This window comes from Erithacus rubecula, assembly GCF_903797595.1.
Source record: "Erithacus rubecula genome assembly, chromosome: 21".
Classification (NCBI taxonomy): Eukaryota; Metazoa; Chordata; class Aves; order Passeriformes; family Muscicapidae; genus Erithacus; species Erithacus rubecula.
In genome coordinates, this window is record NC_136673.1 from 8,211,679 (window position 1) to 9,346,489 (window position 1,134,811).

The window sequence follows — 1,134,811 nt, forward strand, 5'->3', positions numbered from 1 at the left end:
TTCAGAACAGGAGGGCAAAAGGATGCAAAAGAGATCACAGGCTTGAAAAGATGGGAATGTGCCAGATCCTCTGCTTGTGTAAATCTGAATTTTGCAGTTGATTCCAGTGGAGTTGGATCTATTCACACCGGCGTTAAACCCATTAATTTCTGTAGGAGTCCCTGGAATTTAAACCCTGCTTGTGATTCCCCTGATTTCACGTAAGCTCGCTACTATTTCACAACGCTAAAATAATGGGGGTGAGGGGATTAAAACTCCCGATAATGCACTCCGCTGATGCTGTAGGGAAAATATTCTGCTTTCTGAGTCATTTGCCCAGAGCTGACTTTCTTTTTGAATGGTTCGGGGGGTTTCCTTCTTTAGCCATAAATCCCATGCAAATTCTTTGTGTGTGTGTGTGTGTGTGTGTGTGTGCCTGTGGATGACAGCGTGAGTGTGTGTGCGCCTTTCAAAAGCCACGCCAGAGAGAGAGAGAGAGGCTGTTCCTTTAAAGCAAAACTGAAAAAAAAAAAATGCCTTCAGGCGTCCTATTACAGTGGAACGAGCCAAGGATCAGGATTTGCAGCTCAGCTATATAAACCCAGCAGAATCTGGCTGCTCCGGCCAGTTCGCCTTGCTGTCAAAGCTCGCAGCCCTGCGCCCGCAGCCGGCACAGACCCCGCAACTCCGCCGAGTTTTGACAGGACGGCAGCAAGGGGGGAGCGCCGAGCTGGCTTCCAGCACCCTATTTATTTCATGGAGGCTGCTCACAGCGGGATCTAAGCTCTGTCAGAGTCTCTAAGGTAAGTCTGCTCCCTCCCTGAGTGCAGAAGTGGGGAGCTGCTCTCGCACACAAGTTGGCATCGCCCCGGGGCTGTGAGCGGGCAGGGATGTGGTAGGGAATAATTCGGGATTGGAGCACGCCTGTCTCCGATCTGCCTGCACTGCCCGGTGTGAGAATGTCACCAGTGTCCCGGTGACATCCATCCGGGCCGATGAATGAATGGAGCAGCAGCTGCCTGAGTGCTGGGCATCCTCACAATTCAGACAGGATGGACAGGCAGGGTGGGAAAGCAGGTCTGGGATTTCCTCTTGGCTTCTGGAGTCAATAAATGTTTCCCCCATCCTCACCTCACGAACCAGACTAAATCCACTGGCAGGTTTTAACTCTCCCAAGCAACTCTTGTGCTCCTGTCTGTGAGAGCTGGGCCCTTCCTGCTGGTCATTTGCTGTCCCCACAATTTATTCTTTTCTAAATTTTATTTGTCACCTTCCTCCCTGCCCCCACTGGGCTCCAGTTTCTTTTAAAAGCCCAGTAATATTAGCCTGCAGTGGGGAGCAAAGCACAAAGGAAGACTCAACTAGTATTTTATTACCAGTGCTTTGCTGGGTGGGTTCTGGGAGCAGGAGGGTGAAATTCTTCATCCTCATGGAAAAACAGAGGCACTTGCTCCATGCCTCAGCTCCTTGCTCCCTGGTGCACTGAGATTTTCTGCATGACTGTGTCTGCACTTACCAGCGAGGCTCGAATTGGCTTAAAAAGGAGAATCTGGCTGGGAGAAGGTGAACACACTTAGATTCATTTAGGAGCTAAACCCACTCACTCAAGATTTTGTGTTACATCACCTTTGCAGAGTTTTCCCTGCCTGATTTTCTGTCTGGCTACCAGCACAGGGAGTTTTTGGCAGTTAATCTAAACTTCTGAAAAGTCTGTCTCATACTATGGGAAGGAATGTTCAGACTGAAATGATGGTGATGTGCTGTGTAGCACAGTGGAGATATAAAATTAAAAACCACAATAAAAACATTTATTAAAGTTTTTCTTCATGAAGAAACAGAAAACAATGAGGTGGATGTGATTCTATGGTCTGGGTAAAAGCCTTGCTGTCCAGCTGTTGGGTTTGGTTTGCTCTCCTGGTTTAATCTTTTAAGACTGTATTAAATATTGGAAATTCACTTTACACATTTCCTGATTAATGTTGCATGTGGGGGTTGTTTTATTGTGCTGGGTTTGTACATTTGCCTTTTAAAGCTGTGAAATCATGGAATGGTTTGGGTTGGACAGGACCTTGGAGATCATCCAGCTCCAACCATGGGACACCTTCCACTAGACCAGGTTGCACAGTTTAGGGGTGCTGGAGTCCAAAAATGAGGTGGACAATGGGGATTAGGGAGCATCCTTTGAATCCTAGGGAAGCTTGCAGAAATGTGATGTCTTTTGGGCTGTTCCTTACTGATACAGGGGGTGCAGGGGCAAACTGAATCTGAAGAAGTTTGACCAGATAAAGTGTTTAGCCAAGAGAAGACAACTGGTCTGTCTGCAGCTCAGCTTGCCTGGCAGGGAATTTGGGAAGCAGTGGAAGAGCTGTGGTGCTCCCACACAGGTGCAGGGAGGGGCAGGCACCTGAGCTGAGCAGAGTGATGGGGCAGGAGTGACAAGGGCTGTGCCTCCCATCACCGACCCAGTCACACCCAAGTACCAAATTGGCACTCACTTCCCCTATTTTTTGCTCATTAATTTTATCCTCTGGCTCCTTTCAGCCCAGAAAAATTTCTTTGCAAGTCCCAGCTCTTAATCCTCTCCCTACAGTTACTTCATCAGTGTTTCCAGAGCTGTGGAACAGCCCCCAGCCTGCAGATGAGAATGTCAGGTCTCACCTGGGGAAAAGCAGAAATTCTGCTGAAGAAATTCCTTCCAGGTACACAGTAGTCATGGGCACATGGAAAACCAGACCCAAATCTCCTGTTGAAATAGTGATGCTTAATGATGTTAGAATTCGAGGAGCACATTTTAGCCTGTGTTTAGGGATTTTCCCAATAAGTTCTGAGTAACTGTTAGCTGGAGACTTTTTGAAAGCCATCCTCTTTAATTATCCCAGCTCTTTAAAACTGGATCATTTCTCCTCAGCATTCACTCAAACTTAACTATCATATTGCTAAAAAAGGTGTTTGACATTCAGCTTATTTTTTTTCATATTAGTGCTTTTTATAAAATATCTAAAAAAAGTCAAAGACTATTCATGACTGAAGATGTTCTGACTTGCTATAAAGAGACTGTCAAAGTTTATTCCTGAGCATTGTCTCACTTTTTGATAAGAAAATGAGATTAAATGGCTGGGTGTATGCTTTTTGGGACTTTCTCATCCTTTTCAAAAGTCAGGCAGAACTAAAAAGCAGAAGTGTCTGTGAAACAGTGATGCTGCTTTGGAGCCAGAGCTTTAACCTTTTCATCACTCCTGGATAAACCAGCTGGAAAATCAGCCTGGCCAGTTCTGTGCCATTTTCCTGGTACAACACCACAATGCCTCTGTCCACCCAGCCTTGTAGGATGTGTCCAGAGGTTTGAGTGGTGCTGATGGCATTTAATTGCCCTGGGTTGGACAAGGGGTGTCTGGTGGAAATGGATGTGAGGGAGAAACAGTTTCCATCCAGTCCTGCATCCCTTAGAGAGCCCTGGGATCTCTGGAGGAATATGGAAGTAAAATTAATGCAGAAAGTGGTATCTGCTCTGTTATCAGCTCCACAATTACCTGTCCTACCTCTGTGCCATGGGAAATCCAGAGTGGCCAAATAATTACACTCATTTGAAGCCTGCAACTTGATGAATTCCTCCTTGGCCTCATGCCATCACAGCCTGCTAAGCTGAAGGACCACTGACAGTTTTAAGGTCTAGTGACTCATAAAACTCCAGGCTTAGGAGTGGATGATTTACATCCCTGGAAAGTTCAAAATCTCAGCTTTCCAATAATAAAAATAATTTGGTTTGAACTGTGTCAGTTTGAGATACAGGGCTTGGAAACTGGGCTCTGATTTACCCATGTGCACTTTCTCAGACTTAATTATTGGTGTGAATTTAGCAGAACCTGCTCAAAGCCTGAGGTGATCTAACCCTGTGGTTATAAACTGAAGTCTAAAACCACTGTAAAATGTAATAGCTGCTCTTAGTGGTTTTAAGGAAGCTGCTGATGTCATATTGCAGAAAAAATCATTGTTGCTGAAGTGGGAAACTAAGGCAGACAGCAATCTAAGTGAAAGAAGTTAATATTTTGTCATCTACCAGGTTCATAAATCTTCAAAACTGCAAGCAATTATAGGATTAGTAACTAATGAGTTCTGGACAGGAAACACCATAACCTGAGGTCAAGAGCTCGAAATAAGGGATGTGTACAGATTGCTTATGGGTTCTTAAGATGCAATTTAGTTCATTCAACTGATTGATGAAGAGGACTTGTTGTCCATGGCTTTGGTTGGTTGATGTTGTAATTGTTGCACCAGCATTTTAGGGTCTCACTGTATTAGGAGTGAAAAGATTTAATAAATAATGTTCTCTGCCACAAAGAACCTGCAAATCCTATTATTAACTATTCCCAAGAAGTTCTTTGTACAGTGAAGAGAAAAAAGAAATAAGGCAGTTCTTTGAGGAAGGGGACTGCTGGAAAGCAGAGAAAAGAACAAGCCTGAGGTTCAATCTTGATCTGTGCAGTTTCCATCGAGCTCAGGGTTTCCACGAGTGTGAAACCTCCTTTCCCTCAGTGCTCGCTGGCCACTCGTGTGTCTGACCCTCTGGCCACTCAGAGCTGGAGTTAAAATCCTTCCACATGTGGGAAAAGTTAGAGACTGGGCATTGTTCCAGCTACTGAAATCCCTCGGTGCATGATGTAACCCCATGTTGGGGAGTGGGCAGACTGGAGGAGGAGTCAGTGGGATCCTGCCTGACTCTGGAGCCTGCAGGAGCTGTCTGGGCATTGAAACAAGGAATAGATGGGGATCCTTCTGCTAAAAGGGCAAAGTTTGAATAGTTTAGTGTCACTTTTTAGCACTGGATGAATGATAGTGTGCCCTTATAACTAGGATTGTCCTTAATGTAAGATTTTCCTGGATTTCCAAATACATCATTTCTCTCCCCTCTATGGTGCCTATCCTGTTGCTGACCAAACAACATCAAAAACCCTCCAACTATAGCTTCAAAGTGTATATCCAGAAGTCAAATTTCAGTAATAGTTATTAACATAAATTATACCTCCCAACACACCCCAAACCCCCCAACCAATGTGAGATTTTGCTGCTCGGGCTGTGGAGTCAATGGGAAATAACTCCCCATTTATGTTCCTGTTTGGCTTATGCATGAGCCAATCACCCAAGACAAATCCACCCTGAGCTGATCTCGTCACAAGAAATTTCTCCAAGCTCCCATCCTTAATTGTCTGCAGTTTCAATTAAACTAAGGTGGGATGGTGCCAAGTTTTCAGCTCTTCCAAGGGGGCAGCCCTGGTGCCCGAATAGGCAGTGGCATTTTGTATTCTTTGGGAGAGGAGGGCAGCGTTGCCAAGTTTGCATTCAGTCATCCATCACATATTAGCCCACTGGAGGTCCATTCTTCCCAAGCAATGGGGGAGCTCTGCTTCCTACTCTGATTACTCACACAGAAAGCCCTTTCCCCAAACCCAGCCCAGGCCAGAGAAAGGAAGCTTTTCTTCGATTCATGCAGGCACTTTCCAACCTCCCCACAAAAATGATATTGTTTCATGCTCAGGAAACATATTCCCTTCAGCAGCTGAGGAGAAAGTGCAGGGTGGTAGGACAGAAACCTTAAATACAGATTTTTCCAAAAGTGCTTGCTTGACCCCTGGGCTCAACAAAGGTCTATTGTAGTGGCTGCCTCTTCCCATGGCAGGCTGGAGCACTGGCTGTGTGTGGATAGATATTGGCCAGGAGCCTCCCAGGAGGCTGAAACTGAGAGCCTGGGGAAATTCCATTATAATGATTTTGGCTTTAGCTGTGCCCAACATGCACCAGGACGTGCTAAGCTCATAAGCCTAAAATTGCAAATGCTAATTTTGTTATGGAATTAGGATATTTACCAGAATATTAATCGGAGCAGTCTTGATCCTTCTTTAAATTTATCTTCTTTTCAACCAGTCTGGCAGCACAAAGCTAAAAGGGAACATAAATTTCTTCTGCTGCTTGTACATTAAAATTAAACTGTGAGATCCTTTCCCTGTGTGCCCACTAGAACTGGCTAAAGAATTATTTCCACCATTAAGGCAAGGCTGGAAAAGGGCTAAAAAAAGCTTTATTTCCAAGACATAAGTTCACTTTCCCTTGCCAAGAAACCAAAAGTCCTGGAAAGAGGCAGATTTTGTTGGTCAGTTTGGGGTTTATCTCAGGCACAGGCCAGCAGGGCAGAGAGGCTGTGGGCTGAGAACTCTGGGGACTGTGGTTTTGTGCCTCTTTGCTGAGATGAAAAGCCTTTATTTGGACAGGAAAGGGTCACTCTCAGAGTGTGCTGAGCACTTCAGCACCAGCCCTTGGTGGTTATCTCCCTCCTCAGGATTTCATCTTGTCAGGAGCTGTTTGCTGGCCTCTCAAAAGGAGCTCAGTGGCCACTTTGCACTGGCTCTTTGTCTCTCCCAGTTCCTTTGGAAGACCAGACTCTTTTGGATGTTCTGAATCCTCCTAAATGGCTTCTCTGTGCTGTGGGACAAAGGTCTATGCCAAGAAAGATATAAAGGTAGCTTGTGATCTGCAGGCAGCCCATTCCTCTTGGCCAGAGGCAGTGTAATGCATATTTTCCCTTTGCTTGTGGCTTGTACTTCCCTCCTGCGTTGCTTGTACCACAGTAATTCAGGGCTGACTCCCAGTGAATGCTGCACACTGTGGGCCACAAGGCAGAGGAGAACAGGATACATGTGAAGGGAAAGTTCTCAGATCATTTTTCTTATTGAAGGATTTTGGCCATGTAAACAGTTTCCAGGAAAAAAAAAAAAAAACAAACCCCAAACCTGCTGGCATTTCCCATGGTGAGTGCTCCTTATGAATGTCCTATCTATTTTTGCAGTTTGGTGGCCAAGTGGAGTGTTTAGAGGAGGATATACCACCTACAAGCCAGGGAATTTATATTTCCACTGCCAAGTGTTAATTACGATGTCGACTTAGCCACTTTACAGGTTAGCAAGTCAATCACAGGGAGCCAACACTCCAAGTGCTGCAGCTCCAGGCTTGATGGAAAGCCTGCTGCACCCAGAGTGCCATTCTCAAACACACCAGCATTATTTGTTGCTTTATTTGTCATTCTCTGGCTGTTACTTCATATATCATTTATTTGTCTTAGCAAGAGCACATTGGGATTTGCCAGGGTTGCTGTCAGAAATAAGGAAATTCAGTTTATTACCACCAGCCATGTGTCAGGGATGCCTTTTTGGTTATTCTGATCCCTGACTTTGAACAATTCCAGGGATGGGGAGTCCACAACCTCTCTGTGCTATATATGCTCTGTAATCCTGTATACTAAAATCTTAGTAATAGAAAAAAGGGATCCTCAATTCAACTAAAATTTGAATTAATTAATTTAACTAAAATTGCGTTTGTGGTGTCTAGTTCCACCTGGGAGAGAGCTTTTCCTGCTGACAGGAGCAATATGAGTTCCCTTTGGTACAGGGTGTTGGATGTCTATATAACACATCCCCTTAATGATATCTTTTTGCAGAGGATGCCTTGGGCTGCTCCAGTTTGGTCTGTGCTCATATAGGTCAGGAGAGCTGCTCATGGAGCAGCACAGGGACAAACCCAGGCTGCCAGAGGGGAAAATAGAACCCACAGAGCATTTTCCATGCCCAGAGTGACCCTTCATTGTCCCCTGCAGCCTGCCCTGCTGAGGGGATGGGTTTCTCCTGGGCAGACTTCAGAGGCTGCCAGCCAAATTCTCATGTGACACAATGGCATTGATTTCACTGGGATCTGGTGCTGGATAATTGAGCTCCACGTCCCTCCTTTCACCATCCCATGGCTCAAATTGCTGCCAGGCAAGGCCTCAGCAGAGGCAGGGCTCAAGTGGCTGTGGGTTAGGGGAAGGAGGTCAGGGTGGTGCTGGTGGAGGTCTCTCAAGCCTCCCATTAATGTGGCAGTGCCCAGTTTGCTGACATGTGAGGCAGCAGGGCAGATTTTTGTCTGAGTTCAGTCACTAATCACTGCTCAGGGCTGTGTTTATGGCTGCAATTTCCATTACATTACATAAGTGTCTCTGTTTTACATCAGAGCACTGCAAAGCATCCCCAGTCTGGACTTTTCAGAAGCAGCTCCTCTCTTTTTCCAAATGCCTTGCACTCAATTTGTTTCATATCTTGTGCCTCTCTTTTATATTTCATTTTGCCTTGCCAAGCCATGGCTGATTTCATTCCATCTTCTCTTCAGGGTGTGTTTTGCTCTACTCTGAGTTTGCTACCCTTCCCTGGGTTGCCAAAGATGCAAATTCTTGATGCTACCACATGTGACAGAACTAGGCCAGGCAGATCTGCAGCCCGGGGGCGATTACTGGAAGTCAGATTTCAAGGAACTCCTTCTGTGGTCTTGTGAGTTAGAAAAATGTGCACATTCCTGTGTGTTTGAGGTGCTAGTACCAAGGACAGAGGAGCTCCAGCAGCGAGGAAAAGCCCAGGGAAACTCAGAATTGCTTTAAAAGCAGGAACTGCCTGGGAAGGGTTACCCATCTGTTTCCTCAGCTTCTTTTAAAACCATGCCCAAAGTCTGCTAATGACAGGAGGCAAGGAGTGATAATTCTGATCCCCAGGAATAGTGCAGGCTTCTATGGCTGAGTCCTGAGTCATTTTTGTGCTTGAATAAGTGGTTAAATAAAAGTCAAATTGTAAAGCACATGCAAATATTCATAATGAATTCTGGAAGTATCCTGCTGCCTGCTGACCACTATCATCTACAGCAATCCATACAATTAAATACTTTCTGTTATTCCAGACCAATATAAATGTAAATTGTTCGTGCTCTTAGTTACAGTAAAGCCATTAAAAGAGAAGAATTCCACCTCTCTTGCCTCTGTACGTGACATTCCTTCAGCTAAAATTATTTTAAATATGGAAAAGTGTGGGGTTGGGTGTGTGGAGCAGAATTTTGGCTCATCTCTTTCTCCTGACCTCCAGGAGAAATTTGAAAACCAGCTTCCTCAGAGGTGCTGTACAAAGCAGTGCTGTCTCAGTGCCTATTCACCGTGGGTTTGTTTAATATGTCAGTAGTTTATGGTTCTTATAAATGATCCTTATTTCTATTGCACACATTTCAGCAATATTTTTGGTAAATGTATTAATTTGGCAGCTGTTTTTTTATAGCAGATCAGCTGTTCCTTCACCTATTGTTATTATATTTATCAAGAGTATTGATGGCTTATTTCCTACCTGTCATTAGCAGTAAAAAAGGTGTTGTTTGATACCTAAATCATTAATTTTTGAGACAAATTACACTGGCCAAGTTCCCATCTCCAGGACTGGCTGCTGCTTTGTTCTCAGCAGCTCCTGCTTGGCATGAAAGGAGTGGGAAAAAAATTCAGAAGTCTTGAATTTCTGCTCTTCCCATCTCATCCCAAAACCACCTAGAACTTAGTGAAATGGACTCTGGAAAATTTATAGGTGGTTTTGGAAGCAAGAGTGTGGAGAAGGGCCTGGAAATGAAGCAGAGCTTTGTGTGTGGAAGGAACACGAGTTGCCGTGATTCATGCGAGCGAGCACACGAACCTCATGGTCTGAAACTGCATCAGCAAAGCCCTCAAAGCATTTCAAAGCAAAGCCTCCAGCCTCTACCCAGAAAATAATGAGCTCCTGACAAAGTGTAACTTGGCAGAGAAACTTTCCAAAGACAAGTTTGGAAAGCCGTCGATCTTTTCCAGCTCCGCGTCTTTGCTGCGGGCAGGGAGAAGCCAAGAGCCCGGCGAATGCTTTTGCTATTAGCAAAGGCTTTATTAAAAGGTACAGGACGTTCTGGAGAGGCAGGGGTGGTTTCTGCTGGGAGATTATGCACAGGAGCTGCTTTTGCTGTGAAAGGGATTTTTTGACGTTGGAAAAGGCACTAATTGAGGCTTCTGTGTCTGTGGCAGCTCTGCCGTGGCCCGTGTTCAATTCCCTGCTCTGCAGCCCCGAGTGCTGCTCGTGCTGTCAGAGGGTGATGGGTGAGAGTCACTCCTGAAATGCAAACAGGGGGCTCAGGCAGAAACAGGCAACAGGAAGGTGTGACCCACCCACTCTGCTTTCCACAAGTGCCTGGAATGTGACCCATTCCTACAGCTCTGCTTCTGTTTCTAGAGCAGTGCCAGTTTCTCTGAATCCATTGTTGTCTTTGCTGTTCCCATCTCTGGTGTGCCCTGCTGTTTCTAATCCACAGTTTGTGTCTAGGCTGTATCTGCCATGGGCTGGTTCTTCCTCCTCTGACAGCTACAGCAAAAACAGAGGTTGCTTTGCAGATGTGAGAAAAAAGCATTTAGCAGATGGAGTTTTTCCCCTCCGTTCTGAGTTTATAGCAAATCGTTGCACTTGGCTGATTGCTGTGCCCCCTGCCAGGAGTCTGAATGCAGCTCCAGAGCACCCCACTGACCTGCTGGTTTTGTTCCTCTTTTCTCAGCTCCCATTTCCAGAAATTGATGCTCAAGTGTCTGAGCCCTTCACAACAAACCAAGTTCTAAGGGCAGACTGAATTCCCTGTTAACTTGGTCCCTGTGAGTTAGACCAGCTGGGCTTACTGTGAGCTCTCCCATAGTTACCTCTTGTAATGCTGTTTCTCTTTTTGTTTTAGTTTATATGCAACACATTTGAATGATCTGCTCTATAAAATAACCAGGCTGTTTCTTGTGGCTGGTGTAAAATTCCTTCTGTGGTCAGAGCTGGATTCTCCTGCACTCCCCATCCACAGGGGTGAATCACTTGGGTTGTGTAACAGCAGCAAACATTGGCACACCAAGGTGCAGGAGGATCAGGGACATGTGTGGGAATGATCCCTCTGATCCCAGAAAATGTCTACACATGAAAGGACCTTCACTGATGTAAGAGAATGAGCTGGACCCGTGCATTTTGGGTCAGTTGCAGATTTTTCTCAAATTCTCTGGTGTCTTTCTCTGTGGGTTTTGGTAACCTTGTAATTTATTTCCATGGATTCATCTCCTTATTTTGGTAATTGGCCTGGCACATCCTCTTGGCTTCAGAGTGAGGATGAAGTTTTCTATTGTTACCCCAGAGTTTCAGGCAGCTCTGTAGCTCTGTGCATTTGTGCTGCACATCTGGTCAGACTTTCTTCAGAGAATCAAAGAATGAAAGAATGGCTTGGTTTGAAAGGGACCTTAAAACTCATCCCATTCTACCACCCCTGCCATGGCAGGGACCCCTCCCACTGTCCCAGGTGCTCCAGCCCCAGTGTCCAGCCTGGCCTTGGGCACTGCCAGGGATCCAGGGGCAGCCACAGCTGCTCTGGGCACCCTGTGCCAGCCCTGCCCACCCTGCCAGGGAACAATTCCTGCCCAATATCCCATCTAATTCTGCCCTCTGGTAGACTAAACTCATTCCCCCTTGTCCTAGCACTCCAGGCCCCTGTAAAAAGTTTCTCTCCATCTTTCTTGTTGGCTCCTTCAGGTCCTGGAAAGCTGCAATTACCCAAAGCTTCTCCTCTCCAGTGAACAATCCCAGCTGTCCCAGCCTTTCCTCCAGCAGAGCTGCTCCATCCTCTGATCCCCTGGTGCCTCCTCTGGACTCTGCAGCAGCTCCAGCCCCTCCTTGTGCTTGTTCGAGGGCTGGGGCAGCTCTGCATGTTTCCCTTTCTCCTACACTCCAGCTCTTTGCTTTTTAATGATTTATTTTATGACAGTTCTACAGCAGCCCTCAGAAAGATGTTTAATTATGCAAGTGAGGATTTGACAGCACTTTTCCTGTGAAGTCCTTGGAATACTGAATTCCCAGGGATGCACATTGCCCCTGTGAGGTTTTACCACATGTTAGCAGAGGCACAGCAGATGATTTATGAAATCATTTCAGAGCAGGATGCCTGAGTTTCAGTCTTCAGGGACTAAACTAACCATGGGACCAAACCATTAACCCCAAGGCTGTGGCACTTTCTGGAATCTCTGCACAAGGTTTTGTGGCAATTCCATGGGCCCAGCTCCATTTAGCTCCATTTCTCTTGTTATGGGGAGTAAGACTTGGGGATAGCAGCCCCCCAGTCAGGGAGGTTTTATCTCAACCTTTATTGTTGAGATGCAGCTTTTCCAAGCCTGGAGAATCTATCCATTGGGAGATCTCCTCATTCCCACTTTGCAAAGACACCTTAATTCTCCCCATTCCTCTGATTCCAAGGTGAGCACATTCTTTGGCTGCCCTATTGGTTCCCCTCAAACTTTATTCCAGTTCAGATTTCCCCATCATTCAGCAGATTCCCTGGTAAGCCAATCTGGCAATTTGTATTCCCAGATTCCATAAAGGAGAATTTTCTCTCTCCAGAAAGGTCAGCACCACAAACCAAGGCTCAGTGGTAAAGCACAGGTGAGTTCTGTGCCTCCTTTCCTGTCCATCACCTTCCACAGGTCCCTGCAGGACAATTCCAGAAGGAATTTGCTCCTTTCCTTGTGCTACAAGAGAACCAGCATCAAAATCACACTCTGTCACTGTTGGAAATGTTAGCCGAAATATATTCTAACAAATAAGATAACTCCAAATGAGCATTTGTTTGGCTTTTCCAACTCAGCATTCAGACTTTCACCTCCTCATATCCTGAAGGGAATAAACCTAATTTGTAAGAAAAACCCTTTGCTTTTTATAGATGCAGCTTTTTCATTTCCTGGGCTTTGCACCTCTAAGAAAGAGCAACATAAACCATGAGTGAGACATTACTTCAGCCAACCTACTCCAGGCTGCTGAACTCATTCAGCAGCATCCTTTTTGCATGGTCTTATCCTTTTTTTGCCTCCAACAAAAACAGGATTTTAAAAAACATAAGACACAGACATATTTTTAGCTGCTGTGAATCCCTGCAGTGCCACAGGTCAAATCCACCAGCTGGTCTAACACATTTTGGAGGCAGAGGGGGAGTGGAGTTGTCTAAGACACCAGAGCAGCACCATCAAATCCCAACCCTGAGAAATCTCAGTGTCTGTCTCCTCTGCTGCCCCTCCCCAGCTCTGCTCTCTTCTCTTCCCTTTTCCAAGCTGTTTGTTTTACATCTTGAGCCAAGCTGACTCCCAGCCAAATATCCTGGGGGGGCAGGGGAGTGTTATTTATCCATAGTCACAGTCCTTTGGGGGATAACAAGCAGAGCTGGTCTTGGGAAAAGGAGAATTCCTGTCCTTGGAGATAACAAGCTGAAGGTAATTGGGCAGAGCAGCAGTTAAGGAGCCTCTGGGTCCTGGATCAGTATTTTTTAAGTATTTTGCTGCCTGAAAATTCAGTTTGGTGTTTGAAAATGCTGATATGTTTTACTCCCTAGTGGGCACAACTCTGAGCTGTTAGAGGTGGGAGTGAACATGAGATTAATTCTCTTTTTTACTGTCCTGGGGTGCAGAAGAGCATGAGCATTGTGGGTTCAGTTCCATAAATTTTCACTTAGTAATTGAAGGCCAGGCTGCTCTGGCTTTTATTAGAAAAAAGAGCAGGAATCCTTTGAAGAAATGATTGAGGTGGTTATTCTTCCAAACAGGCCATTTGGTTCAAAGCAAGCCATTACTGGTTTCATAATTTACAAAAAAGATTTGTCAGGGAAATTTTTCTCAAGAATAGGAACTCCTGAAATGTTGCTGACTCCCTCTTAGGTTCCTTCTTGCTGAGTCTTCAGAATCAAATGAAACATTGCACCTTTCAGTGACCAAATATGTGTTGTGAAAAACTTTCTAGAAGTTGTACCTGTTACTTTATCATCACTTGGCTCCAGTTTTCTTATAAGGACAACTTTTACATTGGTTTGTTGTTTTGGGGTGGGTTTTTTTGTTTGTTTTTGGTTTTTTGTTGTTTTATTGGTTGGTTTTGTTTTTTTTTCATCCAATGGAGAGGACAATGGAGAGAAATACTGAATGAATTATTCAAAATGAGAAGAACAAAAAGAAATATTTTCTTCTAGTATAGAACACTGATGCCACCAAATAACTGATATGAAATACTGTAATTCTAAGAAGTACAGTAGATATAATTTATAAATATCCCTGAGTTACAGAGAGATCACTGCAAACCAGCCAAGTCTTTGTAAAAGGCAAATAAAAATTTGAGTCCAATTCCAGTTTTCCTCCTCCACAATGGAACAGAAGCCCTGTTCTGGGGGAGTTTCACTGCTGCAGAGGTGGGTGCTGGTCACTCTGGCAGGGAGAGGTGTGGGATGGTTTGTGCTGGCTGGATGTGGCATTGTGACCCTCCCAGGTGACATCTGCCACATGGGTGGGTGTAACTGGTGTCTGGACAGGGCTGCCTCTGTAGAAATCTTGAAAACAGATGAAGGTCTTTGTCCTGTCATCTCAGAACAAGGAATCCACTTCTTGTTCCCCTTTCCCATCTTATTCTTCTCCCCTTTTCCTGTTGAGCAAAATGAAAAAAAAATAAAAAAAAACAACCCACTAAAAACCCAAACTCAATTTATTTGTTCACTTCTCAATTCTGCCTGAGCCTGTTTTTTTAAAGACCCTTCTTTTGTGAGTTTAATCAGATGCTTGATAAGACAAAAGCGTTGCTAACTAACAGGGGCTACAAAGCAGCCCCTTCAGGGAACCCATGACCTCATCCCCAGGATTACTCCAGCACAGGAATTCAGCCTCCAGCACACCCAAAATAAACCTCTGCAGGGAAGTGCTTTATCCTTAGGCTGGGCATTCTCTTTGCCAATGTCCTCCTCAGTGGCTGGGACGAATCCCGTATGGAAATTCAGATTTTCCTGCTCCCAAGCAGTCTGCCCTGCTGGCTGGAGCTGCCTTTGGGCTGCTGCCCTGCTGGAGCAGCCAGCCCTGGCACAGGGATGCAGCCACAGAGCAGGGCTGGTTCTCACTCCCAGCTCCCTTTGTGTGCTGGGTTTTGTTGGGTTTTGTTGGGTTTTGTTGGGTTTTGTTGGGTTTTGTTGGATGCTCAGAGCCTTGGCAGCCCTGGGAACTCTGTGGGGTCACACACAGCATTCCCCAAGCTCACCCTCTGCCAAGAGGTGCCACAAATCCCTCCCTGATGGATAGGAAGTGACACCATTGTGTTTTCTTGGAGCTCTCAAGGCCTTTAGCACCTAACAGTGGACAGCACCAATATCCCAAGGATATCCCTGCTTGGGAAGATTCCAGCATTTGGGATCTCAGTCTGGGTGTCAAGAATTAGCTCCTGTTGCTCCTGTGATGAAGAGGAGGATGTGGTGAGCAGCTGCCCACCCTGGCACACTTTTGCTGGACAAAGTCTCCAAGGGAATGCAGGAAGGATTCCTGAAGTTTTGAAGTAAAATGAACTAAAGGCAAGTCCCAAGCTGGAGACAAGGTTTTAGCCCCATTATCCCCAGTCAGGAGCTTGTAGCCCTGCTGGAAGGCAGCACATCTGTGGCTCACACTGAGATGTATCATTGATTTGTTTCTAATTATGCACATTTAGCAGCAATTTACATGAGAGATTAAACACCACATTATGAGTGTAGTCTGATTAATTCTGCACCACGCTTCTAAGTCACTCAGCAATTACCTTCCCTCATTTTTAACACAGATCATTTTATTAAATCTGGTGACACCAAAAATGAGCTAAGAGCTTTGGATTCCTGCTTTTAGTGTGGTCTGTTCCTGAGGCTGGCAGTTAATATATAATTACTACATAATGCCACATTGGATGCTTCTCATTTAAACAGCAGCTTAATTTGCTGCAAGGTTCTGACACGAGCCAAGGCAAGCTGGGATAGCACAGGGTTCAGCAGATGCCCCTTCCCTGGGCTCTGCCCCTGGAAATGTGAATTCTTCATCATGCTTGGGATTCCTGTTGGAGAGAGATGCTGCAAAGCCTCGAGGTCTGAGTTTATTCTACAGAGAATTGGCCTGAAAAGCAAGTTCTGCCCTAACCAGCTCAGGCTGTACCGTTTCCAAGGCTCTGCTTTGCCTTTTCCACCATCAGTCCTGTCCCCACCTGTGACCTGTTTAGGGTGTGACTCTGATTAAACCTCATGAAGAGCTGTAGCCACTTGGCTTCTCTTACTTAGCACTTGGGGCTTCCTCTAATGCAGGTGATATATTAAAAGAATTAAGACTTTCAAGCATGAGGAGTGTTTAGTTTATGCAGAAAATTTCAGCCTTTTCTTGGGACTAAACTGAAGAATCTTTCTAGAGCAGCTGGAAAGAGAATTAGGAAGTTTAGTTATTTGTACTTTGTTTAGATTTAATAGAAATCAGGGTGAGAAGTGACTGGGCAGAAATGGCAGAAGTAAGGGATGATCTCAGTTCTGCCAGTCCCAGCTTGGTGCCATTCCCACATTCCTGGCAGGATTCCTTTGCTTTTCTCATCTTCAGCCAGGTAATTCCTAAGAAACATAAATCAGCAGAGTCTCTAGGACCCAGAAACTGGAAGGCACCTCTTGGTTGCTGAGTTCCATATCCTATTAGTGCAGGCACCTCGTCACATAATCTGCTTTTCACCTCTGTTTAATTATTGCATGTTTTCAGCAGTCAGTTTCTCCCAGCTGATTAAATTTTTCCTTTAATTCATGAGATTTGCTCATTATATTCAATATTTCATTGATCAAAGGTGTCACTGGTACTGGAACAAGATCACCTCCAATCCCTGAATTTTCACTCTGCTTTGAAAAAGAGCCAAACTCATTGTTTAGTTTGGAAAATTCTCTTCTCTCTCTGAGATCCTGAACAAGGATAGACCTGGAGAGATTTTCCATGGATAAGAGGACAAAACTTCTGAAACAAAAGTAGTTTAGAATGGAATAATCATGCTAATTTACCTCAAAATAGTCACTGTACAACAGAAGATTTAGTCTCTCATGGGTCTCCTTTTATGCTTATCATTCAGAATTTACCAGAGCTCTTTCACATTTTTATGGATGTTGGCTTCAGTGGATTATTTCTCCTTCCCCTTTGTGGCACTGTCATGCTGATGGCTTTGAAATATGAGCCTTTGCTAAATTCTAAAGTGTACACAAAGCAATTAATTAAAATTCCTTCCAAAACAGCCCTGGCAAAGCCCTGGCAGTGCTGCTTTCCAGCCAAGGTAGAATGGGTGGAGGCTAAAACACATCCAAGTTTTATTTCAGGATGGTGTAGAGCAGGATCTGTGAACCAGAGACCCTACAGCTTCCCCAAAACAGGAGCATCACCTGGGAGCCCTGGCCAAAGGTGAAAACTGAACTGAAGTTCTGGTTTTTGCAGGATCCCAGGGGCTGCACAGGGCAAAAATTGCCCATGAATTGTTTTAATTGCATTTCTTTGGAAGAGTCTGAGGTACAAATGTATAAACAGGACCTCTCAGAGGATTTAAGATAATAGAATTCCTCTTGTTTTCACAACTAATTCCAGTGGCATGGGCAATCCCCTTGGAATGGATGATGGATGCATTCTGCAAACTCTAATGTGTGACAGCTGAGGAATCAATCCTGAATGAGGTGCAGAGCAGTTCCCATCTCTGCACTCAGAGTGCTCCTGGTTGTGCCTGCCCTCAGCCCCACAGAGTTCCCTGCTCTGAAATGAGCAGTGCCAGCACCAGATGGGACACAGGTGGCTCCAGGGGCATCCAGAGCCCTGAGCTGTGGCTGCTCACCCACATCAAACACAAGCTGCTGGTTTGCCCTGAAAGGAGAAGGATTTCAGTCACAAAGGCAGGCACATCCAGAGGAAAATGTGCTTTTATGTGCTTCAAGAGCTATAAATGCCTTCTGGGAGGTGTTTGAACCACCGTGGTGGGATTCAGCAGAGCTGGGTCAGCTTCCTCTGGCTTGCAGTGGGTGAAATTCCTCAGCAAAAAGGCAGAGGCTCCCAGGGAGCTTGGGAGTCTCAGTGTCAGCCTCTCCATGCCCCAGTTTTCCATATTTAAAGTGGAGGAGTGTGCTTTGTTTATCCAGTATAATTACAAAAGCTTTCAGAGAAGAGGCTCTGCCTTCCTCCAGCACATGTGGATGCCATGAGGCTCCTCTTGTGGGGCTGTGGACATCACTGAATCCCTTCTGTGACAGAAAACCTGGATTTGTGTCACTCATATCCCTTCTCTTCAACTCCTCTAGTTGTTTAAATCTCCCTTCCCAGTTGTTTCCTCTCTGCCCCTTTCTCCATGGAGTTTTTCCAGAGGATGCTTTCTTGTTTTTCCCCTCCCTTTCACCCTCATTGCACTCCCACAGCCAGATCATGAATGTTTATCTCCCTCTGTCATTTCCAGGAAGAGCTTCACTCTGAAAATCTGGCATAGGTGGGGTGGCAAAGGCTTTTATTCAGTGCTTTCACATTTTGCTGTTTATTAAAGGGAGGTCACTGAGCCCAGATCCACAGTTTTATGGGGGCTTTCCAGATGTGGGATTTCTTATCTTGAAAACTGTAGAGCATTTGCAGGATGTTTATTCTGTATGACCTGGCCATGGATGTAGAAATGAAGCTGTTTGACTATAAATTAAAGGTAAGACCTCAGCCTGGAACCTGGATGGATTCCTGCTTATCACTCTGCACTTTATCTGTTAAAACCATTGAGAAAAAGGCAATCAGTTTCCTTCTGTCCCCTTGGAAAGTTATGACCCTCTTGTCACCTCTTCATGCAGCCAATTTAAGACTTTGAAGAAAATTTCTGAATTATACAAATTTTCCTTTGGAGTTTCACACCCTCAGGGCCCAAGTGGGGTTGAAACAATTGCCACATTTCTTTGCACACAAGTGCTCTGGGAGCCTTGGGGAGCACAGTGGATTTTCTGAATTACTTTAAATTTGGCTGCCTTAAAATTCCTCTCCTTAGAAGTGATGCAATGTAAATAAAGGAGAAGAAAAAAAAAAAAGAGAAAAAAGAGGTGACAATTTGGCTTTGATCATTTCTGCTGAAAAGATTCAGGGCTGATGGCTTAGGACTGCTATGAATTTCTGCTCTCCACTGTGATTTAATGTAGTTTGACCTACACTAAGTGTCCCTGCTGATTCCTTCACCCTGTTGGAATTTGGAATAGAAAGAAAATAATTTTCTGCAGTTATGAAGGTGTGGAAGCAGCAGTGAAAGATGATGAAGTCAGAGTGTTTTGTGTTTTGGCCTGACATGTCAAAACTCCCAGGGCCCCCCGGCCTTTGCTTTGAGAACATTTCAGAGTTAATGCACTTCTGCAGAAGATCCCTGCAGCCCCGGGAGACAAATGCCCTTGGCAAACCCAGCCCTTGGAGAGGCTGCACCTTCTGAGGCTTTGCCCTGTGAAAATGCCCTCTGGCAGATGGTCCCAATTTCTGAGTCCTGTGGAACAGCTCTTGTATTCCCTGCAGGAAATGCCCCAGTTCCCCCAGTCTGCAGAGAGGGAATGGTGCAGGTCAGATCAAACCCTGCAGTGGCAGTGGGTAAGGACAGTGATAATGCTGCCAGTGCTGGGCACTCCAGGCTGTATCCCTGGCATATCCTGTGTGTGCCTGATCAGGGAACACACGGATCACACCTTGATGGAAACCCTGCAAACATGAAGTTCCTGCAGCTAACAGATCACAGAAAACTCTTTTGGGCAATTTACAAACCTCAAAATGCTCCTTGTTGTGTTCCCTGGAATGGGCTCTGGCTCTTCTCCAGCTGGGTCTTCCTCCCTGTCAGAATCCAGCCTGCTGTTATTTTACCCAGATTTTTACAAGATGTGCTTGTTTCCAATATGGTGCTGACAATATTTGATCCCCTCCTGCTGTAATGTTGGAAATATCCGCTCTGACAGGAATCCCATTTTTTCCCTTCTCTTTTTTCCCTGCCATTTTTATGTCTAATTTCCAAGTCATGACATGTAGAGGATGTCTGAGCAAATCTAATCAGCCTTCTGCCTTCGTTAGGAAGGACAGCTGAGATAGTTTTTAACACCTCCATTCCTTCTTTGCTGCAATCTGTTTTGATTAAAATTGCACAGGGCTCTCATCTGCATATTTATCATTCCACATACCCACAAATCACCCCACAACTCTGCCACTCCTGAATGTTCAGGAGAGACTGGAGTGCTGCACCAGGACTTTAAAGTATGCAGACATTAATTTAGTTTCTCACACCTGCTGCTTTCCAGCAAATATGGCTTTGGGGAAGGGAAATATTCATGCATTACCTTTGCTTAGTATTCCCCATGAGTCAGGATTCCTGGGGTTTTTTTTCAAGATTGATTTAAAATTTCCTATTAAAAAACAAATTTCTAATTAAATGAAAAGGTCCTGAAAAAGTTCTGATGCCAGGAGGGAGGTGAGAGGAAGGGGGGATGTCTAAACAAAGAAATAACCCTTTTTAATAACATTTGTTCAGCTTTTGACAGCCAGACTGTGACGTGCTTTCAGATATTCAAATGAAAGGGCTGCAGCAGAAATGAAAATTATTCCTTCCCTTTGTGCTATTGACAGTCCATCCTCCACCACATATTATTAAGTGTATCATCAGGCAGTGATCAGGTTTTTAAGGAGTGTTTTCTAGAAATAGCCCTTTTTCTGCTCTTCGGTTAAAATCTAACTTCTAAAGTTAATGTTCATATAAGAAAATTCTTTTCTTATCTGAATCTCCTTTTGCCCCAGCTGGTACTACAGAGATGCTATTATTTTCTTCTCAATTCATAATCTCTATTTTTTAATTTTTAATTTTTTAAGGTTGTATGAGAGACCATGCCACCTTTTTTTATCATTTAAATCGAGGTTGTGCCTTGGGGAGCAGGGGAACAGGAGATAACTCTTGCCCAATGTGGGTGGGAAAGTGCCAGTGACCAGATGGGGAGAACACAAGCTCTAGATTTATTGTCCTGCAGAACATTGTGCAGATCATCCACATCATCATGTCCAGGATTTTTGCAGTAAGGGTGGCAGGATGACCTGAGGGCACCGCTCATTAGGATGAGAGGTGTTCCCTATTAGACAAAATATTTTTAAAAATAGACACACACTGGGTCATACAAACCCCTCAAAGAACCTGAGAGATGTCAGGCATCACCCAGCTCCTCATACAGACCAAACTCATGCTGGGAAGAGTCATTTTTTGCCAACCTTTGCTGCAAGATTTCTAGGTTCCCCTAAATAACCCAGCAGCTGATGTCTGCAAAGAGGATTTCTCCAAGAGGCAGGTTTAAAATACAATCTACACGAGCTGTTCTGAAGGGTGGATGAGGGAAAATGAAGGGACAGCAGAGCCTGGCAGTGACTGTGGCTTCATTTCCCTCCTGCTCCCTGGTGGTTGCTCATGGCCAGAGCTGTTGTTTGGCTGTGTGTGAGGAACTGGGGCTGGAGAGAAGGATGTCCTCTTTGTTCTCCCAGCCAAGAGCATGGCTAATGTATAAAGAACTGGAGGAAGGTGTCTTGTTTTGTAGATGTCAGATGCAGGAGTGGAGCTCAGCTGGCCCTTGGCAGCTGGGATGGGGAGCACCTGATGGGGATGAATTAGCTCAGACATCACAGGAGGTGTCAGAGCACTGGGCTGACACAGCAGGCATGGAATGCTGCTCTGAGACCACCACGATGCTTCTCCAGAAACTTCAAAAGGATGTCAGCCAAGACACATTGATTCTTCAGTATCATCTGTGCTGAGAGGTTTGGCTGCCTCTAATGCAGCAAGTGTCCTGGTGTTCATTTGGCTTTCATCAGCAGTGAAGGTGACAGTGACAGCAGCTCTTGCCAGAGCAGGTTTTTCATTTTCCAGGATATTAAAGAAATCACAGTTTGTAGCATGATTAAATGATTTGTCAGCTCACACTGGTCAGCAGAAAAAGCACGATTTCCTTGGTTTGGGCAAGGCCTGTATTCCTGTAGGTTGGGATTTACAGAAGCCATAAGGAAATGGATGCTCAACTTTCACTAAAATTCAGTGAGAATGAGATGCAGAGCTGCCTCCAGTTTGTTCCAGTTTTCCATTGGTGATCCATCTGTCAAGCAGCCTGTCCCTTTACTTGAGGGTTAGGTACCAGTTTTAGCTCTATGACCTTGTCCTGAGGCAAAAAGTGCATAGCAGCACATGGAATTGCATGGGGAGCACTTTGCAAAGTCATCGTGGGAGTGCTCCAGACTAAAATCCCAATTCAAATACAGTCCTGAACACGTTTCACGAACTGGCAACTCAGTTTAGGGATTGAGTCAGAAATGAGACCTGGACCACGTCTGTCTGTTATTCTTTATTAACAGCCTTGTGATCTCTTCTGGTGCAGGACTTGCAGAAATATTTGAACAAAAGGGGTAAGTGTTAGAAATGCCTTAAAGCTGAATGGTTTTCCGTAACAAGGAAAAAGCCTTCCCTGCTGCTTGCTCACTTCTGATTTATTCTCCAGTAAAAAGGGGTGATGTTTGCCCTTTGTGAGCTCAACGCTCCCTACAAAACCCATGAAACTTCAGTGAAGTGTCTGATGTGTTATTGTCATTCCCTCACAAAGCAGCTGGGATAGCATGGGAAAAACAAACCCTCCACTTTGGGGGAATCAGAAGGGTGATCTCTCATCTGACAAATAAATTAGCATCAAAACTATGATGTTTAGAGAATAGATTGCTGTTTCCTCCATTACTGGCATTTCATAGCTTGCAACCACTGAAAGCACAGTCACTGATCTATCCATTAAACTGAGTTCTTCTGGGAGTGGGAAGGAAAACAAATGTTGAGATGACATTTATTAGGTGTGCTTGTTCAGGCAGTCCATTACTGCTTTGGCTTCTCATTCTACGTGCTGAGGGGCTGGTCCTGCATGGAAGTCAGTGGATGTCTTTCCACTCCCCTGGCTCACTCCATTGAAAAGGAACATGCACAGACTGGGAGGAAGAGGAAATATTGGGGCTAATTGAAAATAATGAGTTTCAGGAGGAGCTGTAAAGCCCAGCCAGGTGCTTGTAACTGTAAATGAGTTATTGTGTTATAGCTGAGGAAAGATCAGGCAGTGGGAAATGCTGCCTGGTGCAAAGGGATACTGGCTGCTAAAATGGCATTTTTACACATGTAAAAATTGCTGTCTCTTTTGTTGGAATCTCTACTTCTCTGGTGTCTCACTACTTTGATGCTAAAATATTTTTTTGATACAAGCAGGACCTTCCACCTGCAGGGAGCTCCATTTATCTTCGTGCTCTTGATAAATCATCATATAGTGGAACTTACTATGGAGCAACAATCTGGAGTTCAGATTCCACAGCAATCCTGGAGTAATTTAAAACATAAAGGAAAGGGATGGAATGAGCTTGGTGGCGTTGATGCACCTTTGACAATGTCTCAAGTTTCTTACATAGTCCAACTTCAGCAGCCTTCAAGCAGTGAAGGGGTGAAGGAAATGCAGAATTTAACATGGGTTAGATCCTAAAAGAACACGTATTTATTTTATAAATTGTTTATAAATGTTTTCAGTTGAGCTGAGACTCAGCAGGCATCTTTGTCCCAATATTCTGCTTGAGGGAGTTAAACTTTCTACAGCCCACTGTATTTGCCCTAACCTGGAAATAACAGCAGCTTTCTTCATGTCTGGTGACATTTCCTTCAGAATCACACTGGGATCCTGGAAAATTACTGTTATTTTACATCAGAGCAAGCTCAGCAGTTTGGGTGAAGTGTGATGGTCTGTTCTCTGAGGATGCAGCACATGAGCACAGTCACACCTTTGCTGGGTGGTGCAGCTGCTGTTAATCCCTTACACTGTTCCTTTTTCTTTTAGGGAACAAACACACCAGGAAAGAAAAGGATCTCCAGCTTGCTTTGGCCTGGCTCTCCAATTTCTGCTGCAGATTACAAAGGCCAAGCAGACCTAAGACTCTCTCAGCCTCAAAAGGGAACCGGGCACCACAATGGGACTCCCCAGCCGGGTCTTGGCCTGTGCCGTCCTCGCTTTGCTGTCCCAGCACGTCACTGGGGGACTCATCAAGAGAATGATCCGGCAGAAGAGGGAGACAGGGCTGAACGTGACCTTGCCAGAGGATAACCAGCCCGTGGTTTTCAACCACGTCTACAACATCAAGCTGCCCGTTGGCTCCCTCTGCTCCGTGGACCTGGACACGGCCAGCGGCGACGCCGACCTGAAGGCGGAGATTGAGCCCGTCAAGAACTACGAGGAGCACACGGTGAATGAGGGGAACCAGATTGTCTTCACTCACAGGATTAACATTCCCCGCCGGGCTTGTGGCTGTGCAGCTGCCCCAGACATTAAGGATCTGCTGAGCAGACTAGAGGAGCTGGAGGGGCTGGTCTCCTCCCTGCGGGAGCAGTGTGCCAGCGGGGCTGGATGCTGTCCTAATTCCCAGGCAGCAGAAGGTAAGGCAGGCTGGGGAGCTGCTCTTAGGGGAAATTCTTGTGCTGGCTGTAGATGTTGTTTAGAGTGATACTTCAATCTCTTTCAAGAAAGAACACAAGTCGACCTGTTAAATTTGAAACATAATCAAAACTGGGAATGTGTTTGGCCAGTGTGCAAAGTACATTCATTCACAGTTCCACGGCTTTATGGATCTTTGAGTCAGGAGTCAGCCTGGGACCCTTTGTAGCTGTGGAGCCATTGAGAATGGACAGCACTTGGGCATGGTGATAATCTGTGTCAGAGTTAAGATTAAAACTCACACAGTCCAAGCTCTTGGCTCCACTTTTTGTCCCATTGAGGAAGCTGCCAATGTAACCATTTTCGCTTCCAAGTTTTCTTTAGTAGAGACCAATAAAAATACAGCAGGACATAAGGCAACTGACAAGCACAAATAGTTATAGAAGAGGGGAAAATATCTCTGTCTGGTTGATTGTTAAATTGAGGGAAGGGGTTGATCATACAAAAAAAGAAACACAAGTCTTGTTGGGAGCGATGTGTCCGTCTGAGCTCAGAGCAGCCTCGCAGTTGCTGATGCAGCTGATGGCACAATGTGCTGCCTGACTTCGTGTTCTGGGTCAGTGGGTGAATGATGTCCCATGGTGCGTGCCATAACAAAGCAGTCTAAGAAAGCTGCTCAGTCAGTAGGTGAGGATTTTGAGACGGGAGGAGGAATCCAGCATACTCAATTACCAAGTCATTGGCAGGGGCTCTTCCCTGGCATTAGAGTGAATTAAAGCTTTCCTGGTAAAATTAGCTGGAGAAACAGAGATCGTAATTTAAAAACTTTCCAAACTGATGTCCTGTAGGGAACAAGGAGAATCAGAGCCCTTTTGGGTTATATGTGCCATGCTGACCTAAGGCATCCTAGTGCCACAGGAGTAATGAGTTTTGGGATCGTTGGTACAGGGCGCCTGGACACCACACCCTACTGCAGCGGGCACGGCAACTACAGCATCGAGATCTGCGGCTGCGTCTGCGAGCCCGGCTGGAAGGGCCCCAACTGCAGCCAGGCCTCGTGTCCCTCCGACTGCAACGACCAGGGCAAGTGCGTGGACGGGCAGTGCGTGTGCTTCGAGGGCTACACGGGCCCGGACTGCGGCCAGGAGCTCTGCGGCCAGGGCTGCGGCGCCCACGGGCGCTGCGTGGGCGGGCGGTGCCTGTGCCACGAGGGCTTTGTGGGCGACGACTGCAGCGTGCCCCTGTGCCCCCACAACTGCCACGGCCGCGGGCGCTGCGTGGACAGCGAGTGCGTGTGCGACGAGGGCTACACCGGCGAGGACTGCAGCGAGCTCATCTGCCCCAACGACTGCTTCGACCGCGGGCGCTGCGTGAACGGCACGTGCTTCTGCGAGGAGGGCTTCACCGGCGAGGACTGCGGGGAGCCCACCTGCCCCAACGACTGCCACGGCAACGGGCGCTGCGAGAACGGGCTGTGCGTGTGCCACGAGGGCTTTGTGGGCGACGACTGCGGCGACAGGAGGTGCCCCAACGACTGCCACCACCGCGGGCGCTGCGTGGGCGGGCGCTGCGTGTGCCACGAGGGCTACCTGGGCGAGGACTGCGCGGAGCTGCGGTGCCCCAACGACTGCCACGATCGCGGGCGCTGCGAGAACGGGCAGTGCGTGTGCCACGAGGGGTTCATCGGCGAGGACTGCGGGGAGCTGCGGTGCCCCAACGACTGCCACAGCCACGGGCTGTGCGTCAACGGGCAGTGCGTGTGCCACGAGGGCTTCACCGGGGACGACTGCGGCCAGCTGCGGTGTCCCAACGACTGCCACCACCGCGGGCTGTGCGTCAACGGGCAGTGCGTGTGCCACGAGGGGTACACGGGCGAGGACTGCGGGGAGCTGCGGTGCCCCAACGACTGCCACAGCCGCGGGCGCTGCGTGGAAGGGCGCTGCCAGTGTGACAACGGCTTCACTGGGGACGACTGCGGCGAGCTGGCCTGTCCCAACGACTGCCACGGGCGCGGGCGCTGCGAGAACGGGCGCTGCGTGTGCCAGGAGGGCTTCGTGGGTGAGGACTGCCGGGAACGCTCCTGCCCCAACGACTGCAACAACGCGGGGCGCTGCGTGGACGGGCGCTGCGTCTGCGAGGATGGCTACATCGGGGACGACTGCTCCGATGGTAGGTGCAGGGTCCCTCTGAGCTGGGGCCATCCAGCAGCCAGGGACACCCATGAAGCTTTTCCATAGAGCTGCTGCTTTTCCAACATAGTCCAAGCAGGGATCAGAGGTGCGACAACACCAGTGGCTCTTGGCATCCTCAAATAGTGGTGACTTTCGGTGGTCACCAAGACAACAGGCTGCTGATGGTGTTGCAGTGCCTTTGTCACCTCCATTTCTGCTCCCACCACAATGTCACTGGTGCTGTAGCCAGCACTAGCTGGGAATTGTCACCGTGACCCTTCAGCTTCTCTTGATGCTAGAAAAAAAAAGCTGAAAGAAGCTGTTCTAGCTAAGGAGAAAATGGAAATGTTCCAGAGTCTTCTTACTACACATGTGAGTGTATGTATTTATATATATATATAAATATATATATATATATATGGATGTGTGTATATTAGATCTCACAGAAGCTTAGAGGAAAATCGTGGGATCAGCTGGAGTGGAAACTCCAGTATATAAATTCCAGCTATAAAGTCACATGCTTGGTTTCCCAGGACCACTGACTCTATGGAAATTGATAGAAAATTTTGGCAGCCTGATAATGACAGGCAATACACCATAAATGAGGTAGTTTCCTTTAGTAGATCCCAGGGGAGAAATTGTGAAACTAAATTTTGGTAATCAAAGAGTACTTTGGAGTTGGGAACACTATAAAAGACAATGAATATCCTTTAAAAGAGAATCTCATCTTTCATCTCATCCTTCTGGAAGGTGCCTAAGCCCCACTTTGTGATCTCGCACAGGCAGATCTATTGCAAGTATTTACTTAAATAATAATGTTTTATTTTACTTTGGAAAATCTGTGCAAATCCCAGCACTTCTAGCTATACAATCACGTGCTGCTGGCAATTGAATTAAACATCTGAATCCCTTGGGACCCAGCTATAGCAGTCTTGTGCTGCAGCCATGAGAAGAGCAGCTGAAACACAGTCAGCCAGAGGTTGTGTGCAAGTGTGAGAGCAGAAATTGGCCCATGGCTTCTGGAAATGTCTGTAGTCTCCATCAGCTGAGCATTCCTTTCCTCAGCAGCTAATTTGTGGGACATGCCTTCCCCATTCCCTAAGATGAGCCTTACGAACCGCTCCTGGGAAAATGTGAAACTGGGCAAGTCATTATTTCCTGAGCCTTGAGAACTCCTTATAACTTTGGTTTGGCTTTTTTTTCCCTCCCCCATTCCCAGTGTCTCCTCCAACTGAGCTGACCGTGACCAACGTGACGGACAAAACTGTCAATCTGGAGTGGAAGCACGAGAACCTGGTCAACGAGTACCTCATCACCTACGTCCCCACCAGCAGTGGGGGCTTGGACATGCAGTTCACTGTGCCAGGAAACCACACAGCTGCCACCATCCACGAGCTGGAGCCGGGTGTGGAGTACTTCATCCGTGTCTTTGCCATCCTCAGAAACAAGAATAGTGTTCCAGTCAGCGCCAGGGTAGCCACATGTGAGTTTAATATTCCCTGTATTCATCCTTTTGTCTTCTCCTTTTGCATCCCTTTTTCGGGGTGTTGCTTATTTTGTGTTTTCTATTTTCACTTGGTATGTGTTGACTTGCATCCCTATTTTGGGAGTATTTATTCTGCATTTTCTATTTTCAGTTCAGACGTATTGATTGACATTCTGTTTTTTGGATATTATTTCTTTTGTATTTTCTATTTTCAATTCAAATGTTGGCCCAGATAAAACAGCCTTCTGCACTTCCATTTTCCACTTTTTTTTGCAATACTAGGGACTGTGCTAGAAACACAGTTCAGAAACTCTTCTGTTCTCAGTGTCTCCCAATATGGGGTCTTTGTGAATTAAGACCTTGGCATCTTTATTAAAATGCGCATTTCTTTATTACAATGTACATTTCTCTATTATAATGTTAATTTTAAAAATTCTGGTAATTCTTTCTGAGAAAAAAGTAAAAATGTAGCAGGACATAAAAGAGCAACTTGAATTCAAACCATTTTGGCTAAAATGGAGGTTATATATGTTTTGCATCTTTGCTACATCTTGCTTTTTATCTGCCTGTCTGTGTTTCCGTTGTTCATCTTCCTTTTTGTTTTGTGCACATCACTTTCATATCTAAACATCCCAATATCAAAAGATGCTGTTTGACTTCTGCCACTGAGCTCATTTCTGGAGATCTGGGTCAGGATTCATCTCTCCTGAATTACAAAGTCAACACCAGGTTTTCTTCAAGGGGGCACAAAAAAGAGATATCAATGATTAAATTATTTTTATTCTAATGTGACATACAAACCAGCCCAGGAAAGTCTCTCCAAAGCACAATAACTGGATGTGAGGAGAGTTAACCATGAGGGTTTAACCACTTCAGCTGCAGATCCCCACCTGGCAGATATTTCTAGAGGTGGAAAGATGTCCCATCCCAATGCCCTATTTATGGGAATTTGCTGCTCATGTGAGAATATCCTTTTCTTCTGCCACAGATCTGCCTGCTCCTGAAGGTCTGAGATTCAAATCTGTTCGGGAAACATCTGTGCAGGTGGAGTGGGACCCTCTGAACTTTTCTTTTGATGGCTGGGAGCTGGTCTTCCGTAATATGGTGAGGAAGCAGTTTCATGTAGAGTGAAAAATCCTGGAATTTTATGTTTGTACTCACTGATTGTCCCATGTGTTCCAGAAAAAGGATGATAATGGTGACATAACCAGCAGCTTGAAAAGGCCAGAGACATCCTACACACAGCCAGGTTTGGCCCCTGGGCAACAGTACAATGTGTCCATCCATATAGTGAAGAACAACACCAGAGGACCAGGACTGTCCAAACTCATCACCACAAGTAAGAATGATCTGTATTTGGTCTGGTTTTAGTTGGCCACCATCAGAACATCTCATGTTTGGGGGTTTTAAACAGGAGAAGTCAAGTTCTACATTGTGAGTTAATGGGGAGGGGGAAGGAAATAGTGGAGTTGTTAATGAATACATGAGGAAAAAATAATTCCTCTTCACATTACCTGTTTGGAGCAGAAAGAAAATTTATGTGCAGTAGGTAGCAGGCAGTATGCACTTTTATTCCTTTTTCAAGATGTACTTTAGCAGGAACTGAAATTTGTTACTAGAATTTGTTTCATCTTGGTGATATTTGCACAAAGAGTGTGTTGAGTTGGGGAAACTCTTAGGGTTCCTCCTTGTCTTTCTTTTGGCAGCTTCTGGTTTGAAGGCGTTTTGATGGATTTGCTTTGATGGATTGATTCCATTTGGAGTCTAAAACTATAGGAAGCAAAGGAGGAGCATAAACAAGAATACCAATTTTAACTTGGTTCTGAATCACCAATTAAAGGCATAAGAATATGGGTGTTTTTCATGGCAGTATTTCTTTTAAAAACCCCTTTTCCCCTCTCTTTTGCTTGGTAACAGAGCTTGATGCCCCCAGCCAGGTGGAGGCCAAAGATGTCACTGACACCACAGCTCTCATCACCTGGTCCAAGCCCTTGGCTGAAGTTGAGGGCGTGGAGCTCACATATGGCCCCAAGGACATTCCAGGGGACAGGACAACCATTGACCTGTCTGAAGATGAGAACCAATACTCCATTGGCAACCTGAGGCCACACACAGAGTACGAGGTGACGCTGGTCTCTCGTCGAGGGGACATGGAGAGTGACCCTGTGAGGGAAGTCTTTGTCACAGGTGAGGGGCTGGGAAGGTGCCACCCATCCTCCTGTGCTGTTTGTGTCTTGTGTCTACTGATCAACACAAAATCTGCCCACTTTCAGAGGTACATGAAAGCACAGAGTAATTTCCTGTGCCTTTTATGCCTTTTTGGCTCACCAAAAATATTTAGACCCGCCCCCCCCCCCCCCCCCCCCCCCCCCCCCCCCATCACCACAAGAATCTAAATGGGAATTAGGTTATTGTGTCTCTTACCTTAAACACTTACTTCAAAAAGCAAATTCCTCTGGATCATTTGTCTGTCTGATGAGCTAAATATCTTCCACAGTTCCTATCCCTTCTTATTTCTTTTTGCCTAATTAGTTTAGAAGGAGAGAACTGGGTTTTTTTCTTATTCAGTCCGGCAGATATTTCCTGCCACTCTTTTATAATTTTACTGTGCTCCTCGGTGATTTTGGGAATGTTTTTGGAAAGTGTGGGTCCTTTAGCAGGTTATCAAGGCTTGGTGTATTAAGAGAGCTGCAAATTACATCCCTTTTCATCCTAAAATACAGTTGTTATTTTGGAGCAGGATTTGAGGTTACTGTAGGCGTGAAAAATGAAAGCTCATTGAATTTCTCTATAATATTCCCCTTTTTTTGAGACTTAGAGTTCCCTCCAGCCATGAATGCAAGATGTTACTGAACAGAAATTCTAGAGATTACCAGTACTTTGTTCTTTTTTCCTTTTGAAAGCTGGCATATTTCTAAAGGAAAACAGTATTTTCATCCAAATATGTTTTTCCACAAACCTGTTTTGTAATAAAAACTAATTATTACAAGTGAAAAAAATGTTATTTTTGCCTCAGGAGATAGAAGTTAAATTTCTTGAACTGAAGCTGGTGAACTCTGCTTTTCATGCTAGAAGAACTCTGGTTTTTGTAGTTAAGACATAACAGGATCATGTGAGAGGAAACTTTAAGGGTCATTTCACCTCCTAAAAAGCACTGTCACAAGAGACTGCTGTCAGAAGAGAAATATTCCTAATTATTTATTTATTGCTCGGCTGGTTCCAGACCTGGATGCTCCAAGGAACCTGAAGAGGGTGTCCCAGACTGACAACAGCATCACCCTGGAGTGGAAGAACAGCCACGCCAACATCGATAATTACCGAATTAAGTTTGCCCCCATCTCTGGTGGGGACCACGTGGAGATCACGGTGCCCAAGGGCAGCCAGGACACAACCAGAGCTACACTCACAGGTGGGGGAATGAGGGATTGTCACTAATGTCTCATTGGTTTTGTTTCACCCCAGGGCACAGGACATGGAGAAAAAATGTCCTTGGGGTCACTATACATTAGAGGGATAAACAGATTTTGAGTGATCTCAGACACGATTTTTTTTTGGACAAGAGGTTGCAAATTTGAAATTAGATGTTAGGAAGGAATCCTTCCCTTTGAGGGTGGGCAGGGCTGGCACAGGGTGCCCAGAGCAGCTGTGGCTGCCCCTGGATCCCTGGCAGTGTCCAAGGCCAGGCTGGACACTGGGGCTGGAGCACCTGGGACAGTGGGAGGGGTCCCTGCCATGGCAGAGGATGGAACAAAATGATCATTAATGGCTCTTCCAACTCAAACTATTCCATGATTCTATGGTTTTGAGTAGACCAAATTGAATTAAAAGCCATGTGAAATGGATTTACACACCAGCAGAAGGTGTGTAACCATTTCACTTTCACGTGCATCCCTGAATCCAATGAGTCAGTTCCTCTAATTCTAAGCAACTTTGTGTAAGTGGCTTCACACCCCGAGCTCAAAAGGCATTTTCATGTGCTAGGGGTGGGATTCACTGGTGCAGTCTGCAGCTTGAATTGAAACCTCAATTCTCTGCAGAGAGGAAAGCAGATTTCTTACTTTGAATCCATTCAGCTTTCCTTATTCCAACAAATGCCTGCAGGCATATTCCAATGACAGGAACTCATATTTCTTTTCCTCATCTCATAGGTTTGAGGCCTGGAACTGAATATGGCATTGGAGTGACAGCAGTGAGGAATGACAGGGAAAGTGCTCCTGCTACCATCAATGCTGGCACTGGTGAGTGTCCTGATCCCATCTGAGCTCTGGACAAGGCAACAGCTCAGGTGGAGCCACTCTTTAATTTCTAAGAAATGCTGGAAGATATATTAGAAATTTCTTGAATTTCATTTTGCTACATTTCCCCTGAAAAGAAAGACATTCCCACAAAGGTCATGACGTCTGAATCTGACTTCTTTTTCCTGTTCCTCTTAATATTCTGGGAGTTTCATCTCCAGGTGACCTCCTTAATGATAATTATACTTACACTGATCCCTCTGGCCATCCTCTGTCTGTGAGGGTTTCTGGCAGGAATGCAAAATGTGACAAAGAGCAGTTGCAGTACACCTGACTGGCCTTCCAGAATTTTTCACACAATACCCCCTTTTCCCAGGTGAATTATCTGAAGGCTTTATTTCTGTTTCTGGAGTCTAAGTGGGGGAAATTTGTCCTGGTTTTGTCTGTAAAGGAGAACATCAGCATCCTCCAAAGGTCCCAAAGCTGGGCAGACCTGAGCTGCTGCCAGACCAACAGTGAAGTTCCTCTACAGACACCTGAAAAACCATCTCAGGGCAGTTCAGAGACTTCAACTCTGGGGTTTTTTTTTTCCACCTTTTAGATCTTGATAACCCCAAGGACTTGGAAGTGAGCGAGCCCACTGAGACCACCCTGTCCCTTCGCTGGAGAAGGCCAGTGGCCAAGTTTGACCGCTACCGGCTGGCGTTCACTGCTCCTGGGGGCAGGAGGAGCGAGGTGGAGATCCCTGTGGACAGCACCTCCTTCCTGCTGCGGGGGCTGGAGCCAGGCACCGAGTACAGCATCAGCCTGCAGGCAGAGAAGGGACGGCACAAAAGCAAACCCACCACTGTCAAGGGTTCCACGGGTGAGTAACAGCTCTGATGGTGGCTGGGCAAGGACTAGCCCAGGGATGACTTCACCTGATTTTCTGATCCGTGTCTGGGGAACCTCCTGCAGAGCAGGCAGCTCTGGCAGCATGAGAGAGTGAAGGACAGCTCTGTATTTCCCTCCCTGCTGTGTTCATCTCCATGTCCCCAATGATTTCTTGCTCATCTTTTGAGAGGTCTTACAAAGAACTCATCCACTGGACCTGCATGGATGTAGAATTCATCCTTTGTTTCAGGAGAGGCTGGGTATTTTTGTACATCATGTCTTCTAACATGTTTTGCTTTCTACAGCCAAAAAACTAAGAGGAAGAGCAACCAGAATGTGTTTAACATTGTTTGTTCCTGCCTAATTGGTTCTCTTCACAGCAGGCCATCATCCCTCAGCAGGGCCAGTGGGGCTCTGGTGTTTCTCTATTTCAGTTTTCTCATCCAAAAGTGGGAAAGGCTCCTGCCCCAATCTGGTTCCAGCCACCATTTCCTCTGGGTACTGTGACTTATATTTGTCTGTTTCTGCCATCTCCATTTGTGCAAACCACTCTTACTGACCAGTATCAGATGACTGACTGAACAAGGTTTTATCCTTTGTGAAACATTGTGAGCCAAAGTTTGCTGCATAGAGAATTATATCTCAGTATAGAGCACAAAAAGTCCTGAATGTTTAGGTTTCTCAGCATAAATCCTGTGAGGAAAAGCCTGAACTGCTCTAAGCAAGCAGGGATGATGAAATCACAATCAGCTGGGCTAGTTACTGTCCTTAGTAGATACCAAGGTGTTTATCCCTTTCTTCCCAAGGACCATCTGTGAGGGGAGCACCTGCCAGGCATTGTGGATTTTACAAATTAATAAGTACACAGCTGAAATGATTGAAGATGGGTTTATATTCTCTGGCAGTATTCATGCCAGCACAACCTCTGAATGTTTTACAGAGACAGCAATCCCTCAGAGAGCTACATGGTCTGGAGACCATCAGTCCTGAAGGAGTTGTTGGATGCCTAAGCCAGGCCAGTGCCCAGTGCAGGGAAAAACTGGGAAGCCTTGAGGCACACAGGAACAAAAGCTGTAGGTTTGTGTGGCAGGAATGAGCAGATTTCAATTTTCCAATGTTCTCTGTTGGAAGACTGAGAAGTTTCAAGGAAGTCAGCAGAGCTGGTGAAGAGACAGAAACAATGTGCTGTGGAATCTCACAGCCTGCTCTGTCCAGCTTCCAAAGCTTCACAAGGTGACTTCTTTTTCCTAGTTTGTCTTTTATTTTATTTTATTTTTCTTTAGAAATACCTTCCTCTGGCCGCTGTATTTGTTTTTTGTCTTTACTCAGAGCACCAGTAAATAGAGGGCTCTGCAGTGGCTCCTGAGAGCTGCAGTTGACATAACCTGGCTCTGTGACCTTTCTCCTGCATAGGAATGGACAAATCCAAACACAGAGCACAGGGAGCAGAAATTCTCTGGAAGCCTGGGGCGGTACGAGACAAGTGGTCTCTTCAGTTTGCTTTTCCATCTCCCCTCAAGACACGCCTCTTTATCCATGTTCCAGCTCTTGGGAGGTCCCAAGTCCTCAGGCTGAGGCCAAACAATCTTGTTTTGCCCTCTCTTGCAGAGGCAAGCTGAAACATCCAGAGCTCCTGAAGCTCTAGCATGAGCCTCTAGCACAAAATCTCCCACAGTACAGGATGGAAGCCTCTGCTGCTTCTGTCTCTTCACAGGGATGAAGCTCAAGTGACAAAGTCTTTTTTAACTGATATCCCTGATCCTGCACTCAAGGGATGGCAAAGATTACAGAGTGAAGTTTGCTAAATTTTGCTGGAAAGGAAAGACTGAATATTTCACATTTCCATTTGCTTGTTTGTCTCTTCTAGCTCCGTGTAGTGTAACCTTAACTCAAGTATTGAGTCCTGACCCAGATGAGCTCCCTGAAATGAGGTTTTTTTACTCCAGAGGCTCCAGGAATGCAGGAGAATTCTGTGAGGGACCTTATGGTGCTGAGGGGAGCAGATCACACAGCTTTAGTGTCTTGGGGTGTGTGAATGCAGGAGCAGTTTTGTGCTGGTGCACATGGAAGTGTCACAGCAGAGCCATTCCTGTCCAGAGAGCCCCTGGAGCTGGCACTGACAGCCTCCAAAACAACACTTCCTATAAAATCAAGGTGTGTGGATTGGCTGGACAGCAGCACTCTGCTCCTCTGGAATCTGTAGCTATAACAGGAAACTCCCTCCTGTTATTAGTGAAGGTGTCAGGGGCTCCCTCCCAGCATTGCACGAAGATTTGACTCAGAAATTAAAGAAAATTAAAGAAAATTAAAGAAAATTAAAGAAAATTAAAGAAAATTAAAGAAAATGAGCCATTTTTCTCCTTGGAGGGCCCTTGCCTTGAGCAGCTCATCGGCAGGGTGAGCACGTAGCTCAGCTCTGGGCAGCTCAGCACTCAGACTGCAGCTTTGTTCTCCTGCTCTGCTCCTGGAGCCCTGCCTGCAGAGCACAATGTGGGGCCTGGAGCAGCAGGGATGGCAATACATCAGGCATGAGAGGCCTGGGGAGATAAATGAGTGAGCAGTAGAGGAACCAAGAGCCAAGCTCAAATTCCTCTGCTGAAGGACCCAGATTGTGCAGCAACTGTTGATGGATCGTGGATGTGATACTGTCCTGCCTCCGAAACTGAGTTTGTACAGCAGAGCATGGCTTGGAGAAGTGACTTTTCCATCCTGCTGAATGTTTTTCAGAAGATTTATGCTGTTTACCAAAGGCCCTTGTCCGTGTTGTGCGTCAGTCCCTCTTCCTCTCCTGGCTTCTCCCAGGCTCAGATTGCGCCACCCTTTTTTATACAAACTCAAAGAAACATCAGCAAGAGTGATTAGGTGAGCCAGTTCCATGGGAAAGTGCAGTGCTGACCACTGGGAAACTGAATTTGCCAGGGAAGATTGTCCATTTGCTCAGCTGATTCCTCCTCTGAGAGCACCTGGAGCCTGAGTTCAGGATGAAGGTATTTTGGGGTAGCTGCTCCAGCATTTCTGGCTTGTCATGTGCTGCAGTGGTTTCTTCACAAAATTCAGAGGTGCACAAGCACTGCAAGCCCAGTTTAACCAACTGATTAAGAAGAGAGGGGAAAGTGGTTTCACCAAAGGGGACTAAAAAGAAAACTTTGATGGTCATCATGAAAGATTGGGAAAGGGGCTGAGAGCCCCTCTGGGGGAATTATATAAAATTCCAGATTTAGAGTGAGAAGTAATACAGAATACTGAAGATGGGGAGATGTCCTGGCAGCACACGAGCATCCTTTTTAGTCATGTTTTAAAATCACCAGAGAAACATTCCAGTGGAATTCCTCAAAAGGCCAACATCACAGCACAGACACATTCAGGCCAGGCTCAGCCTGGAGATTTTACCAAGAGATATTGAGCTGTTTCCTAAGCTGACAGTAAGAAGTGTTCCAGCCTGGGAAGGAGGGCATGTTTGTTATCCATCCAGTTTCCCTTTTACACAACTTTAATCTCTGTTCATTCATCTCACCACTGTGAATCATTCTCTGGCTGTCACCCACCCACCTAAAGCTCCCAGAGCTCTTTTTTTTCCTGCCCATCTATTCCCTTCATTGTTAAATCAACTCCTTGAGCTCCCCTGCTCTTGTTATTTCAGTTTGATTAATCAGTTTGATTGTTTTCCAAATTTTCCATTATCTGTTACAGCATTCTGCCTGCTACACAAAGAACACTGTCGTATCAGAGTATTTTCCATGTATTCATATAATTTTCATTTTTCTACCTCCTGTTTGCTTGTTTGTACACAAAGCCACATATTCCCCTGATACACATTAATTTGATATGGGATATATGTGTGTTAATATCTGTGGTAGAAGGAAACCACTCTTTCTCACCCACAAATTCATTTGTGGAGTCATTAAGTCCAAGCTAATATTCAGAATGACATTCCCTGTGTTCCATGGGATAACTTGTACATGGCAACCTCCATGTAGCTGCCAAAGCTGGCACAATAAAATAAATCCACTTGTGAATCCAGCAAATTTCTGGATTCAAATCTCACACAGGTGGTTGGTCCCTCAGGTTTTTATCATATTCTTGAACTGCTGCTGCACTTTCCATCCAGATTGGAGTAACCAAATCCTTGTGTGGCTGTGATAGAACTGCAGGGATCAGGGAGGAATGTGGGGTGGTCAGGGAAAATGAGAGGCCAGTTGTGACTGATCTTACACAGGGTCCACTCACACACCCTCAGTCCATCAGGAGTGTAATGCCACCCTAATTTTATGTTGCCTCTTCTATTTTTGGACATTTTATCTTCAGTTTCCAGTTCAGGGTTCAAGGCAGGGTTTTGTTCTCAGTTTCCAGGCCAGGTTGAGTTTCCCAGGCATGGAGTGGGATGCACTGCTGCCCTCTCCTCCCACTGCTGCCCACTCTGTCTTCAGCAGAAACCCTCCCAGTACAGCCCAGCCACCTCTGTGCCTGTCAACTGGACAACTTCTAGACTAAAGAAGTGCCAGTGCTCTTGATGCTGTAATTTTTTGCCTGTTCCCAAATAGGAAAGAGCTGCTTGGCACCTGCTGATGCAGCTGGGAGGTGCAGAATGGTTCCAAACCTTCCTGCTTTGTTCCAGGAGCTCAGCAGCCCTGGAGCAGTCAGATATCAGTTCTGACAGTTCTTTACTGGGAAAGAGGGGATGATTGCAGTGGTGAGCATTGTGGCTGTGCTGGTGTGATGGAAATCTGGGTATCTCCAGGTTGCAGCATAGGTAGAGCCTGTTCAGGTCATGGCTGGGCTGATTTGAGGGCATTTATCAGATATGTAAATACAAATACTTGTATTATATATAAACCTAAATCTTTGCCATACGGGTTTCTCTCCTTCCTGGAGGTGAGCAGAAATGTTTTGACACCTGTAGTTGACCTGAAAGCATTTACAAAATAACATTTCTGCATCTCTTTGAAAACATTTTCTAATTGATTTTGCTCCCCTGAAAATGTATTTCTTTGTGATGTAAGTGTGAATTTGGAGACATGTAATGAATCCTGAGTACATATTTGTGCTGAGCTGATGGTGCTCGATGACTTGCTCTCTCTTATTGAATGCAAGTGGAGCATGAAAGCAAGGAAGTCACCGAGGTGTGAAATTATGTGGGTTCCCACTAATGAGGAGATAATTCTGCATGTCAGAGAAATCCTCTGCCCGGGGCCTTGTGGCTGGGATCAGAAACATGTTCCCTGTGATCTCCACAGCTCTCAGATTTACAGAATCTGACTGTTGCACAGAACATATCCATAGATCACTGAGCATGTTGAAAGCCAGGGCTTTCCCCTTTCCATTCCTTGGATTCTCCCATAAAAAATATTTTTTAAGTTCTTTCTATCCTCGTTTTTAGGCAAGAATGTGTGTGTCTCCACTTTTTTCTGCATGTATCACAATGGATAACTCCCCCAAGCCTGTTTTTGGGAGGATGAGGAGCCTTAGCATGCTTCTGCAGTGATTCCTCAGCCTGGCTTTGGATGTGTTTGTGATTTTTGGCATGAATTCCCCTCGTGGTTTGTATCAGGAGCATTCACTGATAGCTGCAGGAAAGACAAAGGGCATGTTTGGATACTTAGGGCTCCAATGTGATGCAAATGAGCAAAGTTCTTTGGAGGTAATCAAAGAGAAGCGATTTCCATCAGCTGAGGCTGTGCCAGCTCCCTGCGGGAAGCATTCCAGCTCATCCCTGTTTGCTGGTTGCTGCTCTGGATCTGCTCGGGGTGGCTCTGTGAGAACCAGGGGCTTTGTGCTGATGCTCTCTTTGCTGGAGACCTGGATTTAGTCTCCAAAACCAGAACTCCTGTGTTTGCTTTGTTTTCAGAGCTGTTGTTGGAGCAGGTGTTCAGCTGTTGTTTGGGGGGTTATTATCAGGAAATTTTAACTTGCAATTGACCTCTGTTTAGCACTTCTGGCCAGCACACCTGGAGAATCAATCAGTGAAGCACCACTTGATCCTCCCCAGCTCAGTTATTTAAAATCCCCCAGCCCTGAGCCTCTTGCTCAGCTTTTAGTGCCCCCTCACCTGCCCAGCTCAGAGCCATGATCTTAACACAACCCCCAGGACTTCCAGCAGCTTCACCCTGTCCTGGGCAGCACAGGATGAGGTATTTGATTCCTCATCACTCTAAAAGGCCTGTTCGTTTTAAACAGAACACAGTAAATAGTTTTGCTGGGAAATCTTTGAGAAACAGAAATCCCAATGTCCCAGCTGGCAGACAATTCCAGATTAACCCCTGTGGAAATACTCAAAGCCAGCTCTCTTGGTCCCTGGCAGCTCTGGCTGCTACAGGTACTTCCCATGGATATGCTCCTTTTCTGCTTCAAAATACACAACTTAATTTCCACAAGGCTTCGGTGTGGATTTTAGGCTTTGGGAGTGATGCTTTCCCTCTTGGCTGGTTTATTCTTCCTTTTGCATGAGATAAAACCCCTTCAGCTCTGGAATGAGAGCCTTGGGTGCTGCAGCATGGGCAGTGCCCTGTGCAGTTTTGAAGGTGATGCAGCATCAAATCTCTTTTCAAACTGCATGCAAAGGAGGCATGGATGCATCTGCTGCTGCTAAGGGATATGGGAACAGAGGGATGCTGCACGAGCTTGTCTGGATTGTGCATGAGCACAGGAGGAGTTTGCAGCATTGGCATGGAAGTGGTGATGTCAGAGAAAAAAAATAAATTGTGATACACTGAGAGTTCACCTGTCCAAAAACTCCCACCTCTTACCCCTCTTCCATGAATTTCATGAGGTGGCAGGGCTGAGCTCAATAATGACCAAAAGTCCAAAAGTGCCAGGGTGGGTGTGAGCTCAGATCTAAGGATGTACTTGTCCATCCCTCAAAAGCTAATTCCCAACACAAGGTAAACTATTTATATAGTGACACAGAAATTATTTCACAGAGCCAGAACAGTCTCACCTCTCCATCCCTTGTTCTCTCTGTTTCTTCTTTTTACTTTTTTAATAAGAAGCATCATCTCTTGATCTTTACCATGACACTGTGAGTGCTTTGTCATCTGTGTGGGATGCTGGATGGCTGAGGATTTTGGAGGTCCCAACAATCCACAGGACAATCCTTCAGTCCCTGGAGAGGATCCATGGGGAGGTTGTTTGCTTTTCTGTCTCAGACATGCACGAGAAACAAATGGCAGGAAAAGGGGCTCTGCATCTTGGGGGAGAATGAACTGAGCATTTTCAGAGAGATCAGGATTGCTTCTAATCTGTGATGGTTCCTGCATAACTTATTATAACCAAGTTTCTATTTAAAAGATTTAACCTTAGTGTAACTTTAGTTTCACTTTCATTTTAAAAAAATGCATTTGTTTAGTTTCTATTTCCACCAACAGATTGTGATCTCTGATGCAACCAGTTTCCTTTCTGTCCTTTCTCTTTTTCAGATAACAGTCTTGTTTTGACAGAATTTGTATTTTACCTCAATGAATCTCCTTTCTGTTCCTGATAAGGGATGACAGCTCTGGATTAATGAATTTCTTTTACTTTTTTATCATGTCATAAACAATCTTTTTCCTACTAACAGGATGGGAAAAGCTCAACAGAACTCGTGTTCCTGAATAGTAGTAATTTACTGATTTGTTAATGAATTTTACTGAAGATTTTTATGATTTATGAGTGTTCAACCCCTGGAAATCCAGCCCCAACTGCCTGCCTAAGGCTTTGAGCAGTCATGCAATAATCACTCTGGTTTTACAGGGAGAAACTTTATATGAGTCGTGCTGCAGAGCCTAAATTTCATTTATTCCAGGACCCCCTTAACTTCTGTATTACAATATGCATAAATTTGAACTTTACAATTGACAAATCAGATCCATTTGCCTCCATGCAGCATCTCTTATGAATTCTCAGTCATGCAGAATGGGATTATTCAGAGACACTCTGTTCTTACTGTAACACTTATGTGTCAGCAATTCAAATAAATCAGAAGGGTGCTACAAAATCCTCAGAGGCCACGGGTCAGTGATAGAACACACAGGAGTTTCCAGGTAGAAAAATCTCTCATTTTCCCATCTGACTGTTAATGTGAAGGAATCAGTTATATCTCCTTTGTAACAAAGAAGTTTCCATTCTTGCTGAGCAAATGGCCTCAACTTTCTGATTTCACAGCATCAGAGTTGCCTCTCATGGCTCCCTACTTCCTTGGCCCCTGTGGGGGTTTGGAAGAATGTTAATTTCTGTGAATTAATGTTTTGATTTTAAATTAATATCAAAGTCAATATAAAAGTCTTGTCTCCACCCACAGGAAGGTTGTGTGTGTAGAATCATGTGCTAAAAGAGGATTAATTCCTTAAAGACATGCAGGCATGGAGGCATTTTCCTCTTCTTTATTGTTTTGCATTAGAAATAGTTTGGAAGCATATGCAGCATCCTTCAAGTGGATGCAATTAAAAGTATAAATATCTGAATCTCAAAATACTCTAAAGCATGGCCTTCCCTACCCTTACAACACGGTAACTTCAGAATGGCAAACACTGAGTAAAGTTGTTATAGTAATACCTGTTTATCTCACAGGGAGTTGTAATTAATGTTGAGAAAACACAGCTGTAAGATCCTCTGAGCTCCTTTCTGTGAGCAGCCACCAAATATTTATTAATTATTACAACCCTTCTCTCACTGCTCTGTTTTGCCATGTCTCCAAAGAGACTTTATTGAAGATATCTCAGGCAGCTGATAATGTCAATGTGTGTGTAGGGGCATCTCTGTGGCCCTGATGAGATGTGAAACTCATTAACACAGAACCTCATTAAATAATCCAACATCAGCACCGCCCTGCAACCCAAGTAACAGACTGACTCTCTGTCCTTATGCAGAGGAGGAACCTGAGCTGGGGCAGCTCTCAGTCTCAAAGCCTGGCTGGGATGGTTTCCAGCTCACCTGGACAGCAGCTGATGGGGCCTATGAGAGCTTTGTCATTCAGGTGCAGGAGGCTGGCAGCCCTGAAGAGCCCTGGAATGTCACAGTGCCGGGGACCCTGAGCTCTGTGAATGTCACCGGCCTCAAGGCCAGCACTCCTTACACCATCACCCTGCAGGGGCTCGCTCGGGGCTACAGGACCAAGCCCCTTTCTATTGAGACCACCACAGGTACCTTTCTTCCAGCCCCACCTTCTGTCTGACAGAGATGTGAGCTGGAGCTCTTGTAGTCCTGCTCATCTGGCATGGGGTGCCCTGAGCTCCCCAAAGCTTGGCTGAGCATCTCTGGGCAGCCTTTTCAGTGCCCTGGTGCAGCCCTTCCCTCCCTGCTTTCCCCCCCTGCCTCAGAACAGCTTTTTTTGTTCCCTTTCCCCATAACCTGGCTGACACTAACAGCAAAACCCAGCTGGATGTTGTACCTGCTTGGTAAAATTATAAAAAATTTCCTCTATTGGCCCAGATAATCAAAGCCTGAGAGTGTGTTCATTTCTTACCCTTCAGAAGCTGCCTCTGAAATTCTGCACTAGTTTCTGTGTGAATTCAGACCCAGCGTGGTAAAGTTGTGTGTACCTGACCCAGAGCAAGGACAAACTCCTTCTATATGTTCTCATATAAGAATGGACATAAATTAATTCCTATTAAGACTAATAAAATACATTAAGCCATCTAAGATCATGAAACAGATTGATTGGTCTGAAAAAGATACAATACAAAGATCAAATTCAGCAGAACTACCCCAGCATGACACTGGCCTGAAAGGAGGCAGGTGAGCTCTGTGCTATCAGGAACTTGCATGAAACTCATCAAGGGCCCCAAAATCATTTTCTGGCTTATCATGTGAAAGGCAACAGTTTGAAATAAGAGCTTATCACAGGCTTTGACCATGAGAGATAAATGTGTATTTACATCTCTGCTGTGTGGCTCTCTGATCCTCCCAGGTGCTGTGATAACTGTTAATGAGCAGTGTGGGTTAATTGGCACTAAAGGGGCACCAGTGGCCTTTCCTTCAGATAATTCCTTGCAGATAATTTCTGCTGCCTCTGGGCTCCCCTCCAGCCCTTTGCATCCTCCTGTGTCTGTGAGATAGCCAGAGCTGGCTCATGCCAGGCTCCCCCAAGCACAGAGAGGGTGAAGAACTGTGAGAACTAATCACAATTAAAGCATGACATGCAGCAGAGCTTGCTTGTTCCTGTAGTGCTTTGAGCAGCCTGGCTTGGGCAGGGATGTGTCTGTGCTGTGTCCCAGTGGAAGTGCTGAGCTTTGAGAGTCCTCACCAGGAGCTGGGAGCAGATGCCCATAGAGAGCAGAGCAATGTGCTGGACAAAGAGACAAGGCAGGAAACACATCATGGGTGTCCTGCCTAAATATGCAATGTGCTCCCTTCCTTACCCTCATGAAAACAGAAAATGCCCTGCTGAGGTTTTCCCTTCCCTTTCTGGGTCAAGCTCAGCACCAGGCTTTTCAAAATCTTTCCTTCTGGGGACTTCCAATTGTTAGAAATATCTGAGCCTTCCTGTAACGCTACGGGGATGTCTGCAGAGAGGAAGAAACCCCAAGGCATCTCTCTGTGTTTTGCATTTTGGCTCCAGCTCCAAAATTGCAAGCCAGCTTTCATAGATTTTAGCTGAAAGGGAAAGTAGAAGGGTAAACAAAACACGAGATTTTCCTTTGGATAAAGCAACAGCTTTGGTTTTAGCTTCTCCTAAAACTGGAAGCCGTCTTTTCCAAATGCCCCAGGGGCATTCCAGAAAGTCCTTTTGCATCTGCTTTCATGCTCAGACCTCAAAGACATGGCTGCTCCTGCAGGGAAAGGGAAGTAGCCATAGTTTTAAATGTTATTTTATTTTTTTTTTTCCTTATCTAACATTTTGCGACGCTTTCATTTGATTTCCTCCCATTAATACCTGCGTGTAACAAGCTCTTACTCACACCCTCTTCCCCAGCTGGGAGTGCTGCCAGCATGGCAGAGAGGAGCCTTGGGGAGCAGGAGGAGCTCAGGGGCCCCTCTGACCCGTGTGTTTCCCTCCCCAGGAGAGCAGCCCGGCGTTGCTGAGCTGACGGTTTCCGACATTACCCCCGAAAGCTTCAACCTGTCCTGGACAGCCTCCAACGGGGACTTCGACGTCTTTACCATTGAAATTATTGATTCTAACAGGTTGCTGGAGCCCATGGAGTTCAACTTCTCAGGCAACTCAAGGACTGCTCATATCTCAGGGCTTTCTCCCAGCACTGATTTCATTGTCTACCTCTCCGGGATCTCTCGCGGGTTCCGCACACAGGCAATCAGTGCTGCAGCCACCACAGGTACACAAACCTACCTCAGTGCTAACTCTGCTCTTTTGAACTCTTTCTTGCAGGTTGTGCCCCCTTCCCTGCCCTCAGCCACCCCAGCAGCCCACCCATTTCCCAGTCCTCTGCTCCAGGCCGTCCAAGGAGGATCAGCTGGATTGTGAGCTGGGAATGCTGAGCCACCGCCCCATCCAGCAAAGCCAGGCAATCACATCCTGCTGGGATCTCATACCCACAATGAGTTCACACATTAATGTTGGGGCTGGGATCTCCTTTACACAATGAGTTCAGACATTAATGTTGGGGCTGGCATCTCATTCACACAATAAGTTCACACATTGAGGTTGGGGCAGCTTCTGAGGGAGATGAGAAGCAAAGCAGATATCCCAAGAACTAAGCAGGAGAGGATTCCTCACCTTCACCTTTCAACCTGTGTGTATCTGGCCCACAGCACAGGGCAGACACAGCTTCTCTCAGATAAACTGATATCTAGGCACAGATTTATCCTGATTCTCCCAAAAGTTGTCAGACACGTTTCAGTCTGTGCCAGCACAATCCTGCAAGGCACATTCACTGCTTGAATTCAGCTTCAATTATTCAGGTTATGTTGGGTGAGAGATTGAAAAGTCCATTTGAGTTGATGTCAGAGGATGAAATAGGCAGGCACTGAGCTGTTGGCACGTTGTACATTTCAATGTTTTACAGCTGACAGTTTTTCCAGAAAAGACAGGGAAGTCAAATGCTCAGGATGAGAATGGGAAGTGAGGACTGGACTACAGAAACAGAACATTGTTATTGGAGGCAGATATTGGCTCATGTTGTGATTGTTTAACAAATTTTGCCCCTCTAGGAAAAGTTGCCATAGTGATTGTCATAGGAATGGAGTAATGTGGTCAGTGAAAGCAAAGTATCAAATCTCAGCTATCAGAATATAATATCACTTTCCAGCAGCAGCAGACTGTGAATATCCTCATTTGATGATGGGTGGCAGGGTCAGGGTATGGGAAACATGAGGAAACACAAGGCTGGGTGACCCTTGTGACCTGTGGTTGTGCAAATTCAAAGTTCTCAATTAATTTGTTTTGTTGCTTTGGCTTTTAATAACCGTGATACATTTCCATTTGTTTTTCTTCCCGTAGTAGAGGAACTTCTCCTTAGCAAACTCAGTGTATCAAACGCTACCTCAGACAGCCTGTCACTCTCCTGGGAGGCACAGGACAAGGCCTTTGACCATTTTATTCTGGAAGTCAGGAACTCTGATTTCCCCTTGGATTCCCTGGTGCTCACAGTGCCGGGGGACTCCCGGCACTCTGTAGTGACCAACCTCAAAGCTGCCACTAATTACACAGTCCAGCTCCATGGGGTAATTGATGGGCAAGGTGGGCAGACCTTGACAGCCATGGCAACCACAGGTATTTCACTGTTTCACCTTCCAGGTTTGCTTTTTATTCTCCTTTCTCTTGCTGTCCACCGAACTGCTCTAAAATGTGACTCCAACTCATCGTCGTCCCCTTGGGGAATTATAGGGAGATCATCATGAGGGGAGGCTGAAGTGCACTGAGTGGGCTTGGAAAAAGATCTGAGGCAATGGAAAAGGCTGAAAAAGTGCCCCCAGCATTAAGAGAGGCAGTAGTAAACCGTGATGGTTTCCTTATATATACACACACCTGTCTGCACGTTCAGTGTATATATAATTGCCTTGCTCCAGATGGTTGATGTGCTACACTCAGCATCTTTGCACTTGATCTTGAATGAAGTTGTTCATCCCACCCTCCCTTGCTTTGCTGGGGGTGGGAGAGAGGCCTTTGTGTCATTCTCAGCCTGGAGAGGCACCTGCATGTCAGTCTTGTCCTCCTTAAACCCAAATGTCTCCCTAGGCATTTGCATCTCTGGCGGGCGTTTCGTGCCGCATGCGAAGTGACCAACCCCAACTGCATGGAGTGGTCTGGCCACCTTCTGCTGGTTCTGAGAGATTCCCTGCCTGGAGTTTTTTTGTTCTCAGCACAAAGCAGGGCTCAAAAAGCAGATTCCCCTTTTCTTGGTGGTCAGCCCACCACTGTGTCCCTTGCATTGCTCCCTTTGAGTCTCCATGGCCTGCCTTGTTTCTATGGGTGGCAGAGCTGTTCCCATGGTGGTGATGGTGATTCCAGGATGGCAGGAGATCACTAAGACTTGCCTGAGGATGTGATTCCAGCTCATTGTGCATGTAGCATTCCTGGGAGTCAGGCTGTCATGCTGGGAATGTGCCTGCCCATGGATGCAGGTGGCATGTGAAGGAATGTGGCCATGCCAGGTTGGAAAGGCTCCATTTGCCCTCTCGGGGCTGCATGTGGGGCTGAGGCTCCATTTTCCTGGGTTTTCCACCCAAGCCTGTTTGCTTTGTGGATGTTTTCTCATCTCCTTGCCTATCTTCAAGAGCACCATGGTGGCACCTTCCCTGCTGGCCATGAAGGCATCTATGGTCACTGGTTGATAGCATGACATCTGTGACATCTGTGTCCTTAATCGGGGCCACTTCATTCACCTCTTCCCAGACAATTCCAGAGAAGGAGGTGGATTATTATTTAAAAGTCTTACAATGAGGGACAAGACTAAAAGTTGGAGCATCTTGCAGCAGTTCTTGTTTCAGAAAGAAAAATATTTCACTCTCTCACCACTCTCTGTTGGTGGGATGCCTCTCTCTGACTTTTCTTCCAGCATGGATCACTTTTCCATCATTATTTTTCTGTGTCTCACTGGCTGGATTTCCCAAGGTGTTTTTGGTTCCTTCTCAATTGGCAACATACAAAAGTAGAAAATCAGCCCAGGGAGCAAACACAGGATACTTTGACTGTTGGATCATGTTTGTTCTCTCTTTGGGCTTTAATGAAACTTTAATGATTTTTGTGCTAAGTGTAAGAGGTTTAAAAGAGAATGGGTAAGGAGCTCTCCCTCTCCTGAAGGACAAGTTTCTCTCCTGGCAGGGCAGAGATGTGAATTTGAATTTCCTCCAGCAGAAAAGGAGTCTTTGGTTCTTAAGGAGGTGCCCTGACCACTGAGCAGCCAGGAAAGAGAGCAAGAGCAGAGTTGTAGGGTTATTGTTTATTAGACAATCTCTGATTCTGCCTAATCAGAGGATGAGGAACACCTTATCTGTGCACTCCAGGGAGGTTTTGGTCTGAGATTAGTGCTGAGATAATCCCTGTTAGGCCTGAAATCCCTCATAAACCTCAGGGTTCAAAAATAGGAGTATCTACAACTCCAGGCAACAGAAACACCAAACCAAACAGAAGCTGGACTGTGATTTCAGGGATTCCTGCCTGAATCATGCTTTCTCTATTTTGGAATTGCTGTAGGTCTGTATTCCCATCAGATTCCCAGTGTGGAATTCCTGCAGTTTGTATGTGTATGTTGTTGGTGCTTCTGTAAACCGGGCCCACATTTCATTAGGCAAGTTGAGTTTGTTTAAGAAAATTTAATGAAAAAATATAAAAATCAGCACTAATTTCAGTGGCTTCTTTCCAAAACCTGAGAAAATAGCTCATGCAACACTGCTTTTTAATTTTTTTTTTTTTTAATTCAACCACAGCAAAACAAGGTTAAAGCATTTTTTTTGAGCACCTACAACCCCTCTCTGCTGATTCCCCCCCACCCTGCAGTAATGCTGCCTGCTCACCTGTGGACACTTCTGAAGGCCCGTAGAAAAACCCAATCTGGATTTTTCCCAGTTTGTTGACTTTTCTCAACTTCAGCTTGGATCTTTCCCAGGCTGGGGCTCTTCCTCAGAGACAAAACAAGGGAAGGAGAAAAGAACAACACAGATAAACACCTGGTGCTGACCACTGAGCCGTGTGAGTGTCTTGTGATGTTTTGCACAAAGCATGTTTTCAAAGAGGTGTTGCTTTCTCGGACCAACGAGTCTTTTATACTTTGTTTTTCCCAATCTATCCTATATAAATGCCATGGCTTTTCAATACATCATTCCTTCTTGCTGCTTGGAAGGAGACACGTTGCTGTGTTCTTCCACCACTTCCCAGCCCCACAGCGACATTCACCCGTGTTCCTTTCTCCCCCCAGAGGCTGAGCCACAGCTGGGCACGCTCACCCTCACAAACGTTACCCCTGACAGCTTCAACCTGTCCTGGAGCACGCGAGCCGGGCCCTTTGCCGCGTTCCTTATCAAAATCCGCGACGCGCTGGCGGCGCAGGAGCCCCGGGAGCTGACAGTGCCGGGGGGCGCCCGCAGTGCCCGCATCTCAGGCCTCACAGACCACACTGCCTATGACATTCACCTGCAGGGCACCACCAGGGCAGGTGTCCCCACAGAGCCCCTCACTGCTTTGGTCACCACAGGTACCCGCTCCAAGCTCTTGGAGTCCCGTGCTTGGCTCAGGGTGATGCGTATCCCAAAAAGGCGCTCGCCGGCAGTTGGGTTGGTTTGAAAATCTGGTGCAAGGAGGGGTCAGAACAGGAATGTTGGCCTTTAAAAAAGCCCTGGGAGCAGGATTGGTTTAAAGGGAGTTAAAAGGTCAGGTTGGATGGTGTAATGGAAGGTTCCAACCCTGCCATGGATGAATTTAAGGTCCCTTCCAACCCAAATTATTCTGTCATTCCATGATTCTGTCATTAAGACCCCTCTGGAGCCTTTCTCCCATGTCTAATAATCTTTTATAACTCCTGAAGTCTGAGGGAGAAATTGATCTTATGCTCAGTAGTTCCTCAGACAGGACTGGCTGGTGGAACACCTCCTGTCCCAGGATGTTCCCTTCCAGAGACCTATCCAAAACATGAATCTTGGAGATTGCTTGATTAAAAGTAAATAAGATGCAAAAAGATCTTTCAAATGTGTACTCAGATGTGTAAATAATAATACATAAGAATTTCCAAATTATAACTCTTCAGGGGGGAATTTTTATTCCAACTTCTAACAAAATCCATTTTCAACATTCATGAAATGTCAAAAGCCAACCCAAAACTTTTTTCAGGAGGAGGTTCAGCCTTTAACTAACTGGTGCTTTCTGAAGTGAGTGGAATTTTGAGTGGCTGGAAGATTGGCTGAATCAGCTTCTGAGCCAACAGAGCAAGGCTGGACAAATACTGTGGAGAAATACGAGCAATGCCTGGGATCCAGGATCAAGGCCAGGGCTTAGCAGAGCCACCTGGTCTTCCCATTTGACTTGTCAGATTTTGAGTGAGAAAAATACACTGAGAAGCTTGTGAAACTTGGGCCTTTTTTTTTTTTTTTCTTTTTTCCTGAGACTTAGTGGATACATTTTGATGCATTTTCCACATCTTTTCACTTTGACGAATGTCACACTGATGTGAGAAAGGACCTCTCAGTGGAATTTCTTTAAGTTGTCAACAGAGCACAGCAGCAGCTGATTTGCACTGGCTGTGACCCTGAGTGATTGATGTTCCTGTTCTGGCACCTCTGACCCCTCCAGCACTGAAAACTAAAGCTGGAGATACTCATGTGAAATAGGCAAAGAAGAAAAATCCAGGAGTTGGGAATGACCAAACTGAGGCTTGTCCCTAAAGCACTGATGGTGGAGAGAAGTACAGATAATTGAAAGCTTTATGTGCAGCATTTCTAAAGCCATTTTGGTCTTAACTTTCTTACAATGTGAGGGTAGCAACAGCAGTGTGCTTTCACAGGGAGCTTGGGAGGGGTTTCAGTGGAGCTTGTGAGAGGAGGCGCTGAGACATCCTTGAGGAAAGCTCAAAATTGAGCTCCACTGAAAATCATCATCTTGTGGTCCTGGCTGTTAAATCCACTCTAGGGGGAAAAAATGTGATTTTTATTTGGTGGAATCTGTGACACTTTCTAATGTGCAATGTTTTTCACTTTTTTTTTTTTTTTTTTTTTTTGTGTATGTGTGTGTGTGTTTTTGCACCTTCCCTTCTTTTAGAGGCCATGCCCCCACTGGAAAACCTAACAGTGTCTGATATGAACCCCTATGGGTTCACAGTGTCCTGGATGGCATCGGAGAATGCCTTTGACAACTTTCTAGTAGTCGTGGTGGATTCTGGCAAGCTGCTGGACCCACAGGAGTTCCTCCTTTCGGGAGCCCAGAGAGAACTGAAGCTTAAAGGCCTAATTACTGGCATTGGCTATGAGGTTTTGCTTTATGGGTTGGCCAAGGGGCACCAAACAAAGCCCCTGAGCGCTCTGGCTGTTACAGGTATTTCAATGTGAGCAAATTGTTCCCTTCCACTCTCTTCTCTCTTGCTTTCCTTTCCACATGGAAGACATTTCATGCAAACTTTGGCTTTTGCATCCTCCTCTGCATCGTGGCTCCACATAACTCCTTGTGACTGATGGGTTCACCAGTGGAATTCTGTTCCCTTTGACTTGATATTTCCCTCTGAGGGACCCTGTGGAGCAGCATGTGGGGGGCTGAGGGGTGGAAGTTCCTTATGGTCTTGCAGGTACCTCTAACAGAATCTTGAAAGAAGAATGTCTGCATGCAGAGCTCGTCTTGTTAACAGCTGGGCACATCAGCATTCTCCAACAGCATCATTCTCCCATGTCCCAGCCATCAGGAGCTTCAGGAAGAGCCATGCACTTCTTCCCATGGCCTCCTCTCTTTCCCTCTCATGTGGGTTCCACCCACAGTGGGATCATTGCCACCCCAAAGCTGGCACCTCTCTCCTCAAAGCAGCTCATGCTTCCAACTCATCAGAGCTGCTGTTTTCCAGCAGCACTTGAACTTTCTTGGGAAATCATTGCAGGCTGATTGTCCAGCCCCAGAACTATCAGTTCTCATCTGCACATTCCTGTCTGGGCAGCAGTGAAGCTGGGAGGGGTTTCTGGTGGAAGATTTGAGAGGAAATAATAGGAAAGGCTGTGTGTGGAAGGAAAAATTGCATTTGGTGGGAGGTTTGAGAGGAAATAAGTAGGAATGGCTGTGTATGGAAAAAGGGATTGCACTGGAGGTGGTGTAGGACATAACCACTCCAGCAGCATTTCTCTAGGTAATGGTGCCTGACCATACTGACTTAGAGGTGTTATGCAGGTAATTAGTAACTTAGAGCCCCTGGGATCATTTTGAATGGGTTCATTAACCAAAGGTAGCAGCTCTTGCATTTAGATTGAAGGAGGAATTTTCATGATTCTCCTTTCCCCTTTTCCCTTGAAGAGCACAGTAAAGGATTCATGGGATCAGAAACATCACAGACGTCAGAAGTGCATGAAATAAGGCGTTTGCATGGAGAAAAAGAATTTTCAGTGGCTTCTGTGTTGTCCTCTTAGCAGGGAGATGTCTGACAATGTTCCAGACATGCAGTTCTGCAACAAGAGCTTGCTTTTATTGGCCATAAAGGTGTCACACAGGTAGGGAGGGAGAAATGCCCAGGAAACTCACCTTTAGCATGTGTAACTCTGCATGTGGGAGACAAACCTGTGTGTCCATGCAGTGGTTTGCTGTTTAAGAGTGAAAGTTGGAATGGGCCTGCACACACTCTTATTTATCCTGTTCTGTATAACACTAATATTTTTATTTAATTTTTTTTTAATAGCTGGCAGATTGTTCCCCTTGCTTTGAACTGGGGTCGGATTCTTGCAGTGTGCTATAGCCAGACCTCAAGCAGGTCTGTGATCAACTGATTAAACAATCATTTCTTTTCCCCACTGCTGTCTTCTCCTTTTTTAGAAGCAGAACCCGAGGTCGACAACCTTCTGGTTTCAGACGCAACTCCAGATGGATTCCGTCTCTCCTGGACTGCAGACGAGGGGGTTTTCAACAGTTTTGTTCTAAAAATCAGGGACACCAGAAGGAAATCTGACCCCCTGGAGCTGATAGTGCCAGGCCACGAGCGCACCCAGGATATAACAGGGCTGAAAGAGGGCACTGAATATGAGATTGAGCTCTATGGAGTTGGCAGTGGACAACGTTCCCAGCCTGTAAACACAGTAGCATCCACAGGTATTGTCTTTGCAGAGGGACAAGTGTGACATTCACTCCCTGTTCCTTTCAGCACCTCCTTTTCACAGCCAGCTCGTGCTGTGCCAGAGGTGCCCTGAGCTGTCTCCTGCATGTCCCCTGTCCAAGTCACTGGTTCAGTGTGCTGTGGTTATTTGTAATCAGTCTCAGCTTCCCAAGCTTCGTCACTGTCTATTTAATATGGTTTAATTGAATTACTTTAATGATCAGGAATTAGGCAGCAGAGTGTGGCAATTAAAACACTGTCTTTGAGGGCCAAGAAATATTGTCTGTGCATCAGCCTTTTTCAGTGATTTTCTGTGACTAATTACATCTCAGCTCTGCACAACAATTTACTTCCCTAGGAAAGAGTTATGACAGAATTAATTTACCAGGGCCATTGAGAAGTTTATTTATGGCTTGACCAGCAAAGGCCTAAGCACCATTAACTTAGACTGATCTTACCAAGAGCAACATGTGCTCATTAATTCAAATTGACTTGAGTTTCTTTGCAAAATCAAAGCTTTGATTCAGGTTCATAATGGAAGCTTTTCATTTTGGCACTTTGGAATGAAGTATTTCAATCTTTTTTACCACACCAAAATTGTGGTTTCATTCTGAAACATATTCAAGCCTGAAGTACATGATGCAATGTCTCGTGGGCCAAATTTGGTCTTTAAAAAATGTTGAGTGTGCTGAAGTTAAAATGTGGTAACTTGAAATCAAATTAATTATGGGAGGAAAGGAAAAAGATGGGTAGAAAAAAGGAAAGGGAGATCTCAGCAGCTCCTCCCTCTGGGCTCTGCTCTGGGACAGGAACAGGAGACAGTGAATGGCTGGGCTGATTTCAGGATATTTATAAGAGTTATAAGAGTTACCAGAGTTGACCCTGTGCAGCCCTTGCAGGGAGATTTAGCACATGTCACCTCCTGGAGCCAATAGCCCAGGAGATGTTTGTCAGCTGTAAACAGCCCATGAATAATGGGCAATAGAGCCACAAAAACCCAGCTGAATAATTTAGGCTGCAGGTTACACCACATTGGGTGGGTGGCTTCCAAGGCAGCCAACTAATTTCTTTTTTAGGAGTGGATTATTGCACAAACATATGGATATTTATAGCATTTCCAGTGTAGTTGCAGAGAAATATTTCTGTCCCTGAAGAGGGAATTTATCCACTGCTGCTCTCAGAGTTGGTGTCTTTAAGAAATTTATCTGTAAAATCTCAGTTAAGATGCAATTTAACCCTCACTGGGGGACCACAACACACCTATGGTCCAATTAATCTCCTTGTGGGAAGCATGAGTCTCACACTGCTCCTTTCCTCTTACTCCAGTGCTGTTTTGCCACACTGTGACAGCATTTTTTTTAATTCCTGAGATGATTGCAAAACACTTCACATGCTCTTGATATGTGATAAATGCAACCTGCTGCTTCCTGTTGATTGGGAGAGGGAAGCCAGGGAACATCCTCCTCTAGTGTAGGAATGAAAGAACAATTACCTAAAAAACATTCCTGAGAGAATCACTGCTCTCAGGTACCATGGGTGTTTTAGCAGCCTCTCTTGCACCTCTGTGGGGATGATGCTGCAGGATAAAGATCATTTCCCTGTGCCTGCCCAGCAGATGACCTGAGGCTCTCTGTGAGTGCCAGGCCAGGAGCACTCTGCTGCTTTCCATGCCTGCTGAATTCTGGCTTTCAGGTAGAAAGAAGATGATTTCATTCACTTCTTTTTCATTTCCCTGTGCTCAAAGGTGCAGATCTCTCCCATCCCCAGGACTCATTCCAGGACAGAGGCTCTGATGGTCCATTGTATTTCTTGCCAGGTTCTCTCCCAGGAAAGCTGCAGCTGGGGGACTTGGGGATGTGGAAAACTCACATCAAAGCTCTTCTTACTGCTCTTTGTCATGCAGCTCACCTGGTGCAGAAAACAAGCCTGAGGCCCGTGGAAATGTGCACAGCAGGGTCCCAGTGGGATGGACTGGGGATTTATTTTCTGGGAAAGGCTGAAATTTTCCATGTGTATGAAAACCAAGGGCTGGTCAATCTCTCTGGTCTCCAGCATCACCACTGGCCTTTTTTCTTTAGCCATTCAGGCCACCTATAATCTAAAGAAAAAACAAAGTGATTTTTATTTCTCTCTCTTTCCCACATTTTTTTTATTTTCTGTGATTCCCTTCAGCCTGTACTCAAATCAGCAGCACTTTTTTGTGCCACATAGCTTTTCCAACCCCACCTTGCTTCCTTTCTTATATAAAATTATTTTCTTCCCTTGGCTTGTCCACGTGAGCAAACCCCACCAACACAACCCTTCTAGTGAGCCCCAGAGACATAATTTACATTTCTCTTGAGAGCTCAGTTGTTTTTCTTTCCTTGCCTTTCAGTTGATTTAGTGCCCTGCTGCTTTGGGGACACATGGAACAAACATCCTCTGACTCCTTTCCTGCAGGCACGTTCTTTCCAAGCTATTTCAAGCCCAGTCTCTATTTTTTTTCCCCCTCCTCTTACCCCCCTTCCCCTGCCCTCAGCCTGTCTCCACTCCTCTTCATGTGCCTGATGTTTGGATCTCTCCTCTTTGTTCTAATGGCCTGCTCTGTGTGTGCTGTTTATTTTTTAATACCTCAGGGTTGTTTTGGTTACAGCCAAAAAAGCTGGAAAGTTTGGAAGTGGGATGCTCAATGTAAACCTGGAAGTGGCAGCTCTCTTCACCAAAGCCCTTTCCATGTTTGTTCTGCAGGATCTTAATTAAGCCTCCAACTGCAATGTTTCAGACACATGTTGGGTTTAAGTCTGGGTTATTTTTGGTAAAATTTGGGCTTTGTTTGCCCAGTTTACTGATTTAACTTACATGGGCAAGTGCAGTGCTCAGCTTTTGACAGGGAAAGGCTGAGTTTTATGACAAAGAGCTGCAGTGGAGGCACAGGTGCCTTCCTCATGATGGCTGCACTTGGATCTTCTCTGGATGGATGTGCTTTAAAAAAAAATCATGGGCCCAGAGAGAGATTCCAGGAGAAAAATCTTGTTGCTTCTGGTTTATAGCCAATAAAAGTTCCAGGAGTGAGTCCTTGAGAGGAGCCTTGATGGACTCCCACACCTGAGTCCAGGTCTCCTTGGAGCACCCTGAAATTTGGGAAATTTGTGCTCAGGAAGAGAGGTCTGTCCATGGCTGTCAGTGCTGTGTGTCACAGAGGGCTCTGGCACTCAGTGGAAAGTTTCAAAATTCCTCCAAGTGAAACTGGGATAGGAAAAAATCTGAAATATAGCATTCCATGGGTAGCAGAATGAAAACTCTGTGCATGTTCCTCCTTGATTGTCTCTAGCACTGAAATCTCTGTTATTTCTATATGTGGATACACAGTGGGTACTTTAACCTATGCAATACTAGAATGGTCCTGAAAAAAAGGAAAATTTGGACCAAATATGTCGTTGCTGTAATAAAACCCTTCAGTTTTGTACCCCCTGCATTAATGTTGCTCAGAGCACTGACATTGTCATTGACAGCACCACTCATGGTTTAGGGTGATAAATCACTTTTCCAGCACTAAGGACTGATAAACAAATTATTTACCTTTTCCTCCCATGTGGTGTGTCCTCTGCTCTCCCCTGACAGTGGTTGGCTCTCCCAAGGGAATTTCATTCTCTGACATCACAGAAAATTCTGCCACAGTCAGCTGGACCCCCCCCCAGTCCCGCGTGGAAACCTTCCGGATCTCCTACGTCCCCACCACGGGAGGTGAGCAGGGACAGGGGGCAGGGACAGCAGGGGGGTTTGCTGGGCTGCCACCCCTCCTTCAGTGCCTCATCTTGCACAGGTCAGCTCTTATTTCTCCAGGGTGAGGGTGTGTGACCAGCCTGGACACCATGTCCACATCCCATGGGCAGGGCTTGTAAGGAAACCCAAATTTGGATGCTGGAGTGCTTGCACTCCTAACAAATCTCTGCCTGAAGCTCCTCAGCAAGGATTTGTTTCCAAACTGTCATGATTTTGTAGGCACTTCATGAGCTGAGCACACTGGAAAAGATGGCCCTTGGAAATAATAATCCTAATTCATGGTTATAACAATTTTTCAAGGCAGTGATTTATTTAGTGCTCCCCAACTTGTCTCATTCTGGTTTAGTGTTCAACTTCAGAAACTTCCTCTGCTTCAACAGATTTTTTAACCTAAATTAGGTTAAATTGTCCCTAATTCAGGGAAATCTCTGAAGGGAAGCAGCTAAAAAGCAAACTAAAGACATCAGCACCAAAAAAAAATCCTGCTGTTGACTGAGACAAGGGAAGATTTAGATCTTTGGACAATATAGGCAGAAGCACACATGCAGCTTTAAATGTAGTGGTCCCACAGAAGAAAAGGAATCCAGTCATAAAGTTAGGCACTTGCCTAAGTGCATTGCTGGAATAAACCCAGAATTTGGAGTAAATATGGGTGCTAAGTGCTCAGCCACACACAGAGCACCTTCTAAAAGAACATCTACTGTATCTTTATTCTAAATGAGGGGGCTAAAGGAGAATGTTCCAGCCCTCACCACAAACAAGGCAGATCTAAACTGCAAGTGCTGTCCTCAAGGTGTTTGAACTCCCATGTAGAGACTGTGGAGGTTTCTGTTTACACCTTCTCTGGGAAATTGCATTTTTCTGAACAGAAATCACTGAATGGTTTGCATAGGAAGGCACCTTACAGCTGATTTCATTCCAACTCTGTCCCAGACAGGCACATTTTCCTCTAAAAATGTTAATTTTTCTAACTGACTAAAAACCAATTATTTAGATTTAGCAGCAAGATTTGACACCAGTGGTTGTAACTAACTGGGGAAAACTCATCTCCTGCTGTAGAAGCACATCCATGGTGGCCAAAACATCTTTAACTTGAAAAACACCCTTCAAGCATTTTCTGGAGCATTGTGTCACTCATCCCCTGGCATTTGGCCTCATCCTAGGTACTCCAAATGTTGTCACAGTGGAGGGGACCAAGACAAGGACCAAGCTGGTGAAGTTGGTGCCAGGTGTGGATTACAATGTCAGCATCATCTCTGTGAAAGGCTTTGAAGAAAGCGATCCCATCTCTGGCATCCTGAAAACAGGTAATAACATAAAACCAGGGAAGAGCAGCTTTTTCAATGGATCATCTGGGCTGCAAGACAGACTCAGGGACTGGAGCTGCAGACACACCAAGATCCAATTTTTGCTGCCCACAGAAATTGTAGGAAGCTTTTTCCCCCACTCCTTTTCTATCTTTGCATTTTACACGAGGATGGAACTTTTGTTCCCATTTTGCTCCCATTTGCTAAATGCTAAATAAACCTGTGAGACAGATACAATTCATGTATTTACAGTTCTAATTCATCAGAAAAAAAACCCCAGGGTTTGTTTGGTTCTTTTTATAATTAATGCTGGTTTTGAGATGAGGGAGCAAAGGCCCAGCTCAGCTGAGCACTTCAGACCAGTTTGTGTTATGGATTTCACATGTCCCAGGTTCCAGACTGTTCTAAGCATACAAACATTCTCTCTCCTGATTTTTTCCTCATTATTCTCTCAATATTTTTCTCAGTATTCTGTCTCCTGATTTTTTCTTTAAATATCCCTGCAGGAAACTAGGCTCCCCTCCCTGTATTCTTTTTGGGGGCTAACAAACATTCAGAGAGCTGAGCAGAGAACAAGATGAGTATTGGATAATGACAGGAGATTTATAACCCTTTCTAGCTGGGGAATTTGCCAGTTCTGGAGGCAAAGATCCATCTTAATTCAGGGAGAGCATAAACCTATGTGAAAAATAGAGCTGGGTGAGGAGGCAAGGTGGGATGTGTGGGGATTTTGGATGCCTGGCTGGCTGTGGGATTGGTTTGCTCCAAACAAGCTGCTGGAAGGACACAGTGACCATCAGCTGCCATCACTTTGGTTATTCTTCCCAGTTCTGTCTCCTGAATTTGCTCTAAAAAACAACCCAGATTTGAGGGTGTTAGGAGAAATGTGTCAGCTTTGACAGAGCTGTTGAGATTGATGGTATCGAGAGTGATCTGAGAACATGGGTAGCTCTGTTCCCAGACTCATTTCCTCCAGCACTGACCTCCCTTTCCAGAGGAGGTTTTTGGTGTCTCTTCATAGGCACTGACGTCTTTGCTGCAGAACTCCACTATTCCAAGGGGAGTCATAAAAGCTGCACTGAGTTTTGGGCATTGCACAGAGCTGAGAGTGTTTATCAAATTCCTTCAATCTGTTTTTGTCCCAGCTCTGGACAGCCCATCAGGCCTGGTGGTGGTGAACATCACAGACTCTGAGGCTCTGGCAATCTGGCAGCCAGCAATTGCTGCTGTGGATAACTACGTGGTGTCCTACTCCTCTGAGGAAGGTGAGAGGAGAGGGAATGGGTTGGGGAGCTGAAGGGTTAAAGCTCTCAAGGGATGCTGGTTGTAACTCCAGGAAAATCACAGAATATCCAGAGTTGGAGGGACCCACAGGATTATCAATCCAGCCCCTGTTCCTGCCCAGACACCCCAACAACCCCACCCTGGGTACCCCTGGCAGCGCTGTCCCAATGCTCCTGGAGCTCTGGCAGCCTCGGGGCTGCTCTTTGGAGAAGGAGCTTTGCTGGAAGCGTTGAAAAATCGATCGTTTTAATTCAGCATTCTTGACTGAGCTGCGAACAGTGATAAGGGAGATCCCCGGGAAGCAGAGGCAGTGCTATAATTCCTGTGAACACTAGAGAGAGCTCACACTTTTGGAGAGAGGCTCTGGTGTGAGCCAGACCCAGCAGAGGTGTCAGCACAGATGTGCGCTCCGGGCTTTTATCACTTTACACTAAAATAACCCGACGAGTGGGGCACGGAGTTGAGCACATCATGATGTGTCCTAATGCCACCAACACCTCTTTGCTGCTGGGCTGTTCTCAGAGGCAGAGGTGACCCAGCTGGTGTCGGGGAACACGGTGGAGTACGATCTGAAGGGGCTGCAGCCCGCCACGGAGTACACGCTGCGCATCCACGCGCAGAAGGACGCGCAGAGGAGCGACAGCCTCTCCACTCACTTCACCACAGGTGAGCCACCCGCTGCTGCCCTCCCTTCCTGCGTTTCCACAGCCCTGCCATCAACCTCGAACGCTCCTCTTTGAAAGTTAGGATCTTAGTCACCTCGCTGAAAATAATTAGGAGTTAGAAGGGAGTAGTTATCTTAAAGTTAAATAATTGATTGTCTGTCATTTGATGTTTGCTCAGCTGTGCTTACAATGGGAAAATACAAAACTAGTGAGCAGACCCAAAGGAACATGGACAATGCAATCAGAACCCATTCTTTGGAAAACTGGACTATCCCCAGAAATCATTTGTATTGTCAGTGATAGAGAAGGTCAAGAGTTTAGGATGAGGAAGACTCACCTTACTCCCTCCTTTTAAGACCCCTCTCCACGAAAACGACCCCAGACTTAATTTAAGAATTCAATCAATGCTTAATAGCTATTTAAGCTAATTACCATAGAAGGCAGGGGATGGGAGGGACACTGCTGCCCAGCACTGAATAAACAGACACTTTCTAACTTTAAATTGTTAGAGAGTCTTTTGTCCCTCACAGTTGAGCATCAGTATTAGACCAATACTCTTATTTTGGTAAATCAAACCTTTGTCAGGTGGGAGCCCAGTAAGGGTGATCAGGGGTGGTTCTGTCACCAGTTCTGTCCATTCTCAGAGCTGGAGCAGGAGCTCTTTTTTGGGGCTGGTGTTGGCTGCTGAAGGTGCTCAGCTGGTTTCATACTCGTGGCTTTCCATGGGCATCAATGAAATGGGGGAAGTTTCTCAATTTCCTGGCTTGGCTTGTCCCAGGGTGTTAATTAGGGAGCCAGGGGCTAAGCCACACCAATCCAGTCCTGTAATCACAGAGGGGAAGGGAAGCTGGAGCTTGGAGCCAGACCCAGCAGGAAAAGTTTTCCTATTCTAAGAAGTTTTCCTACTCTAAAAAGTGTCCCTGTTCTAAAAAACATCACCGGAACAAACTTTTATTTCCTGGGAATATGTAAATAACAATCTGTCTTCTTGTGAGAAATAATCAAATGCACAATTTTGTCTCAAAAGACATTTCAGTGCAACTGCTCATGAAATAAAGTGCCTGGAACAAGCCAATATTTTAACTTAGATAGAGTTAGAACCTTTATTTTAAACTACCAATGGAAAAATTAATTCTTAACCACAAAATTTAGGTTGAAGTGCTTTTTCATTTCAAATTTCTCTGGAGAGAAGATTTGTTTTCCTGGCTTGTGTTTATATATGGCCCATAGGACAACCTGTGGAATTAACTTTGCATGGATGTGACTGCAATTGCTGTAATTGTGACTGTAATTGTGGTGTGTCCTGCAGGGCTGGATGCTCCAAGGGATTTGAGTGCCACAGAGGTGCAGTCAGAAGCTGCTGTGATAAGCTGGAGGCCTCCCCGTGCTCCAGTCACTGAATATCTCCTGATCTATGAATCCATTGATGGCACAGTCAAGGTAAATAAACCTGGGGGGCTGCGCCTCAAATCTGGGCAGTGGAGATGCTCTGAAATGTCCAGCAATGCAACATCATCATGTGCCTTAATTTGAACAGCTAATTTAAAAATACTACCTGCCTCTTTCAGTACTAGACTGAACATAAATGTATTTAAAACTATTAAAGATTTTCTTACATTATACCCTGAAACTGAAGCTCCATTGCAGCCTGGATTTTGCCTTTCATCCCTCCACAATCCAGATAAAAGCACAAACATTTTCCTTCATTCCATGTATGGAATGAACTCACACCCCCAAAGGATGTGATTCACTCCTCTAAACTCAGGGGAATCTCTGTGCAAAGGGGTGTCTAAGGAAGGATGAACTGCCTGTGGAAGTGCCTCTTATTCCCCTGTCATTTTATTTTGTTCCTACATAATTGTATTACACTAAATGCTTAAATATGAATCAGAATCCCAGATAATCCCTGAATCCCAGAAAAAAGAAAATTTTGGATGCCCAGCCTGGATCACTGGAGAGGATTCTGATTTTCAGGAAGGCAAATACCCCAAGCACAGTGAAAATCAGCCTTTTAATGTCACAGCAAAACAGCCTTTTAAAGCCTGGAGTGCAACATTTCCTTGTCCTAAAGGATGAGTTTCTCAGATTTTTATGAATTTCACAATCTGTACATTCAGGGCATGTAAACATTTTTTCTGCCTTGCTTTTAAACCTCCCAGCTTGTACATTATGATGGAAAACACTCATTTCCAGGCAGGCTTTATTGAACTTTGAAAGATTAGTTTGGTAAAAATCTTAGAGGAGTAGTTTTATATTAATTAATCTAGATGGTTAAAGATACCACCAATAATTATGACAAAAAATAATGTGGCAGAGTAAAACATGTAACCTTTCTGGTCATTATTCTTTATTTCTCTGAGATTTCCCTGTATTATTTCTTTTCTCCACAGGAAGTCGTCCTAAAACCTGAGACAACTTCCTACAACCTGGCAGACCTGAGCCCCTCCACACAGTACACAGTGAAACTGCAGGCCCTGAGTGGGGCCCTGAGGAGCAAAACCATCCAGACCATTTTCACCACCAGTAAGGACATTAGAACAGCTAAAATAATCCAAATTACTGTTCTCAGGACAAAGCTGTGAGGACACACAGACCCCACACAAGATCTAATCTGTTTGTAGGTGCAAAGTCCCCATTCTCCCAGATCTGTTCTCCCTTGGCAGGATGAAATTCCAAAATCCATCCACATCACCCTCACAGTCCTTTCTCTGGTGAAACATCCTCCCTTCCCATGTGAAGTATCAGGAATTCTTTAAAATCCAGCTGACACCTTGATTTCCCCCTGTATCGATCCCAGGGAGGGAAAACAAATGAGAGTTTGGAGCTGAAATGAAGCAAAGCACAAAGGCACCCACAGATCAGTGCCAGGGCTAAGGAGATGCATTTCTGGGCAGGTTTTTCTCCTCTCTCTGAGATGGGCTGTCCCAAAGCCCCTCTGCACATCAGCTCCAGCCCAACAGGACAGCTCTGCCAGGATAAATTGGCTTCTCTGAAGGTCACTTCACAGCTGGCATTAAAAAAAGAAGTTGTTCAGTATTAGCTGTGACACTTTGCCTGTCATTTATCTCACTTTTCCCACTTTTCAGCCTTTCAGGCCCAGCAGGACCTTCAGTCATTCCCACTCCCCCTCCTGCTGCTGGCACCAGCTCCAGCCCAAGGACTGCCAGAGGTCACCCAGCCCCAAATCTGCCCTGTGCAGAGCAGGATGGGCTCCACAGCACATCCAGAAACAGGAGAGGATTGAAATCTGGGTGTATTTAGGTGATGTTTGGCAAATTGACCAGGACCAGGTGCCTTCAGCCATGTGAACAGTGTCAGACTCATTCAGACAGGGGCTTAACTCTAAAAACACCTTTGTGCTTATTGAGTGACAGGGAAACACTGAATTATCCCCCTGTAGAGTAATTTTTCTCCAAATCCCAAAGCTGCTGGAAACTTGCATGGCCTTAAGTCACACCAAGGGAGGTTTAGATTCCATATCAGGAAAAAATTATTCACGGAAAAAGTTGTAAAGAATTGGAATAGGCAGTGTTGGAGCCACCATCCCTGGAAGCATTGAAAAAAACCTGTGGAGGTGGCACCTGGGGACATGGATGAGTGGTGAACATGATGGGGAACTGTGTTTATGGTTGGACTGGATGATCTTAAAGGTCTTTTCCAACCTTAACAATGCCATGATTCTGTGAAATTCTCTGGAGCTGAAGCTCTGTGTAACACTGGCAAGGACCAGCAGTCACTCCAAGAAGCTACAAAAACTACCTGGAACAGCATTTAATTGGCTGGAAAAGCTAATGACCTGAGTGAATAAAAAGAAAAAAAGAAAAGCTTTTTTGGGAGGGTTAGAAATTGTTCAGACTGCAATGATTTTACTGGCTTTTGTCAGAAAGAAAAGCTTAAAAACATTTTCCTGTAGTTTCAATTGTGGCTGTTTGCTTTGTTGTTTTAGAAGTGTAGCTTTATAACACATTTAATCTTGTCCTTGCTAGAAAAACACAATTAATTTATTTTTGATTGAAGTCCTGTCTTTGTATCCCCTCTCCCTCTTCTGTCATACGATCAGAGATTGGTAGATTTGTTTTCCCCCAAAAGTTGCTGTAACACAGCTCCTGAATTTGTCTTTAGCTGGAGGATGCACTCTCATCCTAGCAGGGAGTAGTTATCTCACATTCCCAGCACTCCCAGAAGCATAGACAGATGTGAAAAAACCCATTCAAAAGAAGAATTCACCTCATCAGCTGTATCCTGTGGATGTTCTGCATGCAGGGTGGAATTACAAACCTGTTCCTGGGCTCTGTAGCTGACCCACAGGGGATTTTCCTGAGTCATCTGCATTCAGCACATTCCTTGTAACTGATTTCCTAAGGCAAGCTTTCTCTTCCCTGTGTGTGCAGCTGGGCTCCTCTATCCCTACCCCAAGGACTGCTCCCAGGCCCTGCTGAATGGAGAAGCCACCTCTGGGCTGTACACAATTTACCTGAACGGGGACAGGGCTCAGCCCCTGCAGGTGTTCTGCGACATGGGCGAGGACGGGGGCGGCTGGATCGTGAGTATGGGGCAGGGGCAGCTCCTCCCATCCCTGCCCATCCCAGCACCAGGCTGCTGCCAGCACTGCAGGGCTGTCTTGGCTATGAATCTGGGCACTTTTATCCTGGCTAGCCCACTCCAGTGCCCAGAGCAGGGTTTGAAGCTCTCTCTGTAGCTGGAGGAGAGAGGTGTCTCCAAAGGATGGGACAGCCCTGATCCTTCCCTGCTGGTGAATGTTAAATGAATGTTAATTGGGTAACACATTTTCTAAATAATCAGCAAGGAGAGGGGAGGGTGAACTGGCTCTGAATGAGAGGGAGTGAGGGGGGTCAAAGCACAGCCCAGGGGTGCAGTGGCTTCCCAGGCTACTGTGCAAGGGACACATCCCACCCAGACAGCAAGGGAATGTCACTTTTCCACAATCACACCCCCAAATTTGAACAAGGGACCCAGGGCACAGAAGGGCGGGAGGAGCTGGAATGGAATTCCAAGGTGGAATGCTTGGCTGGGAATGGAGAGGATGGGGAAACCCTTGGCTGAGAAATCCAGAGCTGCAGGATGGGTTTAAAAAGGTAGAGAGCAGGAACTGAAAAGGCAGAGGAACCTGGGAACCCAACAGAGAAATTGGAGACTTTAAAAATACATGGAGCATCCCACAGGCTGTGTGCAGCTCAGTCCTTGCAGTGAGACTCTGCTGGCAGGGGTAAAGGCAGGGCAGCAGCAGCACTGAGCTCTGTGGCTGTAAAAGCTCTTTCCCTCTGGCCAGAGCAGCCTGCCCATAACATTTCCTGCTTTTAGGTGTTCCTGAGGCGTCAGAATGGAAAGCAAGATTTCTACAAGAACTGGAATACTTATGTGACAGGGTTTGGAGATCCTAAGAATGAATTCTGGATAGGTAAGTGCTAAGAATTTGTATTTTTGAAAAAAAAAAAAATACAAAATACAAAACAGCCCAAAAGTTCAGGAGCCTTTTAGAGACTGACAGGAGTATTTGTAAAGGGGGACAGGAGCAAAGGAGCCAGGAACACTCTCAGAGGGAGGCTGAAAGGGCCAGTGCCTCCAGCTGCAGTCAAAGGATGAACCCACCCAATGCTCACTGGGGCTCTGGGACAAATCAGAGGTGACATGAGAAGCAGCTTCTGCTTCCTGTCCTCTGGGACACCCCCAGGGAGGAAAAGCAGGACAAATAGAACTCATAAACTCACCTTTTGGTAAAATAGAAGTAAAACCTCCACATTTTCAAAGTCGTGGTTGTAAATGAAAGATGATGATGATCACACATCACAGCTTTGGTTGTTTTGCCCAACCTTTTCTATGATTTGAAGGGAAGATCTGTCCCAGTCAGCCTGGGATTATTTATTTGCTTTTGTGCTGACATCACCCTAGAGCTGATCCAGCTCAGTGTCCTCACCAGTGCTGGTGTCCTGCTCTATTTGTACAGCCCAGTATGGCCCCATTTATGGAATAATGGCATGGTAGAAAAAACCATGGAGAGACTGATGACTTAAGGAACCTGAAATAAACACACTTTGAGAGAATGTTAGTGTAGGAGGTAATGTTAAATTTGGACTTTATTGGAGGTCTCTAGGGGGCAAATATGGAAAATATCCACAAAACCCCCCATGGGGTGAACACAGTTTTATAAGTTTAGCAAATTAGCATAATTGACAGCAATCACCAATCAGGAGCACAAGTGGTGATGCAATTCCCCCTGTTCCCTTCTAAATCCTCCCCCCTCAGGTGGAACTGAACTTTGTTGATGAAAATGTGTCTCAAAGAGCTTGATTTTGGCCTTGGTTCCCAGGGAGAACCAAGATGGAAGAGGGGCTTTGGAATGTGTTTTGTTTTTTTGCCTCTCAGGGCAGGGAAGAGCAGTGGGAAAATGAAGTAGGGATGCAGCAGTAGGATACAGAGCTCCAAATGTATGTGTAAAGAATACAGAGAATATAGAAAAGAAAAAAGACAAAAATCATTTGGCATCAAGACAAACATTCCTTCCTGCCCACAGGTCTGGAGAACCTGCACAAAATCACATCTCAGGGCCCGTACGAGCTGCGGGTGGACCTGAGGGACAAGGGGGACACGGCCTACGCTGTGTACGAGCGCTTCAGCGTGGGCGACGCCAAGAGCCGCTACCGCCTGCGCGTGGATGGATACAGCGGCAATGCAGGTGGGACAGCGGGGACAGGGACACAGGGGCATGGGGACATGGGAGGGACAGGGACAGAGACACAGCGACATGGGGACATGGGAGTCTCAGGGACAGAGGCACAGGGTCATGGGGACATGGGAGGGACAGGGACAGAGACACAGGGACATGGGGACATGGGAGACGCAGGGACAGAGGCACAGGGTCATGGGGACATGGGAGACACAGGGACAGAGACACAGGGACATGGGGACATGGGAGTCTCAGGGACAGAGGCACAGGGTCATGGGGACATGGGAGGGACAGGGACAGAGACACAGGGACATGGGGACATGGGAGACGCAGGGACAGAGGCACAGGGTCATGGGGACATGGGAGACACAGGGACAGAGACACAGGGTCACAGGGACATGGGAGGGACAGGGACACAGGCACAGGGTCATGGGGACATGGGAGACGCAGGGATAGAGACAGGGTCACAGGGACATGGGAGGGACAGGGACACAGGCACAGGGTCACGGGGACATGGGAGGGACAGGGACAGAGACACAGGGTCATGGGGACATGGGAGACGCAGGGACAGAGGCACAGGGTCACAGGGACATGGGAGGGACAGGGACAGAGACACAGGGTCACAGGGACATGGGAGCCTCAGGGATAGAGACACAGGGTCATGGGGACATGGGAGGGACAGGGACAGAGACACAGGATCACAGGGACATGGGAGGGACAGGGACACAGGCACAGGGTCACGGGGACATGGGAGGGACAGGGACAGAGACACAGGGTCATGGGGACATGGGAGTCTCAGGGACAAAGGCACAGGGTCATGGGGACATGGGAGACACAGGGACAGAGACACAGGGGCACAGGGACATGGGAGGGACAGGGACACAGGCACAGGGTCACAGGGACATGGGAGCCTCAGGGATAGAGACACAGGGTCATGGGGACATGGGAGACACAGGGACAGAGACACAGGGTCATGGGGACATGGGAGACACAGGGACAGAGACACAGGGTCACGGGGACATGGGAGGGACAGGGACACAGGCACAGGGTCATGGGGACATGGGAGCCACAGGGACACAGGCACAGGGTCACAGGGACACAGGAAACACAGGGACACAGGCACAGGGTCACAGGGACATGGGAGCCTCAGGAACACAGGCACAGGGTCACAGGGACATGGGAGCCTCAGGAACACAGGCACAGAGCCACAGGGACATGGGAGACACAGGGACACAGGCACAGAGCCACAGGGACATGGGAGACACAGGGACACAGGCACAGGGTCACAGGGACATGGGAGACACAGGTACACAGGCACAGAGTCACGGGGACATGGGAGCCACAGGGTTCATGAGACCCACAGTCACAGAGTCACAGAATTCACAGGATTAATGGAATCCACAGGGTTCATGGAATTCACAGAGTCATGGGATCCACAGGGCCATGGGAGCCACGGGGCCATGGGATCCACAGGGTCATGGGATTCACAGGGACAGAGTCACAGAATTCACAGAATTCATGGAATTCACTGGGTTCATGGAATTCACAAGGTCATGGAATTCAGTCACAGAATCACAGAATTCACAGGGTTATGAAATTCACAGGGTCGTGGAATTCAGAGTCACAGTGTCACAGAGTCACAGAATCACACAATCACTGGGTTCATGGAATTGACAGGGTTCATGGAATCCACAGGGTTCATGGAATTCACAGTCACAGAATCACTGGGTTCATGGAATTCACAGGGTTCATGGAATTCACAGTCACAGAATTCAAAGAATTCACAGGATTCACAGAATTCACAGAATCACAGAATTCACAGAATTCACAGAATTCACAAAATCATAGAATCACTGGGTTGGAAAAGACCTTCAAGATCATCACCAACCCATGCCCTAACACCTCAACTAACCCATGGCACCCAGTGCCACATCCAGTCTTTTTTAAACACATCCAGGGATGGTGACTCCACCACCTCCCCGGGCAGACCATTCCAGTACTTGATCACTCTTCCCATGAAAAACTTTTTCCTAATATCCAACCTAATTTTCCCTTGGTGCAGCCTGAGACTGTCCTCTGGTTCAGTCAGTGCTGCCTGGAGAAAGAGAGCAACCCCACCTGAGCACAGGCACCTTTCAGGGAGCTGCAGAGAGTGATCAGGTCACCCCTGAGTCTCCTTTTCTCCAGGCTGAACAGCCCCAGCTCCCTCAGCTGTTCCTCACAGGGTTTGTGTTCCAGCCCCTCACCAGCCTTGTTCCCTCCTCTGGACGTGCTCAAGCTCTCACTGTCATTCCCAAACTGAGGGGACAGAACTGGACACAGCACTCGAGGTGTGGCCTCACCAGTGCTGAGTAGAGGGAAAGAATGAGCTCCCTGCTCCTGCTGGCCACACCATTACTGATCCAGGCCAGGAGCCATTGGCTTTGGCCACCAGGACACACTGCTGGCCCATGTCCAGCTGCTGTCCATCACTGCCCCCAGGTCCTTTCCTGCCTGGGCACTGTCCAGCCACACCATCCCCAGCCTGAAACACTGCAGGGAGTTATTGTGGCCAAAATGCAGGACTCGACTCTTGGACTTGTTAAATTTCATCTTACTGGACTCTGCCCATCCATCCAGCCATTCCAGGTCTCTCTGCAGAGCCCTCCTACCTTCCAACAGATGGACACACACTCCCAACTTAGTGTTGCCTGCAAATTTACTAATGAAAGGCTCAATGCCCTCATCCATGTCAGCAATAAAAATATTGAACAGGACTGGCCCTAGCACAGAACCCTGGGGACACCACTGTGACTGTCCCCAGCTGGATGAAGCACCATCCCCACCAGTCTCTGCCACTTCTTAACCCAGCCCAGAGTGCTCCTGTCCATGCTATGGGCTGCAGCTTTTCCAGGGAATGTTGTGGCAGACAGTGTCAAAGGCCTTACTGAAGTCCAGGTACACAACACCCACAGCCTTTCCTGCATCCACCAAAAATTGATTTCTCCTCCTCCTAATCACTGATTTCCTCCCTGCTGACTCAAGGTAACTGTGTGGCTGTTGCAGAGCAGCAGGTGCCTCTCCTGTGTGAGGTGTTTGAAAATCAAACATATTGATATATTTTATGGTTCTGTTTTATATCCTCCAGGCATTTTGGTGCCATATTTTATGGCCTGCTTATGGTAGGATTGAAACAAGTGTATTAAAGCACAATATATCTCATTTGGCCAATCTTGGTTGTCATTTATACAACCAGTAATACAGCTGGCACAGTTTTTTTTCTTGTCAGTAGAATTTGCAGCAAAGCCCTGCTGTAATGTGATTTATAATTTTGCTGAACAAATCATCTGCCTTCTGTAATCATACTGGGGCAAACCCTGCAGCCCTTGGTGAGTCCTCTTCAGGGCCTCAAAGGATTAAGAGATAAATCCAGTTTAACAACATGTCTTAAAAGGAGATAATTCCACACTGCTGGGTGAATACACCAGAGCAGAGTGAGGTGTGAGCTCTGCCCTGTGACCAGCACAGGAGCTTTTACCCAGACTGTAGAGATACAGAGGAAATGCAGCAGCAGAATTAATCTCTGTTTAATTTAAATGGGATATTGGGAATAAATCCTTCCCTGTGAGGGAAGCTGTGGCTGCCCCTGGATCCCTGGCAGTGCCCAAGGCCAGGCTGGACACTGGGGCTGGAGCAGCCTGGGACAGTGGGAGGGGTCCCTGCCATGGCAGGGGTTGGATGAGATGAGTTTTAAGGTCCCTGCCAGCCCCAACCATTCCATGATTCTGTGATTTAAGATAATTTCTCTGGTGCAGTGTAGTAGATGCTACCATGAGTAGGATTCAATGTGGAAATTCCTTCCTTGTGAACACCTCTTAGGTCTTGGCTTGTCCACACTGTAAATCCAGCTTTTAGCAAGAAGTGCAGAAATTGAACTGCGTTAAAAAAAACCACCAAAACTACTTCATATATTGGGGATTAGAGACAACCTGAAAAAAATAAAAATTGTGTATTGAAACAAGTAAATTTTTAAAAATACAGATGCAGAGGGCATGGCACAGTATAAATGTTTTCTGCAGAACAGGCATACCCATGGAATCTAAACCAGGAAAATCAGGAAAACCCCTGACCTTGCTGTTTCTTTGTCCCCCCTCCAGGTGACTCCATGACCTACCACAATGGCAGGTCCTTCTCCACCTTTGACAAGGACCACGACTCTGCCATCACCAACTGTGCTCTGTCATACAAAGGAGCTTTCTGGTACAAGAACTGCCACCGAGTCAACCTGATGGGCAGATATGGAGACAACAGCCACAGTCAGGTCAGTCTGGGGCTGAAGGCTCCTCCAATGCATCAGAGGAAGGGGAATTGCAATTATGGGATTTTCTGATGGTTCAGCCAGCCAAAAATCACCTCCTCCCACTCTCCAGGAACACAGGGAAATGTATGGGCAGCTGCTCACAAAACAAGAATTTAACATCAGCTAGTGAACTCTTGTTGGCTTTGTCTGATTTTCCAAGGGGATATCCAGAGTGTGCAGGGAAAAATTGTAGTTTTCAACATGAGAATGAAAATGTTCTCCCTGCCATGAGAGCCAGGCAAGCAGGGACAGCTCTGAGGGACAAAGGTTTAACAAAACCAAACTCAAGGTGCTGCCCCTGGGTCAGGACAGGCTGGGCTGAGCAGAGGGAGCAGCCCTGGGACAGGGAACTGGGGGGGGCTGTGGGGGAGAGCTGGAGCTGCCCCAGCCCTGAACCCCCTGCCCTGGGCTGAGCCCAGCCTGGGCAGCAGGGCAGGGGGATTCTGCCCCTGTGCCCTGGGCTCAGGTGAGACCCTGAGCACCTGCAGAGCTGCCCCAGCCCTGGAACCAGCACAGGGAGGGGCTGGAGCTGCTGCAGAGTCCAGAGGAGGCACCAGAGGATCAGAGGATGGAGCAGCTCTGCTGGAGGAAAGGCTGGGACAGCTGGGATTGTTCACTGGAGAGGAGAAGCTTTGGGGTGAGCTCAGTGTGGCCCTGCAGGGCCTGAGGGGCTGCAGGAAACATGGAGAGAGACAATTTACAGGGGGCTGGAGAGCCAGGACACAGGGAATGGCCTCAAACAGAGAATATGTTTAGATGAGATACTGGGAGGAATTCTTCTCTGGCAGGGTGAGCAGGTCCTGGCACAGGGTGCCCAGAGCAGCTGTGGCTGCCCCCTGGATCCCTGGCAGTGCCCAAGGCCAAGCTGGACATTGGGGACATTGGGGACAGTGGGGAGTGTCCCTGCTCATGGCAGGGGTGGAAAAAACGATCTTTAAAGTCTCTTCCAGCCCAGTCCATTGTGTGTTTCCATGAGTCTGTGACCTCATGTGGGTGGGGTTGTACAATTTGGACATTCCACAGCCCCAAAGCTCCTCGGCTTTGTGGTGCCTCTGTGCCCAAACCAGAAACATCCTCAGGGTGACCCAGGGTCAGCAAACAAAAGCGTGACCTCCCATTTGTCACTCTCCCCTCGCCAGGGCGTCAACTGGTTCCACTGGAAGGGCCACGAGTACTCCATCGAGTTTGCCGAGATGAAGCTGAGACCCTCCAGCTTCCGGAACCTGGAGGGGCGGCGGAAGCGAGCGTAGGGCAGGGTGGGCAGGCTGGGGAGGGCACGGGGTGGGCACAGAGACCTCGGGGCACCGGGCAGGGGCTGCCGGCGCCCGCTGAGCCGCGGCATTCCCAACACAACCGCCTTAAACATCCCAGAGCTTCCAGCAGGGCAGCTCCAGCTGCCCACCAGCGACGTCCTCCACACCAAAGACAACGATCTCAAGGGTTCTGTGTTGTTTTATTCTTTTTTTTAATTTTAAATTTTTGCCAGAAAGCGTCTGGGATAAAGTTCTTCTTCTTGGGTGGCCCAGGGGAGGGGAGGGAGAACAGCTTTGTACATTGGTAGTTTGTTTTAGAACCAGCCATATTTTACACAGAGAAATGTGTAAGATTAATTATCATCATTATTATTATTATTATTTTTAGTTGTAAGTGAAAATAATTGGTGGTTTCAATGCCTTTTTTTTATATATATCAAGTTCCACATGAGAAGGGAAAACGGTATGTTTTTAAACTTAAGCATAAGATTAATATTATTAATATAAAGACAAAGTAATAATAATAATAATGATAATAATAATAAGCTACATGTTGTCATTTTTAAGAGAACCATGCTTTTGGAAACACAGCAGGACAGTGTCTGATTGTAAATTTTTTTTTTATAAATAAAAGCACAATTACTTTTAAATAAATTTCTACCTTTTTTTTTTCTTTTTTTTCATCCATGTGGAGTTTGTGCATGTCCAGGATATATTTACTTAGATGGGGAAATAAAGACAGACTGAGAATTATTAGGCTGCTGAGCTCCTACTGAAAACTGTTCCTTTTGTCAGTGACTGGTTGTAATTATTCTGGTGGGTTTGGTACAGTGAAATGCCCGTGAGGATTTGGGTTCTTTTAGAACAGAATTTTTATTTTTTTCCTGCCCAAAAGCTACTACCATGTTTTTCTAAGTATTACTGACCAATGCTTGCTCCATCTAGGTGGGAATAACTAACAAAGCAAAACAAAGAGAACCCAGAGTTGTCGTTAGGTACCATGGGCAGCTTTGAACACTTGTGTAAATAAAGGGCTCTCTCTTTTTCTTTTTTTTTTTTTTTTAATATGAATGAAATCCTGTAGTTCCTCTGTATCACAGTCTGCAGTTCAAGACAATAAAAGATCTCTTGTTTTAATCCAGTCTCTCTACCCTACTTCAAGGTTGCATTTTGCAAATATTTTGTAAATGTTTCTTGCCTCTCTCCTGGCTGAAGTTGCACTCTGAATATTGTTTGCGTTGCACGGGGAACATAAATCCCCTTTGACCCTCCAGAGCACTGGCAGCACCATATTAAATTAATTTTCTGTAGTTAATCACCCTTCCTTGGTGCTTATCACAGTAAATGATAGGGAGAACAAATGTAGTAATGAAGAAATACACTCTGCTCTCCAGATGCTTTCCAAGCTATTAGGAAATGGCACTGGCTCCGTGTTTCTGGGTGCTGGAAAGCTCTTGCAGTCTGTTTGCAGACACTCAGGGCAAGAAGTGACATTTCTGGAATGATTTCCTCATTTCTAGTAACATCCCAGCTCTGGCTCTGCCTCTGGTGTCTTTTACCTTGGCAGCTCCAAAGAGCTGCTGGAGACAGGCTCAAGTTTGTGCCTCAGACAAGGCTCAAACCCCCTGCACAAAAGGAAGATGATATTTCCTGTAATTATTCACTGACAGATGCCCTGCTTGGTATTCTCTGTGATCCCCACTGAGAGAGGGAAGCTGGCAAATCCTGGACTCAGACCTGCCAAAACACCCTTCAGAGCTGACACAAGCTGGATTTGGGAGCAGCAGCTCCACCACGGGCTCCTGGAAGGGAAACTCACTGGCTTTCCTGTTTGTGACTCGTGAGAGGAGTTTAAAAACATGCTCAGAACTGAAATCTGTTCATGAACCTGCCAAGCCTCAGTGCTGGTGTTCATCCTTAACTGATGAAGCAGTTTGGGAGCCTCAAGGGGGCAGGAGAGGAAGGGCTTAAAAAATATTTCCCCAGCCAGATTTAAGGTTCTAAAGGCACTGAAGGGGATACCTGGGGGCATGAGAGGGGTTTGGACTGTACACATGAGGTATTTTTGAGACAAGTGGATGGAAAACTCCTTTTCCAGTGCCACTGTCCTGACCTTAACTGCAGTCTGAGTAAGACTTCAGCCTTGGATTTATTATTTAAGTTTGGGTGAGGCAAAAACTTCAAGCCAGGAGGGCAGAAGTCATCTGGATGCATAATCTGGGGGAGGGAGGCTGAAACTGATGTAAGCTTTCAAGTTAAGTTCCCTTAATTTTTTTTTTTTTTTTTTTTTTTTTTTTTTTTTTTTCCGTGAGGCTTGTACTGCTAAGTGATGTGGCTGTTTCTGACTCCAGGCATGAGTGTACAGTGATTAGAGCACTCCAGGGTGATGTGGGAGATGACAGATACCTTAAATTCTTCCCTCTGCCACAGCAATACCTCAGTGTCAGCTCAGCTGGAGCACCCACATCTGCTGCACCACCTCTGGGTGCAGCTCCCTCCCTCCTCCTGATGCAATTCCAGCCAAGGGAACTGATCTCACCCAGTGCTGGGCTAAAGGTCACAGACAGCCAGGGAGTCTCACCTGAGCCTGCAGAAGTCAATGAATAGCCCAGTGATTTGTGACAGAAAACATAAATTTCCCATCTTTCCTGCCCAAGGTTGTCTCTTCAATCAAATTACAAGTTTGGCTTGGTTTGCTTTAAGAGCAGTGGAGTGTAACTGAGGGTCAAAGAGCATGAAAAACAAGAAATTGAGTCCACAGTGATCCAGTGGCTGCCTCTGCTACTCATTTGTGTCAGTCTTCACTACCTGAATCCCAAACTGCAGCCTTGAAAAACCTTCTTGCAGTGCCATGTTAATCCTGAGGGCTGTTAAACTCTGAAGGAGCAGGTCCTTTTTTTCTGTTTTTTTTCTCCTTTCTCTCCTTCTCAGCACTCTTTGTGCTTGACCCACTGAACATCCTCTACCAGAACTTGATTAGAAAGGAAAGCAGAATAGAAATGTTTAGGTGCCATCAACAAGCAGCAGCTTGATCCCAGAAAATGGCAAGGAGGTGGCATCAGTCTCACAGGGACTTTGCCACTTCTTATTTCTGGCTTGCAGAGGTGAGGACAAGAGGACCCAGGGCCCTGGAACAGCTGCTGAGATGGTGCTTGGCTGGTTCTGTGCACTCCATCAGGAGAGGGCAGAGTGGAATTCCTCACAGAGTGTTACAAACACGGGGAATTGACAAAATGATAACATTTATTTCATGGGAAGTGGGAAAAAATAATGTAAAATTGAAATAAAAAAGGAGATATGAGCCCCCCAGCAGCTTTGGAGCCCCTGCTCAGCACTGCCTGAGCATTTTCTTTGAAAACATCTGCTCCAGCCTTTGTTGCTCCACCTTTCCCTGGGTGATTTCCCCAGCAGGTACAGAAATCTCAGCCTGCAGAGCTGCAGCAGCTCTGTGTGTGTACAACATATGTTGGTCCTGATAAACCAGGTGTGGTTTGTCAGCAGGAGATCCAGAGCAAAGCTCAGCCAGAGCTGCATGGATGATCTTTATTCTTGGAGGGCCCTGGAAAAAAAAAAAAAAAGCACACATCTTAATCAGCCCTTCCATCTAGAGGTGAAGGAGTTGGTGGAGGTGAGAGGGAAAGACAATTCTCAGAAAAAAAAGAAAAAAACAAAAAGAAAAAAACAAAAGAGAAAAAAAAAAACCAGAATAAAAGATGATGTAAGAACCACTCTGGCTTTCTGGGTCACCCTCGCCTGCTCACAAGCTGTTCCTGGCTCCATCCCAAAAGCTTGAGGAGTAGAAATACAACCTGATGATTGTACAGTGAGGTTTTCACTTGACTTGCAGCCTTGGTGAGGAATTTCCACAGGGCTGAGAATGAGTCTCCATCCGGGCTTGCATCAATCATGTTCCTGCTGCAAAATGAATCAGGCCTGTTGCATTTTGCAGTGGAAATGAGATCCTGAGTGGAGGCTGGAGCAGGAAAATGTAACCACACACATGCATTTCAACAGCCCTGTGAGCTAAAGGAAGGTTTCCTGGAGGGGGTAGGAGTTGTTGGACAGGGGAAGTTATTGCAAAATAAAGAGGCTGGTGCTGTACCCAGCTAGACCATCTCTGTATCCCTTCCACTCCTACATTTAGGCCCACTCAGCTGAAAATTGCTCCTCAGCTTTAGTCACTGCTGAAGTGTGGGGAGCTCATGGTCTCTCTGAGATGGTATCTGCAGGGTTACTCACTTGTGCCCTTTCAGCTGACACTGAGGATAAGGGGTTGGGGTTTTTTTTTAGGGCAAAAGTTCCCTTTCAAGACCTCTGAAATTTCAAAAGTCTGGGCTGAGCTTTTCCAAGGGGTCTTGCAATGGAGGGGCCCCAGCTCTCATTCCTTAGTGCTGCTGTTTGCTTTTCCCAGCTCGCATTCTTGGCAGCCTGTGGGGAAGGGACAGGTTTGGAATGCCAGCTAAAAATGTGCCTGTCCCTCCCTAAAAGTCCTCTTTGTCCCTCCCCAGGGCCATCCTCACCTTCCCTGGAGCCACAGAGGGGCTAAGAGGATTTTGGTGTACAGGATGCAGCATCACTAATAAATAAATAAATACCTGCTGTTATTCACAAATCACCAGCTGCTGCTGTTACTCCCAAATTCAGGACTTCCCACAGGAAATAAAAAGCCAATCCTCAGCCTGCCTGACCTGGCAAAAACCTGCTGAAGGTTCCAAGGCAGCAGCAGCCTGCAACCATCACTGGGATGGCTGCTGATGACTCTGCTCCTTCACCTCTCCAGCAGGTACTTTCCTCAGAGGAAATCATTCAGCTTCCTGTGTTTTTACTGTAAATTCTGTGCTGCAAAGAGGAAAGAGAGAAAGAGACCAACACAGTTAGAGAGGTTGGGGTGGGGGGGAAAACCACCACCCAGTGGTTTCAGTGCAGATAATCCCTTCAGCTCCCACTTCCGTGGCTCCCTATGCCAGAGGCATCCCCTGCTTTGGAGCAGCAGAGAGGGTTAAAAGCAACATCTAACCTGAGAACTGGTCCCTGCTTAAACTGAAACCACTTTCAGGACTCAAAGTGCTCATTTCCTCCCCGCCCTTCCTCTGCCTCTTTACTTTTACTTTACTTCGTGCCTTGTCCTTCTATTTCTGTGATTCTGTGAAAGTGAGAGGAGAAATAATGTGCAAAAGGCTGGGTTTTGTCCAAGTGAAAGAAAAAATGCCTGGCTGTGTCACTAGAGAGCACAAGCATTCAGATGTAGTCTGAGAGATAATTTCCACTTTGTCATCACACCAATTGCAAAAGTCACAGCTTTAGGAAGAGCTGGGACTTTTTTTATTAACAGAATATTCTAGGCTTTCATGTAAATAGAATGCAGCTTGCAAAGAAGGTACTCTGCCAAAAATAAAAAAAACTACCAGGTTTTCCTTAGAAAAAGGTTTTAAAGAACAATTTGGTGTGTTTCAACTCTGTTATGACCAAAAGAAGTGTAAATGATAGAGACAAATTGGAAACAAAAGAAAAAAAAAACATATTCTGCGTTGCTTTATATCCTGAACCTTTTGACTTTTCCCTAGAAAATAATAAGTAAAAATTAGATTGGACCCTTGAGATTATAATTTATACTTTTCAGTGTAATCTATGTACATCCTCTGCTTTATGGTAACCAGACTCCCTGAAAATTACCTGGAAATTACCTGGAAATTACACACTGCAGCACTGGCACAGCAGACAAATTAATTGCAATGTTTTCATGATTAGAAGCACATTCAAGTGGCAGCTCTGTGTTTTGGCAGTCTCACACCAGCCCTGAGGAGTCTCCTCTGAAGCCCTTTGTGTGAATATATCCCAACCCTGGCCATACCTGCATTTGTGGGTTCTGCTCTTGGCTTTCCACAAGGTTTTCCAAGCACTCACAGCTCCAGCCACTGTCAACTCTTCCCACTGAATTGGGAAAAGCCTCTTAACCATCAAAATTTCCCTCAGCAATTCTGAGCCCAAACCTTGCTCCTCCAAACCCCTCACTTTGCCTTGGAGGGAAAAGCAGCTCTTGGATGTAATGATGCCTTTTTGGGCTCAACTAAAAACAGAGGCCAGACAAAATTAAGGAAATAAAAACACTTCTATTTATTGAGGGCCTTCAGGTACATTTAGGGCAGAGGAATCCTCCCAGGAGCTGCACCAAAATGGACAATGGGTCATGTGTTTTCACTCTTTTATGTTTGGTCCATTTGCATATTGGGGGTTAATCTTGCCCTAAAACCCTAAGCTTTTATATCTTTTATATATTTGTAATCTTGCAATTCTTTAGTGTATAACTCTAAAAGATGGTGAGGTGTATATAGACACATAAAGCTATCAGTGTCTGTGTTTGCCCACGAACATCCACATGTCAATATAAAACTAAACATGAATATACACAAGAATTATAAAAATATAGTGATTTCCAGGCTGGGACTCAGGCCCCACAGCACTGCCAGCTCAGCAGAAATGTCAGTGCTTCCTGCAGCTTAGAAAGCAAGAGGAAACCACCAAGGTTTCAGGTGGCAGCAGGTGCTGATCTCAGAGCTGACAGCACTGCCTGGGGCTGCTGAGGCACTCAGGGAGCACCAGCACTCCCAAATATTGGGATGGATCCCCCCTCCCACTCTGTTCCAGGGAGTGAATAAAGCACAGTGTTGTCTTGTTAAGGTGTGATTATGAGTAGGAGTCCTCTGATTCCAGTAGAGTCACCGATGTCTGTGCTTCAAAGGATGTGAGAGGAAAAGAAAGGGAGAGCCAAGAGTGTCTCAGTGTCCTGGGAGGGACCAGCCCAGATCAGAGCCTGTGTCTGTGCCTCAGGCTCCAGCAGGTGCTGAAAATTAAAATAAAGGAACAGTAATTGTGTTTAGTGCTCCTATCTGGGGAGTTCTGCATCTCCCACAGAAAATTCTCATCAATCTGTGCTCTCAGAGCTTCTTTCCTTGCTACAGTTTGGCACTTCTCAAACAAATTTCCCACCTCAACAGAGCGTTGATTTGGGAGGTTTAGTGACACCCAGGCTGCTGGAGAAATCTATTTTCTTCCTCTGAGCTGAACACTGAATAACCAGCACCTGATCAGGTACCTCTGTGGGTACCCAGGGAATGCTGCAGTGCACCAAACTGGGGACACACAGCACCCCTGGGACAGGAACAGAGCAATTTTCATCTGCAGTAAAAATGAGGATTTTCCCTCAGCTCCATCCCAAAGGCACCAAAAGCAAAGGCAGCTGCCAGGGCTGGGCTGTCTGGAGCTGGAACAGAGCAGAAAGCAGGGGGCTCACATCAGGGGGTACACCTTGGATCTGGGCAGGAAACTGCAGCAGGGATGCAGGGGCTGGCAAAGGGCTTTTATTCCAACTGCAAAGGGACAACACCCAGAGACTTCAATGTTTCTGTAGCAGAAATATCTCTGAGCTTTGCATCTGTCACAGCCAAAGAAACATGAGCTGCTTTGTTTTTCATTTCAAGGCTGCATGAGCAGCTCAAGGCCAGGAGCTCTGCCAGGGCTCTGCTCCCTGCCAGGAGCTCAGACTGCCCAGGGGCTGCAGGCACTGCACACTGCTGGGGGCTGCTCTGCACCCAGCACTTCTGCACAGAGACATCCTTTAGGAGATTGAAAACCCTCCCTGAGAACCTTGATGCGCGTCAGTTCATAGAATCCCAGCACCCACAGGGTGGGTCAGGTTGGAAGGGACCACAGAGGGTCACCTGGTGCCACCCCCTGCTCCAGCAGGGCCATCACAGGGCACAGGGCACAGCACTGTGGCTCTGGAATATCCCCAGGAGGAGACCCCACAGCCCCTCTGGGCACTGCCCAGGGCACAAGCTGTGCCTCCTGTGCTGGGGCAGTTCCTGGGCTCAGCCCTGCCCCTGGCTCTGGGGCCATTGCTGGGCCTGGGGCAGAGCCTGGGACTGCTCTGAGCCCCCTGCACATGGGGACAGACAGACAGACAGGGACAGACACACAGGGACAGACAGACAGGGACACAGGGACAGACAGAGAGACAGGGACAGACAGGGACAGACTGACAGGGACAGACACACAGGGACGGACAGGAAAACTTAGGACAGACAAGGACAGACAGACAGGGGAAAGACGACAGACAGAGACAGACAGAGCACAGGGACAGACAGACACACAGGGACAGACAGAGGGACAGACAGACACAGATAAACAGGGACAGACAGGGACAGACAGGAACACCCAGGGACACCCAGGGACAGATAGACAGACACAGGGATAGACAGACAGACAGACAGGGGCAGACAGGGCTGAGAGCCCCTCAGACATCTCCTGAGACAGTTGTGGATGTGCACACAGACACAGATTGAGGTTAAGAGTGTATATGAAGTGAGTACATGACAATAATGTTTTGTTTCATCTCATGAATCATTTCTACTTCAAACAAATGAGCTCCTAAAGATGCCAGTTAGATCCTCACTAATGGAAATTCCTTAGATCATTTATTGGTGACATGACTAGGTGGATATGTGGGTCTATATTTTTGTGATAGTATATACATGTGTGAGAGGCTACAAAAGCAGAAGTGTCAGACAAAGGGGATGGCTTTAATCTGGCAGAGGGGAAATTTCAGTCAGATATCAGGAAGAATCCTTCCTGGGAGGGTGGGCAGGGCTGGCACAGGGTGCCCAGAGCAGCTGTGGTGCCCCTGGATCCCTGGAGCAGCCTGGGATGGTGGGAGGTGTCCCTGCCATGGCAGGGGTGGGATGCAGTGACCCTCAGTGTCCTGCTCCCCTGGCCATGTGTGTGGCTGTGAGGGTGTCACAGAGAGCTGTTCTGTATCTCCTGTAAAACAGCCCAAGAAATGTCCTGTCAGCACAAACCTGAGCACCAACAGCAAACATTTCACAGAAGGCTTTGCTGAGGATTGTTGTTATTTCCCTGCAGAACTTCATAGAAGCACTTGCCATGAGAAGGTGAAGCTGCTCAGCAGTGAGCTCCTCACTGCCTGCCTGGCACTGGGCTCAGCTCCCCTTTTCTCAGAACAGCAGCCCCAAAAAGGAGCTGAGTGCTCCATCCTTCAGTGGCCAAATTCATCTCTGCCCAGGTGTTTTCCACTGATAATCACCCCAAGAGGGCTGGTGTGGCACTGCCATGTTTCTTTGAAAAACACCCCTCCATCTTCAAACGCCCAGTGATGTCAGGGTCAAACACACCAGAAAAAACCAACAGGCCAGGCTTGTCTGTGGGATCTGAGTGGAGAAACATTTTGTGGCCATCCCTGCCGACCCCAGGAGAAAGCAGCAGAGGGCTGCAGGTGTTGGCATCTGCAGAGGGCAGTGAGAAAATAATAAGGAAGGCAGGCTGTCAAAGAGGATTTTTAGCAGCCAGTACTCACGTTAATCCCCTGACCTACTTTCTGAAAGACCTATATAAGGAAGAATATTCTCCACTGAGCAAGCAGCTAATAAGCAGTGCCAGCATTTAAGAGTTGGGAGTGCATCAGTTCTGAGATTCGTTATCTCTTCCTGGAAAAAATTAAGCACAGCAAACAAACACTCTTAGAGTAGAAAAACATCCACTGGCCCATTTATTGCTAACTAAAGCTTTGCAGCTCAGCAGGGCTGTGAGCTGGCACCATGGTCCCAAAGGCTGTGTTTGTGGTGAGCTGCCCAATGGGCCTCACCAGAAAGAAAATTCCTGCCCTCAAATTGCCACAGCTTGTTTTATGGACTGCTGCAAACATCCTTTGAGCCACAGGTGCAGTGTTGGCACCAAACTCTTTGAGTTCCTGGGCTTGGAGCAGAGGAGGGCTCAGGTGAGGGGACTGTGGGGACAGGTGGAGAGCGGGAATGCTCATCCTAGAGGAGAAGATGGGTGTGGACACCTCAGAGCACCTGGAAACCAAGAGACCCTGCATCAGTGCCTGCAGGAGGATGGGACAAGGGAAAATGGCTAACACTGAAAACGTGGAAATATAAGTTAGATATTGGAAGGAATTCCTCACTGGGAGGTGTGGGCAGGGCTGGCACAGGGTGCCCAGAGCAGCTGTGGCTGCCCCTGGATCCCTGGCAGTGCCCAAGGCCAGGCTGGACACTGGGGCTGGAGCACCGACAGTGGAGGGGTCCCTGCCATGGTGGTGGATGGTCTTAATGTCCTTCCAACCCAAACCATTCTGGGATTTATGATTCTATTATTCTACTATTCTATAACTCTTTCCTTGCAAGAGTCACAAGATTATTTTTCACATCCTCATCCTTTCAAGAGTTGTTTCACAAGAGACACTGAAGTGTCTCAAAGCTGCTTAGCATCAGTCAGGACAGAGAAACACCAGAAATTCTCCAGCAGTGCCTTCCCTGGTGAGAGCCCAGTGCCCTTGTGGGTGCAGAACACCAGCTCAAGCAGCCTGGCCTCAGGATGAGGATGTTTGGGACCCCCTGGGAGAAAGTGAAATTCCATTGTGTGCTGCTGTGGTTGGGGGCAAGACAGAAGAGTTGGTTCATTAATCAGTTCGTTAATCACTCAGTGTTGTTGGCTCTGCACCTTTACAGCATTTTGCATTCTCCTTGCTCTCCTCCACCTAGGAAAGAGGTTTTTTTATGGAAATATCTTTCCTTACAGCTTTGCTTGTATTGCCACAAAAACAGCACAGCACAGATAGAGGTGTCCATGTGAGCATGGTGAGGAAGGTAAATAAATCTTTCTAATCTTTACTCTTCTTCCATTAAATTTTTCTTCTCATAGAGAAATCTGCTATCGAACCCCTCAAACACACCAAATCCTGGTGTTTACTTGTTAAACCAGAGATACAAACCAGTTCAATAGACAGAAAATCAGTCCGGAGCCCAAAGCATCATCCCCTCCCTCCCTGCAGTGCCATCCCCACTCCTTCCCACCCTCACTCCTCGAAGCAAAGGGCTGAACAGAGCCCAGCACACTGAGCCTGCCTGGCTCCTCCTGTAAGAATTTCCACCCATTGTCCTCAGTGAAAGGGAAAATAATAAATTAAAAACAACAGAAAGTACCTTAAAGCTTTTTTTTTTTTTTTTCTTTTCTTTCAAAACTAAACTCACCAGCCCCAGGGGAACATCTGACACAACCAGCTCCCTCCTCCTGTTCTTTCTGCATCATTGTGTGCACACAGGGTGCCCTGTGGGAGGCTCTGAGATTAATTTGCCACAGGTGCTGGTAAAGACAAACCACATTGTCCTTGCAGCTCCAGAACCTCGCTGGAACATCCCAGAGGCTGAGTGGCCAGCAGGAAGCTCAGGGTTTGTGGCAGGGGCCAGCAGCTGTGCCCCTGGGTAATCTCCCTGCACTGCCCTGTTTTTAGAGCACCAAGCACTCAGGCACTTGTGGCTTTTTTGTAAAGCTGCAAAACAAGAAATGTCCCCTGATTCTCAGGAAACCTTACAAAACCACACCAGAAATCTGTCAGGCAGCCTGAGGTGTGTTCTCACTGTGCCTGCATCTGTAGGGATGGGAGAGAAACACACATCAAAATTAAAAATGACCTGGCATCCGCTGAAAAAAACAAACATGAAAAGCTGCCTCAGCTCTTTTAACGAGCAAATACTGTTCATTTTGGTTTTTCTTCATGATTTCAGAGTTTTCTGCTCTCAGACAAGCCTCTCCAGGCCGAGCAGAGCTGCTCAGTGCCCCCCAGGTGGGCTGGCCTGGGGGACTGCATCCCTGCTGGCTCTGCATGAGGGATGCAGCAGCTCTGGCTCCCATGGAGCAGGGTCCTGCAGCTGCTTATCCCAGACACCAGCAGAGCACCTTCCCCTTCCCCTGCTCACTTTTAGTGGCTTTGTTCCCAGGTGAAACTGTCTGTCCTTGTCCTATAGGGTCACGCCCTCTGGGTGGCTGCCCTGCAGGGTTCGTATCAAGACCACACCTTGCTTTTGATTTTCCTCCTTTTTGCCATTGTCTGAGAGTTCAGGCAGTGCTGCCCTGTGCCCAAGCACTGGGATGGACTCTCTCAGCTAAAGCTGATGGCAGCAGAGTCTCTGGAGAGGGGCAGGACATGAGCCATGCCCTCCTGAACCAGATTCATACAATAAACAGCATGAACCAAATGCATTAACCAAAATCCCCTTTGGGAAAGTTCCATTTCTCTCTCTTGATTTCAAAATAAAGAGGTTTCAAAGATCCCTATTAAATCTTGCCTGAGTGGAGGCAGTGAGCCAGAGATGAACCCAGGCCATAACCCAAGGAACCTAAGGAGCATGCCAGGAAAACAAACCCTTCAGGATTTAAAAGAAATTAAAAGACTGTTTGTTTTCTACATTGCACAATTTAATCCCTGTCACAGGGTGTGAGTGGGCTCAAACAGGAATTCACTCAGGTGAATGCCTGCTGTATTTTAGCTGTTGTTTTCCTCTCTCCCAAAGCATCTTGCACTCAGGTACTGCTGGTGGTGCACTGGACAGCTCTGGCTCACTGCAGGACCAAAGAAGAAAGTGCTGACCCTGCAAGTGTCCAGGGCCAGGCTGGAGGGAGCTCTGAGCACCCTGCTCCAGTGGGAGGTGTGGGGATGGAATCAGATGATCCTTTAAGGTCCTTTCCAAACCATTCTGTGATTCCATTGATTAGGTGCCTCTGGACAATCTCCCCTGCTGGCTCCAGAATGGGTCTATTTATTAATAAATGTAATTATGTATGTATTTATGTACTTATTATTACTTTAAGTATGTATGGAACACACCTTTCTGTGTCTACTGCTGCTCCTGGCATAAAAATAAAAGTAGAACTTTAAGCCAGGACAGAGTTTCATCTTTACTCAGCCAATACTGATCAAATACTGTTGATCTCTGTTCAGTCCAGGTCATCAGTGGCTGAATTCACAGACTCCTCTAACAAATACTCATTCTGGGAGTCCCAGGGAGGGAATTTTAGCTTGCAGTTTTCATGGAATTATTATCAGGTATTTTCCTGTGATTTCATTCAGATTATGGTATTCTAATTTGTGCATGCTTGTCACAGTCATGATTTCTTGAAGATGGGGGAAGATTGCTCAAATCTGTGCTTTGAATTACTCAGAGAGGAGATTACATCTGTTATTATGGCATCCATTGGTAAATTAATCACCCTGCTAATGGATGAGAAAAAATAACTCCATCATCTCTCTCAAGTTTTGGCAAGAGCCAAACCAAGCAAGCAATCCTGGATCTAAACCACTGCTTTATCTTGTCTCATTCTGATGTTTCAGCACTTCCAAAACTTGTGGTTTCACCCCAATCATTCAACAAACCCCAACTCAAATTCATGAACAGGCTTGGTCAACCTGAAAGTTCCTTTTCTAATGAACTGATGAGTCACTGGACGCTTTTCTCCCAGTTTTAGAGCCCCAGCAGCTCATGGCAGGCAGCTCTTTGCTCACAGAGATGCCTATCACAGCCCATTCCACCGTAGGAGTGTTGAAAGCTGGGGCTGTGGGCTGTGCAGCCGTCTAGGACTGATCCTGTGCTAACCTGAGCTCCTCCTCTGCCTCTCCATCCATCCAGCACTCAGTGCCATGCAGGGCTGCACCCAGTGAACTGCTCACCAGCCCCTGCTCTGGCTGGGATTTGCTCTGACTCACAGTCCTCAATGAGCTTTTGGTTCCCACTGGCTGCTTTCCTTCCCTCTGTGCTGAACACTCAGCTAAATATTTAGGGTTTGGCATTATAAGAACAAAGATATAGAAGCCTCAAAGGCTGCCACCAAAATTCCTCTTTGTGTGAGATCCAGATACAGATCTAGATCCAGCTGCTGGCTTTAATCAGAAAAATGTTAGCCAAAAGAATTTCCTGAAGAAATTCAGTGTAGCCTCCAGTGTTGGCTGCTCTGCTGGAGCTGCTGATCTCTGCCTGGCTCCATCCCCTGTGACATCCCCTGCAAGGGTGGGCACCTTTTCCCATCCCCAGGTCCCATGAAACCTTCATGACAACATCCTTGCCATTCCCTTGGACTCACAAATTCAACCTTTAAGCCACCTAATCCTCACTTATCCCTTCAGCTCCTTCCTTCTCCACCTTTCTATAATCACCTATTTTTCCTGCCTGCAAGTCCTTTTCCACTCTTCTGCATCATCATCCAGTCCTTGCTGCACTGAGGAATTCTTTGTTTCTTCAGGAAATGAAAAAAATGATCCTTTTCCAAAATGTTACAAAATCCATTAGATTGGCAGTTAGGGAAGGCTGCCTGAATTGCTGAATAGAAGTGCTGACAGAGTTTGCTATCACTGAAAAACCACCAGTGATGAAAATATTTCATCAGGAATTAATTAGCTGTTGTGTTTGGTTTGTAATGAGACAGCTTAAGAATAAATTCTATTTACAAAAAAAAAAAAATCCTAGAAATGTATCACAAAGAAAAAGTCCCTTTCTCCACCACTAAAATGTAGCAAGCATAGATCAAAAGGCTTAATTTTCCCCATAGTTTCAAGCTGAATAAATACACTGAATAAATAAATTAATAACAAGTGGAGAGTTCCAAAACAAAATGTCATTTTTATAGAGAAATGAGATCATTCTATTCCCAAACCCTGAACTTGTGTCTTTCAAGCTTATTAAAATAAAAGGTTTTGTTTTCTTATAATTTGTGAATAGTTTTATCACAATTATCATCTTTCCAAAATCCGGTTTTGTTTTTAGTGAAATGGTATTTCTGAGAGGAGGGGAATCTACTGCAGTATTTCATGGAATCCCAGCCTGGTTTGGGTTGGAAGGACCTCACAGCCCATCCTGCCCCACCTTGCCATGGCAGGGACCCCTCCCACTGTCCCCAGTGTCCAGCCTGGCCTTGGGGAGGGATCCAGGGATCCAGGGGCAGCCACAGCCAATCTGACAGCACCCAAAGGTTCATCTTGGCTTTGCTGATGCACAGATTTACAGCTGGTGCTGGCTGGGACTGTCCCCCATGGCCACAGCTCCCCTTGGGTGCCTCAGAGCCCCAGCTCCAAAGGTTTCTCTTTCCCTCTCCCCAGGGGCAAATCCATCCCCTGCAGCATGAAGGCTCTGCTCCCACCCCATGGACGCTCCAGGAGAACAAGGGCAGTCCCTGCCTGCAGAGTGGGACCAGATCCTCCAAACCCTGAGCAAAGTGCTCTGCCCTTCCCAGCTATTCCCTGACCAGGCTGCACATCCAGACTGGGACACAGATCCTCCAAACCCTGAGCAAAGGTGCTCTGCTCCTCCCCAGCTATTCCCCTGACCAGGCTGCACTCCAGACTGGGACACAGATCCTCCAAACCCTGAGCAAAGTGCTCTGCCCCTCCCCAGCTATTCCCCTGACCAGGCTGCACTCCAGACTGGGACACAGATCCTCCAAACCCTGAGCAAAGTGCTCTGCCCTTCCCAGCTATTCCCCTACCAGGCTGCACTCCAGACTGGGACACAGATCCTCCAAACCCTGAGCAAAGTGCTCTGCTCTTCCCAGCTATTCCCCTGACCAGCTCAGGGTGTGTTTGTGCACACCCCACACCTCAGCTTTCCATTGCTGGCCAGCAAGGCTCTGCCAAGGCTAAAACACTTCCTCAGGTGCTCTGCTCACCCTGTCCAGCTGCTTGCCAATGCCTTTATGTCTCATTTCTAGTTTTTAGGCTTCCAGGTCGCCGTGTGCCTGCCTAAGGTGTCTTTAGGCAAGTAAAGTGCTGGTAGGGAGATAAATAACATCACAAAGCAGCAATAATCACAGCCCAGAGCAGCACTGTGGTTTTGCTGTCCTTCTCTCACCTATATTTGGTTTGTGGTGAGCCCAAACCTGGCTCATCTCAGCCTCAGCCCCTGCCCTCCCCTGTTTCATATTGATTATTAACAACAACAACTTCTCTGTGGGCTGTTTACCACCCACAGATCTCCACCCCCAAAAAGCCCCAGAGGAAATAACACAGGTTAACATGTTGTGTTTTTTTTTTTTTTTCTATTTATAAACAGAAAAAGCCAATTCCCAGCCATCAAAGAGACTGAGATGTTTATCTGCTACGGCAGAAATGTCGAGTCAACTTTGAAATTCCAAATGAGAAGTTTCCTCTGCTCGTGTCAAAGCTGCTTCATGTTCTCTCACAACCTACACCACCACCTCCTCACCACCTTCACCACATCCCCCCCTCATTCCTTGCCTTGCCCAGCTCAGGCTCAGCTGGGACATCAGGGACAAGCCCCTGCCATACCAGTGGAGCTTTTCTCTGGCCACTGATCCTGTTGGAATTCAGGGAAGAGCCCCATTGCAGCTCCAAGGACCCCACTTGCCAAATTCACCCAGCAAAGCTTTTGGGGAGTCTCTGCTCCCATTTTCACTTCTCCACCCCCTACCTGATATTTTCTGTCTGTAAAATGGTAAAAATCAAGAAGATTTTTCTTAAAGCAGTATTTGAGCTGTGGAGTAAAACTAGCTGGATTTTGGCACGGAGATTTATCATTATCAAGTGCTTTTGCTCTGAGCTCAAACATCTCCCTTCCCAAGGTGTTCATGGAGCAGCAGAAATGTGCAGAGCACACCTTGGTGCCTTTCCTTGCACTGCTCCTCTCCCACTCTTCTCCCTTGGGCTCCTGGCCTAAGAAACTCAAGGCAAAGCCCTGAATATCTCCTCTAAAATGATGCTCCACTTCCAAGGGATGCTGACACCCTCCCAGGTCATGCCATGCTCTTTTGTCAGGGTGGGACATGGCAGTGACACAGCCCTGGGCAGGCACCAGATGTGAAAGCAGATTTCCTCCCAGTCTGGTTTTATCCTCTAGCAATCAGCTCAGAGCCAAGCAAACCAGCCAAAAGCAGCTACCAAGACACATCCTGAAACTGCCTCATTATATTTAGCAGTGGCCATGGAGAAAGGGGGTATTTTCTGCATTTGAGTGGGTGCTACAAACTTTCATTTGTTTGCTGTGTTTTTATTTCGTTCATTCAAAACACTGTTTGAAGCTGCATTTTCCCATCCTGCATGTTTTGAGAAGTCACTCTCTCTGTTGAGCAGGGGAAATTTGGTACAGATTTTCCCTGCTCAAACAGAGCAGGAGTGAACAAATGGTTTTGGGGGGTCCAGAAAATACCTTTACTGAGAGAAATCTGAGCAATTTTGTTTATTTATTTATTTATTTATTCAAACTGGGGAAAGAAGGAAATGTGAACCTGGGTTTGTGTGAATTTAGCAAATAAAAAAAATTGAAGTTTTGACCGGTGGAAATAAGACTTGAGGGAAAATAATCCACAAGGTTTTCCTCTTTTCTCTCTGACTCTGTCAATCCAACAGAAAAGAGAAGCAAATCCATCAGACTGGAGTTAAACATTGCTGTGACTCCTTGGAAGAATGGCAAGTCCATCCTGACTGCAAGTCTTTGAGCTGAATCCTGGCTGTCTTCTAAAATAAAATCTTCCAGTCTAGTTGAGTTTCCTGGTTCAGTTGTGCTCAGCAAGGTCATTTCTAAGGAATATAGCAAAATGGATTAGTACTGATGGATGACAGAATTGGCTCAGTAGGTGAGACACAGGAAAAATACACACATTTGCTTGTGTATCACTAAAAACGAAATATATTTCAAGACAAATTTTCTACAAATTTTCTCCAGTATTACCCACCCTCCATCTCACTTGTGTTATCATTTCTCCGCTATTTGATTGTCACAAATTCAAGGATGAAGTTGTTTTTCATGTGCACCACATTCATAAGTGTGGAACCCTGAGTTACCAAGTGCTTGATCATTTCCCTGACTTAGAAATGATCCAAGTTTTAATCTCCCCTGAGAAACCCCTGTTAATCAGTAAGAGAACAACACCAGAGTCTCAGCAGCTTCTAAATCTCTTTAAACCCTGAGATATAGAAGATGTAGGCTTGGCTATGCCATGCCTGCATTGATTTCCCACCTTGAGGAGGAATCCATGATTTTTTGTCTTCCAGACATGGACTGCAACCATTGTTAGAAAACCAAAGCAAGGGCCTAAACCAAGCTCAAAGCTCAGGACCCAAGGAGGGCAAATAAATCAATCAATTTTCACTGAAAATCAACTAGGGAGCACTTTGCTGCTCTTGGCAGCAAAGATTTCCATTGCCAGCCATTATATTCCCAGTAGGGAGAAATGGACAGGTCACAACCCAAAGCTTTGTGTCTATTCTACCTCAGACTCCATGAAATTTTCATAATGAAACCCCCAAAAACAAGGTAAACTGCATGGTTTGGTCTGGAAACCATGAGCAATTCTGTGGTTTTGCTTAGGTTTGTACTGAAACCAGACCGAACTGGGGAGTTTCTCTGAGCTGAATGCAACCTGAAGATATTGAATTAATTCACACCTGAAACTGAGAGCGAAATTTGGGGGGCACGAACCCACGCAGACTAAAAGAAGGAAAAAGGCTTTGCATGAAACCACAGGCCAGGTTTGCTCACTGAGTTCAGCATCACCTTGAGCTGCCCTGGGAGGTGTTTGCTGCTGACTCACCAAACCACAGCTCCTGGATCCCACAGGGCTCCAGCTCCTTGGGAATTGCTCTGGGAACACGCAGGTTCCCCAGGTGCTGCCTAGTGGCACCTCTGCAGGTGTGGCTGAGCTTCCCTTGTGGAATTCCTTCCTTTTGGGAAAAAGAGAAGGCTCTGGGGAGATCTTAAGGCACCTTCCAGTGACTCAGGGGACTTATGAGAAGGTTGGGAAGAAACTTTCATGAGGACAAGTTGTGACAAAACAAGGGGGAATGGTTTGAAGCTAAAGGAGGGCAGGGCTGGATGGGATATTGGGCAGGAATTGTTCCCTGGCAGGGTGGGCAGGGCTGGCACAGGGTGCCCAGAGCAGCTGTGGCTGCCCCTGGATCCCTGGCAGTGCCCAAGGCCAGGCTGGACACTGGGGGACAGTGGGAGGGGTTCCCTGCCCTTGAGATGGGATTTAAGGTCCATCCAATCCAAACCAGGCTGGGATCTCTGTAGGCTGGCAGAATGAAAAACCTAAGGGAAAAGTTTGGAACAGTAGAATTGCCAGAAAAACACTTTTTGTTACAGAGGCTCATGTTGATGGGTTCTCTGGAGTCCTTCAGGCATCTCAGTGCTCAGCTCTTCTGGACAGGGGAAAATTCTTCTTTTCCACCAGCACAACCTGCTGTGTGGTGTGCCCAAGAAGCCCTAAGACATTTGTACAAAGGCATCAAAGAAAGGACTAAGAGGAGTGCAGAATTCAAGAATGGGAAAGATTAAATTGTTCAGCCTGCATAAACTGAAAGTGACACTGCAGAAGGTCTGGGGTTTCATTAATTCAAGAGAAGCTGGAGTACAAATGATGTGAATATCAATGGGAATGCACTGAGCTTTTGTATGTCCTGACTGAAGTCCAAGAAAAATGCCAAACTTAATTCCACAGGAGCAAAACAAACAGGATCCAGAGTGGATGTGTCCTTCTTGTGGCTCAGAAAAACAACTCTGAAAAGGCTTTGGATAATTTCAGAGTAACAGCTCCAGAGAGAATGTTGGCAGATGCAGGATTTTACCTGCAGGATTTTACCTGGCAGTTACCTCTGTAGGGACAAACAAAGGCTGTCACTCAAGGCTGAATATTTTGATTTTTTTTTTTCCATTCTGCTGTGATTGATACATTTTGTGGCTTGTGGAAATGAGCAGGCACGTGTGACACAGGGATGTTCCAGTTCCCTTATCCCATGCCACTGCTCCTCCCTACATGTACCCCACTGTGATGGCCCCAGTATAACCATGATAATCTCTCAATTTCACTCTTAGGCAGGGTGCATTATGCTTATTTGAGGACTGCCACCCTCAGAAAGGTGATGGCAAAAGTTGGGGGTGATTTTTCACAAGAACCATAATAATCAACCTCCCACCCTCCTCCTGTTAATGAGTCTCCTGCTCCCAAGTGAGCTCCTTCTCCCAAATGCTCTCAGTAATCTTCCCTGCCTTTAGCTATCTCAGACATATCTAGACCAAAGAACTTGCCTGGGCTGGTTCTGTAATCTGGTGTCAGTAATTGCAAACATTACCAAACTGATCTGCCAGATAAGCCAGGATGAACCACTTACCAAGAAAGCACTGGATGTGCACAGATGCCACCCTCAGAACTGGCCTGGGGAGCCCAGAATAATTTAATCCTACATGGTTTTGAGAATCTTGCCCCTTGTGAATGAGCAGAGCCCAGCAAGTGTGAAAAAGCCCTGCAGAGCAGTGCTGACCCAGAGCTGTGCACCGGCACACCCCAATTAGCAGGATCATTAATTGGTGAGGGCTGGGGTCTCCACAGCTCTGTTTGGAGATGTTGGTCCCAGGAGGGAGCTTCCAGCTTTTCTTTTGCCTTTTCTGGTGATTTCTTTCTTTACCTGTGCTGATGGGAGACCAAGAGAGCAGCTACAGCCTGAAGCTCATAACCTAAAGCTCCCAGCAGCTTAGAGCTGAACCTGTTCCAGTCACCATGAATAAAAAGCTCCAGGTGACTTCCATCCCTTAAGGCATTTTAGAACATCATTCTTAAGACTTTTAGCAGTTTCACATCTGGAGAGAAAGCTCCTGTCCCCCTGAGCAGACAGGTTACATTGCCTTCCTTTAACATTGATTTTTGAGGAGGATTTTGACAGCATTTCATCCTTTTGCTGTGTGTGCTCATGCTCCTGAGTCATTTCCATCAACTTTGCAGAGTCTTAGGGCTGCTTCAGGGAGCCTTTAGGGGCACAAACACCTACAGAGGGTCCTCAGGCTGGAGGGCACAGCTGTGCTTAGCCACTTTCACCTTCTGATGCTTCATTTCTGTCTTTTAACAGGGAGGTAGAGGAGGAGCACCAACACTGACCCACCTCAGCAGCTGCTGTGGGGGTAAATCCATCCCACACTGAGTAACAGAAGGTGACCCTGGCACCTAAAGCACTCTACAGTGGGAATTTTGCAAGATCTTTCCTTATTTGCCCCATAGGGATGGAAAAAATAAACAACTTCACAGTTTCTTGCCTGAGCAGAAGAGTGATGGAGCGTTCTTATTTTGAGAAAGGTGAACTAACAAAGCCTTTCAACCTGCCAGAATTATAAATAGACTTTCACCCCACATTCCTGCACTTCCCTGGATGTACAGACTGTATCTCAAGCTAGTGAAATGTTGATTTTTCTCATATTATTGCCCAGTAGGGTTCAGTGAATGAATGCCATGCTGAGCAGATCCTGTTTGTAGGACACAGGGAGAAATGATGAATGCCAGCTCTTGAGGGGGGTTTATTTCTAACCTGGGTACCTTATGCTGCCAGGTGAACTCAGCTGTGAGGTCTGACCAGAGATGATGTGGTCCCTGGAAAGGTTTTGTTGTTTTCACCCTGACCTCAGATCTCTCATCTCTCTTTTATCAAAAGCTTTCAACACTTATGCACAGGGAATACAAATAACAGCTTCTTCCCTAAATCAGACTGACCAATCTTTAGTTCATAGTTCCACTTCTTTCCATGGCCAATTATCAATATTTCATACTCACATACATTTCATACAGGAGAAAATTCTGATTATTTCAGCTGGACCACTCCAGAGCCCTGCCTGTCCTGACCCAGACCCTCAGATCTGTGTCTCAAAGACCCCCAGGCTGCCTGTCAGGAAAATTAGCCCACAAACACCAGAGGTTTATGTCCAAAAGGAGGCAGAGGACTCCTTTTTGCTTTATTCCAATAAAGGGAGAGACCGTGGGACATTGCCCTGGGATCTCTCAGATTTTTGGAGGATGCAGCCTCCTTTTATCCCAATTTCCCTCTCTCTTTGCCCATGGGCTGAGGTATTTGAGAGGCACAGACTGCCCAAACACCTGATACCTGAGATTCCCCTCTAATGTACAACCCTCCCTTTTTGTTTTTAATTCTTATACAATTCAAAGTTTTCCCCATTGCTTTTTCATCTTCCAATATCCAGTTTCATTTCTCAGCAAACCTACAGTTTGTTTGTAAAGGCAAATCTCTTTTCCCATTCATCAATCAGTGGACTCCATCCCATTGTTTCTTTTATCTCTCAGTTCTGGTTTTATCTACCACATCTACAACTTGTTTGTAAAGACAAATCCGACATTCCTCTCATGCCCTTCCCAGAGGGAAAAACCTCCAAAACCACTGTTCATCCCCACCCTGGGTGCACCAGCCTCTCACTGTCCCTTGGATCTGCTCCAGCCTGATCCTACCCCCCAGCTCAGCCCCCACTGGTGCTTCCTAGCCTGGCTCAGCAGCACTCTCATCTTCCAGACTTTGGGAAAAACTCTGAACAGTGTGTGAAATCATATTACCTAAAAGGCCCTTTCTGGTTTGAATTTTGTAATTCTCCTTCAGTTTTGTGGGTAAATCCTTGGCAGTGATGCTTTTGTGGTGGTGCTGCCTCTCTGTGTCACTTTTGGGTGTGTGTGACACTGAGGTCTCTGCAGATCTCACCCAGTGTCCAGCACAATGAACCTTTCCCTTCACATCCCTGAACTCCTGTTTCCTCCTGCCACCCAAATCCACACCTTGGCACTCCCTCCTCCTCCTCCTGACCCAAATCCACCCCATGGATTTTCTCAGGCCAAGATTTTCAGGTGTACCCAGAGATTTTAAGAGCCACACTCACACCAGCAAGTGTAAATGTCCTTTCTGTCCCTCTTAATGAACTTGAAATTGATACAATCCTCTTCTATTCTTTTATTAATTAGATCCCAGAGTAAGCACAAGAGTCTGAATAGACTTCTGCATGGCTCAATTTTTTTATTATGCTGCTGAAATCACACAGAAATAGCCTGGTTTTCAAGGAATTATTAAATCCTTGTGGGAAATTAATGTTCTTCTAGTGTTCCAGAACAGAATAACTGGAATTTCAGTGATTTGGTATCTCTAGATGTGCCTGAAAATCTCATTCTGAATAACTCTGCATACTTTTTTGTTTTTAAATTTAAACTATATTAATTATTCCATTTCTTCCAGCTTTGCAATTCATGCATTATTTTCTGCTGGTCATTAAGCAGGACACAGGGGGGTTTAATACCCAGAAATGAGTTTTCCACTTGGATTGACTCTCTCAAGTGCTGCTGAAAGGCACCACAAACTTTCCAGCCCCTCAGTTTGGGGGATGCCACACGGGAAGGACTCTTGAGTGTTTGGGCAGACAATAATTCCCACTGAGCAAACTCTGTCTCTGACAAATTGGTGGGAGTTATTGCACTTTTATAACTGTTCCTTTTGTATTGTTTTATTGCTGCATTTTATTATCTCTTCTAAAACCTCTGCTTTCTGCCAGTGCTCCAAAGGAGATGGATGATGCACATCCACTGCAGCATCAAGAGGTGTTTTTTTTCCCTCATAACCAATTTTCAGCTAATTTAATACACCTGATTTTCCATATTCTTACAAGACTGACTGATATAATTCTTTTGAGCAAGGGAGGCAGCAGCACAGCGTGAATAAACCCTCTGCAGCTTCCCAAGGAGATAATACTGCTCAGCATCAGCTTTAACCTTTTCTTTTCCCCTCTTTTCCTCCTGTCTGATGTTTATTTTTATCCAGTGATCTTATTTGAGAAGCAAAATGAGTAAAGAACGTTGTTATTCTTGGAAACCCTCCAAGAGGCTGGGGTGAGAGATGGGAGGCAGGCAACATCTCCCTCAAAAGAGAGTTTTGTGCTGACAGCCAAAGGATCCTGCTGGGAATGAGAAATTGGAGTGTCCTTTCCTTCAGTCGGAGATCAGCTTTGCTCAGGACCACATGAATGGACAGAGATTCTAATCAAGGCCGTTCAAAATAAACCCAAACAACGTTTCCAGCCTTGGCCCGGGGCTGAGATGTGGAGCTGGAACAGGAGCCCGCAGTGATTCATCGGAGGAAACAAAGCCTCCGACGGTGATTCATCCTCTCAGGGTGTTTTGCAGCCACCTCAATTTACTGATTTTGCATTTCCATATCAAATGCTCTCCACAAGTGCTCACATGTTCGTGTGTGCAGGCTGGATGGGATGCAGCAGCCTGGGATAGTGGCAGGGGGGAGATGGGATCATCTCTAGGGTCCATTCCACCCCAAAGCTCTCTGTGGTTCCCTGATTCCATAAGAAGCCCCACAGCATCCCTGCTACCAGTGACCCCCAATGAGGATGGTGGCAGGGCAGTAAAAACAGACATTTATGTTCATTTTGTCTCCTAGATCATGGGTGAGGATCTGGAGTCAGCTGCACAGATGTAAACACAGCTGGTGGCTTTGATAAGAAATGGACACAGCTCATATAAACCCAGGAACCTGTAAAGGCACCCACACTCTTCACCCCCCTGGATTTCAGAGGCAGCTGGGTGCTCACACATTTCTCAAAAATTGGGCATTATTGTCTTTGATAAAAGTTTCAGTTATCACAGCTTCACTCGGGGTGAATTTCCAGCGACCCCATGGATGGGTTCTCAGCTCTCAGCAAGTTCATTTCCTCTAGCTGAGGAGCAGAACAATAAGTACTAACAGTGGGCTGGGGTATTTTGTATTTCTCCTGACAAAGGCAATCACTTGCAACACCTACCAAGAAATAATTAGAGCTGCTGGTTTTGTGGTTCTCTTGTTTTCTGCCTCCCTGCCCTTTTATGCAAAGCTCTTTGCTGCAGAGGACACAGCTCGTGCTGATGCAAATTCGGGGCAAGCACCGATTTTAACCTCTTGAACCAGAGCTGGGGAGAATTGATACAACACTGGCCAGTAAACATGAAACAGTGAACTGTGCTCTGGGAACCAGCAGCATCAGCAGGTGAGAGTGTGAGTGAAAGCACATCACCTCCTCTAACAGGACACAGACCAGAGCACCCCAAACACCCATTTAATGGGGGTGCCCCATCCCTGGAGGTGTCCAAGGCCAGGCTGGATGGGGCTTGGAGCAGCCTGGGATAACTGGAGGTGCCTCTGCCCAGGACAGGATGAGCTTTAAGGTCCCTTCCCACCCAAACCACTCTGGGATTCTGTGATTATGGGACCTTCCCAGCAGGTTCCAGCCTTTCCAGTTCACCCTGTGTCTTTTCAGCTCATGGGCTGATCAGATTTATCTCAGAAAGCACCACGTCTGGATTGCACTTGTTTGCACAAATTTATTCCATTTTCTCTCACTGACTTTCACTGATCTCTTTCCCTTTTGCAGCCACCACCTGGTTGTTCTTACAGGAGTTTTGCAGAGGTTTTTCTGTTTGAAGAGCTGACCTGCAATCCAGGTGTGAGTGTAAAAGCCTAAGAGCTCCCTGAGAGCTGGGCCTTCCTCATGACACCACACGAGGTGACATCCTACAAACTACACCACCCTATCCTCTGCAATACCATCTGCCCCAGTGAGGATGTCTCTGCTCAGTCATGAGCAGGAGTTGATGGATTGTCTGCTCTAGGGTCACTGAAAGACCTTGGAAATTCGGATTTTCCTGCATTTCAGTGCTGTCACATTGCTGAGGAGGGCTGGGGAGATTACTTTGGTAGTGAATTTCCATGTGCTGCTTCCCATAGAGTGGATTTGCTGCTCTGCGCTTGCTGCCTTAAGGAGTCAAATGAACTTTTACAGGCAAGAATTTGTCAATATTTCTTTTATAATAAAGATAGATTTCCAGAACCTCTGCTGCTTGTGGCTCTCCAGAAGTTTTGCATCCACCAACAAGGACCCACCAAGTGAGGATCCACCTCACCCAACCTGCCAGGTCTGACCAAGTGGGAACATTTCCTCATCCCTTTGGTTCAAGCAGGTTGTGCCTGTTCCCATGGTGATATGGAATACTCTGAAATACATTGCTTTTCAAATCTGTAAAGCCTCTGTAGTGCTGTACCCCAGTGATTTTATTAAAGACAGTGGTAGTGACAGGAAAATGTCACAACTCTGCAATGTCAGGGGTGTAAAGAACAATTGGATTAAAATTGAAAAGTTCTACCTTTTATATGGGAGGCTACAAGCCCAAATCAGAGGAAACTGGAGAACTGCACTCAATAAATGTCTGGTTTTTCTGTTCTGACACTCTTCCCAAGGAATTTCTTATTGCTCTCTACTGAAGGCAAGGTGCTGACCTGAATGGATCTTTGCCCTCTCTGATGTCCTTGTAATATCAAATTGGGATTAGTTGAGACAAATAACCCAGTTTTTTTTTTTTTCATGTTAAATAAATTAATTGGCTTGAATGGAAGTGATTCAAAAGGGGACACACACCCAGCTGGGAATAGAAAAACTCAGGTGTGTTTTGACTTGGACTGGTCAGACAGAAAACATGTAGGGATGTTAACACTGGAATAGAGTGAGAATGTTACCAGATAATCTCACAGGAGTTCTGTGCAAAGCCAGGGTGATGGTCCCAGGCCAGAACAGGATAGAAGTGAGCAGAAATTCCCTGACTGCAGATAAACCTGGGATTACAGACACCCTCTGTGGGCACATCCCAGCCTCTGCATCCAGCTGCTTCTGTGTCACTGCTTCCTCTCTGCCCACAGCTTGCACCCCGCAGCAGAAATGTATTTCTGACACATTTCTGTGAAACTCTGCAATGAAAATCTCACCCAAATATCTCCAGTCCTCCACAGGCAAGGGTTGTCATAGAATGATAGAATACCTTGAGCTGGAAGGGATCCATAAGGATTGAGCCCAGGAGTGCCCAGCACAGCTCCTGTGACCCAGAGGATCATCCCGAAGTTCCTGTGTCCTTGGGCAGGGTTAATGCTGTGGGGAGCCCATTCCAGGGATCTCCTATTCCACCCTCTCAGGAAGAGCCTTCCCATAATGTCCACTCTGACCTTGCCCTGGTGCAGTTCCCTTCCTTTTTTGTCTGTCCTGGTCACCTGCAGGGACCAGAAGCTCCTGCCCTGCTTCTGCTCCTGCTGTGAGGATCTGTGGATTCTCCTCCTCAACCATCTCTTCTCCAGCCTGAACAAACCCAGGTGTTCCTCAGAATCCTGCCCTTGGTGCCTTTTTCACCACCCTGGTTGCCCTCCCCTGGCCACACCCTGATGTCCTTTTGCTGCTGAGGTGCCCAAAACTGCTCACAGCAGCTCATGGCAGAGCAGATCCACCCCTCCATCCCTTCCTCCATCCCTCACTCCCTGAGTGCTTTTTCCTTCCCTGAATCATCTTCTCCAGGATAGAACATCACTAAACACATATAAAGGTATCATATATTGTTTTGTTAATAGTCATTGTGTGACTGATCTGCATTTTTGTTGATTTATACTTCATAGGATATAGCTGTAATCAGAATTATTATGAAGAGTAGCACTATTATTTGTTGCCCTCTAGCACTTGTCAGATGACTGGAGGAAAATTTTTCTGAATTATCCTATTTCAATGTCTGAAGCCAGACATATTTTTAAGACAGGAAACTCAGGCTATGTTTAGAAAGGGAGCACAGTATACAGAGGAGTTAAAATATTTTGTTGAAATCAGAAATTACAGCACTTAAAATCTTGTGTGGTTAAAAATTCCTGGGTGATATGTCTGTGGCTGGAGGTGATGTGCTTGGGGGCACCCAGGGCAGAGCAGATCCATCCCTGCATCCCTGGCAGTGATGCTGAGCTTGGGCACCCCAGGGCAGAGCAGAGCAGATCCATCCTTCCATCCCTCCATCCCTCCATCCCTCCATCCCTGGCAGTAATGCTGTGCTTGGAGCACTTAGGGCAGAGCAGATCCATCTCTCCATCCCTCCATCCCTCCATCCCTCCATCCCTCCATCCCTCCATTCCTCCATCTCTCCATCCCTGGCAGTAATGCTGAGCTTGGGGCACCCCAGGGCAGAGCAAGTCCATCTCTCCATCCCTCCATCCCTCTATCCCTCCATCTCTCCGTCCCTCCATCCCTCCATCCCTGGTGGTGGTGCTGAGCTCGGGCACCCCAGGGCAGAGCAGATCCATCTCTCCATCCCTCTATCCCTCCATCCCTCCATCCCTCCATCCCTGGCGGTGGTGCTGAGCTCGGGCACCCCAGGGCAGAGCAGATCCATCTCTCCATCCCTCTATCCCTCCATGCCTCCATGCCTCCATCCCTCCATCCCTGGCGGTGGTGCTGAGCTCGGGCACCCCAGGGCAGAGCAGATCCATCTCTCCATCCCTCTATCCCTCCATCCCTCCATCCCTGGCGGTGTGCTGAGCTCGGGCACCCCAGGGCAGAGCAGATCCATCTCTCCATGCCTCCATGCCTCCATCCCTCCATCCCTGGCGGTGTGCTGAGCTCGGGCACCCCAGGGCAGAGCAGATCCATCTCTCCATGCCTCCATGCCTCCATCCCTCCATCCCTGGCGGTGTGCTGAGCTCGGGCACCCCAGGGCAGAGCAGATCCATCTCTCCATGCCTCCATGCCTCCATCCCTCCATCCCTGGCGGTGTGCTGAGCTCGGGCACCCCAGGCTGCCCATCCACTGCGGCTGCCGGCCCGGGTGTCGCTCCCCGCAGGGAGCAGCGCCGCTCCCAGCGCACGGCAGGAAGGCAGAGCTGGGGCGCAGCCCTGACCCGGCTGCAGGCGCAGCGGGTATAAAATGAAAGAGAATTTGCGTATCTGCCCATTTCACAGAGCCCGGCGGGGATGGTGGTGTCTGTTCCCCGTGTGACATCAGAGGGCTCGGCTGCCGGAGCTCGGCGGAGAAATCCCTGGGTGACAACATGAATGCAGCGTCTTCCTCTGGTCGCTTCGTCCTGCCTCACGCCCCCGGCGCCCTCTCGCTGTGCACAGCGAGTGATGAAGATTTTTTTCCAGATCACATGAGCCAGGATGAAGGGGGAAAATCCTGCCAGGAGCAGACATGGGCTGCAACTTGAACCCGAGCGAGGGGACACACAGAGCAGTGCCTGGAGAGCTATATAAGAATGTGCCAGGCACAAGAGCAAACACTTTCTCAGGTGAAGGACTCGCATGAATCAGCCATGAATGTGAATGAAGACACTGTTTCCACCAGGCTTGGAGCCTCTAACAAAGTCTGTTTGTATTTCATCATCGCCACCCTGGGTGCATTGCTGGTCTTTGCCTTGGCCACCATCATGGTCCTGGTCGTCCAGAAGACGGTAAGAGATGGATTCTCCTCTTCTCTCTTCTCTTCTCTTCTCTTCTCTTCTCTTCTCTTCTCTTCTCTTCTCTTCTCTTCTCTCTCTCTCTTCTCTTCTCTCTCTCTTCTCTCTCTTCGCTTCTCTCTTCTCTCTCTCTCTTCGCTTCTCTCTCTCTCTTCTCTCTTCTCTCTTCTCTCTTCTCTCTTCTCCTTCTCTCTTCTCTCTTCTCGCTTCTCTCTTCTCTCTTCTCTCTTCTCTCTTCTCTCTTCTCTCTTCTCTCTTCTCTCTTCTCCTTCTCTCTCTCTCTTTCCTCTTCTCTCCTTCTCTCCTCTCCTCTCCTCCTCTCCTCCCTCTCCTCTCCTCTCCTCTCCTCTCCTACTCCTCTCCTCTCCTCTCCTCTCCTCTCCTCTCCTCTCCTCTTTTTTCATTCTGTGGCCAGAAGAACAGGTCCTACCTCTGTTATAAATGCACACACACATGGATTAGGGGAAAGATGAAACACAGATAAAAGACCTTCAGATAAAGAGAACCTTTCTCCATAGACAACATTTATTCTTGGCACACAATTCCTACTCTGTAAATGGAAAGAGAAAGCTCCTGATCCAAGGTTCCCAGCAGCCTCTGTCCCACCTGGTTTGGTGTGTGTGTCCTGATGGTTCTTTGGAGAGCAGGCAGTGTTTGAGAGGGTTGGGTCTGCTCTGCTCTCTGCAATGGGTTCAGCAGGGGACATGCCAGCTGTGTGTGACACCCTGTGGTGCTGCTGCTGCTGTGCTGAGGCTGAGCTCTCCTGAAGCACCCACAGCACTGGTGGGGCCCAAGGAGCTCCCTCGTGCCCCCTGTCCCCTCAGTCCTGCCCTGGGTGGGATTTTTAATGCACTACCAGAGTTGTAGAAAGGCTATCAGGGACACAAGGTGACACACAAACAACTTTTCCTTCCACCAACAGTCACTTTAACTTCTTAAAATAAAAGATTGCTCTCGAATGGATCTGGAGTTGATGGGGTACCTGTGACAGCCAGAGCAGAGATGGATGGTTGTGAGGATAAAAAGTGAATTTCTGACCTTGTAGGGGCATTGCCATCAACTTTACCAAGGTAAAATGCCAGTTTAGAAGTTTTATAGGCTCTGAAATCTTACTGCAAAAATCAAAGTGCTGAGGTACCCCCACTACTGTTCATAGAAGGAAAGCTCCAGTGCAGGACTGCTGGAGGAACTGGCCATGGAAAACAAAATATGATCCTTTGGCTCAATATTTTCTCTTGCTAAATTTACCCTGTGCAATTTGTGTGCCCATTTATGCACATTACCCAGAAATTAAACCAGGAAGGCTTGACTGATACTTCTTCAGGAGAGGAATCATTTACCTGTAATCAGTGTTCTCCCAAAAGAGAAGCACTTTGAGGACAGTTAACATGAGACATGGGGCTTTTTAAGTGAGAAATAGAGTGGGATATCAGGGGAGATCTTTAAAATAACAATCTAGGTAATTACAGACTTGCCACAGCTTTGGTGTATAATGAGGCTTTCATTTGTACTGATTATGGAAGCAAGCATTAAATCACCTCTCCATCAGGATAAAGCAGTTCCAGGAGTTGCCAGAGGAACAAGATTGCTGAAAGAGCCAAGGTTTTGGCTTCAAAGAGTAATGACACCATTGCAGCTGCTTTGAAAACGAGCCTGGCTGAAGGAGGAAATACAAAGCTGAGGGGCGTGAGGAACAAATAAAATCAAACAGCAATTTAACGCTCTGAGGAGAGTTTGGCAGTAAAACACAGACTGTGTTCTGCTCTCAGGGAGTCCAGAAGCAGAACAGTCATTCCCATCTGTGGCTGCTCCTGAAGTCCCAGAGCAGAGAACCAGTGCTGGTTCTGTGGTTCCATAGGGAGCTCCAGGCTGGCTCCAAAACCTGCTCAGCTCTTGGCTGTGCTGTCAGTGAGGCTGTGTCACTGTGGCCCCACTCAGGGAGATTGGGACACTCTTCTTCATGCAGAGAGAAAAGGTACTCCTTGTGTTTCCACAGCCCAGAGTTTTACAAACACACTGTGGCTGTTTCTGATCAGTGAGTAGCTGTCACCCTGTTGGACTGGTCAGGTCACCAGAGGTGTCCATGTGTGAAGCTTTACAGGTCCAGAATCTTTTGGGAATCAGCTGAGCATCTCCAGCACTGGTGGGAAATCCTTGCAGCCCTGTGGAAGCTGTCTTGCTGCAGGGATCACCAGCTGACTTCATCATTTTCTTTATAGCTGTGGCAAAAGGACCAACATTTTGTGTGGTCATTTGGGACGATCAGGGCTTCCCTCCAGATGTTTTCAGCTGGATTGTGTGAGTGGTGAGTGAATTCAGGGGCAGCTTCACACCCTCCTTATGCTGAGCTGAGACAGAACCTTTATTTCCCTCTGTTCCAAGGGTGTTTGAGGGTCACAGGGACATTGCAGGGGTCAGGGTGTCACAGCATTAAGAGGCTTGTGGTGACAAGATCCCACTGTCTCTGCCCCCATGACAGGCTGTCTTTTGATGAATTTGTAATTTGCTTATTTAAGATGAAGGAAAATAGACTGGAAAAGGAAAATCAAACTCTGCAGAAAGCAGGCACTTGCAACCCCCACAATCTGGGTGCTCCAAAGAAGGGAAACACAACATGAAAGGCCAAATGAAAAAGGCAACTATGATTCAAAGCTGCTTCTCTGAATCCTTCAGCACCTCGAACATTGTCACACCTCCCCACTTTCCAGCACCCCAAGAAATTTCCTTTACAACTTGTTTTTAACAAGGGTAGCACAGCACATTAGACCCACATCTGGGAAGGGTCAATTTTAGAGCTAAACTCTGGTTTTTTGGAACGATTTGCAGTGCTGAAGTCAGTTCATTTCTTCAGCTCTCATCTGCAGAACCACTTGGCTTCAGGCCATTGTCTATCTTCCCCAGGTGACTCAATTTTCCTCTGGAATGAGAATAGTCTTGAGCCATCATTTTTCTTCTTAACCCTATTTATAAGTGTGTTAAACCCTCCACCCTTCTGCCTGCTGTGTTCACTGCTGGGTGGATGTGTAAATACACACCTCAGAGATATTGGTGTGTACAGAGAGAGAAGTGAAACCAGTGGCACAGAATGGGACAGGAAGGGCTGGGAAATGTCATTTTAAGGTCCACAGACCCTCACAAGTCTGGTGCTGCACAGGAAGGTTCATCAGATACCTGGGCCTCCCATTTACAAATCCTGTGTGAATGCCCAGAGTCCATGATCTGGGTTAGTCCATCATTGCTCTGGATTTTGTACACTTCACATATTAAACCTCTAAATTGTGTGGGAAATACTACCAGTGTGGTAAATACTAAAGGTCAGAGCAGATTTTTTCTATTTGCTGATCTGCTGTTCAAGGCTGTTAAGAACCTTTAGCAGTAGATTTGGGAATGACTCATACAGCACCCAGCACAACCCTGCACTATTTATTGGGGTTTTATGTCTCCTTAAAACTCATTTAAAAACAGGCCCCAAGTGCCCCACTCGGGGCCTCTTGGCCCCCTCTTGTGGCAACCCCGACAGGAAAATCAAATAAATATTTTAAAATAAAACTGAAATACTGAAAATTCCCCTAAAAGCAGATTTCCCACACGTAGAGCACCACAGGAAATCCACTGAGGCATTTTAGGAGAAAACTGCCCCAGCCCTGCTCTTGCTGTGGGTTTCTGTGCAGTGACAGTCACCAGCTGTCTGCAAGTGACACTTGAACAGTTTGGTCAGCACAGGAAAACCTGATTTTCACCCAGGGCTCTGTTTCCTGTGAGGCTCATTATCAGGTGAGCTGTGGGGACAGTGTTCTGCTTTCTGGACTTTTCATGTCCTGCTTCAGCCTTTGCCTCCTGGCCCCTCAGGAGGAAGTGTCCCCAGCCAGAGCTGGAATAAATCCCAGAATCACTGAGGCTGGAAAAGCCCTCCCAGCCCATTGAGTCCAGCTTCTGTCTGATCCTCACCTTGTCCCCAGCCCAGAGCTCTCAGTGCCACCTTGGGCACCTCCAGGGATGGGCACTGCAAACCTCCCTGGGCACCTTTCCTGAGCACCCTTTCCATGGGGAAATTCCTCCTGAAATCATGGTGGTTTGAGGCTGAGCAGAAGCATGGCAGAGCCTTGGGGCTTCTTTTTTAAATGAAGAATTTCCTTTGAGGGCAGAGGACCAAAGATCTCCCCACAGAGCTGCACTGAGGAGATGCTCTTGGAGAGCCCAGACCCATGATGGGGTTTGGAGGAATTTCTTTGGATTTTCTAGAGGTAGATAAAGACTTCAGAGAATCCCAGACTGATTTGGGTTGGAAGGGACCTTAAATCTCATCCAGTGCCATGGCAGGGACCCCTCCCACTGTCCCAGTGTCCAGCCTGGCCTTGGGCACTGCCAGGGATCTAGGGGCAGCCACAGCTGCTCTGGGCACCCTGTGCCAGCCCTGCCCACCCTGCCAGTGATCAGAAGCGTCTGATTCAATGAATATTCACTGCTGTTACCCAGGAATTTAGAGTGACCCTTTATTCTGCTTCATCTTGAGAAAATTTCTTGTAAAATGATTAAGGGAAAGAAGAAATAAATCACTTTCCCTGGCACCCGATTATCATTTTCTCTAATAAAGCAAACTCAAATTATTCTGCTTGCTGAGTAAAGACTGAGCTACTTCATCTCCAGCCCTCAGATCACTCCAGACAGGGTGAAATTTGTTGTCTTGAATTTTTTCTGAGCTGGCACTGTAAAATTTAATCTGTTTGGGCTCCTCCTGTGTGCCTCTTTGCATTCCAAATGACAGCATTACATGTGATATTCTTGCTGCTGGGAAAGAAAGGAAGAGTACCAGTAATATTTCAAAGGAAGTCCTAAAGGTTTATTTCAGCATCTACTCAATTGTCACTGAAATAAATTGCTTTGGTGTGTGCTGGTTTTACTTTCCAGGTGACAACACAATGCCTTCAATCCATTTTAATTTTCTTTTTATGCCTTGAGCGCAGAGCAGGCTCTGATCCACCAGCAAGGCAAACACCTCCCTGGCTGCCTGATTTCAAGGGGCAGAGCATCCTTTTTCTGACACCTCAAATATCCTGAATTCCCCACAGAGAGCAGGAATGTTCAGATATTGCATTGAACAGCAACATTTTCCTGTGCCCTGAGTGTGTGTGTGACAACAGCCCAGGGCAGGGATGAAGGAAGGGGCTGAGAGGTCCTGGCAGATTCCTGGGAGTGTTTTCAGCCCAAACCCTGCTCAGTTTAACATTTGGTGATATGGGATGAGATCCATGGGAGCTCCCAAGGGAGGATGTTGTGTCAGGGACAAAAAGCTTAGGAAATTTTTTTTTTTTTTTTTTTCCAAATTACAAGTCTGGGTTGCTGTTCTGCTGCCCAGCACCTTCCTGCACAGCTCAGGAAGGGCACATGGAGGAGCATTGGCTCAACAGGTGACTCTGCTGTGCCTTACACAGCTGTGGGGAGAGGAAATGAGCAAATCACAGATCTCCAAATGCCTGGAGAATCACAGAATCATTTCAGCTGGGAAAGAGCCCAAAGATGAGTGAGTCCAGCCATGAACTGTCACTGCCCTGTCCCCTGGGAGCAGCTCTGCCACCTCTGCAGGACACAGCACTGGGCATCAGGACAAGGACAGCAGCTCTTGGCTGGGAGCAGGTGCAGCTCCACACTTCAGTTGTTCAAAGCACGGCCTCATGAGGCCAAAAGCTAATTAAAAACCTCCTTAAACATTTAATATAAGAACATTAAGCACCACAAACAGACCCAGCACAGCTTCTCTCCCTGCCCAACCACTTTCCTCCTCCCCACACCACCTGTTTATCCACTTCACTCACAGAAATGAGGATTTTATCCTCTAACACCATTATGGATGAAGTTGTTACCACCACAGGAGTGCTTAATTTCTCCCAGGAGATATCAGATGTTCTCTTAAAGCTGGTAGAGCTTCCCAAATTTCTCCTTCCTGGGCATCCTGAACAGGCTCCCCAGGGAAGTGCTCAGGGCACTGAGTCTGACAGGGCTCAAGGAGCAGCTGGGAAAGGTTTTTAGCCCTATAATTTAATTTTAGGTAAGTGAGGAGCAGGGAGAAGGATTTAATGATCCTAATTAAGGTCTCTCCCAACTCCAGACCTGGCCTAATTAACCCAGGTAATTTTCAGCCAGGTAAGAGGAGCTGGTTGAGCCCAGCCTGAGCAAAACTCACTCATGAAATCTCTGTGGGATCACCCAGAGTGAAGGGAGGTGACAGTGAGGGGCTCTGGGTCCCTCACCCTCTGGGTGTGTGTTTGGGTGACAGCAGAGCAATCCTGCTTCATGGCACTCCTGGAGCTGGTGTTCTGGGAATTTCTCATGTCATGCTGATCAAAGACACTTTCCTGTGCCATTTTCACCCTTGGTTTTCCTACTGCCTCCAAACCTTGCAAGACACAGAGAGGGATTTTTAGGACTTGAGCTTCTAGAACAGCCCAACATGATTTTCTTACTGCACTGTGACAGAAATATTGATTTTCTATGTTAGAAAAAAAAAAAAAAACCAGAAACATTTCAGATCCACAGTTGCACATGAAATTTCCTATTCCCAGAATAATCCATCTCTTCTCTTTCTTCTCTTTCAGGTAGCTTGTCCTGCCATGGAGGGCATCAAAAAACCCATCAGGACAGGTAAGACCCCTAAATAATACAGGCAATTTGTCATATCTGTAATGCAAATATTGCCCAGGGTCACAAATAAGCCAACTGTGCGCATCTTAACATTTCCAATAAAGGCTCATCTTAGTCAAGAGCCAAAGTAGTGAGAAAAAAAATGAAAACAAGAAAAAAACTTTCAAATTACTCCAGGAACAAGTGCATGGCTGAGGAAATAATAATTGTTACTGAATGTGCCCTGGGGTGTCTGCTCAAAAGAGCTTTTTGCCAGGAGATGTGAACATCACTGTGATTTAAGGTCTTATTTTAAATGCTGGCTCTTGTAAATGTGTGTAAAGTCCTCATCTTCATGAGGGAGGGGTGAAATGTGTTCCACATATTCCAAAACAATTCCTAGTGAGGAGAAAAGGGAGAAGGGAATGGATGGGTCAAGAAGGGACAAGGGGAGACCAGCAGCAAAAGGCACAGAACAAGGAACTGAAAAAAGAGTGTGAGCACAGGGAGTCTGAAACAAGAAAATCTAACAGAGACAATTAACCAAGACTCTGCCTGGCCTTAACACAAATCAGGAGCACTGCTCATGTCACTGGCACTGCCTCACATGGATCTCAGCGCCCATGTCTGACTCCTTGCAGCTGCAAGTTCATGCTCAGTGCCAGAGGGCAGGAGATGCCATTGCCTCCCACCACAGTGGGGAAATGAAACCCTGTGTTCATCTGGGGGTGGAGCAGAATGGGAGCCTGGAGGAAACTGGGATGGCTCAGCTGGGGCAGACTGGGGGCACTGGGATGGCTCAGCTGGAGCAGACTGGGGGCACTGGGATGGCTCGGATGGAGCAGACTGGGGGCACTGGGATAGCTCAGCTGGAGCAGACTGGGGGCACAGGGATGGCTCAGCTGGGGCAGACTGGGGGCAGAGCTCCCCGGGGCTGCAGCTCCTCCCCAGGGGCAGCTCTGGGCTCTGCTCTGGGACAGGGACAGGAGCCAGGGAATGGCTGGGGCTGTGTCAGGCTCAGGCTGGAGCTCAGAGCAAGGCTCTTCCCTCCCCCAGAGGTGCTGGCACTGCCCAGGCTCCCCAGGGAATGGGCACGGCCCCGAGGCTGCCAGAGCTCCAGGAGCGTTTGGACACCAGGGATGGACAGGCTGGGATTGTTGGGGGGGCTGGGCAGGGACAGGGGCTGCACTGGCTGATCCTGGGGGGTCCCTCCAGCTCAGGGGATTCTGTGATTCCAAGATTCTAAGATGAGCCCAAGTTCTGGAGAGTCACAATCCCACAATCACCTTTTCTGCAGATGCATTTCTGCAGCATTTGGGCACCACTTACTCCATTTTGGGTAACTTTGGGATCCACGACTCTCCCATACTGGGCTTGTTTGGGAGCCCACAGCTCCCAAAGCAGTCCCTGAGTGTCACCATGTCCTTTCTGAGAGCTTCATGTCTTGCCTGACCATCACTTTTTTTTTTTTTTAAGTTTTAAAATTCTTGTAACCTGGAGGAATTTTCTCCTTAGGCTCTCCCTAAAGCGCCCTAAACACACACACTGCTTTCTCTCTAGCAACCTAAGAACCCCCTTAAATCTTCTTAAATCTTTCTCAAGTCTTTTTGTGCTTTATTTTCTATCTGAAGAGGCTCAGAAATAGAGCAGGATCTGAAGATATGGAGCCTTGTGATCCACAGAAGAGGAGCCACAGAGCTTGTACCTGTGTTACTATATACAGTAACCATATATAAACCACACACACACACACACACACACATATATATATATATATATATATATATATAATTTTATTTCCGCTAAAGCAACTTGTGCAGTTGTTTTTTCTCCTCCCCAGCAGCTGCAGGTTCCAGGTAGGAGCCGTGTGCTCTCTCCAGGAATGGCCAGGATGCTGTTCCATCAACTGGAACGTTTCTGTCTTTAGGTCCATATCAACCCCAGGCATCCTCTTGCTCAGAATTTCCAAATTCTGCTGCTCAACCTGAGTTAGTGAAGGATAAAAGGGGGGCTGGTGGTGAGAGTTCACATCAGGAAGAGCTGCTGAAAGCTGGTTTGAGGGGATTTAAATGCTCCCTCCTCAGTACCCACAGTCCCTATTGGAGAGTAACAAAGCATTCAAGTGTAAGCAAATTGTCAGGGCCTTTATTTTCCTCTTAAAATGCATAAAGCAGAGTTTATTAATTAATATAGCCAGTGGGTAATTTATTGAGGGCCCCTCACAAGGAGCACTGTCAGCTGCTGCCTGCTGACAACCAAGCAGGGACTTGTGGCAACTGCTGGAGACAGGAGCAGGAGAAACCTTGAGGAAGGGAACTGTGCTGAGGCTGGAGCTGCTGTGGGTTTGGATTTGGATCCATTCTGCCTCCCAGGCAGCCCAGATGGCAACTGGTGTGGTTTGTACCCCTGAACCAGGGCTCCTGCATTGTTAAAACAGGCAAGGAGAGAAAAACCAGCACAGCCCAGCTGGCAGTGGGTGCTCAGGCTGACCCCAGCCCTGGGCCAGTGCCAGCAGCTCAGGGATGCTCTGGGGAACACAGCCCCATCCCTGAGTGTCCCAGGCCAGGCTGGAGCACCCTGGCATAGGGGAAGGTGTCCCTGCCCATGGATGAGCCTCAGTGTCCCTCCCAGTTCAAACCAGTCCATGATCCTGTGACAACAATTCTGTGCTGGGTCCAGCTGAGGTCACTCAGGCAGAGACTTCACAACAGGCAGCAGCCCAGACCCAGCCACAGCACAAATTAATTGTGTCTTATTAAGGCAGGAAAATGCAATGATTCAATTCAAATCTCCAATGAGATTATGTTCTATTGTTAGCTAAACAGCAGTGGGCACTAAAGCAGATTGATGGGAGTTTTCCAGCCCTGACTCAGCTGTCAGGCCCCAATGGATGGGCTGCAGGGATCCACAGGAACAGGCTGACAGCAGTGCAATGTCAGCTCATTAAATGTTTGTGTGAAAAATGGGATCAGCCTCCTCAAACCCTCTGTTGGTGCAGTACCTGAGCAACAGGGGGAAGGAATTAAATCCATCACAAACTAAGTGTTTGGGAAATGTTCTTTCTGTGGAAGCATTTCTTTGCAGAAACTCATCCTCATGTCACAAATAACAAATCATATATTAGTGTGGATCTGAGGGGCATTGTTATGTTCATTTTTTAGAAGGAAAATGAGCTCACAGACAAATTGATGACCTGGAAAGGTGCAGCCCTCATCATCTCCTTGCTGGCCTCTCCAAGCCTCATTTCCCTGGGAATTGTGTAATCCAGGGCTGATGGCCTTTCTTGGTATTTGAGCTGCAAAGATTTGGTATCAAAATCTCATTTACAAAAGGGAAAATACACCTGCAGGTACAAGTGAACACACACACATACACACACACACACACACACACACACACTATTTATAGGTATTTTTCTCTGGCACTGGACAGACCAGGAAAAGAAATCCAGCACTCCACTCTCAGTTTCAATGGGAAATAAGTTCCCAGATAAAAACCTGGCTCTGAGAAATTAATATTATACAGGTGACAATCACAAACCTGCTAATGTAGAGAAAATCAGGCTGCAGCCAATGAGCCAAGGAACTTTTCAGAGTGGCAGCAATGCCCCAGAGGAGCAACTAAATCTGATCCCAATACCCAGGGCAGAGGAAATGGAGTTTGTGAGCTTGAAAACTGAGAAAACTGAGAGGAGTTTCTCAGCTTGAAAAATCTGGGCAAGCCTGGGCTTGCAAATGCTAGAAAGAGAGCAGAGACTTCCTCCAGGCCAGCAGCTGAGAAATGCACCACACACATCCAGTGTGGGCTGGAGGCTGAGTTCATCTCTCATGGGGTGATTGGTGCTGCTCAGAGTGCTCAGTGTTGGGTCTTCCCTTCTCCAGTGCCTAAAACACAAGCTGTATGTGAATATTTATAAATATATATGTAATATATAGAAATATATATGTATACACACACACACATATATATATATATGTGTGAATAGTTCATGTCATTATGTGACCTTTGCTACACTGACAAGCAGGCAGAGAGATTTGAAGAGTTTTGACCTAAAATTCCACAGGTTTGGCAGTACTCAGGTGTGCAGTCAGGAATTCATAAGAGGTTCTTCCTAAATTTGGCATTTCTTTAATTTCTGGTTTTGGAAGGAAATTTGGCATCTGAGTTCAGTTCCCTTCAGACCAGACTAGAAGTCCTGGCGTTCTCAAGGACCAAAGGCTCTCAGAGTGTGTGTGACAGGAGGGGATGTCACCCAGCTTGTCACAGCATCACAGGCTGGGCCAGCCCCTGCTGTTTGCAGGGCACTCACCTGGCAGGAGAGAGTTAAAATTAGCTACAGGGACTTCAGGCAGTGGATGCTGAGAGTCAAAATGAGGCAAATTCTGGTAACTCTGGCTTGCAGATAGAGGTGTGTGACATCACCTTGCCTAATTCCACCAGCACTTAAATCCATGGGGGTTACAGAGGAATCAAAAGCTGTTTGTTGCCTGCTTTTACTTCTTTATGTCATCAAATAACTCAGAATTTTGCCCTGCTCCTGTGCCTGCCCACACTCAGCCCCCAGCCAGAGGGGAATGTCCCCATGGCAGTGGAATGTCACCAAGGGGTGGCTGGGACAGGGACAAGCCTCAGGAGCCCCACTGGAGGGGCTTTCCATGTCTGGGGAGCAGCACCTTCCCTGCTGACAGAGCCGCTTTCAGCTCGTGGTTTCAGTGCCCTTTGCTGGTGCTCCTGTCAGACCCACCTCAGAGGTGGGGAAACTGAGGCAGCCACAGGTAGCAGAGAGAACTTTCCCCAGCACTGTCACATCCTCTTGGACCTGTCTGCAGCCCAGGTGTCCTCATGCCCCTGAGCTCTGGGCTTCATCCTGGCTGGACAAGGTGCTGCTGTGTCTCTGAGAGAACCTCAGGGGGAAATCCTGGGGTTCAGTGAAATTGTAGATTCTCTGAGATCCATTTCCCAGTCCTATTTCCCACTCCTATTTTCCAGTCTCATTTCCCACTCCCATTGCCCACTCCTATTTCCCAGTCCCTTTCCCAGCCCCTCTGGCTCAGTGGTAAAAAGATGCATAAACCTCCTGGAAACAGCCAGACTCTTTTCCTCGGGCCTGCACCCTCTGGGTGCCCATCCTATTGTAAAAGGGGTCAAAATGCAAAAATAAGTGATCTCCTGATATCTTCTTTATGGTTCCCCCTGAGACATCTCCCCTCCCTTCCCTTGAAGCAGATCTGCAGTGCCTGTGCCTCCCAGCACACAGTGAAACCAGTGGGCTCTCCTTGGTCCTCAGACCCAAATGTAACTTTGTCTTTCCTCCTCCTTGCAGTATTTTTAAGCTCATCTAATCCCATTGCTGGCAGAGGGATTACCTCTGATTTACACCATGACTCGTGCAAAGCCAATTAGGCACTGTGAGCACATCCATCCATCAGTCCTGCAGCTCTGCTAATTTCAGCCTCTCTTGGCTGGAGATGAAATGTTTCAGATAAAAGAATTAACTTGAGAAATAAAAGTAGAAAACAGTTATAAGCTACCTCAGCAGAGTGAGGACCAGACCTGTCTCTCTAAAACAATTTTTTTCCCCATAATTTCCTTTCTGACTAATGCAGTTGATGTCACTGAATTTAAACAATGACACACCAAACTTGCTGACACCAATAAATGCTAAATACAGCTCTGGAAATGCAAAGTGCAGCCAGGTCAGTGAGGGGAGATTTTTGGAGATGCCATGGACATCCTGAGCAGCTCAGGCCTGGCCAGAGGGGTAGCTCTGGGCAGTTTTTGGGCAGTTTCTGGGCAGGCTCCCCTGGCTTGGCAGAGCTTGCAGGTCTGCAGCCTCCAAAGGCTGCTTGTACAGCAGGGGATTTTCAGCCTTTGGAGGGTAAACCCCCTAAATGCCACTGAATTTCTAGAAATAATCTCCCCCTTCTGCAGGACACACAAAATGTGAGCAGGCTCAGGGTGCTGATTGTGTTACCAGACATTTGTTGTTATCACAACAGCTTCAGCTGAAAGAAGGGCCAGAAGGGTTTTCACCCATCCTGTGCCACATCTCCACATCTCTGCAGTGCCTGTGCCCTCACTAAAACACTAGACTGACATGACTAAAACCAGGAAAGCAAGCTTTGGTTTTTCTTTGGGGATTTCCAGAATGGTAAAGGGACTTTGGTACATGGCTTACTCATTCTTGGAGAGCAGTGAGCTCCTGCTCACCACAAAAGTCTTTAAACTGCTGAAATCAGAGAAACATTGCAATTTTTTCAAAATATCCACAGCCTGTTTCCAACAGAGAATGCAAACAGTGCAACACACACCTCACCAAGCCCTTCCAGCCAGGGGAATCTGGGGGTGGGACCAGCTTCTCCCTGATTTGTCCATCCTCATTATCAAGACCCCCTTAGAAATCAGGTCATGTAGATACAGCAAGGGTCTGGAGATTTGAATCTCTTATCATTAACCCAGTTTCAGGAATCCTATGAAACTTAAGATCTTTATCCCACTCTGCATATAAATACAGCTCTTGGTAGAATCTGGAATCACAGAATATCCTGAGCTGGAGGGACCCCCAGGATCAGCCAGTGCAGCCCCTGTCCCTGGCCAGACCCCCCAACAATCCCAGCCTGTCCATCCCTGGTGTCCAAACGCTCCTGGAGCTCTGGCAGCCTCGGGGCCGTGCCCATTCCCTGGGGAGCCTGGGCAGTGTCAGCACCTCTGGGGGAGGGAAGAGCCTTGCCCTGAGCTCCAGCCTGAGCCTGCCCTGGCCCAGCTCCAGCCATTCCCTGGCTCCTGTCCCTGTCCCAGAGCAGAGCCCAGAGCTGCCCCTGGGGAGGAGCTGCAGCCCCGAGGAGCTCTGCCCCCAGTCTGCTCCAGCTGAGCCATCCCAGTGCCCCCAGTCTGCCCCAGCTGAGCCATCCCAGTGCCCCCAGTCTGCTCCAGCTGAGCTATCCCAGTGCCCCCAGTCTGCCCCAGCTGAACCATCCCAGTGCCCTCAGCTGCTCCTCAGGGGCCCCTCCAGACCCTTCCCCATCCCTGTGCTCCTCCTTTGGACACTCACACCTTTAGTTCTTTCTCCTATTGTGACTCCCAAAACTCCCCAGGACTGGAGGCAGCACAGAGCAGAGCTGGACATGTAAGGATCATGACATACAACATCTGATGTTGGGTTTTAGTAGGACTTAATTTTGTGCATTAACTGGTCCTTCATAGACCCTTGTAGAGTTGGGTATTGTGATATCAGTTTTATAAACTGAGTCTCAGGAAATCTTTGGAGTTTTGTGTACCTGGGAGAAGGAGTATCATTTGTTAAGGCTTTACTGAAACTTCTTCCTGTTTTATTCTTGGGGTTCAGCAGTGGAATTGAAACACAGAAAATTCCCAATTTGCCATCTGAGCTCCTGTGTACTTTTACAGCCAGAGCAGGGCCAGGAGATGTATAGGAGAGCACAGGCAAGGAGAAATAACCATTCACCTGTTAGGCTGCAGCACTGGGATATGCACTGTGTTCCTGAATCCAGACCTTGTCTGTGTGTCCATCCACCTACAGACCTAGGGGACAATTCTGTGTCGTACAGAATAAAGACAGAATAATCACAGAATTATTGACTGGATCCTAGAATGGTTTGGGTTCAAAAGGACCTTAAATGTCACCTTATTCCAACCCCCTGCCATGAGCAGGGACACCTTCCACTATCCCAGGCTGCTCCAAGCTTCATCCAGCCTGGCCTTGGACACTGCCAGGGATGGATAATCAGTGCCATTAACAGAACACCCAGTATGGGGAGAGGAGGAAAAACTTACAGAGAGGTGATGGAAGGTGGGAATGTGGATGGAAAGGAGGTGAAGTGCAAGGAGGAGAAGCAGGGTCTGGGATGCAGGAACTGGATCACAGAGATGTGGTGCTGGGTTGAGGGGGATGGGACACGGGATGCAGTGTGGGATGGAGGGATAGGACACTGGGATGGAGGGATAGGACACGGGGATGGAGGGATAGAAGACTGGGATGGAGGGAGAGGACACAGGGATGGAGGGATAGGAGACTGGGATGGAGGGATAGGGCACGGGGATGGAGGGACAGGACACAGGGATGCAGGGATAGGACACAGGGATATGGTGCGGGATGCAGGGATAGGACACAGGGATGCAGGGATAGGACACCGGGATGCGGTGCGGGATGCAGGGACAGGACACCGGGATGCGGTGCGGGATGCAGCACGGGACTCGGCTCCCGGTGCGCCGCCTGCAGTGCCGGGCACGGCCGTGCGATGGAGCCGTCCCCGCGGCCGTGGATGGAGCCATTCCTGTGGCCGCGGATGGAGACGTCCCCGAGGCAGCGGGAGGGAACAATCCCCGCATCCCGTGGGATGGAACTGTCCCAGCGCCGCGTGGGATAGAGCAGTTCCCGAGTCCCGTGGGATGGAGCAATTATCGTGGGATGCAGCTGTTCCATTCCCGTGGGATGGAGCAGTTCCCTGTCCCGTGGGATGCAGCAGTTCCCTGTCCCGTGGGATGCAGCAGTTCCATTCCCGAGGGATGGAGCAGTTCCAGAGGGATGGAGCAGTTCCCTGTCCCGTGGGATGGAGCAATTATCCCGGGATGCAGCAGTTCCCTGTCCCGTGGGATGCAGCAGTTCCACTCCCGAGGGATGGAGCAGTTCCAGAGGGATGGAGCAGTTCCATTCCCATGGGATGCAGCAGTTCCATTCCCGTGGGATGGAGCAGTTCCATTCCCGAGGGATGGAGCAGTTCCAGAGGGATGGAGCAGTTCCATTCCCGTGTGATGCAGCAGTTCCATTCCCGTGGGATGGAGTCCCCGGCTGTGGCGGGGCAGCCCCGGCTCCTCCCCGTCCTGCCGCTTTGGATTTGTGGATTCCCGAGACTCGGGAGCTGCTGTCCTGGGCTCGGAGCCGCGGGGCCGGGCCGGGGCCGGCTCAGCCCCTCCAGCAGCAGCTTTCGGGTTCCTGGTGCCCAGAGCAGCTGTGGCTGCCCCTGGATCCCTGGCAGTGTCCCAGGCCAGGCTGGACACTGGGGCTGGAGCACCTGGGACAGTGGGAGGGGTCCTTGCCCAAAGTCCCCTCCAACCCAAATCATTCTAGGACTATATGAACAACCTAAAGTCCTGGTGAAATCCACATCTTAACCGTGAGGGAACAGAGCAACATTCCAAAAGCACCCAAAGAGGCATTTTCAGAACTATGTCTCACTTAAATGTTGAAAACGTTTTTGTAATTGTACCAGCAAAATAACTTGGTTAAATAAATCTTACCTACACATAATTTCTGTTTCACAGAATCAGAAAATCCCAGACTGGTTTGGGTTGGAAGGGACCTTAAAGCCCATCCAGTGCCACCCCTGCCATGGCAGGGACCCCTCCCACTGTCCCAGGTGCTCCAGCCCCAGTGTCCAGCCTGGCCTTGGGCACTGCCAGGGATCCAGGGGCAGCCACAGCTGCTCTGGGCACCCTGTGCCAGCCCTGCCCACCCTCTCTGTAATTCCTCCTTGTATCTATTCCAAATACACCCTCTTTTAATTTAAAACCATCACTCCTATTTTTAAGAAGCAGGGCAAGGAATTTAATTTTTCACGGCTGAGGGCTGCAATCTGCCAGAGCTTTAGGTTGTTATAGATTTACCAGTTGAGTGACACTGCTCTGAATTCCCTGGGCAGATCAGTTATTCTCAGCCAAGGAGTCAGAACCATGCTGGAAGTGGGGTACCAAGTGCTGGCTGCATTTCAGAGTACCAAAAAACCCAAAATGCTCAGAAGCAATGAGTTAATCTGTTGTTTTCTCCAGGGAACACCCTTGATGACTATTCAAAGATCCTACAGAGTGTCCCACCCAAGGGAGCTGTTGCCTACATGAGAGGTCAGTGGGGAATCCAGGGTGGGGGGAAAGGGTTGAGAAAAGGAAATTTCAGAGCTGTCTGAAAAGCTGCTCATGTCATTCACACTGGGTTTACTGGAAAATACCTTTCTCGTCCAAATGGGAATTTTATCGGAAAAAACATCTTTAATTCTCCTGGAATGTGGCTGGCAAACCCCTATTTGATCCTAGAACTTTTTTTTTTTTTTTACTTGATAGAAATAAAAGGAAATAAAGATTTACCTTCTGCACATGCACAGAGGAATGTACATCTCCATGAACTGTACAATCTCCATGAATATGGAAACTACATCTTTATGAATTCCCTCCAAATGCCAACTGGGGAAATAATGGAGATGAACATTCATGTGTTTCTCTGTCCTGGATTTCCTGAGGGCTGAGTAATCCTTGGAATTTTTAATGCCCCCCCCCTCCATATATGAGCTCCCAGCTGTCTTTCCAGGAATTTTCCTGGCAGGAAACCTCTGAGCCAGTGTCTCCTTTTAGCAGTTCACAGTGCTGGGGTGTGCTAGGGCTGGAGGGAGCTCAGGCAGCCCAGAGCTAACAGCCCTTTGCTTTGCTCCCAGTGTCCAGAGCAGGGAACAGCTCCAAGCTGAGCCTGGTGGAGAAGGGGGTCTGTGAGAACATGCACTGCAAGAGCCAGGAGCTGGTGATCAAGGAACAAGGCACCTACTTGATCTTCTGCCACTTGAACTTTCACTTTCCCAACTGCTCCAAGAGCCCCATCGACCTCAAGACTGAGCTCCTGGTGAACGACAGGGTGCACAAGCAATCGCTGTCCACGTTTTGTGCACCTGAAACCTGCCAGAACAAGGCTTTTAAAAACTCATTCCAGGTCCACTTGACAGAGCTGGACGTGCAGGACAGGATATCAGTGACACTGAACCACCCCCAGTTCCTGAACGACGTTTCCCTTCCCAATGAAAACGTTCTGGGGGTCTGGAGGTACAACGATGGGATGTGAGCAGCTCCCCCAGCCCCCAGTGCTGCCCAGACCCTTCCTCTGAGCACCAGCAGCCTCCTTTCACTGGGCACCAGCTTGGTTCCATCTCCCACCTCACCTCACCCCCAGGGTGAAGGGGGAACTTTGTGAGTGTCCCAGAAAAACACACTGCAAGAGCCACACCTGCCAGGTCCCCTGGCTTGGCTCCAGGTGGGATTGCTGACTCTGCAGCACAGACCCACCAAGGGCTCCTCAAAACAATCTGTGCAAACACAGATTAAAAGCTAGGCACATCATGGGAAGAATCCACAGTATGGAGATTTTTTGGGGTCATAAACTGCTGGCACAGTGCCTGTGCTCAGGACATGGGGAAATCTGTTTAACTCTATTTCATGGAGAAGTGTTTTAACCCAGTCTTTCCAAAAACCCAACAGTCAAAGCTGGTACTCAAGGCTTTTCTTTACCATGGGCACATGATGACAACTCTGGAACAGATTAATGGCACAACAGCAAAAATGATGAAACTATTGACTCAGGCTGGTAGCTGAAAATCTGGGGCAGGACATAGGAGATATGGGATTTACAGGATATTTCTGTGCTACATTCTGCTATGGACTTTATGCCATTTCCTTCAAGTGTCTTCCTTGTCACTATTTATCCATCTTTTCTATTTAAATATAAAGCTCTTTTGGACAGAGGCTTTGTCTATGCAGAGTGCTCAGCCCCTGAAGACCTTTTCACATTAAACATTAAAACAGCAATGGAGTTGCCAATCTGGCAAATAGCAAAGTTCTTTAGGGTGCATTTTCCTCGAGTGCTGCCCTGCCAGTTTGGCAGTCCCTGTGTGCCACAGACCACACTGGGAATCCTCCTCCAACAGCAGCACTTCCTGGAAAGCCAGGACTCCTGACTTCCCCAAAGTCCACACTTTGGTCCAGACTTTCCCACAGAGTTCCAGACTGGGCCTCAGTTGAGGTGTTTGAGCAGCCCAGAGGATGGAGGGCACAATAAAAGAAGAATCTCAGGCCCTCTTATTCCACGAACTGCAATAACCAGACATTTCTTTATATTTCATTCTGACAGTGTGGGGAGGGAAGGGACCAAGATGTTGCCAAAGCTGGGGTCAGTTCATTCCTTCCCCTTTTCCCTGCATTTCTGGGATCCCAGGAAAGCTTGTCCTCACCATTACTGGCATTTTTCCCCTTGCACAACTGACATTTTTCTGTGACTCGAGCTTGGCAAACTCTCCACAGCAAACATTTAGTCATAGATTGAGTTTCTGGCTCCAGAAACCTGGTGCTTTATCATCCAAGCTCAGTGGAAGTTGGTGACTGATGGAGCTCAGTTTGTGTGAGCACACTCCAAATATTCCTCAGCAGTAATTTGTTTCTTGGTTTACATCACCAGAAACTGATGGTGCATGTCAGTGAGGTTTTGTCTGGTCCACCAGGTGGCTTTAAATTACACCAGACATTTTCCAAAGGTCAGGAACAACTGATATGATTCACTGCTACAGATACCCTTTTTCTGTTTTGATGAACAAAAATTCCTCTTGCTGTTAATGACTCAGGGAAAAAAAAGAAAAGAAAACTAAATCAAAAAGAAAAAAAACCAAAAATGGATTTGATTTTCTTTCTTTTTCCCTTAGCAAAGATAAATTTATTTTTATAAGTCAGCTGACCCTGTCTATGACTTTGGAATCTCCTCTGGGATATCCTCACCCCTCTGGGCCCTATAAATCTCTCATGTCCCTGAATGGGGTTTTTAACTTGTGATTTCCTCCACTTTGATACACACAGCCAGTTTCCAGAGAAGTTAAAACCTGGCAGTGAGGGATCATAGCTCCTGAATACAGAAGCTGTCAGGGAATGAAAATATGCATCTCCTCACACATCCCACCACTCCTCCTCTCCCTCGAGGCTTTGAAGTGAAACAGAAAGGGCATTCTTTTAAAAATAAAGCAGCTCTCCCTGCACAGGGTGATTTTATTCTCTTATTTTGCCAGATGGAGAAAATCCTGACAAAGCAGTGCTAAACTGCTCAGCCCCAGGCATTTTAATACCTCTGGATAAAGAAACCTGGCCTCTACCACACTGCCTCTGAGAAATAAGAATAAATTATAGCCAGAAAGAAAGCCCATTAGAAGTGGACAATTTTCACCTCAGTTACAAAAATGGTAAATAGCTTTCACTGAAGCAAGGCCCTGAGTCAGGCGGACCCCAAGTCACTTTATTCTTTCATCCTTTTTCCTTCCTTTTTTTTTTTTTTTTTTTTTTCCCCTTAGGGTTTTTGAAGCAGGTCATTTTGACAACAATCATGTACTAAAAAGCTGGTCCTTGCCACAAGGATCTGTCTTCCAATTACAGCTTCAGGGAATGAAGTCATTTATCCCAAGTTTGCTCCCCCAAAACTCACTTTTGTTTCCATCTCTGGGGCCCTGAGGTGTCCTTTGATTCCCAGCCTGGAGAGGAATTGTGTCTGCCCAAACTGGGAGAGCAGCAGCTCACACTGTGTGTGGAGTTTAGTTACACACTAAAGAACTGCAGGGTTACAAACACATGGAAAAAAGCTAAAATCCTGAGGCATCCAAGTCATGGAGAAACTGTGCAAATTCCTCCCCTGGTCCTCAGATGGGGCAAATGTGGGTTTTTCTGTGCCTGGGTGTGATTGCCAGCTCCACCAGACACAGGGAGCAGCAACAAGGCCACAGCTCTGCTCTCTCAATCACTGATAAAACTGCACTCTTCATCTGATATCTGCTTGGCCATGGGGCATCTGCAGGATTTATCCATAATCTTGGTTGATAGGGGGGAAAAAAGCCCTATTATTTGCTTGATTCTGTGTGTTGTTAATTGCTGTAGAAACTTTTAACAGGGACTTCAATAGCAGTCAAGCTGATGTAACACATTTCCATCCCAGCTCACCCGGGGGCAGCATCCCAAAATCTGATCAGGTTTAATATCAGAGATCACAGAGCTGGATCTGAGCTCTGCTGGAGCTGTGAAGACTTTGAAACCACGAGTGCAATCAGATTTCACAAGGCTTGATGACACCTCCCATGAAATTGGCCCTAACCCAAACTCCTCAAAGCTCAGCTCTGGAAATTAGGCCATGGCTTATCTGACACAGATTCATCATTCACAGAGGGACTTTCACATTCACTTCTGGCTTTGTTTCATTTTTTGTTCAGCACCAGGAGAAAACATCTCATTCACTTAGAGAGAAATCCCTTCCTGTGCCAAGGGTCAACCAGGGGTTGTGAGGAACCTAAAAATGCACAGCAGTCCCTATTTAAATATCCCACCTGGATCAACAGGGCCCTGACCTGCCTGGCTCTGCACTGCCCTGAGCCACACAGATCCCTTGGGAGAACAAGCAGCACTCTGCAAAATCCTTGCCTAACTGCTCATACTCTTAAATTATTATTATTGTTATTATTATCATCATCATTGTCATAATCATCATCATTATTACTATTATTATTATTATTCATAATGTTACTAGATCGAAAAATTCAAAGCAGCTCCACTGTTTTCAAGCACCCTATTCTGAAGATAATATAAGAAAGGGAATACTCCACACAAATAATCTGAAAAGCAAAATAAATATGAAACTTTTATATCTGGGACCTTACAATGGGTCTTTAAAAAGTGGAAGAGATATAACTTGTGTTTAGAGTGAACAGCAAGAGAAAACCTCAGAGCAAAGGCAGCTTCTGGAGGGAGAATGACTGGAAGAAATGCAAATTCTGGTGAGCAGCACTTGAGGCAGCAGGAGCTGCACACAGTGACCTCAAAATCCCCTCCAGCCTCAGTTTTCAGTGGTTTAAATTGGCTCAGTTTCAAGGAATATGAGGATACAGAGTCTTGAAAAATGTTTTGGAAGAGCACATTCTGCAATAAGACTTGGAACCCCTCCACCCCCATGGTTTAAATTCCCAGTTTTTCTTTCCACTGCTGATCCCAGGAGCTTGAGGGTTTGGGGTGGAGAGGGATGGAGCCCCAAGGACAGCATGGCAGTGTCTGAAATTCAGGCTCAAGGAGCAATTGCAAGGAGAGGGAAGGCTGTGAGACCCCAGGGCTGGACATTTCCATGGGGCAGAGCCTTCTCCACTCTCAGCATTCCTGGGGCTGCAGCACCTCCCTCCCTGTGCAAGCCAGGGCTGCTGCACACCAGCACTGAGGCCATCAGTTTTTCCTGAGCTGCCATATCCTGCAGTCCTTGCATTCCATTTCCCTTGATGTCAACAGCTTCTAAATTTAGGCTCCCAAATTCCTTCTTAGAGCCAATGTGAAACAGGAAGCTCCAGGTGAGTCAGAGCACCCAAAATAGCTGCTTAGAAAAGCCAGGCTCAGCTGCTGAGTGAGTCTTTACTCTGTCCAGCCACCTCACAACCAACAGCCCATTCAGCTCCAGATAAGGAAAAGATTATTTAATGTGTGAATTGATAATTTATGGCCACTTCCCAGGGGTAATTTATGGTCTGAGGCCTCCAAGCAGGACACATTTGGGAGGTAAAACAATGACACTGAGCAAGTTGGTAGATTTATGGCCACACAAGAATAAGATTTGCCAGTTTAAGTAATTTTTATTCCACTTATTCCTTGGGCTTATCCAGACCTGACAGAGGGAGAGCCACATTTTGATATTAAGCACCAATTCAGAACTGGAAGTCACTTTTGAAGCTGCTTTCTTATATAAAACTGCGTAGCAAATATTTGACATTTTTTTCTTTCCTTCAGATTGCATCATTTTAATTTCCTTGGGTTTTGTCATTCTTCTTCTTTCTCTCTTTGCTTCTATTTTTGTGTCTCTGTTTTTGTATGAAAGTGTATGGAAAAATGAAATCAAACATAAGGTAAAGGGGAAAAGGAAGAAAAGGTGAAGAATTGAGGAAAAAATAGCCCAGCTGTTTGAACAGTGAAATGAGCTGTAAGAATCTCTGGCTGGGATGGGAGGGAATGTGGCTCCAAGGCCAGGTTGGACAGGTGTCCCTGCCCATGGAATGGGGGGAATGAGATGAGCTCTAAGGTCCCTTCCAACCCAAACCACTCTGGGATCCACTGATTCCAATTTTCACATCAATCACAATTTGAAACTGGCAATTTCTACGTCTTGTCTTGTAGAGGAAAAATAAGTTTTATGGTGAAAAATGTTAATTTTATGTAATTTTGAAACATTTTATATGAATGTAACTCCATGGGCTTCAACCAAGTTCCTCAACCTCAACAGTGGTAGGAGTGCAGGAATTTTGCCTCTGGCAGGCAGAATTATGAGCAGGATTGCAGAGCCTTTAGATTGAAAGGGGTTTTTTAATAAATAAACCTGACTGAGTTGTGAGTGTTCACTGGAGGCTTTAGCAATGACACCTATGAAATGGCAAAACACTGAGAAAATGAAATTGTGTTGTGCTAATTATTGCAGCTTAAATATTAGGGGCACAGGTGTTTTCCTGAATAATCACACCTGGTTCAGAGCATGGTGGTGAGAGTGCCTTTAACTATCTTCAGACAAATCACAGGGCAGCTTTTAGGGCAGAGATGGGCACAGGCTGGTCCTGCAGGCCAGAATCACAAATATTCCTCATGGGAAAGGAATTGCTGGTGCTGGACCACAGAGCTGCTTGGGCTGAGGGCTGCAGGGGGATCTGCCCTTCTCCCAAAAAGCTGTGAGAGAATCCCAGAATCCCAGAATGGTTTGAGTTGGAAGGGACCCTAAAGCTCATCTCATTCCACGGGCAGGGAGACATTTCACTAGCCCAGATGGCTCCAAGCCCTGTCCAACTTGGCCCTGGAGCCACATTCCCTCCCATCCTTGGAGCCAGAACTTCTTAGACCTCATTTCACTGTTCACACATCTGGGATATTTTTCCCAATTCTCCACACTTTGTTCTCTTTTGTTTTTCTGCCTTTACCTTATGTTTGATTTCATTTTCCATCCACTTCTATGCACAAATAAAGACAGAAAAATAGGAGCACCTTCCACTATCCCAGGCTTCTCCAAGCCCTGTCCAACCTGGCCTTGAGAATTCCAGGGATGGGGCAGGTACAGCTTCTCTGGGCACCCTGTGCCAGGCCCTCAGCACCCTTCCAAGGAAGGATTTCTTCTGAATATCCAAGCTAAATTTCCCCTCTTCCAGCTGAAAGCCATCCCCCTGTCCTGCCACCACACACTCAGGCTGGACTCGGTGACCTCAGAGGTCTTTTCCAACCTAATTGATTCTGTCATTCCCTGGGCTTCTCTGTTTCATTTCAGAGCTGCAGAGAGGTTTGAAGGATCTCCCAGTGCTTGGCAGGCTTTTGCTTTTCTCCCACGAGGGTAGAATGTCTGTGTGAAGACTGAATGATTTAAAGAGCTCAGCTGAGTGCTAGCCCAGGTTTGGGAATCCAGGGCTCGTACTTGTGCTGTGATGCAGAGGAACACTTCAGTGCAAACCTGGCTCCCTGCAGGTTTTTAATAGCAACAAGAGGCTCTGAAAATACACAGCCACTTAAATTCTGGAGTGCCTTAAGCAGGAACTGTCACAGAGCAGGAGTTCAGGTGCTGGAGCAACTCAGGGTCACGGTGTTGTATCAACAATTGAGTAAGAGACCTTTGTTTAGTGCCAGTGCTTTTAATGAGTCACTTGGTCTTTCCCTCCAGCTTTGATCATGGAGTCACTGAAGGGTTTGGGTCGGAAAAGACCTTCAAGGTCATTTAATTCCCCTGCATTCCATGCACAGGGACACCTTCCTCTATCCCAGGTGGCTCCAACCTGGCCTGGGACACTTCCAGGCATGGGGCAGCCACAGCTTCTCTAGGCACCCTGTGCTGCTCTTTCACCACAAAACACATTAGGGGTGTTTTAAGGTCCAAATATCTTTAATTTAAAGGGTGTAACACTCACTAAGTTCAATTTAAAGAGTGTAAAGCTCACTGAGCAAGAAGGACCTCAGCAGCATTTTATTTAGCTTTTGCATAAATTCACTCAAAGGATAAAAGGGCAAGGGTAAAAAAAAAAATTTAAGTTGATTTTTGTTGAAAAAAATAATAAAACTGAAAAGAAAACTACAGTAACTATGCAGAAGAAAGCACAACAGAACTGACTCATCCTACAAGTCCTCTTATGTTAAATTCCATGAAAATTAAACAAAGTAACTTCCTTCTTGTAAAAGATACAGACATTAGAAAATAATTTTACTAATTATCTGTCCCCATGAGGTACACACCATGTACAATTACAATCATCTTTTTTTAAATTTCCAGTCAGAGGTTTGTTTCCATGAAGGAAGGATGTGATTTATGGAAGCAGATTCATTAGGATGTTATTGTCAAGGGTGCACTTCAGCAGCAGCACTTCCAGCTGAAGGCTGAGCCTTTTGAAAGTGAAATAAAGCTGGTTTAAGCACTGCAGGGGAAAGCAAAACCTGCTGGTGTTGAGTCAAAACCAGGAGTACTCAGCAGGTAAAAAGGCAAAGCCTGTCCCATGCCCCATCCCATCCCATCCCTGATCTGGCACGAGATGTCTCAGCTCTTCTGGATGTGCTGTATCACAAGAGATCACATTAAAACCTCCCCACTCCAACCTCCTGAGGTGCAATAAGCACAGACTAATTAATCATTCAGCAGTGTGAAGGGGGCAGTGACTCCTCTGGGTTGTTTTGAGCTCATCACCTCTCAGGCCTGGTTTTCCTCACCGTGTCCCCCAAACAGAAATGACTCAGGGCTCTCACTCCAGGTGACATCGCTGATTTTGTTCCATTCTGAAAGTTTTCCTTCCTGCTGCTCCCTGAGCCATCCACAAAAACAAGGGAAAACATATAAATCCAGGGATCTGTCACCAAAGCAGCCAAAAAGGAAGCCCAAGGGTGAGAGAGGAAATGACAAAACCCTGAGAGAGCAGCAGCCAAGTGCCAGAGTCCCCTGGGGAAGCAGGAGATAGCTCAGCTAATCTGCTTTCACACATCTCAAAGGGTTCCTAGAAGCTGGCTATTTTTACCATTCTTCCCAAATCCTATCAAACAGAGAAAACACAGCCCAAGACGTAATTCAGGAAAGGAAAATCCACTCCCATCCATGAGCAGGAATCCCAGCTTTGAACTTGGAAGGAAGTTGTTTTTTTTTTTTTTCCCTGATGATTTTTACAAGTGTATAAGGCTGCAGCTTGTTTACATCCCAGGATTCTAAAATAGTCTGAGCCTACTCAGGCCAAATAATTTGATGTATCCCATTTAATGAGAGCTTGTATTACTGAATATGTAAACTCTTATCATTCCTGTTTTAGTTTTATTTTTTTCCCCAGAAAGATCAGGGGATCTATTTCCAAAGGAAAGAAAGCAATTTGTTTCTCCACTCTTCACTAGAAATTGCCCACTAGAGAATGAAAATGAACAGTTTATGTTGAAAACAAAAGGGAGTATCAAAGAAAAGAAACTGAACCCAACATTTTGTTTGCTTTTCCCAAAGCTCACAGGGCTCAGCCCACGAGGAAAACCAATGTCCAAGAAAGTGCAATTCACAAATTTTTCTACAAAGACGTGATTTTTTTCAGTTTTTCTGGAAAGTACCAGTTTCACTGGAGCTTGTATCAACAGGGGCTGCTAAGAGCATGGCTGGAATTTCTGATCAAAACCACAGAAAGACCAAAGCATTAACATAAAATATCCAGGGGATCTGGCTCTTCCAGAGCCAGGAGGGGCTGCAAAGCTTTTCATCAGGCCCAGCCCTGCTCAGATCTCTGATAATTAACACAGGGATGTGACTGGGGTTAAGAACATCCTGGTGGGGTGTCCCTCTCCTTGACTGCAGCGTTGGTGCTTCCTTGTTAATAACAGATTTTTAGAAGTCCCAAAAATGCTAAGGAAGAACTCAGTGAAAACTGAATATGGGAGCTGCTGCTGGAGATGGTCCAGTAAAATTCCTTTGCTGGAAGAGTTGGTTGTCCAAAAATCCCTGAATTACCCAAAAGAACCAGAATGTCTCATTTCTGTCTTAGAAGTCTAATAAATTAATGTCAGTTATTTGCTGTGGAGGTTCAAGAGAAAAGCTCTGGAGAGAGTCCCTGAAGAGCTATAAATATTTTCCACAAACAGGAGGAATTTACATAGAATCATAAAATATCTTGGGCCACCAGGATCAGCCAGAGCAGCCCCTGTCCCTGCCCAGACCCCCAACAATCCCAGCCTGTCCATCCCTGGTGTCCAAACGCTCCTGGAGCTCTGGCAGCCTCGGGGCCGTGCCCATTCCCTGGGGAGCCTGGGCAGTGCCAGCACCTCTGGGGGAGGGAAGAGCCTTGCCCTGAGCTCCAGCCTGAGCCTGGGCAGTGCCAGCACCTCTGGGGGAGGGAAGAGCCTTGCCCTGAGCTCCAGCCTGAGCCTGGGCAGTGCCAGCACCTCTGGGGGAGGGAAGAGCCTTGCCCTGAGCTCCAGCCTGAGCCTGGGCAGTGCCAGCACCTCTGGGGGAGGGAAGAGCCTTGCCCTGAGCTCCACCTAAACCTCCCCAAATTCAGGATTTACAGTCCATAGTTGTTAGAGTCTTCTGGAAATGCCCCACACCCCCCAGAGGAGGCTGTGCCATCATTCCATGTTGCTCCAGTCACACCCTTGGAGCAGCACTGGGCAGCCAAGAGTGCTCACCCTCCCTCACACACAGATTTTCCAGCTCTGCCTCATTGTCTTGTTGCCATCAGGCTCTTACTCCTCCCTTAAAACCAAAGGAATCCCTGGAAAACATGTGCCAGGCCTTCTCTTTGCTGTTTCCTGTCATCACAGAAAAAAGCAGGAAGCACAAGGTGTTGGCCAGCCCTTCCTCTTTCCATTTCCTCCAGTCCTTTTCTCTCCTACATTGATTTTCTGTGTTCCAGCTGCACTCTGTGACCTTCCCTCCGGCACCTTGGGCAGGGTCACAGCACTGGGAGGTGTCCTGAAAGCACAGCCAGACACAAACTCGGAAGTGGAAGGGCACTGGGACACCACTGCCCGCTTCCTCTTCTCACAAGAAACTCTTGTGGGTGTTGGAGAAAGAAGAAAACTGTTTTGCAAGTTGAGGAGAATGATCTGTCATCTTGCCAGAGCTCAGAGTGGATTTTGCCTGGGGTTTTCCAAGGAGTCTGAAATAGTGAATGTACATTCTGAGATTTGGACAGCAGATACTTGAAATGACAGAGTTCCTGATCATTCCCAGCCATGCCATTCTTGACAATTCCCATCTCTGCCATTCCTGACCATTCCCAGCTCTTCCATTCCAAATCATTCCCAGCTCTGCCACTCCTGACTATTCCCAGTTCTGCCATTCCTGACCATTCCCAGCTCTGCCATTCCAAATCATTCCCAGCCCTGCCATTCCTGACCATTCCCACCTCTGTCATTCCTTACCATTCCCAGCTCTGCCACTCCTGACCATTCTCAGCTCTGCCATTCCAAATCATTCCCAGCTCTGCCATTCCAAATCATTCCCAGGTCTGCCACTCCTGACCATTCCCATCTCAGGCATTCCTGACCATTCCCAGTTCTGCCATTCCTGACAATTCCCAGTTCTACCATTCCCAGTCATTCCCAGCTCTGCCAGGGGCTCAGGATGGCTGTGCCCACACCAGCCTGAGGCAGAGCTTGTCTCTGTGCTGCTGCCATGGGGCAGTCACAGTGAGGGTGTGACAAATCCCACAGCAGCACGAGGCTGGGACCATGCAGGAATGATGCTGGGGGCAGAGGTGCTGCTCCAGGGCAGACAGACCTCAGCTCACCTGCAGGCAGGTGTTCTCCTGGCCCATGCTCAGGGTCACTTTTCCTACAGCTCTTTCCAACCTCACAGCCTGTTCCTGGCTGTCCCAGTCCCTGCACTGAGCTGGCCTCAGGATCCTTTGTAAGCTCTGGCAGGTCAAGGACAATGAGATGTCTCCATTTCAAGCCCTGCTGGATGTGTGTCCCCGCTCTCAGCACCCTCCAAAAGCACTTGCACAAAAACAGCTGTGATCCAAGAAAATATCTGCCCATATCCCATCTGAGGTTTGCTTCCTGGTGCACAGTGAAACACACCTGAACCACACAGAACACTACTCCAACTCCCCTTACAAGTGGATGCTCAAAAGTATGATTAACGTTATCAGAGAAACTGCAAACAATGGCAGGTGCATTTGTGGAAAGTACAGAAGGCTTTGACAGATGAATTTTCACTACTGCATGTGGATGAACCCCTATGGGATACAGGACTGGCACAAAGGGATCCAAAGCAGCTCCCCCAGTGCTCCTGATCAGCATCCAAATGCCATGGAAGCACAATTAATTCAGCATAGAAACTCGGACTCAAAATAGTTTGGAGCTGTTTCAACTGTACATCACATATTGTATTATATCCTTCAATCACAGAGATGTCTTCTAAAGAAGATTAATTCTTCTTCTCTGAAAGTGAAATTTCAGTGCATTCCTCTGTTCAAAATCTTGCTGTTTAATGATTTCTAATTTTCAGAATATTTCATTTTATTTGAAATATTTTGATCTTAACATGTGGAGTTTAAGAGTTTAGGGCTCATTATACTGAGATAGATGGAATGGTCAGAAATAATGTAAGCTTATGGTGGAAAATAATTGTCTATCTCATATAATGGAAAGTCAAATTCTTTTCCAATTATTTTCTAGAAAATATTAAGAAAAATTAATCACAGGTCATAAGTAATCACACTCTCCTCAACTTCCCTTGAAAGTGCTGCATGCTGGATTTCACCTTGGAAATTATATTCAGACATTTACTCATATGCACTGCTCTCATTACTTTCATTTTTTGAGATGAAAATAGACAAGTTCCCCTCCTTTCACTGCTCCCAGATACCAAGCAGAGTTGCCCAGAAGAGCCATTCTGAGCTCCCCATCCCTCAGCCTCCCTGAGCTGTGCCCTGGGCTGGAGCTGCCACCTTCCCTGTGCCCGTGCAGCTGGGAGAGAGCATTCCCTGCCACTGCCAGCTCAGGCACAAACCCAGCACAGTTGGTTTTTAGGAAGGCATTCCTGAAGTCATGCACTCTGATTTTCAACACTGCCACGCCTGAGCAGCCCATGGCCATGGGGAGTTGGGGATATCCCTGGAATTCTGCTTTTCCCTTCCTTCTTTCCATGGGAATTCACCTCCCCAGAGCATTTCTTTGGGACCTCTGGCACTTCTCCTGCTGTTGTGGTTCAAGGAAAGAGCTTTTAGCACTCTGCCCCTTTCCCAGCCAGCAAGAGCAGTGACAAATAGAGGTGCAAGGTTAAGAGGCAAATCTTTAAGCAAAGAGATCCTGCAAGTTTCCAAATAAATCAACAAAAACCCCAGGCTCTGATCCATCCAGCAGCTCATTTTGGTGGAGAATGGGAGGAAATCACTCAAGGCAGAGCAAAGAGCAGCGATTTCATAGATATTTTGTCAAGCATTGATGCAGTCAGCACCCATCACAGCTCAACAGAGAGGCTTTGGTGGCAGCTGTGAATCTGCCCAGAATCTTGGATCATCTCAGTGGTGAAAAGAGGCCCGTGCACAAGTCTTGTGCAAGTGAAGATGTGCTAGATCAAAACCAAAGCAATGCAAAACCCTGTGGGAACATTTGATGCTACCAGGTACTCTCCTGCTAAAAGCGAAAGAATGAGTCCTGCAGACAGGAGCCAGCAAGTGCTGCTGAGTCTGATAACTGGGACAGCACAGGCAGCAATCCCATCTTGGCCACCATCTCCTGAAACTGCACAAGGAGCTCAATTAACGAGGGGGACGAGAGTGAGAAGCACCAGGGTGAAAACCACAAGCCCAGGAGCTAAACCAATTTGCCTCCTGTTTTCCATGCTCCCCTTTCGTGCCTGGGCTCTCCTGGATCAAACAAAACAAGTTACATAAGGTGCTGAGGGCTGGGTGACGTCGTGGCGGGGCCGGTCCCGCTCGTCCCTGTGTTCAGACATGCCCGTGAGGTACAGCATCCAACTCCTGCCACACAGAGCCTCAGACAGCCTCTCCCCTACTTAAACAGCCTCCAAGATTAAATGGACATGAATTTCACCTTGATCAAAGGCACAATAACCAGCAGCCCATCAGCGTTTCACGTTGTTGTTTTCATTAACGTCACTGCAAGACCTCAAGGCCCTATTACATTTCCCATCCTAATTTCTTTTCTTCGTGTCTAACTCTGCTCTGTGCACGTTAAGGAGCCTTGCACATGTTTTCTGCTGCTCTTGGTCTTCTTCTGAAGCACACAGATGTGGGGTTCTTTAATTAGGAAGATGACATGTGAGCAGGCCCTAGCAGACCTTGCAAAATCAGATCTTGCTAGGGAGCTGCATGGCTCCAGGACTTGGGCCAATCCCGTAAACAATTAACCTGCTCTTGGCAGGACTGGTTTTTGGGAGAGAGACTTTTAGAAAAGCTGAACAGAGTTAGATAAATTACTCCTCGCAGGCCTTGGCTGCAGATTCATCTCAAGCAGGGCTTGGGATGTTCTCCCACTGCAGACACAGAAAAAGGAGAAGGGGGAAAACAAAAGGATATTTCAGCTCTGCAGACTTGTTTTTTTTTTCTTTGTCTGAACCCAGTGGCCTTGCTGAGCTTCCAAAAACTGGTCATCCTTCTCCACACTTCCTTTGCTGTTGGCTTGTGGGCAACCACAGACCCGGAAGGGAAGGACTGGGCTTCCCCTGCCCCACAAACATCCTCTCCTGCAGCTGCTCCGTGCTCCCGGTGACAGCCCACTCCCACACACTTCCTGGGACTCCTCTGCTCCTCCGTGTCCTTCCTGGGCTGCACCAGCACGTGGGCTCCCATGGCAGGAAGCCCAGTGGCCATCACAGGGCCAGGCAAAGCCTGCTGGCCCTGCACATCCCCAGGGAAGGCTGAGTGTGCCCCACGTCTGCTCAGGACCCACGAGGTGAACCTGAGCCAGAAGGAGGGCGAGGTGCCCCTGCCTGCTCTGCCCCACACACACCCCAAATGCAGAGACACCTCAGCTGTGTGCTGGCCATGTCCCCTGCCAGGGAAGCTCTGCAGGCAGGGCTCCACAAACCTCTGGCCCTGCTGACTCACTGCAGTGGCTTTAATCTCCCTTCTGCTTTTTCCACCTCTGGTCATCATCTCACAATTAGGAAAATAAAACAGTGACGTACATAGAAATCCAGAGTGCTGCATACTCTGCTGGCCAGTGCTACCTCATCCTAATCCCTGTCTCCTCCCAGGGGCACATGGCCATCTCTCCCCTTGCAGGGAGCAGTTGGTGTCTCCAAAGGCATCCAAACATTTCCCCAGAAAAATCCCAGAAAAAGCGACTTCTCTCTCATGTAAACTTTTATGCAGCGATAACTGGACCCATCCCAAACCAGAGTTATGTCTTGCCAGTCATTCTCCCAATTAAGCAAAGCTGGAAGAAGTTAGCTCAGGAAATAGCACAAATTTGGCTGCATAATGAAAGATTGTTTCACTTTGCACAATATCTGAAACATGAGAAACTCTACACTACAAGGGTGCTACTTAAATTATTATTAATAACATTATCAGCTTTGTTTAATCAGAGCCGTTGGCTGAAAGAGTTACATGTGGATATAAATATGCATTTTGGCTGGACTAGATTTTGGGGATCTGTAGCCCACCCTCCTGCTCAAAACAAGACTGGCACTGGCACTAGATCAGTTTGGTGATGACTTTCTCTGGCCAAGTCTTGACATCTGCCCAGGGAAGGGTTTCAGACACTTCTCTGAGGGCCTGTTCCTGAGCTCTGTCACCCTCTGAGTGAAAAAGGTTATCCCAGCTCCCACCATCCAATCCTAAAAAGCACTGGTGGCACCCTGGGTGCGTTATCTGGCACTGCCAGCACTTTTTGTCCTTTTGAAAAAAAAAAAAAAAAAAAAAAAAAAAAAAAAAAAAAAAAGAAAAAACAGCCCATCTTCCTGAACACCTCCCAGGTTGTGCTGGGCAGGACCCTGAGCACCTCTGTAGGAAGTGGAGAAGCACTGATGTCTGCTGATCTCTGCTCATCTCTGCTCATCTCTTCTCATCTCTGCTCATCTCTGCTCCCTGCAATAGGACATGTGGGAATGGTTCAAAGCTGCACCAGGGCAGGTTTAGACTCCACACTGGGAATTGTCTCTTTACAGAGAGTGTGGTAAAGGCTGGACCAGAATTCCTGGAGAGGAATGACCTGGTCATTTTAAGAGGCTTTGGGACAATGCCCTTCAGAATTTCCTTTAACATTTGGTCAGCCCTGCAGGGGTCTGGCAGTTGGACAAGATGATCCTTGTAGGTCTTTTCCTACTGAGATTATTCTATTCTATTCTATTCTATTCTATTCTATTCTATTCTATTCTATTCTATTCTATTCTATTCTATTCTATTCTATTCTATTCTATTCTACTCTATTCTACTCTATTCTATTCTACTCTATTCTATTCTATTCTATTCTATTCTATTCTATTCTATTCTATTCTATTCTATTCTATTCTATTCTATTCTATTTCGTTCCATTCCAGTCTCCTGATCCAGAAATGAACATTGCATTCCCAACACAGTCTCAGTCTCACTCTAACTTTGCCCCCTTGGTTTTCTGGCCTCTCTTCTCCTGATTTTTAACAGCATAAAAAGAAAACACCTGGTTTTGTCAACTAGGTGCAATGAGGCCTGACCCAAATCTTTGCCAAAAGCTGGAGAACTCCTTCCACTGATTTCACTGGGTTGGGAACAAGCAATCCCAATTTTACGAGCACTGCCACAAACCCAACAGCACTGCCAGCTGCACACAGAGAATGAGTTGGAATTCCTCTTCCCTGGATTTTGGTGTTTTCCCCTCCCTGAGGCAAATGAACAGTATCTCCCCACCACAGTTCTGGTTTCTCTCACAGCATTCCTTTCGAGCACAAGTATTAGAGGGGAAAAAAAAATTATTTTCAATGCCTCTTTTGCTCTGTCAGCTCCAGGTTTCCCTGGATCTGTCCGCCCACGTCATTCCTCCTGCCTCCCTCTCAAGGAGCTGCAGAGCAGTTTCTCTGCGTGGGAGTGGCCTTCCCATGCACCCCCAGATGCAGTGCAGGAGAGAAAACACTTTGCAGAAGGTGTGTTGAGGCAAGCAGTGGGATTTTCAGCACATGTGGTCACATGCGTGGGATTCCAGGATTTTACTTCTTTTTTTTTTTTTTTTTTTCCATCTGCATCTTCATGTAAATCACATCCAGCGATGGAAACAGGTATTTTTCACTGGAAATGTGAATAGTAGTGCAAGAATATCAAGCTTTGCCATAATTCTGGAACTTTCCTCTCATCCATCATGGCTGAAGAGCTTTCTGAATTAAACAGGGGCTGCTCTGCTCGACCAGCAAAGTGAGAAAAGTGAATCTTGTCTTTTAACCAAAACAAAAATTAAAAATTGAAATTTCTCTTAAATATTTTCCAACTTAATCAATCCTCTGGTCTGTGTTAATCATGGACCACACTCTCACATGGAGCCCTTGCATGTTGTGCTCATTAGTCCCCAGAACCAGTTCCCCTCAGGAAATGTGCAATGGGAGGATTCTCACTAAGTGCCCTTCCTGTAAAGTGTTCCAAGTGACCACAGGAACGTTTGTGATGCATGAAATGATCTGATTCACCTCACACAGTGCAGGATGGTAGGAACTCGTGGAGGAGATGTGATGCTGCCATGAAGCAGCACAGCAAAGCCTCAGATGCTCTCCAAGCTCAGTGACCATATGGGATTTGTTGTAAGATAAGACTGTGACCAAGGAATCTTGAAAATCCTGGGTTTCCTTAGGAGCTGGGAAAGAAGGGAGAGAATGCCCACAGGAGCAGAAAGTGACAGTCACAGAGCCATGGAATGGTTTGGGATGGAAAGGACCTTAAAGATCATTGAGTTCCATTCCCAGGCTGCTCCAAACCCCAGTGTCCAGCCTGGCCTTGGGCACTGCCAGGGATTCAGGGGCAGCTCTGGCCACCCTGTGCCAGGGCCTTGCTACACTCACAGGGGAGAATTTTTCCTAATTTCCAATCTAAACCCACTCTCTTTCAGTTTGCAGCCATTCCCTGTGTCCTGGCTCTCCAGCCCTGTGTAAATTGTCTCTCTACATGTTTCCTGCAGCCCCTCAGGCCCTGCAGGGCCACACTGAGCTCACCCCAAAGCTTCTCCTCTCCAGTGAACAATCCCAGCTGTCCCAGCCTTTCCTCCAGCAGAGCTGCTCCATCCTCTGATCCCCTGGTGCCTCCTCTGGACTCTGCAGCAGCTCCAGCCCCTCCCTGTGCTGGTTCCAGCTCTGCAGGTGCTCAGGGTCTCACCTGGTGGGGCACTGACCAACACCTGCAGCCCCAGGGACAGCTCTGTGTGGCTCTGGGGACAGAGCTGGGCTCTGGGCTTGTCTCCAGCTCCTCTGGAGGAGCCTTTTTGCTCTGTGGCTTCTCAAGATCTCCACATGGTACAGGAAAAGTGCCAAAGGTAAAACAACCCATCAACCCAGCTGGGTGAAATATAACGTGTCTCAAGCCTAAGCCTGACCTCTGACTCAAATTTCTGCATTTAGCCACTCCCAGGATCTTCCAAAAAAAGTGAGGAAGACCAGCTGAGAAGTGATAAAGATCAGAGGTTCAGCTGTTCAATTCCAGTCCAGCTCCTTCTGGTAACGTCAGATGATATTTGGAATATGAGTTAACAGCAGAACTCTGACAAATACAGACTGAGATCCTTGGAGTAACATCCCAGCAATGTAAACATGTCTGTGCCATTTGGTTCATTTCACAAACACTCTGCTGCTTGCACCATTTCATGGTGAAACAGCTCAAAATTGTTTCTATTTTTTAGCACATCCTATTTCTAAATTAACAAATAAATAAATAAGCAGGCTGCAGAGGGAAATATTGCAACAATAGTTTCTGACCAGTGAAATCAGGACATAACAGCTCTGGACATGTGCTTGTCCCTATTCTGTACAAACACTCTTTGTATTACTAAAAAATTGCTCTTTTCTCACTGAAACTGTCTCATGGTGTGACAGCCAAAGGTTTGATCACTGCTAAACAGAGATGATACTTGAAATTTCCTTTCTGTGGGCCATGTTCAGATGTTTCACTCTGTTTTCTTTCAGTACAGAGTGAAAAGTTGAAAATTATTCCCTGAATATAATTCCTTGATTTGTCTAATATTTAAATTCAGTAGAGTAATGATGGAGGTTTTTTTTCAATTTTATCAAAACAGAGAAAAGAGGGATTATTTTGAAATTAAGTCAAACTAAGTCGAAACAGGACAATCAAATATAATTGAAATGAAAACTATTGATGTTTCCTCTGGACATCATCATTCTTCCAAGTTTTCACTTGATTCAAGATAATTTTCTTTCCAGATAATTTTTTTTTTTTTTTTTTTTTTTAACAGAAAGATTCTGTTTAGCTCTGACATGGCTCAGTGTGAGGTGCCAAGGAGTGGATGCACCTTGGGATTCAGGTTTTGCATCTCACCCTATTTGCATATTTAGTTCTGCTGGTTCTCTTCTTCCCAGCCATCATTTTAAACAGCAGAACTTTCTTGTTGTGCAATCTGGGAAGATTTTAAAAGTATTTTCGTACTACATCTGCAATCCTAAAGAGCAGAGACTGATCTTAACAACACTGATATCACAGCTGAGAATAGTATTAGCATTTAAGAAATCTCTGCCAGTGAAGAAATACTTAATAACAATAACAACAATAACAATACCAGTAGTAATATTATGAGTAGCAATATAGTAATAACAATTTCTGGTTAAATCATCAAGTGCTTCACAAAGGTTGGGTTCAATGACCTTGGAAGTCTATTCCAACCTTAATGATTAAGTGAAATAAAAAGCCCAGAATCTCAGCCTGTATTTCCTATTGTAAATTCAAAACTCAGAGAAGAAGAGCAAGTAGCCAGTGCAGATTTAAAGCCTTTTTACAGGCACATTTTAAAGATGTTGATCAGTTCTTTGTTCTTTTATGTCACAAATCTCAGAGAAGCCCTGTAATCATCTTTTTAGCCACACACTTCATGTGTTTGTGCCTTCTGCTGCCTGCATTCTCCACACACTGAGTAATCAATCCTCACTGGATTTTTTTTTGGAATTCCTTCAAATGGACATGCTGCTACAGAGTTACCAGAGACAAACATACTTCCAAACTGAAAGAGGGGAATTTAGGTTCAGTATGAAAAATGAATTGTTCCCTGGCAGGGTGGGCAGGGCTGGCACAGGGTGCCCAGAGCAGCTGTGGCTGCCCCTGGATCCCTGGCAGTGCCCAAGGCCAGGCTGGACACTGGGGCTGGAGCACCTGGGACAGTGGGAGGGGTCCCTGCCATGGCAGGGGATAGGATGAGATTTAATAGGATGACATGAGTTCCTTACAACCCATTTTGGGACTCTGTGACAGCTCTTTATGTTGTTCACTGCTGTCTCTTCCACTGAATGTCAATAAAAATCCCTTTTCAGACAGCACTGCACAGCCCTGACACACACAGAGCTCTGCAGCCACGTGTGACAATGATCCCCTAAATGACCAGAGCCCAGCACAGAGGGGGGCTGGACCCCTGAGAGGACAAACCAGCATTGGTCTGGCTGGGGTCACCCCAGGGAGCTGTGCTGGGCTCTGGCTCTGGGATCATCCAGGGAGCTGTGCTGGGCTCTGGGATCATCCAGGGAGCTGTGCTGCTCTCCCAGCCTGGCTGCAGGGCTGTCCCCTGACTCTGAGCCAGAGCAGGCTCCCAGCACATCACCGTGGGCTGTGTGTGCCAGGGGTTGTGCAAGGGGTGCTGGTGATTTCCAGGAGCTGGGTGACTTCCCTGCCAGGACAGCAGCCCCACAATGAGAGCTGTTCACCCTGCTGGTGTTTGCTGCCTGCTGCCAGCAGCCAGGCACAGCTGGAGCTGTGACAGAGGGGTGACATGGGTGGCTTGGCTCCCACAGGAAGGGGTCTGCAGGGGGGATGTGCAGGGACTGGAGGCAGAGCAGAGGTGCTGCAGCCTCCTGGATCATGCCCAGTTTGAGAAAAGAAAATAAAAAATGAATCCACATGTAGATGAAAGAGAAGCCTTCCTCTGTGTCTAAGTTTAGGACAAATTTGGGGAAAAATAAAACAGTTCAAAAAAAAACCCCAGCAACTGCACAAAAAAAGCAAAAAAAAAACCAGTTCAAACATCAGCCCATAACACTCTGTGATTCCCTAGTTTTTCTCTTCCAAGGTCCATAATTTCCATAATTTCCACTAAACACAACATTACTCTGCTTGCACTGATACCACATGACCCCAAATGCCCTTTCATTGCTCATCCCAAACACCAGTCCTAGATTCAGTGAGGAAGATTTTTTCCATGAATGCCCAGGACTAGGGGTAGCACACTCAAAATCCAGAGGGCTCAGTGGTGAAACATCCCACTGGGAATTTGGAAGAACATTCATTATCGTAAAAATATGTTATTGGAGTGACCCAGAGAGCAAGAGGGGAGAGGAACTTGAGAAGATGAAGGAAATTGTCTCTAAATTAGGTAGGGAGGCAGGAACAGCTTTTGATTTGAGCTCCTTCTTTTGCACTCATCACGTGGGGAAGGCTGCTCTGCTGAGGGCTCAGTGGAACAAGAGAAAGGAAGTACAGGGGCATCTTTCATCCTGCTCTAAATGAACATACACAGATGATTCATTTGTCTTTATTTATCAAAACTGTTTTGCTGAAAGCTGTAGAAGTCACTGTGATGACCCTCCTGTGGTTTTTCTGCACTTCAGCTTCATTTTCTCAAGACTGTTGCTTATTCAAGGAAATGAGATTATTTAGGATGTTTTCCCCTCTTGCTGTTCTTCACAATTTCAGATAATAGGTGAAATGTCTGGGAATGGCATGGCAAGCCTGCATGGCATTTCTGCAAATGGAGGAGTTTTATTACACAGCACAGACAGATGTTAAAGCTTTCCACAATAACTCATCTTCCAGCAACAGGAGAGGAGAGTTTAATCAATATTAATTACAAGGAAACAGGCCTTAGTCCTTCAGCTTCAGCTGATACCATCTTGTACTTGACAAAGAGATGAGAACACAGGGCAGAATTATCCCGCAGATTTAGAAATCATGTTACACTTGCTTGATCCACCTATGACAGCAGAAGGGAGGGAGACAGGGTGTGATTTGTGTCCCTTCTCCCCTTGTTGAGTGAGTCTTTCACCACAGAGCCTTTCCCAGTCCTCCAAATTGATCCCCTAATCTGTGCTGCTGATTCCCCAGGTGATTCTGAATGTCCTGTCCTCATTCTTCACCTTGGTAGTAATGAGACTTAAAGATAGAAAATAATTGGATGAGGAAATGAGAATAAAACCCTTCTGCATTGTTTCATTTCCATGGCAGCATTCCAGCCCTTCCCTCCAACCTTCCCTGTCCCTCCCCACACGTGGAGCTGGGTCTAACAAGGAATTGTCTTTGGGAAGTCACTGTGTGCCTGGAGGAGCAGGGCAGCAGTGGGGCTGGAGGGTTCTGTAGGGCCACATCACTGCCATGGTATGGCCAGAACTGGAGGTGCTGGTGTGTGAGCTACAGGACACTTGTGTATGGCAAGAGGAAATTACATGAGGAACATCAAGTACTTCTGTCGTGTTATTTCGCAGGATATCCCCAGGATATTTAGTCTAATTATTATCTCCCCCAGCCTACATTCTCAACTTCCTTCTGTTTTTAGATTACCAAGACCAGATTTTTAACAATTAGTGTAAAACCAGAAGTTATTTGCCTTAAAAAAACTGAATGGGAGAAAGCTTGTTGCTTTGTACTTTCTCCACAAGAGACTTCCAGTTTTCCATGACTTCCTGCATTCTTTGCTCTGAAAGATTCAAAAACATGAAAATTCTTCCCATTGTCACTGGCAGTGTGTTAATTTGTAGGGTTCAAATCCCACCAAATCAGCTGATAGAACATTCTGGAGGCAGAACATTTTGCCAAGCATTATGTCCTGACAGCTGTGTGTAAGTAACAATTAGTTTAGATGACAGTACAAAAACAAGCTGATGTTTAACCTGGGAAATGACAAGTACTAGCAGATAAAACCTGCAGGTATAATTAGGTATAGGATTAGGTATAATTTTGTGATAAAGCACAGACTGTACCATTAAGCTGAGCATCTGTTTTTCAGCATTTTTCTCCAGGTAACACCTTTCACATCAACCACTGTTCTTTTATTGCACCATACCGGAGAGGCTGCAAGTGGGGAAAAAATATGAAGCTTTTAGTGAATTTTGCTCCTCAATTAATTCTTTGGTCCCAGTAAAAAAAAAAAAAAAAAAAAAAAAGTTTTACTGCCTGATTTCATTATAGGTTAACCTGTAACCTCTCCTACCTACTATAGCTCAGAGTTCAGCTCCACAAAAGTCATGATCTTTAATTAGCAGCTATTAGCCTTATCAAGTAGTCAAAACTCCTTTGAATGGAGAGTCACATCCTGTGTCAAGAGATCCTTCCACGAGCCACTGCTGTACTCTAGCAATACTCCAGTGTTTCACCCACCGGAAATCTCAGCTTTGGTGCCCAGTGCAAAACATTTCTGCTCTTCCCCAGAGGCCCCTGACTCACTGGCTGTGCCCAAACAGCAGGGCTGGGAGGTGAGGGCTGTTACATCACTTTTCCAGGCTGGTGGACACGCTGGAGAAGATGATGTCTGTGCTTGCTCATTTGCATGTGCACACTGGCACACCCAGCAGCAGGATGCAGCAGGGGATGGATGCTCCTGCTCCTGTCGTGTCCTGCAGCCTGGCCATGGGCTGGGTGAGGGCTCACCCACAGAGGCACTGCGTAATGCACAGGGCTGCCTCCTCACCCCACAGCTGGGACTGCGCCAGACATCCCACAGGAAGGGATGAGGGGGCACAGCCCTGTTGGAAAGTTTCAGGAATTGACTAATTAACTTCCTCAGAGTGTGAGAAAGGCCCAATTAAGAAGCAGCTAACTCCTGACCTCAGAAGGCAGCCAGGAAGAGCCTGCACAGACTCCTACCCAGATCCTGCACCCCAGGCTGGGCTGTCCCAACAAGTCTCCTTCCTCCCCCACTGAGGATGTCAGTGCCCCTATGGAGCTGACAGAGCAATAATGCCTGGCAGGATTGCCTCACAGCCACACCTGCCAGCTCCTCTCACACCATCCCCACGAGGCTTCAAAGCTGCAGCTCCATCCCAGTTCCACTAGGACTTTTACCCAAGCACGCTGGTATCAGGGCAGGTTTCATCCAGGTGCTTTCTGCTGGATCCCAGAACCCTGGGAGCTTTGAGCTGTCTGTGCTTTCTGGCACTGACCCCCTGGGGAACACTGCTTTAGCCTGAGGCCTTGGAGAAATCTTCCAAATTTGAGTGATGGAGTTAAGTCATGTGTGTGTAGTTAAAATAGAAGTGTGTGATTTCACATGGTGAAGGGTTTGGAATTTGAGGGTTTTATAATGTAGTAATAGGTATGGGACAAAATTGAAGATTTTGGGTGTTGTTTCTCTGTCTTCTTCCTTCTCCATGGTTTCAGGCAGTAGTTTCTGGTTGAACAGTTAGTGTTGCACTGAGGGTCACAGGAATTTGGTTACTGGGTCAGAAGTACAAATAATATAGGTGTTAATTATCTATTGCACTGTTTAGCCATAAAAGACCTTGTAACTAGCTAGGTTCACCTCCTTTTTGCTCACTTTTAGCTGGCAGCTAGAAGTGTTACAGAACTCTCTGTACTTTAGAGAAGATTTAATAAACAACCAAGCCTGAACACAAGAAAATTCGTCTCCTTCATATTTTCAATCCTGACTCTGAGTGAAGACAGAAGAAACTTCAGATAAGCCATGAACTGAGTGGTGCAAATACCACCCCTTACACATTCAAACTGCTGCAGCACCTTCCTTGGATTGACATTTCCCCACCTCAGCCCCTCTGAGTAAAACCAGCTACAAACCTCCAGCAGATCCCTCTGACCATGACATCTGGCCATTATTTCTTCCCCAGATCTGCTTTTCCCATGCTGCTCTCCTATCCTGCTGCCACACCTGCCCACAAAGCCAAGTTCAAGCCTGTCTCCTGCCCACCTCAACCACATCCCTCCAGGGATGGGGGCATCTCTGAGCAGCTCATGGCAGCAGCTGGGTCATGCAGCCCCTCTACACAACAACTTGGGGGTCAGGCACTTCTCTGGAGAGCTCCCATCTCACTGCTACTCATTTTTGTGCTTTGCACTGATGCTTGGTGCAGTTATTTTCTCCCTGGTCAGTATTTGGGAGGTGAACCCTCTGCAAGTGCAGCTCTCTGCTGTCCCAGGTCAGTAGTTAGGCAGTGTAAGATGAAGGCACATTCTTATTTATTCATTTGATTAACTCTTCAAACCAATCTCTGTTCTTCAAACAGTTCCAATTTTGAGCCCCAACTCAAAATCAAAATCAGATTATGAATTCCAAAGCAATTCCTTTGGAAGACATGAAATCAAATACATTTTGTCCTGGTAGGAGACAAAATTGTCCTGGTAGGAGCCTTTCTGCCCCTCAAATGCCATCTCAAATTACCAGGAGGAGCTTCCCAGCTTTCCTCCTGTCCAAATGCTGCACCTCAGGAATGCACTGATTTTTCCTTTGGGGAAGCTAGAGTTTTCTTCAACTTCTTTTGGGCATCAGGTCAAGAAAAGCAAGCCTGATCTGCCCAAGAAAAGCAGATGTCAGGAATTGTTCCAACAACAGCTGCATTTCATAAAATCATAGACTTCTCTGGGTTGGAAGGAACCTTAAAAATAATCCAGTTCCATTCTATTGGCATGGGCAGGGACACCTTCCTCTGTCCCAGGCTGCTCCAAGCCCCATCCAGCCTGGCCTTGGGCACTGCCAGGGATCCAGGGGCAGCTGCAGCTGCTCTGGACAATAATTTCCCAGGTGTTGAGATAATTTGGATATTTTTGTCACTTAAAATCCTGATCAAGAGGGCAGCAGGCTGAGCATGGCCATCCCATCCTCTGCTGGGCACAGAGAGGTCACACAGACACGGTGAATGCTGCCAAGAGCTAATGAGCTTCTTCTGTACTTCTGTAAAACTGCGAGGGTTCTGCACTTCTGTCCAGCTTCCACAGATGTTTTAATCATCCCTCAATCTGTTTAGGGATTATTAAAGTATTAAAACCCACAAAGCTTGAGGGAACTAAAGGCTGGAGCCTGTCCCTCTTCTCACACTTGCGTCACTTCTGCAAGCAAAGCCACGACAACACATTCTGTGCAAGATAACAATGATTTCCTCAGGCCCTTTGTAATTTCTGTGCCCTCACCTCTGATCACAGCAGGCTGTGGTTTTCATAACCCTGGAGGTTGTGGTTTTACATGCTCACCATGAGTAGAATTTGCCCACTTACCACAGAGACTCATGAGACCTCAAAGAATCTCAGCAGCATTTCATTTATTTGTGTTCTGGGCTGAACCACCCTCCCAAATCCCAATGAACGTAATCACACATTAGCTGACACACACACTGCAACTTCCAGGGGCCAGAGTCAAGGTCAGCACTTTGGGGATGGATGGATGGATGGATGGATGGATGGATGATGATGGATGGATGGATGGATGGATGGATGGATGGATGGATGGATGGATGGATGGATGATGATGGATGGATGGATGATGGATGGATGGGATGATGGATGGATGATGGATGGATGGATGGATGATGGATGGATGGATGGATGATGGATGGATGGATGGATGGATGGATGGATGGATGGATGGATGGATGGATGGATGGATGATGGATGGATGATGGGATGGATGGATGATGGATGGATGATGGATGATGGATGGATGGATGGATGGATGATGGATGGTGGATGGATGGATGATGGATGGTGGATGGATGGATGGATGGATGGATGGATGGATGGATGGATGGATGGATTGATGATGGATGGATGGATGGATGGATGGATGGATGGATGGATGGATGGATGATGGATGGGATGGATGATGGATGATGGATGGTGGATGGATGGATGGATGGATGGATGGATGGATGGATGGATGATGGATGGATGGATGGATGGATGGATGGATGGATGGATGGATGGATGGATTGATGATGGATGGATGGATGGAAGGATGATGGATGGATGGATGGATGGATGGATGGATGGATGGATGGATGGATTGATGATGGATGGATGGATGATGGATGGATGGATTGATGATGGATGGATGGATGGATGGAAGGATGATGGATGGAAGGAAAGAGCCTTAATGCTGCCTGACAAGTGCTCTAAGTCACACACCAGGTCATAGTGGCTCAATTTAAAGTTGGTTTGGCTCAAGAGAATCATCATCCTTTATAATCTAAATTTATATTGACCACCCTGCAAAGGCATATGGACATACCTGGCAAAAGGCTGGCCCTGAGAGGCCTCTGTCCCCTGAGCATCTCCTGCAAGCCTGGCAGCCCTCCCAGTCATTGTCCACCACTCTCTAGGAAAAAGAGGGAGAGACAAAATGTCTTGAAGCACAAAGCAATTTATTGTGCTTTGTTGTCCACCCAGCAATCTGGTGTTTCCCATCTCTGCAAAGCAATATTTGGGCTCCACTTCCATGAAAGATTTGTTTTCATTAACGAATTGGATTGTTTTTTTAGAGGAGGAGGATCAATTAACAATAAGCCATTATTCTACTGCAAGGTGAACTGTAGGAGCTCTACTCTGGCTGGGATTAGTGTCTGCTTCTTTTAGGGTCAAAATAACAAACTGTAGTTGTTTATCTGTACTTCACATTCCATGAAAAAGTCCCTGTGATGGGTTTGTAATCTCAGTGTCAACAGAAGTAAAATCCCCCTGAAATAATAAAAATACTCAAAATGACACAGTTTCATCCAGACCCTCTGAGAGAGAGGCTGAAACAATAAGATCATCCTGAAAAAAAATTTCATGGACAAATCATATGCCTTTCCCATCCTGCTTTGTTCCTGATCTGATTCAGAGATTTAGAAATTCCAGACTAGTCTTGGAGTACTTTCTGTTGCATTTCCACCTGGACACTGAAATTCTCGTGATACATTTCTGAGAACACCGGTTTGAGGCTCATCTCCTGAAGAAGTGAACATTCAGCACACTGACTCTCTGGCCTCTGCTAGCACATTTATTTCTTAATCCCTCATTTCAGTAAGAGTTTTGTGTGGGCAAGCAGCTTCTTCAGAACTGCAGCCAACAGAAAGGGTGTGTTGGAGGGAGGGGAAGGGCGATACAAGCGAGGAGTCTCCCACGCCGGGCGCACGGGACAGAGCGGCGGCGGCACCCCAGCGGGGACACCCCGTCCCATCCCACCTGGAAAAACCTAAGCATTGGGTTTCTGCAAAGGACATGAAAGGCTGCAAGCAGGAAATGTGTAATTATTACACGGAAAAGGACCTGGAGGAAAAGCTTGTTCATCTGGAGCAGCTGGGGGCACTGGGATGGCTCAGCTGGAGCAGACTGGGGGCACTGGGATGGCTCAGCTGGGGCAGACTGGGGGCACTGGGAGCTCCCCGGGGCTGCAGCTCCTCCCCAGGGGCAGCTCTGGGCTCTGCTCTGGGACAGGGACAGGAGCCAGGGAATGGCTGGGGCTGGGCCAGGGCAGGCTCAGGCTGGAGCTCAGGGCAAGGCTCTTCCCTCCCCCAGAGGTGCTGGCACTGCCCAGGCTCCCCAGGGAATGGGCACGGCCCCGAGGCTGCCAGAGCTCAGGAGCGTTTGGACACCAGGGATGGACAGGCTGGGATTGTTGGGGGGTCTGGGCAGGGACAGGAGCTGCACTGGCTGATCCCCTCAGTCCCTTGCAGCTCAGGAAATTTCATGATTGTCATTTAAAACCCTGATCAAGAGGGTAGCAGCTGAGTGTGGCCATCCCATCCTCCACTGGGCACAGGCTGCCCTTATATCACTCTGCAGCTCCAGCCTCCAGACCTGGCAGAGATTCCATCCATTTCCTCCCACTGGAGCCATGACTGTTTGCCAAGATCAGGGAGTCACGGTGGAGTAATTTCCAGATATATCCCAGCACTGCCTGTTGGCTGCTACCTGCAGCTGGACATGTTCAACAGGGGCTTTTCCACAGGTTCCAAATCTTCCCAGCCCCAGTGCAGGTGTGGATACACTGGGAAAACCTACAAAAGTCTTTCTCAAAACATTCCCTCAGCTTCCAGGTATTCCACACTCACAAACTTTCCTGAGACACACAAATCCTGAGTATTTTGTCCCCACAAAGAACTCGTCTTCTATAAACATATCCAGTATGTGCTTGAAGCTGTGAAAATGTGCAGCATCCACAAAATACTACAGGAAGGAATTCTACAGCTTTAGTGGGGAGGGGGAATACTGGGGGGTTGTTAACAATAGATGAGGCCTTATAAAGCCTCACCTATCAGTAGCAGGGGGGGTTTATCCTCTCTCTTGCTCGTTTAAATTTTTACTAAGTGCAAGAACCCATCCTAGCATTAATCCAATCAATCCTGGTAATAATTCCATGTATTTAATGCAGTATTTTTAGGAAAAAATTCTTAACTGTGAGGGTGCTGAAGCTCTGGCAGGTGTTGCCCTGAGAAGTTGGGAATGTCCCTTCTCAGGAAGTGTTGGATGGGGCTTGGAGCAATCTGAGATTGTAGGTGTCCCTTCCTGATGGGAAGAGATTGAAAAGATGCAACTGATGAGTAGCTGAAAACCATATTTTGTGGGCTATGAGGGAATTGTGACTACACTAAAGTTCCTTTAAACTGTGAAATATACTTGGGGAGGTTAATTGCTTGAAAAGAAGAGCTTTTTGCTTTGAGGAAATGGGGCTCTGTGTTTTGGGACTGGAAATATGGACAGAGACATTTAATAGAAAAAGAGATGAAGAGAATTTTGTCTTTCAGCAGCCTGCCTTTAAAAGTGGTACCCCAAGTGTGTAACATAACCCACAGCACAGCTCTGGAAGGACTGTGGAGATGAGAGGAGAGTCATAATCTGCAATATTTTCCCGGGTGGATACAGACTGTGAAGGTGAAGACGCCCCCTAAGCCTAAATCAAAAAAGGGACTTTTCTCTCTAGAGTGAACTGAAATGATTATTTAAGTAGATAACTGACTGAAGTGTTTTCTGTATGTTGTTGTTAAGAGATGTGGAATGAAGGAAGGGGGAGGAGGGAATAATCTAGAAACTTTATTCTGAATTCTTTTTTGTGTTATTAATAAATTTCTTCTTATACCCTTTTAAGTTTTAAGCCTGCCTTGCCTCTGCTCCTGAATCCTGTCTCTAAAGGAAACTAAATATATGAAAATTGGCAAACCCAAGTCACACCATGACAGAATCCTGCCCTCAACCAGAGAGAGCAGGAAGGCATTGGGTTTCTTCCTCTACAGTTATTAATTACATTCAATTAATTACAATTAACTGAATTATTAATTGCATTCTCCCCACTTAAACAAGAGCATTCTCATGAAAAACTTTTATAGATAGATCAGCACATCACAGGACTCACAAGAGGTCAGGTGCTGCTCCTGGGTGAGCTGTTGGGAAGAAGAGCTCTGAAATTAATCCCAGTGGAGGTCACTGGCCCTGTCTTTGTTTATTTACCTGATGGGAAATGATCCATAAAGCCTCTGCCAAAGCAAGCCATAAAGCTATTAGAGAATGGCACAAAAGGACAAATGATGTGATAGCAGAAGTGTGGCAGGGCATGGCTGAATGGGGAACAAATCCACACCATTGCTCATTTCAAGGGAAAATCAAGGTCAGATCAGTGCCAGGAAATCAATGTCATATGGGAAGTCATTGATTACTCCCAGATGTGAAAATTAAAGTTTACTGTCTTTTCACAAGCACAGAATGACTGCGAGGTCCTGAGGAAAATTTGTGCTGATTTGTGCTGATTTCTCTTTCCCAACTCTGCCCCTGGCCAAGGCCTGGGGCCTTGTGATGAAGTGTGTGATGAGTGACTGATGCATTTTCACCTCCTTTTCACCACATGTGTTTTCCAGAGCCCAAGGACAAAGAGCTTGGATTTCACAGTCCATGCACTTCCTCAGAGGGCTCTGCTCTAGCAGAGTCATTCCCTCTGTGCCTCCAGAGCCACCTCTCTGCTTCCCGTGCCACTGAGCCAAGCCTGACGTGTGAACCTTGCCCCTTGTGAGTGAGTTCTCAACACACTGGACAAAGGCTGCAGCTAAATCAGAAACACAGTGGAAAAGGTTTGGATCTGACACAAACCTTCCACTTTAGGAAATCCATAAATCCTCATCTGATCACATGAACAATCCTTTCTCTTTTAGGAACCATCTGGGGTTTGCTTCTGAATTTTAGTCTCCTGTGAAAGGGTTCCTGCAGGATTTGGTGAGGCCCTGTGGTTTGGGGAGCAGGAACATGGGGATGGCACCCTGGATAGATACCCTGTGGTTTGGGGAGCAGGAACATGGGGATGGCACCCTGGATAGATACCCTGTGGTTTGGGGAGCAGGAACATGGGGATGGCACCCTGGATAGATACCCTGTGGTTTGGGAGAGCAGGAGCACAAGAATGGCACCCTGGATAGATGTCCTGTGGGTTTTGGGAGCAGGAACATGGGGATGGCACCCTGGATAGATACCCTGTGGTTTGGGGAGCAGAAACATAAGGATGGCACCCTGGATAGATACTCTGTGGGTTTTGGGAGCAGGAACATGGGGATGGCACCCTGGATAGATACCCTGTGGTTTGGGGAGCAGAAACATAAGGATGGCACCCTGGATAGATACCCTGTGGTTTGGGGAGCAGGAACATGGGGATGGCACCCTGGATAGATACCCTGTGGTTTGGGGAGCAGGAACATGGGGATGGCACCCTGGATAGATACCCTGTGGTTTGGGGGAATGGGAACAGAAGAATGGCAACCTGGCTGAGCTCAGCTCTGGCTCCTTTGCCCAGCTGGCACACAGCTGTGCCACTTGGCACTCCAGCCATTCCTGAGAGTGTTTTGGTGCCTATGGGAGCAGCAGGCTTTGTCTAGGGGAACATGGGACATGCCTTTGGGGAAAGAACACAATTCCCAACCCCTGGGTTTTTACAGCATTCACTTCACATAGCACCCTAAATCTTCAAGGCCTGTATTAAAAGGGAAACAAGGCTTTGGCAGGCTGAGCTCAAGAGCTGAAGTGTTTTAGAGTGCTGCAGGCTGTGATCGTGACCTCAGGCTACGTCACCACTGCTCTGCTCGGGAAATTCAGAGTCTGGAGCCAGGGAGCTGCAAGATCCTGTGATCCCATTGCTCACTCAGGACAGCTCTGGGTAGCACCACTCCCAAAGAAGGCAAAGGCAAAGGGAAAGGGAAAGTCCAGCTGTGTCCAGCTGTGATATGTTAAAGGAAGGCAGTGACCAAGCCATTCTTCCACACCATAAAATCCTTTCTAGGGAATCACCAGTCAATGCACTGTACAACCAGATTTTCTGCCTCTCTTTGCATTCGTCACGTAGAACCACGTCTCCCTGATCTGTATCTGCTCTCTGTATCCTCAGCAGCCTTTCAACCTCCCTGGAGCAGCAGCCAGCTGTGGTTTGCTGCTGATGGACACCCAGGCACGTAGAGCAGGGAGCCTGGGGCAGAGTCAAGGCTCTGCCTGCAGCAGGGAGGGGAACAGAGCCTGGCCCATGGAGGGAGCACTTTACAGAGCAGCTCCTGCTGGGAGCTGGAATGATGGGGAAATGTCCAGCCAAGCTGTGATAGTACCGAACATCCTTGGACAGCACCTTCCTTCCTTGCCTGACAGTACCAAGCCTAAGTGGTGTCCTGTGCAGCCACTAGACACGGGAATTCCAGGCTGTGCTTGTCATCCTCTGTTCCCGCAGCACAGCGTGGGGGCAGGCGGGGATTCAACCCGCACGGAGCCCCGGGAACGGCTGCATAGCCCCCGCCTGCCCCGAGCCAGCGCACGGAGCAGCATCCCCCTGGGCAAGGGCATTCCTGCCGAGTGTGCCATCCCTGCCATCCCTGCCATCCCTGCCATCCCTGCCAGCCCTGCCAGCCCTGCCAGCCCTGCCAACCCTGCCATCCCTGCCATCCCTGCCAACTCTGCCAGCCCTGCCAGCCCTGCCAGCCCTGCCAACCCTGCCATCCCTGCCATCCCTGCCATCCCTGCCAACTCTGCCAGCCCTGCCAGCCCTGCCAGCTCTGCCAGCCCTGCCAACCCTGCCATCTCCTGCTATCCCTGCCATCCCTCCCAGCCCTGCCAGCTCTGCCAGCTCTGCCAGCTCTACCATCCCTGCCATCCCTGCCATCCCTGTCAGCCCTGCCAACCCTGCCAACCCTCCCAGCCCTGCCAGCCCTGCCAGCTCTGCCATCCCTGCCATCCCTGCCATCCCTGTCAGCCCTGCCAACCCTGCCAACCCTCCCAGCCCTGCCAGCCCTGTCAGACCTCCCAGCCCTGCCAGCTCTGCCATCCCTGCCATCCCTGTCAGCCCTGACAGCCCTCCCAGCTCTGCCAACCCTGCCAGCTCTGCCATCCCTGCCATCCCTGTCAGCCCTGCCAGCCCTCCCAGCTCTGCCAACCCTGCCAGCTCTGCCAGCCCTGCCAACTCTGCCAGCCCTGCCATCCCTGCCATCCCTGCCGTCCCCGCTATCCCTGCCAGCCCCGCCCAGCCCAGCCCAGCCCAGCTCCGTGCGTGAGTGGCAGGAGCAGTGCAGGAGGAGGCTGCACAGCTCGGGGGTGGCAGGTCACAGCAGGGACACGGCGGCTCAGGTGGGACCATCCCGCAGCCTCCCACTGCTCCCCGCTGTGTCACCCCATGGGCACTGTTGGAGGAGCTGCTCCCCATCCCTGGCAAAGCTGGGTTTGCCCTGCTCTGCTCACTGCGGGTCCAGAGCTGTGCAAGGAGTGACCTGGACACCCCTCAGCTGGCCATGGCCACCAGAAAACCCTTCCACAGCACGGGTGACATCCCAAGAGCTGCCAAGGGGAGCCCTCCCATTCCTCTGCCTTCCCTCCAGTCCTGTTGCACCTGAGAGGAATGACAGATTTGTCTTTACAAACAAACTGTAGATCTGCTGGGAGATAAAACCAGCACTGAGAGATAAAAGAAACAATGGGATGGAGTCCACTGATTGATGAATGGGAAAAGAGATTTGCCTTTACAAACGAACTGTAGGTTTGCTGGTAAATGAAAATGGATATTGGAAGATGGAAGAAGCAATGGGGAAAAACTATGAATTGTATAAGAATTAAAAATAAAAAGGGAGGGTTGTACATCAGAGGGGAATCTCAGGTATCAGGTGTTTGGACAGTCTGTGCCTCTCAAGTGCCTCAGCCCATGGGCAAAGAGAGAGGGAAATTGGGATAAAAGGAGGCTGCATCCTCCAAAAATTTGAGAGATCCCAGGGGAATCACCTATGGTCTCTCCCTTTATTGGAATAAAGCAAAAAGGACTCCTCTGTCTCTTTTTGGACACAAACCTCTGGTGTCTGTGGATTAATTTTCCTGACACACCCCTTAAGCCTCTGGGAGGCTCCAGATGATCGAAGCAGAAAGGAAATTATGAGATCAAGGGGAGCAAACTCACACCCCGATTTCCCCTCTCCTCCCAGCTGAAGGATGCTCTGTGCTTTCTGTGGGCAGTCTCTCAGGATTCAGCAGAAAGGGCGGTGCAAATAAAATATCAAGCATTCCCCACACAGTGAACAAAAATCACCTTGAAAACCCTTAGAAATTCTCTGAAATGGCTTTAAATGCTCGAGTACTTTTTCTCCATCTAGTGCAAGCTTCAAACCTTAAAACACAGACATGGAATCATCCAACTATAAAACTGTTTAGCTTGGAGAAGACCTCCAAGGCCATTAAGTCCCACCATTCCCCCAGCACTGCCAAGGCCACCACTGCCCATGTCCCCAGGTGCCACATCCACATGGCTTTTAAATCCCTGCAGGGATGGTGACACCACCACAGCCCTGGGAAGTCTGTGCCAGGTCTGGATAATCTTTTCAGTGAAGAAATTCTCCTTATATCCAACCTGAGCCTCCCCTGGCACAACTTAGGGCTGTTTCCTCTTCTTCTGTCATTTATTACCAAGGGACTGGAGCATGATCCCCCTGGCTGTCCCCTCCTGTCAGGGAGGACAAGGTCCCCCCTGAACCTCCTTTTCTCCAGGCTGAGCCACTTCCCAGCTCTCTCAGCCTCTCCTGGGGCTCCAGCCCCTTCCCTGGACATGCTCCAGTGTCATTCCTGCCATGATGAGACTAAAAACGGAGCACAGCCAGTGATGTACACAAGGAATAAATCAAGATTCAATATAATGAGCATTTTCCATGCTAAAGACAGGAAGAGCTGTCAGACCATCCCTGTGCACTTCTCTCTCCTCTCTCTAGATGTGATCCAGCTTGTCCTCAGATGAAGTCTCAGAAACATCAGGCACAAACATGCAGGGAGAACAGAAAGCACTTCAGGCAGCAGACAAAACTCAGCAGTACAGCAGTGACATGCCCCAGTGCCAAGCTGCTTTCTTTGGATCCCTAATTCCTTTCATACTTTCTCAGCTCTTCAAAAACATCTCTGAGTCCCACAGTGACTCCCCAGCAGAAATCTGCCCACTCCAAAGCTCCCTGAGCTGCTGCAGGGGCTGGGAACCTCTGCAGATTCCTCTGATCAGTAGAAACTGCTCAAGGATCACAGGCTGGGACATGTCTGACAAGAGCAGGAGGATTTGCACAACAGGCTGGGCTGAGAGAGGAGCTGGGGACAAATGGGGAGCAGCGGGAGACATGAAGGGTGGCATGATGTGACATGATGTGACAGGACTGGCAGAGAGGGGACATCCCTGCCTGTGCCCTGTGCCTGATCCCCTCATGGGGAAGGTGACACCATGGAGGTTCCCCAAGGTCCCCATTGCCTGCCTGTTGCAATTGAGCTGGGATGAGGCAGAAAAATCCAGCACCATGGCTTTCTTCATCAGGCAGAGAGGAAGCAAAAGCAAAAGCCTTTGTTAAAGAATCAAGTGCACCTTTATAGATCAGATCACAAAACTGAGGATAGACCTGACTTCATTGGGGCAGGGAAGGTAATGTTTACCCCTGGTAAACATGATTTTACCAAAACATCACGTCTCTCACACATCCAGCAGGAGTTTAACCATTGTTACAGTTCTTCCTCTCATGTTCTCCCTTGAGCAGCCTGAGAAAACCCAGGCCTGCTTTTTGCCTGGAGTTCACCAGAATCCCACACCTGTCCTGCAGCCAGGGATGGCTGGGGAACAACCCAGTGCATCCCAGTCCATCCCAGTGTGTCCCAGTGTATTCCAGTCCATCCCAGTGTGTTCCAGTCCATCCCAGTGCTTCCCAGTGCTTCCCAGTGCATCCCAGTGCTACCCAGTGCATCCCAGTACAACTGAGTCCATCCCTGTCCATCCCAGTGCATCCCAGTCCATCCCAGTCCGTCCTAATGCATCCCAGTCCATCTCAGTGCATCCCAGTGCATCCCAGTCCATCCTAATGCATCCAAGTCCATCCCAGTGCATCCCAGTGCATCCCAGTCCATCCTAATGCATCCCAGTGCATCCCAGTCCGTCCTAATGCATCCCAGTCCATCTCAGTGCATCCCAGTGCATCCCAGTCCATCCTAATGCATCCAAGTCCATCCCAGTGCATCCCAGTGCATCCCCGTCCATCCTAATGCATCCAAGTCCATCCCAGTCCATCCCAGTCCATCCCAGTCCATCCTAATGCATCCCAGTGCATCCCAGTGCATCCCAGTCCATCCCAGTGAATCCCAGTGCTTCCCAGTCCATCCCAGTACAACCCAGTCCATCCCAGTGTGTCCCAGTGCATCCCAGTGCATCCCAGTGAATTCCAGTGTGTTCCAGTGCATCCCAGTCCATCCCAGTGCCTCCCAGTCCATCCCAGTCCATCCCAGTTCCTCACAGTTCCTCCCAGTTCCTCCCAGTCCATCCCAGTGCCTCCCAGTGCAGCTCCTGAGCTGCTGACAGAGTCCTGGCCCATCCCAGGCTCCTCTCTGCTGGAACACTTCTCTGCACAGGAAAATACAAATTTCTCCTGCCTCTCTCAGACCCTTAAGAGGAAACTCTCAGCTCATAGTGCAGGCCTGGGGCAGAGCAGGAGCCAAAGGCTTGAAGGGCACACTGCAGGAAAGCTGAGGCAAATAAAAGCTCTTACAAGCTGCTGTAACCCAGAGCTGGCTTCCCTGGAAATCCTTGGCAAATAAAATCAAAATAAACTCCTGGGTGTTCCCTGGAGGGATCTGTGTCTGTCTGCTGGCAAGGTCCATGCCTTCAATATACTTTAAGCTTTTTGTAGCACTCACAGTGAAGAGAAAATTAATTTTGACACTTGTGGTCAAAATATTTAGTGTCTTTTTTTAGCACTTTGCTCTAGAATATGCAATTGGGATCCCATGAAAATTAAAATTAAAAAAAAATAAAAAGGCAAAAAATCACTTGTCTACCCAGAACTTCACAGAAATATGAGCTTTTATTTGAAGACAAAAGGAGCCACACCTACCCTGAAATGAGATCTTGGCCCTGTAAAAGCAGACAGCAGTCCTTGTCCCCAAGGTTTTAGAGTCTAAATGAAAACAAACAGCGAGTTAAGGAAGGAAACAATCAGTCACTTGTCTGAGGTCTGACAGGAGTGATGTGGCTTGGCTGGGGCTGGAGCACACAGCCCTTGGTGCTTTCCAAAGCTGTGCTGGGTGAGGGGCTGGGGAGGAGCCAGCCCAGAAACCCCCTGAGCCCTGGGCTGAGCCCAGCCTGGGCAGCAGGGCAGGGGGATTCTGCCCCTGTGCCCTGGGCTCAGGTGAGACCCTGAGCACCTGCAGAGCTGGAACCAGCACAGGGAGGGGCTGGAGCTGCTGCAGAGTCCAGAGGAGGCACCAGGGGATCAGAGGATGGAGCAGCTCTGCTGGAGGAAAGGCTGGCACAGCTGGGATTGTTCACTGGAGAGGAGAAGCTTTGGGGTGAGCTCAGTGTGGCCCTGCAGGGCCTGAGGGGCTGCAGGAAACATGGAGAGAGACAATTTACAGGGGGCTGGAGAGCCAGGACACAGGGAATGGCTTTTCCAGGATTAGATGGGATATTGGGCAGGAATTGTTCCCTGGCAGGGTGGGCAGGGCTGGCACAGGGTGCCCAGAGCAGCTGTGGCTGCCCCTGGATCCCTGGCAGTGCCCAAGGCCAGGCTGGACACTTGGAGCAGCCTGGGACAGTGGGAGGGGTCCCTGCCATGGGATGGGACTAGGGCACCTTTAACATCCCTCCCAACCCAAACCATTCTAGGATTCTCTCTTATCTTTCTAAACCACCATGCTTTTCACTATTTCTTGCTTACTCTTTAATACTTTCTCTTTCCCTGGTCTCTTCCCTCTCTGCTCTGCTGGCAAGGATCCCTCCCTTGCTGCTGGCAGCCTGAATCAGCCTCACTGACCAAACCACATGTTCTGCTCAGAGCATGACTCCAGTGTATCAAGAGCTGCACCCAACTATTGCAATAGGAAGATTTTTTTTGCAGTGTCATTGAAGTCAGAAGAGCTGGCTGAATTTTTGTGAAGGAAAGGAATGTTATAGACAGCTTGGGACATGAGAAAATAATTTTCTTTCTTTGATCTTGTTTTTTATAAACCCAAATCTGAAAAGCTTTTCAAGAGGAGGTGGGGGGAAGCAAATCCCTCTTACTAAAAAAAAGTGTTGAAGTTTCCAGCCTGTTTCTCCATCCAGGGAAAAAGGAGAAGTTCCTGCACATCACTGTGTGCACACATACAAATCAAAGAAAGTTTCTGTTTCAATGAGAACTTTCCTGGGGACTGAAAAAATCCAATTTCATCAGTTTGGGCAGGTCTAAATGGCACCATCTCCATGCCAAGCACTTCCTAAAGGAGTGGATCTCCTTGGGGAGGGTGGGCTGCTGCAGAGTGGCAGGGAGCAAGGGAGAAACTTTCCTGGGATGCAGGAACCCCTTCCAGCTGCCAGCAGAGCGTGTTCTTCCCGGTGTGCTGCTGATCAGCTCCAGAGGATCTGCACAGGCTGCAGCACCTCTCTGCCAGGGACAGCAGCTGTCAGTCGAGTAAGACTGACATAATTTTCCCCCCAATGACAGTAAAATCACAATTTTCAAGTAGCAATAACACAATTTTTTTTTTGTTAGGATTTTTAATTAAGACTATTTGGGAGAAGATGAGCTGCAGAGCAGACGAAAATCTGATTTTTGGACGGTGCACATTGCACGGTGCAGAGGGTGCACACTGAGCAAAGGGCAGCCGCGTGTGAATTCTGCTAAAAAAGGGGGGTGAAGCAACACTTCGGAGAAGCAGACTCCTTGTTCGGGGTCACTCGCTTCCCGTCGCCACACCTTCCCCAAAAAAGCCTCTTCCCCTTTCTGTGGGAAAGAAGAACCTGCCGGGCTCCGCTCTCGCTCTGCCCTGCTTCTCACTTTCACTCCCATGGTTTCACCTTCCCTGCGCCGGGCGGAAAAGCCTGCGGAGCTGCCGCAGCACAGAGCAGGGCCGCTCCTGGTTCCACCCCCGGGACTTTCCTGGTTCCTGCAGCAGGAGGGGGCTGGCAGGAGCGGCAGGAGCGGCCGGGCAGCGCGGGCAGCGAGCGCTCCGGGTTTCTGCTGTAGGCGGTGCATTCCTCGGGAGGGAGGGAGGCTCTGCGTGCGCGCCGGTGCCTTCCCACACTCGGCCCGGCTCTTATTTAACGGGGGTCTCCATGCACGGCAGGCGCCACAGGAGGTGCGGCGGTGCCCGGCTCCCTGGAGGACGAGCCCGGCGCTGCTGCCATGGAGAGCGCGGTGGAGATGGAGACGGAGACGGTGGAGATGGGCGAGGAGGCTCCGGCAGCCGGGCTGCAGCTCCGCAGGGACCTGCGCAGGATCCGCTGCGCCCTGCTGCTGTGCCTGCTGGCCGTGCTGCTGCTCATGCTGCCCACCGCCTACCTGCTGCTCGGCCACCTGCCCCGCTCCTGCGGCACACAGGTAAGGCGGGCGCACCTGGCTCCGGCCGCTCCCGAGTTCTTTCAATGCGCTTTGTGAGTTTCTCCTGTTCAGAGGCGCGTGTGAGACTCGCCGGTGCGTTTCTTCTTCTTTATCCCGAGGATAAATGTGGTTATTGCTCGTTCTTTTTAACTAACTCCGTCCCGCGCCTCCGGACGGAGTCTTTGTGTTATTTTAATGCTCTTTATGTAGATTTCTTTTAATTTCTTTACAGATTGTTCAGGGCCACGTGTGAGACTCGCTGTTGCATTCCTCCTTCTTTATCCCGAGGATAAATCTGATTACTGCTCGTTTGTTTTTTTTTTCACTAACTCCATCCCGCGCCTCTGGATGGAGCCTCTGTGGAGTTCTTTTAATGCTCTTTATGAATTTCTTTATGAGTTGTTCAGGGGTACGTGTGAGACTCGCTGTTGCATTCCTTCTTCCTTACCCTGAGGATAGATCTGGTTATTGCTCGTTCTTTTTAACTCCGTCCCACTTCTCTGGACGGAGCCTTTGTGGAGTTCTTTTAATGGTCTTTATGAATTTCTCGTGTTCTTTTAATGGTCTTTATGAATTTCTTTATGTATTGTTGGAGGGCACGTGTGAGACTCGCTGTTGCATTCCTTCTTCCTTACCCCGAGGATAAATCTGATTGTTGCTCTTTCTTTTTTAACTAACGGTTCCTTATTTTCACTGAGGTCACAAGCAGAGAGCGCAGCTTTAAAACTTTTATTGCTGCGCTGCAGAGAATGCTTTAAAAAAAGACCAAAAACCACTGATTGGTGGGAATGAGTGTCTGCAGTGATTTCTGCCAGACTTTTGACGCTATGCTCGTTTTCCTCCCTCCTTTTGGATTCAATCTGCGGTTTCCCCTCGCAGTGTCTGATTTCAGGAAGATCTGCTGATGTCAGTGGGTCAGTCACCCGTCACTGGGCTGACAGCTACAGCCCTGGTGGATTATTAATTACTATTAATGCCAACTTCTGCAGAGATCTGAAGCCATTAAAGGAGTCTGACCCAAAACTTTGCATCCTGTTTTTACCTCCCCGTTGTAACTTTCTCTCAACCCAGGGCTCTCCTCGGCTCTCCTTTGCCAGACAGCTACACTCACTTTGCTCCCAGCCGTACAAACTTGTGCTGTGCTGCTTCCAGCCCTGTTCCACACTGCTCCATTCCCTCTGCAAGTGCCCATTCCCACGGGAGGCTGCGAGTTCAGCAGAGTGCCCCATGCTGTAGGTCTGGTGAATTAAGCTTTGGATTTTAGCTTCAGGTCTGAAATTCCCCTGTTAATCAGGGGAATTAGGAGGAAGGGCCCGAGGAAAGGTTTTGGTGGCCCGGAGGGCAGGTTTGGCACCTGGCTGACGTTTAGCCCGAGGGTGTTTAGGGAGGGTGAGAGCCGCGCCTGTGCCGGTGGCTCCCGGGGCTGTGCCGCAGTGATGCTCAGGATGCAGCAGCCTCTCTTATCTGGCTCTAACAGCCCCTCGGGCTCTTAAATCTGGCAATTACTTGAACATGTGAGCTGCGATTTTGCCCTGCCCCTGTAGAAACCCAGGCTGCCCTACCTGCAGGTGCCAGAGCACAGCTTTCTTCAGGGGCACCTCCTGAGAGGATCTGGGGGCCTTCAGTTCCAGAAGAGTGGAATTACAGCAGGGCAGAGCGTGGAGGAGTTGAAAAGCTGGGTGCTGTTCGAGGCTGGGGGTAAAAGACTCGGGATGCTTTGGGCAGTGTCTGCTGCTGCTGCTCTGGGTTTGTCCGTGTCCCACGAGAGCAGAACAGCTCAGGCTCGGAACAATCTTGGAGCGGAAGAATAATAAAATGTTAACTTGTTTAATCAACCCAATGCATTCCTGGGTCGTGATCCTATAGTCGGGGTTAGCAGATAAAAAGTGTTTTTCTGGGTGGGTTTGGTTTCTTAAGCGGAAGAGCGCAATGCAAAGCGTCGGGATTGCAACGCTGGTGCGCGTTCCCCTGCACCTGCTCCCAATTAGAAACACGTAATGTTTCCACAGTGATGTAACGAGGTGATCAGAGCAGTTACAACCTCTGTGAGTCCCAGGAGGAAGGGGAAAGTCATCGGGGCTGGCCGGGTGCCCGGGGTGCCGTGGGAGGAGCTGCCCTCAGCCTGTTCCCGATGTTTCATTCACTCTTCTGCTCTCTGTGCTCAGCAGGCAGCAGGACAGACGGCAGGACAGACAGCACACAGGGGTGGATGTGTCTGCTTGTGCCTGGCTGTGAATTCCCCAAGGAGCCTGCAGGTTCAGGGTGGTTCAGTCCCTGGGAATATTTCTGGGCATAAAAGCTCTCAGAAAAACATCTTTTTGCATTTCCTTCTGCATTCAAAGTTTGATGAATGACTCCATGCTCGTGTGCCCCATTGACAGCTTGGATCAGGAGTTTTGGGACCTGCCATGTGTGGCAGAGCTCTCTGGGGCACTGCTTTTGGGGTATGAGTGCCCTGGGTCGAGTGGCAGATGAGTGTTGGCCTCCTGACCTTGCAGCCCACGGGAGGAATCCCCTGGCTGCCCCACAGAGCTCTGCCCACACAATATTGTCACCTCCCAGTGCTCTGGGGACTGTCCTGGGAGCAGGGAGGGACTCAGCAGGTGAGGAGCAGATGGAGTAGATTCCTGAGTCCTTCCTGGAGCAAAGGGGAGCAGGGAAGCCTGGCAAGGTTTGTGCAACAGGGGTGTGTCCCTGGGCAGGCTGCTGCAGGGTGAGGCACCTTGGCCATCCCTGCCCTGCCCTGGGTGCACGTGGTGGCACCTGGTGCCTCTGAAGGGAGGCAAAATCAGGAGACTCAGAGTGACCTCATCACTCTACAGCTCCCTCAAGGTGGCTGTGCTCAGGTGGAATTGGCCTCTTTTCACCAGGCAGCACTGCAGAACCAGAGGACACAGTTTAAAGCTGTGCCAGGGGAGGTACAGGTTATTAGGAAGAAGCTTTTTACAGAAAAAATAATGGAGTGTTTGAATGCTTTGCCTAGGGAGTGGTGGAGTTACCATCCCTGGATGTGTTTTAAAAAGCCTGGATGTGGCACTGGGTTAGTTGAGGTGTTAGGGCATGGGTTGGACTCGATGATCTTGGAGGTCTCTTCCAACTTAGTTCTGCTGTGACTCTGTGAAGTCACCTCTTTCAGGAAAAGGCAGAGTGAGTTATGTCATTGCAGCAACATGTGTGGGCCACCAGTGTTCTCTCTGTGCCATGGTACAATGCATCTTCAATGAATAATTCCAGTCTGGTGAGGATTTTCCCTAGACACCTTCCAGGCCCCTTCCACTCCTCCTTTGGGAAAGAGGAATCACTTTCTTTTGCTTCATTCCAGAGGGAGGAGAGGGAAAAGGGTTTTTCAAACCAGAACAGGTGGCTTGTGTTACTAGCAAGGAATTGATATAGAGGCCATAGTGGTGCCCTGCTGGAGGAAGGGCCATCCTTCCTCAAAGGAAAGCCAAGTTTCAGTCTGAGCTCCCAAAACCATCAATGGGATGGCACAGGAGAGCAGCTCTGGCTGCCTCAGCATCCCACTCAGCACAGCATCAAGTCCTGTGGCCTGGAGAAGGTGGTGTTTGAGTTTGTTTATCACAGCATCCTTGGCATGTCAGGGCCACAGGCAGCATAAAGAGGATTCCAAAGCCTGTCCCAAGGGCTGGACACACACTTGTGTGCCAAATCTGTACCATGCCAGCTGGCACTGGAGAAGGGACCTGCTGCAGAGCAGGAGGAAATAGGGAATCCCAGAGGCTCCACCTGGATCCTAGCAGAAAGCTGGCAACAAATCCCAGGAAAGATCTGCCCCCAAGGCCTGCTGGTAAAGGAAGGAGAACCTCAAAAGGCTCCCTGATCTTTGGGGAAGGAGAAATGCCTGGGGAGGAGCAGCAAGCACTCCTGGATGGACCCAGGTGTTGGGATTCCTAAGCCAGCAGCAGTTAAATCCCTGCCTGGCCACTGCTGCTGGATGCAAATGTTCCTTGTGGGCACAGGCTTCCACTGGCAGCAAAATATTCTGACTGAAGCCAGTTTTTACTGCCACAGACCAATTTCTACCAAAAATTCCTGGCCCAGGCTAGGCAGCATCTCTGGGGGTGGAAAAAGTTGGGTTTATGTAGTGCACATGACCTGCAGAGCTCCTCCCTGTGAAGCAGTGCTGGAAATGGAGTGGATGGAGGAGCTGGGGGTGCTTTGCTCATCAGTGCCTCTACCTGCAGAGCCAGCTGCTCTTGCATTGCACTGGGTATCAGCCCTTCTTTTGGGGTTTAGCAATATCTGGGTATAAATGCACTGAGGCTTTTGGGCATTTGTGGTAGCAGGAGAACCCAGAGGTGTTCTGCACACAGCAATCCCAGGTTTAGAGCTTAGAGCTGCCTGTAAAACGTCTGTGAGTCAGCTCAAGGTGGGATTTTCATCACTCAGTGGTTGGGCTCTCCACAGTAACCAAGGGGAAAATTGAGGCTGTGAACTTTTCAGAATCACAGCTGAGCAAAAAAGGGAAAAGAGAGAAAAGCAGTGATTGTGTGGATGTTCTCTCTGTTGTCTTGTGCTGCTCAGTTCTCCCTCCCCATCAATGCACAACATCTGTGCCTGTTAAGCACAAGTATTACTGACACCTGGTCATTATGCAGCACTGTCTACTGCTAAAACATCTTCTGCAGGAGATTTCTGTTTCTATTTACATTTATATCCTTATTTATATCCTTATGAAATAGCACAATGAGGGAAATAAAGAGGAAAATTTCACACCTTGCTCTATCCCCCTACTCTGTCCTTCAGCATCTCTGAATGCAGCTCCTGCACCTGGAGTTTCCAGCTGGATTTCTTGGGAAACAAGTAAATTTAGGTTTAAACAAAACCTTTTTGTCGTGTTTTGTAAAGAAGCAGAATTCTTCTTGCTCTTCTTCCCATTTTCCTTCCACCTCTGTTTGGATTGCAACATCCAAGTTTATACAAGGAACTTCAGCAGAAGTTAGGCTTCAAGTATGTAAACAGTTCCACAGAAGTTACATCCTTAAATGTAGGTTTGGGATTGGCTTTTTCACTGGCTGCAGAATCCTTAGAGATGGGAATCACTAAGGAGAGTTAGTCACTTGGGAAATATGTAGGAAATGTCACACATGGAATGTGTAAATATACTCCTAGGTGAATACACCTGGCTAAATGCAAGGGGAGAATGAAGGAAATCTTTAATTCTGTCCTTGTGCTTCCCACCAGGGCAGGGACAAGGTCAGCTGGCTGTGACTGAGTCACACCAGCAGGGCACTCATGGTTAGTCACCACAGAAAGCAGGGCTTGGAAAGTCCTCACACATAATTAAAGGCTCAGAAACCTCCTGGACAGCACAGCACCAATTTCCCCTCAGCCCCACGCTGGAATTTCACACCACTCTCTGCCAGGAGGCTGCTGGGACTGGGCCACACATTTGTGTACAGGTGGATAAGGAAATATAAACTAAAAAAAAAGAGCATTTTCCCTGCTGTTTTCATTCTCCATTTGTTTCCCAACACATTGAAGTGACTATTTTAGAAATGACTGTTTTCTGCAGGAGCATACGGATGTTTACTTCCAGTAAAACATTAAACTGTCTTTGGGTTTACTGGAGCAGCCAGCAGTCCCCAGCCCCAGGCAGGCTGACTCTCCTTCCACAAACATTCCCCTACTCCAGCCAATATAAATTATCTATTTTCTCCTGCAGTGATCTAAACTGTGTGAGACACAGCCAGCAGGAGCCAACTTCAGCACCTACATACTAATATTGTTTCACCCTTTTATTGGGCAAAATCCTTTGCTAAGAGCTGACCAGGGGGGGTTTATTGAGTTTATTCAGTGTGGGCTTGGTGGCTGCCCATAAAACACACTGTGCCAGTCCTGTGGCCTGGCACGTTCTGGGATGGGGTTTCTGACAGCTCTGAGTCAGTCCCGAGGGTCAGCACAACCCAGGCTGCTCCAAGGGCTGCTGCTCCCAGCCCCATAAAGATGGATGCAGAGAAGCAGCACCCCACAGCACCCTGCAGCTCCCTGCAGCATCCCATGGCATCCCGCAGCACCCCACAGCCCCGTGCAGCACCCCACAGCCCCCTGCAGCATCCCACAGCATCCCACAGCCCCCTGCAGCATCCCACAGCATCCCATACCACCCTGCAGCATCCCACAGCACCCTGCAGCATCACACAGCACCCTGCAGCATCCTACAACATCCCACAGCATCCCACAGCACCCTGCAGCATCCCACAGCACCCTGCAGCATCCTACAACATCCCACAGCATCCCACAGCACCCTACAGCATCCCACAGCACCCGGGAGCTCCCTCTGGAGCTGCCCGGGTGACTCAGGGTGCAGCAGGTGGCACAGGGCAGGAGGGGACAGGCACTGTCCTGTCCCTCTGAACTGCTCAGCAGCAGCAGGGCAGCACCCAGGGCCGTGTCCTGCCTGAGGAGAATGGGAATGTTCAGCTCCAGGAGGGAATTACAGAGGAGAGGAAGGATGAGCCTTCCCCAGAGCACCTGCTCAGCTCCTGTCTCCTCAGGAAGTCACCCAAAATTCCAAACAGAACTAAGCAATTAGTCTGGAGTAAGGTGCGGGACAAAAGGCAGGTGGAGCTGATCCTCCTCAGTCTCTTTGTTGGTGTTGTGGGGGACCCTTTGCTCCTGTAAACCTGCTCCTCAGCCCTGCCCTGCCTTGAGGAGAATCTCTCACTTGCTCTGCCTGCTGTGCATGGATTGAGGGGCAGGGGAGGCTGCAAGCAGCAGAGGGGCTGGGATGGCTGATTCACACTGGCCACTCTGCTGCTCTCCCAGGTGTGCCAAGGGCTTGTCCAGCCTCGGACTTGACCAAACCTCCCCCAGAGTCCTGGAACCCTTTCAGAGACTAAGGCAGCTCCAAACCAGCAGCAGAAATGTCTTGCAGTGAAGCAAAATCTTGTTTTTGTCTCAAAAACCTTTTTGACAAGAAGCTGCAGCTGAACTCACTGATATTACTGCAGCTATTGCACGTTCTGGGATAATTCTTACACCACCTGTGATCTGACTGGCTGTAATTCTCCCCTGCAGGTCACAGAGGAGAGGGGCTCTCGCTTTATGAAGCAACGAGCAGTGGCTGCTGGTGAGTGTGCCACCCCTTCCCCTCTGGATGCTGCAATTCCACACTCACCCCCTGCTCTGCCCAGCACCCCACCCCCTGCTCAGACACAGCTGGGTGGGAAGATGCAGGGGAAAGCTGGGGGCAGAGTGAAATGGGAGCATTTCTAACCCTGGGCTGTGAAATCTGTGCAGGAACAGGCATCCCCCAGCTCTGCAGGGTCAGTGGGGCTCCCTGAACAGCACAAGCAGGGATTTGGGAGCTCCCCACACTTCCCCTCTTCACCTCCAGCAGTTTAGGACACAGGTGTGCCCTGTCATTTCATTACCTTGGAGGTGTCAATAAGAAATCACAGCAAATAATTCCTGACTCAGACCCCTGCAGAGAGGGAGAGGGCCTGCACACATTTCCTCCATCACCACTCACGTGTTTTTGACTTAGGAAAGGCTCTTTCCCAGAGATGCTGGCACTGCCAGGGCTCCCCAGGGAATGGGCACAGCCCTGAGGCTGCCAGAGATGCCCAGGGTGGGATTGTTGGGGGATCTGGGCAGGGTTAGGGCTGGATGATCCCTGTGGGTCCCTTCAGCTCAGGATATTCTGTGATTTTAATATTGAACAGCAGCAAAAGCCCTCACACCATTTTTTCCCTCTTCCCTCAGTTACAGACACCCTTTCCAGTGCAGAGAAGCCACGAGCTCACCTGACAGGTAATTCTTGTTCAAAACTAAAGCCTTTTTACAGCAGATGTTGTGCTTCAGCAACTTTGGTCCATGTGGATCTGATGGGAGCAGATGTTGCAGGAAACATGAGGAGCTTAATAATCAGCTTTGCCTTGTTGACCATGCCAGATTGAGTGCAGAGCCCAGAAGGAGCCAGCTGACAGAAATGTCACCACTTTTCCAAGCTGTTTCTTTCATTGAGTGACCAGCTTTTGTAACTGAACTGAAATAGGTGCCTGATGTCTCAGTGATCTGCTGAATCCTCCAGAAAAGGCAGGGAAGGAGCTCAAGTGAGCCCTTTTGGAGCAGTGGATTGGCAAGAATTACAAGTTTTGCATCAAAATCAGGTCAAATCTGGCCAGTTTTATTTTATTTTTCTGCAAGGCCTAACTCAGACCACACACACACACCATATTCCCATAAATCTTGCCCCCTGTTTTCAGTGGGATAATCAGAGCAAGCAGGGAAAGGGTGGCACCAAGCTGAGCCCTGCAAGGCTTTATGCTGTGCTAGGAAGGTGCCACCACAAAGTGCTATCACAGGGTGGGCTGGCAGACCTTTCCAAAGAGTTATCATGCTTTTCCAAAGAATTATCATGCCTTTCCAAAGAGTTGTTATGCTTTTCCAAAGAGTTATCATGCCTTTCCAAGAGGTTCCCATGCCTTTTCCAGGGGCTGCCAGCATCTCCAAGGTCCCCATCTCACCACCTCAGCCTTGAAGCTGTCTCCACACTGAGGACATTGCCCTGAGACATCCCCCATCCCCACCAGCTCCACCCACGTGGAAAATTTAGGTATTCCCAGAGAAAAGTTCTGTCTGGTTCCAGTGTGCGTGGAGTGAGTGCCAGAGGGTTTTCCAGCTGGCCTGAGGCCATTTATCCTCTCCAAATTATAGCTCACTGCAGAGGCTTCCCCAACACCCTGAGTATTGCCCCAGGGTGCACTTTGGAATTTAAAAATTGCAGGAAGTGCTGGGATGCTTCTCTCAAAGCCTCGTGCAGAGTTCAGCCCAAATCCACCTGGCAGGGTTCAATCAATCCTCAGCTCAGGGCTGATGTATTTCCCAGCAGTTTTTTTTCCCTTAAGCCCCAGGCTCCTTCCTGTGAACATCCTCTGTGCCTTTCCCTTTGGCACAGGGTTTCTGGAGCTGCAAACCTGACCTGTCCCTGTCCACAATCACATCTTTGCTTAAGTGCAAGTTTTAAAGAGCAAGAGGACTAAGTGTGCTACTGTAAAATTTGGGGTTTTTTTAGTCCCCCACGGCAGAGAAATCCAGAGGCTGCAGTGACTCAGAGGAGCACCCAAAACTCTGTTTTGCTGCTGGGAACTTCCCTGGGTTGCTCAAAAGCCCAGCTGCCACAGGGAAACACCCAGCAGTTTTCTCCAAATTTCCTCAGCCCCCATATTTACAAAGATTCCTTTGCCATCATCCCCAGGCAGCTTCCCTGGGACTGTGCCCATCCTCTGGCATTCCACCCAGGGCCAGTCACTGCTGGCCACAGAAAGGAGCAAGAAAAGGGGAAACTTAAGGGAATTTTCTCTCTGCTTTCTGTGCTGTGTAGTCATCAAGGAACCAAATATCTGTGGATTATCTTTGACCGTGTTTTAACCTGAACATATTCCTGGTGCTTCTCCCTGTGGCAATGAGTTTCCCAGCTTAACAGATTTTTTCAGGCACAAAATATTTCCTGTTGTTTTCAGCTCTGTGCATAATGATTTCTTGGGTTCCACCCTGGTTTTCTCTTCTCAGAAACCACGACTTTTGCATGGAAAGTGTAGAAGGAATAATTATTCTCCTGATCTTTGTTACATTTCCCCACCTCAGGTGCCTTTTTCAACATGAAGGTGACAGAGTACAAATCCTAAATTGTAGGAAATCTCTTCCACACCTTCATTCTGTCTTTTTCTAGTTTTAGGCACATCTATTGTGAAGGTGAGAGCAGAGGAGTGAGAAGAATGAGAATTAGACAGAGTTCTTTGGGATTGCACTGATTAATTGGCAGTAGTAGAATAGCTCTATGTTTGGTTGTCTGTTCCTTTATGATCCTTTATAAATCTTCCAGCTGCTCTTGGCTTTTTTAACTCACACTGAGAATTTTTATTCAGCCAAACTGGAATCAAGGTCTCCCCTCCCTGATGACTTTACTGACTGAGATGTGCTCAGGCTTCCCTGCAACCCCATTTTCTCCTGTGCATTAATGTTTATTTGGGGCTTCTTGCCTTTTCACCATGCCCTCCCCATCATTTGGTTGGATTTGGGGCCAGGATTCAGGGCAGGGCCTGTTCCTTTTTGTCACCAGCCTGTGGCACAGTGAGTGACCAATGCTGCAGGACCTGCCTCATGCTCCTCGTGCTGCAGTGGTCACAAAACCACCTCTAAATCTGGGCAGAGCATCATTTCTGCTCCCAAAATTATCTTTATTAAATCCTCCTTTATTAAATCCTTTATTAAATTCCAAATTACCTTTATTAAATCCATGAACTTGAGCAGCAGAGTCCCTGCAGACACAGGACTTTGCACCACAAGGGCTCCACCACAGACTCCAATCTCCTGCTGAGACTCAGAGTTCAGGATTAGGCTCTCCTGTTGGTGCTAAGAACTGCAGAAAACCCACAAATTCAGCAGAAAATATATCCCAAATCTGACAGGCAACAGGGATTCTCCAGCAAGGCATTGAACCAAAAGAGATTTGGGGACAGGAGAATTAAGGGATGCCAGGAATTTATAGTGTGTGAGAAAATAGGAGGAATTGTGGCAATGAATCTCTTATTAAAAAGCAGATTTTAATTCCTTCAAGAATTAGCATCATATGTATATTTGCAGGAAGCAGAGTTCCAGAATTTAGGAAATAAATAAATAAATAAATAAATAAAAGTACAGCTGCTGCTAGAAAAGTAGCTGTGTTGTATTAAAATGCACTTGAATGTTCATTTTATTCTCCTTGGTGTTACTGAAAGCATGGGGAAAAGTAATTAACTTGAAAATAGAGAGCATCTATAGAGGGAGGTTCATCCTAAGAGGGAGGTTAAGCTGTGAAACCTGACTAATCCTAGAAGTTAGGAAATCATGTAGTTCATTTGAGATCTTATCATATTCCATAACTAATAAAATCTATTTTATAACTAATATAAAAATTCATTGTGGAACTGAGTATCATTGACATTTTAAATGTGTCATTCTACCAGGAAAGAATATTTCACAGGCAGCTTCTCTTCAAGTTTCCCCCAAAATTCCAGAGATGGGGTAGAGCCCAGGACATTTTATCTTTCCTCATCCCTCCCACCTCAAACACGATTTCCTCTCCCTGAGATGTGTTGCTCCAAGCTCTTGCAAACCTTAGAGTGATCCAAAGCTTTTCCCAGGATTCAGACCAGTCCCTAAACCCAGGGGGATGTGGATGAGGGCAGAGCAGGGACACTTGTACTTTCTTTTACTCCCCTCTGTGTTAAAGCTCCATTGTCTCTATAACACTTCTGTGTCCCTGTAGAGGTGGGTGTGACATCCAAACAGACACGTGACATTTCACAAGGATAATATTCCATTTATTACCACAGCATGCTGTCTTTTATACCCTCTACAAAGTTTACACTTTGTTCATTGCTTACAGTAAATCAGCATAATTTCATTGGTGTAAAACCCATCTGTGCCTCTGTTTTTTCCCAAGACTTTTCTAATTTTTTTTTCCATTGTTTTAAAACCCATCTATGCCTCTGTTTTCCCCGAGACTTTTCTACAAATACTTTTCCCAGCTGCAAGTTTTCTTCTGCTTATCTCCTTCTCCTCCTCTCCTCTCCTCTCCTCTCCTCTCCTCTCCTCTCTTCTCTTCTCTTCTCTTCTCTTCTCTTCTCTTCTCTTCTCTTCTCTTCTCTTCTCTTCTCTTCTCTTCTCTTCTCTTCTCTTCTCTTCTCTTCTCTTCTCTTTCTCTTCTCTTTCTCTTCTCTTCTCTTCTCTTCTCTTCTCTTCTCTTCTCTTCTCTTCTCTTCTCTTCTCTTCTCTTCTCTTCTCTTCTCTTCTCTTCTCTTCTCTTCTCTTCTCTTCTCTTCTCTTCTCTTCTCTTCTCTTCTCTTCTCTTCTCTTCTCTTTTTTCTCTTCTCTTCTCTTTTCTCTTCTCTCCAGGCCAACAGCCTTGATAAAATACCTTTCAGAAATAACCCTTATTCATTAACCCTCTCTGGCCCACAGACCAGCTCTGAGTCTCTCCATATTTCTGTAATTTAGCTTTCCTTGCTGCCACAATCCCTGTCTTTCTTCTCCTTCCTAGAAATACTTTCTTTATCCACTTTGCCTCCTGGGAAAAGATCAGAAGGATTTATACTTCAGCAAGCAATTATTTTGTTGTGCTACTCAGAGAATATAAAAGGAATTGCACTCCTAACACCTTCCTGTCTCCTCATGGATTATTTGTTGTTGGAAAAGAGGGAAACAGATGCCATTGGGACATGAGCACATTCCTTTTCCTGAGTCTCATTTCACCCAGGCTAGACCTAATGATTATTGCCAAGAGAATTCCAAAGCCTTCCCTCCCCTTCATTCCATTTGCCATCCTTCCCATGCACACACCCCCCTTCCCCAAATACTGAATAAAAATCAACTTTGAACATTAACACAAGGTCACTAAAAATGTCTTTGTTCCTGGAACTGTTCCCTCAATCTTTTCTAAGCATGCATCATTCATTTTCTGGGTTCATTTTAATACCGAGATAATCTTCATGGTTTTTATCCTCTTCTTCCCACTGCTGATGTTTCATGTGGCAGTCAGTGAAGAGTGGAGACAACTCTTGCTTCCCTACAGAAAAGCATGAAAGGGCTGGGGTTTGTTTTTTTGTCTATAGTGTGTGAAAAATCAAAGTGAGTGAGGGAGAGGTGAAGGCAATAGGGCAGCAGTTCCCTAATTTTTCCCCTGCAGCCTGGGAAAACATCCTCAGCTTGGATCAGACTGATGCTGGGGTCAGGACTGGAGCTCTGCTTTTAATCAGCTCACCACAAGATTGGGAAGAAAATGTCTGGAGGAATGTTGAGGCTGACTCCACACGTAGTATTTTGTTCCAGAAAAGCATTAAAGAAAGAAAAAGGGAAAAGAGAGAGATAAAAAAGGGTTTAAAATATAAAGTGTGGCTTTGGAATTGGGCCTCTTGAAGCACAGTGGGGTCTTTGGGGTTTTTGCTAAAATCCAGTGACCCTGGGAAACCAAAAGCAATTCTGCAAAAGAAATTGAGAAAATTCTCAACTGAGAATTGAGTAAAAGAGTTCTACAAAAGTCCTTGAGAGCAATCAGGAGGAGAAGCTCGAGACAAGGGCTGAGAAACCCCAACCCCCTTAAGAAGAAGCTTGGCAGGAAAAGTCCAAGTGTCTCAGTGTCACATCGTGGTGACCAGTGTGGACACTGCAAGCTCAGCAGTGTCTCTCTAAGAAACAGAATTCCCTACTGAAGGAAAAGATGGTTTAGAGTTTCCTCTTCCTGTCCCCATCCCTCGGGTACAAGGTGCAGCTGTCCCAGTGCTGGTGGCACTCAGGGCCAAGGTCTGGCTCTGGGAATGGGTGAGATGGGAAGGTAAAGCCACCCCCATTGTTTCCCAGGGCCAGGAGACTGAGCCTTGAGGAAGGACAGCTCATCCTTTGGGTCTGACCCAGACACAGTTTGCACTGTCGAGATCTTCCTAAAGCACCCTTGGCTCCTGACAGCTCACACCTGGACACCCTGTGGGCACCCTGGAAAATACCACTGGACACTTGTCCTGCACCCTATTCTGCTTTGAAGCTGAGAAATAAGAACATTTCTGCTCCAGCATTTTAAATCCTTCCCTTTTGGAGCAGAGATTCCATGTTACACCCACACCCCTGGCTGTGGCAAACTCACCCACGCTCCTGTCCTGTCTCTCCCTCCTGCAGTGAAGAAGCAGGACCTGGCCAGCACCGTGGGGAGCCACCTGCCCATCCTGCAGTGGGAAGACAAGAGGGGCCTGGCCTTCACCAAGAACAACCTGAGCTACTCCAGCAGCGCTCTGGTGATTCCTGTCTCTGGGGACTACTACGTGTACGCCCAGGTCACCTTCCGTGGGCCCGTGGAGAGCAGCCACAAGCCCAGCTCTGTCACTGAGATCATCACCAAGGTCACTGACAGCTACCCCGAGCCCACCCAGCTGCTGACAGGCACCAAGACCCTCAGTGAGAACGGCAATGGTTGGTTCCAGCCCATCTACCTGGGCGCTGTCGTCTCCTTGGAGGTGGGAGACAAGCTGATGGTCAACGTGAGTGACATCAAGCTGGTGGATTACACCAAGGAGCACAAAACTTTCTTTGGGGCCTTTCTGCTGTAGGGCTCTGGCAGCAGCTGAGGGGGATCCCTCCAGGGCATCGGGGGGACCTCGTTGGACTTTGGCTCTGTGGGCGCATGTTGGGGGGAGATTTCTGCTGGTTTCCTTCTTCTCCTCCTTCTTCATCTTTGTCTCCTTCATCCTCTTCTTCTCCTTCTTCTCCTCCTTCCTCTCCTCCTCCTTCTCCTTCTTCTTCATCTTCTTCTTCGTGTTCTTCATCTTCTTCATCTTCTCCCCTGCAGCTCACTAGAGCCTTAGTGTAATGGGTAGGGAAAGGTGAAGCTGCAGGTTGAAGTGAAATAACCCTCCCCAAAAAAAGCCAACAAAAACCAACCAGAAACTAATTAATTATGAAAAAAAAAAAAAAAGAAAAAAGAAAAAATAAACAACAACAACAAAAAAAAACAAACCTAAACAAACCAAAACAACAACAAAACTAACATAAAGAACCCCGAAACAAACAAGGAAACAAAAGCCAAAACAGAAAGATGAAGGTCATATATGAGGGAAAACAAAATGCATTTTTGAAAGCAAAAGTTGAAAGTTCTTCAAAACTTTGTGAGCTAAGGAGGAAGGGTTGATACCTGTGGGTAGGAGTTTTCATCTTGAGTTTTGAGCTAGGCTATGTCACTAATTCCACCTTCAATGTATAATTTCCTCAAGTCTAAGAAAAAAAAAAAAGGGGTTTTGAGCTTTCTCCAGCACTTCCACTATAGTTTTGCATGACCCTTCTTCAGATTCTCATTTCTAAAAGATAATTACTTCTCATAATTTCCTTATGAATCGATTTACTCAGTACTTTCCACTAACATAAAGCTCAGGTTAATTATTAACTGCTTAATTAATCCCGTCCAACTTTCCTGTAAAGTAGATTAAAATTATATCTTGTGCTTTGCAGAAGCTACTTGAGATTTTTGGTTTTTCCAAAAAATTCTTTACAGTTCTCTAAGTCCATATACAGCCTCAGAGTGTTCTGGAAAAGGTCTAGGGAACACACAAAACACTTTCAGCATGAACAGGGAATATCCCCTCCAGGTCCTTATTTTAGGATAACAGAAAAAAAAACAAAACAAGGTAGAGAGAGACACAGAGCAAAAATTTGCACACTTTTAAATCAGCCACCAAAATTTTGGGAGAAAACCTCTGCAATATTTTGCTTTTCATTGTATTTAATGCAAAGCAAATGCAAACTACAGAAATCACTGGTTGGGCTCCAACCACTGCTGATGGTGGCCCTGACCCCAGGGGACTCCCCAGCTGGCCCTGGGGGAAGGTTGGTCACCAGCTGTCCCCACACCAGGTGAAAAACCCCAAGACATGACCCTGGTGGAGCTCAGGGATGTTTAACTCCCCACCTTGCACTTGATCATTTCCACAGACCTTTCTGCCTCTCAGGGAGATTCCCATTTTTCCCTCCCCTCCTGCAGCAAACACATCTCAGGATCCTGCTGGGTTTGGGCTTTACACCCTGAACATTCCCAAAATCACAGCCCCAACCACCAGGCTCCCCTCTCTGCAGCTCTTCCCCCTTGGATTTCCTCCATTTTGCCACTTCTTGCCCAAAAATCACAGCAAGGCTTTGCTGCCTGAGCTGCTGTTTCCACTCAAAGCCGTGGTGGAGCCCAAAGTGCCCCATCAGTGCTGGGGAGATGCTGAGGTGGGCAGGGGGTTTGCAGTGGGGGCAGCCCCCTGTGTGATCCTGCAGCTTTCCCACCAAGAAAGGAGATGTGCACTGCTCTGGGCAGAGCTGGCAGGGATCAGGGAGAGAGGCCAGGGAGGTGGGGAAGGGAGCAGAGCAGGAGGAGGGAAGGTCCAGGCAGCACCAGGATCTCTGTCTCTTCATGCCTTGCTATAAGGACCTTCCTGCTGCCATGAAAACTGGCAGGTTTTTTGTGCTAAATCATCTCAGAACATCAGCTTTTTGCCCATTCTTCCCTCTCTGCAATTCCTGGATCCCATCACAACAGCCAGGAATTTGCCAGCCTGCCCTGCTCTCTTTTCCTCTGGGGGTGTCTTCTTGCTTCCAGATTTTCCTTGAGTTTCATCACTGAGTTTTGGGCCATTTGGGGACCTTGACAAATTCTCTGCATCAAAACTTCATCCCAGGTTGGCTTCCTATCCTTTCTTTGACTCTTCCTTCCCCACATCTCAGCTGTCCTCTTGATCCCTTGCTCCCTCCTGCCTTCCTGGCCCCATCCAGTAGTGCCAGGACACTTCTTTATCCAAATGTCTTTTTTCACACTCAATTTCTCTAGTGCACAAAGAAAACTGACATCTCAGAATGGGAGTTGGAGAAAGTAAATTTAATTATCCTGCAGGCAGGTGGAATCACTCTGAGTCAAGGGATCCTCTTATGTTTATGATCCAGATCACTTCCATCCTTGAGCCCTTATTCCTATTTTATCTCCACCTGCTCAACTTGTTTTTTTAAGCTGGATCTGGAGCAGTTATTCCCCAATTATCCATTCAGTGCTTAGCACACACAACCTCAGCCTTGTTCTGGTGATCCAGCTCCTTTCCAGGGTTCTTCTTCCTGCTCCTCCACCAGGGTAAAATCTGGTGAAATCCCCCACTCTTGGCACTTCTAGGCAAAATTATTCCCTGTGAAACCCTGAGACTTTCCACATCTCAGATTTTGTGGAGTGTTCCCTCAACACCTCACACTGAGTCTTTGATCACTTGGCTGTGTGCCCAAAACAGGGTCTGAACTCACAAAAACAGAAAATCTGCAGCTTTTGGAACATGTAGAGCACTTCAGGTGACCAGCAGATGAAACAACGTGGCCATTCTCATCAAGGAAGATTTGGAATTATCTTTCCAAGACAGGTGGTTCCCAGCAATTGGGCAGAAAAGCTTCTGTGAAGGGCAAGATAGGGTGAATTTGGTTTATCCTTGGAGGAAATTGGATGGGAAATTCTCTCTGTTCTGGGATAATGGCAGTTTTTCAGAAAGCATCTCTTTCTACAAACGAACTGATCATTCTGAAGGCACAAGGCAATAGGCTGGGACAGCAGATTTCCAGGGAAACACCATCCCAAGGCATCATCACTCAATCCTGGTGTGCTGAACGATGGGAACTGTGAGGGCTGGGGGAGAGGAGTGGGGGATGCAACATCTGCCATCCAAAGAGCCTTCTGTGGGATACACACACATATATTTTATATTTTTTTGGATATTCCATAGAAGTTCCAGGAAGCCCATTGGAATAATGAGCCTTTTCTAGCACTGCACACTAAAGATGAATTTCACCAGCAAAACCTTGCCTGTTGCAGCTTCATTCCAGGTGTGATTCTCCTGATCCATAATCCATAGAAATATTTATTTTAGTCCAGTTAGAGCTTTTGCACCTCATTACCCACATGAGCTTCGAGCACATTTAGCACACATTTTATAGTACATAAAACAATATATGTGGCATTGCTTGTTTTAAAGTGGTGCAGGCATATTGATCCCCAAGTGTATCCTTATGGAAATTCTCTTTATTCCATTTTTTCCCCCTTTTCAATGCTAATAATGTTACTGTAACAGTGACCAGCACATAAAATAAGTGTTCAGGGACTGATTCTGGCCCTGTTTTATGTTAGATATTCCTCCACAGAAGCCAAAGGCATAAAGTCACTTTAGTGAGACAAAAATCAAGCTTAAAGAGAAATATCTCCAACAGACTGAACCTAAACTGTGGATTCTCAGGTTTTTTGTTTTCCAGAAATGTTAAGTAAGGACACGAGCGTTCTCAGAAATTTGTGTTTGTTGAGTTAGAAAATGTAAAGCATTTCTGGAGATGTGAAAATGCCCAGGCATCAGCATTTTCAATTAAATGAGAAGCTGATGAGATGGTCACGAGAAGCAGTGACCTTAAGGTCTGTGGTCAAGCTGAACATGTGTTTTGTTTTGGGGAGCTGTGAAACTAAAACCATTATCAGGAAAAAAAAAAAAAAAATTAGAATCTGGAGAAAAAAGGGTGAAATAGGCAGCTTGGGCTAAATAAGGTAAACCATATGATTTCAGGTTCTGAGCCTTTCATTTCTTAGGAAAAAAGAACCCGAAAGCATTTTCAGAACAAAACCACTGAAAGAAGAAGTATCAAATTATTATTGTTTTTTAACAACTCTTCAAAATACTCTAGATCTTAGGAATTGTCTTCTTCCCTAATCTCTTTCATCCCCCCCAAAAAACTTAACACTAAGCACAACCCAAATTCATCAGAGTTCATTACCTACCACTTCCTTTCCCTTAAAAGCTGAATGTTGATAAACAAGCATTAACTTTCTCTCCATGTACATGCAGAAGTAAATTTAGCATAATTTAATCCAGGTATAAAGAAAACAGCTCCAATCCTACCAACATTTCTTTGTGCTGAGCATGTGGCTGAAGGGGATCATGATAAAAACCAGCTCCTGGGTGAGAGGAGTAAAATCTGCATGCCTCAAATGAAAAGGGAATAGAAAGTTTTAATTGTGTTTATCCTCGGCTCCACCATGGTTTGGAGCAACCTTCCCAATCAAGGAGTGACTGCAGGGACAGCACAGCACAGGGGTGTTGGCAGGATCAGTGTCCAAGGGTGTCAAACATCACCCAAAAGATGCTGCTGAGATGATTTTGGATGTGACAGGGCAGGGGGTGTGATGAGCAAACCTCTCTACAAAGGGGGTCCCCAACCAAGTCCAACAGATGGTGGAATTCACTTGAAAATTTCAACACAATATTGCAGAATTTTGAAGGAATCTTGTTTTTCCAGCCCTCTCTGGCACCACTGACCACCCTGTCCTTTGTTGTATTTATCTTGTGAGTGGCCCATCATTTCAGATGAGAAATGAGGAGAGAATTCGTTCTTTAGAAGAATCAGAAAATGTCAAAGATCTTTGCCCCAATGTGGGTGTTACACACCAGTAATAGCATGTTGCTATTGTAAGGGATTTTCTACAAGGGATTGTCTTTTGTCTTGTGCCTGAGCACTGAGATGTATCTTTACCATAAGAACTGACTTAGCTTCTTTTATGACAATAAAAATGCAAGTTAACGAATGTGACCACTTTTGATCCCAGCCCCCTTCCCAAAACACAAATCACAATTAAGAGGGACCAGTCAATGCAGCCAGACAGTGCTGATGTACAAGAAACCAGTTTGATTGTGTGCAAATGTGGGAATAATCAATAATTGATACAGTTAGAGGTCCCTCAGCAGAGTGGAGTCGGGTCCAGACTTTCCCCTGGGAATTTAGAGACACTTGCACTTCAGAAGGCAAAAACCATCCACAGAAACACCTCAGCATTTTGGGAATTCGGTGTTCCCAATTGCTCAGCTCCTGGCTGACAGGCACAGCCCAGCCAGGGCATTTGGGCCAAATGAGAATCCAAGTGAAGGCAGCAGAGCCCTGGGCACCCCAACCCTGTTCAGCTCCAGCTTTGCTGTCCTTACCCTCCCAGCAGAACAGCAGCATCCCCTGGATATTTATTCCTCATCCTGGCTGCTGTTATCTTCAATTCCTCTGCTGCAAAGAACGCAAATTCCTTTCTTTCCACCAACAGAACTGAGAGAAATTCTCCCATTTGCCATATTTTTTCTTATTCTCAAAATTTGTTTTGTTTTCCTGGCTTGAACTCAGAGTATCACATCTAAATTGCTTCAGGAGAGGTTTCTGGGGAAGGGCTCTGTGCTCTGGCTCCAGGAAGGTTTGCACTGGAATACTCTGATGGAGGATGTTCATTTCCCCTTCTTTCCACCCACTTGCAAATCCCTGAGAGGTTTTGTTAGCAGGAGTTGATTAGACAGTGGGAATCAGGCTGCTTTCCCCTGGGACACCAAAAAGATGTAATTTGCTGTTATGTTGTTTTTTGTGGTTTTTTTGAATCCAGTATCTACCTCACATTTAGCAAAAGCAAAACAGAATTTTATTATTTTCTATTTTGACTTGAGCAGAGCAGAATTGAATCTCACTGCCACTTTACTCTGTGCTTTGCACATTTAGGGTAATAACTTGAGACTCTTTGTGGTGTAAACACAGTGTGAGCATCGTGCTGCATTTTGGCTTCCTTTAATCACACAAAAGGTGTCTGCTCTCAATAAACCCAGGCTCCCTCTCGAGAGTGGAGGGGGAGAGAGGCACATCCCTGGAAGGCTGCACATCCTGGGGAAGGTGGGGATAACAGAGGTGCTTCTCTCCCAGGCTGGAGAAGGATTTTTGTGGTGTTTTTCTGGGTCAGGATGACCTGCTCTCACTCTGGGGTGGGTGGATAAACCCTTGGGGGAGGATTGTTAAATACACACATGGACACCAGTCCTGAGGGGAGGGTGAGCTCACTCTCATCCTGGAAGGTTCCTCAGGAAATCCATCCTGGGCACTGCCAGCTGTGCCCTGTGACACCCAGCACAGCTGGATTGATCCTCCCAGCTTTGTCCCTGTTCCCACCATCCCCATCCAGCTTTGGGGTTTTCTCTGGCTTTTGTCCCCGTGGAGGATGAACCATGAGCTGAGATAAACTGGAAGGGATTTTCCCTCCCAGGAAGGTCCAATATAAACACCCAGCTGATGGACAGGGATGTGTTTCCCACCCCCCTCAGCACCCAGACACATTCCCAAAGGAAATGAGAGCTCCACTTCCATTCATTTGTGGGTCCAATTCCCTCCCAGAATGTGAACTTTGCAGTGACACTTCCAAATTCCTGTTTCCTGGTTGCTAAATCCCTTGGAACAACATAAAAAGCATTGCCTGGGAGATCATAACCCAGCTTATTAAGCAACATAAGTCAGCAGTGTTAGGGTTTTTTTTGCTGAATTATGAACTAAAAGAGCTTTCCAGCTGCTCTCATTCTTGCACAAATCTCTTTGTGTTCTGCCATTGATTGTAGAGTTTTATATTAAAACGTCAAAAAAAGGCACTGAGAATGTTTGCTGCATATTTATTGGTACTGTACATAGAGATGTCTTAATTTTATGGAAGAGGAATTGTAATATTCATGGTATAAAGTTCAGATCTATTATACTTGATGCTATTTCTTTGGGAAATTAAGTTTATAGATAGTTCTTTAAAATGTTCTTTATGTCTTAAAGCGAAAAAAAAAATAAAATTAATTGGATTCATATTTATTCCTGAGTGGTTTTTTATTCTAATAAGCACCCACCAAGTGCTCTATTCACAGCTGGGAAGGGCAGACATTTCCCCATGTCAAAGTTTATCCTGTGTTATAAATGTGTGGGGTTGGGGGTTTTTATATAAACTATTAATTCCATTCAGAATACACCCAGAAAATTGTTAATCCTGCCATTTCCAGAGCAGTGAAATTAAACCCTATTCATGCAAGGACAAGGTTCAGACATTTCCAGGAGCCTTTAAGAGCTTTAGAGAATTTTCTTCCAGTCTCATCTGATTGAGTCGTTTTCAATTCCACTGGTTCCTTTTTTTAGTCTCTAGACACAACTGAATCTCACCTGCATTTCTAAAGGTGCCCAAGTCTCATTTCTAAGAGTACCCCCTCAAAAAACCCCAAAAAACCCAAAGATAAGTATCCTGCTTTTGAATGAAAAACTCCCATTTAACTGCTTTTCACTCAACAATAAAGAGATTATTCAGTAAAACCTTGCTGTGTTTGGGGATTTCTTTAGAATTTCAGAACACTGGAACAGAACAGGATTTATGATTCAGAAAATCAGGGCCTTTATGGGGATTAACCAAATTGCTAATTCTCACAATAGGCTCCATTGGACCATAAATTGCTATTTCTGTAAACAGAAACAAAAGAAATACGAAAGGGAGAAATTAATTCTGTTTTCTGCAGTAACAGATTTGGCTGATGGGTGTCAGCTAAGGGAACAGGGCTGGCTCCAGGCTGGGATTTGGTGTGAGCACAGCTCTAACAGTGATGGGCTGACTCTGTCAGGGACCTTCTCCCTTCCTCAGCTGAGGACTCAGAATTAGGATTCACTGACCTCATTCCTGAGCTGGAGCAGACCCTGCTGGGCTGGGAAGGTGTTTGGTGCATTTCTCAAAAGCAGAGCCTGAGGTTGGCCCCTGGCACTGTCCCCTTTCAACAACCAGCACAGAACTCCCCCCCTCCTGCCTCAGTTAATGAGAATAAACTCATTAATGTGTGTTGCTGCCAGGAACAGGGCTTGTTGGGGAGGATAAGGAGTTGACAGGAAGGTCTCACAGATATGTGTATATACCAGAAAGATCTTGGAATGTAGAATCTGAAGAAGGAATAGAAAGGAAAGCAAGTTTTGATGTAAAATAAAATAATTACTGAGCCAGTTTTACTGGATAACTAAGAAGGCAAAGAGCAAGTGAGTTGGAAGGGGCTTTTATGACTCTGAGCAAAGGATAAATCCACCTCAAACAAAAGATGTTTTTAACAAGCAAAAAGATTCTCACAGACAAACAAAAATGTCATGTTGCAAGTAAAGAAAAGATCTCAGAATTTTCCACTGCAAGAAAACTTCTAGCTTAAACTGTAACATACCAACCTTTGGTGATTGGAAAATAGTGACATGAATATGGTAATGTCAGTAGTTAGGATAGGCTATAGGTAATAGTAAAAGTATTGATTGGTTGTTACCTAAGATGCAGGTAAAAGTGACCAGTTACCTAAAGGATTGAGAAAGGACCAATTAAAGCACTAAGATAAGGTGGGGTCTGCAGATATTTCTAGCATGAATCATTCCAAGGAAGCAATTTCTTACCTAAGGGATGATTTTCCAGGGAGGCCCTGGAAGGGATTCAGCTTCTTCCACAGGTGGGGTGTGAGAGCAGGGCCAGGAGGGGAAGGGGCTCAGCATCCCCTGCTGGCTCCACAGCCCACCAGCAGCAGGGGAGGGATCCAGCACCAGCCAAAATCCACCTGCCAGGGCAGGGCCAGCTGGGAAATCACAACCCAGAGCTCCTTCCCCTGTCCCAGCAGTGAAACCTCCCAAAAGGACACTGCTCATGGCCCAGCCCTTCAGCAAGATGACTTCACTGGGTGAGGAAAAGGAAGTGGGGCACCTGTATGGAAATCAGGGGAATCTCTAGAGCAAAAACAAGGAGATGTGAAACAGCTTTTTGGTCTAGAAGTGGGGCTGTTCCTGTCTGCTGTCAGATTAGCTGGTGAGAAAGTAGGAAAGGTGTTACAGCATAGGCAAAATTCCAGTATCTGTGTGAAACCTGGAGCCACACAGGCCCTGGAGCTCTCACTGCTTCACACATGGTGGCATCACATTGGTTTCCCTTCAGAGTTTTTCCCTTTTTAACTCTTTAACAGAAGAGATGGGCTAAAGAGGATGGAGAAGGATCTTTTCTTCACCCATTGGCTGCAGCTAATTCTCACACAAGTCAAAAGCTTTGGAGCCATCAGTGTCACACTTGGTCAATCCTGTCCTGGCATCAAGAGTGGAGTGGCCAGCAGGACCAGGAGAGTCACTGTCCCCTCCTGGGCTCTGCTGGGGATCCTGGGGTGCTCTGGCCAGTCCTGGACCCTCATGGCAAGGGGGACACTGAGGGGCTGGAATGTGTCCAGGGCAGGGAACAAAGTTGGGGAAGGGGCTGGAGCCCCAGGAGAGGCTGAGGGAGCTGGGAAGGGGCTCAGCTGGAGAAAAGGAGGCTCAGAGGGAATTTCTGGCTCTGCACAACTCCCTGACAGGAGGGGACACTGGGGGGAGTTTGGGATCTGCTCCAGGGAACAGGGACAGGAGGAGAGGGAATGACCTCAGGCTGGGCCTGGGGAGATCAGGGTGGACCAGCAGGAATTTCTGCATGGAAAGGGTGTTCAGGGCTTGGAACTGCCCAGGGAGGTTTGCAGTGCCCATCCCTGGAGGTGTCACTGAGTGCTCTGGGCTGGGGACAAGGTGGGCACCAGGCACAGCTTGGACTCGAAGCTCTGGGAGTTCTTTTCCCCCATGAACAATTCTGTGATTACTGTTCCTCCATGGTCCCAAAGCACAGTGCAGTGTTTATTCCTCAGGCAGGTTCTGATGAGCAGATCTTTAGTCCTTACCCCAGCCCCAGTTTCCAGATCACATCTACACACCCATGCAAAGCCACAAACCATTTGTTCAGCAAGCCCAGCTTATTCTGGGATGATTCTCCTGCCTCAGTGGAGTTCCACAAGGTCAAGCTTTTGGGCTGGAATTGTAGCAATGACACCACAGTTTTCTCAAAGAAATCTGACTTTATTTATGCCTCTGGCAGGTTCCCAAGATGTAGTTGAGCAAAGCCTCGCTATTTTTAGGAAAATTGTTGGGTAAAGAAGAGTTGCTGTCTCTCTTGCATTAGGGAATTTCCACATCCCTCCTTGCCAGAGAGGTCTGACAGCATCACTGGGTGGATCTCCCAAGGCATGAGGCAAAGTGTCCTGCCAGACCAGCTCCTGCCCTGCTCATCCTGGAAAATCCCAGCAGAGGACAGCCTGGCCATGGCAGCAGGGACTGCTCCCAGCTGCATCCCTCACCCATCCCATAACCCATCCCATAACCCAGGGCAGAGCTCTGCTCACACAGCCAGAGGAAGGAGACACCAGGAAGGCTCCTGGGCCACCCCAGGCTGTTCTGAGCTGTGCCACTTCTTTCCCTTGAAACAGGTACAAGCTGATGCTTTAAGATTTTAGCTTTCATAATTTTTTTTTTTTATTTTTCAGGTCCTGCACTGCATTAGTGCATAACTCTGAACTCCATATAGAGTGTCAGTGAGCTCCCTTCATGTTTTGGTCAGACAATCCTTCTAAGCCTGAGAACCAAGGACACTCTCTGCCTCAGACCCCAAAAAGTGCAAACAGAAATGAACTGGGGGGAAGCAAACTGGAAGAATGTGACTTCATTACCTGAAGCTGTAATTGGAGTAGTAGCACCTGATCTGCAAATAGACCAAATTCATAATTGTCTGAAAAACTCATGGCCATGGTCCATCTTGGGTGTAACCCCTTGGGAGGCTCCATCTGCCCTTAATGCACCTGAAGCTCCTTCATTAAATATATCCACTTTTAACTTTTTCTGGCCTCTGTTTCTGCCCACCCCAGGCAGCAAAGCAAAGCCCCAAATGCTAAAGCTCAGTGTCTTGATTTCATAATTAATGGGTTTATGCCCATCCTCTGTTGGATAAGGACATTAATTCCTGTGTTGGAACTGTGGCTCCTCAAGAGAATCTCTGCTCAGTTCTCCCTGCAGAAGGAGCTGCATCCCCAGGTGCCCAAGGTCCCTCTGCTCACACAAAGAACACCTTTCCTTTGCAGTAGATGTAAAATGAAGGTAAAATAATCTAATTTGTATCATTAGGGCCTGTCTGATATCAGAGTTGGTGGAAACTAATCAAGGTTCACTCAAGTTAATTTTTACACAATTTGGAAATCAGCAGAAGATTAACAGCTTGAGCTCAAGCTTCTCTAAACACACCCAGTCCTCTCTGAGAGCCTTTACCAGCCTCAGGAATCACTGCCCAGAACCTGGGAATATTCCACCTCCAGTGGCTTCTCCCAGTTTGGGACCAAGCAACTTTCTGCCACTCAGAGCCAAAACACCTCCAAGAATATTTTGATTTACTACAAGTGCAGTCCTGGCAGTGGGAGCACACTCAGGATTCACCTCCAAAGACAGCACCTGGGCAAAAGCACAGGTTGGTGTGAGGAGAGAGCAGATTTAATGGGACAATCTTTCCTGGGACAGGTTTTTCTGCTCAAAAACAAGGTTTGTTTCCACCATCCCTGTGCGAAGGGTGTCCAGAGCTGTTGCTGTGGCCCCAGGGCCCCTGGGTGCCCTTTGCCAGGCAGTCCTGACCCATCTGTGCTTCCCCTGCCTGCAGGGTCTGGCACAGGCCATGCTGCCAGCCTGAGCATTGCCCAGGAAATCACAGCCTGGAGACCCTTCAAGACATAGGGAACATCCTCAAACATCCTAATATTGAGGCCAGCAGTGGCAGGAGATGCTGTTGAAGGAGAGCAGGAGGGTCTGAGGACAGTTTGCTTCATTTCCCTCCTCTCCTTTTGCCTCACCCATCTGCCACAGCAATGATCCCAGAGGGTTCATCCATCCATCCCTGCTATTAAACTCACAATTAACAGCCTCAGCACTCCCTAACCAAGCTGGCATTATTTGTTCCTCCAGCTTCCTATGACAGATGCCTTCAATTCTTTGCCCAGTGCGTGAGGACGCTCTCACCTGTTCCAGCCTGAAGCTGGGAAGAGCCCTGGGGGCTGCAGCCCTCACCTGGAGCCCAGGAGCTTTGGGACCAGGCTGGGACAGGCTGTCCCTGCTGGCTGGAGCTCTGGAACACCTCAGCTGTGTGCCAGCACCGTGCTGCCACTCTCCATCACACAGCAGCCTGTGCCACATGAAAGAAACCTCAGCCCAGCCACAAGGAGCTCCTGCCCCTCCATGCACACCCAGTTTGTGCTCTTGGCTGCCACGGGGATCTGCAGGGTCCCAGTGACCCCAGGCTTGGCTGCCTGCACTGCCTGAGCCATCCCCAGAGAGCAGCCCTGGGTCAAGGGGGACACTGGGACACCCTTAAGGGACGGCATCAGCCAGTTCCAGACTGATCAGCAGCACTGAACGAGACATTTCCTCTTACCCTGCCATGCCCACATGGTTGTGTCATAAATCTCTGCTCTGAGGCAGACAGAAGAGAGAGATCTGCCAGGACATTGCTACCCTGTCATTCATTTCCCCTTCGGTGGCTTTCCCAGCTGGCTCTGCAGCAAAAAATAAATATTCCTTACTTGCTTTCCCTGTTCACAAAGTCAGGGAGAGCCAGGATCCCACCAGTTCTTGGAGAGGCAGCTGCAAGGATTAGGGAGGAGCGTGGCAGGAGCTGCTCCCAGCCCCAGCACAGCCTCCCACAGCAGGGACTGACAGGGAACTCCAGAAATGCCAGCGGCTGGCTGGAAGAACAGAGCCACAGCTCCTCACCCCAGTGACACTGAGCTGGAAATGGGCCAGGGAAAGTCTTTGGCTGCAGCAGCAAAGCCCTCAGTCCATTCAGAGGCTCAGGAGACAGGAAACATCAGTCATGAGCCTGAACTGCTGCGTGGCTTGAATGGGTTTTATCTGGGTACTTGGGGGAGCCAGAATTGGCTGAGCAGTTAAAACAATTACAAATAGATGAGCTGAGTCATGACACTCAGTCAGAGTCCCTCGGCTTCCCTCACAACCACCCCAAACAGGACATTAACACACATTGGTTTGGGTTGGATGGGATCTTAAATCCATCCCAAGGGCAGGGACCCCTCCCACTGTCCCAGGTGCTCCAGCCCCAGTGTCCAGCCTGGCCTTGGGCACTGCCAGGGATCCAGGGGCAGCCACAGCTGCTCTGGGCACCCTGTGCCAGCCCTGCCCACCCTGCCAGGGAACAATTCCTGCCCAATATCCCATCTAATTCTGGAAAAGCCATTCCCTGTGTCCTGTGCCTCCATCCCTTGTCCCCAGTCCCTCTCCAGCTCTCCTGGAGCCCCTTCAGGCCCTGCCAGGGGCTCTGAGCTCTCCCTGGATCCTTCACCTCTCCAGGTGAGCACCCCCAGCTCTCCCAGCCTAGCTCAGAGCAGAGGGGCTCTACCTCAGTTTCCCTCTGTACCTTCAGGGATCAGCACACCCAGAGCTGCCCTCCACCCCAAAACACCTCCTGGGCTGCCACTTCCCACCCCAACACACTCTCCCCTTCTTATTCCTCTCCATTGCACCTGCAGGAGCAGAGCAAGGCCAATGGCATCAATTAGCCCTCATTAACAGAGTCAATTAGCTGTCATTAACACCTTCTTGACCAGAGCGGGTGTCACTCCTGCCTGGGGTGTGTCCCCGCCCTGGAGGATTTCCCCAGCTCAGCAAATCCCTGCTCTGCCCCCTCCTCTTCGGGAGAATACAGCAATGACAAAACCCCACAAAAATGCTCAGACCCAGCCTTGCCCTTTCCGTGTTCCCCGAGGACCCAGGGTTGCTGTCTCCCACTCCATGAGCTCATTCTGAGCCACATCAGACACCTTCCCTTCCCTTCCCTTCCCTTCCCTTCCCTTCCCTTCCCTTCCCTTCCCTTCCCTTCCCTTCCCTTCCCTTCCCTTCCCTTCCCTTCCCTTCCCTTCCCTTCCCTTCCCTTCCCTTCCCTTCCCTTCCCTCTTTTCTGCCTCTGCTTTGGAGCAGGTGAAGAAGAAGCTGTCAGGAGAGCTCTGCACCCTCCTTGGGTGATCCCATCCATGGATGCCAAAGGCTCTCCCTGCACAAGTGACCTTCCCATGAATATTTACTGCTTACACTGAGAACATGTTGGAATTTACTCCTCATTTTCTCTGCCTTTGCAACCTTCCCTTCAGCTATTCAAGGACCTAAAGCAGCAGCCTCTGATATGGCCAAATTCCAGTGTCTTGTCCATGGTAAATTGAATTAGTTATCAAGGACAACTTCCAAACATCCCTGTGTGCTTTGATGCAGCCACACAAAATACTCCTGGTTTACTTAGAAATAACTGATGTGTTCCCAGAAAATCAAGACCTTTCTTGTTTGTTTGCTCCTGAGGGAGGTCCTGATTGAACCAGGCTCAGCCAGGCTGCACCAAAGGAGTGTTCAAGGCTCGTTGGTGCATTTATCCCTGTAACATTCCTGGGAGATTGGGAAAGTCCGTGCTTGCAAATGGGGAACCCTGGAGACATTAAATGACTTGCTGGAGTCACACAGGAAACTTGTGGTGGGGAAGGAAAAGGGAACCAGAGAGGTCCTCCAAGGTCTCCCCACTCGTCCCCTGACCTGGCGCCCATCCCCTGCCGTGGGCTGCTGGTCAGGGCACAGTGGGAGCCCCTGGGTTCCCAGAGCTCTGTGGAATTCCCCCTCCTCCAGAGCCTGAGTCAGGTGGACACTGTTGTCACCCTGCCCCGGCTGCCATCCACCTCCTCTGGCCACCAACAGCATCCCTGGAGCAGCAGGAGGGGAAGGAGCCCCTGGGGTCAGCACAGAGCCTGGGCTGTCCCTGGCTCCCTCACAGCCAGCCAGCAGCGTGGGGCTCTGACCCCCTGAGCTCTACAGGCTCCTATTCATTGGGTAATCTGAAATAAGCACAGCAGCTAATAGCTAAAAAGGTCATTTATTACAAAGCACATCAGTCTCAAAAGGCAATAGCAAAAGCAATGGCAAATGCAGTGGCAATAAGCCAGTGGCTAGAAGCCAGAATGGCTAAAAGCCTCAATGGCTAAAAGCAACAACTCTCCCCATACATACTGTTATATAGCATTTTTCCAACAAGCTAAGCTGCAAACTCAGACCACCACTCCTTAACCTATTAGAATTCCAGTTTCTTAGCACACCAGGTTACCTATAACACCACACATACACTCTGTCTTGTTCTATCTAAGAAATGTCAGCAATATTCCTACTATAGCTCTATTAGTGTGTAAGCACTGTGGGTCTGGAGCCTCTTGCTGAAGATATCAGGATGTTTGCACCCTTCACTAGAACACTCACTGCTACTGTGGCATTTGAGACCTTTTACTCACTAAAAGCAATTAGAACTCACCCTAAAACTTATCCAATCCCTGCAGTCTGATTTCTCTCTGAAGAATTCAGACAGACCCTGACTCACTGACTCCAACACAGCAGGATATGGAATATCTCCCTGCCACAGGGACACCTCCAGCCCAGCTCCCAGGCACTGGGATGGGGCTGGCACCAGCTGGCTCTGCAGCATCCACAGCCCCTCAGCCAAAATTCCTGGAACTGCCTGCTGTCCTGAAAAGGCTCTGCTGCTCAGGGAGAAGGCTCTGTGCTCAGGAAACACTCCTGCCTCTCCCCATACCCCAGAGGGAAACTGGACACGAGGTTAGCAATGTTCCTCCTTGGAAGAAGAAATCACCCCCTGCTGCATCTCCTGAATTAGAGAAGGGATGAGGGGAAAGGAAAACAAAAGAGTTTTCAAAACCAATTTGTTCCTAACCACTAAATTCTCAGTCTGGAGGGTTTTACTTTGAATTAATAGGGGCTGTCTGTGCTCTAGGATTAAAGTTATTGATCCAGCCCTTGATTACTTTTATCTGTCTTTGTTCTTGGTCTTATTATCATCCATGCAGGGTGCAAGTCTCTAATTTATGGCCTAACTGCAGAGAGCCATCAGGAAGATGCCATCAGGTGCCAGCTGGCACTGCCCAGGAGCAGCAGCACTGGGGAGGGACCTGTGGGGCCAGGCAGCTCCCAGAACCTTCCCTGCCCAGGCCTTCCCCTGCATTTCCCCACAGGCTCCTGCAAATCCACTGGAGCCAGTGGTTAGTGCTTATCCAGTCCATAAATCCCACCTGCAGGTTCTTAGTCATAAATATCTATCCCAGGGGTGATGGGAGGGAATATTAGGAAGTGTTTATTGTCCAGCAAAGTGGCTTGGATTTGTTTTTGGGATTCCACGCCCTTTCCTGGTCACCCAGGGCTGGCCATGGGGGTGACTGGGATCAGCACAGAGCCAGGAGACACCAGGGCTGAGCCAAGGCAGGGTCTGCAAGGAGAAAGTCAGGGGTGGGAATCACCTCCAACCTGCTGGAACAAGTAGGAGACATGGGTGCCAGTGCATGAGCACCAGGGGCTGTTCAAGAAAGCCCAGTGAAATCCCCTAAATGTCATTCCTATGAATATTCTGAGCTCCTGCAGTGCTGGAGTCTGAAAAACAGAGGCCTCTCTGAGTCCCTCAGAGACATCAAAATGAGTTTGAACTAAAATCTTTGGATGGATTAAAGTATATTAAGCCAGTCATACATTAAATAGAGGTGTAAGCTTTAGTTTCAAGTAAGTAAGTAAGAATATGTTTAAAGTGCCATAAGAAGTAAAAGCCTTAGAATTTAGTGTGAAAAACAAGTTTTAGTGAGAGCTCAAAAACAAGTCTCAGTGAGAACTCAAAACCATAGTTGTAGGCATAATAAAAATACAGTAAGAATGTTGTTTACATTCTTCACATAGAACAGATAAGCTATATGCACAAGTTATACATAAACTTTCATATTATACAACCAGAATTCTGATAGGTTCAGAAGAAATGCTTCAGATTCGTGTTTTTGGCTCATTGGGTAATTTGTAAATAAAAATCTGTGTATTTGAGTAAGAGCTGTCTCATTCCCTCTTCCTCCACTGCATCATTATCACTACCACCATGTGAAAGATGAGGAAGATGAACAGAAAAAAAATAAACAGGGAGCTTCTGTCTCTGAGACTCTGAACAGCTCACAGACTCTGCCTCTGCCCAGGATCCTGTACCTGAGAGCTACTTCTGCCTTAATCAGTGCCCTACACCAGTTCCTACATGGACTTTAGAGCCCTGGATTCTTGTATTTGAGACTGATGTGCCTTTACAATAAACAACTTTACAGCAACCAACAACTGCTGTGCTCCTTAAAGGTACAAACCCAAAACAACCCTGACACTGCAGGTCACCCACCCTCACCCAGGGGGCTGCCAGAGCCCACAAATGGAGCAGAGGAACCCAAATCCCCTCCCAGACCCCAGTGGTGTCCCTGTAGGTTTAGTGGGACACTTCAGGACACCCCCCTTTTCCCTCACCTGGGCAATACCAGCCCCAGGTGTTGCTGTTTGTCCACCCAGGGAAGCAGGGTGGTTTTGATGAGACACCAGGAGTGTTTATTCCTGGCTGGACTCAACTGGGGGTGATCTCCAGGCATGACTGGGTTACACCCTTGGACCCACTCATTACATGAAGCTGAGGGGAGAGAAGTGCTGTCATGTGGCAGGAGGTCAGTTCCTGTGAGCTCGGGAAGGTTTGTAATGTCTGCACTCAGGAGAGGAGCTGCTTTAGCACCCCAGGTCCTACAGCCTGCCAAACCCAGCAGGAAAATCCAAGTTTGGCTGGCTCTGCTCACAAAGAAGGGTTGGAAGGAGGTCATTTCAAGGTCCAACCCAAAGCTTTCCATGATTGTGTGATAAGCTCTCCCAGGAGAGCAGCCCCTGCAGCCTGTCTGTGCTGATTCACCATGGCCACGAGGAGAATTTGCCTTCTCCAAGCAGCAGCAGGAGCAGGAGAGGGAAAATCACTGCACAGAGCCTGACTTCAGGGCTGAGTTTATGGACAGACTCATCTCCTGCCTCCTGGGAGTTTTATACAGACTGTGCTCTGAATTTTCCAAGTGATTTATTTTTTTATAGGAAACTTCAGGATTAAGTGTCCCAATATTTTTTTTTGTTGATCTTTTATTTGCCCAACCTCCCTTAAAACAGAAACTACCTGAATACGACCTGGCAAAGCCATAAATCCTGCAGGTATTCAGCACAGTGGTAAGGTTGTTGTGCTTTTGGGAGTTTGGGATGTTGTGCTGATGTTGAGCTCTATTTTGGGCAAGGCTTGCATCAGGCCAGACTGTGGTGTGCAGGGAGTAAAGCCTGGATGACTGCAGAGGTGTGACAGCACAGCTGGTGTTCCTGGGCCACCCAAAAAATCCCCTGCACACCAGAATCTGATGCTGAGGGAGATGAAAAAGGATAGGAGGGATCTTTTAAGTCATCCTCACCCCACCCTGCCATGGCAGGGACCCCTCCCACTGTCCCAGGTGCTCCAGCCCCAGTGTCCAGCCTGGCCTTGGGCACTGCCAGGGATCCAGGGGCAGCCACAGCTGCTCTGGGCACCCTGTGCCAGCCCTGCCCACCCACATTGTTAAAAACTCCTTATATCTAATCTAAATTGTTCATATTTTAGTTTAAAGGCTAAAACCCCCACCCCCTGTCCTCTCACAGCTGGTCCTGTTCAAAAGTCTGCCCCCCTCATTTTTTTTACAAATTCCCTTTAAAGCCACAAAAATATCTCCTTGAAGTCCTCTCCTGTTATATAAGAACTCTTCCTGAGCAGATCCTCCCTCTCAGCTTTGTCCTCAAATGTGGTTTTTTTAAAGGATAAAACATCTCCAGGCATTCATCCCTAGCATATCAGAGTTTTAACTCAGACACTGAATAAACAAATTGTGTTGGGGACACTCCAAAAACTGAAGGGCATGAAAACTCTGGGGCTGTGTCTGTCCAGACAGACAGACAGACAGACAGATTCCCTGCAGTAATTCCAAGGATTGAACACTCCAGATGTCACCACAATGTCCTTTTGAACACTGCCCCTAAAGCAAAATCAAGGTGAAATTTGGGGTCAAGACAAGCAAAGGAGGAGAGAGAGGTTGAGCAGAATTAGCATCACTGGTGTGTGGTTTGAATAGAGGTGTGTAATATCACAGGGTGAAAAATTTAGAATTCAAGGTTCTGGAATACAGCAATATATGGAAAGCAAGATAGAGGTTTTAGGGTGGAGGTTTTGTTTTCCTTCTTCAACTTCTTCATGGGTCTGGGTGATCCTCTGTAATTGGACAGAAAATTCCACATGAAGAGTCACAGGTGGTTGGTTATTGGGTTAAAAATAAAAATAATTTAGGTACTAGTTCTTAATTGGTCAAACTGGCCCTTAAAAGGCCTAGAAGGAAAGATACATCTCCATTTTTAGCTTGTTAGCTAGCAGTGCTGTGCAACTCCCTGTAACATAAATAAGAATTAATAAACATCTAAGTCCAAACAAGAAATATCATCTCTTGTGTATTCAATCCTGACCTTAGCAAAGAAACTAAAGATTAAAATCCCAGTAGGTGGGGAAAGAAAGACTGGGTCAGGACCTGGGAGCTGGAGACTGAAGCTGCTTTTGCTCCACAAGATGAACACAAAGCAAAACCAAAAGTTGAATCTGAGTTCAGGCTTCTCCTTCCAGACCAGTGTACACGAGCAAACTGATTTTCATGCTTGTTTTGGGGCTTGATGGGGATTTTCTTCTGCTTCTTTGAGATGGGCAATCCAATCTTTGATACTGGATGCTGAAAGATTGCATCAGACTTTCCAAAGTCAGCAGCCACCTGTGGCCCTGCCAGGTCACTGAGCTGGGGAAAAGCCCAAATCCTGGGTTTCCTATCAGCTAAACCTCTGGAAAGCTGTGTGGGAGCAGATTTTGGGGTCCCTTTGTGGCTGAGCAGGGCAGGGGCCAGGCAGATGTGCTGGATGCTGGATTCCCCATCCCTGGAGGCACAAACAGCTGGATGCTGGTGGATTCTGTGGCCAGAGCTCCAGAACAGCTTTGGCTCTCAGAAGTCGCCTCTGAAAATCCCTGCTGTGCCCAGAGCTGCTTCTGGGGTGGTTTGAGCCCAAACCTGACATCTCAGATGTTGAGGGTGGGGAAAATGTGATGTTCATGAGGAGAGTGAAAATCTCACTGTGCTGAGTTCAGGAATCCACATCCTTCCCCACCTCTAAAATCCTGGGCAATCTCCACCTGGAGCTCCCACAGTTCACTGGTCCTCATCTAAACCCAGCTCTGAAAAATACAAGTGAAAAAAAAAAAATCAAATTAACCCAATTTTTCTGTATTTACTCCTCAGGTATAAGTCTTTGGAGCCTTCAACCTTTGAACAAACAAAGCTCTTTAAGGGAGGCAATGAAAAGTTGATTTCTGGTGAAGTTTAAGGTTTTTCCCTAAGCATTTTTGATGATGGGAACACGGAGAGATTTGTGGCTTTAAAGTCCTGGTCTACCACAGCTGAAAACAGAACTTGCACCCCAGGGCAATTTCTGACATTTGGGTTGGGTTTTCTTTACTTTAAAGTGAGATGAAAACCAGAAATACAGAAATTTGATGAATAAAGACACTCAAGATGTTGGTTTTTTTCTGGGGAAAAAGGCGAAACAAAAACTTTTGTAATTTCTAATGAAATATATTTCCTCTCCAATGCCTGAAAATGCCTCCCTTGCTAATATTTCCCTGTCTCTAAGTGAGGTTTTCCTCTGTAAACTAAAGCACCCATTAAAAAATACACAATTCCCAGTAAAAAAACCCAATTCAGTCTATCATTCATGGAATTCTTGTTTTAAATGAAAAGGTTTTATCCAACCTCCAGTTGAATAGCAGATTCTGAACCCTAATTAATGGTTTTCTTTTAATAAACATTTTTGAAACCACTGCCCAGAAGTACTTTACACGTCACAGAGGAATAAAATCTAGAATTATAATTATTTTGATCCCTTCAAAATGTGTTTTTATTTTGGTCCCACAGTGAAAGGACAAGGAATGAGCAGTACAACCCTCGAAGGCAAAGGCATTGCATCGTGCAGGAAATATTTGTGAGCTTTGCACATACTTTTGCCACTGAAAAGAAGCCAAAAAAATGACTCAGACAATTTGTCAGAGGAGAAAACTCGCAGCTGAGAGCCTTGAACAAGTGAAATATGAAATGAGAGAACGAGAGGGAATTGGGAAATGTAGCAGCAAGCAAAGAAATCAATTAAAAACTCAGAAAACTCTCTAAATTTTACAAGGTGGTTTCCCCCAGAATGTATTTTAGATCATCAAAAAGGCCAAAAAAAGGTAGAAAAAAAACTTTGGAAAGGTGATGGGTAGAAGGGAAAATCACCCACAAAATTCCTTGTTTTGTCTTGCTGCTTGATTTGCATAAAGCAACATCACCACTCACAGCTGTAAATGGACCACAGGGTGAAATTTGGGTTTTAAAGAATGAGCCAAGCCAAGCCAAGACTTGCAAATAGCAACAACTGGATTGATTCCAAACACAGCAAATTATTGACACTGGCTGTAAACTCAGGAGCTTTTCCTCCCACTTTTTGAACAGCAAAACAGCAAAATTAATGTTTACTTTGACCTTTACCAGAAAACATCTCCAGCAGCCTCCCAACATACAGGGACCACCCAGTGTCACCAGTAAATTTATTTTCTTCATTTTTTGGGGTTTTTTTTTTTCAAGCTTGTAAGCCAGAGCTGCTCCCTGGAATGAAGCCTCGACAGGACCATAAATAACTCCCTCATCTCATGTTGCATTTTTCCAACCCTAATTGCCTTTGGCTTGCAAATGACACGATGCTCATTCCATCACTCCTGGCTGAGGGTGGTTTTTTTTTTTTTTTTTTGGTTCAGTGAGATGTTTCTGTGGAAAGATGGCTGGAGATAACGGGACCTTAGGGAAAAGCTGGGAAACTTGGGGGTTTTCTGCTACTTACTCTTCTCCTCCTCTTACCTCATCGATGAGGTGGAGCAGGGGGTGCATTTTTGGTGCCTGCAGATAAGAGCACATCCCTCAGATGGTTTCCATCAGGGGAACACAGGATTCTGGCAGAGCCCTGGTGTCACACCCTGCCAGAGCACAGCAGGGCCCAAATTTGGCTGAAATGCAGAAGTGGGGTGAGAAAAGAAAATAAAGTGAGGTGTTTAAGAAAATAAACACCCAATCCTTGCTCACCCTCAGTCACATTTTCAGGGCCTGCTGAGTTCCCTCCCTAATTGCCAGTGACTTGCTCACAGCCTGAAAAGTCAAAAGAGGTGGGAAACAACCAATTCATGGAACTCATCCATGCCAAAGCTGGGCTGGCAGTGGGAGCTCGTGATTTGCAGATTCAATTTCCAGCACCACCTTCCAGTTCTTCATTTTTAAAATATTCCCTTTTTTCTGCCTTTCTGCAGATGGTCCTAAATCCCCATCCCTAGCAGTGAGGATGAACTTCCTGAAGCTGGTGCCATGAAGAAACAGCAAAAAGCAACCAAAAAGACTTGATAGAGACAAAGGAGGATGAGAAGTTTTGAGCAGCTTCAGGAATGTAGCAAAATGTGAATAACTTTGGCCTAGAGCGTGGAATTAGGGAATCAGGAAACCACACATGGAAACATGAGGACACAGAAAAGCACTGGCTCTCCCTCGGGAGGGTAGGAAACAAACATTTAATTTGCTGGGAGAGGCCACAGGAGCTCTCCAACAGCCCTTCCAGAAGTCTGTAACTCTGATAAATGAGTGATGCAAAGCTGCCTGGCAATTGATAGTGCAGAAGGAAGGCAGGAGGATGCTGAGCTGTGGTTTAAAGGGAACAAAGAGAGGGTTCCCTCCCTGCTGCCTCTTTTGGGTGCTAAAATTCTTGCCAGAACAAAGCTGAGTCATGAAATGGCATCACTGTGCCTTTGAGCAGGGCTGCTGCAGGACACCAGAAGCTCCCTCTGTGCTGCCCAGTGTCACTCCATGGCTGCTGAGAGCAAAAAGGCTCAGAACAAGGTTCCCAAAGAACTCAACACCTGCTCAGTGCCATCTGACTCAAGGACTGAGTTGAATCTTCAGCCTGTGAGAAAACAGCCCCAAAGAGCTGTGACTGCCTGTGGCACAAGGAGAAAACCCTTTCTGGACAGCAGATGTGCTTTCATGGCTCACAGGTGTTACCAGGGGATCAGCAGAGGTTGTTCTTCTCTCAGGTGGGTGATGCCCAGTGTTCCTCCACCAGCTCCAGGAACAGACTGGGTTTCCCTCAGGTGCTTCTGTTAGAGCTGGGTGGGAGAAGGTGACCCAATGTTGTAATAATTAAAAAATCTAGTTCCATTTCTATTTTAAACACCAGGAAAATCAATGGATTTTCATTTTGATTCAAAGGTCTCACCCTACTCCAAAATGCTCAGCTTGCTCTGCCAGGTGCTGAGTTCACAGGATGAGAAGAAACAGCCTGAAGCTGTGCCAGGGGAGGCTCAGGGTGGACATCAGCAGGAATTTCCCCATGGAAAGGGTGTTGAAAAGAGCTGCCCAGGGAGGTGTGGAGTGCCCATCCCTGGAGGTGTCCCAGGAAGGGCTGGATGTGGCACTGAGTGCTGTGGGACAAGGTGGGACTGGGCACAGCTTGGACTCCATGACCTTGGAGTCTTTTCCAGCCTCAGTGGTTCCATGACTCCAAGCTCCTTGACTTCACAGGCAGGGATTTCATCATCCCTTAGGAATTATTTCCACGGCCCCTCTCTCAATCCTGGGGTGTGGGGAGCCCTAAGCACACCTTGCCCTGGGGCTCTCCTGTTTCCTCAACAGAACAAACCATTCCAGGACAATCACACACAGAAACCTTGAAATGAAACCTCCCCCCATCCAAGGGCACAACATCTCCAGTCAAAGGCTCCACAGCCTCTCCCTTCCTGTGCAAACAGGATCCCACATATGGATTAATCATCCCTCAGGAATAGCAGCACTGATTTTAGAGCTGCTGGCACCTCTCCCATCCCCTCCAGAGCAGGGAACTTGACATTGCTTGAGTCATCTTCCCAGGAGCTCCCTTCAAGCCTGTGCCCATCACCTCCCAGGTGAGCAGACTCTTCCCAGCACTTTCACTTTTCCAGTCTGGGCCAAACCAAATCTCCAGAAGAGCAGAAAAATAGTTGAGTGCAAACCTCACCCCAGCCCAGGCAGGACAGCTGATCAGGGCTCAGCTGAACAAATTGATTTGTTCCCTTTTGCTGGAATAGCAAACTTGATTTGTTCCCCCATTCTCTGGAGTTTAGCATTATTCTTCAGCATTTAAGAGTAAGAATATCAGAAATGAAACCAGAAAAAAACAAAAAACAAAACCAAACACAATAAAATCATATCACTGTCTAAACTCGCATTCCTTTTTTAGCACAATTTCTTTCTGAGAATCCCCTATTAAATAAAACAATTTTCTGACCTCTCTGTTCATTTTGGATATGAACTTGCAAGGAGGGAAGTTCAAAACCCCCCTGGAGCAGCAGCACTGCCCTGGTGCTTGCCCAGGAGCTGCTCTCAGAGCTTCTCAGCTGCAGAGGAGGTCAGGCCAAAATTGTTTCCAAAATGCCACATTTACAACAAAAAGAGCATAAATTTACCACCTATTTTCTTTTCTTCTGATGCAAAGCTGGGGGTTTATTTGCATCCTAGCAAGGTGCAGAAAAAGAGGGAAACACAATCCAGCAAAAGGGAGGATTAAATAAATAGAGTTTCAGCATCTCATGGAGCCACCTGATGTTAAACACAATATTAACAGAAAAACCCCACTTTTCTGTGCAGAATCAAACCAGGAACTGAGATCTAGACCAAGTCTGGACCCAAAAATGTTCTATTGATCAAGATGGTTGGGCAGGTGAACATTTCTTTGCTCTCTGGTTTGTCCCTCAGCCTTACATGAGCTGGATGTTCCCAACATTGGGGAGCCAGGTGAATTCCCATACAAGTCTCCAATTGATGGCACTGGAACAAAACACGTGGGGCTTTTCCTTCAGGGTCAGGTGACAACAGCTGCACAGCTGGAATCAGATCCAGAGCAGCTGTGAACAATAATTGAAGGTGAGAAGTAAATCTGAGTGCTGTTCTCAGTGAAACTCCACCAATGATTCACCCATGAGAAGGAATCAAAGGCTCCAAGACAGAAACAGGGACTCAGCTCAGGGACCCAAAGCTCTGCTCACATCCATAACCTAAATCAGGATCTACCAAAAATTCATTCTAGTAGCACTTTGAATTTCCAGGAGTGGTGGGAAATTTTAAATCTGCCTTGTACAAGCAAGGATTTCTCAAAGTGAGTTTGGGTCTGTTCACCCCCAGCAGTGACTGAATGAAATGAGCATTTTCCCTTGGCTTGGGCTGGCTCTGGCATTGCTGCAATTGTTCATGAGGCAGCAACTTGAATCACTTCCAGCTGAAATTATATAAAGCTGTGGATAATGAAACTTCTATCAGCTCTGAAGCAAAGGATTTAGACTTTATTATACCTGCAGGGACTTGAAGTTCTGTACTGAAACTTAGAGAGGGAGATGAGCTAAAGAAACTCTTGATGAACTTGAATACGTTTCCAAGGAGTGTGGAAAATTCCTTGTGTCCTTCTCTAGAACATCCCAAATAAAGCTCATTTGGAAGTGATAAAGACTTCTCTTTAAGAGTATCAGGCTCTGAAAGAAATTTCAGCAGCACTGATGGTGCCTTCAGGATTTCCATCCATTCCTGACTGCACCAGCTCCTGCCCAGTGCTCAGCTTAGGGGTCCAGCACAGCCCTGCAGCACTGCCCAGTCAGTCCCAGTTTGGGGTAACATCACCAAATGCAGCTTTCCAATCCCAAACTGAGAGGTTTTGTGGTTTCTTTAACTACATCACCAAAAACAAGGTTTTTGTCACACATATAATAACCAAAACACGATGTCAGTTGTGGGAGAAGAGCATTTCTACCTGTGATCTCCCATCTGATACTCTGTGGGGCACATTTCACTTTAAATTCAGTGCCAAAGGCACATTTAATTTTCATAAAGCTGTTCAGCTCAATTGCAAAGATTTAAAATATCCTGCAGTGATGATGGACATCAACAAATGAGCAACTAAAATGTACATCCTTAATTTTCCCAAATCACTATAGACTGCACCAGGCTTTTAAAGTGGGAAAGATTTCCAATGGCAGGTGCAAGAACTGAAATAATTCTATCCTCTCATAAATATGATTCAGCTTTGAAAATCCCATGTTGATTTAATGTTTTCTTTGTTCAATGTTTGCTACTCATCAGGAACTGCAGTGATAAGACAAGGGGGAATGGGTTCAAACTGCCAGAGGGCAGGGCTGGATGGGATTTGGGGCAGGAATTGTTCCCTGGCACGGTGGGCAGGGCTGGCACAGGGTGCCCAGAGCAGCTGTGGCTGCCCCTGGATCCCTGGCAGTGCCCAAGGCCAGGCTGGAGTATCCTGGGTCACTGGGAGGTGAGGATGGGATGAGTTTTAAGGTCCTTTCCAAACCAAACCCCTGCAAGATTCTGTGATTCCATAAATTCTGCAGCTATTGACTCCATCCTGCTGGAGAATCTCAAATAGATTTGCTTTTCCTGTTCATATCTGTAACAAGTGAGTTTTCTCTACCAAGGAAAATTCTGTTTGCAGTAAATGAAATTCAATCCAGAGGGGCCCCAGACCCACCCAGGATGGAGCAGGCACAGAACCCCAGGCTCATGGACTCCACTCCCTGTGGATGGTCCCCCCTGTGCTGGATTCAGTTCTGCTTTAGCAGCAGTGAAAAATCACATTTCTCACTCTCCTCAGGGGACTTTTCCATAATTAAATGAAAAGCAGCACTAAATAACCAAACATGTGTCTCGTATCTGTTCCTTTGGCATTGACAGATGTTCCTGTTTCAGTGCTGGAGTGGAAAAAGAAGCCAAGCTCTGCTCAGATTTGTTCTCTAAATGCCTCACAAGTGCCAACAGATGCCAATGCAAACCTTCCCAGATCCTTCCTGCAGGTCCCTTTGTAAACAGCTCCTTCTGGGAGCAATCTGGGCATGAGACCAGCAGTGCTGGGAATCCCCAGAGGGAGCTCATGGCTCTTCCCCAGCAGAGAAATGGAGGAAGGGAGGAGGAATATTTAACTTTGGGCTGAGAGGAATCAGATCCCCCTTCCCAGAACCCACAGAGTGAAGGGTCCAGGGAGGAGGGAGAGACTCAGGGGGTGCCCAGAGAAGCTGCATCAGCACCAGAGCTGCCAGTGTTGTAATCCAAAAGTGCCTTGCCCTGTACCTTGCCCCAGGGACATCCACATCCCCTGGAGAAATTTCCATGTTCCTCACAGTCCAAGCTGGAATTTACATGCCCAGAGTTGAGTCTGCAGGAGAAAGCTCATGGAAAATCTGAGTTGTTTGCCCATAAGGAGGAAAATAAACTTGTTTAGGGAAGCAGGGTGGGAAGCAGATAATCACTGAGTGATAAGGAACATACTCAGAGACAAGTATTTGGAGCTTCTCAGACAGGAAAAGCAGGGGAAGACTGGAAGGAAAATGATACATTTGAAATGAGGTGGCTTTCTAGTGTGCTATTTGAATTATTTTCACATGATGTAAGGCAGAAATGACGTGGTTTGTTCCTTCTGTGATGAGGAAATTTTGCTTTTTAGGGTGACACCCTCTGTTGCCATGTGGAGTCAGGGCCTGTTTTTGAAGGTGATGCAGAGATGAGAAGGCACTGAGAGGATGCAAAATTGGTGTGTTCCAAAGCACAGTGATCCCTGCCAGGGTGCTGCTGGGCCAGAGCCACAGCCCCTCTCTCTGCAATAACCCTTTATATCCCTTTCCACCCAGATTTCTGTGTGGGTGGGAAGAGTTGGCTGGGTGTGACCCCCTTGTCAGGAAAATTAATCCACCAACACCAGGGGTTTATGTCCATAAAGGAGACAGAGGAGTCCTTTTTGCTTTATTGTAATAAAGGGAGAGGCCATGGGGCATTGCCCTGGGATCTCTCAGATTTTTATCCCAATTTCCCTCTCTCTTTGCCAATGGGCTGAGGTACTTGAGAGGCACAGACTGCCCAAACACCTGATACCTGAGATTCCCTTCTAATGTACAACCCCACTTTTAATTTTTAATTCTTATACAATTCATGTTTTTTTCCCCATTGCTTCTTTCATCTTCCAATATCCAATTTCATTTATCAGTGAACCTACAGTTTGTTTGTAAAGGCAAATCTCTTTGTCTATTCATCAATCAGTGGAATCCATCCCATTGTTTCTTTTGTCTCTCAGTGCTGGTTTTATCTCCCAGCAGATCCACAGCTCATTTGTAAAGACAAATCCAACATTCCTCTCACCCTCAGCCACAGCCAGCCCCTCCTGCCCTGAGCTGCCCACTATGAACTAACAGGTCAAGCTGGAAGGAAATACCATCAGGGAGCTTCTAGGAAATTTAAGGAATCAGCACTCCCCAGAAAAAGTCACATTTTCCTTCCCTTTCACGTCAAATAACTGTGTGGTCCCTGGCCTTTTGAGTTAGCAATTGGTGGCAGAAGAACACAGGGGTGAGCCATTGATCAGAGTTCTCAGATATCCCAGGAAAAGCAGTCCTGGGAAACACAGCTGTGCTCTTGGCACGGGGAATTTGGACAGCTGGGATCTCTGATGTAGATCCAGCCCATGGCCTGTTCTCATCTGCTCTCCCATTAATCCTTCCAGGCTTTGGAGCTGAGGTGGGAAGGCTTTAATGGGGATCCAGCTGCTGCAATGGCTCTGAGTAATAAAGGTCTAATTTTGTGTGTTCCAGACAGAGCATCCAGACACAACAGGGCTGTTCCTGCAGGACCTCAGGACAGGAGGAAGCACAGCAGGGCAGGAGTGATAAATGCTGTGAAGGGGTCATTACTGTAATGAGGTTACAAAACAGCCCAGCTGGTCCTTAACCTTTAGTCCAGGCTGAAGGAGGAAGGCAGCCCATGGGCTTTGCAGGAGCTGTGCACGCTCTGGGCTGGTGCCCTGACATCTGGGAAGAGCACTGGCCACAGAACCAGGGATCCCAGCCTGGAATGCCCCTCTCAGCACACCCTGGAGTAAAAGATGAGTTGCTCCTGCCTGACACAGCTGCCAGTGGCAGGTGGTTCTTACTTTCCTCCTGATGGGGATGGAAGGAGGAGACTGGACAGGTCCCCAGCCTTTGGTGGGATTCATTCCCAGCGTGGTGACATTGCCTGGCCTTGGAAGTGCCAGATCAAGTGATTCAGGAGCATCCTGAAGTTGGGATGTGTGGCAAATCCAGGCAGCCACAGCCTCAGCAGGAAATCATCTCTGACTGGGGAACTGGTGTGTGTAACAGTCAGCAGGTCTGTTATTGTACAGGGTGTTGGACCCTGCTGTGGGCAGGAATTGCACAGACTGCTCAGGCAGCACACAGGTGAGGAGGTGACAGTGGCACTGCCTTGTCACAGGCATCAGCAGGACACGGCAGGGATGCTTTGTTCCTTGTTCTCCATCTCAATCCCTTCTCTTTGGGCTGTCCCCACAGACCCTGCTCAGCCCTGGCTCCCCTGACAGGCCACAATCATCCCGGGGAGTTCCACTGTGTTTAACCCTTTCCCACCACTTGTACATCCTGCTCAGAAGCTCCCTGCAGCCCAGGGCCAGGGAGGGGCTGCAGTGTGAGCAGAGGCTCCCAGACAGGGGTCACAGCAGCTGCACCTTGTCCCTGCCTGCAGGAAGGAGCAGCCATAGGGAGCAGGGTTGCAAAACCCCTGAAGGGGAACTGCTCTTTTCCTGAATGCATCCCCCAGGCAGCTGGCACAGAAAGGGGAACCTGGGCAGAGCAGGAACCTGGCAAGCACAGAGAGGCCCCAGAGAGGGGGAGGAGGTGAAGCTGGGCCACAGCCACCCTTACTGTAAGTGCCCTGCTCCTGGGGAAGAAGGGCAGCACAGCTGGAAGGGTTAGTCCAGGAGGGGGTCAGTCCAGACTGAGCTGAGTTTAGCTGGGCTGGTCCAACCCGTGATGGAAATGTGGGAAATGTGGTGCCCACACAGTCACCCTCAGCAAAGCAGTCAGTGCAGAGGGAGAGCTCCAGCAGGAGATGCAATCAGCCACCCAGCAGCCCCAGGGCTCAGGAAGCTGATGGAGCTGGATGTTCTGCAGACTAAGGAAGGTTAAATTAAGTCATCTTTTCACATGTGGAACGACTTCCTGAGTTAGTAGGATAGGCTGGAGGTTGCAGCAGTGTTGCTCTGACCCAGCAGCAGCTGCTAGGAAGAGGAATCTGCCAGAACAAGGTTGAGTAAAACCATCCCCGGGTCAGGCATTTTCAGGCTGTGCTTTCCAGCTGGGCTATGGAATGTTGGGAACGTTCCTGGCAGGGCTGTTCTCAGTGCTCTCTCTGTAAGTCACCTCCTGCAGGTGACAGAGCACAGGGACCCTCTAGGAGGGACCTCCAGGATTTCCAGGCAAAAACTTCAGGGAGAGCCACAGTGAAGGACTCTGGACCTTGTACATCCTGAAGCCCTCTATCTATCCCTCCTCTCTGGACCATGTAAATTCTGGAATCTTTTATATCCCTCCCTCTCTTAACTGTGTAATCCTGGAACCTTTTCTATCCCTCCCTCTCTAGATCATATAAATCCTGAAGACTTTCATTTACTCCTTATCTGGATCATATAAATCCTGTAGCCTTTTATATCCCTCCCTCTCTGGATCCTATAAATCCTGGAGTCTTTTATATCTCTCTTTTCCTCTGGAGCCTTTTATTTACTCCCTCTCTGGATCATATAAATCTGGGAGGCCTTTACCTATCCTTCTCTGGATCCTATAAATCCTGGAACCTTTTATATCCTTCCCTCTCTGGATCCTATAAATCCTGGAACCTTTCATATCCTTCCCTTTCTGGATCCTATAAATCCTGGCATCCTTTATCTATCCCTCTCTCTATCCTATAAATCCTGGAGCCCTTTATCCCTCCCTCCCTATTCCCAGACATGTGTGATGCTCCAGCCAATCTCCCAGCTCACTTCTCTAAGCAGTGAACTGAGTTTTGTTTAAGTCTGTCACTGGGAAAAACAGAAAATCACAAGAGATGCCTGGATGAAGCTCCTGATGTCAATATTTCTGACTAAGATAAATTTTGTTGGTAAAAACAAAGTTCCAGGCCTAAGAAAAAGGAGCCCCAAGCCATCAATATTGATAGAAATTGGGCCAGCAGACTCCTGTCAGGGAAGATGGATTCAGGAATGGGAGGTGGAGAGGCTGGAAATGAAGCTCCATGGGTCTGTGGGAGAAATGAAGAGAAAGGAGAGGAAGGGAGGGGGATATTATATTCAAATGAAGAATTTTGGGGGGGTTCTGGAGAATTTGGGGGAATCTAGGGGATTTTGGGGATTCTTCTCTCCAAACCAACTTATAATCAATTTCTAGTTTACATTTCTCAAATTATCAATGAAATGCTTCATGAAAACAAATCAAAATCTCTTCTGCAACCATCATTTAAACTGTAAAATTTAATTCATGGCAAAATGTCCTTTATGTATGTTAAAAAGAGCTCTTCCTCAAGCACCTGAAAAGGGACTGAGAGAATAAAGAGAATAAAGCAGCTGCCAAGGAGAATCAGCCCCTCTTTGTGTCAGCAGAGTGCAGGGACTGGGCCAGGGTCACCTCCTTTCCCTGCCTCTCTGGTTTAGCCAGAATTATAAAAATCCACAAGAAACCTCTGGATTGGCACCTTTATTTTGCAGCCTTAGATGCTGGCACCAAGAAACAACTGCATTTGTCACTCACTGAATAAATTACTATTTCCCATCCATTGTAAAATTAAGGTCAAACCCATTAAAAACATCTTTTCTTCCTGAACACTGAGTAAAAAATTGGCAGGGGAAGGTCATGGTGTCAAATTAAATCTTCTCGTGGAGATTAAGCATTTTTTTTCTTTCTTTTTAATCAAAAGGTATCTAAATTTAACACTCTAGCCTCATTTTGAAATGTAACATTGAAACATTCCATACTGAAAAATGCTGAAATGCAGCAGTCCTGGCTAAAAAAAAAAAAAAAAAAAAAAAAAAAGGAAATCAATGCAGAATTTGACAGATTGTTTTGGTTGTCCTCTATTTGAAATTTCAGTAGAAAAGCTGTTGATAAAAATATCTTGTCCAGTTCTAATTAGCATCATCAACCAGGGCCATCACTATGGTCTTGGGCTCTGAATAAAATGTAAGAGTGAAATAACCTCTAATGCAAAAAACTTTCCAGTCTCCTTGGCAGGATGTCACAGTTTCCATAATTCTCCATCATTTTTTTGTGTTCCCAGAGTCAGAGAAAAGGCTGCAGCAGTAAAGAACAACACAATTCTCCAGACTTGATGAAGACACAAGGAAGGACACAGATCCTGAGGCTTTTCCCATTTTACCCACAGAGGGAGGGAGCAGGGAGAGAGCAGAGCCCCTGGGCAGTTACCAGTTATCTCACAACACTCAGTGTGATGCTCACTCTCTGGATATAATCAGTTTTATGTCACTTAATTTAGGTAAATTTAGTTAAACCTCAACTAAATGAGTGAAAGACAAGCAAGCCATAGGAACAGAGGGTGGGGAGCTGACTGCTGAAAAATTGCAGCTGCCTGAAGCACTCAGAGTTCATACACTCATATATTTACACCTGTAAGGGTGGCTGTGGGGGCTGCTTAATGAGCTTGACTAATTAAAACAAGTTCATGTTCAGAGGGATGTACCAAAGGGGGATTGTGAGAAGGCAGCACCAACTCCTAAAAAAACCCCTCTGGATGGGCAGGACAACCTTGGGGTCATCCCCAGGGACAAGGAGATTTTCCTTGCCAAAGCAAAGCTCTCCATTTCCATCCCCTCTCCAAACTAATTAACCTGGACACAAATTAACTCGTGGGGCTCTTGTTCCCTGCAGTGCTTTGTGGTGCTGCTTGCTCAGGGCTCTGGGGAGATGAAAGGATCCAGCTCAGCCACCCAAAAATCCCTCCATGGCTCCTGCAGGCTCCAAGCTCTGCATCCTCTCAGCCTCCTGAGAGAGGGGATCTCAGATCAGAGGCTGAACCTTATCCCCAGCACATCTGGGAACAGATGGGCCAGCAGCCAGAATGGATTTCTGCCAGGAAAAAAATGTGCTGAGGATGCCTGGGAATGAAAGAGGAGAATCACAGGCAGTGCTGGAGATATTTCCTTTCATTCCTCAAATGCCAGGAAATGCAGGGACCCATCCCATGCACACTGCAGGCTGCTGAGGAGATGTGTGCAGACATGAGGGAGATGTTCAGGTGAAAATATTCCTGAATTTTCACTCTGCAAACACGCCAGGCATGTTCCTGTGCGGGGATGTGCCACAGGAAGGAAACCCCCAGAGCTCCTTGCCAACAATTCATGGCAAAGTGTTTCCCTGAATGACCTTTGGGCAATTTAGCTTTTGATGTCTTATTTATTTTTAATGGAAATGAAATAGGTAATGTCATAAAGGAGAATGACCTCAGCTAATTGGCATGTAATGCCAGGGGAATAAATCCTTGTTCTTGATGACAAAAACTTCCTCTTCTGATAGAAATGGAGTCTCTTTAGTCTTGCCAATTCTAACAATATCTTCCCAGAGAGGTGAGCACACACACACCAAAAATCATTTTGTTAAAAAGAAAAAAATCCAGCTCATCTGTCCCATTCCCTGGTGGGAAAAAAAAACCTTTTCTGCTTAAACAATCAAAGTCCAAAGTCCAGCCTGTGGACACAGAACACCTGAAATGCTGATTCAAGTGAGTCTCACCCTGGGAAAATCTGCTTCACACCTGGGTTTTGTTCAAGCTGACAAAGCCAGACACGTAAAAGTGAAAGAATTGGCTCTCACACTCGTTTGTGTGGGTGAGAAGGGAAAGCAGAGCTGCTGCCTGCTCCCTGCAGTGCTCTGGGGGCTGGTGCTCCCACAGCTCAGCACAGAGCAAAATCCTCAGCACAGAGCCCTGACCCACCTGAGCCCTGCTGGATTTCCTGGGAAATTCCCCTGGGACACCCCGGGGAAAACAGCTCTGCCTGGAGGGAGAAGTGGAGACAGCTCTGGGCAAACTGCTCCAAAAAGGAGGTGAGATGCCAGAGGGGGGATTGCAGAACAGAGACCCAGCACAGCACAGGGGACACAGGAGGACACTGCAGTGACATCCCTGTCCCCATGTCACAGGCGGGTTTGTAGAAGTTAAACTTCTCTTTGAGGCTGAAAACACCTTTGAAAGAAATACACCTGTGCAAAACCAGTGTGAGACACAAGCACTGGAGCCCTTCCACTGGTGAGTTCTGCACTCACTGCCTGCCAGAACCAGCCAGGGCAGATGGGCAAAGGGCTGGAATCAGGTTTAATTGTCCCTGTGGGGTTAATAACTCACTGCAAACCTGTCTGGAGTTTGTGCTTTGTGTGGTGTGGATGGCTGGGTGAGCAAGAGCTTTTTCTCCCTGAAGAAATGCCTGAAGCAGATAAGAAAGCTGCTCTGAAACAGTCCCTTGTGCTAATGTTTGTAAAGCACTTTCAACCCCCAGGAGCTTCCAAGATCCACAGATTCCACCACAGGAAATGGGTGGGACAGGGCAGGTAGAGTTCAGGATTATTCCATGGAGGGGAGACTGGTGTGCCTCCACCAAAAATTCACTTTCTGCTATTCTCTGTGGAAAAGTGCATTTTAAACAAATTTCCCTCCACCCTCCTGTTCTGCAGCTTGGGCATAGCCAGGTGGGAACTATCCCGTGCTGCTTGAGGGATTCTCTTTCCTTCAGAATAAAGATGAGGATGTATTTCCTCATATTCCAGAGAGACTGAGTACCCAGCAAGCTGAAACAGAGAGAAGAACTTACTAAGTTTTGAGATTTATTAGGATGGGCTTTTTTCCTTACGTCCTGCTCCATAGTGATGCCTTTTTGGGACTACGTAAAAGCAGATGCCAGAAAAAATAAGATAATAAAAAGCAGTTCTATTTGAGGGCCTTCAGGTACATTTTGAGCAGATGAAGCCCCCCAGGCGTTACACCCAAAATGGACAATGGATCACAGGTTTTCACACTTTTATAAGTTTAGTCCATTTGCACATTGGGGGTGAATCTTCCAATTACAGCTTCAGGTAATGAAGTCATTTACCCCACGTTTGCTCCCCAAAACTCACTTTTGTTTCCATCTCTGGGGCAGTGAGATATCCTTGATTCCCAGCCTGGAGAGGAATTGTTGTGTCTGCCCAAACTGGGAGAGCAGCAGCTCACACTGTGTGTGGAGTTTAGAGTTACACACTAAAGAACTGCAGGGTTACAAACACATGGATAATATAAAAGCTAAAATCCTGAGGCATCAGTGGTGCCTGGGCCATGGCAGCAGCAGCAGCCAAGGATGTTCCTTAAGGCAGCAAACACAACTCTAGATGACACAGCCCCACAGCAGCCTCACTGCTGTCCCCAAACAACCTCCCAGGGATATTTCACCACCCACAGCAGAGCCAGCACAGCTCTGCTCCCAAAGCAAACCTTCCCTCGGGGAGATTTGCACAGCCCCTTGCATGAGCAGAGCTCTGAGTCAAGTGAACAGTGGGTGCATCTTGTCATGGAAAGGACATTTCTCTCTGAGTTTCCTGGCTCTGACGTAACTGGGAAGATGATTTCTCGGTGTGTCAGCTTTACTGTCAAGCCACAGCCTCGTGCTGGCTTTGCTGTGCCCCCACCAGGTTTTTACAGCTGTCATTTCACACCTGCCACTCCTTGAGTGCCAACACCCTCCCTGCCCTGATCTCCACCAGGGATGGAGGCACTGCAGAAAATTGCTTCTTTTCACTCCAGCCACCTCCATCCCAAACCATCCCAAAGAGGGGATGAGGAGTGATGAGAGGTGCAAAGCTCTGAGCCCTTTGTGCTTACCTGAGCACCAGAATCTTCTGAAGTTTGCAAAACCAGGCCGGAAATTGCTCAATGACAAAATTTCTATTCTTTCTCCTTCCAGTCAGGCTAAAAATAAAATAAAACCCTTGTGCCAGGCCCATTTCTGCTGCAACCACACTGGTCTCAGCACAGTCAATGGGGTGAGGATTGGTCTTTACCATGCTGTTTTTCAGCAGTGCAACTTCCAGTCACAGCCAGAGCAGGGAAACGGGAACCAGTGGTGAGTGAGGCAGCCCAGCCCTGCTCCCCTGGGCTCCTCACCACCAGCAGCTCCCCAAAATCCACCTCACCTTCCTCTGCTCAGCACCAACAAGGTGTCTGCAAGGCAGATTTTAGCTGGAGGGAAGTGGGGCAAGGCTCAGCTCAATCCCACTCCTGCAAGATGCAGGAGTTTAGGCAGGTGCAGCTTAAGGAGGTTCAAAGCTCCTATAGCCTTGCTCTTCCCCATCTTTTACAAAATTGGTATCTAATGTTGGGGATTTTTTTTTTTTTTTTTTTTTTTTTTTTGCTTGGAGATGATGTATTTCTCCTGGAAGTCCTGTGAAGAGTCGGGAAGGAACTTTGTTATTTCACTGAGGGTGAGAAGGAGCATTGATCAGCCTAATGGACAAATGGGCTGTGCTTCAGCCCAGCAGCTGCAGCTGTGACAGACAGAGAATGCTCAGGGAATTCCTGACCACCTCTGCTAGGAAACAGGAATATGGGATACAGCCAAGACACCAGACTCCTGGCTGGGCACTCTTTGCCAGTTATTACCCCATTCCAGTGCAGTGAGCTCCCACACAGAGGGATTTTTGCACCTCAGTGCCCATCCCAGCATCACCAGCTGAGCCCAGGGGAGGGGCAAAACCCAGAGCATGGGGACATTTTGCTGCAGCATTCACAGAATTACTAAATATCCCGAGCTGGAGGGTCCCACCAGGATCACCCAGAGCAGCCCCTGTCCCTGGCCAGACCCCCCAACAATCCCAGCCTGTCCATCCCTGGTGTCCAAACGCTCCTGGAGCTCTGGCAGCCTCGGGGCCGTGCCCATTCCCTGGGGAGCCTGGGCAGTGCCAGCACCTCTGGGGGAGGGAAGAGCCTTGCCCTGAGCTCCAACGTGAGCCTAAAACAGCCCCAGCCATTCCCTGGCTCCTGTCTCTTGTCAGAGTCACAGACCCGTGTCTGCCCCTCCTGTTCCCCTCACAAGAGGCTGCAGGTCCACAGACAGAAATAGGAAGGGGACATCACCCCTGGCCATGCTGAGCTCCACTGGGAACAGCAGCTGAGCAGCACAGGGCAGGGCTGGCTGTCCCACACAGCAGCTGAGGACAGTGCAGAAGCCACAGGATGACCAGAGGTGACTCCTTAGAGTCTGTGCTGAGCTGAGAGTGGCTGCGTCACTGCTGGAGGGGAGAAGGGAACAGGGCCCAGGTCAGGCTTTAGAAACCAGCGAGTCCCAAGTGCCTGTGAGGAACTGTTTGTGCAGGGCCCTGAGCCAGGACGTGGCTGTTCCTTTGGAGCACCCTGAGAACCTCCCACCTCCCTCCACACAGTTCCCACTCTTCAAGGATGGGTTTGTACATATAAGGGATGCCAGAGATACACTCAAACACAAATCTGGCAGTCACTTCAAAATAGACCATTTGGAGCCCTGCATGCAGGATAAGCTGCTCCCATGGAAAAGTCACAGTCCAGCACCTTCCTCCACAGCCACTGCCACACTCACAGAGACATCTCTGAGCACTGCAAAACACAAACCTGTCCCTGCACAGTACCACTCCAGCCTGCTTTGAACATAAACCTCTCCACCTCCTGCCAAGGGAGGGATGGGTTCAGGTCTCCCTTTTCCACCTGATCAGCCTTGGTCTGCCCAGAGTCAGCTGAGGGGGTGGCTCAGGCAATCACCCATGGATCTGGCTGCATTCCTGGAGGTTCCATCCCGAGCCATTCCCATGGCCACAGAAATGTGTGGTTTGAGCCAAAGGAATCAGCTGTGGACAGTTCTAACACAGCAGAACCTGTCGCTGTTAATAACTGCAGGCTAAATCTTATGTGGCTTGGAGCAGGCACCTGCCTTCCTTCTGCTTTTAAAGTAAGGTGAAGCCACCAGAATTCTGTCATTGGAGCCCAGAGGTTCAGCCAGGAGGTTTCATGGTTATTCTGGTCCCACAGCCAAGCTCAGAATGCAGAGCAGCACCAGAAGCCTGAGCTCACCCCAGTGTCTGCTCTGGGTGTGGACTTGCTGCTGTAAGTTCAGATCAAACAGGAGGGATGTGCCTGAACAGGATGGGATCTTCACTCTTTAATGAGCATTTCAGTGAGAGGTTATTGCTCTGCACTCTGTGACAGGAGGGTGACAACTGAGGCAATGAGGTGACAGGTGAAATCTTTCCGCTAAATGGGAACAAGGCTCCGTGGGCTGTGCTGTCACAGGCTGGGAGAGATAAGGCTCAGCTCCCACTGCAGATTTTGTGAGAACTGATAATTTAAAACCCTTGCAATGTCTAGCAACAGTGATCATGTTTCATACCTTGCATGACTAAAATGATTCTCCCATATTTTATGGTATCTGTGACGGGGCGAACGTGGAGCTGAGCATTCCCTTGGGACAGGATGTGCAGATCATTGGGAAAGAAAAGAGTGGATAAGGTTAGATTGACACGCAGATCCTAAAGTTTCTCCAACCTTTGCCCATTTTTCTAAACAGTTCTGAGCTGGGGAGGAAAAAAAACCTCAAGGACACTTCATTTATGCATCTGAAACAACAGAGTTGGGACCTTGAGTTTCTGACCCTGACTCCTCTTACTCATTACCGCAAATGACTTCAGCAGCCAGCTCTTAAATCACCTCAGAAAATGCATGGAAATATTAAGCAACAGCAACAAAAAAAAAAATCCACCCCATCTTTCCATTCAGTCACACATTTACAAGCCTCTTTGTGCTGGAACAAAAGCAAACGACAGTGGCTTCAAGCGTCACCGGCAGTTCTGCCGGTAAAAGTCCCCCGGCTCCTGCTGGCCCCTCTCGGTTCACAGAGAACAGGTACAGGGGGCAGAGCTCCACCAGGAAACAAAATACTGGCTGCAAGGGAAATTCAACAGACCGGGCTCGATGGCTGCGCTGAGGTCGGGGCGCTCCCAGCACCCGGGGCTAAGCGCATGAGAGAGGCTCAGCCCAAGGACTGGCTGCTGCCTTGGGCTGGCACAGCGCTCACTTTGTCCCTCCTGCTGCTTCCCTGCTCTCCTTCCCTCTGCCAGGCACCGGGAGGCACCTCTGGCTCTGTGCCTGCATCACCAGTGACAGCTCCTGCCAAAGGGACAGCAGTCAGAGGGGACACAGGACTGAGCCCAAAGCTCTGCAGGACAATCAAACTGCTCTGTGCTGGCTCACAGAGGGGATTTTGTAAAGATGTTTTGTTTTCCTGGATGTCCTTAACAACTCAGCATTTATCCTTTCCCCAAAAAATCCACCTGGTCAGAGAGATCCCACAGACCCTGCAATAACTGCCAGTAAATTTGTCTCTTCTGCACCTCTGTGACATGTGAGTCCCTCTGGCATGGAGAAGGAAGGCCAGGGCTTAGGGGAATGGGGTGGAGGAGCAGAAATGAGCCTTTTGGCAGCTATCCCAGCCTGTCTTTGCACTGACCCCAAACCACCTCACAGACCAGGACACAATGGGAACATTCCTCTCCCACAGTCTGAGCTGCCAGCTGTCAGCACATCTGGGCTTTGATGGACATTCCTCTCACATCACTGTGAGCTCCCAGGCTTCTGCTGCTGGACAGGGACAAAGGAGCCTCCTGTCACCAAGGTCCCTGTCCTTGGGAGCCCCAGTGCTGTCCTTTCTCTGGGACACTCTGCTGGCCCTGACACCTCCCTTCCCCTCCCCACTGTTTCATTTCTAGCAGGCTCCTTTTCTCCAGGAAGGTGGGCAGTGGTTTCCAACCCACCAGCCACCATGGCTTCATTAAATTAATTTGCCCTTCCAAACCTGCTCTTTGGGTTCTTGTTCTCCCTCCTGTTACTGCTGTGCCTCCTGCTGGAAGGGTTTCAAAGAGGCTGAAAAGGGTTTTTGAAGATGCAAACTTTGGTTGTGCTCCCACAGGTGCCCCATGGTAACCTCTTGGCAAGATTGTGCACATAATTAATTCATGCTGCCCCTCAGCCAGCTCTGCAGTCCTGCAGCCCAGAATTTCCCTCTTACTCAACTTTTAAACTATTAAAGGAATTGTCTGAATTGGGTGTTGAGCCCAGCAGACATCCTGTCTCCCAAAGCAGCATCTGTGGAGGATCACATCCCCTGAGGAGCTCTGCAGACCCCTCCCCACCCTCCCCTGATCTGCACAGGGATATCTGGAGGAGGTTCCTGTCCCACCCCTGGGGGCAAATTCCAATTTCCCTGTGCATATTTCAGTTCCATCCCTGGGCCCTGTCACCCCCTCTGGCACCAGCACCCATCACATCCCCCCAGCCTGCACCAGGCAGATCAAACCTGCCTTGCACCTTGATTTCCTCCAAGCATTTCCCATAGCCCAGGGAGGGACCTGCACCCAATCTGTCCCTTCAAACCCCACAGCAGCCACAGAAACCTCGTGTCTCTTCCTTCTTTTGCACACAGCCAGGCAGTTTTGCAAGCAGAAGGGCTGATCAGGATGATCCTGCCAGTTTGCCTCATCACCCACAAGATTTTCCTAATTTTGCTGAGATTTGGAACCACCCCAAGAGACTTGAAAGACTTTTTTATTTGGCTGTGAGTGCTGGCTCAGACTCTCTGTTCCCCTAGCTGCTGTGACAGGAGCCAGAGGATGTTTGCACAGGAGATACCTGAAAGGTGGATCACCACCAACTTGTGATCTCAGATATAAATCACACCTGTGTGCTCTGGTACCTGACAGTGGCAGCTCTATCCATCAGCAGATCAATTATGCTAATCCCATTCATAAATAACTTTCCTGTTGGTATAATCAGGTCTAGGTGTGAATGAGATTTGTCTAACATGCTGAGGGGCAGGATCATTCATCCATCATGAACTCGAGTAGAGCTCTTAATCCTGATTTTTAACCTGATACTTCCACCAAGAAAACACCCATTCACCTTTATTGTAAAGTTTTGGAAAACGTCATGTCTTCCTATTTTGGGCTTTTCCCCATCCCCAAGTGCTGCCATATATAGCAGAACCCACTCAAACACAGAAATGACTGGAAAGCTGCTGTTGAAAAGCAGAGATGCTCAAAAATCCTGTAGCTACTGTGGGCCAGCTCCAAGCTCCTGCTTTCATCACCAACTTCCTCTGTGAGCACAGACCATGTCTGGCACCCTGTGCCCTGGCTTTGCCACAGCTGGGAGAAGGAGGTGACGTGGTTTTGTCACTTGGGTGATTCACGTGTGGTGAGTCCTCTCAGGGCAGGGACCTCTGCTTGCTGACAGGGCACAGGGACCCATCCCAGCCTGCCTGGGGTGGGAGCAGGGCTCCCTGGGGCTGTCAGCAGCACTGGGGGAGCCAGGCTGCTGCCCTGTCTCCTGTTAGGACACTGGAAATGGGAATATGATCAGCCCAAGCAGAACCAGGGTCAAGGTCATCTCCTGAAGGCCTGGAGATGTGGCAGACCCTCCAGGCAAAAAGTTTTTCCATGCTTGGAGTCCATCCCAGCAGTTGTACCTAACAAAAAGACATCCTCCTTTTGTCTTATGCATTTTTGGGAGGCTGGAAACGACCTTATAAACCATCTCATCCCATGGGCAGGGACACATTCCACTACACCAGGTTGCTCACACTGGCCTTGGGCACTTCCAGGGATGGGGCACTCTATGATTTCAAGCTGATTTTCTGCAACCCCAGCTCCTGCAGACAAGCCCTGGGGCTGAGTGCAGGGAAGGGTTTTTCCCTCGGCAGCCGGGGATGGAGCAGCACATGCAGATCCCTGTGACACCGCAGGGCACAGCCCTTTCTGCTGCTCCCTAATAAGGGATCCCTCCCGGGCTGCACACACCCACGGCCCCTTTATCACCGTTTCCTACTGATAAGGAGCTGTAACACAGATAAAGCCAGCCTGTTCTGAAGGCCCAGGTGCGTCACCATCAGTGAGTTCATGCCTGCTCTGTTTGAGGAGTGACTGCACAGCAGCTTTTACAGCACGTGCATGAGTCACAGGGCACCAAGTGTCACCAATCCCAGGGGACACACATTTTTCCAGTCATCCACCCCTCAGAGCCAAGGCCCGAGGGGAAAAAAAAAACGTTCCAAGGGATGGCTTTGCCCTTGATGTGTGGAAAAACCAGTGCCTGGTTTGTGATGCAAGGCAGGCAGGTATAGAGCTGAGAATGGGAAATCCTGAGCTGGGGGGACCCCCAGGATCATCAGGATCATCATCATCATCAGCCCCTGTCCCTGCCCAGCCCCCCCAACAATCCCAGCCTGTCCATCCCTGGTGTCCAAACGCTCCTGGAGCTCTGGCAGCCTCGGGGCCGTGCCCATTCCCTGGGGAGCCTGGGCAGTGCCAGCACCTCTGGGGGAGGGAAGAGCCTTGCCCTGAGCTCCAGCCTGAGCCTGTCCTGGCCCAGCCCCAGCCATTCCCTGGCTCCTGTCCCTGTCCCAGAGCAGAGCCCAGAGCTGCCCCTGGGGAGGAGCTGCAGCCCCGGGAAGCTCTGCCCCCAGTCTGCCCCAGCTGAGCCATCCCAGTGCCCCCAGTCTGCCCCAGCTGAGCCATCCCAGTGCCCCCAGTCTGAACCAGCTGAGCCATCCCTGTGCCCCCAGTCTGCCCCAGCTGAACCATCCCAGTGCCTCCCAGTCTGCCCCAGCTGAACCATCCCAGTGCCCCCAGTCTGCCCCAGCTGAGCCATCCCAGTGCCCCCAGTCTGATCCAGCTGAGCCATCCCAGTGCCCTCAGCTGCTTCTCACAGCCCCTCCAGACCCTTCCCCATCCCTGTTCCCCTCCTTTGGACACTCTCTCATACCTTTAGATCTTTTTGGTTTTGAGGTGCCCAGAACTCCCCCAGCACCTGAGGCTGTCCCAGCCCAGAGCAGAGATGGACAATCCCTCCCTGGCCTGACCAGGTATGCTGTCCCTGATGCCCCAGTACAGAGATGTGTCCCTGATGTCCCTCCTGGCTCCAGAACACAGCTGACTCAGCTCCAGCTGGACAATCACCAGAACCCCCAGATCCCTTTCCAAGCTGCTGCTCCATGTTTTCCTTTCAGGCCTTTCCCCTGGCTCCTTTAAATAAAATTAAACTGGGAATTCCCACTATAGTTCAAGAGCAAACCTGGCTTGCTTTCCCAGCCTGTAAATAGCCCTCATTTCCCAGACTGCCAAGTGGAAGCAGCTGTTTGAGCACTAAGGTGCTTATCTGGAAATGTAAAGCTCTTGGAGGAGCTGTTCCAGAGGGGGAGTTCAGATCCGGTAACCCGGGCTATTTTTAAGTCTCTTGTTTTATTCAACGTGGCTGAATTTCCTCACTAGCCCAGTGCTGGATGTGGGATATAAATAGAAATTAATCCAGGCCTGGTCAGAGTTATCTGCCTGCAGCCCTTGCTCCTGGCAGCTGGGCAAGGGAGGAAGGACCTGGACGTCACTAGAATGTGACCTGCCTTGGCCCTGCTCATAAAACAACTGAGATGAGGTCAGCTCTTTGGAAGGAAAAAATGTCTTACCCAGGACAAAAAGAGGCCTGGAAACCCATCCCACTCACAGCTTGGCCCCAACCATGGGAACAGAAGGATGGTGCTTGCAGCAAAGGCTGCTCTGCTGCTGCTCCAAGATTCTTTGGTTCCCAGTATCCCACTGAGAGGGAACGGGCACCTCTGGGTACTAAACTGGGGTGACTTCCCTGGCCAGGGATACACAGGGAAAAGGATGGTTGGAGGAAATAAAATCCAAAAGCTAGTGCCAAGCATTGGGAAGAAAATATGTAATATTTTATATATTACATTAAAAATATAATATGTAATTCTATACAGATATAATCCTAGAATCCTGTTCCAATGAGTGTTGGGGAGCTAAATCATTGACTCACAGATTTAGGCAGGAAGGGACCTTAAATCTCCTCCTTTCACCCCTGCCATGGCAGGGACCCCTCCCACTGTCCCAGCTGCTCCAGCCCCAGTGTCCAGCCTGGCCTTGGGCACTGCCAGGGATCCAGGGGCAGCCACAGCTGCTCTGGGCACCCTGTGCCAGCCCTGCCCACCCTGACAGGGAACAATTCCTGCCCAATATCCCATTTAATCCTGGAAAAGCCATTCCCTGTGTCCTGTCCCTCCATCCCTTGTCCCCAGCCCCTCTCCAGCTCTCCTGGAGCCCCTTTAGGCTCTGGCAGGGGCTCTGAGCTCTGCCTGGATCCTCCTTTTCCCCAGGTGAGCACCCCCAGCTCTCCCAGCCTTTCCTCATAATATATTTTATATAATACATGTATAAATATCAGGCCAATGGCTACAAGAGAATCACCAAATCCCAGCTTTTTCCCAGAGACCTGGTAATTCTCACAGCAGGGGCTGCTCAGAGGATGTTTCCCTTTTCCCAACCAGAGCAAACAAAGGTGCTGCCAGCTGGCAATGCAGGAAAAATCTCCACAGGGATCCAGCCAGCAGCATCCTCCAATCCAGCTGCACATCTGGGAAACCTCCACACCCCTCCCTGCCAGCTGCCAGAACATCTGGGAAAATTCCACACCTCACACCCCTCCCTGCCAGCTGCCAGCACATCTGCACCAAGCCTCCACAGCACCAGACCTTCCTGCCCCAAGAAGGGGCTTTGGGGTGGGTTTGTATCAGCAGCAGCTCCTGGCTCAGCCCCTCTTGCTCTGCCAGAGGTCTGGGCCATGGGAGTGGCTCTGATCCCTGCAGGAGCCATGGATTGTCCAGAGCTGGATTGGTTTTACCCCTTCTGGACAAATTATTTGAGCTTCCCAAGGAGCAGCTTCTCCCTGATCCTTCTTTGAACTGGGATCTCCCAGCCCAGCACAATCAGCTTTAGAGAAGGGGCTGCACAGAGAATTCTTTAATAATCAATTATAATAATGCTAATAGTTGAAATAGTTTAAAAGGGGGATCTTTGCCTTAGATGCTTTGTGGGGGGACACAGAGCCCTAAAACACAGGAATGGCTTTGAGAAGGGCAGGCCTGGGATAAAGCCCAGCTCATCCCAACCTCTGGAGCCACAGAACTCTGGAATTTCTAATTTTTAACATGGATTTTCCATGTTCTCCAGGAGCTACTGCTGCAGTGCCAGTGGATGTGGCACTGCAGAGCTGCTGGAGTGGATCAGGGACAGAGCTTTGCCAACAGAAATATGGATGAATGCTGATTTATAAACCCCCCTTTATCTCACAGCCTATCACAGGAAATTAATTCCAAACCATTCTCCAGGAAAATAACATCTCTGGCAAAATTCATCAGGACAACATTTAATCTCCCTGGTACTTTGTCATGTTTTTTTAGTCCATTTCCCAATTTTGATTTTTTTTTTTTTGTAGGGTTTTTACAAAAGAAGAATAAGAACAACAGTGTACAGTGGCAAAGGGGAAATAGGAGCTGGCTGGGGTTGTTTCTAAGAGGCACTTATATTAATGGGTTTGAACATCCAGACTGGTCAGAGGAGACTGTAATTCTTAACAGGTGAATCTTCAATAAGCCAGAGTCAGGAAGGAGATGATTAATTTTCTTTTTAGGGGATTTTTTTATTTAGATTTATACTGAGGAGGAAATAACATTTTCCTGGAATCAACACATCTTTGTTTCTGAGTTAGAAAACTAAAATCAACAATTTTTGAGATCTCTCTTTACTAAAAAAAAAAATCAAAACAGCCCAAGCCTCTGAGCAATTTAACTCCCATCTGAGTCCCTTTGCTGTCTCCCACCCAAATCCTGCCCAAACCATAATTCCTGCCAATATCCAGGGCACAGGGAGGGTGGCAGGGATGCACAGGGAGCAGCAGCAGCACCCCAGAACCCCAAAATCCTGGTGCTGTGCCACTGCAGGCTCAGTGTCACAGGGCAGTGCCACATGGCCTGGAGTGAGCTGGGAGAGCTGGGGTGTGCTGTGGGGTTCATCTCAATTCATCCATTATTCATCCCATATTCATCCCAATTAATCTCATATTTATCTCAATTTGTCTCATATCCATCCCAATTCATCCCATATTCATCCCAATTCATCCCAATTCATCCCAATTCATCCTATATTCATCCCATATTCATCCCAATTCAACCCAATTCATCCCATATTCATCCAAATTCATCCCAAATCATCCCATTTCATCCCATATTCATCCAAATTCATCCCAATTCTTCCCATATTCATCCCAATTCATCCATTTTCATCCCAATTCATCCCAGTTAATCCCATATTCATCCCAGCCTCTCTCCCAGGGCTGCTTTAATAGAAATATCAGGCCAATGGCTATAAGAGAATCACCAAATCCCAGCTTTTTCCCAAAGGTCTGGCAATTCCCACAACAGGGGCTGCTCAGAGGATTAGTTTCCCTTTTCCCAACCAGAATTAACAAAGGTAATGCCCAGGAAAAATCTGCTCAGGGATCCAACCAGCAGCATCCTCCAAACCAGCTGCTCTGTGGGGCCCAAACAGCACAAAGGGCAATCCCTGAAATGGGGGAAAGTGCATGGATGATGGATGGATGATGGATGGATGGATGATGGATGGATGGATGATGGATGATGGATGGATGGATGGATGATGGATGGATGGATGGATGGATGATGAATGGATGGATGATGGATGATGGATGGATGGATGGATGGATGGATGATGGATGGATGATGGATGGATGGATGGATGGATGGATGGATGGATGGATGGATGGATGGATGGATGGATGGATGGATGGATGATGGATGGATGGATGGATGGATGGATGCTCAGGAGGTTCCCTGGCCCCAGGGCACTGCCCTGACCTTGCAGCACCAGGGCACAGGAGGGGACATCACCTGTCCCTTCCCTGCTCCTGGAGACCCCTTCCCCCCAGACTGGGATTGTCACCTTCCCCTGCCTCTGCTAAAGCTGATGAAATCAGTTTGCCTTGGAGGGGTGGCTCAGGCCTTTTTTGGGGAGTTTTCCAAGCTTCACAACCCACAGCAGAGTCCCACTGCACATCTGTCAGGTGCTTCTCAAACCCCTTGCTGAGATTTCAGCCTTGCAGAAGTTTTGGCTGGCTGGGCTCTTTGCAAAGACATCAATTTCACCCTCTAATAGGCACAGCAAACTTGATTTCAGGCCCATTTAGAATGCTGTAAATCCAGGCTAACCATATTAAACTCAGGGCAGCTGATGCCAGAAACTGAAAACCAGCCCAAGTAAAAGTCACCTCAGGTGTGTGCAGCCAACAGCCTGGCCTGAGGCCACCCTGCTTTGTAAAGCAGCCCAGAGAAATTTCTCTATAAATGTTCCATTAATATTAACAGCTAAATCCCTGGCTTGCCTTAAAACCCCCAGCCCCACCTAAGTTAGCAGCAAGAGTTCTGATTTCATTTGCTCCCCAGGCTGACAGCCCACAGCAGCAGTGGCTGCACGCTGATGTAGTTCCCCTGGAGTTAAATCACATTTATTCTGTCTCTAACAGGGGTATAAACACTGCCCTGGCTGAGGAACAACCTTTTGCTCCATCCTTTTTCAAGGCATAGGAGAAAATCTGAATGGAAACTACCAAGTCCTACAACTTCTCCTTCAATTTGTCACCTAAATTTCACCCAGTGAAAAATTCCCCAGGAGTATGAAATCTAGTGGGTTATTTTCTCTTGCAGTAAATTATTTTTGAGGCTTTCTAGAAATCTCTCACCACGAGGAAGAGCTTTAAGTAAAACACAACCTGGAGCTGATGCATCAATCCTTGATTGATGGGGGACACCAGGCAATATTCACTTTTTAGTAGTAAGGAGAAGCCTTTTTTTCCTGAATTAAAGGTAGCAGCAGCCAAGCACAGCGTGGCCCATCCTGCCCCTAATAAATCCTTCAGCACAGATTTCCCTGTGGCTCCAGACAAGCTGGGCTCAGCAAGGTGCAGCTTAAAGCTTAAAATTTCCCTGATTAACCACATCCCAAACTAATCCTAAAGCAATGGTTTCACTGGGGTGAGGAGGAAGAATCAAACATCATTTCATGAAATTATTTTATATCTATATCTTTATCTATATTTACATCTATATCTATATCTATATTTATATCTATATCTATAAATATATTTATACTTATATTTACATCTATATCTATATCTATAACTATATATTTATATTTACATTTACATTTACATTTATATTTATACAGAACAGCCTGAACCAAAGGGAATTCCTTGCCAGCTGCCTCACTGTCCCATGTCCCCCCAAACCCAGCCTGGCCACTGGTTTGTACTGGTGTGGTTGCACTGGTGCCCACGCTGAGTGAAAAACCCAACCACAGCTTTTAGAGACAAGACAAATTTGGGCTTTCTAATTGTTTCAGATCATGTGAACAGTCAGTTTTAGTTTCTGTTCGTAGCATGAACAGACTGAAACCTGAAACCAGAAAGAAATCAGAGAGAAGTAGAAGAGTGGGCAGCCTGCAAGAGAAAAGAAAGGCTCAGTAGCAAAACCTCCCCATTGAGAAAAATAGAAAGTGTTAGGGAGAAACAGCAGAGTGGCAGAAGAAAACTTGCAGAAAATCAGAATAAGAAATGCAACACCTAGAAATGAGAATTTCAGGGAAAATGCCATCTGAGAGTGGCACGAGGATTTTGTGATAAATGTTAAGATGTAACCTGAGATGTAGATAAAAGGGTTGAGAGATGCCAAAAAAACAAAAAAAAAAAAAAAAACAAAAAAAGGATTCTGCATTCATCTGAGCTAAGAGAAGAAAATGAAACACAGAAAAAGCTAGTGTTAAACACGCTTTTTGTTTCAGTTTTGGGAGGAAAAAAAAAAACCCCATGTTTCATTCTCCCCATGTGCCCAACAACCAGAAATAAACTAAAAATTAAGGCTGGCTGTCATTTATTTATTTATTTATTTATTCTAAAAAGCATCAAACACTCTGGTATTGAATCCTCTGGTATTTAAAAGGGGAAAAGGCTCCAAGGGTTGCCAAAACCTCCTTGCAGAGAGTGGGAGGGGGGCCAGGGGAAGGGCAGTGATGTCACCCAGAGGGAAGTGGAACATCCAAAGAACACTCTGTGCATGAGCCCTTGGGTGATGCAATGGCAAAGGGACACCCAAGTGGCTCTAAAGACTAAAATTGTGCCACATCAAATCCTTTCTGACACCCCTCTGGCTGTGGGGGTAAGTAGGAAGGTGAAATATCCCAATTTATCAGGGATTTGGGCACTGTTTTCCATGTAGGCCTGGGGTTTGGGGTTTTCCATGTGTTTGCCTGTTGGATCCCACAAACCTGGGGATTTTGAGCTTTTTGTGGTTTCAGGCAGTGACCCCCTGGAGAACACTGCTTTTGGCCTGAGGCCTTGGAGAAGGGTTCCAAATTTGAGTGATGGAGTTAAAATCAGGAGTGTGTTGTGAAACAGAAGTGTGTGATTTCACATGGTGAAGGGTTTTAAATTTGAGGGTTTTTCAGTATAGTAATGAGTATGGGACAAAATGGAGAATTTTGGGTGGTATCTCTTTCTTTGTTCATCTTTCTTCTCCATGGTTTCAGGCAGCAGTTTCTGGTTGAACAGTTAATGCTGCACTGTGGGTCACAGGAGTTTGGTTATTGGATCAAAAGTATAAATAATACAGGTGTTAATTCTCTGTAGGACTGTTTAGCTTTAAAAGACCTTGTAGCATCTGCATCTCAGGCCAATTTCCCTCACTTCCATCAGGCAGCTGAAGTGCTGTTGGATGTTCTGTACTTTCTGATATAATAAACATCCAAGCCCAAACACAAGAAAAACTGTTTCAATCGTGTTCTTGTTAATCCTGGCTCTGAGTGAAAACAGACAGGACTGAGATAAACCATTAATGAGGTGGTGCAAAGCCCCTGCCCTTCACACCACCCCACATGGCACAGGCTGCTGAAGAGCACACACACACACACACACAGAGCAGTCCTTAAAGCTCTGAGCTGTTTGTTCTCTCATTTCTGTCCCTCCAGAGGAGCTCCAGGGCACTGGAATATTTATTCAGTGTTCTGCAGGCAAATCATCCCAAAATCCTCACCCTTCCAGAGGTGCCAGTGATTGCTGGAGGTGCCCTGGGCTCTGCCACATCCCCCTGCTCCTGAAACCTCCCTGGGCTGGGTGTTTTCCATGTCTGAGCTGAGGTGGAGGCTCTCTTCCCTCTGAGCCAGGAGATCAAAGGGAAAGGGAGGCACAGGGAAAGGATTTGGGGGATTTTGCCATAAAAAGCTTGGAGTCATCATCTCCCCTTGGATTTGTGAATGTTGGGATGGATTATTCAGGAATATCCTGCTTCCAGTGACTGGAGAGGAACAGACAGGTTGGTGGCACAGAGGCCACCAAGGTGACAAGAGCCACGAGCAGCTGAGGGACATTTGATTCAACAGAACTTCCCCATCATCCATGCCAAGAACAAAGAAAAGCACAGTGCCATCTTTGACTCCCAAAAAAAATCCCTTTCCTGCGGATGTCTGGTCACCCACAGCCATGGATGGTCCTCACAAGGGTGTCCTGGGCATTGAGACCCCTCTGCCCCTCGTGCCAGCCCTGTGGGGACACTGAGTTTATCCTGAGCTGGACCTGATCCCTAAATGCACTCCCCTGGTTTGCTCTTCCTCAGCAAGCTGGTGTTCCATGAAAGGAGACACCACAGAGCTAAGCTGGAGCTCTGGGGGAAGGGTTGTGTGGCAGTGCTGAGGGTGAAATTCACCAACAAACTGGGAAAATTTGGGGTATTTCTCTAAAAGGGCTCTGAGGGAGCTAGAGAGGGGTTTTGGACAGGGGTCTGGAGTGATGGCTCAAAGGAAAATGGTTTCAAAATGACAGAGAGCAGGGCTAGATTGGATTTTAGGAAGAAATTCTTCCCTGTGAGGGTGGTGAGGCCCTGACACAAGTTATCAGAGGGGCTGTGGCTGCCCCTGGATCCCTGGCAGTGCCCAAAGCTGGACACTGGGGCTGGAGCAGCTGGGACAGTGGGAGATGTCCCTGCCCTTGGCAGGGGTGGCACTGGATGGGCTTTAAGATTCCTTCCAAGCCAAAACTGTACATCTATGATTTATCTCCACAACACTCTCTGGAACAGCTCTGGATTAATTCAGAGCCCACAGGTGATGGAGAGGGTCTGAATGGCACCAGGCTGGTTGGTGGCTGGTCCCTCAGGAGCTCCAGGTGACATTCTGTGCTCCTGGGCAGGAGGAATTGGGATGGATAATAGGTTGTATGCATGGATTAATGGGATAACTCATTTTGTAGAGATTTTTGCACATCTGGAGTAGAATCAAGAGGCTGGGGAGTCCCTATCAGTAAAACTGTGGTTGCACATTAGCACTGGGGGAACTAATCTGCTTTTTCCAAAATCCTGGAGCTCTGGGTGCTGCTCCACAGAAACCCTGGCCTTGAGCAGCTCAACACAAACCACAAAGTGCTGAGCTCTTCTGGCTGTAATTTACTGCTTACAGTGGGACTGAACTCTGCTGAAAACCCAGCCCAGATTATGGGTTTCAAATGCTAGAAAATCTGTCCCTGAGCCCTTAATCCAGTTTATGGGTTCATCACAAATGGAGCTGAGTCATTCTTGGAAAGAAAACTTGGCAAAAGGAATATTTCTCCACGTACAAAGCTCAGGCCAAACAATCTAGATGGGGAGGAATGAAAATGTGTCCCAGGCTCTGTGTGTGAGTGAGGGGATGGGGACAGCAGGGCAGCTGCCAGGGCTAAGTGCACCAAAACCCACCTGGAGGCTGGGCTGTGCTCACACACCTGGAGGGCAGCTGGACACTCCTCAGCTCCAGTCCTGCTGGTGCCAAGAATTCCTGCCACAGGGAATCATCTCCCTCTGCAGAGGCTTCAGAGCTTCACAGAGTCTTCTCTCCCTTTTTAAATTTACTGGGGAAAAAAACAAAAAAAAAACCAAACCAAAAAAACCAACCAGACCTGAATGAGGCTATTTCTTTTTAAAGTCTCTTCTAACAGCAGTTCTCTTTCAACAGCTCATTTACTGCCCGTGTGGGACTCCAAAGTGAAATCTGCTCAGCCGTGGATCTAAAAGACTTCCCTTCACACTACCCCTCAATGATCCTTGCTGCTCTCCAGCAGCCAGGCTGCACTCTCTCCTGACTACCCACATCAATAAATCATACATTATCTATGCTTGAATTTGGTTAAGATTCTGCTAAATGATGCATGAGATAGAAGAGAGCTCGGCTGAGTTGTGCTGCTCAGTAAAAACTGGTTGAAGTGGGAAAAACAGCCAAGATGGATTTTTGCCATTAAAAACCCACTTGTCTGGTCTTGTGCATGGATAGGAGCAGATGCAATGATCAAAGTCACGATGGATTCGTGGAGTCTCACACACCAGCAAGGGAAATTGGAAGTGGTGGAAGGATCTGGGATGTGTTTGCTGCCAATAGACACAGGAGCACCTCAGGAGTGAGAGGTGGAAAATGGAGAGAGAGGTGATGTGCAAGCCCAGGAGACCCTGGGCAGTGTCCAGCAGGGCAGCCTCTCCTGCAGCCTCTCAGCACCCAGCTTTTCTCTTTATCTTAGCACCATCTAGAGGGATGTGCCTGCACACCCAGAGGACACACCAGAGGACAGCACCCACACACGGGGTGTGGATCTGGGGAGGCCAAACCTCAGAGAGCACTGCACTCCCCCAGAGGCACCCTCACTGTTTGCAATCATCCCCTGGACCTCTGGAACTGGAATGAAGGCTCCTCCAGGGGGCTGGAGGCTGGGAGGTCTGGAGACTCTTGCTCAGGATTTGGGGGGTTTTTTTATTTTTTTTTTTAACACCTACAGATCTTGCAGGTTTCAACAGTTGAAACCTGGAGTGCCATGTCCACTTGGGCTCTTCAGCACAGCAGGGAGAGGAGCTCCTACAGCTGAGGAAGAGCCTGGAGCATCTCTGGGCCCAGGAAAGGCTGAGGGAGCTGGGGGGGGCTCAGCCTGGAGAGGAGCCCCAGCGAGAGGGACCTCAGACCTGTGTGCCCCAGTTTGCCCCTCTCTGTCCCTGTCTGCCCCTGTCTGCCCCTGTCTGTCCCTGTGTGTGTCTGGGTGTCGCTGTTTGTCCCTGTTTACCCCTGTTTGTCCCTGTTTGTCCCTGTGTTTGCCTGGGTGTCCCTGGTTGTCCCTTTTTGTCCCTGTCTGTCCCCGTGTGTGTCTGGGTGTCCCTGTTTGTCCCTTTTTAACCCTGTTTGTCCCTGTTTGTCCCTCTCTGTCCCTGTGTGTGCCTGGGTGTCCCTGGTTGTCCCTGTTTACCCCTGTTTGTCCCTGTTTGTCCCTGTGTTTGCCTGGGTGTCCCTGGTTGTCCCTTTTTGTCCCTGTCTGTCCCTGGGTGTCCCTGTTTACCCCTCTTTGTCCCTGTCTGTCCCTGGGTGTCCCTGGGTGTCCCTGTCTGTCCCTGGGTGTCCCTGGTTGCCTCTGTCTGTCCCTGTTTGCCCCTGTCTGCCCCTGGTTGTCCTTGTTTGCCCCTGTCTCTGGGTGTCCATGTGTGTGTCTGTCTGTCCCTGGGGCCCAGCAATGGCACCAGAGCCATGGTCAGGGACTGATCCCAGGAGTTTCCCCTGCACAGGAGGCAGAACTTTCAGTGTGCAGTGAACAGGGATCAGAGAGGGTGTGGGGTGTCCCTGACTGGAGATATTCCAGTGTCAGAGGCCCTTCCTGCACTCCAGCAGCCCCATCCCCACCAGCCTCCCACAGTCCCAAAGCAGGGCCATGGAAACCAAAGTCCATGCCTGGATCAGAGATAAGGGAAGCACCTTGCTCTGGGCAGAGGCCAAGCTGGAGCTTTCAGCATTCTCCTGGTGGGATCAAGGAGCACAGAGAAGCACAAACAGCAGCAAAGGATGCACAAAAGCTGCATTTTTTCAGTGACTGGCTTTAGTCAGGACTAAATCAGTGCTCTGGAGGTGGAATGGGATAAAGACTCTGGAAGAACCAAGGACAATGCTCTGCCTACATTTTATCTGTCTAGGCTGTCACCCCTACTTCTCCCCCAAAATAAGAGTACTGGTCTAATACTGATACTCAACTGTGATGGACAAAAGACTCTCTAACAATTTAAAGTTAGAAAGTGTCTGTTTATTCAGCACTGGGCAGCAGCGTGAGATAATCTTCTAATAAACACTGTCAAATCACAGGTGATCACAAAATCTATTTATTGACAAAGGATTCAAACAAATACATATTCATAATAACAGCCCCTCCCATCCCTCGCTTCCTGCAGTAATTAGTTTGAATAGCTATTAAGCATTGATTGACTTCCTAAATTAAGTGAGGGGTCTTAAAAGAAGGGAGTAAGGTGAGTCTTCCTCCCCCTAAACTCTTGACCTTTTCTATCACTGACAATACAAATCATTTCTGGGAATAGTCCAATTTTCAAAGAATGGGTTCTGGTTGCATTGTCCATGTTCCTTTGGGTCTGCTCACTAGTTTTGTATTTTCCCATTGTAAGCACAGCTGAGCAAACATCAAATGACAAACAATCAATTATTTAACTTTCAGATAACTACTCCTTTCTAACTTTTAATTATTTTCAGCACGGTAACTAAAAGCCTGGTTTCCTAATGAGTGTTTCAGCGGGAAGGAAGGAGCAGCAGGGAGGGAAGGAGGCAGCCGGGCTGTTGAGTCAGAGCAGCAGAGGCGGGGAGAGCCGGGCTGGCTGCGAGGACAGATCGAGGCACGGGAAAATGGTGTGAGTGATAATCCACGGTAAGGAAAGCTCTGCCGTGAGGAGAGAGGGAAACGCGCTGCCCTGGCGGAGGGGGGAGGCAGGCAGGTGCTGGAGGGAGCCCAGCCAGGACAGCAGGCACGGGAGCAATCCCGTTTATCCCGGGAATTCCCTCCCCAGCCCTCCCTCTGGCGGGTCCCGCTCGGGCCGGCTGGGGAAGGGCTTTGGGGTCGCTGCTGTTCCCCAGTGCCGCAAAGGTCCCCTGTCCCCTCAGCCTGCCGCTATGTGGCCAGGAAGATGCGGAACCTGTGCGGCCGGGAGCCCCGGGAGCCACCGGAGACACCGCCCTGCCCGGCACAGGCAGCGCCCCAAAACCACCCCCGGGGTAAGTGAGGGGTCACGGGGACAGGGACATGTCCCACAGCCACCCCTGGGGTCACTAGGGACAGGGACATATCCCAAAGCCACCCTCGGGGTAAGTGCGGGCTCATGGGGACAGGGACACGTCCCAAAGCCACCCTCGGGGTAAGTGCGGGCTCATGGGGACAGAGACACGTCCCAAAGCCACCCAAGGGGTAAGTGAGGAGTCACGGGGACAGGAACATCCGCACACCCCATCCCAAAGCTGCTGGGACAGGGGATTTTCCATGCCTTGGCTGGGACAGGGGAGGCAGAGCTCACCCGGGCTCAGCCAGGGCTGGGGGCACCTCCCACTCCCCGTCTGTGCTCCCAGCACCAAGCTGAAAGAGTTTCTGCTCTCCCCTGCTTTGTTTTCCTCGCTGGGTTTTGTTATTTAATGGCATTCCACCCCTGGCAGACGGGAGGAGCAAATAGCAGCCTTTGGAATAGGGGACAGCCGTGCTTTGGGGTGGCATCGGGGGACAATAGGATGTCACTGCTCCCCCAGAGCTATAAGACACTGTTCAGAACCCTGCCAAACACCAAAATACAGCACCATGCACGGAGCTGGCATGGAGACATTCTTGATTTTGCCTCCCAGTCTTCCCTCCCCAGCCCGTTTAAAACACACATTTGAGCCACGGTGACTTTGCAGATAGAGCAGAGCCCCAGTTTGGCACGGTGGGGACAGCAAGGACCATCCTGGCCCCTCTCCCTGCCCCAGCCAAGGCATGGAAAATTCTCCAGCATCACCCGAGTGGGCTGCTCAGGTGGCACAGCTGAGTCCAAGTGGAATCAGCGTTGAGCTGAGCACTCAGCACGCAGGGATCTGCCCCACCCCTGCTGGTTGCGCTGGTTTGGCTGAGTCACTCTGAGCAAACATTGCCAGGAGGCTGGAACTGGCCCTGGAGACTCCAGGGAAGGTGAGGGGCTGAGCCATTCCCTCCCCCTGCCCCCATCAGCTGTGTGGGAGGGGAGGAAGGGGAAATGTGTGCACAGGGGGTCCTAAAAAATGTCCAGAATTTCACCTGTGCCCTAAAGTAATGCTGGATCCTGAGCAGGGAGGGGAAAGGGGATGCCTCCCTCTGCTCATGTGTGTATTTATGTGTGTAAGAAGGAGGAAGGAGCAGCCCCCATCCTGCAATGGGAGCCAGGAGTTTGCAGAGGCTCCAGGCAGACCAGGGCAAGCACTTGGATGTATCAGGGAGAGGAATCAAACTCATCTGAGCAAAGCTGTTCAGCTCCTTTCTGCTTTTAATTGCTGGGTGTTTAATTACAATCAGGAGAGCTGGGGTTTTCAGACCTTACTGTCCCTTCCAGAACCTTTTGCCTTGGCTAATCCTGAATCCCTCTCCCATCTTTGTCATTTGCAGGTGTAAAACCAGAGTTACCAGCACCCTCTGAAGCAGCAGCCTCACTGCCCAACATCAAACCCCTCCAGTGCAGGTCCTGACAATAACAGCCCTCGTGGGCCTTCCATGCAGGCCATGAGATTTCTTCCCACTGATTTTAGCTGGAAATCCTGTATCCCAGAGATTGGGAAATATCAGCAAATCCCTGCTGTATCTGCTCTTGGCACAGAAGCACATTAATAGAAAATGTCCTGATCAGTGTCTCATGACCAGAATGTTCTAATTGGCAGGGAAAAAACAGAAGATTCCCAATGAGTATCAGATGCTCCTGGCACCTGTGGGCCATGGAACACCAGGGGAAGAGCAGGAGCCATTCCATCCTAGCAGGGAATTAGATGTTTATACTGTGAAACCAAATCATGCTCCCAGTGATATTGATAAAAATTCAGACAACTTCCATGAAGACAAAATCAGTTCCTGAGCTGGAATTAGGAGTTTTGGAGCTCAGGTGTGTGGGAATCCCTTTCCCCATGCCCAGTGTGCACCCAGGTGATGCACAGCACCCCCAGAGCAGAGGCTGCAGGGAGCACAGCAGGATGTGCTCCCAACCCTGCCCTGTCACAGAGCAATGACAGCAGAACCCCAAACCCCACAAGTGTAGGGGAGGATCTGCCTGACCCCTCCTGTGACAGCTCAACCTGAATAAAGGTGAAAAAAATCAGCTGGTTGGGAGTGTGGTGGTTTTTCTCCTGGAATGAGTTTGGTGTCACTGCAGTGCTCGGGATCGTGCATTGGCAGCATGGGGGGACCTGGGTCACTGATAAGGGGATTTGAGTTGGGGGTCACTGCTGGAGGGGCCAATGATAAGGAGATAATGTGTTGGGTGAGTCACTGATAAAGGGATCATTTGTTGAGGGTTGCTGATAAAGGGATCCTTTGTTGGGGGGTCACTGATGAGGGGATCCCTTGTTGGGGTCACTGATTAGGGGATTCCTTGTTGGGGTCACTGATTAGGGGATCCCTTGTTGGGGTCACTGATCAGGGGATCATGTGTTAGGGGCTCACTGCTGAGGGGAGGTGCTGGGGCCCCAGGCAGGAGCAGATGGATCCCATCTCAGCATCCCTGCTGCCAGAAGCTGTGGGACAAGGAGCAGAGCTGTCCTGCACCCTGGGAAGAGCCAAGTGCTAGTGGCTGGTGCTGCAGGGCTCAGGCTCCTGCTGCCACCTCAAGTGATGGCGTGGCCTTTGCTGTGGTTGTGTGAGGATGGTCGGTGACAGAGTTTGGACACAAAGAAGCCCCAGGCTGTCCCTGGGCTGGTTCTGACCCTGGGGCTCACCAAGGTGAGCAGCTTTATTAGAGTCCTATTTCCACTCACTCAGCCAGGACAGGAGCTACATCCTCTCCCCCCTGGTGTGTGGGGCCAGCTCTGTTGTGTGTTTTCCAGCCGCCCGGTGGCTGCCCTGCCCCGGGGGAGCAGCAGGGAGCTGCGGATGAGCTGGCAGGGGCAGGGGACGCGGCGGTGCCCCAGGTGCGAGCCCGGCCCCGCCCCGGGGAGCCGCCCCGACACCAGCAGCCGCACGTAGCAGCCGCTGAAGATCACCAGCAGCTGCTGGGCCATGGCCTGGGGGGACAAGAGAGGTGTCAGAGCAGGGATCCCTGTGGGATCATACACCCAACACCCTTTTCTCCCTGATTCAAGGATGTGCCACTCTGGCAGCAGCCAGTGGCACAGGTAACTGGCCCAGATCCTCTTGTGGCCACACTGTCCCCACAGGGGGTGACACCAAGGGACCACCTGGGCACACCTGGGGACCTGCCCGCTCTGTCCCTGCCTCCTCGGGCTGGTTTGTGCCTGTAGACAGCCAGAGAGCCTCAGAGGGATGGCACCTGCACTGAATCCACTTAGCCACAGAGACAGGAAAACTGCCCAATAAACCCAGACCGTGCCTGTGGAGCCCCGTGCTGAGCAGGAATCAGGACACATTTGTTGCTCAGCGTGGCACAAGTATTTCACTTTCCATGGAGGAGACAAAGGCTGAGCTCATCCATGGCTCAGCCCAGCCTGGGCAGGGGCACCAGCTCCCTGGTGAGAGGTTTTCTTCCAAACAGGACCCTTGGGACAGCAAGGAAAAGCCCAGTCCATGAATTCCCCAAGGATTATCATCCCCAGCTGCTCTGACAGCTCGGCAGCACCAGGGCTGGAGAAGGTGTGAGGGGATTCCAGGTGCTTCTACTGGAGGAAAAGGTGGTGTCCCCATGGCAGGGATGGGATTTGGAGCTGAGATGCCTCGGGGGTACCTCTGTCAGGGGGATATTTCTGCTCACCTCGGGTGGGCCCTCGGGGATGAGGGGCAGGAGCTCATTGCAGGTCACAGGATCTTTATTCAAGGTCACCCTGCTGGATAAAAGAGGGGATTCTTCACATGGAGCCTCCTCCTCCATCCCCAGCTCGGGCTGAACTGCCACATCCATGACCACACAGAGCTTGTTCAGCCTCTGCCTCAAGCCTGTCTGCAAGAGAAGGAGATTTTGGGGCTCTCCAAGGGCAGGCAGCAGTGGTGTCCTGAGCACAGCCTTTGCAGGGCACCATTTCCTCCTGCATGGTTTTTATTCCTGGGATTTCCCACCCCAGGCAGCAGTGGTGCACTGAGCACAGAGTTTAAAAGGCACAATTTCCCCCTGCACATTTTATCTTCTGCCCTGTGTGAATTGGGCAATTGCTGTCCATCCCTGAGCTGCAGCTTTCAGGGAGATGAGCAGCCTGGAGATTTCAGAGGGATCTCACCTCTCATCCCACAAGGGCAGCTCAGAGGATATTTATACACCCACAGAGTGCAAAACATTTTCTGAAGGCCAAGAGGACAAAATTTTTATATAATTATCTCAAATCCAGCAATTCTGCTCCTCCAGGCTATCCCACTTATTCCAGGAGGACAGCTCAAGGTGGCAGCTGTTCCAAGGTGTGCTTCCAAAATTTGCCTTTCATTCCTGATGATTTTCCATCATTAAAGCTGTACAGTTAATTATCTAGACACACACTTTCCATGGGGTCTGGACAAATTCCTGCTGAACTGGGCAGGGACAGGTGCACTTTGGTCCCTGTGCACAGCAGGGAACTCAAACTCTCATTTGTCCTTGCCCACCTCCATCCCAGCAAATCCAGGCTGTCCCCAGTGTCCCTTACCTGTGTCCCCTGCAGGTGAGTGATGTGGGCTGACAGGGCCTGCAGGCACTGCTCAGGGCTGAAGTGCACAAACCACAGCTGGAAGGGGCAGGTGAAGGAAGGAATCTGTCCATGGCTCCCTCCCCATCCATGGGGATGAAGGAAGGGAAGGGAAGGGAAGGGAAGGGAAGGGAAGGGAAGGGAAGGGAAGGGAAGGGAAGGGAAGGGAAGGGAAGGGAAGGGAAGGGAAGGGAAGGGAAGGGAAGGGAAGGGAAGGGAAGGGAAGGGAAGGGAAGGGAAGGGAAGGGAAGGGAAGGGAAGGGAAGGGAAGGGAAGGGAAGGGAAGGGAAGGGAAGGGAAGGGAAGGGAAGGGAAGGGAAGGGAAGGGAAGGGAAGGGAAGGGAAGGGAAGGGAAGGGAAGGGAAGGGAAGGGATCTCTCCATGCCTCCCTCTCCATCCATGGGGATGCTGGGATGGGCTCTCAGGGAGCAGAGCTGAGGCAGGTGGTGCCCCCAGGGACCCAAATAACACAGCCAGGGCTGGGTTTAAACCAGGAGGGTCTGGGCTAAGAGAAAACTCCAAGGCTGGGGAAGCAGAGAGCAGGCAGTCCTTCTCCCTCAGCTCCTGCAGCCTGGCATGACCCAGGGCCATTGCCCATCACTCATCTCAGTGACCCTACACCAAATAAACCATGGGGCACAGGGACTCAGCTGCCCTACACCCCTTCCTGCTTTCTTGCCTGTGTTTCTAGGGATCCAATCCATTTATTTTTTACAAAACTGGCCATACTCAGTGCTGCTCTGAGTTTTCCAAGAGCAGCCTGCTGGGGATGTGAGTCCTGCCAGAGCTGTGTCCTTGTGCATCTGCAGCACCTGCCAGCAGCACAGGGACCCAGGAAAAGGTAAAATCCAGAGGGCTGAAATGGATCTGACCCTGGAGCAGAGAGACATTGTAAATCCCTGGGTTATGTGCTGCTCTCAGGCAGTTTTGGGACAGGTAGGTCAAGGTGAAGGCTCCCTGGATTAGTCCTCTAATGGACTTTGCTTGCTGAATAAAGGTGGAATTCATATTTACAAACATGGAATTCAGGTTTACAAATGTGGAATTCAGGTTTTCAAGGGTTTCCTCCTCCTCCTGAATGAATTTGCCCTCCTGCAGTGCTCCCTGTCCCCTGCCCTGCTTCACCCCAGCTTCCCTCTCCATTTGTATTTCCAGCCTCTTTCTGTGTCTCTCTCACCTTCCTTTAACACCTTCATGGAGCCTTAAAACTCTCTCCATTCCCCTAAATCCCTGTCTAGTCAAGAAAAATCATCTCTGAAAAGCAGTAAATGAGCCCAAGGATGGGGATTTTGTTTTTCTCCTTGTTAGAGTTTTTGGGGTCTGTTTGGTTTTCTCCTTGTTGTTTTTAAAAGTTTTTGTTTTACAAGTTTTTTTTTGTTTGTTTTGTTTTGCCATAGGAACTTTCTATCACTCTACCTATAGGCAGAATCATCAGTGTCACATAAGAACAACACAATTTTAGGAATAATTGCCTGCCCTAAGGAATCCCACTTCAATCATTTAGACTCATTATTTCCAATCACCTTTGGGCATATCTCAAGTCAATTTCTCATTTACAGGAGAAATAAAAATTTCCCAATTCCTCATACCATCCCATAGGAGACAAACCAGATCCTAGGAGCCCTGTGGATCACAGCACCAATAAATATCTCCCTGCATGGATCCAGGAGGGATCTGAGCAATTCCCAGAGAAAGGATACTTGCAGGATGTTGTGTGGCCCATCCAGGACATCTGTAATCCCCAAGATTATGCTGTGCTTGATAAAGATTTCATTGACAGCTGCCAGCCTCACATCTGTGTTCACATTCAGCTGTTAAAGAATGCAAGGGAAAAATAACACAATCCACAGCAAAAATCTACAAACTGCAGCTGGATAATCCCAAATGCTGCAGCTCTGAAAGGAAAACAGTGGAATTGATTCCCAGTGTCATGTTCTCCCTTCCTCCCCCAGCAATCTCTCTTCCTGAACCCCCACATTTGCCTGGTTTCCTCTTGGAAGAATCATTTGCTCCAAATCCCATTCTGGATTTTGAGTCAAGACTTCCCAATATTATTGTTCAGCCAAATAAATGGTGCCAGTAATAGCACAGAATGCAAGGAGGGATCATCAGGAGCAGGGCAGGAGCCCAAGCACAACCCAACTCTGCAAGGGTTGGTCTGCAGGGGCACCTTGTTGTGGCCTCTCAGTGCTCAGAGAAGCTTCAAGAGAGCTGGAGAGGGAGAGTGGACAAGGGACAGCACGCAGGGAATGGCTTTTCCAAGACTGGATGGGATATTGGGCAGGAATTGTTCCCTGGCAGGGTGGGCAGAGCTGGCACAGGGTGCCCAGAGCAGCTGTGGCTGCCCCTGGATCCCTGGCAGTGCCCAAGACCAGGCTGGACACTGGGGCTGGAGCACCTGGGACAGTGGGAGGGGTCCCTGCCATGGCAGGGGTGGGATGGGATAATGGGATGGGATGGGCTTTAAGGTCCCTTTTAACCCAAACCAGTCTGGGATTCTCTGTTTCTCTGCTCTCCAGCAGCAGGAGGTCTGAGCCAGCCTGAGCAGCTCCAACACTTCCCTTTCAAGCATCCCATCCCCTCCCTTGGCTGCAGAACATCCCCTGCCCTCCCTGAGTGCTGTAAAATATTCCCTCCTCCCTGGATCATTGCATTCTTTGCCTGCAGCTGGGAAATGAGGAACCCTGCTGCCCTCCCCACATTCCCACAGCTGGAGCCTCCTCTCACCTTTCTCTGGTGCTGATCAAGGACCAGGATCACCAGGACAGTGAGAGCCAGGGCCACCAGGGTCACCAGCACAGCAGCCCCCCAGGAGTGTCCCAGGGAGCACAGCTGCAGTGTGGAGTAAAGGTTTGTCCAGAGAGAGATGTAGAAAACCTGGGCAAAAATAGAGAGGCTGGTGAGAGTCACAAACCCATGGAAGTGAGAAAAGTGACAGGAAGAAGAAAATAACCATCCTTGCTCCCTTATAAATTAAGTCCCATGAGATTTTTCAAAGGGTGAGAAAGGACAAAAGTTGTTTCAAATAACAAAGAGAGGAAAGAAAGGACTGGAAGGACTAAGTGAGCCCTAGTTTATTTTAAAAAATCACCACTCACCAAAGACAAAGAGTGAATTATTAATGATGATTCATCCCTAGGAAGGATTTCAGTAGAGTCCTTCCATTTAGATAAAGAATGCACTCACTGAGGCATATTGATAATAATTCTCAGAGTCCCTGGATTTAGAAAGTTCCCATTTCAAGGTGGTGCAGAGACCACTCCATTACAGCAATGCTCAAGCAATGGGCTCAAGGGCTGGGTTAAAATCAGGGAAAACTGGATTCCTTCAGCTCACAGAGCATGGATTTGGGCAGGAGAGTGCCTTGGAGCAGGTGAGACATGTCACAATGACAAAACTCAAAGGCACTGAACAGGCACAAAACCTCTCAAAACAATGAGCACCAATTCCTACAGTATCAGTGAAAGGAGAAGATTTGTATAATGGCTATCCAAAAAAAAATTTTTAAAGGAATTAAAACAAGTATTTGGGTTTGATCACACCCTCATCTCACTGCAAAGCACCAGCCTCACAGCAGATGCTCATGGTTGAGTCTCTGGAGGAGTTTCTTTTACCAGAAGAAAACAAAAATTTGACTGGTTTGCTGGTCTAAATTATCATCAGGACCAGAACACCTTCAGATCTTTAGAATCAAGTTGTAAACTTGTTGTAAGTCTGTTGCAGGTAGTGTCACCTCAGCAGGTGCTGCTCCCCCAGCAAGGCCAGGCTGCTGTGGTGGGACTGCCAGTAAGGGTGGGGAGAGCACCTTGCCCTCCAGCTGCAGGGATTCTGAGAGCTGGAATTGCCAGGGGAGCCATCAGGAGTGTGCCAGAACCAGGATTGCTGCCCAGCCAAAGCCTGGGCACCAGAGCAGGTGCCAGGCTGGCAGTGCCCTCACCACAGCCATGGCAATCTGGAACCCCCTGGAGCTGTAGAACAGGAACCTCCTCACTTGGGGGCTCAGCAGCCCCTCCTGGATCAGCCTCCTCCACGGAGCCACTGGCACCTGCAGGGACAAACAGAGCCTGAGCCACCTCCAGCCTGGGCAAACCAGCACTGCAACCCAAAGCTGAGCCCCAGAGCTGCCTCCCACAGGGAGCATCTCCAGCACCATCCATGGGGAACATCTGCCATCCCACACACAGGGAACAACTGCCATCCCAAACACAGGGAGCATCTCCAGCACCATCCATGGGGAGCATCTCCAGCACCATCACAGGGAACATCTCCAATCCCATCCATGGGGAACATCTCCCATCTCATCCATAAGGGAACATCTCCAGTCCCATCCACAGAGCTGCCCCAGACCCCAAACTTGTGTTTGCAGTGAGTAAAACCTGCCTGGGAAGGGCAGGCAGAGTCCCAAGGGGAAGAAAGTGCCTTTTTGTCATGAAGGACAAGGCAAGGCAGATGTCCCAGGGATGCTCTGCTCTATCAGAGTGAATTTTAAGCAAAATTCACTCCAAACTATCTTCAAAGTGTTTCTTCACAGAGCTGTAAGCCAAGTTCATCCCAGTTGACTGCCAGCCCACGGGGAATAGACTGAAGTTGGACTGGAACAAGCGACTCTCAAACCAAAAAAACCCCAAAGCCATGTGGGACGTGGGTGTAAATGCAGATCATGCAGCTCCAGCTGGAATTAGCTCCCAGGGCACTCACCTGGAGCCCGAGGGCCTGCAGCTTCTGGGCACCAAGCTCCATGTCAAAGGAGGAGCTGGGGCAGGTGTTGTCCATGCTGAGCACCAGCAGCACCTGGCCTTGGGAGGGGTCTGCAAGAGCCCAAAGAACCATGAGCACAGCACTGGGGGGGTCACCCCACTGCCAACAGCACCTGGCAAAGGGGGGCTGAGAACACAAACCCCCCTGGTGTGTTTGAAATTGATCCAGAACCATCCTCAGCCACTGCTAAGGTGCTCTGGAAGCAGCCTGAAATCCCCTGGAAGGAAACAAACTGCAGAGAGGGAGGAAACCCCAAAAACATCCCAGGATGAGCAGCCAGAGATAACAGGAGATAACAGGAGACAACAGGAGTCTGATCTGCAGCACAGCCATGGAAGGACAATGTGCTCAGGCTGCTCTGTGGTGCTGAGGCTCATTTCCCTCTTGGAGACCCCTCATTGCCCACCCACCACAAGAAACAACTTGAGCCATGAATAAAGTGCTTTCCAGTAACCCCAGTGCCTGGGAATGGTGCTCCCCAGGTGCTCCAGCAGCCAGGTCTCCTCTCCAGCAGCATCCCTAAAGCCTGGCTCTGCTCAGGGCTCCTCAGTGTCAGCCAGGGGCAGGATCAGAGATGCATCCTAGACACAAGTCAGGAGCCTAAAAAGTGTGAGGACAGCATGTCCTAGATTTGAGGAGCAGCAGGGGAGAGCTGTGATCTCCAGGCAGCCCATCTGGCACCCACCTAGAGCTTACACAAGCTGTGCCACAGCCAGAGGAACAGTGTGGACCTGAGGAAGTAGCTGGTTCAGCTGAGAACCTGCTTCACTGAAAGGTTTCACCCAAATTTCCTTCCCCTTTGTAGCTCCAGGGTCACCCTGGCTGCTCCTGGGGACACTTTGAGCAAAAAGGGGCCCTACTGGGAAGTGTGGGGAGCTCAAAATTCCATGGCTCTGTCTGCTGCCAGGCTGCTCCAGCCCCAGTGTCCAGCCTGGCCTTGGGCACTGCCAGGGATCCAGGGGCAGCCACAGCTGCTCTGGGCACCCTGTGCCAGCCCTGCCCACCCTGCCAGGGAACAATTCCTGCCCAATATCCCATCCAGCCCTGCCCTCTGGCAGTGGGAGCCATTCCCTGTGTCCTGTAAATTGTCCCTCTCCATCTCCTTTCCTGCAGCCCCTTCAGGCACTGGAAGGTCACAATGAGATCAAACCAAATCTTTTCTCCAGTGAACAACCCCAGAGCTGCTCCATCCTCTGATCCCCTGGTGCCTCCTCTGGACTCTGCAGCAGCTCCAGCCCCTCCCTGTGCTGGTTCCAGGGCTGGGGCAGCTCTGCAGGTGGGGTCTCACCTGAGCCCAGGGGCAGAATCCCCCTGCCCTGCTGCCCCCAGCACAGGAAAAGTTTCCCAAAGATTTTTCAACTTCAGATGCCAAAAGGAAAGGACTTGCAGGGGCTGCTTTTCAATAGGTTGGTTCATTCATTTCTGCCTATCAGGCATTCCAAAAAAAAACCCCCAAAGCATCTCCATCCCCTTCCCAAAATGCTGAAACATCCACAATGGTTTGTTTTTTTCACAAGTGAGATGCCGTTAAAGAGCATCTTTGATAAAATCTGTCAGTGGTTATTTTAAGGACACTGAGCTCAGATCTGCCTCTGCTGTTAGCAATGAGCTGCTCCCTTACCTGTCACCCACTGCACAGCTCCTTCCTTGGAATCACCCTTGCTGTACAGGAGGGACGACTCATTTTCCTCAGTTCCACCAGTTTGGCTTTTCTGGGCCATGCTGAAGGTTCTTCTCCTTGAAGGGTTCTGTGTTTTCTGGTCAGAAATTCAGCATTCCTCTCTCTAATTCAGCATTTCCTTACAGGGAAGCACCAACCCCCAGCAGCAGAGTGGGGAGCAGATTGTGAAACCCTCACTCACTCCCACTGCTGCCTTCCTGGGGACCCTGCTTCCCATGAGCCACCAGGCATTTCTTAGCCCTGAAAAGAAAAAAAGAACATCCCAAATCCTGCAGAGACAGCAAATAAAGACTAACAGCAGTGACTGTGCTCCTGGGACATGTCAGCACCTGGTGCTGGCCAGTGAGAGCTCAGTACACACAGACTCACTTTTTATGTTTGCCTTTTGTTGAAAGCTGGAAAAGTTATCCTTAAATATCCCTTAAATGATCCTGACTCCCTTCAGCATTCACATTTTGCAAGCAATTAGCAAGGAACAGGCAGGATTTGTCCTTGCCAAGCCTCTTTGCCATCACCTCCAGAAGAACCTGGAGCTGGAAATGCTCAGTGGCACAGGGACAGATCCTCAGCACAGGAGAGGAGTGCAGGTAAGGCAGGAAAATGCATCTGCTGAAGGCAGGGACAAGCAGGAGCTCCCACCCAGCAGCAGTGAAGCCTTTGAAGTCTCTGCTTTCCTCTGTTTTCTCTTCCCCTCTCTCTTTTCCTTTTCTTTCTCCTGTTTTCCTTTCCCCTCTCCTCTGTTCTCCTCTCCCCTCTCCTCTTCTCTTTTCCCCTCTCTTTTCCTTTCTCCTCTCCCCTGTTCTGCTCTCCTCAGGGAAGTTCTCACAGCAGGCATTGTGCCCCAGGTTTCCAGGTGTTTTTTTCCCTGCTGACACAGCTCTCTGACCTCCTGCCAGCACCTGTGGGTGGTTGTTAAATGCTTGGAAGACTCTGGAGTTTACTTTTTCAATTACCTTCCACTCCAGCTCTCCAAAACCACCCCTTACTTATTAACCTCTGCTCAGACCAAGAGCCTCTTGCTATCTCCTGGTCGAGGATCCCTCACAGATTTCACCCACTCTCCTTCTAAAGGGGATTGCTTTGTTTCTGACTTTTTTCTGGTTTTTTTTCCTGATGATTGTGGCTGTGTTTACCCTCTTGTACAAAGCCAGGACAGTCCCTATTTGAAGAATGCCAGAAAGGAAATGGAGGCAAGAGGAACAACACGAGAAATTTTTCTAATAACATGGAAAAAAAAAAAACCAAACCCAAACAGGCTGAAAACTGATATTTAAAGGATCAAAGCAGTGAGTGTGTGCACACAGAATGGGCACAGCACCTGCACAGGTGAGGTGAGGCTCCCCTGGGCACAGCTCTACCATGAGGATCATGGGCACCACGTGTCACTGGGCACATCCCAGCACCCAAAGGTGCATTCAGGCTGTATTTTCTCACTCCTTTCCCTCTTTCGCCATCCAACAGAAGGGAGTATAAAATCAAGACAGAAAAGCCCATGGAAGACAGAAGAAAAGAGTGAAAAAGAGAAAACTAAAGAAAAAACTGATTAGAAACTGAAGGAAAACCTGATTAAAAACAACCACTCTGTTGCTGCTGCTGGAACAACCATTTGGAGACAAATCAAATCTCTCTGGCTCAGATTAAGAATTTGGGGCCTCTGGAGGAGGCCAGGGAAGGTGCAGCAGTTCAGCCATCCCCAGGAGGGAAACTTTCCCCAAACACTGGCAGCTCCTCAGCCAAAGCAGCTTTGCTTTCACCCCTCAGTGCAGCACAGTTTGGCTGTGTTGTCCTGTCCAGCAGAACTGCCCATCAGGGATTTGGGTTCCCCAAACCTCCCTCTGATCCTCCTGAGCCAGCTGGAGGAGCAGCCTCTCCTCTCCAGCACTGTGCTCTCTGGATTTCTTCTCATTCTTTATGCAGTGCCAACATCCCTCTGATGAACTGACTTCCTTCTTTTCTCCAAGCCCTCACTAAACAGCAGAGAAACACCCAGCAGGTGCTTCTGCCTCACTCCCAGAGCAGCCAGCACAGCCTTACCTGCTGCAGTCACTCCTGGTGCTGGCAATGCAGCTCAGCCGCCTGCTGCTGCCTGTCCTTGCTGTGTCCCTGTCCCACTCTGCAGTGCACAGGTGCCACACTGTGCCAGCCCAGAGCAGGAAGGTCCCAGCTGTGCTGGATGGGTCCCTCTGTCCCCAGGCTGTGCCTCTGCTCCCTCTCCTCACCCTGAGCTGCAAGCACCGACTTGCAAAATCTCCCTGGTGCATGTGACTCCTGCTGGGCTGTGCTCAGAAATGTGGGTTTAACCCTCTGCAGCTCCTCAAAAGTGTCCCAGGGCCACAGGGGCAGGTTCTCTGCTCACCTCGGGCAGGGTGGGATCCAGAGGTGCAGCTGGAGCCTGAGGAATGTGCAGAGCTGGAGAGGGGCACAGGCAGCAGGCTCTCCCCCTCCTCCTCTGGGATCAGCACTCAGGAACCACAAACCCCACTGGGCAGCACGTCAGTTCCTGAGAGTGCTCCAGTCCAACACCCCAGGCAGGGCTGGAGACAGCAGAACATGCAGACAGAGGTCTCAAGGCTGTGACAGGAGGTCGCAATTTATCCAAGGTCATGGAAAGCACACAGAGCACGGCAGGAGCTGTAGCCCTCTCCAAAGCAGGCTGTGCTGATGTGCAGCAAGTTTCCCCTCCAGCAGCTCCAGGAGAAAGGCAGGAGGCTCAGGCACAGTCAGATGGATCCTCCAGAGCAGCTGCACATGCTGGAGCTGTTTGCCTGGCAATGCTGAGACACCATGAAAACAAAACTCCTCAGCCTGGGAATGGTGGTGTCAGAGCTCCCCAAAAGCTGCAGGATCCACGGAGGGTTGGAGCAAAGCAAATCCAGTGGTGAATGGTGGAAGGAAAAGGAAAAATCAGCTCTTGCAGTGTCTGTGTGCACTTCCTGGAGCAAAGGCTGCTCTTCTGGAGGGATGGGCTCTGCAGCCTGCCTGCCCCAGAGCTGGGAGTTATCCCATCACGTCAACAGAGCAGCTCAAAGCCTCTCACCCCCATGGGATCTTGTAACGCTGGAAACTGGCACACCCTCCAGGTACTGGGAAAAATCCCATAAATCTGTCACCAGCTGGAGGCCCAGCTCCAATCCCCACCCAAGACAGGCCCATGGGAAGCTTTGGGTTCTTTTGCAAACGCTCCTCATCAAAAGTTTTGGCTCTGTTTGCTGCTCACCCACACAGCGGTGCTGACAGGGAACACGAGCACTGCCAGCTCTGCCCAGAACCACCCCAGGCAAACCCCTGTGGGACAATAAAGCAGGAAGCAGCTGGATAATGAGCTGCAGCACAGCCCCTGAGCCCCTCTGCTTCAGCAGGACACACAGGGTCTCACATCCAGCAGAAAACTGCTCACTGGAGAGTGTTGGGATCAGCAGAGGCTGCAATCCCTGCATGGTTTGGGGTGGAAGCCTGTCAGATTCCACCCTTCCAGCAGCCAGCCTGGCCTCACCCTCCCCTCCCCACAATGGGGGTCCCCCCACCCCATTCCCCAAATCCCTGCAGTGTTGTGCAGCTGGATAGGGATTGCTCAGAGTTGATATATTTGATTTCACCTTTCTCAGCCACTCTTCCCTGGAGGGAGGCTCAGGCTATTGGTTTCAGATCATTTCTCCCACTTATCAAGATCATTTGGAATTGTGATTCAGTGCTCTGTACTGTTTGTATCTCTTCCCAGCTTGGTGCTCTGGACTTACATTGTACTCCCTGTTCCACCTGCTGCATTAATGAATATATTACAGGGAAGCTGATTCCAGGAAAATGAAAAAATCTGCTTTTTCAAGACAGAAGTTTGAGGCCTGTCCCAGGCTGACAGTGCCCACCCACCCCTCCCAGCCTCAGGAATGACCTCACCATCATCACATCCTCAATGTCATTTCTGAGGTCACTCCAGCACCCATTTGAAATGCTTTAAATAATCAGACACACACATTTAGTCTGGCTTTGCTTATTCTGACCATGTTCTCTCAGTATTTACTCCATGCTTTGATAAACTGAGCTCCTTTGCAGTATTTGGAATCCACACCCCTGTAATTCCAGCTTTTTTGGCCACAGTCTGCATGTGGTTGCAGCTTCTCCCCACGTCAGCCTTGTTTGGACTGTGCAGACTACAGCCAGCACTGGCACATCTCATTTTCTTTTGATGAAATTGCATTTTCAGGGGAGAACTGTGCCATTTTTTTTCCTGTTTTTTTCCCTAGTGAGTCTTAATTAGGAGAACAAAATTGTTGAAAGCCTTGTCTTGCCCTTCTCCCTTCCTGCACACAAAGTCCTTCCACTCTGCGTTGCTGGATTTTTTTGTCAGCAAAGCTGACAGATTGACAGTCATTAAATATAAAAATTTATTTCACACTACCCATAAATTACAAGTTTTAAATGAAGAATGACACTTGCTTAAGGCACGAAGTGTGGTTCTTATCTTTTTTTCCTACTTCTGCCTTTTTCCTATGAAGACTTAAAGTATTATTCTTTTTACTATGGTAATGCAAAAACCTATTTTCTTGAATCTCAAATTAAAAGAAGGAAAGCTTGCTATGTGCCTGGGATAATGATTCAGCTATTGATCCAGAAGATGCTTTATTAGATTATTTTGAGGCAGACGAATGTAATTTAATACCAATTTATTTTCTATTCCTATGCCAGTCCAAGATCCAAGCTTTTCTGCATAAAATTAGCACTTTCTCCTTTCAACCTCAAAGAAACATTACACTGTGCTCCTTCCTTGGATTAGTTTGAGAAAACTTTTTTTCAACATTGACCTAGAGGATTCTTGATAGTGTTTTCTTTTCTGTTAAGACTTTAAAGCCAAGACCTCAGCTGGGAACAGCAGGTTCTTGCCTTGTCTATCCCATTATGCATTAATGCCAGAACTAGTGAAGAGGAAGGAGATTCCAGATGAGGAAAAGAGAAGCAAAGAGGGGAAACAGAGAAGTTTTAATGTGGGCAGAGAGAAGGGACAGGAGCTGCATTATTTTACAGTTATCTGTCACCTCCAGGGGTGCTGCCCTGCAGGGTGGTCTTGAACAGGACAGCACATGGGATATCCCATCCTGCTGCTCACACCTCCCACAAGCTGCCCCACAGGTCAGGAACTGCTGCATTTTCTGTAGGTTACCAATCTCTGCCTGCTCCAGGGTCAGCTGGGCTCCAGGGTGGGAGAAAAGAACAGGAGCCCAAAGCTAGGGGTGGCAGGAAAGGGATAGAGGGACTGCCAGCAGCTCACTGGGCTGTGTCTGGCATTAAAACAGCCCAGATTTAATAAAGATCATCAGGAACTGTGCAGTGACCTCACAAAACCAGAAAAATGAGGAATTTAAAGTTGAACCATCCATCCCAGTGCCCTCAGCTGCTCCTCAGGGGCCCCTCCAGACCCTTCCCCATCACTGTGCCCCTCCTTTGGACACTCTCACACTGGAGTGCCCAAAGTGCCCCCAGGAGCAGGAGCCAGGTGGCATTTCCAGGGATGGGAGCCCAAATCAAGGCAACCTCACAGCAGCTTCTGCTCTTTCTGTGGCACATGAGCAGGCTGTGCCTCTGAGGGATTGCCACAGACTGGTTTGGATTGGAAGGAAACTCTGAAGATCACCCATGACACCTCCCACTGCCCCAGGTGACCCCAAGCCCCAGTGTCCAGCCTGGCCTTGGGCACTGCCAGGGATCCAGGGGCAGCCACAGCTGCTCTGGGTAAAGGAGCAGCAGGAAAAATTCAGATACAGATTTGTTCTAACAGCTGGTGTGGGTTTTACTCCTACTCCTCAAACTTGCTGCAAAATGCCCCAAAATCAGATTTCAGGGACAAGAAGCAGCGTGTCCCTCTCCATACCTGTGTTAGGACTGTTCCCTGCAGAGCATTTCCCTGGCACAGCCTGGCTTAGGCACACAGGGCTCCCTTTCCCAGAGCATCACAGGGCAAGATGAAAGAATCTCAATTGGAAATAAAATCTCTGCACTGCACAAACAATGACAGCCTTCCTGGAGAGCAGTAATTGGAAATGCTTCCTTCAGTGCAAAGCTGGAGCAATTTTCCAGTTAAGTTTCAGGGAAGTATTACAGAAAATTATTATTCTTGCAAGACATTAACACTTTTGCATGTTCTAAAGGGAGCTTCTTCACTGCACATTTGCCAAGGAGAAATAATCATGGAGGACTTTTTTCCCCTTTTTCTGCTGCCTCTGCTCTAAAGAAGAATAAAAGTCCTCATTAACCAAGGGAAACTTATGAACCAATATGAGAAAGTGGAGCACACACTTCATTTTTTCTGGACAGAGTCTCAGTCTGTTACTGATAAGAAAAGGAATGAAATTGCTAATTACAGCCTGGAGCAAGGAGGGCTGTCAGGAACGTCCTGCTGAAGCCTGAGCACCTGCTCTCAACAGGGAGAAATGTCTCATCTCCAAAGGACAGAGTGGAATTAGCATGGCTGCAACTTTTTATGAGGCCATAACACCTCTCCACATTCCAGCACATGGATTAGAACTGCTCTGATCCTGTTCTGCTTGTACCCACCTGGCTTCTCCCCCAGCCTGGCACGTCTGACTTTGCAAGAAGCTTTTGTTGCAAGTTTACAACCCGTTTAATAGCCTGAATTCCTGAAGAGAACTTTCCAGGAGTACAGTGCACTACCATAAAAAGTGACATGAGGAGACTCTGCAGCTGTCTGCTCCTGCCTGCAGGATTCACATCTACACCCATCCTGCTTTTATCCCTCCCTATCACAATTCCAGAGGTCCAAAAGCTTTGCAATGTCTCACTGAGGAGCTGTGGAAATGGAGATGTTCTGTCTGAGGAACAGAACAGCATCAATGAGGCTCCTTGCAAAGACCCCAAAGTGCACAAATGCAGGGACATGCTGAAATCCCTTGTCCACACAAAGCCTGGAATTTGAACTCAACAAAAAAGCAAAGCTGCATTTCATATTCTGCTGGTAAGAGGAGGAAACCACTGAAACATGAAGCCCCCTGATGTACTTGTGTGTATCTTTGATTAAAGAGTAGCAAGTGATGCAGACAAGCCCAGAACTCTTCTTTCCCACTGCTCCCAGGCACAGGATGCTGCAGGATTCAGGATGACCTTGGTATAAACATGCAGTGACCAGCACTGGACCCAAGGAAGGGTAATTACTGTGCAGCACCTGGCTATCAAACTATTCCAATGAACTGGCACCATTTTATTTCCCCTAATGGTCACAAGAACATTTGTTCCTGAAGGTTTTCAGAATGATCTGGCAGGTAAAGCATCAGACTGGAGCCAAGAGGAGGAGCTCTGTAATGGGTTTTAACTTACCTGCTGTGACCTTCAGATATTGTCTGTCTCTCTTAAACTTTCTTTTATCAATACTTGATGGTCACTCTGCAGAGTCCAGACTCTCAAGGTGCCCTGTGAGACCTGACAACATTCCCAGAGCAAGTCAGCAGGAAGAACCAGACTGAGCAGAGGCTTTGGAGTGAAGTGTTTTTACTTTCAGGTGTCACGGTGCCAGACTTGTACCTCAAGCAAACAGCAGAATATACAGAGGATTTGATACAGAGAAACTCAAGCACCTGAAAATGATCAGCCAGGACTTGCACAGCCAGAGAATTCTTCTTACAGGGTTTAAACCCTGTGCAGAGGTTTAACAACACACTGAGAAATGCAGCTTGGTCAACAAGAATACAGGTACACAGGTTTAACAATTACTGACACAGGCCAGCACTCTCTCCCTTTTCTATTTCACAGAGGAAAGCCTCTCACTGAATACTATCACCATGGAAAGGGAGCATTCCTGGGCCAGCTGGAATATCTATTGAATAACTTAGCACAGATCTGAGACATGGCCACTTCATGTTTGAATAAGCTCTGAATCCGTGTCAAAAGAGAAACTAAGAGAACTCCAAGAGCTCACTGAAATAATTTAACACATGTACAAGGAGGACAGGTAAGGTATGGCTAAGAGCTGTACATTCCACCTGAAGCTCAGACTTGACTCCCAGCAGTGTCAGACACTGCTCCCTCCTGCCAGCACTAGCCATTGATGCGGTAATTCACATGGATCTCGGGTTTGATGTCACACACCAGTGACAGCAGCTGGGACATCACCACCTCCCTGTTCTTCTGGAAGTTCTGCTGGATTACACTCATCTTTTCCTGAGTCTCCTTCTCAACTTCAGTGGTGCAGCTGCCATGGGAGCCAAGGGCCTGTAAACAGCAAAGGAAAGAGGAATCAGCATGGTAAACTCTGTATTTTGTTATTCTGGACCATCTCAGACATTATCTTTGAGGGAAAATTAATGTTGATGTTCATAATAAAAAAAATACTGCTGCATTTTTAGCTCAGATTTCACCTTAAATTTGTCCGTGCATTTCATCCTCAGCCCCTGCCTTTTACCCTCTTTTACAGAATCATCAAATGGTTTGGATTGGAAGGGACCTTAAAGATCATTTTGTTTCAACTTCCTGTCATTTATTCATTATCCACCAGTTTAGAGCATGAATTTCTGAGGAGTGCCCAAAACAAAGGTCTGGAACCCCTGGGCACAACTGTACTACAGAGTGCTAGAAAAGTAACACCCAGGAGTTACTTTAAGCACAATTCCCATCTTCCCACTCCCTTGGAGAATCTTTATAAAAATCTCAGCCTTCCCTTCAGGTGACCAGGGACATGGCAAGTGGGCTCTGCTACGTCAGCACCACAGAAACAAGCCTGTGACAGGAGCAGTGAGCTCAGTCTCTTTTGGACACAGCAGCTTTTGGGAGGCTGTGACTCCTCAGAGCACCCAGGAGCTCATTAAGCTCTGTCCCTGCCAGCTGAGATGTAACACAGCACATCCTGAACCACTTCCACGGGTTTTCTGGGACACGTGGCTGTGCCTCACAGGAAGGCATTTGGGGAAGTGCTCCTGCTGCACCCTGAGGGTGTTGCCAGAGCAAGGAAGCCCCAGCACGAGGCAAAGGGTGGAAAGAAGTGAGTGATGGAGAAAACCAACCGCTGCCTCCTTGGCCTTGAACTCCTTCTCCCGCTGCAGGCGGTACTGCTCGATCTCTGCCTGCGCCTCCTCCTTGGCCTGCTTCAGCCTCCGGTTCTTCCCTGCTCCAAAGGCACAGAAAGCACAGAAAGCACTCACAGCTGCTCTTCCTAAGGCACAGCCTCAGCACAGGGATTGCTGTCCCACAGGATCAGCCCCTCCCTGAGTTTGCTGATCTCAGGTGCTCAGCAAGCCATGGTCAAGGTGACCAAGCCATGAGCAGTGGAGAGCATCTCACAGCATGTGCATGCAACATCCAGGCCTGGCCTTATTCACAGAGTGAGTCCAGACTGGATTGGCTGGAAGGGACCTTAAAGCCCATCCCATCCCACCCCTGCCATGGCAGGGACCCCTCCCACTGTCCCAGGTGCTCCAGCCCCAGTGTCCAGCCTGGCCTTGGGCACTGCCAGGGATCCAGGGGCAGCCACAGCTGCTCTGGGCACCCTGTGCCAGCCCTGCCCACCCTGCCAGGGAACAATTCCTGCCCAATATCCCATCCAGTCCTCCCTCTGGCACTTTCCATATAGAAATTCCATCTCCCTCCTTTTCAAAAGCCTCTTTAAGGCTCTGGAAGGGGCTCTGAAGTCTTCCTGGAGCCTTCTCCTCTCCAGGTGAGCACCCCCAGCAGTCCCAGCCTTTCCTCCAGCAGAGCTGCTCCATCCTCTGGACTCTGCAGCAGCTCCAGCCCCTCCCTGTGCTGGTTCCAGGGCTGGGGCAGCTCTGCAGGTGGGGTCTCACCTGAGCACAGGGGCAGAATCCCCCTCCCCTGCTGCCCATGCTGGGCTTAGCCCAGGATGTGTTTGGCCCTGAGGGCTGTGAATGCACTGCAGGCTCATGTCCAGCCCCTCGTGCACCAGAATCCCCAAGTTCCTCTCTGGAAACCTTCTCCCAATAAATTCTCCAAGTCTGTATCCATGCTCAGGATCACCCCAACCCACGTGAGTGTGCAGATTCTGTGAGAACCCAAAAAAAAAAGCCCAGTGGAAAGAGCATTAAACCTTAGCCAGACCAGCTGGGAAACCAAGAGCAGACCTGACCAATGCCCCAACTTTCCCTACTGGCCTAGTGAGCTACAAAAATCTGCCTCTTGCAACATTGTCAGGGGTTGAACTGCAAACCAGGGCAGGTATAGAAACACAAATACACACAGGTATGTGTTTGAAGCAGAAAGTTAACCCGAGTCCATTAGGCATAGCACTATAATTATCGATATGGAAACACTCTGTTTCCACCAGGAAAAAAGGAACTGAAGGCAGGAAGGCCAGAGAGAAGCACAGCCGTGCCCCAAGCCAAGGCCAGGTTATGGTGGCCGCGTTCTGCGGAGAGCCAGGAGCTCCTGAGCCCCGCGCTCCCAGGCAGGAGGGTCCCGGTGCGGCTCCGACCCCTCGCACCGCGCGGAGCCTTCGTGAGGAACCGGGGCAGGGCTGGGGCTGCCCGCTGCCGCACCGCCCTCAGCGCCGGGCCGCAGGGCCTGAGGCGGCCGGGCCGGGCCGGGCCGGACCGCGCTCCTCCGCCACCACACGCCCCGCAGCCGGGCCGTGCCGTACTCACTCTTGCGGGCCTCGGCCACCTTCTCCGCGGCGCGCTTCTCGGCCTGCAGCAGCTGCTGGATGCCCTGCGACTGGCTCGCCATGGCGGCCGCTGCGTCCGGCCGGGCCGCGGCAGCGTCACTGCGTCACGGGGCCACGCCCACACCGCCCGGCCACGCCCACAGCCACACCCCTCATAGTGCTAACATCGTGTGCGGGGTGAGCCCCGCCCATAGCCCCGCCTATAGCTCCGCCCCTCATAGTGATAGAGCATAGAGCGCGAGGTGAGCCCCGCCCACAGCCCCGCCCACTGTCACTCATTTACCGTATTAGCCCCGCCCCTTGATCGCTTGGCCACGCCCCATAGTGTCAGGCCCCGCCCCTCGGTTCGTGAGGGGAGCCCCCGCCAAGGCCAGCTCGGATCTCCCTCATTTCCAGAGCCCTTTGGTTGCCCCCCCAAAAAACCCTTTTGCCGCCTCAAAACCCACTTAAGCGTCTGCAGGAAGGCGCTGGTGGGGTTTGGTTTTGTTTCTTCCGTGGTTTCTAACCGCTGGAAGTGCGGCCGCCCCCGCTGATCAGTGACAAGGGCGCCAGGGATGCTTTGGTCCCTCCTGGGCTGTAAGGCATGGGGATGCTGGCATGGGGGCCGTCACCCCCAGCACAGAGCCACAGCTGCTCAAAGGGCTTTACAACCATCCTGGACCTCCTTTTGCAGGAGCTCCCAGGGGAGCCAAGTGTCCCCGAACACCCCACACTTCACCCCATGCCACCCAACCCTCGCCCATCACATCCCAGGGGCCATTGAAAGCCCTGAACGCAGCTCCCCAGCACTTTCAGAGCATAAATTACAATTATTGTCGAATAATATCGCTCTGATGAAGCCTCAGAGCCAGGACAGTGACTCATCGCTGCCGGGAGAGGCGGGGGGGGGCTGCCGGTCCGCCTCCTCCATCCCCCGTGATGGAAGGGACAGGAGACAATGAATCAAATGCATATTTATAGTGCTGAATAGGAATTATGAGTGTTTTCAGGGTGACCTTCAGCTGGGCCCAGCGGTTAAGTGAATGGGCTTAGCGTGCCCATCCATTCAGGAGGATATTTGCCACAGTGAAAGATAACAGCAGAGATGGGGAGAAGTGCTTGGACCATAAGCTGGGGTTTGGAGGATGGCTCGGGTGCTGGGATGGGGCAGCGGGAGCCAAGGGATGAGCTGTGGCATCACTCCGGGCTGTGCTGGCAGGGGGAAAACCCAGGAAATCGGGTCCTGCATCGTGTGTCAGAGCTGGGGCAGCTCCAGCCGAGGGGACACGCTCAGGTGTGTGTCAGGGAGCACAGGAAATCAGGGATGGTTTGGGCTGGAAGGGGCCTCACTCCCTCCCAGCCCACCCTGACATGCTGTCTGCATCCCAACACGGTCACAGCCAGAACTGGCGGGGTCAGCTGGGGCAGATCTGCCTCAGAAATGAGGTTCTTTCATCTGACCCCGAGCCCCAGGAGCCCCTGCCCTCCTCTCACCTCACCAAAATCGTGAAACTCTCCCTCTGACCCCCACACCCTCAGCCCATGCCCCTCAGCCCCGTTCCCATCTAGAAACCCACCATGCTCATTAGCTGTTCCCGTGTTCTCAGGAATGTTCCCTGTTAATTAAACCACTTGAGCTGAACCCAGAGGTGACCCCAGAGCAGGATGCTCTGAAGGGGACACCAGGGACCAAACAGGGTTTGGATCAAAGGGGTCTGGCTGAGCCCTGAAGTCACAGGCAGCACTGGGGTGTTGTTTTTCTCTTGGGTGATGGTGATTCTCAGACTCACAGCTTCTGTCTGTAAGGTGATAATGAGAACACTGCCCTTTGCTGCTCCCTGAAATACTTTGGCACTCATCACATTTTGTTTTCAGACAAAAATCCCTCTGAATTTCAGTTCTAGATTGCTTAAAAAAACACGTGATGATTTCTTAGCAATGTAATTTTGACAGTTAACAAATGAGACAATAACAGTTCATATTTTAAAATTATCTTTTGCTTGGTTGTGTTGCTTTCTAGTTTACAATTGCCCGAAAGCTAATTGAAACCTCATGGTGTGTGTCACATGAAACACATGTGAATCCAAAAGCTGTTGGAATAACTTCCCCATTCACTCAATGTTTGAAAAAATTGCTTCTTGCTGCTTGCAAAAAACAAAAACAAAACAAACCCTATCATTTCCAATCCTTACACAGGTATAAATAAAAGCTGCTGGAAGTACTTGCATTTTACCAGAAATGGGTTGATAATTAATTAGCATCAGGAGTACTTCTGAGCTTGGCTTTTATTCCCTCAGATTCAGGGGATAGCTTGTCACTTGCCATTAGAGGAGGCAGCTCTTGCTGACACTGACATTGGCATCCCTTTATTTGTCCAGCACTGGGTAAAGACATCTGAGGATGATAAACTCCACCAATCCTAAATTTCATGCATCTCACATTCAACAGAGACTGAAGCAAGGATATTTATAGAAGGCTGAGGCTGGGGCTGCTCTCTAGGATGGAAAAACAAATTATTAAAATAAACAAATGAAAGGTTTTTCTATTTATTTTAGTTGTTTCCACAGATCTCAATAATGGAAAAGAAATTAAACACATCTCTTAATTAATATTCATTCTTTTACCAAAAGCTTTTTAATTTGATTTTCCTGCAAGCATTAAATACTTGTTTTCATTTTGGAGCTGCATCTCTCCTCGCTCTGCTTTAATTCTACCCTGGGTCACAAATCCAAGCATGTGGCACACAGGCTCCTGAAATACCAGCAGATATTTCTGGAACAAAAGGGAAAAAATATAGCTTGTTTTTGCTTTACTTTTAAGTTCCCAAGCCCAGTCAACTCGTGCTGTGTCTCATGATCCTGCTGTCATTAAGGATTCCCAGACATATTTGGGAAGAAGGAGATTTTAAACAGTGTCTGGCCCCTTTCCAGAGCAGGTAATTACATTTTTCCTCTCTAAATTCCCTTGCACTTTCAATTGGATCTGTTATTATTCTCCATTCCCCAAGTTCAACTGTTATGCTGTGCAATTGTCTGTTCTTTCAGAGAGGTTTTGTGCTCACCCCTGGGAACTGAGCTGATCTCTCTCTTCTGAGGTTTCATTCATTCATTCATTCACAGAAATGCACTGAGGTGATGCAGCTGTTGGATGTTGATAAAAGATCATTGGTTGATTATTAAAAGATGGTCAATGAATAATTATTAACTAGCATTCATATTCTGGATGGAGTTTTCAATGTATAAACCGAGTGTTAAAAATCAAAGTACAGCATAGCAGTAGAATTTACATGGAAAAATCAATTAAACCCTGAAATGTGCAATTTGGTGCCACTTTTGTGTACCTGACCCGTGCCAAGAATTTGGCCCAAATATCCCAAAATGAGAAAGAAAACTCCATTTATCATCTGGAGTTTCTCTGTGATCAAGGATGATTTAAAGCCTGGAGTAACCCGATTGCAGTGATGGAATTAAACCAGAATGGACTTACATTGATATTGTAAGAATTGATTTTTTTAAAAGCAGTTTAAGAAGCCATATTTCTGTGTCAGCCCCTGTTATCCTCCTTTGGGATAAGAGAGCTGCTTTGGGGTGAGGCTTGGCTGTGCCAGTGGCATCCATCACCCACAGGCTCAGTTTCATATAAATCAGGATCTTTCATAAGAGCCAGCATCAAAGCTCTGTTTATATATTTATATATTTTTTATTTATATATTCTTCTGTTGAGATGAAGTGTCAGCAGACCTTATTCATTCCTTGTCCACTAAAGGAAATCTCCATTCCTGTTTCCTTGACATCTCCTGGCATCCATCCTTAATCAGAGGTCAGGTGTCCTTTGCAAAGGAAGTGGCTGGGAAGAGAAATGGACACAAGGCTGAATGTTCCCATTGTCTGTGTGTCCCATCCACCAGGGAACATCCTGGGAGGGCCCTCATGGACTCACCACAGACCTTTTGGACCAAGATTTTTGGATGTGACAGCAAAGCAAAGCAGCTCTGGAGTAAATACAGTAATAAATAGCATCTCCTATAATGGGCAGCCCCAAATTTTTGGCTGCTGAAGGCAACTTCCAGTTCTTCACAAGTTCTTCCCTGTTCCATGGGGAAGAAACACACAGAAAATCTTGGTTTTTCCCCACCATAAAAGACCTTTTGGCTTCTCAGTTCTGCTTTCTCTGCCCCAGACCACTGAGTAATGTCACTGTGCATCGTGGTAGAGGCACACTGACTTCCAGTGATGGATGAGACAATCCCTGTGTACAGAGATTGTTTGGTGCTCAGAGCTCTTGGAGTAAATGACACAGCACAGCACCAGCTTCATTATCAAAATTGCCTGGAAATATCAAAAACCTCGGAGGCCGCAGTTTAATTTGGATGCTTATGATAAGCCTGGGAGAAATGGAAATGTGTGACAATAACAAAACACTGCAGCAGTGATGCCAAGCAACCTCGAGCAGCTGATGAATTTCTAGGCCACCAGGGATGGAGCTGCAGGTGCTGAGGGATCCTTCTCCAACACTTGTTCAAACAAAAGTGATGCTGGGAGTGACAATGTCTGGAGCTCCAGCAATTATCCCCGTGGCCTCTGGGACCTGAGGAGATGTAGAACAAGAGCTGCTGGTGTGCAGCTTCCCCGTGGGGCTGCTCACATCACTCAGCTGCAGGGCTCCTGCCTGCTAAATGAAGCAGGTTTTTCTCATTGAAGGCAGTGGAGCAATAGACTCTGCACTGCACAAGTTCAACCAAACTCTCAGAACTATCCCAGGAAGGTGAACTTCCCTCTCTCCCAGCTCAGAAAGTTTGGAGCCTGAAGCCAGGCAACAAACTGCTCCTCCAGGAAGGCTTCTCAGAGGTACATAAGCACCTAGGCATGCAGATAGCTGCCTAGTGGAACTAATTTGTTTACAACATTCACGGAAAAATCTTAATAACCAATTTCTATATTTAGCCAAAATGCCTTTGAAAATCTAAGCTGTACATCCCTGTGCTCACTGTCCCCATCCACTACTGTGGGACTATGGGAAAAACCCAAAAATAATCCCACAGCCAGCACGACCCTCCTGTGGCCTTGATTTTGTCAAAAGCAACCCAAAGGCTGCTGCCCTGCTTTGGCCACACTCCACCTCCAGTTTGGACTGTTAATTACCCAGCTCATTGCAAAATCGAGTCCACCCAGTTCACCTGAATTACCCCCTGGTTCTCTCACTGCTGTCTCCTGCCCAGATCAAACCCCTGCTCCATCCTGCTTGATTTCCATTGTGATTTGGCAGACAGCTCTCAGCTGCAGGGAAAAATAAAATCAATCTCTTTTTCCACTCCCTCACCCAGCAGCTTCATCGAGCCTCGTGCTGGCAGGATGAGCTCCCCAGCAATTGGCCTCCACCAAAGCAGCCCAGGGCCATTTGGTCACTGAGTTTCAGAGGCTGCAATGATCTGCCTGACTGTGCCATGGGCTCAGGAGCAGAGTTTGGGCTCTGTGTAATGGGATTGCACTTCAGTGGTTTTGGGATATTAATAGTGGGATTAACCTGAAACAGCTGCAGTAAAAAATTGATTATCAAGAACAATAAATCATCTCACACATGAAGGCAGCCTGGGGGTTTTTTGCCTTGCAAAGCCATGAGTTTCTCTACAGGACTGTAACAACCCCCAGCACAGAGCAATACCGAGGAAAAAGCCAACCAAAATATCATTAAACTATTTTGGGAATGCAGAAGGCAAAGGGGGAGAAGGCTGCTGGATTTTACAACTCAAAGATATAGACTCAAGTAATGTGACTTTTTTTCTGCCTATCCCCACCTCTACCTGCTGACCAGTTCTTTCCAGAAGAGTTTGGGAATGATTTTACAGGGCTTAGAGCCAGGACAAGTTGTGGCTGCTCTGGTATGAAGGACGTGGGAAGGAGTGCAGCTACTTCAGCTTCCAGCAGTTGAGTGAATCTGCTCTGCTCTGCATCCCAGAGCCCTGAGCTCCCTGGATTTTGCTCCTGCAGTTTTCCATACACAACCCTTGGAATGCAGAAGGGCTGTGCTAAAGGCTCACCCTGCTAGGTCCGGCTGCCCTCCAAAAGAGCTGCAATATTTGAAGGACACTGAAGCTCCAGATACCCAAATCCACACCACAAAATCCATAGCTGGAATGTGAACTGTCATTTCCTTGGAGGCACAATTAATAACTCCTGCATGTGGGCTGTATCATCTGCTCCCAACTCCTGATCCAGACAGGAAATATTGAGTGAGCCCCAGGAAGGGCCCTGCTCACACCCAGAGAGGTGAATTATTCCTGACACTGGGGCAGATTCCTTGACCATCAGCTTTTGTGGCATTTGTTGCATACACATAGAGATATTATAAAAGAAAGGCCTTATAAAATTATGTGATTCTGTAAAATATGGTTTAGGCCCTGCTACTCTAGCTAAGCTAACAACTAACTTGTAAGTTCCCACGTGAAAGAATCATAAGGATGAAAGTCATCACAATAATCTATTCTGGTAACAGAGCCATTCACACCTGCAAAAACAAGAAATCTGTCCCATGAGAAGCAGTGAAGAAAATATGTAAACATATCTGCAGAGAGAAAATTTGACAGACAATACCCTTACCAACCAATGAACTGAGTTTCACTGTATTGCTGACCAATTAGGTTTAACACAATGCCTTCTAAAATTCCCTATAAATATGAGCTATGTGAAGAAAGAATTGGCTTTTCCTGCACGAAGAAACTGAGTCCTGTCTGAGGCATTGCCATACCAAATGCACATGCACAGAGCTGGAGAGGAGTGTGGCTAGGAGGGAAAAAGAATGTGCCTCAGCCTCTGAAGCAGGCTATTTATAACATCAAGGAACATTTCAGGAGATAATTTTTATATATTCCACAGGCACAGAAGTGGAAAAAGAGACATTTGGTTTGGGATTGGAGTCCTCTGCTACACCCAGTCCCACCCACACCAACAGGATTTGGAGCACAGCAGTGCCAGGGCTCTTTTCACTTCCAGGTACCCCTGGGTACTCTCAAGTGCAGTTCAGCTGTAGGAAGGTGCTCAGGTATTTCCAGAGCTCAGAAGGTCCCTGTCCCTTCCATCAACTCTGCACTGGGAATCTGCAGATCACAGACCCTTCCCAGCCCTCTGGCTCCCCAGTGCTTGAGGAATTCCATCCCAGCTGCTCCGTGCTCCTTGTACAGAGGCTGAGAGTGGAGCAGGAGATTAACAGGGACAGTGAATACTTCACAGGGACAGATGGGACAAGAAGTGCCAACAGTTGCCACTAAGTCAAAGCAAGTCCATCCATCCAATTCAAATCACTAGGCCACAGCTCACTGCTTTAGTTTGAGAATTATTTACAGCTAGTGACACAAAACTAGATCCAAGTCAAGGAGATCTCTGAGACACCCAGGGATTGGCCAGTTGGAGCCATGGAGTCTGCTGACCTGGGTTAGTATTGGCATCAGAAACAAAACAGCCTTGGAGATTTACTGGGAACTGCAGCAAGGCTCCCTTGAACCCCCAGAAGGAGCCTTTTCTAGAGCCATGGCTGGGCCAGGAGGAGGCCAGAGAGGGATCAGCAGATTGGTGTCTCAAAGACTGGCACATATTGCAGTGCTGGTGGAGTCAGGGCTTGCAAATTCTGGGATGCAGGTGGGAGAACTGGCAGCTCTTCCAGCAGTGCTCCCAGAGGGGTGAGACTCCCCTGCTGCTCCCATTGCTGCAGCACAGGGAGCACAGAGCTGATCCACACATCCCCCAGCCCTGGGGAGCAGCAGCCTTTGGGTAACAGGGGACAAGCTGCTGCTCTCCCAGGTAACTCAGCCTGGGCTGTAAATCAGCTCCACACTGCCAGTGCTTCCCTGCAGAGCCCCAGGCAAGGTCAAAGTGAGCCCTGAGTGCTGCAGGAGCCTTCAATTCCCTCCCACAGAAGAGCCCTTCAATATCCCATCCTGTCTCCCTCTATCCAGCTCACTCTGATCCCATGTCCCTTTGGAACATGCTCAAGCCCACCTGGGACAAGCAGCACAGCTCCTGCCTCACTGCTTTGGTTGTTCTGCCCACTACAAAATAAAATACAGTGAATTTGCAATAAAGAAGGAAAAAAAAACAAAATGTGGTGTTGGTCTTTTCATTCTCATTCTGCTCCTTTGTAGGACTCTGGCAGTGTCCAAATTCCAGCTCCATTCCAGCCAGCCTGGCAATGGAATGGGACTGGTTTTGCTTGTTCCTACCACAGACACTTCAGGAAAGCTGGTTTTACTGTTATCATACAAAAAATCACCACATTTATGATGGGTAAAATCCTCTCTCCAATTCTGATCCTGGTTTATTGGTACAGGAGTCCTAAACTCTGGGCTTTTGCTCAAGAGGAATTCAGCTTGTCTATCCCCAGTGCTCCAGCAGATAAGATCCAAAGCAGCAAATCTGCACTTACCTGCCACATCCACACCTGGAATTTTCTTCCCCAGTGGCCAGCTCCAGGTTCCTGCTGAGGTTAGCCCCCAGTTTTGTCTGTTTTCTGTGTGATTTCCACCATTTCAATAAGGATGTTTGTCACCAAACCCAAACATTTCATATCTACAGACTGTATACACACAGAGCATCTTTTTCCTCCTCTCCCTCTCATTTAGAGAGCACGTGGAATTCAGGGCTGACACTCAGGATGAATTGCACTGAGCTGAGAGAGACACCAGATACACATTTCTTTGCAAAAAGCCCAGACTTCCCTGTTTAAATCCCTTTGCCATGACTGATGGTTGGTATTTAAACAAGCACATTGCGTTTTCTGAAGCAGTGTATCCACTTTTTAATTAAAATCTTATATTTATAGAGCAGGGCAGGTGCTCTGTTCCACAGTCACAGTCCTCACTTTGGGTTGCAGGTGGCTTTTTGCAGTAACCAGCACATAATCACTGCTAAACTGGAATAAGCACCATCGATTGCTGTCTCTAATAGAGGATATGATTTTAAAGAGCTCACAACACCAAGCTGTTCAAGCTTATTGTATTTATTGATCCAGACTGTGAGGACTATAATCACGTGTGAAACACCAGAATATTCATCAGGCTATTCAAAAGGAGCACACAAAACTGCCCAAATGGCATCAAACAAGAGCAAACACTGCTGGGGGAGGGTTTTGTCACCATCCCATGACCACAGAGGGCAGTGGTGGGGATGCTCCAGGCAGCAGCCAGCAGGCAGGGCTGGCTCCTGACCTCTCCTGGATAACAGAGCAGGAAAAGCCAAGCCCCACACCTCCCACAAAAGATCTCACCACCAAAAACAACAGGGGAGGCAGCCCCTGGCTTCAGGTGCTTGCACAGCAAAGGAAAAATAGCAGCCAATAAGAGGAAAAATAGCAGCAGGTTGGGCAGCACCTCATCTGAATCAGAGGCCAGGAGTTTCCTTTTGGAAGCTGGACCTGGCTGCTGGCAAACACCTCATTTTCCTGCCCTTTTGAACTTGCCTCTTCTCATCCAGTGACTGCTGCTGCCCAGGCTCTGGAACTGGAATGTGACAACACAGCTTATCAATGATCACTCCTCACCCTTTTCTTGCCATATCACACTGCACACACAGCCTGGGCACAGCATCACAGCTCCTCAGGGCATGAGATCCCTGCTGCAGCTCTGTTGGGAACAGAAAACAGGAGCTGTTGTTCCAGGGAGGGTGAACAGGAGCAAAGGGCAGCACCCTCACCAAGGAGAGGCAGGACAGCACCTGAGTGACAAAGAGAGGAGCTCTGGGTTGATCAGGAATCATTTCCACACATCCAGAAATCTCATTTCCAGGTAGGTCCCCAGGAAACCAGTCAGGAGCTCAAGGCACAAACCCACACATGACACAGCACAGGGCTGAGCTGAAATTCATCACCTGAGCCCTCCAGTGAGAGCCAGGGGTGACACCCCAGGTGGGGCTGCCCAGGGACTCCAGAGCCAGGTGGAACACAGGGATGGAGTTCCTTTAAGGACTGATTGTGCTTAAGAACTCCTAAATCACCCTGGCAAAAGGACGGGATGTGCAGATGATGTCTTCCCTGGCTTTGGTGCTGTCCTCCCTGTGTTCCTTGCAATCTGCAGTGTCAGTGGCTGCTGCCATCTCTTCCCTCACCAGATCATCTCTCTGTTCTCTCCATCTCTGTTTTCCTCAACTTCACTCAAACTTTCCCACCACAGCCTCATTACAGATGCTTTTCCCAAGGAACACCTACATGATTTAATGCCTTTCTGGTGCCTAATCAAGCATTCTACTTAAAGAAGTCCTAATTTAGCCTTGCATGTTCCTTGTCAGATCATTATCCATGTTGGCTTTCATGCTATTTTCCACTTAAATCTGAGCTTTAAGTGTTTTGTCTCTCCAAGTTTTTCTAAAGCATCATGTGCTATTTATCAAATAAAAGGTCTCAGTTGCTGTTCTGGTGCCACAACCTCCCAGTCCTGGGGATTTTTGCAGTGTCCTGATGTGACATTTAGACTTGAGCTCCTGTCTGCTCTGTGTTGCTGTTTATAGCAATAGCAAGAACTCAATCTATTAAAATTTGGGTTTTTCTGTCTGTGCCTTCAGGAGAAAGAGGTGACCAGAGTCTGGTGCTTGGGGAAAGTGGATCTCTGGTGTGACAGGTTGATAGTTAAATGTGTAACACTACAGACAGTCCTTGTTTTGGAGGATGTGTCCCTATGCCCCAAGTCAGGGAAATTATTTGGTTCTTAGAAAGCCAAAGGAAGTTCAGTGGTGTCTGCAAAAAAAGAAAAAAGTCCTTTGCAATTTGCTGCAGGCTACATAGTCACCCATGTGAGAACAAGCCTTGTTTTTTCCAGCATTTCTTGTTAAAATCCCTGCCAAGTCCCCTGCCTAAAGGGTAATTCAGAATGTACAAGGTTAACAATGCTAGCAGCCTCCTGGCCTATGGGTCTGCATTTTTATACATATCCCAAATGCATCTAATTTACCACTTAAATGCTTTGGTTTATACCAGGGGCAGAAAAGCTTCCAAGATCAAACACTAGGCAGTGTCTCCTAATAAACTCTGCTCAAATGCTGTGGAACAGGATCATCCTGCAGGGAGAGCAGCTCAGGAGCTGCAGGAACAGCCTGTGTGGGGCAAACAAAGCTGCAGCCCCAGCCACAGCACTGACCACTCACATGGACAAATAATTTAAACAGTAATTACTTGTGCCAAAACTCAGCAAATGTCCTGTCACCAAAAATTAGTTTGAAACTAAAAATCTCCCTTTTCTTGGGAAGGAAAGGATGTCCTGGGGCAGTGAGGTTGTGGGCAGTGCAAGGAGACAGCAGGAGGGGTGGGGAGCTGAGGTGGCATTGGGGACTCCATCCTTTGGTGTCCCCAATAGCCCAGAAGGAGCTGCAGATGGGGCCCAGCCAGCCTGAGAGTCTCTCTGCACTAAGGAAGCATAAGGAAAAAGGGAAAAATACAATTTCCATCAAGCAATGGAACAGGGGCCACACAGCTGCATCTTCCCCTGTAGAAATCCTGCAAGGGAATACAAGAAGGAGCTTGGGTGAGGAAAACTTGAAATCCTGGGAGGGTTTACTGGTGGCAGGAGAAAGGGGGCAGGAGGATGTGAAAGGGGAAAATGTGGCACAGCTCAGGGAAGAGAATTTGGCTGCACCAGCCTTGGGTTGAGTGGATTGGAAGAGCTGGAGGTTTGTTGGGAGCAATAATAGAGATCAATAACCTTACAGGGCAGTGGGGGAACGCTGGGATGTGGGACAGGCACACTGCTGGGAGAGCAGGAATGAGAGGTCAGCACAGCCCCTGTGGGCTGGGATGTGAGCACAGAGCCCCAGGAGCCCCAGAACAGCAGCCTGGTTGCCTTCCCAGCCTGTCCTGCTGGTGCCCAAGGAGAAGGGGGGCGACAGGATCTGTCTGTCTCTCCTGCCTGGCAGCTGGCAGATCTCCTCCTCCTTTATCATCCTGCCCAGCTCATTGCCAAGCTTTTATGCAAAGCAGAAAAGCCTCATTAAGTGATGCTGAAAGCACTCCCCTCTTGGTGTTAGATGTGACACCCATCTAAGTGAGCAAAATGTTCTGGCTGGGCTAGTGTTTTGTGCAGGTACAAAATGACTGGGAAGGTGCAGAGTGGGAAGGAATCTGGCCTGGGGAGGCAGGAGAGCTGACTGAGCTTGCAAAGTGTGTCAGTCTCAGAGTTGGGAAACAAGCCCAGACATCCTCATTGTAAGTCTGATATTCAGCTGTACATGCCAAATGCCTTCTGACTTTCCTGACAGAGCTCCAGGGAGCAAATCCAGAAGGACAGTGACATCTCCTCCAGTTTATCAGCGTTTCCTGCAGTCCATGGACAGGCAGAGCTCAGTTTCATTCCCCAAGCCCCATCCATCCAGCCTTTGGAGCTGCCCTGTGGGATTCCTTGGGGTCTGGTCCTCAGGGGTTCAAGAAGGGTTTGGACAATGCCCTGAGGCACAGGATGGGATTATTGGGGTTGTGCTGTGCAGGGCCAGCAGTTGGACTGTGATGATCTTTGTGGGTCCCTTCCAGCTCAGGATATCCTAAGATTCTAAATCAGGCAGCTCTGCTGCAGCCAAAGGTGCTGCTGCAATTTATACTGGGTGAGTTTGTCCTGCAATTTCTCATGGCTGGAACTCCCTCTGTCCATCACTTTCAGGAGCATCTGAACCAAAAAGTGTCAGCCCAGACCAAATCCCTGTGGAAGATTAGCCCATATTGTGTTCAGAGATAGGATGGGAGCTGGGTACCCAGAGAGCCCAAAGAGACTGGGGTACCTCTGCAAGGGATCCAAAGCACCAGGGTGCCACAGGCTTTGATTGTTGCTCTCTAAATAGTGCTGTGCTGGGAGCAGAGACCTCTGTGCACCTGCAGGGAATCCTCCCTACCTGGGCAGTGGAGGGAGCATCAGCACCTGGAACTGCTGGCCACCTCCATGGCAGGGCAATTTGTGACTCTGCTGGATAATAGCAAAAGACGTAGTGAGATGGAGAATCCCAAATTAAAGCACTCTGGGCATTGCCAGTGGTGCTTTTTTGGGGCTGCTGGGAGAACAGGGGTGGTAACAGCACTGAGCACAAAGAACTCTGGGTTCTGCTGCTGAAAGCCAGAAACTTGGAGCTACTGGGGGAGGATTTCCCTGAAATGGTGCCTGAGTGAATCCCAAACCCCTCAGACCACCTGCTGCCCCAAAAAGGGATCAGACAAAGATTATATCTTCCCCTTTTTTGGTAATTCCTAACTCATGGAGGTCTCCAAATCTACAGAGGTGGCACCTGTGCAGCTGAGTCTTGCACTGGGAGGAAGGACAATTGCTTCTCCTCTGCTTATATCATGTAAAATCGTTTCCATCTGTCTGCTGGAAAGCTGAGTAGAGGATGTATAACTGCAGAATTTGTCAGATAAACCAGTGTTGAAAGTATCTCTCCTCCCTGCATCCCATCCCATCTCCTCTCCCTGTTGCTTGTCTCATTCAGATATTATTAACTTGCTCTCTGTAGCTGTGGCTCTGCTCACAACACAGCATTAAACCAAATAGAGCAACAGCTGCTTGAGATGCAGCAAAATTCATCTCTCTGCTGTCCTAGCTGAAGGCCTTGGCCAACACCAGGGAGAAGGTAAAAAGCAATTCATCCAGGAAAGCTGGAGAATTCAATCTGTTGTACCAGAGAGGGAGGTTCAGGCCACATGGAAACCCTTCTGCTCCAGTCATCCCTGCTGGCATTCCTGCTTTCCAGCAAGGACACAGTGACAGGCAGATGTTAACTTGGAGCCTTCTTCAGCTTCCCAGGTGAGCAGCTATTCAAAACCTACTATGAATGCAGTTATCTTAATATAGTTTAGGCTGAATGAAGGTATTTTTATTCCAGGCTAAATGAGGTGTTTTTAATGTCAGCTACTAAATTATCTCATATAATGTGCTCACTGCCTCCTGCTGAAGCAATGAGTGTCTGTGCTTGGGAGAGGCAGAGTAATTTGCCTGCAAATGTCTTCAGAGCAGCACGACTGTGACCTTACACTCTGAGACTTGTGACAGAGGTGCTGTGGAGCTGCCAGGAGCAGAAATCTGTCCCAGGCCCATCAAGGATCCAAGAGGAGGCAAAATAATTCAGAAGAGGGCTGAGACTTGTTGCTGGCTCCACCTCTATAGAGAAATCATTTCCTCACTCACCATTTAGCTTTTATTTATTTACCAGCTTTTCTATAATGGGAACCTCATTGATGGTGTTTAGGGGCAGAAAGTGGATGATGGGGTGGGCAGCTCTAGCTCAGGTTGTACAATCACAGACTGCTTTGGGTTGGAAGTGACCTTAAAAACCATCTTGTTCCACCTCCTAGGGACACCTTCCCCTAGACCAGCTTGCTGCAAGCCCCATCCATCCAGCCTAGATCCAGGTTCAGGCTGGTGGTTCAGGAATGGCCACTGTGCCCACAGCCAGCTTTCTGCCCTGGTGTTTGGCTCCTGCTGCACTGAGCAAGCCTCAGCCCCTCTGCTCCTCTTCCCAGCTGGCAGCACCTCCCTCTTCTCCCAAATTCCCTGACTCATTCCCTGTGTGTTGGATGTGTGGGGAGCAATGGTTCCTGCAAACCCCTCCTCCTCTGTGGGCTGCCAAAACTGTGGCCACTTATTTTGTGTCTTCAGCACCTTCCATGTGCTCTCAGGGAGCGTGTGGGACCAGGGCCTGATCCTGGTGTGTGTGTGCCACAGCTGTGGCACAGCTGGAGTGTCCCAGTGCCCTGCAGTGCCATGCTGTGCTCAGGGTGCATCTGCTGGATTATCCATGGCAGGGCCCTGCAGCAGCTTTGCTGCCTCTCAGCATGAGTTAAGTCCCTGAGGGACAGAGCTCTTCTATCTCCCTGTGCCTCCACAGAAGGAGTTTGTCCTTCCAGTGACAGAAACCTGCCTGGGAACAGGCTGGGCACGTTCAGCCTCTGGAAGTGCCTCTGGAGCTGAGCAAAGCAGGGAACTCCAGCACCTGGAAAGAGATTCTGGGTTATGCAGAGGGTGTTTAACATTCTCAGCAGTGCTGGCTGCAGGGTGAGCTGCTCCCCCTGCACGGCTGGGAGCTCAGGGAGGGCCACAGAGCAGCTCCTGGGGAAGGAGGATCATCATTCCCTACTCTCATCCTGCTGGCTTTACCTCCTGCATCTGAAGTGATGAGATCAGGTGCCATCTAGTGTAAACCCTTCCTCTTAATGCACATCTGACTCCATCCAGTTATTTCTGTTATTTCTTCCTTTCCCTGCTTTGATAAGCAAGCTCTGAAATCCTCAGCAGCTGGAACAAAAGCAAGTCAGGAGATTTCCCAGGAGATTGTGCAGCAAAAACCTCACCAAGTCCTCCTGGTGCTGTGGGCAGTGCCAAAGGGAGGGTAGGAGAAAGATCCTACAGGAATACTTATTCCACAACCCTGGGATGGGATGGGATGGGATGGGATGGGATGGGATGGGATGGGATGGGATGGGATGGGATGGGATGGGATGGGATGGGATGGGATGGGATGGGATGGGATGGGATGGGATGTTCATTTTGTGGCTGGGGGATGGCACAGTTGCTCTGGGTGCTCCTGGATTGGTCTCCTCCCTCTGTGGCATCTGTAAAATGGTTGTGGAAATAGTTTGTTGCAGGGAAGAGTGAATGGGCCTGATGCAGCCTGTGCTGAACTCAGGAGATGTTGCCCCCATTGGACAGGGTGTGTTTGTGACCATTTCCATGAGCCCTGCCCTGGGTTTCAAGGCATGAAAGTGGATTTCACAGCCCTCCCACCCCTGCTGCTCTCTCTGCTGAGCGTTCCTGGGTATTCCCTGGTCAGGGCCCCTGTGGAAGGAGTTCCATCCCCAGCAGCAGGTCACTGGGCAGTGAGGGCAGAAGGCTGAAACCCCCCTTTGAGAGCTGATACAAACCCAGCTGGCACAGATCAGGGCAGGACGTGTCTGTAAATATTTCTTCTTTTCACTGCAGCCAGTTGACTTAAGAACCACTGACTCCTCATGCTGCAAGGGTGTTTTGTGCTTATTGAGCTGCTCATCCAGAAATGCAAAGGTGACTGGAAAATACTCAGTTAAACTCCAGTCTGAGGTGTAAAGGAGCACGAGCTGATGCCTTGAATTGTTGCCACCGGGGGATTCCTGTTTGCTGGGCTCAGGGAAGGGCTGAGAGCTTTGCTCAGAGTCAATCTCCGCATCGGGAGCTCCCGGGGCAAGGCAATCCTGCCTCGGGGGAGGAGAATGAATATTTAAAAACGTAATCAGAGTCATTGGGGAAATGTGACAGGATTTAAACGATGACATAACACGCTTGTCTTGTCTTTGCTGCCGGTGCTAATGAGCATGAATTGAGAGCATTAGCGATCTATCCACGGGCATTAGTGCGTGTGAGGCAGGGATCGCAGCCCTAATTAGTCTCATCCTCGCTGCCAGCGCAGCCACTTTGCCTGCCCGCCGCTCTGCACTTACTCAGCCTTTACCCCAGCACTGCCCATCACCTACACCTGCTTGTAGCTGGGTTTTATCACCTTTGTCTCCCTAAGAGAAGTCTGAGCGCTTTTTCCTGTCTTCTGACAAGTTTCAGAGTTGTGATGGCATCTCTGAGAGGGTTTTTTGATCTATTTTCTCTCGGCAATTTGTGACTTTGAGCATTCAGAACAGATTGTGTGTGTATGTGTGTATGTGTGTGTGTGTGTGTTTATTTATTTGTTTATTAAAACTAATATTTGTTCTCACAAAAGCCTCATCTCTGCAAGAAAACCAGAGGGGTTGAGCTGGAAACAAGCAAATAAAAACTTCAGAGAAAGGATTCAAGCTTGAGCTGCAGTTTTTCCTATCTCTCCAAATTCAGCTCCCAGTTCCTCACTGTGGGATTTTCAGTGGAACCTCACAGAGCCCCACCAGAAGGTCTGGGCTGGCTGCAGGGTGATATCAGGGTGATGAGTGCTGGGAGGGAATGGAGCCAGCCGAGTTTCTTGGGCAGGAGATTGGGCCTCTGGCATGTCCCAGCCTCTCCCTGATGGCAGGAAATGAATTTTGGAAAATCAAATGGCCGATATGATGGATTAGATGTCTTTGCCCCACTACATTTAATCGATGGCAGTGGGTATTTATTGCATTATATACTACAAATCTATAATGATTAGTACCTCATTAACCTTTTCTTGTCTTTTGATTGTCTTCCTGCAGTGATGCAATAAGGGAGCTCTGCATGCCTCTCCAGCCTGGCAGGGATGGGTTTGCAGGCTGGAGGAGATGAGAGTGATGCTTTGGATGAAGAGTGTGACCCTGCAGCCCCATTATCCTCCAAATGAGTGCAGGAATCTCGCTGTAAATCACCCCCACCAGCAGAGATGCTCATGGGGAGGTTCCAGGCTCACAAAGATCTGAGTCCTGTATTCCTGCGGCAGTGGTTGAACAGGGAGCAGAACTGCCAGCAGTGTAAAGCTGGGGTGGGGAATCGAGGATGAATTTCCCAGTGCTCTGGCAGCATTCCAGGGCTGTCACTGCAGCAGTGAGCTCCTCCCAGGGGAATTTTTGGTGTTGCACTTCCCCCTGGGACACAGAGAGTCTCTAAAGAGATGCCCAGGGAAAGGAAGAGTCTCAGTGAGGAGCTGTGAGGAGCACCCCCTTCCTGCCCTGTGGTTTGTGCAATCAGACCTTGCAGCTGAGCTTTGCTGGCAGGGCTGAGTTGTGCTCCTGATCCAAACTTGCAGGGATGGTTTGTACCACTGCAGTCACTTCCACCACTGCAGAAATGCTTGGGAAGCTGGCCCATAAATCCTGCCAGACTGACAGGCTTTCACAACCTGCAGACTGATAAATATGTTTGAATTAGATAAATGTTTTCAAATGAGATAAATACCTTCCAATTAGATTAGCTCTGTGTGAGTTTGTCAATTCCCAGTGTGAGTGAAACCCCTGATTTTCCCACCTGCTGGGAGGCTGAACTTGTGCAAATAATGAGCTCTGCAGTGCTCAGGTCTGATGTGAAATTGTTGGATATATTAACAGAGCTCTTCAGAAAGGGACTGTACTTCTCCCAAATTCATTTGGTGCTCCCCAGCCAGCCCCTGACACAAGAAGGGTGTGGAGCTGCTGAAGTGAGCCCAGAGGGTGTGAAGGTGCTCTGAGGGCTGGAGCCCCTCTGCTCTGGAGATGGAGAGAGCTGGAGTGGCTCCAGCAACTCTCTGGAAAAGAGAAGGATCCAGGCAGAGCTCAGAGCCCCTGCCAGGGCCTAAAGGGGCTCCAGGAGAGCTGGAGACAGACTGGGGACAAGGGATGGAGGGACAGAACACAGGGAATGGCTTTTCCAGGATTAGATAGGATATTGGGCAGGAATTGTTGCCTGGCAGGGTGGGCAGGGCTGGCACAGGGTGCCCAGAGCAGCTGTGGCTGCCCCTGGATCTCTGGCAGTGCCCAAGGCCAGGCTGAACACTGGGGCTGGAGCAGCTGGGACAGTGGGAGGGGTCCCTGCCATGGCAGGGGGTTGAACCAAGGTGATCTTTAACCCAAACCATTCCATGGCTCTCTCAGTAAAGCATGCCAGCCTGTGTGAGGTGCTGCACTCCAAGAGTAGCTGAGACCTCCAGCAGGGTGAAGTCCCTGCCTGAAGGGTGGAGACTCACTGGGGCAGTGATGAATCCAGCAGGAGGAGAATTCAGGGTTGGAGGCATCAATTTGCACAAGATCAACCCCAAATCATGCAGAAAGGCACCACTGAGGACAAAGAGTTTGTGTTCCCCCTCCATCCTACAACTCCCAGCCAGTTCTCTGCCATCCAGCTCATCTGGTGGGAATTTTGGACTTGCTTGACCATTTCTACAGTCCTGTGCAGTAAGTTATTCACAGCCCCAAGGCTGCCTCCTTCAGTAGGTGCTCCTTATGGCACAGCTCCACAATCATAAAACAGCCTTAGAATTGAAGAATCACAGAATGGTTTGGCTTGGAAGGGAGCTTAAAGCTCTTCCAGCTCCAACCCCCTGCCACAGGCAGGAACACCTCCCACTAACCAGGGTCAGTAAACTCACCTGCCCCATCCAGGACAGGCAGCCCTCAGGAACAGGCTCTGTGTGCTCCAACACCAAAGTGAGCAGAGAGCAGGCACGGACCTGATCTGTGCCAGGGCAGCTCTGCCTGCCCGTGACACCCAGCCCCACGCTGTGACTTAGCCATGATTTGTGCTGGGCATTAAAGGCAGAAAAAAAAACCTGATGACGCAAGTGGCTCTTTCTTTCAGGCATTTCAAGCAGGACTGGAGAGTGCATAAGTGCAAGAAATTGCCAGAGAGGGGAGGAGGATTGCAGCTCTTAAATCATCTGGCTCTGCCATGCAGGGTTGCACTCAGTGCTGTTGGCACCGTGGAGAGATCACTGCAGGCAAATCAGGGAGGAACTTGTGCTCCTTGGAAAGGCTCTTTCATCAGAAAATGTAGCAAATGTAGGTTTGTTTGAATGTGAATTGCTTTGATTTAGGGTTTTAGTAAGTGTCACAGCGTTCCAGTGGCTTGAAATCAAAATATAGCTGGGAATACAGGTGAAACTATTGCTGTCTGTTTGATTTGATTAAGTTTTAATCCACTCTAAATGGGTGATAAACTCTAAGCCTGTGGTGTCCACCCCATAGAAACATTAGGGTTTGGTGCTAAAATTCTCATCTTTGATGTTCTCTTGCACAACAGAAACCACCAAATTTCCACTCCAATTAAACTGTTTCAGGCTGGTTCTGCTTAGGTACAGTCTGAGTGTGGCATTGAGCTACAGGAGATTTGTAGATATGCAGGTATAAAAGGGTTTAAGGCATGTCAGAGTTTCCTATCCCCTCTGCCTGCTTGGACCCTGCTCTTCAGGATCTGCCCCAGCTGGGATGTGTCAAACTGAACTTGGTCTAATGAAGCACAGCAACCTCCATTCATTGGAAACATTCCTGTTGCGAGTTATTTATGCTCATAATGCAGAGCCTAAAAAATCTCCCTTGAAATGATGATTTCTCACTGCTCCTACAGCTTTCCTTCAAATGCAACTTCTGCCTGTTATATCTGGAGCTGAAGAGATGGAGCATGAGCCTGCTCCCTGCACCGTGGGGAAGTTGAACTGTGCTGGATTCAGCTTTGCTGCAGGAGGAATGGTGCTGGAAGCCAAGGCACCCAGGAATTCTGCTGGAAAATCCTCTGGATGCTTCTCCCACTGCACTGGCTCCTTCTGTGAGCACTCAGCTGCAGCACTCAGCTGATTCCTGCACATGTCCAAGCTGTGCAAACCAGCCTGGCCAGGGACAGAGGATTGGGAGCCAATCTGCTAAACAGGGATTTAGCCAAGAGGCAGCCCCGAGTGCCAGCCCTCTCCTAATACTCTCTTAAGCAGCACAGGCAGCTGCTGCTTCCTCCCTGGCCCTCCTCACAGTTCACCTCAGTCCTCCAACTGCAGCAAGGCATTTCCAACCAGAATTAGGTTTTCTTGGCTTCTTGCTACAGTGCCTTTTAATTAGGAGCACAGCTGCTCTGGAAACACGGAGCTCACTTTTCAAAGAGTGCCTCTGGAAAGTGATTACAGCGGATTAAAGTGGAAAGGTTAGGCAATTTATTCAGGTGGCACTTAGCAAACGCATTGGATTATTTTGTGCTGCAAGGATGATTTAAAAACCCACAAGAATAACACCTTTTGGGCTCCTGCTGGCCTTGAGGGACTCTGCTGGGCAAGGCAGGTGGTGGAGCTGAAAGCTGTTTGGGAATGAGCAGTGCCCAGCTGCTCTGGAGCTCCCCACTGTGAGGGGGTGCTGAGGTCCCATTGCCAGGGTCTGTCAGGTCCCCACAGTTAACAAGGGTTCAGTTCACCCAGGAGCTGTCACAGGAATTATTGTGGAGTCTCTTGTCTCCAGAGGATGTTTGTACCTGGCATTGATCCTCTGCCCTGAGCACTTGCTGCCAACCCCCCCCCGGCAGAGCTCCTTTTCCAAATCATCACAGAATCACTCCAAGATCATCAAGTCCAACCTTTGACTGACCTCACCACCTTCCAATTTCTTCCCAAGAAATCCTGGAGGACTTGTTGATGTGTGAGTCTGGCCCTTGGAGCTCTGCAGCCCATTGCACACTGATGGGGGGGGGGCATTTATTCAGCAGCATTACCTGGGCTGAGGAAGTTTGGAGAGGTTTTACTCAGGTGTGGGACACTCCTGAGCCCAGGAGCTGCATGAACCCCCTCTTTCTCCTCGGACCCAGGGCCATGTGCTGCTCCCTCTGAACTGTCTGGTTTAGTGTTCACAGCAGTGGAAAGGATAAAGTCTCCAGAAATCCATCAGATTCACTTCAAAGCTGAGGCTCCATGAGAAGACCTCAATCCTTTTCTTCTCCAAAGGAAAAGCAGTGGGAACCCCTGCCTGAAGTGTATGGTAAAGATCTAACTTGCCAGTGTGTGAACAATCTAAATGTGAAACTTCTCTGAGGAGAAACTAAAACAGAGATCACATCCAAAGGGAAGGCTCAGAGCTGTCCTATGGCAGCAGTGAGTGGATGGGACATCCCAAGTGTTAGCAGTGTCTGCTGGTAGGGCTGTAGAGACAGCAAGAAAACAGAATTATTCCCAAATGCAGCTACTGTGTGTGTTTCTGCTGGGTAGCACTGGATTGGAGTTGTTCTGGGACTGGGACATTCTGTGATACTCTGGAGTAGTGGTCAGAAGATGAGGGACCAAGTGGCAGCACGGGGCAGCTCTAGCTGTGGAGCAGCCCTGGTGGCTCTGCTGGGGAGGGGACATGTGTGTGCTGGGGAGGGGACATGGGTGTGCTGGGGAGGGGACATGGGTGTGCTGGGGAGGGGACATGGGTCCGCTGCTCCAGGCTGGAGCTGGTGCAGAGCAGGGGCAGCTCTCACTGCAGCTGCTCATCTTCACACATTCAGAGCCTTGGTGTAGGATTCCAAAAGGCTGGAGGAGCTCAGACACCACACTGGTGGGAAGAGCAGAGCTTTAAATAGAGGAGTCTGAGCAGGACTGAGCACTAGCATCGTGCCTGAGTGCAATTCAGAGACTTGCAGTACCTTGTTTGCCCTTCTCTCACTTTGTTTGGCTGATGTAGGCGTATTTTTGTTTTTACTCCCTTCCCTGTCCTATATTGTCCCTTTTCTTTCCAGCAATGTTGACTGTTCCATCTGCTTATTTATCAGCCGCAGTTTGAACGCGAATTTCAATTAGCAATCTGCTTTGTTTAGTTTTGTTTTAAACAAGGCATTGAGAGCTCCAACAAAGCTTTAATACATAAAGCTACTTGTAATGCAGCTGTTTAAGCTCTTCCATCATATCCATGAACAAAATGAATTCTACTGCTATCAAGATGCATCTGATGAATTAGGTTTAATCCTCCTCTACTGTAGCAGATGGAAGGCACTCCAACAAAGACAGAAAGATTTCAAATGACTGAGATGGAAAATGGTCTTTGCTCAGCGCTCCAGAGACATAAAAGAAACTCAAACCTCACGTAGTAAGAAATAATTCATCCAGCAACCAGAAAAGCAGTCCCTGGATTTCTGCACCGATTCCTGATCCCGATGCTTCTCTTTTGGGTCTGAGGTCACAGGTTGTGGATGTGGAGGCAGAGAGGAGGGTGGCTATCTCTGCATGAGCATCCCAGGTGGGAATGTGCTTTCCTGAATCCCACCTGTCCAGGTTTGCAGTACCGTGTGCCTGAGGCCCTGCCAGCTTCTTTATCACCGGATCTGGACCAGCAGGATCCCTCATGGGAAAGGCTTATCTGTGGTGGCTGTGTTTGCTGAACGAGGAGGGGTTAATTGCTGTGAGTTTGGGGTGGACTCCAAACCCGACATCACTGAATGGTTTGGGTTGGAAGGACCTTACAGATCATCCAATAACACTCCTGCCATGGCAGGGACACCTTCCACTGGCCCAGGCTGCTCCAAACCCCATTCAGCCTGGCCTTGGGCATTGCCAGGGATCCAGGGGCAGTCACAGCTATGCCAGGGCCTTACCACCCTCACTCAATTCTTAATAACAATTTCTTTCTAAGGTCTAATCGACATTTCTCCTTCCAAAAATCTGCTCCCACAATAACTATTCCTACAACACCCCGTCAGTAGCAAACGTGTCTGAATTTTGTTTAGGTGTGATTAAAACAAAGCCTGTGCTGAGCCGAACGGGTGCATCCCCAGCACCATAATTCCGCAGCACTGAGAGGTAACAACAATCCCACACCTGGAACGCCGGGCAATGGAAAAACAGCCCCGCGGCTCAGGTAACAGCTCCGTGTGCCGGGGCAGCCTGTTCCCAGTGAAAACCGATCCCAGCGAGCGTCCTCTGCCGTGTGCCCTCCATCCCGCGTGTGCCCGCCGTGCTGGGATGGAGGGGAGCCGAGGAAGCTCGGGGGTGGGTGCGATCCATGCCGGGAGGGCTGAGGAGGGTACCGGCACTCCGCATGCCGCGCGGAGCCGCGGGCAGGGCAGTGCGCGCCGCCGAGCGCTGACGGGCGGGCGCTAATTGCGGGTCCCGCGGGGGCGGGCGCTGGGGCGGGGCGGGGGGGTCCGGTCCCGCCGCCGGGGCCGCTCTGTATAACCGGTCTCCCGGCAACAGCGGCCGCGTCACTTCCTGGGGAGCCGCGGGCGAGCGCGCGGACAGGTGGAGCGGCGGGGCGGCCGGCGCCGGTGCTGCCCGGGGGCTCCGCTGCGGCCCCGCTCCTGCCCCGCCGGGCTCCGCTGCTGCCCGGCTCCGGCCGCTCCGTCCCCCGGTGCGCTGGTGCAGCCGCGGCGATGAGCGCGGAGCTGGACGGCGTGTCCGTGCACTCCTCCTCCTCCTCGTCGGGCTCGCTGGGTTCGGCGGCGGGCCCGGCTCCGCGGCCGCTCTCGGCGAACGTGCGGCGGCTGCACCAGGCGCTCACGGCGCTGCTGAGCGAGGCGGAGCGGGAGCGCTTCATCCTCTGCCTCAACGCCTACCACGGCCGCCGCAACGTCTGCGACCTGGTGCGCTCCCTGCGCGCCCTCCTCGACGGGCCCCGCCGCCGGCAGCTGCTGCCGCTGCTGCGCCTGGTCCTGCCGCGCTCCGACCAGCTCCTCTTCGACCAGTACACGGCCGAGGGGCCCTACCTGCCGCCGCCCGGCCGCCCCCCGCCGCCCCCCGCCCCGCCGCCGGTGCTCCCGGGCGAGCTGCGCCAGGTGACGCTGCGCCGGAGCAAAGCCCACGAGGGTCTGGGCTTCAGCATCCGCGGCGGTGCCGAGCACGGCGTGGGCATCTACGTGTCGCTGGTGGAGCCGGGCTCCCTGGCCGAGCGGGAGGGGCTGCGCGTCGGCGATCAGATCCTGGGGGTCAACGGCAAGTCCCTGGACAGGGTGACCCACGCCGAGGCGGTCAAGGTAAGGCTGCTCCGCACCGGGATCCGCTGGGTGTTTCCTCCATCCCGCCCCGTCCCGCTCTGCCTGTCCGCTGTCTGTCCGTGTGTCCCCGCTCCTCGCTGGGTCTTGTCCCCGCTCCTCGCTGTGTCTTGTCCCCGTGCGCCCCGTCCAGCAGCATCCCTCCCCGGCTCCATCCCCGCCAGCGGTGGGACCGGAGCCCCCGGTGCCGCTCTCCGGGACGCGGCGCTGGGATCGCGCATCCCTCAAGGAGCGCAGCGGAGCCGCTCCGGACTCGCAGCCGCCGCTCCGGGCTCGCATCGCGCCGGCGACATCGTGCGGGGCCATCCGTGCGCGGAGCCGGCTGAAAGTTTGCGGAGGCAATAGCGGTGCCACGCACGGCAGGGACCGAGTGCCGGGCTGGCTGCGGGCGCGGCGGGCTCGCCCTGCGCTTCTGTCGCGCCTCTGAACCGCAGCGGTGCTGCTCGCGGCTCGCCTGCAGCCTGGCGAGCTCGGGGAAGCTGGAAATCTGCCTGAGCCGGGTGTTTCTTCGAGCCGCTTTAGTGGGTTTCTCCTCGCAAAGATGGGGAAACTGAGGCACGGAGAAGCAGAATAGACCCCCCCACCAGCACCTCCCCGGGGCTGCATCGTGCCCGAGGCAGGAGCAGGTCCCCGATTCCTTTGAATGTTCCAGCGGGAGAAGGAGAATAGTTACACAACGGGAGAGCTCCCGCTCTCCCAGCACGGCTCCACATGCCCCGGAGACCTGTTGTAGCCATAACAGCTTGGGGGCTATCGATAAAAGCTTTAATGTGGGGGGAGAACTCCATGGACTGTGGGATTTTCATCTGAAATGCGGGGTTCTGAGGCGAATCCAGGTCTGAATGTCCCAACCCGTTCCCAGAGCTGATCCTGTGGCTGGTGGGCTCCGCTCGGAGCGTTCCCGAGGCACGAACCTATCGAGCTGGAGAATCGACTTTTAGAGCAGCAATTTGCAGGCAGCGTGTGGAGAGCTGGGATCTGGCGTGACAAGGCTGTTTTCCAGCTGTTTGTGCTTTAATTTATCCGTAATAAGCTAAAGTGGTTCTGTTGGGAGCCTGTTCCATGCGGAGCATTCCTCTGGCAGCGCATTAATCTTGCACAGCTTTGAACACTTCTTCCCTGCCGACCTGTGCATTCCCTGCCCCGGCTTTAAATCAGTGCCCTGGGCAAGAGCACTTGCAGGCTAGAAATGAGTCCCTGGTAATCCTGAGAGCAGAGGAAAGGTTTGTAGGAACTGTTTTTCTCTTGTTCCTAATGATAGGAAAGCAGCAGTTCAGCTTTCAGTTGTTAGTCTGCAATTTCATTCCTTGGAGATTGCAGCCCCCACATATTTTGGTTATGGCATTGGGATGGAGAGGAACCAGGTGTCAGGAATGCTCTGCTCCATGACTTCATCTCCAATTCATCCCACTCTGCTGGGTAATTCACTTCACTTTCTGTTTGTTCTCTAATATAATGTAATTGATGCCTTTTAGACATTATTTATTTTGAGTGAAACTAAGTGCTTCCTGCACAGAAATAATTCCTGGAGGACGTGGCTTGCCAAGAGCTATATTTTGTTAATATGATCCTGATAGGAAAAAGCAGCTTAGAAATTGTCTCCTTGTGAGCTGAACGTCTTTCAACAACAAATTCATCACTTGCCCTGTGCTGGCACCTTCTTGAGCTCCTGGGTTCTTTTCCCATCTGGGAAGGGTTTTTATCACCCATGTTGTGGTGGTGGAAACCATTTGCATGGGAAGAGTGGCAGAGTGATTTACAGTACGGCTCTAATAAATCCTTGGGAGATTCTGAAACAACCAAGTGTTAATTTGCCCTCATATGCTGCATTTGGGAGAGGGGAAATGAGGAGATCATGCTCAGTGATGCTCAAGGGAAGCATTTGAAGGTTTTAAGGTACAAATACCCCAGCACAGTGTTTTGGGTGCTCAGTGTCAGAGCTGCAGGGACAAGAGGTGGTGAGGGGTGGCTTTGTTTTGTGCTCTCTGCTTCCCCTTGATACCTGGGGTCTGGGGTTGGGCTGGGTGCACTGGCAGCTCTGCAGAGGCTGTGCTCTGGTGTCCTGAGGCACAGCAAACCCCCCTGTGCACTGCCCTCCTCGCTGTGCCTCTTGCTCTGCCCTGCAGTGGGTCAGTGGAGAACAAAACATCAGCTCAGTTGGTCAGAGCTTGGTGCTCATAACCCCAGGACTGGGGATTTGATCCCTTCATTGGCTGCTCACTTAGGAGCTGGCCTCGATGATGCTTTGATGCCTTCCAACTCTGAATATTCTGTGATAAACCAGAGCTGGAATTGGTGCACACACCACATCTCTCAAATAGAAAGAGAGAAAGCTGAGGAAAAAGACTTTGCTAACACAAGCCCCTGGCAGTGTAGCTGATCTCAGACACTGTTTGCTGCTTCAGAGAGGGGCTGTGTGTGTGTGATCAGAGCTCTGTGTGTGTGTGTGATCAGAGCTGTGTGTGTGTGTGTGTGATCAGAGCTGTGTGTGTGTGTGTGTGATCAGAGCTGTGTGTGTGTGTGTGTGTGATCAGAGCTCTGTGTGTGTGTGTGATCAGAGCTCTGTGTGTGTGTGTGATCAGAGCTGTGTGTGTGTGTGTGTGATCAGAGCTGTGTGTGTGTGTGTGATCAGAGCTCTGTGTGTGTGTGTGATCAGAGCTCTGTGTGTGTGTGTGATCAGAGCTGTGTGTGTGTGTGTGTGTGTGTGTGATCAGAGCTGTGTGTGTGTGTGATCAGAGCTGTGTGTGTGTGATCAGAGCTGTGTGTGTGTGTGTGTGTGATCAGAGCTGTGTGTGTGTGTGTGTGATCAGAGCTGTGTGTGTGTGTGTGTGTGCTCAGAGCTGTGTGTGTGTGTGTGTGTGATCAGAGCTGTGTGTGTGTGTGTGTGTGCTCAGAGCTGTGTGTGTGTGTGATCAGAGCTGTGTGTGATCAGAGTTGTGTGTGTGTGTGTGTGTGCTCAGAGCTGTGTGTGTGTGTGCTCAGAGCTGTGTGTGTGTGTGATCAGAGCTGTGTGTGATCAGAGCTGTGTGTGTGTGTGTGTGTGCTCAGAGCTGTGTGTGTGTGTGATCAGAGCTGTGTGTGTGTGTGCTCAGAGCTGTGTGTGTGTGATCAGAGCTGTGTGTGTGTGTGTGTGATCAGAGCTGTGTGTGTGTGTGTGTGATCAGAGCTGTGTGTGTGTGTGTGTGATCAGAGCTGTGTGTGTGTGTGTGATCAGAGCTGTGTGTGTGTGCTCAGAGCTGTGTGTGTGTGTGATCAGAGCTGTGTGTGTGTGTGTGTGTGTGTGATCAGAGCTGTGTGTGTGTGTGCTCAGAGCTGTGTGTGTGTGTGCTCAGAGCTGTGTGTGTGTGCTCAGAGCTGTGTGTGTGTGTGATCAGAGCTGTGTGTGTGTGTACTCAGAGCTGTGTGTGTGTGTGCTCAGAGCTGTGTGTGTGTGTGATCAGAGCTGTGTGTGTGTGCTCAGAGCTGTGTGTGTGTGTGCTCAGAGCTGTGTGTGTGTGTGATCAGAGCTGTGTGTGATCAGAGCTGTGTGTGTGTGTGCTCAGAGCTGTGTGTGTGTGCTCAGAGCTCTGTGTGTGTGTGTGATCAGAGCTGTGTGTGTGTGTGTGTGATCAGAGCTGTGTGTGTGTGTGCTCAGAGCTCTGTGTGTGTGTGTGATCAGAGCTGTGTGTGTGTGATCAGAGCTGTGTGTGTGTGCTCAGAGCTGTGTTTGTGTGCTCAGAGCTGTGTGTGTGTGTGATCAGAGCTCTGTGTGTGTGTGTGATCAGAGCTGTGTGTGTGTGTGTGATCAGAGCTCTGTGTGTGTGTGTGATCAGAGCTGTGTGTGTGTGTGTGATCAGAGCTCTGTGTGTGTGTGTGTGTGTATGTGTGTGATCAAAGCTCTGTGTGTGTGATCAGAGCTCAGTTCCAGCTCCTGTCCTGCAGCACGGAGCTGTCTGGCCAGGGCAGCCCCAAGTGACACGAGCTGTCAGAGCTCATTCTTGGGGTTCATGAAGGCTCCCAGGGCTGAGCATGACAACCTTCCCGAGCCACAGCTGCACTGTGTGGCCCTGGGCTGCTGGAGGTGTGGCTGTGGCAGCTGCCCAGGCAGAGCAGGGCTAAGTGCAGTGTCTGGGTTTGTTTGTGCAGCTGTGTGTGAGCATTCCTGCGTTCTCTTCACGAGTTGTGGCAGCTCTGCTGCCTTTCCTTGCAGGAGCAGCCCAGCTGCTCTTACCCCTCCTCTGCAGGAGGAGAGGGGTGCTGTGCTGCCTTTGGGGTAGCAGCAATTTCTGTTTGCTCCTGGGATTTTTCAGGCATCACTCAGTGATGCACCCAAAGTGGGAATTGCCACAATGTTGGTCTGATGTCCCAGCTCAGAGCTCCCTGCTGGCCTGGGACCAGTGCACTGCTGTTTGCAGATGTTTTCTCTGTAAATGAGATAAAAAGTGGCATTCTGACTTCAACCACAAGATTACCTCAACACTCCAAATCAATTCCCTTAATGACCAGCTCCTTAACCTTTATGTGAGCACGGGAGTTTTATGCCTTGTCTGCTCTGTGCTCGCCTGTTTCATCCAAATCCAAATTAAATGACTCCATTACAATTACAGCTCCATCATTGCAGCATTCAAGAGTGCACTTTAGCAAAAGATCACCAGCATTTGAATTATGGGCTGAGTGGAGAAGTTTGTGTTGTCTGCCATATTTTTAGAACTCTCTTGGCTTTTATCAGCCTTGCTATTTAGACATTATATTATGTCTATACACTATATATATGTCTTTTTCTATTTATGGTGTATGTGCTGCTGTATTTTAGCATATACTGCTATATTTTAGCAGTTGTGCTGAAAGTTTGTATTGATAAGCTGTCATATTTTATCCAGAGAACTTAAAATCAAGGTGTTTATAACTTTAGACCATCAAAATGTTACCCAGGGAGGTGTTTCCCCAGTGCTCTGGGGTTGGCATTAAATTCACACTCCTTTCTCCCCCACCTTTTATGTTTCTTGCTTTGCTAAAGGTTTTTACGTCCTTTGAATAAAGGGACATTTAGGGAGGGAGGGGATGAGAGAAAGTGAAAAGTGGAAGAATTCCTGATTTAGCATTTTGTTTAATGAGCTACACCAGCCTCAAAAAGCTGCACTGGTCCCACCATTGGCCCTGCTGTTCCTGCTGGCAGCTGGGCACATCTGGATCAGCTTGACCAGAATCACCCAAACTCCACTGATTTGGATGTGCTGGGCTTGGGGAGTTTGATCCTTTGGTATTGGTGAAAATATGTGATGGACTGGGCAGGAGTTGAGTTTTTTCTGGAGGAACTGGAGGAGTTTAAGTGCCCTGTCTTGGGTTTTCCAGCTGTGGAGAGAGGCTGAGGGGGTTGGGGGAAGCTTGGGGTGAAGCAGAGGGGGCAGGATGTGGCACTGCCAGCCTGTCCTGTGTGTCCCTGTGCCACCCTGCCTGGGAGGATATTCCATCAGGGGGTGTCACATCACACCCCAGCCTGGGATAAAGGGGGATCTCATCCCCAGCCACCATCTCTGTTCCAGCAGAGCTTTTCACTCCCTCCAGCCCTTCCATCTCCTCCTCTGGTGGAAGTGTCAGGTGGGCATTTAAAAATAATTAAAAGGAGATTAAAATTCCTTTTATGTCCTTTTACTGCAGGTGTTCATGCTGGCAAACAAGGTGATCTCTTCAGAGATTATAATATTTCACACCAAAGGACCCCAGGTGTGGGATTGCTAAAAGACCTCTGAGAAATGACAGCAGAGATGTGCAGCCCTCAGAAACATATTTTGAGCCATTTTCCTTTCCATCTAGTTTACAATAAAGCAAATTTCATGTCATTGTTTCTTGTGATGCCAATTAATTGATTACCATGACCTGACACTGCTTGTTTAATCACCATGGCACTGTGGGCATGGCTCAGAGGAGTGACTGCAGCTTGGTTTGGTTGGGTTTTGACCCTTCATGATCAGCCAGACCAGGCTGGGATGGCTGGGGGGGAAGGAAATCCATTGATCCCTGACTCTGTGAAGATATCCTGTGTTCCTTTAGCTGCTGCTTGCTTGTCACCAGCTCTGTTTTTAGAAGGCACTAAAGAAGGAGGCTTGGAAATTCTCCCCTCCCAAGGGAGCTCGGGGAGCTGGAGCATGGAAAAGGAGGATGTGACTTGCATCCACCCCAACACTTAGAGTGGTAATTGCTTCCTTCATCTCTGGATCTGCTCAGAACCAAAAACCCCAAAACTGCACTCAAAAAAAAGCACTCACAGCTTAAAGGCAGGTGCTGTGTGCTGCAGGGCTCCTGCTGTGCCTTCTGTCCTGCAAACAGTTTCCATTTCAGCTCCTGTAGTCAGCTGGACTCAGAGGGAGAGGGTGGAAAGTGTAAAGGAACCAGGATCTCCCTCTGGGGAAAAGGAGGGGGGAAATGGTCACTCTTGAGCTTAGAGGTGTCTGCATCTAAAATGACTTTTAAAGCTGCTTAATGGGGAGGGCTGATGGCAGTGGCAGGGCTGCAGATTTGGAGTCCTTGGAGCAGGTTTGAGCACTGGAGCTGCTCCCCTGTCACTGTGATCTCCAGATGAATTCCTGCTGCCACCTGGGCTGGGGTGAAGCTGCACACCCAGCCAGGGGCTGTGGGAGCCTGGGCTTGCCTGCTCCACCTGGGTTAGGAGCTGTTGTATTTGCTGCTCTGCCACTGATCTCCCTCAGTGGGCAAGTTCCTTAGTCATCTGCTTCCCTTCATTTCACCAGCAAATCACAATCAGCCCTAATGAAATCAAATGACTTTATACTGATGCAAAAGATTGGAATGAGGGCCTTAATCTCTCCTCTCCTCATAATGCAGGGATGATAGGACTTGGCACCAGGACTGGCTTGTTCATCAGGGTTAGCATTGTCAGGGCATCCCGGAGTTCTTGCAGCATCAATGTTATTTAGTGGGCTCCTTGTAAATAAACACTTTTGCCTCAGCAAAGGAATTGATAAGATAACCTGGAGGATAAAAGCTTATTTCCTTCTAGTGGCCATTGGAAGAAAACAAAAGCGTCAGAACTGGGGAATTAAAATATCCTTTACGCAGTTCCCCTGTCCTCAGGGAAGAGGATGGATTTTCTTGACACTTCCCTCAATGCCACAGAGAATTCTTCAGCTCTACATGCCCTCAGTTAAAGGGACAGAGCATCTGCTGGTGTGATTTATCCTTGGGATGCTGTGTGATTCTCCCTGTCACCAAGGGAGTAGAGGGGCTCTGCTGCTGCCCTGTGCCCCTTGCTGGGCTCAGGGATCACCTCGGGGCAGGGGAGGCTGGAGGGGCTCTGCCTCCATGTCCTTGTGCTTCATCCAGCATCTTCCTCACATTGATTCTTCCAAAGTTTTTCCACCAGAGAATTAACCCTGTTTAGACATGTCCTTGGTGGTGCTTCACCTCCCTCCTTTCAGCATTGCTTGGTGTGGGGCAGAAAGGGGAGACCCCGGGAAGGAGGAGGCAGTGCTTTAATCTGCATATCCCTTATGCTTCCCCCTGCCCTGAAAGCACCCAGACAGCTTTGGTTTTGCTTTGTTTCCACAATTATGGAGTTTTCTGCTCTTTTTAGAATTATCCCAGGCTTGCCTGAGGGCTGCACTGGGCAGGGACCAGCTTGGAGGTTGCAGAGTGAGGATGGGGAGGTGTCAGCCCTTGGAGGGCTTGGGGAGAAGGTGCTGGAGCCAGGATTTCACTTGACCTTTCCTGGTGCAAGGGACATGGGCTGCCTGATGCCTTGGGGCTAAATGTGTGCAATCACCATCATTATACATCGATTTGCATTGATTTGCATAAGTGCCACTACTTGAAAGCCCAACTGTTGTCCTTTGGCTTGGGAGAGGTTGGGCTGTGCCTCCTGCATCTCCCTCTGTCCTCTTGCAGGGAGCCTGTGTCACCCCTGTGTCACCCCCACATTGCCACTGTCACCCCTGTGTCCCCCCTGTGCCGTGGTACTGCTGCTGTCCCTCCCTCTGTGCTTCCCTCAGCCCCCTCCTGTGTCCTGCTGTCCCCTCCTGTGTCCTGCTGTCCCCTCTGTGTCACCTTTTCCTCGTTCCAGCCCCTCTGTTCCCACTCAGGGATGAGCTCTTTGCCCCCCTCAGACCATTCCATTCCCAGTTCCTCTGCTCACATCCAGCTCCCTGTGCTTTCTCAGGCAACATGGGGGTGGGATAGACTCAAAATCATGGAATCCCAGACTGGTTTCGGTTGGAGGGGACCTTAAAGCTCATCCATTTCCATGGGCAGGGGCATTTTCACTATCCCAGTCTGCTCCAAACCCCATCCATCCTGGCCTTGGACACTGCCAGGGATGCAGGGGCAGCCACAGCTGCTCTGGGCAACATTTGTTCCAAAATAATCTTTTTTTCAACTGCACTCTGGGGCAGGGGACAGTCTCTCCATCCCAGGAACAGCCTGGGATAGAGCAGGAAGCAGTGGTGGGATAAACTTGTGCCAATCCCTCCCTGCACTGATCGTGCTGTAAAAGCTCCCTCTGCCTCCCTCCTGTGGTATCTCAGCATTCCCTTCCCTCTGCAGCTTGATTTCTAAGCCTTTGCCTTCCTTTTGGGGACATGCTGCCAAATTCCCAGTGCTTTGCTGATTGATAACCTCTGCACTGACCCATGCCCATTATTCCATGCCCATTATCCCAGAGCCAACAGAAAGCAGCTGGGGGCTGTGGGCAGGAGGAGGCTGGCTCGTGGTTAAAGGTGAAGTGAGGGGGCTGTGTCCCTGTGAGAGCATCCTGATGGTTAATTGCCATTGATTTCTGGCACCTCTGCTCCTTCTGGGGCATTTCTGGAGGTGTTTTACACAGCCTGTCAGGGCTGTTGGGATGGGGAATGAGAGTGGAGGGAGGATGGGAGGGGAAAGGCCTCAGGGATGTGGGAGCTGCAGGGTTTCAGAAGGGTGGCAGCTGCCACTCTGGATCCTAGGGAAGAACGTGATGTGCTGGGAGCTGTTTGGGTTTTATGGGAGTTTTTTTGAAGGTAATTGTGGCACATGAGAGGTGTGTTTCCTTTCTTGATCAGTTTACACGATGTCCTTCCCTCTCAGAGGGCTTGACAGATAATTAAATGGAGTGTTGTTAGGGGATCAGTGGCCTCATGGAATCAATCTGCCTCTCTCTCTGCCACTTGCTGCTTCTGATCACATTTCTGGGCAGTTGGTGGCTGTTCCTCTGCTGAAGGTTTTGGCACTAATTCCCAGATTCACATAAATGATTTCTTCAAGCTGGCTGGGCTGCTGGCAGGTGAGCTTGCACACTGTGGTGCCAGCCCTAAACCTGCACCCCATGGTCCTCAAACACATCAGAGATGGGGCAAAGCCAAATCTTATCTGAGGCTGGAACAAAACCCAGCTGCACTGAACAAACAGGCAGCAAATCCCTGGAATGGCTTGAGAAGGGAGATGGAGATGCAGCCTGCACTGTCTGATTCTGCACAGGGCATTAAGGAGGTTTGTTTTTTATTGTTATTTAGGGGTGGCTGGGTGAGGTTCAGTGTGCCCATCAGTTAACCTGATTTCCCAAAAACTCACAGCATGAGTTCTGCTGTGGCTTTGGGGGGTATCTCTGCAGTCAGGGCACACAGGACAATTTGTGTGTCTGGCAGTAAAATGTTTTTCTCTGTAGAATTCCCAGCCAGAGCCTGTCCTTTGTGATGTCCCCCTTGTGCATCTCAAATCCTGAGTCCAGTTCTGGGCCCATCAATTTGGGAAGGACCTGGAGGGGCTGGAATGTGTCCAGGGCAGGGAACAGAGCTGGGGAAGGGGCTGGAGCTCCAGGAGAGGCTGAGGGAGCTGGGAAGGGGCTCAGCTGGAGAAAAGAAGGCTCAGGGGGAATTTCTGGCTCTGCACAACTCCCTGACAGGAGGGGACAGCTCCAGGTCAGGCTCTGGGATCAGGGACAGGAGAGGGAATGGCTAGGGGAGGTTCAGGGTGGACAGCAGCAGGAATTTCTGCATGGAAAAGGTGGTCAGGGCTTGGAACTGCCCAGGGAGGTTTGCAGTGCCCATCCTTGGAGGTGTCCAGGGTGGCACTGAGAGCTCTGGGCTGGGGACAAGGTGGAGATCAGGCACAGCTTGGACTCAGTGGTCTGGGAGGTCTTTTCCTACCTCAGTGATTCTGGAATTCTGAGATTAGAACTCTGCTGAAAAGATTTTGCTTTTGTCCCAGGGAGCTGGGATGATGTTGTCTGTGTGGGCAGGTTCTGGCCCTCCTTGCTGTGCTGGCTCTATAAACAGGGCTGGCAGCAGAATTGACATTGCAGGGCTGGTGCCAGCCTGGTGACACTGTGGCACCTGGCTGGGAATGGGGACAGGGGAGTGCTCAGAGCCTGAGCAGCAGGATGAAGGACAGTGGTGAAACCTTTGGGCTCCTGGTCCAGGGCTCAGTCACTGCACAGGGAAGAAGAACTCCTGAGCATCAGTTCCTTCCCTTTCCTTTTGTGGGCCCCAGGGAACAGAATTGGGCCCTGCTCTGAGCCCTCCTTGCACACAGGGCTGAGTTTAAAGAGCCTGATGGACACCAAGCTTCCTGGAAGCTCAGACTTTTCAGCAGAACTGACTTTAGTGCTCACTAGCTTTGGAAGGGGTTTGCACCCTAACAGGGAAGAGTTTCTTCTCAATATCCAAACTAATTCTGCCATCCTTCAGCATGAACCCGTCCCCCCTTGTTCTGTTACTACATAGTCCCTCTAAAAGTCCCTTACAAATCTTTTGTGGGTGTCACTGTCCTCCCCACCTGTGATTAACCAGAGGGTCTCCAGAAGGTGCAGGTCAGCAGGTGAGCAGGTCCTAAAGGTGTGTCCTGAAGGGTTCTGAGTGAGGGAGGGTCTCTGGTGGGCTCCTCTTCCAGCCCTGCCCTGGGCATGAGCAGGGAGGGATTTTTGGGAAGGGAACTCTGTGCTGGACAGGAAACTGCTTCTCACTGAGTACAGGACAGACTTCAGTGACTGTGTAAAGGATCCCCAGAGTGTCACCAGCCTGTTGCAGCACTGCCTCTCTGGGTGACTCTGTCACCAGCCATGTCCTGCTGGGTTCTCCCAGCTCCTGTCACTCCTGTGTCCCCTCTTGGATGGAGCCCTGGCCCTGCTGCTTCCTCCAGCTGTGCAGCTGCTGCCCTCCCTCATCTCTCTGCTGTCACCTCCATGCATAAAACATCTCCCTGAGCCCCAGATCCCTGCTCCTGGTGGAGCTGCAGGGAGACAGAAAAATCCCCGTGTAAATCTCTGGCCTCTCATCCCGGCTGCCCTCCCTGTGCCTGCAGAGAGCAGCCCTGCTGCTGTGCCTGCCCTGCCAGGGGATGAGGTTAAATGGCTCTGCCAGGCTCCAGCAGCACCTGTGCCCTGTCCCCAGGCAGTGTGACACTTGACTGCCCAGCATGGAGCCCCTGCCTGTGCCTGCTCCTGCTCTGTGCCTCCAGTGTCTCCTCAGGGTTTCCTTTGCTCCTTCTCCTCCCTGCCAGGATGGATTCTCTGAGGAAGGGGGAAAGGGGGTCCCTGTGCCACATCAGTCTTTGCCTAAACACCTGAGGGATGGGGAATCTAAGCCTCCCTGGGCAGTCCCTTCCAATGTTTAATCACCTTTTCCATGCAGAAATTCCTGCTGCTGTCCACCCTGATCTCCCCTGCCCACCCTGAGCCATTCCCTCTCCTCCTGTCCCTGTCCCCTGATCCCAGAGCCTGACCTGGGGCTGTCCCCTCCTGTCAGGGAGTTGTGCAGAGCCAGAAATTCCCTCTGAGCCTCCTTTTCTCCAGCTGAGCCCCTTCCCAGCTCCCTCAGCCTCTCCTGGGGCTCCAGCCCCTTCCCCAGCTCCATTCCCTTCCCTGCTCATGCTCCAGTTCTTCCTCTGATGGGCCCAAAAGAATATACAGGTACAGGGTACAATGATGCTATGCAGTCTCAAAAGAGGTTTTATAGAGATGGCTCCATTTTGGATGAACAAAGAACATTTAGGGGGTCCTGTACCCCATCTGACAGGGATCCCTTGCCCTGGCAGCTCTGGGTCAGTGAGAAGGGTCCCTGCCACCCCCAGCTCACTGATTTCCATGGAGCTCAGCCCATCCTGAGCCTGGCTCTAAGGCAGCTTGGCTCAGGAAGTGCTCTGTGCCCTGGAGCCTGTTCCCCTGGACAATATTGTAGAATTTTTTGTTAAATAATAGTTAAAGGAAAATATGAAGTTCAATTATGTGTTATGCTTTTGCTTTGCTTGCTTTTAGTAGTACAAATTTGTCAAATAGCCAGTTTAAAGTGTTTAAGTAACTTTAGGTAATGTATTAAGTTTAAATACCATATGTCTGTTCAACATAACCTCAGAAAAACTCTTTTTTACTTATTCAGCTATCCTTATATTATATTGCTAATGTAACAATACAGATCCCAGTGGGATGTGTTTGGGGAGCTGCAGGAATGGGCTGGAGCTGGTGAGCAACCAGGGGCTGAAGAGCCCTGCAGGTGTCCCAGTGGGGCTGTTGGTTTTGTGTAAATGGGGTAACTGCATCACCTAATTAGTGGCTTGTATTAATTTTCTTCTGTCTTCACTCAGAGTCAGGATTAAAAATATGGAGACGAATTTCTCGTGTTCAGGCTTGGTTGTTTGTTGAATCTTATCTAAAGTACAAAGAGTTCTGTAACACTTCTAGCTGCCAGTTAAAAGTGAGCAAAATGGAGCTGAACCTAGCTAGGTACAAGGTCTTTTAAAGCTAAACACTTCAATAAAGAGCTAACACCTGTATTATTTATACTTTTGACACAATAACCAAACCCCTGTGACCCTCAGTGCAGCACTAACTGTTCAACTACTGCCTGAAACCATGAAGAAGAAGGAAAAAGTCAGAAAGAAACACCCAAAATCTTCTGTCTTTTCCCATACTTATTTCTATATTACAAAATTCCCAAAGATCAAATCTTTCACCATGTGAAATCACTTTCACCATGTGCAATCACACACTTCTATTCTGACTACACCCATGATTTAAACTCCATCACAAATTTGGAGCCTTCTCCAAGGTTTCAGGTCTAAAGCAGTGTTCTCCAGGGGGTCAGTGCCAGACAGCACAGAAAGCTGAGAGCTCCAGGGCTCTGGTTGCAGCAGTTTTTGCATCCCTGTGGCATCCCTCAGGCACTGGTGACCTTGGGAGCGTGTGGCAGGTCTGCAGCAGGCTGCTGTGTGTGATGGAGCTGCTGAGCTGGGCTTTGGGCTGGATTCTCTGTGCCTCTGGCAGGGAGAGCTGCCAGCTCAGGGCTGGGATCCAGCCAGCTCACTATTACTGACAGTTTTACCCTTTACTGCTGGTTTTAGTTCTTCCCAGCCACAAGCCTTGCTCAGCAGCTTCTCTGCTCAGTGGGGACAGGAGACCTTGCAGGAGCAGCTCATCAGAATGATGTATACATGTGAAAAAGCCCCAAACACCTCTCTTCTGAGAGCAGATCTGCAGTGCTGATGCTCCTCAGGCCTCTGGAGGGATCAGCACTTAGAGCTGTCCCCAGGGAGAACTCCTCTGTGTTCACTGAAGTTCTGTGTCAGCTCCTCACAGTGGAAGCTGGTGGGGCAGAGGAGAGATTGCAAATCACACCCAAGGTTATATCTGTGTGTGCTGCTTTAAGTGTGTGTATGCATTTAGCAATTATTCCACTCATTAATTGGCTGCTTGTGCTGGGGAAGGCAGCTGGTAACCCAGTGCCTGAATTTCTGGGAGTGCTGTCAATGTTCCCTGAAGCAGCAGGAGCTTTTCCAGTGGCAGAGGTTGGAGTTGGACACAGCTGGGGCTGAGAGGAGCTTTTCCAGTGGCAGAGGTTGGAGTTGTGGGACACAGCTGGGGCTGAGAGGAGCTTTTCCAGTGGCAGAGGTTGGAGTTGGACAGAGCTGGGGCTGAGAGGAGCTTTTCCAGGGCAGAGGTTGGAGTTGAGGGGACACAGCTGGGGCTGAGAGGAGCTTTTCCAGTGGCAGAGGTTGGAGTTGGACAGAGCTGGGGCTGAGAGGAGCTTTTCCAGTGGCAGAGGTTGGAGTTGAGGGGACAGAGTTGGGGCTGAGAGGAGCTTTTCCAGTGGCAGAGGTTGGAGTTGGACAGAGCTGGGGCTCAGAGGAGCTTTTCCAGGTTGGAGTTGGACAGAGCTGGGGCTGAGCTAAGGCTTTCCCCACCCTGCTTCTGTTGGCTGCCAGCACAGGCATTGAGAGGCTGACATCCCTGTCCAGCCTGGAGGGGAGAGGGCTGCAGGGACATCTTGGAGCACTTTCCAGGGGCTCTGTGAGGGCTGGAGAGGGCTTTGGACAGGGCTGAGTGCTGCTCACCCCCAGCACTGCTCCCTGTCCTGCTCTGGCTCCTCTCCAGCTGCAGAAGCTGCTCAGCCCATCCTGAGCATGGCTCTGCACCTCTTTGCCTCCCTCTCCCTTCCCCTGGCAGGTGGGAAAGGTTTTCTCTGTTTCCTCAGCAGCTTTGCCTTATCTCTGTTGCAGCCAGGAGAGAACAGAAAAATCCCAGCATTTCCCACCAGCTTTTTCTGCAGCTCCATCATTCATTGGTGGCTGCAGAGGAGCTGGAGATCTTTAAGCCTCCAGAAGTGTGTCTGCCTGAAGTGCAGGAGAAACAGGACTTTTGGACAGTAAATTAATGTGATTATGTAGAAGTTGATTAATTGTTTACTTTTTAGTTTTGATTATGCATTTTTTGATTGGTGCTTTTATGCTGTTTAAGTGCTTTGTATGGATTTTTTAGGTGCAATGATTGGTTGCTGTCTAGAACTTAGTTGCTTACTTTTATTTTGGGGTTTTTAATTTTGGTGTTTTGTTTTTTAGTTGTTTTTTTTTTCCTTGATTTAGCCCAATTTATGTTTTAGTGGCTTTGCAGGCTTTCAGCAAGTTTCAGAAAAAAAACTTTAAAATGGCTCATTCCATGCACCTGTTATAAACATTGGTCTAAACTAAGAAATATGGAGAAAAAAGGTTAAGCATGTGAATAAACAGCAAAATATGCAGAAAAACAACTAGGCAGCAAAATATGTGTTGGCAAAACCTTATAAATATGATTGCCTAGCAAAAGATTTTGAGAATATGGAAACCATAAGTGAGATTGAAATGAAAGCCATCTTTGAGATACCAAACCTTAGGTACTAAAGAACCAGAAGACAATAGGATGGCCAGGAAAGTAAAACCCTCTGGACAGAACAATGCCTTCTGCTGGAGAGCAGCTCCAAAGGTCAGAGAAGAGCCTGCCAGGCTCCAAAGAGTCGTTTTTGAGGTTTAAAGTACAACACATTGTGGTAATGTAATGATTCTTATAGGCTGTATGTAAATGCTATAGAATTTGTATCTTGTATTAGATTGGTTAGTGGAAATGAGAATATTTAATATTCAATATATTCAATATTATTATATGTAATATTATTTTTATATATTATATATTAATATCTATACTATTATGCTATTTTTATATAATATTTATATAAATATTTATTTTATATAATATATAGTTTTATATAGTTTTATATATTATATATAATGCATTATTTATTACATTATTATATATTATTATATTTATTATGTATATGATTATATATTATTCATATGTACAAATATAATAAATATTTTTTTAATTTTATATACTTTATTATATATATCTATATATTATATAAATAGAATAAATAGATATTGTATATTCATATAAGATAATATTTATATAATATTTATAATTTTTACTATATAAAATATTAAAAATATGTAATATTATATTACATGTTATATATTATGTATAATGTATATAATGGATAATATATATATAATATATAGTATTTATATTATATATAAATATAATAAATACTTTCATATTTTATTTTATTGTATATATATTATTATATATTTATATATTATAATATGTATTTTATATATTATATAAATATAATAAATTAATATTGTATATTCGTATAAGATAATATTTATATTATATTTATAATTTATGCTATATGAAATATTATTAATATATGACATTGTATTATATATTATATATAATGTATAATATATAATGCATAATATATATAATGTATAATATATATGATATATAGTATATATATATAATGTTGATATATAATACTATATTATATATTAATATTATTATTAATAATAATAATTATATATTCAATATTAGAATATTCATGAAGAAGATTTATTGTATTATAAATGGGAAAACCTCTCTCTTCCTTCCCTCTCTTCCCTCTCTCTTCCCTCTCACAACTCTCACTCCTCTCTCTCTCTGCCCTGCTCCAGCTGTTTGGCAGCTCCAGCAGGGCCCTTTTCACCCAGCCCTATGCAATAAACACCTATTCAACACCTGGTTTATCGATGTCCCCACGTGTCCCACCGTGCTGACCTGTCACCCCCTGCCATCCCCGCACACAGCAGCAGTGTGTCCCTGCCATCCCCGCACACAGCAGCAGTGTGTCCCTGCCCTGTCCCCGCACACAGCAGCAGTGTGTCCCTGCTGTCCCCGCACACAGCAGCAGTGTGTCCCTGCCCTGTCCCCGCTCACAGCAGCAGTGTGTCCCTGCCCTGATCCCGCACACAGCAGCAGTGTGTCCCTGCCCTGTCCCCGCACACAGCAGCAGTGTGTCCCTGCTGTCCCCGCACACAGCAGCAGTGTGTCCCTGCCCTGTCCCCGCTCACAGCAGCAGTGTGTCCCTGCCCTGATCCCGCACACAGCAGCAGTGTGTCCCTGCCCTGATCCCGCACACAGCAGCAGTGTGTCCCTGCCCTGTCCCCGCACACAGCAGCAGTGTGTCCCTGCCCTGTCCCCACACACAGCAGCAGTGTGTCCCTGCCATCCCCGCACACAGCAGCAGTGTGTCCCTGCCATCCCCACACACAGCAGCAGTGTGTCCCTGCTGTCCCCGCACACAGCAGCAGTGTGTCCCTGCTGTCCCCACACACAGCAGCAGTGTGTCCCTGCCCTGTCCCCACACACAGCAGCAGTGTGTCCCTGCCATCCCCGCACACAGCAGCAGTGTGTCCCTGCCATCCCCACACACAGCAGCAGTGTGTCCCTGCCGTCCCCGCACACAGCAGCAGTGTGTCCCTGCTGTCCCCGCACACAGCAGCAGTGTGTCCCTGCTGTCCCCGCACACAGCAGCAGTGTGTCCCTGCTGTCCCCGCTCACAGCAGCAGTGTGTCCCTGCCCTGTCCTCGCACACAGCAGCAGTGTGTCCCTGCCCTGTCCCCGCACACAGCAGCAGTGTGTCCCTGCTGTCCCCACACACAGCAGCAGTGTGTCCCTGCCCTGATCCCGCACACAGCAGCAGTGTGTCCCTGCTGTCCCCGCACACAGCAGCAGTGTGTCCCTGCCCTGACCCCACGCTCGCTGTGTTGCAGGTGCTGAAGGGCTGCAAGAAGCTGAGCCTGTCGGTGCACTCGGTGGGGCGCATCCCCGGGGGCTATGTCACCAACCACATCTACACCTGGGTGGACCCGCAGGGCCGCAGCGTGTCGCCGCCCTCGGGGCTGCCCCAGCACCAGAGCAGCTCCCTGCGCCGCCACGGCGACAAGAGGAGCCACCTGCAGCTGCTGCAGGAGGGCGACGAGAAGAAGGTGAGCACGGGCAGCACAGCCACTGCACACCGCGGGACTGTGTGCTAAAGGAGCCTGAGGAGCCCTTGTTGCTTTATTCCAATAAAGAGAGAGGCCACGGGGCATTGCCCTGGCATCTCTCAGATCTTTATACCAATTTCCCTCTCTCTTTGCCCATGGGCTGAGGTACTTGAGAGGCACAGACTGCCCAAACACCTGATACCTGAGATTCCCCTCTAATGTACAATCCTCCCTTTTCATTTTTAATTCTTATACAATTCATAGTTTTCCCCATTACTTCTTCCATCTTCCAATATCCACTTTCATTTACCAGCAAACCTACAGTTCGTTTGTAAAGGCAAATCTCTTTTCCCATTCATCAATCAGTGGAATCCCTCCCATTGTTTCTTTTATCTCCCAGTGCTAACCTTATCTCCCAGCAGACCCACAGCTTGTTTGTAAAGACAAATCTGACATTCCTCTCAAAAGGGGGGTCAGATGTTAGAGTCAGTGAGTCAGGGGTCTCTCTGAATTCTTCAGAGAGAAATCAGAGTGCAGGAATTGAATTAAAGCCTTTGGATGGGTTGAAGCATATTAAGCCACTCACACATAAAGTAGACATTTAAGTAGAAGTAACTCAGTAATTTTAGGGCGAGTTCTTAATTTGAAAGGTTTTCAAATGCCAGAGTAGCAGAGTGAGTTCTAGTAAAGGTTGAAACATACTGATATCTTCAGCAAGAGGCTCCAGGCCCACAGTTACAGACAGGACTTAGACATAATAGAGCTATAGTAAGAATATTAAGAATATTGCTTATATTTTTCACATAGAACAAGATAGGTTGTGTGAGCTGTGGTTGCCCCTGGATCCCTGGCAGTGCCCAAGGCCAGGCTGGACACTGGGGCTGGAGCAGCTGCGACAGGGGGAGGGGTCCCTGCCATGGCAGGGGTGGCACTGGATGAGCTTTAAGGTCTCTTCTAATCTGTGTCCCCACTGCATTGATGTGCTGGGTGCCTGAGTGCATTCCTGCCCTTCCTCCTGCAGTTCAGATCTCTCCTCAGCTGTTCTTGTGAGGCTTTCTTGGGTCTCTTGGCAGACCTGTCTTCATAAAAAAAAAATACCCCCCCACCCTCCCCTCAAAATTTCTCTTCTACAAATTCCCTGAAATAAGATTATTTTCCTTTTCCCTTTGGGGGGAGGCAGCCTGAGCCAGGAAGGGCCTGGGTGAAAACCCTGGTGAAGGAAAAAGGAGCAGGGAAGGGAATTCTGCAGTGAGAGCAGGGGAATGTGGCCAGTGCTGGATCCTGGGTCTCTGACAGAGGGAAACCATCAGCACATCGAATTTCCAGCCCTGCTCTCTGGCTGTGAGCTGCCCTCCTTTAACAGCCCTTGGTGTAAGGGAAGCCAGCACAGGGTGCTGGAGCTGCAGTATTTGATCTCAGGGATTTGATGTCTCCTCTCCCTCACCCTTCCCTGGCCAGCCAGGCCTGCAGAGGTTGTCACAGTGCTCAGTGCAGTGAGGCACAGTGAGGGGACAGATGGACAGGGAGCCTCACCCTGTACCAGCAGGATGTGGTGTCTCCTCATTGCCACCCTTGGAATATCAGGGTCCTGTCCTTGGAGTCAGCAAGCCCTAGACACAGGATTGATGGGACCTTGACTGTTTCCATCCTTTTGTCCTGATCCTGCTCTGTCTGTTCCCACAGTTCCTCAGCTCCTCCAAACGTTGTGGAAGAGTCTGTGAGCTTCCCATCTCAGCCAGAGGGAGAGGAAAATCTAATCCAGCATGAGGCAGTTTGCTGATGAAATATTCATGTGGGCCACAAGGGAGAAGGGCCTATTATTTTTACTTTAAGGAGAGGAGAAAAGCAGGCTGTGCTGGCTGGTGTCCCCCACCCCTGGCCCCAGTGTCACCTTGGCAGAGCAGCAGCAGCTCTGGGCAGCTGTGGGTTTGTTTCTGTGCACATCATTCCTTCAGTCCTTGCTGTGTGCACAGGAAAGGCTCAGAAACCTGGAGCTGGGAGTGCCCTGCCTGTGCCTCAGCCTCGTGTGCTGCTGGCACTTGCAGAGCCCTGGGCAGGTGTGCCAGCCCTGGGTGTGTGCACCTTGCCCAGGTGGGAGGAGTGGCTCTTCCAGAATCTGACCTTGTGTCCTTCCATCCCTTGGTGTTGCTCCACAGACAGGCAGCCCTTTGGCTTCTTCAGGGAATCCCAGACTGGTTTGGGTTGGGAAGGACCTTAAAGCCCATCCAGTGCCACCCCTGCCATGGCAGGGACCCCTCCCACTGTCCCAGGTGCTCCAGCCCCAGTGTCCAGCCTGGCCTTGGGCACTGCCAGGGATCCAGGGGCAGCCACAGCTGCTCTGGGCACCCTGTGCCAGCCCTGCCCACCCTGCCAGGGAACAATTCCTGCCCAATATCCCATCTAATCCTGGAAAAGCCATTCCCTGTGTCCTGGCTCTCAATACCCTGTAAATTGTCTCTTTCCTGCAGCCCCTCAGGCCCTGCAGGGCCACACTGAGCTCACCCCAAAGCTTCTCCTCTCCAGTGAACAATCCCAGCTGTCCCAGCCTTTCCTCCAGCAGAGCTGCTCCATCCTCTGATCCCCTGGTGCCTCCTCTGGACTCTGCAGCACAGGATCACACTTTGACCCCAGGACAGGGGGATGGAGGCCCCTCTGTTAACCTGGGAAGAATCCATGGCAGCTGCAGGAAATAATTGAAGCTGTCAGTGCTGGAGCTGGGATGGAGAGGGAGTGTTCAGCCTTTTCCTGGCCCCACTCCTTAGAGACAGGGACATTGGTCACTGCTTGAAGTGCACAGGGCTGGGAATGCACTTTGCAGCAGCCTCCACTCCTGATTTCACATCTGTAAGAGCAGAAAAAAGAAAATTACTGGCTGCTACTGATCTGAAATGCTCAAGGCTGCCCAGACACCTCCATATCCAGAGGTGCCTTGCTGTGCCAGCTGGTGGTGGAAGCAATTCCCCCAAACCCAAGGTGCTGGCTGTGAGCAGAGCCTGTCCTGGCTGCTGTTGGGGTTATTTGGAGTGACATTTTCTGCACACAGGCTGCAGGGCATGGATGAGCTGAGTTGCTGTGGCTTGAGTTACTGAGCACCATGGAGGGGTGAAAATGTGTCCTAGAACAGGGCAACAACCTGCCTCCAGTTTTCTCCCTTTTTATTAGTATGTGTAGATTTATGGGTAGCTACAGATATACAATTGACTGCTGAAATTGGGGTTATTCTGTTCACAAAAATGCAAATAAATGCAGCACATCCCTGGTTAATTCAGCCCAGTCAACCAGAACTGACAGGCACCAAGGCCTGTTTGATTTGTGGGTGGTTTTACATTCTGAGGGGAAAATTGTTTGTTTTTTTTTTTATCCCACTCTCCTATTTCTAATTGCTCTGAATGTCCTAGAATGAATGTGCCAAACTTTCAAGCAGGCAGAGTTTGGGGAAGCACAGCAGAGCAGCTCCAGCCCTGCTGCAGGAGGTGAATCCAATGAGAATCCACAGCTCAGCACCTCTGGAGTCAAAGGGATATTCCCAGCTTTCCCAAGGTTAAATTCAAGGCTGCTGGAGGCATCTGGCATTCTTCAGGCAGTGGAAATATCCCTCTCCCCCAGCACATCTGCATGCCTGGAAGGGTGGCTTTGTCACCAAGTTTAAGGAGTTGGTTATCCCGAGGCAGAAGGATTTGTTATCCAGAGGATTGGAGTGGAAACCAGCACTGTGAGGTGTGTGATGGTCTAACTGACCCATCCAGGGGTCTGTGGGATCATCCCAGTGGGACAGGGAGGCTTTGGGCAGGGTGGTTCAGCTCCAAAAACAGCAATCCCAGCCTGTGGCTTTGCCCCCATTTCCTGTGGTCACTGGGATTCCTTCACTTCCAGCTGTGCAGGGATCCCCACCAAAGGGATTTGGGGATTGGGATTTGGCAGCTGGTTTGGCTTTCCCCATGCAGAATCCAGCCTGCCCTGAGCTCAGGCCAGGGGCTGATCTGGGTGAGCAGAGGGGGGCTGAGATCTGGGTCAGGTTTTTTTGTGTAAACCTGACTTCCCCAAGTGATGGCACTGGGGCAGGGAGGTGAGGATTAAGGCAATGTTGGGCTGAAGGAGCTGCTGGCAGGTTCAGCTGTGGTTGTGCAAGGTGTTCCAGGTCCTTGCTTTCCATGGCAGGTGCTGTATCTCCCAGATTTAGCATTTTCCTGTGTAATTGGTGGATGCAGTGTCTCATCAGAGCCCTGTGCCTGCAGCTGGAGTCACCAGTGGTCAGGAAGTGGGAAGGGAAGGGTTTGCAGTAGTGCAAAGCTCTGGGGGATGTTGCTGGAGCCAGGCCAGGCAGGTGACAGTCCCCAGCCCCATCCCAGGATGTCCCTGCCTGCTGGAAAACTGGAACCTGCTTCCCCTACTCACCTTCTGCTTGAGAGCACTTGGGTTTTTATTGTCTGTCCAGCCTTAGAGTCCTCAGGATTTGTCACAGCAGCAGCAAGAGCCATTTGTGCCATGAATTGTCATTGATGGACTTCTGGGATTGACAGCTTATTTCATTAAAAGCACTTTGGAAAGCCTCAGACAGAGAAAACTCGGAGGTGCTGCTGAGCTGGGAGGAAGATGAAGTGTGCAGAGCACTGTGGGCTGTGAGTTCCCTGAGAAGCACCATTCCATCAGCTGAATTGGTGCCTTAATGTGCTTATTGCCAGGGGAGCTGCTTATTCCTGGTGCAGCAGAAGAAAGAAAACATAATAGACTGTGAACATCTCCTCAGCTTCAGGCAATTCTGGAGCCAAAAGTAGCAGTAATTATTATTTTAAAAAAATAAAAAATCTGTGCTAATATTGCATGGCTTGAATGTTTGAGACACTGCTGGTGACTACTTGAGCATGAAGGATAAGAGATGCAGGAGAGGGAAGGCAGGATTTCTTGCTATTAGTTTGTAATGACATTTGCAGTGTGGATGATCCAGCTCCCCATGTCTCTCTCTGTTTGCTTGCTCTGACCTTGCTGGGCTTTGATTTTGTTTACAGCTTGAAGGCAATCCAGGCTCATGGGGGGCTGTCTTAGTTCCCTGTGGGATTGGAATATGGGATGTGAGCCACTGGGGATTGGAGGCATGGGCTGATTTGGGTTGGAAAGGACATTTAAATCCCTTCTAATCCACCCCCTGCAGTGAGTAGGGGCATCTTCAGCTACATCAGTGCCCTGAGGCACATCCAGCCTGGCTTTCAGTGTTTCCAGGAGTCATCCTTCTCCTCGGGCATTTTGTAGCTCTGTCCCAGCAGACTTACCCCAAAATGCCCTTTGTGTCACAGCCCAGCCCACCCTGAGGGGCAGCAGCTCCACCTCTGGGTTGTTTCAGGCAGTTTAAGTAGGAAAAGCCCCCAGAAGTGGCAATTGTTGTGTGAGCCAAGCCCTGCCAGGTGGGGAGGCAGCCCTGGCTCACCAGGAGCTGGGCTGGGGTTTGGGATGGGCACAGGGTTTTGGTCACTGTCCCTGTGCTCTGGTGTCCCCTCTCAGCCCTGGGACCTGCTCCCTGCCCCAGTGCTGGGTACTGGTGCCAGCCCAAGTCCTGGTGTGTCTTGGGGAGCAGCCTGGGCAGGGGTGGCCCTGGGACAGCTCTGATGATCTGACACCCCCAGCTGCCCCAGGACTCAGTGAAGGGCTGGCAGTCAGCTCTGCCTCCCCACATGCTGTGGGAGATGTCTGGACACAAACTGGGGGGTTTCCTGGGGAGCAGGATGAGCCTCCACACAGCAATGGCCTGGAAATAGCTGCCAGCAAGGCTGAAACTCCTCAGCCACACAGTGCTGAGCTGCACTGGGGCAGGCTAATTCCTTCTGAAAAGCCATTTTCTAATGGCAGAATTGAATCTGTCAACAGGTAATTCCATAAACCCAGAGAGAAGAAATCCTGTGCAGGAATCAGCAAGTGCCTCGCTGATGATGGTGCTTTTTCCTTCATTTCCTGCTACAGGAGATGGCAGATGTTTCAGTGTTGAAACAGAAATTAAAACTGTGACCTTGGATTTCCAAATGTTTCTGTGTGATGCACAGAAGTTGCCTGGGGCTGGGCACAGCCTGGGAATGGCTCAGGGCAGGAGGTGGGGACTGGGCAGTGCCAGGGCTGTGGGAATGCCTGGCAAGGTGTGGGGTGACATTGCCTGGATGTTACTGTGCCTCCAGGACCTAAAGGGGCTCCAGGAGAGCTGGAGAGGGACTGGGGACAGGGGGTGGAGAGACAGGACACAGGGAATGGTTTTTCCAGGATTAGATGGGATATTGGGCAGGAATTGTTCCCTGGCAGGGTGGGCAGGGCTGGCACAGGGTGCCCAGAGCAGCTGTGGCTGCCCCTGGATCCCTGGCAGTGCCCAAGGCCAGGCTGGACACTGGGGCTGGAGCAGCTGGGACAGTGGGAGGGGTCCCTGCCATGGCAGGGGTGGCACTGGATGGGTTTTAAGGTCCTTCCCAACCCAAACCATTCTATGATTTGTGATGAGTTTCCCCCCCAGAACAGCTGCCCTTGTTTGCTGCCTGGTTTAGGATGGTGTCAGGACAGTCTGGATTTAGGATCCCTCACTCCCAGCTCTCCCTAAGGGGTGTCACAGCTTCTCACCCTGAGGGAGCTTCAGCCAGGGGGGAGAGTAGAAACTTAAAGTGGAAATGGAACCAGAATGCCCTCTATGTATTTTGGGCATAATCACACATGTGCCAGTCTGAGTGCAAGAGCCCAAGCAGAATGCTTGGCCCAGGGAATGCTGTGCTGAGGAGCCCTGGACCACCACTGTCCCCTGGGAACCACTGGGAACATCACCCTGGTCACAGGTTTAGCCCCCTTGTGCTTCAGTGTCACCCCAGAGCCGTGTGTGGGGCCAGGCTGGCAGGAGTGGGACAATGCTGTGTCTGGCCACCCCTGTCACCATCCCTGTGCTGTGCCTGGGACAGCCAGCACAGCAGGGACACCCCTGTCACCATCCCTGTGCTGTGCCTGGACAGCCAGCACAGCAGGGTCACCCCTGTCACCATCCCTGTGCTGTGTATGGACAGCCAGCACAGCAGGGCCACCCCTGTCACCATCCCTGTGCTGTGTGTGGACAGCCAGCACAGCAGGGCCACCCCTGTCACCATTCCTGTGCTGTGTCTGGGACAGCCAGCACAGCAGGGCCACCCCTGTCACCATTCCTGTGCTGTGTCTGGGACAGCCAGCACAGCAGGGCCACCCCTGTCACCATTCCTGTGCTGTGTCTGGGACAGCCAGCACAGTAGTGTCACCCCTGTCACCATCCCTGTGCTGTGTGTGGGACAGCCAGCACAGCAGGGCCACGCCTGTCACCATCCCTGTGCTGTATTTGGGACAGCCAGCACAGCAGGACCACCCCTGTCACCATCCCTGTACTGTATTTGGGACAGCCAGCACAGCAGGGCCACGCCTGTCACCATCCCTGTGCTGTGTGTGGGACAGCCAGCACAGCAGGGCCACCCCTGTCACCATCCCTGTGCTGTATTTGGGACAGCCAGCACAGCAGGGTCACCCCTGTCACCATCCCTGTGCTGTGCCCATCACTGGAGACACAGACCTTGGGAAGCAGAGTGCAGATTGTCCCCTGTGCTCCCTGAGCCCTTGGCAATCAGTTTATCCCACTGCTCCTGAGATGCCTCAGGATTTTAGTTTTTATATTTTCCATGTGTTTGTAATCCTGCAGTTCTTTAGTGTGTAACTAAACTCCACACACAGTGTGAGCTGCTGCTCTCCCAGTTTGGGCAGACACAACAATTCCTCTCCAGGCTGGGAATCAAGGATATCTCACTGCCCCAGACCCCAGAGATGGAAACAAAAGTGAGTTTTGAGGAGCAAACTTGGGGTAAATGGTTTCATTACCTGAAGCTGTAATTGGAAGATTCACCCCCAATGTGCAAATGGACCAAATTTATAACAGTGTGAAAACCTGTGACCCATTGTCCATTTTGGGTGCAGCCCCTGGGGAACTTTCTCTGCTCTAAATGTACCTGGAGGCCTTCAATAAATGGAACTGCTTTTTATTCCCTTGATTTTGTCTGGGCTCTGTTTTTAGGCAGTCCCAGAGAGGCATCACCTTCCCTCCCCCTGCCTGCCAGCCCTTTCTCCCTTCCCAGCCATTCCCAAACCCTGCAGTGTGTCCAGAGCTGATGCTCCTGCCTGTTCCCTGCTCTGCCTCACTGTTCTGGCAGTCCTGCTGCAGGGTTCATTCAGAGAGCCTGAATTCAGCTATTAGCTGATTAACAGATGCAATTAAACCCTCAGCAGCCCAACTCTGTGGGCTGCCAGCACCTATGTATTTTCCAGCAGCTCTGAGGTTTTTCCAACAGCTCCTGTGGCTTTGCTGGGTTTTGTGGCTCCAGGATTTCTGTGGCTGTGGCTTTCCTGCCCCTGGGAGTGCAGGTTTGCCCAGTGCAGGGGTGAAGAGAGCAGCTCACGTGGCAGCACCTCAGCAGCAGAGGCACAGGGGGTATCTCTTACTCCATCTGATGCTCTCCCCATGGGGGGGGAGCAGCTTCTCAGCTTACCAGGATAGTGTTAAAGGGAAATGGAAATGTCTGCATGCAGAGCTGCCCCTCCTGGTGCTAACCCCAGCACATAAAAATGCCATTCAGGGACTCACAGAGGGAATTTCCTCATTCCCAGTATGTTCTGGCATGATCTGTGATTCCAGGCACCTTGCTGCATTTTCTCCTACTTGTATTTTTCCCAAGCTGGGGAATTTTTGAGCCCACAACCACAGTGGGGTGAAAAACTTACAGCAGATGCCACCAGACAGACTGGGAGGTGACAGCACTTCAGAAATGTTGAATGTTTTCCTAATTTTCAAAAGCACTCAGCAAAGTGTTCTGTGGTCCAGAGCAAGGTTTCCCTGTGAACAGAAAACCAGACTGTCCTTGGATGTGACAGCAGCTGCTCCTTTGGGTGGGTTCAGTGCCCAGCTTGTCTCTCCAGCCTGAAGCATGAAGGTCTCAGTAATTCCTTCATAATCCTTCAATACTAAATTGTCTCCAGCACTTTCTGCCCTTTAAAGCAGGGCAAGGAAATCCAGGGAACATCAGGTTTTTCAGAGAAACATGCTGCTGCAGGTAGTTGATGTCTTACAGTTCTCATTCCAGCTTTGCATCCTTTTCTCTGAATCTCAAATTTAGAACCTTAGGTGGATTTGTGCTGCTGATTTCTGTGTTTCTATTACCAAGACAGAAAATGGGTTTTCAATACCAGCCTCTCTAAGATTGGCCTGAATTCCCCCTGTGATGCCATGTCCTCTAGAAAGATGGATTAATTATGGACTTGAAGCTGGGAATTATTTTTCCATCCAAGTAAATGTGCAAGATTTTGGTTTGACTGCAGCAAAGGTGTTTAAATATAAAAGCCCTTCACAAACAGCTTGTTTCTGGTTGTTTCTATCAGTGTGAAACACATTTTGGCTTTTCTCATTTGTTTTTATTCCTGCTGTCTGCTTTTCTCCAGAAGTGACTCAAAACTCGGGAGTAAAGCAAAAAAAAACCAAAAAAACAACCCTGTAGTTATTCATTTAGAAAGTGTCATGCAGAGAGTGAACAAAGGCCATTTCAAATGGAGAGTCCTCGAGGGAGCTGAGCACAGGCTTGCTCATGCACTCCAAATTCCCACCTGCACATCCAAATATTGTCAGGCCCTGTGAGGAGGAGGGGGTGGATGAAAATGGAAGCTGGGTTTGCAAACCAGCATTTGGTGGGGAGAAATCTGCCTGGCAGGTTGTGGGAAATATGAAATGCCTTCTGCAACCTGTGCTGGACCTGTTGGAGGTTGTTGTGGTGGTGTTAATGGGAGATGCTGGCTGGGAGGAGGAGCCCCTGTGGGTCTGTCCTGTGGGGAAGGGCAGAGGGCTGGATGATCCATCTGGATCATTCTCTGCTTGCCAGGCAGCAGTGCCAGAGGGACAGTGCTGGCTGCACCCACTGGTACTCAGGGGTTGGGGGTTGCTCCCAGCTCTACCCCAGGGATGCACCTGCAAAAGGAGAGAGTGGAAAACTGCAGTGGAGCAGCTGATTTGTGGCTGAAAATCCACATGTGGCTGAGCCTCTCAGCCTGCAGAGCTTTTCCTCCATCCCACAGGAGCTGCTGCCCAGCCCAGGGACAGCAGAGCTGGGGCTCTGGGGCTGTGTCCCTGTTCTGGGCAGCACTTGGACACCACATAAATGTCTCTTGCTCTTCCTCTGCAGGTGAATCTGGTCCTGAATGAAGGGAAATCCCTGGGGCTCATGATCCGAGGAGGGGCAGAATATTCCCTGGGCATCTACATCACGGGTGTGGACAAGGGCTCTGAGGCAGAGAGCACTGGCTTGAAGGTGAGAGTGGTCCCTGAGAGGGTGGGAGGGGACACAGGAACGAGTCCAGGGGGGTTTGGGATGAGGGGGAGGCTCCACACCATCCCTGGTCAGCTGTTCAGAGCTCTGCCACCCTCAGGGAAAGAATTTCTTCCTCATGTTCAAGTGGAACTTGTTAATTTTTTATGGCTATTGCTCCTCATCCTGTCACTGAGAAGCCTCTGGCACCATCCTCTGACACCCCTTGGAGGTACTTTATGGATTGATGGGATCCCCTCTCAGTCCTCTCTTCTCCAAATCAGCTCCCACAGTCTCCTCATCTCTCCCCTGATGCCTTTATATTATTTAAATCCTGTATTGCATTAGTGTATAACTCTAAACTCCTTATAAAGTGTTAGTTAAGTGTCTCCACATTTTGATCAGACCAACAATTCCTCTGGCCTGAGATGCAAGGACACCCTACAGCCTCAGGCCCTGAAAAGTATAAACAAAAGTGAATTTTGGGGGAGCAAACTGGGGGGTAAATGACTTCATTACCTCAAGCTGTAATTGGAGGATTAACCCCTGATATACAGATAGACCAAATTTATAATTGTGTGAAAAAACTTGTGGCCATCATCCATCTTGGGTGCCCAAAATGCAGCTATTGAAAGCCTTTAATAAATCCCCACTTTATTGTCTTTATCTGGTCTAGCCCCTGTTCTAGGGAGCCACTCCAAGGCATCACACCTCCCTGAGCTGGGATTTCCATTCAAGATGCTGGTGCTGTGCCCTCTGCCTGCATCTCTCCTGCAAGCCCCAGGGGTGGAGGCTGAGCAGGGGCTGCCTGCAGGGCAGGGCAGGGCTCCAGGGGCCAGCTCTGAGCTGGCTCTGCTGGCTCCTCTTCCTCATCACCCTCAGGATAGTGATGCCTTGAGAGCCTGTAAATGAAACACACTTCTGAGATAATGTTAGTGTAGGAGGTGTTATAAAAAGCTGGTCTTTATTGGAGGCAAGTGTGGAGAATATCCACAAAAGCCCCTCTGTGGGGTGAGCACAGTTTTATAAGTTTAGCAAATTAGCATAATTGACACCAATCAGGAGCACAAGTGGTGATGCAATTCCCCCTGTTCCCTTCTAAATCCTCCTCTCTCAGGTGGAACTGAACTTTGTTGATGAAAATGTGTCTCAAAGAGCTTGATTTTGGCCTTGGTTCCCAGGGAGAACCAAGATGGGAGAGGGGCTTTGGAATGTGTTTTGTCTTTCTGCCTCTCAGGGCAGGGAAGAGCAGTGGGAAAATGAAGTGAGGATGAAACAACAGGCTACAGTGCTCTAAATATATGTGTAAAGAATACAGAGAATATAGAAAAGAAAAAAGACAAAATCATCAGGAATCAATAAAGCAGGGCTGATGCATCAGGCTCAGTGACCTTGGCTCACCCACACTCAGACAGGTCCTGGGGGATGCTCTGGGGCTGGGCTGGGCAGAGCTCTTGTGGAGGGAGATGTGACCTCACTGACCCAGCACATGCACACATCACCTCTGAGCTGCTCCAGCCTTCCCTGCAGGTCCCAGGGGTTCCTTCTCCTTCACAGCTGATCCTGGAAGGGACATTTGGGATTAGCACTGTGTGTGTTCACCAGTGGAATAAGCTAGAAAGGGAACAGTTGGATGTATTGTGCCAGGCAGGAGTGGAGCACGTTTGACACTCCTCAGGCTGGATCATTTTACTTCAGCCACAGTTTCTTTTCTGGTGTGTTTTTCCCTCTAAATGACCCCATTCCCTGCAGTGACATCCAATCACTGCTTCCTCCAGGGAAATCTCATGGGCTCAGTTCTTTCCTATTCCTTATGTCAGCTGAGATCTGATGCATGTAAACTCTGAAATGTTCTCCCACTCCCCTGGACTGGCTGCTGAGGATGGGGGTGATCTGCTCTGGTCCCCTCTTTGTGCAGTGAGGCATTTCTTAGAGTCCCTGATCCTAAAGGATTCTGTGATTTCCCTACCACTCAGCCCTTGGCTGTTTAGGGCTAAGCCTCAGCTTTGCTCAGTGGCCCCATAAAGTCACTTAAATCTGTCCAGACTGGCAGCACGAGCTGGGGACAGTGTGGTGGAAAGATCTAGGACAGACACAATCCTGTCCCTCAAGCTGTTGTGGCACTGAGGTCACCAGAGTTCCCTTTGTAGCCAAGGAGACTCTTAGGGGTGATAGAACCATTGATGAGCTGTCCTGAGCACTGCAGGCTCCTCTTTCCCTTTGTGCTGCACTGGGAGGTTTGGATCAGTCCAGGTTTAAATCTCTCTCAGGTCCTTAGCAGAGAAATGGATCCTGGCCATGAGGGGATCCCTGGGGCGTGGGGCAGAGTCCTGTTTGAAGGACAGGGGTCTGCCAATCAAGGCAGAAGCTTCTCTTTGAAATGGAAAATGTAAACCCCCTCCCTCCAAATTATTATAATAATTTTGAAATTAAGGGGCTCTCAGGCAAAGATTGGGGAGTTAGGAATAACAGTTCTTTACTAGGAAAATTAAAATAGAAATACAGTATTACAAAGAACAATCCCAAACCCTGCCAGAGTCAGAATCCAAGCTGACACAGTCAGTCAGTCAGGGTGGTGGCACAGTCCCATTCAATGGTGGCTGCATCCTCCTGCAGGGGCAGATGTGGTTCAGCTGGAGCAGTGCTCCTGGAGAAGGTGCAGTTTCCTCTGAAGGTCCAGGGATGATGTGGAAAGGTCTGGCTTTCCTCTGGAATCCAGTGGGAAGAAGGTCCCTTGGTGTCCAAAATCTCAGTTTTTCTCTGGGTAGGAAAGGCTTGGCTCCTGCCCTGGCTGGAGCATCTCCCAGTGGGATGATGGAATTTTATCAGCCATGCACTGGGACTCAATGGCCATGAACAGGAGATATCTCCTGGAGGGAGGATGGGCTGTGGGAAGATAAAGATGATTGTCCCAGCTGGTTTAAAGATGGCCCATTAGCAGAGAATATGTGCCAGGAGATCAGGGGCACTGCCCCAGCTGGTTTAACAGATGGGGACAGAATCCACATTGCTGGCACATCCTGTGTTGCAAACCAAGGCAGGCAGGGAGCTGCAGGAACATCCTAGAGATGGCAGAGTGCTTTCCAGAAATGCTCTGGGAGCTTCCTGCACATCCAAGTGCAGGATGCTGCTCTGGGCTGGCACCTCTGCCCACAGCCCTGCCTGGGTCCCCAGGGATGTTTGTCCTTGTGTCCCAGGGGTGTTGGTGGCTTCAGCAGTGAGAGGAGCAGTGCTCTGGGGCACAGGATTCCAAGGCAGGGACAGGAAGAGGCACAGTACAATTTGTTTGTGTTTGGTAGAGCTGGAAGGGGAGGGACAGGCTGGAGCTGCCATGGGTGACCTTGCTGACACCAGTGTGTTTGTCCCCTGTGCCAGGGTCAGGATCCATCCCCTAAACCCCAGAAGCCTGAAAGTTAAAATAGAGGATAAGAAAGAAGAAGCTGCCTATTGGAACCCAGAACCTTGGGATTTTTGATATTTCTGTGCTCTCTGGCACTGAGCCCCTGGAGAACACTGCTTTAGACCTGAAACCTTGGAGAAGGCTCCAAATTTGAGTGATGGAGTTACAGTTGTGTGTGTAGTCAGAATAGAAGTGTGTGATTGCATATGGTGAAAGTGACTTCACATGGTGAAAGATTTGAACTTTGGGAATTTTATAATATAGAGATAAGTATGGGAAAAGATAGAAGATTTTGGGTGTTTCTTTCTGTCTTCTTCCTTCTTCTTCATGGTTTCAGGCAGTAGTTGAACAGTTAGTGCTGCACTGAGGGTCACAGGAGTTTGGTTATTGTGTCAAAAATATAATTAATATGGGTGTTAGCTCTTTATTGGACTGTTTAGCCATAAAAGACCTTGTACCTAGCTAGGTTCAGCTCCATTCTGCTCATTTTAACTGGCAGCTAGAAGTGTTACAGAACTCTCTGTACTTTAGATAAGATTTAATAAACAACCAAACCTGAACACAAGAAAATTAATCTCCTTCATATTTTTAATCCTGACTCTGAGTAAAAACAAAAGAAACTACAAACAAACCACTAATTAAATGGTACAAATACCACATTTACAGCTGCATTGTTTTCCTTGGTGCTTTTTTCTGTTTGATTGTTCTGGTGCAGAGGGAGAATCTCTGCTCTCCTTTCTTTTGCACCCCCCTGGCAGTGAGCTCAGCAGAGGAGATGTCCCAGGGAATCCTTTCATCCTCATCCTCATCCCATGCCTGCTTGGAATGCCAGGAAATAACCACACTCAGCAGCCAGGGCAGTGCCAGTTCCCTGTCCCTGTCCCCCCAGGTGCTGCCACTGCTGTTTGAGCCTCTCCTTGTTGGCTCTGGGGGTCTCCCCCCTCTCTGCCCTGCTCCCCAGGCAGTGATTTGTGTGTCCAGCTGGCTTGTGCTGTGCTCTGTGTGTGTGATTTGAGATCTTCACAGGCTCTTCCCACCCTGATTTGTGTATGCTGTAAATTCAGTGCTGCCTGGAGGTTTTGGAGGTAAAAAAAGGCTTTTTATGCCCTGCTGTTAGACATGGTCGGGTGTAGATTGCTGCTCCAGGTGGTGGAAGGGATGTGATGCCACAAGGAAGCAAGAACTGGTGGATAAATGTGATTTCCAGGTAATTTGTTGCTCTCTAAAATGGAAATATTGTGGGTTTGCTCAGTGTAAGCTTAACACAACCTGGCTGGGTTGATGGGAAGGTTCCTGCTGTGGGGTTTGCTGCTGTCACTGAGCTTGTTACCAGAACTGAGCTGGTTCTGAGGGGATGTTTAGATGAGAGACAAGGCAAAAATCCTTCCCTGTGAGGGTGGGCAGGGCTGGCACAGGGTGCCCAGAGCAGCTGTGGCTGCCCCTGGATCCCTGGCAGTGCCCAAGGCCAGGCTGGACACTGGGGCTGGAGCACCTGGGACAGTGGGAGGGGTCCCTGCCATGGCAGGGGTGGCACTGGATGATTTTAAGGGTCATTTTAACCCAAACCAATCTGCAATTTTACCAGACATTTCATTTTCACCTCCTTTTATCTATGGCACCCAATCAGAATTTTGGACTCTTTTAATCCCAACTAAAATAAATAATTAATGTTTTACACTTCCCTTAAATTTTGATCGAAGGGCAAACAAAAGGAACTGAAAACCAGGCAAAACCAAGGAAGTTTCCCTGAGGCCCAGAAGCTTTTGCCAGCTCCAGAAACAGGCAACAAAGTCCTGAAATGAGTGTCCCAGAGGAGCTGCAGCCCTGCTGGTGCTGCTGCTGTTCTGCTCCCTCAGCAGGCAGAATTCCAACAGGAACCAGGATCTCTGCAGTCAGTCAATAACTAAATATTCATAGCCTTGGCCTTGGCCTTCTTGATGTTTATTCATTCATGGAACTTCTGACAAAGTGTTCCTCGGGCATGGTTTAAAATCTGCTGCCTCTGAGGAAGTTGGGAGTGGAGAAGTGGGGGCTGGCAGAGGGCTGAGGAGGAGGGAGGTGAGTCAGCCTTGTTTGCTGGCAGCTCCTGTCCTCTGCCTCCTTCCTGACATTGCCAGCACTGCCCAGCACCAGCTGAGCTCCTGTGCTGTTCCTCTTCTTCCTTGCTCATTTTCTCTGCTGCTGCATTTTGTCAGGACTGGGGTTCTTTTTCCTCCTTAAGCCGTTTTTTGTTTTCTCTCCTTGACCTTTAAGTCAGAAATAGCAGATTCCAGGGAGCTTGCTTTGAGCAAACAACTCAATATTGAGTTCCCAGAACGAGGGCTGGGGTGAAAAGGGCTGCCACCATCCATATTTATCCAGATATGAGAGGAGAGGGAAGGGGAGGCTGTAAATACAAAGAGCTGAGTGATTTTACGTCAGCAGTGGCTGTCATAGAACACAGAGTAATTTAAGCTGAAGATCTCCAAGATCATTGTGTCCATTGTGTCCAGCCATTCCTCCAGCACTGACCCATGTCCCCAGGTTCCACATCCACATGGCTTTTAAATCCCTCCAGGGATGGGGACACCACCACAATGTTTTCCTTATACCCAGCCTGAGCCATTCCCTCTCCTCCTGTCCCTGTTCCCTGTTCCCAGAGCCCGACCCCCCCAGTGTCCCCTCCTGTCAGGAAGTTGTGCAGAGCCAGAAATTCCCCCTGAGCCTCCTTTTCTCCAGCTGAGCCCCTTCCCAGCTCCCTCAGCCTCTCCTGGAGCTCCAGCCCCTTCCCCAGCTCTGTTCCCTGCCCTGGACACAATTTGGTGCCATCTGTGAACTCCCTGGGGGTGCCCTCCATCCCCTCATCCCAAATCCAACCCTTGAAAGCTGCACTGAGGTCTGAGCACAGACAAATATCCTGGCAGATAGGTAAAAAGAAGATGAGGTAAAAGCCTTGTGGCTGCCTCAGAGTTTGGGAATGAGCTGCAAAGTGAGAAAGTCACTCAGGAGGTTCTTGGTTGTGGTACCCAAGATGTTTCTCCTGGTCCTTCCAATGGTGTCACCTTGATGGGGACAGAAATCTCCTCTCCTGGGGGGCCACCAAAAACCTTCCTCCATCAGTGCCACAGCCTCCCACCCCCAGAGAGCCCCTCCCCTCCCTGGGCTTCCCTCCCCCTCTATGTCTGTGCTGCTGCTGCTCTCTGGGCTGCAGATTTTGGGGAAAGGATCCATTTTCAGCCAGCCATGGCTGCTCATTCCCTGTCCTGCTCCCTGTCCTGGCTCCTTCCCACAGGCTCTGCTGGACATGGATCATCCCCCTGCCCCTTCCCTCCTGGAGAAGCTCAGCACTTCCTTGTTTACTAAGAGCCTTAATCTGCTCAGTTCCAAATTGATCCTCACCTTTTCCTGCCTGTATCTTTAATTTCTTAAGGGCTTTTAGTAATTATTTATGCTGGATAGAGACTCCTTCTACTTCAGTGGCATCTCCAGTGTCATTTAGCCTCTCTGCTGGCACTTTGGTGGCATTAAACAGGACTGGTGCCAGTGCCAGCCCATTTGGCATCCCCTTGGCATATTCCCAGCTCAGTTTGGTGTCATTTAACTTTAATTCACATTTAAAATCCCTTGCCTATTTTTCTGTCTGTGTGATTGAATTTGTTCCAGAGCCAATTCTGATTATTTTTAAGAGACTTTAGGTGCTCAGAAGCCTTGTCTGAAGCCCATTAAGTTTCATTTGATTGTCCCTCCCCTTGCCCACTGTCCCCAGAAGATGGAGCCAGGGCTGTCATCGAGGTGTTATTTCCCAGCTCTCTTCTTGTCATGCTCTGTCACCTTCTGTGTTGTGTTCAGCCCCTGCATTTCAGCTCCAGATTTCCCTAGAAGTGAGAGTAATCCACATTTTCAGAGGTGTTCAAGCATGCAGCACATCCTGGGTATCCACCCACCATTAGCTGAGCACAGCTGAAAAGTAGTTCCTGAAATATCCAGGGCAATAATTTTCCTGTGGTTTATTATAACTTTTTTTTTCAATGTCTTATTATTGCTTCTTTTACTCTGTGCCAGTTTGGAGCTGTGAATGCAGCAAATCATTTCTCAGGGTCAGCTTTTGTTTTAGTAGATGGTTCTTTTGCATCTCTGCAGTTTTTTTGTTACTTTCCCACTTGTCCTTGACTTTGGGGGGAAAAATATAATTATTATCTATGTTAATTAACAAAAAATCCAGAGCCTCTCTGGTGTCTCTAATGTTACAATAATGTACCAGGCTCCTCTTTGTTCACTCTTAAAAAGAGAACTTAAAGAAAGATTATTAAACCTGTGCAACTGTTCTGAACCAAAAAAACATGAAAATTTGATCCCTGGTATGGAAAACCATTACAGATTCATAATTGCAATAAAGCTGCCTAATCAAATTTGGATTTTTATTGTTGTGGTGCTGCAGTGGACTCTGTGTTCCTTGTGTGAGCAGCAGGGGACTGAGGGATCAGGAAGACCTGGGAGATGATATTTGTGCACCTGAGTGGGTGTTTCTGTGGCACTTGAGGCCCTGGAATAATCCCCTCCCCTCACACTGGCAGGCAGCAATTTTCTGACAGTGGATTTAAAGCTGGCAGCTCAAAGGGAACCTGAGATATTTGTGGAGCCCCTGATTGGGAACATGGTCATTTGTGTCATTTGCCTTCCCCTGGGATGTTTTAGGTCACTTCCAACACAAACCATTGAACTTTGTGATGAAGAATGAGGCAAATCCACTCCTGGATGGAGCTGAAGGGGGAGCTGAGCTCTGCTGCATCTGGACTCAATGATCTTTTCCAGCCCAAATGATTCCATCTTGCTCCAGGCCCTTTTTCCCCTCAGCACCACTCTGAGCATCCTCCCTGAGCCTCCTCTGTCCTTTGAGCAGAGAGAAGGGCAAACAGGAGCCCTTCTCTGGCTTCTCATTATTGCCAGCATCATTCTGTATAGCTCCATCCAGCCCCCCCACATGATCTCCTCTCTAAATTTAACAAGCCTAATCTCTTCCATCTGTCCTTTCACAGGCACCTTCATCTGCCCCTGATCATTTTTGTTTCACTTCTCTGGAACTTTTCTCTCCCTGTGTGTCTCCTTGGTGTCCAAGCAGAGAAGAAAATCCATACTGTGCTTTGGTAGAGCTGAGCTGAGGCCTGTGGTTCAGCAAATATAGGAAAAGGCAGTTTCAAAAATGTGCTTTATCAGGAGCAGGGTGAATTGTGATAGAGGAGTGAGGGGAGCAGCCCTGGCTGCCCTGGGAACACAGAGGAAGAGGAGCTGGGATGAAGGAAGGGTGGAACACCATGTGGGTGCTGTGTCTCAAACCAGAGGCTGCTAGGAAAGCTGCTGGTTCCAGCAAGGAACTGAAATGAAATCTCTTAGAGCAGGAGAGGAGGGATGGGATGCAGCTGTCCCAGATGCTGCAGTTACAGGGTGCTGCAGGCTGTGGGCACACCCTCCCTGCTGCCTGCAGAGATCTGAGGTTTGGGGCTTCCACAGATGGTCCTTGGCATCCCAGAGCAGCAGCAGGGCTGGGGCTGGAGGCCTTGGTGTTCCTTGGGCTTGGTCTCCTTGGTGGAGGAGCTGGGCAGGCTGAGCTGGGATCCTGACAGGCCCTCCAGGCTCCACAGACTGGTCCTGCCTGGCTGCAGGAGGGGCTGATCCCACCCAGCAGCATTTCCCTGGTCCCACCCATGGCTGTGGGATTGATCCCACCCAGCAGCATTTCCCTGGTCCCACCCATGGCTGTGGGATTGATCCCACCCAGCAGCATTTCCCTGGTCCCACCCATGGCTGTGGGGCTGATCCCACCCAGCAGCATTTCCCTGGTCCCACCCATGGCTGTGGGATTGAACCCATCCAGCAGCATTTCCCTGGTCCCTGCCATGGCTGTGGGGCTGATCCCATCCAGCAGCATTTCCCTGGTCCCTGCCATGGCTGTGGGGCTGATCCCATCCAGCAGCATTTCCCTGGTCCCTGCCATGGCTGTGGGATTGATCCCACCCAGCAGCATTTCCCTGGTCCCTGCCATGGCTGTGGGATTGATCCCATCCAGCAGCATTTCCCTAGTCCCTGCCATGGCTGTGGGATTGATCCCATCCAGCAGCATTTCCCTGGTCCCTGCCATGGCTGTGGGATTGAACCCATCCAGCAGCATTTCCCTGGTCCCTGCCATGGCTGTGGGATTGAACCCATCCAGCAGCATTTCCCTGGTCCCTGCCATGGCTGTGGGGCTGATCCCACCCAGCAGCATTTCCCTGGTCCCTGCCCTGGCTGTGTCCCTCATTGGGAACTGGGTTAGATTGGGCACTGTCCTGCTGGGACAGGACTGCAGCCTCCAATCCTTCCTGTCCTGGCTGTCAGGGTCAGAGGCTGTACTGAACTTGGTGATTTTATGCAGAGGGAAAATCTGACCTGATTGTTCAGGAACTAAAAAACTTTAATATTAGAAAATAACAAACAGCAAGCTGAACAGTTTGTACTGAATTGGAAAAGATGGTACAGGGAGGCTTGTTCCATGCATGAGGGCAAATGGATAAAAGCAGGTGTTAGGGCATGGCAGGGGTATTGATAGACTTGGACAAGGGGAGGAATTAGGGGGGAGTTTAGGGAGGGGGTCCAATAAAGGAATATTAAATTGCTGCAGCAAAAAGGAACCAGTATAACAAGAGAAGCAGAGAACTTTCTGGCAACGATATGGAGCTGGATATGGATGATATGGATATGGAGCTGGGGGTGATCTTTTACTCACCCTATTGTTAGAGTTCCCCCTAACCAAAACCCCAACAGAGTTTTTCACAGCCTTAAACCCCGATCCTCCTCACTTTAACTGCATCTATCCCAAACACAACCAAGCGTTGCTCCCAGCAGGAACAGCCCGGCTCAGTGTGTTGTCATTGGCAGGTGGGAGACCAGATCCTGGAGGTGAACGGGCGGAGCTTCCTGAGCATCCCGCACGAGGAGGCGGTGCAGCTGCTGCGCGGCTCGCGGCACCTGATGATGACGGTCCGGGACGTGGGGCGCCTGCCGCACGCCCGCACCACCGTGGACGAGACGCGCTGGATCTCCAGCTCCCAGCTGGGGGACACCCTGCTCGCCTCGGGGTGCGTGCACACGGGGCTGCCGGGGGGTCTGCGCCCCACGCTGTCCGTGAGGCCAGCTGTGGGGTGAGGGAAGGGTTTGTGGGGTCAGTGGTGTGCTGGTTTTGGCTCTCCAGACAGGAGAGAGTCACCAGGTGCCAAGTCACAGGCTCTCAGTGCTGACTGACCTTCTCCCTCCCCACAGGGCAGTGGGTGACCATGCCATGGACGTGGCAGCCAGGGTAAGACATTGCTGATGCCTTGTGAAAATAGCACTGCTAGTGTTTTATTTTCTGTGGGAGGGAGGGACCTGTGCTCCTGGTTACGGCAGGGATTTTAATGGGCCGTGTTGGCAGCTGTGTTGTGCAGTGACACAGTGGTGTCCCCTCTCCTCTTCTAAGCACATCTGGTGCCCTCTGGCCTTAATGGGCAAGGGGCAGTGACCACCCATGGACCAGGACAGTGGGGACCCCCTCCACCCTGCAGAGGTGACCAGGATTCCTTCCTCATGGTGGCTGTGTCTGGGCCCTGACAGCTGCAAGGATCTGTCCCAGAGATCTGTCCCTCACCAGGCACAGGACTCACCCCTGCAGCTCTCTGCCAGCATCTTCTCCCCACAGCTCCTTGCAAAGCACATTGCTTTTAAATGGAAATTAAGCAGGGAGGTTTCACAGGTGGCTCTCACTGATAACAGTTTTGCACTCTTTGCTGGCAAAACATGTTCCCAGCCTCAACTCCTCTCTGTCTCTAGGGTACTCAGGGTCTTGTCTGGCTCTCTATCCCTGTGCCAACTCTGCCTGGGAGGAAACACTTAGGACCTCCCCTCAGAAATCCCTCTCAAAGGGAAAAAGTCTTTCATCTGCAGCCAGGCTCGTCTCTCCCTGGGGCTCCTTTGGTTGCCAGTGGCTCTTTCTTCACTAGGGTCTGCTTCAAGCTGGCAGTGGGGGCAAATGTGCATTTTCCACAGGATGGGGAGCTGGCTTGTCTCCTGTGTCCCCAGTTCTGCCAGGGAGGAACAAAGCCTGGAATTAAATCACTGCCTGGCTGGGGGACAGGGTCTCCACTTGCTGAAAAGGGATGGGAAACACAACTGGTGCTGCATGAACTCAGAGACTCAGAGTATCACAGAATATCCTGAGCTGGAGGGATGCCCCAGGATCAGCCAGTGCAGCCCCTGTCCCTGGCCAGACCCCCCAACAATCCCAGCCTGTCCATCCCTGGTGTCCAAACGCTCCTGGAGCTCTGGCAGCCTCGGGGCCGTGCCCATTCCCTGGGGAGCCTGGGCAGTGCCAGCACCTCTGGGGGAGGGAAGAGCCTTGCCCTGAGCTCCAGCCTGAGCCTGACACAGCTCCAGCCAGACCCAGACACAGCTCCAGCTGTTCCCTGGTTTCTGTCCCTGTCCCAGAGAGCAAAGCTCAGCTCCTCTGATTGTGGCTCTGGAGTTACCCACACAAGTGGTGACACTGAAAGGCTGATGAATTCCTGGAGGTACCTTCCTCCTGTCAGTCCCCAAATCTCCTTCCAGTCTCATTCCAGCTCCCCCTAGGCAGTGTCTGGCACTCAGGCAGAGAGGGCTGGTGGGCAGAGCCCAGAGCAGGGGCTCTCCCTGGTCCAGCCTGCACAGCCCAGTGCCCCAAGCCTATCCCCTGTCCCCTGCAGCCCGTGTTCTACCGGGGGCTGGCAGGCTCACAGGTGACCCTGAGCAGCATGGTGAACCAGACCCGGGTGATGCTGGAGGAGCAGGCACGGCACCTGCTCAACGAGCAGGAGCGGGCCACCATGGGCTACTACCTGGATGAGTACAAGGAGGGCAACATCTCTGTGGATGCTCTGGTCATGGCCCTATTTGAGCTGCTCAACACCCACGCCAAGGTGAGGCCCTCAGCAGGGCAGGGATGGCTGCTTGGGGCTGGTGGGCTGAGCAGAGTGTGACAGGGTGTGGACATTGTCACAGTGTGGGCATTGTCACAGTGTGGGCATTGTCACAGTGTGGCCCAGTGCCTCCAAGGTGATCTGCTCAGGGAAAGGGAGGGGGTATGGGAGCCAAGTCCATGGAACCAGCACAGATTCCATGCTGGTTTGGGTTGGAAGGGATCTTAAAAGTCACCTTGCTCCACTCCCTGCCATGGCAGGGACCCCTCCCATGCCCCAGGCTGCTCCAGCCCCAGTGTCCAGCCTGGCCTTGGGCACTGCCAGGGATCCAGGGGCAGCCACAGCTGCTCTGGGCACCCTGTGCCAGGGCCATTCTGGGGGTGTTCAGTAGCAGAGGAGCTTCTGGTGACATTTAGGATGAAACCTCCTCCATCCAGTACATCCCTTTGCCTCTGGCCATGGTGGGAGGGAGGTCGCCAGCTTGCCAGGAATGTGACTGTGCTCCAACCTGTGGCTGTGTGTGCCTGGCCAGTTCTCGCTGCTCTCCGAGGTGCGGGGGGTGATCTCCCCACAAGACCTCGACCGCTTCGACAGCCTGGTGCTCAAGAGGGAGATCGAGTCCATGAAGGCGCGGCAGCCGGCGGGGCCCGGCACCGACTCCTGCTCCATCCTGTCCTACAGCGACACCGTCTCCTCCTCCAGCAGCCACTTCACTGCCACCACCGTCAGCTCGGCACGGGTGGGTCCTCCTGCCTGGTCCCCTGCCTGTCAGCACCTCCTGACAGTCCTACAGTATGACAAAGAACAATCCCAAACCCTGCCAGAGTCAGAATCCAAGCTGACACCCGTCAGTCAGTCAGGGTGGTGGCACAGTCCCATTCCATGGTGGCTGCATCCTCCTGCAGTGGCAGATGTGGTTCAGCTGGAGCAGTGCTCCTGGAGAAGGTGCAGTTTCCTCTGAAGGTGCAGGGATGATGTGGAAAGGTCTGGCTTTCCTCTGGAATCCAGTGGAAAGAAGGTCCCTTGGTGTCCAAAATCTCAGTTTTTCTCTGGGCAGGAAAGGCTTGGCTCCTGCCCTGGCTGGAGCATCTCCCAGTGGGATGATGGAATTTTATCAGCCATGCCCTGGGACTCAGTGGCCATGAACAGGAGATATCTCCTGGAGGGAGGATGGGCTGTGGGAAGATAAAGATGATTGTCCAGCTGGTTTAAAGATGGCCCATTAGCAGAGGATATGTGCCAGGAGATCAGGGGCACTGCCCCACCCAGCTCCAACAGACTGCTTTCCCTGGAGTGCTGTACAGTCATTTCACCCCACAGGGAGCCCTGGATTTCCCCATGGATTCCCCCAAAGCTGTTATTTTTTCGTGCAGTCTGGGTGATTTGCAGGTGATGCCATGAGGTGCTGGGTATCTCTGTGCCCCTGACACTGAGGTGCTGCTGTCCCCTGCTCGATGGCCATGTGTCCCTTCATCCCAGTCAGGGACAGAGCCTGCCTTGCCTCCAGCAATCCACTGGAGCTCCACTGGGTTTCCCCTTGCTTCCAGCAATCCACTGGAGCTGCATCCACGCAGAAATCCCAGCAATGCCCTGCTGTGCCTCTGCTGTTCCCCAGCTCTTAAACCATCCCTAAGCATGCTGGCTGTCTGCTCCCCATCCCAGTGGGGGCCACAGTGTCCAGGCAGCTGCCTGCCATTGCCAGCCCCCTCTGCAGCACTCAGCAGCAGCAGCACTCCCACGGCTCTGCCAGGCCCTGTCGCACGCACCGTCTAATTAAGTTACTGTAATCACCTCAGACTGTGCAGGCACACAGCCCCCAAATTAATTTCCTCACCATAAAATGCCTTTCATCATAAATGCATTAGTAACCTTGGAAATTAAACCCTTCATGGAAAGAAGGAGGAACAATGGGCTCTGTGCTGGTTCCTCAGTGAGGAAAGCAGCCCAGAGGTGGGATGGGGCTGTGGAGGGTCCACCCAGCACAGCCCGTGGGGGACAGGGGAGGGGGCTTTTCTGGGGTTCTGCTGGGCTGTGAGAGACCTCAGGGAGTGTTACAGCATCAGAGCTGTGCTTGTGTCCTGTCAAATCCATGAGCGCCCACCTGCACAGGTCAGGAGGGATTTCAGTGCCATCCTTTCTGGGTCTGCAGAAACAAAGTGAGTTTTGCTCTGCTCTCCAAGGAGCTGCTGGGGAGATTTTTCTGGGGGCTGGGACAGGTGTTGCAGGATTGTGTGCTGAGCTCACACCCTGCTCTCATGCTGTGCCCATGCCTGGGGCTGTGCCACGTGCTCCAGGTGTGCCTCCTGTGCCAGATGTGGCTGCCTGGGCTGGTGTGTGAGCAGTGGCCCAGCCCCAGCTGGCACACGAGCCCAGGGCTCAGGGAGGGACAGCAGGCTGTCCCCTCTGCTGTGGCACAGAGAAGGGATGGGCAGCACTGTTTGACAGTGCTTCAGGAGCACTGTGCCACTGAGGGCCCCTGGCTGTGGGCACCTCTCATGGGGCTGAGAGCTGACCCTGCTGTCCCCTCTGCCTGGTGCTGGCAGTGCTGCCCCTGGGGATGGTTGTGCCCACTTGTGCTGGAGCAGCTGCCAGGCAAACAGCACCAGCTGATGCTGGATGGGTGATGGGAGCAGGAGAGAGATGTGGAGCAGGGCTCCCAAACTGTTCCCTCAGCCCCTGCTGCTGCCCCTCACAGGGGCTCACTCCAGCCTGCCCTGGATGCAGCTGGGTGTGGATTCTGCTGGGTGGGGTTGGGTGAGGGGGATGAGGGCAGCTCCATGCTGGGATTTCTCAGTTCACTCATTTGTTCTGCACCTTCCCTGATGTTACATTTTCACTTTTGTGCTTGTTTTCCTCTGCTCTCCCCCTGGTCCACCCCAGGAGAGGCTGCTGTGGCTCATAGACCTGATGGAGGTAGGGCTGGGTCAGTGCGGAGGGAAGGGAAGGGAAGGGAAGGGAAGGGAAGGGAAGGGAAGGGAAGGGAAGGGAAGGGAAGGGAAGGGAAGGGAAGGGAAGGGAAGGGAAGGGAAGGGAAGGGAAGGGAAGGGAAGGGAAGGGAAGGGAAGGGAAGGGAAGGGAAGGGAAGGGAAGGGAAGGGCAGCCTGGGGGTGCTGCAGCTCCTGCATGGCCAGCTCATGTCACCCACCTCTGCTGTTCCTCTGTTCCTGCCCCCAGTCCCTGGTGCTGCAGTGCACACAAGGCTCAACTTGAACCACACCCAGGGGTACCTGAGTGCCAGGACACCCCAGGAATGGGGTTTTGGAGGGATCCCACAGTGCCCTCCCTGCCCTCCCTGCTGCTGTGTGGACACCCTGGCTAAACACCAGTAGAAAATCACAGAATGGTTTGGGTTAAAGGGACCTTTAATGCCCAGACATCTTCAACCAGACCGAGGTGCTCTGCCCAACCTGGTATTGGATGTTTCCAGGGATCCATGGGCAGCCACAGCTTTTCTGGGCACCCTGTGCCAAGGCCTCCCCACCCTTGTTATAAAACTCTTTCTATCTGATCTAAACTGACTCTCTTTCAGTTTAAAACCATTCTCCTTTGTGTTACCACAACAAGCCCTGTTAAAAAATCTGTCCCCATCTTTCATACAGCCTTTTTCAACATCAAGGTCTCTGCAGAAACTCCTCTTGTCCAGCCCCAGCCCTCTCAGCACACATTGTTAGCATGGGGGAGAATTTTCCTCGTGGGCCTTGGGTGTGCAGAACTCCCTGCTGCAGTCCAGGGGGTCAGTGCCCTTGCTCTGTGTGTGAGAAATCCTCAGCCAGGCTGTGGAGGGGCTGGGCATGGATGTGGGAGAGCCCCAGGAACCCCTGGGTGTCCTGGCTGGGGGAGGCTGCAGGGTGTGGAGCCCCTTCCCTGCTCCTCAGGGAGGAATTCAGAGAGCAGAGGTTGGGGAGAGAGGAGCTGCAGCTGTAAACCTGCCCCAGGAGCTGCATCCCATGGGGATGGCTCTCATCCAGCAGCATTCCCAGATGGAGTTATCCCAGGCAGCCAGACCGTGGGACACAGATGCCTTTGGCTTTGTGACCAAACACTGTGACACCAGACCTGTCCCACAGCTTGGAGAGGGCACTGCCACCAAGAGCAACAGGGTGAGGCTGGGCAGGGCCTGCCATGGATAAGTGATGCCATGAAGGATGCTTGGGAATGAGAGAATTTGTGTTGGATGGTGCCAGCCACGGGTGCTCAGCCACTGTCTGAGTGTCACTAGCAAATCCTGAGACTCCAGAGTCCTGCAGGGCAGAGATCAGCTGCAGGCTGCAATAATCAGGTGCAGCTGGTCTGACCACAGCAGTGGGAATTCCTGATTTTTCAGGCATTCCCTTTGTCCCTGCCTCCTGCCTAGCCCTCAGTGCTGGGATGAAGGATCCCTGTGGGGTTTGATTTTCCTCTCCACCCCCTCCTAGCAAAGCTGCTGCCATCCAGAGGTGCCTTCTCCTCCCAGGGCTGGCTCCCAGCTCCTTGGGGTATCCCACGTGGAGGAGTCCCACGTGCTGGGAATGAGGATGAGGATGAAGACAGAGTGAAGCCACAGTGTGGGGACATTAGGAATGCCTAGAGCCCCTAAACTCTGGAGCCTGTGGCTCCTCCATCCCTGTGGCTGCATTCCAGAGTGGGAGATGGAAAGAGCAGAGGAGGGAAGCCAGGTTTATTCCCAGGCTGGTGCCCTTGTTCAGGATTGAAACCCCACAGGGCTCAGGCTGAGCAGCTCAGCAAAACTCTCGTTAGCAGTAACTGGAAATTAGGGGACTGATTTGAAGCTGAGAGGTTAATTAAAGGTTGGGCTGTGTTCCCAGGGGAGGTAGCAGTTTCTCCTCCCTATAATCTGCAAATGAAAACTGTCTTCCTGTCTGAAAGAATCTCTGCAGCTCCATCACTCCTGCTGGGGACTCTTTTTAGGAAAAGAAGGACAAATGTTTTCCCAGCTGCTCTGAGGGGCTGGAAGGGTCTCACCTGGCTCTGGTTTCTTTCAGAAACTGAAAAATAGATGGGGCAGAGGAGCAGGAGGGAGCAGCCTTCTCAATAAAGTCTCATTTTTCAGGGCAGTGGCTTCCATGAGTCTTTCAAGGGAAATCCAGGAAGGCACAGCCTTGAAATAGCCAATTCCTGGAAGCAAATGTGTTTAAAAGTCGTTGTGTTTTATGGCCCAGAGCAATCACTGTTTTATTGCTTTTGCCCCCAAAGAACCCAGCCTGGGGAAAGGTAAATCTCCTGCTCAGACTCTGCAGCAGCCAGAGGCGCCCTGAGGAGGAGGAGGAGCAGCATCAGTGTCCCTGGCTGGGGGATAGAGCTGGCAGTGGCACCTGTGCCCACCCAGCATCTGCAGAGGAGCCACAGCCCAGCACAGACTGGTCCTGCTGCAGGGCCAGAGCTGGGACACGGCCTGGGGTGGGCACAGGGCTGGGGACATGGCCCTGGCAGGTTTTAGGGGGCATCAGGCAGATTATTCCCACAACTGGGACAGTTTGGCTGCTGCCAGTCGTATTCCCCAGAGCAGCTGTGGCTGCATCCTTGTGTCAGGCCAGGTTGGACAGGGCTTGGAGCAACCTGGGACTGTGGGAAGTGTCCCTGCCCATGGTGGAGGGTTGGAATGAGCTATCTTCAACCTCCAACCCAAATCCTTCTGTGATTCTCTTTTAAAAACCATCTGCCCTTATGTTGCAATAATTGAGGATGAGCTTTCCCAAGCCAGGCCTTTACCTGTCACTCCCTGAACAAGCTGTTTCTTTGTGTTCCCATTCTCCAGGGCTCCCTCAGAAGCCACAGAGATAAAAGCACTTTGCATTGATGTTTTTGCTGCTCCTCTAATGGTCTTAATTGTCTCCCGTGTCTATTTTGGGACACGAGCATCTCACAGGCACAGCAGCAGCCTCCAGCAGCTGGGGGAGATGCAGATGCACCAGAGTTTCAGCTAATCAGCTGTTTACCCTGCAATAAATAACAGGCACTTAAACACAAACTGTGCCCTGCCCCATCCAAGCAGCCCTGCAGGCATGACAGGAGCTGAGTTCAGCCTGTCTGGGCAGCAGATCCTGAGGGAGGGGAGTCTGAGGCTGGGTTTGCCCTGGCAGGGGCACTGGGGGCTGGGGATGGTCCCCCCTGGCAGAGGATTCCCCCAGGGCAGAGCTGCACCCCAGCTCTGCTGTGCCCCCCACTCTGCCACCCCCACCTTATCCAGCTTTGCTCTGTTTGGCATCCCTGGCCTCTCCCTGGCCCAACCCTACAGATTCCCACAGGGAATCCCTCCTGGGGTTCTGGAGCTGTGGGATCCTCCAGACTGTGGTGTGGCATTTCTGGTCACGTTTTTTTGACTCATAAAGCAGTGGCAGCACCTTCTCTGTATCTGAGACCCACTGCTCTGGGTTCCAGGGGAGGAGAGTTTTAAATTTTTATTGTCCTTCCTCTGGGAAAAAAAAAAACCAATAGGGTTTGAAGCTGCAGGGTTGGTTCCTTCCCTCCTCCCAAATTCAGCAGGAGCAGCTGGTTTGGGCCTAGAGCAGCTCACCCACACATATCAGGTCCACAGCTTGCTCTGAGCATGTTCCTTAGCTTGGGAGAGCCTGTATCCCAACAAAGCAGGGGGGCTCCAGGGCACCCCCAGGGAGGCAAAAACCTTTGGGTAATGCTGGCCCTGCATGGGGAGGGGTTTGGAGCATCCCTCTGCCTGTGCCCATCACTGTGCTGGTGACCCCTGCTGCTGTGCCATGTTCTCTCCCTTCTGTGCCCCCTCAGAACACGTCAGAGCTGGAGGGAGCTGGGGACTGCCACCAGAGCAGCATCAACACCCTGCCAGATGTGTCCCTGGTAAGGCCCAGCACGGGGCTGGGTGGGAGCAGGGGATGAACTGGGGGTGCTGGGTTGTGCCTCAGCTCTGCCATATCAACCCCATGGGAGGCACTGATGGGTCAGAAGGATTCTGGCTGACTGGAGAGGAGCAGCCACCTGCAAACCAAAGGTTGGGTGGGTTGTTCTGCAGCTGTGCTCAGCTGTGAGTCATATTGCCATTGTCAGAAGGTGGGGAAGGTGTTTTTGTAACACCCAGCTCCTTCAGCTGTATCAGGGTGAGGAATTGACCTGGTTTGGAGGACAGGTGGCTGCCAATAGAGGCAGAAGCTTCTCTTTGAAATGGAAAATGTAAACCCCCTCCCTCCAAATTATTATAATAATTTGGAAATTAAGGGGCTCTCAGGCAAAGATTGGGGAGTTAGGAATAACAGTTCTTTACTAGGAAAATTAAAATAGAAATACAGTATTACAAAGAACAATCCCAAACCCTGCCAGAGTCAGAATCCAAGCTGACACAGTCAGTCAGTCAGGGTGGTGGCACAGTCCCATTCAATGGTGGCTGCATCCTCCTGCAGGGGCAGATGTGGTTCAGCTGGAGCAGTGCTCCTGGAGAAGGTGCAGTTTCCTCTGAAGCTCCAGGGATGATGTGGAAAGGTCTGGGTTTCCTCTGGAATCCCATGGGAAGAAGGTCCCTTGGTGTCCAAAATCTCAGTTTTTCTCTGGGTAGGAAAGGCTTGACTCCTGCCCTGGCTGGAGCATCTCCCAGTGGGATGATGGAATTTTATCAGCCATGCCCTGGGACTCACTGGCCATGAACAGGAGATATCTGCTGGAGGGAGGATGGGCTGTGGGAAGATAAAGATGATTGCCCAGCTGGTTTAAAGATGGCCCATTAGCAGAAAATATGTGCCAGGAGATCAGGGGCACTGCCCCAGCTGGTTTAACAGATGGGGACAGTATCCACATTGCTGGTCACATCAACCCAACACAGTTACGAAGATGCACTGAACTGAGCAGGGCATGGTGTCCTACCAGCTGTGCTTGCTTTGGCAGGATGATCTCTCCTCCTTCCCAGAGGAGCCACCCAACTTCAAGCCCCCTCCTCCTCCGTCAGCCCCCCAGCCCCTGGACCCCTCGTGTGCCCAGCACCGGCTCCCAGCGCAGGACAAGCCCAAGCGCCCCTCCTCCGAATCCTCCCAGTCCGGTCTTTTCTTCGTGGCCCCCCGGAACCCCTCTCCCCCCGCCCAGCCCCCCGAGAAGGACACGGTCAGCGTCTCCTCCACGTGCACCGAGGATTCTGCCCCCAGCGCCATCTACGCCACCATCTCCCCGTCCCCGCACGGCCCCCGCCGGGACACGCAGCTCGCCCTGCTCGGCCCCATCGGGCCCTTCCCCAGGGTGCAGTCCCCCAGCAGGCTGCAGAGCCCGTCCCCAGAGGGGCTGCAGAGCCCCCCGGCCCCCAGCCCGCCTCCGCCCCCCGCCCACCCCGCGCCCCCTCCCCCGGACAAGGGCAGCCCCCAGGCCGGCGCCAACCAGCATTTCATCATGGTGGAGGTGCACCAGCCCAACAGCGAGCCCGACGTCAACGAAGTGAGGCCCCTGCCCCAGGCCAGAGGTGAGTGGAAAAAACATCCCTGGGGTGTTTGGAGAGGGATGAATGGAACAGCACACAGATTTTGGGGTTTATGATCCAAAGGTTGGAGCATCTCTGCTGTGGAGACTGAGGGAGCTGGGGGTGTTCAGCTGGGGTGACTCCAGGGAGAGCTCAGAGCCCCTTCCAGGAGAGCTGGAGAGGGACAAGGGATGGAGGGACAGGACACAGGGAATGGCTTTTCCAGGATTAGATGGGATATTGGGCAGGAATTGTTCCCTGGCAGGGTAGGCAGGGCTGGCACAGGGTGCCCAGAGCAGCTGTGGTTGCCCCTGGATCCCTGGCAGTGCCCAAGGCCAGGCTGGATGGGGCTCACTCCAGTGGAAAGTGCCTCCGTGGCAGGAGTGGGATGAGATGGGCTTTAAGACCCTTCCAACCCAGGTCATTCTGTGATCTCAAGGACCAGAAATAATTCTGGCTTTTTCCCATTAACTGTGTATTATGGGGGAGAAAAAAAAAAATCTAACTGTGCCTACACTCAGCTCAGGTGTCAGGTTTATTCCAGGACAAAGAAGTGGAGGTGAGGGAGCAGTGTGACCCAGGGGTCCCTCAGAGATGGAGAGGGGGGAGGGGTCCCAGGAGGTCCTGGAGATGGAGAGGAAAGGGGGAATCCCGGAGATCCATGGAAATCCAGGGGGATGCCGTGCAATCCCGGGGGTCCAGGGGGTCCCGGGCAATCCCGAGGATCCAGGACAATCCCGGGGGTCCGAGGCAATCCCGGGGGTCCAGGGGGTCCCGGGCAATCCCGGGGATCCAGGACAATCCCGGGGGTCCGAGGCAATCCCGGGGGTCCAGGGGGTCCAGGGCAATCCCGGGGTCCCGGTCCCGGACCCGTGGCGCCGCGGGACGGACGCGAGTGGCAATGTCGCCCTCGCGTGGCGCGGTGCGGTCACTGCAGCTCGGTGCGGGTCGGGGACAGCTCCTGTTCAGCGCCTCTGCAGCTGCAGCTGCTGCTGCTGACATTCACAGCCTCCAGCTGCGTCTGGAAGGGCAGGAAGCTCCTACATGGCAGCACCTCCTCACTTGGCTTCGTCCCTGTCTCCTCACAGACCCTCCTGAGGAGCATGATCTTCTAGCAGGATCCCTGAATGCATCACTCCATCCATCCCAGTTTGGGGACTGGGTTGGATTCCAGACCAGAGTTTGAGGCCACTTGTCTCTTGATGCTGCCTGTGCACAGCTCTGCTCTTCTGACAGGAGGGTGCAGGCGGGTTGGGGTCAATCTCTTCTCCCAAGAGGAAATGGCCTCAGGCTGTGCCAGGGAAGCTTCAGGTTGGATATAGGAAAAATCTCTTCACTGAAGGAGTGGTCAGGCACTGGGAGAGGCTGCCCAGGGCAATGGTGGGGATCCTATGAGGGAACTTCAGGAGATCCCTGAAAGAATTTAAAAGCCATTTAGATGTTGCACTTGGGGACATGTTTTCAGAGTGGCCTTGTCAGTGCTGGTCTTGTGGTTGGACTCGATGATCTGAGAGGGCTTTTCCCACCTGAGCAATTCCATGGTCCTGCAGGGCTCTGCTTGGCAGCCTTGCTCTGCAGTGTGTTGTGAATGCCAGGGGAGCTGCCCGGCCCTGTGTGGCACTGCCCAGCCCTATGTGGCACTGCCCAGCCCTGGTGTGGCACTGCCCAGCCCTGTGTGGCACTGCCCAGCCCTGGTGTGGCACTGCCCACCCTGGCGCTGCCCAGCCCAGCCCTGGCGCTGCCCACCCTGGCTGATGGCCGTCTCTCCCCAGCCTCCACGCTCTCCCAGCTGTCGGACAGCGGGCAGACGCTCAGCGAGGACAGCGGGGTGGACATCGGGGAGCTGGAGACGAGCGGCAAGGACAAGAGCCGGCAGGCGGGCGGCGGGAGGAGCCGGAGCCTCAAGGAGGCGGCGAGGAGCGAGGGGGCGCCAGAAGGGGCCTCCAAGCCGGTGAGGGGGGCTGGGGTGCTGCTCTGTGTGGGAGGGGGCGCCCGGCGCTGTGCCTGGCCAGCCCCTTCCACTCCCTCTGCCCGCAGGCAGCAGCCTGTGTCCTGCTTGGCTGGGATGGTTATCCTCTCTGCTGGGGTCTCTGTGGGGAAAGGGTCAGGAGAGCCTGAGAGAGGCACTGTAGGGCTGTGTGACTCCATCCTGGGTAAATCCCATCCCTCCCAGCTCCAGCAAGCAGCTGCCTGGGGCGTGGGAGAATTCCTGGCTCTAAAGGGACATCCACAAGCCACGTGAGTGAAGTCACCTGTCACCCAAAGGTGGCTGCGGGTATCAGACATAACTTAGCGGGTTTCTGATGGTGGTGAGGCTGAGGGATGCAGGCAGGCAGGCAGAGGGCTGCTCTGCTCTTTCCCAAACCCTTCCAGACCTGCCCAGAGTTGGGATTTTAGATGTCAGAATCAGCAAACATCTGCAGGCTGTGTCTGTCCCCCTGTGGTGCCTGCTGTGGGGCCCTGGCCGAGGGTGTGCAGGTGCACAGGCCCCCTCGGCAGTGCTGCCATCTGTCCCACAGCCAGGGCTCCTGGAGCCCACCTCGTGTCTGATCCGGGTGTCCAAGAGCGCTCCCACCCTGGGCATCGCCATCGAGGGCGGCGCCAACACGCGGCAGCCGCTGCCCCGCATCGTCACCATCCAGGTACCTCCCTCCTCCCTCCCCCGGGCACAGACGGGATCTGGGGGTTTCCCCTCCTCCCTGGGCAGAGCCAGGGGGATTTGGGGGTTTCCTCTCCTCTTTGGGCAGCCTGGGCACAGCCAGAGGATTTTGGGGGTTTCCCCTCTTGCCTGGGCAGCCTGGCCAAAGCCAGGGGAATTTGGGGGTTTTGCCTCCTCCCTGGCCAAAGCCAAGGGGATTTGGGGGGTTTCTCCTCCTCCCTGGGCAGCCTGGGCACACCCAGAGGATTTTGAGGGTTTCCTCTCCTTCCTGGGCAGCCTGGGCATCAGGGCAGGGGATTTTTGGGGTTTGTGCCCCCCACAGCCCTGCATCCCCCAGGCCGTGCTGAGGATGGTGTCTGTGTCCTGTGGGTGATCCCATCCCAGAACACCCCTTCTCTGGGAGCCAGCTGTTTGATCCAGACATCTCCAAGGGCATCAGGGCAGTGCTGAAAGCTTGGCTGCTCTCTCCAGATGTCTGGAAACTGCCAGACAGAGGATTGAGGAGGGGGAATGGTGGATGGCAGCCAGGGAACTGAGCCCTCTGGAGCTGTCTCTCTGTTTGCTGTTTACTTGGGGCAAAATTCAAATTATTTACAGCAAAAAAAAAGCAGAGCTGACACTGCCTTGGTTATTCTTGGCCATCCCAGCTGGCGTCACTCTCCAGGAGCAAGCAGGGGAGAAGCCAAATTCATCCCCTCTCCCCAAAAAGTGAAATATTTCACATCCATCATGTCAGATAGGAAATTCTTTCCCCCTGTCTCTGTCCTGCAGCGGGGGGGCTCGGCACACAACTGCGGGAAGCTGAAGGTGGGGCACGTCATTTTGGAGGTGAACGGCACAGGGCTGAGAGGGAAGGAGCACCGGGAGGCTGCACGCATCATCGCCGAGGCATTCAAGCTGAAGGACAAGGACTACATCGACTTCCTGGTCACAGAGTTCAACGTGGCCCTTTAGGGGCGGGGGTGGGGAGCACTGGGATGGGGATGAAGGTTCTCCTGGCCGGCCGCGCCGCCCCGCACGCGCAGACACCCCCAGCTTGTCCCCAAACGTCCCCACGGGCGCATCCCTGGAAGTCTCTGTCCCTGTCCTCTCCCCTCGGCCAGCCTGGGAGCGGGGCAGGAGCACAGTCTGGGTGTCCCCGCTATCGTTTGAGTGCCACACACACAGCAGGTGGGCCCCTGGAGGGAGTTCTGGGGGTTTGCTGCTCCCTTGGGTGGTCCCCGAGGTGCCCAGGTGGATGGGGATGCAGAGAGAGCAACCGGAGGCCTTGTAAATTGCTGGCAATGTCGTCGTATTTATATATACAGAGCTTGTGCTTTTAATTTTTCAATAAATCTATCAGGGTAGAAAAATGGCTGTGCTTGGGGGGTGCTTCGGGGCTGGGAAGGGGCAGGGGTGCCAGGATATTTTCCTTAATATCCTGAGGGCTTCCCAGGGCTGGCAGGGCGGGTGAGAGTGCAGTGGTGGTGGGCAGGGAGGAGATGGTCTGTGTCAGCCCCATCCCACTATTCCATCCCATTATCCCATCCCATTATCCCATCCCATCTCATTCCATTATCCCATCCCATCCCATTATCCCATCCCATCCCATTATCCCATCCCATCCCATCCCATTATCCCATCCCATCCCATTATCCCATCCCATCCCATCCCATCCCATCCCATCCCATCCCATCCCATTCCATTCCATTCCATTCCATTCCATTATCCCATCCCATCCCATCCCATTATCCCATCCCATCCCATCCCATCCCATTATCCCATCCCATCCCATTATCCCATCCCATCCCATTCCATCCCATTCCATTCCATTATCCCATCCCATCCTATCCGATCCATGGCAGCGCTCCGCCAGGGGGCGCCCGTGATGCATAAATTATGCCAATGAGGTCCCGTCAGCCGCGGCTCTGATTGGCTGCCACCCGCGGTATAGGCAAATAAGGAGCGGGCGGGGTTTATGCTGATATCGTCCCTCCCCGAGCGCTGATTGGCGGAGCACGGCGGGTATGCTAATGAGGGAAACCCCGCCCCCTGTTGCCGCGGGCCGCGCTTTTGTCCGGCGGGGCCGGGCCGGGCTGGATCGGCCCCGGGACCGGGATCAGAACCGGGACCGGGATCGAGATCGGAATCGGGACCAGAGCCTCCCAGCGCCGGCCGAGGAGGCGCCGGCCGGGCCCTCCCTACAGGTGGGCAGCGCGCGGGGCGGGGGACGCCTCTCCAGCGGTGCCCTCGGGCCAGATGTGCCCCAGCTGTGCCCGGGGTGGCGGGGAATGGCTCGGCTGCTCCCTGCGAGCCGCCTGCTGCAGCTGGAAGGAAGGAGAGGGGCCCGGAGCGCCGCGGGGGCACAGCTGGAGGCGCAGCTGGAGGCACAGCACGCGGGCCCCATCCCGGGGCCGCATCCCGAGCTGCCGGCTCTGCTGAGCCCGGCTCTGCTGAGCCCGGCTCGGGCAGGGCTGGCTCGCAGCCGGGAGCTGCTTGGGGGTCTCTGGGCGGAGCGGGGGAGCCCCCAGCCCCTGCGGGGGAGACACAACGGGGGATGCGGGACCCGCCGGGAGGATGCGGGGCGCGCCGGGAGGATGCGGGACCCGCCGGGAGGATGCGGGGCGCGCCGGGAGGATGCGGGGCGCGCCGCTCCTGGCCCAGGCGCGTCCTCCCCACGCCGTCGCAGCCTTCGTGGCCCCGAGGAAACTTGTCGTAACTTTTCTCGCGGCGGTGCCTCCTCCCCGCCGCGGCCGGAGGATTGCGGGCGGGTTTCGTCAGGGGCTGCGGAGGCGGCTCGGAGGCACGGCCGGGGCTGCGGGGCCGGGACACGCCGGCGGCTCCGCCGAGGGAGTTCAGCTTCAGTTCCGCGTTTTATTTAAAGGACAGCCGGTGGGTGCCCACGCGTGTCCCGTGCTCAGCCGCTGCCTTTCGATACCCTGCAGGCTTAAATCACCTCGTGAAGTTCAAGGGCAGCCGGAGAGCGCGGCAGGGCAGGCACTGTCCGTACGGGCTGGGAGAGCTGGGGATGCAAAAGCTCCAGTGAGAGCTCAGAGCCGCCCCCAGAGCCTAAAGGGGCTCCAGGAGAGCTGGAGGGGGACTGGGGACAAGGGATGGAGGGACAGGACACAGGGAATGGCTTCAAACTGACAAAGAGCAGGGTTAGATGGGATACTGGGGAGAAATTCTAACTGTGAGAGGTGGAGGCCCTGGCACAGGGTGCCCAGAGCAGCTGTGGCTGGTTCACCCCAGCACAGTCAGCCCTGCTGTCCCCAGCCCCTCGCTGCCCTGTGCTAAGCAGGGATCTCAGTGCCACCGGCTGTGCTGCGGGGACAGCACTCTCCAGACGGGGATTAAATCTGTCCTTCAGGGCATTACGGCCATCCCGCCCTGCGGCTCTGTGCGCTTCAGCCCTGGGGATGAACCCGGCGTGTCCCCAGCCAGGCCAGGAGGGTTTCTGCGCCAGACAAGAGGAGCTGTCCTGCTGCGGGGCTTTGCTTCGCTGCAAGTGTGGAAAAATGACATTTCCGCGGGGTTTTGATGCCTCAACGTGGGAATGTGCCAGTATGGGGGGCGGGGGAACCCCCAGCCGCTGGAATTGGGGTGACACGTGGGCTTTGGAGTGATGGTGACAGGCGTGTGCTTTCAGAGACAGCGAGGTTTGTCAGGCCCTTCCTCGCTGAGATGGTCCCGCCCTTGTTCTAGTAGGAAATAATGCAAACTAAGAACGCAGCGTTTCCGCTTCTCTGCTCTCTTTCATGCCTATGAAAACGGGGCTCTGTGGGCTTTAAAAAAGGGTTTATACTCCAGGAATTTCTCCCTCCTGGAGCGCAGACATCCCTTGCCAAGTTTCAGCCCGAGGCCGTTCTGGTTTGCTTCAAACCTCCCAAAAAGAGCCGCAAAATATCCATCCCTTGCCTGGACGGGGGTTAAACCCCCCCTGCATCCCAGACGGGCACGAATGTGCGGCGAGGGCTTTAACCGGTCCCAGACAAGCGATTTTTGGGGCAGAGGGAAGGAGAGTGTCACTCAAGGGATGTGGGGGGTTTAGAGCCCCCCCATTCCCCTGCTCTGCCCGGGGTTGACAGGGCAGTGAAGGCAGAGTGACAGCAGCCCTGTCCCCCCTTCCCTGTCACCGAGCGAGCCCTGGGGCGGAGGATGCTCCTGTCTGCTCTGCTGTCACCGCTGATAAACCAGGAGCACGGTGGCTTCGTGCTGGCCTTGACAGCCGCTGCCTCCCTGCCCCACACGGCTAATGAGCTGGGCGGGCTCTGCTCGCACCTCCGGCCTCCCTCGGGGCAGGGAGTGGGATGGGATCGCTGCCTGCCGAAAGGATCGGGGTTTGGGGCTGGGGACAGGGACAGACACAGACCTGGCAGCACCCAGCACTGCTGGGAGCATCCCTCCCGCGGCTCAGCACCTCCACCCCCAGCCACAATTTGGGACAGCCCTGGCTGGGATTTGTAGGGTGGGAGATGTGTTGAGGGGCTGGGGCAGAGCAGAGTTCAGGGTTTTCCAGCTGAGGCTTTTAAATTTCTTGTTAGTTCTGTTTTCAGTTGCCTGTTGCAAAAAATCCTGGCTTTCAAAGAGGAAAATTAAAATATATGGATGTATTTCTGCACACACACTTGGGATTGTTTCTGTTTGATTTGTGGCTGCTGAGCACGAAGCCACATCATTTTTCAAGCCTTTCTGTGCTCCCATAACAGCGAGAAAATCACTTAGAGAGGGGAAAAGAATCTGAGATTTTTTGCTCTTGCCACCGTGACCATCAGCAGAGGGACTTTCTGGGAAAGCAGTAAATGTGGCTGGGTTTGAAAGGGGATCCTGCAGCTGCTGTGGGCTGTGCACATGGGAACCACTGCTCAGAAATGGGGTGACAGCCCTATGTGTGGGTTGCCTAACCTTCCCTCCTTCAAGAGGATCAAAATCCCCATCCCTTGCCCAGGATGGGGTTTAAAAAACACCAGAAATGGGTTGAGAATGTTTTAACCTCCTATATCCCAAGAGAACAGGATCCCAGGCTCCTTTCACCCAACACTCTCCCTCTGGGAATCCTGGACATGGTGTTTGAGGAGCTCTGGGATCCTGCTTGAGCTGGGATGGGAGGCACTTTGGTGGGGATCTCTGGGATATATGTAAGGATTTGGGGCTGAAAACATCCCAGCTCAGGGAGGAGCTAAAGCCAAAAATCCTTCTTTGGTTTCAGTAGCTCAGAGTCCAAAGAATCCCATGGGCAGCCCCGTCCTTCCCAGTAGCAGGAGAAGCTGTGGAGCATCTCCAGCTGTGGAGAATGGAGATACCCCCTCGGTGTGTGGGGGCCTGCAAACCCCCCAGGAGATTTGCAAGACCTGAAGGGATGCTTTGGGGTTTGCTCCTGCCTGGAATTCCCCAAGGATGCAGGCAGGGCTGGGAGCAAGGCTGGTGCAAGGATGATACCCTTAATGCCAGGTGGTGCTAGAAAATAACCTCAAACCTCACAAATACCCGAGGAATTTGCAGATCTGAGGCTTGGGAGTGGATGAGAGGACTTTTCCCAGAGCATGTGGGTGCCATGGACAGGTTTACTCCTCATCCCTGAGCCAGCAGCACCCCAAAATCACCACAGCACCCTCTGGCTACAAGCAGCCAGCCCAGGGATTGTGATGAGGTTTCATTAGCTTGTCAAGATGTCCTCTGCGTGCCACTAATTACACAGTAACGAGCTTGCTTAATTGGCTGCCTGTGAATGTGCCAAGACAGGCCACAGCTCCTGGGTGCAGCTACAGCATCTCTGGGATTGTGAGCAGCATCCCAGGATGGGGCCAGCTGGACCCTGCCTTTGGGAATCTGGGGAAATTTCCAAGGATGGGCCCCACCTGCCTGAATTTTGGGGCTTCAAAGCTTAATTTTAGGTCTCCTGCAAGGTCCTCATGCTGATGTTTTTTGGACCAGCTGTTGATGATCCCAGGGATCTCTTCCATCCTCTCTCTTCCTGCAGCATTTTGCTCTGAACTGGATTAAAAAATGAAGGTTTTGAAGGAGAATGCTGTGGGAGGAGGGTTCAGCCCCCACTGCGCAGGGCCGGATGGGGTTAAAACTTCTGTGGCCACCTGCAAACTTGCAGGAAACATCATTTCCTCCTTCTGCAAAAGCTCGGCTGCCCCACAGGCACAGGAAGGTTTCGGGGTGCTCAGGACTCCCCATGGGGTCACGGTGATGGGGATGTGCTGGGACTGCTGGTACAGGGTGAGTGCCCCTGCATGGGGCTGCTGGTGCCTGGTTTGGCCCCCCAGGCCAAACTTTATGGGGCTCAAATCCAGCAGAGGGGACATCAGTTGGAAAACCCCGTGGCCTTTCTTGCCACACCCCACATTTGGGGTTTTGGCATCCGGCGTTTCTCAGGCTGCTGATGGAAACCCCGGGTGGGGGTGAGGGAGGAGCTCATGCTTTGGGATAGTCGGTGAAATCTGTGTGTCAGCTCTCTGCTGTGATCCCTCTCACTGTCAGCCCCACATCCAGAGGGGTCTTTGAGGTGCTCCTGCCTCCCCAGCACTGCTGCTGGTCTGCCCAGCTGGGGTGACATTCACGGGGTGCCACCATGAGCTGGGTGTTCCCAGAAGGGGGACAAACCTTTTGAGGTGGCCCTGAGGGGCTCCTTCCCCACGAGGACCTCACAGCTGGGAGACATGTGGCAGCTCCAGCTTCATGGTGGGATCTGATCCGAGAGTGTCCCCCCTGTCATCGGGGGTGCTCTTGTCCCCGGGATTTGGGAGACAGGGAACACCCAGCCAGCATGGGGGAAACAGCTCAAACAGAGCCCACCGTGTCCCGCTGAGCATCCTCCCTCTCCCCCGGCCCCCCCAGGACGCGGCGGCGATGCTGTGACCTACATTCGCGACAAGCAGGTCCCCAGCCCGCCGCCACCGCCGCCGGGCCATGAAGCGACACAAGTGACGCCCCGCGGCCATGGCCAGCCCGGCACCATGGCTGCGCTGGACACAAACAGAGCTGACGCGCTGGCAGGGCGAGGACCGGGAGGAGGAGGAGGAGGAAGACGACTTTGAAAGGCGGATGGACGAGGATGGGGTCATCGGGCTGGGGGAGGGTGCCAGGAGCCCACCGTGGGGTGAGTGCTGCCCTCCTCCTGCCCAAAAGGGGTGGTGCCGAATGTCCCAGCAGCTGCTGGAGCCACGGGGGCTGCGAGGGGGCCGGGGACAGCGGCGGGGTCTGGGTGGCGCCAGCCCCCCCATGCCGGTGTTTTGCAGGTGACGGTGAGGAGCTGGAGGAGGGGTCCCCGGCACACGAGGGGCGCTGGGACCCGCGGCAGGAGCCGGCCGAGGAGGACGAGGAGCGGGGCAGCTCCGGGGGGGACGAGGGGCGCTGGGGGGCAGAGAGCGATGGGGAGCCCTACCCCGAGCTGTCCGCCGAGGGCTGCTGGGGCTCGGCCTCCAGCGGCAGCCCCGGGGCCCTGGGGGACGGCCGGGCTCTCTGCCGGCCCCGGGGCTGCAGCACGGACGGGGGGGACACCTCGGGGCTCTCGGACACCAGCCCCGGCCCTGCCAGCCCGTCCCGCCAGCACCGGGGCTGGGGCACGGCCGAGGACACCATCGGGGGGCACAGGCAGGAGTGGACCCCGAGACCGAGCCTCGCCCTGCACCTCTCCCCCGATGACCCCAGCCCCGAGCGCGTCCCCGAGCCACAGACAGCGGGCACAGGGATGCCAGCCCCCGGCACCGCTGCCTTGGCACCCACCGGGCAGCCCCAGGGCGCTGGGGGTCCCCCGGCACCCCAAGGCCACGGCAGATCCCGAGTGCCCAAGAAAGCAGCGCCCGCGGCGGTGCCCCCCAGGCCCACCCGGCAGTCGCGGTCCCTGAGCCCCCGGAGGCGAACGGGCGGCAAGGGAACCAGGGATCCCTCGGGAACGGGCACCGAGGGCACCCAGTACGGCCGAGGGCGCCTCAACCATCCCCTGCCCGACCTCTCCAAGGTGGAGCCGCGGGTCAAGTTCGACCAGAGCTACCGCCCACCCCGGGGCAGGGTGCTGCCCGCCCGCCCCCGCGGCCCCGGCCGCCCCATCGGCTTCAAATCCCCCGCAGAAATCGTGCGGGAGGTGCTGCTGAGCAGCGGGGAGGGGGCGTCCCCGCAGCCCCCCAGCACCGAGCTGCCGCAAGAGTTCAGGTCCCCCAGACAAGCCACGGCGCTGGTGCAGCAGCTCCAGGTAATGCAGCAGGGCGTGCAGGGGAATGGGGGTGTCACTGTCCCTGGGACACCCATGGGGGTTTGGTGCCCTCGTCTCTTCCCGGTCCCGCATGGAGCTGGCGGGGAGGGAGGGAGCAGAGATGGAGACAGGATGCTCAGTCCCCCCGGGAAGGCGGTCACCCCCAAAGCTTGTCACCCTCAGGATATCTGTCCCCCTGGGAGGAGAGGGGGGCTCTCCCCACGCAGAGTGTTTCGGGTGTTCTGGAGAGGGCGTTCCTACACCCCACCCATGGGTTCCCCCCAGCCTTGCTGTCCCCACACAAGGCTGCCTCCCCCTTTTAGCACCCACCCCTCGGGCATCCCCCGCGCCCGTGCTGTCACCCACTGGTGTCCCCTCCCCGCAGGACGATTACCACAAGCTGCTGACCAAGTACGCCGAGGCTGAGAACACCATCGACCAGCTGCGCCTGGGCGCCAGGGTGGGTGGGGGTCAGGATGCCTGGGGGGGTTCCCCACTCTGCTCCCCCCTGCCCTGAGGTTATTTGTTGTGTTTTCCTCCCCTGGCTCCTCCTCCTCTTCCTCCTCCCGGGGAGCCGCGGTTGAGCAGTCCCAGCCCAGGGGTCCACGGTGTCCCTTTCGTGCCAGGCTGGTGGCTGTGCCGGATTGTCCCCAGGGTGGCAGGGCACGTCTCTGAGATGGCAGGGCCACGGGCGGAAGCGCGTCCCCGTGTCACCTCTGCCACCTCCCGCCCTGCAGCACCGCGTGGGTGGGGAAACTGAGGCAGGGCTGTGCCAACCGACCCCCGCACGCGTGTCCCCACCTTCACCCCACCCGCCCGCTGTGCCCATCAGGTGCTGCAGGGTGCCCCGGGGCCCGCTGGGTGGGTCGGGGTGCAGGCTGCCTGCCCAAACCCGCTCTCCCTGCCCAGGTGAGCCTGTTCTCCGACCCGCCACAGCCCAGCCGCAGCCTCGCCGTGGGCACCGTGGCCAGCGGGAGCCGAGTGATGACCTTCAGCATCCCGCAGGCACGGACTGCGGCTCTGGGCATGGCCACAGCCCCGGCCTCGCCAGGGACAGGTGTGTTGATCCATGTGCCAGGTACATGTGTGTTGATCCATGTGGGGGGGCCGCTCCCCCACAGCCCCTTCCCCACGCCGGTGTCACCCGTGCTGCTGTGTCACTTGTTCTCGTGTTTTCTCGCAGCTGCAGCCCCCGGACCGTCAGAGCGGGGGGGTTCACCCCAACCTCGGTCCCCTCCTCTGCCCGGGGGGGGCTGCCCCACCTGCCCCGGGCCGTGCTGCTGCCCCGGCCCCCGGCTCACCCGGGCACTGGCAGGGCAGAGCCGCAGACTGCAGGCACAGGCAAGAAGGGGGGACTGGGGCATGGAGAGATGCAGGAAAGGGGAGCTGTAGAGGGGAGTGCTGGGGGCTGTGAGGAGAGGGGCTTCATGGGGAAGTTCTTTCGGGGACAGTGCTGTGGGGCTGCAGGAGTGGGGCAGTGGGGAGGAGATTTGGGGGGAGTTCTGTGAGGGACTATAGGGATAGGGTGGGGAGGCGGTGCAGAGGGTGCTGGGGGCAGCTGCGGAGGGGTTTTGGGTTGAAGGAGTTGGGGGAGATGCTGCAGGAGGGGGCTGTGGGGAGCTGGGAAGGAAGGAAGGCTGGGGAGGGGGCTGCAGTGGGGATCGCGCTGGAGCATCCCTGGGGATGCTTCTTGTGGGGGGGGGAGGGTGTCCAGGGGGTGGGGAGTGGGCTGAGCCCGTACAATCCCGGCCAGGTGGAATCCTTCGAAAGCTGGATGCGTGCAGAAGCCCCCACACCCTCGGAACAGCTCCAGGTGTGTCAGACCCTTCCCAGAGCCCAGCCGGGGGGGCCGCAGGACCTCGGGGGTGGCGGTGTCTGGGCCCAGTGGACAGGCTCGGACCCGCACCCTTGTGCTGCAGAGGATGAGGATGCTGAAGGATGCGCAGGATGCGCTGGAGCGGGAATACCTGCGGTGCCGGCAGCAGCTCCCGGAGGCTGCGGGGGGGTTTGATCCTGATCGGTGCGTGCTCGATCCCCCTGCCACCCCCTCCCCAGAGCCCCCGGGGGTCGCTGTCCCCCCGCACTAATGGCTGGCTGGTGTCTTGCAGAGCAGTGGAAGGGGAGATTTACCGCCTGGGGCTGCTCCTGGAGGGGCTGAAGGAGCGGCTGGAGCCGGGGGACAGGAGGCAGCCCCTTCCTCAGCCCCCCTCGCAGCCCCTTCCTCAGCCCCCCTCTCAGCCCCTTCCTCAGCCCCCCTCGCAGCCCCGCTGCCCCCCAGCCCCATCCCCACCGCCGGCTGCCCACTCCCTGCACCCCGAGGTGAGCTGGGGGTGCAAAGGTTCCCCACCCCACTGCATTTAATGGGGGCTGCCTCCCTCAGCCCGTTTCGCTGTGCCCGCAGAGCCCTGCGCTGGTGGAGGGTCATCGGGGGACAGCAGGGGACAGTGAGGGGGTGACAGAGGGGCTGCCCTGGCCCCTCTGGGACAAGCAGCACCAAGTGGAGGAGGATTTCGGGGACCTGCTGGAGCAGTGAGTGCCCTCACAGTGGAGCAGGGGGGGCACGGGCATGGAGCATGTCCCCAAACCCACCCCTGCTGCCCGCGGGTTCCCCCAGGTACAAGCACTTCAAGTCCTTGCCGGAGTCGCTGAGCCTGGAGCAGCTGAGCCTGGCGGAGAGCGGCTCCCGGGAGGAGGTGGATGCACCCAGTGCAGGGGACAGTGGCGCCAGCAGGGTCCCCTGCAGGACACGGTCACTCGAGGAGGGGCCCAGCCTTGAGACCTTGCCCCTGTAAGTGCTGTGGGAGGGCGAGTGAGGCAGGGGTGAGCCGGAGGTTTGACATCAGGTCTCCAGTTTTACCTCAGAGTTAACAGCACGAGAGAGCTGGACCAGGCCATTTCCCTCGTCTGGGCTCTGCCCCGTCATTCCTGCTCCATCCCCTCCCCCAGGCACCTCCCGCAGAGAAGAGCTGCAACACTTCCCCTCAGGGGACCCCCAAACCTGGGGGACACACGGGGCCACCCCTCCCCTGCCACTGCTGAGGAGCCGCCAGCCTCTGCCGAGCCCCCCCTGAAGGTCCCTGGGCCACCAAGGGTGCCCGTGTCCCTCGGCAGCGGTGGGACAGGCAGCAAGGTGAGTGCTTGGACTGCGGGTCCCCCCCGGAGAGCCCCCCAAAACCTGCCGGGGTTCTGGGCACCCATGGTGCTCTCCGTGCCTCTGCAGGAGCAGCGCATCGTGTCCCCGGAGACTGACAGCGGCTTCGTGGGCTCGGAGGCCAGCAGGGTGTCCCCCCCCGTGCACACCCCCGAGCGCCATCCCCCCGGCCCAGGGTACGGCCCCGCGCTCCTGCCGCAGGAATTCGGCTCTGCCTGCGGGATTTGGAGGGCTGAAGAGGAGCAGGGATTGCCGGAGAGGCACTGAGGGTGTGGGGAGCAGGTTCTGGCGGGGCTGCAGATGTGCAGAGGGATGATGTGGCCAGGGATGACCCGTCCCTTCCCCAGGACTCCGGGCTCGCTGGGACTTTCCATCGCCATCCCCAGCACCCTCCGTGCCCCGCGGAAGAGAGAGACGGCCCCGCTTCCCTCCGAGACAGAGCTGATGGGCATCTACCCGCCGGGGGGCACAGGGGGGCCCCGGCTGCCCCCCAGCAGCCCCTCCCAGAGCAGCTCGCCCCCTCGCTGGGCCGAGAGCGCGGGCAGCGAGGTGGGGCCGGACCCCGACGGGGATGGCAGTGAGTACACAGGAGCTGGCGAGGGACAGAGATCTGGGGGGCCCTGGCTCTGGGCTCTGGTTTATGGGGTTCCCGGGGCTCCCTGTAGTGCTGGTGTCACCCTCCCTGGATGGAGGTGTGTCCCACTCTCTGCTCACTCCTCCCCAGCTCACACGGACTCGGAGGTGGGAGACAGGAGCTGTGCCAGCGCCGGTGGCCACCCCCCAGCCATGGCCAGGAGCCCAACCAGCCCCCTGCCGTGCCCCGAAACGCCATCGCCCACCCTCCTGTCCCCCGACCTGCCGTCCCTGGAGCCGGCTCGCTGTGACCTGCTGGGCTCCCGTCTGGAGCGCGAGTGAGTGGCTGTGTCCCCAGCGCCCCAAACCTGGCCAGACCCTCCTGGGGGACACAGGGACCCCCCCCAAAGGCAGCCCAGCCCAGCCCAGCCCAGCCCCAGGCTTGGTTTTGGGGGTGCCGATGCTGCTGGGTGCCGGTGTGGGGGATCTGGAAGGGGGTTGCTGCTGCTGCCCCAGGACACCCAGCGCTGCTGGGGTCCCTGCTGGCAGCAGCCCCCCTCACGGTGACACCTGTCGTGGGGCAGCCAGGCCATCCGGGCGCTGCAGGACGAGGTGCGGCGGCTGCGGCGGCGGCTGGAGGAGAGCCTGCGCCGCTCCCGCAGCTATCCCGAGGGAAAAGCCGCTCCCCGCGCCACCCCGGGCAGGACGCAGCCCGTGACCGGCGGGCCATTGTCCCCCCGGGATGCAGCACCCTCGGGGTAGGTGACAGCGAGGGGACACCCCCAGCCTCAGCCTGTCACCAGCTCTGCCGTGAGCAGGCTTGACTGCCAGCCTGGTGGTGGAGGTGGTGGCAGCGTTTCTTCCCCTCTGCAGGGACCCGAGCCCCCCGGTGCGGGGCAGGGGGACCCCCGGGGTGACACCCTCGCGGAGGGAGAGGTCGGCATCGCTGCCCCGGGGCAGGGAGGAGCCGGACCTCGGTAAGTGGGACCCCCCCGGGGTGGGGACAGAGGGAACACGCTCCTCCCTGCACGCCACTCTCCCTCCCCAAATGCAGCGGGATATTCTGGGGCTGCAGGACCGTGGGGACTCGGTCCTGGGGGTCCATGGACCCCTCAGTGCTCAGCCCGGCGCGGGTCCTGCAGGTCTGGAGCTCGGTCCCCGCGGATCCCAGCCCGATTCCCTGTCCTCCGCCGCAGCCTCCGAGTCAGAGCTGTCCCCCGCCGGGCCCCGGGCGCCCCCCGCCCTGCGGAAGCACCTTGGGAAGCCCCCGGGGGCGGTGACATTTCGGGGACAGTACACAGGTGCGTGCTGCCGGCACGGTGGGGCTGGAGGCGGCCACCCTCACCTTGGGGACGCTGGCCGCGCTCACGGTGGGCTTTGGCAGGGACACGGTACCAGGCGGGCACACCACGGGCCACCCCCGCACCCCGAGAGCAGCCGGGCACCTCGGGGTGTCCCCGATGTCACAGGGACAGGATGGCATCAGGTGAGTGGCCCCCAGCCCCTTCCAGGCTTCCCTACCTCCCCTAAGAGCTGCTAATGACCTTAATTAATTAACTGGAGAGGTTCAGGGAGGGGACAAACAACCCCCATTGTTCATGGCCTGAGGTTCTCCCCACTGTCCCCCAAGGGGATCAGCCTGGGCAGCTCTGGGGGTGCCCTGACCCCATGTGGGTCCTGCACGGGTCAAACCCCCCCTTGGCATCTGTGTGGGCAGAAATTCCTGGGATTCCCCGGGGTTCCTGGGATTCCCCGGGGTTCCTGGTGTCCCCGGGAGCAGTGTCACTTGTCCCAGCCCTGTCCAGAGCCCACCTTTGCAGACCCCCTTTCCCCTGCAGGAAAAGCCCCTCCTCCCATCTCATCAGCCCCCCCAAATCACTCAGCTCTTCCCAGACATCCCTGGCTGGCTCTGCCGGGGACATTCCCGATTTCCTCTCTCCACAGCTGCCTTTGGGGGAGGTGATGCCCCCCGGCAGCCCCAGCACAGCACCCCCAGGAGAACGTCCTGCCCCACCTGCAGAGCACCCAGGGGCCCCTCTGCGCCGGGCAGCGGGGGCAGAGCCACACACGGTGGGTGACAAGGGCACAGCCCCTTCCTGCACAGGGGCTGGGCGGTGGGACCAGGAACAGCTTCGGTCCCCTGGCAATGCTTGGGGACTGCTCCCACCCTGCAGTGGCTGCGAGAGTGGCACAGGGGTGATGTCACCTGGGGCTGCCACTCGATGTGCACCCCTGGGGACACCTAACCCCCCCCGGGGACATCTGACCACCTTTCTCCCCACAGCAGAGCATGGCCCTGGTGGCTCCTGTCCCCCAGCAGCCGAGAAGCTGGAGCCACCTGGAATTTGGTACTTGGCAGCCCCCCCTGCTGCCACCACTGCCACCATCTGCCTGGCACCCGTCCCCCTCGTGCCTTACGTGCCCTCCATGCTGTAAGGATGCTCTGGGGCTGGGAGGGGGCTCAGGGGGCTCAGCATCTCCCAGGAGTGCAAGGGCAACCCAGGAGGGGCTGGGTTTGCCCATGGCCAGGGGGTGACAGGGCCATCAGCTCCTCGGGGGGGTTGGGCTGTGTTTTGAGGGTGGGCATGGAGAAGATGGGGGAGGGGAGTGGAAATAAGGTGGGGTGGGTGAACAGAGCCCTGGAGGGGCACAGAGCTCTGAGAGGACACAGCCAGTGAGCAGCACTGAGCCCCTGTCTCTTCTCCTTCCCAGCTACTGCTCCCCAGCAGTTCCTACCTCAGCCGGGGTCCCCCTCGGTGTCACTGCGGGGTCCCAGCAGGCAGAGCCTCCCCCCCGGCCCCAGGGCCACCACCACTGCCTGAGACTGGACCTGGAGGAGCTGGAGGAGCTGAACTGCTCCCTGGGCCGGGCTGTGGAGGCTGCCCAGAGTGTGAGGCTGACCACCACCCGCATGAGCCGGGCACTGGCTGCGGAGCTGGGCCTGCCACGGGGCCCACGGGGCTCCTGCCTCTTCTGAGGGACCTGCTGGCACCCCCAAACCTTCCTGCTGGCACCCCCAAACCCTGCAGCTGGCACCCCCAAACCTTCCTGCTGGCACCCCCAAATCCTCTCCCTGGCACCCCCAAACCTTCCTGCTGGCACCTCCAAAGTCTCTCCCTGGCACCCCCAAACCCTCCCTGGCACCAGGAACAGGATCTCTTCTCTGGGTGCTCCCTGCCTGATCTGGGGGCAGCAGGGCTGGAGGTGTCCCCCTTTCTGCACTCCCTGCATGGCTTGTCTGTCTGTCTGTTTTAGGACCCCCCCAAGCTGCAGGAGGGGTCAGAATTGTCCAGCATTCCCTGGGACCAAGGGGGTGGCCCTGTGTCCCCCCAGGATGGGCAGTGCTACCCCCCCTGAGCACTTCTGGGGATGCTGTGACCTGCTGAGGGTCGAGCCCCCTTGGCAGCTGTGTTTACCTCTGTGCCTGTGTGGGCAGAATTCCCTGGGATTCCCTGGGTTCCCTATTCCACCCCTTTTCCTCAGGGGGCTGTGCCCTGTGCCCTCTGCCCTTGGACTTGAACCCAGCAGGATCCTCCCTAAGGAAACTTATTTTTGTGTGTTTTTTATGTGAATTTTTTAGCTAGTAAGCAGCTAAATCACTCTTTTGAGTGTGGATTTATGATCTATAATGTGTGTGGTATGTGTATCTATAAATGGATATATCTAGATATAGGCATATCTATATTTAGTTATATGTCTGTATCTAGGGAGACATGAATAGATCTGTGTATGTACAGATCTGTATCTGATTCTATTGATATATCTTTCTACAGATACATATATATAAATACTCTGGTTTGCATTTCCAGCACAACCCTTAGGGCATTTGTGGGGTTTTTCTGGTCATCCCTGGATACCAGGCAGAAAATGAAATTAAATATTTGAGGTTTTCCTCCTGGGATGCTCAGGGAATCTGGGCTGGTAGAGGAGAACTCACCTGCTGAGAGCAGAGCAGGTGTGGGGTCTGTGCAGCCCCTGCCCCTCCCAGCTGGTTTTCTAAGGAGTCAATCCCTGTTTTTTAGGGAAAAGGATGTGCTTGGGGCAGCTTTTCCTGGGATGGCTCCAGCCAAACTCCCTGCTCCACCCCCAGCACCTCAGCCTGTGTTTATCTGTAGGACCTACCTGAAGTGCCAGTGTCAAATGTATTTATTTTTGCTTTTATTTGTTGTACAAATATTCACGTTTTGGTGGGGGCACTCAGGTCTGGAGCATTTCAAGCTCCCCCTGAGCCTGATCCTGACATGAGCCCAGAGGGGTTGGGAATGGGGCTGTCCCTTCCTCCCTTTTTGGGGTGAGAGGGCTGGGTTTGGGGGATTTTAAAGAAGTTTAGGGGATTTTAAAGAGGTTTTATGTGTCTCTGGTTGCCTCTGCTCATGCCCCAAGCCCAGCCCAGCCCAGCCAGGGTATGATGGGAACGTGTGGAAAGTGTGGTTAATTACCCAAATGCAGTAGCCAGGACCAAATGATGTGGGTTTTTTTCCTTATCCCTTATTTTTTAACGTCCAGCAGAGCCACTGGGGTGGCATTTTGTACAAAGAAATCACCTATTTTTGAAGGAAATAAACACAGTTGGATGAGTCGTGTGCTGATTTTCCTTCCCAAAGCCACTCCTGGGGGAGATTTGGCATCACCACACCAGGAGCCCTCCCTTGGGCTGGGATGGAATATTTTCCCATGGTTTTTCCTGTTTTCCTGGCCCTGAGGGAGCAGCACAGCACAGCCCCAGTTGCACTAGGGATGGAGATTTTATTTAGTCACTCGAGTGCTTTAGTACAGAAGAACAGATATACAGAGATGATACATGTTTGTGCTTCAACACTTTCAAACATTTAGATTCCAGTAATTTCAAGGTAAACAAGTTCCAAGACAGACTAGATTATTTTTTTTTAAGTTTTCCTTTTTGATAAATTATTTTTTATATAAATAACTGTAACAGAAAAAATAATAATAATAATAATAATAATGTCCAACATACAAGATCCTGAAGCATTTGCATTGCTAAACCAAGGAGGAACAGAAATGGGCTGGGAGACCAAAGGGGAACCAACAAATATCAGTGCAATGATACAGCCTTTGCCCTAAAAATATATATTTAACTTTATGGGCAAGGAGCAGACAGGAAGGGAAGGGAAAGGGGGGGCTAACCACCAACGAGGCAAGAAAGAGCAATTCCAGGGAAGGAAAAGGGGGGTCACAGCCTTCAGGGGGAAGAGAACAAAACCATAGACCCCAAAATATTGCAGTGCATCTAATGGCAAGGGAGAGGGGGCAATCCAGGGGTGTCAAATAAAAACCCAACTAAAATCAAGAGGTTTGGGGGAATCACTATACACCAAGCTCGTAAGAACGTCACAAGACACAGTCATTAATATACACAGAGTCCAGAGGGTTTGGGGGGGGCTGGAGGGTTTGGGGGGCCCCAGAGGGGGTTTGGGGAGGGCCCAGAGGGGTTTGGGGAGGGCCCAGAGGGGGTTTGGGGCCACGGCACGCTCAGAAACGCTTCACCACGGGACGACACGAGCGGAGCTGGGCACGGGCACCGAGCTCCCCTGGGGCTGGATGGAGAGAGGTATCCATGGAGAGAGCACAGATCTACATATATATATAAAATAGCTTTTATTTTATATATATATCTCTGATTTTTGAAGGAATTCCCAGAGAGAGGCAGGGCTGCAGCAAGGCCGTGCAGGGGGATGGGCCCCAGCTCCCAGTTCTGACCGGTTTGGTCCCTTTTCAGGTGGGAATTGCCACTGTGTGAAACATCCTGGCTGCACCCCCATCCCAAATTCCCATCCAGATGTTGGTGTGAACATCTGGCAGCAGCACCCACCACCCCAAAAGCCATGGGACAGATGGTGGTGCCCACCTGAGCAGCAGCTGGAGCAGTGTGGGGCATCTGTCCTCCCATCCACACAAGACCCCAGTGAGGAGCATCCCCCCCAAAAAAGTGTTTTTCTGTCATTTTCCCCACCATATTCACTAGCAATGGGCAGATGGTTACTCAGCAATGAGCTCCTGGGTGCTTCCCACAGCTGCAGCTACAAATATAGAGATTTTTTTTTCCTTTTTCTCTTAAACACAATGCATCCATTTTCTTAATATATATATATATATATATTATTTTTTTTTTTGGCTGTTATCCCCTCCCTGTGGATAAAATGAGATGGGGGAGGCGCTGGGAGGGGAGAGGGAGGGGATAACACAAGAACAAGAGAGAAGCTGAGCCCACAGGGTGCAGGGTGGCACCCGGCGGGGACGGGGGTGGCATCGAGTGGTGACAGCGTTTCCTTTTAACTGCTGCTCTCCTCCTCTGTTTTATTGAGTTTCTTCAGCGTGTCCAGCAGCTTCTGTGGGGTGAGGATGTGCGTGGACCCTGTGGGAGCAGAGGAGAAGGGGTGCAGGGGGGTCAGTGATGGCTTTGGGAATGTGTGCTGTGTCCCAGCCCTGTCCCCGCTGTCCCTTACCTGGCGCTGGCCCCTCACCGCTGGAAATGCTTGCAGGGAAATGGATTTGTGGGGGCATGGAGAGTGGGAAAAGGATGGAGGAGGAGGAATGGAGGGAGGGATGGAGCTGGAGGGAGGTGCCAGTGCAGGGGGTTGTGGCACTGAGGTCACTGCAGTGCCCACAAAGGATGCAGGAGGCACTGGGGGGGTGCAGGGGTGACAGCTGGCATAGAAGGACTGCCCCAGGTCCCCAACCTGAGACACAGAGGTGGCTGGAAGGGGTGGGAAGGGACAAGGAAAAAAGGCTCTGGTCTTCTGCTGCCCCTCACTCAGGGGTCCCCCAGAATGGTGCCAGTGGGGGTCCCACCATGCTGCCCACACTGGCTCAGCCCCACAGCCCCCCTGGCACTGCAGGGAATGGCAGGGTGGCACTCCCTGCTGACAGCAGCAGGAGCTGAACCCCAGAGCAGGGTTTGGGGTCTGCAATGTTGGGAGGCTCCTGCCTATCCATAGGGGATAGTAGGGATAGTAGGGACACCCCAGAGCTGGGGGATCCCAGCAGTGCTCAGCCAGTGAGGATGGAGCAGGATGAGGGCTGGGGTCTGCACTGCTGCCCCTCTCCCCCAGCAGGGCTGGGGTCTGCACTGCTGCCCCTCTCCCCCAGCCCTGCTCCAGCTGCTCCCAGGGCAGAATCTGGGAGCTCCATGCCCCTGCCTGGCCCTGGGACACCTCTGTGGGACAGGCAGGATCCAGACCCCTGCAGCCCTGGCCAGGGGGAACTCATGGCATGAAGGAGCCAGGGCCAGGGGACATGGCTGAGGGATGACTGGAAGTTTTTCCACCTGCTCGGAGGAACTGCAAGCATTTTCTAATGGGAGAACCCGACAAACCCCAAAACAATGATAAAAAAAAAAAGAGGAATGGAATAATCAAAGAAAACCCTTCCGGGAGGAAGAGTTTCTTTTTCATTAGTAAGCTGCCTTTACTTGGTTTCTTTGGCTCACTCCATTGCTGGAGCCTGATCCTCAAATGATACCCTAGTGGAGTCCCTGAAGTCGGGGTGCCTCAGGTCCATGAGAAATTTGGTGGGAGTGAGAATGTGAGTAGAACCTGCAGGAGAACAGAGCAGGGCTGATGGCTGTGCCAAGGCTCCCCCACGCCACCACCACCACCAGAGGAAGGAGGCAGCTGGAGCCCAGAGCTTGGGAGGTGCATGCAGGGGATGGAGCCTGAAGGAGATGGGGACAGGCAGAGGAGCTGGGATGGGTGACAGTGACAGGGCTGGGGCAGCAGCAGGGGATGGAGCCTGGCATGCTGAGCAGAAGAGATGCTGGGGACAGGCTCCACCAGGCACCCAGGGCATCAGATGAGATGGTAAAGGACATCTGCCTGCAAGGTGTGTATCCAAGCTGTGCTTCCCAGGGGAATTTCAGGGACCTAACAGCTCCCTGCTAACACCTGCTACAGCTTCCACAGTGTCCTCACAGCTCCCCTGGGAGCAGAGATGGGAGCTGACCCTGACCATGCACTGTGCAACTGAAAAACTTGGCTCCTCTCTGCACCCCTCTTTATTTTCTTCCTTCCACTTTTCTCCCTGTAATGACCCCAAAACCGAGGAGCAACCCGAGCTGCCAAACCCCCTCCCCTTTCACCCCACCCTGCCCGGACAAAACCAGCCAGGAGACACGGAGAAATGGAAGCACAAAGGAGGCTGTTTGGAGTGACACCACCCAGACGGGGAAGGGAGGGACACACAAGAGCTGTCCGGAGAAAACCTCTGGGCAGGATTTGCCGGGATGAGCAGGCAGCGGGAGGGGCCAGCACTCACCTATTAGCACCTCCCACTTGCCGCTGGCTTGTGTCACCTCGTAGGCGCAGCGCATCTCGTTCATGCTCACCCCGCCCAGGATGAAGATGATGAGGCGGGGGCCGCTCCGGTACTCGCCCGGGGCCTTGTTCTTGTGCCAGTGGCCGTAGCGAGCACTGGGGAGAGGAGGAGGAGGCTGAAGGACGAGCACGGGGCACCACAGCTCAGCTAAAGCACACTGACACTGCAGGACGAGCACAGCGATCCAGCCACCAGCGCTGCTCGCTGGTACAGGGAGGGAAACTGAGGCACGGGATGGCTGGAGGGACTCTGAGGAGTCTGAAGGGGAAAGGAGGAATGGGATTCCTAAAGGGAAACTGAGGCACGGGATGGCTGGAGGGACTCTGAGGAGTCTGAAGAGGAAAGGAGGAATGGGATTCCTAAAGGGAAACTGAGGAATGGGATTCCTACAGGGAAACTGAGGTATGGGATTCCTACAGGGGAACTGAGGCACGGGATTCCTAAAGGGAAACTGAGGCACGGGATTCCTACAGGGAAATGGAGGCACAGGATGTCTGGAGGGAAACTGAGGAGTCCAAAGGGGAAAGGAGGAATGGGATTCCTAAAGGGAAACTGAGGAATGGGATTCCTACAGGGGAACTGAGGCATGGGATTCCTACAGGACAGCAGAAGCACAGGATGTCTGGAAGGAAACTGAGGCATGGGATACCTTAAGGGAAACTGAGGAATGGGATTCCTACAGGGGAACAGAAGCATAGGATATGTGGAGGGAAACTGAGGTATGAGATACCTCAAGGGAAACTGAGGTATGGGGTGCCTGGAGGGACTCTGAGGCACCAGGAGTCTGAAGGGGAAAGGAGGAATGGGATTTTTAAAGAGAAACAGGCGTGGGATTCCTACAGGGGGACAGAAGTAGAGGATGCCTGGAGAGAAACTGAGGCACAGGATGTCATGGGGAAAACAGAGGCATGGGGATGCATGAAGGAAAGGTGAGGCATAGGTGCCTAAAGGGAAACTGAGGCATGGGATTCCTAAAGGAAATCAAGGCACAGGATGTCTGGAGGGAAACTGAGGGATGGGATGTCTGAAGGGAAATGAAGGTAGGGGATTCCAAAAGGGAAACAGAGACACAAGATATCTATAGGGAAATGTGAGCACAGGATGCCCAAAGAAAAAGAAAAATACAGGGTGCCTGAAGGGAAACTGAGGCACAGGATGCCCAAAGGAAACTGAGACAAGGGATTCCTGAAGGGATGCAGAGGCACAGCCTGTCTGGAGGGAAACTGAGACCAGGGTGCCTCAAGGGAATGGAGATGGGAAGTGCCTGAGGGGAAACTGAGGCACGGGATGCCTGAATGGCCTCAGAGCAGCTCCCAGCCTGGATGCAGGCCTGGGCTGGGGTGGGTGGATGGGTGCACAGGGAGCAGGGCACACACCTGACAGCAGTGGTGCTGAAGGAGGCAGAGGAGCGGGTGGAGATGTACGGGTAGTGCTTGGTGTCCAGCTTGTCATCAATGGCATCCTGAGGACAGAGCCACGGGTCAGCCAGCAGCCAGGCACAGCCCCTGCCCCACAGCCCCTCGGGAGGGCTGGGCCAGGACCCCCCTCTGAGCAGCTCAGGAGAGGTGCTGAGCTGCAGGTTTCAGCCTGGGACCCCCCTCCAGCAGCAGGGACATGAAGCACAGGATGTCTGCAGTGGCACAGGGCACTGCCACCTGGGAGTCCTTGCAGAGGTGCTGCTGCTGCCCTGGGCAGGCCCCTCTGTCCTGGGGGTGAAGCCACCCCAGGGGGGTTGTGACAAAGGAAAACATGAGCTCTGTGCTTTTGGACCCAAGGGAGCTGCAGCTCTGCTGGTCTGAGAGCAGAGGCAGCACTGAACTGCCCAGGGCTACCCAATGCAGAGCTCCTGAGGACACAGACACAGCTGTACAGAGCCATCCATGCCTGTCCCCTGGCTCTGCTGGCACCTGGGCAAGGCTGTGACAAGGCCACCCAGCCTTGGTGGCCATGGTGGCACACACACAACCAGCCAAGCTGTTACTGCATTTGTATTCAGGGATGCTGGGCAAGCCTGGTTTGGGCTGTGAAGACTGAGGGGAGACCTCACTGCAATGTACAACTTCCTCATGAGGGAAAGAGGAGGGGCAGGCACTGATCTCTGTCCTCTGGGACAGGGACATAACCCAGGGAACAGCTGGAGCTGGGCTGTGTCAGGCTCAGGCTGGAGCTCAGGGCAAGGCTCTTCCCTCCCCCAGAGGTGCTGGCACTGCCCAGGCTCAGGCTGGAGCTCAGGGCAAGGCTCTACCCTCCCCCAGAGGTGCTGGCACTGCCCAGGCTCCCCAGGGAATGGGCACGGCCCCGAGGCTGCCAGAGCTCCAGGAGCGTTTGGACACCAGGGATGGACAGGCTGGGATTGTTGGGGGGTCTGGGCAGGGACAGGGGCTGCACTGGCTGATCCTGGGGGGACCCTTCCACCTCAGCTCAGCACATTCTGTGATTCTGTGCATCCCACCTGGCAGCAGCATGCTCATGGAGGCCACGAAAGCCTCCCAAAATATCCCAACCGTGCTGCACTCCCAGCAGGGAGCAGCCTGGAGGACACGAGGTGCCCAGGGCTGGGCTGGGAGCATGCAGCTCTCTGCAGGTCCCATCCTGAGTGGCTCTGCAAGTCCCTGTGTGCCCCCAGCCCCGTGCTGGTGGCTGCCTCACCTCCATGATGTCCTTGATGACGGGGGTCCACCGGGACAGCTGGTAGGTCTGCTCGCTGATGCGCTCCTTGCGCTCGGGCTTGCTCCGGCGGCGCAGCGTGGACTGGGCAGAGCACAGGGACACCCTGAGCCACCTGGGCAGGGACAGGGACAGGGACACCCCCCAGGCAGCCCCGGGGCACAGCGCTGCCACAGCAGAGGGGCAGGGGCAGCAGGAGGAGGGCACTCACGTCTGTGATGATGGGCACCCCGAGGTGAGCCATGTTGGTGATGATCTCGCTGTCCTCGGCCGGGATCTGAGCGTGCTGGATCAGCTTGTTCAGGTTCTCCTCGGTGATTCCTGGCAGTGACACAGGGAGGGGGTGATCTCCACAGCCCCTCTGCTGCCACCTCAGCACACTCAGCCTGCTCAGGCATTTCCCTGGCCAAAGCTGGACGTGCCTGCCCTGCCCCCAGCCCTGCCCAGCCTCCTCACCGTTCTTCAGGAAGATGTAGAGCAAGATGATGCGGATCTTGTCATAGGTGCTGACGTTGCCATCCAGCAGGATGGGGACAATGGCCCTCATTGGGTCCTTGATCTTCTCTCCTTCAGCATCAGTGCCCATGGCCAGATCCTGCAGAGAGCCCATGCTCATCACCACTCCATGCTGGGAGGGTGGAGCTGCCCCCCTGATGTTCCTGTGGGAATGTGGGGCTGGGGGAATGTTTGGTACCTGTTCAACTCTGCAGAGCTTGTCCACAGTGCCCTGGTAGTGCTTCATGCAGTCCTCAGCCAGGTGCAGGTGGGTCGAGTACTGGGGACACAAGAGAGGTCACCTGTGCAGTGCTGGCAGCAGCTGAGGGTCCCTGTGCCACCACCCATGGCCAGGGAGAGCTGCCAGCTCCTGCTGCCCATGAGTGGGGTGGGCTCAGAACACAGTGTCCCCTCCCCATACCTTGCTGAGCTCCTTCTGGTACTGTGGCATCTTCTTCAGCATCTGGGACAGGTCCCTCATGGTGGTCTGTGAGGGAAGGGGACAAGGTCACTCACCTTCAGGGACCTGGGGGCCTCCAGCAGAGAGGGCATGACCCTGCCAAGGACTTCTGTCCCCAGGTGAGCCCCATGGGGGTTTGGTGACACCTGATGTGTCACTGCCAGGTCTCCTCCCCTGAAGCTGAGAGGCAAGAAGAGTCTGCAGCTCTGTAAACTGAGGTGCAGTGGGGAGAAATCCCCCAAGGATCTCTCTCTGGGAGCCTCATGTGCCTGGCTGTGCCACAGGTGGTCCTTTCAGCTCCTGGCCACATCCTACTGTCACCAGGGTCCCCTCACTGCCATCAGCTCGGGGAGTGGGGACAGAGCAGCTGCTGTGGGAAGTGCACAGGCCCTGTGCAGGGGCAAACTGACCCCTGGGTGCAGAGCTCTCCTAAAACACCCCATATGCCAGCCCACAGCCATCTCCCCCTGCCGGGAACCTGACCACCCTTCTTCCTTGGCAGTGTCCCCAGCAGACCCAAGCATGTGCCATCCCCAGCATCAGGTCACCTTGTCACCCGTGTTCATCCTCTTGCTGGAAGAAAACTCCTTCAGGGACCGGGTCACCTCCCTGGAGAGAGGAGCAGGGCAGAGCTGTGAGTGGGGAGGGGACCCTCACAGCAGGGTGGGTGACAATGCCAAGCCCCCAAGTCCCTCCCAGGCAGCCCAGCAGCCCCAGGACACTCACTGGGACACCTCAGCGATGTGCTTGTGGCGCAGGGTGACCCACAGGTCATCATCCTCATCCAGCAGAACCTCCTTGATCCGGGCCTCACCAATGCCACTGGTCTCGTACCTGGTGTGAGGGGAGGGATGTCAGGCTGTCAGGGGGATGGGGCTCAGAGCACACAGAGTGCTGGTTTAGAGAGGTGAGGGGACATCACAGCTCTCCTTGTGCAAAGTGATTTCAGCTGGCTTGACCTCTTCCCTTCCTGCACCCTTCAACTCCTCAATGTTGGGAAGGGGCAGAGGGCTGGACAAGCCCTTTTTGTCCCAGTCCTGCCATAGTGCAGCCCTGCTGTCTCCCAAAGGAGAACTCCTGATGGAGGGAGGGATGCTGAGCTCCCAGCTGCAGCTCTAGGCCCAGCCTCAGGCTGTCCCAGGGGGCTGGCAGTGCTGCACTCACTTGTAGACATCGTTCTCGATGGGCAGCAGGTCGTAGCTCATGGCCTGGAAGGTCAGCTCGTGCAGCACTGGGGAGGCAGGGTCAAAGCCACGGTCCAGGATGAGGAGCTGGGAGCGAGCCTTGTCCGGTCCCTGCAGGCACAGCAGGGCATCAGCACCAGCTGGGGCTCCCTCAGCCCCACTGGGGGCTCTGCTGGCTGTGCTGGGCTCCCCACCCACGGCACAGTTTGAGCAGGACTTTAGGAGTGAAGCCCTCCCCCGGGGCTGCCAGCAGCACTCACCTCGCCCATGGTGGGGTCATCAGCCTTGTAGGCATCCAGCTTGTCCTGGATCAGCTGTGCCAGCATGGCATTGTCCTTGTAATCCCTGAGAGAGGCAAGGGGACAGGTCAGCCCCACAGGGCACGGCATGGCGAGGAGATGTTGGCTCGCCTGTGCAACATCCTTGGCTCATGGCACAGCAGGGACCCCAGCAGGTTGTGCTGCCCATTCCCACCTCTCCTCAATGAGTTCCACTTTGCCTTGCTGCCACTTAAGATTTCAGAATCCCAACCCTCTTCAGCTCCCCAGATCATCATGAGCCTGTTTACACTGAGCATGTGTGCTGGGTTGATGTGGCCAGCAATGTGTATTCTGTCCCCATCTGCTGACCTGGGTGGGGCAGTGCCCCTGATCTCCTGGCACATATTCTCTGCTAATGGGCCATCTTTAAACCAGCTGGGACAATCATCTTTATCTTCCCACAGCCCATCCTCCCTCCAGGAGATATCTCCTGCTCATGGCCACTGAGTCCCAGTGCATGGCTGATAAAATTCCATCATCCCACTGGGAGATGCTCCAGCCAGGGCAGGAGCCAAGCCTTTCCTACCCAGAGAAAAACTGAGATTTTGGACACCAAGGCACCTTCTTTCCACTGGATTCCAGAGGAAAGCCAGACCTTTCCACATCATCCCTGGACCTTCAGAGGAAACTGCACCTTCTCCAGGAGCACTGCTCCAGCTGAACCACATCTGCCCCTGCAGGAGGATGCAGCCACCATTGAATGGGACTGTGCCACCACCCTGACTGACTGACTGTGTCAGCTTGGATTCTGACTCTGGCAGGGTTGGGATTGTTCTGTGTAATACTGCATTTCTATTTTAATTTTCCTAGTAAAGGACTGTTATCCCTAATTCCCCAATCTTTGCCTGAGAGCCCCTTAACTTCAATTTGGAGGAGGGGGTGTTTACTCTCTCCATTTCCCAGAGCAGCCTGTGCCTCTGGTGGCAGCCTGTCCTGCCCACAGGGTGTTCATTCTCCATTTCCCAGAGAATCTCCTGCCTCTGGTGGCAGGCTGTCCTGCAGACAGGTGTGTGTCCCTGGCGCGCTCACCCGCGGTAGCGCACGGCCGGGTACTCCTTCAGCGTGGCACAGAGCGTGGCGATCTGCTCCGCCAGCCGCTCCAGGATCGGGTTCTTCATCTGCGCCTTGTGCGGGCTGTAAAAGCTTTGGAAGGAGTCAGCAGAGTCCAGGGAATAAACCTGGGGGTGCAGAGGGTGGGAGGTCAGAGGGGGTGGCTGCAGAGAGTAGTCCCACTCCAGATGAGCTTGGAAACCACATCCAGCCACATGGACCCAGACTGATCAGCTGGAGCTCAGCCATGCTCAGGGCATCCTCAGAAATTCCAGCTGCCAGGACTCCATGGCAGATCCCTGCCCCTGTGTCCCTCCCAGCTGAGCAGAGCAGGCAGAACACCCCTGCCCAGCAGTCACCTGCTCCCAGGCAGGGAAATAGAGACTGGGGACAAGCAGAAACACACTGCTCCCCAGTGAGAACCACGTGAAGATGCCAAAGAGGTCACTCCCTAGAATGCTGAGGATTGAAGGGTTAATGGCATCAAGGAGTTCTGCCCCCAGGTCCCTTTGTCCCCAGCATGGGCAGATGGCCCAGGGCCAGCTCCCTGGTGTTTTTGGCTGGTCAGCACAGCTGTGGGCACGGGGCCAAGGCACTGCACCCACTAAATCCCCTGTGGGATCAGCCCAGAAGTCATCTAAGGAGACAGGGAGGCAGAGCAAGGAGCCAGCTGGGGCTGCAAGGCTGTTACACAAACCCTGCTGGGCTGCAGAGGGACCTGGAGCACCCCTGGCTGTCCCCAGCCTGTCCCACCCCAGCCCAGGCTCACCTGGGACTCGGAAGGGAGGAAGGCAATGTTGATCTCTGTCAGGGTCTTGATGACCTTGGCAGCCCGGGACTTCACCAGCTCATTGAACAGGGCATCAGGACAGGCTGCAAGGGGAGGAGCAGCAAGAGGGGGGAGCTCAGCATCTCTCCCCTCTCCCCTCATCCCTCCCCACCTGCTGGCACCCTGTCAGTGCCTGTCCCTCCCCTCTGGGCACTCACAGTCAGTGAAGAAGACATGGGCAGCTCTGTACTTGGAGGTGGGGGGATCCTTGAAGTCGTTGATGAGGGAGTGGATGGACTGGAAGAGAGAGGAGCAGCTGGGCTGGGCAGGATGGCACTGTGGGCCTCCCTCCTGGCTCAGGGCAAGCTCTGCTCCTCCACCCCATCGCCTCACTGGGGCCAGGAGGCTCCCCATGGGCACAGCTGCCCATCCCAGCACAGCCAGAGGCCCTGAGCCCTGCCCCACCTGCTCTCACCTTCTCGGAGGGGGTGATGAGATACACGGCCTCCAGGCTGGGCAGGGGCTCCCGGCGCTTGTTGATGTCTTCCACAACTTGGGGGAAAAACAGGGATCATGGGGTCACAGCAGGGAGGGCTGTGGGCAGGGACTGAGCCATGCAGGGCTGTTGGACACCCCATGGCAGCCCCTCCACATCCGAAACACCCCCAGGCACTCGTCCCTGCCCAGCCAGGAGCTGGGGGCACCCTGCCCACCCCACCCCACCCCATCCCCTGCTGAGCTGTGGGTGTGGGCACCTGGCCAGGTGCCAGGGGCCATGGATCTGTTCCCTTCCTTTATGCTCACATTCCCCTTCAGCTGAGGATGGAGCTCTGGCTGCACCCAGACAAACCCCACTATCCCCAACACCTCCCAGAACCCAGCCTGGGATTTCCTTCTCCTTCCCAAGTGTTGCAGGGAGCTATTTAATTATGAGGCTGATAAAAACCAACACCAGGTCCCCTCCTGGAACTGAAGGGCTGCCAGGACAAGGTGTTCTGGCTGCTCCAGCCCCAGCAGGCAAGGAGGGACCTGTGGAATTCCAGCCTGGCACCAGGAGCCATCCATGGGCTCCATCCCAAACGGGACAGGGGCAGTGCCAACCACTCTGTGCCAGCTGGAGGTGCCTTTGTGGGTGTGCTGGTGCAGAGGGAGAGCTGGCCCTTCCCACAGGCAGTGTGGGAGGCAGGGGGTACTCACTGGTTATGCCCTCTGTCATGATGTCAGTCATCTTGCAGCAGGACGAGAGCATGCGCATGCTCAGCTGGTCCACCACCAGCACCTGGGGACAGGTGAGCACCCCATCAGCACCCCATAAACACCCTGTGAGCACCCCATGAGCACCCTGTGAGCTGGGGCACAGCAGGACCTTCCCCACCCTGCCCCCTTCCCTGCTTCCTCCCCTCTTGGCTCTGCTGCTCACCTTCCACTCCCCCTTCTTCTTCACTTTCCGGATCACATCGTGCATGATCTCTGCAAGGAAGGGGAAAGGGGCAGTGGTGAGACCCCAGTTTCCACCCTACAGTACCCCAGAGCCTGCTGGCAGCAGCAGGGGCTGCACTGGGAGCAGCAACCCCCCATATGCAGGGTCACATTGAGCTCTGCTCACCCTGTGCCTCAGCTGGGGATGAAGGAGGGATGGGGCTGGTTTTGGGGTACCCAGGGAGGGGTGGTCATCCCCCAGACTCATTTTTCTCTCGTGCTTGGCACTCACAGACAGACCCCAGGCTGGTGGGGAGCATGTGCTGGTTGGGGGGTCCCTCTGGGCCACCCCACGAGGTTCAGTCCTAATCCCAAGTGCTGGGAAAACAACAGCAGCTTAAGAGCTCCTTTTAGAAACAAGAATCAAGGGCCTGAGCCTGTTCCTTGTAATCCCTCACAATCCCATTTCACCTCCCATGGCTGCCAGGCTTATGCAACCAGGCAGGACAGCAGCACCCCTGGGACCACCCCAAATTCCCCTGGGCCAGTCCAGGGACATGAGGAGGTGGCAGTGGGATAACTTTTGGGGTTGGGTTGCAGGAAGAGGTGTTCAAGCCTTGCCCTTCTGCCAGTGCTGCCCAAACATCTGTTCTGGGGGAACAAGGTACCCCCAAATCCTTCCACTGTCCCTCAGAGAGCTGAGCCTGAGGAAAGGAGTCTGTGCCATGTCCTCACACAGCATTTTCCCTGCATCTCATCCCTGCAGGGTTTTGCTCTGAGCCCCAGTCCCAGGGACAGAAATGCCCCATAAAAAGCCAGTAAAGGAATGTCCCTAAATCAAACAACAGAGGTGTGAGGATGTCACCCTGCCAGCCCCAGCCTTGGGAGCCTTCCCTTCCCTGTGGGTCACCCCAAGGGTGCTGATCCCCTGGGTAGAGCCCAGCAGGGTCCAGAGCTGGCACTGGTGCCAGCAGGGATAAAACAGGAGCCTCTGAGTGTCACTGTCTGTCTGTCCTGCTGCAAAACCTGCAGAAAACAGACAACTCCTCCCACTGCACATCCATCACCTTTCCCAGCTAGATCTGCCTGCAGGGAGCCCCACAGGACACTTGCCCTTGGTGTCCTGCCTGCCCTTGGTCACATCCTTTGGCCTCTCCATGGGGAGAGGGGGCACAGGGCAGCTCCAGGCTGGGAAAGAGGGGCTGGGGGCACCTGACCTGGGCAAAGCTGCTGCCTGTGCTGCCCACCTGCACCCACCAAATGCACCAGGAATTGTTCCTGTGGGCAGGAGCTGGCAGTGAGGGCTGCCTGCACCCAGTGCTGCTCCCCTGACACGGGGCACAGCAGGGAGGGAGCAATGCCAGCACATCCCTGCTCCTCCTGCCATTGCTCACACTTCCCATGCTATTGCACAGGCTCCAGCACCATCATCCCATCCCCTCCATCCCAGTAAAGCACAGGGGCCCATGCTGGTGGGTCAGCAAACACCAGAAGCCAAGAAGAATTCCTGCCCCTGCCATGAAAATCAGGGAGGAAGGAAGGAAGAGCATCCTATGGCCCAGGGGATGGTGTTCCCATGGGAAAAGTGGGCCCAAGGGCATGAGATGCCAAAAAGGGCTCCCAAATTGCTGCCTCAGCCCCCCTGAGCATGCCCTTGTTGTGGCAGCAGCACAGGGACACTGTGGCTCTGTGGGAACCCCTGACCCCCCTGCACAGGGATGGGTGGGGCTGGAGGGAGGATGCTTGAGGGGGGGAACATCTGCCTGGATGCAGAAAGTGCTGCCACATCCCAGCCCAGCCTGGAACCAAGATGGGCCTCCAGAGCAGGAGCTGGGCACTTGAAAGGGTAATTTCTCTGAGCTTTGTTGGTTTAGGGTGTCAACCCCTAAATCCCTCATTCACTACATCAATGTCCTCTCCTGCCCTGACCATGGAGCAGATCTGACTCCAAATTTTGGCTCTTCCACTGCCAGAGCCAGCTCAGAGCCCACTCAGGGTGAGGAGAGGCACAGAGCATCCCCCTAAGAGCTCCCTGGTCCTGCCAAAGGGCACAAACTCGAGCACAAGCTGGAGACTGGTGCCACATTTAGGGAGATGTGGCCCTGAACATCCCCTGCTGGGTGTCCCTGCAGCAGCCACCAAACCCCAGCTTGGGGAAAAGTGCTCTGGACTCCCAGGGGAAATGGGAGGTGCTGAGGTCCCAAGCTCCTCCAGTCATGCCCAGTCCCCTCTCAGAAGTGGTGCTATCCCATTCCACATCAGCACCAGATGTTGCTGTCTGTCCTCAAACAGTTTTTAGGATCTAACACCACTTGGTGATGCTCACAGCCAAGTTTTTCATATTGGAGATAAAACTATGTTTCAGGGGGGAAAAAAAATCCATGAGCATCTCAGTGCCTGCAACCCTTGGCCTGTCTGGACCTAGCACAACACATCTGTTTCCTTCAGGCTGAAAGGATTGCCATGCCAATTCCTCCCAAGAACAGGGATACAGACAGCTCTGGATGCTTCTCCAGCATCAGAGCCAGGACAGGGCTGAATGCAGAACCCTGCAAGTGCAGCAGGCAGGGTCACATTGGACACCCAGCACCTGCAGCAGGCTCACTGTCAGGGTGTGACCCTGTGCCACTGCCAAGCAGGTGACACGCTGGCCTAGTAGGACTTGAGCCCATCCAGCCCTCCAAGAGGCTTATCCCACATCATTTATACCTGGCCTTCCCCCAGACCTGCCCTGGCCAGGAAAGAGCCAGCCCCTGAGTCCCACTGCAGCTGGGGAGTGAGGGAGGGAGTGTCCCTGCCATGACAACCAAGCTGGGTCCCCAGGAGATGGAATCATTTGGGATGTACCAAGACATGGATCCTTTCTGGGGTCCTCAAGAGATGGACCCATTTTTGGGTTCCTCAAGAGATGGACTCTTCTTATGATGCCCCAAGAAACAGACTCTTTCTGGGGTCCCCAAGAGGTAGACTCATTTTGGGGCTCCCCAAGAGATGGACTCATTTTGGGATGCCTCAAGAGACGGATCCTTTTTATGATGCACCAAGAGATGGATCCTTTTTGGGTTTCTCCAAGAGATGGACACATTTTCAGGTACCCCAAGAAACAGAGCCATTTTGGGATACCTCAAGAGATTAATCCTTTTGGGGATCCCCATGAGATGGACCCATTTTGGGGTTCCCCAAGCCCATTATTCAGTTTCAGAACAGGCCTGGAAAGTGATGAGCAGCCCTGATGGGAGAGATAGAACCCACTGGGACACCAGGGCTGGGGATGCTGCAGCCAGGGACACTGCAGGCCCTTCCCTCCTGGAAATCCCTGCTGCTCAGAAATGCTCCTTTGCTGCCACATCCCAGGGCCTTACTGGGGGCCTGATGTGGCACAGAAGATGGAGCTGCCTGATGGATGGGCAGGAGTTGATCCCAACCATCAACACGTGAGGATCCCAAATCCCTGGCCAGCTCTGGAGTGCTGGATCACAGAAACCCACAGTGAGCTTTGCTGGAGTCCCACTTCTCCTAAAAAGCTGTCAGGCTGCATCTCCCAGACAGACATGCTTGGCTTTGGGCTGGCCTGGCAACTGCATTTGTGCTGGTTCATTAACTAATTGCTCAAGCCAGTGTGAATGCTGCACTGATCCAGGCTGGATGGATGGAGAGGATGTCCCCTCCTCCAAGCAGGTGCCATCCCCAAATAAAGCAGGCAGCAAGGACCAGAGGTGGCAGGAATGGCCCTCCACGGCCACCAGCACCACCCAGCACATGGAAACCACTGAGGGGACAAACCCAGTGATGTCCCTCAGCATGGCTGAGAACCATCCAGGGGTGACCTGAGCCTGGACACTGCTGTGCTCAGAACCCAAACAAGGCTCAAACACCTCCCCTTCAGCAGCTCTACATCCCTTTTTCCCACTGGATTATTAAGCCCTCAGCCTTCCTGGAGGACACATTCCTCACCCAGGAATCCAGGGATTGGTCCCAGTCATGGTGGTAACCTGTGTTTAATTCCTCCTTTTCCTGTTTGCACTGTTCTCATGAAGGATGCCCATGGTTATCCCTGCTGGGCAAAGCCCTGGGAAAGCTGCACAGCCTAGGGAGGAGGAGGATGGAGACCTGGAGCTCTTGAACTCTGCAGAAGTTGAGTAACAGCCAGAAGTGAAAAACGGAAATGAAATGCATGATCACACCCTCTGAGTGCCCTGGAGAAACACAGGAAAATTCACAAGGTTTCCACTGCAGGATGAGGCACAGGGTGATTGCTGGGGTGTCCTGTGCAGGGACAGCAGCTGAGCTTTGGAGATCCTTGGGGGCCCCTTCCAGCTCAGGATATTCTGTGGTAACTCCAGACAATCCCCCTGGGTCTGCACAAGGCTCTGGGTGGAGAGCTGAGCAGTTTCCCTGTTTGGGAACAGTCCCAGACAGCCCTTCACCAGCACTTGTCCTCTTGCTCCAGATGTTTCCATCCCCAGCAGTGCTGTCCCTGGCTGTGGTGCTGCAGCACCAGGAGGAGCCCAGAGCTGTCCTGCAGCACTCACTCAGTGTCACACTGTCCCCAGGGGGAGTGACCCTCGCATTCCAACGTGACTTTCCAAGATGGTTCTTCTCTGCCCTGAAGCCAAAGGGGGGATAACACCAATAAATTGTGGTTCTGTGGTGGGAACCCAGGCTGGGCTGTGCCCTCAGGAACACCAGGCAGGCTGGAGGGCAGCTGGCATGTGGCTGGGTGCTCCTTCTGCTCCCTGACCCAAGGCCAAACCTCCTGATGGGCCCCAAAAAGCCCCTGTGGCACAGGTGTGAGCACACTCTCCCTGGGGGATGTGGGAGCCCACAGATGCCAGCACCTTCAGCCCTGCTCTATTTTTGCACTCTCCAGAGCCCAGCTCCCTCCCTGCACTGTGAGTTGGAGGGAGCAGCATCTGCTCCTCAGCGTGAGACCACAAGCCTTGTGATGGTGATGATCCTCCTCTGAAAGGTGTTGATTTTGTGGGAAGAAGGGAGAAATCTCTCCTGGGACACTTTCTCCAAGAGGTGCAGAGGAATCAGACACAGACCTTACATTTCCTTTTAAGACAGAGAGCCTAAATCCTCTCTGCTAGTGGCTTTTTTAACCTTCTTGCAGGTGCAGGCACTGGAGAGTGGCTGCAGTCCTGCCAAACTCAGGTTTGTCACTCTTGGTCACCTTCCATGCTCACATATGGGCAGGAGTTTCTCAGCCCCTGGTGCAGGCTGTGGTCTGGACATTGAAATTGTTCTGCAAGGTGAGGATGAACACTGAATTTTACATTCTTTTTCAAGCTTTTCCAAGCTGGAGCTGACACCAGAGGTGAGACACGGGCTGGTGACAGAGCTGCAGCCCCAGCAGAGGCTTTGCCCATTCCTGTGCACACACACCAGGCTGGGGACACCTGGGGACTCCTGGGAAGGGGCAATTGGGAGGATGGGCTGCCCAGGGAGCCACGGAGGGAACAGGGTGCAGAGAGCTCCTGCTCCTCACCCGTGCACCCCTGCAGCAGGTCACAGCCCTGCCCTGTGCCATGGGCACCCCTGCAATGCTCCCTGTGCCCTTCACTGCCTCCTCTTCCTCTGTGTCTGGCATGGCAGCAGCCCAGCCGTGTCCCCTGGGCACTGAGAACATCCTCCACCAGCAGCATCTGTCCCTCCAAGGCTCCCTGTGCCCCCAGCAGGTGCCCCAAGAGCCCCAAGGTGTCCCAGCCCTGCCCCCTCCCTGTCCCTGCAGGTGCAGCACAGCCCCAGCCTGAGTCCCTGAGTCATCCCCAGGCAGGGCTGCACCCTGGAGAGGCCCAGCTGGGGACACAGAGTGACACTGGGCAGTGCCAGACCCTGTCCAGGCAGGGTTTGGCACGGGCACAGGTCAGCTCTGGGGGAGGCTGTGCAGGTGAGGCTGCAGGTGGGAGGATCACCTGGTGGCCTGGGGGAAAGGTGTTCTCTGCAAAGTGCTTCCTTATCCCAGGGCTCCTGTGCTGCTCCCACCTGCCCATGACAGCACTGGGAGCAAAAGGAGCCTGGGGGAGCTGAAGGGGTGCAGGGGTTCTTGGATCCAGCCTGGAATCACAGCCATGTGCTCCAGCTCTGTGTCCTGCCCGGTGGCAGGTGCTGCACAGGTGTCACCCCTGCAGCAGGGCCCATCTCTCCTCACTGCTGACAGTTCAGTGAGGTAAAACCAGCCTCAGCCTCCTCCTCCTCCTCACTGCAGCCTGCTGCAGGACAGCCACCACTGGGCTGGGCAGGGCAAGCTTGGGGAAGGTGGCCTGAGACCCCAGGGGCACGAGAGGTTGGGAGGGATGTCCCTGCAGCTGGGGGCAGGTGGAGATTTGGGAATGATGTCTGTGCAATTAGGGGGCAGGTGATGATTTGGGGATGATGTCCCTGCAGTTAAGGGGCAGATGATGATTTGGGGATGATGTCCCTGCAACTGGGGGGCAGGTGAAGATTTGGGAATGATGTCCATACAGTTGGGGGTCAGGTGAAGATTTGGGGATGGGTGTCCTCATAGATCTCACTGTCAGCTGAGATTTTGCCAACCAGCACCAGGGCAGAGGGGCCAGCTCTCCCTGGGAGGGGACAGACACACAGCAGGAGGACCTGGCCCTCAGGCATCACCTCTGGGGACAAGCACACTCAGCTCCAGCCTATCCAGACAGCAGCAGGCCCAGGAGGACGCAGTCCCCATCACTGGACACCTCGAGAAGGCACAGGGACAGCCCCCCCCACAGCTCTGGGGGTGCCAGTCTGCTTGTGCCCTTCTCCTCCTGCAGCCCTGGCCCACCTCTCCCCCTGCCCACCACCTCCCAGCTCTTCAGAGGCCTCCAACCTCCGTCCTGTTATGGCACCAGCTGGTCAGAGGAATAATCCGGGTCTGGAGGGAAGCCAGGGCAGAATGCAGCTCGGGAGGGGGGGCTGGCGGAGCGAGCCATGGCAACGCGGCAGCATCCTCCCCATCCTTCCATCCATCCTTCCATCCATCCCTTCCTCCTGGAGAGCCCACAGGACATGTCCTGCCTCGGGGTCAGCCCCAGGCTTGGCCCTCTTGCTCCTGAGGAGCAAACCTCTCCTGCAGGCAGATCTCCGGGGAGAGCTGGCGCAGCCCGGGGAATCCTGTGCCAGCCGCACCGGTGCCCAGGGACAGGGATTTGGGGACCCTGCGGGCTGCTCCCAGCTCGGGGGGGGGGGGGGGGGGGTGGAACAGCCCCCCAAGGCAGGCAGCAAGCCCAGGGGCTCCCCGAAGCCTGGGGGACCCCAGGGTGCTCCCCGGTGCAGGCTGGCTCCTCTGCAGCATTCTGGCTGCACAAACCCCGCTCCCCCCTCGCAGCCACCCACGCCTCCCCGCCAGCCCGGCTGCCCGGCTCACATTACCATTTTCAGTCTGGAATCGTGTTTTTCAGGGAAAGAGCGGAGCAGTTTGTTACTAAACCCTGAAGGGGAGGATTAAGTCAGATTTCCCTGATGCTGCCTTGAACCTCTCTCTGCGTGTGTGTGTGTGTGTCTGTGCTCTCCCCCTGCCTTTTCCGGCGCAGAGACAATGAATGGCAATAAGGGACACGCAGTGGCGCTGCTCTCTGTCCCCTCTCGGCCAGGGCACCGCATGTGGCACTGCCAGGGCTGCGTGGGCAGCGGGTCCAACCCCCCACACCCCGCATCCCACCGGGCTGGGGCAGCTCCCAGCCCCCCAAAACCAACCCAGCACAGCCCCAGAGGCAGCCCCCCCTCCCCAGCGCCCATCCTGCAGCACAGCAACACCGGGACACTGCCCTGCCTTTCCTTCCCCGTCCATTTTGGGCTCCGTCCCCGCCGCAGCAGCCCGGGCTGGGCGGGGGGATGGCGCAGGTGACACGGGCAGGGTGGCAGGGCCGTGGGGATCCCCCCGTTCTCCCCCCCTGCCCATCACCACCCACCCGATCACACCACCAGCCCGGCCGCGCCATCTGCAGCGGGCGCGGGAGGGCGGGGGGACGGCCACGGGCACGGATGGCACGGCAAAAACACCCCAAAAAACAGCCAAAAACCAAAAAAACACCCGGATCCGGCCGCGGCCGGCCACGGTGCCACGGAAATAAACCCTGCGAGAGGCGGGGAGGAGGAGGAGGAGGAGGAGGAAGGCTCATGGCTGCGGGGGGAAGTTCCCACCGGTTCCTGCCCTTTCATTTTCTCCTTTTTTTTTTTTTTTTTTCTTTTTCGTTTTAATGCGGAGATTTTTCGCCTTAATTTCGCCCCGGGGAAAGAAGCGCCTCTCCTGTGCCTCGGGTGTTTTTTTGGAGAACAACCCCCCCGTTCCCCCCACGGGAAAATATCGCCTTGCAACAGCCGGGAAGGAGGAAGCGGAGCCGGGGACGATCGCGCCGTGCCCCCGCCCGCGGCTCCCGGAATATTCCGGCCGGGAACAGCGCGACCCCCGCGGGCACGGCATGGGGGGACACACACAGGGCACCCCCGGCTTAGGGGACAGAAGGCACAGAGGGAAAATAATAATAATAGTTCTGGCAATGAGAATAATCATGAAATGAAGCCCAGCGTTTGAGCGGGATTTGCTGCAGACAAAGCGGGAGGGCCCAGCCTGGCACTGCGCTGGGGGAGGGTCTGGGGGGGCTGCACCCCTCTGTGCCCCCCCTTCGGGGGCCTGGGGGCCACGGGGGTCGAGGGGGGTAAAACCGAGGGGGGGTAAAACCAGGGGGGATAAAACCGAGGAGGGATAAAGCCGAGGGGTGTCCGAGCGTCTCCGGCTTCCTTGTCCCCCCGCCGGTTTTCCACCGTGGCCCCCGTCACCAATCCCCCCCTCCCCCGGCACTGCAGAAAAGCCCCCAAGAGCCGCAACAATTCAACAAACACACCCCGGAAGGTGACAGCACCCCCAGCCCATAATGCCAGCGTGTCCGCACGGGGGTGTCCCCGCGGGGAATGTCCCGTGTCGCCGCGCCCCCCCCGCCCCCCCGAGGGTCCGTATTGCGCACCCGCAGCATCCCCGCACCCCCGGCCGGGCCGCTCCGGCCCCCCGCCCCAAAAACCCCGCGGCAGCGCGGATCTTACTCTCTCCCACCACAGCCTTGAGTCCGATGGGGGCCATGTCTGTCCGGGGGGGTCGGGGGCACCCGGAGGCGCTCGGCCGGGCGAGGCTGCGGGCGGCGGCGCAGGGATGCGGAGGGCGGAGGGAGGAGGAGGAGGAGGATGGGGGGGCTCGGGGGGGCGCGGGGGGCGGGGCGCTGCGCTCAGCTGACCGGGGCGGGGCTTGGGGGGCTGCGTCATCGGACACGCCCCGGACACGCCCAGGCAGGGCCACGCCCCGCGCCGCAGAGCAGAGCCCGCCGCCAGCGCCCCCTGGCAGGCGGGACACGGTACTGCAGCGGGACACGGACAGGGGACACACGGACAGGGGGACACGGGCAGGGGGACACTGACAGGGGGACACGGACACGGGGACACACGGACAGGGGGACACGGGCAGGGGGACACTGACAGGGGGACACGGACAGGGGGACACACGGATAGGGGGACATGGAGAGAGGGCACGGACAGGGGGACACACGGACAGGAGGACACACGGATACGGAGACACTGACACGGGGACACACGGACAGGGAGACACGGACAGGGGGACACGGACAAAGGGACACACATGGACAGGGGGACACTGACAGGGGGACACGGACAAAGGGACACACATGGACAGGGGGACACTGACAGGGGGACGCGGACAGAGGGACACACACGAACACGGCGACGCGGACACGGGGATGCACGTGGACAGGAGGACACGGACGGGGGGACACACAGGAACAGGGGGATGGATGCACACAGATAGGGGGACACGGGGACGCACACAGACAGGGGGACACGGACAGACAGGGGAACATGAACGAACAGGGGGACACGAACAGACCCTTCTTGCCGGAATCACTCACGGAAACACACACAGAACCCCTCTGTAACCCGAATTAACACAGACACACCCCAGCATCACCCACACACCCCCAGCATCACCCACACACCTCCAGCATCACCCACAGACACACCCCCAGCATCACTCACACACCCGAGCATCACCTACACACACACCCCCAGCATCACCCACACACCTCCAGCATCACCCACACAACCCCAGCATCACCCCCAGTATCATCCACAGACACACCCCCAGCATCACCCCCGTACCAGCATCACCCCCTTCCCACACCCCAGGGCTCAGCTCTGCCCCCAAAGCTCAGCCAAAGCAAAGTCCATGGAGGGGCTGAATCTGCCCCTGCCACCCCCAGGGCTGCAGTGGGGAGGGGTCTCTGGGGTGAATCAGGTTTATTTCCCAGTAGAATATTACACATACACACACGGAGGGGATCAGTCACCCTCTGGTCACCCTCCAGGCTGCCTGCCAGGGCTGCCAGGCTCTGGGGCTGACTCCCAGCCCTGTGCCCAGGGGATTTGGGCACTTCTGTGCTTCCCCCTCTGAGTCTGGGCTGCGTGTGAAGGGGGGAATGATGACGGAGGTGAGGAATGGTGAGGTGCTAGCACAGAGCCGGAGCAAACGGCAGCGCCCCAGGGACAGGCTGTGCCCGCAGGTGTGTGTGTGTGCAGACATTTATATGTATGTATGTGAGCCATGGAGAGGCTCGCCCTGCCCCGGGGCGCCTGGGGACACGGGGCAGCGTAGGAGCACCCAGAGGGACAGCACAGTGACAGATGCCATGTCACACAGCCCTGAGTCCTTTGCCACAAAACCTGCTCTCCTCGATGCTTCCTTAAAAATAATCCCAGCTGAGTTTGTCAGCGGCGCTGGACGCGGTGCCAGGCAAGGCTATAAATACCAGCAGGCTATTTAGGAGAGAGGTGTTTCACTGCTCCTCCACCTCCTGCCAATCTGCCCGGGGAGGCCGAGCATCGTTTTTCTGCAGATGCCCCAGTGTGTGTAGGGAGCTGTAGGAGGGCTGGACCAAGCTGGAGGGGTCCCCAAGGTGTGTCCCCTCACCCCTGGGGACACTCGGCTCCCTCGATGGTTCTCCTACATCCATCATACCTGACAGAAAATATAAATAAGGAGAGAGTGGGAAAATGTACTTTGGAAAAATTGGAAACCAAGCTGCCCCACTCCACAGGCTGCCTGGGGAAGGAGTCAGGCTGGGGATGGAGGATTTGGAGGGGAAAGCTGGGAGGGCAGGGATGGGAACATCCTCCCCATGGTGGGTGGACAGGGAATGATGGTTTGGAGTGCCTTCCTGAAACACAGTTGGATCCATCCTGACATCCAGGACCCTGCTGGCCTCGGGGCTGGGTGGGACCCAGAGGCTGCTTCCCACTGCAGGGCATCTGCTGAAGTGCAAAATGCCTCAGGATGATACCAAGCAGGGAGTAGGGGATGATTTGGGACCCCCACAAACCTCTCCTTGCTCAGGGGGATGTGGGTGAGGAGCTGGGAAGGGAAGGGAAGGGAAGGGAAGGGAAGGGAAGGGAAGGGAAGGGAAGGGAAGGGAAGGGAAGGGAAGGGAAGGAAGGGAAGGGAAGGGAAGGGAAGGGAAGGGAAGGGAAGGGAAGGGAAGGGAAGGGAAGGGAAGGGAAGGGAAGGGAAGGAGCTTTTCCTCAGCCCCCTTTCCACACAGGGCTGGGAAGGAGCATTACAGTGGATGGGGAAAGGTGCTGGTGGTTGCTCCCCTCACTCCATCCTGTGCTGTTTTGGTCCAAATCATGGAAATTGGAAGGGCCAAGTCTGGCAACTGGGCTCTCCACCAGTGGCTGCTGGTGTGGGATGGAACTCTGGGAACCAGGGAGCTGGGAGGCCAGAGAAGGGACTGGTCTTGGGGCTGGAGCTGCCTCAGGCTGGTTTTCCTGACAGACAGCTCTGAGGATGTCTGTGGTACCAAGGGGAAGTTGATGCAGGAGATGCCTCCCCCAGCAGCCTTGGGGCCACATCCTGATCCCTCCTTCCTGGTCCTCTCCTAAGGAGTCCAGGCCAGGAGGCATCACTCTGGGTTTTTTCAACCCCAAAAACTCAGTTAAAAAACATTAAGATGCTGGAAATGTCTTTAACTGCAAAAATGGGGGTGCCCCACAATATTCTCAGTCTTGGGGCTGAAGAGGGAAACACTGACAGCTCTTGCTGATCTGCTGAGCATCTTCCCTGGGGGGTCCCCTGGAATATTTGGGATTTTAGGACACTGTGAGAGGGTGTGAGAGTATCCAGTATCCACTGGGGAATGCATCATGGGGATATGGGATGGGGAAGGCTCTTCCATCTCCCCCTGAGTGCAGGCAGAGTCAGTGTTGGCTGTTAAATGCCCAGCCCCAGGGATGGGAATGTTTCCCAGGGGACGGTGCTTATAGGGACAGCAAGGGCACAGTGTCACCCGTGTTTGTGTCCCCATGAGCTGCCTGGCGCGCAGCTGCTCGGGGTTAATCATCTCCAAGAGTCTGCTGCTTGTGCTGGGGCAGGGAGGGCTGCTGGCTGAGCAGACCCTGCTCTGGGTGCAGTAGGGCCCAGCCTGGCTGCTTTGGGTTTTCCCTGCTCCCAGCTGCTCAGCATTGCTCAAACATGGATGGTTTTTCTTTCCCTGGTGCAAATGCCAGAGCTGTGACCCAGCACCTGCCCCTGCACCTGCCCAGGGTTTGGAAGTGGGGCAGAAAACCACTTTTCCCAATATCCCACAGCAAAGAGCAGGGCCAGGGCCACATCCATGCCTTGTGCCCATGCCCATTCCCTGTGCTCATCCCAGTGTCCAGGATGTCCTGCCAGTGTCTGTCCCATGTCCATGTCCCATATCCCATGACCCATATCTCATGTCCCATGTCCCATATCCCATATCCCATGTCCCATGTCCCATATACCATGTCTCATGTCCCATATCCCATATCCCATATCCCATGTCCCATATCCCATGTCTCATGTCCCATATCCCATGACCCATGTCTCATATCCCATATCCCATGCCCCATATCCCGTGTCCCATATCCCATATCCCATGTCCCATATCCCATGTCCCATGTCCCATATCCCATATCCCATGCCCCATATCCCATGCCCCATGTCCCATATCCCATATCCCATGTCCCGTGCCCCATATCCCATATCCCATGTCCCATATCCCATGTCTCATGTCCCATATCCCATATCCCATATCCCATACCCCATATCCCATATCCCATGTCCCATGTCCCGTGCCCCATATCCCATGTCCCATATCCCATGTCTCAAGTCCCATATCTCATGTCCCATATCCCATGTCCCATGTTCCATGCCCCATATCTCATGTCCCATATCCCATATCTCATGTCCCATGTCCCATGCCACCCCGGTGCCCGTGCCCGCGCCGTGCTCACCCCGTGTCCCCGCCCCACGCCCCGTGCCACGCCGGTGCCACTGTCGCCAGTCTGTCGCACCCTCCGCGGCTGCACCGAGCCGATCCCGGCTCCCTGCCAAGGCCTGGCTGGCGGCCACCAGTTATCCCAGTGCCGACCAGCAGAGGGGAACGATGGTCCTCGGGAGCCTCCCTCCTCCTCCCGTGCCCTCCGCTCCGCCGGGCGAGGGTGACACCCCGCCCGGTGCTGCCGGTCACAGCCCCTGGCACCGGCCTGGGGGGTCTGCGGATCCCCGGGTGCCCCTCAGTCAGTGTCACCCCTCTGCCCAGAGCCCCCTGTCCAGCCTGGAGCTGATGGATCCTGCTCAGAGCCCCGTGTCCGGGCTGGAGCTGATGGATCCTGCTCAGAGCTCCGTGTCCGGGCTGGAGCTGATGGATCCTGCTCAGAGCCCCCTGTCCAGCCTGGAGCTGATGGATCCTGCTCAGAGCTCCGTGTCCGGGCTGGAGCTGATGGATCCTGCTCAGAGCTCCAGGTTCAGGTTGGAGCTGATGGATCCTGCTCAGAGCTCTGTGCCTGGGCTGTAGCAGGGCTGGAGCTGGAGCTGGAGCTGGAGCTGGAGCAGGGCTGGAGCTGGGCTGGAGCTGGAGCTGGAGCTGGAGCTGGAGCTGGAGCTGGAGCTGGGGCTGGGGCTGGGGCTGGAGCTGGGCTGGAGCTGGAGCTGGAGCTGGAGCAGGGCTGGAGCTGGGCTGGAGCTGGGCTGGAGCTGGGGCTGGGGCTGGAGCTGGAGCTGGAGCTGGGGCTGGAGCTGGAGCTGGAGCTGGAGCTGGAGCAGGGCTGGAGCTGGGCTGGAGCTGGAGCTGGAGCAGGGCTGGAGCTGGGCTGGAGCTGGAGCTGGGGCTGGGGCTGGGGCAGGGCTGGAGCTGGGGCTGGGGCAGGGCTGGAGCTGGGGCTGGGGCTGGGGCTGGAGCAGGGCTGGAGCTGGGGCTGGGGCAGGGCTGGAGCTGGGGCTGGGGCTGGAGCAGGGCTGGAGCAGGGCTGGAGCAGGGCTGGGGCAGGGCTGGGGCTGGGGCTGGGGCTGGGGCTGGGGCTGGGGCTGGGGCTGGGGCAGGGCTGGGGCTGGGGCTGGGGCTGGAGCAGGGCTGGAGCAGGGCTGGGGCTGGGGCAGGGCTGGAGCAGGGCTGGGGCTGGGGCTGGGGCTGGGGCTGGGGCTGGGGCTGGAGCAGGGCTGGAGCTGGGGCTGGGGCTGGGGCAGGGCTGGGGCTGGGGCTGGGGCTGGAGCAGGGCTGGAGCTGGGGCTGGGGCAGGGCTGGAGCAGGGCTGGGGCTGGGGCTGGGGCAGGGCTGGGGCTGGGGCTGGGGCTGGAGCAGGGCTGGAGCAGGGGCTGGGGCAGGGCTGGAGCAGGGCTGGGGCTGGGGCTGGGGCAGGGCTGGGGCTGGGGCTGGAGCTGGGGCTGGGGCAGGGCTGGGGCTGGGGCTGGAGCTGGGGCTGGGGCTGGAGCAGGGCTGGAGCTGGAGCTGGGGCTGGAGCAGGGCTGGGGCTGGGGCTGGGGCTGGAGCAGGGCTGGGGCTGGGGCTGGAGCTGGGGCTGGGGCTGGGGCAGGGCTGGAGCTGGGGCTGGGGCTGGAGCAGGGCTGGGGCAGGGCTGGGGCTGGAGCTGGGGCTGGAGCAGGGCTGGGGCAGGGCTGGGGCTGGAGCAGGGCTGGGGCTGGGGCTGGGGCTGGAGCAGGGCTGGGGCTGGGGCTGGGGCTGGAGCAGGGCTGGAGCAGGGCTGGGGCTGGGGCTGGGGCTGGGGCTGGGGCTGGAGCTGGAGCTGGGGCTGGGGCTGGGGCTGGAGCAGGGCTGGAGCAGGGCTGGGGCTGGGGCTGGGGCTGGGGCTGGGGCTGGAGCTGGAGCTGGAGCAGGGCTGGGGCAGGGCTGGGGCTGGAGCAGGGCTGGAGCAGGGCTGGAGCAGGGCTGGGGCTGGAGCTGGGGCTGGGGCTGGAGCAGGGCTGGAGCAGGGCTGGGGCGGGGCTGGGGCTGGAGCAGGGCTGGGGCTGGGGCAGGGCTGGGGCTGGGGCTGGGGCAGGGCTGGGGCTGGGGCTGGGGCTGGGGCAGGGCTGGGGCTGGAGCAGGGCTGGGGCAGGGCTGGGGCTGGAGCAGTGCTGGGGCTGGGGCTGGGGCTGGAGCAGGGCTGGGGCTGGGGCTGGGGCTGGAGCAGGGCTGGAGCAGGGCTGGGGCTGGGGCTGGAGCTGGAGCAGGGCTGGAGCTGGGGCTGGGGCTGGAGCTGATGGATTCACCCCTGACTCGGCAGAAGCCGGTGGAGGCAGGGCTGATTCAGCACAGTTTAATCGCTGCTATCTGGAGCGCAGCGCTGGAGTCAGCAGCGGGACGGAGGTGGGTGCAGCAGCCCACGGGCACGGCAGTGATGGTAGCGGGGCTGGGCACAGCTGCCCTCGCCTTTATCAGCACTGGAAAGTTTTATTGCTGCAATTACCCTGCGTTAATTGCACCCAGAGCAGTTCTGGGGAAGGCCAGCAGCTCCCCAGGTGAAGGGCACCTTCACCCCTTCCCTGCCGGGTGCTTCTCCCTCCTGCCCAGCCTGGGGCCAGCTCAGAGCCCAGGGCACAGCCTAGAGGTGGCCCAGAGCCTCAGAGGTGACCCCAGGGGGGTTTCCACCCCCACCCTGTGCATGGGGACCTGAGCCCAGCTGCGAGGGACGCCCCGACCTCCCCTCGGCATCTCCTGCCCTCAAACCCCGCCCGGCTCTTCCCCCACCGCGATCGGGTTTCCCGGTGATCTGGTGAGGAGGAAACAGATCCTCGTGCCCGGGTCATGGAGAGTGGAAGGAAAACTCCACTGATTGTTCCTGGTGTCGGTGAGAGGGAAATAAACACTTACTGGGCTGGAAGCTTTATCCTGCTTTATTCAGTGCTGCAGGAATCCAGCAGCATGCTGGAGGTGGGCAGTGGTTGGGAACAGCCTGTTCTGGACATCTGCAGGTGCATCCAGCACCTCTGCTGCTGAGAGGTGAGGCTTTACACTGCTAATGACTGCATGGAAAAGCCAACGGGAGCAAGCAGAAACCAAGGTGGGATGAGCCTCCCCACAGGCACCAGATCCAGAGGGATCAGCTGAGGGGCAGGAGGGCAGGCAGCTGAGCACACAGGCCCTGTCAGGTTGGTTTGACTGCTGTGAGCAGAAAAAAAATCCCAAATAATCACTTTTTTTTTTTTTTTTTTTTTTTTTTTTAATGCTTTGTCAGAGCCATAGATTTTGGTATCAGGATCATCCAGGAGAAATCCTGTGAGGCTGAAGGACAGGTACGGAGCACTCTGCTCATCATGATGGACTAACACACTGAAGGCTTTGAAGGCTTTAATAATTTGGGAATTATCTCACCTCGCTGTGGCCATCTCCACCATCCTAGGAGCTGCCTGAAATCACAAGAATGTTTATTCTCCTCAGCTGTATTCATAGGGAAATCCTTCATTTCCAAGCTGGGATAGATAATTCATCAGCTCGTGGCAGATAAGCATTATTTCCATCTGTTCAGTGAGATGTAATTAGCTGGCATGATTAGACTTTATCAAGCTGCAATTCTGTACAACTCCAACACTGCACAGCCTCTGATGGGAGGGATGTCTGTGCTGGGTCCCTGGGAGCCCCAGCACATGGGACAGGCAGGGGACAGGGTGTGACAAAGCCATTTGAGCATCACTTGTGCTGCTGGAACTGGTGGTTTGCTTTCCTGAATCCAGGAGCTTTACCTGGAGCCTTTGCAGAGGGATATGGGGAAGCAGAGCAGGGAGCTGGGAGCTGAGTAAAGGGGAATGGATTTAAAGACATCCTTGAGTAGGATGGAGCCAGGAGGGCAGTGGGGGGCTGTGTCTGCACCCCTTGTGCTCAGCAGAATAGGCTCAGTGCCTGAGCAGGGCCAGGCTGGGCTCCCAGAAACTGCAGCTGGAGAGGACGGTCAAACCATCCCCATTCCCATTCCCAATCCCCTCCCCATCCCATCCCATCCCATCCCATCCCATCCCATCCCATCCCATCCCATCCCATCCCTATCCCCATCCCCATCATCCCCATGCTCAAGCACCCACTGGGGTGCTGGGGATGAAGGAAACCCTGACCAGGAGCATCTTGGGGACAATGCCCTGTGGGAATAAACCCAAATGTGCTCAACTGCTGAGTTTTGAGCTTCCAAATGTCTCCAGTCACAATAAAACCCTTCAAACAAACTTCTTTAATTCCTGTCCCAAGCTTTAGCAGCTGAGCCTGTCCCTGCCACCAGGCAGCCTGTGCCAAAAGCTCACTGCTGTGTCACCACGTGGCACTGCCTGGCAGTGCCAGGACATCATGCCATGCTCAGGTGGTTTCTGGAGCCCCAAAAGCAGCCTGTGTGTCTGTGTGACAGCCTCCAGGTTCTGTTGACATGCTATTTCTGTGTGCCACAAACATCCCCTTCCTGTTTGCAAATACAGTATCAATGCTGTCTGTTTTTTACCTCTTCATCCAGGATTTCATTTTTTATTTAAGAAACACACCAGTGGGCAGAAGGGGCAGTGATGACTAAGTGCTCCAGTGCTTGTGGATTAATTTTTCAAAAATAAGGACTTTAAACCACTCACTTGGTTTATTTAGTAGGACAGTGTGTGTACTGCCTAAATCCTATTCCACGCATTGCTTTTTTGGAAGGGATGAAGCTTGGTTTCTAATAATGAAGCTATTTACATGGATAGATGTTCCCATTTATTTTCAATTTGAAGGGGGTGGATGTATTTTCATCGCCTCTTAAATACCATCACCCCACTAAGACAGAATTTCAAATTAATTCACAGCCAGACTCCTCAGGGATCAGTGCTGGGGAAAGTGTTTAAAAGCCTCAAGTGGAAAGATTTGCTATTGGAAATGAGATTCTGCTGCAGACAAATTTCCCACGAGAATCCCTTGATATCTGCAGCATTTTGGCCAGGCAAACAAACTGCAAACAAGCCCCGTGCTAAGGGTAAAACCTGCTTATGGGGACATGTCAGGGGGTAAAATAGGGAATATTCCAGCTTTGGAATGATTTTCCCACTGAACTGAGTCAGAGGGGTGAGAACAGTGTTAGGATGGGAAAGGCTGGTGCACCATGGGCATTCCTGAGGGGAGAAGGCACTGGGACAAACACAGGTGGCATCTGAGTGCCATTTGATGTCCTGATGGTTTTGGCCACCTGGACAGTGTTGGGCTTCGGCAGAGCTTGGGGCACGGGCGTACCCACATTCCTCCCCGAAAAGGAGAATTCCTGGCTCCAGGCTGGCATCTCCCTGGCACGGCGCAGGATGTGTCCCCGGGGTGGTGGCTCCGCAGCAGGGCAGGACCCGGCGGTGTCCCCAGGGGGTGGCCCCGCTGCAGGGCAGGGTGTGACAGTGATGGCCGCGGTGTCCCCGGGTGCTGGCCCCGCTGCAGGGCAGGGTGTGACGGTGGTGGCCGTGGTGTCCCCGGTGGTGGCCCCGCTGCAGGGCAGGGTGTGGCGGCGGTGGCCGCGGCCGGGGAGGGCTGTGCGCATCCTGCCGCCCCCTGCCCAGCCCCGCAGCGGCCAAGGGCAGCTATTTCAGGAGGATAAACAGGATGCCTCCGCTCCCAGCCCGGCCACTTCCAACCCTCCCTCCCACCGCTCCCGGCTAAACAAGTCCAGCCCAGGAAAAACCTCCTGGAGCCGTTTCTACGCTGGCTGCCCCACACCGAGCCAAGCCCCAGCTTCCAGAGGTCTGGAAGCATCCAGGGATCCAGAGAGAGCTCAAGGCTTGCATCCACCTCGGCGGCGACTCCCCAGAGCCGCCCTGCAGCTGGGAACAGCTTGAACTTTCTGGTCACGCCACCACGTCCTCCTTCCTCCTTCCTCCCTCCTCCTCCTCTTCCTCCCTCGGTCACACCCCGCGCTGCTGGCGGTGCCCAAGCTCTGGGAATGAGTGAGACCTTTCGTCCCCGCGGATCGTGCCCGGGCAATGCAGCAGGATCCTGCCGGGGCTGTTTCCGCCTGTTGCGCTCGGGGAAGGAGCAGCAGCACAGCGAGAGGAAGGAGGAGCTTTTCCACCGCTTCCTCCAGCTCCGCGGCTCCAGCTGCTTCCTCCCCGGCTGGCTCCGAGGAGACTTCGCAGGATGGCTGGCACATTCCCGTTTTTAGTGTCCCGCTCTGAGTGTCCTCTCCTGTTCCCTGGCTCAGCCGGGAGATGCCAGCCCCCATCCCGCGACAGCTCCTGGTCCCAAACCTGTGGCCGGAGCGGGTTCTCAATCACCTCCAGCGCTCCCATCCCGCTGTCCCACGGGCTGGGGAGGCGAGGGGCCCCTGGCTGTGCCCGCTCCCACGCCCGCTCTCCAGTTTGGCACCAAGGTCAAGGCTGGCGGCCGCGGGGCGTGGGCACAGGTAGGACGGAGCCGGGTGTGGCAGTGCCGGGCTGGAGCAGCGCGGTGCCAGCACGGAGCCGGTTTTCCCGGTGGGAGTACGGGAGGGGGACACCGGGCACTGCCTAGCCCCCTCCTCCATCCTGCCCATAGCCCTGCAGAGTAATTAGCCGCGCTAATTGCCGGCGGGGGTCACTCGCAGCCTCTCCCCGAGGCCGGGGGCGGTGCGGGAGGAGTGGCCGGGGGGGCCCGTGGGGCGCCGCGCTGCCGGGCCGCCCCGAGCGCTGCCTTCCTCCTCCTCCTCCTTCTCCCTCTTCCCTCCTCCTTCTCCCTCTGCCCTCCTCCTCCTGCCGCCCGGCCCGGCCCGGCTCCGCTCGCCATGGGAGATGTGGTCTCCACGCACCTGGACGAGGGTCGCCGCCAGCACATCGCGGGTGAGCCCCCGCCGCGCCCCCCGCTCCTTTCAAGCCCTCCAGGATCTCCCCATCCCTCTTTCAATCTCTTTGGGAACCCCCCGCTCAGTCTTCCTGAGCCCCCCACGCCTGCTGTTCTCCTCTCTCTGGCTCTTTAAACTTTTTAATTTTTAGTTTCCCCGTGGTTTTGCCTCGGCACAGCTCGGGGGGGATACTCGAGGTTCCCGAATGAAAGGCTGGGTTGTGCCGGGAGTGTTTGTGTTGGCGGGGGGCTCGGGGACCCCTCGGGCTGCGGGGAGGGGGTGCTGTGCTCCGGGCGATGCTGGAAGCCGGGTCCAGCGCAGGGACAGCGCTGTCAGCACGGGGGCTGCTGCCGCTGGCTGGCAGATGAGTCTCATCCCCCTTCACAGTGCAGGGGGATCCTTAGGAAACCCCCCCCCTTAAAGCTTGTGGGGCGGAGGGGAGGGCTGGCTGCAGACAGGGCACAGCAGTGTCCCGGGCAGCCGTGGGACGGGCAGGGTGACAATGCGGTCATTGAGAGCCCGTCCGTCTGTCGGGACGGCAGCGCCTCGCCCCTGGCACAGGATGTCTGGGGAGCACGGGGTGACGGCTCTGCACAGGCACGGAGCGTGGGAAGCGGTGCCTAGGGGGCTCGGGGCTGCTCGCTGGGGTCTGTGGTGACAGCCTGACCCCGGCACTGGGGTCACCCCTCGGTGGCCGTGCTGGGCTCCCCAGGGCGCTGTGCGTCACTGGTGATGCGGGCGCTCGGCTCCCCGGGGCTCCTGAGCGGCCAGGACGTGACCTCCGAGCCCTCTGGTGCCCCAGCTTTGGTTCCAGCTCCCCAGGCTGGGCAAAACCTCCTCTCCAGTGGCTGAAGCCACACCGCACCTGGGCGGCTGTCACAGCCGAGGCTGGCTTGGTGCTGGACCTTGTGCATCTCGCCGGCAGCTCAAGGGCTGGGGAGTGCCGATGTTTTGGAGGTGACTCCGCCGTATCGCTCCTCTGCGGCGGCCATAAAGGCACGGGAGTGGCTCTGAAGTCCTTTTGTCCCCAAGGGCTCTGGGAGAGAAGCGGCCGCCGTGGGGCTGGCACGGGACGCGCCGTCTCGCCGTGCAGCCCCTCCGCCCTGCCAGGCCCCATCCTGGCAGCAGTGCTTACGTGGTATGCAGCTCAGCAGGACGCCAGCAGGTTTCTGAGCTTTGAAGGAGAAGCTTGGAACTCGCTCTGGGGTTTTCATCTTGCATTAGTTAAAGCTCAGCCCGGCTGATCCGCGAGGCTGCAGCGGGTCGGGGCTGCCTGTGGCGTGTTTGGATCCAAAGCACATGCTGAATTTCTCTGTAACTCGCTGGTAGTCTGTGCACAGATAGCTCCCTGTGCAAGCCCCTGTGATCCTAATCCTGAAGAATAACAAGGAGAAGCCTGGCTGGGTTTCCTGTGCAGGAATCTGTCTCTGCTGGGTCAGGGATTGGGTGTTTGCAAGGCCACACTGGATGGTTGCACCCTGGCAGGGACTGAGCTGTTACCCCAGGGTGGGATCTAACCCATGCTTGGGGACTGCAGAGAGCTTTTAATGAGAAAAGTTTTCATGGGAAAAAGATTTAATGAGGAAAAACACATTCCTGTGGAGTAGGATTATGGACACCGGGCTGGGGCATGTCCTCTGCCATGCTGGGGTGAGCAGGGGGGACACACCTGTACTGGGACACCTCCCTGGGAGAGACTGGGGCAAACTGGGTTTCTGGAGCACCTCTCTGCTCCTGCCAGGGCTCCTGGCTGGCTGAGGAGCCCCTGGAGCTGGGAGGGGCTGGAACCCAGCAGGCAAGGCACGACTTGCTGTCAGGCATGCAAAGCAACGTGGCGGGGAAAGCTCCGGGTTTTCCTGCCTAGCTCGGCCTATTCACTGCTGCTGCTGCCCCAGGAGGGATCCAGCCCTTCTCCAAGCAGCTTTTTCCACTTGTCCTCTCAGATTTGGGGTTTGGATTTGCTGCCCAGGCCACTATGACCCCTGGTTGCTAGAGTGACAGGAGCTCTTTGGGCTTGGCAGAGATTCCTGAGGTTGCAGCTCCTTAGACCAGCAGAGCTGCTGGGGAGAGCCTGGCCCAGACCTGGGCCCCTCCTGGGAATGGGATAAAGGCAGGAGGGAGGTGGGGAATGCCCACAGTGACCAGGCTGTGCAGGTCTCATGCCCTGTCCCAGCCCATTTCATGGTGGCTGTGTGAGACTCATGCCAGTGTCTCCCAAAAGTCACAAGCCACACACGTGTGTCTTGGCTGGCTCAGGGTCTTTCCTCCCACTGATGTGGCTGGAGGGCTGCAGGCAGTCACAGAGCAGCTCCCTGCCAGCATTGGGGATGCTGGGGCTGTCAAGGCAGCCAGGTGTGATCCACAGCTGCTGGCAGAGCTGCCTCAGCTCCTGCATTCCATTCTGCAGGGTCTCTCTGACCCTGCCACCTCCTCCTGCCATCCTGGTTTGGACATCTTCCTGCCTGAGTCATCCAGTTTGTTTGTCAATACCCTTCTACTGCCTTCCTCCTCCTCCTCCTCCTGTTCTTCCTCCCAGATGTGGGTTGAGAGTTGCTTCCAAGCTGCTCTGTGGGCTGGAGCAGGGACTGGCTCATCCTCCCTGTGCAAGAATGCCCAGAGTAGGCACCATCACACAAGGGTGGCAGGGATGAGGTGTCCTGGGAACTGGGTTCACTGGAGTTTTCCAGGGTGCTCTCAGCATGAGAATGGATCCAGCTCTTCCCTCATGCTGGAATCACTCCTTCCCTGGAGCATCCCATGGACTCCTTCTCCTGGGGACTAAAGCATGGAGCTGGCTGGCTCTGGGTGGAGCCCAGGGGTGCCAGCACCCAGGGAGCACCCAGGTGCCATCCTGGGTGGGTGGCAGAGCCCAGGGATGCAGCAGGAGCTCCTGGGTGCCATCCTGGGACAATGGCAGAGCCCAGGGATGCTGCAGGAGCTGCTGGGTGCCATCCTGGGACAATGGAAGAGCCCAGGGATTCAGCAGGAGATCCTAGTGTCATCCTGGGTGGGTGGCAGAGCCCAGGGATGCTGCAGGAGCTGCTGGGTGTCTCCAGAGGGATGTGGGGGTGGGTGGCAGCTCAGGGAGGGTCCCTGGGAGCTCACACCTTGCTCTGGCATCTCCGGGGAGTCGCCAGCCCGTTAATTATGGAGTGAAGCACCTGCTAATTTCGGGGCAGGACTTCCACAGGCACCAGCCCACGCAGAGGTGGCAGAGGTGACACCGAGCCTCAACCCTGGGGCCGGACCTGCAGCTTCCCTGCTCCAACGAACCCTGTCAGGCATCGGGGTCTGCACAGCACTGATCCCACCTGGGATGCGGTGGGATGGGGTGGGATGGGGTGGGATGGGATGGGATGGGATGGGATGGGATGGGATGGGGGGGGGGTGGGATGGGTGGGGTGTGATAATGGGGTGGATGGGATGGGGTGCTCTGGGCTGCAGGGCCGGCTCCAGAGGTGCCTCACAACCCCAGAAGGCACCAGGCTGTGGTTGGTGTGCCGCAGGGATCGGGCTGCAGGCGGCAGGGGGAGGTTCTCTGTGGCTTCCCTAAGCGTGACACTCATTTCCCAGCCTGTGCCACAGCTCAGCTCCCGCCGGCGTGGGAGGTGGAGGCTGCTGGGCTCTGGGGTTGGTCTGGGGCTGCAGCCCTCACCCTGCCCCGGGGGAAGCCGTGCAGGGAGGCTCCCAGGGCTCGGCGCTGCAGCCCTGCCGCGGTTTCTCCCAACCAAACGTGTGTCTTTCATCGCCAAATAAATAACTCCCCTGGCATGCAGGGCTCCCTGCCAGCAGCCTGGGCTGGTTCTGGCAAGCTGGGGCTTCACCTGCAGCCGTCGTGTCGGGGCACGGGCTCGCTCTGAGCCGGCGTGTCGGGGCAGGGGACACGGCTCTTCCCTCGTGGGCAGCAGTGGGAGCCCCGGGCAGAGCTGCCTGCCCTCGGGGAGGGCTTTCCCTGCCTCCCCAGGCTGGGTTTAGCCAGAGGCCTGGGCTGCAGCGAGCTGGGGCATGCAGGGAGGGAATCCCTGCTCTGCCAGGGAGGAACAGAGCTCAGAGCTGTCCTTGGGCCAGCCCGGGGAGAGAAAAGCACCCCCGGAGCAGGACACCTGCAGAGCCACTGCAGGCACACAGCCAGAGCTGGGATTTCCTGGCTCAGAGCTCAGAGGGGCTCGGTGCCTCTTGGCACAGCCCCTGCCAGGCTCTGTGAGCTTCCAGAGGGATCCAGGGCTGGAGGGATCCAGGGATGGTCATCCACGGGCACTTGATGGGGCAAGGTGTGAAGGCAGGTGAGGACCAGGACCTGCTGTGCCCCTGCAGGACCCAGCTCTGCTCCCACCACCCAATTCGTGGGGGATGTCACCTCATCGTGGGGCTGCAGCCCCAGAGCCCATCTGGTGAGGTCCCCATGCAGGAGCTGTGCCCCCTCCCCAGCCCCTGCCTGGCCTGGGAGTCTGGATGTGCCTGCAGGGGCTCCGTGGGGAGAGGGGAGGAAGGGGCAGAGCAGAGAGCTCGGTGCTTCCTCCCAGACTCTTGGACCGGCAGGGGAGGAAGGAATCAAACTCCACCTTTTCCCCCTTTTCAAAGGGAAAGAGCAGCGACATTTGACACAGGTCCCAGCTCTGGTAGAGCACAGTGCCCTTCTCCCTGCCTTCCTGCCCTTTGCCATGCCCTCCTGCCCTCCTTTGTCCCCTTCCCTGGCAGGGATCTCTCTGGGGAAATCCTCTTAGGAGCTCTGACCCCTGCACCAGGGGAGTCCCTGGATGGGACATTCACAGAGCAGGATGGATGGGACACTGCCCTGGAGGTGACAGAGGGCCTGGGGCAGGGTCTCACCCATCCTCCACTGTGCTGATGGCCTCTGGGGCACAGGACACTTGTCCTGGCTTCCTTTCTCCTCTCTGCTCAGCCCCTTGAGAGGTTTTCCTGCATGAAGGGATGTGCCCAAAGCTGGGGTGAGCCAACTCCCAGACCCCAAATTTGTGGTGGCTCAGCATCCTACGGCATGGGTACAGAGGAGCTGGAGACAGGAGCCTCCCCAGCAGCAGGGGAGTGAGCTCCAGGACAGGTTCAGATCTGTTTTCATCAAATCCCTCTTGGTTGGGTTGTTTTTTTAAATGCACATAAAAATCTTTGTTTGGTCTCCTCCCCTGGGGCTGGATTGGGTTTCTTAGCTGGGCACAGGGACAGTGTGGCAGGTTCAGCACCCCTCCCTGGGCTGGGGCACAGGGGAAGATCTTGGAGCAGGGATCACCCACCCCCAGCACAGGAGATGACCGAGTTAGCTGTGTCCCCTTTGCCCTGGGGGCTGCAGGATGTGGACTCCTGAGCACAGCCTGGCTGGGCACGGTGGGATTGTGCCATTCCCGAGGGTGCAATCCTGCCTGGCTGGTGTGGGGGTGCTGCTGGCTCCCACTCTGCTGTGGGCAGAGCCAGAGCACTGGCAGCTCTTCTCCACCCTGCCCAGGTGCTGGTGACACCCAGGGGACAGGGACATGTGGGGTGATGTGGTTGCAGCCAGGATGAGGGCAGTGGATGCTGGTCTAGCTCAGGGTTTGGGGTTGGTGCTCAGCTTGAGCCAAGCTGCCCTACAGGGGTGCTCCATCCTGTCCATGGGACTGTTGGGTTGGTTTTTTTTTTTCTTTTTTCTCCCCCTTTCTATCTGGAATTTTTTCCCATTGACATGTAAAATGGCTAGACAGGGAAATAACTGTTATTCCTACCCCCATATCTCTACCTGAGAGCCCCTAATTCCAAAACTATAATAATTTGGAGGGGTGGGGTTTGCACTTTCCATCTCAGGGAGGGCCTCCTGCCTTTCTTGGCAAATACCTGTCTTTCACAGCAGGCCAGGGACATATCCTGACAGTCCTGGGGGTGCAGTCACCTCTGCTGGTGGCTTGTAGGGACATGTAGGGCCTGCTGCCAATGTCACTCTGGGCTGGGCTGGCTTTAACCCGGCTGTGAGGGCACGGTGCCCCATGGAGCATTCCCCAAAGGCTGCTCCTAGGGCAGAGGGGCCTTGCAGGTTGGATGGGGCTCTGCAGGGACCTCCTGCTCCCCCATCCTCAGAGGCTGTTGGGGCAGGCAGGCTCGGGGCAGGGATGTCAGTGCTGTTTGTTATTCACATTCCTCGCACGCAGCAGCCCCGCACCGGGAGCAGCAGGACACTGCATCCACACCAGGGAAACGCCCTGGGGCACAGAGAGCCACTAATCCCTGTCCTGCCGGGCTGGATGTCACCCAGGCACGGCAAGGGGCTGCAGCAGGGTCTGGCACTGGGGACCACGAGCAGCAGGTGTCCAAAGCTTGCCTGAGAGTGGTTTTGTCCGTGTTTTTTGGCTGGTCAGAGGTTGAGGAGCTGCTGTGGAATGTGCTGCTTCATTTCCAGCCCCGTGGATCTCATGGCTGGTTCCAGGCTGTGCCCTGCCAGGTTGGATGGGGCTGGGAGGGCAGCGGTGTTGGCAAGCGGGGCGAGGTGCTGGAGGTGGGCAAAGAGCCCTGGCAGCACCCCGGGGTCCCAGCTGGACATCCCACAGTGCTGGGGATGGGCACAAAGCCCTGGCAGCACCCCGGGGTCCCAGCTGGACACCCCAGGGTGCCGGGAGCAGTGGCACAGCCCTGTCAGCACCCCGGGGTCCCAGCTGGACACCCCAGGGTGCCGGGAGCAGTGGCACAGCCGTGCCCCAGCGGGTGCCCCAGCGCTGCGCTGGCACCGCGGGCGCTCCTGACTCATGCGGGGGCAGCGCCCGGCACGGCACAGGCACGGCCAGAGAGGATGAACCGGTTCAGGCCTGGCCCCAGCTGGTTTCTCCGCTGCCTCATCCCTTCCTGCGGCTCAGCCCACCCTCCCCAGCGCGGCTGAGTCACCGGCGGCCGGGGCGGCAGCGCCATGTGCTCCCTCCTCCCCCCTGCCCTGCTCTGCTGCTCTCGGGCACGTTTTCAATTGTGAAACTATTCCCGATGGGTTTTGGAGTGGTGCTGGATGGATCCTGGCAGTGCCCTGCTGCTGAGCAGTGCCTGGCATCAGAGCAGCCTCTGCTCCCACTGCTTCCAGTCGAGCTCAGTCCCAATGCTGAGAGCCCAGAGCAGAACACCCCGGGGTAGGTTTGAGTTCAAGGAGAAAAGGGAAAACTCTCCCAGTTTTGCTCTCCCCACTTTGCTTTCCCTGTCCCATCCTCTCCTGGTTTGTTGAGGGGCACATGCAGAGAGCTCTGGGCAGCCCCTGGGCTTTGCTGTGATCAGGAGTAACCTCCTGCAGCCCTGCCCTGTGCCAGTGGCCCGGGGTTGGAACGGGTGCCCAGCCTCCCCCAGTGCTGCCATCTCGGGATGCCGGGGCTGACTCAGGCCCCTGGGAGGGCGTTTGTGTTTCTTGGTGGAAATGAGCTCACATCCAAATTCCCGAAACCCTAAACCCGGCTGGGTTTAACCCTTTGGGTGCTCCCATTGGCTCTGCAGGATTACTGTGCCCCGTGGACAGGGGCACTGTCCCTTGTGCTGGCTGTCACTGCCACTGCTCAGCCTGCCTGCAGCCATCTCCTGCTGTCAGTCTTTGCCAGATTCCTGCTGGGATGAGCCTGGCATGGCCAGGATGGCCATGGGTGCTCGTGTGGGTGTTGCTCAGGGCTTGTGGGGTACCCTGGGCACTCATCCAGTGTCCCCCATCCATGTGTGCACCCCATCCTTGCTATGGAGTGTCCTCAGGGGGATGCCCACACACCTGTCTGCATAATGCCAGGGTTTGGGACACAGGGGGATGGCCAAGGGACAGTGGGAACACCCCCTGGGTGTGCCAGACAGCAGGGGGGGCTGGAGCAGCCCCACTGGGAGAGGTGACCTGGGGACAACAGGTGGCATCAGCCTCTCTGTGGTGGCTTTGTTTCCCTTGCTGGAAGATCCATCCAGGAGTAGCTGTCCCTGGCAATGCCATCATGGTGGCTGTCCCTGTCAGTGCCACTGGGAGCCTGTGCTCCCCCCAGCAGCCTGTCCCTGCTCACTAATCATTTACAGGCTAAATTAGTAATTAACTCCTCCCCCAGCAGCCTTCGCAAACTGGCCAGGCCAGCACTCGCTGCCCACGGGTCACCATGTCCTTGGCCACTACCACCATGGCACAGAGGGACTGTCACCAGGGCAGGGTGAGCACCTGGGTCTCCCTGCCCTGCAGGCACATCCCTGTGTCACCCCCTGGCTGGACTGGCAAGGGGACACAGGATACAGGCACATCCCTGTGTCACCCCCTGGCTGGGCTGGCAGGGGGACACAGGACACAGGCACAGCCCTGTGTCACCCCCTGGCTGGGCTGGCAGGGGGACAGATGTGGCCAGGGGAGCTGGCCTGAGTCCTGCTGTCCCACAGGGCTGGGAAAGGAGCCAGGCCAGGCCTTGCCCCCCCACCCCAGCCTGGGGGTTCTGCTTCAATGAGCTGGTTTGGCCTTTTTGTGTTTCATAATTTTTTTCTGGACCAAGAGGAAAATTCCCTGCCTGGGGTGAGGCATCCCTGTGTCATCCACAGTGGTTTGGGCACTGTGCTCCAGGCCCTGCTGCCACTCCACTCCTGGGATAGTGGGAGGTGTCCCTGCCTGTGGCAGGGGTTGGGATGGGATGAGCTTTTATTCCCATCCAACCCAAACCCATCTATTATTCCATGATTCCATGATCCTACATCATCCCAGGGGCCTTCTGCACAGGGCTGGGGTTCCAAAGGCTCCTCACCCCCTGGACAGATGGAAAGGGCAGGGGACATGTGAGGACTGTGTGTGCCAGGGGGGATGTGGGCTGGGAGGAGGGTGCAGATGACTGTTCCCTCTGGGGTTAACCAGCTGCTGGTCTCCAGCCCCTCCCAGGGGCTGTGGGAACACAGTGTGGGCTGTGTGCATGTGCAGGACAGCAGCTCCTGGGGTCACCTCAGAGCCCCTCCGGTGTCAGAGAGGGATTTTCATCAGGAGTTGAAGTGACAGGACAAGGGGGAATGGCTTCAAACTGAAAGAAGGGAAATTAGGTGAGATGTAGGGAAGGAATTGTTCCCTGGCAGGGTGGTCAGGGCTGGCACAGGGTGCCCAGAGCAGCTGTGGCTGCCCCTGGATCCCTGGCAGTGCCCAAGGCCAGGCTGGACACTGGGGCTGGAGCACCTGGGACAGTGGGAGGGGTCCCTGCCATGGCAGGGGTGGAATGGGGTGGGCTTTAAGGTCCCTTCCCACCCAAACCAGCCCCTGATTCCCCGTTGATGGGTGGGGCAGCCCCTCAGCCCCAGAGCTCTGGGGACACAGCTGGGCTGAGCCCTGTCCCTGTCCCCACCAGGGACACACAGCATCCCCTGATACCCCTGCAGGTCTGGGGCATGTTGAGCTGAGCAAGAATGAGGAGGGGCAGGAAGGACAAGGAAATTTTGGAGCAAACCTGTGCAGGACTGAGCTCCCTGTGGCTGCATCTGCTGACTGGGCCCAGGCTGGGCTATTTACAGCAGCACTCCCATTTTCACATGATCTCAAGGGCAATGAGGGAAACGAGCTCTGGACACACACTGGTGGTGGAAGGGCTCTCTGTGAGCCTGGGGCTGTGGGATGGGTTCCTGGAGCTCTGCTCTTCCCATTGTGGTGAAAAAGCCTGCAGGCAGCAGCTGGAGGGAAGAGCAAGGTCAGGGCTGGGCTCCAGGTGGTCAGGGCTCTGGATCACACCTGCAGCTCAGGGATTGTTTTCTCCCCACCTCTCAGAGCTGGGGCTGGCTCTGGTCTCATGGGAGGCTGGATCAGAGCTGGCTGCCTGGGATGTGTCTGTGTTGGAGAGATCCTGAGGAAGCCACAGAGCTGCTCCCAAGGCTGGAGCCCCTCTGCTCTGAGCCAGGCTGGGAGAGCTGGGGGTGCTCACCTGGAGAGGAGAAGGATCCAGGGAGAGCTCAGAGCCCCTCCCAGTGCCTAAAGGGGCTCCAGGAGAGGGACTGGGGACAAGGGATGGAGGGACAAGACACAGGGAACGGCTTCAGTCTGGCAGAGAGTGGGGTCAGGTGGGATATTGGGCAGGAATTGTTCCCTGGCAGGGTGGGCAGAGCTGGCACAGGGTGCCCAGAGCAGCTGTGGCTGCCCCTGGATCCCTGGCAGTGCCCAAGGCCAGGATGGACACTGGGGCTGGAGCACCTGGGACAGTGGGAGATCACTGGGGTGGAAGGAGATGCTGTTTCAGATCCCTTCCAGCCCAGACCATGATGTGTGTGGGGCTGATTGTGGTGCTGGAGATGCTTCCAAGGGCAGGACAGAGCCAGTCCAGGCTGCTGGACCAGCTTGGAAACTTTACCTTTGGAATCCTGAAGGCAAAATCCACCTCCTGCCCTGGCTCAGAGGGACCAAGCCCCAGCCAGGGCTGCCCTGGCCGGGCTGTGACCTCTGAGCACTGGAGGGCTGCAGCTGCCCTTGGGCACCCTGCTCCAGGGCTGTGCCCTGCCTGTCACCCTGGGCTGGGTGACAGCTGTGGTGGCAGGGCTGGGCAGGGCATGGGCAGCAGAGGAGCCTCCTCTCCCTGCTGGTTTCACCCACTGGAGCCTCTGGCTCTGTGGTCCTGGGGCGTGTCCTGGGACAGGGACAAACCTGTGCTCTGTCCCTGTGTCCTTGCAGGGCCACCTGCCCTGCTGTGCCCATGGCACAGGCTTGGTGATGTGCCTTGTATATCATGGACACTCAGCTTTTTCTCTTAATAAAACTGAAGGAAAAATGTTTATTTAGAAAAATGGAAGGCTGGGGAGCTGTCAGGGAGGGCTGGAGCCTGGCTGAGCCCTGTCCCTGCTGCCTCCATCCCAGCTCATACCCTGTCTCGGGGTTTGCAGTGCCCAGAGCCCTCTCTGTGCCCCCCCAGCTGTGCAGCCCCTTTATCCCCCTGCTGCTGGAGCCACCACGTGTGCCTGAGTCATGGAGAGCAGGAGGGCAGCTGGAGGCTGGGGACAGAGGAGCTCTGTGCCCAGAGGTGCTGACACAGCTGAGCCAGGCGTTGGTGCTGATGGTGCTTTTGGGAGCCCAGAGTGGCTTCCCCCTGCCAGGAACCAGGAGCCAACAGGACCTGCCAGGGCCTGCAGCAGCCCAGCCACCCTCTGGGTGTGACAGGGCCGGGTGGTGGCAGGGGAGGGTGTGGGTGCTGTGGCAAACACAGGGATTGGGAAAGCGCTGTGGGTGGCTGGCTGGGGACACCCGGCCCTGGCAGCCCCCGGGGTGCTGCTGCTTGCCAAAAGCCTCTGGGGGTGTCTGAGCCCACACCCATTGGTGTTGTCTGTGGGGTCTCTCCCCTCCTTTGCCATGACCCCTCTGAGGACAGGTGACAATCTGTGTCCCCTGTCCCAGACCCCTCCAGCTCTTGGCTGGGTGTGCAGCCAAAGCTGCTCATGGAGGGAGCCCCCCATGGGTGGCTCTGGTTGTGGAGCTGGAGCACAGAATTCTCTCTGCAGCCCTCAGTGCTCCACTGTGCTGGCAGGGAACCCCCAGCACTGTGGGGAGGCTTTTCCCAGCCCGGTGAAGGAGGCAGTGGGTGGCTGAGGCAGTTCCTGGCTGTGACACACCAGCCCTGCAAGGGTGCTCCAGATGTGAGGGGTCAGGACACGCTCTGGCATCATCAGCATGGGCTTCCCACCCTCTGCTCAGGCACAGCCCACCACTCACTCCACTCTAATGTCACCTCCTGGTCCCCAGAGGTCTGTGTGCCCCCTGGGCTTGCCACCAGGGCTGCCAGGCAGGGAGCACCAGTGGCCCCAGCATCCCCTCAGCCCCCCGGAGGGTCCTGCTGAGCCTGGGGAGATTTAGTCACCTCGGGTGTTTGACTGCAACTCTTGTTCCAACCTCTGCAAATAATTGACTTTTGCTTTTCCACTTACTTAAACCCTCCTAATTGGCCCTGCTGTTAATCAGGGAAGAATGAGTGACTAAGCTGTCTTGCCTGCCCGGGGACCGACCGGGGGCTCCTTTTTTCCCAGGGACTGAAAGGAAATGAAACCTCAAAACGTCCTTTTAAATCTCAGCTGTGTCTGCATGGCTGCCCAGAGCCCTGGCCAAAATCACACAGCTTGGGAGACAGGAATTGCAACAGAGGTGCTGTGTGGATTCCAGGAGGAAAGGCAAAATCCAGGCTGAGGAATTGCTGTGCTGGGATGAGCTGGGGGTCTCATCCTTGCTGTGAATTCAATTTCTGGGGGTTCCACCCTGGCACAGCATGGGGCTGATCTGTAGTTTGCTGCCATGGCTGGCAGTGCTGGCATCTCCTCAGGGATGGGTTTGTCCCTCCTCAGGCAGCATTTTCCTCTGGAGTGCTCATCCCAGGGGATTTGCAGCACCCTGCAGCAAAGCTGCTCCTTGTGCTGCCTTGGCTGCCAGCACAGCTCCGGGCTGGCTCCTGCTGGAGATTTTGGCTCCTGCTGGAGGTTCTGGCTCCTGCTGGATGTTCTGGCTGCTGCCAGGCTGTGCTGAGCCGGCGTGGGGGCTGTTTTGTCTGGGTTCATGCCCCCAGCATCATGCTGGCTCCAGCACTGGGATGCAGAGCCAGGATCCGTCCTCCCCATCGCCAGCGCTCTGGCAAAGCCTGAGCTGTCAGAAATTGTTGGAGGAGACTCAAATTCTTCATTTTTCACAGGCTCTGGGGCAAAGTTGACTGGGGAGTTCAAAGTCGAGGCCCTGTGTGCCAAAAGCAACTCAGGGGGGAGTTGTTTCTCCAGCCTGGGGATGCTTCAGGATGGGGTTTTGGTGTGGGACCCCAGTGTGGGGTCTGGAGCAGGGGTGGGGAGGGTGCTGGGTGGGTCAGGGTGCCCAAGGGGCTCCTCTGGCAATATTGGGGCTGGAAAAACACTGACTCTGCTGTGGGGGGTGGGTTTGCAATGGGCCCCCACTCCCAGCATCGAGGGGCTGCCTGTGGGATGGGGGATCTCCTCCAGTGTGGGGTGCAAGGGGAGCTCAGGCTCTCCCAGCACCTTGAGCTCATCCCAGACTGGAGTTTGGGGTCGTGGTGGGGATCCCTGCCTCCCATGGGTGAGTGTGGGGGGTCCAGGCTCTCCTTTCCCCTGATCCCAGCCCTGCTGCAGCAGGAGCTCAGGCTGGGAGCCCCTTTGTGGGATGGCCCTTCTGGGGGCACAGCAGGGTCAGGGGGGTGTGGGTGCTGTCTGGGGTGGGGAGGGGGGCTGCCCCACTCTCAGCCAGCCGAGGTGGCCGGAGCAGGGCCAGGAGCTGCACGAGGCACAGGAAGCTCAGCACCACCGGAATCAGCTCAATGTCAGGAATTTCCTGCTGGGGAGAGGAATCCATGAAATTAATGTGAAAGGCCAAAAAAAAAAAAAAATCATCCTGACCCTGAATCAGGGCCTGGGCTGCACAGGGAGGGCAGAAGGCACCAGGGGCTGTTCCAGGGTGATAGGGGAGGGCTCTGGGGGTTCTGAGGTGGTCCAGAGCCCAAAGCCAGGGTTGCAGACCCCCAAACCCAGCCTGTGCCTAACGTGGCTGTGCTGTCCCTTTGCAGAGAGGACGGGGAAGGTGCTGGGCGAGTTCTGCCGCTGCTACAAGGAGCAGTTTGGGGTGGCTCTGTTCAACAGCGTGCGCTACGAGATCGAGGGCGCGGGGGGCCCGCAGGCACAGCTGCTGCACCGCAAGGTAAGGCTGCAGCCCCTGCCCCACGGCTCCCAGAGCACTGCCCTGCTGCTCTGGGGCCCTGCCAGGGCTTGCTTTCCCAGCAGGGTGGCTGTGATCAGTGCAGGGCTGGCAGGAGCTCAGTGTCTGCTCCTGGGTGGGAGTGATGCTCCCGTTCCCAGGCAGGAATGGGAAACCCCTGGCAGGTGGTCCTGACCCCAGAGGTGGCTCCTGGTCAGCAGCAGCCACGTGTCTCCTGCCTGGTTAGAGGGATTTGTGGGGCTGCTCACAAGCTGACACAGCTTGGGTTCCTCCCTGGGTGGGTTCCTTGGCCAGGTTGCTGGAGCTGCTGTCCTTGAAAGCAGGAGGAGATGGGATTGCACATGGCTCCTGCTCTTGCCTGGGGCTTGGAGGGGTGGCTCTGTTAAGGAATCTAGGAAATGCCTCCCTGAGCTGGCTGTCCCTGACCCACCCATGAAGGTGACACCTTGTCCAGGCACCAGGACATGCCACATCTCCTCAGGGACCTGCCTGGGCGCTGCACTGGGTGTGTTAGAAAAAATAAAGGAGTGGAGGTTCCTGGGGAGGAGCTGGTGTCCTCAGCACCTTGGGTTCCTCAGATTCCTTCAGCCCCCCCTGGGAGATGCCTCCATCCCCAGGTTGGTTGCTTCATCAAAAAGCTCCAGCAAGCAGCCCAGGAATGTCTGAGGGACAGCAGCAAGGTCAGGAGGTCAGGGACACTGCAAGTCTTGGAAAAACCCCGTGTATAAACAGGAATTCCTCCTGCTCAGTGTCCTGTCTGCTGCCCATCCCCTCCCAGGGTCCTGGCAGTGCCACTGGGATGTCCCATGTGCTGCCCATCCCCTCCCAGGATCCTGGCAGTGCCACTGGAATATGTCCTGTCTCCTGCCCATCCCCTCCCTGGCAGTGCCACTGGGATGTCCCAATACTCCAGACACCACAAGAGTGAGGGATGAGCATCTTCAGCTGCACTTTGTGCCACCCAAACATGCCCCAAGAAGTTGTGGATGGCACAAGGATGGAGGGTGTCATCCTGCCTGGCCTCAGCTGGGATGTGGAACTTGGGATTTTTGAATGTTTGTTGTTTATTCCCCATTTTTGTGAGCTCTGTGGTGCTCTGTGGAGCAGTGACACCAGCGGTGACACTGGTGGCCCTGCTGGGCAGAGGGGACAGCAGAAATGGGCTGTGAAGGATGATTCAGGCACCTGAAATGCCAGCAAGGTACAGCAGCAATGAGAACATGGAATAAACACATCTGCCTTTGGTCTCTGCAACAATCCAGAGCTCCTGAAAAATCACCCCTGGCATCCTGTGCCCCTGGCCCTGTGACAGGGATTTGGGCAGCCCAGGGGCTCACTGGCCCCTCCCTGCCCAGGGCACACACCTGCCTGTCCCAAATATTTGCTGGAGCTGGGAGGAGCCCCCTGAGTGCTCCCTGGGGTGGGGAGGGTGTGTGAGGAGGGGACAGCTCTGCTGGTGGCTCTCCAGGGTCCCCAGAGCTGTGTCAGGGCTCAGCCTGTGCAGCTCTCTGCCCTGGGCAGAGGTTCTGGAGGTTTAGGAGGGCTCACTCCCCTCAGATCAGTCGCTGGTGGGGTCTCCCCAGAGCTGGCCCCCTCTCTGTCCCCATCCCTGCTGGTGGCCTTGGGTTCTCATTCCTCCTGCTGCCCCCCAGCCCTGCAGAGCTTGCTTTGGGCTTTCTTTTCCCTCTCCCAAAGGCTTTGGGAAGCAGTGAGGAGCAGCCAAGCTGCTGTCAGACCTCCCCAGCCCAAAGGGGTGTGTGGTCAGGGCCTGGGGAAGGCAGAGAGGTTCCTGTGAGCCAGGAGAAGAGCAGAGCAGGGAGAAGAGTGGAAAAAGCTCCTCCAGAGGGGTTCTGCTGCTGGGGCAGGGTGGGATCCAAGCCCTGGCTGGTCCCTCCTGGTGGAGGGTGGGTGGCCACAGCAGCAGAGGTGGCAGCTGCACGCTCCAGCCCTCACGAGAGCTCTCAGCTCTTGTTTATGTTCCTGGGATCATAAAAATTCCTGGGACAAATTCTTGGCTCCCTCAGGCAGGCTGTGTTGGGGATGGTGTAAATGCTGCTGGCCAAAAGGTGCTGGGGAGGGGCTGCACAGCTGGGGGGGCACGGGGTGTCCTTCGCCTGTTCCTCTCATGGAATCCCAGACTGATTTGGGTTGGAAGGGACCTCAAAATCACCCAGTGCCACCCCTGCCATGCAGGGACCCCTCCCACTGTCCCAGTCTGCTCCAGCCCCAGTGCCCAGCCTGGCCTTGGGCACTGCCAGGGATCCAGGGGCAGCCACAGCTGCTCTGGGCACCCTGTGCCAGCCCTGCCCACCCTGCCAGGCAACAATTCCTGCCCAAAATCCCCTCAGAATCTCTCCTAGTTTAAAAAAGCTGTCACTGGTCCCAGTGAAATCCAGAACATCTGAGCATTGTCTGGTGCTGGGCACTGTGGGGTGGCTTCTTGCTTTTCCTCTGCCCTGTCCCAAGGGCTTGGTCCCTGTCCCCTGCAGATGCAGGCAGGACCTCTGGCAGCAGTGCCACACATCCTGCCCCTGTCCTGAGGAGGGGAAATGGCAGAGCTGGGCTGGAGGAGCAGCTGGAGAGCTCTGCTCCAACCTCCCCTCAGCCAGGGGAGCTGCAGTGGCTCAGCTGAGCTCGGTGTGTCCCACAGGGGAGGTGCCAGGGGCAGAGCTGTCACCAGAGCTGTCACCAAAGCTGTCACCATAGGTGTCACCAGAGGTGTCACCACGTGCTGGATGAGCCACCCCTTGGAGCTTTTCTAGGTCTGTGCCTATGCTGCCCCTCAAAGCACCACCCAGATGCTCCAATTCAGGCACCAAAATTTGCAATGCTGTGGGAGCTATTTCAATGGAGACCCTCAGCACGGCCCTGGAGAAGAAACACCCCCCAGGCCACCATGGATGGACCTCTCTGATCTCCCCAGGCAGAGCTGTCCCCTCCCTGATCCCCTGGGCCTGTCCCTTCCCTGCAGGTTCCACTGGAGGACCATGTCATCTACTCAGGCAACATCTTCCAGTACATTGAGGAGAACAAGAAGTGGAGGAACCGCTTCTGTGTGGTGCCACACAACTATGGGCTGGTGCTCTACGAGAACAAACTGGTGAGACACCCCCTTCCACCCAGCTCCAGGGGGGTCACTGCCCACCCAGGGGACACCCCTGTTTGGAGGACAGGTGTCTGCCAATAGAGGCAGAAGCTTCTCTTTGAAATGGAGAATGTAAACACCCGCTCCTCCAAATTATTATAATTTTGAAATTAAGGGGCTCTCAGGCAAATATAGGGGAATAGGAATAACAGTTCTTTACTAGGAAAATTAAAATAGAAATGCAGGATTACAAAGAACAATCCCAAACCCTGCCAGAGTCAGAATCCAAGCTGGCACAGTCAGTCAGTCAGGGTGGTGGCACAGTCCCATTCAATGGTGGCTGCATCCTCCTGCAGGGGCAGATGTGGTTCAGCTGGAGCAGTGCTCCTGGAGAAGGTGCAGTTTCCTCTGAAGGTCCAGGGATGATGTGGAAGGGTCTGGTTTTCTTCTGGAATCCAATGGAAAAAGGTCCCTTGGTGTCCCAAATCTCAGTTTTCCTCTGGGTAGGAAAGGCTTGGCTCCTGCCCTGGCTGGAGCATCTCCCAGTGGGATGATGGAATTTTATCAGCCATGCACTGGGACTCACTGGCCATGAACAGGAGATATCTCCTGGAGGGAGGATGGGACCATAAAGATGATTGCCCCATCTGGTTTAAAGATGGCCCATTAGCAGATAATATGTGCCAGGAGATAAGGAATCACTACTCCACCCAGCTGCAACAGATGGGGACAGAATCCACATTGCTGGCACATCAGCCAACACACCCCTTCCCCCAGCTCCAGGGGGGTCACTGCCCAGCCAGGGTCCCCCATCCATGGCCATTTCTCCTCAGGCCTATGAGCGGGAGCTGCCGCCCCGGGTGCTGGTCAACAGTGCTGGCTACAAGGTCCTCACCTCCGTGGAGCAGTACCTGGAGCTGGTCAACAACAGCCTGCCTGGTGAGCAGCCCCTGGGGACCCCTGGGGGGTTTGGGGGGGTGGGATCCCTGAGGATCTTCAGAAAAGGGTGATTGTGGGGTGTTGTGTGCTTGGGAACCTCCAGAAAAGAGTGGTTTTGGGGTGTAGCATTCCTTAGGACCTACTGGAATAGGTGGGTTTGGGGTGTAGCATTCATAAAGACCTTCTGGAAGGGGTAGGTTTGGGGTGTTGTATCCCTGGGAACCTTCTACAAAAGGTGGGTTTGAGGCTTAGCATCCTTAAAGACCTTCTGGAAGGGGTAGTTTTAGGATGTAGCATCCCTGAGGACCTTCAGAAAAAGGTGATTTGAGGGTGTGTCATCCCTGGGAACCTACTGCAAAGGGTGATTTTGGGATGTACCATTCCTAAGCACCTACTCAACAAAGATGGGTTTGGGGCATTGTGTCCTTGAAAACCTTCAGAAATGGGTGGTCTTAGGGTGTAACATCTCTGAGGACCTTTTGGACAGGGTGGGGTTGGGATGCAGAATCCTTGCAGAACTTCTGAAAGGTTAGATTTGGTTACAGCATTCCTGGGGATTTTGGAAAGGGGTTGTTTTGGGGTGCAGCACCCCAGGGATGCTGGAAGGGTTGTTTTAGGATGTGGAATCCTTGAGGGCCTTCTGGAAAAAGTGGGGTTTGGGTGTAGCATCCTTGAAGACCTTCCAGGATTTGGGTTTTTTTTGGGATATCTCTGGGAACCTTTGGGAAGTGGTAGTTTTGGGTTGTAGGGAAGGAGAACAGCCCTGTTCCCACAGTGGGGGGGGAGGGAAGGGAAGGGAAGGGAAGGGAAGGGAAGGGAAGGGAAGGGAAGGGAAGGGAAGGGAAGGGAAGGGAAGGGAAGGGAAGGGAAGGGAAGGGAAGGGAAGGGAAGGGAAGGGAAGGGAAGGGAAGGGAAGGGAAGGGAAGGGAAGGGAAGGGAAGGGAAGGGAAGGGAAGGGAAGGGAAGGGAAGGGAAGGGAAGGGAGGAAAATGTGTCCATGGCTCCATGAGAACCATATGATTTTCATTACTTTCAATTTTCATTCTGATCTCCTTTTTGGAAAAATGAGGCTCTTTTTGCAATTCTTTCATTTTATTTGAGAACAGCTCCCAGCCCTGGGAAGGAGCTGAAGGATCTGAACCCTGCAGCTTCCCCACCCTGTCCAGCCCCATCTCCCCTCAATCCATCCATGCTTTTCCACAGGTGTGACCCCAAAATCTGGGCAGTCCCCCATCGTGAAATGCCCCACGGATTTCCCCCTGCTGCTGTGGCACCCCTATGCCAGGCACTACTATTTCTGTGTGATGACAGGCAAGGAGCAGCAGAAGTGGCGGGCGGTGTTCCAGGACTGCGTGCGGCACTGCAACAACGGTGGGTGACACTGGGGACACGCTGCCCTCCTGCCTACCCAGGGGCCCTGCAGGGCCAGCTCAGGGCTTTGGGGAGCTCATGGAGCTTTTGGGGAGCTCATGAGGAGGAGCTGGGTGGGAGTTGTTGAGTAATTCTGGAGAGGGGAAGGATTTGGGAGATCCTTGCAGGGCCTCCAGGAGAGGTGGAGAGGGACTGGGGACAAGGGATGGAGGGACAGGACACAGGGAATGGCTTTTCCAGGGTTAGATGGGATATTGGGAAGGAATTGTTCTCTGGCAGCTGTGGCTGCCCCTGGATCCCTGGCAGTGCCCAAGGCCAGGCTGGACACTGGGGCTGGAGCACCTGGGACAGTGGGAGGGGTCCCTGCCATAGGAGGGGGTTGAACAGGATGATTTTAAGGTCCCTCCAACCCAGACCAGTCTGGGATTCCATGACTGAGCATCTCATCAATGCCAGCATCACCCCCAGCTCCCTGGAGAATCCCTGTGCCCTGCTCCATCCTCTGCCCTGATGTCTGTTTCCCAACCTGAGGGAGAAAATATTTGTTAATGAAACTCATCAAACCCCAAACCCCTCCTGAGGGCTGTTGGGGCTGTGGGCAGGGGGTGCAGGGCTGAGCAGCCAGCAGAGGCAGGACTGCCTCCCACGTCAGTGATACTCTGGCAGGAAAACATGATTTTCCTGCTTGGCTGTGGCCTGGGCACTCCTGGGCTGAGCCCCAGCTCCTGGCTTTCTTGGGATGGTGAGAAATTTCCTGAGGAAGGCGGTGCCAGAGCTGAAACCTGCTCAAAGTCAAGTGTTTTAGTGGGAGTTCTAGACAGTGCCCAGTTTCTAAATGCTTCTTTCATTCCTGGGAACTCTGGGTAGCCTCAGTTTTGCCAGAACTGCTGTAATGGAGTAGGCTCTGGAGCATGGGTTTCACTGAGGGTTTCCATCCTCTCCTGTTGGATTATATCTCCTGAAAAGCTGCTCTTTCCCTTTTTTTTTTTTTCTTTATTTTTTCCTTATTTTGTGCTGGAGGTCTCTGAGCTCGTTGGGCTGAATGTGCCCCCTCCATCCAGCCAGGCCTGGGTTTTTTTGTGGGGCTGGGGGCTGTGACACCTCATCCCCCCTGGGGATCATTTCTGGATGAGCTCAGCACCCCAGAACCCCCCGTGCTGGCTGGACCAGCTGTGGATAAAAGAGGACTCCATCTCCTGCTAACAAACCCCACTTTTTATCTCTAATTCCCCTCCCACCTGCTGGGTGCTGCTGTGGGACGCAGGGGGAGGTGTGAGCCCTTCCACCACCCCCTCTGCCAGCCACAGTCATGCCAAAAATCCTCTCCTGCCTCTCCTCCTCCTCAGCATGTGATGGAAAAGCTTCCCAAGGGGCAGTGCCAAGGAGGGCTCAGTGCTGGGGCTTCTGCATTCCTCCAGCCCAGATTTGTCTGTGACATTGTTCTTCCTGCTCCTCTCTGCTCCTGGGAGCTCCAGGATCCTGTTTCATATTCCATGAAGGCTCTTTTGTTGTTGTAAAGCACTTTAGGGTTTTTTTTGTTTTTTTTTTTTTTTCCCTTAAATTAGAGGCTCTGTTTCTGTCTCTGTTGTGACTCGTGTGGGAATTTTCATCTCCCTTTCTCAGACTGTGTTTGTGTAACAGCAGCTCTTGTGTAAGGACTGGGGATGTGCAGCTCTGTTCTCACACAGATGGGGTCTGTGGTGTCCCTGGAGCCCCTGGCTGCCCAAAACTGTCCCTTGTCCAGTCTGGTGTCACCTGGGGCTGAGCAGTCCCCACCCTGAGGGCTCTTGCCTCTTGTTGCAGGATGGTTTGAGTTAAAAGGGACATCAAAAGCTTGGCAGGGACCCCTCCCTCTATCCCAGGCTGCTCCAATGTCCAGCCTGGCCTTGGGCACTGCCAGGGATCCAGGGGCAGCCACAGCTGCTCTGGGCACCCTGTGCCAGCCCTGCCCACCCTGCCGGGGAACAATTCCTGCCCAATATCCCATCTAATCCTGGAAAAGCCATTCCCTGTGTCCTGTCCCTCCAGACCCTAAACCACACGTTGATGAAGGAAATTAAAGAAATTTGCTCTGAGAAGTGGCATGGGGGCTTCTCACAGCAGCCCTGCCAGGACAGGACAGACTCAGGGGTGTCCCCAGGCTCAGTCTGGAGTGAGTGACCTCGGGAAGGTTCTTTGGGGGCAAATCCTGCCCCAGGCCCTGTAGGGACAGAAGGTGAGAAGCTGTCCCACTTGGGAAGGGATCTGAGCTCCCAGGAGCTGTGGATGGAGCAGCACCAACCCCTGGAACCTCTGGCTGCCAGCAGACTGAGAAAGAAACAGATTTTACTTTCTCAGTGTTTTTTGGGTTTTTGGCAGATTATAAAGCTGCCCCTTAGCAAAAGCTGCTTAGGCTTGGAGTTAATTGTAATCACCTTAGCAAAGTCTGTTTGCAGTGGGAGAGCTCTGCTCACTGCCCAGGGCTGTCCCTTGGGGACATCTGGCCATGTCCCCAGCTCTGCCAGGTGCTGTGGGATGTGTCAGCAGTGCAGGGATGATCCCCTGGAGCCTGCCAGCAGGCTCACGGGGCTCAGGTCCCATCCTGATCCCCTCCTCCGGGCATGGGGAGGGGAGCTGGGGGGGAGGGTTCTCTCCCAGGGCTGCAGGGACTCCTCAGCCCGGCTGGGAGAGGCATGGGACATGTGGGGCAGCTCGGGGCTGTCCTGCCCACTGTCCCCTTCTCCTCCTGGCTGGGGGGGCTCCCGGCTTTCCCCCCCTCCTGAGGGTGCTGTGGCAGGGTGGGGGTGACACCTGAGCCCCCCTCGTGCTGCAGTGACTCACCGGGGACAGCCCAACCCTGACTCACTCCTGAGCCTCTTGGCCACTCTCCTCTTCCTTCCCAGCCACTCTTCCTCCAGCCCCCACAGTGCTGGGGGCTCACTGGGTGCTGTGTGGTGTTGGGGGCACTGAACCCCCATCCTGCTGAGCCTCTGCTCCTGCTGTGCCTTTGGAGCTCTCTGAGTCCCTGTGCATCATTTGGGGTCACTGAGCCCCCAGATCCCTGTGCACCATTTAGGGTCACTCAGTCCCCATGCTCCCGTGCACCATTAGGGGTCACCAAGCCCCCATTCCACCCAGCCCCTGCTCCTGGTGCCTCCCTGCCCTCGGGGTGGCTCTGGAGGGGATCACTCTGGATGTAGCAGGAGCCCCCCAGCCTCTGCTGCCCCCCAGGCTGTCAGGTGGGGCAGTGGCTTGGGACAGAGCCCCCCAGTCCCGGGGACAGCCCTGGGGGCTCGCACGGGCCCGAAGGTGCGGGGGCAGCACAGAGGCGGGCTGGGGGTGCTGGGCCGCCGCTCATTCCCAGTTCCAGGCTGCTCACACGTCTCCCCTGGGCAGGGATCTCGGAGGACTCCAAGGTGGAGGCTCCAGCGTTCACGGACGCCATCCGCATGTACCGGCAGTCCAAGGAGCAGTACGGCACCTGGGACATGCTGTGCGGCAACGAGAGCCAGGTGAGCGCCCGCCCCGCCCCGCGCTGCGCTGCGCTGGGAGCGCCGCGGGGGCTGAGCGGGCTCCCCACATCCCCCTGCCTCCTCCGCAGGTGCTGAGCAACCTGGTGATGGAGGAGCTGCTGCCCGAGCTGCGGAGCACCATCGGCCCCCGGCTGAAGGGCAAAGCCCCGGAGCGCCAGCGGACCTGGATCCAGGTGGGCTGGGAACCTCCCTCCTGCTGGGCTCCGTGCCCCTGCTCCCGGCCCCTTCCAAAGAATCCCTCCTTTCTCCTTTTTTAAAGCTCCTCCGGTGCCCCTGCCCTGCCCAGTAAACAAGAGGAAGCCCAGCCCCGGAGCGAAACCCGTCCCGGCTAAATTTAGCCAGCCATTTTTAGAGCAGCACGGGCTAAATCCAGCCCAAACCCTTGCGAAAGACTGAGGGCTCTTCAGAACTGCCTGTTAAAAGCCTTAAAGCCCGATAATTACCACCAGGCTCGTAATGGGCCACTTGAGCGGCCTGAAAACACACAAACGCTGCTTTTCCAGCGGCTGCGGTCGCCGGGAAGCCCGGGGGAGGGAGAGGAGGGAGGGCTCTGCATCCTGCCAGTCCCAACAGCCCCAAAATCGCAGCCTTTGGCAGCAGAGTGAGTGTGAAGCCTGGTGAGCGGCTCCATCCTGCTCAGGAATGGCTCTGGGACCCCAGGGAGGGTGAACAGGGCAGGGAACAGATTTCAAGGTGGTCTGAGGCTCTCCTGCTTGGACCACCAGTATCCCTGGACCACCAGTATCTCCAGACATGCAGCATCCCCAGATCTGCAGCATTTCCAGACATGCAGCATTCCTGGACATGCAACACCCCCAGATCTGCAGCATTCCTGGACATGCAGCATCCCCAAACATGCAGCATCCTCAGATCTGCAGCATTCCTGCACATGCAGCATCCCCACACATGCAGCATTTCCAGACATGCAGCATCCCCAGATTTTCAGTATCTCCAGACATGCAGCATCCCTGAACCACCAGCACCCCCAGCCCTGCCTGGGGCTGTTGCCTGATGGGGGCAGTGCTCACCTCTCTGCCCCTCCAGCACCACTTGGAAGCAGTTTCTGCACTGCAGAGCTCCATCTCACCCAGCTGGGGGTCCCTGCTGTGGAAGCCCCGGCCAGGCTGTGGGGACAGGGGATGGCTCAGCAGGTCCTGCAGCCAGCTGGTGCTGCAGGCGGTGGTTGGGGGTGCAGCTGGAGGTGTGGGGGTCTCTGACTCCCCCCCTGTGCCCCCAGGTGTCAGATGCTGTCTATAGGATGGTCTATGAGCTGGCCAAGGCTCAGTACGATGCAGCAGTGGCCAGGTGTGAGCAGGAGCGGCCGCAGCTGGAGAGCACCATCCGCACGGACATGGACCAGATCATCACCTCCAAGGAGCACCTGGCCAGCAAGATCCGAGGTGCAGCCCTGCAGGGGGGCACAGGAATGTGTGGGTGTGCCCATGGCTCCGGGGGGGCTGTTCCTGGGATGCAGCACAGCCCTTGGCACCCTTGGGAGGGGGTGTATGTCCTCACTGGCATTGTCCCAGGAGGTTGGGGACAAGGTGGGCAGTCACCCCTCAAGCGTGGCAATGGGGCAGGAATGGGTTCAGCACAGACCAGGGGCACTCTGCAGGAATTCCTTGTGTTGTCCTGAAAGGGGGAGACTCCTCTAGGAGGGGCTTGGGATCAAGGGCAGCTCCTTCTCCCTGGGGTGGGTTTAGGCTGTGATGTGAGCCTCACCTCCCTCCCCCTGCTCTTGTCAGCCTTTGTGCTGCCCAAGGCAGAGGTGTGTGTCCGTAACCACGTGCAGCCCTACATCCCCTCCATCCTGGAGGCCCTGATGACCCCCACGAGCCAGGGCTTTGCTGAGGCACGAGAGGTGTTCTTCAAGGAGGTCACCGACATGAACATGAACGTCATCAACGAGGGTGGCCTGGAGAAGCTGGTGGAGGTGAGAGCTGGGGGTGACAGGGCCAGCCCTGCTCTGGGGGCAGCACTGGGAGACCCCAGGCTGAGAACATTGCAGCCATGTGGGGTGGAATGTCCCTGCCCTGAGTGCATGGAGAGGCTGAGCTTGGCTTTGTCCCCAGTACATGGAGAAGCTGTCCCACCTGGCCTTCCACCCCGTGAAGATGCAGTCGTGCTATGAGAAGATGGATCAGCTGAAGCTGGAGGGTCTGCAGCAGCGATTCGATGTCTCCAGCACGTCTGTCTTCAAGCAGAGGGCCCAGATCCACATGAGACAGGTGGGGTGGGGACCAGGGTCCTCCTCTGTCCCCATGAGAGAGGTGGGATGGGGACCAGGGTCCTCCCCTGTCCCCCTGGGCTGGGAACAGAGGTTTGGGGAGCCCAGGCTGGTCCAACCCAGGCTGGAATGTCTGTGCTGTCTCAAGGGGTGGATGATGGAGGCCCTTTGGTCTGGTGCCCATGGTGGGCTTGGGCATCAGTGGCACCAGCAGGGCCAGTTAGCTGATTCTGGGGTTCCAGTACAACCTGGAGTGGGATGTAGGAGGGTGAGGGGTGCAAGACCAGCTTTCAGCACCCTCCTCTCCCAACACCCTTGATCCTGGGGTGAGGGCTGTGGATGCCATGCTGGGATGTCAGGGATTTCTCCAGAGTGAAGGCTCTTTGTTTGCCTGTTGGATACTGGGCAGGAATTGTTCCCTGGCAGGGGGGGCAGGGCTGGCACAGGGTGCCCAGAGCAGCTGTGGCTGCCCCTGGATCCCTGGCAGTGCCCAAGGCCAGGCTTGGAGCAGCCTGGGACAGTGGGAAATGTCCCTGACCATTGCAGGGGATGGCACTGGATGATTTTAAGGTCCCTTCCACCCCAAACCAGAGTGGGGCTGTGTGCTAAGTCTCATCTCAGCATGCCCCAAGAGCCCCCTGCCCACCTTTGGGTGCCCCCCACGCTGACCATGTGCCTCTGGTCTCAGCAAATGGATGATGCTGTGTACACCTTCGAGACTCTGCTGCACCAGGAGCTGGGGAAGCTGCAGGGCAAGGACGACCTGTGCAAATCCATCCAGCGCATCCTTGAGAGGGTGCTCAAGGTGAGGCAGGGTCAGAGCCTTGGGTGGCCTTGTTCTGGGCCAGGGAAGAGGCCAGGAGGATGTTACCTATTTCAACAAAAGCTTTCTGGGGAAATACTTCTCTATATAGAGGTTTTGCTGTGGGCAGGCAAGTGGGAAATCAGCTGGAAGAGCCAGGTCCCCTCTGATCACATCTGTAAAAGCCCCCCAGGGCTCAGACTGGCCCCCAAACCCTCCTGCAGCCAGCAGTGCAAGAGCTGGCTCCTACCCAGCTCAGAGACACTGGGAAACAGCTGGAGAGAGGGATGTGAGCCCAGAGGGGTCTGTTCATGCCTGTGTGAATAGGATGGGGGGCAAATCTCTGGGGTTTGTGCCTGTGGGCAGCCCACAGCTCTCAGTGACTGGGGCCCCCTCTCACCCTGCAGAAATTTGACTATGACAGCAGCACTGTGAGAAAGAAGTTCTTCAGGGAGGCCCTGCTGCAGATCACCATCCCCTTCCTGCTGAAAAAGCTGGCACCCACCTGCAAGGGGGTAAGAGGGGCAAGTCTGGGGTCTGGGGAAGGACTGTCCACCCCATGGAGGGGCTGGAGCATCCATTCCCCCCACCCTGCTGGGCTGAACCACCTCTCTCCCATCAGGAATTAGCCAAGTTTCAGGAGCTGATCTTTGAGGACTTTGCCAGCTTCATCCTGGTGGAGAACACCTACGAGGAGGTGGTGCTGCAGTCAGTGATGAAAGACATCATGCAAGGTAGGGTGCTGTGGCACCTGTGTGAGGAGGGGGTGACCCTCTGCAGGGTGCTGGGGGCTGTGTGAGGGGGGGTGGCCCTCTGCAGGGTGATGGGGGCTGTGTGGGGAGGGGGTGACCCTCTGCAGGGTGCTGGGGGCTGTGTGAGGGGGGGTGTCCCTCTGCAGGGTGATGGGGGCTGTGTGAGGAGGGGGTGACCCTCTGTAGGGTGCTGGGGGCTGTGTGAGGAGGGGGTGGCCCTCTGCAGGGTGATGGGGGCTGTGTGAGGAGGGGGTGACCCTCTGCAAGGTGATGGGGGCTCTGTGAGGAGTGATCCCATTCAGGGAATCAGCTTGGGGCTGTGTGAGGAGGGGTGACCCCGTGCAGGGTGCTGGGGGCTCTATAGGGAGGGGTGACCCTGTGCAGGGTGCTGGGGGCTCTATAGGGAGGGGTGACCCTGTGCAGGGTGCTGGGGGCTCTATAGGGAGGAGTGACTCCGTGCAGGGTGCTGGGGGCTCTATAGGGAGGAGTGACTCCGTGCAAGGTGCTGGGGGCTCTATAGGGAGGGGTGACCCCGTGCAGGGTGCTGGGGGCTCTATAGGGAGGGGTGACCCCGTGCAGGGTGCTGGGGGCTCTATAGGGAGGGGTGACCCCGTGCAGGGTGCTGGGGGCTCTATAGGGAGGGGTGACCCCGTGCAGGGTGCTGGGGGCTCTATAGGGAGGGGTGACTTCGTGCAGGGTGCTGGGGGCTCTATAGGGAGGGGTGACCCCGTGCAGGGTGCTGGGGCTGCCCCAGAAGCAGCTTTCCCACCTGGCCCCCCCAGTGGCAGGGCTGAGCAGTGGGTGGGATGCTGACCCCTCCCCAGCTCCAGCCACCTCTCCATCACCCACGGGGAGGGCGGGCGAGCCGCCCCAGCCCCTCCAGCCCCGTGACCCGTCCCTCCCTGTCCCCAGCCGTGAAGGAGGCGGCCGTGCAGCGGAAGCACAACCTGTACAGGGACAGCATGGTGATGCACAACAGCGATCCCAACCTGCACCTGCTGGGGGAAGGGCTGCCCATCGACTGGAGCGAGGAGTGCAGCGGGCAGCCCGAGGCCGAGCGCCGCCGCAGGGCCAGGCAGGTGGTGTCGGTCATCCAGGACGACGAGGGCGCGCTGCCCTACGGGGCCGAGGCGCTGCTGCAGCCCGGCTCCCCCGGGGCCCAGGGGGCTCCTCCCGGCCCCGGGGATGCGCTGGGGGCCATCCGGGAGGCGCTGGCTCAGCAGAGCCTCGGGGACGGGGCGGAGCAGCGGCTGATGAACGGCACCGAGGGCGGCGCTGCCAGCGAGGAGGGGCTGCGGGCAGGGGCTGCCCAAGGGGAGGGCACACGGCACAGCCCAGCCCCCCACGGGGACGGGGTGCACGGCGGGGCACCACCAGCACCTGCAGCTGAGAGCCCATCTGGAACTGGGGGAGAGCGTGTCACACCAGCACTGTCACCTGTGCCTGCAGCTGAGAGCCCATCAGGAACTGGGGGAGAGCGTGTCACACCAGCACTGTCACCTGTGCCTGCAGCTGAGAGCCCATCTGGAACTGGGGGAGAGCGTGTCACACCAGCACTGTCACCTGTGCCTGCAGCTGAGAGCCCATCTGGAACTGGGGGAGAATGTGTCACACCAGCACTGTCACCTGTGCCTGCAGCTGAGAGCCCATCTGGAACTGGGGGAGAGCGTGTCACACCAGCACTGTCACCTGTCCCTGGAGCCAAGGTCCGGTCAGGAAGTGGGACACGTCGGGCTGCACCAGCACCACCTGTGCCTGGAGCTGAGATGTCATCAGGAGGGCAGTGTGCCACATTGTCACCTGGAGCTGAGGTCCCATCAGGGACTGGGGGACAACGTCCTGGACCAGCATCACCTGTGCCCAGAGCTGGTGTCCCATCAGAGGCTGAGGTGCCACACGCCACACCAAGATCATCCGTGCCAGCTTCCCCCGTGTCTGGAGCTGATGTCCCATCAGGGGCTGAGGTGCCACACGCCGCACCAAGATCACCTGTGCTGGCATCACCTGTGCCCAGAGCTGGTGTCCCATCAGAGGTGCCACAGGCCACACCAAGATCGTCGGTGCCAGCGTCCCCCGTGCCCGGAGCGGAGCCCCCGTCAGTGCCACACGCCCCAGCAGCAGCAGCCAGCCCCCGAGGCGGGGTCCCAGCAGAGGCCGAGGTGTCCCTTGTCCCAGCAGCTCCACCCGGAGCCCGCAGCCCGTCCCCAGCGTGCCAGCAGCGCGGTGACAAGGAGACGGGCGAGCCCGGGGGGCACAGCCCCCCGCAGGGCAGCGGCAGCCCAGAGAGCGGGGAGGGGGTGCAGACTGAGTTCTAGCCCAGCCCTGCCATGGACTGGCCCCGGTGACACTGGGGCTGGGGAGGGGGCCGGGACCCCCGGGATGGAGAGCAGCACACGGGAGAGGGAGGGGATGGGGACACCGAGACCTGACAGCCCCTGCCATGGGGCATCCCCTGCGCTCTGCTCTGTCCTTTTCTGCCTTCTTTTCTTTTCTACTGAGGAGATGCTTTACTGAAGAGCTTTATCTGCCTCCAGCCAGTGCCTGGGGCTGCTGGGGGGTTGGCACTAGCCCTGCTGAGGGTGGGAGTGCAGGATGCTCCTGCTGTCCCTGGGGGTGTCCCTGCCCCAGTCTGGGGGGGTTCCTGGGACCTGCCCGTGGAGCGGGGGCTGCAGGGGGTGATGGCAAACGGGGACATGACAGGGACAGCAACGCTGGGGGCTGGAGCCACTGCTGAGGGGAAGAGTGCTGGGACAGGTGTGAGCTGCTGCTGTCCAGGCTGGGCTTAGAGCACCCAGGCCGGGCTTAGAGCACCCAGGCTGGGCTCACAGCACCCAGGCCGGGCTTAGAGCACCCAGGCTGGGCTTACAGCACCCAGTTCAGGCTCACAGCAGCCAGGCTGGGCTTACAGCACCCAGGCTGGGCTTACAGCACCCAGGCCGGGCTCACAGCACCCAGGCCGGGCTCACAGCACCCAGGCTGGGCTTACAGCACCCAGTTCAGGCTCACAGCACCCAGGCCGGGCTCACAGCACCCAGGCCGGGCTCACAGCACCCAGGCTGGGCTCACAGCACCCAGGCCGGGCTCACAGCACCCAGGCCGGGCTCACAGCACCCAGGCTGGGATTACAGCACCCAGGCTGGGCTTACAGCACCCAGTTCAGGCTCACAGCACCCAGGCTGGGCTCACAGCACCCAGGCCGGGCTCACAGCACCCAGGCTGGGCTTACAGCACCCAGTTCAGGCTCACAGCACCCAGGCCAGGCTTAGAGCACCCAGGCCAGGCTTAGAGCACCCAGGCTGGGCTCACAGCACCCAGAGCCCATGCCCAGCCATCCTCACCCCAGGGTCTTCTAGGAGATATTGTAAGTTCAGTGAAGTCTCTGGGGAAGGTGGCACTGACTGTGACCAGCTGTGCCTGGCAGGACTGGGATAATTCCAGGCTCAGCTCCCTGTGCAATGCAGAGATCCCAGCCCTCGCCCTCCAGATCTCAGCACCTTCCATGGATGGTTTCTCCAGTTTTGCAGATTTTGGCACCTGCTGGGATGGCTGAGGGGGTTTGCTGACACCATCTGCCACAGGGATGGGGACAGGACTGCTGCAGCCCCCACAGTGGTGCCAACAGCCCTGGAGGTGCTGGGGGGCTGCAGGACACAGTGTGTGACACCTGGAGCAGGGAGCAGCACCCCAACACCCACCTGTGCTTAGGTCTCTGCCTCAGAAGGGGGGTGCCCAGCCTAACCCACTCAGGGGGACCCCCAGAGAGCCTTGGGAGGCTCCCCTCAAAGTGCCTTTCTCTGTGAACTTCAAACCTGTCTCTTCCAGGATATTTTATTAAGAAAGTTATACAAATGTTTAAAGATATGCTTATAATAAATAATAAAATGGAAAAGCTTTATTTAAAGCCAGAGGAGACTCTCCTTATTCCTAAACCAGCTCCCTGGGTTGGGCTGGGGATCCCCAGTCCCAATGTCACCCAGGGGTGCCACATCCTGAGCCCACCCAGCAGTGACACAAAGCAGGAGTGGAGCTGAGATGATTTTATTAAAGGGGTGTCCTGAGGAAGCAGCAAGAGGCACCTGGGACAGCATTTCCCCCCTGGCACAGTCACACCAGCACTCAGGGGCTGCTGCAGCCCCATCCCTGAAGCGCTGTGCAGGAGCAGGGTGGGGGTGGCAGGGCCCCCCCAGTGTCCCCAAAGGCACTTTGGGTGTGAAGAGGGGCTTGGTGCAGGGCAGCTCTGGGCAGGAGGGCAGGGGTCCCTGTCCCCAGCAAGTCACCTGTTCCAGCCAGGATGAACCTCCTTGAAAAGCAGGGGAGGAAATGCCAGCACCCCCTGCTGTGTCCCCACCTGGACAAAGGTCCCTGAGAGCCAGGGGACAGCCACCAGCCCAGGCCAGAGGCAAGTGCTGCCCATGGGGCCAGCCCAGAGGGCCCCCAGCAAGTCCTTGGGGTTCTGTGTCCCACCGAGCACGGGGACAAAGGCAGACCCAGCAGAAGTGACAGCAGCAATTCCAGACAAAGAGCAGGAGGTGGGACACGTGTGCCACCGGGGGGGGGGCCCTAGCCCCGGCCCAGCAGGGGGTACACCATGAAATAGCCCAGTGTGGAGCCAGCAATGGCCCCCAGGAAGATCCAGCCGTTGTAGGACATGACAGCCAACATCACCATATAGCCCAGCACCACCTGCAGCACGTGGAACAGCGTCTGGGCCACGTGGAACCAAAACCACCTGGGAAGCAGATGGGAAACACCATCAGCAGGGGCTGGGGCAGCTGGAATCACTCCCACCCGGAGCCTGGAGGGGGCAGAGGGGGCTTGGGGAGCAGGGACAGGGGTGGGGGCTGCCAACAGCAGCACAGGGGGAATGCTGGCAGTAAGAGCAGCCTCAGGAATGACCTGGGATTAAATACAGGAGGGAAAATCCTGGCCTTGGCTCCAAAGGAAGGAGCTGCCAGGGCCAGGCTTGTGGGGACTCCCCAAACCAGCAGGACCCTCCTGCACCCCCAACAGCTCCTGGAAGGGAACACGAGCCTCTAGCCACCACCCTGGAGGGGCTGGGCTGCCCCAGGAGCCATCCCCAGGCTGTACCCACCCTCCCCTTCCCTCCCAGCCCCTCTCCCCTCTGTGCTGCCACAGGGTCACAGAGCCACCCCTGAGCCCCCAGGTGAGTGCCACTGGTCCCTGTGGTACCTGCCCTGCGCAGGGCTGCTGTCCCTGCTGTCCCTGCTGTCCTCCTCCTCCTCCTGGGGCTGGCTCAGCCCCTCCTGGCTGAGGCTGCGGGGCAGGGCCAGCAGTGCCCGCTGCAGCAGCACAGCCTTGCCCATCTTCACAGCCTCATAGAGCACAGACAGCAGCAGGATCACCAGCACTGAGAGCAGCATCCCTGCAGGAGAAACATCCCAACACTGCCCATGCACGGGGAGGGGCTGTGGGCTCACAGCAGGGCTGGCACGGGGTGTTTGGGAATATCCACGGGGTGAGGTGCAGGGCTCCTGGCTCTGGGGGTGGGCAGCAGGCTTGTTAAATGTCAGGAAATGGTGTATTTAGCTTTTTTCATTCACAGCATTAAAAAAATTCTGGGAAAGCCCTTTGAGATCAACCTGTGACCTCACCCAACACCACCCTGTCACCCAGACCATGGCACTCAGTGCCCCATCCAGTCCTTCCTCAAACACCTCCAAGGACAGTGACTCCACCACCTCCCTGGGCAGTCCCTCCCAATGCCCTCTCTGTGAAGAAATTTTTCTTATGTCCAGCCTAAACTTCTCCTGGCTCAGCTTAAGGCTGTGTCCTCTTGTCCTGGAGAGCTGCTGTGAAACAAATACACAGCTTTGCATCGACTCCATGAAAAACATGGGATTTAAAACTTCAGGAGAATCATCAAAAACAGAGAGAAAAGTGTAAAAGAGGGAAGCTGAGCCATGCCTGAGTGATTTGGGGGGTTGGCAGGCTGAAGGGAGGTGCTTCACACAGCTCCCTGTTTGGGAGGATCAATCCCTGCCCTGGGCATGCCCAGGACTCAGCAGGGCAGGGCAGGTCCTGCCAAAAACTGCTCCAGGAGCTGTGGGGTGAAGGCTGTGAGGAGCCCCCAGCTCTGCAGGGAGTGGATGGATGATGGATGGATGGATGGATGGATGATGGATGGATGGATGGATGGATGATGGATGGATGGATGGATGATGGATGATGGATGGATGGATGGATGGATGGATGGATGATGGATGATGGATGATGGATGGATGGATGGATGATGGATGATGGATGGATGGATGGATGGATGGATGATGGATGGATGGATGGATGGATGGATGGATGGATGGATGGATGGATGGATGGATGGATGGATGGATGATGGATAGATGATGGATGGATGGATGATGGATGGATGGATGGATGGATGAATGGATGGATGGATGGATGGATGATGGATGGATGGATGATGGATGATGGATGATGGATGGATGGATGGATGGATGATGGATGGATGGATGGATGGATGATGGATGGATGGATGATGGATGGATGGATGGATGGATGAATGGATGGATGGATGGATGAGGATGGATGATGATGGATGGATGATGGATGGATGGATGGATGGATGGATGATGGATGGATGGATGAGGATGGATGGATGGATGATGGATGATGGATGGATGGATGGATGATGGATGGATGGATGGATGGATGGATGGATGGATGATGGATGATGATGGATGATGGATGGATGAATGGATGGATGAATGGATGGATGATGGATGGATGGATGGATGGATGGATGGATGGATGATGGATGGATGATGGATGGATGGATGGATGATGGATGGATGATGGATGGATGATGGATGGAGGGATGGATGGATGGATGGATGGATGGAGGAACAGGGATGTCAGCCTACCTGTGGGGCTGTGGACATTCCAGAAGTCAAAGAGCAGCACTACTGTGTCTGAGAAGTAGAAGGTCATCTGGAAAAGAGGGGGGAAGGGGCAGTGCAGGGTGATGTCAGCAGGAACCCCCCACCCTGCTCATCTGGGGATTCACCAAATGGTGCAAGTTTGTTTCCCCAGCTCTGAAATGGGAAGAGGAACTTGCACAAACAATCACAGTCATGCTGACTGAGTTAACTCCTGCTGTGATCTCCAGCAGGACAAGTTTCACCCCCAGCAGCAGCTCCTGTGCGTGTCTGGGCTGGGACAAAGAGCCAGTTTACCCTTGGGAAAAAGACAGGTGAATCTAGGATTTAATCCTGGTGGATTGGAGGAGGGAAAGTCCCTGGGGACAGGTGGAGGCTGAGGGGAAGCTGGAGGGCAGAACCTCTGCTCCCTTCTGCCTCCCAGGACACAGAAACCTCCTGCAATGCCAGGACACCCAAAAACTCAACCACGAGGCACCCAGAGCCACAAGTGTGACCACCCAACGATGGGGGCCAGGTCCAGGGGTACCTCCCTGGCAGAGGAACATCAATCCCAACACTCACAAAGGCACCACCCCTCCTCCCTCACCCTGGTGAAACAGGAGGAGCAGGAATTGCTCTTGTGTAACATCAGCTGCAGGCTCATACCCAGCTGCTACACCTTGCTCAAAATGGAATTCTGTTGGGTTTTCTGTGCTCCCTTTGGTGAATCTCTCCAGGAGGTGTTTGTGGAGCTCATGGCTGCTCCTCTCCTGCTCGGATCCGAGTTTGGATCCGTGTTTGGCTGCTCTTTCCTGCCTTTTCCAACACCAGCAGAGGAGACTGACAGGACCAGGACCAGCCTCAGCCAGAAATACCATCCAATACCCTGTGGGTGTGCAGGCCACAGCCCAGCTCCAATTACACCCCTTGGCCCTTGTTACCCAAAGCACATTAGCTCATGTAATTGGCTCACCCTTTTAAGCCTCCTTTGGCCACAGATTAATGATAATTAGCCTTTAAATGAAGCTATTTCTCCTTTACAGCTTCACCCACAGGTCTGCAATGTGGTGGAAGGAGCAGGTGACTGTTTTAGGGACGTGAGACAGAAGTGATGGGCAGAATCAGAATCATTAACTTTGGAAAAGCCCTCTAAGATCATTAAATCCAAACATTAACCCAGCACTGCCAAGGCCTCCACTAAACCCTGTCCCCAAGTGCCACCTCCCTATGTTTTTTAAATAATTGGTGATTCCACTCCTCCTCTGGGCAGCATGTTCCAGAGACCCAGAAGATCCCTTTGCTACCCTGGGGTTTTTGGGTGTGACACCAAAATGATGCTCCCTGGGCCAACAGCTCCTCTCCTACAGCAATGCCACAGAGAGATTTCTGGGTGAGTGGAAGTCAGGAGGGCAAAATCCTAAAAATCCCTGCATTCTTCCCAACAGGGAAGAGCCACCACAGCCAGGGAGAGGTGCCAGGCTCAGGGATGTTGTTGTTCAGAGGGAGGGGATCCTGTCCTCCCCCACCTGCCCACGCAGCAGGGATTGAGCAGCTCAGGTGGGGCTCCTCCCCCGCAGGAATTCACACCGGGAAAACAAAAAAAAAAAAGCTGCTGGGAAACCTCAACGTGCATTTCAAGGCTGGATCTGCTGCAGTTTTGGGGTTATTCTTAGCAAAACCAGGGGTGCCTGCACAGAGCAGTGCCAGCCTGCTGTTCCAGTCCAGCTGGGATGTCTGATCCCACACTTTGGGATAAAGTTGCCTTCCTGCAGCACCCCGACCCCACTCTGAGCAGCACAGCTCCAGTTCCAAACTGGGGACACACTGGGGATGGGGGTGTCCCCAAACTGGGATCCTGCTCAGGACTGCTGTCACCCTCCAAGGGGCTGCTGCAGCAATCCAAGGGGTGTGGGAGCCTTGAACAGCAAACAGAACCATGGCATGGATTGGGCTGGATCTTAAAGCTCATTGTGTTCCATCTCCTGCCATGGGCACGGACACTTTCCACTATCCCAGGCTCCTCCAAATCCTGTCCAACCCGATCCTGGACTCTGCCTGGGAGGTTTAAGGGGTTCTGGGGGGGATTCATGGGGGTCCAGAGCGGGTTCCTGGGGTTCCAGAGGGAATTTATGGGGCTCCAGAGTGGATTCTTGGGGTTCCAGGGAGATTTAAGGGCTCCAGGGTGGTTTCTTGGGGTTCCCGGGGGATGCATGGGGTTCGAAGGGGGTTCTAGAGTGGATTCATGGGGTTCCAGGGGGAATTACTGGGTTCCAGGGGGAATCATGGGGTTCCAGGGGGTTCTAGAGCGGATTCATGGGGTTTCAGGGAGGATTTACAGGGTTCCAGGGGGATTCTAGAGTGGGTTCAGGGGGGTTCCAGGGGGAATCACGGCGTTCCAGGGGGATGCATGGGGTTCCAGGGGATTCTAGAGCGGATTTATGGGGTTCCAGGGTGAAATCACTGGGTTCCAAGGGGATTCTAGAGTGGATTGACGGGGTTCTAGGGGGAATCACTGGGTTCCAGGGTGGATTCACAGGGTTCCAGGGGGAATCACAGGATTCTAGGGGGATTCTAGAGCGGGATCAGGGGGGTTCCAGGGGGATTCTAGAGCGGATTCACGGGGTTCCAGACTGGAATCACTGGGTCCCAGGACGATTCCCTGGGGATTCTCGGGGTTCCAGGGGGTCTCAAGAGTGGATTCTCGGGGTTCCAGGGCTGATTTCCGGGGTTCCAGGGCGGGTCCCGGTCCCGGTCCCGGCCGTGCCGTGCCCGTCCCGACCCGGGGCTCACCTGCATGGTGCCGGTGCCAGGGGCCGGGCCCCGCCGCGTCCCCGGTGCTGCTGTCACCGCGGTGTCGCGGGGCTGTCGCGGGGCTGTCGCGGGGCTGTCGCGCCGATGTCACGGCGCTGTCGCAGCCGCGCGGGGCTCCCCGGGAGCTGTAGTGCGGCCGGGCCGGGGCGGTGCCGTGCCTGTCCCTCCTCCCGCATCGCTGGTTAGCGCAGTGTCTGTCCCTCCTCCCGCATCGCTGGTTACTGCTGTGTCCGTCCCCTCTCCCCATCCCCTGGCAGTGCCGTGTCTGTCCCCTCTCCCCCATCCCGTCAGTGCCGTGTCCCCTCTCCCCCATCCCGTCAGTGCCGTGTCTGTCCCTCCTCCCCCATCCCTGGTCCAGGCTCATATCCCTGGGCACATCGCGTCCCGGCCCCTCGGCGCTCGGGGTTTCTCTTTCCCTCCGCTCCTGGCTCCATCCGCTTTCCCTCCGCCCCATCCCAATCCCGGAGCTGACAAAAAGAGCTCAAGGGGTTTTCTGCCGGTCCCCACTCCCCTCCCCGGGACTAGGAGTGCGGGTGGTACTCGGGGTTTGCACCTTAAAAATGCTGAAAGTTTTTTAGGCGTGTTCACCTGGAAAATAGAAGCTCCAGGGAGAGCTCAGAGTCCCTGGCAGGGCCTAAAGGGGCTCCAGGAGAGCTGCAGAGGGACTGGGGACAAGGGATGGAGGGACAGTGCACAGGCAATGGCTTTTCCAGGATTAGATGGGATATTGGGCAGGAATTGTTCCCTGGCACAGGGTGCCCAGAGCAGCTGTGGCTGCCCCTGGATCCCTGGCAGTGCCCAAGGCCAGGCTGGACACTGGAGCTGGAGCACCTGGGACAGTGGGAAATGTCCTTGCCAGGGCAGGGGTGGCACTGCATGGTCTCTAAGTTCCAACCCAAATAATTCAGGATTCTTTGATTTTATATTCCCCATAGACAAAGGGGAACTTTCCTTCCAGCTGTGACTAGAAGCACACAAGTGCTTGCTCCATGCTGGGACATTCCAACCATCCCCATTACACTTGTGAACAGGGAGTGCTGAGCTGCCCTGCCTCAGTTTCCCCAAGTGCCAGCAGGTGCAGACCCCCACAAAGGCACCCAGAGCTCAGTGCCCGGCTCTACACCATTAAAATCTCTCAGTTAGATGGAGACTCAAAACTGAGGCTGGATTTGGGGGGATTTATATTTTCACTACTTGGCAGCACTTGGTACCCAGCTGGGATGGAGGTGCTGGAAGGCTTACCAGGGCCACTTCCCAGCCCAGTCCTGAGCAATCAATGCTCCAACCATTTGTGCACTTGACCCTGGCAAAGAAAACCTCCTTTCCTTCCCCTTTTCCCAAGCTGGTGCTAGTTTTGCTCCTTGTTTTGTTTTTGTTTTTTTTTTTTTTTCCCTTTACAGACAGTTCCCAGTGCTTATAATTACACAAACCTCCCCCACACTGTAATTAAATCAGCACCTTCTCATATATAATATATACATATATAATATATATATAATTTATAGAGAAATGACTTTTGTAAACAATATTCCTCTACTCCAGAAGGAAGTGGAGTCTGGGGCATAGCACAGCTCCAAACACGGAGCTGGGAGAGAACCAGCAGCTCTGTGGAGCAGTGGGGGGAGCCCAGCATCCACTTGTCCCCATTGGGATGGCTCCTGGGTGGGGACAGAACCGGCTGGCTGGGTTTGGGTGGCACCACTTTCAGCTGAAGCAAACTGGTCCGACTGTGAAACCAAACTGGTGCGAGGCGTCGCCGCTGTGGGACACAGCCAGGTCCCGCAGGGGCAGCAGCCACAGCTCCTCCGTGCTGAACTGGAAGATGGTGTCGCTGATGGAGGATTCATTATCCGGCTGAAATGACCACCGGGGACAGCGGAGTGGCACCGAAGCCCTCGGCTGAGGGCTCCCTGGGCTGCTCTTTGATGCACCCAGCCTCCATCCCCAGTTCTTCCTGGCTGTTCCAGGCTGCTGACCTCCCCCATATCCCCCATGTCCCACCCCATCCCTTGCACATCCCAGGGAGCTCCTTGGCCCCGGGGGTGGATGTGCAGCCTCATCCCCGCGCTCCATCCCAAACCGTGGGGTCTCTCCAAACGGGAGGGTGCTCGGGGGCAGGCGGGGCTCACCAGGCAGCCCTGCAGGCTGGCAGCATAGCTGTGGTCCCGGGAGTCGGCCAGGAAGAGGATGTCGGTGCGGGGCCGGGGCGGGCGGCGCTCGGGGGCCGCTCTGCACGAGTAGCGGAGGCTCTGCGCGGCGCGGCGGCTGTGCAGCCGCAGGAAGCGCAGCTGCACCGCGCTGCCACCGTATTCCAGCTGGGGGGACACCGGGCACACGCTGGGGGCTGCTCCGGTGGGCTCTGCTCCCCCAGGATAAACCCTGCCTGCTGAAGCGCTGCAGCTCCTCGCAGCTGTCCCATCCCTCGGTGCACTGCCACCACTGCAGGGTGGCACTCGGGATGGAGGTGACCTCCCTGACCTCACCGCTGTGTCCCCCTGGCTGCTCCAGCCGGGCACTCACCAGGAAACCCCCGGGCAGGGTGCTGAACCACTCAAAGGTGTTCTCAGAGCTGTAAGTGCTCAGCCAAGCCTTGATGGGGACCTGAGGGGAGTGGGGACAATTGTCATGCTGTCCCAGCAGGGGATAGTGGCACTGACAGGACAGAGCATGTGTGTGTGGCCTGTCCCTCCAGCCTGGTCACACCCTGAGCAGGATCCTCACTCCAGAGTGCTCCAACAGCTCCCTGCCAGGGCAGTGGGAACCACAGCCAGGGACTGGCCACCACAGCCAGGGACTGGCCACCAAAGCCAGGGATTGGCCACCAGAACAAGGGATTGATCACCACAGCAAAGGACTGGCCACCAGAACAAGGGATTGGTCACCACAGCAAGGGACTGGCCACCCTGTCCCTCTCCAGCCCTTGTCCCCACCCACCTTGAGGGGCTGAAGCTGCCCCATAAAAGCCACCCCGTACCTGGCTGTGGAGAGGGGCTATGCAGGTCTCCCCCCCAGCTGTGAAGTTGCAGAAGGCCAGCAGAGCGTCCTGGGGGCTGCCCTGGTTGGGGTCGATGTAGTATTGCCCTGGAGGGAGGAGAGGAGAGCCCCTGGCACTCAGGTTTGGCACAGGGAGGGTGCCACACAGTGCCATCCCACCCTAGCGGGTGGCCTGGCTGCCAGCCCCTTTCTCTAGGGATGCCCACAAAGCCCATCTGACCTCATTCCCCAAATCCCTATTCCCTTTATTTCTAAGAGCTGCCTGTCCCTTCACAGGCTCTGGAGACCAGGGCAGGTCCAGGGGGGTCTCCCTGTGCCCCTGTACCATCGGACAGGCGGGGGTGAGCCAGCAGCAGCTCCTTGCAGGTGGTGGCTGGGTTGGTTTTGGTGCCATTGGGATGCTCCACGAGGGCTTGGAGCTCCTGGCTCAGGGTGTCCAGCAGAGCCCAGACCACAGAGTAATTCAGGTGCTTGGAGGAATAAATGAGGTGCTGAAAGAAAAAGGAGGGGATATCACCAAGCTGATCACAGATCCCCCCACTGGGAGCACCATCAGGTGCTGAGGAAGGGGATGGGATGTGTAAGGGACAAGGACAGGTGTGGGGGGAGAGGGAGTAGCTGGATCTTCTTGGTCCTGGTGCACAGGGGATCCCAGAGCAGCAAGACATGGGACAGCATCGCTGGCAGCTCCTTCCCTCCTGCTCCAGGGTCACTCACCTGCAGCTCCTCCTGGGACAGCACCAGTGCTGGCCCACTGGGACCAGGGGGGCCAGCCACACCCTGGGGACAATGACAGTGCTGCTGGCACTGGCTGCTGCCCACAAGCTCCCCAGCAGCTCCTCCACCAGCATCCCCATGGAATGCCAGCATGGTCTCACTGCCACGTTTGGGGGAGTGAGGGACCCAAATTTTGGGATGAGGAGTGTCTGTGGCTCTGCTTACCGGCATTCCTGGCGTGCCCCTGGGGCCTGGCAGGCCTGGGAAACCTCTGAGCCCCTGCCAAAGGAGGAGGTGGAGAAGGGAAGGAAAGCAAGGTGGGAGATGCTGCTGTGCTGAGCTGCACCCCTGGGCTGGGAAGGAGGGAAGGGATCCCATGGCAGGGATGATCCTGCCCCAGCTGCTCCCCACTACTCACTTTGGGTCCAGACAAGCCCTGGAAGGAAAGGACAAGAGCAGGCTCAGAGGGAGGCAGGTGGGATCAAGGCTGCATCCCTGTGGGGCCAGGAGTGAAGCCTAAAGCTGCAGCAGGGGAAGGAAGGACTCACCGGTGCCCCGGGAATTCCAGGGTGTCCCCGTGGGCCAGGGGGGCCAGTGTCACCCTGCAGGGACACCAGAGGAGCTCAGGGTGCTGCACAGGACATCCCCAGCCCTGCATCCTTCTACAACCCACTCCCTTCCCCAGGTGGATTTTATATGGAAAAATAAGAAATTCGCCCCAAATAGTCATTTTAGTCCCTGTGATCCCTTTCCAGCCTGCCTTACCTGCTTTCCCTTGGCTCCTGGCCTCCCAGGAACACCATTGGGTCCTGGCTTGCCCTGGGAAATGTGGCAGGATGTCACACAGGGTGACAAGGGACCCAGGGGGGAAGGAGAAGAGCCAAACCTGTCACACACCTTGAAGCCATCATCCCCTTGCTGGCCCAGGTCACCCTTGCTGCCCTTCTCACCCTAGGAGAGAGTAGGGAGAGCTCTGGTGGCAAAGGGAAGGACAGAATCCCCAGGACACCAGTGTGGGTGGGGAAGTTCCCAGTTATGGCTGGCTGCAAAATTTCTGGAGCAAAAACCCAAACACCCATCCTTTTGATTCCATAGAATTCACTGTAGCCACATTGCTGGGCACAGAGGCAGCAGGAGGGATGAGCAGCTCCAAACTGAAAGGATCATCTAAATCAGATTAAAATATCTCTCAGGAAAACCTTGAAGTTATCAGGAAGCACTTGGAGAGAATAAAGAAGATTCTTGATGTGCTGAAAGCAGAAGCAGGGGGAAAATCCCAGCACAGCCTCCCCTCTGTCTGCTCTCCCAGGAGCTGCTCATTGAGCTCATAATAAATGTAAAGTTTTAATAAATTTAATAAATTTATTAAGGCTGAAGGCTCTGAGCAGCTCCCCATCACCAGTGACTGCTTTTCACTCTTATTTATGGCAATGGGGTTGAGGGATGGGATGGGATAATGGGATAATGGGATGGAATGGGATATTTGAGTTGTGCTCAGCTTCTCCAGCCAAGGCTGGACCCATCAGGAATAGCACAAGGGAGGTTCAGCTGGTGCTGCATCAGCATCAATGCTGAGAGCAGGGATTAAAAGGTTCCACACTGCTGCTCGCAACTCCAGGAGGATGGAAAAGCTGGAAAAGGACTGGATTTTGGGAGAAAATCTAAAGGTTCCATCTCTCAGCACCTGGTGGCCAACCCCCAGGGAAGGATGGTGCAGCCATCAGGATTCAAAGAGAGGAATTGGGGATGGCATTCAATTAAATGCCACTCTGTGCCCAGTGTCCATGCTGTGCCTGGCACATGTCCTTACCTTGTGTCCTTTTGGTCCAGGGTCTCCTTTGATGCCCTTCAGCCCTGGGATGCCCTAAGAGAGAAACATGGAACTGCCTCACCCTGCAGCTGAACTGCTCCTGTCAGCCACTGCAAGGAGGGATCTCCCACCCCTGAGGATTCTGAGGGTTTCAGGCAGTTTTAGAAACTTTGAGGCATTTTCTCATTGTTTCTTTGATTTTTGCTTTCAGGAGGATCCCTCAGCAAAGCACATTAAAAATGCATTGGAGGTGCCTTGGCTGGCTGAGAATATCCAGCTTTTTCTTAGTGAACTTTCCAAAGCTGACCTTTTTTATTTTAAGCAGAGTAGAAAAGCATTTTCTAGTAATTAAAATAAATAATTTAGTCCTTTTTGTTGGCTGCAGTTTGTCCCTCCAGCCTGTCTGGGAAGGTGGGCACAGTCCCACCAGTGCTCAGCTCTGCCTGGCATCAGACAGACACCTGAAAAGAAGGGTTTGGCCTCCAGAACCACATTTTGGGAATGGTGTGGTTTGCCTGACTGCACACACCCTCCTGGGATGTTAATTAGGGAGGGAAAGACAGGGCGAGATAGATGAACCACTTAAAAACTTCCCTCATTTTAAACAGAGCTGGGTCACACAGTGGGGTCAAACAGGGAGCAAACCCCACACTGATACTCACATAGGGTCCCTGGGGTCCCTGGGGACCTGGCTGTCCTTTGTCACCTGGGTAGCCCTGAAATGCAAAGGGAGAGCCCTGGCTGTTCCCGGGGGATGCTCCAGGGCAGGGGGAGCAGCCCATGGGGGCTGTGGGTGTAGGAGATGCCCCTGATGGGCTGGCAGGCTCTGGGGGGACAGAGCCTCAGTTATCATGGTCAGTTCTTTTCTAACCCGGTGTTCAGGCAGGTGGGAGCACCCCCAGACTGCCAGGGGAGCAGGGCAGCCCCACAAAGCCACCTACCTTGTGTCCCCAGGGACCCCGTGGGGGCTGCTGGCCCATCTTGCCTCGTTTGCCCTGGGGACCACAGAGGAGACTCACAGGCAGTTCCAAACTAATCCACACACCCCTCATCCCTCCAGGATCTCCTCTCCAGCCCCCAGAAAGCAGGGACCCCCCTGCACAGGCTCCAAGGAGCAGCTCCCTGCTCCCTGCCACCCTCCATGGGGACAGAAGTGCCACTTACCCGTCTGCCAGCTTCTCCTGGCACCCCTTGGTCCCCTTCCTGCCCTGGGTCACCCTGGGGGAAGAAGAGATGGGGGGTGTGGGTCTCCAACAGCTCAGCCACATCCCAGGCTGGGGAGGAGGAGCTGCTGCCTGCATGGAGATGGGGACAGAGCCCACCAAGCACTGGGGGATTCTGGAGATGGGCACCAAGAGCTCAGGAGGACCCCCCAGGGCCACCTGAGCCAGGCTGGAGGCAGGACCTGCCAGTCCCTCACCCAAAAACCAGCCCAAGGGCATCCTGTGTTTGCCAGGTCCCCCTGGGCAATTCCCAGTTTTGTCTCCATGCTGCCCAATGGGGTTGAGCAGCTCAGGCTTGCCCACCCCATGACCACTGGGCAGTGCCCTCAGGTGCCAGGGCAGGACTGTGGGGTTACCTTATCTCCTTTGCAGCCTTTCCATCCTCTAGGACCAGCTTTCCCAGGAGACCCCTAAAATCCCAAAGAAGGAAACCCCTGTGTGAGGATGCTGTGCCAGGGATGCCCCTCCTGGCTCCCCTCCCTGCCTTGCCCCAGTGTGCACAAGAGGATGCTCAAAGCTGGGATCTTCCCTTTGGGATGTTCCCTCTGGAGCAGGCTGGGCTGAAGGAGCAGGAGATGGTGCCTGCACTGGACTCTGACACATCCAGGAGATGCCAGCATCCCACAGCCTCTTCCAGGGAGAGCCACCACAGCTCCATCCCACTCCTCACCATTTGTCCTGGCTTTCCTGGCTTGCCTGGCTCCCCTTTTGCACCCACCAGGCCCTAAGAAGGAAAACAGAATTCAAGGCAAATCCAAAACTTTGGGTTATTCACCCAAATGCCAGCAGGCAGTGAGAGGGACACAGATGTGGGAGGCTGGAAAAGCTGAGCAGGGAATGGGCAGAGAGGAGCCTGCTCACCTCAGTGCCACTCAGCCCAGTCACTCCAGCTTCACCAGGTGGCCCAAGAGTCCCCTGAGTTGATTTGGGGACAAAACAGGAGGCTGGCACCAGGGAAAGGCAGGAGGGCACAGCTGGGGCTGTTGTCCCCAGGGAGAGCTGTGCCAGGGATGTCCCTGCTGTCCCCATGGTGCAGTGTTACCTGCTGGCCTGGCTGGCCCTTGGTGCCCATCACTCCTCTGGCTCCCTCGTGCCCAGCATGGCCCCGGAGCCCAGGGGCACCTGCCAGCCCCTGAGCCCCCTGTGAGCCCTGCAGGGACAGAGATGGGGACACTGCTCACCCCTGAGCCCAGCAGGGACAGAGATGGGGACACTGCTCACCCCAACCTCTGCAGGGACAGAGATGGGGACACTGCTCACCCCAACCTCTGCAGGGACAGAGATGGGGACACTGCTCACCCCTGAACCCTGCAGGGACAGAGATGGGGACACTGCTCACCCCAACCCCTGCAGGGACAGAGATGGGGACACTGCTCACCCCAACCCCTGCAGGGACAGAGATGGGGACACTGCTCACCCCAACCTCTGCAGGGACAGAGATGGGGACACTGCTCACCCCTGAACCCTGCAGGGACAGAGATGGGGACACTGCTCACCCCAACCCCTGCAGGGACAGAGATGGGGACACTGCTCACCCCAACCCCTGCAGGGACAGAGATGGGGACACTGCTCACCCCAACCTCTGCAGGGACAGAGATGGGGACACTGCTCACCCCTGAGCCCAGCAGGGACAGAGATGGGGACACTGCTTACCCCAACCTCTGCAGGGACAGAGATGGGGACACTGCTCACCCCTGAGCCCTGCAGGGACAGAGATGGGGACACTGCTCACCCCTGAGCCCTGCAGGGACAGAGATGGGGACACTGCTCATCCCTGAGCCCTGCAGGGACAGAGATGGGGACACTGCTCACCCCTGAGCCCTGCAGGGCCCGAGCAGCCACTCCTCGAGGGGCTTCATCTGCACTGAGCTTTGTAAATGCCCCTGGAGTTTATTCCACAGCAAATCCCCCTGGAGTTTATTCCATAGCAAACCCTCTCTGGAGTTTATTCCATAGCAAACCCTCTCTGGAGTTTATTCCATAGCAAACCCCCTCTGGAGTTTATTCCACAGCAAATCCCCTCTGGAGTTTGTTCCCCAGCAAATCCCCTGAAGTTTATTCCACAGCCTGAGCTCTCCCAGCAAATGGCCCAAGCTAGAGGCTCAGAGCAGCCTGGCCTGTGGGTGTCCCTGCCCAGGGCAGGGGATGGAATCCAATGAGCTCTGAGGTCCCTTCCAACCAAACCAGTCTGGGATTCTGGGGTTCTGTAAGGGCACATCTTGCCTGGGCAGAGCAGCAACATGGGAAAGCACGTGGGATTTGTCCTGCAGCTGAGCTCAGGGCATCCATAACACACCTGGGCTCTCTGTCATGACCATAATCCCACCCTGGGGCACCTCAAGTGTCCCAGGCACTGGGCAGCTCCCAGAGCCTCAGGGACACCTACAGACCTGCTGCAAGCAGGGGGAAATCCAGAGCCCTGCAGCTGCCTCAGGCAGGTTCCAGCAGCCAAGTGGTACCTGTGCAACAGCCCTGGCACTCTGGCAGGCTTTTAACAGCTCTATTAAAATTCCTTTAGGGAGATGTGCTGTGGGAAATCCAGGGAAGCAGTGACTCAGTCCCAGGGCAGGAGCCAGGAGCCATGGCCAGGCTGGCAGAGCTCACTTTGCAGCCACCCCCAGGGTGAGACACATCCCAAAATGCCACCAAACCTCTTTCCCAGGGGAAATTGTTGTGGGCAGAGCTGCTACTCACCACTGGGCCGGGCTTGCCACCATCTCCCTTTGCTCCATCATCTCCAGCCAGTCCCTGTGGGGATATTGGGGGTTCAGAAAAAGCCCCTCACCACTGTGTCCTTCACCTCTGTGGGTACTTGGAGCATCCTGTCCCACATCCCACGCTCAGCTGGCCAAGACAGCACTGGGAACCACGTGGGAGTGAGCAGGATTCAGCAGCAGGAACAGGCTTTCCCTGGGGCACCTCTGGGTGCTGGAAAGGGTCTGATATTTGGGGTTTAGCACTGGGAACTCGGGGTTTTAGGGTCCTTGGAGTCAGTGCTGAGGTATGAGGTGTTAAACCCCCTCCTCATTTCTGAGGCCCCCAACCTGGCCAGTGAAGGGACAGTAAATCCTTTGGGTTGTACTGGAAAGGGAAGAGCTGTGGCAATTCCCAGCTTTGCAACATTCCAGGCATCAGCACCTCGAATCCTGCAGCCCCAGCAGGTCCATCCACACCTCGTGGCCCTGGATCTCCCTGGGAAAGGAGAGGAAACAGCTCTGCCCAGGGAAAACCCTTCCCTGCCTTGCTGCCTTCAGGCAACAAGGGAAGGGGTCCCATGGCAGGTCCCCCTGTCACCAGCCTGCCAGGACATCCATGCAGCCAGTCCCAGCATGTTCCCAGCAGGGAGAGGCCAGAAAGGGGATTTCCAGCCAGAGATGGAGGGTTGGAGCCATCATCCCCAGTACCTTCTCTCCCTTGGGACCGTCCAGCCCAGGAGGACCCCGGAGTCCTGTCCCCCCCTGTTTGGGGCACAAGAGGAGGAGCCCGGGTCACCCAGCCCTGCCAGGCACACAAATGTCCCCTGGCAGTGACAGAGATGGGCCCTGCCAGTGCTGCCAGGCACACAAATGTCCAGTGACAGAGATGGGACCCTGCCAGTGCTGCCAGTCATACAAATGTCCCCTGCCAGTGACAGAAATGTGCCCTGCCCAGTGCTCCCAGTCACTCCCGTGCCCCCCCACCAGGCCTGTGACAGGTTGGAAGGGGAGAGGGGACATGATGTGACTTACAAACCATCCCCTGGCTCCAGCAGGTCCTGCAGCTCCGGTGACACCGCCCTGGCCCTGGCACACAGAGACAGACGAGTTCCCAGCCCAGCATTACCCCAAACTGCCCCACAAACCAACCAGACCCAATTTTGGGCTGTGCCTGTGAGACATGAAACTCCATAATTATGAAGATTGACCATTCCTAGGACTTTCTGCAGCTCCCAGAGCCCCAGGGTTCCCACCAGGGGTGCATCCCCCCCTTGGCACCATCACCCAGCCTTTGGGGACACTGGAGGGTGAGGCAGCCCAGCCCCAGCTGTACTTGCCAGCAAACCTTCTCGGCCCTTCTCTCCCTTCTGGCCTTTCCCTCCAGTTTCCCCCATGGCAGCTCCTTGACCAGGAACTCCAGGAAGGCCCCTGGGGCCAGCATTGCCCTGCTCAGGGATGGAGACCAGTGTCAGCACAAAGAGGGAAAGGTAACAGCAATAAATAAACCAGCTTCTGCATGGAGATGAGCTGTGTCACCCTCTGGTCAGATGCCACAGAGAGCAGGTCACCTTGGGTGCTCCTCACCCCATCCTGCTCTGTCCCCACATGGAGCAGCAGGGGTTGAGCAGGACAGGGATGTTCCTGAGGTGCTGAGAAGAGGGACAGAGTCAGAGACATCCCTCACCTTCCATCCCTGCAGTCCTGGCTCGCCAGGGTCTCCAGTGTCACCAGTGTCACCCTGCCCGGGGGTAATGCCCACATCAGGCACAGCAGCTGCTCCCAGCCCCATCCCAGGGTGGGTTAAAAGCTGGCTTGGATTTCCATGGGCTTTTCCACCCTCCCCTGGCCGGGATTTGATGCTGGGTAAGGCATGGCCTCACCTCCTGAGCCAGGAGATCACCCCAGCTGTGACCCTGCCACCCCAAAAGTGAGTGGGGACAAAATGCTGAGCACGCCTTGCCCAGCACAGGGACCCCAAAGCATCAACCCCTGTTCCATGGGAGCACTCCAGGCTCTGTGGGGCAAAGCCATGGCATGGGCAGGGTGCAGAGGCAGCACCTTTCCCACTGCCATTGCCACTGCCTGTAGGGACAACCCCACACCTACCTCCTTGCCTTGCTTCCCAGGCCGTCCTGGTGGTCCCTCTGTCCCCTCGTCCCCTGGCTCCCCAGGGCTCCCTCTGATGCCTGGAGCTCCACGAGTTCCTGCCTCTCCCTGGACAGGATGAAGATGACCAGGATGATTTTTGGCTGCCTTTTCCAGCTGAGCCTGGCTCTGCCCTCCATCATTTCCTATACTGGGAAAATCCCAGTTTTTTTATGGGATGCCCCTGCCATGCCCAGCAACATCAATCCCCAGGCATGAGGGTGCTGGGGGTGGGTTTCAAACACCTCCCATGCATTCAGGTGCCTGTGTGACCCTGCAGGGGTGAGGTGAGCCCAGCACCACCATCAGCATCCCCCCCAGCACCCACCTGCTCACCCTTGGGCCCCTGCTGACCCTCTGCTCCCGGTGGTCCTGGTGATCCCTGCAGAGGAAAGAGAAGCCCAGCCCTAGCACAGCTCGTTGACCCAGCTTTAACCTTCTGGCTTTTTTTGAGGTTCAGCAGCCTCCTCCCATCCTTTCCCATCCTTGGAACAGGGGACTGGGGAGGAGGAGGCTGGAGCAGCCCCATCAGGGTGGGGACAGCTTCCTGGGCTGTACCTGCTCCCCATCCAGCCCACGGACTCCGGCTCCCCCGGGATCTCCCACCTCACCCTGCAGAGGACAAAAGCAGGACAAGCAGCTGTGGTGATTCTCTGTCTCTGCAGCACCCCAAGATGTAAATCCCCATCCCACGGGCATGGGGCCAAACTGGGAGCAGCCCTGGGGAGGTCAGTGGGGTGAGCCTGAGGCTCTGGGCAGCTCCCAAATCCTCTCCTCTGTCCTCACCTTGTCTCCTCTCATCCCTGCAGGTCCTTCACGTCCATTTGCACCTTGCCGACCCTGAGAACAAACACTCCACATCAGCAGAGAGGCTTGGTCTAAACTCAGCAGCCTTTGCAGCTCCTGAGTGGGGTCTGGGATGTCCTGACACATCACACATCACCACGGGAAGAGAATCCACACTCCAGCTCCTCAATCCTCCTGCAACAGCTTCCCTTTCCCTTCCCTTCCTGCAGGTGCTTCAGGGAGCTCCCCAAAGGTGCTGCTGCAGCAAAATCCTTGTTCCCTGTCCTGAGAGGATCAGTGGAGGGGCCACAGCAGCACTCACCGGGTACCCAGTTGGGCCAGCAGCCCCAGCTGCTCCAGGAGCACCTCTTTCTCCGCCCAAGCCAGGCTTCCCAGGAATGCCATCCTGCCCTCTGGAGCCAGGAACACCCTGCAAGGCCAAAAATCCCCTCAGCCCCCCAAAACACAGCTCTGGGAGGGCTAAGCCCCATGGCTGATGCAGCTGAGTCACCTCAGGGTCCAAAGGTGCCACCCCATTGCTGTCCCCACACCCCACTTGTCACCTGCCACACGCAGGGTTTGGGGTGTTCCCTGCCCCACAGCCAACCCAGGGATGAAGATGCCCTGGAGGGGCACCAATGTCCATCCTGTGGGAATCACCCCAGCCCAGCAAGGGCTCTGCACTTACAGGCAGCCCTGGGAGCCCTCGAGGACCGGGGTCACCTGCCCTGCCCTGGGAAAAGAAGGATGTTCAGCAGTGTGTCCATGGAATGGGGACCAGGGGACTTGCTCTGAGAAATCCCCATGGATTGGGACCATCTCAACAGTGTCTGCTGCATCAGGACAGAGCTCAGCCAGCAGAGAGGGGGACCAGGATCCCAAAAAGGGGTTTGGGATGGATCCATGTTGCAGACAGCACAGGGGATGTACTGCAGGTCACACAGAGGGATCAGAGCAGCTGGGAATACAGGGAGCAAGGAGAGCCCTACCTGGGAGCCAGGAGCACCACGAGGACCAGGGGGACCTGGCAGGGCCTGGGGGACAGCAGCACCATCAGTGACACAGCCCTGGATGAGCCCCCTCCCAATTTAACTGCCAGTCTGGCAAAAGTCCCCCGTGGCAAAATGGAAAACCATTTTCCCCACTCCCAGCCCAGCACAGAGAACTTTCTTGGTGCTTTCCAGGGGGGCTGGAGCTGCCAGAACAGCAGCAAACAGTGCTTACCTTTGGACCAGCTTTTCCTGGAAATCCTGGTGGACCTTGAGCTCCCCTTTCTCCCTGTTGGGAGGCAAGAAAGATTTCCTTTCCTCTGTATGCTTTAATGCAAAAACCTCTTTAAAAAGCACAACTAAACAAACAAAAACCATCTCTTAGAACAATCCTGAGGTGTTTGGGCAGAGGAGGTGTTGGGCTGCCAGTGGTTCACCTGCTGTGGGAGACACATCCAGCTGTTCTCCCACCATGGCTGATGGAGACTGTGGACTCCCCCAAACCCATCCACTGGTTCAGAACTCATCCCAAAAATGCTTCCAATGTGCTGCAGTGGGTGTCCCATCCCTACCTTGTCTCCCCTGCGTCCCAGCCTGCCGCGGTCTCCAGCAGGTCCTGGATAGCCCTGGGAAGAGCTCGGGGTTAGGGGCAGCTGGGGCTGCCTGCCTCTATTTTTGGGAGAAGGTGGCTGAGGGAAAGGCAGGAGCTGTGGGAGGATAGTGAGTGCCCAGCTGGCAGCTCCATCACTTACATAGGTGCCCACAGGTCCCTGTGGCCCCTCCAAGCCAGGCTTCCCAGGCAGCCCCTGCCAGGCAAAACAAGGAATTAGCAAACCCCACTCCTGGGATGCATCAGGCACCTTTCCTTCCTCAGTGATCCCATGGCATGTGAGGAGCCCTCACATGGCTGAGGCCATGGGATCCCCCCAGATCTCCCCGTGGCAGCCCAGAGCCTCTGGGGGCTGCTCACCACCACCACTCCCCCAAGCAGCCCCCCCAAACCCCCCAAACCCCAGTCCTCACCTTTGGGCCCAAGGAACCTGGGTCTCCATCAGGTCCAGGCTTTCCTGGAGAGCCCTTTAGGATGATTTGGGGAGGGGGTGTCAGTCAAAGGCTGAGAGGAGACGAGCCCCACCAGCCCCCAGAGCTGCCCCTGAGCTCATGGCCAGGGGTCACCTCGGCCAGCAGGTCACAGGGGCAAACTCAGCCATTGTGGCTGCCCCTGCTGCCTCCTGCACACCAGCCCCCATGGCTGGCAGGGCTGTCACCAGGGAAGGGGACAATCCTCACTCTCAACATCATCACCATGCCCAGCTCTCAGGAAGGAGCTGTTCCAGCTCCATCCCAGATCACTGAGCTGGAGGGACCCCCCAGGATCAGCCAGTGCAGCCCCTGTCCCTGGCCAGACCCCCAATAATCCCAGCCTGTCCATCCCTGGTGTCCAAACTGTCCTGGAGCTCTGGCAGCCTCGGGGCCGTGCCCATTCCCTGGGGAGCCTGGGCAGTGCCAGCACCTCTGGGGGAGGGAAGAGCCTTGCCCTGAGCTCCAGCCTGAGCCTGGGCAGTGCCAGCACCCTCCCTCTGAACCTGTGCCACCCTCTGCCACTGGGATCTCCTCCCAGGACTCAGAGCCAGCTCCTTCTCAGCCTGGAGGGTTTCCATGAGCTGCCATTCCCCATGGACACCGTGCTGGTGCTCAGTTCCTGGAGCAGTTTGATTCCTTGAGGGAATGCTTCTGCTCTTCCCTAGCCCCAGTTATTTCCACCACTGAAGCTTTTTAATGTTTTCTATCAACCAGGTAAGATCAGGTGCTACAGATGCCCTGATTCCCAAGGAAGGTCCCACATTCCCCACCAGCAGCACCAGCCCCACTGACATCCCAACTAGAAAAACACACAGTTCATGCAGAGGTTTCCTTACTATGGATCCAGGATTTCCAGAGTGCCCACGGCCCCCTGGCAAACCAGCAAATCCCTGGAGGAAAGAGCAGCAGAGGAGCCATGGAGGGAGAGAAGGAGAGGAGGATGGGGAGACTCAGCCCTGGGTTTGTGCCCCACACAAAGCACAGGTGAAGGCCCAGCCTGGTCAAGGCAGCACTGGGGCTTTTCCTTAAAATCCAGCTGGATTCCTCATGGAATCACTACAGTTGTGTGGGGACAGACACAACATCCACTGGTGCCCCCAGACACTCTGCATGATGCTGCACTCAGGTGTGTCTCTGACAGAGTTTTCATCCTCTCTTTTGAGGGAAACACCAGATTTATTTTTTTTTTTTTTTTTTTTTTTTTAATTTCAGAGCATAGATAAATACATGAAATCCTGCAGAAGAAAACACCTGCTGCCAGCCCCGTCCTGCTGCTGGATCTGTTTGGAATAGCAGTGCCAGGGGTGGGAAATCCCACTGCCCTCTTCCCAATCCTTCCCCCTCAGCAGGATTCCCAGAGGAGCATGTCCATCCCATGGACCTGCTTTGGGGGCACATTCCCAAAGGGATCAAGCTGAGCAGAGGGATGGAAGGGCAGAAATCAGCTCTACTCACCGATGGTCCCCTCCTGCCTGGGCTGCCCATGATCCCAGGGTGACCCTGCAGGATGAGGATGAGGATGGGGAGGCAGAACAGCCTCTCCCAGTCTCCATCATAGCAAAGTCCATGGTACCAAGGCCTTGTCCCACATGGCCACAGGGATAGGAGGTTGGGAAGTGTCCCCATTGATGGTACCAAGGTCTTATCCCATATGGCCATGGGGATGGGAGGTTGGGAAGTGTCCCCATTGATGGTACCATGGTCTTATCCCATATGGCCACAGGGATGGGAGGTTGGGAAGTGTCCCCACCGATTGTATCAGGGTGTTGTCCCCCACAGCCATGGGATAGGAGGTTGGGAAGTGCCCCCATGGGCTCAGCAGCCCTGTCCCCATGCCAGCTCCCTGCCCCCAAGTACAGATGTAGGATGGGAACCTGTGTACCAGGCTTTCCTTCTGCGCCCTCCGCTCCCGGCGCGCCCCGCGAGCCCTGCAAGCAGAGTTTTGTCTCAGGGTCACCCCACCAGGGCTCCTCTGGCCCCAGAGCCTCCCACAGGGTGACACTGGGGACAGCAGCAGTGGCACTGCCTGGTGTGTGTGTGTGCAGCTGTGGTTCCTCAGTGCACAGCTCGTCCCACACGGTTCCTGCAGCTCCCCCTGCTCCACCCCACCCTGGCACGGGAAACAACATCCCTGTGGGAGGGAAGCTGTTTGCACCAGGAGCACGTCAGCTGGGTTTTCCCTCCTCCTGCCCCAGCTATTTATTCCTGGCTCCTTCACCAGCCACAGCTCTGAATAACAGAGTTGCCTTATAAAGTTTTTTCCTGGAACTTTCTGTTCTCAGCATTCCAGAGGAAGCCCTGGTGTTGGGCAGGTGGTTTGTGCCACAGCTCATCCCCAACTTCTCCTGCAAAAATTCCCAACCCTCTGATCTGGCCACATCCCAGGATGCTGCCCCCATGTCCCAGAGCTGACAGCTCCCCATGGCAGCACAGGGATGTGGGATATCCTCTACTTACAGGCAGTCCAGGGACTCCAACCAGCCCACGCTGCCCCACACGGCCCTGGAAAACACCAGGCATCACAAACCCATCCATCTGCCAGCAGCAAAGCTGCAGGTTTGCAGGGAAATCTTGTGCCTGAAGGATGTGCTCTGCCCCAGCACATCCAAGCCAAGCAGGGGATGGTTCAATCCAGGCTTGTTTCAATCCCCCACAGCCAAAAATGCTCCAAGATCCAGCACCAAACTCCAGCACCCCTTAGTTACCCGGGCTCCCCGTGGTCCTGGGGCTCCCTTGGGGCCATCAGGTCCTTGGCATCCCTAAAATCCACACAAAGGAGAACACAGACATTGCAAATCTGTAGGGACAGGTCAGGGGGGTGCCATGCACAGGAAGGGGACCAAGAGGCTGGAGACCCTCCCAGATGGTGTCCCTGGGTGCTGGGGCCCTGGCAGGGTGGGCACATCCCTGTTTTCCATGCAAGGAAGTGGGAAAGCAGCAAATTCTGGTGCTGACCTTGGGTCCCTCACTGCTGTTCAGCCCTGCAGGGCCAATCTGACCTTCTTCCCCCTGCCAGGAGAGAGGGGAGGAATCATCCAGAGAAATCATCAGCCAACCTCTGATCCTGGGGGAGTCACCAGCCTGCTGCTGGTGTAGGGGAAAACACTGCCAGTGTGACCAGAGGTGACATTAATAATGTCCCCAGTTGACCTTTGGTGGGAATGGAGATTTCCCCCACTCCCAGGGTTTAAAAACCAGACAAAAAGAAAAATCTCAACAGTTTGGCATAGCCCAAAGCATCACAGTTGGATATTTTTGTTTCCTGGTGGTCAAATTAGGCAATTCCAAGGACTGCAGTGCCAAGGCTCCTGTGGCAGCAGGGAGGGTGAACAGGGCAGGGAGATGATTCCTGTTCCATCCCCAGCCCCTGGAGAGGAGGGAGGAGCTGTTATTCATCCTGAAGAGCAAAAGAGCAGATCCATGAAGGTATCCCAAATGGCTTGGAGTGGGAGGGCATCCTCTGCAGACTGAGAAGGTGAGTGGGAAAATAATCCTCCTGTTCCTGAGAGCTGGGAATCACTAGGGAATCACAGCCTGGCCTCAGTTCCCAGCTCCAACACAGATCTGGAGGTGGGCTCAGTCACCCAGACAGCTCTCTCAGAGCTGCAGGAAAAAGCATTCCCAAAACCTTCCAGAGCTGCCAGCACAACTCCAGGAGCAGGGAGCCTGGCAGGAGTCAGAGAGGGGCACAAAATGAGCAATCCATGAACCCTCTGCTCCCAAAAGCTGCAAAGGAGCTGACCCAGAGCAGGAACTCAGTGGGATCCTGCAGAGCTGCTTGGGCTGGGAATCCACTGCCTGAAGCCAGCAGTGAATTTTGGGATGGAGAGGTGTGGAGCAGGCACAGCAAAGCTCAGTCTGGGTGCTGGGGGCACCTGCAGCCCCCAGGCTGGGGGCTCTGGGCCAAGCTCTCTGTGGCTGATGCTGTTAAAGGGATCCCTCAGTAGAGATCCCACAGATCAGCACTGCCTGCCCCCTGTGCTGGGTTGATGTGCCCAGAAAAACTGCTGCAGCCAGCTGGGGCAGTGACCCTGATCTCCTGGCACATATCCTCTGCTAATGGGCCATCTTTAAACCAGCTGGGCAATCATCTTTATCTTCCCACAGCCCATCCTCCCTCCAGGAGATATCTCCTGTTCACGGCCATTGAGTCCCAGTGCATGGCTGATAAAATTCCATCATCCCACTGGCAGATGCTCCAGCCAGGGCAGGAGCCAAGCCTTTCCTACCCAGAGAAAAACTGAGATTTGGAACACCAGAGCAGCCTTTCCACTGGATCCCAGAGGAAAACCAGACCCTTCCACATGATCCTTGGACCTTCAGAGGAAACTGCACCTTCTCCAGGAGCACTGCTCCAGCTGAACCACATCTGCCACTGCAGGAGGATGCAGCCACCATTGAATGGGACTGTGCCACCACCCTGACTGACTGACGGGTGTCAGCTTGGATTCTGACTCTGGCAGGGTTGGGATTGTTCTTTGTAATACTGTATTTCTATTTTAATTGTCCTAGTAAAGAACTGTTATTCCTATTCCCCTATCTCTGCCTGAGAGCCCCTTAATTTCAAAATTATAATAATAATTTAGAAGAAGGGGGTTTACATTCTCCATTTCAAAGAGAAGCTTCTGCCTCTATTGGCAGACACCTGTCCTCCAAACCAGTACACCCCCTCAGGGCTGTCCCCACGTGTCACACAGGTCACACCTGTGCTCCCCCAGGACACTCCAGCCCAGCAGTGGCACTCACCTCTGCTCCCCGTGGCCCTGCTGCCCCTCTGGGGCCGGGGAAGCCCTGCAAGCCCCCCTGGCCCCGTGTTCCTGGGGGGCCTTTTGCTCCCTGTGCTCCTCGTGGGCCCTTGGAGGAATAAAACACAGAAAGTCACAAAGCAGGGGCAGCAATTCCCTGATCCTTGGGCAGGAATTCTCCTGGAGAACCCATCAGTGGCATGGGTGAGCACCCCAGACCCTCCTCCCCAGCATCTCTGGGGCACCAGAAATGGGGAAATACATTTTTAAACAGCCAAAGCAAAGTGAAGGATGGATCAGGGGGTGGGACCAGCACACAATGAGCTGCCTGGCTGACACAGTCCCCAAAATCCATCAGGGCCCAGGGTCCTGGGGCAGCCAGACCCACCCACAGCTGGGTGAAGAACAGCACAGGGAGCAGCTGGAGGCACCACAGGCTGGGGGGTTGGTACCTTGCCTCCTTTGGATCCCGCATCTCCCTTGGCTCCACCTGGCCCTCGGCAGCCCTGCAAGAGCAGCAGCAGTGGAGGTTACACTGAGAAACCCTGGTGCAAGCTGTGATCTGCTTCTGGCACCAAATAAAGGGAATTTTGCCCTGTTCCATCAGGGCTTTCTGAGCTGGGAGTAGGGACCTGCTGGATCCGCTCCTTGTGGTGGGGAGGCTCCACAGGTTTTGGGTTCAACCCCACCAAACCAAGGCCAGCACCCCATGCCAATGCAAGTCCCAGCTCCCAGCTGGTGGTGGCATCTCTGGCACAATGACAAATGACTTATCCTTACTGCTGTGTTCCTCGACTCAGGCCAAAGCATTCCCACTTCCCTGAGCCTCCCAAAGGCAGGGGAATCTCTCGGGACCTTCCCAAATCTGAAAGTTCCTCTTACTACAGCTGAAGGAGCCTGAGCTCAGCTCTGCCTTCCCAAACAGCTCCAGCTGCCACCTACTCAAACATCAAGTCCAAGCACACACAAAGAACATGGAGCTGCAGCTTTGGGCTGCTCTGCCACAGCTCCCCTGCTTCCAAAGCAGGATCCCATGGGTGCCATCACTCACCCACTCTCCTTGGGGGCCTTTTGCACCTGGCAGGCCAAGAAAACCCTTCAGAGAGAGAGAGAATGCAAATTAAAAAAGAAGAGCACAAAGGGAAGTACTGCATGTGCTGCTGGAGGTGAGAACCCTGCCACAGCACTGGGATGGGATGGGAAATGGGATGGGAAATGAGAGGCACTGGTTTGGCTCTGCAGAGTTGCTGCAAAGATGCCCCTGTGTGATTTGTTCCCCAAAAAGGGACCAGAGGAGTCCCAAATCTTCTCAAGGCTGCCCTAGGATGAGGGTGAGGTCCTTGTTGGACTCCAAAATGCCTCCCCAGATCCCACCCTGCCCCCCTCATCCCATTCCAAGCCCCAGTGCTCAGCTCTGTGGGTTGGGGTCCCAGGTCACTGGACAGGGACACCTGGGCCAGGCAGGAAGAAGGTCAGGCTGCCCAAAGTCTTTGGAAAAAGCAGCTGAGCACCCAAACCCCTTGGGAAAAGGGTGCCCCAGGGAAGGGATGGGCAGGGCTGGGCCATCTCTGCTGACAAATCCAGAGAAAGAATAAAAATCGAGGTGCCTAAAAGCAGGAGGGTCAGAGGAGCTCTGGGGGTGGCAAGTGTGGCCACAGGGACATGGCTGGCATCTCCATCACCCTGTGGGAAGCCAGAGGAAGCAGGGCATTCCCTGCAGGATTTTCTGGGGCTGTCAGGGGAGGATGAGAGCACGCCACATCCAACCACCCCCTTCCCATGCACTTACCCCAGGGCCCTCCTGTCCCAGCTGTCCCCTCACCCCAGGGGCACCGTCTGTACCCTGCAAGGAGAATCCTGGAATCTCAGACTGGAGAGATCCCCCAGGATCAGCCAGTGCAGCCCCTGTCCCTGGCCAGACCCCCCAACAATCCCCCCTGTCCATCCCTGGTGTCCAAACGCTCCTGGAGCTCTGGCAGCCTCGGGGCCGTGCCCATTCCCTGGGGAGCCTGGGCAGTGCCAGCACCTCTGGGGGAGGGAAGAGCCTTGCCCTGAGCTCCAGCCTGAGCCTGACCCAGCCCCAGCCATTCCCTGGGTTCTGTCCCTGTCCCAGAGTGAAGAGCTCTCATCAGCACACCCATGTCCCCTCCCCAAGGTGACCAGGGACCTCCAGGTGGCATTTGGGAACTCAGCTGGAAGTGCTGCCCCCTCTCCTCTCCAAAAACAGAGACAGGAACCCCCTTAACCCCACATGTCAGGTCCCTGAAGGGAAATCCCTCCAACTTGGGCTTCATCCCCACCAAGGTGCAGAAAATCGTTCTTACTGTGTCTCCTTTGGGACCAGGGCATCCCTCCAGCCCTGCTGGACCCTGGGGAAAGCAGAGGCAGGGGGATGTGGGGAAGAAGAGGGGTGTGGCTCCCTGTCCTGCTGTGTGCATGAGACCCCAGCCCCCAGGGGCTGCTTCACACCTCAGGGACAATGTCCCCAGCAGGTCACCCAGGGGCCACAGCCCTTCCCACCCACCCACTCCTGGGGCCACAAGGACACGTCCACTTCCCAAACACATAAAAGACAAATCCCAGCAGCTCCTGGAAGAGAACTGGGGGGATGCACCCACCCAGGACAGCCCCCACTCACCTGAGAGCCCCTGGGGCCGGGGGGGCCACGCCTGCCCTGCAAGCCCTGGGGTCCCTGCAGAGGGGGGACAGTGAGCTGCCATTAGCATCAAAACCTCTCCTGGGAACTCCCAGCTGCCGAGCAGCCCCTGAGTTCTCAGTTTATGGCACACTGAGGGGTACAGGAAGGATTCCCAGCCTCTGCAGCTTTTGGGGTGGGTCGGGATCACATCCCAGCTGAGAGCACCCCAGGCTGGGTGATCCTCCATCCCAGGGCACCCCACCGGGCATCGCCTACTGTAATGCATGTTATAAAATAATTCGTGTTGGTTTGTAATTGATTGAAATAAATCATGTTTGCACAAATAAAGAAAATAATAAGGAAACTTTAGAACACAAAGTTGCAGAGGGAGGAACAGGGATTGCCTCATTGCAACACTACAGCTGCCAACAAAAGCTGAAGAACCTAAATTAGCAAATTGATAGAAATTGCTCCCGTGGAGATCGCCCTTTCAGAAACTGTCCAGGGAACACCCAAGCGATGAACACCCGACAAGTATCGTCAGGGAAAACTACATCTCAATGCCTGGTTCCCGTCAGCCAAAACCTGCATTCACCAAAATCCATCGCTTCCCAGAAATGGTTTTGTCCAGCCCAACGCAGAGAAAGAAAACTACATGAATATGCGAAACTGCGAAAAGAAAGAAAGACCTCTGCTAGAAAAACTGTATAAAAGCGGGGCTGACCAAGGCGGTTTTGTGAATATTGGGGGATCTGATGAGATAAGAGTTCGGATCAGAGCGTGTTCACCCGGCGCTGTCCCTTTTTGGATTGTGGCTGTTGAGGATCGTATTCCAGTCGCCAAAATAAATACCGCTCATTTTGAACGTATTTAATTCAGCTCCATCTCTTTATTATTTATAACACCTACCTTGGGGCCGCGGGGGCCGGGCATCCCTGCAGGACCCATTTCCCCCTGCGGAGAGAGGGGGGCAGGGTGAGCGCAGCGACCCGAAACCCCGAATATCCCGAATATCGCAGGGTGGGGACCGCACACCCACCTGAGAGCCATTGGTGCCTCGGCATCCCACGGGCCCCGGCTGGCCGGGCTGTCCCTGCAAGGCAAGACACACAGGGGAGGTGGGACAGGCATTTCTGAGCATCCCTAGAGCCCTTCACTGCTGAGTTTTACCGGGGGTTTTAACCAAATGCAGCGTTTTTAGGTGTAAGTTATACCAGGGGATGAGCTGGGAAGGACAAGGTGCCACTCTGCCTGAACTTCCCTCTCTAACAAACCCCTGAGACTCACCATGGGACCAGCAGGGCCTGGGGGACCCACTGAGCCATCTTCTCCCTGCAGCAGGAGAGAAAAAAAAAAAGGCATTTTTTGTTTTGATTCTCTCCTTCATCCCAAATCCCCCCTTTCCTTCACATAATTTTTCACATTTCTTCACATCAGCTGCTTGATGTCTCCTTGGACATTTGCTGACCAACCCCAGCACCGTCTCATGTTGGAGAATGCATCCATTCACCACCAAACCACTTCAATTTTCCTTTAAAATCCTTTTCCAGCCCTTTTTTGGACAGGATGTCTCCCAGTTGTGTGAGAGCACTGAAATATCCATATGCTGAGAGCAGCCTGGAAAAACCAGGTGCTGCCAGCCTGGGATTCATCTCAGCTGGAGGTGGCCACCTAAAATAAATCCCAAAGTGCTCTGGAAAAGCTCATTTCCCTTCATTTCTCCTCGTTCCCAGCCAGAACAGGGATGGGAAATGCAACGTGCCTGGATGGAAATCCCTGCTCAGACCCAATTCCCAGTGGGAATCCCTGGCTCCTGCACCCCTCTGGGGAGGGCAGGTGGCACTGGGAAGTAAATGCACTCACCTCTGGCCCTGCAGGGCCCTGGAAGCCCAGGACACCCTTCAGCCCCACCATCCCCTGTGAAACAAGGTGGGAATGAGGTGTCAGCATCCCCAGGTGACTCTGCCTTTGTCCCCTCCCTCACAGAGACCAGCAGGGCTTTGTGGGCTGGAGCTTGGGGACGTGGCAGAGAGGGACAAGGAAAAGGGTGTGAGACACCTCCAGCTCCCCAGGTAACTCACCTGGAGCCCAACAGGACCTGGCAGTCCATTCTCTCCCTTCACCCCCTGGAAAAGCCAAGAGCAGCCTGAGTGATGGAGGAGAGCAGGATCTGGGGCTGGGGGCTGTGGCTGGGAAGGAGAGACCCCTGCCCACCCTGGCAGGGCTGTGAGGGGCAGGGACAGCCACCCTCACCTTCACTCCCTTCTCTCCTTTGTCCCCAGCTGGTCCAGGGGCTCCCAAGAAACCCTGAAATGGAACAAGGATGAGATGGGAACAAGGATGAGCCCCAGCTGGGCCACCTGGAGTTAAAATGTGGCTGCTGTGCCTCAGGGGACACAGTCGGGGTGGGCAGGAGGATGGGGACCCTCAAGGTTGTGCTAAAAGGGGCAAAGCCTGGCTGCTGGTCCCCAGCATGGTGTCACCTCCCTGCAGCTCCTGCTGCACCCTGCCACCCACAGCAGGGACACAGGGCTTGGCACAGGGCAGGAGGGACAAAGTGTGGCCCAGAACAGGCATCTGATAACCCACGTGGGACTGCTGCTTCAAAAAGTAGAAATTAGGTCTCAAACCCACCAGGACGAGACCTTTGACAAGCCCAAAAATCTCCTGGGCAACTCTAAAAAATTTGGCTTTAAGAAAAGTAAATGATGGGGAAATTAAAATAATTAAATGGTGGCAAATCACCAGCATTCACTTTTTTATGGACATTTTCCATCCTGGCTGACAAAGCCCTGGATGAGCCTGGGCAGGACCAGTGCTGGTACCAGTGGAACCAGTGAGGAAAGGGGTTGGTGCTTGGCACCAGGAGCTGGGGCTGGCACTGCTGGGACTGGGACTGGCACCTCATGGTGCCCAGGGCTGGGCAAGCCAGAGCCAACTCACCTCTTCTCCCTTGTCCCCAGCCAGCCCTCGGTCCCCCTGGAAGCCCTGGAGGCCCTGGGGAGAGGGAGGAAGGAGCAGAGCAGGCACTGAGGGGCTGCCCAGCACCTCCCAGCCGTGCCCACCCCCCTCCCCAGCAGCTGTGGGAGCCCCAAACTTTCCAGCACCATCCAGTCCCTGTCCTTTAACCCCCTGAGAAAGCTCCCAAGCCCAGGGGCATTGTCTGTATTCCCCAGGGTCTGGAAAAGGACCCAGATTCCTGGATTGAACACTACCCAGAGGCACTCTGGAAGGGCTCTCATTTCCTGGTCACCCTCCAAATTTTGAGCTCTCAAGGGCTTGAGCACCCTGGTCTAGTGGGAGATGTCCCTGCCCATAGCACGGGGTGGAATGAGGTGATTTTTAAGGTCCCTTCCAACCCAAGCCATTCCATGGTTTGCAGTTATTTTCCACAGGGAGGTCCAGGTGCAGAAGCCCAGCCCTTGTGCTCAGACCCACCACCAGGAGCTTCAGGTCTTAATCCCAGTCCCTTCATGCACATCTGGGATGCCCCATAACCCTTTCATTCCTGGGAAACCCAAATAACCTCGAGGCACAAATCCAGGCCTGCCTGCTTTGGGGGCTGAGGAGAAATATTCTAAAGGAGGCAAGAGAAGGAAGAAGAGCTTTAGGAGCTCCCTGGCTCCTGCCTGGGCTTTGGAGCTGCAGCTTCCCCTGATCCTGACCCTTCCCTGGCCCTGCCCATGGCTCACCTGCTCCCCTGGCAGCCCCCACGGCCCAGGTTTGCCATCCAAGCCAGGAAAACCATTGGAGCCAGGGTATCCCACACGTCCTGGCAAGCCCTGGAGCCCAGGCTCCCCCTGGGGAGAGAAATCCCAGCACAGAAAATTCAAAAATCCACATTATGGAGGCAGTAAAGGAAATACTGGAGCTCTGCCTGCCTCTGGTTCTGGAGCTGGGGAAAAACTCTGTGCATCCAGGGGCTGCAAGTGGATCTGTCCAGGTTCTCCACAAAACCCTGGGATGGTTGGAGCCAAGGGTTGCACAGCAGGAAGCAATAGGAGGGCAGGGAGGAAGAAATGCAGTGAGAGAAGGTGGAGTGAAAGCTCCTGCACCAGCTCCTGGCTCAAATCAGCCATTCCTGATCCTCTCCCACATGCAGGAGCCAGAGCAGATCCACCTGAGGGTCCATCACCAGCTCATGCTTCAGGGCAGCTTTTCCTTCACCCCTGAGCTCAGTGCTGAATTCAGGCAGGTTGGAGAGCAGAGTGGAGCAGAGCTGCAGTGATCTGTGAGAGTGGGACAGTGCTCTCCTTGCCTTGCACCCACAGGGAGCTGAGCTGGGATCCCCAGGAGGGGCACAGGCAGAGCTGGGGGGGGTCCTAGAGGTGACAGAAGGACTATGGGACAGCTCTTTTGGGACACCATCACCTGGAGGCATGCAGCACCCAAAGGGGCTGTGCTGAGCTGTGACTGAGCCACCCCTGGTGCTGCAGGCACAGCACAAGAGGAGCAGCAGAATGATTTTGTGCAGAGCCACCCCTGCCTGGCACAGCACCAGCTGGGAGGGGACCAAGGCATTGATCCTGTCACCTCCAAACCAGGCACACCATCCCCAAACTGTCCCCAACCCTCCCTCCCCCAGCCAGGGGCTGATCCAGGAGGGGCAGGGCTCCTGAGGGTGCCAGGGCAGCCCTGGGGCACATGAGCCTTTCCCAAGTGTCCCCACTCACCGTGTGCCCCCGCTGGCCTTTCCGCCCCGGCTCCCCCGGCGCTCCACAGGCTCCCTGGGCACAGACAGGGACTGAGTCACCAGGGTGCCCCCCAGCCTTCCCCGAGCCCTGGGCAGGCTGGGAGGACAAGCAGCAATGCCCAGAGGGGGCCTTGTGAAGGGCAGAGTGGGAGAATTCCCATCCCTGGTACCCCCACCCTGCCCACCATGGGAAGGGACCAGGGCACTGATCCTGTCACCTCCAAACCAGGCACACCATGCCCAAACTGTCCCCAACCCTGTCACAACCTCCCTGTCTGTGCCCAGGGCAGGTTTGGAGTCAGGATCCATTTTTCCACTGCTTTGGTTCCTGATGGGATGTCAGGACAGGGAGTTTTGTTTTCCTTTCCTTCTCCTTATGTTCAGACAGGGCAAAGCATCACCCAGCAATGCCAGGCTGAGACCCCCCAGCACAGGCTGGTCCCAATCCTGCCCAGACCTTCCCTGCCTTGCCTTGTTTTTGTGACTCACATGGTCCCTTCCCCAAAAACAAGGGCTGGAACCTGATGCCCCAGGAAACAAAGCCAGCCCTGCCCAGCTAGCAGAGATGGAGGGGCTGTGGCTGCCAGGAAAAGCCTGGGAGTTGGATATCAAACATCCCGGGTTTCAGTGGGTAGCAGACAAGAAATCCATTAGGCTGCTTTGAAACCCAATCCCAAAGCCCCTAATTACAGCACAGCAGCAGCCACAGCCCGAGTGCTTGGGGACATCCACCCTGAAAGTGTCCCCAGGGCAGCAGGGCTATCGAGGGGACAGCAGGGCTTTTGTACTTACAGGTGCTCCTGTTTTCCCAGGATGTCCTGGGGGCCCAGGAGCTCCAGGTTTTCTCTGAGTCAAAAAGAAAAACACTGGTAAAACCCATCAAGTGCTTGGAGCAAGGAGAGCTCAACAAGGAACAATCCAAACACAGAGTGACTGAAATGGCACTCACCGGCCAGCCCGCCTGCAGCAGCTGGTAAAATGATGATTGCTGAAAGAAAAATGGGGGGAGGAAAGCAAAATGTTGTAAAAAAATAATCCCAAATCCCTTTTTTGCTGGCTTTAAGGAGTTTCTCTTTGTCTTGGGAAGATGCACCAGTGAACCACTCCTTTAATTCCTTTATTTATTTCATGCTCTGCACACAAGGCAAAGGAGGAAGGACAATCTGAGGATAACATGGGAAATAAGGAACTGCCTCAGTAGCAAATTAGGCAGAGAGCCCACTTCTCCTGGGGTTTGGTGAAACTCAGCTCCTCCATGGATGCCCTGCACCCTGGAACTCCTGAAATGTTTGGAATATGGAAAGGTCAGAAACCAAAGGGCTGTCAGATAAAATCAGTGCACTTTGCCCTCAGTGGGAATCTCCTCCAGCCTCTGCAAAACCCAGAGGAGCAGATGCTCAGTAAGTTTTCCTCTTGCTGCTCCCAGCAGCCAAATCTTGGATGCACTTCCAATTTTTCCAAAGAGCAGATGACCACAGAGAGGGGAAAGCCCTCCTGAAAGGCCCAGGGTGGATTAATTCCATCCAACCACAGCTAATCCCATTTTATTTCCAAACCAGCATAAAGCTCCTAAAACCACTTGGTGCAGCCTCCTCTCTGCACACTTCCAAGCCAGATTTCCACAGATTTTGGGAGGTGTCCAGGAAATCAAATGTCCATCTCCAGCTACCTGCAGCATAGGAAGGCAGAGCCCAAGGACAGGGACAGAGACCTGGAGACAAGGACAGAGCCCTGGGGACAGGGACAGAGCCCAGGGGACAGGCACAGAGCCCTGGGGACAGGGACAGAGCCCTGGGGACAGCACAGAGCCCAGGGGACAGCACAGAGCCCTGGGGACAGGGACAGAGCCCTGGGGACAGGGACAGAGCCCAGGGGACAGGCACAGAGCCCAGGGGACAGCACAGAGCCCTGGGGACAGGCACAGAGCCCAGGGGACAGGCACAGAGCCCTGGGGACAGGCACAGAGCCCAGGGGACAGCACAGAGCCCTGGGGACAGGCACAGAGCCCTGGGGACAGCACAGAGCCCAGGGGACAGCACAGAGCCCTGGGGACAGGGACAGAGCCCAGGGGACAGCACAGAGCCCTGGGGACAGCACAGAGCCCTGGGGACAGAGACAGAGCCCTGGGGACAGGGACAGAGCCCTGGGGACAGCACAGAGCCCTGGGGACAGGGACAGAGCCCTGGGGACATCACTCAGAGCCCACAGCAGGATCCTGCGTCTCTCCAGCTTTGCCTTCCCAAGCACAGACAGGACATGGTCCCTCCAGCATTCCAAAGTGGGGACACCAAGGAATTCCCCACAGCAACATCCACAGGGGTGACTGTTTCTGCCTGCAGGACACATCTGTCCTGCAAAACCTGAGGTGTCTTTGTAAACACAGGCAAGGGGAAGATAAAGGGAATTGTGACTGCCGAGCAAAGGATGGAGCAGCTCTGCAAAGTGCTGTAGGATGGCCTGAGAGCAGGAGGTGGTTAGGGAGGGGTCTGCCCTGGTGGAAGCAGATCCCTGCCATGCAGATATCCAGCTCCCTCTCTCCTGCACACCCTGTGTGCCTGTGATGGATCTTGGACCCTGCACAGCTCCTGCCCTGGAGCAGCAGGAGGATGGGAGAACAAGGAGCTTCTCCAGATCAACCAAAACTTCTGCAAACCATCAACTCCCCTGCACTTTCCAGCAGGAATCTGATCTCTGCTTTCATCCAATCCAACCCAAAACCACAAAGGTCTGGCCCAAGGACTCCCAGCAGGTCAATCCAAGCTCAGAGCAGCAGAGGACCATCATCATCATCCTCCTCCTCCTCCTCCAGCACCATCCCCACCCCGGGTGTGCTGTGCTGGCAGAGCAGAGATCCTCCTGCTGCACCCTCTCCCCAGAATCCCAGCATTTGCCCCAGCAGAGGGTGCAATGATGTCTCTTCACCAATGTATGAGCTGTGGAGAGCTCAAATATCCTGCCCAGGGCTCCTGGAGAGCTGGAGTGTGCAGGCTGAGCTCTCACCAGCCCTTTGCTCTGCCCCTGAAGCCACTGATACCATCGTGCCACTGCAGGGCCCAGGGGACAGCAGAGCCCTGCAAACAGAGAGCATTGCCAGAAACACAATGCCTTCAGCACTGCCCAGGCCAGGCTCCACAGGGCGATTCAAATTAAGCTTAATCACAGCAGTGGCTGTGCTGTCAGGAGTTGGGAATTCTTGATGAGCCTGGCTGGGCTGCTCAGTGAGGTTTGGAGTCATCCCATGGAGTTTTGCCCCAGCTGTGCAGTGCCTGAGGCACTCCTGCCTGCCCACAGATCCTGTCCTGCTCCAGGGGATCAGGGAGAAAGTACCTCAGCAAGAGCTGATGGGCACAAACCCTGTGAGCCAACCCTGGGGCACAGCAGGGAGCTGGGAGAGTGGGAAGCAGGAGGGGATTTGTAATCAGCAGCACAGAGCAGGAGAAGGGCTGCTCTGCCTGGCTGGGTCTTCCCTGGGCCCTGCCCTGCAGAACCATCCCAGGGAGGTGATGGATGGGCCAAGATGTGCTGGTCAGTCCCAGGGGACAGAGGGACAGGGCACACACTGATCCCATTCCACCCACAGAGCCAGCCCCAGTGAGCTGCACCTCCCTCCTTGGCATCTCCCTCTGCCCTCACCTCCCACCCAACAATGAGGAATCTCAGCCACAGCAAACCCTCCATCCCATCCCATCCCATCCCATCCCATCCCATCCCATCCCATCCCATCCCATCCCATCCCATCCCATCCCATCCCATCCCATCCCATCCCATCCCATCCCATCCCAGGGATGCAGGGAGCTGCTGGGGAGGTCTGAGTGCAGCACTTGTTCATTGTGGCTGTAACTCACTGTGAAGGACTGCCAGTCCTCCCTGGAGTTCCTCCAGAGGACAATGGTGGGGACACCAGGGATGCCAGCAGGGCCAGGGTCACCTGGGGGGCCCGTCCTCCCCATGGCCCCAGGGTATCCCTGCAGAGACAAGGGCAGCTCCTTAAAACCAGCAGGGATTTAGGCTGGACACAGGTTCTGGCTCAGAGCAGTGTCTGGGTATGGGCAGGGAGGGCTCCAGCCTAGCCATCCCAGTGCCCCCAGTCTGCCCCAGCTGAGCCATCCCAGTGCCCCCAGTCTGCTTTTCATGGGCCCCTCCAGACCCCTTGTGCTCTGAATGCTCTCTTACAACTTAATCTCATTTTTATATGGTGGTCTCTAATCACTCAATGCCATTTTTTCTATTGTGGTGCCCAAAACTGCCCCAGAACTCAATCCTGGCTTAATCCTGAGCCTGGGCTTAAAGTGCTCACTAAACCCAGTTCCCTTCTTTTCCAAATCACAGTCAGGGCCACCAGCCTGCAGCTGCAGAAGCTCCCAGTATCCTCTGGATGAAAAACTAGCCCCAAAGCAGCCCAAGCCATCAGTGATGTTTGCCCCCCACCACACACCACACATCCCCCACCCCACACCCCACACCCCACTCTGGAGCTGCCCCTTTTTTCTGGGTACTCACTTTGTCTCCTTTGGGTCCCACCAGTCCCCGTCTGCCAGGACAGCCCTGAAAGGCAAAGGAGAGTTGTACCCCAAAGGGGAGATTCCACAGGGACTGAGGGGACTGAAATGGCTGATTCAGAGCAAACCAGCAGCTTCAAGTCCCCCAAAAATACCCCCAAAAACAGTGTGGGGTGGGAGGAACCCCTTGGTTTGGCTGGTCCAGCCCTGCAGCTGAACTGTGCCAAGAATAACCACAGAAACACCCAGAGCAGGCAGGGGAGCAGGAGAACATCTCCTGACACCTGGGGAGGACAGGCACTGTGTTAGGGAAAAGAAAACAACCCTAAAATTGAATCATATCCACACTCCAACAGGTGTTTGGACCAGGACAAGAATATCTGCTGCTTTTAACAGGTGGGAGATGTGATCTGGGTAAAAATGCAGGTTTTGGCCAAGGGCTGACCCCACTTCAGGGCTTAGCAAGGTGTGTGTGTGGGCAGAAACAGCCAGGTGGGAGATCCTGTCCTTTTGGGATGGCAGCAATGCCCTGTGGGCTGTTCCCTGCCAGCCTCTGTGTGTGCTGCAGTTCTGACAGCTTCAGTTCCACTCTCCAGCTTTGTCCTGAGCCTGAAGGTCACCAGGTGTGACACCCACAGAGCTCCATGGCTCAGATCCCTCTCCCCAGAGCCCCCCTGTCCTCAGGAGCAGCAGCAGGACAACAGGGAAGGGCTGGGGACACATTTATGGCTCTGGCCATGGCTGGCACGTGCCACCACTGAGCTTCAGTCCTACACAGAATCTCAGCCTGGTTTGGGTTGGAGGGACCTTAAATCTCATCCAGTGCCACCCATCCCATGGCAGGGACAGCAAGCCCCAGTGTCCATCCTGGCCTTGGGCACTGCCAGGGATCCAGGGGCAGCCACAGCTGCTCTGGGCACCTTCAGAGAAAAGATTTTACCCTAATATCCCACCTAAACCTGCTCTTTTTCCACATAAACCCATTCCCTGTGTCCTGTCACTCATGCCCTTCAGAGCCTTTCCCATCTTTCCCAGCTCTGAAGCTTTGGGAATGGTGTTTCCATCCAGGATGCTCAGGACACAAATCCCATCCCTGCTTTCTCCAGGACAGAAAGCAGCTCCCCCCTGGCTGCCAGCAGGGCTGTCGAACGTCGTGACATTTCCTCTGCTCCTGGGATTTTTTCAGCCTCCAGCATCTGTTCCTTTTGCCATTTTCTTCTATTTTTGCAGGCAAGAGCTGCAGCAGCAAGGAGGTGGCTTGAGGGGGAAGTTAGCAGTCCTAAATTTAAAGCAAGGCTGGCTCAGGGATGATGGATTTAGTGGCAGGTGCCTCAAGCACAGCCATGGAAATGGCCCTGGAGGATCCCCCAGGGCAGAGCCCACAGGGGTGGAGGGACAAGGGAAGAGAAGGTGACCAGGGTCACTTTAATGGGGAAATAAAATAAAATTTGCTAAAGAAATTGTTAAGAAAATGGAACCAAATGAGGGGAATAATTTTGGCAGAATAAAAATAGTTAAAAATAGTTAAAAACATATTTCATCTACTCCTTAATGAAGACAAGACTCATCTAAAGCTTTTTCTATTTCAAGTTTGTCTTTTTTTTTACAATTTTCTTTCTTTATCCTCAATGAAGACATGACTCCTCTAAAGCTTTTTCTATTTCAAGTTTACCTTTTTTTTCTACAATTTTTTTTCATCCTCAATGAAGCCATGACTCCACTAAAGCTTTTTCTAGTCTATGTTTACCATTTTTTCCCTAAATTTCTCTCTTTTTTTCATCCTCTACAACAACTGAATGACTTGAAAAATAGTCAGAACTTATTACAAGATAAATTCAGTGCTCTGATTTGAACCAGGCATCAGTTTGAGGGTAAAGAAGCCAAAAAAAGTGATGCCAGTTGCGTCCATAGTGGAGGGAGGAGATGGCTTGGTCCCCTCTGATTCTGGGCCTAATTCTGGGCTGGACCAGTGTGAAATAAAAACCCACAGTGTGATTAAATGATTTGAGACCATCTCTAGAGCAAGGAGGACAAGGGAATCATAATCTCTCCAGTTTTCAGTGAAGTTTCTCCAGGAATATCAAAAACCTTTCCACAAGGTCAATGCACAGCCCCACTGTGCCTGGACAGGGAGGGCTCCCCACCCTGGAGAATGTTCCCTATTCTGGGGAAGGTTTCCCATTCAGGGGAAGGTTTCCTATCTTGGGGAAGTTTCCCCACCCTGGAGAAGCTTCCCCACCCTGGAAAAATTTCCCATTCTGGAGAAGGTTTCCTATCCTGGAGAAGGTTCCCCATCCTGGGGAAGGTTTCACACCCTGAAAAAGTTTCCCCACTCTGGGGAAGTTTCCCATCCTGAGGCAGGTTTCCTATCCTGGAGAAATTTCCCCATCTTGGAGAAGATTCCCCATCCTGGAGAAATTTCCCCATCTTGGAGAAGATTCTCCATCCTGGAGAAATTTCCCCACCCTGGGGAAGATTTCCCACTCTGGAGAAGTTTCCCACTCTAGAGGTTTCCCATCCTGGAGAAGTTTCCTCACCCTGGAGAAGTTTCCTCACCCTGGAGAAGGTTTCCCACCCTGGGGAAGTTTCCCCATCCTGGGGAAGTTTCTCATCCTGGAGAAGTTTCCCACCCTGAAGGTTTCCCACCTTGGGGAAGGTTTCCCACCCTGTAAAGTTGCCCCACCCTAGAGAAGTTTCCCACCCTGAGGAAAGTTTCCTACCCTGGAGGTTCCCCACCCAGGGGAAGGTTTTCCACCCTGGAGCAGGTTCCCGACCATGGAGATGTTTCCCATCCCGGGGAAGTTTCCCACCCTGGAGGTTCCCCACCCTGGAGCAGGTTCCCCATCCTGGAGCAGGTTCCCCACCCCGGGGAAGGTTCCCCACCGCGGGGAAGGTTCCCCATCCTGGAGCAGGTTCCCCACCCCGGGGAAGGTTCCCCACCCCGGGGAAGGTTCCCCAGCCTGGAGCAGGTTCCCCACCCCGGGGAAGGTTCCCCACCCCGGGGAAGGTTCCCCAGCCTGGAGCAGGTTCCCCACCCCGTGGACGGCTGGCAGTGCGGTTCCCGTGCCGCAGCCTCTCCCGGCTCCCTGCCCGCTGCACTCACCGGCAGCCCCGGCGGCCCGGGCAGCCCCGGCGGTCCCGGTTTCACACAGCCCCGGTGTGCCTGTGCCATTCCCGGCCCGGGCAGCCCCGGCGGTCCCGGTTTCACACAGCCCCGGTGTGCCTGTGCCATCCCCGGCCCGGGCAGCCCCGCTCCAGCTGCGGGCTCCGGCACAGCCCCTGCCCTCAGGGCACCTCTGGGGACATTTCCTTTGGGAGCAGCCCCCCGAGGGGCTGCTGGGGACACCCTGGCGAAGGGCTCCCGGCGGGGTTTGCCCGTGTCCCCCCACAGCTTCTCCGTGGTGACCTTCTCCTGCCGGGGCTCAGAGCCACGCTGCTTCTTGGCTGCTCGGGGGGCTGGCACGGAGGCTCCTGCTGGAGGAAGCACTGTCAGATTCCAGAAATTGTGATGGACAGCAATGTCGAACTTGTCTTTACAAACAAACTGCGGATCTGCTGGTAGATAATCCAGCACTGAGAGATAAAAGAAACAATGGGAGGGATTCCACTGATTGAGGAATGGGAAAAGAGATTTGCCTTTACAAACAATCTGTAGGTTTGCTGAGAAATGAAATTGGATATTGGAAGATGGAAGAAGTAACGGGAAAAACTATGAATTGTATAAGAATTAAAAATTAAAAGGGAGGGTTGTACATTAGAGGGGAATCTCAGGTATCAGGTGTTTGGGCAGTCTGTGCCTCTCAAGTACCTCAGCCCATGGGCAAAGAGAGAGGGAAATTGGGATAAAAGGAGGCTGCATCCTCCAAAAATCTGAGAGATCCCAGGGCAATGTCCCATGGCCTCTCCCTTTATTCGAATAAAGCAAAAAGGACTCCTCTGTCTCTTTTTGGACATAAACCTCTGGTGTTTGTGGATTAATTTTCCTGACATGATGGAGAAAAGGAAGAAAATCATGGACTCACCTGAGCTTCTCCTAAGAGCTGGCCTGCCAGGGCCAGTGATTTTATTGTAGGTGGAGTTCAGCAGCTCAAAGCCTTCATCCTCAATGGAAAGGCTGCCCTCCTCCTCCTCCTCCTCAGCTGATGGCATCTCCTGAGCAGGGAGGGAAGCCAGGGCACTCCCATCAGGCTGGAGGCTGAGGGTCCCCTGGGTGTCCTCCCATGGCCAAGGTGGCCCCGGGGCCAGATCTGAACTGGAGAGTCTGGAGTCCTGAAAAGGAGAAGGGGGGAAATGAAGATTGAAGGGTTCACTTATTTTTTCCCCCTTTCCTGCTCAATGGACTGCCCAGGGAGGTTTGGAGTTCCCATCCCTGGAGGTGGCACTTGGTGCTCTGGGCTGGGGATTGGTCACAGGTTGGACTCAGTGAGCTTGGAGTCATTTCCAACCTTAATGATGCCATAATTCCTCATTTCCCACAAGCAGGAATGCTGCTGGGGAACGAGGCAGGGCACAGCTTGTGAGAGCCAGGCAGGAACCCTCAAATTCTGGGACAGCTCATGCAGGGTGAGCAGGACACTGAACCCACCTTCAAACCAAAACTGCACCCACCTACAAACCAAAATTCACCTTTCACAGCTGCTCTGGGCACCCTGTGCCAGCCCTGCCCACCCTCCCAGGGAACAATTCCTGCCAATATCCCATCTAATCCTGGAAAAGCCATTCCCTGTGTCCTGCCCCTCCATCCCTTGTCCCCAGTCCCTCTCCAGCTCTCCTGGAGCCCCTTTAGGTCCTGACAGGGGCTCTGAGCTCTCCCCAGAGCCCACAGCCTAATGACAGAAATCAAACTTGAGAGCAAATGTATAAAGTGACACCAGGGATCAATCTGTCCCTCCAGCCTCTGGGTTCTGCTGTTCCTGCACATTCCTGGTGCTCTCCTGGTGGCAGCAGGTCAGAGCCCCCATCACACAGCCTCCCCCTGGAGCAGCTGCAAACATCCAGGGGCTGAGAAGGAGAGACAGGCACAAGGACAGGAGGAGCCCCTGGAGGCTTGCAGCAATTTAATTCAAGGCAGTGACTTGCAAAGGGCTCTCCCTGTCCTCAGCTGTCACCTGGAATGGCCCCTGCAGCTCTCAAGGGCTCTGTCAGCCCTGCAGGGTCCAACAGAGCCCAGCACTGCCCTTGAATGGGGGAAAACTGCAAAGCTGGGAGAGATACCCACACTCGACACACAGACAGACTGTGGGAAGGGAATTAAACTCCAGAGTTCCCTGCATTTCAAAATCCCACCACTTTTCCACCCAGCACCAGTGAAAACAGATCAGACTGGGCTGGTGGGTGGTGTGGAGGTCCTGGAGCAGCTGCAGCATTTCCAGCAGCTCCACTTGGCCACCAGCCCTGCCTGGAACCTGCCCTGAGCCTCCATGGGGACAGGGACAGTGGGTGGCACTCAGGGCTGGTGGCACCCAGGGCTGGTGGCCCCAGCCCTGCCTGGTGGCTCCTGCAGAAGCTGAGGAAGCAGCTGAGAGGAGTCACTAGAGGGAGATGCAGCCCCATGCTTGCCTTGCAGGGCTGGGAAGGAGACCTGGAGAATCCTTCCCATCCTTCATCCCTCACCCCATCACCTGGCTCCTGTGCTGCTCTGCTCCATCGGCCCGGGAGCACCAAGTGGGACGTGAAAAAACAACAATTTCCGTGCCAGAAGGGTGAGCCCCATTTGGGATGTTCAGGGAGGCTCCAAAGGCAGCAGCAGGTGGAGTTTTGACTCTGCTGCCATCACATCACAGATTTCCAAGCTCTTCCCCTCCCAAGTGCAGGAGAAACAGGAAATTTTAACTTTTGAATTTTTCAAATTTTAGGTTTGAAGAGATTCTTTTGTAAACACCTGAAGTTGTTTGGGTTCAGTTATGAGCACTTATATTGGGGGTGTCCTGTCTTTTATTGTTACATACAATTTTTTGCCATTTGTTATAATTTAAATTGACTTTGATTTCAAGGAGTCAGCAGTGCCCAGCACAGGGAGAAATTGCTGGAATAATGGTTGAAGTCTCTCTATGGTTGGGCTTGATGACCTTAGATAACCTTCCCAGCTTAAATCATTTTATTGTACTAAAAGCAGCTCAGTTCATCCTGGTGAGAGCTGCACAGCCACACATCACCCAGGGATGGGCTGGGGTTACCTGATTAAAGAGAGAGTCACCCTGAATTCCATCAGCCTTCCCAAATCCATCAGAATCAATGGATTCAGTTGCACCAGGGGAAAATCCTCCAGAGGCTCCTTCAGGCAATGTAACAGCCAAAATTCAAACCAAATTAGGAGCCACCCTCTCATTGCTTTAATGAACTTAGTTTGTGGTTCTGTTTCTGTTTCAGCAGGATGGCTGTGAGCTGGGGGTGGGCAGCAGAGAGCTGAAACAGAGAGACTCTAAACACCTTTCAAAATCCTTTTAAAGCTAATATATATTTTTAATTGTTTATTTTATGAAGTCCTTTCAGGCAAGAAATCAAATTGAGAGCTGCAGAAAAAGCATCCTGGCTAAAACTCAACTCCATCACTTTTCCAACAGAAAATGGGTTCAGCTGGTAATTGTGAGCAGCCACATTCCCTGCAAGGTCACCCTCCCAGGAGGAGCCAAAGGGGACTGAGGGGATCTGGAATTCCTACTCCAGAAGGTATTTCTGGATGGACTGAACCCCAGGAGGGACACACAGCCCCAGATGAGCCAGGCAGGCACCACCAAAGCCTGGCACTGAGGGAGAGCCATGATGGCACCACTTCCACCTGGAGCTGCCTCCTTGGCTAAAAATGAAATTATTGCAGTCAGAAACACCCAGCAGAGGCAGGAAAGGGGATCTGGGCACTGCTCAGACTCGTGCTCAGGGAGCTGGGGAGGGGCAGAGGGGCAGGAGCAGCCCCAGGCTTCCCCTGGGCTGGGATTCAGCAGGACACAAAGGACAAGGACAAGTGCAAGGCACGAGCAGTTCCAGCAGGAGGAATGGCTGATGATGGCACACCCCTGCCCTGGCTGATGCCACATCCCTGCCCTGGCTGATGTCACACTCCCTGCCCTGGCTGATGTCACATCCCTACCATGGCTGATGTCACACTCCCCCTCTGGCTGATGTCACATCCCTGCTCTGGCTGATGTCACATCCCTGCCCTGGCTGATGTCACACTCCCCCTCTGGCTGATGTCACATCCCTGCTCTGGCTGATGTCACATTCCTACCATGGCTGATGTCACATTCCTGCCCTGGCTGATGTCACATCCCTGTTCTGGCTGATGTCACATCCCTGCTCACACCCACATCCAGCCCCACACATCCATCTCCAGCAGTGTCCAGGTGTTCACACCTGCACCCCACATCAGATTTTCCAGGACATTTTCCCCTCTGCATCCCTGGCTGCTGCCATGGAGACTGGTGTCTGCCAGTGGGAATGCCTGGAGCAAGAAAACCCTTAAAATCAATGGGTTCTTACTTGGATTTTTATTTTTTTCCATTCTTTTCCTGTTAAAGTGTTAAAAACCAGAAGCCACTTGATGATCAGGCAGAGAGGCTGCAAGGGTCACAATTAATCAATTAAAATAAATTATCAGAGGCACCACTCCACACAGAGAAGAGGGGAGGATTCCAAACACCCTCCCTTCATCCCCCCACCCCCACAGTGTCCCCCCAGAGATTGTGGCTGGTCAAAATCACCTGGGAAAATGCTAAAATTGGGTCCCTGATGCAGTTAACCCACCTGGGCTCAACCTTCCCAGACTCACAGAGCTGGAAAGAAACTTTGCCCAAAGTCCTGAGCATCAGCAGATCCTCCCTGTGCAGGCTGGGGTGGCACCTCTGCACCTCAAGAGCCCCATTCCTCATTTCCACACCCCAGACAAGCTCCTGAGGGGGGGACAAGGGACAGCAGGGTCCCCACAGGACAGCAGCTCCCTCCAGGGGAACACAGGGGATATCTGTTCTCTTCAGAGCAGCTCCTGGAAGGGATAAACCCCACATTTTATCCCATGCACATCCATTTCTCGTGGAACATAAATAAAGAATTTTTCTTTCAGAAATTAAAATGTGAAGCAGCACAGTTTTGATGTTACATTTCTGCTGCTTTGGGGAGTTTCTGATTAAAAGCAGGTCTTAAAATATACCTTAAATGGAGAAAAATATAAATCCAAGTAGTTCAGCTTCCCAACTTGTTTCTCATTTCTCCCTCCAACCATTTTTTCTAGATTTAATCCAAAGTGATCATTTCCTTAAAACATCTTTTGCAATCCCCAGGATTGGAAAGTTTCAGCTACAGCAACAATTTTGTAGACCTTGAGTGGAAAATTAATGGAAGACAGCAGCACCTCTCTGCTCCATGGGGCTGGTTGATTAACCCTAGGGACATCAACAGCCAAAAATTTAAAAACTGGCTCCTCACAGGACCTGCCAGATGGTGTCAGGGTAATGGTTTGGGTTGGAAAAAACCAGAAAAACTCATCACATGCCATCCCTGCCAACCTTCCATGGACCAGGCTGCTCAGATTCCCATGCAGCTCAACCACCAGGTGAGGAAAAGTGTGGTGAGGATTCCCAAATCCTGTTAACCACGGGCTGTGAGGAGCTGCAGGGGCAGGACTGGAGTGTTCAGGTTCTCCAGGGATGATGCTGGTGCAGAACAGCCCCAGGATGTGCCAGCCTGGGAATCCCAGAATTCCCACACAGTGAAGAAAAAGGGGTTTAAATCCAACACTTGACATGGGAAAGGTCCACACTGTAAACTCCCATCTGGCAAGGCTCAGGGGAAAAGGGTCTCTAAGGAAAAATGACTGAGGCACAAGGCTGAATTATATTGGTTTGTGTAAACACAACTAACAGCCAAAATCAATAGAATCCATCCTTGCTTCTCCAAACTAGCCAAATTTAGAGGAGAACCAGCTGAGAGGGACAAATTGGGAACAGCTCTGAAGTTGTCCAAAAGCATGAGAGTTGAGTGAGGTATGTGGGGTGGAACTCCCAGAAATTCCAGCTGGGCAGTGGGGAAGGAGCCCAGACTGAAAGCATCCATGGAGGATGATAAAACAGAAGGGGAAAAAGGAGTTGGCACATGAAAACCAAGGCAGGGTCTGTGATTTGCAAAAAATTGGATTAAAGAAGGAAAATAAAGGCAGAGAAGTTTTTGCCCCAGCCACATCTTGAGCCCAGAACCACAACAGTGACGTGGGAAGAGCTGGAGAACCCCAGTTGTGTCCACATTCAGAAAATCCAGATGACATAACCAAAAGACAATGAAATACTTCCCATTCCAGAGGAGACAGGGAACAGAGGTTTCTCAATTCCAGCCCCAGAACTCAACCCCAAAAGCATTAAAATCAGTACTGAATTCTCAGTTTGGCTCAGAGAGCTGGGGAAGCTCCAGGGACTGACTGGGAAAAGGCTTTGTGTTGTGCCAATATGGAATTTAAAAAAAAAAAAAAAAAAAAAAAAGGCAAAAAAAGAAAAAAAAGGCAAACAGGAAGCGTTGAGTAATTACAGGCCTCTTCCCTCAAGCTGAGCCCAAGCAAAATAACAGAACAACTGACATGGGGCTCATTAATAAAGAAACCACAGATATGTAATTAATGCCATGGTTTTGGAAAGAGTTTCTAACTTGGGATCTTGCCTGAGGAGCCTCAGAGTGTTTCATTGACAAAGATAACAATGCTGTTGGATTTCTGGAGGCTTTTCAGCTGGTAGCACGCTCCAAAAACTCCTAAATGGCAAAGGGGTTAAAGCCCAGCTTGGAGCATCCCTGCTTTCAGCAGCCCAGACAATCAGCAAAACATTCTGCCCTAATTTTCAGCTGGGTCAGGCTGGTAAAACAGAGTTCAAAGTTCAGGGTCTTCTCCTAGGAAACAGATTTTTTTGTTAATAAAAGCCTCTTCCATCCATCAGCCAAAGGTACAGCATGATTCACTCAAGATCAAAGGTAGACAATTCTAAACTATTTTCACTATTTTATTATTCCCCACAGGGATATTTGCATTATCCAGGTTATCCAAGGGAGCAGCAGCCCCAGGGAAGCTATGGGGTGGAGGAGGGACAGTTCCCCCTGAGGCCATGTCCTGTTAGTCAGGATGGGCCAGCCCAAGCCTTTGTGACAGGTTTTAAAGCCCAGCACCAGCAGTCTGTGCAATCCTGATCTCCACAGGCTGCAGACTGCTCTGAAGGATGGAATTTTAGGATTGAGTGAGCCTGAAGGAGTGACTCCCATACCAGCTCTGCTCACTGACAAACCCAAGCATGAGAGAACGGAGGTGCCACGACCCAAACAAGTGTTTGCACAGAGCTTTCACAGCACTTTTAAATCAAGAAGGAGTTTCCCAACTAGTCTGAACTGCACAGAAAATTAAAGTTTTGTCTGTTTGGAAATCTGTGGGATTTAAGATTTGACTGTTTGGGGAATGGCTTTAGGATCCCAGGTTAAACTGCCTTGAAAAGCCATTCAGGAACCAGCTCAGCCCTCCTGCTTACATTTAGGAGAGGCAGTTTCAGAGAAAACAAACTTTGGGGTTTTTTTTTGCAGGAGAAGTGGCTTAGCATCATCCATGTCCCGAAGATTGCTCAGAAATGGCAATTTATTCCTAAAAAAAAAAAAAAAAAATTGCCAAAAGGAGTGGGCTGCAATTCAGGTACCACTGCCATTAACAACCTCATCTATTGCCTTCCCCCATTACATCTTCCTCTGCCATCACCCTGAGCCTCCATAATTATTTAGCACTAATTAACAATTAAGGAATCCACCAATGTACTAATTTACTTCTAAAGGAACAAAGGAACAGGAAAGTGGAGCTGTGGCCTGTCCCTGCAGCAGAGCTGGGCTGCTCCTCATTACTCCCAAACTGCAGAGCCTTTTTTATTCCTAATAAACCTTAATGCCAAAGATTCCAAGGCCTCTCTGCTTCTTATTAAGTGCTTGAAAAATAAACTTGTCCCAAATCCAGAATATTGTTCGTTTTCTCCTGCAGACTTACAAATTTCACCACTTTCCTTGTTATGGCAATGCCTTGCCAGGGTCTGGAAGAACCAGCAGGTGGGAATCACATCCCAAACCAGGATCCAGCAGGAAGACAGAGCCCACCTTCCATAAGTGCCCAGGAAAGGTGATTTGGCCACGTCAGTTCATTACAAACCCACCCAGCAAAGCTGGAGCTCAATCCCCCCCGAGGGATGGACCTGGCTGCCAAAGGTCACTTGGCAGCTCCAGTTTGGACTTATCCAGGTGTAGCCAGGCAGTGAATCCAGCTGAGAGAAAAGAGGCTCTCCCCAAAGAGTTAACAGGAACCAGAGGGTGAGGGGAGTGAAGAACTCCAAGTGCTCAGTCAAACACACAAATCTCAATTTGCATTTGCTGTCGTTCTCCCCTCAGGATGTGTCTGTGTGGAGTTGAACACCAAAGCTTGGCTAAAAACCCCAAATCCAGCAGGAGCACAGAGCCAGCCTCACTCAGAGCTGTCCCTCATGTCCCTGCACATGCACAGCAAGGAGCTCAGCAGCAGGAGCAGCAGCAGTTTTGGGGAGCAGCTACCCCTGTGCCAGCACCAATCCCAGGAAACCACACCAAGGAGAGCCCAGAACTCGTTGGATGCTGCTGGGAACCAGGGAAAAGCAGCCTTGAAGCCTTGAGTTTCTCAGGCTGCACAAGGAATTATAAGAATAATTAAACACCTGCAGGGTGTGTGAGAGAGGTGATGTTTTGCACAAAGCATGTTTTCAAAGAGGTGTTGCCTTCTTAGACCAATGAGCCTTTTCTATTCTGTTTTGCACGATCTACCCTATATAAGTGCAGTGTTTAAATAAAGCTCTCTCTCTCTCTTTTGCTTCTCCATTGCACAAGGAGCTATGTTGAATTATCCTTTTCCCCACTCTCCAATAGCCAAAATGCAACAGAGAACCACAACCAGCCCTCCCACAGAGAGCTCCAGCCCTTCCCAGTTCCTCAGTGGCAGGAGCAGTGCTCATCCTGCTTTACCCCAAATCCTGCCACTCTCCTTTCCTCCAGGCTAATCCAGCCTGGCTCAGCTCCCAGGCAGATCCACAAATCCCCTGGAGCACCTCATTCCCTGCCCCACCACCACCCCTCTGGCTCCATGCACACACTCAGGAAATCACCTGAGCCCTCACTGTGACCTCACCAAATCTGGAACACACCAAGGCATGTTCAAACCATTAAAGAGAGAGGTTGTAGTAAAGAAAATAACAATACCAGCCAAGAAAATCAGAGTTAGGGGCACAAGGAAGGACAGTGCAGGAGTTGTACCTGAGCAGATGAATCCTGGATTTCATTGGTTTCCTTTGGCACCTGGAGAGTTGGAGAGAGAAAAGAGGAGAAATATCAGTGCCCAAGGAGCAGCAGTGATCCCAGCACGTGTTCATTGTTGGCTCCAGGGCTGAGGAGCTGCCTCTGACAGCACAGGAAGCATCCAGGGAATGCACAGTGGGAGCCAATCCTTCCCTGCAACGTGAGGGAATGGCTCTGATCAAACCTCTCAAGAGTCTGGGTGGGTTTTTGCAGTTGATTTGAAAACTCCTCAGTCCTGAGGAGGGCCAGCCAGGGGTGGAAACTGGGGAGATGTGGGGCAGAATTATCCCGTGGGGATTCACCTGGAGCAATTCACTGATGCTTAAAATTTAATTAATATTTACTGATAATTAAAGTGACATTTTCTGTTTAATGGGTGAGACCCCAGAGCCATTCAGGGAAGAGCTCCAGGCCTGCAGAGCTGGGGACAAGGTTTCATTTGCAGGTTTGATTTTGGGATGAGCAGGGCTTACACTGGGCACTTGGCCATTCATCAGTGTTACACCCTGCCTGCTCCACACTGCAGCAAACCCAGCTCCTCATCATCAGGGCTTTCCCAAAACCCCTTCTCTTCACATAACACAAAGCCCACCCAGGAGTGCAGCAGCCACTGCAGGGCTGTCCCCACTCCCCATTCCCAGCCTGGATGTGCATCCCAGCATCCCAAAGGGATCCCTGGGCACAGCCCAGGGCAGCTGCCCCAGCCCACACCCAGCTCCCTCTCCTGGCACTGCCCTTCCCCAGCAGCTGTGCCAGCTCCTCACCAGGGCACAGAAATGGGTCACACATGGGATGTCCTGCCAAGGTCTGACATCCAGCTCTTGCCTCTCCCCAGCTTTTCCCAGCTCCTGTGAAGCAGGACCTGGCCTAAGATGTGAGGAATTTCCCTGGGCCAAATCCAGCTCCTGAGGAAAGCCTGGGTTCTTCTTGTTTTGGGGGATTTATGATGTGATCTGAGCTTTTTGACATAGACATGTTTATTGAAAATTCGTTGAACGCTGCAACGAAAGCAAAGTCCCCCAAATTTACATTTTCCAGCAGTGCTGGCAGAACAGAGGGGCAGCTTCTGGAAGGATGATGTACCAAAGAGTGCAGTGCTGCTGGGAGTGGGCAGGAATGGCAGAGTGGTGTGCAATTCCCAAGGACAGCTGTCACCTCCTCTCAGAAGCACAGCTCCAGCTGCAGCATTACTCAGAGCTTTCCTGTGCCACACATCCAGTCATAGCCACCCCCAGGCTTTCCCTGGATCCCAAACTCTCCCTTTGACTCACTCTCCTTGGCCCCAAACCCATCTGTGACTCGAAGGGATGGAAAAGAACCACCCCAACCTCCCCATACCCCAACCCAAACTGGAGATCCCAGCAATTCCAGGCAACGCCCTGGGTTGGGCTTTTCATTGGAATGGTGTGACACCAACGAAAAGCTTGGCCCAGCAGTCCCCAAATCTGCCATCTGCCCCAGCCACACCTGTGGCCAGGCTGCTGGGAGCTGCCAGGGGGCCCTGGTGTTGCTGTAGGAGCCAGGGCAGGTTGAGTTGTAGCTGTGGCACTGCTCAGCAGCTGCTGCAGGGTCTCCCATCACGAAGGTCAGCTGTTGGAGAGCACCCTGGGGAGACAAAGAATGCAGAGTTTGTGCTCCTGCTTCTTCCAGAGGAGAGGGAAAGGTCTGGAAGGGCCTGCAGGGGAGGTCATCTCCAGCTTCTCACAGCCAGTGATTTCTTTATGGGATGGTTTGGGCAATGAATGTTCCCTCTCCAGCTTCAAGAGTTGCATGGCAGGGACCCCTCCCACTGTCCCAGGTGCTCCAGCCCCAGTGTCCAGCCTGGCCTTGGGCACTGCCAGGGATCCAGGGGCAGCCACAGCTGCTCTGGGCACCCTGTACCAGGGCTGCTCACCCTGCCAGGGAACAATTTCTGCCCAATATTCCATCCATTTCTGCCCTTTGGAAGTTTGAAGCCATTGGACACACTTCCCCAAGCAGATCTTTCCATGCTGACTGCACAGAGACTTCTCTGCATGGTCCAAGTCATGGCCAACACCAGAGGATGAGTGCAAGTCCGACCCAGAGCTGACCTGACTGCTTCCCTTGTGCTGCCCTGACCCAAACCCAAGCCCTCTGCACAATTCCAAGCCTTTGCTAAGTTTATCCTGCCCAAGCACAGAAATAAATCTTGTTTTGAGAAAAGGTGATGGAATGGATTCCATCAGAGGGAAGCTGCAATCTCACTCACTTGGGTAGAGCAGACCCTGCCCAGCTCTCACCTTAAAGGGGATCTCAAAGGACTCAATGAGGCCCCCAATGATGATCAGCCCCTCAGTGTTCACTCCCATCCCAAAATAGTTGGACCAGCTCACTCTGTCCAGCAGCCGACAGTCCACGTGCAGCTCCAGCCTCTCCAGGGAGATGCTGAGAGCCACCTGGTGCCAGTGCCCATCGCCCAGGAAGGACACTGGGAACCTGAGGGAAAGGGGAGACAGCAGCAAACTTCATCCCACACCTTCCCCAGGACCATGGCAGCTCCCAGGGCCCCTCACATATCCATCCCTAGTGCAGATACAAGGAGCAATTCCAACACCATCACTTGTTTTCCATGGATTTGGGGATGTCTGCTACCACTTGAGGCACTGAGGAATGACTGGGTTTTGTCTTGATTTATCCCCAGGGATTTGAACCTTTTTGTTCTGTTTCCCAGAGCTGCATCATTTTGGCAGAGTGGAGTTTGGCAGCAACAACCTGAGCTGGCTCTGAGGGACATCACCTTCCTTCAGCTGAGGGGTGCCCACAGTTCACCAGAGAGGGACAGCCTAACCCTTGGGAGGGGAAAAGGAAGGGTGGAAAAGCAGGAAAAAGCACCTGGGCTGGGACTTACTCGTAGTGTCTCCTTCTGGTGGTGACAAAGACCAGGGCGTGGGGGGTGACCCTGATCTGGAAGAGCACGTGGCTGCGGTGGCTGAGGATGGTCACCAGGCTGGTGTCCTCCTTCAGAGAGTACCTGAGCTTCAGCAGCACACTCAGCTCCTCTGCAAACCTGCCAGAGACAGGGGACACGTGCAGCTGCTGCTGTGCCACCAGCAGGACAAAATAAATGCACAAATGAACCAAGTGAGAAGGGAAAATAAAGGGAAAAAGAGCCAACAATGGTTCCAGCTGAGAGGTTCAAAGAGAAGCAGCCAGGCCTGAATTAGCATTGTTCATACAGGGATGGGGCTGTGCCAAGGAGTCCTTCCTGCACCCAGCCAGGAGCCAGCAATGAACCCCAGCATGACTGGAGTTGGTCAAACCCATCTCATCCCACCCCCTGCCATGGCAGGGACACCTCCCACTGTCCCAGGCTGCTCCAGCCCCATCCAGCCTGGCCTTACCACTGCCAGAGACAGGACAAACTGTTCCAAAATGTAAGAATTGAAGGAAGCCCTGAGCTCAGAGCACAGAGTGGCTGAGTTATCTCCATGCCATCATGGCATGGGCTCTCCAAGGAGCTCCTCAAACCAACAGCCACGCCTTAGCTGATTTCTGAGCCCATTCCCAGCCCCTGCAGGGAGGTTACCTGTCCCCAAAGGCCTCCCTGGTGGGGATGTTGAGGGTTGCATACTGCCCAATCTCCAGGGTCCTGCACTTGCTGTGGTCATAGCCAAAGGAAACATTGCTGAGGTCCTGGGCATGGAGAGTGATTTTGTCCAGCAGGTTCACCTCATCTGTGTTGGGGAAAAAGAGAGAGATGCTCAGTAGGCTGAGAAACCTCCACTGCAGAGCCCTGCTCTATTCTCCAACAAGAGGAAAACAGACAAATTGGACAACAGACAAAACCTGCAGGAAGAAGAATGGTAATTTGGGAAAATCAAAATTCATTACACAAATTCAGCAGACTCAGACCATAAAATCCATTCAGACACCTTCACAAACAGCCAGGTGAGATTTTTTGAACCCCAACATGAGTTTGGAGGCTGCTGTCCCAAAGGCAGGAAGGGTCATTCCTTCCCCAGCTGTGATTGTACCTTTACACCCACAGAGTTGGGGTGCTCAGGGCTGTAAAGCAGAGCCTGGGACACAAATGTCCCAAACCACAAGTCCTGGAGCAGCAGGGTACAGGAATCCTGCTCATCCTTTCCCAAACTTCCTTGTTGATGCTGTAAATAAAGAATTGCACCAAGCACAGTGGAGAATTCTCTGTGTCCCTCAGCGTGTCCTGGCCAGAGGGTGGGGACACCCCTCTCTGCCCAAAGCGGGGCTCAGCCCTATCACAGGGTCAGGAATTCCAGTGGGAATTCCCAGGAAGGAAAGGATTCACTCTCAGAATGTGCTGTGAACTTTTGAGGTGGTTTGAAAGGGGAGAGCCCCTGCCCTGAGCTCTCACCCAGGCATCACCATGAGAAGTTTTCACTCTCTTGGTGAATAGATTTTGTCCTTCCAAGTTCATCTTTAACTAAAGAATCTTTGAGCTACAGGAATACCTGAGGAAATATATGTTTAAAACCTCAAGGTTCCTTGTTCCTCTCCATTAGCAGAAAGATTTGCAGACCTCAGATATCTAAAACCAGGTCCCTCCACTGTGGCAATAATGCTGCCACCAGCTGGGAGTGGCGACAAGGGACAGAGTCAACACCCTTGGTCCAGCCTTTCAGGATCACTCCAGACCCCACAGCCCATCCTGGGAGGGTCTGGACAATCCCACTCGATGATCTGTCAGTGGGAATTGTGCCAGCACCATCTGCACGAGCATCTGCCATGGCTTGGGAAGCATCCAGCCCTTTCACTGGCTGTAATTCCCAGTGTGGATGAGGTGTGAGATTGATGTGAGGGCAGACAAACAGCCCCGGGCATGCTGTGACCTGCCAGGAGATATCCACAGCCCAGACAGGGAAAATAACACATCAATCAAGCAGCTTTGATCTGCTTCAGACACTCTGTGTCACTCCTGACCCATCTCCTTGGAAGATGTTGGGTGGGAAGGAGGGGAAGGAGAGGAGAAGAGCTGGCTGTTTGTGGGGTGCTGGGATTTCACCTGGGATTTCCCCAGCTCCCCACATGAGCACAGCATCCACTGGTTTCCCAACCTAAAGCTCTGCAGAATGAAGGTGCAGCAGCTTTTGGCAGCAGAAGCACAAAAAAAAAATCTGGGAGCAAGCCAGAGGGTGCAGGATGGAGCCCCTGGGAGCCCTGACCAGCCAAAAACCCCCAAAGGCAGAGCCAGCAGAGTTTATCAGCACAGCATGGGAATAAATCCAAGAGCAAACAGCTCACAGAGAAAAGATCAGGAATGTTTGTCCCTCTCAGTCCCAAGCATTTCTGGGATTCCCTCACTGCTGACATCAGTGGACCTGCCAGGACCTGCACAATTCCACAGTTCCCTGGATCCACCAGGGCCCAGCTTTGCTGGAGATCACAGCAGTGAGAACTAACTGGATCCTGTCAGGAATGAGCCTTCCCACATCTGCTGCAGCTGGAATTAACACACAGGGAATATTCCCTGCTTAGACTCTGATGGCAGGGAGCAGAGAGGGAATGGTTTTAAACTAAAAGATCAGTTTATATTTGAGGTAAGCAGTTTATTACAGTGAGATTGGTTAAACAGGGTGCCCTGGATCCCTGGCAGTGCCCAAGGCCAGGCTGGACACTGGGGCTGGAGCAGCCTGGGGCAGTGGGAGGGGTCCCTGCCTATGCCCACAGCCTATGACCTAATGGGCCTTTCCTCCTCTGGTTCCTGATGGAAATGTCCTGCCAGGACTCTGCTTTGGATCACTCCAAACTCTGGATCAGAGGGGCTGGGACATCACTCCAGGATTTAATCAGGAAGGGTCCCTGCATTAAGGGGTGTAAAGCCAGGGCTCCATCCTGGGGCTCACAGCAGTGACAGCAGCACCCAGATTCTGAACCAGAACCCTCCCAACACTGCACTGCTCCTCCCTGCCACACAGAGTGGGGAGATGCTGCAGGTTGGGCCTGACTTTCCCTGGAGCAAAAATGGCAATTCCCACTTGTTTGGAATTGTGGTGGCTCCCTGCATTAAGGAAGCTCAAGGACACCTTGACATAAAGTTTTGCAGTGAGAGGAATGTTGCATTTGTCTTTATAAGCTGTAGATCTGTTGGTAAATAGAGATAGCACTGAGAGATAAAAGAAACAATGGGAGGGATTCCACTGATTGAAGAATGGGAAAAGAGATTTGCCTTTACAAACAAACTGTAGGTTTGCTGAGAAATGAAATTGGATATTGGAAGATGGAAGAAGAAACAGGGTGTGGGGGGGCAACTATAAATTCTATAAGAATTAAAATTAAAAGGAAGGGCTGTACATTAGAGGGGAATCTCAGGTGTCAGGTGTTTGGGCAGTCTGTGCCTCTCAAGTGCCTCAGTCCATGGGGAAAAAGAGAGGGAAATTTGGATAAAAATCTGAGAGATCCCAGGGCAAAGCCCCATGGCCTCTCCCTTTATTGGAATGAAGCAAAAAGGACTCCTCTGTCTCATTTTGGACATAAACCCCTGGTGTTGGTGGGTTAATTTTCCTGACAGCAGGCAGCTCTTCCTGCTTCTCCTTCCACCCCAGAATTCCTGGTGCCGGTGGCACATCCACTCCCTGCTGTTCCCATTTCCCTGCCCTCCAAGCATCCCTAAGGGCACCTCCAGAAGGCACCCGAGGTGAGCTCTGAGCAGCAGCACTCAGCCCCCAGGGCTGGTTATGCAACAGCATCCCAACCTTCTCCTCCCTGCTCGGCAGAGCAGGGATAATTCAGGTCTGACCCCGTGGCTGCGAGTCCGGGAGGAGACAGAGCCAAGGCAGGAAGAAAAGCAACCGGGACATTTCCCACGGAGGACGCTGGACCCATTATAGCAGAGTGAATGCAGCCACCCACCCACGGAGAGGACAGCAAATTCCAGGGGAGAGAAACCTTTCTGGGAAGAAAGAGCTGTGCTGCAGGCATTGTGCGGGCAGGAAAGGGGAGCCCAGGCTCTCCCGAGCTCGCTCCCCGGAGCTGCAGCGGCGCTGCCGCTGCTTTGTGCTGCCCAGCACGGGGGGCTCTGCGGGCTGGGGACGGGTCCCGGGACAAAGGGGGGGCTGCTGGCAGCCAGCATGACCCCCAGGAAGGAGAAGCTGCCTGCAGGGAAAACCAAGTGACAGCAAAGGAAGAGAGTTTTAGGAGCAGGGAAGAGTTTCAGAGCTGCTAAAGCCACGGGACTGTCAGCTTTGTCCTCCCCGGGGTAAATCCCAGCTCTCCATGAGCCAGAGTGGAAATCTCATCCATTACTGAGGGGGAGAGATCTGAGAGGCTGTCTGCTGTCCTTTGGGGAGTGGAGAAGGTTTGGGATGTGGAGCAGATTGGTATCCTGGAAGCTGAGAGGAGACCCCTCTGGAAGAAGAGCATCACAAGGACCCTGCTCTGCAGGGTTTGGTGGCCTTACTTGGTTTGGGGTTTTTAAACAGGAAACAAATAAAGAAGCCATTTCCAACCTTTCCAAGATGTGCTGAGAGATCACAGAATCAGGACATGGCTCAGGTTGGAAGGGACCTTTAAACGTCACCTCATCCAGTCCCCCAGACCTCTCCGAGCTCCTCATCCACCTCCTTCCTGAGCAGCCCCTCCTGGAGCACTGACAGCTCCTGGGCTGAGCTCAAACCTTCACTCATCTCAAATCAAACACCACAGAAATGATGGCTTATCCACATTCAGGGCCTAAAAGCTTTAGCTGGGGGGGGCATTTTTACATGGTTTTCATTTAAATCCCCACACAACCATTCCTCAACCTGTTCAAGTTGGCCTTGCAGCAATTAAATTAATTACTGAATTACAGGGAGCCAGCATTGGAATTGGTCTACAATGCTTATCCCTGGATTCTGGGGAATTCCTTTAGAAAAACCTAAAAACATCCCAATAAAATCTGTGTGATGCTAAGTGGGGACAAGTGCCATAAACATTGGCCCTCACTGTCGCTCATAAATAAACTTCTATTTATTGCTCCATTGTCAAAGTTAATTAACAGCAAATTCTCCAGCTTCTCCCACTCCAGGGACTTGTTTCCAGCCTTCCAAGAGCCTCCTTCTCTGTGGTTTTATTTTAAAATAAAATCCCATGTTTTATAGAGTTGGAAGAAATAAACAGCAAAGCCATGAAGGGATGATCCCAAAATCCTTCTCTGGGTGGGATGCACAGCCCAGGCTGGGAAGAACTCACAGCCAGGGTTTGTAGCCCTGATTTCCACCATCCTCTGGGTCTGAACACCGAGTCCCAGCATCATTTAGGTTGGAAAAACTTCCAGGATCATCTGGCCTGGTGCCCACCTTGTCCCCAGCCCAGAGCACTCAATGCCACCTCCAGCCCTTCCTGGGACACTCCACACCACCCTGAGCAGCCCCTTCTGATGTTTAACAAGGTTTAACAAGGTTTTCCATGGAGAAATTCCTGCTGATGTCACAGCCTGAGGCCATTTCCTCTCATCCTGGAGAGCACGTGAATATTGGGGCTGCAAACAGCCCCAAAACTCCCAGGAATTGTCTGGATTTGAAAGGCTCCAAGGAGGAGAGGAGAGGAGAGGAGAGGAGAGGAGAGGAGAGGAGAGGAGAGGAGAGGAGAGAGGAGAGGAGAGGAGAGGAGAGGAGAGGAGAGGAGAGGAGAGGAGAGGAGGAGGAGAGGAGAGGAGGAGGAGAGGAGAGGAGAGGAGAGGAGAGGAGAGGAGAGGAGAGGAGAGGAGAGGAGAGGAGGGAGGAGGAGATGGAGAGGGAGGAGAGGAGAGGAGAGGAGAGGAGAGGAGGAGAGGAGAGGGAGAGGGAGAGGAGAGAGAGGAGAGGAGAGGAGAGGAGAGGAGAGGAGAGGAGAGGAGAGGAGGAGAGAGAGGAGAGGCGAGGAGAGGAGAGGAGAGGAGAGGAGAGGAGAGGGAGAGGAGAGGAGAGGGCGAGGAGAGGAGAGGAGAGGAGAGGAGAGGAGAGGAGAGGAGAGGAGAGGAGAGGAGAGGAGAGGAGAGGAGAGGAGAGGAGAGGAGAGGAGAGGAGAGGGGAAGGGGAATGGGAAGGGAATGCTGAGAATTAAAAGCTGCAAGGGGAGCATGCATGATTGCCTTAACAGACCAGAAGAAGGAACAGGAGGATTTTGGGGTGCAGCAAGCTTGCTGGAACAAGAGGAATTCCCAGGGCAGGCTCCCTGCATGTATTCATGTGGATTTTCTCAGGCTGTAATCTCTCCCAGACGTGTGTCTGCAGCAGCAGATAACACCAAGGCCAGCATTTTCCTGCTCACTCTGGACACTTTTAACACTGCTGAAATAATAGCCCAGACTGAGCTGCTGCCAGGCTTTAAATAACCTCTCTGAGACAATGGCAGCTTCAGCTGGAGAAACATTCATGGAAATCAGCTTGGGATGGAGAAGCAGGGGACCAGGGTATCCCAAAAATCAGTATTTCCCATCAAATTGTCACTTCATTCCAGAACCCTGATGTTGCATTTCCTCATGTATGATCTCAGGCTGGGCCAGGGGAGGCTCAGGGTGGACACCAGCAGGAATTTCCCCATGGAAAGGGTTGTTAAACTTGGAAAGAGCTGCTCAGGGGGAGTCCCCATCCCTGGAGGTGTCCAAGGAAGGGCTGGAGGTGACACTCAGTGCTGTGGGCTGCTGACAATGTGGGGATCAGTCACAGGTTGGATTTAATTGTCTGGCAGTTTTTTCCAATCTAAATGATGCTGGGATTCTAAACTGGTTGCTGTTTTACTCATGACAGCCACAAAACCAGAGTGATTTTTCCTAGATGAGCCAGAGATGCCAACTGCATCTCCCAGAGCTTCCCTGTGCTCAGAGCCCTGCTGCTCCCCTCCTGCCACCCAGCCTGGCAATCCCAGCCCTCTCTCCCAGGCTCATGACAAACACACTTTATCAGCATCCCTGCAGATGCCCAGGACACAAACTGCACAGGGGCAGATCACAGAGGGAGTCACACAGCTCCATTTCCCAGGCTTGAAAAGAGCCAGTGCCTTCAGCCAGGCAGAAATCAGAGAATGCCCTGGGAGGCTCAGCTCCCCTGGCTCAGGGAGCACTGAGTTATCACATCCTGGCAGGAGAAGCTGGAGCATGGGCAGAATTCCCACCTGGAATTTCCTGTGCCCTTGGCCTCGTGCCCCCAGCCCCATCACACCCAGCACAGAGCTGCCAAATTCCCACTCAGGTCTGCTTGGACTCAGACAAACTTAGGGTTTAGGGGAGATCAGAGGTCAGAGAAGCAAACTGAGGGGATTTAACAACAAACCCTGCATTAGAGGGAGAGGGACAGGGACAATCCTCACCCCAAATTAACCCCAGGGAACTTCATTATAAGGAGAGTTTTGACTGCAGGACAGCAAAGCCCCAGCACCTCACAGGGATCCAGTTCTGCTTCCTTTGCTTCAGGGGCTGCTGTTCCAAATCTCTGACCTGGTATTAAAATTCTGGACCTGGGTCAGTGTCTGGAGGTTGCATTTGGCTCCTGGGCATCATTTTCCCTGCAGGAACAGAGCAGGAGTGAGAGGAGCAGAGCCTGGGGCAGAGTAGGGCAGGAGCACCAGCCCCAACCTTCCCCTTCAACACAGCTCCCAAGAATACAAAAATAAATTCAAAATGAGTGTTCCCCAGCCTAACAAGCTGCCATTTCACAGCCAAACAGAGCTCAGATTTTCACCCTAGGCAAAACATGTGCACATTTGTGATTCACTCTGCTGCCAGGTTTCTGTACAAACGATTGAATTGCTGCAGTTTCAACCTTGACTCAACTCCCAAATGCTCCTCCAAGCTCCTCTGACAGAGCTCATCACCTCCCACCTCTCCCCCACCACTGGTATTTTTACACCCAAATTATCTTTGGGTGCCTGGGAGCCTCCAGAGTCCCTGAGGAGCTGCTGTGGGAGTCACTGAGAGCCCCAGCCAAAGATTTCCTCTTGTAAACTCCTTTCAGCAGCTCAGGACGAGCCCACAGTCCTGGAACCAGAGCTCAGGAGGCAAATAAACATCAACCAGGATTTTATTAACGTGCAGAGAAGCTGCCAAACCCCAAAACTGGTGCTGGAGGCACCACCATGCCAAGCTCCAGGAGGGGCTGAACCCCCTGAGCCAGATCCTGGGCTGAGCAGGCTCCACAGCTGGAAAATTGGATGAGGATGAGCATGGATGGGGCTGAAGATGAGCATGGATGGAGCTGAAGATGAGCATGGATGAGGCTGAAGATGAGCATGGATGGAGCTGAAGATGAGCATGGAGGGGTTGAAGATGAGCATGGATGGGGCTGAAGATGAGCATGGATGAGGCTGAAGATGAGCATGGATGGAGCTGAAGATGAGCATGGATGGGGCTGAAGATGAGCATGGAGGGGCTGAAGATGAGCATGGATGGGGCTGAAGATGAGCATGGATGAGGCTGAAGATGAGCATGGAGGGGCTGAAGATGAGCATGGATGGGGGTGAAGATGAGCATGGAGGGGCTGAAGATGAGCATGGATGGAGCTGAAGATGAGCATGGAGGGGCTGAAGATGAGCATGGAGGGGCTGAAGATGAGCATGGATGGAGCTGAAGATGAGCATGGATGGAGCTGAAGATGAGCATGGATGGGGCTGAAGAAGCTTCCAGAAACTTCCAGAGTGGGTGAGATCCCCAGGAGGACAGGCTCAGCACAAGGACATGGGCCAACCTTTGTGCAAAAGCCCCTTGCTGGATGGGGACACCTCCAGCCCTTTTTGCTCTCCAAATCCTCTTTTTCCCCCTGAAAAAGTTCCCATCCAAAGCCTGCCTCGTGCCCATTCCTGTATTTTCTGCTTCAGAGCCTGCATTGGATCATCCCACAATCAATAGCAATTTCCCAGCTCAAACCAATTTTCCTTTCTTTCTATTTCTTCACTAACCTAAAGAATTTCCCAGATTTTTTTTTTTTTTTTTAATGCAGTAGAAGCCAGAGGAAAATCTTTTCTTCCCCTCCTCAAAACTGCAGGTTTTGAGCCTGGATTATTTATAACAAGTGAAGCTGAAAAGAGCCCAGGTCAGACACGCTCCCCCATCCTGCTGCCTCTGCACAGGCAATTGTGTGGATTTGGGGAGAGCCCCAGACAGAGCTGACAAGTCTTCTTTGAGCAGCAGAGATATCTCTGCCCTGAAAAAAAAAAAAAAAAAAAAAAAAAATATATATATATATATATATATAAAATCTGCTCTTCATTCCTCCCTCTGAGTGGGGGAAAACATTTGTTAGTGATTCATCACTTCCCTGAGCAGCCCAGACTAAGGAAAAAATGGATTTGGGATGTGGGGGAGCTCTCAAGGTTAAAGGGAATTGCTGGAAAGAAAACGTGTGTCAAATAGAAAATTTTCCCAATATTTGAGTAAAAAAAAAGAGGAAAAAGAAAAAAGGAAAATGAGTCAGTTTGAGTCAACCCAGAAATGAAAGGTTTCACCTCTGTGGATGAGCTGCCTCTTTCTTGTTTTCTTTTATTCAGTGCAAGTTCACTTTAATTACACTGAAACTGTTTGAAAGTGAAAATTCAGTGTTATTTTTAACCCCTGGAAATGACAGGACATTTCCTCCCTCCTCCAGTAAACCATTTTTTGTTTTTTTTTTCACAAACCCCAGGAAACCCAACAGTTTTATGGGGCTGGAGTCTCTGCAGTGAGCGTGGCCCCAAGGAAGGACAGGGTGGAAGAACTGGGATCCCCCTGGATAGGAATCTCCAAAATCCCTCTGCACATCTCACTTGGGAGCTCTTGGACACCAACAATCCCCTGCTGCTGCACAGCTCTGCTGCTCAGGGCTCTCCCAAAAATATCCTTAACAATGAACTCCACTGAGAGTCTGCAGACACGGCAGGATGGCTGCTCTGCTCCCACACCTGCATTTCCTGAGGCCACTAAACCTCACTTTCCTGTCTAAGTCCAGCAATTCCTAGAGGATTTATCCAGCAGCTCTCACAGGGCTCCTCCAAACCCACCGGGCTGAGTTTGTTTTGCAGTCATCAGATTCAATGTCCTGGAGGTTGCTGCAGCATCTCCCCTGCAGGGCTGGAGCAGTGTTCCAGCCTTTCCAGCACACTCCAGTGCTCTGGCAGCAGCAGCACCACATGAAGGAATGGCTCTGCTGCTTTTCTTTCCTGGCTTGGGAGTGAAGCAAACAAAGAAAAGTAATGTAAAAAGTGGAGTTGGCTTGAACTGCTGTGCCATTCCCATCCAACCTGCAGCAAAAGAAATGCTCCAAGGGATCAGCTCAGCCCCAAGTATTGCATTCTTTTAATTCACTGTAAAATCTGACAAAACAAGGTTAAATTACACACCTGCACAGCCACGGGGCTGTTCCCTCTGCCACAGCCTCCCCAGGACACTGCTGCAGGATGTGGACCGGCTCAAATACCTCTTATCACTAAAATATTTGATTCCTGCATTTCAAGAGCCTCCTGAGTCCAACCATCCCCAGCTCTGCCAAGGCCAGCACTGACCATGTCCCCAAGTGCCACATCCCCACAGCATTTCAATCCCTCCAGGGATGGGGCTCCCTGAGCAGCCTGGGCTTGAAAACCCTTCTTCCCATGAAGGAATTTTCCCTCATTTCCAACCTGAACCTGCCCTGGTGCAACCTGAGGCTGTTTCCTTTTATCCTATCAAGAAAAAGCAAGGAGCAGATTCTTTTCTAGGGAAAACCACAGGGAAGGAAATGGGATTTCCAGCCCAGACCAGGCAGCCCCATGTGATGGTGTTGGCAGCAAACTGTGGATCACAATGAGGACAAAGCCCAGGTGGGGGATCCTGAGGAGCTGCAGGGGAGGCTTTGCTCTGCCCCACTGCAGAACGAGCTCCAAACATGAGGAATTGATGTTTTAAACATGACATCAGCCACCAGTCAGCTCCTGGCTCCTGCTCCCTGCTCAGAGCCAGCAGCTCTGGGAAGTCTTGGAGATGACAACTCTTGATGTGAAGGTTTAAAAAATAACCCACCTACTCTCCTCCAGCCTTAACCCACTTCTAGGTGTGAGCTGAGAAAATCCTCTCATTTATCCCAGCAGAGAAACATCCATCTCCATGCTGTGGGAATTCCTGTCCCTTGCTTCCTGCAGTCAGCTCTGCAGCAAACATGGAATTGTGGAATTGTTCAGGCTGGAAAAGCCCCCAAGGTCACTGAGTGCCACTGTTCCCACAGCTCTGCCAAGGCCACCCAGGTCCCCAAGTGCCACATCCAGGGATGGGGACACCAAACCTCCCTGGGAGTCCCTTCCAATGTTTAATCACCTTTTCCATGGGGAAATTCCTGCTGCTGTCCACCCTGATCTCCCCTGCCCACCCTGAGCCATTCCCTCTCCTCCTGTCCCTGTCCCCTGTTCCCACAGCCCGACCCCCCCCAGTGTCCCCTCCTGTCAGGGAGTTGTGCAGAGCCAGAAATTCCCCCTGAGCCTCCTTTTCTACAGCTGAGCCTCTTCCCAGCTCCCTCAGCCTCTCCTGGGGCTCTAGCCCCTTCCCCAGCTCTGTTCCCTGCCCTGGTAGCAGCAATTCCCAGGAGTGGGTCATTCCTGGCTGCCTCAATCCCTCCTGGAGCAGGGAGAGGGGGTGAGGACAGTCCCAGCCAGGCTCTGGCTGCTTTATCAGCCCATTTATCTCAGCTACTTCCAGCCCTACTCTGTTTCCAATCAGCATCCCCAACCTGCTCTGGCCTGTGGGAATTCCAGTAAAAGCCTGGAAGGACTATAAAAATGAAACAAAAACACATCCAGGGAGATTAAAGCTGAGAAAAGGCAACTGTGTGCTGTGGAAAGGAGCAGGGTTCATGTTCTCACATCACTCTGGGTGCATTCCATGGGAGGGTGGGCAGGGACCAGCTGTGGCTGCCCCTGGATCCCTGGCAGTGCCCAAGGCCAGGCTGGACACTGGGACAGTGGGAGGGGTCCCTGCCATGGCAGGGGTGGGATGGGATGTGATTTAAAGTCCCTTCCCACCCAATATTCCATGAAAAAACCTCCCTTGGATCAACACTGCCCCAATCCCTACCAAGCTGCAGCAGAGCCATGTTCACAACCTGCTCCTGCAAACTGTTTCTGAGGGGGAAAAACAAACAGAGCAAATTAAAAATAACAACAGACAAGTTGTTTTAATTAGGATCAGGAGGTCATTCTGGGGTGAATTCCCAGCCATGCCCACTCCCTGTGCTGCTGCTCACATGCACAGCAGCTCTGGGCTGCACCTTCCTGGGGAGGAGATTTAATGTTCCCCAGCATGGGCAGCATCCTCTGGACTGAAAACTTTAATTAAACTTCCTGAGCCTCACAGCCTTGGAGAAAAGCACAGGAAACCTGACTGCTCATGGTTCAAGCACAAAAACTGGATGCAAAAAGTTCAGAGGCAATTTTTAATTATTTATTCTTTTAAAACTTTTTGGGGGTTTTTTTATGGGGATGGAGGGTTTTGGGGGGAGTTGTTTTGGGTTTTTTTCAGGGGTTGTTTGTTGGTTTGTTGGGTTTTTGGATTTTTTAGGAGCTTATGATCCCATCTGGAAAATCATCCAGCTCCCCTCCATGCTCAGGAGGATGCCAATGTCCATCCACACACCCAGCCCTGATGAAAGTTTCCATCCCTCATTAATCCTAAAACCAGGCTGGTGTGGCCAGTGCCTGTCCAACCCCAGCCCCTGTCCCTGGCTGCAGCACCACACTCCTGCATGGCCCCAGATGGGGAATTCACACCTCCAGGGGCCCAACCTGGAGAGAAACTCATCACCTTCCTCCCCAGAGACACCTGCAGAGAGCTCCTGGGCAAGGAACAGCCCCAGGGAGACCCTTCCCAGCCCCCAGGAATTGCTGAGGTTGTGATCCATCCTCTCCCTGCCCCCTGTGCCACCCTGGCCATGGGAAACATCCCAGGCACCTCTTGGCTCTCTGGATGGATGAACCCCAGAGTGAGCCATGGCAAAGGAGAACCTGTTTTTTCCCTTGCTGCCCAGTCAGGAGAGGACCATGGCTTGAGCCCTCTGGGTGTCCTTGTGCTGCTCTGCAGCTCAGCCCATGGAGCTCCCCAGCTGCTGCAGGCATCAGGAAGGGACTAACCACAGCCAGAAGGTTTCCTCTTCAAAGTATCCCCTAAAATGCACTCCTGGAAGCCAGGAGGGGATCAGGCTGGAGTTCACTCCTCACCCTGTGACACTCCCAGCTCAGCCCCCAACCCTTCCCCTGCAGGAATATTTCCCAGCATTGAAAGCAGCAGGGATGCTGGGGCCACCCCTGTGTTTGGGGGGTCCCTTTGAGGGGTGTCCCCACCACCACACCATGTGAGCAGAGGGATCACATCCCAAAAAAAGGAGCCTGGAGAGCCCCCAGAGCTGGGAGCACGTGCCTGCCAGATGCTGCTGCTGTGCAGAGGGGAGGGGGCTGCAGGCTGGGGTCAGCAGCCATGCCTGCAGGGGCTCCTGCAGCTGGGGCCGTGCAGGGGGACAGGCAGCAGGCAGGAAATACCAGCCTGGGGAGGAAAAGCCATCCCGGGTGCATTCCCGGTCACGTTTGCATGTCTGCCTCAGGGATGGGGGTCCCTGGGCTCAGGGGAGGGGGCAGAGCAGCCCCCCACGCTGGGACAGCCTGGGCTGTTCCTTCCTCCAGCCCCCCACGGTTTTGGGGGGTGGTTTTTTTTTTGTGTTTTTGTTGTTTTATGGTTTTGTTTTTTTTTCAAGGATTCAGTCAGAAATAAATGCAGAGTTCACATCCTCCCCATTGCAGGCATTTCAAAGGTCTGGTGTCCACTCTGCAAATGCAGTCCAGTGGCACAGCCTCTTCCTCACAGTGGGGCTGCAAGGCTTAAAAATTCCAGATTAAAGGAGTTTCAAGGGGGTTCAGCACCCACTACTCAAATTGCAGCACCAAGCTGATCCCAGCATTTGAGCAGGGGGTGTAGGGCTGCTGTTCCTATGGGGAGAAGTGTGGGGTCACAGTCTGGGCTCAGCCTCCTCCCCCCCTGCTCCTTCCCCTCTTTGTGACGGTGAAATGCTGCACTGGGAGCTGCAATTCCCACAAATTTGACCAAGTTTGGAGCTGTCTCCATGCCCTGGGAGCTCCTGGAGTGTGTCAGCCCTGTCTCCTTTGCCCATTCTGGTATCACTTGGCTCCCTGCCCTCCACAGGAGGAAGCTGCAGCCTCTGATGTAACCCCAGACCCTCCTCCCCAAGGCTTGAGACCAAGTTAAACAAAACCAGACTGCAAATCTCAGAAACATGAGCCCAGACACAAAGGAACAGCTTTGGAATTGCCACTCTTCTTCCCCACAGGCAGTCCCTGGATCAGGATGGAGCTGCCCAGAGCAGCTGCACCATCTCCACAAGTCTCTTCCAAGGTGAATTATGCCCTGGAAATGTCTCTGAAACACCTCCTGCCACTGCACAAACACACCTGCAATGTCCCAGCAGCCATGAAAAGGGATTTTTGGCATCCCATCTCTTCCAGAGACCAGCAGGAACTACACCAGTAACACCAGTTAGTGCTGCTGGAACACTGTCACCCCTGCCCACCAAGAGCCTCGATCACCTGCTACATTTAAGACAGAAAAATTCAAAATCTGGATCATTAAATGACAAAACCCACAAATATGACATTTAAGCTCTGCCTCCTATAGCTGGCACAGCAAGGCACAGCATTTTTCCTGCTCCAGTTCAATTTTGGGTCACTTTTTCTCAACCAGAGCTTGAAAAAAGGTGATAGAGTGGTCCATGAGTGTGGGATCATGCAGGAAAAAACCTCACTGTGATCTGGCCCAGAGGATCTGTGGCTGCCCCTGGATCCCTGGCAGTGCCCAAGGCCAGGCTGGATGGGCTGGAGCAGCCTGGGACAGTGGGAGGTGTCCCTGCCATGGCAGGGGTGGATGAGATGAGCATCAAGGTCCCTTCCACCCCAAACCAGTCTGTAATTCCATGATTTTGTGGTCTGCTGTCCTACAGAGAACAGGCCAAAGAGGATTTCCGGCTTAATTCCTACTTTAAGACCAACAGTTGTGGCTGAATTTGGAAAAAGATCTTTCCCTTCAGGAGGAACATCTCATCTGGATTTAAAGCCTTGCCAGCTGCTGAAACTACCACAACCCAGCCTTGGGGCAGGCCAGCAGCAAATGAAATAATAAACACATGAAACATGTGGGCTGTTAGAGCTGATGTGGGAGTCACAATTAAAACCAGCAGAGCTGGGGGAGAAAATTAACAACACTTTTAGTGCAGAAGGTGGAGGGTTTGCAGGATTCCCAAAAGCCTCCTCAAAAACAGAGGAAAACCACAAGTGAGGCATTTCAGGGTGAATTATTGTGGATTCAGAGCTCAGTGTGCTCCAGGCAGGAACCTGAGCTCTGCTTGAGGAAGAAAACTGAGGAAGGGAGAGCTCAGAGCCTTTTTACAGTTGAAAAGTGAAAACTTGATAAAGAGAGAACCATCACAGGCCTTTCATGGTCACCTGGCCACCAGCCAGGCCAAGGGACACCCTGTCCTGAATCCCACCCCCACCTTTCATTTGCCATCCTTGGAAATGAAACACCCATAAAGCTCCAGGAATGAAAAAAAAAAAAAAAAGAAGAAGGAAAAAAAAGAAAATGAAATGAAGAAAAAGCACAGGAGTTGGTTAAAAATCTGCTCACACAAAAGTCACTGCCAGAAACTGAGATCTGACTTCAAAACTCCTCTGCATCTCTAACGACCTTTTAATAGCTCCCATTACAGAACATCTCCCTCAGCCCAGATTTCCACAGGCAAAGCCCAGCTGTTTCACTGATCCCTTCCAGGACTTCAAACAAGTATTAATAACACAGCTCAGTCAAATGAAAGGTTCCACTCCTGGGTGCTGCTGCCTTCCTTGCATGGCAGCTCCTTTAACCTGCCTCTTTCATCAAGCATTTCCCACTCCCAGAGGGAGCTGCCATGGAAAACGTGGCTTAGAAATGAAGGTACAGCAGCAGGGAAGCAGAGAAAGTAATAAATGAAATGTATCTCTTTCACTGTGAGCAGAAATTACCTGTCTCATGTACTGCTAATCTTCAGTATAAACACATTTAGTTGTTTATAGAGGAAATGAGAGAATGATGGAATGGTTTGGGTGGGAAGGGAACTTAAAGATCATCCCATCCCACCCCTGCCATGGCAGGGACCCCTCCCACTGTCCCAGGTGCTCCAGTCCCAGTGTCCAGCCTGGCCTTGGGCACTGCCAGGGATCCAGGGGCAGCCACAGCTGCTCTGGGCACCCTGTGCCAGCCCTGCCCACCCTGCCAGGGAACAATTCCTGCCCAATATCCCATCTAATCCTGGAAAAGCCATTCCCTGTGTGCTGTCCCTCCATCCCTTGTCCCCAGTCCCTTTCCAGCTCTCCTGGAGCCCCTTTAGGCACAGGAAGGGACTCTGAGCTCTTTTTGGATCCTTCTCCTCTCCACATGAGCACCCCCAACTGTCTCACTCCCCCAAACCCAAAGCTCTGGGTTCCATGGGGTGCTGTGCACATGGAGAACACCCCAGTGAATCCTCCTCACCCCACAACTCCCTGGTGCCCACACCTGGGATTAACTCTACTCCCTCCTTGAATTTAGGGACCTTTCAGGAATGGGTCATGTCCCCCTCAGGCCATGCCCACAGCAGGGATCTTCTCCAGGGAAAGCCAGCAGCTCCTGCTGGACCTGGAAGGGCACAAACCTGGCACAAAGCAGGGGTGGCAGGGAGGGAACACTGCAGGAGCAGACAGAGCACGCTGGCAGGATCAGAGCCCCACTCCCAAACACGTCTGGCAGGTTAAAAAAGGAAAAGGAGAGGAGCTAATGGAACCAAATCCCTGCCTGGCTGTGTTTCCCCAGCTCAGATCCCAGCTCAGAGGCACTGCAGAAGGAGGGGAGGCGTCTGTCTCACACCATTCCCTGCTGGGCAGAGAGAGAAGCACCACAGTGCCCAGGGCTGTGCAGAGTGAGGAACCTGCTCTGTGCCACCCACCCAGCCAGCCTCACACACTGTGGGTGTTCCTCCCCAGGAATGCCCACCCTGCTGCTGGTTAGTGCAGAATTATGGAGACAGGGAACAGCACTCAGCCCCAGCCAGAGGTTCCCAGAGCACCAGGATGTGGACACTGCTGAAGGCTCCTGGAGAAACCCAATCTGGATTTTTCCCAGGATGCTGACTTTTCTCAGCTCCAGCCAGGATCTTTCCCAGACTGGGGATCTTTCTCAAAGACAAAACAAGAGAAGGAGAAAAGAACAACACAGACAGACACCTGGTGTTGAGCACTGAGCTGTGTGTCCCATCATGTTTTGCACAAAGCATGTTTTCAAAGAGGTGTTGCTTTCTTGGACCAACGAGTCTTTTTTACTTTGTTTTTCCCAATCTATCCTATATATATGTCATGGCTTTTCAATAAATCACTCTTCTTGCTGCTTGGAAGAGGAGTGGTGTTGCTGGGTTCTTTCACCCCTCCCCAGCCCTGCAGTGACACCAGGAATGTTTGGGAGGAATCCATAGAAGGATCTTTGGGAGGGACCTTGGGGATCTCCCAGTTCCAACCCAACTGTGTCACCTCTCAAGTGACATCAGGCATCTCACAACCAGGCCTCTCCCCATCCCAAAAACACGAAATTATCAGGGATCCTGGGGAGCTTCTGCCATCAAAGCCCTCCAGAGGAGCCCGGGCCTCTCCCTGCCCCATGCTCCCTCTGTTCTCTCCAGGTTTTCCAGCTCCAAGCAGTGGGAACATCAGCTGCATCTCCTGCCCAGCTCCCCAGCAGGGAGGATCAGCCTTTCAGCTCTCACAGATGAGTTTGGGACTGCAGAGCCTTCAGATGTCTCTGCAACCCCTCACCCACTTCCTCCTCCCATTCCTCTGAGCCCTGATGGAAATATTTTATGTCTTATCCAAATGCATCGACTCCAGGACACACATCCATCTTCTGGAGTGAGGGGGTGGAGGGATGGGGATAGGAGGGTAATCAGATTCCAACAAATTAAAGTTAATTACTTTCCTGCATCGTTTGGGGTTTTTTTTGTTTGGTTTTTTTTCCCTTTAAGAAAATTGTGACTGCCATTTGAATGATTTTATAAGACCACAATTAATTCTTTAAAAATTACTTCATTCACACTCCAGTAAAGGCAACAAAAATCAAGTGTTTTTCCCCTGGGCTAAATCTGTTTGACCTGTGCCCAAGCCCTGGAATTTCCCTGCAGCAGGTCCAGATGAACCCCCCAAGACACTCCAGGCATGATGGCAGCACCTCCATCGTCAGTGCTGTGTCCTCACCACAAGCAGAGCTCCCAAAAGAGCATGAATGCAGCTTATGGGGCTCCTTAGAGTCTGTGGACACCCAGAGATCCCTTCCCTTCCCTTCCCTTCCCTTCCCTTCCCTTCCCTTCCCTTCCCTTCCCTTCCCTTCCCTTCCCTTCCCTTCCCTTCCCTTCCCTTCCCTTCCCTTCCCTTCCCTTCCCTTCCCTTCCCTTCCCTTCCCTTCCCTTCCCTTCCCTTCCCTTCCCTTCCCTTCCCTTCCCTTTTTCCTTCTTCCTTTTTCCCTTTTCCCTTTTCCCTTTTCCCTTTTCCCTTTTCCCTTTTCCCTTCCCTCCACGTTGCCCATCACCAATCAGGAGGATCAGGTTTTAGGTTTAGATGGGATATTGGGCAGGAATTGTTCCCTGGCAGGGTGGGCAGGGCTGGCACAGGGTGCCCAGAGCAGCTGTGGCTGCCCCTGGATTCCTGGGAGCACCAGGGGGAAACACCTGGGGGTGGATGGGCTGATGTGTCCTTTTGTCCTGTCATGTCCTTCTGTCCTGCTGTGTCCCTCTGTCCTGCCACGTCCCTCCATGTCCTTCTGTCCTGCTGTGTCCCTCTGTCCTGCTGTGTCCCTCCATCCCTCCGTGTCCCTCTGTCCCTCCATCTTTTCATGTCTCTCTGTCCTGCCATGTCCCTTTATGTCCCTCTGTCCTGCTGTGTCCCTCCATCCCTCCATGTCCCTCCATCTTTCCATGTCTCCCTGTCCTGCCATGTCCCTCCGTGTCCGTCCATCCCCTCCCCGCGCCCCTGTCGCCCCAGAGCCCCGTGCCGGGTCCCCGCTGTCCCCAGCAGCCCCGGGATCAGCGCGATGTGCCCCGAGGTTCCCTTTAACCCTGCGGCCGTCACACTGCCGGCAGCGCCGCCAATTAGCGCCGCACTAATTGCCGTCCTTGCGGCACAGAAACGCCCTGTCAGGCTTGAGGTGCGCTAAACAGAAGCTGCTTTTTGTCATTTCGCTGCTCTCCGGAGTTCCTGGAGTGGCAAAGGCACGGGAGGAGGGTGCTTAAGTCCCGGAGAGTTTTTTTTCCCTTAATTGATGACCCCAAGAGAGCAAAGCTTTGCATGCTGCTCGCGGGTTGAATGAAGCCTCTGCAGCGTGAAGGAACAGCGGGGACACGGGATCCCTCTGCCAGCGGCCGGCAGGAAGGGAGGAAGCCTTTCCCTGTGCCAGTGTCCCCAGGTGCCCCCGAGCCGCTGCATCCCACAGAGCGGGGATGCTCAGCCTCTCCATCCCTGGGGCATGGGAGGGAAGGGCAGCCGGGGTTGTCCAAAAAACGGAAACAAAGCACCAAAACCCTGCTAATCCTGTAATGGGGTGGTGGGCTGGGCGAGCAGCCTCTTCTGGGGGGAGGAAATGGGGTTTGTGTGCTCAGATGTGTCCCCAGTGGTGCCAGGGCCGACAGGAGCAGGTGGAGCCCCTTTCCCAGCAGCCTGGAGGGAGCTGCAGCACAGCCCAGCCCCTGCCACAGCCCAGAGCTCCCAGGGGCAGGGAGCCTGCCGGGACCTTCCAAACCAGCACATTCTGTGATTCTGTGACTGGCTGAGATTCCGTGACTGATCCTGAGATTTACTCTGATTCTGTGGTTGATTCTGTGATTGATTCTGAGATTGATTCTGTGATTGACTCTGTGATTCTGTGATTGATTCTGTGATTCTGTGACTCTCTGATTGATTCTGAGATTCTGTGATTGATTCTGGGATTGATCCTGTGATTCTGTGATTGATTCCGTAATTGATTCTGTGGTTCTGAGATTGATTCTATGATTGATTCAGTGATTGATTCTGTAATTCCGTGATGGATTCTGTGACTCTGTGATTCTGTGGTTCTGACTTTGATTCTGTGATTGTGTATTTGTGTGATTGTGTCGTGTGATTCTGTGATTGAGTCTCTGATTCTGATAGATTTTGTGATTGATTCTCTGACTCTCTGGTTCTGTGATTCTGTGATTTTGTGATTGATTCTCTGACTCTGGGGTTCTGTGATTCTGTGATTTTGTGATTGATTCTCTGACTCTGGGGTTCTGTGATTCTGTAATTCTGTGGTTCTGTGATCCCTCCTCACTCCCTGTAGAGCTGAGCCCTGAGCCTGCACCCAGCAGGGCCATGAGGACCCATCCCAGCACCCAAGAATCCACTGATATCCCCCAGTTTTCCCTCCCAGACAAGCCCCAGACACCCAAACCCCCTGAGAGGGACTGATCCCACAATCTGCAGTGTCCAGGGAAGGGGCCCCTGCTCAGAGCTCAGCTTTAAACCATCCCCAGCTCCTGCCAGGCCACCACAGCCAGAACTCCTGGCCCACAGAGGCAGTGCCAGCCCAGGCTGGCTGTGAGAGCTGTGTCCTGTGTACATAAACACAGAAATACATCCAGAGCAGCCCCTGAACAGACACAGAGAGCTGCAGCAGCCCCAGGGAGGCACCAACATTACATCAGCCCCACAGCCAGCACCTCAACCAGGAGCAGATGGTAGCTCCTCCTGCAGAAATTGGAGTTTTTTGGGAGCCTGCCCAGAGGAAGGAGGTGTGGGCAGCAGCTCCAAGCTGCTTCTCACACCAAACTCTGTGTCTGCCCCTGGAATCTTCCACCTAAGCCCAGCCTGGCTTAGTCTGGGCTTGACACCGGGCTGGAGTCCAGCCAGGGTTTGGACAAGGTTTAGCTGTGACACTCAGCCCAGAGTCTTTTCCCCATGGGAATGGTGTTTGTATCCTCCAGCTCAGCTCCTGGTGAGCTGATTTGATCCCAACCCTGCAGGATGATCCATAAAACTTCTCTGGAAAGTCTTTCTCTAAGGAACTTGAATCCCTTCCCCAGCACCCCAGAGTTTAAATGGAATGATATGGAATGATTTCCATCTACTAAGGTGCAGAAAATAGAGGTGAAAGCAGCTCTGGCATCTTTCTGTGCTCTGTGGTGGCACAGGGGACATGGGCTGTGAGTGCCAGAGCCAGCTCAGAGCAGGGCCTGGATCCAGAGGGAAAGAGGCTTCAGAAAATTAGGCTTGTGGAGAAGTTTCAGGTTTTAACTTGGTCTGATCTGGACAGATCTCATGGGGATGCAGCCAAACACCAGCTCTGCACTTCAGCTTCCAGGAATACCAACATATTCAGGAGACTGCTGGGAACAGCTGGGAAGCTTGGGCTGGAAGTTTCCAAATAATCCAGCATAAGACAGACTTAAAACAGAGAGAGATTTTTCAATCCAAACAGCTGCAACTGGGCAAAATTAAACAGCAGAGCAAAAAGCACCATCCCTGGCAGCCCAGGATGGATGTGCACCCATCCCTCAGTGTCCCTGCATCCCAATGTCACCATCCCTCAGTGTCCCTGCATCCCAATGTCCCATCCCTCAGTGTCTCCTGTCATCTTGGGAAGAGGCAGTGCCAGGTGGGACAGCAGGAAAACGTCCCCCTTGTGCCACAGCCCTCAGCATCCTCCCCTCCAGATGTGTCCAAGGAAATTGGAGCCACTTCCAGGCTGGAATTCCCAGAGCAGCCAAGCCAGAGGCACCTGGGTGTACCCAGGTCAGTGCAAGGGGGGTACAACCACAACCCCAAGAGATCAAGAGAAGGTATTGGAGGGAAAGCAGGAACTCACCTCCTCTATTCTCAGGAAAAAAAAAAAAGCACCAGAAGATTTTAGGGAAAAGGCTAAAGCAGCTGGAAAGTGATTCCCAGCAAACCCAGAGTTCACATAAGGGAGACATTCAAATGGATCTGAAGCACAAAGCCAGGCAGGTTTTATCCTCCTCCCTCTGGAGCACAAGAGGAGCCCATGAAGGAGCTCAGGAATAAAAGCTGGATTGTAAAAATGCCCTGGTGGGCTCAGTCTGGGGTTCCCAGAACTCCTGAGAACCCTCAGGGTTTGGTTTTTCCTGCCCTGCCCTCCCAGGGGCAAAGCCTCTGGGGGAAGCTCCCAGCTGCTCCCTGTGCTGGGGGCACGGGCAGTGACCCCTGTGTTTATCCATCTTTAAATGCACAATTTAGGGTCTTGTCAAGGGGAAAATAATTGGTAATTCCATATAATTGCCTAATTAAGGACATCATGACACTCCATAGAACGGAGAGTCAAACAGAAAGGCTACAAATCTGGGATTTCTGGATTTTTAAGAAGTCTGACTAGGAACTAGTTAAGATTATCAGCACCAGACCCAGACACAAACATGATATAATATAAACAAATATATATCTATATAAAAAAATATATAAAACACATACAACTCTACACAGACAGCACTGATACAACACAATTTATATATAATTTTCCATATTTTCATCAGCTTCAATATTTCATTTACCAAATCCATGTGCACATTCCCAAGAGATCTCAGATTTGAGGAGCTTGCACAATGCTGGATCTGACATTTCAGAGTCTCAGGCTTCCAGCAGGATAATTTCCTGAAAACCTATTTTCCCCCAAAACCTCAAGCAGAAATGCCATCTGCAGGAGCCAAGCTGTGCATTTTCGGATGCATCCCTTAATTAAGCAGATTCTAATTGGATGACTCCAGCTTTAATTAATGGCAAATTGTTCGTGCACTTTCCTGTTTGGATCTCATTCCCAAACAGGATTTTCTGGGCTGATTTGGGGGAGTTTTGTGTTTTGCAGAGTGGGGTTGCAATTATCATTTACTTCATTTCATGAGGGAAAAGCTCAGGAGCTGCTGGGCTCCCACTGAACCAAGGAGTTCCCACTTTCTCCTTCTTAACCAGAGGATCCCAGGAATGGTGGGAAGGCTCAGCAAAGCCCTGGAGACCCCCAGGTTGTGAGGACAGGAAGGGACAGATGGGGCTCATCCCAAATCCAAAATTCCCTGCCAGTGCCACCCCCATCCCACAGCGCTGCAGGGGGAATTCTTAGGAATTGCTGCAGCTCCCAACAAAAAAAGAACCAGAGGTGGCCCAGGAGCTGCTGTAAGGGCTGGAGCCCCTCTGAGCCAGGCTGGGAGAGCTGGGGGTGCTCACCTGGAGAAGAGAAGGATCCAGGGAGAGCTCAGAGCCCCTGCCAGGGCCTAAAGCGGCTCCAGGAGAGCTGGAGAGGGACTGGGGACAAGGGATGGAGGGACAGGACACAGGGAATGGCTTTTCCAGGATTAGATGGGATATTGGGAAGGAATTGTTCCGTGGCAGGGTGGGCAGGGCTGGCACAGGGTGCCCAGAGCAGCTGTGGCTGCCCCTGGATCCCTGGCAGTGCCCAAGGCCAGGCTGGACACTGGGGCTGGAGCACCTGGGACAGTGGGAGGGGTCCCTGCCATGGCAGGGGTGGCATTGGATGGGCTTTGAAGTCCCTTCCAGCCCAAAAACCCTTCCAGGTTTCTAAGAAACCACAAAAAACAGATGCAAGTTCAAAAGCTGCTCCCTTAGAAATGAACCTCTCCACTGTTCCCAGCTCAGTGCTCCAGCTGACACTTGGTTTAGAGTGCCTGGGATGGATTTGGTTCAGTGCTAGGGGTGAGCTGGGTGGGAGCTGTGGGCACAGGGGCAGCACACCAGGAACACCAGCAGCTTCCTGCCCAACCCAGAGAACCAGGAGCAACAGATCACCCTGTCCTGAGCTGGAGGAAGGAAAGAAGACAGGGATCCTTATTTCCTAAGAAATGGATCCCAATTTCCTACCAAGCCTAAGGTGTCACAGCTGCCACTGTGCCCTGCCCTCTTCTCTGCCACTGCTGGAGCAAAGGGGACACAGAACCTCAACAAGGTGCCACCAGACCTGAACACCAAGTCCTGGCTCCAGCCATGAGCTGCTCTCCTCTGGCACTCTCCACATTTCAATTATTGCCCACCTGCCTCAGGATCAGCACTCAGGGCACCCAGCCAGGCCCAGCAGTGCAGGGTCACTGCTCCAGCTCCTGAAGCCAAGCCCTTGTTTCCTGGAGCTCTGCCACTACACCAACCTTGCCTGGAGCAGAACTACTCCATCAGCAGGGACTGGCTGGGGAACAAGAGCCTCAGCCTCAAAGAAGTGTCTTGGTTTAGGCCAAAGCCCAGGAGAACCCCACACACCAGTCAGACCTGCAATAAAACCTGAAAAGCTTCCTGAGTTCAGGACCATCCCCAGCCTGGGCAGCAGTGACCAAAGGGCACAGCCTCACACCTGGATGATGCTCAGCCACAGGTGAGGGTGGGCAGGGCTGGCACAGGGTGCCCAGAGCAGCTGTGGCTGCCCCTGGATCCCTGGCAGTGCCCAAGGCCAGGCTGGACACTGGGGCTGGAGCACCTGGGACAGTGGGAGGGGTCCCTGCCATGGCAGGGGTGGAACAAGGTGAGCTTTAATGTCCCTTCCAATCCAAACCAGTTCAGGATTCCATGATTCTATGATGTGAGAGATCCAAGAAGCCACACAGAAATCCCAGCAGAGCCAGCTGCTCTGTCCCGCAGGGACACACCCCGCTCCAGGCCCCCTGTGACACAGGGACACCGCACAAGGGTCGGTCCCTGCCCGCCCCCGGCAGCTCACGGGGGACGCCCCTCGCTGTGGGCGAAGCCTTTTTCACCCCGTAGCATTTCTGGCTGCCCCGTGGCCGGAACGCCGGGGCACGTGGGGGGTCCCCATCACCCCCATGGCCAGGAACCGCGGCCGCATCCCCACAGAGGGATGTCCCGGCCGAGTCCCGAACCCCTTTCCCTGCGGCGCGGGGCTCCCAGAGCATCCCATCGGGCACAGCCCATATCCCATCGGGGACAGCCCGCATCCCCCCGGGACCTTCCACATCCCCTCGGGACAGCCGTATCCCATCGGGGACAGCCCGCATCCCATCGGGGACAGCCCTCATCCCATCGGGCACAGCCGCATCCCCTCGGGAATCTCCCGCATCCCTGCTCGGGATGCCCCGCATCCCCCCAGGGATCTCCCCGGACCCCCGGCCGCCGGTCCTACCTGTGTCCAGCCCGGAGCCCGGCTCGGGGCCCGCCAGCGCCGCCGGGCACGGGCACAGGCACAAGCACAGGCACAGGCACAGGGCGCAGAGCAGCGGCAGCGCCCCGGAGCGCATGGTGCCCGCAGCCGGCCCCGCCGCATCCCGGCCCCGCCGCCGCCGGGACAGGCACGGCCCCGGCCCCCGCCCCCGCCCCCGCCCCCCGCCCTGCCCCGCACCGCGGCTCGTGGCCCACATCACCCCCTCCCCAAAACCAGCAGCGCCGCCGGCGCTCCCCGGGAGGAGCAGTTTGGGGGTGGGGGTGCTCCTTCCCCCCGTGCAGGCTCCGCGGGTGGCAGACGGACAGACAGACACACCCTGACACACACACACAGAGTTTCAGCGGGTTGCTGACACCCCCTCCCGTGCTGGTTTGCCCTCCATAGATAAAGGAGACATCCCACAATCTGCCGCCCCCAAAAACTCGCTGCAAGTGTTTCTCGGGGTGCTGTGCCCAGCTGCCCCCGGGGGTGCCCGGCCCTGCTCCTGCAGGGGGAGGGCAGAGCAGCCCCTGCCCTGGCGTTTTGGGGTGAGTGGGCACCTCAGCTCTCCAGTGAGCTGGACTGGGTTGAACCCCTGTTTCCTTGGGGTCTGGGTCAGTCCAGCCCCCTGCTGAGATCACAGCGGGTACATCTGACCCAGGCAGGGCCTCCCCAGCCACACCACCATCCCAGTGGGAGGGATTTGCAGAATCACCCCAAAAGTGAGTACCCCAGTCCCTACTCCAGACTGGAGTGCCACCCCATAGCAGACCCCGCCCGCTCAGTGTCACCAGTGTCACCAGTGTCACAGACGCTGCAGCTGTGCCCCGTGTGTGACAAAGCCCTGGGTGCTCACAGATGCCCTGGGGAGGGTTGGCTCATTCCCAGTCCATGACAATATTTTCCCCAATCATGCAGAGACACAAAATACTTGGGAGCCTTCAGCAAGAGACAGGCAGCCAAACTCCAGTGGGACATCCCTGCAGGAGATGCTCAGGAGTGACACCCAGCTGGCATTTGGCTGGTGTATGCCACACCACAGCATTGGGAAAAGAGATTCTGGAATCCTCACCTGAAATCCCGATTGAGACATGAGCCAAGCTCTGTGCAAAACGTGCTGTGCCCATCTCTCTCTGCCCCTTCCCAGGTGTTCCCCTGCCACACTGGCTCGGCTTGCCAAGGAAATTAAGGTCAGAGACACTCCAGGAGCCTTTGCTTTGCCATGTAGAGGACTTTATTTGTCAAGAACATGTGACACGGGTTTGCCTTTCCTTTTGGACTCTCACTGATTGATTCCCTTGGATGTGACTGTCCCAGCAGCACGTGTCCCATCCCTTGGCTTGTCCTGCAGCCCATCCCTGCTGGGGCACCCAGGGACTCTGCCCTCTGCTCCTTGCACATCCCACCAGGTCTGGTTTAGGTGCATCACCTGCAGAACCACATCTTTCAAACACTCTCCAATCCACGAGGAGGAATTGTCAAATTCCCAGGATTACCATGCCACAGTCCTGTATCTCAGCTCAGCATCCTGTTTTTAGCCACCCTCTCATTTGCTGTATCCAGTGACACAACCACATCCACATCTCAGCACAATCTGTGTTTGCAGCACTGCAGGTGTGCCAGCCTTTGGTGCAGGAGTAGCTGGACAAGGACCACGCTTCCTCCTCCTCCTCTCTTTGTGCCCTGCTGGGCAGAAAAAAGGCTGCCAGAACCCAAGAAATGATAAAAACAGACACAGACAAAGCCAGGGCTGGGATATTCTGTTTCAGAACAACGACAGAAAGTGGAGGTGAGGCTAAAATAAATAAATTCTGGTTACTGTTTGCTTCAAATTAACAGCTCTGCTCCATCAGCTTGTTCCTGCCTTCCTCCTTGGGTGGAGGGGCTCCATTCTGGATTTCCATCCCTTCTCTCAGGATTGGTTTGCTCAGATCTCATTCTCCTGCTGACTCACCACCCCAAGACTTCACCCCAAATATCTGCACACCCTTATCAGAGCCCCCAGTGCATCAGTCACTGCCATCCCTCAGTCCCCAGCCTTCCAGCACTTCTCTTACGGCTCTTCCCTTTAAATTCTCCCTGAGTGAATTCCCTCCTAGGGAGATGCCAAATTCCCAGTGACCCCTCCTCACTGGGATCTTACTGAAAACCTGTGGATGTAAAAAAGATCCTGCACACACCAGTGACTTCAAACATGAAGGAAGAAGCAGAGCACCCTTAACCTTGTCCTCACTTGCTGGGTGACCCTGGGCAATTTAGTCCCTTTTGAAGGGTCTCAAGTGACTATTTTTTAATCCCATAAAAATGCAAAATTCACCTCATCTGTAAAATATTTTGGAATGTGCTGAGTGACAGCATTGAGTTGAGGTTTGTTATCACGATCAGGCACTTTCTGAAAACGGTGTTTTCACAGCCTGGAAAATATCAGGAGATCTGCTTAGGCTTGATAAAATACACTGGGATGAGTAATCTGTCACCTTGGAGGAGATGTAGGAGTCTGTGGGTGCTATCTGAAATGTGGCTGGAATGAGGAATCAGAGGATGATCCCAGCTTTTCATGCTCCAGGGAATAAAAAAGCCAAATTACCTGAGCACCTTGAACTCCGGTGTGCTCAGCTTCTTACCCTGAGTTTTCTGCATCCTAAAACAAATATTCCAGGGAATGACTCTCAAGTCTTTTGAATCAGTGTTTTTTTTCTTTTTTTTTCTCTTTCCCTAGAAAGTAGAAAAAGCCTGAAAATGCTACCCCCTAATGGCACAACTGAGTGTGGGGTGCTGGCCTAGGAAAAGCTGATCCAAGTTTTATCCACAGGGAATAAAGGGAATGGAAATTTTGTGGTCTCTGCTAGAAAGATGTGCCCCTGGGGGAAGAGACCTTGTGCAAACACCCCAACAGCAAAACCTTCCACCAGGAATGGGATGAGGAACACAAATAAAGCCATTTTTGGGATTCAGCTGAACTCAAACCCAGAGGTTCCAGCTCCAGCATCTCGGATGTGGGAGAAGCTTTGAGTGTGGGATCAGGGGTCCTGCCTGTTCCAGCTCCCTCAGCCCTGGAGAAGCTGATGGGTTCTTGCTGCCTTGGACCCAAAGAACACAACTGGAATAAGGAGAAAGAAAAGAAAAAAAATTAAAAGGGCAGAGAATCACCAGAAGGCTTTTAGGATTTTAAACCCTTATGAGGTTATAAAGTGGGTCTGGAGGTCTCTGTGATGCTGGTGTGGAGAGGCTGCCCAGCTCTCCCCAGGCAGATTCCAGCTCTCCAGGGGTTATTGTGAAGCAAATCCTGCAGGGTCCCCTCGGTGGTTGAGGTGGACACTGATCCACACTGATTCCCAAATCCTCCACTTCAAACCTTCCCCTGTACCCTGCTCAGAAATCTCCATTTCATGTTTATTTGGGCCATTTCAAAAACTTAATAAAAATCCTGCTCTTTAGCCAAGAACCCCAAACCCCACACAGACCACACTGCAAGCCAAGGAAAGTTCTCCTGCCCCAAATTCTAACCATGAACTCAAGAAAAACATGTCCTTCCCAAGCTCCAGCCTGACCTGGAGATCAGAGAGTTGAGGACCTTTTCCTTTCATTCCACATAAAATCTCAGGTGGGACCTTGGGTGGTCTCATCACAGAAAAGATGCAACCAGAGAGAAGAAGAGTCAAGACCTTGTGCTCTAAAAAGTGCTCTACAGCATCCAACAATTTTTGGAGAGTCCTTGGTGTTGTGTGACACCAGAAGACCCTGATGAAGGAGGAACACAGTGGATTTCTGCCCCTGGGAAGGAATGAGGGGAATTCTCCAGTTATCCAGAGAAATGAGAAATTCTTTCCTTCTATTCTGACAGCCCTTGGGTTTTTCTGCTCAGTGCAAATCTTGGAAGTACCAACTTCCAATTAATTCCACAAATATGATATGACTAATTCTGTTTCCTCCAGGTGCTACAGCAGGGCCTGGACACGACAGACTCTGACACCAATCCAACCCCTCACACTGCTGATTCCAGGGCTGCCTGAGGGAGGCAGAAACACCTGCTGGCAGTGGGGTTAGGGCTCAGGTTAGAGCCACAGGAAGCCACACACCCAGCACATAAAACAGTCTGGGTTGGATTTAGGGTTAGTCTCCCTAAAGGTCCTCCAGTCCAACCTTTATGGGATGAGCAGGGGCACCTTCAGCTTGTTCAGAGCCACATCCAACCTGATCCTGAATGTTCCCAGGGATGGGAATCCACAGCTTCTCTGGGCACCCTGTGCCAGCATTTTACAGGAGAAACATCCCTCTGCTAAAAAGCTGTCAGGAATCAATCACTGCTGGAGGGTTTAACCCTCACCTTTACAGTTCTGCTGCCTGTGGAATCCAGGAACTGCCATCTCTGTGCTGGATCCACACCACAAATTTCCAAACAGCTCCCTACTCAAACCGAGCATCTGTGAAGCCTCTCTGGATGAACAAACCCCCACAGACGCAGCCAAACGCTGGCAAAGTCCCAGTTTGGGCTGCAGTCTGTCCCTCCTGGAGGTGGGCAGGCCCTTGGCATCTCCCAGTCACAGGCACACCGCACACACCGTCTGGGAATTGCTCACGTTGGTTCTTTTTTTTTTTTTTTTTTTTGCTAAGTTTTTATTTTAATTCAAGGACTTTGCTTCATACAAAATGGAATTGTAGAAACAACTGCAGAATTCAAAGTTTGGCTGATAAATATTACTCAGGCAGCAAACTAGGCAATCACAGAACTTTTTTTTGTTCTCAATTTTTTTTTTCCCCTTGTTTTTTTTTTTGGGTAAAGTTCCGCTTGTGTTGCATGGTTGGAACTTTGATCGTTTTTCACACTGTTTTTTTAAATATAAAGTTTTGCAACAAACCCCCAAATTTATATCAAATATAATTAAAAATTAACAACTGATGAATACATTGTATCAAAAAAGTACGAAGATAAACATTTTCCATGCACATACTTTTTATAGATATGTATATATGTATATATATTACATGCAAACATTACTTATTCAAAGTACAGCCACTACGAGACTGGTTCTGGATGCAGAAAACTGATCGGTGCAATTCAAGTTTGGCAACTCACTATGAGGATTCTTGGAAAGATGGAGAGACAGCAGAGAGGCTGTAAAAAAACGTCAGGAAAGGGTTATGGATAATTGTGGTCAGGCTTGTCTGTCACTGTCATCGACCCCTACGAGGCGGGTGAAGGATTTGGACAACTTGAGATTCTTCTGTCTAATAACTGAGGTGACCCAAGGCTGTGTTAGTGCAGGGCTGGAGGGGGTTGGGGATGGAAAAATGGGAGAAAAGAGAATTATTTCGTACAGAAAGGCATCTCTGTTGCTTTCCAGTGTGGGTTCAGTGTTTGCATGCACGGGCAGAGATGGTGTTGTCCCTTCCCCTCGACTTCCTGGAGTAAAATAGGAACGTTCCCTTGGAAAAATTCAAATAAAGTGTTTGTGCCTTCATTTCAGGAAAATGTATAAAACATTTGGTCACAATCGTGCTGAAGCCTGAAACAGGAAAATCCAGCAGCTAAAGCTAGAGATGGATGAAGGTCTTTGCGTGGTGGGGTGGGGTGTGTCCGGACGTGTCATCTGGTTGCATAGCCCTCCTTTGGGAATGCCAGGAATGCCAGCCGTGACCTCTGGCTACCACACTGCCTTAATTCCGAGTGCACACGAGTACAGAGATACAGACAGGATTATCCTTTAGCAGAGTCCAGGGATGAGATCGGCCAGAGATTGCTACTGAACAGAACGAAATTAAAACAAAACACCGGAGGGAACAAAACCGGGTTGAGTTTCCTCACGGGAAGAGCTACAGGAGATGTGAAGAACCACCTTAGAGCAGACTGCTCCTGCCTGAGGCTGCCAGACTTTGCTGAGAGCACCTCCTGAGCGTTTTGGTGGCATCTGATCCCCTCCAAGCAGCCCAGGGACAGAACAGATTACCAGGGCCAGTGGGATTTCCACCCACCCCACGCGACCGCTGCGCCTGGAGAAGTTCCACAGGTTTGGGGCTTGGCAGATCCTCTGAAACAATTCACCTCTCCAACCCTACCCTCTTTCCTAGTGGTGATTTTAGGAATGTGCTCAGCACCTCCCACCCTTTCTCCTCTCACATTTTAACCTCTCCATGTCCTCTGGCTGCCCTGTGCCCCAAACCAGCCCTACAAGGGCTCAGCAGAGCCCTGGGCACGAGGTCCTGGCCAAGCTTTGCCCCCAGCCTCCCTCCCCCCCAGCACAGTGCTTTTGCCCCTTTCCCAGGCTCACAGTGCAGGAATCCACACGGGCACAAAAGAAAGAAACCAGCCAACACAAGAGTCGTTGCAAGAACGCAGAAATCTCATCCCTGAGAATCAGAGTTAGAGGTTTGGATTATTATTATTATCTTTTTTTTAAAACTTTCTATTATCAGGCAATAAAAACAACTCACTCCAACTGCCCTCCACACCAGTGATGCATGGCCAGAGCTCTCTCAGCTGGCCTGTGGGAGATGCTGCTTCCCCTGCAGGAGCATCCCTGCAGGTGCTGCCCTTCCCCACCTGCATTTCCTCCACTGGGCAATGAGACAAGGCCGGCTTTGTTTGCTGCAATCACTCCCCTCCCACCCATAAAAGTATATCTCTATATATATATTTATATATTCTAAAAAGAAAAAATAAATAAATAAAAATTAAAAGTAAAAAAGAAAAGGCCAACAAAACCCAAACCAACCCCAAAGCACGTTTTGCCTTCCCCACTGGAAGCTCCCAGCCTGGGGTGCAGTGTTGGGGCTGTGGTGACCCCAGGGCCCCTCCGAGCTCTGGCCCAGCCCCTCTGCCCTCCCCACGCTTGCCCAAGCTCTGATGCCTCGAAGCAAGAGGTTGCATCGTCACTGTGAAAGATTTCAAAGGTTAGGCACTTAGTAGTGAACAACTGGAGCATTCGGTAGAAACGGTGGGACCTGGAATGACAGTTGGACTAATTTTCTACAGAAAGAGGAAATTTTTTTCTGGGTTTTTTTTTTTTTTTGGTTTTTTTTTTACTGTACAATTTACAAAAATGCACACAATGAAAAGTTAAAGTTCTATCTAATAGCTTGATATAAAACCAATAACATTTCTTCTTCTCACCCCTACGCTTTTTTTTTTCCTCTTTTTGTTTGGGTTGGTTGTTTTTTTTTTTGTGGAATTTTTTTTTTTTAAGTTATTTTTTGCTAAATCAAGCTTATATTGTAAACAAGACAAAACAGTGAGGGCGTGTTGCAGTCAACAGGAGAGAGGGATGGATTGAAAAGTCTCAGCAGCAAGGAAACAGTCCTTACAAAGGAGCTCTCTTGTGGCTTTACCGTGTGTCAGTGTGAAGGACCCGATGTGGCGAGTGACATTAGAGACCCCAGGGCAGCGGTGTCACGGCAGGGTCAGCTCGGGGGGTGGCACCAGCTCTGCCCTAAAGGATTGCAGTGGCTGAACATCAAGTCCCAAAGGACTGTCCTTTGTTCTGGGCTGTGTTTCTCCTCTCCCAATTTCTTGGGTGCATCACTTCCTTCTCAGCGCTCAACGAGACAAAACGCGGGGGGGCGAGCGTTGTTCGCGCGAGTCCCTCTGCGACCCCCGGCTCCCGCCCTGCCAGCGGGGAATTATGATGGGAAATTAATTAAGAAATAGCCCAACAAAGCTGCGCCAATCTCGAGAAGGACCCACAGTTCTGTTTTTCAATCGTGGAAGGTGAGGATCGCTCTTCTCCCGGCTCCTCGCGGCCGGGTTGGCGCCTGGTGCGTGTCTCGGGACTAGACAAGGCAGTGGGGAGGGGGCAGAGAGGGATGTGCTCCTCCCGCTGCCCTCCCCAGAAGGAGGGAGCCTTCTTCCTCCATCTGTCTAGTGCGAAAAAAAAAACAAACCAAAAAGAAAAAAAACCTAAAGAACAACAGAGGAGAGAGAGGCTGCAGGGGCATCTCCGGCCCCGGGCGCTGAGCAGTTCTCGGGGCTGCCCCGCCGGCCACCTCTGGCCCCGGGCCCCCGTGGGAGCTCCCAGCCCTCCAGATGATAAAACTCATCCTTATTAAGCACGCACGCCTCGCAGGGTCCCGCCGAGCCGCTAGCACCAGTCATCCTCATCGGCTTCGTGGTAGTAGCTGCGTCCTCGCGCGCCGGGGCCTGCGCTGAGCCCCAGCGTGTAGTGGTACCCGTTGGGCACGCGGCGGGTCTGGTGCGGCTGCGAGGTCAGCGAGGAGACGTAGGAAGTCCTCGAGGAGCGGCCCGAGTTGGTGGCCACGGCCTCCTCGAAGGTGAGCGCGTCCTCGTGCGCGGCGGGCTGGCGGTGGCCCAGGTAGGGGTCGGAGCCGGTGCGGGCCACGGCGGGCGGCGGCGGCGGCTGCTCCCCCCGCAGCAGCGCGTTGTGCTCGGACAGCCCGCGGCTCAGGCGGCCCGGGGAGAACGTGGGGGTTTGGAAAGTGGTGAAGTGCACGGGCGAGGAGTTAGCGGTCTTGTAAGTGATGCTGGGGCGTGGGGTCAGTGGAGTCTGTGGGAGCTGCCTCCGACCCCGGCAGGGGGTACTAGCACCAGATGTCGACAGCAAGGGGCTCCCATTAACTGAACCACTGCCCTACATCAAAATTGGAACAGAGCAAATCGAAAAATAAAAAAAGGGAAACGCCGGACAAACACAAAGGCAGGCAGGTATCAAACAGAAGGAGAAGCAACAGAAGGCGGAGACGAGTCACAAGAGGAAAGAAAAGCAAAAAAAAAAAACAACAAAAAAAGAGAGAGTTTAGACAAGCACAGTCGGGGGTGGGGGGAGGCTCTCGAGAGATAATTTAAAACGAGATGTGGAGAGCTGGAGAGTTCAAGTCTGGGAGCAGTAGGAACAGAGAGGGGCAGAGCATCGGTAGGACGCAAACTGGGACACGGCTCCAACAGAGGGGACACTGCCCAGGGGAGGCACCCACAGCATACAGGGCTCGACATGCGCCTTACCTGGCCTGGGAGCAGCTCAAAAACCTGAGTGTTTTGGGGTTTTTTACAAATTATTGTTGTTTTTTTACAGTTTAGCTTCGGGGTGAGTCCGTGCAGAACTTCACCCCGCAGTAGTGCGTGCTGGGTTTGTGGGAGGTGTCCCTGCCCACAGCAGGGGCTTGCAGTGGAATGAGCTTTAAGGTCCCCTCCAAATCAAACCATTTTAGGATTCCGTGAATCTATTTCTGTTGCCAAAACTCGATTATGGGTCGTTATTGTTCTTATGGATTCTGCATGGAAGGAGGATCTGGGTGACTGTTTTTAGCAGGTTGGGAATGAAATACCTTTGGATTTAATAGCCAATTTCTGGAAACAAGCAAAAGCTTTTTGGACAGGCTTTAACAAGTCCCTTTAACAGAAATTAATTCACATTCCTTTTTTTTGATATTACACATAGAAAGGTCTGCAGCTTCCTGGGTTACTAATAACGCCTTGTGAGAGTGAACTAAGCTGCAGTAATTTACACAAATGACACGAGTGAGAGGAAAGGGCCCCTGTCTTCCCATTTCTATTTACATCTCCCAAGGCAGGACATGAATGCATTGAAAAATCCCTCAGCCTTCCCCAAACTAACATTTTGAGACCAGACCTTTAATGTTTAAAGAGCATTTTTTTCCTTCTGATCACCCCATCAGGCTGGTCAGGCTGTTGGTCACTGCTTGTTCTGCCCTGCCCTGCCTGGGACCAGCAACACTCCAGCATCCAGGGGAAGCTGCCCAGCTTCTCCCAAGGACCTGAGCACCTCACAGTTACCAAAGAAAGGAGAATTGAATTTTAGTCTGGAGAGAAGAAGGCTCAGGGAGGACCCTTTTGGTTTCTACAACTCCCTGACAGAAGCATGGAGCCAGGTCGGGGTTGGGCTCTGCTCCCATGTGAGAGGAAATAGGACAAGAGCAAACAACCCCCAGCTGTGCCAGAGGAGGCTCAGGTTGGACATCAGCAGGAATTTCTCCATGGAAAGGGTGGTCAGGGATTGGAACTGCCTGGGGAGGTGTGGAGTGCCCATCCCTGGAGGTGTCCCAGGAAGGGCTGGATGTGACACTGAGTGCTCTGCGTGGTGACAAGGTGGGACTGGGCACAGCTTGGACTTGGAGGATTTCTCCACCCTTTGTGTGAGGCTCCAAGCAAGACCTCCATGGCTTTATCTACAACCGCCTGACCTTCCCTCCCCTTCCCACCTCCTCTAATGGGAACAAAACACAGAAAAGCTGCAGAGGTGGCTGGCAGAGCTCAGGGCTGTGTCCCCCCCTGGCTCCCCTCACCTGTCTGTGTGGGCCATGCTCTGGGCCCCCGTTGGGGGAGGTGGGTCTGCTCTGCTCAGCAGATTTGGGCTGGGCGCGGTCCCGGCTGCCGTAGCGGTCGCAGGAGTAGAAGCGCTGCTTTTCGGAGGAGGAGGAGGAGTGCTGCTTCCTCTCCTGGGAGCGGCCACGCTCCTGCTTCTTGTCCTTGGAAGAAGATTCTCCAGGCTGGGCTATTGGAGGGAGATCGTTGGGTAGGGGTCACCAGCATGTGTGGGGTGGGGAGGTCCTTCCGCGCAGGCAGGACCCCAAAGCCCACCTGAAAGGAGGGGGACAGGGGATGTGCACTGTGGGATGTTCCCCTGGCTGCCTCGGGACCCCCCAGGCAGGGGTCTCAAAGGCTTGGCACGGTTCCCATGACACCTGTGGACAGGATTTAAGCCCGTGGGAAAAATTACTGTCATTGCAGGAAGAATTACGAGTCACAAAAAATAAATAGAGTATAAATTGTTAGAAGATAGAAAAGTGAATTTTTAGAAATGTTTATATTAGAGGGTTTAAAGCCAAGATGGAGGATTTGGGGCGTGGTATGTCTTTTCCTCTTCTTGTCATCCATTTTCTGAGTCAGGATGGCACTTTTGGATTGGTGTGAGGGAGAACTGGAATGGGCAATGTAAAGGTCACATATTGGAAAGTAATTGTAAACATTAAGTATGTAATTTATTATATAAAAGATAAGACCTGCCCTCTGGCAGGCAGTGTGTGTGCCTTGACCAGCGTGCTAGACACATCTCTGTACCTCAGAGAAAGAATTCCTTAGAGAAGAGACAATAAACACCCATGGAAAACCCTGAAAAACAGCTTCTGCATTTTCTTCAGCACTGGGAAGAACACGGACTCTAAACCAAGTGTCCTGCTGAGAGGGATGTCAGGCATAAAGAGACCCCAAGGCAGCGACAGTGCATCCCTCCCTGACCTCTCAGTGACAAGAGCACTCACCAGCTTGTCCATCAGGCAAGTGATGGGCGGCCCTGTCCAAGGACTTCTGCTTCTTCTCCTTGCGCCGGTGGCAGCGGTGGTGGTGGTGGTGGTGGCCCTGCTCCGCAGGCATCCTCTCCAGGGAGTACTCGTAGAGGTGCATGGCGTGGGGGCGCTGGGGGGCCAGCGTGGACACCGAGCGCTTCATGGGGCTCGTGTCCGGGATGGGCTGCAGGGAACAGGGACAGCACAGGCTGAGGGGTGAGCTGTGCCCTGCCCGGCTGCCTGGCACCCACACGGCGAGAGAAAGGGACAGCGAGGAGGGCAAGGACAGAAATGGGACACTGGAGACAACCAGAACGGGCAGGAGGGTGTGTGGCATGAGGACTGAGTGTGAAATTTGGGGAGTGAACGGGATCTCTGAGTGGCAGTCCATGGGAGCAGGGGAGCAGAGGCACAGGCAGCACGGCACAGCCAGAGGGGAGCTCAGCAGGGACACGGGGCACAGCAGCAGCCAAGCGCCTCACACGGGAATTCTCCAGCACCTGCATCCCAAAGCAGCTCCACAGGGCAAAGCAGGTAGCAGAGCACCTCATGGAGGGGGAGAAAAACCAGGAATCAGGGCAAGGTGCAGGCCAAGACACCAGGAAATGCCTTCTATATCCCTGCAGTGAACAGAGCTCCCATCAAACATTTAAACCCCTCTTGTCCCAGCCTCGCTCCCTGAATCCTTTGCTTGGGTCAAGCATAGTGTGTACATCCTGCAGCCCCACCAGGACATCTCCAGAAAGGAATACCTGGGTTTGCTATTGCTGTTTTGAAAACATTTGTGTCCAAACAACTGGGCTCTGAGAGCTGTAACAGCATTGCTGCACCCCCTCCCTGTGCCAGGGGCAGCTCCAGACCCTGCTCCCTTCCCTTTAGGTACAAAACCTTACAAAGGGTCTGCAGAACCCCAGACAAGTGTCCTGCAGGAAAGCTCCTCTCACAGCCTCTGCCCTCCCTCTGCCCAGGGATAAAGCTCAGAAAAGAGGGACAATTCCCACATCCCCTTCTCTGCTGACCTCTGGCAGGCTCTGTGTGGAGACACCACCTCGCCCATCCTCTGGATGCTTCCCTGGGTCTGTCACTGCATCTGAGCTGTTGCCACAGGAGAGATCTCAGAGCAGGGCACTCCAGCTCACCAGTGAAATTCAGGATGTTCCCTATTCCCTCAGCCTCACACTGGTTTGAATTCCCAATCCAATAAGTGCCTCCAACAACAGCTCTCAGGGAACATTTACTCTGCTCACTGTAACCTTTCCTAAGAGCTCTGTATTATTTTTCATGACTGTTCTCTTTTGTTTGCTTATTCTGAAATCCAGATATCTGCTTCCCTGTGATATTTACCCAAAGCAAAGCCAATTGTTTCACAGCTCTGCTCATAATTTTGAGTGGAAAAACCACCTCCCTCCCCTTGAGGGCAGATTATCCTGGGTGTAAAGGCACAATCTGGGCAGTTACCCACATTATGGTGCTTCCCAATGAAGGGCAGCTGGGATCCTGGTGCTGAAGGTTTACCAGAGGCACAAGGCTGGGATGAGGGAACCCAGCACAGCCTGTAGTGTGGCCCAAATTCCATCAGCAGGATAGCATTGTGCTGCTGTTGTGTCACCTCATTTGTATGGGCAAAAAACTATACTCAGGAGCTTTGTAGCTGTCCTTGCTTAGTGCTGAGCCTAGGGGAAGGCAGGGAGGCTGTAAACTGGACAGCCTGATGGGCAAAAGTATAGGAAGTGAAAGTATTTCCAACTAAAAACACATCCAGATTTTCAAAATCCATACGGGAACTGCCAGAAAGAAAGCCACAGAAAAATCCACAAAAATAAACAAACAAACAGAAACACAAACAAACAGAAGCCAAACAACCAAACAAAAAACAAACACATGGATTGACAAAAAAGGAACATTTCTTTTTACTTATTCCAGGGACAGAAGTCCCACTGACATGAATCAGTGGCAAAGCAATCAATCCCTTTTCCATAAATCCTGGCAAGGCTCGTTATGAGAGGCACAGGCTCCCAAAAAGCCTCAGGAAACTGCATGCACCCCTGCAGAGAGCTCCTAATTGCTTCTTCATTACCAACCCGACTGCCTAAATTCCTGAGCAACGAGGCATGAAAATAAACAAATAAAAAACAAAAAACATAAAACCAACGAGCCACCCACCCCACCCCCTGCTATCAGAGCAAGCAGCGTGCAACCATGGATCGAGGGAAAAGTGGGACTAGAGAGAGGCTGTGCCGGCAGGACTCCAGATGAGAGGGGAGAAAAGTCAAGGGTTAAAGGAAGGAAGGTTCATTAATTGCTAAGATGAGTTTAATAGGATACGATTTAGTGCAAACTACATACTGCCAGGTAACTCCCAGGTGACCGTGCTTTGCTCCTCTGCAAACAATTCGGACAAGGTGAGGGACATTATTGAAGCAGCCCCACAGTACAGCCAGTGTCAGACATCAGATGTGCAGCAGACATGATGACGACCAGGGAGGGAGGTGATGAGGGCAGGACAGCAAAGAGGGAGGGTGGAAACACGGGAGGAGGGTTTTTTTTAAATAAGTGGAACATAAAATGAGAGAGGCAAACAGAAAGAGAGATGTCCAGGAACAGAAAGCATTGCAAATAAGAGTTAGAAAGAACTCAAAGTTTGGGGAGGGGCAGAGCAGCAGTGAGAGGGAGGGTGGGGGAGACACACACAGAAAGGACATCAGTTATTCACCCAATCTACAACCACTGAACATTGTATTATTAAATGAGGTTAGATCTGAGACTCCGGGCCTGACCCACAGCCAGGTGTGGCACGAGGGGCAGTGACACCTGGGGACACAAGCCATGCTTCTGTCAGGGACACTCCTGCAAATACCCGACTGGGAGAGAGAGGAGCTTCCCAAGGGAAGGCTCTGCCAGCTGCCCTGCCAAGGAAGGACAGAGGCTACCAGGATAAAGGACAATTTCTGGGAAGGGAAAGGCTTTGCTTTGTGGGCTGTTGCTTTTATTATGTGAGGAGTGCTCCTGGTAATTCTGAGAATCCCAGGGCTCCCACAGAGGCTGCAGCTTCTGGAGCCAGGTGGGAAATGCTCTGGCTGGCCAGGGCAGCTCCAGCATGCTGGCACAACAATTCCATCTGCTGGAGCTGCTACTGTGTGTGCACGATAGAGGGTTTGGGTTTCACTTTAGGGTGCAGCTGATCTTCACATTCTGCTCCCCACAGAGAGCCACAGAAGCAGAGCCCAAGGGCAGGCTGCTCCCTCCTGGCTGTGTGAATCAGGCCCTGGGAATGGGCAGGATGCCAGTGGTGACATGTCGTGACACAGGAGGCAGAATGGTGGCTGGGCAGCATTGGGGACAAACAGCAGTGAATGTGTGAAATGGCCAAAAATGAGCTGTGACATCCTACACACTAAGCAGTGCCCACAAACTGCTGAGAAAGTCAACTCCAGTGAAGAGATTTCTTCAAAAAATAAGTTAAATCAACAAGGGAAATCCTCAACACCAAATTACTGGCCAAAGTGACAGTAGAGGAAAACACAGCTCAGTGTCCCAGAGCAGCTTCCAGGCAGAGCTCCCTGTGCCTGCTGTGACACCTGAGTGTCCCAGCACATCTCCAGCTTTTGGTGAGGACAGGGCACAGCAACGTGGCTTGGCTGGCTGGAGAGACAACACACAACCCACGGGAAATGTGCCTTCCAGGAATACAGCCTGCACATGGCCTTGTCCCCAAATAGTGGCCCAGACACTCCTGGGTAGCCCAGCCAGAGGGACCGTCCCGGGCTGCCTTTGCTGCAAGCAGGGAGGAGTGAAAGTGGGGACAGGGCTGTGACTGCACAGGATGGCTGCCACCCCTGCAGGGAATCACTGCCACGCCCTGCAGGGAAAGGGAATCCCAGCCACACCCTGCAGGGAATCACTGCCACGCCCTGCAGGGAAAGGGAATTCCAGCCACACCCTTGAGGGAATCACTGCCACACCTGCAGGGAAAGGGAATCTGCAGGGAATCACTGCCACACCTGCAGGGAAAGGGAATCCCAGCCACACCCTGCAGGGAAGGGAATCGTGGCCACACCCTGCAGGGAACCCTGGCCACACCCAGTGGAAAACCCCGGCCTGTATTTCTGTCTCCACATCTTTTAAAAAAATCTATTCCTAAGCCACTTCCAGCCCATGGCAAGCAGAGAGAAGATGCTGAGGCCTTGGCCAGTGTCCCAGCCCAAAGCCCCTTCTCTCACCTGGGTTTCAGCAGCCAGGCGAGGCATGGAGGCTGCCCGGCCCTGGCTCTCCAGGCCTGGCTGGGGCTCTCCATTGGCAACTGTGGGGCTGATCTCCTTCATTTCCACCACCTGATAAAACAGGGAATGGCTTCAGTAGCAAGAACTGCAGCATCAGCTTGGAAGCCACCATCAGCTTCTTGCAGTTTGATTTGACTGGGATGAAATGCTGGTGTGAGAAGGAGCAACTCAAGAGCTGTGGAGTGCCCAGGTCACCCTGTCCCAGCACAGACATCCCACAGGCAGTGGGATGAGCTCTTCCACCTGGGAAATACCTCGGGTCATTCTGACCAGAAACCCCTCATCTGAACTGGGACAATGGGATTGGGAAATGGGAAGAGAAATTTGAGGTAGCCTATGGCAGCAAGACAGAATTCCAGGGAAAGCCAGAGCAAGCTGTGGGAGCTGCCAGGTTTGGGGTTTCTCCACAATGCTCAAGAAAACAAGAGTCAGAACAATGCTTGTCTCAAGGACAAATTTCCTGCTAATGCACATCCCCCATCTTCACCTGGTTTTCTAAACACTTTCTAAAACTTCTGCAATTCCACCACTGCTCTAAAATCTCCCACACCTCACCCTGTCTTCACCATTTTTTTCCCCTAAGTATTTTCTAAAATTTCTTAAATTCTGCCACAATTCTAAAATTTCCTGCATATCACACCACCTTCACCAGCTTTTAAAAAATATTTTCTTCAATTTCTGGAGTTCTACCACACCTCTAAAATCTCCTACATCTCACCCTGTATTCACCTGCTTTTTCTAAACATTTTCTTAAATTTCTTGAGTTCTCCCACTGCTCTAAAATCTTCTGCACCTCACTCTGTGTTCACCTGTTTTCCCTAAGTATTTCCTAAAATTTCTTCAATTCTACCACAGTTCTAAAATTTCCTGCATCTCACATCACCTTCACCAGCTTTTAAAAAACATTTTTCTTAAATTTCTGGAGTTCTTCCACACCTCTAAAATCTCCTACATCTCCGCCTGCTTTTTCTAAACATTTTCTTAAATTTCTTGTGTTCTCCCACCTCTCTAAAACCTGCAGCTGCCCCTGCCCCCCTTGGCTCACCCTCTCAATGGGGATCTCCTCGGAGTGGCCTCGCTCAAAGGCTGGGCTCCTGGTTTCATAAAACACGTCCTGGGTGCGCTGGGTCCCCCAAGAACTGGACTCTTTGATCCCTCCCTCTGGGGGAGGCCTGGCCAAAGGAAAAGAGGCAAAGAGAGTCATTATTTTCTAAAGAGATTTTGCTGAATTTGGCAAACCAAACTCGAGCATTCTTGGGGGTTTCACATGTGAAAATCAGTTGTAGGGTGGGGACAGTGGCTGGTGGAGCTCTAAGGTTCCCTGGGATTTTCTCCTTGTAGATCTTGAAGATCCCATGAGAAGAAGGAAATCAAACCAACCATGATTTTTTTCATTTTTTTTCAGTAATTAAGGAAAACTACTTCTGCCACTTAATTCCTGATGGACAATGAAGAATTTGGGAGTTCTGGTTGATTCTGTGTGCAGGACCAGCTGAAAACTGGTCAGACACCTCAACCATGCTGAAGTCCCTTCACCAGTTGTTGAGTCTGGTGTTGGTTCCACATCAGGATTATTTGGGATGTTTAAACCTCAGCTGTCACTAAAAATCCACAGTGCTCATGATCCAGAGGGAAAATCACCTGGAGAGCAGGAAATGGAGAATTGATTTGGGATCACTGTCACTAGGACTGCTTGGAAAGCTCTCCATGAATCGATAATTTTCCCAAAAAGACAAATTTTATTGTGGCAAGCACTTGTTGCTGTCCAGTGCCATGAGCTCCAGGGATGAATTTACTCCCAAGGATCTTTGGCCTCCCAAAAACTCATTGCTGGGATCTCAGTGGGGTTTGCTGGGTTATTTTCCAACAGTCCCAAGTTCCTGTGAGCAAACCCACAATGGGAAGCTCCCCAGTGAGGATTCATGAAGGAAACACCGAGATCCCAACACCACCAGCACAGGGATAACTGCATTGGGAGCCTGTTGGATCCCAGAACCCTGGGATTTCTGATCTGTCTGTGCTTTCTGGCACTGACCCCCAGGAGAACACTGCTTTAGACCTGAAACCTTGGAGAAGGCTCCAAATTTGAGTGATGGAGTTACAGTTATAAGTGTGTGGTTAAATAGAAGTGTGTGATTTCACATGGTGAAGGGTTTTGAATTTGAGGGCCTTATAATACAGTAACAGATAAAGGACAAGGTGGAAGATTTTGGTGTTGTTTCTGTCTTCTTCCTTCTTCATGGTTTCAGGCAGTAGTTGAACAGTTAGTGCTGCACTGAGGGTCACAGGTGTTTGGTTATTATGTCAAAAATATAATTAATATAGGTGTTAGCTCTTTATTGAACTGTTTAGCTTTAAAAGACCTTGTACCTAGCTAGGTTCAGCTCCATTTTGCTCACTTTTAGCTGGCAGCTAGAAATGTTACAGAACTCTCTGTACTTTAGATAAGATTGAATAATCAACCAAGCCTGAACACGAGAAAATTCATCTCCTTCATATTTTTAACCCCGACTCTGAGTAAATAGAAAATAATGGCAAACTGCTAATTAAATAGTGCAAACAGCCCATTCACAGGAGCAGAGCCACCAGCGGGGATTGTGGTGCCAAGGGGCTGCTGGGCTGGGTGCCAGCTGGGCTGGGTCCAGCAGAGCCCCTGGAGCAGCAGTGCTGGATGGGTGGCCCAGGTGTTGCTCTGGGCTCAGGGGTACTCACAGGGCTCCCCCGTTGTTGAGGGAGGCTGAGCTCTTCTGGCGCAGGAAAGCCTTGGCGTTGCTGAAGCTCGTGGGCTGGCTCTGCTCCAGGGTGGCCTTCAGGGGGTGGAACAGGGACACTGGCCCAGGCTGCCAGGGACAAGGGAGGCTGTCAGAGCTGCCATGGGCTGCAAGGCTTTGCCCACGCCATGAAAAGTGCATTTTGCCACGCTGGGACAGCAGAAATGCCAGCCAGCCTGGGCACTGCTGGGAGGGACTCTGAGGGACACCTGGCACCAGTCCTGCTGCAGCCCTTCCCTCTGGATGTCCTCCCAATTCCTGCTCCAATCCCTTCCCTCTGGATGTTCCCCAATTCCTGCTCCAATCCCTTCCCTCTGGATGTTCCCCCAATTCCTGCTCCAATCCCTTCCCTCTGGATGTTCCCCCAATTCCTCCTCCAATCCCTTCCCTCTGGATATTTCCCCAATTCCTGCTCCAATCCCTTCCCTCTGGATGTTCCCCCAATTCCTGCTCCAATCCCTTCCCTCTGGATGTTCCCCAATTCCTGCTCCAATCCCTTCCCTCTGGATGTTCCCCCAATTCCTGCTCCAATCCCTTCCCTCTGGATGTTCCCCAATTCCTCCTCCAATCCCTTCCCTCTGGATATTTCCCCAATTCCTGCTGCAATCCCTTCCCTCTGGATGCAGGGAATCCCCCATGGATGTGGCCAGAGGGGCTGAGCAGTTCCAGTGGCTCTGGATGGATTTGTTGTAGCCATGCCCATGTGGGACAGATCTCCAACCTGTGCTGGATGCTCATCCCAAAAACAACAGGTGTTTGTTCTGCTGGAAAGAACTGGGCTTTTAATGCCAGTTGTGTGAAAATATTTTCTAGAATTTGTAAAAAACCCTTCAATTTAGAGCCCAAACTACTTTGAATAATTCCTATTTTCAAAAATAAGCCTTCTATAGCCAAACTATCAGCAGTTTTCAATAGTTCTTTGATCTCTCAAAGAAATCTTTTGGTGTTCCCCAGGCCCTAGGCCAATTTTAAACACAGGATTTTCAAAGGTCAGTTGTCATTTTTTTTGGAAAAGATCTTTCTTTACCAGAAAAGGCAACTACAATGATTTTTAAAAATATTTTTGAGAGAGACTTTCAGGAGAGATTTCCATTTTTGAGCCAGCATTTTTAAACTCTGCCTGGAGGAGCAGCCAGGCTCTCTGGATGAATCCTGCTGGTGATTCTTGCTAAAGCTGCCCAAGAGGGAGGATGAAAAAAAACCCTTTTTGTACCTGGCACAGGCCCCCAGGGGGCTGGACTTGCTCCCTGCTGTTCTTATTCTGCTTGTAGAAGTCAAATATCATCAGGGCTGCGTAGACCTTCCCCACAGTCATCTCATCAGCTGCCAGAGCACAGGGAAAACACAGCAGAGACATCCCAAGGGTGAGGAGAAGACAGGAATAAGAAACAACAGCAAATGGGTGTGGAAAACAGGGAGAGGCAGGAAGCAACATGGGAATAAGGAGGCAAAACAGACAAAGAAAAAAAAAAAAGAAAGGTTACAAAAGAATCTTCAACTCTTTGCCTGTTGCTGCCTTACCTTGGTTTGGAGCTCTCTGTGGCAAACATGGGGATTGTGTAGGAAAAACCAGGCAGGAAACCTCAGAGGCATTGTCAGCATTGCTGAGAGAATTCCTAAATTCATCCCAGACCCACAGCCCTGCTCCTGCTTCACTGAACTACAGCAAATGGGCTGAAATGGGCTAATATATATTTAAGGAATATTTAATTTCTCCAGATGGTTTTTTTCACCCTCAGAGCCACAGGACAGCCCTTCCCTGCCCAGCATTCACCATGGAAAAAAGAACTGGAGCAGCAGAAATAGAGGAATCAAGAAAGGAGGGAGGGAAAACTTCAGCAGTCAGGAACCACTGATTTGCACCTCCTCAGCTCCCTCATTTTTCTTTATTACTCTACACTGCTTCTCAATAATCAGTAATCCAGAGCTAATCAAAATAACAGCAAAATTCCCATTTTCTCTGCGTTTTTGCCCAGGACATCACCAAGTTACACAAAAGCCTTTAAGCCCCAAACACCTCACATCTGATTCTCTAAGTTCTCAGCAAGCTTTAACTTTTCTTCTCCCTGTTTTTCCAGAGCTCAAATGGCAGAAATTGCTCTCCCAGCCTGCAGGGTGACAGAGCTGGGGAGAAGCTCTGGGAGAGGCCCCACAGGGCATTGGTCTCTTCTGGGCACTGTTTGGGATTTGGGTTTTTCTGTGCCCAGGACATCTCCTGCAGCACAGGAGGTGCCCAGAGGTGAGCTCAGCTTGCCCAGACCCTGTGGGACAGAGGCAGGGCAGCCCAGAGGCTCACAGGGAGCTCAGCTGCCCTGGCTTTGTGTCTCTGCTGCATCCTCAGGTGACCCAGAGGGAGCCTGGGACAAGAGGAATGTTGGATTTGTCTTTACAAACAAGCTGTGGGTCTGCTGGGAGATAAAACCAGCACTGAGAGATAAAAGAAACAATGGGATGGATTCCATTGATTGATGAATGGAAAAAGAGATTTGCCTCTACAAATTGTAAGTTTGCTGATAAATGAAATTGGATATTGGAAGATGAAAGAAGCAATGGGGGAGAACTATGAATTGTATAAGGATTAAAAATTAAAAGTGGGGTTGTACATTAGAGGGGAATCTCAGGTATCAGGTGTTTGGGAAGTCTGTGCCTCTCAAGTACCTAGGCCCATGGGGAAAGAGAGAGGGAAATTGGGATAAAAATCTCAGAGATCCCAGGGCAATGCCCCATGGCCTCTCCCTTTATTACAATAAAGCAAAAAGGACTCCTCTGTCTTCTTTCTGGACATAAACCTCTGGTGTCTGTGGATTAAATTTTCCTGACAGGACAGAGCAGGCAAGGAGGGAAAAACCTCATCAGGGGTTGGATAGGGCAGAGGAGAAGGGAGAAACCTCACATGGGGATCCTGGATGTCTGGGATGGACCCAGGGCTGGAGCACTTACGTTTGTGAGGAGGCACCAGCAAATCCAGAGTCTTCTGGGACAGGTTGGGCCAGACCAGAGAGATCTCCTTCCTCAGCTCAGCATCACACTGGTGCTGCTTCACACCTCCTGAAGCAGGGAGGGGAGGGGAGCAGTGAAACCCTGCCCTGGAGCAGTGAAACCCTGCCCTGGCAGCACACCCCACTGCCTGCACCCCCTCTTCCCATTCCTGTGAGCCAGCACTGCCCTTCCCTCCCAGGGAATCCAGGAATTCTCCATGGCAAAGTGCAGGAACTCAGCAGGATCATCCCTGGGCACCCTGAGCCATGATCTGGGACTTAAATTTGAGCTCAGATTTATTCCATATAACTGCAGGTGCCTCTTCCTTTGGGGAGTGCCCAATGAGGCAGCAGCACCTCCCAGGTGGGATGCAGATAGGAATCACAAAATCCCACAATCACAGACCGGTTTGGGCTGGAAAATACATTAAAGATCCTCTAACCCAACCCCTGTGCCATGCTCACAATGCCCTGATGGATCCCAAAGCTCTGCCACCAGCCCTTCCCAAAATCCCTGGCAATGACACACCAGTGCAGAGCTCTGCCCCAGCAGCTGCACCCTGAACCAGAGCAGAGCCAGACCCACAGCTCTGTCCCAAAGCCAGGCCTAAATGCACACGTGGAAAGTGATTAAAGGCTGGGGGAGCCCCAGGCCAGCTCAGACTGAATTCCCCACGCAGCAGGCAATTAAAGAGTTCATCTGAATGACACTGATTATTTTCCTAAGAGCAGAGTGAGGGGAGGAGGCTCCGGGTACTCGGTTACACCATGAACTCCCACACGGGAACTCATTAGGGAGGTTTATTAAGGGCCTGTTAAACCCACTAAAGACTCAATTAAATGTAGCACATGAAACCTATTCAAAGGGAGCTCATAACAACAATACAGGTCAGAAGCTCACACCCCCGAGCAGAGCTAAACCACAGAAATAATCCAGGCTATCAGCTGAGCTCTCCTCTCTGGCTCCCTTCCAGTTTTCAAACGGGTGGAGGGAGCTGAAAAAGGCAGACAGGTAACCAGAAGCTGAAAATTAAACTCTCACCATCTTTATCTAGGAGTTATTCCTGAAATAAGCTGCTGGCTCTAAAAGACACAGGAAATCCTAAAAGCATCCATAGAAATAAATGAGTGTCTGATCCTTGTCTTGATCCCACTCCTTTGGGGAGCCTCAAGGCACCTCAAAATTTTGTCTTCTTCCAGCAATGCCTCCCCCAAGGCAAAGTTGAAGCAGCATAGGAGGGAGGAGATGAATTTAGATGTTTGCACTGGCCTAAAATTGCTTAGGAAAGCACAGCAGCCTAACCCTGCCTTGCTCCCTGCTCCTGAAAGCGCTGTTACCTCCTGTTAACTTTGAAATGAGGTGTGAGAGTGCTCTGGGCAGGCCTGGCTTGCCTGTGACCCCAGCCAGGCTGATGAAATGGGGTAACGACCCAGAGAAAAGGCTGCTGCATTTTATTACGTTGCAGAGTTTAATTGGGAGCGAGTTAACGCCTGATTAAGCAGCTCAGTAATTCCATTTTATCTCAGGGCAGAACGTGCTTCAGGGCACTTGGAGTTGCTGCCTTGCTGCCAGCACGGAGGGATTGAGAGGAAGAGCTGGAATAGCTCAGGACAGAGGTGTGCAAACTCATTTCTGATTCAGAGCAAGGATAAAATGTCCTGGGCTTCTCCTCACAGGGTTCTCAGCTGGGATAGGTGAAGTTTCCCAGATTTCATTGACACCCCAAAGGCACAGGGATGCTCAGGACCCCTCTGTCCTCTCCCCAAGCTCCCTTGTCCTCAGGGGTGGAAAGGCAACAGGGACACAGGATTCCCACCTGGGGCAGAATTTCCATGCTTTTGGGAGAACACCAAGCCCACAGATTTCACTGAATACTCTGAGCTGGATGGGACCCACAAGGATTAAGTCGAACTCTTCAGTGAATCAGGGGTCAGTCTGAGCCCTTGGTGTTGGCACCTTGCTCTGACCTACCCTGGGGGCAGGAGCTGGGCTTTGAGCCAATGTGCTCTCAGAAAACTCCCATTTTCTCCTGGTTTTTTGGAGCTCAGATGGCAGAAGTTGCTCTCCCATCCTGCAAGGCACAGGCTGGAGGCTGACAAAGCTCTGGGAGAGGCCACTCAGGGCATTGCTCTCTTACTGCTGCTGTCTGGGGGCTTTTTCCACATACAGGAAACCTGCAGCATAATGAAATCCACACCTAGAGGAGATTCCAGCTTTCCCAATCCCTGTGGTCACAGAGGAGCTGAGCTGCCCTTGGTGGCTTTGCTGCATGCCCCAGGTGACCCAGCCCCCCTGAGCCCCTCCTCTCACCTGAGGCCAGTTTGATCTCCAGGGCTGTTCGGATCAGGGCCATCAGCGTGGAGGTGAAGTGCACGGTTAAATCCTCGGGAGAGATGGGCATGTTCATCCTCACCAGGCGCTGGGGACACACAGGGCTGGCTGTCAGTGGGGACCAGCAGCCTCCCCCCACCCTCACTGCCCCTCTCTGAACCCCCAGAGCACCCACAATGCAAACAGGAAGGAGCTCTTTGTGTGCTGAGGTAAAATTCTTCTGCACATGGATGGCAGCTCCTGCCCAGGAACAGGTTTGGGGTGGAACTTCAGTGGTGTAACCAGCTGAGGGGTTTGCCAGCACTGCACTGCAACCCTACAGAGCTCTCCCAAAAGGAGCCAGGTGGGAGGCTCCCATCCTGATCCCACTGGAGCTGCCATTTCATTCCATCCCATCCCATCCCCTGACTGTCTGCAGCATCCAGACCTGTCCCACATGCCACAGCAGCCTGCTGAGGAGATAAAAAAAACAGAAATCCACCTCCTCCACTCTTTCCTACGCCACTTGGCCTCACTAAATCCTTCACCGAAATCCTAAAATGGGACAAAATGGGGCCTGGCACCACTGACTGGGGTAAGATGATGGAAGGTTTGATCTACCACGGAGGCTGAATGTGGCCATGCCTCTTCCAGGTGGTTTTGCAGGGAGCAGGGTGTGAGGAAGGCACTCCAGTGACAAGGACATTGTAAAGGTGAAGGTGACAATGTCCTTCCTGCTGGGGACACCTGGATTCTGGCTCCTAGCTCCTTCCCTTTCAGTCATTCAGCTCCATCCACGGAGAGGAGAAGCTGGATTAACATGGGCAGGACTGTAATTCCCACCCTGTTCTTCCAATCCAAACATGGAACTATCCCTCAGCATCAGTGTTTTCCAGGATTTTCAGAGCTGGGAGCAATTCATTCCCCATCACCAGCCACCTCTGGCAGGGCAAACCCATCATTCTGCTAAGCAGGGAGCACCTGAAATGGCTTGGGAAAGCTTTGAGCTGCTGGCAGCAGAACAGGTCCATGCTCCAAGCCTTGCTGATAACCTCACACACACTGAAAGGATGGAATTCTCCTCCTTCAGCAGCCTGATGATTCCTCAGCTTCCAGGAGCTGCTGGAAAACCTCCCTGTCAGGACCTGGATCAGACAAACCTCAGTGTTTCTGTTCTCCAGAGGGATTTGCATCCCAAGGAAGTCCCTGGGTGTTGATCTGCCTGAGTACAGCCTCAAAAACCCAGTGGCAGCTTGGCCTGGGCCCCTTGCTGGGGAGAGAATTTCATCTGAAAGCTGCCTGGGCTGTTATTTACATCCCTCTGTCTGCCCAGAAAGCTCTCTTGGTTTAGCACCAGCCCCAGTTAGAGATACACAGCCTGGCACTGGTTTCAGAGATGCAGATTTTGCTGCAGCCTCTTTGCTGCCCTGGGGAAAATCTGCAGCAGAAACTCCTCTGCTGATGGGCATTTCCTGCTGGTGAAGGGAATGTGGAGCAGGGACCTGGCAAGGTCAGGGGCTCAGTGGAGCCCTGACTGCTGCTCCTGTGTTCTCCCTAAAGCAAGCCCTGGCTGGGAATGAAGATTTGTTCAGGTTTTCCATCTCTGGGATAACCTCCCTGCTTAGAGGATCTTCCAGCTTTCAACTTCCCAGATATATGGGGTTGAGCTGCCTCAGAATTCCAGATTGGTTTGAGCTGGAAAAGTTAAATATCTTAAATCCCATCTCATCCCACCCCCTGTCAGGGACAGGGACACCTTGCCCTATCCCAGGCTGCCCCAAGCTCCATCCAGCCTGGCCCTGGACACTTCCATGCCCTCAGAGAGGCCAACCCTGGCACCTTCTGCCAGCCAAGGAGACAATTTCCCCACAGGGGGACACCTGTTGGTATTTGCATGAGCAAAGGGCACAAAGTGCTGGTCCAGTGTAAAATCTGCTCAGAGGAGCTGAAATCCCTTTGTTTATCTATTTACTGCATCCTGCAGGGACAAGAGATCACTGTAACAATGTCCCTGTCACCTAAAACCTGGGACAAACCATTGTGATCTCCTGCATCTCCTCACAGCATGAGATTATTCTGTGTCTGCCCAGCCTCAGGGACAGGGAAATCAAAGTCCAGCCTTTCCTCCCCTTTCAGTGACAGTGTCAAGTGCTGGCAAAACCATCGAGTTTTTTCTGTTCACTCACATCAAATGAAACAGGATTGAATTCTGATTCTGCCCTCAGCACACAAAAAGCTGCCAAAAACATCAATGAGAGCCCACAGTTAGCAATCACAGAGTCTCAGAATCCCACTGGAGTGGGAGACAGTTAAGGGATGCAGAGAGAAAGATGCATGGAAGTGAAGAACAGGCAAACAAGGAACAATTCCCCACAGGAGAGCTCTATCCTCACAAAAGCCACCACCAAAAACCACTTTGTGACTGGCACATCTCAGTTTCCAGGCTGAATTCCCACAGGATACAGATGCAGAACACAGGCCACCCACAGCTGTACAGGGCAGTGCTTTCCTCCTTGATTTTAGCCAGGGCCAGAAGATTTAGGGGAAGATTTTCCAAGGGGATTCCCACTTTTAGAAGTCTGGCTGAGCAAAACTCACATTCTGCTGCAAACTGGCACCTGGAAGAGGCTCTCCCAACCCCATCCCTGCATTCCCCTCTGTGCTGCCATTTCCTACATCCCAGTATCCAAACTGGTGGAACTCAGACATCTCCAGGTCATTGGAATTCCCAACCTGAGAACCCAGCAAGGAGCAGGAAGGGGGTTTGAGTTGCTCCTCCATCAGGGATGGGCACCTGGGGTGGGATGAGTCCCTGTGTCCCCTCAGGGTGGCAAAGTGGGATTCACCTCCTTTGGACAGCACTTTGTGCCCTGCTAAGGTGAGCTGTAGGTTGCACCTTCCAGCTGCCCATTTCTTGGCCAAAAATAAACCCAAAACAAAACAAAAAAAAAACCCCATAAAACAAGAGAGAAATGCTTCAGAACCTGCCGCAGCCAAAGCCAACAGGCCTCAGCTAAAGCCACCCAAGATCCTCCCAAAAGCAGTGAAAATTCCTTTCTTGGAAACCCTTGGCTTGAGAAAATCTGTTCTTTAAATGAATATCTGGGGATGGAGCAGCTGGGAAAAAAGGATTCATCTTGGATCTAAAATAGCCTTGCCACCATGGCTGGGGTGTGAGGGAGGGCTTGGGTGAGACATTGCTCACCCCAAATCCCAAACCAATGTCCCAAATTATCATGAGCACCCAGAGGAATCAGCCAGACACTGGAACAGCCAGGAGAGATTTGATCCATGAACATTGTCTGGTGCATTTTCCCAAAAAATGCCAGAAATGCAGCCAAAAGGCTGAAACAGCAAACAAAAAGTGATATTAATTTTTTACCTTTCAGTATTACAAAATAACCTTATACATAAAAATATCTCCTTGCGCAGAGTGTGAAATTTCAAACCTTTCAAGGCTACTTTCTAATTTTATATGTATTTAATTCCTCTCTATTTCTAGAGGATACATTTAAAAGGAAACCAATTGAAATTGGTAACATTTTTCAAACTCAAAATATTCTGCCTGACCCAAAATTTCTCCGTGAAAAATTCAATCAAGAACTTTCGATTTTCCTCCTGAACCTGACTAGAAGAAAAAATCTCAAGACTTAGGGACAAGAACATAGGTAAAATAAAATTGACCCACTTGTTTAGGGTGTACTCAATTAAAAAAACAACAACAACAACAAAAAAAAAATCCCATTTTTGCTGTTTCTTCTGCCTGAAGTTGTGCTTCAAGGCTGTGTCAAAGCAGGCTCATGGTTGAAAAAATGGGGAAAAAATGGGAAAATGAGCAGAAAGAGGAGAAAAAGAGGAAGAAATAGGGGAAAAAGAGACACAAACAAAACAACAACCAACCAAAGAATCCCAGCTACAACAAAAGTTACAGAACCAAAAGAAACAGAAAAAGACCCCAACTCTAACTTGGATAATTTCCCATCTTTGTGGAGCCCAGAAGGAAATTTGAGGAGCTTGCTGCTCCTTCCCTGCGCTGATAAAGAACGAGCATCACTCGGGATGCGCTGGGAACCGCCCGCCGCAAACCAGGGGCGCTCCGGGAATTAATGATGGGAGGCAGGGAGGGAAAAAAAAAAAAAAAAAAAAAAAGAGAGAAAGAAAAAAAATTAAAAAAAAAATAAAATTAAAAAAAAAAGGTGGGAATGGCTCCCAGGTGCCCCGAGCCGGCAGGAATTGACTCGCAGCCCCTGTCGGAGCAGCAGGCGGAGTCCCCGCTCCGCATCCCCGTTTTAATTAGGCGGATTTGGAGCTCGTTAATGATTCTGCAACAGAGGGCCCCAGAGGCAGGAGCCGCTGTTGTCTCCCGAGCCTCCTAATTAGCGCTGTGCTGATAATGAGGGGCTGATGAGAGGCGGGGTCCGGGCGCGGTCAGGAGGCGGCCCCGGCGCTGCTTTCGTTGCCAATTAACACAGGCAGCGCTAACGAGGAACCGAATCCCTGTGACAGGGATCCCTTTCAGCTTGGTTCAGGAACTCCTTAGGCAATGGCCCAAAAGGCAGGGAAAGTGTTGGAGGAATAGGGGGTAAAATTCATCGTCTTGTTTGCCCCCAGCCTGATCCAGAAAAACTCTCGGCACCCTAAATCCTCTTCCCTGGCACTTCTATCCAGAGGCAGCTGGAAGAGGAGCACACAGTGCATGGAAAACTACTGGCACCCCGATGGATTTGAATTATTAAGAGCACCCTATCAGCCTCTGGGACAGGAACTGCTCTGGGAATGATCCCCAGACAGGAATAAATTTAGGACAGTGGAGCGCTGCTGTGGGAAATGAGGTCAAGTTTGGTGAATTAATTATTTGCTATGAATAATTCACCCCGACCTAGTTGGAATGATTCTATTCTGATTTAATTCTGCTGGCTTCAGAGTGGCTCTGCATGGCTTTCATCCCTCTCACTGTGTCTGAGATGTTCCCAGGAATCCCAGGATGGTTTGGGTTGGAAGGGACCTCAAAGCTCATCCAGTTCCATCCTCTGCCATGGGCAAGGACAGTGGGAAAATCCTAAGGCATCAGAGTGAAGTCAAAGAGGTTTTCTTCCCTCTTTTTATCTGATGGAATAGAAAAGACTAAAATTCATAGAATCACATAATCATTTAGGATGGAGAAAACCTCCAAGAGTCCAAACACTGATCCAGCACTGCAAGGCCACCCATGTCCCCAGGGGCCACATCCTCATCTGTAGGGTTTTAAATCCCTCGTGGTGATTGCACCCTGCCCTGGGCAGCCTCTTCCAGGGCATGAAAACTTTCCATGCAGAAATTCCTGCTGCTGTCCACCCTGAGCTCCCCTGCCCACCCTGAGCCATTCCCTCTCCTCCTGTCCCTGTCCCTGTTCCCTGAGCCCGACCCCCCCCCCAGTGTCCCCTCCTGTCAGGGAGTTGTGCAGAGCCAGAAATTCCCCCTGAGCCTCCTTTTCTCCAGCTGAGCCCCTTCCCAGCTCCCTCAGCCTCTCCTGGTGCTCCATTCCCTTCCCTGGACACACTCCAGCCCTTCTCTCTGTGAGTGGCCCAGAACTGAGGACAGAATTTGGGTTTTTCCAGCCTCTCCCCCAGCCCAGTGCAGGATAGAGCTCCCTGGTCCCCAGCAGCACGTCCCCAGGGTCCCATGCACCACGGGCAAGCAGCAGAGCCACACACACAGAACTGCAGAGCTGCCCAAGGAGAACAGCTGAGAAAGGGGAACCAGAAAACAGCAGAAAGGAAGAACAGCAGCCAAGGAGGCTGCAAAGAGGGGGAAATCCAAACAAAAACCAGTGTGGACATACTGAGAAGGCAACAAAGACGTGGGGAAAACACACAGAACCTCTGAAGAGGACTGGGGAAAGTAGACATGGAAAGAAAAAGGGGGAGGGTATGTGGGGCAAAAGAGCTTTTGCTGGACAGAACAGTCAGGGGGTTTGAAAATCAGAGGGAGAGGGTGAAAAGAGGGCAGAGACAAAGCCCTGGCTGCTGTTGGCACTGGCTGAGCTACACCTGCAGGAGCAGGGGCTCAGTGCCCCTCTCCAGGCTCTGGGGAGGGATTTCAGTGTCCCCCTGAGTCTCTCATCACTTGGCAGTGGATGTCACACCTGGCAGGAGCAGGGCAGGGGTGCCACATCCCAGCACAGCCATGGGGGAAGATGCCCAGCACCAATCCATGGATGTGCTGCAGGGAGAAGTGCAGGAGGGAAGCAGCAAAAACCAGTCCTAACCCACAAGAGTTTAATTTAATCAGCAATAACTGGGTGAGAGATCAGCCCAAAGTGCAGCTTTAATCCGTGGGGAAAATCCTGATGTTGTCTTAAATCTGTAGTTTGTAGTTCAGGGCTCTTTGATAAGGGTAAAATTAATGTGATTATCTCCAAACTCAGAGAAATCTGATGTTCACCCAGACTGGAGTCGTTTGAGCCCATCTCTGCCTGTGCTTGTGGCACACAGACACAATCTAGAGATGGGGAAAAAATTAATGATGTCTTTAAAAAATCAGGAGTCTGGGTTATAAAAAGAAGCCATTCCTATGTACCCTGTTCTGTGGGTTTGTTCTGTAGGGACAGACAAATTAAAGGAGTTATCAGGAAATTCTCAGGAAAAGCCAGGCTGAAGAAATGCCTGTGGGCACAAAGTCTGCTGTGAAAACCAGCCCAAAATCTTGTTTAAAATGCTTATTTTAACACATGATCTCTTTATCCCCTTTCGTTTTCTTACTTTTTGAATTCTACAAGATTTAGGGAAAAAAAGGTTTTATCCTTCTGGTACAACCCCAGAGCAGATCTGGTTGCCCACCTGCAAAGACCTTTCAGCAGGACACAGCTCTCCTAAACCAATGGAAACTCACAGGTGGCAAATCCTTGGGTTTCTGTGGATAACTGGTGTCTAAAATAGCTGAGATCTGGAATTTTGATCTAGTTGGGTTCCTCAAGCTCAGTTATGGTGGCCAGAAACAAATCAAATACAGCAAAGCCACCTGACTGGAGAGATTTAAGGTTGTGTTTCATTTTCCTTTTATTTTAAATCCTGGCACACTGAGGAAGGATCTTGTAGAAAGATTTATCTGAATTCATCTTGCTGCTATGTGCCCTGAGTGAATCAGACCTAGCTTGAGCCTCTTCACAAAAATCTTGGGTTTATTTGGTCTCAGTGAAAAATCCCTTCAGTACAGGAGGGGCTGTTGTGGTGTGGAACCATTGGACTGAGTTTTGGGGTTTGGGGGAGCTGGAGTGACACTGACAGCCAAGAATCCTCTTGGGTTTGATGGATTCTCAAGCACACCAGTGATAAATGGTTCTGAGCAACCTCTCCCTCTAAACTGTGAGCTGCAGTGGTGAAACTTCCAAGGAATCACCCTGGAAATTGAAGTTTTCAAACACCCAAAGATTTTTTGGGAGGGCAGCCTGGACTTAACTGGGTCTGCTCCCTCTCCATCTGAATTACCACTCAGGCCTTTGGGATAGAATTCATTCTGGTGGCTCAATTAAAAAGTTTTGCCAAATCAACAAGAAGCTGGAGTGATTTCTCCATCTCCCTGTCCTAAATGTTTTCTCTTAAAGTAATTTCTTCACAAGGGCGTTTAAGGAGCCCTTCTGGTGTTGTCTCTGTTTAACTGCTTGCTCACTTCTACAGTACTGCCTACTCTAATTACTCCAGTCTAATTAAGAAGAGGAAAAAACAACATTCTGTTGAAGGGTTACTGAACAAAGAGCCCCAGGAAGAAAAATGGGGATCTAATGGGGGGTAATTTGCTCATTAGCAAGGTCCCTCCCCAAATTAACCTAAATGGAAGCAGAATGAGAGAAAAGAGAGAGAAACACTGATAGAGAGCAGAGACATACTCAGAAAGACAAACTGATGTGCCAGAGTTTCAAAGACCAGAAAAAAGTTAGCCAGAAAAATTATATATAAATTAAAAAAAGAAAAAAACAAAAAACCTCAGAAGATCCAAAATCTTGCTTGGAAAGCAGAGAAAGCACCAGAAAAGTCCCAAAGAACAACATCAATGCCACAGAAACCCCACTTCAGCCACGGCACAAAAAGCTGCTGCTTGGGCAGGAGCTCCTGGGGAGGTTTTCTACCTTATAGGCAACACGAGCTGGGCATTTCTTCCCAAGGCCTAGAGGTGGGGACATGTGTCTCAGCATCTCATACATGTCTGTGTAACTGATGCGCCCGCTGGGACCACAGGGATGGAGGCAAAAGCACCAGGACACAGAAATCCAAGAGGATTGAGGAGAGAAGGGGGAGGGGGTGGGGAAAGGCAACACAGTGGAGCAAATGAAAAGGAGGGGAGAGAGAAGGGGAGGCAGACAAGAAAACAGAGATCTGGTTAATCAGATTTCTCCGGGGAACAAAACCAAACTCGGGAGATGGGGCAGGAGAGAGGCTCCACTTCCATTGCTGTGCTTGCATCCAGTGTCTCCTCATCCTGCAGAATGCTCCATGTCCCCTGGGAATGCTGGAATCCCCTGGGGAATGCTGCATGCCCCTGGGAATGCTGGAAGTCCCCTTGGGAATGCTCCATGTCCCCTGGGGAATGGTGGAAGTCCCCTTGGGAATGCTGAATGTCCCCTGGGAATGCTGCATGTCCCCTGGGGGATGCTGCATGTCCCCTTGGGGAATGCTGGAATCCCCTGGGGAATGTTCCATATCCCCTGGGAATGCTAAATGTCCCCTGGGGAATGTTCCATGTCCTCTGGGGAATGCTCCATGTCCCCTGGGAATGCTGGATCTTCCCTTGGGGAATGCTGGAATCCCCTGGGGAATGCTCCATGTCCCCTGGGAATGTTCCAGGTCCCCTGGGAATGCTCCATGTCCTCCAGGGCAGAAGGGGTGGCAGGGCTGGGTTTGGCTGGCTCTTGGCAGGGTGGGGATGAGGGTTCCCCCATGACCCCCAAACCAGTCAGGTCACCATGCCAGGGAGAGCAGGGAGGCAGAGTTATGGGACAGGGTGGGATGACAGCCCAGCTTTCCCTCCAGGAAGCAGCACTTTGGGTTTGGGTGATGGGATGAGGGAGAAGCCCCCAGTCGTGGGAGGTTTGCTGAGGGGCTGCTCCCACTCCCAGCTCAGGCTGGGATTCTGCAATTCCTGCTCCAGCAAAAGCAGAGCCCAGCCCTGGCAGGAGGTGGGAAGGGAACCTGTTCCTCCCTCGCTTTTGGTGGGGCTTGTTTTTTACCAAGCCAACTTCAACTGGAAATTGCAGAGGTTTGGGAGGAATCCCTTGCTGAGGGCATCTCCCTTCAGCACACAGTGGTGGATAAATCCTGTCCTGAAAAACACAGGGTAGAAAACTACAACAAATTCCTGCCTCACCTTTTTGTGCCTGTTGGAACTGGGAGCAGAACTGTGACAATCTCCTTTTGTTTTCCCAACGAGCTGCCTGCTTATACAATGTGCAAATCTCTGCTGCCTGGCATCCGAGGAGACCCAGGGATGTTATTAATTCAAGTTTAACCCCAGGAAAAGCAGTCATTATCTCTACACCAGCAGGGAAAACCTAAGCACCCATTTAAAGCCCCTTTTCTGAGCAGGAACCTTCCCAGCAGCCCAATGCCCTGACACAGATCTCAGTTCCTATGTAAAGTTTTGATGGAGGAGGAGGAGAGAACTCACCCAGCCCCACACATCTATTCCTGTCCCTGGTAACTGCAGCAGATAAAATCTCACCCAGCTTTCCCAGAGCTGATTCAGAGGCTGCTGAGAGACACAAATGGGAACTGGAGCCAATGTGCTCCCCTGGTTCCTTCCTGCTCCTGGGCTGGGGTGTGGGGTCTGCTCTTCCTCTCTGCTCTTCATCCTCAGTCAGGTGAGTGAAACACCTGGGCTGGAGTTGAGAAGAAAAGGGAGCTCTGGGCTGGCTGCTCCCAGCCTTTCCTTCATCCTTTGTTTTCCAAGAAATTCCCTGCCTGCAACTGAACCCTGCCCTGAACTGCAACCCTGCCCTGAAGCCCATCCCAGGCTGATTCCTCAGTGAGATGTGTCCCAAATCCCCCCCTGGGGACCCCAGCACAGTGACCCCTCCCTGTGCCATCAGCAGGAGCTTTCCCCGGGTGTCCACCAGAACCCAGAGACATCATTTAACCCCACAGCCCATGAAAGGCTCATCCCCCATCTCTGCCCAGACCCAATGGTTTTCCAGCTCAGGAAAGTCCATCACTCAACAATGCTACAAAGCCAAACCCAATTTGCTGCTCCCTGGAAACCTGGGGATGCCATTTCTCTCTGGAATATATTGAAGTGCTGGGATGCTTTTTCTGGCCTGGAGGCAGCAGGATGAAATCTGGAGGGTTCCCTGTGCCATAAAACTGCCTGTCCCCAGCCAGCCAGGGTTTGGGAGGACACAGGGAAAGGATGCATGGGGGGAAAAGGAGGCAGTCACTCAATCATTCCTTTGTTCAGGCAAGGGGTTAGATATATTACAGTTTCTTTTCTCTACTGGTTGCATTTGCACTCAGGGGAGGGAAGAGGGCATAAAAAGAAACAGAACCAGGACTAGAGATGCTGGAGGGATCTCTGAAATTCCAAACCTTGTAGGCCACCCTATGAGGGCACTTCTTTCCTAAGCCCAGGGGTGGAGCAATTACACGTAACAAATTGTACATATCCTTATAATGAATGCGGCAACTGGAAAGGAAACACCAGAGGTTATGACAGCAAAATCCAACAGCAATCAGCCTTTCCACAGGCAAACAGGGAAAAATCAGCCTTTCCACTGGCAAACAGGGAAGAATCAGCTTTTCCACAGGCAAACAGGACAAGTTGGAAGGGCAGAACACACTGAAAAGAAAGGTTAGTCTGGAAAGGAAGGAGCCACTTTAGCACACAGAGAGAACTTCCAACTGTTCACCCAACTTTATGTCCTTGCATGTTTTCTCTGGGAAAACTTCAGTGCCATGTGCAAGGCTTCCCAAACATTTGGTTTCCTTTCCCACTTGAGTTTTATTCTCTGTGCCTGAGCATCAGGCTCTGCTGCCCAACACCCAGAGCCTGCAGGCCACAAAGAGCCTCTTGAACAGATAATTCCTGGGATTTTATTAGACCTCTTCAATGGATTATTCCCAGGATTCAAATTAGCTTCCAAACCTTGGGAACTTTCCCTGCTGCTGTCACCTCCTACCTAACCCCAGCAGGGCCATTCCTGAGCAATGAGGAATTTGCTGGGGGAGGAGAAAGTGTCACCTGCAGAACCATGTTGGGCTTTGGCACTGGGAAAATTCAACTTTCAATACCAGAAGGAGAAATCAGACACCTCCTGGAAGCTTTATGATCACTCTCATTAACAATTTCAGCTAATTAAACAGCGGGATTGTATTTCTCAAATTTTTTTGTGTAACCAACTCATAGGTGAAAAGAGCTGAATTTCAAAATCACCTCTGAAGAAAACTGGGGTGCTTTGGCCTCCCTGTGTTTATTTTGGTGCATTCTGTAAAGAAGGCTGGAATAATTTGGGAGAACTCCTTAAATGTTGCTGCTTTTTGGGATGTGAAGAATTAAGATCTATTCAAAGCCTTCCCCAGTCAAGTCCAAACTATGAATTCAGAGGGAGAGCAAATGGAACCCTGCAAGTCTTGGCTCCAGGCCTAATCCTGGGTCTAAAAAGGGTTTGGTTTAACTGAGGCACCAAGTTTACACTTTCCTTACAATTTTAGAAGGATTCTGGAAAACCAGGGTGTGGAAAATATGGCTGAACACTTCCCTGAGCTCTCCAAGAATCTGTGGAAGGCTGGAAAACCAACAGATGCTTTACACTGGGAGATCATGGCTCAGCATTAGAACAAACAGGGATAACAGGGATCCTTTTGCAGGATCAGAGAATTCCAGAATGGTTTGGGGTGGAAGGACCTTAAAGTCCATCCCATTCCATCCCTGCCACAGCAGGGACATTCCACTGTCCTCATTTCTCCCAGTCCCTCTTATTTTTTTATTATTTTATTTATTTATTTGTTTGTTTGTTTGTTTGTTTGGGTTTTTTTGTGAGCTCAAGGCTTTTGCCACCCCTAAATCCAGCAGTTTTTCCACACTCACCCCTAGGGAATGTGGCACAGCTGGAATAACAGCTCCTAACTGCCTTTTTTACTCCCTTTTTGAATGGTTTTCCCCAGGAAAGGTTTCCAGGGAGTTGGATTTTGTAACAAAATCAAACCAGAAATAGGGGTAAAATACACATTAAGTTGTGTTTAAAATATTATCTATATAATAAAAATATTACAATTGTGGTGCATCTTTCATTGAGGGTCTCAAGCTAAGGAAAGTGGATAAACACTAATTCCCTTTTCCTTGGGATAGATAATCAAGGAAGAGACCTTGGGAGAAATGAACAGTGAGTGACCACATTCAGCTCAAATCATGGACTAGTCAAATCATAAAATCAGTTGGGTTGAAAAAGACCTCTAAGATCAGAAAGGTCTTAAAATTATTGAAAGCTCAATTCTGGCTTAAAGTGTGAAAAGATTTTAGATTTATGGAGATTTTAGTCCCACTTCTGAAAATGGGATTTCAGTGCAACTATTCACACTCAATAACTTCCCACCAGAGCAAAAAGGGAACAGGGTTAGAGGGGGAAAAAAACCAGAATTAGCATCTTAATATCTGACATTTTCTGCATTAGCAGCTCTGGGAGTGGAAAGGTTTGGCCTCTGAGTGACTCAGAGTTAATAGAGCAAGAAATCTTCTGTAAACTCACTGCTGGTGCCTCTGCTGAGTGGAAAGTTCCTGAATATAAACATTAAAAATCCACATTGATCCCATTTTTTTTTTTTTCCTTGCAGGTGTGTTCCTCTTCCCATGGATGTAGAGCCAAGATTGTTTTTTTAAGGAGCAACCAGGCACTCCTGACTTTTCACTGGTGGGAAGAGACAGGGTTGGATTGGAAAAAGGGGGAAAGAAAAGCTATTTATTCCTGCTAAATCCCCACAAAGGACTTGCTGTGTCCCAGAGCTCGTGGGAATGAATATCTGCCAGGAGATTTCAAGCTGGTAGTAATTGTGGAGTAAATATTCAGGTTGGTAGTAGGGGTGGCTTGGAGCAGTTCAAATCCCCCACATTTCAGAGAAATGCAGGTTTTTGGAACAAGTTTCCATTCAAAGTTAGGCTAAATAATTTCAAGTGAGATTTTAAAGCAGTTTAATTGCATCCTAGCAGGGAGTTTGAGATGTTGATTATCCAAACACTCCCTGCCTCTGTCTCTGCTGGAGGGAAACAAAAAAAAGAAAGGAAAGATTGGAGGAGCTGGAGGCACCACAAATCCAGAGGAGATTCACAGCACAGGAACTCACAGGGAGGAAAAAGGGATCCAAAATTAGGAGAGCTTTAAATTAACAAAGAGTCTCCTAAAGGCAAATTCACAAATAAAATATCAAGGTAATTATTGGGACAGAGCATCCAGCAATGAGAATAACCCCATCACCAGGGCTGTGGTGCAGCAATACAGAAAAGCAATTTATTAAATCAGTCCTGCTCTAGAAGTGGTCATTGCGCAGGGCCATTCCCTCAATTTTAAAAAATTCCTTAATTTGGGGTCTGTGCTGCTGCTCCTCTGCCTAAGCCCAGTGTGCAGGTCTCCCTGTGTCTTGGAAGAAATGAAATTAAATAATAAACCCCTAAAATAAACATCTCATTGTCCAGTGTGTGAAAACCATCCCCCCCTTTAACCTACTCATAAATCAGAAATGTTTTATAGGAGAATTAAAAATAATACAAGAATTAAACACTTCCAAACTTTAGCCCATTCCATTTTATCCTGATTATTTTGCATATCTTACAACCTCAACTGCAATTCCAGAGCTAAATATTACTCAAAAGGCCAAAATTCCCACGTAGAGTTTGATGTCATTACAAGGAGGCTTCCAGAAGAAAAAATGTGTTTAATGAGGAAAAACTGTTTCAAAAAAAATCCAGTTTTTTCAGGAAACCACCCCGAGGCTGAGGAACATCACATCATTCCCCGTGGGAGCGGGTGGGATGGTGGAACAGATCCTGCAGGACCTGACTCAGCCTGGGCTGGCTCTGCAGCCTTTGGGAAACCACCAAGGTGGGTCTCAATTAGAAAAAAGCTGCACGAATGAGGTGTGAACCTCTCCCACTCCCTCGAGGCTGCCAACAGCCAGAGATTCACGGATTTGCATCTCCGGATGGGACCCACGAACCAAAAGCTCCTTTTGGAAGTGCTAAAGAGCTTTTCTCCACTGCCACTTAGTCAGGATCAGTGGATTGAGGCTGTAAAACTGTTAATTTTGGGTTATTTAGCCAGGCTCAGTGGATTGAAGCTGTTATTTTGGTTATTTAGCCAGGCTCAGTGGATTGAGGCTGTTAATCTGTTAATTTTTGGTTATTTAGCCAGACTCTGGATTGAGGCTGTTCATTTGTTAATTTTTGGTTATTTAGACAGGCTCAGTGGATTGAGGCTGTTAATCTGATAATTTTTGGTTATTTAGCTAGGCTCAGGGGATTGAGGCTGCTCATCTGTTAATTTCTGGTTATTTAGCCAGGCTCAGTGGATTGAGGCTGTTAAACTGTTATTTTTGGTTATTTAGCCAGGCTCAGGGGATTGAGGCTGTTCATCTGATCATTTCTGGCCGTGCTTTTCTTTCAGGGGTGGCTGCGTTGGGTGTGTGTGAAGGAAACGCCCTTGCAGTGACACCAGGTTTGTTCCCCTCCAGTACTCAGGGAATTGGAGCATTTCACACCGATGTAACCTCAAATCCGGGAGTCGTTCCCGTTAAAACGAGCTCTGAGCGTGTCCAGGTGCAGCATTAGAGCCGCAGTGTCCCCCCTGTCCCACCCCGTGTCCCCCCTGTCCCCACCCCGTGTCCCCCCGGTGTCCCAGCACGTACCAGGCTGCGGGGTCGTACTCAGCCCACACCCGGACAAACTCGTCCAGGTGATGTGGCCCGAGGATGGAGGAGTCCCGGGTCAGGTACTCGAAATTGTCCATGATCACAGCCACGAACAGGTTCAGCATCTGCGGGGAGGGGAGGGAGATGGGAGGAGAGGGGAGGGATATGGGGAGGAGAGGGAAAGAAGGAAGGTAAAAGGAGAAGGGGAGAAGGAGAAGAGAAGGGAAAGGAGAAGGAGGAAGAGAAGAGAAGAGAAGAGAAGAGAAGAGAAGAGAAGAGAAGAGAAGAGAAGAGAAGAGAAGAGAAGAGAAGAGAAGAGAAGAGAAGAGAGGAGAGAAGAGGAGAAAAGAGGAGAGAAGAGAAGAGAAGAGAAGAGAAGAGAAGAGAAGAGAAGAGAAGAGAAGAGAAGAGAAGAGAAGAGAAGGAGTTAAGAGGAAGGGGAGTGGGAAGGGAATGTTGAGAATTAAAAGCTGCAAGGGGAGCATGCATGATTCCCTTAACTGGGTGTTTCCACAAGGAGCAGCCTCACCCCAGGAAGAAACTCTGCAAACAGAGCCTGGATCCCTGGGAATGCCACTGCTGCCTCCTCATCTCCTGCCCACTGAAAGGAGGGAATTTTTCCATGTTCCCATCACTGGTGCTGCCTCCATGATCCAGTGGATCCCAGCTGGATCAGCCCCTCTCCCTTCTCTCACTCCAGCACAGCCCCACACAGGGGCTGCAGCCACTGCTCCAACCAGATGGGAACTCTTCCAGATCAAGGCACAGAACACCAGAACAGCTGGAGGGAATCCCGTTCTCCAGCCTAGATCTGCTATTTCAGACTCATAACAATTCCAGCCTTGGGCAGGACCCCTCTCCTTGGGTCCCTGTCCCTGCTTTTCCATTGCTCTGCCCCAGCAGGGCTGGGAAGTGACCCCAGGAGCAGGGAGGTGCTTATGAACTGCCACTGATGCCTCAGGATTTTAGCTTTTATATTTCCCACATATTTGTAACCCTGCAGTTCTTTAGTGTGTAACTAAACTCCACACACAGTGTGAGCTGCTGCTCTCCCAGTTTGGGCAGACACAACAATTCCTCTCCAGGCTGGGAATCAAGGACACCTCAGGGCCCCAGAGATGGAAACAAAAGTGAGTTTTGGGGAGCAAACTTGGGGTAAATTACTTCATTACCTGAAACTGTAATTGGAAGATTCACCCCAAATGTGCAAATGGACCAAACTGTGATCCATTGTCCATTTTGGGTGCAGCCCCTGAGGGGGTTTGTCTGCCCTAAATGTACCTGAAGGCCCTTCAATAAATAGAACTGCTTTTTATTCTCTTAGTTTTGTCTGGCCTCTGTTTTTAGGGAGCCCAAAAGGCATCAGCACCTCATAAAGCTCAGCCCAACAGCAGCCACAGGCACAAACCAAGCCCAGCTCTGAGTGTTTTCATGTCTAAAGCTTTTATGGCAAAAAAGAAAAAAAAAAAAAAGAAGGGATTTTTGAATTTGTTTGGCAAACAATTGACGATCCTTGAGGGTCCCTTCCATCCCAGCAGATCCTGGGATTCTGTGAAATGAGTGTGATACTCCCAGGAAACCCTGCTGAACTCAGACATTGTCCCCCTGCCCTCCCCAGTGCCCTTCTTCAAAGGGATGGCATAAATCAAGGCAAACCTGATTAATGCTTAATTCCAAATATTAGACCCCCCTGTGAGAAGAAAGATAAACCCTTTCACTTTAATGACTAAATGATCTCTTTGGGGATTTTATCAGCAGGATGATAAATGGGGTTTAGCAAGGCTGGCTTGGTGGTGTCTAAATTCTAATTAGGGATGTGGAGGAGGCACAGAGGTGGGGAGGGAAGGGTTTGGGGGATCCACACCAGCACCCCCATTTTGGGGGGTCAGGACTGACTTACCAAGAAGGAGCAGAGGAAAATGAATGACACAAAGTAGAAATAGGCAAAATCACTGCCACATTCCTTTTTGGTGAGGCCAGAGAGGGGGTCACAGGCTCTGTTGCTCAAGCAGGACAACATGATCTCGTGCCAGGCTTCCCCTGTAGCACTCCTGCAACAGCAGAGCAGAGGCTGAGTTTATCCACCCCTCCCCATGTTAGCCACCCTTCAATAATGCTGCACCAAATTAACCAAATTCATTAGCTGGAAAGTTGTATCCAGGAGAAGAGACTGTGTTTACACTGGGAGCTGCAACTACTCATGAAAGAGAAAGGAGAAAGAATATTTCCCTCTGTTACAGGGGGATAAAAGAACCCAGACAGGCTCAGGTAGGCTGAAAGCTTTATTGCTTCTGTGGAGAATAAATCCAGATTGATTTAAACAGTACAAATCTGAGTAAACAGAGTTTAGATTGTTGCCTTTTGAACCTAGTGCTCGCTCTAAAGCCAGTGGAGAGGATGGGAAATGAAACCAGGCTTCTCCACTGGAATCTCTTATTTCCTTTATCAGACAGATAAATTCCAGCATGGGCTGCTGGGACTTGGGTCTCATTTTCATCTCAGTCTCCTGGGTGTTCTTCACCAATTCCCTCCTCCCTCTCTAACTTCTATTATTGAGAGAAAAGAGCCTAAAGGAAAAGCTTGGAGTCCCACAGAGTTTGTCCTCAAAATAAAGCAGTCCCTGTGAAGTGCACCCTGGATTTGGGATCAGGGATTCTCCACATGCACTTACTCTGAATTCCTGCTTCCCTCACTCTGAATTCCTGCTTCCCTCATTCTGAATTCCTGTTTCACTCACTCTGAATTCCTCCTTCCCTCACTCTGAATTCCTGCCTCCCTCATTCTGAATTCCTGCTTCCCTCACTCTGAATTCCTGCTTCCCTCACTCTGAACTCCTGCTTCCCTCAATGCTCATTTGCCTTGTATTCCCACAGCCAACACACAAACTTTGGTTCTGGTCTTTGGGAAAACTCAGTGCTCCATCTAACCTGGAATAACTTCTGCTGAATTACAGCAGATTCCCCCACTGGTGCCTGGGTGCTGAAGGTCCATTCCCTTTGTGGGGAATTGTGCAGAAACCAACTCCCATCCCACTGCTGCTCACTCCCACTGCTCTGGGGCTGGTAAGGGATCATGAGGCTGAATAATGACTCAGTTTTATTACAATTCAGAGTTCTGAGCCCAGTGATTATTCTGAGCTAGAAAGGGCTAATCCCATCTTCCTGGCTTCCCAGAAATTCCCAGGCAAGGCATCCAGTTCCAAGCACCACAGAATCCTCAGAGCTGAGCCTTGGCAGGGCTGGAAGGGACTGGTGTTCACTGGGGGTCTCCACAGCTGGATGAGGAACCCAAAATCTCCCCCCAAACTGCCCCAAGCTGGAGCAGGACCCATTTTGCCTGGTCTTAAAGTGAAAATCTGTTATTTAATTGATTGGTTTTTCACTCGAAAACACTTCATTTCCAAGCAGGATGAACCCAGAGGGAAACACCTGAATTCTGAAGCAGAAGTGAGGTTGGTGTAGGAGCTGTTGATTTCTGGTTGTGCAAAAATGGCCAATTCAAGCAATTCTCACTTAAAAAAATGAAACATTAACCAAATTTCAGGACAGGAAACCCATCAATCAGTTGAACCAGCAGGGTTCTGATTTATATTCAGCTTCTGCCTGAACTGGGTGTCACAGCTCCAGGTGACACTTGGTGGAAGGGATTGAATCTGATCTGCTGCAGAGGAGGAAGCAGGAATGGATAAATTTACACAAATACCTATTTTAAAGGATTTCCAAGTCTGAGCAGCTCGACTGGCACCTGCACAAAGTTGTTTTTGCTGTTCACACACCAACCAGAGGGATTTTTATCCTCTCCTTACCTGAACAGGAGCATCAGGGCTTGGAGGAAGGTCCGGAAGTTGTTGTGCCGATTAATGGAGGTTTCATCATCTAAGGCAATGTTCCCAAATACCTGCCAGAAAACAGAAGGGATTCAGCCAGGCACATCAAACAGAGCTGGAAAATAAGGCAGGGAAAGAATTTTTCCTTGTTTAAGGGCTCTCAAAAGCTGGAATAATTTCTGTGCCGAAAAGGGAGATAAAAATGTGTTGTGGAGATGAAACACAAGATTAAAGTGCTTTGTATTCACACAGGTCCTTTCCAGCAGTCCAGCTCCATCCCAGGCCAAGAAAAGTTTATTATTTCTTCTCAGGAAGGTGCAGTGCCTGGGCTGCTCCCTCATCTCAGCCTCTTGGTGTGTCCATAGCCAGGGGAAGTGATGTCTTTTCCCAAGGGATTCAGGGATGTCCAGTGCTGAAATGGGATCCAGGTTCATGCCCACAGCTGGTTTGTCCAGCTCACTGAGGACATTTCAACATAAAAGCTGACAATTAAAGTAGAAAAAGAGGCCTTTTTTCATTTCTAATTTACCTGACATCAGACAAGAAGAGCTTTTGCCTCATCCCAAATCATTGCTGCTCCTGCTGTGGAGGCAACAACCATCTGCACCCTGAACAAACCCAGGCTGCTTATGGCCAGAATGAAAGAATTAAATATTTTACCTGCATGCCAATAATGGCATAGATGAAGAAGAGCATTGCAATGAGGAGACACACATAAGGCAAGGCCTGTAGGAAAGGAAAAGGTGGGATTAATGTCAGCATATGCAAATACTGAATTGCCTGGCAGGACTGAGCTTTGTGGCATTTGTCATTCAGGTGTAGGAACTGGACAGAGGATATGAAAAATTCTGTCAGCCTTGAGTAGACAACCCCCTGGAGCCAGGTATTCATGGATCACACAGCACTCAGGGCTTTCCAAGGGCTCTCTCTGTATCCTTGGAAGGAGCAAGCACAGAAAACACAATGCAAGGCTCATCAGCAAACACTGGAGCTACCAGCAGGCACTGGCACTTTGTGTGCATAACTGTATAACATTAGTTGTTAATGACCTAGCTGTAAATTCAGTCTGAGGAAAAAAAAAAATCTCCATCCCAGAAATGAGTTCCTGCTCTGAAACTGGCCCAATTTGGGATCCCAGGAGGACAAAAAAAGATTCAGAGTTTTAGCAAGAAATCAGTGAAGGCTGCAATGTAATTATGTCACCCAGGCTGAGAGTGACAGCTATTTTCCACTTGGACTAAATGAATGGGTAATTAATGCTTCTTAATTAGTAATAGCTCAAAAATGGAGAAGTCTTGCCCTCAGGCCAGCCCCTGTGGTGCCTGGGGCAGGAGTTCTGCAGATCCAGCAGGAATTGTAGAATCATAAAATATCCTGAGTTGGAAAAGACACCCAAAGATAATCCAGTGCAGCCCCTGTCCCTGGCAAGACCCCCAACAATCCCAGCCTGTCCATCCCTGGTGTCCAAACGCTCCTGGAGCTCTGGCAGCCTCGGGGCCGTGCCCATTCCCTGGGGAGCCTGGGCAGTGCCAGCACCTCTGGGGGAGGGAAGAGCCTTGCCCTGAGCTCCAGCCTGAGCCTGGGCAGTGCCAGCACCTCTGGGGGAGGGAAGAGCCTTGCCCTGAGCTCCAGCCTGAGCCTGGGCAGTGCCAGCACCTCTGGGGGAGGGAAGAGCCTTGCCCTGAGCTCCAGCCTGAGCCTGGGCAGTGCCAGCACCTCTGGGGGAGGGAAGAGCCTTGCCCTGAGCTCCAGCCTGAGCCTGTCCTGGCCCAGCCCCAGCCATTCCCTGGCTCCTGTCCCTGTCCCAGAGCAGAGCCCAGAGCTGCCCCTGGGGAGGAGCTGCAGCCCCGGGGAGCTCTGCCCCCAGTCTGCCCCAGCTGAGCCATCCCAGTGCCCCCAGTCTGCCCCAGCTGAGCCATCCCAGTGCCCCCAGTCTGCTCCAGCTGAGCCATCCCAGTGCCCCAGTCTGCCCCAGCTGAGCCATCCCAGTGCCCCCAGTCTGCTCCAGCTGAGCCATCCCAGTGCCCTCAGCTGCTCCTCAGGGGCCCCTCCAGACCCTTTCCCATCCCTGTGCCCTCCTTTGGACACTCTCTCACACCTTTAGATCTTTCTCTTACTGTGACTCTCAAAACTCCCCCAGCACTGGGGGTGAGCCCTCTCCAGCCAGAGCAGAGCTGCACAATCCCTCCCTGGCCTGAGGCACCCCTGGCATAAACCTGGAGGAAACCTGGGGAAAAAGGAGTGATGTGGTATCTGCTGGACACCTCTGCACGAGCTCAGAGCTGGGGGGACACACAGACAGACAAACAGCTCCTCATGAAGCCCAGGAACATCGTGGCTCTGCTCCAGGGCTGCACTCTGCACACGGGCCTTGGGATTGTGCTGGAAAAGCTGTGGCTGAGCCCCTTCTCCCAAAATCCACCCTCTGTCTCCTGACTGGGAGCCCCTCACACCTGCAGCCCCCACAGAGGGACTGGGGGTGTGCACCCCCAGCTCCCAGCCCATAAATAATGGTGTGTCAGCAGTGTCACTGCTACAAATCCTAGTTTCACATTTTGTGTTCTCCTCCCTGCACTGCAGAACCTGGGCAAGCCCCAGGAGCAGAGTTAAAGCATAAAACAATGAAAAATGGGCTGCAGAGCAGATGAGAGTGGTAAAAATAACCAGGTTTGGGGTTGTCATGTGGGCTTTTTTTGGATCCAGAAAATAGCTAATTCAATGTGCTGAGGATTGGTGGGAGGAAGGGCAGAGGTGAAGGAAACCAGGCAAAGCAAATGCCTCAACTTCACAACAAAACTTCATTATTTTAATCCTCCACTACATTAAACCCAGGCCTGTGGCTCTGCAGCCTCAGAATTTGTGTTACCAAAGCCCAAGGGACTGGGATTCACTTCTGCCAGATCCCACCACACCCAAATCCTGGGGGAGGAAATTCAACCTTCCACTCACTGCAGGTGAAGAACAATGCACTCATCAGTCAGGCCACTGCTTCTTCATGCAGATTCCTGAGCATCCAGACTTTGTCAGAGGGATTGTGGAGTAGTTTCAAGGGCAACTTGAGTGTTGAGCACTTGCTGGAATCTGCATGAGCAAGCAGCCCTTCACCCTCCAAAATGCAGCATTCAGGGGATGGTCAGTGCTGAGTGATTCTCTTTTCTGTAGAAAATTAATATTCCTGGGATTGAGCAGTGCTCACCAGTTCATTTTTAGCAGAAGTAATATTCCTGGGAATGGTCAGTGTGAACCAGTTCACTTTTAGCAGAATTAATGTAGGATTCTGGTGAACGCCAGGGAAAAAGCAGGCTTGGATTTTTTCAAGCTGCTCAAGGAAAACATGAGGGAAAGAATTATAACAATGATTGAGCACCTGCTGGATGTGTGAGAGATGTGATGTTTTGGTGAAATCATGTTTACCAGGGGTGTCACCTTCCTTGCATCAATGAAATCACTTCTGTCCTTAATTCCACTGTCTACTCTATATATGTGATTTGTTTCTTTAACAAAGGGGCTTTTGCTTCTCTTCTGCATGAAGAAAGTATTGTTGCTACATCCTTTTCTCCTAGCCCAACAGCAACAAATTAACATCCCTTGTTATGCTAACCAATCAAATTAATAATTAATATTCTTGGTGCTAACCATCTTTTGCAGAACAAATTTGATTGAACAGAATTGATTTCACCAGTTCTCTTTTCTGAAGAATTCCTGAACTGTGAATTCCTAGAGGTGCAGAGAGGCTGTTCCAAGACACGGGAAGCTCTTGGATCCTCACTGGAAGATGCTCCATATGCGCCAAGCACGACCCTGTTCCCAAATCTCTTCCCACACTGCCAAGGCTCACCTTGAAGGACTGCACAAATGTCCAGAGCAGGATGCGGATGGTGTAGCCCTGGCGGAGGAGCTTGATGAGCCTGGCTGCCCGGAAGAGCCGCAGGAAGCTGAGGTTGATGAAGTTGTCCTGTGGAAAGTAAAGGTTTTGTGTCCTTCAGAAACGACCGCGATCCGAAACCACAGCCCGCAAAAAAGAAATTAAAATTACCAGCTTCACGATCTAAGCAGCAAATCGGCCACCAGAAAACCTTCCAAAAGAAACATTCGTCAGTGCAGATCACTCCACATGCAGCAAGAATGAGAAAACCCCTCTCCACAAGAGCCCTCCCCTCTGCTACTGGGTCAATGAGAGAAAAGGAAAAGGCCCTGTCACGCTGTCCTTGGAGGGCTGATTTGCTTTGAGCAAGGCAGATTTTCTCCCCCTCAAGACTCAGGGAGAGGGAGATGGTGCCAGATTTTCATTTAGAAAAGGAATGATGTTGGTTGAAAGTCTTGGTCAGCTCAGTTTTGACAGGGAATTGAACTTAAGCCAAGACACTCGCAAGGGACAAAGAAAGGCATTGTCCAGTGAAGATTCAAACATCCTTGGAAGAATGAGGATGTTTCCCAACCTGGAGGTTTTCACTGTTTGTACAGTGTGTAACTGGACAGGTTTGCCAAGGAGAAATGGCACCAGAAGATTGTTTGGAAGATGGATCAAGGGCAGCGAGTCAATTGGGGAAGTTGAGCTTTCACCAGCAGGAAGATGCCTTAGGAACCTGCTGGTTTTCCAAATTCTCATTAAATGTGTCTGCACAAGTGGATCAAAGAATTGCTGGAGGCAGGTTCTGATTTCCATTTGTTTTCTAGGATTTTCCCCACCCTTCACCCCAATTTTTTTTTTCTTTTCTTCGGGGAAAAGAGGATTCTTGCCCCAATGAGCTAATCTAGAGAGGGTTCTTTCCAAAACAAAACATGCAAAAGCCAGATCCCTCTTGCCCTCCTATTTTAAGGAGATGAAGAAATATTCCCCCTTTCCATAATTCACTTTTTTTGTGGATCTCTGATCACAGCCACTTATTTGACTGAGTGAGCTAAAGAGAGAAAACATCCCACTTTAAACTGTTGAGCAGTGAAGCAGCAAATATAATCATAAGGAGCTCTGCTTGGTAAAGATGAGCAAAAATTGTATTTCCCTTGGATTATTGTTTTACCAGAAGTCACATTGAACTGACCCACATTGCTTGCTCATTTGGCTACAGAGCTCATGCTGAAATTGGGGGGCTTGTTGGATCTATGGATTCTTTCAATGCCAGCTCAGTTTTGGGGCCATTAGCATTGCATTCCACCAATCCCATCAAAGAGTTCCAGAACTCAGTCTCAGGCATGCACTCGGTTTCTCTCAGGTTAAAAACACAAGCAGCTCAGAGTTAGGCACAGACTGAAAATCAGACTCGATCTTCAAATAAAGAGAAAAGAGAAAAGCACAGGAATGTTCAATGAAGGAGCAGACAACACTCAGCTCATTCAAGCCAGCAACAGAAGCCATCTCTGGCAGGCAAAGCACGAGCGAGGATTCCCCTGGGTTGGGCAGTAAAACAGGCACTGAAAATGTCCAGTTTGTCTCAGCATCAGCTGCAGGTTTGTTTTCACAGCGCTTACCTTCCCTTCACAAGAGTCCAGCTGCACTCACCTGAGCAGGGCAGGGCTGGGTGAGGCCCCGGGGCAGAACTGGAACCCAGCTGGGTAACAGGGACCATCACTAATGGGGTTCTTCCTCCCCTGGTCCCACTGTGAGCTGGTCTCAGGGCAGAGGTTTAACCATGAGCCCTTTGAATCAGGAAAATCTCCCCACCAGTGGGAACTGGATCAGCCCTCCTGTGTAATGCTGGCAGCATTTAGGCCTAAAAGTCTGATTTTAACTTCAGAGCAATGCTCAAGCCAGATCTTTCCTGTGCACAATCCTCAGGCTCCAAGGAGGAGCAGGGGCACAGGATCCATCTCTGTGGGATCCTGAGGGATCTCCCTCTTCCCACATAACTGCAGCCCAACAGCAGGAACGTGGTGCTGCTCAGGCTTTGCTAAAATCTCACCATCACACTGACAGGATGTTAACACCTCCTTTGGGCTGGGCACCCTGCAAGCTGAGCTACCCCAGTGCTACCCATGGGAAAGGGATATAAATGGGAAAAGGGTTCAAGACTGTGCAAATATGTCTGTGACCCCCATTGTCTGGGATTTAGATGAATAAACATCCCATAGATTTTCTTTTTCTCCACATCCCCTATTTGACTCTGGCATTGCCACTTCCTAAAGAGCAGTGAAAGCCCCAGCTCCCTGTGGAATCACTCCCAACCCAGGAAAATCCCCCATCACCACACCCTGGGGCTGTTGGAAGGACTGTTGTCAGCACTGCCCGGAGAGAGGCAAATCCCCCAGGCTGGTGGTGGCTGCAAGGGCTCCAGGTGTGTGGCACCCTCAGCAGCACACAGAGAAAACCCATCCTCCCACACCTCAACTCTCCAGGCAGCAGTTGGGATGGCATGCAGCCAAAGGGGAAACTCCACATTGCCATATTTCTCAGGTAAAAACGGTTCTTGGTATCATTTCTCTTCCCACTGAGCCACCTCTGTGCCATGCACATATCTGATATCTGGGGGTTTTTTTTGGTTTTTTTTTTTTTTTCTTTCCTGTTGCACAGATGCTCATGGTGCTCACAACAGGCACCAGAGCTTTAGGATTTTATCATCCATCTGAGGAATAACAAATTATTGGAAAATCATTTCTCCCTAGCCTGTCACTATTTTCCTGAAAAAGGAAGGGCTGGTGCTGAAGGGACCCAGGCACCAGCCACCCCTGGGGGTCTGGGCATGGCCAGGCACTGCCACCACTTCCCTCAACAGGAGATGGGTGAAGCATCCCTGAGGAAACTGGGGAGCAGTGGGGAAACAGGGAGAATAAACACCATGGATGGAGAGCTGCCCTTGAAGGCTGTTCTCAATGGGAGCCTGCTCTGTTACCCTTTCTTAGCTTGTTTTCATAGAATCCCACAATGGTTTGAGTTGGAAAGGACCTTAAAGTCCATCCATTCCCACCCCTGCCATGGCAGGGACCCCTCCCACTGTCCCAGGTGCTCCAGCCCCAGTGTCCAGCCTGGCCTTGGGCACTGCCAGGGATCCAGGGGCAGCCACAGCTGCTCTGGGCACCCTGTGCCAGCCCTGCCCACCCTGCCAGGGAACAATTCCTGCCCAATATCCCATCTAATCCTGGAAAAGCCATTCCCTGTGTCCTGTCCCTCCATCCCTTGTCCCCTGTCCCTCTCCTGGAGCCCCTTTAGGCACTGGGAGGGGCTCTGAGCTCTCCCTGGATCCTTCTCTTCTCCAGGTGAGCACCCCCAACTCTCCCAGCCTGGCTCAGAGCAGAGGGGCTCCAGCCCTTGGAGCAGCTCTGTGGCCTCCTCAGGATTCCAGGATCTCCATGTCCTCCTTCTTTTGGGGACTCCAGAGTTTTCCATACTGAAAAGCAGGAAAGCCATGAAGAACAGGATCTGTTCCCCAGTGCCTTCAGCAGCAGAGTGGTTCCTTCTGAATTACTGATAAGGAAATGGCTGAGTTTCCTTTTAAATGTCCATGGTATTGCCAGTGCTAAAGAAGTTTTCCTGAACCTTGCACAGGGACTTGGCTTCATCTGGAGTTTGTGGAATCCACAGCTGATTTTAAGAGGCTGAAGATTTTTGCCACCCTTGTCTGTGTCTCGAGGATTCTGTCTTTGGAGGAACATCTATCAGTCCATTCCTTCCATTCTGAATCAGGAATGCTGGAAAAATTATTTTGTGTGTGATGCCCAGAATGCTCTTCATTCCCTACTTGACAGAATCTCATAATATCCTGAGTTGGAAAAGACACCCAAAGATAATCCAGAGCAGCCCCTGTCCCTGCCCAGACCCCCAACAATCCCAGCCTGTCCATCCCTGGTGTCCAAACGCTCCTGGAGCTCTGGCAGCCTCGGGGCCGTGCCCATTCCCTGGGGAGCCTGGGCAGTGCCAGCACCTCTGGGGGAGGGAAGAGCCTTGCCCTGAGCTCCAGCCTGAGCCTGCCCTGGCCCAGCTCCAGCCATTCCCTGGCTCCTGTCCCTGTCCCAGAGCAGAGCCCAGAGCTGCCCCTGGGGAGGAGCTGCAGCCCCGGGGAGCTCTGCCCCCAGTCTGCCCCAGCTGAGCCATCCCAGTGCCCCCAGTCTACTTCTCTCCAGGATTCCTCTCAGCTTTGCTGCTCCTGCTGTGTTCCTGCAGCAGCTCCAGAGGACAATGTTGTTCTCCAAACACCTCACATGTATGCCAAATGGTTGAAGGAGCTTGAACCTGTCTCTATGGATGTCCCAGGTTACAATGTAAATGTGCCCAAAATTATGGATTCTATCACCATTTGTTAAACCAGGTGGGACAGTGATCCTTATCTCCATGGGAGATATCCTCTGCTAATGGGCCATCTTTAAACCAGCTGGGACAATCATCTTTATCTTCCCACAGCCCATCCTCCCTCCAGGAGATATCTCCTGTTCATGGCCATTGAGTCCCAGTGCATGGCTGATAAAATTCCATCATCCCACTGGGAGATGCTCCAGCCAGGGCAGGAGCCAAGCCTTTCCTACCTAGATAAAACTGAGATTTGGAACACCAAAGCAGCTTTTTCCATTGGTTTCCAGAGTACAAGAGCTACCAGATCTTTCTACAGGATCACTGCTTCAACAAGAGCACTCCACCTGGACTGCTGCCACCACCTGAACTAGTGTGGTGTAGGGTTCTATATTGACTCTGACAGTCCTTTTCTTTTGTACTATCACATGTATTTTATTCTTTTTTTTTTTTTTTTTTTCCTATTCAATTGTATTTCTGACTTGGAGTCTCTCACTGGTTTTGATTTCAAAACCATTGCAATGGAACAACAAGCCTAATCCTGACAAAGTGCAGCATGAGCTTTTCAATCTTCAACCTCTAACAGAGAGAGCAGCCAAAATTTAGCAAACGGATTTTTCCCCAATATATTTTTATGTTCACAGCTAATGCCAGAGCTCTTGTTTGTGCTGCCTGGGCCAGGTTTGCAGCAGACAAATCTCCAAATTTATCCTGACTGCTCCCACACATCTGGAAGGAATCCAGCATCATGGAGGATTCCCTTCTTGGCTTGCACTGGGCAAGCTTTGAACTCATACATTGTCTTTTCCTCTGCTGCATCCCAGCAGAAAATTCCCCCCAGACCCTCCACAAACATTCACTGAGCTTCTGTGCAGCCTGGAAATAAAAATTCACCCTGATTCCTTTATTGACAGCAACTGTGCAACAGGAAACATGGATGTTCACAGATCCAAGAGCTGGTGTCAGGTGGCTGAGCAAGGATTTTTGAGAACCTTTTAGTCTTGTTTCTGTTATCAACCATAGCCAAGATAATTAAGAATGGAAAAATATATCTATTTCTGATTGCATTTTTCCTTATGGATTCTCTTTTGTTTAATTGGTGATTTTCAAAGATAAAGGTCAATATTTCCAAAGGCATTTTGGGAATGAATTTGCACTTTGGCACTGAATTCCCAGTGGGATCTGGTTGCTGGTACTTTTCAGCTCTGTTCATAACATGATTTATTCATTTTACTTGGGATTTTGGGGCTGCATCCAGTGCCCACTGTGGTAGCAAAATGAGTTGGTGTCACATAGAATTTTCAAATTTAAGATCCTTCTTTCCCATCACTTTTGATTTGAGGGAAGCAAGTCTGCCATCACCCCAATAATATTTTTGCCTTACAATACATAGGTTAAAACACCTGTAAGGCTGTCAGGTGCTTCCTTCAGCAGAAAGCTCCATCCTCTCATCCTAAAGGAAGCCAAACCCACTGACAGAGAGCTGAATTTGGTACCACCACCTCCAAACCCCAGCGTTTGCAGGTGCAGAACATCCTTCCCTCTCCACCTCCTCCCATTTCCCACGGAAATAAAGCAAGTGGCAGTGCCCCCTTTGGCACAGGGGGTGGCACAGGGAGCAGGGACGGGCTATTGGCAACTGCTCAGATCACCAATGAGCCCAGGGAGGGAGGTGCAGGGCAGAAGCCACTTTGGGGCACGCTGCAGTGAGGCTTTTCCACCAGTGCAATCAGAACTTTCATAAAATAAATAAAAAAAAAAAAAACAAACCAAAACCAAAAACGGATCAAATCAAAGAAAAACGAGAGAAAATCAAAGCAGAGAATTTAAAGAATTGTTTAAATTCAATGAAACCAACCGTGTCCTATATGTGATGTTGTCATGGATGGATATTTGCAAGATTATTTACAAAGTTTTATATTTTTTTGAGCAGCAGGTGCACAACATACAGACGGAGACATGGTTTTCGCATTGTATGTTGATTGGATGGCGTGATTCAGCAGGTAGATAAGGAAAATAAGGAACAAAAACAGGAAACAAAAGAGAAAATGAGTAATCAGGACAAGCAAAAAGGAAACTCTGAAAAATTTCACTGGAAAAAAATCGTTTGGCTATCAGGGGAGGTGTTATTTTATGGGAACTCCAGAAATAAAAAAATATTTGAACCAAAACAGATTCGGAGATCCTTGAGGTAACACACACAGTGCAGTTGTTATTTGCATTTCAGTTTGTAATGAATGCAAATTTGGAGACAATTCACAAACACTTCTCAGGATGTTTTTTTTATATTTCCAGGCATAGAAATAGATGTCAGTTTGCCAAATACCCACTGGGCCTCCCAAGGCCAGCTGTGTCCACAAGGACACCTTTTCCTTAATCCCACCTCTTTTCCCTCAATTACTGAGGGGAAAAAATACTGACATTCATGTTTTTGCCTGAGGAAATAAAAAAATAGATATTCCACTATAATCACAAAGTAAATTACATGTGACATGACCAGGAAAATTAAAACAAAGCAATTAATCCACACATTTCTTTTTCTTTTGTCTTTACTTCTCAGAGAGTTAAAGGTACCAAGCAAGGCTGGTGGAAGCCAAGTCTCTCAAGGTGAGGATTATTTACCTGTGGAGAACACTTCTAGCTGGAAAATACAGAGGAAAATGGTGCTCTGGCAACAATTTGTGAGCTGAACTCAGTGTCACACCTAGAAAACATCTCCAAGCCTTTATTTCCTGCTCTGCCCTACCTGGAATTCCAGAGGGAAAGGGGCCACAGCTGGGCTGTGCTCTGTGGATGAGGCACCTCCTGCTCCTCACTTCCATCCCTGAGCCTTCACATCTCTGCATCAGCTCTTTCAGCCCTTTTTTTCCCCTGTATTTTAAAAATTGGTTCTATTTTGGAACTTTTGGTTCAAAATTGGATCAAACTGGTTCTAGTGGTTCATTTTTCTATATTATTTCTCAATACCAGAAGTATTTAAGTTAGGTGAAATTGCAGTTTAACAAAATATCCCAAAGCTGGCCACATGGGGCAGGGACAGAGGGCAACATCCTTCTGCTGCTTTTCCATCCTCAGGGCTGGAAGGGGAGAATCATAAAATCATGGAATGGTTTGGGTTGGAAGGGACCTTAAAGCTCATCTTCCACCTCTGCCATGGGCAGGGACCTTCCACTGTCCCAGGTTGCTCCAAGCCCTGTCCAGCCTGGCTTTGAGGGCAGGAAGGTTTTAGTGGCAGTGGAGAGCCTGGTAGAAAACCACAGTCACCACATTTCACTGGCTGAAGTGGAATGAATTCCATGAGGGGCATCCTGCCAGCTGCCATTACCAATCCTGTTATCAATCCTGTTATCAATCCTGTTATCAATCCTGTTATGAATCTCATTATCAGTGTGATCTTCAGGGCACCACTGCCAACACTCAGAACTAAGTAGGGCTGTTCAGCTACATCACAGAAGTGTTGAAAACCACATTTAGAGAAAAATGTGGCAGGGGATGAGCCCTGGGCCATCTCTGTCTGAAGGGAAAAGCAGGGAAGGGGAACTGGTGGCTACAGAAATCAGAGGATTGTTCAAGTTGGAAAAGATCTCCAAGATCATTGAGTCCAACCATTCCCCCAGCACTGCCAAGGCCACCATTAAACACTGTCCCCAAGTGCCACATCCACACAGATTTCAGAGCCCTCCAGGGATGGGGGCTCCACCTCTTCCAGTGCCTGACCACCCCTTCTATGAAGCAATTATTCCTAATATCCACTCAAAACTTCCTCTGGAGCAACCTGAGTTTGTTTCCTCTTGCCTTGCTGCTTCTTGCTTGGGAGAAGAGATGAATCCCCACATGGGTGCTGCAGAAGGGGAATATTTGGAGAGAGCAGAGACACAAAGGACCAAGAGCTCAGGGCTGGAGTGGTCCTGGGGACATCTGGATTTTATATGAGAGATGTTTGTGATCAGCTCCATGCTGGACACTGCCAGGGGAATTTGATGACCTTCTTTAGAAAATGATCTCTAATGACTGAAGGGCTCCAGTTCCTCATAAACCAAAAAACTTCTTCTTCCCCACCTGGGGAGGAGAAGGGAAAGGCACATGGGTCCCTGGGAGCTTAGCCCTGTTGGGGTTTTAGGGGTAATCCCCACGACTTTGCAAAGGTTTTGATGCTGGAAATGTCTCCCAGCCCAACCTGATGCAATTCCCTGCCTGGGGCATCCTGTGAGAGCTGGGGGAGAGGCAGTGTCCCATTAACTGAGTAGGGAAGGGCAACACTGTGGCTGCTCCCTGCCTGCAAAATACCTCCAAAAATGAGGATTTTAGCAGCATGTGGGCTTGGTGTGGAGAAGTAGAAACCTTCCTGAAGGTGAAGACACCAATCTGGAAGAACCAGAGGCTCCCTTTCCTTGTGTGAGCTGTCAATGCTGCTTCCTCCCAGGAAAAGTGGCCAAAGTGGGGATGGAAAAGCTTCAGTCTGTTTGAGGCTGATTTGCAAATATTTTCAATATTTTTCAAACCATGGCAAAAGTTTGTGTGCCCTTGGCAAGAAAACACATCCCATGGCACAGGGAGTTGGGAGAAGCACCCTGTGCCATCCCACAGCACTCAGGGTGAGTAACTTCAGCCTGGCTGCACTGAAAATCAAATCCAAAGCCTACAACACAGGATTCACCAGCAGATAAATGAACATCATTTGTATGGGGAGGAAAACTTGGGGGGTTATGCATTATTTTGTTCCAAGGAGGTTAAATAAAAATGCATTTTGTTAGAAACAGTCACAAGGTCTTCACCAGCACCTGTAAAGGAACAGTTCTGAGCACACACAAAACAGATCTACAGGGAAAGCCCTGGGACTGAGGAAAAAAGTTATGGTCAAGTTCAAATTCATCACACTCTGATACATCATCAGCTACAACATGCACTGGGAGGGGAGAGGAGCAATTTATGCATGGGGGAATATCAGACTATCAAGGATTGAGACAGATATTGGCTGCCCTTCTGGAAAAATCCTTCAGAATTTAATGATGAGTCTCTCCACTGCGTGAGATGTACAAGACTTGTTAGCAGGGAGACAGCAGCCCTTGTAGGGGCTGAAATCCTATGTTCCCTGTAGGAACCTTATGGGAAAGCTGTTTGTTTATTCATTGCTCCACAGAGCATTTGTGACAAGAGCATTCCCCCAATCCAGACTCTTCACCTCTTCCCTTCCCACTGTCCCCGTGTCCCTGTCACTTCCCTTCACCCTCACCCTGCCCCGTGACTCAGGAACAGGACAGGAACCCCAAGGGCCAGATGTGCCCAGCAAAAAACCTCTCACATTTACACAGCAGAATCCCTTTGGTCTTTTCCCTCTCTAAATTCAGCAGGATTTTTCCATGAATAGGCAGAAAAGGCCTGGGGATAGAGTGGTTTGCTGCAGGAAACAAGGAGCTGCTTGCTGGCAGAGTCATGAGCACTGTGGTTCTCATCACAGCTTTCCCTCCTTGGGGCAGACAGCTGTGCTCAGCTCCAGGGAAAAGCAGAGCTCATGGAACAGGGTCAGCCAAGGCCAGCATGACTCCCAGAGGCAGCTCCAGGGAATAAGGTTGGTAGGGAGAAGGTTCAGTGTCTTGACAGGGCACAACTTTATTTATAAACGAAATAAATTGAGCAAACTGTACTTACCGCAATCTCTGTTACTAAAATATCAGTAATACTTCCCAACACTGTTACAAAATCAAAGACATTCCAGGCATCTCGGAAATAATTCTGCCAAATGAAAACACAAGGGGAATAGAGGGATCCAGGGGTTATTTTCTTTTTGCCAGCACAGGTCGGGGGTTTTTTTTTTGTTCTCTTGTTTTTAAATGCGCGTCACAAAATGTGAGCATTTTGCAGAGGGAGGAAAGAGGTGCAAGAGAACGAGGAAGGCACCTACCAGCACACCAAAGGCAATGATCTTCAGCACACATTCCATGGAAAACATGGATGTAAACACAATATTCAGGCATTTCAGCATTTCTTCGTATGCTTCTGGAGCATCGTAGAACTAAAGTGGGGTGGAAGAAAGGTTCTTGTTGGAAGATCACTGACAGAGTAAAACTTTTCCCAGCTGATTCCTGCTCGTTTTAGTCAGGATTTTGTGCCCACTTTAAGTGGGATTTGGGGTTACAACACAGTCATTCCTGTCTCTTTTGCTCCATCCTATACTGAGGGGCAGCTGGAATATCCCCAGAAGTGAAGGCTTCTGGGACATGCCCCTGTAAGCACAGCATGGACCAGGAGGGAGGAAGGGCATTTTCAACCCAGAGGACAAGTGCACAACTGTGTTTCTTCCACTGAGAATATGGGGACCCCCTGACTGTGAAGACACTCTAAGATAGGCAAGGGATAGGTGGGGACATCACCCACCTGTGTCTCTTCCCCCACTCTGGACCACATCCCAGGAGCCTGGTGCTGCTCCAAAGTTGAGTAATTTCACAGAATCATAGAATGGCTTTGGTTGGAAGGGACCTTAAAGCTCATTCAGCTCCTCCCCTGCCATTGTAGGGACCCCTCCCACTGTCCCAGGTGCTCCAGCCCCAATGTCCAGCCTGGCCTTGGGCACTGCCAGGGATCCAGGGGCAGCCACAGCTGCCAGGGCTGCCCACCCTCCCAGGGAACAATTCCTGCCCAATATCCCGTCCAGCCCTGCCCTCTGGCAGTGGGAGCCATTCCCTGTGTTGTGGCCAAAGGAATCCCACCAGGCACCTGGGGAGTGGTGGCTGCTCTGCTGAGCACCCCCAGCTCTCAGGGTGAGAGCCTCTCTGGCCAAAAACCCAAAATTCCAAGAATTCAGGAAGATCCCACTCACCTTCATCATGAGGACGATGGTGTTGAGAGCAATCATGACCATAATAAAGTACTCAAAGGGAGGGGACACCACAAATTTCCACATTTTGTACTGGAAGGATTGCTTGTTCTGAGGCATGTAGCGGGTCAGGGGCTTGGCACTTATGGCAAAGTCTATGCAGGCTCTCTACAAAACAAAAAGGGGATGAAAAGATGCCAGAAAAAGGGCTGGAAGTCTTTATCCATCAGGATGTGGCTGGGAGAGTGAGCAGAGCATTTACACCCAGTGAGTATTGACTGTTCCTGTAAAATACAGCATAGGATCCCCAAATCCTGATCAATTTTCCTGGAATATTTACCCTATAACATTCCTATGCCCCTTGCAGTCCTGCCCCATTCCCTTAGAGCCCAGCTCCTCCTAGGTCCTGATCCCTTCCCACTTCTAAAAACACTTCCAGTTCCTCCTGATGGGCAATTGTGGGAACCATAGGATTGGTAAAGATGTTATTTATGGTTTTTAAAAAGCATTGTGGAACTGGGATGTGTCCTCACACACACCTGAACAGCTCAGAATGTTTCATAAAATGAGAATTGAATTTACCAATAAATTATCCACCAAAAGCACTGGGAGAACTCTCATAGATGCCCTTCACTTTCTGTTTCTTTCTGTTCACTTCATTATGAATATAAAACTATGATAAAAATTGCTTTCTACAAGAGGTTTTGATTCTGGAGCATTTTTCTCATCTTGGATTTCCATAAGAATTGCAAGTCTGAAATCACTTTCTACTCAGTTGAAAATATGGATGGGTAAAGCTCTCTAAATATTCTGCTTTATTTTGGACTTTTTGTTCATTTAGACAAACAAGGCACTAATTAAAAATCACTTTAAAATTCATCTCTTTTCATCAAAAATCAGGTTCCAGTTTCAAAATATATGAAAAGAGATGGTTCTTCCCAAAAGAGGTTGTTGAGGCTGTGGGACCCCAGAGGAAGGATGCTGAAGATGTTAAAATCTGCATGGATTGAGGAGGAAACTGGATACACCCATGGAGGGAAGATACACAGATGCCAGTAACTAAAGGAAAACCATCTCAGGAGGTCCCTGAGTGGCAAACATTGGGATTTGGGGGGGGGCATTAAAGAAAAGACTCACAGCTTCTTGCCCTGGTCTTACACTCTTCTCAGGGCATCTCCTTTTGGCTGCTGCCAGGAGGAAAAATCCCAGCCAGGCACACAAACAGCCTGGAGAGAGTTTTCCTCTGGGCAGCCACAGCACTTGAAGCTCAGTTTGGTTCCTGAGGTCTGACCTCAAGGTTTGCCTCCTTCTCCTCCACTCAAGCAAGCATAAAATCATGGAATGGTTTGGGTTGGAAAGGACCTCAAAGCCCACCCAGTGCCACCCCTGCCATGGCAGGGACACGTCCCACTGTCCCAAGTCCAAGCCCCAAATCCCTGGCCTTGGACACTGCAGGGATCCAGGGGCAGCCACAGCTTCTCTGGGCACCCTGTGCCAGGGCAGACCCATCCTCACTTTGGTGTGGTCCTGGGGGATGTGTGACAGCGATTCCCAACAGGAAGCACTTGGGGGCTGTCCCTGGTTTTGTGTTTATGCAGAAGCTGAAACAGCCACTGATTTCTTTGGTCTCTGCATCACACACCCTCCAATAACCACTGCTCTCCATCCCCCCAGCACAGGGGGAACAGGGAGTGGCCTTCCACCAGTATCCAGGTGCTCTGAGCCCCTGCAACACCAATTCTGGAGTCAGAAGAGGTGGGTACCTCGTTTTTCTCGAGGCTGCACTCTGACATCACTTTATCTCCTTGCTCCTGGAAGGTGATGATGATTAACGCCACAAAGATGTTGACAAAGAAAAAAGGGAAGACAACAAAATACACCACGTAAAAGATGGACATTTCCATCCTGTAGCCAGGGCTGGGCCCCTGTTCCTCGTAGGTGGCATCCACTGAGTGCTTCAGCACACTGCAAGCAAATGCAAAGAGAGAGGAAAGGTCAACACAGTCCCTGGGAAGCACCCAGGACCCCCTGAGAATCACTCCCTGGCCTTCACTCATGTGCAGGGTTTCCCACATATGCTCAGGAAAAGCTTGCTCCTATCCCTGAGGCTGGGAAGAAGTTTTCCTGGAGGATATTTTTAGGGAAACCCTTAGTTCTCACCATTCTGCAGAATGGCAGAGATCTGCTGTGTCCAAATCCACTGATCCCCCCTGCCCAAGGGCAGAGGATCCAGCTGGATCTGGCTTCTCTTCTCTGGTCAACAGGGATGGAGTAAGAGTGGGAAAAGAGAAGCGTTGATGACATCCAAGTAGGGGAACACAGTGAGGGACTGGAAAAGGGAGGCTGATGCTGTTTTAGTCTTTATTTATGAAAGAGTTGAATGTGGAGGCAGAGAAGCTCTGGTCACACACTGCACTCCACATGTGCCAAAATAAAGTCATGTACTGAACAGGAAATGTCATTTGGACACTGTCACGCCCAGCAGACTTTCAGTAGAGCTCACAACACTTTTCCCCCTTCATTTTCTTACATTTCCACTATGATTTTCACCCTTGAGAAAGGTGAATCCAAAAGCCTGAAGCAAGAGCTGAAAACTTTCTGAGCATCCCTTTGCGAGCCCAGAAGGGCACCAAGGAAAACACAGAGCTCTGCCTGCTGGTTCACTCAAGAACCACACAAAACTTAGCTGATAAAAGACTTTTCTCATCTCCCAGGTCACCTGCTGTCCCTCAGAGCTTTGGGGACCTGCTTTGCCTGCACCATCAGCCCCTGCCAGGGCCATGTACTCACGTTGGCCACCCTTCCCCTGTGGACACGGTGAAGAGTGTGAGCAGAGCCCAGAGCACGTTGTCATAGTGGAACTCGTATTTTTTCCATTCCCTGGGCTGTGCCTCCACCTCATTTTTTTCATAATCGAGGTACTGACCCCTAGGAAAAAGAGATGCAGAGCCAATGAGAGAATTAAAGCAGATCAGGCATTTCTCAGCACATTGTATTGGAAAAGCCCCAGAAGCACAGTCTGGACTGTGCTGTGGGTTAAAGACAAAGGGACTCCCTCAAAGTCCATGGGCAGAAGTAAAGGCCAATTTCTGAGCCAGTTTTAGCCATGGGAACTGGGCCTGAGGTCTGAAAATGAAAGAGATTTTAATCAGGGCATTCATTAACTCATTAGGCAAAGTCAGCCATTAACACCATGCCTGCCCCTCAATTGTCCAACCCCACAGAAAACTTTTGCTTGATGGGGAATTCCGCGGGAGATATTTTCTGCTAATGGGCCATCTGTTAAAACCAGGTGGGACAGTCATCTTTATCTTTTCCACAACCCATCCTTCTGCTAGGAAGATATTGTTTGTAAATGGCCATTGAGTCCCAGTGCATGACTGATAAAATTCCATCATCCCACTGGGAGATGCTCCAGCCAGGGCAGGAGCCAAGCCTTTCCTACCCAGAGAAAAACTGAGATTTGGGACACCAAGGCAGCCTTCTTCTTCACTGAATTCCAAAGAAAACCAGACCTTTCCACATCATCACTGAATCTTCAAAATAACCCTGCACCTTCTCCAGGAGCACTGCTCCAGCTGAACCACATCTGCCCCTGCAGGAGGATGCAGCCACCATGGAATGGGACTGTGCCACCACCCTGACTGACTGACTGTGTCAGCTTGGATTCTGACTCTGGCAGGGTTTTGGGATTGTTCTTTGTAATACTGTATTTCTATTTTAATTTTCCAGTAAAGAACTGTTATCCCTATTCCCATATTTTTGCCTGAGAGCCCCTTAATTTCAAAATTATAATTTAGAGGAAGGGGGTTTACATTCTCCATTTCAAAGAAAACTCCTGCCTTTCTTAGCAAACACCTGTCTTTCAAACCAAGACAAGAACCCTCTCCAACCTACCCTATTCTGTAATTTCACATTCCTTTCCATAATTTATCTGCATTTTTCAAAGGAAGAACAGCAGTGACAGCCCCAAGGATCCCACCAGGACATGCCCTGCAGGTGCCAGGCAGCAGAAGAGGGATGGGCAGAGCAGGACAGTGCTGAGGAGGTGCTTTGAGTGCCAAGAAAAAAGCAAATGAGATGCACATTGTGGAGTAACACACCTTGCTAGGCTGCTGGGAAGGACAAAACATGACAGGGCTTTTAAGATATTCACATCCTGTTCCTCTCCTCACTAATTATTAGCTCTGTAACATCCCACACTTCTGATTATTTATTCAGTGTGTTTTTCTAATTCACAGGAGCTCTAAGAATGGAGGCAACAGGTGGAAAGAGTCACACTATGAAAATCCCTTCTCAAAAAAGCTTTTTCCCAGGGAAGAAGCTGCCTCCTCTTATCCTGAAGATCAGAGCCAGGAACGGCACAGCTGTTAAAGGCAAAGAAGGGAAAATTCACCTCCAGAATGCTGTGCTGAATTATTGCTCTTATTTACAGGAGACACAACCCACTCAGCAAATCCCTGCCTTGGGGCCAGCCTGGGGAGCTGGAGGGAGCTGCTCCTTCCCACACTCCCTGCTGCCAGCTGTACCTGCAGTCCTTCTCCAGCTCCTTGGACTCGTCCGTGCAGTAGAAGAAGCGTCCCTTGAAGAGCTGCACGGCGATGACGGCGAAGATGAACATGAAGAGCATGTAAACGATCAGGATGTTGAGGACGTTCTTCAGGGAGTTCACCACACAGTCAAACACAGCCTGGGGGTGCAGGGGGACAAGGTCAGGGGGTGGGAAGAAAGAGAAGTTCATCCAAAATCTTGGCACCACCATTTAACCACACTCAGAATCACGGAAGGGTTTGGGTGGAAGGGACCTTCAAGATCGTCTCATTCCCACTTCCCACTGTCCCATTGCTCCAGCCTGGCCTGGGGCACTGCCAGGGATCCAGGGACAGCCACAGCTGTGCCAGGGCCTGCCCACCCTCCCAGGGAACAATTCCTGCCAAAATCCCACCTAAATCTCTCTCATTTGGGACTCATTACCCATCCCACCACCCTTGGATGCTTTGATGGATTTTCACTTCACAAACACTTCCCAAAGCTGTGAGAAAGAACTCCAGCTTCCTTCATCTTCTGCTTTCTCCACAACTTTGTCAGTGAATTTTCTGATGCTGCTCATAACATTTATAAAGACAATCACAGCTTGTCAAGACAGCATTAGTCCTGAGCAAACATTTCATTATAAAATGAAAATTGCACTTGTTTTGATTTTATTTCCAGTGGCTGGGTAAAAGCTGTTGGAATAATAAGGAAAAAATACCAGAAACAAAACAACCAAATGCTTTGAATAAGTATTCTTCTAAAGAGCTGTCTGTCAAAATGAGGTGTGACTGATGCAGTCAGCACATGCACTCCTGAACTCCCTGCAAAGAACTCTTCAAACCCATCTCCTACGTGGGTACAAGGCCCTGATTCATTACAAGTAATTTGCAGTTTCATTTTAGTCAGAAGTTTGTCATAATATCAGAAATTGAGCAGTCCCTGCCCAAGCACAGGGTTTGTACAATCCTGTTCCTCTGAATGGAATCATTCACAGAACTACATTCCTGATGCAGATCAGGAATCCTGGTGGAAATCTGTGATCAACCCAGAAATAGTGATGGAAATCTCTGATTAATGCAGAAATCCTGATGGAAATCTCTGATCAGCCCAGGAATCCTGATGAAAATCTGTGATCAGCTCAGAAATAGTGATGGAAATCCTTATGATCATTCCAGAAATCCTGATTGAAATTACTGAGATCAGCCCAGAAATCCTGATGGAAATCTCTGATCAGCCCAGAAATCCTGATGGAAATCCCTGTGATCAGCCCAGACATCCTATCTGAAATTTCTACATGCTTCAACATTAATGTTTCTTTTCAGATAAATTGAGTGTGCTTAAAACTAAAATTATTTACGCATGAATGGGCTCAGACAAAAGCAAATCTACAGAACAACTGACCCTTATTTTTATGTGAAAACAGGAATTGTCAAACACATTTTCACCTTTCCAAAACATTCATTGCTTTTTCCCCAGCTCTCACAGAAAACAGCCCACAAAAGGTACTGAAGAGTCCCTAAACCTCAGAAATTATTGAGTTTTGTTAACTCCTTCCATTCTCTTTGCAGGGCCTCAAATTGTTGGTGTTGGATTAATAACCACAGGCCATTAAATTGATTTTATTTTTTAGATCAGTGTTCTAGGGATAAACCCCTGAAGTACGGATTCTTTAATAGAAAGATGAATAAATTAAAGCTTCTCCCATAGCAATGACAAATCTCTTTGGACAGCCCGTGGAAAACCTTGCAATATTCATGTTACATTCTCTAGGGAAAGCCAAACCTTCCCAACCCCATTTCCTCCTTTATCACATTGAAGAGCACCCCACTTCTCAACTGTAATTTAATTTATTTCTGTTATTTTTCTATTTGCAGAGGTTTTATTTCCATGTAGATTCACACAAGTCCCTGAGATTGCCCACAATATTTGCAAACCCACCAAGTGTTTGACATTTGCTCAACATCTGCCCAGCTGTGCTCATCCTGCAAAAAAATTCATTGCAATGAAATCAAAGCAATAGAAACAACTTGGATTAAGTGAAGTCCACCAGCTTCCACCCAGATCAGCCAGAAGAAGGAAAAATTGGGATTATTTTCTAACCTTCAGTTTTGGCAGCCGTTTTATGGTCTTGAGAGGCCTGAGCACCCGCAGGACTCGCAGGGACTTGATGGTGTTGATGTCCTTGCCTTTGGTTCCTCTGCAGGGGAGAAAAGGGCACAAGAACAACAGAGGGAATCATTTGTTCCCCAGGTCACTCACTGGGAGATTTGTGGGTGTCCAGGGTGGCTTTGATGGTGGAATTGCTTGGGTTTTGGGGATGTTCTGACAGGTTTTGTATCCATCCCCACCAGGGCTGCAGGCAGGATGACCCAACCTCACCTGGGATGTCTCAGCAGCACAGAGGAGAAGGCTGGGGCAGGGCAGGTCCTGGCAGGGCTCAGCCACAGCTGCTGGCCAGGCTTTGTCACCTCCCAGCCACTCCTGCCCCGAGGGCACAGCTGGACACTGCTCCCAGCCAGGGCAGAGCGCTGGGACAGGAGGCTCAGCCCCTCCTGCATCCAGGAAAAGGGACAGAGCCACACCTGGCTCTTCCCTCCCAGCTGGATGAGGCACAGGGTGTTTGATTGTGGGTGAAGCAGGGGGTGTTTGGGTGTTTCTGGATAAGGCAGGGGGTGTTTGGGTGTTTGTTGATGGATGAGGTTTGGGTGTTTATTTTTGAGTGAGGGTGGGGTGTTTCTGGATGAAGCAGGGGGTGTTTGTTTCTGGAAGAGGCAGGGGGTGTTTGGGTGTTTCTGGATGAGGTTTGGGTGTTTGTTTTTGGATGAGGTTGGGGTGTTTGTGGATGAGGCAGGGGGTATTTGTTTCTGGATGAGGCAGGGGGTGTTTGTGTGTGTCCGGATGAGGCAGGGGGTGTTTGTGTGTTTCTGGATGAGGCAGGGGGTGTTTGGGTGTTTCTGGATGAGGCAGGGAGTGTTTCTCCATGCACTTCTCTGGCAGGAACATGGTGCCAGGAGGGTTTTGGAGCCTTCCTGGTGAGGGACAGAGCTCTTCTGGGGGTCAGAGCTGTTCCCTCATCCCTGAGTCTCCCCTGGAGGACATGCCACCAATCCCATGCAGGAACATGTAATATGGCAATATATTACATGCCTGGAACAGTGCTGGGCCAACTCCCCCCTCAGGCATGCAGGTGCTGTCAGTCACATTTGGGTTTAGGTTTTGTTAAAACCGAGTGCAAGGCTCGAGAATGTTCCTCTTGTTAACATCAAGAGGGGATTTAGGGGAATACAGAGTTCCTTTCTTCGTGCACTTCCAAAATAAAGAAACAAAAGAAGACAACAGGTACATCTTCTTCCAACCCCACCGCAAAACAACAACATTCCCTTTGTTTCACATGGAGTGGAAAATGGATGGAAATCTGGAACAGAGTTTTATTCATGGCTGGAGGTTTGGCTCTGGGACTGAGGTGGGAATGAAGAACATGTGGGACAGATGCTGACACACCTATTCTGTGCTCTCCAGGCTGCTGAGCATTCCTCTTCTCCAAGAGGGAAATAATGGAAGTACCAGAGACCCTGGAGGTTTGTGAAGGACTGCAAAGCTTCCCCAGCCTGCCCTACACCCTGTGCTGAGGGAGGAGCACCAGGAGTGGAGGAAACCACCCAGCCCTGGAAAGGGTCTTTTAGGAAATCCACCACTTCCAAAGGATGAAGAACTCACTCCTAACCCTGTAATTGTCAATAGCGATGCTGGGCAGGAATCTCCACCCCAAACCCATATTCCTGCCTCAGCTCCAGTCCCTCTGTCCTGTCACCAGGCATTGGTGTTGTCTGGGAATGCAGTAAGAGGGAGACACAGGAATTTTCAGAGTTGGATCCCAGGGATGTATAACTTGAGGAGAAATTTCCCTTCCACAAGATTTAGTGGAAGTGGAGGAGAAGGGGAACAGGACAGATAGGTCCCTGACCTCTCCCTCTCTCATCCTTCAGGGATGTTTTAGGGCCATTTTAATCCATCCCAAGCAGACCCTGATCATTGACATGGCTCTAAATCCAGGCACTAGATTTACTCCCCGAGCTACAGGGCTAATTTAAAACCACAAAATAACTATTAAATATTTTTAAAAATATTATTTGATTCTGATTAGAGACCTTTGATCTGCTCTAGATGAAGCAGAGCTTTTACTGCCTTTCTTGTCAGGTTTCAGCAGAGCTGAAGGTCTGGCCTAGGCGTGGCTTTGCAGATTTGCTTTCAGCTGTGTCCCTGCTGTGGTCACCTGGGTGTCACCAGAGCCAGCAGCTGAGCTGCAGCCTCCCAGGGTGACTGCAGAACAGTTTGTCCAGCCTCTGCAGGAGGGTGGGAATGGCAGCAGGGAAGCAAAAGGGGAAATGGGTCATGGCCAAGGAGATGCCACAGCAGACCCCATCAGTTCCAGGGCTGGTGGCCACCCCATCCCCTGGCTGGGGGTCCCTGCTCCTCTGTGCTGTGCCAGCCCAGCAGCTCCCCTGCACTGCTGGGAGAGCCAGGGGAGTGTGGCAGCTCAGGAGGGCTGAGGGAGGGGGCAAGGGGAAACTTTGGGCCATGGTTGTGGCAGCAGGACAGGGAAGGGGACACTGAGGACACTGAGGCCAGAGCTCTGCTCTGCTCCCCTCCAGCCACAGCCACAGTTCTGCTGTGCACATCAGCCCCCAGCCCAGCAGGCTCAGCTCTGCTCTCCAGGATATTCCCTCTTGCTGCTTCCCCCTCTCCTCACTCCACGAGACCCAAACTACCATTGTGGCAATTAACAACTGCACTAACGAGGCCTCAAACCAGAGCTGAGGCATTGCCCTGCCCTCCCTCCATCCCTGAAGCAAGAATTTCTGCAGATTTAATATTTCCAGGAAGGTTGAAGAGACGTGGGGCAGAGCAAACCCTCACTCTGCTTTTCCCTGGATGAGTGAGCTCAGAGGTGGAGCAGACAGCTCCAGTCACATGGAATTCCTTCTGCCTCAGCAGAGGACACTAAGAAGAGCTGACTGATTTCTTTCCATTCAGGCACTTAAGCAAATAAAGAGCGTGAGCCAATTAAATCTTAATGGGATTTATGCTCTGAGCATATAGAGAATCCTGGGGAAATAAAAAATCTCCCATTTCTTGTCACAGTAAGGTCCCTGCTATAGGAAAAGCTTTTGCTGGTGCTCTGACCCAGAGCGATACAAATTGCATTTTAATTAAAAGGATCCTCTGCAACTCTTCTGTCAAATTAAACCCTAAGGGTAAGGTTTGGGTGCTTTTAAAAACCCTCTCTGCCAATATTGGGGTTTTATTGCTGCTTTCATACAAAGCCAGATGTCCAAGAAAATAAAAGGTCCAGATGGAGCTGGGATTCAGTGAAAAGGTGTATCCAAGCACACATCTGACCTGGATATTCCTCACGACAACAACATATTGCCATGGAAGGACAAGGTTTTAATTGACTGCAGAATAACAACTGCAACATCCAGGAGAGCTGAGTCTTGAATAAGAGCTATAGAGGAGAACAGGACAAAGGCAGACAGGAAAAAAAAAAAAAAAAAAAAAAAAAAAAAAAAAGAAGAAAAGAAAGAAGAAAAAAGAGAATACCACAAAAAATTGCATTAGATCAATTTTGGGTGCATTAGGCCAGTGCTGTTTTGTTGTTGTTTTCTGTGTCAGTTTGCTGCCTGTTTATTTAAAACATTAAGAATATTTTATAAGTGCTTTGCAAAGCCTTTTCTCCCTTTAATAAATAAAAGAATCTTTAAAAATTTAGTGGCTCTTTCAAATGGAAGCTGCTTGTTCCTGTTGCTGCTGCCAGCAGCTCTGATTTCAGGTGACATGAACCTCTCAGAGCCAGGGCATCAAAAATTCAGGGTGAGGTGGAGCCTCTGCCTTCTGTGATTGCCTGGAATCCTCCTGGCAGAGTCAATTCCTTCCTGGAAGACTAAATGAGGTCACCCCACCCTGCCCAAGCACAAAGCCACCCTCTTCCTGCCCTAAATCCTCTGCTTTCCTAGAGAGAAGAAAGAACCAAGTGCCAAATTTCCTGGACCACATCAAAGGCTTTTCCTGGCATCCCCCTTGCTCTGGAGGGTCCCCCTGGAGCTCCTGGGATGTGGGGACACAGGACACAGCTCTGCCTCCCACCCTGCCCCTGCACTGACAGCAGAACTGCCACTTGCACAGGGTTAAATACAACTTTTACAACTCTTTATTCACAGATCACCCCTGCAAAAAGCCCCCTGAGCTCTGTTTTCATGGCAGAGACTTTCCCCAGTATCAGAGCCTGGATCCCAGCTGGGTCACTGAATTAGTCCTGGAGCTTCCAGCTTGGCTGTTCAGAGGTGAAATCCTTTAAAAGAGACTCAAACTGCTCCTTTAAACCTGGTTATTAAGATTTTCATGAATTGTACCTCACCCATCAGTGCCCACTGAGTCAGCCCCTCAATTTTTTTTTTGGTACAGATCTATCTCTGGCTTGGATTTCCAGCCTGTTCCTATCTCTGCTGAAGGAAAATCAGGATGGATGAGGAAAAATAATACATTTCACTGGATAATGAGCAGTAAAGGGACAGGGGGGTCGATGTGATGGGTGGAACATGGCTGGGTTGTCTCCACAGTGGCAGAGTGTGTGGACACAAGTTGGACAGGCAAAACAGAGCAGCAAGAGACAGGAAGAACATATTACCCCATGAAACTCCTAGAGAGAGATTCCAGCGAGGAGAAGACAAAGAAAGAGCAGAGTCAATGACAAACAGAAACATCAGAGAGACCCCCAGCCCCTGGCCCACTCCCACCAACAGAGAAACCAGAGGGAAGGGACAGAAATCCCCCATTCCTGCTGGACCAGCCCTTCCACTGCAAAATCACCTCCACAGCTCTCTTCTCCCCCACTCTGGGAGAAATAACCTCCACTATTTGTTGGGGTTTTTTTCCCCAAAATTCTGGGCATCTCAGCCACCTTTCCTCTGCTCCAAAATTTTCCAGGCCAGATCTTTGCTGCTCTCCCTCAGTACATTTTGCACCTGGGGCTGAAAGATTTTGGTGACAAATTTCCAGGGTGTTTTTGTGTGCTTCCATTTCCCTAAGGACTCAAACACGTCTGGATGTTTGTGGTGTGTTTATCTTCAGAAAAAGAAAGGGATTTCTCTTTGAAATGCTTTGCTAAATGGAAAACATCAGTTTATTATTATCATCATATTATTGTTCCCAGCATCACTCCAGGGGTGTTGTTTGAAATTTATTTTTTAATTTTTTCTAACTACAGAGCTGCTTCTAAAGAGCTGCAGGCAGAAAGAAAACCCATAGCTGCTTTGAGAGCTGAGTTTTATCAACCTTGTACCAGTGACTGATACCATCTCAAATGCTTAAATTAACACAGGCTGCTGCAATATTCCAGATGGGATTTCAGGGAGATCTGCTATTCCCAGGTTTTTGGGGATGAGTTAATTCAGCAAGAAGTTGGATCACATCACTTTTAGTGGTCAGCAAGGAGGGCAAACCCATGAATTAAATCCCACCTTGCACATGACAGTGCAAACAAAGTGGTGACAGCCACTTAAATCCCATTTTTAATGACACTGAGGAAGTTGACAGGGCTGTAGGATTTGCTGGAAAAATCCAACTGATTGAACAACAAGGAGTCTCCAGAGGCTCCTTTTTGGGATTACCAACACCCAGCTGGCTCTGTGCATCCATCTGGCTTAACCAAACCAGGAGATGAGCCTAAGTCACAGCTCTGCCCTGTCAGGATTCAGAGCTGCAAGAGGGAAAAGTCATTTCCTAGGAATGGCTGATTCTCCAGGGAGGCTGCAGGAATTCCCTGGGTTGGATGTTGCCTACAGAAACAGGGATGGGGAGCAGGGATTACAGAAAGCACAAAAATCACAGAAGAAATTCAAATTTCCCTGAGTCTCACAAATAAGCTTGTCTGAGTTTAATCTGGGAGACAGTAACTAGGCAGGGTTTATGCAGTCCCTGGCTGTAAAACCCTGCTCAAAACTCACTCACAGTGGAAAATAAAAGCAGCTTGGGGCACCTATTATAAAGCACAGGCAGGGGATGTAGAAGTAATTTATTTAAAGTCTGATGAGGTGCTGTTAGATATTCATGGCCCAACATCAGCAATAGAAGAAAACCTGAGCACAAAAAGCCTCGGAAAGATTAAAAATTATTCATTTGAATGCATAAATCAAGCAAGGAAAATCTGCCTCAAAAGAAAATCGTGTTCAAAGAGAAGATGTTTTAAAGGCAGTCTGAGGTTTGTTCTCACAGAACAGGGAGATGCTGTGAAGGGCTCCCAAAATTCCCTTTCTCCCATCAGGCTTGGAAGTTTGAATTCCTGATGGAAAAGGGAAATTCTCATGGAACCCCAGACTTTGGGTTATGTTGTTTTTTGTGATTATTTTACTTCTCTACCTCTCTTCAATTCAGAGGAGCTTTGTTAAATTCTATTGTTGCTACACGGCTTTTTAAAGTTAGTTTTTCTATTAACTCAGTCTGGCTTAAGTCAATCTAATTTTGAAAGATGTTCCACACATATATTTCAAATGCAGGGAAATAAAACCCCACACATGTCGAATCAAGCTTAAAAAGCAGCTTGATTTTGGATATTAAATTTTATGTTAGCAGCATATTCACCAAGACAATTTTGGTTAGGACAGAGCAGTCTGCTCCTCCAAAAATCTAATTTTTAATGAGGGACAAAATGTTTAAAGAGGGCAGGGCAGCATCCCTTTGAAAACTTTATGTTGAATATGATTTTCTCCAAGACCTAAATTGATGAAGGATCAGGCACTGCCCAGATTTCAATATCCCCAAAAATCACACCTAAAACATCAATCCTGCCCATCCACTTTTTGGTCAATTGAACTTGGAGAGTTTATTTATATCCAGCATTTGCACTGAAGAAAAGCAGATCTAAAACACAAATCTTCCAGCCTGGACGTGACAGGAATTTTGATAGCTCAGAAAATGAAAAATTGCTGAGGAGCATTTTACTAGAAAGGCAAATTTTTTTTTTTTTTTTTTGGGCAGAGTTGAGGGAGGAGCAGGGATTTACCTGTGTTAAATAAATTTCTACAGCAGCCCAGCCACGCTCCCTGACAAAGGTGGATGCTTTTCTCATTAGCGAGTGAAAAGCTGCTAATTCTCATTAGCAAGTGAAACAATTTCCTCTCCTCTAATCACCGCGCCTCCAAACCGGGGCTGCTGAGCATCCCCTAATTGCTCGGGGCTAATTTAGCAGAAGATTAAAGCGGTCACGTCCCGCTGCCCGCTTCCAGGTCCCTCCTATTGTTTCTCAGGAAAGGATTTGCGAACATCAATCCCAGTGGAAAATTTCTTTTCATTCTCCAGCTCGGCTCCTGAAGGTTGGAAGGACCTGCGTTGCTCTTCCTCTGGTTGTTTCCAAGGAAAAAAGGCTCAAATGAGAAGCTAATCTTAATTTTTAAAGTTATTTCTTCTATTCTCTCTATTGTTTGTTGCTCAAAATCGTCCTTGACATGAAAGAAGATCGGGGGTATTATTTAAAGGCATAAATACAGAGCTGGGTTTGAGGCAGGGAGCACTAGAAGTGAAAATAGTGGAAATACAGAGAGAGGAGAGAAAAGGAGAGAAATAGCAAAGATTTGTGAAGCAGAAATATCCACAGCTCTGGAAATAAGGGTTTGCCAAGAGTTCACAGAGTAATCAGCTGATTTCTTGAACTGTTTTTCAAGATGAGAGCAATTCTCACAACCACTGACTGGAGACACTGGAGTGCCACAAAGTGTTACAGAGAGTTCCTGAAAAAAGCTTGGCCAGAGAGTGACAAAAATCTTGGTTTCGTGTTTGAATGAGCCGAGAATGGGCTCAGCCTAAAGCTGGGAGGATTTGAGATTCCACAACACGAATTCCCTTGGCTTTATTCTTTTGTTCCCACCCCGAGAGGAAAAAGGGCAGGAACTGAACATTTGGCTGAGAAATGAAGCCACAACCACTTCCCCCTCTCACTCATTGCCTGGGGTTTGGGGGGAGAAGGAAAATGAACTTACGAGAAGGCAAAAGCCACCAAGGCCCCACTGACCACAATGAAGTCCAGGATATTCCACAGGTCACGGAAGTAGGAGCCAGGGTGGAGCAGCAGCCCCAGGTCAATCATCTGCAGGGAAAGGAGGAGTTTTAATAAAACATGGCCCAAATGCACCTGCCAAGGGGCAGGAGAAGGTTCTGGGTCAGAGGATCCTTCACACAGGCCAAGCTGCTTCTCTTCAACAGGCAGGAAAACTCTCCCAGAAATGAAACTCAAAGCAATAAACCACAACCAAAAGCTGAAGAAATGAGCTCTCACTGCTCCCTAGGATGTTTTCAAACACATGCATCAATCCTGAGTTTATTCTGCATCTCTTTTCTATCTTGCTCTGACAGGAAAACTCAGCTTCTGACTTATCCCACCACTGAATCCTGACTTTATGTAATTGCTCTCTGGGAAGTTACTGCCCCACAGTCCTGGCAAAACCTGTCACCCTGCTAAGTAAAACATAATTCTCAGCTTTTTGAAACATGCCAAAGCAAGAATCATCTGTTATTAATATTCCTGCTCAGTCTCAAATGAAGATGGAAGAATCAGGAGTGTCTCTGGCAGCTCCTGCTGTCCTCCCAATTCTTATCCTCTTACACAGCCACAGCTCCTAAAGATATCCTGATTTTCCTGCATAAAATATGAGATTAAGGAGAGAGCTGCTCCCAAACCAGAGCTCTATATCCTGCCCCACCCTTTCTCCAGCTTCTCACAAATAAATCTGACAGAGGAGGTGAATCTGTGCTTGGAGAAGTTCTTACCTTGATCACCATCTCAAAGGTGAAGACTCCTGTGAATATATAATCCAGGTATTTCAGAGCCTGGGTGGGAAAGGGAAATGAGTGTTAGGGAGGGCCACACACTGAAATAACCTGCACATGAGCAAGGAGTAAATGATCTAATCCAGCAATGCTCTGTCTGCTGGGATGGACAAAAATCAGCTGGGTTTGATAATTTAGGCACAAACCTGAATAATCTGACTTAAAGCAGCATTTTCCCAGTCCTTGCCACACTGCACCTGCATTTCTGGCAGGTTTCCTGAGGCAAAAGGGCTATTTCAAAATGAAATGTTTGAACATCCTTTCCTCAGGAGTTTATCCAGCAGCTTTTCCCAGTGCAGAATGGGGTGCCAGATTGGCAGAGCCACAGCAGACACACAACCCCTGATCTCCAAACTCTCAAACTCAGATTGGTTGAAACAGCAGAAAGGGACAGGAGTCTGAGCATTTTTGATAGTGAAACAAAAATAATTAGTGTGTGTAGTGGTTTTGGATTTGAAATTTTCTTGTCAGATAGGATTATGAGGAAGGTAAAATAGGCTTAACTTTAAATGGTACAAAGAGAATTTATTACTAGAAATTATAAGGAAAAAAATTTAGAATAAAATTTTAGACTACTTTTTTTTTCCTTTACACACTTTTTTCCCACACTGAAAATGTACAGAAAACAATTCAGTCAGTTTACCATTTTTAAAATAGTTTTTTCACTAATTTACTTGGGAGAGGAGACTTCCTTTTTTTTTTTTTTTTTTTTTTTTTTTTTTTTTTTTTCTGTGTATGGAGATTTTTCAACAAGAAACAATTTTTCCAATCACCAAAAGTTAGTATGTTACAGTTTAAGCTAGAGGTTGTTTTTCAGTTTTCTTGCAGTGGAAAATTCTGAGATCTTTTCTTTTTGCAACATGACACTTTTGTTTGTCTGTGAAAATCTTTTTGCTTGGTAAAAACATCTTTTGTTTGAGGTGGATTTATCCTTTGCTCAGAGTCATAAAAGCCCCTTCCAACTCACTTGCTCTTTGCCTTCTTAGTTATCCAGTAAAACTGGCTCAGTAATTCTTCTATATCAAAACTTGCTTTCATTTCTATTCGTTCTTCAGATTCTACATTTAAAGATCTTTCTGTTATACATACATATCTGTGAGACCTTCCTGTCAAATCCTTGTCCTTCCCAAGAATGTACCTTTCATATTTTTATGTGTGTCTTGGGTTGCAACACAGGATGTGCCAGCAATGTGGATTCTGTCCCCATCTGTTAAACCAGCTGGGGCAGTGCCCCTGATCTACTGGCACATATTCTCTGCTAATGGGCCATCTTTAAACCAGCTGGACAATCATCTTTATCTTCCCACAGCCCATCCTCCCTCCAGGAGATATCTCCTGTTCATGGCCATTGAGTCCCAGTGCATGGCTGATAAAAATCCATCATCCCACTGGGAGATGCTCCAGCCAGGGCAGGAGCCAAGCCTTTCCTACCCAGAGAAAAACTGAGATTTGGGACAGGAAGTTACTTTCTCTCCACTGGATTCCAGAGGAAAGTCAGACCCTTCCACATCATCCCTGCACCTTCAGAGGAAACTGCACCTTCTCCAGGAGCACTGCTCCAGCTGAACCACATCTGCCCCTGCAGGAGGATGCAGCCACCATTGAATGGGACTGTGCCACCACCCTGACTGACTGACTGTGTCAGCTTGGATTCTGACTCTGGCAGGGTTTGGAATTGTTCATTGTAATACTGTATTTCTATTTTAATTTTCCTAGTAAAGAACTGCTATTCCTAATTCCCCTATCTTTGCCTGAGAGCCTCTTAATTTCAAAATTATAATAATTTGGAGAGAGGGGGTTTATATTGTCCATTTCAAAGAGAAGCTCCTATCTTTATTGGCAGACACCTGTCCTCCAAACCAGGACAATATGTTATAGAGAAACACATCCCTGCCAGGTCCAAAGGAGACTGCTCAGGTCTTGGCAGGTAAAAATTTCAGGCAACCTTTCCAAACCTGCAGAGTGACTCACCAAAGGCAGCTTTAGCTCTGCACTGCCAGCACAGGGCATTACCCTCAGAGATGGGAGCGGACATGCCCTGTGCTGGGAGGAGAAAAATCCCAAATTCTGGGAATTTTGTGTGGCACTCACATCATTCCTGGGAGACTCAGCCTGCACAGGGTCCTCTGCAGCCAGGGCGATGCTGCTGAGGGCGATGACGATCAGGATCACCATCTCAAAGTAGCGCAGGTTGACAATGTAGTGGAACAGGCGCCGGATCCTGCAGGGACAGGAGCACAGCAGGGGGTCACAGTCAGGGGGAGCTGGCACAAACCCAGCAGGAGCAGCACCTCTGGGATTCCTGCTGCAATCAGATATTCTATTCTATTCTATTCTATTCTATTCTATTCTATTCTATTCTATTCTATTCTATTCTATTCTATTCTATTCTATTCTATTCTATTCTTTTTCGTTGTATTCCATTCCATTCCATTCAATTAATATATATTCTATTCTGTTCTGTATATTCTATTCTGTTTAATTAATACATATTCAATTGTATTCTATTTAATATCTATTTTATTCTGTTTTATTCTATCCTATTTAATTAATATCTATTCTATTCCACTCTATATATTATATATATTTATTTATATTAATATTACATTAATATCTTTCTTTCTTTCTTTCTTTCTTTCTTTCTTTCTTTCTTTCTTTCTTTCTTTCTTTCTTTCTTTCTTTCTTCCTTTCTTCCTTTCTTCCTTTCTTCCTTTCTTCCTTTCTTCCTTTCTTCCTTTCTTCCTTTCTTCCTTTCTTCCTTTCTTCCTTTCTTCCTTCCTTTCTTCCTTTCTTCCTTTCTTATATGGGAAGATAACTTAAAAACAGGCTTTGAATTCCAGTTTGCAGCAGATCTCTGGCAAGAGTTAAGGGAGTTCAACATCTCTGCACTGCTCTGCACCCCCTCTGCAAAGCAACAACATCCATTCATCTCTTTATCTCTTTATCTCCCTATTTATTTCTCTACCTACTTATCTCTCTACCCATCTGTCAAAAGAGCACTGAGAGCTTTCAAGCATCCACACTCAATTCTACAAATTCTGTTTATGGCACTCCCCCATCCTTCTCCCTCTGAACTGCCAGGTTAATGCCCTGTGAGTTCAAAACAAGGTTTGAAATCTTTTTAGTGTCAACTAATCCCTTTAAAATGTTGAGACTCTCAGCTGATTCTGCATTTGTGGCTCTCCACCAATCTCTCTTTGCCTGCACTTTACTCCAGCTCACACTTTACAGCACAAATACTTTACAGGAATAGATTTGATTACTTCCACCTAATCTTTTTATTGATGAATTATGTCCGAGGAAAGTGGTAAATGCTCCCATTTCTAAGCAATCCAAAACTCTTCACAAATTGCAGCTAATAGTTCCTCCTGACCACAATTCCCAAATCCTTAACTGCACACAGCTCTGCATTTGCACATTTGTCAGCTGAATAAAGGACTTAGCCCAAGAATCAAATTATAGATTTAACTCGCCAACAACTTTGTTATCTGAGAATGTATTTCAGCTCCCCTATCCCATTTTCTCTTAAGCAAATATCTGAACAGTGAGAATTAAAGTCTATTTTTCACATCTACTTACATACTTCTTTTCTTTGGCTTGCTAATGGATTCAGAGTGCAGAAGAGCTACAAATACCAAGGAAGCAAATTTGATAGAAAATAACCTGGAGAAAAGTGCTTTTGTGGACCCCTTAACTGTGGTTTTCAATCTGCCACGAGAAGATGATCATCCCAGTGCTCCCAGAAGCCACAGAAGTGAAAGGCAACGTTTCCAGCAACATTTGCAGCCATAATTCCTGCATCAAACTCAATTCATCAAAGCACTAACAAGCCCCTATTTTTAGCTCCTCATCATTCATAACCAGCAGTGAGATGTGGGAGCATTTGTGAACTGCCAGCGGGGCTTGAGAAATCACAGCCCTGCCTGCTCTAAGAGGGTGGTGGCACTGGGGAAAAAAGGGAATTTATTTCTGCTTCCCTGAACTGTTTTCCCCTCTGGCAGCACCCCGGTCATGGATCCCCAGCAGGGTTTAGAAGGAGATGGCAGCACTGGAATGGGGAGAAGCTCTGACCCCAAAAAGAGCTCTCTGGAGGAGTTCCCAGCAGCCAGAACACCTGGGGGCACACAGCTGGCTCTGCACCTTGCCCAGAGGAGGAAAAACAAGCTGCTGACATTCCTGGAGTTTGGGGTTTGTCTTGTTATTCCCCCTTGGCTTGCTTGTAACACATTTTTTTCTCCCAGTGAAATTTGTTTTTCCAATAGTTTTTCAGCACAGCTTTTTTTTCTGGGAGGAAGTGTAAGCTGGAGGGAGCTGAAACAACAAAGCAACTGGAAGAACCCCAAGATTCTGGACTCTTGAGGCTCAGAAGGTCCTGACTGGGATGAGGTGAGAGAAAAGAAGCAGCCATTAAGAAAAAAGGAAATTTTGCTGCTTCTCTGCCTGCTCAGCCCAGCCCTCAGCTCAGAGCACCTCTCACTCCCCACCCAGCGATGCTGCCTTGGCAGATCTTTCCCAGCTCAGTTTTGGTGGTCACTTCACAGCAAAAAGACCAAATATTAGAGAAATGACATCTCCTTATCCATCCAGACAGAGGCCAAACTCCATAATCCTAATTTGGCTCCCCAGGTCATGGTGCCAAGGCTGCCAGAGCTCCAGAAGTGTTTGGACAACCTGGGATGCCCTGGGTGGCAATGTTGGGGTGTCTGGGCAGGGCCAGGAGCCAGATCAATGACCCTGGTGGGTCCCTCCCAGCTCAGGAGGTTCTGGGGTGCTGTTCAGCCTGCCAGGGTCTGGGGGTGCTTCCACCACAGGGTTTTTTGGATGTCAAATCTGAGAACTCAGAGCCTGTTTTGCTCTATGACTGCACAAGATGTCACAGTCCTCAGCAGCAGCAGGAGAACTCATCCTTCTTTCAATCCAGCTGCCAAAGAAGAGCCTGAGTTCCCTTTGGTATCTGGGCAGGGAGAAATTCTGAGATGTAGAAGTTTACCTGAGCCAGAGAGAAACCTCTGCTCCAAGGGGATCTGCACAAGTTCCAAATACCCTCCCTTAAAATGCTTAAAATGACTCACAGCCCTTCATGCCACAATAATTCCAACCCTCTCCCTGTTGGTCCTGCAGCCCTCAGAGGAACAGAATCAGAATTTCCAGGCTTTGAGCCCAAAGCTCCCCAGGAGGCAGCACTGCCTGAAGGGGAAGAAATGCCCCAATCCCAGTAGATCCCACAGCCTGCACTCCCAGCCTTGGCAAATAAAAAATACTCAGGTTTTCCCAGAAGTTCAAAGTTTGCAGTGATGCAAAATCACTTTATGGAAAGAACAGGAATTCCAGCTGAGGAACCTGCAGGAATTTGCTGGTATCCAAATAGTCCTCAACCTGTTATTCCTCAAAAAATCTTTTCCCAACAGAACCTGTGCTCCCACTTTTTGGGATCTATATCAGCAATGTCTGCCTAAAGTATTTTCTTTTCCCTGTCCTGGTAATTTATTCTCCCAGGAAAACCAACAGAACAGCATCTGGCCTAGAGAAATAAGCTTTTATTTAGTGTCCTAATGTGTTTTCAGAGATGAAAATCCCACTCAGTTATTGCCTGGAAGCACCTGGAACCCCTGGTTGGGGGAACTTACGGGTTTGTGGGGCTGAGGATGAACATGGAACTGTAAGGCAGGATTGGTTTGGGCCCATTTTTCGTCAAGTCATCGACATCTTTCTTCTCCTCTGCTTTGCTTTCAAACTCCACGTTGTTCACTGGAGGTGGGAATTCAGGGAGAACACAAAAGAGAGGGTTAACAATGGATTCACAGCCTTGCTGCTGCCTGGAACAGCTGGAAAGGCAAAGAGTGCAGCTGGGGGAGCAAACAGCTTGGGAAGTGCTGATTAAAGGGATGAACAATCACTGCATCATTAGCAGGAGTGAGGCAGCTCTGCCCCTCCACTGCTGATGAGCAGGAACAGCCAGCAAATGAAACCATGAGCTGATTTATCCCAGAGCTGCCAAACCCCACCCTAAAAGAGCAGAAATTCTTAGTGAGAGGGATCAGCTTGGGAGCCTTGAAAGGAAATGAAAAGGAAGTCTGACCATCCTCGTAATTTGGTGTTTTCTCCCATGGAGCAGGAGCACAACTGGCTTTGGAACACATAAAAGGGCAGATTCATGGATGAGGTTTAATAATCTGGGGGCTGAGACTGCTGAGCTTCCCAGAAATAGGAAAAGAGACCTGGGAAGGATTTCTTGGACCCCCCAGAGCTGTTCCTGCATCGTGCACCCAAGTTTGGTCAGAGCTCCCCATGTGCAGCTCCATCCTGCAGCAGGTTTTGGGATACCCTCCTCTGAGATTGTTCCCAACCTCCCTCCCAAAGGCTGGAAATTCTCCAGTTCTCACCCTGACTTCACTTGAAGGGGGTTTATAGGATAATTTACTGAAGATAATTTCCCATCTATGAACTGGGTAACATTTCTTAGACACATATAAAGGCTCTTCCATTAATTCCCAGGACCTAAAGCCCAACAATCCCACCCTTTGGAACATGTTCAGTGCAGGGCTGTTATTACTTTTTATTTTATTTTGCAAGAAAATGACATTTCATTGTGTTTGAGTGACATATTCAATAAGCTCCTTATTGAATCTCCAGTCAGATCCAGAGGAAATGGCCAGAGAAGGGAGAGCTGATAAATTCTGATTGACAGGAAGTCAGCATTGCAATATAGGAAAATTACCATTGAAGAGGGGAGGGGGGGAAGGAGAAAAAGAAGGAAAAAAATAAAAAAGAAAAGATAAATCTTGTGACTGATAACAAAGTGAAAAAGCACAGAGAGCCTGTCAGATCTTGGCTGTGCCTCTTGGAAAGCAGAGTTCTGACAGCCTCAAGTTCAATGTGGACCTCTTGGATTTGACACCAGGGCTCTCCTCAGCTCTCCAGACTTGCCCAGGCTGTTCCCAAGGTGCTGGGAACAGGCTGGTGGTGGCTGGGCACAAGGATCTTGGGACCATCTCTAAATCTGTGCTGAGAGCTCTGGGGAAGGACAGGGAGGGTGGATGTGCTCCAGCTGTGATGCAGAGGATGTCACAGCATCCCAAAGCAGCAGGATCACACATGGGAGTTCCTTTCCCTGCTCCTTTTCCCCCACACAAAGGGTGTGGCCTGGCTGAGCCACCTCCAGGGCACCTCAGGTGTTTTGCAGAGCCACCAGACCCCCAGAAACCCCTGCTAAGTTCCTGCAGTCTGAGTGGCAATTCCAGATCCTCTGTCTCCAGGCTTCCTGCTGCCCCTCTCAGGGATGGCAGTGCCCCCATCCCTCTGGAAATTTCCATTTCCTGCCAATCCCACAGCAGGAAAAGCAGGGGACAGAGCACTCACTTGGGATGACAGTGGTGTCCCCTGGAGGGGCAGTGATGGTGACAGGGATGTTCACAGTGGTGGTTTTGTCCAGGGGGGGCTGAATCATCCTCGTCACGTTCTTCTGGTTGTCAGCATCCTCTGGCTGCTCAGGCACCTTCTGCAGGTAAGTGCTGGGCAGGGTGTGCACAGGGACACTCCCAGGGCCACTGCCACTGCCACTGGCCTCCAGCTCACACTGGTTCTCCCTAGGAAAAAGCAGGATTTGGTCAATATGGCCAGGGAAAGGTTCAGAGGACACATCCCTGATGCTGCACCTTGTGCTGGGTTTGCTTCCTCCATGGAAATTCTTTGCAGGACAACCTCTGACAGCAAAATTTGGGATTTTTTTCTCCAAGATCTCCCAAGCCAAACCTCAATCCCAAGATTAGGAGGGGGCTGTGGTGCTGGACATCCCTGGGGTCACTTTAATGATGCTCCCAAGCCAGGACCGTGTGGCCCTTGCATGTAGCAGTGCCATGAGCCACTCCCCAGAGCATTTGCTGGATGAATCCTGACATGCTGCTCCCTAATGCTCTCCCCAGGCCTTATTTACATGGGGTGATTCTCCTTCCCAGCCTGGAACCGTTCTGGAACGTGGCTGTCAGCAGCTAAATGGCTCCTGCTCTCCTCTGCAGCAGCAGCTCTGCTCCAGTGAAGAGGAAAGTGAGCCCGTGCACATGAGCATGCTGAACAGCAGGCAGAGTGTTTGGAAATTCAGCTGAAAGGAAGATAATTTAGACAGGAAAATTATTATCTCAGTGCCACTCACGGCTCTCCACGGTGACATGAACTCTGTTCTAAAGAATCCCAGTGCAATTTCTTTTCCATCAGACTAATAAAGCTGAAAAGGCAATCTATCCTTCTTTATTAACTACTCCAAATGCTTCACCAGGGCTGTTTTTCTCACTTGACTTACATAAGAATTAAAGCAAATGGGGGCCATCGTTGCTCTTAATGGAAGAGGCCATGTGCTGGAACAACTGGTGGTGCAGCTGAAGGCTCCCCATTAAAAATGAAAATCAAAGGGCTGTAAGCAAGACTGGCTGAAATTTAAAAATATATCCCTCAGGAGCTTCCCTCAGAAGCTGGGAAATTCTCTGCTCCACTTGGTGTCCTACAGGGCCTGTTGGTATTTACAGCAAGGATATTTCCTGCCTTAAACCTGAGCTGGTTTATGAACCAAAAGCACCTTTGGGAGCCTCTTCACTGCTGATTGAGGCAAAAGAGAACTGCAGGTTGTGCTGGGAGCTGGTGTGGGGACAGGGACAGCAGGGAATGCCATGGGGAGGCTGAGAAAGGATTTTCTGGAACACATCTGGGGCTTTGTGAGCCCTGAACCGACCCGGGCAGGGTCTGGCAGCACCCAGTTACAGCAGGACCCACAGCTGGTCTGTGGGTTAGAAAGGGTTAAAAAACGAGGTTTGTTTTGAGAAATACTCTCTGACCATGGAGACCAAGAGGAGAAGAAGGAGAAAAAGAAGATAACTAGGAAAAATACCCCACAGCTGTGGAAAGTATTTTTAGAAAGGTCCTGGGAAGAACAGGGGTGGAAAAACTTCCAGAGAATGTTATGTTGACTAATTGTGACCAATGACGAAAATGTGAAGTGTGTAAAGGGTGTATTGTTGTAACAGGTATTAGCACACTGTGCCTTTTGCGTGCGGCTCCGCCTCTGTGGCGGCGCTCACTCACTTGGGCTGGTGATTGCGGTGCTCCTTGTCGCCAGCCTCGCCCTCCTTGTCGCCGCCGTCCTTCTCCAGGGACTCGCAGGTGGCCAGAGCCCTGTTCCTGAGGCGGTGCCGGCGGTGGGGCTCGTCGCCGCTCTCCGCCCGGGGCTCGCCGTCCCTGTGCGCGCTGCGGGGCGCGGTGCGGTGCCGGGAGCGCCGCTCCCCGCGGTTCCCGTTGCCGGCGCCGTTCCCGTCCTTGCCCGGCCGCTCGGAGGGGTGCCGGTGGCTGCGGTGCCTGCGGTGCTCCTTGTCGGCCCCTTCCTCCACCGAGCCGCGCCGGTGGTGCCTCTTGCCCCCTTCCTGCCCCCTGCTTCGCTCGCTTTTCCCCTCCACCTCCTTGCTGCGGCTGCGGTGCTGCCGGTGCCTCTCGTCCTTGCCGCCCGCCCCGGTGTCGCCGCTCTCATCCTTGGTCCCGTCTCCCTTCTCCTGCTCTCCCAGCTTCTCCTTGTCCCGGTGCCGGTGGTGCTTGCGCGGCGCCTCTGCCCCATCGCTGGTGGGTTTGGGGTGCTCCACCACCTCCTGAACATCCCCGGGGCTCAGCTTGCTGATGTTGTTCCTGCCCTCGCTGCGGGGCTCCACCACCAGCGGCCGGTCCAGGTGCGTTTTCATGTCGGGGCGGATGTGCAGGGTGGTGGCGTAGCGGACCCGCTCCTCGGGGTCCAGCTCGTTGTACAGCGCCTCGCAGCTGGCTCGGAAGTTGTGCATCCGGATCTGGCTCGTCCTCTGCTCCCAAACCGACTTGGATTTGGAGGAATTCTGCTGCTTGCTAAGGGCGGGAGAAATGGGAGAAGTCAGTACCTGACTTGCGCCGATTCCCTAAATACCAACCGAAAAAAAAGGGGAATTTTCAGCTGAGGTGGGGAATTAGAGGAGTAACAGGGATGGAGAGAGAACATGAGCAGGGAAAGCCAGCGGGATCATCCGTGTTAGTTTGCCCACACACTATGAGATCAGCCCTCTGGAAAGGAGTTATTCTGCATTTCGGAAATGTGGAAGCCTCGGGAATGGTCTGAAGGATTAAAACGTCAGCACACAAAAATCACACACCCCAGCCAGAGCTTTGGAACGGCCCATAAAGCTCCCCAAAATTAGCAGCACTGTTCTCCCCACCTGGAAATATATGATGAGTAAATTAGCAATGAGCAAGAGAAGTTAGATCAGCAGGAGAAGCAGGGAAATGAAACCTGTCCCTAAGGATCCGAGTCTGCCACCAGCCCCTTCTCCTTCCAGCCAGCCCCAGGGGTTGCTTTCCAGCTGTGCTGCCCTGCTGGCTCATGGAACAGGTCTAAAAGTGCTCTAAATCCAAGCATCCTTCCAGGTGAGCATGGACCAGCCAGCCCACACATCACTGGAGCATGGAAAACTGTCCTGTGCACCAGGAAAAGAGCCCAGAGACAAGGAGAGTCACACACAGATTAATGAAAGATCCTGAGCTGGAAGGGACCCCCCAGGATCAGCCAGTGCAGCCCCTGTCCCTGGCCAGACCCCCCAACAATCCCAGCCTGTCCATCCCTGGTGTCCAAACGCTCCTGGAGCTCTGGCAGCCTCGGGGCCGTGCCCATTCCCTGGGGAGCCTGGGCAGTGCCAGCACCTCTGGGGGAGGGAAGAGCCTTGCCCTGAGCTCCAGCCTGAGCCTGCCCTGGCCCAGCCCCAGCCATTCCCTGGCTCCTGTCCCTGTCCCAGAGCAGAGCCCAGAGCTGCCCCTGGGGAGGAGCTGCAGCCCCGGGGAGCTCTGCCCCCAGTCTGCCCCAGCTGAGCCATCCCAGTGCCCCCAGTCTGCCCCAGTTGAGCCATCCCAGTGCCCCCAGTCTGCTCCATCTGAGCCATCCCAGTGCCCCCAGTCTGCTCCAGCTGAGCCATCCCAGTGCCCCTAGTCTGCCCCAGTTGAACCATCCCAGTGCCCTCAGTCCCTCTTTGTGTGACCCCTCCAGACCCTTCCCCATCTCAGTTTCCCAAGATGAAGATGAGATGGGAACACCTGGAGACACCAGCTCATCTCTGTCACCTTTTGTGATGAGACCACCTCCTTTGACATGGCCTGAATGCTTTGATTTTTCAACACAGCACTTATGTTCTCAGCACCACAAAGTGACCACAGACCTAACCAGAGTTTGAAGGTTGTCAAGGGAAGACTTTTTCTCCTAAAAACTACAAATCAAACTCTTCTTTTCACTGGCTGCCAGGGCGAGTTCTGGATTTAACCTCATGGAGCCTCAGCACCCATTTTTCCTTAATGAAACTTTTTCTAGCACAACCAGGAAAGGCATTTTTCTCCTCCCAGCCTGCTCTAACTTCTCCATTCCCCACAGCTCAGCCTGAGCTGTGCAGCTGGAGGGAGCAGAGCCCACATGGGAGGCAAACACAACTTCCTTACATGTTCTGGGCTCCCCTAGCAGTGGAAAAAAAGCAGTTTTTGCGTGTTCTGGTGCTGACTGGGACTGTCTGGCTCTGTCACCATGCACAGACCCTGGGGAGGTGACATCCAGCCACGCTCATGTGGCACAGTGGGAGCTGTCAGAAGGGTTTTGTGTCATAGGCTCTGCTGGGGAATCGCTTCTTTACTGAGTCTGCTGCTGCCTGGTGCTGCTATAGAGGCAAAAATTCACTAGAAGCCCTCATGAGAGCACCCAGGCAACATTGTTTAATCCCAAAATCAGAGCTGATCACCAAAATTAAATATCTACACCCTGTTGCCACGTTCTGGACTCATTTTCCAGCAGCTGAATCCCCCATTCACACCATGGCAGGAGAACAGGTGATAAAAATCACAGTTCTAAAAGTAAATAATACCAGAAGGTTCTGGAGACATTGCTCAGAGCCCTGCTCACCCCAAATCCCACATTCAAGAGAGGACAGGCTCCTCATGAAGAGCAAAAGGACGAACAGCCTCATCACAGTGGGCACTTACCACTTTCTTTACTTCAAAATTATGAAAAATTAAAATATTCTCACTCATCAGCATCTTTCCTTAGTTTGAGAAGGAATGAGGAACGTGCAGAGGCTCCAACTGCCCAGCCCTGCTGCCCTGTCCAAGGATTTCCCATGGGCAGGCACAGGAGCAGCTCTGCACAGGCAGCACATCCTCTGCCATGGGTGGGTGCCTCGCTGTGCCACACTCCAGGTTTTAGCTCTGCTAAACCAAACTTGCCTATAAATCTCTTCAAACCCAGGCTCAGGGAAAGCTCAGGGATTTTCTGTGCCTGGCGGAGCTCCCTGAGTGCTGCCACAAACATCTCTGTGCTTAGGGAATATTCCTCACTGCATAATGAAAGTTCCTGGGGTGGGGACCAGCTGATCATCAACCTTAATTAGAAAAGTGAGTTAGTGCTGAAACTTCACAGCTTATCTGCAACCCAAGAGCAGAGGGAGGAGCACAAGCACCCCCTGCTCCATCCTGTGCCCCATGCCATGGGACAGGAACCAGCAGGGCTGGCACACAAAGCCTCAGTGTCCCTGCAGTGATTCCCCAAAACAAAACACAGAAAATCAGCAGCAGCTCCCATGGCACAGCCTGGCCCCACTGCCCTGAGCCCATCCCAGCCAAGAGGGAAAGAAAATCCCCTCAGTCAGGCTGGATGTGGTGAGGAGGAAGGTTGGGATTCAGGGCTGATCCTCGAGCTGTGTCACTGCAGGAGGGGTTTTGCACTTCTCTTTGAATTCCACCAAGGACATAAATCAGCTTTTAAATGATCTCTGGGCTGTTCCCACTGCACATCACTCAGGGCTAAGTGAGAGGTGCTGCCAGGGAACTGCACCCCTGAGAAGCTGCAGGAACCAGGCAGTGCACACATCACCCCAGTCTGCTCTGCTCAGATCCCTGTGTAAATCAGGCACTGCCATTCCAACCTGGAATTTCCCAGCAGCTGCAAATCAGCTGCATCCTTAACGCTGACACAAGTCATGGAGGTGAGTGCCAAAAACCCAGTACACAGCCACCCACTGGCTCTGGGCACCAGCAGCCCAGCAAGGAGCTGCAGAGACAATGCCTGCACAGCCATTCCTCTTCTCACATGGAAAACACTCCAAAAAAATATATTTTTTAAAAGACAAATCAGGATATAAAAACCCAATCAGGAAAATGCAGCACATGCGAGCTCAATTGTATCTCCAGAGCAGTGAGGAGCATCCCAAATCCTACCATCCCAAAAACCACTCAGGAGCCAGAGCCAGGGCACAGGGGCTGCTGTGGCAATGGGGACAAAGCTCCTGAGCAGGATGGGCCCCATGGGGACAGCACTGGGAATTCCAGAGCTGGAGCAGCAGCAGAAGAGGCAGCTGCTTGTCCAGCTGGGTTTATCCAAGCCCAATTTCTTCAGGTCCTCACAAACCAGAAATGGGATTTGTGTCAGCTCCTCCTGTCCTGGTGCTCTCTGGGCATGGGGACAGCCTGGGAGCTGATTTCTGGCACCCCTTAAAACAGTGCAGGGCTTCAGCCTGTCCAGGGGAGATGCAGCAGAAGGGGCTCAGAGAAGATGGAAAAACATCACTGGGGCAAAAATTAATTCCTCTGCTTCCCCCCTCGTTTGGGGCAGGGAATTCTGCACAAATCAGGGCAGGCACAGCCCAGCTACAGCATGAGCAAGGCAGGACTTGTCTAAGCTGATCAAAAAAGAGGATTTGTGATAACAAATATTTACTCCACATAAAAATCCCACAAAGCAAACTGCTTATCTGAACCCTGCTCACTGCTGGCTGCTTCAAACCCTCCTGAAGCCATCAGAGAAATTGCCCTGTAAATCACCCCTGGCTTGCTGACATCCTGCAAACACTGCTGCTAATTCACTGCTTTACTCCCCACCCCTATTTTCAGGAATATTTGGAACTCTTGGAAGGCTCTGCTCCATCCCCACATCTCCAGCTGGTACCAGCTCCACTGGTTTTCCTTGGATTGAAACACCAACAAACAACTGCCTGTGGCTGGAATGAAAACCCCACAATTCCTGGAGAATCAAACAAAATTCATATTAATGAATCAATGACTAATATTGGTATAAATAAGAACTGCAGCTGCTGTGTGGTTTGTTCAAGAAAGGGAAGTGGGGTTTTAGTCAGATTCTAATTTTAGGGTGCTCCTTAATGATTCAAGATTTTGTTCCCACAACCTTTGAAAGCACTGCTGCACTTCATGGAAATCCTTAAAATTTTGCTGCATTAAATAATGAATGAAAGCAGCCTATGGAAAGATAATAATTCAATCTTAAAAATAACCACACATTACATGGTGGCTGTGAAATTCTGTGTTTCAGATAAGAGGGAATTTGTAGTTAAAATGCAACAAAACCTTTCCACTCTAATCCTATTTTCTGTTCATGAACTCAGGGCTCATAAACTCCACATTTCCATTTTCCACTTGGAAAACACAATGGGATATTTCACTTTGGGTGTGCACAAAGCCCAGTGTTTTATCTCCCTGTGAGTTGCTAAAACGATTTTTTCTCAGCTGAACTCAGCTCTGGGGTTTCAATAAATGTGTTTTGCCAGTGACCCTGGAGTTGGTGCTTGGATGCTTCAGCACCTTTTTTATCCTTCTGAGCTCCCTTGGGAGATGCTCTGAGCATTCCCAGGAGCTGGAGCATCACAGACACCAAGGTGCAGAAAACACTTTTTAAATGTTATTATCTCTGAAGGGAATACCTGTCTTGGTTTGAGGTAATGTTTCTCCAAATTTGAATAACTCCAAAATTATTCTTGGACCCCTCATTCTGTGCAGCTCTGAAGGGACACAAAGCTCAGCCAGGCCAAAGTTTCCTGCTCTGAATGGAGCCAAAGTTTTCCTGCTTTCTGCTGGAATTTTCCCTGCCAGAAGGATTCCACAGCCACAGCTCAGCACCCTCGTGCTGCTCCTTATTTCTCTAACAAGAGGAATTTTCTCATTGTTTTCAGTACATCCCATCCTTACCCCAGGAATATAAATCTGGGGGTTTGCTTCCTGCACATCCTGATCCTCAGAAAATGCCAGGAAATAATCCTGCTGTCTGGAGTGACTTTGCTGTCCTTAGGCACCAGATCCCCCTGCAGACCTCAAGCTCTGGTTGGTATTTCAGTTATGAACTGTGATCAAATGAAAATTTGGGGTTTTTTTTTTTGTTTTTTTGGTTTTTTGGGTTTTTTTAAGGCTTTGCTTCTAGTTGGGAAAACATTGACTGGGAGCAGTTTGGGGTAACTTCTACAGGGGAAATTGGAATTTTGGGGAGAGGGCAGCTCCCAGCACCTCCCTTTCTCCATCCTGTCCCCCTGTCAGGGTGGGAGGCACCCAAAGTGCAGCTGAGCCCTCTCTGCACCTTCCTGCCTGTCAGAACTCCCAGCAGCCAGGAAATGCACTGGAAAAAATGATCCAAAAGATGCTTAAATCTCATTTATTCCCCTAATTTCCCTGGGCACAGACAGGTCACACCTACTTTGTCACAAGAGCTCAGTCTTAGTCCCAGAAATTAAACCCATATAACAGACAGATTTTAAACCCATAAAAAGCATCGACAGATTTTAAATCCCAACTTGTCCAAGATCCACCCAGTGCACAAGAAGCCCCAAAACACCCAGGGAAACATCAGGGAGGAAAAGCTGCTGGAAAAGCTCCTTGGCTTCACAGTACCTTGGTCCCTGCTGTGGGGCCAGGACAAACCCCCAGGCTGGAATTGCACTTACTTGAGTCTCCAAAAGCATTAAAGAAGAAAGACAAAGTCACACAGTTAAAGGAGAGCCCAAAGGACGCTCACAGGGGTGGGACAGGAGCTGATGAGGAGATTTTGGGGTTAGTCAGCAGCAGTAATGATGTTTTTACCAACCTGCTCGGTGCCAAAGCACACCCTGACTCACAGCACAGCAGCAGGATTGGATTGGGAGGAAGCACATGGAGTGGGAAGAGAGTTTGCCACTGTGTTTGCTCTACTCCAGCTGCAGAGGAATTGTCAAGAGCCTCATTTGGACAAAATCTGTGGCTTTAACCAGCTCAACAAGGTCAGAGAGAAAAGACATAACCAGCTTTCCAGGAGTTTTCCAATTTAGCCTCACTTGGACACCATTTCCAGAATTCTTTTGAAGTCCTCCTCCAGTTTTCCCTCCAAGAGAGCTCTCCTGGTTCTCCCACTGAACCCAGAGTGCAAACACTGGTGGAACATCAAAGCCAACAGCCCAGCACAGAATAAACACAGAGAACAGAAAGAAATACAAGTGAGAACAAGACAAACCATCAAATGAGGGGAGACAGCAGAAGAGAGGGCAGTAGTTCAGGAGAAAGGATGGAAAGGAATTAAGGGAGAGAAATGGAGGAAGGAAGAGGAGGCAAAGTCACAGTCAATGTATGAAACACAAGAGTTGCTCACAAGTCACAAGCATCAAATGACAATGACACCTTCCAGTCCTTTCCCTGGATGTTGGTCTGGAGGCTTTCCACAATGATGGGAATGATTTTTTTGGGGGAGGGGAAAAAAACCACAGAGGGAGAGCGAAGGCACTGGGAGAAGGGGCAGGTTAATCGAGCTCTAAATGAGAAATCCACGTAGTGAATATCGTAACAGAGAGCAACTCACGGTGAATTTACGCTGGAGACTGACGAGCTGCGAGATACAGTACCTCGAGTTTGCTTTACAAAACTGCACATGCAAAAAAACAAAACAAACAAAGAAAACAAAAAGTGAGAAAAGAAAAAGCCAAAAAAAAAAAAAAACCAACAAAGGAAAACAAAAGGGGAAAAAAAAAACCAAACCAAACGAGCATAAAAGACATCGGGAGGAGACTCGTACAGGGCGTGTCCTGTTGGATGCAGAAGGGAGGAGACCGAGCAAGCTCCAGGGTTGTGGAAGCCATGGACACCCCCTGGAGAACAACCAGAGAGTCCAAAATGGAACCACAAAGGAGCCAAAAGGCAAAGGTGACCCAAGGCACACGGCGATCTGTGGTGCTCACACCAAAACCCTGCAGGAGCTGCTGGGGGAGGTCAGGCTGCAGCCCGTGGGGATTGTGCTGCAAATCCTCCTTCCCAGGGGGAGCAGGACCCCTCCTCCTGCTTTGGGCACCAGCAGGAAGCTTCAGCCCCCAGCAAGGGCTGGAGAGAGGGTCTCGGGCTCCAAAACCCACCTGAGCTCCAGCAGCTCCTCAGTCCCTGCCTCGCTGGCTCTGGAGGCTTCACCTCTCCTGGGCTGGGCTCAGACTGCCCAAAAATGGGCCACTGGCCTGGAAACTCAGCTCCAGCAGGGCCCGGGGTGAAAGGAGCTTCCTGCAGCTCAAGGGATTTTGTAGATTCTCCTCCATCTCCTCCACATCATTTAAATGGGGAGTTCTTAATGTGGAAATCACAAATCCCACAGAAAAGGCAGGGAATGCACAGAAAATCAGGATTGTAAATATCCTGGCTTGAGGCATTAATTTTTTCCTAGCTCTAAATGATCATTTTAATCAATCGACAGCATTCCAAAAACCCTCGCCAAGAGTGAAAATAAAATCTCTTCACCTCCTGATTTCCCTCTTCAGTTCCAGCATTTTTCCTCTTGCTTTCATGAGTGTTTAAATCTGTTCACAATCAATTCTAGCCAAACCAGAAGGCCCAGTTAAAATCTAATGTTCTTTGGGTATCACAGAATTAAAGTTTTAAATACACATTTATTAAAATTAATGGATTGTTCTGAACAGAAATGTTGGCTCAGATAATGCATATAACACAAAATCCAGAGGTTCAGAAACCTGGAATGAATATAAGAAAAATTATGGAAGGCATCATTAAAGTTTTGCTTGAAGCAAATAATCTGCTGAGCAGCCTGGTGAAGTATTTAACCTAAACCTCAGGATTTCTGTATTTTTCTGGTGCCAAATGAAATAGGAGCAGAAGCAGAGTGGGGGTAGCACCTCCTGCATGCTGGCCAAGGAAATTATTATTTCCAGGTTGCTCAAGCTGGGCACCTTTTTACTCTTTGGCAGCAAAATCCTGCAGAGAACAAGTCCCTGACTGTAGGAATTCCTCAGGGAAACCAAGAAATTCCTTTGGGATGGAGGAGAATGCACAGGGCTGCCCTGAGTCACCTGGGGGTCAGCACCAAGCCTGATAGGTGTGAAGGTTTTGGAGGAATTGTGGAGAGCAGATGAACATCCTTCAGTGGGATGAGCCTCTGTGTGTCTCCCTGCCTGGTCTGGAGGCCACACTCTGTCCTTGTCACCTGTGCAGGGAATGTGACACGAGTCCTGCAGCACTCCAGGGTCACTGCTCTGCTCCCGTGGCTGGATCTGCCTTTTTGGAACCATGGATTTGTGGTGAAACCACAGAGCCAGCACAGCCTCCTTTTCCATAACCAAATGACAGCAGGAGTTGATTTTCACTGGATGCTACTTACCAGGAAGGAGGGACAGAGCCCAGAGAGTGGCTTTGGGTGCAGCTGGGTGACACCAACAGCGAGGACAGAAAGGAAAACCCACGGGAAAAATCAGAACCTCACACACAGACACACTCCAGGGGAGCAGGAGAGGGAAGAAATCACAACCAGCAAGAGCAAAAGAACACCTCTTCTAATCTACACCCCCCAGCACAGCACAGGGCACAGGGCTGGGTGTTCAGGCAGCTTCTTGCTGGGTCCTGTTGGGTCCCCACAGCCCAACAGAGATGAGGAAATCAGCCAGGGCACTCCTGAGACAGAAGGAAAACGTGGAACCTCCGAGATGGAAACCCTGGAGAAACAGAGCAGCTCCCCCTCCCTGCACCCTGCACAAAAGGAGCAGCTGGGGGAGAGGCTGAGGTGCCACCTCTGGTGGCTTTTCTGCCTTGCTCACACCGACAGGCACTGTCCCCCCGTGGGGCTGCAGCTCCAGCAGCAGCTCTGGGAACTGCCCAGGTGGGACCAGCAGGAGCCAGCCCTGCAGCAGGAGGAGGTGTTTGCAGGCTGGAACGTTGTCCTGGAAGCCCAAATCACCCTGAGCAGCCGTGGGCAATGTGACAAACTGTGCTTAGGTCTGGTGTCCATGTCCAGGAGCTGTCTCTGCCACTGCCCACACTTCATCCAGCACCCTGTTCTCCTCCCACCCAAAACTCACACCTCACACCGTGATTAAATTATTTCCCTGGATCTGGCTCCAACTGTAATCCATTACCTCATGGAATTCAAAAAACCCTAAACCTCGTAAATCACAGGGAGCAAAAAGTTCCTCAAAGTGTGGCTGACTACCTGGAGGGCTCCTACAAATTTAGGGGTGCTGAAAAATTCCTAATTTAATGTGGACACTGCTGGAGGCTCGTGGAGAAACCTAATCTGTTTATTTCCCAGGATGTTGACTTTTCTCAGCTCCAGCCAGGATCTTACCCAGGCTGGGGCTCTTTCTCAGAGACAAAACAAGGGAAGGAAGAAAGAAAACACAGAAAACACCTGGTGTTGAGCACTGAGCCATGTGAGTGTCTTGTGATGTTTTGCACAAAGCATGTTTTCAAAGAGGTGTTGCCTTCTTGGACCAATGAGTCTTTTCTACTTTGTTTTTCCCCATCTATCCTATATAAATGCCATGGCTTTTCAATAGATTGCTCCTTCTTACTGCTTAGGAGTGGTGTTGCTGTGTTCTTTTGCCACTTCCTAGCCTTACAGTGGCAATTGAAGGCTTTTCCCAAGAACAGGTGAGGAGAGGGCTCTGGGCAGTGCTGTGGGTGGTGCCCTGCCTGGGGCAGGGTGGGCTCCTGGCAGCCCCTTTTGTTCTGGCCATTGGTGCAGCTCTGGCTGGGATGGGAAAAGCAGAGGAGAAACCCAAATTCAGGCATCAGGCCAGGGAAAAAAACCCATGTTTGCTCTGGGGTCTTTGTGTGACCCACAGGGCCAAGCCTGAGGGCTCTTCCTCCCATTGGCAGTGGCACCAAAAAGTGCTTTGGAATTGTCCCCTTGTCCCCTGTCCTGGGTCTGGCTGCCAAGGAAGCTGCACCAATGGTTTGCCCTAAAGACCCCCTGTCTCTGTGAAGTCCCTCAGGTGCAGAGGCTGAGCAGGGCAAAGGACACAGAGGAGCTGAACAAACCCAGAACTCACCTCCAGAAACAACAAAGCAAGGAAAATGCTAAACAGAAAACAAACAAACAAACAAAAAATCACAAAAAAAGAAGAATGAAACAATGGGCTCGAATCAAACACATCTCCTGTTTTCAGGCAAACATTGCAAACAGTGACAGAACCAATGCACCACCCTCACTTTTCATCCTAAAGAAATCCTTCAGGGCAGAGTTCACCAGGTGAAAACCAACTGTGGTCAAAAAAATGTGCCCAGGTGAATCCCTGTGGTGGAGCAGAGAAATGCTGGGAGCTCCAAAGAAGAAGGAGCTCCAAACCAAGGCACCAGCCTCACTTTTCATCCAGAGAAACCACCAAATAAATCCTTCAGGATAGAGTTCAGCAGGTGAAAAAGGAACTGTGGTCAGACAGACGTGCTCAGGTGAACCCCTGTGGTGAAGCTGGATGGAGCAGGAGCTCCAAACCAAGGCACCAGCCTTGCTTCTCACCCTGAGAAGCCACTGAATAAAAAAGGCCCTTCCAGGATAGAGTTCAGCAGGTGAAAAAGGAACTGTGGTCAGACAAATCTGTTCAGGTGAATCCCTTTGGTGGAGGAGAAGGTTTCTGGGAGCTCCAAACCAAGTGCAGGATGCTGAGAGGCAGATCAAGATAAATGATTCCTCCCCAGCACTGCAATGAGCTGTTATTAAAGGTGTCCATCAATCACAAACCAATTCCATCCAGCTTCCAATTCCAGGTGGGGAGGTGAAGGTGCCTCTTCAGGGCCTCTGAGCAGGCTGGAACCCTGAACAACCAGCTCCTTATGCTTAGGAAATGATGTTTAGTCACCAACACGATAAATGGAGCTCAGAGCAGAGCAGGGGGGACAAGGGGACAATTCCAAGGCACTGATTGTGTAAATTTTATGGAGCTTGGTTAAGAGGGGAGGCTAGGGCAGGAGAACTGGGTGATTAAATGATTCCTTGGATCTGGCTGCAACTGTGATCTATTACCTCAAGGAATTAAAAAAACCCCCAAACCTCTTAAGTCAGAGAGTGCAAAGCAATTCCTCTTCAGGCACAGCTCAGCCTGTTCTGGCACAGGAAAATGCCAGAGGTGGAGGATCCATCAGCGTGGGGAGGGCTGAAGGAGGTTTAGGGGGAGCTACACTCAGAGCAGGACTGACAAGGGAAAGGAAGAAAACACAAAAAATGTGTCTTTTCACCAGGTTCAGCCCAGGGACAGCTTTGTCACCTCTGGGGAAGGTGGCCAAGCCCTGGGAACATGAACATTGTGATGAAGGAAATGCACATTGTGGTGTTCTCTGCCACCACCCTGTTTGGATTGATGCAGGCAAGGAAAATATCAATGTTTTCAGAATATTGATCTGTGCCACCAATGCCAGCTGCTGTTACAGAAATCCATTTTCATGTTGGGAAAATAGTATTAAACTATAAAACTAAAAAACAAAATATTCCTGAGAGGAAAGTACAAATATAAATTGATTGGGTAGAGCCACCTGTGCAGGAGCTCAATCCCAGTTTTCCTGGGCTTTGCTCACTGAATCCTTCTTTGTGCCTGAGTTTTACAGGATCTGGTTTCTGCTGATATTTCCATTTGCCAAAAAATCCCATTTTTAAGAACACCCAGCACTTTTGGCATGTCCAGCTCTGGATCTGATCTGCCAGGACTTGCCATGGCATCTGCTCCACCCTCAGAGCACCGTGGGGATTAAGAGCAGGAGAAATGAAGTGTTGGGGTGGATTTGGGTGCCAAAAGGTCCCTAAATCAGCCCTGCTGCATTGGAGAGAGATATCCAAGAGATGGAGGCTGTGAACCTCCCCATATCCAGGATTTTTGATCTGCAAACCACCCCTTATCAAGAATTTAGGGGTGAAAACCACCCCTTATCCAGGATTTAGGGGCTGCAAACCACCCCTTATCCAGAATTTAGGGCTTCAAATCACCCCTTATCCAGAATTTAGGGGCTGCAAACCACCCCTTATCCAGAATTTAGGGGGTGCAAATCACTCCTTATCCAGAATTTAGGGGGTGCAAACCACCCTTTATCCAGAATTTAGGGGCTGCAAACCACCCCTTATCCAGAATTTAGGGGGTGCAAATCACTCCTTATCCAGGATTTTTGAGCTGCAAACCTCCCTTTATCCAGAATTAGGGGCTGCAAACCATTCCAATCCAGGATTTAGGGCTTCAAATCACCCCTTATCCAGAATTTAGGGGGTGCAAACCACCTCTTATCCAAGATTTAGGGGCTGCAGAACACCCCTGATCCAGGGGCAAAATTAAAATTTGAGGCAAAATAAGCAAAAATCCACAGTTTTGTCCTCACTTTGAATTGTTGTCACAAAACTTTCATTGCGCTTTTGAAAACCTGGTGAAAAACCACAGGAAAAGGTGATTTTAAGCAATTTCAACCTTAGCTCCATGGAAATGTGTTGGTTTTTTTCTGCTGATTTCTAAGAAATCTTCCCATGTAAAATGCTTTGATTAAAACAGAAGCAAATAAGCACCATCATCATCTTGCATTTTAAAATACCAGAACCAAAAAATTCATCAAAGACCAGGAGCAATTATCCTCATTTGACTTCTTTTCAAGGCTGGCCAGAAAATAATAGTAAGGAAAAAATGGTATTTAAAACTATCAAACAGCCAGAGCATAAATAGGAACTGATTACAGCAGTAATGACAAAATAAAATGGTAAGAAGAATAAAACAGGCAAATTAATAATATTCTTTTCCTTCACATGTAACAAACTGGCTCCACTTGGCCTTTTGTCTTTGCTAAAGTGGATTAAACTCCCAGTAAAAAGAGATTTCCACTGAAGGAATCCGGCTGCAGTTCAGTTTGTTTTTTTTTTTTCCAATAAAATTGAGCAGGAAATTTCTTTTTTTTTTTTTTTTTTTTTTTTTTTTAATGCTTGAGCTTCTCCAGCCCTTGGAGGTCTCCTTGTAAAAGAGGCCTGGAAAACATCAGCAGCTCCCAGTAAAATGCAGGAACAAACTTTTTGGTGCTGATGCTGAAATTCCAGAAGAGTTCAAGGAATCTTTTCAGGAAATTCTTGAAGGGTGTTCCAGAACAGAATCATGGAATGGTTGGGATTGGAAGACCTTAAATCCCACCCCATTCCAAGCTCTGCAGGGACACAATCCACTAGCCCAGGCTGCTCCAAGTCCATCCAACACTTGGATATTTCCAGGAATGTCTCAAACACAGGAACCTGAACAAATATTTCCACCTCATTTTTGCACCCCTGGAATCCAGGAAAAGTTGGGCCCAAGGCAAAGCCTTCCAAGGGTTTTGGTACCACAGAGCTTGTGCTTGTCCTCATCAAACATCTGAGAATTCCAGATGGATGTTCCCACCTCCAAACCAGTTCATTTCATTGCACCCAGCTCTTTCAAACAGCAAGGAAAGGGAATTCAAGAACATTTTCCAGCTATTAAAGAGGATGCCTCTGCATTGAATTATCAAGATCATTTTAAAATAGTTATTTCTGTGCACACACACTCCTCATTAAAAATCCAAAGTGGGATGTTAACACTTCACCTGGTGAAATCTATCCTGGGACAGCTTATAAAAAAAATCTTCCAAAAATATAATTATTCAAAAGTGAGGCATTACAATGAGAACCAAACTGAAAGAAATCCTTAATTAAACTCCTAATTAAGTGCTCAGCACTGATATATTTGGTGCAGGAGGGCTCCCAGTCCCCAGGGGATGCTCCAGCTGGACAGACACGCAGGGACACTGGAAAAGGGAATTTTCTCCCAAGGAATCAAAGGTGCTTACGCAGCTATGGAGATGTTGGCTGCTGACATGGGGCTCACTTCAGCCACTTCCTTGGCTTTCTGCAGGGCCAGCTTCTGGTTGGTGGCTTCCTCCATCTCCTCCTCGTCCTGGGGCACAAAAACAAGAGAAATCCAGGAATAAATAATGGAATAACAACCAGCAGAGCTCCCCAGGGGCTGGGTAGGGGTGGCTGTCACTGATGTGCTGCAAGGACGTAAGAATTTTAATTTAGGGCAGATTTTCCAGCAAGGAGCCTCAGGTTTGACACGAGGTGAGAAAGGCAAGGTTTGGTCAAGAGGGTTGTCTTAGCTTGCAATGCAGGATGTGCCAGAAGTGTGGATTCTGTCCCCATCTGTTAAACCAGGTGGGACAGTGACCCTGATCTCTGTGGAGATATCCTCTGCTAATGGGCCATCTTTAAACCAGCTGGACAATCATCTTTATCTTCCCACAGCCCATCCTCCCTCCAGGAGATATCTCCTGTTCATGGCCATTCAGTCCCAGTGCATGGCTGATAAAATTCCATCATCCCACTGGGAGATGCTCCAGCCAGGGCAGGAGCCAAGCCTTTCCTACCTAGATAAAAACTGAGATTTTGGACACCAAGGCACCTTCTTTCCACTGGATTCCAGAGGAAAACCAGACCTTTCCACATCATCCCTGGACCTTCAGAGGAAACTGCACCTTCTCCAGGAGCACTGCTCCAGCTGAACCACATCTGCCCCTGCAGGAGGATGCAGCCACCATTGAATGGGACTGTGCCACCACCCTGACTGACTGACTGTGTCAGCTTGGATTCTGACTCTGGCAGGGCTGGGATTGTTCTTTGTAATACTGTATTTCTATTTTAATTTTCCTAGTAAAGAAGTGCTGTTCCTAATTCCCCAATCTTTGCTTGAGAGCCCCTTAATTTCAAAATTATAATAATTTAGAGGGAGGGGATTTACATTCTCTATTTCAAGAGAGGCTCCTGCCTCCCTTAGCAGACACCTGTCCTTCAAACCAAGACAAGGGTTTTTTACACAAATATTCTTGACTGTCCTGTGTCTCCTCTCACAGCACTGGAGAGAGACACTCTGAGGGAGCAGGGAGAGCCCTGAGCAGGAATGGGACACTTCCAGGTGGAATTGGCCATGGATCCCAGAACTGTGTGTGCAACAACCCTCAGCAGCCAAAGTGCTGCCTGAAACACATGGACAGGCTCCTAAAGCCTTCCTGACCTCCTGCCAAGGGCACCTTTCTGAGACAATCATAGTAAACGATGGATTTGGGACTGGTCCTGCTCCCATCAGTTATCCACACCCATCTCAGATCCATGAGGGACCCAGAAAACAAAAAATGAACCATATTAAATGTAGTTTATAGAGCAAAGTTCTGTTCCTGCTTCCTGCATATCCCTGATCATGAGGATTTTTAACCTCTGGTGGCACAGGAGTGCCTGAAGGTTGTAACTGGGATTTCTCTCTTCCTACCCAGCATGAAAAGCACTACTAAAACTCAAAAATAAGGATCTTATTAAAAAAAAAAAAAACAAAAACCAAAAACAAAACAAAACAAAAAGTTTAAAAATTCAAAATTTAAAGATTTTAAACATTGAAGTGAGAGCAAAACCCAAAGAAACAGCCTGACTGCCCTTCAATGGTCACCAAGGGTCAACTTTCCTGGAATTTTTTGACTAAAATAAAGTGAAATCATGGCAGGGTAAGCACAGAGCTCTGGTAGCAACACCAGCATCTCACAAATTCAAGGAAAACCACACTGAGAGGAGTCACAGACTCTTCTGTCAAACTTTATGGAATGCCACAGGTCTGCTCTGCTCTCCCAGGGTGATGCTGGAGGAGTCATGATTAAAATAATGAGAGCAGACAGATCTCCAGCTTTGGAAGAGGAAATTATAGAGATTTATCCACCCTGAATGCCATCTGCATAAACAGCTCCTCGCTCTGCCTTTGGTGCTGTTTGCTTCAACTGAACTCATTTGGAAACTGTTTTTCAGAAGGGAAAAAAAAAGATGGAAACTCAATTTTAAAAATCGTTACCATATAAGTTTCTTCTTTTTTCTTCCCCTTTGCAAATATTTGCAAGTCTATAACCATGCCTGAACAAAAGACCTGCTGAGCAATTATACAAAGTCAATATTGCTCAGCTGCCAAATTCCAGTGAATTTATCAAAGCTTTGGGAGCTCGTTGCAAATCAAGGGTGTTTAATCCTGGCCCAGCTCAGCCCCAGGTACCTGCCCTGTCACCCTGGTGGGGTGGGAGAACAGCAGAGCAACCATGAATTGGGGTAAATTCAGTTTATTTGGGAAAGAAAAAGCCATGGAGGCAAACAGAGAAAGGAATTAATTCCACATTTCCCATCCCAGGTTTTGCCATCCCCAGGACAGCAGAGCTCCCTCTGTGGAACAGGACTGGGACAGACAGATGTTGTCACTCTGGAATATCCCTGGGCCCAGTTGTGTGTCCCTAAATCCTTGTGCCTCCCATTTTCCTCCCTGGACTCTGTGGGGTTGCTGCTGAGCAACAACAAAACATCCTAGAGTGGTTTTAGCACAAATCCTTGTTTTCCACACAAATCCCACCTCAGCTCCTGTGAGTGACATTAACTGTTCCCATCCCAATCCAGCAGAAATGTTATCCTCAGGACACAGGTTTTAAAATGAACAAGACCCCAATATAAAAAAAAAAAAAATCTTTCAGGTTTTCCTTTCATCCTCCAGGTATATTCAAGTTATTTCTTCCTTTGAGGGATCTCCAGCAGCCTGCAAACCAAAGGCTGCTGATTTTTCTTTCTCTGCCCCTAAAGCACCAGGTGCAGGTTTTAAAACCTTTTTAAAATTTGTGGCTTCTGCTCCATTCTCCCGGGGGCCTCTGTAATTCTGCTGGATTTGACATCCTGAAGGAGCAGCAAAAACAGCTGCTCCTCCCTCACAACGAGCCCAGTCCCCAGCAGATGTTTGCTTTATAATACCTCTGCAGCTCCTTCCATGCAGATATTGCAGATGACTCCAAAAATTAATTAATTTTTTACCTGCTATTTAAAATTCCAGCTCACACTGTCACCCCCATTTCACAGGGGCAGGTGCAGATGAAGCTCTTGCCCATAAGGACATCCCTGCTTCATGTCCCTTTCTGTTTTCTAGAGCTCTAAATCTTAATTTAAATCCATTTCTCACAGGGTAAAGCCCAGTTTTGGTGCCACCCATCATGATGTGCATCATTAACACTGAATTTTCTTTAATACATTCAGCCAGTTGAACCCTTTTCCATAGGGGATGAGAAGGAGGGGGAATTATGAATGCTCAGCTCTTGGTTTGGCCACTTCCTTCAGTCCAGAATTTCTGGGCATTCCTCAAGAATTTGATACAAATTTATATTAAATCCCCACAACCCTCATATGTATTTTTATCCTGCTTTTTCAGAGATCACTGGCAGTGGACAGAGATGAGAAAACACGTCCTGCTTGAAGATATTTAGGAAAATAAACTCTCAGTTGTAGTGGTTGTATAGTCCAGTTTAATGAGGATGAAGCAGGAGCTGCTTGATGTCACCAGAGGCATTCTGGATGATCAGCAGAGAGACTGAAAAGCAAATTTTGGGGCAATTGTAGATTCTACTCTGAGCAAGTGAACAGGAAGAAAAATCTGTCAATATTTTGAAAAAAAGAAAAAAACAAAACCTAAAGGGATTCAGGAGAGTTCTCAGGAATCACTAAAAATTGGGTTGGCAGAGTTTGAGTCAGTGCAAGGCCAGAACAGGAAGAGCAGGAGAGGGACCTGGGAGCAGATTTTTTATAGATTGAAAACAAATTCTTTACTTTTTTCCCCAAAAAATGAGTCATTCCTAAGCACTGGTGAGTTCTGTAACAGCCACGGGATGATCAAGCTGCAGTTAAATATAGTCCCAGCTCTAAGAACTTCTCTTACAGGTCACAAAACCCAGAAATGGTCAAAATGCCACCAAAAAAAAAAAAAATCCAAATTAGCATCCAGAAGTGGGGAAAGTTGAAATGTTCCAGTCCTGAGGCAGGAAAGTTTTCTGTCTTCCCTAAACAGAGGCAATTTCAATTGCTCCTGGTTCTCCCACATTAAATTCAGCACTGATCTAAATTAATTTCCCAGAATAAATGTCAGGAAAGTCTCCTGGGACCAACTGACTCCTGAGTAACTTCCTTGTATCTCTGGGCCATTTTTGGGGTTTGCATGATCATATTCACTCAGCAGGAAATCCCTCATTCTCCAGGTATGTGTCTAATTGAATTTTAGCTTTTTCCTCTTCTTTTGAAAGCCCCAGTGATTTGGGGGGAGATCATAAATAAAATTAAACTAAAAAAAAATCCCCAAGAGAGTTTCTGGAGAAGCTTTATGATTTGGCACTGCTGCTGAATCCATCAATATTTAATTAGACTTTATAAACATCCCCAAAGTCAGGTTTCTAACCCACCCTGTCAGCTGCTGAAATATTCACAAGGAAGCACTTAAAGGATTAAGAAAAAAGGAGGATGAGCTTCATTATCCAAGAATTGTGCTGGGCCTCATCCCCCCTCTTAGCACATGCAAGGGATGCCCATAAATCTGGGAGGATCTTTGCCTCCAGGCTGGAGATTTCTGTGAGCACACAAACAGCTGAGCTGCTGAAAGGGAAAAAAAATCCCATAAAAAAAAATAATAAAGCTCCAAAAACAACAGAGAGCCATTAAATACAACCTTGAGTAGCATTTTAAGGGAGGAAGGATACAGAACATGGAATTGGAACATTTATTTTTCACTTGGGAGCTGTTTGGAGGGTTTGTTGGGGAACAGCTCCAGAGAAGATGGGAGCTGGAGCTAGTCCTGCAGGAAAAGGGGAGATGGCAAAAAGCAGCTCAGCTTCAACAGGGATGGGTTTGGATGAGAACATTTGGCTGGTTTGGTCTTCAGCAGCTGGAGGAGGGTGGGAAACTTGGGGAAATCTCTGTGTGGGGATCCAGAGAGCCAAAAATGTTGGAAAAGACTGAGTGCCAGATCCACCCCCAAACCTCAGCACTATCCCTGAGTACATCTCTGTGCTTTCTGAACAATTCCATGGAAAGGTTTGGGGTGGAGGGGCCTCACAGCCCATCCAGTGCCACCCCTGCCATGGCAGGGACCCCTCCCACTGTCCCAGGCTGCTCCAGCCCCATCCAGCCTGGCCTAGGACACTGCCAGGGGCAGGAATTGCTGCACCTTCCCTTAAACACAAAAACCACCCTTGCCTCTGCTGCCACAGCATGTGGGCAGAGAGCTCTGCCACTGGCAGTAAAGAAATTCAATTTATAAACAACAACCACCCCAACAGGGACACTGCTGCCTTTGCCCCCAGCAGGTGACTGGTGCTGATGGCAGCAGCACAGAATGGGTGAGAAAAGCTAAAAATGTACAAAAATTCCTTCATTCTCTTCATTAATGCACTTGAGTACACCAAGAAATCAAATCTGTAAAACCCAATTACCAAGTGCAACACTCACAATCCTCCCTGCACAGCCCTGGGGCTGAGCTGCTCTCCCTGGGGATGCTCCAGTGTAAACATTCTCCAGTGGGGATTCTCCAGCAGAAATCTGTGCCCACACCAGCAAAGCCACATCAGTGTCATTGCCACCCCCTGCCAGGACCTGCCTTTCTGCCTCTGATTCCTCTTACACCTGGGGAGAGGCAGGAATATTCCAGCATCTCCTCTGAGTGCTCACAACAGCCTCTGCAAATTGTTTTGCCTGGAGGTGATTGGAAAATTTTAATTCTTTAATCCATCACCAACCTCAGCAAAGTAAGTGACACAAAATATGAGACCAAACTGAACACAAAACATTCCCTGCAATGTGAAATTAAGAAGCCTGAAGGTGAATAAGCCTCTTTGCAGTGCAAACTGGTCACCAGAGGTGCAAAAGCACCTGAAATTTGCTCCTGTCTGAGCTTCCAATCAGCCAAAAAACCCGTTAATTGCTTCTCCTCCTCTCCTGGAACAGAAAATGTGAGATGAGCAATGCCCACTGTGGAATAAACCAAACATTAAATATTCACTGCAACCTGAAATAAAGCAAGCTGAAGGGGAATAAACCTCCAGGTGCCTCTCTGCAGTGCAAAGCAGTGTCCAGAGGTGAGCAGGGCTCCAGGGACACCTCAGGGTGTCCCCACCCTTGGAACACAGCAAGGTGCCTCCTACCTTGGTCAGCTCCTGGGCGTTGGCCAGGTTGTCCACAGCGATGGCCAGGAAGACGTTCAGGAGAGTATCTGTGGCAGCAGCTCAGGAAAAACCCTTCACACAGCACAGACAGCAAATATTCCTTTCCTGCTGCCCCTGGTGATTCATGGATTGGTGCTGGAAGCTGTGCCACCATTCCCAGCCCAGCAGGAATGTGTATTTGTGTGGAAAGGGGACAGGGCCAGAGGGGCTTCACCCCATCACAGGGGCAGGGTGGGACCTCCTGCTGCTCCCAGAGCCACCACAGCCCCTGGTTTTCCAGCCCAGAAATGCAGATTTCACCTCATTCTTCCCCTCTTGTTTTAAAGGACAACCAGTGGAGCTGCAGGAAATTGGTCATTTTAAGCAAACATTTACATTTTTATACACACAGAGCTGTACAAAGTCATGGAGTGAACAGAAAAATGAATCTCAGGTCATTGCTGCTGGGAGGGAATGATCCTGGGTTATCCCTCTGGAGTCAGGATGGCACCCCAGAACCAGGGCAGCACACCCAGCCCCATTAATGAGCCCTGCTGATAAAACAGCCCCTAAGCCCAGCCCAGAGCCCAGCTAAGCCAGGGCAGTGCCCACACCAGCCCAGGCCTCTCAGCACAGAACTGCATTCCATCACTGAGACATCAGAATTATTTATTCCTATTTTACTTTCATTTTTCCACGTAATGATTTCATCTATTGCTGAGTTTATTGTTGTTATTCCAGCCTTGTGGCTGCAAAACAGCCCCAGAGCAGCCCTAAATCAGCTGCCTTTGCACAGGGAAGGGGGGCAAGCAGAGCAGAACCACTCTCCCAAGGAGAAAATGCACTTGGCTCTTGCACATCACCTGGGGACAGGAGAGTCACTCATTGCAGAGCTCTGTTTGCTCCTCCAGATAGGAATGTGCATGGGATGGTCCATAAACCCAGAGAAAGGACTGCAGGAAACAAATCCAGGTATTGGCAGTAGAATCCAGGAGAGCTGGAGAGAGATTAGGGACAAGGGATGGAGGGACAAGACACAGGGAATGGCTTTTCCAGGATTAGATGGGATATTGGGCAGGAATTGTTCCCTGGCAGGGTGGGCAGGGCTGGCACAGGGTGCCCAGAGCAGCTGTGGCTGCCCCTGGATCCCTGGCAGTGCCCAAGGCCAGGCTGGACACTGGGGCTGGAGCACCTGGGACAGTGGGAGGGGTCCCTGCCATGGCAGGGGTGGGATAGGATAAGATTTAAGGTCCCTTAAAATCCAAACCCTTCCAGTCTGGAAACACTTCCAACTTGGGAATAAATGTCTGAGCAATAAACCTGCCTCCCCTCCCCTGCCTCCCACACACACTGCAAGGGGCTCGTGTAGCACAGGCAGCTCCTGGAAATGGAATTAATTTATTTTTATCAGATCAGCCTGGCCTGATCCATTTCCCAGCAGACACAGTCTGGCAGACTTGGGTGTTTCTGCCCCAAGAAAGGTCCCTCAGTCCTCTCTGCAGAGCTGGGGGATTCCCAAATTTCTCCCAAGCTCCAGGCTCAGGCTCAGGCTGTGTAACCTGGATGAGGCAGTGCCTGGAGCCAGGAGTCACCTCCTGCCTGGCACCTGAGGGCCAGGGAAGGGCAGCATCCTCCAGGCAGTTCTGCTTTTCTTTTTAGGCTCCTCTGAAGTTTTGATTTTTTTTCTTTGGAGGGTTTTTTGTTTTTTTTTTTTTAATTTTTTTTTTATTTTTTATTGTCTCAACAGATGCCTCAATTTATCAATTAAGTGGATAACAGTGAACGCAGGCATGGTGTAATTTCCTGGAAAATGGGCCAAATCCTGTTGTTACTTTAATCATAAAACTTTCATTAAACCATTTCTGGTTCCACAGAGATTCTCTGGAAATGGAAATGTAACATGAGACACTTCCCACTTAGAAAAACAAACTTTTCCTTGCCATGATCTTTTGAAAAAGCAAATGGATTCAAATAACCAAGAAATGGATTCCACGAGCCAAGTGCAATGAGGAGCAGCAGAATCCAGCCCCACTCCAATCTTTCTTCCTCAGGAAAAGGAATAATCACAGAGCCCTGAGGAGAAACGAGTCCCTGAGGTTTAAAAAGAGCAGCTTTGGCCCAGCTGACCCCAAATCACCTACCCCAGTTCCCCAACAAGGTTTGATCCAGTGTCCCCAAACCCTTAAAAGTGACATCACCAAATGGGAAAGGTCCCAATGTGACAATAAAGCCCCTCTCAGCAGAAGAACCCAAAATCAGCACCCCAAAGGGCTCAGACTTTGATATAAGAAAACAAAATGAGTAAGAAAACAAACAGCAAAAAGTTCCACTTAGGAAATTAAGGCTCAGCACAGATGTGTGGGGAGGGATGGCAAAGCCTCACTTGACAAATGAACAAAAACCACATTGCAGGGAAAAAAAGAACATTTTGAAACTTTTAGGAGTGAGTTCTATAATGTAAAGGGAGATCTTTCAGAAATCCCAAGATATAGCAGTACAGTCACATTAATTTAATCAAATAATCAATTTATTGTAAATTAACCATCCATGCTGACCCTTCCAACTCAGGATATCCTGTGATTCAATGTTTTGAATCACTGTGAAGCTGATCACAACTCCCAGAGCTCTCTGTGGTGTTTGCTGGGCTCTGGAGGTGTCCCTGGGAAGATCCCCAAGATGCCTCACCCTGTACTCACCCATCCCTGCAGCATCATGGACATTGATCATTATTTTACCTCCTGCAGAGGATGCACTTTTCTGGCAAACTGAAGTTGATTTTCAGATGTTCCTGTTTATGTTTTGACAGCTCCTGCTAACTGAAATTCCTGCTCAGGGACAGAGCCCAGCATCCTCTTAGGGATAAATCCCTTGCTTTGCTTCCCTCTCAGCATCCAAAGCAAAGCTGCTGAACAGCCCTGACCTTCCTGAAATGCTGCTTCAGACATGTCCCTGGTTACAATGTAAGAATGTGCCCAAAAGTCTGGATTCTGTCACTATCTGTTCAACCAGCAGATCTTATCTCTGTGGAGATATCCTCTGCTAATGAGCCATCTTTAAACCAGCTGGGCAATCATCTTTATCTTCCCACAGCCCATCCTCCCTCCAGGAGATATCTCCTGTTCATGGCCATTCAGTCCCAGGGCATGACTGATAAAATTCCATCATCCCACTGGGAGATGCTCCAGCCAGGGCAGGAGCCAAGCCTTTCCTACCCAGAGAAAAACTGAGATTTGGAACACCAGAGCAGCCTTTCCCATTGGATTCCAGAGGACAAGAGCTACCAGACCTTTCTACAGGATCACTGCTTCAACAAGAGCACTCCACCTGGACTGCTGCCACCACCCTGACTAGCAGGGTGTCAGGTTCTGTTCTGACTCTGTCAGTGGTTTTTCTTTTTTACTATTGCATGTATTTTATTTTTTTACTCATTTTTCCTGTTAAATGGTATTTCTGACTTGGAGTCTCTCACTGGTTTTGCTTTCAAACCAGCACAAGACACCAGCATAGGCATTCCTGTTGGAATTCCCATGGGAAACACACATGGGGGAGATTTAACCCCTCATCCTCCCCCACCCCCAGTCTTCCCCCCAGTGTTTAGGGCCAGCAGGGCTGGGGGTGGTGCAGGAAGGCCTCCACAAGCTCCCCGTGAAAGGGTTGATGCTCCCAGACTAAATATCTGCCAAAACTACCCAGGCCAGGCCTCTGATTCTCCAACAGGGATGGAAATCTCCATAGGAATTCACAGATTTGTCTCAGGTTTATAGCTCTGATTATCTGGAGTACTGCAGAATCCCAGAATGGTTTGGTAAGACCTTAAAGCTGATCATGTTCCACCTCCCACTATCCCAAGGTGCTCCAAGCCTCATCCAGCCTGGCCTTGGATACTTCCAGGGATCCAGGGCAGCCACAGCTTCTCTTTAAAGCTGGAAAACTTCAAAAGTTGATGGAAAAACCTTCCAAGACATTCTAGAAGTTTTTCCTGAGTGTTGTTAGTCTTTATCAGCCGATTCTCCCCTCCATCTGTACTCACAGAGTACCAAACTCATCCCAACCTGCAGGACTCAGGGAGGATCAAAGAATCCCACCTGGCACATCCTTCTTCCTTCCTAAATGCCCCAGAGATGTCCCAAGGAGCTCAAGGAGCCACCAGCATGGAGCTGCAGGCATGGAAGAGGCACTGGAGATGCCTAGAGGAGCTCAGGAAAGCCACCCTTGGATCACCTCAGCAGCAGAAGGGAAAATGAGACAGCTGCACCTGCCAGGATGAGATTTAGGGAGAAGGTGTGTATGGTTTCCACTCTCCAAATCCCAAATCCATGGCAGGGGTAGCAATGCCCCCTTCTTGAACATCCCTTGCTCTTTCCCTGGTGATGAAAACCAAAGGACAGGGGAGAACTCCCCTCTGAATTCAAGGTGAGGAAGGAATGAATGCCCTGTTCCTCAAAAGCACTGGATCGTAGCAGCTCAGAGGTGAAAAGTCCCTTCCTCAGCTGTGCTGTCAAGCCTGATTACAGCTTAATCTCATTTCCAAATGCCAAGCCCGGAGGATTTAGAGCTCTCCCTGCTCTCCACTGACCCAGTTTTCCAGAGCCTGGTGTCTCTGGAAGGGGCTGTGCTGGCTGCTGTGAGGAGATGTCTGAGCATTGCTGCCACGGCTCTGGGAACGGGATAAATCCCATGGAGACACTCGTGTGACAGGCACAGCTCCCACTGCCTTCCCTTCCCTTCCCCTCATCCCAAAGAAGAGAATTCCAGCAGAGCCAATGCTGTGCCATCCAGGGGCACCAATGTCACCACTGGCACCTTTTGTCACCTGCACTCCATCTGGAGCAACACATTTCTGCAGGAACTCTGTCTTTAGCCCCAGTATTGCCCCCAGTTCACCCCTTTCTTTCTCCTGTGTCTCCAGTCCAAAAAACACTCTCAGGAAAAGGGGAATTCTGGGACTGTAACCAGCAAGAAGGTCGGGAAATCCTCATGGGAGGCATCCTCATCCCACTCTGGGGTGTCCCCATCCTACTCTGGGGCACCCTCATCCCACTCTGGGGTGTCCCCATCCCACTCTGGACATCCTCATCCCACTCTGGACATCCTCATCCCACTCTGGGGTGTCCCCATCCCAGTCTGGGGTGTCCTCATCCCACTCTGGGATGTCCTCATCCCACTCTGGGGCGTCCTCATCCCACTTTGCCAAACAAACAAAACAGCCTCAGCTCTGCTACAATTCCCGGGTTTCCTGTTTTAGGGATGCTTCCTCTGGATCCACACAGCTTCTGGCTGCAGCTACAGAATCACAATCACAGAATCAATCACACAATCACAGAATTAATTAGGCTGGAAAAGCCCTTTGAGATCAACCTAGACCTGACACCACCTTGTCACCCAGAGCCACATCCAATCTTTTCTTAAACACCTCCAGGGGACTCCAAATGTCCCTTTGAATGCCCAACCATTCTTTCTGGGAAGAACTTCTCCCTAAAGCCCAGCCTAAACATCACCTGGTGCAGCTTAGGGCTGTGTCCTAACCTGTGACCAGTGATGCTGTAGCTGGCTGGTGTCACTCTGTGACAGTGCCACCACTGGGACAGGGACAGGGCCACCACAGCCCCTCTGCCCTCCTGCTCTCCTCTTCACACCCAGCTGCTCCAGCACAGAGCTGCTTTGCTTGTTTGTGTATCAAATGTAAAATGCACATAAAATACAAAATTACTCCTGCCCCAAATGCCATCCCAGTGTCACTCTGGGACACACCACCCCTTCCCCAGCACACACCCTGGGACACTGGGGGGATGAAAGCTCCCAGTTTCTTGTTACCCTCAAGAGATTTCCATCTGTTCTCAGAAGAACAAAACAGACATTTCATGTGCCAAGGCTTGGAACACTGAACACTCCCAGAACCTGAAACCCAAGATCCAGAATTCAATTTTAAGCATTATGTGGAGATGAGATAATTCAGGGATAATTTGGAGCATTTGGGACAGCACAGCTGGTTAAGGTGCCCTAGACAAAGGGACAAAAGAATGGATCCTCATCTCCACCATCATCTCTCATCTCCACCAAGCCCATCTCAATCCTCCCTTGACTAAAAACAAAGTTTTAGTGAAGATATTCAAGGTTCTGCTCTGACCTGCCCTCAGTTATGTTTCCCACAATTTAAATTACTCTTAATAAAACATTTTCAAGGTAAACCACAACAATTAAAATGGAATTTCTTTAAATTAAATTTAAAATTCTTACATTGCCCTAGCAAAAGCAACACCGAGTTGGACAACTCACCTTCAGTGCTCTCGGGAGCAAAGCCATGGCAATAATTTGGATTTTAAAGGATAAGGCTGGGAGAATTTAGGGAGAACTGGGGATTTGTGGCAAATTGTGGATATCTGTGGAAGGATACAGTTACCAAACAGGGTGAGGACGATGAAGTAGATGGAGGAGAACATCCCCGAGTGGACACCGCCCTGCGACTCGATCCCGTGGTACATCACAGCATTCCAGTCCTCCCCTGTCAGGATCTGCAGGGAGGGACAGACAGGGTCACCCACAGGAAAGCAGCTTGGGGAGAGCCAAGGAAAGCCACCCAGGAATGTCCCTGGGAAATGAGGAGCACGTGGGGGACACCAGGCACAGCATCACCAGGTGAGGGAGGGAGGGATTGTCCTGCTCTGCTCAGGGGAATTTTGGGTTTCTCAGTATGAGAGAACGATCTAAAGGTATGAGAGTGTCCAAAGGAAGGGCACAGGGATGGGGAAGGGTCTGGAGGGAGGAGCAGACTGGAGGCACTGGGATGCTCAGCTGGAGCAGACTGGGGGCACTGGGATGGCTCAGCTGGGGCAGACTGGGGGCACTGGGATGGCTCAGCTGGGGCAGACTGGGGGCACTGGGATGGCTCAGCTGGGGCAGACTGGGGGCAGAGCTCCCCGGGGCTGCAGCTCCTCCCCAGGGGCAGCTCTGGGCTCTGCTCTGGGACAGGGACAGGAGCCAGGGAATGGCTGGGGCTGGGCCAGGGCAGGCTCAGGCTGGAGCTCAGGGCAAGGCTCTTCCCTCCCCCAGAGGTGCTGGCACTGCCCAGGCTCAGGCTGGAGCTCAGGGCAAGGCTCTTCCTTCCCCCAGAGGTGCTGGCACTGCCCAGGCTCCCCAGGGAATGGGCACGGCCCCGAGGCTGCCAGAGCTCCAGGAGCGTTTGGACACCAGGGATGGACAGGCTGGGATTGTTGGGGTTGGACAGGGTGACCCTGCCCTGCCCCTCTGGGTCACTGCCCAGCTCAACCAGGGGCTGTCACACAGGTGGACGAAACAAAACCCATACTCTGACACTTCACTCCCAGTAAAATCTCTCTCCTGTCCCTTTCTAAGCCATACAGAGATCCCAGGTTTCCCCAGTCCCCCATCCCCAGGATAACCCTGAGCTCCCAGAGCAGTCCCTGAGGGGAGCTCTGCCAGTGCCAGCCCCTCTGCTGCCCTTCCTGCAGGCAGGGTTGGGTTTGCTGGGCTTTCCCAGCCCTCACTGTCCCCAGCAGAGGAGCTCTGTCACCTCCTGCCACCTCTGCTGTGCTCCTCAGGGCTGGGAGAGCATTCCTGCAGCTGGGAATGCCTGGGCATCATCCTGGGCACCACAGCCACTGCAGGGGCTGCACACCACGGGCTCCTCTTCATTTCCCCAGGCTTGACCCAGAGAGCCAGAAAGCCCCAAAAAATCCCTAAACAATAGCAAGAACCTCTGTGTGTGAGTGAGGACAGGGCAGGGACAGCTTGAGGGGGGACTCTGATCCTCCTTGTCCTTGAGCAGGGACAAGCACAGAGCTGCACCTCTGATTACTGACCAGGGCTAATTAACAAATACAGGAATAATGGGAAAGCTAATCAGTGTACAAGACTCCAACAAGCCTTGCCATGCCAAATGCTCATTTTGCAGCAGTCTGAATTGTCTGGGGTTCTTTTCTTCACCAAAACCTTGAACACAGCAACAATTCTGGGCACATCAGCACATCCTCTGCCTGCCCTGGCAGAGTCAAACAGTGACCACTTTTAGAGAATTAAAACACCAGGATGTGAAGATCCAACTCCTAAACAGAAAGTTGTCTTTGGGTTTAGTAAGTGAAAAAAAAAAAAAAAAAGGAAAAAAAAAAAAAGAAAAAAGCCCAAAGCCTGATGTGTTCTATAGTAATGGGGCTCCATGTGCACACAGGATGCTTGGAATGAGTGCAAATTCCAGCCAGCAAATTCCAGCCTGGCACTCAGCTGCTGAGAGAGGAAATTTCTGGCTGCAGGGATGGTGCTGATGACAGCACTGGGCTAAGAGTGAGTCTAGACACAAGGACATCCAGTACAGACACCAACTCCTCTCCCAAATTCACAATTCAGCTTCAAATAATTCCAAAATCAGGATTCAGACCCAACACTGCTGGAGCTACTCTGGATTTACATCACAGAATATGAAACAGGGCTTTGGGCTTTCAAATCTGTCACTCAATTATGCAGAGCATTGTCCACAAATGTGCATTCACAGAACTTCCATGAATTCACAACTGCTCCTGCTTTCTGGGAATAGCCAGAAAGGGATTTCTGATAACAGAAACATCCATGGAAAGGGCAACCACTGGGAACTTTTCTACTCCCAAGCAGAAAACCACGATTTGCAGGTATGACAAAGTCCAGCAGGGTCTGGGTTCAAAATCCAACCTTTGGATTATTTAGGAGTGGAACAAAAAGTCCAAGGGAAAAAAAGAGATGTTTTGTGGGTTTTTTGCAGAGAAATAAATAATCTAAACTATGCAGCATGCCTGGGCAAGCTGAGGATGCTCCCTGGAAGGAGGAGCTGGTGTCCTTCCCACATCACCCATCAGCTGCATTAAGTCATTAGGGAGCAGCCTGGAGGATCCAGGATCTGCTGGCTCTGTCCTCAGGCAGTTAATGAAATTCCCTCTGCTCCTGAGGTCTGTTCAGGGATGCTGTAAGGAATTCTTGCTGAGGAGAGGGAAGGACAGCACTGCAGAGGGAGAGGCAACAAGGACTTGGGAGCAAGGGGAAGCCTTTTGTTATTCCCTGGGCTCCAAACTACCTCAAATGAACATTTTGAGTGCATCCCACTGTTTAATACTGAGGAGCCACCAGGTGATGGAATAAAGCAGCTGTCAAGAGCTGCTGTGAAATGTTAATGGAAAAATAGCAGGGTAGGGGTGGGAGAGGAGCAGGATTAGGATTGTGCTGCCTGCAGGGACAGGGAGGTGCCTGGGGAAGGCTGAAGGCCATCAGCTCCATGGCATTGCCACAGGCAGGGCAGAGCTCTGCTGCCAGCCTGCCACTGCCACCCCTCATTTCCAGCCCACCCCAGCCTGTCTGTGAGGATTCCCAGAGGAAATCAGGGAGCAGAGAGCAGGTAGCTGACACAGGACTCTGCTTTCCATGCTCATGGATGTTGTTTGTCAGTGTATGTTGATTATTCACAGCTGGAGACAAAGGTGTGATGCTGCTCTGAGGGAATTTAGGCTGAGCTCAGCCAGGTGGACAAAAGACACCCTGGGTGTCCAGTGACAGGACACTGACCCACCAGGGCTGCTGGGATTAAAATGGGCTAAAGCAGAGGGCAGAAGAGCTTGTTTGAGAAACTTCTTACCCAGAGAATCTCCAAAGGTACAGGGTGGGCAGGCTGTATCTAACTGTATTTATTCAGCACACTGAATGCTGTCTCTGACTGATGCTGCTCTGCTCAGCCTGGCTGAGGTCATGGAAGAAAGGCTTGGAAAGGAATCCCAACCCCACAGTGAAGAAACACTGCCCTGGAGTTTGCAGTTCAGGGATGGAAGGAGAGCAGAGAGCATCAAAGAGCCTCTGGGACACCACAGATAATCCAAGGCTGATGGCTTTGGCTGGATTTAATTCCTACCTCTGGCATCCCACACAAATACCTTAAACCCAGTGTTCTCCTTCACCCCACCACGCCACATGGCAGCATATTCATCTCAGGACTAGCAGGAAATATTCCAGCTGAGCATTCCACAGTCCCAAAGCAAACCAAAACCAACATTCCCATTGCTCATATCCAGAGCTGCTCCTGGTTCCAGATCTGTGGCAATACCTGAAGGGCTCTGAGCCCTTCTCTGATGAGCACTAAAATCTTATGCCAATCCTAATCCCCATGATGGGCAATATCCTGGGAGGTGAGCACTGAACCTGCCTCATATCTGGGCATGTTTTCCTTGTGATTCATTTCCTATCTTAATCCAGAAATTGTCATCACTCCCTTCTCTTCCTTTTTATCTCCTTTTCAGGTGCTGACACCTGAGCCAGCCCTTGCTGAGATCTGGGGAAGTTTGGATCTGGGGGAGCCCACATTGAGCAGGACAAGGATGGAAATGCTGGATCTGGGAGGGTCAACTGCACCTGGAGCAGCCCCAGCTCTCCTGGGTTGGGAAACACCTGAAAACATTATTTTCTAATGATTTTAAATTATTTTAAATTACTTTAAACCATTTTTTTAAAGACAGGTAGAAAACAGCTGCAAAATTCAGCTCTAAATCCAAGCATTGCATCTGCCAGAGCTGGACCTTCATGGGCAGGGGCTGGAGAACACAGAGGGCACATAGAGATATGGCACAACCTGGCACACAGATTTTAATTCAGCACAAAAACATCTATTTTATCAGAATTTCCCCCCTACAATAAATCTTTTGTTCTAATTTTCCTTAATAGCACAGCATTGATTTTTAATTGGATTTTTAGTAATGCATGTATTGGTCAGCAAAGTGAAACATGAGGAGGAAGGATTTCCTCTTTCCTAAATTTCACAGGTTTTTGGGGACTTGTTTGCCCTCCCTAAGCAGGAAGAAACACCCAGGAATTTCACTTCTATCACTGCCCCAGGAGCAGGAATGGCTTTACCTGGAAGACTGTGAGGATGGCAGCAGGGAAGGTGTCAAAATTCGTGGTTGGAGTTTCATCTTGGAAATTGAACCTGGAGAGAAGGGAGAAATAAAAACCAGAGTGGGGAGGGACAGGCAGCTGCAGGCAGCCTTGGAATATCCTTTAACACCCCATAAACCAAGTCAGGGAGCAATATTTGTTCCACCTGGCTGCAACACCCCAGGCAAGCTGGGTGGGGAACATCTCAGAAGGTGCTTAACAGAACCATTAGCAAAAACTCAATTTCATTCCCAGAGAAAATTCTGATGCTTTGAAATTCATTTTCATCTCCAATTAAAATGAGCAATCAAAATCTCCAATGATTTTGCAGAATGAGCCATTCCAAGAAGTTTTCATCCTCAATTGAGCCCAAACTGAAATTACTCTTATAGTAGATAACTTCTTTTTAATATTTTAAAGATAAAATAGGGATTGACTAGGAAAAATAAAAGACCAAGCAAAACCATTTCATTATTTCAGTTCAGAAGTGAGGCTGGAGTTTAAATGGCAACACTGTGATGGTTCTTATTGCAAAACTCACCACTGCTGGCATTTCTAATGAGAATAATCAGATCCAACAAAACTGTGTTTTCCAGCAGGAAAATATTCCAAGTGGATAAATCCAATGGCACTGTGGTTATCAGGGAAGTGCTGCCCCCAGTCCTGTTTCAGCTCTGGGTGTGCTGGGGACCATGGGGTGATGGAGGAGCTTTGGGGACATTCTTCCTTAGGAGAGAATCCAGCTCCAGGGAGACTCCAGAACAGGAATTATTTCCCTATCCCCAGCCCTGAGTGATGTGAACCCTTGCAGGTAGAACAAAGATTCCTCAGACTCACTGTCCTCCAAAGAGCTGCATCCCCAGCAGAGCAAAGACCACGATGAACAGGAAGAGCAGGAACAGCAAACTGATGATGGACTTCATGGAGTTCAGCAAGGACACCACCAGATTCCTCAGGGAATTCCAGTACCTGGGTGGGATCAGAGCAGCCAGGGGAGAACATGAGTGGGGAAAAGCCTTTGGTGAGAAATTAACAGGAATTATTTAAGAAAATTAAATAAATAAAAATTAAATAAATTAAGAGAAAATATTTCCTGTGGAACAAGGGGAAACAACCTCAAGTGGTACCAGGGGAGGTGAAGGTTGGGTGTTGTTCATGGAAAGGGTGGGCAGGAATTGGGAAAACTGCCCAGGGCAGTGGGAGTCCCCATCCCTGCAGGGATTTCAAAGATGTGGCACTTGGGGACATCAGCCCATCTCGGGCTATGTGCCCTCGTCCTGCTGTCACCTTTTAACCATTTAACTCTGCTGTCCATGGCCACACAATCCAAATCATAATCCAATCAATTGAAATCATCATTTGAATAATCCCATTGATGATTCAAAGCAGGAGCACTGCAGCCTCTCCTGCTAAACACAAAGGGAAAACAAACCAGGGCAGGGAGTTTAGACAAGAATTTCTATGGAAGGGATGGAAAAAATAAGAAAACTGCTGAGGGTCAGGATGTTTTTCCAGCAAAGCTGCACTGAGAGGGGGTGGGCAGCAATCTGTGCCTGCTGCCAGCACTTTGAGGCAAACACTGAGCTGTGCACTCAGGCACTGGGATAATGCAGGAGCCCCCAGGAGCTGCAGGGACCTGGCTCTGGTCACGCAGTGAACTCAGTTCTGTCGTGTCAGATGAAAAATCCACTTAATTAAGGCAGGGGAACTTCAGCACCACTGGCCTGAGAGTGTCACTTGCTGTCCTGAGAAGGGGCAGAGCTCCCAGCTTGGTTTGTCAAGTTGAATCTCTTCTCCCAAGGAATGAGCAACAACAAGAGGGAACGGCCTCAAACTGTCCCAGACAGGTTTAGGCTGGGTACTGGGGAAAATTTCTTCGTTAAAAGGTTTTCAAGCACTGGCCAGGCTGCCCAGGGAGTGGGGGGGTCACCACCAAATGTGGCACTTGGGGACATGGGTGAGTGGTGGTCTTGGACCTGATGCTCTTGAAGGTATTTTCCAACCTAAATAATTCCATGATTTATCTCTTCATTGTGCTGGTTGCAATCAGTGGTCAGAGTTCACAAAAATAAAATTGTAACTTGCAAAAACATCCAAAATTTTCCCAAAGTCTAGCACTCAATCAACAACAGCAAATCTCAGCATTCTGGGTGAAATGAACTGGTGATAATTGCTCTGAATTTGCTGCAAACCCAGGAGTTTCCCACACATCAATCAGTGCAAAGCTAAAGCACAGTGACACTTTGGTACCCACCTTTTTTTTTGCTGGGCATTTACAGAATTTAAAGTTTCCACCCTGTTTGTCCCAGAGGACAACAAATGACACAGTACCACACACAAACCTGGGATCTCAATACTAATAATTAGCAATAAAAAATTAGCAGGTGCTAATCAACCCCACAGAGCTACACAACTCATTCCTGGTTACTTCAAATGATTGTTTTGCTCAAATTTTCTTTATCTGTTTAAGGTGGTTGGAGTATTTTTGGAGGGAAGGGCTGTTCCTCCTCCTGTTCCTTCAAGTTATGAAGAATTCAGGGAGTGATGGAAACCAGGGAGGGCTGAAGAGGTAAGGGTGTAAAAAATAAAGTGGAAAACAACAGCAGGAGCACCTAAATTTGTCATTTATTTCCACAGCCTTAGAAATCCTGCAGCAAGGGCTCTGGATGGGTTTGGAAATGGCACAGGAGCTGTTTGCTAATGCCAGCACACATTAACTCAAGGCAGGAGCACGAAAACAACAGAAAAGCTGTGGCAGAAAAGCTGGGTGAAAATTCACTGAGTGAAAATTTGAAGTCTCCAGGCTGAAAAACCCCAAGATTCCCAGCCCAGGCAGCAGGAACACATTTCAGATTTGTGTCTAGGATTAGCACCCAGCAATCCCCAGGGAAGCTGCTTTAACAGAGCCTGAATACTTCAGGAATTGTCATTAGATCAGTGGGAAGTTGATGGGACTCAGAAAGAAAATAAAACTTGGGGTTTTTACCACAAAATATGAGTGATAACCTGAGATTTTTGTTTTAAACAAGCTTAAAAACAAAGCAGAAAAGGACTTTCTCCTGTCAGCCCACTGTCATTGCCACTTAAGGAATTGTCATCAGATCAGTGGGAAATTGACAGGACTTAGAAAATAAATAAAACTTGGGGTTTTTACCACAAAATACAAGTGACGTTACAATTTTTTTGTCTGAAACAAGCCTGAAGACAAAGCAAAGAAGGAAACTCTCCTATCAGCCCACTGAGGAACCAGGAGCAAAACTGGACATGAGGGTGGGGAGACATTTCTTGTGGGTGTAAATACAGGCTCAGGAATTCCCAAAATGTCCAACTGCCCAGCCAAGGAAAGAGGAATTCTGCATCTGCACTTTTAATCTGCTTTTGTGCCAGCTATCCCAGGGGGTTGAGGCTTTTTTTTTAAATAATTTTTAAGTTTTTTGTGATGTAATGAATAGCTTATTGGTGATAAGGGTGGAAAGCACTCCTCCTGCCCCTGGGGCTCAGTCCAAGGGTTTTTGGATGCCCAAATTGTGCTGAGAGTGCCCAGGGAGCTGCACTTACTTTGTCACCTTGAAGATCCTGAGCAGGCGCAGGGCTCGCAGGACGCTGATGCCAAAGGAGGTTCCCGGTTTCACTGCAGCCCAAATCACCTCAAAAATGCTGCCCACGATGACCTGCAGGGACACAGCACTTCAGAGAGGGCACAGCTGCTGCTCAGCTCCCAGAGAGCCTCAAGAATCTGAGTTCAGATTACAAAAACTTCAGGAAAATTCCAGGAGAGCTGGAAAACCTCATCCCAACTTTCTGCATACCCGGAGAACACCCTGGGATTTATGCACAGAAAGGAGCTCGTTGCTTTCTTCTCTAAAAATCAGATTACCTTAAAATACCTTTTGTTTTTTTAAGGATGCTGTAATTTTTAATTAGATTTTTTGAAATGCTGGCTCAACTTCAAATACCAACAGTTCCTTTTCCCAACCCCACCCAACCTGCAGAGGTGCAGGAGGGCACTGCCCATCCTCCCGTTCCCATCAAAAGGACTAAAACTCCTCATCTACAGCACAACAGCAGCTCTGGGTAAGATCTAGAGAAACTTCTGGCAGCTGAGAGTCTTTAGGAGAGCAATTAAAGCAATAATTATTATGAGATCCTGCACAGCCTCTGGCACACACATCCCATCATCTGCCTGGCCCTCAGCCTCGGGGGGCTGAAAAAACTAATCCAAGTCAAGGTGGGATTTTCAAATTTTGTTTTGCCTGGTTGGTTTAAGGATGGCAGAAAATTCACCACAAAAAGAGAAAAAGGTCTTCTCAAAAATCCTTCCTTAGGAAAAGGACAAACAGTGATGGGTTCAGCCCAGCTGGGAAGGAAAATTAAACCCACAAAGGTTTCTGCAGTTAATAGGATCAAACAGGCACTTCCCTGCTAACTGCTGGCATAATTCACATTTACCCAGGAGGTCTGAGCTCCCAGTGCCCCAGCTGGGCAGAGCACACCACAAACACCAGTTCAGAACTGGTTCTCACCAGAGCCCAGCTGGTCTGTGCTGTGGGAGGGAGGATTAATGGGGCAGTAGCACTGGGAACCCCTTTCATGGACAAAACCATGGATTCTGAAAACTCCAGCACTGTTTGAGTGTCCTGCAACACAAGTTGTGCCCTGAGCTTCCAGAAAATACAGAGGGAAAGGGAGATCCACAATAATCAATAATTCCAGTGTCTCCCAGCTGAAGAAGAAGGAGCTAAAACTTCTCTCCCACTGAGAGGAATGTTGGATTTGTCTTTACAAATGAGCTGTGGGTCTGCTGGGAGATAAAACCAGCACTGAGAGATAAAAGAAACAATGGGATGGATTCCACTGATTGATGAATAGACAAAGAGATTTGCCTTTACAAACAAACTGTAAGTTTGCTGAGAAATTAAATTGGATATTGAAAGTAGAAAGAAGCAATGGGGAAAAACTATGAATTCTGTAGGAATTAAAAATGAAAAGGGAGAGTTGTACATTAGAGGGGAATCTCAGGTATCAGGTGTTTGGGCAGTCTGTGCCTCTCAAGTACCTCAGCCCATGGGGCAAGAGAGAGGGAAATTGGGATAAAAAGGAGGCTGCATCCTCCAAAAAATCTGAGAGATCCCAGGGCAATGCCCCACGGCCTCTCCTTTTATTGGAATAAAGCAAAGAGGACTCCTCTATCTCCTTTTTGGACATACACCTCTGGTTTATGGTTTGTGGGTTAATTTTCCTGACACCAACATTGGGAATCCCTCATGAATCAGCAAAAACCTTTCCCTAGCCCCTCCACGTAGCACTGGTAATTAATTTTGCTCAGCAGCCCCTCCTGGGAGCTGTTCCACACCAGACCCACGGCACTGGTGCTCCCCAGGCACCAGGGGGCTGCTCTGGTTTGTTGTTCCACCCTTTGGGTTGAATGGTTTAATCTCCATGGTTTGTCAAACAAATCTGGGTACAGAGCTCTGTGATGTTCCAGTGCTGAATTCATTCTGGGGGCTGGAAGGTGGGTGAGGGAGGAACAAACACAGACAGAAGGAGGATCCCTATGGATTCTCTGAATTAGTGACAGATCAACAGCTTTCCCTCCTGGGAAAGCCTCAGCAGAGCTCCCTGCACACCCCTCAAAGCTCAGACACCTCCTAACTTCAGCTTCTGCTTTGTGCAAGCTCCTAAATCACCTGTCCCTGACCAGCTCTTGCTGTGGAAGGAGCATCTTGCATCCAGGGATACAAGGTCAGGGGCAGCTCAGAGCCCACCCAGTGCAGGACATCAACCTGCCTGGGTCACAAGGCAGTGACACCCCTAATTTAGGGACAATTTATGGGCAGTCTGGGTCTGGCACTGTCCCTTGGGCTGTGAGGACATCCCATCCCAACCCTCTGAGCCACCACAGCTGCCAGGACAGCCCAAAAACAGAGCCCCACATTTGGATTTGAGACAACCTCATCCAACACCTCGGACATTGGTGGGTGATTTAATCCCTAATTCTGTTTACCCTGAGCTTTGCTGCTGTCATGGCCAAAAAGAGAATGAATTGCCTCTACTTAGAGCCTTGGATTTAGGAGGGTCACTCACAAAAGGTGACAACAGCTCCTCCTCCCTTGTAGGAGAAGAGGAATTTGTCTTCATGGAAGAAGAGTCACTCCCAGCATTTTGGGATATAAGAACTCAAAACAGCAGCCTGAGTGTCACAGCAGGGCTGGGTGATGAGTGCAGTGACCTGAGCCACGCTCCCTTTGCCCCTGGCTGCATCTAAAGCTCCATATCTGGGTTGTTACAGCAGACTGAGAATTGTGTGAATTCTGTGAATTGTGTGGCTGAGTCCTGCTCAGCCCACACTGTAGATAAGAGAGGCTGAGTTCTCCTCTGCAAGCACAGATTACAGCTAATAGCTCCTAATGAATAAATTACCATCTACACACCAGGCTCTTGGTGAGCTGCAGTGTCTTGGGTTGCAATACAGGATGTGCCCAGAAATGTGTTTTCTATCATCTTCTGTTAAACCAGCTGGGGCAGTGCCCCTGATCTCCTGGCACATATTCTCTGCTAATGGGCCATCTTTAAACCAGCTGGACAATCATCTTTATCTTCCCACAGCCCATCCTCCCTCCAGGAGATATCTCCTGTTCATGACCATTGAGTCCCAGGGCATGGCTGATAAAATTCCATCGTCCCACTGGGAGATGCTCCAGCCAGGGCAGGAGCCAAGCCTTTCCTACCCAGAGAAAAACTGAGATTTTGGACACCAAGGCACCTTCTTTCCACTGGATTCCAGAGGAAAGCCAGACCTTTCCACATCATCCCTGGACCTTCAGAGGAAACTGCACCTTCTCCAGGAGCACTGCTCCAGCTGAACCACATCTGCCCCTGCAGGAGGATGCAGCCACCATGGAATGGGACTGTGCCACCACCCTGACTGACTGTGTCAGCTTGGATTCTGACTCTGGCAGGGTTTGGGATTGTTCTTTGTAATCCTGCATTTCTATTTTAATTGTCCTAGTAAAGAACTGTTATTGCTATTCCCATATTTTTGCCTGAGAGCCCCTTAATTTCAAAATTATAAAAATTTGGAGGGAGGGAGTTTACATTCTCCATTTCAAAGAGAGGCTCCTGCCCTCCTTAGCAGACACCTGTCCTTCAAACCAGGACATGCAGCCAAACCCAGCCCTGCTGTTCACACCACAGCTGCAGTTTGAGCCTGGACTTGTGCACTGAAAGAATCCGAATTATTGCCCTGCTGTCTCCTCATCAGGTGTTTACTCTTCTACTCCTGGTGATGTCTGAAAAGCTCTTGTTATAAATACATATTATGGTATTGGCTTTTTGCAAATATTAAAGTAAATACTGTATGTGTAGTATTTAAATAGTTTTAAAAATATGGTTTTCTTTAAAAATAACATAAACTAATAAAATATTTTCATAGTAAATAAACTATTTATTTAATTAAATAACACCCAATAAAAGCACCTACTACTAATATACCAACTACCAGCACCAACCATTTATAAAAATTAAAAACCACAACCCTAATTAATTAATTAAAAAATTAAAACCACAACTAAAAAGCACTCCAAAAGAAACAAACTCAAAAAAACCTATGTAAAACAATTCCTAAAATATAAAAAATAATTTATAAAAACGTTTAAAAATATATATAATACAACAAACTAATAAATTTTCAAAATATTTCCAAAACAACAAGTATACTCTTATTTGAATACTAAACTCGGAAGCATTTTAACTTTTTACTTTATTGTTTATCTCCGATCATCTTTTATTAATTTTTTTTTTTTAATCTATCAAAAAAGGAAGCTCATTTTTCACACTCTGCCTGTGTGACTCGGGGTGAAGGCTGCTCAGTGGGTGACATGAGCAGGAAGATGTGTGGGGTTTTTTTGGGTATTTTGTCTTTCCACCAGCTCATTGAAATGGGAGGGGCAGACTCTGCAATCAGAGCACTCAGGGGTGCTGATGCTGCAGGAAATGAAATCCCCCAGCTGTCACATCCCTTCCTACAGCAGGATAACGAGGGGAGCTGAATGCATCTCACTGCTAATTTATAGCAGGGCTGCTCCCCACAGGAGACACTTCCTGTGGATTTCACACTCATCCTTCAACACCCAGCACCTGAGTGACAGCAGAGACTCCTGCCTGGAGCAGGGAGGGTTTTCAAGGACAGGGAGTGACAGGACAGAGGTTTCCCACTGCCAGAGGGCAGGGTTGGATGGGATATTGAGTAGGAATTCTTCCCTGGGAGGGTGGGGAGGGGTTGGAATGGAATTCTCAGAGAAGCTGTGGCTGCCCCTGGATCCCTGGAAGCATCCAAGGCCAGGCTGGACACTGGGATTTGGAGCAGCCTGGGATAGTGGAAATGTCCCTGCCCATGGCAGAGGTTGGAATTAGATGATTTGAAGGTCCCTTCCACCCCAAACCATTCCATGATTTATCCACCCTGCTGGATGTTACTCACCCCAAAGTCAAAGCAGTTGAAGGAAGAGTGGAAGTAATTTCTTGGCCCCAGCCCATACATCTTCAAAGACATCTCAGTGAGGAACAGCCCCAGGAAAACAAACTCTGCGAAATCTGGGAACGGGAGAAGAGATTAAATCAATCCATGAGCCCTTGCTGGGCAGAGCTCTTCATATGGGGAATTTTTGCTCCTTTTCCCACAGCACCAAGGGCCTGCTGGCAGAAGAAAATCCCTGTGCAATGGCAAACAGGAGCCAGGCACCATTAGTCACAATTCCTTCTGTGTGCCCATGAGCTGTGAAGCAAATGTTCACCTGTGGGCAGGGTGGGGGCAGGAGCATTAAATAACATCCTCATTGTCTGTATCAAGGAATTTCAACTGAAAGCCCTGGATCTAACATTTTTAAAGGTCAAATTTAATTGCAAAGATGTTTTGGGATTTCTGTACTTGCAAGAGATGGAAACTTTTGGGTGTGGGGTGTAAGTTTCTGTACCATCCTCTGATGATAAAAATACTCTTCTACCCAACAGAAGTGCTGAGGGCTCATATTCAGAGGTGTTGTGTCTCCTGTTACCACATTTATTTTTATTATGCCTTTATAGCCCTGTAATTATGGAAGAGCCCCTTCTGTTTCCTTTTCCTTCACATATCACAGACTGGGAAGATTTTGATGGGAAAATTTATCACCTATGATGAAACAAAGGGCAGAAGGAACAGAGCTGGAGGCTTCAATTTCCACATCAAGTTTTGAGCACTTGAAGCTACAGCAAACACTGCTTTTGGCATTTTAAGTTTGGATCTGGAGGCCAATAAGCAACAGCAAGAGTGAAAAACCACCTACACTACCAAGAAAAACCAAACAGCAGAAGGCAAACCTCTCTGGAGAAAAGATGAGGAAAAGAATCAAACCTCAAAAGGTGGGGATTAATCACCTTGTTTTGTGCAGCACAGGAGGTTCTCAGAGGCTGCAGCAGCACAGATGCTACAAGAAAGTCTCTTATAATTTCAGTTTTATGATTCCAGGAATGATAAAGAGGAGATGGTGGCAAATATGGGACAACAGATAGAAGGAAAATTTTAGCAGGATAATCCTGGATTCCAGGGGCTTTGCACTCTGGGGTGGCTCTGGGCTCTGCTCTGGGACAGGGATAGAACCCAGGGAATGGCTGGGGCTGGGCCAGGGCAGGCTCAGGCTGGAGCTCAGGGCAAGGCTCTTCCCTCCCCCAGAGGTGCTGGCACTGCCCAGGCTCAGGCTGGAGCTCAGGGCAAGGCTCTTCCCTCCCCCAGAGGTGCTGGCACTGCCCAGGCTCCCCAGGGAATGGGCACGGCCCCGAGGCTGCCAGAGCTCCAGGAGCGTTTGGACACCAGGGATGGACAGGCTGGGATTGTTGGGGGGTCTGGCCAGGGACAGGGTCTGCACTGGCTGATCCTGGGGGGTCTCTCCAGCTCAGGATATTCCATGATTCCACCATTCTCTGACCTCCTGCAATCTGCAGTTTCAGCTCAGCATGGGGAGAGACAGAACACGGAATGAGGGTTCTTCCCACCTGCCTGGATTTCCATTCCCAGCCTGGCACATCCATAGGGAGTGAGCAGAGCTGGCCCAGCTCCGTTCTGGGTGTCTTTGGAAGTGCCTTGAAAAACGCAGCTTCGATTACCCAAAAATAAAAAGGGGTTTTAAATTTTAAAATTTAAATGAAAGCCAGTCATGGCACATCATGGGGATAAAGTTTGCTGAAATCCAGGAAGCAATAATGAGATGAGAGAAGCTTTATTAACACCTTAGTGAGGAGCCTGCAAGGACACCTGTGTCAACATTTGCAAAAAGGGAGGGAATTTTAGCAGAGTATTAATTATCCCATGTGACTGCTCTCCTTGAAAACAGGAGCAAGATCATTAAAGGAGACTCTCAAGGGCAACGTGTTCCCAGCTGAGGAATAAGATGACAAAATCTGAGATCCACAGCCTTTTCCCCAGGAAGAGCCAGGCTCCAGCCTCTGGATCTCACTGCTCAGGGAAGAGCATGGGGACAGCAGCACAATTCCCTGTCACCTGGAGCTCAGAGCTCTGAGGAGAAGCCTCTCCACACCTGACCCAGCTGCAGCTTTTCTCTCCTTTCTGACAGGAGGTGCAAGGACAAAGTGAGGAACTGAGACTGCTGTCTCCAGCACCAAGGATCCCAGAGTAAAGGGATATCCACCATTATACTGTAAATCCATCTGACCTTCTGTCCCAGGATACAATGTAAAGATCTGCCCCAAAGTATGGATTCTATCCATCAGGTGGAGCAGTGATGCTTTTCTCCATGGGAGATATCCTCTGCTAATGGGCCATCTTTAAACCAGCTGGGACAATCATCTTTACCTTTCCACAGCCCATCCTCCCTCCAGGAGATATCTCCTGTTCATGGCCACTGAGTCCCAGTGCATGGCTGATAAAATTCCATCATCCCACTGGGAGATGCTCCAGCCAGGGCAGGAGCCAAGCCTTTCCTACCTAGATAAAAACTGAGATTTGGAACACCAAGGCAGCTTTTTGCACTGGATTCCAGAGGACAAGAGCTGCCAGACCTTTCTCCAGGATCACTGCTTCAACAAGAGCACTCCACCTGGACTGCAGCCACCACTCTGACTAGCGGGGTGTTGGGTTGCATTCTGACTCTGTCAGTGGTTTAGGGTTCTTTTCTTTTGTACTATTGCATGTATTTTATTTTTTTCTTTTTCCCTATTAAATTGTATTTCTGACTGGGAGTCTCTCACTGGTATTGCTTTCAAAGCCATTACACCTTTCATCTGCTCTGCTGAGCCCTCACCTGTAGCTCTGAGACCAACAGGAGCTGCTGGAACAAGTACAGAGCAAACCTGGAGCTGCTCCCAGGGCTGGAGCCCCTGTGCTCTGGAGGCAGGCTGGGAGAGCTGGGGGTGCTCACCTGAAGAGGAGAAGCTCCAGAGAGAGCTCAGAGCCCCTTCCAGCCCTAAAGAGGCTCCAGGAGAGCTGCAGAGGGACTTTAGTTTTACACTCAGAATGTAGTGCTCACTAGAATAACTTCCAGGTGTTCTCCCTACTACAAAGATTGACATCCAGCCCATAGTGTGAAACCTTGTTAAATCAGCTGATAACATCACTGGAGGTTGTGGATCCTCCAGGAATCAGTGCACAGTCCCCACATGTGTCACATCTCCAGCAGGGAGATTCTCATCCCCTTATCCCTGCCCCAGCCTCACCTGACCGAGTCACACCTCAGGTGTCCCCCAGATCCTTCCACACAACAATAAAAAATCCTCAGTAGTTTTTTTAACTGCAAATTTGCACCAACAGACCTCTGGACACTTTGCCAAGACAATTACCATCACCCCAAATGAACAAAAAAGGAGGAAGGAACCAAGGATTAATGTTCAGTCACTGCTCCAGCAGTGAACACACCCCAGGTATCATGAGGGCAAAGGTGTCACCATCAGACTGACACATCCTGCAAACACACCTGCAATATCACACCAGAAAAAAGCTAGAAAGTGGCAAAAGAGAATCAAGAAATATTTGATTATATATATATTTTAAAAAAACCCAAAACAAAACAGGAAATGTTTAAAACTCAGAGCATCTAAAAACCACCTTCCTTCTGCTGCTCCTGCAAGAGCCAACCTTGGCCTTTCCCAGCTGAAGAATTCCAGAGCAGAGCCCAGAGCTGGCAGCAAGAACTGTGTCTCAGCAGGTACCAGATGCTACAAATCACAGCCCAGTGAGGCTGGGATGGAGGGAAGGGAAATTCAGACCCTGAACTCCTTGGGCAGAAGGAATTAGCTCCATGGAGAAGCTGCTGCATCCAACACATGATTTCTTCTGAGAAGGCCCTACCTAAATAATTGAAAATGCAATTTTGTTGTTTGGGCCTCCTGGTATTCAAACCTCACCTAATTTCATTTGCTTTACTCAGAAGCATTTTGTGATGTGATTTAAGGAGGAAAAGTTTGATACAAACACTCTTATTTCATTTCCAAGCTGTGCTGTTGGCAAAGGCCATGCAAGCACTCCTTCACCTCACACCTTTGAATTAGTTTCCTAATTAGAGTTACCAGCTCCTTTTTGTCAATCACAATGGATTAATTCCATTTCTGCCCCATCTCCAAGTCCAGTGGCATCAGAAGCAGGTGCTGAGCCTGACACTTCCCCCTCCTCACTCTCCCCTCACATTAAACAGAGCAGGAGAATTTCAGCAGGGCAAAATTGCCCCTTTTTGCCCAAGCAGATGTGAAATGCTCAGCAGACAGAAATTCCCCCAAACATGAGGGAAGAGGCTCTCAGGCCATAATGGCTCTAATGCTGTGCTCAAAGACTGGGTTTATCAGGAAGGAAACATTTGGATTGTGCATTTGGGGTTTAAACCTACAAAGATTAAAGAGCCAGGATGGATCCCTGCAGGATTTGCTGGAGAAAAAAGAGAGCTTTGGGAAGGGCAAGTGAAACTGGAGTGATCCAGTGCTGAAACCTCATCCCCACAGTCCCTAAACCCCATCCCACAGCTCCAGGGAGCTCTGCCCCAACCTCATCCCACAGCTTCAGGCAGAGGGAGAGGAGCCCCATCCCTGGGGCCTCCTGCTCTGCCCCAGTGCCTGCCCCTCTGCTGAAAATTCATCTTTGCCTCTACCCGACCTCACTGGTGCCATGCCAGAGTTGGTTTCTGACAGAAATCTCTTCTTTCTCAGAATATTGGCAGTGGTGGAAATGAACATGAAGAGATGATAATAAAACCATTAAATATATGCAGGAAATATATTCTTTTATAGGCAACTGCAGCTTATTTAACCAAAGTTCTGTGTTTCAGTGTCCATCTGCAGCATGAGAGAAATCCTATTTGGCCCTGGAGTCTTTTCCATACAGAGAAGGAGAATCTCTGATTGAATTTGAGAATAATTACAGGGGCATGAAGTAGGACCTGTTATTAATCATACCAAAAGAATTCAAAGAATTCCTCATCAGTTCTTTCAATAAGGCTAAAGAAATCCCAAGCCTCTCTCCAAAGCTCCTGCAGTCCTTCTTTCAAAGCACTTGTAGAGATATGGAGCATCAAGCAGAGAAAGCTACTCAGAACAATTCAAAACAGAAAAGTTAAAAGAAAAGACCAAGGGAAAAATAAATCAATGCAGACCCGTAGGCTTTTACCAACCGTTCTTTAAGTAAAATTAATTTGTAATGTAATTAAACTTCTCCCCAGAGGGACAGGTATAATTGAATTAGAGGTGCCTGGGTAGAGTTGCAGGGTTTAGCAGATCCTCACAGGCTTTCTCCTCTCCTGCTGCTGCAGTTCACAAAAAGCCTCCTCAGTTCTTTCCTAAGCACCTTCCCTGAAACAACATCATTGGAATTTCTGATTTCTCTCTTGCTCTGCATCACACCAGCCAGGTCCTGCTCCTCTGCAGCGATGTTCCCTCATCATGGATTAACTTCTAAGCCATTTTTAGACTCTGTCACTCTCCAAGTTAAAGGATTTTGCCAAGTGTTTCCAGGAGCTCCTTCAAATCCCCTGGTTTTGTGCTCTCGTTCTGCCCCTATCTAATGGATTTGTGCACAAATCTTGGGCAGAGTGGGGATTTCCAGGAGAATTCCTGGAGGGTCAACCCCAGCTGGGCTCCTTCCCAGATGTTTGTGCTGCAGAGTTATCCAGGCAGGAGTGAGGGGACAGGTCCAGTCTGGCCACCACTGCAACACCAAAACAACCAGCAAAGTCCTTAGGGCACCAAGCATTCCCTGCACTCAGTATTGCATCAGGGATCTGTAGAAATTTGAAGCTATGAAAGCTCTGCCATCCCCCAGGAACGGGGTGGAAAGGTTTAGGTCATCCCCAGTGCACAGCCAGGTGTCAATGCAGACCCACAGCTCCTCATCCTGGAGTTCAGGAGGGTTTGGAGGTATGGGATACTTGGAATTTAAGAGGTTGAACTTGTAGGGCTTTTAGGAAAATTCTTCAAAGTTTTTTGTTCAAAAATCACACTAAAATAGGTTTCTGCCCAGAGCAGAGACAATCATCCCCAAAATGAGCCCACAGAGCCTCTGCTTCTTCTCTTGGAGAAAACTATCTTAAAAAAATAAAATAAACCTCAAAACAAACAAATAAAATCCACCTGACCACCCCACAACAAAAAATTGTCTGGTGTACATTGGAATTTCCATGATGACCATTCATGGAGAGATTTAGTTAGGATATTGGGCAGGAATTGTTCCCTGGCAGGGTGGGCAGGGCTGGCACAGGGTGCCCAGAGCAGCTGTGGCTGCCCCTGGATCCCTGGCAGTGCCCAAGGCCAGGCTGGACACTGGGGCTGGAGCACCTGGGACAGTGGGAGGGGTCCCTGCCATGGCAGGGGTGGCACTGGATGGGCTTTGAGGTCCCTTCCCACCCAAACCAGGCTGGGATCTCTGTTTTTTATTCTCGTTGTCACAGTGACCAAACTTGTATCACCCTGTCTAAAAACCCAACGTGAGCATCCACAAAACCGTGCCCTATTTCTGGATAATCTGTTTTTTTCTGTGACCCACACTGGGCTGTCCCTCCCCAGTGCCAGTGCTGTTTCCAGCAGGGTTTAACACCCCAGAAATTCACAGAGCTCCTGGATGAAGGATGACAAAGATGCTGAGGGGACCAGAGCATCTCTCTTATGAGACAAGGCTGAGAGAGCTGGGGCTGTTCAGCCTCAAGAAGAGCTGATTGAGAGGAATCTTACCAAAATATCTGCAGGGGGGGCTCAGAGCAGGGCCCAGGCTCTGCTCCAGGGGCCCAGCAATGGGACAAGCAGAACTGAGCTGATCCCAGTAAATTCCACCTCAATGTCAAGAAGAATTTCTTCCCTGTGAGGCGAACAAGTAGCTCAGGAGGGTGTGGAATCTCCTCCCTGGGGATATTCAGAGCCATCTGGACACAGTCCTGTGCCCTGTGCTCTGGGATGGCCCTGCTGGGGCAGGGAGGTGGCACCAGGTGACCCCCTCAGCTCCCTTTCCTCCCCATTCTGGGGTTTCTTCCAGGGGATGATTTTGGAGCCCCTGTCCAGCTGTTTTCCTATTGACAAAGGACAGTGTGATGGTGCAAAGGCTGGGAGGATGTTGAGAATTTAATCCCCAATAAAACACAATATTTGGTGGTTTTCTGCCTCTTCCATTAAATGTAAGACGCTGGGATACCCCACTCCCAGCTCAGAGGGGAGCTGGAATTTCTTTCTACACCAAAAAATTCAAACTTGCTGCCCAAGTGCTTCTGACACTAATTGACATTATGGACAAATGCAGAACTCCTGAAAAATGGATCCATCCCTAATTCCAACCTATTCCCTATTTTTTGTCTTCACCTGGGATAGACTGGAAGCCTAATCTGTGGCATCTGTCTCAGATAAATTTCCCAGCTGGAGGTGAATCTTTAATTGCAAGAGGCAGAACCAGCCCTCACTGGAACGTGAAGGAGTTTCTGGTTCGTGGATTTCTTCCCTTGGAAAAGTCACTGCATAAAGTGCTCCCAAAACTCAGTTTTGTAAATCTGAAACTTTTTTTTTGAGTTGAAAGACTTCAAGTGTGGGGTTTGTTTCCTAAACATTTACTCCTAATTCCAGAGGAAATCCTAATCCTCAAATTTCTAATTACCTTGCCAATCTAGCTTATTATTTCCTTTGGTAAATTGAGTTAATGAATAAGCAAGAGTGACTTCTCTGTATGGTCTGTCTCTCTTTTCAGTTGAAATCTTGCAAAAAAAAAAAAAAAAAAAGAAACCTTGAAAGAAATTTCTGTCCTTATTATACATCTCTCATTAGAGCTCCATTACCTAGTGGCATTAAATATTTCAACAAATATTAATAAGGAGCTTTTGATGTCAGAGCAGTCAGTATTCCTGACCTCTTAGGTCTAATAAAAAAAAACTTCAAAAGTTTGCCTTCCTTGTAATAAGGAAAGACCTGAGGATCTGAGGCAAGAAATATTTAAGTATCTAATTTACAGAGAAATCAAGGCAAATTAGGTAGACAAGGATCTTTAAAGATCTAAGCCAACATTGTTAAACTGTTCGAAATATTTGAGGTTTTTTCCCAGCCTTCTGTTTGCTTTTTTTCAGAAGCTTTACTTGAATTTTCATCTGGTCAAGTGCTGAACAACAGATTTGTTCCTGGCCATTTTATAGGGTCAGAAATGGCCAAAGAAATGGCTTTTTTTTTTCCAGGAACAAACCTCATCCCATCCCTTCAGAAGGAAAAATTTGCACTATCAGCATCAGGAATTTCTAGAAGTTTTCCAGCTCTAGGAGTCCCAGCCTCCAAACTTCATTAAAATAAACAAAAAAGCTTCATCCCTCACCTTCCACACTTTTTTAAAACCAAGATTTGTGAGCGAGTCTGTGACCTCAGGGAGACACTATTTCTTATTCATCAGAGCAATTTAAAACCCCAAAATCCATCTTTCCAGAGCACTTCTAGACTCTCTGAGCTAAACCAGGCGACCACAGGAAGTGGCTAAAATAAAATCTTTTCATAAATATAGGATAACCTTCCCTCTGGGACTATTTCTGTCACTTAATGTCACAGGAGGGCACTGTGACACCCATCCCCTGTCACCACACCCCATCAAGGAGGACAAAGAGCTGTAAAGTTGCAAACTTTGAAAGGCTCTGACAGGAATCACAGCACAAGTGGGGACAGTGCCTGATTCTGTAAGCACTGTGTCCCAGGTTACAATGTAAAGATGTTCCCAAAAGTCTGGATTCTATCACCATCTGTTCAACCAGGTGGAGCAGTGATACTTATCTCCATAGGAGATATCCTCTGTTAATGGGCCATATGTTAAAACCAGCTGGACAATCATCTTTAATCTTCCCACAGCCCATCCTCCCTCCAGGAGATATCTCCTGTTCATGGCCATTGAGTCCCAGTGCATGGCTGATAAATTCCATCATCCCACTGGGAGATGCTCCAGCCAGGGCAGGAGCCAAGCCTTTCCTACCCAGAGAAAAACTGAGATTTGGAACACCAGAGCAGCCTTTTCCATTGGATTCCAGAGGACAAGAGCTACCAGATCTTTCTACAGGATCACTGCTTCAACAAGAGCACTCCACCTGGACTGCTACCACCACCCAACTAGCAGTGTGTCAGGTTGTATTCTGACTCTTTCACTGGTTTTTCTTTTATACTATTGCATGTATTTTATTTTTCCCTCTTTTCCTATTAAATTGTACTTTTGACTTGGAGTCTCTCACTGGTTTTGATTTTAAACCATTACACACTGGCAGGATTTTAATCTCACAGACCATTCCAACTGCTGTTATCCCAGGAATATCAGAGCTGGCAGAGCTCTGAGTGCATCCCCAGCAGGAACCACCAATGGGTGCAGATCAGCTGCAAAAGTCACACAGATTTGCAGTTCTCTGCCAGAGAATCCTGCTTTCCAGGTTAGCCAGAGAATCCTGCTTTCCCCAGGCACCATTGCCCTTCCCTTTGTGCATCCTTCTCCAGGATAATCCCTCCTGTGCTGCTCCAGGACAATTCCTGCCCCATTCCAGGACATTTCCTCCTGTCCTGCTCCAGGCTTTACACCTGACTGAATTTCAACTTGGCAATAACTTTTAGGATAACATTCCTCTCTCAAACATATACCCTGGTGGATTTTTTTCTGAATTGTGCGCTTCAATAATTTGAAATAAGATTTGAAAGAGAATTGGAATTGTTCAGTCTGGAGAAGGGAAGCTTTGAGATGATCTAAATGTGGCTTTCCATGACCTGAAGGGGCTGACAAGAAAGATAAAGAGAGACAATTTACAAGGGCCTGGAGTGCCAGGACAAGGAGAATGGTCTTACACTGCCAGAGGCAGGGATGGATGGGATATTGGGAAGGAATTGTTCCCTGGGAGGTTGGAGAAGGGTTGGAATGGAATTCCCAGAGGAGCTGTAGCTGCCCCTGGATCACTGGAAGTGTCCAAGGCCAGGCTGGGCAGGGTCTAGTGTGTTGGGAAGGATAAGGATTTGACAGGAAGGTCTCACAGATATGTATGTATAACAGAAAGATCTTTGAAGGTAGAATCTGAAGAAGGAATAGAAATGAAAGCAAGTTTTTATATAGTAGAAAAGAATTGCTGAGCCATTCTTACTGGATAACTAAGAAGGCAAAGAGCAAGTGAGTTGGAAGGGGCTTTTATGACTCTGAGCAAAGGATAAATCCACCTCAAATAAAAGATGTTTTTGCCAAGCAAAAAGATTTTCACAGACAAACAAAGATGCCATGTTGCAAGTAAAGAAAAGATCTCAAAATTTTCCACTGCAAGAAAACTGAAAAACAACTGCTAGCTTAAACTGTAACATACTAACTTTTGGTGATTGGAAAATAGTAGCATGAATATGGTAATGTTAGTAGTTAGTTATGATATATAGTAAATAATAATAAAGGTATTGATTGGTTGTTGTGTTTTAAGATGCTTTGTAATGAAAAGTATATAAAGTTAACTTCAGACAAACCCACAGCTGTGGCTGACAGGCTGTGGGCTGGGCTCTTGTCACCCACAACACATAAACTGCTGCATCATTTGCATACAATAAACAGCATTTTAAAGAGCCCATCTGGAGCTCTGCATCCCTCATTTTAGGCTCTTACACTAGTGGAAGGTATCCCTGCACAGGGACAAGAATAAGCTGGGCTTTAAGCTCCCTTCCCACCCAAACCTGTGATTCCAGGAGGTGAGGCAGGAGAGCCAAGCTCGGAGGGAAGCTGCGAGCGGCACTGCAGGGTCACAAACAGCTGGGAGGGAACAGCAGTGGCCAGTACTCACAGAGAGCAGTGGTCAGCTTCTCAGGCTGGTCATAGTGCACCATGGCCACACACAGGGTGTTGAGGGCCACCACGCAGAGCACAACCCAGTAGAAGCTCTGAGCCTTCACCATGCGCCGGATGAAGAAGCGGAACATCTTCTCTTTCCTCCTGAAGTAGGACGAGCTCTCGTTCTTCCCACTCTTCAAACTGGCACGGGCAAAGGGGGACCCTGGGACAGAAAGAGGAGTCACCACACCCCACCCCAGCAGGGAAAGGGCTGCAGGGGGTTCCTGGGCACACAGAGCCTCTCCAAGCACCAGCGACAGCTCAGCGGGAAGCTGGAATGTTGGGAATGGGCTGAGCAGGGGCATCTCGCTTGTAATGAGGGATGAAGGCTGGAATTTTAAACTTCATGGCTCAATGCCCAGCTCCACCATCTAAACTGGCCTTCCAAACCTTTGCAGCAATCCTGACTGTCCCAGTTTAACTCATCATTTTTTCCTGGCTGGCAGGGACAGAGAGCAGCAAGCACAGGGTATTTCTACCCACGGTGTGGAGCAGTCCTGGTAGAGCTGGGTAGGTGCAACATAAAAGCTGATCCCTATTTTCCCTGCTCCAAGGAACAATTACTATGGAATGGAGTAAATTCTCCTTATTTTACTCGCTACCCTCAGGTATTTCCTCAGCAGAGGGCTCAATCTCCTCCGTGCATCAGATTTTGGGTGCAGCCACTCATTTGTCTCAATTCTGCCTTTATCAGCTCCATTTCCACTCCAGGCCGAAACCCTGGCAAAGAGTCAAGTGTTTCAACAATAGGGAGCTGATGGAAGAAATGATTCCTGATGTCAGCTCTCGCCACGGGGTAGAGGCACTGCTCAGATGAAAAGGCAATCTCCAGCCAGTGCTGAGGCAGGAGAAATCAGGAATAAGGGCATAAACACATGGACCCCTTGGGGCTCCTCTGCAGCAGCCACAGAAGCTGCTGCAAGCAGAGGAAAAGGTGACTGTGCCAGGCTGGCCACTGCCTGTGCCCGTGGTTTGTGACAAGATATCATTACTGCCCTTCCCCACGCTGGGGTGGAGCAGCCCAGCAGGATGAGCAGGACATGTCCTCGTCCTGTCCTGCAGCAGGTGACTCTCCTGGGCTCAGTGACATGAACAAAGATCTCTGGCTTCAGCAGCCACATCTCGGAGTGTGATCACCTCCACGTCAGCACTTGGAAAGGGTGGGAATCTCACCCAGCCTCATCCTGCAGCATCAACCACAGCAGCCTGAGAAAGGATGAGGCATGCAGATGTGGCAGCAGTGGGTTCTCCAAGCCTCACAGCCCCACACAAGTGTGATGCTCCCCCATGGAAAGTGAGCTCTCTGCTCCATTTCACATTTCTGGCCATCCACCAGCACTCTAAAAGCAGAGCTGGCTTGGCCAGACTTTGAACAAACTCCTTGCTGAAAAAAAAAAAATTAGTGTTTCTTCTGTTGGTTTGAAAATCTTGCCTTTGGCAGTTTGGAAGAGAAGAAATCACAGTGCTGCTCCTCTGCTTTAAGACAACAAGAGGAGCCACAGGTTGGGATTTAGGCTGCTTCATATCACAGCACTCCTCAGCAGCCCCAGAGCTCTTGGATATTTGAGCCCCTCTGTGCTCTCAGACTGGCAAAGGAACAGTGCTGCCCTCTCATTCCTCTCTGCTGATCTTCCAGAAAAGCAAAGCAGTGATATTTAAACTGCTCTAACATGGGAAACATCCCCTTCTCTGGGATCTGGTATCTGCAAATCAAGGCAGTGCCTGGTACAGCACAGAGGGTGTGAAGCCAGTGGGAGTGGAAAGAAAAGAATAAAAGCTAAGAACAACTGCAGAGAACAGCCTGGGAAGTATTTACCACTACACAGCTTTGTACTGGGGTTATAAAGCTCATCAAGGTGCTTGTGTTCAAATTAAAGTGAAACATTTTCAGCCAATGGCCAGAGAGAGACCTGGCAAAGTCTCCCCCACTCTGAGCTGCATCTTCACGTGGCACTCAGGGATTATTTGTTAGTTCTTCCACGCTCCTTCTGTTCCCATCTGAACACATTACAGAACACCATCCAAAAACCCCTTTTCTCCAAAACAGATCCTTTATGTGTAATTGCCCACGTGATCTGATTGTTTATGCTCTGCATTTCAGCCTCTTCACAAGCCTGCAGAAGTAGCTGCTTAATCCAGTCCTTCCTTTCTCGTTCCATGAATCAAAATCAAAACCACTTTTCCCCAGTGGGTGAAGCACTCGCAGGAGGTGGAAAGCACTGCTGTTATTTTCCCTGCCATATGCTCCTGAGACAGTTCCCAGCTCTGCCTCGGATTATTCCCCAGCCCAGATGCTCTGTCATCCGTTGCCACCTGAAATGCTGAACTCCAAGATCTGTTGGCGTGGCTTTGGCTGCCCAGAGCCTGGAGGGACTTGGACTTGGAGGCAAAGATCTCAGAATTATTGCAACCGTGAGCAAATATTCCAAAAATGACCGTTCCTTGTTATCCATGCAGGGATCCGAGAAAAAACAACAACAAACCAAACCAAAAATGCACACAGGCTGCTGCATTTTTGCCCTTTTTCAGCACCAAACCTCTCCTGGGAGTGGCAGCAGCTTCACCACAAACCCTGCAGCCCAGGGGATGGTGGTAGCTCAGTGCTAGTGTCAGGAACATGCCAAGCCACACTCATTTTTCACAACCAGGTCTTCCTTTAAAGGGGGGGAAAAAAAATTCCAACAGGAGCTGTGATCCCTGAAAACACCAATGCCAACTTTCCAAAGGGCAATTGAGGCACTCATGCTTTGCAAGCAGCCACAGACACGGATTCTCAAATGTGCTGTTTGTGCTGCTACTCCTGTGCATCCAGGATTTGCTGCTTCGTGGGGACTGGGCTGCCAAGACATTTCTTTGGAAGATAATGAGAACATCTGCTGCTTCAGCAGCAAAACACACTCCAACAACAGGCACAGGGATGAGAAAAGCACCCGACTGCAGAGCAGCAGGAGATGCCTCTCCCACAGCTGAGAGGCTTTTGGCTCCAGCAGCTCCCTGAGGAGGGTGCTGGGTGCCCAGAGGCTCTCCTGGCAGCCCAGAGCTGCCTCTGCCTCCCCACTGGACAGATCTCAGCAGGGAATCAGCTCTGGAAGCTGCAGAATGGGCAGCATCTCCTCAGCCTGAGCATCCCAATTCACCCCAGCAATGCCCCACAGTGCAGGATGCCCTGCTCTGCACTGGATCTCCAGATCTGGCTTTAAAACTGCTTTAAGATCTTTCTCTAAGAAAAGAATGAGAGAATTGAGGCCACTGTCCAGCAATCCCAGTGACCATTCCCACAGCAGAGGCTCTAACCCCTCAGCTGGGCATTAGTGGACAGTGGGACTGTGGCCACTTCCTCTCCTCCCTCCAACAGTGTTGTCTGGCAGATTTGGGGTTTGTTAGCATGAGTGAGCAGGTTCCAAGCAGAATCCCAGGATGGCCAGCCCAGCAGGGATTGTCCCAAGGCTTTTCTCGAGGGTGCAGCATGCAGGAGCTGAGCCAGACAGCGCAGGGAGAGGGTGAAGCCACGGAGCTTTTTGCTTTGGGAAGTCGAGTGCTGCTGCAGCAGCAGTGGAAATTCATTCTCCTTCAGGAAACTGCAGCTTCTGGAGCAAAGGAGCCTCTCCAGAGGAGGAAACATGACATGGGCAGGTTCAGGTGGAGTCGAAACCTCGGGGGATGCGAAGCCAGTACTCACCAACGGAGCAAATGTCTGTGAAATGGTCCTCACCTTCTTCTGCATGAATCAGGTCATTTTTGCTCTTCTTTATTGCGGCTCTTTTCAACACTGCGTGCAAATTAAAGAGAAAATGCCCCATGAGGATGCAGAGTGGATTCTGTCTCCCCCTCCCTTCACTCTCAAAGCTCCCCCACCAGGGTACCCTGGAGCAAACCCACAACCCTGCAGGGCCTCTGCACACCTCAGTGCCAGGGTGCTTCACTTCTTTGCCCTTCCAGCTCCTGAAGGTTTGCCAGGCACAGCTCTGCACGTCTCAGTGCATGCAGCAGATGCAGGAGGGTGGGGGGTGGCTGCAGCTGCTGGGCCTTCCAGCACAGCACAAAGGCTGGGCAGGGACTGGAGCTTCCTGAGCCCCACGGGGCTGGCAGAGGAGTGCTGCCACCCCTGAAACCATCAGTGCTGCTGGCAGAGGGCACCGGGAGGGAGTCAGCATTTACAGAGCTCAGTTGACCGCCCAGCCATGCCTCAAGGAGCAGAAATGCTGCGTGGAAAAAGCGGCCACACATCAGTGAGCAGCCTCTCAGCAGCACCCAGTGTGCAACCCCTGCCCGCTGGGGATGGTGGAATTCCTTGAAAACACATTTATTTTTTCCTCCAAAAGAAGCTTTTAGTGGGGAGGACAAACACTACTATGTTTACTCCAACAGGGAATGAGAGCTCTGCACTGTCCACCCAGAGCACAGGGGGTGAGGCAGGAGCACTGAGGACGCTGCTCCCAGGAGCACCTACCTGCAGAACCTTGAGAAGTGGCAGAAAAAAAAAATCACGTTGGTACAGTTTGGTGACAGCTTCGAGACAGACAGTAACTAAGCAGCACTTTCTATCAGCAGTAAGACACCCCACGGTGTGGTGATACAGACTGGTCCGTGGGCACACACAGCAAAGCCACTCACGCTGCAGAGACTGCCCCGGGGAGGCTCCTCCACAACACCCCCTCACCCTACACGGGCTCCCTGCCCTGACAGACACACGGATGCGCTTCTCCTCCTAAGGGCTGTGCTTGAGTCGCTTCCAGGGAACACCCAGAGCCTCACCCAGCAGAGGAGAGGATGCTCTGAACCTGTGATCTGGATCCCTTGTTTTGCAAACGCGCTCCTTGCTGCCCCACCCAGCTCTAGGCTGAATCCTCAGTCCCAGCAATAGCAGCCTGGGGGTCCCTCCGGCTGTGTCTGTCCCAGCTCACTCCAGCATGGCCAGGGCCATCCTCAGCGCTGGAACACAACCAGCTCTGGGATTCGAATTTCCCAGCACTCCCTGGCATGGATTGAGCAGCTCTTTATCTTCTCTCCCAGAAAACTCCTCTGTGTGTTTGGCAGTGAGGTTGTGCCTTCTCTCCAGGCACCCTGGATGCCACGTCTCTCTGTTTTGGGGACTCAGAATTTACCACCACAGACGTGGGCTGCTCCACACCAGTTCCTCCAAGGCTGGGAACATTCTCGGGCTCCTTTAGCTTTAGGATAAGAGGAGCCTGAGCATCTCTGGGTCTTTCTGCTGTGCCTTGCGCCCACCTGGAGTTTCTCACAGCACTCAGCCTCTCAGACCGCTCCTGCAGACACCGAGTCCAGCTGGAGCCGCAGCCAGCGCCGGCCAGGCTTCCCCAGCTCGCACACACCCCCGCACTCACACTGGCCACGCACACCTCAGCCCTGACCTGCTGCAGCCCCAGCTCTTCCAGCCCCAGCTGCTGCCGGCGCAGGTCACCGGGCTGGCCCGGCTGGACCAGCAGTGATGCTCCGGGAGCCGCAGGGCTCGGAGCGGGCGAACAGCGCCCGGGGCGGATGGCACCGGTGAGCTGGGCACGGCGGCTGTGGGGGGAAGCTGCCCCTGTGTGCCACCCTGGTGATTTGCAATCCACTCACTGTTGTAGCTGCTGCCGCTGCCAGTCTCTGCCGGCGCCGTGCCTTGAGGAATCGGCCCTTCCGAGGCGGCCCTCCCTGACAGTGAATGGGAGGAGAAAAAAAAAGAGGGGGGGGGAGGGAGGGGAGGGGAAAGGAGGAGACATGGGAGGACGAAAGATGGTCAGAAAAGGGAGAGGGAAGAGTCTTTAACTGAGCTTTGAGTGGCTGGCGCATCCTAAGAGCTGTCGGGGCTGGAGGCACAGGGGGAGCATCCCCGTGGCCTCGCTGCTCGGCTCCTCCGGCCGTCCTGCCACGCCGGGCTCGCACGTCGGAAGGAAGGATCACCACACCCTGTTATGTCTTACTGCTTACAGCTAACAGGGGGCTCAGTCCCTGGGTCAAAGCCGCTCGCAGCCCTGCCTTCTCTCGGTCAGCGCATTCGCTCTTCTCCATCCTTGCGCAGCCTGTCCCCCCTGCACACACAGCCAGCCACCCTCGGCAAGGCGTGGGCACCGACCCCGAGGGCACGTCCCCATCCCGGGCCGGTGTGGGGTGTCCCATAACTGCTCCTCAGCCCCGGGAGAAGCGGCTCTGTGGCCGGATTTGTGCCGGGTGCATGCGGGAGGATCCGCGTGGCAGTGACAGCAGTGGAACCTCTCCCGTGGCACAGGAGGAAAACGGCCAGCAAAGCCACCTACCGTCCAGAGGGGACTTCTCCTCCGCGTTCTTGTCCTCCTCGGCCAGCATGACCTCCTCTGGAAAAGGAAAAGCGGGCAGGGTCAGCTCAGGATCCTTCCAGCCTGTCCCGGTGCCACCCACCCAGCCCCGGCAGACTCTGCAGGGGCATTCTGGCCTCAGGGATGTGTCCCTCTCACACAGGGGAAGAATTTCAAAGAAAGCCACTTCCCCTGTGAGATCCATCCCTCCTCACAGCCACCTCTGCGGGTTCTTTGCCAGCACCTCTGCAGAACAAGGAGCTTCCTCCAGACCAGGCTGGGCCACAAATGAGCCCCAGGAAGGTCCCTCATGGCCACCCACACTGGGGACAGCTTGGGGAAGATGCTCCACACCCATCAGTGCTCTTTTGTCTCCAAAAAATCAGGGTTCAGCCATGGGGAGCAGACTGGTGGCACAGGGTGAGAGCAGCAGGGCCACATGGCAGGACACTCACTGTCACCACAGAGCCACCACGTCAAATCTTTGTCCAAATAAAATCCAAGTTTTCCATAAGGGAGCTCTGCCTGGCACACTGATTGCAACACCACCCTTCCATTCATCTGCAACTCATCTCCAAAATACAACCTTGCACTTGCCTAAATTAAAAAAACAAAACAAACAAACAAACAAGAAACACTAAAACCCTCCTAAAATTGAATAATTTTTATCTGTGTGAAAGACAACCCAATTTCCTGAGGTTTCCCAGGTCACTGCCACCCCCCTGGCCAGTTTGCAGTGCTGTACCAATACCTGAGACTCAGAACCACAGATTTTTAGTTTGCTGCTGGAAACTGATGTGGGGATCTGCTAAAGGACAACCCAAAGCAAACAAAACATTGAGTTGGCAGCTGGTAAACTCCACACTTCCTTCTGTTCTTATACATGGCAAATTCACATGCCTGTAATTCCATCAATGTGATTTGGGCTCTTACTAAAACATCTGACACCGTGTTCCCACCAAATTTTGCTTTAAAGTCTGTTTAAGCCAGTCTAGATGGAAGAGTAACTTCAGAAAAATAAATACAAACAAACCAGAGGCCAAACATCAAAGTGTGTAGCTGAGAGCTGTCTAGAAGGATCCCAGAGGGATCAGCCTTATATAAGCCTATATAAGCCACACAAACCTTATATAATCTCTTTATTAATCATCTGGGAGAGAGAGGGAATGATACTTTAATAAGACAGCAAATTGAGAAGGCTGAAAAATAATACCAAGGACTGAGGGAGGCTGGAAACCTAAGCAGATGGGAAGGAAATACAAAAGTGCAAAGTAATGCACCAGAGATGTGAAAGTAACAAGAGCTGAGAGGGTAAAAAAATCAGAGGAGCTCAAAGTTGCTTTTTAAAGGTATAAATCCTTCCAAAATCCCACAAGTTGTGCCTGCAATTCCCACCTTGAAAACCCAGGTGGTTTGCAAGTCTTCTTAAGACAGGTCAGGAGAGTGAAATGGGGTATTTTGGACAGGTCAAAAAACTTCTCTGACCAACCAGCACCTCACACCAAAAGAGTTTTTTGAAGTCCTCCCCAGGGAAAGCCCTATTGATGTTCAGGAGCTAAAATATGGGAGGAATGGAATGGCAATTCCCAGTCTGAGTGCCCTGAAACACAAGGAAGGGATGGGCTAGGCAGGGAGACCCTTCCCAAAGGCTGCTGCTCTACTGGATTCTTACCCAGAAATTACTCTTACAAGAACTTCTGCAAAACTTTGCCCCAAATTCAGGGTCCTGAATTGGTGCCCAAACAAATCTCCATCCATAAACACAGCTGGGCTCAGTTTGCTGTTCCTTTAAAAGAACCCAACTCTCTTTCACCTCTGAAATTCCCTCAAGTCTCACTCTCCTGCAGTGTTCCCAGGTTCTCTCCCTTGATACCTATTCCTGTCTGCCTCGTGTCCTCTGGGAATCCAAAGGACCACAGCTGCCCCAGGAGGTTTCAAGGCTAAAAAGAGAGCTCAGCAGGTCACTGAGCACTGCTAGGAAGGGTTTTTAACCATTCTGAACAGAGGCTCAGGAGTTGCTTTGCCTTTAGTCATCACTAACAGAGCCTGGAAGGAGATAATTGGGCACCTGAAAATACCTCCAAAACGGTGCCTCTGCATTAGGAGGGATGTTCAGCAGAGAGATGGGGCCAGATCAGCAATTCTGAGCCTCCAAGCAAAGGCTCAAGGGTTTTACCACGGTATCAGAGCCAGGGGTGTCTCAGCAGCAAGAGGGATTTTTGACCATTAAGTGCTGGGTGTGACTGGGCTGGAAATAAAGGCAAAGCAGCCAAGATCCTGGTGCCCCTTCTCCTTCTCTTTGGTGTGGGGAGAGAGGACATTGGGGACTCAAAGGAGCAGCAGATTACTGGAAATAAGCAAAATAACTCACACTCAACAGGCAACAGAGGTGAGGAAAAACAAAGACTAAATGAATTTAGTTTCTGGCTGGGTAAATAGAAGTTGATAAAAATACAGCCCTCAGAAGTGGCTGTCACACTCTCCCAGGGAACTCTGCTTTGTCTCCGTGGCAATTCCCCTGCCTTGGCATCTCACACAGGGCTCATTGCTGGAGGTGTCTGTTCCCATCTCTACCCAGGGGCTCAGGGCTCTGTTCCTCTAAAAAAGCTGAAACCTGAAGTTCAGAAAGCTCTGTCGTGACAAAAGATGGCCTTGAAGTTACAGAGGGCTGGGGAAGAGAGGTGTGACCATTCCCAAAGCCTGGCACTCCAGGAGAACAGAGGCACTCCAATTTTGTGTGAAAAATGTGGATTTGGAAAAAATTAAAATGCAAAAGGCGTGACACTTGATGAGCTCTGGACGGGAAGACTTTGAGTCTCTCAGCAAAGTGTTTTCCAAATGATTCATGTCCTTGTAAGATAAGAGAAACATCTTCAAAAGAATATTTGTGGGCATATAAGCTCTTTACTCTGTGTGAAGAACTTGTAGTTCTCTGTTCTCCAAAAATTCCAGCCTTGGAGTTCCTGCAGTTCTGCAGAGGAGAAAGCAGCAGGGGCAAAATCATTTGCATGGATTGAATCCATTGCTTTTCTTCCCCGCTTTTTAATTCCTCTGGAAAGCACAATTGCCTTCAAACTGAAGGAGGGCAGGGCTGGATGGGATATTGGGCAGGAATTGTTCCCTGGCAGGGTGGGCAGGGCTGGCACAGGGTGCCCAGAGCAGCTGTGGCTGCCCCTGGATCCCTGGCAGTGCCCAAGGCCAGGCTGGATGGAGCTTCCACCCCAAACCAATCTGGGAATCTGAGATAATTCAAATTACAGACATTAATGGGAAACATTAAAGACACTTCAATGAGCGATAACCACGACGTTAAATTAAAATTATTGTTGACTGTGGGGAGGTGGGGCACACACAAAAGAGTGATTCTAGTCACTCACACTTCCCTTGGTGCTATAACAACCCTTGAGGTAAAAATCTGAACACTACAAACAAGGGCACCTCCTGTCCAGCTCCAGCAGCTACACAGAATATGTAAAAAATAACAGTGCAAAATGCTTCTAGGGATTAAAACATCATTTTATGAAGTAATGGAATGCAGCTTTCCACTCTTCCTGCCCTGCATCAAAAATAAATGAGGGGGGAAAAAAACCAAGCAATCCAAATGCTCAGGGAGGATATTAGAAATACTGGAAATGTGGTGAGGTGTGCAGGGGAAGAGAGGGGATTGGGCTGATTTGTTCTGGGTGCTCCACAGCAGGAAAAAATAAGATGAAACAAGGTAGAGGGAGATTAGAGAAAGAAAAGTCATTAAAAGAACTGAATTTTTCCTCCAAGGCAATGGATTTCAAGTGAGGGCAGGACACAGCTGGGTGGGGTTGGTTTACTTTTTAAAATCAAATTGGGTGTTAACATGTGGTGCTCTTTGCTCCAAGAGTCAACGAGGTCAAGGCTGGCAGAAGGATTTAAAAACAATTAGATATTCCCAGGAATAATGACCAAATCCTCCAGAGTTCCATTAGAGCAGAATCCCAGGAGTTTTTGCTCTTCCCTTTATGCACACAGCTCCTGCCTGGGGCTGCTGCAGGGGATTTCTGTCCATTCTGTCTGTCCTCCCTGGCTGTATCTGTCCCCTCCAAATCCTGCACAAGGAATTCCAGATCATTTCCGAGCTGAAATGCCCAAAACAAACCTGGGAAATCCCCAGAGACAGCACAGTCCCAGTTCTCAGTGTCTCACTCCTAAAGCCTGGATTCTCTGCTCTGCTTTGCCTTCACACTGCATTTTTATTCAAAGATTTTATTAACACAGCTAAGCTGATTTTAATTACTGTTATTATTCAGCTGTACTAGGAGGCTCTTTTATATTCCTATTGTATTCTCCACAATGCCTTTCCAGAGTATTTTTAACATTCCCTGATTCAGCTCTTTCGCATGCACTTCCCTGTTCCACAAAACCTTCTGCATGGTGTGTTATTAGGCTAAAAAATGTGCATTTTCCAGCAGTTCACTCAAGATTGGTGTGGCATTTATTCAGCCCTGGCAACAAAGAAATGGCAGAGACAGGAATTCCCACAGGAAAGGGAATTGGAGCAGAGGTTGACTGTACATTTTATAATTTCTCCATCCCAAGTTGCTCACAAGTTCAGCTGGTGATGGGCAGAACAGGCCCCAGAGTGACACAAAGCCACCCTCAACCCTGCAGGGGAATTCTCAGCTCTGTTTGATTGATGGAGATCAGGAGTTAGAGACCAAAAATCACCAAGAGCCTTAAAAGCAAGACAGGGTGAGAAAGGGAAAACCCAGAGAACCCTGCTCCAGCCATGGGGCAAGCCAGGAATTAATCTGTGTTTGAGGCTGCACAAAAGCTGCAAACTAATGAGAAGACAAAGTCTAAATGGAAAGAAAAGGAATTCTTTATTCTCTGATTGCTCCAGAAGCACAGAATGAAGGGTGGCTGCCTGAGCTGCTGCTGAACAGTCACAGTGAATAAAGTCTGACAGCACAAGTGGTACTCCATCCTCACCCTGAGCAATGCTACAAGAAATAATGGGTTTAAAGCACCACATAAACTGCTGAAATTTCTATTTTACATCTCAGTTGTAAAGACCAAAAATGAAACTGATCTGTCTAAAATGACATCAGGAATCCATTTGAGAAACCAGCACTTCTTTTCCTCCCCATCATTGTTTTAAAAGGTCTTTTCACTTGGCTCAGACTTTGAAAAGCAAGCAAGGAGGAAATCACCTCCTGTTTGCTTGATGCTGCATGAAAGAATTGACTGTGGTTATGTCAATATATAAATATCAGCTCCTCCATGAGGCAGGAAGGTTATTGGTAATCGTTGCAGTCTGATAAAAATGCTATTTTCTGTTAAATTAATGTGTCTGGGTCCTAGTTAAACTTGCTCAGGCCTTGCAATAAAGAGCAATATTCAGTTTCAGTGGTTATAAAGAAATGTTAATATGGGATTGGGGGAGTTTTGTGCATGTGATCTTTACAGCTCGGGTGGGTTTCACCAGCTCAGAAAAATGGCTGAGAAAGCAGCAGGGGCAGTGTCCCAGGTTACAATGTAAGGATGTGCTCAAAAGTGTGGATTCTATCACCATCTGTTAAACCAGCAGTGACCCTTATCTCTGTGGGAGATATCCTCTGCTAATGGGCCATCTTTAAACCAGCTGGGCAATCATCTTTATCTTCCCACAGCCCATCCTCCCTCCAGGAGATATCTCCTGTTCATGGCCATTCAGTCCCAGTGCATGACTGATAAAATTCCATCATCCCACGGGGAGATGCTCCAGCCAGGGCAGGAGCCAAGCCTTTCCTACCCAGAGAAAAACTGAGATTTGGAACACCAGAGCAGCCTTTCCCATTGGATTCCAGAGGACAAGAGCTACCAGATCTTTCTAAAGGATCACTGCTTCAGCAAGAGCACTCCACCTGGACTGCTGCCACCACCCAAACTAGCAGGGTGTCAGGTTCTGTTCTGACTCTGTCAGTGGTTTTCTTTTGTATTATTGCATGTATTTTTTTTTTTTTTTCCTATTAAATTGTACTTCTGACTTGGAGTCTCTTACTGGTTTTGCTTTCAAATCAGTACAGGCAGGGAGTAAATAAAACAGCAATTACTCATGGAAGGGAACAGTTCCCCTCTGTGCAGCCTTTGGGCACTCGATCTCTTTTTATATTATCCTGTGGTAGGACAATTGCTTTGATCTCAGCAATAAAGTTGGCTCAGCTCCTTTAGCTTTGCTCAAACCAAACTGAGATCTTTTTGCAATAACTTTGGTGCAAATGCTCAGAAAAAATTCCAACAAAACCAGCAAGTGCTGGCTGGGGCCTCCCCAGGCTTGGCCACACCAAGGGCTGTGGTAACTGTAAAAGAGACTGATAGTACTGTGGATTTAATTAGCAAATGCAGTTTGATAACCAAAATCCCTCAGCAAGAGCAGACAGAGCTTTGAAGATTACAAGAAGATTGGATCAAGTCTGGCTGACAGGAAAGAAGTTTTAAATAAGTAGAAATATAAGGTTTGTCTGTGTGATGTCTAACCTAATGAATGTAGTAAAAGCCTTCCTGAAAATGGTATATAAGCATGTGCAGCTCACAATAAATTCAGATTCTGATCACAAACCAGCAGTCTCTGTTTCTCTCTCAATTAGTCAATAAAGGATTAATTCTGGAGCCCATCAGCAGCCCTCACTTGCCCCAGAGCACACCCAAGCAAGCCCAGGAGGTCCCTGCCTCACCTGCTTTGAAGATCCACTCCAGGTACCCGTTGAGCTCCCGCTCGATTTGCTGCTGCCGGCGGAGCTTCAGGAACGCCCGGCGGTTCTCCACCCGCTCCCGCTCCTTGGCAAACTCCCTGCAGGAGAGAAGAGAGGCAGAACCATCACAGGCAGGCTCCCTCAGCTTCCAGAGGGGTTCAGGGAGCCTGTGGAGTCCAGCACGGGAGGAGGGGGTGGAAAACACAGCAAGGGATGTATTGTTGTCCACCAAGTTATTCCTCAGCTGATTCTCTGCGTCTCTCATCCTGGAAAAGAGCTGAAAAATTCCATGTGCACGCACCACAGCCAGTCATGAAACACAAATTATCATCCTCAATGCTAAAAATCATCCTCCAGCTCTCTCCACAGTACAATCTCCTCTAGAAGCCAAGATTGTCACAGACATCAGCACTTTTCTAAAGAGATCTACTCTTCCTTCAAGTTTTCCCAGGCTTGTAGTGATTGTGACATGCTCAAATCAAATGAGAACTGAGTGGGGATGGTTTGAGGTGAAATAGCCCAGATGTCCTGGGCTGGAGGTAAAAATGATCCTGCTATTTGCTAAAATCCCATAGAAAGCAAGAATCTGGATATCAGCACTAGAACAGGGCAGGCAGAAAGGAAAGGTCATCCAACCGTCACAGAAATCATGTCCAACTACATCCTGCTGGTCTAGCTTGAAGTGAAGGTGACAAAAAAGTGCAGCCACCAGCCTGACAAGTCACACTGGGGCCTTCCCTAAGGTAATTGCTGGCACCTCTGGGAATTTCCTGATTTTCTGGACACATGAAGGTGTCCAGCTCTGAAGCAGCTCCTGCAATCCCTGTTTTAAGCACACACTGGAGTGTCTCCCACAAGAGCAGAGTGAGGTCATTAGGCATCAGTTCCCCAGCACATCTCAAGTTCTCCTCTGTCTTTCACACTTTTAGATAACTATTAATTAATTAACTAACTAATGATTTTTACTAAAATCCCTCCTAATCAGCCCACACAGGCTCATCAAAAGCCAGCAAGGTGCCACTTTTGCTGCATTGAGCAGGAATGTGACCCACAGAGAGGGGACCGAGGGAGGACCCGCACTGATGGGAGAGCTGAGCTGGAATCTTCATTTTGGCAGCACATCCTGGCTCCTGACTCCCCTCTTCTTGCCAGGACAGCCTCTGACCCATCCTTGGAACACAGGGAGTCATAACTCTGAGCTGAGAGCTCCTCCTTGACACTGAGCACATCCCCAGGGTGATCCAAGATCCTACATGTGTCTCCATTCCCTTTTCATGCTCTCATTCCTGCTTCTGCCCCTGCTGCCTGGGGCCAGGGACCTTCCCTCAGTCTGGATTTGTGTCTGGAGCAGGAGGAATGAGAGCCCACAGCATGAGGTGACCGTGCATTTCATTTTCCAGGCGTGGGATTGCGGGCTTGCATCAGCACAGAGTTCCCAAAGGAGGAGACAACAGCAGTGGGAAGTTTCCTGGAGGAGCCCTGAGGGCAGGAAGGGCAGCAGATGAGCCATGGCACTGCTCCCTCACCCCTCAGGAGCAGCAAAGGGAGAGCTCCTTGCAGAGCTTTTCATCTTCTGCCAGGTCCTGTCTGGCCTGAGGACAATAAAAGTTATCCAGGACTTGTCCCTTTTATCACAACTTTATATTGCAGAATCACAAAACAGAAAGGACCCACAAGGATCAGAGTGCAAAATCTCAAGTGGAAGGTCTGTACTTTGAAAGTGTAAGAAAATGAGGGAGAAACTGCTGGAAGTTGCAAACCTTCAGCAATTTCTGTACAGCCAAACACAGATCTGCCAAGGCACCAGTGAGGTTAAAGCCACCTGTGCCCTCCTGCTCCCTGGAACTGGCAGCTTGAATCTCAGACTGGTTTGGGCTGGAAGGGACCTCAAATCCCATCCAATGCCACCCCTGCCATGGCAGGGACCCTTCCCACTGTCCCAGGTGCTCCAGCCCCAGTGTCCAGCCTGGCCTTGGGCACTGCCAGGGATCCAGGGGCAGCCACAGCTGCTCTGGGCACCCTGTGCCAGCCCTGCCCACCCTGCCAGGGAACAATTCCTGCCCAATATCCCATCCAGCCCTGCTCTCTGGCAGTTTGCAGCCATTCCCTGTGTCCTGGCTCTCCATGTTTCCTGCAGCCCCTCAGGCCCTGCAGGGCCACACTGAGCTCACCCCAAGCTTCTCCTCTCCAGTGAACAATCCCAGCTGTCCCAGCCTTTCCTCCAGCAGAGCTGCTCCATCCTCTGATCCCCTGGTGCCTCCTCTGGACTCTGCAGCAGCTCCAGCCCCTCCCTGTGCTGGTTCCAGGGCTGGGGCAGCTCTGCAGGTGCTCAGGGTCTCACCTGAGCCCAGGGCACAGGGGCAGAATCCCCCTGCCCTGCTGCCCAGGCTGGGCTCAGCCCAGGGCAGGGGGTTCAGGCTGGGGCAGCTCCAGCTCTCCCCCAGCTCCCTGTCCCAGGGCTGCTCCCTCTGCTCAGCCCAGCCTGGGCTGAGCCAGGGGCTGTCCTGACCCAGGGGCAGCTCCTGCACTGGTGACACCTCCTGAGGTCCCTGCAGCCACTGCTCCAGCTTCTCCAGGTCCTTGTGCAGGCACTGCTGTAGAAGATGGGGATGTAACTTCCAGGAGAAGGCAGTTCCTTGGGTCTTTGCCCTAAATTCCTTCTGAATATTCCACAGCTGCTGCACAATCAGCTTCAAGACTGGCGGGCCTTGAATTAGGATCTTCCTGGTGAAAGGAGCTCCACTTGTTCTTTCTCATTTCAGGAGATGGGAGAGAGATTTGGTGAAGCTGGGACTTGTTAAAAAGAGAGTTTTCTATATGAAATGCAATAATAATAAACTATGCGTGTCTCTTCCACTACATCCATCCCCATTCAGGAACTGAAATATTCCCCATTTGCTGCAACTGGAAAACTCCCAGAATTTCCCTTTGAGAGCTCTTCAACAAATTTCAGAACACATTCAAAGAAATGGGGGAAAATTATATCAAAATGCCATATTTCATCTAAAAATATTTCAACTGAAGTTTCTCTGCCAGCTCCAAATGAAAACACAGAGAGCCCCATGGGAAGGGCTGGGAGCAGTAAATAGGTTTCCTCTTTTATTCAGCATAATTCCCATTTATGCCATTGACTTGCAAAAATCTCCCAGAAAGGAAAAGCCTGGGCAGAAATTTGCTGCTTTCTGACCAGTTTTGCCTCCAGGATTTTTTTTTTCAGAGTTGATTTTCCATCTTTTGGTCATTTCTGGAGTGTGTAATGATGTTTTTAGTGAGGTTGGAGAGGTCTTGGCACAGAGTAGAGTGCCCAGGGCTGGACTGGGTGGGGTTTGGAGTAACCTGGGACAGGGGAAAGATTCCACAGAGCCAGCAGGGACAAACAGGGTTCCAAGGCAGTGAACCACATGGAACCACATCCAGCCAGGCCCATGTGTCACATTTTTCTCCTCGAGAGTGGCCAGTGCTTAATGCCACCAAGGGATGGATGGGTGGTTGCTCTCCACCTCGGTGGGTGGAGGAGTGAAATCAATCTCAGTGTACAATATGCACTGAAACAGCCACTCCAGGGCAATTCCAGAGCCCTCCAAGCACACAAGAGACAGAGTACATAACCACCAGGATCAGTAAATATAATAAACCAATAAAATTCATACAGGTACTTTATCCACGCTGGCCCTAAATTAAAAATACTGTCACACCAAAGAGAAAAAAAAAAAAACCCAACAAACCACAATCTTCATCCCCTGAGTGTTGAATAACTTTCTGTGTGCCAGCACAGAGCTGGGATGGAGCACCCTGGTGCTGCTGCTGCTCTGGGTTTCGTGGCACACGCCCAGGGCAGGGGCAGTGCGAGGCTCATCCCATCCCATCCCATCCCATCCCATCCCATCCCATCCCATCCCATCCCATCCCATCCCATCCCATCCCAGCCCTCTGCAATCCACGACTGCTGCTCAGAAATCAGCCAGGAAAATCAGCCACAAAACTTCCCACCGGCGGGGAGACGCTGGGACAGATGAGACAGCAGCGCTGGCAGTGCTGCTGATTAGCGACTCCTAATTACAGCACAGGTAATTAGCTCCTCATTGAGAAGGATCCCACGTTCGGATCTCAGGAAATCTCAGACTTTGCACAGGAGAGCAGCACGTCCACGGAGCTGGAGTGTTGTTGAGAAAGCAGCAGATCCTGGAAGGACTCTGCTCCTGGAAAGCAGCTGTGGAGAACCCTCGGAGTTTCAAGTATTTGAATTAACATTAAATAAATAAATAAATAAATCCAATGAGTTTTAGGATTGGCTTCGTTTCCAGCCCAAGTACATCCAAGGAAGACATAAAGCTGAGCCTGGGTGGCAGGTGACACTTCAGGTGCCATGGGGACATCTCAGGAGACATGGGGACATCTCAGGGGGCATGGGGACACTTCAGGAGCCATGGGAACACCTCAGGAGCAGTGGAGACAGGAGGTGTGGGGATATCTTAGGAGGTATGGGGATATCTCAGGAACCATGGGGACACTTCAGGCACCATGGGGACACCTCAGGAGCCATGGGAACACCAGTCCTGCCCGTGGGCACAGCCCTCGCCCTGCAGTGGCTCCTCCAGGTGCAGGAGGTGAGGGTCTTTAGGGAGAAATGGGTGTGGATATCTCCAAAATGGCGTTTAATGTCTCTCCCAATCTCAAGCCAAACAAACAACAAAAGCCAATAAACAAACAAACTCAAGTTTGTTACAGAACCCGGAGAATCTAACCAGACAGCTTGGATTCCTAAACTTCAGGGTCATGGGAGAAATGGGTCAATGACCCTGAACTTCAGGAATAACCACCAAGGTCAGTAAACTTAATAAACTAATGAAATTCTTACAAGTGCTTTATCCACACTGGTCTTAAATTAAAAATACTGTCACTCCAAAGAAGGGGGGAAAAAAATCCAAAACCACAATCTTCATTCCCTGAATGTGTGATTAACTTTCTGTGTGCCAGCAGAAAGCTGGGATGAGCTGGGATGGAGCATCCTGGTACTGCTGCTGCTCTGGGTTTCATGGCACACGCCCAGGGCAGCAGCAGCAGATTGTGCAAAAAAAATCACATCCTCAAACCTCTGCACTTTCTGCATTTGGGGGGAGAATGACAGGTCCAAGGGGTGGAATATGAGGAAAACAGTAAATCCCTAGTGCCTCAGCAATGGGGAGAGGAAGAGGGAAACACACAGCTAGGAGTTTGGGATAAAAGGAGGCAGCACCCTGCAAAACCTCGAGAGAGGAAACCCTGCAGGACAATGCCCTAGGGGAATACTGCCTTTATTCAGTAAAGCTGCAGCACTCCTCTGTCTCCTTTATGGACACTGGCTTTTCCCAGTGGGATTTTCCACACACTCAGAGGCTGCAGTGGAAGTGCAGAGATCAGAAGATGCTCCTTTAGCACCCCAGACACTGCACAGATGATAAGGAGGTGAGAGCAATGCAATGCCATCTCCATCTGTCAGTAAAACCACAGCTCCTTGTCTTAGGCTGCAATACAGGATGTGCCAGCAATGTTTATTCTGTCCCCATCTGTTAAACCAGGTGTGGCAGTGCCCCTGATCTCCTGGCACATATTCTCTGCTAATGGGCCATCTTTAAACCAGCTGGGACAATCATCTTTATCTTCCCACAGCCCATCCTCCCTCCAGGAGATATCTCCTGTTCATGACCATTGAGTCCCAGTGCATGGCTGATAAAATTCCATCATCCCACTGGGAGATGCTCCAGCCAGGGCAGGAGCCAAGCCTTTCCTACCCAGAGAAAAACTGAGATTTTGGACACCAAGGCACCTTCTTTCCACTGGATTCCAGAGGAAAGCCAGACCCTTCCACATCATCCCTGCACCTTCAGAGGAAACTGCACCTTCTCCAGGAGCACTGCTCCAGCTGAACCACATCTGCCCCTGCAGGAGGATGCAGCCACCATTGAATGGGACTGTGCCACCACCCTGACTGACTGACTGTGTCAGCTTGGATTCTGACTCTGGCAGGGTTGGGATTGTTCTTTGTAATACTGTATTTCTATTTTAATTTTCCTAGTAAAGAACTGTTATTCCTAATTCCCATATCTTTGCCTGAGAGCCCCTTAACTTCAAAATTATAATAATAATTTGGAGGAAGGGAGTTTACATTCTCCATTTCAAAGAGAAACTTCTGCCTCTATTGGCAGACACCTGCCCTTCAAAACAGGACACTCATGCTCTTGGCAGGCCACAGCCACTGCACATCCCTCAGGAGATCCTCCAGGGTGCCTTGGGGAGCTGCTCAGCACTGGCACCACACACTCCCAAATTCCCATGTCCTGAGAGCATCCACAGGCAAGCACAGAATTGCATTTTAAGGGTGGAAGCCCATCTCCTGCCATTTATTTTGGTTAATCAGCCATGAGAAGGAAATACAGAGTTAATTTTTCATGTCCCTCTCAGCTCTGTGTTTTTATGCTGGGATTTGCCCCCTTGTTCCAGTCTAACCAAATTCCGGGTGCTTGGGTGAGCTAAAGCAGCCAGATTCCTGCTGAGCAGCCCCTCCTCATGCTCCTGCCATTCTGTGGGTCCTGTAATCCTTATGGAATTGAGTTTCCCACCTCAGACACCAAATCCTGGAAACTACTCCTGTCTCTCTGCACCAGGATCTGATCCACTCAATATTCCCAACATTTCACCCCCAACCACAGCAGCATCCATGTGCTGTAGGAAAGCAGATTGTTGTTCTGGGAGCAGAATTTGTTCTGCAGGTGCAGAACTCTGTGCTTTGTCTTTCTGGGGAACAGCAAATCCTTTATAAAGTGAGGCCTCTGCAGGATGCAACAAAAAAAAACCCAACACCTTTGTGGCTGGGATTGTTTGTGCAGTGAAGGACCCAAAGCCTCAGTGGGGTTAAACATTTATTTTACCTTCTGCAAAGCTGCTCTTTGAAAGGCAGAGGCAGTGAGGGGGTCCCAGCAGACAGAGCCCACAGAGAGGAGGGAGAGGGGCACTGGGAATGGGAACAGGGAAAAGCAGGGACCCATCACCTCCAGCAGCACCAGGGGCTCTTTGGTGTCTCAGAGGACACAGCTCAGCCTCTGAGAGCCTGGAAGGGGCTGCCAGGGAGGAGGCAGCAGGACAGCAGCAGCTCTGCAGGGATCAGATCAGGGGTCAGGCACCCCCAAGGCACCAACCTTTGGAGTTTCTCACTGAAACTCCTGAAGGAGAGGAGGAAAGGCAACCACAGCAGAGGCTGAAACAGCCACAGCAGCAGCAGGAGGCAAGGGACAAGGGGAAGGGGTGGGGGAGAGGAGGGAGAGATTTATTCCCTGTGGCACACAAAGCTGGGAGGATGTTGGTGAGTTAGAAATAAACTGTTACAAGTTAGAAACTTGGCTCAGGGAAGAAAAATCTGAATAGATCCAGGAACAAATAGAAAAGCAGTGCAATTTCCAGCTGCCTGGACACGACCCAGAGCTGGGAAGATGCAAATCTAAGAGGACAAATCTTAGCTGGCATAGCTGGCACTTTGCACCCACAAACAGAATGACAGGAGAGCAACAGAAATATGGATTTTTTTCCCCATAACATCAGATCTTCACCACAGTGAGGATCAGGAAAAGTTCAGGATGAGCTGACTTTGATTATTCTCATCCATAGACCAATTCTCAGAAATCTGCAGGCAAAACTAAAAATAATTTGATTCCTCTGACTTACTGCTCTGAAAATGTGAATAGAGATAAATGTGGTGTATTGTAAAATCACTGGTTTCAAATAGTTCTAAAAATCAGGACCAGGTCACCACTGAACACAGGCAAAGCATCTTGATTGGAAAGGCCACATGGAACAAGAAGAAAAATCTTGGAAATGCACCTCATTTGGGCAAGGAAAAACCTGAGGGAGGTGCAAGGCAGCCCATCTGTGGGGCACAGGAAGAGCACACTGAAAACTGCTGGAATGAGAGGAAACCAAACAATGGATTCACTGAAAAACCAGAATGTGTTAAGAATTCCTTTGTGCTGGTGGCAGTTGGCACCTCTAAGATAAGTTTTACTGCAGTTTGCTGAGAAGTCAGAATTGATTAAAGAAGGAAAGCCCAGAGCTGACAAAGCTCTGTGGCTCCTCACCCAGCCCAGGCTGTCCCACCAGCTGCTCAGGCTCCCAAAGAAACTCATTTTTGTTCCTTTTTCACCTGGAGCTGCAGCCAGCCAGGATCCCACTGGGAAAGGTCTAGATTGAGCCCAAAGAGCTGTTTAACACATCCCAATATCCATTGCTGAGGAATTAGCCCTGGCTCCATCAATCCTGCATGGGGAGAGCTGCTCCTGCTTCCTCCTCGTTGCTCTAGAGAGGAAAACTCAGCTCTCCTCCAGCAGCTGGTAAGGGATGGAGCATCTCAGAGAGAATGATCTCTGAGCACCCAGAGCCACTTTAATCACTGCCACAGCAACCAGAGGCTTCAAATGCAGACCAGGTATGGGAAATGTTCTGTATTTCTGGGAAGAGAAACAGCAGAGGTGAAACCTTCAGTGCATCTTCCTCCCTCCTTACCTTTGTCTTAGGCCAATTTGACTTTGATTCCCCTCAATCTGATTAGAAAACTGCAAGTGCCACAGCTGGGCAAACCTGGCTGGAAGGAGGCACCCACAAAGAGAGAAAAAGGAGTTCAAAAGCCCCATTGATCTCCTGCCTCAGCCTGCTGCAATTGTGGGATGAACCTCTGGTTCTGTTCAAGTTTCCACTCCCAGCACAAAGCAGAAGCCCCAGGAAATTTGAATTTAGGTCTCCACTGTATCATTTTTGTGTTTCAGACTTTGATTTCCATTGTGGCTCAAGAGAAGGGCAAATAAAGGAAGTGCAGCTCTCCTGGACTAACCAAAACCACAGAAGGAGCAAAGGACCCACATTCAGTAGGATCAGTCACTGCTCTCTGCCCCCTCCTGCAAGAAACACACATTTCTCCCTCATTTCATATTTGCAATGATGACTTTGTTAAAAAGGGTGATGAGCAAAGAAAAAGGAGGAAAAAAAATCTGCTTTTTTTTTCTCTTTCCCCTCCCTTTTAAGCACAGCCTTGGAACAGACTAAAAGCAAGGAGAAAGGCAGGATCTCATCTCTTTCCATGATGCAGCTCTTCTGCTGCAAATAATTAACACCAGGCAAAGTCAGATCCCAGCAGGTACAGGGAGATGGGAACAAATGTGCAGGGAAATGAAGGATTGTCTCAGTAATGAGGGGAAGGAGGACAGAAGAACACTTTGCCTTTGTGACAAATTAATCAGCACAGCTCTCCTCCAGCCCCTGCACATCTTGCAGGCAGAGGGTTTATGATCTCAATCTGGCAAAAGTCCTGAGGATGGGAAAATTTGTCATGAAATTCAGCAGGACAAGTTCCTGAGCCAGCAGAGGAGGGTTCAGGGAGGTTGGGATGGGGCTGTGCTGCCTCTGAGGAGCTGCTCCAACACCACAAAAACCCCTCTGACCCCAGGACAGCAGAGACAGAGATCCCCAGGGAGCCTGGAGCACAGCACAGGGAGGCTGTTTGGTGGGATGAAGCATCCAGGCTCCAGACTGCTCAGAAAAGGGTGAGAAAAAGAATTAAATCCCTTTTTTCTGCCCCTTTCTCCTTGCCCCTTGTCCCCTGTAAGGTGCTGTGTCCCCTGTCAGGTTCCCACTGGTACAAAGCTGCTGCACCCATTCCAAATATCTCCCCACAGTCCCTGAGATGCCTCAGGATTTTAGTTTTTGTATTTCCCACATATTTGTAACCCTGCAGTTCTTTAGTGTGTAACTGAACTCCACACAGTGTGAGCTGCTGCTCTCCCAGTTTTGGCAGACACAACAATTCCTCTCCAGGCTGGGAATCAAGGACACCTCAGGGCCCCAGAGATGGAAACAAAAGTGAGTTTTGGGGAGCAAACTTGGGGTAAATGACTTCATTACCTGAAGCTGTAATTGGGAGATTCACCCCCAATGTGCAAATGGACCAAACTTATAAAAGTGTGAAAACCTGTGACCCATTGTCCATTTTGGGTGCAGGCCCTGAGGGGGTTTGTCTGCCTTAAATGTACCTGAAGGCCTTCAATAAATAAAACTGCTTTTTATTCCCTTAATTTTGTCTGGGCTCTGTTTTTAGGTGGCTCCAAAAGGCATCAGCTGCCCCAGGTGATGCCACAAAGCACAGGCATGGCACAGAGCAGTCCTGCCCAGCCCTGTGCAGCATCTCCAGCCAGATGAGCAAACCCTGGCTGCAACCATCACTCTCCACTGCCTGTACTGGAAACACCTGAGGCTTCACCATAAATATTTGAGGAGATGACAAGCAGCATTTTTCACACTCACAGAGTCAGGCTCACAGGATCCCAGTGCATCACTGGGAGCGTGGCCTCTCTGGCCACAATTCAGGCTGGCTCTCCACCCCCAGTGCTCCCCCCACCTGAATCCCTGCCAAAAAGCACTTAGCCTTGAAATAAGTTCAATCATTCTCCTCCCAGCATCCCAGGATAACGTTTATCCTCTTTGCATTGTGTAATCCAAAGCATTGAAACAGTTCACCAATGTATTGTGTGGCTTCATCCAGCTCATTACCAGGGAAAATTAATTCCTGAGCTGGAGGAAACTCTGTAATCCCAGAGACTGTGGAAAAATCTGAGAGCTGGGATGAGGGGAACAGCAGCAGGAGGAGAAAACCAGCACTGAGGTGGCTGAGGGAGGGAACAGCAGGAAAACAAGGAGGGAATGGGATGGGGATGGGGATGGGGATGGGGATGGGGATGGGGATGGGGATGGGGATGGGGATGGGAATGGGAATGGGAATGAGGATGAAGGTGCCAAGCCCTTGGGAGCACATGGCAAGAAACCAGACTTAAGTCAGAAATTATTCACTGTGGGGCAGCACTTCTCAGCTCCATGTAGGGGTTTTCCCTTCCTCATTGCAAACCATGGGCAGAGTTCAATAAAAAATTCATTGGGATCATCCCAGGGGGTTCTGTGGTCAGCAGTGAAGCTGTGCCATCCCAAGCAGCAAATGACCCTGTGTTTGAGGGACACAGGAGGGCAGCTGGGGTCAGCCCTTCCTGCCATGGTCTGCAGTCAGAACAATCTTGTGCTGCCAACAGAGGCGGCCAATCTTTTTTTATTTTTCTGGTGGAAAAGTTGTATTCCCCTTTATTGCTACCAAGATCACAAATAAAGAGTTTACAAATTATCTAATAAAAATAACCCCCCCCCTGCAGTCAGCACAGAAGGCTGTTCCAGGGGAAATACATTATGGATACAAATTCCTCAACATTTTCACCACTGCGGTTTTTCCACTCTCAGAAAATGTCACCTCAGTTTTTGGGAAGGAAGGTGCCCCAGTTTTTGGGACAGGGATAACATCACCTGAGGGGCTGGAGGGATGGGCCAGCAAAACTTCAAGCGGGTGTAGAATCTCCTAATCCACCTAGTTTTCAATTATTTATTTTTATCATCTACATTTTCCCCTTTCTTGTGTGTGTCTGTGACTGGGGAGTCACCCCAGCACAATTCCCAGCACATGGATGGGCAGAACACACCCATGTTCTGAATTCCAGAATTCCACAGTTCACATGCAGAAGGAAATGAGCTCCTGGATGTTATTGGTATGAAAAGGGAGAGGAATTTCCCCTCCTGCTCCTGCTCTCCTGGCCCTGTGCAGTCCTGAGCTCCCAAATCAGCTGTGGCACTCAGCAATAGCTCCTGCAGAAGGAAATAATCTGTATTTTTCTGCTCTGTTGGGTTCTGCAGGGCTGCTGAGTTTTCTTGGTTCGTGGAAGAATCAAGCACCAGGGAAGGAAAATGGAAAGGAGGGGGGGAGAGTATAAAGTGAGGAGCAGGGAGGAAAATCCCCCACAAGGGAAACTAAACCCCTGCTCCAGAGCAAATGGGATTCTCTCCTGCTGGAGAACCCCAGATATTCCATTAAAAAAAAAACCAAACTCCCTGGACTTCAGGAGCTGCTTCCATCACAGCTCCCTTGTGAACCTCTGACCACTGCACCACTCCAGGAAATCTCTCAATCCCCCTGGAAAACAACACAACATTTCCTGTATTCCTGTGACACGGTTTCTGTATTTCCTGGTGATATCCAGCCTGGCAAGGAGGAGCTGATCCCAATCTCCCCAGTCAGAGCCCACCTTTAGCACTGGGATGAGCAGGTCCAGCCCAGCTGGAATTCCACCAGGAATTACTGAACTCCTTGGCATCCCAGCTGGAGCCTGAGACTGGGGCTCATTTCTCTCTTCTGTCTTTACCAAACTTCTACATCTCCCCTCACTGCCCTGCCTTTGCTGCTGTTACAGAATGTTGCATTTGAGGCTATAGGAGCAGCAAAAAGGGTAATTCAACACAGTTCCTTGTGTAATGGAGAAGCAAATGAGAGAGAGCTTTATTTAAACACTGCACTTATATAGGGTAGATCGTGCAAAACAGAATAGAAAAGGCTCATTGGTCCAAGAAGGCAACACCTCTTTGAAAACATGCTTTGTGCAAAACATCACCTCTCTCACACACCTGCAGGTGTTTAATCATTATTATAATTTCTTGTCCTTGAGCAGCTTGAGAAACCCAAGGCTTCAAGGCTGCTTTTCCCTGGTTCCCAGCAGCATCCAATAACAAAATCATGGAATCCTTAAGGTTGGAAAAGCCTCTAAATCAGCACACAACCATCAGCCATGGCCTCAAGTGCCACCTCCACATGTTTTTTGAGCATTCCCAGGGATGCTGACACCCTGGGCAGCCCATTCCAGTGCTCCCCAAGCCTTTCCATGGAAAAACTCTTCTTATCTCCAATCTGAGCCTCCCCTGGCACAATTTGAGGCCATTTCCTCTCATCCTGCCCCCTGATTCCAGAAGAATCAGCACAGAGGGAAAATTGCTTGCTCTTTATTTCAGCACAGGTTTCACCTCTTGTTGCACATTTTGGGAGCAGATGGGTCTGGGCATCTCAACAGGGTCAGTTTTACAGGATTTGCTCAAACAGGCAAACCCAGGAGACAAACCCACTCATAACTGATATCTCCTCAGTGTTGATATGGATTCAGAAATAATTCCAGAAAAGCAGAAAATTCCATCAAGATTTATGGCAAAACTCTGCACAGTTTAGGAGGAAGCTCAATAATTTGTTGGTTTTAGGCCAGGTTGGACAAGGCTTGGAGCAGCCTGGGATAGTAGAAGGTGTGGAGGGGGTGGAGTGAGATGAGCTTTAAAGTCTCTTCCAACCCAATCCACTCAGGGATTCTGGCATTAATTATTGCCATATTAATTATTGCAATTGCTCACCTCCTTCAGAAATTTGCAGCTTCCTCTTTTCCCACTGAGATGCATAAACACAGAGAAAACAGCTCAAAACTAACAGCAAGGAAAAACGGCCAGGTAAATCCAAAACAAGTGCAAGCAGGGACATTTTGAAGTTTAACCCCATCCTGCTGATGCTGCACATGGCAAAGGGTTGGAAAATAAAGCACAGCCTGCCCAGCTGGGACTCAGTGATCCCTGGGGGTCCCTCCCAGCTCAGGATGTTCTGTGATTCCAACAGGGCTTTTGTGGAAAAGGGCATTAACAAAGACCCCAACAAGCTCAGGAAAGCAGTGACCCAATCTGAGCTTTGCAGTTGTTTTCTGGGGGCATCACATCCCTCAGTTGTGCCCTCTGCTCCCTCTCTGGATGGGAGGGGAAGCAGAGCACAGCATTCCCTGAGGTCCTGCAGGGTCACAGTAAAGGCCATGAGGTGTTCAGGCCATGAAAGTCAGCAGCAGATGAACAATTGCTGAGCTAACCCTGTTCAGGGCTTGTTTGTGGATTCCCTGGACCTCAATCAACTTTGTTTTATTGAAACAGGAAGGGAGGGGATTGCCAGGAGTCTCTCAGGAGCTGATGCTGTCTCTGGGAGTGATGGCTTCATGTCCCTGAGTGAAGCTCTATCTTGTGGAATTCAATTCTCTGTGCCTTTCTCCATGCAGACACCCAGGCAAAGAATAACTCCAAAAGAAATTTCTCTTTTTTTTTTTTCCTTTTCATTTTCTCCACAGTGCTGTCTGGGCTTTTGGTTCCAGAGCACATTGACAACATTGAGGAGCTTTCATTTTTTTCTGGTGCCTTCTTATCACTCCTCCATTCAGATATAGAATAATGATCTGGGTTTAAAAGGACTTTAAAGCTCATCCCATCCCACCCCTGCCATGGCAGGGACCCCTCCCACTGTCCCAGGTGCTCCAGCCCCAGTGTCCAGCCTGGCCTTGGGCACTGCCAGGGATCCAGGGGCAGCCACAGCTGCTCTGGGCCTCCTCACCCTCACTGGGAAGGATTTTTTATATTTTTTACACCTTTTTCCTTCCCTGCTCAGCTGCTCCAAGCCCACCAGGAATCCTGTGCTCCATACCTGTGCTGTGCTGTTTATTTCCTCAGCCTCTCCCCAGGAATTATTCCAGGCAGGGATGTCAAACCACTCTGTGGAACAGAAATTAAAAGCTCCCCTCTGTGAGGAAGATTTTCTCATCTTCACCACTGACAAAGGGAATCCTGCACAGAGCTGTATTTTTAAGAGGAGATACACATTTATATAATATTCATATTTTGCCCTAAGCAAGAAGAGGCTTTAAGGAGAGTCAGACAGAGGTCTCCAGCTCCTGCTCACCAAAGCCCTTTGATTCCAGCACAAAGGAACAGGAGCCTGCAGGATTGTGGGTTGGTTTAAATCCCACTGCGGAACGAGGGAGATGAGCCACACTTAGCCCTGCTGGGGTAATCCCTGAAAATCAGCCATCAGACAAAGCCTCTGATACACCAGGATGCCCTATAAATGGGTTTGATCAGTTATTGGTCAGTTATAAATGGCTTTGATCAGTTATTGATCAGTTACAGATGGCTTGGGTCAGTTGTTGATCAGTTATAAATGGCTTTGATCAGTTATTGATCAGTTACAGATGGCTTGGGTCAGTTGTTGACCAGTTATAAATGGCTTTGATCAGTTACTGATCACAATGATTATTCCTGCACTGAAGGGTGGGACACAGCCTCACCCACAGCCCTCTCCCCTCCTCAAACACCACTGCACTGCTGCCCACAGCCTGTGCTTTGAGGAGGGGAAATAATGACAAAATAATATAAACCAGCATTGATATGTTCTTTGGAAAACCCTTTCCCCAGTCACTCTAAAAAGGGAGAGGAAAGGTGCAGCATTGAAGGGCTTTTACCACACAGCAACAACTCATTTTTTCTTCCCCTGCTGCCAAGAGGCAGAAAAAACCCAGATTTTAATACATCTCTGATCTCAATCACCTGCATGATCTAAGAAGAAACTCAGTGCAGAATGAGGTGCCAAAGATTGAGAGCTTTATAGTCCTGAGTGTGTTAATTCCAGATCACATCTTCCCTGATGCTGGGAATGCTCCAGCTTCAGACTTGGCTCCTCAATTCCTGCAAAGGTCCAAGCCCAAAACTCAGCTGCAACAAACACCAAATCCCTGGCTGACCCCTGGGGTTTGAGCATCAAGGGACCAGCATGTCCCCAAAATCCAAGCATTGGCTCAACCAGGCAGAGATCAAACAAACAACACAAGTCAACAAAGAAATCAAATGCAAGAAAATAAAAACCACCAGCAAAAAACCCCCAAACCTGAGATCTTTTAATTGCCTTGAGCTTGAGCATCTCCTTTCCCCAGGCTGCACAGTTGCACCAAGGGCATTCCCATGTCCCACTCCAGCATTTCCTTGGCCCCAGCAGGTTCCTGATGGCTTTTCAAGGCCACACAGAAGTGTTGGCTGCACTGACCCAAATCAGTCTAATTCCACACAGTTCACTTCACTCTTGGGTCTGGATTCAGAACCATCTCAGTTCAGGGTTTTTCAGCAGCCTATCCCCATCCTAGGACTCTACAGAAATATCCAGAAATATCCCCCTGTGAGGAGAGGATGGGCTAGGACACCCCATCTCTCTCACCCATCTCTGTCAGCAATATCCCAGTGCTAAAGTCAACACATTTTCCCTTTTAATATCCAAGCGGGGATGAAAATTCATGAGTGCCTTACCCTGATAAGACACCCAGCACCAAGTTGAGCATGAAGAAAGAGCCAATGATGATGAGAGGGATGAAGTAAAGCCAGTTCCAGGTGTTTCCTGCAGCGTCGTTCGTCTGGGAACAAAGAGAAAAGGGAGAGACAAACATAAATGTTATTTCACCTCAGAAAGAAAACACCACACAGAGCCTGCAGGGCAGAGCAATTCCCCTTGGAATTCCACAGGAGTGTCCCCACTGATGGCCTGTCAGTTCTGCTGTGTGCACAGCTGAAATTCCAGCCAAGGAACTGACTGACCCAATATCCACACCATGCTTTTCCTCAGCTCTAGTGGGGAGATCCCTCAGTTCTCTCTGTCAGTGACCTGCTGAGGGATGGAGCTCACAGGTGACACCAGGCTGGAGGGATGTGGATGGGCTGGAGGGCAGCAGGGCCTGCAGAGGGGCCAGCCCAGGGTGGATCCATGGGGTGACACCAATGGGATGAGGGACCCTGTCCTTGGGTCACAGCTCCAGGCTGGGGCTGGAAAGCTGGGAAAGGCCCTGGGGGTGCTGTAACAGCAGCTGGACATGAGCCAGGGGTGCCCGGGCAGGCAAGAGGCCAATGGCACCTGGGCTGTGACAGCCATGGTCCAGCAGCACCAGAGCAGTGACCACCCCTGTGCTGGGCACCTCAAATCCTCTGTGCAGCTCTGGGCTCATCAAGAAGGACCTGGAGGGGCTGGAATGTGTCCAGAGCAGGGAACAGAGCTGGGGAAGGAGCCCCAGGAGAGGCTGAGGGAGCTGGGAAGGGGCTCAGCCTGGAGAAAAGGAGGCTCAGGGGGAATTTCTGGCTCTGCACAACTCCCTGACAGGAGGGGACACTGGGGGGGTCGGGCTCTGGGAACAGGGACAGGGACAGGAGGAGAGGGAGTGGCTCAGGGTGGGCAGGGGGAATCAAGGTGGATGTTGGGAAAATTCCTTCATGGAAATGCTGCCCTGCCCTGGCACAGCTGCCCAGAGATGTGACTCCACATCTCTGAAGGGATTTCAAAGCTGTGTGGGGGCCATGTGTCACTGTGAGGCTGGGGAGCCATGGAAGAAAACAGCAACACAGGCTTTGTCCAGAAAGCAGAAGTGATTTATTGCAGAAATAATCACACTTTTATAGACTGGTTTGCAGAACCAAGGACAGAATTAAGCTCATTGGTCTAAAGAAGGCAGCACCTCTTGTAAACATGCTTTTACAAAAACATCATGTTTTTCAGCTACTCTTCCTGTCTACAACAGGAGGTGCTAGCTTTGTTATTAATTATTTTTTCCCTGTTTTCCTTTGAGTAGTTTGGGAAAACTCAAACTGTTTTTTTCCTGACTCTCACCAGCATCCACAGACATGGGTAAAAGGCCTTTTCCAACCTAAACAATTCCACAGCTCCAGGCTGACCCTGCTGCAGGCCCAGAACACATTTGTAGGTGGCCCAAGGCTCTCCAGAGCATCCTCCTCCCTCCCCAGCTCAGCAGCACATTTCCATCTGAGCTGAGCCACTCCAGCAGGGAGCCACAGCCTCCCCTGAAGCTGGGCTGCAGTTAACCCCAGAATCTGCTCACACACAGACAGGGAGACTGCAAGAAAGCCAGGATCTCTGGAGTGACAGAACTCCTCATGTGCCACTCAGCACCTTGGGCTCCTGCCAGCCAAACCCACCCTGAGCAGGCAGCAGTGGGACAGGAACAGGAGGGAAGGCTGGTGAGTTTATCACAAAGTTTCTGCATCCAGCCACGAGGGAAGTGCTGAAAAGGAAAATGCCACATGGCCATTGATAGAATCCCAGTGCTGAGGAAAATGCAAATTCCTCTTGTGCAGGAAGAATGCAGCAATCTGAGGATCTGGTGTTGGGTGGGAGGAAAGGGAGAAGGGGAGCAAAAAGGAAAGTAAAGACCTAAACACATTCTCCTCATCCTTATCCCTCCTCCTGCAGAGGGGAAAGGAAAACAGGAGCCCTGAGCTCACCTCCCTGCCCAAGAGCCTACAGACAAGAGCTCCAACACCACCTGGCAAAAACTGCATTTATTCTGCTTTAATTTATTATCTGTGATGCTTTTTGGTCACTGCTCCCAATCATATTCCTAACAGTAATTTTGCTTGCAAGATTCACAGAAGGAAATGGTTAAATGTGCTTTACCTCAGCCATGCATGTACTTGGTGCCACCTCAAAAGTCTGTATAAGAAGTCAGCCACAGGCAAAACCTACATCACAGCATTTCTGACAGGTATAACAGTTACAGCACTGACACAAGTAAATTCTTGCATTTCCCTTGTCCTTCTCCCTCCTCTGCAGAGGCTAAAGGAAAACAGGAGCCCTGAGCTCACCTCCCTGCCCAAAGGCAGAAACTGCTCTCAAACACCAACTGGCAAAAACTGTGTTAATTCTGATATTGGTGTCTTTAACTTATTATCTGTGATGCTTTTTGGCCAATGTTCCCAACTGTATTTCCAAGAATAATTTTGCTTGCAGGACTCAGAAAAGGAAGCACTTCAAATATGTTTTACCTGAGCTGTACATGTGCTTGGTACCACCTCAGAAGTCTCTGTGTAACAAGATGAACAATGAACCCCAAAGTGTCAGAGTGTTTCTGGCAGGTGATAATATTTATAGCACTGACACAAGTAAAACCCCTGGTGCTGGTTAATAGTGTGGGTGTCTGCACAAATCCTTCCCCCAGGAGGAATCCAACACCAGACAAGCATCTCTCCAAACAGCAAACACATCAGGAATGGCTGTGTCAGTCCATCAGTGACCCAGAGGAGGGGAAGGGGCACTCACCAACCTCACCACACCCCCCTGCTCAAGGCAGAGCCAGCTGGTGAGGGACAAATGGATCTAAGGAGAAACAGGCTGGGAAAACAGGAACAGAAATGCAGGGAAAATTCTGAGCTGTCCAATGAGGGTTTTGAAAGCCTTTGGAATACCTGACATCCCACCCCAATTCTTCATTCCCTGTTTTGTGCTTCCATTCTTCTCGCTCTTGGCTTCCAGCTCTCTCCCCGTTCTCCTGCCCTGCATCTCTGCAGATGGGCTCAGAGGGGAAGGAAACTCATCCTCAGTGCTCCCTTCCCAACACACAGGAAAAAGGAGCCAGTGATGATGAAAGGGAAGAAGTAAAGCCAATTGCAGGTGTTGCCTGCAGCACCATTTGTCTGGAAGCAGAGAAAAAGGAGGAGTGGGGAAGTGCCTGGGGCCATTTCCAGAGCAATCCCAGGGTTTATATTTAGGGGCTGCTCTTCAGCTCTCCTCTTGTCACTCAGACATCTCTGGTTGCAGCAGGCAGGTCCCATCCAGGGAGGGCTCACTGGGGCCCTTAGCTCATCATATTCCATGGTTCTGGAGGCTGGGAATGCTGTCAGCCAGGCAGGGGGGCTGGGGAGTCCATGGGGAGGGGCTGGAGGGAGGAACAGATGGGAGAAGCACATAAACATGCAAAGGGAGTGCAGCGGGTTCACCGCTGCCAAATGATCGTTTATCATTTATTTCCCCATTTGAAACCCAAACTTGGCGACACATCCACAATTCCATGCCACAATCAAAGCCCTTAAAAATGGAATGTGTTGAAATACAAGCAATTAAGCCCCCCTCTCTGAGCATTTGCTGGATTAGCTCCTGCTTAGGGCAGGGCAGGGCCGGGCTCTGTTTGCTCTGCCTCGCTCACGGGGATCCAGGACAAACTTCCCTTTGGTACAGTGACAAACAGCAGGCACAGGTGGTGACAAACTGCTCCTGGGAAAGCAGAGCCTTCTTGGATGTGCAGCACCTTGCCCAGTGCTCCCAAATGAGCTGGAACCCAAGAGAGTACAGTACCCAACAGAGTACAGGGAGGTGCTTTAATGACTCAAAACCCGTTTGCTGGCAGGAAAACCAAACTCCTTCCCCCAGGGAAAGCCCCCAGAGTCTCACAGGCAACTCTGTCTGCCCTGAGCCCTTCATCCGCAGAGCCACCAAGCTCCAGGCTCACTCATTCAGCAGGAGGAGCCAAGAGATCAAATCAATTTTTATGTTCCAGCTACAACATTTCACTGCTGTAATGTCTGGCTGTCTGTCAGTGCCACTTGTGCCCACAGAGACGAAACAGGAGGGCAAGAGAAATGGAATACTCCACACAAGGTGCCAGAATTGCTGCCAGAATTTCAGCAGGGGCTCTCACACTGCTCCTGATTAAAAACAGCCATGGGGCTCTTCACCATCTCCCCTGAGCTGTGCCCACACCTGGCCCCAGGAGTGCCCTGGCTGGAAAGATCCACGTGCCCTAAATGTGAGAGCACAAGGCTCCCACAGCTGCACAGAGGGAAACTGAGGCATGATCCCACAGCTGCCCCCATTCCTGTCCTGGCAATGGTAGCAGGATGTACCCAGCATGCTAAAATACCAAATACTCAACTCCCAATTCCCCAAAAACATCTCTCTAGCCTGCTCCAGGTGACTCTGGTCCATCAGCCACCCTGGAGCTGCTGTCACTGCTCACAGCTGGGTGTCACTGGACAACCTTTCCCTGTTCACTCCCTATTGATGCCTTTTTGGGGCCACCTAGAAAAAGAGGCCAGAAAAAAATAAAGGGAATAAAAAGCAGTTCTATTTATTGAGGGGCTTCAGGTACATTTTGGGCAGATGAAGCCCCACAGGGGCTACACCCAAAATGGACAATGGGTCACAGGTTTTCACACTGTTATAAATTTGGTCCATTTGCACATTGGGGGTGAATCTCCCAGTTACAGCTTCAGGTAATGAAGTCATTTACCCCAAGTTTGCTCCCCAAAACTCACTTTTGTTTCCATCTCTGGGGCCCTGAGGTGTCCTTGATTCCCAGCCTGGAGAGGAATTGTTGTGTCTGCCCAAACTGGGAGAGCAGCAGCTCACACTGTGTGTGGAGTTTAGTTACACACTAAAGAACTGCAGGGTTACAAATACATTAAAAATATGAAAGTTAAATCCTGGAGCATCCCTGTATTGGCTCTGAGCACCCAGGGGCTCTCTCCTCCCTCTGTGCAGTGCTGGTGCCCAGGCAGTGACAGCACAGCCCCCCTCGAGGGGCAGGCTCTGGGGGGATTGGCAGCTGTAACACCCTCAGAAGCCAAAGGCTGCTGTCCTGCAGGGGGATTAATGCCCTGAGCTGCTGAGCAGGGCATTCTCCAGCACAGCACAAGATGCTTCCCACCACAGGCCTTTTGTGAGGTGTCCAAGAGCAGAGCAAGGCCAGGACTAATCCTCACTTTGTGTCTCAGGCACACAGAGCTGTTCAGGCAGAGCTTCCCCCTGTTAACAAGGTGGCAGCTGTGTCTGCTTATTAATTCATTCCAAGATATGTTTTGAAACAATCGACTTGAAAGCAGCCAACTGCTGCTTGTGCTGTGCTGCAGAGCCCAGAAATGCCTTTCCATCATCTTTCATCTCCTTTCCTGCAGCCCTGGCCATCACCCACCCTCCCAGGGCAGGCAGGGCTGCTCCAGGGAGAGTTTCCTCATCCCTGGAAGTGTCCAAGGCCAGTCTGGATGGGGCTTGGGGCAGCCTGGGCGAGTGGGAGCTGTCCCTGCCCATGGTGGAGGTGGGATGAGGTGATCTTTAAGGTCTCATCCAGCCCAAACCCATCTGGGATTCTCATGGTGGAGGTTCTTGCTGCAGGACCAGCAGCAGCTCTGCTCCAGCCCCATCCCATCGCCAGGAAATGGCCAAAAAAGCCTGGCTTGCTCCAGCATCCCTCTGCCATCCCATCCCATCCCAGGGTCTCTGCCTGCTCTTGGCTCCCTGCTCCCCACCCCAGGGAGCCTCACAGGTCATCCCAGATCCCACTGCTCCATCCAAGGGAGCAGGAGCTGCTCTGGGAGGGGAAGGAACTGCACATAAAACAACCTTTCATGTGAAAGACAAACAATTAAGAGCTGCCACGTAAACGAGTGGGGGTCAATAACAGGATTTAATTGGACAGATACAGCCAAACACCACAGACCATTTGCTTTTACCGTGTTTTTAATCCAAATACAAAATGCAGCACACCTAGATTTACTCATCGAATCTAATCAATGGCACAGCCTGACTTATTCAGGGCAATTAAAGGGTAATATTCCCTTAGTTAAGTGTTTTTGCATTGAGAACTCTCAGCTGTCTTTGAGAGATGAACTCTCTTTACCCTCGGTCTGGTTTTTCACAACTCTCTTCCTCACCACTTCTGATAATTAGCAAAGCTATTTACGGGTGATTTATTTCTATCTGCTCGTATTCTGACATTTAAATGAACACAGAAATTACTGAGATTAAAATCAAAAACATTACAAGCATGTACAAGAGCACGTGGAACCTGCCTTACGGTGAAAAGAGAAGGAGAAAAAAAAAAAAAACCCACGATTTTTAAACCTTCTGTGGCCGTTCTGCCCCAGAAACAGCACTGAGCCCTGCTCTGAGGAGGTCTCTGCTGCAGTCCCAGCCTCCAGCAGGTGACATTGGGTCACAGCCAGATGAAAGGTGAGCAGCTCCCACACTCCCCAGCAGGGCAGAGAGAGAAATCCCATTCCTCAAGTGCTGACCCCGTGTGCTGCTCCACACCACAATCTGCAGGGAGCCTTTCCTTTCTCTCCCCATCCCAGTTTAAATGTGCTCTTGGCTCGAATCCACCCCAGTTTCTCTGGTTTCTGATCTTCCAGCCCGTTTTAGGGAGCATCTGGTGCTGGGCTCTGCAGGGCTGGGGTGTGCTGACCCCCAGAGCCAAACCCAGCTGGCACAGGAACGTCCCCATGGATGCTCCAGGGCTGTGTCCTGGCCCTGGACACTGCCAGGGATGGGGCAGCCACCACATAATTCCCTCAAATCACCAATCCCAAGCTGGGCTTTCCTCTGAAAGCATCCAAATGCATAAAATCAACCCAAATATGAGAGGACTCCGGGTAAAATCCTCAAAGCTGGCAGCATTTTAATTTTGCACAATGGCAGGAGATGTAGGAACACGTTTTAACTGTAGCTGTTGCAAGCAATATTAATGTTAATTCAGCCAAGTTTAAATAGAAGCAAATCCTCTCCTTTGTTTCTCCCCTTCTCCAGAGCTGGGGAGGCTGAAAAAGCAGAACCACTGCTCTTTTATGCCTTGATCCAAAGGCTTATGGCACCAATATATCAATACATAAATATGCTAACAGGGTTTCTTGATAAAAAATTCATTCTTTCCCCAGCTAGCGTGAACTCACTCAGCTGCTTTATTCATGAGCCTGCCTGGCACTGGGAAAGCTCTGCCACCGTCAAAAAGAACAGGCTGGCCAAGGGACTCTACCTCTTTTTGAATGTTTTTATTTTGATTTCGTAGCCTGTCCTCCCTTTCTCTCATTTTTAAGCAGCTTTAAGTGGGTTTGAATTATGGATGGGAGCTGGGTGCAGGCTGTTCCTGCTGGGGACAGGTGGGGCACGTTCAGGGTGAGGAAGGGCAGGCTCTGCCTGGGGCTCTCAAGGGGGTTTTGCCCCAGCAAACTCCTGCCCAGCCCCTCTCTGAGCCCCACAGGACATTTATCTGGAAGATCAGGAGGATTTATGGCCAGGTTAGATGAGGCTTGGACTGGTGGAAGTGTCCCTATCCTCAGAAGGGAGATTGGAACAAGATGAACTCTCAGGTCCCTTCCAACCCAAACCATTCTGTGACTCTCTGGAAATGCATTTCACACACTTTAGCACAAACCTAGAAGCTCATGAGACCAAGGAACTCCAACAGTGTCACAAAATGTGACTCAAACTGAGATGCTACAGGGGCACCCAGTTCCAGCAAAACTCCAAATATTCTGATTCCCACCAGCAGTGCCTCAGTTACTCATCAGGTTCCTCTGAGCACACAACTTGCATTTTCTGGAGAAAAATTGGGAGCACAGGAGCTCTTGGGGAAGGAAAGGAAGGAAAGGAAGGGAAGGAAGGAAAGGAAGGAAAGGAAGGGAAGGAAGGGAAGGAAGGGAAGGAAGGGAAGGAAGGGAAGGAAGGGAAGGAAGGGAAGGAAGGGAAGGAAGGGAAGGAAGGAAGGAAGGAAGGAAGGAAGGAAGGAAGGAAGGAAGGAAGGAAGGAAGGAAGGAAGGAAGGAAGGAAGGAAGGAAGGAAGGAAGGAAGGAAGGAAGGAAGGAAGGAAGGAAGGAAGGAAGGAAGGAAGGAAGGAAGGAAGGAAGGAAGGAAGGAAGGAAGGAAGAATGAAGGAAGGAAGGAAGGAAGGAAGGAAGGAAGGAAGGAAGGAAGGAAGGAAGGAAGGAATTCTGATCAAGCACAAATCATTCATTCCCTGGGAGAACTCCTGCACTTGGAGTAAATTCAGTAAATTTGGGGCTCTCTGGACATGATTTTCTTACTCTGCAAAGGCTTCAGGTGTCTGAAGAGCCAAAGCTGTCCCCAAACGTGCTCTGAAAGTCATGAGGAGGGAGAAATAACCCCAGGTATAAATGTATAAAACACAGACAGAGATTTAGAGCCCTGCTCACTCTGGCTGCTCAGGGACACAAGAGATTTTCAGATAAGGATGGATTCAGACTCACACAGAGTTTTGCTGGTCTAGTGAGTAGATGCAGAATAAACTTTTGCTGCCACTCAGCAGTCCCTGGGCCCTGCAGCCCCTGGGTCAGCAGGGCAGAGCCATTCCCACAGCAATCCAATCCTCCAGCATTTGCTGGCTTTGAGCAGAGGAAACTGTGGGGCAAAGCTCTAAATCACTGCAAACACCAACAATGCACAGGCTTCCTCATCATCCTCATGCAGATCCTGATTCTTCTTGATTTTCCCTCTAAACATCACCAGCAAAGACTCCTAAGACATTTCCAGTACCAGAAATTTGATTCAATGAATTAAAGCCTTGGTTCTGTTGTATAAAATCATAACCAAGGGCTGTTGCACATCTGCATCCTCCAGCAGAGGATTGGGAATGAGCAGAGTATGGATTTATTTGGGTTAGGCCACCTTCTCATTCTTGTCTTCTAATGAGACACCTCCAGCAGTTCAGCTTTTCCTTAATTATGAGCAAAAAATACCCTTGCAGATAAATCTATGGCTCAGGAGCTGGAGCTGAGAGCTCAGTCCCACAGAACTGAGAGCACAGCAAAGCCCCCAGGCCCTGCAGCTCTTTGTCAATGCAATCCCTACTCAGAACAAGATTCCAAAGGTCTTTTATCCCTCCCATTTCCCGGCTTCAGACAAAAGAGAACAAGAAATCAGTTGGGCACGATCCACTTGGCTCCATCTAAAGATGTTCCACAAGGTTTTGTGAAGACATTTTAAATAAAAAGGACTCTCTGCTAGAGGAAAGAAAAAAAGTTTTTTCCTAACCACAAGCTTTGCCAAGTTGTTCCAAATTTGAATGAAAACTGCCTGAGAAATTCCAAATTGGAGTGTGAAAATATTTACTATACTGTATATTCATTAAGCCTGTAGAAAATAATGAGAGCAGCTCAAAGCTGCTCCTCTCTGGATTCCATGAGGAGGAAACAATCTGGGAACAGGGATGAACAGCAAAGGTTTTGCCACAGACCAGTTAATAAACCAACCAACTCCAGAAGGGGCAGGGACCCCAAGAGTTTTTTGGAATGAGCTGCTTCCCACAGTTCCTGGGTGATTTTCCTCCCCTGCAAGGGATTTGCTGGATTTTAGAATTGTAGAATGGTTTGGGTTGGAAAGAACCCTCAAATCCATCTCATCCTTCCCCCTGCCATGGGCAGGGACACCTCCCACCATCCCAGGTGGCTCCAAGCCCCAAAGTCCAAGCCTTGGGCACTGCCAGGGATGGGCTGCCACAACATCTTGGGCAATCTGTTGTTTTTCCTCCAAAAGATAAAGTTCACATGACAGAGCCTTTAATAGGATTTTTTAAATTACAGCAACATTTTTATTCTTTCTTCTATTTCCACACACCACCCCTGGCAGTGCCCAAGGCCAGGCTGGATGGGGCTTGGAGCCACCTGGGATGGTGGGAGGTGTCCCTGCCCATGGCAGGGGTGGCACTGGGTAAGCTTTAAGGTCTCAACCCAAAGGATTCCAGGACTCCATGAAAAGAAGAGGGAGGCTGGAATGTCACCAGTGGCAGACAGGGAATGGTGACACCTTCTGGCCCTGAGCAGCTCCCAGCTGGTTGTAGCTCCCTCGTGGAGCCCACCAGACTGACCAGAGGTGACCTCTCCCCCCCACACTGTGCTCCCTCACCCTGCTGGTGACCAGCACACACCCAGCCCTGCCAGCTGCCCTCTGTGCAGCCCCCCAAGCCCAGCACCCCCTGAGCTGCCTTGCCCCACATGGAGCATCCAGCTCCCCCCATCACACCAGCACCAACATTATCCCAATCCAGCAGATTCCCTCTTGAGTCATGAGCAAAAACTTCTCCCAGAGCCCCCACAGCCTCTTCTGTTGAGCATGGATTTGGGACTGCTGTCAGAACTGCAAAACCCAGTGAAACCTCCATTTGTGGTTTCCTCAGACCCATTCTGTGACTCTGTGTCACTGCAGCCCCTGGTGCAGCAGGATGGCAGAGCACTGGCACGTTCTGAGAGCACCCAGCTGCCTTCTCCATCCTGGCCAGGAGAGCACTGTCAGGCACGTTCAGAGCTGTTTGTACCCTGGTGCTTTCATGCTGCTGAGCTGCAAGTGGATTTCTTCAGCTGGAGGTTTTTTTCTTGGCAAGCCCCCATGATTACACTGCTGTTCAGAGAGGTTTCATTGCTTTTCAGAGAGCAATTGCTGCCTTGGAGAGACTCTTGAGGTTCTCTGATATATGTCACTCTCCTGCTGTATATCTGAAAAGTCTCCTATTAAATCTGGAGGTGGCCACCTCACAGTCATTCTGAATAAATCTTCCCTGAGACATTAAATCAACCTCAGAAGATTCAGGGAGGTGCTTCAGCTCCTGTCAGCTTCACAGGTTTTCTCAGGTGCTTCTCTGAGCAGGGTCATTTGTTGGAATATCTCAATCTTCTCAGGCTTGGAGGGGGATGCCCACCTGGGCATGGGGTCAGCCAGGCTGTGTTCCCACATGGATGGAGACCAGGTGTGGGCACAAACGTGCAGAACTCTTGGCATTTAAATGTTCCAAAGCCATTTTAGCCTTAGGCTTGCTTCACACATTTCCTATTCCAGCATCTCTGGGTTTCTGCAAACCTTCCAGAGGAGGAGGGAGGCAAAGCCTGCATCCCTTAGAAGAGCTGGGAATTCAGCCCTGTGGCAAACAGCCCCTGCAGATTCCAGGAGGAAAGCAGGATATCAGCCAGGGCAGATTGGGGCTGGTGTAGGATTCTTGTTGACAGCTCACACAGGATCCATCAGCTGGGCAGATTCCTCCTGTTAAGCTTGTGCTGCTTGTTCAGTGCTCCACAAGGGATTTTCCTACAGTGGATGCTCACACCAATTCATTACACTCCTGGACTGCCACACTCAACCAGGTCTCATTAGTAGAAAGTTTGTTACTCCAAAGCCTGGAGTGAGGCTTCTCCCTGGGAAAAGGGAGTTGAGAAATCCACTCCATCTGCTGCTCAGGAGAGTTTGGACACAAAGTTCCAAAGAGGGGTTTAAGATACAGAGGAATTTGGATTATTTTACACACATGGTGGTAGGTGAGTTTGTTTGCACAAGAATTTCTGAAATTTGAGATGCTGAGATGTGTTGCACACCAGTCATCAGCTAAGTGAATGAAGTTTGACCTAAAAGACTGATTTTTCTATATAATAATAAATCTAATACTCAAAAGACTCACAGGTTTTAACAACACAATGAGATGGAGGAAGCTTAAATCCAGCAGGAAACAGGGATGAAATCCACATCTCAACTGGAAAAATTTGTGTGCCAACAGCAGGGGTGTAAGGGGGTCATGGGGGGGACACAGCCACGTGTGGGCACACATCCACAACTCCCACTGTGGTTTTGTGCTCAAGCCAATCGTTGGCCTGAGCTGGTTTGAGGTTTTTGTGCAAGGGTTTGGTCACCCCAAGTGTGTTCCTGCCTTCCAGGACCCCTTCTACAAAAGCACCATCCACAGGAGAGGTTTTCCCTTCCTCCCCCCAGCCCTTCCCTCTCAAACCAGCCCTGCACTCAGCTGCTGCCAGGCTCTTGGCTGCCTGCTCCAAACTCTGCCATCACTGCCCTACTTTCCTGCAGATGATTGGTGATACTGAGCCACAAAATCTACAAAATCAACATTAACCCCACAGCTCCAGGCTGGGAATTATCATTAATGTGCACGCCCAAGGTGGCTGGTTCTTATTAGCAAATTCAAATCACCCTAACTCGATAGTGAGTGCAATTGAGCACTAACAGCATTAGGAGATTTTTCTCTCCTTTATGAAGCTGCAGGGAGAAAGAGAGAGCACAATTACACCGTGGCACAGCTCAGGAGCTCAGCTCCCATCTCCATCACGGGTGCATGACACCAGCCTGTGACACCTGCCCTGCTGGCTCTGTCCCCAGCACGTCCCTGGGCAAATGCACAGTGACAAGAGAAGCTCAGCACTGCTGAGCATCAGGTCCCAGGGGTAACCTCTCCCTAGGTCAGGGCTGTAGGGGATTTTACACTAAATCTGTGGCACAGCTCAGGCAGATGCTGTGTGCTCTTGGCTCTGAGATGCTTGAAAAAGCTGAGATCAGAGCAGGCTCTGCTGCAGACAAAACCATGGTGAGATTTCTTCACACACCTGTGGGCTTTGCATATTTCAGCATTCATTTTTTGTCTGTCTGTCTGTCTGTTGGCTCCTCCTTTCCCACATGTGCTTCATTACTGGATTCCCCAGAGGTGCTGGCACTGCCCAGGCTCAGGCTGGAGCTCAGGGCAAGGCTCTTCCCTCCCCCAGAGGTGCTGGCACTGCCCAGGCTCAGGCTGGAGCTCAGGGCAAGGCTCTTCCCTCCCCCAGAGGTGCTGGCACTGCCCAGGCTCCCCAGGGAATGGGCACGGCCCCGAGGCTGCCAGAGCTCCAGGAGCGTTTGGACACCAGAGATGGACAGGCTGGGATTGTTGGGGGGATCTGGGCAGTCCTGGACTCCAGGCTCCTTTCAGCTCTGATTCCCTGATCTCCATCTCTTCAAACATCCAGCTGATCCTGAGCTGTGTCCCAGGGGAAGCAGAGCACCCCTGTTCCTGTGTTGCTTTGGTGCAGCCCTGACCCAAGGCTCTGTTTCACTTCCAGCCCTGGATTCTGACACCCCACACTCACCTGGAGCAAAACTTCATCCTTGGACACGACAGGGAATGCAGTGGCAACAATGGAACCATGTCAGAAATATGCTGTGGGATTCAGAGTGGCAAAACAAAGCCTTGTCCTTATTTTCCCTGTTAATGTAAGGCAAACCCTTCAGCAGCTTTTCCTTTTCCTGGTTAAACAGCTTTGCTGTTCAATATTTGTTCATAAGGAGAGCTGATGGTGCATAGAGAGTGATCATAGGAGACTGAACCCACCCTAAACCTCCTCACAGCACTGCTGCCAGCCCCAGGACACACTGACATGACTGCAAACACAACCTTCCTTCTCAGTCCTCTCAATACTTTTCAGTTGTGGGTCTGTAATTTAGTGGATCAGATCTAACAGAGAACAGTCCAACTGCTCATCAGTTGTATGAAGAGAGAAGAGCAATTCCAGTGCCACCAATGACACAGAGCAATTCCAGTGACACAGAGCAATTCCAGTGCCACCAATGACACAGAGCAATTCCAGTGTCACCAGTGCCACATAGCAATTCCAGTGTCACCAGTGACATAAAGGAATTTCAGTGCCACAGAGCAATTCCAATGCTACCAGTGCCACAGAGCAATTCCAGTACCACCTGCAGAGTCCCACAGGCTCTACTGGAGCAGTCACTGCACCCCCAAATCAGCTGGGACAGTCCCCATGAGCAAAGTCAAGTGCAACCCCCCACAGGAAAGTACAATCTGAGCAAAGGGCCAGCAAAAAGACACTGAAGTCACCTGTAAACCTGGCAGGTTTCAAAGGTGCTTCAAGTGAGGAGGTTGTTGAGCCCTGAGGAACCTCAGGAGCAGCCAGGGAGCAAAGGGGAACCCACATCCAAGTCTGGGATGAGGGGATGTGCTTTGTGTGATTTCTTTTTCTTCTGCTTTCTGTAGCACATTCACACTGCACCCTCACAGCACCTCCCTGGAAATCACCTCATGGTCCAGGTAACCAGGCGTGCTCACATCCAAACTGAGGAACATCACCTTGCATCCCCCAGCTCACACTTGTGAGTGATGGAGACCAAGAGTCACAAGTGACTAAGAGTCACTTGTGAGTGATGGAGACCAAGGTTTGATTTTCATGAATAAACCTTTCACTGGCACAAGGTGCCCAGAGCAGCTGTGGCTGCCCCTGGATCCCTGGCAGTGCCCAAGGCCAGGCTGGACACTGGGGCTGGAGCACCCAGGACAGTGGGAGGGGTCCCTGCCCATGGTAGAAGTGGAACAAGATAAGTTTTAGGTCACTTCCAACCCAACTGTCTTGGGTTGCAGTACAGGATGTGCCCAGCAATGTGAATTCTGTCACCATCTGTTGCAGCTGGGTGGGGCAGTGCCCCTGATCTCCTGGCACATATCCTCTGCTAATGGGCCATCTTTAAACCAGCTGGGACAATCATCTTTATCTTCCCACAGCCCATCCTCCCTCCAGGAGATATCTCCTGTTCATGGCCATTGAGTCCCAGTGCATGGCTGATAAAATTCCATCATCCCACTGGGAGATGCTCCAGCCAGGGCAGGAGCCAAGCCTTTCCTACCCAGAGAAAAACTGAGATTTTGGACACCAAGGCACCTTCTTTCCACTGGATTCCAGAAGAAAACCAGACCCTTCCACATCATCCCTGGACCTTCAGAGGAAACTGCACCTTCTCCAGGAGCACTGCTCCAGCTGAACCACATCTGCCCCTGCAGGAGGATGCAGCCACCATTGAATGGGACTGTGCCACCACCCTGACTGACTGACTGTGTCAGCTTGGATTCTGACTCTGGCAGGGTTTGGGATTGTTCTTTGTAATACTGTATTTCTATTTTAATTTTACTGGTAAAGAACTGTTATTCCTAATTCCCATATCCTTGCCTAAGAGCCCCTTAATTTCAGAATTATAATAATTTGCAGAAGGAGGGGTTTACACTCTCCATTTCAAAGAGAAGCTCCTGCCTTTATTGACAGATACCTGTCCTCCAAACCAGAACACCAACCATTCTATGATTCTCTGAAACACCCCAAAAAGACACATGTGAGCTCCCCAAACTGGGACAACAGAGTGTCTCCTGCCCCTACAGCCCCAACACCATCCCACCAACAAAACCATCTCTGGGTTGGGCTGGAAATGGAACAACAATTACATCCCAGCTTTTCATTTCTCTATCTCCTTAGGAATAAAGAAATTCAAAGGCACAAAAAGAAATCAAAAATACTGAGTGAATCATAAGCTATTTTAATTCAGGGAGGGTAAAGTTCCAGTTGGGATCCAATTTAAGGTAGATTTGTATCTTGTTTGAACTGTTCAGCCCTATCCCTACTCACAAGCATATTAGGTTAGGCCCAGTGGAAGACCCACTGGACACTAATATTTGTCAGTAGGAAATAGAAGAAACATAAAATCTCTTGCCATTAAGATCAAAAGAGAGTGAGGGTGCACTTTGACATTTCTCCTCCCCTGCAAGGAGCTCCTGTTTAGCAAAGCAAATTCCACTGTGGAGCTTTGAACTCCTGGGGAGGAAAGAGGAAAGGTGAAAGCCCAGCTCACTGAAAGTCAGCACCGAGGCTTCTGACAGCTCCACATGGAGCAGGTTTGACCCACGATTTTCTGGGACCACAAACACAATCCTGAATTCCTCAGAAGTTCCTGGTGCACATCAAAGGCTGCACCTCACAGAGGGAACAGAGCAGAGCAAGCTGTGCTGGCTCTGGAGGACAACAAGGAGCCCCCACCCCTTCCCAATCCACTGAGGATCCCAAGGAAAGCTCTGAGCTTCTCTGTCAGATCCACAGCACCTCCCTCAGAAAGGCTCCCAGCTGGCTCCTCTTTGAAATGAATCCTCAGACTTGCAAAATAATTATTTTAATTGAGGAATTCATGGGCAGGCACAAAAGTTTTCAGGCTTTTCTCACCTTGCAAAAAAAAGGGAGCTCCCCATGGCAACCAGTGGAGGGTTTGATGATGGACAATAAGGTTCTTGCATGGGCAAAAGTGGGAATTACTGCTCAGAAAAGGAAATCAGAGTTGTACTATTGGTCTGTAAAATTTTTTCCACCTCCACAGAGCCCATATTAGCAACAGATGAATCACTGTCATTCACAAACACCAAGCACGTAAACAAGAGGATCTAAAATGATCCAGAAATTATCTTAATTTGAAAATGAGATCTGGAGGGAAAGCAGGGCTCAGGAGGACTCAGGGCACCACAGCTGCTCTTGCTGAACAATGGCATCGTTTCCTCCCAGCCCAGCACAAGGATTTCTTCACCCAGACTTTGCCCTTGGAGTCCCTCACTGGAAATATTCTCCCTCAGCAGCACCAGCATCCCCCAGCTCCAGCAGCCCCTGGTTTTTATCAGAGCCCTGCTCAAAGCATGATAACAAATTCAGCAGTGCTTGGCATATCCAGACCCTTCATGGGCATAATGAATAAATCCACAGAATGGGCCCCAGAGCTGATCTGAGCACCAGTTACCTCTTACCTCAGGCACCAGCTAAGTGGGTCCTTGCTGTGCCAACCTCAGCAGCAACCTGTGGTGTCCCATGTCACCCCAAGGCCAGTGGGATGCTCCAGGTGAGCACCACGAGCTCAAAGGGCCACCCTGAGGCAGAGAGCCCAGAGCAGAGACTGCCCCAGCAGCACCACACCAGATGCAGAACAATTAATGCAACCCAATTAGTGCTGAGTGCACACTGCAGAGAGACAGCTCCTGCCCTGCCCAGCCTGGCACTGGGCTGGTCCCAGCCTGGCACAAAGTCAGGTCTAGGGTACATGGCCCCTGAGCAGCATTGCCCCCACAAAAGCTGCTGCTCTAGAAGATTCTTCCCTAATTTTATGGTCCAGAAAATTCTCTGGATATTCTTCTAAGAATGCTCGGGCATATTCTTCTAAATAAAGAAATTGAGGGGTCTCTGTCTGTCTGCACTGGGTTGGACTGAAAACCTGGTCACAGCACTGGGCTCCCACCCTGAGGAAAACCCTTGGGTTACTCTAATACATTCCTAGATGATGCTGAAGTTGGGATTAGCAGGAGGTGCTCCATTTGCTGTTAAAAGTGTTCTTCCCCATCAGCAACTTTGCTAAATCACCTGTTGCTCCCTGGGCACTTTTGAGCACAAAGAAGCCACAGCTGAGACAAACCTGCAGCTCCCAGAAGAGCTTGGTTGGAGTCATTGTTCCAATGCTTTTGTGCTGCTGAGGCAGCAAGGTCTTTTCCCCAGCTCATCATTGAAGAATTTCACCCTGCTGATGATTCAGCCTCTTTGCTCCAAGCATAAATCACCTTCCAGATAAAGCCTTCTAGAAAGCTTTCATGGGCCCCAATTAAAAGGAAAAGTCTCTGGAAATATAAACAGTGGATCAGCAAGGAAAAAAACGGGCTGAGATTTGTCAACTTGCTTTCTGCTTTCTCTCCTGATTCCTCAATTTATCACAGGACAGGGAGTGAACATTTACAAGGTAGATTTCTGACTGCAAAGGCTGTGCTGAAAGCTTTGATGCTGTGATTTGCTAAACCTGTGGGAAAGCTGGATTGGGACCACCTATAAAGTCACCTCATTCCTTTGGGAATGACTGAATAATCCTTCACAACAAACCCCTCACTTTCGACAGACCTGAGCCAAGCCATCAAACCCCAGCCCCTCTGTCCTGAACACCTTTGACACCAAACTGCTCAGTTTGCCTGGTGCCACCACAGACCAGCCTTTCCAGCCACCAATCTGCCCCCAGGACAGAGAAAAGGTTTCAATTGATGCTGCACTGGTGAAGCACATCCCACCCAGTGCCTGATCCTGACATCACCAGCACAGCAGGGAGGGGGGAGTGATGACAGAGCCTGTTGATGCAGGACAATCAATCCAGCAGGAAATGAATGGCCCATTAAGGGAGAAGTTGTAACCTCAGCCCTCCCCTAATGGGTCTCAGTCCCAGACTGCCTGGCTGCACAGGGATTTGGGTCCCAGCAGGGCTGGCAGCAGCAAGGGAGGGGTTTGGACAAGCAGGGGACAAACCTGCCCCACCAGAGGCAGCCTGTGGTGGTGGCACACACAGGAAGGGGTGAGGGAAAGGGCCCAGCTGAGGGTTAGCAGCTTTTATAAAAGCACAGATTTGGGCTGAAGTGATCTTAAAGATCATCTCATCCCACCCTTGCCATGGCAGGGACCCCTCCCACTGTCCCAGGTGCTCCAGCCCCAGTGTCCAGCCTGGCCTTGGGCACTGCCAGGGATCCAGGGGCAGCCACAGCTGCTCTGGGCACCCTGTGCCAGCCCTGCCCACCCTGCCAGGGAACAATTCCTTCCCAATATCCCATCTAATCCTGGAAAAGCCATTCCCTGTGTCCTGTCCCTCCATCCCTTGTCCCCAGTCCCTCTTCAGCTTTCCTGGAGCCCCTTCAGGCCCTGGCAGGGGCTCTGAGCTCTCCACACAACCTCTCTGTGGCTTCCTTTGTGTCCATAGGGGAGGTGCTCTGTCCCCAACTTTGTGGCCTTCTCTGGATTTGCTCCCACAGCTCCATGTCCTCATTATACTGGAGCACCAGAACTGTGAGTTTTTCCCTGCTTTCATGAGTTAGCAGGAGAAAAAGCTCCAGCCTTTTTTCATATTAATGCTTAATCACAGTTTACACAGACAACATCTTGCCTCCCATGGTCCCACAGCCTTTTGCAAATCTTAATTAAGCAAAAGATTAAAAGTAGGTCCACAGCTCAGCTCTGATGAGTATCCTGCATCAGGGGAATGCTGCTCTCCTTGAGGAGACCAGAGCCTGGGGCTGGCAGACAAACTTCTCCTGATAAAATTTTCCTGACAAAAAAAAATTTCCTCAGCAGTAGAGAACTCAATTGGTGAATCAGAGCTCCCTGAACATGGAATGACCTCTGACACTCCCCCTTTGTCTGTCTCAACATGTGGTCATTACTCTACCAGTTCTGGATTTGAAGGGGAAAATCTGCCAGATTCTTCCAGGCTGGGCCCAGGAGGAATCAGGATGGGTCCAGGAGGGATCAGACTGGTTCAAGCAGCATCCCTGGGCAGTTTCTGAACTGCCTGGAGCTGGATGGATGGATGGATGGATGGATGGATGGATGGATGATGGATGGATGGATGGATGATGGATGGATGGATGGATGGATGGATGGATGGATGGATGGATGATGGATGGATGATGGATGGATGGATGGATGGATGGATGGATGGATGGATGGATGGATGATGGATGATGGATAGATGATGGATGGATGGATGATGGATGGATGATGGATGATGGATGGATGGATGGATGGATGGATGGATGGATGGATGGATGATGGATGGATGGATGGATGATGGATGGATGGGTGGATGGATGATGGATGGATGATGGATGGATGGATGGATGATGGATGGATGGATGATGGATGGATGATGGATGATGGATGGATGGATGGATGGATGGATGGATGGATGGATGGATGGATGGATGGATGATGGATGGATGATGGATGATGGATGGATGGATGGATGATGGATGGATGGATGGATGGATGATGGATGGATGGATGGATGATGGATGGATGGATGGATGATGGATGGATGGATGATGGATGGATGGATGGATGGATGGATGGATGGATGGATGATGGATGGATGGATGGATGGGTGGATGGATGATGGATGGATGGATGATGGATGATGGATGGATGGATGGATGGATGGATGGATGGATGGATGGATGGATGATGGATGGATGATGGATGGATGGATGGATGGGTGATGGATGGATGATGATGGATGGATGGATGATGGATGGATGGATGGATGGATGGATGGATGGATGGATGGATGGATGATGGATGGATGGATGGATGGATGATGGATGATGGATGGATGATGGATGATGGATGGATGGATGGATGGATGATGGATGGATGGATGGATGGATGGAGGATGGATGGATGGATGGATGGATGGATGATGGTGGATGGATGGATGGATGGATGGATGGATGGATGGATGGATGGATGGATGGATGGATGGATTCCATCTACAGAGGAGTGGCCAGGATGAGGGAGGTGATTCCCCCACTTGGGGTTCTGTGTCCAGGTCTGAGTCCTCAGCACCAGGAGAACTGAAGCTGGTGGAATAAGTTCAGAGCAAGCCTGGAGCTGCTCCCAGGGCTGGAGCCCCTCTGCTCTGGAGCCAGGCTGGGAGAGCTGGGGGCTCACTTGGAGAGGAGGAGGAAAAGCTCCAGGGAGAGCTCAGAGCCCCTGCCAGAGCCTAAAGGAACTTATGAGAAGGAGGGAGAGGGACTTTTTATACAGGCAGAGTGACAGAACAAGGGGCAATGATATCAAACTGAAAGAGAGCAGGGTTAGATGGGACACTGGGGAGAAATTCTCCCCTGTGAGGGCAGTGGGGCCCTGGCACAGGGTGCCCAGAGCAGCTGTGGCTGGATCCCTGGCAGTGCCCAAGGCCAGGCTGGACATTGGGGGACAATGGAAGGTGTCCCTGCCATGGCAGGAGTTGAAATGGGATTATCCCTTCCAACCCAGACCATTCTATAATTCTATAACTTCACTGCTGGTACCTGTGCACAGCCTGACAGTGTATCCACAAACACCCATGGAGGATTTTCAGTCACTGCTGCAGCATAATCTGGGCTTTTGTCTCCTTTTTCAATTTGATGAACTTGGAGTAGGCACAGAAGATGCCAAACCAAGAAACAAGTGGCCAGAAAACAACACATGACTGAAGCTGTGAAAAGGCTGAGGGCTGCACAGAGTGGATCTTCTCCACCCACAGCTTCTCTCTGTTTCCAACCTGCAAAAGCACAGCCAGGTCCTCAGCAGGCAGAGCAGCACAGGGAGGGGGTGACAGCGCTCAGGGACAAGGGACAGGTGGCAGGGGTGGCTCCTGGCATCTGTCACTTGTGCTGAGTGCCCCATGGCTCAGCACAAACCCCTCAATGAGAACATCCAGAGCCCCTCAGATCTGCCAACATCCAACCCTCAGCTGGACACAGCAAATCCAACTCTGCAGCTGCTCCAGGAGCTGCTCCCAATTAATGGATGTCTGGAATGAAACTACAGCAACCCCCAAAATCAATGCCCCCGTAGTAAGCTCAGGGTTTTGCATGTGGTACAAGAGGCAGGTTGGGAGAAGATGATCTCATACACCACATATTGATTAATCAATTCCAGCCAGGATGCTAATGGGCTTTTCTTACAACACTTGGCACTGGCAGGAAGGAGCAGGAATGCTGAATGAGAAGGGGAGAAGCTGGTGGTGTGGTGAAGCTTGAGGGTGAGGGGAGAAATGCAGCGGGGAAATCTTCTAGAGATGGATTTAAGTGGTCAAAGACTTGGAATAAATGGAGGAACTGAGCAACAGAGGGAGAAGGGAATAAATCAGATTTATTGGCTCCAACACAGCAGAATTGTACCTGGCAATTGACTGTGGCTGAGGATAATCCTTTCCTGGTGCTACAAAAGCACTCCCAGGAAGGACTGAAATGGCCCAGCATGGCTCTGGAGTCTGTGATGAAGAAAACTGAGCACAGCATCATCCCTCCAGCCAGAGAAATGGGCTGAGGGCATCAGTAATGCCTGCCTTAGGGATTTTTCCCCAGAAACTGCACCCTTAAATGGGCATTGCACAGCTGGAAGGCAGCAGAGGCTGGGTCAGATTGTCTTGCTCCTTGTAAAAACTGGGAAGAGCCAATCTGGCCAGCCAGGAGGTTGTGCCAGTCATGGTCCTGCTTTGTAGGAGGAAGGAAATTCAGCCTGGTACCTCCTCTCTGCAGCCCCCAGGGTCATGCCAGGGGTGATTTGTAAAACTGTAAATCCAAAACCAGTACTGGAGCTCAGTGTTACCAGTTTGATCAAGGACCACACCCAGTCAGGAGGGGAAACCTCCAGGTACAAAATATTAAGGAGTTGCTGCTTTTGCCACCCAGTTTTGTACAATTTGGATTTTCTGTGGGACATTGTAAGAAGCTGCTCCTCCTCACCCAGCAGAACACAGGAGCACTTTGGGGTGACACCAACTCCTGCACTGCCACCACCCCACTGCCCACCCGTCCCATTGCAGCTGAGCAACTCTGCAGCCTCAAAGCAGCACAGATTCAACAGAACCAGACCCTGGGGAGAACAGGAACAATCCTCCTGAAAAGCAGGGCTCAGGAGGTGAAAACCACAACAACAAAACTGCTTTTTTCTCCCAGAAGCACCTTTTCCCAGCCCCAGCAGAGCACTCACGTTGTAGAGGATGTCAGTCCAGCCCTCCATGGTGATGCACTGGAACACGGTGAGCACGGCGAACAGGATGTTGTCAAAGTTGGTGATGCCATAGTTGGGGCCCTGCCAGTACTCCCTGCACGTGGTCCCACTCTCACACTGCCTGGCAGGAGGCTCCTCTCCACAGGGAAAATCCCCCACCTCCTCACCTGCAGAGAGGGAAGAGCAGTTACTGCTTGGAACCATTCTGGAAAGTTCCTGCGTGTTGGAACCATCCTGGAAAGTTTCTGATTGGAACCATCCTGAGAAATTTCTGACTGAAACCATCCTGAAAAGTTGGAGCAATCCTGAACAGTTCCTACTTGTTAGAACCATCCTGAAAAGTTCCTGACTGGAACCATTCTGGAAAGTTACTGACTGAAATCATCCTGAAAAGTTCCTGCTTGTTAGAACCATCCTGAGAAATTCCTGACTGAAACCATCCTGAAAAGTTCCTGATTGGAAATATCCTAAAAGCTCCTGATTGGAACCATCCTGAGAAGTTCCTGTCTGGTGCTGCTGCACCTCCTGGCACCACAGCAAGGATTAAATTCACATTTCAGGTTTCTTTGTGCTGCTATGGACATGGAAAAGTGGCTGTGTCCCTGTAATCATTTCCACATTGCTGGGCTGTGAGAGATGTGTCAGTGGAAGATGGAGCAGAACCATCCCTGAAGTGCCCAAAATTCAGAGTTTGCCATCTCACATTGTGGAATTGTTTAGGTTGGAAAAGATCTCTAAGATCATCAAGTGCAACCACAACCCAGCAGCACTAACCCATGTCCCCAAGTGCCACATGCACATGTTCTTGGGCACTTCAGGGATGAGGACTCCAGCCTGGGCAGCCCCTTCCAATGTCTGACCATCCCTTCAGTGAGATTTCCAGTCTGAGCCTCCCCTAGTGTAACTTGAGGCCATTTCCTTTTGTCCTGCCACTTGCTACCTGGGAGAAGGGGCTTCCAAACTGCAAATAATTTGTGGCTCATGACAGCCCAGCACATCTGAGAGGCCTGGGAACATGAAAAAAATCTACATACAAAAAAAAAACCCAAAACCCAAAATAAAGCAACACCACAAAAATAAAACTGACAGTGTGGTAAAAGCAGGGCTTTGGGAATGGCACACACTTCAAACAGCCTCAAAGTGCCAAATATTTGCTCTAGAACATTAAAGCAAAAGGGCATCTCCTGCATTAGTGCTGATTTTGGGGTGTGGACTGTCCCAAAATTGCCCAGGCACAGATGTTTGAGCACAGCTGCATGAGGAGCCCCTGCTGTCACACCAAGGACTCCAGCTCCTCCCTAAAGTGCTCATTTTTGCTCCAAAAGGAGGGGGAAGGATCCATGTGGGATGGTGCTTCTCTGCTGAGTTTCATTGCAGACCCAGAGAGGGCCAAGGGGGAGAAATTCCTGGTGGAAGAACCACCAGGAATGGCCAGGAGGGTGCCCAGCAACTTCCAGGCTCAGCTGGGAAGAGTTGCAGGTTGGAAAACTGCAGTGCTGGCTTTTCAGAGTGAGCAAACATCCCAAGCAATATCCCTGTTTGGAGACTGGGATTGGGGAAGCATTGAAGGGTTTCTAAAGGGACACATTATGGAAATGGAGCAGCAAACAGCACAAAACCCAACTCAGCAGGGGGAAAGCAGGAGCAGCATTAACAAGAATTTGGAATAATCATTCCATGGAGCAAAGCCTGCAGGAGGAAAGCAAAATTGTCACTGTGGAGCAGGATATAAGTGTGTGTAGATAAATATATAAATATATATGATATATATAAATGTATGTGTGATGCTTCCCTGTTGACTCAACACCTCAGTGCAGGGCAAAGCTCCAGATCCCAGATGGGTCACCACAGGCTGGCACAAGGGCTTGGGGAGAGCAGAAAATGCCAAAGCTGGCTCCTGCTGACCGTTTGTGAGTGTGCATTAAAAGAGGATCCAGTCTCATCGTTGCTGCCAGGGAATTCTCTGAAAATGCAGTGCACATCTACCACAAAGGGGTGGGAGGGGAATTTTTTCCTTTTTAAAGCAGTGACCAGAACTGGCCCTTACTCCCCATGGCTGGAGAAGACAGAGAAAGGGGGAATCTCAAGGAAAAATGGGAAATAAATGTGGTGCCCTTCTCTCCTTTGGGGCAGCTGTGGGGCATTTGGGATGTGTCAGGTGCTTAAAAATTATCCTGTGTCAGCAGAATGGGACAGCAAAGAGAGTGCAGGGAGAGGGAAACAAGATTGGTGCATGCACTGCCATTAAGTTTTACCCATTTTTCATTGAAATGATGACATGATCTCAGAGGAAAGGCCCTGAATGACCCTTTGGCCACATTTTGGTGCCCTGCAGCCCTTTGTGCAGCAGCTCATCACTGACCCACCCAGGCTATTGGCTCAGCAGAGCCACACTCAGTGCTGACACCTCTGCTTGGTCCCCTCATGATGCACAGTTGGTACCTGTGGTTCCTCATTCCAGGAAAAATCCCAGGGGTTTGCTCATTTAGGGAGTTTGGAACAGAAAGAAGCAGGATCAGCTTTTCCTCCTCCCATTTCCCACCTCCTAGCAGAGGCATCTCTTTAATGAGTTCACATTTCCACCCTCTGGCCAGTTTGGAGCCCGTGGTCTCTGCCCCAGCTCCTTAATGCACCTCTGTGGAGAGGAGCAGCACTTAGGTTTTAAAAAGCTTTGTGGGTTGCTGTGCTGCTCTGCTCCCAGGGGATGCAGTGCTGGGAAACCTCAGCCCAGCTCCTTTCCAGAAACAGCATTTCCCAGCTGGAAAGGATGCTCAGAAGTCAGCCCAAGGCAGCTCTGCAGCCAGAGCACAGTGGCAGGCACAGCACCTTGTCCTGCCTGCTCAGGGCTGTGGGAGCTCAGCCACAGATCCCACCCAGCTGCCAGTGATGCTTTCAGTTGAGTTTTCATATTCTCAGACTCTGCTCTGCCTTGGTGTGTGACTCTGAACTGCATATCAAGTGTTATCACAGCTCTGAAACAATCCTTGTTCAGCCCCAGAACCAAGGATATTGCTGCAGCTTCAGGCCCAAAAAGTGCAAACAGCAGTGAATTGAGGAGAGAATCTGGGAGGATGGGACTGCAGAACCTGGAGCTGGAATTGGACAATGAGCCCCAACAAGGAATTGTGAAAACTTGTAACTCAGAGTCCATCTTGGGTGTAACCTCAGCCAGGCTCTTGTACTGCCCAAGGTGAATCCTTTAAAGGCCTTTTAATAAATCCCTGCTTTGTTCCTTTAACTCTGTCCAGCCTCTGTTCCAGGTCAGCCTCTTTGGGCATCAGCAGCTGCTGAAGTGCAGCACAGGCAGCAGAGCTCCAGCTGGACTCCCCATTCTGGAATGCACCCAGCCAGCCAGAGGTGACATTAACCATGACAAGAACCTGCCCTGGGTCCCCAAAGCTGGCACAGAACCCCTTGGTCACCACTGGTGGCACAGATGAGGCTGCAGGGAGCACACAGGGCTTTGGGGGTGAAGAAAATCCTCGGGCTCTGCCTGCAGCTGCCTCCTGCACACAACAATGCACAAACACCCCCCTCTTTGCAGTCTAACAGAGCTGAAAATGCTCCTGGAAAACCCCAACCTGCTCCTGCTCCTCCTCCCCACCTCCCCAGCAGGAACCCTCTGCTCCCTCCACACCCATCCTGTCCCTGCTGTCCCTGTCCCCCTGCCATCAATGCCACACCACCCACAAAGAGACTTTTCCCTCCTACAAATCCAGTCCAAAAACTCATTTTCTTCAGGATTTGCCAGGATTTGCTCACAAGTCACAGCTCCCAACTCTCCTTCCCAACCTGTGTTATGTTTTTCCAGCAATCCACAGGAACCTGAGCAAGAATTCCCTTTGCAAATCCCTGTGCACGCTGAGTGTATTAAACTGCTCCCATCAGAAAGCACTGTGAAGGATGCCCAGAGATTTGGCAGGAATGTTTTATTTCCATTGGATTGCATGGAAATAAATCAATATTAAGACCTATTAGTGATAATGACTGAAAATACAAGGCTGTGTTTTAGAGAAAGTCAATTGCACCTTAAAATGCAATAATTTGGAGACAAGAACCACATTTTAATGTGTGCTATCAGATAACAGACATACATTAACACCACTATAAAGGAATGAGGTGGAAAGAGTTTAAGGTCCCTCCCAGCCCAAACCATTCCATGATTTGACACAGCCAAGAATTTCTGGGATCATCCTTCACCACCTGCATCCTCTGGGATTTATCACTCAGACACAGATTTACTCTTCAGTGCCCAACTCCCCTTCTCTGAGGGTCATTTTTATCCTTTCTCCATCAAAGAACTCCTTACCTTCCATCTATTATGCTTTTATTTTCTGGTTGTTCCCAGACTTTTCAGTGTTTGATTATTCCACACCAAAGTTTCCCCAGGAAACTCAGCCATTATTAATATGAAATAACAGGAATTTCATTCTGTGCTTCTGCTATGCAAAAAATTCTTTTGGGATAGGAGGTCCTAAGAGCTTTCGTCTCACTTTTGAGCAGACTGGGAGCAGCCCAGTGGAATCAGAGAGAGGAGAATCTGTCCCAGTCCATGCCAGGGTGGGCACAAAATTCTGTTAACAGAATATGTGGGTAAAGAGGGAGAGAATGCAGGGAATGTGGAAGAGACAAAAGGAAAAGCAGCACAGAAGCAGGAGAGAAAGGTCCAAAGGGCAGGGCTCACCTGTCTCGTTGGAAAAGCAGGTTTTGTGGAATTTGCCCATGTAAAACTCCAGCCCAATGATGGCAAACATCACGATGGCAAAGAAGAGGAGCAGCCCAATCTGCAGCAAGGGCACCATGGCCTTCATGATGGACTTGAGGACAACCTGCAAGCCTGTGGGGACACAAAAACACCTCAGGGAGGGAAGGAAAACGGGGCCTTGGGGGTGGAGAGAGGCTGGGAGAGAGGGGCTGTCCAAGGGACAATTCAGGATTGGCAATACCAAGCAATGCTGCTTTTCCCAGGGCTGCAAAACTATTTCTTGCCATGAGAGCAGGACAGGCAGTTGGGGTCATCCTTTTCTGATGTCTTTTCTTCAGGTGACAGATCCAGTGGTTTGATAAACTTCAGAGGCACTCAAAGGATTTTTTCTGAAGCTGCTGGAGTCCCAGGACTCAGCCTGGAGCTGGACCAGGTCCTTGGGGCAATTATGGTGCAGCTTTGAACTCTGCCTAGGACACCTTAGGGCCAAGCAAGCCAGTCTGGTGCAGAGCAGGTGGAAGAAAAATTTGTTCCCTCTTCTCCACAGATATGCTGGAAGTGTCAGCTCTATCCCACCAAATTCACACAGTGGCAGGGCTCAATAATTTAAAAAATGGTGCTAAATTGTTATTGCTGTTATTATCTGCCTGTACTGAAATGGAAGTCAGACCATAGCAGGAGATTAAACCTCAGCTAATACAATTATTTAGCTGCACCAGGGTATCTTACAGACATTTGCCAAAATAAATTCCAATTTGTGTCTGTACACACGAGGCTGAAGCATTTCTTTGGGAGGAAGATTATGGTGGGACTTGGAGAGATCAGTCAGGATCTGGACTGCAAAGGAAACCTGTCCTGAGGAACTCTGAGTGAGGGCAAAGAGAGAATTTCCCAGCATCTGATATTGTCCACTGAGAGTGGAGGAGGGAAGCAGAACCCCATGGATGGATCCCCTGTCCCAGGGATGTGATCCTGTGTCCCAGGGATGTGATCCCTGTCCCAGGGATGTGATCCTGTGTCCCAGGGGTGTGATCCCTGTCCCAGAGATGTGATCCCTGTCCCAGGGATGTGACCCCCAGTCCCAGAGATGTGATCCCCTGTCCCAGAGGTATGATCCCCTTAGGGGTGTGATCCTGTGTCCCAGAGATGTGATCCTGTGTCCCAGGGATGTGATCCTGTGTCCCAGGGATGTGACCCTGTCCCAGAGATGTGATCCCCTTAGGGATGTGATCCTGTGTCCCAGGGATGTGATCCCCATGTCCCAGGGATGTGATCCCCTGTCCCAGGGATGTGATCCTGTGTCCCAGGGATGTGATCCTGTGTCCCAGGGGTGTGATCCCTGTCCCAGGGATGTGATCCCTGTCCCAGAGATGTGATCCTGTGTCCCAGGGATGTGATCCCTGTCCCAGGGATGTGATCCCTGTCCCAGAGGTGTGATCCCCTTAGGGGTGTGATCCTGTGTCCCAGGGATGTGATTCCTGTCCCAGGGATGTGACCCCCAGTCCCAGAGATGTGATCCTGTGTCCCAGGGATGTGATCCCTGTCCCAGAGGTGTGATCCCCTTAGGGGTGTGATCCTGTGTCCCAGGGATGTGATCCCTGTCCCAGGGATGTGATCCCTGTCCCAGAGATGTGATCCCCTGTCCCAGGGATGTGACCCCCTGTCCCAAAGATGTGATCCTGTGTCCCAGAGATGTGATTCCTGTCCCAGGGATGTGATCCCCTGTCCCAGAGATGAGATCCCCTGAGGGATGTAATCCCCCTGTCCCAGGGAGTGCTCAGGACCTGCCTCTCCCTCCACAACACCCAGAGCAGCCTCATTGCTGTCCCTGTCCCTGTCCCTGTCCCAGGCTCTGCAGAAACAAACCCTGCCCCCAGAGCTGCCCATCCATCCCCAGCTCTTTCAGCAGCCCTGGAAGTCATTTTCAATTAAAGCCAGGGGAGATGAGGGAGAGAGGCTGGAGATGGAGTTGGCTGATAACATCCTGCAGATGCACACAACAAACCCTGCAGTGATGGGCAGCAGCTGCCTTGGTGGCCTGTCCTGAGGGCTGGGGGATGAAGGATCATCCTTTTCTTGACCAGTGAGATTGAGATGGGCACAGACATTTAAAAAGCATCAAGGTCTCTTTGACAGGAAAAATAGTGAGGGTAAAAAAAGGAAGAATATTCCATGTTTGTGGGCAGTTGCACCTCAAGGTTATGCATTTGCCATAAGGAAAAAAAAACCTATAAAATATTCTGCTTTCACCACATCACCAAAAACCTGAGAGTAATTAGTGTGGGGAAATGTTGTGCTGGTCCAGAACACATCCCCAGGTGGGAACATGTCCCACAGCAGGACAGGGACAGCTCTGAGGGGCCACCTGCCTTTTGTGACACCCTCAGACTGCCATTGCCACACCTTGCACAGGCAAAAGGCCCAGGAAATAACAGGCAGCAGCATCTCCTGCTAACAAATGTCACCTTTCCAATGTCCTGGGTGGGCATTCAGATTGAACCCCTGCCCATGAATGGATCCCAATTTCAGGAATTGTTGGTGCTGTCTTTGCCCCCAGGTGAATTGAGAGCATCCCACAGTGCTGCAGCTCCTTCCAGCAGCTCTTGCTGGAGGGTACAAACCTCTCAATTCCACATCCAGGAATGGAAGAGCTCCTGGAAGTGATCCCTGCTGGGGGCATAGCAGCTGTGACTGTGACAAATGAAAAGGCAGAAAGCCACAGTGTGGGAACTGGGATGGTTTCAGGGCATGATGCAGCTCCTTACTGTAGCATTCAGACCCTTCAGGTTCACACATTAAAAATATAAATTCAGTAGGCAAGGCCAGATCCCACCTGCTCCTTCCCTTTATTTTCTCCCCCTTATTAAAAGGGGAAAAATCCTCAGCACAGGATGCTCAGCTGATCAAAACCACCAGAAGATCCAAGCTGAAAAGCCTGAAAACTGCAAAATTCAGCTCTCAGGTCTTCACAGCCCAGAGAATTCGCTCACCCCCAAAGGCAAAAGGGTCCCTGGACAAACCACCTGCAGCTTTGGGAGCACAGCGCTGAAATCAGCACAAAACGGGAAAAATGAGAGACAGCCAGACCCTGCTATGGGCAGAAACCACCCCAGAGAGGCAGGGGGGGGAAATATTGCTGAGAAAAGCAGTGAAATTCAAATGCACAGGGTGTGGCACAGCTTTGTCACACACTCACTTGGGATTCCCGACACGAGTTTCAGCGGCCGCAGCACCCGCACCGCCCGCAGCGTCCGCAGGTCAAAATCTGTGCCAGCAGTCGCCAGAATCCTGAGGGGAAACAGGGAAAAACAGCCAGATTAAATGCAAATTCATCCTTTTGAAGGGTGGTGTAAAACCAGCAAATATTGGAGCTGCTGTAAAGTCTGCACCTTGGGGATTGTGTTCACTGAAAAGAATGAATTCCCATAAACTCCAGGGAAAATCCTGCTGGAGGAAAATCCCCCAATTTCTGCCTCGTCATGAGGACACTGGACATCATCAGGCTGCACCCCAGGAAATCACAACTCAAAGGGAGACAGAAGAGAGAGAACTGAATCTCTCAGTTATGCTGGAAATTACCTGCCAGAATTCCCTCTAATAAATCCACAAATCCTTCCATTTGATGTCTGGTGTTTCCCAACACCTGAAGCAGTTTTTTCTCATAGATTCCTCTCTGTGTGCAAAATTAGTTTTTGTTCAGAGCATTCTCTTGGAGAACAGGCAGAGAGCAGGGTGTGAGTGTGACACACTGTGAAATTCAGCCCCCAGAGCAGGAGTCTTAAAAATGTGATGTGAAAATGAAATGGATTCCCTGGGTTAGGGCACAGGAAAAGGGAAGAAATGTTGTCCCAGTGTCCACATCCACAATGATGAGAGCTCACAAAGCCAGCAGAGCCACCTCCACCAATTCCTGCAGCCCTTCCTTCAGCAAAAACCTCCTTTCTTTGGGCCTGTGCTCATCTAAAGATGGGATTTAATGATCCTGGAGGGCTTTTCCAACCTGAACAACTCTGATTCTAACACATGCCAACCCAAACCCCCAACCAGCCCTCCACGCACTGCACCACTCCCAGTGACCAGGAGAATTTGGCCCTTTTTCCTGTTTCCTGAGAACAGGAGCCACTTTTTCCCATTTTCTTGACAAAATGAGCTCTTTTTTCCCCCTATTTTCTTGCTAGCAAAAGCCCTTTTTCCTCATTTCTTGACACCAGGAGCCCTTTCTGCTTAGTTTCTCACTCAGAGCCCTTTTTGCTCAGATAACACCAGTCCTTTTCCTTCCATTTCCTAATAGCAGGAACCCTTTTCCCTCAGTTTCATGACACCAGGAGCCCTTTTTGCTCTGTGTTTTTATAACAAGAGCCATATTCTCACTTTCCCAGTACCAGGAGCCCTTTTCCTCAGTTTCTTGACACCAGGAGCCCTTTTTCCTGATTTTTTTTATGAGAGGAGCCCTTTTTCCTTCAGTTTCTTCTAACAGGACCCCTTTTTCCTCAGTTTCTTGACACCAGGAGCCCTTTTTCTGCAATTTTTTGATGACAGGAGCCCTTTCCCCTCAGTTTCCTGATAACAGGAGCCCCTTTTCCTCAGTTTCTTGCTAACCAGGACCCCTTTTTCTGCAGTTTCTTGGCACCAGGCTGCTGAGCATTCAGCAGTGATCAGCCACCATGAACACCAATCCAAGAGAAAAGCAGAGTTTTCCAACAGCAGCTGTACAATTACACTCTGAGCTGTGCAGGACATGGCTGAGGCAGTGCAGGGAGAATAAATCCAGAATAAATCCCTGTCCTTAAGTCCCTGACTGGCTGAGCCTGGCCCAGGGAAGAGCAGGCTCAGCACTGCTGGGCGGAAAGGGCCAGACTCCATCAGCAGGAGGTGCTGGAGATCAGGAAAAAAACCTGCTGGGATCTTGGATGGCAGGAGGCAAAAGCCAGCCAGGACCTGAGGAGCTGAGTATTTATTCTATAGGACACCTGTCCCCACATTTTCACGACCTTAAAATTCCCATGACATCAGCTCCATGCGTGCAGTTGGAGCACGAGCAACAGGAGAAAATTTAAACCAAGAACCAGCACATGCAGAGCCTTCTAATTTAATCTTCTGCAGCCAGGCCAATGATTTCATCCTCTGCTCCCTTCCTCCCATCCTCACAGCTTAATTGCTCACTTATGGACCTGTGCAGTGTGGGAATGACACAGGGAGGAGATAATCCTGAACCTCCACCTTGGGTGATGCTCCCAGCAGCTCATCAGCCTGCACTGAGCCAGGCTGGGTTTGTGCTGTCACCAGGCAGAGCCCTTCTTGTTCTGGTTTTAAATTCAAAGAGAAAATGGGAGGGAATGGGTGCCAGTGAATGTTCCAATAGGTTGAAGTCTTCATTCCAGAATTTTCTCCTTAACAGGCTTGTTGTTAAAATCAGCCTGTTCCAACTCTGGCAACACACACAAAGCCCCTTTTCCAGGAAAACTCCTGGGTTTGACCATTTAAGTCATGAATTCTGACATAATTTTCACTGACATCCTAGAGCCACCATCTCCCTTGGCTGCAGAGCTACTCCAAGGATCCCATCACATCCCACCCAAATCCCACAGACCACCCAGCAGGGCTGAGCTGTCCCTGCTCCTTCTGCACATGAATCGACCACTCTTGGAAAACAAAACAGCCCAGGTGTTGTCTAGAGAGGTGAAAAACCAGCTGTAGGTGAAACAAAGCTGGGAAAAAGTAATGGAATGGTTTGGGTTTCTCTGGGCACCCTGTGCCAGCCCTGCCCACCCTGCCAGGGAACAATTCCTGCCCAATATCCCATCTAATCCTGGAAAAGCCATTCCCTGTGTCCTGTCCCTCCATCCCTTGTCCCCAGTCCCTCTCCATCTCTCCTGGAGCCCCTTTAGGCCCTGGCAGGGGCTCTGAGCTCTCCCTGGATCATTCTCCTCTCCAGGTGAGCACCCCCAGCTCTCCCAGCCTGGCTCCAGCCCTGGAGCAGCTCTGGGGCTCCTCTGGGCTCCCCAGCAGCCACTGAGGGGCTCAGGGGGCAGCTCTGGGGCTGAACCCCCTGGAACCTTGCAGGTCACTGAGGCAGTGGCTGAGAAAGCCCAGCTGGGCATCCAGCACCTTCCCTGCCCCAGCCAGAGCTGGATCCTGCAGCCTCCTGGCATTCCATGCCCACCCCCAGGGCTCTGCAGGCTGTGCCAGCACTGCAGCCAGGGCACAGGGGGCCCTGAGGCTTTTTGGAAGTGTTGTGGTGTCAGCATCCATGCCAGGAACCCTCAGGGCCTGAGGAAGGACCACAAAGCAGCTCAGGAGGGGAAATTGTGCCAGGGTGGGGATGGTGCCTTTTCCCCCTAAAAAACCAAAGCTCATTTGCAGGATTCCAGTGCTCTAAAGTGCCTGGGAAAACATCTTAGTGAGAGGGAGACACTAATTATCATCTGAGACCCTACTTATCATCTGGGGCATTTGCCAAAGTGCCACCTTTGTTTTATTTTTTCCCTCTGAAAGCTCATAAAAGCCACTGTGAGTTAGGTCAGGATGAGTGGGAAATTATCCTTAAAAGTAAGAGAAATGGAGAGATCAAAGGAGCCAGCTGACAGGCACATCCCAAAATCCTGTTGGAGCATCCCTGGCTGCACAGCCAACAGCTGAGAACAAAGCAGAGGTGATGGGGGACCCAGTGCCAGAAGAGAAAATTGGTTGAGAAAAGAAAAACAAAAAGAAAAAAATCAGATTTTAGGTGATAAGTGGCTGGATCTGCAGCCATTGCTGTGGCTCAGTGGGGTGTACAGAACACAGACATTGGATATGTTTGGGATGTTGCCTTGGATTGCACTTCCAGGGGTTCAAGTGCAGCAAAATCCATTCCTCTGTGCAAGTGTCTTTTTTGAGATGGTCAAACATCAAGCCTTTCTTGTTCTCCTGCTGCTGAGGAGATCCTGGGCACCCACCTGCCATCCCTGGGGCTCAGACTGTGGCACTCATCCCCCAATTTCCCAACACTTGGTTAAATGCTGCTTTTTCTGTCTCTCTCCTCCACTAACGAGCCCTGAGTGACAGCTCTTCCCAGAGACAGCCCAGCTGTGGGATAAATGCTTGATAACTTTGATTCCAGCAACGCCTGGAATAAATTATGGAAGCAGCTTGTTCCTCTGGGTATAAAAGAAAGCAAAGAATGAAGGGAAAGTTCCTTTCCTGAACGTTCTGATAACATAAATAATTAGCAATCCCTTCCTGTAAGGGGCTGGAGCTCAGGATTGATTTGTTCTGGTTCAGCAAGAGCATCCTTAGTGAAGCCCTGAGCAAAGAAAATGCCTTGGAATTCCTTCAGGTTTAGCCCCAGCTCTCCAAATCCTGAGGATTGGAGTGGGGAAAAGCAAATCCTGTTCCTCAGGATCATCCCCACCTTGTCTGAGAGCCCCTAATGCCTCCCATGGGGTTTCACCACTGGTGCCACTGGTGAGGAAGAATCACTGGAATAACTTGTGGGTATTTTAATGTAACCTTGGTAGTTTTTATAAATTCTAGTCCTAGAAATAACCCCAAAACCTCTGAGAGAGAAAAAACTCCATTCCCAAAACCTGAGCAGTTAACAAGCCTCGGTGACCTCTGGGAATGGAATCCAGTGGGAAAAACAAAATAAAGAACTTCATGAAGATTGGCTGAGGAGTTTAAGATGTTTCCCCTGTGGTCACCTGCAGGCTGTCACCTCTGTCCTTCCCAATGTCACTTCTGCTACCCACAGGCTGGAGAAGGAAATGGGAAAAGAAAATTTGATTATTCTGGCCCTGAGCTCCAGCAAACAGGCAGCAGCTGGAGGTGCCACCATCCCTGGCACTTTGTGCCACCAGGGCACCCCCAGCCCCGATTCCCTGAAGGTTCTGGGTGGGTCAGGAGGGTCTGGAGAGGATGAAACCATCCAGCTGAACCCACTGAGCTGCAGGAGTGTCCCAGGCCTGGCTGCTCTGAGCCCTCAGCTGCAGGGCACAGCTGCTGTCACCTTACTGCCACTGTCACCTCCCTGCCATTGTCACCTTCCTACCATTGTCACCTTCCTGCCACTGTCACCTTTCTGCTATTGTCACCTTCCTGCCACTGTCACCTTTCTGCCACTGTCACCCCCCGGTCACTGTCACCCCCCGGTCACTGTCACCTCCCTGCACCCGCCCGAGCCGGGTCGCTGCTCGCTGTCACTGCGGATGTCCCTGGCAGGTTGCCCCAGGCAGGAGCGGAGGGCAGCAGGCAGCCGGCCGAGGGCTGCCGGTGGCCATGGCCGGGCTGTGGCTGTCACCGTGCCCAGCTGGCTGTCACACTGCGCTGGCAGTGCCACAGCCCCCGCGGGGACCGGGGCGCATGGAAAGGTGCCTCCTCCCACTAAGTTTGGTTTCATGGGGTGTTAGCTTTGCCTTGAGTACCCAAGGCTGGGCTGATAATCGATGTGAGGTGCTAACTGCTCAGTTTAATTGGTGGCAGTGCCAGGTTCAGCTGGTGGCTCTGTCACTCTGTGCTGTGCTGTCCCTGTCACACAAAGGGCCCGGCTTGGCAGGTCTGTGCCTCTCCTTTGGATACCTGAGCGTCCCAGCAGACCTGCATGTTCATCTGATCCTGTGCTCACTGCCACATCCACAGCACAAGGGACAGATCCCATCCATTCCTTCCAACAGAGCACCTCGGGCTGGTCCCCGAGCTCAGATAAACGTGTCTGTTCCCAAATGGATTGTATCCATCAAAAGAGTGAGGGGTAAACCTCTCTCTAGCTCTAACACAAAAGGAACAGAGGGCAAAGTTAAATACACCCAGGAAATAATAATATTTGGCAGTAAAGGGCTTCAGAGGCACAAACAGCCCATCCAGAAGAGGAGATTCAGAGGGGATCCCATCAATCCATAAAATATCTCCAAGGGGTGTCAGAGGATGATGCCAGTCTCTGTTCAGGGACAGGATGAGGAGCAATGCTCATAAACTAAAACACAAGAAGTTCCACTTGAACATGAGGAAGAAACTCTTTCCCTGAGGGTGGCAGAGCTCTGAACAGCTGCCCAGGGATGGTGTGGAGCGTCCCCCTCTGGAGAACATCCCAAACCCACCTGGGCACATTCCTGTGTCACCTGTTCCAGGTGATCCTGCCTTGGCAGGGGGCTGGCCTGGATGATCTCCAGAGGTCCCTTCCAACCCCAGCTGTTCTGGGATTGCCTGGTCTCACCCAAACAGGTGCATTTCTGAGTCTTTTGTAGCCAGCACTAAATTCACCACAAGCCTCCAGCAGTGCCCAGATGTGAACACAAACTCCCTTCTCCTCCTCCTCTGCATGGCAGAAACACTCCCAAGTCTTGATGGGAGAAGACAGAGCAAAACAGGAGCAGAATTCCCTCCACAAAGCACCTGAAAGCCCCTTTTGTGAGTGTAATTCCTGAGCCAGGCTTCAGGGAGAAGAAGGGGAGGGAGAGTGTCTGGAGCCAGACCCTCCTGTGCTGCAGCCACCTCAGCAGCCAGGCAGGGAGAGCCACTCAAATGCACCACAGGAGGATTTGCAGAGCTTGGATCGTGCCCAGGATGAAGGAAGATGTTCTGATTATGAGGCAGCTGCTCCAAGAAGTCCTTGTTGCTGCTAAGCAGGAGAGACAGGGACATGCCCCACTGCAGAGAGGCAAAGGAGGCTCGTTTGCAATCAGCACTGACAGCTGGCAGGAAGATGCACACGGCCAAAACCATCGCAGGGAGCTCACGCTGGGCAAAGGGAGAGCAGAGGAGTTAAAACCACCCTGCACTTCACTGGGGCGGGGAAAGTAGGTCACACCTCGAGCCTCAGCCATGAACAGCACAAAGGAGAGATGCTGCTGCCTGTCCTTGGGAATGGGCATCCCAGAATGTCACTCCGGAGGTTCCCAGGAGCTGGGGGCTCAAAGCATTTCCTGGGCACTTCTGGTGTCACCCACCCCACGGTCAAGATAGGAAGGGTTTTGTCTGGGTAGCAGACAAAAGGGGAATCTTCAAGGGGAATTTCAGGATCAGCAAAACGTTTCAAGTATTTTTACTTTAGGGGATGTAAATGAGAGAGCAACAGAACAACATTTGGGGATTGTTTCATTTGTCAAGTTCTAAAAGGAAACATTCCCGGCTTTAAACACGTTTTCCTTTTTAGTGGAAGCAATTCTTGTCAAGCCTGCAAATAGTTTTGCCTTGATTTAACGCTGCCATTTACCAAAAAATACCAACTCCCGAGCCCTGTGTGAGTGAAAAACGTCACCCACACCAAACCCTGCCCTTCAGAGCTGTGCCAGGAGTGCTGGAGGAGCAGGGCTGTGCTGTCCACACAAAGCAAAGGGCACAGGCCAGCTGGTGGGTGGATGGGGGATGGATTTTCCTGCCAGGTGGGCTAGCAGGGCAGCACAGACTGCAGCAGGAGAGAGCTCTGAGTCACCAAAACACATCCCAAGCCTCCTTCCCTCCAGGAGCCACGGAGCAGGAGCTCCTTGCCAGGCTGCCCTGGGAGCTGTGCTGAAGGCTGTGGTATTTGGAGGCACAGCCACCTCACCCTCTGCACTTGGCCAGCCCCCAGGAGGAGCTGGGCAGAAAATGTCACTGCTATCAAATCTCATCAGCGTTTAGAAAGAAAAAAAAAAAAAAAAACCGGGTGGGAAGAGCTCAGCCTTCCCCAGTGGTGCTGCTGGAGCTGCTGGGAGAGAGGTGGGAGCAGCAGCCACAGAGGGGAAGGAAAACCAAACACCTGCCAGGGATGGACACATGTGCCAGGAGGGAAAGGAGAGCTCATGGCTGTCACTCTTTCCTGGGCCCCTGCCCTGTGGGGTTTTCCCCACCCAGGCACAGCTGGAGTAAGCACTGGACTCTGGAGGGCTGGGGGATGTCCCAGTGTCCCCAAATCACTGCTGGGGTGGGCAGATAGTGACCCTCATGCAGAGTGAGAGCCAAAAACATCCAGCAGATAAAGGGGAAGGCAGAGAGGACAGGGAGGTGGCTCCTGCTGCCACATTTGCACAGTTTTGTGCTCCCTCCCCAGCCTCAGGGCACAGCCAGAGGGGCAGAAGTGGCAAAAGGGATCGTCAGGGATTGTGCACTTCACCAGAGAGAGCCCCAAACCCACCAGGGACTCCACCAAGGTGGAGAACTTCACCAGGATGTCAAACATTCCTGGGCTTGCTTTCCTACAATAGCACAAAATATCGACAGATCAGGGATCCCTGCTGCCATCAGCACCCCCAGCACCTCTGCTCCTGCCTGCACTGGTGTGCTCACCCCAGCAGGGGCTGTGGGGACACGTGGGACACACAGGGAGGGACAAGGGACACCCAGGGAGAGACATGGGGCATCCAAGGAGTGATGCAGACACTCAAGGAACGATGTAGGACACATAAAGAGGGATGTGGGACACCCAAGGAGGGATGTGTGACATCCAAGGAGTGATGTGGAACACCCAAAGAGGGATGTGGGACAGCCAAGGAGGGACAAGGGACACCCAGGAGATGTGGGACACCCAAAGAGGGATGTGGGACATCCAAGGAGTGATGAGGAACACCCAAGGAACAACATGGGACACACAAGGAGGGATGTAGGAACACCCAAGGAGGGATGTGGGGTGACATGGGACATCCAGGGATGACTTAAGCCATGGATAAAAACCAGCACCAGGCTCCAGAGGCCAGGACAGGTCCAAGGATTTGTTGTTGTCCCCTTGCGGATGTTGAATGGCTCCAGTGGCTCCTCAGGGGCTCCAAGGAGCCACCCTGAGGGGCATCACCAGCAGCCTCCCCTCCTGCTCCCCCTGGGCCTTCCCAGGAGCAGCTGGGACAGCAGAGGGGTGCTGCAGGGGGGTTCAGCAAGAGCAGAGAGCTGCACTCCATCCATCCCAAGGAAACTGCTGTAAGAGAGCAGCTCCTGGGGAAAGGCAGAGTCTGGGATGGCACAGGTGCCTCTCCCAGTGGGAGCAGGGTTTTCCCTGTGGAGGGAGCTGGTTCTGACTCACAGGGCCCTTTGTCTCCCAGGTGAGAGGGCTCTGGGGGAGCTTTTCCCAAGGAATGCCCTGAGCAGGCACAGATTTGATACTCCTCAAACCCCTCCTGTCCCAGCCTGCTGCCTCAGACACCCCAAATCTCAGTTTTCCAGCTGCCCCTCACTCAGACATCCCATGGTGCAGGTAGGCAGCCCCTAAATCAACAAGGTTGGACTAAAACTCAGGAGATCCTTAAAAACAATAAAACTGAAACTCTCCCTTTGCCTTGTGATGCCTCAGCCTTTGGAGGCAGCTGGGGTCAGGTTTTCAAGCTTTATCCACAAACCACAAAATACAGAAATCAGTGAAATCAGAAACTCTCCTCTTGCCACAAGGACTGAAATAAGACCTCAGATCTCCTAATCTGACTTGCAGTGCAATATTTCTTTTTTAAATACACACCTTATTGCCCCTCAAGGGATATAATTACTCCTCTTTCCCTGTTTTGTTGTTTTATTTTTGGCCAGAACTCTCACACCAAACATGCAATGTTGTTCTAAGGAAAACACAGTTTGCCAAGACATCTAAAATATTGTGTATTCCCTCCATCTGCTTCTCCTAAATAAACCCAGGGCCTTATCTAATATAATGAGTAGCTGTTGGCAATAATTTCACAGCCATCTGTACCATGCTTTAAACCTGTTGCAAGCTGGGCTGTGGACAGGGAAAAGTCAAAATTTATTCCTTCAGTATCAAAACCAGAATTTGTAACTCTCCCCCTTCTGTTTTTTAGGATAATTTAGTCATGACAGCTCCCATGCTGGGTGCTTGGGAAGCAGTATTTCATGAATGTGGAAAATAAATGCCATCTTTTCCCCCTGTTTTTTGTAGATAAAAGCCAAGTTCTGCAGCTGAGAAGGTGCAGGGCAGTTACAGGTGGATGTTACCTCCAGGAGTTTGGTCTGCCAGCACCATTTGAGATGCTTCACACCCCCACAGGCCCTGCTGGGCATCACCAGCCCAGAAAATTTCATTCTTTCATTTAAAAGTCTCTTCTGGCTGCACTCAGCTGCAAGAACCACAGCCTGCAAGTTCCCAGCACCCAAATATCCTGGGGAGTTCCTAGGATCATAAAATCCCAGAGTATCCTGAGCTCAAGGAACCCACAAGGCTCATCCTGTCCAACTCCTGAGCCCCACCACAAGCCTGAACACAGGGTCCAGATGTGATGAGGTGAATTCTCTCCCCATCTCCACTCCAACAGAGCCTGCACCAATTCAACAGCTCAAAAAAAATTGCATTTTGTTATTTTTAACCCTTGTTCTTGCCCTGTTGGAGTGGAGCTCCCATAGCCAAACCACTCTCCACTGGCAAAGCTGGGGAAAGAGTATCCAGCTGTGATTCCAGACTGCCAGATGTGCAGCAAGAGGAGCAAATTGATAACCTTTAGCACATGACAAAGCATCTGTAGGACAGCAGTAATGCACAGGACTCAAAACCACAGAAATCTTTGGATAAAGAGAATGGGGGGAAGAAGAACTCAGTGCCAGTCTGAAGAACTCGATGCACCCAGGTGAACATGGGCCAGAATTCAGATATTTAGAGATCCCAGCATGGATTGTGTGCCCAAAGGCCACCTCTAATGCCCCAAGGATCACCTCAAGACCAGCACAGCTCATGGTTGCACTCTCCTTGGGCATTGGTTTGCTGCTCCTGCTTCCCTCCTTTTCCATCCCATTTTTCTTCACCTTCTCCCCCAGCACAGCACCACAATCCCCCTTCCCAAAGCCAGCAGGAGCTCACAGACACTCCCTGGGCAGCAATCAGGGAATGACAAAATGGCTCAAGCTGGAAGGGACCACTGGAGGTCATCAAACAAAATCTGAAAGAAGGAAAAATTTTGACAGAGATCAGAAAAGGATTGTTCCCTGGGAGGGTGGGCAGGGCTGGCACAGCTGTGGCTGCCCCTGGATCCCTGGCAGTGCCCAAGGCCAGGCTGGACACTGGGGTACAGTGGGAGAGGTCCCTGCCCATGGCAGGGTGACACTGGGTGAGTTTTAAGGTCCCTTCCAAGCTGTCACATTCCACAATCCAGCTCCTCCCTGCCTGGCAGGGTCCCAGGAGCTGTCAGCTCCAGATGGGGTTTGGATACCTCCAGGAAGAGGCTCCAAACCTCCCTGAGCTCCTGTTGCAGCCAATGAAAGGGACAGTGCAATGGCAGGTGGGACCTCAGGGGCCAGAACGATGTCACTGGCACAGGGAAGTGACATCTTTATAGCAGGAGAGGGGAATGTGCTTAAATTAATTGGCTGTTCAGATAACAGAGGCTCCTGCTCTCCACTGGGCTGTTACCAAGCCTGGAATTGCTGCAGATAAAAGTCTGGCAGCATTTTCATCATAAACTCCACATTTCTGGGCTGCAGATTCCACTCCTGAAAAACATCCATGCTGTGGGCAGAAATCTGCCATCCCAGCTCCCAGCACAGCAGCAAATGTTTGTGTTTTCCAGATCTCCAGAGCACTCCCTTGGGCAGCTCTGAGCAGAGATGGAAGCTGCAGTTTTGCAAGGTTTCAGAGCCCAGGCAGGGAGGTTTTTCCGTGTGCTGCAGCCACCTGAACACAGAGCACACAGCAGGGATAACCCGGGTGTGGAGCTGCTGCTGCTGCTGTGCTGCAGCCACTTCTCATATCACAAATTCAGACCTGGATTTAGGGAGCAGGAGAGATATCCGTGGGGGATTTCTTAGGCAGCTGCAGGAGGGGCAGCCTGGGCCCACGGCAGCTTTGTGCCGAGCAGAGCAGGAGAACATCGCGCTCAAGGCTTTGGGATGCCGGCCAACAGCATCAGATGCTCGCTGTTGATGCAGCCCATTGCTGTGAAATGGTCCAGAAAACCCCCCCAGCTCTTCGGCAGCCGAGCTAAGTGTTGTGTTTGGAGCTAAATCAGCCCAGGCTTAGCTCTACAGAGCTGCACGGGCAGGGAAAGAGAAACCCAGAGCAGCGCCGGCAGTCCCTGGGGTCCTCAATGTGCAGGCTGGGCTCAGCAAGGAGGGATGTGAGACCTGATGAGTTTAATCATCTGTGAGACAAGTCACTGTTCCACTCCGTGCTGCTGCTTCCTCTCTAAAACACGCTGGTCTCGCCTACACTGGGATTTTTGGAGAGTGTTTGGGTTAAAATCTCAGGGGGGTGGTGGTGCCCAGCTCCGGTCTCTGCCCCTCAGTGCCTCTCCAAGCCGCCTGACTCTGCTCTAAGGGCACAGAGATGCCCAGAGGGGGGTCGGGCCGGGAAGGAGCCGGGAGCGCTCTCGCAGCCCTTGGCCATGCTGGTGATGGATTGCGCGGAGCAGAGCGGCCCCGGACAGCGCTCCGCTCCAGCCGGGGAGCTGCGGGGGCTCAGCGCGGCTTCCAGAGAAGCGATTCTGACAATTGCAAAGTCATCCTTCCCCCGGCCGGGACCGAGCCCTTCCCTCCTCCCGCAGCCCCGCAACAGCAGCGGGACAGCGCCAGATGGGCCCGAGAGGGCTGCGAGGAGGCACTGGGGAACTGGGGACACTGGGGGAACTGGGGGAACTGGGGGAACTGGGGGAACTGGGAGAACTGGGAGAACTGGGAGAACTGGGGGAACTGGGAGAACTGGGGGAACTGGGGGAACTGGGAGAACTGGGAGCACTGAGGGAACTGGGGGCACTGGGGGAGCTAGGGACACTGGGAGCACTGGGGGTACTGGGAGTACTGGGAGCACTGGGAGCACTGGGGGAACTGGGGGAACTGGGGGCACTGGGGGCATTGGGGGTACTGGGAACACTGGAGGCGCTGGGAACACTGGGGGCACTGGGAACACTAAGGGCACTGGGAGCACTGGGGGCACTGGGAGCACTGGGCATTGTCCTCCCAGTCCATCAAGGGAAACTTATCCGGTAAATTCTTTATCTGCTATTTCCTGCATCCAGCCTCAGAGCTGGGGACTGGGATGAGAAGGGATGCCTGGAGAGACACCAGCACCTACAAACAGTCAAGTCCTACAAAAATTCAGCTCCTTCTCTCTTGTTTGGGGCCTTCTCAGCTCTTTCTGCTTTGTCCCTGCTCCGATTGTTGTCCCCAGATGCCCTGGAGCAGTTCTCAGCTCAGGCCAGACCCTCCTGCACATCCAGTGGCCAGCACAGGGACACTGCCATCGTGTTCCAGGCTCTGACAAGACACAACACTGCAGCCTCAGTTCTAGCATTGGAGCTGCCCTGGCAACGTGCAAAAAGAAACACTGAATTGCAGAATTTGGGTTGGAAGAGATGCTGAATCCATCTCATTACATGGCAGGGACCCCTCTCACTGTCCCAGCTGCTTCAGCCCCAGTGTCCAGCCTGGCATTGGGCACTGCCAGGGATCCAGGGGCAGCCACAGCTGCTCTGGGCACCCTGTGCCAGCCCTGCCCACCCTGCCAGGGAACATTTTTTCCCAATATCTCACTTAAATTTCTGCTCTTCCATAGATTAGTGTGGGTTGGAAAGGACCTTAAAGCTCATCTCATTCTAATCTTTTCCCAAGGTCAGGAACACCTTTCAGGTCACTCAGGTAAGTGACATCTCTGTAGCAATAACTCCAGCAAACTAAGAAGTGTTGCTTGTTCTTAGAAAAAGAAAAAAAAAAAAAAACACTCAAAGAAATCTGGAGAAAGCTTTTTTTTTCCACCAAAAATGTTTGTTTTCAGGGAAACATCAATTTCACTTTTCCAGTGGGAAATAACAAAACATTTTGGTTTCGCTTTAAGTTCAAATATGACTTCAGATTTTATTTTTATTTGCTTTTAACTGCAGCAATATTGTAAAGCAGGCTGAAAGCAGCATTTCCACTTAAAATCAGGCTGAAACCTCCCAGGGGGAATCTCTACTTTCTAAACCAAAAATTTTGGTTTAGAATTGGAACGGGGATTATTCCTCCAGTATTTTTCAGTAGGGAAAAATGTGGATTTCTGCTTGACCATGCTTCAAACCTGGAGGGAAAAACTATCTCCCTAAATTGTCTCATCACCCCGTCCTATAGGGATGGGGTTTGGGGTCTGAAAATTTGGGATGGAGCCAGTTTGGTGCTTCCAGCTCACCTTCAGAGCTTCAAGGAGAGGTGGGGAAAGCAGGACCCTCCTGAGGAGTCCCCAGCCACCATTCCCAGCTGCCTTTCTCCTGGCTCAGGGAATCCCACTCACCTTTCAGCTGTGACAGCTCTGCTGACTGATGGCACTGTGATATTTACCCAAGCATGCTGCTTGTCACAGCAGCCTTCAGCACATCACACTTTTGGCAGGCAAGGAACTCCTTCAGTTCCTTGCAGCTCGTGGCAAAGAGATGGATTTATGATGGCCCTTCTCTTGTCACACTCCCCCAGAGCCTGGCATGGCCTGGAAGGAAGGAAAGCTCAGCCAGATCCAAACACCAGGAAAAGGAAGAGGCTCCAGGGGGGTTGGATTGATGGGGAGATGGGGAATGAAGCAATGGGATCGAGCAGGATCCACCCCAGAGGGATTTGGCAAAACTCATCCTGCTCCAGGAGCACAGGTGCTGGGGATGTGCAGGATGCAGAGCTCCAGCAAACGAGGAAAGGCAGGCTGTGGCAGGGGAGGAAAGGAGGGAGCAGAGGGGAGGGAGGCTGGAAGGTGCCAAGCACCATCAATGCCATGGCTTTGCCAAGAGCTGGAGGGACAAAGCTGGCACCTGGGGTTTGCAGATGACAAAAGTTACAGGCTGGGCTAGAACCAGGATTTGGATTTTAACTCAGACCTGGCCTTTATTCATGGGGAAAAAAAAATAAAAAGAGCATTTTAGCCTGGAAGTTCCCCAAACCCATTCTGGAGCTGCTGGGATGGAAGGAGCAGGTTTTGAGGGACACAGCTCCCCTCTCTCCTTCAGCTCAGCTGCAGCTCCTGGCAGTGAGACACCCAGTCAGTGCCCACCACTGCTGCCCCACCCTGCCCCTGCCACCCTACCCCCTCTCCCACCAGGGATGCTGAATCCTGGAGTGCTCTGGACTTTGCTGTCCCAGCCCTCAGCACCTCCTGGGAGCCAGCAGCTCATCCTGCCCTCATCCTGCTAAAATCACACAAATGCACCTGCCAGGATCCATGTCTCCCCATCCCCAGCATCTCCTGGATTCTGAGCACAAGCTCTGCCAAAGACCAAGCTGATGAGCCCAAAGTGAGGGGGAAACTGAAGACACCAAACTCATTAAAGTAATGAGTGCCCTGGAGCAGGATTTGTAACTCCATGTACAGAAAGGAGAGGCTGAATCTGCACACAGAGTTACATCAAACCCCTGCAAGTCACAGCTGAGTGTAAGAGTTAAACTTGCAGCTTTTCCCTGTCCCAGTTGCAGGAGGGAAGACATTTTTCCCTTTTATTTTCCTCTCTCTCCTCTTGTCTCCCTTGTTACACGAATGAGGCAGCAGAATTTTAAAAGCTTTTATGTTCTGCAAAAGCTCAGAGCAACAGGACTGCTCTGACCTTTGCAGTGCTGTGTAATCCCAGCAGCTGCCCAGGGAGAGGGGACAGCCAGGAAAAGCACCTTGTTGCTCAGAGTAAATCAGCCATGGGATTTTCCTGGTGGGAGAAGAGCAAGGAGATGCCTCCCACATCATCAGCATTTGTAGGATCAGCCAAGAGGGAATACTGGGAATAACCAAGGGCTGGATGCAGGAGGCTGTCACCAGTCCCTGCCACACATCCCCAACCAGGTGGGACCAGAGTGGGGAAAACGAAAGCACAGCACCCCAGGGAGCTCCCAGGGACTGAGTTTTGTGCTTCAAAGGGACGAAAGCAATGGAAAACACTGGTGCTGCTAAAGGGGAGAGGGCAGTCAGCTCTTCCCACAGCACACTGAACAGATTGGGAAATGGACATGCAGTGAAGTCCTGAGCCTTACACAGAACCATCAAGCCCAGCCAAGAGCCAGCCCAACCTGAAGCTCTGCCTTCTGTTTTCCTCCTGCTTTGCTGAGCTGCAGTTCCACAGCCCCATTCCCATCAGAGGGGACTGCCACAAACCCCATCCTGCTCACAAGCTGCTGCATCCACCTCCCTGCTGCTGAAAGACACAAAGAGCTTCTCCCCCTGCTCCTTCCTCTTCCCCAGTTCTTCTCTTTCCCTTTCACCTGAAATCCCCTGGAAGCAAACAGAGAAAACAGCCCTGGCTGCCACAGGCAAGCAATAACCCAGGAAATTTTAATCCCTGTCTGTGATTGTACAGAGGAACACAGAGTGAGATAAAAGGCTCACCAGCACTGGCATTATTATATTAGAAAGGTAATTATCTCTCCTGCCACCTGACTTTGGGCTTTCTTCATATAATGAAGTTTCCAGCTCGTGTTTGCAGGCACAGGAGCAGCCAGCAAACCTTGCTAGAAACACGAGAGAGAATTGTCTGCTCTGAGGGGAGAGCCAGCAGAGCCAGGCTGGAGGAGAAGGAAGGGAGGGCAGAGGAAATCAGAGCTCCTGGCAGCTGCTGGTGCCACCACAGACCTGGGCCTGAGGCAGGGTCAGCTGCCAGCCCAAAGCACAGCAGCACACACACAAATTCACATTTGTTTCAAGGCACCTGCCCTGTGGATCCTGATCTTCTGGGCTCTTTCTAAACCATCAGGAGGGCTGAGGGAATGTTAAAATGAAAATATACTTTTGCCTTTTGATGCTGCTGAATAATGCAGAAAAGAGAATACCCAGCCCATCAGAGAAGCCAGGAATGGCTTGGGTGGAAGGGACCTTAAATCCCATCCCATCCCATCCCATCCCATCCCATCCCATCCCATCCCATCCCATCCCATCCCATCCCATCCCACCCCTGCCATGGCAGGGACCCCTCCCACTGTCCCAGGTGCTCCAGCCCCAGTGTCCAGCCTGGCCTTGGGCACTGCCAGGGATCCAGGGGCAGCCACAGCTGCTCTGGGCACCCTGTGCCAGCCCTGACCACCCTGCCAGGGAACAATTCCTGCCCAATATCCCATCTAATCCTGGAAAAGCCATTCCCTGTGTCCTGTCCCTCCATCCCTTGTCCCCAGTCCCTCTGCAGCTCTCCTGGAGCCCCTTTAGGCCCTGCCAGGGGCTCTGAGGTGCCCCTGGACACCTCCTGCTCTAGAGGTGAACATTCCCAGCTTTCCCAGCTTTTCCAGAGCAGAGGGGCTTCAGCCCTTGGAGCATCTCAGTGAGCTCCTCTGGACTTGTTCCAGCAGCTTCAGATCTTTCCACCATCACCAAACCAGGTCCCCTGGCAGGTTCCAAACGAGAAGGGAAACTGAGGCACAAGAGCAGGAGAGGGCAAGACCAGGGGCACCCCAACCTTCACCCACACCCAACTCCACCCAAAAGCTTTCTGTGTGCATTTGAACCAAAGCTTCCCCCCTGAGCCACCCCTGTTTGTGCCTCTAGGCATGGAAGCAACACCAGGGCTCTTCCCCTGCCGACAATCAATTATCCAGAACAGAACAAACTAAATACAATTTAAACAGGGACACATTGTACAGATCACACCATGAAGATGTTGCTGGACACATGTTGGCTATGTTGTTCCATAGAGGGATTTTTTTTGTGCTTTATACCCTGAGTAGAATAAAATTCCCCTTGCAGACACTTCATTGCACCAATCACAACATTTGGGGGAACATTTTGAAAAATTACTGTCTTTTACCAGTGCAGAAGTGACCATATGACATCCCCTGCATCACTGCCACCAAAGTTTCCATTTAAGAGGTGGGACAGTGCCATGGAAAACTCCAGAAAGATCAGTCCCACAGCACAGCAAGGACCCTCCTGGGGACACCTGGTGTGAGGAGGGGACATCTGGGGGAGTTTCTGCTCCCTGGTGAGCAGTTCTGTGGCAGCTGCAGGTCTCAGCAGCATGTGATAATTGATAAATTATTTGTGTCAATCATAGAAGTTCTGGAGTTTGTATAAACCAGAACACTTAAAATAAGAAAAGAACATGGACCTAGATAAAGGGAAATATATTATTAAACCCATTCTGTTTAAATCCCCCTGTAATGAATTTTGTGCATTGAATATTGTACACCACTTTGTAAAAGAAAAAATAGGAGTTTTCCATAGCCTGAAAGGTTTTTTTGCAGAATCAGAGTTCTTGCCTTTGTGTAATCAATCACAAACCGTCTGCTAAAGATCAGAATTCCCACTTCTTCTGTTTTTTATCTCCCAAGACCAGACAGTTACATGACCAATTGTCCCAAGAGCTGTCCCACAGAAGTCTGGAAGTTTTTTTGACCACCACTGCTCACCTTGCAGAATTACTACAACAAAACAATAACAATTATTGATTACTACAAGGAAAACCATCCTATAAAAAGGGAGCTGCAAACCAAGTTTGGTGCAAGTGTGGAGTGAGCAGTGACCCCTCACATTTTCCCCAGCACTGCTTGCTCTGTCTGTGTAAAATAAAGCAATCTGAATTTTGCTGAATATCAAAACTTTGTTTCTCATTTATAACAAGCACCAGCAGGGCAGGGGACAGTGGCACTGCAGGAGGGCACAGTGGGAAGTGAGTGCCTGCTGCATCCACAGCTGCCCTTCAGCAGCATCTCCTGACCCTGCACTGCTGCAGGATGCACTTCCCAAAAGCCATCCCAGAAAACTGCCTGGGAAGGAGCCACCAGTTCACATGGGGATGGGGGCACAGGCAGAGGGGGTTTGGCTGGGACAGGGCTTTGTTAGGTATAAAACTCTCAGCCTCCCCAGGGAGCTGCTGGCTGCAGCTGGAGTGTGTGGATGAAGCAGAGAAGAAGTAAAAGCAGAAAAAAATCAGCTTGTGCAGTCTGATGTTCCTTCCAACAGCACTGGTCCCTTCTGCTTTGCAAGGCAGCAGTTGGGGGAACCCCCTGTGCTCACAGAAACCCCCCTCCAATCCCTCATTCATCCTGGGATTTGCATTCCCAGGGAGGCACCAGGAAGGGCAGAGCAAGATTTATCTGCTGCTCCTCTGAGGGATGCTGAACTTGCAGAGACATGCACAGGACAGCAGCAGCTGCCAGCTCCCTGTGGCACTGCCCTCACAGGGACAGCTCCTGGGCACTGCCAGCTCCCTGTGGCACTGCCCTCACAGGGACAGCTCCTGGGCACTGCCAGCTCCCTGTGGCACTGCCCTCACAGGGACATCTCCATGTGGCACTGCCCTCACAGGCAGGGACAGCTCCTGAGCTCTGCACTCAAGGCCAGCCACTTGGGAAGCCCAGGGCTGCAAAGCTGATAACACTTCATGAAGTTAAAACATAAATAGATAAAATAACTTCCATGAGAATCCTTCTCCCCTGGCTTGACCCTCCAGGGGATTCTCCCTGCAGCACAACCAGGGCCAGTCCCTCCACCATGAGCACACAAGAAGAAATTTTGGAGGAGTAAATGAGGGGCAACCTGCACTCCCTGCACCTCTCCTGGGCCAGGCTCTCCTCCCCATCACCAGCACTGTGAGGTGGCTCCTCCAGCCAGGCAGATCTTCGATTTTTCAATCCCTTAATGGTTTGGGCTGGGATAGACCTTAAAGATCATCCAGGGATGATCATCATGCCATGGCAGGGACCCCTCCCACTGTCCCAGGTGCTCCAGCCCCAGTGTCCAGCCTGGCCTTGGGCACTGCCAGGGATCCAGGGGCAGCCACAGCTGCTCTGGGCACCCTGTGCCAGCCCTGTCCACCCTGCCAGGGAACAATTCCTGCCCAATATCCCATCTAATCCTGGAAAAGCCATTCCCTGTGTCCTGTACCTCCACCCCTTGTCCCCAATCCCTCTCCAGCTCTCCTGGAGCCCCTCTAGGCCCTGGCAGGGTCTCTGAGCTCTCCCTGGATCCCTTTTCCCCACCCCAATGACAGATTGTCTTCCATCTCAGCATCCAGCCCCTCCATAGGGTGCAAGGTCAGCAAATGCTTCTCCCCAGCTCAGCCTGTGCTCTCCTGCAGCCCAAATAATTAACCTGTGCAGCTTTCCTCTCCTCCCTGCACTGTCAAGATGAATTCAAATTCCACCTTCCAAATTCTGGCCACCCTTGCCAGTGAATGAATAAATCCCTCCCAGCTCCCCCTGTGCCCTGCAGCTCTGAGATCAGGCCCAGCACTGCAGCCATGGCCCCTCTCATCTGTCACAGCTCAAACACCAGCAGCCTTCCCCCTGCTTTTACTTATTTATTTCAACAGGAAAGCAGAGAGGAAAACACCCCCAGCCAGCCTGTGTCAGCAATTAGGAGCATGAAATATCTGGCAGGAGCAGCTTTATAAGCAGAGCTCTGCCCTGTCCTTCCCCTGCCCCCTGAGGATGAGCCAGGGTGGGCAGGGAGGCTGGGCTGGCTCTAGGGAGCAGCAGGAATTCTGTCCCAAGGATCCTTTGGCTGGCCCAAAGCCTCTCACCCTCCAAGGTTCTGCTTTAACCCTCAGACCCCCAGGCCCAAAGGCAGCAGGACCAGCTCTCAATCACTCACAGTCCCCACTGTCCCCAGGTTGGCACCAGGTACCACATTCCCTCCAAAAAGTGGTCATGGCCACAAAAAAATTCATCCAGACTTCCACACCTGCACACCACACCCATCCCAGCACAGGGAGCAGCAGGAATTCTGTCCCAAGGATCCTTGGCTGGCCTGAATCCTTCCAGCTTCCAAGGGTCTGTTTCAATCTGCAGACCCCCAGGCCCAAAGGCAGCAGAATCAGCTCTCCATTACTGTTCCCCACTGCCCTCGGGCTCTATACATCCCAGCCTGGCACCAGGCACCACATTTTCCCTAAAAACATGGTCATGGCCACAAAAAAATTCTTCCAAACTTCCTCCCACGCCACATCTCCCATCCCTGCCTGGTAAGACAGTCCCAGCCTGCTCCACATCAGGTGTCTCCATTCTGTCTTTTAATCCTGACATCCCAAGCTGCCATTTCTGTAGTACTCTGACACCACAAGCTCTCAGGCTGGACTAAATAAGCTGAGCCTAACATCTGTTCTTCTGTAAGATTAACCCCTCATAACCAGAACCTGTGGTGATCACCAGTGACAACAAAAGCAATAATAATTAAACACAGTATAAACCTCCAAATACAGAATCTCAGAATCATTTAGGTTGGAAAAGGCCTCTAAGGTTAAGTCCATCCATCCCTGGATAAATTATATGGATATCTACAGGTCAGAGCAGCCCTGGTGTCCCAGGACTGTGGCCACAGCCACCTCCTCTCTTACCCCAGTGAACTGGAGAAACTCTGCACTGGCTCCTCCTGGTCCTGAGGGATCTCCTTTCCCCTGGAGTGGATCCAGAAAAACACCAATAATTGTGCTAGCAATGCTCTCAGGAGCCTCAGGCACAAGAACCAAGCTGAGCTCAGAGGCAGCTCTGCCCCAGGGCTCCTCGGGGCAGGGACTGTCACTGCTGAACACAGCCCAGCCTCAACGATGCTCAAATGACAAAACTCGAGTTCACCCTTCAGGCTCCCTCCATGGACACCCCCCAAGGAGAAGAGGAGCAGCCAGGAGGGGTGAGGGTGTGAGGGATCATGGAAAGGGCAGCATGAGGGGACCTCCATGGCATTTCCACCAGGAGCCATGTGCTGGCCTTCCCCTTCCAGGCTCCAAGTGCCAAATTCCCTCATAAATTCTGTTACCCCATTTAAGCAGTTTCCTTTGTTCCAAAGCTTCCAGCCCCAGCTATAAATGGCATTTAACGAGGTGCCTGCTCCTATTGCACTCCCAAAAGGGCTCTGCCTTTGGCAGGGACCTGCTCTCCAGGAGCAGCCAAGGCTCCCTCCCTGCCTCCCCTCTCTCTCCTGGTCACCACAAGGAGGTTGAGGGCATGGAAAAGTGACCCCATATCTCAGGAGCCACCAGAGGAGAGGCAGAGGGGTGATATCAGTTCTAGTCTGTCCCTGGTATTTTAATATTGCCCCAAAAATTAAATTTTTCTGCTTCATCTGGGAGAAGCCCTTAAGAAAGCCTTTTGTCCCCACACATCCCAGCACTGCCAAGCCCCTTCCAATCCATGAAAAAATTGAGAGCCCTTGCCAAGACAGCAGGGGAAAGGCTTTTGGGACATGGCCTCAAACCCTGCACACATCAAGCCAGGACATCACACACTTCCCTTCCCAGCAGGCTGGCAAACGGCTGCCAGGATCTCAGAGAGCTTTTTCATCTTTAAAAGGCATAAAAGAGAACAAAGGGCAGAAATCCGTGCGTGGCACACCCAGATCTAACAGGGCTAATGAGAACTCCAGCTCCTGGGCTTGCAAACCAGATCAGCATTGCTGAAATCCTCCTGTAATTTGTTACCCTGGTGTTTGGGGAGCAGCTGGATTCACCTCTGGGGTCTGGGACTGACCCACAAAGCTCCAGAGGCTGTGGAAGGGAATTCCAGGGGAATGGTCTGGGGCACAGGCTGGGGGAATGAGTGCATGACCACCCTCCCCAACACCATCACCTGCCCAGGGCTGGTGACACAATGGGGACAATTCCCAGCACAGGAAGGACCTGGAGCTGCTGGAGAGCAGAGGACAGGGAGATCTCCCAGAGCTGGATCCAGGCTGGAGAAGAGAAAGGATCCAGGGAGAGCTCAGAGCCCTGCCAGGCCCTGAAGGGGCTCCAGGAGAGCTGCAGAGGGACTGGGGACAAGGGATGGAGGGACAAGACACAGGGAATGGCTTTTCCAGGATTAGATGGGATATTGGGCAGGAATTGTTCCCTGGCAGGGTGGGCAGGGCTGGCACAGGGTGCCCAGAGCAGCTGTGGCTGCCCCTGGATCCCTGGCAGTGCCCAAGGCCAGGCTGGACACTGGGGCTGGAGCACCTGGGACAGTGGGAGGGGTTCCTGCCATGGCAGGGGTGGAACAAGATGAGTTTTAAGCTTCTTCCAACCCAAACCACTTGATAAAGCCAAACCTGCCCAGTCCAGTAACTGCAGCACCTTTGGAGATCTGCAGCCCTTCTGTGCTGAGTGGATTTCAATTAAAGCCACCACAAAGGGACAGGGCCTCCCTCCCCATTGAAATCACAGCTGCAGATCAGAAGGAGCAGAAAATTTTTTTTTAAACTCTCTGCCTCAGATGGTGGAGAGCCCCATCCTCTTCCACTGAGTGGAAAAACAAATTAATTGATACAGGTCAAACAAGAGCAAGACTCTCAATTACTCCCCAGTAATTACCTCCATAAAAATTTAAACACACATAAAACCAACTCAGTAAAGTTTAGCCTCGAGATTTGCAACACAGGAAACTCATCTTGTAGAGAAAGAAATTTAAGAGTCAGCTCCCAATAACAGCCAGATGTCCAGACAGGTCTCATTTATGCCCAAAATCATTCAGGGCACACATAAAAATGAGCTGCCAGCACACACACGTGCAAATTCCCAGATTGTGTGTGAAGTTGAGGAAACTAAAATCTCTTTATAATATTTTACAGCATCTTCCCTCCACACACAGAATATCCCTTACAAAAGCACTGGTGTGCAGCCTAAATAACACAAGATTCTCATTCAACACCCTGGGAGGATGAGAAATCTGATTTTTATTCTCATTCTAAACACTGGGAATGGAAGAAAGCTGAGCAAACTCCTTTTGGAAAATACTTTCTCAAAGGAAAATGCATGTGGAGTGAAACCAAAAGTGCTGGTTAATTTGAGCTGAATACAGTAAATGGCCTCAGCCAGGAAAAATGAGGAGCTGAAGGAGTAATCAAACATTTCCTTTCAGTGTTTGCTCAATTAGGTTGTTCAAAATGGTGCTTTAACTTGGCTAATTCTCCATGAGTCAGCACAAATGAGCTTTTAAAATCATATATAAAGCCAGAAAAATGGAGCAACAGCTGATTTTCACACCTTATGAGAAAAAGTAATGAGAGAAGTACTCGGGTCCACCGAGCACACTGAGCTGATTTTCCTCAAGTTATTCAGCAGAAGTGGAAAATATCAGGCCAAGCTCTAAAAATCAGCATCAGAGGGAGAGCTGGAAGCCCCTGGAGTGCTCAGCCAGCCCTGGACTCCCTTGGATGGATATCCTGGATTGGGTGCTGCCTCCCCAGGGCCACAGCCCCAGCCCCAGGCTGCAAATCCTGCAATTCCCTCCCTGCATCCCCTGTCCCAGGGCTGCCAGCACAGCTCCCATCCCTCCAAAGCCCAGGGCTGCCCCATGCAGGCAGCATTTCCACCCTGGTGGTTCTGCTCTTCCCAGGGGTGGGCACAGCTGGAACAGCTCAGAGAAATGGGAATGTTGTTCCAGGAGCTCTCATCTCTCCCTTTTCACTGTTCTTCATGGAGCTGGCTCCTCTCAGCTTCAGTAAATCAGGGGTTTCACTTGAGAGGAAAGTGTGTGTTCAGAGCAAGCCTTCAGCTCTTTCCAGAGAGCCTTTCCCCAGAGGAATGTCCCCTCAGAACCTCCCACTTAGCTCAGCTGTGTTTGCTGCCCCTCAGATATTGTGGGTTGGGATGAGGGGGATAAATCCAGAGCCACACCAGAGAAGGGCAAAGCACTGATTTCCCTCCTGTTTTCCTCCCTGTTTTCCCAGGATCTCCAGCTCAGCACTGTGGCACAGGAGGCCACAATTCCCACCCTGGGCAGCACATCTGGAATTGCTGCTGCCAGAATGGGCTCCTTGGCTGGGCCAGGGGAGCAGGGAGAAGTGACTCTGCTCCTGAAAGTGCTTCAGTGAGAGCAGATTGCAAGGAATGAGAGGGAGGTGTAGATAAAGCCAGACACTGAGAGGTGAAAGAAGCAATGGAAGGAACCAGAAACTCCAGAGGAATTCCACTAATTGACACAGACTGCTGCTCACCCAAGGCTGTGCTAAATCCCTGGATTTAGGGAAAAAGAACAGAAACACAAGGAAAAAGAAAAGAGGGGATGGGTACACATTAGAAGGGGGTCTGTATTAGATGTTTGGGGAAGTCTCTATCTCTCAAGTACCTCAGGCAAAGGGGAAAGAGAGAGGGAAATTCAGATTAAAGGGAGGCTGCATCCTCAGACAATTTGAGGGAGCCCAGAGGAAATGAACTATTTAAATGAAGTTACAGAACTCCCCTGCCTCCTTTTTGGACATAAACATAAACCTCTGGTGTTTGTGGTGTTTCCTGACAACATGAAGCTGTGCAGGAGCCCAATGGCAGAGGAGAGGGACAGGGACAGGGAGAGGGAGAGGGAGAGGGAGAGGGAGAGGGAGAGGGAGAGGGAGAGAGGAGCTGCTCCCCCAGAAGGGATTCAAAGCTCCCAGCAGTTGATGAGCAGATCCTCTTTAAAAATGCAGCACTGTCCTAAAATCCAGCAGAGCTCAGCTCTGAAGTTTGCTCTCCTGACTCCAAAAGCTCTGAGCACAAACTGCAGGAAGCTCCTGGGGAAGCTGTGCCCCTTCCCCTGGAGCTGTTCCCTCTGACATAAATCCCCTCAAACCATCAGGGGGTTATCAAAGCACTTGCAGCCTCTCCCCTGCAGCAGGACACCCCCACTCCTGTCTGGTTAAACAGCAAACCAGGGCAGGAACAGGCTTCAAACAGGACAAGATGTTCTTATCTTGTTCCTCCAAGAAAAATCCCTCAGCTCTCCACTCTGGCCACCCAAACCAGGAATGAATCTCCCAGCCTGGGGAAAGGTTGTTCTGCTCCATCATCAATTTTCTGACTGGGTCAGTGTCTGTAAAACATTTTTAGGGGTTCCCATGTCCCTGTAAGTAAAGCATTCCCAGTCAGCCCTGCAGTAACCTGCACATGGCATTTGGGACAGGGTGGAGGATGTCCTACAGCCCCTGCTCACCCTGCAGCTCCCAGAGCCAAAACCAGGAGCAAGTTTTCCTGGTTGGTTCAGTTGTGGAGTTCAGGAGTCCCCAGGGACAGGGCAATGAAACATCTCCTCTGTTCCCACTGCCAATGGCAAAAGTGGTCCCAAAAATCACATTAAAATCCTCCAGCATCCTCTGCTGCAGCCACAAACTGCGACCAGCCCTGAGATTTACCATGACATTAAAAAAAAATGCAATGGCTGCTCTAAAAGCAGGAGAATTTAAAAGAAGGTGACACAAAACCCTCCAGGAGCAGAAGAACAACAAGAAGGGAACCAGCTGTTCTTGGTTTTACCCCACTGGGATAACCCAGCACATGAGTGGAACACCCCAGCACTTCCCAGTTGCAGACTGGTGCCTGAACCTGCACTGGGATCTCTGTAATCCCAGGGGAGTGAAACTAGCACAGCTCTGGTGTGTGTCCCAGCCTAGGGATGGATGTGCTGCTTTGGGACTGCAGTGTCCTGGGAAAGGCAATCCCAGAGCTCTCCTGCTCCTTGGAAGCTCTGATTGTGCTGCCCTTGGCATTCCAGAATCCCCTATGGAATGTTTTACCCCCTCAGTGCCTGCACAGGAGCTCAGGCCTCTGTTAAACTCCTGTTGTTAAACATCAAACTCCCGTGGTTTTCATGTTGTGGAACAGCTCCTGAATTCCTGATGGCAGAGCTGTGGGAGAGGGAATGTTTCCTATCAGGCCCTCTGGGAAAACAGAGCAGCTTGCAGGAATTCATTTGCCATTTGGTGATTGTTTGAAGGTAAAAGAAAAAAAAATTAAAAATAAAAATTCTCTGTGTTTTCTTGCAGATATATAATTTGTTCTACCCCTCCCAAAACACTGCTTAACAGCCCCCACTGCTCAACTCCAGCCTTGGAAATTCCTGCTTTGGCTCAGGAGGTCACCAGGCTCAGATTTTGTATTGCAGGCAAAACAGGATCAAAAAAAAGTATTTTATTCTTAATCAAAAGAGGATTATCATGGATCAAATCAGAATCCCTCAAAGCTCATCCCCTTTCCAGATCACTTTGCATCCCATCAACACCTCAAGAGATGCTCCCCCAGCACTTGACAGAGGCAGAGAACATTGGGGATTTACTCTACAGAATCCCCAAGCTGGGAGAAACCCTCTAAGATCAAGTCCTGTTGCCACAGCACTGCCGAGGCCACCACTGACCATGTCCCCAGGTGCCACACCCACACATTTTTTAAATCCCTGCAGGGATGGGGACCCCACCACTGTCCTGGGCAGCTGTGCCAGGGCTGGAGGAGCCTTTCCCTGGCAGCCAAGCCAAACCTGCCCTGCTGCAGACTGAGGCCATCTCTCATTACCTGGAGAAGAGACTGATCCCACCCAGCTCTGGGATCCAAATATTGCTTGGATGCACGGGGGACTTTGTTCCCTGAGGAAGGAGCTGGGATTGGGATGGCTCCAAGGGGAGGGGACATCCTGCCTGGCCCTGCCATGTGTGGGGCTCCAGCCCATCCAGGACATATCCCAGTCTCTCCCAGGGAGGACAGAGGCAGAGCTGGCTGTGACAGAGCCAGGGAGTTCTCACAGCCAGGCTGGCAGCAGAACCCTCCTGGAATTGAGGATTGAGGACAGGAAGGGAATTCAGCAAGCACAGGAACTCCCACTGACCCAGAGCTGGCTCCCACCTGGATCCTCAGCCCAGCTGCAGCTCCTGGGAGCATCCCTGGGCAGAGGGAGGATGGAGGGAGCTTTGCTGCTCCCCACAAACCTCCTGCTCCCCTTTCCTCATGTCCCCTTGTCAGGAAAATTAATCCACCAACACCAGAGGTTTATGTCCAACAAAGGAGACAGAGGAGTACTTTTTGCTTTATTCCAATAAAGGGAGAGGCCATGGGGCATTGCCCTGGGATCTCTCAGATTTTTGAAGGATGCAGCCTCCTTTTATCCCAATTTCCCTCTCTCTTTCCTCATGGGCTGAGGTACTTGAGAGGCACAGACTGTCCAAACACCTGATACCTGAAATTCCTCTCTAATGTACAACCCTCCCTTTTAACTTTTAATTCTTATCAAATTCATAGTTTTCCCCCATTGCTTCTTTTATCTTTCAATATCAAGTTTCACTTCTCAGCAAACCTACAGTTTGTTTGTAAATCTCTTTTCCCATTCATCAACAGTGGAATCCATCCCATTATTTCTTTTATCTCTTAGTTCTGGTTTTATCTCCCAGCAGATCCACAGCTTGTTTGTAAAGACAAATCCAACATTCCTCTCACCATCACCTCAACAGGCAGCACAAGGAGCGTGGAATCCAAGAATGGCTTGGGTTGGAAAAGATCTTAAAGCCCATCCAGTGCCACCCCTGCCATGACAGGGACCCCTCCCACTGTCCCAGGTGCTCCAGCCCCAGTGTCCAGCCTGGCCTTGGGCACTGCCAGGGATCCAGGGGCAGCCACAGCTGCTCTGGGCACCCTGTGCCAGCCCTGCCCACCCTGCCAGGGAACAATTCCTGCCCAATATCCCATCTAATGCTGGAAAAGCCATTCCCTGTGTCCTGTCCTTCCATCCCTTGTCCCCAGTCCCTCTCCAGATCTCCTGGAGCCGCTTTAGGCCCTGGGAAAACATTACCATAAATCACACCAGGACATTCATTCCTGAAGTTTCCCAGAGCACAAAAAAGAAAAATATTGATTGGAAGTGGCTGCAGATTTTCTGGAAGAATGGTTTTCTGACAGAAAATGACAATTTGATCATATCAAAACTTCCTGCTGGAAGAGGTCAAACTTAGCAAAAGCTCATTTAGGAAAACAGTCACAATCTGTCTGATTGGGTTAAACACACTTGTTCTTGTTTTGAAAACATGTTTATTTTCATTTTATCAAGATTCATGCCAGAAATAAACTCTAAAAACAAAATTAAAATATTTTTATCCCCACCTAAACCAGCCTTCTCCTTGGAAAATTCTGACTTCAGCTTCCCAAAGAGAGATTTTGACACTGCAAAATATTTTTGGCATGGTGGAAACTCCAGGTTCTGCCTTGACTTTGAGGCTGTGTGAGTACTTTTTGCCCAAGAAGGTTAATAGGATGAATAAATTATATGGAATATTTGAAATATTTGGAATACTTTTTTTATTTTTTAAATTGACATCAACTGTAATCACATCTCTTAATGAGAATGGAGGAGGCTGAGGGGATCTCTGGTGTGCTTTTGTGGATATATTTTGTTTGGTAGTTTGGATTTTTTTTTTTTTCTTTTTAGGGTGGGGTTTTTAAAATTATTAGCTACAAATCAAGGTCCTGGTCCAGGACACTGGACAAAATCCCTCCCTTCCAGCAGACCCAGCTGGGATGCAGAGTGTGACCTGTCCCCATGGATGGGGGACAGTGACATCCCTGATTTTCCCCCTAGGGGAGCACCAGGGGCTCGTTCTTCCTGATCTTGCCAAAACAGAGCAAAAACCTGCAGTGTGAATAGCAACCAAAATTAGGCAAAAAATCTGAGCAGCAGAGCCACAGCAGTGTTTATGTTCTAACTCCTCCTGCTTTCAAAGGCTCCAGGAACCAAAGCTTTCATGGATGCAGGCTGCAGATATCATTTTTCTGTTCTTGTCCCTGGTTTTCACTCTGCTTCTCCTCTCCCCTGTCATCACACACTTGATTTCATTCACCAGTGCCTTTGCCTTGTTCCCTCTGGTACTCCGAAGGCATTTCATTTCATTTCCATTTTTTTCAGACATTAAAAGCATTTCTTTTGAATTCTGGTGCCTTCAGCACATGAAATGAGCCTCAGCTGCACTGAAAAAACCCCAGCCTGATCTCCTTACACGCCTGTTCTTCAGCAGGAATTAAGAGAAAGGGGGAAGCAGCTGCCTCTCAGATCCCCCCTGCATTAACCATGCTCCAAGTTCAAAAGCTGAATGCAGAGGACACAGCTCCAGGTGCCAACCCTGCTGCTCCTGCTGCTTCCAGAATTCAGAGCTGGACAGGAGTGGTGGAGCCTGCACTCGATTTTTAACAGTATGGTATTAAAAATCACAGGATGACAGAATATCCTGAGCTGGAGGGACCCACCAGGATCACCCAGTGCAGCCCCTGTCCCTGCCCAGACACCCCAACAATCCCAGCTCTGCTCCAGCTGAGCCATCCCAGTGCCCCCAGTCTGCTCAGCTGCTCCTTGTGTGGCCCCTCCAGACCAAATTTCTCAACTCTCCATCATCTTTAGATATTTCTTCTATAAGTAGAACCAGGGGCATCTAGAGCAGAGGGGATTCTGTGCACCCACACTTCCACCAGGTGAAGCAGAGCCACCACCTCATCTCCTCAGAGCAGACCCCCATTCCTGGAGATCTCTCTGGGATAAAGCAGGAAATTCCTGTCCTGGTTCATCCTGTCCTGTCCATCTTCCCACCTCAGCAATGTGGTTCCTGCAGCTCAGCTCAAAGTGACGTTGAGACAGAACTAAGCCAAGCTGCTCCAATTTGCCTGCAGTGAGCCAGGAACCAGCTTTAGATCTGGGTTTGGGTGACCTGATTTTACCTTCTCCTGTTCCCTGGCAGGGTGGGCAGGGCTGGCACAGGGTGCCCAGAGCAGCTGTGGCTGCCCCTGGATCCCTGGCAGTGCCCAAGGCCAGGCTGGACACTGGAGCTGGAGCACCTGGGACAGTGGGAGGAGGGAGATGAGATGAGATGAACTTTAAGGTCCCCTACAGCACAAACCATTCTATGTTTCCCCCTTACAGAGGGTGAGAATTTTCCCATTATTTTCTATAACATCACCTCCCAGAGGGAATAGGATCCATGTCTGCAGCACTTTGCACAACACAACCCCCTGTACCCAGGCAGCCTCAGCATCCCAGCCCATCCTGCACAACAAACACATTCTGAACATGGCCTGGGGCTGAGCCAGGGCAGCTCAGGCTGGAGCTCAGGGCAAGGCTCTTCCCTCCCCCAGAGGTGCTGGCACTGCCCAGGCTCCCCAGGGAATGGGCACGGCCCCGAGGCTGCCAGAGCTCCAGGAGCGTTTGGACACCAGGGATGGACAGGCTGGGATTGTTGGGGGGTCTGGCCAGGGACAGGGGCTGCACTGGATCATCCTTGGGTGTATTTTCCAACTCGGGATATTTTATGATTCTGTGCCCCAATCACCACAAGCAGTTCATGCACTGCCCCACACCAACCCCCAGAGCCCTCCTGGCCTTGTTCCCCTTAGCTGAGAGGGAATGCCACAGCCACAGGAGCAGGGTGTGAGTAAGGCCTGGCTTAGCAGGGCTCCAGGGAAGCAGAGTGCTCCTGTGTTATCCACACAATGAACCCAGCCAGCTTTTCCCGTGGGGATTGCTCAGCACTGGCGTCTCCTTGTGTGTGCAGTCACACACAGACACTGCACAGCCCCTCTGGCCCTCGCTTACCCCAGCAGCTTTGCAGGCTCTTTGGGATTTAGGGCCTATTTTAGCCTTTATTCTAAAGTAAAAAAGCACCCGACCAAAAGAAAACAACCCCCAAAATCATTAGACTGAGAACTATCAGCAGTGATTAACAGAGAAAAACAACGAAGGAGCTCCCAAAACATACGAGCTGGGAACAATCATGGGGAGCTGTTTGAAAGGAAAGCTTTTCATCAGGCTCAGCATGGCACTGAGCCATCCCTCTGATCCATCCTTCCCGTCTGCCACACCAAACACCCCGTGCAAGGTTTGTTTTCACCACCAGCCTCCTAACTTCCATCATTAGCAATAAACCAGGATAATCCACTGCTAGAACAGGCAGGGTGGGGAGCAGCAGGTGCTGCCAAGGCCTTGGGGTCAGCCCCACGTGCCCCAGGTGCCCATCCCAGCACGAGCTTGGGGTTTCACCAGCAGCTCCCCCAGCCCCTGCCATCCCTGCCAATGGAGCAGGATCAGCTCCTCTCCCCCAGCCAGGCAAACCTGGAGAGGCTGGATTGCCTTGTCCAGGGTTGGGTAAAAACCACTGGAAACCTGGGAGAAAGAGCCCACTTGGCCTTTCCATGTGTTTTTCACATCATTCATCTGTCCCCTGGGAGGGATCTGCGACAGATCTTCACTGCAAAACACTTAAACCTGTGCTCAGAGCTGAGCTTGGGCTCCAGGGCTTGACAGGAGGTTCTCAAAGTCTTGTCCAAGAGCTACAGCTTCCAGAATGACCAGGGGTGCTGGCAGTGACCACTGTGGGGTCTCACACTCCCAGCTTCTGCTTGTCCCCATATCCCTGCTTGTCCCCAATATCCCTGCTTGTCCCAATATCCCTTCTCATCCCCAATATCCCTTCTCATCCCCAATATCCCTGCTTGTCCCCATATCCCTACTCTCCCTGGGTGCAGCTCTGGGCACCCCCGAGCCCCCAAAGCAGGCAAAGCCCCAAATCCCCCAGTGCTGGATCCCACACCCATCTGCAAGCTCCCTCTGCTGTTCCCGAGCGTGTGTTACATTCCTGCATCCCCTGGTCCTGCACCCAGGGCAGGAGCCACATCCCCCAAAGGACACCCCAAACAGCTCACAGCCCACCCAGCCTTCAGCAGCCCCACAAATCCCCATCTGCTTCCAGAGGGAGGCAAAGGACGGAGCTCAAACACAAAGCCGTGTTTCCTTGGAGCTGCAGCTGTCTCCAATTGGGAAGTGGCCCAAAAGGAAGGCACAGGTTCCTATTATTGAGGAGCCTAAAGACAGCACACGGCTTCCCCCAGCTCCACCAGAACCCGCCTCGACTGGAAAATGATTCATCTCCATCTCCCGAGGATTTTTCTGGTAACTGCTGCACATCCACCTTGGGATGACAGAGCAAAACTAGCAGCAAACCAATCTCGTCGCTGCTATTTTTTTCCCCCTCTGAAAAAGCCATAATTTCAGGATTGAGGTATCAGAATCACAACTAAGGACGAGCTGGCTCCTTACATAGAGATTTTTTTTTTTTTGGAAACCTGTTTTCAGCTGACAACGTTAAAGCTGCCACCCATAGATTTATTGGGGGAATTTATGAGCCAGCGAGGAAAGCCACCAAAAAAGGAGGAAGCAGAATCCATTCCAAATCTGGGGACAAGGAACATGTTTCAGTGGGATTGAAAGGTGTTAAAGTCAGTAAGCCAGAGAGAAAGCAGCACGAAATAAATACAGATACCCTCTAATCCCTAAATACTCTGTCTGGAGGACAGGGAGAACTGTGCTGCAAACTCAAAGCAATAACTCCTAAAGGGCAGCCAGACCTGCCTCCCAGACTGATAGGGAACAAGGATGAAAGCAAGGAAGCAGCAGGACAAGTTAAACAAACACAAACAGGTGGCATGGCATTTATAAGGGGGGAAATCAGAATGGTTTTCCTTGACTGGGACTTTATTTCAGTTGGCCCAAGTGAGGGAGGCTGCTCTGCCAGACCTGGGATTGCTGGATCCCACCACCACCCTCCAGTGTTCAACATCCCCACACCTGGAGAGGTTCCCTGCCCTAAAAATGCCCACAGCAGCATTTTCTGTGCCCACTCCTCAGCAGGAATGATGAACACATAAAATATCTCATGGCAGATGTGAAGGAAATGCCAGGGGCTGTCACCACCTCTGCCTAAACCTGTCCCCAACAGGGACACCCCTCTGTCCTTCCACAGCCACTAGGGGACAAAGCTCTGCCTCCAACAGACCTCAGCAGGCCACAGATCCACAACAAAGAGAAAAGAGAGCAACAATAGGATCACAGAATGGTGGAAGTGACCTTAAAGCTCATCTCATTCATCCCTGCCATGGGCTGGGACACCTCCCACTATCCCAGGCTGCTCAGAATTCCATCAACCCAGCCTTGAGCACTTCCAAGGAACAGGCAAGAACAAGGCTCTAAAATTTTTTTTAAATGCAAGAGGCACACTTGCAGTTCATCAGATTTTTATATGTGTGTGTGTGCGTATATATATATGTATAATATATATATATATCACAGACACAGCATTTTTTACATTTATTTTTTATTCAGCTCCTGGGCAAACCAGGCAGTTTATTATTTTTATTTCTTTCCCCAGCACATGCAGGAAGCTCAGCAAGAACCGAGCTGCACACAGGCAGCACTTCATCTGCAAATGCCTCCCCCTCCCTTAAATCCTTTTAAAAATCCCCCAAAGGGAATCATTTACTGAAGAAAACAGAAATTTGAGGTCACAGCAGGAAGGCAGTGCAGGGCCAGGGCAGATTCTGCTGGGGGAATGCAGGGCTGAGCAGACAGGAGCTGAGCCCCCAGCTCACATTTATCAGGGCCAGCAGGGCAGCCTGGCTTGGATAATCCAAACCATTTTCCAGGTCCATGAGAACACAGCACTGATGGGAAAAGCTGGCAGGAGGCAGAGCCAGGGCCAAGTGAGAAATAAGAAGCAGAACACCTGGCTGCAGAAATGGTTTAAACATCCCTAAATAATTAGCTCCTCAGCATTATCCCTTTCAGCAGGAATGACTGGAAATGAATTGATATTTAACCAGCGACTCAGAGGCTTTAACACTGCAATATTTTCAAGCTAGGAAGAGGGAAGGGGGATGTTGTTCTAAATTTCTCAGGGGCTGGGTTAGCAGAGCAGTAAAAATAAAATAAATTAAAAAATAAAAAAGGTTGAACTTGGAATAGCAAGAGAATTTATGGGAATTTATTTAAGGCTCAGCTCAGTTGGGGTTCCAGCAATGGGCAGTGCAGGGGGGTGCTGCTGGCAGGACCTTGTGGTGACAAACACCCCACGAGGTCACAGCAGGGCTGGACATGGCACAGGGCTGTGTGCCAAGCAAAGGCTGTGGCAGAGCCTGTGCCAGGCTCACTCAGCCCTTGGGGGCAGAGGCACCAAACCCCACAGCCAAAGGGACTGTGACAGGGAGGGATAGCACAGCCCTCCCCACAGTGCTGCTCCTGTGGGTGTGCACCTGGCAGCTCAAACTCATTTTGGAAATGCTTCCAGCAGTTTTCCAGCCTAGCCAGTCCTTCAGCCACTCGCCCTTCACGGTATCTGCTTTTGTCAGAAGGAAACCTCCCACAGCTACTCTGCAAAATTCTCCTTTGGGTGAGCCCCAGATTGTCCTTTTTCCTAAGAAACAACCTGTGGAAGGGTTCTCCAACACCCACCAATCCTCCAATGAACACCTCCAATAACCACAGCACCCTCATCTTCCCCTGGACAGAGCTGATGGAACACGAGCTCTCCACCTGCTGCTGACCTTAAAACCCCAAGCAAGGTAGAGGGAAGACCAGGGGACAATTAATAGGGAGGAATTTGTTTCTTTAGCAGCTCCAGCTCTATCAGGCATGAAAGTTTTGGATGCTCTCGGGGGAGGGAAGATTCTTGTCTCAAGGCAAACTGGCCTACTCACTCTATTTATAGAGGAGAGGCAGCATTTGAGCCCTGCTGCAGCTCAGCAGAGCCCACTGAGATGCTCTGCACGTTATGCAAGTGCTCCAGAGCCACGTTTGTCCCCTGGCCCAGCCCCACAGAGAGCTACAAGGGCCATGAGATGTCCCAAGCAGGGCAGGAGTCCCCACCCAGCACATCCGTGGGGACATCAGGGGAAACTCAAGCACAGGACATCCACTGACACAACCTGGGCCTGGAAAAGCAAAATAGAGCATCCAGCTTTCCCTAACCCTCAGCTGGGAAGGATGTGGAACTGCAAGGGGAAAAGGCAGAAAATGGGGTTGTTTGGAAGCTCCTGTGTTGATGGGAATGGACACACGTTGTGGTCCCTGGTGTCAGTGCCAGGCCTGGGGACAATCCAGGTGTCCCCTCACCCATGGTGGGGCAGTGTCCAGGGAGCAGAGCAGGGGCTGCTGATGCTGCAAGCAGGACTTTGGCTCTCAGGGTGCTGTCCCTGCTTTTGGGACCAAAACAGCCACCTGGGGACTGAAAGAGCCTCTTTGGCCACCTCCAATCTCCCCAGGAGGCAGATGTCAGGCAGGGACCATGATGCAGACAAATTAATTAATATCTCCTTTCTTCTTCTCATCCTCCCCAAGCAAATTTAGCCTCCTAAAGAATGCTTGGCCTGCCTCCTATCACAGCTGGTAATAGCAACAAAGGAGACATCAATGGGAATTTAATCCTCATCTTCCAGGATAAGGTCATGGGATGTTTCAGGAATTCAGCAAGAGCAAGAAAGGGCCATTGAACAGCAAAATCTGATAAACTTCATGCTCGTGGGAACCCTCAAAATGAAAATTCTGTGGGCTTATAACCAAACCTCAAATCTAAAGCATCCATAAACACTGAGCCCTTCATCACATCCCTCAGTCCAACACTTGGGAGCTTCCCACAGGGATGGGATCAAACAGCAGGGCCTGAGGGTGAGCAGCAAAATGGGAATGGATCTTCTTCCCACAGCATCTGCACCTTGCCCAGCACAAGGGATTCAAGTAAAGCCACCAAAGAAAAATATTTAAATCTCCACAGATAAATTCCCAGCCAGAGCTGACACCTACAAAATCAGGGACACTTCACCATGGAGCAGAGCTTGCTGAACACAACGGGCTGTGCTGGTTTTTAGGGATAATTCACAAAGACCCAGGGATTTTCTGGGTATCTCCATCACCCCACCAGCCTGCCTTGTTATTTATTCATCATCCTCAATTTTAACCTTTGAAAAACTGCTTAAAACTCCAAATTCAGGTGCCACAGGGGATCATCCTCTGACTGTGGCCCCTGAGCAGAATTCCCACCAGTGACACTCAGACTGTTGTCCCTGAGCAGAATAGCCACCAATGACACCCAAACTGTGGTCCCTGGGCAGACTGGTCCCTGCTGGTGACACCCAGATTATCATCCCTGGGTAGAATGGTCCCTACAGTGACAGCCACACCTTGCCAATCCCTCCAGTCCCTGTCCATCCATCCCTCCTCTGTCCATCAGTCCCTCCAGACCTGTCCATCAGTCCCTCCAGCCCCTGTCCATCCATCCCTCCAGCATTGTCCATCAGTCCTTCCAGCCCTGTCCATCCATCCCTCCTCTGTCCATCCATCCCTCCAGCCCCTGTCCATCCATCCCTCCTCTGTCCATCAGTCCCTCCAGTCCTGCCCATCAGTCCCTCCAGCCCCTGTCCATCCATCCTTCCTCTGTCCATCCATCCTTCCTCTGTCCATCAGTCCCTCCATCCCTCCCTGTGCCTTGGGCAGCTCTCCCAGCCCCCACAGCTGAACAAAGAGCCCCGGTGCCTCCCACACATGCTCAGCCTGATTAAAGGGGGAATGTGCTCTGCTGCTGCAGCTCACCACAGGCACACAGACACAGAAACATCCCAGCCCCCTTGGCATCAGCCAGGCTGGGGCAGCAGGAGCAGAGATGCTGCAGCAAAGGGATCAGACAAATAATTCTGGGCACAGAGGGACTGGCCCAGGTGGAAATGGAGCCAGCAATTAGCAATTCCTCTTCAACTCATCTTCCTGAGGTCACTAGAGGCAGGGAAAGCAGCTCTTAGTCCTTGCTGGAGGCCAAGGAATGGTGGAAGCCACATCAGACTGGGATTTGGGGCTGGCCCAGAGGCAAAAGTGGTCTGGGGTTTGCCAGACTGCTTCAGTCCCAATGCACATCCTCAGAGTAAACCTGTAGTGAACCAGCCCCACACTGTAGATTCCCAGAGTAAACTCACAGTGAACCAGCCCCAGTGCACTCCTCAGAGTAAACCTGCACTCAGGGTGGGCAATGCAATGGGTTCTAAGAGAAACCTGGGAATTGTCCTTATACAACAGTGGGATTCCACGGCAGCAGCCTGGCTGGAATGTGGATGGGTTTGCCCCGGCCTTGGGGTGGGAGATTCAAAGAAAACAAAAGCAAAGCACCAGCTCTGGGTGTGGGAAGGGCACAGATGGCTGAGACTGACACTTCAGGGAGGAACACGGGATCTTAGCGAGCTCTTGAAACATCACTTTTAACAAAAGCTGGGTGACAGCAAAACATTTCTCGAGACAAACACTCCTAATGGCAATGACAGAGCCAGGGAAAGCCCTGATGTACCGGGCAGAGGCTGAAAAGAAAATGAGAATCCTGTAAACACACCCAGAGTCCCAGGTCAGATTTGAATATTTGACAGTTCATTGCCTCAGGCTCCATCAGGGCAATGGCAGAAGGGAAGGGAAGGGAAGGGAAGGGAAGGGAAGGGAAGGGAAGGGAAGGGAAGGGAAGGGAAGGGAAGGGAAGGGAAGGGAAGGGAAGGGAGGGAAGGGAAGGGAAGGGGAAGGGAAGGGAAGGAAGGGAGGGGAAGGGAAGGGAAGGAAGGGAAGGGAAGGGAAGGGAAGGGAAGGGAAGGGAAGGGAAGGGAAGGGAAGGGAAGGAAGGGAAGGAAGGAAAGGAAAGGAAAGGAAAGGAAAGGAAAAGGAAAGGAAAGGAAAGGAAAAGGAAAGGAAAGGAAAGGAAAGGAAAGGAAAGGAAAGGAAAGGAAAGGAAAGGAAAGGAAAGGAAAGGAAAGGAAAGGAAAGGAAAGGAAATCAGAGCACTTCAGCTATTTAGACCCAGAGGCTCTTTGCTCAGGCTCCTGGGGGTTTCACACAGTTTTGCCTGATTTCCCCGCAGGCACAAACTGGGATTAGCAACAGCAGCCTCCCAGCTTCCAGGGGTTATTGCAAGACTGAGTTTATTTCTTCAGCTGCTCCACAAGGGAAGTTAAAAGCACGTGGCACTGTTCAATTATCCCTTGCACACATTTGCCATGTGTCTGCAGTGTCCTGAGAGCTGTTTGTAGGGGACAGAGCTGTCCTTGTCCCTGGCTGTGCCTCCCTGGTGGCAGGAGGGTCACAGCAGAGTGGCACTGACACTGTCTGTCCTCTTTCCTACACAAGGACAGCAGCTTTTAATGGGAAAAATGAATAGAACTGTGCTGAATATCAAGGATAATGCCAAGTCTAAGATACTGGCAGTGCAGCTGCCACCTCAGCAATGCCTTGAGTCGCTGCAAGAAAAAAATATTGAGATTGCCACAGCCCCCGAGTCATCCTGCTGTGGATTACAAGCACATGGAAGGCCAGGAAACTGCTTTTGCCTCTTCCATCTGGGAAGGCTGGGCACAGGGCAGCTGGAACAGCCAGGAATGGCTTCCTCCATCCATCCCTGAGCCTCCTCTCCCCAGGCTTGCTCAGGTGCTTCACATCCCTGCTGGGGAGGCAGAGCTGTGCTCACACACAGGGGCTGCACTGCCTGGGAAAGCTCTGCTGGGAGAATGTGGTTATCTCATGGTTATATCATTATTATCTTGTGGTTATATCATGGTTATATCATTTTTATCTTGTGGTTATATCATGGTTATCTCATTATTATATCATGATTATATAATGGTTATCATATTATTATATTGTGGTTTTATCATGTTTATCTCATGGTTATCTCATAGTTATATCATGGTTATTTTGTGGTTATCTATCTCATGGTTATCTCATGGTTACATCATGGTTATACCATGGTTATCTCATTATCTTGTGGTTATATCATGATTATCTCATGGCTATACCATGGTTATCTCATTACCTCATAGTTATCTCATGGTTATCTCGTAGCTATATCATGGTTATTTTGTGGTTATTTATCTCATGGTTATCTCATGGTTTCAGGGGGAGCACACAGCCAAGGAGCAATAGAAAAAGCCAAATAAACCATTTCTGCTTTGTTCTCCTAAAGATCTCCTGCTCTGAGTCAATCACAACAGTTCCCCAGAGCTCTGCAGCTTTGATTCCTGTTAGATGTTACAGAGAGGCTCCTTCAGAGACCCTCCAAGCATAGCTTTACCAGGCCAGCCCAGTGGATGCTGTGCAGTCCTGGGGTGTCCTGGGGGCTCTGGGGGAGTATCTGCCAAGCATTTGGGTGCCAATATTTGCCAATATTTGGGTGTTTCTTACAGTCCCTCCTCTCTGAGATCTGAACCAGCTCCTGGCCAAGACAGCCCATTTGGGATTCTTCCCTCCTCTTTTGGGGGGCTTTGATCCCTCCCTGCCTGCTCCCAGGGACTTCATTCACCATCATTTGCTAATGGAGCTCATGAACTCCCCATGATGCACAAGAACCCCCCTGAACCTCAGGGCTCCCCCAGCCAGGAGCTCAGGAATGCTGCAGCTCCAACAGTGAAGCTTTCCTTGGTCTCCATGTCCCTTCTAATGTCACCCAATAGAGAAATAAAGATCCTTTAGTGCCTTTTCTGCCATGCACTGAGGGTGCCACCCTCACCCAGCAGCCAGGAGCACCAGGAGCACTCTGTGCTCCCCACAGGCTCCAGGACAACATCTGAGGTTATCAGGCAGCATCTCCTGGGAACACAGGTCAGCCCCAGGGCCTGTTCCCTTCCAGAAAACACAATTATTCACCTAATGGGCAATTTGCTGCCATCTGGACACCGAGAGCTTGACCTGTGCTGTGCCAGACGTCCCCATGAGGTCAGTGCTTGGCACCAGCAGGGCACTGCCACTGCCTGGCACTGCTGGAGAGCACAGATCAAAAGAGTCTCTGAGCTCTCAGATGGATCTTCCCAGTCTGCCCAGCAAGCATCCATTCCACAGGATTCCCTCCTGTGCCACAGGGGTGTCGGGCAGAGCACTGTGGGAGGGTGGCTGAAATGTCACTCCTCTCTCTGCAGAGTTGGGAGCAGCTCCTGACTTCCATGGGGAGCCAGTTCATGCTGCCAAATGTCCCTGTGCAGCTCCAGGCTGAGCAGAGCCCACAGCCCTCAGCGAGCTTCCCTGAGAACCTTGGCACTCGTGCAGGGATTTCAGCAGCAAGAGAACACCCCAAGGTTGTTCCAGCAAAGGCTACTCCAGCATCAGGTGTGAGTCACGGGACAGCAAGCAAAGGAGAGCTTGGGAAGGCACCAGTGTCACCAAATCCTCTCCTGCCTGAGTTCCACCTGTAGAACCCCAGTCAGGAGTCACTGCAAAGAGCAGGGCCTGAATCCCAGCTCCCTGCCCAGGCCCAGCACCCACAGATGGGAGCTCTGCTCTAATAAAGGAGCACAAAACAGGCTGATTTTTTTTGTTTCATTGAGAAGCAGGATCCCAGGAGCCTCTGTCCCTCCCAGCAGCTGACACAGCCACACACAGCAGCTCTTACACAAAGTAGAACAGCACCAAAGTTCTGGGGATTTAATTCTCTGCTTTTGGACTCCAAGGGGGAGCTGAGGACTTGGCAAAGGAGGGGAATGAGTGTGTGCAGGCAGGCTGGGATGACTGAGCTGTATCCATGTGGATGAGCGAGTGGGCTGGAGACGCGAGCGCCACGCCAGCGGCTCCGCTCGGCCCAAAGCTGCCTCATCTCCACAGCATGAATTGCAAAGGACCCAGTCACACCCCAGCAGGCAATTAAAAAAATAAAAAGAGAGAGAAAAAAAAGGAGGAATCAGACATGAGAAGGGAGGACCAGGGAACAGGAAGCCAAACACAGAACTATTTCCAGGAGGAATAACAGCCATATGGAAAAAGTTACTAAGATGATGAATTCTGCCTTCAATATGTTCAAGAAAGAAACTGCATCAGACCCAGTCTGGGGGTGGCCAGATCTTTCAAGAGGGGAGAGAAAAAAAAAGAAAAGCTGCCACCCCAGCTTGAACTTGAACATTTGGTGTTTCATTTGCATCTTGGAATGAGGCAACAGTTATCAGTCAAACTTTGCATTCCCTGCTTGGATCCCTGCCTTGCCAGGTCACATTTGTGGCTCTCACATAACCAGGAATCCCCCCGCTGCAATATGCTGCTTCTGGCTCGGCCCTGCAGCCGAATTCCAGAGCAGCTGACATGGAAATTTACCATCAAACAACGATTAAAGTTTTACCTCAGGCTGTAAAAGCCAGAGTTGGTGTGTTCTGCACAGGGAGTGGAAACCCGCCCTGGGCTCACGTGCTCCGTGGCACCGTGCCACCCTGCCCCCCTCACATCCCAGAATCCAGGCTGGAGCAATGCAGGCATGGGAATCAGCCCCAGCCCTACAAACCTGCAGCTCTCTGCAGCTCCTTGGCTGCACTAGGAAAATGCAAAAGCCACCTGAATGAGCCAAGGCTGTTTCCAAGGATTCGTTCCGCTGGGTTTGTGATCCCATCTCACCCAAGTCTCTCTCTCTATTTTCACACCCAGTTTTATTTCCTCACTTGAAGGGCTGGGGGAAAGAGAAGCACAAAGAGCCATAGAGGGTTTGCACAAGGACACCTCAGGCAGAGCATGCCAGTAGCTGCCCTTGTGCAATTTCCCAAATTTTTCCCTTCTCAATTCACTGAGGTGCCCCCAAGATAATTCCACCATGTAGAGACACTTCTCTGATTCCTAATCTTCCAAGACAGATACATCACTCAAGAACTTAAAGATAATTGGGATAAATCCAGTTTTTTTTTCTCTAATTAATGGCAATTTCTTTTTCTACTTTACATCCCAACTTCATCTTGTGTCTTTCTTTCCATGCAAATCACCACCCACTTGCCTCCAAGGGTGGACAGCCTTTGCCAATACAAGTATCCAGCAGAGAATTAAAGCTAGAAAGTATTAACCATCACTGGGTTTTTTCCATCACCATCAAGCTCTAAACACTCTCTACTCAAGCTACAAGTGGGCTGCTGTACATCTCCTGCAGATGTCTGTGTTCGAGGGGAGAAAACACAGCAGCAGTGAAATCCTCTCGTGGCTCATTAACAGAAAGGATTTGCAGTTGGGTTCTTTGCTGCCAAAGGAGCTGTGGCTCTGACATCATTGCCTGAGAGGGGCTAATTTGTACCTTTAGTTTTACAGCCCCCTCTGAACCCTATCCCAAGCACCACCACACCTCTCTTGCTCATCCCTTTTGTCCCCAAAACCCAGATAATGATGGCAGAGATTGTTGTTCTTCCCCATTCCTCACTGTGTCACACAACACAGCAACATCAAGCTTATTTTCCCAAATTCCTACCCAAAACTAAGCCCAGTGAGACATTTTCCAGCACAGAATAATCCCAACAGTGTGCCAGACTGTGAGCCCCACAGATGAAATGCAAGGGAAATTGTTTTGCCCGAGATGCAGAAGTGACTCTGCAGGATTAAGGAGCCCAAAGAGATTTTGCCACCAGCAAGGTTAAACAATTGCTTCTTCCTTCCTCCTCTCCAAAGTGGCTGATTAATTCGGGAGCAAGGTAAACAATAAACAGTGATTATGTGCATGGGGGTGATGATTCAGCCAAAGCAGCAGAGCAGCATTTCAGTAGCAGGCTCCAAACATGGGTTTTATTTTCCCAGTGACGATTCCCCTGTGAGCAATGGAACAAGATGTCTCAAACAGCCACCAGGCAACAGCACAGCCCCAGTGTCCAGAGCTCCCCATGCCAGCAAGCCAAAGGACTGACACCAAAGTTTAAAAATAAAAAAAAATAGAAATCAGCCCGTAGGGGATCACACATTCCAGGAGCAGTAGCGAACACGAACCAGCTGGGACATTTCAACTGGCATGGCAGTGCCTAGGAGAACATGCTGTGTCAAAAGAGATCTTCTGGAAAAGTGAAAATGTAGCAGGACACCTGCAAAACATCTCCTTTCTGCCTGCATAACCAAGCCCTGAAAAATTTAAATGGATACAGCAAGAAAAATGTGCTGGGGGAAGTTCTGTGAAGCCATAAAACCCTGAGCCACTGAGGGGATGAAAGAAATCATGAAGGCAAGCATTTGTGCTTCTGCTTTATGCCTCATATTTTTGTTTTGCCTCATCACAAGCCTGATTGGATCCTGTCTGTTCCTTGGATAAAGAGAAGATGGAAATGCTTTCTGTTGCATCAACAAAAAGCAGCATGAAAGAAGTGCACAGGCAGCGAGCCAGCTCCGAGCTGCCGGGGCAGCACTGCTCTGCAGCACTCCCCACGCTGCTGGGGGATTGCACCCCCTGCCCCTGCAGCAGATCACCTTGCTAGCCCAACATATCATCCCAAACACCTTTACCTGGATGGGGAAAGAGGGAACAGCCCTTCTCCTTTTTTCCCTTTGAGGGTGGGCAGATGGGAGTTGTACAGGACATCACCAAAATGCCAAAAGCCTGGTAAATTCATCCTCACTTCTGGGGCTCTCTCCCTGCTCATCCCAACTCTCCTGGGGGTTTAAACTCACCTGATGCCCCTGGTGACACCTGCCAGGGTCATGGCAGCAGCAGCAAACAAGAGGTTAACAAACCCAAGGAATAGATCCACTCCACTTAAGCAGAGCAGAGCAGCAAGGGGGCCCCGCGGTGCTGACAACTCTAACAGCAAATTAAGAAGCTGAAATAAAATGCACCATCAAGCAAGCAGCTGGAGCCAGGCCAAAAATCAGAAATAGATGTAAAGAAAACTAGATCGAGAAATCAGCTCCAAGCAGGCTCATTGAGCTCAATTACTAGAAATTAGAAAAGGAAATGGAAAAATTGATATTGGAAGGGCAGGATGCATTCTGTGGCATCAGTTATGGCTGCTCAGTTTATTGTCTCCCTCCTAATGGTGTTTTTCCAGCATGGGATTGCCATCAATACCAGAGGACAGCCTGACACTTCCAGGCAGCAATTCACAGCTTGTGCTTGCAACAGCAAGCCTGAAGTGAAACTCAGAGGCTGGGGTCTGTCCCCTGGTGACATTGCCATGTGCTCACAGCCTGGGGAACACTGAGGGGGTTTCAGGAGCTCACATCAGGTTTCTTCTTGTACATTTAAAGTCCTGGTTTGAAACTCTGCTCTGCAGCCAAGAGCATTTATAGAGAGGAGACATTTATTTAAAATGCAAAGGATGGCAAAAACACTCATAGGCAGCATGGAATAAAAGAATATTCTGAGTTCAAGAGACCCATGAGGATCATCAAGTCCAACTCTTAAGAGAATGGCAGAAAAAACCAGCAGGAGACAACAGAAAGTTTCAGCCCTCGTGGTCACAGGAGCTGGCAGTGCTGCAGCAGTGAGCAGAGAGAAGCAGAGCCCCTCTTCAAGAGCTCTGGGGTCATTATCCAGCACCCTCAGACCCCCCAGAGCAGCTCAGAGCAGCAGCCCCTCCCTCCCTCCCTCCCCACTGCTCTCCCTTCTCAGCACCTCTCCTGAGCCTGCCCAGCTCCTCCCTGGGAGGATCAGCCCAATCCTGCTCAGTTTTCTTTTGTGACACACAAACCTGTCACTCCAGGTGCCCAGGGACAGAGGGGCTGGGGACAGCCCTGCAATGATTGTGTTTGCAGCACAGGGCAGCCCTGCTACCTGTCCCCACTTCCCACTGTCCCCTCACTGCCCAGCACCCCACAGGAAGGTCTCTGGTTTATCCCTGAGGGCACAAAAGGTGCAGACCCCAAGTTCATTATGGACATTCCAAACTGCATCTCCTGTCAGGCTCTCAGGAAGGTTGAAAGCATCTTCATTGACCTGGTAACTGCCAGGAGTTCAGGTAAAACCACTTGGTTTGGCTCAAATTCTCCTAAATCCAGAATTTCTCAAATTCCTCAAATCTTTTGTCCAAAAAAACTTTTTCAGGGCCTTGGTTTGTGCCTGTTAAATCACAGTTTCCCTCCAGCTCTCCTGCTGCAGCTCCACCTCCACTCCTTGCATCCATTCCCATTCTTGTCCCAGCAGGACAAAGTGCTCCTCCTGGAACAGAGCAGGAGCACAGGGTGTCTCCAGAAGGAGAACAGCTCAGATTTGTCCCCAGGTGGGAGCAATCCCATATTGCAGAGAATGGCAGAGCTCTGCCCTGGGCATGGGGGCAGCCCCAGAGACCCCCTGAGCAGGACTCAGCCTTGCTGTCCCTTTGCCTGCCTGGAAGTTCCATTCAGCTTTCCCCTGGCAGGGATAGAGATGGATTGAGAGCTGGAGGAAGTGTTCTCTCTCCAGCTCACTGTTTAAATTGACTTAATTTCTTCAAAATGTTTTCTGTTATTAGATTTCAGAAGAGGAAAAAAATGCTGTGAAGTTGCACGAGCACAAGTAAGGAGTCTGGTCCCTGGATTTGCTGATTTAAAGGGCTTTGGGGGTACAAGCAACCAGTTTATTCATTCAAAGAAGTCTGTCCACAGGGGTCAGCTGCATCATTCAAGTTTTAAAGTTGTCTGGTTAAATCTGAATTTTTTTCTCCAGTTAATAGCACTTCTTTTTTTCTCCTTTGCATCCCAACTTCACTTGTGTGCTCAGCAGCTCTCTAAAAACCAACAAAACAACTCTGTCCTCCAAGAATACCTCATCCCACATTTGGCATTCCAGCCAATTTGATGGGACTGACATTCCCTGTCCCTGAGGAAGGGCAAGGTCAAAGCTGCCACCTGGCACTGCTGGGCACCCACACCCTGCCCAGCACGTGCCCAGCCCACGAGCTGCTGGTCCCAGTCCAGCCCAGCTCAGCAGGGATGCTCAACCACCATCTGATGGCTGCCTGGGCCCTTGTGGGAAGCCAGAGGGATTGATCCAGGTCCTGGCAGGCAGGTGTCTGTGTGCCAGCACTGGGCTGGGAGGGAGCCAGGCACGAGCAGGACGGGGTCCTCTGAGGTCTGCTGGCACCTCTGCAGCTGCCCCGTGCTCAGGCACAGTGCTCCAAGTCTGGCACCTCAGAAAAAGCTTCTCATGCCCTTTGGGGTGTGGGAGTCCTGGGTGTTCCCCTGGCTTCCCCGGATGCCTCCAGAGCCCCCTGCCAGGAGTGTCAGAGGCCCTGGCATGGTGCCCAGGGGTCCTGGGGGCTGGACTTAAGTCCCTGGAGAAATCTGCCAACATTGCAGGAAGAATTACAAGCCACAAAAATAAGTAGAGTGCAAATTAGATTGTTAGAAAGTGAATTTTTAGAACTGTTTATATTAGAGGGTTCATAGCTAATATGGAGGATTTTGGGCATGGTTCTTTTTCATGCCATCCATGTTGAGTGCCAGGATGGCATCACTGGATTGGTTTGAGACAGAGTTGGACAGTGTAATTGGAAAGTAATTGTAAATATTAGGTACATAATTTACAGTATAAAAGTCCTGCCCTCTGGCAGGCAGTGTGTGCCCGGGATCTCAAGCTGAACAGACCTCTGTTAGCTAGAGAAAGAATTTCTTAGATAAAAAACAACAAACAACCTTGAAAACCTCAGCAAAAGCCTCCTGAATCTTCTTCAGTGACCAGCTGGGCAAACACCTGAACTCTAAACCACCTACATGTCCTGCTGTGGGGACCTCAGGCTCAGGAGACCCCACAGACAGTGACATGGGGATGCAGCTTTAGCCCTTTTCCAGCTCCAGGGGGAGCAGCACAGAGCCCAGCTCAGGGGCTCTAAGCAGTGAGCCTTCCTTTTCCTTAAGCAAAGCAAAGTTGCTTTTTTTCCCAGGAAGGTCACAGCATGGAAAAGAAACCAAGAGGGTGGCGTAGGCCAGGAAGGCATCAGGGTCCATCAGGATCTCAGAGAAGCTGTCAGGGAGAAGGGGGTGAGGAACACCCAGCAAGGAAGGACTGCAGGCAGGGGTGGGAGCTGGAGATGCTGGGGAAGCTGCTGAAGGGGTCGAGTGATGGGGAGAAAAAAAAAAAGATAAAAAAGGGATTCAGGGTGTAAAATTTAGGACTTTGGTAAAGTAGCCCTGATTTGCAGAAGGGAAAATGTGGCAAATCACCAGAAAAATCCCAGTCTGCCCATGTGAGAGCAGCAGAGGAGAGATTCAGACAGAGCACGGAGCACAGGAGGTGAGGTCCAAAAATCCACAGCAGCTCAGCCTGGGTGAGGACCACAGTCCCACGAGGCCCCAGATAACACAGGGCAGTGGGAATTTGTCCATCCCCAAGAGGCTGGGATCCCCCCAGCTCCTGCAGAGCTGTCCCTGAGGGATGGAGGGAGAGAGGGAGGGATGGGAGCCTGGCTCTGCAGAGCTCAGGAGACGGCACCGCTCCCGAGTGGGCGGCGCAGCCTCGTCCTTCATGAATGAAAATTCAAAAAAAAAAAATAGCAATACAAGAAAGAATCACACCACCCACCAGCAGGTACTCTATAAATACCATGGCAGGGGGTGTCTGCAGAGGAACTGGAGGCTCTGACTTCATGGCGTGCTCAGAGCCACAGATGCAGCTTCATTACCATGCAGAGCTCTTGGCTGAGACCTCAGAGCTGTGCTGAGCTGCTCTGAGCTTGGCCTGGATCTTCTGCCCCATAAAGAGCAGGAAAAGTATGAACAAGCCCAATTCCTTCCCCTGGAAAACAGGAAAATTGTATTTACACCACCTGCAGGCACCCCAATCCTGAGGAGAATTTAACTATAAACTCTGCTTGGAAGATCCTGCAGGAAAAGTCCTTCCTCAAATATTCAAGGTGTAAGTTGGGCTGAAGAAAGTTGGTGCAGCTGACCTTCAGTATAAACGTGCTGAGCTCTGCAACAGCTAGAGCAGGGCAGAATTAAAATATTTGGCAAGCTCCAGCTGAGTTCACCTGCCTGGTGTGCTCGTTAGGCAGAGAGAAAGGAGGAATCCCAGCAGAACCCTTCCCAGGAATCAGTTTAGGGGAGAAAGTCATCACTCTGTGGCTGAAGCAGTGCTGGACAGGGCCGAGCTGCACATAAATCACAAAACCACCTCATTTCTGCATCAACATACCCCCTATAGCAGTGACCAGACCCCAATCCTTTCATTCCTGTAAGACCCCTAAAAATCTCCTGTAATGCAGATTGCAGCAGCATTCATTTACAAAGACAGATATAAAATCACATATTAGCACAAAGAGACCTGTCTGCTGAGAAAAATGTTTGGGTTTACTGTTGCAGAGAAAGAACATTGTTACCTGGAGAATCGGCCCAGAGGAGGAGCTGGGATGATGGGAGGGAAAACTGGATGGATCACAGAAGGCAAAAGAGGCTCAGGCACAGGCAGAAGCTGCTTGTGAGGAGCTCTGGAGTCACCTGCACCAAATCCTCTGCAAAGGACAGAACCTGGAGGGGTCTGCTGGGCTAATGACTGTCTGAGCTTTGCCTGCAGCAGCAAAATCAAGGGAGCAGGGAAAGCAGGTCCAGCTCCCAGGAGGATTCAGGGTGTTCCTCACATTGAGGTTGTGGGTGGTCAAAAGATCTTTGCTCCTCTGGCACAGAAAGTGAAACAACCTCAAGTTGTTACCAAGCAGAACAAGCTCCAAGCAGAGCCAGGCTGAGCAGGGACCAGAGAGAAGCAGGATTAGCTGAGCCCAAACTGGAGCCACCAGAGAGTTTTGTCCCCCTCTGGCTCACTGGGAAGAGCTGGCACTGGGATCCTCATGGATATTGTCACCTCAGGGCTCTGCAGACAGGGCTGCCCATGGCACTCACAGCTCACAGCAGCCTCAGCACAGCCAAGGCTCCAGCAATGCTGGGGCTGCTGCAGGGGGAACAGTGACCTAGAGCTACCTGTGAAACCTCTCCTGTGCATTACCCTCGGGATTCAACTCAGTGTGAAGGTGCTCACAGACTTTAGCTGGCTCTTGGGAGCTAACAGGATGGAACTTAGGGTTTAGCCCACTGTGAGCACAGCACACCTGAGCAGCACAGCACACCCAGCAGCACAGCACACCCAGCAGCACAGCACACCTGAGAAACACAGCACACCCAGCAGCACTGTACACCTGAGAAACACAGCACAGCACACCCAGCAGCACAGCACACCTGAGAAACACAGCACACCCAGCAGCACTGTACACCTGAGAAACACAGCACAGCACACCTGAGCAGCACTGCACACCTGAGCAACACAGCACACCCAGCAGTACAGCACACCTGAGCAGCACAGCACACCTGAGCAACACAGCACACCTGAGCAGCCCAGCACACCCAGCAGCATGGCACACCTGAGCAGCACAGCACGGCACACCTGAGCAGCACAGCACACCTGAGCAGCACAGCACACCCAGCAGCATGGCACACCTGAGCAGCACAGCACACCTGAGAAGCACAGCACACCTGAGCAGGATACCACAGCTGCTCAATATCCAGCTATGGAAGGAGCAGAAACCCTGACAGGCCTCCCTGGAAAACCATCCCCTAGGTAAGAAATTGCTTCCTTAGAATAACTAATACTAGAAATATCTCACCCCCTCTTGTAGGCCTCCACTTTCTCTCTTTGTGAGTTAATTGGTTCTTTTTTGATCCCTTGGGTGATTGGTCACCTTTTACCTAAAACCTTTAAGTAGTTGCTTAGCTTTTCAATCCCTGATATTACTGGTTCATTTTCTAAGGCACCCTAACCCTGTAAAAGCCCCTTTAATGCCTCACATATTCAGACCCCTGCTCAGATCCCTCTGTAGATGAAATAAAGTGTCTGCAGAACCTCTGTGCAGCTTTCTCCATCTCTGTTCTCTGCTGGCTAAGAAGGAACTCTGCAAGCAAAGATCACTAAAGAGCTAATAGTCTGCATTCTAGGCTTGCCTGCATCCCAGTACCTTGTGGCTGAAATCTGCCTGAAGCACCAGGAGAAGCTGTTCCTTACAGAACTCCTTATCCAGGCTTGTTGTGGCAGCTCATGGCAATCCCCAACCCCAGCAGTGACATCCAGCCCCAAGGGCAGCCTGTGCTCCCCTTTCCCCAGGGGATGTGGGAGGAAAGGGAAATCAAGCACTTTACAGAGCAGCAGCAGTGCCAGGGGCCAAGGCACAGGTTCCTTTCCCTGTGGAAGTGTGGAACCATGCAGCTCCTCCAAAAACTCCCTTCCAAGAGAGAGATGAGCAGGAAAAAACTCATTAAAAAGAGATGTACTCAAATTTTCCCAACATCGAGTTTATGTGCCTGTAACTCTCACTGGAGCTGTGTGAGTGGAGATTTTTATTCTGTTCCTTCACCTCTTTTAGCAAGAATGAGACTTCAGGCAGAACCTCTGCATGCAGGTCTAATAATGATAATGATATTATGGTGCTTGTGGAGGTGTTTTTGCTACAGTTATTCTTTGAATTAATTCCCACACCAGCTCCCCACAGGTCTCTCATGGGACAGGGCACAATTTATGGTTTAATCCAGCACTGGGTGGTTCAGGACGGGACAAATGAGTGAAATGTCACCACCCAACTCAGCAGGGTGCGAAGCAGGGAGCAAAACAAGAACTCAGTAATTGCTCTGTAATTCACCTCCTCCATGGACCAGCCCCAGAAAGGAACAAACACAACTAACCAGTTGTCAACAACAACCTTGTGATGATGTCAGACCCACAGCAAAGCATCTCAGCCTCACTCTTCCAACCAAACCCATTGCCTGAAGAGCAACCAGGTGGGAATGAGGCTTCTCATGGAGACCAAAACAAACCAACCTTCCCCTGCAGTCACAGTCTGGCCCAGCTTGAACTGCCTTTCTAGACCCTCTAGAAAAAGAAAGGAAGGGAAAAAAAATTGCTTAGCAAGATGATTAAATAAAATGTTAGCTATTCCAGCTACCCACTGGCTCTGGCTTTGACGTCAGAGCTGAATGCATTAACTAAATTTGTCACTCAACAGCTAAAAATATCTAAGGCATTAAAAAAAAAAAAATAGGGCAGTGCTGGGAGAACTGGAGGTCCTCAAGAGGCACAAAACCCCTCCAGGTGGGGATCACTGTGCTCTTGGGACTGGGATGTCGTGGAAGAGCTGTGGCTGTGAGCACCCAGAGGAGGGAATGGGATGCTGCTGCCTGCCTGCTGTTTGAATTGCTGCATTGCCAAGGGTACCTGAGGTGTTTGAAGAATTTTCCTCTTCCTCAGCTTCCCAGCTGATGGCCAGTGGAGCTGGGATGCTGGAATGAGTAACCCGTAATTCCAGGGGTCACTAGAGGAAAGAAAATTCCCTTTAAATGATGGAACAAAACTGTGTGTTGAGTTTAGGAGCCAGTCTTGTTGTTTTCCAGCCCTTTCCAAGGTTTTGGATCCAAAAGAGAGCAGTCAAAGCACAGCCCACACCGGGGTAAAGCCTCAAGCAGCCATTTGCTTTTGTTCCTTGTCAGAGGGAGCTCCCAGAGAGTCAAACACCCTTCACCACACCTTGCTGTCAGCCAGGCTGCTGCTGAAATCCAGAATTCCTGAAGGGGTTGGTGCAGGGTGGCAAATCAGCTGCACAGTCTGGGCTGTGCTGAGCTGCTCCAGCAGTAGAACAAAGGAAAAGGGACAGAGAACTTGGGCTACAGGACAGAACCAAGAGAAAATAAGTCTGGGATTTGTTTAAAGTAATGGAAAACAAATTTTTACTGCTCATGTCTGTGCTCATGTCTGTGCAGGCCCTGATTCAGGGATCCCTGCATTGAACCCCAGGAATAAATCCTGGCTGAAGTGTGTCATTGATGTTTCATTGATAGGGACAGAGTCAAGCTGGTGCTTTGGACTTGGGGCAGGGACCTGGAGCACAGGAACTGCAATAAAAAGATGCTTGAGTTTCCTGAAGTCCCTTCCTGCTGCTGTTCCTGTGGCACTGAAGAGGAGGCTTTGCTCACTTATATTTTACAGCATGTTTACTTCTTGCTCAGCCAGAATTTGCATGGGGAAAAACAGTGGCAGGAAACAAAAATCAGAGGATTTCATGCCCACACTTGGAGGGATCATTGTAATTGTGTTGCTGGATACTAAAAGAACTCACAGAGAGTAATCCTGAAAACTCCCACAGCCAAAATCCTGGCACTACACATCAGACAGGAGTCAGTGAAGGAGCAGAAACAGCATTTCAAGTGATTAAGTGGCATTAATTGCTGTGAGAGTGGGGAGGCCCTGGCACAGGGTGCCCAGAGAAGCTGTGGCCCATCCCTGGCAGTGCCCAAGGCCAGGCTGGAGCAATCTGGGGTGGTGGAAGGTGTCCCTGCCCCTGGCAGGGGGTGGCACTGGATGCATTTTAAGCTCTGTTTCCCCCCAAACCCCCCTGTGATTCCATCAAACACAGCTGGGGTGAAATGCCACCACGGACAGCACAGAGAGCAAAATCCATTTGCACAGAAACATGGGTGATCCAAGGTTGCACAAACCACCCGAGGTGGAAAGCTCTGATGGAAGAACAGATGGATAAAAGATATTTCTATTACCAGCTGGGATCTTTAATTTTGCTCCAGCCCACAAAGTGCTGACTCCCCTCACCTGAGCCCTGCTAGAGCCAGGTCACCTCCCCTCCTCCTACCTCTGCTCCTTCCCCACCGTGGGACATTAACATATGTCCAATCTGCTGAAGGTTAGAGAAGGGATTTCTCCCCCAAGAAAGGTTAATAAACAAAGAAGTCCTGCAGTAACAATACAGCCATTGTGTGAAAACTTAATTGGATCAGCAATGCATCAAATGTGCCAACGCAGGGACAAACTTGCAAAGGAATTGTTTAATCTCAGCCCTAGGTCAGAGTCTAAATGAGTGTCTTGCAACAGAGACTGCTTCTAATTGCACTCAGAAGCTACAATATGCTGGAAATAAAAGCTGTGGGGAGCTGGCTCTTATTTTTAAAGCAAAAAATTATTTATTTTGAGATTCAAACAACTCAGAGAAGATCAGCTGTAATATTATTTAAAATAATGCATTTTAGCAGAGAGACTTTTTTAAAAAAACAAAAATAATACTTATTCAATGCCAGGCTGTTTGTAATCAGATTGGACTGGTGAGTACAGGAATCCCTGGAGATCACTCACCAAATGTCCACCATCTTCCCATGAAATAGGAGGAGGACACTCAACACACAAAGTCCAACATTATACTTTTGAAATAGTTGCAAAATTGATCCAGTTGGTTTTTCTTGGAAATGTCCTAGTGAACCAACACACTCCAGGAGAGATGTCAGCACTGCCCAGTGAAGATCCAGTGTTTAACTGGAGAGTGAAACTCCCGTGCTCAGCTCTCACTGGATGTGAGCAGCCCCTGGGGAACTCAATTTACAGCTCTGCTCACAGCAATCCAAGCTCACTTTGAAGCAGAATGGAGTCTCCTCATCAAAGCAGCTCATTTCAACCAAGGGGAACAAACTGCTAAAAAGGGGGTTTCTGGGTTCCTTGATTGTAATTGGGAGAAAATTAAAAATAAAGAGGAGCTGCCACTGACAGACTGATGAGTACTGTGTTCTTTGGGTGCTATATATAATATCCTATATATACACACTGCATAATAGATACTATGAGTAGTAGATATTATGATAGAATCTACTATTGGCACCCCCAAGGCTACCAGGAGTGTTTGGACAGGCAGAGATGCCCAGGGTGGGATTGTTGGGGTGTCTGGGCAGGGCAGGAGGGACTGGCTGATCCCTGAGGGTCCCGTCCCACCCTGAGTATCCTGTGATTCTGTGCTACACAGGATTTACTAAAGGGACCAAAGTTACACAGGTATCTCATCCAAAGGATGTTTTTTTAAGTGACCACAGGAACAAAGGCAGTAAAATGTCAGTTTTCCCCCAAATATATATGGAGGATTATACATTTCACAGTCACTAGGAGGGAATATTTCTCTTGTTTGTTGTTTCTCTGGTTTCCTCCATGTCTGGGCAGGAAATCCATCTTGATGCAGGATGAGCAAAATGGCAGCTTCCCTTGGGAGAAGCCATTCACAGTTACAAACAGCAGAGCAGTGACATTTCCCATGCAGTCCCTGCTCCTGAGGACAGGAGGGAGGAGTGGCAGGGGGAGGAGGTGCTGCCAGGCCAGACACCAAACCAGCTACCCCAGCAGAAGGGGCACAGCTGCCCTGAGGCTTGGGCACATCTGGAATCATCACACAGATACTCCAGGGCCACAAACGTGGGGTAGGCACAACCTCTGTGGGGGCAGAGATGGCTTAACAGCACAGCTAGAATGTTCCCTTTATGCCAGGGCACCAAAAAACCCCAAGGGGAACACAGTCCATAGACTGACGCCCCAAAAACCATCCCACAGCCCCAGAGCCTCTGTCTGTCCATGCCTCAGCTCCTGTAGCATCATGGATTTGTGTCTCTCCTGCCCCACCCAGAAGCCCCAGCCTGTTTTCCCTGTGCTTCATGGATTTCAGCAATGCTCCAGTGCACAGAATTCAATATCCAGGTTTAAAGCTGCAGAATTTGGGGTTTGGAAGCCTGAGGGTGTCCCTGCTTTGGGGCAGGGTTGGGCAGCAGACAGACAGATGCCACTGTCCCTGGTTCTCTGTCCCAAAGGGGATGATGACACTATCCCACAATGTCCCTCCATTGTGTGGCCCTTTGTCATTTAACCCTCTCCAAACTTTGTCTGGGCTCATTCCTAAGCTCTGGTTCAGAGCAAACCCCACTGGGCATGGAAAGGTCCCTCCCTGCACAGCCCACACTGGGGGTGCTACCACAGGCCTGTCCCCCCAGAGCACCCTGAGCTGAAGGGACCCACCAGGGTCATCATGTCCAACCCCTGGCCCTGCACAGACACCCCAAGAGTCACATCAGAACCTGGGGATGGCCCAGAGTGCTGCAGCATCTCATCCAATAACCCCATTCCTGGCCAAATGCTGCCTCCAGGCTTTCCCAACACACCCCTCTTAAGGAACAGACCTTTAAAGACATTCAGGGCACAAATTCCTCAAGTGCAACTGCCTGCTAAGAAACGTGGTCCAAACACAGTCCCCATGGGAAAGAAAAGCCAGAGCAGGAGCAGGGGTTGGGTGCAGAAGGGAAAGTGAGCTGGGAAGTGCCTGGTCCTGGCTGGGATTTTAGGTCAAGTCAGGGAGGACCAGAGTGGAGGAGGATTCTCCCCCACATGGGTGCTGTGTGCCCAAACACTGCTGAGCATCAGCAGCCCCTCCCTGTGCTGCAGCTCATCCCCTCCATCCTCAGTGTGAGGAGAGTTCAGGTTCCTCCAGGGACAGCACTGCCCTCTCTGCACCAGGGGACAGACCCCAAAGCACCACCAGAGCCTGACCCCCACCCTGCCCCAGTCTGTGCCTGTTACAGGGTTGTCACCACCCCCCCTTGTCACCACCCACCCTGCTCCCAGCCCTGAGAGCACTCCTCCTCCCTCTTCCATCTTCCAGTCTGAATTATTCATGGGTGTCAGCAGTGCTGCAGAAGTACAGCCAGAGACAGAACTTGGGGACACTTTGGGAAGCTGTCACCCCATTCCCAGCTGCACATCCCCCAGGACTGGGCTCTAGCCACTGTAATAAGCTCTGGGAGTAGCTCAGCACTTGGTCCCCAGCCCCAGGGGAGAGGAACCAGCACAAGAGCAGCTCTAATGCTGCAGCACACAGGCAGGGATGAGAAACTCCTGCTGAATATGGAGGAGATATATATGCTCACACATAAAACATAAATGCTCTCAGCCATCAATATTGATGTTTCCCTGTTCCCATAGAACCAGACCAAGGATAATTACATGCAATTTTTATGCTGCCTCTAACATACTTCAGTCTCTGCACATCAAAGGCTGGGTAGGTAATGCTACAAGTTGCCAGGAGTGTCATGGATCAAAATGCAGCTCGTGGGGAGAAGCAATGGGTGGTGAGGTGGGGGAACACAACAGCCTCTGCAGGCTGCCTGTGGTGACAAAGGGAATCAGAACAGAGCTGATCACAGCCTGGCCCAATTATCCCCGTGTGCCAGATCCTGGAAGGGCAGGGGGAGCTGGCTGGGAGCCTGGGGAGAAATCTGTCAGCAGAGCCATGGGGTATCAGCAGAGCCAGGGGATATCAAACCATGGGATGTCAGCAGAGCCATGGGATATCAGCAGAGCCATGGGATATCAGCAGAGCCATGGGATATCAGCAGAGCCATGGGATATCAAACCATGGGATATCAAGCCATGGGGTATCAAAGCCATGCTCAGCTCCACGCCAAGCACCTTCAGCAAACTGCAAGTGCCAGGGAGCAGGAGCAGAATTCCTGGCCTGGCCTGGAGCAGGGAGCAGCTGGAGGCAGGTCCATGGCAGCCTCCCATCCCCAGCACTGATGCTGCTGCAGTGCCTCGGGGGAGCCCTGCTGAAAGCTTTTACAGAGCTGGCACATTTCCACCCCACCTCCATCCTGGAGACAGGCACGCCCCCAGCCTCAGCCCGTAAGTGCCTCTAAATCAGAGCCTGGGAAGTGTTTTCCAGCCTTGGGAGGTGAATGGAGGCTTTCCTTGTGGATGCAGCTGATAAACAAGCCCTTGCTCTCCTGAGGGAGCACCTTCACCTGTGGCTGGATAAAAGGATCACACAAAACACGGCTCCAGCACACCACACCCAGCTCCTGCAGCCTCCTCTGCCACACCACGGCTTTCCAGGGAGCACCAGGGGATGGAACTGTTATAAATGATAAACAAAATGTCTCAATATTCAGCAAAACTTAGATTGCTTCATTTTATATAGATGGAGCAAGCAGTGCTGGGGAACGTGAGGGGTCACCACCCACTCCACACTCCATCAAACCTTGGTTTGCAGTCTCTTCTTATAGTATGATCTCTCCTTGTCATCAATAATTTTGGGGTTTTTTCTGTCATAATTTTGCCAGGCAAGCAATGATGGTAGAAATAAACATCTGTAAAGTCTTTGGGCAATAATCAAGTCTCATAGATAACCATCTGCTCCTGGTAGATGAAACTGGTAAAAATCAGGAAGTCTGGTGCTCATAGATGAGCAGCATTGATTAAACAAAGGCAGGAAATCTGATTCTGCAGAATCTATCAGACTATTGGAAAGTCTGGTTTTGCAAGCTGGTAGTAGATACAACTTATTTAGAAAACATAGTATTCATAACAGAATGATTTAATCCTATATTTTCCTCTATCTAGTGTTCATGCTTCACTTCAGACCTCAGTATTCTAGTTTATACAAACCCCAATACTTTTATTATTAACACAAATCTTTTATCAATGATCACAGAATCAAGCACAACTTGGACCAGCTGTCCCAAGCCCATTTCTTTCTTTCCAGACAAACCAAATTCCCAGCCAGCAGCACCCAGATGTCCCCATCCCGTGGATACGAGTGGAGTTGTAGCAATTTAACGTTTTCCCTTGAATGACAGTTTTAATGAAAGACATCTCAGCGCTTGGAAAATCAGCATAAATGATCAGTTGCTAATCTTGTTCTCCCAGTAACTCTGGGAAGGCAAAAATAGAGCAGGCAGAATAAACTGGGGGCTGCACACGGGGGTGGGGAGGGAAGTGGGGGTGTGTTTTGCTCCTCTTTCTGAGAACTCACATAGCAATTGCCACTGATTAAAAAACCCACTTGTCTTACAAAAGGCACGATTTGCTGAGCACCAGTGTTGAACAATAGTGGGGGCTGTCTCCAGGCTCAGCAGAGGGAGCTGGATCAGTCACTTTTCGTGCAGACTTTAACCTCCTACACCCAGCACATCCCTGCCATCACCCAGGGCCTTGATCCCAATCTGAGGAGCCACTGGCTGGGAACTCCCTGGCCCAGAAACTTTGCAGGATGGGAACTGTGTTGGGTTGATGTGGCCAGCAATGTGGATTCTGTCCCCATCTGTTGGAACTGGGTGTGGCAGTGCCCCTGATCTCCTGGCACATATTCTCTGCTAATGGGCCATCTTTAAACCAGCTGGGACAATCATCTTTATCTTCCCACAGCCCATCCTCCCTCCAGGAGATATCTCCTGTTCATGGCCATTGAGTCCCAGTGCATGGCTGATAAAATTCCATCATCCCACTGGGAGATGCTCCAGCCAGGGCAGGAGCCAAGCCTTTCCTACGCAGAGAAAAACTGAGATTTGGGACACCAAGGCACCTTCTTCCCACTGGATTCCAGAGGAAAGCCAGACCTTTCCACATCATCCCTGCACCTTCAGAGGAAACTGCACCTTCTCCAGGAGCACTGCTCCAGCTGAACCACATCTGCCCCTGCAGGAGGATACAGCCACCATGGAATGGGACTGTGCCACCACCCTGACTGACTGACTGTGTCAGCTTGGATTCTGACTCTGGCAGGGTTGGGATTGTTCTTTGTAATACTGCATTTCTATTTTAATTTTCCTAGTAAAGAACTGTTATTCCTAATTCCCCAAACTTTGCCTGAGAGCCCCTTAATTTCAAAATTATAATAATAATTTGGAGGAGGGGGAGGTTTACATTCTCCATTTCAAAGAGAAGTTTCTTCCTTTATTGGCAGACACCTGTCCTGCAAACCAGGACAGGAACAGATAGGAACAGCAAAAGATGAGTGGGTGATGCAGATTTTCTACCTCTAAATAAGCACAAAGCCACAAGATCCCAGTTGAAGACAAGAACCAAGAGGACACCTCTGCAGTCACTGGACAGAGGGGTTTTGTGTGCATAGAATCCCAGACTGGTTTGGGTTGGAAGGGACATTAAAACTCTGCCCGGTTGCTCTGGTCATTAAAACTTCAGATTAAAGCCCAGGGGAAACAATTCCCCTCCTGTGCCCCCCAGCCCCTGCTTTCATCCAGGCTGGCATTCCCCACTTTCCAAGGCCAACAAAGCATCCTCTACTTTGCCTTCAACTTTTCCATCTCTTCTGTTCTCCTCAAAATCTAACCCTGGCCCTGTCGCCATGGTACCTGAGTTCCCAGAGGCAAATTATTAATCTTTACAACATAAGGAGGGACAATTTTGACATCAATATATGACTTGTAATAGCTGCTGTCTGTATGATAGCACTGTTTTAGTACTTCTTTTCATTTCTGTACTTTTTTATGAGGCTATTTTCTTTATTAGTGCATTTTTATAGCTTGTGCAACACCTTAAGTGCCTCCAAGAAGGTACTTCATAAATAAAATTTTAATAAGATTAAGGATTTAACTCCAAGAAAAAAAACCCACTTGGCCAAGTTATGAATCACATGGTCCCTGTTCCATCCCCTTCTTGTTTGTGCATGTCCTCATATAGCCCACAGGTTTCCAGTTTTGGTGCCACACTTCTGGCAAAACAGCTGGAATCTCAGCAGATCTCCATATTTCACATGGAGAGCTAACAGGACCTTTGGAGAGGTTATATTTCTTATTTTCTGCGCATTTCAGAGCTGAGTTCGAGAACTAGAACAGTTTATCTCACTTTGTTTGAGGCTTTTTAAAATTTTAATGGCAACAGAAGCACCAATTACCTGCAGCCAACAGGATACAGCCCAGCAGGCCAGAGGGGTTATATAAACCTGCTCCTGTGGCAATTTGATTTTCACTTGCACCACACAAACAGGAAAATTAGGGCTGGACAACCTGGGCTCACTAAATTATCATTAAAGATGCAGCTACAGAGCAAAGTAAGAAGGATTTGATGTGAAGCTGATTCTCTCCAACACACACTCCTAAATTACAAGTGCAACTCTGGCTCTCCAAGGAAATACAGCTCTTGTTTGATTTAGCTCAGGAGGAAAGGGAAAGTCTCAAACTCAGCAGAAAGACCTGGCTGCCTTCCCTGGATCCTGGAGCACAAGAATTTCTCAGCCCACCTTTGAGGATAAAAGCAGAGCCTTTTGTTCCTCTTCCCAAAGAAGCCTCAGCAGCTTTCCCTATCAATCCAATCCCATCTGTGGGAAAACAAGAGGCAGTCTCAAAGGGATGCTGCAGCATCAGGGCAGAAGCTGCTCCTCCTCTGCCTTTTGCACCCTTCCTCACTGCTTTGGTCCCAGGATTCCAGGAGGGTTTGAGCCACCTGGAAAAGATCAGCTCCAGGCCATTCCTCACCTGTTATCTGGCCAAAGGTGTCTCAAGGGCCTCAAACAAAACCCCTCCTGCTGAACTCAGTGACCTCTCATTCTCCCATCAGTGCTCTCAGACATTTTCCTAACAAAAGGGATCTTTCACCAGGATCCTTGGGGAAATGGGCAGGTGCTGCATTGATAAAATAATTCCTGAAACAACTCCTGCATTTAGAGATTGCTTGTTGAGCTGAAGGAGAGGCTGATAAAGCACCACAAGGGCCAAGATTTGAGGACAAATTCATCCCTTGGGTCTCTCAGGGGGGCAGGCAGGACCTGGGGGCAGGAAGCAGCATCCCATGGGTGGTGGCACCCTGGGAATGGCCCAGTACCTGGATGGAGGCAGCACCTTCCTTCTCCACAAACTCCACTCTGAGCTCCTCCTTTCCTTCTCCACAGACACTTTGCACCACTCTGCTGCAAAATCCCTCAGCTCTGAGTCCAAAAGCCTCCCAGAACCCAAAGTTCCTTTATTTCTCCAAATCCACCTCCCTGAAATGAGCCTTCAGGGTATCAGCAGCAAAGACCTTTGCACACAGAGTCCCTTCCAGTGCTGGCCCATAACTGCTTGTCAGAAATACCATAATCAGCCCCCTTTGTATTAATCAGAGCTATCCACAAAAGAAAAACAATTTCTCCCCGCTCCCTTCAGGTAATTACATTTTGCCCTGCAGCATGAGATTTTATTATGTTCAGTCCCATTTTATTTTGAGCCTGAAGAGAGACCATGAAGTCTCAGATAGGAGCGATAAAAGGAGATGATGCTCAAGCCCAGCCTTTTGCAAGTCAGCATCTAACCTGAGTTAGAATTATTCAAGCACAATAGGGGAAAAAAAAAGTCCTTCAGATTTGTATCTATTTGGAGAGGGCAGGAGTGCTAGCTGAATCATGAACTCTGGGGAATAAGAATGCCTCCCAAAGGAGAGAGGCCTTCATTGTCAATGTGCTTTAAAAAGAAAAGAATGTTTCATGTGGGTGTGTGCTGTTGTTTTATTTCCACTGTAGAGCAAGTGTCCCATCTTATTTCTCAAATGGTCTTTTCTTTGTTGAAGCCTCATCTATTAATAATCCTTCACTGGAAGGGGAAAGGAAAAAGCAAGCTTCTGTCAGACATACAAGCTGTTAGTCTGGGATGGACAAAAATAAACCAAAGCTGCACAATTAGCTGCACCACAGGTCACTTGTCTGGAGTTCTTACTGGCTATTATTGCAACCTTGCTGAACTTTCCTCAGGAAATGTGGAGTTGGGCAGTTCTGGAGACCTGGAGTAAATGGAGAGATTTCCTGAACTGTCCAACAGCACCTGCTACATCAATATCCTCAGTTTGGGTCCAAGACAATATTTTGGTCTTGAAAACATAGAGGAACAAGATCAGTGGAATTACAGAATATTTGGGGTGGAAGGGACCTTAAAGCCCATCCAGTGCCACCCCTGCCATGGCAGGGACCCCTCCCACTGTCCCAGGTGCTCCAGCCCCAGTGTCCAGCCTGGCCTTGGGCACTGCCAGGGATCCAGGGGCAGCCACAGCTGCTCTGGGCACCCTGTGCCAGGGCCTCACCTCCCTCATCCTCCTTATGGAACCTGGACATTCAGGGAGCTGCCCTGGGTTCAGCAGCTCCCCCAAGATGTGCTGTGTTTTGTCTATAACATCCATTCTGAGTTGGCTCTGAGCCCTGCAGAAACAGGGCTGCTTTTCCCTCAGTCACTTCTCCAAGGTGCCAAACTGGCCCAGGAACTGAGGGGGGATCACAGGTGGCTGCACCTGAGCCCTTGGTTTGGTAGTGATTGAGAGGAATGTCAAATTTGTCTTTATAAACAAACTGTAGATCTGCTGGGAGATAAGATTAGCACTGAGAGATAAAAGAAACAATGGGATGGATTCCACTGATTGATGAATTGGAAAAGAGATTTGCCTTTACAAAGAAACTGTAGATTTGCTGAGAAATTAAATTGGATATCAGAAGATGAAAGAAGCAATGGGGGAAAACCATGAATTGTATAAGAATTAAAAGTTAAAAGGGAGGGTTGTACATTAGGGGGGAATCTCAGGTATCAGGTGTTTGGGCAGTCTGTGCCTCTCAAGTACCTCAGCCCATGGGCAAAGAGAGAGGGAAATTGGGATAAAAGGAGGCTGCATCCTCCAAAAATCTGAGAGATCCCAGGGCAATGCCCCATGGCCTCTCTCTTTATTGGAATAAAGCAAAAAGGACTCCTCTGTCTCCTTTTGGACATAAACCTTTGGTGTTTGTGGATTAATTTTCCTTACATGATGCTCCACCCTCGGCCTGCAGGATGTGGGCAGCGACTCAGGAGGACTCTGGGATGAGCTTAAATCTGCAACTTCCCCAGTGCAATCCTGCCTTGTTTTCACAGCTCTGCTCCAAAGCGCGGCCCTGGCGAAGGAGCCGAATTTGCTGGAGCGTCAGCACGGAGCTGTGGTGGGGCTGGGGATGTTCAAATGCCACTGGTGAGCTCAGAGTGCCTGGGAGAGGTGTGAAGGGAGGCAGGGAGGCAGCCAAGGACCTGCGTCAGCCAGCGGGGCCAGCCTGGAGCCACCAGTGCTGCAACGGCACAGAAACTGTGAGAGCAGAGCTCTCCTCACACAGGCAGCACTGCCAGCACACACAGCCTGCCTGGATGGGATGGGATGGGAGCACACACCCTGCCTGGGATGGGATGGGAACACAGAGCCTGCCTGGATGGGATGGGATGGGAGCACAGAGCCTGCCCTGGATGGGAGCACAGAGCCTGCCCTGGATGGGATGGGAGCACACAGCCTGCCCTGGATGGGATGGGATGGGAGCACAGAGCCTGCCCTGGATGGGATGGGATGGGAGCACAGAGCCTGCCCTGGATGGGATGGGAGCACAGAGACTGCCTGGATGGGGTGGGAGCACAGAGCCTGCCCTGGATGGGATGGGATGGGAGCACAGAGCCTGCCCTGGATGGGGTAGGAGCACAGAGCCTGCCTGGATGGGGTGGGAGCACAGAGCCTGCCCTGGATGGGAGCACAGAGCCTGCCTGGATGGGGTGGGAGCACAGAGCCTGCCTGGATGGGATGGGAGCACAGAGCCTGCCCTGGATGGGGTGGGATGGGAGCACAGAGCCTGCCCTGGATGGGATGGGATGGGAGCACAGAGCCTGCCCTGGATGGGGTGGGATGGGAGCACAGAGCCTGCCCTGGATGGGGTGGGAGCACAGAGCCTGCCCTGGATGGGATGGGAGCACAGAGCCTGCCCTGGATGGGGTGGGAGCACAGAGCCTGCCCTGGATGGGAGCACAGAGCCTGCCCTGGATGGGATGGGAGCACAGAGCCTGCCCTGGATGGGATGGGAGCACAGAGCCTGCCCTGGATGGGGTGGGAGCACAGAGCCTGCCCTGGATGGGGTAGGAGCACAGAGCCTGCCTGGATGGGGTGGGAGCACAGAGCCTGCCCTGGATGGGAGCACAGAGCCTGCCCTGGATGGGGTGGGAGCACAGAGCCTGCCTGGATGGGATGGGAGCACAGAGCCTGCCCTGGATGGGATGGGAGCACAGAGCCTGCCTGGATGGGATGGGATGGGAGCACAGAGCCTGCCTGGATGGGATGGGAACACAGAGCCTGCCTGGATGGGAGCACAGAGCCTGCCTGAATGGGATGGGAACACAGAGCCTGCCTGGATGGGAGCACAGAGCCTGCCTGAATGGGATGGGAACACAGAGCCTGCCTGGATGGGATGGGAACACAGAGCCTGCCTGGATGGGATGGGATGGGAGCACAGAGCCTGCCTGGATGGGATGGGATGGGAGCACAGAGCCTGCCTGGATGGGAACACAGAGCCTGCCTGGGATGAGAACACAGCTCTCGAGCCGGGCTTCAGCCCGGAGCTTGGGCAGGGAGAGGAGGAGACAGTGACACAGACCAAGCTGAGAGCCTGATGGCCACCAGGGCATGGAGAGGTGGCTCACGAGATGGTGGCAGTTTTGTACTATCAGCTGCACCAGGCATTGCAAGGCCCCAGATTTTGGGATTGCAGGGAACCCAGGACAAACACAGCCTCAGAATTTGGGATTGCAGAGTCCTTGGTCCCTAGGACCCAGCCCTAGCATTTGGGATTGCAGGGTCCCAGGGCACAGCCCCAACATTTGGGATTGCAGGGTCCCAGGGCACAGCCCCAGCATTTGGGGTTGCAGGGTTCCAGTCCCCAGGGCCCAGCCCCAGCCTGTGGGACCAGCTGGCCCCTTTTTCCTGCTCAGAGGAGCAGCATCACTCTTTGCCATGAGTTCTACTGCAATATTCCCAGTTTTTCTCTTCCCCCCAGGTCTTCCAGCTGCAGAAAAATATGCTAAATCATTAAAATAATTCACTTTTCAGGCCTTTTCAAAGCCTACAGCCTGGTTTACCGGGTTGGGGGGGATCCTATTTTCTCCCCAGGTTTATTTCTTTTCCCTCTGCAGCAAATACTCAAGCACGACTCATGTGGGAGAACCTCAGCAAACACATCTTGGTGTGTGGCAGGATCAAAGCTCTGCACACAGCAAAAGGAAGAGACGGCCCCTGTCACAGCAAAGGGCAGGTTTGGAACCTTGTTTTCTTTGGAGAAGACTAAAGAAAATATCTCTGCTCCCAAATAACACCCCAGTCAAAGTTGAGCTGCTGCACAAGGCTCTGGTGCACAGGGGGACTGAGCCTTCCTCTGTGGGGTCTGAGGGATGCACAGGGATCTTGGGGATCTCCAGCTCCTGTGGGGAGGGATGGGCTGTGGGAACCAGCCTGAGGGAAGATGTCCAGTCCCAAGAGCAGTAAGAAGTGACCCCATATCCCCCATGCACATGAGGAGCCTTTCATCCCCTGCCATTCCCTTCCCTCAGCAGCACCCAGAGCCTCCAGGTTTGGAGGAAAGAGAAGAGCCCAGGTGGATTTGCTCCCAAAAACCCCCTGGAGCAGTGGGGATGGGAACTGCAGCAGCTCCCTGGGGAGGGAAAGGCAGTGAGTTACTCACCTGGAGTCACGCAGACCCAGCCCCTTTCCCACTGCTCCCAACACCCTTCCCTCACACATTTCCCTCCCTGCACTGCATTCCAGCCCAGCCCCAGCTGCTGTCCCTGAGCAGGGAACCCTGAGCAGCAACAGGAGAATTCACATTTATTTCCCTGTGCATCCTGACCCACCAGCTCCAGGGCACCAAACAGCCACCACAAACAATCCAAATCTTCTTCCATCAGCTAATTCCATCCACTGCCAAATCCAGCATGACAAACCTTCCACCCAGAGCCATTCCAGCTCAGTGGCACCAGCCCTGACTTGTTGCCCAGGCTGCAGTGTACCAGCACAGGCTGCCTTATCTGCAGGGAAATAAACCCAGACCTGCTGAGCACAGCTGAGTGCAAGATCACCATAGAAACTGGAACTGGGGGAAGTGGCTCTCCCAGCTCCTTGCAGCCCTGCCAGCAGCAGAGCCCAGCCCCTCTGGGCTGAGGGGGACACTGGGGCAGCACCAGCCCAGAGCTGCTGTGTCCCATGGGGAGAGCCCCCACTCGCCCCCTGGGCTGTGTTTTTAGCCACGTTTCCTCCCCAGCCCTCTGAAGCATCCCCAGGATGCTGGCGTGGTCCTGCACACCCCCAGCAGGCACCAAAGACCTTTTCCTTCTCACCTGGGCATTCCTTCAGTGGAGGAAGGGAATAACCAGCCTGGGATGAGACCTCAGAGCCCCTGGAGCTTCCACATTAGCACAAATTGAAACCTATCCCCACTCTGGAGTCAATTTTGTGTGTGACAAGGCATTTTCTGGAGGAAGAGATGTCTGAGAAAATCCATCCTCAACTGTGGTCTTGCCCAAATTCCTCAGAGTAAAGGCAGGAAATCCCAGAGAGTCCCATTCACTCCTTCCCTCCCTTCCAGGCTTGCAGGTGCCATGAAACAGCCACGAGAGCAGGTTTGGAGCAGCAGCAATGCTGGGCTGTGGGGACACCACAGGCACAGCCCTGAGACAGAGATCCTGGGCTGTGCCAGTGCCAGGGAATCCTGGAATGCTCTGGGCAGGAAGGGACCTTAGGGATCACCTCATCCCATGGCAGGGACCCCTCCCACTGTCCCAGGTGCTCCAGCCCCAGTGTCCAGCCTGGCCTTGGGCACTGCCAGGGATCCAGGGGCAGCCACAGCTGCTCTGGGCACCCTGTGCCAGCCCTGACCACCCTGCCAGGGAACAATTCCTGCCCAATATCCCATCTAATCCTGGAAAAGCCATTCCCTGTGTCCTGTAAATTGTCCCTCCCCATCTTTCCTGTTGGCTCCCTCAGGCACTGGAAGGTCACAATTAAGTCTCCATGAGGTTCCTGCTCTCCAGGCTGAACAATCCCAGTGCTCCAGCCTTTCCTCACAGCAAAGGTGCTCTGGCCTCCCACCATCCTCTGGACTCAGGAGAAGTCCTTGGGTCCTCTGTGAGCACAAACACAGCACTTCCTCCCTTGTGGGGTTACTTTCTTATCCCTTTTTTCAAGAATTACCTGCAATTCCTCCCTGTGCTTCCCAAGAAAGAAAATGAGCTGCTGATTCACTGGCAGCTATCTTTTATATTAACTGATCCCAGATTTTTCATTAATATTGTTCCAGTGCTACTGGTTCTCATCCTGACAACTTCCATTGCTCTTCCATGAACTCCATTAGGTACAGGGATCAGAAAGTAGCTCAGGAAAGGGTCTTTTGCTACAATACTGACTTTTTTTAAATCCCAGTGTAATACTAATGGGTGTATTGCTACTTTCACTTATTTTATTTTCACTATTTTCACTATTGTCAGGCATTGAGGAGATTTTCCACTTGCTCCCCACAGCTTCACCTGGATCTCTCACCCCTTTCCCCACAGCTACCACTCCCTTAGGCTGTATTTATCATCCAGAAACTCAAATTATCCCCTCCATGGGGTGAGCTGTCTTTCCAAGGCTGTCAGCACTGATTCCTCCTGCTCCCATCCTGCCTGCTTGGTCCTCACTCCTGAAATCCTTATCTAGTCTCACTAATTCCATGAGACTTTGACTCCTGCACCCTCACACTCACTTTTCTGGGCCATTAACACATTTTCCAGCACTGTTAACCAATGTTTCCTGCCAGAGGAGATGCAACAATTACAGCCTTACATGAAAGCTTCATTTCTTCTGAATCCCATTCCCAAATCTAGACATGGAGCCATTGTGCTGGAGAAAGGAGTTAGATTGTCTGGCAAATCAGAAATTAATAATTAGCCCACAGGTTGAAATAGAGCCTCTAATTGGTTTCAGATCCAATTCCTGTTTGTATAGGACTGAGTAAAATACAGGCCTGGATCATCTATGGGTTCTTTACAAATGGGGGTAAATAGGTTCATAAAATTAAATGTTAGGTAATAATTTCTTAAATTAAAATATTGTGGATATGATGATTGGGAGGTGAGATTACCCAGGACAGAGCCCTGCTTCTGCTGAAGAACTGTAACAAGAAATTCACTTCAATTAAAAGCTCTTTTCAGATGCTTTGAATTTAGGAACAGTGGAAGAAAACGCTCAAAGACAGTGGTGTGTGCAGGGGAAGGGGGACTGTGTGTGCCCAGAGCTGGACAAGTCCAACCCAAACCATCTCTGATTCCATGTGTAAAAAAATATTTTTCCACCTTAAGAGCTGTAGAAATGGCTCCTCTTTGGAATATCCATTGTGAAATGGATGAAGATCTAGGTCGTGGATGGAGAATACAATTTATTGAACCCTGGGGAAAAAACACAACCAACCATGAAAAAACCCTCAAATTTCTAACAATATTTTAGGTTCCTCCTCCTAAATCAGTTGAAACCTGTCCTGGTCTGTCCTGGGTGAAACTGGTGGGAAAAGCACCCAGAGAGAAGAACCTAAGAGCACATCAAACCTCCCAGCTCAAACCAACAACAATATTGTAAATATTGACTGAGCAGACATCGAGGGCAGAGGAAATCCCAGGTGCTGGAAAAGGAGGGACAACCCAGCTGTGCTCTCCTGCCTGAGGGCTTCCAGCACTGGCCAAAACTGGCCCATGTGGGAGCCCAGGGTGAACCCCTGGCCTCCTTGGGGGTCTCAAAACCCTCCTGGTGAGGGTCTCAAAGACCCCTGGGTGAGACCCTGGTGTCACAGGTGCTGAATTCTAACCCCTGGGGGAAGTTGTCAGCACAAAGAGAATGGAAACAGGTCACCAAAATTAGTAAAATGTAAATTGGATTGTTAGAACATAGATAAATAGACTTTTTGGAATGCTTATGATAAGGGACACGTGGCCAAGATGGAGAATTTGGGGGGTGGACACCTTTTCCTCCTTCTTCTCCATGTCATCCGTGTTAGATGACACATCGGCACTTTTAGATTGGATGGGGCTGGACCATTTAATAAAATTGTATTGTATTGGGAAATTGTTGTAAACATGTAACACGTAGTTCAGACTATATAAGATCAGCCCTGCCTTCACCAGGCAGATTCCACCTTGGATGCCAGGCTGAGCAGACCCTGCTGGCCAGGCAAAAAAGTCCCTGAGATAAGAAATAATAAACAATCCTTGAAGCTTCAGAAAACTGTCTCTGGCAACCTCTCTTTGGCTGCTTTGGGGAGAACCAGGATTTGAACCACCCCATGTCCCTGTGGGGTGATCTCAGGGCAGAGAAAAAACCCCAGACTGCAACAGCCCAGGGCCATCTTGGGCAGATTGTTGTGTAGAGGAGTCACAAAGGGGCTCTAAGAGAATCCTGCACAGCTCAGAGCCCAGAAAACAGAGCAAAGGGGACGGGAATGGGGCGGCTGCCATGCTCACTCCAGACAGGAATTTGTTTGGAAAACTCTGCTCATTCTTCACCCAGCTCCTTTTCCCTCTCAGGGAGAGGCAGAGGGGGCCTGGGAATGCTTGGTTTGGCAGAGGGGGTGGTTATTGAAAGGAGGTTTTGCCTCCAGAATTGTTCCTCCCCTTCCTGACCAAAGCCCCGTTTTATGAGCCACAGTTTCTGAAAGAGCATTAAAGCTTCAGAGCACTTTGTGGAGGATTAAATGAAGAGAAGGAAACTTTCTCACAACTTCACTGAAATCCAAGGAAAACTAGAGAAACTTCCATGCCCCTCTGGATCATCAGCACAGAGGCTGAGGAAGATGAAGGAAATCTGAAATGGAGTGAAATCTTCAATCCAGCAACTCATCAGTCCTGGGAGGAACAGGGAGGCCTGAGGATAGAAACTGTCCTTTGTCTAAACATCTTAAACTTGAGATAATCAGTGCAGAGGTTTTTTCAAACATTTTCCTCAGGAAAAAAAGAGAAAATAAAAGGTCTCTGTGAGGCAAGAGCCACCTGTGCTTCCATCCCCTGGGAATTTTGCTTGGAGCTGCATCTTCCTTCCTCTTGTCTGCCTTGGGTTCAGCCCCTCCTTGGCTGCAGCCCTTTTTGATTTCCTGTGTTTGAAGCCTGCTCCAGCTCCTCTTTGTTGCACAAAACCTGCCTGTAATGCTCTGTGTTTTCCAGGAAAATGCTGGCAGGAGATCCATAACCTTTCACCATCCTTTTCTTGTTTCCTTCTAAGGCCTGAACTCTTTCAGTGGCCCCTTCAGATATTTTCAGCTGAATTTAACAGCCAGGGCCTGCCACCAGCAATGCCCCAGTGCTGCTCTGAGGAATTGGGTTTATTCCAGGTATTTCTGCTGGAATTACAGGCCACAGATACAACAAAGCTTTGCATGGCACCATATCCTTCCTATCAACATCCTTCCCAAAAAAAAGGCTTCAAACCAGCACAGATAAACAGAATAAAAGCTTGCTTTTTTTTTTTTTTTTTTTTTTTTTTTTTAACATCATGTTTTTTTTTCCCCAGAATCCCTTTCAGGGCTTGGTGCAAGGCAGACAAATAATCTCAATTACAAATAATCTTCATTTCATGATTCTCTATTGACTTTGCTGTGTTTGTGTCAGGTCCAAGGTCTTCTCAAGGCAGATCCCTTCTAATCCTAGAGGAATGTGTTTCAGAGGAGGTTGGCAAAGGAAAATCCTAATTGTTGACATTTTCCTGAGGTGGAAACCTTATCTCTGAATGCAGAAACCACAGGAAAAAAATAATCCTTAACACCTGGAGCTGGACAAGGGAACATTTCTGTTGGATGATCCAAACAAATTTTCAGTTGGATGATCCAAATGAACTGGAGAAAATAACTTTATGGAATCCCAGAATGGTTTGGGTTGGGAAGGACCTTAAAGTCCATCTCATTCCAAATCCCACACTGTGACCAGGAACACCAGTGAAAGCCCATTTGCAGACATTGTGCTTTCCCAGTGAAAAAGCATCCGAGAAAAGTCACCTCAGGCCAACCAAATATTTAATTTGACCTGAAAGTAACAGATTTATGGTGTCTGAGTCACTTAATTAATTTTTATTTACAGTTTAGATCAGTGCTATTTCCAAGCATAAAGTCAAAAGAAGCATTTCAAGTACGTAAAAGCAATATATTTCAAAATGAAACACTTTCAATTTTCTTCCTTCTCCATTTTTGGCTTGAAACATTCATATTTCACCAAATGGATTAAGAGATTGAAAAAGAAATCTCATGTTTTCTTCATGGTGTTATTTTTTTTCCTGTGTATGCTCTTAAAGGGCTCTTTGGCCTTCAGGAGAACCTTTTGTTCAGCAAAAAGGTCTGGGACAAATTGCAAACCACTCTTAATGAACATGTCAGAGTTTAGAAAATGAGGATGAGGGTGACTGGGGTGGCCCAGCCCCTGGAGAATGTGTGTTGGGTTCGATGTGGCCAGCAATGTGTATTCTGTCCCCATCTGTTAAACCAGGTGGGGCAGTGCCCCTGATCTCCTGGCACATATTCTCTGCTAATGGGCCATATTTAAACCAGCTGGGACAATCATCTTTATCTTCCCACAGCCCATCCTCCCTCCAGGAGATATCTCCTGTTCATGGCCATTGAGTCCCAGGGCATGGCTGATAAAATTCCATCATCCCACTGGGAGATGCTCCAGCCAGGGCAGGAGCCAAGCCTTTCCTACCCAGAGAAAAACTGAGATTTTGGACACCAAGGCAGCTTCTTTCCACTGGATTCCAGAGGAAACCCAGACCTTTCCACATCATCCCTGGAGCTTCAGAGGAAACTGCACCTTCTCCAGGAGCACTGCTCCAGCTGAACCACATCTGCCCCTGCAGGAGGATGCAGCCACCATTGAATGGGACTGTGCCACCACCCTGACTGACTGACTGTGTCAGCTTGGATTCTGACTCTGGCAGGGTTTGGGATTATTCTTTGTAATACTGTATTTCTATTTTAATTTTCCTAGTAAAGAACTGTTATTCCTAATTCCCCTATCTTTGCCTGAGAGCCCCTTAATTTCAAAATTATAATAATTTGGAGGGAGGGGTTTTACATTCTCCATTTCAAAGAGAAGTTTCTGCCTCTACTGGCAGACACCTGTCCTCCAAACCAGGACAGGACATCACAGCCCAGCTGAGAGACCTTTGCTGCCTCTCCTGGCCAGAGCCAACAGCCCCAGAGCAACCTCATGTCAGACTTCCAGCACCCAAAATTGTAAAACATCATCACCTGCACAGTCAGCTCCTTTCCTCCTCTGTTCTCATGGAACTTTCACAGACAATGTTTTCTTTGCCCAGGTGAGCCCTGTCTTTAGGAGTTGCTGAGCTGAGGAAGCCCAGCCCTGCCCAGCACCACACGACCCCACTGCCCATAACCAGAGCTGCTGCCATTTCTCCCTGGGGTCACCTCCAGTCTCCAGGCCAGCTGAATAATCTGATATGAAAGACAATCCCAAGATGCATTTTCCAGCTCCTCTGGGTGAGCCAAGCTCCTCAGCACTGAGGAAATCACCTCTGTGATTTCCCAACCACTGTGAGCCCTCAGAGCAGCCCTGTCCATCTCTCCCTGTCCATCTCTCCTGTCCATCTCTCCCTGTCCCTCTCTCCCTGTCCATCTCTCCCTGTCCATCTCTCCTGTCCATCTCTCCCGTCCATCTCTCCCTTTCCATCTCTCCCTCTCCATGTCTCCCTCTCCATCTCTCCTTGTCCCTCCCCCACACTGCTGGGACCTTTTGTTGTTCCAGGTCAACATTTTCCACTTTGACTCACCAGGATTTTCCTGAGGGTTTTCTGGACAATCCGTCTGTGCAAAGGGTCAGAAAGTGCCACCTCAGCTGGTCTGAGGCTAAAATTTAGATGAAGAAGTTTGTGGAGCTCACTTGGAACAATCTCAGGGATATCTCTGGCTTCCTTTCAGATAAAGGATCATCCTATATTTTGCCCAAAATTAATTGGAATGTAGGAAAACCAGGCTCTTGTGATTCTACCCTCAGCCAGGTGGAGGACAAGTTTCTCTTGATGCCCATGACTTACACCTTGGAACAAGAGCAGAGCCACAGCTGATAATTCTGCCTGACTGGGACAGCATTCAAGACTCAAGAAAATAAATCATCCAGGAGGAGACAGGAATCAACTGATTGTACAAGAAGCAATCCCTTCCAGGAAACAAACTCTCCAGAGGAACACCACAGGTGACTGTCATTGCCATGGAGACATTTTGCCATTTTCATTGTGCTTTTTTTTATGTCCCTCACTTTTTTTCTCCTATACAAGAGGGGAAGAGATCAGCAAGCTCCTTCAGGAAGTATCAGAGATGTTTCCTGGAGGGTTTGAGACCCACAGATAGCACTTGTACAAAGAAAAATAAATAAAGCAGTTTTCTATCAGAAATCACACTTCCCATTCTTGACTTCACCTCTCAAATTTCCATATTTCCTTAACTGGAAATTCCCAGCATTGAGTTTTTCTAAGAGCCAGGGATTCCTCCTCCAGCCTGCAATGGATCATTTTCCCCAACATTCACCCAGAGACTAATTGATTTTATATAAAACCAAACTGTGCAGGTAAAACACCCTGGATTTAACAATCCTGATCCTGGACACATTCAGCCCCTGTGCAGGCAATGATGCCAGGATGTTTCAGCAGCTGGAAGAGTCACCTCATGTAGCACAGGGATGCAGCCTCCAGGATGGATGGCAGGGAGCTGCTTCCCAATGTCCAGTGGGGCTTTGAGGGTCCAGCTAGGAAGAAAACAACCAATTAAAGGTGCAGGGGTGGATTAGGGAGGCAGATCCTGAGATGTGTCACTGCCAGGATGCAGCACTACAGAAAGCCAGTTTGGTTTGTGTAGCAATGTATTTGAGTAGTTTAGCCCATAGTTTATACCAGGTGCACCAGCCTAGCAACTTTTAGCTGTTTTATCAAACACTCTGGAACTCATCAAGGCTACTGAAACATAAATTGTGCTAAACTGGGAGAGAAGAAGCTGAAAAAGAGAATACCAAGATTAGAACTAAGATAAAGGTGGGCAGTGAAGCACTGGACTGTAACCAATCATTTTACCTGCAAGGTGCATGCAGAGCTCATGGACAAGTTAGAGGCACCAATCAAAAAATGATCATGTGGACAGCAGTTTTAGAATGTATAATAGGGTAGAAGGTAAACAATAAACTGGCTTCTGCATAATCACATTGATTTGTCAATGGAAGTTCTTTGTTCCTGCAGGCTGGAGATGCCAAGGGGGCTCCATGACCCTGCTGGGTCAGGACCTCACTTTTCTGCCTGCACTGGGAAGATCTCAGTGAATTCAGTGTGAGTTTAGAGGAGGAAGAAACTGCCATGCTCTGGACCTACTCCCCTTCCTGGCCCTAAAACAGCAGGCAGCTGCCTAAAGCAAACACCAAGGCACCTGCAGTTGTGTTCTTTGCTCTATTACCCTTAACTACTCCCTCCTTCATTGCCTGTCCTCACAGATGGGTAACAGATATGGTAAAGTGCTGATTCCTCTCCTCATAGACTGGAACCCAAAGATGGGTAATAGTTATGTTCCTCTCTCATCTTTCATGAGATACTCAATAACATTTCTTTCCAGTCACTTCAAGCTGCCTGGTGGATGATGCAGGGAAGCTGGAAGTGTGTCCATCCCTACCAAGCCTCATGAAGACTCACTCAGGGGATCTTTGTGGAGCATTTGGGTTCAATCCATGGCTCACACAGAGGATTTCAGTCCAGGAAAAAATCTTCTTCCTGTCTTAGCCCATTTTATGAAAGTTTCTACTAAATATCAGCAGTGGGGCAGCATTATGGGTCTCCTCATTGAGCAGAGGGAGCAGCTCTGCTGGCAGGAAAGGCTGGGAGAGTTGGGATTGCTCAGCTTGGGGAAGAGAAGCTTTGGGGTTTTTTGGAACTCACTGTAGCCTTGCAGTGCCTGAAGGGAGCCCAAAGGATGGAGAGGAACTGTTCCCAAAAGTATGGAGTGACAGGACACAGGGAATGGCTTCATACTGACAGAGAGTAGGGCTGGATGGGATTTTGGGGAGAAGATTTTTATTAAGAGGGGGATGAAACACTGGCACAGGGTGCCCAGAGCAGCTGTGGCTGCCCCTGGATCCCTGGCAGTGCCCAAGGCCAGGCTGGACACTGGGGCTGGAGCACCTGGGACAGTGGGAGGGGTCCCTGCCATGGGATGAGGTGGGATGGGGTGGTTTTAAGGCTTCTTCCAGCCCAGGCTATTCCATGATCCCATGATTACCTGGACAGGAGCTGTGAACAGCAAGGTGTTCTCTGCTCTCCAGTGCAAGAAGGTTTCTAAGAAACAACTTCACCCTTAACTCATGATGCAATAGATTTCCATTTTTACAGATGGGGAAAGGGAGGAAATTTGGCCTGGGGTCAGCTGTGATAATGGAGGAGTTCTTGCCTGGCAGCACCTCATTCATCCCATTTCATCAGGCACTTCATCATCATTTAATGCAAGGATCCTCATTCATCCTGGTTCTCAGAGCCCTGCAGGGACTCTTGCAGTGTCACCCGAGGTATTTCAGGCTGGGGGCCTGGCAAGGACAGCTCCAAGGATGGCATCAATTGTGTGCATCCAGTTCCTTGATCCTTTCCTTTGAAGAGCTCCCTTGCTCCAGCAGCAGGGGTTAAATGGCCCTGATGAGGATGAAATAACCCCAAAGAGCAGCACATCTATTTATTCAGATCAGGGCTGTCTCACTTGTGACCCTGAGCATGGGAGAAAGGAGTTAAATCTCTTTTGAAATCTCCTGTTAGAAGAACTAAGGCAGATTTGCAGCCTCCAGAGATTCATGAGGAGACAGACACCCAAGAGATTATATTTAAATTTTAAATAGCTCTGGTTGATTGGGTCAGGGCCTGTTTAATGACACAGACTGATGGTCCTTCAGGCTGGGGTGGATTTTTCTTGAGGATTCTGGCACCAAGTAGTCATTACAGCATGAGGTAATTATGGAGCAGATTCATTAGCCCACAAACAGGTTCAGGTCTCTCCTCCATCCCTCTGCATCCTTACATGCCCTGGGTGGGATAAAGGGAACTTGTTTCTGTGACTTTCTGCTCATGATCTTTCTGTATCAGATGATAAGGAGGTGCAAAAAGCCCCATCATGCAGCTCAGATTTTTTACAGAATAGATTGAATAGCACTGTAAAAATTAACAAATTGGAAGTCTAATAGTGAAAACCACAAAAGGAGAAACAGGGAAAAGTCTGTTAGAGTGTAAGACAGAGTGAGAGTCCTAGAAATTGGGGAGATGATCACTTTGTAAGGCTTCTTTTAGACACTGGGGTCAGTTCCTCATCTATGGCCAAGAGAGCAGTTTCTGAATTCAGCAAGATAAAGCACAAAGCACTGGTGAAGTGGGAGAAAAGGCTTAGCTGGAAGAGAGCAGATTGAAAATTCCTGATGCTCAGTGTCACCAGTTGTTTCTCACATGAAATAAGTGGAGTCAGATTTTCCATCCTTGTGCCCAGGGCACTGAGAAACAGGAACAAACCAAAGAAAGTGCCAGGCTGATTCCCAAAAAGCAACAGGGCTCTTGCAAATCACTCTGGTGTCCAGGACAAAGTCACAGAGATGTGCTCCAGCCACACTCCCAGCCTCCAACAGATCCACAAAACCAATTAAAGGGCTAAAAACTTATCAGGACCCACAGTCCTTGTATATTTTTGATTCAGAGCAGCTTAAAAGGGACAGTTTGAAGGACTTTGGGGCATGAGGGAGGAGTAGAAAGCCTCATCCAGAGGTACAAAGGATTCCTTTATGGGACAGTAATTACTTGGCAGTAAAGGACATTAATTTGAAGTTACTAGGGTTCAAGATATTCCATTTTTCATCATGGACTCCATTTGCAAGGAAATCATTTCAAAGTGATGGATTCAAATTTAGGCAAGTTGTGTTGGAATGGGACAGAGGATAGACTGGCTATGTTTTATGGGCATAAAGAGATCCATAAATTTTGAATGTTAAAAAGTCATTACAAAGAGAAAAAATATTTTAGCTGTCAATCTGGATGTCTTTATTGCTGAGGGAGTTATTCCATGGGATACAGGAAATCTGTGCTGGGAAATCTGTCCTGCAACCTGGCCAAAGGATTTTGGGATCTGATCTGAAAACCACTGAAACCAGCAATAAGAAGGTTAAGGATCTGCCACCCACAGCAAAGTGATAAAATATCAACCCTGATCTTCTGCCCTCCCCAGTGGCAAAAGGAAAAGCTCATCCAAAGGTGGGAAAAGCAGCTGCACAGGGGCTCAGCCAGGTTATCATCCCAGAGGCTGCAGGATGGGAGGATGGATGTGTTGAAACTTCCCTTGCACACCAGAACATTATTGAGATGGGAAAGAAGAGGAGCACTGGGAGCTCCCTCATCTTTCCATCACACTTTCCATTCAGATTTTGGCAATTCTACACCAAAATCCTTGGAGCTGTAGGTCCCAGGAACACCCAGAGCCAACAGGAACAGCAGCACCCAAACCAAACACAACTGCAGAGCCCAAACCATTACAGCAGCACTAGAAGGGATTATTAAAGAGAGGGAAGAACAAAACCCCTGTGTAGATTTGTCCCAGAATTTAATTCCCCTGCCAGTCCCACAAGTCAGCCCAAATCAGGTGGGATTGACATCTCCCCTTGGGAGCAAGAAGCATCCAAGTATTACCCCAAGACAACTGCAGATTGCAGGATCACATGGCTGAGAATGTGCTGCCTCTCCAAAAAAGAGTCTCAAAAGTGGCATTAGACTTGATATTAAACAATGTGGAGAACATGATCCTACCTCAGCAAGAATAGAAAAAGAGTAGCTATTTCCTCCTAACGATCTCGTTCCAAGAAAATTTGGAATATATGCTTAACGTTGCAGACAGCTTTTCCTATGCCTGCTAAGCACTTCTGTTTGAAACAAATATAAACCTCATTTCATTTTATATATACCAACAAAATGCAAATTACAAGAGCAAGAGTCTGGAGTCTTCATCCTTTAGCTCATCTGTATCCCAGGCTCCCTACTTGCAAATGATGAATGTCTGCTCATGGATTTTCTCTTTTTTTCAGCCAAATAACTTCTGCCACATTGTGTTTCTCTCCTGCAATATAAATAATGTTCACTTAACAGTGAATGCATTAGAGAACTATGTTTCCATTGAGTTGTCATTTCCAGAAATATTCTTCTTTTGGGTAGAAATTTTCCATTCTCAGTCTTGGCTGAAGAAGTTTTTCACCCCACTTAATTCTATTTTTTCAGTATATCTTGCTCTTATTTTTAATTTTAAACTAACAGCAATATCTCCCAGTAAGAAATGCACTGCAAACACAGACATTTCCCCAGCCTGTAACTAGAGATTTATCTGAGGGTTGCTTAAACCCAGCAGGATTTCTGAGAGCAGGTCAGTAGTTAAGGTGAATTTTCACTGGAACCAGTGCAAAGCATCAGGAATGGCACAGGGAAGAGGAAGAACCCTCAAAACTCCCAAGATTTCCATATTGTGGCAGCTGGGAAAAGCAAAACACTGGAATAGCTCCTGAGCAGGTTACACCCCGTGTTGAATGGGGGAGAGGTGGAGACAGGGAGAAATTCTTCCTTTACTTTATTGACTTCCATCCTTTTCAAGTATTTAAACAATTCTCAGTTTGGACAACTGAAATAAAACCAGAGAGGGAAGAAGTTTTATTCAAAGCTCTCATTATTCCGTTTTTTTTACTTTTTCTCTCCACAACTCAAACAACTCAATATGAAAACCAACTGGATTTTGTCAGCTCAAATAAACCCAAGAAATCCTGCCCATCACATGAAGGCTTGTTCAGTTTATGGTTATTCAGTTTTCTGCCTTGCTCCTCCTGGAGGGAGTACAGGATCTGGGCCAGCAGCTCCATCCACTCCCCAGCCCTAAAAATAAACAGCATTTGTTCCCTGCCCCTTTTGCTTCACAAGATCTAAGATGTTAAATATTCAAAAAAGCCACATATAGAAACCTGATTCATCTCAATTATTCTTGGACATTTTTCTCCTAAAGCACAGATATACCAAGGGGAGAAATAATGCCATGAAATTTGTTCCTCCACCAGCAGCAACTTCAGACAGCACTTTTGGCTAAGAGATGGCAAAGTGAAGGGATGGGTGGTGGAAAGTTCCAGACCTGTTCAGTACAAGTTGAATAAAATGCCAGCTTTAAGTTAAAATGTCCACTGGGACATTCTTTGCCACCATCACCTACAGGATTTTTATTTCCTGTCTGCCTCATGAGATGAGAAATATATGAAGTTACCAACAGGCTTTAAGCCACACACTCCCACCTCTTTTTATTGTTTATAGTTTTCTACTTTTAGGTGTTTTCTAGGTGCTGTCTGAGCCCTAAATCAAGGAAAATCATAAGAAAACTCTGGTGTGAGTTCATGAGAAGCCCTAGAAATCTTTCCATTTGGATTAGTGCCCTAAAACTTGTCAGGGAATGAGCCCATGCAGGAGAAATGAGCCTATTGCTGTTCCCAAAAACAGGTTTTGAAGGTATTAAGTGAAAATTAATGGTTGCTTTTGTCTTTGATATTCCTATACCTCCCTTTGCACTGTAAAATAGGAAACATCAAAGTCTGTCTCGCAGGGGTGTTGTGAAATTGAGTTAATGCTGGTGTGAAGCTCCCAGACTGTGGCAATGAGGTCCATAAAAAACAGGCCTGGAAGGAAATGACGATTCCCATGTTCAGCCCACGGTTTGAATAAGACTGTAAATAAGACTTAGGGCTGTGCACTGAACGATAAAGATGGAAAATGAGATTGGAACAATCCCTTCTGCCACCTCAAGCAGAGCTGGAGCCCGGTGAAGGGTTGTTGGATACTGCTGGGGAAAAGCAGCCTTGAAGTTTTGCCTTTCTCAGGCCTTTACAAGGACAAGAATTTATAACAATGATTATGCACCTGCAGGGTGTGTGAGAGCTGCATGTCTCATGGTATTTTGCAAAAAGCATATTTTCAAAGAGGTGTTGCCTTCTTGGACCAATGAGCCTTCTCTATTTTGTTTTTCACATACCATCCTATATAAAGTGCAGTGTTTCTTTAAATAAAGCTCTTCTCTTTTGCTTCTCCATTGCACAAGGAGCTGTGTTGCATTATCCTTTTTGCCACTCCTGTGGCTTAAAATGCAACAGAGAGGTGTGGGGGTGGTCAGAGCCAGGCAGGTCAATGCCCAGATTGCCCCACTGCCAGCAAACAGGTTTGGGGCACCAAGCCTGCTTTGCACCTGGACAAAACACTCTGGGGATGCAGCAGGTGCCTGGTGGGGTGTTCCTGCTCCAGGATTGTCCTCACTGTGCTCCCAGGAAGGTCATCTCCTCCCAGTCACACTCAGAATGAGGCAGACCTGGAGCCTTCCTCCCCATGTGCTGTACCCCACAGGAGCTGAGCCCCGAGAGCAAACAGAGCTGGGACAGGACCCACCAGGTGTGTGCTGCTTGCACAGGTGGGGGAGGCTCAGGGACAGGTGTGTGTGGAGGGACAAGTTAATGTTTGACAGTGTGAGGAGCCCATGTGCAGCCCGGGAGCACAGGATGAACCAGCTCCATCCCAGCAGCACCTGAGCTGAGCTCACCTGCTCTGTGTGCTCCCTCCCTGCCTCCCACCCTCCCCAGGAATGAGCACAGCCAAGGCCTTTCCATCAGGGATGGGCAGGGCAGGCTGGCCCAGCTCCTCAGCAGATGCAGACCCACAAAATTCCCCATAAAATTCCCCCTGGACTCAGCACTCGGGTGCTGTGCTCAGTTTTGGGTCTGTCACAACAAGAAGGACAATGAGGAGCTGGAGCATGTCCAGGGAAAGGAATGGAATTGGGGAAGGGGCTGGAGCCCCAGGAGAGGCTGAGGGAGCTGGGAAGGGGCTCAGCTGGAGAAAAGGAGGCTCAGGGGGATCTTGTGGCTCTGCACAAGTCCCTGGCAGGAGGGGACAGCCAGGGGGGGTCGGGCTGTGGGAACAGGGACAGGGGGAGAGGGAATGGCCTCAGGCTGGGCCAGGGGAGCTCCAGCTCCGACATCAGGAAGAATCTCTTCACAGAAAAGATGATTAAACATAGCCCAGGGAGGTGGTGGGATCCCCATCCCTGGAGGTGTCCAAGGAACACCTGGGTGAGGCACTCTGTGCTCTGGGCTGGTGACAAGCAGGTGGAGGTCAGTCACAGGCTGGATTCGATGATCTCATAAATAAATCTGTGATAGACCAAAAAATCTCCAGTGACCACAACTTTGGGATGCAACCCTAAAATTAAACTAAATTCAGTTTCTGCAGGCTGGGCCATCCCTCTACATGGGTAAGCACAGAGAAAACATTTCATCTAAAAGTGCATTTTTAAGGATGCTCTGACTCTCAGCTGGCTCCATCTGCCCAGAAATTGAGTAGCACAGCAACAGCAGAGAAGCTTTTTGTTGGATAGTGTTTATTGAATTCCTCCCCCCACATTCCCCCTGGATTTAGGTCAACCACAACACCTCAGTAATTCAAGCCAAGTTTGCCAAAACCTTTCCTTGAAGAAAGGGAGCATGGAGAAGGTTTTGTGTGCCAACACTGTTAAATTGAAACCTTTAGAGTCTGGTCTTTTCTACTTGAAAGGATGTCACAGTTTAATTTCCCAAATAAAACTGAAGTTAAAAAATTAAAATTGAGAACATTAAAAGCTCAAAATCATCATAATCCAGATTAGACAAAAACATTACTCCTCATTTTCCCCAATTTTCTCGCCTTTTTAATCTGCTTTTCGTATGAAACTCAGTTCTTTCAGTGCTCTGCATGGCATCAAACAATTCCCTTGATTTTTCATGGAAGCTGAAATCGTGGTTATTTGCACAACCAAAGCTGTTGCACCACGTGCATTTCCATACCTCTCAGACAGCTAAATTTAACGAGTTAATTACGTGGGGAGGAGAAGGGAAGTGTAAGAAAGGCTGCACCTGGCAGCAGGAAACCATCTCTGCTTGCTCCAGGAGCAGCTCTGGAGCCCTTTCATGGAGGAGCCTCTTCATCCTCCCATTCACCTGCTCGATGCTGGCACATCTCAGCCTGTACATTTTGTCCTCATTTGAAAAACTACAATAACTCCCAAAAAAAAAAAAAAAAAAAAAAAGAAAAAAAAAAAAAGGTGGGGGAGAAAGCTGGGAGGTTTAATTACTTTTATCCCTGTCTGAGAGGCACTTTCAAGTATAGCCAGGGTTCCTGGAATTGCAGTCCCAGTGCCAGGGAGAAAATGAACAGCAAGAGACAGGCTAAAAAAATCCCCAGCTCCCGGATATTTGCCTGAAACACAGCTCGTTTCCAAGAAGGAGGCTCTGTAAAGTCTGCCTGGGGCTGGGCTCCAGCAACACCCTTCCCATCACTCTGTCCAAGGTTACACTGAGCCTGAGCTCAGGGATTTAGGGACCCTCCACACACACGGCTCAGGCTGGGTGAGGTGGGGAGCAGTGAGAGGTGAGGGTGGTTCTGTGGATTTAATGAGAGCCTTGAAGTTTTGCCTTTCTCAGGACTTCACAAGGACAAGAATTGATAACAATGGTTATGCACCTGCAGGGTGTGTGACAGCCAGGTGTCTTCTTTTGCAGAAAGCATGTTTTCAAAAAGGTGTTGCCTTCTTGGACCAGTGAGTATTTTCTGTAATGAGAGGCTCTGTGTCCAGCACAGGCTCCATGCAGGAGCTGGTTCCCTAACAGAGGAGCTCTGGGTAAGGCACAGCTCTCCAGCCTCCAATCCCAAACACAAATTGAGCATCCCCAGAGTCATTTCCATGGAGTCACCTTGGCAGGGTCTGCAGCACTGGGTGTGCCAAGGCAGGGCAGGCAGCCCTGGGAGCTCAGGTGCCAGCTGAGGTGCCAGCCTGGGGTGTTCAGGGTGATGAGACACCGAATGCAGCCCTTGCCCGGGATGCAGGGATGCTGCAGGGTACCAGCTCAGCAGTTTGGTACCTGTCACCTGCCTCAGTGCCTGGGCTCCTGCAGCAGGGGTTCTCCTCAGCTGCAGTCTGTCCTTCAGCCAAGGCACGCAGAGGGACCAGGGGATGCTCACCCCACTTCTGCTTTAAATATTTTCAATGTTTTTTTGTTTTGGTTTTGCTTAAGCCCCTCGTTTGTAAAGAGGAAAACAAACCTAGGTATGATCTCGTGAGTCTGGGGGTGATGAGCTCCTGTAAATCACAAATTTCTCGTGGACAAGAGGCAGCAGCCAAGGCTTGTGGCTTTCCCTGCACCTCACAGACAGCCTTGCCTGGCTGTGCATGCAAACAAACACCACAGCTCTGCCTCACAGCTCAGTCCCTCAGGCCACTCGCTGCAGCTGAGCTGCCCACGCAGCCTTTGGAAACTGCCACGAGGCAGCTGGATCCCACAGATCCCCTTCTACAAACATCCCTGCAAAAAGAAAACATCCAAGAGGCTCAAAGTATGATGGGAAGTACACAACAGACACACCAAGGCCTTGCTCTGTCCCTCTCTTGAGCTTTCTTCACCCTGAGTCACCATGGCCACTACAGGATCCAAGCCCACCTCAGTCCCCCATCCCAGCAGCACAGGGATTCAGGCTGAGCTTTCCCAGCACATTCACTGCAATCCCAGTCCAGTCACACCTCCTACAGCAGCAGCAGGACCAAAGCAGTGCCACCACTGCCACCACTGAGCTGTGAGGGGAGGCACTGGATCTGCCCCTGCAGCACAGCCCTGAGCAGTGGGCACCCATCAAATCCCACCCCATGGAAGGGGCAGTGGACAGGGAGCACCCAGGGGACAGGGACCTTCCAGGGGACAGGGAGCATCCAGGGGACAGGGATCTCTCACTCCCACCTTTGTACCAAGTCCTGAGCAGTCCCACTGCAGGACTCACCTCTCCATGCACCTCTCCTGCAAGGACACCCAGCCTCTCTGTCATTGTTTTCTTTCCATGGGTCAGGATCCTCTTTCACAACCCACATTAGAATCAGTTTAACATCCCAGCAGCCATGGGCAGTTCTTCTCTCCATCCTCTCATACCTCCAGGCCCTTTGTCACACAATGAGCTTGTGATCCCTCTGCAGGGTCAGCAGCAGAGCCCCAGACACCTCTAACCTGTTAGATCAGATCCTGCAGTTGGATGAGCAAGGGCTGGAGCATCTCCTGGTGATGCTGGGGTGATTTTAACCAAGCAGCCCAACACCATCTCTACCAGAGCAAGGGAATTACTCCCTCCTAATCCCTCTGACAGTGTCACAGTTCATGACACTGACCCCTCATCCCTGAACAAGCTCAGCTTCTGCAGAGCTGACAGCATCCATTTGGTCCACACAGAAACCTGGGAAGATCAAGAGGGATAAATGGCTGCAGCACCAAGGACCCTGTTTTGCAAAGTCACTTTCCTTGATCCCATCCATATTTCAGCACAGCTCCAACTGAGCCCCATTAATGTAATTGATTCTTAATGGCATTCTCCAAGAAACCATGTGAAGATTTTAACAGGCTATTAGATGGAAATTAAGCCTCACCCAAACCTTCCTCCTGTGGAACAAAGGTTTCCAAAGATGCAGGGGGGCTATTCCATTCCTGCTAATGGACAAGAAGGTTTGATTTGAGGAAAAGGGACACTAATTCTGCATTTTCCAGCCTTCACAGAGGAGCACCAGAGGTTTGTTGTTACAAGGAAAGGGTTTCTCATCCTTCCCACACAAGCCAGATCAGAGGGCAGCCCTAGAGGGATCAGAAACAGAAGTGCTGTTTGATGAGCTGGAGGGCTTCCAGGTTTCAAAAAGGAAAAATAAATACAAATTTTGTTTGCTTTTGTCCCCTGGGCACCTTCATGCCAAGCAGGCCTCAGCTGATTGCTCGGATGTGACCTCTGAAACCCAAAGAGCTGAAGCTGGCCCGGGGTCACAGCTGTGGTTCCAGCATTGCTGGAGCCCTGGAGAGGCTTCTGCTGCAGGAAACCTTCACAGCACCATCCCTCTGTGGAAAGAGGCACCAGGAAAACACTCCCAACTTCTCCCTTCCATTCATGAGCCACAGTTATTGAAAGCCAACCCATGGCTGCAGCATTTCAAAGCCAGGACCTGATCCTGAGCATTGCCTTTGCTGTGGAGATCATTCCCCTCTCACCATCCCAGGTGGAGCCCCCCACTTTCACACCACAGCCCTCGTGGACATTTTGACTCAGAGCATGTCACCTCCCCCAAAGGTCCAATCCTGCCTGGGGTTCAGCTCTGACAGACACCCCCAGTGCAGCTCAGTGTGTGCCACGCTGTGGATTTAACACATTCCCCGTGGAACACGAGCAGGAGTCTCCCACTCACTGTGAGTGAGCAGCTACAAGATTTCTAGCTGATGATTTCTAGAAGATGATGCTGTTACCATCTCTTTTACTTCTGATTCAAGTTCCCCACACTTCATTTCAACATTTTTAAAGGCTTATTTTTACTTCTTTTGAGATGTTTCAAACACTGCTTTTCAGTGCTGACAGCCAGCCTCCTTCACGAGTACATTGCAAAGTCAGGTACCAGCACTGCCTTCGTTTTTAAAGGGGTGGAAATGTGGAAACAAAAGGAAAAAAAAAACCCTAAAATCTCTTATTAGCCAAAGACATGAGCAGAAGAGAAAAACAGAACACCCAAAATCCCATCCATTGCCCAATCTGCTCCAGAAGAGAACCAGAACTGCATCATCCTGGACCTGCCTCACACACAGCATCAACTGCTCCCATGGTCTCCTGCTCTTTCCTGCTTCAAACTAAAATAAGAAATTGGATCATGCTGAGCTCCCTTTGTCCTTTTCACCTTTGTGAAAGGCAGGGGTTACCATCATTTTGTATCTGTTATGTCTGGCTTTAAAGTTGTAGCCAGAGAGTAAAAAAAATTAAATATTTTTTTAAAATATGCTTTGGGTGGTTCTGTCTGTACACCTGGTAACCAACTCAAGCATTTCCAAATCCTCTTTCATTGTACCTATCCAAATTTAGTATTTTTTTTATTATTGCAGAACAAGAAATTTAAAGAAGCTCAGGATTCATCCAGCCAGTCCAGGAGGTAAATTTGGCTACAGAACTTCAGGAATTTGGAATGCTTCTGCCCAGGAAATGGATAAATAAGGCTGAGATTTGGCATCAGAAGACAAGAAAGGTAAAATTTTTCATTTCAGCACATTTTTCAGAGCAGAGATAAGCTGCAGAGATCTGTGATGAGGTTGTTTGTGTTATCAGCCAAATGGTTTTGAACAGATACAGCATCACTTACTTGGAGCACAAGGATATGAACTTCTGAAAATAATGGGATTAAAAAGAAATGTAAGGAGTTTTCTGGATTTCAACCTCCATCCTGCAGAATTCAGTGGTCCATGTCTTTATCAAGTCACCTCATCTTTTCTCCAGGCCTGTTTCTAATGACCCTCAGGAGAGGTGTTACCCACCCACCAGCAGCCAAGAGTACAGATCCCTTCCCAGTGTGGGAATAACTCCCTGAACCTCCCACAGCCTTTGGCTGTCCCCCTTCTCCAGCACTGGGGGCCAGAGAAGCAGCAGAGATTTGTCTCTGGCACTGGGAGGGAGCTTTGCTAATGCTCCTCCCCAGCAGGAGAGTTTCATGCCTGACTTGTGGCAGCTGGGCGAGCTCTCAGGTCTGACTGGAACCTCATTGAGGACAGGGCCACCCTCTGATTTGATAATTTCACCTGCCAGAATCTTCTCCTGCCTTTCAAACCCTGCCAAGTCGGGAGGCTGGGGCTGAGATCCTCCCAAAGCAAGGTCAGGGGGATGCTCCACCAGGGACAGGGAGCAGTGACACCCCTGCAGCAGCAGGTCTGAGGGTGCCAGACCTCCCTCCTCTACAAAACCAGCCCTCCTGTATCAAAGTGACAGCCTGGGGTTCATTTCCAGTGAGTGATAATTGCCAGCCCCAGATCTCTTCCTGAAGCTGAGGCTCGTGGGGCTGGAGGGCACACTCAGCACTGCAGAGTTGAAGTTTCTCTCTGAGCTGTAGCAGGGAGATGTTTGATCTTTAAATCAGACATGAAGTGATGAAACAGCACCACTCCTATCGCTGTTGTTTCGTGTCTAAACTGACAAAGTCGTGTTCCCAGGTCAGGCTGGATCCTGCTCTGAGCCCTGGCTCCTGCAGGATTCAGAAGAAATTACAAGATAAAGAAAAGGACAATTATGAAACAGCCTGTTCACATTTCCACCTAACTTATTCCAGGGAGCACCAGGGAAAGGCCTAATCATCCCCCTTCAAAAAAACCCATTTCCCTTCTGCTGGATCTGAAGATGATCTCAAGGCTACTTTGGTCTCAAGACCCAAACCAGCCCATTTCAGCTGGAGCAGATGCTTGTGATGATTTCCATGAGTTAATTACATTTCCATTAGTGAAGAAGTTCTAAAACTTCATTTTCGTCACTGATGCTTTTTGAGTCCTACCAAAATAGATAGAGAAACATGATTTCCTCTCTGCTTTTCTTTATCTATCTCACCCTTAAGAGACTTGGGTCTTAATTTTAACTCTCTCATTCTTTTCATTTCTCCTAAAATGGCCATTTCTTCAACCCTTTAATCATTTTCACAGCCTTCATCCCAAGCTCCCATGCCCAAACTTTATTTAAGGGTGTTTGAGAGGGGGAAACTGAACCTAAAGGCTGAAAGATTGAACTGTCTTCCTTTTTTAGTTATTTTTAATTGGAAAATAAGCAGAGAGTCCCAAATTAAGTTCTTTCAAGGCTGTTTTGAACCAGAAACAAGCTACATTCAGCCAAGTATTTCTGATTATCAGAGTTCTTCAGCACAGGAACATTTTGTAGCTGAAAAAGTCTCAGACTTCTCCAATCAGCTCATTTTGTCCTTCACTTCTGTACTTCTACATCATCCCATGGACCATCAAGGTGCTCCTAAAGCCTCATCTGGCTCTGGGACCTTCCAGTAGTGCAGAGTCCTACAGGGAATTTGTGTAATGAGGCTAAAAAGGGGAGTCAACTTTAACCCTTCTTCAGAAACTCCCCTAAGGAACCTTCTGCCACAGATCCCTGGCTGAGAGCAGCCCTCTCCTCTTTGGAGAGCCCCAAGAACAATTTCTATTGCCAGGGAAGCCCAGCACTGCTCCAATCACTGCTCCTGATCCTTTCCTTGCTTAAATCTCACCCAGCCCAACCTGAACCGACTTGAACTGAGCCAACAGCTAAAGCCATTATTGTCTAAAATTGGGTTTAACTCAGGAGTGACCTGAACTTCTTGCTCCAGAGGGAGGCTTTTAAAATTCTGCAGCTGATCACGAGAACCACCTACACAAACACACCCAGCCCTGCAGCCAGCTCAGAAACCAAGACAACTCCAGCACTGACAGAATAAGAATATCCACCAGAAAAGCCTGACCTGTTTCCTGAATGCTCCACCCTGAGATCACTGAGCAAATGAGTTGGTTTCATTTCTTAATCCAAATTAATTTGGATTAATTTGAACTTTTCTGGCCACCAAAATATGGGAAGATGGAGGAGGGAGGACACACAATTGTGTCAGACATGCATTGATGGTGACCATGCCAGGAGGGAAAGGTCTCTCCTGTGTATTGTTTAGGTGGAACTTTTAGGGAACTTTTCAAAGCCTCTAAGCTCACCCCACAGGTTTGATGTGTGCCACAGGAGGCAGAGCTTTCTCAGGCTGAGCTGAAGAGTGGCCTTGTCACATCAGGAATTCATCCAGAGGAGTCATCCTGCAGCCTGACCCCATTCACATGGATCCCTTGGTCTGTCCCACCCCCATCAGACCCTTCAGAACAGAGAAGATGCAAGACAGCTGAAGCTAAACAAAAAATCATGTGGAATTGTGTGGAAAAGCATCTCAATGTGCTGCTCCTGGGCTTGGATTGACCTGGAATTCACACATTCTCCAGATTCCAGTATGGAAGTCTGGCCCTGGCCAGGACATCCTACACACCTCATCGGGTCAGCAAGAACAGAATGGAAAACCAGTTTTCCAAATCCAAGTTTCCTTGATATTTTTAGAGAGCCTTGATTCAGGGAATGGTCTGAGAGCACCCAAAGCCTTTGGGGTGAGCTGTGGGTCCAAGGATATGTGCAGATGTTGGTGCTCAGGCTTAGATCACAACTAAAACCAGGCTGATTTTCCAAATCCTCACCCTTTCCACAGCCACGGCAGGTTCTCCTCTCATGAGCAGGCACTTTGCCATCCAAAGCTGCTCCTTGGGAACTGGGACACAGCAGCAGCACCATTTGAGAAACAAGAGCCTGAGGTAACCTGCACCCTCCTCCTCATCCAATTATGGGACAGCACTCAACACCACACACACCACTTGGGTATTTTGGGCTTGGTGATTTTTTTTTGTTGTTGTTGTTTGTTTATTTTTAAAGAAGGAAGCATTAAAAATAAGAAATTAAAGCACTTCAGAGCTGCAGTTTGATTTGCTGGTTTGGGGTTGAATTCCCAGTATCCACACCCAGCTCCAAGAGCAGCTTCCAGTGTTTTCCACCTCTAGGAGCCCACAGGACACGGTTGCCAGGGCAGGATCACACATAAGGAGCAGATCCCAAGGTCCAGAGTCCTCTTCCCACCTGCAGGCTCCACAATTGTCTGTGCAGCTGCTTCCCTCACAAGAAAAAATATTTCCCTGCCACCCACCTGCCTTTGAGAGCCATAAAAAGCTAAAAATACTGTCTGGACTCTGGACCAATGATCCTGTCTGCCTCTGATAAAGCCCTGGCTGCCATGAGATGCAGCCCTGGTTTCACTTGGGATGGTCACTCCTGCTTGAGAGCTGCCCAGCTCCAGGGAGAGGTAAACATCCATAAATATTGTCTGGTGAGCACAAAGCTTCCAGGAAGCACAAACAGGCACAAGATGGAAACCTGAATGGTTTTGCTTCCTCTCTCTTTAATAAAAAGAGGTTTGTTTGTGCCTCAGCTTTCTGGCTCCTTGTGCTGTCCCACCATTATCACTTCCCACCCCAGGTATTCAGTACCTCACAGTCCCTTCTAATAAAGTAAGAGAACAGCACATCAATCTCATTATCTGCTTGCCCTTGAGAAGTTCTCTGACCTGAAACGTTTGGTTTGCCACCACCAGAGCAGAGGCAGAGAAGGATCATTTCTGCGAGGGAAGGGCTGTCCCCACCTGCAGGTCCTCTGAGGGGCTGGGACCATCTGCAGCCTTCCTCTAAGCACAGCCTGGAGTCCTCCTCTGCCCAGGAAAGTCTCCTGATTTAGCAGCCAGCCACACAATTACTCACCCACCCTCTTCTCTCAACCTGCCTCCAGCCACCCCCACCAAAATCGATGCAGAAAAGCCACTACAAGCAACAAAAAAAGACACGAGCCCTAATTAACTCTCCTGGAGGCTCAGCACAGCCTGGGTCCCCCTTTGCTCAGAGAAACAAGCCCAGAGGTAAAACAAGCTCCAATCCCAAGGAAGCTGCTGCTCCACTGAGCAAGAAAAGGAAATGGGGACATTTGCCAGGTGGTTTAGAGGCCTCAAACCCTTCCTGCCTGTCCAGTCTTCTCTGAAGGGAGCAGCTTCTGCAGCTTCCAAGAGCCCAGACAGCCAAGGGACAGAGGACAGGACAATTTCTGTTCAACCTGAGACCTCATACACCCTCCTCCCTCCCACTTACAAACTCTCTCTGCTTCAGAAATGAAAATTTGGTTGTTTGTCTTTCTCCCTTGTTGCCTTCACCCACCAGCCAGAACCCCAGGTGACACTTTATAGGTGACTTCCCTGTGTCTTGTCCACCTTTATGTGATTTAATTTCAGAAGGGACCCTTTGTTCTTCTGAGCCAGCAAGTGTCCATCCATCACTGGAGCATAAAAGAAATTGAAAGGAAGGATCAGCTTCATTAAAATCCATAAAGGCTTTGCTCCTTCATGAGTCATGCACGGTGCTGACAGCACTCACCCCGAGCCCATCCCCACCCCAACCCAACAGCTCCTTCTCCTTGTGACAGCCAACCAGGACTGAGCTGGTTCCTTCTCAGAGTATCCCTTTTCCCATCTCCTGTTGCTGCTCTGCTTTTCTTTCTTTGCTTTTCTTTTTTGCCAGAATTTCCACACTGGGAAAGCAGAGGGGAATCTGCACTTCCCTGACCCCTTCATTGCCACATCTCCAGACCCACAGATGAGACACAGAGCATTGAGCAACTGCCTGAGGGGTGCTGCAGGCCATCCAAGGGGGCTGATTGCATTTCAATTTCATTTTTCTAATTAGTTGTATGGTTATTTGCTGGTGCAATATAGAATCAAAGGATCACAGCAAGGTTTGGGTTGGGAGGGACCTTAAAGCCCATCCAGTGCCACCCCTGCCATGGCAGGGACCCCTCCCACTGTCCCAGGTGCTCCAGCCCCAGTGTCCAGCCTGGCCTTGGGCACTGCCAGGGATCCAGGGGCAGCCACAGCTGCTCTGGGCACCCTGTGCCAGCCCTGCCCACCTCACAGGGAAGGATTTCTTTCCTTGTATCTCATCTAAACCTCCCTTCTGTTTGAAGTTATTTCCCCTCCTCTTGCCAGCCTTGCACACAAAGTACACCAGAGCTCAGATATCTTCATTTAAGGGCTTCTGAATGCACAAGAACATGCACATGGAGAGAAAGAAATGCTGGAGCCAGAGCTTCTATGAGTATTTGACAGCTTTAAGAATTCCAGCCCTCACCAAGGCATTTCCTTGGTCACAACCCTCCTCAAACCCTGTCTGGGAGGCACATCCACCTCAAAGGGGCAGATCCAAGGTCCAAACCCACTGCACAGCCAGGCTGGGTGGTTCCTGTGCCTCCCACTCTGTCAGTCATCACTGCACCCAAGGCTGCTGCTCCTCAAACTCAGCACCAGGAATAGCAGCTCCCACTGCCCACATAGCAGGATGATCCTGGTAACCAGCAGCGCTCACATCAAGGATGAGCAGGGCTTGATGCTGGTACTAAACAAGTTGCCTTCCAAATTAATAGCAGCATCAGGAGCTGGGAGCACATTTCTCTGACAATCAGGATAATTCTGGGGTTTGTAATTTGTTCCAGACAGCCTGAGACATCCGTAGCTGCACTGAGACTTTGTGCACATCTCTTGGCAACTCCAGGGCTGGCACACTCTGTCTCTGCCAGTCCCACCCAGAGATTCAGGCAGCTGATCCAACTGGCTCAAGGAGCCACCAGAACTCTTCGAGAGTGTTTAATCCAGGCTGATTGGAAGCCAAGAGAAATTAATTCTGCTCATAAAGGACAGGGCACGATCCTGTCAGGCACTCCATCATTTCATACCAGCCTTCAGCCACTCTTGGTGTTGGGCAAACACCCCATGGTTGTGGTCACTCCATGAGGATGTGGCAGAACTGGGAAAGGACCAGGGCAGCAGAAAAGGCCTGTGGTGCACAGAAAAGGCCTCAAGTTAAGGGAGGTTGGGCAGCATAAATCTCTGACTGGGTGTTTCATAAAACCGCAGGCATGCAGGAAAAGGAATTCCTCTTCAAACCCTACTGGAAGGCACCAAGGGGAATCTCAGGTAGTTGGTGATGAAAAAGAGACATGCAGCTCCTTTCTTGGGGTGTAGAATTAAACCCTAAGGCCCATTATCCATGATATAATTAAACCAAAAGTACAGACAAGTTCCAAAACACAAGTGAGGACAGAGCCCTTGGACATCATGGTTTAAAAGCCTTTTTCCCCCTCAAAAATCCCTAGACATCTGAATTTTGGGAATCACAGATCAATATCATTTTGTCCATGCCTTGTTCTCCATCCTTCCCCTCAGCACACACCAGCTCCAAGTAAACCCAGCAGTTCTCCAGGCTTTGCACCCAAAGGGAGAAAATCTCCCTGAACTCCAAGAGGAGCAGGTCTGAACCCTGAATCACAGCTCATGGCTCCAGCTGGGGAATCTGGGGACAGGACAAATTTGTTCCCAAAACTGTGGATTTCTGAGATTTTCAACACAAAACACGTAGCAGCAATAGAGTTAAAAGTCCCCTTGCCTCCAGCTTGGCAAAAGTGCATTAAGATCACCCAGTCCCAGGCCAGTTGAGAAACTGCAATTTTGTGTGATTTAGAGCTGCTAATGGGTGATATCATCACTGGAGCCAATGCAATCCCACATGAGCAGGAGCTATAAAATTTGTGTTTTTTCTCCCCAACAGCAACAGGCCCATCCCAGCAGGTGCAGATTTTATTGAGACTCATCTACAACTGGTGGAGATCACAAGAAATCACTAAAAAAAACCAAAAATCACTGAGGAAACAAAATCTTTCAAGGGGAGCAACCTATTCTTTTCCCAGGCCTTTATTAACAGCAGATCCACAGGTTTCCTTGGAAGCAAATGAGAAATAGGCACCACAGCATTGCTGGGGAAAGAAACCGAGGGAGTATTTTCTGGAACAACAAACCAAAGCCATTTTGGGCCACTGTCTGCTAGATTTGAGTTTAGCTCAATAGGATATTGATCCTGGCTGCATGGAACACAGCCCTGATGTATTTCCTGATTAACAACTTCTGCTGTCTGCTTTTGACAAACAAAATCCCCCTCGTTGCAGGTAGGTAAAAAAAAATATATTTATCAATAATTCCAGGGTGCAGGCATTGAGTAGCCAAAAAAAAAAAAGAAGAAGGAAAAAAGGGTTGGAAAAAGCAGGTGGGAAGGATTGCTGCATGATCACTGGAATATTTACATAAGGCTAAGTTCAATCAATGCAGAGCCTTCCCCCACAGCCTCCTCCAAAACACACCCAGACTCTGGCTGGCCTTTTTCCTATGGAAACAGAGAATGAGAGCAGAGCTGCTCTTTGCTTTTCTGGGGCTTAGCTAAAAGCTGAAAATGAGATCAGGTTTTCTGACATTCACTATTTACCTTAATAAGAGCAGGCACTCAGCAGGATTAGCAGGTACACAACTCTGTGTGGGGTATCATGGAACATTTTCATGATCTTTCATGCTTACACAGAAATAAAAATATTAAAGAAGAGGAATCAGGATCCCTCTATAATATTGAAGACCAATGTAAAACTGAGCCTGGGAGCTGAGTACTGCCTGGGAAACATGAAGCAACATTTTCAAGTAGAAATCTTGCACATATGGCAAAGAGAAGCTTTTGATAGAGTAGCAAAATGATATTTCAAAAACTGATGTCCTATCTCTCTATATTTATAAGAAGGCATTAAGTACTGCCTTAGCACTGTCCTTTTTTATTATTCTCTAATAAATTACAGCTTGATCATTTTTTGAAACGCACAGATCTGAGTCTGCCTTCCACAGAAATGAAAATTAAGGTCCCCTTCGTGTTACCACCTTGCAGCCTCTCCCTGAAGGGTTTGTCAGCAGGAAATTTCTCACTCATCAAGCTGACTCTGAATTCTTGATGCAGAAACAAGGAGGATTTTGTCTCAAATAAACAGCCCTACACATGTTTCCCCTCTCACCTGAGCTCGTGCAGGCAGTGGCACACTGGAGGAAACCCAAGGAAGAGGAACTCCAAGTTTCCAGCACAACCCCATGGCAACACAGGAGTGAGCTAAGAACTTAATCATGATCTGGGCAAGGCAGAGCAAAACACATCAGGCTAGAGAGAAAACACTAATTCAACCCCCTGTGTGAAGCTGCAGAGCTTTCAGTGCTCCCTCCACCCGGGCTGGAAATATTCAGTAAAGCATCAAGCATGAGTAACTCTGTTATTTTCAGTACCTTCCCCCTAACACCAAAAACGGGGCACGAGCTCAAGCGCCTTGTTAAATCCAGCCCTGGGATGAGAAGGATTAGAGGTCTGGATTTCCTCAGTGGAGATGACTCTTGGGCTTGATTCTGATGAGTTCAGCCTTTGCCACCCCTGCCTGGTGGGAAGCCCTTGTACCAGCCGGCTCCAGCAGGGCCCAGTTGGTGTCACCATGGCAAACAGGGCGGTGACGTGCACGGGGTGGCACTTCAGAGGGGGCTGCAGATGGCACGGGGGGTCCTGTTCCAGCTGCCTCCTCAAGATGATACTCCAGGATTATTTACCAGGATCAAACAGTGCTGCAAACTGCTCCCACGGGAAACCCAGCGCTGGGAGATGCTGGAGGAGCACACATTCTGGGGGACCCTGAACGTTCCAGGGGGATCCTGCACATTCTGGGGGGATCCTGCACATTCCAGGGGGACCCTGCACATTCTGGGGGACCCTGCACATTCCAGGGGGATCCAGCACATTCCAGGGGGACCCTGCACATTCTGGGGGGACCCTGCACATTCCAGGGGGATCCCATATATCTGGGAGGATCCCCATATTCCAGGGGGATCCAGCACATTTCAGGGGAATCCCACATATTTGGGAGGGCCCCCACATTCCAGAAGGATCCAGCACATTTCAGGGGGATCCCACATTTTTCAGGGGGATCCACACATTTGGGAGGATCCCCACATTCCAGGGGGATCCAGCATGTTTCAGGGGGATCCACACATTTGGGGAAATCCCACACATTTCAGGGGGATCCCACATATTGCAGGGGGATCCACACATCCAGGGGACATTCTGGATATTCTGGGGAGAACCTGCACATTTGGGGGGATCCCACATATTCAGGGGGATCCCACACATTTCTGAGGGATCCTGCACATTTCAAGGGGATCCCACACATTTGGGGTGATCCTGGACATTCCAAGGGGGTCCCACACATTTGGGGTGACCACGCAGCCATTTCAGCCTCTGCTGAAAAACTTGGAATGTCTTGATTGAAAATAAAAGCAGCAAACTCTGGAGTCTTGGGTTTATGGAGAAAAAAATTAAATAAAAAATAAAAGGAATTCACACCATGCCTAAACAATATGGTTGGGATTCAGCAAAGCTTTTCTGTAGAGTCTGAACTTTAACTAGAGAACCACTGGAGCCAGCTGAATTCCAGCAGATACTGGAATGCTTTGCTGCAGGATAAACTCAACCAATGCCAAAGCCATTTCCAGAATCAGGGTCTTAATTTTTTTTTTTTTTTTTTTCTTTTTGGCCAGGGGGGACCTTTATTTTTTTTTACACAAACAACAGTGTGGAGCTAACTAGGAATCAGAACAGAGCGTCAGTGAGAATAATTGTAGCATCTGTGCTAATTCTCTTTTCATCCTGGTACCCCCTGCTTCTAAGTATGGAAATCTGATTCTCCTTGTGCCTCCACTGAAGTTTCTATTGATTAAATACCCAGCCCCAGCAGCAGGAGAATCAAGCCCTGCATATTTATTCTCTTCCTCTTAATACATCAAGAATTCCCTTTGGCCTCTCAAGTGCTGTATCACAGGGTGCCCTGAATGCAAATGGAATTACAGTGATCATGTAGCTAATGAATACATTTGTATATGTATTCAAGCATTTCCCTACTCCTCACCACCAGCAGGAGCAGGGAATCTCCACCACACACACAGAAGCTGTGGGAAAGGATGGATATGGGAAGCATATCAATAGCAGGAGCCAGGCTGCAGTTTCTGGGGAGAAATGAACTGAAATCCTTCCAAGGTGAAGGCTGCAAGCTCAGGACCTCACACAGACCTTTGGATCGCTTCCTCTGAAGCTTTAAAGCCCAATTTGTAGACTAGAAGAGTTCATGTTTATGTTTTTATTACCCACCAGCATCACCCTCTATTTATATAAATAGACAGAAACTGCTGCAAAGCATAATGTAAAATATTGTCAGCATTTTCAAGAGAGACATCAGTGATATCATCTCAAACCAGGGTACAAAATGCACACGTAACCTTTTCACCTCCATCCTTAATAAGATATTTTGAATTCTTTCCAAACATCCTTGAATTCTTTTGAGAAAAGTTATTTTGTAAGGGAATAAATTCCTTCCTGCAGAAACTTGGCCGATTTCAGAGTTGCAACAGCTTAAAAACAGGATGCATTTAATTTGTCAGCACACTCCATGTTGACTTCTAAAGTCATCCTGTAATATCAGAAACCAAATTGATTCAAATCAGGTTCAAGTAGCAGTGGCAATTAGAACCTGCAAAGTCACAGAAATGTCAGGAAGTGTCTGGATCACATACACACTGGAATATCTACAAAGAAATATCCTCACAGCCACTTTTGAGCTGGTTCAAATGCTTGGCAAGTGACTCATTCAGCACAAGAGCCATTCTCTGGATTTACCACACACAGAAATGCAGGTTTTTTATTCCACTCCAGCCAGTCCCAGCCCAGAATAAACAAACACAAATCAGGGTAAGAGTCCCCATAAGCTCAGGGGGAGAGGAGGTCACTCACCCTGTGAGGACCACGACAAAATCCATCACGTTCCAGCCGTTCCTCAGGTAGGAGCCTTTGTGAAAAACAAAGCCCAGAGCAATGATTTTGATACCAGCTTCAAAACAAAATATTCCAATAAAGTACGGCTCGGTGTCGTCCTGGAAAAGAAAGGAAATTACAGGAGTCAAGGAGATATCCATGTTCCTGCTCTGATACCCCAAACTCTAAACAGCCACAGGCACCAGCTTCACACCTTCCCTCTGTGAACACAGCTGAAATTAGAAGGTTTAAGTTTACTGGAACTAAGCTCAGAGAGGAATTTAATTATTATTTCTCTGAAATGGATTTTCTTTACAAATTGGCAATTTTGTTGGCCTTCATCCTGATGGTTTCATGTCACACTTTCCTCCTTCATGGAATGTTCTGGAGAGAATTTTAATATGGAAATGTTGCTCTAAGGGTATGTTTAGATTAGAGATGACAGGTTTCTGGAGTTATTGGCTTGGAAAATGCTCCACAATTCATCCAGGAGCCTGAAACAAGAAGGTGTCTTGGGGAGCAATAGTCAGCACAGCAAGCCTGACAGCACTGACAGGAAATTATTTATTTATCATTTATTCTATCAGTTCTTTCTTCACTCCTTCTCCTGCATTTTATCAATTTTTACAGCTGCAGCCTCATTTGTTTTCCTTTCACTGGGGATCTGGTTCAGGGAGAAATCCCCAGCCTCTCCCATGAACAGCAGGAGCAGCAAGATTTGTCTCAGGTCCATGGTGCAGACTAACACATCCCTTGGGATGGCAGATTCGTGTCCTTGCTCACTACAGAGAAAATCAAGCTCAGTCCCTACAGTTTTACTAAACCTTTTATTCAATCTCTGCACCAGATCTCTCAGGATTAGACTTTATTGACAGGAGTTTCACCTCTAATTCAGTGCCAAATGGAAGCATTCACATTTGGAAGGAAGATTTGGGTAAGAAATGAGAACAAAGCAAGAGATAAAAGCAGTGGGCAACAATTTCAAGAACTTGTTCATCAGCTTTGGCACCAGTAACCCATTTCCAAATGTGCCTTAGATCCTGGTTTGCAGTTGAATTCAATGGAAGTAAAGCAACCCTACCCAAAAAAGAAGCAAACCTCCACACTGAGAGATTAGAAATCTCTTTTTCAGTGGCTTTGGCATTTCTGGCCACCAGAACTGAAGAGCTGAGCTGCTGTTAGAGGCATAGCTGTTTATATTTTGCAATTCTCCCAATGACCAAAGGGGATTGTTGATTCTCTGATGGAAAAAGAGCAGGAATGTTGAGGTTTGTGGCCCCAGAACCAGGGGAGATTTGGCACAAGCACAGCAGCTCCTGCTCAGCTCTGGCACAGACCCACACCTCAGGACAGTGCTTGCTCCACAAATTAGTTTTCACCCCTAAAAGTTGGGCTTGCTCAGCCTTGAGAGGTGATGCTGACAGGAGCCCTCAGCCCTGGGTGTCCCTGTCTGTCTGTCTGTCCCTGTGTGTCTGTCCCTGTCTGTCTGTCTGTCCCCATGTGCAGGGGGCTCAGAGCAGTCCCAGGCTCTGCCCCAGGCCCAGCAATGTCCCCAGAGCCAGGGGCAGGGCTGAGCCCAGGAACTGCCCCAGCACAGGAGGCACAGCTTGTGCCCTGGGCAGAGCCCAGAAGGGCTGTGGGGTCTCCTCCTGGGGATATTCCAGAGCCACAGTGCTGTGCCCTGTGCCCTGTGATGGCCCTGCTGGAGCAGGGGGTGGCACCAGGTGACCCTTTGTGGTCCCTTCCAGCCTGACCCACCCTGGGATGTGTCACTTGTCAGCACAAGGAGGCTCAGCTGGACATGACCGGAAAATACAACCCCTGAGAGGTTTTTCCATCAGCAGCTGAATTCATGTTGCCCATATCCCCACACACCTCAGTGGGAACAGCTCTCCCACACATTTCATCTTTCACCCCATGTTATCTCTATTCTCCTGCACCTTTCTGAGCTCCCAGCCCCAGCAGCTCCATCTCTCACACCCCTGGGGTGAGGTGAAGTCACCTGCAGAGACACTCACAGGTGCTGCCTGGCCAGGGAGCAAAACACAGCAGGGGCCTCTTAAACTCACACTGAGCTGAAATGGAGAGGAGAAAATGAAATCCCACCCCCAAAACTGGCTTCCCCTCCAGCCAAGGAGGGGCTTGCACAAGCAGCAGCACCTCTGTCCCTCACTGCTGCTGCTCAGAGGACACAGGAGCTGCCACTGCCAGACCAGCTGCCAATCTCAGAGCTGTCCACACACAGGGAATCAGGAGCAAAGGCCTCAGACCTCTTATGACCTTCAACAGAAGTCCTACAATACACTTCTTCTTCCAGCAGCTGCTCCACAGCCAGAGCTGGAGGCATCTCAGGGCTCCAACCCAGTGCAGAAAAGAGGGAACGAGGGAGAAGGGGTCAGAAATCATCCTATGTGATGCCAGGAGAAATTCCTCACAACTCCTCTGCCTTCCCTCAGGGCCACAGGAGCCCTCTGCCAGCCCAACCCACCTGTTCACCCCCCCAACAGCTCCAGGTAATGTCTGCACACAAAGGCCTCCCAGCCCATCCCAAATTCCCATCCCACAACTACTCGTGTGCCTCTAAAAATAGCTCTTCTAACACACACAAAAAAAGCTACCTTTACCCACATCCACTCCTCCACATTACTCCCTCACTTCCTTGAAGCCTGGTATCTACTCCAGTCTCTGCTCAATCTAGGTCAGGTGCCTGGTGATTACAGCTCCCAGCTTTAAAGAGCCAGGCTCCAGGTACTCCAGGGTTTGATGGGATGTGCTCTTCCCAAAGCTAGGGCTACACAGAGCTCTTAGGAAGTGGGTCAAAGGAGTTTTTGTCAGCTTCTAGGGAAGTGAGAAGGCTCACAGGTGGATTTGGGTATTTATTACAAAGGAAAACTCTCATCTGTAGGGTTGGCAGGGAGCAGTTAGGGAAATAAGAAGTGAAAGAGAGTCTTTTCTAAAGCCTGCCTAAATTTACTCTGATTCAGCCCAAGAACCAGGGCAGCAACAAGATGAAAATAAAATTTATGCCCCAATAGGGAGAGGTCCTGAAGCTGGAAAAATAAAAAATTTTTAAAAAAAAGGGATTTATCTGGCTGTGTGTGATGGAAGGATGAGGGTGAATGCCCTGTGCAGCACTGACAGCCCTGCCTCAGCTCAGAGTCCCTGCCAGGACACCCTGAAGCCCCTTCAGACCAAAGGCTGTGCCCCTGCTGGGGTTCCAGAGGGACAGAGCAGGTGACAATGAGGATCTGTGTGCCTGCCTGGAAGGAGGGCAGAGAATCTGGGCAGCAGCCAGAGCTGTGCCAGCAAGTTGTTTGCTGTGGGCACAGCAGAGCTTGAGACTGGGCCAAACACACATTTAATCAATATGTTTCTGATCAGAAACAACTTCTGAGGCTGGAAAGTCATTACCATCCCTACTTCACGTCCCAGTGTCTTTCCTTGGCCTTCAGATGTGACAGCCTGGAGAGGTTTGGGTGTGAAAGGCTTTGTTCATGCAAAGGTTAATATGAGCAGCTCACATATTACTGCTCTAAGTGCCTGTGGATGGGAGAAAGCATTAAATCCATTAGTAAATTGCCAGAGCTGTCATAATGAAAATCTAGGAAAAGTTATGTTCTGTCCTCACATCCTAAACACCCAGGGGAGCCAAACACCCCGAGGCTGCAGTGAACATCCCACAGCCCCTCTGTGCTTCCAGAGCAGGGCAGAAAGGAGATTTCCTGTCCTGCAAGTTCTGAAATCACCACTCTCCTTCTGGGAGAGGTCTCCTGGAGCTTCTCATGGAAAACTGAGCCATTAGGAAGGAGGCAGGGAGAGAAGGAGGTTCTGGTGTGGAGAGCCATGAGGGGCTGGGATGGGAAATTCCCATTCCCACATTTGGAGCTCTCACCACCAGGCTCTGGGCTGCCCAGAACAGCTCCCTCAGCATCCCTGCAGCTGGCAGCACTCCAGTGTGTGCAAACAAGGCAATATTTCTTGGGATAGAGGGAGGCTGACTCCACAGCCCACTGGTTATGGGTGGAGATGGACAGGGGCAAACCTGTTCCACTGGACAATTCCTGATGGGAGGGAACCATTCCCAGCCCCCAGAGCATGTGACACTTCCAGGCTAGGCTGCTGCTGGTGGGAGAATGAGTTTGTTCCTCCTGGTTGATGATCGAGGACCTGAGCCAGTCCTCCAGCTCACCACTAATTTCTCAGAGCCCTGATTTGAACCAGAATTTCCAGCCCAGAGCCAAGTAATGCTTTTCTGTGCATACAGAAAGCAGACAGAGAGAGAATTCTCCTAAGTCAGACACTCAAAATCCTGGAATTTGCATGCACTGAGATATGTGCTCAGTTAGCCCTGTTTGACAATAACAGGAGCACAGAAAACAGCCCCATGAGATTGCACTGCAGGACCATATCCTGGGTCTTGGGGAGATAAATAGAGGAAAATTTTGATTAAAAGACAAAAATAATTAAAATATTTGCATGGTCTCCTCCCTTTTTTTCTCAGCTTTACCAAACAGATAATCTTAATTTTTTTTCTTTGTATCTGTGGAAATAATTATCTGGGCAACTTCCTTTTTCCTTCAACAACTCTGCTGACTTCTCCCAGTCACAAAAGGCTTGTGATGTGCACCTCATATCCTTAATATCTGATTAACTGTTCACTGATGATCTCCAATTTAAAGATTTTAATAAATCCAGGAAAAAAAAAATAGCTATATACATTAGCCAAAAAAATACCAATTCCTTCCATTCCTGCTAAAGACAACAATAAAGCATCTGCTGTTCTGCATGGACTTAGAATTGGCTGAACAAACCTGCATATGTATTGGAAATGTATGGGAAATGTATGGGAACGTTCTCCCGCTGTGGTTTAACACTGTGGTTTTATTTCAATGAAAAAAATTCCCATTTATAGAAATAACAGGAGAATACCAAAGAGGTTTCACTTTGAAAATTAAAAGTCAGTTTTTCTTTTTCACAATGCTTGTTCTTTCCAGCTTATGTTGAAAATAAAAAATATTTCATGACTTGTAAAGATTCTCAGTGCTACTCTATGAAAAATCGCTTTATACTTCAGAGTTAGGAATGTGCTGTAGTTAAAATGGCTTCAGGGTATCTGGATCAAACATAATGGTGCTTGGGACAAAAACCAGGGGTTAACTCTTCGTGCCACTCGAGGCAGAGCCACCAGGACAGAGATTGTGCATTTAACTCACGGCTCTCTTGCACTGTGGCACTGCCAGTGACTCCCTTTGCAATGATTTGGGCAGAATCTGAAGCTGTGTGCGCTGTAAAATGGAATTAATACACTGGGGAAAAGGACAATAAAATACCTCTAAGATGCCCTTGTAAATCAAGGGATACAGAAAAACATAAAACCAACATGAACCAAAGGATTGCCAAGCCAGAACATCCCCCAAATTGCTTTTCCCCCTCATTGATCCGTGTGTTTATAACCACGGACGGCGCTTTCCCACTCAGCCCTGGCTCTAAACCTGTGCCTTGCTCACACCCCCAGGCTGGCCTTGCCAACCAACCCCACAGCACACAGAGACAGGTTTAATGGCAGAAAGATCTACATACAATCATTGATTCACTTCATGCTTGTATCTTCTTAATTAAAAATAATTCCAACAGCGAGAGACAGCAAGCCCCATGCAGGAGGGAGCCAGCAGGAGTGGATCCATTTCCAAACCAGCAGCAATTTCTGACCCTGACTCCCCGGATTTCTCACTAAAACACTTTTTCCTGCTTCTGCAGAATGAGATTCTGAGAGTTGCCCATTGGCATGGGCCATCCTTGGGAACTGCAGCAACCACTATTCAGTGGCTCTCGTTTCTGGCAGCATGCCTAGTGTTATCTTTGTTTGCATAATATAGAGTCTACATGGAAAACACATATGGATCCTGATTTATCCATCCTTTGAACATGCACCAGGATTAATGCATTTAGGCATGCAAGACATTCCAGATCATTAAAAGTAGGGGAAAGATCAAACCAAGAATTACACAGTTTTCCTACAGTGATGATAAATGGGAGAATCATTTTGAAGCTATTCTTCTATTTTCTTTTGAAATAAGGTAATTGGGCTTATTACCATAAAGCCTGTGGGTAAATTATTTTTCTCTGTAAGCTGGTTGCTTTTTTTTTTCTTTTTTTTTTTTTTTGGAAAGGAAGTGTAATCATCTGAACCCGAAGTTTACTTTGAAGGATCTGTGCTGTGGCAGGAAGAGACACACATATCCTAAAAGGTTACTCTGTTCTACCACTCCCTGGGAAAATTAAAATTACACAGAAGTTCATTTGATTTCAAAGATAATTCTAAGATTCATCAGCTCCTTCCTGTCCTGGTTTAGAGACAACCTAAGTTTGAAGCCCTTCTGATCATCACACAAGGTGCAGCTCTCTCCTGTGGCTGGGCAGGGCTGGCTGGAGTGATGAAGCATTCTTGTGCAGATGGGATCAGGAGGGGACACTTCTCTTTGCTCTGACGGATTTTTTTCGGATTGTCTGATCAATGCCTGTCTGTTTACATGTGGATCTCTAAAATAGATCCAAACACTCCCAACACCCAGTGGCTGACTGCTTCCTGTATTAGACCAGGAACAAAATTAAAAAAAAAAAAAAAAAAAAAAAAAAAGGAAAATGAGTGAATGCAACTCACCAGTCTCTCTGACATCGGTGTCTTGTCTCCATCCGGCAAATGTTGTTCCAGAGCCAGCACAATACAATTGGCTATGATTGTAGCTAAAATCATGTATTCAAATGGAGTGGGGACCAGAAGTTAAAGAAGACACTGGACAATACAAGGAGAACCCCATCCAAATCCTGGTTCTACACACAGAGTTGCATTAATTGAGCATTCTAAGATTTCTCATAATTTTTAAGATGCTTGGTCTCTTTGATTCCCTCGATTCTTTATGGGATGTGCTTAGAAGAAAAGTAGGCAACTGGTTCCTCTCTTCTTTGAGAGAGTTAGAGACTACACACAATCTGAGCTGCTCAAGGAATTTGGGAGCAAGAAAGTGAAAGGTCCAAAGGAAATAAAAAACTATAACTTACTGATTTTCAATGAAATTGATAAGCTAAACTGCCTCCAAATAGATTATATGGCTAAACACCATCTGCTGAATTTTTCTTCAGAAACATTTAACTTCAGCACATGGGGCAAATATGTGATGGGCATAAAAAGTTTAATTTAGAGTATCTACCGAGGTCTAAAACATGAATTACTGCTCAATTGCAATGCCCGCTCTCGATGAGAATAAAACCCTCAGGGTCCTTTTGGGATGTAGGAGGGAAGTGGGAAGGGAAAAGAATCCAAATCCAGCTCAGGTCCCTCTTTGCTCTTTGCCACCATCTCCCACCCTGAGCTGTGCCGAGCCCCAGCTCTCCCAGGGTGGAGCCATGCCACAGGCAGCAGTGGGATTGAGGGCAGTGATGGCTCCGCTCAGCACCACAGGGAGATGGACCCAGAACTGTGGGGAGATGGACCCAGAAAGGTGGAGAGATGGACCCAGCACCACAGGGAAATGGACCCAGAAATGTGGAGAGATGGGCCCAGATCTGCAGGGAGATGGACCCAGCACCGTGGAGAGATGGACCCAGCACCACAGGGAGATGGACCCACAAACGTGGAGAGATGGACCCAGCACCACAGGGAGATGAACCCAGAAACGTGGAGAGATGGACCCATAACTGTGGGGAGATCGACCCAGAACTATGGGGAGATGGACCCAGAAACGTGGAGAGATGGACCCAGACCTGCGGGGAGATGGACCCAGAACTGCGGGGAGATGGACCCAGCACCGTGGAGAGATGGACCCAGCACCATGGAGAGATGGACCCAGCACCGTGGAGAGATAGACCCAGCACCGTGGAGAGATAGACCCAGCACCATGGAGAGATGGGCTCAGCACCGTGGAGAGATGGACCCAGAAACGTGGGGAGATGGACCCAGAACTGCGGGGAGATGGACCCAGCACCATGGAGAGATGGACTCAGCACCATGGAGAGATGGACTCAGCACCATGGAGAGCTCAGCTCAACACCACGGGGAGCTCCTCAGAGCACCGCGGAGAGCTCGGCTCAGCACCAGGGACAGCGCCGAGCGGCGCCGCAGACACAACACCCTGAGGGCTCAGCTTGGCACCGCAAAGAGCTTGGGCACAGCGGGGAGATCGGTTCAGCATCGCGGGGACTCAGCTCAGCACCGTGGTCAGCTTGGCTCAGCACCACCATCAGCCCAGCTTAGCACCACAATGAGCTCAGCTCAGCACCATGCCCAGCTCAGCTCAGCTCAGCACTGTGGCCAGCCTGGCTTCAGAACCGTGATCAGCGTAGCTCGACACCATGGTCAGCTCAGCTTAGCACCACGGTCAACTCGGATTCAGCACCGTGGTCAGCTCAGCTCAACCCGTGATAAGCTCAGCTCATCTCAGGACTGTGGTCAGCTCAACTCAGCACCACCATCAGCTCAGCTCAAGCGCTACGGTCAGCCCGGATACAAAACTGTGATCAGCTCTATGATCAGCTTGATTTCAGCACCACGATCAGCCTGGTTTCAGCACCATGATTAGCTCGGCTCAGCAGCACGATCAGCCTGGTTTCAGCACCATGTTTAGCTCCTCTCAGCACCACGGCCAGCCTGGTTTCAGCACCGTGGTCAGCTCGAGCCAGCACCGCGGACAGCGCCCGGCCCCGCCCGCCGGCCCCGCCGCTCCGGCGCGGGGAAGCGCCGGTGGCTCCGCCGGTCCCGCCGGCTCCGCAGCGCCGGGGGTCTCCTCCCCACATCCCCCGGAAAGATGCAGTCGAATCGCCCAAGAGGAAGGAGAGGGAAAGACTGAGTGTAACCGCGCAGCCAAGGCAGTGCTCTGCCTGTCACTGGGGGTTTGGGGCTTGTTTATCCAGACTTAAATGCAGGGAAGGAGAAATGGATGAGGAAATGCAGCAATCGCTGGGATTGTATAATATGGGCAGAAAGATCAATACGTGTTTGTGTGATTTCAGAGAGAAGGGAAGTGCATTCACTCCACTGGTGTATTTTTCCTGTTAGCCCCTCAGGAAGTGAAAACTGGGGAAGTCTAAGCAGGAGCTGGCCTCTGTGGCAACTGAAAGTGTTGCTAGGAGGCTGGGAGGAGGCCCTGCTGCTGTTAGCTGGGGATTAATAGGGGTGTAATATGAAATGAAAAGAAAACAACCAGCTCCCCCGAGACCCTCAGTGTAAAGCAGTCCTGTACACACAGACACACACACAAAATCTGCTCCCTGGGAGCCTCAGCCTGCTCCTCTCTGCTCACGGCTTACAACCATCACTCCAAGCAAAGCCCCCTTCTCACTGCAGCTCACTTGGCCTGGGAGCTGGGTCTCAGACAGAAAGCATCTGCCCCTTTCACAATACAGCAGATGATCCCTCTCCCCACTTACTGCCTCCTTCTGCCACAAGGCTTTGCTAATTTTAATTTTTTCTTTTTTTCGTGCAGCCTAAGCTTAGGCTACGCACCTAATCCAAGTGCCATGATTCATGTTGATTCGAATGGATTCCAGAGAGGATGTGCTAAAACCGACCTGCAATGATTGCATTCCTGGGATTTACCTGTCAATGTCCCCTGCTATCAATGCAGCTTCAATGCTAAGGTGTCACCATTTTTATCCCACATTCCTTCCTCTATTCACAGGAAGACAGAAGAGTTGAAAGGCTCCGGGATGGAAATAAAAATCAGGATTCATGGGCACGAATCTCACAGAACCTGACTTGAATTGTAGGAAATGTGAATCCATGCACCTGTACATCTCACCCCTAAAGACACCCTGACATGGCTTACACACACCCCTGGCATCAAGCGCATCAAAACCACCCTCGGTGCTCCCACAGAAGCAATTCCCTGATTCCCTGATTCCCTGATCCCCTGATCCCCACATTCCCATATTCCCACTGCCACGGCCGTGCATCATGTCGGGCACACGACTCCCCGGCACACACACCCATGGCTCAGCCCGATCACAGCGTCTGCACCAGCGCCAGCCGCTCGCCCTGCGCTGCCTGGAGGGGTCTCTGCCCCTCAGCCTCCCTCTCCCCCTCCCCACCTTCCCCCCGTGCCCACACAGCCTCCCTGAAAGGATATGGCCACTCTGTTATTCGCTTGGCGTATTTCCGTATAACATTATCTTCACTGAAGATGAAGAGGGATCTGTTGACTGTGAAGCAGTTCTGTTTGACAGGGATGGGGTTGTAGAGAGCCATAGTCCTGGCTCTCTGAGCCATCGACTGTTTATACATCCTTTGGCCGGCTTGGGGGCCACCTTGCCGGCTGCTCCCTCTTCCAGCCCCGGCCGGCCCTCCACCTCCATAGCGGGTTGGCAGATCATCCCCAAACCGAGCCATCCTCGCAGTGCACGGAGCCGGGCGCTACAATCCAAACTGGCAGCCGAGGCGAGAGGAAGACGCATCACAGCGCGCAGCACTTCTCCCTCCGGGGGCTTCAGTTGCGGGATCGGAGTCGATCGCGGCAAAAAAATAGATCGATATAGAATAAAATAAAAAATATCCCTTTTCCTTCCTCCACCCCGTGCGCTTCCCCGCGCTGTGGCTGCCCGGGGGTAGGAGGAAGGCGCCGGGGCTCCGCTCACCTCCCCGCACAGGTGGCGTCTCTCCGGCCCGACCTCATGGCCGGGGCGGCGGGGGGTGGCCGCGGTGGCCGCGGTCCCTTCGGCGACCACGGGGCGCTGTGCTGGGAAGGGGCTGCGCTGCTGCCGTGCCCGCCGCGGGAGCGCTCCGCCGTGCCCAGCCCAGCCCAGCCCGGCACGGCTCCGGCACGGCCCGGCCCCGCCGCATGTGATGCCCGGAGCCAATGGGCCGCCGCGGCTCCGCCCGCTCCAGTCACCGGCACCGGGGGGCGGGCGGGGAGGGAGGAGGGAGGATGGAGCCGCCGCCGCCCAGCCCGGTAAATACGGCGGAGCCGCGGCCACTCCCCGGGGGAAGGAGGGCTCGATCCCCCGCCCTGCGCGGGCACAGCCCCGGCCGGGGTGCTCCGCTTGGGTGGGTGGGGGGCACAGGAGAGGCAGCCCCCGCGCCTGCGCGCGCTGCCCAGATGTGCTCTGCCCAGCTGTGTGCTGCCCAGATGTGCACTGCCCGGCCCAGCTGCTGCACCCACGGGTGCCCCGAGCTGAGCAGCGAGGCTCCTGTCACCCGGCCCGTGCCCTCAGAACCCCGCGGACTCCCGGAGTGCGGGGGTCGCGGTGTGAAATGGGGTGCGGGGCCGGGGGGTGCTCAGCCCGCAGCCCCCGGAGGCTCGGGGCCGGGACACGGGCGGTGCGAGGCAGGGATGGATGCGGACCCCAGGGCGGTGCGAGGCAGGGATGGATGCGGACCCCAGGGCGGTGCGAGGCAGGGATGGATGCGGACCCCGGGGCCGGGGCGGTGCGGGGCAGGGATGGATGCGGTCCCCGGGGCCGGGGCGGTGCGGGGCAGGGATGGATGCGGTCCCCGGGGCCGGGGCGGTGCGGGGCAGGGATGGATGCGGTCCCCGGGGCCGGGCCGGTGCGGGGATGTGCGGCACGGGCTGGCTGCAAGCAGAGCTGCGCCCTTCTGCACAACTTACTTTGTTTCTCCTTGGTTTGAATGACTCCTGCAGAGCGCTGGATACCTTTAATCCTGTATTTATGGATGAAATCCTTTAATCCTGTTTATTCCAACACCCTCTGTTGCTTCCCTCCAGCACAAGTCAGAGAGATAACTCCTCCTTGTTCCTGGAGCGCCGCACGGCAACAGTCACTGCAGTAGCTGGCGAGGAAATGCTTTTGCATTTTAGGCTAAATTTGGGGTAGAAACTATTAACTTTGAGAAGGGACCCTCCGGAGAAGTCAGGACTGTCAATAAGGGGACATTTTTACTTCCTCCAGAGCAAGGAAAGCCTGGACTCTGCCGCTAATGTGGTTTTTGCCTTAGTCATCCAAGCTCAGTGCAAAACCAACCCACCGACCAGGCAAGCCGGGAGCAATAACATCTGCTGGCTCCGGGAGCCTGGCAGAGGGCTGGCAGCAGCCACAAGTGACACAAATAAGGTCTGGCGAGACGCAAAGGGTGACTCTCGGGAAGGAGCCGGCTCCTTCCGCAGGGCTCGGGGTCTGAAGGGCTCGCACACTGCAGCACAGCCGGGAGACGCTCCCGGAGGCGGCCCCGGCAGCCCAGGGGCGCCGGGAGCGGCTCTGAGGCACCGCAAGCAGCGAGGGGAGGAGGTGAATCACAGCCGGCTGCCCCCAGGGCCGCGGGCAGCACGAACCGCCAGCCCCGGCACGGACAGGGGGCTGCAAGCCCAGGCAGAGAGAAGCAGCTCCAGTCCGGTTGCCTTTCCCTGCGCTCGCTGCCAATGCAATAAAAGATCTTTTTCCCCTCAGCAGGTTTGGGTAATTTGCAGATTAAGCTGAGTGCTGGAGTTTTTGGGAAAAGCTTTGCCCGGAGACAGATGCTGGAGCGGTTCAGCATCCCTGTTCCACTCAGAGCCTGGGCAGAGATTCGAACGAGGGTTTGCTCCTAGGAGACTTTGCCCCTGAGCTGATCCACACGAACGGGAAAGTTCCTTTATTTTGTGGATTGAGAAGGAGGGTGCAGGGAGCTTTTCTTTCTTTAAAATTTTCCCTACAAAGTATTTTTATCCTCGCTGCATTGTATTCTATGATGGATTTATCTTCCACATGAAAGTCAAGTTTCCCCCAGCTGATTTATTTACTCGTTTTATTTTTATTAAACTTACTTACTTAGTGGTTTAATTTTTCACTTTTGTGCTTCTGGCCACTACATCTCCTACATCTTTTTTCGGTGGAAAAGCCTGACTTTTTCTCAGTGACCACTAGAAGAGGAAATGCCACTTTCAATAATCCCTCACCTCTTCAGATGGAAATCAGTATATGGGGAAAAAATACATTGGTTTCCACAAATCTTCATCCTCCTGTGATTACAGAATCAGGCGGATGGATGATACAACAGCTCTGAAAAGGCAAATTATTTTTTTTAATTGTCTTCTGCATCAGGTCTTATTGAGAATCAGGGAAAATCCTGACCTCCATTCCTCCTTCTCTCTTCCTACAGCCACCAAACCACTCTGCCTCTCCCAGAACAAACTCCCCACCACAGCACTGCAGTGAAATCAGCAGCCAGGGCGGTGGGGGTGTTTGTGACAGTGAGAAAATGATGTGAGAATGTCGTGAGGATGCTCTGCTAAACCGGTTTGCCCTTTCCTCAATCTGCATGCTCAGGGCTTTTTTCCTGGATTGTGTTTTTTTCACACCCTAAGGAAGATCACGCAGACCTTAAGCACTGAAAGCCTTAAAGAACAGAGGGAGATTGCAATTGTGAGGATTATTTGGCTTTGAGAGGGGAAGCGTCGGGATTTAGTTGGGTTTTTTAAGATTAGGAGAAGAGCAGGGGAGTTAAGAGAAAGCAAAAAATTTGGAGCACCGAAACAGGTCAGACATCCATAATCTCCCATTATGGGAGGGCAAAGAGCATTCCATGGAAAATTCTAAAAATGGGCTCGGTCATGAGTGACTCCTCCTCATAAGCCCCGAAGACAGAGGAGAGTAAATCACTCTGCTCTCAGCACTGCTTAGCAAGGAGCCTTCCTCCTCCTGAGCAGCTTTGCCAGGCAACCAAGCGTTTCCCTGGACTTTCACTTCCATCCCCAGGCTGAGGCAGGTGACTGAGCTTAATGGAGCAGCACTTCCATCTGGCCAGGCACAGCCAGGGCAGCGAGAACAGCCCAGAAAGGAGTGTTCCTGCCAGGTGCTGGCACCCCTGGCTCTGTTTGTTTGTCCCAGGAACTGCTGGGACACTCTGCATCCATCCCTGCAGGGGTTTCAGGGATCTCCAGCTTGCTGTGCTCCAGAGGCAGCACAGGCTTCCTGTGTGAGGGACAGTGGCTAAAATTTAGAGACACAACCCCAACATCCCCCTGTGAGCAGGACAGAGGGGGGACATTTGCAAAAAGAGCAGAGGAAAGAAAACTTCTTCCTTCAAGAGAGGGAAGGAATCTCTCCATGCCCTGACTTCCCTGGATCCTGCCCTACACCTGGAGTAGCTCAGAGGGAAGGTCAGAGCTCCCCAGCACACCTTTTGTCCAGGTGAGCTCAGGGAGATGCAGCTAGGTTGTTATTTACTCAAAACTCACAAAGCTGAGGAAAAAAGGAGCCTTTTCAATCCCATCTTGAGGCTCTGGATCCAGGGTATTGCCAAGCAGAGCAGCTCCCAGAAGCACATTTCCTTTAAAAATAAACAAACAACACAGACTGCACATCTCCTCCCAGCCCACAGGAAGGTCCAGAGCTTCAGGCCAAGAAAAGCAGCTTCCCAAGGTGTTCCTGGCCAGGCATTCCTGCTCTCCTCACTCCCATTTTGCACCAGCTGTGCTGGAGGAAAACCCTTCTGCCATGCAGTCAGAGGAGATTGTTAAAGCTGGTCAGGTCTGCCAGGGGATGTAGAATGGCTTTATGTAAAATCCATGAGGAAGATGCTCTGACACTTTTTATTGTGAATAAGGGAGTGAAGAAAGGGAAAAAAGGCCTTTTGAAGATACAGTTCCTTCTATACAAATCCTGATAATGGCATTTTTAGTGTCCTAAACCCTCAGGGCCTATTACCCTCAGGTGCTGCATAAATGTGGAGCAAGGAAGACCCTGAGCTCATGGCTTGGGGTGGGGGCACTGCTGGCAAAGCCCCCAGGCTGGCACAGCAGTTCCACCTCTGCATGAGAGGCTGCACAGACCCCCAGCTGGAGCCATCCCAGCCCCACAGCAGCACACAGCTCTGCCAGGCCACCACAGACCAAGGGGGTGTTTAAAGAATCACCTGAAGGGGATTTGAGGAAAGGAGGATGGAGGGATGGTGCTTGGAGCCCACAGCAGGGCAGGGAGGGAAAGCAGGAGCTGGCAGCCCCTGCTCAGACCTTCCCCACCCTGGGGAGCCCCAGGGAACCAGGAGCTGCTCTGCTCCCTCTGCTCCTCTTGAACTGAGCTCCTCTGTAGGTGGATCACGACTCCAAACCAGCTGTGGCAGGAGGCAGCTGAGTTCTAGCTCAAAAATGAGGTTTTCAGCTCAGAAAATACTTCAGCGAGCAGGACCAATGTCTGAACAACACTCACAGGAAATAACCAGGAAATCACAGGACGGGGACACAAAACTGCCCAGATGTTGAAGAGGGAAAAGAAACCTCAGTGGTGCTCAGAGCTCCCTTCTGAGCTCCAGCAGCACCAGAACAGGGTTTGCTCTGTGGGGAGGCAAAGTGTTTGCTCACAGACAGTGCCTGTGACAGGGAGCTGTCAGAAGATGAGAGATAAAAGGGACTTAAAAGTATATCAGGCTTCATATTTTTATTTTCCACAACATTTCTAAGATCATTTCTATCCCATTGGTCTCCAAGACCAGCCATCAGGAAGAGACAACTTCACACCTTCTCTTCCATTATTTGGACCTCAATTTAACTGAGGACTTGATCACCAGGAGAGGGAGATTTGGGGAGTCTTTGCCTTTCAGCACATATCTGTCTGTGGTAAATGATTAGACATCTAATCCTCCTTAAGATTCAGGTCTCTCCTCTCCTTAGGCTCTTCTGAACATTTGCCTGGATGCTTCTCAGTGTCTTGATGTCAAAACAACTTTTCAAATCTGACTTTATCTGAACTCAAGTCGTGTAGAGGCTCAGCTCTGCAAGAGCTTCACTCTGGAAATCCAAGAGGCAGAAGCAGAAGAACTGACAGCACCAGGTCCAGATCTGGAGTCAGATGGGCAAAAACGTCAGAGAAATTCAGGAATTTCACTGGCCACTTGCCCAAAGGTTAATGCAAGCTGAAAGCAAAACCCTTCTGAGCTTGTCCCCCACAGGAGTTTGCTGGACATTACTCAAAGTTCCCAGTGCAGCAGGGGTCACACCCTGCCTGGGTTATTTTCAGTGTAATTGATTAAAGACTGAGAGCTTTTCATCTTCCCAGTGATGGGTAAGAGAAACAATTCAGACATGGAAGAGAAATGATCAGCCAGGGCACTGCTCCATGCTCACAGCATGGGATGAAATGCCCAAAAACAAAATGCAGGAGAGCCCAGATTCCCAAAAGCTCTCTGAAGTTTTGAAGAACTTGGGGACTGAAGGAGGGCACCACATTTCAGAGCCTTCACCTTCCTCAGCTGGAGGATGGCTGTGGGATTAAGGGAGAAAACAGAGCCCTGCAGCTGCCTTGTGGGTTTCTGCACCCAAAATGTGTTTGCAACAAGGCTCTGGTTTATGCCCCACACCTGAGCAAGGGCATGGAGGGGGAACAGAGAACCTCTGTGATGTTTTCTTGTACCAAAAAATGAGCCTTTGCTCTGGAGCAGCTGAGAGCAGCTGGCTGGGTGAGCCCAGCACCCAGAGGCATCACCATGGAGCAGAGAACAAGCTGGAGCAATGACAGCACTGATTTCTGCAGCTGCAGGAACTGAGAATTCACCTTCATCCTTTGGAAATGCCAGTGCAGCTCGAGCCAGGGTGGTGACACCCTCTTCAGACATCTCCAGCTCTGCAGGAAAACAGGGAAAGGCTCCTGGGACTATCTCTGAATTCATCCTGAATATTCCCATTTTCAAGTTGGTTTTGGCCTTTTTAACTAGGAAAGGGAATAAGGTTTAGTGCTACATGCTCAGATTGCAGGAAACAAGGATCAGTTTCCCATATGGGATCTTCAGTTCATTACAGCACAACCAGAATGGATCTTGCATGCAAAAATGTGGGGCAAGACACCTTAAAAATCGGGTATTTAATAAACTTTTCCTGGATGAGGTTGCAGATACCTTCACTCACATGTGGCATACACAGAAACCAAGCCAGGGCAGTGGAGCTTCTGCCCTTTTCACAAACCCTGCAGGTGCAGGAGTCGTTGCCAAAGTGCTGCTGTTTGTGCTCTACAGAGCTGAGGTTTGCTGGCCAAGTGCTGACACCAGAGCCAGGACACCTGGGGGTCCCCAGGGCTTTGTCACAGCACTTTTAACACCCCCGGGCACACAGCCACTGCTCCAGCCTTTAAATCACCATTTTACCCCTTCTCAAAGCAGGCATCAGGATTCCTCTGCTCATGTTTTCCTTGTTTGAGCTGTTCCATGATCCTGGGATGTTTTCTCCTCCTCTGCAGAGTGCTCAGCTCCACTTCAAACCCTCTCGGGACCTCCAGTCCACCTAAGACACCAATTCAAGGTCTGATGAGGTGCTCAATGAGCTGCAGTTAATGGGGGAATGGCTGTCGCTCTGTCTGGGGCTGGATCAGGAGCCATGCGGCAAGCACAGATAATAGAAATTAAAAAATAAAAAAGAAATAAAGAAAAAAAAATAAAATAAAAAAAGAAAGAAAGAAATAAAGCAATGCCCAGTGCACTGTCTTCTAAATCTGAAAGGTTAATGCACACGGAAAAGGAGAAACACAATAAAAAGCTCTGCAGCTACAGATTAACTCTCACCTCCTAGAATCTGTTATTGTTCTTAAGGAAGATATTGAGAGGCAGGAACAGGAGCTGGCTGCCCTACTTCCACTGCCTTGCATTGGGAGTTGGGGTTTGGGTTTGCTTCAACGCCTTTCAGTCTCTCCCTCATTTGTTGTTGTTTTTTTGTTGTTTTTTTGCAAACCTGCAGTGAAATGCGAACGACATCGGCTTCGAGAAGGAGCTGGAAAGGTGGATAGCATTGCCGGGCAGGGGATGCCCAGGCCTGGGGCAGGTTGGGGTTGTGGGGAGCAGCTCGTCCCTACCCCAAACCCGCCAGGCAGGAGGGGAGGGGGCGAGGCTGCGCCGGGGGAAGCCCCGCATCCATCCATGATCCGCTTAGCTCGGGTGCTCCGTGTTTGTTCAGCTAATGGTGAAAGTTATGTCCACATTCCCCTCTAAATTAAGTATTCAGCTATTTTACAGCCACAGTAAGTCGGTCAGCCTTAGCCTCTGTAATTAGGGCTTACTGTTTAATTAATCTCTTGTGGTCACACAGAGTGTCTCTCTGCTGGCTCACACGGCGCAGGAAGGAGAGGCTGAGGGACAGGAGGAGTTAATCCCTTAAACTGATCCCCACTGCCCAGGGGGGAAGGGAAGGGGGGAAGGGGAGCTGCTCTCTCCCTCTGATGGGAGAAATTCGGGATAGGGAGTGGGCAAAGCCCGGGCTGCGCTGAGCTCGTGTTCCGGAGCCGCCACCCGGGGATGGGGAAGGAGGGAGCTGCCCTGCCTCACTCTGCTCCCCTTCCCGCAGCCCCCAGGGTCCCTCCAGCCCCAGGGACCCCGGCACTGGGGACACCCGAGTGTCCCACCCGGCAGTGCCGTGGAACCTGGGGCAGCTGCAGCCGAGGAAGGCTCGGGCAGGAGCCACGTTTTCATCCACTGCAAACAGGAGCGTGTGAAGGAGTCAGAGCTCCTCAGGAAATATAATCACGGGGTCTAAAGGCTGGAAAATGCCCCTAAAGTCACCGAGTCCAACCGTTCACCCAGCACTGCCAAGGCCACCGTGTCCCCAAGTGCCACATCCACAGGACTTTTAAATCCCTCCAGGGTGGTGACTCCACCACCTCCCTGGGCAGCCTATTCCAGCCCTTGGCACCCTTCGAGAGAAGCGTTTTGCTCTCATATCCAATCTAAACTTCCCCTGGAGAAACTGGAGACCATTTCCAGTGTCTTACCAAGATATCGCGGGGAAGCAGAGCACAGCCAAACACAAACACGGTAAAGACTGAAAATCGGATCCCAGGGCACCGGAACAGGGGGAATCTGTGAATGGACCGAGATTTCAGCATCAAAGTGGTAAATAAACAATGTCAGGATTTTATACGAGTTAGAGAGCCAGCAGGGAGGGGCTAAGAGGGTGTTAATTAGTGTCGATCCCAAATACATACGCGGGTGATCATAAGCATTTTAAGGTGCTTTTCCCTTTCAAGATGTCAAAGAAAGTATCCTGGAAACCCCAGAGGTCCCGTGGAGGGTCTGTAGCACACGCTGCCCTGAGCTGGTGGCCGAGGGACAGAAACCCAGCGAGGGGCTGGGCTCCTCGCACTGGGAGAGGACGGGAAAATTCCTCGGGGGAAAATCATCACCCCCAAAATCCGTCCATCCCTGCCCGGCCTCCAGGAGCGCCTGCATCCCACAGGATCCATCCCCCAGAGTCCGACCCGCAAGATCCATCCCATAGTATCCATCCCATAGGATCTATCCATCCCACAGGACCTATCCATCCCAAGATCCATCCCAAGATCCACTCCATAGGTTCCATCCAATAGGATCCATCCCATAGGATCCATCCTGGAGGGTTCATCCCATAGGATCCATCCAGGATCTATCCCATAGGATCCATTCCATAGGATCCACCCCATAGGATCCATCCCAGGATCCATCCCATAGGATCTATCCATCCCATAGGACCTATCCATCCCAGGATTCACCCCATAGGATCCATCCATAATCCATCCCATAAGATCCATCCCAGGGTCCATCCCATAGGATCCATCTCAGGGTCCATCCCACAGGATCCATCCCAGAATCCATCCCATAGTATCCATCTGCAGGATCTATCCCTCAGAATCCATCCCGCAGGGTGATCCTGCAGGATCCATTCCAAAATCCATCCCATAGGATCCACCCCAGGATCCACCCCATAGGATCCACCCCAGGATCCATCCCATAGGATCTATCCATCCCATAGGACCTATCCACCCCAGGATCCACCCCATAGGATCCATCCCAGGATCCATCCCATAGGATCTATCCATCCCATAGGACCTATCCATCCCAGGATTCACCCCATAGGATCCATCCAGGGTCCATCCCATAGGATCCATCCCAGGGTCCATCCCATAGGATCCATCCAGGGTCCATCCCACAGTGTCCCTCCCGCAGCCCCCCAGCTCCGGGCCCGCCTGGCCCTGGATCCTGTCTCGCATCCTGGGGATTTCCTGGGACTCCAGCGCCTCTGCTGGGGCACGGGCAGAGCGGGAGCGCCGCGGGCAGCGGGGCTGGCCGGGGGTGGCTTCCCTCGGGGTCACCCTGCTGTCACCTGCGGCTCGCCAGCAGCGCGGCGGCAGCTTTGTGTCTCGGACTCGAAATGCCGATTATTTATTTGCGAGGGAAATCGCCGGGGAGGTGTCCCCGCAGCCGGGGGACAGCGGCTCTCGGGGACATTCTGCTGCCAGCAGAGCAGGACACAGAGGGGCGGCGCTGGGTGGAGGAGCTGCCAGCCCGTGTGACACGGCCACAGACACGTGTGACACGAGAGGGATCTGCTCCCTCTCTGCCCATTCCCCACTGCCCACCCGGAGCTACTCCTCCTGCAGGAACATTTCTGCTGGAAACTTCGTGCCTTCAAGTCGTGAGAGGACCCCAAATTTAGGGAGCAGCTGGGCAGGGAGGACACATGAACATCTCCACACTAATCCTTACACCAAGTTTCCAGCAGAAATTTTTGCTCCATCTCTAAGCCCCCACTGTGTTCATGCCTGGAGCCACCCAAGGCTGCCTCATGTCAGGGGTGAGGCTTCTAACACCAGGCACCCTGCCAGGAGCTCCTGGTGCTCTGAAACAGAGGCACCATCACCTCCTCTCACCCAGGAAATCTGAGAACAACCTCGAGCAGAGAGCAAATAAATGAAGATTTAAGAAATAAACACAATAGAAATAGTTCAGAATGCACAGCCGTGTCCTGATTGGTTGTTGCTGGTAAAGTTGCACCTTTCTTCATATTTCCCCCAGTTTTGCCCAGATGATCTCCTTGTCAGGCACTTATCTCTTCCCTCATACCCAGTACATGCTCAGTCTGGGCTCCCAAATTTCAAACAAAAAAAACTACAGAAAAAAAACGGAAATGTTGCTATTCACACACACACACACACACACACATATATATTAAACTGTATATGTGTAAATGTTCATTTATAAATTCTAGCCCTGGGGACGCTGGGCACCAGCAGAGGCTCCAGGCAGTGCCATCACAGGTGGCACTGGGGGCCAGCAGAGCAGAGCCAGGGCCAGGACACGAGGAGGTGGCACCTCAGGAGCACGGCTGCTGATTTATGATGCACTCAGGACTCTCCAAAGGAATTATTTATCTGCATTACTGAGAAGCCTTAATTATTCCTCCTCACTTCAGAGGAGACACTGAGAGCTTCTGTTGCTGAGAAAATCATTTTAATCAGCAAACAGAGCACACGCCACCACCAAACATTTATTTCTTGGTGTTGATGCTTCCAACCTCGCTGGGTACAGCTGCCTGTGCCTCAACTGCACAGGCTGGCCCTGAAAGGAGGGAAGAACTGCCCAAATGCAGCAGAGCTGAGCAAGCTTTTCACAGGGAGTGCTGCAGGAGAGGCCCAGCCATGCCAGAAAATGAGAAATTAGAGGAAGGAACCACAGCTGACAATTTCACAGCACAAGAACTGGCAAGAACAGGGGTTAAAACCAATAAATAAAGTGAAGCAAAGCAGATTTAGGACCAGGAAAGGCATTTTCCTGTCTTGGCTTTGGCAGCAAGTGGAGCCCAGTGGTCAGATAGGGGCCTTGAAGGGATCTGGCAGCTTTTCACAAGCACTAAACCCAGTGCCAGCTTCTGGAACACAAACACACTGCCAGTGTCCCTAAAGCATTTCCATCCTTAAAAATCAAGGCAGAGTTTCAAGAAGTGTTTGTAGCCCTGTGAGATTCCCACAAGCACCTGAGCAAGAGGCACCCAAATCCTGGAGCTCCAAGGCTTTTTACATCTGACTGCAGTTCTGTGCAAGACAAAAATGAATGTACTTCAGAAAACCTGTGGGATTCCAAAGGGAGGTCACATGGATTTTTAAAGGTTCAATTCAAGCCCATGGTAGCATTATTATTTGTATTACAAAGCAACTTCCATTAGATTATTACTCCTGTGCCATCACTTGGTTTTCTGTGATTGCAGAAATTCTCCACAGCCTTAAAATAACAAAAAACTCTATTATGGTCTGAAGCAAAAAAAAAAAAAAAAAAAAAAAATCCAAACCCCAGGGCCTCTGTCTCTGTCCTTGGCAGCTACCCCAACTCAATTTGCTGCAGGACTTGGACTTTTCCTGAGGAAGAAAACTGGAAAATCCAGGGAGAGCTGTGGAGGGAGGGCTGGGCAGGAGCACTTCCAGCACTTTCACTCTGCCTTTCATGCCCAGCGTCTGATGTTTTTTTGAAGATCCAAGAAACCTGTGTGATCCTCAGATCAAATGTTCCTCCAGTGAGCTTTGGGTGCAGCCAGGGCTGCTCCTCTCCTCAGGCTGGTTTTTTGCCTCTCCCTCCCCCTCCCCATGCTGCTGTTGAGTGATGGTGTTTGCTGCTGCTTGGAGAAATCCAGATGTGCAGCCAGGATCTGCAGCACTGGCATTCCTGCCAGTTAAACACAGCAATTAGAGCTCCCAACTTGAGAGGAGGCAATGGGCACTCCAGAGCCCAGGTGCCATCCTCTCCTGGAGTGTGAGAATCAGAGGGATCATCACTTGGGTGGAATGGAAAGGAGAATTTGTGCCAGGGAGCTGAGTGGTCACTGAGCACTGCCACCACCCCGTGGGTCATTTGTCCAGTGAGGAATGAAGGCCAAAACCACCAGAGCAGGGGTCAGTTGATCCCCAGGAGGGTTTGGTGAGAGCACAGTGAGTATTCACAATTTAGAGCAACAAGGACAGAGTTCAGAGCCACGGGAGCTCGTGCTGGAGCAGAGTTTGGGCAGCTGGGCAAAGCTGGTGGCAGCTCCTGCATGGCAGCAAGGTCATGGCAATGTCCTCAAAACACCCCCGAGGAGCCCCCCTGGGTTTGGGGGCTGAGCTGAGTGGGAACAGGGGGAATGGAGCATCCTTGTGCTCCCAAAGCTGCCAGGGTCACTCCTGCCCCCAATGAACCTCCAGGCAGGGTGAGCCCCACTGAACACAGCACAAGCAGGGCAGGAAAAGGGAACACCTGCAGCCAGAGCCACACAGGCTGATCCTTCTGTCCAAAATCCAGCCAGGGAGCAGCTCACCTTGCAGGAAATGTGGTTCCCAAAAGTAGGGAGAGCTGGGAGCAGCATGAATTGAATCCCAGGGGCAGCAAAGGGCACAAACTGGGGCAGTCCCCAGTGAAACCAATCCCATATAAATCAGCAAACACCCTGAGAATCATTTACACTGCCTGGGAAGAGGAAATCTGAGAGGAACGTGAGCATTTTGCCCACACTGAGGTGTCACCCCCCTGCTGGGATGGGGACAGCCCTGCAGGGTATTTGTGAGCAGTTCTGCTTTCCCAGTTACTGCCAGCTCCAGCAGCCTCCCCTGGTCACTGCCAGGAATCCTCATTCCTCCAGTTCCATACATTCCCAAGTGCCTTGTCCATTTTACAGGTAACCACAACAACAACAACAATTCAGTTTTGTAATCAGAAATTGCTTGCTTGCTCTAGTCCCGAAACATTCAGTAACACCCAATATCTGAGCAGCCCAGTCACTGTTTAGAATATTTCTCTTCATGAGTCTGTACTGTTCCTATTTCAGATGGTTTATGAAAGGATTAGTTCTTGGGAACAGCTGCATTTCTCACTTCACTGAGAAATAAACACATCAGGCTGGCTCTGCAAGTGGAAAAAAGTAGAAGAGCTCAGTACTTTCCTTGTGTTGTTCCCTCTCATCCACCTTGGGGCTCTACAAATCCTGCTCAGAAAGTGACTGGGGTTTGGGACTGATCCCAAATATCCTGGGATCATAGAATCACAGAGTGCTTTGGGTTGAAGGGACCTTAAAATCATCTCATCCCACCCCTGCCAGGGACACCTCCCACTGTCCCAGCTGCTCCCACCCTGCCCAATCCAATCTAGACACTTCAGGGATCCAGGGGCAGCCACAGCTTCTCTGGGCATTCTCCTCACCCTCCCAGGGAAGGATTTTTTTTCTCACATCCAGCTAAATTTATTCTCCAGTTTGAAGCCATAGCTGGATGACCATTGGGCTGCATCCTCATTTCTTCTCTTGTTGCCTTCTCCTCTTGTTTTTTTGCTGGAGGAACAGCCAAAAATGCCCCTTGCCAAGGCTCTGGGCTGTCAGGGACCTGCAGGACACTGCCCACGTGAGACTGCAATCCAGCAAGAGTTTGGCACCTCTGATCTGGGGAGGGAGGGGGGCTTCTTTCTGGGCTGTGAATAAAAACAGCTTCTTAATTAAGCCCTGGATATTGATTTCATTTTCATCCTATTAACTGCCTTGCCCTACATGGGTTTGCAACACTCTGTAGGATTCCCCTTGCCCCCACTCTGTGTACACACAAATTGCCAAGATAAAAAGCTTCATTAGTCCCATCTACTCTTCAAGCATCCATTTCTTTATTTCTTTTTTCTTTTTTTGCTTTCAAGTACTCATAAAAGAGGCTCCTTGACAGCTTCCAGACCTGCATCTCTCCAGCAGAGCGAAGATTCATGAACCAACATCAAGAGCTCAGCTACTTTGCAAAGAGAAGGAGGAAAAAAAAACCTCTGCACAACCCTAAAGAAACCCAAGTTCTGGGTTCCCACACCTGTGGGGAACTGGAGGTCACAGAACAGCAAAACCCCCAAGCTAATGGCACTTGTTGGTTTTTTTTTTGTTGTTGTTGTTAAACTGTTGGAACAATTTGTTTTTAAGCAGAGCCTGAGCAGCTCAGGGCTGGCTCACCCTCAGTGGGAGCTGCTTTTGCTGCTGGGAGAAAATCCAAGATTTTTGTGTTTCCCCCCACAGACCCAAAGAGGAGAGAAGTCTCAGAAGAGAGAGGGGAGAGAGAAATATCAAAATAGAGAGTGAAAACAGAGAAAAAGGGAAAAGTGGAGGAGATGATAAATCAAGCAGAAAACAAGTGTTTTCCATGATGCTCAAAATCAAAGGCACCAAAAGATTTGGGAGTTTACTCTCAGAGGTTTTTGAATCACGAACCTACACAAACACAGGGGCTGTGATGCAAAGTCATAATCAAAATTAAGATTTCCAACCAGGAAGGAAAACAACCAGGGGGAAGATGTTTTCAGACAAGAGGCATGGGGAGCTATTCAAACACTTGGGGGAGAAAAATTTTTTAAAAAGATAAAAATTGAGTCTTATTGTGACTTTTTTGGGATGCTGCAGGAGGGGATTGAAGGAATGAGAAGTAGTTGGGGAACTGTTCCCTGCAGGAACATGTGGGGCTGCTCTGTGCAGGGCCAGGAGTTGGACTTTGCTGATCCTTGTGGGTCCCTTCCAGCTCAGGATGTTCTGTGATTCTGGCAGAGATTTGGGGAGAGTAAAACCCAGAGAGGCTGGTCAGAACTGCAGAGCACTTCCCAAACATCCACGTGTTTGAGCTTCCTTTGATTCTGAGCTGAAATCTCAGGAATCTTTAGCACTCAATGCTGGGTAAATATTCCTGTCATCCAAATGTGGGAATTGCCCAGAGATGCAGCAGGAGAAGGCAAAGAGCCTGGCACTTGTTGGTCTCAGTACCAGGGGCAACAACTTAGAAAGTCAAAGAAGAATAATCAATAACCTGAAGAGTGAAATTGAGTTTCTCTACCACAAACATCTGCCTTTACAACACAGGGCTGATCTCCAGCCTTCTGGTAAAGCTCCACATTGGGATCTGGGTTGTTTTCCCCAGCAGAGCTCAGCTGGATCATTTGCCCCATTGCAGGCACTGCTTTGATGTTTACACTGATTTAGGAATTAGCCTGGAAATCGCTGCATGTGCCAAGGGAAGTGAAGGCTGGCTGCAGGAGAGGAACCTGAGCTCTGCTTCACAGTCCAGACTCTCCCTTCTCTGCTCAATCACATCAAACCAGCCTCTCCTCAGGTCCAGCCCAGCCCCCAGCATCCCAGACATTCCCTGGAGCTGCAGGAGGATCTCAGCCCTGCAGATCCCCACACCAGGCAACACTTACTCCAACTGAATTAGCCAGAAGGGTCTGGAATGGTTAATTGGAATTATTTAACCATAATGTCTTGCCCTTCTCCTCCTCCTCCTCTGCCTGGCTTGATGTTCTCTAAATTGAATTCCTTTAACAGGATCCAATATGCAGCAAAACTGTTGGTCCAGAGAAATCTTCTATTTGGGGTGTGGCTGGTGGAGCCTCCCAGGGGGGCTCCCAGGGACCCTTTTGTGTCCCCATGCTCTGCCCAGCACCAGCAGGAACCAGGAAGGGCAGGGGGAGCTTCCTTCCCTGTGGGATGTGATGGGATCACTCAGCTAGGGAAGGATCAGCACTAGGAGCTCCCTGGGCAGCTGCACCTCCCTTCCCACTGCAAATCCACGAAAATCTGTGCTGGCAGAACCACAGAATATCCTGAGCTGGAGGGACCCCCCAGGATCAGCCAGTGCAGCCCCTGTCCCTGCCCAGACCCCCCAACAATCCCAGCCTGTCCATCCCTGGTGTCCAAACGCTCCTGGAGCTCTGGCAGCCTCGGGGCCGTGCCCATTCCCTGGGGAGCCTGGGCAGTGCCAGCACCTCTGGGGGTGGGAAGAGCCTTGCCCTGAGCTCCAGCCTGAGCCTGCCAAGGCTTAACCAACCCTCTCAGCCCTTATCTGGCTATTTTGTGCACATCCCATCTCCATCCCATCTCCATCCGTGCCCCATCCCAGCTCCATCCCAGCTCCATCCCAATTTCACTGCATACACAAGGATAAGAAGTTCCCAGGTTTTTGGGGCTCTTTTCCCTCAGTACAGCAGCACTTCTCTAAAAAAATATCAACTGAAAATATGAAACTGCTGGAACAATTGACGATGTTTTCCTGGGTAGTTTTACAGCAGCAGCTCATTCCTCTCACAAACTAATATTAAATCAGACTTACTCTTTATCTCCCATCATATCTTTCCAAGTTTGCCTCCCACATCCCTGATTTCTACTGTCTCCATGTGTGATGGGGGAATTCTTTTCCAAGCACATCAGGACACAGCACCTTGTTCATTGTTAATGGTTGGGTGAGGGTTTCAGAGCCAGGAGCCCAAAGCACCACACAACCCCCAGGGAAGTTCTATTATTTCTATTTCTATTATTTCTATTTCTATTTCAAATTTCTATTTCTATTATTCTAGTATTCTAGCATTCTAGTATTTATATTTTTATTTTTATTTATTTATATTTAATTTTTCTCTAGTGAAACTGAGGCAGAGAGAGATCTCCAAGCTACAGAGACACGTTGTGTAGAGAGTGGGTAGGAGGATACAAGGCACCAATTAGATCTCTCTAAGAACACTTAAAACATCCCAAACCTTGCTGGGGGTGAGTGCAGACATCAGAAGAACACAAGTTCCTCAACTTCTTCCAGCTCAAGCCTGTGTCAGAGGGATTTTCATCATATAAATGAGAATATTCCCCCATTTCCTTTTTATTCATTTATAAAGTCACTTCACTAATGGTGCAGGCCATGTTGCTGCTCACAAACTCCCAAGCAATTTATTCCAGCTATTTTCCCCCAACAGCTGCACAACCAGAGAGAAATTCTCTTCCCAGCAGAGGCAGGAGAATAGGATATTTGTCTTATTATGTCTGGGTAAAGCTTATCTGCTTATTTGCTGCTCAGAATTGTATTTACAGAGCACAACAAAGGCAAAGCCAAGTGCACTAATTGCTGCTGCTCAGGTGGAATATTTTCTGCTCACCCTGAGCCCTGCATCAGTGGGGCTTTATACTTTATCTAGCACGAGTGAGCTCCACAGAAGGGTTTTATTATTCACCCATCACTGATGTTTCATTGCTGCTGTATTTTCTGAAAGGAGGGAGAAAAACCTCAATGATTTCTTGCTTTTCAAACCAGGGCTGCTGAGGGTTTTTTCCCGAGCTCATTGCACGTTGCAGACAAATAAATCACCATTTAAATCAGCCTCATTCTGAGCACACAGATGGAGGCTCCTCCAGAGGGGAAGCTCTCCATATCCAGGTGCTTTCCATCCTCCTCACAGTGGGCTCCACATTCCCAGGCTCCCAAGGGATGAGCACAGAGCAAAAAGCAAACCCCTAGAAGGGAAAAAATCCAGCCCCCAAATCCTTTTTTTTTCCTGTCTGATCAACCCCACAAATCCTCATTTTACATTTGCTCCAGCTTGTTTGGTGACAGAGCATCTCCCCAAGCCTTTGTTCCCACAGCAGAGCCCAGGTCATGGTTTATGGCCTGGAAGGGGGGTTGGAAATGGGGTGAACTGGCACTTCCCCTGTCCCCCTTTCCTTGGGGAGGAAAAAGCATCCCAAATGCAGAATGGAACCTTTGCCATGCCCACAGCTCCCTGCCACCTTCTGGGCATTAACTCATCCCAGAAACTCTGCTGGGCTCACAGGAATCCTTTGCAAATGAGTTTTTGGCTTTTGCAAACCCCTCTCAGAGGGGCAGGGGGGGACCCACGTGTCCAGCACTGTCTGTTCCTGCAGTTACAGACCCTGTTAAACACCAGCCCTGGGAATGTAATCTCTTGCCATCCTTGCTGGAGTGCAGAGCTCTGAGTGTCTGAACTAAGCCTGGCTTTGCCCAGGCCCTGCTCCCTCAGGTCAGCTGGGACATTTTGAGATGGGGATTTAATCCCAGCTCAGCACCAGGCTCTGCTGGCTCAGCTGGCAGCCCTGGGCAGGACCCCAGAGCAGGGCTGGGACCCTGATCCCAGCTCCCTGCACAGCCAGGAGCAGGAGGGAGGGGAGCTGCTCCTGAGCCCTGCCCTGCTGCTGCTCATCAGTGCTGGGGACACTTCTGGTGCCTGAACCTCCTCCCTTCCTTCCCACCCATCCCAGAGGGCTGCAGAGCATTTAAGGATTAAAAACATCCTGGGCACGGGGGTTTCCCTGCTGTGGGGGCTGCTGGTCCCTCTGGGGCTGCAGGGGGAGCAGAGGTGCCCCAGGTGCCATTCCCAGCTGCTGTCCCCTCCTGTGGCACCTCCAGCCAGACCCTGTGAGTGTCCCCAGTGCCACCAGCCCAGAGGGAGCCCCAGCAGATCCTTAACCCAGTCCTGGGGGGCTGGGCTCCCTTTACTGACTCTCACAGATGAGCAAAAACTCAGGTGTGGGTTGAGATTGTCCAAATTCCAGGTGAAGCACTCTTTTCCACACAGGCAGCAACCAGCAATATTTGATTTTTCTGGGCATTCAGGCCATTTCTGGGCCTGGGGAAGGGCCAGGGAGGCTGAACTGACCTCCCCTGACACCAGTTCCTGTCCCCTCATCACTGCCATCCCTCCTGAGCCTTAAACTCCAACCTCAGGCTGGTTCTCTCTCTCCCAGCCAGGACATCCAGGCCTTGCTCTGCCTCCAGTGACAGCAGCTGAGGCTTTTCATCCTGCTGGGAGCACCAGAAAGGAAATTAAAAGGGTGATAAGGGAGCTCCTTCAGCAGACAAGGGAATATTCTGTGCTAGCAGGGAGATAAAGTAATATTTCTTCCAGCTCTGGCAAAGGCTCAGAAATGAGACGTGGGGTGAAATTCCACATTTATAGAGATTTTATAACTCTTACCTGGACTGCAGGATAACCATCAGCCTCACTCATATTTCCTCATCAGAGGAGGTCACAGCAGCACAAAGAGAAGGAAGGAGTCTGTGAAGAGAAGCCAGATTAGCTCCAGGATCCAGGATAATTTCATGGCTTTGCTCACCCAGGTCAGCCCAGGATGATAGCTGCTGCCTTTGGGTGCTTTTCCAACACCCCCTGTCCATCAGCACCTGGAGAGATCAGCCAGGACAACTGCCCAGCTCAGTGTGCAGAGGGTTTGCAGGGCCTGGGACCCCACAGGGCTGGGTGTGACCCCTCCATGTCCCTGCAGAAGGAACAGGAGCAGGAGCAGGTATGTCCCTGAGAGAAGGAACAGGAGCAGGGATGATCCTGCAGAAGAACAGGAGCAGGGATGGAACAGGAGTAGGAATGTCCCTGGAGGAGGAACAGGAGCAGGAATGTCCCTGGATGAGGAAACAGGAGCAGGAATGGAACAGGAGCAGGGATGGAACAGGAGTAGGAATGTCCCTGGAGGAGGAACAGGAGCAGGAATGTCCCTGGATGAGGAAACAGGAGCAGGAATGGAACAGGAGCAGGGATGGAACAGGAGCAGGGATGTCCCTGGATGAGGAACAGGAGCAGGGATGTCCCTGAGAGAAGGAACAGGAGCAGGGATGAAACAGGAGCAGGGATGTCCCTGGATGAGGAACAGGAGCAGGGATGATCCTGCAGAAGGAACAGGAGCAGGGATGGAACAGGAGCAGGGATGTCCCTGGAGGAGGAACAGGAGCAGGGATGGAACAGGAGCAGGGATGTCCCTGGAGGAGGAACAGGAACAGAAATATCCCATGCATGGAAGGACAGTGGTTTCTCCTCCAGCCCTCTGGAATCAGGGTTGACTCTGAACCCCCTCCAGCCCCAGGGATGATGAGCAATGCTCCACCTGAGCTCTGCACCCAAATCCAGCATCCAACCATGTCCCTGTGACTCCCTGGGACCATGGGGACACCCCAGAGACTGCCAAAATCCCCAGGGAAAAGCCAGTGAGTGATTGGAGGTCACTCTGCATCTTCAGCAGAGCCATGGGGAGGTGGCTCAAAAGGAAAAGTCAAATCTGGAGCCACGAGCAAAGCAAGTCCTGGCTGCTCCAGAGCCTGCAGCAGCCAATGAGTTAAAAGGGAAATAACCTCCCTCAAGCAAAAGTAAAATCAGGGTTGAGCACAGAGCAAAATACTGACACTAAATTAATTTTGCTTCAGGGCAAAATATTCACATTAAAATTGGTGCATCCTTCAAGTGAGGGGTCCCAACAAACCAGTCACCAGTGGGGTCAGCAGAGTGGCTGAGGTGGCTGTGCCACATTTCCACATCCCTCAAATCAACATGAGAATTTTTTGGGGGGGAGCAGGAGGCAGCAATGGGTTTTGGCCTCTCCTGTCCCTGAGCTGGGGCCTGCTGGCAAAATATTTGCAAAAATAAAAATAAATATAAAAATAAAAGTAAAAATAAAAATAAACACCCCTTTTCTAGCTCATGCCTAACACTGGAGAAGTGCTGGGATACAAATGTGTTTATTCCATGTGCAGTTATTTGCACAGAAAAGCAAATTAATCCCCCAAAAGTGCTGGGGGTCCCTGGGGCTGTGTGTGACCCAGTGACCCCAAAACCTCCCCCTCAGGGAAATGCTGACTTTGGGAAGTCAGGCCCAGAAATCAGATTTCTCTGGGGTTTTTCCACTTCTCCCCTTCAATTTAAGTACATTCTTTTAATTGCAATGTTTAATTATGCAATACTGAACTGTATTATTGTAATTAACCCCTGGTTAAATGGCTGAGGGGACAGGGGTGTCTTTGAGAAGTTTTTTCTTTGTTGCTGCTTTCTTCATTTTTAAGCCATCCCTCCCCCAAAGTAGACAAAAAAAAAGCCAAACTCCTTTTAAAGCACTTTTTTTCTTTTTTTTTTATTGATTTCATTGAAAACAAAACAAGAAAATGATCAGAGCCAAAAGGCTGCTCCTTTAAAACTGTCAAAAACATTAACAGAAAAAAATAATAATAATAAACATGATGGCATTATGAATGTTCTAGAAGAGATGAACAAAAAAAAAAAAAAAAAAACAACTTGTTACTGCACTAATTACAGTATTTAAAGATATATGCAAAAAAAAAAAAAAAAAAATTAAGATAATGACCTGCCCAGCCACCACACAAAAGGTGATGGCAAATTTATTCACACTACAATACTAACAATTTAAAAAAAAGTTTTGTTTTTTTTCCTGCATTTTTATACTAAAATCACTTTGTTCTTTTTATACAATTGATAAGTTTATATTCACGTGGTGAGCAAAAATCACACCAGAATCAGCACCGTTTTGTTTTGTGGTTTCTTTTTGTTGTTGTTTTGGTTTTTTTGGTTTTTTTGTGGGTTTTGTTGTTTTTTGTGGGATTTTTTTTTTTTAAGCCTTTTTTTTTTTTTTTTTTAATCTTCATGTTTTTAATGCTTGTCCCCGATGTTTCAATAATGGTAAAAAATAAATCAGTTCATTGAAACCTCATAGCATGTGGCTTAAAAAATCAATCCAAGGTGCCCAGCATGGAGCAAAGGGATGGGAACAGAAGAGCTGGTGGCATCTGGGATCTTGTCACCATGTCACATCTGTCCACCCCAGCCAGCCCAGGTCCTCTATAATATATATTTCATTCACTTTATCTTTTAAAAAAGGGGGGGTAAAACTGGTTTTCTTCAGGAATTAGTGTCTTGTAAAATCCTCTTCAGCCTTCTTCTCTCTAAAAGCACTCAAGGGAAGGGGTGAGGGGAATTCCTTCACGGAGGAACCCAACACTGAGACAGAGCAGGGCGTGGAGCAGAGCTGGTCTGAACGGAGAAAATCCAGCAGGGAGAGAGCCAGGGCCACAGGGATTGGAAAGATCCTGGGATTCTTCTCATCAGATGAGAAAAAAAGCCGTGGGGTTTGGAGAGAATTGAGGGTATTTGTAGGGCCCCACCACAACGTCCTGCGAGATGGGGGAGGAATTATTCATTTTTATATATATATATATAAAAAAAAAAACGAAAAAAAAAAACGAAAAACAAAAAACAAAAAACCAACCAACCAACCAAAAAACCAACCAAACCAACAAAAAACCAACCAGCAGAAGCTGCCCAGAGGCAGCAGCTCAGGCTCCCTGGCTGGAAGGAGGTCCCATCAGGGATGCAGAGTTCACGGGGAGGGCTCCAGGCAACGAGCCACGATCCCAGGACGGGCGGCTCTCCCTGATTCTGACACTCAGCGTTCAGAGAGGAGGCCAGGACAGCTGGGGTGGCAAAAAAGAAATAATAAAAATGCAACAGCCACCCCTGCACACACAGCTGTGAAAGGCAGCAGCTTTCCAGAGCAGGGAGGGGAGAACAGCACGGAGGCGGGATCTGCTTTCACTCCTTCCTCGAGTAACAGTCGGTGGCACAGCCCGAAGTGTCACAAACCCTGGGCTTTCCTTGAGCGGGGTTCTTCCTTTTTTTTTTTTTTTTTTTTTTTTCTTTTCTTTCCTTTTCTATTTTTTATTTTATTTCTGTATGTCTGTGCGCTCTCTCCCGGGCGGGTCAGAAGGGGCCGGCGGCGGAGGCGGAGCTGGTGTCGGGGAGCCCGCTCTCCTGCGCGCCCTGCGCAGACGGGCTCGCCTGCCGCTGCGCCAGCGCCGAGCTCGAGTGTTTGCACTTGGGTGAACCGCACTGGCAGCTGAACAATTTGCCTTTGATGTCCCAGAACCTGTCCCCGTAGTCGAAGCTGCAAGAGAGAGAGACAGGAGGGGTCAGGGCAAAGGGGAGCCAGCGGGACATTGGTGCTGCGGAGAATGGTGGGGTGGAGAAACCTCAGAGTTCATCCTGTCCCATGGGCAGGGACCCTCCCGTTAGAGCTCCATCCAGCCTGGCCTTGGACAGCTCCAGGGACAGCCACAGCTGCTCTGGGCAGCTGTGCCAGAGCCTCAGTGCCCTCACTGGAGAAGATTCTTCCTTTACCTAATACAATCCATCCCTGCCCTCTGGCAGTGGGAGCCATTCCCTGTGTCCTGTCCCTCCATCCCTTGTCCCTCTCCTGGAGCCCCTTCAGGCCCTGGCAGGGGCTCTGAGCTCTCCCTGGAGCTTCTCCTCTCCAGGTGAGCACTCCCAGCTCTCCCAGCCTGCCTCCAGAGGAGCTCCAGCCCTGGCAGCAGCTCTGGTGCCTCCTCTGGACTCTCCAGCAGCTCCAGCTCCTTCCTGTGCTGGGGCAGCTCTGCAGGGGCAGAATCCCCCCTCCCCTGCTGCCCAGGCTGGGGATTACAAACCCCGGGGGGGATACTGAGGGGCCCTGGGGACAAAGGCAGGAGTGCCCAGCTGGCAGCAGGGGGGCTGTGGGCACGTACCCGATCTCCTCGCCCGCCTCTATGTGCCTGGTGCTGAAGAAGGCGATGCGGGGGAAGCGCAGGTCCTGGTGCGACATGAACACGCGCACCGGGATCAGGTTGGGCTCGCACAGGTGGTTGATGAAGCGGCTGATGTTGCCGTAGAAACGCGCGTCGATGCAGTAAACCTCTCCATCCTGGGGAAGGGGCACAGCTCGTTAGGGCACGCTGGGGTGGGGTGCACTGCCTCAGGTAACTCATCAGGCTGCTGGGCTCTCCAGCAACGCTCCAGAGCTCCAGGGCAGGGCACTCACTGGGGGTTTGGAAACACACACACACACACACACAGACTTTTATATGCAATTTAGATTCAACAGTACCCTGAAAACAGTTTACTGCTCAGCACTCTGACCCCACACACCCCTAGAGATGTTTTTTAACAACAGTTCTCCCAGTCCAAGCACCAGTTTGCCAGAATTGGATTGATTTTCAGTGCAGACACCTTATGGGTGTACCAGCCCCTGGACAGGGGAACAGGCATCTGCTCTGTCCTCTAATTGAACATGACAGCTTGGAAACACAAAGCCAGAGCCTTGAGAAAACACAGGGTTTTGCAGATAAGAGTGAAAGTGAGAACACAGAAATTGTCTTTCCAGAGAGCAGTAATACTTTGTTTTCCTTGAAAATAAAAGAACCCCCCTCAGGGCTTTTTTATTCCAGCAGAGAATGACTGTGCAAAGCAGAGGCTTTAATTACAGAAGCTAATTTCAGTTGCAAAGAGGCCAAAAGCAAAAGGATCCATTAGTGGTGCTCCAAGTCCCTTTTGGACAAGCACCTCGGATCGTTAATGGATGAGCTGTGCCAGCTCACACTCGGGGGTGCAGGAGCCCAGGAAAACATCCCCAGAACTGGGGAGGCACCAGCCCAACAGCCTTGAGCACACACGGGGTCAGCAGCTCTGCTTTCAGCAATCAATGATTTCACTCCCCAGTTTCATCCACAGAAATGCCATGGGGGGTGGCAGGATGGCAGCACCCACATCCACAGGAGGAGCTGGGACACCCCATGATCACCTCAAGGGACAGGAACACCAGAAACAAAAACCCAGACAACAGAAATGACAACACAAATAATAGAAATGTCCACCCAGACAACAGAAGAGACAACCCAGCCACTCTCACCACAGCACAATCCCATTCAAGCCACTCCTTCCAGGCACAGCAGCAGCTGGAGCCCCCAGGGCTGGGGTCACACCCTTGGCAATGCCCCTGCACTCTGGAGGACACAGGACTGCTGGCTCTGCCCTGCCCTCCTCTGCCCAGCCTGATGGGCAGCTTTAACCAACCCCCAACCATTTGGTGCCCTGTTCTCTCCAGATGCTCCACCTTGATCTCCCTTCCCTGAAGGATTCCCAGGAGCCAGCACAGAGGTTTTCCCTCAGGGCTGTCAGTCAGGGCAGGGCCCAGGTAGACTCTTGCTCATAAACCAGGCTAAAGTCCTTTTCAACTTCTTAATCACAGCCTGACCCCAAGTTTTCATACCAGACTCATTATTTATCTTTTCTCAGCTCTTGAAATGTGTATTGCTTTAAAAAAAGAAGAGGATAGAAAATAAAGCAAAGCTTCTTTGTCACAAGCTGATGACACAAACAAGGCACAGAGTGTTTTACAGCCTTTCTTGGAAGCTACCCCACTCCTTCCAGTCCCCAGCTCACCTTTTCTCACTTCTCCTTTCCCAGGGGCAGTCTGAAGTCATGGCCTTGCTTAAAACTTTGAGATTGTACTTTACAAAGCAAACTTTCTGCCCTGAGAGCCCTCACAGAGCAGTGCAGGGGAACAAACAGCAGAACAAGCCCCTGCCAGGGTGTCTGATGGATCCTTCCTGAGTGAACAGGGTTTGTTGGGTTTTTTAAAAAATCTTTCAAGCTCATCATCACTTTATGAAGAACTCACAGAGCTGCCAATCACACAGGTGCCAGGCTGGGAGTACCAAAACCTGGACAATTGACCTCAGGATGCTCCAAGGGGTTTGACAGAAGAACATCTTGCTCAAAAGTGGCGTGGGCAGCACACTTTGGTTCTGCTGCCCTTTTAACCAGCCCTGACTCTCACTCAACCACATTTCCACTGAAGCACAGCAGTTGTGCTCTCTGCAGGATTCTGTTGCACATCAGGATGGAGACAAGCATTTGTGAGGAGCTGGGCTCTGGCTGCACACACTGTACCTTGTTGTCCAGGTCGAAGAGGTAGGAGTCCTCCTCACGGACATCGGCCTCGGAGTCGGAGATCAGCTCCCCCACGTACCTGTGGGGCAGCACAGGAGCAGTGAGTGCAGGGAGCACAGGGCTGGACACCCCTCTCTGGGGAGGGACAAGCACAGGGATGCAGCCCAGACACAGATGGGCAACCACAGCCACAGTGCTGGCCAGCTCCAAGCCACCAAACAGAGCTCTGCTAACTCCCAGCAGGGAAAACCTGGCACCAAATTCCACCTCTTCGGAGCAACACTTAAATAATATTAAAAATCATGTTAATGGTATTAAAAACACTTTAATATTAAAAATCAATTTATTTTTTTCCTGAGGACTAAGTTTCCTATTGCTAATCTTCTGCTGGCCAAGATCAACACATGAATTCAAGTCTGCTGAAGCTCCTAGTCAGACTCAGCTTGTCCCACAACCACTGCAGTGTTCATGCTGTTCCCACCCCAAAACAAAACATTGTGTCTGCCCATCATGTATTTTCCAGGATATTTTGAGCAGTTATAGCCTACACAACTTCAAAAGTTTTGGTTTAAAATCTTAGGTCTAACCTAACTTGGCAGGATCCCTGGAAAGACCTGGGCTTTCTTCTCAATCCCTCCTGAGAATAAATGAGAATTAATGTGAGCAATAGTCCCAGCTACAGCCACCCTGTTGTAAAAACAGGTGCCAGGCAGGTTCTCCAAGGAGAATGAAGCAGGTGCTGCTTGGCCTGGGCTTGCTGAGAAGGACCAAATGCACCCCCACAGCCAGACAGGTCCCTGTTTGTTGCAGGAGTCCCCACAGCACTGGTGCTCCCACCTCTGTCTCCCTATCTCCATTTTAAATAATTTTGCACTGTCAAGGTTCAACACTTCCTGCCCTGAGCTGCTTTAGTCAAAATAAGAGACTCAGAGTGCAGGGACTGAGGGAGGATGTGAGAAAGAAGCAGCAGCACAGCAGCTTTTCTGTGTCCAAGGTCAGGGTTTGGAGCAATCTGGGATAGTGGAAGGTGTCCCAGCCCATGGCACAGATTTAAGGTCCCTCCCAGCCCACACTAGTCTGTGGTTCTGTGATTTTGGTATGTAAGTGTTCCCAGCCTGCAATGAAACACTGATTATTTCAAGCAAAGGATTCACCACACAAATAAATATTCTTTGCAGCATCAACAGAACTTCCATGGCCAGCAGCCACTCTCACAGCATTCCTGCAGGCATATTCCAAGTGTTAAACAACTGCCTCCAACCCCCCTGGGGCTCAAGGCAGCTTTTAACTCCAAGGCTGGGGAGGACAAGAGCCAGGAAACATGAACCTGGAGAGGATCCCTGTGCTCTGTGACCAGGGATTTTTGGCTGCAGTTCCCAGCTGGGAGCCTCCTGTTTGCCCTCACCACTGCACTACTGGAAATCACCCACTCCTTAGAGGCCTAAAGCATAGAAAGGTGGCCAGAGAGGGAGAGAAATTGCTGTGGAAAGGCTCAGCAGGCAGCAGCAGCTGAGAACAGCTGAATAATTCTGCCCACAGAGGCCCAGGGACAGCCACTGCAGGTTTATAATTCCATGAAATAAAATACCACAATCAAATTTTAAACCGTTGGTTTAATGCTCCTTTAAAACCTATTCCTGTAACTCATTTCCTTCCCAAGGCTGTTTACAGATACTAACAGATCCCTGATTTTCCAGGCCCACAGTTAGGGAAGGATGTGCAAGGGCTGCATGTTCCTCCCAAAAACCTGCAGGAGCCCCTTCATTTAAGAGCTCCTGTGGCCAAGGCAGTGTCTTCCTCCCCAGCACACTGATGGTAAATAATTCCATCCCAGAGCTCCACAGGGCCACTCATCACTGCTCAAACAGCCTGCCCTTGAGTGAGGCTGGAACAGATGGTCTTGGAGGTCTTTTCCAACCCTAATCAGTGTGATCAGAGGGGATTCCATGCAAAAACCAAGAGCAAGGAGCAGCCCCCAGCACAGGCCCCAGTGTTGTCCACAGGAGGTGGGAGACAGGAGGCCTGGGGCTTCTCTGCCTGGCTAAAACACCTGCCCTGGTGCAGCTGGTACCTTCCTAAAGCACCACTGGAACAGAAAGCAAATATTCAAAACCCATAAATGGATCCAAAAGGAACAGACCAGATCCTCTGGCTTCTGCATCCCACTAATTCCAACAGAAGTCAGCAGCAGCTGTGCTGCTTGCAGAAGGAGCAGCTCCACCACCTACCAACAAGCATGAACAGATTCAACCCATCCCACAGCAGCAGCAGCACAGGGTGAGCCACAGCAGCTGTGAACAGCCAGGGAGAAAGCTGAGCATGAGCACAGCCCTGAGAGCTGCAGAGCTGAAGGCTCCATGGAGCCCTGGAGGACAGGAAGGTGACACTGCCACCCCTCCCTCACCAAGCTGCTGCTGCCAGGGCTGTGCTGGAGGGACAGGAGGCAGTTACAGCATCACAGAATCATCAGGGTTGGGACAAACCTTCAGGGTCATTGAGTCCAACCATGAACCCAGCACCACCATGATCACCCCAAACCACATCCAGATGCCTTTGGGGCACTTCCAGAGGTGGTGACTCCAGCACCTCCCTGAGAGATTCATCCCAATGCCTGACCCCTCCTTCAGCAAAAAGCCATTTTCATATCTCTGATCTGAAGCTGCCCTGGTGCACCTTGAGGCCATTTTCCCTTGTCCTGTCCCTGTCCCCCTCAGTGTCCCCTCCTGTCAGGGAGTTGTGCAGAGCCACAGGGGCCCCCTGAGCCTCCATTTCTCCAGGCTGAGCCCCTTCCCAGCTCCCTCAGCCCCTCCTGGTGCCTATGAAGAGTTACAGGATAAAGGGCACACCAATACCATCATCCTTCCAAAGCAGAGTAACAACCACTGGACAAACAACTGCCCAGCCAGAGCTCTGATCCAGGTGTTGAACACAAAATGCTCTGCCAGAGGAGCTGATCCTGGGATCTGCTGTGTCCTGGCAGCCCTGAGCACTGGGGCTGCTTTCCAGAGAGCAGGAAAAGAAGGAACCAGGTCTATGGGATGCCCATAGAGAATCACAGGAAGGACTGGTGGAGCTGAGGACTTGGTTTTGGTGAGTGAGAAAATGAGTGTGACAGAGGAGGAATGTGCATGGGCACAAGGTTCATTAGCTCAGCTGTTCAGTATGCAGCTCATTTAGCTAATGAAGACAGTACCCAACAGTGCCAGCAGGGTGGGGCTGCCAGGCTGTGTGATCTGCACCCCACCAGCCCCACATGCTCTGCACTGTGCTCACCACCCCTCCCCTGGGCTGCTCTCACTGCCTGCTCCTCCTCTGTGATTACTCCAGCAGGATTTGGTGAAGTCACTGCCTTTTCCCCTGGGAGCAGTTTACTCACAGTTTACTCACAGTTTACTCAGTCCCTGGGCACTGCACCATGACTCTGGGACCTTTGGTACTTATGGACAGGCCTGAGATATTCCCCACAAACAGCAGCTTTTGGCTTTACCTCTAAAAAATATTTTAGCAGCTGGCAGCTCCTGATACAGAAGAAACACTTGGCCAATCCACTGCAGAATTGCCTTTGCCTTTATTTTTTCTTTTAAATACTGCAATAATCTTCCTCAATCCCCCACCCAATTCTGTAACACATCAATAACTAGTCCTAAAAACCATCAGCACCTATTTCCACAACAGACATGAGTCCAGCTTTATTTAGGTGGTCTTCAATCACTGCAGTATTGCAATGAAGGAAACATTTTCCAAACTATTTAATAAAGTACATATACCACTTTAAAGCCTCCAACTGTGGGGTCTGATGACAGGTTTTTCACTCAACATAAATTTGAACATTTCTGTGCCTAAGTACTTTATTGAGTCATGGCCAAAACATGTGCTTAACCCCAAGTGCTTCACTGTTTTGCTGAATCAGACTGTGACACTGGAGAACCTCTGGAGAAGCCAGGATTGAAGCTGGGAAAGTTCTTCCACACTGCCCTGGCCTGCAGTGTCCCATATCTGTGGCAAACACGGGAGTTGAGCACATTTTGCAGCACAACCCAAATGTGTTTTCCCCCCACCACTTGTGTTTCAAAGGGGGAAGAGCTGAGCACAGATCCCAGCAAGACAGAGGGTGGTGGAGAAAGCACCACACTGAGAAGGACAGAGAGAGCAGGGAGTGGAGTCAGGAAACCTCTGGCTGAGGGCAGCAGCTGGGCTCAGTGCCAGCTTGAATTGCATGAAAACCTCTCCTTGAAGGGGAGCAAAGCATGTGTGCCCTGGGTTGCTGGGATTATGAAAGCTGAACAACTTATTCCTGGATTTGGGAATGGATGGGGTTTTCTGGCTGATGGAAACTGCACAATTCAGTGCTGGATTTGGGAAGTGCTGGGGTTTCTGGGCTGATGAAAGCTGCACAATTCACTCAATGAATTGTGGATTTGGGAAGTGCTGGGGTTGCTGGGCTGGTGAAAGCTGAACTCCTTACTCCTGGATTTGGGAATGGACAGGATTTTTTGAGCTGATGGAACTGCACAATTCACTCAGTGCTGGATTTGGGAATGGATGGGATTTGCTGGGATGATTGAAACTGCACAACTCAGTGCTGGATTTGGGAAGTATTGGGGTTTCTGGGACGATGGAAGCTGCACAACTCCCTCAGTGCAGGATTTGGGAAGTGCTGGGGTTTCTGGGCTGATGGCTGCACACTTTACTCCTGGATTTGGGAATGGACAGGATTTTTTGAGCTGATGGAACTGCACAATTCACTCAGTGCAGGATTTGGGAAGTGCTGGGCTGTGAAAGCTGCACAACTTACTCGCACACGAAGGTTCCCAGAGGAATGTCCTGCATCGTTCGCACTCCCCAGCCCATCTTCTGTGTCCTGTAAAGCTGCAACCGAGTCCTGCCAAAGAGGAAAAGAGGAAATGAAGCCACACTGACAGCAGCACTCCTTGGAAAGAACAGATTTTCATGGAGAGATGAGCAAAAAGCCAGCACCTTCCATCACCACACACTCCCAGAGGATTTTAATATTCACCCTCCCGTTGTCACCCTGCAGGGATGCTCCACTCCCACAGCTCCCAGCTGTGGGCAGATGCTGGCAAGGAAACAGCCCAGGGACAAGGGACAGGTGCCAGCCAGCCCCTTCTGCCTGCCCAGGTGCACAACAAGGGGCTGGGGAAGAGGGCACAGGGCTGGATGCTCTGTGTGCTGATTTAGAGGATAGCAGAATCCCACCAGCAGCATTTCCTTCCCCTCCACACAGCCCTGGAGGAAGCAGGGAGGGTGGAAGGGATTTACAGCAGTGGAGCTGTGCAGGGGGAAGGCAGGGAGCTCCCAGGGACTAAAGAACACCTTGAGCTAAGTGCTCTGACCCCTCTGCCCTCTGCCAAAGCCAGGGCATTCAGCAATTCCATCATATCCAGCTGCCTGGCTGAAAGACAAGAAAGAAAAGCTGCAACTTGAGACTTCTTGATGTAATAGCTGCTCTGTGGAATTGTACTGATGGGGTTTATAGGCAGAGAAACAATCCTGTAAGTCATTCTGCCTCGTGCTCAGCCAGAACCTGAGTTAAGTGCAGGATGAACAGTCTCCAGGGCAGGAAAAGCTTCCTCTATCCCTGAGGGAACCAAAACCCACTCTCAGCAAGGCTGTTATCGGAATTAAGTGAAATCTGATGCTCACCTTAACTTCACCCTGTTGCTTTTCCCAGTACTTCTCTTCCCCCCACCCACTCCCTCTGCACTGTCAGCTCAAACCAAGGGATGTGAGTTTTATCCTGTTTGCCCACAGCTTCACCAGGTCAAACCACAACCTCAGAAAGTGATTGCTCTCAGAGAATCAGGGTCTAACACTGGGTTTGGTGCTTGGGGAAGCTCCCCCAGCTCTTGGCTGAGCCCAGCTCAGCTCTGAGCTCTGCACTGGAGCGGGCACGGGCGGCAGCGGGACCAGGGCTCCGAGCTGAGCCTGCCAGCTGAGCTGGGCCAGGCTGCCAGCTGGATACGTGTGCTCTGCCAGGCAGAGCTAATCTGGAGCCAATCTGATAAAGGAAGCACTGAAAATGGAGCAGCAGCACCCCTGTGTCAGCTGCAGCCCCAAGGCAGACCTTCCCCCCTGCCTCCCCGGGGACCCTGAGCTCTGCCCAGCACCTGACCCTCCTTCCCAGCAGAGCTGCTCTCCCCAGCTCGTGGTTGGGTTCCCAAACCTTGCCATCCTTCAGAAAAAACACTTCAGCAAGGCAAAAAATGCAAAAGCAACAGCTCTAGCTGTAGAGCTCCTAAAGAAACACCCACGGAGGCACCAGAGCTCAGGAGCTTGGCAGGGAAAACCAGAGAGAGGTAAAGTTCTGAGGAAACACATCCAGTTTCTTCCCTGCTAATTTTTAACACTGCAGAATGTCATTGAAACTACAAAGCTTGCAAAAAGAGTGTTGTCAGCACTACAAAGAAATCCTAAAAAGCCCTTTCTTTTCCAGTGGGATCCCTTTGAACTCAGTGCAATGGCAAACTCCCCCATAGCAGAGGTCCAAACCCAAGCATTGACATTTTTAGCCAGGTACCAAAATCCCAACAGTCTAACCTGGAGCAGCGAGGCCAACAGGCATCCAATTCAGGGGGAATCATGCCAAGAACCTGGAAATTTTAAGCAGCCAAGTCTGGGCATGCTGGCCTGTATCTCTAATCTAGACTGCTGGCTTACAAGATTTCTGAATTCATCCTCTGCAGCTCTGTTGCTGCCATGTCCTTCCCAGCTCTCCCCCTGAGACACCCCACTTGGGCTGTGCATGCAAACCCACAAGCCATTTGTATGTTTTATGGTCACCTGATGAAGGAACACTGCAGTTCCCACCTGCTGGTGCCATGGGCAGGGTGCAAATATTAACTGAGATGTTAATTGAGCTCATCAACCCACTGCTGCTTTATTCCCACCAGCAGCACGCAGGAACCCACTTCCATCCCACCAGCCTCAGCTTCTGTGCTGGGTTTTGTGGGATTCTGGGTGAGCTGAGAGCCAGACAGCTCATGGTTTGGGGTTGGTGCTGCCCAGACCTGCTGGGTTTGGCCCCCTGCTCACCTGAGGCCGTTCTGCACCACCCGGTTCCTGCAGGTTCTCCAGCACGAGCACGCGTGGTTGCACTCGAAGATCAGGGGGGGCTCAGCCATGTTGAACTCAGGCAGGAGTCTGCCATCCTGAGGAGAGAGCCACCCCAGATGGGTTATTTGTCTGCTCCTGGGATCCCCAAAACCACAGGCAGAAATTCTCCCCAGGGTAAAAACAGGCCAGAGAATCCCACAGGGGAGTCGTGCCCCAAGCTCCCCAAACTCAGTGTCAGAGCTCAGGTTCTGCAGTGGTTTTGCTCTACCCTGACAGCAGCACAGTCACCACTGTCACCCACAGCTGATAGACAGCCAGAGCATTTAGATTTTTGCTGCCTGCCATTAAAAAAATACCTCCCAGTGCTGTTCAGAAAACTGGTATGCATCAGCATCATTATTGCAATTTGCTGTGCTGGAGGGGAGAAGGGGATGCTTAGTCTGCCTCTGGAATAAAGCCTGAACTTGCAGAGTCCAAGGCCAGTACACCCAAGGTAGTGAACCACACTACCTTCCCAAATACCACTCCCAAAAAAAGCTACAATTCAATTATTTACCAACATACAGGATTAAGGAAGCGATGGATGCAATTTATCATGTTTAACAAATTTGGCTTTTAAGGCTTGAAAGGTGTAATCACCTATTAATGTGTAAATAAAATGACTACAAAGCCAAGAAAGATGCCAACACTCCCCCTGGGAGAAACCTGCAGAGATTCACAAAACTTCTGATCTTTGCAGCACCTGCCCAAAGATGAATCTCAAAACTCCCCTGGAGGGTTGAAGCATTTACCCAAAACAAACCTGACTTCTGGCAATGTGGCAGTGAAAACACCTTTACTCTGCCTCCATCCAGGAGAATCACAATAAATAAAAGCAGATTTAAAAAAAATCTTTCTACTCCCCTCCCTTTGTTTACATCTTACAGCACTTTCCACGTTGCTGAAATGGAAGCTGATTTCACACATGGATTATTAAATGCTCCCATCACATGGTGTAATTAATGGCTCAGCTGGCAAGAGGGGAACACAAATAAATAACACAAGAAAAGCTGCCCTGAGCATGCAGTTTGGATTATCACACATGTCTCAGAGCTGAGATTATAACTCCAGGCATTTTAAGACAAGAAGAAAGGAGTTGGAATTACAGAAGCAGGGAATGGTTTGGGTTGGAAGGGCCCTTAAAGCTCAGCTCATCCCAGCCCCTCCCATGGGCATGGACATGTCCCACTAGCCCAGGGCTGCTCTAAGCCCTGCCCAAGGGCCTGAATGAGGCCAAGTTCAGCTGGCAGGCCCTGTGTGAGGCAGGAGGGGCTGTGTGTGCTCACCTTGTCGTACCAGCAGCGCATGCTGAGCTGGCCACACATGCAGTTACTGGAGGAGCAGTCATCTATACAGACACAATACTGCAAGAGAAACAAAGGGTTAATTCCACACCTCTCACACAACTGGGTCAGCAAACCACATCTGCCCCTCTTGCTGCAGCTCCTCAGGAGAAGGATCAGCAGCTCCACCTTTCAGGGGCAGCTTTACCCCATTGTTTATTTCTGTGTGCAATGAGCACCAAAGGACTCTGCCTTGCAAGGATCTCATTCTGTACCAGCCTCTCTGCCTAGGAGAGGATGTTCCCCTGCTGTTAACCCTCCCCCATGCCCTGTGAGCTGCTCTCCACACCTGAGGACAAGGAAAACTCCAAGGAGGGACCAGAGCAGGGAGATGATGCAGCTGTGCCCCAGCATCTCCAAGCCAGCTCAGCCCTTCCAGGCAGCTGCACAACAGGGGCTGGCCCTGGGAAGGTCACTTCAGCCACCTCAGAGCTGTGCCCAGAGAGGCCTCACCCTCAGCCTGAACCTCCCCAGCTCTGCTTTCCCCACCCAGCCCTTCCAGGACTGCAGTGTCACAGCCAAGAGCTCAGCCTGGGTGCTGCAGTCCATGGGAAGGCAGCAAACAACAAATCCCTGACTCTCCAGCCTCAGAAGAGAAAACAAGGATAAATGGGAGCCACACCAGCCAGCACCAGATGGCCAATGCTACAGCTGAACACAAAGCTCAGCTTAAGCCTCAAAACTGAAGAAAATCAAAATCCCATCTCCTACAACAAGAGCTGGAGGTGAGGCACTCAACCTTAGTTGGAATTATGGCAATATCAGGACTCAACATTCCCATCTGGAATGCCAAATCTGTTCTGAGGAGCACTGCACAGCCCAGAATAGGCTCCCTCACCTGTAAATGAGTGATGTTTCTGTCGATGTCCATCGGGGAGGTGACACAGTTCTGTGACACATATTTGTAATTGCTGGGACAGGGCTCACTGTCCACGGAATTGACACAGGGAATGGGGATCCTCTCGTAACCCCGGGCAATGTCCCTGCCAGTGGAGAAAGAACTGTCACAGAAGGAAAGTGCCCCCAGACAAGGGGCCATTCAAATGCCATCCTGGGGCAGAATCACTGTCTTTGAGCACTGAGCACTCAAAGCCATTCAGCCTAGAACAGAGCTCATGTTTTCCACCCTGCCTTACAGATGGTTCTTTGTGCTTCTGAGTATTTTTATTTGGAGGATGAATTTGCAAACCATGGACTGAATCAGCATGGGCTTAGTTCTTGCTAAGCTCACACTTAGCTCAGAACTTCACAGCAGTTTAAGAAGCTACACAGTTCTTTCTTAAACCAGGCCCCCTGCCTTCCCTGTGCAAGGGCTCCATTTCATAACCCACAAGCAAAGCCAGCCCTATTCTCACCTGCTCACCACCTTGTCTATCTGGGCAGGCTTCTCAGAAGATGATTCTTTGAGAGTCTTGTTCATCTGTAGGGCCACCCAGACCTGAGAGTTAAGGCTGGAGCACTGGAGTGGGGTCTCACCCTCCTTGTTCTTTAAAGTGACATCCGAGCCACGGGAAAGAAAGAGACTGCAAAACAGCAAGGAAGGATAAGGATTCCCCAGGAGAAACCAGGCAAGGGGAAAAAAAGCTGAATCACATCCTCCAGCCAGCTCTTAAGGGACGAGAAAGAATCTGTAGTAGTGAATAATCACCTGAGTTTTCTTTATTAAGCATGGTTCAGTGAATCCTTCTGACAGAAGCCACAGACTGGAGCTCTGGGCACCCATGAGAGCTCTGGGAAAACCTTGCCTTGCTTCAGGTACCCTGCTGGTACCAGCCTAACTTCAGACAGGCTTGAAACTCTCTCTGGCAGGGAAAGATGGGGTGGGAAGAGCAGGCTGGAAATGGAAGAATCCCACAGGAAACTGGTGGTGGACTTGGCCCTTGTTTATACTCACCAGCTTTAGGTGAGGACATGATGGCTTTATTCAGAGCAGGGATGAAGCAAAGGAAAAGCCTGTTACCATGCTAGTTGTGGGGAAAAAAAGCTTTAATCAAGGATCCTGACACCTTCCTGCTGGGAACCCCAGGCTGAGCACAGCCCCTCAGACTCCAGAACACTCCACATCTTCTGACCAGCTCTGGCAGCAGCCAGTACCTCACACCCCCCATGCCTGGGAGAAAAGCAAGCCCTTTATCCCAGTCTCCTGGGCTGTGTGTGAGGCTGTGAGGCTGTGTGTGAGGCTGTGTGTTTCAGGGCCTGTGTCTCAGGGCTGGGTGTTTCAGGGCTCTGTGTGAAGCTGTGTGTTTCAGGGCTCTGTGTTGCAGGGCTCTGTCTCTCAGGTCTGTGTGTCTCAGGGCTCTGTGTCTCAGGGCTGGGTGTTTCAGAGCTCTGTGTTTCAGGGCTCTGTGTTTCAGGGCTGGGTGTCCCAGGGCTCTGTGTCCCAGGGCTGGGTGTCTCAGGGCTCTGTCTCTCAGGGCTCTGTCTCTCAGGAGCTCTGTGTTTCAGGGCTGGGTGTTTCAGAGCTCTGTCTCTCAGGGCTCTGTGTCCCAGGGCTCTGTCTCTCAGGGCTCTGTCTCTCAGGGCTGTGTGTCTCAGGGCTGTGTGTCTCAGGGCTGTGTGTCTCAGGGCTCTGTCTCTCAGGACTCTGTGTCCCAGGGCTCTGTCTCTCAGGGCTCTGTCTCTCAGGGCTGGGTGTTTCAGAGCTCTGTCTCTCAGGGCTGGGTGTCCCAGGGCTCTGTCTCTCAGGGCTGGGTGTCCCAGGGCTCTGTCTCTCAGGGCTCTGTCTCTCAGGGCTGGGTGTCCCAGGGCTCTGTCTCTCAGGGCTGGGTGTCCCAGGGCTCTGTCTCTCAGGGCTGGGTGTCCCAGGGCTCTGTCTCTCAGGGCTGGGTGTTTCAGGGCTCTGTCTCTCAGGGCTGAGTGTCCCAGGGCTCTGTCTCTCAGGGCTGGGTGTCCCAGGGCTCTGTCTCTCAGGGCTGGGTGTCTCAGGGCTCTGTCTCTCAGGGCTCTGTCTCTCAGGGCTCTGTCTCTCAGGGCTGGGTGTCTCAGGGCTCTGTCTCTCAGGGCTCTGTCTCTCAGGGCTCTGTCTCTCAGGGCTCTGTCTCTCAGGGCTGTCCTGGGCAGCAGCAGCAGCAGGGGCTGGCACACTTACACCACACACTCGTAGCGGTTCTCCCGCGCCGCGATGTGCAGCGGCGAGTCCCCGTGGATGTTCACGGCGTGCAGGTCACACTTGGCTGCCAGCAGGATCTCAGCTATGTCAACACAGCCAGAAAAAGCAGCCCAGTGCAAACAAATGTTTTCTTCCTGCAGGGAAAGAGAACAGAGTGGAGAATGTTTAAAACCCCACCTTCCTCAGCTCTGCACCTGCAGTGCTCAGCATGTGGCTGCCATCCTCACCCTGCTCTGGGAATGCAGGGTGGGCAGGGAAACCTCAGAGCAGCCAAACAGGGAGTTCTCACTCCCTCCACCTCTGCACACCAAGGACAGGGAGGCTGCACACAAAGCAATCCATCACCTTCCCTACACACACACACAGCTCATCTGTCTCTAAGCCACAAACCAATCTGGATCAATCCAGGAAAGAGGTGACAGACATGAACAAACATGCTGGAAAAGGATGGAAGCTGAGTTTTCCCAAAGCTACTGTGCCTCCCAGGGCTGCAAAATTAAGAAGAAAAAGAGCACAGCAGGAAATTAAGGAGAAAAAGAGCACATAGGGTACGTGAAGGTGCCAAAAAGAGAACCAGGAGCCATGGGGTAAGCAATCAATCTGACTCCAGGCATCTCTTTAATACTGTATGTACTCATCTCTCACTAGCAGCACTGGAAATAGCTGAACACTCATCTTTCTGATAGAGATATTTTAAGGGATGATCCTGTTTTCTGTTACACTGCAATTTGCAGCACGTCGAACCCTTCCCCATGACAGGCTCTAAAGACCTCGATGACAACACTGAAATGATAGTAATGATCACCCAGCTATTCTCTTTTTTTTCTTCTTTTTAAAGCAAAAACAAAGCTGCTGCCGGAGTGTTTGAGCTGTTACCACATAACTTAAGGTCTTGCCTTAAATAGTCAGCTATTGCCACATATCAGAGAGGGTGAGACTTTTCTACCCAGCTCCTGCTTCCCTTTACAGGAGCACCTAGAAAAAATCCCACACAATCTACAGAAAACATCCATTCTGTGGGCTGCACCCACATGCTGCAGCTCAGACAGGTCACAGACACTTGGACTGGTGCTCTGCCTTGCATTGCTCCTGTCTAAAAAGCAGCATCACCACAATCAAAAGCATTTCTCCCAGAGCAGGATGTTTCCCAGCATGAGTGACATTTGTCCTCAATCACATTCACCAGGACACCCCAGCTGCAGGTCCAGGATAGATGTGTGACACACACAGCTGTTAAGAGCACAGTTTTCTTTCATGTAAATTGTTGACTGAGTTGATTTGATGTTCATCATTAATGTGTGATCTGGAAGCTGTGACAGATCAAAGAGTCTGTTTTGTTCAGAGTCAGCAAGCAGATGTAACAGCCCAAAAAGCCCCCTCTCACCTTGACTTTTGTTTTTAGGAACAGGATTGGATCCAGACCAGCCTAGGACTGGGAACTATCTAAGTGTGCTGGGTTTGGCTGGAGTAGAGTTAGTATTTCTCCCAGTGCTGGTGTGGGGCTGTGCTGAACACAGGGGTGGTGACACAGAGATGGTTTTGCTGCTGCTGAGCAGGGCTGACACAGAGCCTGGTGTGCTCCCTGTGCTGCCCCACTGGGGAGGGGGCTGAGGGACATGGAAAGCTGGGAGGACACAGCAGGACAGGTGACCCTGACCAAAGGGATATTTCAGACCATCTGACATCAGCTCAGGTTATAGAGTGGGGAAAGGACAAGGAAGGAGGATGTTTGAAATTATGGGTTTTGTCTTCCCAGGTCACTGTTCCATGGATGTTCCTGCTCTCCTGCAGGTGCTGAACACCTGCACAGCCATGGGAAGAAGGAATGAATTCCCTGTTTTGTTCTGCTTGTGTGTGTGCCTTTAGCTTTCCCTATTAAACTGTATCTCAATCCACAACTCTTTTTCTACTTTCCAGCATTCTGATTCTCTCCCCATTGGAGGGGAGTGAGCAAGGGGCTGTGAGGGGCTTGGGAACACACAATCACAGGAACACAGAGGGGTTTGCTCTGCTTTGGTTTGGCTCATCCAGTGCCACCCCCTGCCACAGACAGGGACACCTTCCACTCTTCCCAGGTTGCTCCAAACCTTGTCCAACCTGGCTTTGGACACTTCCAGAAATGGGGTGAGACACCACAATTCAGTATCCTCAGAGACTCCAAGAAAAAAATGAGAAACATAGAATAAGGAAAACAGAGGAGCAGAGCTGATACAATGACTCCCCTGCAGAAAAAAGCAGAGACAGTATCTCCTTTGTATCTCCTCTATTTCTTTGTAAATCCCTGGGAAAGCAGCTGGCACAGCCCCACAGGCAGCACTGGGGGTCCCCACGTTGCTCCCAAGCACTGAGTGCATCCCACTGGAGCAGGATCTATGGAGTGAAGGGCAGCCAGCAGCCAGCTCCAGCCTGGCCATGCTCTGGGCACATCAGAGCCAGTGATGTCCAGGAAGAGCCAGGCTTTGAGAGCTGCTGGCAGAGCACCTAGCCCATCCAGAAACACAAATTTGAGTTCAATCCCCTCAAAAGGCACACAGGGTGCCCCTAACCCACACCCAGAGTCTGGCTGGGACAAACAGGGAGCTGGTAGGTCTGGGCTAAGGGGGTCTGCCTGGGGCAGTGTCCAGTGGCAGCACAGTGGGGCCAGAGGGATGGGAATCAGTGAGCTCAGAGCTGACTCCAGCCTGAGAACCCCACACAGCATCCTTACAGGGACAGAGCAGCTGCAGGGACAGGACATCCCACAAGCTGCCAAGCTCCTCCCCAAATGCAGGACAGCTCTGAGCAGAGCCCTGTCCCTCCCCAGGTGGCAGGGTGTGTCACTCTGGCCGTGCCTGGCTCTGTCCCTCTGCAGGTCCCAGCCTTACGTTGTCACGGATGTTGATGTCCGAGCCCTTGGCCAGCAGCAGCTTCACCAGCTCGATGTGCTTGTACTCCGTGGCCCAGATCATTGGTGTCCAGCCCCCATCATCCTGCAGGGACAGCAGGGTGATAAAGGGACAGGCACAGCCTCCTGCTGCCTCCCACAGACCCCTGCCCTCCCCTTGGCTCTCCCCATTCCCCTCTGCCTGTGCTGCTGCAGCTCCCTCAGGTCCTGCAGGAGCCAGCAGCACAGATGAGCCAGTGCAGTTTATTCCAGCCCAGCAGGCTGGCACTGCACCCCCAGCTGGTTTGGATTGACTGTCCAAAAGGCACAAGGAACACTCAGGGTGTATAAAAGATCTTACAGAAACTCCCTGAGAAGCCTGGGGTCCTGCCCTTGCCCTTGTGGATAAACCCCACAGTGATAAGGCTCAACCCATCCCACACCACTGCCCATGATCCCCCCACCAGGAACAGCACAGGGACAACAGGCTCCACAGCAAATCCAAGGACAAGGGATCACCTTCCTTGGCAGCATAGAATTGTCACCCTGTGATGATTTGGAGGTGTCCCCCAGCAGCAGTGAGTGAGCAGTGCTGAGGGAGTCCCTGCTCATGGCAAAGCAGCTGCTGGCCCAGGGAAGCCTCACCTGGCAGTTGACATCCATCTTCCCATTGGAGAGCAGGTACTGCACCACATCATAGTGCCCCTTCTTGGCTGCCAGGTGTAGACACGTGGAGCCTTCAGCATCCTGCACACAACACAACCACACAACAAACCCTCAGGGATGCTCAGGAACAGCAGAGGAGTTCCCAGGTGGAGCAGAGAGCTCCAAAAGTCTCCACCCCACTGCCAGGAGAGCAGGGAGCCAGGGCTTGGGAGCTTTACACCCAAGAGGTGTCACCCATGCAGAGGAGGAGCCTGAGAGTGCAAAGGGCTCTGCAAAGCCTGGGGAAGGCACCTGCCCCAAACCTTGGCAGTGATGCCCCCTTCTCCAACAGCCCCTTTCCCACTCCTCTCCATGTGCTCTGGAGAGCCAAAGGGAAGCACAAATCCCTCACACAGGCAAAGTTTGCACTGTACATTAGAAAAATCACTTTATCCTAACTTGAAATGCTCCATTTCCCCAGGTTCTTTGCTGGGTTTGGTCAGTGCAAGGTCTTACCCCAGCACCTGGCAGCAGGGCCCAGTGCTGTGATGTCTCTCTCCAGGTCCCCAGCCTGCCCAGGCAGGAGATAAAAAACAACCCTGAAGGTTGAAAGGAAAAATGTCTTTGGGAGCAGGGAATACAAGGCTGGAGGAGATGGACAGGCTGTGAGTCATGGTGGAGATGCTCCCACCCTCACACCAAAGATCTCTCTGGCTGCAGCCTGATTTTTATCAGGCATTTATATCCCAAGAGCTCAGCACAGAGCAAGGCCCAGAGAGAAGGAAATCAGGAGGAGGAAACCAAAGGCTGAAAACCAAAGGAATCCTTCCAGCTAAATCCCTGGAAGCAATGCTGGAGGTGAGAGCTTTGGGATGGAGCTGATGGGATGCAGGGTGAGGGAGCAACTCTCTGAGCAAGGAAGGAACATCTCAGGTCAGGAATTGCACTATGGGGGCTGCTCAGGACACAGAGAGAGTTTCTACACCCCATAAGTGCCTGCTCCAGCTGAATGATTCCACAGCTTTCCCCTAGAATTGGCAAGAACCCAGTGCAGCTCCTCAGTCCAGGCAGACTTTATTGGCAAGTTTCTTCAGGTTTTGAGTGGGGTTTTTCCATCCTGGTAACAGGACCAGCCCTGGGGCTGCAGGGCAGGGAGCTGGCTGGAGGCTCCCCAGCCCCAGGGCTCTGCACACACCTGCCCCAGGTAAGGGCTGGATTTCCCATGGAAATGGCTGCAGCTGCTTCCAAACCAAAGCTGCTGCTTCCAAACACAGGCCTGAGCTGGTGCAAGAACTAATTAACATAATAAACTAGCCTAGACCTCAGATGTGATCTGAGGCTTCTAGAAAGCTCAGAATTCATCTCTTTCCCTTGATCTTCAGAAGCACAAACTCCCCTCTTCTCTCTTCCACAGGAATAAATCAAATGAGAGAGGTCTGGGCTGCTCCAAGGCACTTGGGACAGTGGCCAACACGACCCCACAGTGCCTGTCCTGCCCCTCCCCCTTCCCAGCTCAGAACCAGCCTCCCAAGGACTCATTTAGGGCCTGAACTGGGCAGCACCTGATTCCTTGTGCAGTGCTGCCAGTTCCTTCCCAAACCCAGCCAAGAGCAGCAGGTTGTGACAATAAGTTCACGTGGGGAGGGTTCCTGTGCTCCAAATAGCATCTGATTTATGGGACTAATAAATGATCTGTGTGTTTTCCAAGATTGCAAAGCAACCAGAGCACGCTAAAGGCAAAGAGACAGCTGCATTTTATTGTTTTGGTTTAAATTAAGGGGTAGAGTTTAAAGATGGGGTTCAATTTTGCCACTGCAGCATGACTGCAAGAATCCATACATCAGTCCTTTGGAAAGGAAAGCTTCCTCTGTCACTTTTCCTGGCTTGGCAAGCATCTAATTACCAGCCCATTTTAAAATATCACCCCAAAACTCTCATTATTAGAGTCTACAGAGAAGAGAGATCTGAAATCCAACTCCACTGCAATGGATTTGTGACATTAAAACTTATGAAATCAAATCCCCCTGACATTTGGTGCCACAAACTAAAGGGACAAGTGGCAACACTTGCCCCAAACAGCATAAAAATGAGATTATGATACCTCCAGCCTTCACCCCAAGACAAACCAGTCCATTTCTCCTCAGCCTGGGCACTTCCACCCAAAATTTCAGGAAGAAACGCTGGCCAGAGGTTTCCTCAGGAGAAAAAGCTAAGGAATAAACTGCTACCTTGGGATCTACCAGTGCTCCAGCCTTGATCAGGTATTTCACAGTTTCCAGGTGGTTGTTTTCTGCTGCTTCCATCAGGGGGGTCCTCTGGTCCTCGGAGCAGGTGTCAATGTTAGCACCAGCCTGTTGGGAGCCAGGCAAGGACAGGACAATTAGCAGAGAGTAGAGATTTAATAATAATTTTTTTTCCTGAAATTTAACCATATAAAGCAGTGGAAAAAAAAAATAGAATAAAAAAGGAAAGGAAAGAAAGAAGTGCAAGAGCACCTGCTCTGGAATCAGCACACACTGCCCACTCCCTCTCCTGCCTTCCTCAGGCAGGAAGGAACTGGTAAGGAAGCCAACAGCTGGTATTAAATAACTCCTGTTATTAATAGATTTTGTACTCCTACTTTCTAGATATTGTTTGTGTAACAATTTGGAAAAGTCAGCCTCCTCCTTTTTCCAGCAGCTTTGTTTTCCCTGGTCTATCATTTAGACTACAACAACCAGCTCTTCTCAATGTCACAAGCAGTAGGAGCAACTTGCTGCTTGTAACAGAGGCAGGAGCTGTAAAAAAACATCCTGGGGATTGGCTAAAAATTCCTGTGGAAGTCAATGGCACCACTTCCACAGAGGTCTCTGAGCATCTGTTCAGCTCAACCCAGAGTGCCTTCAACCAACACCTCACTCTTTTCCAAACCATGGCTGTGTCAGGTTATCCTGCCTGCTTTAGCCCTTGGGCTGAGCTCAGAAACCAGCCACAACTCCAACCCAGAAGTTCTCAGACACACAGCTCCTGCCAGGTGTGTGTGTGTGAGGTTCAGACCTGCTCACAGCAGCTGACTCAGGTTCACCTGGCACAAGGACTTGTTTGCAGGTGCCTCCCACTGAATTCCTTTGTTTTGACTCTTTTCCCCAGCCAGAGCTATTTCAAGCAGAGCAGAGCAGAGACATTTCCAGTGGAACAAGCTGGGGCCATTCCCAGCCAAGCCCTGGGCTGCTGCAGAAGCCAGACCTCAGGGAGAGACAAGATGAAGCACTTTGGAAACAAACCAACCCTACTGATAATTAAATTGTTTGTAGTATCTCACAAGTTCTGCTCCTTTTCCTCATTCTACTGTCTTCACAGGCAGCAATTTCAGTGAGAGCAGCCAGGAAGGCTCATTGCTGCCTTCTAACTGTACCTGCAAGACTCCAGTTTCAGGTGCTGAAGTGCACCAGCCCAGCAGGACCATTTCCAAGGGCCAGTCACTGCTGCCTTCTCAACAGTCCTTAAAGGTTTCCCAATCCCACAAGGGAAAAAAAAAACCAAACCTGCAGTCACTCCAGACCAGGTACACCAGTACAAAAAAGGAAAACAATAACTTTTTAAATCCTTCTTTTTCTTCTTCACATTGTTTTGGAGCAGCTCAACAACATCCCTATGGCTTTGACCATCCTCCCTCAGTTAGAATCCAAGTTTCAGACAATAAACCAAACTTTCATCTTCCCTTCATTCATTCCCACATGTGCTGCAGAGGAAAATCCTGCTGGAGCTCCTCAGGTTTTGACAGAAGGGAAGACAGGGCCTGGCAGCTTCCAGGCTCCAGAGCCTCACTGCCCTCATCACCAAGAGCAACCTGGCTTGGGGGTCAAAACCAAGAGCTGGGAGATCTCCTCAGCCTGGCAGCACACCTGGCAGTGCACCAGGCTGTGCTGGCACATCTGGCAGTGCCATCAGGCTGTGCTGGAACACCTGGCAGTGCCATCAAGCTGTGCAGGCACACCTGGCAGTGCACCAGGCTGTGCTGGCACACCTGGCAGTGCCATCAAGCTGTGCAGGCACATCTGGCAGTGCCCATTTCTGATTGTTTGGGCACAGATCCCCACCTGCCCCACAGTGCCCTGCACCAGATGCTCCCCTGCTCCTTGCCTGGAGAACAGCCCAGCAGGACAATTCCAGCTGTGTCCTCCAAGCCCTCCCATTACTTTGCCCCACTCCTGCCTCAGCAAACCCTGGGATGAGGAGGTTTTTCCCAGGAGGGATTTTCAGTGCTGGTTTCCATGTGGGGCAGAGCAGAGCCCACAGCAAATGGTTTGTAGAGAGGGCTGGAAGTGCAGACAGACCTGAATGAGCATATGGCAGATATCCACGTGGCCAGACTCAGCAGCAGCATGGAGAGGGGTTCTCTTACTCTGATGCTCCATTTTAAAATTAGGGTCAATTCCATCCACTGCAAAACAGAGCAGAGACACTTTCAACCACAGTTCAGACTGAAGTGTAACAGGAGAATGGTGTCTCAGCTAAAGGCTTTCAAAGGATGGGTTCCCAGCCCATCCTCAGCCCTGCTCACATCTCACTGCACATTTCACCAGAAAGCTCTCAGGGCAGTCCCCTGCACATTCAATATGCAACAGCCCTCAAACCCAGAGCTCAGAAACAGCATGGAATTCAATAGCTTTACAAGGCTTTACTATCTCTCCAAAGGCCACATCCCTCAGCTTCACAACTCATCTCAAAAACAACAAACACCACAGGAGGATAATAAAAGAAAAAATGCTGCTTGGTTTAAAGCAATTTAAAGAAATTGGGAACAACAAAGAGTTGGTACCACCTGGCCTCTGTCTCAGAACTGTTAACTGCAATTAATATTAGTGATCCTTGTTGCACCCCTGCAAATACAGAGATGCAACATGGATGGAATTTCTCCCCACGGGCTCAGGATCTGGCCAGAGAGTCTCACAGCTGTGCAGAGACTGACAGATGATGCTGACAGCCAGACAAAGATGTCTGGGCATGATAACATGTTGTGTATGATGAGGCTGTAGTTAAATATCAATGAATAACATTTCTGTGCTATTGAAGACAGGAACAATGGAGCAAACACTCGCTAGACAAAAAAAAACCCACGGAACTAATAAAGGGCAAGAACAGAAAGTGTCCAAAAATGTCCAGCAAAGTACTGGAGTGGAAAGGAAGCATCCTGAGGAAACATTGTGTCCTTCAGAGGGGGAAATTCCTGGGGAATATTGGATGCTAAAAACAAGCTCAAAAGTATCTGGTGATAGGCAGAACCCCAAAACAAACCCCATGGATTGGAGGCTCTTCCTTTGTGCTCTCTTGCTGATGGGTCTTGGTTTAAGCTCTCCCATCTCTGCCCTTTCTACAGGATGCAAATATGTATCCCACCCATGGAGAGGGGATGGGAAAAACCACATGGAGGCCATTCTGGGGACACAACCAGCTCATCTGGATAAAACCACACTCCACTGCAGACACAGGTGGGGCACAGTGCACATTTCCCAGAGAGAGGAAGCCCTTTGCATGACACATCTCCCCCAGGAGTCCCTCCCCGGGGGCACTGGGAAGATGACTTGGTTCCATGCTGGGAAGTGGCTGCTGGCACTGCCTGGCAGGAGCTGGGAGTGCTGCCAGCCAGGCCCTGGCACGGGGAGGAGGCACCTACCCAACATCAGCAGCACCTTCTGCAGCTCCCCTTGCCTGGCAGAGAAGTACAACTGCTTGGGGTGGAAGCGCAGCTTCTTGGGCCTGAGGAGAGGGAGAGAGCTGGAGTTAATGCCCAGGGAAGAATAGCAGGAATGTCACCCCCCCTGCCACCCTTCACTGTCACCCCACAGTGCCACCCCCCACTGTCACTCCTCACTGTCACTCATGGCCTGACAAAGTTCTGGGCTCATCCCCCAGCATGGGCAGCAGGGCAGGGGGAGTTCTGCCCCTCTGCCCTGCTCAGGTGAGACTCCACCTGCAGAGCTGCCTCCAAATCTGGATCCCCAGCAACAGGAGGACCTGGAGCTGCTGGAGTGAATCCAGAGGAGATGCTCTGGAGCAAGGCTGGGAGAGCTGGGGGTGCTCACCTGGAGAAGGATCCAGGCAGAGCTCAGAGTCCCTGCCAGGGCCTAAAGGGGCTCCAGGAGAGCTGGAGAGGGACAGGGGACAAGGGATGGAGGGACAGGACACAGGGAATGGCTTTTCCAGCATTACTTGGGATATTGGGCAGGAATTGTTCCCTGGCAGGGTGGGCAGGGCTGGCACAGGGTGCCCAGAGCAGCTGTGGCTGCCCCTGGATCCCTGGCAGTGCCCAAGGCCAGGCTGGACACTGGGGCTGGAGCAGCTGGGACAGTGGGAGGGGTCCCTGCCAGGGGCAGGGGGTGGAACTGGGTGAGTTTCATGGTCAGTTCCAACCCAAACCTTTTGTGATTCTCTGACACAGCTCCAGAGCACAGCTCCAGAAAAATAAGTCTCCAGAAGGAAGTTTTAAAACTTCCAGCTCCAGCCCCAGCTCATGCTGTACCAGTGAGGGCTGGACCTGTTCAGTGCTGCTCAACAACAGATTCTGGGTCTCACTACTGTGAACAGGTGCTCCCAGAAGTTACAGCTGCAGCTGAAGAGCCAGTGAAAAACCTAAATCCTCCAGAGAAATCAATAAGACATTTAGAGCTGTAACAGTTCTCCCAAATCTGTTGGGGATGACTAATGAGTGAAGTGAACACAAAAAGCTCTGAGCTAGACCAAAATCCAGAAAAGCTAAATCTTGTTTTCTCTAGGATGAGCAACTTTGCTGAGAACTGGAGTGACCCAATGGTCTTTTTCTTACTTTTCAGAGTCCAGGGCAAACAGGGCACTTTCCAGAGTTTCTTTCACTGGTCCCTGGGTCAAGCTTGTAGAAGGCTTTGGGAAAACTGAAGACCCAGCAATGTCAAACCCTTCAGCAGCTGAACTTTCTGGCTTGTCTTCCTCTGACAACCTCGTCCCAGTGCCACTGAAAGGAAAAATGAGAGACAGCCAAAGTACAACCATTAAAAATACACAACAATGTCTCTCTTATGCCAAAAAAGGAAAGCAAATGCATTTTAAATACAGATAAGTATAACTGAAATCAAAACCCAAACCAATATATTTAACAGCTTTTTCAGTAAGAACTTGCTCCAGAAAGGAATTGCACTGCCCTGTGACTACATCTTGGTGTGGTCTGTGCTACAGGAGACACAGGCACATGGGGCAAGTCTTAAAGCCTAAACAATATCCTAATATCCTAATAGCCTAATATCTAAACAAGGCCAGATGGGACAAGAAGTCAGAGCACAGTCCAACACAGGGCTGGTTTGATTTGTTTGATTTGTGTTTTTCTCCTCTCTCTGCACTTGTGCTTGTAGGTTGAGTGAGGAGCTGCAGATGGGAATTGCTGTCACTTAGCAAACCTGACAACATCAACTAATTCCACTATTGCTCCATCCTCACAGTAAGAGGAAGGAATGGTTGAACTCCTGAACCCCCCAACCTCCTGAGCCTCTGCCTCAGCTCTGGGGCAGCAAGTGACACAAAACACCTGTGTTGGGTTGATGTGGCCAGCAATGTGAATTCTGTCCCCATCTGTTAAACCAGCTGGGGCAGTGCCCCTGATCTCCTGGCACAGATTGTCTGCTAATGGGCCATCTTTAAACCAGCTGGGACAATCATCTTTATCTTCCCACAGCCCATCCTCCCTCCAGGAGATATCTCCTGTTCATGGCCATTGAGTCCCAGTGCATGGCTGATAAAATTCCATCATCCCACTGGGAGATGCTCCAGCCAGGGCAGGAGCCAAGCCTTTCCTACCCAGAGAAAAACTGAGATTTTGGACACCAAGGAACCTTCTTTCCACTGGATTCCAGAGGAAAACCAGACCTTTCCACATCATCCCTGGACCTTCAGAGGAAACTGCACCTTCTCCAGGAGCACTGCTCCAGCTGAACCACATCTGCCCCTGCAGGAGGATGCAGCCACCATTGAATGGGACTGTGCCACCACCCTGACTGACTGACTGTGTCAGCTTGGATTCTGACTCTGGCAGGGTTTGGGATTGTTCTTTGTAATACTGCATTTCTATTTTAATTTTCCTAGTAAAGAACTGTTATTCCTAATTCCCCTATCCTTGCCTGAGAGCCTCTTAATTTCAAATTTATGATAATTTGGAGGGAGGGGGTTTACATTCTCTATTTCAAAGAGAAGCTTCTGCCTTTATTGGCAGACACCTGTCCTTCAAACCAGGACAACACCCCTGCAGATTCCTGCAGCTGAGCCAGCCCAGGCAACACTTAGCTCCAAACACCCAACCCAAAGGCTGTTCTGGCTCTGCTTTGAGCCCCCCATGCTCTGAGCTCACCTCCCTGTGGTGGTGTCAGCCCTGCCCTCCAGGGCTGCCGGTTTCTCGTAGCTCAGGGACACTGTGGAGGTGGTGTCAGCCTTGGCTATTGTCACCTCCTTGGCCTTGGAGGCCTCCTCCCCGCAGTGAGGGCAGTAGCTGGTGTCGTTCACCTGCGAGGCACAGCTCTTGTGGAAGCGGTGGGAGATGCTGCTCTCAGGCTGACACTCCATGAAAGTGCCCTTAAAAAACCACAGAGAAGGAATTCAGCCCCTGCCCGGGCCACGCTCGCCCCTTCACACGCTCCTCTCCTCTCCTCTCATCACCTCTCTCGGCCCTGCTGCGTCCAGTACAGTAAAGCAAGCACTGCCACTTCTTTAGAAGAGAACAAAACCAAGGTCAAGGGGGAAAAACTCACTTGGTTAAGGACTGCAAAGCAAGATTTTGAATTGTGCTTGGGAAACAGAACAAAGAAGTCCCAATTTCCAGCTCGTCCCTCTAACGCTTGAAGTTCTCGCTTCTGTCTCTAGAAGTGCCAGTGCACTGTAAGGACGCCCCCAAAACTGGAAAAGAAAACTTCAGACCTGTGCTGAGCCAGCATTGAAACTACCTGAAGCACAGCTGTACACAAACCATTCAAGATGCTGCATGAATCTGTCACTGGCCCCACTGTAATCCAAATTGTGTGGCTCTTCTGCCTGGACCAGCCTATTCAACCCAAACAAGCTGACTGCTCATACAACAAACTGAGCAATTCCTCTTCAAATGATTTCCCCTTTCTAGCAAAGTCCCTGCAACTGCTGTGCAGGAGCCCAGAACTCCCTGTCTGTGGTGTCAGTGCTGCCTGAAGCCTTGCTGTGCTCTGGGCTGGTGATGGGTGGCACAGGCAAACACTCCAGGTTCACCTCTGTGCACCAGCACTGAGAGATGGAAGAGAGTGCAAGGAAAGGCCAGTCAAACCCCCTCTTCTCCTGGATTCAGTCCTCCCAAGCAGTCTAATTAACTCTATTTCAGCTTTGCAAAACGCCTTGTGAAGGGTTTTGAGGATTTTGTCTTCTAAATGATCTTTGAATCATTTAGCAAGAAAATCCAGGATGGCTCCATTTACTACAATAATGCTTGAGACTTCTGCAGCATCTTTCCTTCACTCATCTTGAAAAACACCAGCATCACACAATTAAGCCTCATCATCACTCTGTGAGGCCTCAGTTGGTGCCTTTCAGCTTTATCCACAGGGAAAGCAGGGCACTGACCACTGAAGGACTGCACCAAGTCCCTTAAAAGCCTCGGTGGCAGAAGTGGAAGAAGCAGCAGGAGATCACAGAGTGGTTTGAGTTGGGAGGGACTTTAAATCTCATCTGGTTCTACTCCCCTGCCATGGCAGGGACACTTTCCACTGCCCCAGGCTGCTCCAAGTCCCAGTGTCCAGCCTGGCCTTGACACTGCCAGGGATCCAGGGGCAGCCACAGCTGCTCTGGGCACCCTGTGCCAGAGCCTGCCCACCCTCACAGGGAAGAATTTCTTCCTAACATTTAATCTTCCTAATATCTAACTTCATTGAGATCTCCAACACTGCCTTGGTCCAGTGCCATCACTCAGGTTCCCCGTCCTGAGGGCACACAGAGGTGGGGGGACAGATTAATTTCCAAACCAAGCTAAGACATTTTTTGGATGTGATTGATCTGTACACAGAAAGAAAAACAACAAACACTTTTTCCAAAGAAATTCCAAAGGCAAGACTTCCAGCACGTGAAATCCCCTTGGTGACACCCCTTGGGGGTCTCCAGGAAGATAAAGGTGATGATTTCAGCTACCCTCACACACATTCCTATTGAAAACACCTCCTGATGTGCTGTGGAACGAGGTGGGGCTGATGCCAGGAAGTCAGGAAACCCCTTTAGGGACCATCTCCACCTTCAGCTTCCAGCTGTTGCAACAGGTACCCCCTTCCCTAAATTGAGAGCACGGACTTACTGCAGTGCAAAAGTATCCACAGCCAGGGCAACACTGGTGTTTCACCATCCTCCCTCTATGGTCCTCACACAGCACCAAAAGCTGGACTTTGTTAGACGGGCGCATCAGTTCATACTTAACCACACTGTTTGTGCATCGGCCCAGCTGGAACAGGAGAAATTAAAGGAAATGAAATTACTGGAGACCACAACACTCCCTGTGCTTGTGCGGAGGAAGATTTTGCACAGTGCCTCGAGGAGCCCTGGCTTTTTCACAGGAATTCAGCTGTGTGCCAGAGAGCATTAGCAGTGCAGCAGGAAGCTGTGAAAGCTGCTCTCAGGAAGAAATGCATCATTTACTAACTAACATGCATGTGCACCCCGAGTCATTTGTTCCTTGCAACGACAACAACAACAACAAAATCATAACTGGAAATAGGCAACAGCCAAGCAGCAGAAGGGGCAGTCCCAGGGGCCTGACTCACACAACACACACTCTCCTCTTGCCAGGAAGAGTGGGTGTCAGTGACCAAGAGAACGAGACCATACGCACTAAATCTTGTTACTGCTCAAAACTCCGACTCGCAGAAGATAAAGAGAAAAATAATTGCTCCTCATTGCCAGGGAAGTTATCGTCTGTACTGCTTCCAGCACTGGCCCCTGCCCAGACCACAGGGATGAAGAGCCAGGCTTTCATGAGAGCTCAGCTAAAATCATGTTTGGAGCAGGTTTCCAAAGGATTTCACCAATCTACAGCTCTGGGCTTAAAAATCAGACAATCACAGCATTGTGGAATGGGGTGGGTTGGAGGGACCTTAAAGCTCATCCACTTCAACCCCCTGCCATGGGCAGGGACCCCTCCCACTGTCCCAGGCTGCTCCAAGTGTCCAGCCTGGCCTTGGGCACTGCCAGGGATCCAGGGGCAGCCACAGCTGCTCTGGGCACCCTGTGCCTGCCACTCTCCCAGGGAACAATTCCTTCCCAATCTCCACCTGTCCTCCTCCATCCTAAAGCCCTTTCCCTATCACTCCATGCCTTCTCATGCCCCACCTTGTCCTGTTACTGGCAGCAGGTTCCACAGTTGGGGTTCCCTGCTCCCAGCCAGTGTTCCTTGCTCTGCTGCACCCAGAGGGATCAGCATCTCCTACAGCCACCACACTGTCCCAGCCCAGCTGTCACCTGCCAGCATGGCAGTGACATGAACCCACAACTCTCTTTGGGTTGTGTTTCAAGTTCCCCTTGATAATAATCCTGCTTTCCCCAAACAGCTGGCAGAGGAGATTTATAAACTAGGAATATAAAGGTGAAAAGCTGCTCCAAGGAAAGGTCCCTTGGAGGAAAGGTGGAGAATTTATTGTCCTCATGACAGAGTCAGTCAGGCACTCAGTGCCACAGACTGTCCCTCTGCTCCAGCCAAGGATTTGCTGCTTCTTCTCAACAGAACTAAACATTCTCTCTATTTTTTTTCAATTCCACTCCTGTAGAAGCAACATCCCTGTGGGAAAAGAGAATGGATTTTAACCTAGCTCACCATTCACCCCAGCATCTCCAATTCAGCTTTCCCAAATTCCAGCTGCAAAGACTTCCTGTGGTTGGACACCTTGGCCAGATGATCCCTGTCACCACCCCAACCCCAGGGGCTGCAGGGGTGGCACAAGGGGACCATGGATCTTTTCCTGAGGAGGAATTTTACTGAGCTGAGGAAATCCCACTGACATGTGGAAAGCTGCATTGCCCATGTGAGGAAGACCTTGCACTGTTATGCCACACTTTATTATTTGTTAGAAACTCTAAAATAAGTTCAACATGATTAATTGCTATTTTCCAACCATTAGAGAGTGCAGCAGGGTGCTCATAACTATTTATAACACTCTCCAAGGACATGACAGTCTGGAGAAGCCACTATTCACACATATAATATTCCTCTAACATCTCTGAGTCACTTATCCCATTATTAAAAAGAATCTAACAAAAAGCCTTTGCTATTCCTCCCTGTGATTTATCCAGGGACAGAACTGTCAACTCATCATAGCCAGGAGCAGGAATTCTTTCAAACACCTTGTGTTTGTTTAGAAGCCCTGGGGTCCCTCCTCTCTCTGATGAGCCTCCCAGGAAATCTCCTTTTTAATGAATCAATTTTGGCATTCTTTGGAAATTCCTCTCTCTACAGGTACCAGCACTTACTAACAGAAGCAAAGCTGGTCTACAAACCTGATTTGTCCCTCCATCCACCCTTCTCCTGGGACCCTAGAGGAGAACTAGGGATATTCTCACTCCTTGTGCTACCACCAGTGCTGTAGTGAGGCTGAAGCTGAAAAGAAACCCAAGTGCCTCCCAGTAAAAGGAGAATCCATCAAGAACATTCCTGTCCTGCAGTTCCCACTTTCCAGATTTTGGAATGGAGTCATTTCTGCCACTTCCTTCCAGATTTCTGGAACCAGCAGAGCCCAACCAGCCCAGCTGTGACCAACCCAAAGGCATGGAGTGCAATCCCTGTTAGGCAGTCAGACCTGGGGCTGCACCCCTGCCAGCACATGGGAGCTTTGGGACAGAAAGAGAGGAGGAGAGAGGAAGGTTGGGGCAGCAGAGGCCATGCCAAGCTCCTGAACTCAACACCTGCCACAGAAAGGTTTGCAGCAGCTCCTTCACAGTCAAGCTCCAATCCTTGACTGATTCTCTCCCTCTGATGCAGGTTCCTGTATCTGAGCCCACCAACCAGACCCAGCCACACAGGCCAGGACAAGCCTGAGAGACCCACCCAGAGCCTCTCCCAGCACAGACACAGCCCCTGCTCCCTTCCCAGGGCCTCACCCTGTGCTGTGACAGGCACAGAGTGCTGGGGGAGGGGGCACCAGCCCTGCCATTCCTCACACCAGGGGTCCCACTCTAGCAGGCCCTGAGTGACCCCCCACGTGCTCCTGGCACAGCTTTTCACTCTCTGTGGCCTTGTCCTCAGCAGGGAAGGCTGTGGGAAGCTGAAGGCCAGGCTCCTACCTCGTTATCCACGCTCTCTGTGGCCATGCACTGGTTGTTGGCTAAGGTGGTGATCTCTCTGCTTTTGGGGGTTTCCATCCGACAGCTACACAGGGGCACCTCCTGCAGACCATCCACCTCCACTTCAGGGCCATTGGACAGACCTGGGGCACAGAAAAGCAGTGAATGAACTCGAGTTCTGTGCCAGGAGAAAGCATTCAGTCCATCAACAGCAGCCATGACCTGTGGCATCTTCCCATTCCATGTCCTGAAATGCTCTCCAGGCTTCAGCACCACCCTGTAAAAGAGACCCTTTTACACCAGCTGGAGTTTGCTAAAGCTCCTGTACTTTTCCAAGCCCAGCCACACTCAGCTGTCTGTGCTGAAATCAAGAGTGATAACCTAAGATCAGTTTGTTCTGAGAAAACCTCCAAAAGGCAAAGCAATGAGGGGAAGTTTTTATCAGCCTCTCTCCCCTCCTCACAACACTGGGCTCTGGCTCCACGAAATTTATAGGAAATCACCCAGAGCTGAAAATTTGAATAGGCAGTGGAATGATAAATAGAGATGATCAGGAAAGCACTAACTCCCATTTGCAAAGGCTTATTACACAGATGGGAAAACCAAATTCCTGGGACTGTTTGGTGTCAGCCAACCAAGAATTATTTATTTTGGAAAGAGAACAAACCAGGGAAAAGAAAGCAGCAAGATGCACCAATGTTCTTGCCTTTTCCTCACCTCCCCTCAGATGCTGAACATTTACAAACCTGTGGAAAGGTGGATGAGGGGTTTTGAGGGGAGTCAGTGTGGGAATATTCCTGTGGTTCCTCTGGATTGAAATAATCACTGGGTTACCCAAACACATGCCCAGTGACAAGGGGGTTGATTCTAGTCCTCCCCTCCTCTTCCAGTCCTGCACCAAACCATCTCTGCAATGTTTGCAACACAGAAGCCTTTGGGCTGGTTCACCCTGAGCCATCCCAAGCTTTCCCTACCCACTGCTACAGGATTGACTCCCACTGAGAAGGAAGCTTGCTGCTATTTTTCAAGCTTTTGAATGGGAATACAAAGTTATCTTGTGAGGTTTTGCAGATTTAACTTCACCCCTGCTCAGCTGCCCTGGCAATGGCAGCCTGCCCCCAGAGCCCCCTGCCCATGGCTCTGACCCTGCCAGCCAAGCACAAGCTGCTTTCATCCCATCAGGAATTCCTTGAGCCAACAAGTTGCAAGCCCAAGCCTTGCAAAGGGATATTTCAAGACACACAAGGCCAGGGAAAGTCCTTGCTGTTTTCATGTAAAATCCTGTCAAGATCTTAAAGGTTTAAGAGTTTTCTCTGGGAGCACAAATCACAAAGCTCATTCCTTGCCTTCTAAGCTGTCACTTCCCTAATCTGTTTGACATCCAGAGGCTCTGGTGAAACATCCCTCATCCCTCCTGACCCTCCCTTGGTGGGGAAAGCTCCCACCCTCTCTTTGATGTGCCTCTATCAAAGGAGCCAGACAAGCTTTGAGGGAGCAGTGGGGGCAGACAGGCAGATGCACCAGGGGATGCTGGATTGAGGAGAGTTCAGCACTGGGAGCAGCAGATGGGGCTCAGCACCCAGCACCAGCACCAGCACCAGTCCCTGCTCCTGCCAGGGCTGAGGGAGCCATTCCTGAGGGGCAGTGACAGCAATTCTGGGGGTTGCTGAATCAGCACATTTCAGGGACTGGAGGGGAGCTGCTGAGAGGGACAGGAGGGCTGGGGCTGCACCTTGGACCCTTGGTGAGAGCATTCCAGAGCTAAGGTGCCTGACTGGAACTGGGATCTCATCTACACCTCAATCCATCCCAGCACCCTCCCTATCCTCACCCCCATCCCAAATCCACCCCCATTTCTATCCCTGCCCCATCCCCACACTCATCCCCATCCCATCCCAGCCCATACCTATCCTCACGCTCACCCCCAGCCCAGCCCCATTCCCATCTCCTCCTCAACCTCATTCCCATTCCTATTCCAGACCTATCCCTAACTTCATCCCAGCCAGTCCCATCCCCATCATCATCCTCGTTCCCATCCCAGCCACATTCCTATCAGCCCCATCCCTACCCTCATCCTCCTCCCCAACCCAGCCCCATATATATCCTCATCCCCAACCACAATCCCCAATCCCCAACCCCCAATCCCCAATCCCCAATCCCCAATCCCCAATCCCCCATCCCATCCCGCCCCATTCCCGTTGCTCTGTGCGCTCTGTGGCCGCCAGGGGGCAGCTGGGGGCCCGCACAGCACCGCCCGCAGAACAAAGGGACCCCAAACCCGACCCTAAATCCAAACCCGACCCCAAACACGACCCCAAACACAACCCCAAACCTGACCTCAAATCCAAACCTGACCCCAAACCTAACTCCAAACCCAAACCTGACCCCAAACCTGACCCCAAATCCAAACCTGACCCCAAATCCGACCCCAAACCCGACTGCAAATCCAAACCCGATCCCAAATCCAAACCCGACCCCAAACCTGACCCCAAATCCGATCCCAAACCTGACCCCAAATCCAAACTCGACCCCAAACCTGACCTCAAATCCAAACCCGACCCCAAAAAGCGACCCCAAATCCAAACCTGACCCCAAAACCAAACCCAACCCCAAATCCAAACCTGTACCCCAAACATAGTCCTGATCCCAAATCTAGCCCCACACTCAAATTCAAACCAGACCCCAAACCTAACCCCAAACTCAACCCCAACCCTGACCCAAAACCAACCTCGACCCCAACCCAATCCCCACCTCAAACCCTGCCCCAGCCCCAGCCCCAGCTCCAACCCCAACTCTAGCTCCAATCTCAGCCCCAGTCCCATCCTCAGCCCCAACCCCAATCTCAGACCCAACCCCAGCTCCAAATCTCAGTCCCAATCTCAGCCTCAGCCCCAGTCCCATCCTCAGCCCCAACCCCAATCTCAGACCCAACCCAGCTCCAATCTCAGTCCCATCCTCATCCCCAGCCCCAATCTCAGCCCCAGCCCATTCCCCAGCCCCAGCCTCAGCACCAGTCCCAGTCCCAGTCCCATCCCCAGCCCCACTCCCAGTCCCACTCCCAGTCCCACCCTCACCTCCTGCTGGTGAGGACAGGATTCCCTTCACCCGGAGATCCAGGGAATCCAGGGACACCTCCATGTACTCCATGCTGTTCTCCTGGCCAGGGACCTCCCTGCTGCCCAGTGAGGCTTTGTAGGCTTCAGCACCTGGATGGGAACAGGGGATTTACACTGACCCCACAGCAGAGCCACCCCTCAGGCCCAGGCTGGGCAGGCTCCCTGTGTGCCAACACCAGAGCACTGCTCTGGTCACACTGAGCTTCCACCTCCACCCTGGCAGGCAACAAGAAAAGGGAATAAATGAGATGAGTTCTGCCTCTGCAAGGGCACAAGGAAGGGCTTGAGCATCCTCCTGCCCCAGCCTGCACAGGGCTCAGGTACAGGCTGGCCAGCAGAGCCAACAGGAGGAGGATGGGACAGGTGACTTCCAACTTGTGGGAGGGGAAACACAAAAAAGCCAAGTTGTGCCTCTAAGTGAACAGAGCTGCTGCTGGGAAGAGACTGTGGGAGAGTGCTCAGAGCCTGAGAGGAACTGACAGAGAATTCACACTCCCTTGGCTTCACCTTCTACACTGGTTGGTTTCTGCCAGTCCAGCTGGCCAAGAGAGCTTGGTTATGCTTTAAGAGCAGCTCCCACCTTTACCAAAAGGACAGAAAACCAGTCTGCATCTGAAATTAGGAGAATTTAGCAGAATTAGGAATTTGCTGTGACAGGTACCAAGGGTCCCTATGGCATCCTGGGAGGAAGAGGAGGGAGCCAGGTGAGTGACAGAGCCCAGGCACAGAGCAGGGGCTGAAAAATGGTCAAGTCACTCAGAAGCACCAAAAAGCTGCTATACAAAAATGACCTTTTTGCATTGAATTAGCAAACTCAGGAGAATAAAAATAAACCCTTTGGTGGCAGTGGATGGATGAAATCTTAGCAATGAGGCTGAAGGCACAACTGCACTGTCCACTTTATCTTTCCCATAGAACCAGCATCACACCCAGCCTGCACTCTCACCCCTCACCAGAGCTCACTGAAACCTTCTCTGTGCTCAGTGACTCAGGACAAACAGGAGGGACCCCCTGAACAACACCCACACTTGAGATGGGCCCGAGGTAGCTCCTTCCAAACCTCGTGGTCCCTCCACAAGGAGCAAACAAACCCAAACATTCCATTCAGCTGCACAAGCATCCACACAAAAGCAATGGAGCACCATTCCAGGGTGGTTCTGTCTTTTCCTCCTGCATCTAAACACGCTCCCTTGAGCTCAGGGGACACGAGTCCACAAGGACATGGCACAGAATCCCAGACTGGATTGGCTGGAAGGGACCTTAAAGCCCATCCCATCCCACCCCTGCCATGGCAGGGACCCCTCCCACTGTCCCAGGTACTCCAGCCCCAGTGTCCAGCCTGGCCTTGGGCACTGCCAGGGATCCAGGGGCAGCCACAGCTGCTCTGGGCACCCTGTGCCAGCCCTGCCCACCCTGCCAGGGAACAATTCCTCCTGTATAGATAACATCAACTTCCCATCTTTCAGGCTGAAACCATTCCCTCTTGTCCTGTCACTATCTCCCCATATAAAATTCCTCTTCCTCCTTTTCATAAGCCTCATGAGGCCTTTTTTTGGACATTCTAAAATAAAAGGATTAGTGAACAAAAATAAAACTCTTCCAGCATTCCAAGGCCAAAGCCAGGTGTCCTGCTGTTCCAGTGACACCAGCAGCTCCCACCAGCGAGGGCCAAGTTCACAGCCTGCCTCATCACACAGCCCAACCTCAGGAAGGAAAATGAGCCCTGCAGACCCACAGGCCTGCACCTGGGAGCCTCACTGGGGTGGAATTAAGGAACAGAACCCCATGAATTACCTAGCACACCGCCTTGTTTCTTTTTATTCCTCCGCCTCCTCTTGCGGGTGGGTTTCAGCCATGGACTGTCTGTCTTCCCTTTCCTCTTCAGCAGCTTCTTCTTGACACTGGACTCTGAGCTCTGAGGAGGCAGAGAGGCCATGTGCACATCAGGCATGGTGGCACCAGGGTCCCTTGGTGCAGCAGCCCTCACCCAGCTCCAGTTGTGTGAGAAGAACCAGGGGTTTGAAACCAAGAGGTGCTAAGATGCCTTTATAGCACTGAAAAGGAAACTCAGGCACACGTGTGGGTGGATTTCCTGTCAGTTCAGCAGGGCAGGCTGCACTTTCTCTTGCATGGAGGCCCTCACACCATGCTCAAGAGCAGCACTGCAAGTGGGCAGGCACATGCACACTTCCAGCTTCTCCCAGAAAATTATTGTAGAATCACAGAATCACAGAATATCCTGAGCTGGAAGGGACCCACAAAGATCACCAAGTTCAGCTCCTGGTCCTGCACAAACACCCCACTCTGTGCCTCAGAGGGTTGTCCCAACGCTTCTTGAACTCTGGCAGTTGGGTTTTCAAACAAAAATGTTCATATTTCTCCACAAAAAAAAACCACTTTGCACTTAAAGAGCCACCTGGCAGGGCTGGAGTGGACCCAGGGGAACTGAACTGTACAGCAGCAGAGCAGCCCACTCCCTGAGGCACAGGGCAGCACAGACCAGCCATGCAGAAAATACTCAGCCACATGTATGAATCTCAACAGATCCTGGGCTTGGTTTAAACAAATTCACTTGTCTGGGGTGGGGCTTCAAAGTCAACATCAGAACAGGAATCAGGCACCCCAACCCTGCCAGGGTTTAATGCATCAATTATGAAATTCATATTCAGACTGAAACTGCCAGCTCCTGATCCTTATCCAGCTGCCAACAAAGCCTTGGGAAAACCTCCTGGTACCAGTACCAGCAGCTGGATCAGGCCCTGCTCTCCCAGTGAGGGAACACCAGGAGCTGAGCCCTGGCTCTCCAGGGTGTCTGTGCTGCCCCAAAATCCCTGAGTGTGGGCTCAGCATGTGGCTCAGCCCAACTGCTCATGGGAGAGAGGTTTGTGTGTGAGCCAGTCCTGGCTGGGAGCTGAGTGACTCAGCAGAGCTCAAACCTCTGTCCAGGATGTGGAGATGTCACCTGGGAGTCCCAGCCCACCCTTGGTGTGGGCTAACACAACAGACTGGCCTCAGTTACCCAAACAGGGATAGCCCCTGCTCCTCCCTGGGCTCCTGGAGTGTCAGAGCACAGGGAGCAGGACCCTACAGAGCTTCACTCATTCACTTGAGGTGTTTTGTGTGCATGATTCTATCTTCAGCTCAAAATATCAAGAATTTTCTCAAGGTGACTGAAGAGTTGGGGTGCCTCAAATGCTGGCTCCTCAACTTGAGAGGCTGTGGAAAGACAGTTTTTAAGGAAAGGGGAGGGAGGTGCACAGAGACAGTCAATGAACAATTTAAATTAAAAAATCATTAGGTTCCCTTCACCAACCATCTAAAAATAAAAATTAAAAATCCCCAGCAGCTGCTGAAAGTCTTGACCTGGTGCTGCTTGACCAAGGTCCCAGGGAGGGTGTCTGTCTATCTGTCTGAGTGCTGTTTGTCTCCCTGCTAAGAGCTGCTCACCAGGAACAGGGAATTTAGGCTGTGGGCTGGGCCAGTGGATTTGGGAACAACCCCATCCCAGCAGAACTTCAACTTGGTGAGAAGCTTTGCTGGCTCCTAGCATGTGCCAACTGTGCCTCTGAGGAACTCAAGCACCCTTAAACACCTCTGTTAACCTTCAAACGATCAAAAGCAGTCAACACCTTGTTGAAAACAACAAAAGCCCATTAGTTAGCATCAGAAAGCAATTAATTGTGCCAAGGATCAGGGTTAAGCACCTTGTGGAAAACAATACTCCGTGTGTGGGTGGTTTCAGAGAATGAGTTTTGTCAAGGAGACTTGAAACTGCACCCTTTGCTCTCTCTCTCTCTCTTTCTGGCAGCAGTGCAAAGGGGAAAAATTATTGTGGACAGGCCACGGGCTGAAAAACACATTCAGCAGCCCAGCTTACCAAGTCAGACTCGTCTCCATCCTCCTCCTCCTCCCCAGATTCTACAGACTCTTGTTCTTCCTCAGACTCGCCATCATCGATCTGCAGCCACCATTGGCCCAAGAACAGAATGGGTCAGTCAGGTGGGGTGTCCCACAGCAGGGCATCCCCCCAATCCTGATGGACCCAGCAGGGCATCCCCCAACACCCTGATGGACTCAGCAGGGCATCCCCCAACACCCTGATGGACCCAGCAGGGGATCCCCCCCATCCTGATGGACCCAGCAGGGCATCCCCCACCACCCTGATGGACTCAGCAGGGCATCCCCCAACACCCTGATGGACCCAGCAGGGCATCCCCCCCATCCTGATGGACCCAGCAGGGCATCCCCCCCACCCTGATGGACTCAGCAGGGCATCCCCCCCCACCCTGATGGACCCAGCAGGGGATCCCCCACCACCCTGATGGACCCAGCAGGGCATCCCCCCCATCCTGATGGACCCAGCAGGGCATCCCCCCCACCCTGATGTGCCCCACACTCATCAGAGCATTCCCCAGCCTCAATCTGCACAAGCACTGAGCTCAGTGAGCTCCATCATGGAACATCTGTGGGGTTGGTAGAGGGAGAAAAAAATATTTATTCCAGAATAAAGTTTTCCAACTAAATTTCAACTTCTTTGATAACCCCAAACCAGGTTCATGCCTCTACTGCGTATTAAAATTTGGGGAAAAAAAAGCAACCAGATTATTTTAGTGCTTTCCCAAGCAAGACTGGGAAGATGTCTCCCACTGGTTCAGGGAACCCCAGAACTAGACATGGTGGGGGTTCTGCAGAGTGGATCCCAGAACTGCATAGGGCTGGAACTGGGGGGGAGGTGGGGAGACCCTCACAGGTGCAGTGGGAAGCTGGAAATGGTCACCAAAGAGTCTCTCTGCCATTGCTGATCCTTCTGTCATCTTGCAGGTGAAAAAACCCCTAGAAATTGCTTCACTCCATGCCCTGCTCTCCCTGACACCCCAGCAGTGCCCATCCTGCTCCTCAGGCCCAGGAATCACCTTCCTGGCGTTGTCTGCGTCGGACACGCTGTCCTTGGAGGTCCTGTTGTCATCCACAGGGAACACAGCTGCCTGATCTGCCCCATGATCATCCTCCTCTTCCAACTCATCTGAGTCCTCCTCCTCAGAGTCCACATCAATGCTTTCCCCATTCACATGGGGGCTGCCATCCCCCAGGTCCTTGTCACTCTGCAAGTCACAAAGACAACAACATCAATTCCTGGGGTAGAGCAGCTGCATCCATCCCAGATTCTCCTCTATGTTGGCTCTGTGTCCCTCCAGAGTTCTGCCATGTGTCACCTCACCCTGCTGGACCTGGGGAGCACAAGGAGTCATTCCAGACTCACATGGTTGCACAGGGTGTTTGGGGAGGAGAACCCCATTCCAACATGGAGGGGCAGCTCCACCAGGGATGCAGCAAGGTTTCTAGGGAATGGAAAGGAAAGTTACATCACATTGGGATTTTCATATCACTCCTTGAGATCCTAGCACTGTTCTCCTTGAGTTCCAAGACCAAAACTTCAGGTCACAGCAAAAGCAGAATTTAATCAGGAGTGAGTCCATGTCTGAACTTTTATAAGTAACCAAGTGTTTTTCTGTACAGCCTCAAGCAGCAACATGAGACCTTGAGGACTAAAACAAAAAGGGGCATGTTTGAAATCTCTCCAGCTATCCAGGATTCACAGGACAGAAGGGGAACATTCATTGTAAAAAGTTTGTTTAGGAGCTGGAATCTGAACAGCCACTCTGGAACAGTCATTCCCAAAGCAGCAAGGCTGCCCTGGGCAGGAAGCTGCTGCCAGAGGGAAGATGGAGACTCAGAAGGGAAGATGTTGATCCCAACAAGCCAGCACATCCCTGCACCTCCACATGGGTTTGGTGTCCAAACAAAGGGACGTGTAAGTGACAACAAATATGTGCAGTGGGCTCAGTGCTGCCCTTACCTTGGCACCCACAGAGGAATGAGTTATGCTCTTAAACATCTCTATCATTGTTCTCTGTTTTAACACTTTGGTCTTTTTCTTGGGAACCAGGCTATAGGTTCCCATTCTCCGTTTTTTCTTCCGAGATACTGCAGCAGCTGGAAAAGAGAAGCAGAAGGAACCCAAAGTTTGCTCAGGAATGAAAAGAAGGGATAGAGTGTAGGGGCTGCACTGGAGAGGGACTTTAGACTGAAGTGACAAGACAACGGGGAATGGCTCCCAGTGCCAGAGGGCAGGGCTGGATGGGATATTGGGCAGGAATTGTTCCCTGGCAGGGTGGGCAGGGCTGGCACAGGGTGCCCAGAGCAGCTGTGGCTGCCCCTGGATCCCTGGCAGTGCCCAAGGCCAGGCTGGACACTGGGGCTGGAGCAGCTGGGACAGTGGGAGGGGTCCCTGCCATGGCAGGGGTGGGATGGGATCTGAAAGGTCCCTTCCAACCCAAAACTTCTGTGATTCTCTGAAATCACACCTGAGGACATGACCTCAGAAAACTTGCCACTCCAACTGATTTCTTTGATGATGACACACAGGGATGTGCAGACACACAGACAGCTTCCTGCCAGGGCTGCAGAGCTTCCCAAACTCTGAGGACCCTCTGCACACCCCTTCTGGCCCCTCCAACAGCACACACAGCACCAAATCCTTAAATCATCCTGCATTTGGCAGTGCTGCTGCTGTTGTGGGAGGCTGAATGGAATCCAATTGCTCAAATTGAGACTGCAAGGCCAACAATACCAACTAACAATGGAAGCAATCTGACAATAACTGAAGAACACACAGGGAGAAGGCACCTTACATAAAGAGCTGTTTGCCATCTAACCTCATTTCACACCTACTATGGAAGTCTGTTTGATTCCTTTCACTCCTTTCATTGGGTCTTAATTTGTTAAGTCTCCCTCTTGGCCTTCTAATCACACCAGACATCACAGCTCCCTGCCTGCTGCTGCCTTTGGTGACTGTACAGCAGAAGGATGCTTGGTGCAAGCTCTTTTAGGAACAGCCAGCTTCAGCACCACTGTTATTGTTTGCACTTGCACAGCCTGTTCCTTGGAAGCATTTCTTCATCTTCCATGGTAATGAAATTCCACCAGAATTTATGAAGAGACCGCTAAAAATTTCTGTGAACCCAATTAATTTTATTTATAAGGCTGTAATTCTTGGTAAGCAGCTGTGGAGATATTCAAAGCCCTACAGAACTGACAGAAACCTCTTCAGAACATCCCAGAGGAAAAAGGGATCAAAGTGTCCCCTGTAAGAAAAGCTTTTAGCAGAGGCAAGAAAGAGAACCCTGGAGGAGACTGAGTGGCAAAAAGGTTTTTAATCCTTGTTAATCTCCTCATCTCTCTCTCAGCCCCACTCACAAGTTTGGGAGGTGGGAGTTGCTCAGGATTCCAACATTCCAACCCTTTCCTTTTTACCTGTCTGTGACTTGGTGGTGGCCACATAGCTCTGGTTCTGAGGTAGTGACTGGTGAAGGCCCGGGAGAGAGGGCAACGACACAGGCTTCACAAAGTCCAGAATGTTGTCAAATTCCTTCTCCTTGGATTCCTTCTGATCTCTGATGTCTCTCCCATCTTTGGGGTCTTTACTTACATGCTGGAAAACAAAATGCAGTTCAATTAGTTTCTGCATTGAATAAACAATTTTTAAAAATTAGGGAATTAATTTAATTCCTTTCTCTTGACCAGAATCATTTCCATCTGAAGGCAGGAGCACACAGCCCTTCCTCCAGCATGTCAGGGGACTTTGCCTCAACACTCCCAGCCTGGCTGGGGTGCTCCCTCTGGGGCTGTGCAGGTGACAGGTGACCTGCAGAGGTCATGACAAGGAGCAGACCCTGCTCTCCACAGCTCTGGGTGGCTCTGCAGCGAGGAACCAACTCAAGCAAAGCACTCCCTGGGCACACCCTGAGCGTGGCTGTCACAGCAAGCAGACTGGGCAGGGCTGTTTCAGAGCAGCAGGCAGCAGAGGAAAGGGATCTTTCCTTTTGGACAGCATTGGCACCACTGAGCCTCAGCAAAGCTCCCCCTCCAGCCCAGCACACAACAAACACAGCCAAACAGCTCTTTCCTTGTCATTGAGGGGCATCTACAGAGAGCTGTCCCAGCTCCCTTAACCCACACATTCCCACTCCAGCTGCTGCTGTGCCAAGCCCCAGGCAGGCTCCAGGCTCCTACTGCAAAGCAAGAAGATTTTGTTGTTGCTCCTGCAGCCCTCCCAGGCACTCACACCTGCTCTGATTTGAGCTTGTATCCAATACAAAGTCAAACCCTGCACCTCTGGTTATGAAAGAAGCTCCACAGAGAATCATTTAGGCTGGAGAAGACTTTTAAGGTCACCAAGCCCAACCATTAACCCAGCAGTGCCAAGTCCACCACTCTGCCATGTCCCTGAATGCCACTCAGCTTTTGATGTTACTTCAATGTTTTTCTCATCTAATTTAGGAAACAATCCCCTTCCTGAGTGTCTAATCCATTCTATGTACCCTAAAAGCCTCAGACAGAGAGGTCCAGACTGTGTTTGTGTTTCCTTTTTTCATTTGTGTTTATTCTTTAACCAGACATGGCTTGGTTTGATGGTGCTTTTATTCCTTTGCCTTTTGTGTGAAGTGTGGCAAAGGGAAGTCAAGGTCAGGGTGAGACCCCTTGTCCAGTTCACTGAAACATTTTCCTGTTACAGCCCAGCAAGGAGGTACATGGTGAGAAAAGGAAACACGTGGAGGAACATGAAACAAAGTTCCTGCTTGTCCTTCTCTCCCACAGTGTTGACAGACACCCGGGTGAAAGCTGCCTCTGCTGTGACATTTTACACTGGATTTACCTCTGATTTATCCCACTGCATCCAGCTGTGCAGCAGGAAGAGCTGCTCCAGCAAAACCAGAGCACAAGCAGCAGAACACAGGGAAAGGCTGAGAGAATTGGGATTGTTCAGCCTGGAAAGGAAAAGGCTCTGGGGAGACCCTGGACCTGAAGGAGCTCCAAGAAAGAGGCTCTTCCCAGGACACAGAGAATGGCTTCACACTGAGAAGGAGCAGGGCTGGATGGGATATTGGGCAGGAATTGTTCCCTGGCAGGGTGGGCTGTGGCTACCCCTGGATCCCTGGCAGTGCCCAGGGCCAGGCTGGACATTGGGGACAGTGGCAGGTGTCCCTGCCATGCAGGGGTGGCACTGGATGAGCTTTAAGGTCCCTCCCAGCTCAAACCCTCCATGACTCCAAGGTTTCAGTGGTGCACCACTTGCAGGAAAACTCTTCTTAAGGGACTTGAGAAGCAACAGCTGGAAAACCCAAACAGCAAGAGGAATGCAGGAGGAAGCAGGGCAGGAACAAAGAGCAGGAAGCAATAAAAGCACTGAGGCTCAGACAGGCACCCAGCCACTGCTCCCAGCAGTGTGACCTTGGGACAAACGGGCTCATCCCCCTAATTAGGCAGTGCCACGTGTGTGGTGCTGGCAGGGGCAGCCCCAGCAAAGCTCTAACGATAATCAGAAATGACCCAGAGCAAAAGGCCATCAGAGTGCCAATGATTCCTGCATCAAGCCCATAACTTCTGGCTCAATTGCCACAGCTTTTCTAAAAGGGCAGCAAGTCTTGGATTAACGATTTCAAAGACGACAAATCCACCATAGCCTTTGATATGTTGTTCCAATGCTTAATTGCTCTCACTGTCAAATAATTAAATGCATTATGCTTTTGCAACTAAATTAAAAAGCCCTGTCTCATCAGAACCTCTCACTCCCAGGAGATACTTATGGACTATGACCAACTTCTCTTTTTTTCTTTAAAGTTTCTCTACAGTAATTTGAAGAGAATGAACAAATTAAGCAGCCATAGGATCATTTTCTGGGCCTTGGATCATTCCTGAGTCTGCTCTCAGTTGTTCTTACCCCTTCAAAAATGCACGTCAGGAGTGCAGGGCACAGTATGCCAAGAATAGTCTCAACAATACTATTTATACCTCTTAAAAGTCCTGAGTTTATAGATCTAAAGGTTAACAGCAACTCTTGGCTACACAATTATTCCAAGAATTCCCAAGTCCCCTGAAATACCCAATGTTTTCCATTTCTAACTCAAAATTAGAAAAATGAGCTTGGGACAGGCAGATCTGACACAAGTGTAAACAAGGGCTGCATTCTGTGTCCTTTAAGTGCAGCTTTTTGCAACTGTCTTTGAAAAAAGGTGCTGATACTCCCAAACACCAGGAAATCACACTCAGGCCATGCCAGGCTGCTTAGAAGAATACAATCCAATTTTTAAATTAAAAAGTATTATGCTATTAGCTTGGGGTTTTTCTCTCCCTCTGTAATTACAACATAGAAATAAATTTAAAATCCTCAACAGGCTGAAGGACAACTGCTAAATGTGAGTTTTTCATGCAATTCTGCTAAAAGTTTTTTTTTAAATCAAATTAAATCTTGTAAGATAAAGATTTACTTAGAGGCAAATGCAGCAATGGCAAAAAACAAGAATTCCTAGAAAGGGGTGAAGAGATGTCTGTGTGTATAAAAATGTTACATCTAAGGATTGTAATAAAAAGGATCAGCACAAATTTTTAAGTCAGTTTTCTCACCACTTTTTCTTGTTCTCAGCTACATAAAACAGTTACATCTTTGTTATTCTTATTAAACAAGTTTTATCCACAGCTTGAGAGAAGTAGAGAACAGAATCCCATGCAGAGGAAACTCCAGGATGCAGTTTGAGCTCCCTGTGGTCACATGTGGGCCACTGCAGGCCAAAAAAGGACTAAAAATGAGAGAGAAAAAGAAACTGCAACACCAACATCTGCACTTCTTGCAGCTTCTCTTGTGGTATCAGCTCACCCTATGCAAAAGACTGTAAAGTCACAACTTCATGTATGGAATAGTGAAGAAGTGGGCAGATATTCCAACATTTCCAGCAATGGTTGTGGCTGAAAACAGCAAAAATGGGATTTCCACTATGTCCAACCCCACTGTGAGAAATACAGCCAGGAAAACTGCTCAGACTGGGGCAAGCACACAATATTTGATGTGTTCACAAAAATTCAACTCAAGGGCTCTCTACATTTTAATGGGATCTACCACAATTCTATTATTGACAGAAGTCCACAACAGCAGCAAAGGGAAGTTATTAAAATGGTAAAAGACAGAACATCCTCAGTTGTTTTGGTTTTTTTTCCTGAAAGCAAAACTACAGAACAAACCACCCTCAGTTATGGACCCTCATGTTGGTTCTATAAAATCCACTTGGCTTTTTTCCCACTGCCCAGCATTTAAGGGATCTTTCCATCACTAAAACCAGCAAGCTGGGAGATAAACCAGAGTGTTGGTGGAAGGACACAGGCACAGGGCAGCTCTAAGAGCACTGCAGAAGGACTCTTGATGCCTGGAACCACCTCAGCTTAGATGATGTGTTCCCTCAGTTCTGTTCTTTGCAGGATTTTCATCTCCAGCTGCAAACCAGAGCCAAGTGGGCAGGAGTGAGCTGAGCACTGGGAACAGGGCAGTGCCAGGCAGCAGCTCTGCCCCTCCATCCATCAGGAGGGTTGGGAGATGTGTACCAAGGCTCTGCCTTTGAAGAGCACAGGGCAGCAGCTCCCAGGGGGATCTGCTTCTAACAACTGGTGAGTGGTGGTTAAGCAAGAAATATCAGTCTACTATAAAAAATTGATCACAAGCAGATGATAGTGCCTGTAGGAGCTGTAGTGGTGCTGCTCTGCATTTTCTCTGCTGCTGCAGGCTGAGTTTCAGGAGGCTGATCAAGCCTTACCTTGGAGCATCAAACCTGCAAGGCTTTAGTCTTAGTCTAGATCAGACCAGCTGCAAGGCTAAGCCACCTTTCATCTGCTGATTAACATGTGCCCTTCAGAGGGGGATTCCATTGTGACTTGATTACAATTGCACTGATCTGGGTGCACTCACATATCTACACAAAAACACAATTCAGGCAGCCAAGTAGACTGAGCTGAAATGTGGCCCAAAGCTGCACTCTGTGATTCTGAAGCAGAGCACCCAGGGGTGTGGATCTCATCCCTGTCCCCTCCTGCACCAAGCTGCTCCAAGGCAGGGGAGTGTCACAAATCAGTCAAAATGAAACAGGGGAGCCCAAGCCAGATGTGCCACCAGGGCTCCTGACAGAAGCAAACCCCTCTGCTGGGGCCAGGGCTGTTACTGCTGTGTCATTTCTGTGGGCTGTGGTCAGAGCTGGGGCAGCACCCCCAGCCAGCACAGCTGCCTCAGCAGCACCAGCACAACCAGTCAAATACCAAATTAAATGTACTGCACCACAGCCCTCATTCTCACTTCCCCCTGCAGCAGCCCCTCTGTTTATGGAGCCCAGTGGCAGCACTGTCACTCCTGAAGGAGATTTACCATCAGGTAAGATGGGGAAGGGTCTGGAGGGGCCTATGAGGAGCAGACTGGGGGCACTGGGATGGCTCAGCTGGGGCAGACTGGGGGCACTGGGATGGCTCAGCTGGGGCAGACTGGGGGCAGAGCTCCCCGTGGCTGCAGCTCCTCCCCAGGGGCAGCTCTGGGCTCTGCTCTGGGACAGGGACAGGAGCCAGGGAATGGCTGGGGCTGGCCCAGGGCAGGCTCAGGCTGGAGCTCAGGGCAAGGCTCTTCCCTCCCCCAGAGGTGCTGGCACTGCCCAGGCTCAGGCTGGAGCTCAGGGCAAGGCTCTTCCCTCCCCCAGAGGTGCTGGCACTGCCCAGGCTCAGGCTGGAGCTCAGGGCAAGGCTCTTCCCTCCCCCAGAGGTGCTGGCACTGCCCAGGCTCAGGCTGGAGCTCAGGGCAAGGCTCTTCCCTCCCCCAGAGGTGCTGGCACTGCCCAGGCTCCCCAGGGAATGGGCACGGCCCCGAGGCTGCCAGAGCTCCAGGAGCGTTTGGACACCAGGGATGGACAGGCTGGGATTGTTGGGGGGTCTGGCCAGGGACAGGGGCTGCACTGGCTGATCCTGGGGGGTCCCTCCAGCTCAGGATATTCTGTGATTCCATATTTAACTCTGCTCCAGCTCACACACACAGACTTCACTCTTCCAGTCCAGTGGAGCACACCTGGATACTTCTCTGGAAAGGGTCCTGGTTGGACCTTCTAAGTCCTCCCCAAGGACAGAATATCCCCATTACCATCACCCCCATTGGACCCTGCCCTTTTGCTTTATGTTTCCTGCATATGGGAGCTTGCTGAGCAATCCCAGCCCCCTGCAATCCCCTGGCTGCCACCTGCCTGGCCCCAAGAGATGGGCACAGGGTGTTCTCTAGGCCAGAGGCTCCTGCAGAGCAGCCCCAGCCCAGGTCAGCACAGCAGCACCTGTGCACACACACAGAGGCAAAGCTCTGGGATCAGGTATTTAATGGCAATGCTACTTAAGGGAATAAATAGTTTGATGATCATTGGTAGAAAGACCAACATAAGCAAAGCATCTCCTGCTCCAAGCCCACATTGTCTCCCTACCAGTTAAACTGGCACCTGGCATTTTGGGGACACATGGTGAATCAGGCCAAAACACATATTTAAAGGATTTTTGCACTATTTCCTGACTCAGTCCTCTGCACAGCACAAAAAAATACCACCAGACACACACCCCAAACTCCAGCCTCGTGGTCACCAAGGAAACACAATTGGGATTCCCAATTCATCCATCTGCTCCTCCTGTCTCCAAAGGTAACTCTGGGATGCTCTCAGTACCTTTATCACCCTTTATCCCTTATGTTTTACTGAAGTAAAGCTCAGAAACTGTGGCTCCCAAGCAGCAGGGGCCTTGTCCAAGCTCAGGACACACATACAGACACACTCTTGCCTTTCAGTCTGCTGCCTGGCCCTGGAAAGCTTGCTGTAAAATGGACTAGGAGAGAAAGATTCTTCCAAAAGTGCAATGCTTGTGTTACTGCTCTATTCAGAAGGAGAGCAGAAATGATGCTGTCAACAACCCTCCTGAGGTCTCTGTTCAAAAACCACCTCAACATGCGACAATATCAATTAAAATTGTCACCTGTTTCAGATTCAGCTTCGATCCCAATTCAGGAAGAAACTCCTAGACAGAGAAAAAGCTGGTTAAATTGGTGAGAAAATTCTCTTCTTCCTTTCAGAGACCAATTCACATGTGCAGGAAAAGACTACCAAGGTCCCCTGACAGCTATTGGATTACAGAAAACAATTTTTTGGCCCCAGTGGGTTTCTGCAGGAGCCAGGGGGAACAAATGTTCACACTTTGCAGGCAGCAAAATACCTTCCTCCCCTCCTCCTCCCAGGCAGAACAGCTCTGCAAGAGCAGTTTCACCAAGAAAACAACAATGCCCTAAAAAATTTAGCCAAGCAAACTACTGAGTCCTCTAATATCAGCTTCTGGGTGATTTCCACAATTTATTTCCCAGGGTACAGCACCTGATTTCATGGAGGTTTTTAAAGGGAAAAGGTGTGAAGGTTGGTGCAGGAAAAGCTCCTGAACTGAGGAGCCTCCTCTAAGCAGCTCAACAGAGAAATAATTGGGAAAGATAAATGCAACTAGCAAGGACTCTTCTGCTCCAAAGAAAATAGCATGCAAATTCCAGAGACAATGGGGAAAAATGAGGTAGTAATTATCAGGAAGGCTGAACACAACAGATGTTTTATTGTCTTGCAGAACTGAGATCAAATCTTGGGTTCCCATTCAGCTGCAGAGGCTTGAGGGGAGAAGATGGGAACAGCCTCTTCTCACCACCCTTCCTGGGAATGAATGTTGCTTCTCTCCCTATTTTAAGCCCAAGGCAAATGGCCAGAGGAGCTGAGGACAGGCTATGTACTTTCTAGAGCAGATCAACAAGTGCAGGCTTTGGTTTTTTGAAGCTGCTTTTGCTGTGTGAGCAAAGAAGGATCACCAGCAGCATCCCAGGGAGCTGTGTCCCAGCCATCCCAGAGCTCCCCAACACCACACTCCTCTTCCCAGAGACAAACCTTGAAGCCCAAGGGGTTGAATATAAATATTCATCTAATGAATCATAAAATATGAATGAGGGAAACACTCCCTCCAACCCAGCAGTCGACTTTTAGGGAGGGAATTGCCTCTTTCAATTGCTCAGCCCACAGGATCTCTGTCTGTGTTAAATTCCAGAAGGGTCTGGGGGTTTGCCCAGCCCAATTCCAGTGCACAGCTGGGGACTGGAGGCAGTTTGGGCTGCAAAGGCTTCCCTGGGTTAGAGACTGATGGCAGATTGATGGGAGACTGATGAAGCACATGAGGAGAGCTGAATTCACTTGCAATTCTTGCAAAGAAACCACTTTTTAATAGTTTCTCTCTGTGCAACCCAGGAAACAGAGGTGGGGTGAGAGCAGAGAATCCAAACACAGCCAGGGCAAGGCAGAGGGGAAATGAGTGCTATGGGGGGCTGGCTGGAAATCCTGGCAGGCAGGTGTGGCTTCTTCCTCTCCTGAGCCTGGTGCCCACAGGCTGCAGCTCTGGCTGTGCTCTTTGGACTCCCAGCTGCTGCTGGAGGCACAGGTGGTGCCACAGCCAAGGGACTTTTCCCCACCTGGGCCCTTTTCTCTCTCTTTCCCTGCTCCAGGCCACAGAGCCCTACAGCTTTGAGCCCTTCACACCTCACCACTCTGCTGGATCACAGCACCAATGCATTCCACTGCAGCTAAAGCTGCAGCAGCTTCCATGCATTTCTGGGAATGACTCCCATGGCTAATCCTCTCCTTGACCTAAAGGCCACTCTCCCTCCACCCTCAGACACAGCACAGTGAGAGGATCCAGCTCACTGTAGTCACAAAGCATCACAGGGATGAAAACTGCTTATAGTGGAGATCTGCCTGTTGCAGGATCTATTCCCTACCTCTGGCAAAGAACCAAAAAATAACCAAACTTGTCCCATGACAAAGAAAGACCCATTCCTGTCCTCCCCACTATGACATGAAAGCACCAAATGACATCTCCTTATGCCTCCAAAAAAAAAAAAAAAAAAAAAAAAAGCAAGGCTCTGCTTTATTAAGTGGTGGTAAATCTACCCCCTAAGGATTCTGGAGAGAACATTTCCCAGTGACATGAAGAGAAAACATCATCTCTTTTAGTCCTATAATGAGTCCTACAGCAGTGCAATCAAGCTGCCTCACAGATCTTGACAGATTCTGAGCTTAGGAAGAGTCTCAAGTTTACATGCTATGCTTAATTTCCTTTGGGTTGACCTTAGAAGAAATCTAATTTGTTTCACAAGCAGCTCTGGATGTCAGCAGAGGCTGATGAGGAATAGAACCATGAGAGAAAGGCCATTTAGTGTCTCACACAGATCTGTTGGAGGAGGCAATTGATCAATTATATATTTAGAAACACATTGGGGACAGGAGCTGCTGGTGGCCATGTGACCATCTATTTTAACAACTCTATCTGTAGGAAGAGAAAAAATTAAAATAAATCAATAAATACATATATAGATATTAAATAAATTTAAAAACCAATCCATTCAGCGGGCAAGCCCTGAACACCACATGCTGCCATGCAGCCAGCTATCCCTCACACCCCCAGAGAAAGGCAAGAGCAAGGCCAGCAGCAGTGTGCTGGGCAGGTACATTACCAGGCTGGGGGTGGCTTTAGGCATTGTCTTCCGTGCTCGGTGCACCTTGACTTCAGCAGGGGCTCTTTTAGCATCCGTGTCCTTGCTGCCCTCCCCGAGCTTGCTTGGCATCGTGGCTTGGAGCTGGCCAAAGGACCCCAGAGTCCTGCCTTTGCCTGCTCCTCCAGGCAGCGTTTTTGCAGCATGGCCAGTGAGAGAAGCAAAGCTGGTAGTCCTTAGAGGCTGCTCCTGTGCCATCTGCTTGGTGAGGATATATCCATTGCTCCCTGTGACAGAAGTCTGTGTGAAGTCATTTGCTTTCAGGTGGTTTTGCTTGCCGGGCTCACTGTCCCGCTCCAAAATGCCATTTTCTGCTATCCTATTTAATTTAGAACTAGAGTCCTGCTGGCTCACTTTTGTGTTGTCCTGAGTGGTTTTTGCTGGGTTTGGGTGGCCCCCACCCTCACTGTGCTCACAGGAACCGTTGGTTTCACCATCTACAGCCATTTTTGGTTCCCCCACTTGCTTTTCTGTAGCGCTTTCATCTGCAGCCATGGCATTAAACCCTGGAGGGAGAGGGAGGAAGAGAGGAGAAAAGAGTCACAAGTGGTGTTGAAACTCCTAAGGGAAGGCACAGCTACTCACAGTGTAAGAGCAACTCTCTGCTCCAGCACCCTGCCTGATGTAAATCACAGAATCCCAGAATATTTAGGGTTGGGAAAGACCTCCAAGATCATCCAACCACGGATCAACCACCACCACCACATCAACTAAAGCCCAGCACTGAGTGCCAGGTTGTTCCCTCACCCACCTGCCCGGCTCTCCTGGATCCTCACACTCTCACATTTGGGGTGGGTGGCCCAGGTGCCAGCAGTGCACTTACTGCCACTTGTCTCAGCTGTAAATGTGGCCATTTATCCCCAACAATGGATTTTTCAAGGTAAATATTATCTCTGGCTTTTCCAATAACTGCATTTATTGGACCATATGTCAACACAACGCCTGGCAAACAAAACTCTGCCCCATCTTGCATCCGGATCCCTGGTGAAGCCCTTCCCAAAGGCAGTCTGACATGGAAAAGCTTTGCTGGCAGGGCTGTCCCAGGGAGCTTTGTGTGGCACACACACAGCCCAGCAGCCACATGTCCACATCAGGGCTCTGCTGCTGCAAGGAAGATCCCAAGGAATAATTCCCTGGTTATCCCAGCTCTGAATGTTGCTCAGTGAGAATTGGCTCTTTCAGCACAAGAAAGCACAACAGGACCAGGATTCCTGGTGTCATTTCAGAGGTAACAGCAGGAGTAAACACAGGAGTGAAGTGTGGGAAATGCATTTCTAGACTAAAATTATTCTATGATTCAAATGCAGCAAGGCTTTTGCAGCCTGACAAAGCTCATGTACAACAATGCCCATATAAAACAGTCCTTTTCCTTCCCTTCCAAACATTTCCCTGCTCCTCCAGCAGTGACTTTGTCCCATCAAAGATCCCAAATCCAAGCTGAAAAAACCCAGCTACGAATGTCATGTACTTGTCTGACATGACAACCCAGCAGCTCCCCAGGCAAGCAGGAGTGATAACAATCCACTGGCACGCTCAGTGCAATGATTACATCAACCTGCTGTTAGGGATTCCTTGGCTTGTTTTCCTTCCAGAGACCAGACAGTTATGAAAAGCAAGACAAGCAGTACAGGGAGAGCTCTGTCAGAGCAGGGGGATTGATTCAAACCAGCTCCCATCAAAGCAATTTTCACCCACAGATTCCAGAGAGCCTGGAGTCACACAGGAGGAACAGGTAGACCTGGGAATCAGCACCTCATTTCACACTGCCCAGGAAGCACAAAAGGCAAGGAAAACATTTCTGAGTCACAGAATCAAGGCTGGAAAACCTCAGAGACCATCAAGTCCAACCTGTGACCAACCCCCACCTTGTCACCACCCCAGAGCACTGAGTGCCATATCCAGGTGTTCCTTGGACACCTCCAGAGATGGGGACTCCAAACCTCCCTGAGCAGCTCCTTCCAATGAAGAAATTCCTGCTGCTGTCCAACATGAACCTCCCCTGGCACCCTGAACCTCCCCTGAGCCACTCCCTCTCCTCCTGTCCCTGTTCCCTGTTCCCAGAGCCCGACTCCCCCAGTGTCCCCTCCTGTCAGGGAGCTGTGCAGAGCCACAAGGGCCCCCCTGAACCTCCTCTTCTCCAGGCTGAGCCCCTTCCCAGCTCCCTCAGCTGGTTCCTCAGCTGTCTCTTCTGACCTGACAAGAACCTGGTGCCAGGCTAACACAAGAAGGACCACCAGGATCCTGGGATGACAAGTCCAGCCTGAGCTGCAAAGCCAGCCCGAAGCACAGACAGCTCCCTGCAAAGGTGAGCAGGGAGGAGACCCAGCACCACCCAGCTCACCAGAACAGCTCTTCCCAAAACCCACCCTAATTCCATTTCCACTGGGGGAAAAAATAATAATCACCCCCTTTTTCTACCCTTTTTTAGTACATTTGTTTAGTCTTTCTTTATCATGGAATCACAGAATCCCCTGAGCTGGAGGGACCCCCAGGATCAGCCAGTGCAGCCCCTGTCCCTGCCCAGACCCCCAACAATCCCAGCCTGTCCATCCCTGGTGTCCAAACGCTCCTGGAGCTCTGGCAGCCTCGGGGCCGTGCCCATTCCCTGGGGAGCCTGGGCAGTGCCAGCACCTCTGGGGGAGGGAAGAGCCTTGCCCTGAGCTCCAGCCTGAGCCTGGGCAGTGCCAGCACCTCTGGGGGAGGGAAGAGCCTTGCCCTGATATTTAATATCTCCTTCCCACTGTGTTGACCTGAAAAATCTGGGTACAATTCCTGCCCCAACAGCACTGGCAGCTCTAGATTCTAAAAGTGATGCATTCTAGTATCTCAATCTCATTATTTCTTAAACTTCCTGGGTTTTGTTTCCCATCTGAGATTTACAGACATTTCCAGCTGAAACCTTCTTAGGCCTGGTCAGTACCAGTGAAGCATCCAATCCAACCTCTGGCTGGTCAGTGCTGAGCTCACACCAGGCTCTGCCCAGGGGCATCTCAAAGATCTCCTGCAGCACTGACCCCTCCAGCCTCAGACTGCTCACTGATGAAGAGGGGGACAGTCTCTCTGATGTTCCTGATTTCCAGCTGAAAGCCACAGATGTTTGGCACAAAGCATCCTTGCAGATGGAAAGTCTCCAAACCCCAAGTGGTCACTGCCCTGGGGACCAGCTCTGGCCATTTTTCCTGATGAGACATTGCACTAAGAGATCCATTCCTCCTAATTCCAGGCAGCCCAGCCTGGGATTGCCTCCCATGTGGGCTCTGCTGGTTCACAGCCTCCAGAGAGAGCTCCAAAACATCCCAACATTGCTCCCCAGTGCTCTCTGAGCACAGAGACACAAACCTCACCTGCAGGAGCAGTGACTGAGGGCTCTCCAAGCAGGATTCAAAGTTATCATCTCCACCTGCTCCCTCTCACACCACCCAGACCTCCCTGTGTACAGAAAGAGGCACAAGGGGTTGGTTTTGATAGCAATAATTCCAGGAGAAGACAAACTGCTCCTTTTTTCACTGTTTTATTTAACTATTTGAAAAGCTGTGGGCAGAGGGAACCACAACTATGATTTTATTCTTTCAATTCTTGTTTCTCTCTCTGCATTCAGGATCTTTAAAAGGCCATTTAAGTAATTATTGCAGCAAAGTCAGTGCCAGGGAAAAAAAAAAGAAAAGCAACAAAAAATAAGCTCTCTAACCACAGCTGGAGGTTTCTAGAGCTCAGCTTCAGGCACCTGGCTGAATGAAGCCTTCAATATTTGTTGATTTAAACACTGTGTTCTCCCACCAGAGCAGTCAAATAACTGACTATGAGATAAACTGAATAAGCAGAGGGCAGGAATTACTCTACCTGCCATGAAAGCAACCAAAACAATGTGAATTAGAGCACTGCCCTGGGGAAGTAACTGCATTACCCCAGAAAGCATCACAGGCTTTATGAAAAATCCATGCAGCTAAAATCAGAATCACACACACACACTCACACACCCTTATTTCCCTCATTGTGAAATGCAATCTGATTGACTGTGGAAGTGGCACCAGCCTTCCAAACCTGTGTGAGCACAGATTTGATGAAACACAGATATGGAATTTCTTCACAGCAGAGGCCAAGGACTGAGCAGGAAGAGAAACCATGTTTCCTTTCATGAAACTCTGGTGATTTTATACCACACAAAAATCAGTGGTTAGATTAGAAATAAATGCCAGATTTCAAAAGTGTTTAAAATATATATGAGATTTAGATGCCTAAATCTCAAAGGAATACAAAACCTCTGCCTTTAGGTAATTTAGGAACCTGAGTTCTGTTTGAAGAAGGACATAGATTCACAGTTTATATCTAATTGAAAATAAGTTAAACTTTTTAAAGCACCTGTACCTTTTATAATTAAGACTTCTGTTCATTATCATTGGAAATCTTTGAAACATTTCTCTTCCACCTAGCATGCTGCCAGTATCAAGGGGAGTAAACATTTCTGTTCTACCAATTCCATTATAAGAGGGGTTTGGAAGGAAACAGCCTCCAATAAACCTTAGACACTGCAAGCAGGATCCTCCCTTTCTCTGGGGTAAAATCCCCTCCACTGTCCCACTGCCTCTTCTGGCAGCACTAAAACAAAGCCATGAACAGTTTGGGATGGCATTGTTTCCTACACACTGAGCTCCTGCAAGAAGCACCAGCCCATCATCCCCATTTCCAGCACAAACCAAAGAGCTGCCCATGGAGAATCAGTTCATGCCAAGAGCTGCATCACAATTTGCATGGCAACTCTATGAGCTCAATGAGGTTGGGTTTTCCCAGCCAAGACACCTGATCTGGTAACAGGAAACAGGAATTGCCATCCCAGGTTCAGCAGGGGCACCTGCACAGCACTGCTGAACAGGCACAACTCAACACATTTCACACCCTTGCTGAACTCTGGCCCACAGACAGGGATGGGAACACAAACCAGAGCCAGCAGGAGCCTCACAATGACAATACAGAAGCTCTTCAACAGCTCCAGACACCTTAAGAAACACTTCTTCCTGATGTGACCTTTCCATCCCCTCTTTTTCATTCCCAAAAAAAAAAAAAGCTTCACTGAAAACCTGCTAAAATCCTCATTTCAAATACACCTCGTGGCACTGAGTTCTCCCCTTGAAAATGCTGTTCAGCAGCTTTTCTGCTCCTGTGCTGCAAGTGCAAGAAATTACAAAAGTAAAGTTGGTATTTCTCTAAAACTTTGTGACTTTCCAGCATTCATCCTTTCTAGGTAGGCCAAAATGATGTTTTCTCCACATTCAGTTTTCTCTCTAACTCTCTCACTGCTCTTTAAGCTACAACCATTCTTTCTTTAATTAAAAAGAAATAAAAGGCAGGAAGCTCTAGCCTGCATCCATGAAGTGTAACCTTATTAATGAGAGGCATCCCCAATGCCAGATGCAGCAGGAAAAGCTTCTCCCATGAACCCCAACATTGTCTGAATGCCCATCGAGTCTGGATTCATTTAAAACCCAGGTAATGTGCCCAAAAGATTTACTGTTGGTATTTGAAGTTGATACTTGGTTGGCACAAACTTCAAGTAAAAACATATTGTTTAGGGGCTGGGTATATTTTAGTAACACAAGGCATTTAAGACTAAGGAAGTTGGGCTATTCCACTATCCCTGTGAATTACCAATCCCTGAGAGCACTGCAGAGCTCCCAGCCCTCCCCAGGCTCAAGTCAATGTCACAGAACATCACAGTCACTCAAACTGGAATTAAAATTCCCCCAAAGAAAACAGACTCTGATGAAAGACAGGATGAGAGCACCCCATCTAATTTTAGGTGTCTCCCACTCCAGGGGTCCCTAAGCCACCACTGCAACCAACAGAGAGAGCCCAGAGCTCAAAAGCAGCACAGGCTGACTTTAAACATCTTTGGACAAACCCACCCCTGTCTAACCTGCCTGCTCCCATGTCTAAGCAGAAACAAGTGGATTAATTCCCAATTACAATGATAACTTTAAAAACCCCTAAATTAGGCAGAATTAAAGCCTCTCCCAGCCCAGATGTCAGTTCCTCTTTGCTGTCTTTGCCTGCTGGGGTTTCCAGCCCTTTCAGCAGAGCCAGACCTGGCTCCAGTCCTGCCCTGGAGCTTGCCAGAGCTGGGTCCAGCCTGCCAAATTTATCTGTGGGCAGAGGATGTGTAAGAGATGTGCTACTGTCCCCAGCAGCCATCCTGGCCACAGCCAGAGGAGACACCATCACCTCTGTGGGGACCCAAAGGGACAAGCACCCACAGAAACCTCCCCTCTGAGGGAGGTCAGCTATCAACTCAAAACTCAGTGGTACTCTGACAATGCTCTTTTGGAAAAAAAAAAAAAAAACAAAACAAAGGCTTAAATGCATTTCTAAAGTTTGGAGTTCAATGCTTGGTGAAACAAAGTAAGAAAAATATGCAAATATTAGGAGCCCTTGTGCTCCAGGCCAAACTGCAGCCACCAGGTCTGAGGGAAAAGAGAGCAGAAAAGAAATAGAAATTAAAATATATTCTGCAACAAATGCACTAGTATCTTATCTGGAACTTTTACACATTTTTCTGAGCATCTTGGTGCTGAGGACTGGTGGAGGCAAGACACTCTCTGCCCATTCTCCACACATTTCCTCAGCACAGAGCCCAAGCAGAGCCAAGAGGCTTCAGCTGCTGCAAGAGAAATGTTCAAAGACAGGGCTTAAATGAACTTAGCTTAAATGAACTAAGCAAAGTCAGAGCTTAAAGGAAAAGCTCAGGATTTGGAAATGCAGACTAAGAAGTGCATACAGCTGTATTTATATACACACACCACACAGATGTTCTACCTTAAGCACTTTGTAGATCATCCTTAAAACACCACAGATTCCACAGCCTTTGATTCAATACCCAACTGTCCTGCTGGATAAAAGTGAGAAAAGCACCTGCTTTTAGTCTTTGTGTTACAGCAGTTCCCTCCCCTCTTCCTGCTCTAACTTCAACAAAAAGGAAAATTGCCAAGTACAGAGGAGCCCAGCTGCCATCAGGAGGATGAAGATGTTGGGGATGAAGCCACACAGATGAGGGAGAGGTGACAGCAGGGGACCCTGAATCCATTGGGCAGGAAAGCACCCCCTCCATCACTGAAGGCTGGAAGGGGCCTGAGCAACCTGACCCAGGGATGGCACTGCTGCCCATGGCACAGGGATGGAACTGATCATCTTTAAGGTCCCTTCCAACCCAAACCAGTCTGGGATTCTGGGACTGAAGCCCAAAAGCAGAGCATTTTGAAGCCAAGATATGCAGACCAATGTGTTTACAGGCAAAAATTCCTCTCTGTCATGAGTTATTGAAGGTCTCTTCTTCCACCCAAGCCCTTGTGAAGATGGGTTGGTGGTTGGTGTACAGGTATTTCCAGACCTGACGTGTCACTCCTCCCTGGAGCACTGTGACCCTGCACACCAAGTAAAAAGTAAACTAGAAAATAGGAAGAATCAACTTCTGCTGTGAGAGCTCAACATGGAGGTTACACAGGTAGGGTTAATGGGATTCAGCACCTGGCCAGTGGGCTGGGAATGCTGGTGGGGACTCAGAATCACAGGGATTGGAAGGGACATCTAGAGACCACCCAGCCCAACCCCTGCCAAGGCAGGATCACCTGGAACAGGTGACACAGGAACGTGTCCAGGTGGGTTGGAATGTCTGCAGAGAGGGAGACTCCACACCCTCCCCAGGCACCTGATCCAGAGCTCTTTTTCCCTTCCTCATGCTGAGGTGGAACTTCTTGTGTTTAGTTTATGGCCATTGCTCCCTGTCCTGTCACTGGAACCACTGAACAGAGTCTGGCACCATCCTCTGACACCCCTGGAGATATTTCTGTGCACTAACCAGATCCCCTCTGAGACCTCTCTGCTCCAGACTAACAGTCCCAGCTCCTGCAGTCTCCCCTCACATGAGACATGCTCCAGACCCCTCACCACCTCTGCAGCCTCTGCTGGACCCTCTCCAGCAGCTCCTTGTCTTTCTTGAACCATGAAGACCAGAACTGAACCCAAAACTCCAAATGTGGTCGATTAGAAGAGAAGGATCTCCCCTGACCTGCTGGCCACACCAAAATGCCCTCCAGCATTCCCTTGGCCCTTCTAGGCCCCCAGGACACAGATTGAACATTAACAGTGAAACTGGCTCAACAGTTTAATGACTCAGAGCAGGTTAACAGCCTCCTGAAACTCTTTCATCCTTAGCCATGGCATGGGGCTGTGTGTGACAGCCATGAGCCCAGCTGTGTCCAAGGGATGCTCCTGCTCCAAGGCAGGGGTTCCAAACCCAGGGAATGCTTGGTGCACAGCTGGGTGAACATGTAAAATCCTGAAGCATCACTTTGCTCTCCCTGGCCTCCTGCTGTCAGCCTCAGCAGGGGATCCCAGTGCCAAGTACCTGAGCAGAGTAGATTAGTCCTTCCCTCCTTTCAAGCTGCCATCCCTGCACGTGGGAATGCAAAGGCTGCAGCTGCTCAGTGGAAAACAGCACTTCCTGTGCTCACAGCAGCTTCCTACCTGCAATAAGAGGGAGAAAAAGGGGGAAAAAAAGCCCCCTCCAGGAGTTTAAACCCCAGACAGTCTCTCAAAGCAGGCTGAAGTTTATGAGAGCAGTGACTGTGTACATCTCACCAGCACTGTGGCTCTTGGAAAGCTGCTGCCTCAGGTGAAGGCTCAGAAACTCTGGAGCAAATGGAGACCTTCATTCCCAACACCCATTCCTGCTCCTTTGTGCTGCTGCTTTACTGGAACTTTCCACCCCTGGGCATGAGGAATCAGAAAAGGAGTGGTTTGCCTTGAAAGGTCAAGGGAGACGTAGAGCAGGGAGTGAAGCACACTTGCAATTCTTGCAAAGAAACCACTTTTTAATAGTTTCTCTCTGAGTCAGACTAAAGACAATATGACCTAATAAAAGCTTTTTTTCCACTCATCTCCCTTCTCCCTGCCCCCTTCCCCATCCTGTCAAAGGGAAGTATGGACCTAAGCTCACACCCACATGTAAAACTGAACTGGAACATTTCCCACAGAGCACAAAACAGCCTTGTCACAGCTTTTCTATCTGTGTTGAGCAATTTTACACAGAAAGGGACACTGAGCCTAGTGAACAGCTTTCACAGGTTGGGACTCACCCCCAGAACTGGAAACAAAAGTGCTGCAACATGCAAAAAGCTTGTTCCTACAAATAATTGTTACATTTAGAGTTCAATTATTTCTCTTTATCAGGATGAAGACAGAAGAGGACAGCCCAGGTGGGAACCACAGGGCATTTCTGCAACACCTCCCTGTTGAGGAACAGAGAACAGAACACCCCAAGAGCCCACCTAAGGGCCTCCTACCCCATCCCAAACACCAACAACCCACCCCCAGCTGCTGAGATGGACCAAATGAAGGCTGACAAGCACCAGGAAAGGGCCACTGCCTCAAAGCAGCCCAGCAATGAGGGCCAGGATGGATGGGGCTTGAGCACCCTGGTCTGTGGAAGGGGGTTGAATGAGATGAGCTTTGAGGTCTCCTCCAGCCCAAACCAGTGTGTGATCCTGTCATTATGAGCTGGGGCAGCTCAGCTAGTGCCCCAGCACAGCAGGAGCCTTCCCTGCCACAGATCTTCATGGAGATCTCCAACATGGTGATGTCCACCAGAGCTGGAGCCAGGCAGTGCTCACAGGCACCACTGCAGCTGGCAGCCCTTGGGGTCACACCCCTCAGCATCAGCCAAGGCTTCAAGTTACCTGAATTTCCTGTCTTGGACTCAAGTCTGTACAGAGGTGGAACTGGTGCAAGGTTATTCAGAGGCAGCTGTGAAACTATGGGATGTGCTAACACAATTCCTAATGGAACCTGACCTGCCCTGAGTCAGGGGGGAGTGAAAAGAGGGGAAAACAGAGCAAGTCACAGTAAGCTTTTAGCCCAAACAGCACCCTTAGTCAGCCTTTGCATCTGCAGCTTCAAGCCTCTGGAAGTTTAGATTCCAGGTTTAATATTGACAGGGTGGTTTTTCCAAAGGGGCACAATCCAGAACAGTTTCAGTCACACAATGGCTCCCATCAAACACACCCTCAGCAGCCCAAACCAAACCAGTCTATGCCACTGACAAAGACATTAAACAGCACCATCCTTCTCACTACAGGAAAATGACTGTTCAAGAAAACCTGGAGAGAGAAAGCTGAGACTTCAGGTTGCTTTTCCATCCTCACATCCCAGCTCCATGCCCAAGCCAGGAAACAGCTCAAAGAAACTATTCCATGCCATCCTGTGAGTCTGCTGGAATGATTTCATGTTCATGCAACAGTCAAAAATGTGAATCCTGTGCCAGCACTAAACACTGTTATTACCAGGCTTTTGGGCTGTGAACCAGTGTTCTGGTGGTGATGATGCCCTGAGGATCCCAGCTGGGGAGCCAGGGGCAGCAGGGACAATGTCCCAGCACAGCACACACACCCCAAGGTCTGACACTCGTGCGTGCCTGCAGAGGCAAGGACACGTTCTGAACATTCCAGAACAGACTCACATTTAGGAGCCTCCTTTCCCTGGGAACAGAACTGGACATTAGACTGGAGTGGTTGGAATTTCAGCACCTTGTGAAGCCTCAGGACTGTTTCTGCACGGGGAGAGCTCTCAGCTTCCTTCTGACACAGCATTTGCTCCAAGTCAAAATCAGTCAAGAGGCACAGAAATGTCTCTTCCCACCTTTCTTTTGGATTTTTTACCTCCACAGATTCTTGACACCTCAAGATCAACCAAGAGCTACACTAACAAGCTTTATAATCCTGAGCTAAGAAAGGCAAGGGATCAAAGTGAGTTTCCCCCAGAGCAACAGAACATCCCACTGGCACCTCCTGACACCTCAGACTTTGTCTCTGCTCTGCCCAGACCAGAGGTCCCTATGCCACCACTGCTGGCAGCAGGATTCCTGTGCTCCCAGTTAATATCCAAGCACCTGACACAGCATTCAGTATTTCTGCCTGTTCTGAGCTTTACTTTCTAACTAGAACAGCTTGACAAAACATTATGCTAGACAGAAAAGAGAGAAAAAGCAATGCTGTACTCACACACAGCTGAATTAAGTCCAAAATGTTGTTTCTAGATAAGAGAACAGATTTAGATGAGGCCAGTTCAGTGCTTTCCTAATGCTCTATAATGAAAAGGAGAACAAAAATACACCAAATCCCTGAAGAGCTGTGAGAAGTAACTAGTCCAGGAATAACAAAACCATGGAAAGAAAGGAGGGAGTTGGGAGAAAGATAAAGGGTGGTGGGGTTTTCTTCCCTAATCCCACTGACACATTCATTAAGCCCTTAAATTTGTGTGCATGTAACTCACAGACAACCCTGCAGGAAAAGACTTTGAAGAACCTGTGCTGCATCCTGCACAGTAAAAGCTGCAGAACCCACACAGGAGCCATGAGGTGTGGGGTGTCTGACCCCTCCAGCCACCCTGCAGTCATTGGGACTGCTCTGCAGAACAGAAACCCACAGCAAAACAGAAAGTCAATGTTCCTAGAGGGAAGAAAAGGTCAACATGGGGAGGGATCAGAGTTCAGCTAAAACCAGCCACACACAGGAAGTTCAAAGTAGCTCCTGTGTGCTTCACACCAAAGCATAAGTGAAAATTAGATCTCCTTCTTCAGGGGAGTGGTGAGGGATGGACTGAAAAGCCAATCTGCATCTTTAGTAGAAGAGGTAAGCACAGGAGAAGGGAGCCTGTGTTTGTGGGAGCACACCTGAGGTGCTGGGGGCACTGAGCCATCTCCAAGCCCCCAGTCTGGTCCCCATCATGGCCAGCTCTGACCCTCAACCAGGGCAGGTGCTCACCTTCCTCTTTGTTGTTGGTGATGTCTTTCAGCAGCTCAGTCTTCATGCAGCTGTCTTTCCTTGGCTCTCCCTTACTCAGCACTGCTCGCTATGGTGGGGAGAAAAAACAGAAACATCAGGGTTGAGCTCAGTGCTCAGACACACGGTGCATTCAAAAAAGAGACAATCATGGACACATCCTGTTTACAGCACAGCCAAACCTCCCTCTGCAAAATACAGGCTGCCAGGAAGCTGCCACCAAGGCACAGGTCACAGATAAAACACGGCAAGGCTGGCCCCAGCTGACAGCCCCAGCAGCACAGGGGCTCCAGGCTGTGCCCAGGGCTGGCACCTCCCAGCTCAGGGTTGGATGCAGCCAGACAGATTTTCCCAGTGCAACGTGCCTGGGAATCCAGCTGAGTCTGGCTGTGTGAAAGGCATCCTGAGGAGGTGACTCTGAATCCCCCAAAACTTTTTAGGCTTTGGGTGGGGGAGGCAGATCTATCAGAGTTCTCACTAGGGCCTCATTTATCAACATTTCCAGCCCATGTGCTTTTGGTGGCTTGGTTGGGTTTTTTTGTAGCTCATTCAAATGAACATCCAAAAATGCAAACCACTAGTCAGCTACAGCTAACTCCTCATTCATAACATCCATGTTTATTAAAGTTAATGAGCTCTATTTTTAATTCTATAGAAAGCAATTTTTCTTTATCCCCCTCTTTTCTGAAAGAAAAAATTATGCAAAAAGGGAACACCAGCTCATCTCCTCCGCCTTTCACACTCCTGGCATCACACTGTTAGCTCAGGTTTGCAGCCTTAATACCTTCTCCTTCTATTTCAAAGTAGCAAGACCAAACAAAAAACAAACACACAAAAAAAAACCCTACCAAAATAAACCAGAAGGAAAATGGTATTTTAAAAAAATGAACTATTAGGAGTCTTTGCCACAGCTGTGTTGAAGGAGAGCACTGGTGTGGAGGCAGAGATGGGGAGTGCCCTGCAGAGCTGAAGGTCGCTGCCGGGTTCAGCAGCACAAGAATAAGCCCAGGTCAGACCAACTGTTGTAGACCAGCACGGGGAGCAGATGGTGCCTGCAGCCATGCAAATCACAGGGTTTACAGCACACTGGGTGATAAAGAAAGAAAAACAACCTGCCCACCTCCCTTACAGCAGTGAGGGGGATGAGACACGTAGGGAGCGCAGTGTGGCAGCTCCCACACCTTACAGCCTCGCCCATCCTGCCTGGACTGTCCAGAGCTGGCAGGGCACACGGGCTTGGTGCTGCTGCTGCTGTCAGCACCCACCCTGCTGAGCCAGGCTGGGGAGCTCAGAGCAGCCCCCAGCCCCAGGCAGGGCTCATCCAGCCCCAGGTCTCTGTAGGCTTGCCCTGTCCTGCACCCAAACCCACCATGGCAGAGCCACACACCAAGGGAAGGAGGAGACAGATTCCTGGGAAAGCCTCCATCACCTGCCACCAGAGCTAAGAGCACTTCAAGGATGGCTCCTGCAGCACAGGACAGAGGCTGTGGGTGGCTGCCTGTCCCTGCCTGTCCCCAGCCTGCCCTGAGCACAATCTCACACAAACCCAGCCACATCCCAGTGCTCTCACACCAGGAACCTGTGCTCTAAGCACAGCACCTTCAGACCAACAGTCAGAGATCAAAAATCTGCTGAGAGCATTGGAAAGCTCTGCTCAGCCCAGCCTCACACAGAACCTACCTTCAGCAGGCACTAGCCAACAGTTTCCATTAAGAAATGATCATAAAAACAGCCCAAACTCTGAACATAGAGCAGCTGTTTTATTTAATTATTTGCTGAGCCAGTAATATATATCCATGCTGCAAACATAGGCTTGTAAACCCTACCTCTCCTCTAGTCAGATCCCTTGCAAATTGGGAATAACCTCAATTTTTCTCATGGATTATCCTGCTGCAAGGCTTGAGCAAAGAGAGTTCAGAGTGCTGGAGGGCACCCCTGGCTCCCACCACAGCCAGGGGCACCAGCAGCAAATAAAGAGCCTCAGTCAGTCTAACAGGGATCAGTTTGTTTTCCCAACCTTTGTTGCAACAAGGAGAGGTCTTGATATTCCTGCTACTCCACTGACTCATACAAGAAGCCCCAGGATTTCCAGGGGCCATTCTTAGCCATCTGAGCCTAAGTTTTTCTATATTTTCTAAGCAGTAGCCTCTCTCCACACATCACCCACGCTCTCCCTTCCACAGAGGCATTGCTGCTGCTTGCCCATGAGGAAAAGGCACTGCAGGAGCCCTGGAGACAATGAGACCTTGACCACCCTCCCTGCTCACTGCAGTCACCAGCAGCTCAGAGCTGCCTGCCCAGCTTTCAAAGCAGAATTCCCAACTCCAAGAGAGAAACCATCACTTCTGTCCTTTGAGAGTACAAAAGCTGGGTGCCAAGGCAAGGCTGGCTGAGGTGGCATCTCACAGACTCTCCTGTTCCAGACCTCAGAGACAAACCCTTCACTAGCAGAGGGGACAACGTTATAACTTCCCAACAAAAACTCAGCATCAAGATAAAAAAATTAAATAAGAATTGAAAATAAAAATAAAAAGCCAACTGTGAATTTTGAAGCATTTTGATCAGAAGGAAGCTCCAGCAAAGCACTCGAAGCCTCGTCCCCCCAGGCCAGAGCTCTCCCATCCTGCTCCATCAGCACCGAGGGGCACCCATGGGCACCCAGCACCATTCATCCCCACCCAGCTCCACCCAGCCAACTTAGCACCAACTTCACCGCAAGGGTCAGCACCTCCAGCTTGTGTGTGTGTGTGTGTGTGTGTGTGTGTGTGTGTGTGTGTTGGGGGTTTTTACCCTCCCCTCCCTTAAATCCAGAGCAAACTTCCCTTTCTGCTCACCCTCCCCATGCCCCATCCGTCCGCTCCCGATTGGCAGGGAAATCCTATACCCACCCTCCCCGCCGAGAAATGTCTGCTCTTGCAGCAGTCCCAACAAAGCCAACTGCCAAGCACACGCTGCTTCACAATAAAAGTCTCACTCGCTCCATTTATTTTTTTCCTCCTTTCCCCCTTTCTCGCAGCCGCCTGCCTCCATTCCCTCGCCCACCCCAGACTGATTATTAACCATCCATGGCTGGAGAACCTCCATAAAGAGCACACACCACCAGTCATGAAGTATTCTTGCCCCCCCCCAACCTTATTTTTTAGGTTTCAAAGGGTAGAAAAAATTAGTGCATCTGAAGAAAGACTGATTGGGTCTTTGAAAGGGTTTTAAGAGCCTTGAGGAGCCAAGCAGAGGAGCTACTGCTGGTTTAATTTTTTCCTGCCTCTGTTTACAAGAAAACAAGCTTCCTCTCCTCCATGAGGTCTTTGGAGGGGATGGAAGACAGGTCAGACCAGCCAAGGAAAGGTTCTGCAGCATTTCCAAACAGATGATGACTACAAACCACAGTGGTGCCTTTAAAACAAACAACAAAAAATCCCATAAAGCAAAAAAAGCCCACCAAAAAAAAAAAAAAAAAAAACAAAGGAAAAGAAAGAAGAGAAAAAGAACAAAGCTGGGAAACACATAAAGAGCTTTCGCAGCCTCCTCTCCTTGGCATTTTCATCAGCCATCCAGGTGCCCTTCGCAAAGGTCCAAACAGGTTTCAGAGGCAAAGACAACACATGCACAGCAAAACTCCAACATATTGCAGCTTACCGAGCCCAAGGGAGCAGAGTTACATCATGAGCCCGAGCTCCCTGCTCTCCCGGCAGCCCGGGAAGGAGCGCAGGCTGAGGTGCCAAGATGTCTACCTTCACCAGGGTCTTTTTTTTTTTTTTTGTCTTTTTTTTTTTTTTTTTTAATGTCTTAAAAATCAACGGTCTGGGAGCTGAAGGCTCGGCAGCAGCATTACTGTGAGCAGAGCTGTGCACACGCAGCAGGGCCATCGGGAAGGGCTGTGAGAGGAGACCCCTCCAAGTGCCTGTTCCCATCCGGGGCAGAGGATGCACCAACAGCTCTGCGGGATGGACAGCACTGATCCTGCCTGGGGGCATCCAGCTGCCACCAACCCCTCTGAGTGACACTACACCCCACTCGGGACACAGCCCCAGGGAAAGCTCCCACCAGCCAGGAAAACGAGGGCTGCAGCAACGGCGGAGCAAGGCAGAGACAAATCTCTCAACAAATGATGCAACCTCACCAGCAGCAGATTCTTATTCACTCATTTTTTCCCTCCTTCTCTTAAAAAAGATAAAAATAACACAACCCAAACCAACCTGCTCATAATAACCTTTGCCTTGAAGAGAAGACAAGCATTTTGTAGTTAATTACATAGGAAGTAATGATTAAGAGAATGTTTGTAGAAAGAGAATGTTTCTTTTGTAGGCACGGCGAGGCTGCTCATTTCAGATCTCAACACTCAGCTTGGGCAAGGCCTGGGCTCAAGGCTTGTGGGGACGCTGACCACGGCCTGTCATTAGAAACAACAGAAGCATTTGATCTGGAGAAGGAAGGAAACACATCCACCAGCATACCTGGCCTACAAAGCAGTCTCAAAGCTCCTTTTTTTCAGGCTAAGGCCACTTCCTTATAAGCCTCATGCAATCATGTGAACATGGAATTTTATCTGCAGCTCACAACAAGCACTGCCCTCAGCCTGAAGTTTGCTCCCAAATCAAATTCTTTGCAATTCTTTTGTCTCCTGAAATCCTTTCATCCAGACTCTTCTCCATAGCAAAGAAACATTTCCTTCTCAACCCCCATGTCCTCTCTCCTATTCCAGCCGCACACGTCAACTCCCCGAGCAGGGGGGAAGCACAGAAAGAGGTGCAAGTCCCTGCATGCAACAGCTGGGAACACGGAGACATGTGCATGAAACACAACAGGACTTAAAGTGACTTCTCCCAAGACAAGGCATTCCACGATGGCGTGCAGGCTTCAGGCAAGGGGGGTCTGCAGAGCCCGTGCCCTCCTGGAAAGGGGAGATCGATTTACACTTCCTCACTGCTTCCAGGCCCATCTAGCTGCATCCCAGTAGAGTTAAAGCCAGTGCAACTTGTGTGTGCAGGCAAATGTAAATCCAGAGCAGACAAAGGCGTCCCCTCCTTCCACGGGCTGAGGGTAGCAAGGAGTCCAGCTGCTGCCTGCCTTCTCCTAGCCCCCAGGAGGGGAGGAGGGGGAAGAAAACCCTAAAATGGAGACCAAGATTCATCACTACCTCTAGCAAAAGCAAACCAACCATTTCAGAAACACCCAGTCCCCAGGAACTGGCTGAGCCAGGACAATACCAGAGCACCAAGAGGAGCCTGGAGCAAGCAGATTGCAGCAGTGCAGGGCAGGGGAGCTGGGAGGCAGCTCACCCCCATCAATGGGGCTCTTCAGCCTCCACGCTCCTCTTCCTCCCACCCCACGGCACCGCAGCCGGCGGAGCAGCCCCTGTGCCCCTGCCCATCCCCATGGTGCCCAGCAAAGGGCAGGTGGGGCAGCAGAGGAGGGACAGCCCCCCGTGGGTTCCTGTGGGACCACGAGGAGCTGGCTGAGCTGCCCACACCACCTCCACCTGGGCCACTCCGGCCATGGAGCGGCCAAGCAGCGAGACAGCGGTGCCTGCGAGCCGGGAGAGCGGGCGGGGAGAAGGGGGGGAAAAAAAAGACAAAATAATAATGAAAATAATCATAATCACAAAACTTGCACCCTCGGGCCTGTCCCTCTAATAACTACAGCAAAACCTCACCAAGGCCTTACTCTGCTGGAGGGCGAGGAAGCGACACAGCGCTGCCCAGCACCCGAAGTCCTGGAGGTGGGAGATCCTCACACCCTCTCCTCCATGGCCTACGGGCTTCGTCCCCGGCGTGGGGCCTGGTTTTTCTGCTCTGTCATTAAGAGTGGAGCCTGGTCTTTTCCTTCAATCCCAAGAATTGCACGGAATTAGATCATCTTTCTGGCTCGCCTCCCCCTACAGGCAGCTCCCGAGCATGCTCAGCGCGGCCGCGCTGCCATTTCATAACCGCATTGTTTACGGACACACGGCCCTGCCATCTTTTGACAGGGACACAGGGCCCGTGTCCCTGCCCGGCCCCCGGCCCCGCCACAAACACCCCCTTGGGACAGGCACACAGCAAAAGCATGGGCAAGTAGGAGCCTGAGGAGGGATGGTGGTGTGTTTGTTGTTTTTTTCTGATGGTTTTTGTTTCTTTTTTCTCCTTTTTTCCTCCTTGGTTTAGGTGAAAATCCACCTGCTTTGAAGGGAGAGGTTAACCCCTGTGGGGGCAGTGGGGAGGAGGAACTGGCAGGGCTGGATGCAAAATGCCAGCCATGATTTTTTAGCTTCTTTGAATCACAACTGTGCTTCGATGTCACCTAAAAATATCATCCCCAGCCCAGTCTGCCATCCTCTGTCGAGCCTTCCTCTGTGAGAAAAGGGGTTGGAAATATGGTATTTCCCTTAAATAAACAAGCTGGCTTAGTCCCAGCACATACAGTTTTCTCCTTTAAATGCAAACCAGAGTATTTTTGCAGCCACACAGGAAAACGAGGAGAGGAGGAGGGGAAATGTTCCTCATTTAACACCAAGAACTCCATGAAAAGCCTTGCAAGGTTGCTCGGAACCCCGCTCCATTCCAGCCCTCTCCCTGCCTGTGCTGATCATACTTCACAGGTGAAAGCAGCTCTGACTTCTGACAGAGAGAAAATGCCAGAAAAGCTGGAGGTTTCCTCATCCTTGGAACAAGGACAAGTTGTGAAAAGCTTCCTTTGCAAGAGTCACTGTGCTGCTCAGGCACAGTATGGCAGCATTGCAGGGAGGACACTTGCACGTCAGACCTGCTTAACCCCCACTGCCTCAACCCTTCTCCACATCCTTCCCCCTCCTGATGGGGACTGAAGGAAAAATGTAAATAAATCACCTGGTTTGGAGGATGCAAGCTGTTGTGTTGGAGTCCAGGATATTTTTTAAAAGCTTGCTCAACATTTTCTCTCCTTCTATATTTTCCTTTTCTTTCTTTCTAATGGATGCTTTCCAATTAGCTTGTACAGTTTGAGAGCTTCACTCCTGCTGCTTTCCTGACTACTGTAAATCCTGGCAGGCTGCCCTTCTCCTCTGCCCCCCTCCAGGACCAACAGCACCCTACAGCAAAGCCAGACACTTATCCTGCACCCAAGAGACCAAGGAGCTGACACAGGCACAAGAGGGACAAATCCCACTGGAAACACGAGGGGCCATAAGGGTCTGTAAAAAGGGAATGGTGTCAAAACCCTGAATTTGGAGAAGTCAGAAAAAATAACTGGCTGAAAATGGGAGTTGAGGATTATAAACTCAGGGATTTGTTTCCAAATCACTGACATTCCATGTCACTGCAGGAACATATGGTCCTCCAAGGCTTGCAAGCAGGGAGCACACGCCATCAGTGGCCCCAGCCTTCGGGCTGACCCCAACACACGGCCACCCTCCCGCTGCGGCCATTCCTCGACCACTCTCTGCTCCAGGAGCAGCAAGGTGAGAAGGAAAAACTATAGGGATGAGCAGCAAAAGGAAAACAAAGAGGAGAGGCAGGAATCAAGCCAGCCCTCCCCCAAACCAGCTGGCCAGGAGAGTGGAACTCCTGAAAACTCCTTGTTTACCTGAATAAAACAACTCACTGCCATTGCATGAGGTGCACACAATCCTCTTTCCTTAGGAGGTGGCACCACATGGGAGAGCTCAGAGAAGCCAGGTGATGGAGCTGCCTCTGCCCCCTGCCCAGGGCTGGTCTCACAGAGGCTGAGCTGCAGGAATGTGCCCCATGGGTGCCACAGAGCCCAGTTCTACCCAAGCATGCTCTGGGACGAGGGCAAGAGCTCGTGCTGGCACTGCACAGTCAGTTAAATACATGAAACAGAAAAAAACCAAGACCCAAAGGCCCCACTTTGGGCCCTTAACCCTTGCTGAGAAGCAGTGCCAAGCCCAGACCTCAGCAGCTCTCTTCTCTCCAAAGTAGGTCAGGCTTTTCTGCATCTCTGCAGACGTTCCAGAGGCCCCAGCTGGCAGGGACAGAGCGCTGGGTGCTTTCGGCAGTGCCACACCGGTGTCACCAGTGCCACCACCACACAGGAGCACACCTCACACAGCTCAGTGCGTTTTTGGCTGTCTTCTCAGCCTCCATCAAGCACAAAGCCCATTTTCTCCCTGGGTGGAGCTGCTCAGCCAGGAGGTCAAGGCCTCAGCTCTTCACTGTTAAAGAGAAATCTCATCTCTCTCCTCGTGACTCCTGATGCCTTTTCCTTTTCTTGTGGATGATGAACAACGAGCACATTTATAGTCCAGTGAAGACACAATAGATATTTAGATTAGGTATCACAGATTGGCTGTGTAAGCCCCCTAATCTTTTAAATGCCATCTTCACATCTTGCTCCTTGATTGAAAATTCAATATTGTGTCTGCATTGCAGCTTTGAGGGTCTCCCTGGAGCACAGCAAGCTCAGGCCAGTCTTCTGCTGGGATGTCTGTGCCTTCCACAATCTTGGGGACCTTCTGTGTCCATCCCAAATCTCACTGAGGTCTGTGGCAGCCAACAGAGTTCTTGTGTGAAACACAAATCACAGAGCAAAACAAAAAATAATCACAAGGACAGAGCCAGGGGGCTGAGTTTTAAAATATGTCTCAGGCATGGACCTCCTGCCATGAAATCAACCAGGGACGTATCCTTTTACTCAGCTGTTTCCTTGGATTGCTACTATGAAAAAAAAAATAAAAATAAGTAGAGAGGGGAGGAAGTCGCCCCAAAATAAAAAGGATTGTTTCTTCCTAGTAAAATATGGTTGGCTTTGGCCTTCACCCAAGTGAGTCCTAGGCAGAGGCTGTCAAAAGAGACCCAGTGAGGAGGTGCCATGTGGCCACAGGCCCTGTTCTTCACTTCAGTCTTCGAGCAGCCCGGGCACCCCAGGCTTTGCTCCTTTTTTCTTCTAAGAGTTACAAGCAGGGAGAGCTCCTTGGAGAATTTTCCAGAAACTTCACACTTAAAAAGCACAAACAAATCCTAAAAACCCCCTAACAAAACCCAAAACCAAACCAACCCCGAGTGAGCCTCCCCACCCCAGGAGACAAACGAAAGGCACGAGGAGACAAAGCCCGAGGTTTGGGGGCGGCGATGCCGAGTGCTGCGCCCATGGAACAACCATCCCAGCAGGATGGATCCATCCCAGCAGAACAGGTCCATCCCAGCAGGATGAATCCAACCCAGCAGAACAGGTCCATCCCAACAGAACAGGTCCATCCCAGCAGGATGAATCCAACCCAGCAGAACAGGTCCATCCCAACAGAACAGGTCCATCCCAGCAGGATGGATCCATCCCAGCAGGATGAATCCACCCCAGCAGGATGAATCCACCCCAGCAGGCTGAATCCAGCCCAGCAGGATGAATCCAGCCCAGCAGGATGAATCCACCCCAGCAGGAAGGATCCAGCCCAGCAGGATGAATCCACCCCAGCAGGAAGGATCCAGCCCAGCAGGAAGGATCCAGCCCAGCAGGATGAATCCACCCCAGCAGGAAGGATCCAGCCCAGCAGGAAGGATCCAGCCCAGCAGGATGAATCCACCCCAGCAGGCTGAATCCAGCCCAGCAGGAAGGATCCAGCCCAGCAGGAAGGATCCAGCCCAGCAGGAAGGATCCATCCCAGCCCTCCTGCCCTCCCGGCACAGGGCAGCCACGCGCAGGAATATCCAAACAAATGAACAAGCAGCCCCGGCCATGCTTCCCCGGCTCTGCTCCTCCTCTCCAAGGCCTCTCCTGCCCCAGCAGGAGCTGCCTGCCCTGCCAGGGCCTCGCCAGGCACGGGGGGTGGACGGACCCTGCGGTACCTGCGGGCAGCTGTTGTCTTCTTCTGGTGAAGACTCCAAGAGTTGCATATTCCAGATCCTCATGAGCAGTGATTCAGTTTCTGCTCATGTGATAAAGCTCCCTCTACAGAGTGAGCATGCCCAGAAGAGCCCATTTCACTGCTCCCTCCACTGCAGCCATTTCACAGAGAACCTGCCGGCTCCAGGGCGTCCATTGGAGCGCGATTATCCCGGGCATCCCGGGGACGCACCGGTAATGCAGATCATCTGTCAACTTTCTGACAGGGCGCCAGGCCTCAAAACTGATCACTCGCCTGAAAAAAAGAGAAAGCTTTTTAAACCAGAGTGCTGTCTCGTGGCCTTCAAGAGTAGCACTTGCCCGTGGGAAAAGGAGAGGCAGGAGGGACAGGGAGGGATGTGAGTGGCTTGGGGATGTCCCCGGACTGGTTTTGTTGTGCTTAACAAAGCCCCCGACCTCTGAGAGCTGGGATGAAGGCACATGGGTTAAACTGATGCAGTGAGCAGTGTCCAAGACAGTGTCTTCGAGATCCAAGCTGCAGATCTGAAAGGGAGATCGTTTTCACTTTGGGGATTAATAACCTGACCTGGCACAACTGACTTTGAAAGGGTATCACAAACACAGTCATGGAAAAGCAGAAGGGGAATAGAATGAAGGGACATCCTCATGGATCCACCCTCATCCTCACCCTAATGAAGGGATAGTTCACTATGAGGTGCAGGAGCTGTAAGCTCAGCCTATGTCAAACTCTACAATACTGCTGGCCCAGCCAGCAAGATAACAGAAGAAATTTTAGCTTCGAAATAAAAGTAGTTTGTCTCTGTTCCACTTCACAATTAAGCACAAACTCTTGGCAACCTTCATATCTGCTCAGGCTCCCAGTAAAACTGCCAGAACAGCTCATAGGAACATCTGTAAGCAGAGCTAGGCTGGAAGGCATTCAAGGAAGACTGGCATTTATGGGAGGCAGGAGCAGGAGGCTGCTGGAGCCAGTGTCAGGCTGGAGAACCTCCCCCCGAGCAGGGGGGGACAGGAAACTCCGACATGGCCCCGTGGCACCACCCGTGTGCTCCTGGCTGAGGAAAAACAGCTTTCCAAAAGAGGAGAGCACCAGAGAGCAGCTCCTTCAGAGAGTTCTCTTTAAGAGTAGAAACCACAGTGAAGACTGGAGTGTAATATGTGACAGTGAGCTGGGGAGGGCAGGGAGCAGCCTGCACTGGAGGCAGGAAAAAGCCATGCAAATCCATAGGGAGGTTTGGAGAAGCCTGGGGATGATGTCTGCCCTGGCCAGCACCAGGCCTCAGCACAGCACAGCAGCCATGGCTGGAAACACCCACAGCCACGTCTCCTCCAGTCCCAGCAGCTTTCACCACCGTGGCCAGGCACATTTGCAGAGTTGCAATAATGAAAGCAGCAAAGAGCTGCTATGGATCTCCCTCGGCTATGAGGATATTGTTTTCCTCTCCACACTCTGGAGAAGTTCCACTGCTAAACAGTTAAAACACACAAGGCTAAATCGAGATGATTGAAATTCACAGGCAAGGAGTATTTGAGGTGACAGCATAAAGAAAGGATCACTCTTTCACCCACCGGGTTTTCATTTGATGTGAATCTTAAGTTTTAATATACACAAAATGAGATTTTCTTGGCCTTTCTCTCTGTCACTGAGAAGTGTAGAGGTAACTCATTTAAAGACAAATTCAAAAATCCCCAAACAAAAGCAACAAACCCCGGCTATGCAGACAGAAGTTGCATTATCCACCGCATCAAAAGATTACTGTACTTCAAACCAAAGATGGCTTTAAAACAGTTGATGTGCTGCCCCTTCCTTGCAGCATGAAATTACCAAGCTTTCATTAAAAGCCCAGAAATAGAAACGAAGATATTAACAAAGGCAGTGTCAATGATCCACCACAGTCAACATTCCCTTTCTAAGATAAAATAACGCCGGGGAACGGCAGCACAGCCGCAGCCTCCCCACTGCATCTCCACACCAGACGTGTTTTCACTGCTGAGGTTAAATATACACTGAGAGCAGATGCTACCAGAGACGTTTTTCACATCTCATGGCCACCCCTGAAAGCACTAAACACTGTTTAGAAACAAAAAGGAAAAAGCAGAGCTCATCAGGGCACTGCAGATGTTTCAACAACCAACTTGAGTAAAGCAGTCGATTGGTGCCGTAAGCAGCATCTCTGCCACGGGGGATGCCTGGGTGTCAGTCACTGAAACCCCACATTTATGTCATCCCAAAGGAGCAAGAAGTGCCCAGGGCACAGCCATTGGCAGTGGGAGAGGTGCCTGCTGCCCAGGACCCCCCTGTCCCCCCTGGCAGGGCTCAGGTGATGCACACCAGCACTCACAGCCCTTTTTCCAGGCTGGCTGTGGAAGAGGTTTTGCTGATGATGGAGGGTGAGAACAGCCCCTTGCCCTTAGAAGCTGTGACCTTTATTCAACCCAAGTGCTCTCCAGCAGCCTCCCCACATGCCTGACACCCAAACACTCCTGCCAGACCCCACAGATTACAGGGCATTTTCACTCCACAGCTCTCCAGCCTCCCTGCTCTGACTGAAGGCTCAAACACCCCTTTCAGAAATGCCACATTTTCAGGAGGAAGGGAACTGCACAAACACCTCCCTTCACAAAGGACACCAGGTTCCTCAGGGCTCTTGCTTAATGACACCATTAAGTCCAGCATTTTCACAGCTCCCTTGCAGGGGAAGCCCAAGTGGGAAGCAAAGGGAGGTTCTTTTTATAGGAAGAACAATATTTAGTTCTGCAAATTACAGAGGGTTTTCCTTATTTCCATCAGTCTCTTCTTTTTGCAGACCCTCCAGTTGATCAAATCTGATGCTCCCTTTCAGCCTCCTCAGAAGCAATCCCAAAAGCTGAAGGGACTTTGGGTATGAGATGAGCATTTCTGCTGGAATCCTGATTGTTTCTGCACTGCTATAAACCATTATCCACCTCCACCAAAAGGTATTCAAACGTTCCTTTTGCTCTTCAACTGTTACATACATTTCTTAATCAGAATGCCCCAGGACACACTGGGCATCCCCAGCACCCTCCAATGTCCACCTCCAGGCTCAGGTAACATCTTTCAAAGAACAGGCAGACTTTAATGCATCTTTTGTAATTAGAACTTTCCCTATCTTTCAAAACCTGGTTTTATTCCACCACAGTTTCCAAGACATCTTCCTTCCTCCCCCCTTTTTGCCAGCAGAGTTGAAAACTGTTTTTAATAGGAAACAAGGATGCTACACTAAGTAAATCATACACTCTAAAAAGGAAAAGAAAAAAGATCCTCTTGGACAGCAATTGAGATTGAGCTCTCTGGGAGATGTTGCTATGTTTTGATAAGAATATGCGTTGAATATTTCATTTACAGGGCAATCCTAGAACTTTATTTAGCAGCATATTGGCCAGACAGCTGTAATTTAGAACATACTGTATTCCTAACAGTTCCCAATTATAAATTCCTTCAGCTTTAACTTACAGTAACCACAGCTTCTTCTATTTTGGAGCTCTTAAACCCACCATTTCTCCCCTTCATTCAGCTATGGCATATCAAGAGCTCCTACAGTACAAACACAGCCTTGCTGGTGAAGGGTCCTAAATCCAGCATTCTCTACCCCCAGCACAGCTCATGCTTGCAGCACACTCACCCCTGCACAGACCAACGTTTCATTGGTTTATTTGGGGACAGTGGCCCCATTTGTCAGTGCAAAGCCATCCTGCAGTGCCCTGCCAGCAGCAGGCTGGGAAAATGGCTGTGCACATTCCATCCTCCTCCTCCTGCTGCAACAAGCGCTGCAGATCCTGCCAACAAGCCTCACGTGTTCAGCGTGGCCCTGTTCTTTGACCTCACACCTATTTTTTCTAAGGATTAAGGCACTGACTTGAAAACAAGCAAGTTCTTCACTGGAGGAGAATCAGTGCTCCACGAGGCCTTTGTGTCTCTCCCCAGATCATGAGCTGCTGTGGAACAGCGCCTGTTGACGGCTCTCCCAGCCATCCTGCTGACTTTATCAAATTTCTGCAAGGAACAGAAGGAGCAGATGAACTCTGTAAAAACAAAGCTCCTGCCTCCATGCAAATATCCTTGGTTAAGAGGAGTGGAGAAACAGAGCGAGCATGATGTGTGTACAGAATTGGCTCCACAGACGCTGCTTCTCAGCAACTGCCATAAGGTGGCAGTGGGTCTTTAAGGCTACCTTACACCTTCCCACAGCACAATAGGAAGGAGCACACCAGTGGGTTTCCAGCAGCTGAAACTGATTAAGTCGTATTTCCTCATCAAGGGAACCAGGCCCTGCATGAAAACTTGGGGCTGAGATCGCCTCCACTGCCAGAGTGACACGAGGAGGAAAAGCCACGGGGGTGAATTCTGCAAAGCCATAAAGGCAGCCCCCATCTGAGCCAAAGAAAATCAAGCCCTCTTCCCTCTCACTGTACAATCACAGTGCTGTTTGTTTTACAGAAACGCTTCTCTTTGTGCATTCATCCAGCCATAAACAAGCCAGTGACCATTAAAGAGTAGGAGAAGTTCTGCCTGGCCAGCAAGCTGGGCTCCAGCAGGATTTTATGCAGGGAACATAAAAGCCAGCCCAGTAAGCAAGCTGGTCAGCAGCTCAGCACAGGGCTGATGTAGCAAAACAGGCCCAGAAAGCACCGAGGAAGAGTTGGGTTTGCAAGAATGATGGAAGCAGGCAATAAACAGGCAAGTTACTTTAGATAATGAAGTGACTCATCATGCAGAATGCCCATCAGCTGGGACACAGCAGTAAAATCAAATCTATGCCAGTCACCCCTGAACAGTGCTGTGAAAAGTGGTCAGAGGTACCCTGAAGGAAGAGCTGATCTACCATACAGCACACAGACAGTCTGTGATCACAGACTTCTGCTCAGAAGGTCAAACACAATAACTCTGTGCCACCCAAGGATTCACAGTGCTGACACAGCAAACCTTACCTGTACCTACAGCCAGGCTAGAACACAGGTGCCACAGCTGCCATGTGTGAGGGGACAGGTCAGAGAGAGCTGATGTCCCCCTGCCCCACAGCAACACAGAGCTGCCCTACACCTCTCTAACACAAACACCCAGAGCCAATGTAAATGTTTTATTGGCACCTCACCACCACAGCGTGCTTGTACAACAACTGGAGTCAATCAGCCCGTGCAGCACAAACCTGCTGCTGCTCACACATTCCTTGTAAAAAGCTGGCAACTACAAGTGAAATCCAAGAGCCCAAGCGAGCACAACTCACACTGCCTTCCCCCAAAGCCACTCACCAACACATCAAACCCCTGCAAGAAGCACAGAAAAATCTCTCAGCCAAAGGAATAAACGTGCATATTCCCTCCTCTCCATGCCGGTTTGGAGGACCTGATGTGGCAAGGTTTGTTTGCCATTACTGGAATGCAAAGTAAGTCTGAAAGAGGGGAGTTTGAGTTTAACATTCTTTCACCCTCCCTCAACCCCAGACAGGTCTGAGCCCCACGAGGCTCCCTATTAACAATAATAATTAGATGAGACGCAATCACGTGCCTGCCCACATGGAGGCTCAGCCCTGGCTGCAGCCCCTGCCTGCTGTCACCTCCTGTCACCACCCTGCCATTGCAAGGTCCCTTCTCCAGGCAGCCCAGCCAAGGTCAGTGTTCCCAACCCCTCCCCACGGACCCGCAGGAAGCGTTTGAAGCCACCTCGTGTCAGTGGTTTAAGTGCGCTGCTTTTGAATCCATTCCAACAGTTTGCACTCCATCCTGCCTCCTGGTGCCCCAGCCCAGGGCACCAAGGAGCCCATGGATCTGCCCTACCTCCATCCTGCAGTCCCTCCAGCTCCTGACTCCAGGCCTATCCCTCCTCCAGCCACAAATCCATCTCACTCCATGGGTGCAGCCTCCACCCCGGAGCATGCTCAGTGCGGGCTGATCTTCAGCCATTTCAGAGCTTTAATGAAATGTAAGCATAAGGAAGTGTCATTAGCAAGGAGAAAAAAAAAAAAAAAAAGGGGGAAAAAAAAAAAGGTGCAGGATTGATCCCGATCCGGCCAACCTTCCTCTTCCCATCCTCTTGTCAAGGAGGCGAAGCTCTCGCTGCAGGGATCACAGGCATTTTGAGCAGCAAGCATCTCGTTTTAGAACAAAAGCAAGGAAAATCCTGTCTCAGGCAAGCCTTGTGCAAAAAGAGCATTTCCCAGTGACACTCAAACCAGCCAATTTGTCACTCTGGGCCTTCCACAAATTACAATATTTTCATGAAATGCCATTAATATTATTCTTTCCCTCAACAGGCTTCAAGCAAGGCTTTTAGCTGGCAATGCAAATAGTGCTTCCCAGCCATCTTAAAGCTAAACCTACCCCAGTCTACCTTGAGCTCCTGAAGGTTATTTTAACTCCATTTGCAAGAAAGTTAAACACAGGATGAAAGAGAGGGAAAGAGACTGCAGTGTAACATACTTTATGCTAGGCTTTCCTAAGGATCTGAATTTTAAGAGAGCTTTGTTTTTCACTCATCAGCCCTGAAATTCCTCCATCATTGCCTTGTCCCCTCGATGCAGTAGGACTGTTTCAAGGAAGAATTAATAGAGGATTTTTTTTTTTATCCTTTCCAGGTTTTCAAATAATAAAATATGAAAGACACACAATATGGGAGCACACTTGGGGAATAAAGCCCTGCATACTCTGAGTGATGTGCACACAGAGCTTGACTATTCCTTAAAAAATTCCATTTCCCCACATATCTTTTGCATGTCTCCAACTGATCCCTTCCAGCCCACTGAACTACCCCAGAAAGCAAAGACAATTGGTGCAAAAGTACAGCTTTGCCAGGGCAAAAATTGGTTATTCAACCCCAAGAAAGTTGGAACATATATATCCTGTTCCTCACATTGGGCCCAGGCCAAAAGCAACTCTGGATGTTGAAATCCGTGAATTGTGTGTGCTCTGCTTCCCGTGGAACACGAGCTCTGTCTGCTCCAGGGATGGAGTTGGAGGAAAATTCAAAAATAAAACAAGTGACTTTATCAACACAGCATTTCAGGAAACACCAGGGTGGCAGCTGAACACCAAACCAGCTTTTTCCCTGAACAAAACTTCCAAGGCAATCACAACAAGATTGCAGTCATTCTGTGCAGCACCACGAGCCAAGTTCAAGCCAAGATTTTCATCAGGCCCCAGCACATCTGTGCCAGATGCACTATGCAAACAACTCATGATGTTGTTCCCTCATCCCTTGCCTGATAAATTCAGCCCAGTCCCCAACACCAAGCCACAGCTTTTTAGCAAATTCTTTGGGCCCGTGTCTGCCTGGGGAGTGCCAGGCAGCCTGGCATGCCAGAGCTGGCCAGTTCCTCTCTACTAAATATTTCTAGAGCACAAAACATTTGATTAAAGTGACCCAGGATAAACCACACTACTTCAGTGTGCTGAGCTCTGCTCAGACCTCTCCTCCTGCTGAAGGATGTCACCAAAGGCCACTTGTCCCCAGGCTGTCCCTTGCCAGGGCCCTCTGTTCCCAGCACAGGATCAATTCCCTCCACGCCACACTGGGCAATCCCAGATATCACCCACTGCCTTCATTAAGCACAGATTGATAAACCCTGCCAACAAATTCTATTCCCATCCTCTGCCTTGCCTGGAAATTGGAGGTAGTTTAAAAATAATACTCAGACCATAAAATCCCGAGGCATGTCTGCTGAATCGAGCGGTGTTTGCATCTCGCCCAGCTCAAGCATGTCAAATTTGTTTCCTTGGAAACAAAGACCAATTTCCAAGCGTTGCTTTCTTCCCTTTCTTTTATTTTAGGTAAGGAAGACATCCATACCTGAAGCTCTTGCTGATACAAAGGAATTAAAGCAGATTCACCTACCAACAGGGTTCATAAGAGAATTATTAATGTATTTCACTAATGAACTGTTGGTTTGCTGCACAAAGGGAAAACCAGAGTTCATTACTATTTAAAAATCCCATTTTCCCTCAATGGATGCACACTCGAGGCATAGCATTTTTATTGTTTCCTTGGGGACAGGTAAAAAAAACATACAGCAAAACCCAGAGTGATTTCCTTACCTTGGGCTAGGGATGGTGGGAGCAATCTAACAGGGAAATCTGTCCTGCTCCTGCCACCTCACTCCAAAGAACACACAGCCCAAACACTCCTGCCTCCAACACAGGCAGAATAGCCAACACAAGCTTCATAAAAAACAAAAGTGGTAACATCTTGTAGATGTGTTTTGGCAGTTTCAAACTCAACCTTTCCCCAAGACATGCAGTAGGGAAGTGGGAAGCCAGACCTTCTGTGCAGCCATAACTCTTCTCCCAGACCCACTCCCACCAGATCCTCCCAGGGAAGGCAGTAAATCCTAAAGCAGTGACACATAACCTCTCTGTGAGGGCATGAAACAGGAGGGAGGGCAAAAGTGTCAGAGCTGAGTTATCCATAGGTCATTTACAAAGGGAGCCAGTGTCCCCCTCCAGAGCCTCTGTCAGGAGCTCAGCACCTCTCACAAATCCCTCAGATATGGAGAAAACAGACACATGAGAACAGCAAATGGAATTATGGCTCCTCAAACACACCCTCCCCAGCACAGAGGTCATTCCCAGCACACCTGGGCTGAGGCTGGGCTGCAATCTCTACCTCAGAAGGGAACAGAGCTCCAAACTCCCCCTGCTCCTGTTAGGATCACTGGGAGCTGCATAAACAGGAGCAAGAAATCCTCCTTCTTCCACATAAGGGACAAAGCCTCACCATTCCCTGTCCCTGGAGAATCCCACAGTTGTTACTGGAGCCAATGGCCAGCACTAAATCTGATATGAACTCTGGATGCTTCACACTTCAGCCCTTGGATTCCAACATCCCAGGTATTCCAAAGAGGTTCCTGACAGAGCAGCCTTGCTCTCCTCTTCAACATGCTCCCAGTAGGACCAACCACCTGGAAGGCAATCTGGAAACAAAAAGCTCCATAAAACCCCCAAACCCTGCAAATGTCCAGCAGAACTCCCACAGGGTCTCACCCTCGAGCTTGAAAAATTAAATCTTTTTTTCCAATACATTGGCTTGAAGAGCACTCAGCACAACCAGCTCAAGGTTCCAATCTTGCTGCTGTCAAGGAATCCTGGAAACAAATCCTCCAGACTAGCAACAATGTGCATCCTTTCCCAAGTATTGTAATTAATGACTTTTATTCCAATCACTGCCATATTCTGAAGGAGTTCTGGAGACTGTTGCATGAATTCTGTGAGAAGACCAAGAAAAGCCATCTAGTTCTTCCTGATCAAAAGCAGAGCAAATACTCAAAAAACATCTAATCACCAGGTAAAAAAGAAGCTGATAGATACATGGTGATTTGCTTAGAGATATTGTAACAATAATTATTGTTTATAAATCAAGTTATAATAAAAATGGGACTAGTAGGCAATATTTTGCAGATGGGAAAATCAAGGTTTGGAGAATTAACTGCCAAAGATTTCTGGAGTGGTCCTTCACAAACGTATGGAGCAGAGCAACAGGGTAGAGGAGAACTCAATGTGAAATCATGCTCAGCTGCTGATTTACTGAGTCACCTCTACTGGCCAAGCTGGGCCAGCAAGGAATGTGTATGGACAGCCCATATGAGATGAGTCAAATTTAAATTCCAGTGAAGTCTGAGCACCTCAAGTTCCCTTAAATAAAATCCTCCATTATTTAAAAGCAACCAGAAAACCCCAAACCACATAATGTACAGAACAAACACATCAGTATTTTCTCCCTCTGTCTGATATTCCCTGAACCAACATGTTTTTGGAGGGGAAATATTTATGCAGAACAGTGACCTTGCAATCACTAAGGAACTCTTTATGCCCATTGCCAAGTTTGAAAGTGGGTGGATGCCATGTGGGTGAATCTGTGACAGAACACAGGCCAGACTCATAAAAGGAGTCAGACACATTGGAATTAACTAACAAAAGCAATAAATTCTAAGAAGTTCCTTAGAAATGTTTTGTCAGATAACTGGGCTGCAAGTCAAAGCCCCTGGGGCAAGGGCATGAGCTTTGTTATGGGGTTTTAATGCAGATGCATGAAACACCTGGAAAGGCCTGGGTGAAAAGATGGGATCAAACAAAAGGAAACATGGAAATAAAGGGAGATGACACCACTTCCTATCAAATTTAATTATTGCAAGCATGGGAGGGACAATGAGCTGATGGATGCTGAGAGCCCCAGGTGTGTCTGGAGACCTCTGAACTCAGGTTTGAATTTGGGGTGACATTCATGGGATTTATTTTAATATCCAAAGCAGAGGCCACAAGACTACAGCCTTGCTGCATTCTGGAGGACAGAGGCAAGGACAGTCTCTGGAGCTCAAGGCTAAGACTGACAAGTTCATTGGGCTGCTTTCCCACAGGAAAACAAAACAAAAAAAAAATTTTAAATCAAGAGTCACACACTGATTTTGGGGACCAATTCAGATAAAGTTTTTCAAATCTATTTTTAGAATCACAGAATCCTCTGAGCTGGAGGGACCCCCCAGGATCAGCCAGTGCAGCCCCTGTCCCTGGCCAGACCCCCCAACAATCCCAGCCTGTCCATCCCTGGTGTCCAAACGCTCCTGGAGCTCTGGCAGCCTCGGGGCCGTGCCCATTCCCTGGGGAGCCTGGGCAGTGCCAGCACCTCTGGGGGAGGGAAGAGCCTTGCCCTGAGCTCCAGCCTGAACTCTCCTGACAGAGCTCCACACCTCTAGAAGAGCATCTCCTCCCCAAGTACAGACATTCCAGCAAGAGGCAAATGGTCAGTACACTTTAAAATTAGGCAGCGGTTTCACAAAAAATTTAAACCACTCTTTCAAATATAACTTCTCTCCAATTCTCCCCCCTCCCACCCCCCATATAAAACCCATTCATTTGCCTCACAAGGAGGCACAGAGCTTCATTTTGTTAACAGTTTCAACTGAAGGACTCAAAATACAGTGAAACACTAGGAAGGAAAAAACCAAACGAACCACAAAATGCTGCAGTAACAAGCAGCTCTCAGAGCTGTGAACCAGAGATTGGGAAAGATGAACTTTGCAGAACATCTGCCCAGCAGCCCCTTTCCTCCCCTGCCCACTCTTGGCCACAGCAACCAGAATCTGTTAGGGAAGCAAAGCAGGGAAAGGCAGGATTCTACCAGGGAGAAGTTCTGCACACTTAGAAAAAGGCCATTTGCACTATTTTTGTTATACAAAAAGGAAAGGGCTGTACAGGGCCCAGACTCTTCTTCCCAGTGCTGATGTGTTGGATTCAAATGTGCATCAGAAGTATGATCGAGCTTTAGAAGTTTCTCCTCCATTCTCATACAGTCTCATCCCAGAGGAAAACTAAGAAATCATTGGTTCTGGTTCAGTGATAATACTAAAATAAAATAAAATAAAAGCAGATAGGTAATAAGGAAGAGAAATAAATCCTCAGTATTTATCTTCTGCAACAGGAAGCCAAATGCCAGCCTTGATCACTCCTGAGCTGGAGTTAAACTCAAGGACTGCTGGAGTCAGCTTCCCTTCCTCCTTCCTCCTTCCTCCAGCAGTTTTGTAAGACATTAGCTGGGTAGCTGAAAGCTCTGGAGTTTCACATGGAACTTTTCAGCAGCTGGATCATGAGCTCAAAGCCAGGCCTAGTGCAGTGCACCAAGACAGTTTCAATACTGACCCTGCTGCACTTGGGAAATGGAGCTGCAGCAGTGTCTGCATGCAAAAATCAAATAAAACCAGCCAGGGGCAGAACATGGCCCTCCAAAAAACATCTCCAGGATGGCCAGCCAGGCCCCAGGAGCAGAGGGGGATCTTCACAGCAGCAGCCAGCTCCCAGCACAGACCCCATGGCAGCTGGGAGAGCACTGGGAGAGCACTGGGAGCCACAGCCATGGGCCCTCCAGGACAATGCCACTCCTGGGAAAGCTGCCAGCAACAGTGCCCTCACTCAGGCTCAGGGATACAGTGTTTCAAAGCAAAACTCCGGGGGAAGTCACATCCTTCATGATCTTTTCCCTGGATGTGCACCCTGCCCTGTTCTTCCACCCAGCAGGTCCTGGCAGCCCCAAGGGGACAGGGAGGGACCTGCCCAGCCTTGGGACAGCTGTCCTGTCCCCTCCCTCCTGGAGCAGGTCTGTCAGCAGGCACCTGAGATAAACACAAATTCCTGTTCAAAACCTTGAGAATATTCCCATCCTAGCAGCAGAATTGCTCTGTGCCTTTTTTCCTGTCTTAAGGAAGGAGGAGGGAAAGCCCCACTCAGCCCATGCTAACATCAGCCAGGTGGATACAAAGGAATATCCCCCAGGTACTGCCACCACCACTGCTGCATCTCTGATATTCCCCTTTCCTGACGTGTGGAAAACTTGCAAGGCTGGATATTTACAGGCCAATATGCTGTGACCTGCCTGGAGCACCAATATTTTTTTTTTTTAAGTCCTTTTTAGAAGGAACAGAGTTAAGGATCAACTCTAAAGCAGCCCTAAGTGCCTGTCATTTCAAACTGCATCTAACACTCCCCTTCCTCTCCCCACTGAAACAAGCACTGCAGAAGGTCCTTAAAGCCCTGATATCCCTCTGTGAATCTAAACACGCCCCATTCCCAAGGGGAATAAATGCATATCATAAATCAAAGTTTGACTTTAAAAACACAAAAAGAGGCTGCATCCATGTAATGCACAAGCAAAAAAATCCCACAAATACACACAAATCTTCCTGCAACAGCATCATCTGTACACACCAGCCTAAAAATCTGCCAGGTGTTCATACAGCAGGGAGGGAAGGAACCCACTCCAGTAAATCAAAGGATTCATATCCATTTGTTTTTTCCAGGTTCTTCCAGCTCATTTCAATCCCAGTGATGCTGCCTTGCACTCAGCAGTTCTCTTCACCTCCAGTCAGTCTGCTTGGGAAGAAGGAAGGTTGTGGCCATAATTTTGTTTTAAAGAGCTACTTCCCTGTGGATCCAGCTGTGCTGATTTGCACAGCTGCATTGCAATAAGATCCTTCCACAATTAAGGTCAACTCAGCCTGTATCTCATCAAAAAATTCATCAAATATTTTGTCATGTGTTTTTCTAGAGGTGAAAGCCAAATTTTGCAGGAAGAACCAAACTCCACCAAGCTCAGGCCTTCCATGACACAAAATCTAACCATGCACAACTCATTTCTTTCTTGCCAGATAATTGAGAATTAAATGGAGGCTGTGTCTTCACTGCAAAAGCCACATCTGTGCTGAAAGGGCTACCTGAAGATGGGTCACATGAAAGCTAAAATGATACCACTTTGATTTGCTAGGAAGGATCAAACTGGAAATTATCTTCAATTGGCTCTCAAGGTCAAAATATCCTTTGTTTTGTCTGCACTGGATTGCAGTGCTGGAATAGCCACTGATGCAAACATGACACTTTAGGCACAGGGGACAGTGCAAGGCTGTGACAAAACAAAGCCATGAAACAAGTGTGGGACACCAGTTCACACAGGTTCTTCACCCAGGCAGTTGTGCTTGATTTCCTCTCCCCTCAACCACTCCCAGGGTTTGTGGGAGACCAAACCCAAGTTTCTCAGCCCTGTCCTCTCCAGCCTGTCTGAGATGCTCCCCATGGAGAAAGGAAGGGTCAGTCCTTCCCACTCATCACCCCATCCACAGTCAGGGCTCAGGGAACTTTCTTGGGAACTTTTTAGTCCTTGGCCTGAAGGACAGCTAAAGGAAATCTCCTGCAGCCACTGCAGACACAACCAGCAGAATTTGCCTCCCCACCTGGTTCCCACCTTCCTACCTCCCTCCCCAAGTGCCTCCCTTGAACATTTTTTGGGATCAGTTTTTTCTGTTTGCAGTTGTTCACATGCACAGATGCCCAGTTCCTCAAAGTTTACTCTAGTGTTTCAAAACTCTCTTCTTGTATTTTTAACTCCTGTATTTTCTCACGCTTCTTTTTCTAATTTATTCTCTCCATCCCACTTCTTTCTCTCCAATTCTTTCATACTCTTCTGTTGGGGCAAATTTAAAAATGAGGACTCTGCTGCTGCTTACCTCGAGGTACAGGCAGCAACAAGGCTTAAGTGCCTTAATTTCAGACTTAAGATTTTTCTACAAGCTTGGCCTAACTTGTCCTGCCCAGCTAATGATGTTTCCCTGTTAAGTACATATTGCATCCCATCAGAAAATTCAGTTTTGAGGCAGTTGTCCCTTGCCCACATGGAGAATGAACCCAGGAACCCAACTTAAAAACAAAGATCCCTTTTCAGCAAATAACAAAAATAAAGCTGGTGGGTAAAACAGGGGGTGGCACTGACACCTCCCCTTGCTCACAACAGCCCAATGAGTTCCCCAGCTGCCCCCCTTAAAAAAAAAAACAGGCTTTACTGCTTAATCAAACCTCCCAAAGTTCATAGAATCATTAAGGTCAGAAAAGTTCTCTAAAATCATCAAGTCAAGCTCCATTCCCTTCCCTGGGCACCCTCCAGCCCCTCAGTGCTGGTGGGACCCTCCACATGGTGAATTCCAGAGCCACCAAGCCCAGCCCAAACTGGGATTGCTGCTGATTCCCTTCCCACTCTGGAGCTCTGCCTGCCCTCCCCAGCATTCCCATTTGCTTTTGCAGAAGACATTTTCAGCAATGACCCCATTCCACTGTGCTTTCTACTTTCACTTGCTTTCTTCCATCATGAATCATTAACCATCCCCATTTATCATCAGATAGTTATATTTATATATAGCTTGACTTTTTTTTAAAATACATATAATTTTGCATATGCTTGAAATTAAAAGAATAAGGAAAATTGCACTGAACTTCAGAGTCTGGGATTAAAAAAAAAAAAATAAAAAAAAAACAAAGCTGCAAAATTATCCCACAGAAAAGTATGAACTTTATACTAAAAAGAGAAAGTCAAACTTGTTTGAATTTTGAGCCTACCAATCTCCTACCCTTTTGATGTCTGACAACAAAGAGGTGTGAATGCTATCAAATCACACACAGGTACAGGCAGAACCATCCTGCTCTGAGCTCATTTTGATGCAGCACAAGCTGCCATGCAATTCAAAAAGCCCCAAAACCAAAGACTTTAGAAAACCAGCCCATATATCCCACTCCTCTCATTTTTAACTTTAAATGAGTGTTACAAAGGCACCAGTGTAGAATTGCTTTGGCAATGTGTCAGATTTAAAATCAAACAGCCTCTCCTGCCCCATTAGAAACCCCCCCAAAGGGATATTTTCCATATCCCATGTGTCATGAAGGTGTCCCAGGGCACAGGCAGAGTTTTTGGCTCTCTGTGCCACCCACTCCCACCTTCCCAGCTGCAAATTCCCTCCTTGGCATGGCTGCATTGAAGCAGGGAGAAGGACCTGCCTCACCACGGGGCAATTAACAACTGGGGGAGGAAATAATTAGGAAATAAATCCTCAGCAAGCCAAAGTGTCCTTGCAATCCATGGCCTTCCCTGATGGAAGGAGCATTCCTGGCACAGCATTTTTAGAGCACAGAGCTCCATCCTGCCAGAGCCACCAGCACAGGGATAAACTAACAGGAGCCAGGCAAGTTCAGAGGTGTTTTGTCCCAGGAATTCTTTAGGAAACCCCAACAGGGCAAAGCATCAGCAGGAAAAACCTTCTAGGGCAAGGCAGGGGTGACAAATCCCTCTGGCCATGCTGGGTTTTTACATTCCCAACAAGGATTTTGGAGGCCTGCACAGGTGTATCCATGAGCATGGAAGGGGAGGAGGAGGATGCTCAAAGGGAGCAACACAACATCCATCCTCATCCCATGGTGGATGGAGGAGCCAGGATGCTCCCAGACCTGGCAGGGGCAAGGAAGCAGCTTGAGGAGAGCAGGGACAGTTTTTAAGCACACTTGATCATTCCTTGGAATAAATTTTTTTTTTTTAAATTGCTCATCGAGAGATTAAAATGTGCAAACATTTTGCTTGGTGTTCCGACTGCCACATTTAATATTTCAAACAACACCCAGGCCAATATTGTTGCTTAATTTAACATAACTGGATCCTGAATGCATTTCTAACAGATTAAACCACAGAAATATCCACATGTTTTAATGAGGATTTGGCACTACTCGGAGCCAAACACATTTTAGCAATATTTTTGGACTACAAATTCTTTCATAAGAAAAGAAAGCCCACTGGTAATGGAGCTGCATTCCCTACATTTCAAGCCTCTTTGGATTTATGTAAATTGAAAAACTGAAATATTTAGTGCCATTATAATTCAAGCAACATCTGGACAATTTTCTTTGCCTCGTAAAAGATTTCAGTCAGCTTTGCAGAGGCTCAGGCCATGTTGCTCAGCAGAATGGCTCCTTTTGCATTTGCATGCTTCACTTCCATTCTGCAGTTTCTATGCCAACAAGCATTTGTAACTCTTTAAAAAGCACATTTGGAACTGGGGGGAGATGGAAGATTGGAAATGTGATAAAGATTTGTTTGTTTTGGGGGGTTTTGTTGGTGGTGTTTCCCTAAATCTAAATATTTTTTCTTTTTTCTTTTTTTTTAATCTTTTTTCTTTTTTTTTTGGGTTTTTTGTTTTCTTTTTGAGCCCTGGAAACCTCAAAAAGTCCCAATAACCATCACTGCAGCCATGGCAACTCTTCCACCTGCTTCAAAATGCAGCAGTGACCTGGTAAGAGGAGTTTGTTCAGTCAATTTGATGTATAAAATGTATATATAAATATGTATTACTCCAGTTCTCTCTCTAAATAGCAAACACCACAAATTTAGGTGTCCATCTACTGCAGCATCCAGGCCTTGTATGAGTTTCCAAATCCCAAGAAAAAGTAAACAGAAGCAGCTATGACTGAACTGTCACTCAAAATCCAAGTTTGATTTTTAACCAGATTTTTGGAAGTAACTCCTCCCCTTCCTCCCCACCCCCATCCCAGACCTCCCAAATGGCTCAAATTTTATATTTAAAGCTCATGTTCAGGGCTGTGACATCACAGATGCAAGGAGATAAAGGAAACCACAGCCATGAAGAGGCACAGTACAGCATTCAGAGCAAACAACAGCAATGATCTCACAAAACTTGGAGAAAAAAACTGTATTTTTGAATACAGATGCAGCTTACATTGTGAATTCCTCTCCTCCTGAAGTTGCCCACAGGACCAGGATGGAGCAGCCACCCTGGGATACCAGCAAAGGTGTCCAAAAAAACCCCAGTCAGACCAGAATACTCCATGGATTGTGGGAGAAGTTGTTCCCACCCATGGGCAGGACTTGGAGGAGATTTCCTGAGGGAGCTGCACAAGCAGGGAGCACCCACCAACACCTGCCTTCAGCACTTCTATTATTTAGTGACAGGACAAGGAGGTATTGCCTCAAACTGCAGAGTAGGTTTAGATGGGATATTGGGCAGGAATTGTTCCCTGGCAGGGTGGGCAGGGCTGGCACAGGGTGCCCAGAGCAGCTGTGGCTGCCCCTGGATCCCTGGCAGTGCCCAAGGCCAGGCTGGACACTGGGGCTGGAGCAGCTGGGACAGTGGGAGGGGTCCCTGCCATGGCAGGGGTGGCACTGGGTGAGCTTTGTTGTCCCCAGTGAGGGATTCTGTGGTTTCCTTGTCCAGGAGCTGCAGAGGATGGAAACCAGAACCCACAGTGATCCTGCCAGTGCTGAACATTCATTTCCAGGCTCCTGGTGAATGGTGGGGATCTCTCAGCCCCTTCAAGGCACCTCCTGTGCAGGTGTGGATGATGGAAATGCTCTGCAATAATCAATCCTAACCACAGGACCAAGAGAAAATCACAGAATCATCAAGGCTGGAAAACACCTCTAAGATCACCAAGTTCAACCACCCCCATGTTCACCATTAACCCGTGTCCCCAGATGCCACAGCCACGAGGTTTTTGAACACTTACAGGGATGGTGACTCCACCACTGCCCTGGGCAGCCCCTTCCAATGCTTTACAATGGCCAAATCTGATCAACTTCTCTTCCTTCAGCCAGACAGGACACAGAGAAAGGCAGCCTGGGTGCCCCTGGCCAAAGCAAAATGTTTAATATTAACCAGCTCCTCCCCTCCCTGCTCAGCCACAGACAATGCAGCACATCAGACACTCGTTTCAGCACCAGTCCAGGATTTATTTTTGCAAGAAGGGACCAGGATGAGATCCAGAAAAGGCAAAAACCTTCTCAGAGAGGAGCAGGAGGCAAAAGGCCAAGATTATCAGTACCGTGGTGGGGACTAGAAAAAAATTACTAATTTTCAAAAGCTGTTTTGACTCCTGGGAGGGGTAACAACCCCCATGTCCCAAACACAGCTCCTGCTGCACAGAGCCATCCAAGGGCAGGAGCAAAGGCCACATCTGGGAAACTCCTGCCATCTGAAAGTGGCCTCCAGGCCACTGCCTGGCACGTGGCATCCTGCAGCACAAGGAAGGGTCTTGCACAAATAAAGCCATGAGCACTCACTTTGCCAGTGCTGTAGGAAGGGGCAGCTCCTCCCCTGGCTCAGCTCTGTGTTTCCTGCCACGATTTCACAACCTTTGCCATTTCAAAAGTCCTTCTGGCAGCCACAGCAGCAAGCATGGAGATATTTTACACCAGTGAGTGAGTGATACATCCAAGCTCCTCTCCCATGCACAGGGAGCTGACACTGCCCACAGAGCAGAGCCTTGATTGCTGTAAATGGGAGCATTTTCCCCTCCCTCAATGAACTGCATGGGTGTGTGCTCGCTGGAAACACAGCTCCATCTGGGATTGAAGAGACTGAGCCTAAAACACTGAAATCAACAGCAGCTTTCAGCAGACAGGAGCTGGCCACATGGGTGTTCTCTGTCTTCCCTGCTATGCACGAGCCAAAGGCACCAAGCAAGGAAAAGCAAACCCTATCAGCTACAGAATGAACAAATCTGGGCAGGTTTCCACTGCACCCACACCTCCACTTTCCCAAGATGTCTGAACAGGGAGAGGAGACAGATCTCACCAATTAAGAGGAGGGAGAGTGATTTGAAATCAATGTTTGGCAAAATCAAAGTCTGTGGGGACTCCCGTTAATGAATTCTCCTGCTGGGTTTATGATGTTTAAAGGAAAACAAAAGACTGCTGCATGCAGGGCAGAGCAGGTGAGACCTGGGGAGCCTGTTCACACACCTGCTTTTATATTCCCTGAGCTCTCCTTAAGCAGGAGAGGCTCCCTCCCTGCCCTGTGCTCAGGGACACTCAGGTGGTGAGCCACAGTGGTCTCCTGGAGCTGGGTGCTGTTGAGATGCCCCTGTTGCTCTCCTGCAGCTCAAACCTGGCTGGAAATGCAGCAGATGATCTCATGTGCTCCTCAGCTAATGTCAATACCCAGGGGCCACGGGTCCTTCCTGCCCAGCCATCCCCCAGTGGCTCCCTTATGGGATTAGGCAGTGGCCAAGCACAATTCACTGTGAGCTGGACTAAGTGCTACTCAGAGATCATGAAAATGAATTAACTCCTGCCCTCCTCTCTCCTGTGATGGATCACAGAGGGAAACATAGGAGAGACATGAGGGATTTATTCCCATGTGGTTTCTTGTGTGGCCCTGCCTTGTGCAGTCAGGCTGTGAGATGAGGAAGGAGCCACATCCAGGTGAGGGTGGTGCCAGCAGCTTCTCCTGGAGATCCACAAGAGATGAGCTCCACCTCCACTGTCCCTGTGCTGGGATTCCCACCTGGACATGCTCATGGGCAACAAACCCTGCTCACTCCACAAGGCTCTGGGGTCCCCACCTGGGGTTTTCTTTTCACCCCCCTCAGGATAAACCCCACTGGGAGCACAGCCATCCCCAGCTCCAGCTTTTTACCTATTTCCCAAAGCTTGTTGGGATAAAACAGGAAAGCAGAAGCAGTCCCAGCACTGCCCTGATGCTGACCTGAAGCTGGAGTTCTGTCTGTGCTCCCACACCACCTTCCCCAGAGCAGCCCTGGGATGAAAAATAAATGTGCTGGGTGATAAAACACAGAACTCCCTTCCCCAACCAAATCACCCACCAAGGCACTCATTTAGCTCTGAGATTCATCACTGAATATTGCATCACCCTGGACCCTTTTAAGGAAGCATTCCAGCATTTTCACATAGTAATCAGGTAACATTTTTTTAGCCAGACAGAGTTAAAAATAACCAAGATCCAGGTAGGTGTCAGTGAAAAGCTCCAGCAGGGAGAATCTTGGCCCATCACACCTGGAAGGAAGGAAGTCCTTGCCCATCCCCAGGCACTCTTCCTGCAGACAAACACAACCAAGCCCAAAGACAACTCACCCCATTAATGCTGGATGATTTTAGGGTCTCAGCTGCAGGCAGTCCATCTCTGTAGCAAAATCCTACCTAAGACTTGCACTATCTACCACAGCAGGCTTGACCCTGTTTTCATAAGCAGAAGCAAAACAAAAAAACCCTCCTAATCCTACAGAACCTGGAGCAAATAACACTCTGGGACTGAATGATACCACCCTATTAAATACAAACATGTTCCTACAGTAGCTCAATGATTTTAAGTATTCACCATCTTTTCATTTCAGTTCTAAGCACTTTGCCTGGCAACTGTCTGAAGGGCAAACCATTATGAAAACAGGAAGACAATTAATTTTCCTTTATTCTGGAAGAGAGGATTATTGGAATAAATAAAATAATCAGCTTAAACAAGAGCATAATTCACAACTTCTGAAAAACAGAGGACAGGTCTCTTTCATTTTCCTTTCCAGAGAAATTATTTCCTGGGATGACAGTTGCAAGGGAAGTGCAGAAGTTTTGGAGTTAACCTTGGACTGCTGACTCACAAACCACTGCCTCTATGCCTTCAGCAGGAGGAGGGCTGGCATTTCACTCTCAGAGCCACTTTATATATTTATTTAATACAGCAAATCAGAACAGCCCCCCAAAAAGATACAGAGGCCACTTCCCAATCTCATCTGGGCCAGAGGTAAAGCTGAAGCAGCCACTAGTGGACACCAGCCTTTGGCAGCAGATACTCAGCATCACAATGAATATGGTTAAAAGGGATCTGACACCCTGGGACATACATGTACACTTACATACATGATCTGAGTTAAAGGTATTTCACTCCCAAACCCCAGAGGGAGAAAGGAATAAATGGAAGAGGAGAGACTTCAAGCTCATATTAGCAAGAGATGAAATTATTTACTGAGGAAAAATTTGGGGTATCTTGGTAAGAACTGTAGAGTTATTTCTGGAGGACTCCTCTAATAAACAGAATGAGTTATAAAAATAGGATGGAAACTGTGGCTCAAGGTTGCTACAGCCTCAAAAAGAAACAGATAATTGATGGAAGCATAGATTCTCAGGAACACTAAGGACTGTAGAAGTAGTGAGAAATCAAATTGATGATCTGGAAAATAACACAAGATTAAGAATGATCAGGTTAGTGGGGACTCCTGAAGGAGCAGAAGCAGGAGAAGGCAGAATTTCAGTTTGCAATGGATTATGAGCAGGTGAGGGATGAATAATCCCCACTGTCCAGGGGTCTGGGTGAGCCATGTCCCCACACAGGACAGTTCTCCAGTGCTCCACACCCTAAGGGAAGGATCTCCTGCATCCCGGAGTGTTTATGGCAGCTCACAAATCTGAGCCTGCTTCCAAGATCCAGCCATTTCCTCCAGCAGGAACCAGCTCAAACTCACCCTGTCCTTCCTGCAGCCACAAACTCTGGGTGCCTGGCACAGCCACATCCCAGCAGCTGAAGGAAGCACCAGTGGGCAGAGCTCCTGCACACACCAGCACCCTGTCCCTCCACAGGGAACAGCCATTTCCTCTGCTCCTCCTCCAGCTGCAGAGCCCTGTGGCAGCAAGCAGGTCATGGGCAAGACAGCACCTGAGCAATTCATTTCCTCTCCCTTTTTCTGCCTTTTTGGGTTTTTAGGAGTCACCAAAACACTTCACCAACACCTTCAAACTCCATCCATCCATCCATCCATCCATCCATCCATCCATCCATCCATCCATCCATCCATCCATCCATCATCCATCCATCCCAGACCTCTCCCTACAGCCCTTTCTCCTGTTTTTACTCTCTCCCAGCCGTTTAACTCCATCTCTCCCCTAAAGGTTCTTAAAGGAGGATTTTCTTTCCATCTTTCCCTTCCCACAATGATATTTTTCCAGCATGAGGTACCCCTTGCACTGCTTCTCTCACCCTCAGAGCCCTGGATGTCCTCAGTGCTGGTCAATGCATTAAATCCCATGGGAATGGAATTATTCTATAATTCCACATCTGGTTAAAAATCACAGCTCCTTCCCTTGTGTCTGTAACTCACTCACTAATCCTCAGGGAAAAGGGGGGTAGGGAGTCCCCTTTGCCAGCTGGTGCTTTCAGGCTTCCTCAGGTCCTCTCTCCATTCAGGGCTCCACCAGCTCCAAGGAGAACAGGATGCCCCAGACCCCTCCCTGCTTCACTCAGGAGAGCTTGGGCAGGGGGACAGCACTGCCAAAGGACATAAAATAAGGATGCAGCAGTAAGGACTGAGCCCAGGGTGCTAAGAAAGCCAAAATTCAGCCATAAGTTGGATTTCAAAATGGCCAGGAAGGCAGAAGGTAAAACTGTGAAGCTGGAGAAATGGTGTGTGTGACAGTAAACCCTTCCACACAGCATCACCATAGGGAGGGTTCAGCACAGCAAATAATTCAAGGCTCCTGTCATAATGTCTGCTCTTAAAGGCATTGCCAGTTGAGTGCAGGTTGGCTGAAGCAGTTAGAAGGCAGACAGGCAAAGCCACCAGGCTTTGAAGTGGTCACCATTTGATTATTAAAGCCTGGGACCTGCATGCTGTGTATTTCCAGCACTTTCCTCCTGGGACTGCCAAGCTTGCATGAGGTTCTTTCAGGTACACCTGTAGGATCCAGTTCCATCTTGTTCTTTCTGGTTTGAATACAGTCCTGGGCTGATATGATACCAAAAAGGTGAGCAAGTCCCAAATTCAGGTTTCAGTCCCTCCACTGAACAAAGCTGTGCTGGTGGAGAAAGATTCAGAACTGGCCACACAGGCAGAATTTTTCACACAAATCTGAAGACAGGAATGTGCAAATTCAACCAATGAATTCTCCTGTGAAATCCAAGTCACCCATCTGAAATAAAGCATCCAGGAGTCCCTGCCCTGCACATCCCACACCCTGCAGCAGGCTCTGGACACAGTTCCATGGGATGAAGAATCTCCCTCAGCTCAGCCACACCTGAGTGCTCGGGGTTTGCAAGGGGAGAGTGGTGCCCACTCCATGGGAACAGCCAGCAGGGACCTCCTCTGCCTGAGCCCAAGAACAAACCCACAAACTAAAATTAGATTGGGTTGTAGCTACTTTTTTCCTTCCAGACTTATCAGTTCCAGGGCTTGCTGGAAAGGAGCTGAATGTCTCTCTGGAAGAGAGGAGCCCTGCACAGGAGGGAAGCAGCTGTGGGATGAGGGTGTTCCAAAAGCTGCTCTGATCCAGAGGCATCAAGTCCCCAAGCAGCCAAAGGCTTGGTAAGGCTGAAGCATGCTGCTCTGTGCTGGGGACTCTCCTCAGCCACTGCAAATAGCTCATTTCCCCTATTTTACTCTAAAACAAGAAGAGGGGGAGGGCTTTATCCTCTGGCTTTGAGCCAAAACCCATGGTGCTAAGGAAAGTGTCACCTTTGTCCCCTTGCTGAGCCTTTTCCCCATTATGGGACTGGAGATGGGAGTAAAAAGTTTAAAGCTGATCCAAACCATTTCAAGGATGAATCTGATTACTCTTCCCAGTGAGGGTGAAATAAAGAGTGAGATGATGGATCCAAGCTCCCTAAAGCAATGACCTGCACTGAGAGCCAGCCAGGGCCCAGCATCTCCCTCCAGACCAAGGACCAGTCCTGGTGTCACTGGACCTCAGGGCCCTGTGCTGGTAAAGCAGCCCCCACCTGCACACCTCAGCCTGAAGATGCATTTTTGTTATACTCTGATCACAGATTTTTACCATTTCCTTTAATTTCTTGCTTTCAACTTTGCTTCTCCAAAAAAGTATTTCCCAGTTCTTCTGCCAAATGTGCTTTTAAATCGAATTTGATAATTTTTCTCTGAAATAAAACCCCTTGTCATGGTGACTGGCATCAGTTAAAAATGTGAAAGAGAAAACACTCATCCACTACTGAGAAACAAGCAGCACCACCAAATCCTGACACAACCATGGTCCTCCACAACACGAGTCTTTGTTCTCACAGTCATCTCCAAAACAATATTCTGACAACAACATCCTTCCCTATATAGATTTATATTGCTATATCTCTATCATTTCCCTCACGCCCATCAAAATGAAGTTATAATTAACCCATCATCAATAGAAATTACAATGATTTTGAAACAGCAAGAAACAATCTATTTGCATTTGGTAGCTAATTATTCCCCCTACGCACACAGCCACCAATGTTCCCTAAAACCATCCGCAGAAGAGACAGTCTGTGCTAGCCAGAGCTTCTGGAATGGAGGGGAAAAGGAGCGACTAAGCAAAAAAAACCTCAATGTTGGGGTGGCAAAATTTTCTTCAAATCCACAGCATCTTGAGCTCAGCCCAGTCTGTAACAGAATTGCCCTTCTGAACTCATCCAGCAGTGTTAGAATCCACCTGGGTATCACATGGAGCTGACAGCAACCTCAGGACGAACCTAGTGGGAGCCACTGACATTTGCTAAATTATTGAATTATTATTCCCTTCTTCACACCACTCCAAGGAAACATGAAGCCATTTTCTGACAAAAGCCGCCGAACATAAATTTCACACCGGGCAACACCAGGAGAGCTCCCAGAGCCAGTTGTACCGTGATTATCCCCTCCAGGGGAAGGGTGTGCCCTCCTTGCAGCCAGCTCAGTCCTGGGGAGTGCCCAGGGTGCCCCTCAGCCCCTCCAGCCCCCATTCATTCCAGTCAGGTCCAGTACATAACAATGCCCTTCCCCGCCCCCGCCCCCAGGCCAGGCAAGTTTTGCTGACAGATCACCTCCATTTCCTCACCATCCCCAAGGATTACAGCCATGTTTGTAAGACACAAGCCCTGGGCAGGGAGCACTGCCTCCCCCAGACAAAAACCAAAATGCCAGCCAGGCATTTCTGCTTGAGGTCCTGCCAGCCCCAGGGTGGCCCTCCATGGCTTGTGCTGCGCTCAGAGGAAGCTGATACAAAGCACCAGGGATGGGAAATCACAGCCTCCTTCACCCACGCTGCTGGAGGCGAGTAGGGAAAACACTCTTGGCTCATCAGGAGCCACCCGAGGCTCCCCTTCCTCCGGGATGCCCCCACAAAGCAGGGATTGGGGAGGAAGGGGCTCCATGTCACCTGGACACATCCCTGTGCCTGCAACACTTACCTGGCTGCCAAGGCATCCCTCCTCAACACGCAGAGAGTCACCAGCCTTCAAAGCAAAGCCAAAATAGCTCAAGGATTGTTTTCCTTCCCCCATCTGAAACGGGATTGCAGCTCCTCAGGCATGGGGAAGACGGGGAGCAAAATAATAGTAATATTCAAAAGCAAAAGACTATTCTTCTGTAGGCAAAGCTAATCCTGTCACACATTTTCTTCCCAACAGAAGCATGATAGATCGAGTCCCACTGGGTTCTGCTCACAACTAAACAGGACGAGGTGTTTTCAGCTCCCTTCTGCCAACACAGCTCAACGAGCAGCAAGGCCTCACCTCCTCTCATCCTTTAAAACTCAACACGAAGCCACCCTGGTGCTCTACCCCAGCTCTAGAAAGTCAGCCCGAGCCTCAGTATGGCCTTGTAAGGAAATAGGATTACTTTGGCCTGGAGGAAAAAAAGAAACCACAACATGAAGGTCACCCATAAAATCATTACACAGCTCCCTCTTCCCCGGCTCTTAGAGAAAAATCCTTTCTCAAACCCTCAACCTGAAAGGAGAAACACAAAAAGATATGTACATTAATGCCATATACCTCCGTCAATTTTTTTCCTCGTGTCTTTAGAGCAGTTGTTTACTGCAGCCAACTGCAGAGAAATTACAGTAGCTTAACTCTCCAACTCCCTCTAAAGGATTAATCTTCCAGTGAGCATGCTCACGCGGGAGCTTTTTCAGCACTTGCATCCATTTCATGAGTGAGGGCTGCTGCACACATGAGGAAATGCCATTTCAGGGCTCCAGGCAGAGCGAGCAGCCCCCAAACCAAGGGCTAAAGCCCTTCCCAGGGCTCCACAAAGGATCTCTGCCCAAGCCTCCTGCTCCAAGGAGGCTGAAAGATTTCACGTCCATGGCCCCTTTCAGGAAGGAGGGGGGCGGTGGTTTCCCTGCGACACTCGTTCGAAATGTCTGACCTTGGCTTTTCTCTACAGCCTGGTGGACAGTTCATCCACTGAATCTGCAGGCAAAAATAGCTTCTTCTCGCTGGCACATTTTTCCTTTTGCATCACTTGTTGGCTCATTTTTGCATTTTAGAAAAAAAGCAGGAAGATGATATTGGGGTGCAAGGAGGGGGAGGGGAAACATTCAAACAAAAAGGAACAGCTTTAAAAATCTAGTTCTCAACTCTGCATCACAGTTGGTAACAGATCCCGAGACACATTTAACTCCACAGATTAAGGACCCATGCAAATGAGGATTTGCTGGTAGACAACAAATCCAGTATCTAAACAAGGCTGTTCAAGTAATCTTGTCCATTCTCTCCTAGATCACTGTAGATTAAACTGCTCTGTTTGAGATATTTCTCCCTCACCTCAAATGATGTTCCTCAATTCAAAGCCTTCCTGGTGAAAATAAAGCTCCAAAATAAAGGACAAATACACTGCAGAAATAGTTTCTTCCATTCTCATCTTCTCATATTCCAGGGTTCTGCCCTTCCCCTTCCCATTTATCTATTTTATGTCCTGTTGCTTAATTGCTCTTTGTAGCTGAAAGAGATCCAAGCCTCCCCCTCCCCCCAAAGGCTCTTATTTCAAGTTTTAAACCCAGCTTGAGTCTAGGACACACAGAGACCAGACTGCAACCCCTGAGTCCAGGGAAAATCACGAGCCCTGAGCTCAGGGAGAAAAAACCCAGAGGAGGCTGCAGCCCAAGGTCTGAGATCACTTCCTAGACCCATTCACCCCAGCCATCACAACTACCTCAACATGTATTTATTTTTCAAAAAGTCTTGAGTGTCTTTGAGGCCATGAAGGGGGTTTGAAGCCCTACAAGTGAATCCACAAAGAGGCAGGATGTCAGGAGAGTGTTAAAGAAGGGCTATGGCTGTGTTTCACAATGCACGCTCACCATAGCGACAGTCCCTGCAAGAAATGACAAAACCTATGTGACACTGGATATTTTGCTCTGTTGCCACCTAAATAGAATCACCCCCAGAAAGAGAATCTCTGTTACCATGCATTAAAATAGAGGCTTTGTTTTATTTATAAAGCATCCAAACTGGTTGGTTTGGATGTGTCAGAGCACAGGCTGTTCAGCCACCCCTCCCTGCTCCATCCTTAATGACTGATGGCTGCACTTCATCCTGCCCTCGCCTCCCACAGCTCTCAGGTGCTGCTGAGCCTGCCCCAGCTCCCCCAGGGAAGGTCTGGAGCCAGGTGGGATCCTGAAAACCCCTGCAAAGAAAACCCCAGACTTTGGAGAGGGCAGATGTGAAAAAGCCTCAGTGGAGGAAGATCATGTCCCGTGCTTCCTCCTCCAGGACAGGATCACACCCACGCATGAAGGTGGGACAGCAGCTATGGAGTTATCCTCACCTGTCACTCCTCATTTGGAAACCAGTCATACTCCCTGAGAATTTAGACTTTGAAGATTGACTACTATTGATTCTTCTGCAAGCAAACAGCCCAAGCTGGCAATCAGTCAATAATAAGCAATTACTAGACAGCTTCTTATCTGCAGATGCCAGCCCCGACAGCTCGATTTGTGGAGGCAGCAGGTCAATAAATCAAAGCTGTTCTCAAATTTTAAAATATCATCATTTAAAAACCCACCCAGCCTTCAAACTGGCTGGAGGAGCAGCCAGGTCAAGGGGATTCCTGCAGAACAATGTGGTGGCTATCACTAATTTACAGCACAGGAGATAGAAGGTGATGTGCTGAAATCCACCCCTGACACTCCTCATCTCTCAGGAGTAGCATGAGTGGCAGCTGGATGAAGATGATGAGAGGGAGAAGAGGGAGCAAAACCCTTCTCCTTCAAACATTAACTTGCAGGGAAAAAGCAGAGCAGGGCAGCCTGCCTGTTTCCCAAAACATTCCCCAATCCCTGGGGCACACCTTGCTGCTCACCAGCAGCCTCAAACCCCAACAAAAACGTGTTTAACACCACCAAGACAGCAAATTAATGGCACCTCTCTTATCCCCCTGCTGTGACCTCTGCAGCCTGGCTGCACAGTTAATCATTTCATCCCAGGAAAAGCACTTCCCTGCTTTTTCATGGCCTAAACATGATACAAACACATGAGCCAAAGGCTCCTCTTGAGCATTTCAGTGTGACCCAGAGGCGACGCTTTAAAAACCCAGCAGTGCCAACAGTGCAACAAAGGAAACCAGCTGAAAACTCATGGAGGCATTTGATGCTCTCAGTGCAGACTCCCTTTATAGACTCATTTATATGAAAAGAGATAAAAATTGCCTATTTAATTTGCAGAGGACTGAGCATGCAGCTGGAATGCCAGTCCAGTGCAATGGCAATATATATTTATCTATCTATCTATCTATCTATCTGGCATTGCAAGGGCAACCACAACCTTCCATCTAGTTCTGGAGACTCTAGAAACTTCCCTGTTTGTCCATGGGTTCTTGCACAAGTCATGCAAACAGCCCAAAAGTACTGAAAGAGCAGCAAGACTTCAGCAATCCTGCAGCTGTGCCCTCCACACCAGGAGCTCACCAGGGACACAGGAGGAGGGAACCAAGGCACACAAAAGCTGCCCAAGCACTGTAAATCCAAGCCCCTTGGAGACTGTGAAGCTTGCAGTGCTACAGAAGTGTCTCAGATTCATCAGGTTTGGGGCAGCTCCACCACCACAGCACAGTGACCTCATCTAGGCTGGTTGTTAGGGGCCCCAAAAAGTGCAAAGTACCCAAGAGAGGAAAAGGAATGACTTGGGAATATCATACATCAGTTCCAGGAAGGGAAGTGTTTGTATAATGATGACCAAATTTTGTAGACTGAAGAAAAAACAAGATTTTGAGCCTAATATCTAAATAAAAAGATCAATCCCATAGCTGGTGCTCACTCTTCATACTCTATATGCCAGAAAATTCAGGTATCTGAGGATACAATCTAAATATCCTCAGTCTTCAACACTTTTCAGTGGTCTGGGAGGGAAGGTTAGGTGAAAGGCAACAGATAATGGATTATTTCAACTGTACTTGGCATTTGGGACAGATTTCTTGAGGAGCCTACTGAGGTTTTCACTTCCATTTACACATGGTGCACTCAGGTCCTCCCAGCAGGAAGCTGTGGGAAGCTGTGCCCCAAATCTCAGAAGGATTTCTTCTCTTCTTACCCACAGAGCACCTACAGGTGGCTTTTACACTGCCAGCCTTGTCTGCAGCACCATGGCAAAGCATGGGAGAGCACTCAGGAGAAAAAAAAAAGGTGTTAAATGCATCTTCCTGTATCACTCTCACCATTTATAGAGAAGCTACAAAATGCCAAAGCAGCTGACAGGATCCCACAAACCGCACTGCAGAGCACCAGTGGCTCCTGAGTTTTGCAGAAAACCTACCAGAAAGATTTTCACACAATCCCTGCAACTTTCTGATATAAAATATGGATTCTTTTCCTTCCCCTTCCAGATGTGCAGATGAGCAGCAAGTCAGTGCATCCATGCTGTAAGGACAGTCCAGTGGCAGCAAAGCTCTGGGGAGGAGCCTGCAAAGCTGCTGGAGTTGCTGAGCATGGAAAATTTTATTTATTTGCCCAGAAAGGAGCTGCCTGCCATGGGCCTGGCTCCCACAGCCCCACTCAAACCAGAGCTGTCCTACTCCACACAAGGAAAATTATACAGCAACTTTACAAACCACAGCTGTGACAGTAACACAAGACTATTTCTCACCTTTTATGACAAAAGCAATGCCAGTTGCAAGACAATAAGATATCACAACCTGCCATTCATCCTCCCATCTCAAGGCACAGCCATTCCATAGAAAATCTGGAGATCACCTGTCGTGCTCTGCTTCCTTCTTTCAAATGCAGCATTGTGTTCGCACCAGGATCCTGCTGCTTTGGGGCTGCAAGTGTTGCTAGAGCAACACAAATGCTGGAAAGTAGAGCAGAGAACAAAAGGACTCCACAGTCCCACTGAGGATGTGATCAAGGAGACAGCAACAATGTAAAATGGGACCAGGAGACCTCCCTTGGAGCAGGGAGCTGCCATCTCCCATCCTGTGCTGGGCACAGGGATAATTTAGCAAGTAGATCATCCCAGTAAAAATTCCAGCAGCTCAGCCTCATGTCTGCTTCTTATCAGGAGCCCCATGACTGACCAGAGCACTGCTCCTCTCCATGATCCATCTTCATGCCCAGCACAAAGATGCCATTCACAGCTGACCTGGGTGCACACAGGTAGGGATTAGGGAGATATTCTTCTGTAAAGGCAGAGTAAATCCCTGTTTGCATGTCCAGCAGGTTGTCCTTGCAGCAGGAGATGTGGACAGAATTCCTCTCTCTGGACAAACCCAAATTAGGTGATAATTGCAGAAGTTCACTGAGCTGGGTAGACAGTGGGGTCCCACTGCACCTTGCAGGGCTCAGCAGAGTGACCCTTGCTCCAAAGAGCATGGATGCTTTAGGAAACAATCCTCAAGGCAGACTGACTCAGGGATTCCCTTTGTCCCTCCTGGCCTGTTCAGCATGGGGACACTGCAATCAAGATGTGAGGAGAGTGTCCTGATTGGAACTGTCAGCCCTGGAGCTGGGGAGGGACAGCAAACACCAGGCTGCTGTGTGATGGAACCCCTGCCAAAATCCATCCATGGAGGGTGATGTTTGCTGCAGCAGGATGGCTGCAGAACAACCCTGATCCTCAGAAGATCCTTCACACACATTTGGATTTGTTTGCACTACACTGGTCACAAGGATCTGCCTAACTCTGACTTGTAGCTCATGATAAAAACCACTGTTTAAAGGTAATCTTTGTCATGCAACAAAATGTTCCTGGTCTTTCTGTCACCTGCACACATGGCTTTAACCCTGGCTCTGCCAACAGCTCTTAGAAGGCTCTGAGAGGAAAGGGAGCCCCTTGCAGGAGCCACATTTGCAACATGGGATTACAAACCACCCAGGCAAACTAAGCAGCAGCATCAGGAGAAGTCCTGGAGGTGTCTGGCTTGAAGTATAAAAGCAAAAGAAATTTTTTTTTTTTTTCAAAGCTTAAGCAAATCCTTCATTGGTGAAGCTGATGAAGATACAAAAATCCTCAGGGTGGATTATGAAAATGAGCAAAGGCAGAACCAGCTCCAGGGAAGTGAGGCTCAAAGCCTGACTCAGAGCTGGTCTCACCTCCTTGTGACCACCTGCACAGGTTACAGACCAAGTAGAAAGAGGATGAAGAGTATTTATGCCCCTCTGGATTAAACCTCAGAGGTGGAGAAGTCCCACGAGCTGCTGAGGATCCCAGCAGCAGAGCCTGCCTGGCCCTGGGAACAGCCAGCCAGGGCTGTGAGCACCCAGTGAGACTCCACACCTGAGGAAAGCTGAAGGGTTTGCTGCACCTTCATCCAAGCCCTGATCCCCATGGCTGTGACCTTCCAAAGCAGCCCAGTGTCAATGCTCAGATGTCTCCTGGTGCCTGCTCAGAGCTCTGGGAGAGTTTTCTGCCCAGTAATGCACCTTTCCATGGCACACAGAGCAGAGCACTGGGATGTGCTCCAGCCTCACCTCAACTGGCACCTCCAGCCCAGCTTCTCAATTCCAAAAAAGCTTCTTCCCCATTTGACCCATTAAAACAAAAACCACAGAGAAATACAAAAATTCAAACAGACAGGATGACAAATGCTGGAACTGTATAATGTGAAAAAAGAAGTAAATTAATCCAAGGACCTGAAGACTGGTCCATCCACATTTTTGGCATCTTTTTAGCCATCTTTGATAAAAGGCACCTTTATACATGACAGTTCTGTTGACACAGGTGAAAGTCAGACCAACAGAAATGCTCTCCTGCCTGAATGTGCTGATACCAACATGGCTGTGCCCCAAAAGTCTTTCCACAAAGAGCTTCAGTCTGGGTATCAACATTATACAAATATAACCTTCATTAATAGTCATTGCTTTCAACATGCAAAGGAACTGCCATGATCATCCTGTCAATTATTTCTGCAAACCCAATGGATAAAAACCTGTAACTGAGGGGAAAACACGTCACATCTGCTTCTTCCTGCTCTGCTGAGCAGGGCTGGGAGGAGCCCAGGAGCCCATCCAAAGTGATCTTTCTGCCATGGAAGCAGCTCACTTCAGTCAGGAAGGCTAATTTTGCCAGTAAAAACTGCAGCCAGGCTCAAGGCATCCAAGCCACCCAGCCAGCATTCCAAGGCAGCATTCCTGGATGGAGGCATGGCTCACACCTGCCCACACAGCCAGGGCCTGGCCTGCAGCCTGTTCCAGTGTCTGTGCCACTGTGGCACCACACACAGCTCTCCCTGCAGTGCTCAATGCTCTCAATAGCACTACTGTAATAATTAGTCATTCCTGCTCTGGTTCATTAATGTTTGCAAGTCCCACACCCACCTGTCTGGCCTTGCTGGGTAATTCCAGAGCAGAGCCCTGCTCCTCTTCCTCCTGCTTTGTCCTGGACCATGGGCTATTCTATTCCCCCATGGAATTGTGTTATATAAACAACCTATGCCCAGGCAGATCCCTCATCACACCCCTGGGGGCTGTCAGGGCAAGGAAAGGGGTTTTAATCTGATTTTGGGCAGCATACCCCTGGAGAAGCTGCTGCTGTCACATCAGCAGCTCAGAGGATGCACTAGAAAAGATAGAGATGTTAACTGCTGCTCCCAGAAGCTGCCCAGCCCAGCAGGCAGTGAGGTGATACAGCCTCCTGTGGGGAGGGACAGATGTGCCCAGTGCCACAGCACAGCTGGAGAGCTCAGGGGAGGAGACACAGCACCCAGATAATGGCAGTGGTTACAGGGGATTAGCTCTGAAACTCAACTTGGGAAAACTCACTGCTCAACTCACATGGAGCTTAACAATCATTTGGATTCAAGTATTCCCACAGCAAGGAATGGGCCTGATGAGCCACTGTGGTCCTTCCAGCCTGGTTGATCTGGTGATTCTGTGGTTACCCATTCTCCTGGGAATTCACAGCCTGTGTCTCTCAGACCCCAGGCAGTGAGAAAAGAATCATCTCTTGAGACACCCAGGGAGCAGGGAATGCCTGCCAGAGGCAGGAAACCCCCTCTTTCCTCCTGCCTTTCCTGCCTGGGTGATGTGACACACAGGGATATTTCCAGTAGCACAACCCTCCATTGGCCAAACCTTCCACAGTTTTGATAATACAGTGAGAAAACAATCCTGGCTGATTTTCCTTCCATGCAATTTAACTTCTAGTACTGAATATAACACACTCCTTCCCACTCCTGTGCCCAGAGCCAAACAAAGCTGATCTGCTGGAGAGGAAGGTTTAAGTAGGATTTAAGATCTGCCTTGAACTCCTGGTGGCAGCCCATGATGGAGTGGATCCTACCCAGGCTGAGCAACCACACAGGTTTGTCACATGTGGAATAAAAGAAAGCATTGAGAATTAGTGCCAAAATGTTCAGGGATTTTTCTCATAAAAAAAAATAAATTAATTAATTAAAAGGTGAAACAGATGAACCAACCAAGAGAGCAGAGTTTTTCCCAGAGTTTCTGCAAGGCCAGATGCAGCCTGTGGCTGGGAGGATCCTGCACTGTGACACAGCAGGGCAGGGGATGCTGGTGGGGGGATCCAGCCCTTGTGATCCCCTCCCTGCTTTCCTCCACTCCCCTGCCCTGGAAACCAGGCCTGAACCTCCAGCTGCAACTGCTGTGCTCTTTGCAAGACCACGTAAAAACCCAAACACAACAGAACAAAAAAAGAAAGGTCACTGAGGTGACTCTTTCAATTTTGCTTTAGAAAAGTCCTTGACAGGTTGTCAAAGTGGATTTGTTTATTAAAAATGTATTTTTCCTAGCAAGGAGCACAGAATGTCTGTACAATAGATGCCATAATTGCCCAGGTTTGTTAATAATTGCATCAGCTGGAACAGGATGCATTAGCCTAATTTAAGAATGAAATAAGAACATATGAAAGATCACAGGTCCCATTTCCAAGGTGAATCCAAGGCTGCTACCACAACTCCAAAGAAGAGGAGCTGGACATTCAGAGTCACACTGGCTTTGATCACAAATAGTTCATACTTTACAAAGTGCTTCTAGACTATTGCATTCATCAGGCCTGGCCATGATGTCAAGGAATAAAGCCAAAATACAGAGCATATAAATTAGTGACCATTATGTAACTTGCCATCTCTTACCTAATGAAGATAATCTGTACATTAAAAAATTATCATTCAGCAGTTCTTCAACAATTCCAGTTAAAGTCCTCCAACACCAAGTCAGGCCTTTGAACTTTGGGAAAATATTACCTCTGTTTTACAGCTGGGAAAAGCACCACAGGCAGCAAAACCTCAATCAGCCTTGCCTGGACACTTCTTTAACTTCTTTTGTTTAAGCTGCTGCTGCCCCATTGCCTGGGTAGGCTGCAGGGAGGCTGCTCTCACTGCAGCTGATGGCAAATCCCTCCCTGACTTCTGTAGGTTTGGATCAGGTCCCAAAACTCTTTTAATATAATACTCCAGTCTGGGTAATCTTCTGTCTTATGGAGAGTCAATGCTGCAAACTCTGCTTGCTCTTAAGTCCTATTGTCTGTCTGCACTAATTCTGCACAGGCAGCATTTGCTCAGCCCTCTGCTCAGACAGCACCACACTCACAGCCCCAGACATGAAGCCAGGCAGCTGCTAAGAGAGAAAAAAGAAAGTCAAACCCATCGATTTACCTTTTCTCAACACTCAACCACACAGTGGCAGCCTCATTTCACACATGGGACCACGCTTCAGGAACCCTGGGACACAAGCTCTGTGCTTGCAAAGCACCCTCCACACTTACAGGGCAATAAAAATTAGCTTAATTAATAATACATCAGCAAGGAAACGTTAACAAGCACCCAGCAGGGGAGCAGGGACTGCTGTCTAATCTCCTTGTGTGGACTGCTTGCTTTGGCAGGGAGCAGCAACTGCATCAGCATCACCACGGGGCAGGGAGGGCTCTGAGTCACCGGGCAGCACAGGAAACATTTACATCTCTCTTCACAGCAGACACTGTTGCATCAGGAGTTACTCTTGGCAGCCCCACGCCAACTTCCACTTGTGGAGTTTTGGTCATTTCCAGAAGAATTTCGGCTATGCTGGGCACCCAGTGTATAAACACACACAGACACAGACACAGACACAGGGCCTCCTCCTGCAGCTCTCTGGCCACGTCTGCAAATTCTGCAGCTCTGCCCACGCCGGCCTCGAGCTGCTGGGTCATGGCAGGAGGCACCAGATCAAACCTCCCTGCTCCTGGGAGGTCACTGGGAGCATCCAAGCCATTTCCCTAGGGTTTGCCCACCCTACATTGGCACAGGGTGCAGAGGCTGATCCCAAGGCAGGTGGAAATCCTTGCTCCCAGCTGGTTGTCCTCCCTGCCACGGGAGCCCAGCAGTGGCAGCCTGGGCAGCGAGGCAGCCCTGGCTCAGCCCTGCAGGGCTGTGCAGCGTGGGGAGGAGGCTCCTGCAGCCAATGGAGCAGCTGCTGCTCCTGGTTCCTGCCTCCCAGCGGAAGCGTGGCTGCGAACAAAGGCCCGGGGACCAAAGCAGAGCTGCAACTCTCCAGGGCTGGCCAAGGCCCAGAGCTGACACATCAGCCCCATTCCTCACCACCTCCTGCCCTGCTCCTCCTGCACAGCCCTGGCATCACACCGGGTCAGGGTTTGAGACATGCTGGCTGAGGACAGGGGATGGGGATAGGGATGGCAAGAGGGATGGGAATAGGGATGGGAATAGGGGATGGGGATGGGCATTGGCTGGGGATAGGGCTGGGAATAAGGAGGGGAATAGGCATTGGGGATAGAGATGGGAATAAGGCTGGGGATAGGGCTGGAGATAGGGCTGGGGATAGGGCTGGGGATAGAGATGGGGATAGGGATAGGAACAGAGATGGGGATAGAGATGGGGATAGGGCTGGGAATAGGGATGGGGATAGAGATGGGAATAAGGATGGGAATAGGGATGGGGATAGAGATGGGAATAAGGATGGGAATAGGGATGGGAATAGAGATGGGGATAGGGCTGGGGATAGGGATGGGAATACAGATGGGGATAGGGATAGGAACAGAGATGGGGATAGGGCTGGGAATAAGGATGGGGATAGAGCTGGGGATAGGGGATGGGAATAGGGCTGGGCATTGGCTGGGGATAGGGCTGGGAATAGGGATGGGAATAGGGCTGGGGATAGAGATGGGAACAGAGATGGGAATAGGGATGGGAATAAAGATGGGAATAGGGCAGGGAATAGGGCTGGGGACACGGCTGGGGATAGGGATGGGAATAAGGATGGGAATAGGGCTGGGGATAGGGATGGGAACAGAGATGGGAATAAGGATGGAAATAGGGCTGGTGATAGGGATGGGGACAATCAGTGTGTCCATTGTCACTGACACAGCCTCAAACCCCAATTCCACCCCACACACGAGGCACAGTCCCAGCAGCCACAGCCACACAATGTGCACATCCTCCCTGCACAAAGCACCAGCATCTGCAGCAGGAGGGAAAATTTGGGGCTGCTGTCAGACAGGGGCAGGAGATAAATGATGTCTATAAAGCAGCCTCCATGAGGGCAGTCTGGAAGGCTGAGAAAGCATCAAACCAATAAGGTTTTAATAAAAGCCATAAATGATTAATGCCAATGTGCTCTTATCAAAGGCAAACTCCTAGAAACACGAGAACATGACCACATTACCAGCACAAAGGGCACGTTCTACAGGGAAGGAAACAACAGAACTCACAAAAAAAGCCCAGAAGAAGTGCAAGATAGGCATGGAGTTCACTGTGTGTGGCAGAAACTTGGAAAAAATCTTGAAAAAAGCCCCATGAGAAATACAGCTTGCAGCTCCTAGAAACCAGAGTGGAAATAAAAGACAGAATATGATCCCCCCTCACTGGCCTTTGCCATGGCTGCACGCTGGAGGCTGAGCTGGCTCCTGGCACTGGGAATCCCCAGACTCAAAGCAGGCAGAGCTGCAGCCTGCCTGCTCACTGCTGGCACCTCCCTGCTGCAGGGGGATGGCACTAAAGGACAGCCAGCATCTTCACCTCACCTCTCCACACACGCTGCTGGAGCTACAGGAGCTGGCACTACAGCAAGAGGAAATATTCCAGCTCCTCCGAGGGCCATCTTTAAAGGAACAGTCCTTGTTTGTCCTCAAAGTGTGGCAAAAAGAATTAAATATTTCAGATGTCACCTCCAGGCCCGACAGAATCACCTTACAATCACCTTTACATATTAAGAAGGCATTAAAGCACCAATCTGAATCCAGCCTAACAAAACTAAAGAACACTCTTCCTAATCCAAAGAATAAAAGGATTTTTAATGTATGGGATTCATAGATCCTTAACATTTAAAACACAGAGCTGATAAAAGCCATTACAAACATGTTTGCAATTAAAAACACCTCTTGTCTTGGTTACCAGTTCAGCAGTGGTGCTTTTTGCAGAGCCTTCTGGGTGTTGATTTAAGCCATCAAATATTAATAACACTCTTCAATCAATAAAATAGTCAGACTCATATTTTAGATTCTCATAATCTGGAGGTTTTTGTGCAAAATTACAGGATCCTACATGGAACCACACAAACCAACTCCCAGTCCATTGTTAATGCTTTCATCTCCCAAATACAAATATTCTCTTCTTTACACCTCCAAACCCACACTTGACAGGCTGTAAATTTGCTGCCAACCCCAGTGGACATAAGAAATGCACCAAAACAGTAAGATAATTTTTCAGGTCCCAAAAATTCAAATGACTTCAACACTCATCTCCTATTTAGTGCAGGTCCCAGTGACCTCCAGGCTGGAGCTGCTGCCCCTTCAGATCCCAAACCCTCCTCACAAGGCAGGAGCCAAAAGGAGCCTCCAGGAGTTTTTAAAGCAAAACTCACACACAGAGAATGAACTTCAGTCAAAGCAGCCTAAAAACGTGCCTTGGGTGACACCCCAGGAGCTGAAATAATCAAGAGAGAACAAATTAAACTACAGGGAAGACAAAATAAAGTATACAGAGGGTTTTTCCACCCAGCTGCTCCCACCTGGGCTGAGCTAATCCAGCATCAAACCTGGAGTCACTCTGGAGATTGGGCAAGGCTTTGGAATCACAGATTTGGGATATTTGCATTCACTGGATGCTGAGGAACACCACGTTTCAGTACCTCCCTCCCAATCCTGCAACAGGCATACTTTCAATTCCCAAATCAGCAGCTGGATGAAGCATGTAATTTTGAAACCCATTAATCCTTTCTAAGTCTTCTACCATGTGCATGTTTAATTTCCCACTTCTTGAAACAATATTATGATTTTTGAGAGAAGCAGAGCTTCTGAATGCTCTGGGTCAGCAGTATGAAACATCCCCAATTCCCACTGAAGTTGGATAAAGCATTGGGGTAATTTGCTTTCTGGCTTTGAGCCTGTGGGAGAAATTACCTATTAAAACTTCCTCTGAAACTGCAAGGATTGGAAATGTGCAACTGGAGAGGAAGAAGGTAGCTCAGATTCTCAAGAAACCAGGAGCTGATGCTTAAAAATTAAAAGAAGGAGGGAAATATTTATTTCACTTCTCTCAGGGCTGTACTCAAATGCACCTGCAGGTCATGGCCAAGAGCCTGGGGAGATTAGGGCTCCCTTTTGTAAGACAACAAGCTCAAATCCTTCTGTCCTCATCTGCACTTGAGTTCCAAATTAATTAAAAGTCTGAAGCAGCACTCTGAACAACTTTTGCTATAACCAAGACCCCAGCAGAGCCTGCTGCAGCTCGGACACCAGGACTGCCATTCCCTCTGCAGGGAGGTGCCCTCATGCCCTGCTCCCTTCTCTGGGGATGGCCCAGCCCATGGGTCTCAGAAGCAATAAACACCTCTTTCCTCTTCTTTTCACCAGCGAGGGCAGCAGGAGCAGGCAGTGCTGCTGCAGCATCCCAGGGATCCTGGACTGCCTCTCCCCACACCACAGGGAAGGGACCTGCACTGGTTTTGGGCACCACTGATCCCCACTCAGCTCAGCTGCTGCTGGAAATGCTGTCCTGAGCTCACAGCACCTTCTGGAGCAGGTTCTGGCCCAGCTGACCTGAGGATATATAATCACTGTCATTATTTTTATCCCTGCTCACAATATTTCACATTTCCCTATAACGCTAAGTCACTTACCTGGCTTTATTTTGGGTTTATTCATGTCAGCCTGGTTATCTTGCTCCATATTTACTTCCTCCCCAGCTGCACCACCTGCAAATTTCCTCCCTGTCCATGTGCTGGCTCTGCAGGATGATCAGCCTTATGCAAACAGAAGAGGACCTGAATTTTCTGCTCTGCCACTCAGCATCTCCCTGTCCTGATCTGACACTTCCTCCGAGAGCTCTCCTGTGAGAAGGAGGCATAGAAAAGGATGGATTTAATATTGAACAGCCCATCCCCACCCCCAAGCCAGCCCCTGGCACACACACACAGCTCAGGTGGGCTCACCTGGCTCAGGATTTGCCTGTGCCACGAGTCAGGCAGCAGCTTTGAACCATCCCAAATAAAAACCTGGGCTGAGACAGAAGCAAATGGCAGGACAATGCTGGGGATGTGCTGGGCAGTAAGGAAACAGGAATGCTCTTGGAGCAACATTTCCTACTTGGAAAGAGGATGTGCTGGAAGTGCTTGATACTTTGCTATGCTACAAGCTTTCACTTAAAAGCAGGAAAGCTTTGAAAAGCTTTTCTATTTTCGACACAGCAATACCACACTAAGCGTTCTTCCAAATGTGGTTTATTCTGGGTTTAGGAATTTCCCAGAGCCAGGAGGGACACACCAAACTCTTCATTCCCTGTTGGATTCACTTCACCACTTCAACCAGACTGCAGCCATCAGCAATGGGATGTCCCTGCCCACACAGCCCCACATCAAGGGAGCAGAGGCTCACAGCACTGCTTCTGTTCCTCCTGGTCCATGTACAGCTGGGTGAGCTTCGTGTGACCTTTGGCTTCCACAACAGCCAGGAGGAGGGAACTCTCCAGCAAAATGTGTCCTAAAACACCCAAAGCATCCCTTGAACCTGTCCTGCACAAAACACAATACCCCCTCTCCTCCTCCTTTTCTGGGAAGCAGTGACCCAAAGCAGCAGTCAGCCAGGGAAAAGCAGGAGGGGCAGAGCTCTTCTGGGGTGGAGGGGAAGGGACAGAGCACAGAAGGCCAGGCAGGCTGATAAAGAGCAAGGCTCAGACTGGCATTCCAGACCAGCCCCTGATCACTCAAATACCAGCTGCCCTTCTGCACATGGGAAATGGGACACCCAGGGCAGCAGCACCAGCTCAGGGATCTCCCAGGGAAGGGATCCAGCCCCAGAGACTCCAACAGGCTCCCTCCATCAGGGAGCTGCTGCCTCTCCTTGTTGCTGTTGGGCTTTTTGCTGGTAAATGCATCTCTCCCAGGGCTAGTGCTGACACAGCAGTGGGAGAGTAATTGCTTTGTATTCATGGACAGAGAACTAAGTGGGCAAAACTTCTCAAATGGAGACCAAGGCTCTGCTTTGAAAAGCAAAAAATAAACCACCTTGGTCTGGGATCACCTCTAAACTAATAAAGCTGCATCCACAGCAAGGACTTTTATTACAGTTTCAGCAAGAAGAAATGAAAAATCATTCTCTCCAGCCAGCATAATTATATTGGAAGAGTTTATTTAAAGTTTAACCCAGGCCTTTGATTCTGCCTCGACTGACAAAATGTTTTTCAGATGCTCTCTTCAGTCACATTGGCTCAGTCACATCAGCTTAGCACAGCTGAAGGGCACTTCTGAGGCTTTCTTAAAGCTTCACAAGTTGTATTTGCTTATTCTGTTATTATTTAAAGTTTCTCTAGATGGAAGAAAAGGAGGAGTTCCCCACGGGCCTTCGCCAGCCCACAACAGTGAGAATTAATGAAAAGAGTAAAAGTTAGCACCCGTTTGACACAGTGTAAGACTTGCCAGGGCCAGGGCTGTGTATAACTATAATCATGTTAACAAAGTAACCTCTCTACTTCAGAAGAGTTCTAAAACCTCCAATAAGTATCAGAGAGGGAAAAAAAACCCTTCATTTTCTGTCCAAAGACAGTTAAAATGTATTTACCTGTTGCCCCAGGAGAAATGTAACACAAATGAAACTCCGGTGTACACTGGGGATCCCCGGGGAGCAGCTGCCCTGCAGGAGGCAGCTCTGGTGGGGTTTAAAACCCCCCCGAGAGAAGTGATTGAAATGGGATGTGAATTAGAAGCCACAGAGGCCTCTGCTGAGCGGCAGGAGGGAATGAGGGAGGGCAGGTCTGAAAGCTGGATTGTGTGACAGGCACAGAGGGGGAATCTGCAGCCCTGCCCTCCCTGCCTGCTGCTCCCAGCTCCTGTGAGCCCCCTGCACTCAGCACTGCTGCTCCAGCCTCTCTGCAGGCACAGCCGGGAAAATGCTGGCCCTTGGTCCCTGGGGAGCTCGCTGAGCTGGCAGGGGGCTCTGCTGAGCTCCCAGCTCCGGCTGGAGGGGAGGAGAGCCGGGATCAAAGGCAGGGAGAACTGCTCAGCCCCGGCGTGGGCAGCTGCTGGGAGCTGAGTCCATCCCAGATCCAGCCCCAGCCAGGAATTCTGCCTGCTCTGCCGGCTCAGCCCTTTAGAGATCAAAGCTGCACCTCCAAGAAGAGAGATTTTATAGATCTGAACAGACAGAAGGGGAAAAAAAATGATGAAAAATGCAGCGTGACTTCTGAAGGGAAGCACTTCACTCAAAGCCACACACGCACCTCGCTGCCCCCCAGGGCACCACGAGCCCCAGGAAAACCATCACAGCTGGAACTGCAAACTTGCACCAAACAACTACTGTGAAAAACACACAAACACAAGGACTGCTCTTCACCAAAATGATGCAAACTGGAGGAGCAGCATCAAATCTGATGGACGTGCCCCATCATACATGCTGGCTGAGCAAAGCTCAATTCCTCAAAACTCAGTTCCTTAAAATTCAAACTTTAGTGCAGTAGGTCTGAAGTACACAATAACCCCAAACTGAACTGGGTATAGGATATCTACTAAAGAAATACAACAGCAAAATCAGATTTTTCTGCAGCCTTGTGGTTCCTGCACCTAAGGACTGCAGCACAGCCATTCCCCAACACAGAGATCACCTGGGACAGGTAACACAAGAGAACAACAACTGAAGTTCACAGGATTTAGCAAGAAGTTGGTGCTTAAAGAGATTCTCCCTCACCCATCAACACTAAGATCTGGCAAGAAGCTGTTCTAGACTGGGAGTTTTTGTCTGGAGTTCAGTGAGTGCCAGCAGAGCTGTCTGTAGGTGGTTGGGCACTCCCTGCAGAGACACAGACATCACCTTCCCAACCTGCCCACTCCCTCCCAGCTCTAGCTGGGAGCAAGGATCTCCTTCCAAAAACACACCTCTGCACCTCTCTTCACCAACAGAAACAATTCCATCTTGCACTTGGCAGAACATTGTGGGATGTGGGATGTTTTTCCTTGCTCTCCCACACCAGCAAAGAGCTTCTCCTCCAATCCCCACATTCTAGCCTGACTTACACCAACTTCCTCCCCTCTGGCCCCAGAGGGGTAAAAGCAAGATCTGGCCTCAGACAGAACTGAGTCCATGGGGGAGGGGAGGAATTAAACTCCAAATGAGTCACTGTTGCCTCCCCATAATCCACAGCAACATCTGAGGATACTCAGCCTGGTTGAGGGCAGTGGTTAAGGCCCAGCTCACGGGGCAGACCCAGCCAGGGCTGCTGGGACATGCTTCCCAAAATAAAACCTGTGTGTCTGCAGGGTTAGCACTGACCTGTGCATCAGGAGCTGATCAGCTGTGAGCAACTCCTGCCCCAGTTACAGCCGAGCCATTCTCCTGGAAGCAAAACTGCACCATGGAGTCACAGAGGCACTCGAGGGCTGGTTCCTCTGTAGCAGAGAAAAATGAACACTCACCCTCACCAAAAGCACAAGGGAAAGGCAGCAGGGTCAGGTCAGTTGGGATGGAACAGAAAACATAAAGGAAGTCTTGGACAATCTCCTGGCAACAGTGATGGGAATCCTGTCTGAGTAATAAATCCAAGCTGTCTGCAGCACTTCCAAACTGCCAGTGTCACCTGGGTGGCCACGCCACAAACTTCACCCCACACAGGGCAGATGGTCCAGGCCAGAGCACAGCCCTGTCAACAGGGACTGCAAAGAGAGAGCTGGGAAAGCAGCAGCCTGCCTGTCACACCTGGGTGGGCCCAGCTCAGTGACCACACCTGGCTGTGGTCACAGGCAGCCACTGAGCCCCAGCTCCAGCTGGTGTGCACAGGAGTGTGCACCTGGATCACATCTGTGTACAGTGCACACCTGTGTGACAGCCTGAGAATGATGCACACCTGTACTGCAGTCTGTACATGTGCACACCTGTATTATAGTCTGTACACACATGTACACCTGTACTATAGCCTGTATACACATGTACACCTGTATTACAGACTGTACATACATGTACACCTGTACTATAGCCTGTACACACATGTACACCTGTGTTATAGCCCATGTACAAGTGCACACCTGTATCAGTTTGTGTACAATGCACTGTATTACAGTATCTGTACAAATGTACACCTGTGCTACAACCTGTGTACAATGCACACCTGTATGAGTCTCTGTACAACTGCACACCCGTATGAGTCTGTGTACAGTGCACACCTGAATTACAGCCTCTGAACAACTGAACACCTGTGTCACAGCCTGTGTACAATGCATACCTGTGTGACAGTCTCTGGACAATGCATATCTATATGACAGCCCATACACAAGTGTACAGCTATATGACAGTCTGTGTACAATGTACACCTGTATTACAGTCTATGATGCACACCTGTATGACAGTCTATACACAAGTGTACACCTGTACTAAAGTCTGTGTACAATGCACACCTGTGTGACAGTCCACACACGAGTGTACCTGTATGACAGTCTACGATGCACACCTGTGTCACAGCCCGTGTACAGTGCACACCTGTGTGACAGTCCAGACACACGTGTACCTGTATGACAGTCTATGATACACACCTGTGTCACAGCCCGTGTACAGTGCACAGCTGTGCACCTCTCTTGGTGCTCAGCAGCCAGCCCAGCTGCCCTCCAGAGCTCACCCGAGGGCACAGCCTGGTGACCAGTTTAGGTTCCCTGCAGAGCCGGGGCAGGAGCCGGGGCCCGGCTCCGGGAGCGGAGCTGCAGCCCTGTGTGCCCTGCCATGGCCGGGTACAGTCACAGCCCCGGCGCTGCCGTGTCCCCCGGGCCCGGCGGGGTCACAGCGGCTCCGCGGGCACCCCGGGCCGGCGCGGCTGGCCCACGATGCTGCGGCTGCCCCTGGATCGCTCCAAGTGCCAGGCTGGACGGAACACCCCGGGATAGCGGGAGGTGTCCCCGCCCACCGGGCACTGGATCTTCAGGTCCCCTCCGACCCAAACCATTCCACGACTGGCGGCACCCCCGGCGGTGGCGCGGCTTCGGGGTGCACGGAGCTGCCGCTGTGTCCCCGAGGAGCGGAGCGGCGGCGCCGGCAGCACAAACGCCCACCGGGCTCCCCGGGATGCGCAGCCCCGGCTCCCTGTGGGGCTCCTCCCGCCCGCGGGCCCGGGACCCTGCATGGCGCCCGCCCGCCGCCGCCCCGGACCCTGCATGGCTCATAGCACCGGCCCGCCGCCGCCGCCGCCGCCGCGCCCGGCCGGGCCCCGGACTCTGGATGGGGCCGCGCCAGCGCCGCCCCGCCGCATGGGGCGGCCCCGGAACATGGATGGCGGCCCCGCCGCTCCCCCCTCCCGCCTCCGCCACACGCACTCGCTCCCATTGGGGGAGCCCCGGAATCTGTATGGCACATACCACTGACTCACCGTGGAGGGGTGTAACTTATACAGAGTCCCGGGCCCCCCTACACACAATGGCAGCAGCTCCCACATTCTTCCCCTCAGAGGAGTTGGACTGAACCATGGGGCGGCGGGGGCACGGCCGCCCTCCCGGCCTCCGACAGAACCCGCCTGGCCCTGGGCGATACCACTCCACGCTCCCCCATCTTCCTTCCCCCCGCCCGGGTAGATGGACGCCGCCGCTCTCACTCACCTCGGCATCCACTGTGGCCATGGCCGGAGCCCCGGAGCGCAGCCCCGCCCCCCCGGCGGCTCCTCGCGCCTTGGCTCCGCCCCTTGCCCCTCATTCTTCTCAATGGAGACTCTCGGCCCGGCACGGCGCACGCGCGCGGCATTATGGCGGCCCCCTGAGACCCGCTGTCCGTACGGCGTCATGGCGGCGCCCACCAGGAGATGCCGTACAGCCGGAGCGGGAATGGGGATGCGGTGACACGGGGACAAGCTGGGATGGGGACGGGCCCCGCGCTCCCCACGGACCGCGGCTCATCACTGATCCCACCGAGATCCCCGAGACCGCGGGGGGAAGAGCAGCCGCCGCTCCTAACTGATGAACAGATCTTGAGCTTCCCAAACTTTCAGCAGCACCCAGCAGCACAACTTGCCCACAACCCTACATAAAATCCCTGCAAAAATGCCACAAAGAGTCAAAATGTCCCTCTGTCTTTTCTGCCAAAAGGTTGACCATTGAAAATAACCTCCTTTTCCAGCTTCTCCCGCATTTGGGTCATTTCAGCCCAGGTGATGCAAGGTTTTGGTGTCTGTGTCACCCAAAGGCAGGGATGGGGCAGAGGGAGCAGCTCACCCTGGCTCTGCCCCGGAGAGGGGTCCCTTCCAGCCTCTTCACTTGCTTTACCACACCTACAACAGCTTCAACCCTCCCAAACTCCACAGGGCCCCTCCTAATGCCCGGGCCCTAAACCCATGATTGTAAAACAATTATCCCATTTACAGCTCTTCAGTAAAGCAGAAAATAGCACAAGGGGGAGATAACCACCTGCAAGGGTCCCTTAGCCCCACAGTGCACCAGAAGCCACCCTGGGGACTTCACATCTGCCCCAGGGAGACACAGGGATGGGCAGGTGCTGTTACAGCAGCCTCTGGACAGGGCAATTTGTGTTTCTTGGAGGGAAACAGGAACCTTTGAGTGCTCTGAAGTCAATTTACACATTTATTATTGGCTCTCTGGAGGGATAGATTCCATCCGCTTGTCATCAGGCCACTCTCCTGCAGCCCCAGGTGACATATCACCCCTCTGAGTGGGCAAAACACTTCTGGTCCAGTTCATCCCCAGGGGCAGCTCTGATCTCTGCTCTGGGACAGGGACAGGAGCCAGGGAACAGCTGGAGCTGGCCCAGGGCAGGCTCAGACTGGAGCTCAGGGCAAGGCTCTTCCCTCCCCCAGAGGTGCTGGCACTGCCCAGGCTCCCCAGGGAATGGGCACAGCCCCGAGGCTGCCAGAGCTCCAGGAGCGTTTGGACACCAGGGATGGACAGGCTGGGATTGTTGGGGGGTCTGGCCAGGGACAGGGGCTGCACTGGCTGATCCTGGGGGGACTCTGGCCTTCCCCTGAGGGTTCTCATTTTGCTGTGCAGGGAGTCTCTCACCCTGCTCCAGGGGCAGCGGCCATGCAGATCTCAGGTCAGGTCTTGGGGCACAGCCGGACTTATCCCGCTCCCATCCCACACCTTCAGCCCCTGGACACTCCTGGCACAGCTCCGGGCTCGTCGCTGTCGCTGTCTCCACGCCGTGACTGACCCGGGCGGGTTTCGCTGCTGGGGCGGCGCTGCCCGCACTCACCGCGGTGACTCGGGCTGTGGGACAGGCGGGGACAGCGAAACTCTGCCGGAGCATCCCAGGGGGCCCTCCTGGACTGTGTGTGCACGATGACCCTGGGCTGTGTGTCCCTGTCACCCCGAGCTGTGTGTGCACGGTGATCCCGGGCTGTGTGTCCCTGTCACCCCGGGCTGTGTGTGCATGGTGATCCCGGGCTGTGTGTCCCTCCTGTCACCCCGGGCTCTGTGTCCCCCCTGTCACCCCTGGCCGGTCCCGACCGGGACCCCCGGGCCGTGCAGACCCCGCGGGTGCCGGGGAGCGGAGGCACTCGTGGCTGTGTGAGGGACCCCGAGAGGCTCCCAAAGCCGCTCGGAGCCTGGGGCGATGCCCCGGGACACCGTGAGCAGCCGCGGGGCCGCTGCGGGCGCTGCCGCCCGGGAGGGGAAGGAGGCGGCGGCCCCGGAGCGCGGCCCGGCAGCGGCGGCAGCGCCCGCCCGGCAGCGCCGCGGTCAAAATAAGAGTCCCCGGGCCTGGGGACCGCCCCCGCCTGCTCCATCCCCTCCGAGCAGCCTCTCCCTCCGTTTGGCAGCAGCGGCTACGAATTAATTCATTAACCAACCCACCCAGAGAACCCCCTGCGCACCGGCAGCGCCCCCGCGGAGCCCCCGGCGCGGCCCCTCCGGTGCCTCCCGCTCGGTGGGGACACGGAGGGGCCCCGGGGATCCCATCGCTCCCGGGGGATGAGCTGAGGAGAGGAGGAGGGTGGTGGCCGGGTGGGGTCCTTCCCCTGGGTTTCCCCCGGGATGTGGTGACTGCTCCCCGCACAAAGAGCCAACTCTGGAAACCTCTGCTCCAGCAAGGGCCCGGGCCAGCCCGGACAACGCCAAACCCCGTTCTGGGGATGCCCAACATCACCCACACCACTGGAAATGCCCAGCACCACCCACCCCCACTGGGGATGATCCATTTGGGATATTGGGCATCTCCTGCCTTCATCCCTTCTCTTACAAACCAAACCCGGCAGGCCGGGGTGGCACCAGGACAGGGATGAGGGCGGTGGGTGAGGTCGGACGTGCTCCAGCCCAGCCTCTGCTGGCTCCTCTCCAGCCCTTGCTGCAGCCCTGTCTTTCCCAGATGGACACAGGGTCGCAGCAGCCACTGGGACTCCCAAAAGAATCCGAAATAACCAGGAACACACAGAGCTTTTGCAGCCCATCACCACTGGCCGCAGCTTTTGTCCACCTCAAACCCATCCTGAGCGCAGGGCAGCGGGGCGAGGATGGGCAGTGCTGGGCCAGAATTCCCCATTTTCCTGGAGCAGCTGCTGGGAGATGGGCAGGGCCCGGGGTTCGGGGCTCAGGGCTCAGTGCAGGGCTCGGGGCGCGGTGCAGGGCCGGGCAGCCGGAGCCGCCTGGCAGCCGCGCCTCGCTCCAGCCGGGCGGACATCGCCCTCTCCCGCCCGAGCCGGGCGAGCGGAGCCGCAGCTCCACATCCTGGGATTCCTGCCCGCAGGAAGAGCACAACCCCAGCGCCCCGCGCTTCCTCCGGCCGCAGCCGCCTCCTTCCAGCGGCACCTGCCCGCCGAGCTGCGGCGGGGGTGGTTAGGCTGGAGCTCAGGGCAAGGCTCTTCCCTCCCCCAGAGGTGCTGGCACTGCCCAGGCTCAGGCTGGAGCTCAGGGCAAGGCTCTTCCCTCCCCCAGAGGTGCTGGCACTGCCCAGGCTCCCCAGGGAATGGGCACGGCCCCGAGGCTGCCAGAGCTCCAGGAGCGTTTGGACACCAGGGATGGACAGGCTGGGATTGTTGGGGGGTCTGGCCAGGGACAGGGGCTGCACTGGCTGATCCTGGGGGGTCCCTCCAGCTTAGGGAATTCCATAATTCTGCGATTCACCGTGGGACAGAGCAACAGTTCCTTCAGCCCACCAGGGTCTTCCCACCCCTCCGAGCTGGAGGCGCCGTGACTTTGCTCTGCCCTCGGCTCTAAACCAACTTCCAGGCTCCAGCCCCGGTGGGGATGCCTCCACTGACAGTCCTGAACCACTTCTCACTGTCAGGTCTCAGCATCCAGACAGCTGAGGTATCATTTATGATCATCACATACCCAGAGCAAAACACCCATGGTCTTAAAAAAGATCATCTTTATTTACATTTTTCCAGTTCTTTACATTTGGGGCATTAAAACCCAGGACAAAAATACTCCCCAGAAGCCGTGGTAAACATGGAAAACTGTGAGTTTACATTTCAAAACCCAGTTATAAATTGCACAGAAGTATTAGGTGGTACAGAGCCATCACAAATTGTTGTATAAAACCCCAAAATCTGTAAAGACAACCACAGGAATAAAGAATTACAGCCACAAGTAGTGGTACAAGAAAGGGCACAAGTTTTGAGGGTTTTACCCCACCAGTCTCTCTTGGGGATAAGGGATGGGACATTCCTGTTGCAGACAGTTGGAAATATTTTAAAATATAGAATAAAACCCAAATGGAGCCTAGAACACCCTGTATCTCCTGTCTTCTGCTGGCTCAACAGGAAAACATCATAGTAGAAAATACTTATTTTTACAAAATTCCTGGAAGTTCAGTGGAAAGCTAAAACAGAATCATTGTCCAAAATAAAGAAGAGCCTTTGCATCCCCTGACTCCCCTTTCCCCATCTCCTGCAGGCAGCGGGACAGCAGATGCCAAAGCAGAGTTTAGTTTAGGACACAAACAACACTAAAAAAGCCAAAGAAACAGAGGTGGAACATGTGGAGAGCAGGACAAGAACAAAACCATGAAGGACATAAAAGAAGCAGGGAAAAAAACCAACAAAAACTGATGATATTTTTGGTGTTTTCCATCAAACACTGAGTTTGGAAACAATTAACTCACAAGCTTCTCTCGGGCCCCACTGCTCCCTCTCCCCATTTCAAACAAACTCAAAAACAATTGCTTCAAAAATCTGAGCCAGGAACTTGAACGAATCCCTGCATGCTGAAGTTCTTTACCTGGAGCTGTGATTGGAAAAAATGGGCTTTTTTCCTTTTTATTTCAATGTTCAGCAAGAGGAGAGAGGGATGACTAAGGGCCTAAAGGAGCTCCCCAAGACTCAAGAGGTGGGAGCTGTGCACAGAGGACAGAGGGGTTGATCCTCTCTGGAGAGGATGAGTAACAAACTCAAATCCAAACCCAAGAACTGGGTTTGCCCCATTGTTCTGATCCAAAGCCCTCCCCAAGGATGTGCTGACAGTGCCCTGGGGCCCCTGCAGGGTTCAAGGAGAACTGCACTACCCCCTCCATCCTGCAGTTCTGGCCCATTTCAAAGGGCTCCATAAAACATCAGCAGGGTTCTTTGTGTCAGGCTTCACTTCCCTGCAGCCTGGGACACTGATTGTCACTTGGAGGCTGCTCAGAGACAGCCCTGGGGGGGTGGCCTGTGGCACCCTGGCCAGAGGCACCTCTCAGGGCTCAGAGGGGCCCCTGCACAGCATCCAGAAGGGTGAAAACCACACTGAGCTGCAGCTGCAGCTCCTCCCTGCTCCCCCCACAGCAGCTGTGGTGATGGACACTCCTCACCAGCCAGGAGTGCTCCCACTTGCTCCCTGCTGTGCAAAGGGGACTCTGTGTACAGCCAAGGATCAGTTTGTAGCAAATATAATTTGGGAGAGGAAGCTGAGGTGCACAGCAGCACTGCAGAGACTCAGGGCACAGCATGGGCTGGGTGAGGGCTCCCTCCTCCACAGCTTCCACCATGGATGGGACATGCCCAAAACAAAGGTGGAACAAGGTCAGATGCTGCCTGGGAGTCTGGAAAAACAGCCCAGTGGCTCTGGCCACAGCAACCAAAGAGCAATCCCATTTTCAGCCAAGGAACATGGGCTGGGCACACCTCCAGCAGCTCAGCCCCAGGGATGGAGAAGGAGCTGGGAGAGCAGTCCTGGTCCCTGCCCTCTCCCAGAGCCTGGCTGGGTCAGGAGCTGCAGCCCAACCCAGCAGCTCCAGAAGCATTGGCACCTCACAGGGATTTTTCCAGAGGTGTGGAAGAGATTTGGGTTCAAGCCATCAGCAAGAAAGGCCATGGGAACTGCAGACAGAGCCAGGCAAGACAGGTTCAGCCAAGTGGGAGGAGGAAGAGCACTGGGGAAGAGCTGTACCTGCCTTTGAATCATGGTGGATGAAGAATGCTGCTCATGGCAGGCCAGACCACCCAGCAAAGGAGAGTCTGGATCATGGAAGCTGGGCAGAAGCATAAGTGAGAAGAGAATGCAAAAGGATCTTTGTGTCCAAGACACAGATCACAGCCCAGGCTACCTGCAGTGACAACATTTAGGCAACACCTGCATGCTTCAGACATGGGATCACCAAAGTGGGGTAGTGAGGAGGAGCTTTTTTCCACTTTTAGTAAGTTTATTCCAGATGGCTCTTTCAGAGAGGGCTGGTGATCTCCAACCCTTCCAGCCAACCTTGGCTGTGCCATCTCCATCCTCCTAAAGGCAGAGTCTGCTCTCCCCTTCCTCCCCACCAGCCCACCCCTGCCAGCACTGAGCACTGCCCAGGACTCCTGGGCCACTTGGACAAATCCTGGCTTCAGGACACGGCCTGGGAAGCAGCAGTGCAGTGGCTGCTCTCTCCAGGGCCAAGCCCATGTGCTGCCAAATTCCCTGCAGCCATGTGGAATTATGAGCCTGGCACTGTGGTCAGGCCACACTATGTTTGTTTTCCCCAAGTTGCCTTGGCAGAATTCACCACCCTTCCTGCTGAGAGCAAAAAAACCTCAGTTCGTTTTGTAAGAAATCAGCAAGGTGCATTCCTGGATTTGGCATGAACAGGCACATGGATCAGCATCAGAAATGGATGAAAAAGCACAGCATTTCTCATAGAATAATTTATTAAATACAGCATTAAAATTTGTATTTCTGAATTCAATCATTAAAAACAACTTCATCTCATATATATATATATTTATATATATTCAGGGACAATGACAATCACTCTATCAGCATTGGTGCATGTTGTGCCAGCACTGCTCAGAATGGCACCTTCCCTATGCTACCCTTAAAGCAGTTCAATGCTTCAAAAATAAAATAAAATAAAAAAGCATTTGCAAAGAAAGAGTGCAAAGCAGGGCCTGTCCCAGCTGCCTGAGGGTTGTGCAGCAGCTGGAAATGCTCCTAAAGGTCTGTCAGGTATTGCCTGCCCAGCCTGGGGCTGTGTGGGGACCAGCTCTGAGGTGCCAAAGGTCTGGAGGCCACAGCTCCAGCCTGGCTGGGCACCTGTGGCTCTCAGGGATGTGGCTTGTGGTTTCCTCAGCTTGGGCAGTCAATGCTAAACAAGCTAAACAAGGTGTGTGAGGAGGAAAAAGCACAAAAGAAAAGTTGCAAGGAAACTCAGCTTGTTCCCCTGACTGCAGCAGAGGCTGTGGGTGAGCACAGCAGCTCCCACATGGTTTGTGGCCATTGTCACATTCTGCTCAGCTCAGGGGACACACAGCAAACCAGTGGCACAGCAGCCCCAGCCCAGCACCCTCGTGGCTGCCTGGCAGGGACAGCCACTCCCAGGGAGAGCCCCCAGAGGGTGGGCCCAAGGGAAGGATCCCATGGGAGGCCCCTGGGCAGACTCAGAGGTAGCATCAGACAGACTTTTGTGATTGATGGTCACAGAACTCCAGCCTGGGAGGAGAGGGCAGCCAGCAGGAGCAGAGATGGGCCATGGAGTGTGGTCCCCTCACTGGCAGAGTAACTAGTGCTGTCATCCTGTGTGCCAGGGCCCAGCAGTCAGCAAGGGTGGGGAAAAGCCACCCCTGCTGGAAAAGGGAATCCCTTGGAACACCAGGATCTTCCCCAGAGCTCACCAGGGCTTATGCCCTGTACCCATGGCCACTCACACTGCCAGTCACTCCCCCCACAGCTCAGGTACAGCAAAGCCTTGTGCTTTTGGCTTTTCAAAAGTCCTTCTGAACCTGCTTACTCCAAGAAACCTCCTGCTACCCTTAGGACCTCTGAGGACATGGAGGAAGGGCTGTCAAAACAATTTGTGGAAAGCACAGAGCCCCTAAAAGAGGAGAGAAAGTCCACACAGCCCAGCCTTCCCCTAGAGTGGAGCTGTGCCAAGACAGGAGCGTTTCAGATAAGGCATCACAGGTGCTTTGATAGTAAAGCAGTTAGTGTTGACTACAGTACTGAATAGGCTGCTGCCCAGGGCATCCCAGGGCCAATCCAGCTCTCCAGCACTTGGTGCAGCAGCAGGAGACACTTCAGTTTCCCAGACCTCTCCTACAGGCATGCAGGCTGCTCTGGCTGCCCTTTTTGGTCTTTTTACTCCCTCCCTAGAAAGAGACTTACAAAGCCCAGGCTGGGATGTGGCAGTTCCCCCCCCAAAGCAGCCAGAGAGACAAGAGATGCCTTGTGCTGTACCAGACTTTGCCACAGGCGGGTGCCCCGTGGTGCCAGGGTGGGCTGGGAGCAGGGGAGGGCTAATTGCCATTGCTGATGCTGGAGTTGGCACTGCTGCAGCTCTGTTCGTAGGATGGAGGAGCCTCTGTGGGGGAAAGGAAGAAAAAGAGAGGTTATGGTGGGAATTTGAGGGGTTCCCTTCACCCCAGTCTGTGTGACCCAGTGCAGAGTGAAGCAAGCCACCAACAACACCCACCAACACACACTCCTTGCCCAGGAGGTACATGGGGCTTGTAGGATTTGAGCCAGCCAGTCCCATCCCTGCCCTGATGCCCATGGATGTTTAAATCACCACCTCACAGTCCTCTTCTGTTCCTCCTTTGTTTCCCAAGCATACTCCTGTCCCCCAGCACCTCCAGATCACTCATGCTCCGTGTGCCCCAAGCCAGGGCTGAAGTGTTGTGTTACCCCAGAGCAGAGAGGGGTTGATTTGGGTAGGACTGTGCTGACACACTGCTGGCCCTGCCATCCCAGCAGAGCTCCAGGATCCAGCACACACTGCTGGCCCTGCCATCCCAACACAGTCCAGGATCCAGCACACACTGCTGGCCCTGCCATCCCAGCACAGCTCCAGGATCCAGCACACACTGCTGGCCCTGCCATCCCAGCACAGCTCCAGGATCCAGCACACACTGCTGGCCCTGCCATCCCAGCAGAGCTCCAGGATCCAGCACACACTGCTGGCCCTGCCATCCCAGCACAGTCCAGGACACAGCACACACTGCTGGCCCTGCCATCCCAACACAGTCCAGGACACAGCACACACTGCTGGCCCTGACATCCCAGCACAGCTCCAGGATCCAGCACACACTGCTGGCCCTGCTATCCCAACAGAGCTCCAGGATCCAGCACACACTGCTGGCCCTGCCATCCCAGCACAGCTCCAGGATCCAGCACACACTGCTGGCCCTGCCATCCCAACACAGTCCAGGACACAGCACACACTGCTGGCCCTGCCATCCCAGCGCAGCTCTAGGACACAGCACACACTGCTGGCCCTGCCATCCCAGCACAGCTCCAGGAACCAGCACACACTGCTGGCCCTGCCATCCCAGCACAGCTCCAGGATCCAGCACACACTGCTGGCCCTGCCATCCCAGCACAGCTCCAGGATCCAGCACACTGGGATTTCCTCGAGCTGTTCCACCCTGGACATTTTCTCAGCTTCCACCCCCACAGCTTCAGACCAGCTGCAGGCCCACTCCAAGTCAGACAGAAGTTTTCAGTGACATCATTTTCCTGGCTCTGCTCCCACCAGCCTCACCACAAGCCAAGAAGTTTTTCTATCAGTGGGAAGCTGAAAGCTCATATAAGAACAGGGAGATTCTCTCACGAGGAGCCCTGGGCAGGCATGGGCGTGCACTTGGGAAGAACAGCTGGCTTTTAGAGCGGGAAGAGGGGACTCCCCCAGAGGCTAAAGCAGGCAGGGAGATGTCACAACCCCCTGTGCCAGCAGCCTGCAGCAGGCTGACTGCACGCCCAGCTCCCCAGCAGCTCAGAGGGAGCAGAGGCTGCTGCAGGAGCCGTTTGTGCCCAGCTGCAGGGCCCGGAGCGCTGCTCACCGTAGGGGTATCCCCAGGTGCTGTACTCTGGGGGCAGGATGAGGGAGCTGGCTGTGGGGACAGGCACCACGTTCCCCTCAGCATAGTAGGGGACAGTGGCTCCCGTGGACAGGCAGAGAGTGGGGTGGTTTGGGGAGCCCGTCTGCTCCGAGTCCGCCCGGATCTCCTGGAAGCTCAGTCCTGGGGCGTAGCTAAAGGGCTGCTGCTGGGAATGGCTTTTGGTGGGGATGGAGACATTGTCCATGGGGTGATAGCCACTGGCTGCCTCCTCTTCCTCTGGGGGGGCACTGGGGACCACCACAGATGGGATGTGCTGGATGGAGCGGGACGGGCTCAGCGGGACCCTGTTCACAGCAATGTTTCCAATGTAGATGGGGAGAGTGACAGAAACCTCTGGAGACTTGAGGGAAACCTGGAAGAGAGAACAGTGGCATCCTCATTATACATGGTTGGATCCAAGAAACCTGGGATTTCTGAGCTTTCTGTGCTTTCTGGCACTGACCCCTGGGGATCACTGCTTTTGACCCAAGGCCTTGGAGAAGGCTCCAAATTTGAGTGATGGAGTTAAAGTCATGGGTGTGTAGTTAAATAGAAGTGTGTGACTTCACTTGGTAAATGGTTTTAAATCTGAGGTTTTTATAATATAGTAACAGGTATGGGACAAGGTAGAAGATTTTAGTGGTGTCTCCTTTTGGTGACCTTCTTCCTTCTCCATGGTTTCAGGCAGTAGTTTCTGGTTAGACAGTTAGTGCTGCACTGAAGGTCACAGAAGTTTGTTTATTGGATCAAAAGTGTAAATAATATAGGTGTTAATTCTCTATTAGACTGTTTAACTTTAAGAGACCTTGTAGCTAACTGGATTCACCTACCTCCATTTTGCTCACTTCTAACTAGTAGCTAGGAGTGTTGCTAAACTTTCTGTACTTTCAATAAAATTTAATAAACAACCAAGCCCAAACATGACAAAATTAATTTCCTTTGTGTGTTTTTTAATCCTGGCTCTGAGTGAAAACAAAAAAAACTTCAAACAAGCCACTAATTAAGTGGTACAAAACACCACCCCAATGCAATATATGGCAGTGGGAAGGTTCACCTGATGTCTGGAGCACCCACACCACAGTGCTCAGCCTGGGACGGGGCAAGAGCTGCAGGCCAGCCCAGGAATACTCTGGATAACTCACCTGGATGTAGTAGTCAATGTGGATGAGGCTGCAGCCCTGCAGAATGGATTGGGGCAGGGCTGGAACCAGGATCTGCTCCTTCCATTCTGCATGTTTCCAGGCTTTCACCCCTGAGCCTTCCACCTCGGCGATGGTCCTCAGGTCGTAAATCCAGCGCTTGGATTTATAGGCCACTTTCTGCACAGACAGGAGCAAACACAGCTTGCACAGAGGCTGCAGGTGGTCCTCTGTCCCCCACAAATGCAAGCCAGGACACAAACCCACCCACCTGCTTTGTCAAACAGGCACAAGCACAAACCCATCAGGCATGTTCCAGAGCAGGAACAGCCGTTGCTGTATGACAGACTGAACAGGGATAAGCAAGACAACTTCTAGATCCTCTTTCCCCAGGAAGGTAGAGAGGAACAGAGCTGGAGATTTGACCTTCTCACTGCCCCAGTTTCCCAGAGGCCTCCCTGGGGTGGAGCAGCAGCACAAGCAGAGAAAGCAGCGCACACCCACCTGGAGCAGACTGGCCACCACAGCGCCGGTGTCGCGGCCGGACTTGTTCTCGATGTCTGTGCGCAGCTGGATGGCCTGGCCCACGATGTAGCCCTTCAGATCAGATGTGGCTGTCAGGATGATGTTGCCACTTTTCACAAGCTTGTAGTTGAACTTCTTGGTGATGGACATGGTGTTGGGCTGCTGCAGAACAGCAGAGACAGAGGTGTTGGCTCAAGAGAGTCAGAGAGCCTCTGGGAAAACACTCGAGATTCAAAACAATAAAGCAGAAATATTTGCATCTAAGAGGATGCAAAGAACCAGCAACATGGCAATGCCACAGACAGCAGGTCTCACTTCTCCAGCCCCACAGTTCTACTGTCCTATTAATTTGCTTTCTCCTCCAAAGCAAGTTCCACAAACCCAGGTGTCTCCAAACACCTGAAGTTGTTGGCCAACATGTCTCTCTGCATGCTGAAAATTCAGATAAATCTTCCAAAGCAACACACACAAAGGTCATCTGGAGTAGGTAGTGACAGCAAGGCAGGAGAGATGAGGAGTCCTTGTCCTGCTCTTGCATAGTCACAGCACACAGTCAGCATTGTCCAGCAGGGCAAGTGCTGAAGTGCAGGCATTTCCCAGCCATGCCCCTCCTTGTTCTTACCTCAATGTCAGGGATGTCATTCAGATTGAGAGGACAGAGAACATAGAAGATCTTGTTGCATTTGTAGTCCTTGGAGAAGCGAGGTGTGTCTATCACAGCTTTCACCTGATGCAGGACCTTGCCAAAAGGGCCTTCAAATGAAGTAGGAGCAGAGGCTGGATTTGAGAGAGAAAGAAGAGATCATAAGGCTGAGCCAGGGCAGTTTCTGAACTGGAAGTACATGCAAAAGCCAAGGCTTACAGGGAAGGGCCTTCAGCCACTTTTCTGCATCTTACCTGGCAGCAGGAATTGGAAGGGAAAGTTGTGCTCTCCAGCTGTCAGGACCCCTGTGGAAACAAGAGTGAAGTGAACATGGGACAGGCTGAGAGGCTGTTACCTTGGAATGTGTGATCTGGGAGAGAGAGGCCACCACCCAGGGAATCACACACCACTTGTCATGCTGCCTACAGCCACAGGACAGCTCCAGATCCAATGGGCAGTGCTTGAGCCAACAGGAGCACTTGCTGCCACCCAGCCCTCCTGGGGACAGCTCTGCATTAAGATATCCTGTAAATAAGGTCATTTGGGGCAAGCTCTAAGGGATCCCAGTGCCACTGCAAGTGTTTATCCCAGGCTATCAACACAGAGCATGGAGAAGGGCTGCTATGGGGTTATTTTTCAAGTCTTCCCCCTGTCAGGCAGTCAGGGGGAATGTGAGAGATCACAGGCACTGTCAGGGTGGTAGGGAGTTCTGGTGGGCATCAAGCCACTCTACCCTCAGCCACATACCAAGCCCTTCACAGACTGCACAGGAAGCTGGATCCAGAAGTTCACCCACAACTGGACCCAAGAAGGGACCTGCAATACCTCAGCCTGGCTGCTGAGACAACAGGAGCTCAGAAAAATATTGCCACAACATTAAAACCTTATCACTCAACTTCAACTTCTTCGACCACTGCTCTGCAAGAGCCTTGAGGGCACAGGGCCAAGATCCAGTGCATGGCTGAAACAACAGATTCCCCAACTCCATCCACCCTCCAGCACTCCCGGATTCCCTCCAGGGCAGTGTGGCAGCTGAACTGATCACAGTGTGATCCACCAGCTCCTAAAGTTGCCTTCAGTAAGAAAACCACTGAGGTTTATCCATATTTGATAAATCCATGTATACACGAGAGGTTTTGTTTTTGAAGTGGCAGAGCTGAGAGGAGACCTGCATGCCCAGTAAATCGAGCTGTGTTTGTTCTGCTTTGTAGGATCATTGCTGGAGCTACCAAAAGCCCAGATCTGGCTGGTGCTTTTGTTGTTGCAAGGCAGGAGGAGGCAGCTTGCCCGTTAGCAACGCTGGCTCTGCAGAGCTGACAGAAATCGAGTCCTGTCGTCAGGGGATTAAAAGGATTACATGGAAGGGGGAGGTGGGGAAGAGAAGAGTAACACCCCCCTCACTGACACAGCAGCCCAGGCAGGTCTTGGGGCATCATTCATGCTATGAAAAGCCAGATCCCTGTCTCTCTGCTTGCTCAGCCACCCCATGGGGATGAGGGACACCCCAGTGAGCGTGTCCTGCCTGCAGTGCAGGGACAGCAGGATAAATAACCCAACACACACCTCATCACAGAGCCCTGCAAAGGGAGAACATCTCCCTGCAATCAGAACAACATCACAGATGTCTATTTATACACTGTGGCCTCACAGAGAGGAGCAAGGGTTGCTCATTGCCATCACCTCCCTGCTGATTCCCCTCCATCTCCCAAACAAACCTGAGTTATGTAGGCTAAAATGCAGCACCCGGTGCTGTCACCAGGTGGAGGCACCAAGCCAGGCACTGCCAGGCCTGAAGCTGCAGAGCTGGGCAGGCCCAGAGGCAGGTGTGGAACAGCCTCTCCTGTTCCCTCTTGGACAGCCTGGCTCAGTAAAGGGGCCAGGTGAGTGCAGCAGGTGCCTTGGCTGGTTGGCTCCAGGATAAAGCCTGGTTAATGGGAACCACTCGATGAACCCTTGCTGCCCTGAGGGTTTCTGTCTTTTAATGGGCACTATTCAACATTGATCTTACACCCATTATCCCTGCAAATGGGTAACTGGAATACATCACTGTCCTGTGCAGCTTCTGCATTGCAGTACAGGGACTCATCTGACAAAGAGTGGGAGCAAGTCCTGTTCCTGCCCTGCAGAGGGGAGGGAGGTGGGAGCTCCAGAGGGTGGTGGTCACTGAGTTTCCACCAAGAGAATCCCCAGCTCTGTGACCTGCAGAGCCCCACATGAAGGTGCAGGCAGCACTTCCAGGTGTCCTGCTAGAAGCATGAAACTTCACAGCCTTTCCAGGACCCTCAGGATGAGCCCACAAATTCCAAGTAAAAGTCCCTATTCTACACTACAGGCAGCACCATCCAACAAGTCATTTGTGTCCAAGTCCTACCCAGCTCAGGTGCACCAACAGAAAGACAGGCTGGAAGTGAACCTGTGATCCCTTTCACAGTTTCTCACTCACACAGCAGCACTGAGCAAGGCCATGAACTCTCCCAGGAACACACGTGGGCAGCATCACCCACAGAGGCTGTGGTTTGGCTGCCATTGCCCCCCTGTGACTCGCTGGCACTGAGGCAGCTCTGCACAGGTAGTCCAAGCTCTGAGCAGGTCACCAGATGGGAACTGCCCACAGGTCAGCCTAGACCAGCCTGATGGTCTTGAGCAAGCCCAGATTCCCAATGACCTGTTGGCTGAGACCCACTGAGCAGCCTGCAGATCCCTCCTGCAGCTCCTGCCCATGAGGGCTGGAAAAGGCCCTTCCTGCTCTTTGCAGCCAGAGAGGAGCTCCCAGACCAGCCACCCCAGACTGAAGCTGTGTCCTGTCACAGCTCACACAGACCAAGGGCATCACAGCAGCACCTGGCTCATGGTCACAGAACCCTGACCCCAGTCCTGAGCTGAGCAGGGGGCCAGGGAAGCACAGTGAGCCCTGTTCTCCACTCCATAGAGCAGGGACATGCTCAGGATATTCAGCAGTAATCTGGGCTCCTTCTTGCTCCTCCTGACAGAGGCCCCTGCAGCACAGACACAGCAAAGGCTCCATTTGCAACTTGGAATTACAAAACCATTTCTGTGTTCTGCCTGCTGTCTAGTGGAAAGCTGGCAAACCCCAAGCCAAGCACCCTTACAGTGGGAAGGGAGGTGGCACATCTGCTCTGAAATGCTGAGCTTCCATTTCCAAATGCTGACTAATCTTGCTATAATAGGGAAAATCTGCAATTTCCCCTGTCCCAGCCTCCCTGCGAGCATGGGCAGGGCACAGACTGACCTGGAGCCAACACCCAGGTACTTCTGCCATGGAAAACAGGAGCAAACACCACCTCAGCTCCCTGCAAGGGACACTTCAGTGCCAGTCCAGCCAGCCACTGTGCTGGTGACACAGAGCAATGTGTGTCTCACCAGGCTTTGCTGAGCCTTGAAGAGATCCCCAGATCACAGCAGGAGAGATGCAGCACCAGGCAGAGTGTCCAGAGCCATCCCACAGCTGCATGTGCTGTGCAATTCCAGCATCCCAGCAGCAAGGGGAACACACAGCCCATGACAAGCCACTCATTGTCCCTGTCCCTCCAGCCCAGAGAGCTTCAAGTGACAATCCAGGACATTTAATGTGCTCATTTCATTTCCAAGTGGACTTTGCAGCAGAGACTGTTGTTGGCAGCAGACAGATGTGAGCACGGTGGGGGCCCATGGCCATCCCAACAGCTGGGAAGAGCAGCCCTTTCCATGCTCCTCCAGAAGCAGAGGCTTTGCCAAAGCCCTCCCCAGCCTGGGCAGGGCACAGCAGGTCAGCAAGAGTTCAGCCCTGCTTGAGAGGGGCATTGAGACCCCTCAAACAGGGGCTCCTGGGCAGCTCACAGACCAGTGTGAGGGGACAGGGCTGTGCCAGCCACACTGAGCCAGCACTCTGTTCTCAGAAGCCAGAACAAAGGCCACAGTGTCCTCAGCTGTAAAAAAGCTTTTCCTGAAGTTTATATGCAGCTAAAAATACCTTGAGAAAGTCATTAGGCAGCAGGCTTAGCAGGGTTCTGCTGTGGGGCCATACCTGCAGCAGCCTTTCCCCCTGATAGGAGTCAAGCCAGCAGAGATTGGCCACCCCCGCATGGCCTTGGGAAACTTCCTCCCAAAAAATTCCTGGAGGGAAAGAAGCTGCTGCCCCAGATAGGCTGGAAAAAAAACCTCAAGTCCAGATAGCAGGAGCAGCAACAGCACACTAATAGTGCAGAAGAACCTTGGAGATTTCCCTGGCTCCAGTAGAGATATGTCTGGTCTTTCTCATTCATGGCTCAGCTGCTCTCCTCTGTTCCACACTGGGACCGGGGTTGTTCACTTGTACCACTGCATGTGGAGGAGTCCTGGAATATTTCAGTCACAAAAAAGAAATTACTTAATCCAGAGGGCTGATGCCAAGTCTTCTGGATCCCTTGGTGATGATGGGTTGCCATCCAGAGAGACCTTGCCAGGCTGAAGGGGCTGGGCTTGAGAGAACCTCAGGAAGTTTGACAAGGCCAAGTGCAAGGTCCTACCTCTGGGTCACAGCAATCCCAAACACAAACACAGGCTGGGCAGAGAATGGATGGAGAAGAGGAGGAGAAGGGCTTGGGAATGTTGGTGGGTGAGAAGTTCAGTGTGCTGGCCCCAGAAGCCCCCCGTGCCCTGGGCAGCAGGAAAAGGGGAGATTCAGCCTCTCTGCCCCCTGCTCTGGTGAGACCCCACCTACAGATCTGCCCCAGCTCTGGGGCCCAGCACAGGAAGGAGCTGGAGCTGCTGGAGACAGTCCAGAGGATGCCCCTGAGATGCTCCAAGGGCTGGAGCCCCTCTGCTCTGCAGCCAGGCTGGGAGAGCTGGGGGTGCTCATCTGGAGAAGAAAAGCTCCAGGGACAGTTCAGAGTCCCTGCCAGGGCCTAAAGGGGCTCCAGGAGAGCTGGAGAGGGACTGGGGACAAGGGATGGAGGGACAGGACACAGGGAATGGCTCCCAGTGCCAGAGGGCAGGGCTGGATGGGATATTGGGCAGGAATTGTTCCCTGGCAGGGTGGGCAGGGCTGGCACAGGGTGCCCAGAGCAGCTGTGGCTGCCCCTGGATCCCTGGCAGTGCCCAAGGCCAGGCTGGACACTGGGGCTGGAGCAGCCTGGGACAGTGAGAGGGGTCCCTGCCCATAGCAGGGGGTAGAACAAAGTGATATTTAAGGTCTTTTCCCACCCAATAAAGGTTTCCCTACACTCACTGCAAACCAGCACACTGCATGGGAAAACTGTCCCACTCACACCCACTGGGGGTGAAATGACCACACGTCTGTATTTACAATGTTAAACAAATGATCAAGTTGAGTTTACTCCACCACAGCTGCTGAAAGTGTCTGGGCTCTGCAGAGCACTGCAGCCCCCCTGGCTGGTGCTGCCAGGCCCCTGCCCAGGCAGAGCTGGCAGTCAGGGAAATCACCAGCCCCTCCAAGCCATCGTCCCTCCAGACCGAGGGGCAGCTCCCTGCCACACCCTGCCCTGCCTGCAGCTGCCCAAGGGCTGGGAAATGCCCTCCAGCAGCCTCTGTCAGCACAACAGCAGGGCTGGGCTGGGGCTCAGGAGGAGCCAACCCACAGGAACAGGGACACAGCCCCCCTGCTGTGTCCCACCCACCTTCCCAGGGCTGTCTGGCAGCTTTCTGTGCTAACAGCCCGGTCTGACAGCACCAGTGGGGCTGGCCAGACCTGCCCAGGCTGCACGTTTCAACCAGTCCCACTGCAGGGACACTTGCCAAACCCTCCTCCCAGGCTGGCTGCCCCTGCCCCCGTGGCTCTGTCTGGAAGTCACATCCAGGGACATGGCCACCACAACATAACCAGGACGTCCAGGACAGCAGAAGGGAGTTGGGAGGTGCCTTGGTCACACAGCAGATTCAGATGAGGTTTATTCCTCTCCTATGAAGGCTCACACTGGTGTGCTGGGACAGCCAGCCCAGATGTGTGACACACAGGAGGCTGCAGGCCAGGAACAACAGTGTGTGGCACAGCACACACCTCTGCCTCACCAGGCTTCACCCACAGGTGAAGAATTCTGTCTGCCTCTCTCTCCAGCCCCCAGAGAGAAGGATGATATCAGCTCTGCAGCCACCACTGGGAGCCTGGAAAGTGTCCCTGCACCCCAGGCTCAGGAGACAGAGTGGCTGAAATGGGGCTCCTGCCCCAACCCCTGTCCCTCCCCATCACTCCCTGCCAGGCTCTGCTCCCTCCTGGCTGCCAGAACAGGAACAGGCTGCACCTTTGCAGTACACAGATTTTTTTGGTTGTTCTAGAGGAGCAGCAGGCCAGACCATATGGCAATTTCTCCCTGGCTACTTAACAAGTGATGTATTAACTGTGTTGGCCAATTCAAGGAGTACAGAAAGGTACTTGGTGCCTGCTGGTCCCTGTGCCATCACTTGTAGCAATATGTCTCTTTGTTCCTGCTGCCCAAAATCGGCCCTGGGGAAGGTGAGCTCCTCCAAAGGTGCTGGGTTACACTGATTCTGGTGTTGCTGATGCATAGTTTCAGTACTCTCCTCTCAAGGCTCTCCAGGCACAGAGCAGGAAAACAGAAGGTTTGTGGTTTCCACTTTAGGCTAGAGAAATGAGCAGTCCTAGCTCTGCATTGTGCCACAGGACTGCAAGCCCCCAGCTACAGGCAGAAATGTCACTCACTGCAGTGCCAGCAGCCAGCACCCTGCTCACCCCTGTCCTGCCCTCTCTCCTCATCTACTTTTCCAGCCAGAAACCTGAATTTTAGATATGAGCAAGGGGCCAGAGCTCTTTAGCTCTCAGGAGGCTCTATCAGAGCTGTCAGAAGGGAAGCATTAAGTCTGTGCCAGGGCACCTGAGGTGACACTGAGCCATTGCAGCTTTAGCACAGGACTCAACTCAGCCTCTGGTGAATGAAGTTAATACAGGAGATTACAAACTGCAACAAAGGAGAGTACACATTTGCTCCTGCCATCAGCAGGCACAGGTGCCATGGAGGGAGCAGCCAAGAGCCAGAAAAGCAACATGCCAGCAAGCACAGCCAAAACTGCCAGGAAAGCTTTGGTGTTCAGCTCTAAGGAGCTCTGCTGCTCTGTAAGGCAGCAATGGAGCACAGCCCCAGCAGGCTCCAGGCTCCCTTTCAGCAGCAACTTGCTCTCTCCAGCTCTGCAAACACACAAACACACAGCAGGAACAACCTCCAGCACTCCACATGGGTAATGCTGCTGAGATAATCCTTTCTGTAACACAGGAGCTGCAGCAGAGCACCCAGCACTGAGGCAAGGGCTCCACTGCTCACAAACCTCTGTGTCAGCAGTTTCCAGAGACATTCTCAATGAATTAGCAGGATCTGGCTGTATGGCAATGCTGTAAAAAACCCCAGAGGATTAACTGGTCTACTGAGGCAAGAAATTGGGAAGTGCTGAGGAAGCTGTGACCCAAGCAACTGCAGAGCCCTCAGAGTGGTTTTCCTGGGCTGAAGGTGCAGCTACTGATCCTGAGCTGGCACCAGCACATCCTTAGTGGCTCACCACCACCCACGGATACCCTGCTGCTCTCACCTGGGCAGGGGCTGTCTCACCTCTCCAGGACCAACACCTGCTGTTCTGAGACCTCCTGCACACACAGTGCAAGCTGCACAAGGCTCACAATTCTGCTTAGTCAGGTCACCAAGATTTTTAAATTCAGCTGGGAGCCAGGATTGTTACCCCGTGCCAGCTGCTGGCCATGAAGGTGTTGTGCCAGGCTGGCAGAGAACCACCCCAGGGAAGAGGTGATGCACAGCTGCCCCTTTTTAGCTTTTTGTGCAAGAAATCTGCCAGCAGAGGAAGTGTGTGGATCTGCCAGGAAATCCCTGCAGTGCCTTCAAGCTAACTAACAAGCTGCCAAAAGAAAGGTCAGCTGGAAATTACAGCCAGCTCCCTGCACGAGTTCAACTCGGGTACAAGGAGGGAACAAAAAAACCCCAAATTCTGCCTTTGCAGGCACAAGCCTTCCACAGGGCACGAGCTGTGTGTGCAGCTGGAGATGCAGGGAAGGGACAGCCCCATGGGGGTACAGGCTGGACCTGCTCCTCTCTGGCTGAACAAGGGCAGAGCCACAGCAGGGAGGGGGAGAGGAGCAGGAGGCTCTGCAGAGCTGAATCACTCCATTATATTGGATCAAGAGAAGCATCTCTGTGTCCCAGAGCAGCGGGTACAAGAGGTGCCATTCTGTGCTTGCTGCCACTTGATCCCCTGCACTGCTGACACCTACAGAAACCCAGCAGCCCTCACCCCTCTTGCATTTCTTTGCAAAAGGAAAAACTAACACCAGCGAGCAATTAAAGTCCAATTGGGAAAAGTAAATACTCTCTCAGCCTCCCCTCCAGAAGGCAAGTAATGACTCCCCTGGGAGTCCCTGGTGGGCTGAGTGACCTCTGCAGCACAGCAGCCTCTCCAGCAAACAGAGCAGCCAGAGGCTCTGGAGCAGCTGGCACACCCCAGACTTCCCAGCAGCTTTTATATAAAGAGCCCGAGTTCATTAAACCCTTGGCCTGTGTGTGATTGCCAAGGCTACAGCACAATCCCCTGCTGCCTCCAGCTCCTGCCCAGCCTTGAGAGGCTTTCCCAGAGCACAGATGATGCTCTGCTTCAGTGGGGACAAGCCCTGAGGGGAGCAGGGTCCTCTGCAGCAGCACTCATCACCAACCTGCTCCCGTGGCACAGTTGGGTCCTCTACACACTGTTCCAAGGTGGGGACAGAAAGGAAAGTGCATTGAGTAAGTGTCAGAGTGGGCATCTGGGTTATTTCAGGGCCTGCCTCCTTTCCCATGCAATCTACAGCCTTAAGAAAAAACCCAAAGCAGTGTGCAATACCAGTGCCACAGAGGATGAGCTGCCCCCTCACTCATTTCAATGCAAAGGTGTGTGGGAGGAGAAGTGTGGAGTCACTCTTAGAGGCTTAAAGAGCAATCTGAGCCTCAATAGTTTTGCAAACTCCTCTCCCCTTCCCCCCATGTGTCCTCAAAGAGCACAGATCAGTGTTTCTCAAAGTTGCTGCTCAGGATGTGGGCAGGCACAGAGCAAGGCAGGCTGTTTTTCAGGCTGAGCCTGCCTCCCTGCACCACCTGCACAGAGTTGTGCTGGCACCACTGCAGCTGAGCCACTCACCAGGGATGGACAGCACAGAGCCCTGCTCTCTGTGTGGCCCTGGGGACACCTGGGATCCTTCCTCAACCCAAGCCAGGGCCATCAGACTGGATGAGCTCCCTTCAGGAGAACTGGGGATGGTGTCAGAGGACAGCCTGGAATCACCCTCTGCCTCAGGGCACAGCCTGGCTGCCAGTTTCCCCCCAGTAAGGACATGCTGCTCCTCCTTACCTGTTTTGGTTTTTTTTTTGTTTTTTTTTTTTTTTTTTTAATGCTCCTGTTCAAAAGAAGAGATAACATCATTGCTGTAGTGGGGGGCAGGCAGGAACAGAAGAGTCCTCTGAGGCAGAAGCAAATTCCTCCCCTTCCTCAACTCATTTTCAGGCAGTGATCTCCCCTGTGTGGATAAAGCCTCTGGGGGCATGGCAGGAAGGGAAGGCAGCCCCTTCACCTGACACCAGGCCTCCCACAGCCCTGCCCTCCCTTCTGCTGTTTGCTTTTTGATGGGAGAAGGTGAGGTGGGCACAGCCTCACCTGGAATAACCAGGTGGGGGGTTGCACAGTTTTTATTCATCTGCAGGACCATAGAAGATGCCACCACAGTAACCTTTGCTCGTGGTGCTCTGTCATGGGTGGCTGCTGCTGCTGGCCAGGGAAGGAGCTGTGTGCTGGCAGTGTGGGCCAGCAGCTGGGCTGGCCTCATGCTCCTTTAGGAGTCCTTGCTTGGAAATCCTTTCAGCACTTTAACTGACCCTCACCCTGGGCTCCTGCTATCACCATCAGTGACCTCATCACCCCATAGCCCAAGAGCCAGCAGTCCAGCCTGCCTCAGTTTCCCCTCCCAGTCAGGTCAGCCCTGCAGGGAGGCACCCAGGGAACACCCACATGGGACACACCATCTGTCTGGAGCTCCCTCATGCTCTCTTTAGGAAAGGCCAGGACAGCTGAGAGCTATTCCTGGAAAGCCTAAAAATGCCACAGTTGAGTCAGAGCCCAGGCTCTGCCTGCACAAGGCCAGCACAGGGCTCCCCTAGCACAGTCCTGCCACAGCCCCACTGAAGGGCTGAGCTGTGCCAGGACACTGTGCTGCCAGCAGCCCCTTGGTGGAGGCAGACAGACAGACAGACAGACAGGGACATGGAGGAGCAGCCCAGCTCCCTCTGCTCTGCAGCCCAGACATGCACCAATGTCACAGGGAGGGCTGTGACAGCAGACAGCTCTCTCTGTCCCTGTGCTGCAGGCTGGAGCAGTGCCAGTCCCCAGGGCTTTTGTTCCACGTCCCTGCAAGCCAGCACAGCAAATGCAAGGGTCAGCTTCAAAGCCATCTCTGCTGCTGGAAAGGCAGCATTGACAATGCACCTTCCATCTCCATCCCAGTGCTCCCCTCTCCATCCTCCCAGGGGCCCAGCTGTCCTGTCTGAATGCAGACATGGGACAAATCTGCAAGTTCAGGCCAATAATTCCTGAGCACGAGGGGCAAATCCCCCTTGGCTGCAATCCCCCCCCCCACAGGGACTGCCCATCCTCTCCTCTCTGCTTCCTGCAGCTGGAAATTGGGCTGAGAGCTCCCAGCAGCTGGGTCCACACAACTCTGTGGACAAGAAAAGCTGAACAGCAGAGGTCAGTGACTGTACCAGCACACTGCTGCACATCCAGCTGATAGCTGGGCTGGGCTTTCCTCATCATCTCACTGCAGATCTGCAAGGCTGGACAGGAACAACACCCCAATGCAGCTCAGTTTCTGATCACACACTGATGTTTCTTACCTCACCTGCCTGCAGCTCTGGGAGACATCAGCTGACATTAGTCCCACTCCCAGCTCTGTGACCAGCTCCAGTGCAGAGCCAGCAGCCCAGCCTTGCTGCCAGCCCCAGGCCCCTCTCAAGGCTGGCAGAGCCTGTGATACCAGTGACAGATAGCAGCACTGCACTGCTGCATGCAGGAGTCTGGGTCCCAGAAAAACAACATCCAGAGCTGGCTCTCTGTGCTCAGCACATCCAGAATCAGGCAGGAATGTTTCCCATTGCCCTCCCAGGCAGTTTATCTGTGACTGCAGCCCCCAGGCCATGAGCCAAGAGCCAGCCAAACAACGGTCTCCTTGGCAGGGACCTGAGAGCAAGCAGCACTCACACCAAGCTGCTGTGAGGATGAGCTCAGTCTCCCTAAGATACTAAAAGCTCTGCTTGGAAAGTTGCTGAGCTAGCAGAAACTGCCATTTTAGTTTTATCCATTTCCTATTATTAGATAAAACAGTATCAGAGGGTTGAGCTCCTGCTACCCTGAGCTTTTGCCATGTTCCTGTTACACCACTGCCTTCAGCATCTTGATTTCAACAGGAGCCAGGACACAGCATGAATTATTTGTGGTAATGCTGACCTGTTTAACAGCAGAAAGACAGCATTCATTCAGGCCCAGATCCCCCAGAGGCTGCTGGTGTCACTTTACCCACAGGACAATACAAGCCCATGGCTATCTCTGTCCATCTCACTGGGAACAGGGTTAACTGTCCTGGGCTGATCCTGCCATGCTCCCAGCACTTCTGGAGCACAAGGAATACCTCCACATCCCTTTCAGAGCAAACCACTGGCTTCTGCTGAGCAGCTCTGTGTTTTGTGATCACCATAAACACACATAGGAAGCAGAGCAGGGTGAATCCACAGAGCCTTGAAACAGGAGCAGTCCCTGTGACAGCTCTGCTTCAGGCAGGCCAGGGCCAGAGGCAGTGTTTGCAGGGTGCCTGCCAAGTTCTGCCCAGGATCCTTCCCTGCACAGCTCCTGCTAAACTCTTGTAGTCCCTAATCCTGGCTCCCATCCTCTATGCCCAAGCCAAGGCAGCCTGTGGGGGGTATTTCACATTGCTGAAGTCTTGGTGATACATTTCTGTAGAGCTTCTCCACACCACAGATCTGCACCAGGCCTTTGTGGACTGTACCTTTGTCTGCCAGGGACAGTGTGCTGTTGAAGTACTGCTCCTCCACAGTCCATGCTGTGTCATTGATCTTGTTGGACACCCCACAGGATCCAATGCAGCTCACCTTGATGGCTGTGGAGAGACAGGACACATGTCAGCACTGGGAGAAAGCAAAACCTCAGGTTCAGACTTGCTTCAGGTACTGTACTGTGCAGGAGCATGAAATCACACACAGGGTGGGAAAATGGAGCAGAGGAATCAGGTCATGCTTTCATTCCAAAAGGATGTTTTCCAGCACTCCCAGCACAACTGAGCACTCCCTGCTACCCCAGTGCTATTTCCAGATATTATCAGCTTTGAAATCCTCAAGGTGGTTTCCCTGCACTGTGAAAGCCCTTACCAGCAGTGATGGCAGCTCCCTGACAGTAAACCTCTCCCCCAAGTGAAGCAGTGTCCCCTCCCAAAACATGCACCAGCCTTGGCACTCTGGCTGAGAGCAGGAGCCTTGGGTGCCACTGTCCAGACAGGGATGAGCAGCCAAGGACTCTGCTGCCTCCCACCCCACAGGGAGCCAGGCATCCCCCAAGTGTCTCACCATCCCTGGGAGGAGAGGCATGTTTGGCACAAGCTCATTAACCAGATGAACAAGGGGTTCAAACAGCCCTGTCTGAAGCAGCAGCACAGAGCTGGACCCCCCAGTGCAGCCTGGACAAGTTCTCTGCTGCTTAAATTCACAGCCCAGTCACCCTCAGAGGACATTCCCAGCCCCTGGGAGCCTGCTCCCAGCTCCTGGGGTCAGTCTCAGCTTCCATGGCTTGCAGCAAAAGCACTTTGCCCATTAACACTTGTCCTGCATCAGGACCTCCAAAATGTCCCTATACACGTCACTTCCCAGCCAGACACCAGTTCTGAGGGAGTGGTTTCCTCCTCTGCTGGACACAGGGCCCAGCAAAGCCACACAGGAAGGTCTGGAAGCATCACAGGGGCCATCTGACCCTCCCAAAAGCTAGGACAGTCATTTGAGCTATGTTTGTGCCTTGCCTGGAGAAGCTCAGCCCTAGAGCTCAGCCTGCAGCGTGGCTCAGCAGAGCTAGGTGGCTCTCAGAGGAGCTCCCCACAGACATTTTCAGAGTCTTGGCCAATACTCAGCAGGTTGAAATGAGATTCTGGTGTTGACACTGGACCACAGAGACAGACAAACATGACAGACTGGCCTTGCTGCACAGCAAGAGATGATCTGCATTGCCACCCCTCACAGGCAGGACACAGGCAGACCTCTCATGGCACAAACAGAGCCCTCAGGGCTGTCTAAGCCTCAACATCTCCCACCTGAACCCCACCAGGTTTTGCAAGAGTTTAACTGGAGCCCATAGAACTCCCTAACCCCACTTGCCAGGTGAACAGTTCTGCTGGCAGAAAGGTGACAGGATCCATCAGACAGACTCTGCCTGTTTGACCCTCTGCTCCCCCATATTCCAGCTGCATCCATAGGAAGATCTCCCTGGGAAGCAGGTGACCAGTTTGCCTTGGCTTAGGAGCTCTTCCCCTCCCCTCCACAAGTGTTCTCAGCCCTGTTGGTATCAACATATCCACCCACCTACCCAACACCGAGGGCAGCAAGATATTGCTGCTTGCACCACCTCAAACAGCTCTCCAGAGCACCTGCCTGGTCAATGTCACCTTGTTCCTTACACTGACTCAAGACAGGGTACAAAGAACCCCAAATCCAGCCCTCTCTGCAGGGGCAACACATTGCTCTCACTCCAGTTACAGTAAGGGGGACACATGCAGTCAAGTGGAGTGAGATCCTCAGGACTTAAAGTCAGAAATCCACAAGGAAGAGCAGCCTCTCCCATCAGATCTCCTGCCATACCCTCACAGCTGATCATGACCATGAGATGAAGAGCCCCTTGCAATCCAAGTGCTGTTCAACACTCAAGGACAAAGGATAAGCAGCTCCAGATGCCAACTCTCATTAACCAAGCATCAACAGAGAGGCAAGGCTGACACATCTCTGGCTTGTTTGTGTCTGTGATGTGTTCCAGCATTTCCAAGGCAGGGAAAGAACAGAACAGTGTGGCCTGGGGTGGGAACTCCCCCACCACAGCACAGAGCACACCTGAGCAGACACAGATGCTTCCCAAGGTGAACCATCACCTCCACACAACCCCAGGTGACATCTAATACTCTCTTTTGCCAGATGGCAGAGCCAGAGCCACAGAGGGGCCTCAGCATCAGGAGCAGGAAAGGTTTGAGCAGGGTGGTGTCCTGTCATCTGTGCTCCCACCTTGGACATAGTGCCACATCTCTGGGCTCACAACAAGCCTGTCCCACTCTGAATTAGCCCACATAACACAGATGGATCCAGCCAAATCAAGCCTAGACTCACCTGCTTTTCTCACAGATGAGAGCAAGGAAAGTCCAACCAAAACCTGGAGAACATTCACATGCTTCAGAAGCACCAGCCCCTGAGCAGGCTCCCCCTCAGCCTCCCTGCACCACAGGAGTTTACAGATCACCACCATCTGTTCAACACCCAGATAACGGGCTGGCACACTGTGTTTCCAGCCTGATGCTGCACTGAGGTGTGGAGGCTCTCCTGTTCCAGGGAGGCAGGTGGGTGGGAATGCTCAGGAACATACAGAGGGGCCCAGCTCCCCTCCCACAGCACACAGGCTCAGCAAGCAAAGGCAGTGGGTTTGCAGTCTGACACTCAGAGCCAGCCTGTGGCTCGGGCCCTGCTGCCATGGACAAGCACTAGGGCTGCAATCAGATGATGTCTAAAAATCCCTCTACAGATTGCTAAATTTTCCAGCACAGAAGCTGTGAGCTCCAAGGCTTCCCAATTGACCACTGACATCCCAAACTGGCATGGTGACAGCCAGCCTGTGCCTAGAGAGGAGGGACAGTCCCTGCAGGGATGCTTTGGGGCTCCAAGGGATTCCATCCTTCAGCCCCACCAAGCCCTCTCCAGCCACGTTCCCTGACCATTACACACCCTGGGGTTGCCATTCCAGTCCCAAGCAACATAAAGCAGCATTTCAAGCTGAAAAGTTTGAAGGAATTTCACTCTCCCCTTGCCTCTATGCTCCCCAAAGTTCCCACTGTCTCCCCCTCACCAGACACCAAGTCACCACACTTAAGACAAGCCTTGGAACAGCAGAGATTTGTTACAAAGCATCTTCTCCAACCTGCTCCAGACACATGAGCTCCCCACACCTCCTTGGGGAAAAATGGGGTGGACAATAGCTCTGAGCTATTCCCCACAGCTGACAGTGTGGCTGGACACAGGGATTGCATATCCCACCTCCCAGGTCCTGGAGAAGCCAGCAGATCCCCAGGCCCCTGCAGGGTGGGTGATGCTGGGACAGTCAGAGAGCCCCCCAGTTTTAACCCCAGAGCAGGAAAGACTGGCAGCTACAGGGCCAGGTTATTTGGGAGGTTTCAGAGGTGCCTGGTTCAACAGATCAAACCATTCATCTCAGTCCTAACCAGGTTTTGGAACAGTGAACCATAAAATCAGCCTCTCAATGAGCATCCCATGGGCAGTGGGAGATACTGGGGACTTGCCTGGCTCTCTCTTGTCCAGGCTCCTGCCCACAAGCAGGAGGAGGGACAGGGATGTGGGATAGGCACAGCTCAGGCACAAGGCCCAGGGGCAGTTGGAACCTAAACATGGCATTGTCAGGACAAACCTGGCAAAACCAGCACCATCACAGCTGCTGCAATGGAGCCACCTGAGCACAGGCTTGTCAGCCTGCCTGTCAGGAAGCAAAATGCACAGTCTGAGCCTTTCCAAGGAAATCTTGGAATTGCCAAGCTGTAGACAGAGGAAATAAGAATAGTTTCTGCATCAGAATAGGCCAGTTCCAGTTATTAGAAATCCATTAAAAATGCCTCTGGAATCCAGTGCTACCAGTGGCCCCAGTCACTTCCCTACTGCTCCCTGTTTACCCAGGCTGATTTGAATAAATACAGGAAAAAAACAAAGTCCAAAAACTGTAGGGGGAGTGGAAGGGGGAGGCAGAGAGAAGAAATGAATGTGAAGCCATGCAGGAGGCAAGAGCCCTTCACCCCTGCAGTCCCTCAGGGAAGAGGGCACTCCACATCCAGCCAGACACATCTTCAGCAACGCGCTGCAGCACGAGCCAAACACTGGAAATAAAAGGAGACAGCTCAGCCATATCCATCTCTGCACAGAGTAAAAATAGAGATGCCAGGAGCTGGGCACGTCTGCCTTCTTCCAAGGTGATTTAAGGAGAGCAGCCATAGATTTCAAACTGCTTTCTCTCCTGCCCCAGTGAGTTGCCCTCCTCGGGGGAGCTGGTGTGGCACCTCGGGCATGAGGAAAGTGCAGCACACACATCCCCTCCTCTGCCAGGGGCAGGGGGTGTGTGCACATCCCTGCTTCCAAAATCCAGCCACAGGCTGAGCAAGCACAGGCTCAATGGTCACCCTGCAATCAGTCCCAAGCGAACGCCTCTGACTTCAAGTCCCACCTATGCCACACACCTGCCACAACAGGTATGGGCAGAGGGGGAGGGATGAGGCTGCTGCATCTTGGTCAGTTTGGGTTTCCTAGGCTGGGCAGGAGAAGCAGCAGAACAAGTTCATAGAATATCCTGAGATGGAAGGACCCCCCAGGATGAGCCAGTGCAGCCCCTGTCTCTGGCCAGACCCCCCAACAATCCCAGCCTGTCCATCCCTGGTGTCCAAACGCTCCTGGAGCTCTGGCAGCCTCGGGGCCGTGCCCATTCCCTGGGGAGCCTGGGCAGTGCCAGCACCTCTGGGGAAAGAACCTTTCCCTGAGCCTGCCCCTGACACAACCTGACACAGTTTGGGGTGGTGACTGTTGCAGTTGGCAGGGCTCAGGCAGGACAAACAGACTCTCCCGTCATTTCCTTTCCTCTGCAAGGACGGACGAAGAGCTGGCAACCAAGCTCTGAAATGGCACTTACAGACAGCCCTGGGACTCTGCCAGCTGAAGCTTACCCGGGTCACCACGTGGCCTCAGCCATGTCTGCTGGACCCAGAGGCTCCAGCCCTCCCTGCAGCAGGGAAGGAGGGGCCCAGCCCTGCACACGTGGGATGAGATGGATGGCAGAGCTACAACGTGCCTGCAGTGACCCCACACAGCACAAGGGACCAGGGCACACTTCAGTGACAGAATCAGAGAGCACCCAGGGACTGAGATACCCTTTGGAAAACTTGTGCATGCCTGGATGCAGCTAACAAGGGAGCAGAGGAGGAGAAAGTGCTGTGGGAGTTGTGGGAGTCAAGTGAGTCTGCATCAGACAAATCTTCATTTCATAGAAACCAGCCATGGGGAGCCAGTCTCCTTCCCTCACCCCTCACCATCAGAGCCTCGGCAGACAGTGATCACCACATTTTAACTGATTTTCTCAAGGTGCCAGGGACTCTCCAGAGCTGCAGGGACTCAGAGCATCCATGAGCTGGGAATGAGCCATTTTCCATGCCAGGGGCCAGAAGCAGCCTAGGGAGAAGGGGGTGAAGAATCCCCCTGAATCCCAACCCCTCCCCAAAGCATGGCAATAGGGACCTGTTTCTGACAGCAGGATGGGCAGCAGGAGGTCACCTCAACACAGCTCCACCTTGGAGTGACACCTCTGGCTTCAGCAAGGATCACAAGTTTGGGTACACGCTGAGATCCCACACTGCCAGCAAAGCAGGACCAGATAGCACAGGGAAATGGAAAGCCTGGGAGAGAGCAAGACCCAGAGGCAGAGCAAGGTACTCTCAGTTTGTAGAGACTGGGTAATTCTAGAAAAGTTCCATGGAAAGTGGACATCAAGAGGGGTAGATGAGTTTTTTCTCCTGATGGCCTTTACACAGAAACACACCCATACAGCTTCAGACAGAAAGGGCAGAGCAGGAAACTCACGAGATACACAACTCCCTCATGTATGCATATATTGAGACATTACTAATTAAACCAACAGATCCTAATTAAATCTCAGCTGTCCCCATCCTTCTGGGTCGATTCTGTCAGTTCTTGAGACACAAATAGACTTGAGCATTTCACAAGGCAGTGAGGCAAGAGCAGAGCTTACAAGTGCTGGAGGCAGCAGTGGGTTTGGCACAAGGTTAAGGATTGTCTGGGGAGGTTTTTACCTTCTTCCTTCACAAGAGCTCAGCACAGGGGCAGGAAAGGGATCTGGCCTCTAATGTGGAAGGATAGGAGTTGTCTAGAAGGGTTGTCTGTGCTTTCCATCTCAACTCAAATCCAAGCCTACAGCCAGGCTCTGGGAAAGGACTTGTCTGGATCTGATGCAGAGGGAACAGCATCTCCCACAGCACCAGCAGCCTGCAGCTCCTGGAGGACTTGGCTGCTGCTCGCTGTGACCCAGGGGGACATCCCACCTCCCACAGCCTGGCAGCCATCACAAGCTCATGCCCAGCACAGCTCTGTGCTCAGAGGCTCAGACAGGGCCCCAGTGAAGGTCTCAGTGGTTGCTGTGTCTGACCCCTCTCTGTCCCCATGCTGCTGCCCATGGAAATGTTCCAGCCACACACAAGCCCAGCTGCAGCCCCTCTGCAGTGGAACAAACTTTAGCATCATTTACCCCCAGAGCAAGAGCAAGCTCTGCTGCTCAGCCATTCCTTCCCCAGGCTGGCACTTGCCCTCAGCAGCTTGCAAGGGTTTGGACCAGCCAAACCCCTCAGAGCAGTGCAAGGGACAGTCCCTCCCTCCCTCCCTCCCTCCCCAACCTTTCAGTGTGCTGATTCCCAGGGCAGCAGAGCCAGCCCTGCAAATCCAAGCTCAGCAAATGCCATCCCAAGAGGCAGCAGTGCCTGTTGTCCTGGCTGTGGTAAAGAGCTGTTTGTGTCCATTGCCAGGCTGAGCAGAAGGACCCACCTGGATGTCCCACCCAACCTGCAGGAAGCCCAAACCCTCCAAAAACAGCCCCACACTGCAGGAAAGCTGAAGCAGTCCTCAAGACAGCCTGGGAAAACTCCAACAGTAGCAACTCCAGGGGAATGACAGGTTTTCCACTGGGGCAAAGTGACCCACAGTCATCACTTCAGCTATGCATGAATTATTTTAGCCAGAGTCCAGCATGAGGAGGGGCAAGTAGTATGGACACACAAGGATGTCCTCATTCCAGCAATGCAGAAGCCTCCAAAGGGAAGCTGGGCAGGTGTGTACCTGCAGAAAAGCAGGAGAACAAATCTTGTCTAAGTCCTTTCCCAGGCAGATCAATCCTTCTCCCCATTGCAAACATTTTTTTCCATCACGCTGAGAGCAACAGGGAAACCTACATTTTCCAGCTCCTCCCCAAAACCAAGGGTCAACATAAATCCTGAGACAAGAAAGCCAACTCTTGGGCTCCTGCTCAGAACAAACTCCTGCTCAAACCACAGGCTTTTCTGCCTTGTGGAGCTGACAGGTTTATTTATAGCATCACAGTGTTTTATCAGCACGCTGGCTGCCCCCGGAGGAAGGGGTCATCTCCAACATCTGGAATTAAATCCTCAGCTGTGTACACTTAACAAGCCTGGCTCTGCACATGTCAGGCTGCAGGGGGAGAACTCACCAGTGAACAAGGCCACACAGGCTGCAGCAGGGGGATGAACATGTGCCACAATCTGTGCCTTGGATCTGCCAGAGGCAGCTCCTTAGCAACAGGCATGAAACAGCACCTGCACTCAGGGCCTGACCCCACCAGCCCCTCATCCTGATCCCAACATGCTACTGCTGCTGCAACCACCCCACTGCTCCCCAAGCATGCTCCAGAAGGGCATGCTGGGGTAACCCTTTCTACAAAATTGCCTCTTGAAAAATCAGGACAAGTTTGGCACTTTTTTTAAGCTTCAGACTGATGTAGGCAGTGCTGAGCCACACAGACTGGGAAGCGGTGGGAGAAGAAGGTTTGCCCTGCTCAGTGGCAGAGGTGATTGTACCACAACAGGCAGGCAGAGCAGAGTCTGGACATGTCCTGGCAGTGCCCCAGACCAGTTTTGGGAGCCCAGACTTTCATCCCATCCTAAACAGGTGGCACAGTCCAGCAGAGCTGCTCCGCACAGTGCTGCTGCCACACACAGGGCAGAGGTCAGCAATGCCATTCCTGCAAGGAGAGCAGCTGTGCCCCACCCCAGCATGCTGAGGGACCATCCTCTTCCTCCCAGGCCAGGCTGGCAGACACAGGTACCCCTGCATGCTGGGCACAGTCAGATCAAAGAGCAGAAACACATCAAACAGTGAGAAGCTACTTGGCAGAGAGAGGCAGATCTCAGCTCCCCAGGAATATCTCCATGCCAGCCACCCACCTGAGCCACACTGCCAGCACTCACAGCCTCCTCCTCTCCCAGCATCCATCCCTCCAAGTACTGGAGGGGAAAAGCAGAGAGGTTGCAGAGGAGCAGAAGGCTGAAAGAGAGATGAAGGCAACATTTCTTGTGGAGCTTCAACTGCTCCAGGGTGTGAAGCCAACTTTAATCTCAAAAAAATTTCTTTCCTTTCTGCTATTCTGGACAGAAATTCAGAGTAGGAAACTGTGGCCTGTTTGGAGATTGCAGTGCCTACCCTCCTCCTAGAACTGCATTTGAGGCTCAATTCTGTTCATGCCATCCATGAGGAAGCAGCCTCTGTTGCTCTCAGGTGGGATGGAGTGGGATGGGACCAAGCTCCAGGCAGGGCCTGCAGCTGTCAGCCTAGCACAGGAGCACCTCATATTTAGGATCTAGGCAAGGTCCAGAAAAGTTTTGCTCATGATCCTCTGCACAAGACAGATTTATTTTAATAAATTTAATGTAGATTTAATTTACTCCATCCTTCTCAGGGGACCTGAATAATAAGCTGGATTGTGTGAGCCCTGAATTTAAGTAAGCTATGCTCTTCAGAGCAAAACAAGGCTGTTCATACATAAGCAGTCAGGGCATCTTAATCTTCAGCACCTGGCCTCTAGAGCAGCCCTGTGGGAAGGGAATGCAAGTCCCAGATGCCCAACATGCAGCCAGACAAGTGGAACAGAATCAGCAGCTCATCCTGGCTCACAGGAATGCTGATGGATGCCAGGACCTGCCAGCACTCAGCACTTCAGTCAGCCAGGGACCACAGCCACCCTTCCTCAGGCTGAGCAGTGCTAAAGCAGAAGTGAGGAATCTCTTTTTTTTTATAGCTTGCCCAAAGTGAAATAGGTTTCCACCCAGCACTTAACACTACTTTAGGCCAGAGAAGTTAAGATATTCTGGTACAATTGACTTGGCTGTCTAAAAAAGGAAGAACTGAGCAAGAAACTCCACCACAACCTACCACAGAGCACTGCAGATCCCAGGGGGGATGTGCTGGATGCTGGTGTAAGAAAACGCCCCTTGAAACTCATTAACAAACTCTATTGTTCTTTCCCAGCAAGTGCAAAGCCTGGCACCTTTTCCCACCTCGCTGGCAGAACAAGCTTCCATTCCCGTGGAGAAGGGAGGCTGAGCTCTCTGATGTCCTGGGAACATTCCTCTGTCCTGGGAACACCCCTGTGTCTGCGACCACTGCCCTGCTCCACTCCTCCCAACCCTGGAGCAGGTTGGGTGAGCTCTCTCCCCAGACAGCCCCCCTGCCCCCGCAGGAACATCACCCTCCAAAAGCACTGCAGAAGATAAACAGCCCACTGATCAGGTTTCCCTGCTCACCACAAAGAGGTTGATTCACCAGAGCCTACTCCCTTTTCAGACTCTTTCTAAATAAATGTTTCAAAGACTTCTGGAAATTCATGCTTAACAGGCTTACTGTAATACCAGAGCACCAGGGCTCCTGTGGGCCAGGCTCTGCTGTGGGACTGAGTCATGCTCATTTTCTTCTGAGACTCTCAGATACCCTTTTCTAAGAGGTAAGGCTACAAGTCCTGTTGGCTGGTGCTCAGCTTGGGAGACCCTCACTGCCACCCATGACACAGCCAGACACAGCTCTCCTGGCCTCAGCAACAGACAACCCTGCAGATGCAAAGTTCAGGAGAGATGACACTTCTGCATCCCCTCCTGGGACTCAAGGGATGCTCCTGGACACAAATGCCCCAGCACCACTCTCCAGACAAGGAGCACATGCAAAGCCAGCCCAGCACCTGGTGGGACAGGAGCTCTGTCACAGGCTGGATGCCTCTGGGGCTGTAATGATCCAGCACAGCCCACATTGTCACAGCCTGGCATCCTGAGTGAGCCCCTGCCTCCACAGCAGGAGAAGAACTAAAGCAGCACACTCAGGACTGCTCAGCCATCCTGGGAACAGGAGTTGTGGTGTGAGGGGTTAGAGCCCACTCACAGGGAGAGGAGGCAGGAGCAAGGAGTCAGGCAACCACATGGAACCACACCAGGGTCTGTCCTTCTGCTGCTCCAGGCACTGAACTCACAACTCAGCACACAGAACTGCTGAGACACCTGCAAATGATTTAGTGCTGCTGCAGCTCCCAAGCACAAGCCTGGAGCCAGCTCCCCTCCTCCTAGAAGGGGAGGCTTCAAGGGCTTTTTCCTGAAGAGTCTTACAAGCAGTAAAGTGAGCCTGCATTTAGTGCCTCCTCATCCTGGCTGGGTACCAGCACAGCAGGTTCTTACTGGGGAGGCAGGAAGGCACAGCCTGGAATGAGAGATCCCAGCCTCAGCTGCTCCCTGCTAGAGATCACAGTTTGGGATGGAAGACATCTGCCTCAGCTGCTCCTTGCTGAAAATCCTAGCATGGGATGAGATATTCCAGCCTCACCTGCTCCCTGCTGAAGATCCCAGCATGGGATGAGATATTCCAGCCTCACCTGCTCCCTGTTGAAGATCCCAGCATGGGATTAGAGATCTCAGCCTCAGCTGCTCCCTGCTGAAGATTCCTCACATCACACTGAGCTCTCGTGCACTGCTTTTGCACGTCTCAGTTGTCAAGAAATCTCCCAACCCCAGCATCTTCAGAGAAAACAGCCAGAATCCACTTCACTAAGCATAAGAGCTGCTCCTACGATTTCCTTTGATGCCATTCAACACAAGCAGCTGGATTCTCTATTTATAGCAAGATCATCAGTTTGGAAAGATGGCTTATGTTCTTGTTATCACCAGAACACCAGATACATAACAAATCCTTGCTGTGCTGGGAGTGCTACAAGTTGGTAAGACAGTCTTCATGGTCAGGCTGGGCTCCTCAGAGATCCAAGCAGACAGAAAGGAACATCTGTGACCTGAACTGAAGCTCTGGCCCTGACATTCAGATCCCTGCTGAACTCCCCATCAAGAAGACTCCAATTTCTACCCATACAATGAGCATTCCTCCCTAGAGCTGTCTCCAAGCCAGCTTTATCCCACTCTTATTGCAGGGAATATTTGGAATTCAGGAGGGTGTGTCTGGGAGGGATGAACAGTGAATTGCTGCAGCATTGTTACCTCTGGTCTGAGCTGCCTGAGCCAGAAGGATTGTCAGAGAGCAAAGTGCTGTCAGCAAGAACAAAGGAGTGGAAGTCATAAGCATTAGTGCTCCAGAAATGATTCATGCTTCTTGGAAACAGCTTTTGCTACGGATATCTGACAAATTCTGGTTTTTAATGAAGATTAAGGTGCTCAGAGATCGGGGTGTTTTTAAACTAGGTCTCTAAATAATTCCAGGTTGGCACTAGCTTGCCACCCTTATCTTGTCAAGGGGGTCCAAAGCAGCTCAATACTTAGCTTAGGACACTCCATATCCTCTCCACTGCCATCATCCAGCATCTGAGGATCCCAGTACACCTGTGAGAATTTACTCAAGCCATGCAATTCAAACTCATAGCACTGGCTGTCCTCTGCACAGAGCAATACCCAGCCACAGGCACACACGTTGTGGTAAAAGGCCTCTACCCACAAACTTAGGGACAGCAAAACACCTCACTCCCAGCTGACTTGTGCACCCCATCACCTACCTGTAATTTGCCATCAGAGAGAGTGGGGAATGTGGATCTGCTGTTTAAAAGCCATCACAAGCAGACAGAAGCCTGAACACCTTTTAGTATGGATCCATTTCACCTCCTCTGAGCACACACAGGCACAACCATGTATGAGGCAAAAAATACGCTGACTGGCAACAGTCTGGTCCTTTGCTCATTGTCTCCTCTCCTAGGCACTTTGCATTTCTCCACAAGAGATTTGAAGAGTGACAGATTTTAAGAACAGCACAAAAGGCTATTAACTTCCACAGCAATTCCTGTTGCCAGACTTCAGAGGTCACAGCAGTAGCCTAAAGGCTGCAAGTTGGATATCTCAGCAATCATCCCTCAAAAAAAGAGGCACCAAAGCCCAGACCCTGGCATGTTTGCCAGGCCATTTCAGGAGTAGCTGCCGTGAGCAGGAGAAGGAGAACACCTTCCCCAACACCTGGCAGAGCACCTTTCTCTGTGTTTGGCACAGGTCAGGTGTGCAGCAGCCCTGCAGCACAATCCAACCATACCACTCCCTTCTTCTCTTGGAAGGGCCTGAGCATCCCCTCTCTGGACAGCAAAGCATGATCCACACGCCCATCCTCCTCTTACTGGCCATGAGAGCCTCTAGTAAGACTTCACCCAGTCAAGTGACAACTCTGTGTCTTCTACACACCTCCTTCTTCCCTGGGGATGACTTAAAGCACAAGGTATTCTGCAACATGCTTGGAGTGTAGCACGCCCATCCCTGCACCTCCCTGGCTGTTCCTCCTCTCCCAACACAGCCAGGGATAGGGAGCAGCCTCAAGACCAGAGGGATGGAAACCCACAGGCTTCTTCCTCCCACCCAGGGAGCCTCCCTGCTGCCTACCTGACTCCAGCCCGACAAGACAAGCTCCATCTCTGACAGCTCTGCACTGCTCCAGGGAAGGGATAAGCACTCACAGCCCGTTTGTCACACTTGGAAGCAAATCAGACAGACAGAACTCCACTCCACTTGTCCTCCCATTTTGTTAAACAAGGGATGGGAGGCTGTGGCATGTCTCCTTGCCAAGGAAAGCAGCAAACAGTTTTTCAGCTGAGCACAAGTGGTGTGCGGGCGGGGGGAGCGGCTCACTGCAGCGGCGAGAGACACAAACCCATCTCGTGATCACTTATTGACTCCAGAGGAGTTGGAGCTCTAGCAGCAAGCCAGCCAGGAGAGCAAAAATCCCTCTTTTGTTCCCCAGCCTCAAACAGACTTGGCCACACAGCTCCCTGCTGTCTCTCTACACACAATGAGAAAAGAAAGTTAATCCAGCTCCCCTGCAGCAGGAGCCATCCAGCCTGTGGGAGTGATGCTGCAGAGCCATTGTGAGCATTCCTGTGCAGCAGCACCAGCCTGGCACCCACCATTGCCCACCACCCACCAGACAGCTCCAGGACCCCATGGGACATTGCCAGGATCACCAAGGACAGTGATGGTGCTGCTCCTGCCCTCCAAACACCCAGGCCTTGCTCAGCTCTGAAGGCACCACACTCCCTCCCCACACTGCTGGGACCAGCCATGGGGTCCCTGGAGCCCAGTGGTGAGCAGGTGACCCATGCTGCCAGCAGAGGGATTTCCAATCCTCCTTTACAGGCAAACTTCTGACTCAGGAGACAGACCACTATGCAGGGACTGAATCCACCTTTCCCCCAGCCCTTTCCCAAGCCACAGCCTTCCTGCAGAAACAACATTGTCCACTGTACCAGAGGTCAAGTGGTAGGAGAATCGTGGCCAACAGTCCTTTGGTGTCACCCCTTCCCTTCAGGAAGGGCACAGGTCACACACATGCCAGAACCACCAAATCCAAATTTTTCTCTACTGCCTTTCCAGGGAACAGAAGTTACCTCTTAGTTTGGACACATGACCCAGGGTTTCAGAGCCCTGCTCTTCATACCCCTTCACCACCAGCTTTCTCTGTTCTCTATATGGGAAGTGAGAATATTTACTACATTTAAGATCAGAGAAGAAAATTATGATTCATGGTCTCTACGCTCTGCAGAAACAGGAGTTATGTATTTCTAGAGCATGAACAAACACGGGTACTCGTGTCTGGAGCTTTGTAGTTCAAGGGAGTGATTTTAAAGTCAAGTCATCCCTGCATAAACCTGGACAGCCAAATAACAGAGTGGAGAATAGCAAAGTGCTGAAATCTGTTCTGGAAAGCACTTGCTGTTTCTTTACTCTCGGTGACCTGGCAGAGAGGGCTGTTATTTTAACATTACACTTGTTCACTGAAGCCTCACTGAACGGCAGGCGGGACCAAAATAATCCACATGGCCCCTGGAAGCCACAGACTTGAGAGGAAAGTGCTCCAGCATCTCCAGGCAGCACAAGCCTTTGTTCCTACATGCTCCTGCTGGCAACCAGGACTGCCTGCCCCGCTCTGAATGAAGTGGTTTCCCTCCTCCTTCCCCACAAATTAACTCCATCTCCAGCTGTCCCTGCACAAGCTTCCTGTAAGATTAATTATTCTTTGTACACACACGTTTGATGATTTACCCAGCAAACCAGGCACAATGATTAGGAATTCTCCATTTCCATCAGCGCTCTCCCCTGAGGCTCTGAAGTTTTCTGGGCAGGTCCTTCACCCTGGCAGAGGCACAGGAAGAAGTGTGGCTCCTCAGTAGGTCACCAAGGAGCAGTCGGTATTTGTGATGCTGCTGCCAGCTCAGCTGAAGTCGGTGCCCTCATTGCCAGTCAGCACTGACGCCAGCCTAAGTGGGAACATGTATGATCCCAAAAGGTGTGTCCCCAGCCACGCTGCCCCATGACCCAAGATTTCTCCTGTGTTTAGCAAGGCACAACGAGCTCTGTTTGTTTGCACTGTCACCTTTCAGAAGGTGTAATTTTCAAGAGGCAGGAGTTACCGTGTGAGGAGTCACTACAGGCAGGTTCCGGCTGTGATCTCGCACTCCACGGCAGCGAGAAGTCACAGCTCCGGACTCACCTGGCTCAGGAAATGGAAAGCACCAAATCGTGCTGCTGTGGGCCAGACCTGCCAGGGGTGAGGACTCTGTGTCTTCTAGAAGCAGTTTATTAGCCTGGAAAGTCACAGTTGGCCACAGAAGGTGTGGGGGGGTATATACAATATAAGATGAGTTGATGCCACCCAGCTCTCCTCACAGCCCAGGAGGAAGCCAGAACATGCCACATTGTCTGATCCCTCCAGTGCTGAGCCCACAGAGCTCACCAGGGCTCACAAGGTCTCTTCCAGCAGGTAGTCACCTGCTATTACACCAAACAGGTGTTTCAGCAGCTACATGAACTTTTCCTCTGAGGGTGAGACATTTCCTTCATCCAGAAAGAAGGAGAGGGTGCCCAAAAGATCAAGTGTGGAGGGTTTAAGCACCAGAGATCATAAGATACATAGCAGGAGGGAGAACACTAGAGTTTTACCTTATGCTTGGTAGAAGTTGGTTTCACACCCAAATGTGACTTAAGTGAGTGAGTTCTGACACCAGAAACAGAAAGTTTCTATCCCAGCTCATGAAGCCACTGTACAGGAAATTCAGCCAAAACAGAACTGCTCAGGTGACCTCGGCACAGCAGAAACATCAACCACATGGAGCCCACCCCAGATTTTGGCCCAATGCTTCTGCCAGCTTTCCTAGTGCCCAGCTGACCCAGCTCTTTTCAAAATCCCTGCACTAGCCCCAAACACCACAAATCCCACAGCAAAACCCCTCCTGAGTCCAGGACCTGTATTTAACACCATAGCCTGATGCTTCTCAGAATCAAAGCAACAAGGAAGCAGAAAGAAGAGACAAAACAAAGAGACCTTCCTCCTCCCCTACAACAACATCAGGAAGCAAAGGAGAGCTGGTGTAGAGCAGAACATGGCAGGTCCTTTCCAAATGGGAGCTGTAGAGGCAGCAGCAAGGTGTAGCTTTGGCCAGCTGGCAGCACAAGGGGCCAGCACACCAAACCCTCCAAGGCCAAACTCCTGTCCCTCCCAAGAAGCACCTTCAGGAATGGATGGAAGTCAACGGGATGGGCCGAGGAGGGAAGCCAGCCAGACTTCATTAAGAATATCTTAGCTGGAAGAAGTGCATCTGGGAGTATTCTCCAAGGAGATAAACGCTGGATCTGTTTTGCTCTGACAGGAGTTAAATGGGCTACAAGTTTACACTTGTCCTAGATACTTTTTTCCACAAGAAGCTTCCAAAAGCTATTGCAGGCAAATGAGAGAGGTGCTCCCAAAAGCAAGACACAGGCAAGCACAGGCACCATCATCCAGGCTGACAGCTCTTGAACAGAGACTTCACATTTTACATTACTTGGTCTTTTTTCCCCCTCTAATAATTTGTTACAAAGGAAGCAGCATGCACACAGGAGAAGCAAGCAAGACCTCAGGGAAAACAGCAAATCGGTTCACATTTCCACAGCACCGAGCACAAAGCTGACTTGCAAATGCGAATGACTTCTCTAAGGCGGGGGAGGAAGCTCCCAGTTCGGATGATCCGAGCCCAGCAGCTCATTTCCCCGCAGTCCAGCCCCATCCCTGTGCCCTGACGGACTGCACCAGCCACGGGCACGGCCTGAGCACCGCGTGGAGCAACAACCACACCACAGCCAACACCCCCTGCTCCAGACCACTGCTGCCCGGCGGGCACTCTGCCCTGGCACACACAGCACCTCGTACGCAGCCCGGACATCTCCCACACTACCAGAGCTACAACTCGAACGCCCGAGTTCATTCGCGATGCTACAACACGGCTGCTCGCTGCGGACGGTGGGTGGGCACCACTCCTGCCAGGACACAGCATCGCCCATCTCCTCCCTGCTGTCGAGGCAGGGCTGCTGCCCACCGGGACACGGCATCGCCCACCCGTAACACACTGGGCTCCGTCCGACCCGGCGGCACCAGGCTCGGGGCCGTGCCAGGGCGATGCCGGCAGCCCTGGGAAGCCGCAGGACTCCGGCTAAGCGGAACGGGGCGGGCGAGCTCCTCCACCACCTCCCGCTGCCACCCTGGGCCCCCGCCAGCTCCGGAGGCTGCTGTGGCACAGCCCCGCGCTGGGCTGTTTTGGGAAGGGGGTTGGGAGGATGTTTGCTTATTTATGGGATGGGAGCGAAAAGTAAGAGGAGAGGAAATAATCCAGCAGGTTGCTGCCATCAGCCCCTCCCGGCCGCATGGGCGATGGGGCAGCCCCGGAGCCGCCGGTCCCCGGAGCCGGGGAAGGGAGCCCGGCCGCTCCCCGCACCGTGCCCACGGCGCCCCGCGGGCCAGGGCAGCCCGTGAGCCCCTCCCCGGGATATCGGCCCCGCCGTGCGGCCCCGCGGGCACGGCAGGCCGCGGGCTCACCTCGGTACTGCAGCGAGCCCGAGAGCCGCACGGTGACGGTGCCGGCCAGCGGCTCGCCGGGGCTGTAGACGACGCGGCTGTCGCCCAGGCGGATCTCGAAGAGCTGCACCTTCCCCATGGCCGCGCCGGCCCGGCCGCTCTCCGCCGCTCCGCTCGCCGGCTCCGCTCGTACCTGCGGCCCGGCCCGCGCTGTGCCTGCCCCGGCGGGCGGGACCGCCCCGCGCCCGCCCCGCGCCCGCCCCGCCCCGGCCGCGCTGGGGGAGCGGGGCGGGCCTGAGGGCAGCGGCGGCGGCCGGGCCGCGGGCAGGGGGCTCCTCCGTGAGGAGCAGCCGTGAGGGCCGAGGGAAGGGGCCAGGTGTGCGGCCAGGCTGAGGGGAAGGAGCGGGTTGTGGGGCTGGGCTGTGAGGGAAGGGGTGCTGATGGATCCCTGACTGCTGTGAAGGAAGGAGCAGGTTGTGGAGTGAGGCTGTGAGGGAAGGAATCACTTGTGGGGTCAGGCTATGAGGGAAATGATTGGTTATGGGGTCAGGCTGTGAGGGAAGGAGCTGACTGCCCAGCATGGGGCCATCTCGCCTCCTGGTGATCCTTGCTCCGTCTAATCTCATTTCCTCCCTGTAATTCTCCAGGCCAAGCTGTCACCTCTCCCTGCTCCTGTTTTTATAACCCCAGTCACTTTAAGTGTCCAGTAAGTGGCAAATACAAGGGACCCGACGGCCACCTGGGACTGGGGCTGAGGAGTCAGTGATGACCCCGCGCCCTCTGTGGATCACAGTGTGAAGGTCAGGGTGCCCCAGGAAGCCAGGGATTGACCAGCACACTTCATACCTTTGCCATGTCCCCCCTCATCTCTGCCTGGTTGAATAAAAACCATCTGTAAAACCCACAGCAAAGGCAGCGCCGGGAAAAGGCACCTCCCGGCCCTGGAGAGCTGGCTGTGTACACAGCCAGAATGAATAAGTGTAAAAGGAGCTGTTTATCTGCAGAGCACACCCAGCCCCGACCTGGCTGGACAGACAGACGTCCTCCCACAGCCCCACAGTGACACCAGCTTGGGCATCTGGGACCCTCATGGTGGCTGTGGCAGCCTGAAACCCCTGACAGAGCACCAAAGGAGTTTGTGTGCTGGGACACCCAGGGCTTCTGCTGGGAAGCCTTTCCAGGCTCTCCCTCCTCCGGTGCTTAAGGGCTACCTCTTGTTTGCAGGCTGCGTGTAGTCACAGGCTACAGACACTCAACAGTCTTGTGCCAAGGCTTTCTGCAGCTCATCGGCTCCCGCAGGGCGTACCCTGGGATCTGTCCGCACACCGCTCTCCTTGTGCTGCCCTTAGCTTTTGTTTTCCCAAGCTAGGCACGCCAATTTGCTCCAGCCTTTTTATTTTGTAAGACGAGCCTGCAGCCTCTTTCATCCGTCTCTGCAGCCCCTATTTAGCGCTGCCAGCAAAACCAAACAAATTAGGAGAAGGGGAGGGGCGGGGGGAGAAAACACCCTGAGCTACAGCAGATTTTACTGAACCCTCTTCCCCTATGGAAAGTGGCTAAAGGCTCATGGTTTGAGGCACAACAGGGGCCACCCCATCTCTGGGGCAGCACTGGCACCCTTGCCCCAGAGGGACACCACACATGTGACAACTCAGGGTGGAAAAACCCTTCACCAAACCCAAGCCCCTAATGCCATGACGCAGGTTCTCCTGACACGGAGATTTATGTGCCTTGTTTGCAGAGAAGTTAATTTTAAGCACAGCAAAGTTGCTCGCCCAAGGTCATGACGTGAGTTAAAAGGATTCCTGCACCAGGAGCAGAACAAAAGCACCCAGGCACAGCTACAGTACTGCAAGAATTTGTTCTGAGATACACAGAGTCCCTTGTCATGTCACAGCCAGCAGCGATGCCACAGCACTGATCCATCCCCTGGATCACAGCTACAGTGTGTAGAGCAGCCTGGAAAATGTGGATGGATATAATTGGAGCATGGAGAAGAGAAGGCTTCAGGGAGAGCCCATTACAGCCTTCTAGTACCTTAAGGAGGCTTTAAAAATTGAAGAAAAGGGTCTTTTTATATGAGTAGATAGTGACAAGACAAAGGGCAGTGGCTTTAAACTGACAGAGAGCAGGGTTAGATTGGATGTTAGGAAGGAAAATCTTTACTTAGAGGGAGGTGAGGCCCTGGCACAGGGTGCCCAGAGAAGCTGTGGCTGCCCCTGGATCCCTGGAAGTGTCCAAGGCCAGGCTGGACAGGGCTTGGAGCAGCCTGGGGTAGTGGAAGTGTCCCTGCACATGGCAGGGGATGGGATGAGATGGTCTCTAAGTTCCCAAACCAGTTTGTGATTCTGTAATTCAACGTATTCAATGCCTGCAGTGCCAGGGCACCCATCATTCCCCTGGTGATGCTGGATTCAGGTGGATTTTACTCATTGCAGGTGAAACATATATTTACATTCCTGCCTCCCTGCTCACCTACCCATGCCCCAGAGTCATCCTCTTATCTACTTGTGTGAGGAATCATTAGAGTTAAAATTCAGAGCAGTTTAAAAAAAAAAAAAAAAAAGTAAGCTAAGGATATTTGGTAAACTGCCATGATATGCTTTCTGATATTTTTGATTACTACTTTGCTTTTAAAATATTGTTTTGAAGAGTTTTGTTGTTTTGGTGGGAAATCTCACTTCCTCTGCAATCTGTGCATTCTCCCTTCCTCAATTTCTCCTTATTAAAAGGGAAATTTAAATAGAGAAGAAAAACAAATGTCAAGACAAGCTTTAGAATAAGATTTTCCTTTCAGATGTCACCACATTCCCCTAACTTCAAGGAACATGAAATCTTATGACAAAGAACATAGTAGTTATTAAAAGGAAGAAATTATCGATAAACTCCCCCTTAGCAGCACCTGAGCCACGCTTTGCCAGCAGCACGGACGGGCTGGGAGAGCAGCTGAGAGTGGTGTCACACTACAAGTGTGAGATGCGCAAGACTCCACCATTAAGTCACCGACATCACTTGTGACTTGAATTTGTTCCCCTCTTGTCTTTCCAGGAGTTTCCAGCTGTGCACGCTGACACGGAGCAGACACAGCCGCATCTGACCGTGCCTCAGTTTCCCCCGCGCTGGGACTGCTCAGGAGAGGCAGGGCGGAAATGCCTGGGCATAGCTGGGCCGTGACTGCTGCCGGGTTAGTGATGGAGCTGGGTGAGGCTCAGCACCTTCCCCCCGGGGCAGTGTGTGCCTGCCGGCTCATTTCCACCTCCCACGCTGCGGGGTTTGGCTGCAGGGAGAGGGGCGAGCCTGGCAGGTGCTGCCCGGCACGTGGGGACACCCAGAGCCTCTCCTGCCCTCCTGAAATGAGGATCTGCCGCTCCGCCCTCACATTCTCTTGGTTTTGCGTTTCCAGCCTCTCCTTCTGAGGTTGGCGAGGGTGTGAGCCCACCACACCCCGTAAGGGCAGGCACCGGCGTGGCTGCGATGGAGGGGGAAGTAAAGCAGCAGAGCTTTGTAGAAGTTGGCCTTTAGGTTTCTTAGGTTTCCCTTGAACTAAAATACACAGACGTGAACTGCCATGGACGGCTCCCTGTGCTACCTACACCACTGGCAGCCATTCTGCATTCCTGTATGTGTAAAATCTATTACTCTGATATATTTATATTTCACTTGGGTTTATTACCTTTCTAAATAATTTCCCTGCTTCACTCAGTGCCTCACCGCTTCTCAGCTGATTTGCTGGCAGGTAAACGACGTCATCTGATACCAACAGCAACAACAATGACTCATTTGTTTCAGGCTGACACCTTCCAGCAGTTCAGGCAAAGGTGGTGCCATTCAGCCACCCCTCCCTGCACACCGTCTCTCTCTTTGCAGGAGGCCACAACCAAAGTCTCCAGTCCTCCTTCTGTGGGTTCATCTGCGAGGCAGCTCCCAGGCAGCTTCCCCAAGGGTGGTGTTGGAACTGGATGTCCCAGCAGTGGTGTACAAATCTCTGTCATCAACATGTGATATAATTACAGACTGGTTTGGGTTGGGAGAGACCTTAAAGACCATCTCATTCCTCCCCCTGCCATGTGCAGGGATACTTCCCTTCAGACCAGCTTGCTCCTAGCCCTGTTTCACCTGGCCTTGGACACTTACAGGGATGAGGCAACCACAGCTTCTCTGGGCAACTCTGGCACAATGTCCCAGGACTCTGCAGCAGCTCTGGAACTCCATCAGTCTCACAAAGCCTCTCAGACACAAGGGCCACCAGCCCCAGCACAGCCCAACCCCTGGGAGGGTGAGAGGGGAGCAGGGAGTGATCAGAAACCACCTGCAGTGCAGAGCCAGGCAGTGCCACTGCTGAGGGGCTCTGCAGGGAGGCCAGGCAGCCACTTTGGGCTCCATCCCACAGATGCTTCACCACCCTGAACCCAGAGACTGTGCCTCAGGCCTCACTCAAAGAATAAGAAAGACTGAAATGTGAGGGGCTCTAACAGCATAGCAAATAAATTGTCTTACCCTCACACTGAATGCCTGATTGTGGGAAAACTTGTCTGAGACACCACCAGAGGGACTGTTCTTCACGGGGCAATAGAAGCCCTGCCAAGCCCTCTGGCAGTTTGTTTCCACTGCTCATCCCCTTTGTGCCAGCATGCACACCTGCTCTTCACACCAGCTTTGGCCCTTGCTTCTTGTTCTGCTGCTCTCTGATGTTAAACAGTCCTTTGGTGCCACTTCCTTTCTCCTTGAGATGGTGTTTACGCATCAGAATAAAGACACCTCTCAATGTCTGTGGTAAACAGCCATTTGAGCTCTTCAAGCCTCTCCCTGTAAAGCATTTTCTCCAGCCCCCATGTTACTGTGCTGGCTTGTGTCTGTGCAAGCCCACAGAGTGGCATTTGTGTGTTGACTGAAACGTGTGTTGCAGGAGCAGCCTCCCACACACAGACACGTGCACAGACAGGAGGCAATGCACTAGAGCTCGTTTATGCCCTTGCACACAGGCCCTACAGCTCACAGCACTGGGGCCAGATCAGCACCCCTGGCTAACACACAGGGTGCTCCTGACCTAGTCTTCTCCCCCATCCATTAACCCTCATCCCTGGGATTCTTAAAGCAGGTCCTCCTAATCTTCCCCTCCAAACCATGGAGAAAGATAAGGGCAGGGAGAGCAAGTCCCCAGCTGAGGCACTGAGGTCCTGTGGCCCAACTGGCACCCATCCCCTTCACATGGGTGCTGTGGCTTTGATCAGTTAATGCCCAGCCAGCACCTGGCACGTCTCACTAGAAAATCCTTAGAGAGAGGCAAGGCATTAATTACTATTATTATAATTCTAATTGCACTGCCTGGATTTCTGCTCTCCTTTGCTGGAAGAGTTCCCATTGCTCAGCGTGGGCCTAGGGAGAAGGATTGGATGGTGGGATCCTTGTCATCTCTTCCCTGTGGGGTTCAGCATCTGCAGGGATGACAGTTTGCTTGCACAATTTACAGGGTGTGGGAATAGGAGGATTCACTCAACCTCAGTGATCCCAGTGGGACCTTGCCTGAGAAAAAAATGAAACCACAGGCAGGACTCTCATTCTCCAGCACCACTCAAGATTGTGTATTTCTCCCTTACTGCAAGATGACATTTCATAGACTCATGGCATATCCTGAGTTGGAAGGGACCCACAAGGACTATCAAAGTCCAACTCCCAGCCCTTCACAGGACCACACCAAGAATCACACCGTGTTTATTGAGGCCAGAGAAAGGCAGCAGTTGCTTTTCCACACCTAGGAGCAGGCTGAGGTCAAAGGGTCATGGGGTTTCCTCCAGGGAAATGCTGTGCTGTGAGAGCAGGGCAGCCCCATCCCCAGTTATTTGCCATCCCAAGAGATGTCGTGGGCAGGCAGAGGGAGATCTCTGATCTCAGCAGCACGACATCACTGACACCACCTGAGGTGCAAGACATTTGGGTCCTGTATTTCACCTGGCTCTCATGCCTTCCTCCCCTTCACTGCCCAGTTTTCCTACTTCCCTTTTCTCCTGTAACAATATCTCAGCATGGCTGTCCAGGACAGTGATCCACTACAGCCCCAGCCAACAGCTCTTCCCTCATTCCTGATGTTTGATCCCATCCCTCCCAGTGGGGAGATCACTTCTTCACCACAGACTCATAATCATGGTAGTGACATCTCAATAGCCACTCCCAGGCAAGGTCCACAATCACACCTCCTGCAGCACTTTCACCTGAATCCACTAAATTCTTCCCAGAAATGGCCAAGGACCACTCCCACATTGTTGGCTGTAGGGGACACAGCCTGTGACAGAGAGCCAGTGATGACAATGGTGACAGGAGACCACCATCACTGCCAGCCAGAGGATTGGATCTCTGTGTGGCTCAGCAGCCCCCTGCTAGGATTAATTCACTTGAGCAGTCCAGATTTCCCAATTCTAGCTGCTAAAAAGCTGTGGAAGGGCCCCTGACCTACATGCTGGGGGCAAAAGTCACCAAGAAATCCCTCAACTCTCCATGCAACCCAGACACAGGAGCTGGTGCACCAAGGGTCACATCAGTGACACAGCTGGAGACCCCTGGGGTGTGGGATCCCCACAAACACTCCTCTTCCTCTCCCACACCTGGTTGCTTGTGACAGCTCATAGACACTCCCACTCCCTGTCTCAGCTCACATCTCCTCACCCCACTGCTGAGAAAAACACATTTTCCTGCTCATCACCAGTCACTCCATGTTTCCAGAGTAAAGTACAGCAATCCCCAGCATGGAGAAATATGTCCCAGCAGCTGCTGCTGCAGGAATGCAGAGAGCAGCCCTTGTGGCACATCCTGGAGCAGGATGTCTGAGCCAAACCATGGCTTGGTGCAGGAGCAGATGTACCCACAGGAACAAGGCTCAGGGTGACACTGACCCCCTCCACCTGCTGACACGAATGGCTCCAGTGGAGGGAAGAGCCCAACCAACACCTGGTGACACAGCCAAGGGTCCCCTTCCAAAAAACCCACCCCTTCGTGGTGTAAGGCTACATGTAGAGCCCTTGCCATCACCCAGGGTAAAGGACTGGAGGGCACCCTAGCAGTGCTGGCACAAGGACCAGAAAACCACCCCGAGGCAGGCATGCAGGGGAAGGAGTTAATGGCTCAGCCCAAGCTGCTGCTGAGGCAGCGCTCTGGCTCTGCCCGAGGGCACCATCAGCCATGCACCTTTCTCAGTGTGAGGTAATGCTTTCCAAAGGAGTTTGCTGGCTGGCTGCATCTGAGGGAGAATGCTGGGGGGGAAAAGCTGGGAGAGCAGAGATGTTCCTCCCACCACACCTTGCTGCTCCTATCCCTGCTCATCGAGGCTGCCCGGGGATTGTCCCTCACTAGGTATTTCCCTTTGCCAAGTCATTGTTTGGGTTTCCATGAGCTAATACACCAGACTCAAAGGTCACCGCTCTGAGAGTGGCCAGAGCCATCACGTGGCAGGTGAGTCACACCTGACAAACCTGCCCTGGCCAGAGCAGGAGGCACGGAAACATCCTCCACTGCCAGGACAGGAGCAATGTCCCCATCCACACCCTGGCACAGTGCTGCTTACCTGAGGTGAGTCCCTGCCCACACCAGACCCCCAGTCCATGGCAGCTGAGCTGGTGGCAGCTACAGCAGCTGAGGGGAGCTCTGCAATGTGTTCTCACCCAGTGACCAGGCAGCAGTGACACCCATGCAGCCACTTACTTTGTGGCCCTTGTACTGGGCCAATTGCCAAAAATCAAACCCACTGTCCCCAGAGGATGGAGCAGCTCGTGACAGGTTCTAGCAGTGGCCCCTGGGATGCTGCTCCTGCCAGCAGCCCCCAGCTCTGGGCATGGAGGAAAACTGCTCATCCCACCTTCACAGATCCATTGGGGCTGCAGGATGGTGACAATGGAAATACAGGGGTTTTGGTGTGGCACAGGGCTGGACCTGGGGGCAAAACTGCCCTGAGGAGGCAGCCAGGACTTGTCACTAAGGGGACAGTGATGGAAAGATCCATCAGAGCATCCTCAGTACCCTGCCAGCTCTGCTCTGGTGGGAGCAGAGCAAGATAAGCATCTACACATCCCTGCCCACTCCCCCCACACTGCCTCTCTGGGGAAACCTGCCAAGGCACCACCACCCACTTTTCCTTCTGGGACAGTGGAAGCTGAAGTCACTGTGCTGCTCCAGGGACCCATCCTGACACAAAATCCCAAAGGAGCTGAGTCAAGCAGCACATCAGGGGCAACAGTGAGAGCCTCCAACACCCAGGGGAGCTACGAGGGTGCAGCCTGGCAGAAGGAGGCAGAGAAACCCCCAGTGTGTGCAGCCAGGAGAGCAGAGCCTTGGAGATCACATACAGACATCCTAGAGGTTCATCCATTTCATTGCATCCAAACTGAAAGCCAAGACCAGTCAGCTTGTTCCAACAGCATGAGTCAGAAGGCAAAGGAGAACAGGGCAGCAATGAGGGATGTACAAGACCCAAACAGCCTTTCACTTCCCCAAATTTAGTGGGAGTAAGTAAAAACATGATGAGCACTGAAGAGCTGGTTAATAAGCCTTGGGGTCTTGGTCTAAGGACAAGGAGGGGAAAAAACTTGGTATGCCTGAATTAATACAGTCAGGATAACTGTTAATAGCATGCTTCAGCTCCCTGAGAACATGTGGGTGAGGTGAAAACATCCCAGGCACACTGTGGGTCCATCTCCATGGAGCTCACTGCAGGACAAGACAATCTCCCTGGACTGTTTTTATCCCTCAGGGCTGGAGTTTCCTTATAGATCAGCTACTGCCAAATCTGTCAAACTTTTACTTTCCCTGAACTACAGTATCACAGTTAAAATTTCTCACTCCCCCCTGGGAGCTGAAGATAGTTCAGAATTAAACCAGTTCTACTAGCAGCTGTTACCCAACAGCATCCACCACCTTTGCACACTCCTGCCATGGCAAATATCACGATCCCAGCCCTATTATAGCTATTTTTATAGAGTCCTTTTAAGACCTGCCTTGCATTGACATTTCAGACACTGAAAACACCTTCCCTGATGGGAGTGAAGGCCAACAAATGCATTCAATTTGTGTTATTACAGTTACCAGGCTAGAGCAGCACCAGGAGAAATAGCTTCATCTATAAATACCAGGAGAAATAGCTTTATTTAGGTTTGGATCATCTCTCCACTAGACACCTGCCTGGCTGCAGCTCCAGCCCAGCCTCTCCCTCCTTCTTGTGGGCAGCTCTGCTGATATAATTTCACTGCTGGCCATCCTTGCTGCAACCCAAGCACCTGCAGAAGCTGCAAAGAGCTTTAAGGAAAAAGAGAAAGGCATTATGGCAATTGCATCTCATCATCCTCTGCACATCCCATCACTGGCATTGCTCCTCAGCAGCTGCAGGAAGTAAGACTGAGGAAGAAATTGAATTCCCCACACCCAATACCTGATATTCTCCTGTAGGACTTTGTACAACCCCCTCTCCCACCCACTAGGGCACAGCAAGAGCCAGGTGCTCCCAGAGGTTCAGGAAGTCAGAAGAAATTCCTCAGCTACAGGGCAGAGTCTCACCAGGAAAGGCCTGTCCCTGTTCCCAAGGAAGCCATCCAGGGAGGGTAGAAGTGTTCATCCAGGAATCCAGACCACCAGGAAAGTTCCCTACAGTAAGGCAGGTCTGAAATCAAGCCAGAAGAATCAACTTGTAGGCCAGGATGGGGCTGGGTGAGAGCAATCAGGGCAAGACACAGCCTGGGGATCTTCTGGCAGCTCTGAAGTCCTTGGGTAGAGTCTGGGTGACCAACATTCCTCAGTAAAACTGCAATGGGGAGTGAGGGTTCTGGCAGAGCTTAAATAAACCTCTCAGAGCCCGTGGGCTGGGATCCAGATGGGGCTGGTGATGGTCATTAATGCCTGACAGCCATGCAGCCCTCAGCCTGCAGCTCTGGGTGCTTGTGTTGGCTTTCCTGGCCCTGTTCCCCCATCAGTAGGATGAGGGCTCAAGAGGGTGCTGGGTGAGCAGAGGGAGCTGCTGCAGGTCATTAAGGGCTCCTTTGATGAGGCTGCTCTAGGAACAGATAGGTTTTATACAGAACTTCCTCAAGCCACCAGCCAAGTGCTGCTGTGACCTCACAGGGACTCTGCCCATCCCAGTGTGACTGGGACAAGCAGGGACAGGGGCTGCTCTGCACTGTCACAGCCTCTGCTGCCTCTATCTTCTGTCCCAGGAGCAGGAGGACAGGCGTAGTGGCTCCTCTTACATCCAGATACAAGCCCCAGTTTAACCCAGGCTGCTCACCCTGGCCATTTGTGCCATACAAACATCCCCCACACAGTGAGTGCTGCCCTGGGGCACTGCAGTGCTCAGGATTGCTCAGCTTTGCACCATCCAGATTTTTTTTTTTTTTTTTCAGCAGCAGCCAGGCCCTGCCATGGTAACAGTCTTTCCTGGAAAGTCTGACTGCTGCATCTTCCCAGCAGTGAGGGAGCAGAAGGTCACAGACAGCCTGACCCCTTCCCCAGAGCTCCTGGGAGCAAGCTCAAATGTGGAGAGGGATGTAGCAGAAGCAATACAAGAAAAACCATTGTACATTGCCAGGTCACTGCTGCACCTCAGCAAGACACTGCTGTCACCCAGGGTGTCCCCAAGAACTCCCCAAACAGCTCACCTGGAGCTCAGAACAGGCTCATGAAGCCTTGCATCCCACATTTTTGGGAAAAAAACAGCTGAGAGCAGCTGGCTGCAAACCCAGCTCCTGCCTGGTGAGCACCCCTCTGCCAGCCTGGGGTCCAGGAGAGCCACACGGGGCTAGTGGGGTCTGGGGCCAAGGACCCCCCAGGAAAACCTCTCCCTGACTCTCTCTCCATAGTGTTTGTCCCTCTCCACTCACATTTCAACAGCAACAAATTGCTGGTAATGATCCGTGCCTCTCCGTGAGCTGAGATCAAAGATGCTCTTACACAAAACCAAAATACCATCAGTGGCCTTTAAAGGCCAGACTAAGCTTCTGAGGGAAAAAAATTCAATTTTCTGTAGATCTAATTTGAAACCATTTTAATGCTCATTAAGATAGAGAGACCCAAGCAGATTGTGTGGGCTGGAAGACAGGGAGAGAAAAAAAGGAGTTATTATTGACATTTTAGTTCAGGTCTTTATTCTATGCAGAGCTCCCAGCTCCTGGGCAGCAGCTTTGAGTAATGCTATTGTTAGCACTGGATCTGTAATTCCAATGTCCTTTTTATAACTGGCTTGGGAAAAAAAAAATTCTGAAGGCTTTGACTAGATTCAAAGTAATGGAATTTATAGTGGTAAAAAGAGACTTGAAAAGGGAGAAACATGCAGACCCCTGTGCTGCTGCTCCCCATCATGGGGTGGCCACGGTGTTCACCCACCCTGGGCAGCCTCTGCAGCACCTTCCTGGGATGCTTGGTGAAGGAAGGGGATACCTGGATGAGAGATGAGCATGTGTCCCAGCTTGGTCATCCACTGGAGCCACATCTCAGAGTCTCTTGTCCATCTGCTGGGTCACAGCCCTGGGGACAGCTCTGCCTGAGGGGTTACATGTCCCTCAGCAGCACCCAGCTCTGTTCCCCCAGCCCATGGCTGGGATGGGGAATGGATTCAACCCACAGGGGTTTTATTTGCCACTCTCTGTGAGTGTTTGTGTGGAAATAGATTTATACCTGCCCCATGGCTGAGGGTGGTCCTGGGGGAAGGTGGTCATGGTCAGAGCCTAAACCAAAGGAGCTTGATGTTTTGGTTTGCTGTGGTGCTTTTCTTCCTAAAAGTATTGCTGACAGTTCTGGTTGATGCAGGCAAAGCTTCTGTTGCAATCTCCTCCCATCTAAATAGCTTGAATTTTGCTTTACAGCAGCATGAAATGATTTGGAGTGCATTAAACAGATTTATTTTCCTTCACCTCCTAGTATTTCATTATACTTCTGTAAGGGTGAAAGAAAGCCAAATCAAATCTGGGATCAGTTTGACTGTTAGTTATAGTCACTTCTCTTGGCATTATGGCAGCTGCTGGATTTCTGGCTATCAAATATTTTTATTAGAGTAAAAACATGTGAGGCAGGAATCCATGTTTTATACAGCACCTTCTACAGCCACCTGAAAGGAGGGAGGAACAATCTCAAGTTGCACCAGGGGAGGTTTAGGTTGGATGTTAGGGAAAATTGCCTCACCAAAACGATTGTCCAGCCCTGCCCAGGACAGCGGTGGAGTCACGGTCCCGGAGGGTTTTAGAAGCCGTGTGGATGTGGGGACACGGGGACAGGGACACGGGGACAGGGACAGGGGTTAGTGGTGGGGGCAGTGCTGGGGGACCCGATGATCCAGTAGGATTTTCCCAGCACAAACCGGGAGCTGCTCCATGCCATCTCTGTCCGGGCCTGCAGAGGGCACCAGCCTCCCAAATGTCCCTGTCACCCCCGGGCCCGGAGGTGACACCGCTGGGACACGGAGCCGCCCATCCCCACCGACCCATCACCTCGGGATGCGCCCGGGAATGCTCTGGGTGACACCGCTGGGACACGGAACCATCCATCCCCACCGACCCATCACCTCGGGATGCGCCCGGGAATGCTCTGGGTGACACCGCCGGGACATGCAGGATGTTCCTGGGAATGCTCTGTTGTCACCAACCCATCCATCTTGGCATGCTCCTTCAGGAGAACCCTGGGTAACAGTGACCCAGCCTCAGCAGCCCCATTCCAGGCTGGATCCCAGCTAGGATTCCAGCACTGTTTCCACCCAGTCCAGCACCAGGGGATGCTGGCTGCCTCTCTTCCCAGCATTGTCCACCCCTTGGATGGGGATGGGGACACTGTAACCCCTGCCACAGCCTCGAGTGGCTCGATCCCGAGGTGACAGCTCGATGGCTGGCTCCATCCCCAGCACCTCGCTGAACCCCAAAATCCACCTCCAACACTGGCAAACACAGCGAAATTGTTGGAAAAGCTCTTGTGGAAATGTGTCATTATCCTTATTTCCCCCATGCTGCGGGCCCTGTGGGTGGGAATCTCTTCTACTCTAGGAAAAGACAAAACCCTGACATGTGTTTTCTGGCCCAGTTTGACCTCAAAAAGTACCAGTGAGAAGATCTGTGTTTTGGCAGAGGACAGCATGGATGCCTCCAAGCACACAGTGGCTCCTGGCATGGGGGGACAGGACTGATCCCAGCTCAGAGAAAAGCCCCAGAAGTGGCTTTGGGAGAGCTCCTGGATTGCCCCTGGAGCCTCACTACCCAGCCCTGGAGAGGATGGTGCTTGGCTGCAGGGGAACCACAGGGTGAGACCCAGAGTTTGCCTCTCCCACAGTGCTGTGTCCAGCTGCAGATGTTTCCATGTTGGGAATGTGAACTCACATGATTCCCAAAATGGACAGTGTCTGAATAGCACAGAATGATGAAAGCTGAAGCACTTCAGTCACTGCTACAGCCAGGGAAGCAAACAGGAGTCACCCTACTCCAGATTTAGCTCTTTATTGATTTACCAGCTGCATCCATCAGTCATTGTCCCAGTGGTCAAATTACCCATTAGAGACATATCATAGAAATGAGAGGAAAACAAGACAGGCTTGTGGTTTTGATGAAAAACGCTAAACATCCCAAACAGCAACTTCTGGAAGCAAAATCTTTCCTTTTTAGGGTGGGGACTGGGTTTCATTTATTCTTAAACAGCTCAGAGGCACTGAGGGCTGCTTGTGGTCCGGGGCTTGACATCTCCCAGCTCCCATGGCCCTTATTCCCTGAGCCACTGGCAGCACTGTGTCCTGCAGGAGGGACTCAGGGGCCTCCCTCCAGTCCAGCTTGTCACCTGTGTCAGATTCTAGGATAAACATAAAACCAGTTTGAAAATCCACATGACTGCACTGGAGTGGACACAATGTCCTCTGTCCACACTGCTGCTTCCTCTTGCCTACAGTGACTCCCTGCTGGTGACTGCAGCTGGGTCACATCCTGTAGGTCAGTCCCAGAGACCTGCCCTGTCTGAGATGCCCCTGGGGTTAGAGGGATGTTCCCTGTGCTTGTATCCATCACCCCACAGCTGTGGTGTGGAGGGACCCAAGGGTCTAGGACTAGAGCTGCTGTTAGCATCCTATGTACATGGGAAATGACCTTCCTCAGGGTTTTGCTACATTAATTTCATAGGGTGTGGATGAATGGCTTCAAACTGAAGGAAAGTAGGTTTAGATTAGATATTAGGAAGAAATCCTTCCCTGTGAGGGTGGGGAGGCCCTGGCACAGGGTGGCCAGAGAAGCTGTGGGTGCCCCTGGATCCCTGGAAGTGTGCAAGGCCAGGTTGGACATTGGGGCTTGGAGCAGCCTGGGATGGCAGAAGGTGTCCCTGTCCAGGGCAGGGGGTGGAGCTGGATGGTCCCTCCCAAACCAAACCTTTCTGAGATTGTATAAATAAATCTACATCCTCCACCTTGTGAAGTCTCCAAGCCAAGAAGCTGCACCGTGACCCTGTGGCTCACCAAGGCAGCAGGGGGATGTCCTCAGGGTCCCCTCCTGCACCCAAAGGTGTCCCCAGAGGGGAGGGCTGTGCTGGCTGTGCCCAGGCTGGGCTGGCTGTGCTGACTCAGCAGCACACACCCTGTGTAAATGCCCACCAGCTGCTGCCCCGGCCGCTGTTTGCTCAGCCCGCACTGCTCTGTTTGCCTTTGGGATCACGATGGAAGGAAATGGCCTTTGGTCCAGAAAATGAGGCAAGGCAGCTCCAGGCACCTGCCTCAAGGATCTTCCAGGCATCTCTGTTCCTCCAGCTCCTGTCCAGGCCATTTACTAGCTGTAACCCACCAGCACCACCCCAATTAAAACCTCCACAGAGGTCCAGGAGCTACAGAAATACGCACTTGCCACAGCATAACCCAGCTGCCAAGGAGCCAGGAAAATTATTTATTATCATTTCCTTGCAACAGAGATATGGAAAAAAAGGCACCCACCCTCCACAGGTGCAAACAGCAGCAGCTGCAGCATCCACATTGGGATCTATGTACATCACAGTGTAAAGTCCATTGGGGGGGGAAAAAAATTCAATCCAAGTTTAAAAAAAAAAAAGAAAAGCTCACGACCTAAAACCAGGAACCAGAAAAAAACCAAAGTGGTTGAGAAAATAGGTTGGGCCCCTCCCTCTTGCTATAAAATACAGATTTCTAAGGCGACATGTCACAAGAGCAGAAGCGAGGTTCCTAAGGAGTCTGAGCGTGCAGCCCACGGCGCCGCACGGGCACAAATCCCACGGGAGGAGCTGCTGGGGGCACGAGAAGGCGCCCACCCCTCAGTGGTCAGCGTAGTCCTTGGTCTCCACGCCGGTCTCGTTGAGCACCGTTGTCCTCATGATGGCCTCGGTGACAGCGTAGGGGTCGCAGTTGGCCGCCGGCCGCCGGTCCTCGAAGTAGCCGTAGCCGTCCTGGCCCACCTGGCGCGGGATGCGGATGCTGGCGCCGCGGTTGGCCACGCCGGCCGAGAACTCGAAGATGTTGGAAGTCTCGTGGTGGCCGGTGAGGCGCCGGGAGTTGTCCCTGCCGCCGCGGGGGTCGTACACGCAGATGTGGTAATCGTGCCGCTTGCTGAGCTTCTCGATGGCGGCTTCGATGTGCCTGGGGGACACGAGAGAGGTGGTCAGTCAGGCTGTTTTGGGAGGTGGCACCCCCTTCCTCCTCTGCAGGGACACCCTCATATGATCAGTGTGGGAGTCCAGGGTACCTCCCTGGCTCCTCTGGGGATGCAAAAACCCCCCTGGCAGACCCCTCTGAGCTCCCTGTCCAGGAGCTGCAGGGGCTGGATTTGGCTCCTTGGGAGAACTTGCCAACGCTGAGGGAAGAGACACAGAAAATGATGACAAGTAGAGTGTAAATTAGAATATTAGAATGTAGTATAAGTAGGTTTTTGGATTGTTTATATTAAGAGCCATGTGGTCAAGATGGAGGATCCTGGGTGTGGTGGGCTTCTTCCTCCTTCTTCGTGTCATCCACGCTGAAGTTGCACCCTGGGAACCACAGATTGGATGGGGAAAGAACTGGACATTGTAAAGAGGTTGCATGGCATTGGGGGAAATTTGTAAATATTGTATACGTAGTTTAGAGTATAAAGGCCTTGGAACAGCCCACCCAGGGGCTCTTCTGCAATGGTCGACCTGCAGAACAGACCTGTGTCGGGCTGGCAGAAACATTTTTAAAGATAAATAAACATTTTAAAGATAAATGAAACAACACAAGGTCGTCTCAAGCTGCTTTCTTGCCAGTGCCTCCAAGAGAACCAGACTTCTGACCACCTGCATGCCCTCTCTGGGGAGGTCTCATGCCTGAAGAGACCCTCAGAGACGGGACAATCAGCTGCTCTTAGAAGAATGAGTTGGGAAAGCCCCAACCCTGTTTGGTGCAGCCATACAGGTAGGGAGACATGTCCATATGGCCCAGGACACGCCCCAACCTCCCAGGTACATCCCAGAGAGCCCCCAAGAACTCACTGGAGTCCTGAGATTGCCCTTGAGACCCCCCCAGACTCACTTGAGACCCCCCTCTCTCCGCATCTCCTCGGTGCTGTAGTTGGTGTGACACCCGGCGCCGTTCCAGTTGCCCGTCATCGGTTTGGGGTCCAGAGTGGCCACAACCCCAAAGTCCTCACAGACACGGTGGAGGATGAATCGAGCCATCCAGAGGTGATCCCCCATCTCAATGCCCTCACACGGGCCCACCTGGAATTCCCACTGGAAGGAAAAGCAGATGCACAGGTAAGGATGGGACAGGTGGGTGCCTCCCCAGCCACCACATCCCTGCCACTCCCAGCCTGGGCTGGGGCTGAATGCTGCCCCTGGGATCAGCAACAAGGATGGGGAGCACTGACTCAAGCAACAGGACAACTTTGGAATGCAAAAAAAATGGAAATAAACTGCTCATCACTATGTAGAGCAAACCAGAGGGGTTTTAAATCAAAATAGAGCTAAATAAGCACCACATCTGACTGAGGCTGGAGCTGCTGTGAGCAGGACCCCCCAGCCCACACTGTAAACAGGGCACAGGATTACCAAGGAGCCTGTTAGTCCTTCCCAGGGCTGCTCCCTGCCCAGCTGGAGCCAGGGTTGCACCACCCACGGTGACTAAGCATGGGGTGACGTCTTTACGGCTGGGGGCATGGAAGAGCCTGAGCCCAGGATGCCAAAGGCAGCCAAGAAACACCCTTAAGAATTTGGGGCAAACAGCAGGGTTGGTAAAAGTCGTGCCTTGGCTCCACTGCTGATAAGCCCCCACTTATCACCACCACATCAGCAGCAGGAGAGTCAGTCTGACCACCTGCCTAATGCAATCAGGGGCTCACTGCTGCTCACTCCCAGATAAACACAAATCCTCCCAACTGCTCCCCAAGGCCATGTTCCACCCGAACTTCCCGGTTCCCAGGTGCAGAGCAGGGCTCAAGACCCCATCACTCCACAATTTCCTACAGCCTGTCCCACCTCCTGCTGTCCCTCACATCCCTGCTCCTGCGAGCAGCTCCCAGCTCTGCTCCAGCTGAGCTGTGCAAGGAGCTCAGGGTGAGTCAGGAAAAAATCAAATGCACATTTCCATTCTAGCAGTGCAGCTGCTCCCACCTAAGCAAAACCGACGTGAGGATTGGGTGTTCCAGAGGAGCTGGGAGTTGCTGGGTTATTCCAGCTTCACAGGTATCCATCACTGGGAATGGGCTGCCTGGGGCCATCCACACCTACCTGGGAGGGCATCACCTCGGCATTGGTGCCACAGATCTTCACCCCCGCGTAGAGACAAGCCTTGTAGTGGGACTCCACGATATCACGCCCGTACACCTTATCTGCTCCAACCCCGCAGTAATAGGGGCCTGGAAAGAACAAGGAGTCACCACCCAAGGAAAACTTCGGAAAGAAACAACAGCACTGTAGCATAATCCCACACTCCCAGGCACCTGCTGCCACGGGCAGAGGATTTATGGGAATTAAAATGTTTCTCTCCACAGGACATCAAGCCACCGACCCCAGGTGCAGGACCAGCAAAGTGAGCAGTTCATCTGTACAACCTCAGCCTTATCTGGGCAGTTCAATAATACTTGAAACACATCAGTTGGGAGGCGGCTCGAGATAAGGAAAGTTTGGTCTGCCCCGGGGCACCTCCCTCACCCTCTGAGCACATCAAGCGTCCGAGATTGTTGTGACAACAGCTGGCATTGTTCACTGCTAGAAAATCCTATTCACCGGGGTTTGATATCTTCCTCATTCAAGCAGGACAGGCAAAGATCTCCTTCCCGCCTGGGGGAAGGGAGATGTTGCAAGCAGCCGGTCCACACCAGAACCAGGTTGGGAAACCTCTGGCTCTCTCCCAGTCGGCTGCCAAGGAGCTGCTGGCTGCTGCAGGAGGGCACAGCACGCCATGCCAAGCCCTTTCCCCAACAGCCAAGGGGAGGAGGTTTTTCCAGGCCGGTTCTCCAGCCCTTGCCAAACAAGTCGTGCAGCTGAGCTGTTTGTGCAAGCTGGGTCCGGCTCACGTGAGCCACGGGCCACCAGGTGCTCTGGGCAAACAGCCCCTGCCTGGGCTCATCCCTGACAGCAAAGCTGCACCGAGGCTGGGCAGGGCGGAACTGCACCCCACAAGCAGCAGGAGGGAGCTGAGGGACATTTTGTGCTGGGGCAGGAGGGAGCTCTTACCCTGCGGGCCGGGGAAGCCATTGTCGGGCCAGCCGTAGGGGTGGCCATTGATGCCCAGCAGAGTGTACTCCTGCTCCATCCCGAACCAGGGGTGGCTGTCCTTCACCAGGTCCATCACTTTCTTGCACGTGTGTCTCAGGTTGGTCTCTGGGAGCAGAGAGGTCCGGGTTAGAGCTGTGCTGTGAGCCAGCACCCACCACAATCTGCTCCATCACTGCCAAGTGCTTCCCACAGAAGCCTTAAGGAAATCATGAGTGAATCCCCCTTCCTGCTCCCCAAATTCCTCCTTGCAGTTACTCCATCACCACAGCATCAGGCCACAGGTCAAGAGGGTTTAATCACCCTGTGCCCCAAACCACTGCCAATGGTCCATGGACATCCTCCTCCTCTTACTCACTGAGAGACCAGGAGCTTTACCCCAGCCCCATCCTACAGACATTGAGCACACCTGGGAACAGGATCCTCCACTCCTTCACCCCCATCCTCTTTCTACCAGTCTCATCTTAATTATCCCTATCTTTCTGCAGCTCCATGGTTTTGGTTAGCATCCAGACTGGCTGGCCCTGCCTTGGCCTTTTGAGATGCTCAGGGCAACTGCGGCTTTGCCAGGAAAACACAGATAGCAGAGAACTGTCCAGATATGGAACAATGTGCCAGGCAAGGGGAATGAGAGCTTGCACCAAGACATCAGCAAAAAAAAAAAACAACTGCTGTGATAGGGACAGGCAGGCTCCAGGCTGCACATTCTGCCTTAACTTGCAATAAAACCCCAAAACAGCTACAGCAGAGCACGGGGCTGGAGGGAAGCAGTGGCAGATGGGGAAGCAAGGCTCAGACAGTTTCTATTCTGAGCCCACACAGCCCTTGAGGTCTATGGAAATCCACCACGGGAAGGGCTGGAGAGTGCACCCCTCTCACCATCAGTGCTCTGGGCTGAGCTCTCTCTGTCCCAGGATCAGGGGGTCTCTTTACAAACTCCTCTACTGGAGGAGCTACCAGGCAGGAATGTCAGCGAAGACACTTCCCCCAGCCGTGTCTGGCCGCTGCTGGAGGAGGAATCGGGCCCGTCTTTCCCCATCCCTGCCCGCAGCCCCCGCTCTCCCGGAGAGCTGCATCACCATCTCTCCCTCCCCCTCACACCCAGCGAGGCACAGCCCTGCCCGAGTGGCAAATATCCGGTTATTTGCCGGCAAATAACCCCTTCGGGAGCCCCTCAGCGCGTCCCTGCGAACAGGCTCCTTTTCCTGTGTCTGGGGCTTTATCAGAGGGACAAGACGGACTGCAGACTCCTGTGACTGCAGGCTGGCTGATAACACCGAGAGCCGCGCGTTCTGGGGCTGTTTGCAAAAGGTCACTCTGAGCGAGCACACGCCGTCTCAGCATCTTCTCCTTCCTTTTCTGCAGCCTCCCACCAGCGAGAAGCGCAGCCACATTAAAACCCCGGCACAATGAAAACCCCCGCACTTCCAGCCCCTGCTGCCCCCGGGGCTGGGCGAGCTCGGGCGCCGTCAATGAACTCCACGTCTCGCTGCTCTCCTCGCCCTGTGCCACTAAAACAGGTTTCTGTAAACAACCACCGCCACCAGCGCTGGGATTTTGGAGCCTCGGGCGCTCAGCTGCGCCCCAGGGCCAGCGGTCCCGAGCAAGCGGGACACCCTGAAAAATAAGGGGGTGACCCTCGGGAGCTGGGGGTGCTCACCTGCGGGTTTCCTGTTGTACTTCAGCACTTCGCAGAGCACCAACTTGTTGGGGTCCAGGCAAAAAGGGTCCCTGAACATGCAGACAGGCACCAGGAACATGTCACTGTTGGAGCCCTCTGCCTGTGCCGTGCTGGAGCCATCGAAATTCCACTCGGGGACATCTGCGAGGCAGGAGGGGGACGGAGGCGGGAGTGAGGTCGGGAAAAGGTCCACATACGAATTGTACCAAGTGCTGGTGGCTCAGATCCAGGATGGAGCACCCCAAGGGCGTCGAGTTCCATGGGATGTCAGCCACAGAGGTTTTCTTGCACATCCCCGGAGCCCATCGGTGCTCCCTGAGCATCAGTGCGTTCATCCCCCAGCACCTCAGGCACGGGCAGGATCAGTCCCAGCCACTCCACTCCCTCTGCCAAGCCCTCACCCAGATGCCGACACGTCTCCGTGCCTGTTTGCCTGGTGGAAAGGGGCGAGGAACTCATCTTCCCCTTCCCACTCAGCACTAATAGCAGAGATTAGCGGATTAAGCAAACCGCATGGACGCAGGTTGAATATTTATTTACCCTGCTGCTTGGTGCAACCCCACCGGACAGCTGTAACAGGTATCACTGGTGCCACGCAACCAGGAGAACCCGTCCCAGCTCCCACTGCCCGAAGCACCCCAGAACTTTTCCCAGCGATGCTCAGGGCCCTCTACCACAGCACCATCACCCGAGCGGCTGCTTTACCTTCGATGCTCTTGGGCTCCTTGTCGAGGGTCCTGCTCTTGCAGCGCACTCCCTCGCCGCTGCCGTCGATCCAGACGTAGGTGACCTGAACCCGGCCATCCTGGGGCAGCCTCATGTACTGCTCCCGCACCAGCTTGTTCAGCCTGGAGCTGTGCGACACCGACATGGCGACGGCCCTGCGAGGGCGCACAGGTGAGTGCCACATCATCCCCAGCCCATCTCCCCTCGGCGGCTTTACAAACCCCATCCCATAACAACCCACCCCGAATCCCCAGTCCCGCTCCCCCGGCGGGACTCGAACCCGCGGCCCGCGCTCACCGGCCTGCCCCGCGCTGCCCGCGCCCGCGCCGCTCCCGCTTTAAGGGCGCCCGCGCTCGGGGGCGGCGCGGCGGCGGCTCCGCCCCGGCCCCCACCCCGGGACACCCACTGAGCGCCTTCAGGATGCTTTCTTTTCTTACTAAAATACTGCTTATTAAAAACGACAGCTATCCCGCGGCTACAGAATCTCTTTGTTTAAAAAGTAGTGGGTTGTTGGGTAAATAACTTATTGTGTATTTAAAAAAAAACAAGTGTTACTTATTGAAAATTATATTTACCACCTCCGGTCCCCTCTCTGCGGGCCCTTTTGGCCCCTTGTTTGTGTAGGGTTGCCCTCGTACTCGTGTGCAGGTGTTTTTCTCCCAGCGCTGCTAAGCTGCTGTCGTAGGGGCAGCTGGGGAGGCTGCTGGGTTGTGTTCCCCCAGCACCCCAAAAGCTTGGCTGGGACCCCAGCACCCCAAAAGCCTGGCTGGGACCATGCCCCGTGGATGTGTGATGGAATGGATCTGGGTGGTCCTGGGGACATCAGTGGCAATGACATCCCTGGGGAGAGGGGCAGGCAGATGCCTGGCAGCCCTGCCATTACCTCCGCCCCCCATCCTGCCCTGGACACCCCAGAAATAACCCCTTCCCACCCGTCTTTAGCCCCCCGCCCCCGGGGCTGCAGGGCTGGGTTTGCCCCCAAGGCTTTCCTTCGAAGGGAGGAAAGGCTGAGGGCGGCAGGGAGAACCTCTGGGAAAACACCGCAATCTCCTACTTCAGCCCTTCCCATCTATAAACCGCTGAGTTAAAGCACAGTTTTAAAGCACCAGAGCGTAGTAGAGTCTTTTTAAACCCCCAAACTATCCACGCTCAGTACATGCTCTGCTGGAAATACAGTCAGCTAAAAATCCTCTGCCAACAGGTGTGAATTTGAGTCGATTATTTCAATATAGCAGCAATTTCCAGCTATTGAACCGAACGCAGATCCAATTAGGTGAATTAAACGCCTCGCTGCCTTCCCAGTTTTCCATAGATCCTGCGTGAGAGGCTCCCACGTGTCGGAGCAGACAGACCCCAAACGTGCCAGTGCACAACCAGCACGGGCACAGCCCGTGCCGCCGCCTCCGGGGCTTATCGCAAATCCTCCCGGATTTTTTTCTGGGAGGAGGGCAAGATTCCAAACAATCCCCCCCCCCCCCCCCCCAGCAAACCTGGCGGGGTGAGCGCGCCTCGACTCTCCAGCCTCGGGTCTCAAGCAGTTTTTCGATGTTACAAAAGGAGAAAAGACTTAAAGGCATGACTGGGCTCTAAAGCAGTTGGGGTTTTGCTAATTCCCCCGGTTCTTAAGGCAGAGTCATGCTTGTGGCTGCCTGACTCACCCCCAGGAATGTTTTTCTGCAAAACACCAGGGCAGCTAAAAAAACCACTGCACGGTTGATTGCCCCCCCACAGGACATCTCCTCCCCGGGCACTGACCCAAGACATCAGCTCTGTTTTTCTTCTGAAGGTGTTTTGGTCCCGCAGGCAGATAAAGAACCGGGAAGAAACCTGAAAGCACTGGGGATTGCACAAGAACCAGGAAATGAGATTGGCAGCGAGAGAAGCAGAACTCAATTATCAATTTCGGTGAGCGGGCGGTGACATCAGTGGCAGCGGGCTGCGGGCGGGCCAGACGTCACCCACCCCACAGCTCGTGGGTGCTGCCCCAGCAGGGCGCTGGGACGGAGCCTGGCACACGGGGACGTGCCCCAGGTGCCTGGAGCAGCGGTGGCAGAGCCACCCAGGTCTCCCCCGTGTCCTTGACGCTGCCCCGGTGACATTCAGGGGGTGCAGCTCGAAAGCAGCCACCCCCTCTGCGGGGTATTTTAGGGACACATCCACGAATGTGGCTGCAAAGCTCAGCATTTCCTCACTCTTGTTTGGAAATCGTCCCAGGGCAGGAGGAAATGCACCCCTGGGTGTGCAGCCCTTTCCTGGAGGCGTTGCAACACTGAGCCAGCGCCGTGCTGGGGAGGCGTCGGCAGCTCCGCCGGATCCTTGGCTCCCTGCTCCCATCTCCATCTCCATCATCTCCATCTCCATTTCCATCCCCCCGGGAGCTGGAGCCCATGGGACCTGCCCCAGGGCTGGAAAAGCAGCAGCTGGTGCTGAGCAGGAAGCCCAGAGATGGATCTGCATCCCTCGGGAAGGATGGCAAACCCCACCCGAGGAGAGGGAGCTGCATCCCTCACAGACAGCAGGACCAGCACCTGTGTGTTCATTGTGATGGGAGGGTTCAGCCAAGACCCTGCACCTTCCTTACTCAGCTGGGTAGGGGAGAGGCTCATTTTATTCCCAGTAAAAGCTCTGCCTTCCCTCCTGGATGTGCCCACCTGTGCAGATACACCCCAGAGCTGGAGTGGGCTCAAACCCAGGGAGAAATGAAATAAAATCCTGGCTGAGTTAACCTGGATTGGGAAGCAGAGCTCCTCTGTGAACAGCTGGAATCACTGAGCCCCAAAACCCCCAACAGGGAAAGACAGAACAAACACCAGTAATCCCTCACCTGGTCAGAGCCCCCTGCCCCAGCAGGGAAACACAGTGGGTTTGTGATATTTGGGCTGCAGCAGCCTGTGGGTGCACAAGTGTGGAATCACAGAATTCCTAAGGGTGGAAAGGTCATTGAGTCCAGTGTTACCCCAGCACTGCCACCACTACAGCAGGTCCCCAAGTGCCACGGTACCATCCCTGCCCAAGCACCACCCCTAGGCAGCTCGCCAAATACACACAATTATTTCATACCAGAAAGGATTTTAATAAGCAGGAAAAGTGTTTCTGCTGTATAAGATTGGGCACTTGCTTAGTCAGTTTTTCCTGGGATCAAGCCTTACCTCACCACAGCCCAATTCCAGCCATTTCTATAGCAACAGCCCTGTTACACCAACACAGGGAGCTCAGTTCACACCTGGATCCTCGAGGCTCTGGAATGACATTTTCCCCCAAACAAGCCCATGCTCTGCAATCAGCAGGCTCCTGCCTGCTCTGCTCCACACCAGGTACAGTAAATATTAACTGAGGCTCCGACTCAGGGAATCAGTGACTGGCCCAAGGTCGGGCAGGCAGCAGAGCTGAGGGCAGGAAGGGAGCAGGGGTGTCCTTGGAGAAGTAAAAGGTCACAGATTAAATCTGCAGAGGGCTTTGAGAAGCCTAGAGCTGCTGCAGAGGGGTTTCTCCACACAGAGGACAGCAGGGAGAGAAGCTGATTCTGCTTTGCTGCTACAGCCCAGACCCTCCATCACCTCTGGAGCCATCTGGGATGTCATCCCAGTGCCCACAGGGATGCAACAGGGCTGCTCCCCTTCCCAGTGTCTTTTTGGGGGGCTGATGGATCAGTCTGGAGACTCATTCCAGGGAGACCTGGCCAAGCTCTAAATACTTCCAGTTTTTATCTCTCTGACTTTGAAGTTTTATCAGCCTTAGCATTTTCTAGCATTGCCAAAATACACCACAAATATTTTTTGGTTGATAGGATAGTAATAAATCATTAGGGAATTTTTGAGATTGAAAATCTTCAGTAACACAATATGTTTGCCACAAAGGGGTTAAACATGGGCTGATTTACCTCCTGGGGTGACTTTTTACACCTTCCCCTGATGCTGCAGCAGAGCAGGGGCTGGGTCTTGGCTGTCAGATCCCTCCCCACTCTTGCCCAAGAAGGATCATCCCTGGGCACAAAGCAGGGAATTTTGGATGAAGAGTTTGGGCTTTGCTCTAAATCATCCTCCAGGATTCAGGACACTGCTCAGAACTGAGGGAGTTTCTCCCTGGTTGTTAAACCCCCAAAGCACCTCCTTGGAGCATGGATTCCCCTGGGAGAGCAATTCCCTCTCCCCAGGTTCTCTGGGAACAACCTGGGCTGGTTCTGTCCTGCCAAACAGTTTGGTGGGGAGATTAGAGGGGAGGCAAAGAGCAGGATGGGCAGGAGGAGCCCGGCACAAACACCATAAAGGGATTAGAGGGGCTGGGGGCAGAGCAGGTGGGGATTTTCCTGCATGCACTGTGCAGGGGAAGATGGCTTTTTGCAGCCCAGGAAACCAGGGGATGCTGTGGGGGAAGGTGGGTGGCCCAGCAGGGCTGCAGGAACAGGCTGGGAATGTGCAGGGATGTGGCAGGAGCTGGCCAAGCTGGGTCAGAGCCACACTGAGGGGTCCAGCTGAGACCACCCAGAGCCCAGGGGGGCTGTGTGGCATTCCCTGTCCCCAGGACACACCAATTTTACACTATTCCTGCAAAACAGCTGAACTGGCAGTTTTCTTTGACAATTAAAATACATTTAGACAACAGCAAATCTTAGATTAGTACACAAACCAGTTTGCCTTCATTCAAAAAGCACTGCCATACCTTTCTCTGTGCACACATATAAATACATATATGAGACATATAAATACATATATATACATATATGTGACATATAAATACATATATATATGCACATGCACATAATTGTTTATGTCATACTTGAATACACCTGGGAAACCCACAGTCCCAGCCCAAACCCCCTCTGAGTCTTGCATGCTTAAGGATCCTAAAACAACTAAGAAATTGAAAAAAAAAAAAAGCAAAACAAACAAAAAAAGTGGCCACCAAAGCACCCAGCACCTGTGAAGCTGAAATCCTCCCACCCAGACAGGATCCCCTGCAGGGATTAGGAGTCTCATCCCTCCAGGGATTCCCCTGCAGCCTCACAGGTCTGTGAGAGCTGCAGAGAAGCCAAAGCTGCATTGGGGTCTGAAAAGAGAAACCTCTTATAAATAATTTTCACAGAATCACAGAATTAGTGAGGTTGGAAAAGACTCTGAGCTTCCTTTTCTCCAGGCTGAACAACATTTTGGAGGTTATTTTCAGCTTCAGGGGTGTGTGTAAGGATAAGGCTGCTCAGCAGAGCTACCCTGAGCATCTCCTCCATCCCACAGACAGAATAAACCCCAGGTATAAATCCCAAACAGCTTCTCCTGACAGGCTTTCATTTGAATTTACTTTATTTATTACTTTACTGACCTGTGGCAGTCACTTCAGGCTGTAGGAAAAGAAACTGGGGGAAAGGAGGGAGCACATGCCCAGCTCAGAAACCAAAGTGAGAGGAGACAGTCTCCAGCCCAAGAGCTGCTTGCCAGGGCAGGAAAAGCAGCAGCACAGGCAGGAGCAGGAACACAAACCCTGGATAAGTGACCAGCTGGGCTGAATTTCACCCAAATCTTCCCTGAGTCACTCACAGGCAGGAAGGAAAAGGGGTCTGGGACACAAACCAGGGCTCACAGGGGAGCAGTGGGCCAGGGCACCCCAGGACTTCTTGGGCAACAAAAGGGACCCATTTCCCTGTGCTCTCTGCAGAGAAGGAGCCAGCAGGCTCTGACTCACAAGGGGAACTACTTTATCTTCTCTCCAGAGACAGAAACCATGAGCTGGAGCTCCCCACACTGGAAGCAGGAGCCCTGCCCCAAAGGCTCTCACCTAACCCTTGGCTTTAGGCAGAGGACAAGTGACAGAACAAGAGGAAAGTTGCACCAGGAGAGACTGAAGATATTAAGGAAAAAAAAAAAAATAAAGTCATGTGAAAGCTTGTAAAGCACTGGCACAGGCTGCCCAAGGGACTGATGGAGTCACCATCCCTGGAAGTGTTTAAATAAAAGTGGCACTTGAGGATGTGGTTTAGTGGTGAACAGTGGTGCTGCTGGGCTGACAGTGGGACTTGAGGGTCTTAAAGGTCTTTTCCAGCCTTAATGGCTCTATAATTCTGTGATTGCTGCCCTGTGACATCCTTCCCCAGACTCCAGCCAGAATTCTGGGATGCAAACCCAGAGAACTTTAACCAGCAGCCTTTATATCAGCAAAGCTAAATATCAAAAATCTCCAAGCTCCCATAACAGCAGAGTGCTCAGAGCAGAGTCTAAACAAGTGAACCACCAAAAAGATTAACTCCCTTTTAATGTAAATAGAATTATCAGCACAGCAATGGATGCAGGCCACTGCCTCCTTGCCCAGCTGGTTTCCCAGCCTGTATCCTGTTTGGCAACCCCGTTTTGCAGCCTTACACAAATGCAAAGCTTTTTCACTTCCCTCCCTGCCCACACTGAGCCCTGGCTGCTGTCAGCAGGGCCCTCAAACCAGAGTCACTTTGTTTGTCCAAGTCATGAGGGGATTTTTCTGAAGAAAACAGGAGACTCCTCGCTGGTGGTTTTTGTTTTCTCAGTGTTTACCCAAATCAGTGCTTTCCTCAGCAATGTCATCTCCTTGCAATCACATGATTTCAGAAGCTGGGACTTTCAAAGGGTAAAAAAAAAAAAAAAAAGAATTAAGCACTTTAAAGGCAACTTTAGAGCCTGTAGGGTCTGGCCTTTGGTACACAGAACAAGGCTGCCTTGAAGAGGTGCCATGTCTGAGCCTCTAGTGCAGCTGGGGAGGTATTTTAGGGCCAAAAGGTTTGTTTTCTAGGGAAGACACCTTATTGCCAGCTTATTGCAGGCCTCTTCACAAAGAAAAGGTAAATTCTGGCAGGTTCCAGCAGAGCAAAGCAGCCAGATGGGCTTCAGCACTTTGGGCTCTGGGCTTGAACTGCAGAGGCTGAAACCCAACCCAATCCTACAAAGGAAGAACCAAAACCTCCTCTTGGTGGGGTTTTAATGTGAATTTAAACCAAATCAGAGCCCTAGAAAAATGCCTTGCTATGGGTGAAAACACTCTCTAAACACTTCATTTTAATTCTTTTTGGGAGTTGATTTGTCCAAAAGGAATTCCTTTTGCTTTCCAGCAGGGCATCCCCATCCATGCTGCTTCCCATCCCTTTCCCAGCTGAGATTAATCTGACTCAGGTTTGTTTTCCTGCCACAGCACAGCCCCTCCAGAGCTATCACCCACCTGGATGCTCATCCCATGCTGCCAGCACTGTCCCCTCCAGACACCACCGAGCCCCCAATTGTCCCTGCCCAAATCTTGGGGTCCTGTCCCAGCACTAATTGGGGTGAGCTGCTGATGCAGCCCCACATCCTCACCTGCCCCTCATTTGCTGCCAGCCAGACCAGGGGCATTACTGATCCTTGGATTTACCCCCTCTCAGCAGCCAAACCCAGAACATCAGACGGGTGATGGGGGGCTGGTGAGCCCTGAGGGGCACAGCCACACACAGCAACCCCCAAATCTGAGCCTACAGCCCAAACAGTGGGGTCCAGCAGCCCAGCAAGGCTGGAGACACCCCAGCATACCCAGTTACTCCCTGGGAACCTCTGTGTGCAGCTGGGCAGTGGCACAGCCAGAGCCAATGTCCCCATCCCCTCTCCCTGTTTTACTCCCAGGATGGAGCAGAGCACCCCTCCAGCACCTCCCTCTTCAGCTGCCCAAAATCTGGCAGTGAAATCCCCTTGCAAGGAACAGTTTGGTCTCTGCTCCCCCCTCAGCTGCATCTCCAGGGCTGTCAGCTCCTGCACTGCCTCCCCCACAGCCAGGGCACCTCTCACACCTTAAATCACCTTCTGTTCCACCCTCCAGCCTTTCCATGCTGTGAAGTCACTAATTGCCCCTTGGTAAAGAGCTCAGAGAGCTCTGGGATGTCCCTGATGGGTTCAGTGTCATTTCTCCCTTCCCCATTCCAAGAAGCTGCTGAGGGCAGAGTCTCTGCTGCCCTCTTGGCTCAAGTGACCACGGAACAAGTAAGGAAAATGCACAAAGGAAAGTAAAATTTGCTGTTGTGTGGGACCAGGAGCCTGTCCCAGCTCTGGGCAAACCCTGGGGGTGTCTCTCTGCCCCTCCAGCCAGACACAAGCCCTGTTCCTGTCCACAGTCACTGCCCTGAGCCCTCTCCAGCTGCCCCTGCCCTGGCTGGTGGCACTTGGGGACATGGGAGCATGGCAGGGCCACATCTGCTCCCCACAGCACCCTCCTCCAGACCCAGGTCTCTTAGGAGACCTGCTAAAATAAGAGAGAGAATTATGAAAAAGAAAACAAAGGAATATTAAATTCACAACTTAACTAATTATCTTCATACATTTGATTCAGGGCTATGTTTGGAGGCTTTCCACAATTAGATTGGAATGCTGAAAGAATTCGATTTAAACAATAAAAAAGAAATCAAACTCATTCTATAACACAGAATTCATACACTTAATACAGAAATTAATTTGAATCTTAAAAAATCAAGGTTATAGAGAAATACTGTCAGGAACACCCTGACTCCTCCTTGGGGACTTTGGGTTTTCAATAGCTCTGGAGAGAAGGATGGATGGATGGATGGATGGATGGATGGATGGATGATGGATGATGGATGGATGATGGATGGATGGATGGATGGATGGATGGATGGATGGATGGATGGATGGATGGATGATGGATGGATGGATGATGGATGGATGATGGATGGATGGATGGATGGATGGATGGATGATGGATGGATGATGGATGGATGATGGATGGATGGATGGATGGATGGATGGATGGATGGATGGATGGATGGATGGATGGATGGATGATGGATGGTTGGATGGATGGATGGATGGATGGATGGATGGATGGATGATGGATAGGTGGATGGATGGATGGATGATGGATGGATGGATGGATGGATGGATGATGGACGGATGATGGATGGATGGATGATGGATGGATGGATGGATGGATGGATGGATGGATGGATGGATGGATGGATGGATGGATGGATGGATGATGGATGATGGATGGATGGATGATGGATGATGGATGGATGATGGATGGATGGATGGATGGATGGATGGATGGATGGATGGATGGATGGATGGATGGATGGATGGATGGAACTGATGCACCCCAAACCCCTTACACAGATTCCCCCTCTTCAGGATGGGTGAGAATCTTCAGCAGAGGGCTGGGAGGGAAACTGAGGCACAAGGCAGGCTGGAGGAGGTGCAGAAAGAGACACCAGGAGTTTCTCTGGACATCCCCCAGGACATGTGTGACAATCTCAAGGCAGTGGCTGGCACTGGTTTTCTTGGTTTATCATTTTTTATCTGGGCTGGTCTCAGAAGGGTTGGTACCCCCCCTTGGGGCAGGGAGGTGCTGGGCCAAATGAACATTGTGATCTTCTGGGGATAAGGTGAGGTGCAAAGCAGCCACTGATCACTCCATTTCCAGCAGAAATGGATTTGGGATGGTTTTTGCCGGTTTTGGGGGCCCCAGCAGGGGCCACAAGCCAGCTCAGCATGGGGCTGAACACAGCCCAGTGGGCAGATCTCAATGAATGTGGGGGTTTTTAACCAAAACTCGTGTCTGGGGACATCCAAAGGCACCTTTTCATACAAATCCCTCCTGTAAATATTTATCCTGTTCCCACCTCCATCAGCAAGCAGCCCTGGAGGTGCTGGCAGGCTCGGTGGCCTCTTGCCAGGACAGGAGCTTTTAAACTACTTTTGTTTGTGCTCAGAGCAGGAAAAGTCACCAAGGTCCTGGTTGTCAGGTCACACAGTCATGGCCTTTCAGTTTCCAGCTCTGCTCCCTGCACATCACCCTTGATGATTGACTGACCTGCAGATTTTCCCACGTCAGTTTTCCAGCTGGTTTGGTTGCAAAATAAACTTGAAAATGCAGCTTATCCCTTCCAACATTGCCAAACTGATTTGGTGATTTGGAGCCCTCACTCTTGGGGTCTGAGCTGTTGGGCTGGAGGAGCAGAGAGTGAGAGGATTGAAAACTGGGGGAGTGGTTGGGTGGTGATGGGTGGCACAAAATTCAATTGGCAGCCAGTGACTGATTCTGTGTCCCAGGGGTCAATCCTAGAAATCCTGGCTCCAGTCCTGATTTAAATCTTCCTTAATGATCTGGAGGAAGGGGCAGAATGTCCTTTTGACAATTTTTGCAGTTGACACCAAACTGGGAGGGATGGGTAATGTGCCAGAGGAACCTGGACAGTCTGGGAATGGGAGGAAGGAATTTTATTGAGTTCAACAGGAGGAAATAAAAAGTTCTGCTTCAGGGGAGGGACATGCTGGATGGGGGAGAGAGGGGAGGGGGACCAGGCAAAGGCAGGAAGGAACTGGGGGTCCTGGTGGGCACTGACCTGAACATGAGCCACCAACTGAGGTGATGGCACCCTGAGCTGCCAGGTGATGCCTGAGGGAGGTGATGGATCCTTGGAGATGCCCAAAAGCCACCTGGATGTGTCAACCCTCTCTGGCTGACCCTGCCTGAGCAGAGTTTGGTCTGGGTGGCCCCACGAGGTCCCTTCCACCTGCAGAGCTCTGTGGAGGAGGAATAAACCCTTCCCAAGAGCCCCCAGCCAGGGCAGCATGCCGTGAGAGCAGAGTTTTGGCAGGGCAGGTCCATCCCTGCTGTGGTCAGGCTCTGCCAGCTCAGCCACAGGAAGCACCTTTGCCAGTCACCACCCAAAAATGTGGCTCAGTGGCTGCTGTTCCTGCTGGGCAGGAGGCCCTGGCAGCTCAGGCTGCCCACACAGAGCAGGCTGGCACTGCTGGGACCCCATACAGTGGGACAGAGCCCCAGCCCTGCAGCCTGGAGCCTCCTCCCCCAGGGCACTGCTGGGCTCTGACATCATTAAAACCTCCCCATCACTCATTATCAGTATTAATATGCAAATAGCTGATGTTTCCTGGGCAGGAAGGGTTGTGGGAAAACCAGGGAATGTGCAGAAGGAAGTTTGCACTCGTAACTCTCTGCTGAAACTCTGAGCTGAGGCTGTGGCATCTGTTCCCAATTCCCTAGAACAGAGATAATCTGGATTAAGCAAGGAATGGTGTGGTCATGCTCCTGACAGGCACACAAATCCATCTCAGAAAGGCATAAGGAAATCACCTTAAAACACTACAAGCTTAAAACCATTTACCTCAAAGTGAATATTAGAATATTGGGACCATATTCCCAAAAGTTCCTTTTAACCAAATATATTTGCAACAGAAGGATTTCACTGGAGTTATTCTGAGTAACTGCTCAAACTGAGGAGAGACAAGAGGGTTTGGAGGTTGCTTAGGTTGGGTTTGGGGGTTTAAATGTAGCCTGAGCTAGCACTGCTTGCAGGACTGGAGATATGTTTTAATTCCTTGTTATAATTTGCCATGCCTGGCAACAACTCTGGGTTTCAGAGCTGCCTGTCCTGAGGGAATCCCTAATGAACAGTTAGTGAAGAATAAAAGCTGAATGTTGACCAGTACCAAAATCATTGGAGTTATGCTCCCTGGTGGAATAAAAAGGGATTATCCTGAATCAGTCCCTGTCCATCTCTTGCTCAGCTGAATGTTGAAATATGTTTGCTGGGCACTTTGGCAAACGTGGGCACAGGGACAGAAACTTTTTCCACAAATATATACTAATATCCTCTTATTTATGCATCAAATCCCTAATCCAAAAGTATTTCCTCCTCTGAGTAAGAGCCCAGATCCAAGGTGCAGTTTGCTGGCAGCAGGATTTACCCAACAAGAGTGTTCTGACAGCAGGGAACAACACCTTTCCTCTGAGCTTGCCAGGTGCATGAGAGACACAAATTCAATTAAGCTTCACAGCACCCCCAGTGAGGCAGGCAGGTGGGGATTAATCAAGGAATTAATTAGTACAGAGAAGCCAAGTTAGAAAACAAGTCTGTCAGTCACTTCTGCCTGCCCTTGAAACCAGGTTCTAGGATAAACAGGTTATTTGTAGGGTTATGTTGGAGCAGACCCCAAACCCAAAATGGGGTACTGGGAACAAAAACCTTGATGAAAATCCCAACTATGGCCCAGCTCCTCCTGGGAGATGCAGAATTTCTTCCTCCATCCTCCCTCAGCAGCTCTCACTGCAGCATTTCCAGAAACCCAGAGCAAATCCAGGGCTCTGTGCTTGGCTTTGCTGATGCAAAAAGCAAATCCCAGTTTCTCAGCTAACTGCAGGTTTTCCATTGAAAGAGGCAAGATGGAAAAGGGAAGGATAATTCAGACCAATTTGAGGGATGGGAGAAGTGAAATGTGGATTCTGTGTCATGCTCATGGGTTGAGTTTATAGCAAATCCCAAAAATAAACCTGACTTCAAGCTGTTGCCTTATCTAGGGAGCTTTTTCTCTCTCTGTCTCCTGTTCTAGTCCTCATTTCATCCCTTCTTTCCCAGTTTGGATCACTACAACATGAGCTGCTCTGGTGGCCAAGGCACAGCCAGGGCTCTGGACATGGATTATTCTCCTTTGTGTTTGGGTGCTGGATTCACACCCACACAACCCAAGAGAAAAAACCCAAGACATTCACAGGCAGGTTGATGGCAATTTCACTGGACTGCCTCATGATTTATGACTGTAGCTAGAAATTCTTTCCCTACTTGCACACAATGAGGTCTGGGTCTTTAGCAGTGTAAAAAGTCCCACATTTGGGAGATGCAGCCACCAGTACAGGCAGGAGAGGTGCCTGGTCAGAGCTTCCCTAGAGCCCACAGGAACAGGGAGAAACCCCAAAGTCCTGCCGTGCTGCTGCCAGGAGCTCTGGGACAGAGCAGGAGGGGCAAGCTCGGGGTCTGGGTATCCATCAGCTGCCCCATCAGATCTCCCAGGAATGTCTGGGCTTGCTCCTGGGCCTTTCACACCCAGTCAGTGCCCAGCACGTGTGAAATGAGACAGCCAAGCTGCTCAGAGCTGTCCTCAGCAAGCACAAACCAGGGGATCTGCGGGAGGGTGCAGGGGAGCACCCAGCTCGTGCTGAAGGTGGTGGCTCAGTGCAAGAGCTGCAAGAAATGGCCCAGGACAGCAGGAGGTCACAGCAGACAGAGAAAGCACCAGGAGCACATTCAGCATCTGCAGCAGGAGTTCCAGAGATCCCTGATCCAGAGATCTGTGGCCAAAAGCTGCTGCTCTGGGTTCTGCCTGCACAGGACACCTGCCCGGTGCAAGGGCCAAATCTGGCTTTAAATACAAGACCTTGTGGGAGTCAGTGTCAAACCTGCTGTGCTCAGCTTGACTTCACAGGATCACAGAATCCCCTGAGCTGGAGGGACCCCCCAGGATCAGCCAGTGCAGCCCCTGTCCCTGGCCAGACCCCCCAACAATCCCAGCCTGTCCATCCCTGGTGTCCAAACGCTCCTGGAGCTCTGGCAGCCTCGGGGCCGTGCCCATTCCCTGGGGAGCCTGGGCAGTGCCAGCACCTCTGGGGGAGGGAAGAGCCTTGCCCTGAGCTCCAGCCTGAGCCTGGGCAGTGCCAGCACCTCTGGGGGAGGGAGAGCCTTGCCCTGAGCTCCAGCCTGAGCCTGACACAGCCCCAGCTGCTCTCTGACTCCTGTCCCTGTCCCAGAGCAGAGATCAGAGCCTGCCCCTCCTCTTTCTCTCACTTTTTGGGGAAATGGGGACTGTGATGAGTCTCCCCTCCAGCTGAACAGATCAAGTGCCCTCAGCTGCTCCTCACAGAGCTCCCCTCAAGCGCTTCACCACCTTCATTGCCCTCCTTTGGACACTCTCTGATGGTTCAACATCTTTATTACAATATTTTAATATCTTTTGTATCTCTTGGTGCCCTCAGCACTGGAGGTGAGGCCACCCTACCCCAGAGCACAACAAAGGGAACAGAAAGAGCTGCACAGGAAATGTTCACCACCACTCCCTGCTGAGGGAACATAAACAGCTGATGCTGTTCCTGCTTGGCTCCAAAAGTGCCTGCAGCAGCAGCTGGGGAGCTGGCTGGGGGCACAGCATTACACACACACAGTTAGCACCCCGAGGTGGCCCAGGCTGTGCCAGGCTCTGCTGGCAGCAGGACACTGGGTGAGCAATGGGGAACGAGCTGGCAGGGCAGCACCAGCCCTGCTGCCCCTTTTTGGGAAGCAGATGTTCAGATTTTCATCCACCAGCTGTGAAACACCTCCCTGGCCTCTTGTCAGCCTCACACTCATCAGTGGCTGATCCCAAAATCACACTGTGATTGTGTTTGAGCACCTGGATTTACACCTTGGCTCTGGTGCCCATTGCTGCTCACCATGGCTCTGCCTGTGCCCCTGGCACCTCCCCAAATTCTCAGGGTCCCTGTGGGATAAGGGCTCTGTGCAGTGATGCTCAGCTCAGCTCCACACCCCACGGGATGAGGGATGGATTCAGGCTGGAGACAGCCTGAGGGCATTTGGCACTGCTGTGTTTCCAGACTGAGGCCCCTTTGCTGTCTCCTGGCTCAGAGGTGCCCACAGTGAACCTGCCCCTTCCTGGGGCTCCCTGCCAGGCAGGCAGGATTGGCTTGGACAGCTCAGGAGGTGCTGGGAGCCCCTTTGTCCTCAGCAGGGCTCCTGAAGCCTGGCTGAGCAGGCAGCATCTCCTCATGCAGCCTTTAACCCCCATTTGGGGAAATTTGGGAGTCTAATCCAGAAGCTCTGATTTTATTTGCTAAGGACACAGGCAGGGCTGTGACAGCCTTTAACCCTTTGCTTTTCTCTGTCTTTCACTGCCCTTCCCAAAAAGTGAACCTTTCTAAACCAAGGGCTTTTTGATGTTTTGTTGCTGCCTTCTGGCCCCATCATCCACATCCTGCAGAATCCTACCCACAGCAGGGAGCTGGCAACAACTGGGTCCTTTCTTTACCCAAAACTGTGACAGCAACCAGCTCAGGGTGACAAAAATCCTCAAGACCATGGGCTTTATTTCCCCCCAGTATCCATAGCTTGGCTTCACTGCCTACTCTGCAGAAAGCAAGCTTTAATATATGCAATAATTCCTCTGTGAAAGAGGCAGAGGAGCTGTACCCTGAGTGAGAGGAATAATTTTGGGTGGTAAAATGAAAACACCTAGAATTACTACAGAATTTGAAATGGGATTTAACAGGGCAAAACAGAAGAAAAAAATAAGTTAATTTTTCTTTAACTTGGAGAGGAATCAAAGAAACCATAAGCCACAAACTTGCCCAAAGAGCAGCAGTAGGAATGCCCCATCCCTGGCAGTGTCCCAGGCCAGGCTGGACAGGGCTTGGAGCAGCCTGGGACAGGGGAAGGTGTCCCTGCCCTTGGCAGGGGTGGAACAGGAGCTTTAAGGTCCATTCCAACCCAAAGCAGTCTGGGGTTTTGTGATTTTATAATCAGAGCAGATCTGGATGTGAAGGGGAGGAATCAGGACCCACACCCAACCCTCCAGCTCTGAGCACAGAGATTTTCTCACCCTTTGTGTAAAAAGCCCCTTCAGCTGTGGCAGCCCTTACAAACCCCATCAGCATTGGGGTGACACCCATGGACACCTTTGCCTTTAGAAATAATTCCTGTAGGGCAGGATGTGAATAAAGCAGCACACAGAGCCCCAGGGGACACTTACCCCGTCCTCCCACGAGGGCCAGGCTGTGGGGCAGCCTCTGGCAGCTCCTTCAGGCTCCCCAGGCAGGCAGGGATGGGCAGGAGGAGCCTCTGGGGCCCCTCAGCTGTGCACTGGGTGGGAGAATTCAGCACTGAAACTCCAGCAGCAAAAGCAGCAGCTGGTTTACCAAAACAGCTGGGTTTTGCTCAAATTACCCCAGAAGCAGGAGCCTCTGGGCTTGGAGATGCTGTGAGCAGAGCTGAGGATGGAGATGGAGGGGTTTGGCCCTGGAGGGGAGCAGGGCTCAGCAGGGCCGGGCTGGCATCACCTCCCAAGCTGCAGGTGCCAGGGGAGCTGGGCTGCCAGGCACTGCAGACACCCAAAAATGGAGCAGCTGGGAGCTGGAGGCAGAATCTGGCAGCAGCAGGGGGTTGCAGCTCCCTGTTTGAGCTGAGCTGCAGCACTGGAATCCAGCAGGTGTGGGTGAGGCTTGGCCCTTGCAAGCTGCAGAGGGGTGGGATCACAAGATGTGCAGAGATGTCTCCAGCTCACACTAAAGGCCCCAGACAAGCACCAGATGGGAGGTCAGAAAATGGGAACTTCTGAAAAGGTCTTCCTAGGCAAAAGGAAATGTCCAGAGGGCTTTGCTGAGGTGTTCAGGTGATCTCCAGTGTGTGGAATCCAGCAGATCCAAGCCCAGCCTGTGAACCTGCCTCCACCTTCATTGGCACCAACTCTTTGCTCCGTAAGGCAGGACACATCCACAGCTGAGGTTAAAAGCCCAGAGAGTGAAATCCTGATGCTCCATCCCAATGGACTCGTTGGGAGCTGATGGCAACAGTCCCTGCAGGAAGATTATTCCATGGATGGCCCAAACTTGGTGATTTAAAGCCTCCTGAGCAGCCCCAGGGTGACCAGGGCTTTCACTGGCTCACTGTGAAAGGGCTGCAAACTGAAATTCGAGCTGAGAAGGAAGTTCATGACAGAAGTGTGGTTTAGGGTGCAGCCCACAGAGTCTATTTTGAGCAGAGCCAACAACCCCCACAGCCTCCTGCCCCAGCTGAAGCCACACCAGTGACTTGCCCTGCTCCCCTCAGGGGAGGCTGCACATCATGACCGGGAGCATCCAGAAGTGCTGGTTCTTGGGGGGTTTGGGTATTTTGGGGCAAGTGTTTTCCTTTGGACTCAAGATCCCAGCTCAGTGCAGTGGCTGTGCTGGTTCTGGCCCAGAGGCACTGCTGGGTACAGCCCATGGGGGATTCCTGGGGATTCCTGGCCAGAGGCATTCCTTGTGTGCTATGGCATCACAGCACAGCTTTCCTTGCTGGGTCAGCCTGCAGTGGAAATGTGAGCCCAGGGGTGCTGAGGGGTGCAGAGCCAGCACCACAGCCCTCAGGGGCTGAAGGTACAGCCAGTGCCCACTGGCCACCCCTGGCTGTGTCCTCCTCACCCTGGGCCACTGCTCAGCCCAAATGCCAAGGAGAAGGTGAGTCCTTGCAGGGTCTGGACCCAGATTTGGGGTTCACCCCTCCCTACTGCAGACTGGTGGATCCTGAGCTCTTCACCCACCCCAGGGTACATCCCTTCGGCAGGACTTGCTCCAACAGAGCTGCAGGGTGACCTGTATATTGAAAAACCCAAAACAAACCTACAGCCATCTGAAACCAAACTCTGGTTCCTCTGCATAAAGGATGAGAACATGAACACTTGTGCTATGAATTCAGCTTTTATCCATTCTGAATCACCATGAGATTCCAGCCAACACCTTCACTGGGTCCCAGGCTGGGAAAGCCAAAACCAGCAGGGAGACACAAGGGCTGAATGAGAACAGGCACTCTGAATTCTGTGTATGTAAAAGAGTTTATTGGAGTAAACAATATTATATTTACAGGGATAAATCCAGCATGTGATCATCAGGGCAAATCCTGGCCCTTCACCCTTCCTGAAAGGTGCATCCCTCTGTCCCTGTGAGCTGGGAGCCCAGCAGGTCCCTGCCCCACTGCAGAAATTAATCCAAACCCTTTTTCCACAACCAGAGCTCCCAAACACTTTCAACTCCAGGGAAGAAATTCCCCCAGCCCACAGAAACACTTCATGAATGTTTTCCCTCCTGCCATCTCCATCTGCTGTTGCCACTTGTACCTGCATGGACCAGGGCAGGGGAGCAGCCCCAACATCCCAGAGCTGAGGCACAATTTCACAGAGTTTATGCTTTGAAATGTGCAGAAACTGTTAACAGCTCCTTCTGCCTCCTTTTTCAAACCCCCCTCAACACAAGGCATCAACTTCAGGGTAGAAACTTCATCTCCTCTAGGTGAAAGCAGAGATTTACATGCAAGTTACTGATCCAGCCTGCCTGGGAGGGAGGATTGGGAACTTCCAGCCCTGGGTGACTGAACAAACACAGCATCAACCATCAGGAACAATTTGCAAACAAATGAGCAGCAGACAAATGTGCAAATGTATCTGGTGGCTACTTCTGGATAATGAATGCATAATCTATTCCCACTCCCCTTCCTATCTGTGTCTGGATAATGCATCTGTGAGCCTGAGTCAGGCTCACAAATGGCTGGCAACGAGGAAAACAGGCTGTGTTTGAGCCAAACATTATGTTCAGCAAATAAGGAGCAGTTTTGCCATGGGCAGCTGCTGTTAGAGCCCAGTGTCAGAATCCCTCCCTTGCTCCACAATTCCCATCCTGCTCACAACAGCTCTGCAGGTTGCAGGATGCATAACTGACTTTTGCCTCTAAAATCTGATTTTATGCCTAAACAGCAGAGTCTAAAGGAGCACAATTGTATTCCTTCCCCACCTCTCTGCTTATTAGAAGGTGGCTCTGACATTTATTTGCTTCAGCTGCTGGGAAGGCTCCAAAAATGCTAATTACAAGGCCATTGCAGTAAATTGCATTTGGTGACATAAATCTGAGTCACTGGTTCAGGGCATTTTCCCTCCTCTTCCCTGGAGCAACTCATTTAACAAAGGTGAGGAAAAGCAGGAGAAGATTGGCAGGCTCTTAGTGCATGAGACTGAACAGGGAGCCAGCATTCCCAAAGTGCTCTGTGACTTCTGGGCCAGGCAACTCCTCCTGGGAATTGTGACAAACTGGACCCTGAAGGTTTCCAGTCACTTTGGGAAATGCTGCTGTCTGGAGCAGGAGGAGAGGAGCCTGAAACTCCTGGGAGTCTTCCCAGGGCTGCCCTGCAGGAGCAAATTCCGTTTTTCCCCTGGGAAATCTGCTCTCCACCCACTCAGCCCTTGGGGAAGAAGACAGAAAAGTCACTGCATGGTGCTGGGTGGCAAAAGGCGGGTCCCAGCTGGGCTGTGCCGCTGCTCCCCGGCTCCTCCAGGCAGGGATGGATTCCCGGGGGAAGGGGCTCAGTCCCTCTCGGCCGGGGGAAGCCGCAGATCCCTGCGGGATGCTCTCCGTGTGCGGCTGCGGACCCCGAGGGGTGGCTGCGGACCCCGAGGGGTGGCTGCGGACCCCGAGGGGTGGCTGTCTCTGTCTCTGGCCCGGCAGCCCCCAGGCTCCAGCAGGTCCCTGCTCAGGCTTTCCGGATGATCCGTCCCGCTTTCCTCCAGTCCCGGTGCCGCTCCCTGCGCACCGAGTGCACCAGGGGCCGGCAGAAACTGGAGGGGGCTCTGCTGCTGCTGCAAGAACAAAGCAAGAACAAAGCAACACATCGTTAGTGGCGGGGGACAGGGCTGGGCGCGGCTGCACCCAGCGCAGGCTCCTGGAAGGACAGGGAATTTTGGTTCACCGCCCCTGCTGCCAAGGGATCAAGTGCTGGATGCTGCCGCAGCCCCTGGTGCTCAGGGTGGGCAGAGAATCGGGGCTGAGCCTCCCCTGTGCCCCTGGTGGGTGATGGGAACCTTCCCTAAACCAGCTGCTGGAGGTTTTGGAAAGAGCTGCTGAACTACACGTGCAGAACTCTCTAAACAGAACCCCATAAACTCCATAAACACCCTAAACAGAACCCCATAAACCCCATAAACCCCATAAACCCCCTAAACAGAACCTCACAAACCCCATAAACCCCCTAAATAGAACCCCACAAACCCCCTAAACAGAACCTCACAAACCCCATAAACCCCCTAAATAGAACCCCACAAGCCCCATAAACAGTCAGAGCCCCCAGGACTGTCCCCTCTGCCAGGGGTCACTGAAACCAACCCCCTTCAAAACCTCCAGTACCTTTGAGCAGTTTTCCTTAAAACCACTAAACCCAACAATGTGCACTCCTGGCACTTCTTTGGGATTTTTGCACCCCATGTTCCCTCAGGGGGTGATCCTGGGGGTGAACCAGCGTTCCATGAACCAGACACACCACAATTCAACACACCCCATGCAGAGATGCCCAGGGCAGTGCCACAGAGCTGGCTCAGCTGCAGGAGCAGTGGCATTATGTTCACCAGGAGCTCCTGTGGGGAAACTGAACACTCAGATCCACTTGCCCTGGGCATTTCTCCTCTCCCTGGGCATTTCTCCTCTCCCTGGGCACCATGTCCAGGCTTTTCTTTCCTCCCTCCTGGCTAACACCTCCACTCCCCATTTTCACATCTAGATTTGCAAACTTGGCAAAAGACTGGCACAGCAGCCAAGCACCTCGAGCTGCCAGTGCAGGGGGTGATGTGGGCACAGCAGAGTCTGTAGGAATTTGGGGTGACATTCACTGGGGTGAAGCACAGCCCCTCCCTTCTCCTGCAAGAAGGCCATCCATGGGGATCCCTGGTGATCAGAGATCTCTCCTCTTTCTAGATCCTGCTCAGTCACTTGTCCTGTGAGCCCCAGTGGCTTCATCAATAAACATTGTCCAGAGGAGCCCATGAGCTGCTCTAAGGGCTGGAGCCCCTCTGGAGCCAGGCTGGGAGAGCTGGGGGTGCTCACCTGGAGAGGAGAATGATCCAGGGAGAGCTCAGAAACCCTGCCAGGGCCTAAAGGGGCTCCAGGAGAGCTGGAGAGGGACTGGGGACAAGGGATGGAGGGACAGGACACAGGGAATGGCTTTTCCAGGATTAGATGGGATATTGGGCAGGAATTGTTCCCTGGCAGGGTGGGCAGGGCTGGCACAGGGTGCCCAGAGCAGCTGTGGCTGCCCCTGGATCCCTGGCAGTGCCCAAGGCCAGGCTGGACACTGGAGCAGCCTGGGACAGTGACCCTGGGCTCAGTGATTTGGTCTTTGCTGTCCCTTCCAGCCCAGCCCGGGACGCTGTGGTGGATCCCCCTGCCCAGAGCAGGAGGGGGAGCAGGGACACGGGGCTGTGCCGGGACTGTGCTGATGAATGGAGCCGGGGCGGGGGAGCCGCCAGCCGCTCCAGGAGCGGAGGAAGAGCTGAGGAAAAGCTGTGAATGTGAGAAAAAGCTGCTCACAACAGAGCCTGTTACTATTCAACAGCCACAAAAGGAGGAAGAGCCCTGAAATCTGCCTGGGCTGAGGCTACAGCCGAGAGAGAGCACACTCCTGTCCTAATTCCTAATTAGCTCGCTGCTTCATAACTGAGTTTCCTAACTGGTTTTTGTGTTAATTACCTTTTCCAGGCTGGGAGGTGGCAGGAGATGGAGCCTCACCTCTGCAGCTGGCCCAGCTCCAGCTGTGCTGGGAAGCAGAGCCCTCACATCCAGCTCAGCCAAGAAGCTCTGCCCTGCTCCTTCCTCTGGGCTAACTTTCTCTACAGGAAAGTTTTGGGAGTGTCTGAAAATCCTTCCTAAAATCCTATAACCCTAGAGTCCCAGACCATGCCAGCCCCTTGCTATTGTTCCTCTTGGCTGAAGCACCAGCCCTGCCAAGGCTGCACTGCCACTGTCACTGTCACTGTCACTGTCACTGCCACCAGGGCTGGGCTGGGTGTCCCAGCCCCTGTTCTCACTCTGGAGCAGGTTCTGTGCTGCTCCTGGCCCGGTGCAAGGCTTGAAGAAGCTTTTTCCCACTGCTGAGCCACAGCTTGAACTCCATGGACAGCCAGGCTACAGCTGTGGCAGCTGTTCCTGAGCACTTCCTAACCCCAGGGCCAAAGTGAAGGATGAACATCTGGCTCCAGCTGTGCTCTCTGGGCATTGGAAACCTCGTGGGCTCATCAGTAAAACACCTCAGCATTATTGCAGAGGGGTGTGTGAGCCCAGGCTGCACCAGAACCAGGGAGCCCATACGGGACAGTCCTTGTGGTGACTGAGACTGACAGCACTGTGGATTTAATTAGCAGATGCAGTTTAATAACCAAAATGCCTTAGCAAGAGCAAACTTTGAAAGCTTTGAAAATCACACGAAGATTGGATCAAGACTGGTAACAGGAAAAAAGATGTAAGTAAGTAGAAATGTAAAGTTTGTTTGTGTGATGTTTAACACAAAAAATATAGTAAAAAGTTTTAGCCTTCCTAGAAATGGTATATAAGCACGTGTAGCTCACAGCAAAATTTGGATTCTGATAACAAATCAGTAGGTCCCCGTCTCTCTCTCAATCATCAATAGTCCTAATTCCAGTAACAGGATCCCAATTCATCCTGAAATTCTGCAGTTCTCTGGGTCATAGAGCTTCACCTGTTCATGGTGCAATCTGTGAATTGTCCAGGTGATCCACACAGACCTGGTGGCTCTGCCTTCCCGAGCTGGGGGCAGCTGGAGGAGCAGCAGGAGCAGGGCTGGGGCAGCAGGGTGGGCTGCACACCCAGCTCCAGGATGTGGAGCCCTGCACAGATCATCCAGCTGGGTCCCACAGCCCAAAATGAGGCTGGGTGAGGTGGCAGCTCTTGGGCATTTTTGGTTTTGACAGGGTACCTGATTCTCTTTAAAAACCCCCAGTCTCCAACATTATTCTGGCTGCTGGATGCAAGTTGTTTGGTGGCTTCCAGTGAGCCAAATAACTCTGTTAGGTTTTCTCTCTGGCCTCAGGGTGCCCCAGAGCTCAGTGCAAGTTATGTCCCAATTCCTCCCTGCACTCTGCTGTGGAGACAGCAAGGAAATCTGCCTCTGACCTCGATCAGAACCCAGCCAGCCCCATCCCTTTCAAGCTATTTCTGTGCTGCCTCCACCCATGGCAGTGCTCCCAGTGCTGATCATTTCACTTGCACAAGGTGCAGCTGAGCTCTGCTGGCTGGAAATCCAGCCAGGGAATGTATTCCTGAGCTGTGCATGAAGGAGCTGTTGATTTCCAGTGAGCCATGGGTGCATCCTCACACCACTGCTTTCTCTTGGGGGATTTTTTGATGGAGACACCTCTGGGGGTGTTTGTGCAGCACCAGGCACAGCAGGGCTGGAACTGCAGATGGGAATGATGCACATCAGAGGATTAGGATTAGGATAAGGACTGAGCTGAGAGCTCTGTGCACTCGAGCTGCAACAGCCAGACCTGGAGCAAACTGGGTCATGGGCACATTTTTAGGTCCAAAACTCTTAGGGGTTGGTGTGTCATGGTCTGAGATCTGGCAGGAGGTGGATTTTGGGGTGTGATTCCCTAATCACAGGGCTGATAAGGAATATCTGATTCCAGATATTCTTCCAACCAAGCTGACCATGACCCCAAGCACTGTTACATGTGAACAACACATAAACAATGCTTGCAGGAACAGATCCGAATTTTAAAGATATGCAGCATTTTTCATTAATTGTCCTTATTTCTCCAGCTAGTTTTTGTTAGGCAGAAAACATGGGATTGGTGTAGTGGGCACAGCCCAGGGGGTGGGAGGAGACAGAGAGATAGTGACATGCACAGTAGTGATTTAACATGAAATACTCTGATTGCAGGCAGCCTCTGGAGGTTTGTGCCTCATTGATGAATATGATGCATGAAGTGTAGCTCCTTGTCTACCCACATTTTTCTCTTCCAGGTCTGGTGATTGGGAACCTGAGTCACAGCAAATATGCTGAGTTACAGCACATTTCCATAGAAAAAAATCCCCAAAAATCCCCAGGCAAATGACAGACATGTTTATCTGCAAGTGTTTCAAATGCACGGGATGCTCAGACAATGCAGGCTCGAAGGATTAACAGACCTTAATCCTCCCTCAGTGCAGTAATGCCCAGCAGATGAGACAGACACAGACACACCTATAAGGACCGGTGGATGCACACAAAAACAATCCTCGCCATCCAAACATCCCCGAGCTGTGCCCCTCTGGGGACAGAAGAGGCAGAACTCACCTGGAGGACCACACTGGACCCGCCTGCTTCTTTGGCTTGGCCATCTGCTTCTGGTACTCCATCCAGCCGCTGACCAGCTCGTGCAGGATCATCACGTAGAGCAGGAAGATGAGAATCCTGGGGTCCATCCGCGGCACCTCGGGGTCGGTGTCGCCGGGTAGGGGTGCCATGGGCTCGGGGGCTCCGGGAGCCGCAGGGATGCTGCTGGAGGACGGGCAGGGCTCTGAGCACAGCGAGCCGGCGCTGGAGAATCCCCGCGGGATCCGAGCCCGCTGCTACCGTGGAGCAGCACGAACACAGCTGGGTCACGGCTTTGTCCGGGAGCCCCCGCCCTGCCCGGAGCAGCCCCTCTCGGCTGGGGGAGCCTCGGCTGCCGAGCCCGGCGCGGGCACAGAGCTCTGGCTGCTGCCAGGGATAAATCAACCCCCAGGCACAGGCTGGGGATTCTCCGAGCTGGCTCTCAGGATTTAGGGCTGCACCGAGCCAATCTTGTTTAGGAGTGTTACTCAGTATTTTGCAGCTGACATTTTTTTCTCCTGCTGTTTTCTCACTCTCTTATTTTATTTTCCTCGTCATTATCCCTTACCTGAATCTTCAGTTGCTGTTTGCCCGGTGTGAGGCTCCTGCCACAGCATCCAGACTCCCAAACCACAGCTCCTCTCTCACCCCCTCACCTCCTTTTGTTTAGAGGGGAGGATCCAGCTGATCCACCAGATCATAGAATCAGACTGGAAGAGACCTTAAAACTCATCTTGTTCAATCCTGTTATGACAGGGACCCCTCCCACTGTCCCAGCTGCTCCAGCCCCAGTGTCCAGCCTGGCCTTGGGCACTGCCAGGGATCCAGGGGCAGCCACAGCTGCTCTGGGCACCCTGTGCCAGGATTTGAATACCCTGAGATGTCCTCAGCCTCTCCCTTTTTTCCTCCATGGACACAATGCACCACTTGTGCCTGGAATTTCTACCAGGATAAAAGCACAAAGTGTCTTGCTATGACATTTCCATGAACGAAAAAAACCCAAAAACATTCCCCCCAAGAACTGTTTTTAAAGCCATCTTACTCAAAATTCATGTTCCTCCAGTGCAATATTTCCATAAGTGCAATAATAAGCCCTCAATAGCTATTTATGGTTATCCAGAACCACACCTGTGCCAGTTGCAGAAAAGGGGACCCAGGGACCCCCAGGATCCTCCATCCCACAGCTCCTGCACAGACAGGGAGAGCTGGGCTTGGGGTTCCACACTGGGCAGTGCAATTCAGGTGTGACAAACATATCACAACCCTCCCACCATAAACTCACCTAACCCATCTGAGGGCAGGGGCTCCTCAGAAACTTTCACCCTTTGGTGTGTAAGCACAGACAAATGTGCAACAGCCAGGACTTTGATCATTTCCTATTAAATGCCAATTTAACACATATTAGGGAATGCTAATTCCATGGTAGATCTGCATGTGAAATAAACCCAAGGGCAGCATCATTGCCCCAGACAAACGTGTGTGTGTGAGACTCCCTGAGCCAACTCATGAGGAGCCCAGAAGTGCTGAGTAACTCTAAACTGGGAGGAGAAGAGCTCGTGGAGGGGAGTGAGCAAGTGAATGAAAGCAGCCAGGACTGGAGGTGTTCTAGCAGCTCTGAAAATGGGAATATTTGAGGTTCTCCATGGAAGGATAGTGGAGCTGTTCCCATGGCAACAGAGAGAGTTGCCAGGCTGCGGGTGATGGGTTCTGATGCACAGTCCTGGTGAGGGATTGGAGACCAAGGACAACACTGATATTTTATACATATGCAATTTTTGATGAGTAAACCCAACGTGACTCCTTTGTTCCAGGGGAGAGAAGCTTTTCCCACAGGGAGAGACATCACCAGGGCAGGAGCAGTGGAATAACTCATAAGAACTCACTCAGACCTGTAGATGCTCCAACATCTGAACAAAAATAATACTTCATACTACATAAGGTAGAAAAGCCAACAATTCATGAGCTGAGAGCACAGCAGCTGATTCTCAAACTGTGACAAGTCACGAGCAGTAAGTTCTTTGACAAACAAGCCAAAAATATTTAGATTTTAGAATGATTAAAGCCCAGTTTGGGAGGGCAGGGCAGGAGCTGGCAGTGCTGCTGAGGGACCCTGTGATGGTCTTGGGGTACAGGGGTGCAGGACCCCCCTCTCAGCAGTGGGGAGCCCTGGCATGTTGGTGTTTCTTCTCTGCCCTCAGGTAGATTTAGATGGGCTATTGGGCAGGAATTGTTCCCTGGCAGGGTGGGCAGGGCTGGCACAGGGTGCCCAGAGCAGCTGTGGCTGCCCCTGGATCCCTGGCAGTGCCCAAGGCCAGGCTGGACACTGGGACAGTGGGGGTGTCCCTGCCAGGGCAGGGGTGGGATGGGATGGGTTTTAAAGTCCCTTTTAACCCAAAGCAATCTGGGATTCTGTGATTGCACAACTTCAGCCCAAGTGTTCTCCTGAAGTCTGGTGGGAGCAGAAGCACCTGTGAGGATCATTCATGTGTCCAACCACTCTCAGCAGAGCCCAGCAGTCTTCAAACTCACTGTGGATTCCTAAGAGCTGGGAGCAATTAACAGCTGGGCTGTTGCCCTGTTTGATAATCATCAGCACCCAGAGATAAGGCAATAAAATGTGTATACAATGTTATCACATAACACAGAGCTCACCTGCTCCTTGCTCTGCTCCTCCAGCTCCCCACTGCTCTGCAAATGGCTTTAATGAAGAGCCAGCACTCTCAGACACCCTGGCCCTGCTGCTCCCACACAACCCCACAGCAATGGCAAGCAGGTGGAACCTGGCAGAGGGAAAGGAGAAAAGCCCCAGCTGGAGCTGAGAGGGAAGCAGGACCTGGGGTGGTGCCAGAGAGCCTGGAGCTCAGGCAGGCTTTGAAGAGCAGGGAATGAAAAGCAAAGTTTGGGAGACAAAGCAGTCTGCTCTAGTTTTGGTGAGGCACAGAATCATCCAGGGGAGAAACTTGAAGCAGACACAGAAGGGACACACTGAGCTCCTGAGCAATGACAACATCTCATTCCTAAGAAGCAGCAGCAAGGGCAGGTTTGAAATTCCTTTGTAAAACCAGGGTGGACATGAGGCCAAGCTTCTTTGTCCAAGGCTCAGTCCAGTTGATTGGGCTGGAATTAAAACCCAGATAATTGAGTAGTCAGCAGCCCTTCACTCCTTGCAGTGCTGCACATTCCTTCTTTGGGCTGTGTATTTTTGGAACAAAGGCCCTGAGAAGCAGACTGTGTCCCTCTGCTCCCCAGGGCCTGTTCTCCTCAGTTTGGGTGCCAATCCAAGCCTCTTTCCTCCTAAAGAGATTTTAAGAAACAGAGGTGGTAGGTGCCAGTTAATATTTCTATTCACTGCAGCCCCAAGGATACCCTGCAACACCAACAATCACTTTCCCTCAGGCTCCTGGGAAGCATCCATCATCCCATTCTTCCACCTGGAATGTGGTGTGACTGACTATCAAACAGGAAAACCCACCTTCCTGAGGCTCACCATTGACCCAGAACTCTCACAACCCCCAAGGTGCATCACAAAAAGTCTGCAACAACTGTTTTGTTACAGTAAATCAGGGTTCACCCAAACCTTGCTGCAATTTTTGGCTTTTTAGAAGGAACTCCTGAGTTTCACTGCAAAGACAGTGATCTGCATTTCCCTTTGGGGGACAAAGGCTGCAGGATTCCTCCAGCTACTGGGGTAGACAGGTTCTGAAAACATCCAACCTCCCACACACAGCTCAAACTGAAACATCAGGACAAGCAGCTCCTGCAGGAGGACACGGCCCAAAATTCCTGTGGCATCCAAAAGGTCCAGTGACCCCCCCCAAGGCAGAGTCAGGCCACAAATAGCAAGTGCAAGTCCCTCTGCTTAGACACAGCACTGGCCAAGCTGGACTGGGGATCTGGAGTTTCCAAAGCCCTGTTGGCTGCAGAGCTGTCCCTGCATCTCCACAGCCAAAGCCCATGAATGTTGTTCTGCTGGGTGTGAGATGGAAAACAGATTCCTTTCCTTGCCCTTTGGCTGCTCTTCAAGGAACCACCTGTAAAAAACCCCTCTGCAATTATGTGATTATTGAGCAGTGATTGAGCAGAGACCACAGTGCTGGTTTGGAGCATGTGGGCTGGGAACAAATCTGGCTGTGACCCACTGGGGCTGATGTTTTGTTGTTGTTGCTTTGTTTCACATGTCACTGGTGACACCTTGATCCATGTGTGAGCTCAGGGGAATAAACCACTGCAGCCACAGCTCTCCTTTCTTCTCTCAGCACACCCTGCACTCCCTTCCTTCCACCTCTGGAAGGAGAGAGGAGAGTGGACACAAACTGCCAGGGCAGCTCTCAGCCTTCACAGCAGACAGGAAAATGGAGTTTCAGGGTTAAAAAGAACAAGGAGCATTGCAGAATCTGTCAGCTCCTTCCACAGGCTCACATAAGTGGATAATTAACAAAAGAAAGAACAGATGCTGTGAGACATATTTCTTCTGAGGGTATTTACTTGCTTCTACCTACAACTGTGCCTGAAAAAGTGATTAATATGAAACTGCATTCCTAATTATTGGGTTGCTTTGTATCAGATTGGTAATGACTCATTACCAGGATTTTGTACACATTTCACCACTTCTTTATTCTGTTAACCTTCATCAGGCAACTCAGCTTTGGCACAGCAAATTGATGCTGGCCTGAGGGAGAAAGATTAATATTAAAACTACAATAACAACTGTCTCCTGAGTCCTGGACTGGTTTTTTATGATAATAGCACAAGAACCAGCAGTGTTTATTCTGGTTCAAGCTGGATGGCTGGTTACAGGAATTACCACAGGAATATCTGAGGGTGGGCAGGGCTGGCACAGGGTGCCCAGAGCAGCTGTGGCTGCCCCTGGATCCCTGGCAGTGCCCAAGGCCAGGCTGGACACTGGGGCTGGAGCAGCTGGGACAGTGGGAGGGGTCCCTGCCATGGCAGGGGTGGGGTGGGATGGGATTTAAGGTCCCTTCCAACTCAAACCCTGCTGATTCTTTCTCACTTCTTTGATGTAGAATGACATTCACAGAAGCTGTTGAAGAAGGAAAGACCCCAGTTCTCACTCCTGGCTGCTGTTTCTAGCACAGGCAGATGTGAGGCTGTGAGCTCCCAGGGATGTTTTTCCTCTTCCCTGGGCCCAGACCCTGCTGCTGAGGAGAAGCAGAGCACAGACTCACCCCAAGGCAGCTCTGTCAGGCCAGCTGAGACACCTTTGCCCCTTGTGCAATTGTTTTGTTAGAAAAGGAACCAGGTTTCACTGCCTCCAGTTGTTCAGCCTTGTCCTTCTCAAACTCCTCTGGCAGGTCCAGCAGGCCAAAACCCACCCACACAGATGGTTCAGCTGCTTCTGTGAAGTTCTCCTTCCAGCTGGACTAACCTCGTTATCTTTAGTGTGGGCTCCACGTGCTGCTGGATTCTCCTCAATTTGCTGATAGTCCTTCCTGCACCCAGAGAGCAAGAGCAGGGAAGGGACTTGGGAAAGAGCAGGGAATGCAGATCTCCATGAACTGGAGCAACCATGGGGTAGCAACCCTGTCTGGTGTGTCAGCACTGAGTGACCCTGGGTGGAGCTGCCCTCAGCCCATGTTTTACACCCACCTGAAGCTCTGAGATGCTCATTTGCCTGCTGAGCCTGGCCCTGCTGGAAAGGGAATGCTGGCAAGGACACCCAGAGCATGCCTGGGGTTCAGAGCCATGAGGAAGGAGCTCAGTTCTTGTTCACAGAACAGCCTGGAGAGGAAATGAAGGTGAGAAATCAAGGAGAGAGCAGAGAGCTCACAGCAGGACCTCCCAAAGCTGCAAAGACAAATGCAGAAATACTTCCTCCTCCTGCAAAGCTGCTCCATCAAGACTCCAATCCATGGACACAGCTGGAGGAGCAGAGGCACCTGTGTGCCAGGACAGGCTTCTCACTGCTGACAAAAGGGAGCACAGAGCAGCATCTGTGTCACCCATCAGAGCTGGAAAAAAGGCTGGAAACCCTGGATAGCCTCATGTGCTCTGACTCTGCCTTCAGAGAGACTCAGCACCCAGGGCCAGGCTGTGGCCCCAAACACACCTCCTGAGACAGCCCAGCCTGAGCAGAGCTCAAACAGCATTTAGAGCAGATAAGTACACCTGAAATGCACCTACAGGCAAAATCAGGGCTGTTTTCCACCCTCAAATGGCTGAATTATACTGAAAAAGTAATTAAATAACTAAAAAAAAAAATTATCTCACAGCTGAAACCAGGTCAGGAATGAACAAGATTTTTCATGTCACTTCATTTTCTGGGCTAGATGTAACTCTTCCAAAGCTGAGGGCAGACATTCACCCCAATCAGCTGGACAAGGGGATCCTCTTTTCCAGGGGAAGTCACAAACCAAATTCCCCACCATGCACAACTCATCAGAATTAACCTAAAGGTGACTGCAAAGCCTGAATCTTGCAGCAGCTCTGCCAGAAAAGTCTCTTGGAGAGAAATAACTCAGTTTTCTGCTGTGTATCATCTGCTCCAGCCTTTATCAGACACTCCTTTCAATGCCCTTCTTCCCTCCAGCCACCTGCACCACATCCCATCCATTGCTGCCAGTCCTTTTCCAGAGGGTGCAGTGCCCACAGCAGGGAGAACAGGCTGTTCTGCCGAGGAGGAGATGCTTTGGAGCATTCAGAAGTGTGAGGATGCCTGACAATGGCTCCAGCTGTCCTGTCCCCACCTCTTGTTATGCTGTAAGCCACAGCCCAGCTGAGCCTGATGAGCCTCACTGGGTTCCTCGGATCCCTCAGGAAAACCCACAGACTTGAATTCTTTGTTAAATTCTCTCTGCAGTCAGGCTCAGCGTGGTTGGAGAGAATTCAGGGTTTGTTGGTGTCACAGGGATCACAGCCTGTTGTAAAGACAAATGAAGTGAGCAGGGAGCGATTCCAGCTCCCCGTGTGCCCATCCGGAGGATTTCAGGGCAGGCAGGGCTGCATCACCCTCTAGTGCACACCCGGAGCAGTGCCTGTGCTCACAGCCATCCCGCCGGGGCTCTGCTGAGACTGCGGAAAAATTCCCTTTTCAGCCCGGCTGAGCCTCCCCCGGAGCTGTGCCGGCACACCAGGAAGAGAGAGCTCTGAGTGGGAGCCCCAGAGCAGAGCCAAGGGGCATCCTTGGCTATTCCCAAGGGGTATCCTGGCCTTGGCACAGGGAAAAGCCACTGTCCTGCAGCCCAGCACTCTGAATATGCAGCACCCTGCACCCCATACCCCTGGGATTCCTGGGATCCAAAACCCTGCACATCCAGCACCCTGCACCCCACAACCCTGGAATCCCAGACCCCACATCCCTGGATCCCTGGAATCCCAGACCCTGCACATCCAGCACCCTGCATCCCTGGGATCCCAGACCCCACACCCCTGGATCCCTGGGATCCCAGACCCCACACCCCTGGATCCCTGGGATCCCAGACCCTGCACCCCAGCACCCAGCTCAGCTCCTGCTATGCAGAGCTTCACCTGCACAACAGGAGTCTGTGTAATTCCTGGCACAGGAGTGAAACTTTTCTCATCTCAAAACATGGAAGCAGATTTTCACTACCAAAACATGGAAGCAGAAGTAGGTGTGGAGATGTTCACTACTACAATTGCCTTCTGGAAATTGTCTGCTCACACTCTTGAGCAGCACAGGCCAGGAGAGCGCAGACTCTGCCTCAGCTGCCCAGCTCTCCCCTCCTCAGCCAAACTTGCCACCAGCACTGGGATTGGACAGTTCATATTCTGGGATTCAGTTTCTTCATGGATGTAAAAAACTGGGAAAATCATCACTGTGTGTGACAGTTCTGCAGGTACAGGTACCAGGAGAGCACCATGTTAGCCTCAGGATAAGGGGAGTCCCAAGTGAACAAGAGAATCCCCAAAACAATCCTAAAATATCCTCTAAATCTGAGCAGAGCACAGGCCTGAGCAGGTCCATGGCCAAGGTCTGGCAGCAGTGTGGGATATTATTTTGTCTGTTACCAAGACAGTTTAAACAGTTTGAAACCAAAACTTTGCAGGGCAGACCCAATTGTTACATCCAGGTCCTGTTTCCAAAAAGTCCAGTATCAGAACTGCTGAGGCTCCCAAAGGCAATCCTGACCCCAGGAGCTGCAGTGGAGACAAAAGGAACAAAGGAAATAAAGGAAATGTGGGCTACAGGACAGTGCACCTGTGTGAAACACAAACATATCCCACCTTTCCTGCTCACCCACAGGACACCATGAGTTCCTGAACTAGAGAAGAAATAAAGCACCAAGGTGATGAAAGGAGGGGAGTCACTGCTTTCACACAGCATTTCTGAGCTCAGGAGGAAGAAAACCACACAGAGAGGGAGGGAGCAGCTCTGGGGAGGGAGTTCCACCTCTTAACTACCATGTTTGTTTGGTTTTTTTGGACACAGCTTCAGGAAACAGAAGAGTCTCCTCTTGGCACTCAGAGTGCTCAAGTCCCAGGGAACAAGAACTGATAGGGGGGAAAAAAGGGAAGGAGGTTTAGGTTGGGTATCAGAGCAAGGTTCTTTCACAGAGGGTGGCTGGGCACTGAACAGACCCCTGCACACTGCAGCTGAGGCAGCAGCAAAAGCAGAACTGCAACAGAAACGGTGACACAAGTGAGCCATGCAGAACAGACCTTCCAGCCTGAGAGCAGCAGCTTTGGGTGACCCAACTGCAACCTTTCAGTGCCTGGAGGAGCCTTCAAGGAAGATGGAGAGACTCTTAAAAGGGCCTGGAGTGCCAGGACACAGGGAATGGCTCCCCCTGCCAGAGGGCAGGGTTAGATGGGATATTGGGCAGGAATTGTTCCCTGGCACAGGGTGCCCAGAGCAGCTGTGGCTGCCCCTGGATCCCTGGCAGTGCCCAAGGCCAGGCTGGACACTGGGGCTGGAGCACCTGGGACGGTGGGAGGGGTCCCTGCCATGGCAGGGGCTGGGACTGGATGATCTGAAAGGTCCCTTCCAATCCAGGTAACTTCTATGAGTCTATATTTTCAAAAACAGAATCTCACTCCCCCTACCCTCAACCTTTACTGTCACTGAGGAATATCAGTCTTGCTCTTTGTAACTGCACTTCAAGCTGCTCCTTTGGAGAAAAGTTGGGGGGCAAAGGAGAGAGACTGGTTCAATTTCTGGCTCTCTTTGTGAAAGCCCATCTGAGCAGAGGCTGTTGACTGCTGGCAGCAGTGGACACCCCTGACAGTGCAGCACATCTTACCACGTGCCATGAGAGCTGGAACCTTAAACAGGAACTGGTTTCAGTGGAGCTCATCTCCTCTGACTCTTTCTCCTCTTGAGCATCTTCTCCAGAGACCCCAAGGGGCAGACCAAGGCCAAGAAGCCATGATTAGCCTCAAGAGCCCACACCACCTGCTCAGCCACACCAGAGCTCCACACTCACTGAGCAGAGTGTAAAAACACAGGATGCCAAGCTTAAAAATATGCATTTTCTTTTTTTAAATGTACAGTCAGATTTTAAGTGGATCTACAAGAAGACACTCAGCTATCTTTAAGAAAAGTAAACCTTGCAATGCACTGCATACAGTTTTCTAACCAGCAAGAGCCAGTGAGTTGGGTGAACGGCAGCATTTCCTTAGGGAGCTTCAGTGGCTTTGTTTTTGTTTCCAGCAGGAGGGCAGAGACTCAGAAGGCAGCACAGGCTCAGCTCCTGCCCCCCAGCCCTGCCCTGCAGCCCCAGCTCAGCGTGAGGCTGGAGTGGGCACCGTGGGCAGGGGCAGCTCCATGGAGGGAGTCTCAGTCACTTCAGCCGGGCTGGGCTTGCGGAGCTCCAGTTTCTCACTCAGCTGGTTGTAAAGCTCCTTCACAGCCTCCCCACTCTGCAGGATGAGAATCAGGGACAGGGAAACAGCACAGTCACACTTCATTCTAGCCAGAACACCCAGTGTGCCTGTACCCTGTGTGTTTAACACAGGAGGAAGCTGCAAGGTGATCAGGCCACAGCTGGGTACACTTGGAAAGCAGAGCTGGTGTTCCACTCAGCAGTGTCTGGAAAGACAGCTGCTTTCCTCTGCCATCAGTTTTCCCTTCCTACCTGCTTGGTGGGCTCCAAAGCTTTCTGGAGAGACTCTAGTTTGGCTGGGGCAACTTTGTGATGCAGATGCAGCAGCAGCCTGAGCACATGTCTGTGCACGTTCTCCTTCCTGCAAGAGCCATTGGAAGGCAGAGTAACCAAGACAAACAAACACCACATTGAGAACAAGGAAGCCACAGCACCAGAATAATTCACCCACCACCGACTTTGTTATAATTTTCCAAAACCCCTGAGAATTTGAGCTTCTGTAAGGGGCTAATTTAGTGTAAGCACTTACACTGCCTTAGACCTTCAAGGATTCAAGGAATTGTTCAACAGGAGGGGATTACCTGCACAGCCATGAGGAGGGAGGGGGAGATTTTAAGCAGAGTGTGTGGAAGATGCAGCAGCAGCACATGCTGCTACGCCCCAGCAGTAATTTCAGCCACTTCCAGGGAAACTTTCTGGAGGCTGAACTTATCTGCAGGCCACTAGAGTGACTGACCAGAGGTAACAACAGCTTTTTGAGTGCTGCTGATACTGCAAAGAGCTGAAGTTAACTGTACATAGCCAGAGCTATGTACAAAGCCTGAAGGATAATTTCCTTTGCAGCTCCAATTTAGGGATAATGAATTCAGTTTAGATAAAAATTCACCATCAAGACATAACCATTTGCTGATAAAAACTTCATCCCAAAACATACACCTTTCCTTAAAGGAAAACAGCATCAGGCTGATATTTCCACTGCCTGTGAAGAATTTGGTGAACTATTAAACTATTGTTCATAGCAGTAAAACTTCTGTCAGGCAGAGTAAACTCCCTCTCTCCAGGGAGAAAAATCTTCTTTACCTGGAGCAGGCAGTGAGGAAGAAGCCATCAAAGAGACTGGTGCAGAACTCCTCGAGTGCAAACTCATCACTGAGCAGGGTGAGGTTTCCAGTGAGCAGGTGCAGGAAAATGTCACTGAAGGCCAAGTCACTGAATGTCTCAACTATAAAATATGGAAAGAGACAGAGACTGACAAGGATGTGCCAAAACCTGTCCATATAGCTCCTGCTCCTGCTGGAAACCCTGCAGTGAGGTTTTACCATAGAATGGTTTGGGTTGGAAAGGACCTTAAAGCCCATCCCATTCCCACCCCTGCCATGGCAGGGACCCCTCCCACTGTCCCAGCTGCTCCAGCCCCAGTGTCCAGCCTGGCCTTGGGCACTGCCAGGGATCCAGGGGCAGCCACAGCTGCTCTGGGCACCCTGTGCCAGCAATGCCCACCCTGCCAGGGAACAATTCCTGCCCAGTACTTAATCTAAGCCTACTTTCTTTCAGTCTTTTTTTTTTCTTTTCCCTCATTTCCTTTGATAACAGGCAGCCCAGGCAAGTGGCTTTGATCTTTCAGACATAAAAGATTAAAAGCAGATTGCTCCAGAGCTCTCCTGCAACTCATCCCAGAGGAGTCAGTGAACACAATAATATTGGTGAAAAAATTAAGGCTGTGCTCAGTCCTATTTTGTTACCAGTTTTTTTTATCACACAAAGCCAAGTCCCAGCAACTTCTGGCCACCTGCAATCACTGTGGGCAGCAGAACTGGGGCACCTGCTCTGAATCTTTCAGATTCATTCCAAATGGTTCTCAACTGACCTCATTGTTAAAGGAGCCCTTCATGTAAGGAACCACTGACCTCAGCCACTGTCCCTAAAATCTCATATCAGCAGAAAACTGCAGAACCCAAAGACTCACAACTAAGTCACCAAAGAGCCAAAGGCAGAACATGATGTCCCTGGCTCTGACATCCCTTTCATTCCAGGTTCAGTGGCCTCCTGAGTGTCCAATACAAGGCAAACAGCCATAGAACAGAAGATTAGACAAAGACCTACCTAGTGCTGGCAGGAGCCTCAGAAAAGCATTCTTGTTCCTCTGTTTGGTGATGTGAAGGATGTAATACAGCCCAATCTCACAAGCTATTCTGTTCTCCTGCAGGAACCTGTTATGGCACAAGCAAAGTTTATTCATCAATAAAGCTTTTTTTTAGTTTTTAAGAGGTTTAAAGTACTTTTGGGGTAGTTATCAAGCAGATACAGCAGTGGCTAAACTCAAACCCACTGAAGAGCAGCCATTCAGTGAGTGAGCAGATGGATCATCCCATGCTCACTACCACACTCCAGAAAAACTGAACATTCAGCAAACAGCTGGATTTGACTGTGAACATTCATAATGTATTAATGATAGAAGTGCTGTTCAAAATGGGGTTCAGAAGAAGTCCAAGTACTCAAAAATTATACAAAGTCAAATTCTGTTTTACTCTCCCAGCCTGTGACAGAGGAGAGAACAACTACCAGGACCCAGTATCCCAGATTCTGGAATTGTGCTAGAAATCAGCAGAACATCTGAACACAACAGAGCACAGAGAGGTTTTAACTATCATTTTGACATCCCTAGAGTGACAAGTTATCAACAGAGAAAGAGTGTGGTTGTCAAAAATGCCAATTTTGTGATTTCCAATAAAGCTTTTCATTCAGCTGCACCCAGATATCACCCAAAACTCAGCATTCACTGCCTGGGAAGCTGAACAGAAACACCAAATACTCTCCTATTTTAGGTCTTTTAGGAAATATTACTTTATGTAGATAAATTTTATGTGAGGGAGCACAAGTGAAAGCTGTTTTGCTAAAGGGAAGTTCAGACTTGCTGCATTAGCACTGACTCCCATCCCAGGAAGCCTTGCCCTGAGCAGAGGCAGTTTTCCCTGCCAGGTCTGGCTCCCTGCTGCTTTGCTGCCAGACCCTGCAGTGGGTGGGGCCAGGCACCTACTTGGTGAAAGCCTCGGGAATGGTGCTGGGGTAGGGGATTGGTCCCTTCTCCTCTGAGGGCAGCTTCTGATCCACAGTGAAGGTGTGGTCATCCACCACAAAGGACATCAGCAGGGGCAGGAACCTGGTGATCAGCTCAGCTTCCTTGGAGGGAGGGAAGGACAGAGGGAAGAGAACAAATCCATCATCAGTCACTTCATGCCACCTAATGGTCCTGAAGTGCAGTGACAAAAGCAAGGCACTGAGGAAAATCCAGTTCAAAAGTCCTGAATAATTCACTTCTACATATTCCATGGTAATTAGGAGAACTCCAGAAATATTCCTGCTCAAACCCTTTCTTTGGACAAGTGTGCAGCATTTCTCCTGAGAGGCCCTTCCCAGCACTGCTGCAGGCATGGGATGTGCTCAGGATGACATCAAACTGCTGATACCAACAATTACAGACTCACAGCATGGCCCAGGCTTATTTGTGGTAACACAACCACAAATAAATCAGATTTTGAAGGCTGATTCAGAGGCTCCCTTTAGAAAGAAACTGAGCATTTTCCCTTACAGGCTCATGAGAGAGCACAAATCACAGCATCACCTCCAGAATTACTGATCACTCTCACTGCTACAGTGGCAGTGTTAAGGCACACCTTCCCTGGGGTGAATTTAAACATCCTAGCAGCCAGGAGTGGATGTATTTTGGAGACTTCAGAGGCCTGGGTATTTATAAAACATTTACTATTTTATAGTTCAGAACAGAAACAGCAAATTCCTCCTGAGGAACAGCCCTGCTGTGCAACACCAGGGTTGGCCCTCCTGCCCTCAGATGAACTACACTGGGATTCCTGTAATACTGGGAGGGGATTTCCAAAGCATGGAAAGATTACAATTCAGTGTGGCACCACATTAAATTCCTGTAACAGAGAGTTGGGAGGGGAAAAAACATTTTTCTTGTCAATGAAAAGCTTCTAAACTGCTACCAGAGTTTGAGACCAGTCTTGGAAATGCTGCTTTCCTCATGCGAGATGTGTTCTACAAACACATCAGCTGTGTACAAGACTCCAGGAAAAATGAGAAAGCAATAAGCAACCAGTGGAGTAATTAACAGAGATACAGGCTGATTTTAGAACAGTAAGGACCAGGCACCCATGGAAATAAAAAGGCAGGTAATGGAAACTCACAGTCCAGAACAGCTGTTCTGTGACCACTGTTTTTTCTCAAGGAAAGCTCTGATGAGACATTTGGAGAACAAATGTTTAATAAGGAATGAAATAAAGTAATAAACAAGTCTGAATTTGATTAACTGTGCTAAATTCTTACCATCAAAAGGGCTCACCATTTTTGGTTCCTTGAAGACTTGGCTGTCAATCATGTCCCAGGCCCCCTGTCCCAAAGACAGCATCCTAAGGAGCAGCAGCAGATCCGGGCTTTCCTCCAATTTGAAGGGGAGAGAAAAACAGCTATTTTAATCTTCACATGAGATACTTATTTGGAAGCAGTGGTTTATATTCAAAGCTGTTCTGGATTAGCAGCTTTGTCCAAGACTGCTAAAGGCATTCAGTTCAAGTTAATTGAAAACTGATCCTCAAATGGGCATCAGATAACTGCCACACCTCAGGGTTTGTGGGGGGTTGTAGATTTATAATGTACCAGGAAGTCTGCAGCCACCTGAGCACATCTTTTTAAAATGTGTCCAGCCCAATTAGTGCACTAAAATATAATGTGTGAGAGGACAAAACAAGTCATCTCAGTAGAAGAAAGGAGGAGAAAGGGTGTGGAAGAATGACAATGGATTTTTTTTGTTGTTTATATTGTGTCCTGAAACCCAAATGACTTTCAGTCTTAAACTGTCACAAGGAAGTTACTCCATGCAGCAATAACACTGAACAACTCAGGGATAAAACAGCAAGTGGCTCCCATTGTCCAGACACTTGTCAGGGTGCCCTTAATATTTCAGCACCTCCTGCAGACTCCACTTACAGGAACTGTTTTATCTCAGCCACCAGACCAGAACTGTGCAAACAAACCCATGGCATTGACCATGGCAAAGAAAGATGCTGCTGTCACACAAACTGATGGAGGGAAAAAGCAGGGAGGAACAGATTCTATATTATTCTGTATTTGCACAGCTGCCAGGCAGAATGAGCCATGCAGAGAATTCATGGTCAGTTTTGGAGAATTCCAAAATGCCCATGTCCAATGCAGGTGCTGCAAATGGACAGGAGTCATGTTTCCCTTCTTGCAACTGCCACATTTGGGAACTTCTGAGATCTGGACAGTGCCAGTCCTTCCCTGATGGCTGTCAGTCAGCCAAGACCACAGCTCAGGTTAGGAACACAATGCTTACCCTGGGTAAGGTGTCCTGTCCAACCAGGTCCTGCAAGTGCCTTATGGTGCTCAAGGCTAAGGTGTTAATGGCAAAGGGATCACACAGGATCATTGACAAGTCCCTGAGAAGAAGCAAAAAATCAAACACTTGTCATCCATAACCAATGACCCCACTGTACAGGTCCAAACCTAACTGTGTGCACCTGATGAATCTCCTCCTGCCTTGTACAGAAATAACATTCATGTGGGTTTTGACATGAAAGAGCACAAAAAACAATTGCTGAACATATTCTGCACTGAGATCAAGCACAAAATCTCCCACAGCCACTTGAAGCTCTGCTGGGAGACAGCCCAAAGACAGTGGAGCTCTTTGACCATCTCCAGAGTGCTGAGGACAGAAAGGTCTCAGAGGCTTTTGAAAAACACCAGGTAAAAGTGAATTCTCAAATAGTGAAGACTTAAAATACCAATGGACATTTAAAATACCAATGGACAAAATCTGAAAGTACCAGCTAAATAAAATACTGTGAGGGCACCTTCCAGAAATGAAAGTGTGCCAGATCACAGCATTTGAAGCTAATGAAGTACTTTAACTGACAAGTATCACCAGCCCATTTTCTCTGGGTTTAAAGCCAGACTAGTCATTCATAATTAGTTATTCTGACTCCCAAGAAAGGCTCCTGAATTTTGTTATGAGGCCACAGGGGAGACTCAAGAGTGCAAGTGAAGCAGTGCAAGCTCTGCTATCAGGATGTGCCTGGCTGTGCCCCAGCACACTGAGGGATGTTTGGGATGTGACTGCAGAGAGGGGCTGCTGGAGGTTTGCTGGCTTTAGGGAAGAATTAACACATCCAGCACCTGTCAGATGTTGTGAGTGCTAGGAAGCTTTTGACAGTTTCCCAATGAGTAGCCCAATGCCTTACCCCAACACTTGCTCTTGTCCTTTCTTCACCCCATCCAGGAACCCTTGCAATTCCCGAGCTCTCTTGTTGTCCACGAACTTCTCCCGAATGCAGGCGTCCAGGCACCAGGTGAACTGCCACCAAAGGAACTCATTAATCCAGCAAGAAACACGGGGTGTCAGAGAAAATAGGCCCAGAATCACCTCAAAATATCTGCAACTGAGATGCTTCATTAATGTGCCCAGGCACAGTATCTCACTGGTGACTGACACAGAGGTCAGGAGTGCCCAGGGAAGCTAACCTGGGGTCACTTACTCCAATTCCCTGGCAATTAAGGAGCAGGAGTTAAATCAATCACTGCCCTGCACAGCTGTGAACTTACACAAGTAGGAGACCGAAAAGAAGCATCATCACATAGAAATAAAAATATGGTTTATTTTGGCCACTGCAATAGCACTCCCATTCTCTAAAGGAAGGAATATTGACAGTAGAGGCGTTTGTGCTTTAGAGCTGTATTACTGAACTATTTTTAAGCAGTAAAACATGTAAAACTTAACAACTACTTCAGAAAAAAAGCCTTGTTCCAGGTCAGAGTGATGCTACCATGAACAAGAGGCCAGTAATAAGATCTTGCTGTGACATTACCACATCTGTCACTTCCCAATATTTGAATAATTTAAAGTTTTCTTATAATTCAATACCCAAAGTATTTATTCTTACACATTTTACTGACAGATGGAGCATAACCACAACTGGGAGAGAAGCCTGGAGTAAGAACCTGGGGCCAGCTGATGGTTTTTATTATTTTTGAAGCATCTACATAGAATAGATGTCAGATTAGATATTGCTTTTAACACTCCCAAAGTACTCTAAAATTGAGTGATTCATGGATTCATGAAAGCAAACTGTTGGTTAACCAAGCTGAAGTTCTCACCTGAAGGTCCAAGGAATATAAGATGACATTTACGTTCAAGGTCTGAACTCTCTTTACAGAAAGGACTCATATTCTCTGGGCTTTCTCCAGCAAATCCTCCATAAATACCCCCATGTGTCCCACAGGATTGGTACCTTGTGACAGGGGTCAACAGTGCAGATGTCACTGATCTCCAGGTCGTGCAGTGACATCAGGAGCTCTGCCCTCAGCGTGCAGTAGTGGACGTTCCTGGTGCGCAGGAACAGGGTCCTCAGGAACTGCAGCACCATGTCATAGAGCTTCACGTTCTTGCCGATCATCTGCGTCAGCTTCTGCACCACCTGAGCTCAGAGGGCACAAACGGGCTCAGCACCAAGAGATGCTCTCATTCTACACACACACACACATGTAAATTCATTATGTGATCTGATTTACCAAGATTGAAGCATCTGTAGGGACATGAGGTCCTGAAAAGAAACTTTTTGCTCCAAGATTTATGTGCTGGGTTGATGTGTCAGCAATGTGTATTCTGTCCCCATCTGTTAAGCCAGGTGGGGCAGTGTCCCTGATCTCCTGGCACATATTCTCTGCTAATGGGCCATCTTTAAACCAGCTGGGACAATCATCTTTATCTTCCCACAGCCCATCCTCCCTCCAGGAGATATCTCCTGTTCATGGCCACTGAGTCCCAGTGCATGGCTGATAAAATTCCATCATCCCACTGGGAGATGCTCCTGCCAGGGCAGGAGCCAAGCCTTTCCTACCCAGAGAAAAACTGAGATTTTGGACACCAAGGCACCTTCTTTCCACTGGATTCCAGAGGAAAACCAGACCTTTCCCCATCATCCCTGCACCTTCAGAGGAAACTGCACCTTCTCCAGGAGCACTGCTCCAGCTGAACCACATCTGCCCCTGCAGGAGGATGCAGCCACCATGGAATGGGACTGTGCCACCACCCTGACTGACTGACTGTGTCAGCTTGGATTCTGACTCTGGCAGGGCTGGGATTGTTCTTTGTAATACTGCATTTCTATTTTAATTTTTCCTAGTAAAGAACTGTTATTCCTAACTCCCCAATCTTTACCTGAGAGCCCCTTAATTTCAAAATTATAATAATAATTTGGAGGAGGGGGATGTTTACATTCTCCATTTCAAAGAGAAGCTTCTGCCTTCATTGGCAGACACCTGTCCTTCAAACCAGGACAATTTCCAAGAGCATTTGTTCAAGAGACATTCACCAAGACTTCAACAGCCATCATGTTTTTGTCCCAACCCACAAGTTTCTTTCTTTTACCCTTCTGATTCTCCCCTCATCCCCTCAGGGGAGTCACCAATGGATGTGTGGTGCTGGGTGGCCAGCTGGGGTTAAAGCACAACTATGCAGTGCAAACCCAGAGTAACTTGCACCAGGCCACTTACACCAAATGATTCTGAAAGCCAAACAGGTCTAAAACAACCCCACTTAATAAATGAGCTGTCCTCTCTGAAATGAAAGCTTTGTATTGTCTTATAGATAATTTAATTCAAAGAGCATCTTTTCTGGATGCAAATTAACTACAGCTTTCTACATACCTAAAAAAAAAAAAGCAACTTCAGCTGAGCTATGTCCACTAAAAAGGGTCCCAAGAAAGCAAATTTAACATATCAGCATACTCAAACTGATGTGATAGAGATGTTCAGCCTCCAGAATAGCTGAAGTATATTAAAGCTAGACCGAACAACAGAGAAAAAAATGTGCCCTCTTTTTTTAAAGTGCATTAACAGCTTAGAACATTCATCATTTATTACACAACTAAAATAATTCCTGCTGCTTTCATCAAGATGTGTAGGAGAAAATGGCTTGGTGTTTCTTGCAAGGAGTTTGTTTAGCTAAACAACTTCAGCAGCAAAGGTGGGCAGGGGAAAACAGCCCCTGTTATGTGATGGCTGACTGAAAGCTGATAAATTCTCCTCAGCAGCACACTGTGAGGGTTTCATTGTCCTTACCTCTCCCTGACGTCTTGTTTTGGGAGATGGACTGAAGAAATTTTGCAAGAAGGAAATATCATTGCTGAAGAGAATGTTCTCCTTCTCCAGGATGTATTGTTTCAGCAGGGGTGACACCTCATCCCCAAAGAGAGCCTGGTTGTCCTGCCAGATCTGCCTCTTCACCTCCACAGCACAGGCCTTGTACAGGTCCTTATCAGCCATCACCAGCTTCAGCTTCTTCTCAGGGACCTGCAATGCACACAGCAGTTACACAGTGAGCAGCACCTCACCTGACAGTCCATGTAACCCATAACTGACTCCAGGAGGCATCTAAAACATGGAATCAGAGAATCCCCTGATCCCCCAGGATCAGCCAGTGCAGCCCCTGTCCCTGCCCAGACCCCCAACAATCCCAGCCTGTCCATCCCTGGTGTCCAAACGCTCCTGGAGCTCTGGCAGCCTCGGGGCCGTGCCCATTCCCTGGGGAGCCTGGGCAGTGCCAGCACCTCTGGGGGAGGGAAGAGCCTTGCCCTGAGCTCCAGCCTGAGCCTGGGCAGTGCCAGCACCTCTGGGGGAGGGAAGAGCCTTGCCCTGAGCTCCAGCCTGAGCCTGCCCTGGCCCAGCCCCAGCCATTCCCTGGCTCCTGTCCCTGTCCCAGAGCAGAGCCCAGAGCTGCCCCTGGGGAGGAGCTGCAGCCCCGGGGAGCTCTGCCCCCAGTCTGCCCCAGCTGAGCCATCCCAGTGCCCCCAGTCTGCCCCAGCTGAGCCATCCCAGTGCCTTCAGTTGCTCCTTATGGGTCCCTGCAGACTTTTCCCCATCCTTTCAACATTTTCCAACAGCTTTAGATCTTCAGATGTTTTTTTTATCTTGTGCCCAAACAGCCCAGGACTCAAGGTGAGGCTGCCCCAGCACAGAGCACAGTCCTCTCCATGCCCTGCTTCCCACCTCAGACAATCTGGGCATTCACCCACCCAGTGCAGCAGTAAACCAGTTCTCAGAGATTTCTTCAACAACCAAATCACACACCCTTAATTCTTCCAAAGAATAAAAAATATCAACTTTAAATCTCCAGTGCTGAGATTTGAGGTGATGTGTCCAAACTCAGTGACTTACTGAAGTTCTAGCAGGGTTTTGAATTTATTACCTTGAGTGCAACATGATGCTTTTAGGAAGGACACTCCTAGAGATTTTTGTTTCACAGATCTGATTCTCCCTCCTGCCCACTTTTAATTGCACTCCTCAAGTCTTACTTTCCACTTGCCTGAGGTTTGTAAATCAGTTGTGGAAAAATTCACCTATCAGCAAACTTGACTTTTTAAGGAAGCTGCATGGATTGAAGAAAATAGGGAAATGGTCTCATCTGATTATCAAAATGTAAAATGCTTTTTTATTTAGTCCACTGAGTTATTAGCAGATACAAGAATCTATTGACTCTTCAGTCAGTCCCTGACACTGAACAACACACTTGCAGAAGGTGCAGAGAGCAGAGCCCACCTGCCAGAGGCACACCATAGATCTCACACCAGTGACACACATGTCACACCAGGGACACACCATGTCACACCAGTGGCACACATGTCACACCAGGGACACACAATGTCACACCAGGCCAACCAGTGCAGAGCTCCCACCTTGGGCAAGTGCTTCATGACACACATGACCACAGGCTGTATCGAGGGCATCTTGACCAGGGAAAAGCTCTTCTCTAGCAGATCTTCCAGCTTCTTGTATCTGAATAAACAGAAACACACGAGACTAAGTGCCACGGAGCAGTAAAGGAACAAAGTGGGCACCTCAAAGCCACTGGAGCTCAGGCCCTGAGGAGCCCATCTCTCCTTTACAGAAGTCACCCATGCCCTTCCACTCACAACTCCCAGCTCACTCCACGGAACCAAGGAGACTGCTGACACACCTCTCCTCCACCTTGCCCTCCAAGGCGATGGCAGAGACTCTCTCCAGCAGCTTCTCCCGCAGCTCATCGAACACGGACTGGTGGAACTCGAGCCGGGGGGTGCCGTGCAGGTCCAGGAAGGGCAGCGCATACTGCAGCGAGGGCAGCAGCACCCCGTTCTCCGTCTGCAACACAACCGCAGCGGGAACTGAGAACGGCACCCGGCAAAACAAACAAAGCCGGGGAAAACCCAGCGCAGGTCCCCGCACGGCGGCTCCGCGGCGCCCGGCGCACCTGGAACTGCTCGATGGCCTTCAGCGGCTCCGTGCAGTTCGTCAGGGTCTCCTTGAGGTCCTCGCCGTTGGCCACTCCCAGCTCCTGCAGCCCCGCGTACATCTCGGCCTGCCCGGGGGCGCGGGGCCGCTCCCGTTCCCGTTCCCGTTCCCAGTCCCGGTCCCGGTCCCGGTCCCGCCTCACGCCGCCCCGCCCCGCGCGGTGCGCTCCGCTCCGCCCCGCCCCGCCGCGCCGGGCCCCGCGCCGCAGCACCAAGGTTCCGGCGCAGCAAGGTTCCGCGGCTCGGCCGGGCCGGGCGGGCGGACACCGCAAAGGGATAATTGATCAAAGATTCGTGATTTATGATTTTAGTCATAAAAGTATTGGCGTTTGTGTGAACCAGAATACTTAAGTCTGAAATGAAGCATGGCGCTAAAGAAAGGGAAATATATGATTAAATAATTTTGTTTTAAATCCTCCTGTTATGAAGATTATGTTTCTAAATAAGTTGTATCTACTGACAGCTTGTAAAACAAGGCTTTCACACAGCCCAACAGATTCTGCAAAATCAGGTTTCCTGCATTTGTGTGATCAATTGCAGCCTATCCCTAAGACCAGACTGCCTGACTTCTGCCATTCCTTATCTACCAAGAGCAGATGGTTATCTGTGGGACTGGACAAATTGTCTAGACACACATCATCCAGAGATCCCATGGACCACTATTGCTTACCTGGCAAAATTATGACAGCAAAAAAAAAAATAACAGTTATTGATGACTACAATGAAACCATTCTATAAAAGGGAGCTGCAAACCGAAGTTCTGTGGAGCATGGAGTGGGCTGTGACCCCCCCATGTATCCCCAGCTGCATTGCTCTGTCTATATAAAATAAAGCAATCTAAATTTTGCTGAATATTGAGACTTCCGTTTCTCATTTATAACACTTTGGACAGCACTGGAATCATGGAGTGATGCTGGTTGGAAGGGACCACAGAGGGTCAGCTGGTCTCACCTTCCTTTCCAAGCAGGGTCATCCCAGAGCACAGGAGTGTCCAGATGGTTCTGGAATATCTCCAGTGAGGGACACTCTGCACCTTCTCTGTGCTGCCTGTTCAGTGCTTGGTCCCACACAGGAAAGAAATCCTTCCCCATTGTTATAAATGAGAAACAAAGTCTTGATATTCAGCAAAATTCAGATTGCTTTATTTTACATAGACAGAGCAAGCAGCACTGGGGAAAATGTGAGGGGTCACTGCTCACTCCACACTTCCACCAAACTCTGTTTGCAGCTCCCTTTTTATAGGATGGTTTTCCTTGTAGGAATCAATAATTGTTATTGTTTTGTTGTAGTAATTCTGCAAGGTGAGCAGTGGTGGTCAAAGAAAGTTCCAGACTTCCGTGGGACAGCTCTTGGGACAATTGGTCATGGAACCATCTGGTCTTGGGAGATAAAAAACAGAACAAGTGGGAAGCCTGATCTTTAGCAGACAGTTTGTGATTGATTACACAAAAGCAGGAAATCTGATTCTGCAAAAAAACCTCTCAGGCTATGGAAAATATTTTTTTTTTCCTTTTTTTTTTTTACAAACTGGTATACACAATATTCATAACAGGGGGATTTAAACAGAGTGGGTCCAAAACCAGAGAAGTGGCCTTTCCCCATTCCTGGTTTGTCTTCAGATGCATGAGCAGTCTGTGGACACGAGCAATCAGCTAATTGCCTCAGTGCCAGCAGCCACAGAGTTGACTTCAGAATTTCCTTTTCCAAGGACGAGACTCTGTGGCACTGGGAGAAAGCAGGCGGGTGTTTCACAAAGCTGAGCCTTGGCTCTTTCTCACAGGCTGTCAGGAAGGGGGACTCAGTCCCTCAGAAACAAAGTAAATCCAATGACAAGTACTTTCCCCACTTCTCGTCCAGTCTGGGGTTTTTCCTTAGACCCAAGATCACCTCAGAGGGACATGAAGTGGTTCAAATCCTGGTTCTCCCCAAAGCAGCTGAAGAGAGATTGCCAGAGACAGTTTTCTGAAGTTTCAAGGATTGTTTATTGTTTCTTATCTCAGGGACTTTTTTGCCTGGCCAGCAGGGTCTGCTCAGCCTGGCATCCAAGGTGGAATCTGCCTGGTGAAGGCAGGGCTGATCTTATACAGTCTGAACTACGTGTTACATGTTTACAACAATTTCCCAATACAATACAATTTTATTAAATGGTCCAGCCCCATCCAATCTAAAAGTGCCGATGTGTCACCTAACACGGATGACATGGAGAAGAAGGAGGAAAAGGTGTCCACCCCCCAAATTCTCCATCTTGGCCACGTGTCCCTTATCATAAACATTCCCAAAAGTCTATTTATCTACGTTCTAACAATCTAATTTACACTTTACTAATTTTGGTGGCTTGTTTCCATTCCCTCTGTGTTGGTAATTCCCCCCAGGGGTTGGAATTCAGCGCTGAGACACCAGGGTCTCACCCAGGGGTCTTTGAGACCCTCGCAGGGGGGTTTGAGACCCCCAAGGAGGCCAGGGGTTCACCCTGGGCTCCCACACCTTCTAACCTGGAAGCTCACACCAGCAGCCGTGAAATTCCAAAGGGATGAGTTTTGCCAGCCTTCTGCCTCTCGCACGGCTGGTTAACCCCGCGCTCCGTCTGGCTCCATCCCGCAGCCCGGGGCAGTTTCGAGCGCAGCTCTCCGGGCCGGGCACGGAGCCCGCGGGCAGCGCTGCCCGCCCCACGCGTCCTGCGCTCCCTGTGCCTTGGGCTGCACCCGCAGCCCGCCCCGGACACGCCTTTCTGCTCTTTTTAAAGGTTGTGGAAGCAGCCGGTGTCAGTTTGCTGCTCCGCTGCTTCCCCTTTCGTGAAAGGAGAGGATCCTTCATGTCTTGGCGTGAGCTCCTTCCCCCCTGGCTGGTGATCGTAGCAGGACTGACGGGCATCGTGCTGCTCTGTGTGTCCACCAAAGATGTGCCCGTGGCCCCGCTCAGGACCAAGGTAAGGCTCTCAAGGAGTGAAACAGGCACTCAAACCCTGCTGCTTTGTCGATTTGGATATTATTTTATTATTGAGCTACTTACAAACTCAGGAGGGAACTGGAGCAAGACTGTCAGGACAGGTTGGCGTCTTTCAACATGCTGTAGGTTTTGAGCCAGAAACAATCCCACCCCTTTGGCTGGTCAGGGAATACGGGCTGGATATTGTCCATGGATCAGTGGAGATGCTCAGGGAAGGCAGCCCATGCCAGGAGCTGCCCCAGAGCAACAAGGAACCCATGGTGTCAGTGCAGGGAAAGAGCTGGGTCCCTCTCAAAAGTCAGTAGGAATGTTCCCCTGATCTGCTGCTTCTGTCTTAATAACAAGTTGTCTTTCATTCATTCTTCTCTTTGTTCCTATCTTGATTTTGATCAAAGAGCCTCTGTTCTCCTCACAGCTGGGTCAGGTCTGTGGGGGTTAATCCCACTTGCTCTGTCTCTTGATGCTCCCATTGCTGAGGTGAGCTCAGTGGCACACCATGTTTAACCCAACAGAAGGAGGTTATCCTGCCTGTTTAGAGATAGCACCCCTCTTCCATGCTCCTCTCAGAAACAAAACTGGATTTAAAACCCCCTTATTACTCTGCATTCTGCCCTTTCCTTGTTAAGCTGGACATAAATGTGGTGATCCCTCCCCTTCTCCTAGCAGAAGCCTCTAATTTTCTGAAGGAGGAAAAAAAAAATCCGTGTTTCACCACCAATGCCATTCCTTTCTTCCTCTTGTGCAGCAGCCAACACGTCCCTGCTGGAAATGCTGTCACTGGTGTGGGAGGGTGCCAGCAGGCTCGGGCAGGGAGCTCCATCCTCCTTCCTCATTGCTGCTCCAGCCCAGCCCCAGCAGCCCCTGCCCTGGGTGCCAGGACTGGTGCAACTGGAGCTCCAGGAGGGCAGCAGGCAGCCAGCCTCACCCAGAGGCTGCAGACAGCTCTGTCTGCTGCTGAAACCCTTCTGGTGGCATTAACATCAACCTCTCAGGATCTCCTCCCACTCAGTCACAGCTCTATTTGTGTGTGAGATACAGCTTTCATGAGTTTCCTTTCTGCCTGTGTAGGAGATATCCCAAACATGGAGTCATGTAACAGGGAGCAGAGGAGCCCCAGGTTAGCTCTGGAGCTGTTTTGGGTGTGGGGGCATCCAGACTGTGCTGCAGGATAATCCAGTGGCCTCCACCTGCTCACCCTCATATGCTGGGAACAGCAAGGCTTGCCCAGCAGAAAACAAACACTGGGGACAAAGAGACAGAGAGCCCTTGGCTTGGGCAATAGCAGAGCTGCCAGGGGACAAGAGGCTGAGCTGGTCATGTTCACTGCTGCTGCTTTTCCTGCCAAGACGTCGTCTCTGTCTCTCAGGGGCTGCTGTGTTGTAAAATGTCTGTGCTGGTTGCTGCAGCTCCCACAGCTCTGCACACATCAGGGCAAACCCAGCCTGTCACACCATCACTGCAGTGGAACATCAAAGAGACACAGGAGTCCTGGGTTCCTCGGGGTGAACGAGCTGCAGCCCTCCAGTTCCTGCAAAAAGCCTGAGCAAACCAGCCAGCAGCAGTTTTGAGTCCCAGAATCAGTGGAGAACTCGTACAGTGCCATCTCCCACTGCTTTAGGACCTGTTTTTCCTGAGCTCCAGGTGGCTCAGCTCTCAGGGGAAGCCCTCTGCCTGGTTTCAGGAGCAGCTCCAGTGCATGCCTCTGTAGGGCTGATGTATTTCTGGGCATTTCTCCACTCCTGCTGTTCCTCATGCATATTCAGAAATGCAGATGGTTCCCTGCAAATCTTCATCATCTTCTGGCTTTGCCTGCTCATTGAATGTGACAGGTGAACTCAAACACTGCAGTGCAGGCCCAGGGGTGACCCAGAGTACCTATATATGCTGGGTAACCCTACAATATCAACCAGCATGCATTCAGTAGTGTTTTTGAGTGGAATGTTTTGGGGTTTTTCCAGTATGGCATTGTTCTGGATGCTGGCCCATCCCGCACCATCCTGTTCATCTACCAGTGGACAACCACCAAGGCAAACAAGACTGGGGTGATCAGAGGATGCAGTTCCTGTCCTGTGCAAGGTAAGGGGCCCATTCCCTGCTCACTGCTCTGTGGGACTGGCATGGGCTGGATGGAAAAACAGAAACCTGTGCATGGATCAGTGCCACAAATTCCTTGGCTCCTGCACCACCCAGCTGTGCACTAGTGAAGCACAGGTTGTTTATTTTCAGCATGGCTCTTCTCAACTGGGCAGATTTAGCCACACACAGCTGGACATCAGGCACTTGGCAGCAGCAGGTGTCAGGATTTTGGGGCTGCTGCAGGCAGGGAAGCAAGCAGAGAGAAGGGAGTTTGTCCTGATGTCCACGTGGGTCAGTGGTAGAGCCAAGGCTGCTGGAGCTTCTCACCCAGGAGAGGCAGTGAACAGCAATGAAGACAAACCTGACTGCAGGATGACTCCTGGTATCTTCTGCCTCCTCCTGACTGTGCCCTGGGCACTGAGTGGGGTAGCTCCAGGACAACAGAGCTGCAAAGACTCCAGTCCCCTGTGTGGCATTTGGCAGCACATGCATGAGTTCAGCTTGCCTTTAGGTGTGACATTTCAGAGAATTTGGGGATTTTCCTCAATAATTTGAATCGGTTTGGCCCTGCCAATACTGAGAGGGTTTCGTGTATTAATGCACGGGGCTTTCCTTCCCTATCTCCTAATCTTGCTTTGATGTTAAAGCCTGGTTGTAGTGGGATGCTGGGAAGGACCGAGCCCTCAGCAGCAGTGTGCTGTGGGAGGGCAGTGCACAGCAAGCAGGGAACAGGGGTTTTGCCCTTGCAGGCTGTAAACAACACAAATCACTCACAGAAGATGCAAGAAGGGCTCCCTGAAACCTCCTATGTGTCCCTGCTGCAGCAGCTGGGTGAAGCAGCAGCTCTGGAGGCAGTTAGTTTGCTCTCAGCAGTTTGCTCTCAGCAGTTTGCTCTCAGCAGCAGCACAGGAGGTCCAGGCAGGTCTTGAGCCCAGGTATGAGTGGCCTGTCTGCCTGGCAGCACAGCCAGAGTCCTGCAGGGAAGCTGCAGCTCAGCCCTGCTCAGGGCCCCAGAGAGCAAAGCTTGTGGTGAGGGAATCAGGAGGATGGGGAAGGGAGGCTCTTCCTGAGTAGTAGCTCAAAACCAACATTTAAGACCCCTCTGACTTGCTGGAAAAAATGAGTCAAGGCTGGCACACAATTTCCCTCTGCAGAGCACTGGCTTCCTCTAGGGCAGGGGTGTCTTGCTTGCCAGCAGGGGCTATTGAAGAGAGGTGACACATCAGCCTCTGTGTGTCCTTTGCTTATTTTTATAGCAACTAAAGCCACATTTCTTCCTCTGTGGGCTGAGACAGCCTCAGCTGTTGCAGCAGTCATGTGGCTGGTATAGATGGCTCAGCTGCAGAGCTAGAGTAGTCTCAGTGTAATTTGGGATTTCTATGTGTTTTGGTCCCAATTGTGTATTTTAGCAGGATGGATACCTAGAAGACCTCCTTCATTCCACCTGTGACAGGTTCTGTCTTAAGCATGTCTTAGGACAGCAATCTCTGCGGTAACAGCTCTCACAGTTCTCCCATAACTTCCCTTAAAATTTCATTCTGTTCCATGGTCCTCAGGTCCAGGAGTCTCCAGCTACTCAGATTCTCCTCAGAAGGCTGGGAAGAGCTTGGAGCCATGTTTGAACTGGGCCCAGAAGGAGATCCCAGCAGAGCAGCACAGCCAGACCCCCCTGTACCTGGGAGCCACAGCCAGCATGAGGCAGCTGAAGTGAGTGAGTGTTGCAAACCCACACCCAGAGATCAGCACACATCACAGCATCATTCTGTACAGGCACCTCACCCTGTCTGCTCTGCAGTGTGAGCCATCCCTAGTCAGGAACAGCTTCCTCAGCCCTGAGGAGAGGAGCATGGCATGGCTGTGTCTCCATGTGTCACCCCAGGCAGATGACAGTGCTGCTGCCAGGCTGGTAGTGTCTCCTTCACAGTTACACTTTCACAATTAGTGCTTGGGAAAACACCCATCAGTCTGGAAGCTCAAGTGTTTTCAGTTTGTGTGACAGCCCACATGGGCTTGCAGGAGTGTTTCTTGTCAGCAAACTGGAAATGGTGGTGGGAAGGTTCCCCTTACCACACACTTGTGGACACTCTTCCCAGTCACCACATTACTGGGACCTTTATCTCCTTTTAGACACTGGGGAAAAATAAAACCAGTAGGATAGGGCCAGAGGGTTTCCTCAGTGACAGAGGGTAATAAGGACCTAAATTCTTAACTGGTGGCACAATTGTTCAAACCATCCCTCTGCTGTTCGTGCCTCCAGTGCCATGTGAGGGGAGAGGGAAGCAGCAGCAGGAGTGGGTTTGTCATTGTGTCTCTGGGCTACCACCCAAAGCAGGGAGCACAGCAGAAGCCCTGCAGTGTGCCCCCACTGCAGGCTGCTCCTGGCAGGGTCCTGTAACATCAAATGTGCCTTCTTTTTCTTTTGATTTTAGCCTCACCCATCCCATCCTCTCTGACAGTCTCCTTGCAGCTCTGAGTGGCACCCTGAAGTCATCCCCTTTCAGCTTTCAAGGGGCACAAATCCTGTCCAGCCCAGAGGAAGAAGCATTCAATTGGGTTGCTGTTAACTATGTCCTGGAGAACTTCTTCAAGGTAAAGGATGATTCTTCTGGGGCACACAGAGCTGGGATGAGCAGCTCCTGTTAACAGACAGCCACAGAGTCAAGTGGTGGGGATAGGTAAACCCCTGCTTCATGCTTCAGCACAACTTCCACTTCCTTTCAGAGGAGGCAGCTTAGATCCAGCACCAGCTGGTTGGGGTGAGGTGGTGAGGCCCTGGCACAGGGGACCCAGAGCAGCTGAGGCTGCCCCATCCCCCATCCCTGGCAGTGCCCAAGGCCAGGTTGGACAGGGCTTGGAGCACCCTGGGAGAGTGGAAGGGTGTCCCTGCCCTTGGCAGGGGTTTGGAATGAGGTGAGCTTTAATATTCCTGCCAGCCAAAACCATCTGTGATTGCATGGTCATAACTAGGCTGGAGAGCCAAACCTCTGCTCCATGAACACATCCATGCCTAACAGTTGCCCTAAAAGACCTGAGGCTTTCTGGCCAGCATGTCCAGCATGCTCACATGGTTGGCTTTACACAGCCTGGCCATGCGGCATCACCAAGAGCTCCACTGCAGTGCCTCTGTCAAACAGGAGTTGCTGCTGTTTGTGGAATGCTGTGGCATTGCCACTGGAGTCCATCTGTCCCATGGGGGCTCTCGTGATGGTAGAGAAGTAGATTCTATTGCTGCCAAAAGCCTCTCTCAGCGAGACACCAGTGAAGGCACTTGCTAAACAAAAGAAAAAAAACAAAAACAACTAAATTCCATCTTCTTGTTTCATCCATCACTTCTCAAGCCAAAAGGTCTCAAAAAGAATGCAGAGGGCAGGAGAAAGGTGAGTCAGACTGAGTTATTCCTCATCAGGGATGTGACAAGCAGCTCTGATAACCAGCAGCAAGCACGCACTGGTTAGGGAATTGTCAGACCTGTTGACAGCAATATGGCCTCCCCAGGCAGGCCAGAGGCTTTACCCCATGTAAACTCTCCTGCCTGTTCTGCCACTTCAGCACTGCCAAAGTCAGTTCTGCAAGAGTGGAGATTATGCCACAGGGTCCTTCTGACAGAAGGATCACTTTAACATCAAGGCAGCACTTGAAACCTGTATCTGCCCTATTGGAAACATCCCTGCCACCACTCCCCACCACACTCTCCACTGTCCCCTTCTCCTGCCTGCTGGGACCCCTGTCTGGTGCAGGGAGTCCAGGGGTCCAGGTGGGCAGCCCTGTTTGTCCCACAGGCTGAGGAAAGGCTCTGTGCAGGTGGCAGTGCCTGTACAGTGACTTCTCTGCTCCCTCCAAAGCCACTGGTTCAGCATCCTTATGTCCTGTGGGCAAAAGGGAGTTGGGCTGTGGCACCATCAGCTGCTTTCTCTCTCTGGGCACTAATGGCACCTGGCTGTGACTGAGACAGAGAAGTCTCAAGGATTGACCTCTCTTGTTCTTTTTGTGTCAGTATGACTGGCGAGGAGAGTTGGTCCCCTCCAGGAGGGGGATGGCAGGAGTCCTGTCTGTGGGAGGAAGCTCAGCCCAGCTGACCTGTGAGCTGGAAGGAGAGCAGCAGGCCCCAAAGGAGGGAGTGAGGCTGCAGTTGTACGGGCAGACACACAGGCTGCTCACCCAGCAGTGCCCCTGCCACGGCACGGAGCAGCTCCGCAGCAGGCTGCTGGCTGTGCTCATCCAGGTGAGTCTGCTCAGGGCACAGCCCTCTCCATGGCAGCTGCACAGGCTCTGGTGATGGGAAAAGGGCAAATTCACTTTAAAGTCAATCCCTCTTTAGGCTGTTTGCATTTATTAGGAAAACCCTTGCAAAATTTTCTCTCCCTCCAAGCAGACACACAGGCACCAGTTCAAGGGTTTCCTACTTACAGATTCTACTTGGCTCTTACTTAATACACACAAGCAAAAAATTGCTCTGCAGAGGTGTCAACATCACCTTCAGGGTGAGCAGAGGCAAGGCTTGCCTTTACTCCTAGAAACTGTTCCTCCATCCTAGAATGGGAGCACCCAGGAGCCAACTGGGACCTTCCATGTGGGGTATTTCCTTTGCTGAGTTTAACCCTGAAGCATCTTTGAAAGAGCAATATTCTGTTTTGAAAACATGCAGGTATTCTGGTTCTTCCAAACTTTATTTCACCTGGGGAATGGGGAAGAGGAAAAGAGTGGTGTGGTGTGATGTAGTATAGTATGGAACAAACTCAAGAATCACCTTAGTCCTCATCAAAGCTGTGTTTTTCAGGAATTAATTGCTTCCTGCCCATTCACTTTCCTCTGTATAAACCCCACTTGCTCTTATTTGAGACATGAATGTCATACATTGGACACCAACTTCACCACAGTTATATTGGGAAATTGCTAGAGATAAGAAACACCAATTCTTGTGGGGTTGAACCATCTGGAAGGCAGATCAGAACAGCCTCCTTCTTGCAACTAGAAAGAGCACAAGATGCATGAAATTGCATTTGTGCTGTAAGGGAGGGTGGGTAGGGCTGGGACTCATCACCTCACAGCAGCTGCAGTCCCTGCAGTGCCCTGAGCTCAGCAGGAGCTGGCTGGGTCTCATGGTTGACTCAATGCCATAGGATTTAGCAAAGCTTTCACAGCCTCCCTGCTTGATCTCAGCATGGTGGTGCTTGGGGAAAGCTGCTCCTAACCATGTTACATTCTGTCTTCTGTGTGAAGCCATGGGACACCAACATCCTCTCTTGCTGCCTCTTCCTTGTTTTATTCTGCCTCCAGGATCAGAGAAGTGCTAAAACTGTGTCCAATCCCTGCTGGCCCCTCACCTACTCCCAGGAAGTGCAGTGGCAATCAGTGCATGCTGGGCCTTGTGCAGCCAGTGATGACACAGGGGACATCCCTGGCCCCAAGGAGGTGTTCAACATCACAGGCTCCAGCAATGCCACAGCCTGCATGAGCCTCGTGCAAAGCCTGCTCAACTCTTCCTCTCCCTGCAGCTTCCTCCAGCATTCCCTCAGCAGTGCCCTCAAGCCCCTTCAACCCAGGTTTCTGGTGAGTTCTCATTCACACTGGGGTAAACAGCTGGTATGAGGAGCCCATGAAATGGGACCAGTTTGACCATTAATACAGTGGGAACATCTAAACCATGATACTTGCCCTCTCCCCCTCATTGCCACATACTGTTCAAACATGGACCCAACAGTGACTGTGGGGGAGCTTTTTTTACCCCTTTCTCCTCAATGTAGTCAGGAGTTGTGTGCTGAGCACACACCAGGTCTGTGGTAAAGCTGGAGATCCTCTGTCCCTCTCTTAGCAAACTCCTGGTCATGCTACACACAAGCACCCTTCTACCTGAGAACCTGGATTTGGTGGCCAAAGTCATTGGGTTGTTAAGGCAGGAGTAGCTCAAGATCCTAGGACATTTCCAGGGAGGGTAACCATGGAAATTTCCCCAGCTCCCTGCTCTGAGCCTCCCATGGACATGGTGCTGAGGAGCATTGGGATCATCTCCCAGTCCTCAGCACTGGTGAGGTCACACCAAGAATATTGTGCTCAATTTTGGGCTCCTCATTGCAAGAAGGGGAGCATGCCCAGGAAAGGGAACAGAGCTGGGGAAGGAGCCCCAGGAGAGGCTGAAGGAGCTGGAAGGGGGCTCAGCCTGGAGAAAAGGAAGTTCAGGGGGCCCTTGTGACTCTGCACAACTCCCTGACAGGAGGGGACACTGTGGGGGTCAGGCTCTGGGAACAGGGAACAGGGACAGGAAGAGAGGGAATGGTTCAGGGTAGGTTTAGACTGGATGTTAGGGAAAATTCCTCCACCAACAGGGTTGTCAAGCCTGGCACAGGCTGCCCAGGGCAGTGCTGGACTCACCATCCCTGGAGGAATTTAAAAGCTGTGTAGATGTGGCACTTGTTAATTGTTTAGTGGTGTGCTTGGCAGTGCTGGGTTAATGGCTGAACTTGATTTTAGACATCTTCTGCAACCAATAGGATTTTTTGATTCTATGACCAGTCTACTTATCCAGGCAGGCCAGGAAGGATGCTGGATGCATGCTGGGAACAGACCTGCTTCCACCTCCAGACAGCAACAGCTCTGCTCATGTCCCTTGAGCCCTTCCAAGGCACTGGAACCAGCCCTGCACACCAAGGGCACCCTGGCACTGCTCAGCCACTGCCCCTCACATCCCAGGGCTAATTTCTGGTCTGCAGTACAAGGACACAGAGCACAGCCCCACCTGATGATTATCTCTGCTGTTGTAGGTGCTTTCTGAGGCCATGGACTTCATGAGAGGAGCTGTACCTTCTCCTGACTTGGGTCAGGCTGTGGAGAGGCTGTGTGGGATGTCTGTCCAAGAGGTAATGTGGAATAGCTCAGTGTGCAGGGGGAATGGGAAACAAGGAACAGTTGGTTGCAAAAGCCCTCAGACTGACAGAGCTGTAACAGAAAATTTTGGATTGTCTGGATTTTGTGGGGTTTGGTTTTTTTGTGGGGCTTTTCTTTGTTGTTGTTGTTTTTTTTTGGTTTTTTTTTTCTTTGAGGAAACAGGCTCCACTTATTTTCTTTCCTGTGCTGTTGGTAACACCTGAACCTAATGAAATGAAAAGCTACAAATACCTTTTACAGTATTTTAAGGAGTAAACAGGAAGGCTGTCTACTCACTCCTGTGCATCACCTTGGTCTTGCTGTTGTCCTTCTGTGCTTCAGTGCAAGGGACACATGCACTCAGACCACAGGGCTGCTCCCATTGCACCTGGCCCCATGGAGCCCAAACCAGGGGGAGTTTGTCAGTTCTTTCCCTGAGATGGTGATTATGAGGTCACCTTCCTTTGCACTTACACTGATAGAGCATCCACAGAAACATTCAAATGGGACAATTTCTCCAGGGTTTGTTAATGAGCCCATTAGCAACCCCAAAAGCATCCTCTTCTGGAAGGAGGAGAAAGATGCCAATGTTCCAGTTGGGAGAAAGGCTGCAGCATCAGCTCAACCTAATTAGAGAGCAGGGAATCAATCCTACCAAGCAATTCACCAGCAAGGCAGCCTGGCTGTCAGTCCTGCTGCTCTTGGATCTGGCTGTGTAAGATGGGAACAAAAGCAGTAACAGATGACACTAATTTCTACCCCACATCCCAGTGAGTGCACAAAATGTGGTTTCAGTCTGCACAGGGCACAAACCCCTCCTCCAGTCCCACAGTCAGTCTCAGAACAGGAAAGGGGAGGCTATAGCAGGCCTGAAATTCAGCTACTGAATATTTACTTATTTTATTTTTCTCCCCATCTTCTTCACCAGCTGATTAGGGAGTCCCAAGCAAGCCTGGATACACTTGTTGACTACTGCACTGTGTCTGCCTTCATCTTCCATCTCAGTACAACAGGATACACACTTGACTTTGACAGGCCTGCTTGGACTGCATTCCAGAAGGTCAGTTCCTACAGCACAGTGCTCCCAGTTACCAGGAGGGCTGGTCCCAGTACAGCCAGTTCCCACACTGACAAGCCCTAACCAGCTGGGCTTCTCCAGCAGGATGGTTTTGCAAAATGGATTCACGGTTGTGATAAACAAGAAAATCAGTGTCAGAGGACCAGAGATGACACTTGTCCTCTCTGAAAAACAAATGGGTCAAAAAACTTCTCTGGATCAAGACCATCTTTAGAAATCTGTGTTGACAGGGAAGGAAGTACAGTTCAATCTCCACTTAATGCTAAGAACAAGCTGCTGATAACATTTCCTGAGCCAAAAGGTGCTTTCCTGCCTTTCTGCAATCACTTTTACATTCATGAGGGTTGATAAATATCTTATCATCAAAGAATCCTAGACTGGTTTTGGATTGGAAGGAAACTTAAAGTTCCTCTCATTCCACCCCCTGCCATGGGCAGGGACACCTTCCCCTATCCCAGGTTGCTCCAAGTGTCACCCAGCCTGGCCTTGGACACTTCCAGGGATGCAGGGTCAGCCACAGCTTCCCTGGACAACCTGTGCCAGGGCCTCCCCACCCTCCCAGAGAAGAATTTCTTCCTAATACCTAATAATCTAGCCTAATCTCTAATAAGGTCTGAAATTGCTCCAGGGTCTGGAGACCCTAAGGACAGGGGGATTTGATTCAGGTCATTCCCTTTCACAAAAGAAAAGAAAGCCTGTTCCCAGACCTCTTCAAAGCTATCACAGCCATGGTCCCACTGAGCTGGGCCAGGTAGTGACCATCAGAAAGGGCAAGGTAATGAGGTAGGTCCAGGATCCCCAGGGAGCCCAGCCTGGAAAGACAGAGACAAGCAACCTAAAGCACAGGTCTGATGTTCAAGCAGGGCCAGAAAGACAACTATGCACAATGCAGACTTAAGATCCACTAGAAAAACCCATCAGTAGGCAGAGAACAGCACTCCCCTAGAGCACAGCTCAGGAGAGAGGGGGCTGCCCATGCCCATGGGCAGAGGTGTGGGTGGAAGTGCCATTAGGGCTTGTAGGTGTACTCAGGGCACTGAGAGTGGGAGAGCTCCTCATTTCAAGCCAAATCCTTGGAACAGTCTGAGATAAAACATACAAAGCCTTGGGCCCATGCACAGAAACACAGCTGGGGTCCAGACCATCTCCTTTTTATTTCAACAGATGGGTGACAGATCATCTGGCTGGACTCTTGGGTACCTGCTGAGTGTGACCAGCAGCATGGCCCAGGACAGCCCAAGCTTCCTGAAGGGCATTGAGCCAGGGGTCTGGTCCCTGCTGCTGATCCTCTTCGTGGTGCTGCTGATGGGATCCTTCCTGCGCATCTCGTACCGAGTGATGGCCAAGGACAGCAGCTCCAGCCACAGGGACAGCAGAGCTTTGGAGGACTGACACTGCTGCCACTCAAGACTCTTGTCAGAGCACACTTAGCAGGGTCCAGACAGAAATCACAGAGGTGTAAGTCACTGGAGGATGCAAGTGATTTTCCTGCAGGGCTCCCAGCAGGAACTTGCTGGTACTTGCTCTGCTGTACTTTGAGACAATGGATCCTGCTCCACAGGAAGCCTGTCATTCCTGGATGGCAAGCTATTCATCCTCCAAACAAGAACAGCCTGCATGGCTCTTCCTTGGGCTGGGATTACTCATGTCAGACATGAAGTGATGCCTCTGAGCAGGCAGGCCCTGAGCTAATGTGAAGTTAATATTGAATAATCCTGTCAAATCAGAAGAGGTGGTGTCTGAAAAGTCTCTGTCCTCTTCTGTGGCCTCTTGAGAGATGACACCTGCAGGATTGCCATTAGTGAAGACTGGAAGGGCATTAAAATACAGTCAGAATATAAGAGCCAACTGCTTCCATGTTCTAAGGAAAATGCAGGTATTTTCTGTCTGATCTGTCTGTGCTTCCATCTCAGTGATGATGGCCATGTGTCCCTTCCAGTGAATGTTCCTGCTGACCAGGGATCCTTCAAAACCAATCCTTCTTAGTCTTGGCCTCTACAAAATGTGTAAAGGATCAAAGGAGAAACAAAGGGCACAGAGCACAGCTGAGTTTTGGTCTCTCAGCTGAGTCATGGCCACACAGGGTTAAAATTGCCAATTTAAACTCTAGCAAGGACTCAAATTAACATATTTAATTTCACATTTGCTAAAGCTGGGCTCATGTTGGGCTGAGGTTCACCTGTTTGTTCATTTGCACTGACCTGCTTCTCTTGCTGACTCTGGAAGTGTCTCAGCTGACACTGTCCTTTAGACCAGAGCAGACTGAGGAACAGAAGCTTTCCTAATTGTCACTTTCATATTAGACCATGAGCAGAGTTACTTTATGATCTAATAATCAGAATTTCTCTGGGATCTGGCAGTCATTCCAGCTCCTCTGGTCTGCTCTGAAAGATGAGTGCAGTACAAATTCTGTGTTACTGCAAAGAAAAGGGATCAATTCACAAATACTGTCCTTTGACTAAGGCATATAGAGCTCGCTTCTCTACTGCTTCAGAGATTTAAAACACACAAAGAGCCTCAGGGACAAATGTCTCCAAGGTTTTTCAGACCACTTTAAACAGAAATGTAAATGCTCACAGATGCAGTGATGTGCCTTGCAGGGTTTTTAAAGCTACCATGGCATCTAAATCCTTTCAAATCTGATTATTTGTCCCTTGTGCTTCCAACTGATAATATAGGACACACACACCCCATAATATTGGGGTATTCATGCATTTTCAGGCCGATTAATGAAGGTTTGGAACCTGCCAGTCAAGTTTAGAGGGGTGTGGAAACAGACTTAAACAAGCTTCATATTCATTTCTTTGAGTTGCACGTTAGATATTTTTAATTGTATCATGTCATTAAAGATGTTTTAATAGACTGTCTGTGTTATTCTTGGCAAGAGATCAAAGCAGGGGGGTTATTGTGAACACAGAGTGTTCACTGAGCAGGATGGGGGGGTGCTGCTGCCTCTACTTTTGGTGTGTACTTTTGGGGTACACAATGAGAACCCCTGAAGGCACTTTCTTTCCAGTGAAAGACAAAGATTTCAGATAACCTGAGTGCTGGTATTTAGCTGATGAGAGACACGCCTGCACCTTTTGATGTGTTCTTTGCTCAAACCATCTGAAGAAGGTGGGAGGCATCCAGGCAAGGTGGCATAGCAAAAATAAAGAGGTTATCATGGAGTCAGCAATATCAGGGAAATTCCTGAGACTTCATTCATCCTGCACCTGGAAATGCAATCCTTGAACAGAGCTCTGGCTCAGTGACCTGACAGCATAAGGGTGAGCTCTGGGATTCCAGGCTGAGATTTGGAACTTGCCAAGGAAGAATCCTACCACTGTCAGAAATGGAAACAAGCCAGTGGGATGCCAGGAACTCCTGGACTCCAGGTCTGTCAGTCCCTGCACCTTCCTGAATTGGAATAGATCACAGGGTCCAAGAGAAAAGGATATCAGCCAGAACTTCCCCAAGCTCTCATTTAGAAGCTTTGGGACTTCCACATAGATAATAAGTGAATAATTAGGCAATGAGCTCAGTGTGGCCTCCTGACACTTCACTTTTGCTTTGCACATGTCACTGAATTAAATCCCTGTCCCTTGAGCCACCCTGACACTGAACCACTGCTCTGCTATGCAAAAACCCACAAGCACTTCTTTTTCTGACAGTTAAAAACATTTGTAGATGTATTTACTAAATGATAAGATAGATTTTGGTAACAATAAAAGGCATAATATAACAAAATGAGAGGAAAGGAGGCTAATACTGGTAACATATTCCTTCCTCCCAGCTCTCTGTAGAGCAGCTCGTTCATGTCAGCCCCACAATAAGTTTGCAGAATAAATTGTCCAGATTGCCTGGACAGCAGAAATCTACTTAAAAGGAGATTCTAGATGAACTCACTCACTTTGAAACAAAGATGTTTCCAGGCCTTTGGTTACAATTCAATTGTGGAAATGATAAATAATGAAGATTTTCTGTCTATAAATTCTTTATGTTTATACATAGGGCCCTCGCTTCTCACTCAGGCTGAACCATGGCAGAGATCTTCTGGCAGATAATAAAATCTGCTCATGTGCAACTGCAGTTCTGCTGCTGTCAGCAAATACCAATAAAAAGGAAATAAAAAGTGTTAGATACAAAAATTGACACCAGAAAACACTTTTTCTCTATTTAGCTCCAGACACACAACAGGGTTATTGGGGCTTAACTGTCATTTAGGCATCCCAAAGTACTCGTGGATTCTCAGTACCTCCCATATGGGTTGTCCCAATGAATTCCCATGAATATTGAGGAAATAGTTTGTTGTCTGCAGTTCCACTTTGCAGTACCCACAGGGCCTGAGTTGTTTCTTTCTTCCCATTCTGATATACCCAGGCTCCCTGTGGCAGGGAGACCCAAGCTGAGGCCTTGGAATCCAGAACCATTTGTGGAGCAAATCCAGCAGAAGATGAGAGGAATGCCTTTTATGGATGGCTGGATTTAGTATCAGTGCATTTTCAGGTTGTTCTTCTACCCTGCCTCTGATCCTGTATCTGAGTGTCTTTCCAGAGAAGCAGGCAGCCATATGATGTTTACATCCTACCTCATGGACTGTCACTCCTACTTCAAGAGCTAATTCTGAACATGCTGAAGAAGAACAGGTCTAAAGGAGTACTGGGATGAGAAAACCTGCAATTTTTGCCACAGCTTTCTTAATATAAAAGTCCTTTCCCAATGCATCAAACCCAGGCAAGTCCCCAGTGTTTTTGTGTTTTCTGAGAGCAGACATCACTGTGTACCTGTACACTGAGTGACCAGCTTCCCTCCATGTGAGATATTCAGAGCCCTCCTGCAGTGGGATGCTGTCAGATCTCCGTTCAAGTCAGATAAACACAGAACAGGAACTGCTGCTCCCCAGAGCCGTGTGCAATGCCAGGGATCAGTCACGAGAGGGAGGCTGGCAGAGCACCTCTTGGAAAGCCTAAGGAAATCTCTGACACAGGCAGCAGCTTCTCCCACCACAGATGACAGCAGTTAGCAAGGTGGCTTCTCATGTTGTGGATGCAGGGGAAAGACACTGCAGTATAGGAACTCTCTGTGTGGGATGTGAGAGCTGCTCTGAGCAGGGATTTAAGAAGCCATGGCATTGGAAAAAGTCCTCTATGCAGGGAGATAGGCACTAGCATGGAGTATGGATGAAGCTCCTCTGGAAACAAGAGGGAGAAATATTGAGTGGAGTGCCCTGGAAATGAAGAGGAGGTTTGAGAGAGACAGAGAAATTATAAAATTCACTTTTGTGTGAAGGAAAGCTTATTTTTGTTCACAGCAGGGGTGTTACCATATGTGCACCTCATGACCGAATTAGTCACCACTTCTGGTGGCAAGTCTCAGGAGAAACAGATCCTCCACGTGGGAGAAGGCAACAGCCATCAGGCTTATCACTGGACAAGGAACAGCAGCAGAGCTGTGCAACCTTCATGGGAACAATGTTCAAAGTTCACAGGTTTCAAACACGAAGGAGATGGAAATGGCCAATTCATGCTGAACATTACATAAAGTAAAAGCTGGTTTAGCATTACCTTGTCTCACAGTATCACGGAAAATCTTAAACAGCCCTGGAGTGAAAGCTCTGAAGGGTCAGACTCACAGCCTTGTGAATAGAGTTACCCAGTGGAAATCATGAAACCAAATGGAAGGAGCTCTTCTTCCACACAGATCATGGTTAACCCACAGGACTCATCAGGACAGGAGGCTGTTTATGCCAAAAGTTTACATGGCTGCAAAAGGTGATTAGATAAATTCATAATAACCCATTGGGGCTATTAAACAAAAAGTTGCTTGCAGCTAAAAAATTACCCAAGCCACCTGGCACATCCATATCTGCTTGCCCTGTTTGTATTTGGTAACTGCTGCAGAGCATTAGAGGCACTGGCCTGGGTAGACCTTGATCCCATTCAGCTGTTCTGATTTCCATCAGGCAGGGATCCCACAACTGCACCTCTCACTCTCTGGTCTCTGGAAGCAACCTCTCACCTCCATAACTTCAGTATCTCAGGAGCAATAATTTCTGGAAAACAAGGCTGGTTATCCTTAGAAGTAACAGTCAGACGAGAATGAGAAAACACCTGCACATACCCACATCTCTTTTCAGTGTTACCATAAACCTGGAACGACCCCAACACCAAAATCCCTCTGGTTCTGGAGGCAGCTCCCACCCACACTCATCCTCCAGCGTCCCTCCCTTAACTCAGGGCTTCAGGTTTTTACCTACAGAGACAGAATTAGCTGTGTGATTTCTGTCTGGGCTCCTGCCAGCCCCAGGTGCAGGCTGAGCCCGGACTGGATCCTGTTTCAGAGACACAAGCTGCAATCTCGCTGGTTAAGCACCCAGCAGTGGCTGCCTGCCTGCTGAGGGGAGGGATCTGCTCTGTGCACACACGCAGGCAACACCGGCTCGGCAGAAGGGGAAGGCAGTATGCAAAAGTCAAAAGAAAGTCCCTCCCCACTCTCTTCAAACCAGTTGTGTTTACAGTAAAATCCGTTTCCAAGCCAAAAGCAATACAGGTAGTTACAAAACCAAAACAATTGCAATAGAAAGTTAAAAACAAAAAACAACAAAAAACAAACAAAAAAAATCCCTAATACATAATGCAACAAAACAGAAACTCAATTTCCAACTTGTTTTAACTTCTCTGTGTCTACCTTTGGGTTATACCCGAAGATATATATCTTTGGCCATGTAATACTGCCCCAAAACTGTAACAAGGTTTTCTAGGACCCCTCTTACCACATTAATTTATTTAAATTTATTTTATTCAAAGTAGTCAAGTACCAGCTAAAACAGATGTCTGCAATGAAAACACGATGTGGGAGCCACAAACATCCCACCTCAGTGCTGCTCCTTTCTGTGCCCCCCAGCTGCTTTCCAGCATTCCCTACCTGGCAAGCTGCAGCCTCTCCACTAAACCAAAGGCCACCAGAAATGCCCTTCAGCAATCAGCTCAGGCAGCACCATGGAACGTGCAGCTTTTTGTCCCAGAATTTACCTCACACTCAGTATTCCATGCAGACATTCACCTTGGGAGCAGTGCTCCTTGTGAGCCAGGCTTTTGGCACAGACCTGCTGTAGCATTTGCCAGCTCACCTCCTGGCACACACTAATTAATGCTGGCCTGCCACAGCACTAGAAATAGCAGGGCTGAGATGGCAGCTCCAGCAGCTCTCCATGGAGATTCCTGACTGTGTTCCTTCTCAGAAAGATCTCAGAAGTACTGGCATTTGACTTCAATTTAAAAAATTGAAAAATATTTAAGATAGAATTGTCATTTCCTGTGCATGTGCAGTTAGCTAAGAACAGAAACACTCGCTGACTGGGCTAGAATTAACAAAAATTAATATTGCATAAATAATTTGGAATGTCTCCTCCTTAGATATTCAGGCTGAATCTCCTGGGGAAACCTCTGGAAGCTCAGAGAGCAGTTTCCACTGGGAGCAATCCTGCTGGTGCTCTGCAGACAGGTATGGGAGCCTCAACCGAGCAGAGCATTTCCACTCTCACACTCCCTCTGGGAATGCTGGGGGTGGCAACAATTGCTCACTCCACACATTACAGAGCAGCTTCCCAAACATGAAAGGCAGTGCAGGCTGGAGTAGAGGCTGTGGGAAGCAAAAAGGCTCAGGATTGCTCATGCAGTGAGGACATGGATGGCACTAATGCACAGGCCTTTGCTTTCTGGCCCTGGCTGAAAAAACCCCAAACCTGTATCTGCATTAAATACAGCAACACTCGTACCACAGAACCTCCCCCAAGCCCTGCAGTGGCTCCCTGCTCTATCTCAGGGCAGGTTCTCCAGGGTTTCCTGAGCACACGTGCTGTGAACGCAGTGCTGAGCACACCTGATGAGAATTGATGCTGAATGTTCCTTCCCGGACAGCACAACTCAGGCAGCACGCTCTACATTCCCTGCTTTAAATCACAAATAAGCCAGGATTCCTTTTGTACATTACTCTGCAGAGATGGCATCACATCCTGCAGGAAAAGCTGTCCTTACTGATTAGCACAGCCTTGTGTGAAATCTTGAGCAAGTCTTATCCAGATTCATCCTGGCTGCCTTTGGTACCTAAATGATGCTGCACTTTTTGGAATTGGTCGTTCAAACACTGTCACAGAGAACAGAAAGCTGCTGTCAGAGGACTGCTCTGAGCTGGAGTGGGCCAAGCCATCCCTTTACACTGATTCCAGTGTGAACATTATTCAATCAATGTCTGTAATTAGTGGGATAAATCTGGACCCTAATGCCTGTGCATTACTCAGCTCTCTCAAAGGGAGCTGCGTAAAGCTCCTGCACTCCGGCTGTGAGGGGAAGGATGAGCTGTGTGCATCTCCCAGACACTCACAGGCTGACACAAGCCCTCCCCAGGACCCTCTCAGGTCACTCCTGATGCTCTGGGGCTGCTCCAAGTGTCCCTGGACTCCCTCCAGCACCTCTGCAGGAATATGTTTATATGCCAGAAATATCAATCATCAGAATCTTTACATTAAGCCAGAGGACGTTCAACCTCCAGCCAAAGCCTTCACAGGGCTTCTCTGTCCTGCCACCTCCTCACCTGACCCAGCTGCAGGACTGGATTATTGTTATCCAGGCACAGATTCTGATGTGTTCTGTTTGTGTGTCACACAGAGCTGGCCCCTGTCAGCAGAATTGAGGTCATGGCTGCCTTTGCCTCAGCCCACCCCTGCAAGGCAGCAGGATGAGACTCCCTGCCTTGGCAGCTCCATTAGGAGCCTCTTTCAAGATTTTGCTACAGTATGAAACGAGATGCTGGGACTTGTAGACCAAGCTGGCATCACAATGAATACAGACAACCATAAAAACATTCTGCTGGAACAATAATCAAATATACTTAATAAAACAGTGAGCAATGGATGCAGTGTCTGGGCAGGAATGTGCTCACAAAGCTGGGCGGTAGAATAAGGGACCAGGAAGGGCGAGAGTGGTATTTATCCAGCATGGGGAGTCCGGCTGCCTCATGACAGGGCTGCAGCACCCACACGGAGTCCAGCATGGCGGTGTCCGTGTGGGGAAGCCTCGGTAAGCAATGTCTGCCTCAGATCCCTTCATATGGGAGCCCCGCAATGGAGCCTTCCCCTCACATCACACTACAGAGCTGCCACTGCAAGGCTCAGAGCAGCCCCAAGCCCTCCCAGCAGCCGCACCCCTCAAACCTCCACACTGCCCCCACAGTTGCCAGGGCTCCCCACGCCCCCACAGCCCCTCAAGCCCTCACACCGCCCTCACAAATCTTCCAGCCCCACCAGTCTCCTCACAGCTGCCAGACCCCCTGAGCCTTTAGGGCCCCCCGAGCCCTCACAGGAGCCAGGCTCCCTGAGCTCTCCGAGCCCCTCTCAGCCCCCCCCAGCCCCTTCCCGCCACCCGCGCGCGCTGTCGCCATGACACTGCCCGCGCGCGCGGCCCCGCCACCCTCGGGCGGGCGCGGCGCGCCAGAAAGTGCTGGAACGGCGGTGCAGCCCGCGCGTGCGCACGCGGGCTCCTTCCCCCACCCGCCGCGGCGCTGCGGCGCCGGCTGGAGCGGGACGGGGGGACGGGCAGGGAACGAAAGGAGGGAGGGAGATCTGTCTGGGGGAGCGGAGGCGAGGGGCGGGAGGAAGCGCTGGGGACCCGCGGGGAACCCGCCCTGTCCCGCAGTGAGGAGGAGCTGCCGCCGCCTCCGCTGCGCAAAGCGCGCACTCGGGTCCGTGAATGGGCGGCTGCGGCGGCCACCGCCCAGAGCCCGCTGCGGAGTCACTGCGACGGTTACCAGGGCGCTTCGTTGTACGCCAATCAAACGGCGTTAGCTCATCCCCCAGGCCCAGCAGCCAATCGGCTTCGACATCAATCATTCAATTGAGCCAATCGGAAGCGCCGTGAGCGAGCTGGGGCGGGCACTCGCGGCTCCCGGTTGCTTAACTGTAGAGCCAACAGACAGGCAGGCGGGGTGAAAAGGCGCCGGTGGTTTGAGTGACAGCTGCGCAGCCAATCAGATTCTCGCATTTGTAGAGCCTCGCTATAAGCAGCCAATCGTTGCTGCGAGTGGCCGCCGGGGCGGGGCGAAGACGGCTGCGCGCGCATTCCGCTGCTATAAAAGGGCTGACGGTTGCCTAACGCAGCCAGAGTCGGTTGGGGGAAGGCAGGTGTAATAGAGAGTGCTCGGAGCCGCCGCCATCATGAGAGAGATCGTGCACCTGCAGGCCGGGCAGTGCGGGAACCAAATCGGAGCCAAGGTCCGGGCGGGGAAAAGAGGGAGCGAGGGCGGGAGGGGAGTGCACCCGGTCCGGCGTGGCCGCCGCTGACGCGCTTCTCTTCGGCAGTTCTGGGAGGTGATCAGCGACGAGCATGGCATTGATCCCACCGGCACCTACCATGGGGACAGCGACCTACAACTGGAGCGCATCAATGTCTACTACAACGAGGCCACAGGTAGGGCCCGGACCCGCCCCCCCAGGCTCCCCGCGGCCCCCCCGGCGCGGCAGTCACGGCTCTCCCTGTGTTGCAGGCGGCAAGTACGTGCCCCGCGCCGTGCTGGTGGACCTGGAGCCCGGCACCATGGACTCGGTGCGCTCCGGGCCCTTCGGGCAGATATTCAGGCCGGACAACTTCGTGTTCGGTGAGTGCGCGGGGGCGGGAGGAGCCGCGGGGTGGGGCGGGCAGGGCACTGCGGGGCTGCCCCGCCGCACATGCTCCGAGGGACGGGCCCGGACGGGGCTAATCCTGCTCTGGAATACCGCGATTGCGGCTGGGAGCAGCTCCGAGGTGGCACCAGAGGTCGTTGCTCTTCGTTACCGCCTCTGTGCGTGCCACCGGGAGAAGTGGAGTGGCTGCTGTATCATTGATAATTAATGTTTTCCTTATGTCTGGCGAGCCACTGCAGAGGTGCCTGTGTGAAACCACAGCCCTGCGCTCGATAAGATGAAAGCTTTCATGGAGCCTGATGCTCTTAAGCTTAGCTTGCAAGCAATAAGCAGGAAGCAGTGACCGTAATCTAATATGAAAATGGCTCTTTTCCAGGTCAGAGCGGAGCAGGAAACAACTGGGCAAAGGGCCATTATACGGAAGGTGCTGAATTAGTCGATTCTGTGCTAGATGTTGTAAGGAAGGAGGCAGAAAGCTGCGATTGTCTCCAGGGCTTTCAGCTTACTCACTCCCTGGGTGGTGGCACAGGCTCTGGCATGGGTACCCTTCTTATCAGCAAAATCCGTGAGGAGTACCCAGACCGAATTATGAATACTTTCAGTGTGGTGCCCTCCCCTAAAGTGTCAGATACTGTAGTCGAGCCCTACAACGCCACGCTGTCGGTGCACCAGCTGGTGGAGAACACAGACGAGACGTACTGTATCGATAACGAGGCGCTGTACGACATTTGCTTCAGAACACTGAAGTTAACAACCCCCACCTACGGGGATCTGAACCACCTCGTGTCGGCCACCATGAGCGGTGTCACCACCTGCCTGCGGTTCCCGGGCCAGCTCAACGCTGACCTGCGGAAGCTGGCAGTGAACATGGTTCCTTTCCCACGTCTGCACTTTTTCATGCCTGGTTTTGCCCCGCTCACGAGCCGTGGGAGCCAGCAGTACCGGGCTCTGACGGTGCCAGAGCTCACCCAGCAGATGTTCGATGCCAAGAACATGATGGCGGCGTGTGACCCCCGTCACGGCCGCTATCTGACTGTGGCCGCCGTCTTTAGGGGCCGCATGTCCATGAAAGAGGTGGATGAGCAAATGCTCAATGTTCAGAACAAAAATAGCAGCTATTTTGTGGAATGGATCCCTAATAACGTTAAGACAGCAGTCTGTGACATTCCACCTCGCGGCCTCAAAATGTCTGCCACCTTCATTGGCAACAGCACGGCCATCCAGGAGCTGTTCAAACGCATTTCTGAGCAGTTCACTGCGATGTTCCGCAGAAAGGCCTTCCTGCACTGGTACACAGGTGAGGGCATGGACGAGATGGAGTTCACAGAGGCTGAGAGCAACATGAACGACCTGGTCTCTGAGTACCAGCAGTACCAGGATGCCACAGCTGAGGAGGAGGGAGAGTTCGAGGAAGAGGGTGAGGAGGAAGCAGAGTAAAGCTATGCAGTGGAACACCTGTAAATTTTGTTTAAAGTTGTATGAACTCTCATTCAAAAGTTCTGTTTGTGTTGTGTTATTATTGCTGTTTCCGAGTCACTCCCAATGCTGTACAGGCACCATTAAAGCAGTTTTCACAGTGCAATTCCCCGTCTCCTCTGTTCACACCGGTACGACTCCCGCGTGGCGTTGCCGTAGGTGAGCCCGCAGAGGTCCTGGAGGCCTGGAGGAGAACAAAAGGGGCTTGGCACAGCACTGCCAGCCTTGTCCTGCCCTCAGCCCGTGCCACCTCTTGTGTCACTGGCACTGTGACAGTCCTGCTGGTGAGGGGATCACAAACTCCCTGGTGTTCTCTTACAGTCAGGTACTGCTGGAGGGGGGCACATCTAACGGGGACGGTGGAATTTACTCGAAGCTGTATCTAAATTTAGGTGCCTGCCTGTGGCCTGTTGCAGCCTGGCCTGGCAGGAGCTGAGTAGGGGCCACAGGAGCTCTGAGCTGCCTGGACACAAAATGGTGCCACAGAGCTGCCACCCAGCACTGGCTGTCCCTGCAGCAGCTGAGCTGCTCCCCTGCAGCTACAAACCCACAGGGAGCCCTGGCCTGGCCCAAGGGTGACAAGTGACACCAGAGCTGTGCCATGCACACAGCCCTTCTGCAGTGATTTCAAAAATCACAATAGAGGTTTTGATAATCAGGTGTTGGTGCAGGCTGTGCTTTTGGGGTGAACTGAACACCTGACAGGTGTCTGACACTGGTTTGTCCCATGAAAACTATTAACAGCAGGTTTTCCTAAAGGAACCAGCTCTTATGTTTGGTGTAATTTCAAGTAACAAAGCTGTCACTGAGGAGCTGGACAGGAGGAGCAGGCTCTTCCCCTGCTGAAGAAATTCTGTTCAGCGTTTTAAATTATAACTGCTCTTGTTTAAAGGTTTTCTGCCGTAATTAATTTTCTCCATCCAGAGCTGGACTGGTTGGAGCAGTTAAAACTCTGCTGACTGGTGGCTGCAGAGGCAGGGAAGTGGGAATGTCTGCAGGAGCAGGGCTCAGTGTCAGACCTGCACTCAACATCCTCCTCTCTTGAGCTCAACCTCCCCATCAGCCTCAGCCCAGCCCTGCCAGGAGAGTTTTCCCATCCTTGGCTTTCAGTCCTGCCATATTTTAAATATTCCCCCATTTTCCCCCTCTGCACTGCAGCAAGGACAAGCAATGAGTTCAGTTCTTCCCAGCTGAGCTCCCTGATTTCCCACCCACATTACTGAGCTGTGACCAAACACAGCAATGCATTAGCTGCTGATTTGTTAAGATTTTTTAGCCCAGTACATTAATGCTTCCAGGTGCATGGACACACCTTCCCCTTACACACAGAATTCCTCCAGACCTCTCCTTTTAGGCAGCCCAAGACGTCAGGGGGTTCAGGCAGGGACCTCTCCTGATGGCAAATACAATTTCCCTACACTTTTTGTGCTTTATCAACCCCTTTTATCAGACTTGAAGCTTTTCACAGCAACTCCCTTTGCTGACATGTGAGAGGTGGGATGTCACTGAGCCCCCCTGCCTGGGCAGGGGATGGTGGCTGGAAATGTGGGAGAGGCTGGCAGTGGCAATGCTGGGCTCTCCTGCAGCCAGGGCATGGCAGAGTTCCAGCACCTTGGCACAGACCAGAACAAACCTATTACCCATGTGGGACATGCCAGTGATTGTTCACTTCTCTGCCACTCTGGCCAGCAACAGCACTCCTTAACCCAGTAATTAGTATTAGTGACTTTCATTTTCACTCAGCTGATGAACTTACATGGTACAAAGCCTGCGTAGGCAGGTTTGAGTCCAGCACGGCTGTAAATTTTGGTGTCTGGCCAGTGTGTCAGGGGGAATCTCGTGCCCAATGTATAAGGTGGATTTCTCTGCAAAAGCTGGAAAACAAAACCAAAAAAAAAAAAAAAAAAAAACAAACCCACAACAACATGGAACAGTTTATTTCAAAACATACTATTTTTACCAAAGTCATGTGCTTTGACTCTGCATTATATAAAATATTTAAGCTAACATAAAGCAATTCTCCTTCCAGTCCTGCTTTCTTCTAATTAAGAGCTACATTGCATTGTCCCTTTTTCCACTGCATAAATTTTTCTCCTGGCAGGTGTTGGCAGCAGTTCCTGCCAGTTCATCCCCATGCCCTCAGCATGTCCCTGGGATCCCTGCAGACCAGGCTGCAGAGGTTTATTCCCTGGGGGATCATCCCCAAGTCCCAAAGGCCTCGTGCTCCTGCTCTGCTGTCCCTGGAGCTGGGCCTGCTCCTGTGCTGTGGCTGTGTTTGGGTTTGACCCCCTTTGTGTTTCCATGAGTCCCATCAACAGGAATAGCCTGGAATTCCCAGGCCAGGAGGAACAGGAAGGCTTAGGGAGCATTAACTGAAGGAAGAGTGTAAATCATCTGCTGCTCTCTGGGGCTGGACACAGGGTGGGTGTCACAGCTGGGTGGGTGTCACAGCTGGGTGCCACAGCTCTGCTGCACAGAACCCCTCAAGCTGTCCCTGGAGCTGTGCTGGGATGTGGAGAGGGGATTTGGGAGCCCAGCACACCGTGGGGCCGTGGAGCCCCAGTGCCTGGGATGGAGCCCAGGCTGCAGCTCCTCCAGAGGATTCTTGCTGTGCCTGCTGCAGGCAGTGAGCAGTGAGCCATGGCACATCTGTAACCGAGGACAACAAAGATTTAGGGCAGCAGATTAGTGGCTTGAAGTCAGAAGCCATCTTAGCTAGCAATGTGGAGTGATTCTCCCTTCAGCCTGTCTGCTCCTGTGCTGCTGCCGAGCCCTGCCAGCCCGATTCCCTGACACCTCCCTGGCTGACTCACAGCAGGGCAGGCGTGTCTGAAAGCAGCAGGGCAGACCTGGCCAAACAGCACATCCTGGGTTTGGTTCTGTTTGCTCCATTTTTCAATTCCTAATCACGGCAGCAGGGAAGGAGACAGAAGCCAGCAGCAGGAAATAGATTTCATCCAGAGCACGATGCTGCCCTGCTGCTCTCCCTGCTGACTCATTTCTGCCCAGCTGATTTCTCTGAGCTGGCCATCCTCAGTCTTGGATGTTTTTCCCACATCACCCCCATGTGCTCAGGGTGAAGGCACAGCAGTGTGTTCCAGGGAGCAGGAGGGGCTGGGATGTCTCAGCCTGTATTTAATGTGCTGATCTGCTGGACCAGCAAGGCTGCTGCATCCCAGGGATCTCACTGCATCCCAGGGACATCACTGCATCCCAGGGACATCACTGCATCCCAGGGACCTCTCTGCATCCCAGGGACCTCACTGCATCCCAGGGACATCACTGCATCCCAGGGACATCACTGCATCCCAGGGACCTCTCTGCATCCCAGGGACCTCTCTGCATCCCAGGGACATCACTGCATCCCAGGGACATCACTGCATCCAAGGATCTCACTGTATCCAAGGATCTCTCTGCATCCTGGGCAGGGAGGGACGTGTAGCTCTGAATGCAAACTATCAAATGCTGCAGGAGGAATCTCATTTTTCCCTGCCAGAGGAGAACGTGTCATTGTATGGCAGCTCTCACAGCAAGGGGACTGCAGTTTTTCAGGGGGGATATTTCAGCATCCTTCCCGAAAGGAGGAGAAAAAAGGTCGAGATCCCTTTAAGACAAATCGTGTTAGGAAAGGAAAAAGCCTTACAACCAATTAAAAGACATATCACAGGAAGCCATCATCACTGCCAACCAGACAGAGATGTATTCCTTAAGGGAAGTGCAGAAAGTTGCATCCTGTATTTCTGCACCCAGAGCAACATTTCTAACAGCCACTCTTGACCCAGCCCTCCAGAGATTTCCTTAATCCTTTTATGAACTCATTTACCCTCCCTTAATGTCCCAAGGAAACAAGTTACAGAATTTAATTGCTGGTGTTTTTTTCAACATTACCTAACAGTGTTGGATTTTGCTTGCATTTGTACCCCAGTTCTAATCCTACTACTGAAAATTCAGGTGGATCAGCATCAGCATTATGCACATTCTTATTTCAGTAATCTCTAATCTACCTGGTATCGGTCAAATTCATTCATGGCTTTCTTCACAGCTGGGATGTAGGTCATGCCAACTTTGTCAAAGAGGTGGGGGACAAATCCAGCATACCCTTTGGGTGGAGGCAAAAGAGAACATTTCCTGCTTGAGAAATACAATGATCATTTAAGGATCAGCCACTCTGAGAGTGGAGGAGCCTGGGATCAATATAAAACCTTAAAGTACAGAAAGGAAAAATTAATCTGTTTAAATTGTAAAATTAACTCTTACATGTGAGGTATCTTCTCTGAAAGAGTTTTTTTTTCCTTATGATTCCCAAGGGAAACACAATGGCTTGAACTGATTTTTGTTGGAACAACCATTTCATTTTCTTAGTACTTTTTTTATTTCTTTACATCTACAGCTCTTTCATGTTTTCTCCCAGTTTAATACACATTCAGGGGCTAACAATGGGATGTCCAACCTTTTTTCCTCATCTGCTCTGCCCATCCAACAAATTCCCACAACAGAAACTTTATAAAGTCTAAAAGGGCATGAAACCTAGCCAGGTAGAACCTAAATGCAGCCCAAACTCCCTCTTTCCAAAGGAATGCTTTGGAGAGACAAATTTTTGGCAGCCTAAAGCATGGACAGTCATTTAAAGTGCAATACTGGTGCCTGTGATGCAGTGCAGAGTGAGGGTCCCACCCTGGAGCCTTGAGAGGGGACCCCAGCCCCTCTCCTGCTGCACAGCAATGCTCTCCCAGAGCAAGGGGAAGTTCAGAGCACCCCTTGTAGGACAGAGTCCACGCCTTTATGATGGTGCCACACACCCCCGTGTGTGGATTTGGTGATTCCTAGGAGGTAAATAACCACACCAACAGTGTGGGGCAGAGCCCAAGGACCAGCTCTCCTCACCCTCTGCAGCTTGGCAGGGAGCTGAGGTGGTTCCTGAATCCCTTCCACTGCCACAGGCACAGAGTGACACCCACAGGGTGACAGCATCCCAAAGAAACGCCTTGCAGGGAGAGCACCAGGGACATTTTCCATCCCAAACAAGCTGGAGCCACTGGGCAACAGCACTGAGGTTTCCCCACGGGGAAGAAGGGTCCCATCATTTCCTCAGAGGTGGCCAAGTGCTGCAGGTGCCCTCCCTGTGTTTTACCTGGGATGACTTTCTGTCTGATGGCATTTGGGACAGGCAGCACTGGCAATGTGTCATCTGCTCTTGCAGCCCCTCCTGGCAGCAGCACACCTCCTGTTTCTCGCTGCTTCAAACAAAAACAGAAATAAAATCAAACACCAGTAAAACTTGCTTCTGGCCTCAGCTGCACTGCTTGAACTGCCAGGACCTGGGAATAACAACTGCCATTTCCAGCTCTTCCCAGCTTTACTGAGAGCTGCCCAAGGATTTCTGAGCAAGTCAAATTACCAGATGAGCAAGCAGCAGGCCTGGAAGGGGTTTGCAAAATGCCCATGGAGGATAAAGGGAGCTTTGGGCACTGAGCTCCTGTGCAAATCTGGTTCTGAGGGCAAGGAGCAGGAATGCCCCTTCTTGGGATTTACATCCAAGCCAGCTTTTGACTCCATGCGTCAAACCTCTAATCTCTGCCTTCAGAGGATTTGCAGAGACGTGGCTGCAGGAACGTGACAAAGGCTCTTGCTGGCTCCAGAGGAAATAAAAGGTTTTTAAAGATAATAAATATGATAATAATTTTAAAAAATTAAAAGGAACATGTTGGTCTAAAGGGATATTTGGATGGGCTGTGCTCAACAGCCCCCAGCCCCAGAGGCAAATCCCAGTACTGGTGCTCAAAGAAAGGTAATGATGGTGGGAAATGCAGGTGGGGGCAGATACAGGGGCAGAAACCAAGGAAAGAGGAAGGGAATGCTCTCTTTGTGGGAGGAGGAGGAGGAGGAAGGCAACATCAGGGCTCCAAGGATACCCTAAGGAATCACAAGCCTGGCTGCCCAACACAGCATAACACAACTTTAGGCATTAGGATTGAAGTCAAACCCACCCAAATCATAAATTCAGCCTTTTTGATTGGGAAGCATAATCAGTGATCAAAACCATTTCCTGAAGATGGAGCAGATTTGCTGCTGCTGGAAACATTTGTGTGTTTGATCTGTCTCAACACAAACTCTGAGGGGCTGGAACACAAACCCTGTGAGGAACAGCTGAGGGAGCTGGGGCTGTTCAGCCTGGAGAAAAGGAGACTCAGGGGTGACCTGGTCACTCTCTGCAGCTCCCTGAAAGGTGCCTGTGCTCAGGTGGGGTTGCTCTCTTTCTCCAGGCAGCACTGACTGAACCAGAGGACAGTCTCAGGCTGCACCAATGGAAAATTAGCTTGGATATTAGGAAAAAGGTTTTCCATGGAAAGAGTGATCAAGTACTGGAATGGTCTGCCCAGGGAGGTGGTGGAGTCACCATCCCTGGATGTGTTTAAAAAAGACTGGATGTGGCACTGGGTGCCATGGGTTAGTTGAGGTGTTAGGGCATGGGCTGGACTCGAGGATCTTGAAGGTCTCTTCCAACTCAGTTATTCTGTGAATTAACTTTGTGCCCTTCCCACTCACACCTGAGTGAAACTCCCCCCTCACACCCCCATCCCACACCCAGGGCCACACTCACCATTTTGCTCCCTCCACAGTTGCACTGGCACGTTCTGCTGCCTTTGCCCAGGACACTGGCCAGGGGGGGCTTGGCCACCTCCCTCTCCATGTCCTGGGCTGCAGGGTGCAGGGCCAGCCCCTGCAGTGGCTCCTGGGGTGGCCAGGTCAGCAGGGCTCCGGGTGCAGCAGGGGCTGGGGGGCTCTGCCACAGCCTGGGGTCCATGTGGGCCATCAGGGGCTCCTCCAGCACCAGCCCAGGGACAGGCTGTGAGCCCAGGGGCACCTCAGGAGGGTTGGTGATGGGCTGGTAGGTGACATATCCTGAAGGACAGACACAGAGTTAGGGGACAGGCATGGCCCAAAGAGGATGAGGGATTCCCATTATCCCCCACACCCCTCCAGGGGAATGGGAAGGAGCCTGGAAGTCAACAGTGCAGAACAGCTCAAGTTGGAAGAGACCACAGAGATCTGCTCCATGTGTCATCAGCCCCATCAATAAACCAGCTGTGTTGGGTTTGATGTGGCCAGCAATGTGTATTCTGTCCCCATCTGTTAAACCAGCTGGGGCAGTGCCCCTGATCTCCTGGCACATATTCTCTGCTAATGGGCCATCTTTAAACCAGCTGGGACAATCATCTTTATCTTCCCACAGCCCATCCTCCCTCCAGGAGATATCTCCTGTTCATGGCCATTGAGTCCCAGTGCATGGCTGATAAAATTCCATCATCCCACTGGGAGATGCTCCAGCCAGGGCAGGAGCCAAGCCTTTCCTACCCAGAGAAAAACTGAGATTTTGGACACCAAGGAACCTTCTTTCCACTGCATTCCAGAGGAAAGCCAGACCCTTCCACATCATCCCTGCACCTTCAGAGGAAACTGCACCTTCTCCAGGAGCACTGCTCCAGCTGAACCACATCTGCCCCTGCAGGAGGATGCAGCCACCATTGAATGGGACTGTGCCACCACCCTGACTGACTGACTGTGTCAGCTTGGATTCTGACTCTGGCAGGGTTTGGGATTGTTCTGTGTAATCCTGCATTTCTATTTTAATTTTCCTAGTAAAGAACTGTTATTCCTAATTCCCCTATCTTTGCCTGAGAGCCCCTTAATTTCAAAATTATAATAATAATTTGGAGGAAGGGGGTTTACATTCTCCATTTCAAAGAGAAGCTTCTGCCTTCATTGGCAGACACCTGTCCTTCAAACCAGGACACCAGCCTTCACAGAAAACTGGCAAAAATCTGAGTTAAATAACATTTATTCCAACTAAAATGTTGCCAGCCAAGTTAAGAAGCAGTAAAGTGGGAAAAAACTCTCAATCCTTAACTCCACGTGGCTGTGTCAGCTCACCCCAAACTGAGCCCCCTCCAAGGAATTCTTGCTCTGGCACTGTTGCTGCTCATCAAGGAAAGGATTTGCTGTAACACTGGCTGGAAAAAAATTATCTTACATCCAGCAAATGCTAAATATCTCCACTGTGAATTAGGGACAGAGCCCTGTGATTTGAGATTCTGCAGGGACAGCTGAGCTGGGCAATTTTTGTTTGATTTCCCCTTAAAAATCCCCCATGATGTGGCTGCCCAGGTGCCCCAGCCCTGTGTGACCCCCTGGCTCAGGCACTTTCTCTTCCCCTGTGCCACAGTGAACCCCATTTCCCCCTCTGTAGTTCCAGAGGAGGATCACTCCACCTCACAACCACCTTTTCCTTCTTGGAAAACTGTTACCATGTCAGCCTTGTCTTCTAAAACAAACCAAATTCCTTCCATTTTTGTGCTCACAGGTCATTTTGTTCCCAGGCATTACAGCTTTCCTGTGAGCTCCCCTTGGGAGCACATCTGCATCCCAGGGCTGAGCCTGGGGAATGAGGCTCCATCTGCAGACAGCCCCTTCATCTGCAGGATTACTGCTGGACTCGATCTTAGAGGCTTTTTCCAAGCTGAATGATTCCATGATTTCTGCAAATCTGCAGAAATCAGCAAAATCTGCCCTTTTCTGTACAAGTATGAACTTCTGGTGGGCATTTAGGTGTGCAATCTGCCCACAATTACATAATAATGTGTATATATTCTGTATAAAACTTTGTGAAATATATATAATATGGTCTATGCAATTGAATTATCAACTGTCCAGGCTGGCAACAAAAGAAAGTAAAATCCTGGATTAAAATGATTTTTCAATCCAATGTGCAGATTTTAAGGCAGGTTTATCTTTTACTTCATTATTAATAAGAATGTTGAGCCTACTCTCTTTCTCCCACAAATCAAAGGAAAAAGATTTCCACTGATTCCTCTTCCAGCAAGAAAACAAATGGGATTCAACTGATAGAAACTAGCAAAGTACTTGGTGCCCATCAATGAGACTTTATCAAAGCCAGACCTTGAGAAAAAGTCTTGAGGAGACTGAGTTTGCTAAAGGAAGCCACAGGCCCAACAGTGCCATGAGCTCCTTGATCAGCATCACATAAAACAGCCAGAAGGACACCAGGCAGCACCTGGAGAGGGTTTAATGGGTTGCACAGGGCCAGCTGGACAGCAGGAGCTGGTGGTGACCTTCCAGCACAGCCAGGGTGGCTCCTCAGGACAGCACTAAAGAGCAGCAAACATCAGCAGCAGCATTGGAAACCAGGAGGGAACCAGAATAATGAGAGAGCAACTCGGTCAACTGGTTAGTTGGGTCTGTCCCAGCTGTATTTTAGACCATGGAAATGCAAATTCAAATCTCCAGGAATGAAACCTGTAAACACCACCTGTCTGGATCCTGGAAAAAAGGGCCAGGAGGAGAAGAGACCACAAGTTTGCAAGAAGCTGCATGGCACAAATTCCCAGTGAGAAATGAGAAAGCAACACTTTGGTGTGGCCATCCCCAGGGGAATGACCCAGATCCCACATGGGCACCTTATCCCTGTGTTCAGCCTGCAGGAAACTCATTCCCACTGTCCAGGGATTCCACAACAGCCATGGGATGGGACATGGCAGACGTGTCCCCAAGGATGGCACATCCCCAAGGGGCAGCTCTGCTTTGGGGCTGCTCAGCAGGGACCAGGCACCTTCCCAAAGGGCTGGAACTTGCAGGAATTCCTGCAAATTCCCAGTGGTAGGAACCCCCATGGGCCAGTTTGATGGAGGAGATGGAGCCTGTTAGCAAAGTGGGAAAGGGAAAAAAGCACAGGAGCCCTTCTGCTGAGCAGAGGAGCAGCAGCAGGAAGCAGAATCAATGCCAAGATTCAGAGCTCAGAGCAGAGCAAGCTCTGCACCAGACAGGTGAGCCAGGAAAGAATCTGAGGTAGGAGACCAGACCTTCCCCAGAAAGATGGATTTTAGCCTTGGAATTGTGCTGGGTTTGACTGGGATAGAGGAAATGCTCTTAATAGCAGCTAATACAGGCCATGGTTTGGATTTGTGAGCAGGCAGCTCTATGGGGTTTAGTTGCCAGCCTGGGTTAAACCACAACAGGAATTCTGGAAGAATTGGGGAGTGAGTTAATGATATGCCATAAAATCACTTCTCTCCATCTAACTGAAGGTGACCTGGGAATTGAAACTCTCCACACCATGAGAATCCCCATCCTCATGAGCTGAGGCCAAGAGCTCCAGCTCCTCCCTCTGCTGCTCTCCAGGTGTCAGAGCTCCTGCACCAGAGCTGTGATTGCTCCAAGGAAAATGTCCCATTTCATCCAGCAGCCTAGCAAGGCCAGGTGGGCTCAGACCCCACTGCTGGTAATTAGCACTGTGCTCATTAGCAGGGTCCATTTGCTCACCTGGATGCTCGATGTGGTAATGGAATTCTTGCAGGTTTTCCATGTTGTCCAGTGGTGCCAGCAGGGGCCGAGGGCTCTTCCTGACACTGGGATCTGTCAGCAGATCGTGGGTGATTCTGCCATAGGTGTCCCCAAACTTGAATGAGAACTGAGGAACGTAGCCCCCATAGCTGAGGAGGAAACCAAACAGGAGCCATCACCAAGACTGCAGGAGGAGATGTCCTCTGGTGGGGTAATCATGGAATCTCAGACTGGTTTGGTCTGGAAGGGACCTTAAAGTCCAGTCTGATCCACCCCTGCCATGGGCAGGGACATTTTCCATCATCCCAGGTTTCTCCAGCTCCAGTGTCCAGCCTGGCCTTGGGCACTGCCAGGGATCCAGGGGCAGCCACAGCTGCTCTGGGCACCCTGTGCCAGCCCTGCCCACCCTGCCAGGGAACAATTCCTGCCCAATATCCCATCCAGCCCTGCCCTCTGGCAATGCAAATCTGCTACAGGGTGTTTGTACCCTGCCCAGGAGCCCAGGGAAGGGGAGGGATGGGATGAGCCTGGGTGGAGCAGCAGCACAGGGGGAGAGCTGAGACCACACATGGGTTACACAGGAGGCCAGGAGGGAGTGACTGCTTCACATATGTGTTCTCCTCTGGCAGCATGAAAACTGGCTCATCAATTCACAGGCATGTACAGGCACAGGCCTTTGGCTCTTGGAGAAACACAGGATGAGGTCAGGGAGCAGCACCTGTGGATGGGACAACTCCCAGCACAGCATGGGCTGCAGTGGCTTTGGCAGCACCAACATCCACAATCCCCCAGGTAAAATTCCAGTTCAACATGACCCAGTTTAAACTTTGTAGCTCCTCTCTGCTCTGACACACAATGAGTAACTGAGAAAATCCCAGTGTCTCTTGTTCAGTACTGAAACTCAAAAATCAGAATAACTTCTCACTTGCACCCTCCTCTCTCTGCTCACAGTGAGAAGTGAGCCCAGCCAGGCACTGCCTGGCACAGGGGGCACAGGGAAGGTGATCAGTCCCAGGAACAAACACAGCTCTGGATTTTTGGGGTCTCTGCACTGCCCAGTCCCTGGATGTCCCTGTGACTCGCTGGTGGCCGAGGGCAGGGCAGGTGCTGGAGCTCTGGCTCTGCTCTGAGCCACCATCAGAAACATGAGCTGCTCCAGTCTCAGATTTCCTGGTGCTGGTGTTATTCCAGCACTGAGAAAGGTAGAGCTGCCAGTTGCACTGGTCAGACAGAAATATTCCATCAATGAGCCCAGCGTGGATCCGGGGATAAAGCCAGATGATGCACGAGGATCATAAGATGATGAGTAAGTCCTTTCCCTTCCAAATAGTTGAAACAACAGTGAGCAGAGCTGTGCATTTACTCTTGGCAGCTTTCCCCACTCTGCATGCAGGATTCCTCCCCAGCAGCTCAGTGGCTCATCCCCAGGGATTCTCAATGAGTCTTGCAACACGGATGGCAAAAGTGAGCAAGGGCACCAATGACACAGCCCAGATAATTACAGGATGGCTGGAGGGATTTTGATCATGGACAGAATAATGGCTGGGCTGAGAAAGGGCTCAGCTCCCTGCAATTAAACACAAGTGACCTGAGCAAGTCAGTCTGGTGCACGGGAAGGGATCTGGCACAGAGAGAGTCACAAGTGCTGCTGGTTAAACTAGGGGAAGGGCTCAGCCTCAGCAGGGCTGTTTGTGCCTCTCTCTGAGGTGCTGATGAAGGATTTTGGGGATCCCTGTGTGGCTCAGGCTGGAGAGCAGTGAAAGCCTGTGATGATGAGCCCCTCTCACCCTCCCCTTGCTCAGCCCTATCTCCTCCATCACCACTCCCAGGCTGCCACCCAAACCTGCTCTGCCTCCCTGCCCTTGGCCTGGAGCCCATTCCTCACTGTCTCCAAACCTTCCCAGCTCTGCAGAGCCAGGCTGTGCCCAGTATTCATGGATTCTCTGCCCACCCAGACCTCCCCAAGCTATCCCACTCACTGGTTTTAGGCTTTTCAGCTCCTGCTGTGACCACTGCCTGGCCTGAGTGACAGCAATGTGCTCTGGTGCTCTCGTGGTGTTTGTAGTTCACTGGCACAGCTGCAGCTCATGGGACACCTGGGGACATCCTGGACACAAACCCTCCTCCTGTGACACCCCAGTGCAGGGCTCTGCTGGTGATGCCCTTCAGGCAGCTCCTCCTCACCCTCAGTACCCAAAGCAGATGCAAAGCAGCATCCTCAGCACCCCCAGGGGCTCAGGGGGTGCCCTGAGCCTGCACAGCACCAGCACAAACAGCAGCAGGATTTGTTCCTCCTCCTGCCCCAGAGTCAAAGCAGCCCAGAGGAGCAGCCCCAGCTGCTGTGTCCATCCCAGGGCTGCAGACAAGGGGGGATCAAGGGAAGGTTTGGGGCTCCTATTCCAGCCACAGCTCCCTCCTTGTTGTCCCTCATCTGTCCCAAGCTGCTGCCAGCACAGCACTGGTGGCACATACAAAATGCCACATCAGATGGCCACAGCAATGCAAAAATGAGTTAAAACCCCCCAGCCTGAGAGCTCATGGAAGTGGGAAGGTACAGAGATCTGAAATGGAAAATGCTGTGTGTCACTGTCAGGGGCAGGGCTGATCCCTGCAGGAGCAGCCTTAAAGAAATGTGCTGCACCCTCTGCCTGTGCTGGGGATCTGCCTCCCCAGGCCTGGACGTGGCTGGCACTCCCTGTGCCCTGTCCCACAGCCTGCCTCACCTCAGTCTGGCCTAATCCAGAGGATTTCTACCCACAGCAGCTGCTTTTCCCCTGGGGGCACCCAGCCCTCCCCACCCCCTTTACCCATCCCACAGCAGGTCCCACCACTGGACCCCACACACAACATCTTAATTCACAGCAAATCCTTTACTCCTCCCATTCATATCTTACCTTCTCCCCTGTAACTCATTGCCTTATATCCAGGGTTTCTTCTTTCCAAGCCTTTAGAGGAGAGTGGCACAAAGAGCTTTGGAAAAAATCCAACTATTTGGAGTAGATCACAATACTTCCCAGTCCCTGACCCAGCAGCAGGACAGGGCTCCAGCCCAGTGGCCAGAGGGTGTCACATCTGCACAACCATCTAGCCAAAGGAGACTTGATGTAAATATTAAGACAGTTTGGAAGCCAAACCCTGCACAGTAGCTCTGGTAACGTTTGGCAGCTTAAAAGAAATGGAGGAACAGGGGGAGAAAAAAGCACAATTTTGTCTGTGCTCTCTGTGTGCTATGGCATGGTCTGTAACTCTGCCCTTCTGCAAGGTGCTGCTTCTCCTGGAGCTCTGTCTCCTTCAGAGCATGGTTACACAGGATATTGAATAGTGTCTTTAAAAACATTCCTGGGTCATAAATACTGCCTGACCCCAGCCAGAGCCATTTGCATTGGAATGGATGTTCTGGATGAACTTACCCAGGGATGTAGTAGGGGTTTCGAGGGAAGATGCTGTTTTCTTTGGGGCCTGCCATGATGATGTTACAGCTCCTGGTGGGAAGGAGGCAGCTCAATGCAGTCACCAGGGGAGCCTCTGTGATGTCAGCCCCCAACAGGTTCCACCTGCAGCACAAAACCCCTCAGCTTCTCCTGGACACAGCTCTTTCCTTCCCAGCTGGAAGTTTTGGATGAGCACAGGAATTTTACAGTGTTTGTCAGGCTTCCTGAGGGCTCCCAGCCCTGGAGACAGCAGTGTCAGGTGCTCACCATAAGTGGCCCCATCACAAACATGTGTCCATGGTTCACATCCCACACTAGGACCCTGCAGAGCCTGCCTGTGCCATCCCTACTGTGCCACCCCTGCCTGGCTGTCCCCTCCTGCCTGTGCCCCCCAGGCCACGTTCTGGGGACAGCTCAAGGCACAGGCTCAGGGATGCCCTGGGCTGCAGTGGAAGCTCAGACAGATGTTTGAGGATGGGATGATCCTTCACTGCCTGATTCCTGCAGGATAAAGGTTCCAACATCACATGGGCACGTTGCCTTGCAGGTGCTGGGTTTCTCCCAGAATAGGGGCTCCTGTTTACTGAACAGCCCAGGCACAGTTTGGCTTGGAAGGGACCATAAAACTCACCTTGTTCCACCCCTGCCATGGCAGGGACCCCTCCCACTGTCCCAGGTGCTCCAGCCCCAGTGTCCAGCCTGGCCTTGGGCACTGCCAGGGATCCAGGGGCAGCCACAGCTGCTCTGGGCACCCTGTGCCAGGGAACAATTCCTGCCCAATATCCCATCCAGCCCTGCCCTCCTTCATCTTAAAGCCACTTCCCCTTGTCCTGTCCCTTCATGCCCTCCATGAGTTGATCAGCTCCCAAATCTTTGGGAAGAAAAACATGGAATATTTTGCATGGGATCTTAAGACTGGTCACTGATGCAGTTTAAACTTCTCACACATGTGATGTTTGAATTAAAAATTAGGTATTTATGAACATGCTTGGCTTTTAGACATTTCACTATGCTAAGTGTTCTTCAGGCTTCCAAAAAGTATAGAGTAGCTTCTGAAGCTGAAAATTTCTAACTTTTATTCTCCCTAAATTCCCCTCCCAGCTGACTGGAATTGCAATTGGAGCTGCAGCCATGCTGCTACTTGAAGCAGTTGTTCTGTTTGTCATGTATGGGATAACGAGACTGTCTAATTATCAAGTACTTACTGTGTAAGTTTTAAAACCAGTTTTTCCATCAATCTTGAGTCTTTCTGTAATTTTCTGGTGGCTGTTTGCTGTAGAGGTGTGATTCTTGCAGGACAGTAGCTTTGAGGGATGGAGAACTTGTGTTGATTCACTTCCCCAGGTGTGACACTTGCAGGACCTGGAGGTTTTATTTCTTTGCTGTGTGAGCAGTGTCAGCCTCAGGATCAGCTGTGAATTCTGCAGATGATTTCAGCCCTACTGTGATTTCACTGTCACAGAAGGAGAAATGGTTGAATGAGAGGTTTCCTTCAGGAGGTTAAAGCCTCCCAACCCTTCTGTCTGTTCAGGGAGCCTTTATTCCTCTGCTCTGGGCTGAGGTGGAGCCTCAGGGCAGCCCTGCCTTGCTCTGGCTTGGCCAGAGCTGGGCAATGAGGGACCCCAGGGTGGTTTGCATTCCAAGCTCTGCCCAAGGAGCTGCTCTGAGCAAAGGCCCCAGGCTGGGCTCAGTGCTCTCCAGCTGCTGAAGTGTTTCTGATGTGATGCTTCTGTTGCAGAACAACTCCAGCCCCACGTGCCTCAGTACAGGTTTCGCAAGAGGGACAAAGTGATGTTCTACGGGAGGAAGATCATGAGGAAGGTGAGGCACTGGTAAAATCCAGCTTGGGAGGTGTTCATTTGAATTCTTCACTTGCTGAGCCTGGCCCAGGTCCTTCAACACATCAAATCTCACTGGGGTTGTGTGGATGTTTCAGAACTCCTGCAGTACTGACTGGGCTGCTGATGGAGCAGCAGGAGCTTCTCTTTCTGGCCAAACCTTTCCTCTTTGAAAAATATTTGCAGCCAATGAGGGTAGCAATAAATCAATGAGTATCTAACTCCTGTAGGGAGTTAATGGTTATTTAAACATCCCAGAATCCCAGGTTGGGGTTGGCAGGATCCTCAAAGATCATCCTGTCCCACTATCCCAGGCTGCTCCAAGCTCCATCCAACCTGGCCTTGGGGACACTGCCAGGGATCCAGGAACATCCACAGATTCTCTGGGCTACCTGTTGAATATTTGAGGGTTGTTCTTACCTGTTAAGTGCTTAATACCTCAAATTTATATCTGAGAAGATAAAATGCTGCTTTTCCCTTGGTGCCTACACTGAGAGGTTTGGTATTTTCAGCCTTTATAAAATGAATTTGAGTTTGCCCAAATATCCAAGCTCTGATCAGGGGCAGCCCTGCCCAGCAAGGCCAGGCCTGCAGGGGAACAGTGGCTCAGCTCAGAGGGGCACAGTCAAGGACCAAGAGGCAACACAAGCACAGGGTGCAAGGGAAAGGCCACCAGACACCAGGAACAAGTTCTTCATGGGCACAGAGCAGCCCTGGGACAGGGTCAGGGATGGATTTTCCAACCTCAGAAATTTTCAAAGCCCAGAGCACCCCAAAGTGGACAGGTTGATAAGGGACCTACAAAGGCTCCTCCCAGCCTAAAGAACCCAATTTTAACACCAAGGTGAAAAAGTTGCTTTTTGAAATGCAGCACCAACCAACAACCCCAGGCCATACCATCCCCCACCAGCACCAGGGGATTTGGGCTGGCACATTTGCAGCATTTCCAAAAACTCCCTTCCAAACTCTCTCAGTGGTGAGTGGCTGCTCCTTCCAAAGCCAGGGGTCACACAGTCCCTGAAGAGCTCCTGAACAACCACACCAAAATGCCAGCTCTCAGGGCAGACACCTGGGTAGATAAAAAGAAGTAGAAATTCACTTTTGTCAAGGTTATCATTAGAATTTATTGATAAGAGACAAACTTTGTATGTCACCATGTCAATGGAGGAACAGCATGTCCAGATGTCACAGAAGCAGAGCCCACCCAGGGACACTCCACACCCTGGGAGCTCAGGAGACACACACATGGCTGGGGGCACTGGGGACATTTCCTGGGCAGGGATGCTCCAGAAATACCTTGGCTGAGTGGTTTGCCAGACAGCAGCACCCAGCAGGGACCTGCTGCCTCTGACTCCAGCAGGGAAGGGCAGCTCACCCCAAGCCCCTCCAGTCACAGAAGGCAAAAAGAAAATCTATTTGGGGGTGAGATTCCAGGAGTCCCTGCAGGGAGAGGAGAGCACTTGGGCTCTCTGGCTCTCAGCCCTAAAGGGGCTCAGAGGAGCAGCTGTGGTGGGGACACATCCCCAGCCCAGGCATGGCTGGAGCCTTCCCAAGGAGCAAACACAGCCACGCCATGCTCCTGCCTGGCATCTGCCATTCAGAAGCAGAGTTTTCCTCTCAGCACAATTATCCCTGTGTTGTAACCATCAGACATTCCCCTCTCAGCAGTGCCTCTCACAGCACAGCCATCTATGCTTGTGGCTAAGATGAAAATTATCTTTACAATCTTTACTGGAAATACACTTTATCCTGGATTCTATTTTTTAAAAAAAGCCAAATGCTGAGCTTTCATCTTCTCCCAGCTTATGAAATATTTGGTTTGGTCCTATAAGTATCTTGCTAAATGATTAGAGAGGGAATAGCAGAGTATTCCCCAGGCACCTGGTAAATCCACAATGGATTTATTGTAGAAACACACTGAATTCTCTAACTCATTCCAAATGGATTTCAGAGCCTTCTAAAACCCTTCAGAGAATGAGCTGTTTGTGACAGGACACACAAAAAGCAACCCCAAATTCAATGAGTAACCAGCCTGCACTGAGATAAAGGACAGGGGATGTGCCAGTCCTGGGGCCTCTGTGACAGTGACAGAGCCTGAGCTGCCCTGCCTGGCCATGGCACCAACCTGGCACATCTGGAGAGGAACCTCTGACTCCACACACACACATGTGGCCTGTGTGCTCCTCCTGTCCCTCTCTGGGAGCTGTGACAAGTGACAAAGAGGGTTCTGCTCTCAGCCATCCACTTCCACTAACCCTAAGTTCCCTCTCACACCTAACAGCATTGATTTAGAGATCTCATATTGATGGGTAATTATACAGGATTAATTGCACATCAGTCCATTGTGGCTACAAGTTCATTAGGTTAATAAATCTACATAGTGACAGTAGTACAGTATCAGCTACTTCTCAATACAAACTCCCTACCCTAACCTTAATCTGTAGGTCAGAGGAAGACCTTCTAACACAGTGACCTCCCAATGACCTTTAACATTCATTTTAAAACCATTTTTTCTAGAAAACAACAACAACAAAAAAAATCCAGTGTGGGGAAAACGCACATATATAACCAAAGCAGTGCTTAACAACCACAGGAAAACAGAACATCATCTTGGACTCTTGTTTCAGCATCTTCTCAGGACCCTGGCAGTGTCACTCCCAAAGGGTCCTAAATGCTCCGTCAGTTCCCAAGTCCATTAAACCATTTCCCAGCTCCAGATGTTTCTGGCCTCTCACCATTGTCTGTAGCAAGAGCACACAGAAACACTTGCTCATGTGCACAAGACTTCCATCAGATTGCATGGAATGGCTCTGGAGGGCTGCAGTCTCTCCCCCCAGCCTCCTGCTCTCGAGGGGCAGCGCTCTCCTGAGCCAGCCTTCCCTTCAGCCACCAGACAGCTCCAAGTCCCTCTGAGTTCCACTCATTCCTTTTGCCCAAAGGTGTGTGGGTATCCAATAAAACCCCTCTCACAGTATTCCCAGGAAATGATTCAGAAGAGGAGATGATTTTTCCAACCAAATGAGATCCTCTGGTCCTGTGTGTCAGACCATGGCCAAGAGAATGAGCAGCTGCCATGGACGTCCCAACTGCAATAGTCAGGGAGGGGAGAGAGGTGGCCTGGCAAAGAGACCCCAAAGTCACTCTGTTCTCAACTGTTTGCCTCTTTCCTGGACTCAGATGTTTGACTCCATTTGTTCTAGCAGGAACTGGTGGATCATGTCAAAAGTGGGACGATCTTTGATATCCCTGCTCCAGCATTTCAGCATCAGGTCGAACACAGGGTTAGGACACAGAGGAGTCTGGGAGAGATAGATCTGAAAGGAAGAGAGTCACAGTATTTCAGTGGGGGTCTCACAAAGGAACTGAGCCTTTACTAAAGTAACACCAAAAGACAGTTTCATTCCAGGTTTGCAAGACACAGCCACCATGCAGTGTTTGGAATCCCTCCAGCCCCAGTCTGGCAGTGGAGTCTGGACAGAGCCTCTCAAACAGCACACGGACACTTTGCCAACTTGTCTGATGAGCTGGTCACAAAACAGCCCTTTGTCCCCCAGAAAACATGAATGCTTCTGATTTATCTTCTAAAAGACAGCAAAACACAAACCAAAACCAAATTTACCACAATAAAATCCAAGTACTTTCAACTCACCGTAGACAACCCATGAGGCTTTCTAAGCATCGTGACAGCTTGTTAGCAGAGACAGAAAAAACACCTTTTAGAGCTTGATTTGATTTCTCCCTTTCATTTTTTAGGTTTGCTTCTTTTAGGCTCCTGGCTAATCACTGGTATTTGGGAGATGGTGAGTAAACCCCTCATGGTTTTATTTTCCTTAATTCTCTGGTGCTAAAGGTGAGTTTTGAGACTGATACTCCACAGTTTTGGGTACTATGGAGCTGGAGTGTCCTGCACCATCACTGGGATCTATTGAGGGCAGCAGCAGTGGGGACAAAACAGCAACAAAAAAGCACAAAAGCCCTTCAGCAGCTGGAGAGGGCCAAAGGCTTCTTGGCAGGAGATAGCACAGGGAGAATCTAATCCCCTGGGAACTAACAACTGCTCCTTCCCACCACAAATCCCTCCCCTGCTTCCTCATCTTCCAGAGGCAATGCTGGTGGGAGAGTGCTGATAGAGAGGAGAGAGAGGAGTGGGTGGGAGAGGCTGGAAAAGCTGAAGACAGAGTGAAGTGGATCAGAACAGGAAATAAGCAGGACTGAGGGACTCTTCCAGTGGGACTGCAAGAGAGGAAAACTGGTGCAGTGAGGCCAGGAAAAGAGGAGCAGAGGCAGGAGAAGCAGAGGAGGGGAGGCAGAGCAGGCTCCTCACCTGGCGGCCCTGGCTGCGGAAGAACTCGCCCGTGTTCTCGATGACCTGCTCGTCTGTCAGCAGGCTGTAGGGCTGCTCCTTGCACAGCACAAACATCTCCCACAGCGTCACCCCGAACGCCCACACGTCACTGGCTGTGGTGAACTTGCCCTGGGGACACACAGCATCAGCTCAGGTGACTGCCCAGAAAAAGCCTTTCAGTCTGCAGCCTCTGCAGCCCAGCACCAGGGTGCACCGGGGAGATGCTCCACAAGGAGCCAGAGGGGAGCTGCACTCACACACACACACAGAGACACACACACACAGAGACACACACACACACACACACACAAACACCACACAGACACACACACACACAGACACAAACACACACAGGGCTGTTCTACACTCACACACACACACAGAGACACACAAAAACACACACACACACACACAAACACCACACAAACACACACAAATCCACAGACACAAACACACACCACACACACACAAACACACCACACTCACCACACACACAGGCTGTTCTGCACACACACACAAACACACACACACACTCACCACACACACACAAACACACACACACACACAAGGCTGTTCTACACTCACACACACACACAGGGCTGTTCTGCACACACACACACAAACACACACAGGGCTGTTCTACACTCACACACACACACAGGGCTGTTCTGCACACACACACACACAAACACATACAGGGCTGTTCTACACTCACACACACACACAGGGCTGTTCTGCACACACACACACACAAACACACACAGGGCTGTTCTACACACACACACACACACAGGGCTGTTCTGCACACACACACACACACACACACACACAGGGCTGTTCTACACTCACACACACTCACACACACACACAGGGCTGTTCTGCACACACACACACACACACACACAAACACACACAGGGCTGTTCTACACTCACACACACACAGGGCTGTTCTGCACACACACACACACAAACACACACAGGGCTGTTCTGCACTCACACACACACAGGGCTGTTCTACACTCACACACACACACAGGGCTGTTCTGCACACACACACACAGGGCTGTTCTGCACACACACACACACAAACACAGGGCTGTTCTACACTCACACACACACAGGGCTGTTCTACACTCACACACAGGGCTGTTCTGCACACACATACACACAGGGATGTTCTGCACACACACACACACAGGGCTGTTCTGCACACACATACACACAGGGATGTTCTGCACACACATATAGAGCTGTTCTGCACACACACCCACCCAAGGCTGTTCTGCACACACAGGCCTCTTTATAGGGCACAAGCAACTGGGGATCCCATAAACCCTAAGAAGGTGTTGTTTTCACAGGGGCAAAGTTTTGTAACAGGGAGCAGGTCCCAGAGATGCCCACAGACTTCTGTCCTTCCTGAGACACTCTGTTTGCAGCAGAATAAAATAAACTGATGGGGATGGGGGGGATAGTCACTGGCTACCTCCACCCAAAATAGCAGAGCTCACAGAAAAGCCTTTGAAAGGGAAACAAAGCCCTCAGGGTGAAAGCAGAGCCAGAGCAGACTCCAAACTCTTAGAGAAAGACCCAAGATAATTTTGATTTTTGCACATGTAAGAAGCCAATGACAATCTTCTTGCTGTCCTTGTTTTCTGTCTTCAAAAAATGTGCCCAAACTTGATGTGTTTGGAACAATGTGTTTCTTGAGAAGTAAAAAGAAAATTGCTCAGAAAATAACACAAAACACTTGAGGGGCTGGAGGGCCTGTTTGGGCAGAAAACATCCCAGCCCCATATCACCCGGGCTTATCTGGCAACCCTTGAGTCTGTCAAGGTTTGGAAGATGTTCACACAGAGAAGATGGAGATTTATGTTTAGATGATTTATGTGATTTATGGTTTGGATGCAGCCATAACCAGGAAGAGAGGGTGGATTTCAGACAGCTTGGGCCTGGCAGCCTCTACAGCAGAGGTAACTGCAATTTTTCTGGGTACTTGGAGGGCATGTTGTAAGAAAGTAACTCACCAACTACTACGGGAAAAAATATTTGGTTAAATATCCTCCAGATTGGATGTATTTGGGTGTGGAACAATATCCTTAGGGGAGACAGCAGGACCCTTAAATGTGAAGAAAACCCCATAACCTCAAGACCTGGCACTTGGAACTCATTTAAGTTTTGTCCCTGCCCCTCTCATCTTCCCAGTTGGGGGAATAAGCAGAGAAAGGCAACTTCCTTAAAATTCCAGCAGGATTGCCAGGCATTCATGCCCAGATGGGGCCTGAGGGGTGGGATGCCATCCAGAGAGACCTGGAGAAGCTGGAGCAGTGGCCACAGGGACCTCAGGAGGTGTCACCAGTGCAGGAGCTGCCCCTGGGTCAGCCCAGGCTGGGCTGAGCAGAGGGAGCAGCCCTGGGACAGGGAGCTGGGGGAGAGCTGGAGCTGCCCCAGCCCTGAACCCTCTGCCCTGGGCTGAGCCCAGCCTGGGCAGCAGGGCAGGGGGATTCTGTCCCTGTGCCCTGGGCTCAGGTGAGACCCTGAGCACCTGCAGAGCTGCCCCAGCCCTGGAACCAGCACAGGGAGGGGCTGGAGCTGCTGCAGAGTCCAGAGGAGGCACCAGGGGATCAGAGGATGGAGCAGCTCTGCTGGAGGAAAGGCTGGGACAGCTGGGATTGTTCACTGGAGAGGAGAAGCTTTGGGTGAGCTCAGTGTGGCCCTGCAGGGCCTGAGGGGCTGCAGGAAACATGGAGAGCCAGGACACAGGGAATGGCTCCCACTGCCAGAGGGCAGGGCTGGATGGGATGTTGGGCAGGAATTGTTCCCTGGCAGGGTGGGCAGGGCTGGCACAGGGTGCCCAGAGCAGCTGTGGCTGTCCCTGGATCCCTGGCAGTGCCCAAGGCCAGGCTGGACACTGGGGCTGGAGCACCTGGGACAGTGGGAGGGGTCCCTGCCATGGCAGGGGTGGGATGGGATGAGATTTAAGGTCCTGCCAACCCAAACCATCCCATGCCATTCTGTATTTCCAAGGGCATGCTCCTTTCCCAGGATCTAAGCCATGGATTTCTCACCAGGGGCCACGTGCAGCACAGATATTGGTGGTGACTGGCTGGCACAGAGCAGTGCCACTGCTCCAGGGGCACAGTGAAGGTCAGAGGAAGGAAGAGAGAGAGGCTCTGTGCAGTGCCTACCAGCAGGATGCTTTCCCAGGCCATCCAACGGATGGGCAGCACAGCTCTGCCCTGGATCCTGTAGTAATCCCCACTGTAGAGGTTCCTGCTCATGCCAAAATCTGCAATCTTGATGGTGAAGTTGTTCCCCACCAGGCAGTTGCGAGTTGCCAGATCCCTGTGCACAAAGTTCAGGGATGCCAAGTACTTCATCCCTGAGGCAATCTGGGTGGCCATGTACAGCAGGTTGGAGTGGCTGCAGTAAAGGAAAACAGAACAAAGGAAAATCAGTGGAGTTTCCCCACACTCAAGACTTTATTGTATTTGATGTGTTAGTGACCTGTGGTTTTATTTTCTGCCATAAGGGTGGAACTAAACTGTCTCATTCCAGGGCATGAACAGCCAAGATCCTGGGCTGACTAAGCAGGAACAGACAGGCTGTCCCTGAAATTCAGGCCTTCACAACCTGACATCCTTTAGATTCATGTTTTTTTCAATATCAAACATTAATCTCGAGATTTTCAAAGAGTTCACGCATCAAAGCACCAACTTTTTTCAGAGAGACATGAAAAATTAAGCTCAGAATCTCATATCTTAAAAACCACTTAGTCTGGTATTTCAAACACCACCACTATTGAATGCTTATATTAACATAAGTGTGTCACTTCACATTAAAGAGACTTGACTTGGTTTTAAATATGCTAAACATTACTGAAAATAGAAAGAAATGCACTTTCCATCTAATATAATTTTAATTCCTCCATTAGCTAAATGAAGATAGGACTAATAAAGCTGCAGGATGCACAGACAGAGTTTGGACCACCAGATTCTCAGCATTCTTCCCACACTCTTGCTCTGTACTGCTCAGCCTGTTTACCACTGCTGATGCTCAAATGCTTCACAAGACCAAGTGCTCATCAGAACACATCTGATAAACTGCTCAGTTTGTATTTTTTCAGTAAAGATCAATAAAGGTCCTGGCATGTCCTGAGTGCAGGACACCAGGTTAACACTCCTGACAGAATCACTGACAGGTCCTGGCAGCAAGGCTGGTGCTGTCTGGCCACAGTAAGACCAGGCACCTCCTGCCAGCACATCAGAGCTTGCTCTGCCTGCCTGCCTTGTGCCTGAACCACAGATCCAAGTAAATCCTTTGGGGAGGAACACACCAATGCTGCAGCTCCTGCTCAGTGCAAGGCTCCTTATCAAGCAGAATATATTAGTCCTACATCACTCTGCTCTGAGGAAAGCATTTCTGTAATAGCAGAGATGCTTTTATGGCAGATTTAATCCTTCCACTGAGGAAGGAGACAGTGCCACTGCTGACAAAAAGTGTTTTTCTTTGCCAAATATTCTCCTTCTGTTGGCTGATGAAATCTTACTGAAGCTCCACACTCAGCTCCTCTCATGCAATATTTTTTGGACACAAGAGAACACAGGAACCTTCTTAAAAGCCCAAGAGACATTCTTGATTTTCATCCCAAAATTCTTGTTGTAATGCAACTGATTTTCATATCAATGAAATATTTGATGCAAGCCAAATAACATAAAGAGATGGTCACCTCAACAAATACATCAAAGATGGTCTGTGTGACCAGAACAGCTCTGCTAGGGACACTTCAGGGGTACACAGAGCCCCAGAGGATTCAGGAACAGCCCCACACCATGCAGGGTGGCATCCACGTGCCATGGCAATGGCACAGCAGATAAAACTGGCAGCTCTGCACTCTGATTTATCCCACCAAGAGAGGCAGCTTCTCTTACGTGACACAGGGGATGTTGTTTGAAATGGCAAACTTGCTGTAGATCTCCCTGTGGGACAGGAACTGGTTGAGGTCTCCATTCTCCATGTACTCTGTGATCATGCACAGGGGGTCGTCCCGCACACACACGCCCAGCAGCCGGATGATGTTGGGGTTCTTCAGCCTGGACATGATCTTGATCTCCTTCAGGAAATCATTCCTTGTGAAACAGAAAACACTTCTGAATCCCAAACTGCTCCTCTGTCTGAGGACAGCACAAGTGGTGTGTTCTCAGTTCAGAGTAACTTACACTTTGCACAAAGTGTGAAATTGGTTCTGAGCTCATGTTCAAGCCTGGTCTCTCCCAGCAGCAGGATCAATGCAGCAATTCAGGCTGACATCCCAGCTCCCCCTACCCCACTCCCTGCTGTGTCCATCACAACATGGAATACACACCACAGACACACAGCAGTCCCCAGGGCTAAGCTGTGCCTGGGGAGTATCTGCTTTCCTGCCCAGCTGGCTGGAACTGCAGGTGCACTTACCTGGCTGTTTTGTTGACATCTGATCTCAGCATTTTCACTGCCACAAGCACTGGCTGGTGAGTGAATTCTGAGGACGAGACTCCCAGGAATTCCAGCAGGCCATCAGCTTCACAGAGGTGCACCTGCAGGGCAGAGGCAGCTGTAAGAGCACACACAGGCACAAAAGCAGACAAAAGCAACACCACAGCCAGGTCACTGCTGGCAGAATGAACAAGTGAATGATCTGGTGAAGGTGACACAGCTGTGATCAGAAATGACCCAAGGGTTGGCCCTAGATCCTGACACATGTCTAGGACATAGCCCATGGCACAGGAGCACATGGGGGTCAAAGCCAGATGGATTTGCTGCACTGGTGCAGCAGCCTAGGGCAGCCCAGTTCCCCCAGCACCTACTGGGAATGTTCAGAAAGGCCCCTGAGCCTGGATGTGTCTGCTCTGCACTACAGCAACTCACACAACCCCAGATCCATCAAACCATGGCCAGGCTTGAGGCATTGCTCAGAATTCACTGAGGAGTATCCAAGAATGACAGCCAGTTACCCAAAATCCTCAAATTCCAGAAAAAGAAAAAAAGGAGAAAAGTGTGTGTACTCTAATGACCAGACACAATTCCAAATTTCTTCCAATAAATGAATGATTAATGATATAAAATTACTGCCAGGATTTACAAGAAGGGGTGACAAATCACTTGCTTAAGAAGTTACCAGAATGTGCATTGAAATGGAGAACTAGGTGGGGAAAGCAGACAGACCTGAGAGTGTGGATAGGAAAAAGGACTGGAGAAGAGCAGTGGACTGGATGTGTCAGTCAGACTTGCAGCAGTGAGGGGAATCTAATGGGGGCATAATGAATTTTGCATGAAGAGAGTAGCAAGAACTTATGTCACAAACATGGTAAGGGGAAAAATGAGACAGCAGAGAAAAGGGGACAAACTGCAGAATGGGAATAAAGGTACAAAGATGCTGCTGCAGTCCCACAGAAAATGAATCTGCTGTGGGGAAAGTACAGTCATGAGACCTGGGACAGGGAAGAGCCACAGGACTGAGCACAGGTAATTCTGAGGTGATGTGTCACCAGGGAAGGGTGGTGCTGCTTCCTTGGGAGAAAGGAAGACAAAAGACTGAAAAGAAGGAAAAAGTGGAGGCTTGAAAGAAGCAATGAGCTCTTTTTCTAGGAGCACACAGCCACAGCAGTGGAGCAGAGCATGTGATGGGCAGTTTGGGAAAGACTAAGGAGGTGAGAAGGAGAGGCAGGAAAATGTGGTGCAGCACATTTGCAAAGGAGCCTGTGATAGATAGAAAGAAGAGGCTCTGAATCCATCCTCAAGGAAAAGGGAGATGGGAGAGCCATCTCCAGTCAATACAGAGGAGAAGGACAGCATGAGAGGAAAGCAGAAAGCAGAAGCAAAGCAATGAGAAAATCCTCTCTGTCCCACTTTTGGAGCACAGAGCAGGATGCAGGCAACAGCAGAAAGGGCTGCACTGACAGCCAGGTGAGGAGGTGTCAGCACCTCCCCAGAAAACAGTGAGCCAGAAAGAAATGAGGGGACAGGAAAGGGGCTGGGGTAGGGAAGGTGGGGTGTCAGAATGGAGGAGGCACAAAGATGGGCACATCACAGAGCAGGAATAAGTCAGTGAAGGGCTGTGTTTGCCAAAATGTAATAGAGAAACAGAATTTAAGACTGAGTGAACAAAAGCTGAGAAGAAAAAAAGTGATAAAATGAGAGCAGGAGAGGGAAAGACCTGCTCAGGATGGAGCTACAGATGGTGTGAAAATGAAGCAGGGAGAGAAGAAAAGGCGAGGTGGAAATGCTGACAGCATGAAAGGAGCTCAAGGAGCAAAGGGAAAGCTTGGCAGATGACAGATGTGTGCATCATTGTGCCTGAGGCTGCTGACAAACTGGGGCTTGAGCAAGCAGCAATGCCAGAAAACATGAGGGTGCCACAGAGCTTGGGAAATGTCTGTCCTTGCTTGGGTCAGTGTGCAGAGCATCCCCAGAACCTCCATCTGGACTGGGAAGAGTTTCCAAACCCAGAAGTCTAAAGGTGGGTGGCAGCCATCACATTTGGGATGTCCATGGAGGATGTGAAGTCTGAATTCCCAACCCTGGGTGGGAATTACCAGAGATATACCAGAAAAGGTTTGCAAGTTCATCTATTGCTAAAGACCCCAGTGGTACCAAGCAGAGCCTCACAGCTGCACAGGGCTCAGTGGCTTAGTCTGGGGAACAGCAGCTTTCCCTAAGGGCAAATACACATTTTAAATAAAACACTGGAATGCAGAACCCTCAGGCCCAGTGAAAAATTAGGAACTTTAAAAAATTTAATTAAGAAATCTTTTTCGTAATTATAGGTCAAAAATTACAAAGTACTTTTAGTTTGAATAATATTGGATGGTTTTAATTTAAAGTTTTTAAACTAAGTTATTAGTTACATAGGAGATTAGTAAATAGTTAAAGATTTAAACTTATTAATTGTGGCTATATTTGAGGACTAAATATAAAAAAAGTATGGTTGGCAATATATAGAGTTGGGGTTGTGAGAAGGATAGATATTTTTAGAAATTACAAAAGAAGTATTAAAGTAAGGTGTCAAATAATTAATGAGATTATATATAAAGAAGTATGTAAAATTGTGTTTTAACTGTTACTGTAGAGGAAATATGTAGTTATTTAAATAAATTAGACTATTGGCATAATTTAATTCTAATATAAATTGACAGAATATTGTAACAATATTATTATGTTACAATAATGGTTTTGAGGTTGAAATATTATGGGACTTTTATTTAAATTTAAAATAAATTATATTTTTATAATAACTAAGTTTATTGACTGTAGGTTTTTAAACTTAAACATTAAATTAGAACTTAAAATTGATAAAGGTAATTTATATGTAATTAAAAATATTAATTAATAATAATTATTGTTTCATTTAAAGTGTTTTTCAAATGTATTAAATTGTTAATGCAAATAAATATTTTAAAAGTTTTGTTAATTTATACTTTTATTTTAACATTCGTGACATTATTTCAAATTGTTTGTCAAAGGGAGTAGAAGATTCCTCAGAAGATTCCTCTCTGCCAGGCTGTCTTAGGTTGCAATACAGAATGTGGTCAGCAATGTGAATTCTGTCCCCATCTGTTGAAACCAGCTGGGGCAGTGCCCCTGATCTCCTGGCACATATTCTCTGCTAATGGGCCATCTTTAAACCAGCTGGGACAATCATCTTTATCTTCCCACAGCCCATCCTCCCTCCAGGAGATATCTCCTGTTCATGGCCAGTGAGTCCCAGTGCATGGCTGATAAAATTCCATCATCCCACTGGGAGATGCTCCAGCCAGGGCAGGAGCCAAGCCTTTCCTACCCAGAGAAAAACTGAGATTTGGAACACCAGAGCAGCCTTTTTCCACTGGATCCCAGAGGAAAACCAGACCCTTCCACATGATCCTTGGACCTTCAGAGGAAACTGCACCTTCTCCAGGAGCACTGCTCCAGCTGAACCACATCTGCCCCTGCAGGAGGATGCAGCCACCATTGAATGGGACTGTGCCACCACCCTGACTGACTGACTGTGTCAGCTTGGATTCTGACTCTGGCAGGGTTTGGGATTGTTCTTTGTAATACTGTATTTCTATTTTAATTTTCCTAGTAAAGAACTGTTATTCCTATTCCCATATCTTTGCCTGAGAGCCCCTTAATTTCAAAATTATAATAACTTGGAGGTAGAGAGTTTACATCCTCCATTTCAAAGAGAAGCTTCTGCCTTTATTGGCAGACACCTCTCCTCCAAAGCAGGACACAGGCACCTCCTTTCTGCTGGAGGACCAGCAGCAGGCAGTGGCTGTACCTCTCCGAACTGTCCTTCCCCCAGCTTCTCCTTGAGGCGCAGCTGCTGCCGGGGGAACTCCCCCACGGAGATGTCCTTCTTGGTCAGCGAGTCCACGGTCAGCGCCGGCACCGCGTACATGTTGTTGCCGGTCACCCCCTGCAGGTGCACGATGTCCGTCTCGGCGTAGTGCGGGACGTTGTTCTGGAAGCCTTGGTGAGGGGTGGACTTGGTCAGGTCAGGCTCGGCGTAGTCCCCGCTGCACACTAAAGGGAGCCAAAGATGGGTGAGTCACACGCTGCCTCCCTCAGAACCAGTATGTCCCAGTTTCCACTCCTCCCAATTCCACAGCTTGGGAATTTGGCCGCCTGCTACCTTGTACTAAGGGATACCTACATGGGAGACACTGCTCTGTTTGAACCAGAACAATAACCCTGAGCTGCCAGCAAATTCCTGCTCAGCACAGCCTGTTCTAGCCAGCCACGAGAGCAACAGGTCTTGTCCAGACAGGGAGGCAAGTCTGAAGTGATTTTCTGTTTCTGATTCATCCTAAGTACAATCAGTTCCCATTACCTGACACAGGGATGTTGTTTGCACCATCAGACTTGCACTGGATTCCCTCCTGCAACAAGAACTGATTGAGGGTTCCATTTCCCATGTCCTCTGGTAGCAAACTCCTCTCCTTCTTACAGCTTATTCACATAAATATGGGGCAATGCTTTAGAATGAACTCCCTATAGGGTCAGTATTACACAGAACATTTGTTCTGCTGCAAATTCACACCCTGGCTCAATCCAATCAGTCTCGCTGTGCAGAATAATGCTGGATCTTAGCAACTTGTGAGTGTGAGGAATGCAGCACTGCCTTCACTGAGTACAAAACACTGTTGGAAACATTCCCTTCTGTGTGGGCCCAAAAGCTCCCTGGGGGCTGGAAGCCAGGATACCAGGGACAATTCCCTGCTCTATTTCCTTCTGATTTTGCTACAAGAATTTCAAAGAACCCTGGCTGCAGAAAAAGGTGTTAAAGGTCTTCTCCCAAGAGTGCTGCAGGCAGCATCTCCACAAACAGTGTGATTGCTCTGACTGCCCAAACCAGCTGCTAAAAGATGACCTGAGTAATACATAAACAGCCTTCAAATAAAACAATAAAAGGCCACCACCCTCTAGTGGGACTGCTGCTCCAGCTGTCACAGCTCCATGCCAAGAAGTACCAGTGTTCCACAATACTGCCTGAGCTCCCTGGGTTATTGCATTGCACAGGAGTCAAAGATGGAAGCTTAGATACTGACAAGTGGCACATTTTACAGTCTGACAGAAATAATAAAAGAAGAAACATGCAGCTTCTGGAGGCTGATGATGTTACCTGAATCCTCTGCACTTTGGGAGAGCTCTGGAAGCTTTTGGAGCAGTGTAGCTGGCTGGTGATATTCCAAATCCAGTGGGAAAGCACGTTCATAGGTGGGATTTGACTGGTGGATCTGGGTCTGGTTGTTGGCAATGGTGTAGCTGTAGAAGGACAGGCGAACAGTGGCATCCTCCTCCAGGATTCGGCGTGGGGCCTGCACAGGAGAGGGGAAAAAAAAAAACCCAAAACACTGAGGCAATGCTCAATTGTTAAGTAATGCCTTGGCTGCAACCACAGCAACTTCCAGTAATATCTTGGACAGGGCTGGCATCCTCCTCTGCTGTGAGAGCAGCTTTAGCTACTCCAGTGAGCTGGGGAAACCCTGTGCTAGTTCTGAGCTCATTAGGGTTAATGATTAGTTCTGGACTTTTGCCTACAAAATAGCCCCATTGTATTACCTTTTCCAACCTCTTTTGAACATATTGCTTCCAAAGAATAATGATTATAATCATCAGGAGCAGCAGAATAATAGCCACAAGGCAGCCCACGAGGATGGAGGTGTTGGAGTCATCTGCCTTCTCCCCTATCCAGGTGCTGGTTACAGAAGATGTGGTTCCTGCAATCACAGACAAGGAGATCTGGGGTTAAAGCATCAGATGTTTTCTGTGCCAGCCTACACTCTGGTAGAGAAAAGATCTTGGGCAGCTCCCTGAACATTAACACCAGCTGTGTTCACATTTTGCTCTTACCAGAAATTCTCATTTTGGAGGCTCAAAGAACTAAGAACTGTGCAGAGAATTTCTGCAATCAAAGATTGCTGTGAGCAGAACAGATTCCTGCAGTGGATCCATCCTAGAGCAGACAGTGCTCAGAGTTTCACAGGCTCCACATAAGCCTCCAGTCCATGATCTGGCCAGCTGAGGCTCAGGGCACTGTCACATGCTGCCCTGTGCAGGAGGCACTCATCAGCCCATCCCCAGATCTCCAGAAATGGAGGGAAAAACAGTGTTAACTGGGATGTTCCTGTGAAATTCCCCAACACCTGATCCCTTGGCATGGCCAGGAGTCCTTACCCCAGGTGCCCTCAGTAACGTTGTGCTCTGTTTCCAGGAGACCCGTGGTGCTGGTGGCTACCGTAACAAAACTGGGATTCACACTCTCCATGTCTGTGGAAGCAAAGGGAGTGTGTCAGCCCAACAAAACCTCCCTGTTCCTGTCACCAGTCCCTGCAATCCCAACCCCAGCAGGAGGGGGCTGGGGTTCAGCCAGCAGATCAGGAACAGAAGGGGCTGCTGTCTGCAAAGTAAGCAACAAGCTGCACCCAGGGAATTCCTCCCTCAGGAATGTCCTCTCACTACAGCTGATTAGAGACTGGAGTAGAAAGCTACAGCCACACCTTTCCCTGTCAGTCCTGGTGGCTTTCTCCAAGACTTTTATCCTTCTCCCTCCAGAGCCTTTTAAATCACCTCATGGCATTGACTTCTGCATCATAGTTAAGAAAAAAAAAAGTCAGCCTCTATTTTTTAATAAACTTGAAACTTGCTAAACTTGATCTCATCATCTCTAGATATACTTGAATTATTCCTAACAAAATATTTGGTAAAGAGAAGCAAAAGTCAATGTCACAGCCAGCAGGCAGCTGGGGATGTGGAGGCAGGTACAGGACTCAAGGAAATGGCTAGAGCTGTGTCAGGCTCAGGCTGGAGCTCAGGGCAAGGCTCTTCCCTCCCCCAGAGGTGCTGGCACTGCCCAGGCTCCCCAGGGAATGGGCACGGCCCCGAGGCTGCCAGAGCTCCAGGAGCGTTTGGACACCAGGGATGGACAGGCTGGGATTGTTGGGGGGTCTGGCCAGGGACAGGGGCTGCACTGGCTGATCCTGGGGGGTCCCTTCCAGCTCAGGGGATTCTGTGATCTGTTTTAAAAAAACAACTGCTCTATAGCCCAGGTTTTGTTTGCTATGGTGCACCTGCTCATGTGCATCAGTATCAGCCTGGGAAGCACCCACTGGACCTTTGAGCCCCTTCACTGCCCTCCAGTGCCTGCAGCACCTCCTCCCACTGTGCAGCCACGGTGCCACTCTCCTGCCCAGCCCACATGTGCTGCACTCCCACACCAGCCCTTCTGCTCCCGTGCCCCTCAGGCACCCACCTGACTGGAAGGAGATCTCACTCATCATCATCCAGGTGTCGGCGAAGTAGAAGCGGCACAGGATGGCCTTGCCCACGCGCTGCTGCAGGGGCACGGTGACAAACCTGGCACTGGGGTTCTTGTCATCCAGCACCGTGGCCACCCCCACGGGCTCGGGCTCCCAGTCCGCGATCAGGCGCGGCTTGAACAGACACTCCACCCGCTGGAAGATCTTCACCCCCTTGGAAAACATGTTGTTACAGTGCACCTGGGGAGAGAGGAGGGAGCCATCAGACTGGAGATTTACCTACATCAAACCCCAAGGATGTTCCAGTCACAAAAATTTTCCATTCCCAGTATCTCCCTGTATGAATGCACAGTGAGTGACCTCTTCCAGTATGCAATGAGAACACTGGGCAAAAAGCTATTCTGAAACAGCTCTGAATTTTACCCGCAGATGCTGTGTTAATGGTCACATTCTGGAAGGCTCTTCAAAAGGCCCATATAAAAATCAATCAAGCAAACCCTGTACTAATGTAAAGCCTTGCAAACTATTGTCTTTGAATATTTAACCTAAGAAGGGAAAGGAAAAACACACCTATACTCTTAGTGTTAAAAATTTGGTATTGCTTGACATAAATAGGTGGAATTGTTAGGCCACACGTTGAACTTTATGTGAACTACATGGCTCTGGTTCTCCAAGTCAAAGATGGATTAGAGTGAACCCTGGAGCTAATAATATGATCATTAATAATAGCAAAGATAGATTGTAGTGAAACTTGTATGTAACAATATGATCATTAGTAATAGTTAGAGTACACAAAGCTACAGATTAAATATTACTCAAAGATTAAGAGCTGGAATGGACAGCCCATAGATTGTGCTCTGTGAACTGTAACAACCACATTTAAAAAATGAACTACTGAACCCACCAAAACCCCACAGAAAGCAGCCTCAAAGGCCAGTGTGGAAACAATGACACAGCAGCCATTTGAAAGAGTCAAGCAATGAAAAGCATGGAGATTCCAGACCCTAATACTGCTCTTGGATTCTTCTTCTGTCCCTCCTGGCATGAGGGATCCCAGGGATTTCTCTGTCCTTGGTCCCTCTTTTGAGGTAACAGCTCAAGGTATGACGTATCACAATTGATCTCTGCCATTAGATGAGAATTGTGTCCCAAAATTTTTAGCATTTAGAAACTTTCAGCAGCTGCAGTCTAAGCTAATTTCTTCCAAAAACCACAAACCAAGACAAACCCAAGCAGACATTCCCCTGGCATACACCTGCTCTGGTTGCACCTTCAGGACAACTAAGGATATAAGTTTTAGGGAAACCCTCACCTCAGCCTGCATCCATCAGCTTCTCCTGGTGGCTCAGCATCAGGCTGAGTTCTGTTATGAAGACCTGAAGCTCAGGACCACAATATCTCAGCACTGTGGCCACTGACCAGCAACCACAAGAAATAAGGTGACTCAAAGTCCTCAGTATCCCTCAGCCTGCCCCATTCTCACAGCCACAGGGGTCCAACCCTCCCCACCACCCCAGGAATCATTTCCTAGTGACTGTGGAGCATTTGCCACTGTGACAGCAACAGTTTCCAAACCACTGTGAACCCTCTTAATTGCTTGGCCTCTGCCAGGTCCTGCAGTGAAAAGCAGTGAAGCACTAATGAGGGCAACCAGCCTGATGAGCAGTAAAAAGACAAAAGGAGGGTATTTGCATATAATTAGGACCAGATGAAGCTGAGACAACATTATTCAGTAAGGAGAAACAGTCATTCATAAGCAGGCAGGAAAGCCTGATGCCTGGAATATACAATTTGGGCCATATTTGGACAGGAGTTGGATGTGTTTCCATCCAGGACTGATACAGAGACATTTTCTATTGCAAACATCTCCTACTAAAGTCCAATTTTACAGCATGCAAGCCTATGCAATGCAGTTGCAATGTTGCTAACATTTATTTTTAATACCTTCATGTCCAGGGGATACTGGGAAAGCTCAGAGGACTGGGGTAAAGCTAATGGGTAAGAGGAAATGAAAATTATTCACAGACCACCTGGTCTGTACAAAAGAAATGCAAAGCTGAAGGAGGCAACATTCAATAAATAGTGAAGATTAATTTATGCTAATCAGAACAGCTTTTTAATTAGATGCTAGTTGAAGTAGCTCTTTTTATGATCTGATGTGTTTGGTTTATCAGGATGGTTGTGTTTACAAGGCAGATTTTTGCAAGGCATCTGTCCCCAATTAGCATAGTGTGGGCTTGTGTGTTATATTAATTTGATTAAACAGTATCAATTAGTCAGTCTTACAAATTTTAAGGCACAAATCCTTCTCTATTTTTCTAAGAGGAATGCATTCCTAAATCACAATTATTTGCTACTTTTTTTCAATGACCTGAGGGAGACAGCAGAATCACTAGCAATAAAATAAACTAAATTCCCAAATGGGAGGGAGTTTCCTAAAATAATCTCAAGGACTGACTCATGTCAGGGTAGTGAACTCAGGGACAAAATCTAAGTGATGCTTTCCACACTGGACTTTTATCCTGGACACTAATAACTTGGAACTGATTGTTAGCATGATCCCAAAGCCTTAATGACCACTGGCTCCCTCTCTCTTGGCTTGGAGGATTAATACCATCACAAGATTCACAAACAAAGAGGAATCATCCAAAGGCAGGAAATTGGTACCATTCTTTTATGCAATTTGATGGAAAGCCTGCATCCAGATCCAGATTCTGTATCTCCAATAGAGTAATCAGCAAAGAAGAATAGGATTGGGTGACAGCACCAAAAATGACCCTTTGTCTCACAGGGAAGGTATTGAGAAGCCTGCCAACTTAGTTTACTGAAGCAAAGATTAAAAGAGTGCTTTAATCACAATTTAGAAGCAGAAGATTTCTGAGAAGGCAGGACTCTTATTTTTGCCAGCAAAAGCAGGCAAAGAGCCAACAGTTGCAAGTTAAAAATAGACAAAATAAAACCAGAGTAAGTAACCACCAAAACAATTTACTTAAGGATGTGGTGGGTTCTCCTTCATTTGAAATCTCTACAAGAAAAGCCACCAATCCTTTTTAAAAGATCCTGCTGTTTACTACAGACTCAAAGTTCAGCTCGTGCTTTTCCTGTGGGTTTAAATAATTTCCCACAGCACAAGAGAAATGTTGGGTCAAAATGGAAGCACAGCCACATTCCTTTACCTCAGGGGTCAGTAAATTTTACATCCTAAATCCATCTCAGCTGCCCAAACACTGCTTCAGGTGTCTGCTTGTTAATCCTTCAAGCCAAATACTGAAAGGAGAGTCTGAGCTCAGAAGAATCAAGTGCTCACCTGCTTCACCTTTCTACACTGGCAAACCTGCCCAAATTCTGCTGTCAGGCACCTGCTGTGTGCTCCTGCTTTGGGAAGAGCACTCAAGGCCAGGTTGGACTTTGGCAGGGTTTGCCCTCAGAGAGGCAGTTTTGGGTCAAAAAGCAGCAATTTTCGGTCAAAATGAGGCATTTTTGGGTTGAAAAGTGACATTTTGGGTCAAGAAGCTGCATTTTTGGGGTCAAAAAGAAGCATTTTTCAGTGCAAAGAGGTGGTTTTGGGTAAAAAAGCCACATTTCTGTGGCACAAAGTGGCCTTTTGGGTCAAAAAGCTGCATTTTTAGCACCATGGGGAGTGGGGATTTGGGGCACAAAGAGGCATTTTTGAGTGGAAAAGAAGCATTTTGGGGCAAAAAGAAGCAGTTTGGGTCAAAAAAAAAGCACTTTGGGTCCAAAAGCTGCATTTTTGGGTCAAAAAGAAGCACTTTTAGGAACAAAGAAGCATTTTGAAAAGTGGCAATTTTGGGTCAAGCTTCAAGGTCCCTTCCAATCCATCCAATGCCCCAAAGGGAAGCCTGGTGTAGGAGTCCCCAGGGTGTTCCCCTGGCTTTCCTGAATGCCTCAAGAACCCCTGGAAGGGGTCTCAGAGGCCCTGGCATGGTGCCCAGGGGTCCTGGACTTAAGTTCCTGGAGAAATTTTCCAACATTGCAGGAAGAATTACAAGCCACAAAAATAAGTAGAGTATAAATTAGACTGTTAGAAGGTAGAAAGTGAATTTCTAGGAATGTTTATATTGGGGTGTTCATAGCTAATATGGAGGATTTTGGGTATGGTGTGTCTTTTCCTTCTTCTTTTTCATGCCATCCATGTTGAGTGCCAGGCTGGCATCACTGGATTGGTTTGAGACAGAGTTGGACAGTGTAATTGGAAAGTAATTGTAAATATTAGGTACATAATTTACAGTATAAAAGATAAGTCCTGCCCTCTGGCAGGCAATGTGTGCCTCAGATCTCAAGCTGAACAGATCTCTGTTAGCTAGAGAAGGAATTTCTTAGATAAGAAACAACAAACAACCTTGAAAACCTCAGCAAAAGCCTCCTGAATCTTCTTCAGTGACCAGCTGGGCAAACACCTGAACTCTAAACCACCTACATGTCCTGCTGTGGGGAGCTCAGGCTGAGCAGACCCCGCAGGCAGTGGCACCTGGAAGGCCCCAGACCCAGCCTGTCCCCTGGAGAGGACACACAGAGTCACCTTCATGGAGGTGAAGTTGCGCGGGCGGTCGAACTGGAACTCCATCTCCACCGCGCCCGAGCTGAAGCTCTCGTTCCTCCAGCCAACGTAGTCGTAGCCTGGCCACACACGGTACTGGTGGCTCTGGGTGAAGTCATCCAGCCCCAGCACTCCATCTGTGAGCTGGCCCAGCCCTCCATACAGGTGCCTGCCCAGGGAGAAGCAGCAGTCAGCCATGGGTTGTTCAATTGGTACCAGTAAAACATCAGTTTTTCTATTCTTGGCCCACTCTGGACAAGGATCTGCTCACTGTTCTTATGCAGCACCACCTTGATGTTATTTGAGCTGGGATTTTAGCATCATTCCCAGCTTGGGAAAAGGCAGAAGCTTTTGCATTGGTGTCAAGGAGTAACAGCAAAGCTGAGCTACAGGCAGAGCCTCTAGAGAGCAAAAACACTGTCATTTTCAGCTGGAACTGCAACATCTCACCATGCAGCTGCATGGCAGGAGCACTGCTCCATCCTGTGCTGGGGAACCTCTGGGGAGAGTCCTGCAGGCAGGCACAAAAAGGCAGGAAAGTGGGAAGTGAGACCATGGGCAGCTCATGAGCCACAGCCAGGTCTAAGCAGGATCACTTCTGGCACTGCTCCTAAGAGAAGAGTGTTATTGGCTCTTTCCAAGGCTGATTGGACTCTTTGGCAGGACCCTGTCTCATTCCACTCCTATGTGAGGGTGCAGAGCCCCTCACACTGTTTTCCAGCACTTCCAGAATAGAAGATGCCAGTGTGGAACAATTCTGACCCCCTCTGCAATCCTTGGCTCTGCAAGTCCACCCCAGGTGAGCCCTCCTGTCACTAGAGCACAGGTACATGTGCCTTTGAACTGCAAACCAGGATCAACAGCTGGAGGCAGATTCCTGCTTCCAAGCCAGCCAGGCTCATGAACTAGAGGTTAAGTAGTTACAAAGAATCCTGAACTAGCAGGTTAAGTTTTGTGCCTACAGCTGCAGCTCCCTGACACTCCCCAGCAGGTTCCTAAGTTATTGCTGGACAGCAACCTGTAACACCTACTCTGTACATAAAAACCTTTCCTTTTTAAATATCCAAGCTCTACTATATCAGCCCAGCTTGCAACCATCAGATATTAATATATAAAGACATTGTTACCCAGCATTCTTCCAACATCTTACAAGCATGAAGAAGTGTTTGGGATACAAGATACCAGTGACAGGGTGAGTAGGAAAGAATTTGCAGTGACAGAGGGAGAACAGGACAACTTCTCCCACCTGCGTTCGTGGTAGCCATCGTAGGTGGAGTCATTCAGATAAACGATGGGGAAGCCAGGAGCTGCTATTGTCCCTCCTTCAGGGATGCTGTAGGATGCCAACCCATCTGAAAAAAGGCCACACACCTCAGAAATACAGCAGCAGCAGCCTCCTGCCACCTTTGTCTATGTATCTTTTTATTAATCACATGGACCAACAGGAACAGTTCCACAGGCCAGGGACTACCTCTGCACACCTGGGGATGAAGGGAGCCCCAGCCAGGTGTCAATGTAAAGATGGGCCCAAAAGAATGCATTCAATCACCATTTTCATGAACTGGTAAAACCAGGAGGGACAGTGGTTTTTTTGCCTCCTTCCCCAGGGCTATCTCCTGTTAATGGGCATTTTCCTTACCTCCTTCCCCCAGGGTATCTCCTGTTAATGACTATTTTCCTTCCCTCAGGGTATCTCCTGTTAATGGGCCCATCAATGCCTTGCCCATGACTCCTAGACAGTTCCCTCCAGGAGCCATTTCTGTTACATGGGCAATCAAGGAGCCACCCATGACTCTAGAATGACATCAGCCCATTGTGAGACACTCTGCCCAGGGGGAAAGAGCCAAGCATCCCCACCTGGATATAATCTGGGGTTTGGGACAGAACAAGCAGCCCTTATTCACTGGTTTCCAGAGGACAAGAGCTACCAGACCTTTCTACAGGGTTACAATTTCAACAAGAGCACTTCATCTGGACTGCTGCCACCACCCTAACCAGCGGGGTGTCGGGTTCTATTCTGTCAGTGCTTTATATTTTTTTCCCTATTAGACTGTGTTTCTGACTGGGAGTGCCTCAGTTGTTTCCCTCGCTCACCGTGCCAGACGCAGCCGTAGAGCTCCACCCTCATGCAGACGGTCATGGCGGCCCTGGTGACCGGGATCAGGCGCACGAAGCGCGCGATGATGGGCGGCCGCAGGTCCCTCAGCACCACGTCGTACGTGTCCGTGTTGCCTTCGATCACCTGCGGGAGAAACACCCTCAGCGCCTTCTGCCTGCTGTGCTGCACAGTGCTGCTCCTGCACCCCCTGCCTGAGGGTGGGGAGCTTCCCTGTAACGTGCACAGTGCTGGGTCAGAGACAGACAGGGGCACTCTGTGATCCACGTGACAAAAAGCACTTTGTTGTTTCAACTGCACCTTAAGTACCTTTCTTAATGTTCCTCAGCAAGCACTTGTGATTGGTTAAAGGTTCAGGCTGCCCAGCTCTCTGACCAACAGCTTGTGCAGCCCAGGCAGGAACCCATTGGGTCAAATCGCTGTCTGGTTCTAAATCCTGTCCTATCCCTATTCCCTGGAGGCCTGTCCATCAGGCCAGGCTGCTTCTCCCATGTATGGTGGAATCAATTGCCCAGTACAAGCCAGCTTGTACTGTGACACTTCCCCAGGAATCTGCAGGAGGGATCTGCTGCTGCTCCCGTGGTGATGGGTGTGAGGGGTGCTGCCATGTCACCTCCTGCCCACTGCACACCCCCCTGGGCAGCACTGAGGGACAAGAGAAGCAGGTGGGGTTGTTACAGAGAGTTCCAGTTACTGGATGAAACCCCTTCCTTCAGTGAATCCATGGGTTCCAGCAACAGGTAACAGAGCTTGCCCTCATCACCAGTTACCTGGTGCAAGGTCCTGATGTCCTTTCTCTACAAACCAACACAATTCCAGAGGTGCTGCAGTGTTTGGTGCTGCACAGGAGGCATCTTAGACTGAGGTGTTGAGCATAACCCAACCACCCCATCGTGCTGCAGTGCAGGGACAGGGCAGGGACCCTCATCCTTCCCTCAGTGCCACCATTGTCCTGGGAACACTCCACTGTTTCTTTTGACTTCCCCTCCCATCCCACAAACACAGCAAGATGGGCAATGCAATGGTAATGGCCAAGCAGCTGATCAAAGGTCTGAGTAAGCAAATAATTCATTAAGAAGATAAAAGCTGTTACCAAATACTGCACTGCCAACCCTGCTGGGACTTCCAAAGCAACCTCAATGCAAGAAAACATCACACGCAGTACCTCTCTAGTCTGACTCAGGACTCCAGACTGAGGTCAGATAAGCTGCAGGTGAGATGCCCAGGGGATTCCTTCCCAGAGGAAATTTAACAAAGGCTTATGAACAGACAGTCCTGAGCTCTGTGCTCAGCTCTGGAGACAGCATGACAACTGTGGTAAGCAGGGAAGCCTCTGAGTGTGTGGGCTCAGCACATTTCCTACTCTCTAAACTCCTTCCTCTTCAACATCCATACACCAAACACTGCTATCAGACACCCAGAAACTCCTAATTCCCTGTCATCACCTCTGATTTTAAATCCAGCTTCCAATTTAGAAACAAGTGTCTAAGAGAGGGACACCCATGTGATGTTTGGGATGTGCACAGGCAGGTAGTGAAGAGCCACAGTTCTCCTGACTTAGGGGATCAGGCCAGGGGACATGGACAAAGGAAGAAAATTTCAGATATTCCCTCAGAAAAAAGCACCCTTGCACCAGCTCCAGAGTAGAAGAGCTGTGAATCCTGCCCATCTTCTGAGAGGAGCAAAGGAGATGATACACCTTGTGTAGCATCTCCATACAGTGTAGCTGCTGTTCCTGAGCATGCAGGGCCAGAAAACCCAAATCAGTTGTGCGAGAGACAAACCCAGCAGCAGTTTCCAGTCCTGGCCACTGCTGATCCCAGTGATCCCCATGTCAGGAATGCTGCAGCACTGCTGGATGAAACCATGGCTTAGGTTGCAATACAGGATGTGACCAGCAGTGTGTATTCTATCACCAGCTGTTAAAACCAGCTGGGGTAATGTTGTTTATCTCTTCCACAACTCATGTTCCCTCCAGGAGATATCTCCTGTTAATGGGTCATTGACTCCCAGTGCATGACTGATAAAATTACATCATCCCACTGGGAGATGCTCCAGCCAGGGGAGGAGCCAAACATTTCCTACCCAGAGAAAAACTGAGATTTAGAACACCAGAGCAGTCTTTTACATTGGATTCTAGAGGAAAACAGGTCCTTTCCCCATCATCTCTGGACCTGCAGAGGAAAACTGCACCTTCTCCAGGAGCACTGCTCCAGCTGAACCACATCTGCCCCTGCAGGAGGATGCAGCCACCATTGAATGGGACTGTGCCACCACCCTGACTGACTGACGGGTGTCAGCTTGGATTCTGACTCTGGCAGGGTTTGGGATTGTTCTTTTTAATACTGTATTTCTATTTTAAATTTCCTAGCAACGAACTGTTATTCCTATTTCCATATCTTTGCCTGAGAGCCCCTTAATTTCAAAATTATAATATTTAGGAGGGAGGGGTTTACATTTTCCATTTCAAGAGAGGCTCCTTTCTTTGTCAAACAAAGAGCAGACGAAGCACAGCAAGCACAGAGCTGAGGCAGAACACATTGCTCCAGCAGAGCCAGGATGGAATAGGAAGCAGGAAGCAGGATGTCCTGGCTCAGTGCAGTGCTCCAGGCAGCCCCAGCTCACCCTGGTGCCCTGGCGGTCCCTCCAGGAGACCCAGCGCTCCCCGTTGCGGCTGTAGTCGATGCGGTAGGCGCGGGCAAACTCCTTGCCCGTGGCGCGGGCGTGCCGGCCCTGCGTGCCCACCAGGGTGATGAAGAACAGCTTGTGCAGGTCGATCTGCAGGAACTGCACATCTTCAGGCTCCAGCAAACCAGCTGGGCACCAGGCTCCATCCCCCTCCTCCCTCTGCAACCTGAGGGGAAAATCACACACGTTAAGAAGAATCAGATTTCCAACAATTAATTGAGGAAACATCCAGAACTTTGAGGATTGAGAGGAAGCAACAAAACCAGCAATAGCTACCAAATACCTCTGCCCTTCGGGATGATGGAGAGTTGAGATTCAAATCCTACAGGCAGTTTTGTCCTATCCTCAGTTCCAGATATCTTTCATTAACTGGAGTAATTTCTTCCCAAGACATGAATTTCCACATTGATCAGAAACAATCCTGCTGTTCCTATAGCACCTTGCTGCTAAAGTGCATCCTCACTGCTCCTAAACCCCACATGGCAAGGCCTGAGCTTCTGCTTAACCACCTCCTGCAGCTCTACAAAGCTCAAAGAGGAGCCACCTTAAAAATACATTTTAGTGGAAAAAGCTGTTTGAAATTATTCTGGGTCATTTCAATGCATATTTCACATTTCCTGCAGTCAGCAGAGCTGCTGCTGTAGGATGCTGCTAGCAGAGTGGGAGGAAGGTCCCTGCTCCTAAGCTGAACATTCTGAGAGCTGTAGTTGCGAAAAATTTATCTGTACACCAAAAATGATTTTTAGCAAGAGGGATTTCTTAGCCAACAGCAAGTCCTTGAAGTGCCCTTGGCTTTCAAACAGCTACCCCACCTCCAGCTGATGGAATCAGTGAGGGCATCGTGGTACCCAGGAGGAGACACTGAAGATCAAGGCTCAGGCCAGAGGAGATTTTAATCTCTGGCTGGTCAGCTGTTTGTGCAAGACTTTCTTACACTGGAATAACAAGTAAAAGAATCTCTAAAAAGGCAGGAAAGGTGACTGAAGTGACAGGGACAGACAACTGCATGAGACAGCTCTGACCTCTAAGCAAATGAGGTCAGTTTCATGCCTTCACCCTGTGGCCAGCCAGCTGCCCCATCACAGAGAGGATGGCAACAGATAGCAAGAGATGCCCCAAGTGTTTGCAGCACTGGACAAAAACCACATTCAGATTAAAAATCTCCCAGCTTTCAGATCCATAGGCCTGTTCAAACACTATTAAAACACAGCATCACTGCTCTACCACAGACTAAGAAAAAATAAAATCTGAGCACTAGGAGAATTTAATGATTTTGGACTGTCTGAATTCATCATAAAAATGTAAATATCATAGTTAACCTGAAATTTCTGAGTTGCCCCAAAACTGGAGGAATGTTTGATATCACCACTACAAACAATTCCAAGGAAACTCACATTTGAAACTCTTTTGTGAATCATCAGTTAAGAGCTTTGAGAGAAATAAAATGACTAAATAAAAAAGCAAAGCTTATGATAAAGACTCTAGGCCTCCTTGACAGTGAAAAAAATTATTTAGCTGCTTGCTTAACAATTCCTTAACTGCATTTCTGAGGTTTTTGAGGCAGAGTGAGCACAGCCTATTTCCTCAATAGGATGCTGTTGAAAACTTCATCCTTGTAAAGGATTTCCTATGATTTAGTTTAAAGCACTCCACAAGACTCCCAGGGGCACTGTCCCTGGCTGACCTATAAGTCACAAATCCTTTGGAGGATTTATTCACAGAGTGAATGAAAGATGGGGGTCAGAGGCAACCTCAGTCTCCATCTCCAAGGCTGCCCTGTGCTGCTCAAGGCCTGGTACAACCAAATCCCCAAACACTGAGACATCACCACCTCTCTGGTCCCTATCCTACCACTTCATTCTCATGGAGAAGGATTTTTTTTTCCTTCCAGAATTTCCTGTACCACAGCTGTGACACTGCCATTGCCTCCTGGCTTTCCACTGTGCACTGCCCAGACTGAACATGGAAACAGCAAACAAGGTTTTAAGGGTGGGGGAACATCTTCCTCAACCACATACTGGATATCTAGGGGGAAAAAAGGACTGAATTTGTTGCCAGAGGTGAACCCACCTTGCATATTGGGGTCCTGTGGAGTCATACCACTGGCTGGAAGCAGTGATGTCCTCATCCCGGATGGTCCCCTCGTGCATCCCCAGGGGGTAACGGCAGATGGCTAAAAAATGGGAACATGGGCAAGAAAACAACAAAGATCAGCACTCATTGCTTTTAAAAATCACCAAGGAAGTTTCATTAAAAGGTTACAATGCCCAGGGAATAAACATGGTAATGTTAAAATAAAGAATGAAAAAAAAATATTAAATACTTCATAGTTATCATAATTATCATAAACTGAAATGATAAGCAATATATTAGACTTACAGTATCATTCAGCAGAATCCAGGCAAGGCAAAAATTTTACAAATAAACATTCTGAGAGCATGAAATCCCCAAACCATATTATTGTTACTGGTTCATGGGCACATTTTACAATGAGAAATTATTCATCAATAATGATGTGACATAAAAAGGAAGCTTTTGTTCAAGATTTTTCTGGCTCTGGAATAAACTGGATGCTTGACTTGTACTCAAATGGGAACAATTATTGCCCTCATCAGTTCAGATACAAGGGGGAAATTAAACATGTATTGGAGATGACAAGCCATGGAAACATCTGCTCTGTCCTGTCAGTGCAGGCTGGAGTTCACATCTGACCATGAGCCCCTGTCCATCCATCCTGCCTCACCCCAGTCTGCTCCTGCCTCCAGCCTCAGCTGGAGCAAGAATTCCTCCCCAGCATGGGAAATTGGGAATTCTCCTCAACTTGGTGCCTCCAGAGAGCACAGACACAATTGCTCAAGCCATGGATCTCCAAAAGCTCTCCACACCAGCACCCTGCAGATGCAGCTGACAAATCCTAGCTGGCCTTGAGGCCCTCTCTCCTGACAGAAGTTTTTAAACATGCTGGAACACTAGAGATGTTTGGGAAAACTCTAAATCTGAATGCATTCACTGCCACAGGAGCAGTTCTGGCTGCCTCTCCCTCAGGCTGCCCTGGGTGTCCTCCTGGTTTCCCAAAATCCCAGAATGGGCTGGGTTGGAAGGGACCTCAGAGATGATTTCCTGCCACCCTTGTACCAAACCTGGATACAGCTCAACAGCAGTTGCACTTCAAGGATCCTCGTGGGTCCCTTCCAACTCAGGAGATTCTGGGATTCCATGAAATTCATTCAGCAGGTTCAGAAGCTACAAGACAAGACAGAGGGATGAAAACCACCTTGCTGTTATCACTACATAGAATAAAGCACCTCAGGCTGAATGACTGCCTGACAGATCTGATGTAGAAATGTTTGCAAACAGAGGGTGGTGCTTCAGTAGGGTTTGCCTGCAGCTGTTAGACACTGTACCAAAGTGTGATGTGCTCAGTATTCCTAAATCATCAGGTGAAGGAGATGGCTGGTGAGGTGACAACATTTGCTAATGATACCAGGTTATTTAATATTAAAAAATATCTATTTTTTTTTAAATTGTGGGAATACCTATAAAACAAACTGGAATTAGCATTACAGCAGCGCCTGTGTTCATGGTCACATGCCAGGCAGGTAAGGAATAGAGCTCTTGCTCCTTCCTTCTCTCATCAAAAAGCAGAGAAGGCAACATAGATGATGGAGAAGGAAAGATCAGAAGCCTCATATTTACAAAAGAGATTACTGAAGTATGACAAAGATAATTTATATTGAACAATAGATACCCTCACTGTCTCTCAAAACACCAGAACCAGGAGGCAGCAAAAGGTCGGGCAGGAGAGCTCAAAAGCAGAATATAAACCCTTAACCTATTAAACACTCCAATGTTACAGTTTCCCACGGGTTCAAAAAACCAGCTGAACAAACTCACAGTCACCACAAGCAAATACCCAAGCCCTGGCTCAGGAAGCTGCAGTATCTGAGGGCATCCCTGGGTAAAGCTCTGCTGTGTGCCATCCCATCTGTGCACCCTTTCAGAGGCAGGGGGATGGGATCCTGCTGGAGGCACTGAGCTGGGTGGGCCCCTGCATCACCCACTGCATTCACAGCCTGGGCTTTACCAGGAGGCCTGAATGCCCCAGGAGGAACTGGTGTCTGTCACAGCTGTGCTTGCTGAAAGCCAAGAGTTCCAAGCACTGCTCTTACACTGCACAGTCAGGTTACTGGGGAAGCAAACCAGCCTCCAGTGTCTGCACTCTCACCTGTCCCACACAGACCAGCACAACCTGACCTGCTGCTGAGCCATGGCTCAATACATGGAGACTTTCCAAAAGGGTGGGCTCACCATCTGAAAGCAGAAAGTGATTTTTGTGCTCCTGTGGTCACACCTTATTTAAAGGTCAGCACACACTGGCCAGCAATGCCAGATGGAGAGCTAGCTGGGAAGGGCTCTGGGGAACTGAGTCTTCCTGCAACCCTGAACAAAACCCATTTGTTCACAAGCCCAGGGCTGGCAGCAGAGCCCAGAGTGTCCTTGGCATTGAAGGATGCACCCTGTGGGTGGCCACAGCTCTCACCAAAACCAGCAGCATGAGGCTCTCACCAAATGCACCTAATCTTGAACAAAACCATCCTTGGGCTCTGTTTAGGTACCACCAGGACTGCTGACCCTTAACTGGGCACTCAGGGGCTCAGAGAGGTGGCCCAGCCCATCTGCCAGTGAGACCAAACAGCTGATGCAAGACAAGAAGACTCAGCAGGACCCTGCCACACAGCTCTGAAACCACCCTCAAAGCAGCCCCTGTGGGTTATCAGGCAGTGCAGGACATGCTTCAGGCTGCTCCTGGAGCAGGTCAGGATAATCCTATGGCATCACAGCCAAGAGCACCAGCTGGGCCATGGTGCTGGAATCTGTCTGGGAAGAGCAGGACCAGCCCTGGGCAGAGGCACTGGAGCAGCTGAGGAAGCAAAGCTGCCTGAGGAGGTCACAGGCAGAGCTGGGTAGTGTGAGGGGTCATTTTTTGATGGAAGAGATTCCTGCAGGAGGTGGGACCACAGACCTGTGCTCAGAGCCCACCCAGCTCCCTGGAGATGGTGTGGAAGAGCTATTCCTGCACCAAGCACCATCCAGAGGAATCTGCCTGGGACTGACCCTGCAGCTGCCATCCCTCCTGTCTGTGAGGTCTGACCACCAGAAGCAGATGGCAGCCCCAGCTCCAGCTGGTGTGTGGTGGGGTGCACAGTGCAGGGAATGCTGTGTAACAGGGAGCACAGGAATGCTGCTGAGCTCCCCACAACCCTCACTTCACTTCTGGCTGCTTGCAGCACAACCTCAAACCTCTGCAAATATCCACAGGCCAGGGCAGGGTTAGAGCCAGCCACAAAGGGCTCCAAACAAACAGAGCCAGCCCCAGCAGAGCCAGCACAGGCCCTCAGGGTAGCACTGCTGCCTCACCACACCTTCAGCCAAGCTGGAAAAGGATTAAACTCATTTATTTTACAGACTGTATCCAGCTCAAAACACCTCATTACAGGAATTTTTGCAACACATTGCAGACCATCATCTCATTCATCTCCATCATGACTGTATCCTGCCAAATGCTGTAGGAAAAAAAGATCCTGTCCTCCACAGGGACTCAGGCTCACATCTCTATCTCTACCCTATCTTTGTGCCAGGTGAGGTTTTCTATCTGTCCTTCCACACTTCTCTCTCCAGAATGCTCCTTGCTGGCTGGAGAGCAGTGGCTGAGGCTTTGCTAACTGGTAATTTGTTTTACAGTGAGCACAGAACCTCTGAGCCAGTCTGGAGCAGGGTTTGTCCTGCAGGCCATGCAGTCAAAGCCATGGAGGGATGTTCAGACCTCAGGCCTGGAGGGGGCAGAGAAAGGAGATGTCCATGTGCTTTCCTGGGACTGGCAGGGCAGTGTCCCACACCAGCACAGGTGTGCAGGAATATCAGTCCAGAGGACATTCAGGAGCTACACCAGTGATTCTGTCTACATACAACCTTCACACTCAGTCCCCACAGAGAAAGGCAGAGAAGGGCTGAGGAGGAGCACACAGAAGGTGGGAGATGAGTCCCCCCCAGCCTGGCAGCTCCCTACCAGGGTTGACTTCGGTGCCAGAGGGCTCAGGCAGGGAGGCCAGCAGCAGCATGCAGAAGATCATGGTAGCAACTGGAGGTGCTGCACAGGGTCAGACGAGTCCTTCAAAGGCAGCAGCTGCCATCTACATCTCTGAAAGACAAAGCAAAGAGAGAGGATGAGTCCTCCAGAGACAGGACTTCTCTGTGCTGCAGGGTTGCTGTGTGTCATTGCCTCATGATGGGCTGGGCAATCTTCCCTCCCTTCAAGAGTGCCTTTGACCTCAGCCCTGCTCTGCTCATCACCAGATCAGAGGCTAGTGAAGAACCAGTAATCACTTGACTGTCTACAGCACCCCTAAAGCTACCAGTGCAAACCATCTGTCAGGCTCTCAGCTGCCATGGCTCCTGTGGATGGATGCACCCTCTTAACAGCTCTGAAACAAGTCCAGTGCAAAGTAATCCCTCCCTCACCAATACTTCCTTTTCCTTACTAAAATACAAAGTAGTGAAACAGCAGCTACAAATGAACCTGGGAAGTCCAACCAGGCACCAAGTAGCCAAGCAGGCACCTAGGAGCTTGCCACACAACTTTAAGATAAAGGTCCAAACCAGGGTGAAAATAATGTCTCCTTGCACGTCCACACTGCTGTCAGAAGTGCATGTGCACTCACAGAGGTGAGCACACTTCCTGCTTGGAAAACAGCAAAGACCTAAACACTGGCAATTTCATTGGAAAGCCATGCTAACACCTAAAGGAACAAGAGGTCAGATCAGCAGTTCTGTAAATTCTTTGTATCACTACAAAGAGCCTTGGGAGGCTCCTCCTGAAGGATAATTTTACAGAAGGCAGGTTAGAGGCTCAGTCTCATAATGGAACGCCAGGAGAAAAGAAAACAGAACAAATGTAAAGTTGCCAGTACCAGAAGGTGTTTGCTCAAGAATCCTTGGAGTTTTAGTAAAAAGGCACCACTGAATGTTGGGATTTGTTAGTGAAGGAGAAGAGGCTGTATAAGGGCCCATCACTCTGCCAGTGCATGCATGCAGGAGCATCAGATGCCATTAACTCAGACATTGGTAACAAAAGGCTCTCTTTTTCCCACCCAACATAATCAAACTGTACAAGTCACAGCCCTGAGCTGCCATGGAAACCCAAGAAACTGAATACATTCACAACAGACAGATACTCCACAGCTCCTTAAATCCAAAGGTAAAACCTTTGGCTTGGGAAATCCCCCAGCTGCAGATTGCTGGACGCCCAGAAGCTAAATCGGGGTTAGAATCACTGGAGCATGCCCTGTTTTTATTCTCTTTCCTAAGGATACATACTGGCCATTGTCCCTGCTGGATTCCATCAGAAAAGATGGCTCTGAGCCTGAAAAACAACTGAGGGCCTTCTTGGGAAGGGAGCCAAACACGCAGGCAGGAGGGGGAGCTAATGCTGGGTGGCTGTGCCTTGTTGTGCCCAGCCAGGCAACCAAAAAACACCTTAAAATCACCAGCTCCTTCCTGCTCCAGCCACCCCCTGGCTCCCCACACGAGCAGCCTGGCCAGGGCTGGGAAGGGGCTGTGATCCCATGGCATCCCCTGTGGTGAGCTGCAAAAGCAAAGCACAAGCCCAGATCTCAGCAGGAGGGTCTGGCGACCACAGAAGAGGTTTTGACCAAGCACTCTGCAGCTGTTTGTGCATCCAAGGCATCCTTCCCCCCTGGAATGGAAGGAGGTGATCACTGCTGAAAACACATCCATTCCCACCAGCCCAGGGCAGACTGCAACTCCCACAGAGAAGAGATGTTGAGTACTCAACTGGAGGGAGACTATGTAAAGTTTTGGGGCAGAGTTTGAGGACAGACTTGGTGGGTGTTAATTTATGCAGGTGATTTGCTAAGGTGTCTTGGGAGCTCCCAGAGCCAGACCTGCAAAGGGAACTGCAGAGAGTTCAGCACTGGGGAGACAGTCCTGCCACAGGACCTGTCACCAACATCAAGGCTTTAACTTGAACATTCCTGGAGGAGGTGATGGGACCTGTCTGGTCCCTGACATGACCCTGACCCATATGGGTGAAGTCCAGGACAGATCCTTCCCGTGGGTGCCCAAGCTGGGCCAGCCACTGACCAGAGCTGCAGCTTGTTGAGGAGGCCCTGGAAGGAGAGCAGCAGCTTGGAGACACATGCCAGGTGTTTAAAAGCTGCCAACGAGGAGCCTCAAATGGTCAGTGACATCCCACATGGACTGAACTCCCTCATCTTCCCTCCAGAGCCTGGCAAAGTGGGTAAGCTTCAAAACTCAGGCTGGCTCCACCAAAACACACAGGGATTTCTCTGTAACTTGTCCAGGAATAAGGGGAAGAATGGCTGGAAAGGACTGAAATAGGGATTGTGGTTAGGTTGAGGGCCCAAGCCCCACTGCTGAAACAAGAAAGAAATGAGAGCAGCCCCAGGCAACAGTAAGTGTTCAAATGCCTCCATTTCCCATTTGGTTCAAATGGGACCAAAAGCAGAGGATCAAGAGCAGGGCATCATCCATCCTCTGCCATCAGCACAGTACTCACAGCCAGCTGGGATGGCAGGAGCTGGGGAGGGGCTCACCTTGAGACTCAACACAAGGACTTTCCTTTGACAACTTGTGCTGTGCCCTCATCCTCTCAAAATGACAGCAGCCACCAATGTCACAGCAACTGGATAAATGCACCACAAACAGCACCATTATCTCATCTGAACAAGCACCACAACTTAAGTGCCCGTTTGTTTTATGCAAATATCAGGTCCTGTTTTGAAATGACACCTTTTGTACTGCCACACAGCCACTCCCATCATTTAACCACCTGAATGTGGAGATAAGAATGTAAAATATCAGGAGGAAAGAAGGAATAAGGGGATAAGGGAAGTCACACAAATGTCCAAGCACCTTTCAGCTCCTGCCACTGAGCCAGCAACCAGCACTGGAGAAAAGGTACAAACTGGGGAGCACAGACAGGTGGGAGAGAACCAAGGGCTCCTCAAAACCTGATGGGCACATGGACCTCTGCAGCACCACAAAAATACCCTGGCTTGGGGGAACTGCAAGCCAGAATTGAAACTGTGGCCATAGAGACCAGTGACTCCAGGAGAGGAGAAGAAAGGAAAGCTCCAGAGGTGATCTAGAGCTCACTTGTCAGCAGCTCTGTGCCTCCAAAAGCTGCTTTGAATTGGGCCCTTGCCTAAAGAATATCTAAGACAAGCAGGATGAATCCTGTCTGGAAGTGTCTCCACTGATGACAGAGGAAAGAGATGCTCTGAACTAGTGACTCCCAGTTTGGTAACATGAATTCTCACCTTTGGATGTGGCAGTGCTGAGCTATTTCCAGCAGTTCAGCCCTGCACAGGGAGCTCAGCAGCTGGTTCAGGTCCTGCTGGGTTTGTTTCTCCCACCACATTTGGTTCCCAGTCCCGGGCCACTGAAGTGCCTGTCAGTGAGCCCTGGGAGAGGAGATGCACAGAGAGAGCAAACAATGCCATTTCTCCTTTTACTGCTCCACAGCAGCTGCTCTTCTAAGCAAAGTCAGCAAGAGTGGTTTTCACACCTTCAGAGGGTGAAACATTCTGAAGGAGGTTCATCCCCACTCAGGAGCACCATCTGCAGAAATCACTGCTTGAAGAACTACTGATGTTGATTGGGGCTGAGTCAGTCTCATCCAGGAGGAGATTGGATTCCCAAATTGCACAATTCCCAGAGCTAGGGCACAATGGATTTACTACTAAATACAACCCTCTGTACAAACTGCTTGGGAATCATCTTACTAAGGAATTTTTCTGTGTAAATGGCTCAATACTTTTCTTTCAGCTGCATTAGAGTCATTTGCTGTACTCATGCCTATCTTCCCACCCTGCCCACACATACACACCAAGTGCCAAAATTACAGCACAGGCCTGAAACCAGCAAAAACAGGATTAGCAACATCCTCTGAGAGGCAAGAAAGTGTTAAACTCTGTTCCCAGGCCCGACTGGATCAAGTTGCTAATTGCTAACAGCTGGCTGCAGGAGAATAAAATCCTGTTACAATCATTGGTAGAGTGGGGAAAAAAATCTATTTGTTGAAAAACTCATGAAGAAATGCAAAAGAGGGCACTTTTCCCCAATAAAGACAGCAGATACCATGCCTGAAAAGCCAGCCCGTGGCTGCACAGAGAGCTGGCTGTCACCCAGCTGTCCCCAGCACAGCAAAGGCTCAGCGAGCACAGGAGGGAGCTGTTCCTCAGTGATGTGCATGAGGAAGGTGGGACTTGGAGCTGCTCCAGGCACTGTTCTCCCTCCAGAGATCCATTACGGAGGTCTGGCATGTTTGCAAGCCTCTCTAGATCCCAGCTGAAACAGGCATTTGTTTTAACTGGTTCCTTTGCAGATCATTACCCCGGAGTGGGACCTGAGGGTTTGCTGCAGGAATCCCATTCCAGATGCCCAGAGCCACACCAAGAAACTCCAGGGTCGTGGGCAAGACACAGAGTGTATCACACACAGAGCTCTGTGTACAACAGCAGGAGCTACCCTGAATCAAAGCATCCTCAGAAGAGGTCCAGGAGCAATCAGGAGGACTGGATGGCATCTCCTAGCATTCCTAAAGAAATTCAATAGGGAAGGAGCAAAGATAATAGTTGGGGCAATATCTGATGCTGTAAGAAATAAGAGGTTGGGAAGTGTGATTTCCATTTTTCTGTCCCCAAAACAATGGTAGAGCATTTCTCTTTGCTTCAGAGTTAATCAGAGACCTCAGCAGTCTTCCCCTGGAGCACAGGCAGCTCCAGCTTGGACCAAACAGAATTCAGTGATGAAGAAAGAACTTCTTAAAATGTTCTGCTTAGTTTACAATTCAAATACTGGCACAAGGCTGAAAAAACAGAGCAGGGCTGCTGGCCAGAGAACATGGCCACCCACTCCAGCAGAGCTGCTGGAGGGTAAAGGATGGACCAAGCCATGCTGCTTGTGCAGGAGCCCTGTGAAAATAAGGCAACAAATCTCCCCTCAGGTGAACTCAGAGTGTGGTGTCTCTCTCCTGGATTCAATCAACCAAGCAGCAATGGAGAGATCTCTACATGAGATGTGAATGGCACCTGGACAAACCAAGTGCCAACAGTGACACCAAAAATCATTGTGTCAGAGTAACAGGGGAGCTGGGCAGGGCCAGCAAGATCCTGGCATGAAATGGAAGACTGAAACAGGAGATTTGGGATTTAGGCACCAATAGAGATGGTCAGAAAGAAGAACAACCCATTACAATGTTAGGAACACGATGGGGGACATTGGGCAGAAATAGTGACACTGCTAAGTGATGTCCAGGGTAGTAACAAGGCTGGACAGATAAAAGCAAACAGATTTTAGATGAAAGGTTAATCTTGGGTTAATCAAGATACTTCAAGAGAAGTAAGTCACAGGAACAGGGAAATTGAGACAGGAATAGGCTCCAGCATAATCTCTGAGGTGGCATTAGGAGACAAGAGATATGAATGTGGGACTAAAAGGACAATATTCAGGAGTGGCACTTGGGAGACAGGGACACCACAGATATGAGTCTGTGGCAGTGGCAGAAGAATGGGAACATCAAAGTCTGGATGTACTTCATGGTCACACTCTTGAGAGGGGGGGATAGGCCTGCCCTGGGCTGAGGAGGATTTGAGTCTTGTTTTCCATGTTGTAGCCAAACATCTTAATGGGGTTATGAAGAAAATGACACCTCACTCCTGCTAGATTTTAGGAGGAAAACAGCATTGCAGTCACCCACAGCATAGCCTTTAACACTGGGAGGAGCTTCAGCCCTTGGACTCAAACATGGAGCAGTGTCTCACCTACAGCCCAGAGAGATGTTGGTGTTTCTGCACAAATCCAATAAATCCTCCAGCTTTTTCCCACTGCCTGTCAGCCAGTCCTACAGGAGTGGGGTGTCCTCAGTTTGTGAAACTGCCCAGAGCACTTCTGTCACAAAGCCAGACTCAGGGATAAATTAACATGCATTAAATGTAATTTAATCCATCCAAGTAACAAGGCCAAAATTAGAAACCATTAGAAAGACAAAGCCAAAGATAAGAAAATGCAAATTCACTGCATCACAATGGTGGGGTTTAGCTCAGCTAAACCAAAACCAAAGTTTTCCCACCAACCCAGGACATGGGAACTCTGTGCTCATCAAGGAGCCTGGAAACACTTCCCACAACCCAGCCAGACCTGCCAGGGCCCTGCTTAGGGCATGGTCATTCCCCAAAAACCCCTCACCCAGCAACAGGGGCAGGCCCCAAAGTACACATCTCCTCTACTGCAGAGGCTCCAGTTCTCAACTCCAGGCTCCAGTGCCACTGTTTCTGTAGGACAGAAGTGGCAGGAAAACAAGATTGTGCACAAACCAGCAGTTCCAAGCACCTCCCTTCTCCCTGCCCAGTGTCCCTTACTGTCCTTTTCCAGAGCTTCCTTCTGACCCTGACAGACCCAAAGAGCACTCAGCACACTGACATTTTCACTGTTCCTAAACACTGGCATTTCTCTCCAGCTTTTTTTTTTTTAAATAATCCTTAAAATACATCAACTAAAAGTCAGGAATAGTTCTCTCAAGAGCTACAATCTTCCACTGCAAAGTCTCACATAGCAACCATCCCCACGACATGTTAACCACAGAGATGACAGATGGGGTATTAAGAGCACTCAATCTAAACCACCTTCCTCCCTCCCTGCTCCCAGGGGGCTCCACCATAACCTTTTACTTAACTGTGCTCAAACTTGCACTCAGGAGGAGATCAGGTTGCTGAGTTGCAGAATTATTTGGGCTGGAGGAGATCCCCAGGAGAGCATCTAATCCCACCTCCTACTCCAAGCAGGGTTAGCACCAATTTCAGAGCAGCCTGAGCCAGGCTCTATCTAGTTGTGCCTTAAAACCCCCAAGGATGGAGGCTCCCCCCAGCTCTCTGGACAGCCTCTCCCACTGCTCAGCTGTCTGAAGAAGGAAAACTTTATCCTTCTTTATCCCAAGGCAGAAACTCCTGTTATCTCATCTGACAGTCACTCTCAATCCTCCTGCTATGCACCTCCTTGATAACTTGCTCTGGGGTATTCCAGAGCCTCTTCTTGTCCCAACCAAACCCCCCTGACTCCAATAGCCCGCTCAGGGAAGTTTCAGTATTAATTTACTCAATATTTTCTCCCAAGCTTCTCCCTGGTGAGACAGGCTCCCTCCAGGCAGTGAGACAGCTCCAGTCAGATTTTGCCAAGACTCCCTCTGGCTTGTTCACAGGGGAACTGGGGAATAACTGAGTTTGTCCCACACTGATGTCAGAGGTGGCAGGAGCACACCCTCTGCTTACAGAGTGCAGGGATCACATTCCCACTGGTGGCTATTTTGGAGGGGTATCAGGTGGCACTTTCTAAATCAGCTGGTTCAACCCAGAGCTGAGCAGCAACAGAGAGACTGAGACTCTGCCAGCCTGGCACAGGCCAGGGGCTGGGGTAAGCTGTGGAGGGATGAGCCCACCACAGCTGCTCAGGTGGGTGTTCAGCTCAGAGCCCACCAGCAGTGCTGAGGGCATGCAGGACAGCATGAAGGACATGCCAGGGATCAGTCCCTGCCCAGGGGATCCCAAAGCAAAGCCTCTTCTGCCTCCTGGGAGCAGCAGCCTTTGGTTGACAGCAGGGTTGCATCCCTCTGGATCCAGGTATATGATGTCAGTGCAGCTACTCTTGGCAACCAGTGCAGGAACCTCATTAAACCCACAATTTGAGCATTTCTGGGACAAGATTTGCTTTCTATCAGAACACAGGGATCACTGAGCAAGTTCTTTTTTGAATGTGAGAGAGGTTGGCCTGCACTGCCTGCTGGTTACCTGCTCCTTTCTCCATTTTAAAACACTATTACAACATTTATGCTTTCCCAAACTCCTGGAACTCCTTTTGTCTTCCCAGATTTATTACAAATTGGCAGCCAGGATTCAGAAAGCTGTTTTGCCAATTTATTTTAAACAAACAGGTCCCATTGTTGCTCAAGTTTCAAAAGACTTTGAAATGTTATCTTGGGTTTAACACCCTCCCTGGTTACCAGTGCAACAGGAGGTATTCCAAGAGAATATCATCCAGCTTCTCCACAAAAACGGGAAAGAAATGTTTTACTTCTCTGCATTGTTATCAGCAATCAGTGGGGTTTAACCATTCCCAACAATATAAGCACCACTGATGAAACTCATTTTGTTTTACAGACATTAAAATATTTCTCACTGCCCCATGAGATATTTCCTGTGCTTTTGCAGTTATCTTTAGCTTTCCTTATCAACTGCCTACCTTCAAAAATACCGACTTTACGGTAATAGGTCCTTATCTACAACCTTTGTTTTGAAAATTGCTCATAGTTGATCCTATTTAAAAGCTAAAACATGATTACTGGGGCAAGCTCTTTGCAAAACCAGAAGAGAAGCAAACTCTTACACAGAGCTGCATGTAGTACCTGAGAACTGGGGATTTTTGTAAGCATGGAAGCCAAATTTCAAGAGCCAGCTCAGTGAAAATCAACCCAGAAACAGGATTTTGGACCATCTACTAATTGAGCTGCCCATCTAGTCTCCCTCAAACTACCACAAATGCTCATATTATCAAAAGCTACATTTTATGAGTTTTGCAATTTCTCTTCATATTTGTAAAAATAAAACTCAGAGCACCTGTAGCTGGCAAAGAGCCCCTGCCCTTTGTTTGAGGAGCACTATGGGCTCTGCTCCAGCAGTACCAAAATATGTTCTTAAAAATGAAAAGCCATGCCCTACAGCCTAAGGAAGATACCAGAGCTGAAGGAGCTTTTCCAATATCAGAAAGAAGCATAACTCATCATCCTCCACTGCATTGCACAGACTGCAATAACTCCATACACCACACTGCAGTGGGTGGGAAGTGCTCCAGCCCCCCCAGAGCAGCCCAGGAGCCAGGGGGGACAATAGAGGCTGTGACCTCAGTGGGTGCCATCTCTCCAGAGGCTGAGCACAACCTCCAGCCAAGGCAGCCAGGGCTGGGTACACACAGCTGTTGCATTTGGCTTGAGTAAACTTTGTTTATGACCCAAAGTGGTTTTAAAGTTTAATTTATGAAGTGCCTGGCAGAGATGGGAGCAGTGAGTGGCAACACTCACACAGCACCTGAAACACAGCACCAAGCCTGGAGACTCCAGCAAGGATTTCCAGGCAGGTCCAACCATGTTCCATGGGTTTACTATTTACTAGCACAGCCCTGCAAGATAAAATTTAACTTCCCATGAACAGAGATGAAGTTGCCATTAATTAAACATTCCAGTGAAATACCTACCATGACTAGAGACAGCTCAGAGAAGATCTTTGCTTACCACAATATATTTCAAGCAATCAAAGCAAATGTTCTGCTTATAAACAAAGGAAAAGCCAAGAACACTGAAAAAAAAAACTCGAGCAGCATTTCATAGCTTGGGCAAGGCAAAATGACCAATTCTGATTTAATTTTCTTGAGACAACAAAAAACAGAAGCCCACAGATATGTAATAAGATTTAGCAATTACACATAAGGCAGGTAGCAGCAGGAAAACCATAGTATTGTTGGAGGCAAAGGCAAGAGAAACAGGAGAGATGAGAAGGGAAAAAAGAAACATGTATAACAATGATGCCTAAACTAAAAAAAAAACCTATCCCATTTCCCTCTTTCCCATATTGAAAATGAACTGAAATTAAAAAACAACAAATTAAAACTGAGGAAATGAAATTCCACAGCATACCATGTGCATTGAGCCTCTGGGACATATTGCCACAGAGCAATGTGGGAGTAATTCAATAAAATATTGGAAGTAGATCTCCATAATAAGAACATCTGTGATTCCATTAACAGAGTGAAAGAGAGCACACTGGAGATAACTTGCTGGTCACATTAGTTACTGCTTTGCTTATGCCTGGCTAGAGGAAAAGTTATCTCCTGCAAGGCAGGTTATTCCACAGCTGGCTGTGCTCAGGCTCGGGGGCTCTCCTGTGCCTCTGATAAGATGGGTGCTTGAGTAGGTGGGCTGTGATCCCAGCCAGTTTGGCAAGCTCTGCCTTTGTGGACAGAGATCACATTTCAGTTTTCAGCAGCTTATTGTGCAGCTTCTCAAAAAGTCAAACAACACTACCCACATTTTTTTTCTTTTTTTCTTTTTTTTTTTTTTTAAGAGATTATGCTCTGTGACACAAAAAGAACAGATGAAATTTCAGCCAAACCTATTAAAGAAATACCTGTGGAGCAGTGAGCAACCCTAGAACGCTCTTGGTGGAAACACAGCTATTTTGAAAAGTTCTCACCACCTGAAAAAATGGGTTTACTGAGGAAATAAATAAGATTTTATCTGGAGGGGCTGCTACCGGAGAGCCCCATGGTTAACCCTAACAATGAGGATTCTCAGGAGCACCTTCCTGCATATTCATAATGCCGTGTTTCGGGGTAAGTGGGAGCCTGAGAAAGTTCAGCAGTGAGCAAAATTGCAGTAGGTGCTTCAGGAGGGGACAGGGGGTGAGACAGGAATGCTCCCCAGGAGCTAAGGGGGCCAGGGGACAGTAGCACATCCCTCAGCTTGCCCACAGCAACTCGCTGCCAGCCCCACTCTGTGCACATCTGTCCCATCCCCAGCCCTGGCACATCTCGGAGCTCCAGCACCACAGGCAGCCCCAGAAACTCCAGGCACAGCCCTCAGTGCCACAGAACACCCTGCACACATCCCTGAGGGATGCCCACCATTGGGAGCCCTCCCAGACTGCCGAGGGGAGTGGGGTGCACAGAGACACCCTCTCCCCACCTCCACCCCCAGCTCCACAAACCCTCCAGCCCTCCCAGCAACCCACAGAGGCTTTATCCAAGGACACAAACAGGAGGGGAGCCCCACAGGTTTTATCCAAGGACACAAACAGGAGGGGAGCCCCACAGGTTTTATCCAAGGACACAAACAGGAGGGGAGCCCCACAGGTTTTATCCAAGGACAGAAACAGGAGGGACAGAGCTGACACCAAGCTGAGGGCCAGGCTGGAAGGAGCCTACCTGCCTCTGCCAGGGCCTGCTGAGCACAGGGAACAGCTGCTGTGTCTCTGTGCAACTCCACAGGTTGAGCCAGGCTGCAGTTTCGACATTCCTTGCAGCTTTCCACCAGCACACACATGATATGTTCAAACTTGAGTGACTCCTCCCTCCTCCCTGGCCGCGCACACACAGACAGGCCCAGGAGATGGCCCTGCCTCTATCACCGCGGTTCCTATAGCAACTCCTGACCCAGCAGATGGAAACAGAGCTGTTTTCTAGGCAAATCTGCCTTCTTGGATTCCTCTGCTCTTCCCTGCTGTTGGCCCCTCCTTGCTCCAGTGCTCTCCCTGGGGGCTGCTCCGCTGGCACCTGGCCCAGACTTTGCCTGGAGGAAGGCCAAGCTTTGAATTCATTTAGTAAAACCACAACATAAAGCAGCTCTCCTGCTCAGGAAGCAGGGCCCGTGTAGTCCCAGGGGCAGGCCAGGCACCGCAGAGCCAGCCTGCACCTTCTGCCTTAGCACAGCTGCCAGCAGGGCCCCGAGCAGCATCCTCACCTTACCCTCTGCCAACCATGGGGAAAGGCAAAAAGCAACTGAGATAGCCACTTATTATTAGCAAGTCCAGCCAGCAGGATTGTTATAACCCTGGGCATATCTCAGACATTTGGGTTTCTGCTCCCAAAGTCTTTCCTGGAAGAAGGAGAGCCCAGCTGTGACACCAGGGCTCTCTGTGTGCCCATCACAGCAGCTCACCCCATTGCTGTCCTCAGGTCAGGCCCCACAGCACGGGAGCTCACCAAAGCACAGCACGTCACATTCAGTACCTTTCCTCTGAAAATACAGAAACTGAGGGAAAATAAACTCAAGCCAGGCTGTGGCATGTCAGGGGAGATCATGACAGTGGGAATGCCACGAGCAGGTGGCTCCATGGTGACAGGACAAGCAGCACTGCAGCAGGACACGCTGAGCTGGGCACAGGGCCAGCAGGCTGTGACACTCTGAGACCACCCAAACCCACCACAGGGGCTCCAAAACTGCTCTGCAAAGCACCAGCACCCGCTGCCATCCCTGCCCATGTGGGCTCTGCTGCCCTGGAGGGCACTGCAGGATGGGTGAGAAGGGCACTGGGGCTTGAGAGGAACCTCTGGGGGCACTGGGATACAACCCCAGCAGGAGCCACAGCAGCACAGGCAGAGCAGAGAGCAGAAGGAATGTGCTGACCCTGCCTGCTGGGAAAGGCAGGTGCCAGCCTGCAAGAGCTGCTCAGCAAGGGAAGGGCTGCAGAGTCTCACTCACACACCTGGCAGGGGCAGGGCTCCTCCCAGGCCAGCAGAGCCAGGGTGGGAAGTGATGCCAGTGTCATACAGGACTCACAGGGACTCCACAGCAGGAGGGGAAGAGAGGGAACAGCAGCCATTCAGCCTGTCCTGCAGAACCCCACAGCTACACCAGCTTCCAGCAGGAATCCCAGCAAAACCTCCACAGAAGCAGCAAGTATTTTGGGTATCCCAAAAGAAAAAAAGGAAGCAGACACAAAGCACACTGTGCCCATCCTAAATCCCAACTGGAAAATACAGCTGTGAGCTGCAAGTCAGATGCCACCTTGCTCCCATTTTCGTCCCTGTCCCTCTACCCCATCCCAGCTACACAATCTACCTCTGGTCTGAGAGCAGAAAACTATTTTCTTCCCCCCCCCGCCCATGGTAATTTTTCCATGCACCAGTAAGTTAATCAGCACAGAGGGATGGGATAGTCCCTAAGGCTCACAGATGGCTGGGACATGACCAGCAGTGGGGTAGATGTGGGAAGACATCAGATCCCCTTCTGCCTGCTCCAAAAGGCTGTTACTCATCCTGATAATGCCCTACCAAGGCACTTTCCTCCCAAAACAAGGATGCCTGCCCTGAGAACATAATGGTACATGGGAACCAAGCTGGATACAGGCCCCTGGGGTAAACTGGGACCAAACAATTCCCTTTGCAAGACATAGTGGAAATGCTGGACATCCAGGGAGTCCAGGAGTGGCATCAATAAAAGCATCAAAGCAGATGCATGTCACACAAACAGCATCAAGGGTCTAGAAAAAACTCCTGATTTTCCTGTGGTGCTGGGAAGAGCAATGGCTCAACTCACAAACAGATCTGAGGAGCTCCTTTCCCTGGGGAAGAACATGGCTGTGGAGGCACAAAACACTGCTAGAAAACTGCTGACCTTGCAGTCAGCCTCACTTGAGCAGCTCAGCACAGAAAAAGGCTCTCTGCTGGATGCCCTCTGAGATGTAACTTGATCCCACAGTACACATCCACTAATCAATTGAGGGATAAAGCAAAGCAGAAAACAGCCTTTTTTTTCTTTTTTTTTTACTGGAATGAGCCCAAATATGCACAATAACAAATCCCACTCATAGCTATTGCAAACTCAAGTACTTAGGAGAGTTTTGCATCTCACATCGCAGAGGGAGCATACTTCTGCAATAGCATCATTGCTTCTCAAATTGGGTATTTGAGAGACTTCCTAATGACCTCATAGCAGCACATGTGACCACTAAGTCATCTTCTCAAAGGACCAGGAATAACATCAACAGGCCCTGTTTTGGTTGTGCACAGGACAGCTTTCCTCAGCACAAGCAGGTTCCTAAGGAGGAGCAGAAAGGAGCAGGACCCAGCTCAGGCCAGAGCTGGCATTGTTGTTGTTTCTCCAAGAGATTCTGTTTGGCCTTGGAAAAGATCCATCCTAGTAAGAGATGAAGGCCCATTAGCACATACTAAATCCCACATACAAATTTAGATACAAAAGTTGTGTCTATTGTTTATCCCAATGCAGGTCATATTCGTTGGGTTTAAGGCATCTCTATGATAATATGAATCCCAGTATTTCAAATGCATTTCAAGAGATAAGAGGTGAACTCACAAAACACAAAATAATGACTTGAATGAGTTTCCGATTTTTTTTTTTTTCTCCCAGTGCTTAAAAATAACCCACTGTGCTGAGCAGCAAAGCAGGAATTAAGAATTTCTGGGTGATGAACTGATGAGCTGATCACATTGGGATGGGAAAATTGCCTTTTGCTGACCCCAAGCCACCACCAGTCAAGGTGGCACTGGGAGAAATAAATGAGTAAATACCTGTGATTATATTAACACCGGGCTAAAGGTAACTACACAAACAGCTCAAGACAGACTGATGGCCTTGAACACCTGAGGAGATCCCTCCTCTGTAGCCAGCACAAAGCTCCTGCACAGGAAAAGGACAAAATCCTACTGTGGAGATGTCAGGAAACCTGCACCACACCTGTGACCAGTTACCAACAGTGATATGGGTACACACATCCAAGCAAGAATAAGGAACATCATGAAACAGCATCCAAGAGCTTCTTCTGCCAGGTCTCTCCTGCAGCAGCAGCACAACAGGTCCACAAAGGCTCCTGTCCCTCCCCAGGGGCTCTGCTCCCACCCAGCCCAGCTGTAGCAGCAGGTCCACCTGCCTTACCCCAGGAGCTAATGATCCTGTGAGCACCAACATCTGTCACACAGGACCAGGACACCACCTAAGTGGCCTTGGGCTAAACACAGACACAGCTGAGGAACACAGAACAGCCCCATTACAGAGGCTGGAGCTGCACAATGTTAAGGCTTTTTATTCTTTCAGTGAGAGGTGGCGAAAGCCAGCTCCTGCCTTCACCTTTCCAGGAACTTTTGATGGAACACAGAAGCCTGCTGTAAAAGTGCTGTGTTTACACCCTGCAGCCCTGTCCTGTCTCTACCCAGTGTGTGTTCACTCCCACTACCCCATGAAACATCTGCTCTGCCCAGCTCTGCAAGAATCATCCTTCCACTGCAAAGAAATCCAACTCCAGCCATAAGCCTGGGAAAAGAGGGAAGTGGGGCAGAGTTTGGAATGATGAGGAGGGCAAGTTTGAGATGTGACATCTTCCAAGAAATACTGACAAGCCACCTCCACACACCAGGTGCTGGCTGGAGCTGCTCTGCAGGGTAACAGAAGGCTCAAAGCTGACAAGACAGAGCATGTGGTGACATTACAGACACCTGGTGTGGGACACACCCTTCCCAAAGGGTGCAAAACAAGGGATGCAAGGAGAGCATTTACCTTCCACTATCCCATGCCAAGGAAGCTTTTCCTGCTCTAAAGGGAGATGATCAGAATCCTCCAGGGGACAAGTACTAGACCAGAACTTCTTGCCCTCTCATCACTTCCCAAATCACCAGGACAACCTCTGGGCCAGCCATAGGACTGATACATCCTCATGTCCCCAACTGATAAATTTCTGCAGCCTGCCAAGCTCCCTGTTCCTGGGTACACAGGAGCTGCTCAGCAAAGCCCTGTCCTGCTGGGACACAGGAGCACAGACCTCAGTACCCATTTGCCACCACAGCTCCCTCTCCCAGGAGTCAGAATGGCTGGGGAGGTGACAACAGAGGAACAACAACTCTTCCCCAGCTCCAAAAATCTCTCCCAGAGCTTTCATGTTACCAGGAAAGATCCAAACAGGAGCAGCCTCCCATTTGTCCTCTGCTTAAGCAGAGGGTCCCCATCATGGGCTGCCTCAAAGGTGAGGGTGAAGTGGGGTAACCCCAGGTCAGAAGCAGGGCAGAGAGCTCAGCTCAGCTGCTGCAATGACAGAGGCTCAGAGAACACGTCATGCACAAGGACTGAGCTGCTGGCACAGAGCAGTGCTCAGCAAGGACACTTGTAAACACTCTCCCTGGCCATCATCACTGATGCAAGAGAAAGGGGCAGAGAAAACCATTATCAGCAAACAGACACCCCTCCCTATCCCTGGACACCAGGACCAGCCCAAGCAGGACATCTCCAGCCTTTCTCTTGTCTGTGTGTTGGGCCAAAAACCCTCTGGTGTCCTGCTGCAGATGAGGATCACTGCCACATCAAGGAAGGGCTCAGCTCCCACAAGCCAGAAAACCTCTGCTCTGGGGTTTGGACAGTTGGTATATTCAGCAGGCACATGCCTCTTTCAAAGCTGGCCTTTCTTCTTGAAGCACTATCTAGTAGTATCTGACATCCTGAGCTTTATCCTTCACATGTTCCTCTCCACCACAGCTGCAGGCAGCTCTTTCTGCCCATCATCCCCGTCAGGAGTTTGGAGCAAGGGGATGGTGTAAGGTGTTCTGACAAGCAGAGCTACGCAGACCCTGGGACTGCTGGGGACAAAGTCCTGCTGTCTCTTACAGTGATACTTCCTCACATCTCTTCTCTCCCAGAAGTTTCCCAGATGAATCTATGTTGGTATATCACATCTCAAAACTACAAGCTGTGGGGATCTGAGGAGACTAATGTCTGAGTAGTGATTCCACATCCAGCTCAAAGAAAAGCCAACCAGCATTCTTTACCAGAGATTTTATTGCAGACACATGGAAAACAACAGCAGAAAAACCAAAGCAAACCATAAGCACAGGCTGTAAGCTTCATCAGCGAGGAACAGCACAAGGAGAGATTCAGCACCAGCCATGTGATTTTCCCAGCAAGGGACACCAACCCAACTGAACCATGGAATGGGCAGAGCTCAGCTTGTGGCAGCAATGCCACTACAGCTCCTCCTCCTGCAGCACACAAAGACAAACCTCTGCAAAAATAAGTGGTGCATGGAAAAACTGGTGGTAACAAAAGAGCTGTCAGCCAATGTTAGCCTGTCACTGATGCCCCTGAAGCCTTTACAGCTGCTGCTCCAGGACCCTCTGGCCATACAACCCCAAACCTGACCTCTGCACTTTGGACCCGAGTGGAGAGCAGCTGGCAACAGTGATCCCCACATTTCTGTGATTCCTCAGCAAGGACCCTCATCTTCAAATAACCAGAGCATGCAGAAGCCCATGCTCCCAGCCCTTTTGGCTGCCCTTTCTGGCACGGAAACAAAAGGCAGGAGCAGTTGAGATGTGCAAGATACCAAAGGGCCCCTCCACAAGTGAGCATTTGTAACCCACCCAAGGACACTGCTGCTCACTCCACAGCACCAGATTCATCCTACACAAGGACTGGTTTGCACTCTAACAGGAACACATGAACCTCCAGAGCAGATGGCAGTGCCAAGAGCAGGACCAGACCACAGGAGCTCTCCTTTTCAGTGCCCACAGAGCATTGACAGAATTCCTGTTCACAAGGGGTGCAGAGTCCAGGGATCCAGGGCTGAGCCTAGCAAAGAGGCCTTGGCTAGGGAAGCTTCCACCTCCTCAGCAGGGCTTTCCATCCCAGCCATTTCCCTTCCCAGCAAGGCTGCCTGGCCAGAGTGAGCACGAGGGTGTTGCAATCCACAGCTCTGTCTGAGGAAATCCAGCCCAGCCCAGACACAGCAGCAAGCCTCTGGTCTGGCCTGACTTTGTGCCATCCTGGACACCCACTGTGTCCAGAAGCTCGTGCCATGTCAGAAGGGAAGTTTTCTGCTCAGATACAGAGAGCTGTCCTGCTCCCTTTAACATGCAGGACCATGATGGGTAACTCAGATGTGCACACACTCATCTCATCATGGGAGTTTTTCTGCAATAAATGCAGCAGATTGGGGGAAAAACCCACTCCCTCCCATGGTAAGGGGCTGAGGAGGGTGGATAAAAGGCAAATGTGTGCCTTGTGCATGTGTGGCCTCAGTCTGGGCAGCATCAATCCCACACTCAGCCCTGGGGGAAAGGATGCTCAGGGAGGTTCATCCTGTGCCTCCTGACAAACATAATTCCAGTGGGAAAACAGCCATGAGCTCATTGCAGCAACAGGACATGTCCTACAAGCACTGTTTCACCTGCAATTCCCCATGCAAACATGGGAAATCCACCTAACAGGATCCCTGCCCTCTCCTGCAGAAACAGCACGAGGGGCTGCTCATGTTTCCCATGTTAGCACAGAAAAGACAGAAGGATTCAGATCCATTACACATTACATTAACCCTACTGGGACATTTCCCAGAGCTCACTTAAATGTTTCCAAACCTGCAGGATGAGGTCATTCCAACCTAAATGCATAACCCACTCTCCAAGGTGGTTCACTAGGTATAACTTCCAAGCAAAAGCAAACAAAAGCTGATCTGGTGTGATACTCTGCTCCATCCCCAACATGTTCAAGACTTGGCAAGACGAAGCCATGGCTGAGCTGATCCCTCACATGCTGGAGACAGTCCCACTTCCAGCAGGAGGTCAGGCAGAGACCTCCAGATATCCTTTCAGACACTGCTTCCATAATTCTGTGGCAGCAAATGAGAAGAGGCAGAGTAATGACTGCCAACAAGAAATGCTTGCCTTGAGTTTCTCTGGAGAGATTCTTCTAGATAATATGGAAGTTTGGTTAGCAGAGATGTCAGCACTGACACAATGGGGGCTAATTCTGTCCTGGCAGGAGCACTACAATGCCAGGATCTGAGCCTGGATGTATTGCACAGGTCTCAGACAGGGTCAGCACACTGCATCACACTGCCCTGCAAAAATTAACACCCCCCACAAGAGATTCCTTTTTGACAATTTAACTTCAGCTATGCATGCAAATGCAACAGCCAGCAATAAGAATACAGGTTAAAAGACAGACAGCCAATAACTCTCAGAATATTAGAAGCAACTAGAAAATTAATTTCCCACTATAAGTCTTTACTCCAGGGAGGTCTCAACAGGACTGCTGCTATTCTGTGTCCTTCCAGTGCTGGGAGAAGGCCAAAAAATGCAGTAGCAGAGACTGAACCACACTAATAATCACTGGTGGTTCAGTCCTTGGGAAGAAGGCAGAGTGTCTACATGAGGTGCTGTCTGAAGGGTGATGGGGAGGCAGCTGCTGGCACTGAGATGAAAGAGGGTTGCTGCTCACCAGAGGAACTGCCATCAGTGCTGTTCCCTCCAGATGTGCACCCATGGTATCCACACATGACACTGGCCAGCAAAGCTCATTTTCTCAGAGCAAAGCCCTGTCCAGGTTGCCCCAAAACATAAAAGTACAAGACAGCTGCTAGCCAAGTATGCAGACAGAAGGCATCATGGAAAGAGGAAGGACATTTTATGAAGCTATTAGAATAATATCCATCACAATCCAGAGGAATGCAAAATACATACACCTAAAGTCCACAGGATGAATTCACAGCATTGGGACCCTCATTCAGGGAAAATTGAGGGAGCTCTGTATGGCAGCTCTGCTGGTCTGATTTGTTCCCTTCAGCAGCACAGGGGTAATGCCACAGCCCAAACAACAACAGGGCACTGGAGGCACATTCCCAGCACCCCAGCTCAGCCCCACTACAAATGCAGAAATGAAAGATAAACATTCCTGGAAGATCACATTACCCAGCATGACGAGATGACAGCTTGTCAGGAGCAGCAGAAACAGGCTGAGCTCAGTGAAAAGCACTCATCACAGGCTGGTATCTTCCTACTGGAGAATACTGATACTCCAGCTATTTCTGCTACACTATTTAATTTATTTTTTTTTACCATTTGACAGGCAGAAACAAACAAGCACAAGTGAAATAACATAACAGTAATCGAGATGGACAACAAAACCCAACACTTGGCTAGTTTAGCTCTCCATGGGAGGGTAACACACAAATGACAGATGCCACAACCAAATGATAAATGCAACAAAAACATGCCCAGACTCTCATTCTTCAATGAAAAAAGAGCTGCAAAGGCAGTGTGTTCTGCAGGCTCCATCTCTGTGTTTGCTTGTTCTTGAACAGCTCTTGGTTGCTGATGGGTGGGACGTTTTAACACCTTAAATGCTATTCCCAGAGCAACTGAACTAACTGCTCATTTTCACAGCACAAATTCATCTGGTTGGAAGAAAATACCCCGCCCTATTCCTCTGGCCTCCAAAGTGCAGCTGGCAGCCTCAGGACACGGGACAGTCCTGGGGAAGAAACACAACTGTTTATTCTGTTTGTCTGTCCCTCCTCCCTGCCCCGGGGCACACAGGAGCCGATCCTCTCCGGTGCCATCCCCTGACAGGAGCTGACTTGTCCCCGGTTCATTATGCACTGGAGTTCTGCACTGCAGGGCTCTGCATATAGATTTGGGCACAGCACCCAAACATCAAGAAAGAAAAGTCAAATCAGGTCAGGAGAGCATCATCCATGCTGGGAGCACTTCCAAGCAAACACCCAAAGCTGCTGCACTAGGAGAAGACAGGTCCCAAATCCAAATTTTGGAGTGACTCCACCCAGTTTAATTCCTTGGTCATGCATTCTGCAAGCATTAGCTCTGAGTGGGCTGGGGTTCCAACAGCTCCACACTTGAAGCTTCATGGACAAAACAAGGTTTAGGCAGCACTTTTCAGAGCACAGATCATCACCTCTCACGTGTACCCTGCCAGGTCTGGGATGACCATCAGCCAGGCTCCAGATGGACAGACCCAGCAGAATCCCATCCAGGAGCAGAGTGAAGGGTGAAATGGTTGAGCTGCTACAAAAAATATACACCCTCACTGCCATCCATCAGAGCAACAAGAGTTCTACCAGTGCTTTCCATCAAAGAAGGGATTATTAGCCAGTCAGGGCATGGAACAAAAGCAACTTGTGTTCACAACTACTTTAACCTAAAGAATAAAATAATACCACATAAAAAGCAGACATTTAGTGCCTGCATTAGAAGCCAAATTAAGTTTGACAACCTACAAAGAGGATTTTTCTACTTTCACGTGCTTGACTTTTCACCTGTGTGAAATTAAACATTGGAAGAAGCTTCTGGTAACTCCCATGGAACAAACATGCTTAGGTGATAGGAAAAAAATATCACCAAGCCTGTGCTGATCTGTAAATTCTACTTTCAATGATTTGTTTCAAAAAGATAGCTCACAGGAGTGACTGAAAAGAGACTACAGGCAGAATGTGACTATGGAGTAGTGAGAGATTTTAACACATCTTATTTTATGCATTCCTGTTTTCAAGTTGCATAAAACACTGACAGATTTAAAGTTTGGGATTTGAAACTTTCCCCTCCCAGTCTGACTCCACTGTTAATTTTTTTTTTTAAGAGAGATTGGGATCAAGTGGCTCTTTGGCTCCTATTTCCACAGCCAATAAAAACTCCACCCACCCCCAATCCATTTTTGCACAACTAATGCCTTCATGATTGGCAAGAAGTGATTTTAGGCACACAGAGGCTCTGGCATCAGAAAGGTGCCTTCCTACCTTGCCTGTGAGAACAGGTTGTACTTAAAGCTACTGGCAACAAAAGTTCCCTATGCTGGCAACACCATCCACCATCACCTCAGAGCAGCTTTGCTTAATTTTCAACACTCTCAAACAATAGCTGGGATGATTTTGGAGGAATAACCCAGTTGCCATCAAGAGAAATGGAAACCAGCATCCCTTCTGAGAGTGAGACCAGAGACTGCTGGGATCCTCTGCAGCAGAACATTACCATCAGCCTTCCCTGTTCAGAATGTTCTCATGCATTAACAGAAAAAACACCATCAATTCTACATAAATTCCTTTGCTGAAGCCAGCAGCAAAACGTCTGCGGAATTAAGGCAGATGAGAGCCTTCCCTCACTTGGGCTTATCCCAACCCCACACACACTAAAGAGAGAAACAGAGCTCAGGAAAGATGAAATACTTCCTTGCCATCATCTCCTGTTGCTGTCCAAGCAGCAGGCCCAGCAGCTGAGAGCATCCCAGGTGCTGTGTGTGCTCAGAGCTGCCCCGGGGCAGGCTCTGGCTCTGGGTGTGCCACCAGCACGCCGGGCATGCGACGCGCGTGTTCAAACCTCCTGGCTCACCAGCCCAAGTCCAGATTCCTTCCCTGCAAAACACACTGCATGATCTCATCTGCAAGCAATCAGCCTGAGAAATCAGCTTGTTAAAGGAAGCTTCTAGGAAAGGAGAGAAGTCTCTGGAGGATTTGGGGGCCTATATAATTTTAACCACTTTGTTAAACCCCAGCTGCTCTTCTCCCCATTGGGGTCACACAAAGAAGAAACCATTTCTCCTCCCACACAACTCCAGACAGGACAGTTTGCCAACACCTAACTGCAGCATCCTATTTGCATTCTCCACAGCCTGAACATGTTCACATTTTAAAGCAAAACTCATCTCAAGCAGGCGCTGAAAGAGTGCAAGGAGAAACTCAGGGCTGCAAGCTGAGCAGCATCCAGGAAAGCAATTCATTAAACATGCAACAGTGATCATCTCAATGTGTAAACCAGAATACTCTCTGAATTTCTGGATGTGTATTTCAGCATTTCCTCACAATTCTCACAGGGACCCACGAAATGCAGCAGAAGACAGTGGGAGCTCTTCAGAGGAGTAAGGAACAAGCAATAAACTCCCTGGGACACCAGCTTTGTCCTGAGATTGCTCAAAGTGATGTAACAGAATTTTACCCGAGTTTCTGGAAATGCTGCAGGAGCTTCCAGGAGCCCTACAACCTCCCTGTGCCACAACACACTCAGATAGCAACACTTTTTACTGCCCAGTGAAAACCCTGAGGAAGCAGCACTGCAGAGTGTGGGACAGAACACAGCATTTGATTCCCTGCTGCACTCTCAGTTTGGCTCTCCAGGGCACTGTGGTGAGCAGATTGAGCAGCCTGGAGTCCTGTCCTCACACCCTGGCTCACATTTGCATTTCCCCAAGCTGCCAGCAGCAGGACCAGGGCTCTTGCACCCAGCAGGGAGGGAGGGAAGATCAGAGCAGCATCCTGCCTTCTCCACTTCCTTCCATGCTGTCACACCCTGCTCCCAGCAGCAGCTCCCAGGCAACCCTCCCCAGCTGCCCCTCGCTGCTCATTCAAGTGCTTTGAAAGACTTTCCTTAAAATTCTTGCATAGAAATCCCTGTTTAATGTTCAGTGTGAACACAGGAGGGAGGGGGGACGCCAGCCTGTCTCTAACAAAGGAGATCTGGAAGAGCCCTTGGCTCTTCCCAGCTGTGGATTATTCCAAGTGAAGTGATTTTTCACCACTATTTTCAGTTCAACTTGCAGAAGTAACTGTTCTGAAACAAACAGAAGGCAACAAAGATCAGGCAACACGCATTTATTATCCTGAGAACAGAGGAAGGAGTTAATTTAATCACACCGGGTTCTCCCTCAATTTGTATCCTTACAAAAGCTACTTTATACAAAGTTATTTTATATAAAAATTACAAACACCTCAGCCCATAGTTGTTGTAGCCACTGTGCAAATCAGGATGAGGGACTTTGCCCTGGACAGTGCAGCATCACAGTCATGCTGCAACTTTTTTTGGTCAATGGTGGCACCTTCTAGCTCCAAATGACACTGTGAAGCCTCCCAGCAATTTGAAATAAATGCCTTGAAAAAGCTTTATGATTTCTGTGTCTTCAAGAAACACACAACTCTGACTGCAAACATTCAGGCAAAACAAAATGTTGTGGGGGGGGAATCTCCTTCAAGCTTTTTACTCCCAAACCAAATTCCTAATTTTAGCAGATTAAGAGCAGATACACCTCTCACCCCACCCCCAAACCAATGTCCGCTACTAAAATCAAGGTACAGGACAACTGCCTCCAAATTCCTGGAAAACCACAGCTCAGAAAATTCAAAGTATAAAGGGAGGGGGGTAATACTGAAGGGCTCAGCTGCTGGCTCCTCTGGTGTAACTTCTCAACCAAATCATGAAAGAAGAAAAAGGAGACTTTCCAGCTCAAGTTCCAAGTCCTTCTTAAAAATCAGTTTATAACCACTAAAATAAACACAGTAAGAACAACTGTGCAGTAACTGGGAACCTGCAAAAACAGCTGCAATTTAAGAGCAATGTTTGGCAAACAGCAGCAGATAGAACAGCCCAAGAGGATGGCAGCATACTGGGAAATGAAACAGTGAATTTTACCCACAAGCTCATCGAGGAACTGCCCAAAGTTCACCCACACTGGGCAGAAGCAGCTATTCTGTACTGTTTACTGCTATGGTGAGCATTAGAACTGCCTCTCTCCCAAATCCCAGTCTCCTCCTGGATGCCCAGGCTTCTCCCATGCCCTGTGCTGCCTCAGCCCAGCCAAGAGTTTCCCAGTGCACCTGACAGCTGGGCAGGCACACTGCTCCCCTCCTGGGCCTGTCACCCCAAAACTTCCTGAGGGTCCCTCTGGGGCACAGACCCCCCCTGCACCTCCCCAGGGAACAGCCACCTTGAAGGGAAGGAAGGACAAGAAACCTGGAAGAAACAAACTTCTCCAAGATACCACGACTTGGACACTTCAGCTGCTCTGAGTCACTTCAGGGCACCTCCAGAGCAGAGTGAGCACAGCAGATGGTGCAGAAGGGCAGCACCTCTGAAGGAAAGACACCCTGAGCTCCACTGCCATCTCACCTCTGGGCTCCAGCCAACAGAACCCCCAGGACTTGGACATTCTGGCTTTCTCTAGAACTGAAGATCCAGCTCTCCACCCGGTGTTATCCGAGCAGCTACCCCAAGCCACATGCTTTGAACATCCTCCTTCGCTGCAAAGCTGACAGGTTTCAATTACAGCCACTTGGAGTTGTTCTTGGCTCTCCATCCCTCACCACAGACCTGTGCTCTCCATGGCTGGGCTTCTCAGTGTGCACATAAAGCAAATTCAGGAAAGATGTGACAAATAAAAGCCTTCCTGGACACTGACTGGAACTGGAAAGACAAAAACTCCTAGGAAAGCCAAGGAGACAGCTCTGGGGGAGGAGGAGATGACCTGGGCTATTTCCAACAGGGGGAAGCACAGGGAGCCTCAGGTCTCACTCTTGGAAGTTTTAAAGTTTTTAAGTTAAGGGGGACAAGGGGTAAAGCTTCCAAACTAAAAGAAAGCATAGATTAGAGATGAGGAAGCAGTTTTTTTGAAATGAGGGTGGTGAGGCCCTGGCACAGGGTGCCCAGAGAAGCTGTGGATGCCCCACCCCTGGAACTGTCCAAAGCCAGGTTGGACAGGACTTGGAGGAACCTGGGAGAGTTGAATATATTCCTACTCACTGCAGGAGCATTGGACTAGAAAATCTTCAAATATCCTTTCAAACTCAGTGGTTCTAAGATGCTGCAAATTTCAGACTGCAGCCTGCGACCATCAGAAGGACAGAGATCATTTGCTCACAGCAAAAGAAAGCTCACACCACCTGATACCTGCCCAAGGGACAAGCACACACCTGGATAATAGATTTAAGGCTTCTTAAAATACAATTACTTTCCTAATTGTACACTGGAGGCCAGAACCCACAGGCTGAGCAAGCCACGAGCAGCACAGCAGTTAATTCACAGAGAGCTTCTCTTGATTTCCACAGCCCACATTACCCAGACATCAGACTGAATGGACATCGGAGCCTTTCTAATTTTATAGTCCACAGAGACAAGGCAGGAGCGGTGATGGAAGAGCAGCGAGGCCTCTCTGCCCACACACACCACTGCTGCTGGCTCCACTACTGCAGAACTGCTTCTACATTTTTTTTAAAGATTTTTTTTTCTTTTTAATGGAGTCAGCTGAAGAGAAAATGAAGAGCTCGGCATTTTAAACCAAAGCATTTCAAAATGCTTGTTTATCTTTCAGCCGCAAAAGAAGAGAAATAAAGTGAAACAAAATCTCAGTCATTCCCTCTTTAGCTTTTCCTGTCTCCAACAAAGCAAAGTGCCCTGAGCGCCACTTGATCACTTTTTCTTTTCTCCCCTTTGGCTTACAACATTTCAATTCGAGAAGTTGACATAAAACAGTCTCGGATTCTCATATTTTATCTTTTCCCCACCTTACCTCTCCACTAAGGAGTATTTAGAAGACAGAGCAGCCAAAGGAACAGTGCATCCAAAAAAAAAAAAAAAAGGGAAACACACCAACGAACAAGCGGTGGCATAAACCAACAAAGGCTACAATAAAAGTTGAAAAGCAAAGTTTTCACAGAGAGGTTTCCTTAAGGAAAAGGAGAATGGAAAGCTCTATTTTCCACAGGGGGATAAACCCCAGGCAAAGGAGCCATGAGGAGGCAGCACGAGTGCCCAGCTCCCGGAGCGGCGAGGAAGAGGCAGATCCCGGGAGCCGAGCCGAACCAAGGCGCCCGCAGCGCGCAGCCCCGGCGGAGCGGCGGCACGGCCGGAGCCGGGCAGGGGCGCGCCCCGCGGGAGCCCGGGCGGGCCGAGGGCCGAACAAAGCCCGGCAGCCGCTCTGCTCTGCGGGGATCCCGGGCACGTCCCTGCCCCGAGCCCCGCGCGGCCCGGGCAGCGCTCCCACGGCTCGGGGGGCGCGGCGGGGACCGAGCCCGGCGCGGCCCGGGGACCGCGATACCCTCGGCGCAGCGGGAGCCCCGCGGGGCTCAGCGAGCGGCACCGGGGCCGTGGCGGGCGGGGCGGCCCCGCGCTTACCTGGGGCAGGCCGGGCGGCGGCGGCGCGGGCTCGCGGCCCCTTCCGGCGGGCGGGCGGGCGGGGGCGGCCGCGGGCAACGCGCTCTTAAAGCGGCCGCGCCGGGCCGGGGCCGCCGGGAGCGTCGCTACGGCAACGGGAGCGCGGGGCGGGCTGGCGGGAGCGCGCGGCGGGCTGGCGGGAGCGCGGGGCGGGCTGGCGGGAGCGCGCGGCGGGCTGGCGGGAGCGCGCGGCGGGGCGGCGGGAGCGCGCGGCGGGCTGGCGAGAGCGCGGCACCCGCGAGTACCCTGAGCGCCGGGCTGGGCACCCGTGTGTGTGCCTTGTGCATCAGAGCCCTTCCATGTCCCCTGTGCTCCAGGGCTGGGCAGCTGTGCCCCCTGTGCATTGCAGTCCCTCCATGTGCCCTGTGCATCACAGCTGTGCACTTGTGCCCTCCTGCACCCTGAGGGATGGCTGTCCCCCCATGTGCCTCACAGCTCCTCCATGTCCCCCTGTGCTTCACCACCACTCTGTGTCCCTGTGTTTGTCCCCATGTCCCCATCACCGCCACTCTGTGTCCCCGTGTTTGCCCCCATGTCTCCATCACCGCCACTCTGTGTCCCCGTGTTTCTCAGGCCCTGCTGTGTCCCAGGTGTTTCAGGGCTGAACTGCAGCCCCTGTGTGATTCCATGTTCCCGGGTGACCCCCCCTGCCTCAGGGCTGTGCTGTGTCCCCTGTCCCACCCCGAGGTCCTGCCACATTTCCAGGTTATCTCCTGTACTTTACAGCCCTGCCATGTCTCCCTATTCCCTGAGTCCCCCTTGCTGCCCTGTCACTGCCACCTGACCCAGTGACCACCACAACCACAAGGGTCCCATCACCAGGGGACCCTTCCCACCCACCCAGCACCCCCAGCCCCCTCCCAAAGCCGTGGTGACAGCCTCTCTTCCTAACAAATCATGGTGTTCCATCCTCTTTCTGTGCTGCTATCAGTGAAGATGGGCCCTTCCCTGGAGCTCTCCAGACACATAGCCAAGAACAAGCCAAGGAGAGCAGAGGCTGAGGGAAACTCTCTCAACATGAGAAATTAAAGGAAGGAAATTCCAGGGAATAGGTGTGCTCAGAGGTTTCCAGCACACCAGGTGAAAACACAGCCAAAACATCCAGCAAATAGCTGGATGGAGCTACACACCCTCTGGGTGTTAAGTAGATGGACTTTTTGAAGATACTATTTGAGAGTAAATAACATTGAAGAACATTGTTTTGCTCCAGGAAGCAGAAACCATGGGTGTTCAGGTAATCTTGTGGTCACAACAACCAAACTTTCTGTCTCCATAAAGGATTTTAACTCCTTTTTTGCTGTGTAAGTGCACACAAACCAGTTTTTTCTATCATGGCTTTGAGCTCTGTCAAGTGGCTCTCTGTTGCTATGAGGCAAAGAGAGGCACAGACCCTGCAATGTCTTTACTAGATTGCTCATTGATTTATTGCATTCTTATCATTTCCCTGGCTTTAGTCTCCTTTCCAAGTCTTATTTACGGCAGCATTTTCAGCCTCCCCTTTCTCAGACAGCCAGTTGTGCAATGGGGTAGAGCAGCACGCAATATCTAGGTGAGGCAAAACAATGGAAAAACACTTTAATATGCTCTCCATTCTGCTCCTGAGACATCCTCAGTCCAGCTGAGAGTGAGACAGAGGGTGAATAACATGCCTGAAGAAAGCAGCTGTGTTTATAATTCCCATGGCACGCCTCTGCAGGGAGCAGCTCTGGTGCCCTCCTGTCGCAGGAGGGGAAGCAGGGCTGGCTCCCACGCCTGATGGAGAGTCAGGAAGCTGCCTCAGAGCTTTCTCTGCTAGTGAGGGTGTGAAAAATCTTCTTACATCTCCCTGGGAAAAACTACTGAGCTGCCCCAGGTCTGGTCTGGATGGGCATGGGGGCAGTCAAATCTTCCTGTTGTAGGATTGGGGAAATATGGAGCAAGGTGCCCCTTTAGGAGCATCTTTGGAGTGCTGCATAGAATCACACAATCATTAGGGGTGGAAAATCCCTCCAAGATCAACCATTAACTCAGTATCACTGTGCTCACCACTAAACTATGTCCCCAAATGCCACACCTGCACATTTTTTGAACAGGGATGGTGACATCAGCTCTGGGCAACCTGTTTGAATCCCTGACCATCCTTTCAGAGAAGAAGAAATTTCTCCTGATATCCAGTCTAAGCAGATATTAGGATCTCCAGTGTGTCTGGTTCTGTAGGACACATCTTTAGTACTAAATTAAGCCACTCCTGAGGACACTGCTGGGTCACAAATGTGATCACATGTAATGACAATCTCCCAGAATGGTCCCTGGCCTGGCTTTGGGGTATTGCATCCCTCACCCTCCCCAGGGGTGGTTCCAGGTAGGGAACATATTGGGAATGTCCCAGGAGCTGGTCCCAGTGCACATCTGGATGCTGTTTGCTTAAAGGCCAAGGGATTTTACCAGCAGGGATGTATTGGACCCAAAAGGTCTCTGTGCCCAGGGTCAGGGCTGGGGGACACTGGGGCAGCAGGATGGGGGGCTGAGAGGGTCTAAGGAGACTTGGATACAAAAAGAGGTTGGAGAGAGGTGTTGTATGAGGAAAGAAGGGGCTGTGGCATGGGTTGGAGGGGCTCTGGAGCACAGAACAGGGAATTGGAAGCTCTGGGAGAGGAAGAAGGGAGACAAGTTTTAAGCCAAGGAGGGAGTGGACAACACTGGGGTATAAGAGGCTTCTCCCACAGAGAAGGCAGAGGAGCCAAAGGCTTGAGCAGGGCTGGGAATGCCAGCTCAGGACTGAGTCCTGGCTTGTGCCTGCCCCAGAGCCTGTTTGGATACAGGGCTTTGCCATTCAGGGTGTAGCACAGATGCCTTACCCTTCCAGGACATTCCATGGCTCCCAAAGCCATCCTAGGGCTGCCTTGGCCCCTGTGCACTCAGCTGGAGCTGGGGCACATCCCTGTGAGCAGGGATGTGTGTTCTCAGCAGTGTCCTCCCCTCCTGGCCTCACCTGAGCTGTCCTGGCCATGCTGCACCTGCCCAGAGCAGGTGTTGGGGCAGCCAGGAGGAGGGGCTGGCCAGGGCAGCAACCACCAGATTCATTCAATACCCTGCCTGTGAAGGTGCCTTTACAAGCTCATCCAAGTTACCAAGTCTGAAATGGGGTTTTGGGGGTTGCATTCAGCTCTCAGCGTCGGGCAGCTGGTGAATGCAGCTGTGCTTTAGCTCAGCTCACCATGTTTGAACAATAAAACCTCCCACCTACAGGACTCAGGGATGGGGGATGCTCTGATTAAGGCATCTATGTCTATTCTGCTGAGTTACTCTGGTTTATTTTTGCAGATCCTGGTTTCCTGCTGGCAGCATCCTCAGCAATGCTCTGTGCCTGAGCCGTGGGGGTTCCAGATTTGCTGTCTGCAGCTCTGCAGCTCTGCAGCCACTGCCTGTGTGTCCTGCTCAGCTCCTGTCTCTGCTGCCCTCTCGTGATGCCTCTGGATGTGCTGGGCTTGGGGGAGAACTTTGCCTCCTCCATCGACTCTGAGATGTCAACACCTGCACCACTGTTGAAAGTACTTTCCATTTCCAACAACATTTATAATTCCTGAATTTTACAAAACTTCACAATCAGTTTTTCCTTGTGTTTGTGTGTTCTCCCCTAGTTACACAAGGGATAGCCTCTGAAGGGCTCATCCTGAATCACCACTTGCAAAAGTTGTATATCAGCTGCTCCTTAATCCAGACAGTGCCTTGGCTTTTCTTTTTTTTTTTTTTTTTTTTTTTTTTTTTTTTTTTTTTTTTTTTTTTTTTTTTTTAACTAGCAGCTAAAAATCTCATAGTGATTCAGCTTTTTTCAGCTTTTTTTTTTTTTTTTTAGGCAAACAGGTCTCTGAGCTCACCATCAGTGAACAGCTCCCTGTTCTCCTCTGCCTTGGTCTGCAGTGCTGCACTTTACTTTGCCACCCCTCCTGTGCAATCACTGCATGTGCCACTCAGCTTCCTCCATCCCTGGGTCACACCCACCTGCTGTGGGTCACTATGAAACCTCTGAGTTCTGGTTTCATCCAGACCTGAGGGAATAACTGCTTATTCCCAAGAAAACACCTGCTTTCTGGGACACTGCTCAGTGAGCAGCTGTGGGAGACTGGCATGGAATTAATTGGAATTAAGTCCCAGGCAAGTGTAAGAGATGGGCCAAGGATGTGGTGAGATTCCTTGCTTGGAGATTTTAAAAGTTGGGCTGGACACAGCTCTGAGCAACCTGGCAGAAGTTTGAAATTGTTCTGCAGAGTGGATGTTTGGAATGGAGACCTGGAGGGCAAACCTTGGGCTGCACAGACATAACGTGATGTTTTGGGGATGAACTTCATGGGGCAAGCCCTGATACATGAGACATGAGTCTGGAGAAGGGGTTTCACACACCTTTCTCCAGGCAGCCTCTTCCCAGGAGACTGGGCTGGGAAAACCCCAGGAAGCCTTACTCAGACTTTCCTCAGGATGCCTAAATTAAGGCAGCTGAATCCCAGCCCCAGGGGCTGTCTGATAAACTCAGTGAGCTGAAAAAGCCACCCCCTGGAAACCCTGCACTCTGCATTTCCTGCGAGGAGCCAGGAGTGGCTCTGGGTATGCAAAGCAGTTCCTGGGGCAGATTCCTCCCCTCCTGGCTCCCACAGCCTGCTCCTGTCTGGAGGCAGCTGCCCCAGCCCCAGCTGCCCTTGCTGTGCAGCCCCCACACATCATCACTCTCTCCAAAAACCCCACACCTGCACTGCCCTGGAGCTGGGGCAATCCTGTGTTTCATGCACAGAACCACCCATAACCCCCTGTTCAACACAGAAAGAAATGGTGGAACTGTGTGAGAAGGGACCACTGGGGATTTCTAGTTCAACCAGCCCTTAATCAACCCTTTTTCTCAGCATGTCCCATGGTTTTAGGGATGCCCCAGAGTTCTGCTAAGAAGATATCTGTCATGGTTTGAAGGACAAGTGTCTGCCAATAAAGGCAGAAGCTTCTCTTTTAAATGGAGAATGTAAACCCTCTTCCTCCAAATTATTATTATAATTTTGAAATTAAGGGGCTCTCAGGCAAAGATAGGGGAATTAGGAATAACAGTCCTTTACTAGGAAAATTAAAATAGAAATGCAGTATTACAAAGAACAATCCCAAACCCTGCCAGAGTCAGAATCCAAGCTGGCACAGTCAGTCAGTCAGGGTGGTGGCACAGTCCCATTCAATGGTGGCTGCATCCTCCTGCAGGGGCAGATGTGGTTCAGCTGGAGCAGTGCTCCTGGAGAAGGTGCAGTTTCCTCTGAAGGTGCAGGGATGATGTGGAAAGGTCTGGCTTTCCTCTGGGATCCAGTGGAAAGAAGGTGCCTTGGTGTCCAAAATCTCAGTTTTTCTCTGGGTAGGAAAGGCTTGGCTCCTGCCCTGGCTGGAGCATCTCCCAGTGGGATGATGGAATTTTATCAGCCATGCACTGGGACTCAGTGGCCATGAACAGGAGATATCTCCTGGAGGGAGGATGGGCTGTGGGAAGATAAAGATGATTGCCCCAGCTGGTTTAAAGATAGCCCAGGAAAACAGTGCTCAGGAGCTTTGCTCTGTGGTTACTTTGAGAGTTGAACTACTTTGTTTTAACCCCTGAGAACTGACATTAAATCCCAACACGCAAATACAGAGCTGAGACAAGTCCTGCAGCAGGGACAGGAAGGTCATCACAGCACAAAACCAGCCCAGGAGGGCAATTGTGATTCCTGCAGCTTTTTGCTGCAGCTCGTGGAAACCAGAGTCTCTAATCACAGTCACAAACAAGTCAGCAGGAAAAACTGCCCAGCTCCTGCTGCTGAGTTTTCATCAACACCTTGTGGCCACTGACTGGCCCGTGTCACCATCCAGAGTCCTGATGTCCCTTTGGAGCAGGGCAGGAGCACACAGGTGCTGCGGCGGGGGATGGGAAGGAAGGGAAGGGAAGGGAAGGGAAGGGAAGGGAAGGGAAGGGAAGGGAAGGGAAGGAAGGGAAGGGAAGGGAAGGGAAGGGAAGGGAAGGGAAGGGAAGGGAAGGGAAGGGAAGGGAAGGGAAGGGAAGGGAAGGGAAGGGAAGGGAAGGGAAGGGAAGGGAAGGGAAGGGAAGGGAAGGGAAGGGAAGGGAAGGACGGGACAGGACAGGGACAGGGACAGGGCAGCTCCCCGCAGCCAGCCCGAGCTGTGCCCGCAGGATCCTCCCGGCAGAGCTGCAGGGATGGCGGTGTGTCTCTCTATCGCGGTACCCCGGCCGTGCCCAGGCGCTGTCCCGGCTCTGCTGCAGGGATCGCGGTGTCTCTGTCTATCGCAGTACCCCGGCCGTGCCCAGGCGCTGTCCCGGCTCTGCAGGGATGGCGGTGTGTCTCTCTATCGCGGTACCCCGGCCGTGCCCAGGCGCTGTCCCGGCTCAGCGCAGCTCAGCGCTGCCGCCGGCGCCGGGCGCTCCCCGGAGCGGTTCCCAGCCGCTCCTGCCGCGCCCTGCAGCCGCTCCCCGCGGCTCTGCCCGGGCAGCCTGTCCCGCTCGGGAGCCTCCAGCAGCACCTGCGCCAGGATGATGCCGGCGCACAACAGCAGCCACCGCTTCGCGGGATCTTTCTCCTGACGTGGCAAATATTTTCTCACGTGGGCGGGGTACAGCACCTTCCTGGCTCTCCTGCTCCGCTTTGTTGAGGGGTCTGAAGGTCTCCTGACAGCTTGGGCAGCAAATATCGGCCCGGGAAGTTTTTCTGAATTGTTTTTCAGCGGATCTGTGCTGGAGAAAATGTTTTCTCTGGTGTAAGGCAGCATGTCCTTAGCAGTCTGCAGGAGTAGGGAGAACTCTATGGAAATCCTCTGAGATTATTTTAATGCAAAAATCAGAGCTCTGAAATAATATTAAGAAATATTAATAATAACAGCGGAGTTTTTATTCACTCTCATTAAAGCAAAAAGTGCAGAGCCCCAGAGCTGAACTCTTGGAGTGATTTATGCATCTTTCTAGGGAGCTCCTCTTTGATTTCTGCCCCTGCTCCTACCTGTGCTATAAATACTTCCTTTGATGAGTGAAGTGATGATGGGAGGAGCTCAGCCGGCTCAGAAATCACTCTGGAATGTCTGTACCCCAGCAGCCCCTATCTGCCCAGTATCTGCCCAGGGGCACTGGCTGCTAACAGCAGCTCCAAATTCTCTCCTCCCCACTTCTGCTCTCCTTTATTACCACTGTCTACCACAAGGCTTTGCCTCGAGACATTTCAGTGCTTTTGAGAGTGTGTCCTTCATTTAAATTCATGTATTTGTTATAAATAACAGAATCGGAGCATGGCTGTGCTGTGCCCTGCCTTCCCACCCCATCCACCCTGGCCTTGAGCTGGAGGGATGGAGATGAGAGCCTGCAGTTTCTGTTCTGACCCTGTGCAATCTCAGCACTCTGCCCCAGAAAAAATGAGCAACCTCAGCACTTGCTCTGGCAAGCTCCATCTCAGATATGCCCAGAAAAGGAAAAAAACAGCACTCACGTTCAAATTCTTTGTGCCTTATAATTACTAAACAGAGCCTGAAAGGGCTGAGTGCCCACAAACCTGCTGGAAAGGGCTGCAGCTCCCTCAGGTCTTTGCCATGAATTTGGAAGATTTAGCTGCAAACTTCATGTGTCACTGTGGGCCACCTCAAGCAGGAGGGAATGAAAGATGGATTTCTGTAAAAAGACCCTGGGCAGTCAGCTCTGGATGGCTCCTGTAAAATCAAACAATAGAATCAAAGTCCTAGAATGGTTTGGGTTGGAAGGGGCTTTAAAGACCATCTGGTTCCAGCCCTGCTGCTATGGGCAGAGACACCTTCCACCAGATCAGAAAACAGAACCTGATCATTCCTAAGTCTTTTTAGGCAGCCTTTAGCCACCACAAAGCACCAAAGGGCAAAAAAAATATCCAATTTTAAAACTATGTTTTGACAATTTTAAAGCTATTCTTTGACATCTCCTCTTTCCCTTTAGGCTCCCTAACATTTCTTGCTTTCTGCTTCTTGGAAGACCAAAGTGATGTTGGCTTTGAGTCACCAGGCATCAATCCCCGAGCTCCCAGCACTGTAAATCACCACTGTGTCACCTGCTGTCACAGTGGTAGAACTCTCACTCTTCAGGCTTATTCCACTGGAAACTCAGGCAAAAATAAAATAATTAACACAGTGACTGCAGTACTTGGGGTCCCTCTTGTAGGAATGTACCATCCTATGGCACAATTAATGGCACAGTTAATGGCATAAAGTCCACATGCCAACACTGCTGGTGGCTTTTGCAGTCACCCCTGATCCCCACTCAGATCTGGAGCTTCCCTCAAGGCACTTGCTGCTGGAAAACCCTTCCTCAGGGCTCTCCCTTGTGCTCAAACCTGAGGCACAGTCAGGGCTTACAGACAGCACCTCAGTGGTTTCTGGCAATCTTTCCCCCCTCTCCTCTACAAGGCAAAATCCAGAGGGTTGGGAGAAAAAAACCCTGCTGCTTCCAAAATCCCCACTCATGGCAAGGCAGCTCCTAAGATGTAAAAACTGGCCCAGGTGGCCTCATGGGTCACTGTCCCTCAGGGAAGCTGGGTGGAGTGGGGTGGAATGGCTCATCCCTTAATTCTGGTGGCAAACATTGTTCCCATGACCATGCCCCAGGCACTGCCCACCCTGTCTGGACTGGTGAAATGTTGTCAGGCAGCACCAGGGCACATTAGTGGTTTAAAAGAAGCACACAACTAAGAAATAACTCATCTGTGTTGCTGCTGCTTTGCTCTTTGGTGTCTGGGCCCTCAGACCCACCCTGGTCCCAACACCTGAGTGAGTCAGGCTGGGATTGGTAACATCCTCCCAGACCAAGGGGCTTCAGGCCAGGAGAAATGCCCCAAATGCACACCTGGGTGCTGGGTGGATGTTAAAGACAAACCCCAAAGATGCAGTATTCCATTCAACTCTCTTTATTTCAATCAGGATCATGCCCAAGGAGGAAGACAGATCAAATCAGCTTTTTCCAGCTGTCCCATCACCTGAGCTGTGTCAGCCCAGTGCAGTTAAAGGCAGCTCCTGAGCACAGGCACCCAGGGATTGTCTCCAGCCCTGGCACCAGTGCCATCACCTGCTGCTCATCACGTAGAGCTTTTCAGTGCAGTTCCACCTCTCACCCCCCTAATCCACCTCCCAGCATTGCCCAACTCCCAGCTGGAGGGAGGCAAGTATGAACCCAGCCTCAGAGGAACCCCAGGAAGAGGGGGGGGGACCTGTAGGGACGAATCCTGTTCCTATTTCCAATCCCCATTTCCCATTATTGTCATGCCAGTGTAACACAGGGATGTATTTATAACTCCCAGGTGAGCTTGTCCAAGCAGGTCACTGGATCCTCCTCAGGTGAGGAGATGAATCAGCCCTGCAAGCAGCAGATCTTCTGCCCACCAGGTACAAGGAGAAATAAAAATACCTGTTGAGCTGGACCCAAAGAATTGAATTTTACCCACCCTTTCTCACCCAGAGACTTCAGTGCATTTCTCTGACCCCAGAGACAAGAACTGAGCCGTGGCTGCATCAGGAGCAGCACTCAGAGCTGGAAGTGCTGGATGCTTGGCAGAAGGAAGCACCAAGGAGTGGTTTCTGCAGCTGGAAGTGAAGGAGGCCATGCCCAGATGGAGCTGAGGACAGCAGGTCACATCAGGCCAAAGAGTTCTGCAACACTCAGCATCGTGTCCTGACCTCGAGCCACCCAGGCAT

The 1,134,811-nt window shown here is 50.7% G+C and overlaps 20 protein-coding genes and 1 long non-coding RNA gene across 36 annotated transcripts; 9 read left to right on the top strand and 12 right to left on the bottom strand.

Moving 5' to 3' along the window:
- The first annotated feature begins 593 nt into the window (after window positions 1–593).
- On the top strand, window positions 594–71,323 carry TNC (tenascin C). Of its 4 annotated transcripts, XM_079324220.1 has the most exons (24): window positions 594–782; window positions 23,530–24,122; window positions 25,069–26,289; window positions 27,511–27,774; window positions 28,766–28,881; window positions 28,960–29,116; window positions 29,695–29,964; window positions 31,001–31,186; window positions 31,926–32,015; window positions 32,614–32,877; window positions 41,726–41,998; window positions 43,859–44,131; window positions 51,748–52,020; window positions 55,625–55,747; window positions 56,950–57,093; window positions 58,239–58,358; window positions 58,900–59,043; window positions 60,352–60,482; window positions 61,433–61,565; window positions 63,434–63,585; window positions 64,365–64,461; window positions 65,575–65,736; window positions 69,864–70,027; window positions 71,206–71,323. In XM_079324220.1, exons 2-24 carry the CDS (start codon window positions 23,660–23,662, stop codon window positions 71,314–71,316), a joined length of 5,331 nt encoding a protein of 1,776 aa, XP_079180346.1. In that variant the 5' UTR covers window positions 594–782; window positions 23,530–23,659; the 3' UTR covers window positions 71,317–71,323. The 4 variants fall into 4 exon arrangements, with proteins under 4 accessions (XP_079180346.1, XP_079180347.1, XP_079180348.1 ...); XM_079324221.1 differs by lacking the exons at window positions 594–782; window positions 41,726–41,998 and having other exon boundaries at window positions 20,851–24,122; XM_079324222.1 differs by lacking the exons at window positions 594–782; window positions 41,726–41,998; window positions 43,859–44,131 and having other exon boundaries at window positions 20,852–24,122.
- A 28,530-nt stretch (window positions 71,324–99,853) lies between these two features.
- TNFSF8 (TNF superfamily member 8) lies at window positions 99,854–118,353 on the top strand. 2 transcript variants are annotated; one of them, XM_079324353.1, is made up of 5 exons: window positions 99,854–100,212; window positions 106,812–106,857; window positions 116,623–116,694; window positions 117,279–117,472; window positions 117,548–118,353. In XM_079324353.1, the coding sequence occupies exons 1-5, from the start codon at window positions 100,018–100,020 to the stop codon at window positions 117,674–117,676; spliced, it is 636 nt and encodes a 211-aa protein (XP_079180479.1). In that variant the 5' UTR covers window positions 99,854–100,017; the 3' UTR covers window positions 117,677–118,353. The 2 variants fall into 2 exon arrangements, with proteins under 2 accessions (XP_079180479.1, XP_079180478.1); XM_079324352.1 differs by having other exon boundaries at window positions 117,279–118,353.
- A 37,747-nt stretch (window positions 118,354–156,100) lies between these two features.
- TNFSF15 (TNF superfamily member 15) lies at window positions 156,101–171,016 on the top strand. Its single transcript, XM_079324270.1, has 5 exons — window positions 156,101–156,150; window positions 156,255–156,508; window positions 163,547–163,598; window positions 164,234–164,281; window positions 170,183–171,016. Exons 2-5 carry the CDS (start codon window positions 156,314–156,316, stop codon window positions 170,608–170,610), a joined length of 723 nt encoding a protein of 240 aa, XP_079180396.1. The 5' UTR covers window positions 156,101–156,150; window positions 156,255–156,313; the 3' UTR covers window positions 170,611–171,016.
- A 57,343-nt stretch (window positions 171,017–228,359) lies between these two features.
- TMEM268 (transmembrane protein 268) lies at window positions 228,360–237,299 on the bottom strand (the record flags this gene model as incomplete). Its single annotated transcript, XM_079324568.1, has 8 exons — window positions 236,587–237,299; window positions 234,906–235,015; window positions 234,145–234,252; window positions 232,935–233,084; window positions 231,908–232,018; window positions 230,169–230,246; window positions 229,310–229,495; window positions 228,360–228,605 (listed from the first exon to the last, which is right to left on the bottom strand). The coding sequence occupies exons 1-8, from the start codon at window positions 236,684–236,686 to the stop codon at window positions 228,360–228,362; spliced, it is 1,089 nt and encodes a 362-aa protein (XP_079180694.1). The 5' UTR covers window positions 236,687–237,299.
- Window positions 237,300–244,123: 6,824 nt separating this feature from the next.
- Window positions 244,124–247,396, bottom strand: ATP6V1G1 (ATPase H+ transporting V1 subunit G1). The gene is made up of 3 exons (XM_079324279.1): window positions 247,239–247,396; window positions 245,649–245,749; window positions 244,124–244,860 (listed from the first exon to the last, which is right to left on the bottom strand). Exons 1-3 carry the CDS (start codon window positions 247,318–247,320, stop codon window positions 244,687–244,689), a joined length of 357 nt encoding a protein of 118 aa, XP_079180405.1. The 5' UTR covers window positions 247,321–247,396; the 3' UTR covers window positions 244,124–244,686.
- A 23,384-nt stretch (window positions 247,397–270,780) lies between these two features.
- Window positions 270,781–324,206, top strand: WHRN (whirlin). The gene is made up of 13 exons (XM_079324237.1): window positions 270,781–271,544; window positions 288,918–289,133; window positions 299,333–299,458; window positions 309,747–309,946; window positions 310,128–310,164; window positions 311,582–311,794; window positions 312,327–312,533; window positions 314,675–314,707; window positions 318,536–318,607; window positions 319,643–320,204; window positions 321,974–322,152; window positions 322,721–322,843; window positions 323,632–324,206. The coding sequence occupies exons 1-13, from the start codon at window positions 270,945–270,947 to the stop codon at window positions 323,812–323,814; spliced, it is 2,751 nt and encodes a 916-aa protein (XP_079180363.1). The 5' UTR covers window positions 270,781–270,944; the 3' UTR covers window positions 323,815–324,206.
- Window positions 324,207–324,866: 660 nt separating this feature from the next.
- On the top strand, window positions 324,867–337,740 carry AKNA (AT-hook transcription factor; the record flags this gene model as incomplete). Its single annotated transcript, XM_079324571.1, is given in 25 exon segments — window positions 324,867–325,554; window positions 325,785–325,881; window positions 328,946–329,067; window positions 329,686–329,783; window positions 329,785–329,947; window positions 330,087–331,039; window positions 331,425–331,499; window positions 331,949–332,096; window positions 332,223–332,380; window positions 332,793–332,852; window positions 332,959–333,059; window positions 333,148–333,358; window positions 333,441–333,568; window positions 333,654–333,827; window positions 333,986–334,169; window positions 334,260–334,366; window positions 334,538–334,767; window positions 334,915–335,101; window positions 335,348–335,521; window positions 335,637–335,740; window positions 335,906–336,064; window positions 336,148–336,249; window positions 336,708–336,833; window positions 337,048–337,195; window positions 337,476–337,740. Coding segments are annotated over 25 exon segments (4,962 nt in total).
- A 1,749-nt stretch (window positions 337,741–339,489) lies between these two features.
- On the bottom strand, window positions 339,490–360,638 carry LOC306811012 (syntaxin-binding protein 1). 2 transcript variants are annotated; one of them, XM_079324253.1, is made up of 20 exons: window positions 360,498–360,638; window positions 351,460–351,509; window positions 351,237–351,318; window positions 350,515–350,591; window positions 350,258–350,336; window positions 350,040–350,143; window positions 349,250–349,398; window positions 348,161–348,245; window positions 347,881–348,011; window positions 347,443–347,550; window positions 347,265–347,325; window positions 346,678–346,743; window positions 346,456–346,536; window positions 346,218–346,356; window positions 345,973–346,082; window positions 345,744–345,845; window positions 344,471–344,556; window positions 343,035–343,189; window positions 342,193–342,316; window positions 339,490–341,136 (listed from the first exon to the last, which is right to left on the bottom strand). In XM_079324253.1, the coding sequence occupies exons 1-19, from the start codon at window positions 360,532–360,534 to the stop codon at window positions 342,207–342,209; spliced, it is 1,812 nt and encodes a 603-aa protein (XP_079180379.1). In that variant the 5' UTR covers window positions 360,535–360,638; the 3' UTR covers window positions 339,490–341,136; window positions 342,193–342,206. The 2 variants fall into 2 exon arrangements, with proteins under 2 accessions (XP_079180379.1, XP_079180380.1); XM_079324254.1 differs by lacking the exon at window positions 342,193–342,316.
- Window positions 360,639–370,679: 10,041 nt separating this feature from the next.
- NIBAN2 (niban apoptosis regulator 2) lies at window positions 370,680–401,762 on the top strand. Of its 2 annotated transcripts, none has more exons than XM_079324236.1 (15): window positions 370,680–371,550; window positions 385,025–385,155; window positions 388,145–388,273; window positions 389,092–389,197; window positions 390,401–390,568; window positions 393,944–394,059; window positions 394,149–394,253; window positions 395,318–395,480; window positions 395,826–396,013; window positions 396,153–396,308; window positions 396,996–397,112; window positions 397,517–397,624; window positions 397,732–397,843; window positions 398,774–399,825; window positions 399,895–401,762. In XM_079324236.1, exons 1-15 carry the CDS (start codon window positions 371,496–371,498, stop codon window positions 400,174–400,176), a joined length of 2,988 nt encoding a protein of 995 aa, XP_079180362.1. In that variant the 5' UTR covers window positions 370,680–371,495; the 3' UTR covers window positions 400,177–401,762. The 2 variants fall into 2 exon arrangements, with proteins under 2 accessions (XP_079180362.1, XP_079180361.1); XM_079324235.1 differs by having other exon boundaries at window positions 370,682–371,550; window positions 398,774–401,015; window positions 401,157–401,762.
- Window positions 401,763–402,120: 358 nt separating this feature from the next.
- On the bottom strand, window positions 402,121–407,696 carry SLC31A2 (solute carrier family 31 member 2). 3 transcript variants are annotated; one of them, XM_079324577.1, is made up of 4 exons: window positions 407,548–407,696; window positions 404,761–404,827; window positions 403,052–403,244; window positions 402,121–402,590 (listed from the first exon to the last, which is right to left on the bottom strand). In XM_079324577.1, the coding sequence occupies exons 1-4, from the start codon at window positions 407,551–407,553 to the stop codon at window positions 402,422–402,424; spliced, it is 435 nt and encodes a 144-aa protein (XP_079180703.1). In that variant the 5' UTR covers window positions 407,554–407,696; the 3' UTR covers window positions 402,121–402,421. The 3 variants fall into 3 exon arrangements, with proteins under 3 accessions (XP_079180703.1, XP_079180705.1, XP_079180704.1); XM_079324579.1 differs by lacking the exon at window positions 407,548–407,696 and adding an exon at window positions 405,731–406,150; XM_079324578.1 differs by lacking the exon at window positions 407,548–407,696 and adding an exon at window positions 405,424–405,668.
- A 1,364-nt stretch (window positions 407,697–409,060) lies between these two features.
- LOC306810997 (uncharacterized protein) lies at window positions 409,061–479,148 on the bottom strand. Its single transcript, XM_079324219.1, has 69 exons — window positions 479,007–479,148; window positions 454,452–454,599; window positions 453,774–453,932; window positions 453,166–453,361; window positions 452,372–452,509; window positions 450,863–450,904; window positions 442,609–442,855; window positions 441,690–442,057; window positions 438,588–438,632; window positions 437,933–438,052; window positions 435,037–435,075; window positions 434,880–434,933; window positions 434,068–434,121; window positions 433,087–433,194; window positions 432,338–432,391; window positions 431,648–431,701; window positions 431,476–431,520; window positions 431,258–431,311; window positions 430,682–430,726; window positions 430,434–430,487; window positions 430,304–430,348; window positions 429,395–429,448; window positions 429,081–429,125; window positions 428,546–428,599; window positions 427,808–427,852; window positions 427,209–427,262; window positions 426,758–426,865; window positions 424,967–425,020; window positions 424,717–424,770; window positions 424,469–424,513; window positions 423,886–423,939; window positions 423,467–423,511; window positions 422,848–422,901; window positions 421,952–422,005; window positions 421,681–421,734; window positions 421,501–421,554; window positions 421,164–421,217; window positions 420,929–420,973; window positions 420,628–420,672; window positions 420,262–420,369; window positions 419,940–419,993; window positions 419,712–419,765; window positions 419,482–419,535; window positions 419,115–419,222; window positions 418,693–418,746; window positions 418,346–418,453; window positions 418,041–418,094; window positions 417,717–417,770; window positions 417,451–417,504; window positions 417,007–417,060; window positions 415,355–415,462; window positions 415,174–415,227; window positions 414,983–415,036; window positions 414,669–414,722; window positions 414,254–414,307; window positions 414,031–414,084; window positions 413,752–413,805; window positions 413,090–413,143; window positions 412,177–412,230; window positions 412,045–412,098; window positions 411,828–411,881; window positions 411,698–411,715; window positions 411,505–411,558; window positions 411,280–411,342; window positions 410,888–411,053; window positions 410,543–410,649; window positions 410,089–410,169; window positions 409,698–409,883; window positions 409,061–409,422 (listed from the first exon to the last, which is right to left on the bottom strand). Exons 1-69 carry the CDS (start codon window positions 479,119–479,121, stop codon window positions 409,273–409,275), a joined length of 5,385 nt encoding a protein of 1,794 aa, XP_079180345.1. The 5' UTR covers window positions 479,122–479,148; the 3' UTR covers window positions 409,061–409,272.
- On the bottom strand, window positions 457,867–918,611 carry EHMT1 (euchromatic histone lysine methyltransferase 1). The gene is made up of 29 exons (XM_079324230.1): window positions 918,560–918,611; window positions 863,473–863,560; window positions 851,627–852,171; window positions 849,070–849,111; window positions 842,518–842,695; window positions 841,061–841,197; window positions 840,117–840,305; window positions 839,081–839,161; window positions 836,998–837,118; window positions 835,162–835,293; window positions 832,088–832,230; window positions 829,116–829,259; window positions 827,163–827,383; window positions 825,615–825,779; window positions 824,466–824,548; window positions 823,126–823,232; window positions 821,038–821,160; window positions 818,810–818,911; window positions 818,166–818,270; window positions 815,281–815,435; window positions 813,548–813,715; window positions 813,031–813,175; window positions 812,136–812,213; window positions 810,790–810,905; window positions 808,532–808,618; window positions 803,737–803,815; window positions 801,534–801,709; window positions 800,728–800,917; window positions 457,867–457,877 (listed from the first exon to the last, which is right to left on the bottom strand). The coding sequence occupies exons 1-28, from the start codon at window positions 918,578–918,580 to the stop codon at window positions 800,734–800,736; spliced, it is 3,915 nt and encodes a 1,304-aa protein (XP_079180356.1). The 5' UTR covers window positions 918,581–918,611; the 3' UTR covers window positions 457,867–457,877; window positions 800,728–800,733.
- CACNA1B (calcium voltage-gated channel subunit alpha1 B) lies at window positions 486,075–778,190 on the bottom strand. 4 transcript variants are annotated; one of them, XM_079324218.1, is made up of 48 exons: window positions 777,818–778,190; window positions 774,379–774,484; window positions 767,697–767,836; window positions 671,302–671,393; window positions 668,085–668,237; window positions 663,380–663,567; window positions 641,006–641,109; window positions 624,959–625,074; window positions 618,255–618,311; window positions 617,578–617,652; window positions 615,677–615,766; window positions 611,951–612,160; window positions 601,168–601,280; window positions 596,247–596,359; window positions 593,526–593,657; window positions 592,668–592,740; window positions 588,184–588,301; window positions 581,790–581,857; window positions 575,613–575,719; window positions 560,820–561,620; window positions 559,107–559,333; window positions 557,375–557,495; window positions 553,839–553,968; window positions 551,688–551,747; window positions 550,901–551,007; window positions 542,970–543,066; window positions 540,866–541,026; window positions 539,127–539,264; window positions 538,100–538,301; window positions 536,340–536,504; window positions 535,425–535,535; window positions 535,172–535,255; window positions 525,143–525,259; window positions 521,965–522,030; window positions 521,284–521,375; window positions 519,379–519,529; window positions 517,476–517,603; window positions 513,171–513,267; window positions 502,618–502,726; window positions 500,269–500,376; window positions 498,542–498,651; window positions 497,270–497,397; window positions 495,603–495,729; window positions 494,498–494,608; window positions 492,624–492,659; window positions 490,254–490,461; window positions 489,279–489,487; window positions 486,075–487,606 (listed from the first exon to the last, which is right to left on the bottom strand). In XM_079324218.1, the coding sequence occupies exons 1-48, from the start codon at window positions 778,096–778,098 to the stop codon at window positions 487,100–487,102; spliced, it is 7,044 nt and encodes a 2,347-aa protein (XP_079180344.1). In that variant the 5' UTR covers window positions 778,099–778,190; the 3' UTR covers window positions 486,075–487,099. The 4 variants fall into 4 exon arrangements, with proteins under 4 accessions (XP_079180344.1, XP_079180341.1, XP_079180342.1 ...); XM_079324215.1 differs by lacking the exons at window positions 513,171–513,267; window positions 777,818–778,190 and adding exons at window positions 510,722–510,818; window positions 568,384–568,446 and having other exon boundaries at window positions 774,379–774,479; XM_079324216.1 differs by lacking the exons at window positions 492,624–492,659; window positions 513,171–513,267; window positions 777,818–778,190 and adding exons at window positions 510,722–510,818; window positions 568,384–568,446 and having other exon boundaries at window positions 774,379–774,479.
- A 6,376-nt stretch (window positions 918,612–924,987) lies between the features above and the next one.
- ARRDC1 (arrestin domain containing 1) lies at window positions 924,988–959,921 on the bottom strand. Its single transcript, XM_079324264.1, has 8 exons — window positions 959,694–959,921; window positions 942,512–942,622; window positions 930,732–930,782; window positions 930,457–930,611; window positions 929,814–929,996; window positions 929,313–929,489; window positions 928,132–928,543; window positions 924,988–926,654 (listed from the first exon to the last, which is right to left on the bottom strand). Exons 1-8 carry the CDS (start codon window positions 959,809–959,811, stop codon window positions 926,590–926,592), a joined length of 1,272 nt encoding a protein of 423 aa, XP_079180390.1. The 5' UTR covers window positions 959,812–959,921; the 3' UTR covers window positions 924,988–926,589.
- Window positions 959,922–974,496: 14,575 nt separating this feature from the next.
- Window positions 974,497–981,044, bottom strand: LOC306811019 (glutamine synthetase). The gene is made up of 6 exons (XM_079324265.1): window positions 980,722–981,044; window positions 979,996–980,157; window positions 978,297–978,443; window positions 977,349–977,476; window positions 976,153–976,352; window positions 974,497–975,243 (listed from the first exon to the last, which is right to left on the bottom strand). Exons 1-6 carry the CDS (start codon window positions 980,966–980,968, stop codon window positions 974,922–974,924), a joined length of 1,206 nt encoding a protein of 401 aa, XP_079180391.1. The 5' UTR covers window positions 980,969–981,044; the 3' UTR covers window positions 974,497–974,921.
- A 16,587-nt stretch (window positions 981,045–997,631) lies between these two features.
- LOC306811037 lies at window positions 997,632–998,757 on the top strand. The gene is made up of 2 exons (XR_013776589.1): window positions 997,632–997,734; window positions 998,563–998,757. It is a non-coding gene; the product is annotated as an uncharacterized lncRNA (long non-coding RNA).
- A 15,079-nt stretch (window positions 998,758–1,013,836) lies between these two features.
- NELFB (negative elongation factor complex member B) lies at window positions 1,013,837–1,025,692 on the bottom strand. Its single transcript, XM_079324255.1, has 13 exons — window positions 1,025,522–1,025,692; window positions 1,025,249–1,025,412; window positions 1,024,968–1,025,067; window positions 1,023,355–1,023,585; window positions 1,021,524–1,021,709; window positions 1,020,477–1,020,589; window positions 1,019,573–1,019,675; window positions 1,018,562–1,018,657; window positions 1,017,239–1,017,381; window positions 1,016,305–1,016,411; window positions 1,015,282–1,015,423; window positions 1,014,454–1,014,562; window positions 1,013,837–1,014,238 (listed from the first exon to the last, which is right to left on the bottom strand). Exons 1-13 carry the CDS (start codon window positions 1,025,621–1,025,623, stop codon window positions 1,014,101–1,014,103), a joined length of 1,734 nt encoding a protein of 577 aa, XP_079180381.1. The 5' UTR covers window positions 1,025,624–1,025,692; the 3' UTR covers window positions 1,013,837–1,014,100.
- Window positions 1,025,693–1,028,325: 2,633 nt separating this feature from the next.
- On the top strand, window positions 1,028,326–1,041,386 carry LOC306811016 (ectonucleoside triphosphate diphosphohydrolase 2-like). The gene is made up of 9 exons (XM_079324262.1): window positions 1,028,326–1,028,487; window positions 1,030,466–1,030,583; window positions 1,032,140–1,032,290; window positions 1,033,013–1,033,172; window positions 1,034,578–1,034,805; window positions 1,035,861–1,036,133; window positions 1,037,342–1,037,437; window positions 1,038,373–1,038,504; window positions 1,039,687–1,041,386. The coding sequence occupies exons 1-9, from the start codon at window positions 1,028,374–1,028,376 to the stop codon at window positions 1,039,912–1,039,914; spliced, it is 1,500 nt and encodes a 499-aa protein (XP_079180388.1). The 5' UTR covers window positions 1,028,326–1,028,373; the 3' UTR covers window positions 1,039,915–1,041,386.
- Window positions 1,041,387–1,048,125: 6,739 nt separating this feature from the next.
- On the top strand, window positions 1,048,126–1,050,761 carry LOC306811017 (tubulin beta-4B chain). Its single transcript, XM_079324263.1, has 4 exons — window positions 1,048,126–1,048,771; window positions 1,048,859–1,048,967; window positions 1,049,044–1,049,154; window positions 1,049,556–1,050,761. Exons 1-4 carry the CDS (start codon window positions 1,048,715–1,048,717, stop codon window positions 1,050,614–1,050,616), a joined length of 1,338 nt encoding a protein of 445 aa, XP_079180389.1. The 5' UTR covers window positions 1,048,126–1,048,714; the 3' UTR covers window positions 1,050,617–1,050,761.
- CIMIP2A (ciliary microtubule inner protein 2A) lies at window positions 1,050,677–1,064,523 on the bottom strand. 2 transcript variants are annotated; one of them, XM_079324269.1, is made up of 7 exons: window positions 1,064,425–1,064,523; window positions 1,060,994–1,061,163; window positions 1,057,257–1,057,558; window positions 1,055,787–1,055,889; window positions 1,054,660–1,054,754; window positions 1,052,412–1,052,529; window positions 1,050,677–1,050,839 (listed from the first exon to the last, which is right to left on the bottom strand). In XM_079324269.1, the coding sequence occupies exons 1-7, from the start codon at window positions 1,064,478–1,064,480 to the stop codon at window positions 1,050,751–1,050,753; spliced, it is 933 nt and encodes a 310-aa protein (XP_079180395.1). In that variant the 5' UTR covers window positions 1,064,481–1,064,523; the 3' UTR covers window positions 1,050,677–1,050,750. The 2 variants fall into 2 exon arrangements, with proteins under 2 accessions (XP_079180395.1, XP_079180394.1); XM_079324268.1 differs by having other exon boundaries at window positions 1,055,787–1,055,892.
- A 4,098-nt stretch (window positions 1,064,524–1,068,621) lies between these two features.
- Window positions 1,068,622–1,125,131, bottom strand: LOC306811006 (discoidin domain-containing receptor 2-like). 4 transcript variants are annotated; one of them, XM_079324239.1, is made up of 17 exons: window positions 1,125,077–1,125,131; window positions 1,098,837–1,098,968; window positions 1,094,840–1,094,942; window positions 1,092,707–1,092,935; window positions 1,090,060–1,090,207; window positions 1,089,212–1,089,317; window positions 1,087,948–1,088,134; window positions 1,083,401–1,083,647; window positions 1,082,326–1,082,418; window positions 1,081,711–1,081,868; window positions 1,081,271–1,081,466; window positions 1,079,927–1,080,171; window positions 1,076,080–1,076,201; window positions 1,075,557–1,075,754; window positions 1,073,814–1,074,048; window positions 1,070,608–1,070,757; window positions 1,068,622–1,069,597 (listed from the first exon to the last, which is right to left on the bottom strand). In XM_079324239.1, the coding sequence occupies exons 2-17, from the start codon at window positions 1,098,898–1,098,900 to the stop codon at window positions 1,069,457–1,069,459; spliced, it is 2,622 nt and encodes an 873-aa protein (XP_079180365.1). In that variant the 5' UTR covers window positions 1,098,901–1,098,968; window positions 1,125,077–1,125,131; the 3' UTR covers window positions 1,068,622–1,069,456. The 4 variants fall into 4 exon arrangements, with proteins under 4 accessions (XP_079180365.1, XP_079180366.1, XP_079180364.1 ...); XM_079324240.1 differs by lacking the exon at window positions 1,125,077–1,125,131 and adding an exon at window positions 1,123,076–1,123,290; XM_079324238.1 differs by lacking the exon at window positions 1,125,077–1,125,131 and adding an exon at window positions 1,109,837–1,110,000.
- Window positions 1,125,132–1,134,811: the final 9,680 nt, after the last annotated feature.

Excerpts from the sequence above, each read along its gene's own strand:
- TNC (XM_079324220.1), top strand. The coding sequence starts at position 23,660 with ATGGGACTCCCCAGCCGGGTCTTGGCCTGTGCCGTCCTCGCTTTGCTG. Across the intron at positions 24,123-25,068 it reads TAATTCCCAGGCAGCAGAAG|GGCGCCTGGACACCACACCC; the intron begins GTAAGGCAGGCT and ends TCGTTGGTACAG. Across the intron at positions 28,882-28,959 it reads AGCTGGTCTTCCGTAATATG|AAAAAGGATGATAATGGTGA; the intron begins GTGAGGAAGCAG and ends CATGTGTTCCAG.
- TNFSF8 (XM_079324352.1), top strand. The coding sequence starts at position 100,018 with ATGTGCCAGGCACAAGAGCAAACACTTTCTCAGGTGAAGGACTCGCAT. Across the intron at positions 100,213-106,811 it reads TCCTGGTCGTCCAGAAGACG|GTAGCTTGTCCTGCCATGGA; the intron begins GTAAGAGATGGA and ends CTTCTCTTTCAG. Across the intron at positions 106,858-116,622 it reads CAAAAAACCCATCAGGACAG|GGAACACCCTTGATGACTAT; the intron begins GTAAGACCCCTA and ends TGTTTTCTCCAG.
- TNFSF15 (XM_079324270.1), top strand. The coding sequence starts at position 156,314 with ATGGAGAGCGCGGTGGAGATGGAGACGGAGACGGTGGAGATGGGCGAG. Across the intron at positions 156,509-163,546 it reads CCCGCTCCTGCGGCACACAG|GTCACAGAGGAGAGGGGCTC; the intron begins GTAAGGCGGGCG and ends TCTCCCCTGCAG. Across the intron at positions 163,599-164,233 it reads GCAACGAGCAGTGGCTGCTG|TTACAGACACCCTTTCCAGT; the intron begins GTGAGTGTGCCA and ends CTCTTCCCTCAG.
- ATP6V1G1 (XM_079324279.1), bottom strand. The coding sequence starts at position 247,320 with ATGGCGAGCCAGTCGCAGGGCATCCAGCAGCTGCTGCAGGCCGAGAAG. Across the intron at positions 245,750-247,238 it reads GGTGGCCGAGGCCCGCAAGA|GGAAGAACCGGAGGCTGAAG; the intron begins GTGAGTACGGCA and ends CCTTTGGAGCAG. Across the intron at positions 244,861-245,648 it reads TCAAGGCCAAGGAGGCAGCG|GCCCTTGGCTCCCATGGCAG; the intron begins GTTGGTTTTCTC and ends TGCTGTTTACAG.
- WHRN (XM_079324237.1), top strand. The coding sequence starts at position 270,945 with ATGAGCGCGGAGCTGGACGGCGTGTCCGTGCACTCCTCCTCCTCCTCG. Across the intron at positions 312,534-314,674 it reads CCACCGTCAGCTCGGCACGG|GAGAGGCTGCTGTGGCTCAT; the intron begins GTGGGTCCTCCT and ends GGTCCACCCCAG. Across the intron at positions 322,844-323,631 it reads CCCGCATCGTCACCATCCAG|CGGGGGGGCTCGGCACACAA; the intron begins GTACCTCCCTCC and ends TCTGTCCTGCAG.
- LOC306811012 (XM_079324253.1), bottom strand. The coding sequence starts at position 360,534 with ATGGCCCCCATCGGACTCAAGGCTGTGGTGGGAGAGA. Across the intron at positions 346,083-346,217 it reads CTACATCTTCCTGAAGAACG|GAATCACCGAGGAGAACCTG; the intron begins GTGAGGAGGCTG and ends TGTCACTGCCAG. Across the intron at positions 345,846-345,972 it reads GGGTGCCCATCATCACAGAC|TCCACGCTGCGCCGCCGGAG; the intron begins GTGAGTGCCCTC and ends TGCTCTGCCCAG.
- NIBAN2 (XM_079324235.1), top strand. The coding sequence starts at position 371,496 with ATGGGAGATGTGGTCTCCACGCACCTGGACGAGGGTCGCCGCCAGCAC. Across the intron at positions 390,569-393,943 it reads CGTGCGGCACTGCAACAACG|GGATCTCGGAGGACTCCAAG; the intron begins GTGGGTGACACT and ends TCCCCTGGGCAG. Across the intron at positions 396,014-396,152 it reads GCCTGGAGAAGCTGGTGGAG|TACATGGAGAAGCTGTCCCA; the intron begins GTGAGAGCTGGG and ends CTTTGTCCCCAG.
- SLC31A2 (XM_079324577.1), bottom strand. Across the intron at positions 403,245-404,760 it reads GAATGTCCACAGCCCCACAG|GGATGCTGCTCTCAGTGCTG; the intron begins GTAGGCTGACAT and ends TTTCTCCTGCAG. Across the intron at positions 402,591-403,051 it reads AGCAGCCCTGCGCAGGGCAG|GTGGTTTTGGTTCCACGTGG; the intron begins GTACCACAGGGA and ends TCTGCTTCCCAG.
- LOC306810997 (XM_079324219.1), bottom strand. The coding sequence starts at position 479,121 with ATGCGCTCCGGGGCGCTGCCGCTGCTCTGCGCCCTGTGCCTGTGCCTG. Across the intron at positions 424,771-424,966 it reads ACAGCAGTGAGGGACCCAAG|GGATGCCAAGGACCTGATGG; the intron begins GTCAGCACCAGA and ends TGTGGATTTTAG. Across the intron at positions 412,231-413,089 it reads CTGGACCAAAAGGACACAAG|GGTGAGAAGGGCAGCAAGGG; the intron begins GTAAGGACATGT and ends ACTCTCTCCTAG.
- CACNA1B (XM_079324218.1), bottom strand. The coding sequence starts at position 778,098 with ATGGCTCGGTTTGGGGATGATCTGCCAACCCGCTATGGAGGTGGAGGG. Across the intron at positions 535,536-536,339 it reads CCATCGTCCTCATGATGAAG|TTCTACGATGCTCCAGAAGC; the intron begins GTGAGTGGGATC and ends ACCCCACTTTAG. Across the intron at positions 495,730-497,269 it reads CTCAACAACGGGGGAGCCCT|GCCTCCCCCAGAGGGAGGGA; the intron begins GTGAGTACCCCT and ends TCCTTTGGCCAG.
- EHMT1 (XM_079324230.1), bottom strand. The coding sequence starts at position 918,580 with ATGGCCACAGTGGATGCCGAG. Across the intron at positions 818,912-821,037 it reads GAGCACTGGTAGATCCCAAG|GATGCTGAAGGCTCCACGTG; the intron begins GTAGCAGTTTAT and ends TGTTGTGTGCAG. Across the intron at positions 813,176-813,547 it reads ATAGACAAGGTGGTGAGCAG|GGACATTGCCCGGGGTTACG; the intron begins GTGAGAATAGGG and ends CTCCACTGGCAG.
- ARRDC1 (XM_079324264.1), bottom strand. The coding sequence starts at position 959,811 with ATGGGGAAGGTGCAGCTCTTCGAGATCCGCCTGGGCGACAGCCGCGTC. Across the intron at positions 930,612-930,731 it reads CTTCCAATTCCTGCTGCCAG|CCTCTGCTCCTACTTCATTT; the intron begins GTAAGATGCAGA and ends TCTCAAATCCAG. Across the intron at positions 928,544-929,312 it reads ACATTGACTACTACATCCAG|GTTTCCCTCAAGTCTCCAGA; the intron begins GTGAGTTATCCA and ends TCTCTCTTCCAG.
- LOC306811019 (XM_079324265.1), bottom strand. The coding sequence starts at position 980,968 with ATGGGGTTTGTAAAGCCGCCGAGGGGAGATGGGCTGGGGATGATGTGG. Across the intron at positions 980,158-980,721 it reads GGAGCCCAAGAGCATCGAAG|ATGTCCCCGAGTGGAATTTC; the intron begins GTAAAGCAGCCG and ends CCTGCCTCGCAG. Across the intron at positions 977,477-978,296 it reads TGGCTTCCCCGGCCCGCAGG|GCCCCTATTACTGCGGGGTT; the intron begins GTAAGAGCTCCC and ends TGTTCTTTCCAG.
- NELFB (XM_079324255.1), bottom strand. The coding sequence starts at position 1,025,623 with ATGTACGCGGGGCTGCAGGAGCTGGGAGTGGCCAACGGCGAGGACCTC. Across the intron at positions 1,017,382-1,018,561 it reads TCTTCAAGGAACCAAAAATG|GAAGCTGAGCTGATCACCAG; the intron begins GTGAGCCCTTTT and ends CCTCCCTCCAAG. Across the intron at positions 1,015,424-1,016,304 it reads GAGGCTCCTGCCAGCACTAG|TTGAGACATTCAGTGACTTG; the intron begins GTAGGTCTTTGT and ends CATATTTTATAG.
- LOC306811016 (XM_079324262.1), top strand. The coding sequence starts at position 1,028,374 with ATGTCTTGGCGTGAGCTCCTTCCCCCCTGGCTGGTGATCGTAGCAGGA. Across the intron at positions 1,033,173-1,034,577 it reads TCCTGGAGAACTTCTTCAAG|TATGACTGGCGAGGAGAGTT; the intron begins GTAAAGGATGAT and ends TTTTTGTGTCAG. Across the intron at positions 1,037,438-1,038,372 it reads GTGGGATGTCTGTCCAAGAG|CTGATTAGGGAGTCCCAAGC; the intron begins GTAATGTGGAAT and ends CTTCTTCACCAG.
- LOC306811017 (XM_079324263.1), top strand. The coding sequence starts at position 1,048,715 with ATGAGAGAGATCGTGCACCTGCAGGCCGGGCAGTGCGGGAACCAAATC. Across the intron at positions 1,048,968-1,049,043 it reads CTACTACAACGAGGCCACAG|GCGGCAAGTACGTGCCCCGC; the intron begins GTAGGGCCCGGA and ends CCTGTGTTGCAG. Across the intron at positions 1,049,155-1,049,555 it reads GCCGGACAACTTCGTGTTCG|GTCAGAGCGGAGCAGGAAAC; the intron begins GTGAGTGCGCGG and ends GCTCTTTTCCAG.
- CIMIP2A (XM_079324268.1), bottom strand. The coding sequence starts at position 1,064,480 with ATGGCAGGCCCCAAAGAAAACAGCATCTTCCCTCGAAACCCCTACTAC. Across the intron at positions 1,057,559-1,060,993 it reads TTACCACATCGAGCATCCAG|GATATGTCACCTACCAGCCC; the intron begins GTGAGCAAATGG and ends TCTGTCCTTCAG. Across the intron at positions 1,050,840-1,052,411 it reads CTACGCAGGCTTTGTACCAT|GCCTCCAGGACCTCTGCGGG; the intron begins GTAAGTTCATCA and ends GTTCTCCTCCAG.
- LOC306811006 (XM_079324239.1), bottom strand. The coding sequence starts at position 1,098,900 with ATGATCTTCTGCATGCTGCTGCTGGCCTCCCTGCCTGAGCCCTCTGGC. Across the intron at positions 1,081,467-1,081,710 it reads TTCAAAAGAGGTTGGAAAAG|GCCCCACGCCGAATCCTGGA; the intron begins GTAATACAATGG and ends TCTCCTGTGCAG. Across the intron at positions 1,080,172-1,081,270 it reads CCAAAGTGCAGAGGATTCAG|TGTGCAGCGGGGACTACGCC; the intron begins GTAACATCATCA and ends GGCTCCCTTTAG.